Below are 957,313 nucleotides of genomic sequence, written 5' to 3'. Positions count from 1 at the left end.
AAAATAAATAAATAGTGCAAAAGAGCAATAATGTTCCTGGTTTCAGGAATAGTGTGCAGGGACCGTTCGGAAATCTGATGGCAGAGGGGAAGAAGCTGTTCCAGAAACATTGAGTGTGGGTCTTCAGGCTCCTGTACCTCCTCCCTGATGGTAGTGACATGAAGAGAGCATGTCTTGGGCAGTGAGGGTCCTTAATGATGGATGCTGCCTTCTTGAGGCACCGCCTCTTGAAGATGTCCTCGATGGTGGGGAGGGTTGTGCCCGTGATGAAGCTGGCTGAGTCTACAACCCTCTGTAGCCTCTTGCGATCCTGCACATTGGAACCTCTGTACCAGGCGGTGATGTAACCATTCAGAATGCTCTTCACTGTACCTCTGTAGAAATTTGCAAGAGTCTTTGGTGACATACCAAATCTCCTCAAACTCCAAATGAAGTAGAGCTGCTGGCATGCCTTCTTCATAATTGCATCAGTGTTGGACCCAAGATAGATCCTCTGAGAGGTTGACGCCCAGGAACGTGAAGCTGCTCACCCTTTCCACCGCTGACCCCTCAGTGAGGACTGGTGTGTGTTCTCCTGACTTCCCCTTCCTGAAGTCCACAATCTGTTCCTTGGTCTTGCTGATGTTGAGTGTGAGGTTGTTGTTGCGATACCACTCAACCAGCCGGTGTACCTCACTCCTGTACGCCTCCTCATCGCCATCTGAGATTCTGCCAACAACAGTGGTGTCATCGGCGAACTTATAGATGGCGTTTGAGCTGCCACACCTGCTTCATGTCTCAATGATACCCTGTTCCAGATATCAACCATGCTCTGGGTAAAATACTCATCCCTCAGTTCCCTTTAAAACTTCTTCCTCTCACCTTAAACCTATGCCCCTACCATCGGGAAAAAAGCTTTAGACTCTCTACCTTATCAATGTGTGTTTCTTTCAGCTTTCATCACTCCAAGGAAAACAAGCCCAGCTTATCCAATCTGTCCCCATAACTTATTCACCGGTTGCAAAATCACATTGCTCCAAAGTGATTTCCAAACAGGTGAAGCACTTTCAGAGTGTGGTCACTGTTTTGTGTGGGCTTCAAGTTGTCCACACAGCCATTGCTCTGTAATTGGCCTTGTTTACAACTGAAACGTCCATTCCAAGATCAGCAGATCTCTTTAGCACATCTGAAGTGGGTTGATCCTTGTGGAAGCCAGCAGGGCAGGGTGGCAGGGATTGGGAGAGGTGAGGCCTGGAAGAGAGTATCCACTCCCTGCACCATTCATTTCGGAAGTACATTAATGCAAAATGCCACGACAAGAATGTGGTCAGGCAAGTGGATAACATGGTTTAGTGGGCATAAGGGTTTCTTGGGTTTAATCGGTCTATGCACAGAGTACAAACACAGAGAACATGCCACAGTCACTGACATTGACTGGAATACTGTGGACTCTTCTGGACGTCAAGAGTGTCTTAGAGAGGCCACAGAGGAGGTTTATCAGCTTGTAAATAGGGGTCATCAGTCAGGAGGAGTCATTGGAAACATCAGCAAAAAACAAACTGCTGGAGGAACTCAGCGGGTCGGGCGGCATCTGTGGAGGGAAATGGACAGTCGACGTTTTGGTTTGAGACCCTTCAGGTGAAGCGTCAACTGTCCATTCCCTTCCACAGATGCTGCCTGACCTGCTGAGTTCCTCTAGCATCTTGTTTTTTTTTGCTCCAGATTCCTGCATCTGCAGTCTCTTGTGTCTCCATTGGAAACATGAGGGTTGTTCTCCTTGGGAACGTGACTTAATAGAGCATAGGCAGAAGGTTGAGGGAGGAGGCTCCTGTGCCCGGCAAAGCTCCTCCCCCTTGAAGGGAGGCAGAGGAGAGAGCAGTTGATCCCCCACAGAGATGCAGTCACTGGGAAACTTTGTAAATGAAGCAACCTTGACAATCTTTCAGGGAGAGAAAGAAATCTGCATGTTTCCATGGAAACACTATCTTACCAATTCCATGAATAGGCAATAAAATTAGAACCCCACCAGCTATAATTGAAGAGATTTGACTACAGCACCACTTGTGTTTTGATCAGAAATGGAAGAATATCCAAGATGTAATGTATTTTCAGAGTGGGCTCCAGACCTTTGTTTGATTTGTCACCTTCTGGTAGTGGAGGATTATCTTCCTGGGTCTAACGTATGTCGATAACTTGACAATCCACCGACAGATACGGGCCAACCATGGGGAGTGAGTGAAAGCTCACAACAGGTCTGGAGAGTATCCTGAAAATGACTCTTCAAGGTAGAGAATTGGGCTGAAGGTCCAGTAGTGTCTCTGTGTGTTAGACCTTTTCTATAGACATAAATCAGGGCACTGAGTACAGGAGTTGGGATGTTATGTTGAATTTGTACAAGAATTTGGTGAGGACGAATTTAGTGTGCAGTTCTGGTCACCTACCTACAGGAAAGCTATCAATAAGCTTGAAAGAGTGCAGAGAAAATTTACAAGGATGTTGCTGGAACTTGAGGACCTGAGTTATAGGGAAAGGTTGAATAGGTTAGGACTTTATTCCCCGGAGCGCAGGAGAATGAGGGGAGATCTTATGGAGGTATACAAAATTATGAGGGGTATAGATAGGGTGAATGCATGTAGGCTTTTTGCCCTCAGGTTGGGTGAGACTAGAACTAGAGGTCATAGGTTTAGGGTGAAAGGTGAATTATATAGGGGGAATCTGCGGGGGAACTACTTCACTCAGAGGGTGGTGCGGGTGTGGAACGAGCTGCCAGTGGAAGTGGTGGATGTGGGTTCAACTGTAACAGGTTTGGATAGGTGCATGGATGGGAGGGGTTTGGAGGGATATGGTCTGGGTGCAGGTCGATGGGACTAGGCAGAGGATCAGGTCGGCATAGACTTGATGGGCCAAAGGGCCTGTTTCTGTGCTGTAGTGCTCTATGACTCAACCTGTCATTGTTTTTATTCCAAGTATAAAGCAGATAATTGGGCAGGGGGTTCTGGGACTTAGACCCAGCAACAAAGAAGAACCAGTTATAGCAGGTGTTACAGTTGTACAGATTGTTGGTTTGGTCGAACTTGGAGTATTATGCAGTTCTGGTCACCGTACCACAGGAAGAGCATGAGACGGTGCAGCAAAGAATCTTGCCCGGACGAGGCTTGAGTTATAAGGAGAGATTGGATAGGCTGGGACTGTTTCCCTGGAGCGAGAGGTTTATAACATTATGAGGAGCAGAGATAAGTTTTTTTCCCAGGGTAAGGAAGTCGAAAGCTAGAGGGCATAGATTTAAGGTGAGAGGGGAACGATTTAAAGAGGACCTGAGGGGCATCTTCCTCATACAGAGGGCAGTGGGTAGATGGAACGAGCTGCCAAGGACGTGGCAGAGGTGGGTGCAATTACAAGGTTTATGACACATTAGGACAGGTATGTGGAAAGGAAAGGTTGAGAGGGACATGGGCCAAATGAAGGGAAGTGGGACTAGCGTATATTGGGATGGACAAGTTGGGCTGCAGGGCCTGTGTCCGTGCTGTGTAAGTTTATGAATCTCTCAGTGAATCGAAAGTCAGGATGATGTGCAAGTTGGAGAGAAACCTGAAGGTGGTGGTGCTGCCATAAACCTGCTGCCTTTGTCCTTCTTGGCCCTGTGATGTCAACAGGTTGTGGTGGACCTCAGTTATTTCGGTGGACACTGCACCCTCCCCCCTCCCCTCCAGGGGTACCTGAGAGGGGCAGGACCTCGAGGAAGATGGACCCAGCCTGGACCTGTCAATGTTCACATGCAAATCTTCTCTGGCTCTACGGAAATTGAATTGGAGCACACCCCAGTGATATACCAACTAATGTTGTAAAAATCTGATAAAACTCTGTCCAACTTTCCATTAATCCCGATAGTCCAGCACCCGGTTCACCAGGGGATGTTTGCCCCACTCTACTTCCTGGTCACCGGGGCTCCGGTTCCCACAGTCCCTTTCCATCTACCGGGTCCTGGTTTCCGTCCTCCCCTTCCGCTCACCGGAGCGCTGGCTACTGCGTCCTCTTCCCATTCACTGGAACACCTTTTCCCACATTCCCTTCCCACTCACCTGGGGCTCTGGTTCTTGCACTTCCTTTCAACTTTCCTGATTCAAAGGAAAAGTTATTAGAAAGCTGCATAACCTCTAAAAATAATCAATTGTCAGCAAGTGTTGTGGTATTAATAGAAATACCGTCCAATAATCTGGAAGATATGTCAGTCCACCGCTATGTAAGTCATATGTGTGCCGTGTTACCGTAATTTTACTCTATTCATCAACAACTTGACCTTCATACAGAACCTTTAGCAAGGAAAGACCTATGTGGCACTCCACAGAGAGCTACCAGACACAACATTTGGTGCAGAGTCATTTGTTAAAGAGATATTAGGACCAATGATCAAATGCTTGGTCAATGGGGTAGAATTCAAGCTATGACTTAAAGGAGAAGGGAGAGGTAAAGGGGTGCGGAGGGGAAGTTATCAGAGTTCAGGGCCTTAGCACTGATGCTGTAATGAAATGGGGGATAAACACAAGGCAAGAATTAGAGGACCCCAACTAAGTGCCACTGATCAATTAGTCTTTATCTACATAAATGAACAAATGCAGAAAAGGCTGTCCCTGAGTAACAAACCAGTTCCATTTTTACTGACATCCATGAAGCGATTTTGTCCATAAGTTAGAAAGTACACAAAAATCATTCGATATGATACCCGCACCTCCACCGTATTGCAATGAATGGCATCAAAAGCACATAAGACTGATGATAAAGACCAATTACTAAAAGAAGAAAGAGAGGAGTTCTGCTCGTTGAAAAAGGTATAAGGGGGATGTCAGGGATAAGGTTTTTACACAGAGAGTGGTGGGTGTGTGGAACGCACTGCTGGCAGAGGTTGTGGGGGCAGATACATTAGGGACATTTAAGAGACTCTTGGTTAGTCACATGAATGACACAAAAATAGGGGGCAATGTGGGAGGGAAGGGTTAAATAGATCTTAGAGCAGGATAAAATGTCAGCACAACATTGTGGGCCGAAGGGCCTGTACTATGCTGTAATGTTCTCTGTTCTATGTTCTGTCTGTAGGAACGTATGTACGACCGTCAGACTTTCAAATTTAATAATATTATGGGAGCTATTTTGTACGTAAAGGCTGTCTTTAAATCAGGCATTTGTAACCTGGGAACAGCTTATATCAGTTTTTTTATTTCCTGTTATGCTTGATATCATTAAAAACACACAAGTTTGGCAGGTAATTAGAAGCTCCTCCAGTACCTGATGAACGGTATGTGATGCATATTGCGTTTCTCTGCCTCTGAACAGCGTCACTGACAGAAAGAGATTGGTTCACTGGTCTAAAAGTCCCCCCACAATCCCCACTGCTAGGACACCTGCCAGCCTGCTCAGTTAACCCTTGCCAGAATGAAAGCCCACTCCATTACAATGATAAAGTCTGGAACAGCCCTCGATATCTCAAAACTCATGTAAGGTGCAAAATGAAACAAACTGATGTCTCTAGTGACAGCTTCAGCAGAGCTTCAGTATAGGCACCACCCAAACTGTACCCTAACTGGCTTAATCATTGCTGGGCAGTAATATCTTGTGAGCTAAATCTGACCTTGCACTTTATTATCTGCCTGCACTTTCTCTGTAGCTGTTACACTTTATTCTGCATTCTGTTATTGTTTTACCTTTTACTACCTTGATGCACTGTGTAATAAATTGATCTATATGAACAGTATGTAAGACAAATTTTTCACTGTACCTCGGTACATGTGACAATAATAAACCAATTCCAATTCTAACTTATACACATAAAATAAAGAGCCAGGATTGTACCAAACTACCAGGACGTTGCCTGGATTGGAGAGCGTGTCTTCTGAGGATAGGTTGAGTGAGCTAGGGCTTTTCTCTTTGGAGAGGAGGAGGATGAGAGGTGACTTGATAGAGGTGAACAAGATGATAAGAGCCATAGATTGAGTGGACAGTCAGAGACTTTTTCCCAGGGTGACAATGGCCAACACGAGGGGGCATAATTTTAAGGTGATTGGAGGAAGGTCTAAGGGGGATGTCAGGGGTAAGTTTTTTACACAGAGAGTGGTGGAACGCACTGCTGGCAGAGGTTGTGGAGGCAGATACATTAGGGACATTTAAGAGACTCTTAGATAGACACATGAATGATAGAGAAATGGAGGGCTATGTGGGAGGGAAGGGTTAGATAGATCTTAGAGCAGGATAAAATGTCAGTACGACATTGTGGGCCGAAGGGCCTGTACTGTGCTGTAGTGTTCTACGCCCCTTGAGACTATTCTGCCATCACTGATCTGATCCTGGCCCCAGCTCCACTTTCCTGACTGATCCCCGCGTCCTTTGATTTACAAATCTGTCTGTCTCACTCTCAAATATATTCAATGACTTTGCCTCCACAGCTCTCTGGAGTACAGAATTTCAAAAATCCAACATTCCCTGAGAAAACATCCTCCCCAGGTCCAAGCTAAGTTGTCAGCCCCTTATTCTGAAACAACACTCCCAGTTCCAAACCCTCCCACAAAGGGAAACATACTTCCAGTGACTGCTGGGTAAGGCCCCTCTTGGATTCTTGTACGTTTGAATGAGGTCACCTCTCATCCTTCTAACCCCGAATGAGCGTAGGCCCATCCTGCCCAGAGCTGAAGAGCTGAGGTGCCACAGAGAGACAAGACTTCCTTTCGGGCTCTCCAGATCTCTGTGTTGGGCTGGCCAGGACTCTTGATTCACAGCCACAAAAGTGCACCTTGCCCACATGTGGCCTGGCACCCGTCAATAGAACCAAACCCCCCTCTCCATTAGACCACCGGTATGTCACAATTCTGGGACATTTTATAGCTCCCAATTATGATGTTTGGGTACAATGTACCTTTGTAAATTCCCTGCAGGCTTTTCCTGTTTATGGTAGAGTTTTACTGCACTCTTTAATGACCATTGTGTTTGTGTAAGCTCTGCCCAATCCTCGCAGAGCATGACTGAGAGCCTTTTCAGGCACAGCTTATGAAGCAGGGGCTTACACAGCCCCCTGAGATCTTTAATTACTGGAATTCGTGACTGAGTAACTTAAGAAAATAAAGTAGCATTTTTAAAGGGACGGGGGTTTGAGACGAGAACTTAGGCTCGTGTGTGGGATAAAGTGTGAGTTAGTCCTTAGCGTTTAGTTAGTCCAGTCCATCAGTGAGATAAATCAAACTTTATAACGGTGGATTTGAGGACGTAAAACAGATGGCTGGTTTATGACTGATGGCTGTTAGGGGTTCAATGTGAAAGGGGTTTGCACAATGCCATTCCATTTTCCTGTAGCTGACAATTCACAGATCAAAACTGCCCCCAAATTTAGGTATAATTGCAACCCTATAACCCCCAGTGTTCTGTGCAGCTGTTTCTCAATATTACACTGCACTACGGTCTAAGGAGCTGAAAGGAGTTCTGTAACACCTTTCATCTAACCTTGGGTTGAACCTCAGGAACTCCCAGGGTGCAGTACGGCTGATGAAGCTCTTCCATGGGGCAGCCAGTGTCACAGTGCAGCAAACGTTACACGTGACCACAAAGCTCTGCTGAAAAACATTTCCCCATCAATTCACCCCGACAAGATCTAAACAATCTGCACTTGACTGACTGGCTGCATCACGGTCTGATACAGCAATTCGAATGGGCAGGAGTGTAAGAAGCTGCAGAGAGTAGTGGACTCTACCCAATACATCACGGGAACAACCCTCCCCACCACTGGTAGTATCCACAGGAGGTGCTGTCTCAAGAAGGCAACATCTATCATAAAAAATCCCCACCATCCAGGCCATGTCATCTTCTCGCATCTACCATCAGACAGGAGGTACAGAAGCCTGAAGTCCCAGGTTCAAGAACAGCTACTTCCCTTCAACCATTCGGTTCTTGAACCAACCGGCAAAAAACCTGATCACTACAGTTTAGCAAACAATGACCACTTTGCACTTCAATTGACTTTTTTTAGTTTTACTTGAGTTCTCTCTTGTAAAAATTGTGTATGTTACCTGAGCATCTGACAATACACTCAACTTTGACTTTGACTTTGAATAACAGTCTATGGAGTGCTCCAGGGAGGAATGCAGTATACACAAATCAGGATCAGCTTGAGAAACAGTAAGCTACGTAAACTTCCAGAGACCCTGGCAGATGTTAAAGAACATGAGGCACAGAAGCAGGAGTGGTCCATACAGCACCTTGAACTTGCTCTGCCATTCAGTTAGGGCATGGCTGAGCTGACTGGAGAGCCAGTGTCAGGTTGCTTGGCAGACGCATTGATCTGTTTCAGGACAGGGATGGAGCAATGCACCACACAAAGAGACCAGGTTACTTGTCAACTGTATTGCTCCCAAATGCAGAAGGAAGCCTGCTCTCTGGGTTCAAGAAGACAGCACCCCCTTGAGGCAGTAGCCACCGTGACTCTGAGCACAAAGAGTCCCTCTGCATTGTGTGTTCAGTTTGGCTCAAACACCCGAACATATAAGGGGGAAAAGACCAGCGCTAGGAAAGTAAAAGTCACTCCACTCATTATGCCATGGACTAACTACCCTATGCTGTGTCTTTCAGAAGCTGTGATATCCCCACAGAGTGTGATGGTGCAACAGGGTTTCACTGTTTCCAAAGTCCTTCCAGGTTTCTCCAAAGGTCTGGATAAGACTGTAGGTTCACAGGCTGGATAATTGCAGTCCCAGAACAGTATGTGCTTTGAGGGTGCCACAGTGGCACAGCTAGTGGGCCTGCTGACTCACAGCACCAGAGTCCCATGTTTGATCCTGACCTGGGGTAAATTGGTAAATTGGTTTATTATTGTCACATGTACCGAGGTCCAAGGTACAGTGAAAAACTTGTCTTGAAACTGTCCGTACAGATCAATTCGTTACACAGTGCATTGAGGTAGTACAACAATAACAGAATGCAGAGTAAAGTGTCACAGCTACAGAGAAAGTGCAGTGCAGGTAGACAATAAGGTGCCAGATCATAACGAGGTAGATTGTGAGGTCAAGAGTCTATCTTATCGTACTAGGGAACAGTTCAATAGTCAAAACAGCGGGAGAGAAGCTGTCCTTGAGTCTGGTAGTACGTGTTTTCAGGCTTTTGTATCTTCTGCCTGATGGGAGAGGGGAGAAGAGAGAATGACCCGGGTGGGTGGGGTCTTTGATTATGTTGGCTGCTTTACCGAGGCAGCAAGAAGTACAGACAGAGTCGATGGAGGGGAGGCTGGTTTCCATGATGTGCTGAGCTGAGTCCACAGCTCTCTGCAGTTTCTTGCGGTCCCAGGCAGAGCAGTTTCCGTATCAAGCCGTGGTGCATCCAGATAGGATGCTTTCTATGGTGCATCAATAAAAGTTGGTGAGTGTCAAAGGGGACATGCCAAATTTCTTTAGCCTCCTGAGGAAGTAGAGGCGCTGGTGAGCTTTCTTGGCCATGATGTCTACATGGTTGGACCAGGACAGGCTGTTGGTGATGTTCACTCCAAGAAACTTGAAGCTCTCAACCCTCTTGACCTCAGTACTGTTGATATAAACAGGTGCATGTACACGGCCCCCTTTCCTGAAGTCAATGACCAGCTCTTTTGTTTTGTTGACATTGAGGGGAAAGGTTGTTGTCATGACACCATTCCACTAAGCTCTTTATCTCCTTCCTGTGCCCCGACTCTGTTGTTTGAGATCCAGCCCAGTACGGTGGTATCATCTGCAAATCTGTAGATGGAGTTAGAGCAGAATCTGGCCATGCAGTCATGAGTGTATAGGGAGTAGAGTAGAGGGCTGAGGACGCAGCCTTGCGGGGCACCAGTTTTGAGAATAATCGTGCCGGAGGTGTTGCTGCCTATCCTCACTGATTGCGGTCTGTTGGTCAGAAGGTCAAAGATCCAGTTGCAAAGGGAAGTGTTGGGTCCCAGGTCTCAGAGTTTGGTGATGAGTTTGCTTGGAATTATAGTATCGAAGGCAAAGCTGTAGTCAATAAACAATTGTCTAATGTAGGTGTTTTTACTGTCCAGGTACTCCACCTATGAATGTAGGGCCAGGGAGATGGTGTCTACCATATATCTGTTCAGGCAGTATGTGAGCTGCAGTGGGTTGATGTTGTCTGGGAGGCTGGAGTTGATGCGTGCCATGACCAGCCTCTTGAAGCACTTCATGATGGTGGATGTCAGAGCAATTGGTCAGTAGTCATTAAGGCATGTTACCTTGCTTTTCTTAAGTACCAGGGTGATAGTGGTCTTCTTAAAGCAGGTGGCAACCTCAGATTGAAGCAGGAAGAGATTGTCACTTGTTAATCATGGATGGGTTCAAACCTGGTGAGTCACCATTTTATTGGCCCCCTCTAATTACCTTGAACTGTTTCAGAGGTCAGTCGAAAGTTATCTGCTGGACAAGGTAAACATCCTTCCCTAAACTATGCTAAGAAACCTTCAACAAAAATCCAGTAGCAACAGGGGCATCAAACTAGCATTGTTATTCCAGATATCTTTTACACAGTGAAATCAAATTCTCCAGTTGCTGAGGTGGGATTTGAACTCATATTTCCAAATCATTAGTCGAGAACTCAGGAATATGTGCACTGAACTAACATAACCCTTAATAGTTCAATCAAAGCTAGCCAATTACCTTTTGGCTCCACCTGCAACACTACCCCACCACGTTCCCCAGATCTGTCAAGGACCTGTTGATTGGATCATGAATCGTAAGGTGGAAGATGAAGCTTGAGGAAGCCCTGTCTGAAAGGGAGGGGTGGGGAAAGAGACCAAATATATCTCCCACCCCTCCCCATCTCTGCATGTGATTCGTTGGTTCACGATTCCTCCTCCACCAAACATTCCCCTTCTCACAGCACTTTCCCCAGACAGAGGATCAGAGCATTCAGCAAGTCTCTCTGCCAAAGACATAAAAATCCCAACCCCAATAATTAACCTTCTCTTGTTGCAGCCCAGTTGAATCGATCAAAGTTTGCATGACGTACTCCCTAACTAATCTGTAAGTAATGGTGAAAAGGATGTAAGTTACAACCAATGAGGCCTTTCCTTCTGTAGGTTCTGGCTGTCTGTGCATGCCCAGTGCTGTCACATTGTTGATTGGGCCCTGACCAATGCAGCAGCAGCAATGCTGAATACATTGATGATCAATGCCAACGGGCTTAACAAATGGGAAGTGTGTTGATGGGATCTCATGTAATAAGAGCTTAAAAGTCACTTAGTTTAAAGTTATGCAATGCTTTCACGTTACCAGTTGCAGGGAATGAGCTATTTTATAATGCCTGAGTGCTACCTCAGAGCAAGTAGGGATCAATTGACTGGAAGAGAAACCAAGTCTGATTAACTGCTCGATAACACACTTGCTTACAATTTAGATCAACTGGTATTGCCATTAGACTTGTATTGAGTTTACTTATCTTATCTAGAAACCGCGCAATTGAAACTAAATTTCCGCATTTACTCAGATAAGAACAATGGTTAAATATTACACCCAATGTCCCACACAATGAAGGCACAATAATTTAGCAAACGTAACAAGGTTTCACATAGTGTGGTGAAGGAGGGGCTTGAGGAATATGAAAGGTGAATCTGTATGTGGATTATTTGTGTTTACGATATCACAGGCTCCGTACTACACTTATGACAACAGAACTCCATCATCTGTAACGTTCCCCATTTTCACTCCTGCACTCCCCTGCTACACATCCCTTCCCTGGTTGAAGGAACAAGCTGGAAACCCTCATTCTGAATTAACCAGACAAACAACCTTCAGAGAGATGGGCTTTGACTTTTGAGTTTAAACCTCACCTTCTCCCAGGTATGAACTCACACTAAAATGCGACTTGCCAGTTTCCCAACAGCTCCGGGCTGACTTGGCTGTGTGCCGAGGGAGCAATCTCACAGAATCAGTTGTCAGACCCTTGGGCAGTGGTCCTCGATCGTGGTTGGGGGACTGTGCACTCACGGGGGATCAGTCTCACATACACTCGCCTCATGAGCAGACCCCATTTCTGACGGACTTTTCTAGTTGATAGAATCGTGTGAGCAGTTTTTGTTCAAATTTCAGTTCTTTCTTGAAAAAATTGTGTGTAATTTATGTTTAATTTATGTTTTTTCTTGTGAATGTTGTGTCTCTAATGCTGTGTGCCTGTGATGCTGCTGCAAGGAAGTTTTTCATTGCACCTGTGCACACATGTACTTGTGCCTATCACAATAAACTTGACACTGCAAAGAGTTCCTCAGAGCTGTGTCCGAGGTCCAAACACCTTCAGCTGCTTCATCAATGACCTTCCTTCCACCATAAGGTCAGAATTGGTATTGGTATCGGTTTATTATTGTCACTTGTACCGAGATACAGTGAAAAACTTGTCTTGCGTACCGTTCGTACGGATCAATTCATTACACAGTGCAGTTACATTGAGTTTGTACAGAGTGCATTGAGGTAGTACAGGTAAAAACAATAACAGTACAGAGTAAAGTGTCACAGCTACAGAGAAAATGCAGTGCAATAAGGTGCAAGGTGACAACAAGGTAGATCGTCAGGTCAGAGTCCATCTTATCATATAAGGGAACCATTCAATAGTCTTATCACAGTGGGGTAGAAGCTGTCCTTAAGTCTGGTGGTATGTGCCTTCAGGCTCCTGTATCTTCTACCTGATGAAAGAGGAGAGAAGAGAGAATGACCCGGGTGGGTGGGGTCTTTGATTATCTGGCTACTTCACCAAGGCAGCAAGAGGTAAAGACAGAGTCCAAGGAGGGGAGGCTGGTTTCCGTGACGCGCTGGGCTGTGTCCACAACTCTCGGCAGTTTCTTGCGGTCCTGGGCAGAGCAGTTGCTGTACCAAGCCGTGATGCATCCAGATAGGATGCTTTCTACGGTGCATCAATAAAAGTTGGTGAGTGTCAAAGGGAACAAACCAAATTTCTTTATTCTCCTGAGGAAGTAGAGGTGCTGGTGAGCTTTCTTGGCCATGGCATCTACGTGGTTGGACCAGAACAGGCTGTTGGTGACGTTCACTCCTGGGAACTTGAAGCCCTCAACCCTCTTGACCTCAGCACCATTGATGTAGACAGGTGCATGTACACCGCCCCCTTTCCTGAAGTCAATGACCAGCCCTTTTGTTTCGTTGATGATTGCACCGTGTTCAATTCCATTGGCGGCTCCTCAGCGAAGCAAGCCACCTGTGCCTGTGTGCAGCAAGGTCTGGACAACATTCAGAATGGGCAAGAAGCAGCATTTGCACAAGAAAAGCATCAGGCCAAACCTTCCTGCATGAGAGGCGACTGGAAATGAGGTGCTGTGCTGGGGAAGGCTGTTGTATTGTAGAGCTGTGCTCCAGACCGAGCGGTTACTCTGGCCAAGCTGTTGCAGTGCAGTTATACACCCGCATCCAGCCAAGTCCTGTCCGTAAAAGCCAAGACAAATCCAATCACTGCCCAGAAAAACCATTCTCAATTACTAACAAAATGATAGACCCTAAAGGGTCTCGTCCCGAAATGTTGACTGTCCATTTCCCTCCACAGATGCTGCCTGAGCTGCCGAGTTCCTCCAGCATCCTGTGTGTTGCTCCAGGTTCCGGCATCTTCCGTCTCTTGTGTCCCCGTTCATTACTTGCCTGCTTGTCAGTTTGGAAGAAGCCGGCATAATCTGTGGGAAGGAGGGATGTTTAAACTGTAAATGACTTTACCAAGAGAGCAGTGAACGGGAAGTGATCACGCAGGGGGAATGAAGGAGGAGGAGTGGCTGAGCTCTCAGTGCAGTGATCCCTCTTCACCTTACACAGTGACAGGCACTGGTTTGCTTCAAGACAACGTGAATTCCAGGGACACACTCTTTCTCATTCCCTGCTCCTCATTTATCATCTGTGACACGTGGACCACTGCTGGAGCAAAGCAATGTCAGTGCGGGCGAATAACTGCAGCACTGAAAGATCGAACAAATGAGTTTCATTTGCTTTTGTCGAATTCCATTGAAATCAATGAAATTGGCAGCTTCAGGAAGTGGCAGAGAGTCACAGCGGGGGAGCGGCAAACTGCTGGCCGATTTATAACCAGCCACCTCCATTTCCAGTTCCTCGCCACTCAGCAGCCACCTCCAACCTCAGTCTGCGCCCTCCCTCCCCTGACCCTCCCTCAACCCCAACCCCTCCCTCATGCCCTCAACCCTGACCTCTTCCCTCACCAGACCTGACCCCTCCCCTCACCCTCCCAGCCTTGACCCCTCCCCTCACTCTCCCTCAACCCTGACCCTTCCTCTCACTCCCCCTCAACCCCGGCTGCTCCCCTCACTCTCCCTCAGACCTGACCCCCCTCCCTCACCCTCCCTCAACCCTGACCCCACGCTCAATCCTGACCCCACCTCTCACCCTATCAACACTGAAATAACCCTGACCACACCGCTCAACCTCCCTCAACCCTGACCACCTCAACGTTGACCCCTCCTCTCACAGCGCCTCAACTCTCAACCCTCCTCTCACCCTCCCTCAACTCTCACCCCTGCCTCAACCCTGACCCCACCCCTCACCCTGCCAACTCTGAAATCACCCTTAACCCTGACACTAGCTCTCACCCTCCCTCAACCCCGACCCTATCCCTCACCCACAGACCCCTGAACCACAGCTCAACCCCGACTCACCTTCAACCCTGACTCCATTCCTCAGCCCTCCGCCAACCCTGACCTTACTCCCCCACCCTCAATGCCACAGAACGGAAGAACAATGCACCAGAACCGGCTGAGCACCTGCAGCGTGAACACATGTTGAAGCAATTGTCTTCTCCCCTGCTCCTTCAAAGGCAAGGGTTCACCTTGAGGGTCCTGTCACCATCGGCAGTCCCACCTGATACCCTTTCCTGTTTTGATCATGAGTCTTAAAATACGGCAGATGTGCAGTTGGTGGTAGTTTACCCTGGTACGGCTGCACTTCATCATCCCACAGTGAAAGAGTCATTTTAATAAGAAATATTATAAGCAGGAGAAGGCCATTCGGCCCGTTGTGACTGCTCCCACCATTCAATGTGATTATAGCAGATCCTCCACCTCAAAGCTTCTGCTGCCCGTGTCCCAGCGTGTGCATGCGTCTATTCACCATTGTCCCTCTGCACATTGCTCCAGATTGGGTCCTGCTTAAACAACCCCTCAAATTTTCTTCATTGTCTTGGGATCTTGGCATCCGAGTCCACAGCTCCCTGAAAGTGGCTGAACAAGTGGTAAAGAAGGCTTATGGCATTCTTGCCTTTATAAGTCGAGGAACTTATAGAGGACAGATCGGGGGTGACAATGGCTAACACGAGGGGACATAATTTTAAGGTGATTGGAGGAAGGTATAAGGGGGATGTCAGGGGTAAGTCTTTTACACAGAGAGTGGTGGGTGCGTGGAACACACTGCCGGCAGAGGTTGTGGGGACAGATACATTAGGGACATTTAAGAGACTCTTAGATAGACACATGAATGATAGAAAAATAGGGGGCTATGTGGGAGGGGAGGGTGAGATAGATCTTAGAGCAGGATAAAATGTCGGCACAACATTGTGGGCCGAAGGTCCTGTACTGTGCTGTAATGTTCTGTGTTTTATTTCCTTCATCGGTCCTGTGGCCTGATCTCAAACTGTATTTCATCATATGTCTACAAATCCCTATTTTCTACCTTGAAGAAATTGCTGTTGGATTTAGTAGATCATAGAATATAAAACAGTACAGTACAGGCCCTTCAGCCCACAATGTTGTGCTGACATTTTATCCTGCTCTAATATCTATCTAACTCTCCCCCCCCAATGTTAACCCTTCCCTCCCATTTCTCTATCATTCATGTGTCTATCTAAGAGTCTCTTAAATGTCCCTAATGTATCTGCCTCCACCACCTCTGCCGGCAGTGCGTTCCACGCACCCACCGCTCTCTGTGTGAAAAACTTACCCCTGACATCCCTCTTATACCTTCCTCCAATCACCTTAAAATTATGTCCCTTCGTGTTAGCCATGGGAAAAAGTCTCTGACTGTCCACTCAATCTATGCCTCTCGTCATCTTGCAGATCGAAGAGGAGAATTCTACCCCAGCTCCCCCACAGCTCCTCACTGCCGACCACTTGGAACAGGTTTCTGGGGTGCAGTTTCTCTGTGGTTTGGCTTATGAGGCCTTGTGTCAGGGAGTGAGCGTGAGAGGCACCAATATATTTCCCACTGTTGCTAAAATTAAATGATATTGGAGCAAGTTGGAGATTTTTCATTACTGGAGGCCATAGTGCATCTATTTCCATTCTGTTGAGACAAAGCACTAATTATGATTTTTAATAGAATCCCACACTTAAACCAACACTTGCGTGACCTTTTCGTTCCAAATAATCGCCTGAGTCTAAAGCTTATGCTCGTTAGTGCTAATTGAATCATCTATTTCACCCAGTGTATTCTTCGAATCAGGGATTTTTGTCACAAGGTTCAAATTCCTTCTGCGTTAGTCTTTTGCATTTGTCCAGAGTGGAGGGGTCTGCCCAGCGAGGAGGTCACCATGACCAAAGGAACCCCTGGACACGAGATCATGGGAGACTCTGGAACGCAGGAAACAGCCAATCCACCTTCTTTTGGGAGACCTTTAATTATTTATCTGCGGGATGTGAGTGTTGTCAGAAGGTCAGCAGTTATTGCCTCTTGAACTGAGTGTCTTGTGGTGCCACTGCAGATTGCAGTTAAAAGTCAACAACATTGCTGTGGGTCTGAGGTCAAATCTCGGCCACGGCACTTAGGGATGGCAGCTACCCTTCCCTGCTGTAGAATCACGAACCAGATGGGTTTTCACAACGATCTGCAGGTTTCATGGTCACCATTGCATTTACAGCACCAGAAACTTATTCCTTGTTTATTTTATAACTTATGCTTTAATTGCCCGGCTGCCATGGTGGGATTGAAACTTAATGTCTTGAGTTGAACTGAGAAGGCTGAGTGTGCCCATGGGTTTATTTTCTTGTGCACATTTGTGCCCATATACGCGCACGCGCGCGCGTGTGTGTGTGTGTGTGTGGGTGTGTGTGGGTGTGTGTGTGGTGGCGGGGGCACATGCAGGGTCAGAATCCACCTGGGAGTCTCTTCCTCTTCTCAGGCAGTCCCTTGGGATGGAGGGTGACTTGCTTCCACTCTGATGGTTTCCAAGGTAACTGATGGGGACGGTGTGAGAACTGTAGGCTACACTACAGGAGGGCAGAGGGGCCTGTTGGGGTGGCAGGACAGGTTGAGGGGTGGTACACTCCTTCCGCTATTTACTTTGGGCTTCTTATGCTCTTGGTGAATGGATTTGAGGTTCATGATGAAGGCGTGTGCGTGTGCATGTATGTGGGGCATCAGAGTGCAAGTAGGTATTTATTTGTGCATCCACATTTACATGCCTGTCCGGCAGACTCTGGTTTCCAATCATCTTGGACTTCTCCGCCATCCTAAACCGGAAAAGTTTAGAGGGATATGGGCCAAACACGGGCAAGTGGGACTAGCTTGGATGGGCATCTTGGTCAGCATGGGGCCGAAGGGCCTGTTTCCGTGCTCTGCTCTATGACTCTATGACACCACGGGTGCTCTGGTCTCGTCCCACATCCCAATTACATGAAGTTCAGTAGGTCAACTGGCCACTGTAGGCTGAGTGATGAGTGGTGGAATCTGGGGAGAGTTGATGGGAATGTGGGGGGAATAGGTGCCAGGAAAATAAGAGGAGGAATGGGATTTCTCTGTGAACTGGGCTGAATGGCCTCCTATGTCAAAGGAAGTATGATTTCTAGTTTCTCAATTTTTCAGCAACCTGAAATGTTAATTCCGATTCTTTCTCCACAGATGCCACCTGTCCAACTTTCCAGCATTCACTGATTTCCAGCACTGCAGTTTTTTGTACGTCGATTGTTTGCTGTGCTCTGGAATGGATACAGGGTGGCCTGAATATGTTGTCAACCATATACAGTTCACTGCCTTCAAAATCCATGAGTCCTTGTTGAAGTAGATGGCTTCCAACTGATGTAACATGTTCCAATTAACATAAATTATACATAATTTACACGTGTGTAAAATAAACAACACAATAAACACCACGACACCGGTGCAAGATCGAGAGAGAAAACAAAAGGGCAGAGGTTTAAGGTGAGAGGAGAGAGATTTAATAGGAACCTGAGGGGCAACTTTTTCACCCAGAGGGTGGTCTGTTTATGGAACGAGCTGCCAGAGGAAGTGGTTGAGGCAGGTACATTAACAACATTTGAAAGACACTTGGACAGGGTACATGGATAGGAAAGGTTTAGTTGGGCCAAATGTGGGCAAATGGGACTGGCTTAGATGGGTCATCTTGGTTGGCACGGTTGAAGGGCCTTTTTCTGTGCTGTATGACTTTATAACTCACCCCATACAGGATAACAATGACTTCAGCTGCCAAGTACATTAAAACAAGGAATGATGTTGGGTGCAGAAGGACTGACATACTCCAGCTTACACTCACCTGCTGTGCTTTAGACACACGTAAAACATGTTGACATGCAGTTCTGGAATGTCATCTGTCCTTTGGAGATAAATGATGCTTTATGCTGCATTAACATGCTGTGATAATTCAGTGAGGTGAAACAAACCAGTGGAAGGCCTCACGTGTGGAGCAAGGTAAGCACCTGCTTGTCTGTAGATGAGTTGAACCATAAAAGATGTGCACCTTTGAAAACATATCTTTCACTAAACATACCCCTATTCTCCTACAATGTAGGCTGCCCAACAGAAATATCCCAGGGCAAAGCAGTGTGAAGAAGATTGCCTCAATGTTTTGCTCCTTGGGTTACTTGTATTTAATATTTTCTCAGTGAATAAAAGTACATAAAGTTCTCTTTCTGACTTGTACTGATGAAAGATCGTCAAGTCGAGTTTATTGACATGTGCACAAGTATAGTGAGGTACAGGTACAATGAAAAACCTGCTTGCAGCAGCATCACAGGTTCATAGGTACAGACAACACACAGAACATAAATTATGCATAAATTATACATAAGTTATACAAGACAGTGAAGAGAGAGAGAAAAATAAAGACTGTGCAAAAACAAGACCTTAGTGCAAAAAGCAATGATATAATCAGAGATGTCCATGGTAGTGCAAGAGGTGGTCTGTAGTGTACCGCGGCACGGTAGTGTAGCAGTTAGTGTAACACTATTACAGCGCCAGCGACCCAGGTTCAATTCCCGCCGCTGCCTGTAAGGAGTTTGTACGTCCTCCACGCGTGTCTGTATGGGTTTCCACCGGGTGCTCTGGTTTCCTCCCACATTCCAAAGACGTAGGGGTTAGGAAGTTGTGGGCATGCTATGTTGGCACCGGAAGCGTGGCGACACTTGCGGGCTGCCCCCAGAACATTCTCAGTAACGCAAAAAGACGCATTTCACTGTGTGTTTCAATGTACATGTGACTAATAAATAAATATCTTATCCTAGTGTTCCGTTGCTGAGGTAGGGTTAGGGTTGTGTAGGTCGACTCAAGAACCTGATGGTTGTAGGAAAGGAGCTGTTCCTGAACCTGGTGGTGTGGGACTTCAGGCTTCTGTACCTCCTGCCTGACCTTAGCAGCGAGCAGAGGGCATGACCTGGATGGTGGGGATTCTTGATGATAGATGCTGCCTTCTTAAGGCAGCGCCTCCTGTAGATGATGTCAGTGGTGGGGAGGGCAATGCCCGTGATGGACCGGGCCATGTCCACAACTCTCTGCAGCCGCTTGCGCCCAGTGCGTTGGAAGTGCCATACCAGACCATGATGCAAGAGTTAACACTTTCTCTTTCCACAGATGTGGTCTAACATGCTGAGGGTTTCCAGCATTTTCTGTTTTCTGTTTTTATTTCAGACTTCCAGCATCTGGAGTAGTTTTTGCCTTTTGACAATTTCTTTCCTGTTTTCATTTCCCTCCCTCTGGTCCCAGCAGTAGGTGCTTGAGTGTGGTTACACTGCACTGAGGGTGTTGTACTGTGGAAGAGCAAAATCTGAGGTTGGTGCGTTTTGAGAAATTTAACACTTTCCCGTCCGACGGTGACGCAAGCTGATGCAGTGGGTGGGTGGGGACGAAGGAAGTGCCGAGAAACACTCAGGGGTGGCCACTGGCAGGGGGAGAAGCCTTCCGATAATCAACAAGGACATGAGGTTAGGGACACTCTACCTGCACCTGTCTACATCAATGGTGCTGAGGTCAAGAGGGTTGAGAGCCTCAAGTTCCTGGGAGTGAACATCACCAATAGCCTGTCCTGGTCAAATCGCGTGGATGCCACGGCCAAGAAAGCTCACCAGCACCTCTACTTCCTCAGGAGGCTAAAGAAATTCAGTACGTCCCCTTTGACACTCACCAACTTTTAACAATGCAGCATAGAAAGCATCCTATCTGGATGCATCACGGCTTGGTACGGCAACTGCTCTGCCCAGGACCGCAAGAAACTGCAGAGAGTTGTGGACACAGCCCAGCGCATCACAGACACCAGCCTCCCCTCCTTGGACTCTGTTTTTACCTGTCGCTGCCTTGGTGAAGCAGCCAGCATAATCAAAGACCCCACCCACCCAGGTCATTCTCTCTTGTCTCCTCTTCCATCAGGTAGAAGATACAGGAGCCTGAGGGCACATACCACCAGGCTCAAGGGACAGCTTCTATCCCACTGTGATAAGACTATCGAACGGTTCCCTTATACAATGAGATGGACTCTGACCTCACGATCTATCTTGTTGTGACCTTGCACCTTATTGTCTACCTGCACTGCACTTTCTCTGTAGCTATGACACTTTATTCTGTTGTGTTATTGTTTTTACCTGTACTACATCAATGCACTCTGTACTAACTCAATGTAACTGCACTGTGTAATGAATTGACCTGTACGACTGGTACGCAAGACAAGTTTTTCACTGTACCTCGATATAAGTGACAATAATAAACCAATACCAATACCAATGCCACCTAACATAAAGGGTGCACCCACAGGTCTCTCCAAAACCAACAAGTAACCTCCTCAGCAAAGGCCGATCTTTGTGTTGTCAGCCATGGGTTAATAATTGGTATTGGTATTGCTTTATTATTGTCACTTGTACCGAGGTAATAATTGGCACTCTTGCCTCCGAATCAAGAGATTGTGGACCCCTCCACAAGAATTCAAGGTGAAATCTAGGCAGGCGATTCGACACAGTAGCGGGACCATAGTCAAAGGAGCAACCTGCGAGTGAGATGTTAAACCTACCTCCTCTCAGAGGGAGAAGCAAGAAAAAAGCAGGAATCCACAAGATCAATTAACTAGTCCTTTAGAACCTTTGTGTTTGTAATCAGGTGGTGGTGTCTCCCTGTGGTACAACAGCAATCATGCTTCACTCCCTGATATACTTTGGGATGTTGTGAAAAGTGACATTTACAAATACAAATTCTTTCATTCCAGATATGCTATAGAGTCATTAAGTCATACAGCATATGGGAGCAGACCCTTTAGCCCACTGTGTGCCAGCCATGAAGTACCTCATTGTACTAATACCATTAGACCTGTAATCTTGCCATTGTGTTTCAGGTGTGTGTCTAAAATGTTGTGAGAGTCTCTGCTTCCACCACCCCTTCAGGCAGTGAGGTCCAGACTTCAACCAGTCTCTGGGTGAAAAATTCCTCAAATCCCTCTGAATTGGAATTGGTTTATTATTGTTACATGTACCAAGGTACAGTGAAAAATTTGTCTTGTATACCATTCATACAGGTCAATTCATTGCACAGTGCATGGAGGTAGTACAAGATGAAACAATAACAGAATACAGGATAAAGTGTTTACAGCTACAGAGAAAGTGCAGTGCAGGTAGACAGTAAGGTACAAGGTCATAATGAGGTAGATTGTGAGGTTAAGAGTCCATCTTATCTGCTAGTGAACCGTTCAATAGTCTTAGTGGGATAGAAGCTGTCCTTGAGCTTCTGAATCTCCTCCCTGTTACCTTAAACTATGCCCTCTGGTCATGGATACTCTTGCTAAGGGGAACAGTTTCTCGTTATCTATCCTATGTCCCTGATAATTTTGTAAACATCAGTTAGGTCACCCCTCAGCCTCCTCTTATCACAAACATAGCCTATCCAGTCTCTCCCAATAACTGAGACGCTCCATCACAAGCAACATCCTGATGAATCTCCTCTGCACCCTCTCCAATGCAATCTCATCCTTCCTATAGTGTGGTGACCAGAGCCACAAATAGTCCAGGCACAGCCTAATTAATTATACAAACCTCCTTGCTCTTATATTCCATGCCCCAGCAAGTATCTTGTAAGCATTCTTAATCACCCTATCTATCTGTTGCTGCCTTCAGGGATCTTTGAACATGTCTACCAAGGTTTCTTTGTTCCTCAGTACCTCCTAGAGTCCAACCAATCATTGGTATGTCCTCATATTCTTCAGGATTTAATTCCATCTGCCATTGCTCTGCCAACCTTTACCAACAAACCATTATACTGTAGCTGAAGACTTATCTTCTTCACTTTCAGCAACATCACCAAATTCATGTCATCTGTAAATTTACTAATTATATTTCTGGCATTCACATCTACATCCTTAATGCAAGAAGCAAGCAGCAATGCTCCCAGTACTGATCCCTGTCATACATCACTGGTCACAGGCTTCCAATCGCAAAACAACCCTCAACCATCCAAGCAAGTTTTTCTTTGTACCTGCACCTCACCGTACTTGTGCATATGACAATAAACACGGCTTGCATTGACTAAACTCTCTCTTGTTGGAGATGGTACTTTTGTGGCAGGAATGTTACTTGCCATTCATAAGTCCATGCCAGAATGCCTTGCTGCCTGCAGGTTTGGGCTCCTTCATTCGCAGAGAGGAGTTGAAAATTTATGCAATAATCAGCAAGCATCCCATTTCTGATCTTGTGATGGTAGGAAAGTCATTGATGAAGCATAATTGAGTCCAGGACACTGCCCTGCAGTGATGTCCCGGGACTGGGATGATTGACTTCGGACAACCACAACCATCTTCGTGCAAATGATGCCCACTGACCGGTTTTACCAGGGCACCTTGATGCCATGTTCAGTCAAAGGAGGCCTCAAGGGTAAAGACAGCCGCCCTCACCTCACCTCTGAAATTCAGCTCTATGGACTGAGGCTTTGACGAGGAGTGGAGCTGAGTGGTCCTGGCGAAACCCAACCTGGGCATCGATGAGCAGGTTGTTGGTGAGTAAGTGCCACTGTTGACAACAGCTGCCACCACTGCAGAGAGTGAACTAATTGGGCAGTAATCAGCCAGGTTGGGCTTGCCCTACTTTTTGTGAACAGGACATACCTGGGCAATTTTCAACTACAAATTCAAGTTTCCTGTCATGGGCATACATATCCAGGATGTAAATGCCGTGAAAATTAGCCTTCTGCAGCAGCAGCACAGTACATTACAAGCATAAATTGGTAAATTAGTTTATTATTGTCACACGTACCGAGGTACAGTGAAAAACTTTGTTTTGCATGCCATCCACACAGATCATTTCATCACATCAGTACATCGAGGTAGTACAAGGGAAAAGCAATAACAGAATGCAGAATATAGTGTTACAGTTACAGAGAGAGCGCTGTGCTGACAGACAATAAGGTGCAAGGTCATGACGAGGTAGGTTGTGAGGTCAAGTGTGTGGCAAATTACATAAACTTAAATTAACATAAATTGTACATAACTTAAATGACACAATAAAAAAAGTAACATAATGACATCAATGCAAGTTGAGGGAAATACAGTCCGAGGTAGAATTAGGGGTTTTTAGTTCTGTTCAAGAACCCGATGCCAGTGGGGAAAAAGCTGTTGTTGAACCTTGAGGTGTGGGTCTTAAGGCTCCTGTACCTCCTGCCTGCCGGGGACAATGAGAAGAGGGCATGGCCTGGAAGGTGGGGGTTCCTGATGATGGATGTTGCCTTTCTGAGACATCACCTCTTGTAGATGTTCTCGATGGTGGGGAGAGCTGTACCTGTGATGGAATTGGCTGAGTCCACAGCTCTCTGCAGCTCTTGTGTACCTGTGCATTGGAGTTTCCATACCAGGCCGTGATGCAACCAGTCAGAATGCTTTCCACTGTACATCTGTAGAAGCTTGTCCACAATTTTCCACAATGTTGCTGCCCAAGATGGAGCCATTTTATTGCTCTCCAATATACTGTACATGCTCACAACCTATACACAGTATTCTTAGGACAGAAATACACACTGCGTCCTTAATGTGGACACAATAACAACATCACCACACTGGCAAAAGTGGCAATTGTGCTTTTTGTGAGCAGGAGCTCACAGAACAACATTGTGGGCCAAAAGGCCTGCTCTGTGCTGCACTGTTCTATGTTCTAACACACACACAGAGGCAGACATCGAGTGCTGCTGGACAATCATCAACTGGTGAAAGATGCCCTTTGGGTTTGCCCGAAACTTGTTGGTCTTCCAGCACAGCGAGATGAACGTCAGGGAATGCTGCTGACTGGCACAGGGACGCACTGAAGCTCGGTGCAGCCAATGCTAAGGTCTGTGGGGAAGGACCACAGTCAGACATAGTGCCCTTCTGCTACAGGACATTGAAGGGCTGAGTCTGGTGGGACAATGGAAGGTGTATCACCCAGGCACCACATGAATGGCAGTGGTGCTCTGTACTAAAAATGTGCTAACAATACTATGTATAGAACCAGTAACACTGAACGTATAGACTGAACAACACTAAGAATGTAGAGGTTTGCACCATGTTCTCTTTTTAGAAATTTTTTTTAATTAAGAATACAGAACATAGAACGTAGGACAGTACAGCACAGGAACACCCCCTTCTGTCAGTGCTGAACATGATGCCAACTTAAACTAAATCTCTTCTGCCTACACGTGATCCACATCCCTCCATTCCCTGCGTATTCATGTGTCTGTCTATGAATAACGTTTATTTTTGAAAATAAAAAATAGAAAATAAAAAAACTCAAACGCTGGAGAGACAGCTTCCGTTGCATCTCCAGCTGTGAGTTCACCCTTCTCCATAAAAAATGGCCAATTTCTCCGTTCCATCACGATAAATCCCGCTCTGTGTTGGGAACTTTACGGTTGAAAGATGATGGGGAAGGGATTTGTCTTTGATTGTGAGCGTTAACCACAGCTGACACATTTTACTCAGCTCCCCTTAATGGGTTCCACTGAAGTCATGTATTATCCATATAAAGTGTTCTTAACAGTGTGAGTCTCACGTATAACACTATTATTACATTTTAAGTATAATTATAGCTTAAGTACAGGTCTTTAAATTTGTATAATTGAGGCATATAAAGGGAAACGTATGTACTATTAAACAGACTTAAACAATGTTTTTCATATCAAATACTGAGCATTGCGCTCAGGAGAGCTTAGTCTCTCCGCTCCCCTCTTTCTCCTCAGTGTGGGGGGCTTCTCAGTCAATGCTGCCTCCCTCCATTCACTGCTTCAGGAGGGGCTTCTGCCAGCCACGGAAGAGGGAAGCAGACCTGGAGATTCCCAGTCCCCTGGGAATTTTTTGGAAATTAGTGGAGACTCCGGCTGTTCTGGGTACAGCAGGATGGTCAGATCTTCAGTGGTGGCAGAGAGGGGCAGGATTGTTAGGGGTGAGGGGAGTGAGGGAGGCAGAAGGTACTTGGGAATGGGGAGAAAAAGAACAGTCAGTGTGAATTCTCTGGTGTTAAAATGGGACTTACTGGCTCCCCAGCTGAGTAACAGACTCAAAGCATAGCCAGGAGCATTAAAGGAATTTACTGGAAACAGTGAAAGGCAACAACAACTTACTTACATTTACATAGAGTCATAGAGTCATACAGCACAGAAACATGCCCCGGTGCCCAGATGGTCCGTACTGACCAAGATTCCCATCTAAGCTAGTCCCATTTTCCCGGGTTTGGTCCATATCCCTCTAAACCTTTCCTATCCATGTACCTGTCCAAGTACCTTTTAAATGTTGTTAATGTACCTGCCTCAACCACTTCCTCTGGCAGCTCATTCCATACACTGACCACCCATTTGTTATCCCAATCTTAAATTCCCACTCCTGCCTGCTGCACAATCACACAGTGCCACGGATTAATTCTGTTAAAGCGTGTTTATTAGCAGTATACTGCCAGGGAGAATTCTCCTGACTCTCATGTAGAGTCTTTATCGGAGGTCTCCACAATACAGAGGAGCAGACTGTAATTTATACAGTCCTTGTCACACACTTAAACAATGCGACTACGCCGATTTCAATTGGGGAGCCTAAGATAAAAGACGACCCTCACACTCATTGTTTCGGACAAACCTCACACTTACTGTTTAATATAATTGGCTTACAATCAAGTTCTAGACACAGTAATCACCACCTGGTCCACCTGGTCTTGAGTCAGGGGCTTGCGTGCGTGGTATTTTTTCATTAGTTATATGTATGGTCACAATTTCTTAACCCTTTACTTCCTCACACTGGGCGAAAAAGTTGCCCATCAGGTTCCTACTAAATCTCTCCCCTCTTACCTTAAACCTATGCCCTCTAGTTCTTGATTCCCCAACCCTGAGAAAAAGACTGTGTGCGTTCACCCTATCTATGCCCCTCATGATTTTATACACCTCCGTAAGATCACCCCACACTCTTCCTATGCTCCCAACCTGCTCAACCTCTCTCCATAACTCAGTCCCTCAAGTCCTGGCAACATCCTTGTAAATCTCCTCTCCTTTCTTTCCAGCTTAATGGCATCTTTCCTACAACAGGGTGACCAAAACGCAACACAATATTCCAAATGTGGCCTCACCAACATCTTGTACGACTGCAGCATAACATCCCAACTTCTATACTCCGTGCCCTGACTGATGAAGGCAGGCGTGCCAAAAGCCTTCTTCACCACCCTGCCTTCACCACCTTTGACAAGTGCCATGGTGCTTCACATGAACATTCTGCTAATATATTAGACAGGCGGCCAAAAGCCTGGTCAGAGGGAGGGACAAGATGTCAAGGCAGGGAGGTAAAGGGATGAATCCTCATACCTCGAGTGTCAACAGAGACCTGGCCATGGAGGATGGACCAGAAAATGGACAATGTTGAAGTGTACTGGATATTGGAATGTTGTGGAGCCCAGTACAGACGTAAGGAGGGGAGAAGCCATGGGTACGAAGGATAAAGGATTATAATTCCGTGCGAAATAATGCGGGACAGGGAGCTGATACAGCCCAAAGGAGCTGGGTGATCTGCCTTGGTGCAGGACATGACCAGAGCTGTGGATGAGCAGATGTTTCTGTGAGGTGGGAGAGGAGCAGCAGCAGCAACAGGTTAGTTGTCCTTGTCCGACTCTTGAGTTCTGGCAACTGCAGCCCAGAACTACGACGAACCTGAAACCTCAGAGGAACCAGGGGTGACAGTGCCGAAAGCTACTGTGACGGTGCATGGTGTTCATGCCGAATTGTGCTCTGTGATCATTTACAACCAATGGAAGCTGAGGTATGGTGGGACACAACAAGTGTGTCCGTACGAAGTGTAATACTGAGTGTGACACTCGAGCTGTGACACAGGAAGTGTGACACTTCAGGGGTGATGCAGGAAGTGTGACACTTCAGGGGTGATGCAGGAAGTGTGACAGGAAGTGTGACAATTGAGTATGATGCAGGAAGTGTGACACTTGTGGTGTGAGGTAGGAAGTGTGACACAGGAAGTGTGGCACTTGAGGTGTGATGCAGGAAGTGTGACACAGGAGGTGTGATATTTGAGGTGTGAGGTAGGAAGTGTGACACCTGAGGTATGATCCATGGAGCGTGACACAGGATGTGTAACACAGCTTTGGCCGAGATGTGCCTTTCCAAGCTGAAGTGAGATTACCTGAAGGCCATATTATCTCCTGGTTGTGTTTCCATGGAAACTTCCCTTTATTCCACTGAATGTTAGTATCTCGATAATCTGATTACATCATACTGAAGTCCCCAGCAGAAATACTCTTAGTCTCTCAAAGAGATCGAAATTGCCTTGTGACACTGTCTCGGTCTCTTTTTGGGGCTCACCTAATCTAAATTAATTAACATTTATCAACAGTTCCTTTAAGTTCCCCCATTTTTTTGGGGGGTTTTGGACCGTCATCACTTGAAGGCCTGGTTTGATTTTTCCACGGTGCTGTCACACGTGGCAGAAATCAGTGACGTTGGTCTCTTTGAGTGTATGCCGTGTGATTCCGCACCAACAATCTCCCCAGCCATCACAAGTCGATGCTCAGAGTACATCACATTCCAGTCGGTTTATAGCCACACGCTCCCCTTCACCTTTTGGAATTCATTGAGAAAAATAAAGAGAGACACAAGAGACTGCAGATGGTGCAATCTGGAGCAACAGGCAATCTGCTGGAGGAACTCAGGGGGCCGAGCAGCATCTGTGGGGGGAGTCCTGATTCCTGATGCAGGGTCTCGATCCAGATCATCAACAATCCCTTTCATGCCACAGATGCTGCTCGGTGGGCTGAGTTTCTCCAGCTACCTGTACTACCTCAATGCACTCTGTCCTAACTCAATGTAACTGCACTGTGTAATGAACTGACCTGTACGATCGGTATGCAAGACAAGCTTTTCACTGTACCTCGGTACAAGTGACAATAATAAACCAATACCAATACCAGATTGTTTGTTGATTGAGAAAAATCAACCCTGATTTGCTTCCAGGAACATCATTCAATATTTGAGGAATTAAACCAGTGAGAAGCCCCAGTTTACTTGGATTCACAGGCACACGCAGAAAACCTGTCCAAGTGCTGACAGCACACACAGTGTCCAGTCAAATGAAGAATCTTACAGAATATATATAGCACGGAAACAAGCCACAACTGGTCTGAGCCAGTGCTTATATCCATTCATGGACACTGAAAGACCACGCATGGACATTGGCTGAGTGACCCTGGTGGATTGAAGGAAAGGAAAAGAATGTGGAAGAAAGATTCACACAAGCTTAAGGAGCACATGGGAGACCGGAAAGAAGAAAGCAGACTGAAGACAACATTGCTCATGCCCGAGGAGCTCCAGACGCATTGGCCTGCTCATCTACCACCCCCCGCTGTTAACTATGGAATCTGGTGAAAAATAAACCCTTGATCTTCCAGACAAACTACTTGTTGCTACTCGTTTTGCCTCGTCCAAGAACCATTCCTAATTTACACCTCTTCCCACCCTGCAACATTTTGCCTTGTCAGCAAGCAGTCCCTCTTCCTTTCAACCTCCTGCGTTTGTCTGGACATCACTGCTTGCCTGAGCTTCACACCCGCTCCACTCTCTGGGTAAAGAGGTTTCTCCTGTATTCCCAATTTGATTTATTGGTGACTATCTTGGTGCAGAAGTATTCCTGATCTTAGAAAATGAGGAGGAAGTCCATCCCTTTGTTTCGAGTCAGAGGGTCATACGGCACGGAAACAGGTCCTTTCCATCAAGTCCGCTCTGAATGTTTTAACCTCCCCACATTCCCATCAACTCCCCAAAGGTTCCACCGCTCACCCATACACTAGGAGCAATTTACAGTGGCCTGCTAACCTGGGTGTTTTCAGGATGTGGGAGGAAACTGGAGAACTCAGGGGAAACCTGCACAGTCACAGGGAGAGCATGCAAACTCCACACAGGCAGCACTGGAGGTCAGGATTGAACCGGGTCTCTGGAGCTGGAGCCTCTGTGCACAAAATTCACACTTGGTTTAAAAAGCCTCCGTGTGTAACACCAATGACCTTTGTCCAATAATTGAAAAAAAGACCTGCATTTAGAACATAGAACATAGAACAATTACAGCACAATTCAGGCCCTTCGGCCCACAAAGCTGTGCCGAACATGTCCCTACCTTAGAAATTACTAGGCTTACCCATAGCCCTCTATTTTACTCAGCTCCATATACCGATCTAACAGTCTCTTGAAAGTATCAGCCTCCACCACCGTTGCCGGCAGCCCATTCCAAACACTCACCACTGTCTGAGTAAACAACTTACCCCTGACATCTCCTCTATACCTACTCCCCAGCACCTTAAACCTATGTCCTCTTGTGGCCACCAATTCAGCCCTGGGGAAAAGCCTCTGACCATCTACCCTATCAATACTTCTCATCATCTTATACACCTCAATCAGGTCCCCCCTCATCCTCCATCTCTCCAAGGAGAAAAGGCCGAGTTCCCTCAACCTGCTTTCATAAGGCATACTCCACATCCCAGGCAGCATCCTTGTAAATCTCCTCTGCACCCTTTCTATGGCTTCCACATCTTTCCTGTAGTGAGGCGACCAGAACTGAGCACAGTAGTCCAAGTGGGGTCTGACCAGGGACCTATATAGCTGCAACAATACCTCACGGCTCCTAAATTCAATTCCCCGATTGATGAAGGACAATACACCATATGCCTTCTTAACCACAGAGTCAACCTGCGCAGCTGCTTTGAGCGTCCTATGGACTCTGACCCCAAGACCCCTCTGATCCTCCACACTGCCAAGAGTCCTACCATTAAGACTATACTCCACCAACATATTTGACCTACCATAGTGCTTTACATAGTGCTTCTGCCATTCCTAAAATGTACTGAAGGGCTGCACATCCAGTAAAGTGCTCTCACCTGTAATTGAGCTAATTTGCCATCAGGAAGCTCCCACAAGCAGCAGTGTGACAGAGCAACAGGTTAGCGTAACGCTATTACAGCGCCAGCGACTCGGGTTCAATTCCAGCTGCTGTCTGTAAAGAGTTTGTACATTCTCCCCGTGCCTGCGTGGGTTTCCTCCGGGTGCTCCGGTTTCCTCCCACATTCCAAAGACATACGGGTTAGGAAGTTGTGGGCATGCTATGTTGGTGCCGGAAGCGTGGCAACACTTGCGGGCTGCCTCAGAACATTCTACACAAAAGATGCATTTCACTGTGTGTTTCGATGTACATATGACTAATAGAGATATCGTATCTTATAATCTGCTGGAGGATCTCAGCAAGCCGAGCAGCTTCTGTGAGTCAGAAGTCCCAATGCAGCGTTTCGACCTGAAACGTCGACAATTCCTTTCCCACCACAGATGCTGCTCGACCTGTTGAGTTCCTGCAGCAGATTGCTTGCTGCTCCAGATTCCAGCATCTGCAGATTCAGGGATAAATGCTGGCCAGGTCACCAAAATAGCACGACCAGATTTTTTTTTACATCCATCGAGGGGTAGGCAGGGCCTTGTTTTAATATCTCATCCAAAAGGCAGCCCCTGCAACAGTGCAGCTCGCTGTGATGACTGCCTGCAGCATCAGCCGAGATTCGGTGCTCATCACAGTTGTGAGACGTGAACCCGTAACCTTCTGACTCAGAGACAAGGGTTCACCCATTGATCCGGGACTGACAATGTCACCATTGTGATGAAACACCAACTGTGAGCCATAACAGCAGCAGAAAATCCCCCTGGGCCATTAAACCTCAGATTTCAACAACAGTTTAATGTGCAAAGGACATCTTTATAAAAATGCACCTATTGTACTCTCAAGATTTCCTTATTTATGTATAATTAATTTTACTCACCTCAATGTACTAGTAGATTTAAATTAAAATGGACCCACTTATAAAGCTCTCTTTGTAAATTGTATTAACTATAGGTTGCATTGTTTCCATAGAATGTGTTTGTAGTAAGGGAGTCAGGATGGTGTGTGTTATAGTATGATGTATTCCAGAAGCATACAGTTTAATATTGCAGAAAAGCTGTAGAAACATAAAAGTGAAATCCTGCAGTTAGTGGAAATATAAAATAAAAGCAATGCTGGAAACACTTGGCAGGTCAGGCAGCATCTGTGGAGAGAGAAACGGTGACCTTTCATCAAAACTAATGAAAAGTAATTCATCTAAAGCTGCAGAATTATTACTTTTGGGCTCTACTTTGTTGGGAGTTTGAGGAGATTTGGTACGTCACCAAAGACTCTTGCAAATTTCTATAGATGTTCGGTGGAGAGCATCCTGACTGGTTGCATCACTGCCTGGTACGGAGGCTCCAATGCACAGGATCACAAGAGGCTGCAGAGGGTTGTAGACTCAGCCAGCTCCATTGCTGGCACAACCCTCCCCACCATCAAGGACATCTTCAAGAGGTGGTGCCTCAAGAAGGCAGCATCCATCATTAAGGACCCTCACCACCCGGGACATGCCCTCTTCACGTTACCACCATCGGGGAGGAGGTACAGTAGCCTGAAGACCCACACTCAATGATTCAGGAACAGCTTCTTCCCCTCTACCATCAGACTTCTGAATGGTCCATGAACCCATGAACACTACCTCATTATTTCTTTGTTTTACACCTTTCATTTATTTTGTAATTTATAGTAATTTTATGTCTTGCACTGTACTGCTGCTGCAAAACAACAAATTTCATGTCATATAGGTCAGTGATAATAAACCAGGTTCTGATTCTGATTCAGACACAAGGGCCACACTGCCGAGATGTTACAAAGACATTACTCTGTGAAGGAAAGTGAGCAGGAAATCTGCACACATTGCAATCCTCCAAACACAACTGTGATAAAAACCAGGTCACTTGTTTCAGTGATGTTGATTATTGGCCAGAGCGCTGGGAGTAATTCCCCAGCTCTTGGGATAGTTGACATCCACCTGAAAGGATAGATAAGGTCTCACTTTAAAATAATTACGAGTGCAGAAAAGATTTACTAGGATGTTGCCAGGACCCGAGGGACTGGGTTATAGGCAGAGGTTGGGCAAGGCAGGACTTCAGTGTAGAGCAGTGCAGTTATCTCCAGTGTTGTGACCAATATCTTTTTTTCTTAGGGTTAAGGATGACTTGCTTCCTCTCCAGTTCTGAGGTGGGACCCATCAATTCTGTCTTGTGGGACAGGGGGTGTTTAATCGGGTGGGTTTAATGGAAGTGGCGCAGCATTTTCACTGGACCTGCACAAGATCTTGATGAAAGCACTTTAACCCTAACCCTAACATCAAGTACCTTCCAGGTTCGGTGGCATCCGTTAGTCTTGCGAGACCATGGATCTGCGCATGGAGAGTCTTGCTTCAGTCGGTAGTGGTAGAGCAGCGTCTGTTGTGACTGTAGAGGCCTACATAGGAGTGACAGTCTCGGCTGCAGCGACTGCACTTGAAGGCGCTGTCCTCCTGTGTTGCTTTGGTGCTGTTTTTCTGGCGAGTGTGCTTTTCTTCAGCAGCTAGCCTCAGCTTCTCTTCTCGTTTCAGACCTCTGTGTAGTTCAGCCTCCAGCGAGAGCAATTGCTTGCAATTTCTTCCCATCTCTGGACATTCATGTTCAGTGACTTCATATCTCTCTTGCAGACATCTTTGAAGCAAAGATGGGGCTGTCCTTGCGCTCTCTTGCCGGAGGCCAACTCCCCGTACAGTAGGTCTTTCGAGATCCTCCCGTCTGGCATGCGATGTATGTGGCCCAGCCAGCGGAGACGGCGTTGTTGAAGCAGGGTGAAGAGGCTGGGTATCTGAGCGTGGGTCAGGACCTCGTTGCTGGTGACTCTGTCAGTCCACTTGATGTCCAGGATGCGTCTCAGGCTACGAAGGTGGAAGGCATTAAGACGCCGCTCCTGTCTAGAGTAGAGGCTCCAGGTCTCGTTGCCATAAAGCAGCGTGCTGAGGACGCAGGCCCTGTAGACTGCAACCTTGGTGCGTGTTGTCAGCTTTCTGTTCTCCCAGACTTGCTTTGCCAACCTGGCGAATGTTGAGGTTGCTCGTCCAAATCGTCTGTTGATCTCGGAGTCTAGGGAGAATCTCGAGAGTCGATAGAGAGCAGTAGTACCAGTACCAGAGCAAGTCAGTGCCTTCCAGTTAGCTCCTCCATTTTGAAGAGTGTGTTGAAGATAAAGAGGCACACAACTCATGGTCTACTGGGCAGTGGTAATCCTTGCCCTCCTATATTCTTCTAAGACATGGACTGTCTGTAGCAGGCATTTCAAGGCACAGGAAACTTGTCACTAACAGTGCCTCATTGGTATTGGTATTGGTTTATTATTGTCACTTGTACCGACGTACAGTGAAAAGCTTGTCTTACAAACCGATCGTACAGTCAATTTATTACACAGTGCAGTTACATTGAGTTAGTACAGAGTGCATTGATGTAGTACAGGTAAAAACAATAACAGTACAGAGTAAAGTGTCACAGCTACAGAGAAAGTGCAGTGCAATAAGGTGCAAGGTCACAACAAGGTAGATCGTGAGGTCATAGTCCATCTCATTGTATAAGGGAACTGTTCAATAGTCTTATCACAGTGGGGTAGAAGCTGTCCTTAAGTCTGGCAGTACGTGCCCTCAGGCTCCTGTATCTTCTACCTGATGGAAGAGGAGAGAAGAGAGAATGTCCCGGGTGGGTGGGGTCTTTGATTATGCTGGCTGCTACACCAAGACAACGAGAGTCCAAAGAGGGGAGGCTGGTGTCCGTGATGCGCTGGGCTGTGTCCACAACTCTCTGCAGCTTCTTGCGGTACTGGGCAGAGCAGTTGCCGTACCAAGCCGTGATACATCCAGATAGGATGCTTTCTATGCTGCATTGGTAAAAGTTGGTGAGAGTTAAAGGGCACAAACCAAATTTCTTTAGCCTCCTGAGGAAGTAGAGGCGCTGGTGAGCTTTCTTGGCTGTGGCATCTACGTGATTTGACCAGGACGTATTGCTGCCTATCCTCACTGATTGAGGTCTGTTTGTTAGAAAGTCAAGGATCCAGTTACAGAGGGAGGTGTTGAGTCCTAGGTCTCGGAGTTTGGTGACAAGCTTGCTTGGAATTATTGTATTGAAGGCAGAGCTGTAGTCAATAAACAATAGTCTTTACTGTCCAGATGCTCCAGAGCTGAGTGTAGGGCCAGGGAGATGGCATCCACTGTAGACCTGTTAGGCCGATAGGTGAATTGCAATGGGTCCAGGTTGTCTGGTAGGCTGGAGTTGATGCGTGCCATGACCAACCTCTCAAAGCAGCAAAACCGTCTGAGTTCACGGGAAGGATAAGTGGACCAATATCAATGGTCTCTGCCAGGCTTATTTCCCCAGCAAGGAGGCACAATTGCTTTCAATCAGCTACCTTGGAGAGGCAACATCGTTCACATTCCTGAGACCAGACACCTAGCACAGAACTCTGTCATGGAACGAAGAACACTACAGCACAGTACAAGCTCTTCGGCCCACAATGTTGTGCCGACATTTTATCCTGCTCCAAGATCTATCTAACCCTTCCCTCCCACATCGCCCCCCCCCATCTCTCTATCATTCATGTGGCTATCTAAGAGTCTCTTAAATGTCCCTAATGTATCTGCCTCCACAACCTCTGATGGATGGCAGTGCATTCCACGCACCCACCACTCTGTGTAAAAAACTTACCCCTGACATTCTCCTTATACCTTCCTCCAATCACAAAATTATGTCCCCTCGTGTTAGCCATTGTCGCTCTGGGAAAAAGTCTCTGACTGTCTGCTCGATCTATGCCTCTTATCATCCTGTACACCTCTATCAAGTCACCTCTTTTCTTCCTTCTCTCCAAAGAGAAAAGCCCCAGCTCACTCAACCTATCCTCATAAGACATGCTCTCCAATCCAGGCAGCATCCTGGTAAATCTCCTCTGCACCCTCTCTAAAGCTTTCACATCCTTTCTATAATGAGGTGACCAGAACTGAACAAAATACTCCAAGTCTGGTCTAACCAGAGTTCTATAGAGCTGCAACATTACCTCGCAGCTCTTGAACTCAATTCCCTGACTAATGAAGGCTAACACATCATACACCTTAACAACCCTATCGACCTGCACGGCAACCTTGAGGGATCTATGGAGGTGGACCCCAAGATCCCTCTGTTCCTCCACACTGCTAAGAGTCCTGCCATTAACCTTGTATTCTGCCTTCAAATTCGATCTTCCAAAGTGTGTCACTTCACACTTTTCCGGATTGAACTCCATCTGCCACTTCTCAGCCCAGCTCTGCATCCTATCAATGTCCTAAAAGGCCATGGCAGGAGATTACTGGGTAGACAGAAGAAGAGATCCAAAGATTCCTTTTTATTACCTTGGTGCACTTATGTATGGCATCTGTCTGGATGTCACACAAAGCAAAAGCTTTTCACGCTAACTCGGTACATGTGACGCTAGTAAACCAATACCAATACGAAAAAAGATGTGTTTAAGGTTCCCTTGCAGAAGTGCAGCATCTCCATTGACTCCTGGGAACCTCTGGCCACAAAGTGAAGGAGGAGCATTTGGGATGGTATTGAGAAACTGGAGGCCACGCACTGGGAAGAACATGGAAGCCCTACATGAGTAGTGAAAGGAGAGCACTGCTGCACAAACTCCCAACCAAGCCTCCCCATCAGACACCTCCTGACCCATTGGATGCCACAATGACTTCATCGGTCACCTCGGAATCCATAACATCAGAGTGGAAGTAAGTCATCCTCAATCCCGATGGACTATCTAAGAAGATTAGGGCTTAATGCTGGCCTTGGAGATGATGTTGATGTTGGATTTAAAGGATTTTGCAGAGACTACATCACTGCTACTTCTTCAGTGTTTGAAGTGCCTACCATAAGATAGTCCAGGTCTCAGAAGCCCACAAGAGGGCAGAGGTCACTTGCTGCCTGGTAGACCATAAGCCCTTTGCTGGGCTTGAGGTCTTTAAACACTCCTTTCCTCAGAGAGCCGAAGGTGATGGTGAATTTCATGCCTTTGTTGAGGGGTGGCTTCCCAAAAGTGGGAAGTGGTTGATGGTTTCCTGGATCTCCCATTGACCATTATGCAATGTGGTGGGCACAGGTTGGGAGAAGGGCCTTTATCTTGCAGACTTGTAAGACCCATCCTCTCAAATGCTTCAATTAAAAGGCATTTAGACAGGAACATGGATAGGAAATGTTTGGAGGGATATGGGTCAAACACAAGCAAATGGGACTAGCTCGGCATGGACGAGTTGGGCCGAAGGTCCTGTTTATGTGTTGTATAGCTGTATGACTCTATGAATGACTTAACGACTCCAAATACGTGCATATACAAGCATCATCTGTGTGCTATAGCTCAATGACTGAGACCAATATGATCTTGGTTGTGAACTGGAGATAATGCAGACTGAAGAATTTCCCACATATCCTGTAGATCAGCTCTACACCAGCAGGAATTATTGTTGCTTTGGGATTCCTGCCTTGGGATAGTTTACATCAGAATAAGAGGGCAGACAGTGGCTCATATCGTGTCATTTCAAAGGGAGTATCTCAAGCCATACCCCACTTACTCAGTCCCATGTGGAGTGTCTGTCTAGAATATTAGGCTCACATTTCTGGATTGAATCTAGAACCCAGATCTATCAGACCTTAAGGGAGAGTGCTGCACATTGAGGCACAGCAAGTTACAAGATTATGATATTCTTGCTGCTTTCTGCAGTAGTGCAGCCTTGATTTGGACCAATGGCACATTGGAAGGGTTTGGTTGAATAGCTGTGCAGTTCACTACCCCCTGCCCATTCCACACTGCAGAGGTTCACCGGAGAAGCCTTGATACTGATATTCAGTTATAAAATTCCCTTGCTCTGATGCGGATGCTAAAATAAAGAAAGATAACACAAAACTATTTTCTCCCTGTCACAATCCACCGCAAAGTAAAGAGATGATCACTCACTGCCTGAGAGGTTTCTCTGATGTGTCTATACTTTCTGATTGGCATCCTGATATCACTGGTGATAAGCAGCCCACCTGGGAGAGGTGTGTGGTTGGTGGGGGGGGGGTGGTGAGGGGAGGGGTGGTGGGAGTTGGCACAGAAGTGGTGTTGTAATGGAAGAAGGAACCTCAATTGTTTGTTGTATTAGTGATTTGAATGAGAACGTAGATTGAATTGGTTTATTATTGTCACTTATACCGAGGTACAGTGAAAAACTTGTCTTGCATACCGATCGTACAGATCAATTCATTTCACAGTTCATTGAGGTAGTACAGGGTAAAACATTACAGAATGTAGAGGAAAGTGTCACAGCTGCAGAGAGAGTGCAGTGCAGGTAGACAATAAGGTGCAAGGTCATAACGAGGTAGATTGTGAGGTCAAGAATCCATCTAGGGAGCCATTCAATAGTGTTATAACAGCAGGATAGAAGTTGCCCTTGAACCTGATGGTATGTAAAAAAATTGGCATTTCTCCTTTGACATCACCAATTTTAATCGATACACCACAGAAAGCATCCTATCTGGATGCATCACAGCTTGGTATGGCAACTGCTCTGCCCGGGACCGCAAGAAACTGCAGAGAGTTGTAGACACAGCTCAGCACATGGTCTGATAATTAAGTTTGCAAATGACACAAAAATTGGTGGAGCTTTGGATAGGGAGGAAGGCTGTCAAATGATACAGCTGGATAAAGACCAGTTGGAAATCTTGGCAGAGAAATGGCAGACGAGAATAATCCAGATGTCAATCCAGATAATCAAGTCTGAGCTGTTGCAGTTTGTGAGGTCTGTTATGGACTCAGTGAAAGTCCCTTTTAGAGAGTGTGTGTGTATGTGTGTGTGGGGCGTGCTTACGTCAATAGAAGATAAAGGACGTAATGACGTTGTTGAAGAAGGCAGAAGAAAAAAGAGAGAGAGAGAGAAGGGAGAGAGACACCAGCCTGCTTGTTTTCTCTATCGATGGATGAGAAACAATAACTGTGTTTGCCACTGAAATCCATGTATGGAAGTTGGAAGTAATCCGGTGGAGTTCACTTTGTTGCTGACCTGTAGAAAGAAACAGGTATTTGTATGTGGATGACCACGGTTCGGATGCTTTTCGGGGTGAGGAAGTCACTACCGAGTAAACACTGAAGTGTCGTTTGGGTTCCATCGTGGAACATTTGGATTTCGTATGTACTCTCTCTATGTTTTTCTACATCTACATCTTATCTTCAGACAACGGTGGTTGTTGAAGAAGCCCTTGCTCATGTTTCACCTTATGGCTTGCGGAACTGAACTTTAAGAACCATTCAGGAACTGGGAGTTTTGGACTTTGTCACACACACACACGAAGAGTTTAGTTTTGGGGTTAATGTTCGAGGTTTAACATTTTTGAATTCTAACATACTAACATTTTTTTAAACTTTTATTTTACATATTATCATAAGTAGTGATTAATAAAATAGTTTTTAACACTGAATCATGCTCAGTGTGTTTCTTTTGTTGCTGGTTTGTGACAAAATTGGGGGCTCGTCCGGGATAGTTCCCAAGGTTAACGAGTGTTGTCTGGGATTGTACCCCAGATTGACAAGATTTGTTCGGGATTCAATCCAAAGATTTTTGAGGGAGGTCTGATAAATTCTTTTTAATTGGCTTGTGTGTGTGGAAACCAGCAGCAATGGATATTAAGGCATTTTTGGAGTCACCAACCCAAAAGGGATTGGAGGTGGCGAAAAAGGATGATTTGATAAAGATTGCTACAAGGTTAAACCTTACAGAAGTAAAGCAGTCTATGAGAAAGGCAGATATTCAGAGACTGATAGCTGGCCATTATGTGGAAAAGAAGGTGTTTGAGAAGGAAGTGTTAAAACAGTTTCCTGGCAGTGAAATAGCAATTTCTGAGGCACAGGTGCAGCTGGCAAAGATAGAAGCTGAACGAGAACAAATCCAGTTAAAGATAGAGGCTGAACGAGAACAAAAGAAATTAGAGGCTGAACGAGAACAAACCCAGTTAAAGATAGAAGCTGAACGAGAGCAAAAGAGATTAGAGGCCGAACAAGAGATAACTCGGATGAAGTTAGAGGCTGAATGGGAACGGGAACTAATTCGGTTAAAGTTTGAGGCAGAGGAGAAGGAAAAACAGAGGCAGCATGAGTTACAAATGAAGCGTAGGAGTTTGGAATCTGATTCTGATGATGGTTTCTCAGCCAGCAGGGAGGTTTGATTAGTCCCTCCGTTTGAAGAAGATCAGGTTGATCAGTATTTCCAACATTTTGAAAAGGTTGCTGTGAGTTCAAACTGGCCAAGGAAAGGATGGGCTCTTATGGTACAGAGTGTGATTAAAGGTAAAGCTCAAAAAGCTTATTCTGCTTTGTCTGCTGAGGATGCAGCTGATTATACCAAGGTAAAACAAGCTATTTTGAAGGCCTATGAATTGGTCCCTGAGGCTTATAGACAAAAATTCAGAGACTTGAGGAAATCTGCAGATCAGACTTATATGGAATTTGCCAATGGAAAGAGAATATGTTTTGAACGATGGTGCCTGGCTAAAAATGTAGATGGGGATTATGATAAATTGACAGAATTGATACTGGTGGAAGACTTTAAAAGATGTGTTCCAGCTGAATTAACAACATATTTAAATGAAAAGGCAGTGGAAACTTTACAAGAAACTGCTAGGTTGGCAGATGATTATGCTTTAACCCATAAATCCAAATGGGGACAACCTAAAACCTTTCAAAAGAGTTACAAAGACAATCCAGGTAAACCGGAGATTAAATTGGGAGGTAATCAAAAAGGAAAAGATGAAAAGAAGCCAGGGCTGGAGAAACCTGTTGAGTGTACTTGTTATTACTGTAGGAAACCTGGCCACGTGATATCTAATTGTGCCCTTTTGAAGAAAAAGAAGGAAGCTGGGCCCAATGCTTGCTTTCAGGCAATTAAAAATCAAAAAGGTTTAGGAGATGCTGTTAAAGATCAGTCCTTGCAAGAGGTAAAAGCGGAAAAGTTGGAGGAGGTGAGAAAAGAATTCCGTTCGTATGTATCAGAGGGTTTTGTTTCACTGAATGATGAGTCACCCCAGGTGCCAGTGAAAATTCTTAGAGATACTGGGGCTAGTCAATCTCTCTTGCTGGACAGTGTTTTAAATTTTGGTGAAGAAAGTGACACTGGTGAAGTAAATCTAATACGAGGCGTTACAGGTGAGACCATGTCTGTCCCTTTTCACAGGGTGATTTTAAAGTCAAAGTTCGTAGAAGGACCAGTCGAGATAGGGATAAGACCTAGTTTGCCAGTGGAAGGAGTTTCTTTGTTATTGGGAAATGACCTTGCAAATGGAGAAAGTGATCCTGTGGTACAGTTAACGACCAAACCAAGGATTGATGAGTCTGAGAATGATCCAGATGTTTACCCATCATGTGCGGTGACTCGAGCTAGAGCTAGAGAATTAGCCAAGACAGACAGTCCGGTGCAGTCTGATGTAGTTCCTTGTGACAGTCCTAAACAGGAAGAAAATTATGATGCCTTATCTGAGACTTTTCTGTCTTCACTGGAGGATCAACATCCTTATAGTGAGCCTGAATTTAAAGATTTGTCTTTGTCGAGGAAGGATTTTATGGTGGAACAGACAAAGGACCCTGAGTTGACAGAATTGAAAGAAAAAGCTCTCTCATGTGAGGAGATTGAAAAGGTGCCAACTGGATACTATGTCAAAAATGGAGTGTTAATGAGGAAATGGAGACCTCCTCATGTTCCTGTTACTGAGGAATGGGAAGTTATTCATCAGGTTGTTGTTCCAAAAGTTTATAGGGATGAGATTTTAAACCTGGCCCATAGTATGCCTTTGGGTGGTCATTTTGGTGTGAATAAAACTGTAGGGAAGATCTTGAAACAATTCTATTGGCCTGGTTTGAGAAAAGATGTGGTGATGTTTTGTCGAACCTGCCACACATGTCAGATGGTAGGTAAACCAAATCAAAAACCCCCTGTGGCTCCTTTGAAGCCAATTCCTGCTTTTGGTGAACCCTTTTCGAAGGTGATTGTGGACTGTGTTGGCCCCTTACCAAAGTCTAAGACTGGAAATCAGTATTTGTTAACCATCATGTGTGCCACTTCTAGATTTCCAGAGGCAATACCCCTTAGAAATATTAAGGCCAAGACGGTGTCAAAGGCTCTTGTAAAATTTTTTACCTTGTTTGGTTTGCCAAAAGAAATCCAATCTGATCAAGGTAGTAATTTTATGTCAAAAATTTTTCAACAAATAGTCTATGAGCTGGGAGCAAAGCAGATTGTATCATCTGCATATCACCCAGAATCTCAAGGAGCTCTGGAGAGATTTCATTCTACTCTCAAAAATATGCTGAAGACTTATTGCTTTGAAAACACCAAGGATTGGGACGAAGGTATCCATTTACTTTTGTTTGCCGTTAGAGAATCGATCCAGGAGTCAATCGGATTTAGTCCGTTGAGCTTGTGTTTGGACATAGGGTGAGAGGACCTTTGGAGTTGTTAAGAGAGCAATGGGTTAATGAGGAAGTTCACTTGAGCCTGTTGGACTATGTCCAAAAATTTAAAACTCAGTTGGAGAGAGTCTGCCAGCTCGCGAGAGAGAATTTGAAAACAAGCCAGATAAGAATGAAGACATATTTTGATAGACGTGCTCGGCCTAGGATATTCGCAGTGGGGCAAAAGGTGTTGGTATTTTTCCCTAGCCAAAATAATCCCTTGCAAGCTCGTTTTTCTGGACCCTATGTTATTGAATCTCGAGTGACTGATCTAACATATATAATCAAAACACCAGATAGACGCAAGAAACACAACTCTGTCATGTAAACATGCTAAAACCTTATTATGAGAGGGATTCAGTTGTGGCCTTGGTGGATGGTGTAAAGGTTGTTTCTAGAATGCCTGATGTTGATGTTGAGGAAGGCCAATTTAGACCAAATATTGTTCCATCGAAACTAAAAAACCAAAATATCCTGGAGAACCTTGAAACAAAGTTGGACCATTTACAAGTTTCACAAAAACAACAGATGAGAGAATTAATTTTAAAATTTAAAAATCTGTTCCCAGATGTTCCAAACAGAACATCGATAATTACCCATGATGTTGATGTTGGGGATGCAAAATCAATCAAACAACACCCATATTGAATGAATGTGGAAAAAAGTAAAGTTGTTGATCAGGAAATAAAGTACATGTTGGAAAATGATATTATTAGACATTCTAATTCAAATTGGAGTTCGCCCTGTGTTATTGTACCTAAACCTGATGGAACTGTTAGATTTTGCACAGATTACAGGAAAGTAAATGCTGTAACAAAGTCAGATGCTTACCCTATTCCTAGGGTGGATGATTGCATAGACAGAGTGGGAAAGGCAAAATTTCTTACAAAGATTGACCTATTAAAAGGGTACTGGTGTGTTCCATTAACAGATAGAGGAAGGGAAATTTCAGCCTTTGTAACCCTTCTGGATTGTATTCTGGAATGTTTTGCCATTTGAAATGAAAAATGCTCCGGCAACATTTCAAAGAATGATTAATTCAGTGATTCATGGGTTAAAACATACAGATGCCTACATTGACGACTTAGTGACTGGGAATGATACATGGGAAGATCACATCTCTGCGTTAGAAAGGTTGTTTGAAAGACTTTCCAAGGCTAACCTTACAGTTAACTTGGCTAAAAGTGAATTTGGCCATGCCACTGTGACGTATCTTGGTTATGTTGTAGGTCAAGGCAAGCAAGCTCCTGTTCAGGCAAAAGTTCAAGCAATATCTGAGTTCCCTATTCCACAGGTACGAGGACTGTTAGAAGATTTTGGGAATGTTGGATATTGCCGAAAATTTTGTAAAATTTTGCTGATATTGCTCTTCCCCTAACTAATCTTCTGAAGAAGGGAGTAAAGTTTGTTTGGACAGATTCTTGTCAAGAAGCATTTGAGAAGCTGAAAGCCATTTTATGCTACCATCCTGTGCTCAAAACACCTGACTTTGAAAAGCCATTTTCATTAGCAGTAGATGCCAGTGATGAAGCTGCAGGAGCTGTGTTGTTGCAGAAGGGTGACCTTGATGATATTGGACCATCCTGTAGCTTACTTTTCAAAGAAATTTAATGAGCATCAAAAGAATTATTCCACCATAGAGAAAAAAATTACTGTCACTTGTTTTAGCCTTGCAACATTTCAGTGTATATGTTTGCACCGCTCAGAAACCATTGACTGTGTATACAGATCATAACCCATTGGTGTTTCTGAGCCGAGTCAAAAACAAGAACAGAAGGCTGTTAAACTGGAGTTTAATTTTGCAAGAGTTTGATCTCATGATAACTCACATTAAAGGCAAAGATAATGTGATTGCTGATTGTCTTTCTCGATGTTAAATGGGAAACATGTATCTGTACTAATCTGATAGTCTGTAGTTGTGTAGCATGATAATTATTAACATTACTAACTGTATGCGCGGTTAAAATTTTCTTGGGAAAATTTTTTTTTTAGGTGGGAGGTGTTACGGACTCAGTGAAAGTCCCTTTTAGAGAGTGTGTGTGTATGTGTGTGTGGGGCGTGCTTACGTCAATAGAAGATAAAGGACGTAATGACGTTGTTGAAGAAGGCAGAAGAAAAAGAGAGAGAGAGAGAAGGGAGAGAGACACCAGCCTGCTTGTTTTCTCTATCGATGGATGAGAAACAATAACTGTGTTTGCCACTGAAATCCATGTATGGAAGTTGGAAGTAATCCGGTGGAGTTCACTTTGTTGCTGACCTGTAGAAGGAAACAGGTATTTGTGTGTGGACGACCACGGTTCGGATGCTTTTCGGGGTGAGGAAGTCACTACGAGTAAACACTGAAGTGTCGTTTGGGTTCCATCGTGGAACATTTGGATTTCGTATGTACTCTCTCTATGTTTTCTACATCTACATCTTATCTTCAGACAACGGTGGTTGTTGAAGAAGCCCTTGCTCATGTTTCACCTTATGGCTTGCGGAACTGAACTTTAAGAACCATTCAGGAACTGGGAGTTTTGGACTTTGTCACACACACACACGAAGAGTTTAGTTTTGGGGTTAACGTTCGAGGTTTAACATTTTTGAATTCTAACATACTAACATTTTTTTTTAACTTTTATTTTACGTATTATCATAAGTAGTGATTAATAAAATAGTTTTTAACACTGAATCATGCTCAGTGTGTTTCTTTTGTTGCTGGTTTGTGACAGGTCAATGCAAGAGGAATGAATACAGTAAATGGCAGGACCCTTAGGAGCACTGATGTACAGAGGGACCTTGGGGTGCAGTCCATAACTCCCTGAAAGTGGCAACACAAGTAGATGGGGTGGTGAAGAAGGCGTACGGCATAATTGCCTTCATTGCTTGGGGCATTGAGAATAAAAGTTGGCAAGTCATGTTGCAGCTGTGTAAAATTTTGTTAGGCCATATTTAGAGAACTGTGTGCAGTCCTGGTCGCCACACTATAGGAAGGATGTGGAGGCTTTACAGAGGGTGCAGAAGAGGATCACCAGGATGCTGCCTGGATTGGAGAGTAGTAGCTATGTGGAGGTTGGGGAAACTTGGGTTGTTTCTCGAGTGCCAGAGGCTGAGGGGCGACTTGATCGAAGTACATAAATGATGAGAGGCAGAGATAGGTTAGATAGTCAGAGTCTTTTCCCAGGGTGGAAATGTCAAATACCAGAGGGTTTAGGTTTAAGGTGAGAGGGAGAAAATTTAAAGGAGATTTACGGGGCAAGTTTTTAACACAGAGAGTGGTGGGTGCCTGGACACACTGCCAGGGGAGGCAGTGGAAGCAGATACAATAGCAACATTTAAGAGGCATTTGGGCAGACACACGAACAGGCAGGGAATGGAGGGATATGGACCATATGCAGGCAGAGGGGATTAAATTTAATTTGGCATCATGGTCGGTACAGACATGGTGGGCAAAAGGGCTTGTGCTGTACTCTACTGTTTCTATGTTTCTAAGGCAACATTGATAATAGGGGCTGCCCATAGTTCCCACCTTACCATAATGGATGCACTTCAGAGGAAACTTCATTAGGTGTAAAATGCTGAATGAGGCACGTGATAGAATACACACTCTTACTTGTTAATCAGTTCACCAAGACCCTTTATGAAATGGACACAATTGTCAAGATGCTACCCATTTCCCCCTATGGAAATGACCCTGAGAAGAGCGCCATGATGTTTCGGAAACAATGGGCACAGATAAAACTTGTGTGTGGGACAGTTGTAAGCTGCCTTACAACTTACAACTGTTGCAACAGAGTGGTACCATCAACTTGGTGAAGGACACACCGGACAGTCCGCAGCTTATTGGTCTTCCAGGATGAGATGTCCGTAAGGAAATGCTGCCGACTGGCACATTCCGGGGTGCAGGAGTCCGTGCTGAGGGACACACTGAAGCTCGGTGTAACCACCACTGAAGTGCTACGGGGAAGTCTAGGGTCATGCCACCACTGCACACTGAGGGGCTGGACCCTATGTAACAGCCTCTCAAATGTCACATTGTGTAAGGAGGAAATACAAGTGGCTTTGATGCATTGTAAAACAATGTACTGAATTGATGGCACAGTGAACGCATGTCAACAAAGCTGTGTACCAATTGTACTTACTGTGCATATATTACAAATAAAGTATGTTTTTGAAATTTAAAAAGTGGCAAGAGACATCCAGTGAAGGAACGGTACAGAGAATTAAGCCATGCACATAATCTGCAGACAAATTGAGGGTTCCTTCTTTCTGTTAGAAATCTCGAGCCGTCAGATTGAGACAACATTCCGGGTTGGAGACCATTCGTCAGAACTGGGTCGAAACTGGGAAGGTTTGCAAAGCTGCAGGGAGGGTGGGGGAGGTTATCTGGTCAATGAGTGAATGGGAGCAGCCAGACAGTGAGAACATGGACAGAATTGTTGAGAAATGCAGAGAGGGATTCATGCCTGGCAGGTCAGGCTGGGCACGTCCTCCTCTCCCAGAGGAGAAAAAATGAATAAAACACCATAATCACAGATGGGACTGACACAGGCTGAGAAATCAAGAACCTGAAGTTGTAGAAGTCAATATTGAGTCCAGCAGGCTACAACTGCTCAGGCAGAAGACGAAGTGCTGTTCCTGAAGCTCGCATTGGGCCTGTGACAGTGCAGGGGGTCACAGACCGATAGGTCAGAGTGGGAGTGGGATGGACAATTAAAGTTACAGGCAATGGGAAGCTCAGCTTTGCTCCTGTGGACTGAACACAAGTATTCTGCAAAGCAATCACCCATTCTGCGTTTGTTTTCTCATTAAACTGGAAAGACTGCAGAGAAGATTTACGAGGATGCCGCCAGGACTTGAGCATCTGAGACTTTATTCCTTGTACTTTATTCCTTGGAATGTAGGAGATTGAGGGGCAACCTTATAGAGGTGTATAAAATCATGAAGAATATTGACAGGGTGAATGCACGTAGTCTTTTTTTCAGGGAAGGGGAACTAAAAACCAGAGGGCATAGGTTTAAGTTGAGAGCTGAAAGATTTAAAAGGGACCTGAGGGGCAACTTCTTCACCCAAAGGGTGGTGAATATATGGAATGAACTGCCAGAGGAAGTGCTTGAGGCAGGTACAACAATAACATTTGAAAGACATTTGGACAGGTACATGGATAGGAGGGGCTTAGAGGGATATGGGCCAAACGTGGGCAAATGGGACTAGCTTGGCAGGCACCATGGTCAGCATGGACAAGTTGGGCCAAAGGGCCTGATTCTGTGCTGCATTACTCTATGACTCTAATGTAGAGGAGACCACATTGTGAACAATGAATGCAGTGCAGTAGATTGGAAGAAGTAGATTGGAAGGTGAATGGAATGTTGGCCTTCATTGCTGGAGGGATTGAATTTAAGAGCAGGGAGGTTATGCTGCAACTGTACAGGATACTGGTGAGGCCGCACCTGGAGCACTGTGTGCAGTTCTGGTCTCCTTACTTGAGGAAAGATGTACTGGCTTTGGAGGCGGTGCAGAGGAGGTTCGCCAGGTTGATTCCGGAGATGAGGGGGATTAGCCTATGAGGAGAGATTGAGTCGCCTGGGACTATACTCGCTGGAATTCAGAAGAATGAAGGGGGATCTTGTAGGAAAATATAAAATTATGAAAGGGATAGATAAGATCGAGGCAGGAAGGTTGTTTCCACCAGTAGGGGAATAGATTTAGGATGAAGATGAGGAGAAACTGCTTTTCCCAGAGAGTACTGAATCTGTGGAATTCTCTGTCCAGGGAAGCAGTAGGGACTACCTCATTAAATATATGTAAGGCACAGTTAGATTTTTGCATAGTAGGGGAATTAAGGGTTCTGGGGAAAAGGCAGGTAGGTGGATCTGAGTCCACGGCCAGATCAGCCATGACCTTATTGAATGGCGGAGCAGGCTTGACGGGCCAGATGGCCTCCTCCTGCTCCTATTTCTTATGTACTTATTAAGTGCAAGTGAATCGCTGCTTCACCTGGAAAGACTGTTTGTGTCCCTGGATGGTGGGAAAGGAAGAGGTGAGAGGACAAGTGTTGCATCACCTACGGTAACAAGGGAGAGGGCTGCAGGAGCGGGGGGGGTGGTTGGTGGGAATGGAGGAGTGGACCAGGGAGTCAAGAATGGAGCTATCCCTTGGATAGAGTGGATGTGAAGGGGACGTTTCCAGCAGTGGGAGAGTCTAGGACCAGAGGGTGCAGGCTCAGAATAGAAGGATGTCCCTTTGGAACAGAGATGAGGTGGAATTTCTTGAGCCAGAAAATGGTGAAAGTGTGGAAGCCATGTCATTGGGTATATTTAAAGCAGAGGTTGATAGGTTCTTGATTAGTAAGGGTGTCAAAGGTAATGGGGAGAAGGCAGGAGAATGGGGTTGAGAGGGAAAAATAAATCAGCCATGATCGAATGGTGGAGCAGACTTGATGGGCCGAATGGCCTAATTCTGCTCCTATGTCTTATGGTCTTATGGAAATTCTGAAAGGAGATGATAGGGGAAGAAGCGTCCTGAGGTGGAATCTCTTTGAAGGTGGTGGAAATTGCGGAGAAAGATCAGTTGAATGCGGAGGCGGGTGAGGTGAAAGGTGAGGAATGGGGGGACTCTATCCTTGTTCTGTCCCGGAGGAGAGGGCGTGAGAGCAGAGAAGTGGAAAATGAAAGGGATGTGGTTGAGAGCTTTGTTGACAACGACAGAGGGGAGGACATGGTTCAGGAAGCAGCATTTCAAGTCAGAGACAAGGATTTCCTAACCTCAGGTACTGCGTGACCTGCTGAATGTTTCCATGCAAGGTCAATACGTTTGTGTCAAAGATATTAAGGAATAGGCTCAGAGGCATTTGTATGGAGTTTGGTCATACATCAGCTGAGATATTAATTAAACAGCAAGACAGGCTCCAGGGCTAAATGGCCGACTGCTGTTTCTAGGTTCCAGTCCTCTGCCATGTGTTTACTCCCCCTGCTTCTACCATGTGTTTACTCCCCCTGTCCTCTTCAAATGTTGAGTTTATTTTGATTGGAAGCAAAGGATGATTCCCCAGTCAATGAATCGAAATATACTTAGAGTTGCACAGCATGGAAACAGGCCCTTCAGCCCAACTGGTCCATGCTGACCAAGGTGCCCATCTAAGCTAGTCCCATTTGCCTGTGTTTGGCCCACATCCTCATAACCTTCCCTATCCATGTACCTGTCCAAGTGCCTTTTAAATGTTGTTAATGTACCTGCCTCAACCACTTCCTCTTGCAGCTCGTTCCATATACGGACCACTCTCTGGGTGAAAAAGTTGCCCCTCAGGTTCCTATTAAATCTCTCCTCTCTCACCTTAAACCTATGTCCTCTAGTTCTTGATTCCCCAAATCTGGGAAACAGACTGAGTGCATTCACCCTGCCTATGGCCTTCATGATTTTATACACCTCTATAAGATCACCTCTCAGTCTCCTACCCTCCAAGGAATAAAGTCCCATCCTGCTCAACCTCTCTCCAGACCCAGTCCCTCGAGACCTGGCAATGTCCTCGTAAATCTCCCTCTGCACTCTTTCCATATGTTGAATTCTGTCCTGCCCAATTAGGAAGGCAAAGTCAGGAACCAGCCCTCAAGTACTGGTGATAAACAGGGAGGGCGGGAGTCAGTGTCTGCACAATGCAGAAAAGAAATGAGTGGGTGACACAGTGGGGCGGCAGTGAGTCCAATTCCTGACCCAAGCTGCTGTTTATGTGGAGCTTGCACATTCTTGCTGTGACCACACGGGTTTCCTCCAAGTTCTCTGATTTCTCCTCACATTCCAAAGATGTACTGCAAGGTTAATTGGCTGCTGTAAAATTGCCCCGAGAGTGGTGGATGACAGGAGAATTGGAGGGGGAATCGAAGTCAAGTCAAAGTCAAAGTCAAAGTCCATTTTATTGTCACATGTACAAGTACATGTGTGCACAGGTGCAATGAAAAACTTACTTGCAACAGCTTCACAGGCACATAGCAGCAGATAAGCAGCATTCACAAGAAAAACATAAATTATACACAATTTTACAAGAGAGAGCACTAATTAGAACAAAAAGAAAGTCCACTTTAGTGCCAAGTAGTCAAAGTGATCATAGTGTTGCTAAACTGCAGTGATTAGGATTTAGCCAGTTGGTTCAAAAACCAAATGGTTGAAGGGAAGTGGCTGTTCTTGAACCTGGTGGTGTGGGACTTCAGGCTTCTGTACCTCTTGCCCGATGGTAGCTGCGAGAAAATGGCATGGCCCGGATGGTGGGGATCTTGATGATGGATTGTTGCCTTCTTGAGGCAGCGCCTCCTGTAGATACCACCAGTGGTGGGGAGGGATGTGCCTGTGATGTATTGGGTAGAGTCCACTACTATCTGCAGCTTCTTACATTCTTGTGCTTTCAAATTGCTGTACCAGACCATGATGCAACCAGTCAGGATACTTTCAACGGTGCATCTGTGGAAGTTTGTTGGAGTGTTCAGTAGCAATCCCAACCTCCTTAACCTTTTAAGAAAGTAAAGACGCTTTATCAGAATGTGAGAGAGATTGGAGGGCAATCAGATTGATGGGAATGCTCTGAGATCTGTCATGGGTCAAATGACCTCTTCCGCTGTTGTAAGGAAATATGAGCCTCAGGATCTGAGTATCAGCCTTTTTCTGGAGTTGTCAAGTGACTGGGTTGTAAATGGAAGCTCACCTTCCTCACAGACCATGGCTCAGGCAGCTCCCACATTACTCCACCCAGTCTGGCATCTACAGCACATCATGGGCACTGTCACAGAGGTTTAAGATTGCAAAATACAGTGGGGAGAGTTTGTTTCACTGGATTGTAGCACATTGCCACAGGACCAGATCCTTGGGTGAATATAGCCAGGAATTGTTTTTCGCAAACCCAGGGAAGAATCAACATTTAGGGAAGGCATTGACTGAAGTTTCCTAAAATGGATTTTGCAGAGGTGTTTGGTAAAATTAACTCAACAGTCTGAACCCATCTCTCTACCAATTGAGATGTCCCCACCAGTGTGAGAGCCCTGAAAGAGAAGGCAGCTAAAAGTTAAGGGCACAGTCATTTAAAACTGAGGTACAAAGGAATTTCTTCTTGCAGAGGGGTGAATTTCAGGAGTTCTCTAGCCAGGAGGATTGTAGAGGCTAGATCACTGGTGATATTTAAAGACGAAGCAGATAAATGTTTGAAAGGTCAGAGAGATGATGCCTGGGGTGATTGTATTGAATGACAGGACAGGCTTGAATGGCTTATTCCTGCTCCTCGACAAATGAACACTTGTGTAGAGGGGTATGGAAGATGCAATAGCTATAAAGCATGTACAAGGCACGAGTTAGAGGGACCTTTATTCTTTTCTTTAAGATATCTTTATTAGTCACATGTACATCAAAACACACAGTGAAATGCATCTTTTGTGTAGAGTGTTCTGGGGGCAGCCCACAAGTGCCGCCACGCTTCCGGCGCCAACATAGCATGCCCACAACTTCCTAACCCATATGTCTTTGGAATGTGGGAGGAAACCGGAGCACCTGGAGGAAACCCACGCAGATGCAGGGAAAACGAACAAACTCCTTACAGACAGTGGCTGGAATTGAACCTGGATCACTGGCGCTGTAATAGCATTATGCTAACCGCTACACTACTGTGCCTGCTCAGGGACCTGCTACCCCCTGCAACATGTATAACTCAAAATATTCACCAAAAATGAAAGCACACAGTACTTTCATTAAGAAAACATTTAGAGAATTATTCATTATATCAACAGAAACATTTAGAATTATTCATTATATCCTGAGAAGAAAGGTGTGTCTTTATACGGCATCTTCCCTTACCTTAAGACATCCCAAAGCACCCTACAGTAAATGAACTACTTTTGAAATATTAACTACTGTGTTGTATAATCGCAATAGTGAACATAATGTCAACCATAAAGCAAGGTTCCTGGAATCGATGGTGGAGGACTGACTTTAAAGCTCTGAAGAAAGTGGAAGAGAGAATACCATGTAAAACCGTTGTCTCAAAGAGGTCTCTGATATTTTCTGCACAAAAGCCTATTAAGGCTGCTGAAAATGCAACTTTTCTTTTCTTTTAAAAAAAGTTTTTCCTCAAAGAGTTCCATCATAATCATCAGTGGATGATAAGGTTATGAAGAGCTGTCATCACATTAATCATTTAACGCACTCAGAGAGAATACGTTACTGTCTGGTATTAAGACCTGGCTGTGAATCCATGCAACTGGCTCTTCAATAATGGATTATATCACACACTAGTTTCCTACACAGTTTCCTGCTTCAAAATAATTGTTTTTTCACCTTTTTGCATCCACTCACAGGACACGGATGTCGCCAGCAAGGCATTGACTGACTCTCCTCAAGAAGCCCAGTTAGACCAGTACTGTCCATGTAATGAAGGCTACTCTGAAATTGAAGAAAATGTAATGTAACCTGGTAGTTTGTAAGACTATTGAATGAACATCTTGAGGATAAGTTGAGTGAGCTAGGGCTTTTCTCTTTGGAGAGGAGGATGAGAGGTGACTTGATAGAGGTGTACAAGATGATAAGAGGCATAGATCGAGTGGACAGTCAGAGACTTTTTCCCAGTGCGACAATGGCTAACAAGAGGGGACATAATTTTAAGGTGATTGGAGGAAGGTATAAAGGGGATGTCAGGGGTAAGTTTTTTACACAGAGAGTGGTGGGTGTGTGGAACGCACTGCCGGCAGAGGTTGTGGGGGCAGATACATTAGGGACATTTAAGAGACTCTTAGATAGGCACATGAATAATAGAAAAATAGGGGGCTATGTGGGAGGAAAGGGTTAGATAGCAGGATAAAATGTTGGCACAACATTGTGGGTCGAAGGGCCTGTATTGTGCTGTAGTACCATAGAACCATACAGCACAAAACAGGCCCTTCGGCCCACCATGTTGTGTTGTCCATCAAACCACCCTCACATTATCTAACCCTTTCCTCCCGCATATCCCTCTATCTCACATTCCTCCATATGCCTATCCAACAAACTCTGGAACCTGTCCAATGTATCTGCCTCCACCACCACCCCAGGCAGTGCATTCCATGCACCAACCACTCTCTAGGTGAAAGACCTCCCCCTGACATCTCCCCTGAACCTCCCACCCATAACCTTAAAGCCATGCCCTCTTGTTTTGAGCATGGGTGCCCTGGAAAGGAGGCGCTGACTGTCTATCTATTCCTCTCAATATTTTATATACCTCCATCATGTCTCCTCTCATCCTCCTCCTTTCCAGTGAATAAAGCCCTAGCACCTTAAGTCTCTCCTCATATTCCATACGCTCTAATCCAGGCAGCGTCCTGGTAAATCTCCTCTGCACACTCTCCAAAGCCTCCACATCCTTCCTATAATGAGGCGACCAGAACTGAACACAGTAGTCTAAGTGTGGTCTAACTAGAGTTTTGTAAAGCTGCATCATCACTTCGCAGCTCTTAAACTCAATCCCACAACTTATGAAAGCTAACATCCCATAGGCCTTCTTAACTGCTCTACCCACCTGTGAGGCAACTTTCAGTGAACTGTGAATATGAACCCCCAGATCCCTCTGCTCCTCTACACTGCCAAGTACCTTGCCATTTACCTTGTACTCTGCCCTGGAGTTTGTCCTTCCAAAGTGTACCACCTCACACTTCTCCGGATTGAACTCCATCTGCCACTTGTCAGCCCAGCTCTGCATCCTATCAATATCCCTCTGTAAACTCCGACAGCCCTCCACACTATGCACAACACCGCCGATCTTAGTGTCGTCTGCAAACTTACTAACTCAGCCTTCCACCCCATCATCTAAGTCATCTATAAATATCACAAAAAGTAGAGGTCCCAGAACCGATCCCTGTGGGACACCACTAATAACTGCCCTCCAATCCGAGGGCACTCCCTCCACCACAACCCTCTGCTTTCTACAGGCAAGGCAATTCCTAATCCACACAGCCAAGCTTCCCTGGATCCCTTGGCCTCTGACCTTCTGAAGAAGCCTACCATGAGGAACCTTATCAAATGCCTTACTAAAATCCATATAGACCACATCCACTGCACTACCCTCATCAATCTTCCTGGTCACCTCCTCAAAGGACTCTATCAGGCTTGTGAGGCAAGATCTTCCCTTCACAAAGCCATGCTGGCTGTCCCTAATCAGTCCATGATTCTCTAGGTGTTCATAGATCCTATCCCTTAGAATCCTTTCTAACAGCTTACCCACCACAGACGTGAGACTCACCGGTCTATAATTCCCTGGACTATCCCTACTACCTTTTTTGAACAAGGGGACAACATTCGCCATCCTCCAATCCTCCGGTACCATCCCCGTGGACAACGAGGACTTAAAGATCCTTACCAGCGGTTCAACAATCTCCTTCCCCGCCTCTCGAAGCAGCCTGGGGAATATCCCGTCAGGCCCCGGAGATTTATCTGTCTTGATATTATTTAACAACTGCAACACATCCTCTCTCTTGATATCTACAACCTCGAGAACATTACCCTTACCAGCACTCCCTTCCACGTCATCAAGACCCCTCTCCTTGGTCAATACCAAAGAGAAGTACTCATTGAGAACTTCTCCCACTTCCGCCACCTCCAGGCACAATCTCCCACCTTTGTCTTTAATCGGACCTACCTTTACCCTAGCCATCCTCCTACCCTTCCCGTACGTGAAGAATGCCGTGAGATTTTCCTTAACCCTACTAGCCAACGCTTTTTCATGTCCCCTTCTAGCTCTCCTCAGCCCTTTCTTAAGTTCCTTCCTCTCTACTCTATATTCCTCACACACCCTGTCTGAACCTTGCTGCTTATACCTTATGTATGCTACCTTCTTCTCCCTAATTAGTCGTTCCACCTCTCTCGTCACCCACGGTTCCTTCACCCTGCCATTCCTTCTCTGCCTCACCGGGACATATTTATCCCTAACATCCTGCATAAGATCTCTGAACATCGACCACATCTCCATGGTAGATTTCCCTTCAAAAAGGACATCCCAATTTACACTCCCAAGTTCTCTCCTTATAGCCTCATAGTTCGACCTTCCCCAATTAAATATCTTCTTGTCCTCTCCGCACCTGTCCCTGTCCATGACAATTTTAAAGGTTAAGGAGCAATGGTCACTGTCCCCCAAATGCTCACCCACCAATAGATCCTTCACCTGTCCCGGTTCATTTCCTAAAACTAGATCTAACATGGCATTCCCTCTAGTCGGCCTGTCGACATACTGCGTCAGGAATCTCTCCTGGACATATTTAACAAATTCCGTCCCATCTAAACCTTTGGCACTAAGCAGGTTCCAGTCTATATTTGGGAAGTTGAAGTCTCCCATTATAACAACCCTGTTATTTTTGCCTCTCTCCAAACACTGCCTGCCAATCTGCTCCTCCATATCTCTACTGCTACCGGGGGGCCTATAGAATACTCCTAGTAGAGTAACTGCTCCTTTCTTATTCCTTACTTCCACACACACAGACTCTAGAGATGAACCTTCTACAACATCCATCCTTTCCGCAGCCGTAACAGTGTCCCTGACCAGTATCGCCACCTCTCCTCCTCTTCTCCCCCCTTCCCTATCCCTCTTAAAACACTGAAAACCAGGAATATTCAATATCCACTCCTGCCCTGATGTCAGCCACGTCTCAGTAATAGCCACAATATCATAGTCCCCCATACTTATCCAAGCCCTCAGTTCATCTCCCTTATTCCTGACGCTTCTTGCATTTAAGTAAATACACTTCAGTCCATCTACCTTACTATTTTATAGCCTGTATTCTGCTTCTCCTTCCCCAAAGCTTCTCTACCTGTGATCTAACTTTTCCCCATCCCCTTCTTCCTCTGACGTACTCCTCCGGTTCCCTTCTCCCTCACAAACTAGTTTAAACCCTCCCAAACCACCCTAGCAAACCTAGCCGCAAGGATATTGGCCCCCTCCTGGTTCGGGTGTAACCCGTCCTCTATCACCAGCAACCTGACCACATAGTGTTGCACATAGTGTTCTATGTTCTAAGATGGACTCTTGGCCTTACCATCTACGTCGTCATGGCCTTGCGCCTTATTGCCTGCCTGCACTGCACTTTCTCTGAAACTGTAACACTTTATTCTGCATTCTGTTATTGTTTTCCCTTGTACTACCTCAATGTACTGATGTGATGAAATGATCTGTATGGATGACACGCAAAATAAAGTTTATCACTGTACCTGGGTACATGTGACAATAATAAACCAATTTACCAATCTAGTTTGTGAGCCAAATTCAGATACCAGTTCAGAGTCAACCATATTGTTGTGGGTCTGGAATCACACACAGACCAGACTGGGTAAGGAAGGCAGATTTATTTCCTGAAAGGACCAGACCAGTTTTTATACTTTACCTTTCTTCATCCTGTGCTGTTGGGTAATTAGGGGTTTTTCTCAAATGTTTTTACCCCATTCCAGTAGTTTCATGGTTCATATAATCAATACCACCTTTTTATATTAACTCTGGACTAGTAACTAATTGAATTAAAATTCCAGCTGCTATTGCTGAGATTGAAATGGTATCGCCATCTCATTGGTGCAGGTTCAGGGAACAAGCCCAAATCCCTCACCACTCTGTCTCCATTCCCATTCAAATGGAGGCTGCAGGTATTACAGTGGAGGTGTTAGCACAAACCTTTCCTCATATTAGACAACCCAATTCTTGTATGTAAATGGTTTAGGTGCATTTGATTGGCAATAAGGCTTGAATGAGCAAATTTTTCTGAAATGGAGGTTGCAAAGTTCTCCACTTAGATTCAGCATTCACTTTACTGATTTGATGCTTTTTCAATAAAGAGAAATCTGTAACATTTAGTCCATTTTGATCCAAGGTGTGGCTTGCTTCTATTGTTTTCAAGTGCATATTCACAATCACAAGGGATGCCAGTGGAGCCAGAGGACCAGGGTCAATCCTGACATCGGGTGCTGTCTGTGTGGAGATTGTATGTTCTCTCTCTATGACCATATGGGTTTCCTCTGGATACTCCAGTTTCCTCCCACATCCTAGATATATGCAGGCTGGTTGGTTAACTGGCTGCTGTAAATTGTCCCTTTGTCAGATTCTTTCTCCCAGGATAGAAACGTCAAATACTAGAGGGCATAGCTTTAAGATGAGAGGGGGAAAGTTTAAAGGAGATGTGCGAGGGAAGTATTTTTACACAGCGAGCAGTAGGTGCCTGGAAGGTGCTGTTAAGGGAGGAGGTGGAAGCAGATACATTAGTGAGGATTAAGAGGCACTTAGAGAGACACACGAACAGGCAGGGAATGGAGGGATATGGATCACATGCAGGAAGATGGGGTTAGTTTAATTTGGCATCATAGTCAGCACAGACATCATGGGCCAAAGAGTACTGTTCCTGTTCTCTTCTATGTTCTATGTGCATAGGTATCTGTGGTAGTATCTGGGGGAGTTGATAAGTATGTGGGGGGAATAAAAAATGGGATTAACGTAGGATGAGTGTAAATGGGTGGTTGATGGTTGTCACAGACTTGGTGAGACGAAGGACCTGTTTCCATGCCGTATCTCTCTATGATCCTCCACCTCATCATTGACCCTACAGAGGTCTCTGGCTTCGATTTCCCCCAAAGATAGTGGGCAGCCCTCAACAGGATCCGAACAAGCTGCGGATCTACAAATGCTCACAAATCGCGAGTGTAAGGTGGTCATATCAGTGAGCACGAGTCCCAGACCAGGAACATATCACTACAGACAGCCCACTTGTTGTAGGAGATACCTCAGTTATTCAACTGGTATCTCGGGGGACACCGAGGGCATCGAACGTCGGAGTGTGAGCATTTTCAAGTGGCATGATTTCTCTGAATAGGGTGGGTTTTTTTTGGCCATTGCAGACGACACTGCTGTGGGTCTGGAGTCACATATAGGTCAGCCTGGGTGAGGAGCAGGAGGAGCGTTTGATGTCTCTGGGCCCTTGCTTGATAAAATTCAGAAGGATGAGGGGGGATCTTATTGAAGCCTACTGGATACTGAATGGCCTGGATAGAGCGGATGTGGAGAGGATCTTTCCAGTAGTGGGAGAATCTAGGATCCAAGGGCACAGCTTCAGAATAAAGGGACGTCCCTTTAGAACTGAGATGAGGAGGAATTTCTTCAGCCAGAGGGTGGAGAATCTATTGAATTCGTTGCCACAGAGGGCTGTGGAGGCCAAGTCATTGGGTGTATTTAAGGCAGAGATTGATAGGTTCTTCATTGGGAAGGGGGTTAAGGGTTATAGGGAGAAGGTGGGAGAATGGGGTTGTTAAAAAAAATCAGCCATGATTGAATGATAGAGCAGACTCGATGGGCTGAATGGTCTAATTCTGCTTTATATCTTCTGGTCTTATGGGGTCAGGGTGGTGGATTTACTTTCTCTGACCACCATTAGGGAACTCGATGGGTTTTTCCAACAATCCCGTGGCTTACAGACACCAACAGTGATTTTTATCTCTTTATTGCAGATTTATTTAGTTAGTTGAACTTAAATTCCCCGCAGAGGTGGGATTTGTGTGCAGGTCTCCAAGCCAAAGTCCCACCCATCCAGAAAATGAACACAATCCTACCATACAAAACTTTATTACATCCCAAGGTGGCAGGACCTGGTCCAAAGGCAACTTCCAACCATGGGGATCAAGAGACCAGCTCACCACCAGCTTCCCCAGAGCTGTTAAGGGTGGGATTAGAAATGTTGATTGTGTTAATGATGCCCAGGTCCCACATGTGAATTAAAAAGTTGTGAATCAGATAAGTGATTGAAGGGAAGATATACCACGGGGTAATGGTGAAGGAGCAGGAGAGTGAGAGTGAAAGACACTGGGCTCTGGGGATTCTTCCTTCTCAGTCAGCCCTTTGCCTCTTCTATCTATCACCCCTCAGCTTTTTACATCACTCCCTTTCATCCCCTCTCCCCCACCTGCCTACCTTCCCCCCTCACCTGGACTCACCGATCACCTGCCTGTGTGTGCTCCTCCCCCTCCCCCAACCTTCTTACTCTGGCTTCTGCCCTCTTCCTTTCCAGTCCTCATGAATGTTGGAAGATACTTGGGAATAACTCCCATGCTGCTCTTTGAAACAGTGCTATAGCATCTCTTCTATCCACCTGACAATGCAGACAGGGACTGGTTTAAGGTCTGATCCCTCAGTGTCACACTGAAGTGTCAGCCAAAGCCCTGATGCCACAAACCTGCCCGCAACAATCTCAGGTCAAGCAGTTGGTGATCTTTTACTGCAAGGAAGGAGGGCTTAGCAATAAAAACAACAGAGATCGTGGGTTTTGTAAATAACTGCATGAACAAAGGGATGGGCAAATGACAGGTTAAACCTCAGTTCGGGTGGTGTGGCCAGTTTTAGGCACTCTGCTTTGGGGGCAGAAAAACCTTAGAAAGATGATACCAGGATTGAGAGGCTTTATGCCAACTAGAAGAAGAGAAGGTGGGATTCCTCACTGTAGATCCTGAATTACATGGAGTTCTGATAAAGGTTTTCAAAAACGTGGGGTTTTATTGAGGTCTCTTGACTCCACTTAAACCCTTCATAACCTTTGACCATTCATAATTTTGACCATTCACAAGTTCAGAAAGAAATGGACAATCACACACTATTGTTTATTGAAGTCAAAGTACGCAAACAGAAAAAGGGGTTATATCAGGTCTCAGAGCCTTCTACCTTTGGCTGGTTTGGTTCTGCCTCATCCTCAAAGAGACCTCATCTCCATGATGTCACGGAGGCCAAGGAAGCTTTCCACCAGTAAAGCCCACAGCTCCTCCCCAAAGAGAAACCTAAACTGAGTCAATGGGATGGGATTTAAGCAAAGTATATGGCTGTGTAATTCAAATGTGTTGAAAGTCCATCCACAACCCTTGTGGACTGTGTTCGCTCAGTGTCTGCTATCCCAATGATGGATGAGATGTTTATACCTCACAGTAAAGTTCAATACAATCCATTTGATCTTCTTGGGTTAGTCCAGTTTTAAACAACTACTGAAAATAAAAAAAAAACTGCTGATGCTGGAAATGTATAAGAGAAACAGAAACTGCTGGAAACACTCAGCAGGTCAGGCAGCATCCGTGCAGAGAAAAGCAGTGAACGTTTCAGGTCTGGGATCCTTCATCAGAACTGGTGAAGGGTCAGTTCTGGTGAAAGGTCCCAGACCTGAAATATTAACCGTTTTTGTTTTTCTTTCCACAGATGTTGTCTGACCTGGTGAGTAGTTCCAACATTTTCTGTTTTTATTTAAGCAACTACTTCTCTCTTCCTTTGTTTTGGTCTAGCATTAAGGCAACCCTCAGACATCAAGGTATCTGCACATACAAGTAGATCTGCACAACCAGTTGCATGCACATATGCAGGGTCACACTTGCAGGTGCATGTGAGTGTGCACACGCGTGCACACATTTACACACACACACACACACACACACACACACACACACACACACACACACACACACACACACACACACACACACACACACACACACACACACACACCGGCTGGCATTGACATCTACTCCAGTCTGCTGTTGAGTTCCGCCTCACAGTCTGCCAGAAGCTGCAGCAGGTTGCTGGTCAGGGGATGTTCCCTTCCATGGGTCACCTTCAGAACGTCAAATGCCTGGCAGGAAGAAATAGAACAAATCAGCTTGACACTCAGTTCCCGTGAACACAGCCCACTTCCAGCTCCCTTCCATCTCACAGTTCGTGACTCCTTCCTTGAACAAGGTGACCGGGTCGTACAAATTCCACCTTGTAGTAGCAATAAGTCACTCAACAGCCGTTTCCTCTATCTGCTTGGGATCAGACTGCCAGGGCTGAGCTCTGCAGAACCGTGTAATGTTATGCAAATTTATACCTTAGCATGCAGAGCGGCAAGAATAACAGTTAATAATGTGCCTGCTGCATTTCTAAACACCATATCATTTTGTTTAGCACATGATGACAGAGAATGTGTTTGAACTATTGGAATGTAGCACCATACAAACATGAGAACAATTGTAATAAATCCTAATTTGTTGCTATGTTAATGGCTTTCAGTTTAGCAGAGTCTCATCCAGAGCAATTAACACCAGAATTCAATCTTCACAATGACAGGATAAGGGAGAGTGACTGAGACAGGAGCAGCAGTCCATTTCCCTCAAAGACTCAGGTTACATGCGGTGTGCTGAGATTCGATAATGAAGGTCAGTCAGCTGGTGGTGACTCGATTAAGGGCAAGCTTCGAGGGAATCGAGAATTTGTGAGTGGTGTTTTAAGGGCTGCATTTCACAAATCAATCCATTTGTATTCACCTCGGCTCAGTAAATTCCATTCTGCTTTCACTATAAGGGATCCCAGGATCTTCTCCGGGGTTTGGGATCTCGCTGACCAGTTTTTCCTTTGCTAGCCACAAACCAGTAACTTCTAATTCAGTAGGTAAAAGTTGAGATTTCCTTCGAAGAGGTTTATGGAAGAGAAGCAGTGGATTTGGACTGGTATGTTCTGACTCTGTCATGGAGGGGCTTTCAGACTGATCCCACTTCCCAGTGTTGGTCAGTGACTGTGTAAATTATAGCTCCAAGTAATCATCTCTGTTTTGTTTAAATATGATCAGGGTTTCACTTTCACCACCCTCTCAAGCCGTGAGTTCCATCTCCCTCTGGGTGAAATATATTCTTGACTTCCCCCATTCCTTTTGCCAGTTAACTTGACTCAATGCCTCATTACCGACCTGTCTCTGGTTCTTCCCATCCACTCGGCTTCTCATCATTTTATACACTTCGATTAAGTCTGCCCTCGGCCTCATCTGTTCCAAAGATAACAAGCCTTGCCCAGTGAATCTTTCCTTGTGACTGAACCACCCTAACCCTGAGAGCTTTCTCCTAAATCTCTCCTGTACTGATCCTGTTCTGTTGACTTCTCGAGTTTGGAGTCATCATATGGTACTGCAGCCTGACCGTTCTAGCACCCCAGCTGCTGTCTGTGTGGAGATCTAACAACGTTGTACATTCCAATAAAGTCATCCTTCATACTTATTACTCTAAGGAATAGAGTGACTGCAAAAACCTGCAGAGAGTTGTGGACACAGCCCAGCACATCACAGAAACCAGCTTCCCCTCCATGGACTCTGTCTATATTTCTTGCTGCCTCGGTAAAGCAGCCAACATAATCAAAGACCCCACTCACCCCAGACATTCTCTCTTCTCCCCTCTCCCATCGGGCAGAAGATACAAAAGTCTGAAATCATGTACCACCAGGCTCAAGGACAGCTTCTATCCCGCTGTTATAAGACTATTGAACAGTTCCCTAGTACAATAAGATGGACTCTTGACCTCACAATCTACCCCATTATGACCTTGCACCTTATTGTCTACCTGCACTGCATTTTCTCTGTAGCTGTGACACTTTACTCTGCATTCTGTATTGCTTTACCCTGTACTACCTCAATGCACTGTGCAATGAATTGATCTGTACGAACGGTATGCAAGACAAGTTTTTCACTGTACCTTGGTACAAGTGACAATAATAAACTAATTCCAATTCAATCTCTCCTGATATGATATGCCTGCCATCCCAGGAAACAGTCTGGTGAATGTTTATTGCACTGTAACAAGTGTGTTGTATGTTAGGTAAAAAATGATGTTCCAAGTGTGGTCTCACCAAGGCCCTTTCTAACTTCAACAAAACATCGTCACTCTTGTACTCAAATTCTCTTGCAATAAAAGCCAACATACCATGTGCCCTCCTAACCTCTACTGCACCCGCATGTTAGCTTTCAGTGACTCGTGTACAAGGACACCCAGGTCTCTTTGAACATTAACATTCCCCAGGCTCTCAGCATTTTTGCTTTCTCTACTGAAATGCATACTGTCACATTTGTCTGCAATTCAAAAGCACTTCATGGGCTGTAACCTGGTCAAAGACATCCTGAAAGGGATGCAGAAGGTGCTTTACAAATGTGAGTCTTTTCACCGTCACCGGAATGCACGACCTGAAAGAGTGGTGGAAGCAGGTTTGATTGGAACTCTCGGAGGACTATCAGGCATGTTTTCGAAGAGACCTAATTTGGAAAATTGTGGGGAAAGAGCCAAGGTGTGGAACAAAATTGGACTGGTTTCTCGAAGCAGGACGCAGGATGATGGGCCGACTGGCCTTTTTTTTGAGAAGAGTCGCAGTATCAGAAATGCAGTGCACAGGAAGAGCCCACCATGTTCATGCCACCCAAAAACAGATTTTAGATGGATCCGACTTCATATCCCTCTTACCTTTACAAGACAAGTTTTTCACTCTACCTCGGGACAAGTGATAATAATAACCAATTCCAATTCCGATTCCAATTCCAATTCCAATTCAATCTCTCCTGCTATGCCATCCCAGGAACCAATCTGGTGAATCTTTGTTGCACTATAACAAGTGTGTTGTATGTTAGGTAAAAATGCTAAACTTCTAAATGATGTTCCAAGTGTGGCCTTACTGCTCAATTGTCATCTAGGGGCTGATTTTAAATATAATAAGGCTGTCCACCTCCACCACACTTTGAGATCAGGAGTTCCAAACAACTAGCTGAGCTGAAAAAGAGAATTCTTCAATTCCCCTCTAATCCTTCCATCAATTAAAGAACAGACCATTCCTGCTGATAAACAAAGCAGGGACTTCAGTGGAAAACACGGTGATGCTGGAGGAACTCAGTAGGCCAGGCAGCATCCATGGAGAAAAGCAGGTGGTCAACGTTTTCGAGTCAGGACCCTTCTTCAGGACCCGAAACGTTGACTGCCTGCTTTTCTCCATGGATGCTGCCTGGCCTGCTGAGTTCCTCCAGCATCATCGTGTTTTTCATCTGGATTCCAGCGTCTGCAGTCCTTTGTTTCTTGAGGAGCTCAGTGGGTCAGGCAGCATCAGGAGGGCCGGTGCTGAAGGACTTCAGGCTAATGGAATAGGCAGCAGGTCGAGGATCGTGAAGAGTGCACTGGACCAGAAGACTGCCTGGCTCCTTCACGGTAAAAGAGAGAGGCAATGTAGCTCCCCTGGGGGCTCACTAACCTGCTTTAGAGTGCCCAATGCTTGGCTCAGCTTCCCTTGGTGATGTTGCAGCTTGCCCACCCTCATGAGCTGCACTCCTCTCACGGGATGTGGACCAGCGTAGTACAACCTGAAAACAAAGACAACACCAGACTGAGCCACTGGACAACGGGACAGGAATGGTTCATTAATCACAGAGCACAGAGCACAGAGCAGCACAGGAACAGGCCCTTCGGCCCACTATGTCTGTACCCAGCATGATGCCAATTTAGACTGCACATGGTCTATATCCCTCACCGAGTCAGTGACAGCCATCAGCCACCCATTTACACTAATCCTACATTAATCACATCTTTTATTGCCCCCACATTCCCATCAGCTCCCCCCAGATACCACCAATCACCGACACACATCGAACATAGAACATAGAACAGTACAGTACAGGAACAGGCCCTTTGGCCCACGATGTCTGTGCCGACCATGATGACAAACTAAACTAAACCTATCTGCCTGCACGTGGTCGATGTCCCTCCATTCCCTGCCTGTTCATGTGCCTGGTTAAATGCCTCTTAAACATTGCTATTGTATCTGCTTCCACCACCTCTCTGGCAGTGCGTTCCAGGCATCTGCCACACTCTGTGTAAAAAAACTTGCCACGTAAATCTCCTTTAAACTTTCCCCCTCTCTCCTTAACCCTGTGCCTTCTAGCATTTGACATTTCCACCCTGGGAAAAAGACTCTGACCATCTACCCTATCTCTGCCTCTCATTATTTTATACACTTCTATCATGTTGCCCCTCAGCCTACAATGCTGCAGAGAAAACAATCCAAGTGTGTCCAACCTCTCCTTATAGGTCATACCCTCTAAGCCAGGTGAACCTCTTCTGCACCCTCTCCAAAGCCTCCACATCCTTCCTGCAATCCGGTGACCAGAACAGCATACAATACTCCAAATGAGGCCTAAATTCCTCCCAGATTCTATCCCTCACCTGCACACCAGGGGCAGTTTACAGCGGCCAGTTTACCTAACAACCTGCATGACTTTGGGAAGTGGGCGGAAACCAGAGCACCCAGGGGAAACCTTCCAGTTCACGGGAACAACGTGCAAACTCCGCACAGACAGCACCTGAGGTCGTGATCAAACGTGGGTCGGTGGAGATGTGTGGCAGCAGTTCTGCTGTGCTGCCCTGTGCCGTCAAGCCCACAAACCTACAGATATCCCGTGTTACTGTATCCCCTCCACTCTTCCCCACAGATGCTGCTGGACTGTCAGACCTCTGCCAGTGATGAATGGAGCAGCACCAAAGAGCTACCAGCACTGAAGCCAGGATAATACCAGGAATATACAGACTAAGTCCTCCTAAATCTATCCATGTATCCACTCTGTACACTTGCTGGCAAACTGTTACATCATTCCTGTCTGGGAAACTCTTGAGATCTCTGTCTGAATCCCAAAGTACCACCAATTTGATAAAACGAATATTGTTAATAACGAACAGGCTCCTTGCTGATTGACATTTCTCTCCCATGAATTAGATTTCCTGAATTGATTCTTGTATTTATTAAAGGACCAGCAATAAGGTGGGAGAGATGACTGTGGCAGACATTGCCATGGTACTGCCCTGGTGATGTGTTGGGATGGGGTTGGGTGAGTGATAGGATGCCCCTGGACACTTGCTTTAGATTGTGCCTTTTAGGCTGTTCCGATTGTTGCTTCAGTAGGGGTTTGCATGTGTTCCTGTGTCCTTGGGCCCAGGGTGTTTTAGCCAGGGTCCAATGAAAAGGAGCTGATTCTGGGCAGCACTCTGCCAAGCAGGATAAAGGAAGGAAGGAAACGAGAGTTGTCAGTGAACTTGGACAATGGCTTCAATGGACCAAAGGTCTTGATACCACCAGTTAGCAAGATAGAAGAAAGGCCCAAGGTCATGTTCAGCTGTGGCAATGACACCCAAAGATCAAGAACCATGTCAGGCCCTACAGGGTGCATAGAATCAGAATCAGAATCAGGTTTATTATCACTTATATGATATGAAATCTGTTGTTTTGCGGAGCAGTACAGTGCAAAGATAAAAAAATACTATAAATTACAAAATAAATAAATAGTGCAAAAAAAAGGAATACAAAGGTAGTGTTCATGGGTTCATGGAATGTTCAGAAGTCTGATGGTGGAGAGGAGAAGCTCTTCCTGAATTGTTGAGTGTGGGTCTTCAGGCTCCTGTACCTCCTCCCCGATGGTAGTAATGAGAAGAGGGCACGTCCTGGATGGTGAGGGACCTTCTTGAGGTACCGCCTCTTGAAGCTGTCCTCGATAGTGGGGAGGGTTGTGCTCGTGATGGAGCTGTGTATGAAGTGTAAAGGCAGTGAAGAAACAAGGGGGAGGAGGGTGATCAAATCTTTAAGTCACCTCAGGGAAGAAAAAACAGTCAAAAGTCAAAGCTGAGTTCATTGTCATATGCAGAAGTACGTGTATGACTTACCTGGTGCAGCATCACAGGCACATAGCATCAAATACACAAAATTCATAAGAGAAAACAAACATAAATTATGCACAATTTTCACAAGAAAAAAAAACACAATTAGAACAAAAAAAAACAATGTCCATTGTAGTGTAAAGTGGTCATAGTGTTGCTGTACTGAGGCATTGATTAGGGTTGAGCAGGTTGGTTCAAGAACCAAATGGTAGAGGGGAAGCTGTTCCTGAACCTGGTGGTGTGGGACTTCAGGCTCCTGTATCTCCTGCCCAATGGTAGTTTTGAGAAGATGGCATGGCCCGGATGGTGGGGATCTTTGATGATGGATGTTGCTTTCTTGAGGCAGCACCTCATGTAGATATTACCAGTGGTGGGGAGGTGAGGCTGGATGAGATGTCCCCTTGGGTTTGTACACTCTCCCCACTGAACTTACCTCACCCTTCAGCCAGCACACCCATAAATTGCCACAGCCTTGCATTATTCCCTCAGCTGGGAAGTTGAAGGCGCCAATGGGCATGAGGAACATGGCACTTTTCCTCTGTGATTGGCCCTTTCGTGAAAACAAAGCGCTTCCCTGGGAACGGTTGAGCGAGTCAAGGTTGGAGAGTTGTCTTGTTTCACCAGAGCACCGCTCACTCCTGATGCTGAGCAGCTGTTCCCTTTAAACCTGAGCAACCACATGCAAGTGGAGACAGCCAACAGGTTTAATGGCCAGCTGCTGCACGACTGCTCCGATGATTGAAGGGAAAGATCAAAGCTCACAAGGAGAACACTTCAATGATTCCAGTATGGAAAGCCATTCCTGCAAAAGATGACTTTCCAAACTCACAAACCCTCCGTCCACAGGAACAGCCCCAGCACTGGGAACAGCCTCAGTGGTACAGAGTACTGGGCAAGCCTCAACTGGAAACCGAATCCCTGAGATGACAAACTGTCCCATTAGTGAAGACGTTACAACTGACCAGGGCAATTCCTAGAATGAAGAGCTCTTGGTATGGTAAGACCAGTAGTAATAAGTACATGATGGGCACTGGGATGGTGAATGGGTGATGATGGACCCAGGGTCTAGAGAATGGGTGATGATTACCCTGGGGTATGTGGGTGACACTGATGAATTTCAGGGGATGGGGGATCTGAGTGTGGTATTTAAAATAATATTTGACCCAATAGATGAAGAATAAACTGTCCCTCTATCAAAATCCAATCCAGCAGAAATATTCAGACACAAGGATTGTAACAATATGGGCTTAGAGCCTGAGGAGACTGTTGATGCAATGTCAACAGTGGTATTTGGAAAGAAATGTCAAACTTCAATTTGGAAATACTAGATTTTGAGAAATGTGACTGAAAGGATAGTGGTTGCCAGGCTAATAGAATGGACCCAGGATCTTGGCTTTAGTTGGCATTAGTGTGTGTTTGTGTTAGTGTACGTTTTTGTTAGTGTTAGAGTGCGATAGTATTCGTGTTTTTTGTTAGTATTAGAGGTCTGGAGAATGGGTGATGATGGACCCAGGTAAGCCAAGAATAGATCTTGGCTTTGAAGATGGACAGTTCATTTGGATGGAAATTAAAAAACAAAGCAAGGCAAAGGAGCACAGCAGTAGGAGTGGTGTATTGTCCCCAAATATTAGCCGCACTACGGGACAAGATATAAATCAAGAAATAATGGGGAGTTGCAATAAAAACTAGTGTATACTGGGTTAATGAAATTAGAAATGGTGGCTATGTGAATGAATTCACAGAATGTATTTCAGATAGTTTCCTTGAACAATATGTTATGGAGTCAACCAGGGATCAGGCTTTCTTGGATCTGGTAATGTGTAACAAGACAGATTTAATAAATGATCTCAGAGTAAAAGATTCCCCAAGGAATTAGCAATTGCAGCATGAGATAATTTGGCATTCAATTTCAGAATGAAAAACTTGGCTCTGAAACAACTGTATTGCACTGAGATAAGTGAAATTACAAAGACATGAGGATAGAGGTGCTGGGCAAAGACATTAGTGGGTATAGACAAGCAGTGGCACACATTTAAGGAAATAATTCATGACTCCTAGCAAAAATATATCCCAATGAGGGGAAGAGATTCTAAAGGAGAGGGAGGGAAATTTAACCAACCATGGCTATCCAAGGAAGATAGGGAGGGTATGGAAGCAGAGAACACTTGAGGAGCAAAAGTTAGTGGAGGGCCTGAAGAGTAGGATAAATTCAGAACCTAGCAAAAAAAAACAGAACATAAGTGGAGGGAAATGAATGAGAAATATAAAATCTGACAATAAGAGCTTCTTTAAGTACATTAAAAAGAGGTAAATGTGAATGCAGGCTTGAGAATGAGGCAGGGGACATAGTTAAGTGGAACAAGGAAATGGCAGAGGAGGTAAACAGATATTTTGGATCAGGTAAAAGAAATATTCCATTAATACCAAAAAAATATGGAGGGCATGGAATTAAAACAGTATCAACATCACTGGAGAACTGGCATTAGGCAAACTAATAGGACTAAAAGTTGATAAGTCCCCTGGATTTAATGATTTGCACCCCAGGATCCTAAAAGAAGTGGTTCTAGAGATTGTGGATGCATTGATTGTAATCTTCCAAAAGATTCCAAGAGGTATTGAAGGATTGGAAAACTGCCAGCATGATACCCATATTCAGAAAGGGTGGGAAGCTAAAAGCGAGTAATTATAAGCCAGTTAGCGTGATTATTGGAAAAATGTTCGGGTAATTTATTAAGGAGGTAATAGCAGAACATTTAGAAAGTCATAATCTGATAAAGCATGGCTTCATGAAGCGGAAATTATGTATGACAAAGTTATTAGAGTTCTCTGAGGAAATATCATCCATAGTGGTTAGAGGTGAACCAGTGGATGCAATATATTTGGATTTTGAAAAGTGTTCCACAAGGAGCAACATTTGTCCCCCCCCCCCACCCACTCCTTTGTCTTCCCTTATTCCTGTGGCTCCCTTCCCCCACCTCGATGACCTGCCCATCTCCTCTCCTCCCCTCCCCCATCCTTTATTCCATGGTCCACTGCCCTCTCCTACCGGTTTCCTTCTTCTTCAGCCCTTGGCCTCTTCTACCTATCACCTCTCAGCTTACTATATCTTCCCCTCCTCCCCCACCCACCTATCTCTCCCCTCGCACCTGGACTCACCTATCACCTGAACTCACCTGTCCCCTGCCTGCGTGTGCTCCTCCCCCTCCCCCCATCTCCTTATTCTGGCTTCTGCCCTCTTCCTTTCCGGTCCTGATGAAGGGTCTCGGCCTGAAACGTCGACTGTTTATTTCCCTCCATGGATGCTGCCTGACCTGCTGAGTTCAACATTGAACACAGAACATTACAGCACAGTAGAGGCCCTTCGGCCCACAATGTTGTGCTGACATTTTATCCTGCTCTAAGTTCTATCTAATCCTTCACTCCCACATAGCCCCCCCATTTCTCTATCATTCATGTGTCTTAAATGTCCCTAATGTATCTGCCCCACAACCTCTGCCGGCAGTGCGTTCCACGCACCCACCACTCTCTGTGTAAAAAACTTACCCCTGACATCCCCCTTATATCTTCCTCCAATCACCTTAAAGTTATTGTGTTAGCCATTGTCGCCCTGGTAAAAAGTCACTGACTGTCCACTCGATCTATGCCTCTTATCATCTTGTACACCTCTATGAAGTCACCTCTCATCCTCCTTCTCTTCAAAGAGAAAAGCCCAAGCTCACTCAACCTATCCTCATAAGACATGCTCTCCAATCCAGGCAGCATCCTGGTAAATCTCCTCTGCACCCTCTCTAAAGCTTCCACATCCTTCCTATAATGAGGCGACCAGAACTGAACACAATACTCCGAGTTCCTCCAGCACTTTTTGTGTATTGCTACAGAAGGTTACTTTGCAAGGTAAGAACTCATGATGTTGAAGGTATGGATAGTGGACTGGCCTGTGAGCAGCAAGCTGGGAGTAAGGATATGGGGATGATTTTCAGGTTGGTGACCTGTAAAAGTGGGTTACCATAGGGATCAGTGGTGGGACCACAGCTGTTAACAAAATATTTTGATGATTTCAAGGAAACAAGTGCATTTACTGGTGGGTAGTATGGGTGATGTGTAAGTGGGGTTGTGAGGGCCAGTGTGAAGAGGATACGAACAGTTAACAGACAGGCACTGATGCATTGAGTGAGTGGGCAAAACGTTGGAAAATGTGAGGTTGTTCACTCTGGAGGGAAACGTGATAAAACAGATTATTATTTAAGTGGAGAAAGAGCTGAGAGCTGCAGTACAAAGGGATTTATGGCCCCTAGTATTTGAAGCAGAGAATGTTAGGATGCAGTGCAGTAGGTATTCAGAAAGGCAGATGGATTGCTGGCTTTTGTTTCAAGGGAAGACAACTGTACAAGGTGTTGTAAAAGTACATCAACAGGACCCCGTATTCAAGGAAAGGGCTATTATCATTGGAGACAGTTCAGGGAAGGTTCACTAGGATGAGGGGAATTGTCTTCTGGGGAAGGGTTGAACAGTTTGGGTTTGTACTCATTGGAGTTTAGAAGAACGAGGGGTGACCTTATTGAAACATGAAGATTTTTAGGAGGATTGACAGGATAAATGCCCGGGTTATGACAGAGCAGGAAAGTGGGCTAGTGGAAGGTTGAATCAGCCATGACCTTATTGAAAGGTGGAGCAGACTCAAAGGTCCAACTGGCCTACTTCTGTTCCTATTTCTTATCATCTTATGGCAAAAGGGCTCCATAGACCAATGACTGACTCCTCTTCCAATAGGGTACAAGGAGACTGGGTTAATTTTCACGGTGTAAAACAGTGGACAGGACCAGATGCCCATCCAACAACTCGGCCAATTTTCATTTCTGCTGAAGTTTCACCATTGACTGAGTGAGCCCTCTCTGACTTGTTTGGATTAATACAAAAGGTTATCTTCGAATCAATTCAACTTCTGTCAGCCTAGATGGTCCATCCATTCAGGCCCACAACACCCACTGCTTCACACCCCCTCCATCACAATGCAAGGCACCCACTTTAACATCGGAGCGTGGCGACTCGTTGCAAGCTGCTCTCTGCAGGTCCACTCATTACTTCTATTATAATCATTCCACTCTTTTAAAATTATATTCTTTGACTCTAAGAATTACTAATAATATTCTTTTATTTCTCTGTAGTAACACTTTATTCTGCACTCTGTTATTGTTTTACCTTGTTTTACCTCAATGCATTGTTGTAATGAATTGATCTGTATGAATGGTATGCGTTTGGTACATGTGACAATAATAAACCAATTTACTCATCGGCTGCTTTCAACTCCCACCATATTCTAACACAGCAATGTCCTAAGCCCATCGTGCCTGTTGAACCTGTCAACATGCTATTGAACGGTTCTGTTATATGTTGAGATGGACTCTTGACCTCACAATCTACCTTGTTGTGACCTTGCACCTTATTGTCTACCTGCAATGCACTTCCCTGTAGCTGTGACACTTTACTCTGTACTCTGTTATTGTTTTGTTTTACCAGTACTACCTCAATGCACTCTGTACTAACTCAATGTATCTGCACTGTGTAATGAATTGATCTGTACAAACAGTATGCAAGACAAGTTTTTCATTGTACCTCGGTACAAGTGACAATAATAAACCAATACCAATAATAGGTTAAATCACTGCATCCTTTTCCTTTCTAGTTGGCCATTGTCCATTTCTACCATCAAAGATGAAGGCAATGACTTTCAATTCCACTGCAACCTACATGACCTTGGTGTGACTTGCAACCAATGGAGTGCTTTAGTAATGTAGTCTTTGTTGAAATGTAGGACAAGTGGGAACCAAACTGCCTTGGCAAGCATCCACTGACAGCGATGAGACACAACACCCATCTCAAGAAAACAATCAGGTGTTCAGTAAACATCTCTTTCAACAGTGCTGCACTCCCCCGATAGTGCACTGGTGTGTCCATCCAGGTTTCTGTGTTAACTGTCTGGAGTGGGACTTGAACTCACAATCATAGAGAATCAGTGAATCATACTGCACAGAAACAGGCCTTTTGGCCCACTGAGTCTGCACTGACTATCAAGCACGCACTTAGACTAATCCTATTTTATTGTCCCGACATTGTCATCAACTGTCCACAGACTCTGTCACGATTGAATAGTGGAGCAGACTGATGAGCTGAATGGCCTAGTTCTGCTTCTACATCTTATGGTCTTATTCTGCTGCTCACCTACACACTGGGGGCAACTCATAACGGCGAATTAGCCTACCAACCCGCACGACATTCTCTCTTCTCGCCTCTTCCATCGGGTAGAAGATACAGGAGCCTGAGGGCACGTACCACCAGACTTAAGGACAGCTTCTACCCCACTGCGATAAGACTATTGAATGGTTCCCTTATACAATGAGATGGACTATGACCTATGACCTCATGACCTCACGATATACCTTGTTGTTACCTTGCACCTTATTGCACTGCACTTTCTCTGTAGCTGTGACACTTTACTCTGTACTGTTACTGCTTTTTTTAACTGTACTACATCAATGCGCTCTGTACTAACTTGATGTAACTGCACTGTGTAATGAATTGACCTGTAAGATCGGTTTGTAAGACAAGTTTTTCACTGTACCTCGGTACAAGTGATAACAATAATAAACCAATAATAAACCAATAATAAAACCGGAGCACCCGGGGTAAACTCACATGGTCACAAGGAGAATGTGCAAACTCCACACAGACAGCACCAGAAGTTAGGATTGAACCCAGGTCGCTGTAGCTGTGAGGCAGCAGCTCCACTACCTGTGGCACTGTGCTGCCCAATCTTCTGGCTCAGAGGCACATCTACTAAAGTAGGCTCTGCAACCCAGAGATCTTTACAAGATAATTCTATTTCAGCACTGAAGAGTACTGTTCATAAGGCCTTACTTGGTGCCTGAAGCTACCAGGCCCTATTCTGTTTTAATGTGGTTAATGGAATGGTTTAGAAGCTTTTAAATTGGGGAGTCTCTCAAAAGTCTTACAAATTCAATGGTTACATCAAATATAAATCCAACTATTAAATTAAACTATGTTCACCTATTTACAGAGGATACTTTGTTATTCTTCTGACAGCTTCTCTTGCTTCCTCTCCCACGGACAGTCACTTATGACATCTTTTTGCCTCTTTTGTACTTAAGCTAGCTTGGCCTTTATATGTAATACAGATGTCAGTTTTATTCAGTCCATAGAGTGTGGCTCGCTGTGGTTGGGAATAGAATGGCAGATCAGAATGTGCTACTGTAAAGGAGTTAAAGAATTTCAGAGTTTAAAAGAGAAGTCGACTGATTGAAGTGAAAAGGATCACACATGTGGGTTGAAAGGTGGGATTAAAGCAGTATCAAAAATCAAAAGAGCCATACAACTGCATTCTTTATCACTTCCTCTCAACTGGTAGAGTAACAGCACTTAATTCTGTCATTGATATGAGATTGCTGCTGCATGCAGACAGCCAATTAAAGAGAAACACAACCCCACTTCAATAAACGTCCCAAGAAGCTTTGGTTTTAACCCTTCTAGCCTGAGTCGCGGTCAAGGTTAAAATCAGGCTTGTACATTTCTATAGTTTATTTAAACAAAAGAGGTTGGTGTTTTTGCAATGCCTTTCAATCGTTCAAAAACACTTGGCTATGCTTAAAAAGCATAGTCAAAAAGCATAGTCAAAAAGCATAAACCTTTTGGTGTAGGCACTATTGTAATGTAGGAAATGTGCACAGCACAAGAAGACAAGATTATAGGAGCAGGAGTAGGCCATTCAGCCCCTCAAGCCTGCCCTGCCATTCAACATGATCGTGGTTGATCAATGCTGGCATCAACTCCTCTTCTGTGCCAGCTCCCCATAACACTCAGTTCCTTGATCCTTCAAATATTCATCTATCTCCACATTATTTTCTATGCAATGATCCAGTTCCACCATCCTTGGGGGCAGAGAATTCCAGAGACTGGTATATTGATAAATTAGTTTGTTATTGTCACATCTACCGAGGTACAGTGAAAAATTTTGTTTTGCATGTCATCCATACAGATCATTTCAGCACATCAGGGCACCAAGGTAGTACGAGGGAAAAGCAATAACAGAATGCAGAATATTAGTGTTACAGAGAAAGTGCAGTGCAGGCAGACAATAAGGTGCAAGGCCATGACAAATACATTCTGAGGTCAAGAGTCCATCTTATCGTATCATTCAGTAGTCTTATAACAGTGGGATAGAAGCTGTACTTAAGCCTGGTGGTACGTACTTCCAGGCTTTTGTATCTTCTGCCCGATGGGAGTGGGTGGGTAGGTGGCGTCTTTGATTATGCTGGCTGCTTTACCGAGGCAGCGAGAAGTGTAGACAGAGTCCATGGAGGGGGAGGCTGATGTGCTGAGCTGTGTCTACAACTGAGAAAAAAATTCTACCCACCTCAGTTTTAAATGACCATTATCTTGAAGCTATATCCCCTTGTTCGTGACTCTCCCATGAGTGGAAATATCTCAACACCTACCCTGTCAATCCCCCCTGAGGATCTTATAAATTGAAGAAGGTCATGGCTCATTCTTCAGACCCTGCCTGGCCTCTTCTAGACAGGACGGTGTCCATAAACAACAATGTCACTGGTATTGATCAGAAAAACTATTTCTGTGGTAGCTTAAGGGATGAATAATGGCCAATATACTGGAGAAAAGCTCCCAGCTCTTCTTCAGAATGGTGGTATGTAATATTTCCGACCCAGCGAGGGGGCCTCACTTTAATGCCTCATCCTAAAGAATAGACCTCCAGCCATGCAGCAAGCCTGCAGTGCTGCACTGGAGAGTCAACCTAGATGGTTGTGCTGATGTTAGTGAAGTGGGATTTGAACCTGCAACCTTCTGGCAGGAAGGTGAAAGTGGCACGCAGTGAGTCATGAGCTGCTGTGTCACGAGAATCAATAGAAGCTAAACACCACTGGCAGCGAGGAGCAAATGAAACGTAATTCAAATCATTCACAGATTAGGCAGCATTAGTGAAGGAGAAACGGTTACCATTTCAGGTCTGGGAGCTTTGATCAGAACTGAGAAAGAGAGAAACACACTCAGCTGCTTAGACTAACTCACTTCTCTCTTTGTTTTGATCGGGGTACCAGTCCCACGAAGTTAATTGTTTCTCCACAGATGCTGTCTGACCTGGTGAGTGATTCCAGAATTTTCTGTTTTTATTTCAGATTTCTGGCATCTGCAATTTTTTTTTGATTTTGATTTTGATTTTCAGTCAGTTCCTTCCTTGGGGCTTTGGTCTGAGCTCGTTCAGAGTTCTTCACAGAGGTTACACATGAAGAATGAGACTGATTCATCACTGGTATTTTGCAAATGTGATCTTACTTTCCCAAAAGGGGTAATTTTATCTCAAATCACTGGGGAGGAATCCCCCAGGTATGGGATTGCTCACTGTTGACTTCAGTGGAAAGCACATAGAATGGTAGATCAAGACCACAGCTTACAATGTCCTTTGCTTGACACAGAATCGGCCAATTACTTCCGTTTGATCATTCTTAAAACAGAATTTGGCACATAAAGTTGACCTAAGATTGAAGTGTTATTTCTGATGAATATGTTTGAACAGCAAATCCCACAGAGAGGTACTAGATCTGATCTCTTGGCACTGAATTTCCAACATTAATGGCTGCTTGGCTCATGCTTAATTATGAATCAAAATGTTATAGGAGCACATCTTAATTTGCACTGACGCCCATAATCCAAGCTGACACTTCAAAGATGAAGTGCTTCATTGCTGACAAGCTCCTTTTTAATACAATGCCAAACCAAGATTATGACCATCTTCTCTGCAAAGACACTTTTCTAAGTTGCAAGGGGTCCACACTTCACCATGGCTACCAAAAAAGATCAGCTGGTCATTTATCATTATTGCTGCTGGGATCTTACTTTGTACAATGTAACTGCACTGTGTAATGAATTGACCTGTATGATCGGTTTGTAAGACAAGCTTTTCACTGTACCTCAGTACAAGTGACAATAATAAACCAATACCAATAACAATACAAAGTGGCCGTGTATCTGTTTACACTCAAATAGCATTGGTATTGGTTTATTATTGTCACTTGTACCGAGGTACAGTGAAAAACTGTCTTGCATACCGATCGTACAGATCAATTCATTACACAGTGCATTGAGGTAGTACAGGGTAAAAACAATAACAGAATACAGAAAAACATGTCACAGCTACAGGGAAGTGCAGTGCAGGTAGACAATAAAGTGCAAGGTCATAACAAGGTAGATTGTGGGGTCAAGAGTCCATCCCAATGTATAAAGGAACCTTTCAATAGTCTTATCACAGTGGGATAGAAGCTGTCCTTAAGTCTGGTAGTGCATGTCCTCAGGCTCCTGTATCTCCTACCCGATGGAAGAGGAGAGAAGAGAGAATGTCCCGGGTGGGTGGGGTCTTTGATTATGCTGGCTGCTTCACCAAGGCAGTGAGAGGTATAGACAGTGTCCATGGAGGGGAGGCTGGTTTCCGTGATGTGTTGGGCTGTGTCCACAACTCTCTGCAGTTTCTTGCGGTCCCGGGCAGAGCAGTTGCCATACCAAGCTGTGATGCATCCAGATAGGATGCTTTCTATGGTGCATCGATAAAAGTTGGTGAGTGTCAAAGGCGACATGCCAAATTTCTTTTGGCTAACTTAATGGCTGTGAAACCCTGTGGGAAGTCTGGCAGAAAGTCCAATGTAAATACTTTCCCTTCATGTTAAATACGGAAACTCACCCTTTGGTGGACTGTCTGCCAGAGCACAAAACCATACCTCACTGAAACCAGAGTACCTGACTCTATAGTCATTGAGTTACACAGCATGGAAACAGGCCCTTCGGCCCAACTCGCTCATGCCAACCAAGGTGCCTACCTGAGCTAATCCCATTGGCCTGTGTTTGGCCCATGTCCCTCTAAAACTTTCCTATCCATGTACCTGTCAAAATGTCTTTTAAACATTGCAATTGTTATTAATTTGTCTTTAATGCTTCCTTAACTGGAGATGTTATTGGCATGAATCAGATTATGGCAGTAATTCCAAAGACACTAGTTCAGGAGCTGGTTATTGGGTGAATTTGTTCTTGGATTTGTCTTTTAGAATGCTGGAATGTTTTGACAGGATGCCTGCTATCAGCATACCTATAGGGTACCAGATTCTCCCACTGCCTCACTAATCAACGTCACAATGTTCTCCATGGCTCGGTGACAGCTCACTCACGTTCAGAACGTTGTGCCTGCAGGTCCTATTTCAGAGACTGGAGGACACAAATCTAGGCGGACACCCCAGTGCATTGACAACCGTTGGGGAGGATGGGGATACTGTTTTTCAAAAGGGTCACGAAGCTGAGACTTGATCCACTCTCAGAGGTGGATGTTAAAGATCCCTTGGCGCTATTTCAAAGGAAAGCAGCAAAGGTATCGCCAGCAACAAACAAACAGTGGAGGAACTCACAGATCATTCACCTGCCTCTGTCTCCCAACTCCAACCCCCTCCCCTCCCCTACCCCTCCACCTGTCCGTCATCCTTCACCCCTCCTCAGTCAACCAATCACCTCAGGCTCCTGTTTTACCACTCACCCTTCACCTCTTTAAGATATCTTTATTATTCACATGAACATCTAAAAACACACAGTGAAATGCATCTTTTTGCATAGAGTGTCCTAAGGGCAGCCCGCAAGTGTCGCCACGCTTCTGGCGCCAACGTAGCATGCCCACAACTTCCTAACCCGTACGTCTTTGGAATGTGGGAGGAAACCAGAGCACCCGGAGGAAACCCACGCAGACACGGGGAGAACATACAGACTCCTCACAGACAGCGGCAGGAATCGAACCCAGGTCGCTGGCACTGTAATAGCGTCACGCTAACCGCTACACTACCATGCCTACTGGCATCTCCCCTCTCAGTCTTGATGCGGGGTTTTGACACGAAACGTCAACAATTCCTTTCCCTCCCACATATGCTGCTCGACCCATTGAGTTCCTCCAGCAGATTGTTTGTTGCTCCAGATTCCGGCATCTGCAGTCTTTTGTATCTCCAAAGATATCACCGGTGTTCCGATCAATATTCATCCTTTTTCCCAACATCAGATCTTCCACCCATCATCACATCACTGTTTGTGGGAGCTTGCTGTGCGCAAACTCCCTTGCTCTGTTTCCTTGATTACAACAGTGACTACACTTAGGAAGTACTGAATAGGTAAAAAGGTATTAGGAGAGGTAAGTGAAGTGCACAGGCTTTTCCCCTCCCTTCTGAGATCCGAGGAGACAGTCAGGGCAAAATCCCACTGAATTTGGCAGCGTCTAGTTCTGAAAGGGATAGCAGATTTGCTGAGAAGAAGGGACTGTGGGGCTCCAGACTATCTCGAGTATTCCTGGAGACCTGCATCCTGACAAGAAAGCTCAGATCGAAGGGTTGCCATGGAAACAGAATGCGATCTTCAGCAACCATGCTCCGTGAAATTTCTCTTTAAACCTGCTGACAAGCGCTGCAGTCTGGTGGGGAATGCTGTTGCGACTTATAATGAGAAATGGTTCACTGCTCCAGATTGTAGTGAGGAACTGAGGTTAATCTGCAGGACGGGAGGGTGTGAGATGCCTCCTTCAACAGGCCCACAATACTCAGTCCCCCAGAGCTTGGCGGCCTGAAGTTTATTGTCTCTTGTTTTCAATTATTTAGCGAGAATGATTAGAATGCCTTGGGGCCACCAGAGCAACAGTCTGCAGTGGTGTTACTGAGACTGCAGTCACACAAGTGGCAGAGAGTCTTCTCAGGAGTACCAGAGGCAGCTGGCAGGAATCTTCCCAGCTGAGGGCCGGGGTGGGAAGGGCATCTTGTTTGACGGACTCTGTACCAATTCAAAATTGGCACCTAAACTTGAAAGCTTCACACACCCACACACACACACACCCACACACACACACCCACACACACACCCACACACACACACACACAATCAGTGCAAAAAGAAGCGGAATAAATCTCTCCCAGAGTCATTCTTTCCAAGGGTGTGTGCCTGGGAGGAGGTCACTCAGGGCGATGAGAAGGTGATGGAAGGGATTATAAATCCACACCCTTGAGGTTCAACCCCTTTCCCCACTATCCATTCACCAGCCCTGTTGGTGTTGGAGTCATGGCAGCTCCACCCAACAGGTAGGAGGAAGCACCATCAAGGGGAGCAATTGGAGGATGGACCCGCTTGCCTTTGGTCGAAGGAAGAAATCTGGGCTGGGAGATCGGGAGACCTCCCTACCCTCCTTGAACTGCTCTAAGAGATTTTACAACAACCTGAGAGGGCAAAGATTCCCAGTTTAACGTTTCATCCAAAAGGCATTGTCACCAAGAGTGCCACACACGTTGCTCTGAGGATTGAATACAGGAGATTTAGGGTGCAGAGGAGATTTTACCAATTTTTATAGATACATCATAGAAAGCATCCTATCTGGATGCATCATGGCTTGGTATGGCAACTGCTCTGCCCATGACCGTAAGAAACTGCAGAGAGTTGTGGACACAGCCCAGCACATCACAGAAACCAGCCTCCCCTCCATAGACTTTGTCTACACTTCTTGCTGCCTTGGTGAAGCAGCCAGTATAATCAGAGACCCCACCCACCTGGGACATTCTCTCTTCTCCCCCCTCCCATCAGGCAGAAGATACAAAAGCCTGAAGGCACGTACCACCAGGATCATGGACAGCTTCTATCCCGCTGTTATAAGATTATTGAATGGTCCCCTGGTAAGGTAAGATGGACACTTGACCTCACAATCTATCTCGTTATAGCCTTGCACCTTATTGTCTGCCTGCACTGCACTTTCTCTGTAATTATAACATTTTATTCTGCATTCTGTTATTGTTTTCCCTTGTACTACCTCAATGCACTATTGTAATGAAATGATGTGTATGGATGGCAGGCAAAATAAAGTTTTTCACTGTACCTCAGTACCTGTGACAATAATAAACCAATTTAACCAATTTGTTTTGATATAGAGTTGTGAATCAAGGGAAAACACTATCATTGATCCCATCCAGACCAAACCCATCTGTTTTACAGTGGAGAATTAACATGAATGCCCTGATTCAGAAATCTGACCTATTTAGAGCTTTGTCACCTAGATATCACAGAGCTTCACAACATCACCAGCCTGCCCCACAGAATGACTACCTCCTGTTTCTCTGACAGTGGATATAAAATGGGGGCTGGTTCCTTCTATTAAGTGGCCATCTTTCTATTCATACTCCTACAACAACAACTTGTATTCATACAGCATCATTAATGCAGTTAAACATTCTGAAGTCGTTCACTGAAGTGTCATCAGACAATAGATGCTGGAATCTTCCATAAAGAAGTTCCATACAGCTTTCATAAAGATGTTTTTGGGCAAATGACCAACACTTGAATTAGTGAGGAGTGTCTTAGGTGAGGAGAGAGAAGGAGCAGGATGGAGGGGTTTCGGGATGGTGGTCCTAGAGTTTAGGGCCTCAGCTGCTGAAGGCAGGCCATAAATGGCGGAGCGATTAAATTTAGGGGTGAATGGAAGAGTGGGATGGAGGAATACAGATATTTCAAAGGGATGTCAACCAGGGCTGGATTTTAGGAACCTATAAACAAGGATGAGTATTTTAAAACCGAAGCACTGCTTAACTGGGAGCTGGTGTGGGTCAGTAAGCACAGGGGTGTTGGCTGAAAGGGCCTGTGTATGGGTTAGGACATGGGCAGCAGAGTGGCAAATAACCTGAAGTACACAGAGAGCACCCATCACGAAGGGCCCTCAACATCTGGGACATGCCCTCTTCTCGTCACTACCATCGGGGGGGGGGGGGGGGGGGGGGAGGTACAGGAGCCTGGAGACCCACACTCAATGATTCAGAAACAGCTTCTTCCGCTCCACCATCAGATTTCTGAACGGTCCACAAACCCATAAGATAAAATATCTTTATTAGTCACGTGTACATCGAAACACACAGTGAAAAGCATCTTTTGCGTAGAGTGTCCTGGGGGCAGGCCGCAAGTGTTGTCACACATCCGGCGCCAACATAGCATGCCTACAACTTCCTAACCCATACGTCTTCAGAATGTGGGAGGAAACCAGAGCACCCGGAGGAAACTCATGCAGTCACAGGGAGAACGTACAAACTCCTTACAGACAGTGGCCGGAATTGAACCCGGGTCGCTGGTGCTGTAAAGCATTATGCTAACCGCTACACTGTCATGTTGTACCGTGAACACTACCTCGTTATTCCTTCTTTTTGCACTATTTATTTATTCTTGTAACTTATGGTAATTTTATGTTTTTGCACTGAACTGCTTCCGCAAAACAACAAATCTTACGTCATTTAAGTCAAAGATAATACAGCTGATTCTGATCCTGATTCTGAGTGTTGGTCAATGGAAACTGTCCAGTGCAGGGGTAACCAATGTAATGAGAGCTTCAGGAGAAGAGGGGCTGAGGCAGGGGGTCAGTGGGGAGGTGTCCCAGAGTCCTGGGGTCCCGGAGGTCGAAACAGATTGTTTCAGTGTTGACACAAATATTTATTCCAAAGCGTATCTCAGGATCGAATACCTCTCGCTGTCTTGGTGAGGCAGCCAGCATAATTAAAGACCCCACCCACCCAGGTCATTCCTTCTTCTCTCCTCTTCCATTGGGTAGAAGATACAGGAACATGAGGGCATGTACCACCAGACTTAAGGACAGCTTCTACCCCACTGTGATAAGACTATTGAATGGTTCCCTTATACGATGAGATGGACTCTGAACTCACGATCTACCTTGTTGTGACCTTGCACCTTATTGCACTGCACTTTCTCTGTAGCCGTGACACTTCACTCTGTACTGTTATTGTTTTTACCTGTACTACATCAATGCACTCTGTACTAACCCAATGTAACTGCACTGTGTACTGAATTGACCTGTACGATCGGTATGCAAGACAACTTTTTCACTGTACCTCGGTACAAGTGACAATAATAAACCAATACCAATACCAATACCATTGCTGCAGGGAGATGTCGAGACCAGCAGTGGTATCGGTGGAATTTGTGACACTGACTGAACATTCTTCTCAATATCAGTTGGAGGAAGTTTCTGCTAACATTTCCCCTGCCGTGCTTTGGGGTCAAACTGTGTGTTAATCCCAACGGATCGCCTTTTGGCAATTCAATCTGAGCTCACACAGGAAGGCTGGCCAAGGAGGTGAGCTATTGGGAAAAGGCATTGAGGGAACCAGAGGGATCAATGGGGGTCATTATCACTTCAGGTGAGAGTGTCAAACAGATTAAGCTGTCGGCTGTACATCACACTGATATTAATTCCTCTGAAGTCTGTGGATCAGATATCCTGCCCCAGTGAGTCAACATTAATGAAAATGTTGCAAAAGCTCCATAACTCTTTCACACTGTTGCTCAAACACAACATGACTCCCTGGTGCCCTGTAGAAAGAAGTTCTGTGGTGGGTGGGAGGCACACGGGGTAAAGAAGAGGAATGATTTTAGTGACTTGTCTCTGGACTTAATGGAACATCTGCAGCAGGAACATCAATCATTCATTACATTGAGTGATCATCCATTCTGACAAGCGACTCAGAGGAATAATCTGGCTGTCTCATTCACAGGCAGGTTGAAAAAATAAGAGGCAATTGTTTCAAAACTTCAGAACACAATATGCAATCTAATTTAATACATACTGTAATAAATTAGATTATCTTTAAGATGTAATATATATGCTGGTTTAATTTCAATTTTTTGTTCACAGCCCTTGCAAATATATTTGCTCCTCTGTCTCACCAAATGGCTGCCAAGTCCTGGCTAAAGGACTTTGCAGTGGTTGGCACAGGTCCACGGACCGGCCCACTGATCACATACTTCAATGCCTCTCCCCTGTAAGGCTACAGCTGGACCAGATTCACCTGCAGCCACCGATGGACTTGCTCGGTCAACCTGTCAGGCAGGAGTTCAAATCCCACCCTGTAAGGCTGAAGATCTGAATGCTATTTTCAGAAATAAAAGTTAGGAAGTAAAAAGCCGGAAAGGATGTCAGAGAGCTGTAAAAATATGTGAAGGAATACAACATAAATACCCAAGTTTCCCTGCCATCTCTCGGCTGAGCCTCTTCAGCCAGTTCCCCCAGCCCATGATGGTGAACCATGACCTTGCCACCCCTCAGCAGCCAATCGCGAATCCCTCTGATAACCTCTCAAGGTCTCAGTTCTCACAGCTAACGTTCCCAGCCGAACCCGCTCATCTTCAGATGAGGTGGTCTTTACTTGAAGGGAAGTGGACAGTGGGGTGCTCCAGATGGCCTCCTCTTCATCAGTGAGACCGGATGCAAACTGGACGACCGCTTTGCTGAGCACCTTTGCTCCATCCTCATCTCCCGGTGGCCAGCCATTTTAATTCTCCTACCCATTCCCACACCAACATGTCTGTCCTTGGCCTCCTCCACTGCCAAATTGAGGCTAAACGCAAACTAAAGGAACAGCACCTTACATTCCGCCTGGGCAGCCTACAACCTGGTGGTATGAACATCGAATCCTCCAACTTCCTGTAACTGCTCCCCTTCTGTCCCTTTTGTCTCCCTTCTCCCATCACCATGTCCCTTTCCCCTCGTCCACACCCTCCATCTGCCCATCACCCTCACACTCCTCCCACTGGTTCCCATCCCCCACTACTCCCCTCTGCCCACCCCACCTCCCTCCCCCATTCCATGCTCCACCTTCCCCTCCTATCAAATTCCATCATCTGCAGCACTTTATTTCCTCCACCTATCACCTCCCGGCCATTCTCACGCTCCCCTTGCCTATCTGCCTATCACTCTCTCCTCTCCTGGATCTACCTATTACCTGCCAGCTCTTGCTCCACCCCTTCAACCACCTTTTTACACTGGCTGTCTCCCCTCTACTTTTCAGTCCAGATGAAGGGTCTTGACCAGAAAAGTGGACTGTCCATTATAGATGCTGCCTGAGTTCCTCCAGCATTTTGTGTGTTGCTCCAGATTCCAGCATTGGTATTGGTTTATTATTGTCACTCGTACCGAGGTACAGTGAAAAACTTGTCTTACAAACCGATCTTACAGGCCAATTCATTACACAGTGCAGTTACATCAAGTTAGTACAGAGTGCATTGAGGTAGTACATGTAAAAGAAACAATAACAGTACAGAGTAAAGTGTCACAGCTACAGAGAAAGTGCAGTGCAATAAGGTGCAAGGTCAGAACAAGGTAGATCGTGAGGACATAGTCCATCTCATCGTATAAGGGAACCGTTCAATAGTCTTATCACAGTGGGGTAGAAGCTGTCCTTAAGTCTGGTGACTCTTGCACCTGCAGTCTCTTGTGTCTCCTCTCTGGTTTTTATATGAAGCCATCTTAGCTGCCCTCCAAAGTGTGGGCTAACAAGTTGTGATGCTCCCAAATGGACACCCAGCACCCCAAACACATTTGTGAACCACATTTGTGGTTCCAACTCAGAATCAGAATCTGATTTATTATCACTGACATAAGACGGGAAATGTGTTGTTTTGCAGCAGCAGTACAGTGCAAGACATAATTACAAAAATAAATAGTGCAAAAAAAGGAATAACAAGGTAGTGTTCATAGGTTCATGGCCTTTTCAGAAATCTGATGACGGAGGGGAAGAAGCTGTTCCTGAAACATTGAGTTTGGGTCTTCAGGCTCCTGTACCTCCTCCCCGATGGTAGTAATGAGAAGAGGGCATGTCCCAGGTGGTGAGGGTCCTTAATGATGTTGCCACCTTCTTGAGGCACCGCCTCTTGAAGATATCCTCAATGGTGGGGAGGGTTGTGCCCATGATGGAGCTGGCTGAGTCTACAACCCCCTGCAGCGTCTTGCGATCCTGTGCATTGGAGCTTCCATACCAAGCTGTGATGTAACCAGTCAGGATGCTCTCCACCTATAGAAATTTGTAAGAGTCTTTGGTGACATACCAAATCTCCTCACACTCCTAACTAAGTAGAACCACTGGTGAGCCTTCCCCCACCCCATGATCGTGAACCAGACCCTTGCCATCTCTCTGATGACCTCTCAAGGTCTCAATTTGCACAGCTAACATTCCCAACTAACACTCTGACCCATTCCCATCTACCCGTGATTTGATCCCAGGCGTGTGGTTGTGATTTAGCTGCTTTCCATCTTTCCATACGGTACAGTGTGAAAATGTAGAGTACATCATAGCAGTTGATGCTCCGGTCACTATAGAGTTTGGCAGTGGTGGGGTATCAAATAACTATTTGTTAGACCACCATGAATTATCACACCTTCCCAGCTGCTGAAACATCTTGAGGCCACCAGTGTACACGGTCTGGGATACAGGATCCTCTGAATCTACATATCTTAAAAACCCAAAAAAACAATTTCAGGAATCAGATAAAGGAAAAACATCTGAAGGTGAAAGTTTCATTAGCCCTGCTAACTGTGGACAAGATTTCACATAAAGCTTGCTGGAAGCTACTCCTGCCAAACCAGAAATAAACTCCCACTCCTGCAGTGTCAGGAAGATTCACCTGGAAGATGAATCACTAAACTGTGCGAGGCTAAAGAACCTGGACTGTAAAATATTAAAGACACAAGGGACTGCTGGAATCCGGAGCAACAAACAATCTGCTAGAGGAACTCAGCGGGTCAAACAGCATCTGTGGGGGTAAAGGAATTGTTGACATTTCGGGGAGTCCTGATGCAGGGTGTCGACCCGAAACGTCGACAATTCCTTTCCACCCACAGGTGCTGCTTGATCCTGAGCTCTTCCAGCAGATCGTTTGTGTTGTAAAGTATTACATGTCCCTATGTTCTCGGATTGCACAAACCCTTTATTAGCTCCTGTTTTGCATTTACATGGCTAAAGATCCCTTCTTTACTAGAAATAAGAAGGATTTGTCTCAATTATAGAAATATTGAAACAAGGTCTCTCCTCCAGTTAATGTTTACTCAATTTCTGAGATCCAGATGCCAGAAAGCCCCAACCCTCTAGCCTGTGCTTCTCTCCTGTTCTTTACCCAGTGAAGACTGAAGCAAAGCACGTGGTCATAAATGGTGGGAAAGGGTTCAACAGTCCCTGGTCCTAACAGATCATTAGCATTCAGGATCTAGGTTTCTCTCAAAGTTTAGCAACACTATCACCACTTTGATCACTTTGCACTAAAATGGACTTTTTTTGTTCTAATTGTGTTCTTTCTTGTAAAAATTGTGTTTAATGTTTAATTCATGTTTTTTCATGTGAATGCTACTTATCTGATGCTCTGTGCCTGTGATGCTGCTGCAAGTAAGCTTTTCATTGCACCTGTGCATACATGTACTTGTGCATATGACAATAAGGTTGACTTTGACCTTGACCTTCCAATTATACACCACCTTTGAACCATCCCAAGGATCCTCACAAAAGCTCTATCAAAGAGTTACTGGCACCAAGATACATTAGGCATGAAATGGGAATATCAACCCCTTGGAAGATAAATTATAAAAATAATGGAGGGTGAAGAGGTGGTTTCACCACCAGTGAAGATTAATCCAACTGAGCATCATCCAGTCAGTTCTCCTTTTTAATTAGCATGGAGGTTGACCAATGAGGGAAATGTGGGGACCTGGAGGTTACAGGCAGGAGGTCACGTGATAAACCCTTCAGGGGTGCACCCCATCTCAGCTGGCTGGCTCACCCCATGTGTGTAAACAGCTCACAACTTCCCAGCAGCATGGCTAGAAAGGAAAGAACCACTTGGACTTACATGGCACCTTTCACAACCTCAAGTGGTTTAAAACCCAATGATAGAAATTCTGAAACAAGGTCTCTTCTGAAGAGTAGTCATAGATGTAATGTGAAAATGTGGGCAGCAAGCTCCCATAATGGGACATTGGCCAGACAATCCTAAACCTGGGACTCAACACCTCCCTTTGCAACTGGATCCTTGACTTCCTGACCAATAGACCGCAATCAGTAAAGATAGGGAGCAATACCTTTGGTACAATTATTCTCAACATTGATGCCCCACAAGGCTGCATCCTCAGCCCTCTACTCTAATCCCTATACACTCACGACTGCGTGGCCAGATTCTGCTCCAACTCCATCTACAAGTTTGCAGATGATACCACCATAGTAGGCCAAATTTCAAATAACGATGGGTCGGAGTACAGGAAGGAGATAGAGAACTTAGTGACATGGTGCCACGACAACAATGATTCCCTCAATATCAGAAAAACAAAAGAACTGGTCATTGACTTCAGGAAGAGGGTCAGTGCACATGCTCCTGTCTACATCAATGCAGCTGAGGTTAAGAGGGCTGAGAGATTCAAGTTCCTAGGACTGAACATCAGAAAGCTCACCCGTGCCTCTACTTCCTCAGGGGGCTAAAGAAATTTGGCATGTCCCCTTTGACATTCACCAGTTTTTATTGATGCACCATAGGAAGCATCCTATCTGGATGCATCACGGCTTGGTATGGCAACTGCTCTGCCCGGGACTGCAAAAAACTGCAGAAAGTTGCGGACACAGCTCAGCAGATCACAGAAACAAGCCTCCCCTCCATGGACTCTGTCTACACTTCTCGCTGCATTGGCAAAACAGCCAACATAATCAAAGACCCCACCCACCCCGGATATTCTCTCTTCTACCCTCCTCCCATTGGGCAGAAGATATAAAAGCCTGAAAGCATGTACCACCTGACTCAAGGGCAGCTTCTATCTCACTGTTATAAGACTATTGAATGGTTCCCTAGTACGATAAGATGGACTCTTGACCACACAATCTACTTTGTTATGGCCTTGCACCTTATTGTCTGCCTGCACTGCACTTTCTCTGTAGCTGTAACACTTTACTCTGTATTCTGTAATTATTTTTACCCTGTACTACCTCAATACACTCTATACTACCTCAATGGTCTGTGTAATGAATTGATCTGTATGTCTGGTATGCAAGACAAGTTCTTCACTGTACCTCGGTATATGTGACAATAATAATCCAAGTTACCAATTAAATTTACCAATAGTTTATGTGCTGTTATCAGAGGAGTCAATATTGCTCTGGATACTGAGGAGCATTCTCCTGTTCTTCTTCAGTATATCCCCATGGGATCTATTACACCCGTTTGTGAGGGCAGATGGGTGCTGGTTAACATCCCATCCAAAACTTAACTTTGTGCTCTACTTTCCTAAATTGTCAATAACCCTTAAATGGTTAATATTAAATAGTCCACTTTTTCCTGAGTGGGGAACAGGCCCAGATTCCCCCTTTTCCCTGGATGTGCCTTGGCCGTTTGGTCCTTCGGGATTGGATGGTCCCAGAGTCGAGACACGAGGCCTGGAGTGCGACCGCAGAGTGCTGCAACCGGGCCAGAATAATCCCCGGTTACAAAATCACTGGGAGACTTTGACAGCTGGCAAAACCCCACCCCTCAGTTCTCCACCTTCCAAAGCTGTCAAAGTTTCTAAATGGCAGAAACACTTAAAAGCTGTTGCAAATGAAATTAATTCTAGAGCTTTAAAAAATGTTATTGGTGGAGTTTTAATGTTCTCCCTGTGGCCCCATGGGTTTCTCCCAGGTGATCATGGTTTCCTGCCACAGAGGGCAGTACAGGAGCAGGATCTTTGGCCCACAATGTCTGTGACAACCATGATGCCAAATTAAACGAACCCCATCTGCCCACACATGATCAATATCCCTCCATTCCCCTCCAGCCCCTGCCTGTTAATGTGCCTGTCTAAGTGCCTCTTAAACGCCACAATCGTGTCTGCTTCCACCACCACCCCCGGCAGCCTGGTCCCGGCACCTGCCACTCTCTATGTAAAAAACTTGCCCCGCACATCTCCTTTAAACTTTCCCCCCTCACCATAAACCTATGCCCTCTCGATTTGACACCTACCCTGGGAGAAATATCATGACTATCTACCCTATCTATGCCTCTCGAAAGTTTATAAACTTCTATCAGGCCACTCCTCAGCCTCCAACGCTCCAGAGAAAACAATTCAAGTTTGTCTAACCGCTCCTTATAGCTAATACTCTCAAATCCAGGCAGCATCCTGATGAACCTCTTCTGCACCCTCTCTAAAGCCTCCATATCCTTCCTGTAATGGGCCGACCAGAATTGCACACAATACTCCAAGTGCGACCTAACCAAAGTTTGACAGCTGCAACATGACTTCCTGACTCTTATACTCAAAGTTCTGACCAATGAAGGCAAGTGTGCCATGCACCTTCTTTACCACCTTATCCACTTGTGCTGCCACTTACAGGAAGCCATGGACTTGGACCCCAAGATCCCTCTGTAGATCAATGCCTCTGAAAGACGTGTGCATTTGTAGGTTAATTGGTCTCTGTAGATTTCCCCTAGTGTGGGAAAGAGGTAGAACCTGGAAGAGTTGATGGGAATGTGCAGAGAATGAGTTACAAGGAAAACTAGTGGGGGAATGGGATTGTTCTGAGACTTGATGGGCCAAAATTGCCTCCTTTATCCCTGCAGCTATATAATCTCCATTCAGGTGATTGGTTCATGGATCCTCAGTCCATTCGAGTGTGGTACTGGATCTGACAGCAGTTACAAGACTATTGAACAGTTCCCTAGTACACTAAAATGGTCTCTTAACCTCACAATCTACCTCGCTATGATCTTGCACCTTACTGTCTACCTGCACTGCACTTTCCCTGTAGCTGTGACACTTTATTCTGCATTCTGTGTTGTTTTACCTTGTACTACCTCAATTGATCTGTACAAATGGTATGCAAGACAAGTTTTTCACTGTACCTCAGTACATGCGACAAGAATAAACCGATTCCAATTCCCCAGCTGTTGTACCCTGTCAGACTGCAACTGGGAAATAGACAGCTGAGCTCGGTCAATAAGTTTAGGACCTCCGCATCTGTTGAGAAGTGCCAGAGGTTCTGTGTGGAACTGTCGGCAAAAAACAGCAAATCCTGGACCAATAAATTCCAAGCAGGTGTCCGCAGTGCTAAAATCTTCCCTTGGACTAACAAACAGTCTCAGCACTAAGAGGCAATTACTGCACAAATGTTTACATTTACTCTCACCCTTCCAATTGCAGATCTGTGTCAATTAATTCTATGTCTGAATGCAATCTGAACACAAAGATTATTCCAATGTGTGGCTTGAAATTTAATGAGGATTTGATAAACATATCCTTTTCCTGCTGACTAGACGGATGGGATAGTCCTGAATGTCCCTAAAATGAGATGCATGGGTTGACTCTGGATGGTTTAAGACAGAAGTGGTCACATTATCCTTTGAGAGTGGTGCTAAAACTTTATAAATTTACTCTGCCAGAGTACTGTGCTCGTACCCAGGCACCACACATAGCCAGGTCTTCAGATTCTTGGGGAGAATGCACAGGAGGTTTACGAGGACAATCCCTGCAAATTCATGTCGGGTATCGAGGGACATGGATCATGTACAAGCAGAAGAGATTTTGTTTAACTTGGCATTGTGTTTAGCACAGACATAGAGGGCCGAAGGGCCTATTCTACGTTCTGAGGGATGGGAGGCTTTTGTTAAGTGGGAGGACTGGAGAGGCAGGGAAGATCAGAGAGTTAATGGAGGTGATCAAAGTCATGAGTGGTTTTGGTCAGAATACGAAGAGAGAGAAACTGCACCAGGAGGATCAGTAATTAGGGAACACAGATCTAAGGTGGTTGGCATGTTTGTACTGCACTGTGCCGCTGCTGCAAAACGCTAATTTTCATGGTATTTATTCCCTGGGTATGCATGCCCACGACAATAAACTTGAACTTGAACTTGGCAAACGAACTAGAGGTTACATGGGGAAATTATGTGTTGCTCTGATCTGGGATGCCCCAGGAAAGATGGTGCAAACAAACTCAAAAGTCACACTTAAGACTTGGATAAATAGTTGAAGGGAGGAAACTGCATGGCTCAGGGGCAAAGATCAGTGGAAGGCTCTGCCACAGCTCCAGCACAGTCTCCTGGGCTGCTCCTGTGATAACTAGGACAGGAGGTGAACTGACCCCATTTGGATCTCCACAAATTGCTCAGCTAAGTTCCTCCCGTGGTACTAGAGGAGCATGATGAAATACACAGTAAACGGGGTAAGGAACTGTATGCTAAACCTGCTCATCCTGTGAGGTTATTCCAGGAGCCACATTTTTCCATATTTCCTGAAAACACAGAAGGAGGCCTTTCAGCCTATCGTCTATGCCAGCTCACCAAGCAATCCCGTCTCCTCCACTAATTTTCACTGTAACCTAATCTCCCCACCTTCCCATCAGCTCTCACAGATTCTACCCCTCACCCACACACTAGGAGCAATTTGCAATGGCCAATTAACCAACCAACACGCACTTCTTTGGGGTCTGAGAGGAAACTGGAGCCCCTGGAGGAAACCCACCCGGTTACAGGGAGAACGTGCAAACTCCACACAGACAGCACCCAAGGTCAAGATTGAACCTGGGTCTCTGAACCTGTGGGACAGCAGTTCTACTAACTGTGCCATTGTACCACCCTTGCCAACGTTCTCAAATAAAATTATAAAACGTGCAAACAAAGCCCTGACTGGAACTATTTCTACAGGAAAGGAAGACTTGTATTTATATAGCCTCTTGCACAACCACTGAATATTCCAAAGTGCTTTACAACTAATAAATTAATTTTGAAGTGTGGTTACCTTTGTTGACATAGGAAACACAGCAGCCAATTTATACACAACAAGCTTCCATAAACACCATGTGACAATGAACTATTTTAGAGATAAGCATCAGTCAAAATATAGAGGACAACGGCCCTCCAAAAGCTTATCAATATGTGGAATGGAATTGAAAAGTGAAGCGTTTATGCTCAACCTACATAGAACCTTGGATAAACTACATTTCTCCATCTTACAAACGTGTTCATCAATTATATAAACATTTTGGACGTACACGTACAAGGCATGGTTAGTAAGTCTGCAGGTAACTGTAAAATAGGTGGTATCATAGACATTGAAGATGATTATCAGAAATTACAAAGGGATCTTGATCAGGTAGGTAAGTGAGACAAGTGTGAGGTGCTGCACTTTGGGAAGTTGAGCCAGGATAGGACTTATACAGTGAACAGTAGGGGCCTCGGGTTGTTGCAGAACAGAGGAACCCAGGAGTACGTAAATAGCTCCCTGAAAATGGCATCACAAGTAGACTGAGGGGTGAAGAAGGTATTTGGCACATGCTGGCCTTCATCATTCAGGGCACTGAGTATAGGAGTTGGGATGTTACAATGCAGTTGTACAAGACATTGGTGAAGCTGCACTTGGAGTACTGTTTTGGTTACCCTGTTATAGGAAAGACGTCTTTAAGCTAGAAAGAGTGCACAGAAATTTTACAAGAAGGCTGTCAGGACTCAAGGGCCTGAATTATAGGGAAAGGTTGGGTAGCTAGGACTCTATTTATTTATCGATAGGAAAGGTTTAGAGGGATATGGGCCAAAGGGTGGTGAATTTGTGGAATTCCTTGCCACGTACAGCAGTGGAGGCCAGATCATCGGAGGTGTTTAAGGAAGAGATAGATAGATATCTAAATAGTCGGGGTATCAAGGGATATGGGGATAAGGCCAGAAATTGGGGTTAGGTTTTTTTTTGCCCCTCCCCCCCAAAATTTCTCATTTCTTTTTCTTTTTTCCTTTTCTTTGGAGCAGACTCGATGGGCCAAATGGCCTACTTCTGCTCCCTTGTCTTGTGATCTTGTGAACATGGATAAATGAGACTAGCTTAGATGGGCAGAGAAGACTGAGGGGTGACATAGAGGTGGATAAAATCATGAGGGGCATAGACAGGGTGAATGCACTCAGGCTTTATCCCAGGGAAAGGGAATCAAAAACTAGAGGGGATAGTTTAAGGTGAGAGGGGAAAGAATTAAAAGGACCAGAGGGGCAATTTCTTCACACAGAGTGGTGCATGTATGGAACGAGCTGCCAGAGGAATGATTGAGACAGGTACAATAGCAACATTTAAAAGATACTTGGACAGGTATATAGATAGGAAAGGTTTAGAGGGACATGGGCCACACATGAGTAAATGGGACTAGCTTAGATGGGCATCTTGGTCAGCATGGACGAGTTGGGTCAAAGGGCCTGTTTCCGTGCTATATTGCTCTATAATACAAACAGGATTCAGAAGAAATAGAGAAGATGAGAAAAGATTTATAAGCTTGATTCCAGAACTGAGAGGTTATAATGATCAGAAGATAAACAGGCTGAAGATTTCTCTGTTCCCTCGAAAATAAAGTGCTGATGAGTAACCTTGTAGAGATCTTTAACGTTATAAAGGAGTTCAACAGAGATGTTTTCAGTTGTGAGGTCATGTAGCGTTAGGAGTCATGAATGTAAGATATTCATTAATAAATCTATTTAGGAATTCGCAGAACATCTTTCAATGTGGCTGGGGTAAAATGGAAGTAACTGAGTTCAAGAAGCGATAGTTAAGCACACAAGGGAGAAAGGAAGAGTTCTCTTGAGACGACTTCAGATACAAGCGAGCTCATGTAGGATACAAACTCTGGTCTGGATCAGTCAGGCTGAATAGCCTTTACTTGTGTTGTAAACTTCACATGTAAGGGTTGAAGATTTTTCCCTAACAAAGTTCTCTAACTGCTAACTGGCTGAATTGCATTGGGTGATTTTCTAATGAAAGACAAAGAAACGCCAGGAGAGGTGGGAACTTTCAGTAGGCACTCTATCAGAATGACATGAAAATACATGGAAACTAATGGAGTGCCCTGTGGCTTGATCCTGCAAAGATCAATCTCTTTGTACAAGTCAGTGCTGGCCATTCATTTTGCAGTGGTATCTAACACAAGGTCACCGTTGCATATTTTTGTTTCTATATCCCAAACATGCTTGAAGTGATGACAGATTAATGCTGTGTTTTATCAGGGTCTGCCTTTCAGTGTTCCCTTCAGAAAAGTGAAGACACGTTTTTTAACAGTGATGGACTGCATGGTGGTGTCTGTTTGTGTTTCTGCTGGGTCATGGCCTTGGGATATTGTTCCTTTCTGAAGAAAAAACCTGTTAACACCATTCCAATCACGACTGCCAAAGCCAAAAGCCCAGGTTTTACTCTTCATCTATCACCTCTCCTTGCTGTTCTATTTTACGGTGATTGAAGATGTTCCCCTGAGCATTAACCCACCCAACACAGGCTGTGCTTCTAAAGCAAGCACTGCTCTTGCTTATCACCCTAAACACGTCATTAGGCCAGACGCTCAAACATCCACCGAGCAGTGAGGTGACTGGTCTTTGATCCATTATGAAGTGCCCGAATCAGAATGTTTATTATCACTGACATATGTCGTGAAATTTGTTGTTTTGTGGCAGCAGTACAGTGCAAGACATAAAAATTACTATAAGTTACAAAAATAAATAAATAGCGCAAAAGAGGAATAATGAGGTAGTGTTCACGGGTTCATGGACCGTTCAGAAATCTGATGGCAGAGGGGAAGAAGCTGTTCCTGAAGCACTGAGTGTGGGTCATCAGGCTCCTGTACCTCCTCCCCGATGGTAGTAACGTGGTTTTTTTTACCATTTACAGGCACAGAGTGTAGTGAATGCGATGGTGCCGAGTACTACTCTGGTCATCAGTGGGCAGTACTGCTGCCTCCTCAGTAAGAAGCTTGTGGGTTCACACCCAATCCTGAGATTAGGCAACCTGCTATGGTGAAGTACAAGATGTTGGTGAGGCTACATTTGGAGTACTGTGTTCAGTTTTGGTCGCCCTACTCTAGGAAAGATGCCATTAAGCTGGAATGAGTGCAGAAAAGATATAGGAGGATGTTGCCAGGACTCGAGGGACTAAGTTATAGAGAGAGGTTGAGTGGGCTAGGACTTCACTCATTGGAGCGTAGGAGAATGAGTGATGACCTTATAGAGGTGTACAAAAACATGAGGGACATAGAGAGGGCGAATGCGCACAGTCTTTTTCCAAGGGTTGGGAAATCAAGAACTAGAGGGCATAGGTTTAAGGTCAGAGGGGAGAGATTTAACTGGAACCTGAGGGGGAAGATTTTCATCCAGAGGGTGGTCTGTATATGGAATGAGCTGCCAGAGGAAGTGGTTGAGGCAGGTACATTGGCAACATTTAAAAGACACTTGGACAGGTGCATGGATAGGAGAGATATGGGCCAAACACAGGCAAACGGGACCAGCTTAGATGGACATCTTGGTCGGCATGGACCGGCTGGGCCAAAGGGCCTGTTTCTGTGCTGTATCACTCCATGACTGGGAGGGCTGGGGCAAGAGCAGGCATGCGAGAGGTGGATCCAGGTGAGGAGAGGTTGATTGGCAGCTGGAGTCAGGCGGGGGAGAGAAGGGTGGAGACAGCGACGGAGGCTGGGAGCTGATAGGTGGAGGCAACAAAGGGCCGCAGATGGTGGAATCTGACAGGAATGGAAGGTGGAGCATGGAACCAAACTGGTAAGTTGGTAAGTCGGTTTATTATTGTCATGTGTGCGATCCATACAGATCATTTCATTACAGCAGTGCACTGAGGTAGTACTAGGAAAAACAATAACAGAATGCAGAAAGTGCAGTGCAGGTAGACAGCAAGGTGCAAGGCCATGACGAGGAAGATTGTGAGGTCAAGAGTCCATCTTCTCGTACTAAGGCACTGTTCAATAGTATTGTAACAGTGGGATGGAAACTATCCTTGAGCCTACTTTACTCTCCCCACATTCCTATCAACTCCCCCCAGATTCTACTGCTCACCAACACACTAAGGGCATTTTTACAGTGACCAATTAACCTATCAATCAGCACGTCTTTGGAATGTGGAGGAAACCAGAGCACCAGGGGGAAACCTACGCAGTCACAGTGAGAATGTGCAAACTCCACACAGACAGCACCGGAGGGCAGGATCGATCCTGGGGTTGCTTGAGGCAGATAGGAACATTACGGGGAGAGGACCCAGTGGGAGGAGTGTGTTGGTGGTAGTCAGATGGAGTAGGTAGGGCAGGGGAAGGAAACTGGGTGATGGGGGCTGGGGAATGGGGTAATAATCCCTTAGGCTGATGTTGGTCGTGGGACAAATGCTGGCCAAGATGGTGGGAAGGGCTCCATTTCTCTTCTTCCAAATGGTGCTGTGGGATCTTTTACACCTCACCACAAGAGCTGACGTAACGGTGGTCAATAATGAGATGTTAAGCTCCATTTGCACCATGACAATATAAGTTGCAAGGCTAAGTGTCAGATATGGACCAATAAACTGGCAATTAGCATCTGTGCAGTACCACGAACTTGATTGAAAATTATTCTCATTGTAAACAGTACATCCTTCCCCTCAGCAAAACAATACTGTGCCTTGGATATCATGTAAAGCTCAAAGGATTAATTAACTGTTTGATGACATCGCAGGTCTAAATAAAAAAATAATATTGAAGCACTGACGTGTACAGAGCAACCAACGTGATTATGAAGAGATTTTTCAAGACTGTGTTTCTGTTGCAACAAACAATCTGCTGGAAAAACCCTGCATCAATTCCTTTCCCTCCACAGATGCTGCTCAACCCACTGTGTTCTTCCAGCAGATTGTTTGTTGCTCCAGATTCCAGCATCTGCAGTCTCAGGTGTCTCCCCTGTTGCTTGGAAGGTATGTGCCTAAGTCTGAACAAAATTACAGGTCAGTACACTCTGATTCAATTCACAATAGTAGAGTCTGAACTGGAAAACTGATAAAGAACGCATGCAGGCAGACAGAATTAGCGTTGCTTTGGTCGGGGGAAGCAGTAGCACAATAGTTACACAGCTGGACCAGTGATCCAGATGCCTGGAGTTGCGATGCTGAGAGATCAGCTTTTATCATAACAGTTCAGGAGCTAACTGAATAGATCTTAAGATAACATAAGGTTTCTTTATTAGTCACGTACATCGAAACACACAGTGAAATGCATCTTTTGTGTAGAGTGTTCTGGGGGCAGCCCACAAGTGTCGCCATGCTTCCGGTGCCAACATAGCATGCCCACAACTTGCTAACCCGTACGTCTTTGGTATGTGGGAGGAAACCGGAGCACCCGGAGGAAACCCACGCAGACACGGGGAGAATGTACAAACTCCTTACAGACAGCGGCCGAAATTGAACCCGGGTCACTGGCACTGTAATAGTGTTACGCTAACCCCTAAAGGAGAGCTAGAACCAGATATGGAGTCACAGGGTCATACAACATGAAAAGAGGCCCTTCAGCCCTCCAATTCCGTGCTGACCATCAAGCACCCATTTGCACTAATACTCTTTTATTCTCCCCACATTCCCATCCACTCCCCCCAGGTTCTACCCCTCACCCACACACTAAGGGCATTTCACAGTTACCAATCAACGCATCAATCAGCATGTCTTTGGAAGGTGGGAGGAAACCCACACACTCACAGTGAGAACATGCAAACTCCACACAGACAGCACCGGAAGGCTGGATTGTTCCTGGGGCTGCTTGAGGCAGCAGCTCTCGCAGCTGCACCACTATGCTGCCTCTGTGCAGACCTCGAAACTAGTAGATTGGCATAAAATTTCATTCTATAGATAAATATCTTTAGGGATCATTTGGTTTATCTATAATCTCAATCTCACAGTACTGTGGTTGATATAACTGAATAACTCAGCAAGTTCCTCAGTTGTTAAACTGATGCCTCACCATCATGGAAGGATATGAATTAGAAGCAAGAGTTGGCCATTCGGCCCTTCAAACCTGCTCCGCTGTTTAACAAGAACATGGCTGATCTGACTGTGAGCTCGACTCCGAGTTCGTATCTCCCCACAGTAAGCTTTCACCCTTGCTAATCAATAATTGATGTACTGCTGCCTTAAAAATATTGAAAGTCTCTGCTTCCACTGCCTTTTTGAGGAAGACATTCAAAGACTCACGACCCTCTAGCAGGAAAAAAAACGTTGTCTCATCTCTGCCTTAAATTGGTGACCCTTTATCTTTAGACATTGACCCCTAGTTCTGTATTCTGCCAGAGCTGGGAGCATCCCCTCTAACATACACCCGGCCAAAACCCCTCAAAAGACTTTGCATCTTTCATGAGCTCAAGCAGATAGAAACCTTGTCTATCCAACCTTTCCTCATAAAGTAAATCCATCCCACACCTCCATTTGAGGTATTAGCCCAATAAACCTTCTCTGAACTAGTTCCAATACATTGATATTGTTTCTTAAATAAGGAGATCAATACTGTAGCAAAACACAAACGGCTGGAGGAACTCAGTGGGTTAAGCAGCATCTGTGGAGGCAAAGAGATGCTCAACATTTTGGGTCGAAATCCTGCATCAGACCAAAACCATACGTGGTTCTCTAGATATTGTCTCACCAATGACCGATATAACTGAAACATACCTCCCAGCCTGCTCAAGGGGTAATTAGGGATGGGCACTAAATTCATGTTCAGTGAATGAAATGAATATTCCAGAGGTAATACCCATGAACCAATAATTATGTACCAAACTTAAATTAGGAGGAAAAAATAATATAAAAAATAATATTTATGTTTGGTACATTTAAGTTTGGTACATAATTATGGCTACACAGGTTGATAGGGTGGTGAAGAAGGCATATGGCATGCTTGCCTTATTAGTCAAGGAATTGAGTTCAAGAAACCGCAGATTATGTTGCAGTTTTATAAAATTCTAGTTAGGCCGCATCTGGAGTATTACATTCAGTTCTGGTCACCCCATTATAGGAAGGATGTGGAGGCTTTGGAGAGGGTGCAGAAGAGGTTTACCAGGATGCTGCTTGGATTAGAGGACATGTGCTATAAGGAGAGGTTGGACAAATGTGGGTTGTTCTCTCTGGAGCGGCAGAGGCTGAGGGGAGACCTGATAAAGGTTTATAAGATTATGAGGGCCATAGATAGACAGCCAGTATCTTTTATCCCAGGGTGGAAATGTCTAATACCAGAGGGCATGCATTTTAGGTGATAGGGGCTAAGTTCAAAAGAGATGTGCGGGGCAAGTTTTTTTACAGAGAGAGTGGTGGGTGCCTGGAATGTGCTGCCTGGGGTGGTGGTGGAGGCAGATACAATAGAGGCATTCTAGAGGCTCTTAGATAGGCACGTGAATGTGCAGGCAATGGAAGGATATGGACATTTTGTAGGTAAAAGAGATTAGTTTAGTTGAGCATTTGATTACTAATTTAATTAGTTCAGCACAACATTGTGGGCTGAAGGGTCTGTTCCTGTGTTGTACTGTTCTATGTTCTATTATAGTGCTTGGTTTGAATCACAATTGGGTGTATTATGATTACATACCAAGCATTGTTCTGGGTTGACAATGACCTTAAAGCTGCCTGTAAGGGAAACTTGGGAAGACAAGAAAACCCAAGGGGTAACACACAAAGTGCTGGAGGAACTCAGCAGGTCAGGCAGCATCTATGGAGAGAAATGGACAGTCGACGTTTTGGGTCAAGGACAGTCGATGTTTTGGGTCAAGAAATGTCACCGAAACGTTGACTGTCCATTTCCATCTATAGATGCTGCCTGACCCGCTGAGTTCCTCCAGCACTTTGTGTGTTGCTCCAGATTCCAGCATCTGCAGTTTGCTATTGGTATTGGTTTATTATTGTCACTTGTACCGAGGTACAGTGAAAAACTTGTCTTACATACTGACTGTACAGATCAATTCATTGCACAGTGCAGATACATTGAGTTAGTACAGAGTGCGTTGAGGTAGTACAGGTAAAAACAATAACAGAGTACTGAGGACAGGTGTGAGATGAAAGAAGTATCTGTGAAGAGATGGGAGCTAGAGGGAAGAGCCCATGTGAAGCTTAAAGGAACAACATGGGGAATGTTATAACTGTGACCAGAAGGGATATTTCAAATGAGAATGCAGTTGGCCACTAAGAGTAAGAAGGGGATCTCCAACCCAACCAACCCTGTTCCCATCAGGTTTGTACTGAAGGCCTGGTCAAAGAGCTGGTCAAACAGGCCATTGAACCTAGCAGAAGAGAAACAAAGGACTGCAGATGCTGGAATCTAGATGAAAGACACGATGATACTGGAGGAACTCAGCAGGACAGGCAGCATCCATGGAGAGTAGCAGGCGGTCAACGTTTCGGGTCAGGAAGGGTCCTGACCTAAAACATTGACCACCTGCTTTTCTCCACGGATGCTGCCTGGCCTGCTGAGTTCCTCCAGTATCATCGTGGTTTTCATCATTAAACCTAAAACATGGCTGTGTAATCATGAATACATTATGATAGCCCCCCAAGAAACCCACATAACCTCCCCCACCCCTCCCCAACACTCCCATGCACACTCCTGTCCATATGGAATCAGTTTAAAGTCTGGAGAGTATTGTAAGGTTCCCAAAACAGAGGCAGAAATCTCAGAAAATTGTAATTAAAGACATCAGACTTAGTAGTGTAGATGCTTTCAACATGGGCCCATTTGAAGCTGGAAAGCCCTGTGATAGGTTTGAGACAGACAGAAATTAAAACGTGCGTTGTGGAATCTCCACTACCTCTGTCTCCTCCCCTAAGGTGCTCCTGACCACCTAAGAAAGGACGGAGAAGGTCATTCAATTAGATCAGTGTTGACCTTTCCTGCTGAGCCTGTATCGCTTGTTTACTCTCTTATCTGAAGACCTATGGATCTCTGTCTTGATCATACTCAGCAACTGAGCCTCCACATCCTTCTTGAAAAGAATTCCAAAGATCCACTCCCCTCTCAGTTTCTTTTCAGCTCTGTCCTGATGGTTGACTCCTTGTTTTGTGACTGTGATCCCTGTTTCTGGATATCCTAGCCAGGGGAAGCACCACTCCTTTCTCTACCCCGTTCAGCCTTGTATTGCATGTTTCATTCCGATCCCCTCTCATTGCTCAAGGGCCCAGGTTGCTTCATCTCTCCTCATAAGACAACCATCCTACCCTGACCCCACTCTGACGCTAGTCATCTGAAGATATTAAGGAATGGATGGTCAGGTATTCAGATGAAATTCAACTGGACCAGGCACATAAATACCAAGGCTGCAAGAACAGCTCAAAAGCTGGGTATCCTGTGATAAGTCAGTCACTTGCTGACACACCAAAGCTTTTCCACCGTCTACAAGGCACCGCTCAGGAGCATGATAGAATATTCTCTGATTGTCTGGATGAGTGCAGCTCCAGCAACACTTAAGAAGCACAAGGACAAAACAGCCTACTTGACTGGTTAATAATCACTAACCTAAACATGAGTTCCCTCCATCACTGGCTGTAGTGTGTACCATCTACAAAAATGCAGCTACTTGCCTGGGCTACTCTGGTAGCATCTCCCAAACCCGCAATCTCTACCACTGAGAAGGACCCATGGAAACACCGTCACCATGCACACCAGCCTGACTTGATATCATTGCTGTGTGTAAACCCAGGAACTCCATCCCCAACATCACCACCTTTGAACATAGAACATTACAGCACAGTACAGGCCCTTCGGCCCATGATGTTGTGCCGACATTTTATCCTGCTCTAATATCTATCTAACCCTTCCCTCCCACATAGCCCTCCACTTTCCAATCATTCATGTGGTTATCTAAGAGTCTCTTAAATGTCCCTAATGTATCTGCCCCCACAACCTCTGCCGGCAGTGCGTTCCATGCACCCACCACTTTCTGTGTAAAAAACTTACCTCTGACATCCCCATTATACCTTCCTCCAATCACCTTAAAATTATGGCCCCTCATGTTAGCCAACTTCACCAGAAGGACTGCAGCAGTTCAGGTAGGTGGCTCACCACCACCTTCTCAAGAGCAGTTAGGGACGGGCAACAAATGTTGGCACTGTCAGCAATGCCCAATTCCTGAAAACTGAATAAATAAAGAACTTAAAACCCAAGACACAACAACACGGCAAAAGAAGAAAGCAAAGAAGCCTTGTGTTTTTGTAGCACTTTTCAGAACCTTTGGATATCACAAATTGCTTTACAAACAAAGCACTTTCAAAGTGTGGTCACCGTGGTGATAGAGGACAAGCTGCCAACTTGAGCACAGCAAGCTCCCACAAACTGCACTGTAATAATGGTCAGACAATCCGCTTTTAGTGTTGTTGATTGAGCAATAAGTATTGGCCAGGCCACAGAAAGAAAGTTCCTTACTCTTTCTTCTTTAAAATATTCTCAAGGGATAAGATATCTTTATTAGTCACATGTACATTGAAACACACAGTGAAATGCGTCTTTTGCGTAGAGTGTTCTGGGGTCAGCCTGCAAGTGTTGCCACGCTTCCGGTGCCAACATAGCATGCCCACAACTTCCTAACCCGTATGTCTTTGGAATGTGGGAGGAAACCGGAGCACCCGGAGGAAACCCACGTAGACACGGGGAGAACGTACAAGCTCCTCACAGACAGTAGCCGGATTTGAACCCGGGTCACTGGCGCTGTAAAGCGTTACGCTAACCGCTACACTACCATGCCTGCCCTGTACACTACCATGCCTGCTACTTGAGAAAAAGCAAGCAGGGTCTCGCCTTAACATCTGATCAGAAAGACAGGACCTTTGACAGTGCAGCACCTCCTCATTACTGTATAACGTTGTCAGCCTAGTTTCATTTGCTTGTCTAGTGTGGAACTTGAACCTTCAAACTCTGGCAAGTGAGCCCAGTGAATCATGGCTGACACTTTCATAAACAAATAAATGAAAGGTTAAAAATCAAAGGAGTTGATTGGAAAACTGCTTGTGACATGAAACAGTGACAGGCCATAACTGGCCAGTCGTGGAATCTATCAATGAACAGATCATAATGGGAAGTAACACTATCATTAGTAGCAAACTATCAGTCAGATGCACCTTGAGATGCTTGAGGTGGAAATCAACAACGGGAGTGAGGCAGACATCAAAGTGATATTCATTTGCAAGGAAATGTTTTAAATTACACACACTGTCGATGCATCTGAAATGTTCCCTGCAGTGGTTTCCATTGGAGACCCACTTCTCATCAGAAGATCCAAGGCTTGACAGAACACAGGGTCTTCTGAGAGCTATCATTTTAAGAACACCCAGTGAAGGGGTTCAAGTGTGTAACAGTGACTTTGAAATTACACCATGAAGCATCCCAGCCAGTTTATATTGGGGTTTATCCTCCACATGACCAGCAGCCTAATCCCGCATTCCCACATCGTTCTCATATCCACATTTCCTTCTGCCAACCATCTAACCTGTTGTTAGCATGGTCTCTCTTCATCTCTGTCTCTCAGAGTGTATTCCACTGCCTCACAATTCTCTGCATTAAGAAAAGTTTCTTCTGTCCTTCATCTTGAGTCCCTTACCATTCAATCTTAATTTCAGTACTAGGGGAGTGCTACCCTGCCTGAGGTGCCATTTCTTAGCTGGGATCTTAACCTGGACATTTAAAAAATAAGGCACAATTCAAGAAGGAGTAACCCTGGACAACATTTATTTCCTTGACTATAAAACATAATTTTGTTTTCATGGTGTAACAGGATATCTGGGAATTTATATCAGTGCCTTCTGTTTTATGATCTTACTTGTGTGAAACGACTACAATTATAACCCAACACTTAATTGGCTTCATCGTACTTGAGGACATGGTGGGGTCAAGAAAGGTGCTGCCTAAAAGCAAATCCTGTGGACAGGCAGAAAGGGAGAGAGAAATAGACAGACAGAGAAAGAGGAAGATAATGCAGAGAGAGACAGAGAGAGAGAGAGACAGATGGAGATATAGAAATAAATGGATGGAGGGAGAGAGGGAGAGGGAACAAGGGAGAGGGAGAGAGGACAAATAGACAGAGGCAGGCAGACTGCAATAGACAGGCAGATGGAATAAGAGAAAAGGAGACACAGGGAGCATAAGACAGAAATCATAGAGAATAAGAGAGAGAGAGAGAGACAGAAAGAGAAAGAGAGAGAGAGAGAGAGAGAGAGAGAGAGAGAGAGAGAGAGAGAGAGAGAAATAGAACACAAGTGCCTCCTAACACGATACCAGATGCCCTGAGCTTTATTTACAGCTTGTGTCCAATGGGAATATTATTGTCATTACAGGACCAGTGCGTGAAGTTGCTGAGTGACAGGACGGTGACCCACAGGGTCACAAAACGCTTCATAGATTGATGATTCGATATGACTCAGGAATGCTGATGGATTGCCCAGAATAAAGAAGAAACACAACCATTGCTCTCAATCTATAAGCACTCCGTTGGTGCAGCAGTGAACACATATGTAGCAGTAATCAGTCTTCTGAATGTCTCCATGCTTGGCTTGGTTGTCGGTGTGTGCACACTTCTGTGCTGGACACTGAAGCTTTTATGGAGTCATAAAGTCATACAGAACAGTAACGGGCTCTTTGAGGCTGTGCTGACCATCAAGCCTCCATTTGCACTAACCTGACACAAACCCCACTTTTATACTCCCCAGATTCCCAACAACTACTCCCCAGATTCTACCACTCACCTCCACACTAGGAACAATTCACCGTGGTATCGGTATTGGTTTATTATTGTCACTTGTACCGAGGTACAGTGAAAAACTTGTCTTGCATACCAATCGTACAGGTCAATTCGTTACACCTGCATGCCTCTAAGATGTGAGAGGAAGCTGGAGCATCTGGAGGAAACCCAGGAGAACATGCAAACTCCGCACAGACAGCACCGGAGAAACAGTTAACTTTTTGGGTCGAAAATCCTTCATCAGAACTTGGAAGGAACAGTTTCTATGATGAACCCTTGAACTCTTGATCTCCCAATCTATCTTATTATGGCCCTTGCACTTTATTTGCCTACCTGAACTGCACTTTCTCTATAACTGCAATGCTCTGTTCTGTATTCTGTTTTCTTTTTACTACCTCGATGCAGTTATATATGGAATGATTGGCCTGAACGGCAGGCAAACAAGAGCTTTTCACTGTATCTCGGTACGTGACAATAACTAACCAATTCCAATGAATGTTTCACGTCCCACAGATGCAGCCTGACCTGCTGAGTATTTTCAGCACTCTCTGTTTCTATTTTGCACCTCTAAAGTGCCTTTCAAAACCTAAGGTCATCCGGAACCTTATTTCCAATCATCTTTTACTTGTCACACAACTTGTTCTTGACATGGGTCCTGGGTCCTTTCCATAAGTGGCAGAGAACTTCAGTCAGTGGAAGCAAATGTTATTGTGACAAGCAACTGTAGTTAACAGTGCAGCACAGGAACAGGCCCTTCGGCCCACAATGTTGTGCTGAACCAATTACATTAGTAATAAAATGCTCAACTAAACTAATCCCTTCTGCTGACACAATGTCCATATCCTACCATTTCCCTCACATTCATGTGCCTATCTAAGAGCTCCTTGAACGCCCCCATCGTATTTGCCTCCACCACCACCCCAGGCAGCACATCCCAGGCACCCACCACTCTCTGTGTGAAAAACTTGCCCCACACATCTCTTTTGAACTTACCCCCTATCACCTTAAATGCATGCCCTCTAGTATTAGACATTTCAACCCTGGGGAAAAGATACCGGCTATCTACTCTGTCTATGCCTCTCATAATCTTATAAACCTCTATCAGATCTCCCCTCAGCCTCCGCCGCTCCAGAGAGAACAACCCACATTTGTCCAAACTATCCTCATAGCACATGCCCTCTAATCCAGGCAGCATCCTGGTAAACCTCTTCTGCACCCCCTCCAAAGCCTCCACATTCTTCCTATAGTGGGGCAACCAGAGCTGAATGCAATACTCCAGATGCAGCCTAACTAAAGTTTCACGAAGCTGCAGCATAACTTCCTGACCCATGAACTCAGTGCTTCAACTAATGAAGGCAAGCATGCCATATGCCTTCTTTACCGCCCTATCAAGCTGTGTAGCCAATTTCAGGGAGCTATGAACTTGGACCCCAAGCTCCCTCTGCTCATCAACACTGTTAAGGGTCTTGCCACTAACAGTGTACAGTCTCTTTACATTTGACCTCACTTGTGCCACCCTTCACATTTGGCCGGTTGAACTCCATCTGCCATTTCTCCGCCCATATCTGCAATCATGAATCACGTATTTTAATTCTCCCCTCATTACCATCAAATCCCCCAGGTTCTACCACTCTACACACCAAGGGCAATTTACAGTGGCCAATTAACCTACCAACCCACACAACCTTGGGATGAGGGAGGATGAAATGAGAGAGGAAATCCTAATGGTCATAGGGAGAATGTACAAACTCTGCACAGACAGTAAGTCAGGATTGAACCTGGGTCTCTGGTGCTGAGAGTGAACGGCTCTACTCCCTGTAACACTGTGCTGCCCAGGTGACCCACTTTAACTAAATGGTTCACACAGGTGACCCAACAATAAGTTCTCCAGTTGGAGGACTGGGGTTCATTTAAAGGAGTGGAGATAGTGAAGTACTTTTTAACATCACAAGACTCACTGAAGGGTCACGGCGTACACTTTGAAAACCACTGCTCTGAACCTATCTTTTGTACAGCTCGTCTCCGGGTTACGAACACCCAGCCTATGGACAGCTCCATAATTATTAAATTCAAAAGTTCGACCTATGTACATACATTCGCTCCTAAAAAATGGCAGAATTAGTTTCCTCTCTCTCTCCACTTCTAGTAATTGTTCTTTCTAATCAGTCTTATGTGCAGGCATGGTAGTGTAGTGGTTAGTGTAACACTTTACAGAGCCAGCGACCCGGCTTCAATTCCGGCCGCTGTCTGTAAGGATTTTGTGCGTGGGTTCCCTCCGGGTGCTCTGGTTTCCTCCTACATTCCAAAGGCGTACGGGTTAGGAAGTTGTGGGCGTGCTATGTTGGCACCGGAAGAGTGGCAACACTTGTGGGCCGCCCCCAGAACACTCTACGCAAAAGATTCATTTCACCGTGTGTTTTGATGTACATGTGACTAATAAAGAGATCTTTTGATGCCATTCATTACAATGTGGTGGAGGTGTGGTTACCATATCGAGTGATTTTTGTGTACTTTCCGACTTATGGACAAAATCAATTTATGGACGTCTGTAAAATTGAAACCCATTCATTACCTGTACCTTAAGCAACACACAAGCTGCTGGAGCGTCTCAGCAGAATCTGTGGGGGGACAATTTCTTTCCTCCCACCGATGCTGCTCGACCCGCTGAGTTCCTCCAGCAGATTGTGTGTTGCTCCAGATTCCAGCGTCTTCAGTCTCTGGTGCCTCCATGGCTCGTACCTTTACATGAACTGTAACTGCCCCCATCTTCTCCTTTGTCATTCAATTCATCCCTTTCCTTCTTCCTGCCTTTCTTTTCACCACCTCCGTACCACAACGTTACCACATTGCACTTTTAGTGCCAACATCAGAGGACCTGCAAGCACCCCTAACACCTTCTGAAGCTTGTTGATCTGAAACTTTCGTTCTCAACCCAGGAGCAGTCAGACTCGTTGTGTGTTTTCCAGTACTTATTGGTGCTTTTCTTAACCACTTCCTGGAGAACAGTGTGACGTAGAACAAGGGTCAGCAGACAATTGTACATGTGAGGGAGTAGAAAGGCCTTATGCTGTAAACAGTGAACTCCTGGTGTCAAGGTTAGACTGCAGAATTTTTCAGTCAGCACTTTTAAAGAAAAAAATCCCCAGCCTGTCTGGTTGAAGGCTCCATGGGTGGTAAACATATCTGCAAGGTCCTGACACAGGGTACAACATATCCTTTCACTCTCCTACATTGACAGCCCTGATCTTCAATTAAAAAATATTTTAAAATCTACACCATGTCTGATGCCTTTTCTACATTCATTCTATTATGACAATACTTCTAACTGATGCTGATTGGCAGGGTTTATATTGCATGGCAACCAGGGGTCAGGGCATGTGACCTTACCACTTGTCAGCAATATTCATTAAACAGGCACAGTGCAGAACATCCTCGGTAGCTGTCTGATAAATACAACCCTTTATGTCACTTTACAGGTATATAGATAACTTGCAGGTAAGTGTAGTTTTCAAACTTGTCACCACTAGGTATACCTGGTTTCATTGACAATTAAGCAGATGTTTAACATAGAACAGTACAGCACAATACAGGCCCTTCAGCCCACAATGCTGTGCTGACCTTTAAACCTCGCCTAAGACTACGTTCCCCTTCCTCCCACATATCCCTCTATTTTAAATTCCTCCATATGCTTATCTAGTAATCTCTTGAATTTGACCAATGTACCTGCCTCCACCACCGCCCCAGGCATTGCATTCCATGCCCCAACCACTCTCTGGGTAAAAAACCCCCCTCCGACATCTCTCTTGAACTTCCCACCCATTACTTTAAAGCCATGGCCTCTTGTATTGAGTCTTGGTGCCCTGGGAAAGAGGCGCCGGCTGTCCACTCTATCTATTCCTCTTAATATTTTGTACACCTCTATCATGTCTCCTCTCATCCTCCTTCTCTCCAAAGAGTAAAGCCCTAGCTCCCTTAGTCTCTCCTCATAATGCATACTCTCTAAACCAGGCAGCATCCTGGTAAATCTCCTCTGCACCTTTTCCAACGCTTCCACATCCTTCCTATAATGAGGCGACCAGAACTGGATACAGTACTCCAAGTGTGGTCTAACCAGAGTTTATGGTCAAAATTAGCAGACTTACAATATATTCAGCATTATTCCCATTAATTGAGTTCAATGTCTGTGTCATTATCCAGCTAATCATAAGATAGATATATAAGGTATATCTTTATTAGTCACATATATGTCGAAGCACACGGTGAAATGCATCTTTTGCGTAGAGTGTTCTGGGGGCAGCCTGCAAGTGTCGCCACGCTTCCGGTGCCAACATAGCATGCCCACAACTTCCTAACCCGTACGTCTTTGGAATGTGGGAGGAAACCGGAGCACCCGGAGGAAATCCACACAGACACGGGGAGAACGTACAACCTCCTTACACTGATAATCATAGGGATTGGTTTGCCCATAGAATCCAGGAGAGGAGGCTGTTTGGCCTATCGAGTCTGTGATAGAATAATCTTGTCAGTCCCATTCCTATTTTCCACCATCATTACACTTAGCAATTCAGATCATAACTACTCTCTGAATAGAGTCATAGAAGCAAGAGAAAGCAAAACAGATTGGCTTCACAACCTCTTTTCTAACATTTGCCCAACATGTTACACCTATGCCCCTTGACCATTGAACCATTCCATAATAAAAAACGCTTCTCTCTCTTTACTTGATCTGAAATGCTCATGACCTTGTCCATCTCCATCAAATCTCCTCTCAACCTTCTTTGCTCCAAAAAGGACAACCCCAGCTTCTCCATTCTAACCCATTGGCTCAATCCCCTCATCTTCGGAACTGTTCTGGTAAAGGTTTTCAGCAGCTTCTCTTGAGCCTTCAGATCCTTCCCTAATTGGGCAGGCATCAATGGTCCATCAGCAATTTTACAACATAACCAACATTATTCCCATCTGTTATGGTCACTTTCTGTGCCAATATCCAGCCATCACTACAATGGGAATTGTTTTGATTGTCCATAATTACAAAGGATATTGAGAACATATTTAATCTTCCTGTTTCTCCGCTTCATAATGGATGTTTGGTTACAGTTAACCAGTATGGTTGCAGATAGGTTAATAGTGTGACAATAGATAACCAGCAAGTTTACTGCTTAGTTATGGATAACCTGAGCCACAGTGGAACAGAAGGAGGATAATGCGACTGATTACCAATCATCCAAAAAAAACTTTTATTGCAGCAGGTTTGTTTGTTTAGAGATAACTAGATTATGGTTATCACTTCAAGATTATGGTAACAAAATAGAGATATACAAAATTCTGAGTGGCATAGATGGGGTAGATAGTAGAAACTTTTCCCATTGTAAATATGTCTAAAACTAGAGGGCATGGGTTGAGGGAATGGGATAGGAAATGCAGAGATGATCAGATGAAGAACATTTTCACCAAGAAGGTGGTTGGAATCTGGAATGCACTGCCTGAGGGGGCATTGGGGGGAAGGTACTCTCACAACATTTAAGAAGTATCTAGACTCGCACTTGAATTGGGAAGGAATAATAGGCTGTGGACCAAGTGGCGGTGAATGTTTTTTTTATACAGATGGGTTCTTAATGGTCAGTATGGACATGGCGGGCCGAAGGGTCTGTTTCCTTGCTGTGTGACCCTATGACTCTCAAAGTAGAAATTGAAAGAAAACAGTGGAAGGGAAGGGAACTGCATAAAAACAAAGGAGGCATCTGGGCAGTCAGCGCTGAATGAAGATACCACATGAAGTGCATGCCATTGAGAAGGGTCAGAAAGCACAAGGAAAGAAATCAGAAATGATCAGCCAACAGCAGCACCTTTAACACTGTAAAACTTGCAAGGGTTCTGCACAGAAGCATTATCAAATGGAAACTGACACCGAGACACATTAGGAGATATTAGGACGGATGATCAAAAGAGGCAGGGTTGTCTTAATGGAGGAAAGAGAGAGGTGGGGAAATTTAGAGAGGGAATTCCTGAGCTTAGGATCTTAAGGCAAGGCTAGCAAAAAAAGGAGGGATTGAAATCGGGGCTGATTAAGAGGTCTGTTAGGATCAATGAGGGGTTGGGGTTTGTTAAGATGCAGCGCAGCACTCAGTCTGGAGGCACAGAGACGGATGTGTACTCTGGTGCTGTGTGAAGTGGATAGGTAACTGTCGATGAGGGCAGAACAAAGCTCCTTTCTGTTCACACATGCAGCTGGCAGGAGCAGGCTGCGGTGTTATCAACTGACAGGGGAAGAAGCTGTGCTCCATTACTTTGCAGCACAGGACAGAGACACTTAACTATTCCCTCTGTTTATTGAAAGACAATTTAAATTGATGCATCACAGCTGTTTCCTGCACAGCAGAACCTGCTGCACTGCCTACTCGTAAGTCCTGTAAGTAAAAAAGGTGACTTACAGAGTTACTGTTTACTGCTATCGTAAAACTAGGTCATGACTTATACCTCAGTGAGTATGGGAAGTGGCAACAGAGAGCTGTGAACCAACTAAACATTTATACTCCGCAATATCAACAAAAGCAGCCCTTGAGAGAGAACGCCGGAAAAGGCTCCAATAAATATGGTCTCAGGCAGGGCAGAAAAGCAATAAATTCCCCGGCTCAAGACCCAAAGTTCAGACCCGTTTCTTCAGATACACAGGATGAGACAGGATGAATCAATAGGAGATTGAGGTGAGTTTACAATGAAAACTGGACCACAAATATGTGGCCCAGTCTGGAAAGTTGGCTCGGACCTTGTCTAACATCATGGAATTATCATCCTTTAATCGCAAGAGTATTACTACTGAGGCTAACGTATCTATGGAAATGGACCACTGAATGAGATCACTTTGGAAGCATGTTCTGGGCTGCCTGACCTTCATAACGAAACAGCTTCAAGGAAAAATATTTCACATTAATTAGTTTTCCAATAATACAAGACGTTGGATTACCAGGACCATGGAGGACTCAATGAGCACATCCCTTGTAGCCCTTGAGACAGGGCAGCCTCATGCCACTTGCTACTCTCATGTAGCCCTTGCTACGCTCATGTAAAGCTTGAGACAGGGCAGTCTCAGATTTCATCTCAGATAAAGTGGTGAAGAAGGCACATGGGACACTTGCCTTCATTGGCGGGGGATTGAACTGGAGAAAGTGCATAGAATCATAGAGTAGTACAGCATAGAAACAGGCCCTTCAGCCCACTGTGTCTATGCCGACCATCGTGCCTATCTATACTAATCCCACTTTAATTCCAGATCCTTCTATGCCTGGCTGATTCAAGTACCTGTCCAGATGCCTCTTAAACCATGTACTGCTCCTTCCTCCACCGCCTCCTTTGGCAGCTCACTCCAGATATCACTACCCTTTGTGTGAAAAATTTGACCCTCAGATCCCCTTTAAATCTCCTCCCTCTCACCTTAAACCTATGCCCTCTAGTTTTACAAAGTCTGGCTATCTACTCTATGTCTCTTAATTTTATATATCTCTGTTCTGTTACCTCTTAGCCTCCTTTGCTCCAGGGAAAACAGAGACAGCCTGTCCTTTTTCTCCTTGTATCTCAAACCCTCTAATCCAGGCAACATCCTTGTGAACCTTTTCTGCACCCTCTCTAGATTAATCACATCCTTCCTGTAATGTGCCGACGAGAACTGTGCAGAACATTTCAAGTGCAGCCTAACCGACGTTTTGTACAACTGTTAACATGTCTCAAGCCTTGTATTCAATGCCTCGGCTGATGAAGGCAAGCATGCCATATGCTTTCTTCACCACCCTGACTACCTGTGTTGCCACTTTCAGGGAACTATGTACTTGTACCCCAAGGTCTCCCTGTTCAACAATACTCCCTAGTGCCCTGCATTCACTGTATATGTCCTGCCCTGGTTTAACTTCCCAAAATGCATCACTTGACACGTGTCTGAGTTAAATTCCATCGGCCGTTCCCTTGCCCACTTCCCCAGTTGATCTACATCCTGTGTAACCTTGGACAACTTTCCTCACTGTCCACTATACCACCAATTCTGGTGTCATCTGCAACCTTACTAACCATGTCACCTACATTCTCATCCAAATCATTAATATGTACGACAAGCAACAGAGGGTAACAGAAGGATGTAGATAAGGTGGATGGTCACAATCTTTTTTTCCATGGTAGGAGAGTTTAAAACTAGAAAGTGTAGTTTAAAGTGAGAGGGAATGATTTAAAGGATACCCGAGGGACAGGTTTATCACACAGAAGGTAGTGGGTATATGGAATGAGCTGCCAGAGGAAGTGGTAGAGACGGGTACAATTACAATGTTTAAAAGACACTTGGACAGGCACATGGATAGGAAAGGTTTAGTGGGATATGGGTCATATGCAGGCAAATGGGACTCACTCAGGTAGGCACCTTGGTCAGCATGGTCGAGTTGAACCGAAGGGCCTGTTTCCATGCTGTATAACTCTCTGACCCTTTGACCCTTCTCACCTCTTCATAAACTTCAATCATATTCAAGAGATGTGATTTTCCACTCACAAAGCCATGCTGACTGTCCCTAATCAGTCCTTGCCTTTCCAAATGTAAATAAATCCTGTCTTTCAGAATCCCTTCCAATAACTTCCCCACTACTGATGTGAGGTTCACAGGCCTCTAGTTCCCTGGCTAATCCATGCAGCCCTTCTTAAGTAAAGGCACAACATTAGATATCCTCCAGCCTTCTGGTACCTCACCTGTGGCTAATGAACATCTCTGCCAGGGCCCCAGCAATTTCCTCCCTTGCTTCCCATAACATCCGAGGATATACCTGCTCAGACGCTGGGGATTTATCCAGCTTCATGCATTTAAAGACTTTCAACTCTTCTTTCATCATGTTGATATGCTCTAGGATATCACTATTCCCTCCCTTGAATTCACTAACTTTCCTGTCCTTCTCCACGGTAAATACAGACAAGAAGTATTCACTTAAGACCTCACCCATTTCCTGTAGTTCCTCATAAAAATCACCACATTAATCCTTAAGAGGATTTATTCTCTCCCTAGCTACTGTCTTGCTCTTAATAAACATAGAATCTTTTACGATTTTTCTTTACCTTATCTACCAGGGATATCTCATATCTTCTTTTAGCCATTCTAATTTCTACCTTAAGTGTACTCCTACATCCTTTCTGTCAAGTCACCCCTCAGTCTCCAGCGCTCCAGCACAAACAATCCAAGTTTGTCCAACCTTTCCTTATCGCTAATAATCTCCAATCCAGGTGGACAATCCAGACAATATCGTGGTGAACCTCTTCTGCACCCTCTCAAAATCCTCTATACCATTCCTGTAACGTGGCGACCAGAAATGAACACAATTCTCCAAAAGTGGCCTAACCAAAGTTTTATACAGCTGCAACACGACTTCCCAACTTTTACACTCAATGCCCCAACCGACCAAAGCAAGTCTGTCATACGCCTCTTTATCACCCTATGGGAGCTATGGACTTGGATCCAAAGATCCCTCTGTGCATCACTGCTCCTGAGTCCTGCCATTTACTGTATACATAGTCCCCCAGGGGAAGCTGGATGATCTTCTCTGCATTCATTTAGATGTAGGAGTTCAACGAAATGCTGACAGATGCAGAGACCCAAGCTGTGGTCTGAGCTCATCCAAGACCCTGCTGCCTATATCTTCCTGTTCGCCCATCACTTCTGTTATCTCAATGTTATTTTCTTATTCCCTAACCAGCCTCCCCTCCATTGACTCTGTCTACACTTTCCACTGCCTCGGGAAAGCAGCCAACATAATCCAGGACCCCTCCCACCCAGGTCATTCTCTCCTCCCCCCTCTCCCATTGGGCAGAAGGTACAAAAGCTTGAGAGCACAAACATCCGGGGTCAAGGACAGCTTCTACCCTGGTGTTATCAGACTCTTGAACAGACCTCTCATATGCTAGAAGATTGATCTCCCAATCTACCTCATCAAGGCCCTTGCACTTTATTTGTCCACCTGCACTGCACTTTCCCTGAAACTCTAACCCTATATTCTGCATTCTGTTTTCCTTTTTAATACCTCGACGTACTTGTGTATGGAATTTTCTCTCTGGATGGCAAACAAAAGTTTTACTCCGTATCTCGATACATATGACAATAATAAACCAATACCAATACCAAAGGGATTACCTAAAAGCCTGAATTATAAAATTTGAGGATTCCAGTCCTTTCTGGGCCCCACCTCTACCCATTGGTAAACCCGTCCTGCCTTGCAACCCTACCCTTCAGTCAGGATCTTCCTGCTCCCTGACTCTGGTACTTGCATCAGCCTGCCAATGCTCCATCAACTCTTCAACCCATTAGCAGATGGGCCTCAGCCATCTGGATCCCTGCACTTAAACCTTGCCATCTCTGCGAAGCAACTGGACTTGCTTCCCCAGGTTGAACGAATTATGATCCAACTGGGTACTTGATGTAAAAAGAATGGGCAATCAGATATCGGTGACCTTTTAAGGGAAGGGGTAGCCAATTTTTTTTTGATTTTCCAGTTGTTGGTAGAATAAATTGGATTGGCAATATTTGAGGAATGACACACTTTGAACATGTGCTGACGAACACTTCCCAACAACCAGCAATACACTCAGTGCAACCCCTCAAGAGTCTGCCTTTTTAATGAGTTAATATGTTCTAAAAGCTTTTGGAAGCTTTCTCGAGGGCAAAGGTCAGTCCTGTGGCAGTATGACGACACTTAGCTGATGATTACAATCATTATGGCAATGAGGAATTGAGAGAGCAAATACAAAAAAAAAGAGCCCATAATTTTATTTAATATAATTGTCAAGGTATTATTAAAGGCTGGCCCATGTTTTGCTAACATCTTAACTAGTCAGATCTGGAAAGCACAATTCAGCAGGGAAATCAGTGCAAGGCAATTAGGCAAATTGTTTCTTCAAATGTACTTATTCAGGCAAAAGTATCACATCACTAATTATCTGGCTGAAATTCAAACAACCACAGTGGAGAGGGTTATATCTGCAAGTCTATCAGTTCTCAGTCTCTGAGTCTTGTCTCTTTTCCCGAAAATCTCTGTGCCCAAGGACTTCTGAACAAACTCTCCTAACGCAGTCTAGTTCTGCAGTCACCGTGATAAACCAATGCCCATTCAACACCCAGTCTCGAGCATTGCTCTGTTATCTGACCCCATCATCATGCTTTTTCAATCACTCAAAGGAAAAGTGTTTTCTTTATAGATAACAAGCTTCCAATGAAAGCCAAACAGAACCAATGATGCTCACTAGAAGTCTGAAACATTTCAAATCAAATTGGCCAGGGAGAAGCAACACAGTAGAAATTTTTTATACCTCACCCAATAATGCTCTCAAATCACTTTAACTAAGAATAAATTCAAGTACTGGAGGACATTAAGGTGAGAGGGGAAAAATCTAAAGGATCTGTGCGGGGTAAGTTTTTTACACATAGGTGCCTGGAACGTGCTGCCGGGGTGGTGGAAGCAGACACGTTAGTGGTATTTAAGAAGCATTTAGATAGACACATGAAGGGAATGGAGGGATATGGATCATGCGCAGGCAGACAGGTTTAGTTTAATCTGGCATCACGGTCGGCACAGGCATTGTGGGCCGAAGGGCCTCTGTGTTATATTGTTGTATGCTCTAAATTCAGGTCAGACGTAAAACCAGAATCGCATTCTGTAATAATCAATGGGGAGGGGGGGAGAATGGTTACATTAAATTGTACCCAGCAAGAGTTTTCATCCATATTTGGTTACCAGTCAAGATGGCCAGCAGTTTAAACAAAGAAAACTAAACATAATGGGGAAATAATTCACCTTCGTGAGACAGTTGATATTGTGGATTGAGAAAAATGCACTCAACCTTTGAAAGGTCAGGGAATTGAGGGCTGTGGGGAGCTGGCACAGAAGAGGAGATGAGACCTGGGGCAATGTGCCATGATCATATTGAAAGGTGGGTCAGGCTTGAGGGCCGAGAGTCCTACTCACAATATCTAATGGAGGACAACTTGAATATCACGCTGACCACTAAATTTGGACCAAATGTCCACTAGTGGGCAATAGGAAGCTCCACCACAGAACTGATTGATCATACACAGTGCTGGGTTGGATGATCAAACCAGCCAACAACTGGGACAATCCTGGCAGGAGACGATGGTTGAGATGTCTCAGGAGGCACCGATTTACATGTGATCCTGGTCAGAAGTAGACAGAAAATGGCTAATATAGAAAGAGGAAGAGTGGGTGAAAAAGCAGAGAGGGATGGATTGCCAATGAAAAACAATCGGAGGGGAAGGGTATTAAGAGAGCAAGGAGGAATAACGTTATTAAGATAATCGTTATTAAGATAACGAGGAGGAATAAGGGTGTGTGAGTGAGAAAGAGTTGGAGAGTAAAAGGAAGGAGATAAAGAAAGAGAAACAAAAAGCTTAAGGAAATTTCACTAAATCATTTGGAGCCATTCTGCTAAATCATCAAGTGAGTGTTACTCTGGAGCTGAGAGTGACGATGCCCTCACTGTTACTGTGCATGTGTATATTTCCAGCAGGATTCACTACAGAGTGGTGGGTGTCCCAGAAGATCCGTAGTTTTCCTAACCTGGAATATTGCAGACCATCAGAGTTCCCTTGCTTCCATCTATGTGAAAGGCATAGACAGCAACAGGCAGGCAATACTGTCATGCTCTGCTTCTGATCATCCAAAGTTTACTAACTTCAGGGAGGTTGGACAGGAGCAAATGTACCTTTATTCACAAAAGGAGAAATGTACAAGCCAGCTGGTCTTTGAAGAGAATCCATTTCTCAAAGAGAGGCTAGCAGCATCTGGAAATGTACAAACCACAGCAACATGACTGTGTGAAGTACAGAATGTCTGACTAACCCCACAGGATCGGTAAGCAGGCGACTGGGGTCGTAGACCGAGGAGTATCAAAGTGGAATACAAATCTTTCAAGAAGAAATAAAAAAAGGAAATGCTGGAGACACTCACCAGGTCAGGCAGCATCTGTGGAGGGAGAAGCAGAGTTCATGGTTCTAAGCATCTCAATTGCCTTTGCATCTGGAACCTGCAGTTTAACCCTTTACGCTCTAGTATCAGCTTGATGAAACTGTGCTGTACTCATTCTGAGGCTAATACATCCTTTCATCAGATTTCAGTGCTCTGTTCCTTTGAGATGCATCAGTATTCTTATGGAATAGATAGGAAGGTGATTGGGAGATAAATAAATGAAGACCAATCTCAGAGGTTTTTCATCACGACATTGTGCCGTATCTGGAATAACACAGTGGTGGAAAGCCAGAGCTGCTGCAATAACGGTTCAATCCTGACATCTGGTGCTGCCTGTGTGGAGTTTGTGTCACAGAGTCATGGAGTTGTACAGCACAGAAACAGGCTCGTCTGCCCACCACATCCTTGCTGACCATTTTGCCCATCCACATCTAATCCTGTTTGCCTGCACTAGGTCCATATCCCTCTGTGCCTTGCCTATTTAAGTGCCTATCTATTAAAGGTGAGATAAGATAAAGGTAAGATTTCTTTATTAGTCACATGTACATTGAAACACACAGTGAAATACATCTTTTGCGTAGAGTGTTCTGGGGGCAGCCCGCAAGTGTCGCCACGCTTCCAGCACCGACATAGCATGCCCACAACTTCCTAACCCGTACGTCTTTGGAATGTGGGAGGAAACCGGAGCACCCGGAGGAAACCCACGCAAACACAGGGAGAACGTACAAACTCCTTACAGACAGTGGCCGGAATTGAACTCGGGTCGCTGGCGCTGTAATAGCGTTACACTAACCGCTACACTACTGTGCTGCCCTTAAATGTAGTGATCATATCTGATTCCACCACCTCCTCTGGCAGCGAGTTCCAGACATCAACCACTCTGTGTAAAAAACTTACCCTTCAGATCCCCTTTACAACTCCTTCCTCTCACCTTAAACCTGTGCTCTCTTGCTTTTGATACTCTGACCATGGGAAAAAGATTCTGACTATCTACCTTATCTATACCTCTTATAATTTTATATACCTCCATCAGGTCACCCTTCAGCCTCCTTTGCTCCAGGGAAAACAAGCCCAACCTATCCAATTACTCCCCATAACCAACCCAGGCAACATCCTGGTAAACCTCCTCTGCACTCTCTCCAGTGCAACCACGTCCTTTCTAGATTGTGCACAAAACTCCGAGAGTGGCCTAACCAGTGTGTTGTAAAGTTGCAACATAATGTCCCAATTTTTATAGTCAATGGCTCAACCTATGAAGGCAAGTATGCCATATGCCTTCTTCACCACCCTATCCACCTGTGGTGCCACTTTCAGGGAACAATGACCTGGACCCCAAGGTCCCTCAGTACATCATGGGTGGGTTTACTGGCCATTGGAAATTGCGCTTGATGTATCGGGAATATGAGAGAATAAAATGGGATTAGTGGGAATGGGTACATGATTGGCATAGACTGAGTGCCTGAAGGGCCTGACTCCATCACATGTAAATGACCAGAAGAATCAATGGGGCCAGGTATAATAGGAATTCCAGAACGAAGTTAATAGAGACTGATATCAGGGTTAGACTAATGATAAGAAAGACTTGCATTTAAAAAACATCTTTCACAGCCCTTCCTGGATGCCTGAAAGCTTGTTAAAGCCCATGTGCGGTCACTTCTAAATTTGACAAGGATCAGAAAATATAACTCAGTGATGTTGACTTAGGGGTATTGGCCAGTACAACAGATATTACACCCTTCTCTTGCCTGAACTTGTGCCAAGGAATCTTTCACCTGAAAAAACCTACCGGACCTCAGTTTAACATCTCCCCTTGAAAGATGGCACCTCCAGCAGCACAGCGCTCCCTCTGTACGGCACTGCTTAGGGTAGCCTGGACTTTTGTACTCAAGTCTCTGGAGTGGAATTTGAACTTTTGACCTCCTGGCTCAGAAGGTCATGAATATAAGGCAGGGTACTTAGAATGCAGATAGGAGATGTCTAAATGGGAACGAGATGGGCTGATAGCCAATCAGAAGCTCTGAAGAGTCGGCCTATGGGCTACTAAAAACCAATCCCATCAGCACACTAAATAATCAAAAAGCAAAAGGAATGTAGAGCTTTAACAATAAAGCAAATGCAGAAGAATTTAGATGTCGTCTGGACTAATGATTCAGCATTGCTAGTGGTTTGAATGCAAAAGTGAGGAAGTAATGCTTCAGATGTACAAAGCCTTAGTCAAACTCCATGTAGAAAACTGCCTTCAGCATCAGGCACTGTCCATCAGGAGGGCTGTCCTGACTCAGGAGTGGGTACAGCACAAGACTCATCAGGATGATACTGGGGTTTAAAGGCTTAAATTATAGAGAGCAGATGCAAAGGCAATTGGGGTGCTTAGAAGGAAAATAGTTAATGATGTACTAAACAAAAAGGGATAAAAGGTAAGAAGCCAGAATTAAAAGAAGGCACAGTTAAATGACAATGAGGTTAAGAGTTCAAACTCCTCTTCTAACTGAGATGAGTACTGAGCAGGTTTCGGTCCCTGTGGTAGACCATCTACAAGGCACCATCAGGACTGTGGTGCAATGCAGCAACAATACTCAAGAAGCTCAACACCATCCAGGACAAAGGAGCCAGTTCAATCGCCATGCCAGCTCCCACCTAAAAACATTGCCTCCAGAAAGCACCATGGCTGCAGTGTGCACCATCTACAACTTGTTAATGTTTCTTCAACAGCTCGCAACTTCTGCCACCACCAACCAAACCGCCCGCCCCCTCACCCCCAAATCACACACCCTCCTGGCTCAGAAATATCTCAGCTGTCCTTCATTGTTGCTGGGAGTCAGTCCCGGAACTCCCTCCCTGTCACTATGCCAACTGCAGTGGCTCAAGAAATTAGTTCACCAGCACCTTTGGTAATCATTGGCCTTACCTACAACACCAGCATTCCACAAGGGAATAAAACTGCTTTCAGGATCACACATTTATTTAAGGGAAGACATTTCCTGGACAGGATACACCAGAATGAAATGTTTTAAACGGTGTCTGAGGATGAGACTTCAAAGTCACTTACTCACGACACGTGGCTTGAACTGAACACATTAGCTTGGTTACTTATTCATGCACTTTACTCATAGTGTAGCGGTTAGTGTAATGCTATTACAGCGCAAGAGACCTGGGTTCAATTCTGGCCACTGTCTGTAAGGAGTTTGTATGTTCTCTCCATGTCTGTGTGGGTTTCCTCTGGGTGCTCCGGTTTCCTCCCACATTCCAAAGACGTACAGGTTAGGAGGTTGTGGGCATGTTATGTTGGTGCCGGAAGCGTGGCAACACTTGTGGGCTGCCCCCAGAACACTACGCAAAAGATGCATTTCACTGTGTGTTTCGATGTACATGTGACTAATAAAGATATCTATCTCTGCATTACATTGGTGAGTTTATACTTACTCTCTGTCAACAATGTCTTTGTTCATAAGGCTTCTGTTATCAATAACACCGTCAAAGCAATAATTCAATACAATTTTAAGCTGCAAACCTTGATAAGAAATAACTGAACACTGCACTTTGTTAATTAAAGAATAGTGGCATGGCAAAGTATATTATACCTGACTGGCTTCTGGTATGCCAGAGTTAGTTTCTCTACACTTCCCCAGAATTAATGGGAATGTAATGGTCTGAAGATTGGGTTAGACTATAAGACATAGGAGCAGAATTAGACCATTTGACCCATTGAGTCTGCTCTGCCATTTGATCATGGCTGATTTATTTTTCCCTCTCAACCCCATACCACCCTGTTAATGCCAGTGAAGACAGTAGCTCAGGTGAGAGAGATGCCTCGTGAGGTGTGCCTCAGGCACTTAAACTGCATATCAGGATTGTCATGTTGGGCAGATCAGAAACCTTCTGCTCCTGACAGCTCAGGTCAGACTGTGGAAACGTGGTTGCTACTGCTGTTGTGCATGACACATCACTGTGTCAGTTAATGTCTCAGCCTGAGTTCCATTGTTCTGGATATGGCTATCCAAGAAGATCTATTTCTTCCCTTGTTAGTTGACTGACGTCCCAACCACCACCATAAATGTTCACTGCTGAAACCAGCACTGTACTTTGGCTCCAGTCTTTACCTAGGGGACACAGAGAAATATTAACTATTACTTTAAATGGGCAGGCACAGTAGTGTAGCAGTTAGCGTGACACTTTACAGCGTCAGTGACCCAGGTTCAATTCTGGCCACTGTCTGTAAGGAGTTTGTGCGTTCTCCCCGTGTTTGTGTGGGTTTCCTCTGGGTGCTCTGGTTTCCTCCCACATTCCAAAGACATACGGGTTAGGAAATTGTGGGCATGCCATGTTGGCAACACTTGTGGGCTGCCCCCAGAACACTCTATGCAAAAAGATGCATTTCACTGTGTGTTTCGATGTACATGTGACTAATAAAGATATCTTATCTTACCTTAAATGACCACAAGACATCCCCGGTGCTTTATATTGGTATTAGTTTATTATTGTCACTTGTACCGAGGTACAGTGAAAAGCTTGTCTTACAAACCAATTGTACAAGTCAATTCATTACACCGTGCAGTTACATTGAGTCAGTACAGAGTGCATTGATGTAGTACAGGTAAAAACAGAGTAAAGTGTCACGGCTACAGAGAAAGTGCAGTGCAATAAGGTGCAAGGTCACAACAAGGTAGATCGTGAGGTCATAGTCCATCTCATTGTATAGGGGAACCGTTCAATAGTCTTATCACAGTGGGGTAGAAGCATTCCTTAAGTCTGGTGGTACATGCCTTCAGGCTCCTGTATCTTCTACCCGATGGAAGAGGAGAGAAGACAGAATGTCCCGGGTTGGGGGGGGGGGGGGGTCTTTGATTATGCTGGCTGCTTCACCAAGACAACGAGAGGTAAAGACAGAGTCCAAGGAGGGGAGGCTGGTGTCTGTAATGCGCTGGGCTGTGTCCACAACTCTCTGCAGATTCTTGCGGTCCTGGGCAGAGCAGTTGCCGTACCAAGCTGTGATACATCCAGATAGGATGCTTTCTATGGTGCATCTGTAAAAGTTGGTGAGAGTCAAAGGTGACAAACTGAATTTCTTTAGCCTCCTGAGGAAGTAGAGGTGCTGGTGAGCTTTCTTGGCCGTGGTATCTACGTGATTTGACCAGGACAGGCTGTTGGTGATGTTCACTCCCAGGAACTTGAAGCTCTCAATCCTCTAGATCTCAGCACCATTGATGTAGACAGGTGCATGTACACCGCCCCCTTTCCTGAAGTCAATGACCAGCTCTTCTGTTTTGTTGACATTGAGGGCAAGGTTGTTGTCATGACACCATTCCACTAAGCTTTCTATCTTCTTCCTGTACTCCGACTCATCGCTGTTTGAGATACAGCCTACAACGGTGTTATCATCTGCAAACTTGTAGATGGAGTTAGAGCAGACTCTGGCCACACAGTCATGAGTGTATAGGGAGTAGAGTAGAGGGCTGAGGACGCAGCCTTGTGGGGCACCAGTGTTGAGAATAATCGTGCCGGAGGTACTGCTGCCTATCCTCACTGATTGCAGTCTGTTTGTTAGCAACTTCTTGCAGTGTTGCCACAGCTGTAGTGTAGAAAACACAGCAGACAATTTGCATGCAGCAAGCTCACACAAATAGCAGAATGATGGAGAAACAAAGGACTGCAGATGCTGGAATCTAGATGAAAAACATGATGATGCTGGTGGAACTCAGCAAGCCAGGCAGCATCCGTGGAGAAGAGCACGTGGTCAACGTTTCGGGTCATAGCAGAATGATAATTACCAAATCATCTGCTTCTGCAATATTGAATGAGAGAGAAATATCGGCCAGGGTACAGGGGAAGTGTCCTGTTCTTCCAAATGGTGTCATCTTTTGCATCTACCTGGAGAGCAGACAGGGCCTTGGTTAAATGCCTGGTTCAAAGGACAGCATCTCTGACAGTGCAGCACCTCCTCACTATAGCACTGAAGTGTCAGCTCAAGTCACCACAGTGGGACAGAAACCAGAACCTTCCTAAGTGAGTGATAGGGTGCTACCAACTGAGCAAGTCTCAACATCCAGGGGGCGGGTCAGAAAAGGTAAAAAGGACAACGTCAGCTGGTCATTGAGTTGTACTGAACACGGGTTTTACAAGCGCTCAGGGTGCAGTGAGGTTAAGGGTGAACAGTGAGCGGGACATGTATTTGCTGCCTGGCAGAAACACAGCAGAGCCGGTCACTGTGGGGATTGAACCTACTATACTCAAAGACCCAACCCACCCGGGACATTCTCTCTTCTCTCCTCTTCCACCAGGCAGAAGATACAGGAGCCTGAGGGCACACACCACCAGGCTCAAGGACAGCTTCTACCCCACTGTGATAAGACTATTGAACAGTTCCCTTATACAATGAGATGGACTCTTAACCTCACGACCTACCTTGTTGTGACCTCGCACCTTATTGCACTGCACTTTCACTGTAGTTGTGACACTTTACTCTGTACTGTTATTGTTTTTACCTGCACTACATCAATGCTCTGTACTAACTCAATGTAACTGCACTGTGTAATGAATTGACCTGTACAATCAGTATGCAAGTAAAGTTTTTCACTGTACCTTGGTACAAGTGACAATAATAAATCAACACCAATACCAATACCACCTGGGAGACACGAGCATCAAAATTCCAGTGTGATGTTTCTTATACCAATGTAATAGTTGGGAACACAAGAAAGACTGCAGATGCGGGAAATCTGGAGCAACGCACTACAAAAATGCTAGAGGAACTCAGCAGGTCTTCCACCTATCACCTCCCAGCTTCTCACATCATTCCTCCTCCCCTACCAACCAACCTTCCCCCCCTCACCTGGATTCACCTATCACTCACCAGCTCAGGCTCCTCCCCCTGCCCCCACTCTTTTATTCTGGCTTTTTCCCTCTTTCTTTCCAGTCCCGATGAAGGGTCTCGGCCCGAGACGTCGACTGTTCATTTCCCTCCTTAGATGCTGCCTGACCTGCTGAGTTCCTCCAGCACTTCTTTTGTGTGTGTTGTAACAGTAGGGAAAGTCGATTTGCTCTGGATGAGGCTGGTGCTGGTGAGACTGATAGTGGACAAATTGCAGGGGAAATAGCATAAACTCCAGACCCAGATCCCCGAATCAGGACTAATATTCTCCCCCCTACAATAACACAGCCCTGAAACTTCTGATATTTCCATATAGGATATATTATATATTGTCTGTGTGTGAGAGAGAGAGAGAGAGAGAGAGAGAGAGAGAGAGAGAGAGACAGCGGGAAAGAAAGGTGGAGCAAGGGCAAGAGAGGAGAAACAGAATTTGAATGTCAAGTGTTGTCATGGGGAAAAATTAGCTTTTTATATAGTCCCAGGGGTTTGAGGTTAACTCATAGAACTGCACATGCAGGGCTTAATGAACACTTCAATGTCAATAGTGAGCTTGTTAGAAGGAATGCCAGCCAGCCAGCGAATTCCTGAGGTAGCAGCGGCTGAGGCGTTTGATATTTTTAAATCATTTAGCTTTATTTCCCTTTGAGGTAATTCACTGAGGGCTGTTAATGGCTAGAGGCAAGTCGTCCAAGAAAGTTGCCAAGCACAACACCAAATTCGACTGCTCAAGGAGACGGCTGAAGGCTCGGTTCCTAATCTGTTCAGTCAGTCATTAAACATAAACTGAGGCTTTGTGTATTCGTGCTGATTTTGAGACTGGATAAAAGGCATATTTGGGAAAGATTGGAAGCAGATTTTAACGATTCACTTTTTCATAAGTTTTCAGCCTCAGTCCTGACAACTGGATCCCAGGAAGTCCCGATGCTATTCATAGCCTTAAACACAAATGTCTAGGATGGTACACACTTGACACAGAGGGGCTGCTGCCTTTCAGATGCAATGTTAAACTAAAGTGCTATCTACTCTCTCAAGTGGATATAACAGACCTCAAGGTATTATATTTCAAAGAGAAGTGGGAGACTTTGCCTACTGCCTGGTCAACACTGACCATCCAATCAGCATCAGAATATTTGGACTCTGTTGCTGTGCATGAGTTGGCTATTATACAACCTACATTATAGCAGTGACACACTATAGAATGAATAAGACTTCAGTGGCTCTATATCCCTTTAGGCCACAGCGGCCTGCCCATTAGGTATCTCCTGCCTCATCTGTGGTTCCCAAATGCTTACCTCAGAACCCACAAAACTGCTGCCTCAAGAAGGCAACATCCATCATCAAAAATCCCCACCATCCAGGCCATGCCATCTTCTCGCTGCTACCATTGGGCAGGATGTACAAAAGCCTGAAGTTCCACACGACCAGGTTCAAGGACAGCTACTTCTCTTCAACCATTCAGGTCTTGAACCAACTGGCAAAACTCTAATCACTACAGTTTAGCAACACAATGATCACCTTGCACTAAAATGGACTTTGTTTTTTCTTTGTTCTAATTGTGCTTTTTCTTGTAAAAATTATGTATAATTTATGTTTAATTTATGTTTATCTTGTGAATGCTGCGTATCTGATGCTATGTACCTGTGATGCTGCTGCAAGTAAGTTTTTCATTGCTCCTGTGCATACATGGATTTTGCAGATGACAATAAACTTGACTTTGACTTTGAACTGGAGTGGAAGCAAGTCATCTTCGATCCCTAGGGACTTCTTAAGAAATAATCCTTTGGAACATTGTATAAGGGACACAAAAGACTCTATATAAGTGTAGGTCATTATCAGATTTGTTGGTGGTACTAGTTTGCTATTTCTGTGAGTGCATACTAAAAGGCATTCCACTATCACAGTGCTGGTTTCTTTTGGGTTTCATACAATAGTAGATCCATTTTAACTTGAACTGATGCCTTCCACCTGTCCAGATACTGATGGGTCTGCACCAGCCATCTGAATGCACTTTCTATTTCCGCCTTTTGGGAACATGTACCGTTGGTAATTGCGGACATACAGAAAATCCTCAAATCCACGTTTCTGAACACGTTTCACTGATGCTCAGCAGAACATTTCAAAGGAATCATTCAATTTAACTGGTGTATCATTGTGACAGCAGCTAAGAAAACACAGATGTGGGAGAAATGTCTTCCTCCAGTCATGTTCTTCTGAGATCATAAATTTAAAATAAAAACCTTACTGACATGCAAAATTATTTCTCCCATCTCACTTTTCATTGTAAAACCAAGATGCAATTTAAGGACTTGTGAGAGGGGGATAACACTCACTTTCTGTGTTGGTAGAAGCAGACATGGTAGTGGTGTTTAAGAGGCATTTAGACAGGCACATGAACAGGCAGGGAATGGAGGGATATGGATCATGTGCAGGGAGATAGATTTAGTTTAATTTGGCATCATGGTCGGCAAAGACATGGGTGGAAGGGTCTGTCCCTGTGCTATACTATGTTCTTGTGCATCCCTGAGTTCATCACACCAACACAGGCAGCAGTACCTGACCCCCAGACTCTGGAATCCCTACCATTCACCTCTCCGTTTCCATCGCCTCCATTAAAATGCTCCTGAAAACTATCTCGTTGATCAACTGCTTTCCTGTTCTGGTATCTCTCGATGAACCTGGGAGTCAAGATTTGTTTAACCATGCCCCTTTTCTCATGTTAAAGGTGATACGTAAATATAAATTTGCTGTTGTTAATTAGTGAATTGCTTGTTGCAGCTATGAGTTTCTGCGGCTTTATCTACCATTCCTGATCATTGTGTTTATCTCAGGCAATGTGTGGCTCAATACAAAACTGCCCGATGGCGTTGATGCAGAAGGACAAACTGGAAATGGGAATGTCGGAGGGGTTAGGAGAGAGGAGATGGAAATGGTCCAAGGAAAGAATTATCCTCCTGCTTACAGTACGTAGTCAGCTGGTCACTGAGGTGGATGTACTGAGTTCGGAGGAGCACAGCAGCAGAGCGATCTGGGTTCAATCCTGACCTCCAGTGTGGAGTTTGCACATTCTCCCCGTGACCGCATGGGTTTCCTCTGGGTGCTCCAGTTTCCTCCCACACCCCAAAGACATGCAGGCTGGCAGGTTAATAAATTGCCCCTAGTGTGTGGGTGAGTAATAGAATTTGAGTGGGGTGAATAAAAAATGGATGAGCACAATGAGTGTTTGATGGATGACCTGGACTCAGTGGGCTGAAGGGCCCGTCTCCATGCTGTATGGCTCTGTGACTAAATTGCCCCTCCTTATGTACTTAAGCATCTCTGATACATCTTTATCATCAATTTCTTGTGTTCTGAATGCACTGTGCCACAAAATAACAGGGTACAGGCTCACTACAACAACATTGTGCATTTATATATCAATTTTACCATCATAATCCCTTTGTAACTGGATCCTTGACTTTCTGACCAGCAGACCGTAATCAGTGAGAATAGGCAGCAACACCTCCAGCATGATTATTCTCAACACTGGTGCCCCACAAGGCTGCGTCCTCAGCCCCCTACTTACCCCCTATACACTCATGACTGCATGGCCAGATTCTGCTCTAACTCCATCTACAAGTTTGCATTTGACACCACCGTAGTGGGCCGTATCTCAAATAATGATGAGTCGGAGTACAGGAAGAAGATAGAGAGCTTAGTAACATGGTGTCATGACAACAACCTTTCCCTCAATGTCAGCAAAACAAAAGAGCTGGTCATTGAACTGCAGGAAATGGGGATGTGCACATCCTCCTGTCTACATCAATGATGCTGAGGTCGAAAGGGTTGAGAGCTTCAAGTTCCTAGGAGTGAACATCACCAATAGCCTGTCCTGGTCCAACCACGTAGATGCCACGGCCAAGGAAGGTCACCAGCACCTCTACTTCCTCAGGAGGCTAAAGAAATTTGGCATGTCCCCTTTCACCCTCACCAATTTTTATCGATGTACCACAGAAAGCATCCCATCCAGATGCATCACAGCTTGGTATGGCAACTGCTCTGCCTGAGACCACAAGAAACTGCAGAGAGTTGTGGACACAACTCAGCACATCGTGGAAACCAGCCTCCTCTCCATGGACTCTGTACTTCTTGCTGCCTCGGTAAAGCAGCCAGCATAATCAAAGACCCCAGCCACCCCGGACATTTCTCTCTTCTCCCCTCTGCCATCAGGCAGAAGATACAAAAGCCTGAAAGCACATACCACCAGGCTCAAGGACAACTTCTATCCTGCTGTTATAAGACTATTGAATAGTACCCTAGTACGATAAGATGGACTCTTAACTTCACTATCTACCTTATTATGACCTTGCACCTTATTGTCTACTTGCACTGCACTTTCTCTGTAACTGTTACATTTTATTCTGCATTCTGTATTGTTTTTCCCTGTTCTACCTCAATGCACTGTGTAATGAACTGATCTGTATGAACGGACAAGTATTTCACTGTACCTCGGTAAAAGTGACAATAATAAACCAATTCCAATGAACATGTCCCAGACAACAAATAGTGACACTGCCAAAGAAAGTGAGATTAGGACAGGTGGCCAAGCTTTGATCAAAGAAGTGGGCTTCTAGTTCCTCTTATATGAGGGAGAGGTAGAGGGGTTTAAGGATGGAGCACCAGATCCTGGTGTAGAAAATTAGTTGGGAGTGTAAAATGGACTTTATAGAAACAATCGCTTGTTATATGTAAGGTCCAACATTTAGCTTCATGTCATCATTAACATCTTGTGCTCACAGTTACAAAGAGTAGTACTGAGGGATTTTTCTTCTTGTTAACAATTAACCTTCTCCCCATATTGGTCCTATATTTATCCCCTTCTGTATTCCAGCTATGTGCCAGACAGTAAGGAGCCAAGAGCACTTCCCTAATGTGGCATTCCTGCATCATTCTGGGAACCTTCGAGAGTTTTACAATCAGCTGTGCAGTTTGCCCCATCCCAGCACTAATCCCACAGTAGAGGTTAAACCTAGTCCAAACATCACACAATCATCAAAGCATTTAGCACAGAGAGTTAAGTTGCCCGGTCTCCCCATCCTGCCCCCCTCTCCCCACCCCTCCACCCTCGGCATCTTGAGAAGATCTATTAGGTCATTCTCTGTAGCAGGGAGAAGAACAGTAAGATTCTCAGCCTCTCCTCATAACTGAGTCCCGGTGAGGCCCTCGGTAAGCTTGAGGGAGTTTGAGGTGGAGATGGAGGTTTAAATCCCACAAATTGCTTTCCCAATGAAAATAATAACTAATCCAGAAGTTTAACAGCCAATTTCTGCACACCACAAGGTCCAGTAGAAAGCAGAGGGAAGTGTGACCTCAAAACAAAACTGGACAGAATGGAAATTTCCACCTGAAACCCATCTCTAAATCAGGCTCCTTGTTTAAGCAGAGAGAAGTGTTATCTCTGTCCTAGCACAGAGAGCTGAGGAACCTTTTCCTCTGCTGGGGAGTGCAGAACAAGGAGACCTGTTCAGGGCTGACAATAAGAAACCACTCTCTGCACAAAGAGTGGCGAAAATCCGGAAGTATCTTCTCCAGAAAGCCGCAGAGCCTGAGGTAATCTGACAATTTCTAAATAAAGACCAATAGATTTTTGCTAATCAAGGGTTTTAAGGGATAAAGAACAAAGGAAGGAAAATGGAATTGGGATACCGATCAGCGAGATCTCATTGAATAATGGAACAAGCTCGAGGGAATGATGGTTTACTCCTCTTGTTGAAGTAACTTCTCAGAGATGTGGTGGCACATTTGTTATTACGGGTGAAACTGAAAAGTTAACAAATTAAGATGCAGCAGAAAAGTTACTAAACAGATTTTTCAGCCAATGATTTTGTTTTTCATACAGTCTTTCTTCACTCTTCTGCTAACCAACAATATTGAGGCCATGCAAAGCTGTAGGTACTTTGGAGGACCCCTATCATTAGCAGCCAACTGTTAGGTTAGACTTAACCAGAAGGAATGAGACAGGATTCCAATAAAATACATGAAGATGTATCACAGCATTTGAGAGAGGTACGGTAAAATAGACTTGCTAGAAATAATACACAGGGAAACTCAGATTTCACATGAGTGGAGATAGTTGCATTCTGATGCCTCTTATACCCACACATACATATACACACATGTGCGTACACACACAGACACACATGTAAACACATACAGACACACACATGTGTGTGCACCCACACAGATACACACAAACAGGCACATGCAAACACATAAAGGGATCTATACAGACAGATAGATACACACACACAAACACACACACACACACACACACACACACACACACACACACACACACACACACACACACACACACACACACACACACACACACACACACAGCAGCTTACTGATAGGGATGCAGAGTCCTCAGGCCAAAAGACAAGGCGTCCTCCCACCGAGCGAGGTGAATACAAGCATCCATGGCGGCATCAAGCATCTTCAGCAGATAGAGGTTTGTGTCTGGAAGGACATCTTGACTCTTACTTGTAAAAGCTTGGCAGGTGTCCACAAGCTGCTCCCAGTCTGTTATTAATTTCAGTTAAGGAATTAGGATGGAAAATTTTAAAGAAGCTGTAAGGTATTATTTTACAAAAGGCAGCTGCATTTGCTAAATAATGGCATCTGCTCTGGTCTGGAAGGCCTGTACTTCTGACTACTTTATTCCTAAACAAAAATTAGAGACATATTGAAACTCTGATATAATTGCTTTATATGTTACCAGAACAGGGTGCCAGTGAGCTCAAAGTAGTAGTGACGATTTGTTTTGAGTTGTGTGTGACTGCAGCTCCGTTTGTTATTCCTGATGATAACACGTTCCTTTAAAACTCTGAATAAGTGATTCTACACATGCAGCTCAAAGCTCAGTCGCAGTCTCCTCCTCAAACTCATTCCCAAGGCCCTCAAGATATCCCATTCCTTATCTTCTCCAGTCTATGCTTTACCTGACAATCCTGAGGCCATAAAACCAAACTATATTGCCTATGTCTCTGACCATGCCGAACAAACCCATCTGTAAGCTGCATCTCAGCTCCAGATTCTTACTACAATAAGGTTCCTCATTTATAATAAAAGGTTATAGTCATAGAGTCATACCGCACAGAAACAGGCCTTTTGGCCTAACTGGTCCATACCAACCACGATTCCCATCTCAGCTAGTCCCATTTGCCCGTGTTTGGCCCATATCACTCTAAACCTTTCCTATCCACGTACCTGTCAAACTGTCTTTTAAAAGTTGTTTTTGTACCTGCCTCAGTCACTTCTTCTGGCAGCTCGTTCCATATACGGACCAGCCTCTGTAAAAAAGTTGCCCCTCAAGTTTCTATTAAATCTCTCCCCTTCACACCTTAAACCTATGCCCTCTAGTTCTCGATTCCCCAACCCTGAGAAAAAGACTGTGCGCATTCACCTTACCTCCGCCCCTCAGGATTTTATACACCTCTATAAGATCATCTCTCAGTCTCCTATTTCATTGAATAACTAAATATTCAGTTAAATATTAACTGAATATTTAGTTATTCACCCAATAACTAAAGTTCTCCAATCTCTAGTTATCATCCAATAACTAAAGACTGGAGGACTTTAGTTCTTGGGAGAGATTGGATAGGCTGGGCTTTTTTCCCTTGGAACAAAGGAGACTGAGGGGTTCTCTGATGGATGTATACAAAGTTATGAGGGGGAATCTTTTTCCCATGGTGTGGCTATCTAAGACAGGATTTGAAGTGAAAGTTAGAAGATTTACAGGGGATCTGAGGGGAAATGATTTTACAAGAGAGTGATTGGAATCTGGAACATCCTGCCTGAGGCAGGTACTGTCACAACATCTAAGAAGCACAAATTACCAAAGCACAGAAGGCAATGGATCTAATCTCACCGGGGATACTGATTGACCTGCCGAGTGCTTCCTGCACTGTCTGGGTTTGTTACTGATGGGGAACGAGAGAGACAGGAGCAGAGGATTGTACTGACTGTGTTTACTGAAGTTTGGTATGAGGTTTTTATAGAGCACACAGAGCCTAGGGGCCAGTTTCCCTGCTATAAATTCAACAGAATTTGGGCCTCGAGTTTCTCCTTCCCTATTTTTGATATTCTGTGATGTCATAGTGGCCACCTGGCCCATCACGTCCTTGCCAACCACCGGACTTACTACATAGAACATAGAACATTATAGCACAGTACAGGCCCTTCGGTATTAGAGTGTTGCTGCACTTGGAGTATTATGTTCAGTTTTGGTCGCCCTGCTATAAGAAAGATGTTATTAAACTGGAAAGAGTGCAGAAAAGATTTACAAGGACGTTGCCAGGACTTGAGGGACTGAGTTATGGGGGAGATAGGACGGGCTAGGACTTTTTTGCTTGGAGCGTAGGAGATTGAGGGGTGATCTTATGGAGGTGTATAAAATCATGGTTAGGGTGAATGCACATAATCTTTTTTCCAGGGTTAGGGAATGAAGAACCAGAAGATATAGGTTTAAGGTGAGAGAAGAATGATTTAATAGGAACTTGAGGGGTAATTCTTTTACACAGAGGATGATTTGTATGTGGAATAAGCTGCTAGAGGAAGTGGTTCAGGCAGGTACAATAAAAACTTTTAAAATACAGTTGGACAGGTAGATGGATTGGAAAGGTTTAGAGGGATATGGGCTAACGCTGACAAATGGGACTAGCTTGGATGGATATCTTGGTTAGCATGGACCAGTTGGGCAGAAGGGCCTGTTTCCGTGCTGTATGACTCCATGACTCTTTTAACACAGACATTGTCCGTGGCTTTCTATGTCAAACTATGGGCTACTCTTTCTGAAGTTTGTGTTCTTCAGCTTGGGTTTTCAGCTGTCAGGAACAGCCTGGAATAGAGTTCATATTCCCGGCAAACACACTGGAACCAGTACACTCGCTCGGAATGCTGCCTAGTCCCATATTAAGAAAAAAAATGACATGAACAGAGACTGAACACTGCCTTTGGGAGTTCCGAAAGGCTTTACAGGTAGCAAGGTACCTCAGAAGTGTAATGTAAGGAACGTAGAAGCAATTTTCACCCAGCAAACTCCCACACACAACAATGTGTTAATAACAGGATTATCTACTTTTGTGATATTAAGTGAAAGATATGTTTCAGCCAGGGTATTGGGCCTTGCTCTTCATTGAAATAAGCACACCTGAGGAACAGTTGAGGTCCTGGCTTAGAGCCTTATTCTAACGATGGCAGCTCTGACACTGAAGCACTTGCTCGGTACTGCACTGGTAAGTCTGCCTTACTTTTTGTGTTCACATCTCTGCAGCTGAAAGTGAACCTCTAAGATGAAGCACTGAATGAATTCTAATCATAATTACCAGCCTTCAATGATTCTCCATCCCAAGACCCTTGATCAAGTATTTGAGCCAAATCCTTCTAAATACTAGATGCACACCTGCAATGCTAGATTTACACAGCATAAACAGAGGACATACAGCAGCCAAATAACCTCCTAGCACAATCTATGGAAAGTGGGAGGAAACTGGAGTACCTGCAGGAAACCCATATGGTCACAGGGAGAACATACAAACTCCACAGAGATAACACTAGAGGTCAGCAGCGAACCCAGGTCGCTGGAGTTGTGAGGAAGCAGCACTAACTGCTGCACAACTGTGCTACCTACAGACTTTGGTTGGGCAATCCACAAGATTCCCATCACCAACCAAACATGGTTCAGAAGCTGGGTAGAATCCCCTGCACTTGCTGCAACTCCAAAAACATTCAAGAGGTTCAGAACCACCCAAGACAAAGCAGTTCACTTGATTGGCGCTCCACCAACACATTAAGTGTTCGTTCTCTCCACCGCAGTCCATCGTGGTCACAGTGTGAAGCACTGACAAAATACACTGCAGCAAATCACTGTTTCTTTGGTAGTATCTCTCAGTCCTGCAACTTCTACCACCAAGAAGATAAAAAGCAGTAGGCTGATAGAATCACCAAATCACACACCATTCCAACCTTGGAAATAATATTACTGTCCTTCATCGACCTGAAACTCCGTCCCCAACAGCACATTGAGAGCATCTTCACCAGAAGGGTGGCAGCAGTTCAAGGAGGCAGCTCATCACCACCTTCTCAGGGACAATGATGGATGGGCAATAAATGCTGGCCTTCCAGTGACGTCCCGATTCTGTGAATGAAGGGGAGTTTTCTCCTTTGTCATTGATCAGGGTCCGATTTGTGGAGAAGGTGAAGTTCACAGAGACCCTGGTTAAACTATTGGACAGAAGATACAAAAGCTTGAAAGCACATGCGATGAGAGAGATATCTTTATTAGTCACATGTACATTGAAACACACAGTAAAATGCATCTTTTGCGTAGAGTGTGCTGGGGTCAGCCCGCAAGTGTCGCCACGCTTCCGGCGCCAACATACTTCCTAACCTGTATGTCTTTGGAATGTGGGAGGAAACCGAAGCACCCGGAGGAAACCCACGCAGTCACAGGGAGAACGTACAAACTCCTTACAGACAGCGGCCGGAATATAACCCGGGTCACTGGCGCTGTAATAGCGTTATGCTAACTGCTACACTACCGTCATACAACCAGACTCTATCCCACTGTTATCAGACTCCTGAACGGACTTCTCATATGCTAAAGATGAATTCTTGATCTCCCAATCTACCTCATCGTGGCCTTTGCACCTTATTTGTTTCCCTGCACTGCACTTTCTCTGTACCTGCTGCACTATATTCTGCATTTTGTTTGCCTTCGAAGTAATTACTTATGGCATGATCTGTCTGGATGGCATGCAAAGCAAAAGCTTTTCACTATATCTTGGTACACGTGACAATAATAAACCAATACCAATACCAAGCACCAGAGTGAAATCCACTGGCTTTGACAAACAATAATATCATCATTTATGCCCCTTACTTTGAGTGACAAAATAAAGTCATCCGAGGATCTACCTGGATGAATGAATCCTGATATTGTTGCAACACAGACTTTGCCTCAACTGTGAACAAGCCGGTTTCTTTGCCATGTCACACTCTCATGGCTCAGCTCGGCTCTTGTGGTCTCCTCTCTGTTTGAAATGCATGATAAGACACAGACATGTTGCATCTGCACTTATTAAACAGGAACCCCACCCTTAATTGACTGGCAGGAGGACTGTACTATTTACATACAAAACAATTTGGAATCTGCCCGACTGCGCAGCTGTGTTGTGGAGAAGGCAAGTGGTTAAGCAGACAAATGTTTGATGAGGATGAAAACTCTGGGAATCAGGAGCTTCCTGTTGCATTGGGTTGTCATAACTAATTTATTCATTCGGTTTTGTTTGAACATTGCAGCACAGTACAGGCCCTTCGGCCCACAATGTTGTGCTGACATTTTATCCTGCTCTAACCCTTCCCTCCCACATAGCCCCCCCATTTCTCTATCGTTCATGTGCCTACCTAAGAGTCTCTTAAATGTCCCTAATGTATCTGCCCCCACAACCTCTGCCAGCAGTGCGTTCCAGGCACCCACCACCCTCTGTGTAAAAGACTTACCCCTGACATCCCCCTTATATCTTTCTCCAATCACCTTAAACTTGTGTCCCCTCGTGTTAGCCATTTTCACCCTGGGAAAAAGTCTCTGACTGTCCACTTGATCTATGCTATCTTGTACACCTTGATCAAGTCACCTCTCATCCTCCTCTCCAAAGAGAAAAGCCCTAGCTCGCTCAACCTATCCTCATAAGACATGCTCTCCAATCCAGGCAACATCTTGGTAAATCTCCTCTGCACCCTCTCTAAAGCTTCCACATCCTTTCCATAATAAGGCAACCAGTGGTAAGTACTGATTACCCAGCCCTTGGTGCCTTCAGGTCAAGGTGGTGGTTGAACCACTGCTGACCAGTGTGCTTGGGAAGGACATTCCCGGGTATCGACCCAGGAACATTGGGAAGAGATGTGGCCAAGTCAGGGCACTGTGCAACTTGTGTCTGACGGTTTAATTTCTCTGCCCTGGTTTACAGAGGCTGCGGACAAGGAGGCAGCTGTCAAAGCAACCTTGGTGTCTTGGTGCGTTCCCAGCCACGTTACACACTACAGGTTTGTGCACCGCAACAACAAAGAAAATTAACCCATAAAAAATGGAGATGCTGGAAATCTGAAATAAAAACGGAAAATGACAGAACTACTCAGCAGGCCAGGCAGCATCAGTGGAACGAGAAACAGGCAACTCTTCATCAGAATGGGGATAGATGGAATAAGACAGGTTAGCTTTAGGTTGCATTGAAGCTGAGGGAGGGGAAGGGTGGAACAAAGGGAATATCTCTGTTAGGGTGAGACTGTAATGTGGCAGTTAAGGAGCAGTTCTGATCAGACTGAGCGTCCTTGTCGGCGTAATGTACTGCTAATGGTAAGGCTGTAAGACATGCCCATCAATCCACACCACACATTAAAGAAGAACAGTGCCGGAGGCCACTGACTGATAGGTCAGAGTGGGAGTGGGATGGAGAGTCAAACTCTGAATGGTGGCAGTCAGGGTCAAAGGGAAAACATTGCTGAGGCTGAAGTCATTCCCAACTTCAAAAGAAGCCGGTGCGACTTGTTGCTGGCAACTCATCCCAGCTCACTGTCGTCACCGCAAGAGTCCAAGGGGAATTGTCTTGCTCTGCTCCGTCAACAATGAACCCCCCTCAACCATCAGGTGAAGATCGGGGCCGTGTGCTGACAGCGGGATTCAAACTTGGCACCCTGCATTGGTTCAGGCCACTGGATACGAGACCAGCATCTTAACTGCTCTGATGCCAAGCCGGGGATTATAAGTTTATAAAAAAAATTAATTATTCAGGAAGAAAAACTGCATAACTCGGAGGAATGCCCCATAATAACATCATCCACAGCTCCTGCTTTACAACTTCCTCCTGAACATTGCTTCAGATAAAATATGCATGAATCAAATCAAAATGCAATAATAAATAAAATATAAACAGGTTGAAGTGGCAGCCAGTAACAGATGACTTTAATAATGCAGCAATTTCTTGTTGCTGTAATGGATGGCTGTGAGGACACGGTTGAAGAGTCACCGAAGAGCGCAGTATAAGGAGTGAGATCAGGCAAGAGTTTTTGCTCAGGTGTTGGGCAACAGGGGTGCTTATGTGAACTCACTGTGTGGCAGGCAGTCTCTGTGACTGGGTAGGCATCACGCAAGGGCTTAATAGGTGTTCTTGTGAACCACTTTCCCCATTTAGTGAGAAGGAGGTGAGAGTGAGGCCATGGGAATGAGAGAGAGTGCAGGAAGAGATGGGCAGGATAGAAAAGAAGGTTTCAATTGGATAGAAGAGTATGATTAGGGTCATAGAGTCACACAGCACAGAAACAGGCCCTTCTGCCCAACTGGTCCATGCCGACCAAGATTCCCATCTAAGTTAGTCCCATTGGCCCACAATCAGTTCATATCCCTTTCCTATCCATGTACCTGTCTAAGTACCTTTCAAATGTTGTTAATGTACCTGCCTCAACCACTTCCTCTGGCAGCTCATTCCATATACGACCACCCTCTGGGTGAAAAAGTTGCCCCTCAGGTTCTTATTAAATCTCTCCCCTCTCACCCTAAACCTGTACCCTCTAGTTCTTGACTCCCCAACCCTGGGAAAAAGATTGTGCACATTCACCCTATCTACGCCCCTCATGATTTTATACACCTCTATAAGATCACCCCTCAGTCTCCTACACGCCAAGGAAAAAAGTCTTTGCCTGTCCAACCTCTTCTTGTAACTCAGTCCCTCAAGTCCTGGCAACATCCTTGTAGATATTTTCTGCACTCTTTCCAGTTTAATAACATCTTTCCTATAGCAGAGTGACCAAAACTGATCAAGTGCGGCAATACTCCAAGTAATAAGTACAATGGTTGGCATGGACCAGTTGGGCTGAAGGGCCTGTTTCTGTGCTGTCTGACTCTGTGACTCTATGACACTACAGAATATCAAAAGTAGGGAAGGAGAAACTGTAAGCCCAATTATGTTGAATTTATAGAAGCGAAACTGGCCCTGAGGCTCTGTGTTGGTATTGTGCTTTGTATAAACCCTGTACTGAACTTGAGTAAACGCAGTCAGTACAATCCTCTGCTCCTGTCTAGCTTGTTCCCCATCATTAACAAATGCAAACAGTGCATGAACCCTGGGAAAAAGACTTTGCAACATTGACCCTATCAAATGCCCCTCGTGATTTTATACACCTCTGACTTCAGGAAAGGGGGCAGTGTACATGCACCTGTCTACATCAAAGGTGCTGAGGTCGAGAGGGTTGAGAGCTTCAAGTTCCTAGGAGTGAATATCACCAATAGCCTGTACTGGTCCAACCACGTTGATGCCATGGCCAAGAAAGCTCACCAGCACCTCTACTTCCTCAGGAGGCGAAAGAAATTTGGCATGTCCGCTTTGACACTCACCAACTTTTATCGATGCACCATAGAAAGCATCCTATCTGGATGCATCACGGTTTGGTAATGGCAACTGCTTGGCCCAGGATGACAAGAAACTGCAGAGAGTTGTGGACACAGCCCAGCATATCACAGAAACCAGCCTCCCCTCCATGGACTCTGTCTATACCTCTCTCTACCTTGGTGAAGCAGCCAGCATAATCAAAGATCACACCCACCCGGGTCATTCTCTCTTCTCTCCTCTCCCATCAGGCAGAAGATACAGGAGCCTGAGGGCACATACCACCAGGCTCAAGGACAGCTTCTATCCCACGGTGATAAAACTATTGAACAGTTCCCTTATACGATGAGATGGACTCTTGACCTCACAATCTGCCTTGTTATGACCTTGCACCTTATTGTCTACCTGCAATGCACTTTCTCTGTAGTTGTGACACTTTACTCTGTATTCTGTTATTGTTTTTACTCCGTACTATGTCAATGCATTGTGTAATGAATTGATCTGTATGAACGGTATGCAAGACAAGTTTTCACTCTACCTCAGTACAAGTGACAATAATAAACCAATACCAGTACTGATACCAAGATCACCTCTCTGTCTCCTATGCTCCAGTGAAAATAGTCCCAACATTGACAGTGGCAGAGCCAAGTGAAAAAGGGGAGGGATGAAACAGGAGAGAGGAAAGACAAGATGATGTGTAAAGCCACTGACTGGTTGTATAAGACGAGGTAGCAAAGGCAAACGGCACCAGGTTTCACTATTGGTCTGTACTGATGTCAGTTCACTCAGCAAGAAGTAATACCACAGGTGGCCCCAGCACCACTGGTTTGAGGACACACAGAGACAAAGGCCCACTATTCCCGCTCCTGATGACCACAGCTGAGTTGGGAAAACTAAACTAAGTAGCACAGTTGAAAATCATATTCCCATTGGCCCATCTCTCTGTAGCTTGAAATGAACTTGCTTATTTTTCAAATTTTCCTCGTTCTGATGAAGAGTCTTCAACCTGAAATTACAGCTTTCTTCCTCTCTCCACAGATGCTGCCTGACCTGCAGAATATTTCCAGCATTTTCTGTTTTTAGTTTACTGACACACCATTGTACTGCCTTTAAGTAGATTGTAAAGAGTTTTACAATCTACTCAGAGGCAGTACAATGGTGTATCAGGTAGTGCTGCTGTCAGGATAGTTTGATCCTGACCTCTGGTGCTTTCTGTGCGAAGCTTGCATGTTCTCCCTGTGACCACATAGGTTTCCTCCCACATCCCAAAGATGTGCTGGATGGTCGCTGTAAATTACCCCTTAGTGTAGCTGGGTAGCAGGAGAATTGAGGGGGAGGTGATGGCCACGTGACAGAGAATGGGCTACAAGGAAATAAACTGGGGAATGATGGGATTGCTCTGAGAGCTGGCATGGACTCAATGGGCCAAATGGCCTTCTTCTATGTCATATGAAAATATGAGAAGACAATAGGAGAAGACATTTGTACGTGTGCGTGTGTGTATGCACATGTGTGCATGTAGTTGAGGGTACATGCATGTGTGTGTGTGTTTGTGTGCACATATGTGTGCACTGCGTGCATGTCTGTATGCTAGTGTGCATGATCGTGTGTGTACATGTGTATGCATTTGTATGAATCTGTATGTATGTGTGTGTGCAAATGTGTGTGAGTCTGTGTGCACACATTGGTGCATATGTGTGTGTGTGCATGTCTGTGTTTGCTGCTGCACCCACATGCCACAGACTGAGAGGCTACCAGTGAAGCAGCAGATGCAGGTCCTCTGCTGCTGTGCAGTCGAGCAGGACACCCACACTGGAAACAGGAGCCAGAGCAGAAGCCGTGATGTGTGGAGGGGTGGGAGGAAAGCGAGGATGGAACGTTTCCGGGTGAGCGGTCTCTGCAGTGACGTTTCGTGGTAGCTGAAGGCCCTTGGAACTCGTCCCTTATTCAGTTCCTTGGGCAGAAGGGGTTGGGAAGGAGTCAGCAACCACAAACAATTAGTGCCACAATAAGTGAAGCTTTCACATGAAGTAAAATACAAAGGGTTAGAGCCCACCTTCGTGCTGCAATTACTCTGGTGCAGATTTTATCCCTCATCATTAAGACTGGAGTCAGTGAAGCCCAAGACCTGGAATCATAAGGATACTTGCAGCAGCCTGTAATTCCTCCACCTTTGGAATCATGTCCTTGACTTCCATCCAGCAGTGCTCCTCACCAGCCAGCCTATCAGCATCCTGTGCAGAACAAGAACAAGTCAGTCCTTTGATCACATGGGGGGCCCCCTTGTGATCCCCAATCCCCACCCCAATTCCTGTTATCCGGAGGCATCTATTATTTATTTCTCCCCATTCCTGCACTGCATCAACACCAACACAACAAACACTGGACTCATTCTCAGCAACAACACCCGCATCACCCCAGGAGTGTCACACCACTGCACCAACTACACTGCATGGGTTGAGTGGTGGTAGGTATTGATGCTGAGGAAGTGTTTCATTAAACTTGGATCTGAACTGATGTCATTTCTACCCATTGACCATATCTGTCTTCTTATTTATTTCTATAACCACAATAAAGGGTGGCATAGATAGGGTGGACAAGCAATATCTTTTTCTCATTATTGAGCAATCCAATACCAGAGGGCATGCATTTAAGGTGAGAGGTTCAGAACAGACGTGAGGTGTACATATTTACTGGGAGAGTGGTGGATGCCTGGAATGCGTTGCCTGATAGGGTGGTGGAGGCAAATTCATCAGGGGCTTTTAAGAGGGGCTTGGATGGGCACATGAATGAGAGGAAAATGGAGGGATATGAGCATTCTGTAGGTCGGAGGGAATAGCTATGTCGGCACAACATTGTGGGCCAAAGGGCTTGTTCTGTGCTGTACTGTTCCATGTTCTAAAGTGCATCACTGCCCTTGTTACAAAAAGAAAGTTGTCACAGAGTTGTAGACAGAGCCTCTGGCCCACTTTGCCCCTTCTGACCATTGAGTACCTATCTGTACTAATCCCATTTACCAGCACTTGGTCCATAACTTTTTATGCCTTGATGATTCAAGTGCTCATCTGGGTAGGAGAGCTCCACTTTTACAGACGTTCTTGTCGATTTTGTCCATGTTGGAAATTACGCTAAAATCACTTAATATGGAAACCACACCTTCGCTGTATTGTGATGAATGGCACCCAAAGCACATAGACTGATAAGGAAGAACAATTACTAAAAGTGGAGAGGGAGAGATGAAACCAGTTCTGCCATCCGCAGGAACAAACCTATGTACGTACATCAGACTTTTGAATTTAATAACATTACAGTAGCTCATTTGTGAGTACAGGTGTCCGTAAGTATTTTTTGATAAGATAGCTTTATTAGTCACATGTATATCGAAACACATAGTGGCATTGATATTGGTTTATTATTGTCACTTGTACCAAGATATAGTGTAAAACTTGTCTTGCATACCGTTTGTACAGATCAATTCATTACACAGTGCATTGAGGTAGCATAGGGTAAAACCAATAACAGAATACAGAGTAAAGTGTCATAGCTACAGGAAAGTACATTGCTGGTAGACAATAAGGTGCAAGGTCATAACAAGGTAGATTGTGGGGTCAAGAGTCTATCTCATCATATAAGGGAACCGTTCAATAGTCTTATCACAGTGGGATAGAAGCTGTGGTGGTGTGTGCCCTCAGGCTCCTGTATCTTCTGCCTGATGGGAGAGGGGAGAAGAGACAATGACCCAGGTAGGTGGGGTCTTTGATTATGCTGGCTACTTCACCAAGGTAGAGAGAGGCATAGGCAGAGTCCATGGAGGGGAAGCTGATGTCTGTGATGTGCTGAGTTGTGTCCACAACTCTCTGCAGTTTCTTATGGTCCCAGGCAGAGCAGTTGTACCAAGCTGTGATGCATCCAGACAGGATGCTTTCTATGTTGCATCGATAAAAGTTGGTGAGTGTCAAAGGGGACTACAATGAAATAGATCTTCGCTTAGAGTGATTCTGGGGGGCAGCCCACAAGTATCGCCACGCTTCTGGCACCAACGTAGCATGCCCACAACTTTGTTCATAACCAGGGGACAGCCTGTACTTCTTAAATGTTGTGAGAGTACCTGCCTCCACCAACCCCACGGGCAGTGTGTTCCATGTTCTAAACACCTTCTGGGTGAAAAATGTACTCCTCAGTTCTTCTCTGAACCCATTACCCCTCATGTTAAACCCATGCCCTCTGGTTTTAGTTGAATTTCCCACAGGCACGGTAGTGCAGCGGTTAGCGTAACGCTATTACAGCACCAGTGACCTGGGTTCAATTCCTGCTGCTGTCTGTAAGGAGTTTGTACGTTCTCCCTGTGTCTGCGAGGGTTTCCTCTGGGTGCTCCGGTTTCCTCCCACATTCCAAAGACGTACGGGTTAGGAAGTTGTGGGCGTGCTATGTTGGCGCCGGAAGCATGGTGACACTTGCGGGCTGCCCCCAGAACAGTTTACGCAACAGGTGTATTTCACTGTGTGTTTCGATGTACATGTGACTAATAAAGATATCTTATCTTATGGAGTATTTTTGCTATGGAGAAAAGTTTCCTGCTCTTTACCCTGTTGTATAAAGTAATTTACCAAACAACTTTTTCATCCATCTATCAAATTATCCATCACTAAAAGTTAAATGCTGCACCGCTAGTGCTGCTGCCATATGGTTCCAGTGACCCGGGTTCAATCCCGACCTCCGGCACCGTCTGTGTGGAGTTTAGACATTCTCCCTGTGCTTCCTCCGGGTGCTCCGGTTTCCTCCCACTTCCCAAAGACGTGCAGGTTGGTAGGTTATTTAGCTGCTGAAAATTCCCCCGAGTGTAGGTGGGTGGGAGAAGAATTGTTGGAAGTCGACAAACAAGTGAGAGAGAATAGACTGCAAGCAAGGTACAGGAATGAGACTGATGGCACTACTCTGAGACTCGATGGGCTGAATGGCCTCCTTGTATGTCATATGGGAATACGAGAAATACTCCTGATGTTGGAAAGTCAACATAAATACAGAAATGCTCAACAGCATCTGTGGAAAGAGAAACAGAGTCAACATTTAGCATCTCGGTTGAAAACTGCACTGGAGTTTGGCCTGGATATCACAGGCCAAGAGTTGGACATGGAAGCTTCTGACAAGTGGAGAGACCTACGCTGCAGCTGTGGCCACTCCTGAGATGCCATCTGTGTCTGGAATTATCCATGGTACGTAGACGTGAGTGAAGCAATGGCCTTCCCTGCTATGGACGTAGTGGTGAGCGTAATACTTTACAGCGCCAGCGACCTAGGTTCAAATCCGGCCACTGTCTGTAAGGAGTTTGTATGTTCTCCCCATGTCTGCGTGGGTTTCCTCCGGGTGGTCCGGTTTCCTCCCACATTCCAAAGACGTACAGGTTAGGAAGTTGTGGCCATGCCACGTTGGCGCCAGAAGCGTGGCGACACTTGCGGGCTGCCCCCAGCACACTCTATGCAAACAGATGCATTTCACTGTGTGTTTCGACGTACATGTGACTAATAAAGAAATCTTATCCTAAAAGCAGATATAATAAGGGTGGCTTTTTGCCTTCTTCATCGTCATCCAATGATGTCCGGTGTAGAGCATTTTGTGTATGTAGACAGGATCAAGCTTAGATGATGCTCCTTAGCCGTTGGGTGTTGAAGTCACAGGGGGAGTGGCTGCTTGGGCAGAGTATCGGACAGCTGTCAGAACTAGACCCCACAGGGGCGTAAACTGAGGAAGAGGATGTAAGCATCAGACGGAGGAGTAAAGAAAAATGGAAAGTTCAGAAAATAAAGACAATAGAAAGATATAGAGACAGAGAGAGACAGCATGGACACGGGCCCTTCAGTGAGTACCAACACCCACTGAGTTGGTGCTGCCCGTCAGCAACCCATTTACATTACTCTGACATTAATTCCACTTTTTAAAAAAAATTTCACATATTCTTATCAACCCTCCCCAGATTATACCACTCACCTACACACCAAGAACAATCTGCAGTGGCCAATTAACCAGCCAACTTTGGGATGTGGGAAGAATCGAGAGCACCCGGTGGAAACCCATGCAGTCACAAGGAGCTTGTGCAATCTCCACACAGACAGCACCCGACTGAGGTCAGGATTGAACCTGGGTCTCTGGCGCTGTGAGGCAGCGGCTTTACCGGCTGTGCCACTGTGCTGCCCTTACAGTCATATCATGCCTTTCACAGTCACAGGACATTGTGACATGTTCTATAGCCAGTGAAGTACTTTTTGAAGAAGAGTCACTGTTGTAAAGTAGGAAACCACGATCCAGCATAGGGATAATGTCCAGATCTTCTAGTTAAGGAGAAATATTGTCCAGGGCACTGGGGAGAACTCAAAACAATACCTTGAAGTAACTGCCAGCACTGCAGGGTACCTTGCCTTGTGTGTAAAAATTTGCCCTTGCTTATTAATGCTAATTACATATTACAGCAATGGTTATGCACTGTAAGCTGCTTCTGAAATTTCCTTTCACTTTAATGAAATGGAAACTGGGAAATGGAACACAGTATACAGCTGTTAATGGCGTGTTCTCCCAAAACATGCAATTCCAAGGCACTGGAAAAGCTGTGTTTGAGCTTTAATAGATGCTTACTGTTTTGCACAAGGATCGGAACTTCTAGATGTGTTTGGTCCATGCTGACTTTCCGCTAAATGCTTGCACACGTGCTCCCAGTTAACTGGCCTGCTTTTGATGTGGTCCTGCAGTCACCCCGCCAAGATACTCCCCCCCAGATGGTTTTGATTAGAGTCCAGTCAGAGAGCCATTTCGCCTCCTTACTCCTGGCAGTGTTACCTCTACCCGGGACCCTTGGGCCTTGGGGTCCAGCAGTGGGGGAGGGTGCAGCCAAGCTCGGTTCCAGCTGCAAGCCGCCCTGCTTCTGGCGGCTGCTGAACAGCTTCTGCGGCAGCCATGAGTTTTCAGGAATTGGCCTGTTCTTCAAGCAAACGGTTAAAGGCAAGAAATCCAATCTTAAACCAGCAGCAGCAGCAGATGTTTTGCAAAACTGTCACCCTGATGGTACAATGCACAATTAAAGCAGGGAGGCTCATCTGGTTAAAGGATATCAGCTCTCTGCTCACAGTGGAAGGATTGGAGCACAGAGAGAGTTTGGAGTGAGAAAGAGAAAGTGTGAAAGAGAGAGAGAAAGCTAGAGATAAAAGAAAAAAAGAGTGAGATAGAGATAGATAGAAAAAGAGCGAGAGATATATACAGAGAGAAATTCAGAGATAGATAGAAAGAGAGCGAGACGATAGAGATAGAGAGAGAGTGACAGAGAGAGAGAGAGAGAGAGAGAGAGAGGGAGAGAGAGAAAAAGGCACAGGCACTAAGAAAACAGTTCCTAAGGCACAGAAGGCAAAGAGGGAAACATAATAAGACTCAAAGAGCAGGAAAGAAATGGGAGAGGAACATACAGTGGCATGCAAAAGTTTGGACACCCCTGGTCAAAATTTCCGTTACTGTGCATAGCTAAGCAAGTAAAAGATGATCTGATTTCCAAAAGGCATAAAGTTAAAGATGACACATTTCTTTAATATTTTAAGCAAGATTACTTTTTTATTTCCATCTTTTACAGTTCCAAAATAACAAGAAAGGAAAAGGGCCCGAAGCAAAAGTTTGGGCACCCTGCATGGTCAGTACTTAGCAACACCCCCTTTGGCAAGTATCACAGCTTGTAAATGCTTTTCGTAGCCAGCTAAGAGTCTTTCAATTCTTGTTTGAGGGATTTTTGCCCATTCTTCCTTGCAAAAGGCTTCTAGTTCTGTGAGATTCTTGGGCCGTCTAGCACGCACTGCTCTTTTACGATCTATCCACAGATTTTCGATAGTGCTTAGGTCGGGGGACTGTGAGGGCCATGGCAAAACCTTCAGCTTGTGCCCCTTGAGTTAGTCCATTGTGGATTTTGAGGTGTGTTTAGGATCGTTATCCTGTTGTAGAAGCCATCCTCTTTTCATCTTCAGCTTTTTTACAGACGGTGTGATGTTTGCTTCCAGAATTTGCTGGTATTTAACTGAATTCGTTCTTCCCTCTACCAGTGAAATGTTCCCCGTGCCATTGGCTGCAACGCAAGCCCAAAGCATGATCGATCCATCCCCGTGCTTAACAGTTGGAGAGGTGTTCTTTTCATGAAATTCTGCACCCTTTTTTCTCCAAACTTTCCTGCGTCCTCACCAGAAAATTCAGTGTCAGAAGTTTGCAAAGGAACATCTAAACAAGCCTGATGCATTTTGGAAACAAGTCCTGTGGACTGATGAAGTTAAAATAGAACTTTTTGGCCACAATGAGCAAAGGTAGGTTTGGAGGAAAAATATTAAAGAAATGTGTCATCTTTAACTTTATGCCTTTTGGAAATCAGGTCAGCTTTTACTCGCTTAGCTATTCACAGTAACAGAAATTTTGACCAGGGGTGCCCAAAATTTTGCATGCCACTGCATATTAGCGAGAAGGCAATACGGCGCACACACACCCACACACAAAGTGACAATAATAAACCAATACCAATACCAATACACACCCACACACACAGACCAGTGTACACATGATGAAAGAGACTTATCAGAAAATCACATCCACATTGAATTAAAGAGTGGAAAGAGAGAAAGAGAGTGTAAAAGAGAGAGAAAGTAAGTGAAAGAGAGAAAGAGAAAGGGTGGAGGAGAGAGAGAAGGAATGAAGGAAGAAGAGATTGAAGAGAAAAACAAAGAAGTATGGAAAAAAGAGTGGAGAGGAAGAGAGTGTGAGATGTGAGAATGAGAGAGAGAGAGAGAGAGAGAGAGAGAAGGGAGAGAGAGAGAGAGAGCAGGGAGATAGAGAGGATCATGAAAGCAGGTTGAGGGAACTCGGCCTTTTCTCCTTGGAGTGACAGAAGATGAGGGGGAACCTGACAGAGGTGTATAAGATGATGAGAGGCATTGATCGGGTGGATAGTCAGAGGCTTTTCCCCAGGGCTGAAATGGTGGCCACAAGAGGACACAGGTTTAAGGTGCTGGGGAGTAGGTACTGAGGAGATGTCAGGGGTAAGTTTTTTACTCAGAGAGTGGTGAGTGCGTGGAATGGGCTGCCGGCAACGGTGGTGGAGGCGGATACGATAGGGTCTTTTAAGAGACTTTTGGATAGGTACATGGAGCTGAGAAAAATAGAGGGCTATGGGTAAGCCTAGTAATTTTTAGGGTAGGGAAATGTTCGGCACAACTTTGTGGGCCAAAGGGCCTGAATTGTGCTGTAGGTTTTCTATGTTTCTATGATTTCTGGGAATGTTGGCAGCTCCTGCAGAGGTACATTAAGCAATTGCAGCAAGGCTGCTGCCTCCAGTAATTTATCCAAGGTATGGGCTCCTGCAGGGCAGCCGTAAACAAGTGGGGCTTTCCTTCACAGCTCTGCCCAGTGCTGTGCGCACAAAGGAAACCAGGTAAGTCTGGGTCCATAGCTGGATCCAGGGGTTTACAGGCTGAGATGTGGGCTATGAATTGGACAGTAAATAGACTGGTTGGAGAGAAGTCAGCTCCCGGCATTTGGCAGTGGGAGTGAGCTGTGAAAATCTGTTGGAGGAAGGGTTTGTTGGTTAGAGGGTCAGGGGTAGGAGGTGTTGGGTCAAGAGACACATTTATAAGACACAGTTATAAGATATCGTTATCAGTCACATGTACATCGAAACACACAGTCTTTGGAATGTGGGAGGAAACCGGAGCACCCAGAGGAAACCCACAGATATTGGGAGTGAGAGATAGGCTTGCTGCTCTTGGTGGTGGGGGAGAAATGGGGCTCAAAGGAGACAAAGACATACAACTACTGATCTGCTTATGGGATCTTTCTGAGTTCAATATTGATGCTCTGTTTCCTGCATTAAAGTAGTGACAATGCTTCAAAATACTTCACTGGTTGTAAAGTGGTGTCCTAAGGCACTGTATAAATGCAAGATTCTCTATATCACACAGAGTGCCCAGTTATCACACAGAGGCCTGGACGATGTGCCAGTGAGGTCTCAGTTCCAGCGGGTACCTTCGAAGCCTGGCCCATCTTTCCCACACTGCACATCAAGGGTATTGAATAGGATGCGAAGAACATATGGCCCAAGCTGAGGCCCATAAATTTTGGAGTGTAGAAGGAAAGTATTCAGCCCATCCTGTCCGTAACTGTCCAACTGACTCATTTTCCTACCTATTCCATTTATTTTTGCAAGTGCCCTCCTCTTCTGGCATCCTCCTGGAAAAATATCCCTGCTTTTATTGATGGAAATTAATGCAGTCTCTTTCTTTTGCTCTGTCTCCTAGACTGTGTTTCCTCAGTAAATTGACCTTGTTTGCTGTACTTCAGACTGCTTGCAGTGAGCCATACACTCTATCCCACCTCCAGTTCTATTGATGTTGGCTCATGGTATTGGTATTGGTTTATTATTGTCACTTGTACAAAGGTACAGTGAAAAACTTGTCTTACAAACCGATCTTACAGGTCAATTCATTACACAGTGCAGTTACATCAAGTTAGTACAGAGTGCATTGATGTAGTACAGGTAAAAAAAACAATAACAGTACAGAGTAAAGTGTCACAACTACAGAGAAAGTGCAGTGCAATAAGGTGTAGAAGCTGTCCTTAAGTCTGGTGGTATGTGCCCTCAGGCTCCTGTATCTTCTACCTGATGGAAGAGTAGAGAAGAGAGAATGTCCCGGGTGGGTGGGGTCTTTGGCAGGAGGAGTAACTCTCCAGACCTTTGAAATAATACTTTAAGACCTCAGCAGGCAGATAGTCTCTCAGTTTAACTTCTCATTTGAAAGGCAGCAGCCCTAAGAGTGCAGCACTCTCTCAGTAGTGGGTGAACGTGTCAGCCCAAATTTTGTCCTCAAGATTCTGGAGAGAGATTCAAACCTACAATCTTTTGACTCAGAAGCAACAGTGTTAGCCCTGAGCCACAGTGACACCGTGTGAAGGAAGGTTGGTCACTGGAGAGTTATAATCCACTGTTGTCAATAAATACTTTGTTCTCTAAGTTGAGCAGGAGTCTGCACCTTGACGTGAAGCAGGGTGGGTGGGCTACTCTGCTGTCAATTGCTTTCCTTGTCATGAAATGCACTCTGTGAAACATAAACAGGGAGAGTTATCCTGCTCTGGTGTGAACTAATTACTACAGGCCAATTGCTCTGAATAATTAATCAACAACTCCACTATCATCAGACCACATGAACATGGGCGAATGGGACGCTGCTTTTCTTTTGTCCGTGATCCCAATGTTTCGAGGTTTTCAGTAACCAGAGCAATCCCTGGAAGAGTGACTTCAGTGAATGGAATGAGCTGGCCAAGACCAAAACACTTATCCTCTCCTTCAAAAGGGTTATTTGCTTAGTTCTTGGACATTTATCCTATTTAGGATGGGAAAAAAAATTGTGGCTTAGGAAAGTGAGGAATATCCCAGAGAAACTTTCTTTTCACTGACTAATCCGTGCTTTTTTTTTACTCCTTAGGGAGATTTTGTGGGTATAAATATTGTGGGAGAGAGGAGGGACACAGTTCTGGCAATGTGCTCCAGCTTCACACTGCAGGCACGGTAGTGTAACAGTTAGCGTAACGCTTTACAGTGCCAGTGACCCGGGTTCAATTCCGGCCACTGTCTGTAAGGAGTTTATACGTTCTCCCCGTGACTGCCTGGGTTTCCTCCAGGTACTCTGGTTTCCTCCCGCATTCCAAAGACGTACAGGCTAGGAGGTTGTGGGCATGCTATGTTGGTGCCAGAAGCGTGGCGACACTTGCGGGCTGCCCCCAGAATACTCTACACAAAAGATGTATTTCACTGTGTGTTTCGATGTACATGTGACTAATAAAGATATCTTATCCCTTATCGATGGACCAGTGGGTCTTCTCCTGCTCTGTACGGCCAGCAGAAACTGGTGGCCTGCGAACTGTGGAGTACTGAGACTCCTACAACTGGACCTCAACTGTTTTGCCATTGGTACAATGTTCCAAACTCATGCAACATACAGATCTCTCCCCATCATGGTTTATCCAGATATTCTTTCAAAGTCAGCATGTCAAACACAACAGCACCTTCAATGCAGATGTTTTTCAGGAGTCTTATGAATGAATTCAGAAAATCACCTACCATTGGGAATAAGGTCACTACTTTTTGATTAGAATTATGAAGGTACTTTGTCAACCAAAAACAGGTTATCATCAACAACAGCATTCCAATTTCCTTGGAAGGCAGATTCAAGGAAAAATTGAGAAGAGTAGGCAAACCAGCAAGGTACATTGCAGTAATAGTAACAGGTGTTAGCAACTAGTAGTCAAATGCACAGCTACTGGTCGCCCATAGTGCTGTTTTAACATGGAGCAATCTCCAGGCCCTTGCCTCTTATTTAGACCCAAATGAAGCTCTGATAGTCCCTCAGCCACCCCTTCTTTGTTTAAGACAAAAATGTAGAAAATAGGAGGAGTAGGCCATTCGGCCCTTTGAACCTGTTCTGTTATTGAAGGCTATATTCCCACTCTCTCCCCATACCCCTTGATATCCTTTGTGTCTAGAGCTTTAGCAGGTCCAGACAGCTAGCTCTTTGACCAAGGTTTTATTCACCCATTCTGATATGTGGCCTGGTCAATTGTTGGCTGATTACTGTCCAGTGAAACACCTTCCTTCACACAGTGCCACTGTGACTCAGGGCGAACACTATTGCTTCTGAGTCAAAAGACTGTGGGTTTCAATGACTTTCCAGAATCTTAAGGACAAAGTTTGGGCTGACACTGTAATGCACTACTGAGGGAATGCTACTGCAAGTAAGTTTTTCATTGCCCCTGTGCATACATGTACTTGAGCACATGACAATAAATTCAACTTTGGCTTTGCACTCCTAAGGGCGGCCTGCCTTTCAAGTGAGAAGTTACACTGAGAGACCATCTGCCCACTGAGGCCTTAGGGCATTATTTCAGATAAGGTCTCGAGAGTTATTCCTCCTACCTCTACTGTACCTCGTCAGCCAACATCAACAGAATGCATTCTGTCATCACTATCGTATTGCAGTGTGTGAGGTTTTTGCACCCGATTTGGCTGCCATACTTCCTGCATTGTATCAGTGACTACACTTTGAAAGCACTTGAGACCTGTCTCTTTGGCTTCAAGTGGAAAGGGACCACTGTGTGTTCTGAGAAAGCTTGGCCGTCAGTTATCCAGGACATGGGAAACCAGCAATTCTGAAACTCTGTTAGAGACAGTGAATGGACAAGTGGTGAGGTCATAAGTGTTTGAAGTAGTGAAGTGTGCACATTTTTGTCTGTATGCGCAGGCGTGTGCATCTGCCTGTGTGCGTGCAAGAACATTGGTGAGCATGAGTATGCGAGTATATGTGTGTGCTTGTGTGCATGTGCATACCTATCTGTGAGTCTGCATCTGCTGTTTGTGTGCATGTACATTGGTGTGCCCAAGTATGAGTACATGTGTGTGTGCACAAGCGTGTATGTGTGCGTGTATATGCACAGGCATGTGTGTACGTGTACACGTGTGGGTGTGTGCACGCACATGTCATAGAGTCATATTCATACAGCATGAAAAGAGGCCCTTCAGCCCAACTAGTCCAGACCGACCAAGATGCTCATCCAAGCTAATCCCATTGGCTAGCACGTACGTGTGTATGTGTATGTGATTGTGTGTGCCTAGATTGCATTCTAATCTAAAGCCAAGAAAGTCAAGAGGAGTTTCCAGTGTCTGAATACTCCGTTCAGTATTCAGTGCATTCAGGGGTCTCCACCTGCTTTGACAATAGGATACCTGAACTGCAATAGATTGTGAGCAGGATCGCTCCAAGGAATCTTTCCCTGCTTGAAAAGAGCCGGCAGAAGATCAGGAGACGAGTGTCAACAGCCATCAGGTTCTCTGCCAGTTGCTTTTCACACTTCAAGGGCTGAACACAAACATGCCGCCTACTGTGAACTGCCCTCCCTTGTGCTTCTGGCCTTCTTTGTTGACCTACTGCCATTGCTGAGCATCAACATATTGTGCTTGTTTGTACTGTTTACAAATGCAGTGTTAGAAGAGGTGTCGAAGTACACACATTGGTGCCTTCTCCTGCTGAGGCACCAGGTCTGGCATGTGGTTCCCAGCTCCTCTGTCACATTACATGCCTGTTGAAGGATAAACAAAGCCCAGCCCCTGATGGTTAACAAACACATACCAGTGTTTTCTTTCACCAATCCCCAGGGAACTTGCTTGGGTAGCACAACCTTCTGAAAGATTTAACCCCTTGTTGCAGAACAGACGGCAGGGTACAAAGTGCAGCGATAGGTGGGGTACTGTTCCCAACAGCAGGTACTTGTCGAGGGAAACTCCTGAATACACTGAATACTTAACAGAAAGTTTACACATTGGAAGCACTTCTTGATTTTGCTAGCTTCAGATTATAATGCACCATGCATGCCCACACATATTCATGCACACAGGCAGATGCACACTTACACACACTATCTATCATCAAGGATCCCCACCGCCCGGGTTATGCCCTCTCCCCCCTGCTACCGTCAGGCAGGAGGTACAGAAGCTTGAAGTTCCACACCGCCAGGTTCAGAAACAGCTTCTTTCCTACAACCATCAGGTTCTTGAACTGACCTGCACAACCCTAACCCTACCTCAGCAACGGAACACTACAGACCACCTCTTGCACTGCCATGGACTTGTCTTCCATTGTGTCCTTGTTTTTTTGCACAGCCTTTTTTTCACTATATGGTATAATTTTATGTATAATTTATATTCTATTTGTTGTCTGCACCTATGTGCCTGTGATGCTGCTGCGAACAAGTTTTTCATTGTACCTGTACCTCACCATACTTTTGCACACCATAGAAAGCATCCTATCTGGATGCATCACAGCTTGGTATGGCAATTGCTCTGCCCAAGACCCCAAGACACTGCAGCGAGTTGTGGACATAGTTCAACACATCACGGAAACCAGCCTCCCCTCCGTGGACTCTGTCTACACGTCTCGCTGCCTCGGTAAAGCAGCCAACATAATCAAAGACCCCACTCACCCCGGACATTCTCTCTTCTCCCCTCTCCCATCAGGGAGAAGATACAAAAGCCTGAAAGCACGTACCACCAGGCTCAAGGACAGCTTCTATCCTGCTGTTATAAGACTTAGAATGGACCTCTGGTACGATAAGATGACCTCATAATCTATCTTGTCATGGCCTTGCACCTTATTGTTTACCTCTGTAACAGTAACATTATATTCTGCATTCTGTTATTGTTTTTCACTTGTATTACCTCGATGTACTGATGTGATGAAATGATCTGCATGGATGGCATGCAAAACAAAGTTTCTCACTGTATCTCGGTACATGTGACAATAATAAACCAATTACATGACAATAACTCGACTTGACTTCACACACACAACACACACACACACACACACACACACACACAGATGTACATGCATGTATGCAGGCAGATGCACACGTCGGCACACACAATCACAAACGCACACACTTCATTACTTCAAACACTTACGACCTCACCATTTGTCAAATCTCTGTCTTCAGCATAGCTGCCGTCCCACATCCTGGATTACCAACGGCCAAGCTTTCTCAGAATACACAGTCATCCCTTTCCTCTTTAAGCCAAACAGGCAGGTCTCACAGGGAGCAGATGCTTAAAAATTAATCCGCAGCCTACACTGCTGACAGTAAACTTTATACATCCTGTCAAGGAGCAGATCCATCACTAAAAATGATTACATTCAAAGGTTTAAAATTCCAAATATGTACTTTGCTGATCTCCTTTTGCCTGAATATCCTTCGCTGTGAAATGAAGAATGGAAGCAACAAATCATTTTACACTGTGAGGGCGGCTTTAGCATGCCTTTCCGACAAATTCCCTGGCTCTCTGTGGGAGGCCTTGACTCTGGCTGGGATATGGTTCTACAGGCATGATGTTTCCTCCTGGGTTCCTACAATGCTCACTCCTCGCACAGAGGGCTGGATCAGAGAGGGTCTTTCTCAAACTTCTCCATACAGGGGGAGGGGGTGGCAATCGGTTACTGGGTCCATTCCTGACAAGATTGGTCACCCGGGCGGACAGGGCTGCCTAAAGCCGACTATATTTTGCGGTACAGAAACAGGCCATTCAGCCCACTTGGTCAATGACAGCATCTGTGCTCTATTTGGCTATCTTCCCACCCTACTCCATCTCGCTCTTTATTCCTTGCTCTCTCAAGTTTATTTTGCTTCCCCTTGAATGCATATTTGCTGTTCACCTCCAGTTGAACATTCTCACCAGTCTCAATGTAAATAAAAGCCTTTCCAGGATTTCTGACTTAATTTATTAGTGATTGTCTTATACTTATGGACCCTTATTCTGATATGATAAAGATGAACTCTTGATCTCCCAATTTACTTCATCGTGGCTCTTGCACCTTATTGTCTACCTGTTCTGTACTTTCTCTGTGCAGGCACGGTAGTGTAGCGGTTAGCGTAACGCTATTACAGCGCCAGTGACCTGGGTTCAATTCTGGCTGCTGTCTGTGAGGAGTCTGTATGTTCTCCCCGTGTCTGCGTGGGTTTCCTCCAGGTGCTCTGGTTTCCTCCCACATTCCAAAGACGTACGGGTTAGGAAGTTGTGGGCATGCTATGTTGGCGCCGGAAGTGTGGCGACACTTGCGGGCTGCTCCCAGGACACTCTACACAAAAGATGCATTTCGCTGTGTGTTTCGATGTACATGTGGCTAATAAAGAAATCTTATCTTATATTCCGCAATCTGATTTTTCTTCTTTTGTATCACCTCGATGTACTTGTGCATAGAGTGATCTGTGTGGATGGCATGCAAACAAAAGCTTTTCACTGTATCTCAGTACATGTGACAATAATAAACAAATTACCAATGTTCCATGTGAGTGAAAATACTTTCCCTGTGTCTGCATATTAAACTCTCTCATAATTTTAAAGCCTTCTATCAGTCTCTCATACTTGCTGAACTACAGTGTTTATCACATTTTTTATTAACTAATCGGAAATGCATTTAGCCACATTTGGATTCTGAAGCAGCCCATATGTATCTTGGCCAGTGTATTGGGCATCTGGGCTTCACTGCATTATTAAAATTCTGTGTTAAAAGTCAGTAACACAGCTCCCTTGATGGACATGCACTAATGGCGCATCCAGCTAAATTAGTATCAGTCACACTCTGAGCCTTCTTTTCCTCAGACAATAATCTTCAGGTTGTTTAGGGTTTCCTGACAGGTACAACCTCTTGTTCTTGTAAACGCTTGTTTGCAACGGTGCCTCTACTTCTGTTATTGAGATGATCCTGGCATGCTGATTGTCTGGAGCAGACAAAACAGTTTTGTAGGGGGGAGGGAATAGGAGTTGAAAGAGCTCAGGATGGGGAGGGGAGGGGGGCAGGGGATGACCATGGCTCCCTGGAGTGCTGTGGAGCTGGAAGAGGCACTCCTGCTCTCCTAACTCCACATTGACGTCAAAAAAGAAAGGGCCCAATGTGACACCAGATGGTGCCATTATCAATTTAGCTGGATGCACTGTAAGTGCATGACCATCGAGGGAGCTGTGTTATTGACTCTTAACACAGCACTTTAATAATGCAGTGATGCCCAGTACATTGGCCAAGAGATACATATGGGCTGGTTCAGAGTCCAACTGTGGCTAAATGCATTTCTGATTAGCTAATAAAAAATGTGTAAGAGACACTGCGGTTTAGCATGTACTCTCAGTGCTCATACTCATTGTTTATGCAGCTGCACTTCAACCTACCAGTGTGTTTGCAAATCTGCAGGCCAAGTGCAGAGTCCATCAGTGTTTTATTAAACATCGGTTGTCTCATTACTTTATTTGGCTAAAGTCGCGTTGTTGCAGTCACATCTGCGCAAGTCAGCAATACCTATTGGACAGTACTGGAACAATGCACACAGATCAAAGGAACGTCCTTTTTGGTGAACATACAACACACTTTCTCGCTGCCTGTTTCCCATAAATGACTCACTACAGACCAAAAATCTGTTTATCTCCATTATATTCAATGACTCATCTCTTTGCTGCTTTCTGTGGTACAGAATTCTGATGATTCACAATTCTCTGACAGAAGAAATCCTTCTTCAGCTCAAAACTAAATGGATGATCACTTAATTTGAAAACCATATCCCCTGGTTCTGGATTGCCACATGAAGGGAAAACATCTTCTCAACATCAACTGTTAATTCTGCTTACGTGCTTCAATAAAATATTGTTTATTCTTCTAAATTCCAATGAGTATAGGCCCAGTCTGTTCAATCGTTCTCGTCAGACAAACCCTTCAGCCAAGGAATCAACTTTGTGAACCCTCTCTCATTGCCTAACTATAGGAAGATGCCATTAAGCTGGAAAGGGTGTGGAAAAGATTCACATGGCTGTTACTGGGACTGGAGGGCATGAGTTAGAAAGGAGAGACTGGGCAGGCCAGGGTTGTTTGGAGTGAAGGAGGCTGAGAGGTGATTGTATAGAGGTTTATAAAATCATGAGGGGCTTAGATGTGGTAAATGGTTACTGTCTTTTTCCCAGGGTAGGGGAGTCTAAAACCAGAGGACATAGATTTAAGATGAGAGGTGAAAGGTTTAAAGGGGACCCAAGGAGCAACTTTTTTCACACAGAGGGTGGTGGGTATATGGAACAAGCTGCCAGAGAAAGTGGCAGAGGCAGGTACAATTACAAATTTTAAAAGACATTTGTACAGGAATGGTTTATAGGGATATGGGCCAAATGACACTAGCTCAGGTAAACAACTTGCTTGGCATGAACGGGTTGGGCCAAAGGGCCTGTTTCTATCCTGTATAACTCTATGACTCCATAACTGACTCTGATGCAATTACCCTCCCCCCCTTAAATGAAGAGACCAAGACCAAAATAGTAGCAAGACTTTCCAACTTTTGTACTCCACTCCGTTCAATAAAGGACAACATTCCACTTCCCTTCCAAATTACTTGTTGCACTTGCATGTAAAATTTCTGTTTCATCGATATCAACCTCCTGATCCCTCTGTACAACAGCATTGTATTGTCTCTCTCCATTTAAACTACAATTTGCTTTTCTATTCTTCCTACAACTAGATAACCTCTTCTTCCAGCACATTGCACTGTATCTGGGAAATTTTTGCTTATTCACCTATCCCTTTGCAGACTCTGAGTCCTCCACAATTTGCTTCCCAGTTTATTTTTTGTATCGTCAGCAAAGTTGGCTGAAACAGATTCTCTCCCTTCACTAATGTAGATTGGAAATAGCTGAGGCCTCAGTATTGATTCCTGTGACAACACACTCATTACATCTTTTCAACCTGAAAATGATCTATTGTAATACCGTAATCTTGTAATATTGTAATATACTACTCTCTTATGTTGTGCAGTAACTTTTTACGTAGCTTCTTATCAAATGCTCTTTGGAAATCCAAACGTGTGACTTCCATGTTCCCCTTTATTCACTGTACTTGTTACATCCTCAAAGAATTCTAACAAATCTGTCAAACATGACTTCCCTGAAAAAAACCCACACTGACTCTCCTCGACTATACTGTGAATTTCTAAATGCCCTACTATCATTTCCTTGATCACAGATACTAGCATTTTCCCAGTGACAGATGTAAGGCTGACTGACCTATAGTTTTCTGTTCTTTATTGAATAGGGTTGTTCCATTTGTGGTTCACAAATTCCATGAAAATCCCAGTAATTCTGGAAGATCACGACCAATGCGCCCAAGTGTTTTAAGATCCTAGCATGCATGCCATCCTTGTTATTTTTCAACCATGAATTCATTAATTTAAATAGTAATTTTCCTTTAGTAGTAGTCATTGTTTTAAGCTACTTCCCTCTACTTTCATTGACTTGCTTTTAGTGCCTTTTGCTTTTTCCTTATTTCCCACAATTAATTACTATGTTATCCTCTCAGGAATTAACATTTACATTGGCTACACTCTTGGAAATTGTCTGTTTTTACACTTCTTACTGGATTACTGATAATCTATTTTCATTATAACTTTAGTCATTGTTTGCAGTTTTCTAAAAAATTCCTAATCTTTTGACATACCATTAATCTTTGCTACATTATATGCTTTCTCTATCAATACCATCCTTTTTAGTTAGTCATGGATTCATCATCCTTCTCCTCCAGTCTTTCTTTCTCAATGGAATGCATCTTTCTCGAATACTTCTGTTAATAATCTTTCTCCCTTTCAGCCTCTTATTTTGACCTTTTTCTTTTCTCACTGGGTTGGATTCCCAGAGTGTGTAGGCAATTTTCTTGCAACTGCTCCACTTCACTCAGGGATATTTTATAAGACCAGAAGCTATAGGAGCAGAATTAGACCATTTGGCCCATCAAGTCTGCTCCACCATTCAATCATGGCTGATTTGTTCAATCCCATTCTCCTGCCTTCTTCCTGTAACCTTCAACCAATCAAGAACCTATCAATCCCTGCCTTAAATACACCCAAAGACTTGGCCTCCACAGCCCTCTGTGGCAATGAATTCCACAGATTCACCACCCTCTGGTTGCAGAAAATCCTCCTCATCTCAGTTTTAAAGGGACATCCCTTTATTCTGAAGCTGTGCCTCAGACCCTAGACTCTCTTACTAATGGGAACATCCTCTCCACGTCCACTCTCTCCAGCCAGTTTCAAAGGATACATTCTCCTGCTGGAACCTAAAGCTCCTCATGGTGATGAACATGAGTGCTGAGGAACAAAGCGATTTTCACATTTGGATATCTACTTTATGGACCTCACAACACTGCCCCTCCAAAAAAACTGTGGTCTCCCCAACAGCTCCAACCTTTCCAGATGCCACACGCACTTTCCTCAGAGATTCTCTTGAACACTGCCACTGTTGAACTGTGGCCAGTCTTATGCTGTGAGCTCTCTCACCCAAAGGAGCATTAAGTTTATTTCAAGAGAAACAAAGGATTGCAGATGCTGGAATCTAGATGAAAAAACAACAAGATGCTGGAAAAACTCAGCAGGCCAGGCAGCATCTGTAGAGAAAAGCAGGCGGTCAACATTTCGGGTCAGGACCCTTCTTCAGGACTGAAGATAGGAAAGGGGGAATATATAGGGGGGAAAACAGAGCAGCGATAGGTGGACAAAAGAGGGGAGGTGGGGTGGGCACAGGGTGGTGATAGGTGGATATACGTAAGAGATAGTGATAGGCAGATGCAGGGGAGGAGGAGAGATTAAGCACGTGTAGTCGGGCTTTTTTCCATGTATTCAGGAGCTACAGGATGGTATCCTTACTAACTCCCCACCTGGTCCATCAGTTTATAAGCAATCTCCCTAGAGATGTAAACTGTTTCTTAAATGGTTCCCAGAATATAAAGCATATTCCCCTCAACAGTAAATCAAAGCCTGCGGCCTGGGGAATTTTACTGTCCAACATTAGGACGTGGCTTTTAACAAAGAAGGTAAAGAAAGCAAATCAGGAGACCAATTTGAGGGACGGGGCACATGGTAACTGAGGTCAGATTCTACAGTCTGCAAGGCCATCAGGGCATGGTGACTACGGTATCAAGCTGGGTAATCCAAAGGCTTGCACTGATGACATAGAGACATGCTCAGATCCCACCAAAGACAATGGGGAGGTTAAAATTCAATTCATGAATTAAGTAAACCTAGAAGGAAAGGCTGATCTCAATAATGATTTGTTGTCAAAATACTCAGATTCAAAACCCAGCTTATTTGCTGATATCCTTCAGGGAATGAGATGTGTTGGCCCTCTCAGTCTGGTCCAAGTGGAACTCCACAATCACAGCAATACAGTGGTCTCTCAAATGCCTCATGAAATGACCCAGCAACATCTTCAGTTGTGTTGAAAGGCTGAAGAAGGGATCACCCATTTGAGATGGAGATCAGGAGGAACTTCTTCAAAGAGATTTGTCAGTCACTGGAATTCTGAAACTTTGCCCCCGTCATATTAGATTTCCTTACACGAGGAGAAACATCTTCTCATTGTCGATCCTGTCAAGTCCTTATGTTTCAGAAAGATTTCCTCTCAGCCTTCTGAACTCCAAAGACTATAAACTCAGCCTGCTCAATTGTTCCTCATGGATCAACATCACATCCCAAGAATCAATCCAGTGAACCTTCTCTGAACTGCTACCAATGCAAGGACACCCCTTCTTAAATCAGGAGACCAAACTGCCTCACCAAAACCCAAGAGCAACAACAACCTGCTGGAGGAACTCAGTGGGTCGAGCAGCATCTGTGGGGGGGGGGGGGGGGGAGGGAATTGTCGACGTTTTGGGTCAAGACTCTGCATCAGGACTGAAAGTGGAGAGGGAAGAAGGACAGTATAAAGAGGAGAGAGTGAGTGGTGGGACAGGAGCCAGGGGTGATTGGTGGTCCAAGGAGGGGTAAAGGATGACGGGGAGGGGGGAGTTGGGAGACAGAGGCAGGTGGATGATAGATGGAGATAGATAGACTAAGATCTTGTACTATTCTAACAACAATTCCCCATATTGGAACTTCATTCCCTCGGAATAAAGACCAGCATTCTGTTTGCTTTCCATATTATTTGTCATAATTACCACTCAGAATGGAGTAGGCTGTGTCTACCCCACACTCTGTCTCCAGCGTGTTGGGTACAAGGAATTACAGGTATTTCCTGCAGATCCTTGAGTGGGCCACATGTAGCTTTGACAATATATTAACTCAGCTCCTCCTCACTCAGCCTCCAGAGCTTCAGAAATCCTGCTTTGCTGAAGATGGAGTGGGGCTGTACCACCAGATATGTTGTGACAGACCTGTTACTGCAACTGAGGCCCGTGAATCATGATCAACATGTGCCATGTCCACCTCTGTGTTTCTGTCTACTCGAGCACATCAGAACTGTGGACGTTTGATTGATTTCACTGCACCGCTCCGACACTGTTAACTGAAACAAATCCTTCTCATACAAAGCTGCCCATTCACCAGAGCTCACCTGTCAAGCGACCTTACAGCATATCATGGGGTGAATTAGCTTGGTCTTGCCATAAAACTCTAAAACAGGCAAATGTCACCTCCTCCAGATATAGCAGAAGACTTAGCGTTGGACAGACAGCAGAAGAAAAGTTTTTGCAAAACCACAGACTGTTAGGATATGAAGGCACCAGCCCGGAATTAGTGACTGAAGCATACAGCTGTAATGGTTCCACTGACTCTGTCTACACTTCCCGCAGCCTCGGGAAAGCAGCCAACGTGATCAAAAACCCCTCCCACCCCTCTCTTTCTCTCTTCTCCCCTCTCCCATCGGGCAGAAGATAGGAAAGCTTGAAAGCACATACACCAGGCTCAAGGACAGCTTCTATCCCACTGTTATCAGGCTCTTGAATGGATTTCTCAAAAGCTAAAGATGAACTCTTGATTTCCCAATCTACTGCATCATGGCCCTGGTATTTGATTTGTTTACCTGCACTGCACTTTCTCTGTAGCTGCTACACTATATTCTGCATTCTGTTTTCTTTTACAACCTCGATGTACTTATGTATGGAATGATCGATCTGGATGGCACACAAACAAATCTTTTCACTTCTCACATCTCAGTTCATATTGTCACATCTCAGTTCATGTGACAATACTAATCAAGACTAATACCAATAACACTGCATCAGATAGATGGCTAAAGGAGGTATAAAGGGTCGTGGGAATGGGATAATTGTGGTGAAGAGGACAAACAGCCTGTTGCTAGGTTTACATTTCAATTCCGTGTAAGAGACTGTAACCAGACAGCAGCAAAAAAGGACTTTGAATTGTACTATGTCCTTCTTGATTTCATAAAATCATAGAATCATAGAGTAACACAGCACGAAAACTGGTCCTGCCGACCAAGATTCCTATCTAAGCTAGTCCCACTCTAACAAACTTCTACAGGTGTACTGTTGAAAGTATCCTGACTGGTTGCATCATGGTCTGGGACGGCAATTCGAATGCACAGGAATGTAAGAAGCTGCAGAGAGTAGTGGACTCAGCCCAATACATCACAGGCACATCCCTCCCCACCATCAGTAGTATCTACAGGAGGTGCTGCATCAAGAAGGCAACATCTATCATCAAAGATCCCCACCATTCAGGCCATGCCATCTTCTCACAGCTACCATCGGGCAGGAGGTACAGAAGCCTGAAGTCTCACAGCACTGAGTTCAGGAACAGCTATTTCCCTTCAACCATTCAGTTCTTGAACCAACTGGCACAATCCTAAAGACTATGTCAGTAGAGCAACACTATGACACATTGCACTACAATGAACTTCCTTTTATTTTCTTCTAATTTTGTTCTTTCTTGTATCATTTTGTGTAATTTATGTTTTCTTGTGAATGTGGTGTATCTGATGTTGCTGCAAGTAAGATTTTCATTGCACCTGTGCATACACGTACTTGTATTTATGACAATAAACTCGACTTTGACTTTGATTTGCCCGCATTTGGCCCATACCCTTCTAAACCTTTCCAATTCAGGACAGCCTAAAGCACCTTGTAGCCAATTTCAAACATTCTTAAGTTTGGTCGCTGATGTGTTATAGGAAACATGGCAGTCAATTTGCACAGACTAATCTCCCACAAATACTGTACGTGTAAGTAACAAGACAATGCGATTTTCCTGATGCTGTTTGAGGGACTAATATTGGCCAGGATGCCAGGGATGGTTCTTCTGCTCTTCTCCAGTGTTTTACACCCACCAAAGCAGGCAGTTTACTGTCTTGTTTGAAGAACAGCCGCCCTTTGGAACCGTGTGGAAGTATGAAGGATGTCAGTAGGCTGGATAGGCTGGGACTTTTTTCCCTGGAGCGAAGGAGGCTGAGGAGTGACCTTAAAGATGTTTATAAAATCATGAGGGGCATAGATAATGTGAATGGTCACAGTCTTTCTCCCAGGGTAGGGAAGTCCAAAACTAGAGGACATAGGTTTAAGGAGAGAGGGGAAGGATTTTAAAATGAACCTGAGGGGAAACTTTTTCATGCAGAGGATGGGGGTGGGTACGTGGAACGAGCTGTCAGAGGAAGCTGCAGAGGCGGGTACGGTTACAATGTTTTAAAGACATTTTGACAGGTACATTGGATAGGAAAGCTTTAGAGGGATGTGGGTGAAACCCAGGCAAATAGGACTAACTCAGATGGACATCTTGGTCAGCATGGCGGAGTTGGGCCAGAGGGTCTGTTGCCGTGCTGTATAACTCTATGACTCTCTGAATCATGAGTTTGATTTCATGTCTTCAGAACTCCAAATCCACCTGGACCCCTTCCACAGGTCTCTGACCCTCTGGAGTTATTTCTCGCGAACTGAGGACGTGACATTTCCACTGTTTTCACTCTAACCCACCTGCCCCGCCCATGCCCCCACCTGTACTTGTAACGCTCCACTCATGTGACCAACCCTAACATCGTCACAAACCTGCTGAAGCGCTACTGCTGTTTGGAACTGATCTCGATCTTGGAGAAGTTGGAACACCTCCCTGTGGGCCATTGAACCTGCCAAACAACATCAGGTGTCCGTCTTGCAGACAGTCACTGTTCACATTACCTCAGCTGATCTTCCCTCCACGGTGTCCTGTCCTACAGCCTGACAAAGCTCCTCCCCAATCTCATCCTCAAATTCCATCAGGAGGACTGTCCCACCAGATCCATTGTTTCAGCTTGTTCTGGCCTCATGTTTGTTAACTCTGTTCCTCTCTCTCCACAGATGCTGCCTGACCTGGTGAGCATTTCCAGCAATTTTTGTTTTGATTTATGATTTGAAGTCTCAGGTATGGGGCTTGGACCCATGACCTCCAATTCAAAGACGAGAGTGCTGTACACTGAGACATGGCTGTACTGCAAAGGCTTGCGTAACTGCACTTTTTAAAATTCCAAAATAAACTTTATTCATCATACTGACCCAGGGAAACTGGTCATTAGCTGTGCTCACACCTGAGTGAACTCCCTCAACAACCGTGGGGCTGTAGAATCTGCCACACTCCTTCAGCTCCTGGTGACTTATTGTGTAAATCACCCCATGTTTGGAGGACATTAAATTCTTCTATCAGCAGATTTCACCTCAAGTTTTGTCTGTAAAGCTGAACCCAGGTGGCATGCTACCTGAACAAAATGGCTATTTATAGCCTGGTTATGACAAGCAGCGAGCAATTAATCATCCAGCTCAGAGTCTCCACAGTGTACTGTGGAACCCACAGAGCTGTGAAAGCTGCTGCACTCAGCAAATGGAAGCTTGCTCTGGCTCATACACTCTGCCAGCAGCCAAGTGTTGAGTTCTCGCTCACAAGAAAGAAACACCAGCTACGTAAAGCACCTGAGAGGCAGTTTGACCAATGAGACCTCAAGCTGGAGGCAGCATTGATTTTACTGCATTATCAAATGCACCGTCTGATTTACTTGATGTACTCTGCAAGGTGTGTTGTATGCTGTCACAATTCAGTGAAGGTAACAATAATATTATAATTCGCTGTACACTGTTTTAAGTCCAACACTGTGTACTGTGCTAATCCAGTATGTTGTCACAGTCTGTAAGGATCACTCTGTACTGTTTCAGTCCAGTGAGGGTTACTGAATACAGTCCCAATTCAATGAGGATTACCACATACTATCTCAGTTCAGTGAGGGTCTCTGTATGCTATTTCACTCCAGTAAGCATCACCGTATATTGTTTAAGATAACTGAAGGTCACTGTCCACTGTCTCAGTCCAGTGTGGGTGACTGTATACTCTTACAATCCACTGAGATTCATAGGCCAGTGTGGATTACTGTACACTGTTACGGTATAGTACACATCACTGTATACTGTACCAGTCCACTGAGAGACACTGAACATTCTTTCAATCTATTTTGGATCACTGTATACTGCTTTTTAAGTACAGTGAGGGTCACTGTATACTGTTTAAGTACAGCAAGAATCACCGTATACTGCTTAAGTACAGTGAGGGTCATTGTATCCTGTCTCAATCCAGTAATTATCACCCCAAACTATTTCAGACCACTGAAGGTCACTGTCTACGTTTCAGTCCAGTGTGGGTCACTGTCTACGTTTCATTCCAGTGTGGGTCACTGTCTACGTTTCAGTCCAGTGTGGGTCACTGTCTACGTTTCATTCCAGTGTGGGTCACTGTCTACGTTTCAGTCCAGTGTGGGTCATTGTCTATGTTTCAGTGCACTGAGGGGCACTGTATGCAAACTCAGATTACTTAGACCCTTTATAGACCACGTCATTCCAGTGAGGGTCACTGTATATTGCTTCAATCCAAGAAGGGTCACTGAAGGAAGTGGATTTGGTGCAGTCTACATGGATTTGACAATATCTGACATGGCAGATGATCAGGGAAGTAAAAGCTCATGAGATCCAAAGGAAAGAGGCAAGTTAAATTCACCAAGAGGCTTCATTGTTTCTTCCCCCACAGATGCCATCTGCTTTGATGAATATTTCTGACATTTCTGTTTCATCTCATGTTAGATCAGAAATTGGCTTAGTTGGAGGATGGGTAATGGTCAATGAAAGTTTTGGTTACTTATAATTATTCATACAGGTTTTTTTGGGATGTAGGTGTCACAGGCATTCATTAACCATCTCAAAGTGGCTTGAGAGGATGAGCAATGTTGTTGAACACTCAGTGTAGTGAAGGTATTCCCATAGTGTTAGTATATAGGGTGCTCCAAATGGCAGTGAAGGAGCAGCAATACATTTGCAAGTCAGGAGAGTGTGTGACTTGGAGGGGAACCCGCAGGTGGTGGTGCTCCAATGCGTCTGCTGCCCTTGTCCACTTTGATGGTAGTGATTGTGGGTATGGGAGATGCATTTTGTAGACTTCACATCATGCAGCCACAGTGAGAAGGTGGTGAAGGGATTGAACTTTTAGGGTGTTGCAAGGGGTGCTAAGCAAATGCCATTTTGTTTTAAATGGCATCAACCTTTTCGATTAATGTTGGACAGCATTCCATCACACTCTCAACGTGCCTTATAAATGGCAGAAAGGCTTTCAACAGTCAGGAGGTGAGTCACTCACCATAGAATACCTCTGATGCATATTTAAGAACATAGGATGTGAGAGAAAGTTTGGACCATTTGGCCTTCTTGCTTACTCCACTATTCAAGAAAATCATGGCCAATCTTTTACCTCAAATACCATTTTCCTGCCCTGTTGCTAAATCTTTTGATTCCTCTAATGTCCAGAAATCTATTGATTCCGTTTTTGAATTTGATCAAATATTAAACTTCCATAGCTTTCCTAGGGTAGAGAATTCCAAAAGTGCACCTCTCTAAGTGAAGAAATTTCCCTTCATTTCAGTGCAAATTGGCTATCCCTTATTTTCAGACTGTGACCTCTAGTTATAGACTCATCAGCAAGGGAAACATCCCCCCCATATCTACCCTGTCAAGCCCCATGAGAATGTATTTCAATGAGGCCATTTCTCATTGTGGTTAACTCCAAGAATAGGGGTCCTGCATACTCAATCTCTCACGTTGTACACACTGACTCTCACTCGACAGATAACACACACTGACACTTACTGGACAGAGAATACACACTGATCCCCAAGGGACAGATAACACACACTGACGCTCACTGGACAGATAACACACACTGACCCCCAAGGGACCGATAACACACACTGACCCCCACTATACACACACTGACTCTCACTGGACAGAGAGGACACACTGACCCTCACTAGACAGATAACACACAATGACCCTCACTGGACAGAGAGGACACACTGACCCCCACTAGACAGATAACACACACTGATCATCACTGGACAGATAACACACACTGACCCCCACAGGACAGACAGTATACACTGACCCTCACTGGACAGAGAGTACACACTGACCCTCACTAGACAGATAACACACACTGATCCTCACTGGACAGATAACACACACTGACCCCCACAGGACAGACAGTATACACTGACCCTCACTGGACAAAGAGTACACACTGACCCTCACTAGACAGATAACACACATTGATCCTCACTGGACAGATAACACACACTGACCCCCACAGGACAGACAGTATACACTGACCCTCACTGGACAGAGAGTACACACTGACCCTCACTAGACAGATAACACACACTGAATCTCACTGGACAGAGAGTACACACTGACTCTCACTGGACAGATAACACACACTGACCCCCACTATAGAGATAACACACTGACCCTCACTGGACAGAGAGGACACACTGATCCCCACGGGACAAATAACACACACTGACCCCCACGGGACAGATAACTTACAGTGCCCTCACTGGACAGGTTATTATATTCTGACCGAAAATGTTAAAAATTCAGATGCTCTAAATCCAAAAAGAAAGTGCTGGAAACACCCAGCATCAGGCAGCATTTATGGAGGAAGAAGCAGAGTTAATGTTTCAGATCAGCAACCCTTGGTCAGAACGGGAAAAATACTGATGGCCAAGGAGTCCAGAACCCAGCATCACAGTCCTGGGATAAGGGGGAGCCCACTTAGGATGGAGAGATTTCTTTGCTCAAAGGGTGGTAAGTCCTAGGAGTTAACCATCCATGAGGGCTGTAGCCAATCAGTCATTGAGTTCATTCAAAACAAAGATTAGCAGATTTCTGGATATCGGAGTCATAGAGATAGTTATACAGAATGGAAACAGACCCTTTGGGCAACTGGTCCATGCCAGCCAAGTTGCCTGACCTGAGCTAGTCCCATTTGCCTGCATTTGGCCCATATCCCTCTAAACCTTTCCTATCTGTGTACCTGTCCAAATGCCTTTTAGATGTTGTGATTGTACCCACCTCTACCACTTCCTCTGGCAGCTCGTTCCATATACGGACCACCCTCTGTGTGAAAAGGTTGCCCCTGAGGTCCCTTTTACATCTTTCCCCTCTCACTATGCCCTGCAGCTTTGGACTCTCCTACCCTGGAGAACAGACTTTGGCTATTCACCTTATCCATGCCTCTCATCATTTTATAAACCTCGATAAAGTCACCCTTCAGCCCAGGGGAAAAAAAACCCAGCCTCTCCTTAAAGCCCTCCAGTCCCGATAACATTCTCATAAATCTTTTTTTGCACTCTCTCCAGTTTAATGACATCCTTCCTATAGCAGGGCCACCTGAGGAATTAAAGGAATAACCAAAGGATTTTAAATGAATCAAGAAATATGGGGATAAACAGAGCAGAGGTAGAAGATCAGCTATGATCTTGATGAACAGCTAAGCATCTGAAAAGTCCAGATGTCCTACTCCTGTTCCTAGTTCTTATGGAATAACATATCACTCACACGAAATCTAATGGACTTGAGAAGCTATTCACATAGTGTGGTTTGCCTGATTTATTTGCAGGTATCCATTGTCTGAACAAATAAATCACTGGTCAGAGCCCAAAAAGAAGGAACCCATCCTTAATGGTATCCACTTGAGTCTCTGATTGAACAAGTGTTTCCTGCCAAGATGTCAAGGTAGTGACAGGAGATCACAGGCATGGCTTCCACACTCGCCTGATAACAGATGATTGCTATTTCTTTCATACAGCGCGTTTGAAAGCAACTTCCTGAAACACGCTCAGTCACTACATTCAGGGGACACCTCTTATTTCAGTGCCGTCACCCACTTCAGGGTGATGTGCTCTCTGAGGGGGATTGCCAATTGAATTTGTTGCAGCCCTGAGCCCAGACTGAACCCAGCAGATTACAATTCCCCGTACATTTTGTATAAAAAACTGAGAGATGAATTTATACTGCCTCTTCCACAAATGAGGTAATTTGAAAATATACTGTTGTAATGAAAGAGAAAATTTTTGCACAGCAAGCTCCCGCAAGGAGCAATATGATAATGGGCATGGTAAGAGGATATGCATTGGGCATGGAAGAGGGATGTGTGTTGGGCATGGTAGAGAGATATGGGTTGGGCATGGTGGAGGGATATGGGTTGGGCATGGTGGACAGATATAGGTTGGGCATGGTGGAAGGATATGAGTTGGGCATGGTGGAGGGATATGGGTTGGGCATGGTAGAGGGATATGGGTTGGGCATGGTGGAGGGATATGGGTTGGGCATGGTGGAGGGCTATGGGTTGGGCATGGTGGACAGATATAGGTTGGGCATGGTGGAAGGATATGAGTTGGGCATGGTGGAGGGATATGAGTTGGGCATGGTGGAGGGATATGAGTTGGGCATGGTAACAGGATATGCGTTGGTCATGGTGGGGAAATACATTTTGGGAATGGTGGAGGGATATATTTTGGTAGAAGGCTATATTTTGGGCATGTGGAGGGCTATGATTTGGGTGTGTGGAGGGCTATGTTTTGGGCATGTGGAGGGATATGTTTTAGTGGATGTATTTTGGGAAGAGCACCAGAAGAAATGCCCGGCTCTTCTTCAGAATAACATCTGTGAGATCTTCTACATCCAACTGAGCGAAGAGAGGACCCTGGTTCAAACTGGGTCACCTTCCTCTGCACTACTGGAGGGTCAGACGAGATTTCTGTGCCCAGGTCTCTGCAATGGGTCTTGAGTGCTCAACTATCTGACACAGAGGCAGGAATGCACCACGATATATAACATGAAAATATAACAATAAAAGCAAGAGCAGGAATAGGCAACATGCCCATCTTTGAGCTGAACTTAAATGCAATACCCAATGTCCTAATCCACATAACTCTCAATACTCTGCTGCTGTATCCAAATCCTCACCGTGTTCCACTGATAAATCCCCTTTGTGCTCAATAATTTATTTTAGCTCTTCATCCATTTTCCCTTCTGTTTTAAAATTTTCATCCTTGCTTTCAAATCATTCTGTTCCCTTCCCTCTTTGTACTATCCCCCAGACCTACAATTCTCTAAAATCTCTGTGCTCCTCCAAATCTGGCCTCTTACTTTGACATTGACCTTAATCATTCCACCGTTCCTGGCAGGCTGGAGCCTAAGCTCTGAAGTTCTCTCCCAAAACCTCTCCTTCTCTTGAATTTCTTTCTTCCTTGAAGATACTCCTTAAGTCATTGCTAAAGAGGGCTGTGGAGGCCAAGTCACTGGGTATACTTAAAGCGGAGGTTGATAGGTTCTTGATTAATAAGGCTGGAGAAGGCAGGAGAATGGGGTTGAGAGGGGTTAATAAATCAGCCATGAATGACTAGTGGAGCAGACTCAGTGGGCTGATTGGCCTAATTTTGCTCCTATGTCTTATGGTCTTAAGGTCCTACCCTTTTTGACCCAAGGATTTTATCACCTGCCCAATATTTCCCCATATGACTTGGTTACATTTTGTTTGGTGAGACCCCTGTGTGGCGAATTGGAAGGTATATTAATATTTGTCATGGTTGTAGTTCACCCTCCCCCTCCCTCCAGTCCCCTTTCTCACCATGAAACCAGAAGAAGTGGAGCAGGAGTGGACATGCGCCTGCTCCTCCATGTCTGCATCAATGGTGCTGAGGGGGAGATGGTTGAGAGCTTCAAGTTCCGAGGTGTATATATCACTGACAACTTGTCCTGGTCCAGCCATATGGACACTATGGCCAAGAAAGCACACCAGCACCTCTACTTACTTAGAAGGCTAAGGAAATTCGGCATGTCCTCATTGACCCTTAACAATTTTTATATATGCAGCATAGAAAGTATCCTATGTGGATGCAACAGGGCTTGACATGGCTGTTGCTCTGCTCAAGATTACAAGAACCTGCAGAGATTTGTCAACACAGCCCAGTCCCTCACACAAACCATCCTCCCCTCTATTGACTCCATCTACACTTCCCGCTGCCTGGGGAAAGCAGAAAACATAATCAAGGACCCCTCCCACCCCGGTCATTCTCTCTTCTGCCCGCTCTCATCAGGCAGAAGATACATAAACTTGAGAGCATGTGCCACCAGGCTCAAGGACAGCTTCTACCCCACCATTATCAGACTCTTAAATGGACCTCTCATATGCTAAAGGATGAACTCTTGAATTCATGACCTCCCAATCTACCTTGTCATGGTCCTGCACTTTATTTGTCCACGTGTACTGCATTTTCTCTGTAACTGGAACACTATATCCTGCATTCTGTTTTCTTCTTACTACCTTGATGTAATTATGTATGGAATGATCTGTCTGGATAGCATGTAAAACAAAAGCTTTTCACTGTATCTTGGTACATGTGACAATAATAAACCAATAGCAATGCCAATAGTAATTTCCCTCATGTCCAACAATTTATATAACCTGCTCCAGCTTTGCACTGTCAAAAGGAATTAAACGCCAAAGCCACGAAAGGTCGCCTTTTTAACCAGTACTTAGTGATTGGAATGTAACATGACATCATAGAAATGGAACAGTTGATGAGTCCTGCAAATGGAATTAAATGAAGTGCTGGGTGAAGTGCAAGAAAAGTACTTTCTTGACGGGAATCTTGACATGAGCAAGCTCCCTGAGTAATCCAGACATAACAAACCTTGTGTCCGGTCTCACAGTGTTGGCAGTCACATGTAAAGCAGTACTGCTTCTCTGTCTGTCTCCGTCGCTCCTGGCTTGTTGCCATGACATCGATATAACTGACCGTCAGCTGGTGGGCGGAAGGAGAAACAAATGATCAGACTGAAACATTAATATCTAACTTCTTGTATCATCTAAAATAGAGTAAAGTCAACATTAACATTGGCTGGTTAAGTTCTTGCATTTCATTTGCAAGCTGACATTTTGCTTTCTGGTTCCATGGGTGTGGGAGAGCGAGCCTGCAGTGTTGGGACCTTAAATCTGTTCATTAAATAGATTTAGGCCTGGGATCTTGGGGGGGGGGGGGGGGGGGTTGGTACTCAAATGGGGGTCTCCCTACCTTTATTCATCTCTATTCCTTGTGCGTACTTAATTCACCAGGATTACCCATGAAAATGGCTGACTCCCAAAATGACAGCAAGGCCTTGGCCATACGTCATGAAGTGACATTGACAGCACGAACAAGGAGAGATTACTCAGCAACCTGTATCCAGGTGCAGATAGCTGGGTAAGGAGGGAAATGTGACAGGAGTAAAGCGAAAGACAAACCAGCATCTTAGACTACCTCAGAGCGACAGACAGCCAATGAGGAGTGTTGGAAATTTCAAAGAGTACAGGCGACCCCCACGTTACAGCAGTTTGGGTAATGGAAATTTGCCCTTACAGAATTCATAAATCATTACCAAAAATTTGGGATACAAATTCGCTCTTACAAAAGTCATGTGGAAAAAATGTAAATAAAGAAACAAAATTTACTTATTTTACCCCCGAACTCGCATTTCTTGATGCATGCGCAGACTATACAGCTTCGCATTATGGAAAATTGCGAAATGGACCGTTTTTGAGGAACGCAACCCACTGCCAGTAACGCAGGGGTTGCCTGCATCAAAAAACCTGCGGATGCTGGAAATCTGAAACAAAACCAGAAAATATTGGCCATACTCAGTGGGTCAGGCAGCATCTGTGGAAGAGGGACACAAGAAATTGGAGGAACAACACCTCATATTCCGCCTTGGGAGTCTCCAACCTGGTGGATCAACATCAATTTCTCTAACTTCCGGTAACCCCACCCCTTCTTTTTCTCCCCCCCCCCCAACTCCTCCTGTGGCTCCCTCCCCCCTCCTTGATGACCTGCCCACCTCCTCTCCTCCATCCTCTATTCCATGGTCCACTGCCCTCTCCTACCGGATTCCTTCTTCTTCAGCCCTTGGCCTCTTCTACCTATCACCTCTCAGCTTATTACATCTTCCTCCCCTTCCCCCAGACCTGCCTACCTTCCCCCTCTCACTGGGACTCACCTATCACCTGAACTCACCTATCACCTGATTTCACCTATCCCCTGCCTGCGTGTGCTCCTCCCCCTCCCCCCACCTTCTTATTCTGGCTTTTGCCCTCTTCCTTTCCAGTCCTGATGAAGGGTCTTGGCCCAAAAGGTCGACTGTTATTTCCCTCCATGGATCCTGCCTGACCTGCTGAGTTTAAGAGCCGCGAGGTGATGATGCAGCTTTACAAAACTCTAGTTAGGCCACACTTAGAGTCCTGTGTTCCGTTCTGGTCGCCTCATTATAGGAAGGATGTGGAGGCGTTGGAGAGGGTGCAGAGATTTACCAGGATGCTTCCTGGATTAGAGAGTACTGAATATGAGGAGAGGCTTAAGGTGCTACGGCTTTATTCACTGGAAAGGAGGAGGATGAGAGGAGACATGATAGAGGTATTACAAACTATTGAGAGGAATAGATAGAGTAGACAGTCAGCACGTCCTTCCCAGGGCACCAATGCTCAAGACGAGAGGGCATGACTTTAAGGTTACGGGTGGGAGGTTCAGGGGAGATGTCAGGGGGAGGTTTTTCACCCAGAGAGTGGTTGGTGCATGGAATGCACTGCCTGGGGTGGTGGTGGAGGCAGTATACATTGGACAGGTTCAAGAGCTTGTTGGATAGGCATATGGAGGAGTGTGGGATGGGGGGATAGCAGGACGAAGGGTTAGGTAGTGTGAGGGTGGTTGATGGACGGCACAACATGGTGGACCGAAGGGCCTGTTTTGTGCTGTATGGTTCTATGGTTCTCTATGGTTCTTCCAGCACCTTGTGTGTATTGATCTGTGGAAGGGGAAACAGTTCGTGTTTGGGGGCCAGGACACTTCATAAGAGCAATTCTGGTGAAAGATCTCATACCTGAAGCATTAACCTTGTTTTCCTTCCACAGGTGCTGCCTGAACTCCTGAGTGTTTCCAGCATTTTTGTTGTGTTCGAAATGTTGTTGCTGTTGCAATTTGGGAAAGGGGCAAGGCATTGTTAAACAAGTGAATGCTTGAAGTAGCAGAGATTGTGGACATCATTAACTGAAGGATCAAAATTAACAAGAGCACTGCAGAAGAAATAAAACAGGAGGTGCTGGAAACACTCAGCAGGTCAGGTAGTGTCAGTGGAAAGAGAAACAGAGCTAATGTTTCAGGTTTCTTTTACATGAAATATTAACTGTTTCTCTTTCCATAGATGTCTGACTTCCTGAGTGTTTCCAGCATTTTCCGTTTTTATCTCAGATTTCCAGCAGCCTGGGGCTTTCTCTGTCCAACTTGAGTTTCAATTCCACATCATTTGCAAATGCAAGTTCCTTCCTCAGTTGTGTCATCCAAGATTATATCCTCAGATATTGGGGTTTGAACTCATGACATTCTTACTCAGAGCTGCACCACTGAGCTTAGGAGCGAGTCCCCAGGTATAGTGACCGTCCTTGAAAAATCAAATACCCTTCAGTCCATAGATGGAAGGTCAGTGTGCAAGCTCATTGTGCACCAGTTTCCCTGGAAACCTCTCTGCTTCCTCAACATGGCTTCACCCATTTCTCAACATCTCCAACAGCACCACAGGAACATTTGCACTCTGGCACCCAAATGTCCTTCGGTTTGTCAAGAGAAATTGCAAATTTGTGCTAAGTGGGAGTTAATTGTAACTTAAAAGCCCTGTGAACCACTGGATTGAACTGCTAAAAGGCCAATTTCAGACAAATGCCCCATCAAAGCCTGGTTTGCACAACGGTTGTATAAGAACATTGGCTGCTGTCTGAACATGTTTATACATATAGTGCAAACACACTTGATGTTCCGTATTTTCTTCGTCCCAACTCGGTTTTGCCACTAACCCTGCACTAATTCTGTATTCTGTATATACCGTTTTTTGCACTATTTGTACTTGCAAAATTTTTTTGTTTGCATTTATTGTATGTCCTCTGTCCTATGTATGTCCTCTGTTGTGAGAGTCCTGGGGGAAATGACATTTCGATCCTCCATGTGTTTTTATAGCATATGGGTGAATGACAATAAAGTATAACTTGAACCTTGAACTTAAAAGCCGTGATGCAAAGGAGCACAGGAAGTTTCCATCCCAATGGTTGATTCAAAATCCACGCAAAACAGATGAAATATAAGGGGAAACCTGAATTGGGATGCACTGGGACCTCACCAGTACACAATTCAGGTACAAGTGGGTGTCAGCATGGACTGAGTACCTTTACATGGAGTCAGGCTTTCTCCTAAATACAGGCTATCTCATGAATACAAAGCAGTATTGTTCTTCCTAAATAAACTACGCAGAATTCCCAATGGCTTTGCTCACAGCTAGTCAGATTACAGCAACAGCATCGGAGTCTGTTCATTCAGTCATTTTATTGCACAGAAATTTTGAACTATCCACTGCCCCAGAAATCTGAATAAGGTGATTCAAATAAAATAGCACAATGGGCTTTTTTTCCAAAACCTGTAAGAAAGTTAAATAAATGCCTTGAATAACTGATTAATTGAATGGAGTACTACTTAAGGCACAGAGCATTATTCTGCTGAGATGGAGCCATGTTTAACCTGTTCTTACTCACTTACAATCACACCAAGGTTATGCAGAGGTAATCGCCACTGGCAAAGGATATTTGCAACTTTTCAGCTCTGGGTGACTTGAAACCAGGCTGAAGCTACTGTTTTTTCTTTCATTTCTCATTTTAATGCTTTTGACATGTTTTGAGGTAGTGAATGGCAATGCACAGTTCATAACTTAGCTAACTCTTGACTGGCAGGACACCCTGGAGAGGAGCTTAAAGCCAGGGCAGTAAACAGTTTCATTCAGAACTCACCCATAGGAGGCACTCTGATCTCTGGGGAAGAAGGTCATGGGGTTAAGTACCAGTCCAGAGGACCCATGCATAAATCCTGAATGGTCCTCAAGTGCAATAGTGAGAGAATGCTGCATTGTCAAGAATACTATGTTGAAGATGAGATGCTGGATGTTCTAAGTGCTTATTTTCTGAAGTATAGTCAAGTTCAAGTTTATTGTTATCATGGGCATACATAGGCAGGGTTGTAAGTGCCATGAACAATTAGCTTTTAGGGTCAGCAGCACAGTACAGGTACAAGGATAAACATAAGTTAACATAAACATAAACTTACACATGCGCAAAATAAATGACAAAGTAAGATATCTTTATTAGTCACATGTACACTCGAAACACACCAGTGAAATACACCTATTGCTTAGAGTGTTCTGGGGGCAGCCTGTAAGGGTCGCCACGCTTCCGGAGCCAACATAGCATTCCCACAACTCCTAACCCGTACGTCTTTTGGAATGTGGGAGGAAACCGGAGCACCTGGAGGAAACCCACGCAGACACGGGGAGAACTGTACAAACTCCTTACAGACAGTGGCCGGAATTGAACCAGGGTCACTGGCGCTGTATAAAGCGTTATGCTAACCGCCACACTACAGTCCCTGCCTCCAAAATGTTCAGCTGAAGAATAGCAGAAGATGGTTTCGATCCATCGGACCTCTGCGTTATGGGCCCAGCACGCTTCCGCTGCGCCACTCTGACACAAATGCAAGTTTGAGAGAGAAAAGAATATAGTCCCAAGGTAGAATTAGGGCTTTTCAGTCAGTTCAAGAACCTGATGGCAGTGGGGAAGAAGCTGTTGTGTTGAACCCTGAGGTGTGGGGCTTCAGACTCCTGTACCTCCTGCCTGATGACAGCATCAAGAGGAGGGCATGTCCCAGATGGTGTGGGTCCTTGACGATGGATTACGCCTTCCTGAAACATCGTCTCTCATGGACGTCCTCAACAGTGGGGAGGGCTGTACTTGTGACGAAACTGGCTGTGTCCACAACTCTCTATAGTTTCTTGCATACCTGTAGATTGGAGTTTCCATACCAGGCAGTGATGCAACCAGTCAGAATGCTCTCCACTGTACGTTAGAAGTTTGTCAGAGTCTTCAGTGCTGAATCTCCTTAAACTTCGAAGAAAGTAGAGCCACTGGTGCGCCTTCTTCATGGTTGCATCTCTATCCACATGGTCGCACTATCTGCTGTGAGGGTTGGATCTGAAAGATCCCAAGGCACGACTCGAAATGTTCTCACCTGATGGACGAACTCAATACTTATCCCTTAGCCAACGCCTTCAAGGAAAGACACTATCTTCTAATGAAAGGTCAGAGAGTGTACAGCACAGAGGCAGGACTGTCAGCCCACTGAGTCCATGCAAACCATCAAGCCACCCATTTAAACTAATACCACACGAATCCTGTTTCATTCTCTGCACATTCCCATCAACTCCCTCTAGATTCTACCACTCACCTAGATCTACCACTCACCTAGATCCTACATGCTGGGTGGGGGGGGGGGGGGGGTGTGGTGGGTAAGCACAGTGGCAAAATTAACCACCAACCTGCATGTTCTAGGGACAGCGGAGGAAACCATGCAGTCACAGGGAGACTGTGTGATCTCCACACACACACAGCACTGAAGATCAGGATTGAACCTGGGTCACTGTAGTTGTGAGGTAGTCGATCTACCAGCTCTATCGCTATGCTGCCCAAAACATTGACCCAAAACTCTGCTTCTTCCTCCACAGGTGTCACGTGGGTATGGCCAGCATTTTAGAACATAGAATATGGAACTGGACGCACAGGAAACAGGCCCTTGCACCCACGACGTCTGTGCCAACCTTGATGCCAAATTAAACTAAATCTATCTGCCTGCACATGGTCTATATCCCTCCATTCCCTGCATGTTCATGTGCCTGTCCAAATGTCTCTTAAACGCCACTATTGTGTCTGCTTTCACCACCACCCCCTGCAGAACATTCCAGGCACCTACCACTCTTTGTGTAAAAAAGTTACCCTGCACATCTCCTTTAAATTTTCCACCTCTCACCTTAAAGTTATGTCCTCTAGTATCTGGCATTTCTGCACAGGGAAAAAGATTCTGACTGCCTACCCTGTCTATGCCTCTCATAATCTTATAAACTTCTATCAGGTCTCCCCTCAGCCTCTGATGCTCCAGAGAAAACAATCCAAGTTTTTCCAGCCTCTCATTATAGCTGCTGAACATTTTATTTTCAGGTTTAAGGCATCTGCAGTATTTTATTTTTGGAGACCAATTGACCCAAGTCATCATCACATTGCTGACTGTACACTCTTGCTGTGCACAACTGGCTGCCGTGTTTCTGACGTTACAATAGCGAAGTGCACTTTAATGAACTACTTGATTGCCGGTAAAGCACTTTGGGAGGTCCTAACATTGTGAAAGGCGTTGTACAAATGGTAAGTGTAGCGGTTAGCGTAACGCTATTACAGCGCCAGTGACCCGGGTTCAATTCTGGCCGCTGTCTCTAAGGAGTTTGCATGTTCTCCCTATGACTGCGTGGGTTTCCTCCGGGTGCTCTGGTTTCCTCCCACATTCCAAAGACGTACGGGTTAGGAGCTGTGGGCATGCTATGTTGATGCCGGAAGCGTGGCGACACTTGCAGGCTGCCCCCAGAATACTCTAAGCAAAGGATGTATTTCACTGTGTGTTTTGATGTACTTGTGACTAATAAAGAGATCTTAAATTCTTTCATCTTACACAGACACAGTGTGCCATATGGAAGAGCCTGGCCAGCCATCAGTTCTGTTGCCCCATTATGTTTTATTCCTCCAGCTTTCAGATACAGGATTGTTCAATGCCAGCCTATGAGTGAAGGCGCCACACTTCACTGCTGTTGTGACGAAAGGTGAACACAAGGTCAGCCAAAACCTAAGATGTTAACTGAAGAAATAATAGCAGCAATTGCAATCATAACTGAGGCTGTAAAAGTTCAAAAGCAGTGGCCGAGATACTACTGTTAACCTGCATGTAAGTACACCCTTCACCTGTCGCATCGTGTCTCCAGCTCGTGAGTGTGGTATAGGGGCAGCCAGCTTCAGTATGGCCTCGACTGCAGGAAGCAGTGGCCTGGCTGGCTGCTATCAACCACTTTATCTTGATAACAAAGACCGCATGCATTTGTTGCTGCTTGGTGTTACAAAAGCAAAGGACAGGCCATTTATTACCCACCCAGTAAAAGGGGCTCCAATACAGTGGGAAATGAAATGACATAGAACAGTACAGCACAGGAACAGGCCCTTGGGCCCACGATGTTGTGCTGCACTATTTAAACTAATGGCACCTAATCCCTTCTGCCTGCACAAGGTCCATATCCCTCCATTCTCTGCATATTCATGTGCCTATCAAAGAGTCTCTTAAACACCTCTATCATATCTGCCTCCACCACCACCCCTGGCAGCCTTCTCCAGGCACCCACCACTTTCTGTGTAAAAAACTCACCCCACACCTCTCCTTTGAACTTTTCCCTTCCCACCTTAAATGCATGCCCTCTAGTATTAGACTTCCATTCTTTTTTCTTGCTTTCTTATCATGGATGTATAACCGAACTGTGCAACATAGAACAGTTCATAGAACACTACAGCATAGTACAGACCCTTCAGCCCACAATGTTGTGCCAACATTTTATCCTGCTCTAAGATCTATCCGACCCTTCCCTCCCACATAGCCCTCCATTTCTCTATCGTTCATGTGTCTATCTAAGAGTCTCTTAAATGTCCCTAATGTATCTGCCCCCACAACCTCTGCCGGCAGTGCGTTCCACGCACCCATCACTCTCTGTGTAAAAAACTTACCCCTGACACCCCCTTATATCTTCCTCCAATCACCTTAAAATTATGCCCCCTTGTGTGAGCCATTGTCACCCTGAAAAATGGCGACGTGATGATAATCACTTGATGGTGCAATCAGAGGAAATCCACTGTCTGTTGCCTTCACAGAAACACAAGCTCGCTTATTTTTAAAAGGCTAAAGGCTTCCTCAGGAATTTTATTCAAACGCTTCAGCACAATACAACTTTAGGCAAATCTCCTGCTCACCCTCAGCCCCACTCCCAAACCACCCTCGCCCCACCACCTCTGCCACTCAGGTGCTTGGCTGTCCTGAAACCATCATAACTGGAAGGTGGAAGTCACTCCCCCAGGCCTCTGCCATGGCTAACATGGCTGCCAAGCAACCGCAAGGTCTGTCCATGGCGACTGCTGACCCCGCCATGAGGAAGAACCCATTCCTTACGGTGCGGTGGAGCGCGTTATGTCTCAAGTGCCAGAGACGAAGGCCTCTTGACGTTTGCCAGCCCAGCAACTGTGGCCGCACTATCAAGGTACAATACTCCCATGATTTCATGTGGAACTCTTATAAGTCACCGGTCTGGCCTGAATTTGAGCATTACAGGCAGCATGCTCAAGGAAGAATGACAGGATCCAATGAGTGCTCTGAGGCTTCACTTAAGTGGAGAGGCTGGAGAAGCTTTGATTGTTCTCCTTGGAGCAGAGATGTTTGAAGGAGATTTAACAGAGGTGTTTTAAATTATAGTGACAGGAGCCTGAAGACCCAAACTCAACAATTCAGGGACAGCTTCTTCCCCTCCGCCATCAGATTTCAGAACGGTCCATGAACACTACCTCATTATTCCTTTTGTTTTGCACTATTTATTTATTTTTGTAGTTTATAGATTTTTACATCTTTGCACTGTACTGCTGCAACAAAACAACAAGTTTCACGTCATATGTCAGTGATAATAAACCTGATTCTGTATGGAATAGACAGCTTTAATGAGACATTGTTTCCACTGTCAGAAGAGTCAGTAAACAGATCCAAGGTCATTTACAAGAGAACCAGAGATGAGATGTGATTTTGTTATCAGTTCTCACTGGTGGTTCAGAGGTGGAGAGAGTCAGCAGCTTCAAATTCCTGGCCGTTGACATCTCAGATGACCTGTCCTGCGCCCAGCACAATGATGCAATCATGAAGAAGGCACACCAGTGCCTCTACTTTCTTAGACGCTTTAAGGAGATTTGGAATGTCACGAAACACTAAATTCTAGAGATACACTATTGAAAGTATCCTGACTGGTTTCATCATGGCCTGGTACAGCAATTCCATTGCACAGGAATGCAAGAGGCTGGAGGGAGTAGTGGACTCTGCCCAATCCATCATAGGCATGGCCCTCCTCACCACTGACAGCATCTACAGGAGGTGCTGGCTCAAGAAAGTGGCATCTATCGTCAAGGATCCCCACCATCCAGGTCATGCCCTCTTTTGGTATTGGTATTGGTTTGTTATTGTCACTTGTACCGAGGTACAGAGAAAAAGTTGTTTTGCGTACTGATCATACAGGTCAACTCATTAAACAGTGCAGTTACATTGAGTTAGTACAGAGTGCATTGAGGTAGCACTGGTAAAACAATAACAGTACAGAGTAAAGTGTCACAACTACAGAGGAAGTGCAGTGCAGGTAAACAATAAGATGCAAGGTCACAACAAGGTAGATTGTGAGGTCAGAGTCCATCTCATCATATAAGGGAACCATTCAATAGTCTTCTCACTGCTTTCAGGCAGGAGGTCCTGAAGCCTGAAGTTCCACACCACCAGGTTCAGGAACGTTTACTTTCCTACAGCCATCAAGTTCCTGAACCTACCTGCACAACCCTAACCCTACCTCAGCAACGGAACACTATTGACCACTTTTTGCACTACCGTGGACTTGTCATCGATTGTGTCTTTGTTTTGTTTTGCACTAAGGTCTTGCTTTTGCAGTCTTTTTTATCCAATGGTATAATTTATGTATAATTTATATTCTGTGTGTTGTCTGTATCTACGTGACGTGATACTCCTGCAAGCAAGTTTTTCATTGTACTGTACCTCACCATACTTGTGCAGATGACAATAAACTTGGCCTGACTTGAAATGGATGACGTGAAAGGATACAGTAACTTCAAAACTGGAATTAAATATAGGGAAAAAAAAGCAGGACTTTGGGGAGAAGCAGAGAGGAAGGGCAAATAGGTCTTCCAGAGAACTGACACACATTTGACAAGACTAACTGGCTTCTTCCAATGCTGGAAGATTCCATGAAACCTGCTAGTTATGACCTTATGCTTAGGGCTTGAGTTTTCCATTTTCAGTTAGTATTGAATACCTACATAAAACATCAGTTTATGTTTTTTTTATACAAATGAAACTCTGTATAGGCAATAAACTTTAGGCCGGTATTGCATTCTGCTTTAAGCATGTGCCTTTCCAAATACAGGTATTGTACATTGACTTCTGACATTTGTTTGCGGACATGTTATAGAACGTGTTGGTGACGTGATTGGGGAACTTGGGAGAAAAGCCAGATTGGTAAATACAACAAGTATTACCTGCTGTCACAGCAATTGATTATAAAAATTGCATTTGATGATAGAGCAACAATAGAGAACTCAGTGGGTCGAGCAGCATCTGTGGGAGGAAAGGAATTGTCGATGTTTTGAAACCCTGCACCAGGACGACAGTCTTGACAGTAAGACAGTCCGTCATGTCTTACATTTGATGTTGTTGCCCGAAGTATTTTTAAATAACCACAAATGATTTACTGATTTATAATAACCAAAAGCACTCCTCAAATGCACCAAAGGAATGAATTGAAAAATTCAAGCCCGACTTATGCTGACGGTTATTGTCCATTTACGATTGAACTGTTCACACTTTGTGCAAAGGCACAAAATCTTCTAAACATGCTAGAGATTAAATAGCACAAATTGAAAGATTTTCAGTTTGCATGCCTTGGGATTTCCCTTCTCTGAACTCAACCAAATGATCTATCCCAACCAATGCTGGTCATCCATAACCCATCACTACTTTGTTCCCAACACACTTGCACTTTGATCCATCCTAACCCAGGAAAGTAACTCAGATCTATTGTGTAAACTTTGACCTGAAGCTTCATTACAGAGATACACCCAAAATTTTTTAAAAACCGCAAGGGTTAGCTCTTGACCTAAATAATGCAATATAAAATCTCACCCTAACCTTGTATTGGCACTCGTACAAATTTTTAAAAAAGCAAGATCATAAAACAGACATGTGTAATACAAGGGAGGGCCAGATGTAGGTTGTTTATCAGTAGGGGAACCAGTAGGAAGTGGATAAACAAAGGACTGCAGATGCTGGAATCCAGATGAAAAACACGATGATGCTGGACAAACTCAGCAGGCCAGGCAGCATCTGTGGAGAAAGCAGGTGGTCAACGTTTTGGGTCAGGACCCTTCCTCAGTAGGAAGCAGTGGTGTAGAGCGACTTACTGTACATTGGTAAGACACTGGGTTAGTTTTCCAGACTAACATGGATAATCCACTGTGATACTAATTCTCTAGTGAATATCCATTCCTACATAGTGAGAAGATGATACCTTTCAATTTTGCACTCAGCAATTGTTGCTGTTTGTTTATTGCACCTTAGCAACAGTTCTGGTAGCAATCCTGCTCCTCACTGGGTTCCTCAGTTAAACTGCAATCAAAGGAGATAAGAAACTGAAGGAGGTAAGAACTGAAAATGCTGGAAATACTCACCAGATCCAGCAACATCTGTGGAAAGAGAAACAAAGTTAACCTCTCAGGTTAATGACCATTCATTAGATTTGTAGTTCAATGAAAGGTTTTTGACCTGAAATGTTAACTTTGTTTCTCTTTCTACAGATGCTGCCTGACCTGTCGAGTGTTTCCAGCATTTTTTAAAATTTCAGATCGCCAGCATCTGCAGTGTTTTGCTTTTCAATAACTGAAGGAGATACAGGTCCTCCCCAGCTTATAAAAGCCAGACTTACTGTATGTACAGCCCATACATATATACGAGCCTTTGAGAGACCAGCAGGGTGGATTTGCCAGCTCCTGCAGGGCTGCAGGCATCTTCTACCGTGTGGGAGCTCGGTTCATGACCACATTTTCCATTTGCGAACTGTTTGGGTTACGAACAGTTCACAGGAACTGCTGTAATCCAGGCACGGTAGCGTAGCGGTTAACACAACACTATTACAGCGCCAGCGACCCGGGTTCAATTCCCGCCGCCATCTGTAAGGAGTTTGTACGTTCTCCCTGTGTCTGCGTGGGTTTCCTCCGGGTGCTCTGGTTTCCTCCCACATTCCAAAGGCATATGGGTTAGGAAGTTGTGGGCATGCTATGTTGGCGCCGGAAGCATGGCACACTTGCGGGCTGCCTCCAGAATACTCTACGCAAAAAGGTACATTTCACTGTGTGTTTCGATGTACATGTGGCTAATAAAGAAATCTTATCTTAATCCAGAGACCACCTGTACTGGTTAACAACCCCAAATCCTTGCTCCAGAGAGAGACAACTCAAACTATGGTTGAGCTGTGGGCAATCTGTGCACTCTGCTCCAATCCAGGACCTGTTATATTTAATGTTTTTAATTTTTTTGTGTGAGGCATGATCATCCTTGCCAAGGCCAGCAGCTATTCTCCATCCCTAACTAAGAGGTATATAAATTCATGAGGGGTGTAGATGAGAGATGTGATTAAGCTAGAAAGGGTGCAGAAAGACTCACGAGGACACTTCTGGAAGGCTTGAGTTCTAAGGAGAGACTGGATAGCCTGGGACTTTTCTCCCTGGAGTGTAGGAGGCTAAGGGGTGACCTTATCGAAGTATATAAAGTCATGAGGGGTAAAGATAAGGTGGATGGTCACAGTCCTTTTCCCAGGATAGAGGAGTCTAAGACTAGAGGGCAGAGGTTTAAGATGAGAGGGGAAAGATTTAAAGTGGACCTGAGGAGCAAGTCTTTCATGCCGAGGGTGTTTGGAATGTGGAAAGAGCTGCCAGAGGAAGCTGTAACGTCAGGTACAATTACAATGTTTAAGAGATATTTGGACAGGTACATGATAGAAAAGGCCTAGAGGGATATGGGCCAAAGGCAGGCAAACGGGACTAGCTCAGATAGACATCTTGGTCGGCATGGACAAGTTAGGCTGAAGGGCCTGTCTCCATGCTGTACAACTCTAAGAGGTAGTTAAGAGTCAACCACATTAGTGTGTCAGGAATCACTGGGTAAGGACAGCAGATTTCCTTCCATGAAGGTCATTAATGTCAACCAGGTGGTTTCATGGCCTCTGCTTCTTTAATTCTAGATTTCTAGCTCTTTAATTCTAGATTTACTTGTTTAATCTCCAGCTGACATAACGCGATACAGGCTCATGTAGCTGGATCAATTATCCGGGTGCCTGGACGTTGGTCCAGTGACTTACCACTGACACCACCATTCCCACATTCCCTGAATGTTAAAGCCAATTAGGGCCCAGACAGCAGAAGACACAAAGCAATCAAAGCTGACAAGGCTGGCAGGGTTGGGCTTCAATGGACGGTAGAGTGAAGGAAATTGGGGATGAATTGCAGGGGTTTTGGAGCATTGTGGGGCTGGTGTGAATTATGGAGATAGGGAAGGGTGGGATTGTGGGAGAATTTCAACAGTACTTTGGTGACGTGCAGGCAACACAGTCGAGCAGCTGGTAGAGCCGCTGCTTCTCAGCAGCAACAACCCAAATTTAATCCTGACCTCTGGTGCTGTCTTTTTGCACGTTCTCCCTGTGACTGTGTGGATTTCCTGAGTGTTCTGGTTTCCTCCCACATCCCAAAGACAAACGGACTTGTAGATTACTTGGCCACTGTAAATTGCCCTGAATATGTAGATGAGTGGTAGAATCTGAGGCAGTTCTTGGGAATGGAGAGAGAATAAAATAGGACTACAGAAAAAGCATCAGGTTTATTGTCACTGGCATATATTGTGAAATTTGTTGTTTTGCGGCAGCAGTACAGTGCAAGACATAAGGACATAAAAATTGCAGTAAGTTACAAAAATAAATAGTGTAAAAGAGGAATAACGAGGTAGTGTTCATGGACCATTCAGAAATCTCATGGCAGAGGGGATTAGTCTAAATTGGTGTTTGATGGTCAGCACAGACTCAGTGGGCCAAAGGGTTGTTTCTGTGTTGTGTGACTATGATTATATGATTCTATAGGATGGGAATTTTAAAATTGTGGCATTCCCAGACCAATAACGGTCACCAAGCACAGAGGCGATGAATAAGGTCAGATGCGACATAAGCCACAGACAGCAGAGATCCTTCAACACATTCACATGTAGGCATCATCATATATAAAAAAAAATTACCTCTTCATTCCGCTGAATCTGTTGAACTGCGCGAAGCCGGAGCAGTTTCCCTTCAAAGACCATCACACAGTTCGGGTCACAGCTGTGGTTCAGCAGAGACATGCTGTAGAGGGGCAATAACTTCAGTTCAATTTGTTAGCTTCAGAGCACTTTCCTTCAGAATTCCAAGAGGTCTTTGTAAGTCTCATAAAAATGCTTTTTAATGGGGATCGGTGCTGTGCCCGTTCTTGTTGGTCATTTAAATGATTTGGATGAGGTGTGGCGAGTAAGTTTGCAGATGACACCAAAATAGGTGGTGTCGTATACAGTGAAGGTGGTTATCAAGAATTATAAGAGGATCTTGATCAATTAGGTAAGTGGGCTGAGGAATGGAAAATGGCATTCAATCCAGATAAGTGGGAGGTGTTGCATTTTGGGAAGTCAAACCAGGGTAGGACTTTCACAGTGAATGGTAGTGTTGTAGAACAGGGACCTGGGAGTACAAGTACATGGTTCCCTGAAAGTGGCATCACAGGTAGACAGGGTGGTGAAGGAGGTGTCTGGCCAGCTGGCCTTCCTCAGTCAGGGCATTGATGATAGGAGTTGGGATGTTATGTTATGGTTGCACAAGAGGCAGCGCCTGGAGTACTGTGTACAGTTTTGGTTACACTGTGATAGGAAAGACGTAATTAAGTAATTAAGGGCAGGCACAGTAGTGTAGCAGTTAGCGTAACGCTTTACAGCGCCAGTGACCCGGGTTCAATTCCGGCCACTGTCTGTAAGGAGTTTGTACGTTCTCCCCGTGTCTGCATGGGTTTCCTCCGGGTGCTCCAGTTTCTCCCATGTTCCAAAGACGTACGGGTTAGGAAGTTGTGGGCATGATATGTTGGCGCCGGAAGCGTGGTGACACTTGCGGGCTGCCCCCAGAACACTCTATGCAAAAGATGCATTTCACTGTGTGTTTCGATGTCCATGTGACTAATAAAGAAATCTGATCTAAATTGGATTGAGTGCAAAGCAGATTTATGAGAACGTTGCCTGTTTCTGTGTTGTATGACTTCATGACTCTTACGCTCTTATGTTAGATTGTTGCTATTGAGCTCACATTGGAATAGAATGAGGGATATGCCAAGCCATGAGTTTACAAAATGTGGCGATGTACATTTCTACTGCTCCTGAGGGTCCACAGTATCTCATGGTTACCCCAACAGCACCCAACTCTTTGAGCCTGCTCTGCCATTCATCAAGATCATGGCTGATCTTCTACCATGGCACAATTTTCCAGCATTATCTCCATAATCTTCCTTACTTCAATGCTGCTCTTCACTTCCAACAACCCCACCGCTGGAGAGGACCTAATCTACAGGACCAAGAGGAGACTGTTAAACCATTGTCATCTCCACTCCAGAACCAGGACTACCCTGACCTCAGTCACTGAGTTACAGTGCACACTGCGCATGCACATTTGGAGGTCAAACTCCAATCTATCACTGACTCCTTCACTGAAGCATAAGGCAGGTCAAGTCTTATGCTCGGTATCCAAAGTCAAAGGATCTCTGCCAACCTGCCCCATCCACAACACTGCCTTTGACAAGCGTGATCCATGATGAGACACTGGTAATCATGGATCATTTTCCACATTTTGGGAGTCACCTCTCAACGAAAATGGACATTGATGACAAAATTGACCACTGCTTCCAGCATGCCAGCATAGCCTTCACCTGACTGAGGGTAAGTGTGGCACAAGGCTGCAAAATAAGGGTTCCATCTCAAAACTGTGTCTAGAAATTTCTTCTCTCAGAAGATAGTGAATCTCTGGAATCCTCTGCCCCCGAGGGTGGTGAAAGCCGGATCATTAGATATACTTAAGGTGGAGATAGATAAATCTTTGAAAGATGAAGGAATTATGGGGAACTGGCACAGAACAGGAGTTGAGGCCAGCATAGACCCTTCATCTGGACTGAGTCTCGACCCGAAATGTCGACTGTCCATTTCCATCCATAGATGCTGCCTGACCTGCTGAGTTCTTCCAGCATCTTGCCTGCTGCATTTTATAAGATATCTTTATTAGTCACATGTACATTGAAACACACAGTGAAATGCATCTTTTGCGTAGTGTTCTGGGGAGCAGACTGCAAGTGTCGCCACGCTTCCGGCGCCAACATAGCATGCCCACAACTTCCTAACCCGTACGTCTTTGGACAACCTACCTAATCACTCTGTCAATCCTGCAAAAATCTCCTCAGCAACCCACATAAATGAAGTGGAATTAAGTCATCCTTGACCCCCAAGGATCTGCTTCAGAAGAAGATTCTTATTTAAATGGCCACAATATGGGGAGGGAAGGCCACAGTGTTTAAGATTCAAGCTGTGCTTGCATGTACAAATAGCAGGCATGTGATGATTGAGCCTTGCTTCATTTCAATAACCTTCTCACTTTCCAGCACCACATTCGTATGCAAGTCACTTCAAAATATAGGGCACATCCCTCGTGAGTGTAGGTTACAAACGGCATTTTATATTCTGTCAATTAAAACTGAAAGCAGCCATTAATTATCTAAACCCTAAACAGTAAAATCCATGTAATCCATTTAACTGAAGCTTAGCGCTGCTGAATTCATTAGGAGTGCTGTGTAAATACAAATTCCCTCTCCTTTTTTACATAATAGCTGCGATAACAAAGGACTACAGCGAGCAGTGATGTGCCTCAAGGAGGAGAGAGAGAGATTTTCCAACTTAAGTAATGACAGTAACAATTCAACAATAAGGCCACATGCCTGCCAAATTAAACTGCATGTGCTTGTACCAGGACTTTTCCTGTGTCTGACAGATGCAGCAAACTCCATACTGGGTGAGACAGATAAGCTTAATGTGCACAGTGTGCGTTTTGCAGATCAAGGCTGCTTCACATTGTCATTCTACCCAGTGCCCTGCAGTCCACCTGTACAATATTACTCTGACAACACACCGCTGGACTTTCCTGCTGGAAGGGAATGCAAACCTGAGGTGCACAAACACTGACTGGTGTTAACTGTCTCCCTGCTCTATGTAAGTTAATCATTCCAGCTTATTTTGTTAAAGAAAGACACATATTTAAATAACATCTTCTACATCCCTGAGACGTTCCAAAATGTTTTGTAGCCAGTGAACAATGGTAAAGAATGGTCTTCATTGTGCTGGAGGAAGTGCAGCTGACAAATCACATATAGTACCCTCTCCAAAGCAGCAAAATATCAATATTCAAATAAGTGACTTTTCACTAACGGGGTAAACATTGGCCAGAGCACTGGGGAAAACTCCTCTGCTCCTCTCCACTGTTATGCCATAGAATCTTTACCTTTTTACTCTTTAGTCATTTCTCCCTCCTTCCTTCTCTCTCTCTCTCTCTCTCTCTCTCTCTCTCTCTCTCTCTCTCTCTCTCTCTCTCTCTCTCCTCCCCCCCCCCCCCCCCTCCCTCCCTCCCTCCCTCCCTTTCCCTCTCCCTCTCTCCTGTCCTGGATGATGTCAGGCTTCTAATCTCCATATTTCCTTTAGAAATAGGAGATCCTTTGGCCCATTGAATCCATGCTGGCTCTCAGATCAATCCTACCATTCCCCCACTTATTCGTTCATACATGCTTGTTAACACCCACCTGATTCCCCCACCAATCACCTACAGTAGTAGTAACTAACAGAGGCCAATTCACCTAATAACCAGCACGTCTTTGGGATGCGGGATCTATGGAAAACCAACACAGACACATGGACAATATGTAAATTCCACAGAGACACTCCAGAGGTTAGGATCGAACTCAGGCCTTTGGAGCTGTCAGACAGCTGTACTACCTGCAGGACTACTATCCTGCCTGCATTGTATCCATGCGAGGGTTCCTGAGAGTTCTTAGCACTGCACTCATCCAGGCAAGAGCAGAATATTCCACTATGCACCTGACATGCCTCGCAGATGATGGTGTGGCCTTGGGATCACCCCCAAGGAATTAAGGGGGATGTCAGAGATAAGTGTTTTTTACACAGAGAGTAGTGGGTGTGTGGAACATACTGCCTGCAGAGGTTGTGGGGGTAGATACAGTTAGGGATATTTAAGAGATTCTTAGATAGACACATGAATGATAGAGAAATGGGGGGCAATGTGGGAGGGAAGGGTTAGATAGATATTAGAGCAGGATAAAATGTCAGCACAACATTGTGGGCCGAAGGGCCTGAACTATGCTGTAATGTTCTATGTTCTATGTTCTATGGGCTGTCAGGAAGTGAGTCATCCACCAAAGGAGACCCAGCCTCTGACCTCCTCATGTAGCCATGGTATTTATGTGCCTGGTCTAGTTTATGGTCAGTCATGGCTCCTGGGGTATTGATGGTGGAGGACTCGGCAATGTCACTGAATGTCAAGGGTAGGTGTCAGACCCTCTCTCATTAGAGAAATTCATTGCCTTGCACTTTAGTGGTACAAATGCTACTTGTCATTTTTCACCACGTGCCTGAATGTAGTCTGGTGGCACAGGTAGACAGGGTGGTGAAGAAGGTGTTTGGCACATCTGCCTTCATCAGACAGGACCATTTCAGGAGTTGGGACAATATGTTGCATCTGTACAGGTCATTGGTGAGACCACACTTGGAGTATTGCATGCAGTTCCGGTCAGCTAGCTATAGGATGTCATTAAGTTGGAAAGGGTGCAGAAAAGATTCACGAGGACACTACCAGGACTGGAGGGCATGGGTTATAAGGAGAGGCTGGATAGACTGGGACACCTTCCCTGGAGCGAAGGAGGCCGAGGGTCATTATAGAGGTTTATAAAATCATGAGGGGAGTAGATAACGTGGATGGTCCCTTATCACAGTCTTTTTCCCAGGGTAGGGGAAACCTAAAACTAGTGGGCAGAGATTTGATGAGAGAGGAAAGATTTAAAAGGGGACCTGAGGGGCAAGTTTTTCACACAGCAGGTGGTGGGTATATGGAACGAGCTTCCAGAGGAAGTGCCAGAGGCGGTTATAATTACATTGTTTAAAAGACATTTAGACAGGTACATTGTTAGAAAAGATTTAGGAGGTTATGGGCCAAATGCAGGCAAATGGGACTAGCTCAGACAGACATCTTGGTTGGCATGGACAAGTTGGGCCAAATGGCCTGTTTCTGTGCTGTATAACTCTATGATGCTAGATCTTTCTGCATAAGGACTCGGGTTGCTTTACTTGCAGAGGAGTTGCAATCAGAATTGAACATTGTGCAATCACCAACGGACTTCCCCATTTCCAATTGTATGATGGAAGCAGCTGAAAATAGATGGACCTAGGATGCTGCCTGGGATTGAGGATGTCCTGGGACTGGGATAAATAACCTGACAACCACAGTCATCATCCCTTATGTGAGGAATGATTCCAGTGCTGGAGCCTTTACCCCTTGATGTCCGTTGGCTTCTGTTTTACCGGGGCACCTTGACGACAGTCAGTCAATGCTGCCTCAATGGCAAGGGCAATCGTTCTCTCCTCGCCCCCAAAATTCAGCTCTTTTGGATCTCGGCTGTGATGAGGTTTGGAACTGAGTGGTCCTGGCAAAACCCAAAAGCAGCAACATGAGTAGGGTGGGCAAACGTCACTTGATCGGACTGTTGACAATGGTTTCCATCACAATGTTGATGATTAAGGGGAGACCCATTGGGCAGTGATTCCCCTGGATTGGATTTGTCCTGCTTTTTATGACAGGGAGATACCTGGGCAACTTTCCAGCCAAGTAATTGTACCAGAACAGCAAGACTACCTCTGGAGAACAGGCCTTCAGTATTACAGCGAGGCTGTTGTCCAGCCTCATAGCCTTTGATGTTTGCAGAACTCTCAGCTGTTTCTTGATATTACATGGAGTAAATCAAATTGGCTGGAGTCCAGCTCCTGCGATGGTGGGGGCCTCAGAAGGAAGCTGAAGTGGACCATCCATTTGGCATTCCTGCCTGAACATGGTTGTGAATGCTGCAGCCTTGTCTCTATAACTCAGGTGCTGGGCCCCTCCATCATTGAGGACGGGGATATTCTTGGAGCCTCCTCCTGTTGTTCACTGTTCAGCACCTTCTATAGCCATAGAGTAATACAGCACAGAAACAGGCCCTTCGGCCAATCTCAACAAAGCCAACCAAGATGCCCATCTAAGCTAGTCCCATTTGCCCTCATCTGGCCCTTATCCCTCTATACCTTTCCTGCACTCCTCATTGAATCAGGGTCGATCCCCTGGTTTGATAATAATGGCAGAGCGAGGGATATCCCAGGCCATAGGGTTACAGATTGTGGCGGTGTCCATTTCTGCTGCTGATAAAGATCCGCATGCCTCGTGGATGCCCAGTTTTGAGCTGCCAGATCGGTTTTGAGTAATATGGCAATGGAAGGAGAGGGAGTTGTCCTTTGTTCAAGAAAGGGAGTAGGGATAACCCTGGGAACTACAGGTCAGTGAGTCTTACTCCAGTGGTGGGCAAATTACTGGAGAAGATTCTCAGAGACAGGATTTATGGACATTTAGAGAAGCATAGGCTGATTAGGGACAGTCAGCATGGCTTTGTGAGGGGCAGGTCATGCCTCACGAGCCGAATTGAATTCTTTGAGGATGTCACAAAGCACATTGATGAAGGTAGTGCAGTGGATGTGGTGTACATGGTTTTAGTAAGGCGTTTGATAAGGTTCCTCATGGAAGACTCATTCCAGAAAGTCAGGAGGCATGGGATCCAGAGAACCTTGGCTGTGTGGATTCAGAATCGCCTCGCCCATAGAAGACAGAAGATGATGGTAGATGGAGTGCATTCTGCCTGGAGGTCGGTGACCAATGGTGTTCTGCAGGGATCGATCCTGGGACCCCTGCTCTTTGTGATTTTTATAAATGACTTGGATGAGGATGTGGAAGGGTGGGTTAGTGAGTTTGCAGATGACACGAAGGCTGGTGGTGTTGTGGATAGTGCAGAAGGTTGCTGTAGATTAGAACAGGACATTGATAGGATGCAGAGCTGGGCTGAGAAGTGGCAGATGGAGTTCAACCCAAAAAAGTGTGAAGTGATACACTTTGGAAGATTAAATTTGAAGGCAGAATACAAGGTTAATGGCAGGACTCTTAGCAGTGTGGAGGAACAGAGGGATCTTGGGGTCCATATCCATAGATCCCTCAAGGTTGCCGCACAGGTTCATAGGGTTGTTAAGAAGGCATATGGTGTGTTGACCTTCATTAGTTGGGGTATTGAGTCCAATAGCCACGAGGTAATGTTGCAGCTCTATAAAACTCTGGTTAGACCACACTTGAAGTATTGTGTTCAGTTCTAGTCACCTCATTATAGGAAGGATGTGGAAACTTTAGAGAGGGTGCAGAGGAGATTTACCAGGATGCTGCCTGGATTGGAGAGCATGTCTTTTGAGGATAGGTTGAGCGAGCTGGGGCTTTTCTCTTTGGAGAGAAGGAGGATGAGAGGTGACTTGATAGAGGTGAACAAGATGATAAGAGGCATAGATCGAGCGGACAGTCAGAGATTTTTTCCCAGGGCAAAAATGGCTCACACGAAGGGGCATAATTTTAAGATGATTGGAGGGAGGTGTAGGGGGAATGTCAGAGGTAAGTTTTTTACAGAGAGTGGTGGGTGTGTGGAACGCACTGCCGGCAGAGGTTGTGGAGGCAGATACATTAGGGATATTTAAGAGACTCTTAGATAGACACATGAATGACAGAAAAATGGAGGGCTATGTGGGAGGGAAGGGTTAGATAGATCATATAGCAGCTTAAAATGTCAGCACAGCATCGTGGGCCAAAGGGCCTCTACTGTTCTGTAATGTTCTATGATCCTCCAGCATTTTCTGTTTTGATGGATTTGTCCGCATTTGGCCCACATCCCTCTAATCCCACCCTGCCCGTGTACCTGTCCAAATGTCTTTTAAACATTGTAATTGTACACACCTCGACCACTTCCTCTGGCAGCTCGTTCCAGATACCCACCACCCTCTGTGTGAAAAACCTGCCCCTCAGCTCCCCTTTAAACCTTTCCCCTCTCACCTTAAATCTCACCCTCTAGTTTTAGGCTCCTCTACCCTGCGAAAAAAAACCTGTGATGATCCACCTTGGCTACTCTCATTGTTTTATAAACCTCTTATAAGGTCACTCCTCAGTCTCCAGTGCTCCAGGGAAAACAGTCCCAGTCTCTCCTTATAACTCAAGCCCTCCAGTCCCAGCAACATCTTTGTGAATCTTTTCTGCGCTCTCTCTAGTTAGATTGTATTTTTTTTTACTTATTTTGGTAATTTATTGTAATTTTATGTGTTCACTGTTCGGCTGATGCAAAACAAAAAAAATTCACGTCATCTAAGTCAGTGGTAACAAATCTGATTCTGATTCTGACAGAGGCAGAGGAACAAATGGTCTAATGCACTGAATGATTCTCTGACATTGACAGATTGTTGGAGCGAACAAATCAGTGGCATGTGAGGATACTGCAACAACAATAACTTGCATTTATAAAGGAGACACAAGAAATTCTGCAGATGCTGGAATCTGGAGCAATACACAAAACGTACTGGAGGAACTCAGCAGGTCAGGCAGCATCCACAGAGGGAAATAAACAGTCGATGTTTCGGACCGAGACCCTTCATCAGGACTGGGAACGTGGGAAATCGGGCGTTACACCAAGCCCACATGAGATAAACGAGACTCCTGCTGGTACAGCTTGCTGCCTGTGTGGAGCATCTGCACTTTTAGCTGTGCAGGGATCCCACTGCAACATTTCTCAGTCCTGATGAAGGGTCTCGGCCCGAAACGTCGACTGTATATTTCTCTCCGTGGATGCTGCCTGACCTGCTGAGTTCCTCCAGCACTTTTTGTGTATTACTTGCATTTATAAAATGCCTTTTGTCATAAAATGCAGAAAAACTTGACGTGTAGTTTCTTTTAAAGAGAGCAAAATAAAAGTCAAAGCTCAGCATCTGTGCCGCCAGAACGCACGCTGCAAGTTTTATCCAGTCTCGTCAGTGTACCTGGGGTAGAGGCCGATACCAGCTTCCTGCATCTCGCTGTCACTGATGGTGAAACAGTTGCATGTCACCTGTGTAAACAAGAAGGGAAATCCGGCGTTACACCAAGCCGCTATGAGATAAATGAGACTCCTGCTGCTACAGCTTGCTGCCTGTGTGGGGCATCTGCACTGTTAGCTGTGCGGAGATCCCACTGCAACATTTCTCAGCCACACACACACACACACACACACACACACACACACACACACACACACACACACACACACACACACACACACACACACACACACACACACACACACACAGCAAAGAGGATATTCACTAGATGGCTGTTTGTACTGTGTTTGAAGCAGAATAACCTTAAGTTCCTTGGGGAAACAATGGCTGTGCAAACTATGTGCAAGGAAAGGCTGTGGGATATGATATACCGGGGAGACATGGCTTTGATTAAGCATTATTCTAAGAAATGGGAGAAGTAATTGGTTTATTATTACCACATGTACTGATATACAGTGAAAAGCTTTATTGGCATGCACTCCAGACAGATCATTCCAAACATAAGTACATCGAGGTAGTACAAAAGGAAAAACCATAACAGAATGCAACAAATTTAAATTGCACAGATGCCAGGGTGGGATTTGAACTCGCATCTCCCGAGTATTCATTCAGGCTGCCAAGTTACCAGGCCGCACCACAATTGGACAGCCTGTGTCACACAATGCAGGAGGGTGCATTGCAGGGAGTGGTTGCGGATAGCCAGGAGAGCCACTGTGTGGTGTATGGAAGAAGCTGAGTGTTGGGAGGGAAGTTGTAGTGTTGTGGAGAGAGGCAGAGCATGGATAAACTCATGGACCCACTTCCTTAAGATAAGCCTGGGTCTGGACTGGGTGCAGATGAAGAACTCAATGGCTTTGGTTGGGGAGGTGCAGGTGGCTAATGGTGTGGTTCACTGGAGGGGCAATGAGGTGGATTGGGGTACAAGTCATCTGTGAGGCTGCTCTTCAATGGGATGCATGTGGCTTGGTGAACTATTGCAGCACAGGCACAGTCTAACTGTGTTTGGGTTCACCAACGCTGGACAGTCAGAAAATAATGCAGTGGGTTGAATTTACAATTAGAACAGTGCAGTGCTTAACAGTCAGGATTGTTACCATGAACAGATGCACGTCCTAAACAAAGTGTTAATTTTAAAGATGAAAATTATTTTTCTGATGATACGTCATCAACCTGAAATGTTAAATTATTCCTTTGTTCATTTCTCGTGTCACTGGTATGGCCAGCACTTGTGTCTATGGCCAGCCCGTGTCTAAAGGAGGTGGTGAGCTGCCTTCTTAATCTGCTGCAATCCTTTTGGTTGTTGGGTAAGAGTTTTAGGATTTAGACTGTAAGACATAGGTGCAGAATTAGGCCATTTGGCCCATTGGGTCTGCTCCGCCATTCAATCTTGTTTGATTTTTGTTCAACCCCATTCTCCTGCCTTCTCCCTGTAACCCTTATCCCCCTTACCAATGAAGAACCTCTCAATCTCTGCCTTAAATACACCCAATGACTTGGCCTCCACAGCCCTCTGTGGCAATGAATTCCACAGATTCTCCAACCTCTGGCTGGAGAAATTCCTCCTCATCTCAGCTCTAAAGGGACACCCTTTTATTCTGAGGCTGTGCCCTCAGATCTGAGATCTCCTGCTAATGGGAACATCCTCTCCATGCCCACTGTATCCAGGCCTTTTTTTCCCCTTTTCCAGAGGTGGTTTATTCAGTGATTACAGAATCACATTAATACAGTACTTCACGATTCACACTATTTACGGTTTCAAATTATAACAGGGTCATCACTATCCAGAATGCACTCGAGCCTCTTGTGGTGCCCACCGATCCCAGAACTTCCCTACTGTACCTGTGGATGCAGTGGGCTCCTTCTCCAGGAACACATAGGCATGGATGTGACCCCAGAAGAGGGGAAGGCAATCGTCTCGGGCAGAACCCTTGACTGCCCACCGCCCGGACCCGTGAATGGCCACCTTGGCCAGGCCCAGGAGCGGACCGACCAGGAGAGATCCCCCGAGCCACCCCGCCCCACTCCTCACTGGGGAACCGAAGATCAGGAGTGTGGGGCTGAAGTGCAGCCAAAATTTGAGGAGCAGCCCCTTCAGAACTGCTCACACTCCGTATATACATAATACGTCATCTCCTCCCGGCTGCAGAAATGACGGGCGGCTCTATCCAGGCCTTTAGGCCTAATAGCAAAGAAGGAAAAGCAATATATTTCCGAGGACAGATTGTGCGTGACTTGGAGAGGAACCAGCAGGCAGTGGTGTGTTCCCTGGTGATAGAGGTCATGGGTTTGGGAGGTTCTGTTGGAGTCGTCCAGGCAAGTAATGGCAGTGCATGTGTAGAAGGTACACACTACAGTCACAGTGCACGGGAGGTGGAGGGAGTGAATGTTTAAGGTGATGAATGAGGTGCCAATCAAATGGACGCTGTGTCCAGATGAGAGTGAGCTTCCAGACAGTTGATGGGGCTGCACGCCCAAGCAAGTTGAGAATATATCATCATAAACCTTGACATAAACCTGACATAAACCTGACATAAACCTTGTCGATGCCTTGGGGAAGGAAAGGCTTTGGGGTGTAGGGAGTCCCTCTTGTTTCTCTCTCAACAGCTGCAGCCTGGTCTGCTGAGGGTATCCAGCATTTTCTGTTTTTGCTTCAGACTTTCAGCACCTGCAGCACTTTGTTTTTGTAATCATAATAATTTTAAAATTGCAAGTGCACAGTTGATGGAAATGGAATAGTGAACGTATTCCAATAACACGTTCCCCTCTCAACCATGAACAGTCAGTAATAAGAAAACATCACTGCAACCAATGTCAACAGAACATCAACCACATTTAAGTGAGACAGAACAATTGATTCCATGTTATACTCACACTATATAAAGCAAATATTGACCTCAGATAAATAGGCCACTCACACAAGATGGAAAACATTTTACTTCCACTCGTGACTGAACTCCCTGAATCACTAGTCTGGCGTACTTGCTCAGACAATTCTGCTAATAATTCTGTGACTGGGACAGACTTCGGTAACTTCTGATGGGTTCTGCTCAGTATGAATGGGGTGACTCTGGGGTTTGTCTCAGCCCTGAGTTTACTCACTCCACCTGTGCTGTCTTAGCCCGAATTTCTGGAACTCCCTCTGAAAATCACTACGCCTCTCTTTCCTCCTTCACGACACTTTTCTGGCCAAACTGATGTCAAATTTTCTTTGGTAATGTTCCTGTGAAGCTTCTTGGGAAGTTTAAGGTGCTATAGAAATGGAGCTTGTTATTTGCAAATGAAGAGGACAGCTTAACGATGTGTAGCAAGGTGTCCAAACGACTTCTTGTGGGCTGCACACATTGATATCCCATCTCACCCTGTGACAATCCAGCCTCCGTGTCACAGGTATTAAGATCATATTTGGTAATGACCCTGATTTGTTTATTTGAGCACCGTGAAATTTATGAAGGGCAGGAAAGGATTTCTTGTCACTCAGTTGTCTGGTTAGTGAATATGCCACAGCATCATTATCTATTGATATCGGTACTTTGGTTTATTATTATTAATTGGAAATGGAGCTAATGTTGTTCTCAAAGACAAAGTGCTTAATCCACAGCCAAGGTTATCCAACCTGCAAAAAATAGCAGGTAATCTTCTAGCGGATGTCATATAGTCATACAGCATGGAAACAGGCCCTTCGGCCCAACTCGTCCATGCTGACCATGGTGCCTACCCAGCTAGTCCCAATTTCCATACCTTCCCTCTGCTTCTTAATTGTGTCAATTTATGTCTTAGAGAAACAGAGTCACAGAGTAATACACCATGGAAACAGGCCCTTCGGCCCAACTCGTCCATGCTGACCACGGTGCCCACCATGGTAGTCCCATTTGTCCTTGTTTGGCCCATATTCCTCTAAACCCCTCCTATCCATGTACTTATCCAAATGTCTTTTGAATATTGTTATTGTTGTGTGGGGCCAGTGACCAGTTAGTTTGCAGAAAAGTCAAAATATCCAAATGACAGATGAGGACATATTCATCAGGGAGGTCGACTACCCCAATCAACACTTATACCAATAAGTCCATTAAGGCTGTACATGGAATCTATAGAGCAAAGTTGCTGATTGAGCTTATTCTGTGTTTTTGAAAGGACTATCCAGGTACTACTCCGACCTGCTCTCTCACCATAAGGTCACCAGTGTCTAGGATGCTAGGATTTGAGTCCAGGATCCAAGGGCACAGCCTCAGAATAAAGGGACATCCCTTTAAACCTGAGATGAGGAGGAATTTCTTCAGCCAGATGGTGGTGAATCTGTGGAATTCATTGCCACAGAGGGCTGTGGAGGCCAAGTCATTGGGTATATTTAAGGCAGAGGTTGATAGGTCCTTATTATAGGCACTGCAGCAATGGAGAGAGGGAAAAATAAATCAGCCATGATCAAATGAGGAACAGACTCAATGGGCCGAATGCTTTTCTGTTTTATGGCCTAATTCACCAAGGTTATTCCAGCTGTACTTCCCAAAACCAAGGCCTGTACCATCTAAAATGACAAAGGCAGCTTGGGGACATCACTGGCGCCAGTTACCCTCCGAGTCACACACCATCCTGACTCGGAAATATAACACCATTCCACCATCAGCGCTGAACCTCCTAGTTTCTTCTTGCAGGGAATGGGCGAATCTCTGGAATTCTCTGAGGGTTGTGGAGGCTGGACATTGGAGGTTTTTAAAGAGGAAATAGATGAGCTTTTGAAAGAGCGGGGATTGAGGGCAATGGGGAACTGATACAGAGGGGGAGAAGGGATGTGGGACAAATCAGCCATGATCATATTTAATGGCGGGGCAGGCTTGAGAGGCTGTGGCCTATTCCTGCTCCTAACTTCTGATGTAAGGTCCTGGAACTCCTCACCCAACTGCACTAGGGGAGCACCATTAACTCAGCCTGCTCAATGCAGTAGCTCACCACCACCTTCTCAAAAGCATTCGGAAGGTGGGGGTGCAGGCCTTGATGGTGACACCCACCTCCCATGAGTGAAGTATAAAAATGCACTGGGACTGGATACATCTGATTCCGAAAAAATTTAGACATAAGTGTTCTTTCTAACCTCAGGGTCATACACAAAATTAAGATACCCATGTAATGACATGTTAAAAGCTTAAGCATAATTTATTGGCATAAAGCTGGCTTTCCAAATTGTTAGTGGAATAAAAGCTGTAACACAATTCTTAAAAAATGATGGGGTTTGTTTAGATGGTGGAAGGGGAAAGCAAACTCCCAATTAGGTAAACGGTGATCCAAATTAAACAAAAGCTCACTTGGCCATTCCAAAGTATTTCATTTGGTCTAGCGGGTTTAGGCCACCCACGCACACTCCATGGCTGTGGTCTGACACAGCAGTTGGGAGAACGTAAACATAACAACAGGCTGTGAACTGTTTAACTGCACATGGAGCAGAGCACAGCACAACCTCACTGGAAGTGATACTTAGCGATGATCATGCATCAGGATACAAAACCAGCTGTCATAACAGCACCATTCATCACACGACTCAACCTAACCTCGGATGTGTCTCAACACATCTCCCTAATGCAAAGCATGGCTAAGTATGGCATAACCATTAATAGGCTTTGCTCAGCTGTATGACAATAGGCTTGTTTAATGCAACTGAAGTTTCTCTCTGCAACTTACTCAGCCCTTATTTAAAGTCTAGGCTGACACACCAGAGCAGTACTAAAGGAGCCGTGCAAAACCAGAGGATGAGCCATAGAATCATGGAACAATACAGCACGGAAACAGGCCCTTTGGCCCAACTTGTCCATGCTGACTAAGGTAGTCCCATTTGCCTGTGGTTGGCCCATATCCCTCTAAATCTTCCCTATCCATGTACCTATCCAAATGCCTTTCAAATACTGTTCTTATACGTGCCATCTGAACTATAAAGATCCCGTTATAAAGATAACTATAAAGATTGCCGCGCAGGTCAATTGGGTTGTTAAGAAGGCCTATGGAGTGTTGGTCTTCATTAGTTGGTGTATTGAGCTCAAGAGCCATGTGGTGATGTTGCAGCTCTATAGAACTCTGGTCAGACCACACTTGGGGTATTGTGTTCAGTTCTGGTCACCTCATTATAGGAAGGATGTGGAAGCTTTAGAGAGGGTGCAGAGGAGATTTACCAGGATGCTGCCTGGATTGGAGAGCATGTCTTATAAGTTGAGTGAGCTAGGGCTTTTTTCTTTGGAGAGGAGGATGAGAGGTGACTTGATAGAGGTGTACAAGATGATAAGAGGCATAGATCGAGTGGACAGTCAGAGACTTTTTTCCAGGGCGAAAATGGCTCACATGAAGGGGCATAATTTTAAGGTGACTGGAGGAAGGTGTAGGGGAAATCTCAGAGGTAAGTTTTTTACATAGATAGTGGTGGGTGCATGGAACATTAGGGACATTTAAGAGACTCTTAGATAGACACATGAATGATACAGAAATGGAGGGCTACGTGGGAGGGAAGGGTTAGTTAGATCTTAGAGAAGGATAAAATGTCGGCACAACATTGTGGGCCGAAGAGCCTGTACTGTGCTGTAATATTCTATGTTACTATTTTTGATATCCGACCAAAATTTATCCCTCATTCAACATCACTACAACAGACTGGCCACCCACTATCCCACTGGGAGCTTGTTGTGCACAGACTGGTTGTCATGCACCCCACAGCAATCACCCCCCTTCAAAACTGCCAAAAGTAAATTGCTTGTGGACCATCCAAAAAGGGATGTAAAAGACAATCAAAGCTAACATGCTATGTTGGCGCCGAAAGAGTAGTGACACTTGTGGGCTGCCCCCAAAATATTCTACGCAAAGATGCATTTTACAGTGTATTTCGTTGTACATATGTCTAATAAAGAAATCTTATCTTATCTTCACTGGTGACCTTTGATAAAATAAAACATGCAGCCATTTTGCCTACAGGTTATGCTCAATAGCATTTGATGGATTCATAGAGTTACAGAGTCAAACAGCACAGAAACAAGCCCTTTGGCTCACCATTTCCATGCCAACCATCAAGTACCCATCTACACTAATCCCATTTACTTGATCAGTTCCAACGAGAAGCAGGTGCACCAACAATCAATGGCAGAAAATGTGCTTGAAGAGCTCTGATGAATCACAGGGCTTACAGTGGAGGTGATGCAACTTACTTAACCGTCCCTCAGTCACAGCTCCTCAGCCTCCATAGAAGATATTCAGAATACAACTCTGAAGTACACCTCTGGGGAATCAAGAACTAGAGGGCATCGGCTTAAGGTGAGAGGGGAGAGGTTTAATACAAACCTGAGGGACAACCTTTTCACCCAGAGGGTGGTCCGTATATGGAACGTAGTGGTTGAGGCAGGTACATTAACAAAATTTAAAAGGCACTTGGACAGGTACATGGATAGGAAAGGTTTAGAACGTTATGGGCCAATGGGACTACTTGGATGGTCAGCATGGACCAGTTGGCCGAAGGGCCTGTTTCCGTGCTGTATGACTCTGACCCTATGACTTTAACCGCGCAATTTTGGGAATACAAGTGAAGTTTGCACAGGCTTTGGAGAAATTATAAACAGTATGAAATTCAATCAAAGTCAGGAGCAAGAAACACTTTGATTTACCAGGATATAAAAATTGCTTACACTGGGAATTTGCCTTATCCGATTTTTTACCTTTTGTGTTGTCACTGACGGATGATATTCTTAGTTGGTAATATAAATAAGATTTGTTGCAAACACAGCCTAATTGATCACACCACCAAAGCTAGGCTGATCTGAAGACCAAGGCAAAAAATGTATCAGAATATCAAACTGGCACAAGCTTTCTGAAATGCAGTGATCGTACTTCAAAAGTGTAATCTATAAATTAAAGCTTTTTGTTCTCTCATAATCTTCTGCATGTCTCCCTTTGTTCCCTCCGTACATTTATTTTTCTCTACATTCAGTTCCATTCCTGAACCATCTCTGTGTTAAAGCTGCTTCTCTTGGACTCCCCCACAGGATTTTACAGTAGAAGAGATTTTTTTTTCTCTTTTATTGGGCTGAGCAAGTCCAATGACCCCATGAATTGGAAGCTACATACAATATTACAGCAACTTGCAATAAATATTTACCAAGTGCTAAACTGACAGCATTTGTTTATAATTCTAGTCTGTCAATTTGCTGCAGTTCATCTCCTCCTCTCCTGCAGTCTTTTGCATTTACAGTAATAACTGCCACCAAACCTCGGAGCTGTCTCACTTCACTTTACACCCAGCCAGAGGAGACAGAGAGGTGTGAAGTGGCATCCCAAAGCTAAATTGTGGTTAATCCACAGCTGGTGTTGAGAATGGAACAGCAATCTGCTAACGCTCTCTGCTTTTTCAATTTATTAATACCAATGCAGTTCACATTTTTGCTGATACGTTAAACTGGCTTGAGGAGACAGTGGTTCTTGAAGCCGTGATTAGAGGGCTACAAACCTTCCCCCCCCCCCCCCCCCCATCTTGCAGCAGACACAGGTGATGAAAAGAAAGACAGCCTGTCATTTATAGAACGTCCTTCACCTTGCGATAAGAACATCCCAACGTACTTTGCAGCCAATGAAGTATGGTTGAAAAGTAGGGAACATGACAATCAATATGCATGTAGCTTGTTCTCACAAACAGACAATGACAACATTCGGTAAGTGATTGAAAGTAACAAAAACTGGAAATGCTGGCAATCTGAAAAAGAAACTGAAAATATTGGCAACACTCAGCAGGTCAGGCAGCATCTGTGGAGAGAGAAACAGAATTAACTTTTCAGTAGAAGACCCTTCGTCAAAACTGGGGAAGAGAGTGGCATTTTACAGCTTTTATGTGTCTCTTTGCTTGTGCTTTCTCTCTCTCCAGCAGTCCATGATAACCTATCAACCCAGAGGGTGGTCCGTGCATGGAATGAGCTACCAGAGGAAGTAGTTGAGGCAGATATGTTAACAAAATTTAAAAAGTACTTGGACAGGTACCTGAGTAGGAAAGGTTTAGAGGGATATGGACCAGACGCAGGCAAACGAAACTAGCTTAGATGGGCATCTAGATTGGCGGAACGGTAGTGTAGCAGTTAGCAATAACATTATTACAGCGCCAGCGATCTGGGTTCAATTCCGCCGCCATCTGTAAGGAGTTTGTATGTTCTTCCCGTATCTGCGTGGGTTTACTCTGGGTGCTCCGGTTTCCTCCCACATCCCAAATTCGTACAAGTTAGGAGCTGTGGGCATGCTATGTTGGCGCCGGAAGAGTGGCGACACTTGCGGGCTGCCCCCAGCACATTCTCAGTAACGCAAAAAGACGCATTTCACTGTGTGTTTCCATGTACATGTGACTAATAAATAAATATCTTAAACATCTTATCTATCTTGGCTGGCATGGATCAGTTGGGCCAAAGGGCCTGTTTCCATGCTGTATGATTAAATGACTCCATTGATAGCTTCTTCAACAGCTGATCATCCCAACAACCCTGGCATACACCTATTCCTTTCTCCTGTCAACCCTCTCTGCAACTGAAAACTAACTTGTTTGCTCTGTTTTCCAGTTCTGACAAAGCAGTCCCTCAGTGTGGGACACAGTTCGTCTGACAGTGCAGCATTCCCTCGGTGTGGGACACAGTTCCTCTGACAGTGCAGCATTCCCTCAGTGTGGGACACAGTTCCTCTGACAGTGCAGCATTCCCTCAGTGTGGGACACAGTTCCTCTGACAGTGCAGCATTCCCTCGGTGTGGGACACAGTTCCTCTGACAGAGCAGCATTCCCTCAGTGTGGGACACAGTTCCTCTGACAGTGCAGCATTCTCTCGGTGTGGGACACAGTTCCTCTGACAGTGCAGCATTCCCTTGGTGTGGGACACAGTTCCTCTGACAGTGCAGCATTCCCTCAGTGTGAGACACAGTTCCTCTGATAGTGCAGCATTCCCTCGGTGTGGGACACAGTTCCTCTGACAGTGCAGCATTCCCTCGGTGTGGGACACAGTTCCTCTGACAGTGCAGCATTCCCTCAGTGTGGGACACAGTTCCTCTGACAGTGCAGCATTCCCTCGGTGTGGGACACACCACCTCTGACAGTGCAGCCTTCCCTTAGTGTGGCACACAGTTCCTCTGACAGTGCAGAGTAGCATTGCTGTGCCTAAATCTTACACTAGTTTTGGGTTATAATCATAGTTGGCCTGAATTCAGCTGGGTCAGATGTAACTGCCAGAAGTCCTATTCCAGTGCACCTTTTTGAAGAATAGCAGGGGAGTTATCCCTGGTAGCCTGACCAATCTTTACCCTTCAACCAACATCACAAACCCAAACGATCTGCTCATCCTCACATGCCTATGAGAGCTTTCTGATTCCTAGATATCTATCAATAGTCCCTACACTTCAAAAGTATTTCATATTCCTCACCATCAGTAGTATCTACATGAGGCCTTGCCTCAAGAAGGCAACATCTATCGTCAAAGATCCCCACCATCCGGGCCATGCCATCTTCTCACAGCTACCATCGAGCAGGAGGTACAGAAGCCTGAAGTCCCACACCACCAGGTTCAAGAACAGCTACTTCCCTTCAACCGTTCGGTTCTTGAACCGACCGGCACGATCCTAATCACTACTTCAGTATAGCAACACTAAGACCACCTTGACCACTTTGCACTACAATGGACTTTTTTTCTGTTCTAATTGTGTTCTTTCCTGTATAACTTTTGTATAATTTATCTAAAACTTATGTTTTTCTTGTGAATGTTGTGTATTTGATACTATGTGCTTGTGATGCTGCTGCAAGTAAGTTTTTCATTGCAATTGCGTCTACATATACTTGTAAACTCAACTTTGATGATCTACTGTAAACCACTTTGCGACATCCTGAGTCATACCCTTCGTGGACCTTGTAGTGTAAGGTCAAAGCCTCATGATTTTGCCTTGTTGCATTGATTCCTATTTGATGCCTGTCATCTGTGGCTTCAGGAAGATTTCTTAAGATGCTCCGACTGCCTTGAGACATCTTTAGAGAAACAAAGGACTACAGATGCGGGAATCTAGATGGTTTTCATTGAGACATCTTTAGCTGGGTTTTAGTGAACCAAGACTTTCCACTGAAATGCCAGTTCCAAGCGCTGCATGCACAGAGTGTGAACTTGTCTTGCTGGGAGACTCAGACCCACCAGTTTCCGTCAAAAGGAGCCAATGACATTTGAAACCAGCCAGGCAACAGGCTTCACAGTTCATTCATATTTCCAACTCTCACACTTCCGAGCTTTCTCCTTTGTAGGAACTGTTGATGCGGGTGGGGGAGGGGAAGGGACATATGGTCAGCTGAGAATACTCACCCTGCAAAGGTAATGACAGGAAACAGAGAGGAAAATGAAAAATGAAGCATTGCAAGCTGTTACAAACACATTATTAATGAGAACAAGGATTTATGGCCACAGCAAAGCCACTGGAGGATGTTTGTTTGCAGTCAATGCTCCAGTGTAACCTGATCTTGGTCATAAAATCCCCCACCAGCCAATAATCAGTGGTGGATTAAAAACAAAATAAGAATATGAAACAGCTGTCCTAACATGGCACATGAAGCCTATTGGAATCCTCGGAAACCTCAACGGCTGACTCTGTGTGTTGGGAAAATGCAAACACAGGGAATAGGAACAAGGCCCCTCAAGCCTGCACACCATTCTGCAGACTCGTGGCTTGTTCTGCAGACTCAACTTTCTCCTCATTTTCCGCCTCGACTCCCTTGTATTTACAAGTCTGCTGACATCCCCACCGATCTCTCACTCGGTGAGGAAACAATCGCCATTTCTGTTTGCCATCAGTGAAACAAATACTCCAGCTTAGCATGTGACCCTCTGAGTCTGGCTTTAACACAAGGCCAGGCAGCATGTCGGAGTAAGTTCCAGGTCCCCTCGGAGTTGCACACCATTCCATGGAAAAATGTCCATGAAACGCTACCTCATCATTCCTTTTTTTGTGCTCTATTTATATTTGTAATTTACAGTAATTTTATGTCTGCTGCCACAAAGCACCAGATTTCATGTCATATAATAAATCTGATTCTGATTCCTTCATCTTCACTGGATCTAAAGTCCTGGAATTCCCCAAACAGGAATGCTTTGGGAGAACTTGTCCCACATGGACTGCAGTACCACCAGCTAATAATGGACAATAAGTGCCTACCTTTCAATGCAAAATCCCAATCATGAATTTCAAAGGCCATAACCGCCTTTAATGGGAGAGCAAGTGTGTGGGGTTCCACAGCGTACTCCTGAATCCATTTCACATGGTCACAGGAACTATCTGACTGTCTGCAGCATCAGCAAGCCTTTTTATTGATATCCAGACCAGAATTTTACCAGACACTTTGCCAATTTCAGAGCAACTAATCCCACTTCTTAATGGTTGCAAATAAAAAATAAAACTGTAGATGCTGGAAGTCTGAAATAAAAACAGAAAATGTGAGAAACATTCAGCAGGTCAGGCAGCATCCTTAGAAAGAGAAACTGAGTAAACATTTCAGGTCGAAGACCCTTCATTATTCGGACAAAGGGTCTTCGACCTGAAATATTAGCTCTGCTTCTCTTTCCTCTTAAACAGATGATTTGAGGCTTAATTGTTATGTTCAACTGGAGGGAGATTACATCTGTACAGTGAGTTCTGATTGGACGACTACACTTTTTCTAAAAGATAAGATTTCTTTATTAGTCACATGTACATCGAAACACACAGTGAAATACGTCTTTTGCGTAGAGTGTTCTGGGGGCAGCCCGCAAGTGTCGCCACGCTTCCGGCGCCAACATAGCATGCCCACAACTTCCTAACTCGTATGTCTTTGGAATGTGGGAAGAAACCAGAGCATCCAGAGGAAACCCACACAGACACGGGAGAATGTACAAACTCCTTACAGACAGCGGCGGGAACTGAACCCGGGTCACTGGCGCTGTAATAGCATTACGCTAACCGCCACACTACCGTGTCTGTAGTCATAATTCAGAATATCCTGTGGTGCTCTTGTCAATGGAGCCACACTTCTGACGCATTGACTGCTGCTATACTGAACATTTAGCTTGCCACCAGGGATGAATTTGCACCTCTCTTCACTTCAATAGATGGGATTAAAATTGGACTTTGCTTCTTCCCTTGTGGCCTGTTCATCAGAGTAACTACATAAAATTCTTCCGATGACCCTACTGGGTCCATTCTACGAGAGAAACAAAGGACTGCAGATGCTGGAATCTAGATGAAAGACACAATGATGCTGGAGGAACTCAGCAGGCCAGGCAGCATCTGTGGAGAAAAGCAGGCGGTCAACGTTTCGGGTCAGGACCCTTTTTTAGGACTGAAGATTGGGCTTCCTAAGGGGAAGCCCAATATATAGGAGGGAAAAGCAGATCACTGATAGGTGGACAAAAAGAGGGGAGGTGGGGTGGGCATAGGGTGGTGATAGGTTGATGCAGCTAAGAGATAGTGATAGGCAAGTGCTGGGGAGAGCAGATGCACCGGGGGAAGGCTGGTTTGATGTCAGAGTTGGTGCGGAGGGAGTGGAGAGCAGAGCGTTCAGAAGCGGTAAGGTTGGAGTAGGTGAGGGGGGCAGAAAAGTCAAGATGGCTGATGTCGCGCTAACAATTGGCTATGAGTAGGTCCAGGAAAGGTAACAGGCCTGGTGGGGGAGTCCAGGTGGAAGAAGAGGGCAGGAGGCGGGAGAATGAGTCACTGGGAGGTGGAGAGGACTCCTTACCAGTCCTCTCTACTGCATGGAATCCCCACCCATGACCCCCGCATGCCCACACATACCCTGGCCTAAGACAATGGGCTCATCCCCAGCATAACTCAAGCCTTTGTGTCATGGCTAAGACTTCCTGTTGGAGCCAGGCATCCAGTCTCGTAACATACGGCGAAGGCCAGCAAGGGCAGATCTCGCTGGCTCTTCCACACTGGATTCAGTTGTGAGGTTCAAGCAGCAGCTGGGACACAGGTCCAGAGGGGTCAAAATGGCCTGATAGTTTTTGGCAGCTAGAAAAGATGGGGACAGGTCTTTTTCTATCAAAATGGTCGTTGGCTGTTATAGGTTTTAAACATCTCTGAAGGGCCATTGTCCGAAAACATTAACTGTGTTTCTCTCCCCACAGATGCTGCCTAACCTGCTGAGTGCTTCTGGCATTCTCTGTTTTTATTTCAGATTTCCATCATCTGCAATTGTTTATTTTTCAAACATCCTACAAAAGCCTGAAAGCATGTACCACCAGACTCAAGGACAGCTTCTATCCCACTGTTATCAGACTCCTGAACTCATACACTAAATGGAGAACCCTTGATCTCCCATTCTACTTCGTCAGGGCCCTTGCACTTTATTGTTTACTTGAACTGCACTGTAACATTATATTCTGCATTCTGTTTTTTCTTTCCACTACCTCGATGTACTTATGTAGGAAATGGTCTGTCTGGATGGCACACAAACAAAAGCTTTTCACTGTATCTCAGTACAATAACAAACCAATACCAATAATCTTCAAGTGTTGGACCCTATGCCCCTCAAATCAGTGGGATTTTGGACCTGAAATGATGAGAAATCCCAGCAAGACTGGGTCTCACCGCTGGACCACATGTGGAGTCTGGCAGTGGAGTGGACTGAGGGACTCTCTGTTGGTAATCCCCCAACTCTGGGCCATTGCGTGGAAGCTCGGAAGTTAATTCAGCTTGAATGGGTGAACGCCAGAGTTCTCTTAGTGACCACCGGCTTTAGTCAACGCCAGCCAACCCTTTAATCTTTCTTTCCTTTCGCTCTTTACCTTTGACCCATCCCCTGGTGGATCTGCTCTCCCCTCCTCCCCTACACCTGCCTATCACTATCTCTTATTTGCATCTACCTATCACCACCCTGTTCCCACCCTGCCTCCCCTCTTTTGTCCACCTATCACTGTTCTGCTTTTCTCTCCTATATGTTGGGCTTCCCCTTGTCCTATCTTCAGTCCTGAAGAAGGGTCCTGACCTGAAACGTTGACCGCCTGCTTTTCTCCACAGATGCTGCCTGGCCTGCTGAGTTCCTCCAGCATCATCGTGTTTTTCATCTAGATTCCAGAATCTGCAGCCCTTTGTTTTGCAACCCCCTAACCCTGCTTCTCCACCCAACAGAGGCCACTTCGGTTTTTGTTTCAGACTTCCAGCATCCTCAACGTTTTATTTTTGAGCACAACCTCTGCTGCTGCTTCAACTTGTTGTTGTAAACCAGGGCGTTGCGCCGAGCAAGTGACGCTTGACAGTGTTTGCAGTGCAGTGTTCAATTACCAGCCCCAACGAAATGTCAGCATCCCTGCTGCTCAAATACAGCGAGATGCTGCTCAGTGGATTAAAGACAGAGATATAAGCACGGCCCTCACATAGCATTCAACTTTCATCACTATTTCAAAAGTGACTTAAAAAGAAATGTGACAAAAAAAACACACACAAAGAAAAATCGACGATTCCGGAGGAAGTGATTTCCATGGGATGAGTTCCATTTCTCCATCGTGAATTAATCAGATGGACTGAAATGCAGCTGAACACATTAACGTGGTCAGAATGAGACACACCCACTGGAATGAACTCAGGTTCAAGGCCAAACCGTTCCTGTGGCTGGGTTCCTGTCTGCCTCTTATTTTCTCATTTGTAGATGGATGGCTTGTTGAAAGGGAGAGACAGTGTGAGGGGATGGGGGAAAGGCTGGGGAGCGAGGGGGGGAAGGGAGGTGGGGGGGGGGGGGGGGGGGAGAGAGAGAGAGAGAGAGAGAGAGAGAGAGAGAGAGAGAGAGAGAGAGAGAGAGAGAGAGAGAGAGAGAGAGAGAGAGAGAGAGAGAGAGAGAGAGAGAGAGAGAGAGCGTTCTCCAGCTGCCTCGACAATGATTACTTTTAACCCTTACACCTCCTGCTTCTGGTTTTACTTAACCCTACGGTTGCCCACTCATTGGTCTGGAGTCCGCCAGGAGACCTTTGTCCGACTTTGACCCAGGTTATAATTCGCACCTTTCTAACCCTGCGACCTTCCCTGATTCCACCATGCTTCAAGGTCTCTGCATCCCTCCTGTTTTAGCCACTCCACCATTGGTGGCCATGCCTCTAGCTGCTGAGCCCCTAACTGGGGCATAGATAGGGTAGATGGTCAGAGGGAGACACAAGTGACTGCAGATAGATGGACTGCAGATGTTCAGAGTCTTTCTCCCCAGGTCGGGAAGACACCGGTTTAAGGTGAAGGGGGGATATTTAACGACAGTCTGAGAAGTAAGTTTTTCACACAGAGGGTGGTGGGTATATGGAACGAGCTGCTAGAGGAAGTGGTAGAGGCGGGTACAATTACAATGCTTAAAAGGCACTTGGACAGGTCCTTGGATAGGAAAGGAGGAGAGGGATACGGGCCTCATGCAGTCAAATGGGATTAGCATGGATAGGCATCACAGTCAGCATGAACAGGTTGGGCCAAAGGACCCATTTCTGTGCTTTACAGCTCTATCATCCTATGACTAAACTCTGGAATTCCCTCCCTCTAGGTTTTCCACCCCCCCCTCTCTCTCTCACTATTTAGGATACTATGTAAGCCATCAGTCCAGATATCTACTTGCCTTGCTTAGTGAAGAATTTGGTTTGGCAGCACTTATGTCAGGGCCCTTGGGATGTTTTCCTATATTACAGCCATTATATCAATGGAGGTGGATACTGGGTCAGAAAGTTTTAAACGTGCCAGCCCCTAGCATGCCCACATTTCAGATTTATATTCCTTTCTTTGTTTCAATTCAACCCGTCTTCACCTTTCCCTGCCACAGCAGATTCCCTTGTCTCAGTTGGACATGCACGTTTGCAATATCCACAAAAGGTGAAAGCCTCAGGAAGGACATTAGCCGCTATGATTTGTTGCTAAGTATTCACATTCATGTTTCATTTGGAGGCCATTCAGCCCATCAGGCCATTCAGCCTATCAGATCAATGCTGGCCCTTATAGCAATCCTATCAGTCCCATTCCCCTGTAACCTATTCTCTCACACAGGCCCTATTAACAGTTCCCTGATCCTCCTACCGCTCACCTACACTGGGGACAATTTACAGCAGCCTACCAACCCACACGTCTCTGGCATGTGGGAGGAAACCGGAGCAACCGGAGGAAACTCGTGCGGTTACAGGGAGAACATGCTAACTCACAGAGACAGCATCCGAAGTCAGGATGGAACATGGGTCGCTGGATCTGTGAAACAGCAGCACCACTGTTGTGCCACCTTACCTCCCCCCAAACAGCCACCCTTCCACCCTTTCCCTCACTAAGGCAGCTGGGCTGATTATTACTGCACAATAGTCTGACCGAGATGTTCCAGCAACAGCCTTCCTTCTGTGAGTCCAGGAAACATCTCTTGGACCTCGGAATAGTAAAACATTCCCTTATAATGATAACAAATGTCTTGATTGGCTGAGAAGGGGTTAGTGGTGATATGGGGTATCATTCATATGAGGAAAATTTCCTTAGCACAAAAGATTTTGTAAAATCACCCATTATAGAGTTGATTTATAGCAAGCAAGTAAAACGACAGAGCAGTGTGCAATTACAGATCCTCGCACCGTACCAGAGACATTTCACTGGCATTCTCAGAATGTTTCACCCACCGCTCTTTACACCGACTGAAGGCTCGAAACAGAAATTTAATCACCATCTCAATGACCTTCAAAATGGTCTTTGTGAAATTAAAAAATAATCATTACAGATGACTGCTCAAGGTTCAAAAATGGTAACACATTCAGGCAATCCGACAAAGGAATTTAATTAGTGGCACGCTGTTTTGTCCTCTTTCAAGTGACTGGAGAATTAGTTCCTTCAGTTTCCTTAGATCTGTCAACAAGTATTGTGACAATGTAAAATTACAGTCGTGGGCTTGTACAGAACCTTTGGCCCATCATGTCCATGCCAGCCATCAGGTACCTATCCATATTAATGCCATTTTCCAGCACTTGGCTCGTAGGCCTACAATGCTATGGTGTTTCAAGAGGTCACTTAAATACTTCTAATATGTTGTGAGAGTACCTGCCTCCACCGCCCTCTCAATCTAGATTTCAACAAACCCCAGTTTCCTCAAATCCCTCTAAATCTATCCTTTACCTTAATCTTACCCCTGCTGGTTGTTGACACCTCTGCTAAGGGGAAACCTTTCTCACTATCTGATGCAGGGTTTCAACTGCAAACGTCGACAATTCCTTTCCAGATGCTGCTTGACCTGCTGAGTTCCTCCAGAAGATAGTTTGTTGCTCCAGATTCCAGCATGTGCAGTCTCCGTTTCTCACTATCTACCCTGTTTGTGCCCCTCATAATTCTATATACCTTGGTCGGGTCTCCCTTCACCCTTCCCTTACCCAAGAAAAACAAACCCAGCCTCCTGGGTCTCTGCCCATAGCTGAAACGCTCCATCCCAGACAAACCCCGCGTGAATCCCCTCTGTACCTACTCGAGTGCAATCATATCTTTCCTGTAGTCTGGCAACCAGAACTGCACTAACCAGAGTTTTATAAAGTTGTACGATAACCTCCTAGCTCTTATAGTCTATATTCCAGTTGATGAAGGCAAGTATCATGTGTGCCTTCTTATCTATCTGTGCTGCTGCTTTCAGGGATCCTTGGACATGTACATCAAGATCCCTGCATCATGGCTTGGTATGTCAACTGCTCTGCCCATGACCGCAAGAAGCTGCAGAGAGCTGTAGACACAGCTCAGCACATCACGGAAACCAGCCTCCCCTCCATGGATTCCGTCTATACTTCTTGCTGCCTCGATAAAGTAGTCAGCGTAATCAAAGACCCCACCCACCCCGGACATTCTCTCTTCTCCCCTCTCCCATCGGGCAGAAGATACAAAAGCCTGAAAGCACATACCACCAGGCTCAAGGACAGCCTCTATCCCACTGTTCTGATTATTGAACGGTTCCCTAGTAATGATAAGATGGACTCTTGACCTCACAATCTACCTCATTATGACCTTGCACGTTATTGTCTACCTGCACTGCACTTTCTCTGTAGCTGTGACACTTTACTCTGCATACTGTATTGTTATACCCTGTACTACCTCAATGCACTGTGTAATGAATTAATCTGTATGAACAGTATGCAAGACAAGTTTTTCACTGTACCTTTGTACAACTGACAATAATAAACCAATTCAATTCTCTGTACCTCAGTACTTCCCAAGGCCTTTACCATTCATTGTGTGTGTCCTACCCTTATTAGTCCTCCCAAAATGGATCACCTCACAGTTTTCAGGATTAACTTCTACTTGCCATTTCACTGCCCAACGAATCAACATCATTCTGTAACCTCACTATCAACCACACCACCAACTTTTACGTCATTTGCAAACTTACTAAGCATACTCCTACCTTAATATTCAGATCGTTAGTGTACATAGCAAACAGCAAGTATCCAGGCACCCATTCCTTATGGTACACCAGTTGTCCTATCACCAAGCCTATTTCAGATCCAATTTTCCTAATAGCTCTGGACCGTATGGGCTCTAACCTTTCAGACCAGTCTCCCATGTGGGTGCTTGTCAAAGGTCTTTCTAAAGTCCACATACACTACATCAATCTCATTGACACACTCAGTTACTTCTTTGAAAAATCAGATTAGTAAAACAAAGCCATGCTGACTAACCTTGATTAATCCCTGCTTCTCCTAGTGCAGATTAATCCCATCCCTCAGAACTTTTTTCCAATAATTTCCCTACTACTGATGTTAGAATGCACCAGCCTGTATTTACCTGACTTATCCTTGCTGCCCATCTTGAATAAAGTCCCCACATTTGTTGACTTCCAGTCATCTGGCACCTCTCCTTTGATCAAAAGAGATATGAAAATTTCTGTCAGAGCCCCAGCTATCTCCTCCCTGCCCTCCCACAGGGACACATCTCATCAGGCCCTGGGGATTTATCCATCTTTAAGCCCACTAAGGAGTCACAAGGAGAAGTATCTCAAGGTGCAGCTGGTAACACAGTGGCACAGCAAGTAGAGCTGCTGCTTCACAGCTCCAACAACCTGGGTTCAATCCTGACCTCCGGCACTGTGTGTGGAATTTGCTCGTTCTCCCTGCGACCTCATGGGTTTCCTCCAGATGCTTCGCTTTCCTCCCACATCCCAATGACATGTGGGTAGGTAGGGTTAGTTGATCACTATAAGTTGCTCCTAGTGTGTAGGTGGGTGGCAGAATCTAGGGGGTAGTTGATGCGAATAACATAGGAGATCAGTGTATGATTTGTGTAAATGGGTGCTTGAGCCACATAGATTCAGTGGGCTGAACATCCTGTTTCCGTGCTGTATGACTCTATGACTAACTGCACATGTTGGTATCTACTCACGTCCAACAGCCGTCCCTGGACAGCCAGGAGCCAGCTCCCCGCACTGACAATCCCCCTCAAAATCAGGGCCACTGAGAAAAGTGGTAATGCTCTCCTCTCTTGCCATTGCTGAGGTTAGCTGAAGCAGGGAGCCAATCCTCCGAGGGTTCTTATGGGTAAGGCTGGTTCCCTCACCCTCTCAGGCAGCCTGAGCCACTGGAGGAGCCCACAGCAAGACACCGTAGAAGCAACACAAGCTTAAAAAAAGTGGCTGGGTTCAAGTCTGGTGCATGCGGGAAGAATTCTAAGGTAACTAAATTTATTCAGATGCCACTCCCTCAGGGTAGTGACCTGCCAAAGACCGGAACAAATCCTATGTTGGCTACTGGAATGTCTGTCAACTGCTCAAAGCATTTAACAGCACCAGTGTTTCTGATGGAGGTCACCTATCTCTCAAGGACTTTCTATTTGCGAAAATCTTTTTTTCAAATTGCACTCAGAAATAGTGGGGTGAGTAAAGTGCCACAGCTTGCATGGAAATAACACAGGCTGCCAACCAGTCATCTTGATAAAACAAATGTTAATTTGCGTAATTTGTTCTGGCAGGATATGAAGGCTGAGCCTTCATATTCATCAAACTTACATGCTCTTAGATAGGTTCACGAGTACAATTCTTTGCACTTCCATGTGCGACAGAGAGAGATAATGCCACCTCTCCGCCTCTGTCCCGGTTTGGAGGAAGGGTTGAAATGTTAACTGGTTTCTCTTTCCATAGATGCTGCTTGACTGGATGAGTTCTTCCTGCATTTCGAAGCATCCTGACCTGGGTGAAGTACTGATTCAGGCCTCGGTACCACCTTGCCTGATCCAAACCCAAACAATCAACCTGTGCCAACCCAAAGCCAACACACAGAAAGGGAACCAGTTAGGGCTCAGTTTGAGCAGCCAGCTTCTACCTCTTGATGACTCGTTGCCGTGTAGGAGACTGAGGGGTGACATTATGGAGGTGTAGTAAATCATGAGGGGCAGAGATAGGGTGAATGCACAGAGTCTTTTTCCCAGGGTTGGGGAATCAAGAACTGGAGAGCATAGGTTTAAGGTGAGAGGGGAAAAGTTACAAGGGTCTTGAGGGGCAACTTCTTCATGCAGAGGGTGGGGGCATAGGTTTAAGGTGAGGGGAACATTTACAAGGGTCTGCTTCATGCAGGGGGTGGTGTGTATGTGGTGGAACGAGCTGCCAGGGGAAGTGGTTGAGGCAGTGACATTTAAAAGGCACTTGGACAGGTACATGGATAGGAAAGGTTTAGAGGCACATGGGCAAATGGGACTGGCTTAGATGGGCGGCTTGGTAAGCAGGGACAGGTTGGTGCAAAGGGCTTGTTTCAGTGCTGTGACTCCCCTGTAAATGAAACCTTGGAGTTGGCTGCCATGAACAACCTCCATCACGTCACAGTCCCATATTTCCCTGAACAGAAACAATTGACTCCATTTAAAAAAAAACAGGGAAATAAATGGCGATCTTGCTGCAAGCATTTGCATTAGTCAGAGAAATAGATTTTCAAAAGAGACTTAAGATAAATCCCACCAGCAACCATGAATTACTGCTTTGCTCTTGTGCAATGAATGGGGAGCAGAGGCATCAAACTTTAAAGCATAAACTGTGGCTAAATTACCCTAGAACTGAGCTAAACAGCAGTCACTTTAGATCAACCTGACACATCTATCTGCAGGCAATAAGACTGCTGTCACGTTATCTGCAATATGTACAGAGGAGCAGCTTAATCAGTGAGGGAAATGCAGCAGCCTTGCCATGTATGGTCCTGGGATGAAGTTGGTGAAATCCAGCACGTTACACAGGACCCCTCCCCCACCCCACACTCCTCCACTCATCACAAACAGACGGAAAAAAACACTTCTGAGTTTATATAATGAGCTGTCAGCAAAGATTACCCAGAGGCCAGACCTGACCAGATAACTTTTAAAGGCTCTTCAAGGGGAGCCAAGGAATTACATGACCGCATGATGGGGACGGTACAAAGGGATGGGGGAACGTTGGAAGGGACGGGGAAAGGTGAACTTGGTAGATTGCTTTATTATTGTCACATGTACCGAGGAACAGTGGAAAACTTTGTTTTGCCGTCCATACAGATCATTTCATCACATCAATACATCAAGGTAATACAAGGGAAAAGCAACAACAGAGTGCAGAATATAGTGTAACAGCTACAGAGAAAGTGCAGTGCAAGCAAACAATAAGGTGCAAGGTCATGACGAGGTAAATTGTGAGGTCAAGAGTCCATCTTATCGTACTAGAGAACTGTTCAATAGTCGTATAACAGTGGGATAGAAGCTGTCCTTGAGCTTGATGGTACATGCGTTCAGGCTTTTGTATCTTCTGCCTGTGGAGATGAATGTGTGAGAGTTAGGAGAAGACTGGGGGTGTTAGGAGTGAGGTGTAGGAGCAGAAGGTCAGGAGGAATAGAGGATGGTTAGAGGGGAAAGGAGAACAACAGAGGAGGCAGGGAGAGCACGAGAAGATGGTGGAATGTTCGAGAGGACTGGAAAGTGTAAGAAAAGATGGGATGAACCTCAGAGGGACGTGGCTGGAGAGAATAGGGATACACTAGAGATGATATTATATGGACAGTGTGAAAGAGTGTGGGGAGTGTATCAGGAGCTTTCCCCTGCAGGATCAATGATCTTATCATTTTTGAGCTTCCCATTGTCATCAGCACACTCTGTACACCAAATACAGCCCTCCTGACACCATACTACAGAACAATGATGGGCATCTTTCAGAATCTCTCTGCATGGACTTAGAAATGCCAAATCTCTTGATCTCTGTGAAGGAGCCTGATCCTATGCTGCCTTCAACAGCCCGTGAAGCCAGTCTAGGTTCAAGCTCCTTCACAGTGCTTCATCCTGCTGCCTCTTTAGAGAAGGATGTTCTACATTGGTGCTGGGATGATGTACCAGAGCAATGAATAAGTCAAAATGCAGCCTTGTTCTCTGTCCTTCCCACTTTGTAAAACGGTCTCTCCTGGAGGAAGCAACTGAGGCTGTCACCTCACTCTGACCAAGGTTCTCACAAACCAGCAGGTCCTCTAATAGATTGAAGGGAGACCTGATAGAAGTTTACAAGATTATGAGGGGCGTAGATAGAGTAGACAGCTGATATCTTTCTCCCCAGGGTGGAACTGTTTAATACCAGAGGGCATGTGTTTAAGGTGAGAGGGGGTAAGTTCAAATGGGGTGTGCGGGGAAGTTTTTTTACACAGAGAGTGGTGGGTGCCTGCAATGCGCTGCTGGGGTGGTGGTGGAGGCAAATATGATACAGGCGTTTTAGAGGCTCTTAAATAGGCACATGAATATGCAGAGAATGGAGGGATATGGACATTGTGTAGGCAGAAGGGATTAGTTTGGTTAGGCGTTTAATTACTAGTTTAATTAGTTTGGCACAACATCGTGGCCCAAAGGGCCTGTTCCTGTACTACGCTGTTCTATGTCCACTGCCAAGGTGAATGATACGAGACAGAAAGCTGGCACAGAAACATAGGAGGCTGGAAACTGGATAATGTTGTGCCTGTGTGTTAAGCGCTACAAAATCCAATTTCAACTACACTCAGAGCAGATTACACAGGAGATCATTTCCAGGTGAAATCGAGCTGGACAGGGCACTCTCATGTTAGTGCGCCTGGCATCTTTCCAGTGTTAGGCATGTATTGAATGGGTCACTTTTCCTGTAAGAAATGTTTTTAATCCATCTCAAAATAAACTGAAGGACAAAGCACCACACTATAACCCTCATGGAACAGTAGAACCCAGAGCACTTATTTGTTGTGTTTTCATCATTTAAAGGGACACTGCTGACATTGGGAGACCAGATTTGACTGCAGACTTATTCCCCAGGATCCATCTCTCTGGTTGGTTCTGGTTGCTCATGCAGTAAGTGTCTCAGTGGTGATAACGACATTCCTTATGGCATTGATATAGTCTAGGAGGGATTGGGGAGTTGGGAATTTGGGACAGCAGATGTTGGCAAATCATTAGCCTACTTCTACAGAGTCTCCAGAGGCATCACATCTTACCTGGACCTCCCTGATGAACAAAGTATTTGCAGGCTCACGTTATCCAAGGCTGTCAGCAGTGAGCTATCTGTAAGGAGATCTTAAGCCACACTCTTGTCCCTTGGTTGCTCTCTTCACAGAGGTCGAGATCACTTTGACTTTCAACTTCCTCGCTGGGATCTTTCCAGGAGGCCACAAAAGGTCTCTCTCAATTACCTGCTCCTTGCTGCAAGAGTGAGGTCACTCCAGTATTATACTTGCAAGGAAAGGATTTGGATTTCCATTGTACCTTAGGTACTGGGACTTGCTTGTATTGTCCTCCTGCAAGTGCAGACAGATGCTGACTTGCCTGAATGACTCCCTGTAAGGGTTCTTAATAACCTGGACCTTCCTGTGAACAGGAAGGGTTTTAACTGCCTGAATGTGCAGGTCACTGTGGATCATGAGAAGGATTTCCACATGGTGAATGTCATGATTTTTGGAAGCACAAGAGGCTCCTTCATCCTGTCCCCAATACATCGCAGGAACATCCCTCTCCACCATCAACAGTACAGACAAGAGGCACTGCCTCAAGAAAGCGGCATCTATCATCAAAGATCCCCAGCATCCGGGCCATGCCATCTTCTCGAAGCTACCATCGGGCAGGAGGAACAGAAGCCTGAGGTCCCACACCATCAGGTTCAGGAACAGCTATTTCACTTCAACCATTTGGTTCTTGAACCAACCTGCGCAACCCTAATCACTACCTCAGTACAGCAACACTATGACCACTTTGACCACTTTGCACTACAATGAACTTTGTTTATGTTTTGGTTTTAATTGTGTTCTTTTTTGTATAATTCTTGTATAATTTATGTATAATTCATGTTCTTCTTCTGAATGTTGTGCCTCTAATGCTATGTGCCTGTGATGCTGCTGCAGATAAGATTTTCATTGCGCCTGTACATACATGTACTTGTACAGATGACAATAAATTGGACTTGACTCAGCTGTGACAGTCTGTACTGCCAGACATATACAGAAGCAGAGTTGGATCCCAGGAACAAGGCCTAATCCCCTGTTTCCATGGTTGCCTTCACTAGTTTGCTCTCCAACCACAGGTCAGAGGGCAGATACAGCAGGTATCTGCCGAAGACGAGAGTCTGTTGCCTGCATCAGTTCAGGGACACCTTGTAGTCTATGCCAAGCAGGACGTGACGAGCTCATGTGCTGCATGTGTGGCACAGCCCTGTAAACTGAAGCCAGCAACTGGTGCCGGTGGAGGAGACCTGAGGCCTGTGAGACAAAGCCTGAGGAGCAGCAGGAGACAGAAGGACATCGCCGGGAGGTGCTCCTGCCCAGAGCTTCCTCTCACACTGAGCTACGGTGGGGGAGGCGGGGGACTGGCTGCACTGGTGGTCACTAGTCGAGTGACAATTTTCATATGGAGCCTGTAAAATAATATTCACCAAAGCAAACCAAGTGACCTTTTCCACACTCTTTATCACCAACGCAGTACACCGATAATTAGCCAGGAGAACTCAAATGATGCACATAATCCCCCACATTCTGCATGCCCGCCTGCATTGATTATAACACATGAGAGAATGAAATCTCTGCCCCAATTACTTTAATGACTTGCTTCAACATCTCTATATTTGACGATGAGTGGCACCTCACTTAAAGAACTCAGACCTCTGCAGAGAATATATTTTCCATGAGGATGCCTGTGCTGCTGATGTAAGCAGCAGTGTGCAGATCATCTTGACGCATTTAACAAGGAATTATAATTCCTTGCACATTGTTCCACAGTGCGGGGTCTTGCACTCCTGGAAGAGACGACGGTGGCTACCTTGTGCCAAGCTCTTCTTAGAGTGGTTCTGGAGGTCTACCTGCACCCCTGGTGCATTGAACTCTCCTCCTGGCCAGTATCTCACTGATTGCTGGATAGGAACAGTTTAGAGGGAAATGGGCCAAACGCAGGCAAATGGGACTAGCTTAGATGGGCACCTTGGTTGCATGGACTGTTTGGGCCTAAGGGTTTATTTCCATGCTGTATGACTTACCACGGCTTGGTACGGCAACTGCTCTGCCCAGGACCGCAAGAAACTGCAGAGAGTTGTGGACACAGGCCAGCACATCACGGACACCAGCCTCCCCTCCTCAAAGGCAGGTAAAGACAACCTCTCATTGCCTTGGCGAAGCAGAAAGCATAATCAAAGACCCCACCCACCCAGGTCATTCTCTCTTCTCTCCTCTTCCATCAGGTAGAAGATACAGGAGCCTGAGGGCACATACCACCATGCTTAAGGACAGCTTCTATCCCACTGTGACATGACTATTGAATGGTTCCCTTATACGATGAGATGGACTCTTGACCTTACAATCTGTGACACTTTACTCTGTACTGTTATTGTTTTTACATGTACTACCTCAATGGACTCTGTACTAACTCAATGTAACTGCACTGTGTAATGAATTGACCTGTACGATTGGTATGCAAGACAAGTTTTTCACTGTACCTCAGTACAAGTGACAATAATAAACCAATACCAATACTAATACCAATACTCTATGATCAGGACTTGTATGTCCCTTTGAATGAACATCACAGTTGCATCCCTCTCCCCTGCATTTATTACAGGAATTCGAGTTACCAATGCCACATTCCACGAGACTTTGCATGCTTAGAACCAAAGTTGTCCATCCTTTACAACCTTGACAAGAGACCAACAAGAGGCCCTGGAGGCAGGGACGGTATTCACCAGGCCAGACACAGTTCCAAGAAAGGAGCAAGTGGTGACATCACTACTTAATTTACCCAGGTGACCGGGCGAAGCGCAAAAGAGGCCGTGACTAAGGACGCAGGATAAGGACTCGGTCCCCACCGCTGTCTGCCCAGCCCCCTTGCTCAGCCAATGCTGACCCCAGTTCCGTGTGATGTTCAGGCTCCAGTCCCACACAGCATTTGGTCTTGGTGCAGCCCATCTGATGTTGTGCTAGGTTACTAGAGACCAGCCTAGGTCTGGGTACCAGTGACCAGCATGTGACTGGGTAGGTCCCTCACTGGCACCAACTGCAACTTTAAAGAGTCATTACAGACACAGTGGACTGGAATTCCCTCCCTGTGCATCCTCCCTTTCAGATTTTACTTGTTAGACATAGGCACGTGGACACGGAACTTAGGAACTCCCAGACAAAGCCAATGCTGGGTAGGACAGTGGTGTCTGAGGGACAACAGGAAGGAAGTAGGTCCAACATCCTAACTTAGGGAAGTGGGAATGTTTATCCTCTGAGAGAAAGGTGTGAGTAACCAGATTTTGTTGAAAAAATCTCTCAGCTTTTACCGATTATCTGATAATACAGTATCCAATGATCCAGAAATCCCAATGGTTTGGCATCTGATTTACCTGAGGTTTGCTATGTTCCCTTTCCAGTCAACTGGCTCAGTGGAAAACTTATTATACCACTGTACAACATCTAAAACAAGTGAATTAAATCTGTGATGGGGTATTAATAGAATAGCACCCAAAAGTCTGGAAAACCTGCTCATCTAGCAACGGATGTCTTGAGTGTGTGTGCATCATCAGAGATTTACTGCATATATTTTGTCTGGAATGGCCTGGAGTATTGATTTAGAGTTTGATGGTCAGACTTCAGGAATAGATAGTTGGTGGTTCTGATAATCAATGGTCTTTTTACCCCCTTTCATTTACTTTGTTTCATTTCATATAATATCCATGGTTACAGGAGACAGTATGGCCTTTCACTCTGCCCTGCCAGGGGGATCTTTTGTATAAAGTGGGGCTTTTTGTGGTCCTGCCTACAACTTGTCCCAGCCACAACTTGTCGCTTATTGTTGGAACGCAATGTTGACAGCCGTGGTCTCTTCCATGGCTATTAGAGTGCCGCTGCTATGTGTTATGTGAACCGTGCTTTTAGGGGCTGATGACATTCTGTGAATGCTGCATAACAAAGTGTCGGGAAATGGAGCTATTGAGCGAGGTTCTGTCAAGAATCTCAGAGGGTCCCCTTTAGTAATTGGTCCAGGGTGTAAACCCCCTAACGTGTCTTCAAATTCAAGTTTGGTCTACTTTGGGATTGTTTGAAGGGGGCTTAATGTAGCTTTAACATCATGCACCTGTGGTTGAGTGTAACAAAGGTAGGTGCAATTAATTTCTAGGCAATTAAACCTTCTGCACATGCATTTAGGGATCCTGAACATTGTCCACTGGTAAATGAATTGGTAAATTGGTTTATTACTGTCACATGTACCAAGGTACAGTGAAAAACTTTGTTTTGCCGGCTATCCATACTGATCATTTCGTTACAACAGTGCATTGAGGTAGCACAAGGGGAAAACAACGATAGAATGCAGAATAAAGTGCCACAATCATGGAGAAAAGTTACAGTTACAGAGAAAAGGTTACTGCCCCAACCTCACCAGCCCTACATACAGTGTTGTGCCTGCGCGTGAGTTGGAACTGAGCTCTGCTCAATGTCAGCTGAATTCAGGAGCTCACAATACCACAAGAAGTCCACAGAGCTCCTATTAGGTTACTCTTCAGCGAGGGTACAGGTGGAAGTAGTAACAAAACCGTGAGAGACAGAGAGAAAAGAGAAACTGGGAGACAGAGAGAGAGAGAGAGAAAGGATGCAGTGCCATGGACTCTCCTGTTGGACAAAACTCAGCGGCACAGGAGATTACAGGATAATTAGCTGTGGGATGTTAACATGCAGAGTAACTTTTGATGTGGAGAAGCCAGTAATGGGTTTTAGGACAATGCATGGGCAGCTGGTTTAGATTTGTCCTAAATGCGGAAAGTAAGCTTGTCGTGTGGCACCAGGAACAATCAGGGAAAATTATACAGAGAATTGACTGTGCCAACATGATGGAGGTGAAAGGTCACTGCCTATTGTGCATAACTGGCTTCAGATCCAAGCTGCATAACGACAGTTTTCCGAGCATCTCACGAAGGTCACACAAATCTTTCTGCAAGTGTCATTGCTGCGAGGGTACAGACAGTGAGTGCAATGTTTAAACGTTACAAACAGTTTGCTGTGACAGAAGCCATTGTCCAGTTCTCTTTGAACATCGGTCGGAATGTCTGCATCAAATGCACCAACTAAGCCGACCTGCACACAAATATTTCCCAGACCCAGTTATTACCAAACGTTTTACAGGCAGCTAAATTCACTTCATAATAGGAGTCTTTTGAAGTTTACCCTAAGGCTGACGGTATATATTACCAGCATTTTGGTGTGGAAGGAATGAAGCATTTGGGATTGATTTGTTGCGTTTCTCACTAACCTGCCTAATTAGCTCCTCAGGCAGAGGTATGGACACTGTTAATGGCTAAAGATGGTGGGTAATATCCTTCCCATTCAACATACATGGCAATTCAGTTCTCAATGCCAGACGTACAGGATTAATTTTGCAGGAATCTGACAGGTGGAGTTAAGGTCATGAACCTTTGGACCAATGGCTAAAAGTTCTTGTCTTCCAGACCAGAGAGGGCAACACTCTAGGCAGAAGTCTAGCTCCTCCTGCGCCAGGTAGAATAGCAGAGTTTCCTGCCAGGAGCCCATGCGTCGATTCAACAAATTCTAAAACCTTCAATTATGTTGTTGTTACCTCAGAACTCGATGATTTCAATGTGCTCCTAGTTCCATAAAGTAGAGCTCACCCAAAACTCTGCTGCCTATTTCCTTACTTTCACCAAGTCTCGTTCACTCATCACCCATGTGCTTGCTGAACTACATTGGCTCCTAATTAAGCAACGCCTCAGTTTTAAAATTCTTGACCTTGTCTTCAAATTTCTCGACGGCCTAGTTCTCCACCTTACAGTCTTCTAAGATATCTGTGCTCCTCCATTTCAACACTCTTGGTCATCCCCAATGTCATTGTTTCATGCCTTCAGCTGCTGAGGACCTGGAACTCCTTCCCTAAACTTTTCCAACTCTCTGCCTCCCTTTGAGACTCTCATACCTCATCAACAAAGCTTTTGGTCAACTGCTCTCATACCTCAGCATGCGATTTGGTCTGATTTTGTTTGAAAGCATTCCTATCAGGCACCTTGGGAGATTTTGCTACTTTAAATGCTCTTTATAAATTCAGGTTGTCATTGATGCTGTCGTTGAGAAGGGATAAGACAAGCAGAGAAAAGATGACTGAATGTGTCTAAGGTGTCCATCATGAAGAGAGTCAAATTCAGATTGGATCAAAGAACTTCAAACTGCTTGAAATTGGAAAAGAGCTGATTGAGGCTCCTTCCAGTCCCATGAGGGGGATGTCACTCCCACTCACTGACAAATAGATCTGATTTAGCACTTCAATACTTGCATGTAAAAATAAATTTCAGTTTCTCACAGCAATAACATCCCACTGACAACTCACCATCAACAACCCAAATATCATCAACACTAATCAAACTCCACCACAACACATTTGTGAGAACATGACAGCTATCTCAACAGTTCCTTTGTTAAGACAACAGACAATGAAATGGTACATTGCTGATGCTGGATAGCAAGATCTCAATTCAAGCACAAGGATTTCATCAAGAAGGCATGAAGGTCCATGATGAATGAAGTAAGAAATGAATGTTCAGCTATGAAATTATTGGAATCGCCTCATGAGTTACTTTATTATGCATGAACCTTGGCTGAGACTTCAGTGAGCTGCCAAGGGCTCAATGTCTGTTGTACAAATGATAAACCCAGGCTGTCTGGATGTTAAAGATCCTTGTTGGAATTGGCCTCAAAACCATGGCAAATAGCTACACTCACCTGCTCAACTGCCATCCAAAACAGATGAACCAGTCATTTTCCTTGACTGCAGTTTGCGGTACCTTGCTGTGTACAAACTGCATGTCACATCTACCCACAGAAGTGAGCCTGTGACAGTAGCAATCTGTAGGCGGAAAAGTGGTCCAGGAAAATTAGGACTTCATTCATTGTAGTGTAAGAGACTGAGGGGTGATTTTACAGAGGTGTATAAGGTCACAAGGGGCATAGATAGACTGAATGCACACAGACTCTTCCCCCCCCCCCCCCCCCCCCCAGGTTGGGGAATCAAGAACTAGAGGGTATAGTTTTAAGGTGAGAGGGGAAAGATTTAATAGGAACCTGAGGGGCCACTGTTTCACCCAGAGGGTGGCACGGTAGTGTAGCGGTTAGCGTAATGCTATTACAGCACCAGTGACTCCAGTTCAATTCCCACTGCTGCCCATAAGGAGTTTGTATGTTCTCCCCGTGTCTGCATGGGTTTCCTCCAGGTACTTTGGTTTCCTCCCATATTCCAAAGACGTACAAGTTAGCAGCTGTGGGCATGCTATGTTGGCGCCGGAAGCGTGGCGACACTTGCGGGCTGCCCCCAGCACATTCTCAGTAACGCAAAAAGACGCATTTCACTGTGTGTTTCGATGTACATGTGACTAATAAATAAATATCTTAAATGGAATGAACTGCCAGACGAAGTGGCTGAGGCAAGTACAATAAAAACATTTAAAAGACACTTCAACAGGTACATGGATAGGAAAGATTTAGAGGGACATGGGCCAAACGCAGCCAAATGGGACTAGCCTAGATGGGAATCTTGGTCAGCCTGGACCAGTTGGGCCAAAGGGCCTGTTTCCATGCTTTATGATTCTAAGATTTAAGATATCTTTATTAGTCACACGTACATCGAAACACACAGTGAATTGCATCTTTTGTGCAGAGTGTGCTGGGGGCAGCCCGCAAGTGTCGCCATGCTTCCGGCGCCAACATAGCATGCCCACAACTTCCTAACCCGTACGTCTTTTGAATGCTAAGTGAAATACACTTTATAAATTCAGGCTTTGTTCTTGATCTCCCTCTTTCTGTGATTAGTTTCTCTGTTGCGGATTTTTTTTGCTGATGTTACTAACTATACCACAAGCCACAACAAACCAGTGTGGGAGATGGTGACAGCCGATCAGGGGATCTCGGCAAAATGTTGGTTGCCGCTGGTCATGCTTCATCTCCATTGCCAGCAGCTCCCTCTCTCTCTGTGCATGGATTCACAGTTTACATAAGCATGTTTGTTCATGTTTGCAAGGTCCTTGCCTCTTAATGCTCAATTAGAGAATTAAGTGTATCATGGAAACCATGAGATCAGATGCAGTGAAGCAAACATTTCAGTGGTGTGAGCACTGGCAACGGGATTCCACAGCTGTGTGCTCCATTGTTGAGCTGCATGCTGCTTGCTCTTTATGTGTAAACAGCAAAAATCCAGTCACTCAGTGCAATGACTGAAAACCATCATAACCACCAGTTTTAGCTTGATGTGCTAAGTCAGTACTGCACAGTTGAAGGTGCCTTCTTTCAGTTAAGACATTAAAATGAGGCTCAGTCTTTAGACAATGAAATTTCCCTGTGCTATTTCAAAAAGGAGGAGGAGCATTTACCCCGGTGCCTTAGTCAAAATTTATTTCTCAGGCAACAGATGGTCAACTTCTGCTTGTGGGAGCTTGCGTTGTATAAATTGGTTGGTCCCTATTATAAATTACATCAGTGAGCACATTTCTACTCAATTACCTTCAACGTATTGATTTAAATTTGAAAGGCATCATACAAATGCAATAAAAACATTTGTACAATGTTCTGATGAAAGGTCATCAGTCTGAAATTCTGCTTTTATTTTGTAATTCCAGCATCTGCAGCATTTTGCTTTTGGATTCTACAAAAGGACATAGAAGTCTTTCTTATGTAAGGTAAGGTAGCAACTAAGACAAGATAAGACAAGATATCTTTATCAGTCACATGTACATCGAAACACACAGTGAAATGCATTTTTTGCGTAGAATGTTCTGGGGGTAGCCTGCAAGCGTCGCCACGCTTCCGGCGCCAACATAGCATGCCCACAACTTCCTAACCTGTACGTCTTTTGGAATGTGGGAGGAAACTGGAGCACCTGGAGGAAACCCACGCAGACACGGAGAGAACGTACAAACTCCTTACAGACAGCGGCGGGAATTGAACCAGGGTCACTCGCGCTGTAATAGTGCTATGCAAACCACTACACTACCGTGCCTGCCCTACACTAATGGCTTACTCTTCTATGATATGGCAAATACTGTAAAGTGAATTAGACTTACCTGAATGCCTGAAATAATAACGTACAAGTGAGCCACAGTTGACAAGTTTACTAGCATGAAAACAAAATAACCTATGTCATTTAAATAAACTAGTAAATATTGACTAGGTAAAACATTGGGACAGACAGATTGATAAAAGGACTGGTGGAGGGGTGGGGGGCTAGTGGGGGAAGTAAATTTGGGCAGCACAGAGGTGCAGCTAGTAGAGCCACTGCCTCACAGCTCTAGTGATCCATGTTCAATCCTGTCGGTGTGGAGTTTGCACGTCCTCCCTGTGATCGCATGGGTTTCTTACTGGGTGTTCTAGATTCTTCCCACATCCAAAGACGTGCAGGTTAGTAGGTTAATTGGCCGCTGTAAATTGCCGCTGGTGTGTAGGTGAGTGGTAGAATCTGGGGAGGGGTCTGATGGGAATGTGGGGAGAATAAAATGGGCTTAGTGTAAGATCAGTGTAAATGGGTAGTTGACGGTCACCACAGATTTGGTTTGCCAAAGGGTCTGTTTCCATGCTGACTGATTCTATGACATGAGGCAAAACCTGGCAGGCACGGTAGTGTAGCGGTTAGTGTAACACTTTACAGCGCCAGCGACCCGGGTTCAATTCCGGCCACTGTCTGTAAGGAGTTTGTACGTTCTCCCCATGACTGCATGGGTTTCCTCCGAGTGCTCTGGTTTCCTCCCACATTCCAAAAGACGTACGGGTTAGGAAGTTGTGGGCATGTTATATTGCTGCTGGAAGCGTGGCGACACTTGCGGGCTGCCCCCAGAACACTCTACGCAAAAGATGCATTTCACTGTGTGTTTCGATGTACATGTGACTAATAAAGATATCTTACCTTATCTTATCTGGTAGCACAATGAGTTGAAATTCTCTGCCTGAAAGGACAATGCATTTATGTTCAATTGTGGCTTTCAGTAAAGAATTGGAAAAGTACTGGAAGGAAACGTTGAGGCGGGAGTATGACCTCGAGGCGTTCAGTCATAATCCTGCGGATGGTAGCTTTGCACAATTGGCTTCTCAGCCAAGCACATACACCAAACATCCAACCCTGCAGTTCCTCTCATACTGAGCAGGATTACTATTGCAACAACACAGCATCAATAAATTTGCTCCACTGACTGACTTTTTTGCAAGAATGATCCAGTTAATCTTTTTCCTGGCCCTGCAATTATCTTTTTCCCCTGTAATACTACTATGATTCTGGTCCTTTCTCTTGCCCCCACTCTCTAGTGCTGGTGAAGGAATGGTCATCTGTCAATACTGTTTAAAAATGAGCATCATGGAGTGAGAGGAAGGTGGAGTGTTGAAGATTACAGTACAGCAAGATTGAATGCTGCAAATGTGATAGGAACAGACAAGTACCCTCCAGAATGAAAGGCAATACAGAGGGAGAGCCGGGTGACACTGTCAGAGGAAATGAATTTCAGAGTAACCCGTGATTGAAGCTGAATCAACAAGCTGTAAGTAAAAGCGATACTAAACAAATAAAAAGAGCAACAAGATGCTGCCCTGGATCGATCAGAAATAGCGTGCCATCAGGCTACTGGAAGAGACCAACATGGTCATGCACTCCTCTCTGCGGGGAATATATGAAGTCAAGATCATCTGCTGGAAGTGAGTTGTCACAACACCAAATGACAGCAGGAAGGGTCCTTCACAACCTGAGCATGTCCTGAAAGCACTTTAGAGCCAATGAAGTACTTTTACAAGTGCAGACACTGTTGCAATGTAGGAAGTACCTTGCCACTTTTCACATAGCAAGTTCCCACAAATTGCAATGTCATAATGATCCCATAACCTGTTTTTTGTGACAGTACTTTTTATTCCCACTCTTTGCCTTCTGCCAGTTAGCCACTAGAAACTTGGCTGACTGGCAGAAGGCAAAGAGTGGGATTAAAGGGAGCCTTTTCTTGTTGGCTGCAGGTGACTAGTGGTGTTTCGCAGGGGTCGGTGTTGGATCCGCTACTTTTCACGTTATATGTTTATGATTTGGATGACGGAATTGAGGGCTTTGTGGTCGAGTTTGTGGATGATACAAATATAGGTGGAGGGGCAGGTAGTGTTGAGGAAGCAGGGAGTCTGCAGAAGGACGTGGACAGGTTGGGAGAATGGGCAAAGAAGTGGCAGATGGAATACAGCGTAGGGAAGTGTACAGTCATGCACTTTGGTAGAAGAGATAAAGGCGTGGACTATTTTCTAAATGGGGAGCAAATTCAGAAATTGGAGGTGCAAAGGGACTTGGGAGTCCTAGTGCAGGAGTCCCTAAAGGTTAACTTGCAGGTTGACTGGGTATTAAGGAAGGCAAATGCAATGTTGGCATTCATTTCAAGAGGACTAGAATATAAAAGCAAGGATGTAATGCTGAGGCTTTGTAAGGCATTGGTCAGACCACATTTGGAGTATTGTGAGCTGTTTTGGGCCCCATATCTAAGGAAGGATGTGCAGGCATTGGAGAGGGTCCAGAGGAAGTTTACAAGAATGATCCTGGGAATGAAAGGGTTAATGTATGAGGAGTGTTTGATGGCTCTGGGCCTGTGCTGGCTGGAGTTTAGAAGGATTAGGGGGATCTCATTGAAACCTACTGAATATTGAAAGGTCTGGATAGAGTGGACATGGAGAGGATGTTTCCAGTAGTGGGAGAGTCTAGGACCAGAGGGCACAGCCTCAGAATAGAAGGATGTCCCTTCAGAACAAAGATGAGGAGGAATTTCTTTAGCCAGAGGGTGGTAAATCTGTGGAATTAGTTGCCACAGACGGCTGTGGAGGCCAAGTCATTGGGTATATTTAAAGTGGAGGTTGATAGATTCTTGATTAGTAAGGGCATCAAAGGTTACAGGGAGAAGGCAGGAAAATGGGGTTGAGAGGGAAAAATGTATCAGCCATAATCGAATGGCGTAGCAGACTCAAAGGGCTGAATGGCCTAATTCTGCTCCTATGTCTTATAGTCTCATGGTCTCTGGAGATCATCACTCCCCATCCCAGTCTGACATATCAATAGAATTTAAACCAAAATAGCATAGGAACTGGATCACTTTGCACCAATGTTTTAGTTGCTATGCAATCCAATCTTAATTCTTCCTCTTGTGGATCATACTGGACATCACTTTCAGGAAAGGTTTCCATTCCCTGAATGTGGATCACATTTCCTCGTATTGGTAGTTGGTTTATTATTGTCACATGTACCGAGATACAGTGAAAAGCTTTATTTTGCATGCCATCCAGACAAATCACTTCATACATAAGTACACTGAGGTAGTACAAAAGGAAAAGCAATAACAAAATGTGTAGTATAGTGACACAGTTACAGAGAAAGTGCAGTGCAGGTAGACAAAGAAAGTGCAAGGGCCACGACGAGGTAGGTTGAGAGATCAAGAGTTCCTTTTTATTGTATAAGAGGTCTGTTCAAGAGTCTTATAGCAGTGGGATAGAAGCTATCCTTGAGCCTGGTGGTACGTGTTCTCAAGACATCATCATTGTGTACTGCCTAATGCACAACCTTGCCTATCGAAGGCAGAGGCCAATGCCAGAGAAGGAGGAGCCAAGGGAACCTGGAGAGAGCTGTTGGAGGAAGAGGTTCAGGAGAAAGGAGGCAGTTATACCAGGGAGATGTTTGTGCTTCACCTGACTAAACGAGGCAGGGATAGTCTATATGGGATACAAGGAGCTCACTAACAGAGAGAAGAATTTCACGAGGAGCCTGCAAAGTAAATTCCTCAATGCAAACCAAGTAGCCCTCTCCACTTTACAATTCTCAACACCAACATAATACATCAGCTGGAAGAGCCCAGATGGTCCATAAAAATCCCTCACATCCTGTTTTGCAGCTCCACCCGCACTGATTACAACACAAAACTGCAACACAAAACCCAGGTCCAATTATTTTAATGACTTGGTGCAACATCTATTTCCTTATGAATGGTACCTTCCTTAAGGAACTCTGACTTCCCATCAAATATACAGGGGCCCCCAGTTATGGAAGCCCTGACTTACAGAAATCCCAAATTCTCCCATAAATTTTTAAAGATAGTAATGAAAATAGTAAAATGTTTTGTGGTATTCATTAACAACTGGATACAGTGCCTGTTCCATTAGTTTAATTATGGGTAGTGTTAGGGTGAACAGGGAAGATATTCGATGAAATGCAAGAATTATTGGAGTGTATGCAGGGTGATATGATATGGGTGACCATAGAGAACAGGCGTTCCTGACTTACTGAAAACATCAGCCTACAGGCAGTTCTGAGGATTGGAACCCTTCTGTAACCCAGGGACTGCCTGCATGCTTTAAGAACATCCACTCTGCAGGTGTAAACAGCAACATGTGGATCACTCTGACACGTCTCGTGAGGGCATGAAATTTCTTTTTGCATTGCTCCAGCTTCATCGCTGGTGGAAACCATGACAGGGTCTCCTAGATACCCCCACCCATGCAGAGACACTTCCTCCAGATAGGCATCTCACCAACCTGGATTTGCTCGTCTCTTTGAGTGATTGTGGCAGCTATTTCCCTCTCCCCTGTGGCCTCTGTCTTCCCCACAGCAGCCAAAGCAGCTGTGTGGCTCACACAGGAGTGGGACTTTAAAGAGTAACACCCTTCTTTGATTGCTGTGTAGCAAAGCATCAGGAGATGCACAAAAGTGGGTGAGGCCCCCTTGAGGAGTGCCCAGGCTCCATCTAAGCAAATAATTCTGGATCTAAACCACTCTAATGCTGCTTCAAATATCGGTTGATCCAATTTTGCAAGGGACCTGATGTGCCATCAGTGCAACCATTTTGGCACAACGATCTCTATGCAAGTATGTCCAAATATTCTGTGTCTCTCAGTAACTGCTGACCAGCCTGAGGTAAACTGAGATCTGAAGACATGGTCTGTTTTGATGGTTCTGAATTTAAAAATAAAACAGCTCACGGGTTCAACTAAGTCCAGAATATCCCATGCACTCTTTGATCATAGATCTCATATTCCCAATGACTGAGGAACTCAGGAGTTCAAGACAGGAGGCACTGCTGGTTTATTTACCTCAATCCAAATGGCCCATATACAAAACCAATAGGGATCACACGGGTATCTTTGGTCAATTGGTACAGAAAAGCTGGACATTGGAACTCAAAGAAAGACAGGTTGGCAAGACGTGACCTAAATTGCAAGTTTAATAACCAAAAGAAGGGAATGAAAATTAGCTCAGCAATTGAGAGGCAGAAGATAAAATTTCCAGATAAGAATTAATTCCACAATCCTAAGAAAAATGGCCTTGGACAAAATGCCATGTGGAGACCAGGGAGCTTCTGTCTTCATGAGGTGAGCTTGCTTCATGCTAGGCTAGCTGCTATGCTCATGCTCGGCTTCGTGCTCATGCCAGGTGTTGCTTGCTAGGCAGCAACACCTCCAGCACGATTATTCTCAACACTAGTGCCCCACAAGGCTCCATCCTCAGCCTTCTACTCTACTCCTTATATACTCATGACTGTGTGGCCAGATTCTGCTCTAACTCCATCTACAAGTTTGCAGATCATACCACCATAGTAGGCAGTATCTCAAATAACGATGAGTCAGAATACAGGAAGGAGATAGAGAGCTTAGTGACATAGTGTCATGACAACAACCTTTCCCTCGATGTCAGCAAAAAAAAAGAGCTGGTCATTGACTTCAGGATGCATCTGTCTACGTCAATGGTGCTGAGGTTGAGAGGGTTGAGAGCTTCAAGTTCCTACGAGTGAACATCACTAATAGCCTGTCCTGGTCCAACCACGTAGATGCCACGGCCAAGAAAACTCATCAGTGCCTCTATTTCTTCAGGAGGCTAAAGAAATTTGGCATGTCCCCTTTGACACTCACCAACTTTTATCAATCCCATCTGGATGCATCATGGTTTGGTATGGCAACTGCTCTGCCCAGGACTGCAAGAAACTGCAGAGAGTTGTGGACACAGCTCAGCACATCACAGAAACCTGCCTCCCCTCCATGAACTCTGTCTATACCTCTCGCTGCCTTGGTGAAGCAGCCAGCATAATCAAAGACCCCACCCACCCCAGTCATTCTCTCTTCTCCCCTCTCCCATCAGGCAGAAGATACAGGAGCCTGAGGGCACATACCACCAGGCTCAAGGACAGCTTCTATCCCACTGTGGTAAGACTACTGAATGGTTCCCCATTACGATGAGATGGACTCTTGCCCTCACAATCTACCTTGTTTGACCTTGCACCTTATTGTCTATCTGCAATGCACTTCCCTGTAGCTGTGACATTTTACTTTTATTCTGTTATTGCTTTACCCTGTACTACCTCAATGCACTGTGTAATGAATTGATCTGTACGAACAGTATGCAAGACAAGTTTTTCACTGTACCTCAGTACAAGTGACAATAATAAACCGATACCAATCAGTGTTGTACTCTGAGCATGTGGCACATTGGGTAAGAGAGGGAATGAGGCACCAGCAAAGAAAGTGAAGATTAGCAGACCTGAAATGATGACGGCTTTCGTTCCACAGATGCTGCCTGACTTGCTGAGTTTTCCAGCATTATCTGTTTCTGTTTCACATTTCCAGCATCTGCATTTTTCTTCTATCTTTTTTCCCTTTAAAGCTTTCTGATGTCCTGAACCACTGTCATCGACCAGTGGTTTCGCAGGAAGAGAATCTTGCCCAGGTCTAGTAAACATACCAGGCCTTTTTCCTAAGAAGGTGACAGTCCTGAAGTGTGACAGAGAAAGACTGCAATCTTGGCAGTGGTGGGGAGATGGATTTGAGGGAAACCCTCCTGTTATCCATTGTGGATGTGACTTTGGATGTACTATTTGTACCAGGTGTACAATCACCTTTTTCCACATGACAAGGCCACCCAGAGGACAGAGGAGAATTGGTCTGATGGCAGGTGTATCAAATGAACTTCCTTGCCTTGTGTGGAAACATGGGTTTGGTGGAAGTCCATTAAATCAGATAATAACTCGGAGTTACTTTCGACTGTGTGTGAGCTATGTTTCACCAATTGAAAGAACTTCCCAGGAAAATTAGTTTTATTTGGCATCATGTTAGGCACAGATATTGTGGGCCGAAGGGCCTGTTCTTGTGCTGTTCTCTTCTATGTTCTATGAGATCAGGTCCTCAAGCTGAGATAAGATATTAGTCACATGTACATCGAAACACACAGTGAAATGCATCTGTTGCATAGAGTGTTCTGGAGGCAGCCTGCAAGTGTCGCCACGCTTCTGGCGCCAACATAGCATGCCCACAACTTCCTAATCCATCCGTCTTTGGAATGTGGGAGGAAACCAGAGCACCCGGAGGAAACCCACACAAACACGGGGAGAACGTACAAACTCCATACAGGCAGTGGCCGGAATTGAACCTGGGTTGCTGGCGCTGTAAAGCATTAGGCTAACCGCTACACTACTGTGCCTGAGGAGGAAATCAGCCCATTAGCTACTCCAGGGCACCCAGATACCAGTTAAATGAATCCACTATTTTCTTTAATTCATTCATGGACATTGGCGTTAGAGGCAAGGCTGGCATTTACTGCCACTCCTTAAAACTAAGTGCTTTGTAGGCATTATCAGGGCTAGTTAAGAGTCAACTACATTAGTGGATCGGGAGTACCATTGGTTGGAATTCTTCCCTAATTTCATGGTCACCATTGTTGATGTGAGTTTTAAAATTCCAGATCTAATTTAATCATTGGGCGGAAGTTAAATTCCATAGCTGCTGTGGGTAGAATTTGAACACGTGTCTTTGGATCATTAGCCCAGATTTCTGGATTATTACTCTTTTCCTTGTTGGGAATGAAAAGAGACAGGAGGGAGAAATTGGGGAAACACAAATGAAGGAGACTGAGCTGATCTGGGACCCAGAAATGAGCTGAATTGAATGTTTCTCTGCTGCAGTGTTATACCTGAAGGGAATGCCAAAAGAAAGTGGATTAGTGACCCATCATCGTCCTGTGCACAGCCCTTGGAGAATGCTGAGAGTACATTGTGTGGAACTTCAGAGGCAGTACAGCCGAGAAGATACAGGTCCCCTTACGAATGATGTTTGCAAGCAACATCAGGTAATAGGAACCCACAGGAGCTTCTTCCCAAAGGCTCTCATCTGAATAAAGCAGCTGGGAAAAGCATTGCTCACCTCAAGTTAAAGGAGCACTAGTCGCATCAAAATAAAAAGTGCAAGGGGAATATTGTTTCCTTCCTTTATCTTCACTCAGAGAGAGTGAACCTCCCTTACAGAGCATTGTATTTCCTGCATATATTTTTATGAATAAAGTATATTTTTGAAATACAAACAAAACTTTCTCAGAGAGTTCTCTACGTCAGAAGGACATGGAGGCTTAGTCGTTGGTGAAGTCAAGGTTGGAATCAATAGACTTTTGGATACCAAGGGAGTCATGGGGATTGGATGGGAACGTAGACAAGGTACAGGATCAGCCGTGGTATTGAATGGCGGAGCAGGCAAGAGGGGTCACTTCTATTTCTTATGTTCTTGAGTTGAATGTCCTCAATTACATTCAGACACAAGTCACTGGTGAGGAATCTGACACAGAGTCAGTCTCATAGATGCACCATTGAAATCATCCTATCTGAATGCTTCACAGCTTGCTATGGCGACTGTTCTGCCCAAGACCACAAGAAATTGCAGAGAATTGTGGACACAGCCCAGTCCATCACGCAAACCAGCCTACCCTCCATTGACTTTGTCTACACATCCCACTGCCTTGGGAAAGTAGCCACCCCAGTTATTCTCTCTTCTCCCCCCTCCCGTCAGGCAGAAGATACAAAAGCTGGAGAACATGTACCACCAGGCTCAAGGACAGCTTCTATTATCAGACTCTTGAACGGACCTCTTATACGATAAAGATCAACTCTTGATCTCTCAATCTACCTCATCATGGCCGTTGCACTTCATTTGTCTATCTGCACTGCACTTTCTCTGTAACTGTAACACTATATTCTGCATTCTGTTTTTCCTTTTTACTACCTCAATGAAGTTATGTATGGAACAACCTGTCCGGATAGCACGTAAACAAAAGCTTTTCACTGTAACTGGGTATGTGTGACAGTAATAAACCAATTACCAATTCATGTAGCATCTGCAGCCACCAATTTCACCAGAGCAAGGTTCCACAACAAACTATGATGTAAAAACACGTTCAGCTGTGTTTAGTAACATTGGTTGTGAGGTATAAGTATTAGCTGGGATATTAGGAGAATTTCCCTGCTCTTCCTCAAAATGGTGGCACACCTAGTTTTAGGCCCAGTTGAGAGAGGCTGAGTGAGTTCTTCTCCTGCATTCAAGATGCTGTTTGGCAAATTCTTTTTGTTGTGAAGGCAGTGCCCCTTTAAACTTCAGATGGATGGGAAGGAATAAGAGAGGCTCCTGGCAAAGGAAATAATTTTGATAATCACTGGTCTGAAGCCAGATGTTCCACAGGTCTAATTTGCCATGTGGAGATTAGGATTCCTTTGTGAGTAGTCTCAGCAACAAATGTAAAAGCAAAAATTGACCAGGAGGGTTGGGGAGGGGGCTGACGGGAGAGAAGGGGGTCGGAGCACATAGAGCGCCAATTGTTTCCTTAAAATATTAGCCAGGTCTCTCTTTGGCAGTCTGAAGATTTGAAGTGATGGACATGGGGAGTACCAGCTGCAATTGTCACAACTTCCTTTGTGTTGCCGTGATTTTTAAAAAAGTTGAAGTACAAGATCACAAGGAAAGAGGAACAGGAGGCAGCCACAGGCCCCTCAGACCTGCCCCACCACTCAATATGACCATGGCTGATTTATCCCAGGCCTCAACCCTTCTTCTGTGCCAGTTCCCCGTAGCCCTCAATCCCCTGATAAATGTATCTACCTCCACTTTAACTACTTGTAATGATCCAGCCTCCACAACTCTCTGGAGCAAAGAATTCCAGAGAATCAGCACTCTCTATGAGAAGAAATTCCGACATACCTCAGTTTTAAGTGACAGGCCCCTTACCTTGAGACAATGCCCCCCCCTCCCGGTTTGAGATTTTCCCACAGTGCAAACATCTCCACATCAGCCTTGTCATGCCTCCATCAGATCTTATACGTTTCAATAAGATCACTCCACATCCTACTGAGCTCCAAAGAATACAGACCCAGAAATAATTCATTTCAAGACCATTCACTCCAGTCTTCTTCCAGGTCAGTAACAGAGGACAAACATCTGACCACTAAGGGTACTGGGTCAGGACACTCATGGGTTGTGGATGTTTAAGGACTTTGCAGGGTTCATGACTTCAAAGATGTTCAAAGTATTTTTGAAAGAAAATGTCAAAATTGCTTTTAATCAATAATGTTTATAAAATATTACGAATAGATTGGTCAAATAAATGAGAAAACAGTTAAATTGAGATAAACATTTCCATTTCTGAGAGATCTAAATATTACATATGCCAGTCTTGGACTGACACTTGTACTGAAGGACTGGTCTACTACAGGATGTGCTGATGAAGTGTCAAACCAGTCTCCCATCTCACCATAGAGTATAGCATGGAAACGTAGAGTATAGCATAGAATGCAGTATGGAAACAGGCCCGTTGGCCCAACTCGTTCATGCCGACCACAGCACTGACTAAACTAGTCCCATTTGCTCATGTTTGGCCCATATCCCTCCAAACCCCTCCTATCCATGTACTTATCCAAATGTCTTTTAAATATTATTATTGTACCTGTCTCAACCACTCCCTCTGGCAGCTCGCTCCATATACGCACCACACTCTGTGTGAAGAAGTTGCCCCAAAGATCCCTTTTAAATCTTTCACCTCTCATCTTAAACCTATGCCCTCTGGTTTTTAGTTCCCTTTGTCTGGAAAAAGAGTATGTGTGTTCACCCTATCTATACTCCTCATGATTTTATACACCTCACCCCTCAATCTCCTACGTTCCAAGGGATAAAGTCCTAGCTTGCCCAATCTCTCCCTATAACTCAGGCCCTCAAGTACTTGCAGCATCCTCATAAATCTTCTCTGTACTCTTTCCAGTTTAATGATGTCCTTCCTATAACAGGGCAACCAAACTGTATACACAATACTCCAAGTGCAGTCTCACCAACATTTTGCAAAAGTCAAAAGAAAAGATTGTATGGTTACCCTCTGAAAAGAGGAAAGGAGTTAACTCCAGAGTTCCTGGAAGCTGTGGAAGTGGGTGAGGTTCTCAATGAATACTTCTCTTCAGTATTCACCAAGGAGAGGGGTCTTGATGATGCTGAGGACAGTGTTGGTAAGGGTAATGTTCTGGAGTATGTAGATTTCAAGAGAGAGGATGTGTTGGAGTTGTTAGAAAATATTAGGACAGATAAGTCCCCGGGGCCTGACAGAATATTCCCCAGGCTGCTTCGTGAGGCGAGGAAGGAGATTGCTGAACCATTGGTTAGGATCTTTGAGTCCTCATTGTCCACGGGGATGGTACTGGAGGATTGGAGGGTGGCGAGTGTTGTCCCCTTATTCAAAAAAAGTAGTAGGGATAGTCCAGGGAATTACAGACCAGTGAGCCTTACGTCTGTAGTGGGTAAGCTGTTAGAAAGGATTCTACGAGATAGGATCTATGATCATTTAGAGAATCATGGACTGATTAGGGACAGCCAACATGGCTTTGTGAAGGGAAGATCTTGCCTCACAAGCCTGATAGGGTTCTTTGAGGAGGTGACCAGGAAGATTGATGAGGGTAGTGTAGTGGATGTGGTCTACATGGATTTTAGTAAGGCATTTGATAAGGTTCCACATGGTAGGCTTCTTCAGAAGGTCAGAGGCCAAGGGATCCAGGGATGCTTGGCAGTGTGGATTCAGAATTGGCTTGCCTGTAGAAAGCAGAGGGTTGTGGTGGAGGGAGTGCATTCGGATTGGAGGGCTGTGACTAGTGGTGTCCCACAGGGATCGGTTCTGGGACCTCTACTTTTCGTGATATTTATTAATGACTTAGAGGAGGGGGTGGAAGGGTGGGTTAGCAAGTTTGCAGATGACACAAAGATCAGTGGTGTTGTGGATAGTGTGGAGGGCTGTCGAAGCTTACAGAGGGATATTGATAGGATGCAGAGCTGGGCTGACAAGTGGCAGATGGAGTTCAATCCAGAGAAGTGTGAGGTAGTACACTTTGGAAGGACAAACTCCAAGGCGGAGTACAAGGTAAATGGCAGGATTCTAGGCAGTGTAGAGGAGCAGAGGGATCTGGGGGTTCATATCCACAGATCACTGAAAGTCGCCTCACAGGTAGATAGGGTAGTTAAGAAAGCTTATGGGATGTTAGCTTTCATAAGTCACGGGATCGAGTTTAAGAGCCGCGAAGTAATGATGCAGCTTTACAAAACTCTGGTTAGGCCACACTTAGTACTCTTTGTCCATTTCTGGTCATCTCATTATAGGAAAGATGTGGAGGCATTGGAAAGGGGGCAGAGGAGATTTACCAGGATGCTGCCTGGATTCAAGAGTATGGATTATGAGGAGAGACTAAAGGAGCTAGGGCTTTACTCTTTGGAGAGAAGGAGGATGAGGGGAGACATGATAGAGGTATACAAGATATTAAGAGGAATAGGTAGAGTGAACAGCCAGCGCCTCTTTCCCAGGGCACCAATGCTCAAAACAAGAGAACATGGCTTTAAGGTAGTGGGTGGGAAGTTCAAGGGAGATGTCAGAGGGAGGTTTTTCACCCAGAGAGTGGTTGGTGCATGGAATGCGCTGCCTGGGGTGGTGGTGGAGGCTGATACGTTGGTCAAGTTCAAGAGATTGTTAGATAAGCATATGGAGGAATTTAAAATAGGGGGATATGTGGGAGGAAGGGGTTAGATAGTCTTAGGTGTGGTTTGAAGGGCGGCACAACGTGGTGGGCCGAAGGGCCTGTATTGTGCTGTATTGTTCTATTGTTCTATGGTTCTATATCTGTCCCACCAGCAAGATCAGCACCAATAGTTTCCATTTGTACAGCACTTATAAGGTGGCTAAACATCCCAAGCTGCTTCACAGGAGCACCATGGAGCAAAATCTGACACTGAGCCACGTTGGGAGATATTTGGGCAGATGACCAAAGGTTTGGCTAAGGAGGTAGGAGCAGCTTAGAGAAGGACAGAGAAGTGGAGAGGTTTCAGGAGGGTATTGCAAAACTTCTGGTCTTGGCAGTTAAAGGCACAGCTGCCAATGATGGAGTGATTAAAACCACGGGTGCTCAATAAGACAGTAGAGGCCATGGAGGGAGTTGAAAACAGGGGTGAGAATTTTCTGCCTGCATTTCAACAGAAAAATATGTCAAACATCTTTGAAGTCATGAACATTGTTTAAAGCGGTGCTGTTTCTTGCTGTAACTCTGGCTTATAAAATGAATCATATAAGGACAGGAAGATCCCAGAAAGCACTGAGGATCATGCAAAGACTAATCTGTGTTTGGATATCCCCAGTGTAGAGAAGACTGCATGACAAACAGAAAATACAGCAAACTAAACCACGAAAGAATCTGTAGCAGTGGGAAAGGAGGAGGTAAGCGAGCAAGTTATGGAGACGCAGACATTTACAGTGCAGGAGACGTTCACTCCATCATGACCATGGAGCCATTTAGTTTTTCTCCCCCTTTCCATCTCTCAGCTCGTAGATTTGTAGGCTATGGCTCTTCAAACACTCGTCGAGATACTGTTGCTGGGAGTTTTTGCCTCCACCACCCTTTCAGGCAATGAATTCCAGACATCTGCTACTCTTTGGATGAAAAGATTTTTCCTCAACTCTCTTTTAATGTTCCTACCAATTAACTTAAATCTATAGCCCCTAGTTATTGACCTCTCTGCTAAGAAAAATAGGTTCTTCCTGTTCACCCTATTTTGATCTCGCATAATACAGCTGGAGTGAGGTTAATACTAACACAGCAAGAAGCAAAGTGTAACCAGAGTTCCTCCTTGCAGTTGGCATCCAGTTTGAAGTGAGAGTGCTTGGTTATTAGACAAGGGCAGGAGTGGCCCCCAAGACCTAGACCCAATTAAAAGCCCCTCCTGATACTTGTTGGGATGGGAGATGGGGGTTGGGATCCTGATTTAGAAATCTGGAAAGAATACCAAGCATCCGTGTCCCAGAAATTCACTGCATCTTTAACAGAGTGGTGAAATAAAATAGTCACCCGTAGCAATGAGCTGTATTGATATAGAATGTCCAATGAAACATTTTATAGGAGAACCTTTAAAACCAAGCCATGCGAGGAGATATTTGGATAAAGGCGTAGGGTTCAAAGAAGGAATATAGTTCTTTACATTATTTTATTACTCTAGCATGACATGAAGAATTTTATTGTCACAATCGGACAGCAAGGACCCACAAATGTCAGTGGGATAGTGACAATATAAAATCAATTAGAATTCATTTTACATCTGGCACTGGAGCTAGCACTGGACCCACGCACACACACACACACACACGCACACACACCCTCACACACACACACACGCACACGCACACACACACACACGCACACACACACACACACTCACATACACGCACACACACGCACACACACACGTGCACACACACACGCACACTCACACACACACACACACACGTACACACACACGCACACACTCACATGCACGCGCACACACACACACTCACATGCATGCGCACACACACACACACTCACATGCACGAGCATGCACACACACACACGTGTGCACATGCACACCCTCTCACTCACATACACATACACGCACACACACATGCACATGCGCGCGCACACTTTCTCACACTCACGCACACACACACTCAAGCAAACACACACTCTCTCACTCACACACATACACACACACACTTTCTCACTCTCAAGCAAACACACACTATCTCACTCTATCTCACACGCACACACACACACACAGCTGCTGCCTCACAGAACCAGTGATCTGGGTTCAAACCGGTGATGTCTGTGCAGATTTTGCACAATCTCCATGTGACTGTGTTGGTTCCCCCTGGGTGCTCCAGTCTCCTCTCACATTGCAACGACATGCAGGTTGGTAGGTTAATTGGCCACAAATATCAAACACAGGAAAAGCCAAGGCTGACAACACATTTGACGAACAATATGCCTCCCATTGATACAGCTGCTGTGCACGAATCAAGATAACCCTTCATATTTAGGAATCCAGCCACCCAGTCCTCCTCCTTGCTGTACCATCCCCTAACAAGATTTGCAATGATATGTCCAACAGTCTTTTACCAACAGTTCTATTTTCAGAATGCAATATCACACAGTGGCCGCTATAAATTGCTACTCGTGTGTAGATGAGTGGTTGAATTTGGGTGGAGTTGAGGGAAATGTGAGAGAGTAGACCAGGATTAGTGCAAATGGGTGCTTGGTGGTCAATGCAGATTTGGCAGACAGGAGGGCCTGTTTCCATGCTGTATGGCTCCATGACAATTGCACCTGTTTTAGTCACGTTGGTTAAGGTACATGTATTGATCAGGACACGGGGAGGAACACCCCTGTTCTTCTTCAAGTGTTATGGCGCAGGTTAATACCTCATCCAAAATACTCCTCTCAGAACAGCACTTCAGTACAACACTGAAGCATGAGGGAGGGCATGAATTTTTTCAATTGAACAGGGTTTTAAAATTAAGGCAACCGCATTTGAAAAGAATTTTAAAAAATTCAAATGATCTAAATTGTTGGTTTATTTACACGAGAATTACTTTTATATCTGGCACCGGAGCAGCAGTTTAGACCTCACAGCATGGTAGTGTAGCGGTTAGCGTAACGCTATTACAGCACCAGCGACCCGGGTTCAATTCCCGACGCTGTCTGTAAGGAGTTTGTACGTTCTCCCCGTGTCTACATGGGTTTCCTCCGGGTGCTCCGGTTTTCTCCCACATTCCAAAGATGTATGGGTTAGGAAGTTGTGGGCATGCTCTGTTGGCGCCGGAAGCGTGGTGACACTTGCGGGCTGCCCCCAGCACACTCTACGCAAAAGATGCATTTCACTGTGTGTTTCGATGTACATGTGACTAACAAAGATATCTTATCCTCTCCCTCATGTTAGTATCTCTCTCTCTCTCTCATACACACACACACACACACACACACACACACACACAAACAGAGCAGGCTTCTTCCAGTTAAATAGAAGCCTGTCACAGAGCAAAGCATATTGAGTCGGATCCCTCCATTTAACTAGCTTCATAATATGGACCACCCAATATCAAATCTGGGTGACAAATGCCTTTTTAATTGGCTCTGGATAAGAGCCTGATCACTGTGAGTCTCAGGAAACTGGAGGCAGATACTGTAAATCATTAAACAAAACAAGGACAAACAGATGCAAAAGAAGAGAGAGAAAAAAATTAGACTCGTTTGAGCTCCGTTCATTGGAGATAACTCCTGATAAGCCGGAATACACCAATTCTCTGTGCTATACTCAAAAGGACCTTATAGGAATTCAAAGTATTTTGATCCTATAAAGAGTTCCACACGATAGATTATTCGCCTTCTGGTTTTTGTTCTGGGCAATTAACTGTCTGAGAATAAGGTTTTTTTCTTCCCCTGCACGGCATTTAAAGAAGAAATCTTTGTTGCGAAACAAGAAACGGGGACTGGCGTTGGCTTTGCACCTCATCAAACGTCTCCAAACACTTCATGTAGAGGCAGTGACTTTGAAGTGCACTGACTCATGTGCACAAAACCATTCTGTGCACAGCCGAGTTCCAGAAGCAGTCGGGATGAACAGCCAGCTGTGTTTTAGACAGTGCTCGTCAATGGAGCAAAGTTGGCCAGGAGACTGGGAGAACTCTCAGCACTCAGCTGCCTATTTTAATGTCCATGTGAATTGCTCGAAATTCACTGGACCAAAGCTCACTGAAAAAATAAAGCTGAGTTAATGATGCACGGTACTAGCAGTGCAGCAAATTCAGGAGATGAAAAGAAGCACAGAGGATTGAGGAGCTCCAGAAATTGGTCCATTTACCCACTAACACAGTTCTTGTTAACACAGAAGATTTTCCAGCAGGTTCTGGCCCACTGAAAACAACCACTCACTGGAGTGATTCAGATCATCCTATACAAACAGCGCCTTCTTTTTAAAAGCCTGCTGAATTTGAAAACTGATTGCCTCTGCCGGTTAAATTCATCACAGTTTCAGTCTTGATGATGGTTGAAGCACTGCCAAGCAGCTGCCCCAGTCTAGAAAGAGAACAATTTAAACTTCTGTGTTTTGTTGATGTATGGAAATAATTTTTTTCAAAATTTAAACTACTTCAAATTTAATTTTCTTCTCCCTTACAGTTGCTGCTTCTTCTCTATCTCCAGTTTTTATCCCTCTTTATTTCTATTTCTGCACCTGATTTGACCAATTCACACCCTCTTTGTTCAGTGTTCCTCTCATTCCTTGGTTAAGGAGACGGATGCTGGTCCCGTTCGATCGCCACAGGTGTCCCATTGCCATCTGCTGCTTCCTGCACGGGAATGAGATGTCACCCATCTGAGATGTCCAGGGAAATCTGGGTGAACGCTTCCATGCTAGATTATCACTATTGATGTTGTAACCACTTTGCTAATGTCAAAACCCCCCTTTTGTTTAGAAAGATAAAGGGATCAACCAGTCATTTCTATTAAAAAAAATTCTCAAACCATAATACGTAAGGCAGGAATGTATAAAGAGACACAAGAGTCTGCAGAGGTTTGAATCTGGAGCAAAATACAAGCTGTTGGGGGAATTCAGTGGGTCAGGCAGCATCTGTGAAGGGAAACGGACAGTTTGAAACATAGAAACATAGAAAAACCTACAGCAAAATTCAGGCCCTTCGGCCCACAAAGCTGACTGAAAGTAGAGAAGAGGTTGCCAGTACAAAGACCTGAGGGGGAGTGGTGGGCAATGCGGATCATGGTGAGGAGTGGTTGATTGGCAGATGGAAGCAGGTAGGGGAGGGAAGGGTGGAGACAGCGACAGAAGCTGGGAGGTGATAGGTGGAGGCAACAAAGGGCTGCAGATGATGGAGTCTGAAGGCCTAGAATGGGGACTTTGGAGCCACAAATTTCAGACACAGGAAAAGTTAAGGTTGATAACACCTTTGGCAAACAATACGCCTCCCATCGATACAGCTGCGGTGTGTGTACCATGTAGTCCTTCATATTCAGCCATACAGTCATCCTCCTTGCTATAGAATCCCCAAAAAGATTTGGATGATATCTTCAACAGTCTTTCACCAGGGGTTCTATTTTCAGAATACAATATCACACAACGTACAAGTAATTCAGATGGTTGGACCATCCATCAGGAGACACGAGTTCAAATCCCACCACAGCTGCTAGAAAACTTAAATCCTGTTATTAAATTGTCTGGAATAAAAAACCTTGCACTAATTTCCTCTGGGCAATGAAATCTGCCTTACTTATCCAATCTAGCCTCCAAACCCACAGCAATGTGGTTGACTTTTAATTGTCCTCTGGAATGGCCAAGTAAGCCACTCAGATCAAGGGCAATTGGGGATAATTAATAAATCCTGGCCTTGCCAGCAATGCCCATGACTCGGGAATGAGTACAAACTATTTGATACATGCCAACAGTGGATAAACCTTCACTGAGAATTATAAAAGGTTGGGTGCTGGCTTCATCAACCCCCCGCAGGTCTTTGGACCAGGCTAATCCCAATATCTGTTCACCATTATAATGCTCAATTCATTTTGCTACAGCCTGCTAGATAGTTGTTACTTTCACCATTAAGCAGCAGTTGGAACATTGCATTGTGGCACGAATTACTTGGATGGGACCCTGGCACAGTGCAGCCTGTGTCTGTATCCTCAGGTCTTCCCACCAGATTGCCCATGCCAATCTCCTCTTCTTTCCCCTCCCCATTTGATTGGCTGGTCTGAAGGAGTCAGGGAACAACTCCTTTAACAATGCACAGATGCAGAGGAATGATCTGTTAAATGGTATTGGCCGATTGTTGTACAAAGCAATGCTCAGTATGTGAAGCCAATCATAAATAAAAGCAGAAAATGCTGGAAACACTCAGACAACATCTGTGGAAAGAGAAACAGTTGAGATTTCAGATTTACAATATCTGCAGTGTTTTGGTTCTTAACCCTTAATGCCAAATTCAGCTGCACAGTCTAAACATGGGCACCCTCGTACATCTGAACCCCTTTTATCTCTCATAGAACACTACAGCACAGTACAGGCCCTTTGGCCCACAATGTTGTGCCGACATCTTATCCTGCTCTAAGATCTATCTAACCCTTCCCTCCCACATAGCCCTCCATTTCTCTATCACTCATGTGTCTAACTAAGAGTCTCTTAAATGTCCCTAATGTATCTGCCCCCACAACCTCTGCAGGCAGTGCGTTCCACGCACCCACCACTCTCTGTGTAAAGAACTTACCCCTGACATCCTCCTCATACCTTCCTCCAATCACCTTAAAATTGTCCCCTCGTGTTAGCCATTGTTGCACTCTCCTTATCTGTCTCTACCCCATCACCCACCAGCCGCTGTCGCTCAACTCCACCCCCATCTGACTCCACCTGCCCATCATCCTCAGACCTGATGCAGGGTGTAGAGGGGAGATAGCCATTATAAAGAGGTGATAGGGAGGGGTGATCTGAAACGTCGGCTTTCCCCCTGTCTGCACAGATGCTCCCAGACCCGCTGAGTTTTTTGCACCCTCATCCTTTGGTGCCTGTGTGTTGGAGGTGAGGAATTTGCTTGTTTAACTCAGGCAGAGGACCTCAAGCCGGACAGAGACCCCGCCATAACTCCGTCGACATCAGTCTCTATTTCAGAACAGGGTTTTGACCCGAAATGTTGACAATTCCTTTCCCCCCACAGATGCTGCACAACCCACTGAGTTCCTCCAGCAGAATGTTTGTTGCTCCAGATTCCAGCATCTGCAATCTCTTGGGTCTCTTTTAATGTCAGTTTGAACCTACAGTGGTGTAAGCCAGGAGTAACATTTCTGCCTCAGAATCAGGAGGTCATGGGTTCAAGCCCACTCCAGGGACATGAGCACAAAAAGCTGTTGACTCTTCAGTGTGGTCTTGGCAGACTGCTGCACCATTCCTCTCTCAGATCACATGGCACCATTCTGAAGAAGAGTGGGGAGTTATTTTCTACCTCCTGGCCAATATTTATCCCTCAGTCAACCTCTCCAAAACACATCATTCAGTCACCAACTCTGTGTGCAAATTGGCTGCCATTGTCCCTCTATTATAGCAGTGACTACACTTCAAAAGCATTTAGAGTCATAGAGTCATACAGCACGGAAACAGGTCCTTCAGCCCCACTGCTTCATGCCGACCGGGATGCCCATCTAAGCCCATTTGTCCACATTTGGCCCATATCACTCTAAACTTTTCCTATCCATGTACCTGTCTAAGTGCCTTTTAAACAGAGGGGGAAGGTTCAGAACAGACGTGAGGGGTATGTTTTTTACTCAGAGAGTGGTGGATGCCTGGAATGCGTTGCCGGTTAGGGTGATGGAGACAAATTCATTGGGGGCTTTAAAGAGGGGCTTGGATGGGCACATGAATGAGAGGAAAATAGAGGGGTATGGACATTCTGTACGTAAGAGGTATTAGCTATGTCAGCACAACATTATGGGCCAAAGGGCCTGTTCTGTGCTGTACTGTTCTATGTTCTAAATGTTGTTAATGTACCTGCCTCAACCACTTCCTCTGGCAGCTCGTTCCTTATACGGACCACCCTCTGGGTGAATAAGTTTCTATTAAATCTCTCCCCTCTCACCTTAAACCTACGCTCTCGGGACATTTCTGGACATATCTCAAAAGGGATGCAAAAGAAGCTATATCAATGAAGATCTTTGCAGAAACCAGGTCTTCAATGAGAGGCTTTATAATAATACAGGGCTGTGGTGATCAGTACTAATTGCCTACCTTGTTCAAACAGCTACCACAGACACAATGGGCTGAATAGCCTGAGCTTTAATACCTTTCTTGAAATTGCAGCAGAACATATAGACCAAGATCACCATTTTCAGGTAGTCTCATTACACTCCATTTACAAAGGCAGAATGATACTGGGTTAACCTGCCCTGCACCTTTAAAGGCCGTCATCGGATGAAGAACTACACCACCCACCCAACCTCCGCCCCCAATTCTGACCCACCTGTATTCCCAGACACTGAATAACCTGGTGTACAAGCCTCCAGACTGTCCTTTTTCCCATTAGTTTGAAATTATAGAATTCTGCATTCTGTTTTCTTTTTACTACCTCAATGTACTAATGTACAGCAAGATCTGCCTGGATGGCAGGCAAACAAAGGTTTTTCACTGTATCTCAGTACACGTGACAATAATAACCAAACCAAACCGATAAGGTGAACAATACTGTGAACAGTTTAGATTAAAAGTGGAAGATGGAAATAGAATATTACTTCAAATAAGTAGAGCCAGTGAACATGAATCTAAATGAGAAAACAACTTTGAAGAAGAAATCAGGAGAAACTTGGACTGAAACAGTGATTAAAGTTGAGAAGCAAACTTCCAGTGCTGTAGGAAGGGGAGAGGTCGGTGGAGGTGACAGAGTGGACCAGGGAGTTGCAAAGGGAATGGTCCCTTCGATTGCTGAAACGGGAGGGGAGCGGAAGGTGGAATCTCATTGAAGGAGGCAGAAATAGAAGAGGAGGATGTGTTGAATATGATCGACATCGAGTTTATTGTCAGATGCACAAGTACATGTAGGAACAGGTGCAATGAAAAACTTACTTGCAGCACCATCACAAGCACATAGCATCAGAAAAGCAGCATTCACAAGAAAAGCATAAATTATGCACAATTTTTACAAGAAAGAACACAATTAGAACAAAAAAGAACAAAGTCCATTTTAGTGCAAAGTGATCAATGCGGTCGTAGTGTTGCTAAACTGTAGTGATTAGTGTTGTGCCGGTTTGTTCAAGAACTACATGGTTGAAGGGAAGTAGCTGTTCTCGAACCTGGTGGCATGGGACTTTGGGTTTCTGTACATTGCGGGGATTAGGGGAACTCTCTCCACGCTCTGTCCAGGAGGAGAGCGGTTGAGAGCAGAAGTGTGGTAAATAGGTGAGATGTAGTCAAGGGCTTTATTAACTATGATAAAGGAACAGTGCACAAAAAGTGCAGGAGGAACTCAGCAGGTCAGGCAGCACCTATGGAGGGAAATAAACAGTCGACGTTTCAAGCCGAGACTCTTCATCGGGACTGGGAAGGAAGAGGGCAGAAGCCAGAATAAGAAGGTCGGGGAAGGTCTTATTCCTGTGGCTCCCTTCCTCTGCCTTGATGACCTGCCCATCTCCTCTCCTCCCCTCCTCCATCCTTTATTCCATGGTCCACTGCCCTCTCCTACCGGATTCCTTCCCAAAGGAGAAGGCGTGGCTCAGGAAGAATGAAGACGTTTCAGATGCACCTTTATGGAAAGTCTCGTCATTGGAGCAGAACCGATGGAGGAAGAGGAACTGGGAATGGAGTCCTTACAGGAGGCAGGGCAAGAGGAAACATAAATTGAGGCAGCTGCAGGAGGCAGTGGGCTTGCAATGAATGTTTGTCGCCAGCTTGTCCCCTCAGAGAGTGAGAAGGAGAGATCTGGAGAAGCAAGAATTAGAGATGGACCACGCGAGAGCATGACAGAAGTTCACAGCAAATGTAATGAAGTTTTCGAGTTCTGTATGAGTGCAGGAAGCAGCATCAATGTAATTGTTGGAAAAAAGAGTTAAAGTATGGGGTCCTGAGTACAACTGAAAAATAGTGTTCCATATATACCACAAAAAGACGGGTCCATGCAAGTTCCCATATCTACACTTCTGATCTGGAGAAAGTGAATGTAGTTGAAGAAGGAGTTGTGCAATGTGAGAACTCAGCTGGGAGAATGGATGCTTGATGGGTATTCAATCATCTGTTTGATGTGATAATTAAGAAAGTCTAAAACAAGTAACTTCTCCTCTTGAAATATCTTCTGTGATAGTGGAGTTCAGTTTAGTCATTCCCCCATGAGAGATTCCTCTGTCTGCCTGTCTGTCGTTCTCCCTCTCTCTCTTAGAAGTTCTGAAGGAGTCCACTATCAGCAAAGGTCAAAGCAAATTAACCAGGTTTCTCCTATGAGTAAGTGGATGAAAGGAGCTTTATGGAACATTACTGAATGCAGGAGAAGTGAGAGGGAGGGGAAATTCCAAAGTGCCATTAAAACAATGACATTCACCAGATCTGAACTCATCAGACGCTGACAATTTCTAACCCAAAGTCAAAAGAGGCAGCTGGGAATTTAGGCTCCAGACATTACACAAGAAGTCAATGATTGGGAATCAGCACTGCTGGGTAATGATGGACCTGATCAGTGGTAAATTACGGGCATGTACACTGGGAGATCCCAGAAGCAAAATATAGACAAGAGTCTGCAAGAAGGCAAAGCAAACTCTTTCTCAGAGGACTAGTTGAGAGGTAGATGCAAGCCATCTGCTATTCATCACTTTTATTCCTCCTGCCTAGAGTAGGGGAACTACCTTCAGTGTCCAAGCCAATATTACAAAAAGGTCATCTGGTCATTAATGTGCCATTGCTTGTGGGAGCTTGCTGTGCACAAATTAGTTATGATGCTGATCATACAGATACAATAAGTGTACAGGATGATAAGAGGCATAGACTGAGTGGATAGTCAGAGATTTTTTCCCAGGGCGACAATGGCTAACATGGGGACATAATCTTAAGGTGATTGGAGGGAGGTATAAGAGGGATGTCAGGGGTAAGTTTTTTACACAGAGAGTGATGGGTGCGTGGAACGCACTGCCTGCAGAGGTTGTGGGGGCAGATACATTAGGGACATTTAAGAGACTCTTAGACAGTCACATGAATGATAGAGAAATGGGGAGCTATGTGGGAGGGAACGGTTAGATAGATCTTAGAGCAGGATAAAATGTCGGCGCAACATTGTGGGCCAAAGGGCCTGTACTATGCTGTAGTGTTCTACGTTCTAAGTGCACATCAGAAGGTCCTCCATTAATTGCTCTAAGATGTTCTGAGGTTGCGAAAGGCAATATACTAAATAAATGCAACTCCTCCTCTGTTCCTCGGCATTCCTCCCTTCCTGGTCATCTTCTGAAGCAGTGCAAGGGCCCAATGTGGATATAGTACCCACAGGTCCCCCCAACCCCACCAATTCCCCATTGAGCAGAACAGCAGATACTTGGGCTGGGATTCCTGCTCTTGTGGTCCACCTGTCAGCCCCTACCTGAAGTGCCAGCAAGTGGACACTGGATGGAATAGTACAGGGCTTGCACCCATCCTCCAGGGTAGGATGGCCCCCAATACTGGCCCAGACAGTTGAGGAAGTTGAGGAAACAGCGTAACTTCTTTCTTATCAAGTCAACACAAGGGGAAAGGGGAAATCCTTGAGGCAAAAAATTGACATGGCAGAGCAGAGGGTACCTGGGGAGAACTGTACACATTGAAACATTACCTTGATTCCAAAGATGCCTGAGAGAAGACAGGTAAATAGAAGAAAATAATTATATTTCTACAGTTCCTTCCATAACCTCAGGACATGTCACAGCGCCTTACACCCAATTAATACAGAACTGTATCAATGTCATAATGCAAGAAACACGGCAGTCAATTTCTGCACAGCAAGCTCCCATAAATGGCAATGTAATAATGACCAGATTACACCTTTAATTTGTGTAAAAAAATTCCCTATTCCCCGAGCTCTGAATCCTCTCTGTGTTGACGCCTTCTTCTCCTCATTCTTTCAAAGGCTGATTAATTATTACAATCATTTTTGGCAAGATTCCAGGTCCAGTTCCTGGACGTTCCCCTCAGGGATGTTGCAAGACAGTAATTACCAAGCTCAGCATTTGAAAACTCATTTTTTTAATGCTATAAATCACTTATCTTTTTCTTTCAGCTGTACATTGACTTAAGTCCTAATCAGATCACTTCACATTGTTGCAAAAGTCAATTATAACTTCATAATTCAAGAAGTCATTTTCAAAACAGGAGGCTATTGCCAAGGGAACAAGGGGAAAAGAAGGGACATACTACTGAGTGGGAACTCTGTATACTCAAAGATACCACCTCTCAGATCTGATTTTAAACCAAGGTCCCAACTGCCCTCTTTGGTAGAATAAGAGATTTCAAAGAAGGGGGAGCAGTCTTCCTCCTAATATTTATTACCCAATCACTAACACCCAAACTCATTTCATTGCTGCTTGTGAGTGCTTTCTACGTGCAAATTGGCAGCCATATTTCCTACAAGAGCGATCGTGCTTCATAGAATACTTCCTTGACTGTTAAGTGCTCTGAGACAACTTGATGTTGTTAGAAGATTTTATATAAATGCAAAGCTTCAGAATCAGAATCAGGTTTATTATCACTGACTTATGTTGTGAAATTTGTTTTGTGGCAGTAGTACAGTGCAAGACATAAGGACATAAAAATTACTATATGTTACAAAAATTAATAAATAATGTAAGAGGAAAAATGAGGTAGTGTTCATGGGTTCATGGAGTGTTCAGAAATCTGATGGCGGAGGGGAAGAAGCTGTCCCTGAAATGTTGAGTGTGGGTCTTCAGGCTCCTGTACCTCCTCCCCGATGGTAGTAACATGAAGAGGACATGTCCCGGGTGGTGAGGGTCCTTAATGATGGATGCCACCTTCTTGAGGTACCACCTCTTGAAGATGTCCTCGATGGCAGGAACGGTTGTGCCCGTGATGGAGCTGGCTGAGCCTACAACTCTCTGCAGCCTCTTTCGATCCTGCGCAATGGAGCCTCCTTACCAGGTGGTGATGCAGCCAGTCAGAATGCTCTCCACTGTACATCTGTAGAAATTTGTAAGAGTCTTTGGTGACATACCAAATCTTCTCAAACTCCTAATGAAGTAGAGCCACTGGCATGCCTTCTTCGTGATTGCATCAATGTGTTGGTGAACTAAGATAGATCCACTGAGATGTTGATGCCCAGGAACTTGCAGCTGCTCACCCTTTCCACTGCTGACCTCTCAGTGAGGACTGGTGTGTGTTCTCCTGACTTCCCCTTCCTGAAGTCCACAATCAATTCCTTGGTCTTGCTGATGTTGAGTGTGATGAGGTTGTTGCAACACCACTCAGCCAGACGATCTCTCACTCCTGTATGCCTCCTCATCGCCATCTGAAATTCTGCCAACAACAGTGGTGTCATCGGCGAATTTATATATGGCATTTGAGCTGTGCCTAGCCACACAGTCATGAGTTTCGAGAGAGTTGAGCAGTGAGCTAAGCACACATCCTTGAGGTGCGCCTGTGTTGATTGTCAGCGAGGAGGAGATGTTATTACTGATCCGCACTGACTGTGGTCTCCCAATAAGGAAGTCGAGGATCCAGTTGCAGAGGGAGGTACAGAGGGCCAGGTTTTGGAGCTTGTGGATTAGTACTGAGGGGATGATGGTGTTGAACGCCGAGCTGTAATCAATAAACAGCAGCCTGACGTATGTATTGCTGTTGTCTAGGTGCTCCAAAGCCGAGTGGAGAGCCAGTGAGATTGTGTCCGCTGTAGACCTGTTGTGGCAGTAGGCAAATTGCAGCGGGTCCAGGTCCTTGCTCAGGCAGGAGTTAATTTTAGCCATGACCAACCTCTCAAAGCACTTCATTACAGTCGATGTGAGTGCTACTGGGCGATAGTCGTTGAGGCAGCTCACCTTGCTCTTCTTGGGCACTGGTATGATTGATGCCCTTTTGAAGCATTTTGGTAATCCATATGCACTGCGTGAGAAGTATTTGTGTATCATTCACTCCCCTTGCCCTTAGATGCTGGCCTCTTTGTAAAACACATTGCACAGATGCCAGCACTTTGCTACCTCCCCACATGCCCACAGAACTGCCAACTCCCAGGAGAGTGCACGGCTACTTTTGTAGATGTCCAGCTAAAGTGGACTGATAATACAAGATGTCTCAGTGGGTTTGTATCACGTATACTTTATCTTCCTTTTAACTGAAGGAGCTGCCAGGGATGTTGCCTGCTTTCAGCCAATCTTGGCACAGCTCAGCAAAGTCTAGATTGCATAAATCCACCATATAGCAAGAGCTTTTACCTCTTTCCATTTAATTGTGTTAAAAAGTCTTTATCAGCGGAACAGGCTGCACAGTAATAAGTGGATTCAGAGAGATAGAAGCACAAAGAGAATGCAAACCAATCATCTCACTGAAGGACACGTGTTGCATGATGTCTCTTGCCAACTCCAAGCACAAATGTGCTGCGGGTAAATAGAAAATGTCCTCCTACCCCAGTCTTTTGGAGTTGGACTTCAGATCACACGAGAAAGCTGGAGGATTTCAGATAACCAAATGGAATAAGAGGGAAAGAAATGGCTTAGCCTGGCTGGCGTATTGCGCTTCTTGTAACCTCCAGGCATCCCACAACTTTACGCTGCTAATGAGTGCACAGCAAGTTACACAAACGTCAATGACAGAGGCAGGGAGAGCACTAACAACAGCAAGGTTCAGTTCATCAACTGAGCTCTGAGTGAAGCTGTATCAGGAGGTAATAGATCTTCCAATGTCAAATGCAGCCCAAGTTTCTCCCAACCTAGAGACATTGAAGGCTTGAAGTCATTGGAATATCACGTGCAGTTTTGGTTTCCTTTCCCAAGGAAGGAAATCTTGGAGGTGGTGGATTCACTGGATTGATTTCTCCAATGAAGAGTTTTTCTTATGAGAAATGATTGAATAAGGTGGGCTCATATTTTCCCTGTCTATGTCCTTTTGCACCTTCCCCATGGGAAATCTGTATCGCTAGCAAACAATGGAAGTAATCTCACTGTGTCACAGATGGTCTGAAGCTCATCTTAGTCTAATACGACACCATGATTCTGAACCAAGATCTGGTGCGGCTTCAGATAGCTGCCAGGGAGTGGGATGACCCATCGTCTCCAGAACTGGAGGGTACTGTAGGCCGTGGCTTCAATCTCTGCAATATTTCGTTGGAGAAAAACTTCTACTTACCCATCAAAACACACTAACACACAGACACCACACCTCCATCTACTGTGCATGCTGTGTATAAATGATTCAACTCTTTTGTTGAACTGAAAACAAATGACGTTACCAAGTTAGGTTGGCTCCAGCATTTCTTGCTATCCTCCAGGTATTAACCTCACACTAGAGATGTCAGTCATTACCACGCTAAAAGAATTTTTAAAAAATTTGCTTTGAAACAATTCATGGCAGAAGAATGAGGGCCGTTAGGTCAATTGGGGGGGGGGGGGGGGGGGGGTGGGGTAATGGTGGACTGGAGGTTGGGGGGATGGTGGGAAGGAGAAGAGTTAGATCCGGTTTGGAGCATTCTCTGTCTAGAGGGTACAAGCCAGTTCTGGATAATCCAATTTAGTCCACAGTTATCTGACTCAGTGTTGGCTTTTCCCTACCATTAACTTCTATGGCACTGAATTCCTTTGTAAAGTGCAAGTACTTTGTGCTCATATCTGGTTTGCTGCTCTCAGGCTCCAGGTGACCCACTGAACTACCATTACCTTTGCAGCAAGCTTACCCCGTACCCGACTGCATGCATTCCCCATTAACGGCCACAGACCCACGACACACATCACCAAACGTGTTAACAGATTTGTCATTCTGTCAGTCAACAGGTCACCTCACTTTGTTCACTGTGTAATTGGGAGCGCAAGCTGTTAATTAAATATGAAGCCCGAATCAGACTGAAGTGGGCTATGGATACACTTGCACTTAAGGAGAATAGTAACCAGCAAAAGTCAATCGTGGGCATCAGCATAAGCCCCTTTTTAATCTCTCAAGCTCCTGGGAATGAGCTTCACCCTCAATTCAGAAGAAAAACATTGCCTTTCTATAATGCTATTCAAACCTCACAACTTCAAGGTTCCTTGGAACCAATGGAGTACATTTTTTGGAGTATGGTCACTGTCGTAACGTAGGACTCTTAGCACCCAATGCGCAGACAGGGAGATCCCACTAACAGCAATGCGATTAATAATTCAGCTATTATTAGGTCCCAGATAAATGGAGTGAAACCACATGTTACCAGGTCAAATGTCTGGCAATGACTACCTACCTTCCGGCATATCTGAAACCCAACTCCATTGGGCACCTACTTCCAATTTTAGGTTTGGGGCAGTAGAAGAAACCATGGGTTTGGGGTTCCATGTGGATGCACAAAGTTATGTCAATGCCCCTTCTGACTACATGGATGTCAACTATCCCTTGATGGTATTTGAAAAGGAGCAAGGAAGTTGCCTTGGCCAATATTTATGTCTTCAGAACTTCTCCACTTGAAGACCTATCATAATTGTTGTTTGTGGGATCTCACTGTGCACAAACTACTTCTGCCTCCATAATGACAGTGACTACACTTCAACAGCACTGAAGTACTGTAGGTGATCCTGAGTTGTACGGTTAAAAGGCTTGAGGTTGGAATGAGGGACCTTCCATGGACAGTAGAAGGGCACTGAAGTGTGCAGTGGATGAAACATAGCAAACAGAATGAATCCTCAAGCATTACATCATCAGAAGCCCACTCCCTTTGCTTCACTTTTCCACTGAAAAAAATACAATCTTGCCAGTCAATAAGCTGCAATCTCTTCATCAAACACATCACCAGCAGACTTGAGAACAATTTGTTTCTGGACTGGGACCAACTATTCATCATTAGTGTATCCTTCCTACTTATCCTTTATGTGCAGGAGATTGTTATCAGATGTCTTTCATGATTTAATATAAGGCATATGTGAAGCTAGCTTTAACCTATGTCTAAAAAACAGCCGCTAGATTTGCTAGCAGGGAAAACTAATGGATACTCACCCCCACTTGATTCAGTAGCCAATAAAGGCCTGATTGACTCGAGAGATCAGTGTACATTAAACATTTACCACCACTGAGAGCATTGGTAATAAATAGAAGGACTGTACTGATACGAGCGGTGGCCATTGTCTCAAGAAGACAAACGGTTATAACTGGCAAATTGTATTTTTGACAATCGTGACCTTTCATTGCACCTGACACAGGGATGCTTGAAGCTGACATAAAAAAACATTCCTTTTTCAATACCAACATTCCTTACCCTAATAAGGAGAGGGAGGGAGGGAGAGGGAGGGAGAGAGAGTGAGAGGGAGAGAGAGTGAGAGAGAGAGAGAGAGAGAGAGAGAGAGAGAGAGAGAGAGAGAGAGAGAGAGAGAGAGAGAGAGAGAGAGAGAGAGAGAGAAGGGGGGAGGGGGAGAGAGAGAGAGGGGGGGAGGGAGGGAGAGAGGGAGAGGGAGAGGGAGAGAGAGAGAGAGAGGACGCACACTCATTTTGACCCTATCTACATTAACAGAGAATCATTCCCTGTAAAAACAAAATCATACCTCTGTTTACTGTGTGTACAGAGACAAATAAATCTGTTTTTTTATAAATGCAGTTCTAATTTTGTTCGTGTTTATAGGGTAAGTCTAATCCTGTTGTGTCTTATTCATAACCTCAGAAATGCACTTCCTATCACATCAGTATGAATTTTCCATTTTACTAGCCAGGTTTCCTTATGACTTTCTCCATCATTTAGTGTCAGTGAGAACTGTCGGTAGCCTGTGGTTCATGCGGATTGAAGCAGTGGGCTAGGCTGGGTTGGATGGTTTTCCCTCATTATAGTCAGAGTCCTGTAATGAGTCCAACCAGTCCAGCCTAAGGAAACATATTCCTTTGTTAACTATTAGCCTGGAGGACAACCACTGGTTTGTTTTGCATCTTTTACAGTAGTTCAAATAATTTTTGGTAGGCCCTCATTAGAGAAATTAGGAAGCTTATTGTCTTGAAATTCTTGATATGATTAAAAGACATGAAAGAGTCGCTGCACAGCGCACCAATGACCAATTTGGTCTTGGGGCTTTGTTGCTGCAAACTTTAGTGGAACCCAAGGCTTTGGATGCCACTGATTAGGGTAGGTAGTCAAGAGTCTCTGTCCCAGGGCAGAATGTCAAATACTAGAGGGCATAGCTTTAAAGGTGAGAGGGGAGAAGTTTAAGGGAGATGAGTGGGGCAATTTTTTACACAGAGAATGGTAGGGGTCTGGAATGTGCTGCCAGGGATGGTGGTGGAAGCAGACACAACTTAAGAGGTATTGAGACAGACACATGAACATGCAAGGAAATGGAGGGATACATATCATGTGCAGGCAGATGGGATTAGTTTCATTGGGATTGGTATTGGATTATTATTGTCATTTGTACCGAGGTACAGTGAAAAACTTGTCTTGCATACCGATCGTACAGGTCAATTCATTACACAGTGCAGTTACATTTGAGTTAGTACAGAGTGCATTGAGGTACTACAGGTAAAAATAATAACAGTACAAAGGAAAGCGTTACAGCTACAGAGGAACTGTAGTGCAGGTAGACAGTAAGGTGCAAGGTCACAACAAGGTAGATTGTGAGGTCAGAGTCCATCTCATTGTATAACGGAACCGTTCAATAGTCTTATCACAGCGGGATAGAAGCTGTCCTTGAGCCTGGTGGTACGTGCCCTCAGGCTCCTGTACCTTCTGCCTGATGGGAGAGGAGAGAAGAGAGAATGACCCAGGTGGGTGGGGTCTTTGATTATGCTGGCTGCTTCACCAAGGCAGCGAGAGGGGAGTCCAAGGAGGGGAGGCTGGTGTCCGTGATGCGCTGGGCTGAGTCCACAACTCTCTTCAGTTTCTTGCGGTCCTGGGCAGAGCAGTTGCCGTACCAAACCATGATGCATCCAGATAGGATGCTTTCTATGTTGCATCGATAAAAGTTGGTGAGTGTCAAAGGAGACATACCGAATTTCTTTAGCCTCCTGGGGAAGTAGAGGCACTGGTGATGATAGTATCATGGCTGGCATAGACATTGTGGGCCGAATGGCCTGTTCCATGCTGTACTTTCTGTATGCTATTGCTTTATGTACTGTGGAAAGAACAAAAGGACACACAGCAGGCCTGGGACAAGGGCTGGATTAGGGTCCAAAGGAAGCTCACAGGGAGGGGAGGAATGGAGAGGAGGAGCTGGAGACTGGAGATCTAGGCCAAAACCAAGTTGCTGGAGGAACTTAAGTGGGTCAGGCAGTATCTGGGGAGGCAAAGGGATGGTCGACAGTTTGGGTCAGGAATGTATAAAGGAGCCAGCCAGTATAAAGAGGTGAGGAGGAACTGACAAGCAACAGGTGGATCCAGGTGAGGAGGGGTTGATGGCCAGATGGAGCCAGGTGGGGGAGGGAAGGGTGAAAGGGTGGCCTTTGGGGTATGGAGCAGGCTGGGGATCAGGGCCTGGAGGGTGGTGGGGGAGGGCACCTGAAATCCAGGGCCTTGGGTGTGGGTGTGAGATTGGGACCTTGGGCTGGAAATCGACAGAGGGCCACACCACTCAACAAGGACAGGGGAGGGACCGAGAGTAAGTAAATATAAAAAACTGGTGGAACAGCCCACATTTCAGGCACCCTCTCTCAACTCTTTCTCCATTACATTGAAGCCTGCATTGGTGTTGCTTCCTGCACTTATACAGAACTCAAAAATATCATTACCTTTGCTGCAAGCTCCTACTTTCACATGATCCCTATCTGCCTAGACTTCTTCATCTTCATCTTCAGCTCCGGAGATAGGTTGGTGACCTATTTCCTTTATAAACCCACAGCTCTCTCAGATAGTGTAGCGGTAGTGTAGCAGTTAGCATAACGCTTTACAGCACCAGCGACCTGGGTTCAATTCCGGCCGCTTTCTGTAAGGAGTTTGTACGTTCTCACCGTGTCTGCATGTGTTTCCTCCGGGTGCTCCGGTTTCCTCCCACATTCCAAAGATGTACGGGTTAGGAAGATGCGGGCACGCTGTGTTGGCGCTGGAAGCGTGACGACACTTGCGGGCTGCCGCCAGAACACTCTACGCAAAAGATGTATTTCACTGTGTGTTTCGATGTACATGTGACTAATAAAGATATCTTATCTCTTATATACCTCTTGTCTCTCTGCTTCCTGTAAGGACTCCATTCTATTTTCCCAGTTCCTCCATTTCCATTGTATCTGCTCCGATGATGAGACTTTCCACACCAGTACATTCATGATGTCTTTCTTTTTCCTCAATGGTGGTTTCCCCTCTGCCACAGCTGACGGGGCTCCCAACCATGTCTCCGCTATTTCCAGCACTCCTGCTCTTGTCCCTTCTTCCAGCCAAAACAAGAATCCGGTTCCCCTTGTCCCCAACTTCTGCTCCGCCAGTCTTTGCATTCAATGCGTCATCCATCATCATCTGGTCCTCACTGGATGGTAGTGGGTTCCACCCTTCGAGGGGCACAGAACTCGTGTTCTTTATAGGTAGTGTGGGCCTCCTCTGTGTATGGTGTCAATGGTAGCCAGTAGTCTGCCTGGGGCCAGTTTACACAATAAGTCTCTTGTGGGTGGAATTATGGTGGAGCAATGAACAGCAGTAAAACATAGGTAGGAATGTCTGGGCTTCAGACACATTACCAGACTTGACACTCTGCCACTTCACACATGTAGCCTGTTCCAGTAAAATCTCAGCCATCTGTGAAAAATCAGCTGTCATCTATAGGACGGGGACAAACTAGGTTCCACCTTCGCCGTCACCTTGCCATTTATAATGTGCACTGGAGGGGATGGGAAATACATTGCTACTCGCCGTCGGTCGTTGAAGCTGTGTCATGTACTGTCACAGTTAGCGTCCTGGAATCAACAGTCAGCTGATTTCAATCCATCTCGAATAAAACTCACAGGATCCCTGAGCAGATAAACCTGACAAAATCCGAGAGCTGATTAATCGGTCTGTAATGGGCACTGCAACTTTCTGAGGATGAATCCAGCACCATCCATTCTATTTTTGTTTTAGGGAATGGTCAAGCAAACAAGTCCAATGGGCGCACCTGGCCCTTGTATACATGGACTCAATCCCTGTTGACACTGAGTTTGTTGCGAGTCTCCAGAGTTACACAGCACAAAAACAAACCCCTCACTCAGCCCACTGAGTCTGCACTGACCATCAAGCACCCATTTACACTCATTTCATTTTTTTCTTCCAACATTCCTATCAACTCCCCCAGACTCTATCAGGTACCTACACCGATATCTTATTGTCTTATAGAAGGTGGGAAAATGGGGTTGAAAAAAATCAGCCATGATCGAGTGGCAGAACAGACTTGATGGGCCAAATGGCCTAATTCTCTTATATATTAGGGGCAATTTATAGTGGTCAATTAACGTACCAACCCACACATCCTTGGGACGTGGGAGGAAACCGGAGTACCCAGAGGAAACCCACATGGTCACAGGGAGAACGTGCAAAGTCCACACAGACAGTACCGGATGTCAGGATTGAACCTGGGTTGTTGGAGCCATGAGGCAGTGGCTCTCCCAGCTGTGCTACTGTGTTGTCATGGCATTGAACCAATAGTTAGCATGTGACAGCTAAAGGAATATTCTGCATTGCCTCAAGAACAACCAGGGCAAGTTACCTGATTTTTTTACAAAATCATCAGAGAATAACATGGGCAGGGTATAAAAACAGCATCCCACCCAATCCTGAGGGACATTGCCCCTACTTCCATCCCACCCTTACCCCATCCCCTTTACCTACAGTAAATCTATATTTAACAAAACAAAATTAAATGATGGCATTATGCTCCTATTCACCAAAGTTCTCCCAGACCCAAAGTTTCCATTTCCAAATTAGCCAGGATAATGAGCTGCTGAAGTTCAGCTTGTGTTACCGCAGGGAATCATGAACTCATGTCCGATTATTTCCTATTGCCACTCCAGAACCCAATGTTGTACCAATTGGAAACTCTGACACAGCAAACGTAGAAGTAAATAACCTAATAAACCTTAAATGAATTACTGTACAGGCAAAAAGCCATTGTGTATGGCCAGCTTCAAGTAATGAGGAAGAAAGCTTGGGAAAAGCAACTGAGAATTGGTTTTGTCCAAGGCTATTCAAGGAGAAGACAGATGGGATATCCTTGAAGATAGGATGAGCAAATGTAGACAAAACACTTATGACCGCAACCAATGAAGAAAGAACTCAGAGTTGAGAACAACCTTCACAAGCTGCAATAAAGAGGTACACTGGGGTTATCCATCACCCTGTGCACTCTGACCCACAATGACTCCAGCACGTTTGGATTTTATAAATCTCATTATCTCCAACACTCCTCTCTTTGCTGCCTTGGTCAAAGGCCCTTCATTAGCTCTAACCTCCACTCCTGCACCCCTATGGGTCACAGTCAGCCTGTTCACTTCTGATTTTAACCTACTCTCCCTCCCACCCTCCACAGCTGTCAGGGTTAAGGTAGCTGACTGCCTTCAACTACCTTAACCCTAAGCTAAACCCTAAGGTAGTATTCTACCAAGGTAGTTTACAACTCAATTTTCCAATTTCAGATAACCCGCTCCCCCTCTATCACTTTTCTCCCCTTCTGATCTGCCCAGGTCCTCACACACACACCCTTCTTTCCAACCCTGCACCCCAACAGACTATCACCCTCTTCCTCACCTACTCCATCTGCCCATCACCCACACAGGGTCCCCTCCCCCCGTCACTGTTCCAAACTTCCCTTATTTGGTTCCACATATCACCTTCCTTACTTATCAGATGCCACCATCTGCAGCCTTTTATTGCCTCCACCTATCACCTCCCAGCCTCCGTCGCCATCTCCACCCTTCCATCCTCCATCTGACTCGACCTGCCAATCAAACTCTCCTCACCTGGATCCACCTATCGCATGCCAGCTCTTGGCCCACCCCTCCCCCTCAGCTTGTTATACTGGCTATCTCCCGACTACTCTGTCAGTCCCGATGAAGGGTCTCGACCCGAAACATTGACTGTCCATTTCCCTCCACAGATACCGCCTGACCTGTCAAGTTCCTCTAACTGCCCATTTTTGGCTCCAGATCAAGAATCTGCTGTCTCCTGTGTCACCTTAGTCCTAAATTCTGGAAGTCACTGACAAAACTACTCCACTCCTTTAAGATGCTCCTCAAAACCTAACCCTTCTGATAAGCTTTTGGTCACCTGTCCTAATTTCTTTAGCTGGTGTGAATTCATGTCTGACAATACCCCTGCAAACCCTCTTGCATCAGGTTTTTAAACACATATTTTTCATTGCAGGAAACAGCCAACATGAACCTGGAAGGTGCACCTTTCAGAGGAAGGAAACTGCTTGGAGCTTTGTTTCTGTGCTAAATCCTTGCACCCTCACCCTGGGTTAAAGTCAGAGAATCAACGACAGGGTCGATAGGATGTCTCCGAAGCATTACTGAACCATGGCAGAAGAACAGCAGTGAGGAGCCCGTGTATTCACATAAACTATATTACAGCGTGCCACAGACTGCAAAATATTCATATAGCCAAGAAAAGCAGCTTCATGCAAACATAAATGTGGAAAAGATAATTGCAGCATGCTGGTGAATTTCCTTGAAATGTGCCAACAAACAGTGCTGTGGCACAATCTTTCCCTTTCAGAGATTGGTGACAGATCACCCCTGTGGAGTTCGATGAATAATTCTTTTGATACGTTGCTCCCTTAGCAAATTCTAGCTTGCAATATCAACTTTACAATTGCATCCAAGAACCCTGTGCCAATGGGAGTCCACTGTGGTTCATTTGTTCGCAGTTTTGTCTCTGGGTTCAAGTCCCAGAGAAACTTTAGCACGTAATGCTGGTTGACACAGCAGTGGAACTTTGCACCATCAGGAGTGTCATCTTTTTGGTGAATGCTTAACCAAAGCCTCAACTGGTTGCATCATGGTCTACTACAGCAATTCAAATGCGCAGGAACGTAAGAAGCTGCAGAGAGTAGTGGACTCTGCCCAATACATCATGGGCACATCCCTCCTCAGCATCGGTAGTACCGACAGGAGGTGCTGCCTCAAGAAGGCAACATCTATCATCAAAGATCCCCACCATCCGGGTCATGCCACCTTCTCACAGCTGCCATCAGACAGGAGGTACAGAAGCCTGAAATCCCACACCACCAGGCTGTAAGAACAACAACTTCCTTTCAACTACTTGGATCTTGAACCAACCAGCACAACCCTAATCACTACAGGTTAGCAACACAATGACCATTTTGATCACTTTGCACTAAAATAGACTTTTTTTTCTCATTGTGTTCTTTCTTATCAAAATGGGGTATCACATGTTTTTCTTATGAATAGTGCTTATATGACGCTGCGTGCCTGTGATGCTGCTGAAAGTAAGTATCTGATTGCATCTGTGCACACATGTACTTGTGCAAATGACAATAAACTCAACTTTGACTTTGACTGCCCTCTCAGTTGGGGGCTGAAAAAACTACGGTACTATTACAAATAAGAGCAAGATGAGATAAGGTATCTTTATTAGTCACATGTACATCGAAACACACAGTGAAATACATCTTTTGCGTAGAGTGTTCTGGGGGCAGCCCGCAAGTGATGCCACACTTCTGGCACCAACATAGCATGCCCACAACTCCTAAACCGTACGTCTTTGGAATGTGGGAGGAAACCGGAGCACCCAGCGGAGACCCACACAGACACGGGGAAAAGGTACAAACTCCTTACAGACAGCAGCGGGAATTGAGGACACAAGAAATTCTGCAGATGCTGGAATCTGGAGAAATACACAAAAAGTGCTGGAGGAACTGGGGAGCAGGGGGAGTTTTTGCCGGTGTCCTAGCAATCAACATCACTGCAACAGATTATTTGCCATAATCACACATCTGGGAGCTTACTGTGTGCAAACCGACTGATGCCTTTCACAACGTTAACACATTGCATTACAGCAGCAACTGTAGTTCAGGAGCATTTCACTGGTTAGGAAGTGCCTTGAGCCTTCACAATAGGCACTTCATAATTGTGTCCTATTTCCCCCATTAAACCAACTCCGATGGGTTTACTTACTTGTTACCCTTGTAGATTGAGTATTCATATTTCTAAAGAGAACAAATATTAAATAGTAAGCATTTTAAAATGAAAAAATAATCAAGGTGTCTGAACCTACTGCTTGGTGCCATTGTTAATCAAAGCCCATGTCTTACTTAGAAATTGGACTTGCCCCTTGAGATTTGACATCAGCCTCTTAATCACTGATTTTCAGTACATTCAATTTCGAGGATAGAGCTGCCTACTCAGCTGCATTAAACCGGTTCTTTTCTCTGACCCTAGACCACACATGCGTCCTACATGACACATTAAAGCCACTCCTAGCACCCCCTCCAGTCCCTTCAACACGGTAATTAAGGTGACTGAGCGCCTGGGGAACGTGCACTCTCCTCACCGATGGTCTACCCTTTGTTTACAGGTTGGTGCATCCCCTCAAGTCCTGGGTGCAGGAGGTCTCAGTGTATGTAACTCGGACTTGATTGCTTGAAGGTAATGAACAAAATCGCCACAGCATTACAGCCAGTTGGAGAAATGAACAAAGCATACACGTGATCTCAGGTCCCTGGGGAGGCCTCACATCGTGCTTGCTGAGCTGAGTGGGCCTTCAAAGTCCTGTCCCTTGTGCACACAAAGCTTCATTTACAATTAGATCCATTGCTTAGCCTTCTGTTTCACCTTTCCCCCTACCAACCTCCATCCCCACCCCCTCATTGATCAAAATTCCTTCATCATCTCACATATTACTGTGACCTTTTACTGCATTCATTGCATTAGTTGATGGAAGAATTCACATCCTTGATACAGTTAAAAGAAAATTGGGTGGCGTCACCTATTTTATTATGGGGTCATCGCAAGGTTAGTTAAGGGCGCTACACAAATGCAAGCTGTTGGTGCACAATTCTAGTTTTTTCTGAAAATGATTGTCGGTCTCATGGAAGAATAGCGTGTCTGCAGCTCTGATATGCTGCAAGGATGCCATACAACAAGAGATTTCTGCACAGGATGGTTGCCCGGCACACTCAGAGAGAACAAATCAATCTGTCAGTGATGTAATATTGCCTTTTCTCAGCACCGTCTTAGGTCCCTCGATAGGTAAGAACTTCTCAGTGAGTGAATGCATAACCAGAATAAGCAAGATATGTTCTGCTTGGGGTCTTATTCCATGCAAATAAAGTACGAATAAATGGCAAAGTTTAAACATCTGTGCAGCAGTGCTTTGAATCATTTATTCTGCAATCCAATCCAACTAAAGACGACCTCACTGAAAACACAACGCACAGTGTTTACACTGGACAAGGGAAAGAAAACTGCCCGTGTTCTTATTTCAGTTTGCTGGACACAAAATATAACTGTAATGAAAGAAGTAGTGTGCTCACCTACCAAACCAGAAATATAACTGGGATGGGAATGATAACACGGTGTCCCCCACCCAGAAATAACGGGGATAGGCCAGATAATATGCTCTCCCCCTCCCCAGGAATGTTATGGGGATGCCTGTCCGTTTAATAGTTTTCAGGCTGAGTTAAGCAATCTTCCTTTCCTACACCACATAATGGCACCCTGAGGCACTTCACTTCACTTTGGTTATTATTCCATCACTCCCATAAATCATATTTCCCGTGTCGCAGTGTTTGAACAGCAAGATTACAAAAGGTATTTTCTTCCTTTGAATGCTGCAAATCTGTTTTAAACAGATCCTGCAATGCTTGAATTATGCAGTAGGCCCATCAGCATCTAATAAGAAAAAGATCAGCAAAGGCTCCAGGTGGGGGGAATCCTGGCAAACTGCCCACACACCCAACATCAAACATGTCTTTTTACAGTAATTGACTAACCATTTATGGATGTGTAGAATTTGCTGGTTTTCTTTGTTCCCCTTCCTCCAGCTCAGTGTCGTTTCTATTCCTTCATCTACCTCTGCTTCCCAGCTCATTTCTTAGAAAGCACAACAGTTCCTCTGAGGTACATGTATTAAGACGCCAACATCACATGTTGCAAATGAAAACAAGATGAAGCCACTCCCAAGTACTGATGGTCTACGTTTAAAAAATGTACTTAACAAGGTGGGACACCACACCGCAGACACAGTGAACAGATCCAGAGTTTGCCCCAGATCAGGAACCAGTTTAATTTCATGTATGTGGGGAATATGCTTTTACTGATGAGGAAACCAGGAGATCAGAAATATTCAACAGTCATGAACGAATCCAATATGGAATTCAGAAAATAAACTCCTTCACAATGGCAGTAGTCAGAAGGTGGGATTCATGACCACATGGAGGTGTACTGGGGAAGAGCACAGATGCGGTTAAGGAGATTCAATAGAGTGAAGTATTTTTCAAAGAAGGTGACTAACTAATGGGCCGGCTGATTTAAGTATCCTGTAACTTTGGTGGTCTAGAAATTTGCATGTGTAGCAGTAGCTTTTCCATGCTTGAAAAGCAGTAATTTGTGATTGTTTCAGGTCAAACCATACAACTGAAAATTCAGCTGGCCCTTCCCACCAAGGATCAGGCGAGTATCAGTGATGTGATTCTGATGTCAACAGCGCATGGGATGATTCAACTCCGTGTGAAGTTAAATCAAGCTTTTGCTGAGTAAATGAATTTCTAGGCCTTCAGAACCTTATAAGATATTAACACCATATAAGAGAAGAGGAAATGTGATTTACTCCTGAGGTCAGTACTGTTTGGATACTATGCTCTTACTCTGGGAGGTCACATTAAAGGCCCAAATTTCTCTCCTTCCCTTGTGAGGGGAAGTGCCTGGAACCAGTTGTCTTACACAGTGACAAGCCTCTCCTGTGGTCAAGAGAGCTCGCACCTTCACCTCTGCCATTTCCTGCACCTCCACTCTCACCCCCACCCCTCCCAGACCCAACAGGGACAGGGTCTCCCCGTCCTCACATTTCATCCCACCAGCCTACGTATCCAACACATCATTCTCCACCGCTTCCGCCATCTCCAATGGGACCCAACCACCAAGCATCTCTTCCCCTCCCCACCCCTTTCTGCCTTTCGCAGGGACCACTCTCTCCATGATTCACTAGTTCACTCCTCCCCCCCCCCACCACCCATCCCGCTCCCACCCCAGGAACTTTCCACTGCCCCTGCCATAGGTGCAACACCTGCCCCTACACCACCTCCATCACCTCCATCCAGAGACCCAAACAGGTGAGACAGGGACTCACCTGCACCTCCCTTAATATCATCTACTGCATTCGGTGCTCCAAGTGTGGCCTCCTCTACACTGGTGAGACCAAACGCTGATTAGGTGACCCTTTCGCAGAACACCTGCGCTCTGTCTGTAACCGCGATCTGCATCTCCCTGTTGCCAGTCACTTCAACTCCCCCTTCCACACTATCACTGATATGTCAGTCCTCGGCCTCCTCCACTGCCAGGAGAATTCCACGCGCAAACCGGAGAAACAGCCCTCATTTTCCGTCTTGGAACCTTGCAGCCTAACAGCATGAATATTGAATTCTCCCACTTTAAGTAACCCCCACAACCGCCCCACCAAACACCCACCCCCAACCATGCATCTTCTTTTCTTCCCTTTCCTAGCCTATCTCTTTTTCCCTCCTTACTTTTGACCCATCCCCCGATGGATCTGCTCTCCCCTCCTCCCCCGCACCTGCCCATCACTATCTCTTACCTGCATCTACCTATCACCACCCTTTGCCCACCCCACCTCCCCTCTTTTGTCCATCTATCACTGCTCTGCTTTTCCCTCCTATATATTGGGCTTCCCCTTTTCCTATCTTCAGTCCTGAAGAAGGGTCCCGACCCAAAGCGTTGACCGCCTGCTTTTCTCCACAGATGTTGCCTGGCCTGCTGAGTTCCTCCAGCATCATCGTGTTTTTCATCTAGCCTCTCCTGTGCCAGGTCCCCTTACTCCTCCTTTCCTTGAAATTTATCTACTTCCTCTTGAAATATCCCGGTGATCCAGCCTCCACAGCCCTCTGAGGTAGAGAATTCCAGAGGTTTACCACTTGCTGGGAGAAGTTGTTCCTAAGAACCTCAGTTCTAAATGACCGCTCCTTAAATTGTAACGACGTCTCCTCCTTTGAGAATCTCCCACCAGTGGGTTCAGCGCGACATCTCCCCTGACAAGCATCTAATAGTTTGCAGATTCCAGGATCCACACAGCTTCTACAGCCAATCGGAATGTGGAGCTGGAATCTTCACTGGCTCTTCTCCTAGACTAGTATTGGTTTATTACTGTCAAACGTACCAAGATACAGTGAAAAGCTTTGTTTGTGTGCCATCCAGACAGATCATTCCATACATAAGTACATTGAGGTAGTAAAAAGAATAGAGAACGCAGGGTTACAGTTACAGTGAAAGTGCAGATGCAGGGAGACAAATAAAGTGCAAGGGCTAAGACGAGGTAGATTGGGAGATCAAGAGTTCATCTTTTAGCCTATGAGAGGTCTGTTCAAGAGTCTGATAACAGTGGGATAGAAGCTGTCCTTGAGACTGGTGGTCCGTGCTCTCAGGCTTTTGTATCTTTTGTCCTGCGGGAGAAGGGAGAAGAGAGAATGATTGTGGTGGGAGGGGGTCCTTGATTATGTTAGCTGCTTCCCCAGGGTAGCAGGAAGTGCAGACGGAGTCAGTGGAGGGGAGGCTAGTTTACGTGATGGACTGGCTGTGTTCACAACTCTTTGCAGTTTGTTACGGTCTTGCGCAGACCATTTGCCATACTATGCTGTGATGCAACCAGGTAGGATGCTTTCTATGGTGCAGCTATAAAACTGTGACCACACATAAACCATTCAACAGAAGGTGTTATAAAATACTATGGCTATTCAGCCCTTTCAAACTGTTCTATCATTCAACTGGGGACTTGTACTTCAATGCTTAGCTCCCTTGATAATGTTACTCTGTGAAAGACCATCTAAATCAGGCTCAAAAACTTTAACTAACCAAGGTCCTTTCAGAGATAGTGTTTCAGATTCCCACAACCCTTTCTGTGATAAGAAGTTTCCTGATTCCAGTCCCAAATGCCCCATTACTATGAATCCATGCACCCACAGTTTCCTTTACAACCTTCTCTGGCAGAAAGACTTGCAATTCTGTAACACATTTAAATAGATAGATAGATAGATATCTTTATTAGTCACATGTACATTGAAACACACAGTGAAATGCATCTTTTGTGCAGAGTGTTCTGGGGGCAGCCCGCAAGTGTCGCCACGCTTCCGGCGCCAACATAGCATGCCCACAACTTCCTAACCCATACGTCTTTGGAATGTGGGAGGAAACTGGAGCACCTGGAGGAAACCCACGCAGACACAGGGTGATTGTACAAACTCCTTACAGACAGTACTATTACTGTGTTTAGGATGCACTTAGGCAGATGCTTAAATAGACAAGGCATAGAAGGATATGGTCTTAGTGCAGGCAAAGGGATGAATGTTAATGGCAACGAAGTCGGCATGGAAGTGGTGGGCCAAAGGGCCCATTTTTGTGTTGTATGACTATGAAATAATGGTGGAACAGCCTCTTATTATTTGTATTGGACCTGCTTTTATTATGAATCAAAGGGAATAATGTTTACTTGTTATTTGTCTTCATTCCCTGTGGTGCGGCTGTACATGAAAGGCCAGTTATCTGGAATGTTCACCAGTTCCCACTGTCCACCAGACAGGTTTTCCATTCCGTTGGACTGTGGATAAGTCCAGTGTAATCCTTGGCGATGTTTTAAAATCTGCACATCGGCTGATGTCTCACAGCTGGACCCAACTGGGCCACGAATTGATAGATCACGGGTAAGAACTGAAAGAAAGAAATGTGATCCAGAGGTTTCTCGTAGCCTTGTGCAACCAGAAACAACAACACTGCAAAAAGGCAGGGCCTGGGCTGAAACACGAGTGCCTGAAGTCAGGCGGCTAAGTTCAAGACAATGTTGAAAGTCAGCCCACCCCAAGTAAAGCAGTGTCCAGACTTCTGAAGGTTACCTTACCCCCTCATCACCTCAACCCAGTCTCAGACCATTTCTAAACAGGTTTCATCTTTCTTTCATTTGTATCACCCTTGGTCTCAACATTGATCCTGATCACCTGCTACATCTCACTTCACCTTTAGTTTGCCACAGTCACTCCCTGACCCAGAGCAATTTTATTACGCAGTTAACCCCTTTGGCCCTCATGGTGAAACCATACTGACATCAAAAAGGGCAGCCAAGGGGCAGGGAGGCTTTGTGTTTCCTGGCGAGGGCGCAGGGTTAACCGACACGATATGCCCGGGATCTTTCAAGCAAGCTCGGCAGTGCACAGAAGGGTCCTTTCTGCTGGGACCTCACGACATGTGTTGTACTTGTCATCTCATTCAGAACCAGTCAGAAAACATTCGCATCCCCGCCTCTTCCTTTCACTCTCTGACCTCCCCCACAAGCTTTGAAGTCTGCAGGTTGTTTGCTCTGTGTAGAAAGGGCTGATTGCTGCAGTTTAACATGACAAAGTGTCGTGTGTATAGGCATTTTGGAGAGAAACCCTTAGATTCCCACCTTTGAAGTGGGGCACTCTGTTCTGTGGGATGGGGTCAGTTTCACCATTGTCCTGGGAGCATGAAACCTGGCCCCATGACCCGAGCTGGTTGTGTTACATTCAGGGCTTGTCACTTTGTACAGCTTGGACACCAAAACCGACAGCCCATGTCCAGGAAAGACAGTCATTCCTTCAGTGCACAATCACAAGGTGGCTGTATTTTGTTGAGGGAATGTGGTTAGGGAAAACACCTTCCAAAAAGTTGTTAAATCCACCAACAGAAGAAGATTTCCTCCAACTATCAAAAAAATATTAACAGTAACAGTGACTTTCACAGCCTCTAAAGATGATGGAGTTCTTTTAGAGTGAAGTCACTGTTTTATAGTGGAAGCTACAGCAGTAAATTAGTGCACTGCAAGATCTCATACACTGCAATGTGATGTTGAGCAGAAGGCTGTTTTATGATCTGAAGGGTCGACAGCTCTTCCTTGAAACACCACCATGGAACCTTTTAGTTGCACACTGTCTAATGCAATAATCCACTGTGCAAAGCGATGCTTTGTAAAATAGAGGGTCTACCTGGCAGAAGATACCATAGAACCAGAAGAGTGCCCTTAGAGCTGGGATCCATAAAGGACCATTTCATGAATTTATGATTTGGAATAAGAATTGGTTTATTATTGTCACATGTACCGAGATACAGTGAAAAGTTTTTGTTTGCATGCCATTCAGACAGATCACTCCATATTTCAGCAATTCCAACCCCAAGCCAGACTGGTGACTACCATGGAAACTTATCTTTCCCGGGGGAAAGGGTGAGAGCACACATGCAGGGCTAGAGCTCCTCTATGCCGGGGGGAAGCCAGGTTTCCGGAAGAGGAGGACATTTAAGGGGCACCAGGGCAGAAAGCCTCATCTTTGAAACAAATGCATCAGAGATGAAGACACTGGGAAAAAGGAATGGCATTCTTACAGGAGGTAGGGTGAGAGGATGTATAGTCAAGGTAGCTGTGGGAGACCGTGGGCTTGTGAAAGATGTTAGTGGCGAATCTGAGATGGAGGCAGAGGGAGCCAGAAAGGGAAGGGAATGAGATAGACCACGTAACTGTGAGAGCAGGGTGGGAATAGGCAGCAAACATGATGAAATTTTCAAGTTCTGTATGGGTACAGGATGCAGCACCAGTGCAGTCCTCAATGTAAGTGTTGGGGGAGCGATCCCAAATAAGCCCAGAACCAGAATGTTGCACACATAGCTAGGACCCATGAGAGTTCCCATTGCTATACCTTTAACCCAGAGAGAGTGAGTGGAATCAAAGGAGAGGTTGCCGAGTGTAAGGATAAGCTCTGTCAATTGAATGAATGTGTTGGTGGCGGGGAACTGGTTGGGCCTCCATTCGGGGAAGAGACGGATGCTTGATGGAGGACAACCTTACCCCATCTGACCAATGTGTGACTCCAAACCATGACAGTGTGGTTGACTTTTAACTGCTCTCTGTGTCACAGTGCCACAGCCTATGTCTTATAAATGAATTATTGAAAAAGCTGTGTGGTCCAATTTCTCTGGCTCATGGTGATTAAAGACCATGAACAGATGTAGATGTGCAGAGGGAACAATGCATTATCCCATCAATGAGATGCACCACACGCACTAATTATTCACTGCATCATGACATAAAGAGTGAGTGTACATTTACTCCTGAATTCTGAGTCATGTGTCCTGTTGAAATATCCTTGCTGTTAGCCTATCTGGTCTTGGCCTCAACCACACTCCCTGGGTTATTGGTATCAAACCTAGAGGACCAGACGGTTTTCCACAGTGGTGAGGTTCTTGGGAGGTGGAAGTAAAGGTGACTCCTTGAGCAATATGATGCACCTGTAAGGGAAGGAGACCGTCGCTGTACTTTAAAAGCTGCACATTCCTTTATCACTGTGGATGGCAGTCGATTCCACATCTAGTTGGGAGCAGAGGGTTAGACTTTGCCTGGACTTTCCCTTCCCATCTCATATACCAGCACCATCTCTTGCAGCGATACTCATCTGTATGTGGCCCGCTGATAGTTCACCACTGTGACTAATAATCAAGCATGGACCTGATAGCCGGTGGCAAACTGTCCTCACCCAATTGATTCTGCAGGATCTCTCATAGGCTAAAAGATGAACTCTTGATCTCCCAATCTACCTTGTTGTGGCCCTTGCACTTTATTTGTCTACCTGCACGGCACTGCACACTGTAATTGCAAAACTGCATTCTGCATTCCGTTTTCCTTTTACTACCTCGATGTAATTGTGTATGGCATGATCTGTCTGGATGCCATCACTAAGGCCTCTGACTTCCACTTCTGACAACAGCCTTAGCCAGATGCTAAAACTCTCACCTACCTCTAGACTTGACAATTCACTCATAGCTAGTTTCTTGCATTTTACTCTTTGCAAAGTTGAGGACATTCAAGATTGTGCGGCCCATGTCCTGACTCACAAGTCCTGCTCAGCCCTATACTTTGATGTACTTATGTACGGCGTGATCTGTCTGGATGGCATGCAAACCAAATGCTTTTTACTGTATCTCAGTACGTGTGGCAATAATACCAATACCAACTAATACCAATACCAAGAAGGCACAACATGTCAGGATTATTGGCAAAGCAAGCATATATTGTAGACACAAGAGACCGAAGAAATTGGAATCTGGAGCAACAAACAATCTGCTGGAGGAACTCAGCGGGTCGAGCAGCATCTGTGGGGGGGAAATGAATTGTCGTTGTCCTGATGCAGGGTGCCGACCCGAAATGTCGACGATTCCTTTCCTCCCACAGACGTTGCTCGAACCGCTGAGTTCCTCCAGCAGATTGTTTGTTGCTCCAGCATTTATTGTATATCACTACCTCAGTTTGAGGATGCGGTGGTGAGCCACTGCCTCGATCATCCCATTTCATACAACAGTTAGGAGTAATAGGATAATTGAAGTTTATGGTACAGAAGGTGATTATTCAGTCTATCATCTCTGTGCCAACCAAAGGAGTTACTTCGGGTAAACCTGCTCCTGATCTTTAGATGCATTTTAAATGCATTTCTTCCTCCACTCCCCTTTTAGGCTGAGTTCTAGTCCCCCATCACAATCCGGATGAGAAAAGTATCCTCAGCTCTCTTTGACAGCTTACATCTACACCCTCTAGCACTTGGCTATAGGGAAATGGGCCCTACCCATCACTTAAAGCTCCCCTCAAACACCTTTGTTTTCAAAAGAGCCAAACCAACCTCTGTTCATAACTCTTCAGATCTACCGACAAAAAGTTGACAATCCCCAAGGTTTGAACATTTTCTTGCCTAAAGGCTACTTGTTAACCAAGTGGCTTTTTCATGATAATCCTGCCATAATTAACTGAAACTTTTTGTTTATTGCAGAATTACTCAATTAATTGACTTCCTCGATGCCCTTGGGATTTGAACTCGCGTCTGCATCATTTATCCACGACTCACGATTACTAATCCAGTACTTTAACAACCATGCTAGCGAACTTTGAGACATAAAACTGGATTTAACCAATATGGATTGTGTGGGTGGGATCACTGGGCGACATTAAGATTTCAGTGTTAGATCACTTAGTTTTCCAAAAAGCAGGAACTATCGAAGACCAGGGGGAGTAGACTCAATGTTGAAGTTAATTGTGAAGCATTTAACATCAATGTCAACATGTGAAATAAAAGGGATGCATTTCCCTAGTAAAATCAAAGTTACCAGTGTCTTTGCATTTAAAGCTAGCAAACCTATTGCAATAATAGCGTAGCAGTTAACATAACGCTATTACAGTGCCAGCGACCTGGGTTCAATTCCGGCCTCTGTCTGTAAAGAGTTTGTATGTTCTCCCAGTGTCTGCGTGGGTTTCCTCCGGGTGCTCCGGTTTCCTCCCACATTCCAAAGATGTACAGATTAGGAAATTGTGGACATGCTATGTTGGCGCCGGAAGCATGGCGACACTTGTGGGCTGCCCCCAGAACACTCTATGCAAAGATGCATTTAACTGTGTGCTTCGATGTACATATGGCTAATTAAGAAATCTTATCTTATCTTATCCAAAGACGTACGGGTTAGTAGGTTAACATGGGTGTAATTAGGTGGCGCAGGCTCGTTGGGCCAGAAGGGCCTGTTACCGTGCTGTATAAATAAAGTTTAAAAAAAGTTTTAAAAAAAAATCTTTTCTGCTTATTGCATGGGTTAATGGCAGACAGGATGGTGAAGAAGGCCTTTGGCACGCTGGTCTTCATCAGTCAGGGCACTGAATAGAGAAGTTGGGATGTTATTTTGCAGTTGTACAAGATTTCAGTGAGGCCGCATTTAGAATATTGTGTTCAGTTTTGGTCACCCTGCTGTAGGAAAGATGCCATTAAGCTGGAAAGAGTCCAGAGGAGATTTACGAGGATGTTGCTGGGACTTGAGGGACTGAGTTATGGAGAAAGATTGAGCAGGTTGGGACTGTCTTCATTGGAGCATAGGAGAATGAGGAGATCCTATAGAGGTGTAAAAAGCCATGGGGGGCATGGTTAGGGTGAATGCGCACAGTCTTTTTCCCATGTTTGGGGAATCAAGAACTAGAGGGCATATGTTTAAGTGAGAAGGGAGAGATTTAGTAAGAATTTGAGGGGCAACTTTTTTTAGACAGAGGATCGTACGTTTGTGAAATGAGCTGCCAAAGGAAGTGGTTGAGGCAGGTACAATAATAACTTTATGATTCTACGACACTATGTCTGGAGGGATATGGCCAAGCACAGGCAAAGGGAACCAGCTGAGATGGGAATTTTGGTGGGCATGGGCCAGCTGGGCCGAAGGGCCTTTTTCCTTGCTGTGTGGTTCTATGACTTTAAATTAGACAACATACTTTCAGAATGAGCTCACCAGACTGAAACATTAACTGTTTTTCTTTCCACAGATGCTGCCCGACTTGCTGAGTATTTCTAGTATTTCGTGTTTTTATTTCAGACGTCCAACAGCCACACTATGTTGCCGCTATTGCTGTGCTTTGCAATGAATTCATTGGGCTACTAGCCCAGTAAAGTGACCTTCAGCCAGATGGAGAAATATGAAGTCCTCGACCCTTATCCTACAATCCCTGGCCAATATGACTGAGGTCAGGTCAGCCACGCAGAGAAAGAAACATCCAATTCCATCTTGTTGGCACTGAATGCTCAGTATTCTTTTCAAAATCATTTCATTTCTCTTGGAACTGACATCACACTTCATCTGTGATTGCAACCTCACACATTTATGGAATCTCAGATTTACAAAGTGCCTTGGTCTTGCCAAAGGACAAAATCCAGCTTGGGAACAACTTTCTTGCTGGGAGCCTGAATCCTTTAAGGCGTTTGAATAAATCGCCAAGCCAACAAAATAATTCCACTGTTTTTCAAGAAGTCCAGGATTAGGAAAGTTCAAGGAAATCTTTGAAGTTGTTGACTTTGTAGCTGAGCTGAAAACAAAGGGCGGGGGCTCACATAGTTCACCGAGATATACAGATCTTGGGAATAAGCCTTTGGTACCACTGAAGAAAGTACACAACTTACTATCCAAACTGATTTCCCTCACCAATGCATTCCAACCCTTTGAAAGTGGGGCATCAGTATCCCTGGAATTTCCTTTCCAAACAGTCACTTCTTCCCTCAGGACCAAGAGGAAGGTGCTGATGTAGCGGTTAGCAAAACACTTTACAGTGCCAGCGACCCGGTTTCAAATCCGGCCACTGCCTGCGAGGAGTTTGTACATTCTCCCCGTGTCTGTGTGGGTTTCCTCCGGGTGCTCTGGTTTCCTCCCACATTCCAAAGACGTATGGGTTAGGAAGTTGTGGGCGTGCTATGTTGGCGCCGAAAGCGTGGCGACATTTGCGGGCTGCCCCCAGAACACTCTACGCAAAAGATACATTTCACTGTGTGTTTCGATGTACATGTGACTAATAAAGATATCTTATCTATCCATAGAATCGTTGAGTCATTATGACAATAGAAAGAGCCATTCAGCCCATCGAGTCTGTGCCAGCTCTTTGTAACACCCTTCTTCCTAATACCACTCCAATGTATTTTTCCCTCATGCCTATTAAAGTTCCTTTCCAAAATGAAAATGTTGATGCTCACATCCCGCTAAATCTTTCTCTTCACTTTAAAATCGGGTTCCCTGGTCCTTGAACCATCCATAAATAGGAATAACTTCTTTACATTTCCACATCGTGATCTTGTCCTCCTCTATCACATCTCCCACAACCTTCTTTGCTCCAAGGTAAACAATCTTCACCTACTCTTTAGCTGAAATCACACGTCCCTAAAACTACCCCGGTGAACCTTCTCATTGACTACTCTTCTGAACTTCATCCCATTTCGCACTGCCTCACCAGTCCCATCATCAGACCAGTAAGAAACTGTTTCTCAGGGCTCATCTCCTCATCAAACAGAGAAGTGATGATAAAGGCATAGAGAGGTTATGATCATCTTGCACAGAGCTGGAAGTAGCTGAACGACAGACCAAGTTAAGTCTCTTCTCTCCTGAAAAGGCAGAAGAGTGACCTAATACAGTTCTTTAACATAACGAAAAGCATTGTTGGAGATAAGAGTGTTTCTGCATGGAGAAGGATAAACATCTAACAGACACCAGGCAATCTTTGCCCAGAGGATGTACAACTCAATGCCGCAAGGAGTGACAGAAGTGGACGTTATAGATGTATTTCAGAGGAAGAGACCATAAGACACAGGAGCAGAATTAGGCCATTTGGCCCATCGTGTCTGCTCTGCCATTCGATCATGGCTGATTTATTTTTCCCTCTCAACCCCAAGCTGGGTTAGCTCGAAGGAGAAAGGTCATATTAATCGTGTTTGATAAAGAAAGACACGGGAATATTTATGTGGAGTGAGGACAACTGGGTCACGTGGCTTGTCTCTGTGCTCCATGGTCTACACGATTCTAAGGAATCAGCCAATCAGATTCCATACTCCTCTCCAGACACTGTGATTCCTGGAAATCCACAAGTTGATGAAATTATACAGGATCCCCTCTGTTTGGAATGTCCAAGGATTTGGAATTATCGAGCCTAATAGTAGATCCACTCACAATGTTGGGGCAAGGATTGGGAAAAAAAAGTGAGGTTTCTGTAAGAAAACAGCTCCCTCTCTTGGAAACTGGACATATGACACAATATAAAGGTATGTTTATGCACATTAAGGCAAGGGCAGAAACAAATGACATTTTAAGATTTCTTTATTAGTCACATGTACATCGAAACACACAGCGAAATGCATCTTTGCGTAGAGCGTTCTGGGGGGCAGCCCACAAGTGTCGCCACGCTTCTGGTGCCAACATAGCATGCCCACAACTTCCTAAGCCGTACGTCTTTGGAATGTGGGAGGAAACCGGAGCACCTGGAGGAAACTCATGCAGACATGGGGAGAAGGTACAAACTCCTTACAGGCAGCAGCAGGTATTGAACCCAGTCACTGGTACTGTATTAGCGTTACGCTAACCACTACACTACTTTACAGCACATTCAGAAGTGCTTCACAGTCAAGGAAGTACTTTAGAATTGTAGTCTCTGTTTGAATATAGGAAAACAATCTAGTTAATTTATGCAGAACAAGGTGTCATGAACAGCACAAAGATAATCACCTTTATTTTACATCATCATCTGGGCAAGATTACTGAGACTGGGTCTGTTGGATAAAGATAGGCCAGGACGCTCCAAATTATGTCACAGGCTCTTTGACATCCAATTAAGGGGACTGTGAAAGCCCCACTCAACAAGTGACTGGAACACTGATATCACTGGCGATGCAGAACTCCTTCTATCCTGAACCGGGATCTCAGCCTAGACTTTGGGTTCAAGTATCCGGAGCAGGATAAACCTACAATCCACTGAACATTTTTCATTCATTTATGGGATGTGGGCATCGCTGGCAATGCCAGCACTTATTGCTCATGCCTAACTATCCTTGAGAAGCTGGTGGTGAGCCACTTTCTTGAACCACCACAGTCCATGTCGTGAAAGTAATCCCACAGCTCTGCTGGATAAGGAGCAATGAATAAGGAACAGCATTCCTAAGTAACAAACCAGCCTAACTTGTATTCCCATGCATCTGTCACATGTCTTTCTAGATGGTAGAGGTCAAGGGTTTGGAAGGGGAAATCAAAGAAGTGCATTTTGTAAATTGCACTAAGTGTCATACACTGGAGCTAGAAAGATTGCAGAGGAGATTTACGAGGATATTGCCGGGACTTGAGGGACTGAATTATGGAGAGAGGTTTAGCAGGCTGGGACTTTATTCATTGGAGCTTATGAGAGTGAGGGGTGATCTTATGGAGGTGTATAACATCATGAGGCGCATAGATAGGGTCAATGCGCACAGTCTTTATCCCAGGGTTAGGGAATCAAGAACTAGAGGGCATAGCTTTAGGGTGAGAGGGGAGAGATATAATAGGAACCTGAGGGGCAACCTTTTCACCCAGAGAGTGGTCAGTATATGGAATGAGTTGCCAGAGGAAGTGGCTGAGGCAGGTACAGTATATTAACAACATTTAAAAGACACTTGGGCAGGTACATGGATAGGAAATGTTTAGACGGATGTGGGCCAAATGTCGGCAAATGGGACCAACTTGGATGGGTGTCTTGGTCGGCATTGACCACTTGGGCCAAAGGGCCTGCTTCCGTGTTGTATGACTCATGGTAGAGGGCTTAGAAGGAATATCAATCAACTGGTCTGCTTTGAGCTTGAACATTAGAGTCCTACAGCATGGAAACAGGCCATTTGGCCCACCATGCCCATTCCGACCAGTGGGCACTCATCCATATTAAACCCACCTTCCAACACTTGGCCCATAGCCTCCAATGTCTAGGCGATTCAAGTGTTTGTCTAGGCATTTCTTATATGTTGTCATCGACTCTGCTTCTACTGCTCTCTCCGGCAGTGTATTCCGGGTACTTACCGCTCTCTCGGTGAAAATGGTCCCCCTCAGATCCTCCCCTAAATCTTTTACCCCTTAACCTAAATCTATGTCCTCTAGTTTTATCTACTTCTGCTATAGGGAAAAGTTTCCTGCACTGCACCCTACCTGTACCCTTCATAAATTTTTATACCCCAGTCCCTGGAGTTGCACTAATCCAGGCGAGTGAAGATATTCTGCCATGCTCCTGACATTCCTTGCAATGGTGGAAGGGCTTTGGAACATCATAAAGTGAATCACTTGCCACAAACTCTGGCATGTTCTTGTAGCTATTGTATTTATATGAAACAACAAACAATCTGGAGGAACTCGGCAGGTCGAGCGGCATCAGTGGGAGGAAAGGAACTGTTGACATTTCGGGTCGAAACCCTGCTTCAGGACTGAGAGTGGAGAGGGGAGATGGCTGGTATGGAGGAGAAGGGGAGCGGTGAGACAGGAGTCTGAGGTGATTGGGGGACTGAGGAGGGGTGTAAGATGACAGGCAGGTGGTTCCAGGTAGGGAGGGGAGCAGAGGTGGAGTTGGGAGACAGTGGCAGGTGAATGATAGATGGAGGCAGACACAGAGAGAATAAAAAACAAAACGTCAACAATTCCTTCCCCCCACAGATGCTGCTTGACCCGCTGAGTTCCTCCAGCAGATTGTTTGTTGCCCCAGACCCCAGCAAGTGCGGTCTCTTGTGTATCCATTTCTACTCTATTTATATGATTGCTCCATTTAAGTTTCTTGTCACCATTTGCCCCAGATGTTAACGGCATGGAATTTTGTAATGGTAATACCGGTGAAAGTGAAAGAGAGTTGGTCAAATTCACTCCTGTTGGAGATGATCATTGCCTGGCACTTGTAAGGCATGAATGTTATTTGCCTGAACGTTGTTCAGCACCTGCTGCATTCAGGTATGAATTGCTTCAATACCTGACAAGCTGTGAATGGGATTGAACACAGAATTGAATTCTGACCTTATAACTTAACATTGAAAAACATTGAACTTTTGGATAGGTACATGGAGCTTAGAAAAATAGAGGGCTATGGGTAAGCCTTGTAACTTCTAAGATAGGGATATGTTCCGCACAACTTTGTGGGCCAAAGGGCCTGTATTGTGCAGTAGGTTTTCTACGTTTCTACAAAGCAGCTGAGGTGGGTGGGCCTGGGACAATGCCTTGAGGAACTCCCATGGCAATGACCTGTGGCTGAGATGACTGGTCTCCAACAACCATGTCACCCTTCCTTGGTCTGACTACAACCAGTGTAGAGTGTTCCCCAAGAACTGCAAGTGTTGTAATGGAGTGATTAAAAGACATATAATGAAGTACATGATTTATTTGATCTGTATTATTATGGCATCAACTGCTGTCCAAAGTCAGCACTTTCAGCATTTTTCCCATACCTCAAACTGACCCAAGAAGTAAGTTGCCATTTGGAAACAGAAGACAGGTTGCCCTACCACCTCCTTATGCACCTTGATGTCTAATTTTATTTGATATCTCTCCTGTGAAGCAGTTTGGGAAGTTTTAAAATGCAATTGGATCACACTGCTGGGCTTGGATCAAAACAGTGCCAGCTCCTTAGCACTTTGGTTCTGAACCTGAAAGACGGCAAATCAATAAAATCACTGGGAAAGCCGACTTCTTAGCATGTTGTTTCTCCCAACAAGAGCCAGTTCCTGGAGATAAACAACGACAAAAGCAAGGCATTTGTGCTTCTAATCCTCTCACTGTGTGTTGTAGATTTATTTGACTGGCACCATGTTTGAGAACAACAGAATGCAAGAACGAGGAGGTTAAGAAAAGAAACATGAAGAGTCTGACACATGGATTATTCATCCTTCAGCCTTTATCGATTACTGCCCCATCCAACACTGGCTGTCAATCAACGGCAATCTGCCAGTAAAGTAAGCTTGCAGTAAACACTTGCCTGTGGCTACAGACACATTCTCACTCAGCTACATTTTTAACGAGATCTCACTCATTCTGGCTTCATCTGTTTCTATACCACAACACATTACCTGGATTACACTGGGATGCTTGAAGCTGGTGGGGATCGTAAAGCTTGAGTGAAGGGCTTATTCCATCACAGGCGCTGCCTTTGATTGATTGAGGAGGCAGCAACTGTTGGCAAGAGCATCCCTGACACTCTCAGAAGCTGCAGGCCATATGGTGCATCACTCCAAGGCTGTGGGGCACCAGTTTTTACCTTCAGCTCTGGGTGAAATCAATGGGAGAGAAATTCGACAGGTTCTCCAACATATGGCCCACCCTCACTGCCAGATTTCTGCCCAGATGGTAAAGCTGAAAGTTAACCTCTGGGTGTCTCACTCGTTACAAGAGCTCAGGCCAAGTAATTTAGCACCACTGGCATTAAAAATGACATGGGCTAGAGAATCTTGTTTTGAGCAACTTATTTTTTTATTTCCCATTAGCTACACAGACACTAAGTTCTGGAATTTCCTCCTTTAATCTTCCCTGCATCTCCCGCTTTGTGACCTCCCGTTTTGGTCACTTGACCTAATACCTCCCAGTGTGGCTTGGTGTCAGTGTCATCCTGTGTTAGATAACACTCCAGTAAAAGATGCTTCATCACATCAACGCTGCAATTTGGTAGTTACTGAATCCTAGAGGCCACTAAAAAACATTTCCCGACATCAGTTTTAAAAGACAAATTCCACATGGCTAACATCTGATTCTAATCTGAGATCACATTCTTAAACAACTTCCCTATCAGTTGTGATATAATTAAAGTGACAACTATTACAACCATGTTTCACTTTTGTCACAGACAACCGTCTTAAATTTGTCCTTCACAACCTTGAACTTGTGACCTAGATGAATAAAGACTTGTTTTGCGATTATTATTTCTACCATAAAACATTTTGCATTTCTTTAATGGCCTCTTCTCTATGATGAATTTGCAGGGTAGGAAGAACATAGTTCATCAGTTCCTGGGGGAGAGGGGCATGAAGGCATCCTTCAAGGCCGCTCCACCCTTCTTGGCTGATCTTCTACCCCACAGTCCCCCTGCTCTCTGAACCACTTCCCCACCAACCTCCCAATTCTCTTGGTGTTCATCAGTCTTAGTACAGAACGAACTCACTGATTGAGGGTCTGATTGTCTACGACAGATCCACCCTTATCACCTTCTGCTAAAATCATTGTGATTCCTCATCACCTCTAAGGAATGGATCATCCTGATATTCATAATGGCTAGAACCGAACACAACATCAAAAGCCGAGTCAGGGGACATTGGGGTTCAGTGTAAGTGTTCAGCCTCTGCTGGCTTGCATTATAACCTTGTTACTTATGCGTTATGCTTATTGACACATTAAGGTTTAGATGTGGTAAGTCATAGAGTTGTACAGCACAGAAATGGGCTTCAGCCCACCATGTCCATGCCAACCTTTTTACCCTTCTATGCTACTCCCATTTGCCCACATTAGGACTGTATCCCTCCATTCTTTGCCTATTCAAGTGTCTGACTAAATGCCTCTTAAACGTAGTAGTTATACCTGATTCCACCACCTCCACTAGCATCACATTTCAGATATCCACCGCCCTTTTGTGTAAAAAAACCTACCCTTCAGATCCCCTTTAAAATTTTTACACAGAGAGAGTGGTGGGTGCCTGGAACGCGCTGCCGGGGTGGTGGTGGAGGCAGATGCAGCAGAGGTGCTTAAGAAGCTCTTAGACAGGTGCATGAATATTCAGAGAATGGCAAGATATGGACTTGTGTAGACAGAAGAGACCAGCTTAGTAGGCTTTTAATTACTAGGTTAATTAGTTCGGCACAACATTGTGGGTCGAAGGGCCTGTTCCTGTGTCGCACTGTTCTATGTTCTACGTTCTATGTTAAAATTCCTTCAAAAATATCTTAAACCTATGTCCTCCTGTTATTGATAAGTAGGGTGTAATGAGTTTGCTCATATTGCTAAGTCTCTTTCATTTTCACTCTTCATTAATGTTATTCCTACCACTATGTACAAGTGCTTCCAACTGGCAGCCATGTTCAATGGGTGATCCTCAGCTGAGCCATTGACTCATGGGTTCAAATTCTTCACCAGAGACATGAATCCAGACGGACACTCCACAGAGGAGTGAGTGAGCATCAGGGATGCACGTCTCTCAGATGAAATGTTAAACCGAGGCCCTGTGTAACATAAGAGAACCCAGACTTCTTAACACCTCGCTCCTTCAGCCATAAGAGGAGGTTACGTGGGCATCAGCTCAATGCTGTTAGTGAAGAGCTGGGTGTGCAGATACTGGCTGTCACATGTTCTACTGACAACCCTTCCAAAGTTCTTCATTGGTTGTCAATTGCTTTGGGACATCCTGAGGTTGTCAAAGGCACACTATATTGTGCACGTTTTTTTTTAAACTGCTATTTTGAAAATAATCCCTTTCATCTTCTTTCTAATTGAGAATGGTAAGATTACTGAAGTCACCTTCTTCTCAGCAGTTCCCTGCAAACATTGATGACTTGATTCCATTCGTGATTTGTGGGTTCTGAGTTGGCCATTGAGGCCAGTGTGGGAATTGTAAACTCTTCCACTGTGAACCCAATGATTAAGGAAATCAGTATGTGCATTCCATTTATGCTTATAATATACATTCTGAATATAGTAGGTACTATCACCTGCAGTCATTACAAACTCTTAGTCATCATTATGTCTCGAATATGATTGATGAAGCTTCAAAAATTCCTTCCCTGCATTAATTGAGAACTCCAAGACATAACCCATAAATGTGAGCAAGTTAGTTCTTTAAAGGTTTTTTTGAGCCCATCCAATTCCCTCATATGACCTTGATATCAAAACCTGGTTGGAATGTTTTTGGTGGGTTTGAATGTCAAGAACACAAGAAAATAGGAGCAGCCTGCCCTGCAATTCAATATGATCATGGCTGATCCATGCTGGCCTCAGCTCCTCTTCTGTGCCAGTCCCAAGAGCCCTCAATTCCTCGATCTTTCAAATATTTATCTATCTCCACAAATATATTTAATGATTTGGCCTCCACCACCCTTGGGGGCAGAGAAATGTTTACCCACCTCAGTTTTAGTGGACCAGCCCCTTATTTTGTAGCTATGCCCCTTTGTTTGTGACTCTCCCACTAAAATGTGAAATGTCCAGTGGCAGTGGACACTTCGCATTACTGAGTTCCTCTACATTCAGTCTTCAACTCTGTGAAGAGCCTTAACTCCCCTCACATGAATTTAACTGTGGGATATTCAGGCAAAGATACAGATTGAATTTTGGTTCAAAGTATATTGCCAGTTATTATGGCATTGAGGTGATGGCTGAAACATCTCATGTAGTGATGGGCTAAACAACAGCATTAAATGTATTTTGAGCAGAGTTCTGGAGGTTTCCTGGACCTAACCTAATACTATTTTCAAGTGAAACCCAGTCTCTGGAATTATCAGGAGCAAACACAATAGCGTAGCTCTTGGCTGAGACACCAGGATTTAACAGGGATAGGGGGTGGAGGTGAATAACAGCGCTGGGTGAGAGGTAGGGCGGGGTTTGGTGTATTTATAACATAAGATATCTTTATTAGTCACATGTACATCGAAACACACAGTGAAATACATCTTTTGCGTAGAGTGTTCTGAGGGCAGCCCGCAAGTGTCACCACGCTTCCGGCACCAACATAGCATGCCCACAACTTCCTAACTCGTACGTCTTTGGAACATGGGAGGAAACTGGAGCACCCGGAGTAAACCCACGCAGACACGGGGAGAACGTACAAACTCCTTACAGACAGTGGCTGGAATTGAACGCAGGTCACTGGCGCTATAATAGCGTTACACTACCCGCTACACTACCATGCCTGCCCTTAGGATATGTGGTGGGATGGCATCCTACTGCCATAGTCATTGTTAGTCGTTCTGTTCAATTTCCAGAATCTTGTTTATCTTTCCCACTCATTTCAGTCCACTTCTGATCTAAAGTGTAAGCCCAACTTGTCTGTCCATAATTACCCCCAGCTACTAGAACCATAGAACACAACAGCACACAAAACAGGCCATTCGGCCCTTCTAGTCTGTGCCAAAATGGTATGCCGCTAGTCCCATTTACCTGCACCCAGTCCATAACCCTCCGACCTCTCCCGTCCATGTATCTATCCAATTTATTCTTAAAACTCAAGAGTGAGCCCACATTTACTAGATCAGATGGCAGCCCATTCCATACTCCCACCACTCTTTGAGTGAAGAAGTTCCCTCTAATGTTTCCCCAAACTTTTCCCCTTTCACCCGAAAGCCATGTCCTCTCGTACTCATCTCTCCTAATCTAGGTGGAAAGAGCCTACTCGCATTAACTCTATCTATACCCCTCATAATTTTGTAAACCTCTGTCAAATCTCCCCTCATTCTTCTGCGCACCAAGGAATAAAGTCCTAACCTGTTCAGTCTTTCCCTGTAACTCAACTCCTGAAGACCCGGCAACATTCCAGTAAATCTCCTCTGCACTCTTTCAACCTTACAAATATCCTTCCTATAGTTAGGTGACCAGAACTGCACACAATACTCCAAATTTGGCCTCACCAATGTCTTATACAACCTCACCATAACATTCCAACTCCTATACTCAATACTTTGATTTAAGAATGCCAGGATGCCGAAAGCCTTCTTTACAACCCTGTCTACCTGTGATGCCACTTTCAGGGAATTATGTATGTGAACTCCCAGATCCCTTTGTTCCTCTGCACTCCTCAGTGCTCTATCATTTACTACCGAAATGTTCATCCAAAAGGTACTTTGATTCTGGTTTGTTTCTTTGCAAAATAGCTCAGAAATCATTTTCCAACCACAGAGTGCTACCCTTCTGTATGCAAAGAGAATCCTGCTCAGGCGCTCTGAGAAGGCTGCATACAGTGCAAATGTGCAATCGTCCAAAGAAAAAAATATAGGCCCAGCAGTTATAGTGTATCCTGAAAGCGGTGGTGTGGGGTAGTTGTGCAGTAGACTTCAACAGCATCATGAGTGCTACTGAATCTTCATTATAAACTGTAAACTCTGCAGCAGGCAGGGGAGATTATACCATCTGTGATTGGGTCCAGGGCCGAGAGAAGGCAGAACACTGAAAGACCAAGTCCCAGTACGCCAGGCCACCAGACTATGTGATGCCCTTTGGCAATACTTTACATGGACAAAGGAGCTTAACTAACCAATTAGTGGTTATGTCATTTTACCCTGTTCCATTTACCTCCACCTGCCCATCAACCCCTCCTCACTTGGATCTTGTTTTGTTTTATGTTTTATTTATACAGCACGGTAACAGGCCCTTCCGGCCCTATGAGTCCGTGCCGCCCATTTCAACCCATGTTAACCTACCCGTATGTACTTGGAATGTGGGACGAAGCCGGAGCACCCGGAGGAAACCCACGCAGACACACAGGGGGAATGTACAAACTCCTTACAGACAGTGGCCGGAGTTGAACCCCGATCACTGGCGCTGTAATAGCATCACACCAACCGCTACACTACTGTGCGGGTCTATCTGTCAATCTATCTATCAGTTGCCAGCCCTGCCTCACCCCTCCCCCTCACCTCTTTATACTGGCCATGTCCCTTTTACGCTCTCTCGACCCAAAACAGCAACTATCCCTTTGTCTCCACAGATACTGCTCGACCCACTGAGTTCCTCCAGCACTTTGTTTTTTGCCCCAGATCCCAGCAGCTGCAGTCTCTTGGTCCTCACTTCGCCCTATCGACAGGCATTCACTTTGTTCCGTCCCTTTGTCCCCTCCCACCTTCTCTGTTACTTAGACTAACCTGCTTTCTCGAGACACAAGACAATGCAAATGCTGGAATCTGGAGCAACACACAAAGCGCTGGAGGAACTCAGCGGGTCGGGCAGCATCTATGGAGGGAAATGGACAGTCGATGTTTCAGGTCGAGACCCTTCCAGTCCAGATGAAGGAAATTCCTGAATATTGATCAGCACCTGCTTAGTGCCAAAAATTTAGACGGGGCAGAGTTTGTTAAGTGTGTCCAGGACGTATTCCTGTCACAGTATGTTGACAGGCCGACTAGAGGGAATGCCATATTAGATCTAGTTTTAGGTAATGAACCGGGTAAGGTTACGGATCTATCGGTGGGCGAGCATTTGGGGGACAGTGACCACCGCTCCCTAACCTTTAGCATTGTCATGGACAAGGATAGGAGCAAAGACGACGGGAATATATTTAATTGGGGAAAGGCAAATTATGAGGCTATAAGGCTAGAACTTGAGAGTGTAAATTGGGATGACTTTTTTGAAGGGAAATGTACTACGGAGACATGGTTGGTGTTCAGGGATCTCTTGCAGGATGTTAGGGATAAATTTGTCCCGGTGAGGCAGAGAAAGAATGGCAGGGTGAAGGAACCATGGGTGACAAGAGAGGTGGAACAACTAGTTAGGAAGAAGGCGGCAGCATACATAAGGTGTAAGCAGCAGGGATCAGATAGGGCTCGTGAGGAATATAGAATAGCAAGGAAGGAACTTAAGAAGGAGCTGAGGAGAGCAAGAAGGGGACATGAAAAGGCCTTGGCGAGTAGGGTTAAGGAGAATCCCAATGCTTTTTTCACTTATGTGAAGAGCAGAGGGATGACGAAAGTAAAGGTGGGTCCGATTAGAGACAAAGGTGGGAAGATGTGCCCGGAAGCTGTGCAAGTGGGTGAGGTTCTCAATGAATACTTCTCTTCAGTATTCACCAAGGAGAGGGGTCTTGATGATGCTGAGGTCAGTGTTGGTACGGGTAATGTTCTAGAGCATGTAGATATTGTGAGAGAGGATGTGTTGGAGCTGTTAGAAAATATTAGGACAGACAAGTCCCCGGGGCCTGACGGAATATTCCCCAGCCTGCTTCGTGAGGTGAGGGAGGAGTTTGCTGAACCATTGGCTAGGATCTTTGAGTCCTCGTTGTCCACGGGGATGGTACTGGAGGATTGGAGGATGGCAAATGTTGTCCCCTTATTCAAAAAAGGTAGTAGGGATAGTCCAGGGAATTACAGACCAGTAAGCCTTACGTCTGTGGTGGGCAAGCTGTTGGAAAGGATTCTAAGAGATAGGATCTATGAGCATTTAGAGAATGATGGACAGATTAGGGACAGCCAGCATGGCTTTGTGATGGGAAGATCTTGCCTCACAAGCCTGATAGGGTTCTTTGAGGAGGTGACCAGGAAGATTGATGAGGGTAGTGCAGTAGATGTGGTCTACATGGATTTTAGTAAGGCGTTTGACAAGGTTCCACATGGTAGGCTTCTTCAGAAGGTCAGAGGCCAAGGGATCCAGTGAGGCTAGGCCGTGTGGATTCAGAATTGGCTTGCTTGTAGAAAGCAGAGGGTTGTGGTGGAGGGAGTGCATTCGGATTGGAGGGCTGTGACTAGTGGTGTCCCACAGGGATCGGTTCTGGGACCTCTACTTTTTGTGATATTTATTAATGACTTGGATGAGGGGGTGGAAGGGTGGGTTAGCAAGTTTGCAGACGACACAAAGGTTGGTGGTGTTGCGGATAGTGTGGAGGGCTGTCGAAGTTTACAAAGGGATATTGATAGGATGCAGAGCTGGGCTGAGAAGTGGCAGATGGAGTTCAATCCAGAGAAGTGTGAGGTGGTACACTTTGGAAGGACAAACTCCAAGGCAGAGTGCAAGGTTAATGGTAGGATTCTGGGGAGTGTGGAGGAGCAGAGGGATCTGGGGGTTCATATCCACAGATCACTGAAAGTTGCCTCACAGGTGGATAGGGTAGTTAAGAAAGCTTATGGGACGTTAGCTTTTATAAGTCATGGGATCGAGTTTAAGAGCCACGAAGTAATGATGCAGCTTTACAAAACTCTGGTTAGACCACACTTAGAGTACTGTGTCCAGTTCTGGTCGCCTCATTACAGGAAGGATGTGGAAGCGTTGGAAAGGGTGCAAAGGAGATTTACCAGGCTGCCTGGATTGGAGAGTATGGATTACGAGGAGAGACTAAGGGAGCTGGGGCTTTACTCATTGGAGATGAGGAGGATAAGGGGAGACATGATAGAGGTATACAAAATATTATGAGGAATAGATAGAGTGGACAGCCAGCACCTCTTCCCCAGGGCACCAATGCTCAATACAAGAGGGCATGGCTTTAAGATAATGGGTGGGAAGTTCAAGGGAGATGTCAGAGGGAGGTTTTTCACCCAGAGAGTGGTTGGTGCATGGAATGTGCTGCCTGGGGTGGTGGTGGAGGCTGATATGTTGGTCAAGTTCGAGAGATTGTTAGATAAGCATATGGAGGAATTTAAAATAGGGGGATATGTGGGAGGTAGGGGTTAGATAGTCTTATGCGTGGTTTAAAGGTTGGTACAACATGGTGGGCCAAAGGGCCTGTATTGTGCTGTATTGTTCTATGGAAATTATGTCACTTGACATGTATTTGATGCAAAAAAATTGCATCAAATGCCAAACAATTTTGTGTTGCACGTCTGTTCATTTACAGCAGTGTTTTCAGAAGCTCAGAGCAGGAAATGGCGCAGCGACTCTCCAGAGACGCTGCTCTGTGGCATTAGGTCAGCGTCAGTAGTCAGCCTCAGCAGGTCGAGCAGCATCTGTGGGGGGAATTCCACTGACGTCAACAGAATGAATTCCAGTAGAAAGGTACGACATTCTGACACCTTTAGCTTTACCAATCAGCCATGAATGTTTTGGCAGGCGTCTGATTGTCAGCTCGCTGTTGTTTGTGGAATGGAGCCGTGCACAAATCAGCAGCTTTGGCCTACCACACAACAGTGACTACACATCATAGGCTGGGACACATCTTGCAACGTTATGAGGTTGTGAAAGGTGTTACATAAATGCAAGTTCATCCTTCCGAAGGAAGACGCTATTCAAATTAAAAATGCAGGTGGCATAACTAACAGCAGCAGACGATGAGATACAGAATCTATTCCACAACAGAGGCATACCGAAGGTTGAAACAAGAATGCATTCACAGATGAACGATCAAAGTCACCTTCATGGGTGGATTAAATTCTATGCTTTATTGTTTCCCGTTCAATACTCTCATTAAAGTACTCAATTCATGTAAGCAAAATGTTATGAAAGGAAATATTGAATAAACTATACAAATATTGGAACATGGGGCAACCAGCCTTGGCCTTGCAGACTGTAGTGAATAACCCACGAGAATTCATTTATGTACAATAGGCAGAGACCATTTAATACTCTAAAGAACTAAACTGAGGAGTTTTTTTGCTGCAATGGAATTAGGTCTGGAGTTCATCATACAGCCATTATAGATACAATGGACTGAATGGTCTCCTCCTCCTTCTTTGGTGCCAAAGCTTTTGGATGAGTGACAGGTGATTTTACTTTGCACAGTACTGAGCAATTTCCACAACAATTTTACAGCTGTCACATACGGTGAAGCCCAATCTCAGGAGACTTGCCAAGGTCCCCTGACACCACTGAGTTTGCTTAAAGACATGACAATAGGCAGTTCGTTCTCTGGGGCTTCTGAATCCTTGGACCTCTGTTCCCATTCATTGTCAGTGTGGGATTAACAACAGTGGTTTATTGCCCATTCTTCATCATCCTGGAGAGATTTTATAGGGCTTCTAGAACCACTGATGTTCAACGAGGCAATGAATAAAACTACCCTCAAAGGACAGGGATAAAACCAGGGGTTGTCCTGGTGCATTGGCTTTGGGTGTTCACTTTGCAAACTCACAGTGCCTGTAGAAAAGGGTGCTGAACCATAATCACCAAAACAGATTTGCCCAGAAATTCATACCTTGCCAACAGTGCTAAATACTCTAAATAATAGCAGTGATGGATTGTACTCTGCAACAACGAGAAACAATGACACAGTAACGGGTGATATGAGTCCACATTCAATGGGTAGATGGGAACTCAATGGTGTTCCCACTACCTTTGGTGACAGATATAGTAATAATGAAGGTGCTGTTGAGGTGTGTATAAAGAATTCCTTCAAAACTTCCTGCCAATTAATTACACCATGGGCTTGGAAGCTTGGAAGACAAAGAGTCGGATGTTATATAAAGCTCCATTTTAAACCTCATTGTGAAAATGTAGTTCACTTCCCACCATCGTATCTTTGAGGGAACACAACACATATTGGAGTTAAAGAGGTTAACTCATGAAGACTGCTCAAGTTCCTGATCAGAAAATTAAGAAATCATCTATTTGAAGTGTTCAGAATGATTAAAGGATTCAACAATGTGGACAAAGAGAAACACATTTCCCTGGTGGTTGAGTATAGGACAAAAAAGCATGTTTAAAATGAAGAGGTAATGTCAGACAGCATTTCTTAGTTTACGGTTCTGTTTCTTAGCTACTAACTCTATTGAAAGTGAATCAGGCGATCAGCAGTCTTGGTGATCTGTCTAAACCAGACGTGGTCTGCAGGCCACTTACTCATGCCATTACTAAGGCCTCTTATTTGCATCTCCACATGCTAAAACCCCCATTCACCTCTAGGCTTGGCAATTCCATTGCACTCCCAGCTAGTTTCTCCCATTTTACTCCTTGTAGAGTTGAGGACATACAAGACTGCTTGGCCCATGTCCTAACTAACAACAATTCCTGTCCAGCTCTGTATTTGCTGACCTACATTGGGTCCCAGATGAGCCTCGATTTTCAAGTTCTTACTTATGTTTTCAAATTCCTCAGTGCTCCCTATCCCTGGAATCTCCTCCATCCCTAGAGCTGGTGCTCCTCCAACCCTCTCCTCCTGACCATCCCCAAAGGTAAGTTGCCCATTACTGGCAGCCTTGCTTTTAGCTGGCAAGGTCCTAAGTTCTGGAATTCCAACCTCTAAACCTCTTCAGCTCTCTCACCCTTTAGGATGCTCCTTGATCATCCATAGTAATAACTTATGACCCAGTATCTAACTTTTGTTTGATAGTACTCCAATGAAGACCCTCAGGACATTAAAACACAATGATGATGCTACGCTGTATTCAAAGCCTGAAATTCTCCTCATCAATGAGCAGCTGAAACTCGGCAGAGACAGAAGCGGTGGGAGGAGGCAAGGGAAATCGATAATTTTTTATTAGGCAAGTGTATTAAGGGTTATAGAAATAAAACAGGTAGATTGAGCTTAGATACAGATCACCAACGATTTAATTAAACAGAGGAAGAGACTCGGGGGGCTGAGTTACTTATCCTGGTCCCTGTGAGACAATTGAAGGAAAGCTGCAGCCACACCAGTTAAAATTGCAAAAGCAATAGGCCACAGACATCTTCCAATTGATACAAGATGGGGGTGGGAGTTGGGGGGGTGGTACTTGGGAGGGGGCGGGGTAGAGTGGTGCGGGGAAGGGGGCTGTGTTTATTTGTTGTCAAGGAATCACCATGAACTGAAACAGCCATAAATCACATTGTGCATACAAATGTAACCTGCATTGGAATTTATGGCTGTCCCTTGTGATGTGACCTCAACTATAAACTCCCTTTATTGCTCCACTGATCAATAACCTACTATGCAGTCTACAACTGTCTTAATACCAAGTCAATGACATTATATTTCAGCGCAAGTGCCCAAACGAGTATTTCTTGAGCATGACAGTGCAATGTATCCCTCAATATGAACAGTACCGCACTAATCGTACTAAAGATCTATTTTGATGCAAAGACACTGCTGTTCGTCTGCAGTAAAAGGTTATTTTACCACAGTTAAATAATCTTCTACAAGGAAGCTTTGCAAAGCCAAGTGTGGGTGTGTCCCAGCAAGATCTGAATTGAGATCTCCCATTTCCCTACGAGAAGTGTCAGATTTTCAAAACTCACTCCTTTCTTGTGATTATGAATGCCCTCCAAGCCACAAGAGAATGGGGGAAGGAGGAGGGATGGAGCGGTGGTGAGACACCTAATTATGTAGCCCAGCCAGAGCTTAACATCAGTGCTCTTGACAGCTAAGGGAAAAAAAAAGTCTTGCATTTTTGTAGCGCCTCAAACATCCCAAAATGCTTTGCAGCCAACGAGGTACCTTTGGAGCGCAGGCATGGGTAAAGGCAATGTGTAACTGAAAAGCATCAAACCTCTAGAGGCCCCATTACAGGAAGGATGCGGAGGCTTTGGAAAGGGTAAAGAAGAGGTTCACCAGGATGCTGCCTGAATTAGAGAGTATTAGCTATAAGGAGAGGTTGGACAAACTTGGGTTGTTTTCTCTGGAGCGTTGGGGGCTGAGGGGAGACCTGATAGAAGTTTGTAAAATTATGAAAGGTATAGATAGGGAGGACAGTGAGAAATGTCAAGTACTAGAGGACATGCATTTAAGGTGAGAGGGGGAAAGTTTAAAGGAGATGTGCTGGGCAAGTTTTTTTTCACACAGAGAGTGGTGGGTGCCTGGAATGGGCTGCCAGGGCTGGTGGTGGAAGCAGATACAGTAGTGGTGTTTAACAGGCTGTTAGATAGGTGCATGAATATGCAGGGAATGGAGGGATATGGACCAAGCGCAGGCAGAAGAGATTTAGTTTAATTCAGTGTCATGTTCAGCACAAACATCGTGGGCCGAAAGGTCTGATCCTGTGCTGTACTGTTCTATGTTCTCGTTCCACGTTGTGGCATCTGAACCAGATGATGGACTGGCAGCCAATACACCTCAGTGAGTGGCAGACGGGCAGCTCTCTGTGCGCCCAGGTTTCCTTTCTGTGTCTCTATAGGAAGGTTTTGCACATCTATGTCAAGGGCAAGGACAGCGATGGGGACATGGTTCAGCTGGATCTTCTCTGATCAAACATCCCATCATCTTTCACCGTCAAGGCAACTGTGCGATGAACAATCAGCAGCAGCTGAACCACTCCATCATCAGGAGTTAACATGCATGAGGAGCAATGGGCGTAAGTAATTACGTGAAAGAAAAGATTACACTCTAGTTCAGTCACTAATTGAATGAAATTGATGTTTACCCTCAGAATCAGAATTATTATCACTGACTTATATGACAGGATATTTGTTGTTTTGCGGCAGCGGTACAGTGCAAAAACATAAAATTACTATAATTACAAAACTAAATAAATAGTGCAAAACAAAGGAATAATGAGGTAGTGTTCATGGGTTCATGGACCATTCAGAAATCTGATGGCGGAGGGTAAGAGGTTGTTCCTAAATCACTGAGTGTGGGTCTTCAGGCTCTTATACCTCCTCCCCGATGGTTCATCCATCTTAACTGGCTGCCCATCAGCCACTGAATTTTGGTGTGTCAGTGTGCCTTGGCTCTCAGACCACACAACGTTACACTCTTAGTTCCCTATGGGACAAAGTCCTGACCTTGCAATGGTGATGAAACAGTGAACCCCGAGTTGCTCTCACACTGTCACTGCACACAGTTTCCTGGGAAGTCTTTGCCTGCTGACACTGCCAGATCCAATGTCATAGGGTCATACAGCACGGAAACAGGCCCTTCGGCCCAAGTTGTCCATGCCGACCAGGATGCCCATCTGAGCTCGTCCCATTTGCCTGCATTTGGCTCATATCCCTCTAAACCTTTCCAATCCATGTACCTGTCCAAATGTGCTTTTAAATGTTTTTATTGTACGCACCTCTACCACTTCCTCTGGCAGCTCATTCCATATAAGCACCATCCTCTGCGTGAAGAATTTGCCCCTCAGGTTCCTTTTAAAGCCTTCCCCACTCACCTTAAACCTGTGCCCCCGAGTTTTTGATTCCCTTTCCCTGGGAAAAAGACTGTGTGCATTCACCCTATCTATGGCCTTACCCCAGCAGTGGAATTTGAGAGGAAGACTTTGAACTTAGACAATGCTTTTCATAAGCTCAGGGCACTGCCCTGTGCTTTACAGCCAAGCACTCCTGAACTATACTCGATGCTGCAGTATAAGAAACCCATCAGCCAAACTGCAAGTTCCCATGAACAGCCATTTGTCAATGACCATATCATCTGTTTTACTGATGAGAGATAAATATTAGTTGAACCCTAGCGAGAACTTCCCACCTCTCTTTGTTTGCAGCGATGGGCTCTTACATGCACCTGAGGAGGAGGATAGAGCAATAGTTTACGTCTTAAGCAAAAGGCAGCACATGCAACAGTGCAGCACTCCCTTGGCTCCACACTGAGTTGTCGGCACCAGAGTTTGTCTTGAGCTTGGGTCTCTGGTGGTGCTTGAATCCTCGGGTCTTTCACTCAATGGGTCTCTGGAGTGGGGTTGAGTCCTCAGTCACTCGGCTGCTCTTCCCTGAGACGCAAGCACAACCATCTAAAGCACAAGTCTGGGTTCTGTGACTCAGACGGCAGATTAGGGAGCTGGATTGAGCAGTGCAATAATATAGAGTTATACAGTACAGAGAAAAGCCCTTCAGCCCAACTCGTCCTACCGACCAAGATGTCTATCCAAGCTGGTTCCTTTTGCCTGCATTTGGCCCATAGATCTCTAAACATTTCCTATCCATGTACTTGTCCAAATGTCTTTCAAACGTCACTGTACCCGCCTCTAAAGCTTCCTCAGACAGCTTGTTCCACATACTCACCACTCCATGTGTGTAAAACTTGCTCTTCAGGTCCCCTTTTAAATCTTTCCCCTCTCACTTTAAATTTATGGCCTCTCATTTCAGACTCCCCAACCCTGGGAAAAAGAGTGTGACCATCCACCTTACCTATGCCCCTCAGATTTTATGTCCATCTACAAGGTCACCCCTCAGCCTCCTACACACCAGGATATATACCCCAGATCAGTCTCCTGAAATTGGACCTGATGATATGCCAGCACAGAGCATCTGAGATCAGTGACGAGAATGACAAGACCACCTCTTGGAGCAGGGTGTAGGCCACCAGCCTATAAATTCTATGGAGAGCCTGAGGAGAAGGATCAAGGGCTGTAGGACAGAACCTCACTATGTCTGAATAGACCATGAGTAGGTCAGTAGATAGGAAAGTCCCTCTAAACCTTTCCTATCCATGTACCTGTCCAAGTACTTTTTAAATGTTGTTAATGTACCTGCCTCAACCACTTCCTCTGGCAACTCATTCCATACACTGACCACTCTCTGGATGAAAAGGTTGCCCTCAGGGTCCTATTAAATCTCTCTCCTCTCACCTGAAACCTATGCCCCCTAGTTCTTGATTTCCCAACCCTGGGAAAAAGACTATGCCCATTCACCCTATCTATGCCCCTCATGATTTTATACACCTCTATAAGATCATCCCTCAGTCTCCTACACGCTAATGAAAAAAGTCCCAACCTGCTCAACCTCTCTCCATAACTCAGTCCCTTGAGTCCTGGCAATATCCCTGTAGATCTCCTTTACACTTCATGGTGGTGTAAGTCAAGGGTTTGGAGGATGCTGTCAGAGTAGCCCAGCAAGCATCTGTAGATTGGACACACTGCAGCTACTGTGTGCTGGTGGTGGAGAGAAGGAATGCTCAGGGTAGTAGATCTGCCAATCATGTGGACTGCTTTGTCCTGGATGGTGTCCAGCTCCTCGAGAGTTGTTGACATTGCACTCAACCAGGCAAGTGGAGAGTCATGTCCATGTTCCTGACTTTTATGTCCGTGGTGGAAAGTCTTGAGATGTCAGGACATGAGTCACCCGCTGAAGGATACCTTGCATCTGCTCTTGTTACCATGGTATTTAAGTGGCTGGTTCGGTTGAATTTTAGTCAATGGTGGATAGTTGTGGAAAAGCAGGCAGAAGAAGTGCCAGGGAAAACTTGTTCAGAGCTTGTCAAAGTAGTTGGGGCACAGGAGATTCTTAAAGGAGGAGAGAAAGGTCTCGAGTTGAGGAAGTTCCAGAGGGCTGAACTTAGGTGGTTGTGAATACTTCTGGCACAGCTGGAGCAGTAAGGGGTTGGGATCACCCAAGAGGCTGGAATCAGAGGAACAAAGAATACAGTGGGAGGGGAGGAGGCTGGAATCAAAGAATACAGTGGGAGGAGAAACGTGACCGTACTCCTTACTGCTCCAGCTGTGCTCATACACCACGTGACTCTCTACAAGTTGCAGCTTCAGACAAGGCTCATCCAACTGGTGTGGCTGTCAAATTCCACAGGCAATGCACCACTCTGCTTTGCATCACCAAACACTTCACTTCCAATATGAGCAGGCTCCCATTGTAATACATTTGAATTCATGTCCCAGGCTCCCAAAGTAGCCACCAGCTCACGCATAAGCCTTAGCTACTTATTGTCACTGCCTACCATTAATGTCATCATCAGCTTGTTACTGGCACCACTGGAAAAAGGTTACCTTTCATAAGCTGCAGATAAAGAGTCTGGACCAATTAAAGTGGAAACTTAGAGACTGACTGCATGTCTGATATTGGTTCACGCTGTAGAACTGCTGGGCAAAGTGACGTTTTGAATCAATGACCCCAGTTTTAACACCTTAAAATGCTATTATAACCAGATCTTAAAGATGGACAGTAGGCTTCTGCCAGTCTATTAAGACCACTTTAAATTTTTAAGGCAGCGTCCCATCAATAATAGTAATGTCACTGATCAATTGTTCAATTAACCTCACACTGTCAATAAGTGCCTCCAAGTTTAATAAGCTAAATTTAAAAACAAATTGATCACCAGAGTACATTGATCTGATCACAGAGAGTGAGGAGTAGAAGAATGAAGACCAAATCCAGTAAATACCTGAATTGAATTGTTAAGCCACAAAATAAGCTGAAGCTCATCACTCTTACTAACAAAATCCTCTAAAGGCTAGGCAGGCTAGAAGGAGGGTGTTTCTGTTGTCTGAGGAGTCTTGGACTGGGGGCACAGTTTGAGGATAAGAGGTAGGTTGCTTGGGGCTGAGATGAGGAGAAACGTCTTCACTGAACATTTGGAAGTCTCTGTGTCAGAGGACTGTGGAGGCTCAGTCACTCCAAACAGAGATGGATAGATTCCGACATATCACGGGATATAATGGAAGTGCTGGAAGATGGCACTGAGGTAGAAGATCAGCCACAATCTTGCAGAATGCCCACCTCCACAATGCATTGCATCAGGAAGGCAAACTGTACCACCAGGCTTAAGGACAGCTTCTATCCCACTGTGATAAGACTATTGAACGGTTCCTTTATACGATGAGGTGGACTCCTGACTTCACGATCGACCTTGTGACCTTGCACCTTATTGCACTGCACTTTCTCTGTGGCTGTGACACTTAACTCTGTACTGTTATTGTTTTTATCTGTACTACATCAATCTGTACTAACTCAATGTAACTGCACTGTGTAATGAATTGACCTGTATGATCAGTGTGCAAGACAAGTTTTTCACTGTACCTCGGTACAAGTGACAATAATAAACCAATACCAATACCAAACAATGTCTGTCACCCTGGCCATTTCTTTTTCTCTCTTTTACCTTCTAAGAGAAGATACAGGATTGAAAGGCCAGAGAATCAGACTCAAGAACAGCTTCTTCCCCACTGCTATCAGACTTCTGAGCCAATCACCTCTTTCACATCCCCTTCCCATTGGTGCTGCCACATTCCCGAACCCTTAATTCTACCTCCTCCATTATTGTCACTTCAGCATTACTTTTTGCACCACCGTACTCTGCACCATTCCGTTGTTTGGCACTCATGGCTGTATTTATTGTTGCATTTGTTATTACCATGTGTACTGTTTACTCTGTGAACTTCACGCGAGCAAGGCATTTCATCGTACCCTGGTGTATATGACAATAAACTAATCTGATCTGAACTGATTTGAATGGTGGAGCAGGATTGAGGGGCCAGACTGCCTAGTCTTGCTCCTATATTTTATGTATTTATGTTCTTACTCCTCTCAGGATGTTATCAAAGTCCAATGTAAGCATGGAAAGCTGGCTGACAGAGTGACAGCAGAGTGAGTGGCCATCATAGGCACTCGGAATATAATTGTTCAAAAACGACTGATGGAAGATTCTGCAGAGCTGTGGGCAAGGGCAGGGCAGTGGATGAATTTCAGGGTTCCAGCAAAGGTAAGATGGGCCAAATGGCTTCCTGCAATGCTGTGAGATTCCAAGATTCTTAGTGGAGAATTCTCCTGAAGTCACCGTGCTAAGCTCCTTGCTAAGTACAAAAGCTAATTTCTTGCCTGCCAGTCAACTCCATATAAAACCACAGTCATCCTTTCCATTGTCATCAGCTGTAAATCCATGGCTATGGGATTACTGTTTATGATGAGAAGTTGCAGTGGGACGGGAAAGTATTTGCTGCAGGGAATTGATGCAGATATCATCATACCTCATAGACTGGAGAACAAGAAACCCATGTGCAAGTTGTGATGGATGAGAGCTGTGACCTTACAGCTTTGGCAGATTTAAGCACAGGGATTCTTAGCCATATGAAACTCTACAGTCGTCTTTTCAAGATGTTGCCCTGATTATCAGGCCGGTGGGTGCCTTGAGAGGGAGGAGGGGAGAGAAGAGTCTTTGGTCACCAGCACTGACAGTCAGTATTGGCTTCCTGTTGTTCTGACATCTGATATGCACTTATACTTGAATGTGCAGAAATGGGTATAACCAGCAGCCAAAGCTCAGGCACATATTTAGTGCTGGCAACAAAGAACAAAGGTCTCCCTTGCACCTTATTGTCTACCTGCACTGCATTTTCTCTGTAGCTGTGACACTTTACTCTGTACTGTTATTGTTTTTACCTGTACTACCTCAATGCAGTCTGTACTAACTCAATGTAACTGCACTGTGTAATGAATTGACCTGTATGATCAATATGCAAGACAAGTTTTTCACTGTACCTTGGTACAAGTGACAATAATAAACTAATACCAATACCAATACGATCCACAACACACAAGCAATTTAGCTCAAGCTATATGGCAAGTAGAACCTGGCTTGGAAGAAAAGGCAGCTTTGGACTTGTGGTTCATTAAGCTCTCCACCACAGCATTTTCATGGATCTGTGACAAACTATTTTATGGAGATAGCCTGTTATGGTTAATCAACAGCACCATTACCATTGCACCATATGACTTCCTGGCGAGGAAATAATGAACAATTTGAACCTTGATTGCCTTTTTGTTCAGCAACCCCTGCACTTCAAAAGCACACAACTGACCAGTCGCTGCTCACTGTAACCTGGAGTATGATGAAAACACAGAAAGCCAGGAGGCAAAAACTCCAGCAGAAATCCTCAGAGAGCAGACATTCTCTCTCCCTTTCCAGAAGATAAACAGTTTCTCCGACAGCAACAGTCGCTTTCAATTATTTACAGGCCCAAAGCCAAGGAAGAAGTTTTCACTTCCCACTCAGGAAGCTTCTCTACTCTCTGCCATTTTCTCGACTCTAAAAATATATCAGCTCGCCAGAACCACAGACTGCACTTGGCGGAAAAGTTCGAGATCTGATCCAAGCTCAGCCTGGGTGTCCCTCCAAGTAGATTCTTCAGGATTGCCCAGTTCCACTGAAAATTCTGGTGAAAACCCAACACACTCACTCTGTTTCCTCCAATATGAGGCTCAGGAACCTCATCTCAATCCTACCTCAGCAACAAAACACTACGGACCACCTCTTACACGACCGTTGACTTGTCTCTGATTGTGTTTTGATTTCACACTCATGTCTTGTTTTGCACAGTCTTCACTTCTCCACTAATATAATTTATGTATAATTTATATCGTACGTGTTGTCTGTACCTACGTGCCTGTGATGCTGCTGCAAGCTAGTTTTTCACTGTACCTGTACCTCACCATACTTGTGCATATGACAATAAACTCAATTTGACTTGACAACTTGACTTGAACCTAGTCAAAAACAGGTATATGTAAAAGATTATGGGATGTGGCAGGAAAGTACAACTCAGGCCAAATTAATGACTTTACTGAATGGCAGAGCACGCATGGATGGCAAAATAACCTAGCCCTGTTCCTATTGTGCATATTCTTAATTATATTGAGGAAGGAAAGAGCTGAGTGACCTAAATAAGGAGCTCTGAATGGATGTTGGGGGGTGGCGTGGGGGTGCATTGCCTGAATCCTATACTTTGTGGTACAAAGGGGTTGATGGAAAACAAAGTTAGCATGTGGATACAGCAAGTAATTAAGGAGGCTAACAGAGGGTTGGCCTTCACTGCAAGGAGTATGGAGTACAAAGTACAAAAGATGCAATTGTACAGGCTGCTGGGGAGACCTCACCCGGAGTACTGCAAACAGTTTAGGTCTCCATACTTAAGGAAGGACGTGCTTGCATTGGAGGCAGTGCTAGGTCGATTCCTGGGATGAAGGAGATGACGATGAGGAGGAACTGTGCAGGTTGGGCCTGTACAGGAGAATGAGTTGTGATCTTATTGACAAAATTAAAATCCTGAGGGGATGGGCAGGGTGGAAGCTGAGGCAACATTTTCTCTAATGGGGGCATCTATAACAAGAGGTGGAGTTTGGGAATAAGGCCTCTTCCATTTCAGATAGGGAGGAAGAGAAACTTCTTCTCTCAGGGAGTTGTGAACCTCTGGAATTCTCTACCCCAAGAGTGCTGTGGAGGTGGAGTCATTGAAGAAGTGGTATAGCAACTGCTCTGTCCAAGACCGTAAGGAATTGCAGAGGGTTGTGAACACAGCCCAGTCTATCCCAAAAAACAGCCTCCCCTCCGTTGACTCTGTCTACACTTCCCGCTGCCTCAGGAAAGCAGCCGACATAATCAAGGAACCCTCCCACCCTGGACATTCTCTCTTCTCCCCCTTCCTGTCAGGCAGAAGGTACAAAACCTTGAGAACACGCACCACCAGGCTTAAGGACACCTTCTATCCCGCTGTTATAAAACTCTTGAATGGACCTCTTATACGACAAACAGGAACTTCTGATCTCTCAGTCTACCTCATCGTGGCCCTTGAACCTTATTGTCCATCTGCATTACACTTTCTCTGGAAGTGTAACACTATATTTTGCATTCTGTTATTGTTTTCCTTTTGTACCACCTTGATGTACTTAGGTATGGTATGGATGGCACACAAAACAAGGCTTTTCACTGTACATGCGACAATAATAAACCAATTACCAAGGTAGTCAAGGCAGAAATTGACAGACAGGGTAGACAAGGGGTATGGAGAAGGAGTAATAAAGTGGAGTTGAGGCCAAAATTAGATCATACTTGAATTGCTGAACAGACTCAGGAGGAACTGACTAGCCTCTTCCTGTCCTGTTTCTTATGCCCTTTTGCTAAATATACTCTATTTTGTTTCAATGTAAACCTGGCATCTTTTAACCAAATCTCAGTGTTGCAGTAGTTGGCGAGGGTATGTTTGTGGACCTTGGCTGTGTGTGTGGAGAACAGGGAAAACATTACAGATTCCTACCCTCACCTCCTATCTCCAGCCACTCCTGACAAGGTCTCAGCAGCAAGAGACAAATAATAGTTGACATCAGGATCAATAAGATTCAGGGTGTGTAAAGAAGATACGAATTAGTGTTTCAAGTCAATGTAGTGACAGCAAAGGAGTAGTCTCCTCTCAGTTTGGGAAACTAAATCAAATAATCACAGAGATCATTCATCCATTACTATCTTTGAATAGGAATCAGATCACAGTTGAATAATTTTCTGAAGGACATCTCCATTCTCCCATAACAGTGGGTCATTAATCACACCTTTCACTAGGTTTGTTAAAAAAAACAAAAAGAGGAAAAAGAACACCAATCTCAGCAAACGAGAAGTGTTGTGGCTGTCAGACAGAAGCTGCAGCAGCACGCAACACAGAAGTTGCTTTCCTAAAGAAAATGGTTTCGACAGTTGGAGAGAGTGGTGCTATGCGATCTCTGTGTCAACTAAACAGAGGTTGTTAACCTGATATGAAGATGTTTGATGTCTGTCAACCATATTTTAGGGAGTCAGAGCCATGCAGCATAGAAACAGGCCCTTCGGCCCACTACGTCTATGCTGACCTTTCAGCCCATCTACAACGAATCCCATTTCCCCACATTAGGATTGTGACCTTCTATGCCTTGCTTATTTAGGTGTCTGCCTAAATGCCTCTTAAATGTAGACCACAAGACCATAAGCTATAGGAGCAGAACTTGGCTAATCAGCCCATCGAGTCTGCTTCACCATTCAATCATGGTTGATTTTTTTTTCAACCCCATTCTCCTGCCTTAGACCCGTAACCCTTAACCCCTTTACCAATCAATAACCTATCAATCTCCGCCTTCAATACACCAAATGACTTGGCCTCCACAGCCTTCTGTGGCAATGAATTCCACAGATTCACCACTATCTGGCCGAAGAAATTCCTCCTCATCTCAGTTTTAAAGGGACGTTCCTTTATTCTGAGGCTGTGCTCTCAAAACTATCTATTTCTGCCTTCAATACACCAAATGACTTGGCCTCCACAGGCAACAAATTCCACAGATTCACCACTATCTAGCTGAAGAAATTCCTCCTCATCTCAGTTTTAAAGGGACGTCCCTTTATTCTGAGGCTGTGCTCTCGGATCCTACACTCTCCTATTAATGAAGACATCCTCTCCACGTCCACTCTATCCAGGCCTTTCAGTATTCAGTAGGTTTCAATGAGATCCCCCCTCATCCTTCTGAACTCCGTTAAGTATAGGCCCAGAGACATCAGACGCTCCTCATACATTTATGTAGTGATAGGGAAAGATAAATGTCAAAAACAGGCTGTGTTTGGTCATCCATAATAAGACATTTAACAACCACATCATCACACGTAGTTGAACAACATACACTGGAAAATCAGAAGTCGGAGCTTAATCCCTCAACAGTAACTGAACAAGGTTCCTCCATAACTTGAAAGTGAAAAACTGCAGATACTAGGAATCCAAAATAAAAGCAGAAAGAGCTGGAGATACTAAGCGTGTCAGGCAGCATTCTGTGGGGAGAGAGAGAGAGTTGATGTTTCAGGTCAATACCCTACATCAGAACTGGAGAAGTGGGAAGGCAATTGTGTTTAAAGTTGGAAAGCTGACAAAAGGAATGCCTGTGATAGGGTGGAGACCAAGATTTTCCAGGTGACACAGATACCTTTGGAGCCGTTTAGTTAATAGATGAACAGGGGCTGTTACAATATAAAGCAAAAGGACTGTTTGGGGAGGAGAAGCCATATACTGAAATCTCCAAGAAATATCCAGTTTTGGAAATTTGACATCTTCAATTGAGGAAGAGTTGGCTGCTGAGTGCTATTATTTAAAAAACTTAAAAAATGACAAGATCATGGCAAAAAAATAAAATTAAGGCAAAAAAAATACAGGAGAGGGTGAAAACAAAAGACAGAGTGACAGACTCACACAACATGGAAACAGATCCTTCAGCCCACCGTGTCAGTCAGTGACTACTCATTTTTACACGAAAACCATTTTACTTTCCCCAGACATGGAGAGAGGAGAAAAATGCAGGAGAAAGTGTCAGATGACAGCAAAAGAATAAAGAGGAAGAGTAAAAAGGCAAAGGAGGAGGGAAAGAGAAAGGAAAAGGGGCAGATCAGGGATAATTAAAAATGGGATCTATGCAAATCACAAAAGGTTTAGATTGCTGAGACTCAGGAAGGTTCTCTGCCAAAGACGTCCATCTGGGCTAGAGCAGAGAGTGGATAGGCTGGAGCAAAAGCAAACCGCTGGAGGAACTCAGGGAGTCAGGCAGCATCTGTGGAGGCAGGGGGATAGTCAATGGTTCGCGTCAGCTCTGAGAGCATAGAGGGGAGACAGTCAGTGTAAAGAAGTGAGGGGGAGTGGCGAGGCAGACGTTAGGGGTGCTGGTGAGAGAACTTGGGTGGATCAGAAGGACAGAGAAAGGAACACGGGAGTATGGGTTGCTTGAAACTGGAAAATTCATTGTTCATACCATTGGGTTGTAAACTATCCAGGGGGGAATATAAGGTACTGGTAATTGGTTTAGTATTGTCACATGTACCAAGGTACAGTGAAAAACTTTGTTTTGTATGACATCCAAACAGATCATTTCATCACATCAGTACATCGAGGTAGTACAAGGGAAAAGCAATAGCAGAATGCAGAATAACCTGTTATAATCACAGAGCGAGTGCAGTGCAGGCAGACAATAAGGTGCAAGGCCATGATGATGTAGATTGTGAGGTCAAGAGCCAAATTTATCGTACTAGGGGACCATTCAATGGTCTTATACCAACGGGAAAAAAGCTGTTATTATGGTTTGGAATGCACTGAGAAGATGGTGGAGGCAGAGACTTTCACAACATTTAAGAAGTTGTGAATGTAACTGCACTGTGTAATGAATTGATTCGTACAAACGGTATGCAAGACAAGTTTTTCACTGTACCTCAGTACAAATGACAATAATAAACCAATACCAGTACCAAGTACCTGGACAAGCACTTGAACCTCCATGGCATAGAGGGCTACGGACTAAGTGCTGGTAAATGGGATGAGTATAGATAGGTGCTCGATGGTCGGATTGGACAGGGTGGACCAAAGGGTCTGTTTCTGTGCTACGGGACTCTATGAACAGTGTGATCTGAGAAAGGTAGGGAACAGAAAGTCCTCAAGCCAAAGCCAACACCTTCCAACCACCAAGACAAATCAGTGAGGAGACACGGTGGGGAATAAAATTCGGGTCTGAACTAGACTTCTTCAGCTGAACCCATTTCACTTCAGGAATGGCTGAGGGATCTTACAGCTGTCAAGAAAAGGAACAAAGCAATGAGTAGGCCAGGGGAAATGCCATCTGATGTCCTTTAGACAGATGGTGACTTAAAAATAGATCCTGATTTAAAGAACTGGGGGAGAGCTGTCCAGACAGAAGACTGATTATTTATTTCATATACTGAGAACATAGGATCGTTGTTCAACTCAAGGGATCTATTCCAGCATTTATGCCCCACACAAGCCTCCCACCACACCCTAGCTAACACTATGAGCAGCTCCTCTACTTCAGCCCACTGAGTCCAAGCCATTTACACTAATTCCATTTTGTTTATTCTCCCCTCATTCCCATGTACTCACCTACACACAGAGATCAATATTTATGGTGACCAATTAACTTACCAACCCGCATGTCTTTGGAAGGAAACTGGACCACCCAGAGGAAGACCACACAGACACAGAAAGAACATACAAACTCTGCACAGACAGCACCAGAGTTGAGGATTGAACCTGGGTCACTAGAGCTGTGAGGCAACGGCTCTGCAACTGTATTATTGTGCCGCCTCAAATATATCCCATGTTCCTGTCAATTCTGGGCTACCTTGCTGAAATACAAGTCAGGAGAAACAATCTGAGGGAGTAATCTCTGTTTAATCCAAATCCCTTGGCCTCCTTAATGTGACTGCAGTTCCAATAGAAAGGCGTGACTTTCAATGCTCTGGAAATGGGCAGATAGAGCTGGGTGGGGGAGGAGGAATGGTGGAGTTGGGAGACCATCCACAATGGTCATCCTGAGCTCCCGGTTCAATGCCATTTCAACTCCCCTTCTCATTCCCACACCGACCTGTCTATCCTTGGTCTTCTCCACTGCCAGACTGAGGCCCAACACAAACCTGCCCTCCACCTCCACCTCCCCCACCTGGCTTCATCTGCCCATCATCCTTCACCCCTCCTCAGTCCACCTATCATCTGCTGGCTCCTGTCTCACCACTCCCCCTCTCCTCTTTGTACTGTCCTTCTCCCCTCCACTCTCAGTCCTGATGCAGGGTCTTGACCTGAAACATTGACATTTCCTTTCCCCCCACGGGTGCTCCTTCAGCAGTTTGTTTTTTGCTCCAGATTCCAGCATCTGCCGTCTCTTGTGTCAACAAATGGTAAATATTAGAGAAACAAAGGGCTGCAGATGCTCTCCAAGCCCCCAGTGGATCTGCTCTGCCCTCCTCCCCCACACCTGCCTATCACTATCTCTTACCTGCATCTACCTATCACCACCTTGTGCCCACCCCACCTCCCCTCTTTTGTCCACCCATCACTGCCCTGCTTTTTCCTCATATATATTGGGCTTCCCCTTTTCCTATCTTCAGTCCTGAGGAAGGGTGCTGATCTGAAAAATTGACCGCCTGCTTTTCTCCACGGACGCTGCCTAGCCTGCTGAGTTCCTCCAGGATCATCGTGTTTTTCATCAATGGTAAATATTGATTTGCTAGTCTCAGCCACATCCTCTAAGCAAATTTATAAAAAGTGGAACCTGGACTGCCTACAGATCTTGAGCAGAGACAAAAATTCAGTGAAGGGATAGATAGTGATTGGTTAGCATACATGTCTCAATTGACAAGGCATAATTGCTGAAGGTTGCCATGTCTAAAGTTGCCTGGCGATCTGAACTTCCACTGAATATAGAGATCGGACCAGCTGTTAGCCCTCCCTGAATAGAAGGATGACTATGATAGCCAAGGAGCAACCTTTGACTTTTTGCAGTGGGATGGTCCAGACACGATATAATGGGCCTATATTGTGCCAGCATGCAGTAACCCGATGGAATGATCAGCATCCAAACATTGACAGCTTACGGGCGTCAAGGATGACATGTATGCAGATCCTCACCGGAAGGTAACCTTTCAGCCTTGCTTTAATTCCCGTCATATTTGGCCATTCATCTGTGAATGCCATGGTAAAGAACTAATAATTTACTTTTCAAACCCACTTCCACTTAGAAGACCACAGGAAATACTTGTTAAAGGTATACAGGAAAATAGTAGCTCAGTGGCTTGACAAGATGGCCAAACTGTCATCTTAAATCCTCCGGCTAACCTTGGTTCTGTAATCCTTTCCTTAAAAAATCTGTTTCAAAGGGTTTGATTGATCCCCAGTCTTTTCATTACACTTGTTGTGATGTCTTCATTGCTTCAGCTCAAAGTAACAAATAGTGATAACAAAAAGACACAATCTGATTGAACCACATGTGTGTACCATCAAAAATATACTGAAAGGAGCATAAAGATTTGCTGTGGGTCCACCTTCTCCCTCATTTATTTTGCTGAGTCCCCCAGGGTATATTCCAGTTGGTCCAGGTGTTACATTTACAGTTAATGCTGCACATTTCATTGTAACAGATGCATTACTGACCTTAACATATGTTATCAATTCTTGAGGTTCAGAATTGCTCATGGCCTTCATTCCTGAACACTATGAAGTAACGTAACACATATGCCATTTCCTGATTACTCCCCATGACATTTCTACCTGTGGCTGACTGGACTTGTCTCGTCTTTAACATTCCAACTACTTCCTAAGTAGCTATAAGATTTCTTAGGATCCCCGTTGCTGCTGTCAATAATCCTACCCTTGATTTTCATCACCTTTTTAATTAGCTTTTTAGTCATCTTCCACTAATAGTGGGGTGCAACTCCCAATCCCATGTGCACATTCATCTTTTAATATAACCTTTCCTTGAGTAGAAGAGTTTTAACTTCCTGACATCTCTTAAAGGGGTAGACATGTTTCAATCAGCTCTTTGTAGGAAGTCGACACCATGAAGAGGACCAAGCCACACCAAATTCCATGCTATTTTCCCAATTTGCTTAAAATTCCAGACTCTTTTGTGCTGATTCGAATGGCAATGCACAAGGACCAGGCAACCTCCCCACAAGTGACAGGGGAAAGGTGAGAGGAAAAAGATTTAAAAGGGACCTGAAGGGAAACTTTTTCACTCAGAGGGTGGTGGGTATATGTAACGAGCTGCCAGCGGAAGCTGTAGAGCCGGGTACAATTACTATGCTTAAAAGACATTTGGACTGGTACATGGATAGAAAAGGTTTAGAGGGATATGGGCCAAATGCAGGCAAATGGGACCAGCTCAGATAGACACCTTGGTCAGCATGGGAGGGTTGGGCTGTATAAGTCTATGATGTATAAATCTGTGCTGTATAAATCTGTGCTGTATAAATCTATGACTCTGTAACCACAAACTGCCCACTCCCCAGGATAAATCAATCACTCTTGGGACTTTCCATTAACCATTTTCATTTGTATGCCTTCAGGTAGGGTCCTAAGGTCAGCCATCACCTTTGAATGCAACAGCATCAACAGGTACTTCTGAAAGGTTTCAGACAAAATTTCTCCTTAATTTACCAGGGAACGGATAGCTGTAGCCAAACATAACTAGGAAATACTTTCATATATTCCATCAAAACTTGAAGTCAGGTTACTCCCAAAGTGGATTGACACTCTGATTCAAAGTATTTGCTTTTGGTAATAAAACCATTTTCAGCTAGATGAATCAAGTTTTATCAAGTTTCCCAGTCTTGAATATATCAAAGAATATTTTTAAGGGGAAGTTATTTTGAACAACCGGCCAGAACCACACTGGTATCTGCCAGCAGCTCCCCCAGTTCCCCAGCATTTTAAATTTAATAAAGCACAGACTGATCATCTGAGAATTGGTGTGCTGAAAGATAAATGCTGAACAGGATTCACTCACTCTCACTGCTGCTGCAGATACAGCAAGGCATGCAATGAAACACCAGATACTATCTGCAGCATCAAGCCCAAGAGTAACTTCCGCTGAACTGTAGGCAAGCCAGCGAAGAGGTTTTCCTTCCCAAGAGCTGGAGAAACAAAATGAACTCTGGATCATCCTTTGGTCTAAAACTTTGTGGGGCAGACAGCTGCTGCTGCAAGGAATGGAGTCTGATATCATGACCAAGTAAGTTCCTGGTCTCAATCCCACCTGCTTTCAATCTACCACACCGTTAACAGGTCTTCTGAATAGATTTCAGTCAGGGCAATGTCTATGCATGGCCAATCCAACTTCTGGGATCTCTGTGACAACTGATACTGCAGTTATGCTAAAATGCAGACTATGTTGCATTGCCCAGTGACCAAACTCAGCACCAGACTTTAAGAACCTCACAAGGCCACTGAAGACACTACTGAAGGTGGTTCAGCTCGTCACCAAACACTCTCACAAACTTCTACAGATGTACTGTTGACTGGTTGCATCATGGACTGGTACAGTAATTCGAATGTGCAGAAACGTAAGAAGTTGTAGAGGGTACTGGACTCTGCCCAATACATCACGGGCATGTCCCTCCCCACCATCAAAGTCTGCATGAGGCTCTGCCTCAGAAAAGCAGCATCTACCGTCAAAGATCTCCACCATCTCTGGACCCTGCCATTTTCTCACAGCTACCATCAGGCAGGAGATACAGAAGCCTGAAGTCCCACACCATCAGGTTCAAGAAGAGCTACTTCCCTTCAACCATTCGGTTCTTGAACCAACCTGCACAACCCTGATCATTACCTCAGTACAGCAACGCTATGACCACTTTGCACTACAAGGAACTTTGTATTTTTTGTAGTTCTAACTGTGTTCTTTTCTTGTACAGTTCTTGTATAATTTATATTTTTCTACTGAATGTTGTGCCTTTCCTACTATGTGTCTGTGATGCTGCTCTAAGTAAGATTTCTATTGCACCTGTGCATACATGTACTTGTGCAGATGACAATAAACTCGACTTGACTTACACCATTCTGCTGTTATGCACATGCCAATTGATGGACTAAATAAGATGGTCAGGAGGTTCACCAAGAACATGAAGAGCACATAGATCTCCTGCCTCACCGTTCCCACAACCCATTTTCAATCCTGACCCCTGGTGCTGTCTGTGTGGAGTTTGCATGTTCTCCCTGTAACTGCATGGATTTCCTCCAGATGCTCCAGTTTCATCCCACATCCCAAAAATGTGCAGGGTAGGAGGTTAAAATTCAAACAGAAAATGTTGGAAGCACTCAGCAGGTCAGGCTGCATCTGTGGGAAGAGGAAGAGAGCTAATGTTGGAGGTCAGAGACCCTTCGTCAGAACTGGGAAGGAGACAAAAATAACTCATTAAGCTGGAGGGAGGGTGGAGGATGGAGGATATCTCTGATAGAGTAAAACCAGGGTGACCATGGGGATGAGCTGTGAACAAGGTTATCTGGTCAGTGAGTGAATGGAGGCAGTAAGACAGTGAGAAAATAGACAAAAGAATATAGACAAAAGACTGCAGGAGCTTCAAAATGCAGAGCAGGAAGACATACCCAGCAGGTCAGGCTGGGTTTGTTCTCTACTCAAAGAGGGGATTAAAAAGAGTCAAAAACAGAAGAGCAGACTAGGGAGTCAAGAAGGGAACAGTGTCTGCAAAATGCTGAAAGGTGGGGAAAGAGGAAGATGTGTCAAGTGATGGAATCTCTTTGAAGGTGGAAGAAATTACAAAGAACGACCTGCTGAATGCAAAGGTTGAGTGGGTGGAAGGTGAGGACTAAGGGAACTCTATCCTCTCTCTGTCCCAGAGGAGAGGGGTGGGGAGCAAGCCTACCAACTCTCACAGCTATCGCGACTACTCTTCGTCCGACCCTGCCTTCTGTCAGGACTCTCTTTCATCCTCACAGTTCCTCAGTCTCTGTTGTATTTGCTCCAATGATGAGACTTTCCATAAAGGTGTCTCCGATAGGTCATCTTTCTTCCTAAACCATGGCTTCTCCTCTATCATTGTTTATGGAGCACTTGATTGCATTTCCCATGCTTCTTCTCTGTTTATATTCTATGCCGTAGCCTTTGAAGACAAGCATGGCACATACCTTCTTCCCCACCCTATCTACCTGTGTTACCACTTTCAGGAAACTATGGACTTAAACGCCAAGGTTCCTCTGTTCATCAACGTTCCTTAGCACCCTACCATTTACTGTGTACGTCCTACCCTTATTTTACTTCCCAAAGAGCATCTCATCACACTTGACAGGATGAAATTCCATCTGCCAATGCTCCACTCAACTTTCCATCTGATCTATATCCTGCTGTAGCCTTAGACAACCTTCCTCACTATCCACAACACCACCAATTTTCATGTCATCCATGAACTTACTAACTATACCTCTTACATTCACATCTACATCATAGGTACACCACTGGTTGCAGACTTCCAATCAGAAAAGCTTTTGAGATCTAACCTATAAACATTGCATTACCTCACCAATGGGACATGCATCTCTTTGAGTAACAAAAAACCCTTCTGGTGCCATGTATTAAGAACTTTAATAAGGTGGAGGTTGAGTGCAGGAAGTCAGGAGGCAGTTCCCGATCTCAAGATGAGGCACTGGAAACAAATCCTGAAGATATAGAGTTCAATCTCAGAATCGAGTGTTAACATTCATTGAAAATACAATTCCAAACTTCTTAGAAGACTGCAGATTTCTCTCAAGCTGTTTAATTCCACTTAATCTCTAGGTCAAAGGAAAGCCTTCTATTTATAAAGTCCTCTTCATGATCTCAGGATGTCCCCTGAGGCTTCACAGACAACAATAGATTTTTTTAATGGTTAGTCACTGTTGCGATGTAGGAAACACATCAGCAACATTCTGCACAGCCAAATGGCCACATAACCCGTTCTGTTTGGCGATGTTGGTCGAGAGGTAAATACTGACACTGGGGAGAACTCCCTTATAACAATGCCAGCTCCTGGAAGACAGAAATCAAAACAGATGTGTTTTTCAAAACTCAGTTCCAAGTCTTTTGCTAAAGTTAGTGGAGACATTAAAAACATTGCCACAGGCCATTTTCACTCATCATTTACGTAGCCAGTGTGTCATTTCAATTCGTTGCACCCCAAAACATTTCACTAGGCCGGAAGATTCTAATACCACACTGAAGCTAGCTTTGTTTCTGCTGGCTAGGCCTCTGCGTCGAAGCAGGTCCAAACAAATCGGCTTCCTGCCCCTCAATGGGAATCAGAGTAGAGGGGACTGTTCGCCCTGAGATCCACTTTGGAACTCAAGAGGGGTGGAAGAACTAGGTTCAGACATGTGGTTTACCGAGGGAAGATCATGAAACGTCTTCATCCTCATTGACATTAGGATCAGAAATGTGACCTTGACAGCAACAGGGACGGACATGAGGATGTGTGTGGAATAAAGAAAGGAAAGAAAAATCCTGTTGTTCTCCTGGACATAAGAAAACAGTTAAGTGAAATGATTTGGCTGCAGCTTGCAATCTGCTTTTAATATATTAATCCCCAGCTGTGGGGTTGTAGTTTAGCAGCAGAATGGATGAGGTCAATCCCCAGCACTCTGCAGAACAGTTACAAATACACCAGGAATTAAACCGTGCTTTAGGAAGGATAATGTGCAAGTCATTTGGGGATTTTAAAATCCTTTCAACTCTCTTTGTCTGAACAAGACAGTATGCAGGCAGTGTTGACAGCAAGAAAGAGCAACTTTGAAAGTGGCTGGTGACTGACCACTAACTCTTCAGCCTGTTGCACTTTGAACTTTTTTCTTACATGTGTTTAAAAGTAGAACATCTGGAAAGATAACCATTTCTCCCCTCCAATAATGAGTTAATTTTTGAAATGATAAATGAGGCAGTTGTCAGGAATGGATCAATGTCTTCAACTGAGGTCATTTTGCGCATACAAATAGATGTTGAAGATGCTATAAAAGAAAAGACTTGTATGTGCACAAAATCTTTCACTTTCCTAACTGAACCTCCCAAAGTACTTCACAATCAATGAATATTGGTGAAGTATAGTCACCGTTATAATATCAGAATGATGGCAACTAGTTTGTGCACAGCAAGCTCCCGCCAGCAGTGATGCGACAGATAACCTTTCTTTTAATGTTGATTTTGTGACAAATATTGGGTCAAGTTGAGTCGAGTCAAGTTTATTGTCACGTGCACAAGTATAGTGAGGTACAGGTACAATGAAAAACTTGCTTGCAGCAGCCTTACAGACACATAGATTCAGACAACACACAACATAACTTGTACGTAAATTATACATCAAATATACAGACAGTGAAAAAAAAACTGTGCAAAACAAGACATTAGTCACAATCTGAGACCAGTCCATGGTAGCGCAAGAGGTGGTCTGTAGTGTTCCGTTGCTGAGGTAGGGTTAGGGTTGTGCAGGTCGGTTCAAGAACCCAATGGTCATAGCAAAGTAGCTGTTTCTAAACTGGTGGTGTGAGACTTAAGGTTCTGTACCTCCTGCCCGACAGGATAATTTCCCTGTTTTTCAATATTGGAATCTATTCCACCGCAGAGAGCAGATGAGACCTCAATTTAATGTCTCATCCAATTGCAGGACCCTCCCAGCATTGCACTGGAGATTTCGATGCTCAGGTCTGGAACAGGACTTAAATGCACAACTCCTGACAGGGGCAGACTGAGCACAGAGACAGTGTTGTGGGATGGTGGAGAGATTGATTTCCCACAACACATATGGAAGTCGCTCTGCTGGCTTTGAAAGAAATCCCTAGAGCAGCCTGGTGATGGGGAGGAGGTGGTGGTTCAGGCAACACCAAAGCAAGGACAGGAAGAGAAACCATTGCTTAAAAAAGGATCTAAAAGTAAACCAGGTACTTACAGGCCAGTGAGCCTGACATCAGTAGTGGGTAAATTATTGGAAGGTGTTCTGAGAGGTCAGATATACAAGTATTTGAATAGCCAAGGGCTGATTAAGGATAGTCAGCATGGTTTTGTGCGTGGTAGATCGTGTTTAACGAATCTTGTAGAGTTTTTCGAGGAGGTTACCAAGAAAGTAGATGAAGGAAAGGCTGTGGATGTTGTTTACATGGACTTTAGTAAGGCCTTTGACAAGGTCCCACATGGGAGGTTAGTTCAGAAGGTTCAGACACTAGGTATCCATGTAAAGGTTGTAAACTGGATTCGAAATTGGCTGTGTGGGAGAAGACAGAGAGTGGTAGTGGATGATTGTTTCTCAGACTGGAGGCCTGTGACTAGTGGTGTGCCTCAGGGATCTGTGCTGGGGCCATTGTTGTTGTTGTCTATATCAATGATCTAGATGATAATGTGGTAAATTGGATCAGCAAGTTTGCTGATGATATTGGAGGTGTAGTGGACAGCTAGGAAGGCTTTCAAAGCTTGCAGAGGGATCTGAACCAACTGGAAGAATGGGCCAGAAAATGGCAGATGGAATTTAATACAGATAAATGTGAGGTGTTGCATTTTGGAAGGACAAATCAAGGTAGGACATACACAGTAAATGGTAGGGCACTGAGGAGTGCGGAGGAACAAAGGGATCTGGGAGTTCAGATACATAATTCCCTGAAAGTGGCATCGCAGGTAGACAGGGTTGTAAAGAAGGCTTTCGGCATCCTGGCATTCTTAAATCAAAGTATTGAGTATAGGAGTTGGGATGTTATGGTGAGGTATAAGACATTGGTGAGGCCAAATTTGAAGTATTGTGTGCAGTTCTGGTCACCTAACTATAGGAAAGATATTTGTAAGATTGAAAGAGTGCAGAGGAGATTCACTAGAATGTTGCCGGGTCTTCAGGAGTTGAGTTACAGGGAAAGATTGAACAGGTTAGGACTTTATTCCTTGGTGCGCAGAAGAATGAGGGGAGATTTGATAGAGGTTTACAAAATTATGAGGGGTATAGATAGAGTTAATGCGAGTAGGCTCTTTCCACCTAGATTAGGAGAGATAAGTACGAGAGGACATGGCTTTAGGGTGAAAGGGGAGAGGTTTAGAGGGAACATTAGAGGGAACTTCTTCACTCAAAGAGTGGTGGGAGTGTGGAATGGGCTGCCATCTGATGTAGTAAATGCAGGATCACTCGAGTTTTAAGAATAAATTGGATAGATACATGGACGGGAGAGGTCTGGAGGGTTATGGACTGGGTGCAGGTAAATGGGACTAGCGGAATACCGTTTCGGCATAGACTAGAAGGGCTGAATGGCCTGTTTTCTGTGCTGTAGTGTTCTATGGTTCTATGGTTCTATGCAGAAAATTATCCTCGTACCATCAGGCTCAAGGACAGCTTCTATCCCGCTGTTATAAGACTATTGAACGTTCCCCTAGTCCAATAAGATGGATTCTTGACCTCACAGCCTACCTCGTTATGGCCTTGCACCTTATTGTCTGCTTGCATTTTCCTTGTAACTGTAACACTTTATTCTGCATTCTGCTATTGTTTTCCCTTGTACTACCTCAATGCACTGTTGTAATGAAATGATCTGTATGGATGGCATGCAAAATAAAGTTTTTCACTGTACCTCAGTACCTGTGACAATAATAAACCAATTTAAAAGGAAGACAAACAAAAGGCTGAGCTGGACATGAGAGGAGAGCTGAAGAGGATGGTGTGCTCAATTGTTGCAGGGGGGGTCAAGGAAAACTAATGCACTTTGTAAAAGGCACAGAGGATACAGCACATAAAATTAAGTCCCATTAAATATGCATAGTTCCAGAGACTGCTTCCCCTGTGCTCTACCCATTTAAAGTAGCTGATGCTGGCAATGCTGAGAAACAAATCTTTCTATCCTAGGATTAGTAATGCATGACAGCAGCTCACGGAATTCCAGATGCAGTGGGATGCCTGAAGGTCACCAGCTTCCTACTGCGAGTGTTACTAATGGTGGAGAGTTCATGCACCTGCAGTAAATAACAACCCATCAATGCAAAACATCCCAAAGACTTTCATGAGAAGTCTTGATGTGTTAATCTCCAATAAGAAATCACTGCCTGACAGCTGGCCCTTCTTCGAGACAAGCGAGCTATGGGACGGCTCATGAGGCAGCTTCCACTCAGCATAGGGGAGAGGAATGAGATGAAATTCAACCCTATTTAAAAAAGAAAGAACTTAACCCTTACATGGTGCCTTTCAGGATGTCCTAATGCATGTTACAACCATGAAGTAGCTTTAAAGTGTTGGAATATAGCAAAGGTGGCAGCCAAATAGTGCACAGCGAGATCGCTCAGAGAGACTTCACTGCACACCAAAGAGTCCAAACAGGGTGGTGATGCTACATTTGGATTTTATGTTTGTACAGAAAATGTAAACAGGTTTATCATAGGAAGCCCATTGTATTATGTATATAAAATAACTACCAGAGAAGAATTGTAATAGCCATGATAAAAACCACACACAGTGCTGTGCAGACATCTTTCCCTCATGCAGTTTTAACCAATCTTCTTCCCTGCCACCATAACACATTGATTCCTTGTCTGCCCTGCAGGGACCTGAGTCACCTGAATAGATTTTGGTCAAGCTGCCATTAGACACATCACAGTCCCAACTGAGAGTCAGCAGACCATTCCACTACATGCCTCAGGGACAGGTTTGGGGGAGGGGTGCAGGGGGGGTGGTGGGTAATAGTCTTCAGTTGACAGCTGCATTCACATAATGTACACAGCACAGAGCATTAACACACCAAATCATACACGGAAGGGGTATAGGTTTAGGGTAAGGGGTTAGTGGATTTAAATAAGGATTTTTTTCACTCAGGTGGTTGGAATCTGCAACACACTGCCCGAGTGAGTGGTGTTGGTGGAGACTTTTACAACATTTAAGTTGCATCTAGATGAACGCTTAAATTACCTAGAGATAGATGGCTATGAACTAAGTGATGGTAAAAGTGATTAGTGCAGATGGTAGCTGACATGGACATGTTGGGCTGAAGGGCCTGCTTCTGTGTTGTAAGACCCTTTGATTGTATGAGAAGGGGTGGTAAACATCCCAGAGAAGAAGCACCAAATCCCATCACATCACCGAATGGCTTGTGGCAAAGAATCTATTGAACGACGGCAGATTTTGACAAAGTAAAGGAAAAATAAACTATTTGGCAAGTGGGTTAAGAATCAGAGATCATTGATTTAACATTCTTGGCAAAAATTCTAAAGGGGAGATGAAAAATGTTTTTTGACACAGTTGTTGAGATCTGGAACAAAACACTTGATAAGGTGTGGAGTTTTGAACGTGAATTGGACAGGTCCTATTAGCTGAGGAATCTGCACGGTTAAGGATGTAGAGCTATGGGAACAGGCACAACTGCTCTGACAGTTGGACAGGTCAAGCATCCTGCCTTTATGCTGCAAGTTCCTATCATTCTAACCCTCCGGAGAGCTTCAGTTCAGTAATCAAGCTCATCGTTTCACAACACCCTCTGACATATCACTTTCACTGCTCTGTTGCATTTCAGATGGAACAGACACAGCCTGCCCACGGTGCTCATTGGCGGTTTTAACAAGGAACCCGTTACCAGGAATTAAGGAACAGAAGTGGCTCTTTAAATAAGACCCATTTTAATCCAAATGTACCAAATTTTCATTGCCTTGGACTGTTCTAAAGGTAGATTTTATGGATGGTCATTAAAATTCTTCTTAAGTATCTATGCCTTACACAGCTTCTCATTACAAACTCATTTACATAGAGACACAAGAGACTGCAGATGCTGGAATCTGAAGCAAAAACCAAGCTGCTGGAGAAACTCAGCAGGCCAGGCAGCATCTATGGAGGGAAATCTATGGAACTCCATCTACAAGTTTGTAGATGATACCACTGTAGTACAGATGCACCATAGAAAGCATCCTATCTGGATGTATCACGGCTTGGTATGGCAACTGCTCTGCCCAGGACCGCAAGAAACTGCAGAGAGTTGTGGACACAGCCCAGCGCATTACGGACACCAGCCTCCCCTCCATGGACTCTGTCTATACCTCTCGCTGCCTTGGTGTAGCAGCCAGCATAATCAAAGACCCCACCCCCCCCGGGACATTCTCTCTTCTCTCCTTTTCCATCGGATAGAAGATACAGGAGCCTGAGGGCATGTACCACCAGACTTAAGGACAGATTCTACCCCACTGTGATAAGACTATTGAACAGTTCCCTTATTCGATGAGATGGTCTATGACCTCACGATCTACCTTGTTGTGACCTCGCACCTTATTGCACTGCACTTGCTCTGTAGCTGTGACACTTTATGCTGTACTGTTATTGTTTTTATCTGTACTACGTCAATGCACTCTGTACTGACTCAATGTAATTGCACTGTGTAATGAATTGACCTGTACGATCAGTTTGTAAGACAAGCTTTTCATTGTACCTCGGTACAAGTGACAATAATAAACCAATACCAATACCAAGTAATGGCACAGAATGTATTCTGGATGTGGACTTTAGAGGGAAAAGGGAGTGGGACAAACTGCCTGATTCTTTCAAACAGCTGGCACAGCACAGAAAGGGATCTGATGTAAAAGAGACCCGCATTTATGGACTCAAAGATTCAGCCAAAGGAATATTAAAATTGCTACGTGACTGGCAGACTTTCTTCCCTAAGAGTACATTAGTGAATCAGTCAGGCTTTCGCAACAATCCAAAAATTTCAAAGTCACCATTACCAATACAACAAATCCTACTGTGGCATTTAGTTCTTTAAAGTCTAGTAATAAAAGAAGTGTCAGTAAAAGTCACTGTGAAGCTGATGGAATTGTCAAAAAAAAAGCTAATTGGTTCAATAATGCCCTCTGAGGAAAGAAGCCTGATGCCTATAACAAGTTCAGTTACTTGTGACTCCAGACTCACACCAACATAGCTTCTGCCAATGGCTGCAGCCCAACATCACCTTCTCGGAGCTGAGAGATAAGTACTCTCTCTACTATGGTACTGGAACTATATACCATGGGAAACAAGAATGGGTCTCAGGTGCTGGAAGTCCCACTTTCTGTCTGTGGATGCTGGGGGGTGGGTAGGACAAAGTGGGTGAGGCCACTCATTCCAGTAACTCTGGATTGCTTGCTTGGGAAGCCAGATAAGTCTAAACAACTGCTAACATACAGCTGGCCAGAGTCACCAAACAGTGGGACATGGTCCTATTATTAGGCTCCTCTATTTAAGAGCATGGTGCGTTAAGTACGAAATGATGGCTGGTAGCAATAGCCAACAACAAATTACAATGTGTGACATGCAGCCAATATATGTACTTCATTTCTGAAGAGCATTGGTTGCTATTTGTCACACTTCATTGCTCAATATCTTACAACCCACTGCAATTCCGCATGACCAATTATCACATAAATGGAATTTTAAAAAAAAGCACAAATCATTTCTATTGCTGCTTTCAAGGTCTATCAGTGAAGGCAGACATCGATGATGCAAAGCACCACTGTCATCAGTGGGTCAGGCATCACTTCTGACAAAAAGAATGTTCAAAGATCAAGACCTGAAACTTGGCACAAAGTTCATGGTCCAATGGGCAGCAGTGATCCCTGCCCTCCTGCATGCTTCTGAGTCATGGGTGGCCTACAGCAGATACCCCAAAGTACTGTCTCCACAAATGTAACTGAATCCAGTGGCAGGAAAAGCAAACCAGTGTCAGCGTGCTCACAGAGGGAGATTACCAGGTGGGTGGAGGAAATGATTCAAGGACGTTTTCAAGGCATCCTGGAAAAAAATGTATCATCCCCACCGATTCATTGGAATCCCTAGCTTGCAATGGCTCAAAATGGAGCAGGAACTCTTGGTAATCTCTATCTGTGATGGATATTGGGTATGTGAACACTGTGGTCCAACCTTGGGAGCTGGCTGAGTGTAATTAGAGCCTCAATGCTGTGTATGTTGGCCTGGGCGAGCACACTGACACTCGTTTGTTTCTTCCTGCCACTGGATTCGGTTAAATTTGTGAGGACAGAGTCAACGCTGAGCACAATGAACTGTGAGCCACTTTGTTGGGAGCACACCGCAGACTCATCAAACACCTCCTGCACCATCCATTCCAGAGTCTGCAGATCCCACACTGACCTCATCAACCATCTCAGAGCACACAGAGCAGAACAGAGTCATCCTACACCCAGAAGAACTGTCTAAGAAGAGGAGTACATCCCTCTTGGGGCATCATGATACAACTGTACAAGACATTGGTGAGACCACACTTCGAGTATTGTGTGCAGTTCTGGTCACCCAGCTATGGGAAGGATGTCATTAAGCTGGAAAGGGTGCAGAAAAGGGTGTTACTGGGACTGGAGGGCTTGAGTTGTAAGGAGAGTCTGGATATGCCAGTGTAGGAGTGGGAATCCGAGGCTTTGGCTCAAGAGGCTTCAGTGAGGAGGCACAGGTGAGTAGCAGGTAAGAACAAGTTAGGTTTTTTATAGTGGTTAAATAAAAAGGCTTAAAATTCTAACTAGTTAAATAAAGTAGGGATGCAGGATCAGGTGATGTGTTATAGAAGCATGATGTGGGAGCTGGTGGACCTCTTTGTGGTTCCTGGTGAGCACATCTGCAGCAAGTGTTGGTTGCTCGAGGAACTCAGGGTCAAAGTTGATGACCTGGAATCTGAGCTTCAAACACTGAGACGCATCAGGGAGGGGGAGAGTTACCTGGACGCTATGTTTCAGGAGGCAGGTAGGGAGATCCAAGAGGTAGTACTGGAGGAGCCTCAGCCCTTGAGCTTGCCCAACAGGTCTGAGATTCTTTCTTCCTGTAAAAGGCTGTAGGAAGGATGAGCAACTGAACTATGGCACCGTGGTTCAGGGAGCTATTCAAGACGGGGCAGAGAAAAGAAATGTAGTTGTGATTGGGGATAGCATAGTCAGGGGAATAGACACAATTCTCTGTCGCAAAGATCGAGAGACCCAAAGGCTGTGTTGCCTGCCTGATGCCCAGGTTCAGGACATCTCATCTGACCTGCAGAGGAATTTGGAATGGGAGGGGAAAGATCCAGTTGTCATGGTCTATGTGGGTACCAACAATGTAGGTAGAACAAGGAAAGAGGTTCTGCTGAGGGAATTTGAGCAGCTAGGGACTAAATTAAAAAGCAGAACCAAAAAAGGTAATAATCTCTGGATTGCTACCTGAACCATGCGGAAATTGGCACGGGGTAAATAAGATCAGAAAGTTAAATGTGTGGCTCAGTGACTGGTGAGGGAGAAGTGGGATTGAATTCGTGGGACATTGGCACCAGTATTGGGGAAGGAGGGAGCTGTTCCAATGGGACGGCTCCATCTGAACCACACTGGGACCAGGGTCCCGGCAAATCATATAACTAGGGTGTAGATATGGCTTTAAACTAAATAGTAGGGGGGTGGGTTCAACAGATTGCAAGAGTATGTATAAAGTAAAGGGGAAGGAGAGGTTACTGTAGTCTCCAGAATAAAGAATAAGACAAAAAGTTTAGAAAGGGATAAGAATTTAACTTCAGGCCACACGGAGACAAATTTGAGAAGAAGGGTGGTGAATACAGGACTGAAGGTGTTGTATTTGAATGCACGCAGTTTACGAAATAAGGTAGATGAGCTCATAGCGCAGTTAGAAATTGGCAGGTACGACGTTGTGGGCATCACAGAGTCGTGGTTGAAAGAAGATCACAGCTAAACATCCAAGGATACACATCCTATCGAAAAGACAGGCAGGTGGGCAGAGGGGGGTGGGGTATCTCTGTTGGTAAAAAATGAAATCAAATCCTTAGAAAGAAGAAGACTTGATTAGGGGCCTTAAGGTAAAGGAGCCTTTAGGAGGCTCTGATCATAATATGATTGACTTCACACTGCAGTTTGAGAGGGAGAAGCTGAAATCAGATGTATCGGTATTACAGTTGAGTAAAGGTAACTTCAGAGGCATGAGAGAAGAGCTGGCCAAAGCTGATCGGAAGGGGACCCTAGTGGGGATGATAGTAGAGCAGCAATGGCAGGAGTTTCTGAGAGTAATTTGGAAGACGCAGGATCAGTTCATCCCAAAGAAGAAGAAACATTCTAAAGGGAGGATGAGGCAACCGTGGCTGACGAGGGAAGTCAAAGACAGCATAGAAGCAAAAGAGAGGGCATACAATATTGCAAAAGTTAGTGGGAAGCTAGAGGATTGGGAAGCCCTTAAAAACCAACAGAAGGCAACTAAAAAAGCAATAAGGAGAGAAAAGATGAAATATGAAGGTAAGCTAGCTAATAATATAAAAGTGGATACCAAAAGATTTTTCAGAGATATAAAGAGCAAAAGAGAGGCAAGAGTGGACATCGACCACTCACTGGAGAGATAGTAATGGGGAACAAAGAAATGGTGGATGAACTGAGTAAGTATTTTGCGTCAGTCTTCACAGTGGAATACACCAGCAACATGCCAGAAATTTGAGAGTCAGGAGATAGGAGTGAGTGTAGTCACTATTACAAAGGAGAAGGTGCTTGGAAAACTGAAAGGTCTGAAGGTAGATAAGTGACCTGGACCAGATGAACTACACTCCAGGATTTTGAAGGAGGTAGCTGAAGAGATTATGGAGGCATTAGTCGTGATCTTTCAAGAATCACTGGAGTCAGTAATGGTTCTGGAGGACTAGAAAATTACAAATGTCACTCCACTCTTTAAGGAAGGGAGGCAAAAGACAGGAAACTATAGGCCAGTTAGCCTGACATCAGTGGTTGGTAAGATGTTAGAGTCCATTATTAGGGATGAGGTTTCAGGGTACTTGGAAGCACATGATAAAATAGGCTGAAGTCAGCATGGTTAAGGGGAGATCTTGCCTGACATATCCGTTGGAATTCTCGATAAAGGAGAGTCAGTGAATGTTGTTTACTTGGATTTTCAGAAGGCCTTTGACAAGGTGCCACACATGAGGCTGATAAACAAGATAGGAGCCCATGGTATTACAGGAAAGGTACTAGCATAGATAGAAGATTGGTTGACTGGCAGAAGCAAAGAGTGGGAATAAAGGGGGCCTTTTCTGGTTGGCTGCCGGTGACTAGTGGTGTTCTGCAGAGATTGGTGTTCGGTCCGCTATTTTTCACGTTATATGTTAATGATCTGGATGATGGAATTGAGGGATTTGTGGCCAAGTTTGCAGATGATACAAAATTAGGTGGAGGGGCAGGTAGTGTTGAGGAAGCAGGGAGTCTGCAGAAGGACTTGGACAGGGTGGGAGAATGGGCAAAGAAGTGGCAGATGAAATACAGCGTAGGGAAGTGTATGGTCATGCACTTCGGTAGAAGGAATAAAGGCATAGATTATTTTCTAAAGGGGAAGCGAATTCAGAAATCAAAGGGACTTGGGAGTCCTAGTGCAGGACTCCCTAAAGGTTAACTTGCATACTGAGTCAGTAGTAAGGAAGACAAATGCAATGTTAGCATTCATTTCGAGAAGACTGGAATATAAAAGCAAGGATGTAATGCTGAGGCTTTATAAGGCATTGGTCAGACCACATTTGGAGTATTGCGAGCAGTTTTGGGCCCCATATCTAGGGAAGGATGTGCTGGCATTGGAGAGGGTCCAGAGGAGGTTTACGAGAATGATCCCTGGAATGAAAGGGTTAATGTATGAGGAGCATTTGATGGTACTGGGCCTGAACTCACTGGAATTTAGAAGGATGAGGGGGGGATCTCATTGAAACCTACCGAATATTGAAAGGCCTCGATAGAGTGGACGTAGAGAGGATGTTTCCAGTAGTGGGAGAGTCTAGGACCAGAGGGCACAGCCTCAGAATAGAAGGACGTCCCTTTAAAACAGAGATAGGGGGAATTTCTTTAGCTAGAGGGTGGTGAATCTGTGGAATTCATTGCCACAGACGGCTGTGGAGGCCAAGTCTTTGGGTATATTTAAAGCGGAGGCTGATAGGTTCTTGATTAGTAAAGGCATCAAAGGTTACGGGGAGAAGGCAGAAGAATGGTGTTGAGAGAGAAAAATACATCAGCCATGATCCAATGGTGGAGCAGACTCGGACTGAATGGCCTAATTCTGCCCCTAGTCTTATGTTGGGACTATTTTCCCTGGAGCAAAGCAGGCTGACGAGTGACTTTATAGAGGTTTATAAAATCATGAGAAGCTTAGATAAGATGGATGGGCACAGTCTTTTTCCCAGGACAGGGAGTCTAAAATTAAAGAGCATAGGTTTAAGGTGAGAGGGTGAAGATTTAAACGGGACCTGAGAGGTAAGTTTTTCACAAAGAGGGTGGTGGGTATATGGAATGAGATGCCAGAGGAAGTGGTAGATCTCAATAATATGGGGATAAATTTTAATTGCCCTTTGAAATGGCCTAGTAAGCCACAGAGTCCAAGGACAATTGGGATGGGCAACGTATATAATACCAGCATCCTGTAAATGAATGAATGAGAAAACACTGTTTCTCCTACACCCCCGTCCCAACTCACCACCAACGCCTGCCTCCCTCTCCCAACCCACCAAAAAGGAATCAATAAAGCTTAAAGCTGGAAGGATGTCTTTCTTGTGGAATCACAGAGTTGAACAGCACAGAAACAGACCCTTCATGACACTTTTGTAGTGGGTGCAGCTCAGTCCATCATGAAAACCAGCATCCCCTCCATGTCTACACTTCTCGCTGCCTCGGAAAAGCAGCCAACATAGACCCCACCCATCCCGGACATTCTCTCTTCTCCCCCCTTCCATCGGGCAGAAGATACAAAAGCTTGAAAACACGTAATACATCTTCAATGTGTGCCAGACATTCTTTGATACAGTTTAAGGTAGTTCACAGGACCCATATGTCAAAAGATAAGCCAGCCCGTTTTTATCACTATATAAATCCTATATGTGACAGATGTAAATTGAATGCGGCTTCTTTGACACATATGTTTTGGTCCTGTCCTCTTTTGGAAAAATATTGGAAAGACATTCTTAACATCATTTCAAATGTATTGAATATTGATTTACAACCTCACCCCATCACTGCAATTTTTGGATTACCAAGGATAGAGTCTGGCCATTTATCTGCTTCCGCTAACCGTATGATTGCCTTTTTTACATTAATGGCCAAATGATCCATTTTGCTTAAATGGAAGGATCCAATACCCCCTACTACTTTTCAATGGTTCTCTCAAACTATATCACGTTTAAAGTTGGAAAAAATTAGCAGTGGTACTGTTGGTCCTTCGCTTAAATTTGAAGATATTTGGAGTCCATTTATTCAATATTTTCACATGATATAGATCCCCTTTCAATAACTTTCCAATTTAGAGGAACGGAGCTGACGACATAATATTGCTCTGTTTCTACTGAGAAATTTCAGTCCAGTCTTTTTTTTCTTTTTTTTTGTTTTTTTTGAAATTTTTCTGTTTAGTTTAGTTTGGTTAGATATATTGTTTATAATTTTTCTTATTGATTTGGGGATTTTTTTCTTTTTTTTCTTTTATATATAATAAATCTTTTTCTTTCCTTTCTTTTATATTATATTCACTTACTAAGAGATCGTGGGACCTACAGATTTTTAAAAATATTTTATTGATCTTTATGATTATCTATGCCATGATTGTTCTCCTGATCTCTTTGCATTACATGTACAAACATTGATGTTATATATTAATCTGTATTAATTTGAAAACTAATAAAAAGATGGAAAAAGAAAGAAAAGCTTGAAAACACGCACCACCGGACTCAAGGACAGCTCCTATCCTGCTGTTATAAGACTCTTGAGAATTAAAGATGAACTCTTGACCTCACAATCTACCTCATCGTGGCCCTTGCACCTTATTGTCTGCCTGCACTGCACTGCACTGCACTTTCTCTGTAAATGTAACACTATATCCTGCATTCCGATATTGCTTCTCTCTTGTACTACCTCAAAATACATAAGTTTTGAAAGGATCTGTGTGGACAATAATAAACCAATACTGATATCTTCAACCTAAACCAATACTGATATCTTCAACCCACCGCATCCATGTTGACCTTTTTGCCCATCCACACTAACCCCATTTGCCCGCATTAAGACTGTATCTGTCTCTGCCTTGCCTACTTAAATGTCTATTTAAATATCTCTTAAACATAGTGATTTTATCTGATTCCATCTCCTCCACTGGCACTAAATTCCAGATATCAACCCCTCCCTGTTTTAAAAAAACATCCCTCAGATCCCCTTTAAAACTCCTTCCTCTTACCTTAAGCCCATGCTCTCTTGTTTAGATACCCCTACCATGGGAAATAGATTCTACCTACCCTATCTATGCCTCTTAAAATTTTAAATATCTCTATCAGGTTCATCCCTCAAGCCCCCTTTGCTTCAAGGAAAACAAACCCAGTTTATCCAATCTCTCCCCATAACTACAGGAGTCAGGAGTCGGTGCTGGGCCTATTGTTGTTTGTCATCTATATCAATGATTTGAATGAGAATGAGAATGAGAATACAAGGCATGGTTAGTAAGTTTGCAGATGACACTAAAATAGGTGGTATCGTTGACAGTGAAGAAGATTATCAAAAACTGCAGTGGGATCTTGATCAGCTGGGTAAGTGGGCTGAGGAATGGCAAATGGAGTTTAATTCAGATGCGCGCGAGGTGTTGCATTTTGGAAAGTCAAATCAAGACAGGACTTCCACAGAGAATGGTAGGGACCTGGGAAGTGTTGGAGAACAGAGTTCAGCTACGTGGTTCACAGGTAGACAGGGTGGTGAGAACATTTTTGGCCTTCATCAGTCAGGGCATTGAGTATAGAAGTTGGGAGGTTATGGTGCAGTTGTACATGATGCTGGTGAGGCTGTGCTCGGAGCACTGTGTTCAGTTTTGGTCACCCTGCTATCGGAAAGATGTTATTAAACTGGAAAGAATGCAGAACAGATTTATGAGGATGTTGCTAGGACTCGAGGGACTGAGTTGTACAGAGAGATAATACAGGCTAGGACGTTTTTCCTTGGAGTGTAGGAGACTGAGGAGTGAACTTAAAGAGGTGTATAAAATCATGAGGGGTATAGGTAGGGTGAATTCACTCAGTCTTTTTCCCAGGGAAAGGAAATCAAAGTCGAGAGGGCATTGGTTAAAAGTGAGAGGGAAAAGATTTAGTAGGAACTTGAGGAGCAACCTTTTTTTACACAGAGGGTTGTACATATGTGGAATGAGCTGCCAGAGGAAGTGGTTGAGGCAGGTACAATAACAACTTTTAAAAGACAATCGGACAGGTACATGGATAGGAAAGGTTTAGAAGGTTATGGGTCAAATGGCGGCAAACTGGCTTAGATGGACATCTTGGTCAGCATGGACCAGTTGGGCCTGTTTCCGTGCTGTATGACTCTATAACTAAAGGCCTCCAATTCAGGCAACACCCTGCTAATTATCTTTGCTAATTACAAACACAGCCCTTTTGACTTGAGGTAAAGAGTGTCAAGGAGAACAAGTTACTTCTTTGTGTCAGGATTATTTAACCCTCTTTGCGAAGCAAAAAACTATCCAATCAGTAAAGTACTTCAGATGGCTATTGATGTTGGTAATTTATATGAGGAAGTGTTGCTGTAGTTCCACACCAAATGGCATAGAACTCAACCACTCAACCTGTCATAGTTAAGCAACTCAAAATGTAATCCCAGACCAATGCTTGTTAATACCTCAAATCAGGCTGTACACATTCACATAATTAACTCAAGACTAATCTAAAGGTTGGTACAATAGTGCCACACAACCGCACTGGTGTATTCTGGGATAGCCTTCTTGACAGAAAAGCACAGCTTATTGAACAGACGTTTTAATGTTCTGTAAAAGAAGCAGTTTTAGATTAGTGGGAGAGGTTTTTTTTCCCTTCTCTCTCCTAGTTTTTATAAAGTGATTTTTTGTCTTGGCTACATTAGGTGTAAATTGTCGTGTCAGCCAGTGCAATTAGTTGCTTGTGACCAATGGCATCTATTGAAGGAGCTGCCTCCCATCAAAGGGGCCTTTACCAAAACCACGTACTCAATCAGCCATTTGGCTTCAAGGCTCCAAGTAAACTGGTCATTATTCAAATGACCATTTTGCCATCTGAAGTTCTTTCTCTTCAACTTTCCAATTAATGTTGTTTTCAGGAAGACTTTCAGGCTCATTGTATTGCTGATTTCATTCTGATTTGTACAGTTTTAAAAGGGACAAGGATCCCTTAAACATCATCAAAAGATTTACTTTGATGCGGGAAGAAATGTTCAGAGTATTTTTTTCACCAAATTTTAACTTTATGCTTATGCATCCAAACAGTGATTCTATTAAATGGAAACATTTTGATCAATAGTCATCTTATTCTGATCATCACTGTTAGGAGCACTCTCACAGTTTCTATGGAAAAGCTTTTGCATGTAATTATGATAATCAGTAGGATAAAGGTGTGTTAAAACATATTCAAAGCATTTTGTTGGTAGAAACACACATTGTACAGAAGATGAACATGAATCCACTACCAATCACAACCAGCAGTTCTATTTTCCAACAATTTGCACAGTGTTCCAACCAAAACTCCTTAGTTCACAAATACTCAATTTATGAATTTGCGATATAATGCCATTCACCTTTCAGTATGTCTTTGAGTTACAAAGCTATTTTTTACCACAACAATTAGCACTTTACTCTCCATGTGTGGGATTAGACAGTACCAAAATGCCCAGAATTAAGTTTGTCTATTCACAAAATTTTACTGAACAAAACATTTTCCAGGATCGCATCCCTTTCATGCATTGAATAGTTAATATTACAAGCTACAACAGCTTTAAAGTTAGCCAAATATCAAACATTATGTGTGGGAGAAGAACACTAGGGTGTGGGTTATCTGAAAATGGAAAATTCAATGTTCATACCATTGAGTCATAAGCTACCCAAGTGGAATATGAGATGTTGTTCTTCCAATTCGCATTTGGTCTCTTCAAATAGCAGCAGTTAAGGCCAAGGACAAACAGGTTGGTGTGGGGTGGAGAAGAGAGTTAAAATGATGTGCAACCAGAAGCTCGAGATGCCCACAGATGCCTTCATACATCAACAGGGTCAACTGGTGTGTGGTCTAAAGTTGTGCAACACTAGGGGTTTGAATCCATGCCTAAGCACCAACCAATACAAAGCTGCACCTTCTATCAGTATGAAGCTGTATCTCCTGAGGCTGGTGAACAGCTTCTGCAGTTCCAATACTCTCCAAACCCACAACCCAACAAGTGAATTAGAACTGCCATCTGAATGACCAATGACACGGCACCAGGTACTAAACCTCCAAAGGAACCAGATGGAGAAGGCCATTCAGCCCTTTAAACCCTTCCTACATTTCATGATTACTCTGTATCTATTCAGCATTGGTTCCATTACCTTTAATACGCCTGGATAATAAAAATCTATCAATCTCAGTTTGATCCCAGTCTCAGTGCCTTTAAGAAGACAAAGCAGGCAGTAGATGCTGGAATCTGGAACAAAAACAAAACACTGGAAGAACTCAGCGGGTCCGGCAGCATATGTGGCCATCTCGGACTTCTGGCTAGACATCATTGTAACTCTCTTCCCCACCCCACACCGACCTGTTTGCCCTCTGCCTTCACTGTTGCTCTGGAGAAACCAAACGCAAATTTGTGGTCTTGACCCAAAACAATGACTGTCCATTTCCCTCCATAGATGCTGCCTGACCCGCTGAGTTCCTCCAGCATTTTGTGTGTACCTCGTATTCTGCTTGGGCAGCTTACTTATGAACATTGATAACTCACACCCCAGTGTTCTTCTCCCACACATACTCACTGTCCCCCTAGGTTTCATCTCCTTTTATTCACCTTTTCCATCCACTCCCCCCCTCCCCCTCTACCACCTGGTTCCTTCTGCCCATCATCTCTTCCCCACCCCAACACAATCTGGTATCTGGTTCCACCTATCACCTACCAGCCTCTATCCCACCTCCCTACATACTGCTATACACTGGCAATCTTTCCTCTTCCCTCTCAGTCCTGATGCAGGGTCTCGACCTGAAACTTTGACTTACACCTTTTGCCTCCACGGATGCTGCTTGACCTGCTCAACAGTTTTCTAGTGGGAGAGATATAGACATGCCCCCTGAGAATCCCAGCAACATAAAGGCTTATGATTAATATTTAAGAGGAAATGCCTTGTAATATTCCCTTATTCTGGACTCTTAAGCAGAAGAGAGTGGAGTTAGTGAGAATCTATTAAATGCTTTAAATGCTTTGAGTTGGATTACAGTACAGCAATCTTTTATGTACTGGTGAAGCAAACCCATCTTTGTAACCAGGAGCTGAAGCCTGAATGATAAGGACCATTAATACTTTACTCAACCTAGACATAAGATCCAGCTGAGGACCAGTTACTAAACACAGGAGGATCAACCTTCACAAGTTATAAGTAAAGCGATGGAAGAAATCACAGTGTTGTTGCTTATTCATCAGGTAGGGCTTATCCAGAACCACCAGGGTCCAGGTCTCGTCACTTCTTTATGTCTAGACTTGGACACAAGAGTTCAATGACAGGTGAGGAGACACAGGCTGCCTTGGAGTCTTCGACAGAGCAACAGATCAAAAAACCAAAGTGAAATCGAAGTACTTGAGATTTATAGGAAAACGTCCAGTTATCTGTATGTTAGCTTTCTCTGATTTGTGTTCAAGGAAGTTCTCATCCCTCAGAAGGATTGCTGTTTAGTTGTCAAGTATAAACATTGTTATTGACTTCTTCCTAAACCACAAACTGAGGCCAATTTACATTTAACAGCCTCTGCTAGGAACCCTCTATCACCCAACCCAACTCAGGAAGGGAAGTGAAACTGGGACCTTTCCAATCTACACAGCCTAGTTTCTAAATGGATGCTTTTGCACAGCCTCCAAAGTCACTCTCAGACTTCCTACATTGACTACATTCAATGTAGTCTGCTCTTAGGAAAATGGACTGTGTTACAGATAAAGTGTCTCGGAAAGATTTGATCATACTAGTTAGGCTGTGAGTCATAGCCCAAAAGAAATCTCTCTAATCCCTTGTCTGTGCTTCATTTTCAGTGATGGAGCCTCGTTAATCCAAAACTGCTCAATACGCAGACAATATTAATGTCAACAGACAAGCTCCTTAACCCACTCTCGTGATATACCACAGGCAGGCAACTGAGGTTATAAATTCTGAAGACATGGAAACACAGTTAAATTATTTCCAGAAATGTTAACGGTCAAAAGTGAACCTTTGCCAGACCAATGCTACTTACAAAAAAAAGAGGCATTTTAGTGCAGTGAGCAAAATCTCAATCTGAAAGCCCAACAAGTTAGATGGGTGTGAGGCTAGATTTCCCTCACTACACAAACTCAAAAATATCCTCAACATTGACAAATATTTAAGTACAGAAGTCCCCCGTGCACCAGTAGTGTCTCAGCACGTTCTTCTCTGAGTCATTAAGTTGTGGAATTGAGTCAGAGAGTAATACAGCACGGAAACAGGCCTTTCAACCCAACTCATCCACGCTGACCAAGATGCACATCTAAGCTAGACCCACATGCCCACGTTTGGCCCATATCCCTCTGAATCTTTCCGATCCATGTACCTGTCCAACTGTCTTTTAAATGTTGTTATTGCACCTGCCTCAACCACTTTCTATGGCAGTTTGTTCCATACACACACCACCCTCTCCATGAAGAAGTTGCCCCTCAGGTGCCCTTTAAATCGTTTCCTTCTCACCTTAAACCTATGCCCTTTAGATTCCCTTTCCCTGGGGAAAAGGACTGTGCGCATTGTGTTGCGTTTTGGGAGGTCAAATGAAAGGAGAAAGTATACAGTCAATGGTAGGCCCTTTAACAGCATTGAAGTGCAGAGAGATCTTGGGGTCCAGATCCATAGTTCACTGAAAGTAGCTATGCAAGTGCTTCTACCACCTCCCCTGGCAGTGCATTCCAGGCTCCTACCAGTCTCTGTATAAAATACTTGCCCTGCACATCTTGTAGTATAGCAGTTAGGGTAACACTATTACAGCGCCAGCGACCCGGGTTCAATTCCGGCCGCTGCCTATAAGAAGTTTGTACATTCTCCCCGTGTCTGCGTGGGTTTCCTCTGGGTGCTCTGGTTTCCTCCCACATTCCAAAGACATACAGGTTAGGAAGTTGTGGGCATGCTACGTTGGTGCTGGAAGCGTGGTGACACTTGCGGGCTGCCCCCAGAACACTCTATGCAAAAGATGCATTTCACTGTGTGCTTTGATGTACATGTGACTAATAAAGATATCTTAAAGATCTTATTTATCTTCCTTAAACTTTTCCCCTCTCACCTTAAAGCTATGCCCTCTAGTATTTGATATTTCCAACCTGGGAAAAAGACTCTATCTACTCAACCTATGCCTCTCATAATTTTATACTCTTCCATCAGGTCTCCCCTCAGCCTTCGACACTGCAGCAAAAACAATCCAACTTTGTCCTAGCTCTCCTTATAGCTAATAGACTCCAATCGAGGAAACATCCTGCTGAATCTCTTCTGCACCCTCTCTAAAGCCTCCACGTCCTTTTTTTTAATAATAAACGTTTATTCACTAAAAGCACTACAAAAGACAACCAGTGTCAATACACTACTTCTAATACAGAAAAGAAGAAACTACGCAACGACATACTACGGTAGAGAATGCAAACTAATACTACCGAAACACACACGCAACTCTACACCTGTCAACGCGACACTTCAAATAAGAATCGCGTCCGTACCGTCCACAACACACGCGATCCCCTGAGGGGCCCACCGAGCGCGGAACTCGGCTAGGGTACCCGCGGAAACCGCGTGCTCCCTCTCTAGATGCACCCACGCGCGCACGTAAGCGCGGAAGACGGGCAGGCAGGCCGACCTGCTGGGACCCTCGGCCGCCCGCCAACGCGTCCCGTGGATGGCCAGCTTGGCCAGGCCCAGCAGGAGACCCACCAGGAGATCCGCTGCGCGCCCCTCCCCGCGCTGCACTGGGTGCCCGTAGACCAACAGCGCCGGGCTGAAGTGCAACCAGAACTTCAGCAGCAGCCCCTGCAGATACTCGAAGAGGGGCTGCGACCTCTCGCACTCCGCGTACGCGTGGTACACCGTCTCCTCCTGGCCACAGAAGTGACAGGTGGCCGGGGTGTCGGTGAACCGGCTCAAGAATCGGTTGCACGGCACAGCCCGGTGCAACACCCTCCACCCCAGGTCCCTGATGTACAGTGGGAGGACTCCTGCGTAGAGAGACCCCCACCGGGGACCGCCCTTGCTGCCCGCCGGCAAGACGGACCGCCACGGCGTGTCCGGCTGGCAGACCAGGCCGAGGAAGTGAAAGGTGTGCAGGAGCAGCCCGTACAAGAACCGCCTCGGCGCCTCGCGGAACGGCACCGTCGGCGTGTCCGCCAGGCGGCTCAGTTGTGCCGGGCTGCCTCCCGCGAGAGACGCCGGGCCCTGGGCCCGACCAGCAACTCCAGCGGGGCCGGCGCCGGCACAGCCGGGACCCTCCCGGCGCCCGCCGTGACCGGAGGGGGAGCGGCCGTGCGCTCGCCGCACGACACCGCGCCCCACACCCGCATCAGATCCCGGTAGAAACCGGGCAGTTCCCCCGGGGCGGCTCGGCCGACGCCCGCCGCCGGGAGACGCGCCCCCTCCCGGAGGCAGCGTCCCCGGCGGAGGAAGTAGGTGGCCAGTGCATGCCACCGCGGGGGATTCTCCGCGTACAGGTACCTCTGCAGCGCCCAGAGGCGGAGGGCCGCCAGCTGGGTGCGCACGCACACCAGCGACTGACCCCCCTCTGCCGACGGCAGATTCAGGACCGCCGCGGAGACCCAGTGCCTCCGGCCGCCCCAGAAGAAGTCCGTCAACCTCCTCTGGGTGGTGGCGACGAAGACGTTGGGCGGCACCAGTGTGGCCAGCCGGTACCACAGCATGGAGGCCACCAGCTGATTGATGACCAGCGCCCTGCCCCGGTACGAGATCGCCCGGAGCAGACCTGACCAGCGCCCCAGCCGGGCGGAGACTTTCGCCCCCAACTCCTGCCAGTTGGCCGGCCAGGAGCCCTTGGCCGGGGACAGGTAGACCCCCAGGTAGAGGAGGTGCGTCGTGCTCCACTCGAAGGGCCGCAACTCCTCCGGCAGGGAGTCCACCCGCCACGGCCCCACCAGCAGGCCCGAACACTTCGCCCAGTTGATCCTGGCAGAGGACGCGGCCAAGTAGACCCGCTGGGCCTCCACGTCCTTCTGATGGTGTGGCAATCAGAACTGCACACAATAGTCCAAGTGTAGCTTAACCAACGTGTTGTCCAACTGTGACAATGACATCCCAGTTCTTACACTTAATGCTCTGACTGATGAAGGCAAGATGCCGAACACCTTCTTTACTACCCTATCCACTTGTGTTGTCACTTTGAGGGAGCTATGGACTTGCACTCCAAGATCCCTCTGTACACCAATAGTCCCAGGGGTCCTGCCATTTACTGTATACCTCCCTCTTGCATTTTCCCTCCCAATGTGCATCACCTCAGACTTGTCCAGATTAAACACCACCTGCCATTTCTCTACCCAAATTTCCAACTGATCTATATCTGCTGTATCCTTTTGACAACCTTCCTCACCGTTTACAACTCCACCAATTTTTGTGTCATCTTAAAACTTACTCATTAGATCATCTACATTTTCATCCAGATCACTTATCACAAACAATGGTCCCAGCACTGATACTTGCGAAACACCACTGATCACAAACCTCCAGTCAGAATAAAATCTCTCCACCACTACCCTCTGTCTTGTATGACCAAGCCAATTGTGCATCCAACTTACCAACACACTGTGGATCCTATGTGACTTAAGCTTCTGAACTAACCTGCTATGAGGGACCTTATCAAACAGTAAGTATACAGTAAATGGCAGGACCCTTGGGAGCATTGATATACAGAGGGATCTTGGAGTGCAATTCCACGTAGACAACATCCATTGTCACTTCCTCAAAAAACTTAATCAAATTTGTGATACAGGATCTCCTAGATAAGATAAGATAAGATAAGATAAGATAAGATAAGATAAGATAAGGTATCTTTATTAGTCACATGTACATCGAAACACACAGTGAAATACATCTTTTTGCGTAGTGTTGTGGGGGCAGCCCACAAGTGTCACAACGCTTCCGGCGCCAATATAGCATGCCCACAACTTCCTAACCTGTATGTCTTTGGAATGCGGGAGGAAACCGGAGCACCTGGAGAAAACCCACGGGGAGAACGTACAAACTCCCTACAGACAGTGGCTGGATTTGAACCCGGATCGCTCGCACTGTAAAGTGTTACGCTAACCGCTACACTACCGTGCACAAACCCATGCTTTTCCAAATGCGAGCAAATCCTGTTCCTAAGAATATTCTCCAATATTTTCCTTCCCACTCATGAAAGGCTCACCAGCCTATAAGTTTGTGGATTGTCCCTGTTGCCCTTCTTAAACGAAGGAACAACATTGGCTTTTATCCAGTCTTTTGGGACCTCACTTATGGCTAAAGAGGATACAAAGATCTCTGTCAAGGCCCCAGCAATCTTCTCCCTTGTTTCATTCAGTATCCTGGGATAGATTCCATCAGGCCCTGGGGACCTATTCACCTTAATGTTTTTCAAGACACCTCAAACCTCCCCTTTATTAATATCAATATTCCTTAAAATATCAGCATACCTTTTCCCTAGTCTCACCATCATCCACATCCTTCTCTTTGGTGAATACCAATGCGAAGTACTCACTTTGTTGCCCACTTTTTCTGACTCCATGCATAAATTCCCTCCTTTGTTCTTGAGTGGATCTACCCTTTCCCTAGCTACCCTCTTGCTCCTAATGTATGTATCAAATGCCTTGGGATTCGACACGGTAGTGTAGCGGTTAGCGTAATGCTATTACAGTGCCAGGACCCGGATTCAATTCCAGCCGCTGTCTGTAAGGAGTTTGTACGTTCTCCCCGTGTCTGCGTGGGTTTCCTCCGGATGCTCTGGTTTCCTCCCACATTCCAAAGGCGTACAGGTTAGGAGCTGTGGGCATGCTATGTTGGCACCAGAAGCGTGGCGACACTTGCGAGCTGCCCCCAGCACATTCTCAGTAACGCAAAAAGACACATTTCACTGTGTGTTTCGGTGTACATGTGACTCATAAATAAATATCTTATCTAAATATCTTATTTCCTTTATCCTACTTGCCAGGGACATTTTATGATAGCTTTTAGCCCATCTAATTCCTTGTTTAAGTTATTTTCTGCTTCCTCAAGTGTCTTGTCCAATTTCAGCTTCCTAATCCTTTATAATTCCTTTTCCTTTTTGACTAACCTTACAATATCTTTTGTCATCCAAGGTTCCCAGATCTTGCCACCCCTATCTCTCATAATTTATTTTTACTTATCAACTTATTTCAAATCAAAGAACTGCCTCAGCCTGGTGTTACTCTGCCTCCTTCAGCTGCCAAAGGTTCAGGACCTGACCACTTAATCTGTATTTACTTCTGATGAACTCGCCCAGCTTTAGCCTTGTCTCAGCTCCAACACTGAACCACTCCCTTCCCCTTTCTTCCCTTTCAACTTGCTCATATCTTCTTACAACATGGAAGTAGGCCATTTGGCCCATCCAGTGTATGTTGAATTCACCTCCCCATATGCATAAACATAATCTTGTTGCCTCTTTGTGGGTCCTAATCCCATTTGCCACTCTCGCTTAATTCCATTGGCTCCCAGACCAACAAACAGATTTCAAAACTATCAAGCTCATTTACAAATATCACATTCTCTGGATCTATATATGTTCCAAAGGCAAAACAAGCAGGTTCATCTCTCCAGACTTACAATGACAGCTCACCAACCTGAAACTATAAAGTAAAACAGGATATGTTGGAAACACTCAGCAGGTTAGGCAGCATCTATGGAGGGAGAAGGGCGATTAATATTTCAGCCCAATGACCAGAACTGGAAAACATTAGGGGGTAAAAACAAGTTCTAAAATACAAGGAAAGTAGAGGGGAGAAGAAAAATAGCAAACATTTCTTCAAAGGCTGGAGAGATTAAAATAGAAAAGAGTTGACAGAGCTGAATGAGAGAGTGCAGTAAATGCATTAGTAAGTAACAAAGACGTAGGTCTGGTAAGAAGACTAGAACTCTTGATCTCCCAATCTACCTTGTCGGGGCCCTTGCTCTTTATGTGTCTACCTGCACTGCACTTTCTCTGTAATTGTAACACTATTTTCTGCATTCTGTTTCTTCGTTTTCACTACTTCAGTGGAATAATCTGTTTGGATGGCATGCAAAAAAAAGCTTTTCATTGTGTTTCAGTACATATGACAAAAACAACCCAATGTTTCACCAGCAGAAAGGGGAAGGGAAAAAGATCTATTAATACTGGCGGTGTGAGCTGACTCAATTCTGGACTTGCTTTTGAACTGAAGATTTTAACTCTCTTTCTCTCTCCACAGATGCTGCACGACCTAGTAAGTATTTTCAGCATTTTCTTTTCTATTCCAGATGTCCAACAACTGCAGCATTTTGCTTTTATATCTCAAGCTAAAGGTTCTGAATGCTACAATTAAGGCACAATCAATGATCACATGGACTTCGCCTAGCCTGCTCTGACAGCACCTCCCCTATCTGTGATCTCCCAACAAGACAAGGGCAAGCAGACACATGAGAATGCCACCACCATGATGTTCCCCTTCAAATCACACACTATCCCAAGCAACAAACAATCTGCTGGAGGACACTTCGACAATTCAGGTCAAAACCCTGCAACAGGACCAAAACATCGACAATTCCTTTCCTCCCACAGATGCGGCTTGACCCATTAAGTTGCTCCAGCAGGTTGTGTGTTGTTCCACATTCCATCATCTGCAGTCCCTTGTGTCGACACTATACCAGCTTGGAAATATATCAGGAGACACAAGAGATTCAAATGCTCGAGTCTGGAGCAAGAAAACAGTCCTGGTACAGATTCTTTACCCAAAATATTGAGAACTCCTTTCCCCCCACAGATGCTGCTTGACCCACTGAGTTCCTCCAGCAATTTGTTTTTCACCTTGGAAATGTATCATCACTAAATCCTGGAACTCTCTCCCTCGTAGCACTGTGGGAGCACCTTCACCAGAAGATCCGCAGTAGTTAAAGAGGTTCTTCTCAAGGGGAATTAGCAATGGACAATAAATGCTGGTCTTGCCAGTGATGCCCAAATCCTGAAAAAGTAGTAAGTATAGAACAAAATCTTCTGGTAGAGCATCAGAACACATGCTTTGAGTGCTAACCATACAACAATGTAGATAGAGAGATGGGCAATTGGTCAGGGTCACCAATCTTCCTCCCTCTAAATTTGCTGCTTGGCCTGCCCAGTGAAACCAGCAAGTTTTCTTTCTGTTCCACAGCTCCCACCTCACAGGAGCTACCTCACTTCAGTACATTCAATGCTGCATTGTGACAGAGAGGAAGGGATCTTTGTGACACCATCATCACCTTATAAGACTATGTAGTGCTCTGATCCTTGAGTGGCTGCTTGTAAAATTAGTGGGGCTGTTGCTTTAACAAAAAACTCCAGGAAAATAGTCACTGACATTTGAATGTTTACAAAAACATAAGAAACAGAAGCAGAAGCAGGAGCAAACCATTTGTCCTCTTGTACCTGCTCTGCCATTCAATCAGATCATGGTTGATCTTTTACCCCAGTGTCACTTTCCTGCACTAACCTCATATCCCTTGATTCCCTTAAAATCCAAAAATCTATTGATTTCTGTCATGAATACATTCAGTGACTGATCTTCCACATTTGGAATAGAATTCCAAACATTCACCACCCTCTGGGTGAAGATATTTTTTCTCATCTCCATCCTGAATGGCCTACCCTTTATTGTAAGATTGTGACCCCTGGTTCTATATAGCTCAGCCAAGAAAAATATCATCCCTCCATCTCACAAGCCCTATAAAAATCTTATGCTTTTCAATTTTAACAAGATGGGATGATATCAAGTGACCAAAAGGTGCATTCTCTTTAAGCCCATTGCCAGAGCATCATGAAGGGTTTCAGGTCCTCCTATTCTGCCCAGTGGCTAAAACAACTTATTTACTCAAGATTCAAGACTGATTCTCATTAACTATCTCCTCTCCTCTACTTCTCAACAATACAACAATCCAGAAAGTCTAAATCGATAAATATGGCACTAATGTAGCCACTGTCGTGTTTGGTTCAATTATTGATTTCCATTTTCCTCTAATAATTTGCTATTACACATGTTGGAGAAAATTACAAAGTTACCTCCAAAGCTGCCTGTACTTTCCTGCTCAGTTCAACAACGGATAACCATCAGTGTGAAAACTGGCCATCAGTTATAAGTCTCATGCAAAGAACAATCTGTCTTTAAAGGTGAGGGCCATTAGCAGTGTTAATCGAGGGTGACGGTAGACGCGAGGACTATTAGTTGGGAGCAACACTAGCCCGTGGAGTGGAATACTCCTTAGTCAGGCTATGTTGGCATCAGGCACGTCTAGTTGCACTACAGATAACTGCAGCATAAAAGAAGTGTTTTCTCTCTTTCCCTCTCTCACTTCACAAGGGATGTAACTCTGCTCATGCCTCAGGTTAACTCACCACATGCAAGAGAGTGGCAGTTTTCATTTCTCACAATTACTTTTTATTTCAAAAATATGCTTTATTCATAATATATACTAAATATATTTGGGACACAGTTTTCTCGACATTTATTACACCATCAATTCAATACATTCTCTTACAACACCACTCAAGTTTCCTCCTTAAATAGCACAAAGTGTTATAGAGGTGGTTACATTCAGGACCCAGCCCCTCAGTGACCAATGGCAGCAGGTCTCAACACTGTGGATCTACCCCACAAAGTATTTGTATTGGCTGCACCGAGCTTCAGTGTATCCCTCAGTACATACTCTGTCAGAACTGGTTTGCTCTTTCAAGTCCTCCCTCCCCAGCATACTCCTGGAATTTTCACAAGAAGTTGCAGAGAGTTGTGAATGCATCACGCAAACTAGCCTCCCCGCCACTGGATCCGTCTGCACTTCCCCCAGCGAACATAATCACGGACCCTTCCACCCTGGTCATTCTCTCTTCTGCTCCCTCCTGTCGGGCAGAAGATACAAAAGCCTGAGAGCACGAATCACCAGACTCAAGGGCAGCTTCTATCCCATGGTTATCAGACTCCTGAATGGCCCTCAATCATACAGTAAAAGCTGAACTCTTGATCTCCCAACCTACCTCGTCATGGCCCTTGCACTTTATTTGCCTACCTGTACTGCACTTTCTCTGTAATTGTAACACTATATTCTGCCTTCTGTTTTATTTTTACTACCTCGGTGACCTTATGGAATGATCTGTCTGGATGGCACACAAAACAAAACCTTTTCACTGTATCTCGGTGCACATGACAATATAAACTAAAACCAAACCAAACCTTGAATGCCCCAGTCGGCCATTTCTTACAATGACCCACCTACAGCCAATGTGCAGGCTCCCTGGCTCCAACTGGGAACTACCTCCGACAAGGTTGGCGCAGTCCTCTTAAGCCGAAGGCGGTTCACATGTGGGAATTTTTGGCCAGAAATAGGGGATACTGGAATCCAGAATAGCTTCAAAAGGGACTGGATGTTGACAAGAACTGTCGGTATCAATATGGAATGCATTGCCTGAGAGAGAATGGCACAGGAAACTTCAATAGTAATGTTCAAAAGTTTCAAGGTTATATACTTAAAGGGGGAAAAATACAGAGCCTAAAGAAAAGAGGATTTGGACCAATTGGATAATTCTTAACAAAGAGATGGAAAAATGGGATGGCCTCCTTCATAAAACTCTTCGATTCTATGACACTCTGCCCCACCCAATCTTCTTTAAAACTACAAATGGAAACATGCAGATGACTGGTTTTTGTAGTCTGTTCAAGCCTCACATACAGGTTTGTGCTGGTGAAAGGCAGTGGGCTGTGAACCATCCACAGCCCAAACCACACAATCCAGTTTCCCAGCCTGCCACTTAAAACTGCAGTCCGACTGAACTAAACATAGCAATTACACTGCAGAAGCTTAGAATAGGCACCATTGTTCTACTTATACACTCTGTGCCAGAAGTAACCATCAAACTTTATTTGATAAAAGCAGATATGGGGAGAGGAACAGGAGAAATAATTCCGCTGTAATTCTGAATATTAACAGGCAGCTAACAATTGACAGAGCTCCTGCATGTATTTTGTGCCTGGTCCAAGACTTGCTCTGATTGAATTTATATTACATATTTTATCTTTATATCTATATTTTATCTATATATCTACATTTTATCTATATTTTATCTGGCACCACTGATGGGTGCCAGAAGGAACATCAGATCTGAACAGACTTCCCATATTTACCTTACGACATAGGAGGAGGCCAGTTCGGCCCATCACATCTCTGCCAGCTCACAGAGCAACCCCATTCTCACACTACTTTTCCCTTTGACCCCACATCCTCAGTTTCTATCATTCACTAGGTGGAATTTACTATGGCTAAATGACCCACTAATCTGCACATCTTTGGGATGTGGGAGGAATTCACAACACCTGGGAGAAACCCACACGGTTACGGAGAGGACGTACAAACTCCACACAGACAGCACTAGAGGTCGGGAGTGAACCTGGGTCACCAGAGTTGTGAGGTGCCACTAACTGCACCACTGTGCCATCTGTGGCTCTTAAAAATGAGATTTGGATCATTACAAATTGCAAAAGGATTGGATTACAATTTTTACATTGAAGTTTCAGTGCAAAAACAAACCATTTGTCCCAAAAGTCTAATGAAGGGTTCTGCTCCATACGAGCCTCTTTCCCACAATACTGCATCTAACCCATCAACATATCAGTTGATCTCTTTTCCCTGCATCTGTTTATCCAACTTTCCCAAAGGTATAAACACTAGTTGCTTCATCCACACCCCGTCATTGCAAGTTACACCTCTTAATCAAAAATCAAGCTACTGGAGGAACTCAGTGGGTCAGGCAGCATCTGTAGAGGAAAATGGACAGTCAACGTTTCGGGTTGAGACCCTTCATCTGGACGGATCCAGTCTGGTCTGCCCAGGACCGTAATAAAATGCAGAGAGTTGTGGACACAGCCCAGCTCATCACAGAAACCAGCCTCCCCTCCTTGGACTCTGTCTATACCTCTCGTTGCTTTGGTGAAGCAGCCAGCATAATCAAAGACCCCACCCACCCGGGTCATTCTCTCTTCTCCCCTCTCCCATCAGGCAGAAGATACAGGAGCCTGAGGACACATACCACCAGGTTCAAGGACAGCTTCTGTCCCACTGTTATAAGACTAAGACTATTGATTGGTTCCCTTATACGATGAGATGGACTCTTGATCTACAATCTACCTTGTTATGACCTTGCACCTTATTGTCTATCTGCAATGCACTTCCCTGTAGCTGTGACACTTTGTATTCTGTTATTGTTTTTACCCTGTACTACCTCAATGCACCGTGTAATGAATTGATCGGTACGAAGGTATGCAAGACAAGTTTTTCACTGTACCTCAGTACAAGTGACAATAATAAACCAATACCAGATGAAAGGTCTCAACCCAAAACATCGACTGTCCATTTCCCTTCATAGATGCTGCCTGACCCGCTGAGTTCCTCCAGCAGCTCATTTTTTGTTCTATAGTCCAGTCTCTTGTGTCTGCACCTCCTAATCATTCTAGCTGAAGGTATTTCTCCTGTATCCCACTGAACGAGGGTCTCAGACTTAAATTGGTAAATTAGTTTATTATTGTCACATGTACCAAGGTACAGCGAAAAACTTTATTTTGCATGCTATACATACAGATCATTTCATCATATCAGTGCATTGAGGTAGTACAAGGGAAAGCAATAACAGAATGCAGAACACAGAATAAACTTATCACCTTTAGTCTTCACACAACAAATGACAGTCAGGAATAAGTTGGGAAGATAGATTTTAAGAGAAATTTGCTCTTGGAGTTTAGAAGGATGAGAGCTTTTTGAATTGTAAAAGATTTTGAGAGGCTTGACATGGTAAACGTTGAGAGGATGTTTCCCCTCATGGGGGTATCTACCAGGCAGTTTCAGAATAACGAGTTGCCCATTTAAGGTGGAGATGAGGAGGAATTTCTTCTCTTGGATGGTTGTGGATCTTTGGAATCCTCTACCCCTGAAAGCTGTAAAGACCACACCATTCAATATATTTGCCAAGATAGATTATTGGGCTATAGGGGAGTTGAGGATCAGGGAACAGACTGGAAAACGGAGGGGGGACCAAGCTAATGGTGTTGTTTAATTGAGGAGGCTCGTATTAAGTGATTCCACTCCTGCCAAGGAGTATCTCTAAGAGGCCAAAGGGTAAGAATCTCCCAGTTAAAGTTAATGGTTTCTTCCTCAGGAAACATGTTGAACATTTTATAAAGAAGGAAAGACAAGCTATGCTTGTCCTAAGTTCAAACCTTCCATTTTCTTAGAGAAACAAAGGACTGCAGATGCTGGAATCTAGATGAAAAACACGATGATGCTGGAGGAACTCAGCAGGCCAGGCAGCATCCGTAGAGAAAAGCAGGTGGTCAACGTTTCGGGTCAGGACCCTTCTTCAGAACTGAAGATAGGAAAAGGAGAAGCCCAATATATAGGAGGGAAAAGCAGAGCAGTGATAAGTGAACAAAAGAGGGGAGGCGGGGTGGGCACAAGGCGGTGATAGGTAGATGCAGGTAAGAGATGGTGATAGGCAGGTGCAGGGGAGGAGGGGAGAGCAGATCCACCGGGGGATGGGTCAATGGTTAGAAGATAAAAGAAAGAGAGAGAAAAAAGAGGCTAGGAAAGGGAAGAAGAGGAGAAGCACGGTGGTGGCGGAGGGGTTTGTGGGGAAGTGGGGTGGGGATTACCTAAAGTGGGAGAATTCAATATTCATGCCGTTAGGCTGCAAGGTTCCAAGGTGGAAAATGAGGTGCTGTTCTTCCAGTTTGCGCTTGGAATTCTCCTGGCAGTGGAGGAGGCCGAGGACTGACATATCAATGATAGTATGGGAAGGGGAGTTGAAGTGACTGGCAACGGGGAGATGCAGGTCGCGGTTACGGAACCTAATCCTTGCTCTCCGCTCCTCCCCAACACCTGCCTCTCACTATCTCTTACCTGCATCTACCTATCACCACCCTGTGCCCACCCCGCCTCCCATCTTTTGTCCACCTATCACAGCTCTGCTTTTCCCTCCTATCACAGCTCTGCTTCCCCTTTTCCTATCTTCAGTCCTGACCCGAAACGTTGACCACCTTCTTTTCTCCACGATGCTGCCTGGCCTGCTGAGTTCCTCCAGCATCATCGTGTTTCATCTTCCATTTTCTTGTTTGCATGGGGGTTCTTTGGTTAAAATTAGCAAATTTGCACTCTAAAAAGTTTATATACAGTACATTGTGCCTTTCACACTTTACATCCAACTAAATACTAATTTATAATGCAGCTCCTGTCATAAGGTTGGATCCTTACCTGGTCTGGCCTATATGTGACTCCAGACCAACCACATATGGTTAACTCTTAAATGTCCTCTGAATTGGCCTAGCAAGCCACTTGCTTGCACCATTACTGCTACATTTAAACAAGAACCACGCTGGTTCAAGGAGGCAGCTCAAGGACAATTAGGGATGTACAATAAATGCTGGGCTTGCCAGTGACATTCAGACCCCAAAAAATCCCCCTTTGAGAGTCTTCCTCACATCATGCTTGCTCACCTGTCTTAGTATTGTCTGGAATTTGGCTGCAATACACTCAGTCCCTTCATCTGAGTCCTGAATACAAATCATTGAGGCTTGAGGACTTGCTGCAGCTCACCAACCTAAATATGATCCACTTATCACAAGTTCTCCCTTCATTAATGCTCCAGCCCCTTTGCAATAAATGATAACATTTGATTTCCCTTCCTAATTACTTGCTGAATCTACATCACAACTTTGTTTCACATATTAGGATAACCAGATCCTTTGTACAGCAGTACTCTTGTGCAGTGTCCTTATCATACGCAGCACCTTATCATATGCCTTCTGGAGACCTAAATACACTGCATAAATACACTACATTAATGGTTTCCGCTGAGTTCATTACATACTTAAAGAACTCTATAATAATTTTGTCAAACTTGATTTCCTATTCACAAAGCCTTGTCGACTCTGCTTGATTGTATTATGATTTTTTAAACGTGTTGCTAATTCCTTACTAATGTATTCCAGAATTTTCCCATTGGCATGGTAGTGCAGCGGTTAGTGTAATGCTATTACAGCGCCAGCAACCTGGGTTCAATTCCGGCTGCTGTCTGTAAGGAGTTTGTACGTTCTCCCCGTGACTGCGTGGGTTTCCTCCGGGTGCTCCGGTTTCCTCCCACATTCCAAAGACGTACGGGTTAGGAAGTTGTGGGCATGCTGTGTTGGTGCCGGAAGCATGGTGACACTTGCGGGCTGGCCCCAGAAAACTCTACGCAAAAGATGCATTTCACTGTGTGTTTCAATGTATATGTGACCAATAAAGATATCTTATCTTACAAATATTGGGTTACCTGGCCAATAGTTTCCTGCTTTCTATCTCCCCCTTCTTTTTAATAGTTGCATTTCATTTTATAATTTGGTGAGACCTTTCCAGAGTCTAGGAAATTTTGGAAGATGATAAACAATGCATCCGTTATCTCTGCACCTACTTAACAACCTAGGACACAAGCCATCACATCCAGGGGACTTGTCAGCCTTAATTCCCAAAAGTTTACTTCATACCTTTTGTCTAGTGACACTGAGGTTGCTCCTCCCTTGGATTTGCTACTATTATTGGGATGCTTTAACATCTTTTGTCATGAAGACAGATACAAAAGATTTATTTCCCATTACTCATCCCTTTGATTCCACTCCCCTCTGACTCAAAGCCAAGAGTGCTACCCAGAAGCCAATGCTGGCACTCCAGGTGCTGAAGACCTTGGTAACCTCTGGATCAAATGCCTGCACCATTTAAACATCTTCCTTCAGGTACAGCAACTGGCAGCAACAGTGAGGATCCCCCTTCCTCAAGTTACTGTCCACAGATTCATCCATGTTTTCAAAATTATTTTTCCCTCCCTCTCTTGTCCCAAAGAGGAAAGGCAAAAAGATGCCATCCAGAAGCTTTAAAACAACCTCATTAACCATTTCTGCACTGTGACACAGTTTCCAAGTCTGAGCCCCTTTCATTTCCTGCAGGCATTAAAAAATAATTAAAGCACGCTCTATGCTGCCGAACTCTCCATGCTGGAGTCAAGCCATCCTTGCAGTTATTTAGTCTCAAGGTTAATACAGTGGATGTTATGCCTCATTTTTTCAGCTCTGGCATAAATCAGTTCAAAATTTTACATGATGCCAAAGCCATATAATTTCACAGAACCTCATGTGCACAGACTACGAATTCATTATCAGCAGAAACAAGCAGTATGGAGCAGAGACTGCACCAGACACAAGTAGACACTGTGCGCTCGTCCAATCTCCCTGCCCTTTTCTTCTCTTCCTCTCGAAGCGAGTATCAATTTTGAGGCTCCTTAGAAAATCAGGTGTCTTCATTCAGAGATTAATGACTCTCGGCTAGTTCAAACAAATATTTTGTTTTAATGCCTTGTTCAATTACCCGTGCAAAACAACATTTATGCTCAAAGTCTTGCATTCAATCTTGCAAATGCACAGGTTCTTTTTCAGCCACTTCAGACTTGCAGGCTCATTGTGTAATGAAAATCTGAAGTGCTAGTTACATTCAACTGTATTCAATTTCCTGTCACGCTGAAGGTCAACGGTTTTGGAGGGAATAAAAGAGACCAAATTACTATATTGGCTTTCTCTTTATAATGAATGTAGGACAAGACTTGAGATAGAGGATGGACCCGTTAATGAGCATCCTGGCTGTGGCAACACTCGTTAAAGAGCAACCCTTATTCTTTTGTGTAAACAGTGGAGAGTTATTTGGCATTAAAAGATTTGTTAGGGCAGATAGGGAAAAGCTATTTTCTCTGGTAGGAAGCCCAGAACTAGGAGGCATAACCTTCTAATTAGAGCAAGGCTGTCCTGGGGTGGTATCAGAAAGCTCTTCTTTACACAAAGGATAGTGGAAATGTTGGACACTCTTGCCCAAGAACTTGTTAATGCCAAGGATCAAATGAAAACTTCAGAACAGATCAATAGCTATTAGTAAGCAAGCCTTTTAAGAGCTAAGGAACCAAAGTAGGGCATTGTATATAAGGTACAGATTAGCCCTTCTCCAGGTGAATGGCAGAACAGGCTTTAGGAGCTGAATAGTCTCCCCCGATCCAATCTATACATTCTACAGCATTGCATAGCACAAATAATTTGAGTCTGATTCAACCAGATTTCTAGGTTAGTTCCTCTATCGTGCATTCCTATACCACAATCCTTGACTCATAAACAGTCAAAGAGCAGTGCACAGCTGGTTTGACCTTGACCTCCAGTGCTGTTGGTGTAGAGTCCTCACATTCTCCTTGTGGGTTTCCTCTCACATCCAAAAGAAGTGCGGGGGTGGTAGGTTAATTGGCCCGTGTAAATCACCCCAAGTGTGTTGGGTGGTAGAATCTTAGAGGAGTTGATGGGAATGTGTGGAGAATAAAAAAAATGGGATTACAAGTGGGATGGCTGTAAACAAGTGGCTGAGGGTGAGTGAGGACATGATAAGATCTTTATTTAGTCACATGTACATCGAAACACACAGTGAAATACATCTTTTGCGTAGTGATTTTTTGGGGGGCAGCCCGCAAGTGTCGCCATGCTTCCGGCGCCAACATAGCATGCCCACAACTTCCTAACCCGTAGGTCTTTGGAATGTGGGAGGAAACCTAAGCACCCGGAGGAAACCCGAGCACCCGGAGGAAACCCACACAGACATGGGGAGAACGTACAAACTCCTTACAGGCAGTGGCCGGATTTGAACCCGGGTCGCTGGCGCTGTAAAGCATTATGCTAACCACTATGCTACCGTGCCTACATGGGTCAAAGTGTCTGTTTCTGGCCTGTATGATCATGATTTCCATGCCAAATCTTGTACAGCCAGCTCTGATCTAGAACTGGGATTTTACACAAATTGAGATATCTGGTTACTACTTTTGAAGAAAACTACTGAAGAACAGGTGAAAACCTGCAATGATGAAGCACTGCGTGTGTACTGGGTGCCAGTTTTAGCCAAGGCTACTAAGCTCCAATATTTGACTGAAAATCTGAAATAAAAACAGAAAATGCTGGAAACACTCAGCAGGGCAGGCAGCATCTGTGGAGAGAGAAATAGAGTTAACATTTCAAGTCTGAGACCCTTTGTCAGAACTGGGAAAGAGAGAAGACAGATCCGTTTGTGGTAGCAGTGAAGATGGGGGTGGGATGGAGAGAACAAAGGGAATATCTCTGATAGGGAGAGACCAAATGAGTTAATGTGGCAGCTAGAAGTGTTGTGAATTGCACAGATGTGGGACACACTAAGGAGGCTAGGTTCCACTAATAGATAGAGAAAATTTGAGCCAAAAATCACAGGGACATAACTGGCAGAAATGGCCAGTTCTGATACAGACAGTAAGAAAGAGAAATTTACCTCATAGAATCGTAGAGTAATACAGCACGTAAAAAGGCCTTTTGGCCCAAGTCTGCTGACCAAGATGCCCATCTAAGCTAGTCTCATTTGCCTGCATTTGGCCCATATCCCTCTAAGCCTTTCCTATCCATAAAACATGTTGGATAGTTGAATATTAAGTCCAGGAGGTTGCAATATGCCCAGATGGAATATTCTTCAACCTTGCATTGGGCCTCATTGTAACAGACCACAAACAGATAGGTCATAGTGGGAGTGGGATGGTGAGTTAAAGTGGCAGGCAAACAGAAGCTCAAGGTCACTCTCGTGGACGCAACACAGGTTCTCCTCAGAGTGATCTGCTTGATTCTCCATGTACCCAACACCCTCAGTGCTCAAGCTTCTCACACACTCAGGGAACTTGCAAGCAGCCGAGGGCTATTTCTGTCATTTGTTAGGACAGATGGGGAAAAATTATTTTCCCTGGTAGGTAACCCAGAACTAGGAGGCATAACCTTCAAATTAGAGCAAGGCTATCCCAGGGTGGTATTAGAAAGCTCTCCTTTACACAATGGGTGGTGGAAGTGTGGTACACTTTTCCCCCAGAATCTGTTAACGCCAGGGATCAAATGAAAATTTCAGAACAGATGCAGACAAAGCACAAAGTGTACGACCATTTTGTGAACCAGGATTTGATAATATTGCTTCATGTAGCGCATAAAACGTTGTGTTACAAGGTAGAATTCCTAGGGTCATAACTCTAAATATTGATGTTTGACCTATTCCTCCTTGGGAGGTTACTCAGGTATAAATTAATGCACACAAACACGTAAGTAAACCAAGGGCAGGCCGCTGGATGACATGTATTTTAGTAACTATCCTCACCGAGACAGGGAAAGCGAATCAGTGCTTCACCAGTATAAAATCACAGTTAGGACGTGGAAGAATTCCAATGACTTAGTTGATGTTAAGATATCTGTTGCTTAAATCTACGGAAATTGGGCAATGTCTCAATGTTGGCAAAATCATTGAGATGGAGAGAGTTACTGCCAGAAAATGTAATGCTTCAATCAGAAATTTGATCAATCTGTAGATTGGAATCACTAATTTGTGTTTATGTACACATTGCACAGCCCATTGAGATGATATCCTAACTCAATCAAAACAAAACTATCTAACTTTACAAATCATGCGATTGGCAATAATAACCCTTTTAAAATGTTCTGGAGATTGCATACTACATTAGGCGTTTAGAGTTGGGCAGCACAGTGGCACAGCTAGTAGGACTCTGCTTCACAACTCCCGTGAATCCACAAAGGTAGAGGGTGCTTATCCCACACCTAATGGGTTGTCCACACACTTTCTCTCCCCCATTGCAATGCTCGACCAACATGGCAAAAAAACTAGCAAGCCCTGTCAGTTCAGAAGCAAGCTTGCAGAGGATTAAATGAGAAAAACAAAGTCTATCAGCCCAGTACAGTAGGAAACTCAGCTTGTTCAGCGGACACTGGTTGCCACGGTCATTGAGATGTATATATGCAGGCAGGTGGGTTTAATGGACTGAAGCATCTCAAGGTACTTCACACAAGTGGTACCTCATAGAAGTTGATAGAACCACAAAGAGATATCGGTGCAAATAACCTAATCCTGGTCAGGGGTAGTTTTAAAGAATGTTTTAAGGGAGCAGATCGATATCAAGAGGAGCAGTGGTTAGGGAGAGAATACCTGCGCTTGGCAGCTGCAAGCTTAACAACCAGTGGTGGAGAGATTAAAACAGGGGATAAGCAAGAAGCCAAAATTGGCAGACTGCAGTTACCTGAGAGGACTGTGCAGCTGAAGGATGTTCCAGAGATGGGGGCGGAGAGCATTCTGGCTGGTTGCATCACAGCCTGGTGAGGAGGTTCCAATGCACAGGATCGCAAGAGGCTGTAGACTCAGTCAGCTCCAACATGGGCGCAACCCTCCCCACCATCGAGGGCATCATCAACAGGTGGTGCCTCAAGGAGGTGGCATCCATCACTAAACCCTCACCATCTGGCAATGTCCTCATGAATCTTATCTGTCCCCTCTCTAGCTGGGCAGGGGAACTGATGCTCCGGGAATCAGGGTGAGGATCTGTCCGTGGGCAGGGGGACTGATGCTCTGGGAATCAGGGTGAGGATCTGTCCGTGGGCAGGGGGACTGATGCTGTGGGAAATTAGGGTGAGGATCTGTCCGTGGGTAGGGGGACTGATGCTCTGGGAGATCAGGGTGAGGATTTGTCCGTGGGCAGGGGGACTGATGCTGTGGGAAATTAGGGTGAGGATCTGTCTGTGGGCAGGGGGACTGATGCTGTGGGAAATTAGGGTGAGGATCTGTCCATGGGCAGGGGGAATGATGCTCTGGGAGATCAGGGTGAGGATTTGTCCGTGGGCAGGGGGACTGATGCTCTGGGAAATTAGGGTTACCACTTCATCTTCTGGAATAGAAGTAAAAAAAAATAACATGACGGCACTGCTTTTATTTGAGTTGGAAAGGTTCGGCTTTTGGAACAATTCTCTTTACAACGTGCATGTGTCACCAGCAGGAAATAATATAAGGAAATTAGTGCAAATACCAGTGTTCTTTCCTGGTCCCATTCCTACAATTCCATCAGTACTACTGGCTGTTTTGCTTTTGGGTTTAGTGTGGGGACGGTGAGGTCTGAGGTGCACACCACATGTCAGGGTAGTTCCTCTTCACCGTGTGTAGCATGTTTAAAACTGAAGACTACACTTCTTCACTCAAATCTTTCATTCCATCTTAATGTATGGAGTAACAGCCTTCTGGTGGAATAGTTTGTGGTCTTGTCAGACAATGCCTGTGTTACAGTTAAGCTGCATAATGTTAATGTGATATAAAAAGAGGGCCTATGCAGGATTTGGAAGCCTGGCCACTTCTCATGTTGTGGTATAGTTTGTGCTGAGCAGGGTAGATTGCAAAGCAGCATATTGTTGGTTAGCCTGAGGCTATTATCAGGTTTAGTTATTTTGTTATCCCAATAACTGTCTATAGATCTATTTTACTTTAAGTATATATAATAAAGGGCAGGTGCAGTAGTGTAGCGGTTAGCTTAACCAGCCACCTGAGTTCAATTCTGGCCACCGTCTGTAAGGAGTTTGTATGTTCTCCCCGTGTCTGCGTGGGTTTCCTCCGGGTGCTCCAGTTTCCTCCCACATTCCAAAGACGTACAGGTTAGGAAGTTGTGGACATGCTATGTTGGCGCCGGAAGTGTGGTGACACTTGCGGGCTGCTCCTGAGAACACTCTACACAAAAGGTGCATTTCACTGTGTGTTTTGATGTACTTGTGACTAATAAAGAAATCTTATCTTATTTCAGTGATTCTGGGGCACAGGCAGCTTTGTGAATGAATTAAGTAAATTTAATTGTACCATCACACAACCACTCTCAAAATACTGGTAAGGGTCACACTTCAGCAGAGTTGCAAATTAAAAGCTGCAAGTTAAAGTAGGTTCTATAATATTTACAGTAACGATCATAATATCTCAGGCAACAAGGTCATAGTTAATATATTAATTTGCATTTAGGCCACAATTGAAGACATTATATACCACTATATCTCAGGGGGCACAATAAAATGAACAGTTTAAAGTGGTATGGTTATGTATTGCAAACTATATAATTAAAAAAGCGAGGCAGCCCTCTACAAGAGAAAAATCCAAACGTCATATAATTCTTCCTCATGAAGTTTTCAGAAAGCCAAGGTCATGCCTCCAGAATCACTGGGATAATTTACACTGCTCAGGAAGGGAAAACAACTGTTGAACTGCACAAGCTCCCTCGGCGGTGTGAATAGAATAAAACATTCCCATCCACACAGCAAGTGCATGTTGACCTCTGTTACTATTCACACCCCTGGGTACCTTCCAATTACTGATGACAAGCACCATTGTTATCAACCTTTGCTCACCTCTGTGGAAATATTCAGATATCGACTTGAAGCCGAGAGGTATAAAGCATTGGATAAAACCAATTTTATTTATTTAAAACAATAAATAAACTACTGAAGCAATTCAGTCATCTTGCTTCTCAATTGGCCAGCAGAATTCTTACCAAGCAATAGCTTGGTAGCAATGGTACATTTTTCTGTTCTCTTTCAGGAATTTCTCAAGGTCAAGGATGACTAACTTCTGTGAGGTCTGAAGTGGCCAATGTTCCAATGTGGGACCTGCAGACTCAGCCACAGTGTCAGAGTCATAGAGCATAGAAACAGGTCCTTTGACCCAACTGGTCCATGCCGACTAAGATTCCCATCTAAGCTAGTCCCATTTGCCCACATTTGGTCCAGATCCCTCTAAATCTTTCCTATCCATGTACTTGTCCAAATATATTTGAAATGTTGTTAATGTACCTGCCTCAACCACTTCCACTGGTAGCTCATTCCAGACACTGATCAATGTCTGGGTGAAAAAGTTGCCCCTCAGGTTCCTATTAAATCTCTCCCCTCTCACCTTAAACCTATGCCCTCTAGTTCTTGACTCCCCAACCCTGGGAAACAAGACTGTGTGCATTGATCCTATCGATGCCCTTATAAATTTATATACCTCCATAAGATACACCCCTCAGTCTCTTACGCGCCAATGAAAAAAATCCCAACCTGTTGAACCTCTCTCCATAACACAGTCCCCCAAGTCCTGGCAACATCCTTGTAAATCTCCTCTGCACTCTTTCCAGCACAGATGGGGGCAGGAAGTCTTGATGGCCTAGGTGGATGGGTAAGATGGGAGATGGTGCATTCCTTCTGCCACTTAGGTTGAACCTTTGTGTGTGCTCCTGGCAAAAAAGAGTCCAGGCTTTCAATGCCATCCCAAATGTTCCTCCTCTTCTCTGAGCAGTCATGGTCTAGAGATTCCCACAGGCCAGATAGGACATTATACTTTCTCATGAAGGCTTCAAGAATATCCTTGAATCATTTCCACCCTTGACTGATAAGTTTTGCTGTGACAGAGATTGGAACAGAGGGTCAGGGTGTCCAGCAGCCTTGGTATTGGTATTGGTTTATTATTGTCACTTGTACCGAGGTACAGTGAAAAGCTTGTCTTACAAACCAATCGTACAGGTCAATTCGTTACACAGTGCAGTTACATTGAGTTAGTACAGAGTGCATCGATGTAGTACAGGTAAAACAATAACAGCACAGGGTAAAGTGTCACAGCCACAGAGAAAGTGCAGTGCAATAAGGTGCAAGGTCAGAACAAGGTAGATCGTTAGGTCATAGTCCATCTCATTGTATAAGGGAACCGTTCAATAGTCTTATCACAGTGGGGTAGAATCTGTCCTTAATTCTGGTCGTATGTGCCCTCAGGCTCCTGTATCTTCTACCTGACGGAAGAGGAGAGAAGAGAGAATGTCCCGGGTGGGTGGGGTCTTTGATTATGCTGGCTGCTTCATCAAGACAACGAGAGGTAAAGACAGAGTCCAAGGAGGGGAGGCTGGTATCCGTAATGCGCTGGGCTATGGCCACAGCTCTCTGCAGTTTCTTGTGGTCCTGGGCAGAGCAGTCGCCGTACCAAGCTGTGATACATCCAGATAGGATGCTTTCTATGGTGCATCGGTAAAAGTTGGTGAGAGTCAAAAGGGACAAACCAAATTTCTTTAGCCTCCTGAGGAAGTAGAGGCGCTGGTGAGCTTTCTTGGCCGTGGCATCTACGTGATTTGACCAGGACAGGCTGTTGGTGATGTTCACTCCCAGGAACTTGAAGCTCTCAACCCTGTTGACCTCAGCACCATTGATGTAGACAGGTGCATGTACACCGCCCCCTTTCCTGAAGTCAATGACCAGCTCTTTTGTCTTGTTGACATTGAGGGAAAGGTTGTTATCATGACACCATTCCACTAAGCTCTCTATCTCCTTCCTGTACTCCGACTTATTGCCGTTTGAGATATAGCCTACAACGGTGGTATCATCTGCAAACTTGTAGATGGAGTTAGAGCAGAATCTGGCCACACAGTCATGAGTGTATAGGCAGTAGAGTAGAGGGCTGAGGACACAGCCTTGTGGGGCACCAGTGTTGAGAATAATCGTGCCGGAGGTATTGCTGCTTATTCTCACTGATTGCGGTCTGTTTGTTAGAAAGTCAAGGATCCAGTTACAGAGGGAAGTGTTGAGGGAGCCTCTTAATCGAAGCCAGCAGAATGCGATTGGAGACTCCATGCTGGGAATGCTGGCCTGGAAGAGGATGTGAACCAGGACATTGGTTCACATCCTGCCAATGGATTTGGAGAATCTTGCAGGATCAATGCTGGTGCTATTCATCACCTCTGAGTCAGAGACACAAGAGGTGAGGGTGTGGGGCCAGGGGAAGAAGGCCACAGAGACCATAGGGATGTATTTTGATAAAGTGCACATCTTTGCCGCAAGGAAACCAATCTTACTGTAACCATATGTTCAATAATTTCTATTCAGCTTTTTAACATTACAACTGTATTAGACGAGATGTTTATGTTGTCTTTCAATAAAATGACTAGCAGCTTAGAAGTTGATAGAAGTTTATAAAATTATGAGAGGCATAGACAGGGTAAACAGACAAAATCTTTTTCCCAGGATAGAAATGTCAAATACTACAGGACGTAGCTTTAAGGTGAGGGGGGAAAGTTCAAAGGAAATGTGCGGGGCAAGTTTTTTTTACACATAGAGTGGTAGGTGCCTGGAACGGGCTGCCAGGGGTGGTGGTGGAAGCAGATCTGATAGCGGTGCTTAACAGGCTTTTAGATAGGTGCATTGATATGCAGCAGATGGAGGGACATGGATCATGTGCAGGCAGATGGGATTAGTTTAATTGGTTGGCACAGACATGGTGGGCCGAAGGGCCTGTTCCTGAGCTGTACTGTTCTGTTCTGTTCATAATGTAACTGAGAGTTCTGCCCTTGCACGGATTCTGCATCTACTCCCCAGCCCCATCCTATCCTTGGCCACCCTCTCCCCATATCGCCAAACATTCCACAACCCCTACTGTAGGGACAGGATGCCGTGGACTGAGTGTGGATGTTCCCAGCTACACTTCAATAATTGCTCCAGGCCAGTAGCAATTAGGGCTGCATCATCAGAGCTACTAGCTTGCTGATGGCACATTACATTATAGAGCCATAGATAGAGTCACAGACAGAGAGCACAGATATTCCTGTTCAGGTGAACAAGACAAAGAGAAAAGTATCCATGTTGCCAAGCGAGAGGCTCAAGGTAATAAGAACGAAAATTGGTGGAAAAAAATCAGCAGATCAGAGAGCAGCTTTGGAAAGAGAAACAGTTAACATTTCAGCTCGAAAACCCTTCATCAGAACTGAGAAAGAGAGAAAACAAGTTAGTTTAAGTAACAGAGAAGGTGGGGGAGTGCATTGAGTGGAACAAATGTTTTTTTATAGATTCATTGAGTTATACAATCTCTATATTTTATACAAGTTCTATAATCCAGTATAACCTTACTGCTGTTTTAAATGTAATTTCTGTGAACATAGGAACACTACAGCACAGTACAGGCCCTTCGGCCCACAATGTTGTGCCGACATTTTATCCTGCTCTAAGATCTATCTAACCCTTCCCTCCTAAATGTTAACTCTTCCCTCCCATTTCTCTATCATTCATGTGGCTATCTAAGGGTCTTTTAAATGTCCCTAATGTATCTGCCCCCACAACCTCTGCCGGCAGTGCATTCCACGCACCCACCATTGTCTGTGTAAAAAACTTACCCCTGACATCCCCCTTATACCTTCCTCCAATCACCTTAAAATTATGCCCCCCATGTTAGCCATTTTCCTTGCATGGAAAGGTTGAAATAAGTTCTGTTCTTATTTCAGATTTCCAGCATCTGCAGTTTTTTTTATTGTCAAGGTGTCCTGGGCCAACATTCCTGCCCTGACTAACATGAACCAAAAAAAAGCTAAATGGGTTAACTGGTCAGACATCCCACTGCTGTTGTGGAATCTTGCTGAGCAGAAAGCTGCCTCCTGGCTTGGCCGACATGACTACAACAGTTCCTCACTGATGGTGAACTGTTTTGGGACATCCTAAAGATGTGATAAGGAGATGCATAAATGCAAGTTCCATGTTACTTAATACCTCCTAATTACCCAGCATTAAAACTAATCTGACCATACCGCAGAACAATTCAGCTGTTTAAATGGGATAAAAATGTACTCACAATCCCTGGAAAGGATTAGGGACAGTCTCAAGGGAAAAGCTGTGCAAAACTGACTTTGTGTCGACGTTCGCTCACATTGCTCATAGGATTAGTACGGTTCTGCTCATAAGTATGTGAGCCTGACCTTGCTGTGCTTTTTTTTTTCAAATTCATTCACAGGATGTTGGGGGTCATGGTCAAGATTGACATTTATTTATAATCTGCAATCATCCTTAAAAAGAGTGGCCTGTTAGGCCATCTCTGAGATTCAACCCTATTGCTATGAATTTGAAGGCTAGGCCAAGGAAGAATGGTTGACTTTTTGTCCCAAAGGACATTTGTGAACCAGATGGATTTTTTTTACAAAATTCCAGTAGTTTCATGGTCGCATTGCTGACATTAGCTTTTTACTTCAGATTTATATGATTAATTCAATTTAAATTCCTCATCTCCCACAGTGAGATCTGAACTCCTGATCATTAGTTCAAGCCTCTGGGATATTAGTCCAGTGATGTCAGCCTGGATTCCAAATGAAAACAGGATGCTCAGCCACAATTGTCACCAGTCAAGTTTCACTGTTAAAATATAATTAATTTACATCTACTGTCATTGAGCCTATAACCAGCCTGGTTTCTTGAGGGGAATTTCTGACTGGGCAGAACTCCTTGATTTGTGTGAGGTCATGTCAACCCAAGGCAACTGTGGCCAACCTCACAGTGTAATAAAAGGTCAGAAGAAAACTGATTAAGTTCCATGCTAAAGGCTGTGACTTAGCCTCACTTCTGGGAATAGAAAGCATAAATATGAGAATGGTTATGAAATTGGATAAAGGAGAGATAGCAGTCGTTGCTGTTCAGAGAATATTCGAGGTTTTGGAGGGGTTTAGATAAGGATTAAATTGGGGACTAACCCCAGGACAAAAAGCAGAGGGGGAAATAGATTGTGCAAATCCAATGAATATCAAATAAAAACTGCAGATGCTGGAAATCTGAAATAAAGACAAAGATGTTCTGTTTTTATGATGTGCAAATCCAACATTGGCCAGGTCAAATGGCTCAGTTTCTGTTGCTCTTTTAGTATTTCACTATGAGATGTGGATGCCAAATAACTGATTGTTGGTACAAGATTGGTTCTGATGTTCAAACCAATCTCTGTTAAAATGCGCTACTGGCCCAACACATTAAAAGTTAACTCCTTTCAGTGGGGACTTCATGTGAAGATGGGAGGATTGGGAATTCCAAAACTGAGAGTCTACATTACCATTTACCATCTAATCTGTCTGAATTGGTTACTGGCCCGGTAGAGTGCACACCTCTGATTCACCTGGTGGTTTGATAGTCCCCTCAATCCTTCAACTGCTGAACATAGGGGAGAGAGGTAATGAACATTTCTGTCAAGTATTTGTGAACAACTGCCCTTCAAAGAATACAACAAAGACAGAGACACAAAGAATTCTGCAGATGCTGAAATCTGGAGCAATACACAAAAAGCACTGGAGGAACTCAGCAGGTCAGGGAAATAAATAGTCCTGATGAAGGGCCAAGACCCTTCATCAGGACTGGAAAGGAAGAGTGCAGAAGCCAGAATAAGAAGGTGGGGGGAGGGGTAGGAGCACAGACCGGCAAGTGATAGGTGAGTTCAGGTGATAGGCGAGTCCAGGTGAGAGGGTGAAGGTAAGTGGGTCTGGGGGAATGGGGGAAGATGTAGTAAGCTGAGAGGAGAAAGGTAGAAGAGGCCAAGGGCTGAAGAAGGAGGAATCCAGTAGGAGAGGGCAGTGGACCATGGAATAAAGGATGGGGGAGTGGGGGAGAGGAGATGGGCAGGTCATCAAGGCAGGGGAAGGGAATCATAGGAATAAGGGAAGACCAAGGAGTGGGGGAGGGAAGGAAAAGTAGGGGTGGAGTTACCGGAGGTTAGAGAAATTGATGTCAATGTGGCCCCACATGTTGTGAAAGACTCTGTATAGTCTATGAGAAAATAAACCTCACTACCCTTCACTCACGATTACAGCAGAGTGTGATGCCCTATTCACTGTTATCTCAACCTGCTCAATATTAATCCGGATGACTTTAAACAATAAACATCAATCTGAAGATAACTTCCTATGCTCTGCCTCTGACAGATTTATCCAAAATCCTTAATTAAGATATTAAAATTGTTGAACCTCACTGTCCCTGGTATCTCATGGTTTTTGATTGAGCCAGCGACACAGTCCCATTCAGAATTGGGCCAAGAATTCTGAGCTGGGTTTTGACATTTGGGGCTTTTCTTCACAATAATCCAAAGGCCTGGGTTTCAGCAGCTTTATTTTATTATCACACTGCAATAATTTATCTTTTTAAAACTGAAGCCCTATACCACAAGCTCTGTTCTTCCTTAAAAAAATGCAGGCCATTGGGACTACTATAGGTAAGTACAATGGTCAGCATGGAGATGTTAGCTGCAGTATCTGTTTCTGAGCAATTTGTTTGCCCTCAAGACAAGATCTTTATTAGTCACATGTACATCGAAACACCCAGTGAAATGCATCTTTGTTATAGAATGTTCTGGGGCAGCCCACAAGTGTCACCACGCTTCCAGTGCAAACACAGCATGCCCACAACTTCCTAACCCATACGTCTTTGGAATGTGGGAGGAAACCGGAGCACCCGGAGGAAACCCACATAGTCACAGGGAGAACGTACAAACTCCTTACAGACAGCGGCGGGAATTGAACCCAGGTCGCTGGCGCTGTAATAGCGTTACGCTAACTGTTAAACCATCGTGCCTGCCCTACTACCATTGTCAACAGATGTTGTGTTTACTATGGGCCCTCTTCAGTCACTAGAAAGCTGAAAACTGAAGTTAAGCTCATGTCAGAAAGGGTTACAGTATGGAAACGGGACCTTCAGTTCACCAAGTCTGCGCCAATCATCAAACACCTACTTTTATGCTGTCCTTGAGCCTGGTGGTACATGTTCCCCAGCTTTTGTATCTTCTGCCCAAGAGAGAATGACCAGGATGGGAGGGGTCCTTGATTACGTTGGGCTGCTTTCCCAAGGCAGCAGGAAGTATAGACAGAGTCAATGGAGGGGAGGCTGGTTTTCGTGATAGACTGGGCTGCGTTCACAACTCTCTGCAGTTTCTTGCGGTCCTGGGCAGAGCAGCTGCCATACTAAGCTGTGATGCTTCTGGATAGCTTTCTACGGTTGTGAGGCTAAGGTAGGATTATGGAGTTAATGACCTTACTGAGTGGTGGACAGGTCTAAGTGAGTGACTCCTGGTCCCACGTGGTGGTATAATGTCTTCAGGCATTCCTGATTCATCTCAGCATGGCTGCGATTAAAATTACCAGGACCGAGAGTAATGTGCAGACACAGCCTTCGCCAGCGTCAAAGACCAAGTAAGCTGGCTCAAATCCACATACTAAAAAATAAATTGAGTGTGGTAACACAGTGGTCTGGTTTGGCTATGAAGATTGCTTAATCAATGTCACCTGGAGCACTCCCAAAAGGCTGAAACTACTTCCAGTGTTATTAGCTGAATTATTTATTGGACTAATTCCCAACTCATTATCCACAACTGCACCTCTGAACTGAATTATACAGTTCAAGAAAACACAAGAATATAGAAACATTTCAGTGGCATCTGTAATGACGTTAAATATCTGTTTTGGCGATTAATTATACCCCTGAAAATGGTAATAGTTTCTACTATTTAAAATTCATTACAGTGGTTATCATTAATTCCCTCTCATCAATGAAAACTGTGATTAGCATGCCATGCAGCTTTTCAACATGTGCTTTTGGAGGACAGTTCAGTACTAAATTGGATGGAGGGTGAATATCTTTTTCTAAGCCCCTCTCAAAACACCAGCTCTTCCTTAACACTGATACATAATCAACCCACTTCAGTGAGGGTAAAATGTTATGTTATAATTGGTTTGTTTTGACTGTGCCAACTTAATCTGCTGTTCAGAATATCTAATAAGCTTTGAAGCCTCTTTTGACACCATGCGCTTTATTAGGCATGCTATCCCATCGCACTGCTTCCTAACACTCTCAGCAACCTCTTCATAGAGCTACGCATGTAGAACAATAATTTCCCACTCCTCCCAACCCCCACCAGTTACATATAAATAAGCACTGCATTTAGGTATAACTTCTGTAAATTAAATAAATGGCAATCTCATTATTCCTTCCATGATCTTTCAGAGAGTTGCAGGAAGCAGTTATTAGCATTAAGTGTCAGTACATTTAACAATCCACAGAACTGGAAGGCAATAAGGCAAAATGTGATAATTTGGCCTGTTTACCTCTCAGAAGCATTGTTAAAATAACGTGACACGTGTTAGCGCACCGGGAAGTTATTTTCAGTGAGGTCTGCCACTGGGATGGAGCAGGTACTTTTCAGATGTCTGATGCACATCCCTGAACAGTGAAATGTACACCTCAGTTCTTCCACACTTGGCTTGTGTAAGGCACACGTTGAGCATGACATTTAAATGAGACTGAAACATAGGTTCTGGCTATTGCTCTGAAATAGAGGGGATGCAGCATGAATACCAATGTGCTGTATTACATATGGATGACCCAATAATGCACAAGGGAAGAAATCAAGAGCTGAGTCTGCACTGTTTTCCAAATTACTTTTCCTGCCGTGCCCTGTTTATCAAGTATGTGTACTAAAACATAATTGTTAATCAATTTCACTTTCAATAGATAACTTTGTCACAAATTTCTCACAGGGAATTTACAATAGGTTACAACAGACAATCGGTGTGTGGATTTTGAACTAGGTATTCGTGCTCATGAGAAGCTTGCAGTTAAGATGTTTATTTAGGAAGCTTGCATCTACAGGGAGAGGGGGTGGGAACAGTAGACTAAGATTGGGGCTGAGTTCCAACATCTTTTGCATTGTTTTGTTAATAACTGTTATATCATTAAGAAGGATTTTTAAAAAAGAGAACAGCCTGAGTAAAAAGCTCAGTCTTAAATGGCCAATCCCTTCTCTAGAACATTGCCTCCTAATTCTTGACTGTCCAGCCCAAGGAAACAGCCTTGTATCTGTCCATCCTCTCTCAAAGCTCTCATTCTGGGCAAGTGTGAGGTGTTGCACTTTGGCAGATCAAATATAAAGGAAAGTACACAGTTAATGTCAGCACCTTAACAGTGTAGATGTACAGAGGGATCTTGGGGTCCAAGTCCAGGGCTCCCTGAAAGTGGCCACACAAGGTGATAAAGAAAGCGTATGGCCTGCTTGCCTTTATTGAGTTGAGGTGCTGAGTTCATGAGTCAGGAAGTTATGCTGCAGCTCTATAAAACTCTGGTTCAGCCACACCTGGAGTACTGCATTCAATTCTGGTCGCCCCATTATAGGAAGGATGCGGAGGCTTTGGAGACGGTGCAGGGGGAGGTTTGCCAGGATGCTGCCTACAAGGGACGGTGTGTGCTGTGGGGAAAGGTTGGACAGCCTAGGGTTGTTTTCTCTGGAGCGGCGGAGGCTGAGGGGAGACCTGGTGAAGTTTGCAGGATTGTGAGAGGCACAGATAGAGTAGACAGCCAGTTATCTTTTACTCAAGGTCGAAATGCCTAGCGCTGGAGGCCGTGCATTTGGAGTGAGAGGCTTTAAGTTCAAGGGGGATGTGCAGGGCAAGTTTTTTTGCACAGAGAGTGGTGGGTGCTTGGGATGCCCCACTGGGGGTGGTGGTGGAGGCAGACACGATGGAGGCATGTGGGAGGCTCTTGGATGGCACATGAAATTTGTAGAGAATAGAGGGATATGGCACCGTCCAGGCGGAGGGGATTTACAATTAGCTGTCTTTAGCTTAACTAGTTCGGCACAACATCGTGGTGAGGGGCCTGTTCCTGTGCTCTACTGCCCTATGTTCTAATGTACTCCATTTGAACCCAGGCAAGTAGTCCAAGTTCCCATTGGTACCCATTGGCCTCATCTTAATTAGTTCAAGGAAGTCATTCATCTGAGAGTAGAGGACTAACCTGGTCACAACAGGCTCTCCTGCTTAGCTTGTCATCTCCCACCCATTTTGACCAACCTTAAATGCTATAAAGCCTCAGCAGAAACAGTACAGTAATTAAAAAAAAATCAGACCAAACAAAAGTAACAGAATTTCACACCAAGTAGCAAACTGGGCGTACCAATTACAAGAGAAAATTAATGGGCTATTTTGTGAATTTCGTGCTCATAAAGTTGAAGGCAGTGTTGAGGAACGGAACATTTGCCCGTTTCATGGATTAGACTGTGCCACGACCAAGCAACAGTAGATTTAGGGAACAGTCCCCAAAGTAGACTTCAGGATCAACACCCAATTCCTCAACAAGCTCTTTGTTGGCCTTGATCAGGACACGATTGCAACAAACTGTATCCAACCCGGCCCAATTCTTGTCGCGAATTCGGGATGGTTATTAAGAACCTTGAAGCCGTGCATCATGAGCACACAGAAGCCCTGCGTACAGGGCGTAAAGAGTGCACCACCTCACAAGTTATCCACTGCCCCATTCAAGCACCTCCTGCCCCATCTGTGGAAGAAGATGTGGTTCTCACATTGATCTTATCAGTCACCTCAGAACCCACAAAGCTGGAGTGGAATCAACTTATCCTCCACCCTGGGAACTGCTTAAGATGAAGAAGAAAGTTATTTAATACTAATGGTCTTCCTTTGAGCTGTGAGTGCACAACTGCATCAAGATAGGGGCACCAAAAACAAGAGAGCTTAGGTTTAAGGTGAGAGGTTCGAATTTTAAAGGGGATCTGAGGGGTGAGTTGTTGACACAGAGAGTGGTTGATATCTGGAACACACTGCCAGAGGAGGTAGTAGAATCAGGTCCAATTACGAGGCATTTACACAGAATTTAAATAGGCAAGGCATAGAAGGATATGGTCCAAATGCAGGCAAATGGGAATAGTGTAGGTGGGGTAAAAAGATTGGCATGGTTATGTGGGCAAAGGGCCCACTTCTGTGCTGTAAGCTCGATGACTCTATGCCCTGACACAGGGGTAAGTTGAGGCAGAAAAGACTTCAAAGAAAAACAGGAGAAGGTACAATCCTATGGAGAGGGAACAGGAGTTATTTTGTTTTATATTACTCCAGATTACAATAGAAGAGCTAAAATGCAACAAATTTCTATGTTTATCTACAAAATGGAAACCAGGTTGGAGAATAACTTTGGTGAGCGTGTTGTATATATCTGGACCTCCATGGGGCATGACAAGGTTTTCAGGTAAAGTAATGGCTAAAGTTGGGAAACTGGGTGAGAAATAACATGTCAGTATTGTGGAACCAAGAGACCATTCAGGGATAAGAGATATAAGATATCTTTATTAGTCACATGTACATCGAAACACACAGTGAATGTATCATTTTGCGCCGTGTTCTGGGGGCAGCCTGTACGGGTCGCCACGCTTCCGACGCCAACATAGCATGCCCACAACTTCCTAACCCCGTACGTCTTTGGAATGTGGGAGGAAACCGGAGCACCTGCAGGAAACCCACGCAGACATGGGAAGAACGTACAAACTCCTTACAGATAGTGGCCGGAATTGAACCCGGGTCACTGGCACTGTAAAGCGTTACGCTAACTGCTACACTACCGTGCCTGCCTGTTCACAGTGGGCTGCCTGGTGAACAGAGTTCCACACAGAGTCGTACCAGCCCTTCATTATTCACTGAAACCTTACAAATCTGGAGGTTAACCCCTCATTTCCCAGACACTTTATTCAATGGTTAGCATCCAATGGTGGTTGGCTGGTTCTGGGGAAGATTCAGGTAAAGGTGAGCAAAGAAGATAAATGTCTTGTAATTATGCTTTGCCACACTCTCACTATCACGCAGCCTGCTCAACAGAAACCTATCAAAATGCAATTGAGAGAGTGACACCAATCCACTGAAGGATGCCAGAGTAAAGAAGTTCGGTGTAATCCACGGGTGTCAGGGGAAAATCACAACTGCAACATGGTGAGCCAAAATTGAAAGGACAAACAGGAAAGTAATTTTGCAGTTGTGAATTGTTCTTCCAAGACAATCATTAAGCCACAAACAATGATTAACCAGGCCAAAATGGTTTTAGACAAGGAACCTGCATCAGACAGCACTTTTCACTGATTTTTAGGACAGACCGAAGCACTTCATAGGCAACGAAGTAGATCTGAAGAACTGTTGTAAAGACTAAAATAACAAAGCAGACTTCAGGCTTGATCGGACATCTATTGATAATGAAGGACATTTATTATTCCTCTAACTCATTATTATGAACACTACAAGTCTGATCAACACGATTGTAAAAGGACATTAATGGATTGGAATGGATATGTAGGAGTGCGATTCGTATAGTTACTGCACTTGCAACAGCACTAAAAAAAATGGGTTAAAAGGGCAGGGTTAACACTCATTAAAGAAAAGCTGGCTGAAGAGCAATTAGATTAGATCTTTGCAACACTATGATTTGAGACGACTCATTCCACATCAAACTCAAAAAATAGAACCAGAGAGAAAATATTTCAGAACTGGAAAGCGAGAGCTAAGCTTAAGAAAAAACATCTCTTGTTAAACAAAGAGCTCATCTGTGGATAGGACTGAGCCCAGTGCAGTTAATGCATCATTGGCTGTTCCTTTCAAGTAGCTTCTTAGTCAATCTCAAGAACAGGAAAATAGAGAAAGATTAAGATAAATGGCTCGTTCAACAACTTCACACCAGCCCTCTACAAATTCCTTTCAGAAACCACTTTGTCTCGCTAACACACAACCTGCCTTCAGAACCCTTCTAAAATGGATTTCTTCAGCCACTCTCAATCTCTTCCCCTCCAGATTCCTTAATTTTCTCAAGGGTTTTTGGACAGGCAGATGTGTTCAGTATAATATGAGAGACAGACGCAGCACACTTTCCACATGGACATACAGTGCGGGCAATGCTGCTAGATAGAAATGTAAGCATGTCAGATCAGTTTATTCAATCCACAGCATCATTATGTTCTCTAAACTTTTACCTGGTGATACTGCATCCAAACCTCCCCTCTTTTCCTAGTCAATGCCTCATTTTTAACTCCCTCAACATTGGCACAATAAAATAACAATGCTCTGGTCCAACAAGCCCAACATCTCCCATACAACAATCATGAAACTAAATGTCTCGTGTAGAAATACCTCAAAATTGAAACTCTCATTCTTTTGAAGGACATCAGCTATGGCTAAGTGAGTAGCAGAGAGGACCATGGGTTCATAGAACATAGAATAAAGAATAATAGAGCAGGAACAGGCCCTTTGGCCTATCATGTCTGCACCGACCATGATGCCAATCTAAACTAATCCCACCTGCCTACACAAGGTCCATCTCCCTCCTTTCCCTGCCTGTTCATGTGTCTGCCTAAATGCTATCGTAACTGCTTCCACCACCTGCCCTGGCAGCATGCCCCAGGCACCTACCACTCTCTGTGTAAGAAACTTGACATGCACATCTGCTTCGAACTTACCCCCCTCACCTTAAACCTATGTCCTCTAGTATTTGATCTTTTCACTTTGAGAAAAAGACTACCCCATCTACGCCTCTCATAATATTCCATACTTCTATCAGGTCTCCCCTCAGTCTCCAATATTCCAGAGAAAACAATCCAAGTTTGTTCAACCTCCCTTTATTGCTAATACTCTCTAATCCAGGCAACATCCTGGTGAAACCTGTTCTTCACTCCCTTCAAAGCCTCCACATCCTCCTATAGTGTGGTGGCCAGAACCGCACACAAAGCTCCAAATTTGGCTTAACCAAAGTTTTATACAGCTGTAACAGGACTTCCTGAGTTTTGTACTCAATGTCCCAACCGATGAAGTCAAGCATGCCATTCACCTACCCTATCCACCCGTGTTGCCACATTGAAGCCATCGACTTGTACTCCAAGATCCCTCTGTACATTAATCTCCAAAGGATCCTGCCATTTACTGTATATTTTCCTCTTGCATTTGACTGCCCAAAATGCAACACCTCATTCTCGTTTGGATTAAACTCCATCTGCCATTTCTCTGCCCAAGTTTCCAACTGACTCATATCCTGATGTATCACTTGATAAACTTTCCTCACTATCCACAACTCGACCAATTCCGTGCCATCTGCGGACTTACCAATCAGACCACTTACACTTTCATCCAGATCATATATCACAAAACAACAGAGGTTCCAACATTGATCCCTGCGGAACACTGCTGGTCACAGACCTTCAGTCAGAGAAACACCCCTCCACCACTACCCTCTGTCATGTATGACCAAGCCAATTTTGTATCAACTTTCAATTCTACGTTGTTATTTTGAAGATTATTGGACAACTGACTAATAGTTCTTCTTCAGTCAAAATCACCTAATGCAAGATATTTTCTGGCACTGCTATTTATGAGACATGTTTGTGCAAATATTGGCTCCCGTGCTTCTTATGTGACGACATTTGTCATCCTTCAAAAAAAGAACTCATTGGTTGTAAATGAATAGAAATTTATTTCAGGTAGGTGTTGCTAAACACAGTAAACAATCATGTCAGCACATTGACCCGACCTCTGAAATTCTTTCCACTGAAACAACCATATAGCATGTTTAGCATTGACTGCATGAATTTTTTTGCCAAAATTGGCTTTGCGATCCAGTAGTCTTGGACACTACTAGATAAATGGAATTTTTTGTTAATTCTTTAAATCCTTTCCTTATAACCTCAGTGTCCACAAGATTCATGAGATTTATCTGACTCTAGTGCTTTGCACTTTCCCCTTCCTTTGCCAGCCATCTCCCGCCACCTGCCAAGTCTGTGTTTTAAACTGTAAAGCCCACTCCTTTGGTATTGGTATTGGTTTATTATTGTCACTTGTACGAGGTACAGTGAAAAACTTGTCTTACAAACCGATCTTACAGGTCAATTCATTACATAGTGCAGTTACATTTAGTTAGTACAGAGTGCATTGATGTAGTACAAGCAAAAACCATAACAGTAACAGAGTAAAGTGTCACAGCTACAGAGAAAGTGCAGTGCAATAAGGTGCAAGGTCACAACAAGGTAGATCGTGAGGTCATGAGGTCATAGGTCATAGTCCATCTCATTGTATAAGGGAACTGTTCAATAGTCTTATCACAGTGGGGTAGAAGCTGTCCTTAAGTCTGATGGTACGTGCCCTCAGGCTCCTGTATCTTCTACCCCAATGGAAGAGGAGAGAAGAGAGAATGTCTTGGGTGGGTGGGGTCTTTGATCATGCTGGCTGCTACACCAAGACAACGAGAGGTTAAAGACTGGTGTCCGTAATGCGCTGGGCTGTGTCCACAACTCTCTGCAGCTTCTTGCGGTCTTGGGCAGAGCAGTTGCCATACCAAGCTGTGATACATCCTGATAGGATGCTTTCTATGGTGCATTGGTAAAAGTTGGTGAGAGTCAAAGGGGACAAACCAAATTTCTTTAGCCTCCTGAGGAAAGTAGAGGCGCTGGTGAACTTTCTTGGCCATGGCATCCACGTGGTTTTTCCAGGACAGGTTGTTAATCAATTTTGGAGAATTGGCACCTGTTCAACTGTTTGATCCAAGATTCCCCATCCTAGACCTTGTTCTGGGGACGGTGGTGTAGCAGTTAGCGTAACGCTATTACCAGTGCCAGCAACTCTGGCCGCTGCCTGTAAGGAGTTTGTACGTTCTCTCCGTGTGACTGTGTGGGTTTCCTCTGGGTTGCTCCGGTTTCCCTCCTACATTCCAATGACATACAGATTAGCAAGTTGCAGGCATGCTATGTTGGCGCCAGAAGCGTGGCGACACTTGCGGGCCTGCCCCCAGAATACTCTATGCAAAAGATGCATTTCACTGTGTGTTTTCGATGTATTTGTGACTAATAAAGATGTCTTATCTTATGAAGTTTCAGTGGGGGAGCATTTTGGGAACAGTGATCATAATTCCATAAGTTTTCAAAAAGTTATGAATAAGGATAAGACTGGTCCTCAGGTGAAAGTGGTAATTGGAGGAAGGCTAATTACAACAGTATTAGGCAGGAACTGGGGAAACTAGATTGGGGGCAGTTGTTTGGGCGTAAATCCACATCTGACATGTCTTCTAATGACTAGCTAGTTGGAGTTCAGAACCAGCACGTTCCTGCAAGGATGAAAGGTAAGGAATGGCAAGGTTCAAGAACCTTGGATGACATGAAATTGTGTAACTTTAGACAAAAAGAAAAAGGAAGCATATGTAAGGTTTAAATCGGACAAGACCGTTGAGGAATATAAAATAAGAAGGCAAGAATTTAAACTTGGAATTAGGAGAGCTAAAAGGGGCCATGAAATGTCTTGGCAAGTAGGGTTAAAGTCATTTTATACATACATTTGGAGCAAGAGGGTTACTAGGGAAAGGGTAGGTCCGCTCAAGGAAAAAGTAGAGATTTATGCATGGAGCCAGAGGAAGTCAGCAATGTCCTAAATGAGTACTTTTCATCAGTATTCATCAAGGAGAAGGATGTAGATGATGGTGAGATCAAGGAAGGGTATGTTGATATTCTAGGGCATGTCAATATTAGGAAGAGGAGGAGTGGCGTGTCTTGAAAGACATTAATGTGCATAAGTGTCCAGGGAACTGACAGAGGCAAGGGAAGGGATAGCTGAGGCCTCAACAGAGATTTCGTATCCTCTTTAGCCACAGGTGAGGTGCCAGAAGAATGGAGAACAGCCAACGTTGTTCCTTCATTTAAGGCCAACAGGAATAATCTAGGAAATTATAGGCTGGTGAGCTTTGCGTCAGTGGTAGGGAAATTATTGGAGAAGATCCTTAGGAACAGGATTTACTAGCATTTGGAAAAGCATGCATTTATTAGGGATAGTCAGCATGGCTCGATGCGTGGAGGTCCTGTCACACAAATTTGATTGGGTTTTTTGAGGAAGCAATGAAGATGATGGTAGGGCAGTGGATGTTGTCTACATGGACTTTATTAAAATATCTGACAAGGTCACTCACAGTAGGCTGGTTCAGAAAATTAAGTCACGGTGATCCACAGTGAGGTTGGTAAGTTGAGTACAAATTGGCGAGGTAATAGAAGAGAGAAAGTGGTGGTGGAGGTCTGTGACCAGTGGTGTTCCACAAGGATCAGTGCTGGGACGTTGTTGTTTTGTAATATATATAAAGAAGATTTGGATGAAAATGTAGGTTCATCAGGATGTTGCCTGGATTGGAGTACATAAGCTATGAGGAAAGGTTGGACAGAGTCTTTCTCTCAGGTGAAAATGTCCAATATAGAGGGGGAAAGTTCAAAGAAGATTTATGAGGGTGTTTGTTTTTTCACACAGAGAGTGGTAGGAGCCTGAAAACGCACTGCCAGGGGAGGTGGTAGAAGCAGATACAATAGCAATGGTTAAGAGGCATTTAGACAGACATATCAACAGGCAGGGAATGGAGAGCTATGGACCATGTAAAGCAGGTGGGATTAGTCAGACTGGCATATTCTCATGGTAGTGTTAGCGGTTAGTGTAACGTTATTACAGTGCCATCAACCCGGGTTCAATTCCGGCCGCTGCCTGTAAGGAGTTTGTATGTTCTCCCTGTGTCTGTGTGGGATTCTTCCGGGTGCTCCGGTTTCAACCCACATTCCAAAGACGTACAGGTTAGCAAGTTGTGGGCGTGCTATGTTGGCTCCAGAAGCGTGGCGACACTTGCAGGTTGCCCTCAGATCACTCTACACAAAAAGATGTATTTCACTGTGTGTTCAATGTACATGTGACTAATAAAGACATCTTATCGTATCTTGGTTGGAGCTGACATTGTGGGCTGAAGGGCCTGGTTCTGTGCTGCACTGTTCTATGTTCCATGTTCGACATTTTCTAATGCAGTTAAGACTAACTGAAGTTGTCCAGTGTAATTAACTATCTCCTTTCTAATTTATTTTGGTAAGATGCATGAAATAAAGTCAGCCAAGGCCAGAAAATTAAAAATAATTGGAGATTCTGGAAATCTGAAATAAAACCAAGAAATGTTGTAAACACTCATCAGGTCAGCCAGCATGTATGGAGAGAGAAAGAGTTAATAATTCATGTCTGAGACCCTTCATCAGAAGTGGGAAAGAAAGAGAAAAGGTGAATGTGGCAGAAGGGATGAACACAACAAAGGGAATATCTGTGACAGGGTGAGGCCAGGTCAAATGGGTTAATGGGAGGATGCACCAAAGAAAGCATCCTATCTGGATGCATCACAGCTTGGTACGGCAACTGGTCTGCCCAGGACCATAAGAACTGCAGAGAGTTGTGGACACAGCTCAGCACATCACGTAAACCAGGCTCCCCTCTATGGTCTGCACTTCTCGCTGCCTCGGTAAAGCAGCCAGAATAATCAAAGACCCCACCCAACCTGGACATTCCTCTTCTCCCCTCTCCCATCCAAGCAGAAGATATAAAAGCTTGAAAGCACATACCACCAGGCTCAAGGACAGCTGTTATTCCGCTGTTATAAGGACTATTGAACGGTTCTCCAGTACGAAAAGATGGACTCCTGACCTCACAATCAACCTCGTTATGACCTTGCACCTTATTGTCTACCTGCACTGCACTTTCTCTGTAGCTGTGACACTTTACTCTGCATTCTGTATTGTTTTACCTTGTGCTACCTCAATGCACTGTGTAATGAACTGATCTGTAGGAAACAGTAGGCAAGACAAGTTTTTCACTGTACCTCGGTACAAGTGACAATAATAAACCAATTCAATTCAAGCTAGATGGTGATTACACTCCTTTGTCTGTGTGATAGTGTTGCTAATAGCAGGGCTGTGGAACATGCCCAGCAGGTCACACTGCACAAATTGAAAGGAAAACTGAGACACAAGAGATGCTGGAATCTGTAGCAAAAGAACAACTGCTGGGAAAACTCAGTGAGTCAAGCAGCATCCGTGGAGCTAAAGAGATGGTCAACTATTTTGGGTCAAGACCTGACATCAGGAGAAAACCAGAGTCAATATCACAGGTGGATGATTACAGCAGAAATGGCCAGTCAAAATTTGATATACCTTTTTGATTGACTTCCAAATTTAATTAATCGCTAAGAATTTTATTTATATTTTAAATCAATTGACACGGAAAGGCTAATTCCATTTCTCTCTCTGCTGATGCTGCTGACCTACTAAGTATTCTGGGAATTCTCTGTTTTTATTTCAGGCAGAGGCAGGTACAATTACAATGTTTAAAAGACATTTGGAGAGAGACATGGATAGGAAAGGTTTAGAAGGTTATGGGCCAAAGGTTATGGGAAATCAATAACCAGAGGGCATAGGTTTAAGGTGAGAGGAGAAAGATTTAAAAGGGACCTGAGGTACAACTTCTTCACACAGAGGGTGGTGCGTATATGGAACGAGCTGCCTGAGGATGTGGTTGAGGCAGGTATAAAAACAATCAAAAGACATTTGGACAGGTACATGGATAGGAAAAGGTTTAGAGGGATATTGGGCCAAATGCAGATAAATGGGACTCGCTTAGGTCAGCAACTTGGTTGGCATGGATGAGTTGGGCGGAAGGCCCTGTTTCCGTGCTATGTGGCTCTATGACTCTATGTTTCCAGCATCTGCAGCGTTTTGCTTTTGTATTACATCTCCCTGTGAAATTTTCAATCTATTCAAAGTCATGGCCTACAGGGAAAAACAACACACAATAGGCCCAAGAAAATTGCTCAGTTAAATTAAATAAAGAGTTTAGAAATTGAAGATGAATTCTTTAAAAAAAGGATAAAAGAAGGTCACTCTTGTAATAAATCTACTGAGAAAAGAAACATTTGCATAGGGTAAGAATGGAAAACTGTGTGGCTATGTCTTTTAGACTCAGATAACACTCTCAATATTTCCCTGCTAACAATGATGACTCTAATCCTGCTTTCTCACTGGCCTCGTGCAAGCAATTTTGCAGTAGATTAATTGCTGAGACATTGATTGCTATGACTAGTCAGCAGCTCATCATCACTGTATCATCTTGAATGGGTGATGAGGACTGGGCAGAAGAAGCATGGCCTCTATCCATCTCACAGTTTTCTACGTTCCTTAATAATAAACAAAGAACCAAAAGTAAGAAGTCAGCAATTAAACAGATATAATTAAACTTGAACTTTACCTTCCAATAAAGTTACTAAAATACAAAATCAGACACGGATTCTGTCAATATGTCTGCATAATCCTTAATTAATTCTGAAGCATCAAGGGTGCTACAAGCCTGAAATGAGTCACAGTTGAACACCAGTAAAAGTGATGAATGCAATGACATTAAAACTGCAGCAATTTTCAACAATTTTAATAAAGAAAGGCATAAAGATGCTTCAGATTACTCAAAGAAATAATGATAGCCTTTATGGGCCGATTAATATTGCACCAAGTCACTTTCCTTTTCTGCACAAAGGCCATCCGTCAAAAATAGTTTTATGCTGAGATGAGGTAATACAACAGTTGCAACTTGTCTCTGCTGATTGAAGATTTCTACAAGAAAGCATTTTTTGAAGGATCCAATAGGAAAGCACAAGGACAGTGACTGGTTTCCCCCTTCATGTGATCTGTTGTTGGCTGTATTCCTTTACGCTCTTCTCACTGTGAAGTATTTCAGTGCATGTCCTGTAAATCTTTTATAAATATATATGAAGAACGTTATCCAAAGAAACAATAAATCCACCTTAACATATCTTCCACCTGTAACTACGTTAATATACTGTGTCTTTATGTGTCAGCAAAACACAAACACTTATTCCAATGCTCAATGGTTGTAGGAACTACTTCCATCCACACAATGGAGGGACCTGGCCCATGCTGAACACGGCAACTGCACCCAATGGAAATGGCAGTTCAGTTTCACAGTGTTGCTAACTTTCCAATCACAGCTGAGCTCCAGCACAATGCTAGCAGGCAAGGGAGATGACAATTGAAACATTCATTCCTGATAGCGACTTTAACATTCAAACTATTTCAATCTTCACATCGATATACTGAAAAGGAACAGGGCCCAAGCTGGGGTCAGGGACTTGTGCCAAGATCAAAAGGATAACTTTTCAGAAGGCTTTTAAAGAACGAGCAAGCAGTTGGAGAACAATCAGGGTGGGGGGAGGTTGTGTGTATTATTGGCGGTTTGAGAGAGGGAGTCCCAGAGAAGTGAGCCAAGATAACCAATGGTTCTTTCATAAAAGGCCAGGCAAAAGCAGATGGTTAAACAGAACACAGGAACTGTAGTAGGACACTCATCCACTGGTGTTTGAAGATGGAAGCGAAGAGGAGGAGGTTTCACGCAGGAGGAGGGTGCAAGACTGAAGAGCAGAGCCAATGGGAACTTTTTGTTTAACTCTGTGTTGTGGCGGAAAAGGGAGTTCTGCAAATGTTGATCTGAAATAAAAACAGAGACTGTTGGAAACACTCAGCAGGTCAGACAGCATCTGTGGAGAGAGAAACAGTCGATGTTTTAGGTTGGGACCCTTCATCATAATTCTGATGAAGTCCTGAATCTTGAACAGAGGTAGGTGAGGGGCAACAAACACAGAACAGGACAGCACAGGAACAGGCCCTTCAGCCCACGATGTTGTGCCTAACTAATTAAACTAGTAATTGAACGCCTAGCTAAACTAATCCCTTCTGCCTACACAAGGTCCCTATCCCTCCATTCTCTGCACATTCATCTGCCTATCTAAGAGCCTCTTAAACAACTCTATCGTATCTGCCTCCACCACCACCCCTGGCAGCACATTCCAGGCACCCACCACTCTCTTTGTGGGAACTCCAATGCACAGGAACGCAAAAGGCTGCAGAGAGCGGTGGGACTCAGCCAGTTCCATCATGGGTACAGCTCTCCCCACTGTCAAGGACATCTACAGGAGGCGATGTCTCAGGAAGGCGACATCCATCATCAGGGACCGCCACCATCCGGACCATGCCCTCTTCTCGATGCTGCCATCAGGCAGGAGGTACAGGAGCCTGAAGACCCACACCTCAAGGTTCGACAACAGCTTCTCCCCCACTGCCGTCAGGTTCTTGAACCTACCTGAAAAACCCCACCCTGTGCCCACTCCGCCTCCCCTCTTTTGTCCACCTATCACTGCCCCGGCCACTGTCTGTAAGGAGTTTGTATGTTCTCCCCTGTGTCTGCGTGGGTTTCCTCCGAGTGCTCTGGTTTCCTCCCACATCTCACATTAGGAAGTTGTGGGCGTGCTATGTTGGCGCCGGAAGCGTGGCGACACTTGCGGGCTGCCCCCAAAACACTCGACACAAAAGATGCATTTCACTGTGTGTTTCGATGTACATGTGACTAATAAAGATATCTTATCTTACCTTATCTTATCTTAGTTAGTATGGGCTGGAGAAGGCAAAGGTGACTGACGCACTGGAGGTAGTGAAGGATGGGTTATGAGCAAATTATTTTTGACATTGTACTTTTGATGGGAGGTTTCCAAAGACAGATTTGGATTAATTAATCTCAGCAAAAGGTTTCAGCAACAAAGAGGCCAACTCATCGTGGGAATACCAGCCTACAAGGAGAAAGCTCTCACCACCTTCTAAGTGCTGATATGCCGGAGCAAAACCCACATGAGGACGATACATGCTCATTTTCTGAGATTACGCACTTTGAGTAGCAGTGGCAATATGCGGCTCACACAGATGAAAATGTTTCTCAGATGGTCACTCAAGACCCAACAACTTTTGGTGTGTTAGAGAACCACACTCATTTCCCTGAATTACCTCACAAAACACAGAACAACAGAGGATCTACGTGAGCCAGAGTACGGGAAGGAGATAGAGAGCTCAGTGGCAAAAACCTTTCACTCAATGTCAGCGAAATAAAAGACCTGGTCATTGACTTCAAGAAGGGGGGCGGTGCACATGCTCCTATCTATATCAATGAAGCTGACATCAAGAGGATTGAGAGCTTCAAGTTCCGAGGAGTGAACATCACCAATAGCCAGTTCTGGTCCAAACACGTAGGCGCCACGGCCAAGAAAGCTCACCAGCGCCTCTACTTCCTCAGGAGGCTAAAGAAGCTTGGCATGTCCCTATCGACCCTCACCAATTTTTACCGATGCACCATAGAAAGCATCCTATCTGGATGCATCATGGCTTGGTATGGCAACTGCTCTGCCCATGACCACAAGAAACTGCAGAGTTGTGGACACAGCTCAGCACATCATGGAAACCAGCCTCCCCTCCATGGACTCTGTCTATACTTCTCGTTGCCTCAGTAAAGCAGCCCACATAATTAAAGACCCCACCCACCCTGGACATCCTCTCTTCTCCCCTCTCCCATCAGGCAGACGATACAATAACCTGAAAGCACGTACCAACAAGGTCAAGAACAGCTTCTACCCCGCTGTTATAAGGCTATTGAAGTACAAGAGTCCATCTTATCGTACTATATTCTCTGGTATGATAAGATGAACTCTTGACCTCACAATCTACCTCGTTATGACACTGCATCTTATTGTCTACCTGTACTGCACTTCCTCTGTAGCTGTGATACTTTATTCTGCATTCTGTATTGTTTTACCTCATACTACCTCAATGCACTGTGTAATGACTTGTATGCAAGACAAGTTTTTCACTGTACCTTTGTACATGTGACAATAATAAACCAATTCCAATTCAAATCTCAACACAGGCTGGCTAAGGCTAGGCAGCATTCAGATGTGCAAGAAAGCTGAAGGTTAGATATCTGATTTAAGTGGTATTACCTGGCACTGGGCAGAACCACAGTAAAGACTTGACAACTTTTCTTCAAATAAAAGCTAGGTAACATTGATCCTGATGGGAATATGATGACCTTTACTGGAAAGTGAACTTGTGTGGATATCAAGTAAAGAGAGAACAAAAATGCTGCTACAATGAATGTATGAAGCAAAAAGCAGAGCTGCAATTAAACTAGATTAGTTTGAGATAAAAGAATACTGTTGATTTGGTTAGCTGAAGAATTGGAAGAGATGTGTGGAGCAGAAATACCAGCTTGGACTGAAGTACCTGTTACTGTGCTCAGACTGAGATAGTCTGCCATCCAGTAGACTGCTGAAGCAGAATTCTTATTGAGTACCAAACTTTTTGTCTTCTGTGCAGTTCACCTCCCTTCAGCCCACCATCAGCAGCCATGCCTTCAGAACCCATGGACCTCTTTTAATCTCCAAGCCCACCTCTCTGACCCTTCTAATATCTCCTTCACTGCCCCCGTGAATTGCCTTGGGACATTTATTTGTTGATACTGAGCAATGGAAAAACACAAATGTGGGTCCTTCCCTCAAGAAATGAAACAAGGAATGGAATGACATGGATCAAAGCAAAAGCCACTATGCAAGAACATAAATACTAACCACTGGAGCAAGACTAAAATGGTATTAAAAGGTAATTGAACAATAGGTATGTAATGGATAATCGATTCGAATAAGGAAGGCATAAGGAATTTGTAAACACCCTGCGTAGACTAAGATATGCATTCTTTTGCTCCCCACTAGTTATTCCAATATCGTTTTAAAAATTAAGTGAAAATATGGTGTGCAGTGAACCAAATGAGGAATAAATTATGCAAATGATGGGATTTGCAGTTACATTTTTATTAGATGATCACAGTCTTTTAAGCACACCGTCTGTCTTGCAGTAAGGGCTGATTCAGCTACTGCAGGCAAACCTCCAGTCCGGATAAAGGAATCTGAGGAAAGCTTTAAAAAATACCGACTGAGTTATTGAATTCGTCACTTCTGATTGATGGCAATTGTAACTCTTGACTAATTGTAGGACAAATACACAAGTGCTGGTGTATCACACGTTATTAATGACCTCCATCTTTTACCCAGCACATAACAGGGCTGTAAATGTCACTCTGCTAAGCCACATGACTGTATCAACCAGCTCAGACAATGACTGGCTCTGCTATATTCACTGGCCACTCAGTAATGCTCTTGTATGCCCATTGTCTGGGGTAGTTTAACTCAACAATCCATCAATCCAATGCAGACTCCGTCAGTAACTTATGCAGGGTGAAAGGCCAGTGATTTGTTGGAGGGAGAAGAGAGAGTGAAAAAAATAGAACATGAACGAGGTTTTGAAATCCGGATTATTACCATCAGTGGAGATGGACGAGCAACCCTGGTCAGTATTACAGATCAAACAATGAATAATGAACTGCAAAGTGGTGGCATAGGTCAAAGGAAACACCTGCTTACATTTCTGTAGCAGCGTCAATGTAGAAATCCATCCAGAGGCAATCTATGGAGGGTCTGAAGGGGATGGTGTCTTAGGATATTTTGGTCTGTTAGAGACACTCTAGGAATGCACATTATTATCGTCGGGAGTGAGCAGGGCAGAAGGGGTGGCAACTGTCTTAGTGTGCTGTGCTGTCGGATTTCACAACGGGAAATCTCAGCCTGATGTTAAAGCGGCACATGAAAGCATAAAGTATTTACACATAGCACAGCATGAAAGAGTAGGGAGTGTGGAGTGATGACATAACTGACAAGGGGTGGAGAGATGCCAAGGAGAATCAGGACGATTAATTGCAGTTATTTGGACAAGGTTCCAAGGTGCCATTCTTCCTTTAGGGAGAGTCATTTGATAGAGATGCTTTCTCCAGCTGACAGTCATTCACATGAGCTCACACCACCCAGCTGAAATCACTCAACAAGTCAGGTGCCGGCATAGCTTTAAATTCTCCTGTAACCACTCTGGGAGCTTACTGTGATGTACAACTGGACCAGCCAGCAGCACAAACCTGGTCTACACTGCTGCTGAGCAATGCATTTACCAGGGGAGCCAGCAACCAGCACTTCTGCTCTGAAAAGATAATGCTCACAGGTATAATATCAGGACACGTCAGGCCACATTAAGCATCTTGAGCAGAGTCTGGTATAAGTGAGATACTGTCAGCAGTGGCAGGGTGCTTGCAAATATTCCCTTGCCCCCGTGAGCTTGGCCACAATACACAACTGCCCATCAGTAGCTCAGGAAGGCACCACATCTATGTTCTATGTTCTGTTCTATGTTCTATGGACGAACACAGAACAGTACAGCACAGGACCAGGCCCTTCAGCCCACGACGCCTAATTAAACTAATCCCTTCTGCCTGCACATGGTCCATATCCCTCCATTCTCTACTTATTCAAGTATCCAAGAGCCTCTTAAAAACCTCTATCGTATCTGTCTCCACCACCACCCCGGCACCCACCATTCCAGGCACTCACCATTCTCTGTGTAAAAAAACTCACCCTGCTCATTTCCTTCGAATGCTCCCCCTCTCACCTTAAATGCACGCCCTCTAGTATTAGACATTTCGACCAAAAAAGGATCTTTCAGAGAAAGATACAGGTTATCTGCTCCAAGATAAGATAAGACAAGATATTTATTTATTTGTCGCATGTACATCGAAACACACAGTGAAATGTGTCCTTTTCTGTCACTGCGAATGTGCTGGGGGCAGCCTGCAAGTGTTGCCATGCTTCCGGAGCCAACATAAGCATGTCCACAGCTCCTAATCTGTACGTCTTTGGAATGTGGGAGGAAACCGGAGCACCCGGAGGAAACCCACACAGACACATGGGGAGAATGTACAAACTCCTTACAGACAGCAGCAGGAATTGAACCCAGGTCACTGGAGCTGTAATAGCATTATACTAACCACAATGCTACTATGCCCCTCATAATTCTATGAACTTCTATCAGGTCTCCCCTCAGCCTCCTTTACTCCAGAGGAAACAACCCTAGTTTGTCCACCATCTCCTAATAGCATCTGCCCTCTAATCTAGGCAGCGTCTAGGTAAACCTCTTCTGCACCATCTCCAAAGCCTCTACATCTTTCCTACAATGGAGTGACCAGAATTGAATGCAATACTCCAAATATGGCCCAACCAGAGTTTTATAAAGCTGCAATACAACTTCCTGACTCTTGAACTCAATGCCTTGACCAATAAATGCAAGCGTGCCATACGCCTTCTTTACCAGCCTGTCAACTTGTGCGGCCACTTTCAGGGAGCTGTGGACTCGGACCCCAAGGCTCCTCTGTACATCAATGCCGTTAAGGACATTGGCCTGTTTCTGAACTATATAACTCTATCATCCCAATGCCAGTAATGTCACTAAACACTGTGCTAACACACCGGGGTAGAAATTCCCCATTGCTTATGAACAATAACTTATTTTCCACCATTTGCATTTGATTCTTGAAGTCAAAAGGAAGCTAACATTGAGCAGCAGATGCAGCAACTTCAGTCAAACACTGGTGACAATTGTAAATTCCCAGCCACATAGCATTCACCATGGCTGTGACAACACCTCCAAATTAGGGCAGAACAATGTGCACAAAGGTACTGTGGAGTTCACTGCTCTGCCCCTTGCTCAACCTCGGCGGATAATGAAGTATTGAGCATGGCAGTCGAGGGCCCTGAAGAACGTTTCATGAGTAATTGGCCCATAGGGGAAGGACAGCTGACAGGGAATATAATTCAATATGCACTGTGATGCAAGTTAAAACAAAAAAAATTACACAGTACCTGCACCAGTGATGTCAACCATGCCTAAGGTCATTCTTGTATGTTGTGAGAATGGGTGAAAGCACAGAACAACAGCGAAAGGGCCCATTTGACCCAGCTGCTCCATGTTGGCAAAATCTCCTCCCACCCCACTTCATCAAACCCAATCAGCGTGTCCTTCTATTCCCTTCTTTCTCACAAACTTGCCAAGCTTGTCCTTAAAAACACGCTTAAGAAAATAGGAATAGGAGTAGGCCACCTGATCACTGAAGCCTACCTTGCCATTCAATTTACCCCAAACTTAGAGTCATACAGCACAGAAAACAGGCCTTTCCGCCCAACTGGTCCATGGCCACCAAGATTCCCATCTAAGCTAGTCCCATTTGCCTGCATTTGGCCCGTATCCTTCCAAACCTTTCCTATCCATGTACCCGTCCAAGTACCTTTCAAATATTGTTAATGTACCTGCCTCAACCACTTCCTGTGGCAGCTCATTCCATATACGGACAACCCTCTGGGTGAAAAGTTGCCCCTCAACTTCCTATTAAGTCTCTTTCATCTCACCTTAAACCTATTTCCTCTTGTTCTTACTTCTCCAACCCCAGGAAAAAGACTGTGCGCATTCACCCTATCTATGCCCCTCATGATTTTATACACCTCCATAGGATTACCCCTCATTCTCTTACGCTCCAATGAAAAAGGTCACAACCTGCTCAACCTCAGTCCTTCTAGTCCTGCAACATCCTCGTAAATCTCCTCTGTACTCTTTCCAGCTTAATGGCATTTTTCCTCTGAGAGGCTGTAGCAGGCTGACTAAAACTGAACACAATATTCCAAACGTGGCCTAACTAACATCTTGCACATCTGCAACATAACATCCCAACTTCTATACTCACTGCCCTGACTGATGAAGGCCAGCATGACAAAAGCCTTCCTCATCACCCTAGCTGCGACACCACTTTCAGGGAACCACGTACTTGTACTCCAAGGTCCTTCTGTTCTACAACCCTCCCCAGGGCCCTATCATTCACTGTGAAAGTCCTACCCTCATTCGTCTTCCCAAAATACAACAACTTGCACTTATCTGAATAAGTGCGAGGTGTTGCATTCTTCTGCGCCAGTCCCCACAGTCCTCAATCTTTCAAATTTATCGACCTCCTTTCATACCTCCAGAATCGTCCCCCTCTGTGAGTAGAAATTTGCTCACCCCTCAATTTTAAATGACTGCCCCCTTAACCTGTCCCCTTGTTTGAGACTCTCCCACCAGTAAAAATGTCTCAACATCTACCCTGACATATGTTTCAATAAAATCATTCCTCATTCTTCTAATCTCCAAAGAATACAGATCCAATTTCTTTAGCCATTTGTGATGGGCAACCCCCTTATCCCAGGAATTAGCTGAGTTAATATCTTCTCTGCTTCCAGTGCTGGTATATCCTTTCTTAAATAAGGAGATGAAAGCTGTACATAAATATTCCAAGTGCAGCCTCACCAAAACCCTTATAGTTTTAATTTCCATATTTCTAAACTCCAAACCTCTTGCAATAAAGGTCAATGTTGAGTCGAGTCGAGTTTATTGTCATGTGCACAAGTACATGGATGCACAGGTGCAATGAAAAACTTACTTGCAGCAGCATCACAGGCACATAGCATCAGATAAGCAGCACTCACAAGAAAAACAGAAACATAAATTATGCACAATTTTTACAAGAAAGAATACAATTAGAACAACAAAAAATCTATATTAGTGCAAAGTGATCAAATCGTTGCTAAACTGTAGTGATTAGGATTTTGCCTGTTTCAAGAACCAAATGGTTGAAGAGAAGCAGCTGTTCTTGAACCTGGTGATGTGGGACTTGGGGATCTGTACCTCCCGCCCGATGGCAGCTGCGAAAAAACGGTATGGCTCAGATGGTGGGAATCCTTGATGATAGGTGTTGCCTTCTTGAGGCAGCACCTCCTGTAGATACTACCAATGGTGGGGAGGGATGTGCCCGTGATGTATTGGGCCGAGTCCACTGCTCATTTGAATTGCCGTACCAGACCATGATGCAACCAGTCGGGATACTTTCAACAGTACATCTGTAGAAGTTTGTTAGAGTGTTCGGTGACAAGCCGAACCTCCTTAACCTCTGAAGAAAGTAAAGACGCTGGCGTTCTTTCCTGACTATTACATCTATGTGCTGGGCCCAGGACAGGTCATCTGATATGTTAATGCCCAGGGATTTAAAGTTGCTGACTCTTTCCACCGCCGATCCCCCAATGTAGACTGGCGCATGTTCTACTTCCTGAAGTCAACAATCAGCTCTTTAGTTTTGCTGATGCTGAGCGAGAGGTTGTTGTTGCTGCAGCACCACTCCAGCTGTTCCATCTCTCTCCGGTAAGATGACTCATCACCACCTGTGATTCATCCAACAACAGCAGTGTCATCAGCGAATTTGAAGATGGCATTGGAGCTGTGCTTAGCTACACAGTCATGTGTGTATAGAGATCAGAGCAGGGGACTAAGCATGCAGCCTTGAGGTGCATCTGTATTGATGATCAGCGAGGAGGAGATGTTGTTACCAATCCTCACTGACTGAGGTCTGCCGATGAGGAAGTCAAGTATCCAGTTGCAGAGGGAGGTGCAGAGACCCAGGTCATGAAGCTTGATGATGAATTTGGATGAGATGATTGTGTTGAATGCTGAGCTGTAGTCGATAAACAGCAGCCTGACATACGAGTTCCTGGCGTCCAGATGGTCCAGAGCAGACTAAAGAGCATCTGCTGTGGATTGTGGGCTGATTGGAGTGGATCCAGGTCACCTCTCAGGCAGCAGTTGATTTGCGCCATAACCAACCTCACAAGGCACTTCATTACGCTTGATGTAAGCGGTACTGGACGGTGGTCATTGAGGCAGGTCACCATGCTCTTCTTGGGCACCGGTACAATAGATGCCTTTTTGAAGCAGCTGGGAACCTCAGACCGCAGAAGCAAAGAGCTGAATATGTCCGTAAGTACACCAGCCAGTTGGTCCACACAGACCTTTAATGCTCGGTCAGATACACTGTCTGGGCGACTTTCACAGATTCACCCTTTTGAAAGATGCCATACGTCAACCTCAGAGACTTAAATTACAGGGTCATTCAGAGATGTGGGGGCTCGTGTGGGTATCAAAGTGTGCATAAAAGGTATTAAGCTGATCCGGGATTGACGGGTCATTACCATTTATGCTACCCAATCTCGCCTTGTAGGAAGTTATATTATGCAAGTCCTGCCACAGCTGTCGAGCGTCCACCTGTGATGTGCCATTTGCCTTCTTAACTACTTGCTGCACCTGCCTGCAAACCTTTCATGATCCATACACAAGAACACCTAGCTACCTCTGTACTGCATTTGTTTGCAATTTATCTCCATTTAGATAATAGTCTATCTTTTGATTCGTCCCACTGAAGTGCATAACCTCACACTTTCCCACATTAAACTCCATTTGCCAGGGTTTCACAAACTAGTCAACCCATATATATCTTGTTGCAGAGTCCAAATACCCTCATTGCAGCAGTCCCTCCCACCTTTCGTCTTGTCATTGACAAACTTGGTTTCCTTCGCTGCCCCCTCCTCCAAGTCATTACTATAGGTAGTAAATAACTGAGGGTCAAAAACGGATCCTTGGGGCATTCTACAACTTGCATCCTTCCAGCCTGAAAAAGACCCATTTATTCCAACCCTCTGTCTCCAGCATGAGAAGCACTCCATGCAAACACACTTCCTTCAATACTATGAGCTCCTAAATTATGCAACAACCTTTTATATGGTACCTTATCAAACACCTTCTGGAAATCCAAATATACCACATCTACAGGTTCCCATCTATCAACTCTGCTTGCTGTATCCGTGAAGATACGATAAGATATCTTTATTAGTCACATGTACATCAAAACACACAGTGAAATACATCTTTTGCATAGAGTGTTATGGGGCAGCCTGCAAGTGTCGCCACGCTCCCAGTGCCAACATATCATGCCCACAACTTCCTAACCCGTACGTCTTGAGAATGTGGGAGGAAACCGGAGCACCCGGAGGAAACCCACGCAGACACAGGGAGAACGTACAAACTCCTTACAGACAGCGGCCAGAATTGAACCCGGGTTGCTGGTGCTATAAAGCGTTACGCTGTAACAAATTTGTCAAACATGACTTCCCTTTCATAAAACCATGTTGACATGGTTTGATTACATTGTGCTTTTATAAATGATTAGTTATTTCTTCCTTGATTACAGATTCCAGCATCTGACCAAAAGTAGAAGTTAAACTAACATGTCGATAGTTTCCCACTTTTTCTCTCACGCCCTTCATCCTGAGCGGGACACTTCCGGTCACACCTCTCTCAGACTGCCTTTGCCCCCAAGCAGGGTATCCTAAACGTTCCCCACCAGTTCCCGCGAGCCCTTGGGCACAGCGGTAGTTTAAAGAGTTGCGAGCTCACTCTCTCAATCCACTGTTACTGTCCCATAACTCAGAGTGTTTTGAAAAACTTCAAACAATGGCTCCACTATCTCTGTTTGCACCTTTCTTAAAACTCATGGGCTCTGGTCATCGGGTCCGGGTGACTTGTCCAACCTTAGTCCCATTATTTTTTCCAATACCTTGTCTTTCTTGGTTGGGACTGTTACAAAGCGACACAAAAGTTTCTGCAGAGGCTGGAATCTGGAGCAATGCACACAAAATGCTGGAGGAACTCAGCAGGTCAGGCAGCATCTATGGAGGGAAATAAACAGTCGACGTTCCGGGTTGAGCCCCTTCATCAGGACTTTCTTTCATGCTATTAGAAACCATCCATCTGTTATCTTTGGGATAATTACAATGTCCTCAACCATGAAGACTTTGCAAATAATTGATTTAAACTGTCTGCTATATCGCATTATTAATTCCCGAATCTCACCTCTAAAGGTCCCAACTGTGCGGTTCCCTATCCCAGTGATTATTCTCAACACTGGTGCCCCACAAGGCTGTGTCCTCAGCCATCTGCTCTACTCCCTATACACTCATGACTGTGTGACCAGATTCTGCTCTAACGCCATCTACAAGTTTGCAGATGACACCACCGTAGTGTGCCGTATCTGAAATAACTATGAGTCGCAGTACAGGAAGGAGATAGAGAGCTTAGTGGAATGGTGTCATGACAACAACCTTTCCCTCAATGTCAACAAGACAAAAGAGTTGGTCATTGACTTCAGGAAAGGGGGCAGTGTACATGCACCTGTCTACATCAATGGTGCTGAGGTCGAGAGGGTTGAGAGCTTCAAAGTTCCTAGGAGTGAACATCAGCAACAGCCTGTCCTGGTCAAATCATGTAGATGCCATGGTCAAGTGCCTCTACTTCCTCAGGAGGCCAAAGAAATTCAGCATGTCCCCTTTGACACTCACCGACTTCTATTGCTGCACCATAGAAAGCATCCTATCAAGATGCATCACAGCTTGGTATGGCAACTGCTCTGCGCAGGACCGCAAGAAACTGCAGATAGTTGTGGACACAGCCCAGTGCATCACAGAAACCAGCCTTCCCTCCATGGACTCTCTCTATACCTCTCGCAGCCTTGGTGGAGCAGCCAGCATAATCAAAGACCCCATCCACCCAGGTCATTCTGTCTTCTCTCCTCTTCCATCAGGCAGAAGCTACAGGAGCCAGAGGGCCTGTACCACCAGGCTCAAGGACAGCTTCTACCGCACTGTGGTAAGACTATTGAACGGTTCCCTTATATGATGAGATGGATTCTTAACCTCACAATCTACCTTGTTGTGACCTTGCACCTTATTGCACTGCACTTCCTCTGTAGCTGTGACACTTTATTCTGTACTGTTATTGTTTTTACCTGTACTACCTCAATGCACTCTGTACTGACTCAATGTAACTGCACTGTGTAATGAACTGACCTGTACGATGGGTTTGCAAGACAAGTTTTTCACTGTACCTCGGTACAAGTGACAATAATAAACCAATATCAATACATACAACACAGAACTGTACAGCACAGGAACAGGCACTTCAGCCCACGATATTGGCTCAACCATGTTGCCAATTTAAACTTAACCCATCTGCCTGCACATGGTCGGTATCCCTCCATGCCCTGCCTGTTCATGAGCTTGTCTAAATGCCTGTTAAATGCTGCTATTGTACCTGTCTCCACCACGTCCCCGGCAGCGTGTTCCAGGCACCTATCACTCTCTGCCTAACTTGCTTCATAAATCTTCTTTAAACTTCCCCCTCTCACGTTAAAGCCATGCCCTCCAGTATTTGTACAATTTCTTACAGGGGCAAAGTGATGTGACTTGAACAGGAAGGAAGAGAAGAGATACTAAATTATATGATTTTGCAGGGTTGAACACCAGCAGCATTGGAGTTAACATCTGATTTATGCCCTGCCTGATTGTCGTCATTGATAGTTGGTCTCAGAAATCCACATTCCTTCCCAGCCAGTGGGAATCCTACCTGGCAGGTCAGATTAGATTACCTCACCCTCCCTCCGAGCTGAGTGTTTCCTTACATCCCCAAAAGATGATTCAAACAAAAGAATCCTTGGCCAATTACTCTCTAGCATGACATCCCTAATACAGCAATCAAGCTGTCATCAACTCTTTCTAGAGAATCTTAATTACAGGCGGTCTTCTTAAGATCAGAAAGGGAATTTTGCTTTGATGAAGATTGTGGTTGTGAAAGGGACTTGCTGGGCAATGGGAGAGAGAAAGTGAGAGGGAAACACTTTTGTTTCCAAACTGAACGCTTCCCTTTGCAAAACTACCTTGGATTGTGACAGACTTAAATGTAACTCTTTGTAAAACTATAACCTAGCGGCAAGACAGAAATACCACTCATTCATATAACTCAAATTCATAAGAACCCAGCTCTTATTGCTGGGAGCAGCCTGAATAACCTCTGGGAGCTTGTTTCCTGCTCAAGAAACACAACCAACCATCAAATGAGAAAGATGTTGCTTTGAAATGGATTTCTCTGGTACGTTTTGTTGAAAACTGAAGAGTTTATCCCCTCTAGGTTCTGAACTCCATTTTGTTCCTGCAAATAGATTGTCCTTCTCTTATCGACAGCACAGATTGGTGATGATCGCAGGGGGGCCGGATAGTAAAGAGAAAGCAAGGGCACAGTATGCACAGGGAAATAAATATTAAGTTGCAAAGATAATTGCATTAGCCCCCTTGGAGGGGCAGACAGAAAGATTCAAAATATAGTTAAAAATATAAAGGAGGGAGATGAAGAGCAAACACAGAGCCAGACAGAGGCTGAATAGAGAGGTAAAGAAAATTATAAAGGACAATAAGTAAAGGACGGAGACAGATTCAAACCAGAGGGCAACCAAGGATTAGTCAACTGAAGAGAGGAAATGAGAAAAGCAGACTGCAATGGTCACCAAGGGAAATAGTAGAGGTATTTTCCTTGGTTATATATCTGATAGATGCCTAGGAAATAGGCAGAGCATCCAGGGAGTATTTGAGAGAAGAACAAAAGTAAGGAAAATATAAAGGCAAACAAAAAGAGGAAAGCAAAAGGATCTGAAAATAAGACAGCCAGAAAATGCTGGAATATCAAAAACAAAGGCTATACCATAACAAGGAAAGCTTCTTACATTACAATAATGGCTTCACTTCAAAAGTGCATCATTGGCCATTAAGCATTTAGGGCTAGATTGAAAGTGATGTGAATTGAGCTGCAGAAATGCCCTTCAATGGACTGAGAAATAAATAGCCAGTTAATGAGACTGTCACTGGAGCCCCCTAAGGATCTATAGATTCCCCCAATCACCCTCATTTCTCACACACCCTTGAGCAACATCATCCAAAATCACATTGTCAGGTTCGGTTGATGACAGCCAACACTCCATCACCATGTAATTCCTCAGCGATGTCTGAACTGCTTGTCCAACATCTGGCTCCGAAGACCTGAAATTTCCTACAATTAAATGGTGTGAAGACCAAAGACATTGCACAACTCAAGGCTTTTTGTCACTGATTCTGTCACTCTCCTGGATCTCAGGCTGAACCAGACTGTTCACAGCCTCAGTGATCTGGTTGACCCTCAGCCAAGCTTCCAGCCTCATATCCCTCTCCATCCACATCAGAAGGCTCTGAGGGTCCTCTGCTTCTTTCTTGAACAGAGGCCCAGCCACTTTCCCTCCACCTGCGCACATATTCACCTGGTTGAATTCAGCTTCATATTGGACAACTTTTCCTTCAACTCCACTCAGTTTCTCCATATCAAAGGTCTATCTATGGGCAGTCACATGGGCTCAAGCTCTGCCTGTCTTTGTGCGATACATGGAATAATCCTCGTTTCAGTTCTACTTAGGCCCACTCCCTTAGCTCTTCGTCCACAACTGCATTGGTCCTGCTTCCAGCACTCATACAGAACTTGAAGATTTCATCGCTTTTGCTGCCACATTCCACCTTTCATATGATCCATCCCTAACTCTGCCTTTCCCTTCTAGACCTCTCTGTCTCTCAGAGAACAGGTTGGCCACATCCATCCATCCACAGACTCCCACAGCTATCCTGACCGAATCTCCTCCCACCCTGCCTCCTGCAAGGACTCCATTCCATTCTCCCAATTCCTCCATCTCTGTCATATTTGCTCCGATGATGAGACATTCCACACAGGTGCCTCTGAAGTATCTTCCTTCTTTCCTACCATAGTGAACAGAGGTCCTGACCACATCTCATCTACTTCTCACATCTCTGCTCTCACCCTCTCCCCTCTTGGACGGAGCAAGGACAGAGATCCCCTGATCCTCATCTACCACCCCACCAGTCTCTACTTTCAACGGATCATTCTTCTTGATTTTCCCCAATTCCAACAAGGTTCCACCACCAGACACATATCCCCTTCCCCTCTCCTTTCGGCACTTCAAAGGGATTGCTCCCTTCACAACTCCCCGGTGCGCTCTTCCATCCCACTAACCATTCCCCATCTTATGGCACTTTCCAACATGAGATGCAACACTTGCGCTTTCACCTCTTCCCTTCCCATCACTCAGGGATCCAAGCAGTCTTTCCAGCTGCAGCAGTGGTTCACTTGTACTTCTTCCAGTCTAGTGTGATGCATTCAGTGTCCACAATGTGGTCTCCTCTACATTGGGGAAATAGGTTGGGTGATAGTCTAGTGGAGCACCTGCATTCAGTCCACAGCAGTGGCTCTGAGCTTCCTGTTGCCCGCCACTTTAATTCTCCATCCCACTCTCACTCTGACCTATCTCTCTGTGGCCCCCTTGACTGTTACATTGAGCTCAGTGCAAGCTTGAGGAACAGCACCTCATCTTCCACCTGAGCACGCTGCCTGTCATCATTTGGCGTAGTGTAGCGGTTAGTGTAACGCTATTACAGCACCAGCGACCCGGGTTCAATTCCGGCCGCTGTCTGTAAGGAGTTTGTATGTTCTCCCCGTGTCTGCGTGGGTTTCCTCCGGGTGCTCCGGTTTCCTCCCACATTCCAAAGACAGACGGGTTAGGAAGTTGTGGGCACGCTATGTTGGCGCCGGAAGCGTGGCGACACTTGTGGGCTGTCCCCAGAACACTCTACGCAAAAGGATGCATTTCGCTGTGTGTTCCGATGTACATGTGACTAATAAAGTGATCTTATCTTATACTATTATAATCTAGCATGTCCCATAGTCTTGCTATTAGTAATACAGAACACATTCAGAGAAGCATAATGTGCTTCTAACTGCAACATTAACTCATCTGGTCTCACCCTATCAAAGATATTTCCTTTCTTCTACCCATCCCTCCCCATCTTCTCTGAAAACTAACTTGTTTTCTCTCTTCCCCAGTTCTGATGAAGGTCCCAGACCTAAAGCGTTAACTCTTTCTCTTTCCACAGGTGTTGCCTGACCTGCTGAGTGTATCCAGTAAATTCCGTCTTTATCTCATATCCTCTCCATTGCAAAGACTGTTGATTAACTCTACCATAGCACTGCCGGAGCACAGACTTTGCCCCTGCCTCAGTCACCCTATAGATGAAACCCTCAGCCATGCCTTAGTTATACAGAGATTTGACAATTTCAATGCACTCTGGTCAGCCCCACTTGTTCTATTCTCAATAAACTGCAGCTCATCCAAAACTCTCCAAGTTCCCTTACCCACCACCTCTGTTTGCTGTTCCAAAATTCAGCAATAACTTGACAGTAAATATCTCATTCAAATCCCCCCCTCTGTAATTTCCTCCAGCACTTAAACCTTTTGAAAACTCATTCTCTTTCGTGAACACTAGCAGCTTCAGAATTTGGGATGTGGACTTCAACGTGCTGTTGCCTCTATGAAGCGGGTTCAGCCTTGTCACTGTGCGTAATGTCCAGGCATACATTCCAGCCAGGTATCCTTCACTTTCTCCAATACTCCCAATGACAATCATACCGAGTTACCTGGGCCCCAAGCTTGGGAGTTCACTCTCTAAACCTCTATCTGTCAGATTCTTTGTTTCTTTAGCATGCTCCTTAAAATTTATTTTACACCACTCCCAATGATGTGTTCTCTGTCTTTGTCAGTTCTTGCCTGTAAAAGTGCATTTAAAGCAAGTTTCTGTTGCTGTTTATTTCACTGTAGTATACGGAGTGGAGTTCAGTGGTTGCTCCTGATCTGTTTATGGAGTAGTTGTGGTTGTCATAGAGTCATAGTCATACAGCATGGAAACAGGCCCTTTGGCCCAACTCATCCGTGCAGACTGTGTTGCCCAGTGAGCTAGTCCCATCTGCCTGTGTTTGGCCCATTGCCCTCTAAACATCTCATAACCATGTACTTATCCAGATGGTTTTTAAATGTTGCTAAAGTGCCTGCCTCAACCACTATTTCTGGCAGCTCATTCCAAATACGCACCACCCTTTGCATGAAGAGGCTGCCCCCAATATCCCTTTTAAGTCTCTCGCCTCTGATCTTAAACCAATGCCCTCTTGTTTTTAGCACCCGCTCCCTGAGAAAAAGACAATGTGCTTCCACCCAGTCTATGCCCCTCATGATCTTATATACCTCTATCAGGTTACCCCTCAATCTCCTACATTCCAGGGAATAAAGTCCCAGTCAGGCCCCCAAATCCAGGCAACATCCTGGTAAATCTTTTCTGCACTCCTTCTTGTTTAATAACATCTTTCCTATAACAGGGCGACCAAAACTGTACACAATACTCCAAGTGAGGCCTCACCAATGTCTTCTATATAACTGCAACATAATTTCACAACTCCTATACTCAATGCCCCAACCGATGAAGGCCAGCGTGCCAAATGCCTTCTTAACCACCCTATCTACCTGAGATACTGCTTTCAGCGAACTATGCTCTTGCACTGCTAGGTTCCTCTGTTCCATAACACTCTCCAGGGCCCTATCATTCACTGTATGTCCTACCCTGGTTTGATCTCCCAAAATGCAATACTTCACATTTATCTGGATTGAAAGCTATTTGCCAATCCTCATTGCGATTCAGGAAAATGTAGCAACGAGTTTAAGCATCACAAGATCCCATACATGATAATGGTGTAGGTAACCTGACTGTAGTGCCGTCAAACCAAAACTGACTGGCACATTGAGTGGAACTACTCTTCCCTTCAAGACAGTACCATGAGACCTCTTTACATCTATTGAGGTGGTTGGTTTAATATCTCCCATACATAAAGACACTTCCAATTGTGCAGCTCTCCCTCAGTGTTGCAATGAATCAATGGCCTAGGTCTTTGTGCTCAAACCCCTTGACTGGTATTTGAACCCACAACCTCCTGACTCAGAGCTCAGCTTACATCAGAAGATTCAACACTGTTCACATGGAATCTTAGATTATCTATCTCAAGATAGATAATGGGTTAAGTACAAGATCTTTCTGCTCCACATTACTGGAATTTCAGGATTTCTGTTTGGCTTCCCACAGGCTAAATTGACAATTTACTCAGAACAAACACCAAACTAATGTAGACCTTGTCTAGATCCAATGAAATTTGAGATGATACACAGTAGCATGGATCTTCAAAGGCCCAGCACCTGGCAAATAGCCCAAGCTGTCTGTTAACTGTTTTAAGCCACAAAATAACATTCAATTCAATAACGGCCTCTTGCATTGCTCAGGTAAGAACACGCAACAACATATCTCCATCCAGTGTACAAAATATTAAGAGGAATAGATAGAGTGGGCAGCCAGCACCTCTTTCCCAGGGCACCAATGCTCAATACAAGAGGGCATGGCTTTAAAGCAATGGGTGGGAAGTTCAAGGGAGATATCAGAGGAAGGTTTTTTACCCAGCGAGTGTTTGGGGCATGGAATGCGCTGCCTGGGGCAGTGGTGGAGGCAGGTACATTGGTCAAATTCAGGAGATTACTAGATAGGCATATGGAAGAATTTAAAATAGGGGGATATGTGGGAGGAAGGGGTTAGATAGTCTTAGGCGAGGTTTAAAGGTCGGAACAACATCGTGGGCTGAAGGGCCTGTATTGTGCTGTACTGTTCTATGTTCTATCTGTAATAAATTGAGATGGTCTACATGACTAAAAGAATTCAGTCTTCTCCAATCGAGCTGCCCATCCTCAAGTGGTCAATATTGTTAAGTTTGTAACGGTCAATACAGTTAAGTTTGTAATGTTCAATATTATTTATAGTAGTCAATAGTGTCAGGCTTATATTGAACTACTTAAAAACTGCACAATCACATACTGGCAGCAACAAAGTGAAATACAAGGTTGTTAAAATGTCAAAGATCAGAGTCTGCCTTTGAAAAACTCCTCAAGCTCCACTTTTCACAGGGCTACTCTTGAGTCAGCCCCCGCCTTTTTGAGCTTACAGTTGGCTTCTGGTGAAGAGAGCTTGTCCTGGTGCTACTAAAGTTGAGACCTTACTTTACTCCTTAGTTTGGTAGATGAGATATGGAGCAAGAGAAGGAGGAGGGAAGAGGTTCAGCAGGGATATGAGGAGGACTGTCTTCACCCAGAGAATGGTAAGTACCTGGAATACACACTGCCTGAGAGAGTGGTTGAAACCAGGTTGCTGGTAGTATTTAAGTAGTGAACAGTTGAATGGCTCAGGCACAGAGGGCTACGAACCAAGCACTGGGTGATAGGGTTAATACAGAAGGGTGCCCACTGTTCAGCGTGGACGAGTTGGTCTGAATGGCCTGCTTCCATGCTGAACAATCCCATGATTCTATGAAAGTGAACATTCCCAATCAAGATTTAGTTTTGCAGCTATGAGTATTCTACCAAGACCTCAGGTGCCTATCTGCAACTGAATGCTTGTGTGCTTTACTTGGACTCCCGTAAATCCTGGGGTTATCTTGTTAATGGACTGATCATTGGACCACCAATTGCACCCACAAAGCAACTACCTTCATCACATGAATACAAAGACAAGTACAATAGGATGGACTCTTGACCTCACAATCTACCTCGTTATGACCTTGCACCTTATTGTCTGCCAGCACGTCACTTTCTTTGTAGCTGTTAAACTTTATTCTGCATTCTGTTGTTGTTTTACCTTGTACTACCTCAATGCACTGTGTAATGAATTGATCTGTATGAACAGTATGCAAGACAAGTTTTTCACTGTGCCTCGGTACATGTGACAGTAATAAACCTATTCCAATTCCACAAGAAAAGTGGAGTTATATCATTAATAAGTGGAACTCATCCACAGGATACCAATTTCATCCCTTGGAACAAATCCCACTGTATGAGGAGTAACCAGGCACCGAGGGCTTTGCATTGTGCATGCAAAACGAGTGTGCTAAGCTGATGTGCCCAGATGCTGGCCAGGCAAGTGGTCTTGACTCAATGTTAATGAGAATTACCAGACAGGACACCCTTGCAATGCCCCAAATCTTAGACCAGCTGTGACACTGGTTGCTGCCAGACATTTTTCATTCCTCTGCCTTCACAGAGATGTAACAGAAACAGATTTTTGATCAACAGGGCTGTGCGATCGCCAACCTGAATTTGATTAATTTGCGAAACTGCAGAGCCACAGCCTGCCCTTCCAAAGAAATTACAGCGAACCTGCTCAGCATCCAACTTTCATGATGTACGGAGTGTCAGGGGCAGTCTGTTACATGAGCAGCACGTTTCTGGTTGGGACTGTGGGCTGTAACAGAAGATGATTTAAGGTTTCTATTTACTTCCTTGTGATGAAGTGGTGGCCTGAGCCCTGAAAATTACTATCATCCATCTCACAGCAATCCCACAGCTCTGCTGTTACAGACCAATACAGGCAATGGATTCTGCACCCAGCACACTGCCAGAATGCAGAGCAGAGAGAAGCTATTTGCAACCAAGGGGCAGTGTTCCCTGTCCATCTACTCTGCTCGGATAAAAGGAGCAGATTCCTGTTTCAGAGCATCACGGGGATCTCAGTCAATGAATAAATTGCCTGATATATGGTGACATAATAAAAAATCCTGTCCGTGCATCCAATCCCCATCCCCTCCCCAACATATACAGCTCTGAGAAACAATCAACAACAACAGCTCTTATTTATAAAGCACTTTTAATGCAGCAAAAGGTCATAAGGTGTTTTACAAAGAGGTGCTTTCCAAAAGCATGGTTGATATATATAGCTTAGTGCAGTCAACAAGTTTCCTGCTTTGACACCACTGCTCTCGGTTATAGATCCTAGCAAAGAAAAAGTGCAGGAAAAACTAAAAGGCAGCCACTCATCAAAGAGACACTGCAGCTTTCAAGTAGGACTTGGCAGGTACAGTGATTGAAACAACAGGTGACTGGTGCGACATAGCCTTGTGTTATAAAGGCCAAAGAGAAGTCATCTGTGATATTGAATGATGGACGGGCCAAATGGCCTGCTTCTACTTCTCCGTCCACTGCTTTTGTGCTGTTATAATATATAATGAGGAAGCTCCACAAAAAAATTCTTTCACCCACACTTATATTGAATGAAACAAACTAAATTGCATATCAACCACACAAGAAATCTTTAAGTATCACCTTTGGATCTCCAGCTAGTGGAAACAAATAACTGAGATGCTTTAAAGGTTGAGTTAAATGGTTAAATCTGACGAAGGGTCGCAGACCAGGGCAGGCACGGTAGTGTAGTGGTTAGCATAACACTATTACAGCGCCAGCAACCTGGGTTCAATTCCAGCCACTGTCTGTAAGGAGTTTGTACGTTCTCCCAGTGTCTGCGTGGGTTTCCTCCGGGTGCTCCGGTTTCCTCCCACATTCCAAAGACGTATGGGTTAGGAAGTTGTGGACATGCTATGTTGGTGCTGGAAATGTGGCGACACTTGCAGGCTGCCCCCTGAACACTACGCAAATATGTATTTCATTGTGTATTTCGATGTACATGCGACTAATAAAGATATCTTATCTTATCTTCTCTTTCCACAGATGCTGTCTGACCTGCTGAGTATTTCTGTTTTTGTTTCAGATTTTCAATATCTGCAGTTTTTAATTTTATTTTTGTTTGGTTTTAATTCAGAGTTCAATGGTGTGTTGGACTGTCAGTTGCGATCACTCTAATGACAAGACAAAATGAGGAACTGCAAAAGCTACTCCCTGATGGAAGAACTAAGATATGATGACTACTCTCCAATATCCCTATATGTCTTGGGTTCTGCTCACCCAACCCCTGCCCTGTAAATTAAAATATTTGGCAATTCTGTATCTTGAACAGTTGGCAAGCAAATGGTAACTAAATCTGCAACCAGCCTTATAAAGAATGGTAGCAGCCTGACAGGAATGATTGAGAGGTTATCTACCAAGTAGTTGGTGCGGAATGAGTTAGTTAAAAGTAATGAAAATTATTCTGCCAAGGAAAACAGTCAGAAATAATGACACTTGGTGAAGACACATTTCTGTGATGTCTTATCACAAAGAGGCATCTCACATGATTAATTATTTTGCACAGTGATTTGATCGTAGAGACTGAATACAACCCAGTGTCTCACTCTTCAAATTTTAATAAAGGATAGAAAGGCGTGCATTACATGGCAAGCTTTGTGACCTCAGGACATCTGGAAGTGAATTACAGTCAATTAAATACTTTTAAAGTGTAATCGTTATTGTAACATGGGAAATGGTGATTACACTTTTAAAGTGGGCACAACAAGGCCCCAATGTGATAGTGGTGTTATTTGAGGGATTGATACTGCTAAGACATGAAGGATAACATTTCTGCTCTTCATCCAAATGAGAAAGATACAAAAGATTGAGAACACAGGCTCCAGGACAGCTTCTATCCCGCTGTTATAAGGCTCTTGATCAGACCTCTTGTATAATAAAGATGGAATCTTGATCTCTCAATCTACCTCATCATGGACCTTGCACTTTATTTGTCGACCTGCACTGAACATTATCAGTAACTGTAATTATATTCTGCATTCTGTTTTTCCGTTTTGTACTACCGCAATGTACCTATGTATGAAATGATCTGTCTGGATTGTATGCAAGCAAAAGATTTTCACTGTATCTCGGTACATGTGACAATAATAAACCAATCAATCCACACATCTGAAGACTGTCTTTTGGATGAACTTGGTGTGGGTCTGCACCCCACAACCATCTGAGTTGAGGTGATTGCTCTAACCAATAACACTAAGCTTTGTTATGCATTAAAGTGGACAAGGAGACCAAAATATTTTTGGTGATTTTAAGACATGTTGTAATGTATTACTACCTGAGCCATCGTTTAGAGAAGAGTCAAGGCATAACAGGGCAATGCCACAAGCCTTCCTACTTCCACCTCTATTACATCACCACCTCTGCTCAATTGCAGCTGAAACCCTCAGCTAGGCTATTTTTTACCTTTAGATTCAACAACTCCTACATTCTCCTAACTTCTCTCATTCCATTCTCTATAAACAATGTATTTCAAAACCAGTCCAGATGAAGGTCTCAACCCGAAATGTTGACTGTCCATTTCCCTCCACAGATGCTGCCTGACCCACTGAGTTCCTTTAGCAATTTATTTTTTTGCTCCAGCATCTTCAATCTCTTGTGTCTCCTCTCTCCTTCAACATTCAGCTGTCTGATTCTTAACGTGCACTGTCTTGTTCACTCATCACCCCACCTCCCAGCTTCTCATCCTTGTTTTCAGATCTTGTCATGGTTTTGTCCTTTCATCTCGAGTCTCCTCCAGCCCGCCGACCTTCCAAGATGTCTATGTTCCAGGTGAGCCTGATTTTAATGGTTCTACCAGTGACTCCTGTACCTTCAACTGGCAAAGTCCTAAGTTCTGTGATCCCCTCCTTAATCCTCTCTTTCTACTTCTCTCTTTGTTTAAAATGCTGCTTAAAAACTATCTCTATGGCCAAGCCTTAGGTCACCTGGCCTAATATCATCTTACATGTCTAGGCATCAATTTTCATTTGATAATGCCACTGTGAAACACACTGTGATGTGTTTACTGCATTAAAGGTTACAAACACAGCCCCAGGCAAACCAAATTCCCGGAAGAGTTCCTGCTCCATGAAACTTGTCCCTGACAGATGTGTAGATCTACTGCTGAGGTGTCGGTGTCTGTCTTCCTCATTACTAGCTTGTCACATAAAGTCACAATCGTGGCATGATTGAAAGAGAAATTGAAAAGAATCCAGGTGACATTTCAAAGAGAAGAACACAGAAGTCCAGCTGGAGTCTGGGCATTGCAGCCTCAATGTGCATGGACACAAATGCACGCACGCGCACAAACGTACACACATGGCTTTGAATGCCAGTGATTCTACCATGTCTGAACAGAGTGACTATATTATTGATTAACAGCACCCAAATGCGCTTCAAAAATGTAACATTAAATACATAATACGTAAATTTGTCTTGCATTATAAATGTTAAAATGCATTGGCTAAAAAATTTTTTGTCTTGCTTCATTTTCTGACCTTGCCTCTTTGCTGTACTCTCAGCTCTACCCCGATTCAGTTTAGAAAACACAGTCACAATGTTGGGCTAAGGAGAGTACTTCAATGGTGCCTTTGAATGCTGAATCACCATGGTAAACTCTCCCTCTCAAACTCCTTCCATTATTATTAAACTCTTAGCAACCTCTCAGAGTCAGAGAGAGCAGCATGCTCTAGGATTTAGACTCTGCTGTTGCACAAGGTGACAACCAGGGTCAACATTATACTCATTATTAATGGCACAATGAGTGGCATCTATATCTGCTCTCAAGACTAAACACGGTGATAAAGGATGCTTGAAAGGATGACAACACTGCTTCACACAGCAGGATTTGGAATGGCTGCCTCCCCCATATTTGCTTGTTGCAGACCATACTTGCATGGCCCAGCAATGGCAGTGTACAGATGGGATATCTGGCACATATAGTTCCTGATTCAAATGCTGACTCCCATGCCAAGGACTTGGTTGAATGTGTTATGGAAGAAAAATGTTACAGGCAGATGAAGACTGATCTTCTCAGCAATGTGTCAAAATAATGCATTCTGTTCTGGATCACAGCCTAGTTGACAAAGCATTAGGAAATGTCCACTAGTGCTCTTATAACACTGCCCCATTCAGTTGCACAAAACCTGTGTTTGCCTACGAGTTTAGTTCCTTGGACCGTAATGGAGAAATTTCTTAGTGGTGCTAATAGCATGGTAAGTAAAATTACAGATTGCAATGAAGTTAGACTAAACATGCAAATGCTGAATTGCAAACTTCCATATTAACTCACACTTTTCCATCAATCCTGCCTCAGCGAGGACCTGGACCCATTTCAACTCACCTATCACCACAATGTCTACAGCAGACGCTATCTCACTGGCTCTCCACTCTGCTCTGGACCATCTGGACAACCAGAATACGTATGTCAGGCTATTGTTCATTGCCTACAGCTCGGTGTTCGACACCGTCATCCCTCAAAACTTACCGTCAAGCTCCAAGACCTGGACCTCTGTACCTCCCTCTGCAATTGGATCCTCGACTTCCTCACTGGGAGACCACAATCAGTACGGATTGGAAACCTCCGCTCCTCCTCACTGACCATCAACACAGCTTCACCTCACGGCTGCGTGCGCAGCCCCCTGCTCTACTCTCTCTCTACCTATGACTGTGTGGCTAGGCATAGCTACAACGCCATTTACAAATTCGCCTCAAATTCCCTCAACTTACTCTAATGTCATTATGTTATTTTTGCTTATTGTGTCATGTAGGTTATGCATAAATTAACATATTTGTTGCTGCAAAAAAAACTAATTTTCATGGCATTTATACTCTGGGTATGTATGCCTATGACAAAGAACTTGAACGTGAACTTGAATTCTCCTCCTCCCCCCCTCCTCCCTCCCCTCCCCATCCTCCACCCCACCCACCAACCTTAGAACAGCATTCAAACATCTGATCTTAACGCAATTTTGCCAGAGAAGGATTTTCTGGGCCCATAGATATAAGAAGCCACAAATAAATCAAATGGGAAATTACGGACAAATGTCTATCTGGAATGTGGTTACAATGTGAGGCTCACTGGCACAAGGAATAGTTCAGGTGAGCAAGTGCAGTTGATGTAAGGGAAGCTGGATGAGTTATCAGGGAGAAAGGAGCAGAAGGAAGGTTAATGGGCATATATGACTTCAGGCCATCCAACTTACACTCAATGAAATAGTTTTAAGGCATGTTGCAACTGAGGAAACACTGCACAGCAAGCTTCCCTAAACAGCAATATGAAAATGAACACTATATCAGTTTTAGTGGTATTGATTGAGAGATAAGTACTAACCAGGGTTCCCAGGAGAACTCTCCCGCTTTTTGAGATAGGATTCGAATTGTTTTTATTGGAAGATCAGCAACTGAAACCACAGCACACCCTCAGTTCTGCACTGGAGTATCGGTCTCTGAAGGGGGACTTCAGTCTACCACGTCCAGCTCATGAACATGACTGAGTCACTATCCCAACACTTTCTTCAATCTTTCTTGTTGCAATATTGCTCCTCACCTCCAACAAACTTCCTACACAAGTGGAACTAATGGAAAACTGTTCAACCTGCAGCAGTTAGACTCCATTACAGTGCTTATGTTTGTGCATACTCAGAGGTCAAGCGTCATTGACTTGTTCAGTGAAGCATAAAGGAGTATAGGCCTTACAGTCAACATTCACAAGGCAAAGATTCTCTATCAACTTTCCCCACTGCACAACATCGCCCTCCAATAATAAAGGTTCAGGGCAAGACTCTGGACCATTTCCCATATCTTGGGAGCCACCTCTCAGATATCAAAAAATATGATGGTAAATTTTGTCAATGCAATAGCACAGCATTTGGTTGATTGAGAAAAAGGGTGTTTGTAGATCAAGACCCCAGTCCTGACACAAAGCTCATGGTCTACCATGACTGGTTGTATCATGGTCTGGTACGGCAATTTGAATGCACAGGTACGTAAGAAGTTGCAGAGAGTAGTGGTCTCAACCTAATACATCACAGGCACATCCCTCCCCACCAACAGTAGTATCCACATGAGGCGCTGCCTCAAGAAGGCAACATCTATCACCAAAGACCCCCATCATCTGGACCAGCTTCTTGCAGCTACCATTGGGCAGAAGGTACAGAAGCTTGAAGTGCAACAGCACCAAGTTCAAGAACATCTACTTCCCTTCAACCATTCAGTTCTTGACCCAACCTGCACAACCCTGATCACTACCTCAGTATAGCAACACTATGACCACTTTGCACTACAATGGACCTTGTTTTTTTTTGTTCTAATTGTGTTCTTTCTTGTATAATTGTGCATAATTTATGCTTAATTTATGTTTTTCTTGTGAACATTGTGTCTCTAATGCAATATGCCTGTGAAGCTCCTGCAAGGAAGTTTTTCATTGCACCTGTGCATATATGTACCTGTGCCTATGACAATAAACTTGGCTTTAACTTTGACTACCAGGCAGCAGGGATCCCTGCCTTCCTATATATTTCTGAGACTCAGAACACCTGTAGCAGGCATCTCAAGGCACTGCAATACCACCAACACTGTTCCCACAAAAGCTTCCAAGTTCAATGGAAGGATAAGCAAACCAACATCAGTGGCCTTTCTAAGGGCAACCTCTTCAGTAATGAGGTCCTAATTATCGTCAGTAGGCCACACCGTTTCCATACCCAATACCTTACTCTGGAAACAAACACACTATTGCAAGCTCACAGGAAGAGATTACCAGGCACACAGAGGAAAAAGATTCCAGAATGTCCTCAAAGCCTCCCTGAAAAAAGGATATCATTGAGAATCTCTGGCCCATGAGCATCCAAAGTGGAGAATTCAGGATGGTATTGAGAAGTTCAAGACCATGATCGGCAGCACACAGAAGCCCTACATAAATAGCGCACCACCTCACAAACTACCCACCCCATCAGGAACCTCCCCCACCCGTCTCCAGGGGAGTCTGCAGTTCCCACATTGGCCTCATCAGTCACCTCAGAACCCACAAAACCAGAGTAAGTCACCACTGATCCCAAGGGATTGCCGAAGAACAACAAGAAGACTACAGTGTAGAAGTGATGTGGAGAGTAGATACAGAATGGTCTGCTCCTGTGCTGTGCGTTCTACATAATTTACCAAGCTGTGCTTGAACAGTGACAAATATAATTACTGGACTCATTGATACTGAAGCCTAAATCAATTTACTGCAAATATTACAAGATGGAAGGAACTCTTTTAATTTGACACACTGGAGGTCATAAACTCCAGAAGCATTACCAAACAAATATGGGGCAGGGGCAGGAATGAGGGCACACCAGTTATCCTGTCAAACTGTCTTCATGAAGAACACAGAACCTACAACAGCATTGGTTGTGTCAATTCCATCTGAGAATATTCAGCTGAACCTCTGTAAGGGGAATGAAAGCATTACGGTACCAGGGATCAGAGAAAGGGGCCATTTAAATACAGATAATTAATATATTCTGGAATTATCAGTTATGCAAAATCACCTTGCTCAATACTGCCCTTAACAAGACAGAAACCTGCTGAGCTTACTTAATCCAGTCCAGTCAACCCCGAACCTCCTCTGAAATGGCCACACAAGCCGTTCAGCTCAAGGCAATTAGGAGCGGGCATCAATTCTGGTCTGTGTCCGGTGAATGAATTAAGAATAATCGGCAGACTGGTTTCCAACATTTATCGCTTCAAATGGCAATGTCTGAAGGGAAGAAGCTGAGCTAATGAGAAAGCACAATAAACTGGACCTAATAGACTGTGCTATGCTGCAGTGCTAATAACTGGAGGGCAAAAGCTGACATCAGGACAGTTGAAACATGGTGCAAACGGGGAAACAAATGCACAGGGCAAGGTTCCTCATCGATCTAATATATGCTGCAGGTAACATCTGTATATATGCACTGGGGAGATTTGTGTGATTACAATCATTCTTTAAGTCTAATTGTTACTCGGCATTAAATTGTGGCTCTCCCCCATCACGTCCTACCCAAAGTCTCTCTACAGCTCCCACCCAAGGTCCCTCTACAAGTCCCAAGCACTATGCCCCAAACCTCTGCTGTACATCATGTCCTTTGATCTTTCCTAATGGGAGCATCCCTTGTGATGTTAGCTTTTGTCCTCCAGTTGTTAACAATATAACAAAGAAGACACAAGAAGATGGCAGATGCTGGAACGTGGAGTAACACACAAGATGCCGGAGGAACCCTTTTATGAGGAGATTAATAACTAGGAACTTGCACTCTAGCTCTTCCTCCTTCCTCCTCTCTGCCATCTCCTGACCTTTTCTTTGTTTCCATTCCCCTCCTATTACTCCCTCTATCCCCTCACCCTCTGCTTTCTCCCCACCTTCCTCCCCCTTCCCTTCTTCTGTCCTATGTTCTCCCCCTCTCCCTTGCCCCCTTGGTTCCAGAGTCCGCAGAGGGGAGGAAGGGGGAAGAGCCAGAATGCAAGTTTCTAGTCATCAATCTCCTCATAAAAGAATTACCCCTTGTAACCCCTGCCTAATCAAAGGTCTGCCTTCTTTTGGCTAAATTACAAGACAATACATATCCAGGTCTGCACAGTGAACTGTTCCACACTGTTTGGGCCAAAATGTAACAGGTGAGTGACACGTTTAAGGAAAACTGATCCTCATTATTAATCCAGTCAGTCTGTGTCCATTTGACCAATCTTAGGCAGAGAATAATATGAGGGTTGCAGAGATCACAGCACAGTGCAGGAGGCTATTTGGCCCACATTTCTGTGCCAGCTCTCTGAAAAAAGATATCCAGTTAGTTTCCCTCAACTTAGCTGCTCACCCACCTTTCCTGTAGCCCTGAAACAAATTCCCCTTTTCTAAAATTCTATCCAGTTGCCTTGCTAACTGCTAAACATCATGTAAAAAATTATGGAGCTGTTAAGAGTGAAGAGGTGGAGTTTACTAGATTTCCAGGTACCCAATGAACCACTACCTCAGAGCAGTGCGTCTTTGGAATCAGACAGCAAGGCAGTAGCACATTAATTAAATAACAGTCAAGGTGCTTGCCCCATTCTGCCATTCATACAAGCAAAGCTCTAAATGACAAACTGGGTGTCTTCCAAAAGAGCACTTTCAACTGCTCCGTTGTGACAAATGCCTCTAAACAAAGAAACTGGGAGTCATTTCAGCATCAATCAGCAGCACTGGAGTCAGAAGGCAACAACTTATATCGTGAGCCAAAGATCAGCAGATCTGTCTCCTTGCCATGTGCATTCAACATATTCCCTCCCATTAGAACCTAATGCAATTCAGGCACAAAATCATTTCATCCCTCTCTTCAGCAGCCTAGCTCCTCTACGGAGCTGCCAAATGAAATTTGTATCCATTTTATCTAAATTGAATAAAATCACTGAAGTTCCAGTATGAACAGTTGCTGCTTTTGATATTATTTCAGCCCACATAAATCATAAGCTTTAAAATCAATATTTAATTTTGTCTCCAGGCATAATCCGATGAAGGACTGCCGTGTTGGACAATGCAGTGCAATCATTATCAGTACTTTAACCAGTTCATATTTCAATTTGCTCAGGAGTGCAGCTAGTTGGTGGCACCAAATAAAAGATATCTTTGGAGAGAGGGTGCCCAGAATGTTTCCAACGAAACATCTCACATCCTTTCTCATTTCTCCCTTTATGGCTTTTTGTTCTCCTGTCTCCTCCTGAAAGTGCGGCTTCTTTCCAGCTGTTCATCATTTTTATTTGATCCCAGGGCATTAAGAAACCCTAACATGGGTCCTCATTATTGACCATACCTTGTTACCTTGAGATTGCGGTGGTGTTGGCCTTTCTATTGGACCTTTGATCTAGTTCTCTATGATAGAATTAGGTGCACACTTCACCCAATGATCAAAGCGAAGATTAAACAGCAAACATAAAAAAAAGAAGAGGAAATACAACGGACTGCAGATGCTGGAATCTGGAGCAACAAATGAGATGATGGAGGAACTCAGGAAATAAAGACTTGCAGGACTCCACCAATGCTGTACTGGAGCGACAGCCTAGATTTGTGTGTTTGAACCTCTGAAGTGAGACTCGGACCTACAACCTTCTGATTCTGGGCCAATGCTGCTGTCACAATATTTCTTCTCTTGCCCTCTTCCAGAGCAGTCAAAATAACCTGGAGCATCTGCAGCATCCCCTGTAGGTCAGAGGTTTCGAACTTTGGTACACATACATTTTTGGCGCCGGTTTGATTGGAGGGAGAAGGGCAAAGTGGTGTATGGGAGAAACTGTGCAAAGCCGGCACTGAGTGCAATCTCTGCTAAAGCCCGGCATGTTTAGTCACTGTATTGCAAACTGAAAATCAATGGCTCAAATTGACCTGTTTCTCAGACAGTCCACAGTTGTGATGCTGGCTGCTACAAGAAGCACGAGGCCATTGTGAAGCGTCTAGTCCTGACAGACAGTACTGGGATTAGTTCTGCACCAGTGAAGCTCATCCCCATCAGATATCCTGAGCACCACAGCAATCCATATTTGTTTCAATACATTTATGACAGCAAGAGTTCTGAAGGAACTTCACTGGAGCACCATAAAACTAAATATGACACTGAGCTATACAAAGGCTCGGAGTTATAGAGTCATACAGCAAAGAAACAAACCCTCCAGCCCACTGCCCACAAAGACCATCAAACACACATTTATGTTTATTCTATGTTTTATTTTTTGGTATTGGTATTGGTTTATTATTGTCACTTGTACCAAGGTACAGTGAAAAACTTGTCTTGCATACCGATCGTACAGATCAATTCATTACACAGTGGAGTTACATTGAGTTAGTACAGACTGCATTGAGGTAGTACAGGTAAAAACAATAACAGTACAGAGTAAAGTGTCACAGCTACAGAGAAAGTGCAGTGCAATAAGGTGCAAGGTCACAACAAGGTAGATCATGATGTCAGAGTCCATCTCATCGTATAAGGGAACCGCATTCTCACCAGCTCCCCCCAGATTCCACCTCTCACCTACATACTGGGGACAATTTAACGTGGCCAATTAACTTCCCTACCCACACGTTTTTGGGATGTGGGGGGAAACCAGAGCATCCAGAGGAAACCCACGCTGTTACAGGGAGAACTTGCAAACTCCACGCAGGCAGACAACTCGGGTCCCTGATGCCCTGAGGCATCAGTTCTGATAGCTGCACCACCGTGCCACCTATTATTCGATATTAAGAGGCATTAAGGTATATAAAAGGGAGGTTTTAAGGAGCACCTTGAAGTGGGAGATGGAGAGGTTAAGGGAAGGAATGTAAAGCTCAGCTTTGCACAGTAGAAATGGAGGAGGGGGAAGATATTGCAGACAGTTATGCAGCTGAAGGAGGTTCTAAAGTTAAAGTTCTACAGAGATGGGGAAGAGCATATCAAGAGATAGCAACAAATTCCCTACATCCCCAGGTTCTGAAAGAAGTGGCTGCAGTGAAAGCACATTGAGCAGTGATGATTTTCCTGAACTCCCTGGATTCTGAAACCGTCCAAGCAGTCTAGAAAGTATCAAGTATATCACTCTCTCTCTAGAAAGAAGGGGAAGATAAGGAAGAGTTAAATTGACATCAGTTGTCAGCAAAACCTTACAATCGATTAATAAGTATTAACCAGACATTTCAAGGATCAAAATAGGACTAGATAGTGACTTTATGAAGGGGTAATGATTGGGTTTGATAACTCAAAGAGAGCTTACTGAGATTTGACTAGCAGGGTAAGTAAGGGGAACCAGAGCTTTTTCACACAAGTATATTTGATTTTTCAAAAGGAGATGCCACATGAGATGACACATAAGAGGCTTGTACTTAAAGTGTTGGAGTAACATGGCTAGAAGGTTAGTTATGGGACACAAGACAGATCTGTTCTGGGGACTAAACTATTTAGGATCCCCAGGCACGGTAGTGTAGCGGTTAGCGTAACGCTATTACAGCGCCAGCAACTCGGGTTCAATTCTGGCCGCTGTCTGTAAGGACTCTGTACGTTCTCCCCATGTCTGCGTGGGTTTCCTCCGGGTGCTCCAGTTTCCTCCCACGTTCCAAAGACATACGGGTTAGGAAGTTGCGGGCGTGCTGTGTTGGCGCCGGAAGCGTGGTGACACTTGCGGGCTGCCCCCAGAACACACTGTGCAAAAGATGCATTTCACTGTGTGTTTCGATGTACATGTGACTAATAAAGAAATCTCTAATGACTGACAAAAAGGGACAGAGAGCAATATATCCAAGTATATTGATAATACAAAGTTAAGCAGGAACGTAAGCTGTGGAAAGGGTGCAAAGGATCAACCAAGTGACATTGACGGTGACTTATGCCCCTTGTTCTGGTCTCTCCTGCAGGAGTAAGGTCTGTCATATCTTCTCATTATCTTAAATATTTCTATTAGAACATCTTTCAGTCTTTTCCTTTTTTAATGAATATATTCTCAGCAACTGTTGCTTAAAATAAAGGGGCAATGTTTGTGATTTGAAATTTTTATATGTTGGAATATGGAAGGCTGTAAATTATTCATCCTGCAGACTCCACAGCAGTTAAATTCATTTGAAAGCTGCTCTGACAAAACAAAACTCTTTCACATTAATGTGGGCATTCAGATTCATTTTCCCTTTTATCACCTGTGTGCACGTACACCTGAATAAGGTACAATCATGTTAGGGTTTTCCTTCTCCACATGATGCAGTGTTTTCAGATTGTAGATAGAGGACAGGGACTCAAAGTTGTCCCTGATAACAACAACACCATCAACTGTGGCAGCAGAACTGGGTGAGTCACCAATTAACAGAACTGCTAAATTTCTTAGAATAATAATCTTAGGTTTTATACAGAGGAACAGGGAGGCAAACCGTGTTTAGAATGGATTGTCCTAACTTGGCAAGGGGCATACAGAGCTGCAGAATAAACTGAAGCTCAGGCACTCAACATACAGGGTAAAATAAATTCAACCACCCTAATAAATTCAACCACCCTGTCCACCTTGCTCAATTAAAGGAGAAAAGAAAGGGAAGGTTTGCATTTACAAAACACCTTTCGTGACCTTAGTATGTCCCAACGCACTTTATAGCCAATTAACTTCTTTTGAAGTGTAGCCTTTGTTGAAATATAGGAAACGTAGCAGCCAATATGCACACAGCAAGGTGCCACAGATAGAATGTGATAATGACCAGGTAATACCAAACTGACAGCCCACATGAGCCATGTTCCACCATTGTGCTGCGTGTTGCCTCTTTATTTGTGACTTCCAGTTGAATGCAAGCTGGTGCTGAATAATGAACAGCAGAAAGGGGAAGTGAAAGGATGGGCCAAACAACTCCCACTTTTGGCTTTCAGAGGAGGGATATTCACCTCAGCAGCTCAGCCCAGATTGAAACCAATGCCCGCAGAAGTACGGCGGGCTTCAGCGCTTTCACTGCACCTCACGCAAAGCAGTGGATTAACCAGTCCTGACATAGCTTCACTGCTCCCTGTTAGCCCTTCAGCCACTAATAAAGATGGGTGAGCAACGTCAGCACAACCTGGTATTTCACAAGGAAATCCCCCAAATACAAATAATTATATGAAGATAAGGATTAGGAAAAGAATCATACAGCAGCGAGACAGGCCACCCAGTCCAACTCATCCACTCCAACCAGCAGACACCCTTCTGATTTAATCCCATCACCCAGCACTTGGTCAATAACCCTCTGAGCCTAAGTGATTCAAGTGATCATCTGGACACTTCTTAAATGCTGTCAGTGACCCAGCTTCAACCACTGTCTCAGGCAGTGCATTCCAGGTACTTACCAATCTGGGTGAAGAAGGTCTCCCTCATATCCCACCTAAGCAGTTAGCATAACACTATTACAGCGCCAGCGACCCGAATTCAATTCCGGCCATTGTCTGTGAGGAGTTTGTACGTTCTCCCAGTGTCTGCGTGGGTTTCCTCCGGGTGCTCCGGTTTCCTCCCACATTCCGAAGACAAATGGGTTAGGAAGTTGTGGGCATGCTGGGAGCGTGGCGACACTTGCGGGCTGGCCCCAGAACACTCTACGCAAAAGATGCATTTAACTGTGTGTTTCAATGTACATGTGACTAATAAAGATATCTTATCTTAAATCTCTTCCTCCTTACCCTAAACCTATGTCCTCAAGTTTTATCTACCTCTGATATGGGGAAAGGTTTCCTGCAGTCTACGCCATCTATACCCTTCATAATTTTATAGACCTCCTTTATGTCCCCTCTAAACCTTCTGTACTCCAGGAGAACAGATCCATCTTTTCAAGTCTCTCCTCATAACTGAACTGCTCCATCCCAGGCAACATCCTGATGAATCTCCACTGCACCCTCTCCAGTGCTATCACATTCTTTAGGAGCTGAAGCATGCTACATTGGTTGCTCTGCCATTCAATGTGATCCACTCCCTGCACAATCTTCACTTCCCTTGAGCCCTTTTGCGCTTAAATATCAACCTCAGCTTTGAACATCCTCAGCAACTGAGGAGATGTAGACAGACTAAATGAAGACTATAGACAGACATGACAGACAGAACATAATATGGAAAAATGTGAGGTCATCCACTTTGGTAGGAGTACTTTTTAAATGGTGAAATATTGAAAGGTGTTGGTGTTTATTGGGTTCTGGTGTCCTTGAGCACTGATCACAGAAGGTGAATGTACAGCAAGCGATTACAAAGGCAAATGGTCCATTGGTCTTTATTGCAAGAAGACTTAAGTACAAAATAAAAATATCTAACTGAAATTACATGGTCCTGTCAGGATTGGACCTGGGCTATTGTGTAGGGTCCCATCTCCCTCACTGAGAAAGAATTTACTAGGGGTGGGGTGTAGGGAAAGTTGCCCAGATGGATTCCAAATATTTTATGTCCAAATCATCTCACTAGATCACATTCCAGTGTAAAGGAACGTCACATTAGTCGTCCTTCAGTAATGGTTTAATGTCAGATGCGGCCTGATCTGCTGGGCTTTTCCAGCACTTTCTACTTTTGCCACAAAACAGAACGCTGTTATGCAGGTGCTCGGGGCAAAGCTCGACAAGGATCGCTAAATCCGTTTCCAGACTTACTTGGCAAACGAACAGTCCGCGAGGAAGTGGATGTTCATCTCATCCACACCACCAACCAAAAAATGCTGCAAATACTCAGCAACTCAAAGGCAATGCCCACTCCAATCTCACTGACCTCAGCCTTCTACACTGTTCCAATGAATCTCATTGAGCTGAGGGCAGAGAGGAACAATGCTTGAGGAACAGTGCTTCATCTTTACCTAGATTCAGCACAGCCTTCTCAACATTTAAGAGGCTTTTAGACAGGCAGATGAAGTGGTAGGGATATAGACCATGTGCAGGCAGATGGGATTAGTTTAAGCTTCATCATGGTCAGCACAGACATCGTGGGCTGTAGGGCCTGTTCCTGTGCTGTACCATTCTATGCCCTGTGACACAAACTTGAGTTCAGGTAATGAGCATTCCCAGGATTTTTATTTCAGATTTCCAGCATTCCTTCAACTTTTTCAGATGATAATTTTGCACTCACATCTCCTCTAGACTTTTGTTATATTGCCGTCACCTCTCCTGTCATTGAATCTGCCTTGCCTGTGATCCTATCCTAGAACTTCAATTTTGGTTTCCCTTCCCTCCCAACTTTCTTAACTATTCCCAGTTCTGGTGGAAGGTCTTCAACCCGAAACCTTAATTCTGATCCTCTCCAGACAATGCTGACTGCCCTGCTGAGAAGTTCAAGCATCTTCTCTTTTGATTCAGTAACAAAAGAACAAAGATTGTGGCCAACACCAACACTGTTTGGCTCATTTCGTCAGCATCGACAGGTGGATTAAGATGAGATTTCTTTATTAGTCACATGTACATCGAAACACAGAGTGCGCTGGGGGCAGCCCACAAGTGTCGCCACACTTCCAGTGCCAACATAGCATGCCCAGAACTCCCTAACCGTACATCTTTGGAATGTGGGAGGAAACCGAGCACCCGGAGGAAACCCACGCAGACATGGGGAGAACATACAAACTCCTTACAGACAGTGGCTGGAATTGAACCCGTGTTGCTGGCGCTGTAAAGCGTTATGCTAACTGCTACTCTACAGTACCAGTCACACCCTACAGAAAATGTAAGTTTTCAAAATCAACCTATTGCTTGGAGTAATTACAATAATAGAGTAATACAGCACAGAAACAGACCCTTCAGCCCAACTGGTCCTTGCTGACCAAGATTCCCATCTAAGCTAGTCCCATTTGCCCACGTTTAGCCCGTATCCCTCTAAACCTTTACTATCCACGTACCTGTTCAAGTGTCTTTTAAATGTTGTTAATGTACCTGCCCCAACCACTTCCTCTGGCAGCTCGTTCCATATATGCACCACCCTCTGGGTGAAAAAGTTGCCCCTCGGGTTCCTATTAAATCTCTCCCCTCTCACCCTAAACCTCTGCCCTCTAGTTCTTGATTCTCCAACCCTGGGAAAAAGGCTGAGTGCATTCACCCTATCTATGCCCCTCATGATTTTATACACCGCTGTATTATCACCCCTTATTCTCCTAGGCTCCAATGAATAAAGTCCCAACCTGCTCAACCTCTCTCCGTAACTCAGTCCCTCAAGTCCTGGAAACATCCTCGCAAATCTCCTCTGCACTCTTTCCAGCTTAATGGTTTCTTTCCTACAGCAGGGTGACCAAAACTGAACACAATATTCCAAATACGGCCTCACCTACGTCTTGTACAACTGCAATAATGCATCTTGACTTCTGTACTCAGTGCCCTTTCTGATGAAGGCCAGTGTGCCAAAAGCTTTCTTCACCACCCTGTCTACCTGCAATGCCACTTGCAGGGAACCGTGTCCTAGGTCCCTCTGTTCTACAACACTCTGAAATAATGTATTTCAAAATGGTATTTCTGAGTAAGATAAAATGTACAGTTAAATGTATTGCTTTCCAGTCAGTTGGAAATGTGCACATTAAAAGTACAGCTGCTCACTCTGAAATGGCAGTGGCAGGGTTAAAAAAAATCTAACAATCAAGTGGCTATAAAAATGGTTGCCTGGCAACAGCAATCCAAATGTTTTATGGCCAAACCATTCCACTAAATCACATTCCAGTCTAAAGGAATGTCACATTAGTTGTCCTTCAGTAATGGTTTAGTCATCAACAACAGCTTTTGCTTTGTCCAAAACCATTCACCATGCTACAGGAATAAAATGCTTTTATATTCAGAGGTCACTATTTAAAAATAAGGGCAGGCACATTTAAGACAGAAATGAGGTACAATTTTTTTTCTCTTGGAGGGCCGTGAGTCTTTGGAACGCTGCTCCTCAAAGGACAGTGAAAGCAGAGTCTGGATATTTTTACAGCAGAGGTAAATAGGTCCTTGACAAGCAAGAGGTGAAAAGTTACCAGGATAGAGGGGAATACCAAGTGGAAGTTACAGTCGGATCAGCCATGATCCCACTGAATGGCAGAGCAAACTAGAGAGGCTGAGTGACCTTCTCTTTAAAGGAGTGCAGAAAAGATTTACCAGGATGTTGCCTGGATCTGGAGGCCTGAGTTACAAGGAGCGGTTGCGTAGACTAGGACTTTGTTCCCTGGAATGTAAGGGGTGACCTGATAGAGGTATATAAGATCATGAGGGGCATAGTCAGGGTGAAAGCACATAGTCTTTCTCCGTGGGGGGGGGGGGGTGTTGCTAAAAACAAGAGGGCATAGGTTTAAGATCAGAGGTGAGAGATTTAAAAGGGACATCAGGAGCAGCTACCTGCAGAGGGTAGTGCGTATTTGGAATGAGCTGCCAAAAATAATGGTTGAGGTGGGCACATGAGCAACATTTAAAAGCAACCTAGATGAGTACATGGATAGGAGAGGTTCAGAGGGTTCTGGGCCAAATGTGGGCAGATGGGACTGGGTCACTGGGCAACACAGTCGGCATGGATGCATTGGGCGGAAGGGCCTGTTTCCATGCCATATGGCTCTATGACTCGTTATTAATTCATATGTTTGTATTAGAGGTCTTTATTCCTTTCATCTTACACACAAACACTCTCACATTCACTTATATGTAAATATATATTGAAACACAGTCTGAAATACAACCAGAAATGAAGAGATTTAAGAATTGCACAGAAGGTCAATAAACACCAACAAAATTATGGAGAGGAGTTGCTGTGTGTGATCTAATACCAGAACTGGAAGAAGATATAGGTTGGATATGGCACTATTAATTAGTTTAGTGCAATGTAGAATCATTTGGAATGAGGTGGCTTCTAAGTTAGGCTTCACCTTGACTGTAGGATTAACTCAATGTTGACTGCAGAATTCACAGGTTTTACAGTTCTATTCCTCCAGCCTGTCCAAACTTTCAATCTTCAACTCATTACAATGTTCCAACCAAATCCCAGCCAAACTTCAGAAATGGTGATTCACCCTCGTTCCTGAGCTCATTGTACTTCAGCAGATTCAGTCCTCACTCCCTGTTAGGTCATTGGCCTGTTTCCCTCATGGAGGCACGTGATTTTAATGGCCTGACTGAGATAATCCTTATTTATTTCAGCACCTCATCTCTTTGTAACTATTTTAATATATTACAAAGCAAACATATTTTTGAACCATTACCAACTCTGTATAATGCTCATCGGTACACCTGACTCGCAATATTTCTGTTTGATTCATGCCTTCTTTCTGTTTTGCTCAGACCATTCAAGACAACAAAGCTTTCTGTCATTATAGTATTACCAAGAACACACTTAAATAGTGTCTTTAAGGTAGTAAAATGATGGAATCCACTTTGTAGGTACAATTATCTTATAAAATATGACAACAAGCCATGTAAGGAGATAGTAGGAGAGGACAAAGAAGTGAATTTAGGAGATAAAAATAAGGAGGTCCAAAAATAAAGATAGACTTGCATTAATGCAGAACATTTTAACATCCCTTTCTGAATGTCCCAGGCAATTATTTTGTCCTTGCAATGTAGTTAGCTGTAAGGTTTAAAGAAGGAGTTCTAAGGTTAGTGCCTAGGCAGTTGAAAGCACATCAAGAAGGTGCAAGTGGCCAGAATGGCAGGAGCGTCGTGTTGTCAGATGACGGCAAGATGAGGTTACAGAGATGAGGAAGGATGAGATCTAGGAGAGCTTTGGAAAATGAAAATATTAAACAATTGGACCAGGAGCTAGCCTAGGCTTGCAAGTAGAGGTCGATGGGTGAATGGAACTCAGGGAAAGCAGAGCTTAAATGAGCTCAAGCTCATGGAGAGTGGTAAAGGTATTGGTTTATTATTTTCACTTGTACTGAGGTACAGTGAAAAACTTGTCTTGCATATCGTTCGTACAGATCAATTCATTACACAGTATAGTAAGGGTAATGAGTAGATCGGTAGAGAGCAGCTTGCAACGAGTTGCCACGCTCTGGCGCCATCTTGGGTTGGCGGGTTGAGTGGGTTGTGGGAGGCCCATAAGCAGGTCACTAATATTCTCTGGTTTCCATCCAATGGCTTCCTAGACGGCCTGGTTGTCATCCCTAACCCAAATGTACATGGACCATGTGGAGAATCCCAAGCATAAAGCCATCTCATTCAATTGCAGTTGCATTTATATAATATTATGCACAACAAAACAAAATACCTAAGTTGCTTGTTGCTGTCACTGGTTATCGCAGCACTTTACGTTGTGAAAGGTATCTAATTGTTTTGAGTCTGTCCACACCACATACAGGACATAAAGGGTTTCCTTTGTACATGAATTACAGAACAGAATGTAAATATAATGAGGATGTAACAGGATTTAATGCAAGTGCTTCCTTGCAGAAATCTGAAGTCAATAACAGCAGCTGTCAATTACAGATCACAACTCCACTGTGCTCCCTGCCCTGTGCATTATAACGATCCTGTTACCGGATAGGTTGTTTGTTTTATAATGCTGTCACATTTACATCGTGATTTAATGAGAGGAGATAGTGTTCACAGAGGAGCAGGACGAAGCACTACAGAATGGAATTTTCTTTCTCAGCATCCAGTTTGGCTGTGTTTTCAAGGGTGGGAATGCCTGTTGTCAGTGTGTATTCTCTACAAGCACTCCATCTGCCATCAAAAGGAAGCAAGTGAGGCAAAAATCCCGCTCCTATGTATCACTGTGATTGGCAGGCAAAGCCCAGTCAGCCAGCAATATCAATGGACTCGGGTGTCCACACTGCCCTCTGACCTTACAGGTGGAGGTGACAGATGGCAAAGGAAGCATGGGGGGGATCACCCAGGTAGCCGTGACCATGTGTTATCCCTCAACCACTGACACTATTACAAAGATCATCTAGCCGTTATCAATTGCTATTCATGAGGGCTTGTTGTCATACAACAAAAATGCATTATTATAATCATTCATGGGATGTGGCATCACTGGCGTTTAATGCCCATCCTTAACTGTTCTCATGAAGGTGGTTGTGAGCTGCCAACCAGAGCTACCACAGTCTGTATGGTGAAGGCACTCCCACAGTGCAGCTAGTAATTGCAGCATCCTGGCTAAGGAATGATAAGCGGACAGCCAATACATTTCCAAGTCAGAACAATGAATGATTTAGAGGGGAGCTTGGACGCGGTGTACTTCAAAACTACTCTGCTAACTGCAAAGTGGTTTGGGATGTCCCAAGATTGTGAAAGGTTCTCCCCATGTAATATTCCTTTCAATTTTCTGGCTTTCATTCATTGCCTTCCTCGATAGCCTGGCTAACATCCCACATGTAAGTGTATGCAGAATAAGTGAATAATCCCAAGCATGAAGCAATATTCTGGTACTCAGTGATGGTAATTGGTAATTGGCTTATTATTGTCACATGTACCGAGATACAGTGAAAAGCTTTGTTTGCGTGCCATCCAGACAGATCATTCCATCGAGGTAGTAGTGCAAAAGGAAAAAAAACTGAATGCAGAATATAGTGTTACAGTGATAGAGAAAGTGCAGTGCAGGCAGACAAAGTGCAAGGGCCATGATGAGGTAGATTTAGAGATCAAGAGTTCATCTTTTTCATATAAGAGGTCCATTCAAGAGTCTTATTACAATGGGATAGAAGCTGTCCTTGCGCCTGATGATACGTGTTCTCAAGCTTTTGTATCTTCTGCCCCAGGGGGGGGGGGGTGGGGGGAGAATGACTGGGGTGGGAGGGGTGCTTGATTATGTTGGCTGCTTTCCCAAGGCAGCGAGAAGTGTAGACAGAGTCAATGGAGGGGAGGCTTGTTTTTGTGATGGACTGGACTGTGTCCCCAACTCTCAGCAATTTTTTGTGGCCTTGGGCAGAGCAGTTGCCATACTAAGCCTTGATGTATCCGGATAGGATGCTTTCTATGGTGCATCTGTAAAAATTGATGAGGGGCATGGAGGACATGCCGAATTTCCTCAGTCTTCTGAGGGAGTAGAGGTGCTAGTGTGCTTTCTTGGCTATAGCAACTCCCTTCTGCTTTAAACCTTTATTTTGTTATTATCTGGCAAACCTCGAGTGGTAAGGATGCAACTGGCTGTTGGTCAGGAGACTTCAGAAGCACAACATCAGCTGCATAATATCTTGAATGAACTTCCCAGGCTTGAGATGAATGTGGTGCGGGACACTTGCTTACTGACCCTGTGCTGGGCACCAGCCAATCACCAGAACATCTGCTGTCTAGAAGCAATGCTCTAAAGTGGGTGCTGTCAAATTTTTTTAATATTTCAAATCTAAACATTATTCATAATAAAACAAAATATACAAAGGAAGAACATAGTGTAAAGCTCTTTACATTCTTAGCGTCAATTTTTCTATACACTCAGTGCTGCTGGTTCTATACATAGTATTGTTAGCATTTTTTTTGTACAGAGCACCATTGCCATTCATGTGGCCCCCTGGGGTGATACACATTTCCAATGTTTGAGGGGCTTCCCCACCCGACACAGCCCCTCAATGTCCAGTAGTGGAAGGACACTAGACTGTGGTCCTTCTTCACAGAGCCTTTGCATTGACTGCACCAAGCTTCAGTACTATGAAAATCTCGCTGTGCTGCAAGACCAGCAAGTTTCAGGCAGACCAAAGGGCGTTTCACCAAGTTGATGACCTTCCAGCGGCACTTGATGTCTGTCTCGGTGGGTGCCCCTGGGAACAGACCGTAGATCAGAGAGTCCTCTGTTACGCGGCTGCTGGGGATGAACCAGGACATGGACTTTTGCATCCTCTCACTAAATCCACAGTCTGCAAAGAGGTGGGTGGCCATCTCTTCCCCTCAGCAGTCGTCCCGAGGGCAGTGTGTGTTGGGGATGATATGTCATCTGTACTGAGAAGACCCCTCTCACCACCAGCCAAGTGAGGTCTTGGTGTTGTTGGTGAGTTCTGGCAATGAGGAAATCTGTCAGATGATTTAGACAGTTTGCTCAGGGAGCCACCCCACAGTATCCATAGAGTCCCTGTCCCACAGTGTCTACAGGACATTCCGTGCCAACCACTGCCTGATGGACTTGTGGTCAAAGGTGTTTGCTTGGAAGAACTCTTCCACAAAACACAGGTAGTGTGGCAACATCCGCTGATCTTCCACCAATGCAATATACTATCACACCACCACACAGTGGTTACTCGGGCAAGTAGCAGAAGTACTGCTGGTTCTATATGTGCCTCCCTCCCTCAATCTATGGTGACTTGGGCAATCTGTGAACCTATCAGCTTGTTTGAAACAGAACCTGCTTACAGGTCCTTCAGTTCTTTGAACCTTCCCCTTGGTATGGGATCTTCAATTTAGGATCTTCATTCCCAAAACACTTACAACATGGGTTGGTGTACACAGGATGTCAACAATGGCAAGGAATACAAATTAAACATCTCCAACAAGCAGGAATGATTACATCTGGAGTACCTAGAGGTAGCACTGCCCACACCCTGTCTCATTCAAAGCTAATTCTCTGTATGAATGACACAGCGTTTGGGGATACAGGCATACAGATGTGGGAAAAGAGAGAGAGAAGGAAAGAGAGAGGGAGAGACTGAGATTTACCAGTTAGTAGTTACTAAATGCCACATGAAAAGGAGTATTGTTTAATTCTTCTATTAGCCTGACCTTAGACTCACCTAGATTCCCAATTCACTCATCCCCACTCCTGCCCCAGCACATCACCCTCCCTCTAACCTCCCCCTCCTCTCCCCTACCCACCCTTGTGCAGCCTAGGCTAAATTTTCTGGAACTTAAACTCTCTGACTGAGGCCCCAGATCTCCCCACCCCACAAGCAATCCATCAGAGGAAACCAATCTCTAACTAGCCACCACGTGCAGCTCCTCACTCGTGCCCCCATTTGGGGCTCGACCATTCTGGTCCTCTCAACCCAATCCACCGACAGAGTCCCAATCCTGCACACCTAATCTTCTTCTTGTATTAGTTTCACCCTGGACTGGGGACACAAGAGACTGCAGATGTTGGAATCTGAAGGGACAAACAAAATGCTGTAGTGTATTACAATAATTCAGTAGCGACCAGAACCACTGGTCGCCATGCAACAACCCCACACTGTTCCTTGTAGACCGCACATCAATTTCTAGGTTCCAACCTCTAACCCACAAGAGTCTGCTTTAAGATTCACTCAGTCAGCCCTCCTATTGGTGACCAATTTCAGAGGAGAAAGTTGTTGAGCTCTCTCAAATAACATTTCAAAATATCAAACTATGTGCAAATCCACTCTTGGTTTCCTCACCCACGGTCTGCGTTACTTACAGGAAGTACATCCTGTCACATTTTGTCTTTTGTGCAGTGGTTATTTCAACAAACACAACTGCTGCAGACTGAATGGACACAAGCCAAACTCTTTATACAAAGGAGCAATCCATTATGCATTGGCCAGATAGGCACAATCCTTGTGTGCAAGATCAATACTGATTACAAATTACATCGAAGTGTAATTTATCTCAACAGAACTGTGTATGCGGGAAACATTCATCTTACATACCATAGCACCATGGAACTGCTCAACTAATACACCACCTCTCTCTGATGCACTCAACCACCCTGCTTTTGTGGTAGGCACTGTGGTCAAGAGGTTGAAGCAAGCAGCAAACACTCCGATAACTTTGCTATTCGTAACTTGGCCAGGTAGAATATATGGTCTTATTCTTCTACAGTAGTTCTCTGAATGGGGTAGATGGAGATTCAAAAGGAATTAGTAGCTTTGGTTCACATTTCTACTCTGCTACTTTGGTTTTAGGAAGGGGATAGAATAAATTGGTCAATGCCACCTTGCCCACCCCCTGCTAAGCAAAGATGTTCACCAGCAGCACATTCAGAGAACTGAACCTCAGTTAACATCACTAGAGAAAGATTACCTAGTTATTATTACATACTGTCTGTCGGAGCTTGTTCCGTACAAATTGGTTGTTGTGTTTCCTGCATTACAACAGTGAGGATAATTCAAAAATAATCTGCCACAAACTGCTTTAGAATGTCCCACAAGGACAGTGAAGGATGCTATATAAATGAAAATTAGAACATAGAACACTACAGCACGGTACAGGCCCTTCGGCCCACAATGTTGTGCCAACATCTTATCCTGCTCTAAGATCCATCTAACCCTTCCCTCCCACATAGCCCCCTATTTTTCTATCATTCATGTGTCTACCTAAGAGTCTCTTAAATGTCCCTAATGTATCTGCCCCCACAACCTCTGTAGGCAGTGCGTTCCACGCACCCACCACTCTCTGTGTAAAAAACTTACCCCTGACATCCCCCTTATACCTTCCTCCAATCACCTTAAAATTATGTCCCCTCATGTTAGCCAGTGTTGCCCTGGGAAAAAGTCTCTGACTGTCCACTCGATCTATGACTCTCATCATCTTGTACACCTCTATCAAGTCACCTCTCATCCTCCTTCTCCCCAAAGAGAAAAGCCCTAGTTCGCTCAACCTCTTATTCTTCTCCCTGCAAACTTTATACATGCAGCCCATTCTTAATTCATTTTATAATTGTCCCTTGACAACAAAACCAGCAGTGTGACTCAAGCAAATACACTAGAAAAAATTGCACTTTCATTTGAATCAAAATATTCTACCAAAATCCTAATGGAGAGCAGAGCTCGAGGAGAACATACAGATCATGGTGTAGCACTAGCAGTGTACGAGATTAGTTTCTTTGCCCCTCCTCTGTTTGTAGCTATTAGAGAGAGAATAAGCAGCAAAGGGTGCAATGTATTCAAATACAGAGTGAGAAAAACTGGTCTAATTATGCCAATGAAATGGGGTAGAAACAAAATCTCATTTTACAGTTCCTCATCACAATTTTATCAATAAAGAAAGAATCTATTTTAACCTTCATGACATTTAAGAGGCATTTAGACAGGAACATGCAGGGAATGGAGGGATATGGATCACATGCAGGCAGATAGGATTAGCTTAATCTGGCATCATGGTTGGCACAGACATTATGGGTTGAAGGGCCTGTTCCTGGGATCCACTGTTCTGTGTTCTATACAGTTCTAATCAGATCTATCAAATTTTACAAAGCAGAGGTTACATGGAATCATAGGAAGTTCAGTGGCCATTCAGCCCATTATGATCATGCTAGGTGAAAAAGTGATACACACTAATTCCACCTCCCGGTTTTTGGTTGGAGCCTGAAATGAAAAGATTTTGGTTAATGTTCTCAGAGCTGAATGGCTTCCTCCTGCTGTTCAACCAATGAAAATGAGAGTTAATATGATGTGGGGACCGGGGGGGAGGCGGTTCCAGTTAACGAGGGAGGGGTGAGCATCTGACAATGGATGAACGGTGGGGGAAGCAACTTTATTGGGGCATTGTGGGGAACAGTTAATACCAGAATAGGAGAGTTGTGAGAGAAACTAGTTAAGGGAGGAATTCTGGGAGTCACTAGTTCATGGGGGAAAATTGCTGGAGCAATGCCAGTTGATGGGGAAATCATGGAGTATCGATTAATGACATGGAGGGGCAACAGTTAAGATAAGATATTTTTATTAGACACGTGTACATCGAAACACACAGTGAAATGCATCTTTTGCATAGAGTATTCTGGGGGCAGCCCGCAAGTGTCGCTACGCTTCCGGCGCCAACATAGCATGTGCACAACTTCCTAACCTGTACGTCTTTGGAAACCGGAGCACCTGGACGAAACCCACACAGACACGGGGAAAATGTACAAACTCCTTACAGACAATGGCCGGATTTGAACCCAGGTCCCTGGTGTTGTAAAGCGTTATGGGGGAATTGTGATGGGCACCAGTTAATGAAATAATTACTGGGGGGAAACCAGCTAACAGAGGAATTGAGTAGGACAGTTTATGGGGATACCAGTTATTGGGGGAATCGTGGTGTGGGGCATCAATTAATGGTGGAAGTATGAGAGAGTGCCAATTAATGAGGGAACAGTGAGGGACCATTGATGGGAGTATTGTTGGAGGGCACCAGTTAATGAGGGAACTGTGGGAGGGCAAAAGTTAAAGGAGGAATAAAATAAAACCAGAACGCTGGAAGAACTCAGCCGGCCAAGCAGCGTCTGTGGGGGAAAAGATGTAAGTCAATGTTTCGGGTCGAGACCCTGCATCAGGACTGAGAGGGAAGACGAACGATTGCCAGTGTATAGTAGCAGGTGGGGGAGTGAGGAATATTGGCTGGTCAGTGATAAGTGGAACCAGATGGGGAGGGAACGATGGGCGGATGGAACCAGGTGAGAGGGGGAGGGGAACAAAGATGGGAAAGGTGGAGAAGAAAAGTGGGTGGACAGGTGAGTGTGTGGGCAAGCAGAGCACTGGGGGATGGGGGTTACCCAAAATTGGAAAATTCAATATTCATACCATTGGATTTCAGCTACTCAAGCGGAATATGAGATGTTGTTCTTTCCAATCTGCATTTGGCCTCTCTGTAGCAATGGAGGAGGCCAAGGACAGATAGGTCCGGTGTGGGAGTGGGAAGGAGAGTGATGATGATGGGAGTTAAAAATAAAGGAGGAAATCATTGGAGACACAAGAGATTCTGCAGATGCTGGAATCTGGAGCAACACACACAAATGCAGGAGGAACTCAGCAGGTCCAGGCCAGCACCTATGAGGGAAATACACAGTTGACGTTTCGGGTCGAGACCCTTCATCATTGGTGTCTGTCCCCAAATCCCCCTTCCTTCTGCTCTCACACAATTCCTCCATGAACTGTGTCCTCCAACAATTCCACCATTAATGGATGAGGGTGCTGCTAGCTAAAACAGTTCTTAGTTGCCCATTCCTGGACAAAGTGGCATTCCTTCCTTCTTGATACTGGGAGCGCTGATGTCAATCAGTGACTTTAAAGAGATCAGTGTGAGAAACTCAGGAATACGCTAGATCAGAACAAAAGCAAACGCTGCTGGAAGCAGTCAGGCAGGTCAAGCAACATCCATGGTTAGGGAATGGTCAATGTTTCAGGTCAAGGACTCTTCTAATTACGGCTGTAAATTGTTCCCGGTGGTAGAATGGGGGGTGGGGGGGGAAGAAGATAATGTGCCTGACAATAAGTGACTTATAGTAGGGTTAATGTAAAATTTGGTGGTGATGTTGCCACGGACTTGATGGGCCAAAGGTCCTGTTTACGTGCTGTATCTGTGAGCACCAAATGCATCAGAACTAGATTAGAAGAATTCCATTAGAAGAACTCCCAGAGATAAATGGGCAGCTGATGCACCTCCTGCAGTTGTGCGGGAGCTGGGTTAGGACAACGAGTTCCCTTCCCTAAGGACTAATGATCACCCAGCTACTGGTCACTTTACTGATCGCACAGTGCTGTCTGCTCCTCAGGCTGGATATAAATGATCCCATAACACTAGTTCAAAGACAACCATGGAATTCATCCTTGGTATACAAGATAATCCCTCAGACATGTTCCGTTCTATAACTGAATTAAATTTGGTGGGACCCGAACTCAAAGTTGTCTGGATCATTACCTGCAGATGCTTTGATGAATTACACAATGCAGAAAAAAAATGCCAAAGTTAATAAAATATTATAAAAATAATGCTTTATGAAGAACCAAGTAAACAATAAATAGACACAATCTATAGCTTCCCTTTGAGGTTTTCAGTGGCTACAGTTTGGAATAGGGAGGGAGTAACTCCAGAAATTACTGCAATATACATTATGTTATTTCCCATGGAACAATTATGGCCACACAAAGTGGCATATGTCTGAAGGTTATCAAAAACAGTAAAATGCCGGTGGCATTGACTTTAACAAAAGCCCAAAGTGCCTGAGCTGCTTTAAGCTTTGCTTTTGGCCAATCTCAGTTTATAACGCTCTCTTTGAGAATGTCAGTCTTCATTTCCCCCAGATTTCTCTGATTCATTAGTGTGCACCTTTCACAAGGGAACAAATTATCCAAAGCAGAAAGAGGCAAAATATCACCTATTAACCTGACTCCGCACATTTCTTTGGGAGTTGGTGTTATATATTCGTTCCACCTAGGGAATCATTTAGCAAGAAACATATTCATTATTCAGTAATACTTTTCCCAACAGGAAAGTTAATGCAACCTTTGTAGAGGGCGATGGCAAAGGTCAAAAACACCACAAGTTAATTAAGGATAAAGAAGGCCATTCAGCCCATCTTGACATATGTTTTCAGAAAATATCTTAGCATCCATTGAAGCAATTTCATAGCTTTTACTTTCACCATTCTTCCCAGACAACTGGAGACAGGAAAGACTGCAAATGCTTTAATATGAAGCAAAAAACAAACTGCTGGAGGAACTCAGCAGGACAGGCAGCAGATATTTAAAATCATGAGGGGCATAGCTGAGGTGGATGGTCACATTCTTTCTCCCAAAGTAGGGGAGTCTAAAACTAGAGGGCACAGAGGGAAAGATTTAAAGGGGACCTGAGGGGCTACTTTTTTGTTTAGATAAGATATCTTTATTAGTCACATGTACATCGAAACACACAGTGAAATGCATCTTTTTGCGTAGAGTGTTCTGGGGGCAGCCCGCAAGTGTCGCCACGCTTCCAGCGCCAACATAGTATGCCCACAACTTCCTAACCCGTACGTCTTTGGAATGTGGGAGGAAACTGGAGCAACCCGGAGGAAACCCAAGGCAGACACGGGTGAGAATGTACAAACTCCTTACAGACAGCGGCCGGAATTGAACACGGGTCGTTGGCGCTGTAAAGCGTTATGCTAACTGCTACACAACTGTGCCTTACACAGAGGGTGGTGAGTATATGGAATGAGCTGTCAGAAGGAAGTGGTAGAATTGGGTACAATTACAATGTTTAAAGGACATTTAGATAGGTATATGGATAGGAAAACTTGGAATAAGTCCAAACGAATGCATGCCTCCTTAAATGTCTGTTTAAAATGCCCTCAAAATAGTGATTGTATCTGATTTCACTACTTCCTCTGGGAGTGCATTCCAGATATCCACCACTCTCTAAAAAAAAAACACCCCTCAAATCCCCTTTAAAACTCTTCCTCTCATCTTAAACCTATGCCCTCTTGTTTTTGATACCCATACCATGGGAAAAAGATTTTGGCTATCTCCTCATCTACGCCAATATCACAGATAGTGTCTCTAGTCTAACACGCCGACACAGCACCAAGGTAATCAATATGATGAGAGGTGGAGTTGTTGGAATAAGACATTAGACCAAAGTGCTGTCGACTCTTCAGGGTGGATATAAACATCCCATAGCACTAGTTCGGAGACAACCAGGCAAGTTACCTCCTCTCTGCATGACAATCCCCCAGACTCTATCATGGAGAGAGATTGTCTGATAATTTCACATCCATGTGTTGTGGGATCTTGCTGTGTGGAAGTCAACAGCCATGCTTCCCATACAAGATCAAAAGTACACCAAAATTAAGCACTTCGAGATGTCTTAATGTTGTATAGGTAATATGAGTGGTGCTGTTGAAGAAGTTTTGTTGAAAATGCTGGAAATACTCAGCAATTCAGGTCACATCTGTGGGAGAAGAAACAGAGCCAGCGATTCAGTCCAGACCCTTCATCAGAACTGCAAGGAGACAAGAGAAACTCATTAAGATGCAGGAAGGGTGAGGGAGGGAGTCTCTCTGATAGGGGTAAAACCAGGGTGAGATAAGATGTAAATGTTACCTGGTCAATGAGTGAATGGGGGGCAGTTAGAGAATGAGAACATAGACAAAAGAATGTAGGAGTTGCGAAATGTAGAGCAGGTAGACATGTGCAGCAGGTCAGTTTGGGCACATCCTCCTCTCCCAGAGGAAGAAAGGGGGAATAAAAGCAAGAAACAAGCTGAGCCAATAGCACAGACTGATGCAGACAGAAATCAAGTTGTAGAGTTCAATATTGAATCTTGTAGGTTGCAACCTGCCCGGGGGGGTGGGGGGGGGGGGTGGGCAGAGACTAAGTGCTGATCCTCAAGCTTGCATTGGGCCTTGTTGTAACAGTGCAGGAGGCCACAAACAACAGTGTGCCATTTGAGGAGGGAGTGAGTTTTTAAGGTGATATATTATTTGCCTTTCAAGTGGGCTGCTTCATCCTGGAATATTGTCTTTTAGTGTTATTGAAGCTACATTCATCTAAATGAAGAGAAACTCCATCACACTCCTAATGTGGTTTGTAGATGGTGGACTGGCTTTGGAGGGCGTGGTGGGGGGGGGAGGGGGGGGAGGTGGAGGAGATGTCAAGAAGCAAGCCCCTTTTACAAAATAGCTCATCATTGACTTGCTCAGTATTAATATGGCTGGTCAATTAAGCTTTTGGTCCATGATGAATGGTGGGAGACTCGGCCAAGGTAACGCCAAATGGAATGTGGTCAGACTGTTCTTGTTGGAGTTGCCTGGTAATTGCAAGGCACAGCTGATACTTGCCACTTATCAGCACAAGCTTAAATATTGGATAAAGCTTGTTGGATAAAGCGATGAGTCACTTCATTATCTTGGGAAATTTGATTGACATTAAACATTGTTCAATCAATAACCATCCTCATTACTGATCTCATGATGTAAGAAGGTCATTAATGAAGCAGCTGATGATGGTTGGGCTTAAAACATTGCCTTAAGAAATACTGTAGCAATATCCTGTGGCTAACCTCAACTGGGGATCTGAGGAAGAATTTTATTCATTCAGTGGATGGTTGCAATCTGGAACACACGGCCTGAGCGGGGTGGTGAAGGCAGGTTTCTCACAATGTTTAAGAAGCATCTGTACTAATACTTGATTTGCCAAGGCAGAGTAAGCTACAGACTAAATGCTGGTAAATGGGATTAGTATAGATACGTACTTGCTGACCAGCATGGACACGGTGGGCTGAAGGGCCTGTTTTAGTGCTGCATGACACTATGACTCTAACCACAACCATCTTCATTGAGTGACATATGACCAAAGTCAACAGAGATTATTCTCTGTTACCTGGGCTCCTTGATGCCTCGTTCAGTCAAATGTTCCTGCCAAGGAAGACAGTTTCACTCATCTCAGAAATTCAGCGCTTTAGTTCACATGCAGACCAAGAGCTCTGGCGCCAAGTGATTTTGCGGATCTCAAGTTGAGAACCAGTGAGCGACCTTTGGTGAGCGGAGTACTGCTTGATAGTACAGTCAACAATGCCAGCATTAGTGACAGCAGTTCCCTTCGCCCTTCCTTCCACGCTCACAGTCCTGACGACCTGAGATTTGGCTGATGTGGGACGGTTGGCTGATTTGATTGGTGGCGCTCATTTCTGCACGGGGCATACCTGGGCACTAGTGGAAGCCCACGCAGTAGCCGTCGGGATCAGTCACCTAGCAACAAGACCAGCGACTCGGTGTAAGTCAATGATTTGGCCTCTAACCAATGAAGAATACAATCTAAAAAGAAATTGAGCATTCCAGTGGTGTTTTCCATTGTGCATCCAGACAAACATTGGAATTATGGGAGTTCTCTATATTTTTAATTAAACAGGAAGACCCCAGGGCAACTATCAATAAAAAAATAGTTCATTCCATAATGTTAAACCAAGAGAAAAATCTGTACTCAATCTCTTCACTAATTAATTCAATTAAAGTGAAGGCTTTACACATTTATGTTCAATCTGATGCTATAAAGCTTTATAATCCATAATACGTCGAATGCACCGTACTCAAATTCTTAATGACAGCAGTTCCCCTTGCCATTCTTTCCATTCTCACAGAACAAAATGTCCTTCCAGCCTTGTGGAATGAAATGAGTTTTCATTTCCACTACTGATGTGACCTGAAATGATCAAATTAAATGGAAACATATTAACGGAAAGGTTAGTGTGGCTATACAGTGTAGTTTCAATCCGAGTCAATTTGATGAATTGACACCACTTTCAATTTATCCAATCTACTTTACAGATGATTATTAATTACTATTTTTTCCCCTTGCCAATCTCCAACCACAGTCCCACAAGCAGAAAGCAAGATTCGTCCCTTCTCCAACCTGTAGATCATGCTTCTTATCCCCTTAATGCCAAAGGTTAGCAGCATCCCTTTGGAAATGAGTTCCCACTTTGCTCCAACCCTCCGCCACCCGCCCCACCAAATCCCATCAATTCCGCATGAATAAAGACCAGATTCCAGCACAAATGAAAAATAGAGTCCTACAGCATGGAAACAGGCCCTTTAGCCCACTGAGCCCACATCAACTATGTATCACCCATTTACACTAATCCTACACTAATCCCATTTAATTCTCCCCACATTCCCCATCAACTCTGCCCAGATCCCACCATTCACTCACACAGTAGAAGCAATTTACAGTGACCAATCTGCAACATCTTTGGGATGCGGGAAGAAATTGGAGCACCTGGAAGAAACCCACACAGTCACAGGCAAACTCCACACAGACAGCACTCAAGGTGGGGATTGAACAGGGTCTCTGGAGGCCATGAGGCAGCAGATCTACTAGCTGCGCCACCAAGCCACCCAAAACATTACACTAATTTTATGATTATGGGATAGATTATGCTGGTCAATTATTGGTATTGGTTTATTATTGTCACTTGTACCGAGGTACAGTGAAAAAACTTGTCTTGCATACCAATCATACAGGTCAACTCATTACACAGTGCAGGTACATTGGGGTTAGCACAGAGCGCATTGATGTAGTACAGGGTAAAAACAGTAACAGTAAAGTGTCATAGCTACAGAGAAAGGTGCAGTGCAATAAGGTGCAAGGTCACAACAAGGTAGATCATGAGGTCAGAGTCCATCTCATCATATAAGGGAAACCGTTCAATAGTCTTATCAGTGGATAGAAGCTGTCCTTAAGTCTGGTGGTACGTGCCCTCAGGCTCCTGTATCTTCTACCTGAGCTCTAGATGAATGATCAGACTCATGAACTTGAATCCTACCATGACATCTGGGAAAGTCAATTCATTAGATAAAATTTATAATAACCTGAAAACTACTGAATTGTCATAAAACTCATCCATTTTCACTGATGGAAAGGAAAACTGCCTTTCCTATCCAGTCTGGCCCATGTACCACAAGGATCAGTGCTGGAATCCTTTGCTATTTACAAGTATATAATTAATGACTTGGGTGTGAATGTGGGAGGAATCATTAGTAAGTTGCGGATGACACAAAAATTGGTGGTGTAGTGGTATAGTGCGGAAGATTGCCTTAGGTACAGCAGGATATAGATGTCATGGAATATAATCCCACAAAGTGGGAGGTGATGCATTTTGGGAAGTCAAATAGCGATAGGACATGTACAGTAAATGGTGGGGCACTAAGGAACGTTGATGAACAGAGAGACCTAGGGGTCCAGGTCTATCGTTCCCTGAAAGTGACGACACAGGTCAATAGAGTGGCAAAGAAGACATACGGCATGTTCACCTTCATAGGTCAGGCATAGAATATAATGGTTGGGACATAACGTTGCAACTTTACAAAACACTGGTGAGGCCACACTTGGAGAGTTGTGTGCAGGTCCGGTCGCCACACAGTAGGAAGGGATGTGGTTGCAGTTCTAGAACGCACTGACAGTGAGCTGGCGGATCAATGGAGCCCCTGATGAGCTGGCAGATCCATGGAGAGACACTGATAGCCTGGCAGATCCCTGGAGAACTTTGGCTATCTGACAGATCAGTGGAAAGCCAACGGCTAGCAGACAGATCAGTGGAGAGCCAATGGTGAGCTAGCAGATCCCTGGGGACCCACCATCTGGCTACCAGGTCCCTGGACAGCCACTGCAGCAACAGCAGGACATTCCCAACTTTGTGCCTATGCACTGCAGAGTGGAAATTGGCAAAGTGCTGAGGGCCTCTCACTCTGCCCCTGGACTCACCATTAGTCCAGGGACCTCCCATAAGTGGCTGCAATGAGGGCTTCGATACATTTCGTATCTGCCCCCTTAGCTTTACACCAGCCATTGCTGGAACATCTTGTGCAGCCCTCCCTGTGTATTTGACTGCAACCCTTCATTTAAAAGGTAAGTTGAGGTAAGTTTTTGCTTTATTTTTATTCAATATATATTTATATGTATACCTATTTAAGAGCTGGTCAAGTGTTTATGAATAAATTTAGCATCTTCTTACTTCTTTTTAAATATTTGTTAACTTTTTAATTATTTGAATAATTTTTGAATTCTTTTCATATAATTTAATATTTTAGAGATATTTCGAAACAGTGAAAAGGCCTCATGAGTTGGTGTGTTGCGAGCAGCGCAGACACAACAGGGCAAGGCACGGTAGTGTAGCGGTTAGCATAACGCTATTACAGCGCCAGCGACCCGTGTTCAAATTCTGGCCGCTGTCTGTTTGTACATTCTCCTCATGTGTCTGAGTGGGTTTCCTCCGGGTGTTCCGGCTTCCATAGAACCATACAGCACAAAACAGGCCCTTCGGTCTACCATGCTGTGCCGTCCATCAAACCACCCTCACACTATCTAACCCTTTCCTCCCGCATATCCCTCTATCTCACATTCCTCCATATGCCTATCCAACAAACTCTTGAACCTGTCCAATGTATCTGCCTCCACCACCACCCCAGGCAGTGCATTCCATGCACCAACCACTCTCTGGGTGAAAAACCTCCCCTGACATCTCCCCTGAACCTCCCACCCATAACCTTAAAAAGCCATGCCCTCTTGTCTTGAGCATTGGTGCCCTGAAGGAGGCGCTGACTGTCTACTCTATCTATTCCTCTCAATATTTTATGTACCTCTATCATGTCTCCTCTCATCCTCCTCCTTTCCAGTGAATAAGCCCTAGCACCTTAAACCTCTCCTCATATTCCATACGCTCTAATCCAGCAGCATCCTGGTAAATCTCCTCTGCACCCTTTCCCCAATCCAACATCCTTCCTATAATGCGGCAACCAGAACTGAACACAGTACTCTAAGTGTGGTCTAACTAGAGTTTGTAAAGCTGCATCATCACTTCGCGGCTCTTAAACTCAATCCCATGACTTATGAAAGCTAACATCCCATAGGCCTTCTTAACTGCTCTATCCACCTGTGAGGCAACTTTCAGTGAACTGTGAATATGAACCCCCAGATCCCTCTGCTCCTCTACACTGCCAAGTACCTTGCCATTTACCTTGTACTCTGCCCTGGAGTTTGTCCTTCCAAAGTGTACCACCTCACACTTCTCTGGATTGAACTCCATCTGCCACTTGTCAGCCCAGCTCTGCATCCTATCATATCCCCCTGTAAGCTCTGACAGCCCTCCACACTATCCACAACACCGCAATCTTAGTGTCGTCCGCAAACTTACATACTTACCTTTCCACCCCCTCATCTAAGTCTCTATAAATATCACAAAAAGTAGAGGTCCCAGAACCGATCCCTGTGGGACACCACTAGACACTGCCCTCCAATTTGAGGGCACTCCCTCCACCACAAACCCTCTGCTTCTACAGGCAAGCCCATTCCTAATCCACACAGCCAAGCTTCCCTGGATCCCTTGGCCTCTGACCTTCTGAAAGAAGCCTACCATGAGGAACCTTATCAAACGTCTTACTAAAATCCATATAGACCACATCCACCGCACTAGATACCCTCATCAAACTTCCTCGTCATCTCCTCAAAGAACTCTATCAGGCTTGTGAGGCAAGATCTTCCCTTTACAAAGCCATGCTGGCTGTTCCTAATCAGTCCATGTTTCTCAGGTGTTCATAGATCCTATCCCTTAGAATCCTTTCTAACAGCTTACCCACCACAGATGTGAGACTCACCGGTCTGTAATTCCCTGGACTATCCCTACTATCCTTTTTTGAACAAGGGGACAACATTCGCCACCCTCCAATCCTCCGGCACCATCCCCGTGACAACTAAGGACTCAAAGATCCTCACCAGTGTTCAACAATCCTCCTCCCTCACCTCTCGAAAGCAGCCTGGGGAACATCCTGTCAGGCCCCAGAGATTTATCTGTCTTGATATTATTTAACAACATTCAACACATCCTCTCTCTTGATATCTACAACCTCGAGAACATTACCCTTACCAGCACTCCCTTCCGCGTCATCAAGACCCCTCTCCTTGGTGAATACCGAAGAGAATTATTCATTGAGAACTTCTCCCACTTCCCGCCACCTCCAGGCACAATCTTCCACCTTTGTTTTTAATAAGACCTAGCCATCCTCCTAACCTTCACATACGTGAAAAAGGCCTTGGGATTTTCCTTAACCCTACTAGCCAACGTCTTCTCATGTTCCCTTTTAGCTCTCCTCAGCCCTTTCTTAAGTTTCCTTCCTCTCTACTCTATATTCCTCACGGACCCTGTCTGAACCTTGCTGCTTACACCTTATGTATGCTACCTTCTTCTCCCTAACTAGTCGTTCCACTTCTCTCGTCACCCATGGTTCCTTCACCCTGCCATTCCTTCTCTCTGCCTCACCGGGACATATTTATCCCTAACATCCTGCATAAGATCCCTGAACATCGACCACATCTCCATGGTACATTTCCCTTCAAAAGGACATCCCAATTTACACTCCCAAGTTCTCTCTTTATAGCCTCATAGTTCGCCCTTCCCCAATTAAATATCTTCTTGTCCTCTCCGCACTTGTCCCTGTCCATGACAATTTTAAAGGTTATGGAGCAATGGTCACTGTCCCCCAAATGCTCACCCACCAATAGATCCTTCACCTGTCCCGGTTCACTTCCTAAAACTAGATCTAGCATGGCATTCCCTCTAGTCGGCCTGTCGACATACTGCATCAGGAATCCCTCCTGGACACATTTAACAAACTCCATCCCATCTAAACCTTTGGCACTAAGCAGGTTCCAGTCTATATTTGGGAAGTTGAAGTCTCCCATTATAACAACCCTGTTATTTTTGCCTCTCTCCAAACACTGCCTGCCAATCTGCTCCTCTATACCTCTACTGCTACCGGGGTGCCTATAGAATACTCCTAGTAGAGTAACTGCTCCTTTCTTGTTCCTTACTTCTATCCATATGGACTCTAGAGATGATCCCTCTACAACATCCATCCTTACTGCAGCCATAACAGTAGTCAATATCCATTCCTGCCCTGACGTCAGCCATGTCTCAGTAATAGCCACAATATCATAGTCCCCCATACTTATCCAAGCCCTCAGTTCATCTCCCTTATTCCTGACGCTTCTTGCATTTCAGTAAACACACTTCAGTCCATCTACCTTACTACTTTTATAGCCTGTATTCTGCTTCTCCTTCCCCAAAGCCTCTCTACCTGTCAGAATCTGACTTTTCCTCATCCCTTCTTCCTCTGACCTACTCCTCCAGTTCCCTTCCCCCTCGGAAACTAGTTTAAACCCTCTCGAACCACCCAAGCAAACCTAGCCGCAAGGATATTGGCCCCCTTCTGGTTCGGGTGTACCCCGTCCTCTCTGTACAGGTCCCACCTTCCCGAGAAGAGATCCCAATGATCCAGAAATCTAAAACCCTCCCTCCTGCACCAACTTCTCAGCCACGCATTTATCTGCCACCTCCTCCTGTTCCTGCCTTCACTATCGCGTGGCACCAGCAGCAATCCCGAGATTGCTACCCTTGAGGTCCTGTTCCTCAGTCTTCTGCCTAGCTCCCTGAACTCACTCTTCCACATTCCTCCCACATTCCAAAGACGTATGGGTTAGGAAGTTGTGGGCATGCTATGTTGGCGCCGGAAGCATGGTGACACTTGCAGGCTGCCCCCAGAACACTCTACGCAAAAGATGCATTTCACTGTGTGTTTCGATGTACGTGACTAATAAGGAAATCTTATCTTACAACAGTTTTGTGCACCATCAGGATTAGCACGTGGTGACTGAGAGAGCTCAGATCAGCACCAAGCAGCCCGATATATACCCCATTTCCTACATCATGACAGTGCAGCGGCTATACTTCAATAAGAATGTAAAGCAGTTCAAGTGCCCGAGATCATGAAAACAACTTCATAAATGTGAATGTTTCTATTGTTTTTACAACTAGACATCCCATTTTTTTTATCAATGGGATGTGGCATCGCTGAAAAGCCCAGCGTTTATCATTTTATCTGTGGTAAGCCACCTCCTTGAACTGCTGCAGTCCATCTGGTTGCAAGTTTGAGGATTTTATCATTGCTTCGGTTACAATGCATGAAGGACTAGGCCACTTTGTTGCTCAAGCCTGTTTTGTTTAATAAAATCATGATAGTCACCTCAATTCCATATTCCCATCTACCTGCAATAAACTTTCAACCCATTATTTATCAAAAATCTATCTCACTCTGCCTTAAAAATATTCGGATACTGCTCCCATTTTTCTCTCCTGTTGCAAAGACTCTTCACTCTCCAAGAGAAAAAGCAGTCACTTGCATCTCTCCCTTAAACGGGTGAGTCCTTTTATTAAACTGTGAATCCTCCTTCTGGACTATCCTACTGGGAGAAACATCCTCTCCACATCCACCCTTCAGGATTTATATACATGTTTCAATCAAGTTCTCTCCCATGTTCTTAAATTCCAGCAGATAAAGCCTGGCCCGTCCAAACTTTCCTCTTAAGACAACAAGACCATTCCAGGTCTTATTCTCATAAACCTTCTCTGGACTTCCCCTATGCATTAGCGCCCTTCCTTAGACCCTTCCTTAAATAAAGAGACTAATACTGTACACCAATGCCCTAAATAACCAAAGCATAGCCTCCCTGGTATTCAATTCTCCCAAGCTGTGAGTGTGCCTGAGAAAGTTAACTACAGGTCAACCATTAGGCTGAGTTAGATGGTTGGAGAAAAAGTTGGGGGAAAACAGTATCTTTGCAAACATTCTCACGTGTGCAATAGAAGTGTGTTGTGTGGGTTTAAGTGTGAACAAAACAGAGATACTGCACCTCACATCTACACTGCATGTGCCATACATGCACACAACTCTTGCCCGCTCTTGCCCCCACTTCTCCCCCTCACCTCTCTCTACCAGCTATCTTCACTCTCCTCTTTCATTCCAGATGAAGGGTCTCGACCCAAAACATTGACTGTCCATTTCCCTCCACAGACACTGCTTGACCCACTGAGTTCCTCCAGCAGTACGTTTGTTCTCCCTGAACTCAAGATGTTGAGAAGTTTGGCATGTTATTTATATTGTAGACAGTTGCTCAGTCTCCTAGAAACAACCGAGACTGTGTACGCTGTGTAACCTGCTTTCCATATCCTAGTGCAAAAAACTCGCACATTTAACTACTGTATTTACCAAGCTGCATGTGATTAGAACAACTTGTTTCCAGTATAGTGGACTGTTTTTGTGATGAATTGCTATACTAATACATCAATCTTTTTCATCTGATAACTTTCAGTTAATTGAATGAAATTACCAACCCCAGCCATGCTAATAAACACACATTCATCATCAAATTTCCTTTTAGAATGCTCATAGCCAAATATTTAACACCTCCAAAATCGATCAGTCATTTCCTATCCCATTTGCTTAATAGGTCCAGATCCTTTCAAATGTTATCCATCTTACCCACATTGTCACCTGGCCACACTCTTGGTGGCATTTCTGAAATCGATTCCTTTAAATTGTGTATGCCTGTCATCTGCAGGAAACCAGGATGTCTTTGGGAGCCAAATATACATGAAACAAAATCAACACGCTCAAGTACCAGTACAGATGAGAGAAGTCGTGAGAGCATCTATCTTCTTTGAATAATTTGAATTGTCACTTTTATTCAGTGCATATTAATAAGCTCCACTTACTTTCTGGTTATTCTGAAATTGTCTTTAACCACTCTGCTTTATCTGAACTTTAAGGATTTAACTTTTCTTTTCATTTTAATAGTTTATGCACTTTTAACTGTCCTCCACTATTGACAACAGGATGGAAAGTTGAGACTTTCCTTTGTGCAGTCTCATTACTTAGTGCACTGACAGTAGGGACGGTATCTAACTTCCCATAGACAGGTGGGCTAGCTCAGCTCTCACTTGCCACAAAAGGTCATGGAAGTTTCCTCAGAGAGGGGATCCTTCTGAAACCATACTGACCATGTTTGTAGATTAATTCTTGATATTTTTACCCAAATTAAAAAGAACTTTTTCACCACAGCACAGCCAGTTGTGTTTTATCTGGAGGTCAAGTGGCAGAGGCAAACCAGAGACGAACATAAACAGAACATATACATAGAACATTACAGAACAGTACAGGCCCTTCAGCCCACGATGTTGTGCCAACATTTTATCCTGCTCTAATACCTATCTAACCCTTCCCTCCCACAATAAATTATAATCAAGTTAAAAACAGCTTATAGATGAAGTGGGCAATATTGGCTGTCACCTTTTCCTATGTAACAATAATAACATTACTCCAAAAAATATTAATTGGTTCAAGAGCACTTTCAGATTTTGCTGGGGTTGCAGAAGGTGGTATATATATGCTAGCGATTTTTTTCAAAGGTTACCTGTAAAACAATTTGGCAAAGCTGACAACCATTTAGGTGCCAATTCATCTCTGCTCTCCTGAAGTTGCTCGACAAAATTAGCACAGAGCGGGAACATTTTGTTTGTTACGGGGTGGGCCCATTATGCGGGTCGTCTAATGTGGAGACATGGAATGCCCTGTCCAATGTAACAATAAAAGTCAAGTTTAACATTCAGTAATGTGATGATCACAGTGTTTAATATTCTAGAAAGCACTTTCTCATATTTCTATTAAACACCTAATTAAATTTGAACATCTCAATATCTGAATTGCAATTAGGCACAGTTGCAATGTTCTCGAGGCTCTACTTATGACTCGAACACAGAATCCACTGTAATCCTCTGCAATGCTGTTTAAGGGCAGCAATTTGCAATTTGCCAGGATTTCTGTGAGTCTTACATTGTCAATCATCCAGACAGAAACAAACTGCTGATGTCTCCGAGGACTTTTTGTAAATCCACCTCTTTCCTATTACCAAACCCCCTCCCCCAACATTCACCTCCCATGGTGGTAATTATTTCACTGTTGCTTTGGGATGCAAGTGAATATGCGCTGTTGCTTCATGGATCACTGCTTATTGATGCCAAAATCTTACATTCTTGTTCAAATTCTCAAGACATGATTTTCATCATGAGGATTTAGTCTTGGCTACAATTTTCAGCGTGCATTTGAAGGATGTCAGTGTTGTGCAGTGAAGCATGTGAGGCCCAGAACTAATATCACAGGACCCACCAGGACTGGCAGACAGAACAGTTTACCGTGGGGAAATCGAACAGACACGTTTAACTCTTCTGACTTGTTTAAAGATTTCCTAAAACCTCCTATCACAATGGCAATGCAAATGATATGACAGGCACTCTATTAATGTCATACCATCACAAGATGGAGCCCAAGGAAATGATCTCTGGACAGTAGCAAAAAAAATTATAAACTTGTGCAGATCCTCCCACATGCCAAGAGAGACCAGGCAACCAGACGGTGCTTTTATTTTACAGCTGATGAGAAGAGCAACACAAGTTAAATTATGTATTATTTTAATGGTCTTCCAGATCAGATGTCATTTGGAATGTTGGCTTAGAAATTAGATTAGTTAGTACTCATTGCCATGCAGAGTAGACTGTCTTGGTGATTATCTCTGGATAGAACAAAATCACAAAATTGGACCAGACACTTCTGCATGCTCTTCATATTTTTTATGGTTTTCTTTGTAGTTTTTTTTCCCAATGTCAAAAAGATACCTCATTTTGTCTCCATTGGCACAACGCCCAACTGCTCTTACTGACATTAGTTGGAGCTTAAAGTGAAACATACATCTGTTGTGAAACAGTCACAGTTCAATGAGGCACATAACGCACTAGTTTGTTACATTCATCACCATTTAAAGGGACACCTGGTTGAGATATATGAAATACAAGACAGAGGTGTGAAATGATTTCGTCACATTTGATCTCAGTGAGGAACAGGCAGCATCTCAGGCACTGGGAGTTGACAACATTTTTGGCTTCTCTCAAGTGCAGGCAGACATTGACATTTCAATATCACATTTCCAGAAGAACACAATGCCTTCATCCTCATGGAGTCAGAAATGCCTGGCAATTTCCTGGCCAGAAGCACCTGGAGAGATGGATTCTGGAAGAAGGACCATCCCCTATTTCTCTGGCACCTGACACCAAGGCACATCCCTACACAGCAACTGTGCATTGCTACAGCGGGAGCCATGTATAACACCAGAATCACAATGGAAAACACTACTAGTCCTATAAAAAGAAAATGCTGGTTTCTGCATCAGATCGGGGGGCCCTGCAGCAACTGAAGACTTCAGCAAAGTCCACTGAGTGCCACACAACCCATCCAACCGAAAACACCAGCCAATACTGGAGGAAGAACAGCATGCAGTCCCAGAGCCCAAGGGACATGAAGCAAAGCTGAAGAGTGGCAGAAGCAAGAGAAGCAGGCTACCGGGGGAAGTCCAACCAATACACTAATGATGGGAGGCACAATCTATAACACATAAAAGTTCTTCACATCATTCTTTGCAGGACTACTTCCACTGATCATTATACATGCACTCTGTACTAACTCAATGTAACTGCACTGTGTAATGAATTGACCTGTACGATCAGTATGCAAGACAGATTTTTCACTGTACCTCAATACGAGTGACAATACCAATACCATATTAATGGACAAATCTCTGATCCAATCACTGAAATGCCTTGGTACAACAGTTTCCAGTGGTGGACATATCTTGTGAGCACATAAAATATAATTTGTGCAATTTTCGATTAAGTAGAGATCCTCACAGCTGAAGAAAACTGTGGTCTCACCTCCTGATGGCTCTTCTCATGCTGACCCTACCAAGTCTCCTGGAACCCAACAGAGTGTTCAGCTCCAGATTTATTTCACTGAATCTATGGCTCTCTTCTCTCATCCCCAGCACCATCTCATCTCCATGGCAGCTCTATCTGCTTCGTTGTTGTCGGGCTGCCATAGGGAATGTGCCTCTAAGGGATGACATCTTTTGCTGATTGGTGTGGCCCCTTCAGAAAATGCCACGTTCTGTTTTAGCAAATGTTTCTGGGTGTAAAGTACCCAAGAGCCATTTCAAACAGGTTTTGGACTATTTCACATATTTATTTTTAAGGGAGGCCTGACAACAACTTCAACAAAAATGACAACATTAATCACAACAATTTGGAACACCAAAATAAGGGAGAGGCAGCTTCTAGGAATGGTGCTTTATGATTAGGAAATGTGGCCTGAAGGAGAGTAAATTGATGGTTCATTAGGAAGATTCAGGGGACTAAGCAGTGATGAAATTCAGGCTTGAGGTTGGAGGATGACCTGATTCAATTGTTAATAACCAATAGCTGGTCATTAGAGTTAGCCATAGCAGAAATAACTTTCCAATCCTTCATATGTAATCTTAGGAGCCAAACCAAGCTACAGGAAATAAATTGCATTAACATACGACTGACCTGTTCAAACTAAAACTACAAGTGAAACTCACCCCTCAAGGTTGCCGCGCAGGTCGATTGGGTTGTTAAGAAGGCGTATGGAGTGTTGGTCTTCATTAGTCGGGGTATTAAGTTCAAGAGCCGTGGGGTGATGTTGCAGATCTATAAAACTCTGGTCAGACCACACTTGGAGTATTGTGTTCAGTTCTGGTCGCCTCATTATAGAGAGGATGTGGAAGCTTTAGAGAGTTTGCAGAGGAGATTTACCAGGATGCTACCTGGATTGGAGAGCAAGTCTTATGAGGATAGGTTGAGTGAGCTACGGCTTTTCTCTTTGGAGAGAAGGAGGATGAGAGGTGACTTGATAGAGGTGTATAAGATGATAAGAGGCATAGATCGAGTGGACAGTCAGAGACTTTTTCCCAAGGCGACAATGGCTAACATGAGGGGGCATAATTTTAAGGTGATTGGAGGAAGGTATAAGGGGGATGTCAGGGGTAAGTTTTTTTACACAGAGAGTGGTGGCTGCGTGGAACGCACTGTCTACAGAGGTTGTGGCAGCAGATACATTAGGGACATTTAAAAGACTCTTAGACACATGAATGACAGAAAAATAGGGGGCTATGTGTGAGGGAAGGGTTGGATAGATCTTAGAGCAGGATAAAATGTTGGCATAACATTGTGGGCCGAAGGGCCTGTACTGTGCTGTAGTGTTCTATGTTCTATTAGAGGTCAGAGAATCAGACAGATACAGCAAGGAAACAGGCCCTTCAGCCCACTGAGTCTGTGCTGACTATCAACCATTTTTTATTGTTCCCACGTTCTCATCAATTCTCCACAGATTCCATCAATCATCTACATACCAGGAGCAATTTAATGGCCAATTAATCAACCAACCCGCACGCCTTTGGGACATGGGAGGAAACTGGAGCACCTGGAGAAAACCCACGCATTCACAGGGAGAATGTGCAAACTCCACACAGACGTGATTGAGTCTGGGTCTCTGGCACCAAGGCAGCAGTTCTACTAACTAAAAGAGTTGTGCAACTAAAGAGTTAATGAAGCTTTTTTTTGGTACTACAAAATGAATCTTGAGTTGTTTGAACTAATCGCAATGAATAAAGAAATACAGTTAATGGGCAAAGTCATTGTCTGGTGTGGTTTGTTGTGTGCTGCATTTAATTGGGTTTAATTGGCGACACTATCATTCACCAACACACTAGGAGCAATTTAGTGGCCAATTAATCTACCAACCCGCAAATCTTTTGGACGTGGGAGGAAACTGGAGCACACAGAGAAAACCCATACAGTCACAGGGAGAATAGGCAAACCCCACACAACCCGGGTCTCTGGTGCAGTGAGGCAGCAGTTCCACCAGCTGTGCCACTGTGCTGCCTTTAAGAAAGGATTCTGGATTTGGCTTCAGGGTGGTAATCACATAGACACAGCTCCAGTCAAGTCCAATTCCGTCCTCTGGAGAAGCCAGTATCCCCTGCTCATTGCTTCACGATCCACACTAGTTGTGGGATTCAGCGATCTCTGGGCAGCCAGCAAGCTGGATTTCTTCTGCCCTGTTCTGCTGCACTGCCAATCCAACAGAGCACTTAACTCGGTAAATAACTCAGCACCTTAAATCTGACTGAGAAGCTACATTAAACAGCATGATAATAAACCAACTATGGCTAATTTTTAAAGAATACATGGTTTACAACTAATATGTACCCCTTTAAGGCAAGAGAAAACAGGAAATGTGATCCAGCTCTGGCTCTCAAGAGCAGTTACAGATAGCATCAAAGGAAAAGGTTGCTAAAAAAAAAGCAGTGAGCCAAGGATTGGGAAAATTTCACAATTCAGCATAGGACAACCCAAGGCATTTATAAGAATGGTAAACCAGAATACAAAAGTAGCCTTGCAAGAAACATTAAGAGAAAGAGGAAGGTCTTCGTATAGATATGTAGAAAGAAAAATATTAACAAAAGTTAATGTGGGTTCCTTACAGATTGAGATGGGAGAAAATATACTGAAGAATAAGGAAATGACGGCGAAATTAAGCAAGTATTTTGTCACTGTCACTGTGACACTGTCACTGTCTTCACAGAACTTCCAGAAGTATTGGAGGACTGCAGGACCGGGGTAATGAGAAGCTGGAGGAAAGAAGCATTGATAAAAGTTTGTGCAAGTGAAAGCGATAAATTCCCTGCACCTAATGGCCTGCATCCTACTGCTGTGGAGATGATAGATGCACTGATTGTCATTTTTCAAACTTCCCATAGGTTGTGGAATGATTCTCACTGACTGGAAGGTGGGAAACATGAAGGAAAGAGAAAGAAAACATGGAACCTACATCAGTAGCAAGAAAAGTGCTTGACTTAAAAAACTATTATGAAGGAAATGATAACAGGGCACTTGGAAAATAATTATAGGATTGAACAGAGTCAACATGGTTTTATGAAATGAAAATCATGTTCGACAAATCTTTTGGAATTTCTTTTGAGGTAATGAGCAGATAAGGGCGAACTAGTTGATGTGGTATATTTGGACTTTCAAAAAGCCTTTGATTAGATGCCACACAGTGTGTTATTGAACAAAATTAGAGAACACGGGAATGTTGGTAGTATACTGGTGAGGATTAAGGATTGGTTAATGGACAGAGAATACTAATAAGTGAGTCATTTGGCATTGGTATTGGTTTATTATTGTCACTTGTACCGACGTACAGTGAAAAACGTGTCTTGTATACTGATCGTACGGGTCAATTCATTACACAGTGCAGTTGCATTGAGTTAATACAGAGAGCACTGAGGTAGTACAGGTAAAAACAATAACAGTACAGAGTAAAGTGTCACAGCTACAAAGAAAGTGCAGTGCAATAAGGTGCAAGGTCACAACAAGGTGGATTGTTTCGAGTTGGTGGGCTGTGATCAGTGGGGTGCTGAAGGGATTGGTGTTGGGGCTCCAGTTGTTCACAATCTGTATCAAGAATTTCCATGAGTGGATCAAATTTGTAGTTGCTACATTGCGGGGTGGCAGTGTAGGCTGTGAAGAGGATGGAAAGGCTAAGTGAATGGGCAAGGACATGACAGTTGGATGTCTTTGTACACAATCACTGAAAGGTAATAGGCAGGTTCAGCATTCAGTTAGGAAGGTAATGGGATGATAGCCTTTATTGACAAAAGATATGGGTACAAAAATAGAGACATCTTGCTCCAAATACATACAGCCCTGGTGGCACTGGAAAGAGTGCAGAATTATTGGTCTGGTGTAATTAAGTAGTTGGATGAAATTGGCATTTGAAATAAAACTAATATTAGAGAAATTAATAGAACTGAAAGCCGATAAATCCCTAGGATCTGATGACCTGTATCCTTAGGTTTTGAAGAAGGTGTTGATAGAGGATGAACTGGTTGTCATCTTCCAAATTTCATCAACTCTAGGCTGGTTCCCACAGATTGGAAAGTAGACTGTAATACTGTCAACAGATCTGGACCTTTATCCAAGCAAGGATATACTGATAGTAGTAGTACAGTGAGATTTATTAGATTAATTCCTGGGTTTGCCATACAAGGAGAGTTTAAGCAGAGTTTAGGAGAATGAGAGGTGATCTCAGTGAAGTGTACAAAATCCTTACTGAGCTTAATGGAACAGATACAGAGTTACTGTTTCTCCTGTCTGCGGTGTCTAGAACCAGGAGGCACAGTCTCAAAATAAGGGGTTGGCTGTTCTGGACAGGGATTAGAAGAAATATCTTCATCCAGAGGGTGGTGAATCCATGGAATTCATTATCCAAAAATGCAGAGGCTCAGTCACTCCATATATTTAAGGCAGAGATCAATAGATTTTTGGATATTAATGGAATTAAGGCATGTGAGATAAGTGCATTAAAGTGGAGCGGAGGTGAAAGATCAGCCATTACCTTATTGAATGATGTAGCAAGCACGGGCAGTCAAAACGCCTGCTCCTGCTTCGAACATTCTTATGTAACCCATTCCTCCCAAAAAGGCATCCAGAAATTTTCCACTGGTTTACTGCCTGCTCCAACACGTCATTCCTCTGTGGCCAAGCCCCAAGAGATCCATTCCACCACTGAGCTGCCACCACCAGAAACATCTCCCCTTCCCCTTCCTTTGCAGAATTACTAAGTAACCATCCCCTTAGTGATCCCCACTTCACTCTTGCATCTCCATTAATGACCACTCCTCATGGCATCTTCACATGCAACTACAGGAGATGCAACACATGTCCTTTTACTTCTTCCTTTCCCACCATTCAGGGACTAAGACATTCCTTTCAGATGCAAGAGTGATTCGCTTGCACTTTCTCCAGTCCAGTTTGAGACTGATGTGATTTCCTCAACATTGGAGAAGGCAAATGCAGACTGGGTGAAGGCTTTGCAGATTACCTCTGTTCAGTCCCCAAGGATGACCTTGAACTTCCAATTCTCTGTCACTTTAATTCTCCATCTCACTCCAATAACAACTCTTTGGCTTGTTGCCCTATTCCAATGTAGTGCAATGTAAGCTTGAGGAGCAACACCTCATCTTCTGTATGTATTACTGCAGGCTCAAGATTTAATACTCAACAATTTCAGATAACCAGCCTTTCCAGTTTGCATCAATCTGTAGCGTTACCACAGTCTTTCCCCCTCATGGAACATAGAACACTACAGCATAGTACAGGCCCTTCGGCCCACAATGTTGTGCCGACATTTTATCCTGCTCTAAGATCTATCTAACCCTTCCCTCCCACATAGCCCCTTATTTTTCTATCATTCATGTGGTTACCTGAGAGTCTCTTAAATGTCCCTAATGTATCTGCCCCCACAACCTCTGCAGGCAGTGCATTCCATGCACCCACCACTCGCTGTGTAAAAAACTTACCCCTAACATCCCCCTTATACCTTCCTCCAATCACCTTAAAATTATGTCCCCTTGTGTTAGCCATTGTCGCCTTGGGAAAAAGTCTCTGACTGTCCACTTCATCTATGCCTCTTATTACCTTGTACACCTCTATCAAGTTACCTCTCATCCTCCTTCTCTCCAAAGAGAAAAGCCCTAGCTCACTCAACCTATCCTCGTAAGACATGCTCTCCAATCCAGGCAACATCCTGGTAAATCTCCTCTGCACCCTCTCTAAAGCTTCCACATCCTTCCTATAATGAGGTGACCAGAACTGAACACAATACTCCAAGTGTGGTCTGACCAGAGTTCTATAGAGCTGCAACATCACCTCGCGGCTCTTGAACTCAATACCCCAACTAATGAAGGCCAACAGTCCATACACCTTCTTAACAACCCCATCGACCTGCACGGCAACCTTGAGGGATCTATGGACGTGGACCCCAAGATCCCTCTGTTCCTCCACCACTTCGAACCAATTTGTTCAGTGTCTCCTCCACATACCAGAAGTCCAGGACCAGGGTCAGTGTGAGGATAAGGGCAAAGCCATTTAAGACCTAGATGAGGAGAAGTTTCTTTTCCCAGAGAGTGGCAAAGTTGTGGAATTTGCTATCACAGAAAGGAGTTGAAGCAGTTCACAGAAGAGTTAGGGAGAGGGATCAAGGATATGGGGATGGGGGGGTGGGGGGGGGTGGGGGGGTGGGGAGGAGGGTGGAACAAGATAATGAATTTCGATGATCAGCCATTATCATATTGAATGGGAGGCAAGGCTCAAAGGTCGAATTGCCTACTCCTGCTCCTATTCTTTCTGCTTCTATGCCCAATTAGCAAAAGAGTCAGAGACAGGAGGAGATTTTTTTCTCCAAAGCATTCCTTATCTTGGAATGATTTGCATGAAAGTGTGGTTGACCAGATTCAATAAACGCTTTTATAAAGATATTCAATAAGTACGTGAAGCTGGAAAAAAATTGTTGGGCTCCAGGGAAAGGACAGAAGAGTGGTACTTGTTCAAGAGCTCCTTCAAAGAGCTGGCGCAGGTGCGATGAACTGAGTGACCTCCCTCTGTGCTGTGTGAATGTTAATTCACGCAGCACGCAGTTTAGATGTAAAATTTTGTTTGCCTTAAGTCAGCCAGTGGCCATTTCCAAGATGATATCTCTTTAATGCACCAACCATAACTCGAGCAGACGACTTGCCTACTGACTGCAAAATAACGAGGATTCCACCCCTCTGAATTTTGGCCAAGATGTGCAGACTAATTACCTGCCTCTTTGCACATCCGTGGGCTGCAGTAACTGCAGGCAGACAATGAAGAAGCTAACTAACGAGAGCTGAGAATCAAACATCAATCCTGCAAAAACCTTTGTGGAATGCGGACGATAACTTACTGGGCAATTGTGGGAACCAGGTCAAAGTTATTGTGCCTGGGTGCTGCTATTGCAGAGCATCGGATATTTACTGACGGAGCTTAAGACAGGCTTATTTTCTCAGCAGGTTGAGGAGCTGGGACTGGAGTTGGCATTAGGTCCATGCTTAATTAACAAGCAGTTTGAAGGTTTGGGATTCATTATTGTGCAAAGCAATTTAACCGTACTCGACAGTGAAATGACGAAGTGCTGCCTAATTGAAGAGATGAGATCAGTGATAGATGGCTAACTCAGTACATGCCAAATGTGAGGATTAATGTCACACAGTATTGTATTCAGCTTGCTGTTATACTCAGAACAAATCTGCAGCCTTGTTTCTCTTTGAAATACAATAAGAAGAAAATAGACCGACAAACACCATCAACCCCCTCTCCCCCCAACACATGCACCTTTTTACATATTATCTTATATTTAAACACATTGTATAGATTGTTGAGGGTTGCTGATGGAGGTCCACATTCTCAGCGTGTCCTTCACCATCAGGTACCGGGAGCCTGTTCCAAAATCAAGTGGGCAAGGTCTGACCAGGTATTTCCAGCATAGAAGCAGGTCACTTAGCCTCTCAGGTCCAAAGCTGGACTTACATTCCACACAGCCAATTAATAACTTCAACAATATTCACAGTAAACTGTATAATTTTGAAAAATGTCTACCTGCACTGCACCTTCTCTGTACTGTAACACTTTATTCTGCATTCTGTTATTGGTTTTATTTTGTATTACCTCAATGCACTGTTGTAATGAATTGACTTGTATGGACAGTATGCAAGACAAGTTTTTCACTGTGTACACGTGACAATCAGGCATGGTATGTAGCGGTTAGCATAACACTATTACAGTGTCAGCGACCTGGGTTCAATTCCGGCCGCTGTCTGTAAGGAGTTTGTACATTCTCCCTGTGTCTGCGTGGGTTTCCTCCGGGTGCTCCGGTTTCCTCCCACATTCCAAAAGACGTACGGGTTAGGAAGTTGTGAGAATGCTATGTTGACGCCGGAAGTGTGGTGACACTTCCGGGCTGCCCCCAGAACACTTGATGCAAAAGATGTATTTGTGTGTTTCGATGTACATGTGACTAATAAAGAGATCTTATCATATAATAAACCTATTTACCAAATGAGCTTTGGGGTAATATTTTGAGATGATGCTGTCACTAATTGTCTCCTACACCTCAGCAGATATATTCAGCTCCTTTCAAAGATGCCAACCAAATGTTTCGGAGAAGGCAGTATTCCAGGAAGTTGTACTTTGCTTGATGATCACGTTTATGATTTGCTTCCTGTCGTCCCCTGTTCACGGGGTAAACTTAGTGGGTAGTTTAATGACCTCATCTTGTCCAACATCCCAGTCAGATCTGACCTCTTCCACTTCTGGTATCTTGTGCTCCATTTTACAACTCTCACCCTGATTTTCAAATCCTTACATGGTTGCACACCTCCCTATTTCCTGCATTTCCTTCACCTTTCCTCTGACTGAGATACCTACAGTCCAATCTAAACCACCTCAATATTAGCAGCCATACCTTCAGCTGCCAAAGCCGTATTCTCTGGAATTCCCTCCCTGTCCCTCTCAGCTTCTCTACTCTCCTGTAAGTTATTGCTCGGGACTTAGCTCTTGACCCATGCTATGGTCATCTGTCCCAATATCTCATTAAGGTGTCAGATTTTGTTTGAATGCACTCTGTGAACTGCCTTAGGAAGTACAACTGCATTAAAAGACACTATGGGTGAAAGTTATTGTTTAATGTTACCTAATCCACTGCTCTTATTTTCATGTCAAACTTTGGTCATGTTTTCTCCAATGAAAATAAGTTTAGTAACTTGAGCCTTTTGCCATAAAGTCACTTTGATACATATTTAGACCCTTTTGCAGTCTCTCTGAGACAAAGGGCTCAGAAAGTGTTCTGTGTCCTTTTCTTCGGTATTAAGACCCATTGACATGCTGCAAGTTTTGGCAGTGATTATATTTCAACACAGCCAGTGCAATCTTTGTGAACAGTTCTTAAAGGGACATACCACAATACAATGGAGACACAAGATGCTGGAATCTGGAGCAAAAACCAAACTGCTGGAGGAACTCAGCGGGTCAGGCAGCATCTGTGGAAGGAAATGCCAGTCTAGGTTTCAGATCGAGACCCTTCATCTGGGTCAGTCCAAGTTCCTCCAGTGGTTTGTTTTTTTACCACATCACTATTCAGGCTAAAAGAAATGTCGCAATGGTCGAAGTGGGTGGGAAAGGTTCTCAGGGACCTAGACAGGTTGGTAACAAACAGTGCACACAAGAGGCATGTCCTTCGCACATGTGAGCTAAGGGAACACTCCAGGACCACAGCCAGACACTCCTGGCCAGAAGTTACCAGCGACATTTCTGCATGTCAATGAAATACCTGCACAGTTGGGATGCCCACTTGAAGTGGTCTTCCTATCTTAAGTGTGGAGTTTGGGTGAGCTTCCTAATACAGTGTGAGGTGTAGAGATCAGTCTAGAATTGTCTTGGGGCTAGGAGGCCATGAGCGGTTGTGACCCTGACAGTCATGGGCAAAGCTTGCAAGAAGCATTTGAGGTTGTGTTTGAGGTTATAGGAAGACCCAGATCTCCTGAATGTTGGCCTTTTACATAGCAGTTTTGGGGAAATAATGTTAGTTATTTCCTTGTGCACAGTTTTGGTCCCCTTGACTTAAAAAAAAGGACATGCTAGCATTAGAGGCAGTCCAAGCAAGATTCACCAGGCTAATTCCTGTGATGAAAGGGTTATCTTATCAAGGGAGGCTAGACAGTTTGGGTTTGTATTCCTTGGAGGTTAGAAGAATGAGGGGTGACCTTATTCAAACATACACGATCCTAAGGGGGCTTGATGCAGTAGATGTTGAGATGTTTCTCAGTGGGAGAGTCACAAGCTGCAAAGTAAGGGGCTGCTCATTTAAAACTGAGATGGGTAGAAATGTCTCATCTCAGACGGTGGTGAACCTCTGGAATTCTCTTCCCCTGAGGGGCCCCTGCCCTCCAGTGGCCCCAGAAGGTACAAGGAGAGAGGTCGTGATGAAGTCCAGCAGAGGCAAAAGCAACAGATTCACAAAGCGACCAAACAACACAAATCTGTAGATGTTGGGGAACTGTTCAGCCTACATCTCCACCCCAGAACCAACCTTGGCAGCCATCTGCTGTACATAGATGATGGTTGTGTTTGGACATGCTCGTAGACCATGATGCAAGTCATCAACCACTCATCCACAGAAGTATATGAGAAGATGGGCCTTATGTCCCCTTTGACCCTCACCAGTTTTAATAGATGCACCACAGAAAGAATCCTCTCCGGACTCTACACTTCTCGCTGCCTCGGTAAAGCAGCCAACATAATCAAAGGCCCCATCCATCCCAGACATTCTTCCTTCCCCCCGCCCTCCCATTGGGCAGAAGATACAAAAGCCTGAAAGCACGCACCACCAGGCTCAAGGACAGCTTCTACCTCACCGTTATAAGACTATTGAACAGTTCCCTAGTACAAGAAGATGGACTCTTAACCTCACAATCTACTTCGTTTTGGCCTTGCACCTTATTGTCTGCCTGCACTGCACTTTCTCTACAACTGTAACACTTTATTCTGCATTCTGTTATTGTTTTCCCTTGTACTACCTCAATCCACTGATGTGATGAAATGATCGATATGGATGGCATGCAAAACAAAAGTTTTTCACTGTACCTTGGTACATGTGACAATAATTAACCAATTTACCAATTTTAGATTCAAAATTCAGAAGCCAAAGGTGCTCTACTAATCTGCCTCCAATGTACAACGTTGCTCTCCAACAAGAAAGCTTCATGGTGAGACCGTGGAAAGCTCACTTAATCATGAGTGCACTTGTCCCAAGTTTATTATCAATTTCATTTTGGAGCTAGCAACCAAATATAACAAGTCCACACCTGGAAGCTGCATCCATCACAAAGTTATGAAAATGACTTGCTAGATACAGGAACCTCTGCTCACAAAAAAACATTCATTGCAGGAGAGTTCTCACTGACAGAGGACACAGGCAGTATACCTTTGCAAGATCGCTACCTCTAATAACACAAACCAAAATCAGTGGGACTTTTGTACAATTTGATTAAGGCAAAGGGCAAAATCCATTCAGGATATTTGACAAAGACTCCATTAGACATGCTAAACAAGCAACTGCATAGATTATGGATAAACTGTATCTAAGGGAGTGATTATGAAGAGTAAATAGACAGTGGCGCAGTTAACAAATGCACATGTGCTGCAATTATTTCCAAGGGTGGGGAGCACAGAATTGAATTTAAAAAATGAACCGAGTAATGGAAAGGGATTTCCCTTTAGAGAGATGTTATTTTTATTCACATTATTAATTTCACATTTCAAGGCCCATTTAAAAAAAATGTAAGGGGGAACAAAATACTGAGGAGGTGAAAGGGAAATATCAGGACCTATCTGCTCACCACAGCAGACAATCACATTATAATCCCATTGGTGCCATTCTAAACTTGGACACCAATATCCATATTGAATGGCAGCCAAGCACAGTGAAACATTTACACTTCATTCTGCTGTTAACCCGAATGATATTTTCCTGTTGTTTAATAAAGTTACTTTATGTTAAAGTGCAGTTTCACAGCATGCCATCAATCTGCAAAGCAGGCCGCTGGGATGGTGGTTGATTTCAAAACCAAAAGGAGGCCGCATCAAGCAAATGCATAACACAGTGTCAGTACACCCGAGACTTAGCAGCAGTGAAATAAACTCCTACCCTCAAGTATTTTCATTACAGTTCCACCAGCAACAAGAACCATGTGAATTACAATGAGCAAACAATGGTGTGAATCATTCTGCAGAGATGCTGCACAGTCTGCAGGGGATCTGTTTATCGTCCAACTTGAGAACTGGTTATCACGTAATGCAGCAACTTCGTTTGCCCTCTCTCTCTTTCCCACTTCCGAGAAATAGAAAATTCTATTACTGTTTGCCAGCTTCCAATAAACAACCAGCTTAAATGGTGCTAATAGCGAACGATTTAGTCTCTTGTTTGTTAAACTACAACATGAACCACCGGTATACAGGTTAAGATTAAAAGGGCAATTTCAAGCTAAGATATTTAACAAGGAGGATCAGATCCCTCCACCACCCCTTGTTTGTGTTCCATTAACACTCCCTTCCTTCAGTGCCCAGGGCGCACGATCCAATGCAAGAGCCTAATTAGAAATCCAGATGTGCCTAATTGATGTCACGGATGTGGATTCCTTGCAATTTGATTGATAAATAACAATGTTTCAGAAGCTCTCATTGAATGAGATCTTGGAATGCAGAGCATGCATGTATATTTTTACACTACTGTGTGTTTGTTGGTTTAATGATCATAGAAAAACAGTGATTTTTTTGATCATTAAATTGGGTTTCTTTCCTTAGCTGATGCTGATTGGTTAGCTTCTAAATAGGTGTTTACTGCAGTTTAAAATGATACCACAAAGACACCAGCAATGGTGTATGAAGATGCAGGCTGTCAATGCGATTGACAGAACATGGATTCAGAACAATGGCACTAGGCCAGCAAAAGCAAGCAAACCCAACCAGTAATGAGTGGTGGCAATGGGAGGCACGATGTGGTAAAACTAACAGCATGCAACCACGTCACGCTACTGAGTCTGTTGAATTCCGCTCCAGAGAGCAGTTCACAGCATTAGCTCCAACAGAGTCTGAGCAACACCTGTAACGACTGGATGAAAATCAGAAATGGTACTTAAGCAAATTCATGCTCATCCAACCTTTAGTAAAAGAAAGACTGTGGTTCCACATTGATTTGTACTTCAAGTTAATGTAAGTCTTAAAGTACATTTATCTGCATCCTGCACAAGGACTTTCCATTGGATTAAGTGCAAGTACCTAAAACAGTATTGCATGGCCAAGTTTGTATCTAGTCAGCAAGTCCTGCTGGACAACTCTAAAATTATTTGCTTGCTCTGCTGAAGTGAAATTGCAATCCACAGAAACTTTTAGCAACCTCCTAGATCGGCCTCTGAGCCCAGATGGCAAGGGCTAACAGATTAGTCACTTCAGGAAGTCATCACAGAAACAAGCACACACATCCACATGCCTGCATGCACACACACAAGAAAAATGCACATATGCGCCCGCACCCACACGCATGTGTGCTTGCAAAATCTGGCCAATTTCCTTTCTAAGTTAAATCCACATCACCAAGTCAATTGAGGTGATGAGCTCAGCACAAGCTGCCAATCAATGTTTGGATCTTACTACTCTGTGTCTCAAGGGCTCTTACTGTTTTAATCAGCGAAGTTATCAACTAATTAACAAACAGTCCACTGGAGGAACTCAGCAAGTCAAGCAGCATCTGTGGGGGGAAAGGAATTGCTGACGTTTTGGGTCAAAACCCTGCATCAGGATTCCTTTCCTCCCACAGATGCTAATCGACCTGCTGAGTTCCTCCAGCAGTTTGTTTGTTGCTCCAGATTCCAGCATCTGCAGTCTCTTGTGTCTCCATCAATTAGGTATCTTTAAAAGGACCACATTCCTTCTTTCCATCCTTCCTCCAGCTTTGCCTTTCTCACTCTCATGTTCATCCAGCCCACCCTGACTTTCTTTCATGTTCTTTTTATGATCAATGTTGATGTTGCAGCTCTATAGAACTCTGGTTAGACCACACGTGGAGTATTGTGTTCACTTCCGGGCGCCTCATTATAGGAAGGATGTGGAAGCATCAGAAAGGGTGCAGAGGAGATTTACCAGGATGCTGCCTGGATTGGAGAGCATGTCTTATGAGGATAGGTTGCGTGAGCTAGGGCTTTTCTCTTTGAAGAGGAGGATGAGAGGTCACTTGATTGAGGTGTTACAAGACGATAAGAGGCATATATCAAGTGGACAGTCAGAGACATTTTCCCAGGGCGAAAATGGCTAACACAAGGGGGCATAATTTTAAGGTGAGTGGAGGAAAATATAAGGGGGATGTCAGGGGTAAGTTTTTTTTTTACACAGAGAATGGTGGGTGTGTGGAACGCACTGCCTGCAGAGGTTGTGGGGGCAGATACATCAGGGACATTTAAGAGACTCTTAGAAAGCCACATGAATGATAGAGAAATGGGGGGCTATGTGGGTGGGAAGGGTTAGATAGGTTAGAGCAGGATAAAATGTCGACACAACATCGTGGGCTGAAGGGCCAGTACTGTGCTGTAATTTTCTATGTTCTATTAATGACCAAGACGGCTGGTGATCCACCCCTATGTGTTTCTTACAGCATGGTCCTGGGAGTGGTCTTCCACTCGGAGGCCAGCTCCCAGCTTGTTGGCTTGGCCCAGTACAGGGCAGCCCAGAGAGGCACAGGGCCACTCCCTGCACTAAAGGAATGGCTCTAACAACCCATGTAGCCCCGCCTCTGGCTCATGGGCTGTTAAACCTGCCGGATAAAACTGAACATTTGCAAATACCTTTGACGTTCACAAACTTTCAGGACCTGTAAAAGATAAAAGTAACTAAATCACTGGACATACAGAGACACAAGAGATTCTGCAGATGCTGGAATCTGGAGCAACACACATAAAATGCTGGAGTAACTCAGCAGGTCAGGCAGCACCTATGGAGGAAATTAAACAGTTGACGGACCCCGATGAAGGGTCTTGACCTGTAACGTTGACTGTTTATTTCCCTCCACAGATGCTGCCTGACCTGCTGAGTTCCTCCAGCATTTTGTGTGTAAATCATTGGATGTTATTTTAGACATTAAATACTTAAAAGCGCTTTCTCATCCTTAAACCAAATTGCAGACACGGTTAGTGTAATGCTATTACAGCTCCAGAGACCCGGATTCAATTCCGGCCGCTGTCTGTAAGGAGTTTGTACATTCTCCCCGTGTCTGCGTGGGTTTCCTCCGGGTGCTCTGGTTTCCTCCCACATTCCAAAGACATACAGGTTAGGAAGTTGTGGGCATACTATGTTGGCGCTGGAAGCGTGGCGACACTTGCGGGCTGCCCCCAGAACACTCTATGCAAAAGGTGCATTTCACTGTGTGTTTCGATGTACAGTACATGTGACTAATAAAAGATATTATCTTAAAACAAACTAAAACTGAATTAAAACAAGAGGACATAGGTCTAAGATCAGAGGCGAGAGATTTAAAAGGAACATCAGATAAGATAAGATATCTTTATTAGTCACATGTACATCGAAACACACAGTGAAATGCATCTTTTGCGTAGAGTGTTCTGGGGACAGCCCGCAAGTGTCGCCACGCTTCCGGCGCCAACATAGCATGCTGACAACTTCCTAACCCATACATCTTTGGGATGTGGGAGGAAACCGGAGCACCCGGAGGAAACTCAAGCAGACACGGGGAGAACGTACAAAATCCTTACAGATAGTGGCCGGAATTGACTTTTTCACACATAGGGTGGTGCATATTTGGAATGAGCTGCCACAAATAGTGGTTGAGGTGGGCACAGTGGCAACATTTAAAAGTCATCTAGATAAGTACATGGATAGGAGAGGTTTAGCCGGCGAAATGTGGGCAGATGGGACTAGCTCGCTAGGTGACATGGTTGGCAAGGACCAGTCGGGCCGAAGGGCCTGTTTCCATGCAGTATGGCTCTATCACTATGACTAAGTAAAGGGCTTATTTTACTTTTCCCTGAGCTGCCAATTTCTCCCATTCAGTTCAATGGCCCCAAGGGTGGAAGTCCACACTACCCTATGGGCTTCTGTCAGGGACCCCATGGCCAGGGTTCTGCTGAGTGGAAGTCCGGCCCTCAGCCTCCATTTGGGAACTGCCCAGTTACGAAGCATATCCACCCGTGCCCATCTTGCCAGAGATTTGCTCCAATACACCCTCCCTGGTGCCTTTCCCGGTTTCCTTGTGCTGCCCTTGCTGTGCTTTGGTGGTCGATTCTGGCAATGTGAGCTTGGTTTTCTGTAGCCTGGAGGATGGAAACCTTTCAAAACAGAAATAATGTCTTGGCAACCAAATGCCAGACTGGGCCAGCAAAGTTGGCCATGGCATAGATAGGGAATCCAACACTGGAAAGGTAAAATAAAACTTAATGACATCAGCTGTGGTGAATAAGATCAAAAGATACAAAGTTCTTTTGCTAGTTCCAAACTGGTATCTCACAAGTTGAGAGGAAAACAGCAAATGTTGAGACACAGAAGCAAAAAGGAAAAATATAATCGGTCCACCAACGTCTGAAGAGAGAAGACACAGGTTGATGCATTAGCTGCAGATTCCAAATGCTCCCAAAAATAGAGAGAAAGCAGCCAGTGTGAGAAACAAAATTTTTGTTGGGAGCTGAGGACAAAAGAACCAAGGAGTTTGAGATAAATTGGTATATTAGTTTATTATTGTCACATGCACCAAGGTACAGTGAAAAACTTTGTCTTGCATGCCATCCAGACAGATTGTTTCATTATAGCAGTGCATTGAGGTAGTGCAAGGGAAAACATTAACAGAATACAGAATAAAGCGTTACAGTTACAGAGAAAGTGCAGTGCAGACAGACAATAAGGTGCAAGGCCATGACGAGCTAGATTGTGAGGTCAAGAATCCATCTTATTGTACTGGGGGGCCATTCAATAGTCTTATGACAGTGGGATAGAAGCTGTCCTTGAGCCTGGTGGTATGTGCTTTCAGGCTTTTGTATCTTCTGCCCGATGGGAGGGGGGAGAAGAGAGAATGTCTGGGGTGGGTGGGGTCTTTGATTATGTTGGCTGCTTTACCGAGGCAGCGAGAAGTGTAGACAGAGTCCATGGAGGGGAGGCTGATTTCTGTGATGCGTTGGGCTGTGTCCACAGCTCTCTGCAGTTTCTTGCAGTCCTGGGCAGAGCAACTGCCATACCAAGCCATGATGCATCCAGATAGGATGCTTTCTATGGTACATCAATAATAATTGGTGAGGGTGAAAGGGGACATGCCAAATTTCTTTAGCCTCCTGAGGAAGTTGAGGCATTGGTGAGCTTTCTGGGCCATGGTGTCTACGTTGTTGGACCAGGGCAGGCTATTGGTGATGTTCACTCCTAGGAACTTGAAGCTTTCAAGCCTTTCGACCTCAGCATCATTGATGTAAACAGGAGCATGTGCAATTGCCCTCCTCTATCCTCCTTCCCCACCACCACCCCCCACCCCACCGAAGTCAATGACCAGCTCATTTGTTTTGCTGACATTGAGGGAAAGGTTGTTGTCATGACACCATGTCACTAGGTTCTCTATCTCCTTCCTGTACTCTGTACAGTTCAGCCATGAACAGCGGAACAAACTCAAGACCTTTAAGGTGAGAGGGGAAAGACTTAATAAGAACCTGGGAGGCAACTTTTACACACAGAGGGTGGTCTATATACGGAACAAGCTGCCAGAGAAAGTGGTTGAGGCAGTTACAATAACAACATTTAAAAGACATTTGGACAGGTACATGGATAGGAAAGGTTTAATGGGGTATCAGTCAAATGCAGGCAAATGGGACTAGCTTAGATGGGCATCCTGGTCGGCATGGATGAGTTTAGCTAAAGGGCCTGTTTCCGTGCTGTATAACTATGATTCTAGGAGGCTGAATGGCCTCCTCCTGTTCCAATAAAACAGCTGATAGCAGCATCTGAGTTTTGGCCCACACCATCTGTTTCTTCTGGAGACGCCTATTATTGGAGACATCTCACTAACGACTCCCTCCAGAACTAAACCATCAAGCAGCAATTAGCTAGATGCAAACAAATGAGACATTAATCTGAAGACTCTGATAATTTCACCTTTTATGCTTTGTTGGGATGATGATGGGAATCCGTGAGAAGCAGAAACAGAAGCAGGGTTGAGCAAGGATATTATTGCAATTGAGTGGGTGCAGAGGAGATTCACCAGGATGTTGTCTGGGATGGAGTGTTTCAGTTGAGGAGAGACTGGATAGATTGGGTTTGCATTATTTAGGGCAGAAGAGTCTGAGGTGGGGACCTAATACAGGTATAAAAAAATCATGAAGAGCCTTGATAGGGGAGAGAGTAGGAAACTTTTCCCCATAGCAGAGTGGTCTAAAACTAGAGACATAGGTTCAGATTAAGGGGTAAGAGATTTAGAACGAATCGATTGGTATGCAAGACAAGTTTTTCACTGTACCTCGGTACAAGTGAAAATAATAAACCAATACCAAAGCCAAATTTTTCACTAGGGAGGTGGTTGCAATCTGAAATCCACTGCCTGAGGAGATAGTGGAGGCAGAAATCCTCATAACATTTTATAAGTGTCTCAACAACCTCTTGGATTGCTAAGGTATAGAAGGCTACAAGGAAAGTTATGGTTACTTAATGGTAGGTATGGACATGATGGGCTGAAGGGCCTGTTTCTGTGCTGTATGACTCTGTCTTGGATGATTCTTTGGAACTCCTACATATTTGAGGCAGTGTCTCCTTGCTCAGTCAGACTGGTAAAACCTGGACCATGGCTTTCCCCAATGGAAGTACGCTTGCATGGACCAGGGTAGGCTGAGTACCTAGCTTCCAAGGTTACACGTGCAAGTTTTTCTCAGGTCCAAAAGAAAGTTGCCTCTATATATGTCTACCTGCCATAGTAACCAATAACCAGCTCATTTGCCATTCCATTGAAACTCTTGCCTTGTAGTCAGAAGATTATGGGTTCAGATCACACAACAGAGACTTGGACACGAAATATAGGCTGATGCTCCAATGCAGTACTGAGGAAGAAGGTACCATCCTTCAGATGAATCACTAAACCAAAGTGAACAGCTAAAAGGCATTACTTGGAAGAGAAGCAGACAGATTGATAATTATCCACAACACAATCATATTGCTGTTGTGATAATTTCCTGTGCAACATTACAACAGCAACAACTGTGAACTATTGGTTGCCAAGCACTCCTGGCACTCCTGGGTTTTGGAAGGGCCTATAAAAGTTTTTTGCCCTAGTTCTGCAAAGATGAAAACTGTTTTCACCAATTTCATAAGGATTCAACACGCAGTGGGTGTTGGCTGCAGATGGAAGGAGAAGGACAAGGGCAGAAAGATTCATGGTCAGTACTGTCACTGGGGTGTAAAATTCCTCAATCAGGTTTCCACTACTTCTAGCCAAGCACTTCCAGGTACACGTGCTTTGACACTTGCCACCTGCACCACAGAGAACCCTGCAATCCTAGCACAGCCAAGTACTCCCACTGCCTGTAGATCTCGTGCAGAAGGAAAAGGATTGAGCATGTGTTAAAGAACAAGGTACAATGTGATAAAGTAAGCACATCTTCAAACAATGTGATGAATACCTTGCATGGACTCCAGGTAAGGTCTTGAAGCCTAATTAAGTATTGATATTGGAATTGGTTTATTATTTTCACTTCTACTGAGGTACAGTGAAAAACTTGTCTTACAAACCGATCGTACAGGTCAATTCATTACACAGTGCAGTTACATTGGGTTAGTACAGAGTTCATTGATGTAGTACAGGTAAAAACAGTAACAGTACAGAGTAACGTGTCACAGCTACAGAGAAAGTGCAGTGCAATAAGGTGCAAGGTCACAACAAGGTAGAATGTGAGGTCATAGTCCATCTCATCGTATAAGGAAACTGTTCAATAGTCTTATCACAGTAGGGTAGAAGCTGTCCTTAAGTCTGGTGGTACGTGCCCTCAGGCTCCTGTATCTAGTGGGAATTAGGCAGCATCATAAGACAGTAGGATTCTACAGAAGATTAAATGAAGTCCTTCTTCATCTGCACTTACCTTTACAATATGTTTTTCCAGATATGCATAAAATACTCAGAGGATCAAGGAGCTGGATAAGTATAGGTCATTGCTTATATAGTCAAGCACAAGTCACCATTATTTTTCCTAAATAATAAATTAGAAATAAGTGTAAATCTATCTGCATATGGTGAACCAGCCTGTCATTATGTTACAGTCTACCACTGCAGCTTTCAAACTGAAAGCATTTATTATCACATGAAAAATTACTCGAGTGAGATTTCACTCTCTGCTTCCAATTGTTATATTCTTGTGTAAAAAAATTGTTCAAACAAATTGTCTGTGGAATTAAAGGAAATTCTTAGAAAGGACAAGATCCCCGTGACCACCTGAGCATTTCATACATCCAAATCCTTAAAGGATGTAGTTTCTGCTCAATTCCAACAGAGAATAAAATGTGGATTGCTTCAATAATTCTTGAAGACATTTACATCTTCATTGCTGGTTTTCTGGTTTTAATTGATTGCAAACCGATGGTCTTCTGTGAAAAGCAAAGAAAAACTGCAGTTGCTGAAAATCTGGATCAGCAGAGTGTTTCTTGTTCCACAGATGCTGCCTGACCTCCTGACTATTTGTTCTTTATCCCATGGTCTTCTTCATTACTCAGCCTCACCCTTTTCCACTTTGAAGACCCACTACCATCCTCAGATCCAGAAAATGATCCTATCATTTTATACCAGATGATAAATTTCAGGCTTCTGCCAGTTCCAACAAGATTCCAGCACCAGACACATATTCCTCTCCCCTTTCAGCATTTTGAAAGGACTGTCCCCTTCGTGATTCCCTAGTCTGCTCTTCAGTCTCTTCCAACCACCGCTCTTCAGAGAAAACTTTCTTATGCAATTGCAGGAGATGCAACACCTGTCCTTTTACCTCTTCCCTTCCTGTCATCCAGGGACCCAAACAGACTTTGCAAGTGCATCAGGGGTTCACTTGCACCTCTTCAGAATCAGAATCAGGTTTATTATCACTGACATATGTTGTGAAATGTGTTGCTTTGTGGCAGCAGTACAGTGCAAGATGTGAAGACATTAAAAATTACTAAAAGTTACAAAAATAAATAAATAATGCGAAAGAGGAATAATGTTGTAGTGTTCATGAACCATTTAGAAATCTGATGGCGGAGGGGAAGAAGCTGTTCCTGAAACATTGAGTGTAGGTTTTCAGGCTCCTGTACCTCCTCCCCGATGGTAGTAACGAGAAGAGGGCATGTCTCGGGTGGTGAGGGTCCTTAATGATGGATGCCGCCTTCTTGAGGCACCGCATTCAGTGTTTACAATATGCTCTCTCTATATTGGAGAAACCAAAAATAGATAGGATAGTTGCTTTACAGAGCACCAGCATTCATCCAAAGGAACACCCCGAGTTCCCGGTTGCCTGACACTTTAATTCCCCATCACACTCCCACTCTGACCTATTTGTCTGTGACCTCCTCCACTGATACAATGAGGTCCAAAACGTGCTTGAGAAACAGCACCTCATCTTCCATCTGGGCACGTAACAGCCTTCCAGACTCAATATCGAATTCTCCAACTATAGGTAACCCATTCTTTCTTTCGGTCTTTATCAGAATTGGCCACCCTGAACTTAATCCCTCCACCATCAGAAGCCATGTTCTCAGCTGCCAACACCCTACCATTCTGGAATTCTCTCCAAAACCTCTCTATTTCTGGTTCCTCTTTTAAGATGTTCCTTAGAACCTCTCTCCTTGACCAAGCTTTTAGTCATTTGCACTAACAACTCCTTACGTGACCCACTATCAAATTTTGTTTCATAATACTCCTGTGTAGACCTGGAGGATTTTAGTTTGTTAAAGTCACTATACATAGTACGTTGTTGAAACAAGGCTTTATGCTCAACTTGCATTTATCCCCTGGGACCTCCTCCAAACCCTCATCATCTAACTTTAACAAATTATTCTATTCTATCCCATTCACTCTCATATAATTATCCAGCTTCCCTGGAATGCATCAAATATTGTTCGCCTCTCTTCTGTGTTGTGACAAGGTCCTTATTTGAATCACACTCAGTAAAAGCAGTTTCTCCTGAATTATCTGCAAGGGTCCTACGTGAGAAAACAGTAAACTGGTTTTGAAGCGACCAGCAATGTTATTTTATATATATGTTTGAAATATGTCAATCAAATACTATTAATGCAATGTGGAAGGGAATGCCTCAGTGCAAGGCTGAGGGACCAACTTTGCTTGCTGCAATCTGTCACCTGTTAGGCATCGTCCATTGTGCTGAATGTGGAATGCAACAAGCGTCACTTACAATCTGTTTGTATAAGATGGCTTACGGCTTGACCCCTTGTCTTCATTAACTGCGCTGAGCCCCTCAGTTCACGGCCCACATCTCCGTAATAATGCTTGCCATCTTAATGCTCGGGATCATCAATCAACGCAAGAGCTACAAGTCTGTGTGTGCAATTGGTGATTGGGCCATTACTGACCTGAGCTTGCCGTCCCATTTACTCAAGAATGAACAATGTCCCTCTGTATATTACAGAGCAGTTCAATGGGCTATTGCTTTCTATTGATTTGAGCACCTGTACGAATGTGTCACTGTCCAAATGCAAGATCGATAGGGTTCCTTAATAAATCTGTTCCATCTGTATTCCCTAACTCCCAGATCATATCATGCACTGGAAAGGTTATAACCAGCCAGTCAGGTTATATTGTTAAATTTTGCCACTTTCTGTAACTGCTACTGTCCATAAATCATGCAACTATTGTCAATGTTCTTACAAGTTTTTTGGGCCTTCGCTCAGCACAGAACATGTTTCAGCAGAAAGAGTGCCAGCAGTTAACCCCAAATGGAGTTCCAAGCATGTTCAGCAAAAAGTCAGGTTAACTAGTGCACAACTGAATCCATTGCAAAATACTAAAGGTTATTTGAGACCCAAGAATAAAGCCAGTTTTCCAAATACAAAGTACTGAGAGCCAATAATGAAAGGAAACATGCATCAAAATAGGTTCTGAGAATCTGTGAGGCAGCCTTTGGGAGCCACGTTAAAGGCCCCCTTTGGAAATGATCATCAGTCGGATGGTCTGGCTTCCCTCTCAGTGCTCCGGAAATAACACCTAATACAGCATTGAACCTAACCTCATCCCATAGTGTGTTGTCCTGCAAAATGGTTCTTATTGTCACGAAGACCAGGTGTTTGTAAGATAATGAACATAAGAAATAGGAGCAAGAGGAAACCATTTGGCCCTTCACGCCTGCTCCACCATTCATCAAGATCTTGGCTGATCTTTGACCTCGGTGCCATTTTCCAGCACTGTTCCAAAACCCTCGATTCCCATAAAGCCCAGAAATCTATTGATCTTTCTTTTGAGTGAACAGAATGCCTGTTTCCACAGCCTTCCAGGGTAGAGAATTCCAAAGGTTCACCACTCTCACATAATAGTCCTAAATGACCTACCCTCTTATTCACAAACTGTGTCTCCTGGTCCGGGATTCCTCAGTCAGGGGAAACAACTTCCCTGCATCCAAATAAAATGCTGGAGGAACTCAGCGAGTCAGGTAGCATCTGTGGAGATACTGCCTGACCCACTGAGCTCCGCTAGGATTTTGTTTTTTGCTCCAGATTCCAGCATCTGCAGTCTTTTGTGTCTGCATTTTCCCTGCATCCATCTTGTCAAGCGTTTTAAGAATGTTCTCAGCTTTAACATGATTTGCTTTTATTCTTCTGAGAGAATACAGTCCCAATCTACTTAATCTCTCCTCATACAACAAATCCGTCATCCTTGGAACCAGTCTGATAAGCCTTCCTGCACTCCTTCTATACACTCCTTTTCTAGTCAGGAGACAAAAGACACCATACATCAGGTGAAGTCTCACAAATACCCAGTACAATTGCAATAAGGCTCTCTTATTTCTGTAATCAAATCCTCTCATCATAAAGGCTAATATACAATTTAGCCTCATAATTGAGTCCTCATTGAGAGGTCAGTGGTGGAAAGGGTGAGTAGCTTCAAGTTCCTGGGCACCAACATCTCAAAGGATCTATCCTGGGCCCAATATATTGATACAATCATGAAGAAGGCGTGCCAGAGGCTCTACTTTGTTAGGAGTTTGTGGAGATTTGTTATGTTACCGAAGATGCTTACAAGTTTCTATAGATGTACGGTGGAGAGCATTCTGACTGGTTGCATCGCAGCCTGGTATGGAGGCTCCAATGCAATGGATTGCAAGAGGCTGCAGAGGGTTATAGACTCAGCCAGCTCCATCATGGGCACAACCCTCACCGCCATCGAGGACATCTTCAAGAGGCAGTGCCTCAAGAAGGCAACATCCATCATTAAGGACACTCACTATCTGGGACATGCCCCCTTCTCATTACTACCATCAGGGAGGAGGTATAGAAGCCTGAAGACCCACACTCACTGATTTAGGAATAGCTTATTCCCCTCTGCCATCAGATTTCTGAATGGTCCTTGAACACTAACTCATTATTCCTTTTCTTTGCACTATTTACTTATTTTTGTAACTTATAGATTTTTATGTCTTTGCACTGTACTGCTGCTGCAGAACAGCAAATTTCACAACATATGTCAGTGATGTCAGGCTGTCTGCAGATCCACAGTGATTGGTAAATTTATTTCTTATTGTCACATAAACCAAGGTACAGCGAAAAACTTTGTTTTGCATGCCATCCATACAGATAATTTCATCACATCAGTGGAATGAGGTAGTACAAGGGAAAATAATAACAGAATGCAGAATAAAGTGTTACAGTTACAGAGAAAGTGCAGTGCAGACAGGCAATAAGGTGCTAGGCCATGACGAGGTCGATTATGAGGTCAAGTGTCCATCTTATCGTACCAGGGGACCGTTCAATAGTGGTCCCCTAGTACAATAACAGTGGGATAGAAGCTGTTCTTGAGCCTGGTGGTACGTGCTTTCAGGCTTTTGTATCTTCTGCCCAATGGGAGGGGGGAGAAGAGAGAATGTCCAGGGTGGGTGGGGTCATTGATTATGTTGGCTGCTTTGCCGAGGCAATGAGAAATATAGCTGGAGTCCATGGAGGGGAGGCTGTTTTCCGTGATGTGTCCACAACTCTCTGCAGTTGCTTGCGGTCTCAGGCAGAGCAGTTGCCTTACCGAGCCATGATGCATCTGGATAGGATGCTTTCTATGGTGCATCTATAAAAATCGGTGAGGGTCAAAGGAAACATGCCAAATTTCTTTAGCTTCTTGAGGAAGAAGAGGCATTGGTGCGCTTTCTTGGCTGTGGCATCTATGTGGTTGGACCAGGACAGGCTGTTTGGGATGTTGGGTTGCTGTAGGTTGCATGGAACTGCTATAAAATGAAGGATTTCAACACACTGCTGCAGCTTTAGACAGCTATGTAATTCATACATCCTCACAGTTAATTGAGACAAAAAGTTTAACTCTCATATCTAGGCTCAGAAATAATAGGATTGAGCAGAGTCAGCAAGCATTAATAAAAGGAAGATTATGTTTGAATAATCTATTGGAATTCTTTGAGGATGAAACTAGTCATAGATAAGGGGAAAGCAGTGCATGTGGTGCATTTGAATTTTCAGAAGGCTTTTGATATATTCCCATTTCAGGAGTTTGGTCAACAAGATTGGAGCACAAAGAGTTGGGGTAATATACTGACATGGATTGAGAATTAGTTATTTGACAGAAAGCAAAGATTGGGAATAAATAGACCTCCCTCAGGTTGGCAGGTTGTGACTAGTGAAGTACTGCAGGGATCAGTGCTTGGGCCTCAGCTATTCATGATCAATATCAATGATTTGTCTGGGGAGACCAAACGTTATATGTCCAAGTTTGCTCATGATACAAAATTAGGTGGGAATGTGAGTAAGGAGGGAGGACGATGTAAATAGGCTTCAAGGGGATATGGACAAGCTGAATGAGTGGGCAACAACATACAAGAAGGCCCACTGAGTCCATACTGGCACTCAAAGCGATTCCACAAATCCCCTTCCCCTATTTATTTCTTTGGAACATATTCTCTCTCACATGCCCATTAACTCCTCCAATCCTCCTACCACCCACCTACACAAGGGGTAGTTTACAGTGACTAATTAACCTACTAAAGAGCATAACATTGGGATGTGGGGAAATCCATGCGGTCATGGGGAGAACATGCAAACTCCACACGGACAGCATCATAGATCAAGATCGAACCTGGATCATTGGAGCTGTGAGGCAGCAGCATTACCTATTGCACCATTGTGCTGCTCACTGCTGGCTAATGTGCCTGTGAAGAACCTTGGGGCACTTTGCTACACTATTATCCCAGTGGTTGGCCCACAAAATTTTCGCTTGCGATATTCAGCACTGATACTATTCATTTCTAGAAACTTCTGTTCAGGAGTAACTGGTGTCATTGCGCAGGACATCAGGAAGTTCTGGGCCATTGATGCTGTGGAGAACATCTCCTGGTGTAAATCCGTATTAGATTAGAGGTTTCTATTGATGGTCTTTGAAGACATATTGAAGTTTTTCTTTGCAAAGAGCAAGAATTATTCCATTCCCAAAGAACACATCAGCCACACACAAATTGGGAAAAAAAAGCTTAGGGTATTTAAGAAACCAGTGTGAAATATCCTAATGTAGACACTGGAAGCATAAGAACAAGGTGAGCAAATGGGAAATGGGACCATATTGCTTACATCACTGAAAATCAGAAAAATGCGGATGTCAGAAATCTAAAATAAAAAGAGAATATGCTGGAAACATTCAGCAGGTCAGGAAGCATCTGTGAAAGGAGAGACAGTTAAAGTTTTGGGGGAGGGACCCCTTGTTCAAGATTTACAGAGGAGAATGCAAGGTCAAAAACCTGAAATGTTAATTGTTTCTCCTTCCACAGATGCTGCCTAACCTGCTGAGCATTTCCAGCATTTTCTGCTTCAAGTGCTGAAGTTACTGGACTGGCAGTGAGAGGCACAGACTGCAGATCTGGAGATACAAGTTCAAATCCTTTCACAGTGGCTGGGGAATTTAAAATTTTGGTTATTAATTATTTTGGAAGGTCTCTTTTAATTAGGTAGTATGAGTAACAGTGAAAATTAAACTGATGAACGGTCAGGAAAATCCACTGGGGTAGATATTCCACTAACTTGAGTTTATGGATGATGTTTCTTCCAGAGTGGTATTGGGCACAGTCTTCCACAGGGATCCCATCTCCCAATAATTCAGTGAGGTGCAGGGTACACAGGGCCTATCCCAGCACAAATGCCAGCTTCAGTGACTAAAACGGCATGAGCTGTGGCAAGTCACAAGTCCACTCCAGCCCGCTGGCTGTCAAACCTGCTGTTTAAGTTTCGGAATGTCTTCGATCTTCACAAACATTCACAATCACGCAAAACCTTTCAAAAATTAAAATGTTAACTTTTTTTAATTTAAATTTAGAAAAGTAAAAGCACACAAACACATACTTTAAACAATAAAAAAAACTAATTTAATTAAATAAAAACATAGAACATAGAACATTACAGCACTGTACAGGCCCTTCGGCCCACGATGTTGTGTCGACATTTTATCCTGCTCTAAGATCTATCTAACCCTTCCCTCCCACATAGCCCCCCCATTTCTCTCTCATTCATGTGCCTATCTAAGAGTCTCTTAAATGTCCCTAATGTACCTGCCCCCACAACCTCTGCCAGCAGTGAGTTCCACGCACCCACCAATCTCTGTGTAAAAAACTTACCCCTGACATTCCCCCTTATACCTTCCTCCAATCACCTTAAAATTATGCCCCCTCGTGTTAGCCATTGTCACCCCGGGAAAAAGTCTCTGACTGTCCACTCGATCTGTGCCTCTTATCATCTTGTTCACCTCTATCAAGTCACCTCTCATCCTCCTTCTCTCCAAAGAGAAAAGCCCCAGCTCACTCAACCTAACCTCATACGACATGCTCTCCAATCCTGGCAACATCCTGGTAAATCTCCTCTGCACCCTCTCTAAAGCTTCCACATCCTTCCTATAATGAGGCAACCAGAACTGAACACAATACTCCAAGTGTGATCTAACCAGAGTTCTATAGAGCTGCAACATCACCTCGCGGTAATATCAGATCCTTGTCAGAGCTTTTTTCTAGTAGCCAATTTCTCCTATTGATATCAATGGGCCTGCCCTAGAATCTGTATGCCAGATACAATCTAGTGCCCAATTAACCCAAAGATTCACAGAGATCCTAGTTGGATTCCCAAGGTCAGTGTAGAAGTTCCAGGACCAGTGTGTGCTGAATGCTGCAGTGCAGCACTGATCAGAACTTGCCCAAATGGGCAGTGCCCACTGGCCAGTCTGTTATGGAACAAATCTTCAGCCATGATCCATTAGGGTCAGTCCTGTCATTCAGGGAAGGGAACCATTTGTTATTATCTGGTCCATATGAGACAGTAATGTGGTTGATTCTGAACTGCCCCCTTAAGTGGCCAAGCACGTGAAAATGAGTGATGGACAACAAACGTTGGCCTTCCTAACAACATGCATGTACTGTGAATGAACCTATATAAAAATATTAAATGCTAGGTAGTCAAGAACAAAATCATTGACCTGAGGGTAAGTATTCAGTGACGCAGAAATTTGTCTTGAGCTAAAAATACAACATGGCTGCTGTGTATTGTACTCGGCTTCTGAAAACCAGCTCCAGAACTTTGGTGGAACGGTATCTTAGAAATGGAATCCAACACTGTAGTATCGTTACTCCTCAGTCGTATACAACCAAGGACAGATTTCAATCACAGAGTTTGCACACCAACCACTGAGTCACAAAAGCTCACAGTTACACCAGTCAGACCCATTCCAGCTTGAATCAGTTTGGATCCTATGTACATTTCGGTCATTGTGTCATGTGCCATTGAGTCAATATCCTCTTCATTTATTTCACTTCTACTGAAACTAACCTTGTAATATCCATTCCATTGGCTTCATTTTCACTTTCTTATGCTCATCATGCTAGCAACTAATCCATTCACATAATGGAGTGTTCTCTCCACAGGTTTTAACAGTAGGAAATGACAGAACAAATGATTTTCAGTATATTACAGCAGCTGCCAGTAATTCAACTGATTTATTCATGTTTGTTGTCTCTTTCACTAAATGACTCTAATTCTTACCATTTTCATTTAACTAGTGATACTTAAGCTAAGTACCAATCATTAGAATAATTAGTATGTGCATTGCTACACTGCCAAGTTAAGTAAAGCACTTGAAATAGGAATCTAGTAGTATACTTCCATATCATTCTGGTTGGAGAGGGAAGATTGTCCTCCTCTCCACAGTCCTGATGCAGGGTTTTGACTAAAACATCAACAATTCCTTTCCCTCCCACAGATGCTGTTCAACCCACTGAGTTCCTCCAGCAGATTATTTGTTGTTCCAGATTCCAGTATCTGCATTCTCTTGCATCTATCATTCTGGTTAGCATGCAATAGATTTCTGGGAGTTCCTACAACAGGCATATATAGCCCTCATCTGGCCATTCATTCTGGCCACTCAAAACTCTGATGGAATACTGACCCATGGATTCACTCCTCAAAAGTGATGCTTGTGCATTTAGTCACAGGCTATCTCTATTTGAATTTTGGAACAAAACAAAATGAGGGGAGTGGCAGCAAGGGTCCCTTAAACAGATTAAAATCGCACAACTAACCATGATAAATGGATCACTTCTTCTCCATGGATTCTATAAATTCACTGCCTCGGTAAAGCAGCCAGCATAATCAAAGACCTCACCCACCCCAGATATTCTCACTTCTCCCCTCTCCCATCGGGCAGAAGATACAAAACCATGAAAGCACGTACCACCAGGCTCAAGGACAGCTTCTATCTCACAGTTATAAGACTACTGAATGGTCCCCTAGTACGATAAGATGGACTCTTGACCTCACAATCTACCTCATTATGACTTGCACCTTATTGTCTACCTGCACTGCACTTTCTCTGTAGCTGTTACGGTTTATTCTGCATTCTGTTATTGTTTTACCTTGTACTACCTCAGTGCACTGTGTAATGAATTGATCTGTATAAACGGTATGCAAGACAAGTTTTTCACTGTACCTCGGTACATGTGACAATAATAAACCAATTCCAATCTGTGAGTCTATTTTGTTGGCTGGCAGAAGACAATTCCAAGGCTGAAGGAAGGAATGAGCGAATTGCATTATATACCGTCTTTCACCTCAGGACATCCTAAAATGCTTTCAATGGGCAATTTTGTATTGGAGGTATACCATTCGTCTTATTTTCACAACACTCCATCCACCTTGGCTTCACCCTCACCATTCCTTCCTTTAACTGAATGGAAATATTTCAAGATCAGGAAAGAGTTTAAGAGGTGGAGAGGTTTGGGAAGGGAATACCACAGTTCATTGTCTTGGTAACTGAAGGTACAGCTCTCCACAAGGGCGTGAAGAAAGTTAGGGAAAAACTAGAAACCAGAGTTGGACAAATAAGTTAGATATGATGGATCATTTCACTATTTTTCTATTGTGAGAATGATGAGATATTCTCATATATACTCTGCAGCTGGCAACAATTCAGCTTATTTATGTTTGTTTGTTATTTCTGTACAATTGCTCGAGTGTTTAAATATCCTTTTAGCTAAATTACAATTTTAAGTATATTACTAATTATAAACAATTAAACTGTTTGCACTGGCAGGTTAAAAATAATTGGAGCTACGAAGTACCGAATATACTGCAGGGACTTTTCCAATCTTAGCTCATTTATTTTGACAGGATTAATTCCAGTGTTCAACAAAAAGCAATTGTCAAATCTTAGCTCGAGTTGGAGAGGCCACACCTGGAATATTGTGTGCGGTTCTGGTTGTCATGCTATAGGAGGGATGTGATTGAGCTAGGGAGGATGTGGAAAAGAGTTACAAGAATATTACTGGGACTGGAAGGCTTGAGTTATAAGGAGAGACTGGATAGGCTGGGACTGTTTCTCCTGTAGTGAAGGAGGCTGAGGAGTGACCTTATAGAGGTTTATAAAACCACAAGAGGCATAAATAAGGTGGATGGTTGCTGTCTTTCTCCCAAGGTAGGGAAGTCTAAAATTAGAGGGCATAGGTTTAATGTGAGAGGTGAAAGATTTAAAGGGGAGCTGAGGAGGAAAAGTTGTGCCTCAAAGAGGGTGGTGGGTCGATGGAATGAGCTGCTGAGGAGGTGGTCAAAGCAGGTACAATTGCCACGTTTAAAAGACACTTGGACAGGTTAATGGATAAATGGGACTAGTTCAGGAAGGCACCTCAGTTGGCATGGATGGGTTGGGCCAAAGGGCCTATTTCCATGCTGTATAACTCTATGTGACTTCAGGCTAAACAACTTCCCTCAAACCTGCTCCATTCCAGGAGCACTGTTCTCTGTTTCCCTGACATTACCAGCCCTCTTCTCCCTCTACAGCCATTTAGAATGAGGTGCTATGATATTCAGTTTTGCCTTCACAGCTCCTGCTACCCTTTACTATGTTGCCCATTCCTTGATGTAGTAGGCATTTCACAGCTAGCCACACAACTGCACAGGACACAATTCCTCCATGTAACATCATTGAACATCATCCAAAATGGAAACTCCTGAACAATGAGAGGATCCTGGCCCCTTAGATACTATCACGTTGCTGAAAACACACTGGTGTCTGTTTTGTCATGTGGCACTGATGTAAAATCCATTGAGGAAGCATGATCTGCTGCCACTATTAAATGGCCATTGGACACAAGCACTTACACTGCATATAGTTTGAGAATGCAAGATGGACATTTTCAGCAGCATTTATATCAGTGTGGAGTAATGGGAGCAAAACAGGAAACTTATGTCTTCAAATTACTATTCCCTGTTATCCATAACAGACAATGAACAACTACTTCATATACGGCAATCTGCAAATACATTAGAAATACCCTTTCCTTGGATCTATTCCAGCTTTTAGAGAATGCACTGACAACTACAGCAGTTACTATCCCATTCCAAGACAAATAAAGCCATTAGCTCATCATTACTCCAAGTTAAGAACAGTTATTATCAAATGAAAATAACTAATGAACATCACATTAAAATAAACAATGACGGGTAGGTATTACTGTGAAATTATCCCAACTTAATGACATTCATCACCAACTGTTAAAAAAATTACTTGAAACTAGTTTGGGAAACTCGATGGCAGAAAAACGTTTGATATGGTCAACATTTCTCATGGGAAGCAGTGCCAGGAATTGAGCTACTGGTGAAAATCAAAGACAGGCTCAATAATCTAAAATGTGCAATTATCATGCTGCTCTGTCCTCTCTCTCTCTTCCCTACACCCACTCAATCCACTTCCCCCTCCACTCCCATTTGCCTTCACGTGCCACTCCTCCCACTCCACCCACACACCCACCAAGATCCCAGAAGGGCAGAATGCAAGAATGCACCTTCCAAATTCAGTCAGGCATTCTTTAACATTTTCTTGAAAACTCTATTGCGGATTGCTGGGGATTGAAATGGTTGCTTAAAAGGAAAGAAATGCAATAATCCTGAAACAGGTAAAAATTCTGAGAGCTGACACGGTAAAGCAGGCAAGGGTGAGGAGGAGCGGTTCAGAAATCTGTAACTCTTTTCACCCCAAATGCCTCGGATGATGGGGCAATTGCAGCATTCAATAGATTTTTGTTAGGCAATATGTCATAGATTCACTCACTCCAGTCTGACAAGTACATTCTGGGAGAACATAGACATGCAGAGAGGAACTACCGGTCGGCAGACATTACACATGCACTATGATTAAGAACATTTGAAATCTCAAGTCAACTGCCACATAGACTGTCAAAGCACATCCATCTATTGCTTTAATTCCCCAGCCTTGCATCTAGTTGCAATCTGAACAACCCTAAAATTTGATCCCTTGCTGAACAAACTATTTAGATATTGATTGCTCATTAAGTTGAACCTTTTGTATTTCTTCAGTCCATTTAAGTTTGACTTTCATGAACTTAGATTAAGTTTTGAACAATTGAGATCCTCTAATATTTATTTATCCACTTTACACTTTGAATCATTTTATTGGTCTTTTTGACATTCTCACTAACAGCAGCACAGTGCACCAAATGCAAGTAAAATCCAATCTGGCGAACTACCACCCGATCAGTTTACCCTCAATCATCAGTAAAGTGGTGCTAGCTATTATCAACATTACTATTGAGCAGAACGTACTCATCAATAACCTGATCAATGTAACCAGGACCACTCAGCTTCAAACCTCTTCACAGCCTAGGTCCAAACAGCTACATCCCAGAGGTGATGTGAATGTGACTGTCCTTGACATCAGAGCAGGATTCAACTGAGAGTGGTGTCTCGTGAAACTAAAGGGAACGGACATCAAGGGGAAAACACTTCAGCGGTTAGAGTAATAACTCACACAAAGAAAGGTGGTGTGGTTGTCGGAAATCAGTCACCCAGCCCCAGGACATCATTGCAGGAGCTCCTCGATGTAGTGTCATTTGCCAAACCTATTTCAGCCGGTTCTTCAATGTTCTGCTTTCCATCATAAGGTCACTGATAATTGTGCAATATTCAACTCCATTCAAACCTCGTCAAGAAATGAAGCAGCCCATGCCTTATGCAGTCAACACTTAGACAACATTCAGGCAAGGGTGATACATGGCATCATATGCATCACAAGTGGCAAACAATGAGCACCTCCAATAAAAGAGTCTAACCAGCTACCCTTTACATCCAATAGCATCACCCCTGCTGGGTCCCCCACCCTCAATTACCTCACGTTACTGGATGGAGGTGAGGGTAAGAAGGTCATCATCGACCAGAAATGAAACCAGACCAGCCACCATAAATCCTGCAGCTTCAGGGACACAACAGAGGTTGGGTATCCTGAAGTGGCTTCTTGACAAAGGTCTTCAAAGTCAAAGTTGAGTTTATTGTCATATGCGCAAGTACATGTAAGCACAGGTGTAACGAAAAACTTCCTTGCAGCAGCATCTTCCGACAGTATGCAAGGTCCAATGAATAGCGATAGAATATTTTACATTTGCCTGGATGAAGAAATCTGCAGCTATGCTAAAGAAGCCAACCTGCTTGATTCGTTCTTCATCCAACACCCTAAACATTCACTCCGTCTACTACAGGTGCACAGTGGCTGCAGTGTGCACTGTTTACAAAACGCACTGCAGTTACTGGCCTGCACTACCCCTGCAGGACCTCCCACACCCACGACCTCCACCACCAAGAAGGTCAACGGCAGCACCCAAAGAGATCAGCACCACCTGCACGTCCCCTTCCACACCAGCCTAACCTGGAAATGTGCCCACATCCCTGACAAAAATAAGCAAGCAGATTACCCCCGAATTAGTGACCAGATTTGTTTGCAATTCTCCACATTCTTTCAGCTAGATGATGTTTCAATCAAAAGATAAGGTTGAGAAATTTAGAACCCATGTTTCCAGTTGTACGTGACAATTTTATTGACTTAAATGCTTTTTAACTTAACTAAAGGAACGGGTTGTATAGAAGCTCAGAAGTTTAAGAACATATGTCTCCCAGGTGAAGACTGGAAGCTCACTGCACAAGAAGAACTGTGCTACTACTGCTATGGGGGACAATGCTTCTACACTATTTATTACTGAGATGTGGATTTCAGTGCCAATGCTGGCTCTCACTGCAGCAAATCGAGCTCACTTGGTTACCAACTCAAGCATGCCATCTCTCTTTAATTACACTTAAGACCAGAAAAGTACATCTGGACATTAATGATCGTCACCTGGGAAACACATGGTTTCAAGAGGATGAGGTTTCGCTGCTCTACATTTTTCATCCTCTTCTCCATAAACATAGCATTCCCCTGTCTGCACCTTTGCTAATGATCTGTGGCTCCAACAGACTGATGGAGCTACACTTGGTGCACACTTATGTGCTGCCCGTCCTCCACTACTTTGCTCTCTCGCCCAGTGGAATGTCAAATGAAAAATTAGCTGCTGTAGATAACAGATTGCCTCAGTTACTGCTGCAGCAGGTAATATCATTTCAAGGTGTTTGTCCTCTTCCGAGAACAAACCTCAAAGCAAGGCAGCCACCTTCAAATTAGGATTTATTTTAATTTTCACTTTTTGGGAAGTTTGACTTTATTGCCCATCTTTAATAGCTGTCAAGATGGTGCTGATGAGCTGCTTTCTTGAACTGCTGCAGTCTACTCGGTGATTTCAGTGCATCTGAGTGGTTTGTTAAAAGCCAATATTGTGGTAGGTCTGGAGTTATATTCAGGACAAATGGGGTGGGGGGGGAGGCGGCAGATTTCCTTCCCTGGGGTCTATCAGTAAACTCTTGGGTTTTTATAACAACTTGAGCAGTTGAATGATCATCATTAATGATACTAGCTTTTTGATTACAGGTATAATAATTAATTAACTGGATTTTAAATTCCCAGCTGCCTTGGTGAAATCTGAACTCAGGTCTCTGGATCATTAATCCAAACAGCGAACTCTGGATTATTATTCCACTAACGTAACCAATATGCCACCACACCCTAAGGTTATTTTCATCCCTCTTGTTTTTTTTCCCATCTAATACATTAAATTATCTTTTTTCATTTTGATTTCTCTGCTGTAATGCATTTATCAGGAAGCTGGAGAAACAGAATGATAAAGGGGGAGATCCAGAATTAGAGACCATTAATATATGTAACAATAAACCTTTTACGTGAGAATGGTTAGAATGGAACTCTCAGAGTAATTGATGCCAACAAAATACATGGCTTTAAGGGTTAAAAAAACTTGATACAAGTTTCAGAGTGTCTCTAAGCCACCGTAGCAATGAATTTACATACTGCTAAGGTTCGCAATCAGTAACAGGATTGTTACCAGGTACTAATTGAGGGGGAAACAGTGTCTGATATACAACTGGTAACTCTTATACTCATGTTCAAAATAATCCAGCAGGATCTTTTACGTCCAACCAGGAGAAGTGGGTTCTCTTTAAAATCTTTTCCTACAAGTGGGACCTCTGACAATACAGCATTCCCCTGGCACTGAAGTGTCTGCCCAAATTATTGGGCTTTAGCCTTAGGACCAGGCCTTCAACCTACAACCTTTTAACTTCAGAGTGCGAACGAGAGAGTGACATAGAATCAGAGAGTAATACAGCACAGAAATAGGCCCTTAAGCCCAACAGCTCCATGCCAACCACAGCATCCTCCCTGCTAGTCCCAGTTGCCCATCCTCCATGCCCCTCCCCTCCATGTACCCATCCAAATGCCTCTTAAATGTTGCAGTTGTACCCGCCTTGATCACTTCCTCTGCCAGCTATTTCCAGGTATTCACTACCCTGAGGCTGGATGAACAGATGTGGGAGAAAAGAAAAGAATGAGTTGTTGGTTGGGTTGGGTGGAGTGGGAAGAGCCTCAGGGAAGAGCATGGATTAGTTGGGCTCAGTGGTGGAAGCCCTCTCTAATTTCATGCTAATCTTTCCTTCTTATTCTGCATTTCTCTCTCCGTGGGGAGCTCTCTCCCTCACGGAGTGACACAGTTGTTCAACCACCATGTCAGGCGGTTTTTGTTGATGTCTTACTGCCAGCTGACTGACAGCTCACCATGGTGAGAGCCCACCCCAGCAGGTGAAAAGACTGCAAGTATGACATGACCGTGAAAGGATCCCCAGCAATGCAGGGCACATTCCAGTTTCGTCCACCAGCTCTGGTTATGCTTATTCCTGGAGGATTATCATATCCCTTCACCTCTTGCCTTCAACTGCTACCCCAACCTTCCTGTTACTCCCAACATTTATAGAACTGACAGCACTCAAAGAAACATTTCTGTTCAAAAAGCACACATGATTTTGCACCGATGATTTTTTTCTCTCATAGACGTGCGTTTGGAGATTAATCTTAAATTCCTGAATCTTTGTAGATTCTCTAAGGTCGGTGATCCCAGTTCAAGTCACTGTTTTGTCAAAAACTTGTTCACAATTACACAGGTCCGGGTCCATGTTAAAACATATTGCTACCTGCGGTGCTGGTAGGGAGTGCCCCCTGCTGGTCTGATCAAATCCTCGGTTTCATAATTCTTAACACGTTTGTCCACCAAGAATGAACAATCTCCATTTGAAACATAGGAGAATTTAAACACACCCAATGGATTGAGGAGCGAAGAATAATACGCGGAACTAGGCACACACATGACAGGTCACACTGCCCAACTACTGGCAATGAAAGCCACCGGGGAACATGCTGAGAAGTGGGATTCACAAGAACAATCTCACAATACTGTTCAGACAGGGAGGACACCAGTTACTCAGAGCTAGGGGTAATGGTAGATTGCAATGGCCACTTCAGCCTGATATAGCTTTCAACAAAATCATGGGTAATCCACTAGTTTGCCCTCTGATCCCGATATCCATTGATTTCTATGTGTGGAGCTTGACTGAAATAACAGGAGAACCTTACTCTATTGGGACACCATGTAGCTCAGACCTTGAAATTCTACGGGGGACATAATGTAGGTGACAATGGATGAGATTCATCCCTCACTTGTCCCCCTCTGACAAACGGTCTTCAACCTGAAACACTGACTCTCGTTTCTCTTCCCACAGATAGGGCCTGGCCTGTTTCCGGCATTTTCTGTTTTTATTTTATATTTCCAGCATCTGCAGTTTTGTTTGATTGCCCCCTTCCCACCTGCCTTCAAAGTCCATATCCAGAGGAGCCAAGTGTTTGAGAGAGAGTGCCTAAGAAACCCTGGAAAAGCTCTCCTCAGCAAAACCCTTTCCCATTAAGAGCAGCAAACAGTTCCAAAAATTCCTTTCAATGATTTGTTTTCATTCCATCTCTTTTCACCATCCTTTACAAACGGGATCACTTCTCCATGAAGTTGCTTCCGAAATGCTAAATCTCCATATACAAATATGGGCACATCTATCAGGAACTATGAATGAAACACTCCCGCACAAAATACACAAGGAAAGACTTGCAGTCCCTGGAGCAGCTTTTATGACCTCAGGATGTTCTGAGTTAATTTACAGCCAATGAAGTTCTTTTGAAGTATAGACATTACTGTAACATAGAAAACATAGCACACACCAAGCTCCAACAAAGAGCAATGTAATAAGAACCAGATCATCTGATGGTGGCTGCAGGCATTTTGCATCAGTCTTCACTGTGGAGGACACAAGCAGCATCCAAGAGGTAACTGTAAAGCGGGAACTGGAAGGGTGGTAGGAACTCAGGAAAACTGGGAAGAGGTGCTGAGTACATTTTTGGAGCCAAGGGCTGACAAGCTTCCAGGACCTAATGGGCTTCATCCTGGGGTTTTAAAAGAAATGGCCAGTGAGATAGTTGAAGCACTGGTTTTAGCTTTCCGAACTTCCACAGAGTCAGAGGTTTCCCTACAGCAATTCTGATTTTCATTTCCTGAGAAATAGGAATGCACAATGAGCCAGTGGTGCAATAGATATTAGGTGCTGAGGTCGAGAGGGTTGAGAGCTTCAAATTCTTAGGAATGAACATCACCCATACTCTGTCCTGGTCCAACCACATAGATGACACAGCCAAGAAAGCTCACCAGTGCCTCGACGTCCTCAGAAGGCTGAAGAAACTCGGTATGTCCCCTTTGACAATCACCAATTTTTATCGATGCATCATAGAAAGCATCCTATCTGGATGCACCACAGCTTGGCATGGCAACTGCTCTGTCCACGACCACAAGAAACTGCAGAGAGCTGTGGACACAGCTCAGCACATCACGGCAACCAGCCTCCCCTCCATGGACTCTATCTATACTTCTTGCTGCCCTGGTAAAGCAGCCAACATAATCAAAGACCCCACCCACCCAGGACATTCTTTTTTTCTCCCCCCTCCCATCAGGTAGAATATACAAAAGCCTGAAAGCGCGTTCCACCAGGCTCAAGGACAGCTTCTGTCCCACTGTTATAAGACTATTGAACGGTCCCCTAATACGATAAGATGGACTCTTGACCTCACAATCTACCTTGTTATGATCTTGCGCTTTATTGTCTACCTGCACTGCACTTTCTCTGTAACTGTTACACTTTATTCTGCATTCTGTATTGTTTTACCTTGTACTACCTCAATGCACTGTGTATGAACGGTATGCAAGACAAGTTTTTCACTCTACCTCAGTACAAGTGACAATAATAAACCAATTCCAAAACTAGTGAGCCTTTTTCTTTGTATTTCGTTCTGCCCATGATGGGCCCTGTCCCCATCTGGTCACCCACAGGACATGGGTAAGGAGTTCAAAATGGATGGGAATAGCTGGCACCAATCTGTGTTGTGGAATCCCAGGAGGAATGTGCTTGAAATGAAGTGCTTCTGGACATTCTGAGGACATGATAAGCATGTTCGCACTTTCCATTACAGTCTCATTATGAACATCCCAAGTGCTTTTAACTCTGTCACCCTGCCAGGAAGACTGTTAAAACATTCAATACTGTGATTGAAGAAAGTCTTCTCATTAAAGCTCTGCTAACTATTTCTAATTAATTTAAATGCATGCACTTGTCCTGCTTTTCTCTCCCTTTCAGCCTTTCTTGACAGCATAACATTTTGTGCCTCTCAATAGCTTCTCACTGATCTGCTTGCCTTCCAAGGCTCTGCACTTCAGCTTTCCTCAATCTCTGGCTCACACTTCTTCCTTTCCAAACTTGCACCAGTCCTGTAGGTCTTCTCCATAGATAAAAGGACCGTTGGCAGACGGTCTTCTCATTACCAGCACAGGCAAATGTGCAAGTGGCATCATAACAACAATAACTCCATGTTCCTTGTGCCTTAAGCATAGCAAAATATCTCAAGGTGCTTCCTGCCAAACTACATGAGGAGCTATTGGGGCAGGTTATTGAAACAGTGGTGGAAGCAGATTCAACAATGGTCTAAACTTTGCAATGCTTTGGGGAAATTGGTAATTGGTTTATTATTGTCACAGGCACCGAGATACAGCTAAAAACTTTTGTTTGCATACCATCCAGACAGATCATTCCATACATGTGCATCGAGGTAGTACAAAGAGCAGGGCAGTGATATTAATTGGATTCCTCTCTCACAGAGACAGCGCAGTCACAATGGACCAAATGGCCCCTACAGTGTTTAATCAAAAAATAGCTATGTATAAAGTATGTGTATACCTGAAGGGCAGTTTCAACAGGTCTCAAAACAATAATCTTATTTGCTATGATATAGAAACAGCGAAGAACCCATCAACTAAGTGAGGCAGCTCGAGCTTCTACTCTCACTACAATCTGTCATTGCAGCGTTCATATGAGCAAAAGAGAAACGCTACATTTCATCAGCGGACTGGGGGACTGATCTACTGACGTCTCTAACATAGCAATGAGGACAGCATTCTCATCTCAGGCCAGTTTCCCATGACAGCTGCTCCCAACCCAAACTGATTTATGTCTGGTTCGGGAATCACAAAAAAGTAGTTATTTCAAACTCTGCCTTAACATTGACCTGATGCTTGCACGAGGGCCTAGAACATTGGCCTTGCTTCAGCATGCAGACAAAAGGAATCGGTGAACCCATCCGTCTGAAATGCTTCCTATAAAATTGAAAAGGTCTACAAACCCTTTTCAATTAAGCTGCAGATTTATTGCACATAAATTCCACAGCTGAGCCCCACTGAGACTCAGCTATAGGAAGTTGTAGAAAGAGATGGAAGATGATTTTGTCATCACTCTTCTCCTTAGAGTACTTTGGCTGACCACCTTTTGTGAATACGAAGGAGGAGGAGCCGTACTTGGTGTTGTTAGCTAACTGTGAACCCATGATCTTTATTTCCCACAGAGGAATTTGGTATGTCACCAAAGACTCTTGCAAATTTCTACAAATCTACGGTGGAGAGCATTCTGACCGGTTGCTTCACCGCCTGGTGTGCAGGCTCCAATGTGCAGGATCGCAAGAGGCTGCGGAGGGTTGTAGACTCAGCCAGCTTCATCACGGGCACAACCCTCCCCACCACTGAGGACATCTTCAAGAGGCAGCGCCTCAAGAAGGCGGCATCCATCATTAAGGACCCTCACCATGTCCTCTTCACGTTACTAACATCGGGGAGGAGGTACAGGAGCTGAAAGACCCACACTCAATGTTTCAGGAACAGCTTCTTCCCCTCCAACATCAGATTTGTGAATGGTCCATGAACCCATGAACTCTACCTCATTATTCCTCTTTTGCACTACTTATTTATTTTCATAACTTATAGTAATTTTATGTCTTGCACTGTCCTGCTGCCGCAAAACAACAAATTTCACGACATATGTCAGTGATAATACCTGATTCTGATTCTGGAATCTGCTGAGTGTGAGACACCATTGAAGACTGAACTAAGGGGGCGGTGCACATGCTCCTGTCTACATCAATGGTGCTGAGGTCAAGAGGGTTGAGAGCTTCAAGATCTTAGGAGTGAACATCACCAATAGCCTGTCCTGGTCCACATAGACACCACGGCCAAGAAAGCTCACCAGCGTCTCTACTTCCTCAGGAGGCCAAAGAAATTTGGCACATCCCCTTTCAGCCTCACCAATTTTTATTGATGCTCCATAGTTTAGTATTTAGTATTGGTTTATTATTGTCACTTGTACCAAAGTACAGTGAAAAACTTGTCTAGAAAGCATCCTATCCAGATGCATCGCGGCTTTGTATGGCAACTACTCTGCCTGTAGCCGCAAGAAATTGCAGAGAGTTGTGGACGCAGCTCAGCACATCATGGAAACCAGCCTCCCCTCCATGGACACTGTTTACATTTCTCGCTGTCTCAGTAAAGCAGCCAGCATAATCAAAGACCCCACCCATCCCAGACATTCTCTCTTCTCCCCCTCTCCCATCGGGCAGAAGATACAAAAGCCTGAAAGCACGTACCACCAGGCTCAAGGACAGTTTCTCTCCCACTGTTATAAGACTATTGAATGGTTCTCCGGTACGATAAAATGGACTCCTGATCTCACAATCTACCTCGTTATGACCTTGCACCTTATTGTCTACCTGCATTGCATTTTTTCTGTCACACTAACACTTTAATCTGAACTCTGTCATTGTTTTATCTTGTAAATAAATAAATATCTTAATGCACTGTGGTAAAGAACTGATCTGTATGAACGGTATGCAAGCCAAGTTTTTCACTGTACCTCGGTACATGTGACAATAATAAACCAATCTACCAATTTAATTCAAAAGCAGAGTTCTTCTGCATCCCTTCCATTGGGGCACCTCTCCACATCCATCCCCATCAGCATGTAACCTCAATGGGAAAGGTCTGCAATTGGACTATTGTCCCAGCCTTTGCAAAATGTTCCCTCCAGTTTATGGGCCTTTCCAAACTTGAATGGGAAAGGTAACATGAAACACAGGCAGGTAAACTGCACAAAGGAGAAAGGGTATTAAAGGGGATACCTGCCTCACAAATCTGCTTTGCCAGCATGACATTGTGTACCTATTCTTGAATGTTGTGCAAACGTGTGTTTCAAATCAGACCATTGGTAATAAGTGATATGTGTCTGTACTCATGCTGTCTATTATAAGCCGATCTCTGGTGTCTCACTAACCGTTAGTCAGAGGAGGAGTAATGACCTCCAGATGTTTAATTCCAAATGACATATTCTGTGAACAATCTCCCTGCGTATTTTCAGTTTTATAACTAGTATTGGACACACAAATTATGAAATGTGAAGGAAAGGCAGCATATAAAATATTGAACATTTAATAAAAATGGGATTTGACTTAATCAGTCAGTGTAAATCATGGCCCTGCTGTCATTCCATGGGATGAACACTTCTATTTGTAAAAAACAGCGGGAAGGACTATGGGGTTGTGGGGTAGGGGAATGGTGGTAGATGGTGAAGCAGTGGATAACACTGAAGAGGTGACAGAAATCCATGAGCTGCTTTACATCCTACCCAACTTTGTTTTCTACATAATTCCTGACTGTTAATTCACTATTGCGAATCCTCCAGCTCACCGTGAGAGCTGTCTGATGCACAGCTGCAAGAACGTAAGAGTTAGGAGTTGGCCATATCGTTCCTCTGTCCTGTTGCATCATTCAGTGAGAATATGGCTGGTCCTCTATACCACTGTGCCATTCAAGTCCGATAACCCTCTATTCCTTTAGTGTCAGTCACAGCCTTGAGCATCTGTGGCCTGAGAGTAGATAGTTCCAAAGATTCCTTAAAGACATTTCACCTCATTTGTGTCCAAAGTAACTGCACATCCTAGTTCTAGACTCTCCAGCAGAGGAAGCAGCTACTCAACTTCACCTCTGTCAAGTTCACCCAGAATCTCACTTATCGAAATCTTACCCCACTGAGATCACTGCTTACTCCTCTCAAACTCCAGTGAGTATAGGCACATCCTTGCAAAGGAAATGCTCCTCATCCTTTTATGGCAGGTGAAACATAATACAGAGGAATGTGAAGTATAAACTTTGGCAGAACGAGTAAGGAGAGAAAGAGAATAGACCAATAGAGAACTGTCACTGTTCCACAGAGTGTGCAGGAACAGAGGGAGCAGGGTTTGTACTAAATTATGAGTGGGGTAGGTAGTAACCTTTCACGTGGTGAGGGTGTCTAAGACATGAAGACATGTTTAAAGTGAGGGGTCAGAGGTTTAAAAGAGATCGGAGGGGGAATTTATTTTACACAGAGAATGGTTGGAATCTGAAACGCTCTGCTTGGTGGAGGCAGATACTCTCATAACATTTAATAAGCATCTAGACAAGCACCTGCATCACCAAGGCATAGAAGAGTATGGACCTAATGCAGGCATATAGGATTAGTATAGATGGGTGCAAAGGTTGGCGTGGACCCAGGGCCTGTCGCTGTGCTGTACGACTCTATGACTCTTTATGCTCATAAATCCTTGAAAGTGGAAGGGCACATTGAAGGTGGCTCGGGATCCTGGGATTCTTGATTAGAAGCCAAGTATGAAAGCTGGGAGGTAATGTTGAACGTCGGTAAGACACTGGTTAGGCTACAGAATGTATACACAACTGTGATATTCAGATCTTTAGGTAGGATATGAAGGTCCTAGGAGAGTGCAGAAAAGATTTACTAGAATAGTTCCAGGGATGAGGCTTTCAGCTGTAAAGTTAGAATGGAGAAGCGTTTTCTTTCTCCTTGGAGCATAAGAAGACTGAGGGGAGAGTTGATGGAGGTAGACAGGAGAGAAGCTGTTCCCACTAGCAGATGGTTCAAGGACCAGTGGCATAAGTACATGGGTGAGGGGAGGATGCAAGGAAAAACTTTACAATGCAGAGGGAAGTTATTACCTGGAACTTGCTGGTTGTAGATGTGGTGGAAACAAAGTCAAGTAAGGAATTATAAAGGAATTGAATAAGTTGTTGAGGGAAAATAATCTGTAGACCTTTGAGGAAAGAGCAGGGGAGTGGTACTAAGGAGCTTGCCCCAGCTGGTACAGACTTGATAGACTAAGTGGCTTCCTCTGTGCTGTAATAATTCAATGGTTCCATGAATCAAATCTGGTCTATCTACACGGCTCTGTTTCTAAGCCAAGTATACCTTCCTTGAGTATGGAGGCCACAACTTGTGCTCCAGGATAACTGTGTGGTTATCACACTTACATAAACTCTTTGAAAAATTTAAGCTTATCCCTGTTCCAAAGTTTATGAAGTATTGGTATTGGTTGAATTTACTGGCATTTTCAGCTCGATACTACAATAATTCAGTGTGATTTACATATGTGAAATGGTTGTCTTTTGGGCTCAGGCACATATTACAAAGCACTTGAACACTCAGAAACAAGTGAAGCACAGGAGATTCCCCTCAAACTCTGAAGATCTGCCTTGAGAGCATCTATGTCTTCTTTTCTCTCACACAAGTCACCTGGTGGCTTCTGGAGGTCACCAATTTTGTGCTAGTTAGGATGGACTCAGCACCATTTGGGGAGGGAGAGCAGCTTCATGCCATCATGCTTAATGTCCAACTTACTTCATTGTAGCATTACACAAGGAAGCAACAGAGCTGACTTTCATCAGTGTCATCCAGATTCTTCATTTCAATTTAAGATCTGCTTCAGTGGAAAAAAGACTCTTAATCTTGTGGGGAGCTAGCTGCCAAAAAAGAATTGCTTTGCCTTCCAAACTGTGGCCATCTCAATTTAATCCTTTCAAAAATCAATCTGTTCTGTCAATAACTTCACTCTAGCCCTACCTCCCTCTTGCTCCATTCAAACTGAAAAAATTCAATGCATGTTAAGATTAACCAACCAAACAGACTCCACTTTTAGTGCAACCCAAACTTCGGCAATAAGAGTTCAAAACCCTGGAAGGTCTGGTTAAGGCAAACACAAGACAATCGCCAGCATTCAAATGGAACTTCACTTAAAGCACATGGAAAAATCTAGTACATCTCCTCTTCCATACCACATAACATAAAACTAATTGGGAGAAAAAGTGAGTCAATGTAGGATTGAATTTTTTGATCTGGGAAATTGGCTTTTGGACTTAGATTTCTTAGTTTGTGTTTTTTTCTGTATCAACACAGGTAGTCATGTTGAAGGGGGATTGAAATTGATTTACTAAGTGCAGTAGGTGCAACAGAATGTTTATAAAGGATGCAACCTTTGTGCAACTCTCGCTACCCTCCCCTACACTTGACAAAGCAATGGTCGCAAGGTTGCCTCATGACTGCCCTCATGAAGGACCTGATGCAGGGTTGCAACCCAAAATGTCATCAATTCCTTCCCCCCCTACTGATGTTGCTCGATTCACTGAGTTCCTCCAGCAGATCGTTTGTTGCTCCCACACCGTACGTTGTGTGAATGTGGTCTACTTTCATGAAACATCAACTCCAGTGAAGTTACTGAAGTGCTTCAGATTGCCAGCTGGGAACAAGCTCTCCAGACAGCTTTGAACTGGACAGCACCCTCAAGAATTCAGTTCAGAACAAGGGACGAGTAACAAAATAACGGCAGAGCCTATTTCATTTGTTGCCATAGTGAGCCACTTTCGACGAGTAATAGAATTTCGAAATCTCTCATCCAGTTCTCAGTAACATTGCAATCTTCATTCTACTTTTTTGACAACCCTTCGTTTTCTTGCTGCCACCAAGGATGTATGATATATCTTATTAAAGAAATATTTATGAATATTCAGTTTGACTAAGCAAAATCGACGTGTTGCTGCATTCTTCCCTTGTGTGTCCCAGGGGTAAAACAATCATTAATAAGCTGTGTTATGGACTCAGTGAAAGTCCCTTTAAGATAGAGAGTGTGTGTGTATGTGTGTGTGGGGCGTGCTTACGTCAATAGAAGATAAAGGACGTAATGACGTTGTTGAAGAAGTCAGAAGAAGAAAGAGAGAGAGAGAAGGGAGAGAGACACCAGCCTGCTTGTTTTCTCTATCGATGGATGAGAAACAATAACTGTGTTTGCCACTGAAATCCATGTATGGAAGTTGGAAGTAATCCGGTGGAGTTCACTTTGTTGCTGACCTGTAGAAGGAAACAGGTATTTGTATGTGGACGACCACGGTTCGGATGCTTTTCGGGGTGAGGAAGTCACTACCGAGTAAACACTGAAGTGTCGTTTGGGTTCCATCGTGGAACATTTGGATTTCGTATGTACTCTCTCTATGTTTTTCTACATCTACATCTTATCTTCAGACAACGGTGGTTGTTGAAGAAGCCCTTGCTCATGTTTCACCTTATGGCTTGCGGAACTGAACTTTAAGAACCATTCCGGAACTGGAAGTTTTGGACTTTGTCACACACACACACGAAGAGTTTAGTTTTGGGGTTAACGTTCGAGGTTTAACATTTTTGAATTCTAACATACTAACATTTTAACTTTTATTTTACGTATTATCATAAGTAGTGATTAATAAAATAGTTTTTAACACTGAATCATGCTCAGTGTGTTTCTTTTGTTGCTGGTTTGTGACAGCTGTAACAGTGACTGTCAAGCATACATATTATAAACTAATGATTTATTGCAGCCCTTACTCCAAGCTTGACATTTTCTATTCAATACAGAAAGGCATTAGAGAGGAAATGAAGCCTCCAATAAAGGAGCTGCAGAAAGCCTTCGAAACCACAAATGTTACAGATGCCAGCTGTTGCATTCAAGTAAACCACTCTGAAGTTCTCTTCACCGTGTGTGACAAGAAACACCTCCAGGCAATGTGGAACATTACAGTGCAGAAGCCTGCACGTTACAGAAGGCTGAGGTGGAACATATTCAAACTACACTGCAAGGACATTGTAAAGTCTTGGTATTTGTGAAATAACCATCTGCTAGGAGCTGTTTAAGTGGGGGCTCATGAGTGGCACTGGTGACAGTGGACGTGAGTAAATGTCCAGTGGGAGGAGGCCAAGTGAAAGCGATGATGTGAGGGTGAGTCAAATGAAAGTGATTGAGGAGTATCAAATGAGTGGTAGAGATTGACTGGAGTCATAGAGTCACACAGCACAGAAACAGGCCCTTCGGCCCGACTCGTCTATGCCAACCAAGATGCCCATCTAATCTAGTCCCATTTGCCCATGTTTAGCCCACATCCCTCTGAACCTTTCCTATCCATGTACCTGTCCAAATGTCTTTTAAATGTTATTATTATACCTGCCGCAACCACTTCCTGTGGCAGCTTGTTCCGTACCACTTTCTACCACTAGGATAATTCTTGAGATGAGAAGGTTGTCTCGAATGGCTGAAAAACCTATGCTCTTCAGAGTTTAGAGGAATGAGCAGGATCTTATTAAAACTTACAAAGGGGCATCATGTGGGAGCATCTGGAACGAGGGGACGTCGTGATAAGATTTCTTTATTAGTCACATGTACATCGAAACACACAGTGAAATGCACCTTTTGCGTAGAGTGTTCTGGGGGCAGCCCATAAGTGTCGCTACGCTTCCGGCGTCAACATAGCATGCTTTGTATGTCTTTGGAATGTGGGAGGAAACCAGAGCAACCGGAGGAAACCCACGCAGTCACGGGGAGAGCATACAAACTCATAGACAGCGGCCAGAATCGAACCTGGGTCGCTGGCACTGTAATAGCATTACGCTAACTGCTACACTATCGTGCCTGCCCTAATAAGACAGGGACTATTTAAACTTGATCTGCAGAGGAAGTTCTTCTCGTAGAGGGTGGTAAATGTCTGGAATTCCCTACTCCTGAGGGCTGTGGATGCTGGATCACCGGGAATATTTAAAGAGGAGATAGATAATTTTTGGAGAATTGAGGAAAATGGGGAAATGATGCAAGAGAGAAGTTCAGGCCTGGGATAGATAGGCCATGATCATATTGAATGACAGAGCAGGCTCAAAGAGCCAGTTGGCCTATTCCTGATCCAATCATCTTGTGTATACGTTGAGTGAAGGTGGGTGGGTCAAGTGAAGGCAAGCAAGTCAAGTGAGAGTGAATGAACCTGCAAGGGTGAGTGAGTAATGGTGAGTGAATTGAGTGAGGGTGATCAAATGGAGCAAAGGTGAGTGAGTCACGTCAAGTGACAGTGAGTTGTGTGAGGGTGACTGAGGGTAAGTAAGTGAGGGCAGTGTCAAGAGCTAACCTAGGCACCTGCCATACAAACTTAATCCATAAGACCATAAGATATAGGAGCAGAATTAGGCCATTCAGCCCATCGAGTCTGCTCAGCCATTCAATCATTACTTTTTTTTTCAACCCCACTCTCCTACCTTCTCCGTGTAACGCTTACCCCCTTTACCAATCAGCTTTAGCTTCATTTTGTGTCATTTTGTGAAAATGAATGAGTCAGTACATGTCTGCTTACCATTGCTGGTAGCAGACATCCACTGGTAATTTTATGTATACGCTCATGTTACTGAGGGTTATATCTTCCTCTTTCACTCCATACACAAAGCCCTTCAGCCTCCAACACAGCCCGCCCAATATAGCTTTTTTTATCAAGAGTTACAGGGATAGAGCACCACGTCTTCAGTTCTTATTTATCTCTAGCCGGTGATTTTCCAAACTGTTCTGTGATCAGGATAATCCCCAATGACAATTTCAGATACCCAAAGGAAAAATGAAAGAGTATATTCTGTGCAGAAGAAGTGTTTTATTGGTACTAATTGGCTAGCTTGTCAATACGGAGAGAAATCTGGTGATCCCACAATCTCCACACATTTAGGGTCAAGGGATGTGTGCATGAAAACAAAATGTCAATCTGAATTTTGACAGCATTAGGGAAAGAACTGCTCCCCACATATTATTCTCCTGAATGAGAGCTAACCACATATGGAAACAAGAGTGGCTATAATAATGTAAAGGTGATGCAAAACCACTCAATAAATCAGTCCAGACTATCACAAAGAATCTCCTCTCTGTATACCACCATGAAATGACCTGGAGGGCCTCTAACCAATCTGTTACCACACAGAGAAGAGCTTGCAGTTCAGCACAATGTGCTGGTGGCTTTATTGACCTCCACCCTACAGTGGAGAAAGGCACACTCTGGTGCACGCCCAAAACAAACAACTATTCCGAGGTCCGTCACGGGAAGAGACAACCAGGCAGAGAAAAAATTCAAGGTTACTTGAAAAATTGCAACATGCCCACTGGCCACAAGGGGGGAATCCCTGACCTATGACCATTCAAGATGGGGAAGGAAAAGCATTCAGGATAGTGTTGAAAAGCTTGAGCCCATGCTTCGGGAAGCACACATAAGTCCTGTTAACGGTGGATAGAGTGGACCAAATATCCACCCACCTATCCCACCCAGCATCTCCTGCCCCATCTGTGGAGGGGTCTGCAATTCCCACATTGGTCTTATCAGTCATGTCAGAACAGCAAGACAGGAGTGGATGCACAAGCCCAAAGAACTGCCAGGAAAGAACAACAACAACAAACGTACCAGGGCAAGAGGGTTAAACCCGCTTGTTGGATCCAAGCTGAAGGAAGTTTATAGAATCATTTTTGAAGGATGACATTTTTGAAGGGAAATGTACTGTGGAGATGTGGTCCATGTTCAGGGATCTCTTACAGGATGTTAGAAATTTATTTGTCCCGGTGAGGCAGAGAAGGAATGGCAGGGTGAAGGAACCATGGGTGACGAGAGAGGTGGAACAACTAGTTAGGAAGAAGATGGCAGCATACATAAGGTGTAAGCAGCAAGGATCGGACAGGGCTCGTGAGGAATATAGAGTAGCAAGGAAGGAACTTAAGAAGGGGCTGAGGAGAGTGAGAAGGGGACATGAAAAGGCTTTGGCGAGTAGGGTTAAGGAGAATCCCAAGGCTTTTTTCTCATACCTGAAGAGCAGAAGGATGGTGAGAGTAAAGGTAGGTCCAATTAAAGACAAAGGTGGGAAGATGTGCCTGGAAGCTGTGGAAGTGGGTGAGGTTCTCAATGAATACTCCTCTTCACTATTCACTAAGGAGAGGGGTCTTGATGATGCTGAGGACAGTGTTGGTAAGGGTAACGTTATAGAGTATGTAGATATCAAGAGAGAGGATGTGGTGGAGTTGTTAGAAAATATTAGGATAGATAAGTCCCCGGGGCCTGACAGAATATTCCCCAGACTGCTTCGTCAGGCGAGGGAGGAGATTGCTGAACCATTGGCTAGGATCTTTGAGTCCTCGTTGTCCACGGGGATGGTACCGGAGGATTGGAGGGTGGCGAATGTTGTCCCCTTATTCAAAAAAGGTAGTAGGGATAGTCCAGGGAATTACAGACCAGTGAGCCTTACGTCTGTGGTGCGTAAGCTGTTAGAAAGGATTCTAAGAGATAGGATCTATGAGCATTTAGAGAATCATGGACTGATTAGGGACAGCCAGCATGGATTTGTGAAGGGAAGATCTTGCCTCACAAGCCTGATAGGGTTTGTTGAGGAGGTGACCAGCAAGATTGATGAGGGTACAGTAGATGTGGTCTACAAGGATCTTAGTAAGGCGTTTGACAAGGTTCCACATGGTAGGCTTCTTCAGAAGGTCAGAGGCCAAGGGATCCAGGGAGGCTTGGCCGTGTGGATTCAGAATTGGCTTGCCTGTAGAAAGCAGAGGGTTGTGGTGGAGGGAGGGCATTCGGATTGGAGGGCTGTGACTAGTTGTGTCCCACGGTTCTGGGACCTCTACTTTTTGTGATATTTATTAACGACTTAGATGAGGGGGTGGAAGGGTGGATTAGCAAGTTTGCAGGTGACACAAAGGTTGGTGGTGTTGTGGATAGTGTGGAGGGCTGTCGAAGCTTACAGAGGGATATTGATAGGATGCAGAGCTGGGCTGACAAGTGGTAGATGGAGTTCAATCCAGAGAAGTGCGAGGTAGTACACTTTGGAAGGACAAACTCCAAGGCGGAGTACAAGGTAAATGGCAGGATTCTGGGGAGTGTAGAGGAGCAGAGGGATCTGGGGGTTCATATCCACAGATCACTGAAAGTCACCTAACAGGTAGATAGGGTAGTTAAGAAAGCTCATGGGATGTTAGCTTTCATAAATCGTGGGATCGAGTTTAAGAGCCGCGAAGTAATGATGCAGCTTTACAAAACTCTGGTTAGGCCACGCTTAGAGTACTTTGTCCAGTTCTGGTCACCTCATTATAGGAAGGATGTGGAGGCGTTGGAAAGGGTGCAGAGGAGATTTGCCAGGATGCTGCCTGGATTAGAGAGTATGGATTATGAGGAGAGACTAAGGGAGCTAGGGCTTTACTCATTGGAGAGGAGGAGGATGAGGGGAGACATGATAGAGGTATACAAGATATTAAGAGGAATAGATAGAGTGGACAGCCAGCGCCTCTTTCCCAGGGCACCAATGCTCAAAACAAGAGGACATGGTTTTAAGGTAATGGGTAGAAAGTTCAAGGGAGATGTCAGAGGGAGGTTTTTCCACCCAGCGAGTGGTTGGTGCATGGAATGCACTGCCTGGGGTGATGGTGGTGGCTGATACATTGGTCAAATTCAAGAGATTGTTGGATAAGCATATGGAGGAATTTAAGATAGAGGGATATGTGGGAGGAAGGGGTTAGATAGTCTTAGGTGTGGTTTGAAGGGCAGCACAACATGGTGGGCCGAAGGGCCTGTATTGTGCTGTATTGTTTTATGGTTCTATGATATAGCATGGTTACAGCACAGAAGGGGGCCCTTTGACCCAATGTGTCCATGCTAGTTGTCTACCAAAGCATTTGATTACTTCCATCGCTGACCCATTCTCCAAATGTTTCCTCACCATGTATTTATAAAATTCCCTGTTAAAGGCCAAAATGGAACCCGCCTCCACCACACCTGAAGGAAGTGAATTACAGATCCCAAACAAACACTGGTTTTAAAAAGAGTTTCCTCTCGTAATTCTTAATTCTCTTCCCCTTCAGTGAACTTTCATCTCTGACCCCTCCACCAATGGGGATATTTATAAGTGCTGACTGCTAAATCCTTCACCATAGATGCTGACTGGTAAAGTGAGGGGATGGAGGGAAATCGGTTCTATTTCTCTGCACCAGAGCCCTTCACTTGATGAGGAGCAGTCTTCTGCTGGAGGCCATTTTGTTTTCATACTCATAATACACAAGAATGTTTCTGCTAGCTTTTGTTTAATGTTCTCGATATGTAGGAAATGCTAGCAAAGATCACCAGCTTCCTCAAGAATGTGGATTCAGTGGACCTTCTCTAAAATCATTAAAATAATGTTGGCGGGTTAAATGGCCACTGTACATTGCCCCAAGAGCATAGGTGAGTGGTAGAATCTGGAGGGAATTGAGGGGAATGTGGGACAAATAAGATGGGATTCGTGCATCTGGGTGCTTGATGTTTGGTGCGGATCCAGTGGGCTCAAGAGCCCGTTTCCATGTTCTACAAAAAATACAAACTGCTGGAGGAACTCAAATGGGTCAGGAGGAAACGGACAGTCGATGTTTCGGATCGAGACCCTTCATCTGGACTATACTGCACTAAGCTTACAAGGTCGAATTTTCAGCCCCTGGGTTTCAATTTTGCAACTCTTGTCCTCCTCTCTGGTGGATCTCTTAGGGGAAAGAGGTGCGATTGACCTTACTGAAGAGCATACTGGAGATCATGCAGACAGCAGCCAGAGTGAAATGAAGTTGGAGACGAGCCCAGTGACAGGGTAAGAAATTGCATCCCCCCCACCCACCCACCCCCAGATGCTATCATGTTCTGAGTATGCAGTTCTGACTGCACCCAATTGACCAGGGAAAGGAATATTCCATTACACACTTGAGTTAAGCCTTACCGATGATAAATAGGCTTTGCAGAATAAGGCGAAGTGTTGGAATGTGAGCCACCGACCACACAGTACCTATTTGTGACAGAAGTACACAGGGTCTTTGAGCTGAAGTATCCACAGATGCTGCCTGACCTGCAGCACCTTGTTCCTATTTTAGATTCCCAGCATCTGCAGTTTTTGATGTTCATCTGGCTATTACAGAGGGAGGTTCACTATGGGTGGTAAACTTCTGGTCAACAAAAGCCTTCCAGTGCCACCGCTAGCACTCAGGAAACTGCGAGGCTCCCTCTTGCTCTAGACACTCAGAAGCTGCCACTTGTCACTTCAGAGGACATGCCAGTAATGGCTGGTGGTGCCTTTCAAAGTCACTGTCACACACACACACAACATCAACTTCACATTCCTTGTACCGAGACACAACACGGAGAGAGCATATGTTAATCAGGGTGCAGAAATACTATATTATTTTTGTTAATAGCTGCATTTTTCTTTCCTGAAATGAATGAAAGTCCAAAGACAACACAGATTATATGATTCATGTCGTATAAAACTGGCTCATTATGCTAAAAGCTGTTCCCTTCCTCATAAGTCAGACGACAAACACAAGGCATTCATACGCAATGCCATTAGAAAAGGCTGCTGTGGTATTTCATAAATAACTCCCCCTGTAACTTACAGTTATATACGTTTCCCCAGTTAGTGCTCTGAAAGCTTTACAGCTTGATTGATAGCAACAAGGGATGTTGTGCAAAAGCATTTTTCAGTTGTGAATACTGTACCAGCTTGAGTTATGAAGTTTATCAGTCTCGGGAGACTGGGCAGGAAGAAAATACCTAGAAAAGGGAAGGCTAAGGAGTGACCTGGTAAAGGTCTTCAAAATTATGAAAGGAGTTGATAGAATTGACATTGGCCAAATGTTTCCGCTGCTGGGGAAGACCAGAACTTGAAGTCATAAATACTTAAGATAGTTGCCAATAACTTCATTGAAGAATTCAAGAAAAAATCTTTTATCCAGACTGAGCTTAGGTCATGGAACTTGCTGCTACAAATAATTGAAGTAAATGGTGTGGATGTGTTTGAGGGGAAGGTAAATAAGGGAGAAAGGATCAGGGCATGATGCTGGTGGGTCAGCTGAAGAGGGGTGGGAGCAAGGTTTGTGTGCAGCATAAACACCAACATGGTATTGGTATATTATTGTCACTTGTACCGAGGTACAGTGAAAAATTTGTCTTGCATACCGATCGTACAGGTCAATTCATTACACAGTGCAGTTACATTGAGTTAGTACAGTGTGCATTGATTTAGTACAGAGTGCATTGATGTAGTACAGGTAAAAACAATAACAGTACAGAGTAAAGTGTCACAGCTACAGAGAAAGTGCAGTGCAATAAAGGTGCAAGGACACTACAAGGTAGACCGTGAGGTCATAGTCCATCTCATTGTATAAGGGAACTGTTCAATAGTCTTATCACAGTGGGGTAGAAGCTGTCCTTAAGTCTGGTGGTACATGCCCTCAGGCTCCTGTATCTTCTACCCGAGGGAGTGGAGAGAAGAGAGAATGTCCTAGGTGGGTGGGGTCTTTGATTATGCTGGCTGCTTCACAAAGGTAGCGAGAGATAAAGATGGACCGGTTGGATCATGTGCTCTGCACTGTGCATTCCAGTTCCATACAGCTACAAGGTTAGAGCTAGCATTCCATTGTGAGACTCCATCTGCTCCCCATTCCAGTAACTCAGCTGGTGAATGCAGAGTGGATGTTGGCCGTACATCCCACATCTGAGGAGACTGATGAAGCTAACCTGGGACCCACAGACTCTCCCACAGGTGGGCCAGGAGGTGTCGGACACAAAGTACACAAGCCTTGCTCGCACCGCTCTTCAGCTGACTCACCAGCATCCCCTGATCCTTACTCCATCATTTACCTTCCCCTTGAACACATCGACACCATTTACTTCAACTATTTGTACCAGTGAGTTCCATAACCTAACCTCCATGTGGATAAAGACATTTTTTAAATTCTTTAATGAAATTATTGGCGACTGTCTTAAATATTTATGACTCCAAGCTCTGGTCTTCCACAGCAGCGGAAACATTTGGCCAACATCAATTCTATCAGCTCCTTTCATAATTTTGGAGATCTTTACCAGGTCACTCCTTAGCCTTCCCTTTTCTAAGCACTTCCTTCCTACCCAGTCTCTTGGGACTGATAGTGTCATGTCAGACACTTCCTTGAACTGTCATGGACCAAGAATTCCCAAGGGTTTTTATTTCAGTGAGCTTCATTGACCATCTTGAATCTTTATATCTGTTTACCTGGCAATCTCTTCCCATGGTAGAGCTCAAAGTAGGTGTCTGTTTCGGGAGTGTAGTATCGCACATGCAGATAACTTGGCCTGTCCAATGGAGCTAATTGAGTGCAATTAGGGCATCAGTGCTGGCAATGTTTGCCTTGGGGAAAATGCTGACATTGGTTCACATCCTGCCAAAAGCTGTGCTAGTGTACTGAAGAGGATGGAGAATTTCATCATCCATGTCTCCCAGCACTAAGAGTTGGTTTCCAGGATATGGAAGTAGTCCTCATCCTCCAGGGTCTCATCACGGACCTTTATTGCAGGAAGGTGGTGTTGCACCACAGGTGCAGATTGGTTGAGACCTGCCCAGAACTTGGTCTTCCAATACAACGAGATGTCCATATGTGAGTGCTGCCGACTAGTATCCTGGTGCAGAGTTTTGACCCAAGGTCGCGGCTGGCATACCATCATGAAGCAAACGTAAAATCGAAGTGGATTTGAAGAGGGTGATCCTCATACTCTCCTAACTGACAGAGTCAAAGGCTTTAGTAAGATTGAAAATTGTGAAGTGCAGTGATTGGTGGTGCTCCTTGTATTTCTCTGGTGAAGATCATGTCTAATGTGCCTATTGATGGACAGAATCTGCCCTGCCATTCAGTTGGAGCCCTTCAACCACTGGGATGAGGCAATAAGAAGGTCCCTGGCAAAGACTTCCCTATGACAGAGAGCAAGGAGATCTCTCCCCAGAGGTAGACAATGAGGTTAAGACTGAAGTTTCTCTCTGCCAAGTTTTAGAAATTCAACAGAGATACCCTTTCCTCCCCAGGTCTTGTTTTTTTTGTTGGCCTGTGACCTTTTTGTTGGTCAGGAGTGGCAGCAAGGCTGGACTTGATAGGTTGCTGTGGGGTAGAGTCAAGGATACTGTAAAGGACAGAGTCGTGGTTGATGAGACTTTTGGAGTTCCTTCCAAGGTTTAATTGCCTCTCTGTCCTTCAGAAGTTCACCTCCACTCCAGCTTCTCAGTAGGATCAGTGTGTTTGGGCCATAGATGGCTTTGACAGTGCTGAGAAATCAGTGCACGTCATGGCTGACAGTGAGTTGCTGGACTTCCTGTGCTCTTTCCGCCCACCATCTGTCCTTTGTGACACAGTCCTTCTCTGGACCTCGGCCTTCTTGGAGCTATTTCTTTTCCCTTGAAGCATCTGAGAAGACTTGGCTAGTCTACAATCTGAACTTCTACATTCTGCCAAGGAAAGTATCCTGATGGGTTGCATCTCAGCCTGGTCTGGAAACTGCTCTGCTCTAGACCATCGGAACCTGCAGAGAGTGGTAAACACAGCCCAGTCCATCACAGGCTCGTCATTTTCTTCCATCCAGTCCAGCTTCATAGTGCATTGTTTCAGGAAGGCCAACAGTATCGTCAACCACTCTGGATATTGCTTTTTTCTCTTCTACTTTCTGCAACAAGACACAGGAGCTTGAAAGCCGGGATAGAACATAGAAAAACTACAGCACAATTCAGGCCCTTCGGCCCACAAAGCTGTGCCGAACATGTCCCTACCCTAGATATTACTAGGCTTACCCATAGCCCACTATTTTTCTCAGCTCCATGTACCTATCCAACAGTCTCTTAAAAGACCCTATCGTATCCGCGTCCACCACCGTTGCCGGCAGCCCATTCCACGCACTCACCACTCTGAGTAAAAAACTTACCCCTGACATCTCCCCTATACCTACTCCCCAGCACCTTAAACCTATGTCCTCTTGTGGCCACCATTTCAGCCCTGGGGAAAAGCCTCTTACTATCTACCCAATCAATACCTCTCATCATCTTATATACCTCTATCAGGTCCCCCTTCATCCTCCGTCGCTCCAAGGAGAAAAGGCCGAGTTCCCTCAACCTGCTTTCATAAGGCATGCTCCGCATTCCAGGCAGCATCCTTGTAAATCTCCTCTGCACCCTTTCTACGGCTTGCACATCCTTCCTGTTGAGGCGACCAGAACTGACACAGTTCTCCAAGTGGGGTCTGACCAGGGACCTATATAGCTGCAACAATACTTCTCGGCTCCTAAATTCAACTCCACGATTGACGAAGGACAATACACCATATGCTTTCTTAACCACAGAGTCAACCTGCGCAGCCGCTTTGAGCGTCCTATGGACTCGGAACCCAAGATCCCTCTGATCCTCCACACTGCCAAGAGTCCTACCATTAATACTATATTCTGCCATCATATTTGACCTACCAAAATGAACTACTTCACACTTATCTGGGTTGAACTCCATCTGCCACTTCTCAGCCCAACTTTGCATCCTATCTATGTCCCTCTGTAACCTCTGACAGCCCTCCAAACTATCCACAACACCCCCAACCTTCGTGTCATCCGCAAACTTACTAACCTATCCCTCCACTTCCTCATCCAGGTCGTTTATAAAAATCACAAAGAGTAAGGATCCCAGTACAGATCCCTGAGGTACCCCACTGGTCACCGACCTCCACGCAGAATACCACCCTTCAACAACCACTCTTTGCCTTCTGCGGGCAAGCCAGTTCTGGACCCACACTGCAATGTCCCTTTGGATCCCATGCCTCCTTACTTTCTCAATAAGCCTTTCATGGGGTACCTCATCAAACACCTTGCTGAAATCCATATACACTACGTCTACTGCTCTCCCTTCATCGATGTGTTTAGTCACATCCTCAAAAAATTCAATCAGGCTCGTAAGGCAGGACCTGCCCTTGACAAATCCATGCTGACTATTCCTAATCATATTATAACTCTCCAAATGTTCATAAATCCTGCGTCTCAGGATCTTCTCCATCAACTTACCAACCACTGAGGTAAGACTCACCGGTCTATAATTCCCTGGGCTATCCCTACTCCCTTTTTTGAATAAGGGAACAACATCCACAACCCTCCAATCTTCCGGAACCTCTCCCATCTCCATCGACGATGCAAAGATCATCGTCAGAGGCTCCGCAATCTCTTCCCTCGCCTCCCACAGCAGCCTGGGGTACATCTCATCCGGTCCCGGTGACTTATCCAACTCGATGCTTTCCAAAAGTTTCAGCACCTCCTCTTTCCTAATATCTACATGCTCAAGCTTTTCAGCCCGCTGCAAGTCCCCACTACAATCCCCCAGATCCTTTTCCGTAGTGAATACTGACGTAAAGTATTCATTAAGTACCTCCGCCATTTCTTCCGGATCCATACACACTTTCCCACTGCTGCACTTGATAGGCCCTATTCTTTCGCATCTTATCCTCTTGCTCTTCACATACCTGTAGAATGCCTTGGGGTTTTCCTCAATCCTGCCTGCCAAGGCCTTCTCATGCTCCCTTCTGGCTCTCCTAATCTCCTTCTTAAGCTCCTTCCTGTTAGCTTTATACTTTTCCAGATCTCTAACATTACCTAGCTCTCTGTACCTTTTATAAGCTTTTCTTTTCCTTTTGACTAGATTTATTATAACCTTTGTACACCACAGTTCCTGTATCCTCTTGTGACTGTATCCTCTTGTGACTCCCCTGCCTCCTTGGAACATGCCTATGCAGAACTCCACACAAATATCCCCTGAATATTTGCCACATTTCTTCCGTACTTTTCCCTGAGAACACCTGTTCCCAACCTAATCTTCCAATTTCCTGCCTGAGAGCCTCATAATTCCCTTTACTCCAAGTAAACGCCTTTCTAGTCTGTCTGTTCCTATCTCTCTCCAGTGCTAACATTGTGCTAAAGTGTGTTTGATCTGATGACCAAACTGTAGTTTTCATGCTCATGTATTTATTATTACCATGCATACTGTTTACACTGTAAGCTTCACACCAGCAAGGAATTTCATTGTACCCTGGTGTATATATCAACAAACTGATCTCATCTGAGGCATGGCGGAGCTTCCAATCCAGGACCAGGAAATTTCCTGGTAGGTCAAAGGTAGCTGGTGCATTGGAACAGATTTCACTTCAAGAGAAACACCATCCTGACTTGGAAATATGATTGAAAATTTAAAGACAGCAAATCGTTCCAGGACTGTTAACACACAGGGTATCATCTCTGCAGGACTGTTATCACACAGGGTATCTTTGCTATAGGATTCTTATCACACAGGGTATCTTTGCTACAGGACTGTTAGCACACAGAGTACCTTTGCTATAGGACGGTTATCACACAGGGTATCTTTGCTACAGTACTGTTATCACACAGGGTATCTTTGCTCCAGAATTGTTACCTTTCTGCGCACCGACTGCTCCGGGATTATTGCCACGGTGCATCATTGCTCCAGAATTGCTTTCACACAGCGCACCATTGTTGTAGGGATTGTTACTCCAGAGTGCGGCATTGCTCCAGGAAACTCCCACACATCCCACTACTATTACCGTAGTGTGCTACAGCAAGAGGGACTATAATGATACAGTGCAGCACTGCTCCAGTACCATTACCGTAATGTGCCTCAGCACTGCTCCACAGATATTATTGTACAATGTTACATTCCTCTGGGGCCACTGAGTCTGGCTTGTGCAGAAGCACAATAGGGTAAACATGGACTGAACATGAAGACCAGAGTCAAAGAAAATGTTCCCGGAATTTGAGGAAATTCAGAAATCTTGTCAATGTAAAAATACCACTCATCCATTATACAAAAGCAACTTGGTTGCGGTAGGTAGAACACTACTCAATAATATTTACAGTTGCTTTCTTCATTACTGTAATCTGGATTTCCATATGTGGCAAAAACACACTTGCAGAACTACCACATGCAACAGTCCATCTGCCAATTCAGTAAACATTACAGACACAAAGCTATAATCAGGGTAAGAAACACGAACAGCAAAATAAATCAATGCTGGTTAAAGATTCATCTGCACACTTCACCAAGCTCCGCATTATTACAGGGTACTGAAATCACTGCATCCATCACAACCACTTTACCTCACGTCCCAGAGTTTAGATGATGGGTACAAACATGCCTGCTTTTTGTTGCCAAGATGCTGAGTGGTATCTCCATTGAAAAGGCGGTCTTTCTGAGGTTCAGAGTACTTGTGCACTGATGAAACCATGCACGCAGTTTTGTGTCTCTGATTGCAGATCCCTGTGAAAGAAAGGCCAAGTGACCTTAATGCCCAAAGTTGGGATGGACAATTGGTTCAGCCACAGATTACATTTAGTGGCCCAAACACAATGGAACAAGATGAAAGACCTGCATTTATACACCTCCTTCGTGGCACCTCAAAGCCAATGAAATCCTTAACACAAAACAAGAAACACAGCAGCCAGTTGGCACACTGCCAGCTCCCTCAAATGGTGATGTGATAATGGCCAGATAACAACAGCATGGTGCTAGTTGAGGGATATGCATTGGTCAGGACACAGAGGGTTGGGGGTGGGAGATGGTGGCTCAACGGCTTCTTCAAATTGGTCTCATGGAATTGTCTGCTTCCAGCCATGTATCACCTGTAAGATTGCATCTCCATTCCGCTGTCTTCCTGAAAAAACAAAGGGAGGGGTAACAACTCACGTGTGCGGCTGGATTCTTTTGAAGCAGCTGGAGTGGAACTTGCCCCCTTTGTCTTCTGATGCACATGGGAGTGGGCTACCCCAATGAGCCAACAGCCGTCACTTCGCTCCACCTTCAACTGCTCAATCCTCTTTTCTCTTCTGCAATGGAAACTTGGGGTCTTATCTCTACGTCTTGCAGGAGTTCAACACACAGCTTGGAGCCACCAACACTTGACCACCTGTTCTGCTACTGCTCCAAAATGGGTAACAAAATGCCACAGCTGCTCATTCACACTAGTAGTGTTTCATTGCTACTACTGCAATCTTAATTTGGGAGCCATTAAATTCCAGCGAGAGATTGGTTGAATACACCAGCGTTCTGACAGAAGCCAAAGGCAGGATTACGCTCGTTTTGGCAATTGAGTGGAAGAAACAGATAATTGACTTTGAGCCGACTTTTTTCAATGATATCTGAGGAGCAGAGAGAAATTCGAGAAAATATTGATTTACGTTAACAGGGCCTCTCACAGACAGTGAACGTGCTTTCACCTTTAAGCTTTTCTTTTGAGCCTGGTGTGGTTTCTGTATGGCTAGTCATAGAGGTCATAGAATAATACAGCATGGAAACAGACCATTCAGCCCAACTCATCCATGCTGACCAAGATGCCCATGTAAGCTAGTCCCACCTGTCTGCATTTGGCCCATATTCCTCTAAAACCTTTCCTATCCACGTACCTGTCCAAATGTCTTTTAAATATTGTTATTGACACCTGCCTCAATCATTTCCTCTGGCAGCTCATTCCACATACATACAACCCTCTGCATGAAGAAGTTGTCCCTCAGGTCCCTTTTAAATCATTTCCCTCTCACCCTAAAGCTTTGCCCTCCAGAACATAGAACAGTACAGCACAGAACAGGCCCTTCGGCCGACATAGCTAATCCCTCCTACCTACAGAATGCCCATATCCCTCTATTTTCCTCCAGTTTTTGCTTCCCTTTTCCTGGGAAAAAGCCTGAGTGGATTCACCCGATCTATGACCCTCATGATTTTATACATCTCCATGAGGTCACACCTTAGTCTTCTACGCTTCAAGGAATAAAGTCCTAGCCTGCCCAACCTCTCCCTATAACTCAGGCCCTCAAGTCCTGGCAACGTTCTTCTAAATCGAAATTCCTTGAATTTGGTTTCATGTCGGGGGCTTTGTACTGTCGATCTGGTTTCATGAGGAACAGGACTCTGCCCAGGTTCTAAGGTCCTTTCCTGCCACACCCCCCACTCTGTTTTATTGCCACTTGCCACCTGATCCAGCCAGCGCTGCCCAGACCTGTCTCAACACCACTGGGAAGGGGAAGAACTGTCAGAACCAGTGAGTAAAAGGGCCTCCCCAGGCACCGCATCAAACTACACCAGCTGGCCCACTTACATTTCCGGGTCCGACCAGTGAGTGGGGAAGGGGTGGTGAAGGTGGGAGACAGGATTGTGGGTGTGAATGATGGGGTAGGGTCACTGCAGTCAAGTGAAATTTCAGCACATACTAAAATGCAGATACTGAGAAGCTGGAGGGACGTAGAAGAAAATGGCACCCAGTATGGACGAGGGATTCTAATTACGTGGAGAAGCTGCTTATTGAACATAGAACATTACAGCACAGTACAGGCCCTTTGGCCCACGATGCTGTGCCAACATTTTATCCTGCTCTAAGATCTATCCAACACTTCACTCCCACATAGCCCTCCATTTCTTTAACATTCATGTGGCTATCTAAGAGACTCTTATATGTCCCTAATGTACATGCCCCCACAACCTCTGCCGGCGGTACGTTCCACACACCCACCATTCTCTGTGTAAAAAACTTACCCCTGACATCCTCCTTATATCTTCCTCCAATCACCTTAAAATTATGCCCCCTCGTATTAGCCATTTTCGCCCTGGGAGAAAGTCTCTGACTGTCCACTCGATCCATGGCTCTTATCATCTTGTACACCTCTATCAAGTCACCTCTCATCCTCCTTCTCTCCAAAGAGAAAAGCCCCAGCTCACTCAACCTATCCTCATAAGACACGCTCTCCAATCCAGGCAGCATCCTGGTAAATCTCCTCTGCACCCTTCCTATAATGAGGTGACCAGAACAGAACACAATATTCCAAGTGTGGTCTAACCAGAGTTCTATAGAGCTGCAACATTACCTCACGGCAAGACAGACAAACCAGACAAATCAGGGAGAGAACTGACAGAGGTGTACAAAATAACTAGGTGTTTACATTAATATGTGGGTTGGGAATTAGAGAAGATAAGATATCTTTATTAATCACATGAACATCAAAACACACAGTGAAATACATCTTTTGTGTCGAGTGTTCTGGGGGCAGCCTGCAAGTGTTGCAACACTTCCGGCGCTAACATAACATGCCCACAACTTCCTAACCCGTACATCTTTGGAATGTGGGAGGAAACCAGAGCACCCGGAGGAAACCCATGCAGACACGGGGAGAACGTACATACTCCTTACAGACAGCGGCTGGAATTGAACCTGGGTCGCTGGCGCTGTAATAGCATCACGCTAACCGCTACACTACCGTGCCTGCACAGAGAAAATAGGCAAAAGAAGCAGAGGGAGAAGAGGACCAAGTTGGTTCGATCAACAAGATACAATAGTGGTGTTTAAGGGGATTTTAGATAGACACATGAATATGCAGGGAATGAGGGATACAGGTCGCATGCAGCCAGAAGAGATTTGGTTTAATTCGGCATCATGTTCACAAGATCACAAGATCACAAGATAAGGGAGCAGAAGCAGGCCATTCGGCCCATCGAGTCTGCTCCAAGGAAAAGGGAAAAAGAAATGGGGTGGGAAAAAAAGAGAGAGAGAAAAAAAAACTATTCTAATCCCATTTGCCAGCCTTATCCCCATATCCCTTGATACCCTGACTATTTAGATATCTGTCTATCTCCTCCTTGAACACCCCCACTGATCTGGCCTCCACTGCTGTGCGTGGCAAGGAGTTCCACAATTTCACCACCCTCTGGGTAAAGAAACTTCTCCTCATCTCTGTCTTGAAACTGTACCCTCTAATTCTAAGATTGTGCCCTCTGGTCCTGGACACGCCCACCAAGGGAAACAGCCTAGCCACATCTACTCTATCCTTACCTGTCAACATTTTAAATGTCGCTACGAGGTCCCCTCTCATCCTTCTGTACTCCAGCGAGTACAGTCCAAGAGCCGACAAACGCTCATCGTACTTAAGCCCTTTCATTCCTGGAATCATTCTCGTAAATCTCCTCTGAACCCTCTCCAACGTCAGCACATCCTTCCTAAGATGCGGGGCCCAAAACTGCGCACAGTATTCCAAATGAGGCCTCACTAGCGCCCCGTAGAGCCTCATCAACACTTCCTTACTTTTATACACTATACCTCTCGAGATGAATGCCAACATAGCATTCGCTTTCTTAACCACCGATCCAACCTGGTGGTTAACTTTTAAGGTATCTTGTATAAGTACCCCCAAGTCCCTTTGTACTACCGCACTATCAATCTTCTCTCCTTCTAGATAATAATCTACCCGCTTATTTCTACTTCCAAAGTGTACAACTGCACATTTCTCAACATTGAATCTCATCTGCCATTTTCTTGCCCATTCTCCTAAACTGTCTAGGTCCCTCTGCATTCTTTCTATTTCCTCTATGCTCCCTACTCCTCCACTTATCTTGGTGTCATCCGCAAACTTAGCCACACAACCATTTATTCCATCATCCAAATCATTGATGTACAAGGTAAAAAGGAGAGGCCCCAACACCGACCCTTGCGGCACACCACTAGTAACCGGTAACCAACCAGAACGAGATCCTTTTATTTCCACCCTTTGCTTCCTGCCAACCAGCCAATTCTCCACCCATTTTGCTACCCTGCCCATAATTCCATGACCTCTCATCTTATTAATCAGTCTCTTGTGAGGCACCTTATCAAAGGCCTTTTGAAAGTCTAAATACACAACATCTACCGCCTCTCCCTTATCCACCCTACCTGTGATTTCTTCAAAAAACTCCAATAGGTTGGTCAGACAGGACCTCCCCTTCACAAAACCATGTTGACTAGGTCCTATCTTGCCTTGCGCCTCTAGGTATTCGGTAACCTCCTCCTTGAGGATAGACTCCAATAATTTTCCCACCACTGACGTCAGACTAATAGGTCTGTAATTGCCTTTGTGCTGCCTCCCACCTTTCTTATATAACGGAACTACATTCGCTACCCTCCAGTCCTCCGGAACCATGCCAGAATCTATCGATTCCTGAAAAATAATCGCCAACGCCTCCGCTATCTCCACAGCCACCTCCTTCAGAACCCGGGGATGCACCTCATCCGGTCCGGGAGACTTATCAGCCTTAAGCCCCTTTAGTTTTCCAAGCACCTTCTCCCTATTAATCTCAATTGAACTCAGCTCCAATTCGTGAGACTCCTGACTAATGGGCACATTGCTTATGTCCTCCACGGTGAAGACCGATGCAAAATATTCATTCAATTCCCTTGCCATCTCACTATCATCCATTATAATACCTCCTGCACCGTTATCAATTGGTCCTATGTCAACCCGTGTCTCTCTTTTATTCCTTATGTATTTAAAAAAACTCTTAGAATCCTTCCGAATGTTGTCCGCCAGCTTCCTTTCGTAACTCATCTTTGCTTTCCTAATGACCTTCTTAGTTTCTCTCTGCAGATTTTTAAAATCGTTCCAATCTTCTGTTTTCCCACTAATTTTTGCTACTTTGTACGCCGCCCCTTTTGCTTTTATTTTATCCTTCACCTCCCTCGTTATCCACATCTGTGCCTTTTTTCCATTCAAAACCTTCTTTTTTCTTGGAATATATCTGTCCTGCATTGTCCTTATTTCCTGTAGAAATTTCTTCCATTTTTCCTCTGCCGTCCCTCCAGCTAACTTACTCCTCCAATCAATTTGGGCCAACTCATCTCTCATACCTTTGTAATTTCCCTTATTCCACTGAAATATCGATACACCAGTTATCAGCTTCTCCTTCTCAAACTTGAAACTAAACTCAATCATATTGTGATCACTTGTTCCCAGTGGTTCCTTTACCTTTAGTTCCCTAATCACCTCGGGTTCACTACACAGCACCCAATCCAAAACAGCCGATCCCCTGGTGGGCTCCTCAATAAGTTGCTCCAGAAAAACATCCCTTAGACATTCCACAAACTCACTCTCCTGAGTACTACCGCCTTGCTGCATTTCCCAGTCCACCTTCATGTTAAAATCCCCCATAATTATCTTCACATTGTCACTCTGACATGCTTTTTCTATCTCAATCTGCAACTTATGGTCCACTTCCTGCCTGCTGTTCGGGGGCCTATATATGACTGCTATTATTGTTCTTTTACCCTTGCTATTTCTCAGCTCCACCCATAAGGATTCCACCTCCTCTGACCCAATGTCCTTCCTTTCTATTGATTTTATATCGCTACTAACCATCATGGCCACACCTCCCCCTCTGCCTACCCTCCTATCCTTCCTATATACTGTATACCCCTTGACATTCAGTTCCCAATCACATCCATCATGAAGCCACGACTCAGTGATTGCAACGATGTCATATTTATTAACCTGTAGTTGTGCCACTAGGTCATCTACTTTATTCCTGATGCTACGTGCATTTAAATATAGTATGTTTAGACTGGTATCTGCTATTGATTTTATTGTACCTCTATTGATCAGCAGATTATCCTGACTTTCTACCTGTCCATCCTTCTTACTATCTTCGCTACCTACTATCTTAGACATTCAGTGCGGACATCGTGAGCCGAAGGGTCGGTTCCTGTGCTATGCTGTTCTATGTCCTAAGATATTGTGGTGTTGACTGCACAGCCTGACAGGTGGTAGGAGCTGATCTAATGGTATCTTTCAATGGGGAACTGGGCACATTTTTTAAATGAAAACCTTACAGGGCTCCAGGGAAACAGCAGAAGAACATAGGATTCACTGGCTTGTATAGCCACCATGGGCCAAATATCCTGTGGATTACAATGATCCTACGCAGTAGGGCAAGGGAATGCATTGCAGCCACCCTCCTAATCTGATCTAATTAATGATTTAGTCAGTTCAGTTCCCATTCAGTTACAGAGGAATGTTCTTGTACTAATAGTTTTCTTGTGCCCAAGTGGTTTGATTATCATTATTAATGAAAAAGAAATCAGCCCATCAGAAAAAATGCTTCATGATTCTCGGGTAAATGGTTATTGCTCTGATAATTAAAAACACGGGAAAATAATTGCTGAGCAGCTATAAAATGGGCTTGTTTCAATCACTGGAGGAAAGTGAAATGCTATCGTTCTTCTCCACTGCACCAGCTTACTATGAGCAACTTCCTCCTGCTTTGTGGAAATATCAGTTTAACTGGGCTGATCATGCTGAAGAATGTGACCCAGCACCAAGCATAGGTATCCAGCTCTCATCGAGTCATAGAGTAATACAGCACGGAAAAGGGCCCTCCACCCAACTCGTCCATGCTGACCAAGATACCCATCTAAGTAAGTCCCATTAACGTGCCTGAGGGCTGTTACGAACCAGCAACAAAAGAAACACACTGAGTCATGATTCAGTGTTAAAAACTATCTTATTAATCACTACTTATGATAATAAGAAAAATAAAAGTAAAAATGTTAGTACGTTAGAAGTAAAAATGTTAAACCTTGAACATTAACCCCAAAACTAAACTCTTCGTGTGTGTGTGTGTGGCAAAGTCCCAAACTCCAAGTCCAGGAATGGTTCTTAAAGTTCAGTTCAGCAAGCCATAAGGTGTAACGTGAGCAAAGGCTTTTTCAACAACCACCGTTGTCTGAAGATAAGACAGATGTAGAGAACATAGAGAGAGTAATCACAAAATCCAAATGTTCCACGATGGAACCCAAACGACACCTCTGTTCACTCGGTAGTGACTTCCTCACCCTGAAAAGCATCTGACTCGTGGTCGTCCACACAAATACCTGTTTCCTTCTACAGGTCATCCACAAAGTGAACTCCACCGGATTACTTCCAATTTCCATACATGGATTGCAGTGACAGATACAGTTATTGTTTCTCATTCATCAATAGAGAAACTAGCAGGCCGGTGTCTCTCTCCCTTCGACTGACTTCGACTGCCCCCTTCGACAACGTCATTACGTCCTTTATCTTCTGTTGACGTAAGCACGCCACACACACACACACACACACACACACACACACACACACTACTAACTCTATCTTAAAGGGACATTCACCAAGTCCGTAACAGGGCACATACCACCAGACTCAAGGACAGCTTCTATCCCAATGTGATTATTGAATTTATACAATGAGATGGACTCTTGACCTCACAATCTACCTTGTTATGGCCTTGCACCTTATTGTCTACCTTCAATGCACTTCCCTGTAGCTGTGACACTTTACTCTGTATTCTGATATTGTTTTTATCCTGTACTCCCTCAATGCACTGTGTAATGAATTGATCTGTACGATCGGTATGCAAGACAAGACCTCGGTACAAGTGACAATAATAAACCAATACCAACAGCCTGCATTTGGCCCATATCCCTCTAAACCATTTCTATCCATGTACTTATCCAAGTGTCTTTTAAATGTTGTTATAATGTCTCAGTCAACTCTCTCTGTTTTACTGCACCAACCCATTTCACAGATGACCTCCACCAGCATTGCAATCCTTCATCCCATTGTTCATCAGTCTGGTTTTGACAAAAGATCATCAGCTTGAAACGCTGGCTCCATTTTTTTCTCTCCACAGATGCTTCCTGCCCACAGAATATTTCCAGCACTTTCTGTGTTTATTATCCTTTGGTCTAGATCAAGTTTGAACCCAAGTTACAAAAATTAAACATTGATGCTTAATGCAAAGCTGATTCTAATTCCTCCCTTACCATTTGCATTTTCATTGCGTTCTTATCCGAGAGTCATGAAGCATTTTTTTCTGATGGGCTGATTTCTTTTTCATTAATAATGATAATCAAACCAGTTGGGCACAGGAAAACTATTAATACAAGAACATTCCTTTGTAACTGGATGGAAACTAAACTGACTCAATCATTAATCAGAGTGTGGCTGCATTTCAGTTCCTTGCCCTACTGCATGATATCATACAAGTTGGAGACACGGTGGCACAGTTGGTAGAGCCATTGCCTCACAGCTCCAATGACCCGGGTTCAATCATGACCTCCAGTGCTGTCTGCATGGAGTTTGCATGCCCTCCCTGTGACTGTGTGGGTTTCCCTCTGGTGCTCTGGTTTCCTCCCACATCCCAAAGACGTGTGGGTTGGTGGGCTAATTGGCCACTCTAATCCGCCCCTAATGTGTGGGTGATTGGTAGAATCTGGGGGAGGGGGGAAGAGAATGCAGGGAGATAAGAAATGGATTAGTGTAGGATTAGAGTAGATGCAGAGTAGAGTAGATGTAGGTGCAGACTCAGTGAGCTAAAGGACCTGTTTCCCTGCTGTATGGCTCTATGACTAACTCTACAGGGCCAAGCACAAAAAACTGGGGCAAGCACAGTGAAAACAGTATGCATTGCAATCACACCTGAATCTGTACACATGGAATAGAAAACCCGACATTCAATCCCATTTAAATGAGTTTAAATACTCCCAATGGAAGCAGTGTATGTGCTCTACAAATGAACTGGTCACTGGTGTGGAAGACAAAACTTCCTTTCTTGCTAGCCAGTGACACCTGCTGGACTGTGCAGGCATAGTCATTCATTGAGGAAGACATGGGGCTTGACTAGAAAGTGTGAGGCAGACAGGTGGTATATTGTGCACCACAACTGAACCTTCACTTTGGGGATGAGGAGCACTAGCCTGTATAAACTTCTCTGAGTAATTTCTCACTGTTCAGTTCCTAAAGCTTCAATTTGCACAAATGTTGTAGCCACCCTCTGCACGTCATCTGTGGCTCTGAGAAGCATTTTCATCCCCAAGTTGGATGGTTGTGTGTTCAAGTCCCCACCCAACAATTCAAGTATACATATCTTGACTGATATTCCAGCATATAAGTGAGTTGGAAGTGCTGTTTCTTGGATGAAAAACAGGTGGATGTTAAAGATCATGCGGCACTATTTTCAAAAAGCAGGAGATTCACCCTGGTACCCTTGGTAATATTTGTCCTTCAATCAACTCTGTTCATTATCAGAGTATTTGTGGGAGTTTGATGTGTGCAAATTAGGTGCAGTATGTCTTATATTACAATATTTGCACACTTCAAAAGTACTTCATTTTAGGTTTTCCTGATCAAGGTATGAAAGGTACTTCATGCATTTAATGTTCTTTTTTTCCTTCTTACTCTTTTTCTCTCTACTCTCTCTCCCTCCTTCTCTCTTTATGATCCTCACCACCAACAGGCTGAACAATCAAATTTATGTTGGTTGATGGGAACCAGGAGGGAACTCATGGCTCTCCTTCCAGGAGGGTCATTGGATCTTTAACAATCATCCGATGAGGTGCTGCTTAACGTTCCTAACGTTCCAGGCTTCAGCTTGACTGCAAATTGGACAATTCTCCAAAATACAATGCTCTCCAAAAGCGCTCCACTGGCAAATACCTTACAAGCAATACGGCATAATTAGCTATCGCAATGAAAGCCCTTTATTGATGCCAGTAACCAGATGGAATTCATTTGAGGTTGGGAGCATGTGGGAACACCTTGGCTTTGTTCCAATACTTTTCCCAAATTCGAGAATTAAAAACAGCACATCTGGCTTAGGGAGCACTTAAAAAATGACAACAACGTTCTGTGCAAGTATTTGGCTTGGCAGGAATTAGGTCACTTCTGCATACTGAGTGATGAAATCATGAAGTAGTCTTCCAGGCAAAGTAATAAAGGTTAAATCAGTCTTCTGGATGAGACGAACTGAAGCTTTATCTGTCCTCAGAGGTCACATGTGTTCAAAGAGGAGTTAGCTCCAGTGTCCTGGGCAATACTTGCTCTTCACTCAGCATCCCTAACACAGATTATTTATCACCTTGCTGCTCATGGGAGCTTGCTACGGACAACTTGGCTTCTGCATTTCTTCAATTACAACAGCAACTGACTTGTGGTCCTGAGGTTGTGAAAGGTATTGCATAAGACATGTCCTTTTATCTTAGAAAAACACTTGGGTTATTCAAAATTAAGTTACGGCTGAGAATTGAAGGGATTAGAGGTTGGATTACAAGGCTAGATGGTTCTCTTATTTCGGGCACTCAAATTATCCAAGGAAATATATCTGGGGGTCTGATTTTAATCACGAAATATCATAGAAATATGACACAGAAGGCAGGCCCCACCCAGCTGACCAACAGTTGTCCACACTGATCCCACGAACCAACTCTCGGCCCATAACCTTGCAGTTTACAGCACATCAAGCGTTCACACAAGTACTTTTTAAATGCACAGAGGGTTCCTGCAATAACCACCTTCTCAGGCCCAGATCACGCCTTGGGTGAAAAGAAAATCTTCTCAACCCTCCTGTGATCCTTCTACTAATTCCTTTAAATCTATGGTCTTTGGTTAAAAGAAATAGGTCCTTCCCACCCACACTACAAAGCACATAATTTTTCCAGCCCTGGTGACTACCTCACTAGTACAATGATATCCTCTTTGTATCCAGTGAAGATACCGGACTGGGGTATTCTAGCAGAAGTCAACTAATGCTTGAATTGTTTTAATATCTAAATGTGGACTCAAAGGGACATGAGAGTCAATGATACACCACAAAGCTATTCCCACATTCCCTATGGTGTTACACGTCTCAAAAATAATTTACTAAATTAAGTGATGGATGCCCTTGTTGCAACAACATCAAATAGAATCAGGCACACATAAAATGTGGTTTCACATTTCTTAGCTGTGCTCTGTGGACAATTCCCAGACAAGATTCCAGTTGTTAATAATGCCCAGGCCATTGAGGAAAGGTACATCTGGAAAGCAGCTCAAATGCACAGCTTACAAATGCAAAACACAAATCATGGTTCGATCTATGTTGTCACAACATGGGCTATCAGTTAGTTCTTTCTTTATTGCTTTTGCAAGCATGTGGGAGAGAGTCTAAACAGCACACTGGAACTTCCTTCAAGTGCAGCTCCCTTTCATTCATGTTTGCTTTGAAATCCAAGTGAAGTTTTTCTGCTGGCTGAGTCTGCTGCAGAGTGAGAATCGAGCAGTGTGGAGTCTATCAGGTATTGGCCATTCCCTTTTCTCTCTTCGACCTTACGGGAGAAGATACAGGAGCTTGAACGCCCAAATGACCTGACCCAAGAACAGCTTCTTCTCCACTGCTATCAGACTTCTGAACCAATCAGCTCTTTCACATCCCTTTCCCAGTGGTGCCTCCACATTCTTGGATCTTAATTCTACCTCTCTCAGTTATTTCTGTTATTATCACTCTAGCATTTCCTTTACCACTACTTCAAATTGCACTATTTTCTTTGCACCATTTTGGTGTTTTGCTCATCACTGTATTTATTATTACCATGAATACTGTTTACTCTGTGAGCTTCATGCGAGAAAGAAATCTCACTGCACCCTAGTGTATGTGACAATAAACTGAATCTGGATCTACTGCACACACAGACAAGGAATGTGACTTATGCCTGTTGTACCCAGCATTACCTGCAGTGCATTCATTACAATCTCAGTCTCTAGGCTTCATTTCCTCTGCATATTATGAACACAATTTCTCTTTCGATTAGCTTCAGGTGGTAGGCTAATGCCAAGCATCACAACTCAACGGTCTTTAATTGTAGAGACACAAGAGACTGCAGATGCTGGAATCTGGAGCAACACATAAAACGCTGGAGGAACTCAGCAGGTCAGGCAGCGTCTATGGAGGGAAATGGACAGTCAATGCTTCAGGTCGATACCTTCCCATCCCCTCTATCTTTTAATCCAGATGAAGGGTCTCGATCTGAAACCTCGACTGTCCATTTCTCTCCATAGATGCTGCCTGACCTGCTGAGTTCCTCTAGCATTTTGCTTGTTGTTCTTGACACTGTCAACTGACCTGAAGAAAGGGCAGTAAAAATCCAGTGGATAACTCACTGTCACAAACCTGAAAACCAGATACCAAGGGAAGTACCTTTCATTACACTTTTGGAGAGAAAGGGAAGGGCCGTCTGTGATCACAGACTGAAGAAAGATACTTCATGTGACGTGTAAGGCAGAGAGGGTAAACTATGTGTGGGATTAGAGGAGGCAGGAATGGCAGACTCTTGTCTCTGAACAACATGCTGAAACTGGGTGGTTTCACAGAGCCAATATGGGCAGATGTACGGAATTCATGCCCAGCTTGCTGCAACTTAAACTTACCAGCCCTATTTACTCATCAAGTACTTTCAACATCTCCCACATGAACACGGTTCCAGTTTGTGATTGCAGCTGGCATTTGGCCACTCCCTAATCTGGTTTTAAATAGGAAAAATATCATTTGTCGCCTTGGAATTGGAGAGTGAGGGTTTCTGATACAGTTGAATAAATAGATATAACCAACTATGTGCCAATCATCTGTAGGGAGTTTGTATGTTCTCCCTGTGACTGCGTGGGTTTCCACTGGGTGCTCCAGTTTCCTCCCACATTCCAAAGACGTACAGGTTAGGAGCTGTGGGCATGCTATGTTGGCACCGGAAGAGTGGCAACACTTGCGAGCTGCCCCCAGCACATTCTCAGTACCGCAAAAAGACGCATTTTACTGTGTGTTTCAATGTACATGTGACTACTAAATAAATATCTAAAATATCTAAATATCTTCCACACCTGTGAAGAGAATCTTCAACTAAATCACCTCTGCATTTAAACCCTCTTCCAAAATTGCTCAGTTACAATTTATTTCCTAATCTTCAGAAGTTTCCCCAGAATATCTCTAATGAACGGCATTGAAATCACCTCCCACGACTTCCTTCCGGAGTCCTGTTCTGTATAATGCAGGGCCTGCTCTTAATGGTCAGGGCATGCAGCTTTGTCAGAGTGTGAAATTACGGGCTTTGAATCAGGAGACAATAATATTCTAACAAAGTAGAATGAGGGAAAGAATCTGGAGCCAACCTCAGTGACATAATGGTTCACACTAAATCTTCCCAGCATAAAATCAACACAACATCACCTGCAAAATTAAAGTTAATTTTATATTGCTGCTGCTTCTAATACTAACAACCACTAAATGCAAAACTTTACCCAATATCTATAATGTACCCTCTAGAAGGTTTTCCAAGCCCGTTCAGGCAATTAGCATCTTTGCAAATACTTTAGTTCTCTAGCCATACTGTGTGGAGGTCACCAACAGCTGATTACTTTTCCAGAGCACTCCATTAATCTGCGACCCCTTGTAATCTTCATAGGGGTAAACAATTTATTCCAAATTGATAACAGACACCTCCAGGCTGGAAACTGGAAGCAATGTAACACTTGCTGAGCTGAGACCCCTGGCAGATTGTACTACACCACAGCCAATGGTGAAAGGTAATGAGGAATGACTCTTTGACATGGGCTTCATGCTGAGGTGTGACTATGCAGCTCACTGCTCCAATGAGGCAACGAAAGCAGCTGTACTAAGTACGGTGAGAATGTAAAAGCTCTTCGCCTTGCATCCTGGGTCATCCCATGTCATTTACTGCCTGGGAGAGCACACTGATTTCAGGGTGCTGTCAGTCAGGAAACCCATTTGCAAGTGACTTTCTGTGTATCTTCCCAGACTAATTCCTACAAAGTGAAAACAAAAAAAATCACTTGAAATAATTGTTCAGGGGACTGCTTTCTTTTCACTTCAAAAATACCCATTCCAGTGGGGTCCACGGAAGGATTTAATAGGATGTGAATTCTGATTGGACCAAATGTCAAAGTCAATCAGAACGTACGGAGTTGGTGGAGACACAACAGTCTGCAGATGATGGAATATGGAGCAACACACAAGCAACATGCTGCTCAACCCACTGGGTTCCTCCAGCAGGCTATACAGACTTAATAAAGGTGTCAGCTCTTCTTTTACTCCTTTTTACGTAGTCCCTCGGGATGAAGCTTGACGTGCTTCCACTCCAGTCCTGCAGGTTCTGAGGTGACTCATGAGGCCAACGTATCTGAAAACTGCCACAGGAAGTGCTTGGCCAAGCAAGCGGGTGGGTAGGTTGCGAGGTGGTGCATGCCTTCTACTGTTGATGTTGCGCTTCAGTGCACTCCTGTCTCAAGGTTCTCAAGGTAACAGAGTGGCGCAGTCAGTAAACCTAATGCCTCACAGCTTCAGTGGTCCCGGTTAGATCCTAATCTTCAGTGCTGTCTGTGTGGAGTTTGCACGTTCTCCCTGTGACCTAATCAGTTTCTTCCCACATCACAAAAATGTGCAGTTGATAGGTTGATTGGCCACTGGTGTTTGCTGCTAATGTGTGAGTGAGTGGTAGAACCTGAGGAAATTGAGGGGAATGTGGAGAGAACAAGATGGGATTAGCGTAGGATTATTGTAAGTGGGTGCATGACGGCCGGTGTTAAAAAACACTTGGACAAGTACACAAATAGGAAATGTTTAGCGAGATATGGGCCAAACGCAGGCAAACAGGACTAGCTTAGATGGGCATCTTGGTCAGCATGGGCGAGTTGGGCCGAAGGGACTGTTTCCATGCTGTATGTCTCAGTGATTCTGTGAATGCTCCTTCTCCACTTTGAGCTAGTAGAGATGTTGAGGAGATTTTGTGAAAATCTTTGAATCTTTTCCTCTCTCCACCTCTTGCCATGACAGAGCTCAGAACAGACTATCCATTTCAGGAGTCTGGTGTTGGGTATGTGAACTAATAGAACTGACCAAGTGTAATTAGGGCCTTCGTGCTGGGGATTTTGGCCTGGGTTTGTTTATCCTGCCAGTTGATTTGGAGGATTTTGCAGAAATGCCTTGAGGTGCCTCCAGTAGGTGGTTGAGGTCTCAGGAGCTTATGGGAGGGCAGGGATCCCTACTGCTCAGTAGATCTTGTAATTTGTGTCAGTTTTGAGCTCTTGATCTTCAAACAGCTTTTTATTCCAAAGGCATCCTGGAACACTGAAGGTGATGGTGATGGCGTTGGTCACGTCCATCATCAAAGATCCCCACCATCCAGGCCATGCCATCTTCTCGCAGCTACCACTTGGCAGAAGATACAGATGTCCAAAGTCCCACACCTCCTGGTTCAAGAAAGCTACTTCGCTTAACCATTCGGTTCTTGAACCAACCAGAACAACCCTAATCACTACAGTCTAGCAACACAATGACCACTTTGATCACTTTGCACTAAAATTGACTATTTTTTTGTTCTGTGTGTTCTTTTTTGTAAAAATTGTGTATAATTTATGCTTAATTTATGTTTTCTTGTGAATGCTGCTTATATGATGCTATGTGTCTGTGAGGCCGCTGCAAGTAAGTTTTTCATTGCACCTGCACATACATGTACTTCTGCGTATGACAATGACTCTGACTTTGAATTTCATTTTTGATGTTTATCTTCACTAAGAGTTGGTTTCCAAGATATGGGAAGTGATTCACGTTTGTCAGGCTCTCGCTGTGGACCTTTAGTTTACAAGGGCAGTGACGTACGGCGGGGCCGATTGGCAGATGCAAGGCCCATCCTTAAGTGAATGGCGCTCGGCTTCTGAATGCACAGGTGTGCCTGCACACTGCAGCTCGGCAACCGAGGCTGCAGCGAACTTGCATCTGGAGATGAAGTAGGCTGAATGGTTTCCCCTTACACCTGTAAATTGGTTCCACTCCAGTGGGAAGCTTGTGGAGAGGTAAGGTGCAGCTTTGTGGCAAGAGGGACTGAGCAAATTGTTAGGGCAGCATCACAGCCTTGCTCGACACCAGCCTGCACTGAGATTGGCTCTGTTGTTAGGGCCACAGTGTGCATGCCCTCATGCAATCTCATTAGAAACTTCTGCGAGCACTCACACTTGAAGAGGGTGCTCCCCTGTCCCTAGATAAATGGAGTTGGAGGTTTCAGTGAGATCAATAAAGGCCATGAATTGGTGCTACTTCCTGCAGTCCCTTGGAGTCGCCGCATGGTGAAGATGATGCCCACTGTGCCTCTAGATGGACAAAGTTCACACAGAGGTTTAGGGAGCACTACTCCGGCCACTGGGAGACAGCAGGGAGATCCCTCTGTAGTTACCACAGTCAGACTTGTCTCCTTTCTTGAAGATGATCACAATTATAGCATCTCTGGGATTCCCTGGTGTATCCTCCTCTTCCCAGATTTGAACGAGGAGATTTTGAATTTATGATTGAAGTTCCTCAGTGTTATGGTTTAGAAATTTGGCTGGGATGACATTAGTTCCAGATGCCTTGCTGGTTTTTATGTAAAGGCTTTTTGGCTTCTCGTCAGTCTGGGGAGTGGCAAGGATAGAGGGATAATTTGCTACTGGATGGAGTCAAACACATTCATGTTAATCACAGGATCATGGTCAAAGAGATCTTCAAGGCCTTCCTTCCATCAGGCACTGGCCTCTCTGTCCTTCATAAGTTCTTGTCCCTCCATGAATGGGGTGTTGGATGTTTGTGCCTTGCTAGTTTGCAGAAAATGTCCATGTCATGGCTATCTGAGAGTTTCTGGGCCTCCTGTGCTCTTTTCGCCCACCATCTATTTTGTGCTTGCAGTTAGACATAGAACATAGAATAGTACAGCACAGGAACAGACCTGTCAGCCCATGATGTTTGCACCGAACACAATGCAAAACTAAACTAATCCTTTCTGCCTGCATATAATCCATATCCCTCTCTGCATATTCATGTGTCTACCTAAAAGCCTCTTAAACACCACTATCGTATCTGCTTCCACCGCTACGCCTGGCAGCCCGTTCCAGGCACCTACCACTCTGAGTGGTAAAAATCTTGCCCCCACACATCTCCTTTAAACTTTCCCCCCTCACCAGTCAAAGCAAGGGAATGAGATTGCTCCAATGAGCCCACATGGACCTGTTGTCTCTTTCTGTGTGGTTATAAGCAGAGAACATAATAGGAGCCTGTCGAGCCTGCTCCGCCATTCAATAAAATCATGGCTGCTCTGGCCATGGACTCAGATCCACCTACCTGCCTTTTACCCATAACCCTTAATTCCTCTACTATGCAAAAAGCTATCTAACTGTGTCTTAAATATATTTAATGAGGTAGCCTTTACTGCTTCCCTGGACAGAGAATTCCACAGATTCACTCCTCTCTGGGAAAAGCAGTTTCTCCTCATCTCCATCCTAAACCCATTCTTCAAATCTTGAGGCTATGTCCCCTAGTTCTATTCTCATCTACCAGTGGAAACAACCTTCTTGCCTCGATCTTATCTATCCTTTTCATACTTTTATATGTTTCTATAAGATTCCCTCATTCTTCTGAATTCCAGTGAGTATAGTCCCAGGCGACTCAATCTCTCCTCATAGGTTAACCCCCTCATCTCCAGAATCAACCCAGTGAACCTCCTCTGCACCTGCCAGTACAGCTTTCCCCAAGTAAGGAGACCAGAACTGCATGCAGTACTCCAGGTACGGCCTCACCAGTATCCTGTACAGTTGCAGCATAACCTCCCTGCTCTTAAATTCAATCCCTCCAGCAATGAAGGCCAACATTCCATTTGCCTTCTTGATAACCTGTTGCACCTGCAAACCAACCTTTTGTGATTCATTCACAAGCACTCCCAAGTCCCTCTGCACAACAGCATGCCGCAATCTGTCACCATTTAAATAATAATCTGATCTTCTACTTTTCCTTCCAAAGTGGATGACCTCACATTTACCAACATTGTACTCCATCTGCCAGACCCTTGCCCACTCACTTAACCTATCTGTATCTCTGCAGACTCTCCACATCCTCTGCACAATTTGCTTTTCCACTCAATTTAGTGTCATCAGCAAACTTAGATACGCTACACTCAGTCCCCTCTTCCAAATCGTTAATGTAGATTGTGAACAGTTGGGGGCCCAGCACTGACCCCTGCGGCACCCAGCTCACCACTTAATGCCAACCAGAGAAACACCCATTTATCCCAACTCTCTGCCTTCTATTGGTTAACCAATCCTCTATCCATGCTAATACATTACTCCCAACTCCATGCATCCTTATCTTATGGTTAAGTCTTTTATGCAGCACCTTATCGAACACCTTCTGTTAGTGCAAGTATGCAACATCCACCTGTTCCCCTCTATCCACTGCGCTCATTATATCCTCAAAGAACTCCAGAAAGTTTGTCAAACAGGACCTGCCCATCCTGAATCCATGCTGCGTCTGCCTGATGGAACCAATTCTATCCAGATGTCTTGCTATTTCTTCCTTAATGATAGCTTCAAACATTTTCCCGACTACAGACATTAAGCTAACTGGCCTATAGTTACCTGCCTTTTGCCTAATCCTTTTTTTAAACAGTGGCGTGACATTCGCTGTCATCCAACCCACCGGGACCTGCCCAGAGTCCAGAGAATTTTAGTAAATTATCACAAACGCCTCTGCTATAACTTCCGCCATTTCTTTCAGTACCCTGGGATGCATCCCATCAGGACCAGGGGACCTGTCTACCTTTGGGCCCACTAGTTTGCTCATCACTACCTCTTCAGTGACAGCAATTGTATCGAGGTCCACACACCCCATCGCATCCATAACATCTCTATATGGCATTGTTAGACGTGTCCTCCACCGTGAAGACCGACACAAAATAGTCGTTCAAGGCCTCGGCCACTTCCATATTACCCAATATTAATTCCCCCTTCTCATCCATCAAGGGACCCATGTTCACTTTAGCCACCCTTTCCTGCTTTATATAATTATAGAAACCTTTACTGTCTTTTTTTATATTTAGTGCTAGTTTACTCTGATAATCTATCTTCCCTTTCCTTATTGCTTGCTTAGTGGTTCCTTGTTGCTTTTTAAAGATTTCCCAATCTTCCAGTTTCCCACTATTCTTGGCGACTTTGTATGCATGAGCTTTCAGCTTGATGCCTTCTTTTATTTCCTTAGTTATCCAAGGCAGGCTCTCCCCATCCTTACTGTCCTTGCTTTTAACAGGAATATACTTCTGTTGATTACCACGAAAAATCTCTTTGGAAGTCTTCCACTGTTCCTCAAATATCCCACCATATAGCCACATATCCCACCTACACTAGCCAAATCCTCCTTCATCCCATTGTAGTCTCCCTTGTTGAGGCATAATACATTGATCTTAGATTGAACTATTGCACCCTCCATTTGAGAAATTCAGTCATACTATGATCACTCTTTCTCAGAAGATCCCTAACTACAAGATCGTTAATTTTAACTGTCTCATTGCACAGGACTAGATCTATGATTGCATTTTCCCTTGTAGGTTCACTAACATGCTGTTCAAGAAAGCTATCACAGATGCATTCTATGAAGTCCTCCTCAAGGCTGCCTCAACCAACTTGACTCACCCAATCTATGTGGAAGTTAAAGTCTCCCATGACAACTGCTGTTCCATTCTTACATGCATCAGATATTTCTTGGTTTACCTCTTGTGCCACTGTAATGTTATTATTTGGTAGACAACTCCCACCCACGATTTTTTTCTCTTTACTATTCCTAATCTCTACCCGGATGGACTCAACATTCTGCTCCTTAGATCTTATATCATCTCTCACTATCGTCCTGATCTCATCCTTAATTAAGAGCGCTACCCCACCTCCCTTACCTTCCTGCCTATCCTTCCGTATTACCTGATACCCTTGGATATTTAATTCCCACTCATTTCCACCATGCAACCACATTTCTGCAATGGCCACTAAATCATACCCCTTTGTACTGATTTGTGCCGCAAGTTCACTGATCTTGCTTCAAATACTACAGGCATTCAGATAAAGTGCCCTTACACTCATTGTTCTTTTAGAATCTAACCTTTATATCCTTTGCATTTGACTTTTCTGAGCTCCACTCTTATTTTTCTCCTTTCTAACTTATGCTCTGGTCTCTACTTTGCTTCCCTCTTGTCTCTCTGCATGGATTCCCATCCCCCTGCCTCCCCAAAAGAACGAGCAAACAATCCCCCAAGGACATTGATCCCAGTGATGCCCAGGTGTAGACCGTCCAGTTTGTACTGGTCCCACCTACCCCAGAACCAGAAAACAGACAGCAGCAGAGCTTCTGATGAGCTGAAGTAGGTAGAGAATTCCAGAACTAGGAGCTCGGACAGCTGAAGGCACTGCTTCCAATGTTGCTGTGCTGAAAATGCACAGGCCAGAATTGGAGGAGTGCAGGGATCTGGGAGGGTGGAACAGCTGAGGCCATAAAGGGACGTGACCATGATGAAAAGTTTTGAATTGAGGTTTCTCTTGACCGGAGCAGATGGCTGAGGGGTGGATGAGGTGAGACACCAGGACACATGGCTGGTGGGTGGGCGAGGCACCAGGACACACGGCTGGTGGGTGGACAAGACTCCAAGACACAAGGCGATGGGTGGACAAGGCACCAAGATACACGGTGATGGGTGGACGACGCACCAGGACACACGGGTGGTGGGTGGACGAGATGAGACACCAGGACGCATGGCTGGTAGGTGGACGAGATACCAGGACACATGGCTGGTGGGTGGACGAGACTCCAGGACACAAGGCGATGGGTGGACAAGGCACCAGGATACACAGTGATGGGTGGACAACGCACCAGGACACACGGGTGGTGGCTGGACGAGGTGAGACACCAGGACACACGGCTGGTGGGTGGACGAGACGAGACACCAGGACACACGGCTGGTGGTGTGGACGAGACGAGACACCAGGACACACGGCTGGTGGTGTGGACGAGACGAGACACCAGGACACACGGCTGGTGGTGTGAACGAGACGAGGCACCAGGACACACGGCTGGTGGGTAGACGAGGCACCAGGACACACGGCGATGGGTGGACGAGACACCAGGACACACGGCGATGGGTGGACGAGACCCCAGGACACACGGCTGGTGGGTGGACGAGACCCCAGGACACACGGCTGGTGGGTGGACGAGACCCCAGGACACACGGCTGGTGGGTGGACGAGACCCCAGGACACACGGCTGGAGGGTGGACGAGACCCCAGGACACACGGCTGGAGGGTGGACGAGACCCCAGGACACACGGCTGGAGGGTGGACGAGACCCCAGGACACACGGCTGGTGGGTGGACGAGGTGAGACACCAGGACACACGGCTGGTGGGTGGACCAGACACCAGAACACACGGTGGTGAGTGGACGAGGTGAGACACCAGAACACACGGTGGTGGGTGGACGAGGTGAGACACCAGGACACACAAGCTGATGGGTGGATGAGACACCAGGACACAGGGGCTGGTGGGTAAACGAGGTGACAAACCAGGACACACAGCTGGTGGGTGGACGAGACACCAGGGCACAGGGCTGGTGGGTAGACGAGGTGAGATACTAGGACACACTGCTGGTGGGTGGACGAGACACCAGGTCACACGGTTGCAGGGTGGACGAGGTTGGACACCAGGACACACGGCGATGGGTGGACGAGACACCAGGACACACGGCTGGTGGGTAGACGAGACACCTGGACACACGGCTGGTGGGTGGACGAGATGAGACACCAGGACACACAGCTGGTGGGTGGCCGAGCTGAGACACCAGGACACACGGCTGGTGGGTGGACCAGACACCAGAACACACGGTGGTGAGTGGACGAGGTGAGACACCAGGACACACGGCTGATGGGTGGACGAGACACCAGGACACAGGGCTGGTGGGTAGACAAGGTGACAAACCAAGACACACAGCTGGTGGGTGGACGAGATACCAGGACACACAGCTGGTGGGTAGATGAGGTGAGGTACCAGGACACACTGCTGGTGGGTGGACGAGACACCAGGTCACACGGCTGCAGGGTGGACGAGGTGAGACACCAGGACACACGGCTGGTGGGTGGAGGAGGTGAGACACCAGGACACACAGCTGGTGGGCGGACAAGACACCAGGATACACTGCGATGGGTGGACAAGGCACCAGGACACATGGCTGGTGGGTGGATGAGACTCCTGGACACATAGCGATGGGTGGACGAGACACCAGAACACACGGCTGGTGGATGGACGAGACATCAGCTTAGAATACAGAGAGCAGAGTTTTGGATGTGTACCTGGAAAGTGAAAGGCATGCTGGAAGTGTGATCGGTTGATTGAATCTGAAGGAGACAAAGGCATGGAAGAGGGGCGAGTCCGACCTTCATGTAGGCCCAATGCCGACACCAAGATCGAGTCTAACACGGCCACTCTTGAAAATGATAACATCACAATGACACATTTGGAGAATTGAATCATATCTGGTTGGGAAACAGCATCTTGGAGAATAACAACTCTGATGTGTGATAAATCTGATCAAAGAATGCATAATGCAAGCAGTGAATGCAAGATATACTCTCCTGGGCATGACAAGAACAAATGTAGAACACCTTAGATGTAAAATCCATGTAATTATGTGATGTGACATTAACAACAAATGATTTCCACATTCCCATGAAACTATTTTGTTCATTGTTTTATAAAGGCCTTGATTTACCTATAATAAACTCCTTTGATTAAGCAACAGAAAAATAAATTTCATTCCAACAAATTAATGCATTTGTTACATCCCTGTCCCTGGAGCAGACTTCATTGAAAACAGTTTTGAAAACAAAGCTTACCGACATTTATGGGCTTCCTTTTTTTTTACACACTTAACTTTGCTATAATGTACAAGAGACAGTCTATAAGAAACAGGAAACAAGTCATACTAAACTGCAGTAAAATATAGCCTGCCACTGTAAATAATTAGAACATTTCCACAGAGATTTCATTAAATGGTTTGACCGACTAGTAACAGATTTCTGCAATTTGCAACAATCAAGTTGTTGAATCATTATTTGACAGACTATTACTGTGGCAGCCTGGCATAAAGGATGCCAAAGGCTATTTAACCATGTGTTAGTAAATAACGGCAGTACTATTTTAAGGATACAGCAAGCGGGTTAAAGACGTCAATGGAAAATGAATGCAGCTTATAGAAAATTTGAAAGTCTTCTAAGTCTCCAACAAGACAAGAAAATAGTTTCTACACACGAAAAGATGGTCAAGTGCACAAAATGGAAGAACAAGTCCTTCCGCTCCTTGCCTAAGACGCAATAGCAGGTATTATTTTCTAATAACAGATTATATCATGTTTGTCAGTCGAACCACATTTTAATTACTGAATCTGCACCTCGCCCTGTGGTGTGTTGAACTCATAATTTTCCAGATACTGTCTCATGGCATTAATGCCAGTTTCAAAAAAGTCAAGGCTATTGCAGCTTACTGTTTATACTTTCATGATGGGAGTGTTGTGATGCTTGTACCACTGGATTTATAGCCAATACCTAACTTTCAAAGAATATTGAACATAAAACAGTACAGCACAGGAACAGGCCCTTTTGCCTACAATGTCTGTACCAAACATGAAGCCAAATTAAATTAAATCTCTTCTGCCTGCACGTAATCCATATCCCTCCATTCCCTGTATATCCACGTGTCTTTCTATACGCCTCTTAAAAGCCACTATCGTATCTGCTTCCACCACCATCCCTGGCAGCCACCCAGGCATCTATCACTCTGTGTGTAAAAAAACTTGCCACTCACATCTCCCGTATACTTTTCTCTCTCACCTTAAATGCATGTCCTCTAATATTTGACATTTCTATCCTGGGAAAAAGACCCTGACTGTCTACCCTATCTTTGCCTTTCATAATTATATAAACTTCTATCAGGTGTGTCCTCAGCCTCCGATGCTCCAAAGAAAACAACCCTTTAAACCAAGGGGCTTCCTTGGCAATTAATGGCTGTTGAGAGTCAACCATGTTGCTATCTGCCTGGGTTACAATGGCATGTTCTCTTTCTTGATGGCTTTTTATAAGAATCTGAGGATGACTGTCACTGATGCTGGCTTTCCTTCCACTCCACAATCTAGATTAATTTAGATCTAAGTTCGCTAGTTTCCATGGTGAAATTCTGTTATGGACTAGGTTACTATTGGTGAACGTCCCTTTAAGATAGGGCAGTGTGTGTGTGTGTGTGTGGCGTGCTTACGTCAACAGAAGATAAAGGACGTTGTTGAAGAAGTCAGTCAGAGGAGAGAGAGAGGGAGAAGAGAGTGAGAGACACCAGCCTGCTAGTTTCTCTATCAATGGATGATAAACAGTAACCGTGTCTATCACTACAATCCACGTACGGAGTTTTGGAGTAATCCGGTGGAGTCCACTTTGTCGTTAACCTGTGGAGGGAAACAGGTATTTGTGTGGACAGCCACGTTTCGGATGCTTTTCAGGGTGGCAGATACTTTGGAACAAAGCAGTGGTGTTCACTTTGTTGTTGACCTGTAGAAGGAAACAAGTATTTGTGTGGACGGCCACAATTCGAGAGCCTTTTGGGGTGAGGCAGATGCGGTGGAGTGGTCACTGCTGAGTAAACACTGAGGTATCATTTGGGTTCCAAAGAGGACCATTTGGATTTCGTAATTACTCTCTATTTTCTCTCTACATCTACGTTTTGTCTTCAGTCAACGGTGGTTGTTGAAGAAGCCTTTGCTCATGTTTCACCTTACGGCTTGTTGACTAGAACTTTAAGAACCATTCCTTAGGAATTTGCCACACACACACTACGAGTTTAGTTTTGGGGTTAATGTTTAAGGTTTAACATTTTTACTTCTAACATTCTAACAATTTTACTTATATTTTTCTTATTATCAAAAGTAGCTATTAATAAAGTAGCTTTTAACACTGAATCATGACTCAGTGTGTTTCTTTTGTTGCTGGTTCGTAACAGATTCAAACGCCTCGGTAACAACATGTCCTCCTCGCTGACAGTCAACAAAGGCACACCTCAAGGATGTGCTTAGCCCACTGCTCCACACTCTCTACACTGTGTGGCTAAGCACAGCTCAAACACCGTCTATAAGTTCACCGATGACACTACTTTTGTTGGTAGAAACACAAATGGCAATGAGGAGGCGTACAGGAGTGAGGTAGATCAGTTGGTTGAGTGGTGTTACAACAACAACCTCGCACTCAACATCAGCAAGGCCAAGGAATTGATTGTGGACTTCAGAAAGGGGAAGTCAGAAGAACACACACCAGTTCTCATTGAGGGGTCAGTGGTGGAAAGGGTGAGCAGCTTCAAGTTCCTGGGCATTAACATCCCAGAGGATCTATCCTGGGCCCAACACATTGATGCAATCATGAAGAAAGCATGCTAGCGGCTCTACTTCATTAGGAATTTGAGGAGATTTGTAAATTTCTGTAGATGTACGGTGAAGAGCATTCTGACTGGTTGCATCACCGACTGGCATGAAGGCTCCAATGCACCGCATTGAGGCTTGTAGACTCAGCCAGCTCCATCATGGGCACAACTCTCCCCACCATCAAAGACATCTTCAAGAGGCAGTTCCTCAAGAAGGCGGCATCCATCATTAAGGACCCCAACCATCCGGGATGCCCCCTTCTCATTACTACCATCGGGGGGTGGGGAAGGTACAGGAGCCTGAAGACCTACACTCAACAATTTAGAAACAGCTTCTCCCCCTCCACCATCAGATTTCTGAATGGTCCATGAACACTACCTCGTTATTCCTTTTTTTTTTGCACTATTTATTTATTTTGTCATTTAGAGTAATTTCGTGTCTTTGCAATGTACTGCTGTCACAAATCAGTCACAGTCAGTGATAATAAACCTGATTCTGATCCTGATCAATAGTCTGGACATCTGGATGTAAGTTTAGTAACTCAACCACTGTGCTATCACCCCACATTTCATCACTCAGTCCTCAGAGTTCCTGCAGTCCAAGGAGCAGGGTAGCAGAAAAAGGTTAGTAAGCCTGGCCCACACTTGAGATGGCTGGAGCATTGTATCTAAACACTTGAGCAACAAGCAATCTGCTAGAGGAACTCAGCGGGTTGAGCAGTGAATTGTTGATGTTTTGGGTCAAAACCCTGCATCAGTGACACGCAGTAACTAAACGCTTCTTTTCCCAACACACAGTTATTCAATGAGGAGCAAAAGTAGAGGAAAACACTCTGGAAATCCCTCCTCCCCTCTAGCCAGAGATCACACTGACCAAGTATCACCAATGACTTCATTAAAGGCTTTCTGGGGATCTTGAGATTGTCCCAGTAGCTGGTGCTACAGAGAAAAACATCAAATCCTTGAAGGCAACTCATCTAAAAGTGAATCTCAGACCTTAAGTTGGATCCTTGCCCTAAAAGTACAAAGATAAGAGGAGAAGGGGGTCAGGGTTGAGAATAAAAATGTAAAGAGACAATTACATGTTAGTGCACAGTTGGCACAACCAAACTGTGTGACATGATTGACACAAGACTGAATTTTTCCTGCATGGTGCAGTCAGGCTGATCAATAAAAGAATGTTTTTTGACATTAAATTCCCGAGTCTTCATCTCTTCATCATTTAGTACTAGCTCCTTGCATACTTTTTCTTTCTGCTTTATTTTTGTTAGGTGTAGAAATTGTGTATCTGGCCAGGTTATGTTCACCCATTTATAGAGTTGTGGGTGTCACTAGCAAGACCAACATCTACAGCCCATCCCTAATTTCCCTTGAGATCGGAGTGAGCAGCCTTCCTGAACTGCTGCCATCCAACTGACAACAGAATTCCCACTTCCCACAATACAGTCTGAAGAGGAGTCCCACGATTTAGCCCTAGCAACGAGGAGAGAATAGCAATGTCAAGTCGTGGTATATGATTTTCCCAAGCATCTGCTGCCCTTGGATTCCAGGTTTGGCAGATGTTGTGAAAAGAGCTTTAGCATTTTTGCGTTAGTCCACTTTTAGACGGCACAGACTATAAGCCAGGGTGCGCAGCTGATGCAGGAGTGAATGCATAGGGTAATATATTGGGTGCCAATCAATCTGGCTGCTTTGGGCATGTTGAGCTTCTTGATCATTGCTAGAGCTGCACCATATTCAAGATCAGGAAGTGTACATCTGACAGAGACAAAGCTTGTATCAAGATTATACATCAGCAGGGAGACAGGCCATTCAGCCCACCATGCCGACCAGTGGGCACCATTCGTATTAATCCCATCTTCCAACACTTGGCCCATAGCCTCTGATGTCTTGGCAATTTAAGTGCTCCTTTGTACACTTAAACGTTGTCAGTGACTCTGCTTCCACTACTCTCTCCGGCAGTGTGTTCCAGATACTCACCACCCTCTGTGTGCAAAAGTTCCCCTCTGAATCTCTTACCCTTTACCCTAATTCTATCTCCTCCAGAGGAGCAGGTACGGTAGTGTAGTGGTTAGCATAACGCTATTACAGCGCCAGCGACCCGGGTTCAATTCCAGCCACTGTCTGTATGGAGTTTGTACGTTCTCCCCGTGTCTGCGTGGGTTTCCTCGGGGTGCTCCGGTTTCCTCCAACATTCCAAAAACGTACGGTTTAGGAAGTTGTGGGCATGCTGTGTTGGCGCTGGAAGCGTGGTGACACTTGCGGGCTGCCACCAGAACACTCAACGCAAAAGATGCATTTTACTGTGTGTTTCAATGTACATGTGACTAATAAAGATATCTTATCTTTATTCACCTGTGCAAGCTTGATCTGAGGCTTCACTGAGAGAGTGGGAGGTAAGGCAGTTGATCCAGAATCAATTAGCAGAATGGATAGTGAATGAATGGAGCTATCTAGGGGTGATAATTCAGTAAGAATGATTAGAGCCTCTATAACATGGACATTCATTATTTCAGGAAGTTACCACCATCTTCCCAGAGAAAGGCAAGGTAGTTGGTTTATCCACAGCTGCTCATAAGGAAACAAGCTCTGGAGAAGTTACTCGCTACAAACATACAGACTTCAATTCTATTCAACAGCATGGCTATTTAATGCTGTTAGTACAAGCCATTTAAAGAGATTAATTCTAAATTAATCCCACCAATTTATATCAATTTGTAATCAGCAAGGAATTAATCACTTGAGCTGCCATTTTAACTACGTAGTTATTTTAGCAATTAATCTGATCAATTAATGTGCACACTGCTTAAAGTTACTAACTGTGATTCTAGGATTAGAAAAAAAATCTTCATGAGCCTTTCTCATTCACTCAGTATTTTCAGCAAATCTTGATGAGTGACAGGTACTCATGTCAAACAGTTTGGTGAGCCATATTTAGGCTCATTAACTCTTTGTCATAAATTGGGTGGTACAGCCAAGATGGCTTGATTAGAAATTGAGGTCACAAGGTTAAAGATTCACCTGGTGGCCTTGAGGCAGATTCTTGTCAAGGTATTGATCATGGTGTTCTCAGAGTCTCAAGGGCAGTTTAGAAAATCTAATGGAGCTGAAGGGAAGCCAATATGTGTGATTTCACACACCTTAGTTCCTTCCCATTCAAAGCAGCTGCATGACTGAAGAAGACAGTCTCAAGGATTAGTACGCTAAGAGCATAAGAAACAGAAGCAAGAGTAGGCCATCTGGCTCCTCATGCTTGCTCTGCTTTTCAATAATTTCACGGCTGACCTCTAATCTTTATGGTGCAAACCACAAATCCCATGATTCCCTTCATATCCAAAAATCTACCAATCCCTATACTCTGCGCTAGGTCCCCACAGCTCTCTTGGAGAGAGAATTCCAAAGATTTACCACCCTCTGGATGAAGAAACTTCTCCTCATCTCTGTCCTGAATGGCCCACCCTGTAATTTGAGACTGTGATCCGTAGTTCTAAACATCCCAGTCAGGGAAAACACCATCCCTGCATCGACCCTCTCAAGCTCTGTAAAAAATGTTGTATGTTTCAACGAGATCACCTCTCATTCTTCTAAAAGTGTGAGGTTAGACACAACCTGCTTAATATTTCCTCATGACAAACCCACCATTCCAAGAATCAATCTCCCCCGGTTGTAAGTACGTACTTCTTTAGAACTGTCCACAATATTCCAGATATGGTGTCACCAGGGCTTCATATAATTGGAGCAGGATGTTTCTCCTCTTGTTCTCTTATCCTCTTTCACTTAAGTCCAATATACTATTTACCTTCCTAATGTTTGCTATATCTGTATATATTAAGGTGAGAGGGGGAAGTTTAGAGGAGATGTGTGGGACGAGTTTTTTTTTGCACAGAGAGTGGTGAGTGCCTAGAATGCACTGCCACAGTGGTGATGGAAGAAGATAGGATTGTGGCATTTAAGAGGCTTTCAGATAAGCACATGAATATGCAGAGAGTGGAGGGATATGGATCACGTGCAGGCAGAAGAGATTTTGTTTCATTTGGCATCATGTTCGGGTTGGCTGCCGGTTACCAGTGGTGTTCCGCAGGGGTCCGTGGATTTGGATTATGAAGTAAGTGGCTTTGTGGCTAAGTTTGCCGATGATACAAAGATAGGTGGAGGGGTGGGTAGTGTTGAGGAAACAGTGAGTCTGCAGAGAGACTTGGATAGACTAGAAGAATGGGCAAAGAAGTGGCAAATGAAATACAACGTTGGGAAGTGTATGGTCATGCACTTTGGTAGAAGAAATAAACGGGCAGACTATTATTTAAATGGGGAGAAAATTCAAAATTCAGAGATGCAAAGGGACTTGGAAGTCCTCGTGCAGGATACCCTAAAAGTTAACCTCAGGTTGAGTCGGTGGTGAAGAAGGTGAATGCAATGTTGGCATTCATTTCTAGAGGAATAGAATATAAGAGCAGGGATGTGATGTTGAGGCTCTATAAGGCATTGGTAAGACCTCACTTGGAGTACTGTGTGCAGGTTCAGGAATGAGAAGGTTAACATATGAGGAACATTTGACGGCTCTTGGGCTGTACTCCTTGGAGTTCAGGAGAATGAGGGGGGACCTCATAGAAACATTTTGAATGTTAAAATGCTTGGATAGAGTAGATGTGGTAAAGTCATTTCCCATGGTAGTACAAGAGGGCACAACTTCAGGATTGAAGGGCACCCATTCAGAACAGAGATGAGGAGAAATTTCTTTAACCAGAGAGTGGTGAATCTGTGGAATTTGTTGCCACAGGCGGCTGTGGGGGCAAAGTCATTGGGTGTATTTAAGGCAGAGATTGATAGGTATCTGAGTAGCCAGGGCATCAAAGGTTATGGTGAGAAGGCGGGGGAGTGGGGCTAAATGGGAGAATGGATCAGCTCATGATAGAATGGCGGAGCAGACTTGGTGGGCCAAATGACTGACCTCTGCTCCTTTGCCTTATGTTTGGCACAGACATTGTGGACTGAAGGGCCTGTTCCAGTGACATACTTGCTTTATGTTCTACAGGGTCACCCAGTTCTCTCTGCAGACCAAGATCTTTCAGTCTCCAGACACCATCCTTTCATCTTTGGCGACTGGGTTCCCACCATGGCTTGATTGAAAAGAATGCATTTCCTCTGCTGGCTACTTATAACTGAGTTAGTCTTGCCTCAGCCCTTAGTGACAGTGAGAACAGTAAGTACCTGCACATTATTCAGTGCTATCTGAAGACTGGTGTGCGAAATCAAAACATACTTTCTGTGAAGCGTCAGCAGAGCAGAGAGCGCTATTGGTAGCATCTATCTGAGCCATACTTTCCCAGTATGAATGCTTATAGCAGAAGTTTCACATTTACCAGCACATCTAAATTTGAAGCAATGGGAAAGAACAGGCTATAAAATATCTTTAAATTTATATTATTAGAGCAGGTTAGGACTCCACACACTACTTCCAGCTGGAAAATTGTACATCAGCCTTGAATTCACACTCCAGTGAGCTCTGCCTGCATTGATAATAGCCAAAAACACTGAAGTAGTCAGCCCATACTATATACAGAATGTCAGTTCTTCATGTTAATGCAGATGTTCATTGTGTCTGTTACTGATATCATTCAATGTATTACAAATGCTGAGATATGCAAGTACTTTGCAGATGCATGTTGGTTTTATGGTTTTTTTTTAATGAAACAGACAAGTGAATATTTTTATGATACTGGAATCTGAAAGTTACCAAGGCAGGACAAGCAAGTATTGGTACTCACTCCCAGTGACCAACTAAGCAGCTATGACAGTGAGTGGCCATTCCAGAGCCCAGGGTACCCAATGGTTCTAGCTGGATTAGGACCGGAGTCAGGCAGGATACTAGCATGAGGTCAAAATAAGGTCCTCCTCTTCTCTGACTGCCACTTGGTTGTACTCACTACATTTCCTACTAACATCCCGTTGGCATTTCCTTTACATTATATTTCCTTCCCATAGCTCCAAATAACTGTGGATAATCTCAGCCTTCGTTTGTTTGCTAGCTCCATCCCAGATTTTATATTAAATTTAAGCAAGTGTAGAAATAAATACGCCACTATCGTTGGCTAAATCAAGGGTGGTGATGAATCAGCGTACAGGATTGAGGTAGAACATCTGATTGAGTGGTGCCACAATAACAATCTCACGCTCAACATCAACGAAACCAAGGAGCTAATCAGCGACTTCAGAAAGGGGAAGTCGGGAGACCACATGCCAGTTCTTATTGGTGGGTCAGAGGTGGAGAGAATAAGAAGCTTCAAATTCCTGGGCATTAACATCTTGGATTAACTTTCCTGGGCCCAGCACATAGATGCAGTCAGGAAGAAGGCATGCCACTGCCTCTACTTTCTTCAAAGATTAAGGAGATTTGGCATGTCACCAAATACTCTAACAAACTTCTACAGATGCACTGTTGAAAGTATCCTGCCTGGTTGCATCATGGTCTGGTGTGGTAATTCCACTGCACAGGCAGAAAGGCTGCAGAGAGTGGTGGACACAGCGCTCTCCACTATTGACAGCATCTACAGGAGGCGCTGCCTCAAGAAGGCAGCATCTATCATCAAAGATCCCCACTATCTGGTTCAGGCACTCTTCTCACTGTTACTGTCAGGCCGGAGGTGCAGAAGCCTGAAGTCCCACACCATCAGGTCCAGGAACAGCTACTTTCCTACAGTTATCAGGTTCTTGAATTGACCTGCACAACCCTAATCCTACCTCAGCAACAGAAGGATCCACTACTATGGAAGTCTCTGATTGTGTTTTTTTGCCCGAATGCCTTGTTTTACCGTCTTTTTTTTCTCTTCACTGTCTCAAATAATTTATGTATATTTTTGTATAATTTATATTCTGTGTATTACGTGCCTGCAATGATGCCGCAAGCAAGTTTTTCATTGTACCCGTACCTCACCATACTTGTGCACAAAACAACAATAAATTCAACTTGACTAGGAAAATAATGGAGGGTTACAGTGAAGAGGTGGGAAGTGGGACTCCATGGATCGTTCTTCCTAAGAACGGGTAAAATAATCATTGGGTCGAATGGGCATCTTCTATGTCACATTGTAAAGGGTACATGATCTCACAGTCAATCAGTCTGTATCAAGTTCCAAATCCAAACGAAAATCCTAAAGAAATTCAAAACAAAATTCCTTCTCATTCTTTTGCCAAGCAACTTAAATTGATGTGAGGTCACTACCTGAAATGTCTACAATTCCTTTCCCCCCACAGATGCTGCTCGACGTGCTGAGTTCCTCCAGCAGATGGTTTGTTGCACCTTTGATTTACCATTGAGTGGTCAGTATCCTTGATGCTGCAATGATTTGTCAGTCCAGATTACATTGTCAATATACTGCAAATAACTTATGTGCACAAGCATTCAGCTACCTGTCCAGCAATGCAGTAACATAGTCAATTCCCTCATCCAGGTTCACTGTAACACTACAAGATTCCCTAGAGTCATGGTAGTTCTGTCATCAAAGCCAGTTTTCAGGAACATCCATATGCAAATGTACCATCTTTCTCAGTACCATTACACTATGCACTTTAATTGTGTATACTATACATACGTACAGCACCCATAAGCAATATGCACCACAGCTGTAAAAGCAGAGGTAACAAGAGAATTGAATGGTTTAAATGAATAAAAAGGAACGAGTGTGCATGTTTGTGTCTGTGTGAGCATGTGCCCCTATCTCTGTGGGTATACACCTGTGGATGTCTATGGATCTGTGGTCTATGATGGCATGGCTGTCTATTTTGATGTGTTTGTGTGTCTATGTCTGTATCTGTGGTGCACATCCACGACAATCTGTGTGTGGTGGTATAAATATATAACGTGGATGTGTATTGGAAGGTGCATCAATGGAATTAGTGCAAGAACATATTTGACCACAGCTTTGTGCTCAATAGTTGCCTGGGTGATGAGTTCCTGATTAAACAGTCTAGGCAGAGAGTGGGAGAGATGGAAAGAAAATGAAGAGAGAAAATAAATGTGGTGATGTAAACTTCTGCAGGCTGACGGTACTGCAAGGAGTGTGATTACCCATGGACTACAGCTGACCAACAAATTGCTCTCAACACCAAAACTAGTAATCAGTGATCCAAAATGCAGTTTGATCAAAAGTATACATTAGGGCCATGTATCAGGTATTGGTATTGGTTTATTATTGTCACTTGTACTGAGGTACAGTGAAAAGCTTGTCTTACAAACCGATCGTACAGGTCAATTCATTACACAGTGCAATTACATTGAGATAGTACACAGTACATTGAGATAGTACACAGTACATTGAGGTAGTACAGGTAAAAACAATAACAGTACAGAGTAAAGTGTCACAGCTACAGAGAAAGTGCAGTGCAATAAGGTGCAAGGTCACAACAAGGTAGATCGTGAGGTCAAGAGTCCATCTCATCGTATAAGGAAACCATTCAATAGTCTTATCACAGTGGGGTAGAAGCTGTCCTTAAGTCTGGTGGTACATGCCCTCAGGGTCCTGATGGAAGAGGAGAGAAGAGAGAATGTCTCGGGTGGGTGGGGTCTTTGATTATGCTGGCTCCTACACCAAGACAACGAGAGGTAAAGACAGAGTCCAAGGAGGGGAGGCTGGTGTCCGTGATGCGCTGGGCTGTGTCCACAACTCTCTGCAGCTTCTTGCGGTCCTGGGCAGAGCAGTTGCCGTACCAAGCCGTGATACATCCAGCTAGGATGCTTTCTATGCTGCATCAGTAAAAGTTGGTGAGTCAAAGGGGACAAACCAAATTTCTTTAGCCTCCTGAGGAGGTAGAGGTGCTGGTGAGCTTTCTTGGCTGTGGCATTTACGTGAGTTGACCAGGACAGGCTGTTGGTGATGTTCACTCCCAGGATCTTGAAGCTCTCAACCCTCTCGACCTCAGCACCATTGATGTAGACAGGTGCACGTCCACCGCCCCCTTTCCTGAAGTCAATGACCAGCTCTTTAGTTTTGCTGACATTGAGGGAAAGGTTGTTGTCATGACACCATTCCACTAAGCTTTCTATCTCCTTCCTGTACTCTGACTCAACGGTGGTATCATCTGCAAACTTGTAGATGGAGTTAGAGCAGAATCCAGCCACACAGTCATGAGTGTATAGAGTGTATAGGGAGTAGAGGGCTGAGGACGCAGCCTTGTGGGGCACCAGTGCTGAGAATAATCGTGCCGGAGGCATTGCTGCCTATCCTCACTGATTGTGGTCTGTTTGTTAGAAAGTCAAGGATCCAGTTACAGAAGGAGGTGTTGAGTCCTAGGTCTCGGAGTCTGGTGACAAGCTTGCTTGGAATTATTGTATTGAAGGCAGAGTTGTAGTCAATAAACAATAGTCTAACGTATGTGTCTGGATTGCTAGCTCAACAGAAAGTTAATGCAAATAATTTTAATACATTTAAAAAGCTCAGGAACAGGAGAGAAATAGAAATCAAACTCACTGAGTGCAAATCACAGTGTAACAAAAATCCTTCAGCAAGTGATTAAATATATATTTTGCTTTGCAGCACAGCACCATCGTGAAATCCTGTCCCTGTAATGTATGCAAACTTAAACCCATTGTTGTCAATGACAATTTTGAGGTACAATAAGCTCAATTAAGCTTCTTCTATCCTCTGATTGTCTCCTGGAGGGACTGGTCATTGTGCAGGGCACAATTCAGTCCCTCAGCTGTGGTATATCTAAGGCCAATACTATGAGCTTCAACAGACCATTAACATTGTGTGTGTCTATTTGTCCAAACCTGTGTAAAAAGAATCACCACAGCCAAGCCCAACCCTACCTCCATTCACAATTTCTCTCTCTCTCTCACACACACACACACACACACACACACACACACACACACACACACGAGTCTAACACAGGACTGCTGAATTGTAATCAGGAGGGAGAAAGCCCATGCAAAACTAAGTGACTGAACCCTTGCATCCAGTCTGAATTGCTCAATCATCACTGAACCTCTGAGGGAACATTAAACCAAGTTTGGTTCCTTCCCTTCACCCCACCTATGATTGCTGTTATAAATCTGCAGGATTTACTATATCCCACCTGCCCTCCCAACAACCTCCATTTATTTTTAGCTGCACAGAATGTAGCCAGGCCTCTCTCCCACACACAGCAACCCCATATCTCCATCCTAGTACACACTCCTGCATGACCATGTGTAAAACCCATAGTCAGTTCAAGTGAAAGCAATCACTGGAAAAGAAGAATTCATGTTTCTTGACTCTACTTGAGTACAAAAGGGAAGAATCTATTTCCTCGGCCCACTTTCAAAAAACAGCACAACTATTGTGCGTAAGTCCCCCAATGAGCCTAATAACTTAGTGTTCATTAAACTGACCTGTTTTTCTTACTTTTCCGGTTCTGATGCAGAGCCTTTGATCTGAACAGTGTCTCTGTTTCCAGCATTCTCTCATGTGCTTACCTGGCTTCCTTTGATGCATTTATGCTGTTTGCCTCAACCATTCTTTGAGGGAGCAACAAACAATCTGCAGCAGGGACTCAGCGGGTCGAGTAGCATCTGTGGGAGGAAAGAAATTGTCGACATTTCCGGTCAAAACCCTGCATCAGAACTGATGCAGGTCTTGATGCAGGGGTTGACCTGAAATGTCAACAATTCCTTTCCTCCCCCAGATGCTACTCAACCCACTGAGTTTTCTGCATCAGATTGTTGCTCCAGATTCCAGCATCTGCAGTCTCTGGTGTCTCCATTCTTTGAAGGAGCCGCTTCCATATTGTTACCCAATCTCTGGCCGCTCACTGAAGAGTATTTTTGATCACCAAGTCCTGTAACGATCTTCCAGGACAATACTGCCATAAACAAAACTGTAATCTGCTTCGCCACAGAAATAAGACAATTCAAGACTCTAAATAATATTAGCAGTTAACAGCTCAAGTTGGCAAGAGTACATATTTAGGTGCATTGGCCTAAATTCATTTCTTCAACCAAAGGTGTGCTCTGTATCAGATTGGAAGGAGAGCCTGAAGAGGCTTCTGCATCAATGGGCTGATCTCCACACCCTGGTTGGCAACACCCCTTGATGCTTGCCAACTCTCAGACTAGCATTGCAAGCTATTAAAATAAACCCTTCCAAACTTCTTCCTGTCAGTCTTCCAAATGACAAGAGAAGAATTGTTAACAGATTTCACAGGGTACCATTTTAATGCAACCAAATGATCCTTTGTTACTCTAAATACTTAATGATTTAAAATAGGCAATACGTCTCCTGCCAGATATTTTATATTTGTATCAAGGAATGATTGGAACCTGCTCACTATTAATAATTTTGTAATATTACAGAGACTGTACGATCTCCCTGCAGTTCTAGCCATCCATAATTTTGCTTCAGTTCGGTGTGCTAGCTTGTGACAAAGCAAATATGTGGTCACCCAGGTAACACACAAGCAGAGTGACTGGCAGAGAACATGATGGACGCACATATTACCTGTGATTTAGTTGAGTTATATGAACCTCAAGTGTCGTCTTTTCTTTTTTGTTTGCATATTACCGATAGAGACACTCTTTGTCGTACTTTCACCAGAAGCTTGGCAGGATTCACTCATCAGCTCCCATCTATCCTGTCTATCTTGCCTTTCCCTGTCCATCTCCAATATTCACTGAATGTAGCTTAAACATGAATTCCCAAAACTAAGACACCAGCCAATAATCTAAGCAGCTTTGTGCTTCATTTTATCCTTTAATCTGGTTCAGAACCTGGACAAAACAATAAGATGCAACAGCAACTTACAATTCTTCAAGGTAATAAAAATGTATTAATGCATTTCATGGAAGCACTAACAAAAATCGGTATCAATCTCGGGACTTATTAGGACAGATGACCAAAAGCTTGGGTAGGTTTTTAAAAGTAGGTAGATTTTTAAGAAGCACTTTACAGGTGCAAAGGCAGACAGAGGGGATTCCAGAGAGAGTCTCAGCAGCTGAAGGTATGGCTGCCAAGGATGGAGCAATTAAAGTCATAGAGAGATACAGCATTGGAATGACCCTTCTGCCCACCAAGTCCATGCCAGCCTTCAAGCACCCACATAGATGTGCATTGAGCCAGGAAAGCAGGAGTCACAGAGGATGCAGAACTAAAAGATGCTACTAATGCCATTCCCAACACAAAGGGCAAGGAAAACAGTGTTTCATTAATAGGAATGTCAGCTTTTTTGAAGATCTTTCTCACGTGATACTATTAGCCAGTACAGATACGCAGGAGTTCTGATAGAAGGTCATCGATTCATAACTTTAGTTCCACTTTTCTTTTCAGGAATGCTGCTTTACCCGCTGCAGTTTTTTAAAACTTGTATCAGCTGTGTTTTGTTATGGTTAAAAAATTCATTTTCAGTTTAGAAAACATAAATCCCATATGTTGAACAGGGTTCTGCTGCAGATAACAATTAATCAGCAGGCAGGATAGTTTGCCAGATAAAGCTCCAGTAAGAGATGGTGTGCCTAGATCCTCCTCCTCCTCCTCCTCCATCTCCACCTCCCCTTTGGGAATGTCATTGGGTCTATTGGGGCACTGGCTTCATAGGGATCCAGTGTCTGCAGTGCTGCAACTAATCCATTAGAAGATTCACAGATGTTAAATCCTTGAAAGGACTTATGTGCTATTTTCATGGGGGAAAAAATGACCTTTAATGACAATAATAGAAAGTAGAACATAGAACAGTGCAGCACAGGCACAGGCCCTTCAGCCCACAATGTTGTGCCGAACTAATTATATTAATGAAACCCAATTCCTTCTGCCTGCACATGGTCCATATCTCTCTATTCTCTGCGTATTCACGTACCTAGCTAAGAGCCTCTTAAATGCCTCCATCATATCTGCCTCCACCACCACCCCTGGCCCGCATTCCAGACACCCACCACTCTCTGTGTAAAAAACCTTCCCTCTCTCGCCTTAAACACATACCCTGTAGTATTAGACATTTCCACCCCAGGTAAAAGATACCAGCTGTCTATGCCTCTCATCATTTTATAAATTTTCTGTCAGGTCTTCCTTCAGCCTCTGCTGCTCCTGAGTAAATAGATATTTTTTTTAATAGATATCTTTATTAGTCACATGTACATCGAAACACACAGTGAAATGCATCTTTTGCGTAGAGTGTTCTGGGGGCAGCCCGCAAGTGTCGCCATGCTTCTGGCGCCAACATAGCACACCCACAACTTTCTAACCTGTACGTCTTTGGAATGTGGGAGGGAACCGAAGCACCCGGAGGAAACCCACACAGACAGGGGGAGAACGTACAAACTCCTTACAGACAGTGGCCGGAATTGAACCTGGGTCACTGGCACTGTAATAGCATTACGCTAACCACTACACTACCGTGCCTGCTACACTACCGTTGTCCAAGGTGCAATCACCAAATCCAATTAAAGAGGAGAAACAAGTAGGTTGCACTGAGACCACGAAATGTGGTTTGCTTTCTGTTCCCCTCTGGAAGGCAAATTTGAGTTCACCATGACAGCTGTCTCAGTTTGGGTCACTATGTCCCAATGTACATGAGCTCACGAGCGTTCCTGATTCAGCTTAAGCCAATTGCTTCGGAGAGTCTACAGGGAGCACAGGTGAAAGAAAAGGGACAGGGGGAAAAGCACTTTGTGTTCAAGGCAGAGCTTGCCTTTGTAACCTGCTGAATAATTTAACTCACTGACATAAAGCTACAGCAACAAGAAAAGTCCTTTTCCCCACCATTGGTACCTTGGGTCCTGTTCAACAGCAGGTTGTAGTTTGGTAGTACTCTGCACTCCAAGGCACCAAGGGACTGCTGCACGGTTGGTGGTGCCATTTTATGGATCATACAATAAACCTTCTACCCACTCTGTCAGGCTCAATAGATAACATTGCACTATATAAAAACATGGGAGTTGGTGAGGCCTCACCTGGAATGCTGTGCACAGTTTTGGTCTCCTTACCTTAAAAAAAAGAATTATGGTAGCATTGGAGGCAATCCAAAGGGGATACACCAGGGCGGCATGGTAGTGTAGCGGTTAGCATGACGCTATTACAGTGCCAGTGATCGGGGTTCGATTCCCGTCGCTGTCTGTAAGGAGTTTGTACGTTCTCCCGCGTCTGCATGGGTTTCCTCCAGGTGCTCCGGTTTCCTCCCACATTGCAAAGACGTACGGGTAGGTTAATTTGGGTTTAAAATGGGCAGCGCAGACTCGTTGGGCCGGAAGGGCCTGTTACCACGCTGTAAATAAAATTTTAAAAAAATAATTCCTGGGATAAGAGGGTTGTTCCATCTAGGGAGGCTAGACAGTTTGGGTCTGTATTCCTTAGCGTTTAGAAGAATGAGGGATGATGTTATTCAAACATACAAGATCCCTAAAGGGGCTTGACAGGGTAGATGTTGAGATGTTTTTACTAGTGGGAGAGTCAGTAACAAGGGGACAGAGCTACAACATAAGGGGCTGGTCATTTAAAACTGAGGTGGGTAGAAATTTCTTCTCTCGGAGGATAGTGAATCTCTAGAACTCTCTGCCCCCCAAGGGTGGTGGAGGCCAGATCATTTGATGTTTGTAAGGTGGGTATAAATAAATATTTGAAAGATAAAGGAATTCGGGATTGTGGGGAACTGGCACAGGAGTTAAGGTTAGCACAGATCAGCCAAGGACCGGCTTGAAGGGCCTGATGACCCACTCCTGCTCTTATTTTCTTGCCTTCATGTGAGTTCTCCCTGCTGTCTCAGCCAACATTTATTCCCCAATTGCCAAGAAAAGATTATCCAATCTCCATTATACTGATATCACTGCTTGTGACAACTTGCTGTGCTTAAATTGACTGATGTCTTTCCTACACGTGACCACTCTTTAAAATGTATTTCATTGGCTGTAATGCTTTGATGGTGTCTCAAATTCACAGAAGGAGCTACATAAATGCAAGTCACCACCTTCACAAGTATGAACCATTTCACAATTTCCAAACAGCTGAAGCACAACCATCAGCCACGTTTAATGGTTGGTGTGTGATGGCTTGTACTGTGCCCACACAAAGTTAGAGAGAATATTTGACAGTGCAATCACAGCTGTGCAAACAAACAATCTGCTGGAAGATCTCAGCAGTCCAGCAGCATCTGTGGGGGGAGGGGGGGAAGGAATTGTTGATGTTTTGTGTTTCAAATTCTTCCAGCAGATTGTTTGTTGCTCTAGATTCCAGCATCTGCAGCTGTGCAAAGCAGGAGTACTCTAAGACTAACAGGAAAGGATTATGCATTGATGATGCATGTGGCAGCAGCAATCTGAGGCAATCAATTAAAAGCACCAGGCAGGAAGCTTACAACACATTAAAACACATAAAAACACATCAGCCTCCGTACCATTTTTCTTTTAGTACTGTGTATAATAGGCACAGCACTGCATTTCCAGTACACAGCATCAACAAGCAATCTTTCTGCTCTGTGGATCACTGCACATCTGTATGACATGCACACACCACACAGAGTATCAAGGTGTGCTGCAGTGTGTATTGATGAGATCGTTTGCAGGCAGTCATTTCCAAACTGTTAACACTGTCCATTGAATAGCAGCTTTCTGCCAATGCAGATTCCAATTAAAATTCACACAAAATGTCACTCATGCAGCTACCCTGCGATAGAAGCCAACACCAGCTCATCAATGATTAACCTCAAAAGCCCAAACTTGACAAAAGATAACATCTTTTAATTGTGTCCCTACTTCAAAGATGAAACAAACCAGTTAAAAATCAGGTGGAAGCTTTTAATACTGAGAGGCATTTGCCGGGGGGGGGGGGGGGGGGGGGGGGGGTGAGATCCCGTCACAGATTGCAGCTAGACTTGCACCGCCAGTCATCTCTTCCCACTCCTAGAGCACTGAGCAGGTTAAAATGGCAATCTTCTCCCCCTCAGCCCACATATGAAATTTTATGAGGAGTGCCATTCAGCCATGGCAAAGTCAAATTACTAAACTACTCATTAGAGTCAGAATGGTATGAAGTCACTGTTGATATATGAACCAATCAGTCACAGTATTGATTAGCACAAGACTGTGCACATCTCTCTACAGTGGATTCTGCATCCGTTCTGGCTATAAATCAGACATGGCTTTACAATCATTCGGAGGCAGCAGACCTTTCAGAAATACAGGAAGGCTGATTTATTCACACCACGCGCACACTTGGCAGGAAGTTACAAGGCTGCATTTCAATCAAGGAAGCCCTAAATAAGTTTGTGAAGTGCAACAGTGGATCTCAATGGATTTGTGAGCAGGTATTTGAACACGGGTTAGTTTTTCTCTCTTCTGTGGACCTGTGACTTTATCCGGCATATTCCACCCAGTTTGGTTGGGCGGAGTTACTGTGCAGTGCACTCACAAGACATCGGTGGTATTAAAGGATGGGGGTGGGTGGGGCATTTTTGCCGACTGTAAGAAAACTAATGGAGAGAGCAGGGAAATGGGGAGGGGCAGAAGCCAACCCCCGAAGAGGGTCCTAAATTAAATAACAAAGGAACAGGACACCATTCTCTTCTGTTAACAGCATCTAAATTGCTAATTGAATAAACACAAGCATCTGAAGCTCAAAAGCAATGGGAAAATCAAGACTTAGCAATGAGAAGAGGTTCACCTTCATTAGCAGCCCCTTGAACCTCAGCCAACACTTCATACATGGTGAAGAGATCAAAATCGCTCTGACAAGTGCAGTTTACTTTGTCACATGTCAACCTTGCAGGTCCAGACCATAAAAAGTAAGGGGCTTTAATGATAAAAGAAACACTCAGCAAACAAATGATTAATATCTGACCAAAAAATTTCACACAGCACTGGACTGAGTGGTAGAGTATTTCAACATGGAAACAGGCCCTTTGACCCACCAAGTCTGCACCAATCATCAAGCACCTATTTACACTAATTCCATGTTATTCTCCCCACATTCCCATCAACTCCCCCCAGTTTCTGCCACTCACCTACACCCTAGGGACAATTTAGAGTGGCCAACCAACCTACCACTGACATGTCTTTAGGATGTGGGAGGAAACTGGAACACCCGGAGGAAATCCACATTGTCACAGGGAGAACATGCAAACTCCACACAGACAGCATCAGAGGTTATGATTGAACCCGGGTCTCTGGAACTGCAAGGCAGCTGCTCTATTAGCCATCTGTGGTTCTTTACTCCATGTTCACTACCTCTGGAACTAGTCAGAACTGCGGCCAGTCTCCTTGTATCAAATCCATGCATGTTGCAATTCTTTTCTACCTCACACTCCTCCTACCACCCCCTGCACCATCTCCCACTCGACTGTTCCTTCCTGCCTGCAGGACAATAACACAGGTAGACAGGGTGGTGAAGATAGTGCAGATGATACTAAAATAACTGGTGTTGTAGATAGTGTAGAAGGTTATGAAAAATTACAGGGGAATCTTGATCAGCTAGGTATGTGAGTTGAGGATTGGCAAATGGCTTTCAATCTAGATAACTATGAGGTATTGGATTTTGGGAGATCAAACAAAGATAGGATTTATACAGTGAATGGTAGGGCCCTGGGAAGCTTTATGGAACAGAGGGACCAAGAAATGCATGTGCATAGTTTGCTGCAAGTAGCGTCACAGGTAGATAGGGTGATGAAGAAGGCATTTGGAATGCTGGCCTTCATCAGTCAGGGAACTGAGTATAGGAGTTGGCAAGTTATGTTGCAGTTATATAAGACGTTGGTGAGGCTGCACTTGGGGTATTGTGTACAGTTTTGGTCACCCTATTATAGGAAAGATGGTATTAAACTAGAAAGAGTGCAGAAAAGATTTACCAAGATGTTGCCTGGACTTGGGGGCCTGAGTTACAAGGAGAGGTTGCATAGACGAGCACTTTATTCCCTGGAACGTAGGAAATTGAGAAGTAACCTGATAGAAGTATACAAGATCATGAGGGGCATAGAGAGGGTGAAAGCACATTGTCTTTTTCCCAGGGAGGGGGAGCTAAATACGAGACAGCATTGGTTTAAGATCAGAGGCGAGAGATTTAAAAGGGACATCAAGGGCAGCTTCTTCATGCAAAGGATGGTGCGTATTTGGAATGAGCTGCCAGAAATAGTGGTTGAGGCGGGCACATTAGCAACATTTAAAAGCCATCAAGATAAGTACATGGATAGGAGACGTTTAGAGAGCTGTGGGCCAAACGTGAGCAGATGGGACTAGCTCACTGGGCAACACAGTGGGCAATGGATGCATTGGGCCAAAGGGCCTGTTTCCATGCTGTACGACTCTAAGGTGTATGGAACGCTTGCCTTCATTGGTCAGGGCATTTACTACAGGAGTTGTTACAGCTGTATAGGACAATGGTGAGACCACATCTGCAATATTGTGCGCAGTTCTGGTTGTCATACTATTGGATGGATGTGATTAAGCTAGAGAGGGTGCAGAAAATATTTCATAAGGATGTTGCCGGGACTGGAGGGCTAGTGTTATTAGGGGACACTGGATGGGCTGGAGGAAAGGAGGCTGAAGGTTGACCTTCTAGAAGTTTATTAAATTGTGAGGGATATGGATAAGGAGGATGGTCACAGTCTTGTTCTCAGGGTAGGGGAATCTAAAACTAGAGGGCATAGATTTAAGGTTAAAGGGTAAAGATTTAAAGAGGACCTGAGGGGCAAGTTTTTCACACAGAGGGTGGTGTGTATATGAAACGAGCTGCCTGAGGAAGTAGTTGAGGTAGTTTGAGGTTACAACATTTGAAAGGCATTTGTACAGGTTCATGGATATTAAAGGTTTAGAGGGATAAGGGCCAAATACGGGCAAAGGGGGCTAGCTCAGGAAAGCACCTTGTTCGGTATGGACAAGTTGGGCCAAAGGGCTTGTTTCCGTTCTGTATAAGATGATTATATAATTAGCCTCCACTTAGCTGTTGACCAGCCACTGCACCACACCTGTCCCTCAATCCTTAACACATCTGCACCTGCTCTACATATATTTCACCACAGCTGCCCTTCCCCTTGCACCAGACTTGCCCAACATGATTCCACATCAGCCTCACGCACCACACCACAAGGCTATGCTTGTACACCAGTCCTCACACCATCATCCCCCACTTCACATACCTAAGCATCTCACAACATCCTCCATCTGGCTCCCTCAGCGTGACATTTTTAATTCAATATTTTCTTTTAAAATGTACTTTTGAAGGGAATCCAAGTATCTTCAAGAAGTGGTGCCTCAAGAAGGCGGCATCCATCACTGAGGACCCTCACCATCCGGGACATGCTCTCTCCTAGCTATCATCATTGGGGAGGAGGTTCAGGAGCCTGAAGGTCCAAACTCAATGATTCAGAAACAGATTCTTCCCCTCCACCATCAAATTTCTGAACGGTCCATGAACACTACCTCATTATTCCTTTTTGTTTGCACTATTTATTTTCGTAGTTTACAGTATAGTAATTTTATGTCTTTGCACTGTACTGCTGCTGCAAAACAATAAATTTCACATCATATAAGTCAGTGATAATATATCTGATTCTGATTTGCAGACTGTTTAGCAATTGCTGTATTTTCTGAGGCACCAAGACTTGGTGTTATACTTTTCCTAAACCCTAAGCAAAAACAAGCTGCTGGAGGAAAGCAGCAGGTCAGGCAGCATCTCCATAGGGAAATGGACATTTGATGTTTCAGGTTGAGATCCTTCATCTGGACATTGTGTCCACAAAAATTATAAATCTGCTTCTGTGCCTTTAAGCACTTTGCACCATATACCAGCACAATCTCATTTACTACATGGAATATGTACTTTGCTGGATAGGAGGAGGAATACTAACACTAAAATTGTTCACAGTCAAATTATTCTGAAGAATATTTCTCATTTGCCTTTTGGTTACACTGGTTATTAATCTCTCGATTAACTCTGACTATAGACCAAATTATTCCAAGAGGAAGGAAAAAGCCTTCTTCTGAAGAAAGCTTGTCTGGTCCTCTTTTGTACAGAACCTGTTAAAGAATTGAAATAAGAGCTGATGTGATCAGACGGAGGGATGGGAGGAAGCTCATCTGAAGCGTCAGTGAATCCTTATACCTGTTCAGTAGAATGATCAGATTTTGTGCTGTAAAATCCATTCGATTCCATGAAATACTTCCTCCAAAGTGATCAAATTTCACACTTAAACACAGTCATCAACAATCATCGACTGAATTAGCAATCACTATCTAATAGCAAACAGCAGCTGGGATTGTTATGGGACAACATAACACAGAAAAGTAATTCAAACTCATCTGTCGCTGCACCCCTGCCTTGTAACGAAGGTAAAAATAGTAAAACCAACTGAGAGAAGGAATCAGCTTTTAAACAAGAAAACAAATCACATCATAAATAAATGTCCTGACTTTATAATTAATATGTGCAGAGTGATCTAACAAATGGCTTGTGAATATTTTATCCAGATCACCAACCTAACAGCGGCAACGTTTCCCTCCCAGACTTTCAGGAGCAATGTCAAAATTGTTTTGAAAACCCAAATGGGAACCAGCACTTTGCCACCGTAGAACATAAGAAATAAGAGCTGGATCAGTGTGTCAGGGCCTTGAAGTTGCTGGTCCAATCTCGGCTCAGCTTTACTTTCCTACTTGTTCCCTATTGTGAACAGTTTTGGGCCCCATATCTAAGGAAGGATGTGCTGGCATTGGAGAGGGTCCAGAGGAGCTTTACGAGAATGATCCCAGGGATGAAAGAGTTAACGTTTGAGGAGTGTTTGATGGCTCTGGACCTGTACTCACTGGAGTTTAGAAGGATGGTGGTGGGGGGAAGATCTCATTGGAACCTACCAAACATTGAAAGGCCTGGACAGAGTGGACATGGAGAGGATATTTCCAGTAGTGGGAGAGTCTAGGACCAGAGGGCACAGCCTTAGAATAAAAGGACATCCCTTTAGAACTGAGATGAAGACTGTGGGTGGTGAATCTGCCACAGACGGCTGTGGAGGCCAAATCATTGGGTATATTTAAGGCGGAGGTTGATAGGTTCTTGATTAGTAAGAGCGTCAAAGGTAATGGGGAGAAGGCAGGAGAATGGGGTTGAGAGGGAAAAGTAAATCAGTCATGACTGAATGGTGGAGTAGACTCGAAGGGCCAAATAGCCTCGTTCTGCTCCTATGTCTCATGGTCCCCATAACCCTCGACTCCCCTACAAACCAGACATTTATCTCCAATTTCAGCACATTCATTGATGGGTCTTCCACAGTCCTCTGAGGTAGAGAATTCCAAAGATTCACGATCCATCAAGAGAAAAAAATTTCCATCTCATCTTTGTCTTAAAAGGGTTCATCTTTATTCAGAAACTATGCCCTCGGTTCTGGATTCCCCTAAATTGAGAAACAAACTCGCATCATCCAAAGACATTGTCTTTCCTCACCCCCTCAGTCACTTGCTGAGGGGAATCCCCGATATTGTTGGGCAATGCTGTTAAAAAAATCCCAATAAACTGGGAGATAATCTCAATTTATATTTTGAGCAACATATGTGGAGTTTTCACACATCTCAAACAAGCTGTTGGCATAAGGACAGAATAAATCTTATTTCCAACATTTGGAATATTTCAGAATATTGTCATGGAGAACACAGATCAAGTTAAGTATCTTAATGGAAAAAAGGGGTCGGCAGGGATCTACTTCAAAATGATCTTCTTAATTATGGTCAGTTTCACTATTCATACTGCTTCTGTCCAACATCTCAAATACTCCAGTGTCCTGCATTTAGTCACGGACTGAGATCTGGTGTCTGATGTGAAGATCCTAAAATTGTTCATCCAATCCCAAGAATTGAATCATCAAACAGCAAAAATGACAAGTCTGTCATTTGAAAAAAAATCTGTCTTAATTTGTGTACAGGATTTAACATTTCATGCATACAGATTCAATATGTGGACCAATATTCTTGACTTACATTAAGATGTGTAGAAAAGATTCAAGGCCTTGGAGGCATCGCTTCAGACTGACAAGCATTTGCTATTTTTGGCAGAACACAAGGGCGTGAATTTATTCAAGCCCCACTGGGGAATTCACTTTTCTGATCACTGCCATGTGCTATCATTAGGAAATGACTGATCGTAGAGTGTCTGCTGTATACATTGAAGGAAATTCAGTCGGGTCTGGGAGTACATGGAGGGCACACGTTGCAAGTCCACCACTATGCCCAGGCAGCTTAACTATATTCACAGTGTATGCGACTTTAGCTGGGGAACTGATACTTAATGACAGGACAAGCTATATTGGTGACAGGCTCAGGGATACAGCAAGCCATTGAAATTAAGTACCTCTCACATACAGGTTTTGGGGGTCCCATGGGTCACAGTAAACAAGTTCAATTAATTGCAATTGACAAACTAGTTATTGCAGAAACACTAGTCCTGTGTGCCTCCAAATCTTTGTAACTACTTCCAAAACTACAACCCTCCAAGATCTCTCTCCTTTCTCAATTACTAGCTTCTTATGCTTCTACAATTTAATTACTCCACGAATGGCGACTGTGCCTTCTACTGCCTAGTCCTAACTTATGGAATTCCTTCCTAAGTTCTCTGCCTCTTCCTCTCCTCTGAGATTGTCCATAAACCTGCCACTTGGCAAAGTGTTTAGTCATCTGTTCTAACATCTATTACATGGTCAGGGATCACATTTTCCTTGAACACATACTGGGAAACACTTTGGAATGTTTTGTGGTGTTTGATGCCAAGTACATGCAGGTTATTGTTCCTGCTACTGGACTAATAAAGTCATTGTGCAGAAACAAGAGACTGCAGATGCTGGAATCTGGAGCAACAAATAATCTGCTGGAGGAACTCAGCGGGTCGAGCAGCATCTGTGGAGGGGAAAGAAATGGCCTGATGCAGGATTTTGATCTGAGATGTCGTCAATTCCTTTCCCCCAACAATGTTGCTTGACCTGCTGAGTTACTCCAGCAGATTGTTTGAAGCTAAGGTCATTGTATGCTATAAGATTTGATTTTTACTGTGTGTGTGTGTGTGTGTGTGTGTGTGTGTGTGTGTGTGTGTGTGTGTGTGTGTGTGTGTGTGTGTGTGTGTGTGTGTGTGTGTGTGTGTGTGTGTGAGAGAGAGAGAGAGAGAGATTAACTATTCAGTTTTATTTGTCCACATCACAATAATAGTTATTACTATTAAAGCCATAGTTGTTAACATTGAAACAGATATCAGGTCACACCAGCTGATTTTATTTACTTGAGACATTACATTGCTGTGCTATGCATTCAGCTTTTCAAGTGGACCTGAAAGATCCTCAGAGTACAATGATGCTCTTTAAATGGGCTTGGGCACGTTCCATGCAGTTCCTCATATGCATTGACCTACCTCACAAGATTGTCCCAATTAATCTCTGACTGCTAATAGTACTTAGATAATAATAAATATAAAGTACTCTTTTGAGCTGAGTGACACTGTAACTCTGTTCAACACCCTTTTTTAAAAAAATGTTTCTTCATTCACTCAGGGGACGTGGACTTGGCAGGCTGAGCCAGCTTTTAATTGTCCATTCCTAATTGCCCTTGAGAAGGTGGCGGTGAGCTGCCTTCATGAACCACAGCAGTCCTTGAGGTGTGGGTATACCCACAATACTGTTAGGGAGGGAGTTCCAGAATTTTAACCCAGAGATGGTGAAGGAACAACAATGTATTTCCAAGTCAGGATGGTGTGTTGGAGGGCAACTTCCGGATTATGGTGTTCCCATGCGTATGCTGCCCTTGTCCTTTTAGCTGGTAGATGTTGGGGGTTTGGAAGATGCTGTCAAAGGAACTTTGATGAGTTGCTGCAGTGCAACTCTATCTGCGACAACCTTATCTGGGGTAGCTTGGTGTTGGTATTTGGTACATGAAGGGTCTCTATCAATGAGTAAAACAATTATTTAACAGTAAATATAACATAATAATTGTCCATTTAACATAGAACACTATAGCACAGTACAGGCCCTTCGGCCCACAATGTTGTGCCGACATTTTATCCTGCTCTAAGATCTATCTAACCCTTCCCTCCCACATAGCCCCCTATTTTTCTATCATTCATGTGTCTATCTTAGAGTCTCTTAAATGTCCCTAATGCATCTGCCCCCACAACCTCTGCCAGCAGTGCGTTCCATGCACCCATCACTCTCTGTGTAAAAAAACTTACCCCTGACATCCCCCTTATACCTTCCTCCAATCACCCTAAAATTATGTCCTCTCGTGTTAGCCATTGTCGCCCTGGGAAAAAGTCTCTGACTGTCCACTTGATCTATGCCTCTTAACATCTTTCTCTCTCAGTCAGTGGTCATTCCCTGCAAAGCTACAATTTCTCAGAAATGCCAATAGAAATAGTAGCAGAAATGACCCATTGTGTCTATTTCACAAATTAATAAGATCATGGCTAATCTTTTACCCACCATCTATGATAGAAATATTAATCACTTTCATAATTAACCTTTTAACAGAAACTATTCAATTATGTTAATCCTACAGAAACAGTCAATAAACCAAACTCTGCTTCATCCTTCGTTAATCAGCTGGATTGTTCCGCCCCACTATTTGTGTGGCTCTGTTTACACAAGTCAGTGACATCACTAACAGCGGAGGTAGTTTATAATCCATGTTATGTCATAAAGTATTCTGCTGAAGACTCTGGTCAACTTATCGTCGGTCTATGAAAGGCTTCAGTAACAACTCTTTCAAGTTGATAGAATCTTAACAGCATAAGAAGAATTGGTTCTGTTACAACCACGAGGTAATATATTCTCTTCATCGAAACCAAGGAAGCCTTCAACAATCTTGAAGATTCTGTCAGCTCACCTATCAGTCGTCCCTTTTACAGGAGAATAAAATTCCAGTCTATCAACCGTTAGACTAGCTCCCAGCTCTAACAACATTCTTGTCAATCCTTATTTCACCTTCCACAATGCCTCTACACCTCTTCATTGTAGAGAATATAAGAGCAATGTCCATGTGGTCCAATTCACAAATACAAAGAAAAACATATAACTTCCATTTAAGTAATAACTTTCACTGTCCCAGGATGTCCCAATATGTTTTACAATCAACAAAGTAGTGTGTGGAGTACAGTGACTGTTGTAATGCAGGAAAAACAGCAGCCAGTTTTCACACAGCAAGATCCCACCAACAGTAACATGATGATGAGCCAACAATCTGTTTTGGTAGCATTGATGGAGGGATAAAAGTAGGGCAGGGAAATGGGGGAGAAATCCTCCGCACTGTGAAACAGTGCACGGATTGAGTGAATCTGCTCTGGGATTGTGCTTTAACTCATGTTTTTTGTTGTGGGTGGGGCAGAATGGGGAGAAAAGGATCTTAACGAAAATACCAGTAATAACCATCATTACAGGAAATAAGCACTAGTAGGTTAGGCAAAGGTCCAGTGTGGAACTGGGGACACAGGTCCATTCCTACCCAACAATTAGCCAATCAACAGTTGGCTTTGCGGGCTTGCTAGCGAGATCAAGCTGGTCTGGTCCCCTCCTGGAGGTATACTCATCACCTCCAGACATGGAGGGCCTATCTTACAAAACATAGATTCCCAGACAGCAGTGGTCAGGCCTAAGCGAGAGCAGGGCAGTAGGAAGAACCACTCCCTTCATCCCCTTCCCCCTTTGCCAGCTGTCAAAGTTGTGCGGGCAGCTATACAGTTTTCAAATACCCCTGACGGAGATGTTCAAGTACTATTCACATCAAAGTAAATAAATTTAAACAATTATGTATTAGATTTCTTTCTAAAAGTAAAATAAAATGTTAAGAAAACATTTGAAACATAAATAATTGTATACATTAAAATAAATCAAAATAATGAACATTAAAATTAATCTAAATCAAAATAATTAACTAAGACTGAGTTTGCTCTCCCTTTGCCTACTAACCTGCTCCCCATTGAAATCAATGGATCGCCAATCCTGTGGAATGAAATGTCAGTTTGATGTTCCAATTTTGCTGGCAAGTCCAGGACATTCATACATGACAGCGCAGCTTGCTAGACCCAGACATACTGCTGTTTAAACAATTAAACACCAACAGTTCGGAAAGGAACTACTGGCATTTGCCGGTGAGATCCAGCCCATTTGTAGGAGATGCCAAGTTGAATTTGATTGGGAATTCTAGTGTCCAATGAGAATCACTAAAAATAGACACATTGGGTATCCATACTTCTGTGAAGAACCTGGAGATGTTTTATTTCATTAAACACCTTGCACAAATACAAGTTGCTAATTGAGGCTTCGTGCTAATGAGAACAGGAGCTCATTATTGACACAGTAACAAACACCACGCTTAATGTGTGTGAAGCACTGGAGTTATTTCTCACAGAAGTGATAAAATTTTATTTAGATACAAGATTTTTAGGTTTGTTTTACTCAAGTAACAATTTTTTGCTAAAACAGCAAAATGAATAATGTGGAAGAAAAGCACATACTAAGACAGTCCCAAGAAATGAATCTGTAGCATGGGTGGTTAAACAAGTTCTATTACAAATTAGGGACAGATTAAACTCTACTAATGGTAAAGACATAAAGAAATAAGGTTATGTTACATCAGGCTCCCTGATGTGTCATTAAATGCACGTAAGGAGTAAAAGTTAGGATTTGAAATGATTTAATAGCGGAGTGGGAAGGTGACTTTAAAAGGAAGTTTGCACAGGCCCTGAAGAATTTACAGAAGGAATAATGACAGCTGGTTAATGACAGCTGAAGGTAAAGTCTAGCATAAGCAGGCACCTGCTAAGTGTGCAAAGTAATGGCATCAGTCCAAAAGGATACTTCCAGTTAGCTTTTTAACCAATACAAAGAACAGCAATGTATTACTACATATTTGTCACAAACTCAGCTGTAATTGACTTCAATCCACCAGGACCAATTACACTGGAGTAACAAAGACTCTGCACATATATAAATCTGGGGAGTCCACTCTTTCCAACTAATGAAGTTGATTTTCAGTGTAGCCACTGTTGCAGGATGTAAGGCAGCAAGTCCCAAAGATCAATAGCAATACAATAATGACCACATAACCTACTTACGCAACACCACTTGAGGAATAAATACTGATAAGGATAGTTCGAAGCGCCCCTTTGCTCTTCTGTACATTTTGCTGTGGATCTGCCATATTTAACTTCAGAAGTCAGATGGGACCTCGATTTAATTTCTCATTCGAGAAATATCAACTCCAACACTGGAGTGTTGCCTCAGACCTACAACGAAATCATTGGGCTCAAGTCTGTGGGATGGGGCTTAAACCTAGGACCATCTGATGGAGGTGAGGGAGCTCGCCACTAAGCAACAGGATGGTAAACAACCACAAAGTAAGGAAACTAACGAATTGCTAATGCATTATCAGACAATAGTGAGCAGTTATTATTCTCAGCAGTATTGATGCCTTTGACATTTCAGACTGCTGGAACTCTCCAGGACATCTCCAGAAAACCATATCTGCAATGGAGCAGCATTGAGTTTATTGCGTTCTCACAAAATAAATTACCTGGAGATATTTAACTTCGGGATTTGTCAAGTTTCCTGCACCAAAGCATCCAAAACAAGAGGCACACGTCTCACCGTCTTACTGGGACAGGTTTTTGTTGGATCAAGTTTTTTGAATGATAAAGGCAGGGCAATAGATAGGAGACTTCAGAAAGGAATTTGACAAGGTCCCAGATGGTGGGATAGTCCAGAAAGTCAAGGTACATGGGATCCAGGGCAAGCTGGCTAATTGGATCCAAAATTGTCTTGGTGATAGGAGGCAGAGGGTGGTGGTGAAAGAATGTTTTTCTGATTGCAAGTCTGTGACCAGTGGTGGTTCACAGGGACCTTTATTATTTATGATATATATCAACAACTTGGAGATGAATGTAGGAGTTATGATTAGTAAGTTTGAGGATGACACAAAAGTTGGTGATGATGTGGATAGCAAGGAAGGTTATCTAAGGCTACAGCAGGATATAGCCCTGATGGAGAGTTGGGTGGAACATTGGCAGATGGAATTTAATCCTGACAAGTGCAAGATGTCATCTTTTGAAAAGTCAAATAGGGGTAGGACATATACCATAAATGGTAGCGTACAAAGGAATGGTGATGAGCAGAGGGCTCTTGGGGTTCAAACCCATAGTTCCCTTAAAGTAGCAATACAGGTAGATGGAGTGGTGAAGGAGGCATATGGCCTTCATAGGTCAAGGCAAAGTTGGGACGCTATGTTGCAACCCTACTGATTAGACCACACTTGGAGTATTGTGTGCAGTTCTGGTTGCCACACTATAGGATGGATGTAGTTGCACTGGAGATAGTGCAGAGGAGATTCACCAGGCTGTTGCCTGGATTGGAGGACTTTAGTTATGGGGAGAGATTGGGTAGACTGGGCTTGTTTTCCCTGCAGCGAAGGCAGCTGAGGGGTGACTCAATAGAGGTATATAAAATTATAAGAGGCAGAGGTAGGACACTTAGAATATTTTTCCCCATGGTAGGGACATCGAAAACAAGGCGGCATGGTGAGAGGAAGGAGGTTTAAAGGGTTTTTGGGTGGAAGGTTTTTTTTATATATCTGGAGCTCACTGCCAGAGGAGGAGGTGGAATCAGATACAATCCCCTGTATTTAAGAGATATTTAGAGAGGCACTCAGATAGGCAAGGCATAGAAGGATACGGATCTGATGCATGCAAATGGAATTAGTGTAGACAGACAAAAAGGGCGACATGGACATGGTGGGCACAATGGCTGTGCTGTACAACTCTGAGACTCTGAATCACAGTGGAGGTGTTCATGGTGCAATGCTTGCTTCTGTTTCCAACTCTCCTATGAAATGGACCCAGTAATATTAAGGGACCTCAAGCAAGATCAGTTGCAGGCAAAGGTTACAAAGGCCAAAGTTAAGTATTCCCAGGTCATTTATTTTCAAGCACTCAGGAAATTAAGAGATAGCAGGACCAGGTGATGAATTGAACAAGGTCAACAATCAACTACAAGCTGACTGAATAGTGAAGCAGGCTTGAGGAGCTGTACTTCTAAGTTTTTTTATTCCTAAAGTGGTGGATATGGATTTGGATTTGGATTTAAGCATCGATGCCTGTATCGCTTTCGATTAGAAAGCTGGAAGCTCTGAAATTTGTGCAGAAATGTGCAAAGAGATTCCAGGAAGCCATTTATTACACAGCCCAAGTACGGCAAAAGGGAATTGGAATCGGTTTATTATTGTCACACGTACCAAGATACAGTGATAAGCTTTTGTTTTGCGTACCATCCAGGTAGATCATGCCATACATAAGTATATTGAGGGAGTAAGAAGTAAACAGAATGCAGAAAATGGTGTTGCAGTTACAGAGAAAGTGCAGTGCAGGTAGACAAATAAAGTGCAAGGGCTACGACAGGGTAGATTGGGAGATCAAGAGTTCATCTTTTAGCGTATGAGAGGTGCGGTCAAGAGTCTGATAACAGTGGGATAGAAGCTGGTGGTCTATGCTGTCAGGCTTTTGTATCTTCTGCCCGATGGGAGGGGGAGAAGAGAGAATGACTGGGGTGGGAGGGGTCCTTGATTATGTTGGCTGCTTTCCCAAGGCAGCAGGAAGTGTAGCCAGTGTCAATGGAGGGGAGGCTGATAGACTAGGCTGCCTTCAAAACTCTCTGCAATTTCTTGCAGAGATTTTTTGAGCCTTTTTAAATTTAGATGCAGGACTCCTTCATATCTCCACATTGGAATTGAAGGCTGTGTAAGAGTATGGGCAGCTTTTAAAGTTTCCAGTGGTAGACCTCCGATCACAGAGTGACTGACGTTCTCTTACAAATTAGAAGGTTCTCATTAAATTCAAATTTACCTTACCATGAACATGCATTAATAAAAATATTTTTAAAAATGGAATATTATATTCCAGTGAATCAAACATGTCAAATGGAATCTTAGAACTACATGGTTATGAATTATGTATAAGAAGATCAGACTACACAGCTCTTTATTAAAAGCTTGTACTATTAAAAGAGAGAGGGAATTGAAGCTGTCTTGCTTGGGTACTTTAATCACTTTCTATGCATTAGCAGAGTTGCAAATGAAAGACAATTATCTTATCGGGTCAATGGCTCCAAATCATGGACTTGCTGTAAGGCAGAGACTGTGTAAACAATGTCACTTTTTCTTCCCTCAAAGCTTCACTATTGCTAATTTATTTAAAAAAGTACATTTTGCTTTTTTTTTAAAATTCAAGCCCACGTCTTAAAAAAATGATCAACTAGGTGAAGGGAGGCCAGTATGCAGCCCAATATTATGGAACCTTACACCACAGAATGAAGCCATTTGATGCATCATCATAATAAAAATATTAAAAAAAGCTGGAAATACTCAGTATGTCTGATAGATTCTGGGTCAAGATCATGCACATGCTATCTAACAAACTTCTACAGACGCACTGATGAAAGTATCCTGACTGGTTGCATAAAGTACAGCAATTCCAACACACAAGCACGCAAGAGGCTGCAGAGAATTGTGGACACAGCCCGCTCCATCACAGGGCACAGCCCTCCCCACCATTGACAGCATCTACAGGAGGCACTGCCTTAAGAAGGTGGCATCTGTCATCAAGAATCCCCACCAATTGGGTCATGCCCTCTTCTCGCTGCTACCGTCAGTCAGGGAGTACAGAAGCCTGAAGTCCCACACCGCCAGGTTCAGAAACAGCTCCTTTCCTACAACCATCAGGCTCCTTGACTGACCTGCACAACCTTAATCCTACCTCAGCAATGGAACACCACGGACCACCTCTTGACCTACAATGGACTTGTCTCTGTGGTTTTTTTGCACTAATGTAATTGTTTTGCATAGTCTTTTTTTTCTTTTCTTCACTGTCTAGTATAATTTATCTATAATTTATGTACAACTTGTGTTCTGTGTGTTGTCTGTACCTACGTGCCTGTGATGCTGCTGCAAGCAAGTTTTGCATTGTACCTGTATCTCACTGTACTTATGCATATGACAATAAACTCGATTTTACTTGACTTAAGAGTGGATCTCCATGAACAGTGTCTTGAGAAATGTTGGAGATCTTGAACATACCAGTGATCCTAGGTAGATCCTAATCATAAACAGGGGAATTTCTGTTGGAATCCACTTAGGACAAGTTGGAGCCAGAGAGGAAAGAGAAGTGGCTGTGGAAGCAACTTTTGGCTCAGTACCTTATGAAAGGCAAAAAGGGAAGCAGAATCCATCAAGGGGGAACAAGGCAAAAGAGACAGATGGAAATCCTGTCAGAGAGACCAGCGGAACTTCCTGGAAATGGCAGTGAATTTAGCAGTAAATGAAGGTCAAAAAAAACTGTAGGTGCTGTTTGACCTGCTGAGTATTTTGAGTTTTATCTTTTTTTTATTTCAGATTTTCAGTTCTTTTTACTTTAACTTGGTCCCTCACGATTGCTGCAGTGCTTTGAGATTGCTCCTGTTCCTGAAAGAGCAGGGGTTGAGACCAATGAGGTAGCTCTTTGAAAGAGCCTGCATAGACTTGATATCATCCAACCATCTGGTACATTTCCATGATTCTTCTTTGCAAAATGGCAGAATCCTTGAACCTAAAGCTGAACAGGCAAGACTGGAGTTTGGGTTGGCAAAAGGGAATGGAACCAAGATTAGGTATCCTTGGAAAACAGTGCACAAGGGGGTGCTGGTCAGCTGAAAGAACAGAGTGGCCAACACTGAAGCAACATGGTGTGACCTGGGGAGATCACAAAGAGGCCGTTCTTTTGACAAGTAGCCTCAAATCGCAATGAAGTGACAAGTGGTAGGAGGCTCAAGGGGACCAAAAGAACCATCAATACCTGTTGACTGTTTCTCAGCAGTAAATTCTATTTAATTTTTAGAAACAAATTCAAGCTGTGTGGAGAACTGAAGGGTAAATGATGGTGAGGGAATCTGTAATGAAAAATCAATAACCTGAGGATCCAGCATGATGTCAAGAATTTGTGACCAATCTGACTCTGATTCTTATAACTGTTTCAAGTCATCCTAGTGAGTGAGAGAAAGAGGTTTACCATGACGTGATTGTGTACAGACAAATGAAGAGCAAGGTATCCACTTCAAATTTCCCAGAATGTGGCTCACAAAGTAACTGATTTCAGGATGCAGGGGGTAAAAGATATCACCTGGGGACACAAGAGACTATAGATACTGGAAACCGGAGCAACAAACAAGAATGCTGGAGGAACTCAGTGGGTCAGGCAGCATCTGTGGGGGGAAGCGGACAGTCAAGGCTTCAGGTCGAGACCCTTCATTTGGACATTCAGCAGCCTGACCCACTGAGTTCCTTCAGCTTCTTGTTTGTTGCTTAAAAAAGTCACCTGTCTGATTTAACATCAGTCTTCTTACAGTCCTGACTTCAGCATTCTGAAAAGATCCAGCACTGCAGATACCTTGCATCCTGCAGTGTGATAAGCAATTATCTTTGCTGAATGTTTAAATCATTTTACGATAGGAATAATCCTGTGTCTGAAGCTTGGATCATCAACATCTAGACAGTCTGAGAAATGTGCTTCCTCAAATAGCACATTCACACTGAGTAATCTCAACACTTCCAGAAATAAACAACCTTAATAATATTATTAATCTGAAGCAAAGCATCGTTTCGACAACAAACAAGATGTGCAACTTCAATTTAAAATTAGTTATGTTGATCTTTACTAGGCAACCTGTTAAATTTACAAAATGTTCAACAGGTCCAACTCCTTCATACCCAGCATGGGGTGAAAGATTAGTAAAGGTGTGGCAACACAAAACTATCCCCAGGTTCATTCCCAACTGGTCAACTGAAGCTGAGAAAGTATTCAAAAGGGAGAACAGAGGGCAGAGAAATCAAAAGGTAGAGAAGGGTAAAGGAGGAGTTTGGCTGTGCTAAATGGATATATTGTGGAGAAATCAGATGAGCTGAGGGCACTAGTAGACAAATTTTATTTCATATTTTCTTACAATGTAGGAGGAGGCCACTTGGCCCATTGTGCTCCTTCTGGCTCCTGGGCATTACCATCAGTCCCATTCCCCAATTCAATTTCCTGCAATCAACTCTCCCCGCCCCAAGTTTTCCTGCCACCTATCTACACACCAGGGACAATTCACAGTGGCCAACTAATTTACCTACGCACATGTCTTTAGGATGTGGGAGGAAACCAGAGGACCCGGAGGAAGCCCAAGCGGTCACACGAGAACATGCAAACTGCAAACAGACAGCACTATCGGGATCGAACCCAGGTCACTGGAGTTATGCAGAAGTAGCAATGCCCTTGCACCACCATGCAGCCTCACTTGGATATACTATTATAGATATGATGGAAATGTGGATCAAAGAGGAGCATGACTGGACACCTAACGTTCCCAGTTAGAGAGTGCGGCTGGTGAAACTGGTTAGTGAAACAATCAGAGCTGTGAGGAGGGGTGTTAAGAGGATCATCGAATGAGACTTTATAGATTAAACTAAAGTGCAACAAAGAAGCATTCACATTCTTGCACTATACACCACAGATTATAGAGTTGTACAGTACAGAATCAGGCCCTTTGGCTTACAACATCCATGTTGACCCTTTTGTCCATCTACCCAAATGCAATTTGCCCACATTAGGACTGTATCCTTCTATGCCTTGCCTATTTAAGTGCCTGTGTAAATGCCTCTTAAACGTAGTGATTGTATCTGATTCCACCACCTCCTCTGGCAGCGAATTCCAGATATCAAACACTCTCTGTGTAAACAACTTACCCCTCAGATCCCCTTTAAAACTCCTTCCTCTCACCTTAATCCTATGCCCTCTTGGTTTTAATATCTCTGTCAAAGGAAAAGGAGTTTGACTACCTACCCTACCTATGCCTTTTATAATCTTATATAAAAAATCTCTGATCTCAAAATAGTCAAAGAAAGATAGAAGAGCAAATGAATATCAGATTTCTGAGAAATGCAGAATAACAAAGGGCTATAACAGTCCCCTAATATTAACTGGGGTAGAGTTTGTGTGGAAGGTATAGAGAACAGAGAATTCCTAAAGTGTATTTAGGAGAATTTATTGAGCCTGTATGAAACCAGCCCAACAAGAGGTGGTTGGGGGATGGGGGGTGGAGGGGGGAGGTGGTGGGAGGATGGAGTGTTATCTAGGATGTAATTTTGGGTTTCATTTCAGGAAACGTAACTGGGGAGAGTATCAGTGCGAGCGCATTTTTGTGTTGGTGGTCATAGTCCAATTAGACTTAGCATAGGTATGGAAAAAGTCAAATATAAAATACAAATAAAGCAACAAACAATTGGCTGGAGTAACTCAGCAGATCGAACAGCATCTGTGGGGGAAAAGGAATTGACGTTTCAGGTCAAAAATGCATCAGTACTGAGTGGAGAGGGAAGATAACCAGTATATGAATACAAGCCAGTATACAAGTAGTTTCCAAATTAGGATAAAAGCAATTTCACTAGACTAAGAAGTGATTTAACAAAAACTGCATTGGAAATGCCTACATAAAGATAAACCAGTCATTGACTTAAGGGAGGCATTTAAGGAGATTCAAGGTAAACATGTTCCCACAAATACAAAGGGTGGGACTTCCAGATCTGGAGCCCCTGGATGACAAGGTGCAGAGCGTATAGGATAAGGAGGAAAGGTGAAGCTTGTCAGACATCAAGAGTTTTAAAAGCAGGATTCTGGATGAGTATAGAAAGTGTAGGAGTGAAATTAAATGGGAAATAAGAAAAGCAAAGAGAGGTTTCAAAAATGTTGGCAAGAAAATTTAAAGATATTTTAGAGGAAAGGGCAAGGGAATAAGTAAGATTGGGGCCTATTAGGGAGCAAAAAGGTAACTTCTATGTGGAAATGGAAGAGGTGGTTTGTAATTAATATTTCAAGACTGTCTTCACAAAAGAGGGGGAAGATGCCAAGGTTGTCTTTAAGGCTAATGAGTGTGAATGCAAGGTCTGCAGAATCATAGATGACCCTTCTCATCCCTCCCACGACCTATTTGTCCCACTGCCGTCTGGCAAGCAGTACCGGAGCATCCGGGCCGGAACTACTAGACTGTACAACAGTTTTTTCCCCCCAAGCTGTCAGATTCCTGAATACCCTGGAAGCAGTTTCAGACAAATGCCACGTCCAAAGCCCTAGTTTGCACAACGGCGTATAAGAACTTTGGCTGCTGCTGAACATGTTTATACATTTAGTGCAACACACTGAATTCTGTATTTTCTTCATCCAACTCGGTTTTGCACTAATTCTGCATATACTGTTTTCTGCACTATTTGTCTGCATTTATTGTATGTCCTCTGTTCTACGTATGTCCTCTGTTGTGAGAGTCTAGGGGAAACAACATTTCGTTCCTCCATGTGTTTTTATAGCTTATGGGTGAATGACAATAAAGTATAACTTGAACTTGAAATATTAGATGAGGAAAAACTTTGTAAAAGAGTAAGCATTAAGGGGTTTATCATCTTTGAAAATGGATAAATGTACACCACAGGCTGTTAAAAGAAACAAGGGAGGAAACTGCAGAGGGTCTGGCCACAACTTTTCTAATCCCTTTGGCTACAAGACAGATACCAGAGCATTAGAAGACTGTGAACATCGTACTGTTATTCAAGGAAAAGGGAAGAGATAAACCAAGGAACTACAGACCACTCAGTTTATTGGTGGTGGAACATTATTGGAATCCTTTCTAATGGACAGTACAAACTTTCATTTGGAAAGGCACAGGCTAATCAAAGATGAGATTTGATTAGGAAAAAGTTATGTCTGACCAACTTGGCTGAATTCTTTGAGGATGTCACATGGAAAGTTGTGGAGATCCATACTTTTGATGGAGTCCACATAGATTTTTAACAATTATTTTGAAAGGCTTTTGACAAGATCCCATATGGCACCCGTATTAAAACAGTGAAAGTCCATGGGATCCAAGACCAAATGCAAAATTGGATCAGTGGGAAGAAGCAAAGAGTAATGGTTGCTGGGTGATCTCGTGATTGCAATGGTGTCATCATTGGAGTTCAACATGGCTCAGCACTTCATCCCTTGACTTTTTCAAAACGCATTAATGATTCAGACCTAAATGTAGGGAGTATGAAAAAGAGGATACAAAAAATTGACAGTGAAGAAGAAAGTTTTTCACAGCAAGACAAAGATGGTCCAGGGGCATAAAAAAAACAACAAGAATTTAATCCAGAGAAGAATACGGTAATACATTTGGGGTGGTGTAATAAGGCAAGGTAATTACAATAACTGGGAGGATATTGAGTGGTGTGGAAGTATGGAGGGATCTTGAAGAAAATGTCCGTAGATCTTTAAATGTGGCTGTGCAGGTCAATGTGATTAAATAGACATATGGGACATCTCCCTTTGTTAGCCAATGCCAAGAATATAAGAGCAGGGAGGCTATGCCAGGACTGTAAACAACACCAATTTGCCCACGACTTGAGTACAGCATAAAGTTCGGTGCAGTAAAGATGGGAAAGTGTATTCTGGAGAAATGCAAAGAAATACAAGACTGGAAAATTTTAGCTAGAAGAAAAAATTAGATGAACTACGGTTGTTTCCTCTGGAACTAAGGTGGCTGAGGGGAACTAAGTGTGTAATATCATGAGAGACCTATATTGAGTCACAGAGTCATACAACACAGAAAAAGGCCCTTTGGCCCAACTCATCCATGTCAACAAGTTGCCTACCTGAGCTAGTTCCATTTGCCTGCATGTGGCCCATATCCTTCTAAACCTTTTCTATCCATGTACCTGTCCAAGTGTCTTTTAAACGTAAATAGGAAGGACTATTTCTTCCTTTTAGCAGAAGGGTCAAAAACCAAGGGGAATAGATATAAACTAATTGATAGGATTACAGCGAGACGAGGGAAAAGAAAATTACACGGACAATGGAGGAGGCAGAAACTCCCATCACATTTAAACAGTATTTGGACATGTCCTGCAGACCCATGGATCTAGTGCTGGAAGGAAGGATAAGGCTGGGTGGTTTTTTCCCTACTACACAGACACAATGTACCAAAGGTCTCCACTTCTGTTGTAAGTTTTCTATAATTTGATGAATGTGACCTGGAGAAGATTTGCTAACCAGTTCAGCGCAAAAGCTCACAAGATTCAGTGAAGGGTTTTCTTTGCAGCAGTTCCCAATGAGCACATTTTAAAACACTTCCTTTCTGGAGATAAGCTTTACATTTAATTTAGGTTTTCAATTAAAATTCATCTTCCTGACATGAACAAATTGGCAAATTACCATTGCCAACCCACTATGATTGGTCAGGAGTCTCTAACAGTTGAAGATTTAATTGTCTGAGTAAAACGAGGGAGAAAAATCATGCTACATTAAACTAGACATAATTTGGTTCTACTTTCTTTCTGAATGCTTCTGTTAATTGGTTATGAAAATGAAGGGGGTAAAATGCTGCTTGACAGGCAACAAAGAATTGCCTCCTTGATCTGCACCCCCATTTGTTCCCACGGGGTCCTGCCTTCCTCCACTGCTGTTCCCCCAGGGTCCTTTCCCCCTTTCCTATCATTCCCACAGGGTGCTGCCTCCCTTCCCCCTGCAATCTCCTCGGAGTGCTTCCCCCCTTACCCTGTTGTTCCCTCAGAGGGTACCCCCTTCTCTGGCATTATGTTGGGGTGTTGCCCCCATTCCCCACCATTGCCTCAGGTACTGCCTACCCTCCACTATTCCCACAAAGTGCTGCTCTCCCTCCCTGTTCTCTCAGGGTGCTGGACGGCATTAATTTACACGTCTGGAGCTAATTACATACATATTACACAAGAAAATTGATTTACTTTAAATCCAACTTCCTCTGAATTTACCCAAGATTTAATTAGAAGCTGTGCAGAAATATTCATAATAATATTTTCCTCAGACCAGCCAAAGAGCTTTTCTTAATATAAATAATCCTAAGCAATATGCCCCTTAACTGAGAGGGACGTGAGTGTCTCGTCTGCTTCAAGTTAATTGTTTTCGTTGACACATTTTGGGTCCCAGGAAGTTTGATCTATTCCCAGAACCTCAATGAATTATGGCATATGGGCAGTGAGGACTGACTAATTTCTGCCACACCAAAACTAACTATTCGTTCTCAGCCCTTCCCTCACCCTTCAACATAGAAAGCATTTTTTGCTGACACCTTACTTTTATTTAAGCAGTCAGCCTTTTAGCTATAGTTTTTATGTCAGCAAATTCTTCTGTCTGGTGGACAACACTGCTATTAAGTGCCTTCTGACATTACATTGATAATTCAGGATATGACTGTTGAAACATGAAAATGAACTGAAATGAGATTACAATAAATCTGTCAATGTGTAATGTGGAGCGAACAAAACAGATTTCTAGCCAAACATAATTCACAATTTTCCTTTAAACAAAGGCCCTAATTTTGCAATTGTGACGGTGCTGAAACTACCTTTTCTGCCATTACTGTCACCATGAAACTGACAGCAACATCTGGAATAAGCCCATGCACAAGCACAGTTAAAAGTGCAAATCCAGAAGGTGCTGTTAAATTCTCGACAGGTCACAGTATTTTGCAACCTTCTCCAACTTAATCTCCAGAAATAAGCAAATCGATAAAAAAATTCAAGTTTTAATTAACCATTATTAGTGCAAAGTACCTTAAAAATGTTTTACTTGCTCCATGACATAACCTTTACACACCTTCCCATGAACAGCCAACTTAAGGTGAACAGTACTGGATCAGTCAACCCTTCAACCTGTTCTGCCATTGACTTCCCCATACCTGCACTGTGCACCTACATGGTTTGGTTCCTTGAACCTTATTATCTCTGACTAACAAAAATCAAAATTTTCAATTGTCAAAGGAAGGGAGTTCCAGATCTCTCCAACCCCTTGCATGGAAACATTTCTCAAACTTTCTCCTTGACTTGTCTGGCTCTAACTTTAAACTTAACCCCTAGAGTTCTGGGCTCACCATCAGAGGAAATGGTATCTTCTAGCAGATGTACCAGTCCCTTCAATCAACATAAACATCTCAGTTAGATCTCCCCTTAATCTATAATCAAGACTGTAACACTCCCTAGGGTACGACTTATACAGTGAATGGTAGGGCCCTGGGGAGTGTTATGGAACAGAGGGATCTAGGAGTGCAAGTGCATAGTTCGCTGAAAAGCAGTGTCTCAGGTAGATAGGGTGGTGAAGAAGGCATTTGACACACTGGCCATTGGTCAGGGCATTGAGTATAGGAGTTAGGAAGTTTTGATGCAGTTATATAGTAAGTTGATCAGGCCATACTTGAAATATTGTGCACAGTTTTGGTCACCCTGTTATAGGAAAGATGTTATTAAACTAGAAAGAGTACAGAAAAAATTTACCAGGATGTTGCCTGGACTTGGGGGCCTGAGCTACAAGGAGAGGTTGCATAGACTAGGACTTTATTCCCTGGAAAGTAGGAGATTGAGGGGTAACCTGATATAAGTATATAAGATCATGAGGGGCATAGAGAGGGTGAAAGCACATTGTCTTTTTCCCAGGGAGGGGGAGCTAAATACGAGACAGCATTGGTTTAAGATCAGAGGCGAAAGATTTAAAAGGGACATCAGGGGCAATTTCTTCACACAAAGGGTGGTATGTATTTGGAATGAGCTGCCAGAAATAGTGGTTGAGGCAGGCACATTAGTAACATTTAAAAGCCATCTTGATAAGTACTGTACATGGATAGGAGAGGTTTAGAGGGCAATGGACCTCTGGATAGGATTTCTGGATAGAAGATTGGCTGACTGGCAGAAGGCAAAGAATGGGAATAAAGGGGGCCTTTTCTGGTTGGCAGCCGGTGACTAGTGGTGTTCTGCAGGGGTTGGTGTTGGGTCCGCTACTTTTCACATTATATGTTAATGAACTGGATTATGGAATCAATGGCTTTGTAGCCAACTTTGCAGATGATACAAAGATAGGAGGGGCAGGTAGTGTTGAGGAAGCAGGGAGTTTGCAGAAGGACTTGGACAGGTTGGAAGAATGGGCAAAGAAGTGGCAGATGGAATACAGCGTAGGGAAGTGTACGGTCATGCAGTTTGGTAGAAGGAATAAAGGCGTAGACTATTTTCTAAATGGGGACCAAATTCAGAAGCCAGAGGTGCAAAGGGACTTTGGAGTCCTAGTGCAGGATTCCCTAAAGGTTAACTTGCAGGTTGAGTCAGTAGTAAGGAAGGTAAATGCAATGTTAGCCTTCATTTCGAGAGGATTGGAATATAAAAGCAAGTATGTAACGCTGAGCCTTTATAAGGCATTGGTCAGACCACATTAGGAATACTGTGAGCAGTTTTGGGCCCCATATCTGAGGAAGGATGTACTGACATTGGAGAGGAGGTTTATGAGAAAGATCCCAGAAATGAAAGGGTTAATGTATGAGGAGCACTTGATGGCTCTGGGCCTGGACTCGCTGGAGTTCAGATGGATGAGAGGAGATCTCATTGAAACCTACCAAATATTGAAAGGCCTGGATAGAGTGGACGTGGAGAGGATGTTTCCAGTAGTGGGAGAGTCTAGGACCAGAGGGCGCAGCCTCAGAATAGAAGGACGTCCCTTTAGAACAGAGATGAGGAGGAATTTCTTTAGCCAGAGGGTGGGGAGTCTGTGGAATTCATTGCCACAGACAGCTGTGGAGGCTAAGTCACTGGGTACATTTAAAGTGGAGGTTGATAGGTTCTTGATTAGTAAGGGCATCAAAGGTAACAGGAGAAGGCAGGAGAATGGAGTTGAGAGGAAAAAATAAATCAGCCATGATCAAATGGTGAAGCAGACTCAATGGGCCGAATGGACTAATTCTGCTCCTATGTCTTATGGGCCAAACACAAGCAGATGGAACTTGCTCACTGGGCAACATACAGTAGCCAGCACGGACGAGTTGGGCCAAAGCTGTAAGACTATGACTATTCTAAGTTGCATGTCTTCATAATTTATCCCTGCATCATTCAGGTGACTGATTGAGTGGATCCATTCCTAGACAAGAGAAGAGAGGAATAAAAAGTGAGATACTGTAGATTATGGACCTGTTTGCTTAGCAATGCAGTGATAGAGAGACCAAAAAATGTCAAAGAGTGGGGCTTAACTACAGAATTATAAATTAGTTCAAAGTGAAACCTCTCAATTAAAGATTCTTTCCCTAGTGTTAGAAGAAATTCAATGCAGTCAAACAATAATGAAGCCTGTGAAAGGAACAAAACCACTAGTGACTGGTGGCTTGTTCTAACCAGAATCATTAAAAAATGGAGGCTGGAAAGGTTCTCGGCACCCTGTTAGCATGGTAATTTTGTTGGCAAAGGGAAGTTCCAATCAAGTGCTGACAGTTAAAAGAATAATATGGTCTTCAGAACTAAATTCATGATATAGAACTGGCTGATTAATGAGCTAATATCTGAAGGAATCCACTGCACACAAATTTCACTTCAAAAAGGGTATTACCACTAATATCTATCTTTGAACTGTCTTTCAGAGGGACACAATTTCAACCAATGAATAAATATGCATTTATAAAGAGCCTTTCACAACCTCAGGATATTCCATAGTCTTTCAAAGCCAATAAAGTACTTCTGGAAGTGCAGCTACTGATGTAATTTTTCCACTGCAATGAGACAACTGATTCAAAGACTCAGAGCCAACATCAGCCACCCACACCTATCTTCAATAAAACTCAACCCAGCCTTTATGCCTCAATGAAGGGAAGATCATTTTAAGTCCAGGAGGTTTCAATGTCAATCTAATAACGTTAGCTTGCTTGGGAATGAACTAAAATGGTTCAGATATTTTAAGAACCAAGGAGAATCAATGGGGATGATAGGATGTTCCGCACATTGAATGTTACTCTTCTACTATCCCTGGGAATAACGTTGAGAAAAGGTCATTATGTATGGCATAATCTGTCTGTATGGCACGCAAAACAAAAGCTTTTCACCGTATCTTGGTGCACGTGAAAATATTAAAGCAATAATAATACTTTAGAGGGCTCATCACAATATCTCCCTTTTTAAGTCATCCTCCCTTCTAAACTGTCGAACTGGAGTTTCCATCATCTTTCCAAGCAGTTCTCCCTCCTCTCTTACCGCCTGCCCCCCCCCCACCTTCAACTACCCATCTCTCACTCCTTCACCTTCTCCCCCTCATCTCCCCATCTCTCCCCCTCCGCCTCCCACTTCTTCTCCCTCACCACTGCCTTTAAGCATTCAGACTATTTGTCTGACATACAGTATCTGATGTGCAGGAAGTTCCTCCAAAGGATATGATAGGATTGTGGTCTACCAGTAAAGTTCTGCATCAGTCATGTGGAGACATGAGTTTGATTCCCATCATGACCCTAAATTCAAGTAATTACAATTTTTTTTTAAAAAACTGATCTCAGTAACACCAAATGTGAAACTACTGGATTGTTGTAAAAACTCATCTGATTCACTAATGTTCTTCCGAAGACGGAATCTGTCGTCTTTACTTGGTCTAGCATTTTTTGCGACCCACAACCCACCAATGTGGTTGACTCTTAACTGTGTTCTGAGTTCAATAGCAATTAGGGATAGGAACATACGTGCAGTCATGTCTTCCCTTTGTGCCATCTTCTCCCTGCTACAGTCAGGCAGGAGGTACAGAAGCCTGGAGTCCCACACCACCAGGTTCAAGAACAGCTACTTTCCTACAGCCATCAGGTTCTTGAACCTACCTGCACAATCCTAATCCTAACTCAGCAGTGGAACGCTATGGACCATCTCTTGCACACCATGGACTCATCTCTGATTGTGTCTTTTTTGCACTAATGTCTTGTTTTACAGTCTTTTTTTTCCTTCACTGCCTGGTATAATTTATGCATAATTTATGTGCTGTGTGTTGTCTGAACCTACGTGCCTGTAACGCTGCTGCAAGCAAGTTTTTCATTGTACCTGTACCTCACCATACTTGTGCACATGACAATAAACTCGACTTGATTGACAATTATATGTAAAGACCACGTGGCCCTTCGAGCCTGCTCCATCATTTAATAAGATCATAGCTGCTCTGACTGTAACAGATGGACACTAAATGCCAGCACTATCAGCAACATCCACATCCTGTGAGAGAGTAAATATTAAAGCTGCCAATTCCGTTCCCTCAGCACTGACTCCATCCATTTCCTTGGCAATGATTTGAAAAATGAACCTTATTGCAATCTGACCAAGGTGAGGTACAGATGACAAATCTGTGCCATCACTAATACCCCCCTTTGTAAAACTCCATGACCTTTCCAGTCTTATGTCCTCTGCTGTTGTAACCCTCATCCATGTCTTTGTTACCTTCAGACCTGACCATTCTGTGGCACTCCTGGCTAGCTTCCCTTGACCATAAAATTGAGATCATCCAAAGCCCTGTTGGCAATGTCCTAACCTGTACTGTCCAGTTTGCTCATCACCTGTGTCCTGTGCTGAGCTAAAACGGCTCATAGATAAGCAATGTCTCAATTTTAAAACTGATGTCCTTGTTTAAATCCCCCATTTTCTTTCCCCTCCCTATCTTTACTATTTCCTCCAGCCCTCCAACATAGTTAAGTTCCTTTAGTTAAGTTTCCCCTCCCATCCTGGTCATTCTCTCTTCCCCCCCCCCAATCAGGCAGAAGGTGCAAAAGCCTGAAAGCATGTATCACCAGACTCAAGGACAGCTTCTATCCCACTGTTATCAGACCCTGGAACAGACCTCTCATATGTTAAAAGTGAGTTCTTGATTTCCCAATCTACCTCATCATGGCCCTAGCACTTTATTTGTCATTTCACTTCCTCTGTAGCTGTAACACTATATTCTGCATTCTATTGCCTTTTCACTACCTCAGTGTACTAATGTATGGCATGATCTCCCTGAACAGCACACAAACAAAATGTTTTTCACTGTATCTCGGTACATGTGACAATAATAAACCAATTCTAATTCTAATTCTGTTTTCACTCCTGCATTTAATCCCTCCATCATCGACAGCAGTGGCTTCAGTGTAAATGCCCTATGTTCTGCTGTTACCTCCAAAACCTCTCCACCTCTCTTTATGAAGGATGAAGAACTCCATAAAACCTACCTCTTTGACCAAATTTTTGGTCATTTGCCCTAGTATCACTTCAAAAGGCTCAGCATCAATTTTTTTTGCTTGAGTCTCTCCTTCAAAATGCTCTTTTAAGGGCTCAGTGGCTGTTGTTCCATGCAGCTCAACTACTCTGTAACAAGGGAACAATGTTGCAGTACTCCTGGAGTTAACTCTGGTGCAGTTTCTATGAATTGCTGAATGTGGTACATGAATACTTCCTGACCAGACTGCACCAATTGATGCAATAAACTGAATCCCCAGCAATGCATAATCATTTCTCTTTGAGAAAAGGAAGAAACTTGAATGAGTAAGCTGTCAAAATATACAAATTATACCTTAATTACTAAACCCATTCAAAAGAAAGCAGATGGCAGGAGAATTAAGATTAATTGGTACAGTTATGATGGAGCTAATCAATCTCCTCCACTGTTCTATCAGTTTTGTTTTTCATTTAAATATTGAAGAATCAGGAGTTTAAGGAATATCCTTATCTTAAAACAATTTGTACATTTTGCCTCATCTTTGCCTTCTTGTGGTCATATTTTTTCATGCCTTTTTACAAGTTTAGAATTCCACAGCAAGGTGCAATAAATTCATTTATCAACTTTCTTCACCTCAGGATGTCTCAAAGTACTTTAACAAAAAATGAGTACCTCTTGAGTTGTAAATAGTGGTCACTTCTGCAATGCTCTGCACTCACCCTGCTTGCTACCCCAATGGTAGCAAGGACAAAACATCAAAGACAACTGATGCCTGTAGGACAGCACCAGAGTCCCACTGTATATTCACGCAAGTTTCCTTAGCCTGGGTCTCGAGCCATGATACTAAGACTTGAGCACAGAGATGAACAGACAGTCATAAAAGTGACATTTAAAAAAATCCTGAGATTTGAGTTTCAGCACTAACCCCACCCATGTTTTCGGCCAAACCTTATAAATGTTCTCCAGAAGGTGGTGGTGAGATGCTACCTCCTCTAGTTTATGTTGAGACAGTTCCAAGATTTTGACCTGTGACAATGAAGCTATGGCAATATATCCAAATCAAGCTTGTTTAGTTGCAAGAAAAACTGAAGCTGGCAGTGCTTCCATGCACCTGCTGCCATTGACTGATTGGGATATGCCTTGGTGGTTAACACAGGCGCGCGCACACAGATTCACACATGCGCACGCACACATACAATGAGTTTCCTCACATTTACATCTAAGTTCTATTCATTTGATGCATCCTTTCACCATCAGAGACAGTTTGAAAATGCTTGAGGCTGAACATCCTGCTGTTTACGTAAAGCTTATTTTCAGATTACTAACAGGACATTAGACTGAAAGATTAACTCTATTTCTCTCTCCATAGATATCAAACATTTCCAACATTTTCTTTTCTTTGAAGCCATCCTAGCAATAAAAGTAATTGCTGAACTACAATGATTATCGACTGCTGTTAAATCTTTGCTGGGTCATCCACACCTATTGTATCAAACCGTCCTTTGTTGTGTTTCCAATCTAATCTTTCTACACGATCTGCCCCCAATATTCTGCACAGGTCACTGTGTATGGTGCTGCTGTTGCTAAACTGTGGTGTTGCAGGGCAACTCAGCAGACAATCCATAGCTTGCTTCTGCTAACATACACAATCCACGGAAGCTGTAAGATCTACTGCAAAATGGATGGGTGTAATTGGACCAGTCATAAGAGATGACCAAATTTTTCACATCCAACATCGTTTTAAGGGGTCAACAGGATTTTGAAATTATTGGTATATTATTGTCACTTGTACTGAGGTACAATGAAAAACTTGTCTTGCAATACTGTTCGTACAGATCAATTCTTTACACAGAATAGGGTAAAAACAATAACAGAATACAGAATAAAGTGTCACAGCTACAGGGAAGTGAATACTTAGTGACATAAGATAAGATTTCTTTATTAGTCACACGTACATCGAAACACAAAGTGAAATTCATCTTTTACATAGAGTGTTCTGGGGGCAGCCCGCAAGTGTCGCCATGCCAACATAGCATGCCCACAACTTCCTAACCTGTATGTCTTTGGAATGTGGGAGTAAACCAGAGCACCCAGAAATTTAGAAGAGTAGAACGATTATAGTAAAAGTAATGAGCAGATCTGCAGAGAGCAGCTTGCAATGAGTCGCCATGCTCTGGCGCCACCTTGTTAGTCAAATTAATTTTCCTGACTGTTGTGCTTCACCTTCATTGATCCGAAAGAGGGAGCTGGCCTTGGTGGAGGTAGGGTTGCATAAATTTGTCAAGACAATCTTCTGTCAGTTCAGTCTTGGGAGGCTTGCACTGATTAATTGTCATTGAATGTCAGAAGAAACCACTTTTTGGCATCAACACTTATCAAGTGGAATAGCATCGATTTGGGACTAATCAATGTTGAAGATATAGTCATGAACAGAACAGACATGAGGGGTACGTTTTTTTTACTGAGAAACTGGTGGATGCCTGGAATGCATTGCCTGATAGGGTGGTGGAGGCAAATTCATTGGGGGCTTTTAAGAGGGGAATGGATAGGCACATGAATGAGAGGAAAATAGAGAGATATGGGCATTCTGTAGGTAGGAGGGAATAACTATGTCGGCACAACATTGTGGGCCGAAGGGCCTGTTCTGTGCTGTACTGTTCTATGTTTTATGTTCTATATAAATGTTGTTGTGTAACCACATTCTGCGTTAGTCAGGAAGATAATTTGGTCTGTTACCAGTTAACGAGCTGAGCCTTGCTCACAGCCAAATTTGCCACTCTGCTGGTGCCCACACACGAGTACTTGCATACGATCATTTAAATTTTACATATAAAGTAATTTGTAATGGGATTAATAGATTAAAGAGGATAGATCTGTGCACGTTTCTGGGATTTATCTGCATGCAACAGTATTATCAGATACTTTATGAGAAACATAGAAAATAGAAGTTGGAGCAGGAGCAAGCCATTCTGCCCATCAAGCCTGATTCCCCATTCAACCCAATCATGGCTGATCATCCACTTCCATGTCCTGTTCCTGCATTCCCCCCATCCCTTGATCCCTTCAGCATTGAGAAATATAATCTACCTTATCCTTGAATATATTTAAGGATTTGCCCTTCACTGCCTTTTGTGGTAGAGAATTCCACAGATTCAATACCCATTGCATGACGACATTTCTCCACAGTTCTAAATGGTATACCCTTTGACGTGAGGCCGTGACCCCTGGTTCTGGACTCTCCAGCCGTCAGGAACACATTCCCTGCAAGTAGTCTGCATGGTCATGTTAGACTATTATAGGTTCCCATGACAGTCCCTCTCATTCTTCTAAACCCCAACGATTTTTGGCCAAATCAACCAAAAATTCCTCATATGTCAGTGCTGCCATCTCTGCAATTAGTCTAGTCATCTCTCACTGCACTCCGTTCATGGCAAGAAGATCCTTCTTCAGATAAGGAGACCAAAACGGCACACAAAACTCCTGATGGGGTCTCACCTCGATCCTGTGGAGCTGCAGCAAGATATCCTTGTTCTTATAAATCTCTTGTTGGTTTTAAGTGGGAAAAGATTACACAATCTATAAGCCCATATAAAGTAAAAGAGAAAATGCAGGAAATGTTCAGCAGGTCAGGCAGCATCTATGGAGGGAGAGTTAATGTTTCAGATTTTCTCCCTCCACAGATGGTGGATGACCTGTCTCCCCACTTTCTTTGTTTCCTAAAACTTGTTTCCTTGCTAACTTTTTCTAATTCTGATCAATTTGAATCGATTCTTTTCCTCTCTCCAGAGATGGTGTCTGATCTGGTGAGTGTCTACAGCACTTTAGGTTTTATTTAAGACCACAGTGTTTTGCTTTTCTGTGATGGAAATGCTATGTGATGCACATCAAATTGCAAACATGTGGCATTATGTCTATTCCAGGTAACCAGCCTCAACTCAGCTAACTCAGTACCTGAATAACATACAATCAAGGGAGAGAGGTCCACATTTTGGCATAGAACTTCTCCCTTGACCATCTCAGGGTATACTCTGCAGCCACTATTTTACAGCACAGTTAATGCAAGTACTGATAGGGTGGTGGGGGCAAATTCACTGGGGGCTTTTAAGAGGGATAGGCACGTGAATGAAAGGAAAATGGAGGGATATGGGCATTCTGTAGGAAGAAGGGATTAGCTATGTCGGCACAACATTGTGGGCCAAAGGGCCTGTTCTGTGCTGTACTGTTCTATGTTCTATGTACTGGGGATGCATTTTAATCCCGCAATCTCTGAAGAAGTGCCTTGTGCCATTTGCTTTGAGTGCATGGAGTTGATGGAGGGCAAGGTAGTGTGAATGGTACAGACAAGAAACCCTTCAGGTCTCAGTTTCATATTCCTTCCATCACTGGGAACTAACTGGGTTGTGATCTTACAGTAAACCAACAGCCCAGTTGTGATCTTACAGTAAACCAACAGCCTAGTTATTCCCCAGTGATGGAGAGAAAATGGAGTTGTTTCACTAAGAGGGCCCTAACAAACACAACAAAGATAATAACTAAGAGTGCTTTCAGATAATTTATATTTGAAAGCCAAGGGAAGAGGTTATGTTGGATTTTGACCCGGGAAGTGGAAAATAGGATAATTAAGACATATAGAACAAAGAGGAGAAGATAAAATATCAGCTGTGATCTTGTCAAATGGCTCAAGGCAATGAATAGACTGTTCCCCTCCAAGTAGTCCTTATTTAGAAATATTATGTCATTCCTTCCACAATGAATTTAATCGCATCATGGGGCACACATCATTTATTCTTCAACGAGGAACATACTGCATCGCCTGATCTAAATCTTGGAATTCCCTATCCTCTGGCACTGCAAAATACCTTCAGAAGGACTGCAGCAGATGAAGGCAGTGGCTCACCACTACTTTCTCAAGGACACTTGAGAATTGCACTAGAATTGCATTAAGAAATGCAAAAGGACCTTGCACTAGTGCTGTTATGTTTATTTTGCACAAGTTATATATCATGTATGTTAATTTAAATTTATGTTAACATGTTTGTCCTCATCTTGTAATGTACTGTGCTGCTGCTGCAAAAAGCTAATTTTCATGGTGTATGTATGCCTATGAAAACAAGTAACTTGAACTTGAATTTAAACTTGAACACAGGGATAAACGCTGGCTTAGTTAGTGATACGCACATGCTGTAAGTGGTACAATTACAACATTTAAAAGACATTTAGACGGGTACGTGGATAGGAAACATTTAGAGGGATATGGGCCCAATATGGGGAAATAAGACTAGATCATACAGACAACTTGATCAGCATGGATGAGTTGGGCTGAAGGGCCTGTTCGCGTGCTGTATGACTCTACGACAATAAAACGAATAGAGAAAAAAAACACTGGGGTAATTCTTCACAAAGACTGGTTGGATTGGGAGTATGAATGGCCACATACTTCTGGAGGAGGAGGTGAGAGGGGCAGAGATTTGTTTATCAATGGGAATCAATACAATTGCTTAAGAAGTACCTACATTTTTAGTGTGGTTGAAGCAGCCTTGTTTACGTGTCAGATTTGGTATGTATGTATTCAGAAAAATGGGCCTGTAAAAGGGAAAGGAAATCATATTTTGTTTTTCTTTTGAAACGAGGAAGGTCATCAGATAACTGCAAAGTGTGACTGAATATGATGGATAAGTCCAAGAAAAATAAGTTGCAGTCATCCCTTGTCTCAAAGATTATTTCAACAAACAAAATAAAAATTGGTTGCAACAGCAGTTTCTAATTACGGTCCTGGATTAGGACCATCATTGTTGACTTTAAAATGTTATGAGGTTTGGAAGCAAAAAAAAACCCAACAGAGCAGCTTGGCAACATTTCAGTTCTAGTCCTCGCTCAGAGTTTATACCTCAAGAATGTCTGGAGTACAAACCAAAACACTACTCCTCTGATAAAAATCTGCTTAAAATTCTCCACCCCATGAAGCTTTTGTTATACTCAGCTCTTAAGGCACCCTTTCTCATCCTTTTGGTCTTCATGCCCAGTATTTAGTTCTGTGGTCAGAAGCTCAGTAATGCTGAACTTTATTCTGTTTCTTAAAAGGGGTCAAAAGAAGGTGCAGAGATTTTATTTAACAAACAAAATACAATCACTCAGTGAAATAAAGATCCCATGACCACGGCAGCTTAGGAAAAGCGAAGTTAACATCTCAAAATGTGTAGCAAAGGAGTTTCATGTGACACATTTTATGTCTTCAACACTGAAGGGAAAGACTGTATCCAGTAAAGCCAGAATAGAGAAACAAAAGAGTGTGAATGAGGACATGCTTGGAGTTATAAAGAGAAAATCTAGCATAGATATACATTTCCCTTCAGAAGAATTACATCCAGAAGCAATTGAAAGGATTATTGAGGGTAGGACACCATATTCAGTTAAGAAAAGTTTGTTACGCAACTATGATCAAATTGATGGAGTTTAATGAAGATGAATAGGAAGGGGCTCATGTGAAGCATAAACATCACCAAGGACTTTAACTAGGCTGAATGGCTTGTTTCACTCCTCTAAATTCTTATGTAGCATTTTCTAGTTCTAATGACAAGATTGATTTATGAAAAAGGATGTGATCTATTGCGTTCATTCAAACTGGTCAAGTGATGATACCTGTTCTGACTAAATGTTAAAATCCATCATTTTCCTTTGGATTTTCATCAACATTTCCAACATCTTCTGTTTCGATTCTGGATCAAAATACTGGAAGGGATTTCGGAACCCTATCATCTTCAGCTGTAGTTAATGGTCTCACACACGGTGATATCACTGTGTGAGTCACTTGTACTCTCTGGCACAACTTCAATGGCGCAGTAGCTGAGACGCAGGCCATTCAACTCTGGATATGAGTTTAAATCAAACCTGGTCTGATCATAGAACAGAGAACATGGAATGGGATAGCACAGGAACAGGTCTTCCAGCCTGCGATATCTGTGCCGACCATGATGCCAAATTAAACTAATCCCATCGGTCTGAACATGCTCCATATCCCTCCATTCCCTGCATGTTCATGTGCCGGTCTAAATGCCTCTTAAACTCCACTGTCCTATCTGGTTCCACCAACCCCCATGGCAGCATGTTCCAGGCACCTGCCATTCTCTGTGCCTCACACATCTCCTTTAAACTTTCCCCTTCTCACCTTAAACTTATGTCCTCTAGTGTTTGAGATTTCCACACTGGGAAAAAGACTGACTTTGCCTCTCATAATTTTATATACCATCAGGTTGCCCCTCGGCCTTCAATGCTCCACAGAAAACAATGCAAGTTTGTCCAACCTCTCTTTAGAGCTAATACTCTCTAATACAGGCAACATTCTGGTGAACCTCTTCTGCACCCTCTCCAAAGCCTCCACATCCTTCCTGTAATGCAGCAACAAGAACTGTACACAATACTCCAAGAGTGGCCTAACTGAAGTTTTATACTTCCCGACTCTAATACTCAATGGTCCGACTGATGAAGGCAAGAATGCCAAACACCTTCTTTACCATCCTATCCAGTTGTGTTACCATTTTTAGGGAACTATGGACTTGTACCCCAAGATCCCTCTGTACTTCAATGCTTCTACCAGTTGTGCCATTTACTGTATACTCTCCCCTGATCAGATGGAACTTTCATTGTGTAACATGGATCCTTTCCACAATCAATTCAAGAATGGAATGCGAGAGAAACTGTTCCTGTCATAACTGATGATCTCTTAGTATAGCAATGGGTGAAGAATAATGAATAGAAGGAATTCCAATCTCTGTAATACCTGTTAACAATCTTTGTAGCTGAAGAATGTACCCTATAAATGCTACTATATTTGAACTGATTAGTTGTGACAAGTATCTAAATCAGAGGCTCCCTCTTCACCACTGTCAAAAATAGTGTGGAGAATGTGAATGTAAACAAGCCCAAATCTTAACCACAACCAAATACCTCAGAGGAGATTCCTTCCCACTTCCATACAGATCAACTTATCCTAAGTGGATGCTCATCTGTAAATTTATGTTAACTTCAAGATTCTAAAGGTTGTTCCTAAAGATTCGGTTGCTCCAAGCCCTTTCAAACACTTACCCCGTGTTGAAAAGCAAAAAAACTTCATATTCTGGAAATCTGAGCTAGAACAGAATATGCCAGACATACTCAGCAAATCAGGCAGCATCCAGGGAGAGGGAAACAGATTTCAACTCAATGCCCCTCCAGAGCTGGAAACACAAAAAAAATCAAGGTTATTTTATGTAGCATGGAGGAAAAAGTATCAAGAGAACAAAGCAGTTCAATGCCTGTGAAGTGTTCTGGGACACCCTATCATTATGAAAAGCTCTAAATAAACTGCTTACACTGGCAGGATAAGTTCACCCGCTGCCCATGTACTACTCAGTGTAAGACTACAGATGCAGATCCACTCTCCAATCTTAAAGAGTAAGATGGCAGAGTCAGCTGGAAGAGGTTGCAGAGAGATTCAGGGGAATATAAACAGGAAGGGACATGGCAGATGGAATATAATGTGGGAAAATGTGAGGTCATCCACTATGGTAGAAAAAATGCATCAAGACGGTTTTTGAAAAGTGAGATGATGATTCATGTTGTTGGTGTTAAGATACACCTGGAAGTCTTTGTGCACAAATCACTGAAGGTTTACATACAGCTATAGCAAGTAATTAAGAATGCAAATAATATTTTGGCCTTTACTGCAAAAGGATTTAAGTACAAGAGTAGAAGCAACTTGCTCCAATTGTATGGAGTTCTGGTTGAACCGTATCTGGAATACTGTGTACGGGTCTGGTTCTCCTCAGGAAGGATATACTTGTGATAGGTTGTGCAACAAAGGATCATCATGTTGATTCCTGGGAGGGCAGGTTTGATGTCTGAAGGAAAATTAAACAGATTGGGACTTTGCTCTCTAGGGTTTAAAAAAATGAGAGGTGAACTCAAAAAAGTGAACAATTTTTTTTTGTTTACAGAGTTTGACGAGGGAGATGTCGAGTTGATGTTTCTCCTTGCTGAGGTATCTAGGGCTGGAGATCATTGTCTCAAAATAAATGGATGACCATTTAAGAAAGAGACGAGATCAAGTTTCTTCACCAGAGTAGTGTCTTTGGAATTCTCTACTGAAAGAAGCTCTGGACGCTCAGTACACTCAGAATGGACATTGATAGATTTTTATATATTAAGGAAATCAAAAGGACATGGGATTTGTGCTTGTTAGGTCATTGGCACGTGCTTCAGACAGAGCTCAGCAAGTTCTATTGAAGCCCATTCACTTCTGTTTCCCTCTACAGAGAGAGCTATATAACTAGACGGGATGAAAATATACTTGATTTAGAAACACTGGAAAATATATTTCTGAAAGTTTGATTGATGGAGCCTTTTTTGAGGGAGTTTTGTTATCTTCTTTCACTTTTCTATAAAGTATAAACCTACCTCCAGACTGTAAACACAACTCATCAATGTGAAGCTTCAAAGAAACTACAAACAATATAGATTTATGAATGTGGTGTAGATAAAGAATCACACCAACACTCAGAAGCTCCTTCAATACTGAATTTTTAGCTATATGTACATCCTATTGATTATTTTTCTGTATAACGTAAATCAACAGTTGACTATTCATTTCAATTCAACTCTGCATTTTGTTATTGTTTTTACCCTGTACTACCTCAATGCACTGTGTAATGAATTGATCTGTACAAACGGTATGCAAGTTTTACATTGTACCTCAATACAAGTGACAATAGCAAACCAATACCAATTAGCAAGTAGCCATTCCCAATGACGCTCATTTCCTTGTTTTCAAGCTTATTCCCTGCCACTTAAAATAGAAGTGTACATGGGAATGGGGCAAGATGGTGGCAAGGACTGATATGGCTACAATATATTGGGATGCAGGTGCATTGAGAAATGGTACATCCATTAATTGGTAATTGGTTTATTATTGCCACAGTTACTGAGATACAGAGAAAAGCTTTTGTTTGCATGCCATCCAGACATCATTCCATGCATTAGTACATCAAGGTAGTACAAAATGAATAAAAAAGTTACAGTTACAGAGAAAGTGCAGGTAGACAAATAAAGTGCAAAGGCCATGACAAGATAGACTAAGGTCAAGAGTTCATCTTTATCATACAAGAGGTCCATTCAAGAGTATTATAACAATGGGATAGAAGCTGTCCTTAGGCCTGGCGGTATGTGTTCACAAGATTTTGTATCTTCTGCCCGATGGCAGGGGGTGGTGGGGAGAGAGAATAACCAGGGTGGGAAGGGTCCTTGATTACAGTGTGCTGGCTGCTTTCCCGAGGCAGCAGGAAGTGTAGACAGAGTCAATGGAGGAGAGGTCATTGCACACCTCCGCCATGGGTATTCTCCTCCCTTTGTGCACTGACATCTGAAACACCCCAAACCAGCAAACTTAAAATTAAGATAACAGTGTGTTCCAACAGAGGACCTGATCTTCAGCTTATAGCCTTTGTGGTTCTGCAGGATATCTCACCCACCAACACACTCAACGATAAGCCATGGCTGTACTTTAAAGTCTCCACTATCCCACAGTGTCTTAGAAAGCAAACGACTGGTTTCTAGTCCCACTGCTTTCACAGGACGGCTTGTTAGTCTTACCCTACTTCCTTCCTTGACAACCTTTAATTAGACCAATGATTAACTACCCACTATATGCTTGCAAAGTATAATTCCTGCAGTTAGTGGTGTCACAGGGCAAAAACTGAGGAGCTGCTTCACCAGAGCTAATGAATCTTGTTTGCATTGAACTAATTCCACAATTCCTTCTCACTAGCACCCCCACCTCCCCCTTCCAATTCTCACTTTCATCATGAATGAGAGATTCCTTCTGGAGTCAGCAACCTACAGATGTCTAGCATCTTTCGCTAAGCAACACAGAGTGAATAAAGGGGAAAACTTCCCGGTTCTTTTTCCACTGAAATGAGCTGACAGATCAGGGATTCCTTTGTGAACGAGGACCATGTTCACGGAAATGGCCACCACTACGTTTGCTGGGAAGCCAGTGTTTCCAGGCAGACGGACCAAGAGCAGAAGCTCATGACTGGAGAGCAAATGGCCGATGTTCAGATTACCTGTGCAGAGTTTAATTTGAAGTTGCTACCAGCACTCCTGGAGACACTTGGAGTCTCGCCAAAGCACATCTGGTGGCCAAGTTATTAAGCTCCCAACTGAGGACTGTAACTTCAGAAGGTCATATAATTATAGATCATGTAGCGCAGAAAAGAGAGGAAATGTTGCAGCTATATAGGACCCTGGTCAGGCCCCACTTGGAGTACTGTGCTCAGTTCTAATCACCTCACTACAGGAAGGATGTGGAAGCCATAGAAAGGGTGCAGAAGAGATTTACAAGGATGTTGCCTGGATTGGGGATCATCCTTATGAAAACAGGTTGAGTGAACTCGGCCTTTTCTCCTTGGAGCGACGGAGGATGAGAGGTGATCTGACAGAGGTGTATAAGATGATGAGAGGCATTGATCATGTGGATAGTCAGAGGCTTTTTCCCAGGGCTGAAATGGTTGCCACAAGAGGACACAGGTTTAAGGTGCTGGGGAGTAGGTACAGAGGAGACGTCAGAGGTAAGTTTTTTTTTACTCAGAGAGTGGTGAGTGCATGGAATGGGCTGCCAGCAACGGTGGTGGAGGCGGATATGATAGGGTCTTTTAAGAGACTTTTGGATAGGTACATGGAGCTTAGAAAAATAGAGGGCTATGGGTGAGCCTAGTAATTTCTAAGGTAGGGACATGTTCGGCACAACTTTGTGGGCCAAAGGGCCTGTATGTGCTGTAGGTTTTCTATGTTTCTATGAAAAGGTCATTCTGCCCACTGAGTCCATACCAACCCATTTACACAGAACCCACTTTATTCTCCACAAATACTCATCAACACCCCCGAGATTCTACCTACGCTCTAGACACAATTTACACTGGCCATTTAAACCACCAACCCACAGACCTTTGGGGTGTCGGGGGAAACTGGAGCGCCCAGAGTAAGTCCATGTAGTCGAAGGGAGAAGGGGCAAACCCAACACAGACAGCACCAGAGGTCGGGACTGAATCGAGTCACTGGAGCTGTGTAGCAGCAGTTCCACCAGCTGTGTCACCGTGCCACCCATTACGTGACAAGCTGAGAAAGTGAACTGGAGGCGTTGGCTAATTGGCAGATTAGCACTAGTTTTTTTTAATCCAAAATAATCTTTATTCATCATAAAAAACAAACTATATACAACAATAAAACACTGCAAACCTTTACATTCGTGTACGCATCAATCATTAGTGTTACCTTTTTTATTTAAAAAACCACAGCACCGATGCCGCTCGTGTGGCTCCCTGGGGTGTTACCCCAATCTCATATTTACAATATTTAAGGGGCTTTCTCACCTGACCCCGCCCCTCCCTCTCCAGAGGCAGAAGAACCTTAAACTGTAGTCCTTCCCCACCGAGCCCTTGCGTAGGCTGCACCCAGCTTCAGTGCGTCCCTCAGCACGTACTCCTGCAGCCTGGAATGTGCCAGTGGGCAGCATTCCCCTATGGACATCTCGCAGTGCTGGGAGACCAACAAGTTCAGGCAGACCAAAGGGTGTCTTTCACCGAGTTGATGACTTTCCAGCAGCAATTGATGTCTCTCTCTGTGTGTGTCCCCAGGAACAGCCAGTAGATCAGAGAATCCTCTGTTACACAGCTGCTGGGGATGAAAAGTGACAAGAACCCTTGCATCTTTCGCCACACCCTCGTCGCAAACCCTCAGCCTGCAAAGAGGTGGGCGACCGTCTCGTTGATTAAGCACTAGTAAAAGAAATAAAAGCAGCCAGCTTGCCGTAATCTTCCAACTGGTTCATTTGTGGCTCTACAGGGAAACCTACCAGCCACCCTTTAAACACAATGTGTCCTCAAGTGCTTGACTTTCATTCCACTTTGACAGTGCACAACAATCATCACCACCACCTCAACATATCCAGGGATGGTAATCAATGTGATCTGACGAAGAATGCAAGTTTTGTATTATTTATGTTAATTTAAGTTTCTGTTAACTTACGTTTGTCCCCATCTTGTAATGTACTGTGCTGCTACTGCTGTATCCATCTCAGGAGACAGACTAACCACAGACATCTTTTACAAACCCACTGACTCCCACAGTTACCTTGACTACACCTCTTCTCCCACCCTGTCACTTGCAAGGATGCTATCCCCTTCTCCCAGTTCCTCCACCTCATCTGCTCCCATGAGGAGGGTTTCCATTCCAGGACATCAGAGATGTCCTCTTTTCTCAGTACATGGGGTTTCCCTTTCACCACCATCAATGCAGCCCTCACCCGCATCTCCTCCATTTCATGTATATCTGCCCTCACCCCATCCCCCCCCCCAAAGTAACAGGGACAGGGTTCCCCTTGCCACCCCACAAGCCTCCACATCCAACACATCATTCTCCGCAACTTCCGCCACCTCCAACAGGATCCCACCACCAGGCACACCTCAGCACGCGCCCCCCACCCCCCCATGACTCCCTTGTCCACTCATCCTTCCCCACTGGTGACCCTCCCAGCGCTTAGCCCTGCAACCATACTAAGTGCTACACCTGCCCCTATACCTCCTCCCTCACCATCATTCAGGGCCCTAGACAGTCCTTCCAGGTGAGGCACCTGTGAATCCAAGGGTGTCATCTATTGCATCCAGTGCGGCCTCCTCTACATTGGTGAGACCTGACGCAGATTGGGTGACTGCTTCATCGAACACCTTCACTCCATCTGCCGCAAAAGCAAGGATCTCCCAGTGGCCAGCCACTTCAATTCCACATCCCACTCCCATACTGACATGTCTATCCACGGCCTCCTCTACTGCCACGTTGAGGCTAGACATCTCATATTCTGCCTTGGGAGTCTCCAACCTGATGGCATCAACATCGATTTCTCTAACTTCGGGTAACCCCACCCCTCTTTCCCTCCCTTTGTTTTCCCTCATTCCTGTGGCCCCCTCACTCCTTCCCTTTCCCTTTCCCCTCCTCCACCCTCATGACCTGTCCACCTATTCCCCACCTCCTTCCTTTTATTCCATGGTCTAATGTCCTCAAATTCCTTCTTCTTCAGCCTTTTGCCTCTTCCACCTCTCACCTCTCAGCTTCTTACATCACTCCCTTTCATCCCCCCTCCCCCACCCACCTACCCTCCCCCTCTCACCGGTCACCTGCCAGCCTGAGCTCCTCCCCTTCCCCAACCTTCTTATTCCAGCTTCTGCCCTCTTCCTTTCCAGTCCTGATGAAGGGTCTTGATCTGAAACGGCGACTGTTTATTTCCCTCCATAGATGCTGCCTGACCTGCTGAGTTCCTCCAGCATTTTGTGTGGGTTGCTGCTGCAAAAAGCTAATTTTCATGGCATTATGTGTACGTATACCTACGACAACAATAAACGTGAACTTGAACAGTATGTCCTCTATTAGGTCCTACAGCATAGGAACAGCATTAAAGCTCTTAAAGTGAGAGGCAGAGAAAATTTACTAGAACGGCACTAAGTTTAGAAACCAGTTACATGGAGAGTTCAAGGAACTGAGATTGGTTGCCTTTGAGCAGGGTTGGTTAAGGTTGGATTTGATGATGATCTTCAAAACCATGAAGAAGTTTGATAGGTGAAGAGAAGGTGTTAAAAGCGATGGTAATTGGGCGACACAAATTTAAAGTGTCTGGCAAAAAAAGCAGCAAAACAGCTTATGTAGCATGCCACTATAATCTGCAATGCTCTGCCTGAAAGGGTGATGGAAGCTGATTCATTTGTATGTAAGGAGTTTATACGTTCTCCCTGTGTCTGCGTGGGTTTCCTCCAGGTGCTCCAGTTTCCTCCCACATTCCAAAGACGTACGGGTTAGGGAGTTGTGGGCATGCTATGTTGGCATCTGAAGAGTGGCAACACTTGCGGGCTGCCCCCAGAAAATATGCAAGAGATGCATTTCACTGTGTGTTTCGATGTACATGTGACTATTAAAGATATCTTATCTCATCTCATCATTTGTAGCTCTAGAAAAGAAAATAGATAATTACTTTAAAGGGGGGAAGTGGGATAAACTGAATACCACAGAGCCAGCGTTGGGTTGGCAGGCACGTAGCTTCCTCCTGATGTATGATTTCAAGTACTTACAGCTCTTATCTTTTCGTTATAGCCTATTCCTGTCGGTAAACCAGGGCTATTGAAAAGATCATAAATACAGCTCAATATCATAATCTAACATAAAGGGGAACAAATTTAGCAAGTTAGCATTCTCTGGTCTTGTTAAAAGTCTTACAAATCAAACCAGTCCTATGGTTTCTTTGGCAATATGCCAATTTTAAACACTTGTGTGATTCTGTAGAACAATGGAATTCTGATTGTGCCATAATATTGAACTTAACCATTGAATTCAATTACTCCAGGCCCAAACATTGCCTGAACAACATACATATTTTTTGACCACCATAACAGATCTCATCGCTTACATTTCCATATTTTTTCAGTTAAATTTAATATGCTTATTCACAACTGTATTTATTCATATTAAGTACAAGTTTCACCAAGGGGAAATTTAAAGATGAGAGCTTTGGCTCATTGGTCGTACTCTCACCTCAGAGTCAGAAGATCTTGCGTTCACTTTAGAGGAATCATCCTTACTGATACAGTGGGCAACACCAAGCAAATACAGCAAAATTCCATTTATCCAGCACACTTGGGACTTTGGCGGCACCAGAATGGCAGATTTTCCAAACAATCAGATGTTATTCCTATTAATACCCCAACATGCTTTTAATTCACTTTTGTTTCAAGATGTTACACAGCAGTGTAATAGATTTTCCAGTTGACACATTAGGTTTCAAGAGAGCACGGGTTCAATTCCATTGCAGTGACATAAGCACAGAATTCTGGGCTGACATGCCTGGGCAGTACTAAAGGTGCACTGTGGCGTAGGTACTGCTGTCTTTCAGGCAGGATCGTAAACCAAAGCCCTGTCTGCTCTCTCAGATGGACATACAACTATGGAGTATCACAGAGAAGCTATCCACCGCATCTTGGCCAATACTTACCCTTACTTAATATTCTGTAAACACACTACTTGACATTACCGTCTTGTCTGCCACGTTTCCTACTGGGATTACACTCAAAAACACCACTGCCTGTAAGACACTGTCCTCAAAGAGATATGAAAGATGCAAGTCTGTCTTTCTTACGTTGCAACATTATAAAAAGCAGATCATTGGCTGTTAAAGCACTTTGGGGAATCTTGTGAATACAAAAGGTAATAAAGATCAGCCTTTAAGTCTTGGCTCTTAGAATGATTCACCTTGATAAGATATCTTTATTAGTCACATGTACATCAAAACACACAGTGAAATGCATCTTTTGCGCAGAGTGTTCTGGGGGCAGCCCACAAGTGTCGCCACGCTTCCGGCGCCAACATAACACGCCCACAACTTCCTAACCCGTACATCTTTGGAATGTGGGAGGAAACTGGAGCACCCAGAGGAAACCCACACAGACATGGGGCGAACATACAAACTCCTTATAGACAGCGTCCGGAATTGAACTCGGGTCGCTGACACTGTAATAGCGTTACGCTAACTGCTATACTACCATGCCTGCCCAGCAGGCCTGCCCTTGATCCAGGTCCATGATGAACAGATAATATTGCAAAGGCTTCGCTGAATCCTTTCAGCAAAGTTGATCTCATCCTTTGAAGATATAAATTCTACCATCTTTCATTGCAGCGTCAATATCATGTTGAAAGGAGGCACATAAGTTTGGTTGAGTATTGCATTCAAAGTACTCTAATATTGCACTACACTTCCAAAATAGCACTGGACAGCAAGCCAAGATTATTCCCTCAAATCCTCATGCTGGGCCTCTCAAACTATAAAGGTGATAGTTACTAATACTTGAAACAGGCTGACAAGTGTTCAGGAAGAATCAATGTGATAAATTCAAAGCACAATGTCGGCAAACCTTTGTACAGTCTGACCAACAAGGAAAATATAAATAGAAAACGGTGGGAATATTCAGTCAGACTAGCAGCACATTCCTTGGTCAACAAGATGTTCAAGCACTTACTCTGTTTCTTTTTCAAACCTTTATAGATCAAGCAGGGATGGGGTCAGAGGCAATTTTAAGCATTTAACAACAGGACTGCACCTGCAAATGAATCATGACCGTGTGCACTCCATCCTGTGAGAGAGCCAAACAATGCATGCCAAAATAAAACAAGCGTTTACATGTTTCTCAGCGCAGCTAATACAGAAAATACCTCACACCAAGACTGAATCTCATACAATGTAGTTAAGTGCTGAAACAAAAAATTGTTCAATACGTGTCACTAGATCCACAAAGCCAGTTACACAAATCGGAACTTCAGACATCCAGCCCTTGCTTTAAAGATAAAAATATCTGAGGATTTAAGTATCTTCATACTTGCCAAATAATATTTTTATTCCAGTGGCAGTGAGAAAAATCCAGATGTAATGCTACTATGATAACAAAGGGAGTTAGTCTCATCACTGGACACCATACTTTTAGATGAACTGGAAAGAGCTCTGACAATTTTCAACACTGGTCATACACATGACTTTGAAAATAACTAAGTATAGTGTCCCTGAGTGGTCATGAGCTTGGAAGTAAAGCCTTTACTTAAAACTTACTAGGTATATCACTACACCACGCTGTATAAAAACTGCTCTGTGCCAGTTTTATACTCCACACAGGCGTCTGCTCAACCTACATCACCTGATCCCTTTGGTATATCTTTCTCTTCACTTCATCCTCAGGGACCTAGTTAGCATCCTCTCAAAGGTATCAGTGTAATTTGCCTCAGCCACTCCCTGCAGTAGCAAGTTCCAAGCTACAACTACTTTCCACAATTCATTAGTTTATGGAATGTGGATGTTGCTGGGCATTGACGATGCCAGCATTTATTATCCATACCTAATTGCCCCTTAAAAGGCACTTGGACAGGTACATGGATAGGAAAGGTTGAGAGGGATGTAGGCCAAACATATGCAAATGGACCTAATTTAGCTGGGGATCTTGGCCGGCATGGACCAGTTGGGCCAAAGGGCCTGTTTCCGTGCTGTATGACTCTATGACTAAGGCAACAGTTAAGAGTTTACAGCTACATATCAGTCCAGACTAGGTAAAAACACAGATTTCTTTCTTTGGAGGACATTAATGAAAAAGGCGAGATTTTTTGTATGTCAATCTAGTGGTTACATGGTTACCATTACTGATCCTAACTTTTTCTATTCCGATCATCCCTTTGAAATAAAATGCAAGGGTAGGAAGTAGCTGGGTTCCTTCAATTGGAGCAGTCCAATTCAGTCCCTCTACCCAAGCCTTCCTCCAAACCAGAGAGGAGGCAGCTCTTTTATTGAAGAAAGAGAAGGCTTGAATTTAGATTAAAAACAGAAAATTCTGGAAAGACACAGCAGGTCAGAGGGGAAGTTTGTGAGGAACACTTTACAATAAGGAAAAGCACAGATGTTTAGGGAGGGAATTCGTAATAGTAGAATGGGGAAAGGTTAGACATTATCTTGAGATGGTCTAAGGGTCACTGCTCATTAGCATATTTATGCACATGTAATTAAAATGAAGCCAAAACGTCTTTCTCCAGAATGATCATGGCTGTAAATTAATGAAACAGTCGGTTACATCTCCCTTCCTTTGTGAGCTGATATAATTGTTGGGCCAGCTGATGGGTTGAAAGAAGTCCAGGTAGTGACTCCAAAGTAGAGGGTGGAAGAGTATCAGTAATTCCCAATACACTCACAGAGCTTAAAACTACACTAAACTGGCAATCACACTCAAACACACAAGGAAGGTCGAACCAGGAAGGCAAGGACTAGCTGAAGAGGGTTGAATGCAAGATCATCTGTGCTCAAAAAGAGATGTACAGCTTCCTGGCACTGGATTATCTGTCACCTGATGAGAAGAAACAAGACAATGGCTCAGTATATGGCTTGCCATCAAGAATAGCTAAAAATAGACCAGCAAGCTCACATGGTTCAATTGAACCCAGCTAAATGCTGATATCTCAAGGTTGCTTATCACAAGAACAGTTTTTAAAGCACAAATAACTCTTAATGCACAATAAGGAATTCAGCCTTCAACCAGTTTCTACAGGCAATCTTAGATTTGTTTAATTGCATAAACACCTGTACTGTGAATCACTGGGCAAACCTTCCTATGCCTCACAACACCCTCTCCTCCCCAATCTCCCTGCCACCAAAGAAATAAGACTGAGCACATGACTCTGGATACTGACATGCACACCTCAATTCCAAACCTTACTGCATCTTGATCAGACATCCATATGGAAACAAAGTCACATAACGAGGTTAAGGCAGATATTTGAACTACAAAGGCATCAAGGGGAATGGGGGAAGAGTGGGAATTTGAGGCCAAGATTGAATTAGCCATTGTCTTATTGAGTGGTGGAGGTTTGAGGGGCCAACTGGCCTATTCCTGCTTCCTACATTCTTATAAAAGACTGAACATCAAAGGAGCCACTGGTATCCAGAGAGCATTTAACTGAAGATTAAACCAGAAGTGAGATCCAGTACCTGGAGCTGTCACAGACACAAGGGAAAACGGTTGTACTTGCCACAAGCAAATCATCTCAAGCCCAGGATAGTAAATCTGTACTGAAGCAAATCTTCAAGGAATCAGGTTCAACAGTAATGTGCATCACATAATTAGAAGAACAGTAACGTTACAGACAATTTCAAACTCCCGCTCCATTCGTAAGCCCTCAGATAATGAAGCAGCCCATGCTAGGTAGGTGCAGGGCCAGGATAATGTTCTGACAAGTGCCAATTAACACTTGCAACATAAAGCACCTAGCAACGACCACCTCAGTCAAGAGGTCCAATCATCTTCCTATGACCTTCAATGGAACATCTATGTCAAGTCTCTCCTCACCATTCTCGGGCTTCATAATTCCTCATTGGCTAAAATGTTGCATCAAACCAGTGCCGAGCAGAGAATCCTTCAGTTTTATGTGAGGCACCTCAGCACTACTCCTCACCCTACCCCATCCCCAGCAGCTATATTCTATCATACAGTAGACCCAAGCAAATGTGCACAAAAAAAAAACTTTCTTCTGTTACTTCACCATTGGAGAGCTAGGGAGGAAATCACCTAGGCAGGAAAACACAGATTGATTTGGTGGGAGTAGTAGTTTACAGGAGTTTGAAGGTGGAGAGGGAAGTGTGGGCCCGGAATCAGATTAAGGGAGGTGGAAACCAAGATGTCATTGGCAATAAAGGAGGAGATATCCTTGGTCAGTCAGCAGATCAGGTGGTGGGGATGGTTGAACATGTAGATCCAAGAGACTGCAGGTGCTGGAATCCGGAGCAACACACAAAAAGCTGGAGGAACTCAGGAGGTCAGGCAGCATCTGTGATGGGGAATGGACAGTCGACCTTTCAGGTCGAGGCCCTTCATCTAGACTGGTCAGATGAAGGGTCTCGATTCAAAATGTCAACTTTCCATTTCCTTCCATAGATGCTGCCTGACCTACTGAGTTCCTCCAGCTTTTTGCATGTGGTAGAACATGTGTTTGAGGTTCCTAACAATATTAGCAGTGAGATACAAGGAGACAACACCAAGCAAAATATTGAGATGACCTACCTGCCAGGAGGTAGATACCTCAGAAAGTCAGTCCCCCTTAACTAATGCAAAATATGTACAATTACTTATCTGACAGAAATTTGGCATATCTCCCTTGACACTCACTAACTTTTATTGATGCATCACAGAAAGCATCCTATCTGCATGCATCACAGCTTTCTACCTGCATTGTACTTTCTCTGTAGCTGTGACACTTTATTCTGCATTCTGTATTGTTTTACCTTGCAGTATCTCAATGCACTGTGTAATGAATTAATCTGTATGAACAGTATGCAAGACAAGTTTTTCACTGTACCTCGGTACAAGTGGCAATAATAAACCAATTCCAATTACATTAAACTTATTGCATAGAAATATGCCATTTGACCCAATGAGCTTACACAAGTTGAGAGCAGGATTCCTGTTTCCTGCATTCGTTGGGAGAACATAAGAAAAATGTCAAGAGAAACAGGTCACAGTAGTATATCAAATATTTATTACTTGTCATTACATAATATACTGCATTTAGAAAAATAGCAGGCTTTGCTCCCAATAGGTTTACGAGGATAATTATACTCCACACAAGCCTCCTTCCTATCTGACCTATCAGCTGATATCTATTCCCCTCACCCTCGATACATTGCAAACATACTTCTGACAGATTATGAGGATTAGAAGGATAAATTAAATATTTTTTTTAAAAACAGGGTGAAGAATAGATTTAAGAATCAGACACAAGGATTTGATAGCATAGACTACAAGATATATATAAACACTGAAAACACAAGTGACGTTGACTATCTACAAAAAACTAATTAGCAACAGTTGCAGGAGCAGATTCAGTTCCAGACATCCCATTGAGGGCACAGCGAAAGAAAAGAAATGCGAACATTCTCCAGAAGCCAAAAATGATGCAGCAGAATTATGAACAAAGGTTCAAAGAACATTTTTAGTTCTCACTGGAACTCAGGTTAGAGACATCTTTTAAAATTACTGGACGGTTAGGTGGATTGCGTCTCTTTCTTACTTCAACCACTTGCCTAATCCCTTCTCAGAAGGCAACACTGAATCCAACACAGTTTCCTCCACAAACCCCAAAAAGAAAACAAATGCTTCTTTTGTGATGAATGGAGGCGAACTTCTCCATAGATGAGCCAAGTATCTTTTAGCCATCTGCATGGACTGTTCAGTGCTGTGCTTAATACTAAAATAATGACCTGAAGCAAAGTGAGCCTGACTACAACACAACAGCTGCAGAGCTTTTATGAAAGCTATGATAAATAAAACATACTCTCAACAAACCACAATGTTAGCAGCAGCCAAGGACCAGAAGAAAGGTTAAGCTCCATCTTTTGCCTTCTCTCCTCTCCCATTTCAAGGGCACAGATAATTGAGTAGCAATCATTTATCAACAACCTGAGAAAAGGGAAATCACTGACAACAGATGTCCTCTCATCACATTTCCATTACTCTTACCTCCTTCTTTTACAAACCAGATACAGACAAGTTGGTTAATTACTCCCTTTGTTTGAAAACTGCAGTTTTAATCTAGCAAGGTCTAATTTTAAAAAAATCCAAACATTTTAAAATGCATGAGGCTCTGCTTGTCTAAAAAATATAGATTTTTTTTGTTTTAAATATGATGCAAACTGATGAATCTTAATTTTTTTAAAATGATAATTGCTTGATTTGTCCATGTTCAGCAAACCAACCAGAAGATGACTACTCCAGAAATATATATTCAAGAGCAGCTCTCCTTTTTCTGAGTTGATTCCTTCATCTAACCCTACCTCCCACCTTTTAAAAACATGCAATTTAAAAGGTTCTTGAAGAACGTTAATCCCTCTTTATTTGTTGATAAAGACATTTGATCCACAAGGACCTTCCATCTTCCCTAATTCATATTGTTTCTGTCTCATCTCACATGTGCCCTGCTAGCCACTGCCCCTAATTGCTGTGTTTGTAAGCACTCTAACCTTCCTACCATCCCACCTCCAAACCAACTCCTGGAGACCACCTTGGAAATACTTTTCAGAACTCAATCCACCTACAGCTACGACTCAATATTGGTGCTTCATCCCAGCTGGAGATCCTGTGCAATGAAAGGGAGCTACCACAAAATCAGTAACTTCCAATTGGAGCCACAAGTCAAAGGCATCATACAATCCAACAGCAACAGTGAGCAAACCTTGCCTTGGGATTTACAAGGTCCCAGCCAAATCCCTTGGGACATTGTTTGTCTCTCCATTCGGCATCCCAGCAAATTAAAATAATGATGTAAATTTATATTATATAAAGCATGTCAGTGGCTGGAACACAAAAAGAGACATGCAAGTAGGGAGTACATGAGGTTTGAAGTAGGTGAAAGGCAAGCAGACAGAAGGGAAGTCATACAGGAAACAGGTGAAGAGCATAACAGAAAGAAACAGGAAGAAAAAGAATAAAAAAGCAAAATAAAAGCAGAAAAGGAATTTGAAGCAGGTAAAAAGGAATAACAACTGCACATGTGATTTAGTATAAGTACAAGGGAATGAACAGACAAACAAAAGAACAGTGGGTCTTGCCCGTCAGTCTGAGGACATCCCAAAGTACTTTACATTCAATGAAGTGGTTCTTTTTTGCGGATTGCGGGTGTTGTTGTAATCTTGGAAGACAAACCAGCAAAACAGGTAAATAAGCAGAGGACCTTGCAATGGGGGTTCATTTTCCTGAATTCTGACCATAGGACAAACTTGCATACTGAAGATGGTCATTTAATGATCTGGGAAAATCATTAAGGCCTTAGAGGTTAAAGGCCAGCAAATTTTAGTGCTGGCACTGGGTTGCTGACAGATGAACATCATTGTTAATGAAACCCTGGATGGATGAAACACCCAAACAAACAACCTGCAATTACTGGATAGGAAAGGTTTAGAAGGATATGGGCCTAATGGGTCAAACTCAGGAAGACACCTTGGCTGGCACTGATGAGTTGAGCCAAAGGGCCTATCTCTGCGCTGTACAACCCTATGACTCTGCAGCTGTAAACACAGGGTCACCGCTTCCACTTTGGGGAGAAAAAAGCCCCAGCACCAAGGCAAGGAAAACCACATAGTTACCACTTCAAATCCAAACAACTAAAGGATGCCTGCAAGACTGCATCCAAGACTGCAACACTAGGAAAATAAGAGTGATGTTAGCAGTGTGGAGGAACAGAGGGTTCTTGGGGTCCACGTCCATAATCCCTCAAGGTTGCCGCGCAAGTCGATAGGGCTGTTAAGAAGGCGTATGGAGTGTTGGCCTTCATTAGTCGGGGTATTGAGTTCAAGAGCCGCCAGGTAACACTGCAGCTCTGTAGAACTCTGGTTAGACCACACTTGGAATATTGTGTTCAGTTCTGATCACCTCATTATAGGAAGGATGTGGAAGTTTTAGAGAAGGTGCAGAGGACATTTACCAGGATGTTGCCTGGATTGGAGAGCATGCCTTATGAGGATTGGTTGAGTGAGATAGGGCTTTTCTCTTTGGAGAGGAGGATGAGAGGCGACTTGATAGAGATGTACAAGATCATAAGAGGCATAGATCAAGTGGACAGGCAGAGACTTTTTCCCAGGGCCACAATGGCTAACACGAGGGGGCGTAATTTTAAGGTGATTGGAGGAAGGTATAAGGGGGATGTCAGAGGTTTTTTTTTACACAGAAATTGGTGGGTGCGTGGAATGCACTGCCAGCAGAGGTTGTGGGGGCAGATACATTAGGGACATTTAAGAGACTCTTGGATAGCCACATGAATGATAGAGAAATGGAGGGCTATGTGAGATAGATAATGAAGTAGGATAAAACGTTGGCACAACATCATGGGCCGAAGGGCCTGTACTGTGTTATTATGTTCTGTGTTCTTCTACACACAGGTAAAACAAATCTCTGCTCTGATCCCAATGTACTCTGCATCATGAGTCAACATGCAGAAACACCTTGGGATATTGGCAAAAAAAAACTAATAACTGCACTTGACATCCAAGTTTATTTTGCTTGGTATTAAATGATGAAACATCACACACATAAAGCAAAAGGAAACTGATTGTCAGCAAAAACAAAATAATCTGTGCCAGCAGAGAAACTTGCTCCAAATTGACAAGCATTAATGAATGGAGGAAAATGAACGCAAGAATTCCCTTGAATATGAAAATTACAAATAAAATCATTATGCACGATTAGTCAGCTTCAATATATGAATTCAGACCCTCTGCACAGCAAGCTCCCACTTTGGACCACAATCTACAAAATAGCCCCACAGCGATCATGCTGCATATCTGCAGAAAGACAAGATACTTCAGCAGCTGATTCACTTTAATATTCTTAGTCTTTGTGAAGTGTTACACAGCTTTGATGCAAAAATTGCCAAAGCAACCTGGTGTCACCCGGCAGAAGAAACTTAACCACATTATTACCCCAACAGTTACGTCAGTAACTCTGCAGACTTAAATGTCAGTGATAGAGCCCAAGCTTATTCAGCCTCACCTCATGATTTAACTCTTTGATCTTGGGTATTATTTCTACATTGTACTCCCTCCAAAGCCAACATGTGGTGTTCAGAATGGTTTACAGTCCTCCAGGTGTGACCTAACCAGGGCACTTGTTCAGCTGTAGCATGACTTAATCTTCTTATACATTACATTTCCTTATGATATGGAACGAGGCCATTTGGCCCATCGAGTCAATGCCAGTTCTCAGAGTAGTCCAAATAATCCCATTCTCCCATTAATTTCCCTACAACCTATTCTCTGTCATAAATCCATCTCCTCCCTGGATTCTCCCACCACCTACCAAAAAAAAGGACGACTTTACAGCAACCTGTTTACCTGTCAGCACATCTTGGGATGAGGAAGGAAACCGGAGGGACTAAAGGAAGCCCACACAGTCACATGGAGGACACAAACTCCACACAGATAACACCAGAGGTCAGGAATGAACCTGAATCGCTGGAAGTGTCTGGCAGCAGAACTCCCTGCTGTGCCACTGTGTCACACTCTTGCAATCCAGGTCTAAAACCCAACAATGTACTTGCTTATGTTCTGAACTTACTCATGGTACTCGAAAGATCTATGTGCATGGATTTACTTGGATCTCCACGTCTTCTAGTTTGCTAAACCATGTAGAAAGTTCTGTTGTACCTTTTTTTTTAAGATTTAACTCACAGCCACCATTCTCTCATACTACACGAAGGGCACAAAGGGAATGCAGAAGTCTGAGGGCTCCCTCACAGTAGTAAGCTGAAAGAAAGAGACCAGTGTTGCTTCATGCCTGCTTCCTGGGAAGCCGGGCATCACGCAAGTGTGAAAGTGTACTGCCCTGATAGTAAAAAGGTACAAGACTGGTGTAGCCCAGCTCAGGTTGAGTCTGCTCTGAAGTGCACCAACTTCTCCCAGGCAATGAATGTGCACAGAGCGGCACCATCACTTGACACTTCATGCATGGTAAACCCAAGACGACATGTCTTACATATAGCCGTAATTACACCATGTCAAGTACAACATCTCAGTACGGAAAAACTTGTCAAGACATGGATAAAATTCAGAGCAATTACACGTTACCATAACACTGTCACAGATACCTTTTTAGAGAATGCACGCTTCACATCAGTTATATATTTGAAAATCAGAGTTAAAATCACAAAATTAGAACTGCAAATATTAACATGCACAGCCATATTAGATCATAAAAACATGTAAAAAGGATAACATGAGCAATGTTACAGCACCGCCAGTAAATCTGCACTAGAGAAGATGATGCAATAAGTCAGTAAGTATAATCACTTCCACTGAGCAAATGGTGCAGTTCTGTGTGACATATTAACAAATGGCAATATGGGTATAGTGGAAAAGATGACAAGGTGTATGCACAGCACAAGGTTTGTACGTACAATTACTATCAAGCAAAGTATAAACTCCTGCTTGCCCAACAACAACTCCTTTGTTAATCTTATATCCTTCTCCCACACATAGGCAACATAAAATGTATTGGGTGGCTTATACAAGTGAAAAATCATCTCTAGTGTTTGGACACACCACAAGGTAGCCATCTTCCCTATCAGTGCATCTGTTGTGTTTGAGAGTACACACGAAGTAAGAATGTTAGCATTCCCTGAAAATGCCAGCTTGAGAAGTGTATAATACTGCTTTTACATGTCTTAAATCAATTCTGAACATTTTATTTACCACTGAATGACCATTTTGGAAGTTGTATACCAAGTTACCAGTCCAGACTTAGATATGGTGATTTCATCAGTCAGACCAATCATGGCTAAGATGCGCACAGAAAGATTGTTGTCTGCCTGATGTCTGGTACTGAGAAACCCATCACCATTTTCTGCTCAGAACAACTGAGAAATTTACAAATAGAACTTTCAAGACTGAAGAATCTGTGTATATACTGACATTAGCAAAGATTGAAGCAATCTCAAGTATGTCTAGCAGTGCTGCTAAGCAGAATCAACGGGTTTCATTAACCAGGTAGTCTGTTGCCGCTAGTTCACCCTGTTTATCAGAGAAATGTCGTCCATCATTAAATGGAACAAAGTGGGATGAACTGCAGCCCTTGTGACCAGCTTGTACATCAGAATGAAACACAAAATATTGCTGGTTTTTTTGCTAGTTGGAACCAAACTGCAATGACGTCAGCCCGAGACGATTTTGTACTCCGAACTCAAGCAAATAGAATAATGGATGAATCAAAAGAGAAGCACGTTGCAAGGCAGGGATGGGGTTTACTGCTAAAGTTCAAGCTGAAATTGTGGAGTTAACTGGGAAATATGAATTTTCAGCATTAAGTGAAATAACGTCAAAGTTTTTCAATCAATACCTTCAGCAAAGACTAAGTGCACAAATAAAACTCAACTTGTCAATGTTTTCATTGGAAACCAGAGATTCAATTGTGTTACAATTCACTGACAGCTAACTGGCATTCACCAAGTTAAAACACTGAAAGACAGTTAAAACATTCACCAAGGGGGAATATCTGCTCCAAGAATAAATTTTCTTCAGCAAAAAGTACTGTTAATTGGCAGCAGATGAATTCTTTAGACTTCTGTTCCCTTTGTAGCAGTCTCAAGATGCATATCTTCACAGAATAACAGTCTTGCACAGCAGGACCTCAGAGCATAAGTTGTACACAGCTATGTTGGATTTATCCCATTCAGAGACCTGAAATACTTCAGCATATCCAGCAAGCACACTCAGCAATTCACATGACCAGTCTATGGAGATCTGCCACGGTCAGTTCAATAACATTTTAATCCTATGGCAGTAAGTTAAAAAGAAACTTACTTGACCAAAGAGGTGAAGAAGATTTAAACCAGGAACCAGCTGGGATGCATCGTGAATTTCCTCTTTCATATAAAATTGCAGCATGATTGCAAGTTGCCCAAGGCCTTCTTTCACTTCTTCACTCATCTCTTTGATATCTGTAAAGGAACGAACAAACTTACCATCAACCACAAGAAAATAATGTTTCATGGCAGCTGTTCCGTCCAGACACATCTACTCCCCAATTCGAAGAAGGCGCAAGTATACATCTCCACAGTTTTGACAGGTAAATAACATATATGGAGCAGACGACAAGCTGCTGCCACTCATCACAATGTACCAAGAAAAGCTGGACAGCAATGTTCGGGACAGGCAATCAATCTAAACCATGACATGCTGCAGGAAGGTATGTGTTTTCTTCAAACCATTGTGGTGACGGTTGGCACAATTTGTTTCTGTTTCAATGAGACAGAGGCCGGTGGCAAAAATAGTAAATCATGTCAGGAAACATCCTTGTACCTCAGAACTAATAAACGATGGATTCATGGATGAGCAGACTGTGATTTGTTGAGCTCACAGGGTCAATGTGTGCGACCTCCCTATTTGGAAGGTTGAGAGTCATTCCCAATGAATTTTCACCACCAGATAGCTCTGTGCATTCACCATTCACTCTGGTAATTGCATCTGGATCAACTGCCTTACCCCCCACTCTCTCAGTGAAGCCCTGGATCAAGCTGACACGTATATCTGGCTTGCACAGTACAGAGGCAAACAAAACTAGAGGACCTAGATTTAGGGTAAGGGACAAGAGGTTCAGACAGGATCCGAGGAGGACCTTTTTCACCCAGATAGTGATGAGTACCTGGAACACACTGCCGGAGAGAGTGGTGGAAGCAGAGTTCCTGACAGCATTTAAGTGTACAGAGGAGAACTTGAATCACCTGGGCATCGAAGGCTATGTGCCAAGTGCTGGAAGCTGGGATTAATATGGATTAGTGTCCACTGGTCAGTGTTGACGTAGTGGGCCGAATGGCCTGTTTCATGCTGTATGACTCCATGACATATAATCTATGAGTCAGACATTATGGAAATACATTGAAGGCTATCTCACAGAAATAGGCCATTTGGCCCAGCCAGTCAATCTGTACCCTCCCAAACCCAACTTGACCCTGCAACACCTCATCCACTCCTGCTACTTTGTTCTAAACCTCCTGCTATAAATCTTGTATCTATAGAAGCTCATATTTGTCACCCTAATGGGCTGAAAATGGTTAATTAACCTTGTTCCCCCCACCTTTCATCAGCTGAAACATTAAATTCTATCACATTTGGAATTGACATTGGTTTATACCAAGGTACAGTGAAAAACATGTCTTGCATACCGTTCATACAGATCAATTCATTACACAGTGCATTGAGGTAGTACAGGGTAAAAACAATAATAGAATACAGAGTAAAGCATCACAGCTACAGAGAAAGTGTAGTGCAGGTAGACAATAAGGTGCAAGGTCATAACAAGGTAGATTGTGAGGTCAAGAGTCCATCTTATCATACTAGGGGACCATTCAGTAGTCTTATAACAGTGGGATAGAAGCTGTCCTTGAGCCTAGTGGTAGGTGATTTCAGGCTTTTGTATTTTCTTCCTGATGGGAGAGCAGAGAAGAGAAAATCTCCAGGGTGAGTGGGGTCTTTGGCTGCTTTACTGAGGCAGCGAGGAGTATAGACGGAGTCCATGGAGGGGAGGTTGATTTCTGTAATGTGCTGAGCTGTGTCCACAACTCTCGGCAGTTTCTAGTGGTCACAGGTATAGCAGTTGCCATACCAAACCATGATGTATCCAGATAGGATGCTTTCTATGGTGCATCAATAAAAAAGAATCATCAATAAATGAGTATAATATATGAAAGGCTAGTGGACACAGGTTCAATACACTTCAGAAGGGTAACTGCTAAATAGTTGAAGGAGATAAAGTTGAGGAGAAAATACTGCAATAGTGGTGGAAAGAGCGGGGCATGGGACTAGCTGGATTGCTCTTTGAGAGCTAAGACAGGTTCAATGGACTGACAGTCCCTTTGCTGTGCTATACAATTAAATAATTCTTTATTACTACTAATGTATTAACAAAAAAAAAAGCCAATTGTTCAGGGTCCGTTCATCAGCAAAGGCCTTCAGCCTTCTAAGTCTGAACCTTTTGGGAACACAGAGTAACAATGTACCTTTGCATTAGGTAGCACAAGGTAACTGAGCAAAAAGCAAAAAGCAGTTCTCCATGTATAGGTAGCCACATTTATCTGGGAAGCAATCATCCAATGTAACTCATTGTATGTGAAGTACCTGAGAACCTTGTGAGAGAGGTGATGAAACATTATGTAAGTTCGTGGTTATATTTTATTTCTAATGATTTCCTTTCCAACCAATTTGTCTGCTTTGTAATTACTTCCCATACATTTGAAAATACTGATGTTATCTTTCATATGTATTTGCAGAATTTGACTATTTTCAGTAGCTGGAAGCAATGCATTGAATTGGATCCGAGTTATCTACAATGATGTAAATTGCATGTACACTGGTTGCAAATTCAAATGGAGAAAATTGTCAGTAAATAAAATGTCATCACACTCTGGGACAAAAACAAATTTTAGATAAGAGGTAGAGTGGTGATGAAGAGATAATTAAGGTGACAGTGACAAATCAACGTGCCCGGCTTGGAGTTTTGCAAATATCACTCAACTCAAAATCTTGTTCTTCATCGAAATAGGATGAACAGGAGCCGCTGCCTCAAGAAGGCAACATTATCATCAAAGATCCCCATTATCCGGGCCGTGCCATCTTTTCGCAGCTACTATCGGGCAGGAGGTACAGAAGCCTGAAGTCCCACACCACCAGGTTCAAGAACAGCTACTTCCCTTCAAATAATTGGTTCTTGAACCAACTGGCACAGTCCTAATCACAACAGTTTAGTAACACCATGACCACTTCGATCACTTTACACTAAAATGGACTTTGTTTTTTTTCTAATTGTTTTCTTTCTTGTAAAAATTGTGTATAATTTACGTTTTCCTTGTGAATGCTGCTTATATGATGCTATGTGCCTGTGATGCCGCTGCAAGTAAATTTTTCATTGCACCCGTGCATACATGCACTTGTGCACATGACAATAAACTCGACTTTGACTTTGAAATATGAACCAGAGTTGAATTCCAGGGCAGAGGTAAGAGTAAATGCCCTGGGTATCAAAGAGCTCTGGTAAAACTGAACGTAAATGGGAAAACTCTCCACTGACTGGAGTTATACATTGCACAAAGGAAGATGGTCTGGTTGATGGAGGTCAACCATCTCAGCCCCAGGACACCACTGCAGGATTTCCCGGTGCAACCATTTTCAGCTTCTTCCTTCCGACCTTTATGTTCATTAACAATTGCACAATGTTTATTTCTATTCAAAACCCTTCAGCAAATGAAGCAGTCAGTGTTGCATGCAGCAAAATGTAGGCAACGCTCAGATAGAAACTGATAAGTGATAGGTAACATTCACACCACACAAACGTCAATCAGTGACCTTCTCCCACAAGAAAAGGTACAACCACTTCTCCTTGACATTCATTGGCATTACCCATCATCTAGTTCCCCCACCATCAACATGCTGGGGGCTGATTAGCGAAGATAAACTAAACTTTTCCAAACTCATAAACAATGTGGTGACAAGACCAGTCAGAGGCTGGGTGTCCTGCAGTGAGCAACTCACTTCCTGAGTCTTCAAACCCTTTCCACCATCAACAATGGACAAGTCTGCAATGTGATGGAATACCCTCCACCCGGCTGGATATACACAGCTCCAACCCTCAAGAAGCTCAACACCATCCAGGACAAAGCCACCGTTTGATTAGAACCGTATCTACCACCCTAGAAGTTCATTGCTTCTATCACTGGTGTACAGTGGCTTGCAGTGTTTACTATCTACAACGCACACTGTGCTTACCCACCCAGGCTATTTAAACAACACTTCCTAGACGCTTTATCTCGACCACTGAGGATATAAGATCGAGGAACTGGACCAGGCCATACCATCCTTCAAGGCATTCAAAAAGTCATTGATCTCAGCTCTATTTTCAGCACGTTTCCCAGTACCCTTGACTCCAGTTTGGATGAAAAATCATGTCTATATTGGCCTCGAATACATTGAATGGTTAAGGGGAGCTCTGAGACATCAGTACCAATGGGACAGACCGTTCTGACTTGGAAACCTATTGCCATTCCATCATCATTGCTATGTCTAAATCCTGAAACTTCCCACCGAACACCTTCACCACAGGACTGCAGTGGTTCAATAAAGCGGTTCATTACAAACTTTTCAAGAGCAATTAGCCCTGGTCAGTATATGCAGCAATGCTCACATACCACAAATTATATATTTTTCTTAAATAAAGCTCCTGTATTATTGCAAAAAGAAATGTGATGACAATTAAAAAAACTTCAATACCTTTGATAGTGGAGTACCAGAAGATTTGTCAATCATTACTCAATTGTTTATGTAAACAGCCTGAGGCTTTCCATAATTAAATTTGTGGAAAGACAATTTTGCATTGGGTATTTGTATTTTTGGTGGGAGTGGGATTTTCTCACCATCACTTGATACAAAGCTCGACTTCTGCCTATAAAGGAGATTTTTCTTTTTTTATACTTTTTATCTTTCAGGTAAATATTTTTTCTTGAGAAAAATTGTCAGTCTCTAGCTAACTCACAAAGCAAAGCTTTCCTACATTAGACAGTGGCCATAAAAACATATGCTCTTTTTAATAGAACTCGTGTTTGAAACTAGCAGATAGGTCACACTAGAAGATCTTTTCCCCACCAGAAGACGTCAGTAAACCCAATGCCTTGACAGAATCATAGGCATTCCTGCAGTCACTATTATGGGTTCAACAACAACTAGACCATTATTTCAGTGAAATCTAGTCCCACATTGAATTAGTTGAACTCAATCAAGGCAACAGACCTTCTATCAACATGACTCATGGACGAGGCGACACGAGGAAATACAAGATGGCATGGCTTTAAAGTAATGGGTGGGAAGTTAAAGGGAGATATCAGGGAAAGGTTTTTTCACCCAGAGGGTGGTTGGGGCATGGAATGCGCTGCCTGGGGCGGTGGTGGAGGCAGGTACATTGGTCAAATTCAAGAGATTACTAGATAAGCATATGGAGGAATTTAAAATAGAGGGATATGTGGGAGGAAGGGGTTAGATAGTCAGGCGAGGTTTAAAGGTCAGCACAACATTGTGGGCCAAAGGGCCTGTATTGTGCTGTACTGTTCTAAACAAAAGTGAAAATCAAAAACCAGCAGATGTTGGAAATCTGAATTTAAAACAGAGATGTTAACTCTGTTTCTCTTTCCACAGCTACCTGAGCTGCTGAGTGCTTCCAGCAATTTTCTGTTTTTAAACAACTGGGATGCCCATTCCTCGGGAATATTAAGATATGGAGCCATAATACAATAGGACACAGATTTGCCATGGCCTCATTGAGTGAAGGAAAATATTTGCGAGACTGATTGGATAAGTTATGCTCCTATGAACCCAGCTAGAAATATATAAATATCAGGCAGGGAAAGGACCAGGATCCCAGGGCTTTTTCCCACCTCCTTACCCAGTCAACACTGCAGGATTCACACAATGGTTACGGGTGACATAGCAGATGGCTGGCAACATCCTTAAAGCTGAACACCAGAAAGAGACAATCATATATAGCAGAAATTATAATGAAAGCAATGGACCAGGAGACATCATTGACCAACAAAACCTCTCAGTGAACCCCCTTGAGACCCCATAGCTCAGCTACAACGGAGCAGCAAAAGATTTTCATGATACTGGTAGCATGCCAAACAATTACACTGTGAAAGAATTAAGTCAATATGTTTCCAGCTGGTCAACTAACCTATTTAAAGTATGGGTGACACATCACAATTCAAATCCTCCAGCATCTTCTGTGAGCAGAAGTATGATCCTGTGAATCATTACCATAAATTTACAGTATTTGCACTGCCCTCTTGACAACATTTATCATTAAAGAATAAACTACACACAATTGAACATAAAATGTAACAATTAAGGATGAAAGAGGAAATCTCCAAAGTGTTTTTCCAGTCACATTTAATTGTGCTGTTTTCACATTCACACACAGTGAATGTTCATACATTCATAACCTTTCATAACCACACACACATCAATAACATTTAAGTCAGTCAAATTATGGTAGTCATGGCCAAAAAGGTACTGAAGATACATTATGAAATTCACAATTGATTCTAATTACTCAACCTACAGTAACAATATATTGATGACTGCAGCAAGTTTAAATGCAATCAAGCTTCACTTTAAAACAAAATTCACTAACAATTAGCTTTCCTATAAAAAAAAGGACTTAAATTATGTCTCAGCTTTTTAGATTACCTTGCTAAAGCATATTATGTGGACTATTCCAAAAGCATTAATCTGCAAAAGGCTCATTGCACATAAATGGGCTCAGTGACACCAAAATAAAGAAGGAATTGCTTCCTGTAAATGCTTCAATCACTGCGTGAAATTTGTGCTGTACAGTACTGCCTGTTGCTCATCATTACATTAAAATTATGTGAAACAAACAATCAGTGTGAACCTTGACTTTTAAATGTTTCAATAGTTATAGATTTCATTGCAACTAGTTCTAAAATACTCCAGCTTTGTGAGCTCTGTGGAATCATTGGCAAAATGATTCCACAAAGACCATACTTGGAGTATTGTGCTCAGTTCTGGTCACCTCATTATAGGAAGGATGTGGAAGCTTTAGAGAGGGTGCAGAGGAGATTTACCAGGATGCTGCCTGGATTGGAGAACATGTCTTGATAGAGGTGTACAAGATGTTAAGAGGCATAGATCGAGTGGACAGTCAGAGACTTTTTCCCAGAGCGAAAGTGGCTAACACGAGGGGGCATAATTTTAAGGTGACTGGAGGAAGAAATAAGGGGGATGTCAGAGGTAAGTTTTTTTTTACACAGAGAGTGGTGGGTGTCTGGAACACACTGCCAGCAGAGGTTGTGGCGGCAGATACAATCAGGGATATTTAAGAGACTCTTAGATAGACACATGAATGATAGAGAAATGGAGGGCTACGTGGGAGGGAAGGGTTAGATAGATATTAGAGCAGGATAAAATGTCGGCACAACATCGTGGGCTGAAGGGCCTATACTGTGCTGTAATATTCTATGTTAAAATTGATTAAAGGAACAGCATTCATGCAAGACCATAGGAAAATGAACTGCCCATTTCACCTATTTGACATTGCAAGGGATCATGGTCAATCTGTCTCATATTTCTCTTTATTCTGTACTTTAAATGTTTTTGTTCACCAAAAGGATCACCTATCCCTGTTTTACCAATTGGTTCAGAATCCATTGCAGTTTGTGACAGTTCCAAGCTACAACCACCCTCAGAGCCAAAAAAGTGTTGCTGATCTCATTCTTGAAATTCCTGGCTCTAACTTTTACACTATGTCCCCTTGTCCTAAGCATCCCAACCAATGAAAATTTCCATCTCCAGTATCTATTCCCCAATTGCTTAATTAAACCTGTGCAACCTCTCAAAAATCTTTGTGACAATAAATTACATGACTGTAGCAACTTAAATAACTGAAAAATACCTCATCAGGCTATATTTTGTTCAGAGAAAAATCAAATTTTCTCATTGCAAACAGGGTAGGTTAGTTAAAGTGTAGAAATACCAGCCAGAATAGTATATTGACATCTGTAAAACTACGTCCATCTCTGCCCCTTCCACTGCTGAAGACTTCATCCTCGCACGCACCAAGTCTCATTCATCCATCATCCCTGCACTCAACGAAGTCCATTGGCTCCTGATCAGGCAAAGCATCAATTTTAAAATTCACCTTTGTTTTAAAATGACCTCTTGCTCCCCACTTCTCTGTAAGTTACTGCAGGCATATAACCGCCTGAGATCTGTGTGCTCCAAAAATTCTGGACTCTTGCACATCCCTGATTTACATCTCTCTACCACTGCCAGCCATGTCCCAAAGCTACCTCGGCTGCAAGCTTTGGAATTCCCTTCCTAAAATCCATAGCTTCTTTCAGCCCTGATGCAGGTTTTCGACCCGAAAGTCAACAATTCCTTTCTCCCCCCCACACATGCTGCTCAACCCGCTGAGTTCCTCCGGCAGATTGTTTGTTGCTTTGCTTCTTTCCCCTTAGTTCAAATGCTTTCAAAACATTTGAGTCAGCTTTCAGTCTCCTGAGTTAATATTTCCTTTGTGGCTTAGTTTCTAAGTTTATAAGTTAATATTGCTGTGAAGCACCTTGGAATATTTTACCATATTAATGATGACATATTACTACTAGTTGCCACTAGTTGTGAGGTTGTTCCAGCTCACGACAGAAGGCACCAGATATTTGCCCTTACTTCTCTTTACAAAGAAAAAGCTCAACTGACAAGACCAAAGAATACAAAAAACATTATATTCAGAATTCAAGATGGAGATTTCAATTCGAACAGACACATCAACATGAAAACCAGCTGCTCCTCACAAATCTCTGCACAAAACATCCAAGATGCAAAATATCTTGTGCTTTCAGACCATGAAATCACTGATGATCAATGAAATTGAAGAATGTACCAAAGATGGACAGTTACATTGAAAATCAATTCAATCATCGGCCGAATCAGCATCTGCTAATGTAACCACTCCGTCATGCATAGGGTTATGACTATATTACAGCACACTGCAACTATGGCGCTGTGAATAATATGGGGCCTAAGGAGTAATTCTTCTTCCAATTCAACTTCCAAAGAACCTAACAGTCTGCAAGATCTTGTGTCACCCCACTGTGTTGGCTGAGCAAACGTCCAGTGATGCCTACGTTTCTTTTCGCGTCATCTCCCAAGATGTGTGTCACGGACAGAGATTTGATCCAGCTGCTTCAGGGTTCATGTCCTTTAATAGCGACATGACCGTTTGGCTTTTTTTTTCACAAACAAAACATGTGCGCTAACCAACTGAAATAATGCTTTATAATTTACCCCCAAGGCACACAGGGCCCACAGTCTGTTTCTCTCACTGATGTGGGTGTGTGTGAATGGAAGAGGGGGCATGCAGGCACATAATATCCCCCCAACAGTCATCTAAAAATAGCTTAACACAAGATCGTAAACACACAAGAATACAATCACGCCATAACATTAAGGACGCATGTGGCTGCCCCTGCAAGCAATATACAAACTTAAATCCCTGTGCAGCCTTGACCACATGTAATAATTGTAAGGTAGGTAATAATAGATGACACTGTGGTGATTGTTTACACTTCATAATGAGGTGTGGTGATGTTATGGTTAAGTTATTTGGTTAGTTGCTGGAGCTCTAGGCCATTGATCCGAAGATGAGAGCTCAAATCCCTTCATTGCAGACGTGGAATTTGCATTCAAATCTATTTTTTATATTCAAGACAGATTTTTAGATAATAGTCAAAGTCGAGTTTATTGTCATATGCACAAGTACATGCATGCACAGGTGTAATGAAAAACTTACTTGCAGCAGCATCACAGGCACAGAGCATCATATAATAAGGGAATCAGGTGATATAGAGTTAGTGTAGGTTAACCTGTGGAATTCATGGTCACACAGGGGAGTTGAAGCCAAGTTACTGGGTGTACTTAAGGCAGAGATTTATAGGTTCTTGACTGGTAAGTGGGGTTAAGGGATTCAGGGAGAAGGCAGGAGAATGGGGTTGAAAATAAAAATCAGCCATGATTGAATGGTGGAGCAGAATCGATGGGTCAAATGACCTAATTCTGCTCCAATGTCTTGCAGTTTTACAGTAAAAAAAATGGAGTTGAAGTGAAAGATTAGCTGTAACATTACTGAATGGTGAAAATACTCCTTACTTCTTATGGATAAGAAAGTCATGCTGCTACACTTGAACCCAACCTACCAGCCAGTTCCGTTAACTGATTATGAAGCCACAGAGCTATCTGAAAAATCAAGCATGTTATTAAACAAAAGCATTGCCCACCACTGGTACTGATTGTTACTTTGGAAATTAAACTGTAAATGATAGGAGCTCAAGGTCTGTGCAGCTGGTTGTGGTACGGAGACACATCATAGCAAAGCTGGCACCGAATCTGGTAATACACATCTCCTGCTTCATTTCAACTTGTTAGCTTGCATAGGAGGTAGTGGACTGGACATTATTTGGGCTTTAACTAGTGCATGGCCCCGAATAAATACTTAAACATGAATACAAAGCGTAGCCACAGGCCCAAACAAAATTAGGCAAATTGTCAAGTAATTTATGCATCAACAAACTAAAATCTCAAAATAATTTCACCATTTCCCCACTGGCCACACCACCTCTAACCACAATACCCTTGTCCCCCCCACCACCACCACCACCAATTCCCACCTCCAACTCTGTTGAATTGTTTTATTTCATCTTATCTTATAATGGTGTGACCAACTAAACAAGGCAGTTGACACAGCTTACCCCAAAGAGCAGAACCAAGCACTTACTGGATTGTAGGTCTGACACAGGGTACAACTCCTCTGATGAGCAGGACGACCCAGTCATCTGTGAAACAAATGTAGATCACTTTAATATCACATGAGGAGTTTCTCCATCCTCTGATGATCCTGAAGACCCATCTCCTCACTAGAACATCAGAAACAGGAGCAGGAGCAGGCCAATCACCCATCCAACTTGCCCCCCATTCAATAAAATTATGGCTGATTAATCTTAGCCTCAGTGCCACTTTCACACACTCTCAGGTCCCTCTGTCAATCTCTGCCTTGAAATATATTCACTGACTCTGTCTCCATGGCTCTCTGGGTAAGAATCTTGATCCTCCAAGAGAAGAACTTCCCCCTGATCTCAGTCTAAAATGGGCAATACCATCTTGATACTATGCCCCCAAGTTCTAGAAACCCCCACAAGGGGAAACATTCTCTCAGCATCCTCCTTGTCAACCCTGCTCAGAATCTTACCTTTGAATAAGATCACCACCCATTCTTCCATACTCAACCTTTCTTCAGATGTCAACTCCTTCATTCCATGAGTTAACCTGGTGAAGCTTCTCTGCACTGCAGCCAACACAGAGATCACAACTGTAGGGAGTACTTCAGGTGTGGTCTCATCAGCTCCTTGTAAAGTTGCATCAACCCTTTCTACTTTTAGATTCCATAACCCTTTTAATAAAGGCCAATATTCCGTCTGTCTTCCTACTCACTTATTCTACTTTGTGCTTCAGGTACTAGGAACCCTAGATCCCTTTGTACTGGAACATTCTGCAGTCTCATTCCATTTAATAATTTGCTTTTCATTCTTCTTTCCAACATGGATAACTTCACATTTTCCCACAATAGACGCCATCTGCCAACTTCTTGTCCACTCTTAAGTGAGTGCTGCTGGTCCTTTATGTCCTCCTCATAACCCACCTACTTTTGTTTCATCACTAAGTTTGGTTATAGTACACTTGGTCCCTTTATCCAAGACATTCCTGTGGGCACCACACTAGTTACTGATTGCCAAGCTGAAAATGACCCATTTATCCTGACACAGTTTTCTCCTAGTCAGCACTCCCCCATACATGTCAATGAACCTCATTTGCTCTTACCTTGTGCAAGAACCATTTATGTAACTACAGAAAAGCATTTTGGAAATCTAAATACACTACATCTAGGGGTTCCCCTTTATCCACTCTGTTACATCCACCATTTCTAGCCCCCTTATGTTTCAATAAGGCAACCTACAATTCTTCTAAACACCAACACAAAGGCCCACCCTCCTCAAACTTTCGACAGAAAATAACACCTCCATCCCAGAAATCAACCCAGTGAACCTTCCGAATGCAAATACATCCCCCCTTAAATAAAGAGATTATTGTACTGTACATAACACCTCAAGTGTGATCTCACCAATCTTCTAAGGTGCTCTAGCAAGACTTTTATACTCCGTACCCTATGCAATATAGGCCACCATTACATGCATCTTCTTAATTACTTCCTCACCTGCATACTATCTTTCTATGTTTCATGAATGATAATACCCAGCTCCTTCTGTATGGATTCTGTAGACATTGTAAGCAATCACAAGTGGGCATAAGATCACACCATGTTTAATCTTTTCCTTGCTCTTGGTCTCTTTCAGTTGGGATGTTAAACTGACATCCATCTGCCTAAGATGTATATTTCATCATTTCATTAAGGGCAAGGGATTTCTCCCTGGAGTGCTGGCCAAAATTTATCCTTCAATCAGGATGACTCACTTTGCTGCTCGTGGGACTTTGACATGCATAAATTTGACCATGTGTTGCATCCATTATGACAGGGGTCACACTTCAATGATAGCTAACTGGTTGCCAAGCATTTTGAGACATCCCAACGTTGTGAAAGGCAATGATACAAAGGCAATTGCTGATTTTTTTCTTTTCATTCTTACATCCTCTCATGTATTTTTAACACAAACTCTCAGACAGCCATCAAACAAGGACCCAAGTTGATTTTTTTCTCTCTCGTTAACTGGGATTGCAAAACCAGCTGTAGTGATTGAAAACAGCACTGCCAAAGGTCAGCACTCTACATACAGACAGGCAATCCAGTCCAAAATGATTCTGTTGTTAAGACTGCATGTGAATTTAAAACAATCTTATTACTTTGTTGTGATCTTGTCAATTTAAAACACGTCTTGTATTTTATAAAATAGTCAAAATTTGTAGCCCACTCTTTCACTCTTAGAGTCCCCACGTGTTATGGAACTGAGGCATAAAATTTGCTGAATTTTAATCGTGTTCTGGCCGATATTGACCCCTCAACCAATATCACCAAAACAGATGGTTTTTCCAATACCATCTTCTTCAAACAGTTCAGCAGTGACTAACAAACTTTCTCCCAGCCAGCACCAACTGCTACTTCGGTCTCTACCGTATCACAGACATTTCCTTTGTGCTTTTCACCCCTCCCCATACCTTTGATTTCTATCTTTTCTGAAATCTGATGAAATGCTAACTGAAATCATTCTTTGCAGATGCTGCTTGACCTGCTGAGTATTTCCAGCATTTTCTGACTATGAAGCGAAACATTCTGATCCTGGTCCTGGTTAAACAACAGCTTCTGTTGATTTGTAACCAACAAGAAAGGAACTTTAATAATTGAAGGGCTTCAAACTCACCAGAATTATAATTAACGTTGAATTGTCACTGAAGAACATTAATCTTTCTGAAGCACGAATCATCTCATCTGTTATTTGTTTTTCTACATAGATTAGGAAATGTACATGTATTTGTAGAGGACATTATTATATCAGATCTTTCTGATCATTGAACTGCCAATCAGAGGCTGGTTACAATGAAATAGAATATAAATCATTACTGTTTCTGTTTTCACCTTGGTTTGTACCCCCAAGTATAATTACAGTGAAGAATGCTGCCTTTTCTTAATTACTAATAACAAAATTTATATGGGGGGGGGTTGTTGAGCAACGAAGATCATTAAAATGCATAGTGGGAGGTAGGGAGGACATGCTGAACTGAAGTTACTCCAACAAAAGTAGGAATTAGCCTCTGTAAAATTGGTAATTGGTTTTATTCTTGTCACATATACCAAGATACAGTGAAAAGCTTTTGTTTGCATGACATCCAGACAGATCAATCAAAACACCTAGATAGTACAAAAGGAAATCAAAACAGAATGCAGAATACAGAGAAGTTGTAGGACAGGTAGACAAATGAATTGCAAGGGCCATGACGAGGTAGACTGAGATCAAGAGTTCATCCTTATCGTACAATAGGTCCATTTGAGCATCTGATAACAACGGGATAGAAGCTGTCCTTGAGCCTCGTGTATGTGTTCGCAAGTTTTTCTATCTTCTGCCCAACGGGAGAGGGGAGAAGAGAGAATGATTGGGGTGGGAGGGTCCTTGACTACATTGGCTGCTTTCCTGAGACAGCGGGAAGTGTAGTTGGAGTCAATGGAAGGGAGGCTGGTTAGACTAGACCACTTTCACAACTCTGCAATTTCTTGTGGTCTCGGGCAGAGCAGTTGCCATACCAAGCTGTGATACATCTGTGGCTCATGCTTTTCTTCCAAATTCCTGCTTCTACTGGTTTTGCACACCATTTATACACAGGATTCAAAAAATTGTCAATTGGTTCAATACTCTGGTGAACAGCATAAAATAGAGCTTTCAAACCAGATAAATGGGAGGTTTTGCATTTTGGGAGATCAACCAAGGTAACCTTATAAAGTGAATAGTAGGGCCCTGGGGAGTGTTATGGAACAGGGGGACCTCACAGTGCAGGTGCACAGTCCGCTTAAAGCAGCGTCACAGGTAGATAGGGTGGTGAAAGCACGCTGGCCTTCATCGGTCAGGGCATTGAGTATAGGAGTTGGGACGTTATGTTGCAGTTAAATACGACGTTGTTAGGCCTCACTTGGAGTTTTGGTCACCCTATTATAGGAAAGATGTTATTAAACTAGAAAGAGTGCAGAAAGACTTACCAGGATGTTGCCTGGACTTGGGGGCCTGATTACAAGGAGAGGTTATGTAGACTAGGACTAACATAGAAGATTGAGGGGTGACCTGACAGAGGTATATAAGATCATGAGGGGTCAAACGCAGGCAGATAGGACTAGCTGGGCAACACAGTCGGCATGGACGAGTCGAGCTGAAGGGCCTGTTTCCATGCTGTAAGGCTCTATGACTCTATGAGTAAGAAACCAGTAAAGCAGTGGAGTGATGATGGATGGATACCGACATCTTCCCTGGCAAGCCTGTGTTGCAGCCGGAGATCAAGGCGCATTCACTGAAGAATTTGGAAAGTGCACAAGTGCATGAGTTGAGTCGGCATACAAGTGTGAGTGGGTGTGACTGATGAAACAAGTACACGTGAACAAGCAAGTTTGTGAGTGAGCAAATGTCCGTGACTGAGCAAGGGGACATGAACTTAAGTGAGACAGAGAACACCAGTTTGTTTGTGGACAAGTGTGAAAGTGGATGAAAATGAAAGGGAAAAAGTGAGAGTGTGAATGGCTAAGTTTTGCCTCATTTATCCTTATAATATATCCATATATCCTCAGTGTCATGGCTCTTCTCCACATCACTTTCAAAGATTCCTTACTGTGTTTGACCAGGGTTGCATAAAATATGCTGGAGAGGTTTTGCCAGAGCTTAAGGAATAGTTCCTTCAATTTACAGCTTATTTTAGGGAGAAAGTGAGGGAACTGGGCAGGCAAGCGGGAGCTAATTACTGGAGTATGCAGGAAGGTTAAGATCAGGATTCCAAAATTGCTCTAAGATTTGCATTGATATTGTTGTAACTATATTAATTTACTTCTTTAGGTTTCAAACAAGTGAAAACACACTGAAATAGCCATTTGGCAACACAGCTTAAACTGAAAGGATATAACGACAATTTTGTATTCTTTTCAGAAAAAAGGAGGAAAAACTGAGTGAATAATTCTGAATTGTAGCTTGTTGAACACCTCACAGTGAAGGCAGGCCCAAGAGCACCATGGAGCCTCAAGTCTGTCAAAGACCAGAGGTGAACGGGAGATGGGCTGTAAAAGGATCATGATGTGCATAAGGAATATTCCTTCCATGCCTTAATCCGATATTACATTTCAATCCCTTCACAAATGTGCTAAACCTTCTATAATATCAAATTCAACCTATTGTCCACGCTCCATCAACTTACCAATTTAAAGATTATCCTTGCAACAAGCCTAACCATATCAGTTGGAACTTGAGGATAGATGCTTCTCAAACACTTGCATTCACGCTTGTGTTCTGGCCAGGCCAATTTCTGGAACAAAAAATAGATCCAAGGTAAGGAATAAGCAGCACAGATGAATGAACTAAATCTGAATCACAAATAAGAAGTATATATCACAAACTCTGGAAACAGAAAATACATTTCAGTAGAAAATCCTATTGAGACCTTGGATAAGCAAGAGAGACCCCACCTCTTAGCATTACTGGCAAAATTAATTGGAAGGAATAAGAGCAGAACTGTCAACTACAAGATGACTATAAATACTAAAACAGTCAGCTTGAGTTCAATAACTTGCAAAGGTTTTTTTCATATACTTCAAGTAACATTTATTAACGTAGATTCAGAGCTATAAATTCATTTACAAAAAACGCATGGCAGAATTTAATTTTAGAGAACCAGGAGCAGAACAATTCTGCAGACATTTCTGGTGCCTTAGCACCTTTCTGGAAATTCATCTCTTCATTCTTCAGTAGAATTTTCATTCCCTTCATCACTACTTTCTGGCACAAAACATCTGGAAATGAAGTGAATAGCTGTGCAACAATCAAAATTCATCCACAGAAAGATTTCTGCATGTCTGAAAAACAAGAGTTCTTATTCAAAGACAGGACAACAAGGTTTTTGTTTTTTTACTAACTCTGCTTCCCTCAGAACTACATTCTTTGTCCTTAATAAAGCCAGTGACTTCCTGTAAACTCAAATATAGCCTTGTGTGTGCCTTGACTACTTTATTTTTAAGGCGGAGGTAAATAGGTTCTTGCTAAGAAAAGGGTTGAAAGGTTATCGGGGGGTAGTTGGGAGCGTGGAGTTTAAGTTACAATAAGATTAGCCACAATCTTATTGAATGGCATAGCAAACTTGAGGGGCCATGTGGTCCTGATCCTAATTTGTTTGTGCGTTCATATGTATGAGATTGGGGTCACAGGCAACTCTCAGGTTCTTAACCTCAGCGCCATTTGCTGATTTCTGCCACATCTCATAGTCCATTGCTTGCTGCTACTTTAGCAAGATCTCCCAGCTCCATGCTCAGTGAGACGAGACTTCAGATACTTTTCCTTCAGCCCACAGGAGCAGACAGAGCGAACATAGGTATTTATCTCCTTTACAGGCTTCCCCACAGCGTAGCAATTCATAGACTGCACTCATGTATTTTAGAGGCAACTTCCTGTCAGGTGCAACAAACAATCTGCTGGAAGAACTCAGCAGGTTGAGCAGCATCTGTGGGAAGAAAGGAATTGTCAGTGTTTTGGTTTGAAACCCTGCATCAGGACTGAGAGTGGAGAGGCGAGATGGCCGGTATGAAGAGGAGAAGGAGACTAGCGAGAAAGGAGTCCGAGGCGATTGGTGGACTGAGGAGGTATGGAAGATGACAGGCAGCTGGTGCCAGGTAGGGGAGGGGAGAGGAGCGGGGGTGGACTCGGGAGACAGTGGCAGTTGAATGATAGATGGAGGCAGACAGAGAGAGAGAGAGGAAAAAAGGGAAAAAAAAACAAATAGAACAAGGTGAGGGGAGGGGAGGGGAGAGTGAAGGTTGGAGACAGCTGCTGGAGGGAGATAAGCAGGAACAGAAAGTGCTACCAGTGCCAGATACTGATAAGTAAAGGAGGTGAAAATGGGAACCATTAGGGTAGAGGTGAACGGCATGTGGAACCAGACGAAGGCAGGGGGTGGTGGGGGAAACAACCTGTGCCCCCATATCTCCACCTCACTCTCAGTTCCGATGCAGGGTTTCAACCGAAACGTCAACAATTCCTTTCCTCCCACAGATGCTGCTCAACCTGCTGAGCTCTTCCAGCAGATTGTTTGCTGTTGCAGATTCCAGCATCTGCAGTCTCTTACGCCTCTTGTCAGGAGCACCCGGCTGTAGCCCCAGAGCACCTCTGTGGCTTTTATCCTCAAAGAACATGCTTCCTGTAAGAACTGTTGATCACCTTGGTATCCTTGGAACACCCACCACACTCCCATTGTTGCAACATCCATTAGTTCAGTAGCATCTCTCCCCAGTAGGTGGTTGTTGTGGTATGTCCTTTTAAAAGCTCCCTATGAAGTCACAACTGTTAAGTTCAACAGCTGCCTGAACTTACAACACATTGACACATGGTGAAACTGACAGCACTGTGCAAACTTTGCAAGTGAAGTTCTCCCTCTTTATACGACTTTCACAAACCGCATTGGTGTGACCTGCAACGCCGTTTCAACCTCCGCCCCCTCCCCAAAAAAAAGCCCACAAAGGAACATCTAGAACTCAATGATGCAAGAGATTCACAAGAGAGATATCAGACAACGTGGCCATTGAGACCTCGTATGGGGAAACAAGGATAAGTAACACAAAATCATGGGAGTTACGGTGCATGCTAAATGAGGAATGAGAGAAACTGAAAGGTTTAGCTGCAAAGAAGTGAGGATAAGGTCAGCTCAGTCACCACTACTTCTTAGGCAGTCCTTGGGATCTAGGTGACTTGTATCCAGTCATTTTCTGTGGTCTCTGAAGTGGACGATGAAACCAGTGTGAAAACTGGTTTCATTATCCACTTCAGAGACCACAAAATTGGATTGACTTTGGCTCTGGAGGGAAGGTGACCTAGGCTGAACAATTTCACAACTGTCCACTCCCACAGAAACCTTGTTGGAGGTCAGGTGCAGCATGGTGGTGAGGAAGATTGAGCAAAATGTTGGGGCAATGAGGCAGTCTTGCACTGGAAAGCAGGGGGGATGACTAAACAAATAGGCTGGCCAAGAAGAACTCAGCAGAAAGAGTTACACAAACAGGCAGATCAGAACAACCGGCTCATCAAGATAAACAAAATAGCACACAAGCCAAGTGTTGACACAAATACAATCGAAAATAGCAACAGGTGATGGAGGACCCAGACTGGAAATAACTCTGGGAAAGTCAGGCATGTTGTAATGGATTCCACGGAGGTTGTTGAAATGACCTCGGGGGAACTGACTAAGCCCAGAACTTTAAACATAGCTGGTGGGTGTAGCCAAAATGATGATGCAGAAACATGCCTTTGATTTACGTGGCTCAAAGCCAAATCAGGAGGACTTAAGGCGTTGGTAGAGACATAAAATAAAACAAAGTCCATTCTAATAATTCAAGTCATAGCCGAGTACTCCAGGTTTCCAACACATGAATGCAGCTCTGAGAGAAAACTTTATACCACCATCACTCAAGTTACTTTAAACAACATGTGTTTTGTTCAGAAAAGCAACATTTGTGTTAAATGAGTTTCTTATGTTACTTCTGGCAATAAGTCTTCAGCCAGGGAAGAAAATCAAGATGGCATTTAGAGACAATGAAAAGGCCTTTGAAAGGTCATCCACAAAGTCCAGAGGCAGGGACTTATAATCCATCACAAAGGCCCAGTTGCCACTGGTGAATCACTCTGGTTCACAGTGGTGGACCTGAGGCCTGGGCCAGGTCTTACCCATTCTCAAAGGACATTGTTCAAAACATCCCTTTAACCGCCTTCACAAACCTTCTTTCCCATCATACTTTCTACTGCCTCTGTGAAGGACAAAGGGACACTTTAGTAAATTGATAGTTCATTTATAAATGCAGGTTCCACAAGAACATAAACAGAAGTATACAACTACATGAATTAAGAGCTTAAGTAGGCCATTTGGCCCCTCCTGCCTGCTCTACCATTCAATAAGATACTCATCAGTCAGAAGATACAAAAGCTTGAGAGCACGTACAGTACAACCAGACTAAAGGACAGCTTCTATCTCACTGTTATCAGACTCTTGAACAGATCTGGGGCATAAATCTGTCCTCATCAGACATTAAATAGTCAAATGGACTAAATGATCTTATTACATATCGATCCTGATTAAATATTGAAATTATGTTGCATCGTCATGAGGTCATGTCTATTCAGAAGATCCAAAACAGGACGGTGGTGATGGTTTGGACATACTTCAGGAGTGATTACCTTCCACAGCTACGCACACTTGGAACAAAAAAGTGAGGAAGAAGGCAGCAGTGCTGTTTTGCTAAAGTTGAGAGCAACTTGTTCCAAAAACGTTAACTGATGACTGAAATGGTTTCGTGACTTGGAATCACGCTAGCCAAATTGTTGCTGCTGAGCTGACTGCCTTGAATTTAGCTGTAGTAGTAAATTTCGAATAGAATATTTGACGGGGTTGATGCAGTTATGAGGACACAAGAGACTGTAGACGCTGGAATCTGGAGCAACAAACAATCTGCTGGAGGAACTCAGCGAGTTGGGCAGCATCCGTGGGAGGAAAGAAATACAATGCAGGGTTTCAACCCAAAACGGCGACTATTTCTTTCCTCCCACAGATGCTGCCTGACCCGCTTGGTTCCTCCAGCAGATTGTTTGTTGATGCAGTTATGATGTTTCCCCCATCTCGAATCAGGTCTGTGCTCCCTACCTAAGAGAGAATGTATTTGCCACCGAGGGAATACAATAATGGAATTGGTTGATTATTGTCACGTGTACCAAGATACAGTGAAAAGCTTTTGTTAAGCATGCCATCCAGACAGATCATTCCATATAGATAAGTACGAGGTAGTACAAAAGGAAAACAGAGTGCAGAATATAGTGTTACAGTTACAGAGAAAGTGCAGTGCAGGTAGACAAATACAGTGCAAGGGCGACAATGAGGTAGATTGGGAGATCAAGAGTTCATCTTTTAGCACATAAGAGATCCCTTATTTTGAGTCTGTTACCACCCCCCCCCCCACATCCCCCCCAGTTCTAGACTCCGTCGAGCCCCATAGGAATGTTGTATATTTCAATAAATTTGCTTCTCATTTTTCTAAGAAAACTGCTCAATATCTCTACATATGACAGACCCACAATCCCAGCAATCAGTCTGATGAACCTGCACTGCAGACCCTTGATAGCAATTATATCCTTTATATCCTTTTTCCAAGTAGGAAGACCAAAAGAATGCACCAATTTCCAGATACAGTCTCACCAAGGGCCCTAAATAATTATATTAAGACATATTCGCACTTGTACTCAAATCCTCCAACAATAAGAAGAGGGTAACTACAGAAGAAATAGGTCCCCTTCAGGACCAGTGGGATAATCTCTGCGTGGAGCCAGCCGATATGAGCAAGATCCTAAATGAATACTTCTAATCAGTATTCACCAGGGAGAAGGATGTGGCGGCTGGAGTTAAGGGAGGGGTCAACTCATGTTCTCAAATACTTCTCCCTAAGGAAGTGCTGGAGATATCAGAGCACATTAGGGTGGATAAATCCCCAGGACCTGACGGGACCTAATGCAGGGTCTCGACCTGAAAAGTTGACCATCCCTCTACCTCCACAGCTGCTGTCCAACCTGCTGATGCCTCTCCAACTGATTGTTTTTTGCTGCCTATCTGCGCTTATCCCATTTGCTGTGACTGTCTACCCTGCCTATGCTCCTCATAAATTTTTTAAACTTTTATAAGGTTGCCCCCTCTTAGAATATCTTGCAACCTGATGCAAAACATCCCGGTCCTCCAAGCAAATCTAAATGAACAAATGCTGTAAATACTTCTTTAATCAGCAAACGAGCCCCATTTGAAAGTAAAAAGCTATTTTACTTTCCAATACCACTTCATAACACAACATAGGTAACAGAAAAGTCATTTTTTCAAAACGGTTATTTTAGGAAAATAGCAACCAACCACTGGAAAAAGCCACTGTCAACCTTCCAGAGATACCCTCAGTTGAAAAGCCCAAGGTAAAATGTAGGCTTGTTTAAACAGGCCTCGTCTTCTACTTTTGAAGACAGGTTGTAACTGAAGTACATAAACCACTGGATGATGATGCAAACTTCAGAATATCAGCTCTGATCCATCCAATTATATATTCCGCAGATGCTTCGATTTTTCTCAACTCACTGAGTGAATGTAGTTCATTATGTAAGAAAAGCACCCCCATGTAAAGTGGGCTGAATCAAGTTCTTCCCCTTCTTCCCCTCAATCACAACTGTTCCCATCTTAATTATGAAAACATATTTAGATTTTAGAGCGTAAATAGTTATTTTTCCAGATACTCCTCTGTTTTCAGAAAGAAATTATTGCTTTCCTCCCCCTCCCTGAGATGCCACAACTGAGGGGATAGAAGTTTATGAAATTATGAGAGGCATAGATAAGGTAGACAGTCGGAATCTTTTACCCTGGGTAGAAATGTGAAGTACTAGAGGACATGCATTTAAGGTGGGGGGGGGGGGGGGGGGGGAGTTTAAAGGAGATGTGTGGGACATTTGTTTTTTGACACAGAGAGTGGTGGGTGCCTGGAACGGGCTGCCAGGGGTGGTGGTGGAAACAGATGCAATTGTGGTGTTTAAGAGTCTGTTAGATAAACACATGAATATGCAGGGAATGGAGGGATTTGGATCACGTACAGCTAGAAAAGATCTAGCTTAATTCGGAATCATGTTTGGTGCAGATATTGTGGGCCGAAGGGCCTGTTCCCGTGCTGTACTGTTCTATGTTCTATGATGTCATACGTGCAACATGAAGATGCTCTTCATTTGTCAATCTACCTTATGTAAGATGCTCAAGAAATCAAGCATTTAGTTAGTGACTCGTGACTGGATTATCTCCCAAGTCATGTTACAGCCAACAAAGCAATGTTTTTTTTGTAAGTTTTGTTACTAGGAAATTCATAATATGAAAACCAAGACAGGCAATTTGTATACTGCCAGGCCCCACAAAAAATACAATGGGATAACAACCAAATAATCATCTTTCTATGGGATGGTTGAGCAATAAACATTGACCAGGACACTAGCGATAACAGCCCTGCTCACTTATTACATGTCCCCATACTATATTTTGCTATTCCTACTGCAGAGAGATTTGTTTTCTCTGCACCACTTCCACACATATTTTCCATTCTAATTACAACGGCTTAATAAAAGCCAAGTTTTTAAAAATTGCACCCCCTTTTAACTTTAGCACAATGCATTAGGGGTGCAAACCCTCCTGATTGAAAGGCTAGGCTTTATGTAAACCCAGGACAGCAAATTTAATAATGCAGCAAAGATACCTCAGAACTGAACTCGAGTGCAGCCTAGTTTTTTTAAACTCAAGTCTCCGAACTGAGACTTGCTTCTCCACGGCTGATCCACTGAACATAACAGACAGAAGCAGGAGTAGGTAATTCAAACGTCCATGTCTGCTTTGCCATTTATTAAGATCATGGCTTATCTTATACCTCAGCTGCAGTTTCCTGCATTGACCTCAAATGACTCTATTCCCTTAATATCCATAATAGGAAAGAGATGCACCAATGCGGTCTCCCTTCCTGCCAAGACTCTGCTGAAATCAACGTTTAAGGAAAAAGCTTCCTCCAAATAAAATACTCATAACTTTAAACTTGACCAAGGATTACTCAAATCTGGAAACCCAGGTTTCTCTATGCCTCAGACTAGGAAATCAATACAATCCTTTGTCCTTCCAAGCACCTGTCACCTTGTACCTTTCTTTATTCAAATATATCCACCAACTGTTGGCCCATACTTCTACATCATTTGTTCATCAACTTTTCTTAAAAATAACACCATTTTCAAAACTTCCAACTGCTCAAATCTTTGGTACTTTGTCAAGGTTCTAGCTGGATTGTTGTTACAGACTATGGTAATCGCAGAGTTAAACAAATTCAAATAGTGAAGGAAAGAAAGAATCCTTAGTATCTGATGTACAGTCTGCTTTTTAATACGAAGGATTCAGAAGTGCAAGCAGTTAAAAAAAAGGTCAGAACTTTGTAGTTCTAGTCCAACTGCTGTATCCACCTCCATTACAGACAGCACAGCTCACCCACATAAAATGAGCTGGACAGGTGCCAGACCACAGGGATTTGATTGCCTTATGTTTCCTGAGCCAATCATCCCAAATCTGAAACAGATTTGATATTTTCAAAAATAGCCGAGAGATGATTCAGAAGAGAAAATGTAGCAAAATGCAATAACACGCATTTGATTAGAACATTCAAAGCACAAGAAAAGAATGCAAGGAAGATTAAATGGTGCAGAAAGTAATGCAATTGTTCTGGAGGAGGACTGTACAATTAACCAGCTGCCTTGTATCTGTAAAGCACAGGCGGGGATGTGCATTTCTGAGCTCTGCATGTGCATAAATGAAAAAGACATGGCAGTGGAAGTGCACAAATATATGCCAGTAGATTCCCAGATTTACTGCAAATTAACTCTGGAGAGGATGTGGCGCCATCTTTATGTCATAATGAGATAAAGCAGAAGATTGCCCGCCCATCTCTCTGTCTCCAGCCTCCCAATGAAGCTCAGAGCAAGGCTGAGCTATGGCACCTCATTGGAGTTAGTAGTATTACCAGCAGATGTTGGCAACGGTTCTGCCCTAAGCATTTTTATCTCCTCTGGACCCAGCTCCTGTTTCTTTATTCGTTTAAACACAGTGTATCAATTGTGCTTCACTGGTTAGTAATCTCACCTTGGAATAAAAATAGGTAGTGAGTTTGAGCCCCAGATCAGAGGGAGAGTGAAAACTCCAACAGTCCTACGATGTTACACATGCCATGCATCAGATAACATGTTAAGCCAAGTTCATGGAAAAGATCCCAAGGTATTTTTTTAAAAAAGATAGGGAGTGCTCCCGAAGTTGCTAACAATCCTGTATTGTACAGGACTGCTTGCATCACATACAAATTGCCTGTCACACATGACATTGATATCGGATTCAATTTTCCAAAGTAATAAATAGAAGTCATGGAGGCATAGATGGGGTTGGGAATGCCTGAAACTCAGTTCCTCAAAGGGAGAGAAATTTGACATTATCACCTAGTTTACCCTTGAAACCCTGATGACCAAGGGGGCGGCCACAAGGTTGTGACTGAAAACTCGAAGTGAGATCCTAACTCCCCCGAGTGTCCTCCCAATTCCCAGGGAGCCTGGAACCCACCTGGCTACCATGTAATGTTGGGCTCCCAGCTCACCCAGTGCCAGGTACCACTCTTGGGAGGTCTCTCACGAGCACCAAATGCAATTTCAAAGAGCTCTTTGAAGGAGCTGTTACAGACACAGACACAATGGACTGCAAGAGCCTTTGAATAACCTCACTGTCCTGGCCTCGCTCACAGATTTTAATCTTGTTAGAGGCAGGCACTTGTATGTGAATTTGAGAGATTCCCAGATAAAGCTGAGGCTGCAAGGAACAATATGGGAATGTGTCCAGCTTCCTGACTGGAGAGACCGAGCATGTCCTCTGAGATTAAAGTGTTCACTGCAAGCTTTTTAGAATAAAAACTTAGTTTTTTTGATTTTTTTTCTCAATGGCCTGGAGTATTGCCTTTAGGATCTAACAGTCAAACTTCAGAAGTGGTCACTGGTAAATCCTCATCTACATGCAAGATATATCCTGCAATATGTTTTATCTTCTCTCTATTGCTTTTTAATAATACTCCCCTTAATGTCCACGACTACAGGACACAGTACAGCCCCTTGAGCCTGTGCTGCTCCTTGGATCTTAGAACATTACAGCACAGTACAGGCCCTTCGGCCCACAATGTTGTGCTGACATTTTATCCTGCTCTAAGATCTATCTAACCCTTCCCTCCCACATAGCCCTCCACTTCTCTATCATTCATGTGACTATCTAAGAGTCTCTTAAATGTCCCAAATGTATCTGCCCCCACAACCTCTGCCAGCAGTGCGTTCCACACATCCAGCACTCTGCAAGCCATCCAGACAGATCATTCTATAGATAATTACATAGAATAAAAGGAAAACAAAACAGAATGCAGAATATAGTGTTACAGTTACAAAGAAAGTACAGGGCAGGTAGACAAATAAAGTGCACGGGCCATGAAGAGGTAGACTGAGAGATCAAGAGTTCATCTTTATTGTGTACAGCTCCATTCTAGAGTCTTATAACGGAGGGATAGAAGCTGTGTTTAAGCCTGGTGGTACGTGTTCTCAAGCTTTCATATCTTCTTCCTGGTAGAAGGGGGGGGGGGGTGGGGACAAGAGAGAATGATGAAGGTGGGAGGGGTCTTTGATTATGTTGGCTGCTTTCCTGAAGCAGCGGGAAGTGTAGACAGAGTCAATGGAGGGGAGGCTGGTTTTTGTGATAGACCGGGCTGCGTTCACAACTCTGTGATTTCTTGCGGTCTTGGGCAGAGCAGTTGCCATATCAAACTGTGATGCATCTGGATAGGTTTCTTCCCCTCCTGTGTTAGCCCCTTGCAATGCATTGACGTGATGTACCCATAATATATTTTTTGTTGAGGTGGGCATCAAATGATCAAACTGAAAGCAATCACTGATATGCGATGACTATCAATTGCAGTGTGACTGGGGTACTTATTTTGCATTCTCCCCAGCCAAGCAGAATTTCACCCATAAAAGCTGGATTCTTAGTAACTTATTAATATTTCCAATGAAATGGAAATGTCAAGGTTGACCCATCTAAAACGTTCTGGAAATTAACAAAGAAATCACTTTACACAGACTACATCCTTAAATTCAAGACAGTTCACAACCACTGTAGACACAGCAGTTATTCACCTGGATTAATCGAACTGACCTCATAGAACATAAAACACTACAACACAGTACAGGCCCTTTGGCCCACGATGTTGTGCCGACATGTTATCCTGCTCGAAGATCTATCTAACCCTTCCCTCCCACATAGTCCCCTATTTTTCTGTTATTCATGTGTCTACCTAAGAGTCTCTTAAATGTCCCTAATGTATCTGCCCCCACAACCTCTGAAGGCAATGCGTTCCATGCATCCACCACCTCCTGTGTAAAAAACTTACCCCTGACATCCCCCTTACACCGTCCTCCAATCACCTTAAAATGATGTCCCCTCGTGTTAGCCATTGTCACCCTGGGAAAATGTCTCTGACTGTCCATTCGATCTATGCCTCTTATCATCTTGTTCACCTCTATCAAGTCACCTCTCATCCTCCTTCTCTCCAAAGAGAAAAGCCCTAGCTCGCTCAACTTATCCTCATAAGACATGCTCTCCATTCCAGGCAACATCCTGGTAAATCTCCTCTGCACCCTCTCTAAAGCTTCCACATCCTTTCTATAATGAGGCGACCTGAACTGAACACCTACAGGTTCCCTTCCATGTTGTACACCAGCCTGACTTGGAAATACATTACTGCTCCTTCATCCTTGTTGGATCCAAGTCCTGGTAACCCCTCCGCAATAGCACAATGGAAGCACCTTTACCAGAAGGACTGCAGCAGCTCCTGAAGGCTGCTCAACATCACCTTCTCAAGGGCAATGAAGGATGGGTAATAAATCTGGCATTAAAAATGATACCAAGATCCTGAAAATGAATTTTTGTTTTAAAAAAGAAAAGCTCTTTTTTCCAAAAAAAAGTCTTGCTCATGAAGATTGGTCCTGGTATGACCCAACAGAAAGTCTTCTGCACTTAGATTCACATTTCCATGACCAATAGGTATCTGGGTTTAAAACATTGAGTAGTAAAAATAAACCAACATTTGTCTCACGCCTTCACAGCAATCAGAACTTCAAGACACCAAAGGTGATGCAACCCCAGAGACCCAGGTTTGATTCTGACCTCTGATACTGCCTGCAGGGAGTTTGCATGGTCTCCCTGTGACTGCTCAAGTTTCCTCTGGGTGCTCCGGCTTCCTCCCATATCCCAAAGATGTGCTGGCTGTTAGGTTAATTAGCTGTTGTAAATTGCCCCCCATTTTCGTCTTCGGGTCGTTTCAGCGGACTTCAGAGCAGCTAAGTTTTTTTTTCTCTAATTGGGGATAGTGGGGCAAGTCTGCACAGATGCATGACGTAAGCAGTTAGCGTGCGGGCAGTTTAAAAAGCAAACTGCCATATCCCGCGGGCAGCGTCAGAGTGGGCAGTGGAGTGAGAGGGAGCAGAGTGATTGGGCTTTGGCTCAAGGGGCTTAAGCATAAAGGGATGAGGCAAGGTAGGGGATTTGAGGAAAGGAAGTAGAATGAGTGCGGTTTTCTGTGCTCGGTATCAGATGTGAGAGGTCCTGGAGTCTCCCAGCATCGAGGACAACCACATCTGCACCCGGTGTGTCGAGCTGCAGCTCCTCAGGGACCACGTTAGGGAACTGGAGATGCAGCTCAATGACCTTCGTATGGTCAGGGAGAATGAGGAGGAGACAGAAAGGAGTTATAGGCAGGTGGTCACACCGGGACCACAGGAGTCAAGCAAGTGGGTCACAGTCAGGAGGGGGAAGGGGAAGAGTCAGGTACTAGAAAGTACCCCTGTGGCTGTACCCCTTGACAATAAGTACTCCTGCTTGAGTACTGTTGGGGGAGACAGCCTACCTGGGGGAAGCAACAGTGGCAGTGCCTCCAGCACAGAGTCCAGCCCTGTGGCTCAGAAGGGTAGACAAGGAGAGAGGAGGGCAGTAGTGATAGGGGACTCTATAGTTAGATGGGCAGACAGGCGATTCTGTGGACGCAGGAGAGAAACTCAGAAGGTAGTTTGCCTCCCAGGTGCCAGGATCCAGGATGTTTCAGATCACGTCCAAGATATCCTGCAGAGGGAGGGAGAACAGACAGAGGTCCTGGTACATATTGGTACCAACGACATAGGTAGGAAAAGGGAAGAGGTCCTGAAAAAAGACTATAGGGAGTTAGGAAGGAAGTTGAAAACCAGGACCGCAAAGGTAGTAATTTCTGGATTACTGCCTGTGCCAAGTGACAGTGGGTATAGGAATAGAATGGGGAGGAGGTTAAATGCGTGGCTGAGGGATTGGAGTAAGGAGCAGATTTCTGGATCATTGGGGCCTCTTTTGGAGCAGGTATGACCTGTACAAAAAGGACGGGTTGCTCTTGAATCCCAGGGGGACCAATATCCTGGCGGGGAGGTTTGCTAAGGCTACTGGGGAGAATTTAAACTAGAATTGTTGGGGGGTGGGATCCGAACTGGAGAGACTGGGGAAGAGGTGTTTGGCTCTCAAATAAAGAAAGCTTGTAGTCGGTATGAGAGGGAGGATAGGCACATGATAGAGAAGGGACATGCTAAGACAGACGGTTTGAGATGTGTCTATTTTAACGCAAGGAGTATAGTGAACAAGGCGGATGAGCTTAGAGCTTGGATAAATACTTGGAGCTATGAAGTGGTGGCCATTACAGAGAGTTGGATGGCTCAGGGACAGGAATGGTTACTTCAAGTGCCGGGTTTTAGATGTTTCAGAAAGGACAGGGAGGCAGGCAAAAGAGGTGGGGGAGTGGCACTGTTGATCAGAGATAGTGTTACGACTACAGAAAAGGTGGACATCATGGAGGGACTGTCTACGGAATCTCTGTGGGTGGAGGTTAGGAACAGGAAGGGGTCAATAACTTTATTGGGTGCTTTTTTTTTAAATCGGCCGCCCAATAGTAACAGGGATATCGAGAAGCAGATAGGAAAGCAGATCCTAGAAAGGTGTGATAATAACAGAGTTGTTGTGATGGCAGATTTTAATTTCCCAAATATCGACTGGCATTTCCATACAGTGAGGGGTTTAGATGGGGTGGAGTTTGTTAAGTGTGTTCAGGAAGGATTCTTGACACAATATGTAGATAAGCCTACAAGAGGAGAGGCTGTGCTTTATTTGGTATTGGGAAATGAATCTGGTCAGGTGTCAGATCTCTCAGTGGGAGAGCATTTTGGAGATAGTGATCATAATTCTATCTCCTTTACAATAGCATTGGAGAGAGATAGGAACAGACAGACTAGAAAGGCATTTAGTTGGAGTAAAGGGAATTATGAGGCTCTCAGGCAGGAAATTGGAAGATTAAATTGGGAACAAATGTTCTCAGGGAAAAGTACAGAAGAAATGTGGCAAATATTCAGGGGATATTTGTGCAGAGTTCTGCATAGGCATGTTCCAATGAGACAGGGAAGTTGCGATCAGATACAAGAACCGTGGTGTACAAAGGCTATAATAAATCTAGTCAAAAGAGAAAGAAAAGCTTGCAAAAGGTTCAGAGAGGTAGGTAATGTTAGAGATCTGGAAGAGTACAAGGCTAACAGGAAGGAGCTTAAGAAGGAAAGTAGGAGAGCCAGAAGGGGACATGAGAAGGCCTTGGTGGGCAGAATTAAGGAAAACCCCAAGGCATTCTACAAGTATGTGAAGAGTAAGAGGATAAGACGTGAAAGAATAGGACCTATCAAGTGTAACAGTGGGAAAGGGTGTATGGATCCAAAAGGAAATAGCAGAGGTACTCAGTGAATACTGAAGTAAAGTATTCATTATGGAAAAGGACCTTGGTGATTGTAGTGATGACTTGCAGCAGACTGAAAAGCTTGAGCATGTGAATATTAAGAAAGAGGAGGTGCTGGAGCTTTTGGAGAGCATCAAGTTGGATAAGTCGCCGGGACCGCATGAGATGTACCCCAGGCTGCTGTGGGAGGCGAGGGAAGAGATTGCAGAGCCTCTGGCGATGACCTTTGCATCATCAATGGAGACGGAAGAGGTTCTGGAGGATTGGAGGGTTGCGGATGTTGTTCCCTTATTCAAGAAAGGGAGTAAAGATAGCCCAGGAAATTATAGACCAGTGAGTCTTATTTCAGTGGTTGGTAAGCTGATGGAGAAGATCCTGAGACGCAGGATTTATGAACATTTGGAGAGGTATAATATGATTAGGAATAGTCAGCATGGCTTTGTCAAGGGCAGGTCCTGCCTTACGAGCCTGATTGAATTTTTTGAGGATGTGACTAAACACATCGATGAAGGGAGAGCAGTAGATGTGGTGTATATGGATTTCAGCAAGGCATTTGATAAGGTACCCCATGCAAGGCTTATTGAGAAAGTAAGGAGGCATGGAATCCAAGGGGATATTGCAGTGTGGATCCAGAATGCAAAGAGTGGTTGTTGAAGGGTCGTATTCTGCATGGAGGTCGGTGACCAGTGGTGTACCTCAGGGATCTGTTCTGGGACCCTTACTCTTTGTGATTTTTATAAACGACCTGGATGAGGAAGTGGAGGAATGGGTTAGTAAGTTTGCAGATGACACAAAGGTTGGAGGTGTTGTGGACAGTGTGGAGGGCTGTCAGAGGTTACAGCAGGACATAGATAGGATGCAAAGCTGGGCTGAGAAGTGGCAGATGGAGTTCATCCCAGATACGTGTGAAGTGGTTCATTTTGGTAGGTCAAATATAATGGCAGAGTATAGTGTTAATGGTAGGACTCTAGGCAGTATGGAGGATCGGAGGATCTTGGGGTCCGAGTCCATAGGACGCTCAAAGCAGCTGCACAGGTTGACTCTGTGGTTAAGTAGGCATATGGTGTATTGTCCATCATCAATCAGGGAATTGAATTTAGGAGCCGAGAGGTAATGCTGCAGCTGTATAGGACCCTGGTCAGGCCCCACGGAGTACTGTGCTCAGTTCTGGTTACCTCACTACAGGAAGGATGTGGAAGCCATAGAAAGGGTGCAGAGGAGATCTACAAGGATGCTGCCTGGATTGCAGAGCATGCCTTATGAAAGCAGGTTGAGGGAACTCGGCCTTTTCTCTTTGGAGCGACGGAAGATGAGGGGGGACCTGATAGAGATGTATAAGATGATGAGAGGCATTGATCGGGTGGATAGTCAGAGGCTTTGTCCTAGGGCTGAAATGGTGGCCACACGAGGACATAGGTTTAAGGTGCTGGGGAGTAGGTATAGGGAAGATGTCAGAGGTAAGTTTTTTTTAACTCAAGAGTGGTGAGTGTGTGGAATGGGCTGCCGGCAACAGCGGTGGAGGCAGATACGATAGGTCTTTTAAGAGACTTTTGGATAGGTACATGGAGCTGAGAAAAATAGAGGGCCATGGGTCTCTAAGGTTTGTGGGCTGAAGGGCCTGAATTGTGCTGTAGGTTTTCTATGTTTCTTCTATGTTTCTATTATACGTGGGTGGTTAAAAAAAAAGCTGGGGTGGGGGAGGGGGAATTGTTAATTGTTAGTGATAAAATGGATTACAAGAAAGTCAATGGGAGAATGGGATTGCTCTGAGGTATGAGGTATGGACTCAATGAGCTGAATAGCTTCGTTCCTAAGGAAATATGAGATGAGAAATATGAGATGGGAGTGAGACAGCTAGGAAAATAGTGCACTGGTGAATAAAGAATTCAGCGCTAAAATAAGGTTAACGTTTCCAGCAAACACTTAAGAGAACAATCAGATAATGTCTACAGAGTGGGAACATCAACAAAGACTATTGCTATAGAGAGCCTACTGTAAGGCATATTTGTAAATGGTAACCAAGCCAAAAATAACAGGGCTGCAATTGTATGGCATGCTTGCCATGGGAAATAAGGCAGCTCAAAGTCAAAATGAAGATAAGCATGTCATTTTATAGCACGAAAGTAAATAAGAGAATGAGGAAGAGGCAGGATAATTGTTAACAAAGATTAATGAGCTCAGGGAATTTTACAATATTGGAGCAAGTACCGGGCAGCACAATGACACAGCTGGTAGAACCGCTGCATCACAGCACCAGAGACCCGGGTTCAATTCTGACCTTGGATGTTGTCTGTGTAGAGTTTGCACGTTCCCCCTGTGACCATGTGGGTTTCCTCGGAGAACTTCAGTTTCCTCCCACATCCCAAAGACGTGGAGGTTGGTAGGTTAACTGACCACTGTAAATTGACCCTGGTGTGTAGGTGAGTGGTAAAACCTGGGGGGAATTGATGAGAATGTGAAGAGAATAAAACAAATGCGATTCAAGTAGGTGCTCAATGTCCAAAAGACCTGTCCCAATGCTGTATCGCTCTATGACTCTAAACAAATAAATACAGGGCAGGAAGCCAGAAATGTAAGTATGCAGAAATCTCAAAGGGTTGTAGCGCATTGCAGAGATAAACTGGAGGGACTTGAAAACAAAGTTTATTAACAACTATCACAGGGTGAATTGCAAGCATGGAAAGTGATAGGCTGATAAAAACTCACAGAACAGTGCAACAACATAATTTGCATCAAAAGCTAATAATCAGAGGCATGCAGCAACGACTCTTTTGATTCTTCTCGCATCCCCGTTGATGCAACAAGTGTCTATTAAGGATCCTGAAGGAAATATAGTTAGACATGTCTCAATTCACTTCCTCACAGACCTGAAGGTTCAACACGAAATTGACTAAAATCTGCATGAATTAACATTAATTTAGTAACTTTACTAAAACACAGAGCATGAATTAATCAAGTGAAAACAGCGGGGAGTGATCCACAGTTGATAACACACTGTGTGAGATGAGCTTCAGTTGTGATGGCTTTGGGCAAAGATACAACTTAATAAATCTGGGGAGCTGGGGCAGGTCAGAGGGAAGAGAGAGAGAGAAAAAGACAGGCAAAGTTAAAGAGTAGAAAACAAATAAAAATGCAGATGCTGGAATCTGAAACAAAAACAGAAATGCTGGAAGAGCTTAGTTGAGTAGCATCTGCGAAAAGAAAAAAACTAGTTCTTCCAGCATTTTCTGTTTTTGATGAAGTGAGTGTTGGGGGGGAAATGAAATCAAGGGTGTAAAACTGAGGGAAGGGTGGCAGAGAAAGGAAAAAGAGAAGGTACAGTGGGAAAAGGGAGAATAAATTGGTAATTGGTTTATTATTGCCACACATACCAAGATACAGTGAAAAACTTGGTTTTGCATGCCATCCATACACATCATTTCACAACATCAGCGCATCGAGGTAGTACAAGGGGAAAGCAATAACAGAATGCAGAATAAAAAGAGGGGAGGGGGGAGCGAGATGGGAGAAAAGCAGGTGAGAAAGAGGAGGCCGTCATTTAAATAGTGTAATAAACACTCACATTACGCCATGATAATAATTTTACACGGAGTTACCAAATAATTGTTGATAAAGCTGTTCCTAACTCAATAAAATTACATGTGAATTTCCCACAGGCTGATGGATGGTGATCATGAGTTTTTCTCCCCGTCCCTAAGCCAAGGACACATTGTGTGACTCCCACATTGTCACCTTGGAGAACTGCTAAATCTATAAATGACCAGAGATATTGACCGTCCTCGTCAGAGAACTGTTATAACAGGTAAGGGCTTCTGTCAAACTGAATCGCTGACCAACAGTCATCGATAACAACATTCAAAACTGGATTTAAAACAGAAGCTCATTAAAATAAAACCTTGCAAGGTTATTGACAAGTTACTGTGGATAACTTCCACAATGAAAAATGATATTCAAACAAGGTGGTTAGTGGGCATAAGATGGTCAATTACAAGGCTGAAGAGTTAACAAAGCCTAAAGTGCATTATCTCTGAGCTTGGCATTGATTCCAATATAAATGATTATGTGAAGGATACATAACACCATGGACAGCAATGCGATTTTGTTTTTAATATACAGCAATTAATTTTGAATAGTCCCTTCAAGGTGTACTTCAACTGTAATACACAGAGATAAATGGAATCTTTATTAAGCTGTCGACCATGATTGATGTTCCTGCTTCAATTAAAACATTCCTCCCAGTGTAACAAGTCACACATTGATGCGGTTACACATCTACTGACAGCAAGACCCTGAAGACTTAGAAGACAATGAAAATGTACAAAACTAATTACATCAGCTACTTACTTGTATGTTGTAAATTGAAAGCTAGCAGATTCATGTAGCAATTACATTCCAAGGTTTTCCCACGTTGTTTGTTATATTTAACGAGAATATTCCAGAAAGTGTGAATAGAAGACAGTAATTGTTACAACCCCAAACTGACTGCTTACATGTGACGTTGGTAACAAGCAACATGTCATTATGGAGATTAAACATCAGACTTTTTTTTGTTACTTGAGAAGGGATCAAACTCGCCACTTTAAGTTTTTATTAATCACTTCAGTATTGTTTGTAAAAGCTGGAGAGCGCCACAGAAAAATAAGTTTGACAAAAGGCTTGGATTTTATTGAATGACAGGTATTTGTAACAGTCCAAAAAGAGGTTGGTAGTTTTAATTACTATCAACTGATTCGATACATGTAGACTGAAGAAGATTCCCACCACCACCCCCGAACAAAACATTTGAGACGTTATACCAAGTGATCTGAAAAAACTTCCAATCCCAAACCCAACTGAAGTGACAGAACAAGATGGTTTAAATGGAGGAGGTAACACAATGATGGAAACATTGCTTAGTTTCTGGAGAACCAGTGAAGTGGAGACAGGATCTGCCCTTTCGATGGGATTCACAGCATGGAGAGACCTCAATACCAAGATATTGCTGTCTACATATAAATGATTTGGATGAAAATGTAGTTGGGCTGATTAGTAAGTTTGCAGATGACACAAAAGTTGGTGGAGTTGTGGATAGTGAGGAAGTTTGTCAAAAGATTCGGCAGGATGTAAAGCAGTTGGAAGTGTTTGCAGAGAAATGGCAGATGGAGGTTAATCCGGACAAGTATACGGTGATGCACTTTGGGAGGTCAGTAAATGGCAAGACCATTATGACCACTGTACCGAGGGACCTTGGGGTGAATTCCATAGCCCCCTGAAAGTGGCAACACAAGTAGATAGGGTGGTAAAGAAGTTGTACGGCATACTTGCCTTCATTGGTTGGGGTATTGAGTATATAAAAGCCAGAAAGTCGTTGCAGCTGCGTAAAACTTTCATTAGGCCTTTGGAATATTGTGAGCAGTTCTGGTCTCAGCATTACAGGAAGGATGCGAAGGCTTTGGAGAGGGTGCAGAAGACGTTCACCAGGATGTTGCCTCACTTAGAGATCATTAGACAAACTTGGAGTGTTTTCTCTGGAGTGTTGGAAGCTAAACAGGAGACCCGATAGATGTATATAAATTTATGAGAAGCTTAGATGGGGTGTATAGTCAGAGTGGAAGTTATCTCAGGGTGGAAATGTCAAGTACTAAAGGGCATAGGTTTAAGATGGGTTTAATTTGGATTGGCATCAAATTGTTGCCACAAACATTGTGGGCCTAAAGGCCTGTTCCTGTACTGTACTGTTCTATGTTCTGATAAATTTATTCTATAGCAAGTGACAGGGACAGAGATTTTCTCCCCTTTAGTGGGCCAAATATATTTTAACTCCACATTCTGATAGTTTCGTGGTCATCATCACTGACAGCATTTTTTTTAAAATCCAGATTTGGTTAATTGAATTTAAATTCCAAGTGTCAGTGGGTTGCAATTTGATCTTTTATTTCCAAATCAGTAGTTTAGGCCTCTGGATTACCAATCCAGTAGTTTCTCTACAAAGGTGGGATTCTTCTGTCACCTCATACAATTATGTGCAGTTTGTATTGTGGCCCTAAGTCAACTAAGCAATAGAACAAGATTGCCCAAATGTGTAATTTATTACAGAAATGAGGCTAATGATCATGTCTAGTGTCCACCAGCTCTAAAAGTGGATTGAATCACCCAGATATAATTCACAACAGACTTCTTCCAACTGAAGTGAAGCTGTCTGGTGGAAACCAAAAACCAATATACAACTAATCTTGGCTTGAAGTTATGAATTCGATATTTGACATGACAGATAGAGCTGGGTTACTTTAGGTTTCCTGGGTAACGCAGTGCTCCCTGTCAGCACACTCTCCTACCAAAACAGCAGCAACTATACATGTCCAGAACCTGCATTAATCCCCAGGACAGGAATTACTGCGAAGAGCCCACCTCTGGGAGCGGATCCAATTCTTCACACATTAGTTCTCAAGTTTAATTGCACAGGGACACTGACTGTTTAGCACACAGGATTTAATGGTCAGATTGGTGTGGCCATCAGTAAATCAGAAGAAGCAACATAGCATGATGACAAACACAGATTAATAGGCTGCAGTTTTAATGCAATGCACCATGCATTTTCACATCTGACCACAAAGTGAAGATGTTTTAATGCCTAATAAATGTCACACCACAACACCACCACCACTTAATTTAAGACGTCTAGTGACTCTTACTTCACCAGTCAGTTCCTAATGAGTGGGTGGCTGATCAGGTGGCTACTCATTAAATTTTCTTCATATACACATATGAAAAACACACAAGTTGTTTCATGTACTGTTCAAATTCATGGCAGGTGTATGTTATCTTGTGTTCAGCATGTATAACTGAGGGGCTGAGTTAGCACAGCAGTACCATGGCAACACAACATGTGCAGTATTTTCAGTCAATATTTTCCAATATTCTCTGACATCACAGAGCTCATAAAAATAGGCTTATTTACTAAATGCTTTTGATGGAGAGTAGATTCGAGCAATACACATCAGGAAAATCCCAATTTCATTCTTGATGTAGTAAGTTCAACTACTCTCAGTCAAGGTGCAAACCAGAACCAGGGTATGGTGGCATAGTGGTTAAGTAATCAGTCTAAGAATGCAGAAGCCTGGATTGATGATCCAGAGACACAAGTTCAAATCTCAGCATGGAAAATGGGGAGTTTAAATTCGGTTAACAAATAAACAGATATTTTAAAAAGCTCATATAGTTACAATGAAACTCAATCTAAACAACCCAACTAGTTCATTACCTGGCCAGTATGTAACTCCAGACTGACAACATTGGACCAGCAACCCATTCAGCTCAAATGCTGCTGGGAAATACTGACCTTCCCAGTGATGCACTCATTCTGTGAGCGAACAATAGCAATAGAATTAGTCTCCAACTAACTATGGGAAAGACATAAGCTATTGTCTTCTACCTCCATTACATATTCAGTTGCTCTCACTGGTAACCATCCAAGACTAAACCAGACCGTCACAACTTTGGTGGCATATTTGACAACAAAATGTGCTCAGATTACCTAGTAGTCTTAGTGACAACATTGATATGTCCACCTTCATAAGCTAGCCTGATACTTCTCTTGCCTCAGGACACCTGTGCTTGAAACTTATCTGTGTCTTAATTACCTGGAAACTTGACTATTCCAACCCCCTCATGGCCAGCTATTGTTGCACTCTCTGTACACTAACATGTCCTAACCCGTACTAAGTCTTGTTCATCCATTATCGATGTGCTGGCTTCCAGTTAAGCCTCGATGCTAAAATTCTCATCCTTTGTTCAAATTCCTCCATGATTTTGTCTTTCCTGACCTCTCTTATTTCCTGCAGCTGTACAAAACTATAAATCTGGTTTTGAGTGTTCTCAAATTTCATCCCTTCATCACTGGTGATGATGGAATTCATTCCCCAAACCTCTCTGCCTCTCCTCTTTTATAATATACATCAATGACCAATATTCTTGTTACCTGTGCCAATACATTAAGATGTTGAAAGACAAATTTAGTTTGAAAACTATAATGTGAAGCACCTTCCGATATTTCATAATGTCAATAAATACAAGTTGTGGTTATTTCCCATTCCAAATCATAACCTAGTGATCTTCATAGAAGGTGCCAGGGTTGTGGACATTGGATCAGGTTGAACTCAGCTGGAAAACCCTCAAAAGCTCTTTATCCTACCAGCATTCACCACCCACTACATCATTTACCACCACCCAATGGACATTTGACAACATAACAATGTTTTGCTCCCCAATGGACACTTGTATTGCTATCATAACTAGATTTTCACACTTAGGCTTGTAGCCAAGATGGTTCTGTGACTTTTTTTTTGGCTTGTCTTCCTCCAATTCTCTTCTCCCCACACCCAACTGCTTCCCTTCTCAAACAGTTGATGCAAATGAAGACCAATTTGTTCACTGAAGCAGTTCGTACACATGTGCATGGCCCCACTGTATTGGATCCATGCAAAAAAGCAGGTGATCCCACTCTTGTACCTTCTCCCCATAGTCATGTAAATGTTTTCTATTCACGTGCTTATCCAGCTGCCTTTTGAATGCCGTGATTAAGCTCACCTCTGTTACTCCCCTAGCATTTAAGATTCTAGAATTCACTGCATAAAAAGCTACTCTTCACATCAGTTGTTCTTTTACCAATCACCTTTGCTCTATATCCTCTTGTTCCGCCTATGGAAATAACTTAAATAACCTAAACCTTTCAGTATTGAGAAAACCTCTAAAAGATCTCTCTCCGCTCCAGCCCCTCCAATGTATCAATACTACTGAAATCCATCATTCTTGAAATTATTTTATAGTAAATCTCTTTGCCACCCCCACCAAGGTCTTCCCACACTTCCTAAAGTGAGATGCCAACTGGACAGAACGCTCCAGATGTGGTTTTAAAAAAGGGACTTCTTTAATCTTGTACACTATTCATGGCCTGCCCTCTACTATATTACTGCTAGCATTGATTGCCTCAGCATTTTTTTTTAATACCTTTAAGGAAGATTCCAAGGTGCTTCCCGGAGATGCAAATAAAAAACACCACGTGAAAGGAGGACATAAGTGGGGGTAACTGACAACTAGATCAAAGAAGTGGGTTTTAAAGGAAAAGAGTGAGAGGTGGAGAACCTTTTGGAAGGAATAGAATATAAAAGCAAGGATGTAATGCTGGGGCTTTATAAGGTGTTCGCACGATCTATGTGGAAGTTAAAGTCCCACATGACAACTGCCATTTCATTCTTACATGCATCAAATATTTCTTGGTTTATTGCCTGTGCCACTGCAATGTTATTAAGATATCTTTATTAGTCACATGTATATCGAAACACACAGCGAAATGCATCTTTGCCTAGAGTGTTCTGGGGGCAGCCCACAAGTGTCGCCAGGCTTCCAGCACCAACATAGCATGCCCACAACTTCCTAACCTGTACTTCTTTGGAATGTGGGAGGAAACTGGAGCACCCGGAGGAAACCCACGCAGACACGGGAAGAACGTACAAACTCCTTACAGACAGCGGCCGGAATTGAACTCGGGTCGCTGGCCCTGTAATAGATTTACATTAACTGCTACTACCATGCCTACACATTATTCAGTAGCCTATAGACAACTCCCACTAGTGATATTTTCTCTTTACTATTCCTGATCTCTACCCAGATGGACTCAACATTCTGCTCCTTAGATCATATATCGTCTCTCACTATCACCTTGATCTCATCCTTAATTAGAGTGCTGCCCCACCTCCCTTACCTTCCTGCCTATCCTTCCATATTACCTGATACCCTTGGATATTTAATTCCCAATTATCTCCACCCTGCAACCATGTTTCTGTAAAGGCCACTCAATCATACCCGTTTGTACTGATTTGTGCCACAAGTTCACTCCCTTCCCCCGGTTCCTATGTCTTCCATCATCTCTCCCCACCAATTCCCCGCTCAATCAAAAAATTCCAGTCAACAGAGAAAGCAGCCCCCAAGAGGAGATTGTGTTAATTTTAAAATCCCTTCTTCAGCCCAACCACTCACACACAACCTGGGTTAAGTTATGGTTGATTGTGCTTGCATGTTACCCAGTGATATACATCACTCGCTGATGATGGTTTACAGACATCTGCAGAATTTAAACTTGATTCGTTGTAGATGCAGCTTAAAGCTTTTATTTCTCCCCACAATGTTCTTGCTGACTGCTAAAAAAAGAAAACTGAAATGCCTTAGTTACACAGAGCCAGGCCACCAACATTGATGCAGTTACTTACTCAATCTAAGGTGCCTTTGCAAAACTGGATTACGACATTTTTATTAACTGCCTGCAGGTACACAGCCATGTTTGCTTCACAGAGCAGCAATATAACACGAGGACACTTCGAAGCCTACCTGAGACCTGACCTTCACTTGCAAGAGTCTTAAGATTGATGAAAAATGTGTCCTCTAATGGAACCAATATGAGTCGGTAGCATTCAATTCATGACAATGCCTGCTGGAGGTTACGGATTGACATTTTAGTGCCTCATCCCTATTATAAACACAAATACTTCTTTATTTCACAATAAATAAAAGCTATGCTATAGCAAAAAAGCCGAGCATTGGTTCCAATATTTTCCAACTTGGCACATATCAACCTTCCAGATTTAACAATGAATTCAACAATTTCGTATAATCAGCCATTCCAGCTTTGTGTCTCCCATGTTCGACATCCAGCATCTTTCTCTTCTGGTAAAAACTGGATTTCATTCATCACCTCCTATTCATACATTTGCTAAACGTACCTTTTGTTCTTCACAAGACTTGACCATCCTCCCTCAGCCAGCACCACCACTGCTAGTGTCATTCAATCCCTCGTGACCCCACCCAATCATAGGTCGTTCCTTTTGTTCTGTGCCCCTCACTCCTGCTCTGCAATGTAAAATCTTCATCTCCAACATTCCTCATTCTGATGAAATGTTAACATTGCTTGTCTCTCCACAGATGTTAGTATTGGTGTTGGTTTATTATTGTCACTTGTACCAAGGTACAGTGAAAAGCTTGTCTTACAAACCAATCGTACAGGTCAATTCATTACACAGTGCAGTTACACTGAGTTAGTACAGAGTGCATTGAAGTAGTACAGGTAAAAACAATAACAGTACAGAGTAAAGTGTCACAGCTACAGAGGAAGTGCAGTGCAATAAGGTGCAAGGTCACAACAAGATAGATCGTTAGGTCATAGTCCGTCTCATTGTATAAGGGAACCGTTCAATAGTCTTATCACAGTGGGGTAGAAGCTGTCCTTAAGTCTGGTGGTACGTGCCTTCAGGCTCCTTATCTTCTACCCGATGGAAGAGTAGAGAAGAGAGAATGTCCCAGGTGGGTGGGGTCTTTGATTATGCTGGCTGCTACACCAAGACAACGAGAGGTAAAGACAGAATCCAAGGAGGGGAGGCTGGTGTCTGTGATGTGCTGGGCTGTGTCCACAACTTTCTGCAGCTTCTTGCGGTCCTGAGCAGAGCAGTTGCCGTACCAAGCCATGATACATCCAGATAGGATGCTTTCTATGGTACATCGATAAAAGTTGGTGGGAGTCAAAGGGGACAAACCAAGTTTCTTTAGCCTCCTGAGGAAGTAGAGGCGTTGGTGAGCTTTCTTGGCCGTGGCATCTATGTGATTTGACCAGGACAGGCTGTTGCCTGGCCTGCTGAGTACTTAAAGTCATTGTTTTATTAAATTATTTTCACTTCATTTATTTTGATCTCAGTGAGATGGTGCTTGTTGGACACTGGGATTTACCAGCATTTGTTGCTTCCCAGACTACAGACACACAGTGATTACACTCAACTATCTAATGCTACATTCTGCATTCTGTTATTGCTTTCCCTTGTACTACCTCGATGTACTGATGGGATGAAATGATCTGTATGGATGGCATGCAAAACAAAGTTTTTCCACTATATCTCAGTAAATATGAGAATACTAAACTAATTTTGAACATCCCAGACTTCATCATTAATAGAAAGAGTTTCCTCTCCTTAAATGTGCAGATGGCTGTGGATAATGAGAAGAATTCCCTGGCCGCTCTCTCCAGCCTTTTATTCTTGGGAATCTGCATTGTGACATTTTCAGTCTCCAGTATTGCCTGACAGATGGATCTTGGGGACAGTCATGGGCTGCCTTTTACCTCTGTTGGCTCTTGATCCGTTTGCACTCCACCAACTCCAGCTGAGCCCCGATACAACAACAGCCAAGCACGAGAAAAGTCATGGAAAATGCCTTCAGTCTCCTGAAAATAAGAATCTACTGCCTTCATCAGCCTGGGGACATTCTGCAGTACAATTATAATCATAATAATGTGACATAACTTGGCATCAGAAGACAGCAGCAGTGCCTGAGGAACAGCAGCCAGGAAGCACAGAGCCCGAGAGCTATGAAGTACATGCAGAGGACAATAGGAGAGAGGAGGATAGGAGAGTGACAAAGGGTCTGAGGGGACGACATTCCTGCCCAACATCAAGCACTTCATCTTCCAGATCAGAGAGGGTGAAGGCGATGTCAGGACAGACAATAAGGAATTCCCTCAGAGTGACTCTTCTGAACATATTCTACATTCATTATCCACCATACAAACCAAGCCTCCCCACCACCAGGGCACACTAATAAACAGCTGAGAATGCCCAGATGACACATGACATTCCTTCACATGCTGCCTTCCAGAACCATGCGCACTGCTTATAACAATGAATTAAACCTTGTTCCAATTATTTATGTGGCTTGCTACAAAATCTGTACAGGGTCTCCCCGGTTTATAAATATCCTGACTTATGGAAATCTGACTTTCTTCCATGCATTTTTAAAAGTTTTTTTTCAAGTCAGTGATAAGAATAATGTTTCATGGTATTCATTAAAGGCTGGATACAGTAATATGTTGCATTAGTTTAATTATAGGTAGTGTTAGGGTGATTATTGAATGAAATGGAAGAATTACAGCGTGTGTGCAGAGTGATACGATATGGGTTACCAGAGAAAACAGACGTTTCTGACTTAAGGAGAAAATCGGCTTTTGGAGAGTTCCCAGGAATGGATTTCTAATGTTACCCGGGGACAGTGTATACTTCCTGATGAATGCATCTCACCTAAAGCACCCTGACCTCTGCACTAACCACATTTTCTCAGAACAGTATCATCCCGCAGGTGCTAACAGTGGACAAAAGCATTCTACAGTCGGTTCAAGTGGACAACATTGATGGTGGATATTCAGCTGGCACAGTGGCACAGCTAGGAGAGCTGCTGCCTCACAGCTCCAGTGTCTCAGGTTCAATCCTGACCTCTGGTGCTGTCCATGTGGAGTTTGCATGTTCTTCCTGTGACCATGTGGGTTTCCTCCGGGTGCTCCAGTTTCCTCCCACATCACAAAGACATGCGGGGGTTGGTAGGTTCATTGGCTGCTGTAAATTAGCCCGAGTATAGTGCAGATAGTAGAAGTGATGGGAACATGGGGAGAAAGGCTGCGGGGAAAATTAATGCCAGAGTGGGATTGCTCTGTGAGCCGGCATAGACATGATGAGCTGAATTACCTCCTCCTGTGTCATAGGAAATATGGAAATTCACAACTATAGCCAATGTAGGTAAGATTAATTGGTAATTGGTTTATTATTGTCACATGTACTGAGGCACAGTGAAAAACTTGGTTTTGCATGCCACCCATACACATCATTTCACAACGTCAGTACATCGAGGTAGTACAAGGGAAAAGCAATAATAGAATGCAGAATATAGTGCTACAGTTACAGAGAAAGTGCAGTGCAGGCAAACAATAAGGTGCAAGGCCATGACGAGGTAGATTGTGAGGTCAAGAGTCCATCTTATCACACAAGAGATCTGTTCAATAGTCTTACAACAGCAGGATAGAAGCTGTCCTTGAGCCTTGTAGTACAGAATGTGCTTTCAGGTTTTTGTATCTTCTGCCCGACGGGAGAAAAGAGAGAATGTCCGGGGTGGGATGGGTCTTTGATTATGTTGGCTGTCTTACCAAGGCAGCAAGAAGAGTAGACAGAGTCTATGGATGGGAGACACTTTATATTACATTGATCAAATGTGCATACAATGGGGAGGGAGATGCATTGAAGGATCAAGCTAATGAAGTCCACACGTGTTCACTGATAAGAAATCCCACATGGAAATCCAATTACCATTCATTTTAAGCCATTGAACCACTGACTATTCATCAGTGAAGGGGATGATGAAGTTTCAGAAGTAGAAGCAATGTCTGTTCACAATTAGACATCTCCACTGCATTGTCATATGAACCTTCTCAAGGAATAACTGTTATGATTTCAGTAGTGCCTGCAGCTTCTAATCCTGTGCATCAATTGTATATTTTGTCACAAAATGTAATCTTGCTCATAATCTTTGGCCTCAGCATAAGTACACAAACAACAGGGGAGTAGAATCCCAAAATGGGAATTAACTTCACATTGGAGGGCACGCTCATTAATTACTTGACAGCCATGACATCAATCCGACTAGTTCACACTTACACTGTATTGCAGTGAGACAATCCTTTGCATCCGAAAAAAATCTCTAACTGGTTAGTGACATTCAAGACTGACCTTGAGTGCATTGATCTGAAAAGTGTGACATTAGCAAGCTTGCTGGCAGGGCATCACAGGGTAGGTGGAAATGCCAACATATGCCAGACCACTGTGGCTTCTGTCTGCACACTGACAGGTGTTATGTACCCTAAAGGTGAACATATTTCAGTGTTGCTTGTATTTTAGAAATCATTTAGAAAATGTGAAATCAAGTAATATATAAACTGGAAATCATGACATTAAAGTTAAACACCCTCGTACCCTCATGGTGTCCCCTGTTGTTACTGGGAGGCCAATCCCTTTCCTCAAGTCCACACAAATATCCCTCATGACCTTTGAGAAGCTCCATCATGGAGACAACCCTCCCCGCCATCGAGGGCATCTTCAAGAGACGGTGCCTCAAGGTGGTGCCATCCATCATTAAGGACCCCCACCATACTGAACATGTCGTCTTCTCATCACTACCATCAGAGAGGAGGTACAGGAGCCTGAAGACCAACACTCAATGATTCAGAAGCAGCTCCTTCCCCTCCGCCATCAGTTTTCTGAATGGTCCATGAACCCGTGAACACTACCACATTATTCCTTTTTTTTGCACTATTTATTTTTGTAATGTATAAATTTTATGTCTTTGTACTGTACTGTTGCTGCAAATTTCACATCACACATCAGTGATAATAAATCTGATTCTGATTCTTGTCCCAGATGGGCTGGCTTCAGACTGTTGGTCCCAGTCAACTAAAGTTATAGTTAGTGATAGTCAGAAGAGAGAGATAAGAGGAACCATGCATTCCGAGTGGGACTACCTAGAGAGATAAGATGCATACGAATACTCAGAAACTCAATATTCAATAACTGAAGGCAGAGAGTCAAGTTTCAAAACAAATATTTCACTGAATTCTGATGAAGGGTCTTTGACCTGAAATGTTAACTGTTTCTCTTTCCACAGATGCTGCCTGACCGGATGAGTGTTTCATTTAGCTTTTAAGTTTCTTAAAACACTAATGCCCTGAGAATTATGGATTTTAAGTGCAGATAAAGATTCTTTTTTTAAAAAAAAGATAGACAAAGAGAACTAAAATGAAAAAGAAACACAAATAATGACAGGTAGAAACAACAGAAAGGTAGAAGTGAATTGAAAAATTGGAATTTCTCTGCACTGGACAAGAATGAAAGGGGGAGATTGAACACATCTTGGCCACACAGGGAGACATCTGACATGGTAAATAGAAGAGGATTTTGTTACACAGGAAGCTGAGTAACAAGTGCAGCTCACTCCACACAAAGACAGAAGTACAACCCATTAAAACCAGCTGCACAATCTCTCCAATTCCCTCACTAGCACCATCACCAGGCAGCACTAAATTCATCACAACTTAAAAACCAATTATCTTTGGACAAGGATGTGTCTGGGTTCAAAACTTGTCTTACAAGATCAGGTAATTCTAACGTCTTTATGGGAGACGTTATCTCAGTGGAAAACTATCGATCTTCTTGGTAGGTCTGCTGCCCAAGGTTATTATGGGTGCCGCAAGGTGATGTTCATGTTGATGAAAAACTGGGAAGCTCTGCCCTTACACAGCAAGTGTCGGTCACCAAAAGCAAACTCTAAACCCCACTTGAAATACATGTTAGTTTAGGTGATCGATACACAGCAATCAAAAGGGAGGTAATGTGGCTTCCTCCCAACTTTCCAAGCTTCTCCTTCAGCTGATTGATGGGCAGAACAGTGGCGCAGCAAGTGGAGCTGCCTCCAGTAACCCAGGTTCAATCCTGACCTCAGATGATGTTTGTGTAGAGCTTGCATGTTCTTCCTGTGAACGCATGGGTTTCCCCTGGTGCTCCGGTTTCCTCCTACATCACAAAGATATGTGGGTTGGTAGGTTAATCGGCTGTTGTAAATTGCCCTAGTGTGTAGTTGAGTTGTAGAATCTAGGGGGAGTTGATGAGAATGTAGGGAGAATAAAATGGGATTAATGCAGGATTAGCATAAATGCTGCTTGATGGCTGGCATGGACTCAAATGGGCAGAAGGGCCTGTTCCTATGCTGAATGACTCTATGATACCCATCACTCAGTGATAGACAAAGATAGTTCCATTCAAGATAGTTCCATTCAGGAGTCTCACTGGAGCTTTATCTGTTTCATCAGGTGGACTACTTGGGTAAAAAGCTAGCCTGGTCAGCGAGTAAGCAGAAGGGAAGGCTAAGATGGAATTAGAGGCAACCAGGGACTGTCATGAGGGTTTCATGCATTAATGGAGAGAGGGAGGGAGTCACACAGGAGATTAAAGGCCCAATCTTACCCTTCCTAGCCCTAGAAGTACAGTTTGCTGATTCCCCAACAGCTTTCCTTGCTACAGGGATATGGGTTAGAATTATCAGACCCCTACATTCCTCATCCAACACAAAACAATTGGATTTAAAATGGGAAAATCAGTAGGTAATGAAGCCACCATATTCAATGGTGGTGGTGATTAAGGGAGAGTTAAAAACTCCCCAGGGTTGACAACATGAGTCAGCCTCAGACCATCTCACATGGAAGAAATGAATGCCAGAGGCGGCAAGAGAGGTCAAATTCACAATGGCACCAAGAAGCCCAAGTCAATGGAGCCAAATGGAAGAGTGCACTGCCAAAGTCATGTCCAAGTTCAAGGAAGCTGGCACAATTAGAAGCCATCATGACAGTCCCTCAGAAAAAAAGTCATCAAGCCAATCGTCCTTATCAATAGAATAACCCTCCCTCCAATACAGACAAATAGAAGAAAAATCACTTATTTAGCAACCATTACACACCATTGTCAAAACACCTCACAGACAATAAAGTACTTTTGCAGCTTAGTCCATGTTGGAACCTAAGAAAGCACAGCAGCCAAACTGTGGAAGGCCCTACAAAAAGCAGACACTTTTTTTTTAAGTAACACTGATTGAGATACTTCAGTTAGTAGAGGGGTTCAGCTCCCCTCCCCTTCTTCATATGTACAATGGAATCGTTTTACGTGCACTTGAATTCCATCAATTATTCCATATTTTTCCATCAAATATTATTCCTTCAGACTACTTGTGGTATTTTGCTTTTCATTCCAATTGAGGGCTTTGCTTTTAAACCATTTGCAAATTTTCATTTTCATTATAATTCCCCCTGACTGGTACTAGAAGCATATTTGACCTTGAGATTTGTAGAACTTCACCAGAGAATAAAACACCTCAACTCAAGCCCTGTACATTTTTGACTTCTACAATCAGGATTATAAAGCCACACACCATACAGACAACATACAAGAAATATGAAAACCGTGAAAGTATTTTAATCCAAAGGAATATCTGAAAGGCACAATCACCCAACAAGTGACTAAGAATGTAAGCCACTCTGCTCTTTGAGCCTATTCCACCAGTCAAATGGAACTTCCTTGACCCAGCTTGGTTCCATAACTTTGCCTTAAAACTGAGATGTTTTCAAAAAACTCTCAAATATAACCCATTTCTACATTGCTCTGTCTGCCAAAACAAAAACCTGTGGTGCGTTCAGAATACCGAGCAGTAGCTGAAGTGAAGCACGAAACCAAACCCAGTCCATCAACAAGTACTGTATCTGCAATAATCATTTAATTTGCACCTTTCGTGCTTAAATATCTCTGGGATCTTCACACACTGAATTACTATTTTCTGGGACAGCATGATAAGGCAGCAGAAATTCAATCTGCCACAGAGACAAAGAAGTTTTTGTGCCAAATTCTTAGACAGGAAAACTAAATCCCAACTTTGTCCATCTATTTCTGGATTCTGTTTTGTTTATTTAGCTTCAAACGCTCAAACTGGATACTCAATATGGCAAACACCACCTGGGGGACCATGCTTTAACTTAGCACTAAATGGCACCTCACTTCCTGGTCGGAATAAAGATGACAGGGTCATTCACCCAGTAACCACAACTGATATCTGCACTGCTTTACATAAATGAGAATCAAAAAGCAAAACATTGCCAATGCTGGAAATATGAAATAAAAACAGAGGATGATGGAAATTCTCAGCAAATTAGGCAGCATCTGTAGAGAGAGAAACAGAGTAAACATTTCAGGTCAACACACAAAACAATGGAGGAACTCAGAGGGTCAGGCTGCATTTATCCAGCATTTTGCTCCAGATTCCAGCATCCACAATCTCTTGAGTCTAACACTTCAGGTCAATGACTTTGGAACTGGTTTTGCAGACATATGTATCTATCCTCCCGTCAATTCATTTCACAGAAACAAATGATCCTGCTGTTATCAGGAGATCTTGAAGCATTTTTGATCACAAATTCAGTTTGTTGCAGTTCACCAAGATCTTCCTTATATCTACTTTTTTGTTGTCAGTTGGACTGATTATTGCAGTCCAGTCATTAATCAGCCCAGTCACCTGCCTGAGACAGTGGTGTCAATATTCACTTTGTTACCCTACAGATAAATTGTGCACACAACTAATCTCTCTGGTTTCTATCTAAGTGCTTACCTGGCATGTTGCATTGCAATATCTTGCCAACTTGCACTGAGAACATCGCAGCAGAGATTCCTTCCTGTGAAGAGAAAAATATGTTACTAACCAAATGAAACAGATTTGCAAATGAACACAATTTAATGTTGTGCAACGCATCTAAAAGCCCATGGGTTTAAGGATCTTCGTCAGATATTTGCATCAGAGCTCTACTTGGGTATAAAAATTAGAACCTGGTCCAACCATGACCAATCCAAACCCAAGCCCGAGGACTCACAATCTTTTTTTGATACCTGACCCAAAAGCCAACATGGCAACCAAGATCTTAATTTGCATCACAAAACAGCAGCTGATGAGGATCTTCAAAAACACCCAATAAAGCAAACTGCTAAAATTGTACTTCAGGGTGAGGTTCCACAGCTACCTAAATTGGACTGGTCTCATTTGATACTCCTCCTCATACCCCTTCAGAGTCCAGTTTTAGTTCTGGTTGTTTTCTTATTAACACCAACAAGTCAACATCTGTGAACTAAGCTCAAGCCACAAATGTCATGTGGAAATGATGAGTGATTTCTGTTGATTGAAAAAATAATAGCAATAGCTATAACTTTCAAGTAGTATTGCCCTTCTCCATTTTACACTAAATCCATTCAGGGACCAAGGAGAATATCAAACTATCCAATGTGATCTTTCACTGAGGTGGGAGTAAATTAGTCGTATTAAAAAGCACCTCACTGAAACAGTTGGACATAGAACATTACAGCACAGCAGAGGCCCTTCGGCCCACAATGTTGTGCCTACCTTTTAACCCACTCTAAGATCAATCTAACCAATCCCTCCCACATAGCCCTCCATTTTTCTATCATTCATGTGCCTATCTAAGATTCTCTTAAGTGTCCCTAATGTATCTGCCTCTACCAGCACCCCTGGCAGTGCATTCCATGTACCCACCACTCTCTGTGTACAAAAACTTACCTCCAACATACCCCCTGTACTTTCCTCCAATCACCTTAAAATTATGCCTCCTCGTGTTAGCCATTTTGCCCTGGAAAAAAGTCTCTGGCTGTCCACTCAATCTATGCCTCTTATCATCTTGTACACCTTATTCAGGTCACCTTTCACCCTCCTTCTCTCCAAAAAGAAAAGCCCTAGCTTGCTCAACCAATCCTCATAAGACATGCTCTCCAATCCAGGCAACATCCTGGTAAATCTCTCTTGCACCCTTTCTAAAGCTTCCACATCCTTCCTATAATGAGGTGACCAGAACTGAACACAATATTCTAAGCGTGGGCTAACCAGGGTTTTATAGAGCTGCAACATTACCTCACGGCTCTTGAACTCAGTACCCCAACACGTCATATGCCTTCTAAACAACCCTACCAACTTGTGTGGCAACTTTGAGGGATCTATGGATTGGACCCCAAGATTCTTCTGTTCTTCCACACAGCAGTGGAATCTCGCCATTAACCTTGTATTTTGCCTTCAAATTTGACCTTTCAAAGTGAATCACTTCACACTTTTCCGTGTTGAACTTAATCTACACTTCTCAGCCCAGCTTTACATCTTATCAATGTCTCATTGTGACCCTCAACAACCTTCGACACTATCCACAACACAACCAACCTTTGTGTCAGCTGCAAACTTACTAACCCATCCTTCCACATCCTCATCCAAGTCACTTATATAAAAAAAATCACAAAGAGCTGGGGTGCCAGAACAGATCCCTGCGGAACACCACTGGTCACCAAGGTCAAGGAGTTGTGGTCACTGTGTCCAAAATGCTCACCCACCGAGAGATCTGACACCTGACCAGGTTCATTGCCCAGATCCAGAATGGCCTCTCCTCTAGTCAGCCTGTCTACATATTGTGTCAGGAATCCTTCCTGGACACACCTAACAAATTCCACCCCATCCAAACCTTTTGCACTAAGGAGGTGCCAATCAATATTAGGGAAGTTGAGATCACCCATGACAACAACCCTGTTATTATGGCACCTTCCCAAAATATGCCTCCCGATCTGTTCCTCAGTGTCTATAGAATTGGGGGGGTCTATAGAATACTCCCAATGGAGTGATTGCTACTTTCCTATTTCTGACCTCCACCCACACTGACTCAGTGGACGATCCCTCCAGGACATCTTCGCTTTCTACAGCTGTGATACTATCCCTGATTAGCAAAGCCACTCCCCCACCTCTTTTACCTCCGTCCCTGTCCCTTTTGAAACATCTAAACCCCGGAACATCCAGCAGCCATTCCTGCCCTTGCGACAGATTGGTGCAACAATAATTAGCAGATGTGATGTTAAGTTCTGCCATTTCACAAAACACCCATAAATGTATTGTACTTGAAAAATCTAACTTTGTTGTTTAAAAAAATTACCTGTGCTATTCTGTGCAAAACCTCGTATCATCATGATGGCTTAGTTACACAATACTGGGTCGGCTGCATCTAACTGCATAATATCATCCAAAATGGTATTGGTATATTATTGTCACTCATATTGAGGTACAGTGAAAAACTTGTCTTACGTACCGATCGCACAGTGCAGTTACATTGAGTCAGTACAGAGTTCATTGATGTAGTACAGGTAAAAACAGTAACAGTACAGAGTAAAGTGTCACAGTTACAGAGAAAGTGCAGTGCAATAAGGTGCAAGGTCACAACAAGGTAGATTGTGAGGTCAGAGTCCATCTCATCGTACAGCATAAGGGAACCATTCAATAGTCTTATCACAGTAGGATAGAAGCTGTCCTTGAGCCTGATGGTATGTGCCCTCAAGGCTCCTGTATCTTCTACCAGATGGAAGAGGAATGTTGTGGAGGCAAAAGAATTGTCAATGTTTCAGGTTGAAACCCAGCATCAGCCGATACAAGACTGGTCAAAACAATCTTTCCTTACAAGACTTTCTTTACAAGACTAACAATCTTTCCTTACAAGACTAACCGCCCATACCAGGTGTAAACTTAGTCCAGTCAACATATTTTAGAAAGGATGCAAAAGCCATTGTGTAGAGAGACTTACTAGAATGGTTCCAGGATGAGGGATTTAAACTATGAGATTAAGTTGGAGAAGTTGGGGTTGTTCTGGAAGGGAGGAATGTTAAGATGATATTTGATAAGATCTGTAGGTCATGACAGATTTTGGCATGGTAAATAGAGAGAAGCTGTTTACATTGACTTGAAAAAGGTGTACAAGATGATAAGAGGCATAGATCGAGCGGACAGACAAAGACTTTTCCCCAGGGCAAAAATGGCTAACATGAGGGGGCATAATTTTAAGGTGATTGGAGGAAGGTATAAGGGGGATGTCAGGGGTAAGTTTTTTTTTACACAGAGAGTGGTGGGTGCGTGGAATGCACTGCCGGCAGAGGTTGTGGGGGCAGATACATTAGAGACATTTAAGAGACTCTTAGATAACCACATGAATGATAGCAAAATGGAGGGCAATGTGGGAGGGAAGGGTTAGATAGATCTTAGAGCAGGATAAAATGTCAGCACAACATTGTGGGCTGAAGGGCCTGTACCGTGCTGTAATGTTCTATGTTTCAAAGGTCTCAAAGACCAGTGAACACATATTCAAATTGTTGAGCAAAAGACGGGCAGGGTTGGGGGATTTTGTTTTTGAACACAGAGTGTGAAAATCTGGAACGCACAGTCTGTAAGATTGGTAGAAAGCAAATCAATCAGTGCCTTCAGAATGGAATTGGATATGCACTCAAGAGCAGATAATCTACAGAGGTAAGGGGAAGAGCAGGGATAGATCTGAATGGATTGCTCTACTGAGAGCTGGCATAGACTCAATGGATTTAATGGCCTTCTTCTGAGCTGTGACAATTCTATGATTTTAAGATTCTTAGCCAACAATTCTTTCCACTTCCTTGAATTACAGCTCATGCTTTGGTTCAATTACCTCTGGAGCTGCCTCATCTGTCAAAAGCAACTTGTCAAGAAGATACACAAAGGAGTCAATTTGGCCCAGTAATTCTAGAAATAGATAAAAGCTGTCTCCCAATTCAATCCCTCACCTCCAACATGTAACCTGATGTCAGACACTAGAAGTCACCAAAAATAATGTTGTAGGGAGACGACTTCAGCTGACAAGTGGCAAGAAGTATTTGTGCTACATAAGTGCCAGGCATCTGCAACAAGAGAGAGTCTAACAACTTAACCTTGACATTGTGGCTTTACAGCACCAAGTGCACCACCATCATTGACCAGAAATTCAACTGTGCCAGCCTCATAAATCCCATCCCTACAGAGCAGGTCAGAGACTGGGTATCCTCCAGCAAGGTTCTCACCACCTGACACCCCAATGCCTTTCCACCATCAACAAGGATGAACTCAGCAGTACAAGGTACACGCTCCACTTGTCTGGATGAATGCAGCTCCAACAATACTCAGGAAGTTTAATACCGTCCAGGACAAAGCAGCCTGTTTGATTGGCACCCCATCAACCATGCTAAACATTCATTCCCTTCACCAGCAGTACACCCTGGCTGCAGTGTGTACCATCTACAAGTTGTACTGCAGTTAGGTTACTACAACAACACCACCACCTCCCACACGCAACCACTACCACCAAATCGGTCAAGGGCAGGAGGTGCATACGAGCACCATTGCCTCTAGGTTCCCCTCCAAGATGCACACCTGATTTGGAGATATCTCAACTTCATTGTCAATGTGCCTAGAACCTGGAACACCCCACCCAATAGCACTGGAAGTACCTTCACCAGAAGGACCACAGTTGTTCAAAGTGGCAGCTCACCACTACCTTCTCAAGGGCAATTAGGATAGTCAATAAATGCTGGCCTTGCCAGTGACAGACAAATCCCAAAAATATAAATAAAAGTCATGGTTGGGCATATTGGTTGTGCTATTAGATAAATGAAAAGATGATCTCTTAATTGTCCAATCTAACCCATTGTGACCCTTGCACTTTATTTGTCTACCTGCACTGCACTTTCTCTGGAACTGCAACATATATTCTATATTCTGTTTTCTTTTTAACTACGTTGATGTACTTACATATGGAATGATCTGTCTGGATGGCATGCAATCAAAAGCTTTTCACTGCATCTCAGTACATGTGACAATAATAAACCAATAAAGCAGAGGATTATATTAAAATTTGGAGAAATGAGTTCAAATCACACCAAGTAAGAAATTTAAATTCAGTTAATTTGGTAAATCTGGAATAAAAAGCTGGAATCACTAATGATGGCCACATTGTACAAACATAACTGGAATATTTATATCACTTTGAGATGAAAATCTGTTACCCAATAGCAATGCAGTCGATTCTTAACTGCTTGGTGAAATGCCCCATTCAGTTCCAGGGCAATTAGGACTGGGCAATAAAATGCTGGCCTTGCCAGCAATGCCCACATCCAGTGAAAGAACATAAAGTAATATCGGCCAAAGTCATTCACAGTGGGCCAGTAGTATAACCCTTCAAAGGGCAACAGGCTCACAAGGTAGCTGGAGGCAGATTAGGTGTCAGCCCTTGCAAAATTTCTTTGACCTTTTACTTCTGCTGGTCTGCTGACTCACTGCAGATGTCATTCCATTTGTGTTAAGGATGCTCAAAGTACAAGATATTCATGAAAATTCCTTTATTTCTAATATATCATTGCCACCTTGAAAGTAGGATACCCAAAACCAAGCACAGTATTTCAAATGTGGCCTCATAAAATAACTACACAAGCCAAAAATAAAAGTCAAATGCCCTTGAGATATATTCAGCACATTCATTATTTTCTGCTCCTTTTGTATGGTGTGTTTGCAATCTTCTCAAAATAGCAACCGCAACTTGATAAATCTCCATTTAATCATACACAGATGCCTTTGGTGACAGGTGACAGGTTTTGATACACCCAGATGCATAGTTCAGTGGTGGGAAACTCACCTTGGAGTCAGGAAGTCATGGGCCTCATGGCCCACTCCAAGATGACAAGAGCAAATGTTTCAATGTCAGAAGTGCTGCCTTTCAGATGAGAGAAGAAGCCAAGTCCTTTTGGTCAGGTCAGGCAGACTTACCAGATCCCAGAGTACTATGCAGAGATCATCAAGCAAGACTCAATGGTACACTGGCTAAATATTTATCAGTTAACGATATCATCAATACAGATTAATTGGTAAACTTCTTGCCATTGCTGGAACATTGCATAGCAGTAATTCTGCTTATGTGATTTCCCTGCAGAAGCAGAAGATGCTCCATAAAATGCAAACTCTTTATTACTTGGCAGCGTGCTGAAAGAGCTACAAATGCATGTTTAGTCTCTTTCTTGTTTAAATCATCAAGGGGGCACAAGCAGCAAAGTACAAATGTTAGAACAATTCGACTTGGGATTTATTTACTGACCTGAGGGCACAAAATATGGAAAAGCCTTTGCTTCTGAAGATCAGCAACAGCTGCCCCACATAAATCTCCACAGCCCAACTGCATTGATTTCTAAATTTCTGACCATTATGGGCTCGTGCTGCATACTGCAATGAGTTATTGAGTAGCTGTGCAATTGTGTAAAGAATTTATTGGCATTTGAAAATGGTTTAGCTAAAATTCAGGGTGATGTAGCACTCTGACCTTTGGATGAACGGTCAGGTGACCAGCTCTTAATGTGTTAATAAAACAATGGATTAAACATTCCACAATATTTTTCCCAGCTCCCAGGTTTTAGTCACTAATGAAAAATCTGAAGATAAACCTGCAACCTTTCATACTCAGGAGATTAATTCCCCAGTTCACCAGCAAGGGACTGAGGCCACTAGTGTTCAGTGGGCTAAGGTAGGTTTCCTCACCACATTGCTCCCACTGACTTTACAACTTGACTGCAGATAAAGAATACCCAATTGGAATATTTTAGATTCACATTATTTTCTACCTACTTATTTCCTTTTCCCAGAGCAACAACTAGTGGGAACATAGCTCTCCAGGTATCCGCCACACCCCCATATCCCACCAAGCAGTCATTCTTCTGGAAAGTGGCTAGTAGCTGGTTGTACATGAGGAGTGTCCCACATTCCGGTCCAGTCCAGGAGAAGGGGCCTCACTCATACCAACCCAATCCAGATCGAGCATGGCCCTGGAGTGCTGACAGAGAATGGAAAGCTTTGGGTGAAGTTCACCACTTCCCCAGTACAAACACCTCCTTCCCAACTGAAACCTGGCAACCCAGACCCTGTATGTGGTCAAGCCCAACACACAGCTGGACAGTAATTCACAGAGCCGCACATGTCAATGTGTTATGGGATACTGCTTTCAGATGCAATCTGTGAGCTTAGGTCTAAGTATTGGAAGGAAGTCTCTGAGGATTCCCTCAATAAAGCAGCTGAATCCCTTCAGTGCTGATGAACTTTGTTTTCAGTCAAGACAGATTAGAAAAAAAGAACAAGAAGCATAAAAAAGTAAAGGCAGTAAAATAAACATTGTCCATTATTCCTTGTGGAGGCTTTCCACCAATAAAAATGTAAACATATTAAACAATTATTTGGAAGCCACAAGCAGAATAGCTTGAAGGCAAATTCAATCTTCAGTTTTACCAACCTCCTGCGGGTAAACAACCTGTTCATGCTCAACACTTTTTTTTCCTTCCTTTCTCCCTCCCACAACGTAGAGCAGCTGTGTGAGGAACATGTTACTACACCACGGTGCAACAATCAAGCTGCTGACACAGAAGCTGAGAAAGAGAAGTTCATATAGCTCCTTCCATGTGTTCTGAACTTCCCAAAGCACTTTGCAGCCAGTGAATTATTTCTGAAGTGCACTTGAATTGTTGCGGTTAATACAACATAAATACTGATATTGAGGTGAACTTGAAGGTTCTTCAAAATAATTCCAGGGGATCCTTTACCACCACCTGAATGAGCAACTGTGCCTCAGTTCAATCTTATCTGTTGGAGACAGCACCTCCAACAGAGCCTCAACATTTCTCTGGAGTGTCAGATTCAATCACTGTGTTCATAATGGGACGGAACCTGGAACCTCCTCATTGAGAGCCAAGAATGTTACCAACTGAGTCTGGCTGAAAGCTCTGCCAAAATGTCAAGTGAAAAGCATGCAACGAGAGCTCTGACTGACATTCTCCTGTTTGTCAAATACTAGCCATTAGTAGCTGTCATTATTTATTATCAAATGCCTCTGCGGCTATTAGTTACACCAATTATTGATGATGTCTCCAATGGCAAGTGGCCTGCCAATAGGAACATAGGGAGTGAAAAAGCACGGGTAATTCAGTTCAAAAGCATAATACGAATTTGGTTACATTACTTTCATATCCCAAACTGTTCAAATGAGGCATATTTATGCATTTAAATTTAAATGAGGTTCTGCCTTTATCATTTCCAAGATGTTTTGCTGTCATGGTCACCTCATGTTTTACAGGTATTCTGCGTGTATTATGCAGCATGAGCCCAGAAACTGGGTCTCACCCTTTTTGTGATGCTCAGAACTATCATTGCATTTGGTGCTAATGCAGGAAGTTTTGCTGTGAAGGAATGGTGACACCGGCCCAAAAGGCTTTTGACACAGTGTTAAGGTGGTTACACCCAGAAACAAGCTCTAAAACAGGACTTGCACAGTTCCCAAGAGTCACATTCACACAGCCTCAGACACTTGGCTGCATTCCAATCTGTGGAGGTCATTGGTTCTTAAAGAGAAATACACATTACAGGAAAAGATGGATGGCGGTCTCATCCGCGGTGCAAGGTGCAGTGGCGCTCAGGCTCCTGTTGAGGGGGCCGCCTTACCATCAATCAAGCAAAGTCTTGAGGCTTATTTGGAAGTCCTCTCAATGAGACATGGCGGCAGACTGATTCTGACAGGATGGATCCCCCATTTCCTTTTCTCCAGAACACTCCATGCAAATCATTGTCTTATGGTGAAAGGTGTTCTGTACAAGCTTTACCATGAGAGCATGAGAGACATGGTCCAAGTGAATGGAACGTTCTTCAGGAATATGGCCAGTCTCATCCTTTGCAATGTCAAGTGGAGATAGAACCTTCACACACCATGACACTTAGCATTTGCATATCCTGGGTCTACTCAGCTTGATGCAGCCACTTCTGCTCTCATCCTGATGATTATGCATGAAGTCCACATCTCACCCCTTTTACTGGAGATTTGTTGTTTTTTGTGGGTGATATCTGGAACTCGCTGTCAGAAGAGGTGGTGGAATCAGATACAATAGACATACACTTAAATAGGCAAGGCAGAGGAGGATATGGACCTAATTAGGGTAAATGGGCAACAATGTTGGCATGGCATGGACACAGTGGGCTGAAGGGCCTGCTTCTGTGTTAACAACCCACGACTCTACAACTCCATTACATTTTTGACCTCCAGAAATAAAATCAAACTGCTGGAGGAACTCAGCTGTTCGAGCAGCATCTATGGCGGGAAAGCAACTGTTGACGTTTCAGTTCAAGACCTTGCATCAGGACTGAGAGTGAAGACAGCCAGTACAAAGAGAAGGGGAGGGATGAGATGGGGGCCAGTAGGTGATAGGTGGACTGAGGAGCGGTGATGGATGATGGGCAGATGGAGCTAAGTGAGGGGGAGGGAGGGGTGGAGACAGAGGCAGGTGGGTGATAATAGGTTGAAATCTTTGGATTACTTTCAGTACCACATGCTAGCAAATATAGCAACAGGAGAATGGATCGGGTGAATGTGAGGCTAAAAAGTTGGTGCAGAAGGAATGCCTTTAGATTTCTGGATCACTAGAACTCCTTCTGGGCAAGTTGAGAGCTCTACAAACCAAACAGGTGGCGCATTAATGAGTGCTTTTGTCCAACATCCTTACGGGGTGTTTGCTCGAGCTGTTGAGGAAGGTTCAAATTAACGTAGCAGAGGAATTGGACGGAGACTAGGGGGTGAGGAACAGGCAAATATTGAAGGAAAACCTTATCTCCAGGCGCATGGGAGGAAAGCAAGACTGGATTGCACCTACTTTAACACAACACTTATTCCTGCCAATGAGATAAAGAAGCAGTTAATCCTACCCTCTGCTATCTGTTAGCCAGCCAATTCTTTGTCCATGCCAATAAATTATCTCCTACACCACGAGCTTTTATTTTCCACAATAACCTGAGAAGCAGCAGGCACCTTATCTAATGCCTTCTGGAGGTGTTCCTAGTGAAGAGAAGCTGCAGGTTATTAATGGTACCCCAAATGGTCAGAGGCTGCCTTGATTTGTGGGAAGCCAGAAACACTGACAAATTCTAATGCCCGAGATGCCAACTGCTCCTCACTGAAATAGAAAAAAAATAGGTGAAATCATTTCTCCCTGGATACAGTCCCTGGATGATCTCTTTGACGCAGCAGTGAGCAGCAAATTTGGAGACTCAACAGAGACCTGTGGCGAGGAAGTTGAGAGGTAGTGACTTTGACCACCGGACACCACAGCCCAAGCACAAATGTGCAGGTGAAGGTCCTTCCACCACAAGTCACCTTTCTCAGTAATGATAGTCTTGAGCCTGCGAATTGATTGTATTTGGGCCATTCTGCACAATGTGGTATATCGGGAGACTTCGTACACATAAGCTCCTCACTATTGATCACTCCTGTGCTCTCTGTCCCGAGGTTTCCAACCTACCTGATTAACAGGCCATGGCCATAGTAATTTTTGCACAGACACCTTACAATAGTGGTGGAATGAGCACACCACCTCACTACCCAACTAGCACCAGGAGCAGCTCAGAGGTCAGAGAACCTGGAAGCAGTCGAGAGGGAGGTGGGAGAACCGGGGAGGGGAGGGCAGCAGCCACAGGAGCGATAAAGAGGGAGGAGAGAGATCCGAGAAGCCAGAGTGTTTTAGGATCCAGCACATAAACCCAATATTGCAGAGTTCGCAAAACCACAATTTAGGTATAAATGTATATATGTCTGTTCTTTTCACAATGGATTTTGTCGGAGTTAAAAATCAACTGAGCTTGCATGCATGCAAGGACTTTTAGAGCATAGAGTCTCAGCAGCTGGAAATATGGTCGTCACTGTTGGAGCAACTGGAGGCCAGAACTGAAGCAGCACAGTTATCTCGAGGGATTCGAACATACAACAGAGAACAGGCCCTGCAGCCCATGATGTCTGTGCCAAACAAGATGCCAAATTAAACTAAATCTCTTCTGCCTGCACATAATCCATATCCCTCCACTCCCTGCATAATCACGTGTCTATCTAAAAGCCTCTTAAACACCACTATCGTATCTGCTTCCACCACTACCCTGGCAGCCATTCCAGGCACCCACCACTGTCTGTGTAAAAAAAACTTGCCCCGTACATCTCGTTTAAACTTTCCCCCTCTACCTTAAATGTATGTCTACTAGAATTTGACATTTCTACCCTGGGAAAAAGATTTTGTTTACCCTATCGATGCCTCTCATCATTTTATAAACTTCTATGAGGTCTCTCCTCAGCCTCCGATGCTCCAGAGAAAGCAACCTAAGTTTGTCCAACCTCTCCTTATAGCTCACACCCTCTAATTGGTAAATTATAATAAAGTAATGTGATCTGCCACACTCCAGCACCATCTTGTCACCATCTAATCCAGACAGCATCTTTGTAAACCTCTTCCATACCCTTTCCAAAGGACTGTTGGGCAAAACGTTATACAGAGTGAGGGTAGGTCAATGGAAGGATCTGGGGACATGCATGCCACAGACAAAAGGAAATTTCCTGTTAGCCTCTGGAACTTGAAGGATACAGACTGCAGGCACATTCAAAAGACTGAATAAAATGCTCCTCACTGCAGTGCCAAACAACCATTTACCATCAGCAGCAATTTCTGCAACAATTATTGTTGATGAAAGTGACAATCTTGAGTTTACAGTAAATAAACTGCCTCCATTAGGTTCTATGTGATCTACTATTAAACCTTTACTGAGTTCACCCAAGGTCATCCATCAGAAAAGGAGCTCTCCACTTTGGAGTTTCCTTGGTTTACTTTCTTTGCCACTGAAACCGCAATTATCTTCAAAGATAATAATAGTCAGGATAACATGTCCCAATTACCTGCAAGCATCGACCCTTAACTTAGTTTCTGCATTACAACACTTCAGAATAAATATGGTTCAATAGCAGTAAAGTGCTTTGGGATATCCTGAAAGGCACCAGATCAATACAAGTCTTTTTTTTTCACATCACAAACCAGCAATTTTGGGGAATAAAACATGTCAAACAAACCTATTCACAAAATGGCACAGGAATGTCAAGAATTATCCAAAAAATAAGAAGATGGAGGAACTCAGAAGGCCAGGAAGCATCCATGGAGTCAACATTTTGGATTGAGACCCTTCATCTGGATTGAAAGATAGAGGGGAGATGGTCAGTATAAAGGGCTGAGGGGAAGGGTTGGAGCAAGAGCTGGCAAGCAACAGGTGGATCCAGGCGAGGAGGGGTGATAGGCAGATGGAGGAGGGAAGTGTGGCCTCCGTCACTATTTCCACAAAGGGCTGCAGATGATGGAATCTGATAGGAAAGCATGGAATCAAATAAGGGAGGTGGGGTAGGCAGATGGGAACAGTGTGGGGAGGGGAACCAGTGGGAGGAGTGTGTGGGTGATGGGTGGATGGAGTGGGTGAAGGGGGGAAAGAAACAGGATCCCTTTTCTAATCTGATCTCGTCCTTGTCTGGTGCACAGGCAATGAGACCCATGGGTGAACTCAGAGTTGGCACAGACTCTATAGCCAGTAAAATAAGGATTTTTTTTTTAAAACAAAGAAATGCAATAAATTAATCCTCATCCTACCTACCTAGTCAATAAGACTCCCTTCTCAGTTGCAAGGTTATGGGTTTCAGTGATTCTCGGACTTCAGCACTAAACCTACTACAATACTTCAACAAAATTATGCAGCACCACATTGACAGGGGTGACATTACTCAGCCAGGGTGATAAACAAATAGATTGAAAAACATGACAATACTGGAGGAACTCAGCGGGCCAGGCAGCATCAGTGGAGAAAAGCAGGTGGTCAACGTTTCAGGTCAGGACTCTTCTTCAGGACTGAAAATGGGAAAAGGAGAAGCCCGATATATAGGGGTGAAAAGCAGAGCAGGGTTAGGTGGACGAAAGAGAGGAGGCGGTGGGCACAAGGTGGTGATAGGTAGATGCAGGTAAGAGATAGTGACAGGCAGGTGCGGGGGAGGAGGGGAGATCAGATCCACCGGGGGATGAGTCAAAGGTAAGGAGGAAAAAAGAGAAAGGCTAGGAAAGGGGAAAAAAGGAGGTATGATTGGAGGGGAGGTGTGGAGGGGGGGGGTGGAGTGGTTGAGGGCATTACTTAAAGTGGGAGAACTCAATGTTCATGCCATTAGGTTGCAAGGTTACAAGACGGAAAATGAAGTGCTGTTTCTCCAGTTTGCACTTGGATTTCTCCTGGCAGTGGAAGAGGCCGAGGACTGACAGATCTGTGATGGAGTGGGAGGAGGAGTTGAAGTGACTGGCAACGGGGAGATGCAGATCGCAGTTACGGAAAGAGCACAAGTGATCTACCTATCACCACCTTGTGCCCACCCTGCCTCCCCTCTTTTGTCCACCTATCACTGCTCTGTTTTTCCCTCCTGTATATTGGGCTTCTCCTATCTTCAGTCCTGAAGAAGGGTCCTGACCCAAAACGTTGACCACCTGCTTTTCTCCACAGATGCTGCCTGGCCTGCTGAGTTCCTCCAGCATCAGTGTTTTTCGTCTAGATTCCAGCACCTGCAGTCCTTTGGTTCTCTAGATTGACTGGTCATTCATCTCATGGCTTATGAACCAGATGGCCTTCATATTCACTTACATTTCTCAAAATTTTGCGCAGTCCTCTACTTCTGTGAAGGATGCATATTTTCAAGATGGTACACAAGACAGTTCCAAACACTAAATTAATTTTGTTGCACAACATACAGTATCTTCTTGTTTAGTGGACCTTTGGGGTAGAGGATGACTTGCTAATACTCCAGTTTTGTGGGATCCAAAGTGGCTGATAAGTGGGAGCTGTGGACTGCCACACATGGGGGAGGGGATGCTCGATGGATCTGGTGAATATACAGTTTGGGGGCAGTGCCCGACTTTCACCATTAGTGCTTCTGTATGCTCCCACTGAATGGATGAGATTCCCAATCCTTAATGCTCCTTCTGCATTCTGAGTGACTATGGGTCAGGGGTTCCCGCAGGAAGGATGTTACACATAGAACACAAAACGGTATAGCACAGGAAGAGGCCCTTCAGCCCACAATGTCTGTACCAAACACAATTCCAAATTAAGCTAAAACTCTTCTGCCTGTACATGATCCATATCCCTCCATTCCCTGCATATTCATGTGTCTATCTGAAAGCCTCTTAAACACCACTATCGTATCTGCTTCCACCACCACCCCTGGCAGCCCGTTCCAAGTACCCACCACTCTGTGTTAAAAACTTTCCCCCCCTCACCTTAAATGCCTGTCCTCTAGTCATCCTTTTCAAAGATACTTTGAGAACTTCCATCACTCAGTACTCAGTGCACCTGGTATTCTCTTGCCACGACAGAGCTCACAGTAGGCTATCTGGTTCAGGATCTGGTGTTGAGCACATGAACAAAGTGGCCTGCCCCTCAGAGTCAACTAGATGTAATAAGGACTTCAGTACTGGGGACATTGATCTGAAAGTCTACACTACTGATGGTACACTTATCCTGTCAGTGGATTTTTAGAATTTTGCGGAGAGGATCAGTGGTAGCTTTGAGGTGCTTGCTGTAGATAGCTTGCTTCTCAGAATTGTATGGGACGACGGGATCACTGCTGCTCAGAAGACAATTAGCTCCATGCCAGGTCTGAGGTCTTGATCTTCAAACACTCTTTTCTTCAGATGGTCAAAGTCTGTGCTGGTGCATTGAAGGCAATGGTAAATTGCATCCTCAATTGAGAGGTGATCCATATGATAGGGGAAATGTTCCTTGGTTCCTAGGGTCTTCCCATGGACTTTTATTGCCAAGAGGGCAGTGTACTGGAGTAAGGGCTCAGTTTGGTAGAACAGTTTTTTTTTTACAAAAGTCTATTCTCTGGTAAGCTTAAGTTAGCAAGTCAACAGTAAATTGCAGCTCAGCATGCAGGTAATCTGTGTACTGTAGCTTGACAACTGAAGATGGGGTAACTTTATTTTTGGAGTAAAGGTGACAATAGGTTGAACAGGTTTCCATTTGTCCCATACATTAGTTCCAATATTTCAGGAGGCTTGTTGGAACTGAGGTGAAGCATTGTGGCAAGCAAGATTAAGTATCAGTGCAATGATGCAGCCTCACTTGACACCAGGTTGCATTAAAATTGAGACTGCATGATCTCTTCACCTTATGATAACACAACGTACAGAGCCTTCAGAATAACATGAAATGTTCTGTAAATAAAACCATGGTAACATGTTGCTTTAATGAGAGCTCCATATAAACTGAGTGGTATAGCAATGCACGGCTCTTACCAGCAAGGGGTTTGGATTCAATTCAGAATGATTGGTCACTCTATCAGTTCTAATGCTCCCTTGTAAAGTAAGTTTGTGTGCACATAATCACAGCACACATTTACCCAGATAACAGTGAAAAGATAACTTCACTGAAAGGAGACACAAGAGACTACAGATGCTGGAATCTGCAGCAACAATCTGCTGGAGGAACTCAGCAGGTCAGACAGTATCTATGCAAGGAAATGAACAGTCGACATTTCAGGGCAAGACCCTTCATCTGGTCTGAGTCTGCAGTCCAGTTGGAGGGTTTCAACCCGAAATGTTGACTGTCCATTTCCCTCTATAGATGTTGCCTGACCTGCTGAGCTCCTCCAACATTTTGTTTGTTGTCTCACTGAAAGAAGCAATTTTAGGAAGAGAAAATTTTTCCCAATTGGTGCTTTCCCTGGCCAGGATTTAGGAACAGTATCGAAGTGGACAAGGAATAGTTCCTACCCAATGAACAGAATACTCCCATCAGTTGAAAAACACAATGATGTTGGAGGAGCTCAGCAGACCAGGCAGCATCTGTGGAGAAAAGTTCACCTGCTTTTCTCTACGGATGCTGCCTGGCTTGCTGAGTTCCTCCAGCATCATTGTGTTTTTCATCTAGATTCCAGCATCTGCAGTCCTTTATTTCTCTACTCCCGTCAGTTACCAGCTTGAATTTTACTCGCGCATCAAATGTGAAAAGGCAGCATGTTTAGAACCTTCTTCCAAGGAATTTGCTTGCAATATGGTTTTAAACTGGAGATTTAGTGCGCTCTAAAGGCCAAAAAAAAGAGTAAACAAAGTTCAAATGAAAATTTTAAAAAAACTGCAGATGTTGGAAATCTAAAATAAAAATAGAAAATGCTGGAAAAACGTAGGCAGCATCTGTTGAAAGCAAAACAGACTTTCAGGAACAAGCTCCTTCATCAGAACTTGGAAAGAGAGAAAACAAAAATTTGCTGGAGGAACTCAGCGGGTTGAGCAGCATCTGTGGGTGAAAAGGAATTGTTGATGTTTCAGGCCAAAACCCTGCATAAGGTTGCTCCAGATTCCAGCATCTGCAGTCTCTGGTGTCTCCAAGAGAGAAAACAAGATAGTTTCAATTGCAGTGAAAGGGGAGGGGGGAGGGTTGGCAGAACAAATGGAATCTCTCTGAAAAGTGAGACAAACTACATTAATGTGGCAGATAGAATCAGTTCATACTTCCCGATCTGTGTTAAGTGTTGCTAAGAGCAGGCCAGATTATATTAATAGAGAGAAAAACTGAGCCAAGATGACAGATAGATGACTGGCGGAAATGGTCAGTTCTGATACAGACAGACAGAAAGAGCAAGTTTCAATAGTTGGAGAATTCTATATTGAGTTCGGAAGGCTGCAACATGCCCAGGCAGAAGATAAAGGGTTGTTTCCAAGTTTGTGTTAGGCCTCATTGTAACATGCAGCAGAACACAAACATAAAGGTCAGGGTGGGAGTGCAATGGAGAATTAAAATGGCAGGCAAATACAAGCTCAGGGAATAAAGACTTGCATTTATATAGCACCGCTGTTCCTTTCAGAGCTTCTTAAATAGTTTACAGTCAATGAAGCATTCTTTGAAATGAAGTCACTGTTGTATTACAGGAACTGCATCAGCCAACTTGCACACAAACAGCGACATGATAATGACCTGATTGGCTATTTTCTTTTCAAATAATGTGGAGACAGGGATAAATATTGGTCAGAATGCTAGGAAACACTTCCATATTATCCTTCAACAGCCATGGAATATCTTTCAGCCATCTGAGAGACAGCATCTCCAACAATGTAGCATACCCACAGCACTATATTTGAGTGAAAAGCTAGATTTAGGGTAATAGTTTAGGAACTTTCAATCAAAGTATATTTACAAGTTCATAAAGCCTAATTTGGCATCTCAAAGGCTATTAAATACACTTGTTAAACATTAGTTCACAAAGCATTCAATGACTGAACAGTTCTTTGCACATCTGGTTTGGTTCTGCAAATAACAAGGCCTCTGGAATTAATACTACATTTAATTATAGAGACCTGCCTTGTAAAGGCAGCTGCAGCACCGGTTCCAGTCAGTCAATGGCCTGTTTATACTTCCTGCCTGGAAGAACAAGCCTCCAACCTCGGATAGGGTTACACACGCACACACATAGACACACACACACACACACACACACACACACACACACACACACGTTGAGAATTGTCATGGGAGGGAGCAACATTCAGAGTGTGTGGGTGGCATTGTCTGCACTCTTGAGATATTTAGACGAAATGCAGTTTTCTTTAGTCTAATGAAAAGGCAGTACTACTAAAAACCCCATTTGGCTATGGCATCAACCCAATCACCCACTAAACCACCAGCTCCAAGCTGACACCACTTGATTCCAGGCCAGGTGCCAGCTCCAGGTTTTATTTATAAAATGGGATCAGCCATGATCTCACTGAATAGAAAAGCAGACTCAAGAGGCCAGATAACCTCTGGCCTACTCTTGTTCCTATTACTTATGAAAGCAAAACCATCAGTGCAGAACAGAAAGGCTTTGATTCAGGATGACAAAAACTGAGGTGCTATCTTGGTTAATTCTGAGGATACCGTAGTACAGCAATTAAGTCACCGGACTAGCAGCCAGAGTTCTGGGCCATTGATCTAGAGACACGAGTTTAAATCTCATTATAATGGCTGGGAATTTAAATTCAAGTAATTAGAGTCATAGAGATGTATAGCACAGAAACAGACCCTTTAGCCCACCATGTCTACATCAACCTTTTCGTCCACCTACACTAATCCCGCTGTCATAGGACTATTGAACGGTCCGCTAGTACAATAAGATGGACTCTTATAGTTTTACATATAGTTCAGCACAACATTGTGGGCCAACGGGCCCGTTCACCATCTACCTTGTTGTGACCTCACACATTATTGCACTGCAGTTTCTCTGTAGCTGTGACACTTTACTCTGTACTGTTATTGTTTTTACCTGTACTACATCAAAGCACTCTGTACTAACTCAATGTAACTGCACTGTGTAATGAACTGACCTGTACGATCGGTATGCAAGACAAGTTTTTCACGGTACCTCGGTGCAAGTGACAATAATAAACCAATACGGTGCTGCACTGTACTGTTCTATGTTCCTGACCTCACAATCTTGCACATTATTGTCTACCTGCACTGAACTTTCTCTGTAACTGTAACACTATTCTGCATTCTGTTATTGTTTTTCCTTGTACTACCTCAATGTACTGATGGGATGAAATGATCCTTATGGAATGCATGCAAAACAAAGTTTTCCACTGTACCTTGGTACATGGGACAATAATAAGACAATTTAACAATTTAATTTACTTGCCCGCATTAGGACCATACCCTTCTATGCCTTGCTTATTCAAGTGTCTGTCTAAATGACCCTTAATAAGGAATTCAATGTAGTAATTAAATCAATATGGATATGGATTTTTTTTTTAAGAAATCTGGTTTCAGTTAAGGTAATGATGAAACTACCAGGTTGTCATAAAAATCAACTGGTTTACTGATGTCTTTCGGTGATGGGATTCTACTGTCCTTACCCAGTTGGGCCTATATGCAAGCCCAGACCCAGGAACTTGTTAACCCCTAACTCTAACCACTTCACTTCAGGACCAATTATGAGACAGACAATAAATGCCAGGCTTGACAGTGACAATAACACGTCACGAATGAATAAGGAACAGATAGCTTTCTATTAAGGACCCCTCACCCAATTGTAAACACACGAATGGCACGCTTGGAAGCTTCATACAGCTCATGGTATTGTAAGAATTGAACCCCCTTTCCTATATCTTACTCTCTTTGCCTGCCCATCAAATGTTCCTAGTGGGCAATTTATCAGTGAGCCAACTTCACTTTCCTATCACCTTCTTGGTTAACTTGGACCAGTGCCCTCAATCAAGTCGAACCTAATACAATAAAATGTATCAGTAGCACTTATCCCAGCAAACTCTTCCCCTGGGAGGGCAGATGAGAAGGAAAAAGGATTCTGGAATTTTGTTCACATTTGAAGTATAACACAGCAGTAGCAGCAGAAAATAGATTCTTGCCTCCCAGCTCCTCAATCTCACCCCAGTTACATCTTCTACAAGATCTTTTCACTTGGTACTGACAGGATATGCGTAAGGCACCAGCAAGAGAGGTCTTATCCTTCGGTTTTACTGGGTCCCTATAGAACAGGAATAACATATGGACTGCCAAGCTCCAGTTTAATATAGCATATATCCTGATAGCTTTCACTCCAGGTTGTGAAAAACATATTTCAAGTCAGCCAGAATAGATGATCCAACAGAGATTATAAATAAGATTGCATGAATGTTTTTAATTTATTCATTCATGGGATCTGGATTTTGCAAGGAATGACCAGCTTGTATCATTCATCACCAAGGCAGCAACGGTGAGCAGCCTTTCTGAACTGCAGCTGTCTAACCGTGTCCCTTCAGTACTGTTAGGGTGAGTTCCAGGAAGGATGACAACAGTGATATACTTCCAAGTCAGAATAGTGCGTAGCTTGAAGGGGAACTTCAAGCTGGTGGCATTCCCAGCCACTTGCTGCCGTATGTGGACAGGACATAGATGGGCAATTTTCCACTTCATTACCAGTTGCCAGTGTTGCAGCTGTATTGAGACAGTTATGGAGTTATACAGCATGGAAACAGGCCTTTTGGCCCAAGTGGTCCATGCTGACTAAGATGCTCCATCCAAACTAGTCCCACTTGAAAGCATTTAGCTCATAACCTTCTAAACCTTTCCAATCCATGTACCTGTGCAACTATCTTTTAAAAGTTGCTATTGTACCTGCCTCAACCACTTCCCCTGGCAGTTCATTCCACACAGATACCGCCCTTTGTGTAAAAAGGTTGCCCCTCAGGTTCCTATTAAATCTCTCCCCTCTCACCCTAAACCTATGCCCTTTAGTTCTTGATTCCCCAACTTTGGGAAAAAGACCGAGTGCATTCACCCTATTTATGCCCCTCGTGATTTTATACATACAGTTGGTTAGGTTATACATATAGTTTATATAATTGGTGAAGGCTGTCCTTGAGATCCGGAGCACTAAACTTAAGTATCATATTCGGGAGGTCACCGGGCCTGTGCCATTAGCCATTTCTTGATATCATGGGGAACAAATCAAATTGGCTGGATTCTTTGATAGTGGAGACTCAAGAAAATGGCTAAGCATCATCATCCACTCCTCATCGCAGATTGTTACAAATAATTCAACCTTGTTTCTTGCACTTACATGCTGTGCTTTGCTGTCAAGGAGGGAAGAGATGGAGCTGCCTCCTTCCAACCATTGCTATTATTCATAGATGGATAAAACCAAACTTTGATCTGATCCATTGGTTGTGCAATGCTTGGTCATATGATTGGAAGGCACTGGTGGAATCCAAGCCTGCAGGCAGCACTAGACCCAACACAAAGGAAATATGCAGGAGGGAGGAATAGAGAGGGAAAGAACTTACATCAGCATGTTGGCGGTTTCAAACTGTGCCCATCAAAGGAAAACCAGAAACCCAATTTAAAGAGTCATAAACAATAGCAAATTAAAAAAAAATAAATCTAACTTTAACATGAAAGCAGTACTCATTCTATGGTATTTCTAAATTAACCTATCATTCTCCTCACTAAAATCATGGTACTTTTGCACAAATTACAAATGCCAAATTCACCCAAGAGGTACAAGAAGATTTATTAATAGAATAGACAGCCTTCTGAAGATTCTGAACATGGGCCCAGCTTTTTTTGTGCAGTAATAAAATTCAGCACTGGAACCAGCCATCAGATAACTGTTCAAATGTCATGCATAACAGGATAACCCCCATACACTTTACAACCATTGCTGTAAATTAGAAGATGCTGTAGCCTATTGGAAAACAGCAGTCTGTCTCACTGGTTTGGGACCACCGACATGATGGTGTAAGTTCTTTTCCTCTCTACTCCTCTCTCCTGCATATTTCCTTTCTGTTGAATCTAATACTATCTACAGGCTAGGGTTCCAGCAATTTGATAATGGCCAATTTTTTAGTACCTTGCTTGCGCAGTGGCATAGCAGTTGGCAAACCAGATTCGATTCTGACTTCCGGTGCTGTCTGTGTGGAGTTTGCACTTATTCCCTGAGATCCTGTGGGTTTTCCCAGGTGCCCCAGTTTCCTCACACATCCCAAAGGCGTGCTGTTAGGTCAGTCAACTGGTGACTGTAAATTGCTCCCAGTGGAGGTGGATGGTTAGAGAAGTAGGGGAGTCAAGGGGCATGTGTGAGAGAAAAGGTTACAGGGGAACGTGAGGGAAATGGAACTGACAGAATTAGTCTGAGAGCCAGCACAGACTTGATTGTCTGAATGGCCTCCTCCTGGGTTGTAAGGAAACAGGAGATAACGACTGGAGACATAAGAGTCTGCAGATGCCGGAGTATGGAGCAATGATCTGCTGGAGGACCTCAGAGGGTTGAACAGCATCTGTAGGTGGGGGGGGGGGGGGGGGGGGGGGGGGAAAGGAGTCAGAATCAGGTTTGTAGCGGTTAGCGTAACGCTATTACAGCACCAGTGACCCGGGTTCAATTCCAGCCACCGTCTGTGAGGAGTTTGTATGTTCTCCAGGTGTCTGCATGGGTTTCCTCCGGGTGCTCCGGTTTCCTCCCACATTCCAAAGACATACGGATTAGGAAGTTGTGGGCATGTTATGTTGGCGCCACTTGCGGGCTGCCCCCAGAACACTCTATGCAAAAGATGCATTTCACTGTGTGTTTCGATATACATGTAACTAATAAAGATATCTTATTATCATTGACATATGTTATGAAATGTGTTGTTTTGCGACAGCAGTACAGTGCAAGACAAAGACATAAAAATATATTTTTGTAACTTATAGTAATTTTTACATCAACATTTTGGGTCGAGACCCTGCATCAGGACTTGATAACAGTCGATAAATATTGCCCAGAATACTGATCTTTTACATCCATCCAAAAACACAAGTCATCTGAAAGCTGGTTCCTCTGACTGCAGCATTCCCTCACTATTCCCACCTCCTATCCATACCCATTGCCCCTGCAATCCAGTAAGCAGTGTTGGAGTTGAAAACCAGCTTTATCATTTCTTTGATGGATGAGAGAATAAAACTCACATTGCTCCCAACCAACCTACTATCAAGCATTTTTTTTAACCTTGATTCCTGACCCCTCTCCCTTGGCATCCCCCACACCTAAAAGTTGACATTCAGAAAGAGAAGGCGCACTACTAAAGGCCAACAGCAGCCCAGACAGCAAATGCTGTCAGCAAAAGGCTAATCACCAACATCATCAGCAGTAACATGAACAGAGGGCTAAGGGACTCCTTTGCAATAAAAGCAGGAGGTCCTACAATGGCAAAAAGATTTGAGTTATCTTAGCAACTCAAAAAATTGCAAACAATTGGGTACAGTAACATGGTGTTGATCCAGTTCAACAATAAATCCTAACTTTTTCATGCAAAAAAAGGGCCATCATTGAGTCATACAGCATGGAAACAGACCCTTAGGTCCAACTGGTCCATGCCAACCAGGACGCCCATCTAAGCTGGTCCCTTTTCCCCTATCTGGCCCATATCCCTCTAAACTTTTCCTATCCATGTACCTATCAAATGTTGTTAATGTACCTGCCTCAACCACTTCCTCTGGCAGCTCATTCCATATACAGTATACGGACCACCCTCTGGGTGAAAAGGTTACCCCTCAGGTTCTTATTAAATTTCCCCCATCTCACCTTAAACCTATGCCCTCTAGTTCATCATTCCCCTACCCTGGGAAAAAGACCAAGAGCATTCACCCCTTCTCTGCCCCTCATGATTTTATACACCTCTATAAGATCACCCTCATTCTACTACACTCCAATGAATAAAGTCCTAGCCTGGTTAACTCAGTCCCTCGAGCCCTGGAAACATTGTCGTAAATCCTTTCTGCAATCTTTCCAGCTTAATGGCATCTGTTCTACAGCAGGGTGACCAAAATGGAACACAATATTCCAAATGGGGCCTCACTAACATCTTACACAACTGAATGCAGCCTCACCAACATCTTGTACAACTGATGTCTTTTGCTGGAATTCACAATCCCACATGAATTGCTTCTGTCAGTTCCCTGAGAACCACTACTAAGTGAGCACTTGCGATGTATACAGAATCCATTCCAAAACACAACATGAATTCCACTTCAATATATTCTGCAACTGTATCAAATTTCAAAGAAGGGTATAACAACACTAAGCACTCTCAGATACAGATCAAAAAAATTAAAAAAGACAAGGTTTACATGAAATATTTACATAAATGACAAAATGCAAGAAAATAAAGGGATCCAAGCACTTTGGCCCAATTCGGGGACTGCTCAAAAGATAGAGCCCCAGTGATGTTACCAATTATTTGTCTTGCTTCATTTTCCTCCTGCGTTCCAAAAATATGTGGACTGGGTGGTTAAATGGCCACTGTAAATTGCCTCTAGTGTAAGAGAGTGGTAGAATCTGGAGAGTGGGACAGTGGGTGAAGTTGATGGGAATGTGGGGAGGATTAAAATGGTTTAGTGTACGATTAATGTAAATGGGTGCTTGATGGTCAAAACGGACTCAAGTGGGCTAAAGGGCCCATTTCTGTGCTGTATCTCTGTGGCTCTATGACTCTATAACAAATATGACTCTATATGTTTGGTAGTAAACATTATTTGTGGACATCTTACTGAAATAAAATTTCTAAATCTTTTATGGTATTTATGACCTTGCATAAAGCCTTTTAACCTGTTTAAAAGCCCAGTTACCCTTGCAATAGGATCAAAAAACCTTCCAAAAAACAGATACGGCCACAACCTTATAAATAGCTTATAGTTCAGAATCAGAACTAAAACAATTTCTCGTGATCTTGGAAAGAACAATATGTGCATAAAACACAGAATGTTACTTGCAGCAAGCTTTCAAAGTGTGCATTTTGACTGGATTTGGAACCACCATGTCATAATTAGATAAAAAGTTAAAAAATGCTACAAGGGACTTTGAAGTGATCCAAACATTTGTTGAGAGTAGAAAAAAGGAGCCAAAACTCATTTAACGTGTGTCAAATCAGTAAGGTCCTTTGATGAAGAAAAACATCCCAAAGCAATTCACATATGCATCAGCCTTGGTCTTTGAAGAGAACAATGCGAATCAGCTCACTGGATAAACTGGTAGAGATTGTGGAGATATGGCATTTAGAGGCAAGGTCACTGATGGTAGATTTGGGGCTTGGTCAATCACGAAAGGGAAATGTGGAAGAGATGCACCACAGGGTACCCCACAGTCTTCAACTGGCACATCATGGAACTTGTCTCCAGCTTCTCTCATATTACTAATCGCCTTTATATCAGAGGTATCTTTGTCCGAATTCCAGGAGCTCACACCCCTGAATTTGCATTACTTAAAAGCCAGGTGCCACATCCTAATAGTCAACCTGAAAACTCAACATTTTGTGTTGTCCATGGCTGGGATTAATAGAAAAAGACAAGCTCTCATCATTGGTACTTTTGTGGTTACATACAATGATTTGCTTTGGGACTTACATCACTTTGGTAAGTGAGACAACAAGCAGTAATTTGTCAGGCAAGGTCCCAGATTGTATGTGACGTACATGCAGCACTCTGAATCTCAATCACACCATTTGTGGTTTGGGGGGGGGGGTGCTGCTGATTAGCTGTCAAGGGAGGGGTAGTAATTATACAAGCAAGTGTCCTCTTGCAAATAGGCCTATGGACCTTACCCTCACTTAATCAAAAGCAAGGACAACTAAATATACAAGTTATCTTCTAGTTTGCCTATTTTAAAGAACTAATGTTGATCCTTTGATCAACAGCAATAAATCGTATTATCTGGTCATTAGCAGGTTACTATTTCTGGGACTTTGCTGTGTTCAGGTTGGTGGCTGTGATCACTACAATAAAGAAATGACCAGACTTCAAAAACACTTTGAAAAGCAAAAAAGAACTGCAGATGTCATAAATCCGAAATAAAACAAGAAGTTCTGGAAATATTCAGCAGACAAGGCAGAGCTGTGGAGAAACAAACACCGCTGGTCAATGAACTACCCCATCATACAAGGTCATCAGATTGAAACTCCTGCTCTGTCTTCTGTCCCCACAGAAGCTACCAACCCATCAAGTACTTACAGCATTTCCTGCTCTGACCCCATGACTGTCCGTTTTGACACAAACTGGGAAGGCTGGTTATTTGAAAATTTTAAATTCAGTGTTGAACCCTGAGACCTGAAGTATCCCAAATGGAAGACCCACCACAGCACTCAGGACTCACTGAATTCAACAGGTTCAGAATAACCCACTTTTGCGGTCAGTGTAAGAACAGCTGGAAATACTTAGCTGGTCAAGTACAGCTGTGGATGGGTTAGCAGCACTGGTGTTTTGGGTCAATGACTGGTCATTGGCTCTGCACCTCTCTCCATGGAAGCAGCCTGGCCTGCTGAGTGCTTCTAGCACTTTGTCTTTGATTCAGCTTTCCAACATCTGCAGGGTTTTTATTTTTTTGCTTTTCTATTCCTAGCCAGTTCTGATGTAATTTGGCTTTTCTCCCTCCACAGCTACAGTGTCACGATGGAGGTTTCCAAGCATTATTTCAGATTCACAGCAACCACCTCTTCTGCAGCTCATAGTTCCAGCAGTTTTTATTATTGTTTCTCTCTCCTCTGTTCTCCGTCTACTTGCACTCCTCCAAAGAGATTAGCTGTCACTCTTAACCCCAATATGTGCATTCTATTTTCTCTTGGTCTCCATCTTAACATAGAAATCCCCTTTGTTGTTCCTGCTTCTCCCCCTTCTCTACAATCTAAAGCCAGGCTGTTCTCTAAGCTTTCCCAGTTCTGATGACACGTCACTGACCAAAAAACATTAACTCTTTCTCTCTTCACATATGCTTCCTAGCCTGCTGAATACTTCCAGCGGCTTGTGTTTTATTTCAAAAATAGTTCATAGGTAGTGAAGTGTTTTGAACACCCAGAGGTATTATATTGAAATAATTTTTTTGTTTAATTTTCCTTCCACATGAACGAAGGCCAGTCTATAAATTAAATTTTTAAACAGAGAAACATTCTCATCTCTCACATGGGTTATTAGTTATAAACAACACTTGCTTGTTCTCTCTGGGCTTATCAAGCAAGACCAGAATGTTGATTTGAGAGTTGTTGGACTGTTGCGGCATTGTCGTCTTGATAATTAAACTCAACACCGAAAAGCAATTACTTCTTGTCTTTTTTGACCTTTCCAAAAAGAAAGAGCTCAAAAAATAAATCATATGCAAAGAAGTAATGAAACAGGATTAGGTACTCCAGAACGTTGTAGTTCTGCTACAAGATTAGTAATCTGGAAACCTAGACTAATGACTCTACAATGCAAGATCAAACCCTGTACAGAATAGAATTTAGATCTGGTTAATGAAATAGAAATATATATTTAAAAAACTGAAACGACCAGAAGGTTAAAATGAAACTGGCTCAATAACATCCTTCTGCAAAGCAAATATACCACCCTTACCCATTCTCGTCTTCATGTGACTCCATGCATTTAACAATGGAGCTTACTATTAACTGCCTTCTTAAAGCAATCACTTCAAGTTGCTCATCCTTAAATGCTTCAAATACTAGCCTTGGCAGCCACACCACAGTGCATGAATGAATTAAAAACTCTTCGAAACCAATCTTTATGGTCAAATATATTATGACTGCTTTTCCTATATTTCTACCAACTAAAATATGAAACCAACGTATTATTTTTAATCTTCAAACTCTAGTTGTCAGCTCCACACAAGTGATCATTTCACCACCAAATCTTCTCTTCTTCTAGGCAATCGGTGAGGATGTCTTGCTCCCACTCCAATTCTGCAGGTTCTGAGGTGGCTGATGAGGTCAATTTGAGACTCACAGACACCACCAATAGGTGCAGGCAAGTATGTAGTTTAGGAGACTGTGCACAGTCTTTCCATGTTTCTGGGCTTCTGTGTCCTCCAATGGATTGACTAAAAGTTTTCAATGCCATCCCAAATACTCCTCCATTTTGAGCAATCATGGGCCAGGGATTCTCATAAGTTAGTGAAGAAGTTTACCAGGATGCTGCCTGGATTAGAGGACTTGTGCTACAAGGAGAGGTTGGACAAACTAGGGTTGTTTTCTTGGGAGCGGCAGAGGCTGATGGGAGACCTGACAGAAGTTTATAAGATTATGAGAGGCATAGACAGAGTAGACAGCCGTTATCTTTTTCCCTGGGTCAAAATATCTAATACTAGAGGGCGTGAATTTAAGTGAGAGAGGGTAAGTTCAAAGGATATGTGCAGGGCAAGTTTTTTTTGCACAGAGAATGGTGAGTGCCTGGAATATGCTGCCAGGGGTAGTACTAGAGGCAAATACGATAGAGGCGTTTAAGAGGCTCTTAGGCACATGAATATGCAGAGAATGGAGGGATATGCACATTGATTAGTCAGAAGGGATTAGTTTAGTTAGGCGTTTAATTAGATTTGCACAATATCATGGGCCAAAGGTTCTGTTCTTGTGCTGTACTGTTCTATGTTCTAAGATGTCACCTTTATAAGAGAACGCTTTGAAAACCTCCTTAAATTATTTTGTCTTTTCACCTGGTAACCCCTAACTTTGATGGAACTCAGAGCAGAGCAAGTCAGATATGCAAATGACATGGTTTGCTTATCGGAATTGACTGAGGATGTTGGCCTGGTAGAGGATGCTGACACTGGTCTGCTTATTCAGCTAGTAGATTGGAGTATGTTGTGGAGATGGTGTTGGTTGGATGGCTCCACTGGCTTGAGGTACCTGCTGCTTCAGAAGGGTACCCCAGGACAGAGATCACTGATACTCGATAGACCTTAAGCTTCATGCCAGGTTTGAGGTCATGATCTTCAAACATACTTTATACCAGATTACCAAAGACCATGCCGGCACTTTAAAAGCAACAGTGAATTACATCACCAATATCCATTTTCATTGTGAAAAGACTGTCAAGATGTAGGGGAGTGGTCCACTTTTTCCAGGATCTTGTTGTGGTCATTTTTTGTCAAGGAACATTGCTCAGTCCCCAATCACTGATAGACACCAGTGTCATCTGTTGTTAAAGCTCAATGACCAAGGTTGGGATTACCAGCCTGCAGCAAGAAAGATGACAAAAAGTCCTGAGGGGGTGACAGCTTGGCTTGAAACCACTGAGATTGGGCTGGTTGTGGACCTATTGGTCAAGATCACACCTTGCATAGTCACAAAACAAATGTAAAACGAAGATGAATTTCTGTCTGTAGCCAAATTTGAGAAGGGTACTCCACTGTCCCTCTGACTGTGAGATCAAAAAGATCATGTATAGTGATTCCCTCTCTCTCTCTTGGAGTTGGTGCAGGCTGAAGATCATGTCCATTATGCCTCCAGATGAACAGGATCGACAATGTGATCCAGTGAGCAGCTCTTCAGCCACTGGGAAGTGGTGGCTGAGGACAATCCTGGCAATGGGCGTCTTTACAGGTGCTAATTATGATGGACTTCAAGGCAGTCAAGAACCTGTGGGCATTCTGCAGCTCCTTTTGTTTGAGGACCAACAGACCATCTGTGAGGCACTGTCAGAGAAGAGGCATCTTAGTGGAGTCCTTGAGATGTTTGACATTGATTTTCTTGTAGCAGCATTTCTGTTGCTATCTTTGTTTTGGGAGCAGGCTAATGGAGATTATGAAATGGATTAGGCAGTGGCCAGTCCAACAGTTATCAGTACCTGTCACAGCATGGGTGATGGGGGCAATCCTGTTGTCTTCGACTCAAACAATAATATAACTAATAGGTGACAGTGCCTGAATAAGATGTGTTACCATGGGATCTGGTGCTCATCTCCAACAAACAATGCTAGTTACAATAAGATCTTGTCAGGAGGATGGCAGTTGAGTTAGTTTTCCCCATTCCCTCATTTCAGTCACTCCTTTGCAAAGGATTATGTCTTTTCTGGCCCTGACATTGAAGTCATCAGGCTGATGAGTTTGGGATACTGGCCAGAGAGTTTTCAAGGTCAGAGTAAAGGTCCTCCTTAGTCTCATGCTTAGCTTCCAGGTCTGGGGTGTGTGTGCATTGATGATGGCAGTGTGTTGGATACATGTTAGAGCGAGTCATGGGGAGAGGGGCGACATGAGATCACATCCCATTGGAGGAGTTGCGAAGATCCGAGACTACCTCATTCTTGATGAGGAAATCCAATCCGACTTCCGGAGTTCTTTCTGGGTGTGTACCACAGCCTTGCACCAGCAATGCAATCCAGTATGCTGAGAGTTTTGATACAGAAAATGATCCAAGCTCTAGTTCAGGAGCTGAAATGCTGCCAGAAGGAACAAGACACCACTGAAAGGCCATCTTCCCCAATATCCCACAATATTCCCCACCATTCACAAGTATGATCAGTTTTGTCTATTTAAAAGTAGTTCTGACTATCGGATACCAATTTGACAGCACTCAAAATCCTGAAACTCATAACCTTGTATTCCTTTGAGCATTTCTGCCAATTTACATTCAGTTCCCATAAATGACAAATCAGTGTTTTAAATGGACAAAAAAACTGCAGGTGCTGGATATCTAAAATACAAACAGAAAACTTTGGAAACATTCATCAGGTCAGCCAGCATCTGTGGAAAGAGAAACAGAGTCAGTGTTTCAGGTTGAAGACCCTTCATCTGCCTCCAGGACACAATATAAAATTAATTGATTTTAGATACAGTGCAACCTTAATATAACACTCATTTTATTGCAGTTTCAGATATATTGCAGGTATTACCACGTTCCCTAAGATGGTATGCAATCTTATTACAGGGTCACAGAGCAGCAGTAATATTCCAAGCAAAAAGTTGCAGTGCTTTGCTTGTGAAAGTCCCTCTGACAATGGCAGTACAGAGGAGAAGCAAAAGTTGCTGATTAAGGATTGATGATCCAGCACTGTGGATCCATTCTGCACATTGTAGCTGTAGATTCATCAATGGAGGTTGAATGGAGAGGGTGGGGATGCCTTAGGGAAATCTATTCAAACTGTCTGTATACATACTGTGCTGTATATGGAGACAAAAGAAAGTGGCATTCCAACATTACATAAATGTTGGTTTATAATGCACAATAGTTTTTAACGCAGGTAGCTTATAAACACAGGAGTTCAAGTTGTCCCTCAACAGCTGTGTTATATTGAGTCTGCACTGTAACTTGTTCCTTCTGTTTCTGTCAGAACTGGCCAGTTCTACTGTGAAGGTATCTCTGTGCGATATTAGTTTTTACCTCTCCACAGATACTGCATGATCTGCTGGGCATTTTCAGCCTCCTTTTTGGTTTCATGTCTCAGCAACATTTATAATATGCCCCTTTTTTGTTTCATTCTCTCACTCTCTCATGTGTCCAGCAAGTAATAATCCAAGCATTGTGAGCTGGAGCTGAGATGAGAAGATTTTGAATTTTTTTTCTTTATATACACTAACTTATTATGGATTGGAATAAACTGGCTAAAAGCGTAGAGGAAGCGGACTCAATGGGCAATTTCAATAGTGAAGAGGATAACTACTCAGAGGAGAAAATTGCAGCACTGTGGGAAACGAAAATGAAATCATGATCTGGATCATAGCTTCTCCTCAAGCCTCGGCTGGTCATGAAAACCAGCTTATCCGACCTTTCATCATAGCTACAAATTTCCAATCCTGGCAACATCCCCATTAATCTCCTCTGCATGCTCTCCAGTACAAGCAGAGGTCTCCTATAATATGGTGACCAAAACTATATACAGCACTAGCCTTAGCTAATAAAGGAAAACTATCCTTTATTACATTAATTTTAACCATCTTATTAACCTCCCCTGCTACTTTAAGGGTCTATGAATATACACTGCAGCATCCTGGAGAGATACAGCACAGAAAGAGGCCCTTCAGCCCACCGAGTCCTGCTGAGCATCAAGCAAACACCTGCATTAATCCCATTTTATTCTCCCCACATTCCCATCAACTCCTCTCCCACCCCCCCCACTAGATTCTACCACTCACCAACATACCAGGGGCAACTGATAGTGGCCACTTAACCTCCATACCAGCACATCTTTGGGATGTGGGAGGAAACTGGAGCAGTCAGGGGGGATCCCACACAGTCACAGGGAGAATGTGCAAACTCCACACAGACGCCAAGGTCAGGATCGAACCAGGGACGTTTGAGCTGTGAGGCAGCAGCTCTGCTAGCAGCACCACTTTTCCACCCTAAGTACCAAGGTCCCAGAGTACTAAAAGAGGGAGCCATGGAAATAGTGGATGCTTTGGTCGTCATTTACCAAAATTCCAAAGGTTATGGAATAGTTCCTGCAGACTGGGAGATCCCACTATATAGTCTCACTTTTAAGAAAAGAGAGAATATGCGGAACTACAGACGAACGAAACACTTAGGAAATATCAATAGGATTAAGCAAAATCAACATGGATTCATGAAAGGGAAACTGTGACAAATGTATTGGTGCTTTTGAGGATGTAACTTGTAGAACAAATGAGGGAGAACCAATGGCTATGATGCACTTGGATCTGAGTCCCACACCAGAGGTTTGAGTGTAAAATTAAAGCAATGGAATGGGGGGGGGGGTAATATATTTGGATGAATTAAAAACTTTTTGACAGACAGGAACCAGAGAGTAGGAATTAATGGGACTTTTGGAGCTAGCAGACAGTGACCAGTGGGATCAGTACTTGGGCCCCAGTTATTTACAATATACTGTACATCAATGATTTGGAAGAGGGAACCGAACATACCATTTCTAAATTTGCTGACAACGTGAAACTGGGTGGGATTATGAGTTGTGAGAAGGATACAAAGAGGCTTCATGGTTATTTAGATTATTAAGTGAGTGGCATATGCAGTGTAACACGGATAAATGCAAAGTACTGCAATTCGGTAAGAAGGGAAAGAAAGGCAGGTTATTTCAGTCCTGAAAGATTGGGAAATATTGAAATATGAAGGGATTCAGGTACCCGCATGCAATAGTTACTGAAAGCAAACATGCAAGTGTTGCAAGCAGTTAAGGCAGCAAACAGTATGTTGGCCTTCAGTGCAAGAGGTTTTGAGTACAGGAGAAAGGATATCTTATTGCAATTACACAGAGTCCTGGTGAGACTACATCTGGAGTAGCACGTGTAATTTTATTCTTTTCTAAGAAAGGATCCACTTGCCATAGAGAAGTGCAACAAAAGGTTCACTGGACTGATTCCCAAGATGATAGAACTGTTAAACGAGGAGATTGGGCAATTGGGTCTGTATTCACAAGAGTTTAGAAGAATGAGAGGCTGTCTCATCGAAACAGAAAATTCTGACAGGATTGGAGAGATTAGATGCAGGAAGGATGGTTTATCCCAGCAGGTGGAAGCACAGTCTTAGGACACTGGAAAGACTTAGGACTGACCTGAGATGAGGAGAAATTCCTTCTCCCAGAGGGTGGTGAACCTGTGCATTTCTCTACCACATTGAGGCAGCACAGTGGCTCAGCTCATAGAGCTGCTGCCTCACAGCTCCAGTGAATCAAGTTCAATCCTGACCTCGGGTGCTGCCCGTGTGGAGTTTCCACATATTCCCTATGACTACACAAGTTTCCCCCGGGTGCGGTGGTTCCCTCCGTCACAAAGATGTACAGGTTGGTAGTTTAATTGGCCACTGTAAATTGCCCTTAGCGTGGAGGTGAGTGATAGAATCTGGGGAGAGTTGGTGGGAATGTGGGGAGAATAAAATGGGATTAATGTAAGTGGATACTCTCCAACTGACACCTCTTCCACCTACCCAGTCCCATTCTCTAGACTTAAGCCAACTTGACTAAAGTGCTTCCAACATTAACAGTGCTGGGAACAAGACCAAAATCATCAAAATGAAATACAAACAAAACTGAGGGATTAAGATAGAGATGATTTCTCATGACTACCTAGAGTAAAACCCAAGGGGCCTTATGGACATTGAACTGTAGTTTATCTCAGAAATTCCAACTCCTTTGTGGAACGAGGCTGAGGGAAGCTATACACATGCTGGTCCTGACTTTAAATCCAGCCTATTGTAGCCAGTAACCCAATAATTGGCACAGGTCATGAACAGTGTAGGCCCAAGCACATAGGGGAGGTAACTGTGGCAGATATCCAAATGGATATTTGTGAATTTGGCTTGGAAATCAGAATTGCAAGGCTGTGATGAACCTGTTGCTGAACATTCTTGCAGCTAATACAATCCTCCCCAAAACCCCCAAGAAATCAAAGTATACCCTAGGGAAACAGATTCTAGAAAGGTGTGATGATAACAGAGTTGTTGTGATGGCAGATTTTAATTTCCCAAATATCGACTGGCATCTCCATACAGCAAGGGGTTTAGATAGTGTGGAGTTTGTCAAATGTGTTCAGGAAGGTTTCTTGACACAATATGTAGATAAGCCTACAAGAGGAGAGGCTGTGCTTTATTTGGTATTGGGAAATGAACCTGGTCAGGCGTCAGACCTCTCAGTGGGAGAGCATTTTGGAGATAGTGGTCATAATTCTATCTCCTTTATAATAGCATCGGAGAGAGATAGAAACAGAAAGATTAGAAAGACGTTTAGTTGGAGTAAAGGGAATTAGGAGGCTCTCAGGCAGGAAATTGGAAGCTTAAATTAGGAACAGATGTTCTCAGGGAAAAGTACAGAAGAAATGTGGCAAATATTCAGGGGATTTTTTTTGGAGTTCTACATAGGCATGTTCCATTGAGACAGGGAGGTTACGATAGGATACAGGAACCGTGGTGTACAAAGGCTGTAATAAATCTCGTCAAAAGGAAAAGAAAAGCTTACAAAAGGTACAGAGAACTAGGTAATGTTAGAGATCTGGAAGAGTATAAGGCTAATAGGAGGGAGCTTAAGAAGGCAATTAGGAGAGCCAGAAGGGGGCATGAGAAGGCCTTGGCGGGCAGAATTAAGGAAAACCCCAAGGCATTCTACAAGTATGTGAAGAGTAAGAGGATAAGACGTGAAAGAATAGGACCTATCAAGTGCAGCAGTGGGAAAGTGTGTATGGATCCAGAAAAAGTAGCGGAGGTACTTAATGAATACTTTACATCAGTATTCACTATGGAAAATGATCTTGGTGATAGTACTGAGGACTTGCAGCAGACTGAAAAGCTTGAGCATCTGAATATTAAGAAAGAGGAGGTGCTGGAGATTTTGGAGAGCATCAAGTTGGATAAGTCGCCGGGACCGCATGAGATGTACCCCAGGCTGCTGTGGGAGGTGAGGGAAAAGATTGCAGAGCCTCTGGCGATGATTTTTGCATCATCAATGGAGACGGGAGAGGTTCTGGAGGATTGGAGGGTTGCAGATGTTGTTCCCTTATTCAAGAAAGGCAGTAGAGGTAGCCCAGGAAATTATAGACCAGTGAGTCTTACTTCAGTGGTTGGTAAGTTGATGCAGAAGATCCTGAGACGCAGTATCTGTGAACATTTGGAGAGGTATAATATGATTAGGAATAGCCAGCATGGCTTTGTTAAGGGCAGGTCCTACCTTACGAGCCTGATTGAATTTTTTGAGGATGTGACTAAACACATCGATGAAGGGAGAGCAGTAGACGTAGTGTATATGGATTTCAGCAAGGCATTTGATGAGGTACCCCATGAAAGGCTTATTGAGAAAGTAAGGAGGCATGGGATCCAAAGGGACATTGCAGTGTGGGTCCAGAACTGGCTTGCCCGCAGAAGGCAAAGAGTGGTTGTTGAAGGGTGGTATTCTGCGTGGAGGTCGGTGACCAGTGGGGTACCTCAGGGATCTGTACTGGGACCCTTACTCTTTGTGATTTTTATAAACGACCTGGATGAGGAAGTGGAGGGATAGGTTAGTAAGTTTGTGGATGACACGAAGGTTGGGGGTGTTGTGGATAGTTTGGAGGGCTGTCAGAGGTTACAGAGGGACATAGATAGGATGCAAAGTTGGGCTGAGAAGTGGCAGATGGAGTTCAACCCAGATAAGTGTGAAGTAGTTCATTTTGGTAGGTCAAATATGATGGCAGAATATAGTATTAATGGTAGGACTCTTGGCAGTGTGGAGGATCAGAGGGATCTTGGGGTCTGAGTCCATAGGACGCTCAAAGCAGCTGCATAGATTGACTGTGGTTAAGAAGGCATATGGTGTATTGTCCTTCATCAATCATGGAATTGAATTTAGGAGCCGAGAGGTAATGTTGCAGCTATATAGGCCCCTGGTCAGACCCCACTTGGAGTACAGTGCTCAGTTCTGGTCGCCTCACTCCAGGAAGGATGTGGAAGCCATAGGAAGAGTGCAAAGGAGACTTACAAGGATGCTGCCTGGATTAGGGATCATGCTTTATGAAAACAGGTTGAAGGAACTCAGAGGATGAAGGGGGACCTGACAGAGGTGTATAAGATGATGAGAGGCATTGATCGTGTGGACAGTCAGAGACTTTTTCCCAGGGCTGAAATGGTTGCCACAAGAGACACAGGTTTAAGGTGCTGGGGAGTAGGTATAGAGGAGATGTCAGGGGTAAGTTTTTTTTTACTCAGAGTGGTGAGTGTGTGGAATGGGCTACCGGCAATGGTGGTGGAGGCAGATATGATAGGGTCTTTTAAGAGACTTTTGGATAGGTACATGGAGCTTAGAAAAATAGAGGGCTATGGGTAAGCCTAGTAATTTCTAAGGTAGGGACATGTTCGGCACAACTTTGTGGGCCAAAGGGCCTGAATTGTGCTGTAGGTTTTCTACGTTTACCCACAAAACATCCCTTCCAACCACTTAACAACCCAAATCAAACTAAGCATCATCTTCTGTAAGACCAGATTGCAATGACTCCAAATTAAGTTGTCCATTTACTACCTCAAAATACCAAAACAGTGAATCAACAAATACTTGTCTATGATATAGTAAATACCAACATGACTTTATAAAGACACGAACATAATGTGGAGAAATAAGCATCAGTTTAAAATTAGGCCCAAAAAGTAGATGTGAGTTAAAACATAAACCTTAAACTAGACATCAAATTTTAAGATAATTAAAGCCAATTTGCATAGTCTTTCTAAGAGTTGTCCAAAATGTCAGCTTGACAAGATGGTGATATTACCAAAGCTTTCCAGAACCTTTTCATGTATATACATCTTTTTTTATCCATTTACAATCACAATAATTTTAATAAACAGAAGATATGCACATAGTAAATATAACACAGCAATTTAAAAGATTCAAATAGTTCTCAGGTTCATTATTTAAATCCAATTTGCTGCAATTACCATGCCTTTGCAAGCTTTGAGCAATTGCTCTCCACCAACACATAATGATCAGTCACATAACATTATGTGTGATCCTAGAATGAGACAAGAACAAAGTCATCCTGTCTGTAGCAAATGCTTCCAATTTCAACGATTCCAGATTCAAGCCCCACTCCCATGGAACAGCATAGAAATTTAAGCCAACTATCCAGTGCAGTTCCATGGGAGTGCAGCACTGTCAGAGGTGGAGTCTTTCAGGTGAAGTGTTAGGTGGATGTGGAAGATCCCATGACACTGCTTTGAAGGAGCCAGGTAGCTGTCCTCAGTGTGCTGGCCAATATTTATTCCTGACTCAACATTTTGTGAAGAAAGATTATTTAAACATCATTACACTGGTGTTTGTAGGAGTTGTCCCTGTACAGACTGGTTGCCACATTCAATCTATTACAACAAAAACCACACTTTGAAAGTACTTTGTTTGTCATATACCTCTTTGGGATACAAAAAGCTCACTCCAATTGAGCCACACTGCTCCTGAAACCCCTCCACATACTATCCACATAGCATCATCATCTCAAGATTTCAACACACTGAACTCACACGATCTACTAACTTGCTAAAATTAAACTGCACCAATCCTATTCTGCACCAAAGTCTATTCACCCATCACCCAACTCTCCAACAGTCAATTCAAGCTCTTTGACCTCGTCCATAACTCTGCCCATAGACTTGCCTCATTTTAACTCTGCAATTTTTACAATGTAAATTCCCATTCAAAACATTCCATTGCAGCCTTCAGCAGGCTAAAATCTCAACCTCCAGTGGAATTGCTGCCCTAATCCTGCCAACATTGTGGACATCTCTTTGTACAAAGACTGCCCAACTTGACATGTACTTCCAGTATTTTCTGTTTTTATTTCAGATTTCCAGCATCTGCAGGTTTTTGCTTTTCTGAGGACACAAGTGCTAACTTACAATTTCACTTGCTTTAAGATTCCATTGCATTTTTTGCTTTCACATAAAAAATATAAACAAGAGTTGGTCACTCAGACTCTCACATCTACTCTGCCAATCAATAAGGTTAAGGCTGAATGGTTACCTCAGTACCACTTTCCTGGAGTTGATCCCTCGATTCCCATAAATCTATTGCTCTGTGTTGAATATGTTCTGTGACTGAGGTTTAAAAAATGATGAGGGGCATAGATAAGGTGAATGGCCACAGTCTTTTTCCCCCAGGGTAGGGGAGTCTAAAACAAGAGGGCACAGGTTTAAAGTGAGAGAGGAAAGATTTAAAAGGGAATCGAGGGGCAATTTTTTTTCCCACACAGAGGGTAGCGCATATATGGAACAAGCTGCCAGAGGAGGTGGTACAGGCAGGTACAATTACCACATTTAAAAAACATTTGAACAGGTACATGGATAGGAAAGGTTTAGAGGGATATGGGCCAAATGCAGGCAAATGGAACTAGCTCAGTTAGGCAACTTGGTCAGCATGGACAAGTTGAGCCGAAGGGCCTGTTTTCCGTGCTGTACAGCTCTATGACTTTATGATTGAGCTTCCATAAAACTACTTGGATGGAGAATTCCAAATATTCTCTGGATGAAGAAGATTCCACACCATTTTGATACTGTGATCCCTGGTTCTAGACACTCTAGCTGAGGGAAACATCATCCCTACATGTACCCCGTCAGGCACTGTGAGAATTTTATTTGTTTCAACAAGGTCACCTCTCATTCTTCTAAACTTCAGGGATTATAAATCTTGTCTGCTTAATCTCTCTTCAAAAAACAAACACCCCATCCCATGAATCAAGCTGGTGGATCTTTGCTGTATATCTTCTAAAACATGTAAATCCTTCCTCAACCTGTACACAATCTTCCAGATGCAGTCTCACTAAGACCTGGATAATTCCCATCAGATGTTTTTATTCTTACACACAAATGCTCTTGCAAGAAAGGCTAATATGTTCTGTGGCCTTACTAATTATGGACTTCTACTTGCATACTAAGTTTCTAAGTTTCAAGTACAAGGAAACCCAGGTCCCTATGAACACCAACACCAAAAGAAATGTGGTTTGTCCCCTTTGACTCTCACCAACTTTTACCGATGCACCATAGAAAGCATCCTATCTGGATGTATCACGGCTTGGTATGGCAACTGCTCTGTCCAGGACCGCAAGAAACTGCAGAAGGTTGTGGACACAGCCCAGCACATTATGGACACCAGCCTCCCCTCCTTGGAGTGTTTACCTCTCGTTGTCTTGGTGTAGCAGCCAGCATAATCAAAGACCCCACCCACCCGGGACATTCTCTCTTCTCTCTTCTTCCATTGGGTAGAAGATACAGGAGCCTGAGAGCACGTACCACCAGACTTAAGGACAGCTTCTACCCCACTGTGATAAGACCATTGAACAGTTCCCTTGTACAATGAGATGGACTATGACCTCACGATCCACCTTGTTGTGACCTTGCACCTTATTGCACTGCACTTTCTCTGTAGCTGTGACACTTTACTCTGTACTGTTATTGTTTTTACCCGTACTACATCAATGCACTCTGTACTAACTCAATGTAACTGCACTGTGTAATGAATTGACCTGTACGATCAGTTTGTAAGACAAGCTTTTCACTGTACCTTGGTACAATTTACAATAATAAACCAATACCTTTCGAGTTAATTTTGTTTAATAACCTCCTTATCAAAGGCTTTTTCAAATTCCAAATCTATCACATTCACGGTCTCTCTCTCATCCATCAATTCTACCAGTTAGAACAAAAATATTCCAACAGGTTTGTCAAACAGGACTTTCCATTCATAAATCCATCTCGACTCTGCCCCATCCTATCATTATTTTCCAAGTGACCTGCTCCTACTTCCTTTTTGATGGATATTCTGACAATTTCCCTACAACTGACATCGGCCTTAGAACACAAGAAAATACCTTCAGGAGCAGGCTGCCTGGCCCTACCATTCAATGTGATCTGGCTGATCTGCCCAGGGCCTCAACTCCTCTTCTGTGCCAGTTCCCCTTAGCCCTACTCCAATAACATCTTCCAAACCCATGACCAACACGGCCAAGAAGGACAAGGGCAGCAATACCACCACCTGCAGGTTCCTTCCAAGTCTTATTTAGAAATATATTGCCAGTCCTTTGTTGTCACTGGGTCTAAATCGTGGAACTCTTTACCCAACACTACTCCAGAAGCAAACCCATCTTGGTCGATCACCTTCACTCATTTGGCACAGAGCGATCCATTCTCTGTGATCCTCTTCATATTACCATCCTTGTTTCAGATTTTGTCCTGTTTCATTCAAAGCTTCTCCAGCAGATTTTTTTTTAAAAAACGTGGAATAATATTAGCAGCCATTTTGCTTGCAGCCTACTTATCACTTTGCAAATTATGTGAACTGTAATGTGCAATTGGGGTAATGAGAGACATGAAATATGGACTCTGATAATTACCAATTTTCTCCAACTTTCTCACTGTGTTTTGAAACTTTGCCCAAAAACCTAGTCACATTTTATTTGGGTACTCGTGAATGGTGCCAACAGTCAATGCATGTAGAACAATGTTTCTGCAAAGTAATTTTGACAATTCTGTAACAGCAGAATGACTTAGGCAATAAATCATTTAGAGTTCCAGTGAGCTGCAGTGCATAATTAAATTTCATAATGAAAATTTTCATTTGCCTGGAACACATTTCCATGCATTAGAAATATTTTGCATGTTACTTCTAACAACAACACCATCAATAAAAATGTTCTATCAAGGAAATAATGATGCCATTTTAAATAAGAGGTAATACTTAGTCTAAATGCCAAAGAATTGTAATAGGAATTGTTGGCTTCATTACAAATATTTCCCCTAGCTCTGCATTCAAGATGAATTCCAGAGGGTAGTTTATTAAATCACACATTTATAAACAAGGCCATATTGGGAAACCATAATTTAACACAGCCTGTGTATCATATCAGAGACTAGACAATTGTAGAGCAGGTACAAAGACTAGGACTTTATTCCTTGGAGCGTAGGAAACTAAGGAGTGACCTTATAGGGGTGTATAAAATCATGAGGGGCATAGACAGGATGAATGCATACAGTCTTTTTCCCCAGGGAAAGGGAATCAAAAACTAGAGGGCATAGGTTTAAGGTGAGAGGGGAAGATTTGATAGGGACTTGGGGGGCAATTTCTTGACACAAGAGGGTGGTGGGTATATGGAACAACCTGACAGAGGAAGTGATTGAGGCAGGTACAATAACAACATTTATAAAACACTTGGATGGATATGTGGATAAGAAAAGTTTAGTGGGATATGGGCCAAACATGGGCAAATGGGACTAGCTGAGATGGGCATCTTGGCCAGCATGGACGAGTTGGGCTGAAGGGGCTGTTTCTATGCTGTATTACTCTATGAATATAGTCACTTAGTTTGCCCGCCTCTTCCCAAACTTAGTCACCATCATGTGCACCTAGATACAGTCATTTCATGGTCCAAGTGAAATCTGCATCTCTTTATGATCAAGTTATCATGTTCCAGTTTAAAAACTAATCCCAGTCAATTGAATAAAATATCCATCATTTTCTTCCAAAGTCTAGAAGAAAAAAAAACAGACTGACACGCACACCCTCAAATTTGGCAGAATAGATTTACAGAGAAGATGTACAGAAAGAAATAGGTAACAAGAAATTGAGATGGCAATGTTCATAAAATAACAGAGCTAGCTTCTCAGCTTGCCACAAATCTCTCCACCAAACTATTTCCTAACATTCCCTTTGCAAACTAATGGAGTTAGTCTTGGTTTGTGAATTACCTGAACAGCTCCCTCTCCCTTACAGCCTCCAACAGCGCACATCAGTCATCAGTCAGATACACAAGCGAAGAATAAGAAAAAAAGGGTCTCTGGGATTTATAAAGTATTCTTTCTTGCCCATAAAAGCAAGCCTGAGGAAAATTACTGCTAGATGGTATCCAAGCAGGTAGCCATAAGAGTCAGGAAAAGATTGCTCTCCCTGGAAACAAGACCCTTGTTAGTGATGTTAACACTCCCCAGGTGTAATGGATATCAACCACAGAGAGATGGAATTACGTTATTCAATGACCTCAATTCTGCAGCACACAAAGAACATTATTAAGCTCTGTCGTTGAATATAACTGCAATGAAGACAAAGAGCAAAGATCCCACCGTGCCGAAACAGTTACAACCTGACTGAAGAACATTTCTCTTTATTTTAAATTCAATTAAGATAAAATAGACATTGGGGTATGATATACAAATACATACATGTTTTGTAAGGAGAAAAAAAAGAGAGAGAAACTTACATTTATTTAATCACTCTCAATCACAGATACGTTACAACCAATAAAATATCTGCGGTCATCGATACAAGGCAGGGGATTCAGCAGTCCAGTAGAGTACAACAAACTTCCACAAAGAACAATGCAACCGTATCTGGATCAAACGTTTACAGGTTTTGAATGAGGGATAAATATCGGTCCAGACACCAGGAATAACTTCTCTGCCTAGGGATCTTTAGCAGATGCCTAAAAAAAACAGATCAAGCCTAAGTCCAGTGTCTCATCTGAAAGACACCACCTCCGATAGTGTAGCACTCCTTCAGTCCCGTACTGTGGGGTCAGTCTAAACTTTTTGCTCATCATTGAAGTGCAAGTTGAACCCATAAGCTGAAATCCCGCAGAAATAAAAACAGCAACGAGTTTCAATCACTAAATCCATGGAGGAAAACTTTGAATAACAACACAAAATAACTGTGGCAAATGGCCAACATCAACATTACTTTTTTGCAGAATCAAATGTGATCATAAGACGAGATTTCTTTATTAATTTTACTATTATTGTGTGGATTATTTACACTTAACCAATATGCCTTAAGAATTCCTACTTAAATAAGGTTTTACATTCACCTTTTCTTTTGGATGCTTGGGTCTCCTATAAGTCAGGTTAGAAGAGAAAACGCAGTTGAAGTAGTCATCTCATTTCTCATTACAGAATTTGTGATCTTTACAGTTGGAAGGGCTGCTGAATGGAAGACAAACAGCTCCCTTTAAAGAACAAGGGTGGATCATTCATGGAATTGAAACTGAGATCCAAACCAATATCAAACATCTAAAGCACCAAGTGCTTCACTGTATAGAATAAACTTTTCAAAAATTGGAAGATTTGACATTTATCAAGGATAAAGGTGGCTCACTGATTAAGTTGGAAAGAGTGCAAAGAAGATTTACAAGAATGTTGCCAGGACTCGAGGGCCCCAGTTATAGGGAGAGGTTGGACAGACTTGGACTTTATTCCTTGGAACATAGGAGACTGAGGGGCGACCTTACAGAGGGGTATAGATAGGGTGAATGCACACAGTCTTTTTCCCATGGAAAGGGAACAAAAACTAGAGGGCATAGGTTTAAGGTGAGAGGGGCAACTTGTTCACACAGAGGGTGGTGGATATATAAGATGAGCTGCCAAAGAAAGTAGTTGAGGCAAGTACAATAACAACATTTAAAAGACATTTGGATAAGTATATGGATGGGAAAGGGTTGGAGGGATACGGGCCAAACGCAGGCAAATGGGACTAGCTTAGATGGGCATCTTGGTCGACTTGGACGAGTTGAGCTGAGGGGCCTATTTCTGTGCTGTATTACTCTGTGACTCCATGACTCTATGCACCCTATGGACAGTATTGTAACACAAATCTACACATGCTTCATCCAAGATGTATTGATGAGAGCAGGGTGCTGGGTACAAAGGATGGAGAACCACCTTCGGGAACAGGAATAGTTAAAGGCAGTATTTAGAAATGGTGAACTTTTCAAAAAGTAACCCACCCAAAAAACAAGGTTCAGCAGATGTCAGAAATCTGACCTCGAGACAGAGAATGTTTGAAAATACTCATCAGCCAACAGAGAGAAAAATGAAACTGTTTCAGGCTCCTTACCCGAGTATTTATAGCTTTTTTTTAATCCTACACAATCATTACCCTCATCAATTAAGTTTGTTAATCTATCACAACAGAATTTTGTTAGTCAAAAAGTATCAAAGGAAATGGCATAAAAGTGGTTAATGCGAAAGAGAAAGAGAATGGTCATAATCCGGGTAACAGAATGAGCTGATCAAGTTCATATATGGAATTAAAACACTGAAAACGAATAAAAAACATGGACAATCTGCTCCAACATAGAAGGGTTCTGATTTAAGGCAGTTCACAAGAATGAAAAACAACTTGCATTATCAGTGCCAGAAAGTTCTGAATCCAAGAGGAACTCGCTCGGATGCAGATGACAAGTGCAGCTCATGTTTCAACACACAGTTCAGACACACCGGCACGTTGTATGTCAGTATCTTCCATTTAGAAATTGGGAGGGGGATAGAGAGAAAGCAAATAGGGCAAAATGGTTTAATATCAAAATAAACTTTTAAAAGATGGTGGAAATCTTTTATTACTATTACAAAGGAGAAAACTATCCAGCTCATCTGGACAGTCTGAAAATTTAATTATATGTAACAGGTTCATCTTTTTCAGTTCCACTTCCATGACCTGCCTCCATGAGTGCCAGTTTTCCGTCACCCTATCTATCTGATAATTGAGCCTAGAGAAGAAAATGACAGGCTGTTTCATTGCAAGCTATTAGGAAAAGAAGCCAGACTTTTCTTCCAGTTATCACTTTACTCACCGTCACAGATGCCATTCGAAAATGCTGGAATGAGATACTCAAACTGACAGCTGTGCAGCAGGATAGATTCCCGCCTTACAGATGCAGAAAATTAAAAGAAAATGCCCAAAATATCACACCTCACTCGTGAAATCTGCTTGAAGTTAAACATTCTTGATGAAATCCAGCCTGACATTTGCCTTTCTGAACACCCTTTGTCCATCACATTGACTATTGAATGACTTTGTGTAACTTGACCCTTAAGTTTCACCATTCCCAATCCTGGTCTTTCCTGCTCCTATGTGCGTCCAAACTATACAGGTCTGTGCAACTAAGATTAATTGATAAATGTGTATTTGTAACATAAAGTATCCTAAAACATTATTGCATTTAACTGTATCTGTCCGCTCACTTTAGGGAAGTTCCATTTGCAATTTTCTGCTCTTATCTTCACCACTCACAGCATCTCTGAATTTATCACTACCTGCACAGAAGGATACACATCCTAAATGAGATTTTATGCAGAGCTGATCCTTGAACTCCACTCCAGCAGTTTAAGGATTGGCCAAAGGGTCTGGTCATCTGTGCAAAGTATATTATTTGAAATTGGTTTGGTATTTCAGTTATTGCATACTTGAAATAAAACCACATGGGACTACCTTGGGCAAATGGGAATAGCTTGGTGGGCCCCATGGTCAATATGGATGAGTTGGGCAGAAGGGCCTGTTTCCATGCTGTATTACTCTTATGACTAAGTGGTGTGGAAGCCTCGTCATTACAAGCACTGCAGCTGACATGAACAAAAGATAGTTGTTTAAAAGCTTAATTCGTTATCCATCTACTGCAAAATCACAGCCATCATCTAGATGGTTTAAATAGTCTGGTGGCCACACTGTCAAGACAAGACAGCAGCACAATAGGGTGGGTAGGTAGCTAAAAGCAGAAAAACTCTGCTGGGTTATCGACCACTTATGAACAGATACTAATACCTTGCTTATTCCTCAATTCTACATGACATTAACCAAGGTAGGAACAACAAAGTCTGCTGGAGGAACTCAGCGGGTCAAGCAGCATCTATTGGGGAGAAGAGAGGAATTGTCAACATTTCAGGTCCAAACACTGCATCAGGACCAAGGTAGGAAGCTGGGGCAGGCAATAGTGGACAAAATGTTATTTTATTATAGATCCCGAATGAGATTCTGAAGGACAGTACCACTTTTCCCAACACACAAACATTTACTCATCAACTAATCTTGATGCAATTTGGCAGCATGTAGAAAATCAACATTGTACCATTCAATCAGCTGACACCTGAGCAGTCTGTGTGCAAAATAGTGTACAACAGCAATAACGTGGAGACTACCTAATAAGATAAACAATTTTGTCAGGTGTCAATTGACAAGAAATATATATTTTATTTTAAATAAAATGTTGCTCCCTTCCTTACCATGGACACTATTTTTGAACTGCTTGAAATTTATTCCAGATGTTTCCTGGTCAAATTTTTTTTAAAACAGATCTGAACTTCACTTATCCTCTGTTGTAAAAACCAAGTGGCCATTAACTAACAACTCTACTCCAGTGAAAAACAAGGACAGAGCTTTAACTAAACCTCTCAAACCACAGAGGAAAATCCAAAGTACTTAGTCTTTCTTTCTCTCTTGTAATGTGATTTTCATTTGCATTTCCTGCAATTTATTTTTAAAATTCTCACTTCAGCTTACAATGACTATACCAACCGTGATGCCAAATTAGACTGATCTCATCTGCCTGCATGTGATCCATATCCCTCCATTCCCTGCATGTTCATGTGCCTGTCTAAATGCCTCTTAGACACCACTATAGTGCCTGCTTCCACCACCCCAGGCAGTGCATTCCAGGCACCCACCACGCTGTGTAAAAAAAACTTGCCCTGCACATCTCCTTTAAAGTTTCCCCTTCTCACCTTAAACACATGCCCTCTAGTATTTGACATTTCTATCCAAGGGAAAAGATTCTGACTGTACCCTAGCTATGCCTTTCATCATTTTATAAACTTCTACCAGATGTCCCCTCAGCCTTGTGAGCAGAAGTTTCACAACACAGCCCCCTTCCTACAAACAAGTTCACCCCCAACACTCCCACCATTGCCAGCCCAACATCTCCAACCTCAGGATTCAATGCCTTCCCATGTTAAGTTAAAAACAGTTACATACCCTTCATTGCCCCAGAAGATGATCCTGTCAAAAATACTCAACAATAATTGGAGAAAAAAAATTATTTTTAATATCCCTAAACATTTTCTCCTGGGTTGCTCAAACGTTTCTTGGAAGTTGATATGAATTACGTGGAGACTTCAAGACTAACAGCAATAAGTGAAGAAAATCAGTAGTGAAGGGAGTTAACCCTATGAGCTTCAGAACCAAATTCCATTATCGCTTAGCACTTACTGAATATCCAAAATACTGTAAAAAGATAGCAACTATTGTAATTCATTTTGTCAGCACTTGTGTTTTTTGCAGTCTAAGTGCAGGAACTGAGAAGTGGAGTTGTTCATTAATCATCAAGATTTAAAATGGATGTATCTACTGCACCTTTGTTGTACAGGCTGTTAAAGTGCAATACAAATACAATACCCCACAATACTTCACTGGTATATTATGGGACAAAATTTGAGACAGGCAATCTAGTCTAAAAAAGAGGTTGAGAGACCAAGAGGTAAATCAAGAGAATTCCAGCACTCAGGGCATGGATAGCTGAAGACTCGGCCATCAACAGATGAGTAAAGGAAGCTGTCATCAGACAAGAGGCCAGAACTGAGAGAGGGTTGTATCTCTCTTTGCCAATACCCCAGTGCACAGACCTTTAAGGAATGAAAGTGCAAGTCTGACAAAGGAATGATTTATCTACTGCTTAACACAAAACTTTTGAGAACATCATACAGAATAAAGCTTCCAAAGTATTTTCACTTGAAGGCAAGAATGCAAAAATAAATTCTTTTAAAATAGATCAGGCTGATCTATTCCTTCAAAAGTATATTCAGAGGAATTGGGTGTTGGTGTCATCTGGAGAATATGTAATAGGATGAATAGAAAGAAACCACTTCCTCTGGAGAATACACAGTCAGCTCGGCTGCTCAGTCAAGAGTCTTTAACCTTGATCTTAGCCATTCAGGAATGACGCCAGGAAATACGATTTTACATGAAGGGTAATAGAAAGATGGCCACTCCTTGAAAATATTTTTATATATTAACTGAAAATTTCAGGAAACAAAGACCTTAGTTATGCAAGAGATACAGAAGGTGAGAAAAGCCTCAAATCAGCCATGATCTCAGGGAACTCAGGTACAGGTTTGAGGGGCTGAATGGCCTTTTCCCATTGCCAAGGAGACCAAAAGAACTAACAACCAACAGAAACATAAAAACAAAGTTTCCTGTTGGCAGATCTGCGTTCTGTAAAAAATAACATCAGATTTATGGTCTGGTGAGATAGATTACTTGCTCATCCAGTCAACCTGAAGAATGCACCGGGACATGCTATAAATCAACGGCAAACCACACTATTGACAGAAAACTCATTTTTACATAGCACAGCTTTCAGCAACATCCTCACTCCACAAACTATACTGCTCAAAACATGAAACGATGATTATGAAAATAAACCCACCCAGCACTCAGTTTTCAATACGATTCAAGAGCATGTTGATGAGGTTGGACGATAGGAGAAGCTTATGTGGAGTACAGATACTTACATAGACCTGATGGCCCAAATGGTCTCTTTCTACGCTGTAAATAATATGCACTACCTTGTATGATTCCCCAGTTTAAAGATGGACCCCTGCAAAAATCCTAATGCTTTACCCTTGAAATAAACAACAATGGACAATTAGGGGATCAGATTTTCAGTCACATGCAGGAAACAGCCACAAATGCCAAAACCAGATATGCCATTTATTCCTACTTCTCCGAATTTCCCAAGTTACTGGTTTGCTTATCCAGCATGATAACCACAAGACTGCCGTCTCTCTTTCAGTCTTTATCCCAGATTTCAATTCTCACCAATTCCCGCCAACTATTTATATTGAATTTACAGCAGAGAAAGATGTCATTCACCCACCCAAGGTCTATAAAGGTGATTATTCTCCACTCTTTGCGCCATTCCTTGACAAACTCATCAATACCATTCTGTTCCTAGCTCCCATGTGTTTAATAGCCTCACAAAAATGCAGCACTATGAGAGAATAAGTTTCACATCGACTGAACCATCATCGACTGAAACTTTGAAGTCACAAGGTTAATTAAAATGTTAGAACGCATACCTTACCATCAATTCTAAATGACAGCAGTGAAATGAGCGTAACAGTTTATTAAGGGCTTAGCATAAAGTTGAGGAACAATACCTCATTTTTCAGTGAAACCCAAATCACATCTGCTGTTGACCTGTTGTGGCAATAGGTAAGTGGAATTTGCCTACTGCCTCACATCTCTGAGGCTGGAGTTGATTCACACCGTAACCAACCTCTCGAAGCACTTCATTACAGTTGATGCAAGAGCTACTTGACAGTAATCATTGAGGCAGGTCACCATGCTCTTCTTGGACACCAATACAATAGATGCATTTTTGAAGCAGCTGGGAACCTCAGACTACAGAAGCCAGAGGCTGAATATGTCCACAAATACTCCAGCCAGTTGGTCTGCATAGATCTTTAGTACTCAGCCAGGTACACTGTCTGGACCAGGCACCTTTCGTGGGTTCACCCTCTTGAAGGGTGCTCACAGCACAGCTGCCTGTCTGTTTAATTTCTCTCTCCACAGATGGTGCCAAAGTTATATGGTCACAGAATTACACAGCATGGAAACAGGCCCTTTGGCCCAATTTGTCCATGCCAATGAAGATGCCTATCTAAGCTAGTCACATTTGCCCACATTTGGCCCATATTCTTCAAAATCTTTCCTATCCACATACCCATACAAATGTCTTTTAAATGTTGTTATTCCACCTGCCTCAACCACTTCCTCTGGCAGCTCGTTCCATATACGGACCACCCTCTGGGTGAAATAGTTGCCCCTCAAGTTCCTATTAAATCTTTCCCCTCTGAACTTAAACCTATGCCCTCTAGTTCTGGATTCCCTAACCCTGGGAAGAAGACTGTGTGCATTCACCTTAACTATGCCCCCCATGATTTTATACACCTCTACAAGATCACCCCTCAATCTCCTACATTCCAAGAAATAAAGTCTTAGCCTGCCCAGCCTCTTCCTATAACCCAGTCCTTCAAGGCCTGCCAACATCCTCATAAATCTTTTCTGCACTCTTTCCAGCTTAATACTCCAAGTGTGGCCTCATCAACATTTTGTACAATGGCAACATAACATTTCAACTTCTATACTCAGTGCCCTGACTGATGAAGGCCTGTGTGCCAAACACCTTCACCACCACCGTGTCCACCTGTGGCACCCCTTTGAGGAACTATGTACTTGTACTCCTGGGTCCCTCTGTTCTACAATATTCCCCAGGGCCCTACCATTGACTGTGAAAGTCCTACACCCTGGTTTGACTTCCCAAAATGCAATGCTGAACAATTCCAGCAATTATGTCATTTAAAGTTGGAAGTGAGCACTGTCAGTAAAACTACATCCAGAGGTTACAACTGCAGAAAAAAAAGTTTGTCTCGAAAATTAGGTCACAACAAGTTAGTTTTCCAAACAATACCCCAGAAGTTTCTCCAATGACACCCCACACTGCTCAACTTTCACATCTCCAACCGTGACAGAAGTAATTAGCAGTTGCTGCAATACAACAGAGCAGTTGTCCACCTTCATAACAACAAGCACCGTGAGACAGCTGTCATAAGGGCTTCCATTATTTGGCAATCAAATCTCGTCACAACACACTGCATGTCATTTAAATTCATACTTTCAGTCCTTCTGAAATTTTGAATTCAATGAACCACAGAAAAAGCGCACAAATCAAATTTTAAACAAATGGGCAAACATCCCAAATATTGGCTGTCAATGTTCCAAGGTTCCTTAAATAGGGGAAATGTTGTCCCTCTAAAGCCTCAAAAACAATTCAGGAATGCTCTCAGGAGAATCTCACATTCTGTCCTTAGGTTTCATATAAATATAACCACTGACATTCTCCAGTAGGCTGAATACAACAGTTTTCATTCATGGAGCAAGAACTTTGTCATCGGTGCACTGCAAAACAGGACTCCACATGTTTTGTTGTATTATGCTTAAGAGACATCTCTGGTCCAATGCCCAGTTTACCTGTAGGTTAGGATGCCATGTTTTCTGGAAACAATGCTTCAATGTTTTACATTGCACAGCAAAGTGAACACACTACCTACCAATGCCTAGGGAGGTGAACACACTGCCCAGTGAGATGACTGTCTTGCACTGTGATGCTGCTGCAAGCTAGTTTTTCCCTTTGTACCTGTACCTCACCGTACTTGCACACATGAATATAAACTTGACGGATTTGAACACATTGTGCCCACATATTTGTCGGTGAGGTAAACCTACTATCAACTGAATGTGAGTGCAAACAGCTATGAAGCATTTGTACTGGTGATTCTCTCTGAAGTCTCATAGCATCCCTGCTGCAAGGGCAGAGTACAATCACAAGCTCTTAAAGGTTTGAGAGTTAACTATTCTACATCCATAAATACAAGGGCATCATGAAGTTCCAAGTCCAATTGTATTTGTTGTGAATATAACCCAGTCTATTGTATGTGTCGAGAAAGGCAACCAAGGACTGCTGAGGAGTCCAGTGAGCTAGAACTGGATACAGCTTCAGCAACTCAGAGATCAATACACAATCTACCATCTTGCTCATTGAGAAAAGACACATGGGAGAAGGGGCTGCACAGGGAATCAGACCCGGGCAGAATCTTCATCCTCACAACAACCTCCTCTGGAAGGGGTGGGACAGGGAAATGTAGAACTAGAGGAAATACACCCAGGAGATTGAAGTTAGGAAACAATTCAACACACAAAGGGTGGTAGAAGTTTCCAATTTTCTTTTTCAAATGCCAATTGAAGCTGGGCTAATTGTTCAGTTTCAATTTGAGATCGAGGGGTTTTTGTTAACCAAAAGATGTTAAATGCAGTGCCTATAGTTACATCATGATATCACACAATGCCAGAACAGGCTTGACACAGACCAAATAACATTCTCCTGCTTCAACCATCCTAACAGGAGAAACAAGTGAGAGTGAAAAAACTATTGTCAAAATACTGTGAGCCAGTGCGCATTGCGTGACTGAGATCAGTCAAACTCCCTACGTGACTCATCCTTTGAAGTCCCTCCATCATGTACAGAATTGCCCTTGGGGCACAGATCTGCCCATCACGTCAGTGAATTCTTAAGATTTACACTTTGGGACTGCCATTCAAGTAAGGGATGTAGGCTCTTCACTTCTCTCATGTCGAACAAATAAGCACACCCTGCATAGCCAGAAGACAAAGTCCACAGCTTGCTCTAGGAATTTTAAAAAGCACAGACATGCTCTGGAGAAGTTATGATACAGGATCTCCCCAGCTTACGAATGCCTGACTTATGCACAGCCCGTACATACGAACAAGCATTTGGGAAACCAGCAGGATGGATTTGCCAACTGCTGCAGGCATCTTCTGCCCTGCAGCAACTTGGTTGACGTTCGCATTTCCAACTTCCAATCTGTTCAGGTTATGAACAATTGATAGGAATGAAACCTTGTTGTAACCTGGGGAGGACCTGTAAAAGCTGACGATACCATAGCCAGCCATAGTGAAGGTGATTGGGTAATTCCCATGTCAACCTTGTTTCGTGACCCTGCTACTGTTGCTATCTTCCAGAATATCCTTTAATCTATCCACTGTCCATCTCAGAATCTTTCCCCGCGAGAGGGATCAGAATGGAGTTCCCTTTCTGAAAGGGGTGACACAAATTTTGGACCATAAGACAAATTTTCAAGAGGGTCTTCCAAGGAAGATGGGAGGAAAGATGTAGGGGTTGAATTTGACTTTAGGGCCTACATAACTCAAGACATGGCCCCAATGGCTGTGCAAACACTTGAACTTCGTGACCATCAAATTGCTCCACGCTTAAGAAGAAACAGATTCCAACAATTTTTTTTAAAAAATTGTTGTGCACAGTTTCACCTCAAGGGCAAAATGACAACAGCTGTTGTCGAAACTCCCTAGTGAGAATGAGTGGTTTAAAAAAAGCAATCCAAATGTATTCAATCTCATGAGCTACCACAGACTGTCAATGGAAAGGATGTTTCTCACTAAGAAAAATATTGGAAAATATCTCAAATTAATGATTCCTGCTTGCATGTTAGTTGAGATTCAAAAATGTTAGTACATCATTAGAATCAGTCTCCTTACATACGGTCTCGTGTGTCAACAATTTCTGGAATGTTGTCTCCATCTTTAGTCATTATCAAAGACATGATGTGGATTGCTGTGGTCCCCAGTGAATTGTCCTTTTCAGTCTACCTGCCCTTCCTACTGTAATCCCTTGCTTGTGGAAGTCACACTTGGAATTGCATAATCCCTTTCTATCTCCTGGCAGGTGAACTTGGGAGAACTGCTCTTCAAAATAATACCACGGTTTAACATTTCATCTGAAAGAGATCCTTAACATATACTCTGACCAATCAATAACGATTAATTTAGAGAAATTGTGCCAAGATGCTCTGTATTGAAAAGATAATATTAATTGCTTCCAGGAATAATCTTCTGCTCCTGGAACTCTGAGGGAAAAAATGCAAATTATTAATCTTGGGATATGACTAAGATAAATAATTCTAACATTTATTTAAATGACCAACACCACAATCAAGCATTAACAAATGATTTGTCATGTGTAAACTTATTCTGGTATAGCAGACCATTAGAACACACAAGCATTTTGCAATGAGATTATGTAAATGAAATAATTCTAGAATTGTTTAAGATTTACAATCTATTCAGGCATTTTAGAACCCTCTCGTGAGCATTTTACGGAAGGTGCAACACTTGCTGAAATTAAGGTGGAGGATGGGGTAAGACTTTTTATTTAAACTGTCATATTTATTCACTTTGTCTTTCAAGCAGAAAGTAGATCCACAACTCTTCCACAGATATGGCACTTCATCCATGCAAAACAGCATTTACTTCTCAAGAAACAAAATTTGAAAGCATATTATTTCTACCAAGATTTGTACTCTAACAAATCAGTGCTGACAGGCCTTGGTACGCAAACTCCTTTACATCCACCCTACAAAGCCATCAAATTCATCTCCTTCTGCACAGGGCTTCCAGAGCCCAAGAATCTCCCACTGAGCTAAAAACACAAAATCCACATCTGACAAAATCCATGGACATGTCGCCCTCTGCCATTCAGTGGCAAAGAGAAGCTGAAATATTGTTTCTCTTAAAATAACCAGGAATAGTTTGTAACCAGGAAAATTGAGACTTCAGTCCTACACAAAACTAGACAAGAACTCAGGTGGAATGAATTTCAGAGTACTGCACAATGTGCGGACACACTAGATTGTGTTCAATGCCACTGAGATGAAGACCTAGATGTCTGTCTTCCTCTCTCATCCATTTTTGGATACTACTTAAAACTCTAAACTTTTGTCACCTACCCAAATGTTGTTTGGTAACACATTAATGAAGCACCTTTGCACCCTTCAATATGATATAATTGTCTAAACAAAACTGGTGAGTGGAGGAGCCTGAATAATCTGGAATCTTTCAGTATCAAGGCATTAACAAGCACATGGTTTAGGCTAGAGTAAGACAGGTGCCTGAATTTTTCTGGATACAAACTATTCCTGGAATAATATTTTTGAAAACATAATTTTGGTCAATGTAATGAACTTCATAGACAGAGTACAATTCTATTCAGAGTGCATTTAGCACCATCAACCAGGGATGAATTTTTAGGCGGTAGAAGGTGGAAAGATTGAGAGAAGGAGTTCCAGAGCTTAGGGCCACGGCTGCCAATGGCCAAGAGGAAGCTGTGCACAAGGCTAGAATTGAGGACTATAGACATCTCAGAGGGTTAAAACAGCTCGGGGAGATCACACAGATTGAGTTAGGCAAGTCTATGAAATGATGTGAAAACATGCACCAGTAGTTAACGATTAAACAACGTAGATCCATGAACACAGGGACAATGGCTGAAGAGGCTGGTGAGAGCTAAGATGCGAAGTTCTGGAGATATATTCAGCATAACTCAAACCCTCCTCAGTTTGTTTGGCAGCTGCACTCTTTCTTAAGTATCTTTTTTTCTACTGTATAGATACTTGCACAGCTCTAATGTTTTGTGTATAAATTCTGTTCAAAATTCTAAGTACACATCACATTGGGGTAGTGATGCTTGCAAGCTTTCCCGAACAGAAAAGCCACTGCGCATATCAAAGTGCACGATGAAGCAAACAGTGACAGTAACCTCAGACGTGAAGGACAGAATGGCCTCTTGTTCTGTATGATTCTTTGGAGTCTCAGCAGAGAGTTGCTCATTAGAAATGGAGAAGAATGTTGCCCTAATGACAGAAATCCAGGTAATGGAGGATCAAGTAACAAACCCTTTGGGAACCAACCCTCCCAACCCCTCTCCCCTTCCTCGTCTTTCTGACCTCTGTGGTCCCTGGATCCCAGCTACACAGTCACTGCTCCTTAGTTGGTAGTCAGATGGACAGAATTAACAGCAAAACATTTCAGATTTATTAACAGGAGCACTGAGCTGATGTAAAAGTGTATTAAAAAGTACTTGTGCCAAAGCAAATAGCTTTACTTTGAAACTTTAAAAAAATACCTCCAAAGCATGTTGAAAAATGGAACACCTGTAACCCTGGTATTCTGCCAATTTTTTTTAAATTTAGTAACAGAGACTTGTCTGTTGCAAAAACAAATAGCAGAGGCTTGTCGATACTTGCCTTGGACCATGGAACACAGACATCTATTTGTTGCTCTCAGCCCAAAATAAACTGAGCAACTGTACCTCTTCATCCCAATGCCAACAGCTCCCTTTCAGAAATGCTTCAATGCAACTCACAGTCATAGAGCCATACAGCATGAAAACAGGCCCTTCAGCCCAACTCACCCATGCTGACCAAGGTGCCTACATCTATATTTTAGGTTATGTCCTTTGTTATACTCCTTCTATCGCTAAAATGGACATTTTTTGTTCTAATTGTATTTTTTTCATGAAAAATTGTGCATAATTTATGTTTTTCTTGTGAATGCTGCTTATCGAATGCTCTGTGCCTGTGATGCTGCTGCAAGTAAGTTTTTCATTGTACCTGTGCATACATGTACTTGTGCAGATGACAATAAACTCGACTTTGAATTTTGACTTTGAAAAATATGTCCTTCCTTAGGTAGGGATACCAGACCTGTGAACAAATTTCCAAGTGGAGTCTCACCAGGGCCCATAGTAAACTGCATTAAGACATCTTTATAAAATACTGGTTGGACTGTGTTTGGAATATTATGCACTGTTCTGGTCGCCACACTATACGAAGGATGTGGAGCAACAAACAATCTGCTGGAGGAACTCATCAAGTCAAGTTCAAGTTTAAGTTTATTGCCATGGGCATACATGCGCAGGGTATAAATGCCATGAAAATTGGCTTTTTGCAGCAGCAGTACAGCACATTACAAACATTACAAACATAAGTTACATAAACTTAAATTAACATAAATTATACACAACTTACATGACAAAATAAACATAACGACATGATAGTGCAAGGTAGTGTTAGGGTTTTTCAGTTCAGTTCAAGAACCTGATGGCAGTAGGGAGAAAGGTGTTGTTGGACCTTGAGGTGTGGGTCTTCAGGCTTCTACACCTCCTGCCTGACGGTAACAACGAGAAGAGGGCATGGCCCGGATGCTGGGGGTTCCTGATGATGGATGTTGCCTCGATGGTGGGAAAAGCTGTACCCATGATGGAACTGGCTGAGTCCACAGCTCTCCGCAGCTCTTGCGTACCTGTGCATTGGAGTTTCCATACCAGGCCGTGATGCAACCAGTCAGAATACTTTCCACTGTACATCTGTGGAGGTTTGTAAGAGTCTTTGATGACATGCCAAATCTGCTTAAACTTCTAAGTAAAGACATTTGCACACCTTATTCATGGTTGCATCTATGTGCTGGGCCCAGGATAGCAGCATCTTGGGTGGGGGGAATGAATTGTTAATGTTTCGGGTCAAAACCCCGCACCAGGACCCAAAACATCGACAATTCCTTCCCCCCTTCCCCCACCCCAACAGATCCTGCCCAATCCGCTCAAGTTCTTCCAGCAGATTATTTGTTGCTCCAGATTCCAGCATCTGCAGTCTCTTATGTCTCCATAGGAAGGATTTGGCTGGCTGAAGAGAGTGCAGAGGAGACTATATTGCCTGGATTGAAGGACTTCAGTAATGGGGAGAGATTGGAAAGGCTGGGTTTGTTTTTCCTGGATTGAAGGAGACCAAGGGATGACTCTTATAAAATTATAAAGAGCCATAGATAGGATAGATGCTCAGAATCTTTTCCCATGGTAGTGATATCAAAAACAAGAGGGCATAGATCTAAGGTGAGAGGAAGGAGTTTTAAAGGGGATTTGAGGGGAATGTTAGTTTTTAAAAACAGAGTTGTTGATCTTGAACTTGCTGCCAAAGGAGGTGGTGGAATCAGATACAATCACTACTTTTCAGAGATATTTAGAGGCACTTAAATAGGCAAGGTACAGAAGGGAACGGACCTAATGCAGGCAAATGGGATTAGTGTAGATGGGCAAAGAGGTTAGGATGGATGTGGTGGGCTGAAGGGCCCGTTTTTGTGCTGTATAACTCATTGACTTTATAACAGCTTGTCAGCTTCAGGATTCTGATGGCAGTCAATGACAATAACTCATTCTGTTTCCTTTTCAAGAGTGACACCTTCAATTTTCTCACTCCATGATTTTTTTTAGCCGTTCACTGAATGTAGGAAATTCTGACACGTTCAACACTTGGCACCCATTTCCTTAGTAAATCAGTTAACCCCACTGATGCTCACATGATTCAGTCAGCTAACGCTAAGTACAATATAACACAATAAGCTTTGCTCTCAGTCATGTTGAGCATCAGTGTGTCTTTAACCTTTTAACCACACAACTAACTTGAGTTTGTTGCTGAAGTTTCAAGCAATCATTGTCACTGGATAGGAAGAGTGCCTGAATTCTTAAGTTAAGTGGCAACTGATGGTGCAAACCTTAAAATGGTAAAAGTGGCAAACACTTCAAATCCAAGAAAAGATGGTTAATATACACGTCCAGTCAGAAATTATTAGGACACTTGTGTGGACTGGAACACCTTCAGAGCACTCCTGAAATACCAAACACTTGTTTACAATCATAGCACCGTAGAAAAATGGATAAATGTTCTCGGTTAAGGCATGAAATCAACTGGTTCCAAATCGGAAACAACCATCAGCAGAGCTCTGAAATATGGCAACCCAAATGTCAGAAGGAACATCTGGTTACAATGGTTCTCATAATAGAAACAGCTGGATCACATCCATTGGAATCCCAGATGTACCAACAGTCCACTAATGACTTTGATGACAACATATCCCTGTATAAACACATATGTACCCCCAAGTCCCTCCAGAATACTGTGCAAACAAAGTAACTTCCCATTCTCCTTTTAGATCAGGCTTTGGATGAGGTACAAGTGGTTCATGGTAAGTCACAAATGATGGCCTCAGATGCAAACATCGTTTCTCTAACTCACCGAGAAGTTTGTGGATTTTAGTCATTATGTAGACTTTACAGCAGAGAATGAATCTTTTAGGCCAAATGTTCCCTGCTAAAAGTGTCTTTGCTCCATCAGGCCTCTCTGCACCCTCTCAACTACCACCATACCCTTCAATCTTTCTTCCTCATGTGCTTATATAACTTGTTAATAAAAGTGCCACTGCCATTCAATTCTTTTATTCCGCACAGTAGCAAATTCTATATTCTAAGCTTAGGTAAAGATGTTTCTTCCAAACCTATAGATGTAATTTTAAAATGGCAGAAATGAATGTGAAATGTGTTGGATAATTCACTGAACAACGCTAACTGCAGCAGATTAACAGATTACAATCCTCTTTATAGGTTATGAACACAGATTTTGAGAAAGCCAAGCCTTCAAAACAGAGATCAGATAAATATTTTGAGAAAAATATTTGCAGGGTTACGTGGAATTGACAGGTATTGGTATATTATTGTCACTTGTACTGAGGTACAGTGAAAAGCTTGTCCAAATACTCTTCAGAAGGAGCAACATGGCTGCCTCTTTTGTTGTACACAAGCCACGTGAATAAGGAAAGAAGAAACAATGCCATATATGTTTCAACTTTTGTTTAAGGTCTTACAACATCTTGACAACAGCATAATTTGGAACACATGGCAATGAAAGCCTGGTGTGCAATCACTGACATTTCTCACTCTGCAGCCCCTCCTGACCCTCATGTTGCGCCCCGCTGGATTCTAATTATAAATACAAAATCAATCCCATCGCAGCAGTGCTATTCATGAAGAGTAATCAATCCAAAGCTGCCTCTGAACAGCAAGCTAAACCTTGACCTCCAACTCTCACAACCAAGTAGACATCACAGGGGTCTGATTCAAGTGGAACAGAGCAGTTTAGATCAGTTGAAAGATATATCCACAAACAAGGTGGCTCAAAACTCAAACACCGATGTGCACATTATTTTTAAAATAAACGGCCATCTAGGATGTATGCCATCACATGGGACAGATCTAACACTCGGACCAACAATGTAAAGTTTCCCAAATCCTTGAAACATCTATATGCTTTGACCGCAAGAAAGTGCAGAGAGTTGTGGACACAGCCCAGTGCATCACAGACACCAGCCTCCCTTCCTTGGACTCTGTCTTTACCTCCCGTTGTCTTGGTGAAGCAGCCAGCATAATCAAAGACCCCACCCACCTGGGACATTCTCTCTTCTCTCCTCTTCCATCGGGTAGAAGGTGCAGGAGCCTGAAGGCACGTACCACCAGACTTAAGGACAACTTCTAGCCCACTGTGATAAGACTATTGAACAGTTCCCTTATACAATGAGATGGACTATGACCTCACAATCTACCTTGTTATGACCTTGCACCTTATTGCACTGCACTTCCTCTGTAGCTGTGACACTTAACTCTATACTGTTATTGTTTTTACCTGTACTACATCAATGCACTCTGTACTAACTCAATGTAACCGCACTATGTAATGAATCGACCTGTCCAATCGGTTTGTAAGACAAGCTTTTCACTGTACCTCGGTACAAGTGACAATAATAAACCAATACTAATAGATTCAGTATGAAACAACATTGCATAACTGGGGAACTGAAACAGTCCTACAATTTTCCCTCTTTTAATGCCTATGTATTTATCTATTTCCCTCTCACAACAACCTTTCTTTGTATTATTTATTTTTTTGTAATGTGGACATTGCAGACAAAGCCAGCATTTATTGCCCATTCCCAAATCCCCTTGATAAGGTAGTGGTGGTGAGCAAGCTTCCAGTATTGCAGCTTTCGTCTGAGGAAGGTGCTCCTGCAATGCTGCTACGCAGGGAGTTCCCGGATGTAGTCCCAGTGTCAATGAAAGACCGATGAGAAATGTCCAAGTCCGCACAACATACAAGAAAGTTATGCTGAAGTAAAAGTTCTTGTAAAACGACACAGCAGATACAAGGGGCCAAATAGCCTACTCCTGCTTCTACTTCTTCATTCTTACAGATCAACCATCCCAATATTAATGAACCATGGGACCCACACCAGTGAAACAATGCAGAAGCTGACGGTGAGACATTCCCAGCCCACCATTCACAGAAAGGCAATGTGGAGTTCCCCTTTAGCTGGAAGTGCCAAAACAAAAAGAGTAACCAGCCTGCTGACTACTTCCAGCATTCTCTTTTATTTCAGATCTCTTAAATCTCAGTTATTGCTGTGTTCTGCATATCAAGATCCTCCAATGTCCATTTTTTTTCCTGTCCTCATTTATCTTCCTCTATTTATACCAGCTCTGAACAGATCAGCTATGATTAACAAGCATCCGGCTCCCTCTCTTCGATGACACTGACAGCATTTTTGTCTTCATGGTCTCCAACCTATCGCAGGCATTTCCTTTGTTCTTTCCACCGCTCCATCTTTGCAACTGAAAACATTTGTTATTTGACTTATCCTGTTCTGATAAAACATCAACAACCTGAAACATTAACTCTGTTTCTCTCTCCACATATGTTGCCTGACCCATTGAGTATCTCCATGATTTTCTGTTTTATTCCAGATTTGCAACCTCAGTATTTTTTGCTTTTAGTTAACTGGCTGTTCTTCTCCTTTGCTGCTTGTAGGTTTCACACTGCTGTGTTTATCTACACAACAACGCTGAGATCATAGTCATAGAGCCATAGAGTCTCACAGCATGGGAAAAGGCCCTTCGGCCCAACCATGCTGACCAAGAAGCCCATCTGAGCCATTCCTATTTTCCTGCATTTGGCCCACATCCCTCTAAACCTTTCCTGTCCATTTACCGGTCCAAAAATGTCTTAAATTTTGTTAATGTACCTGCCTCAGCCACTTCCAGCACTTTGGTTGTCAAGCACTCAGGACACAATTTTTGAATGCAAGGTCTACCTTTGGTGCTGAACTGCAGACAGTGGAGAAATCTCTTGGCTTCAGACAGGAACAAAGCAGTCTACCTTATTTATCAGCACTACATCTATCAGCTTAAACACCCACCTTATCCACCATGTGGCTCCAGTCTATACAATTTAGAAGATGCATAGCAGCAGTAGGGCAAGCCTTCTTCAACAGCACATCTCAAACCAGCCACTACAACCTAAGAATGACAAGGGCAGCAGGTACATGGGAATGTCACTACCTCCACGTTACCTTTCAAGACAAACACTAGAACATTTGTTGCCTACATCCCACCACCTCCAGAGTTAGAAAGCCTCACATCACCCCAACAACCATCGGGATTAGAGAAATTCTTCCCACGCCCTCTCATCCCTGGGATCAGAAAAGTACCCCACCCATCCACAAGTAAGGGAATGCTTCACGCTACCTTCTGGGGACAGGGAACACCTCCCTGGGGAAGAGAATTACAAGCAGCATTTGCACTTGGATTTTGCGAGGTTGGGGTCTTGTAAGGCATCGCAACAATGCAACTCTTCCTCCAACTGCACACCGAGCTAACCACTACAATGTGTCCAACATTCTCTTTGTCTGATTGCTCATTTCCCCCTTCCCTCTGTCAGAAGCTACCTAATGAACATTCCACAGCAATGCAGGAATACAGTTGCAGTTCCCTACCTGCATTATCCATTTGGGTAAGCTCCATTCTTTAAGGTGCAAGTAACAATACAAAAACAATTTGAAAAAAGATAGGACAACCTACTGAGCTCATATCAAAACGTACATCATACAAATTTTACTGAAGTTTTCTCCTAAAGTAATGCAAGGGTAATAGTATCCTGTATACCAAAGATAAAAGGTAAATCAACCATTTATCATTGGTATTTTTATTTGAGACATCAGCAGGTCAGCCACGATCATATAGGATGACAGGGCAACTTGAGGGGCTGAGTGGCCTACTTTTGCTCTTATTTTCTAATGTTCTTATGTTCCATTGTGCTGAAGTTAATGAAAGCACCAAGCCACAAGAATGGGAGACAAATTCAGGAGATCCCAATTTTCCCTACCTTGTCCCCAGAATATGAAAGGGCATTTTGGACTATATTTTCAATCTGTAGGTGACAGAATAGTACCTCATGGGGTGCTGCACAGCTTAATGTAACCCTCACCCGATCTGCCAAGATAGCTAGTGTTTAGCAACTTGGAAACAAGAGTAAGAATTTTAACAATGGACGTATTCCTCATTGGGTAGTCAGTGAACACAAGGGTGTTGAGTCCCGAGGGAAGAGCACAACATTGTACAAACCAAAACAAAATACTGTTGCACATCTGGTCAGTGTCAATGATTAAAATATCCCAATGTAACTTTTCACATCCCTCTATCAGATGCTTCCCATGTACCTCTCTCTTCATTGTAACTGATGCCTTCCAGTTTCCTCCATAGTAATCCAGTCCATGCATTCATTGCCATACGTGAAATCTCCCTTATGTTGATGCTGACCTTGAAGCTATGATATTGACATTAAAACCAGGCCCTTCTTATTGGGTCTGGCCCATGACTCCAGACCTACAGCAATGTGATTTAAGTGCCCTCTGAAATGGCCTATCAAACTACTCAAGGGCAAAAGAAACTGAAGTAGGCAGAGGATATTTGACACGTTACGCCTGCCCCTGCATCCAATGACATCATGCGTAATCTTTCACCTCAGCATCACTTTCCTGCATTCACCTCACATCCTTTGATTCTTTAATATGTAAATAGCTGTTCATGGTTGTCTTAAATATACTCTGCAATTAAGCCCCCAGGACCCCTTAGGTAATGAATTCATCACCCAATGAGTGAAGAATTTCTTTTCATCTTTGTCCTGAATGTTTCAGCCCTTATTTTGAGACTATGACCCCTTGTTCTAGACACCCCAGTGCAGAAAAACACCAGCTCACCTTCCTTGTCAAGCACCATGAGAAGTCTGTATGCTTCAATGAGATCACCTCTCATTGCCTAAACACAAGAGGGAGTACAGGCTTCACCTGCTTATTCTCTCACCTCAAACTTGCCCTCTCAGTCAGTAATCAATCTTTGCTATATTCCCCTTTTCATGTACAGTATATCCTTCCTCAGGCAGGGAGGCTAGACCTGTACACAATATTCCAGACATGGTCGCAACAAGCCTCTATGTAATTGGAGCAAGATGTCTCTACTATTGTACTCAAATCCACTTGCAATAAAGACCATTATATCAGATCTCAAAGAAATAGCAGCCAGAATATATCACAGGCAAGCAAACATCTAACACTTACTGCAGGTGACTTCCTAACTGCTTGCTGAACCTTCATATTAACTTTCAGAGATTAATGTACAAGGACATTCAGGTCATTCTGAACACCAACACTTTTCAATCTCTCAATTATGGATGTCCTTAAACGTAGATTTTGCCAGTGACACCTACATCCTGCGTTTGACTAAATGAGATAATTGTATGTACCCTAGTGCAGAAACAGATGGCTCATTAGACTCGCTGCACTCAGCACCCTTCAACAGGGCGGTGGTCCAATCTACCGCTGTGAAATGTAACAGCAGGTGGGAGCATGCTCTCCCACATTACATGGCTCAAAAGCTACTCCAAGCAAAGGTTATCATTAGGATGTGGTTTTCAGCACCAGCAGAATACCTCACCATATTTCATTCAGCCCCGTGATTACCAAAGGAAAATAAGAATTAGATAATAAAACAGGAATTGCTTTCAAGATAATTATGTGGAACCAACAAACGCATATATAGATCCAAGCCATAAACAACTGACTCATTTGACTGGGCTCTCACCACCTCCCGCAAATTAACCCAGAGTTAACCCACATGATTCACTGAGATAATAAAGTAATTCAGCACATCCATAAGTCTACACAAGAAAGCTACATATTGAATTGAGTATAGTCTAGCAGTACAACTGATTAATGTCGGCTGCTGTTCTACACCTTCCCTTCAGCTTATAGATTTTATTGAAAATAATGTATGCAAATCCTTATTGGTGGCAAGGACATGTGACAAGTCAGCTTTTTTTTCTAAAGAGGAGTTTGGGATCATCAGCTTAATTGATAGAGGCAAGAAATGCAAAAGAAAGTGATGCTAAACATTTATAAAGCTTACTGGACTGAATACCCCACTGTGATAAGACTAATGAACGGTTCCCTTATACAATGAGATGGTCTATGACTTCACGATCTACCTTGTTGTGACCTTGCACCTTATTGCACTGCACTCTCTCTGTAGCTGTGACACTTTACTCTGTACTGTTATTGTTTTTACCTGTACTACATCAATGCACTCTGTACTAACTCAATGTAACTGCAATGTGTAATGAACTGACCTGTACAATCAGTATGCAAGACAAGCTTTTCACTGTACCTCAGTACAAGTGACAATAATAAACCAATACCAAAAAAACCAAAAAACCAAATCGGAGTACTGCACTTCAGTAGGGTTAGGAATGTATGAATTAGGAGCAGGAGTAGGCCTTCAAGCCTGCTCAAAGCAATATCAAATCTCAAAGAATTATAGCCAAGATGTATTACAGGGTGTATTACAGTACAGGCACCACTTACTGTGGCTGCAGTTTACATCCTGCGTGTCTGAAATGTGGATGTTTTTCATTTCTCTGACCTGGGATCTATCACTTTGATGAGAATGAGAAAAAAACTACCCAAAATTTACAACAAACAGTTCTTCAGAGGCTAAAACCTGATAGCTGAATACAGTCAAACCAAAATCAATGCAAATCACACAGTTAATTGAAGACCACTTGATCCAGCTAAGACTTGGTTCTGCTCATTGGAGCAGAGAGCAAGCCTCACTCAAAAAGTAGTCTGAGTAAGCAAACAGAATCCTGCTTCCCGATAAGAAATGACTATTTGGAATATACAAAAAACAGAATCAAAGCCACAGTCCTGTGTCTTTCTACTAGAAGATTGTTGATAGGTACTTATGATATATACACCCGGCGATTCATTAATTTAAGCTTGTGTTAGCTGGCAGGTTATTTCACGCTCCAAGAAGTTGAGAATGAAAGGAGACACGCTAAAAGTATAGCACAGCTTATCCATTTAAAACACCACTGTACAGCAAAAGCAACACATTTAATATGATGCACTACATTGCACAGTGATGGAAAATTAAATTTTTATTAATCACAATAACAAAACCTGCACAATTTACATAACATCAAATATGCTTCATGTAATGAGTCCTCAAATCAGGATTTTCACACAGGACAGTTCCCCCAAAGCAAATCCTCCCAGAAGCAGAGGACAGTGAAAGAGAATATAAAACTGAACTGTCATCTGCAATAAAATGGCACTGTGTTTCAAATCCTTCATTATAACTCAGACCACATATTCAATGGTGTTTGAAGTCTTTTTGGGGGGGGGGGGGTACAACCCATATTCAAAGCAGTGCAGAAGTGTTTGACTCACCATACCATTGAACTCTTGATTCTCCAATCCAAGTATTCTTCACCCACCATACTTCATTACAAAACAAAATCTATTTATTTACAAGGTAAACAAAAGGGTTTTCTTTCATCCCCTAAACAATTAAATTTTGAGTATAAATATAAAACGTAAACTAAAGTGGTCGCAAATATGTTAACATTCTAAGTTCTCAGATCAGAGTAAGCCATTTACTAGACAGTGGAGACACAAGATTCTTCAGAAGCTGGAACCTGGAGCAATAAACAATGTGCTGTAGAAACTCAGCAGGTCAAATATCCATCATTCCACCCCCCCCCCCCCACCCCACCAATCATCTCTGGCCCGTCTCACCATTCCCCTCTTCTCTTCATGCTGGCCATCTCCACTCTCCAGGGTTTCAACCTGGAACATCGACAACTCCTTCCCCCCTCCCTTCCCCACCCCACCCCCACAGGTGCTGCTACACTGAGTTCCTCCAGCAGATTTTTTGTTGATTCACTGGTCAATGTTCCTCAAGACTATTTACGTGAATCAACACCGTTGCTCAAGTGATTAGGATTGGATTCAGTATAATTGGAATCCACTAGTGCAACCAGAACAATGTTTCGTCTTTGACAGTGTGCACTCTAGGACTGTCAACCGTCTGCACGAAAACAATCTGAATGCATGTGTCAATCACAAAGGGAAAACCGTGGCTCTACGGCAGTCAGGTGTACTACTACTTAAGAGGAACAGCATAGACTCATTGATGGCACACCAGCCACTCAAAATAACATAAGCTTCAATTGTTCTTGGGTCCCCATCTTAACAGACTAAAGATTCATATCTAAGCCACTCCACAAACTCTCTGCTCCTAATCATTTAACATCATTTGGGACAGAAATTGCTGTTCTCAACCTGTCAACCCTATAATGTTATGCCAAACCCACAAAGTGGTCAAGATAAGATATCTTTATTAGTCACATGTACATCGAAACACACAGTGAAATGCATCTTTTGCGTAGTGTTCTGGGGGCAGCCCACAAGTGTCGCCACGCTTCCAGCGACAACATAGCATGCCCACAACTTCCTAACCTGTACGTCTTTTGGAATGTGAGAGGAAATCGGAGCACCCGGAGGAAACGCACACAGACATAGGGAGAACGTACAAACTCCTTATAGGGAGTGGCCAGAAACCCGGGTCGCTGGCACTGTAATAGAGTTACGCTAACCGCTACACTACCATGCCTGCCCTTAACTGCCCGTCTGAAACAATCTACAAATCACTTAGGGAGGCAATAAATTCTGAGCTTTAACAGCAATACCCCCACCTTGTGAAAGAATAAATTTCTTTTTATAAAAACATTTTCAGTTAACGGTGCTCAAGGAGTAAAATCTTAGTTGTATCTAGACATTGCCATTACATTAAACAGTAGGTAGGCAATACGTTAGCTGGTTATTGCATTTTAACTCACCATGGTTTCTTAACCTATGGCACCTTTGCAATACAGCAAACACGTCAGGTTTGAAATTTGCACTTGACTGAGTCTCCAATTTTCTGGGCAGAGAGTTCCACAATTCCCCTGGTTTCCAAAGTGAAAGGATCTTCATGGAGACACAAGAGACTGCAGATGCTGGAATATGGAGCAACGAATAGTCTGCTGGAGGAACAGCATCTGTGGGAGGCAAGGGGACCTGAAACGTTGACAATTCCTTTCCTCTTACAAATACTGCTTGACTCGTTGAGTTCCTCCAGCAGATTGTTTGGTGCTTCGTGGAAACCTTTGCCTGCTTCTCTGTTCAGGTGTTAGTCGTACTTCACTGGACAGCACTCTTGCCCCAGAGTCAGAAATTTGTGAGTTCAGGTCTTAGTCAAAAGAATCCAGTACAAAAATCAAATCATCCTGTGCTGCTTCATCAGTAATGGCACATTTGGATGAAACCTTCTGGTGAACTTAACATCCTCTAACACTATTCTGAAATAATGGTGCAAGTGTAGCGGTTGCTACCGCGGAATAAAACAAGACTCACTCGGAGGATTGCCAAACAGAACTGGTTTATTTTCCCACCTTGCGCGGGCCCTTTAAGGGAGAAAACTCCCGCACAAAAAACCAGCAATGACGTAAGTCCTACGTCATCAGGACTTTCCCGCGCGCGGGTTCTCCCCGTCGCTCAGAAAGACGAGGCCCGCCGCCATCTTGGGCCTCATCGCTCCGACACCGCGCGACCCGACTGCCGAGCCGGTTCGCCCGACTAGACGGTGAGTCGCCACACAACCCCCCCCCAGAACCGGCGAGACAGTCCCCAAGGTCCGTGGGCTGTGCCAGCTGCCGCTTAGGGGGGCGGCCTCTGCGTCGCGGCGCGGCAACCTCGACAGGCTGTTGCAGATCCAAATGGGCCGGTTTGAGGTGGTCCGCCGTGAAAACCTGTTCCCTGCCTCCAATGTCCAAAATAAAAGTGGATCCGTTATTCCGTATGACTCGGAACGGTCCCTCATATGGTCGTTGCAATGGCGCCCGAGGTGTGCCCCTGCGAACGAAAACAAACTTACAGTCCTGTAGTTCCTTGGGCTGGCAGGATGGGGCTTGACCATGCCATGAGGTGGGAATCGGGGCCAAGGCGACAAGCTTCTCGCGCAGTCTTTGTAGGACTGCTGGGGGTTGTTCCCCTTGGTCCCGAAGGGCAGGTATGAAATCCCCGGGGACAACTAGTGGCACCCCGTATACAAGCTCAGCTGACGAAGTGCGGAGGTCTTCTTTGGGGGCAGTGCGTATGCCGAGCAGGACCCAAGGCAGCTCGTCAACCCAGTTAGGACCCTTCAGGCGGGCCATCAAGGCCAATTTTAGATGGCGGTGAAAACGTTCCACCAACCTGTTTGATTGAGGATGGTAGGCCGTGGTGGTGTGCAGCTGCGTCCCTAGCAGGTTCGCTAATGCAGCCCAGAGACTGGAAATGAATTGGGTGCCTCTGTCTGAAGTGATGTGGGCCGGAACGCCAAAATGTGAGACCCAAGTTGTGAGCAGCGCCCGGGCGCAGGAATCAGTTGTGATGTCAGTCAGGGGGGTTGCCTCAGGCCACCTCGTGAACCGGTCCACGATAGTAAGGAGGTACCGGGCTCCTCTTGAAACTGGCAGAGGGCCCACGAGGTCGACGTGTATGTGGTCGAACCTCCTACGGGTAGGCTCGAACTGCTGTGGTGGGACCTTGGTGTGTCGCTGGATTTTTGACGTCTGGCAGTGCGGACAAGTCCTGCCCACTCACTGACCTGTTTGCGCAGGCCATGCCAGACAAACTTGCTGGCGACCAGTCGGACAGTAGATCTGATGGACGGGTGCGCCAACCCATGTACCGAGTCAAAAACGCGTCTCCGCCAGGCTGCAGGGACTATAGGGCGGGGCTGACCAGTCGCAACGTCGCAAAGTAGGGTCCGCTGACCTGGACCAACCAAGAAATCTCGGAGCTGTAGACCCGAGACTGCAGTTCTGTAGCTGGGCAGTTCGTCATCGGCTTGCTGTGCGTCAGCCAGGGCCATGTAGTCGACACCCAAGGATAGGTTGTGGATGGTTGGTCTGGAAAGTGCATCAGCAACAACATTATCCTTTCCGGAGACATGTTGGATGTCAGTTGTGAACTCGGAAATGTAGGATAATTGTCTCTGCTGACGAGCTGACCAGGGATCGGAGACTTTGGAGAAGGCAAAGGACAGAGGCTTATGATCAGTGAAAGCGGTGAAAGGCCTGCCTTCTAGAAAGTATCGGAAATGCCGGACCGCCAGATACAGCGCTAGAAGTTCCCGATCAAAAGCGCTGTACTTCAGTTCGGGCGGTCTAAGGTGTTTGCTGAAAAATGCCAAGGGTTGCCAACGGCCTTCGAGTAGCTGTTCCAGTACCCCACCCACCGCGGTGTTGGACGCGTCTACCGTGAGGGCAGTCGGGACATCAGTCCTGGGGTGTACCAGTATCGTGGCGTCTGCCAGGGCGTCTTTGGCCTTAAGGAAAGCAGCCGCAGCCTCGTCAGTCCAGATGATGTCCTTGCCCTTACCAGCCAGCGGCGAGAACAGAGGGCGCATGATACGGGCTGCTGCAGGGATGAAATGATGGTAAAAGTTGACCATCCCAAGGAATTCCTGTAGGCCTTTGACTGTGTCGGGGCGGGCAAAATGGCGGATAGCGTCCACCTTGGCGGGTAGGGGTGTTGCCCCGTCGCTGGTGATTTTGTGGCCGAGGAAATCGATAGAGTCAAGTCCGAATTGGCACTTGGACGGGTTAATCGTGAGGCCGAAATCGCGGAGGCGGGAATACAGCTGGCGGAGGTGGGAAAGGTGTTCCTGGCGGTTACGGCTGGCGATCAGTATGTCGTCCAAGTAAATGAACACGAAGTCCAGGTCTCGGCCTACCGCGTCCATCAGCCGCTGGAAGGTCTGCGCGGCGTTCTTAAGGCCGAACGGCATCCGAAGGAATTCGAACAGGCCGAATGGGGTGATAATCGCAGTTTTGGGGACGTCATCTGGATGGACCGGGATTTGGTGGTATCCCCTAACGAGGTCCACTTTGGAAAAGATGCGGGCCCCATGTAAGTTCGCTGCGAAGTCCTGGATGTGAGGGATGGGATAGCGGTCCGGGGTGGTGGCGTCATTCAGCCTGCGGTAGTCGCCGCAGGGCCTCCACCCTCCGGTGGCTTTGGGGACCATGTGCAGGGGGGAGGCCCAGGGGCTGTCTGACCTGCGAACAATCCCCAGCTCCTCCATGTGACGGAACTCTTCCTTTGCCAGGCGGAGCTTGTCTGGAGGTAATCGCCGTGCTCGGGCATGAAGGGGTGGCCCTGTGGTAATGATGTGGTGTCGTACCCCAGGTGTGGGCCTAGAATTTGTAAACGAAGGTGCCAAAATCGATGGGAATTCGGCTAGGAGCTTGGCGAAATCGTCGCCAGAAAGGGAAATGGAGTCCAGGCGCGGGGCTGGTGGGCTGATTTCTCCCAGGGGATAGGTCCGGAAAGTGCTAGAGTGAACTAACCGCTTCCTTCACAGGTCGACTAACAGGTTGTGGGCCCGAAGGAAATCGGCTCCTAGGAGTGGTCGGGCGACGGTGGCAAGGGTAAAGGTCCAGGTAAAACGGCTGCCGCCAAAGTGTAATTGAAGGGTACGGGTGCCGAAAGACCGTATCGTTGTACCGTTGGCGGCATTGAGTAGAGGACCTGGTGGCCTGTCACGAGTGTCGCGGCCTGTCGGGGGCAAAATACTGACCTCCGCTCCAGTATCAACGAGGAAACGCCGTCCAGATTTCTTGTCCTGAATGAAGAGGAGGCTCTGTCGGCAGCCAGCCGCCGTAGCCATCAGCGGTGGCTGGCCCTGGTGTTTCCCTGAAACTTGCAGGGTGGGCGGCATCGACGGGCCTCCGCACCCCACCTCTGATGGTAGAAGCACAGCTGGTCACCCGTGTCGTCGTCTGCGTTCCTGGGGCGTGGCTTCTCGGTTGCTGGGGCCGGGCGAGGCGGGCGTTGGGCTCGCGGCCTGGTGATTTGACTGACGGACGAACCGCTCTCGCGCTTGGCCCTCCACAGGACATCTGCCCGGGCGGCCACCTCACGGGGGTTGCTGAAGTCGGCGTCAGCTAACAACAAGTGGATGTCATCGGGGAGCTGTTCGAGGAAGGCCTGTTCGAACATCAGGCATGGCTTGTGTCCCTCGGCCAATGCCAGCATCTCATTCATTAGGGCGGATGGGGATCTGTCCCCCAGGCCATCCAGATGAAGCAGGCGGGCGGCGCGCTCACGACGGGAGAGGCCGAAGGTCCGGATCAAAAGGTCTTTGAAAGCCGGGTACTTATCTTCCTCCGGAGGCGACTGGATGAAGTCTCCAACCTGGGTGGCTGTCTCCTGGTCCAGAGAGCTAACCACATGGTAGTACTTCGTGGAGTCGGAGGTGATCTGCCGAAGGTGGAATTGCGCTTCGGCCTGGTCAAACCAGACGCTGGGCCGAAGTGTCCAAAAGGTGGGCAGCTTGAGGGCCACTGCGTTGGCTGCTGCGCTGTCGTCCATTTCGCGTGTCCAAAAGCCGTTTGGACCGTCGGGGTCACCAATGTAGCGGTTGCTACCGCGGAATAAAACAAGACTCACTCGGAGGATTGCCAAACAGAACTGGTTTATTTTCCCGCCTTGCGCGGGCCCTTTAAGGGAGAAAACTCCCGCCCAAAAAACCGGCAATGACGTAAGTCCTACGTCATCAGGACTTTCCTGCGCGGGGGTTCTCCCCGTCGCTCGGAAAGACGAGGCCCGCCGCCATCTTGGGCCTCGTCGCTCCGACACCGCGCGACCCGACTGCCGAGCCGGTTCGCCCGACTAGACGGTGAGTCGCCACACAAGAATATTTTTTCTGATGTCCTGGTCAATATTGATCACTCAATCTATATCACTAAGACCTTAAGTATCTGATCATCACATTGCTGTTCGTCAAAGTTACTATGCATAAACTGGCTGTCACGTTCCCATATGACTGGCTTTACTTCAAAAAAGTACAAATCAGTTTAAAAGCCCTTTGGGGTGCCTTGAGGTGTTCATCAGTGTTATATTAATGCAAGTTTTGTGAACTACTTTAATTCCAGAGACCCTGATGAGAAGTCATTTTAAGCCTACATTGAGTTTAGTTTCTTTAGCACATTAGCAACAAGGGCAATATACGATGATATTTGTGGTAGTGTACAGGAACCAAACAAGCTCTTGCTGAATATCCTCAACTCCCCAACCCCAACATGCTTCATCAACCCAAAATGTCCACTGAACCATAAGTCACTGATGTAGTCTCAGCTGATATATTCTGCCATGTCCAAGCATCAGATTTCAAGGAGTACATCAATACCATAGGGAAGGAGGGGGCAGATTTGCCAAAATAGTTCCAAGAGCTAGGGAATTCAGTTACATGGACAGACAGGAGAAGCTGGGGTTGCCCCCCTTTAAGAATAGGAGGTTGGGTGGATATTTAATTGAGGTCTGAAAAGTACATAGTTAATTGCAGGACCCTTAATAGCATCGATGCACAGAGGGATTTTTTGGGTTCCATACCCATAGCTTCCTGAAAGTGGCCACACAGGTAGATAGCGTGGTAAGGGAGGCATATGGTGTGCTTGCCTTCATTGGTCAGGGCACTAATGTACAAGAGTAAGGAGGTAACTTTGGTTAGGCCGCACTTGGAGTATTGCGCACAATTCTCGTCACCCCATTACAAAGGATATGGAGGCTTTGGAAAGGGTGCAAAGGATGCTCACCAGGATGCTGCCTGGATTAGAGAGTATGAGCTATAAGGAAAGGTTGGACAAACTTGGGTTGTTTTCTCTGGAGCTTCGAACACCAAGGGAAGACCTGATAGATATTTATAAAATAAGATGCATAGATAGGGTAGACAGTCAGATTTTTTTCCCCCCAAGGTAGAAATGTCAAGTACTAGAGGGCATGCATTTAAGGCAAGAAGGGAAAAAGTTTAAAGGAGACATGAGGAGCAAGTTTATTTTACACAGAGAATGGTAGGTGACTGGAACAGGCTGCTAGGGGCAGTGGTGGAAGCAGATACAATAGTGGTGTTTAAAAGGCTGTTAGATAGGCACATGAACATGCAGAGAATGGAGGGCAGATCATGTGCAGGCAGAAGAGACTTAATTTAATTCAGCATCATTCTCTGCACAATCATCATGGGCCAAAGGGCCTATTCCCATGCTGTACTGTTCTCGATGTCATAAAAATTAAGGGCTTATTTCCATAAATTAAATAGAAAGAAACCATGGGAGAAGTATCAATGAGAGGGGACCGATTTCACTGGCAAAGACATAGGGATGAGGAGGATTTTTTTTAAATAAATGGAATGAGTTGTTATGATTGGGGTTTTACTGTCAAAAGGACAGTGAGAACAGAATCAATACCATTAAAAAGGAGTGGATTTAGAGTTCACAGTGTATAATTTGCAGGGATATGAGGAAAGAGCCGGGGAGTGTGATTAATTTTATTATGCCAACATGAAGAGTCACTACTGGTACAATGGCTACATTGGTCTTCCTTTGTGGTACATTACTCAATGATTCCAATATCAACCAGCCAAGTTGGTCTGTCAGCTGAGAAGCACCATCACCACTACAACTACATAAATTACTTCCTGCAAGCACACAACTGAGCCACAAGCCTCAGCCATGCTCTTACCAATGGAAACTGAACAACAAGGATCTGCAGACGTCCTCCTACGCACAACCCTTCCTCCTACGCAAACCACCCCCCCCTCCAGTTTGTCTTCCTTCCCCCACCTACTCCATCTGCCCATCACCCACACACTCCCCTGGGTCCCCTCCCCCTACTGTTCCTAGTGTCCACCATACCTCCCTTACCTGGATCGATGTTCAATCTTCCTTTCCAATCTGATGTCATCATCTTCAGCGCTTTGTTGCCTCCACCTATCACCTGCCAGGCTCTGTCGTCATCTCCACCCTTCCTTCCTCCATCTGCCAATCAGCACCACCTCACCTGTATCCACCTATCACTTGACAGCTCTTGCCCCACCTCTCCTCCTCAACTCTTTACACGGGCTATCTCTCCTCTAATCTTTCAGTCCAGATGAAGGGTCTCAACCCAAAACGGCAACTGTCCATTTCCCTCCACAGATGCTGCCTGACCTGCTGAGTTCCTCGAGCAGCTTGCTTTTTAGTCCAAATTCCAGCATCTGCAGTCTCGTGTCTCCAAGCTGCAGGTACTGTTCTGATAAAAGGTGGCTGACCTGAAATATTAACTCTGTGGTTCTCTCCACAGATCCTGCTTGACCTACTGCATATTTCCAGCATCCTCTTCCAGTTGCTTTTCTACTAGTATTCGGTGAAATGCTCTCATCCGCAATTGGCTCATAAAAATTAATCAAGTATAACTCTTAGCTGACTGAAGCCACTATTACCAGGCGTACAGGGAAAAACAAAGAACAGTATAAAGTCAGCACACTGTGATCAGACCTCATCCATGCAACTTGCCAGTTTGCAAAATAACCATTTCCAGACATTATCTGTGGCAACAAAAGCTTTAGAGCAAAAGGAGAAGCAATAATTTTTGCTTTATGGGGTGTGTGTTGAAAGCAGGAATTTATAATATAGGTTTGAGTTGCCAAGTGAGCACTTAAATTGGCACCTGAGTCACATTAGCCAGCTACATTTTAACAACGTCAAGGAGTATTATCTAGCAAATTCACACGGCAACAAACTCCATCAACAAAAGCCTTTTGTTCCCTCCAAAGCAGGATGTTCTGCAGACAGATTAGGTAACAGTAAACAGGAAAAACAAATCAGGTAAAAGCACTTGATAACCTTAAAGCTGATGAGAGAATAAAATAAGAGAAATTAAAATACATTGTAAAATTAAATTTATGTTTTCACCAATCGAACAAATATATGCACTTTATACAGTGGTTCCTAGGTCTGGGACATTGCTCCAGAATTGTGGTTTGATAATAATACCACTTTACAGATGGACAAAAGGGAGAGATTCCTTCCTTTGACTCAATAAAAAGTTACCAACAGAAAGTTGTGCAGAATTCACTGATCTCCGAGAAGGGTGTGGAAAGTGATTCCCTCAACTTGTACTTTGGGGAACAGGGATTGGGGGCTGCATTTTTAAACCAAAGGAAAGGAAATTAATCAAAAGTTTCCAATTTTGATCAAAATCCAATAGTTGCTGCTGGGTGGAAATATTGAGTAAGAGAAGGATCAAGCTTATCAGCAAGCTATGATGAGTGAACAGTCCATTTTAGCCCGTTACATGCAGAAAGTAGACTTTAGTGAGCAAGGGACTTTATTGAAGCAAGGCCAAGGTGCAGGGCTACACTTAAATAATAAATGGCATTAAATAGTTAAATTTAATTAAGACAGGGATGGAAGGACAGGTGATTGGGTGTAGAAAAGCATGTGAGAGCTGATGGAAACCTAAGAGATCTTCTGAATCCCCCTACCTGTTTCACTCAGTGTCATACTTTCTGTCCTGCTTGAACTGACCAGGTCTTCAGTGCTTAAGGGGTGTGATTGCCTCTGGGAACAAATTGCCCAGGTCATCATCTCCCTCCCTGATGCATCACAAGTGTCTCAGTTTTGGATTCTGTAGCTTGAGGATCCTTGGCTCGGAGCTGATAAGTTGGCATCCCACATTCAAACACTGTGACGCATCAGAGAGGGAGACAATGACCTGGGCAATTTGTTCCCAGAGGCAATCACACCCCCTTAAGCACTGTACAACTGATCAAGAAAGATGGAGGGTGTGATTGTAAGTGAAGCAGGTAAAGGGATTCAGAAGATTACATGAAACATCATCCCTTGCCCTTTTCAAAAAATACAAAATTCTTGTGGTCTGATGGGTAAGATCAGAGTCTGCAAAAGGATGAGCAAACTGACCACAGCATCATGGCACAGAGAGACATTCAACTTTGGGGAGAGAAAAGGGATGCACGAGTGGAAGGGGACAGTATAGTTCCAGAGGTGAACAATGGTCTCTGCAGCACGAGTGCAGATCCCAAAGGTTACATTGCCTACCTGGTGCCAGAATTAACAGGATGAAGAGGAACTTGGAGGGAATGAGCCAGCTATTGTGATCCATGTGGAAACCAATGAAAGAGAGAGGACTAACAAAGTGGTTCTGATAAAGGAATATAAAGGAATAATCAGAACCACAAAGGTAAAAATCTCCAGATTATTATCTGAACTATATACAAACTCCAGAGGGCAATAAGATCAGAGGTTGAATGAGTGAAGGGAGATTGAAAAGGCATTGCAATTCATGGCGCACTGGTACCAGTACTGGGGAAAGAGGGAGTTCTTCGGATAAGGCTCTGCTTTAATCAAGCTGGGACTAGTATCCGAGTGAATTGATAAACTAGGGCTGTGAATGAGGCTTTAAATTAACTAGTGGTGGATAACGATAACCACAATGTCTCAGGAAAAGTATACATCCAATTAGAGTCAGAGTAAGAAAAACTGACAATTGAAGATTCTTTATCCTGTTACGGACTCAGTGAATGTCCCTTTTAGATAGTGTGAGTGTGTGAGAGAGTGTGAGTGTGTGAGAGAGTGTGAGAGTGTGAGAGTGTGAGAGTGTGAGAGAGTGAGAGAGTGAGAGAGTGTGAGAGTGTGTGTGGCGTGCTTACGTCAATAGAAGTTAAAGGACGTAATGACGTTGTTGAAGAAGGCAGAAGAAGAGAGAGAGAAGGGAGAGAGACACCAGCCTGCTAGTTTTCTCTACCAATGGATGAGAAACAATAACTGTGTCTGCCACTGAAATCCATGTATGGAAATTGGAAGTAATCCGGTGGAGTTCACTTTGTTGCTGACCTGTAGAAGGAAACAGGTATTTGTGTGTGGACGACCACGAGAAGGATGCTTTTCAGGGTGAGGAAGTCACTACCGAGTAAACACTTAAGTGTCGTTTGGGTTCCATCGTGGAACATTTGGATTTCGTATTTACTCTCTCTATGTTTCTCTACGTCTACATCTCATCTTCAGACAACGGTGGTTGTTGAAGAAGCCCTTGCTCATGTTTCGCCTTATGGCTTGCGGAACTGAACTTTAAGAACCATTCCTGAACTTGGAGTTTGGGACTTTGTCACACGCACACAAAGAGTTTAGTTTTGGGATTAACGTTCAAGGTTTAACATTTTTGAATTCTAACATACTAACATTTTTACTTTTATTTTATGTATGGTCATAAGTAGTGATTAATAAAATAGTTTTTAACACTGAATCATGCTCAGTGTGTTTCTTTTGTTGCTGGTTCGTGACAATCTGAATGCACATATCATTCAAAATTGGTATATTAATGGCATGAATTTAAATAACTGAATCTGATCTAACAGTCAGTACAGAGTCAGGACTGCAAAGCAACTAACTCAGGCGCTAAATATTCTCAGGTACTTAACCTTTCGAGTACAAGAGTCATGTTATAGTTGTGCAAGCATTAGTTAGACTGCACTTGGAGTATTGTGTGCAGTTCTGGTCACCACACTGTAGGAAGGATGTGATTTAAGCTGAAGAGGGGACAGAAAAGATTCACAAGAATGTTGCCTAGACTAGAAGGCTTGTTAAATGGAAAGATTGGATAGGCTGGGACTGTTTTCCCTGGAGCAAAGTAGGCTGAGAGGTGAAGCTTAGAGAGGTTTATAAAGTTATGAGGGGCATAGATAGAGTAGATAGTCACAGTCTTTTTCCCAGGGTAGGGGAGTGTAAAACTAAAGGACATTCATTTAAGGTGAGAGGGGAAAGATCTGAGAGGCAAGTCTTTCACACAGAAGGCAGCGGGTATGTGGAACAAGCTACCAGAGGAAGTGGTAGAGGCAGGTAACATTATAATGTTTAAAAAACATTCGGACAAGTGCATGGATGGGAAAGGTGTAGAAGGATATGGGCCAAATGGGATTGCTCAGATAGACATCTTGGTGGCCATGGATGAGTTGGGTTGAAGGGTCTGTTTTTTGCCTGCTGTATAACTCTATGAAAAAAAGAAGACAAAATGGAAAAGGAGGAGGGGTAGCTCTGACAATGATGAATGGGATAAAGACTATAAAGAGAAAGAAGCTTCATTCAGCCAGCCAAGAAGCAGAATCAGTTTGGATGGAGCTAAGGAAGAGCAAGGGGGAGAAGTCACTGGTGGAAGCTGTCAACAAGCCACCAAGCAGTGGTTGTAATGTAGGGCATGGTATGATTCTGGAAATTAGTGCTGCATATACCAAGAGTAATATAATAACAATATACTCCACATAAAAACAGGCAAAACAAATTAACAGTAGTATTGTGGAGGACAAGTTCATGAACTGTACAGGAGATGGTTCTCTAGGTCGGTTTTGAAGAACCAACGTACTGGTTTACAAAAGGGCACAGATAGGGTATTCTTTAGTCAAAAAAGTTCAGTTAAAACAAGAACTTGTAGCTAATGTGTCTTTGGGGAAAAGTGATCATAATAATAATAGAATTTTACACTAAGGTTAAAAGTGATCTTGTTCAACCTGAAACCTGAGTCTTAAATCTAAACAAAGCAAACTATGAAGGTATGAGGTGTGAGTTGGCCGTGGTAGACTGAGGAAAATAACATGTTCCCATTAACAAGCAATGGCTAACATTCAAATAATAAATACAAAGTTAAAACAAGTACAAAAGGCAGGGAACACCCATCTATCCAGAATCATGTAGAGCTATGGTAAGATCACACCTGGAATATTGCGTGTAGATCCCATTTCTCTACTTACTTGCAACTGAGGAATCACTATGCAGATTCATGAGGTTCATTCCTAAGATTGGGGTGAGGCAATGGAGAGAGTATTGTACTATGAGAGGAAATTAAGAACACGAGACCAATTCTCTCAAGTTTAGAAGAATGAGGGATGATCTCAATGAGCTATACAAAATTCTTACAGGGATTGACAAGGCAGATCAGTGATGATATTTCCCCTGGATATGGGGTCTACAATCTGGATCATAGACTCACATTAGCCATTCAGTTGTGAGATCACAAGATCACAAGACAAGGGAGCAGAAGCAGGCCATTCGGCCCATCGAGTCTGCTCCAAGGAAAAGGGAAAAAAAGAAATGAGAAATGGGGAATGGGGGGGGGGGGGGGAAAGGGGGAAGAGAAAAAAAAATTCTAATCCCAATTTCCGGCCTTATCCCCATATCCCTTGATACCCCTACTATTTAGATATCTATCTATCTCTTCCTTGAATGCCCCCACTGATCTGGCCTCCACTGCTGTACGTGGCAAGGAGTTCCACAAATTCACCACCCTCTGGCTAAAGAAATTTCTCCTCATCGCTGTTTTGAAACTGTACCCTCTAATTCTAAGATTGTGCCCCCTGGTCCTGGACTCACCCACCAAGGGAAACAGCCTAGCCACATCTACTCTGTCCTTTCCTATCAACATTTTAAATGTCGCTATGAGGTCCCCTCTCATTCTTATGTACTCCAGTGAGTACAGTCCAAGAGCCGACAAATGCTCATCATACATAAGCCCTTTCGTTCCTGGAATCATCCTCGTAAATCTCCTCTGAACCCTCTCCAACATCAGCACATCTTTCCTAAGATGTGGGACCCAAAACTATGCACAGTATTCCAAATGAGGCCTCACTAGTGCCCCATAGAGCCTCATCAACACTTCCTTACTTTTATACACTATACCTCTTGAAATGAATGTCAACATAGCATTCGCTTTCTTTACCACCGATCTGACCTGGTGGTTAACTTTTAAGGTATCCTGCACGAGTACCCCCAAGTCCCTTTGTACTTCCATACTTTGTATTTTCTCTCCTTCTAGATAATAATCTGCCCACTTATTTCTGTTTCCAAAGTGTACAACTGCACATTTCTCAACACTGAATCTCATCTGCCATTTCCTTGCCCATTCTCCTAAACTGTCTAGGTCTCTCTACAACCTTCCTATCTCCTCAATACTCCCTACTCCTCCCCCTATCTTGGTGTCATCCGCAAACTTAGCCACGAAACCATTTATTCCATCATCCAAATTGTTAATGTACAAGGTAAAAAGGAGTGGCCCCAACACCGACCCCTGCGGAACACCACTAGTAACCGGTAGCCAACCAGAACAAGATCCTTTTATTTCCACCCTTTGCTTCCTGCCAACCAGCCAATGTTCCACCCATTCTGTTATCCTACCCGTAATTCCATGACCTCTCACCTTGTTAATCAGTCTCTTATGAGGCACCTTATCGAAGGCCTTTTGAAAGTCTAAATACACAACATCTACCGCCTCTCCCTTATCCACCCTACCTGTGATTTCTTCAAAAAAACTGCAATAGGTTGGTCAGGCAGGATCTTCCCTTCACAAAACCATGTTGGCTAGGACCTATCTTGCCTTGCGCCTCTAGGTATTCCGTAACCCCATCCTTGAGGATAGATTCCAATAACTTTCCCACCACTGACATCAGACTAATAGGTCTGTAATTTCCTTTATGCTGCCTCCCTCCTTTCTTATACAGCGGAACTACATTTGTGACCCTCCAGTCCTCCGGAACCATGCCGGAATCTATCAATTCCTGGAAAATTATCGCCAATGCCTCCGCTATCTCTAAAGCCACCTCCTTCAGAACCCGGGATGCACCTCATCCGGTCCGGGAGACTTATCAGTCTTTAGCTAATTTAGTTTTCCTAGCACCTTCTCTCTAGTAATCTTAACTGAACTCAGTTCCATTTTGTGAGACTTCTGACTAACCGGCACATTGCTGATGTCCTCCACGGTGAAGACCGACGCAAAATATTCATTCAATTCCTCTGTCATCTCTCTATTGTCCATTATAATATCTCCTGCACCATTATCAATTGGTCCTATATCAACCCGTGTCTCTCCTTTACTCCTTATATATTTAAAAAAACTCTTAGTATCCTTTCGAATGTTATCCGCCAACTTCCTTTCATAATTCATCTTTTCTTTCCTAATGACCTTCTTAGTTTCTCTCTGCAGGTTTTTAAAAGCTTCCCAGTCTTCTGTTTTCCCACTAATTTTTGCTTCTTTGTACGCCGCCCCTTTTACTTTTATTTTAGCCTTCACCTCTCTCGTTATCCACATTTGTGCCTTTTTTCCATTCAAAACCTTCTTTTTTCTTAGAATATATCTATCCTGCATTTTCCTTATTTCCTGTAGAAATTCCTTCCATTTCTCCTCCGCTGTCCCTCCAGCTAGCTTACTCTTCCAATCAATTTGGGTCAACTCTTCTCTCATACCATTGTAATCTCCTTTGTTCCACTGAAATATCGATACACCAGTTATCAGCTTCTCCTTCTCAAACTTGAAACTGAACTCAATCATATTGTGATCACTAGTTCCCAGTGGTTCCTTTACCTTTAGTTCCCTAATCACCTCCGGTTCATTACACAGCACCCAATCCAAAACAGCCGATCCCCTGGTGGGCTCATCAACAAGTCGCTTCAAAAAAAAATGAAGAGATGAAGTTCTTTCACCCAGTAAGCAATGAATCTTTGGAATTATCTACTCAAAAGGGGTGTGGAACTCACAGTACTTTCAAGAGATAGATCGATTTTTAGTTATTGACAAATACGGGATTAGTGCAGGAAACTGATGCTTAAGTAAAAGATCAACCATGATCTTATTTGAATGATACAGAAGCCACAGCCAGATAAATAACCTACTCCTGCTTCTATTTCTTACATTCTTATGTCTTGTCTCCGAAATGTTAATTGTTTTGACTATCTCTATAGATGCTGCTCAACTTGCTGAGCAGTTCCAACATTTTTTTTTGTTTTTAATTCAGGCTTAGCTGAAATGCATTGAACATAATAAGCCAATTTCACTGGATGTGCAGCACAAAAATAGCCCAGTCGGCCCAATTGATCTCGCCTGTTCCCACCCCTGCATCCAGCTATGATCAATGCAACCTCCTACATTCTTCTTAATTTGTTCACCTTAAAGGTCAACCCAGTTCACTTCAAATTCTTGTAGTGCAACACATTCCACACTACAAGGAGAAAGTTTCTCCCGAATCCCCTCCTGGGGTCATTAGTGACCATCTTATATTTATGGTCTCAAATTATGATCTTCTCCATCTGTCCAACAAATGATAACGACTCTTCTCCATGGTCACCAGAAGGTTTCACAGGATAAATGGAGAGGAGGTGGCTTTGTGTGAAAAGGTTTACAAGGCACCAGAACATGCTTTATCTTAGTAAACAGAAGACTCTTCTAACATTCCTCAAAAGGTACCATCTCTCAGTTCAAATACTAATCTTGCCAGTGCTTGCCATTGTAGCTCACACACGACAATTAGCCCCCTAGTTCAGATACTGCAGCATACTCATTGCCCACAGAGCTATATACCAGGAGTATTTGACTTAGAGAGAGGCTAAATGAATGAAAATGTGAAAAGGGCTCTCATACCTGAGCTAGTCCCATTTGCCTATGTTAGACCCATATCCCTCTAAACCCTTCCTATCCATGTACCCATCTAAACGTCTTTTAAATGGTATAATTATACCTACCTGTACCACTTCCTCTGGCAACTTGTTCCACATACCCACCACTCAAAGACTTGCCCCTCAGGTTTCCTTTTACTCTTTCCCCTCTTACCTTAAACCCTCCGGTTTTAGACTCCCCTATCCTGGGAAAATGACTGTAACCTTCCACCTTATCTATGGTCCTCATGATTTTATACATCTCTATAAGGTCACCCCTCAGTCTCCCACACTCCAGGGAAAACAGCCCCAGTCTATCCAGTCTCTTGGTAATTTGATATGCAAATCTTTACACCAACTTAATACCTCAAAACTTTGCCATTCTATGTGTGTTATTGCCAACTTGAAATTTATCTACTGCTCCAACTCTCATCATACTTCCATACCTCTCTTTCCTGCAATGATCCTTCACACTATCTCCTATTCTAATTTGAATGTTTTTAACACGTTCAACAACCTAATCAGATCATCCAGTGAATTCAAAATGGAACATAAACACACTAAAATCAGAAACAACAAATTATGGATACACTCCAAGTCTATTTTCTCTATCTCAGATGGATAATTCTTCTTGCCAATTGTTGCTTCAAGGCTTAAATCCATGCAGGAAGGAGAAGTGGCTGAACTGAGAAAAGTATTGGTGATACAGTGGTGGTAGCTGCAGTAGTAATCAAGTCAGAGCCGTACAGCATGGAAACAGGCTCTTTGGCCCAATTCGTCCACGCCAACCAAGGTGCCCATCTAAGCTAGTCCCATCTGCCTGTGTTTGGCCCATATCCCTCTAAACCTTTCCTATCCATGTACCTGTCCAATTGTCTTTTAAATATTGGTATTGTACCTACCTCAACCTCTTCCTCTAGCAGCTCGTTCCATATACATACCACCCTCTGTGTGAAAAATTTGCCCCTCAGGTTCCTATTAAATCTTTCCCTTCTCACCTTAAACCTATGCCCTCTAGTTCTTGATTCCCCAATCTGGGTAGAAGACTGAGTGCATTCACCCTATCCATGTCCCTCATGACTTTATTCACCTCTATAAGATCACCCCTCAGTCTCTGATACTCCAAGGAATAAAGTCCTAGCCTGCCCAACCTCTCCCTATAAGCCAGAACCTTGAGTCCCAGCAACATCCTTGCAAACCTTTTCTGCACTCTTTCCAGCCTAATGGCATCTTTCCTATAGCAGGGTGAACAAAATTTAACACAATACTCCAAGTGAAGCCTCAACATCTTGTATAACTGCAACATAACATCCCAACTTCTGTACTCAATTCTCTGACTGATGAAGGCCAATGTGCCAAAAGCCTTCTTCACTACCATTTACCTGTGACGCCACTTTCGGGAAATCAGGTACTTCTACTCCAAGGTCCCTCCGTTCTACAACACTCCCCAGGGCCCTGCCGTTCACTGTGAAAGTCCTACCTGGATTTGACTTTCCAAAGTGCAACACCTCCCACTTATGCAAATTAAACTCCACGTGCTATTCCTTGGCCCACTTACCCAGCTGATCAAGATTCCGCTGTAATTCTTGATAACCTTCTTCATTGTCTATGATACCACCTTTTTTAGTGTTATCTGCAAACTTACAGACTTGGCCTTGTACGTTCTCATCCAAATTGTTGGTATAGATGACAAACAACAATAGCCCCAGCACCGATCCGAGGCACGCAACTAGTCACGAGCCTTCAGTCCGAAAAACAACCCGCCACCATCACCCTCTGCTTCCTACCATCAGGCCAATCCCGTACCCTGTTACCCAGCTCTCCCTGGATCCCATGCGATCTAACCTTCCAGAGCAGCCTACCCTGCGGGACAAAATTTTCCTTTGTTAAAAGAAATTCAATATCAAACATTTCATATTTTAATTGATCATTTAAGTTATGAGCTGACTAAACATAAAAGTTTACAATTATTTTGGCCCTAAAAACATTAATTTGCTAAATTCAATTGATTTCTCAAACTCTAATTCAAGGAAGAATTTAAAATTCAGAAACTATAATGACATCTCTACTCACTGAAGTAGATATGGAGTACAGCAGATGGGCTTACTTTTTACAATTGGTTAATTGCTTGAACTGCCACATCCAATAATAAGGTAGAAGGATGCAATGTCATTTGCACTAATTTCTAATTAAGCACAGTATCAGCTCAGACGCTTGTGCATTCAGGATTTTCCGTGCTTCAAGTTGAAGGCTTTATTTCGAACTCCAACATTACTACTCAATATAGAGATAATAAGCACCATCAGATTCTGCTGTTCTCCTCTCTACACATCCCCCATCCAACCTTCTGTCATTCACATTTACTGTATCATCATCTTCCAACCAGCTCCACCACCACTTTTGGCATTCAATCTCTTCTGCCCTCTACCCCATCACATCTCTTTCAATATGTCTACTTCTCTATAATTTGATGTTTTTTCTCTAACTTTTCCCAGTTCTGATGGAAGGTCATTAACTTGACACAGTAACTCTTTTTCCCTCCACAGATACTGCCTGAATTGTATTTCTAGCATTGCCCATTTTATTAAGTACCCCATTTGTTTTTTTTTAAAAACACCTCATCTACCTGCCCTACTGCCTTGAGTGATCTGTAGACATGCATTCCAAGATTGTTTTTTTTCTATATCTTGTATCCTATCAATTATTTTATATTTCCTTGCCTTGTTTGTCCTCCCCTAATGCAATACCTCACCCTTCACTGGAATGAATTCATTTAGTCTCTTTTCTGCCTATCTAACCAGGCCTTTGATATCTTCTATAGTGTACAACATTCTTCCTAACTATTGACCTCATTTCCACTATATGGTATGCAACTATTTTGATGATGTCATTGATGGCATCATTGTCACGTGGACTGCACAGAAGGAGATGCCATGGGCAGGCACAGTAGTGTAGCGGTGAGCGTAATGTTATTACAGCACCAGCGACCCAGGTTCAATTCCGTTTTCCCCGTGTCTGCATGGGTTTCCTCCCACGTTCCAAAGACGTACAGGTTAGGAAGTCACGGGCATGCTACACTGGCACCGGAAGCGTGGCGACACGTGCGGGCTATCCCCAGAAAACTCTACGCAAAAGATGTATTTGTGTGTTTCGATGTACATGTGACTAATAAAGATATCTCATCTCATCATTAATAGCTGTATTTCAAAGTACTGATGTATTTCCTAAAGCAAACCTTACTGTGGTTTCACCAGGAACCAGATCTAACAATTAAAAATGATATTATCATCTGCAAGTTTAATAATCATGCTCCCATGGTTAAACTACTTAACCACTACAAAATCACAAGGGACCTTGCACTAAACCCATCAGAACTCCACTCCATACAACCCTCCAGTTACCAAAGCTGACCAGTCTGGGTTCCAACAACACTTTCTTTTGAATCTCACGGGCTTTTACTTGCAAGAGCAGTCTGCCATGTGAAACCATGTTGGACACCTTGCTAAAATCAATGTAGACAACATCAAATACACCACCCTCATTGAATTTTTTGGATGAGAAATGTGGAAGGTCAATCAAATTAGTAAGGCGAGATGTAAAACAACAGAAAACACTGAAAATACTCAGGTCAGGCAGCGACAGGAAACTAGAAATAAGTCGGACAAGATCTCTCTTTAATAAACTTGCACTGACTATCCATGATTAACCTGGATCTTTCTAAATTCTGCTTTACACCTTCCCTCAGAATTCTTTCCAATAATTTGCCCATGGTTCTTTGGCCTGTAATTACTCAGTCTGTGCCTCTACCACTTTTTTAAACAAAGATTCCACATTAGCACCCATGGGACTAGAAAATGATGGTCAGAACCTCCACTATCACTTCCCTTTCTTCTTTTAATGGACTTAGATACCTTTTATGAGAAGCAAACATCCTCAGCAAGTTATTCTTGAACCATAGCTTTTCCCTGTCGCATTGGTGACAAAGCCTTTGACCACATCTCATCCATTTCCTATGCCTCTGCTCTCATTCCCACCCACCCCCCCCCCCCCCGGGACAAAACAAGGATAGGAGTTCCCCTGGTCCTCACCTTCCACCTGACCAGCCTCTGCATTCAAATGGATCATTCACCACAATTCCACCACCTTCAAAGAGATTCCACCATCAGACACATCTTCCCCTCTCCTCCCTCTCAGCATCTCACAGGGACCACTCTCTTTGTGACTTCTTAGTCCACTTCCATTCCATTCCTCCATTCCCACCAACCACCCCCTTCTCACTTTCCCTTGCAGCTGCAGGCGATGTAACACTTGTCCTTTCACCTCTTCCCTTCCCACCATCCAGTAACCCAAACAGTCTTCCCAGGTAAAGCAGTAATTCATTTGCCCTTCTTCCAATCTAGTGTTCTGCATTCGATGTTCACGTGGTCTCCACTACATTGGAGGATCCAAACACAGATTGGGTGATCGCTTTGTAGAACACCTGGGCTCAGTCCACTGGGGTGACCCTGAGCTTCCGTTGCCTGCCACTTTAATTCGCCATCCCACTCTGACCTAATTCACCTCTGTACTATTTCAAAAAGGCCAATGCAAGCATGAGGAACAGCACACCATCTTCTGTCCAGGCATGCTGCAGCCTCCCAGATTTAATATTGAATTTTACAACTTCAGGCAACGTGACTTCTGTCTGTATCAGTCATCCATCTGTGACATTGGCTCAGCTGATTTGTTGGTTTTCTATGTTTTGCTCTTTTTCCTCTGGGTGTAGAGGACATGCCCAGCCTGACCTGCCGGGCACGTCTTCCTGCTCTGTGTTTTGCAGCTCCTACATTCTTTTGACTATGACCTCACTCTCTAATTGCTCCCATTCACTCATTCACCAGAAAACCTTGCTTACAGCCTATCCCAATGGTCACCCCCATTTTAGCCTGCATGAACTATCTGCACTTTTTTTTTGATTTCCTCAGCAAGTTGTTTTGATCTCCAACATGATGCCTGAAAGGATGCCAGAAGTAGATTTAGTAATAACTTTCAAATAGCAAAAAGAATATGTACTTGAAAAGAATATTTTCTGCAGGGCTACGGGAGAGTTGGTGGGGCAGTGGAACTAAATGTGCGTGCAGTATCCCAAACGTGCTGACCTACACTGATTCCACGGTAGTGTAGCGGTTAGCGTAATGCTATTACAGCTCCAGCGAGCCAGGTTCAATTCCGGCCGCTGTCTGTAAGGAGTTTGTACATTCTCCCCATGTCTGCATGGGTTTCCTCCCACATTCCAAAGACGTACGGGTTAGAAAGTTGTGGGCATGCTATGTTGGCGCCGGAAGCGTGGTGACACTTGCGGGCTGCCCCCAGGACACTCTACGCAAAAGATGCATTTCACTGTGTGTTTCGATGTACATGTGATTAATAAAGATACCTTATCTTATCCTAGTGAAGCAATACCTCAGTTTTAACAATTTGACATATCCTATCATTTTTGTCCATAGTTATGCTCTTCCCTATCTCTGTAATCCCATCCAGCCCACAGTCCACTGACGGCTCATTCAACACGCCACCAAGGGTACAATAGAATGAACGGTCCCCTTCCGTATCTTTCTATGTGATGGAAAGGAAGGTAAGTGTACACATTTGGTAATTGAAACTTCTAAGAGACTTCAAAACAGCAGAGAAATCTCCCATTACTGGGCCAACATGGCAAAATTAAGCTCCATTCAGATCCCATCTCCACCCGAGAATGCAATTTGCTTTCATTTCCCCTGTGACTGAACATCTGCCGTAGTAGCATTAAATGCAACACATAAAAAGGCTTGGCTATGGGGATAAAAACAAGTTTTAAATGTAGCAGTCTCTTGCAAGACATTCGAGGGTTAGTAATGCGGCTCCACAAGTTACTTTAGCTTTCATAAGAAAAAAATAAATTGACCTCTTGAGCTCCCTGGAATTGATTTATTTCAAGTTCCCAAAATGCTGTTCGAATACATACTTCAAATCCCAGCTTTGGGGAAACATCGCTGCTGAGGATATCTGCTTCCCCCATATGTTCACAGTAATAAAGTCAGAACAGTGGCATGTGCAACAAAAATCCCATAAATAATGTTGTCTACTTCCATTCCTGCAAATCCAAGTACAATAGAAAGGTTGCTTCTTAAGGGATAATATTGCAGAAAGGCATAATCTCAACAATTCTCAGATCTCTGAAACAATCAAATATCTATGCATCATATCTTGTAATTAGCATCCTCACCACTTTACAATTATTTTTAAAATAAGTAAGTACGTCTTAAAATATGGATCATTTGGCCTGACAAAAACAAATTTATTTAAAGAAAACTTTCAATGTAAGCACATTCAAAGAGATGCCTACCAACTCTATGTTTAAAGGCTGCCTTTTTGTTAATTTTCTCGTCATGGTTCACTTCCCTCCGAGAACAAAACTAAATTTCCAATCATATAGTAAGTTTAACAAAGCAAAGCATACCAATGAAGTATGCAGGAGCATTGTCAAACAACATTTGACACTAAGCCACACAAGTAGGGCAAAGAACCTAAAATTTAGTCAAAGAGGTAGGGAGAGAGCTTTGGGACTTGGCAGCAGAAGGCATGGCTGTCAATGGTGAAACAATTTTGTATTAATCTATCTATGGAATTCTGACGTAACTGGCAACACTAGCATTGACCATCTTTAATCGTCCCAGAAAAGAAGTAGCAGTCAAAAGTCACCCACACTTGTGGGTCTTGAGTCAGTTATAGGCTGCAACAAGTCTTCCCTGAAAGGCAGTACTGAACCAGATGGGTTTTTAATGACAATCCAGTAATAACATAATTACTTTTACTGAGACCAGCTTTTCTTCCCCCCAAAAATAAACACTCCAGATTTATTTACTTGCTTAAATTTATATTCTCTAAATCCCATAACAGGATTCAAACTAGTCTCTCTGAATTAACGCTCCAGAATTCTGACTGCTAGTTTATTAACTTAGTCACTATGCTACCATACTGTAATAAAGGGACCAGCTTTGCAGGAACTCAGATAAGTCAGTGGACTGTGCGACTAGACAGGATTACAAAGATAGGGAAGGGCGAAACTATGGAGAGTATGATAGGAAATGTCAGAGTGTTAAAATTGAGGTTTTGCTTCAGTGGGAGCCAGTGTAGGTCAGCAAGCATGGGGGTGGTGCATGAATGGTTCTAACTGTAAACAAGAACAGAGGAAACATTGATTTGGATGACATGAAGTTTAGTGAGGATATAATGAGGAAGACAAGTCACATCTTTTTCAATAGTCCACCCTAGAGGTATCAAAACCATTGATGAGGACTTGGGTAGCAGATAACGCACAACAGGAGGAACCCAAGTGATGTCACTATTATTGGGACAGGCAGTCTTTGTGAAGGGAAGGGACTATGGACAGCATCCTCCTTCCAGAGACCCAAACACATTTCCAGGTGAACAGCAAACTAAGAGAATGTTGCATTGTCAAGGATGCCATATTTCAGGGAAGATAGAGATCCCACCAGCCCACTTTAGTGGATGTAGAAGATACCATGGTAGCATTTAAACAGTGAGGCTGTTCTCCTAAATAACTATCCCTGACCGACATTTAAAAACAACAGATGATCTTGTGTGCAACTGAGCTGCTGCCCCATGTTACAACAGTGACTGCACTTCAGTGCTTCATTGGATGTTTCATGAAAGGTGCTAAAGGAAATCAAGTGTTTGTTATATTTAAGCCTTTGTTTATTAAACCAATTCAGAGTTACTGTAGAGAATACGGTGTCTAAATCACAGTTTGTGTGTTCTGCAGCATTGCCAATTCAACCATTGGCAGCTCAATATATTTCTGCATAGGGTAATCAATCTCACTTGGAGGCTTGGAAAGGGCTATTTTTTGGCAACGTTGGTTGATAACTTGGAGACTTGGACCCGTTTGTGACATATGCTTGAGATAGTTATGGAAGCGAAAGCATTTGTCTTGGTTAAGAAATAGGTTGACAGTGTTTAGATAATGGGGATGTACTCACACTGGCAGAGTGTAGCTCATGGATGTTGCAAATTGCCCATATTGGGGCTTCCACTATTCACAATATTTATTAATGGGCTAGGGGACAAAATACAGATCCAAGTTTAGCTTCAAGATAGAATACGTTATTAGCAATGCACATGAAAACAGTAAATTAAGGAGGAAACTGGGAGGACAAAAAGAGGCCTTAAGACAGCTCTGGCAGACAAAGTAAAGGGGAATCCTAAAAGATTCAATAAACATAGTAAGAGCAAAAGGGTAACCAGTGGGAGAGAGTTAGTACCCTTAAGTATCAGTGTGGAGCCATGGGAGATGAGCAAGGTCTTCAATGAATACTTCTCATCTGTAGTTACCATGGAAAAGGACATGGAAGCTAATGAGTTCAGGGAAGAGAACAGTGATATCCCAAAGATTATCAACGTTATGAAGTGGAGGTGTTGTCAGTCTTGAAGTGCATAAAGGTGGATAAATCCCTGGAGCCTGACCAGGTGTATCCTAGGACTTTGCAGGAAGTGAAGAAGGAGATTGCTGCAATCCTGGCGAGATTTTTTGTATCTTCATTAGCCACAGCTGAGGTACCGAGAGACTGGAGTATAGCTAATGCTGTGTCTTTATTTAAGTAGGACTGCAAGGACAAGTCAGGGTTCTACAAACCAGTAAGCCTTGCATCAGTGGTAGGAAAGTTACTAGAAGGGATTCTGAGGGACAGGATTTATTTGCATTTGGAAGGGCAAGGATTGATTAGGCATAGTATGGCTTTGTTCATGGGAGAGCACGTCTCACAAATCCGATTTGTTTTGAAGAGGTGATCGAGAGGATTGATGAGGGAAGGGCAGTGGATGTTATTCTACATGGACTTCAAAGACATGACAAGTTCCCGCATGGGAGGCTGGTCCAGAAGGTTAGAATGCAGGGGATCCAGGGTGAGAAAGCAAATTGAATACAAAATTGGCTTGTGGTAGGAGGCAGAGGATGGTAATGGAGAGCTGCTTTTCAGATTGGAGACCTGTAACCAATGGTGTGCCACAGGGATTGGTGCTGGATCCTTGTTTGTTTGTCATATATATTAATGGTTTAGATGAGAATGTAGGTGGCATGATTAGTAAGTTTGCAGATGACACCAAAATTGGTGGTATAGTGGACAATGAAGATGGTTGTCTAAAGTTACAACAGGATCTAGATCAACTGGGAAAGTGGACAAGGGTATGGCTGGTGGAATTTAACTCAGATAAGTGGGAAGTTAAGCCAGGCCAGAACATACACAATAAATGGTAGGACCCTGGGGGGTGTTACTGAACAGTGAGACCTTTGGGTACAAGTACATAGCTCCTTGAAAGTGATGATACAGGTAGACAGAGTGGTGAAGGCAGCATATGGCATGCTTGCCTTCACTTGTAGAGGCACTTATAGCAATTGAGATGTCACGTTACAGTTGCACAACTCATCAATTAGGCTACGCTTGGAGATCTGGTCACCACATTAGGGAGTGACTAAGGAAGTGACGAAGTTCGAGACAGTACAGAAAAGGGTCACAGGAATGTTGCCTGGGCTGGAGGGCTTTAGTTAAAAGGAGAGATTGGATAGACTGGAACTGTTTTCCCTGGAGTGAAGGAGGCCGAGCGGTGACATTATAGAAGATTTATAAAATTATGATGGGTGTACATAGAGATATAGTCAGTCTTTTTCTCAGGATAGGGATGTCTAAAACTAGAGGGCATAGACCCAAGGTGAGAGAGGAAAGACTTAAAGAGAACCTGAGGGATAGGTTTCTCACAGAGAGTGGTGGGTATATGAAATGAGCTGCCAGACGAGGTGGTAGAGACCGGTACAATTACAACATTTAAAAGACACTTGGACAGATTTAGAGGGTTACGGGCCAAATACAGGCGAATGGGATTATGTAGATAGGCACCTTGGTCAGCAAGGATGAGTTGGGCCAAAGGGCCTGTTCCTGAGCTGTATAACTATGAATCTTTCTACCTTTGCACCATTCTGCTGTTTTACATTCATCATTGTATTTACTGTTGTATTTATTATTAACATGTACACTGTTTACTCTGTGAGCTTCATGCAAACAAGGAAATTCATTGCACCCTGGCATAAGTGACAATAAACTAGATAGATATCTTTATTAGTCACAGGTACATCAAAACACAGTGAAATGCATCTTTCGCGTAGGGTGTTCTGGGGGCAGCCCACAAGCGTCACCACGCTTCCGGCACCAACATAGCATGCCCACAACTTCCTAACCTGTACATCTTTGGAATGTGGGAGGAAACCAGAGCACCCAGAGGAAACCCACGCAGATATGGGGAGAACGTACAAACTCCTTAGAGATGGCAGCTGGAATTGAACCTGGGTCGCTGGCGCTGTAATGGCGTTACGCTAACTGCTAATCTGGTCAAATCTAATCTATAAATGAATGGTAAACCACAAGTATACGTTAACATATCTATTAGGCATTCACTTTCAAGTGAGAAAAGCTAGGTGGTGTGAATCACTAAAATGCTTGGCTTTAAATCCTGAGGACTGGAGTTCAAGTGGTTACATGCCATAGCTGTACAAACCCCCAGGTAGAACACACCTGCAGTACTGAGAGCAGTTCAGGACACCACACTTTAGGAAGAATTAAGATTAGAATTAATAGAGTGATACATGGATTCCAGTCTAGGAGTAGGGGATAATTTAAAGATTAGCACATGGCTAATCAGGGGTTAAGGACAGGAATACTTCTCCAGGTACCATATAAGTGTCTCTTTTTCCTATTTATCATGGAGCCTCAGACCACATACATTGCACCCTTTTGATCTGTATATACAACCTCAGCAGTAGCCCATTAAGCTCCTCAACCTGTATTTACATGGAGATTTTCACATTTGCAAGTTTTTCAAAGCATGTTACATTCAGTTAAGTATTTTTGAAATCTAATCTCTGTTGATCCAAATGCAGACCATGAAGCCGAAAGACTTGACAAATGCCTGATTTTCAAGCACATTGTACAGCAGAACATTTGTCCAAATGATAATGTGAATTGTTCAGTATTCAAATCCATCCATACTTGGAAAAAAGTGATATTACACAGAAGTATCTACCCTCGATATACAACACCGAAAGGGAGGGAAATAAAATGTATGTACCCATTTACGGAACCTGAAATCATGATTACATCTGTGAAATAGCATCAGTATCACATTTATCTTGGGCAGAAAACAATGGGTTGTTCCTTCCCTCCCTTTCCATAAAATGGTCCTGCTGATTATTTGACAGAATCACAATGAAATGAAGAGGCAAAAAAATTCGACTTTAATATATTTTTCATTACAAATATAGATTACTCCCAGGTCAGACAATATAGGGTCAGCAATACTGGTAAATTAAACCCCTTTTATTTCCAAGTCACTTAATTCAAAATGATCTGACAATTTTCTTTCTTAGCACCACATTCTGGAAATTCTATTCTTTTTTTTAAATTTAGTTTTTATATATGGTGTACAGACAAATCCAACAGACTGAATTCTCAGGAGCAGACACCATTGACTCCAACCACTGTAGCTTTCATTTCTCAACTACCTCTAGAGACCTCTGAAAACTAATTTCAGTCTCCAGCCATATTGCTCTTCAGATACAGAGCAAATTAACTCTGTGGAAATGGAGAGTGTCGCAGCCTCTGGTCACTCAGTATTGAAAGTACTTGCACTTACTCTTCCCCAAAGTAGATGATGGGTCTTCTGTGTCAGAAAAAACTGGTAATATTTTGAGGAGAAAAATAATACACTTTGAGGGTTAAGGTGAGCAAGGGAGAGGATCAAAATAAAACCAATTCTCCAACTTGAATGGAAGGGAGAAATATTGTCCCGAGACCTTTTAAATTCCTAATGCACAGTTAGGTTAAAATGAAACCACTGCAATTTTATGGAACTGGGTTTAATGTCCTTCGTGTAACTATAGCTTGGGAAATTGGACCCAGATTTATTTGTCTCCCTTTCACCATCCTCCCTGTCCCTTCATTACCTCATTGTTCTCTAACCACATGGGCCAGTGGTTGACTTACATCCAAACACATCCCTGAACCCACACCACAGTGTAGCTCAGTTGCACTTCTCTTGTACGGTTGTGTTACAACTCTCACGCTACAGATTTATTGGTGGACAACAAAATACTTCAAATAATACAAATTAACATCTTCTGCAACAGAGTGGCAGGCAGAATGCGATAGCTGTGTGGAGCATACAACATAGTGAAGGTAGCCCTCAAGTATAGGACTAGACCATTAAGTCCCTCCAGTCTATTCCACCAATCAATTAGTTCACACCATTCAATAATGTCATTCTTATTCTGTTACATAACACCTTTTACTAACCTTGGTTCCATATCCTTTGGTCCTGTAGTCCTTTCCATCATTATTTAAAATTTGTTGTAAAATTCCTAATTGACCGCCAGCCCCCAAAAGCATCTGGGGTTTAAGAAACTCACCTTTAACAACCTAGCCTAACTTTATGAGCTAGCTGGGTGTGCCCCACTCTCCAACCCCAACCACCACAATACATCATCAAATCATTTGAAACATGTCAATTACTTCAAACCCAGTCTATACAACCTGTTCTCATAATTTAAGCACAATGTTAAAGATTGCAGATGCTGGTAAATATGAACTAAAAACAGAATGATGCAAATACTCAACAGGTCAGCCAGCATCTAGGTAGTGTAGCAGTTAACCTAACGCTATTACAGCACCAGCGACCCAGCTTCAATTCTGGCTACTGTCTGTAAGGAGTTGGTACGTTCTCCCCATGTCTGTGTGGATTTCCTCCAGGTGCTCTGGTTTCCTCCCACATTTCAAAGACATACGGGTTAGGAAGTTGTGGGCATGCTATGTTGGCGCCAGAAGTGTGTCGACACTTGCGGGCTGCCCCCAGAACACTCTATGCAAAAGATGCATTTCACTGTGTTTCAATGTACATGTGACTAATAAAGATATCTTATCAAACAACAGTCCAGGACTTCTTGCTTTTAATCACCTAATGTAATTCTTTGAACCTCAGTAATGAATCTACATTGCATTCCCTCACCTCCAAGGCCAATATGTATTTCCTCAGGTTTGCCCAGAACAGAACAGTCCTCCAAATGCAATTAACCAAAAATATTATGTAAATGTTAAATAACTTATGTGATCCAAGCATTTCAATGGACTCCTGACCTCACAATCTACCTTGTTATAACCTTGCACCTTACTGTCTACCTGCACTGCACTTTCTTTATAGCTGTGACACTTTACTCTGTAGTATGTATTGTTTTTACCCTGTAGTATGTATTGTTTTTACCCTGTACTTCCTCAATGCACTGTGTAATGAATTGATCTGTATGAACAGTATGCAAGTCAAGTTTTTCATTGTATCAAGTGACAATAATAAACCAATTTCAATTGTTGTTTAAGCACTTACTGCAGAAACCTGGCTTGGAACCATACAAGAGTTAGATGGTCAATTACTTAAGTGCCAACTTAACTGTATATTAGAGTGCATAGCATCAAGCTAATGCATTCCCCAAAATAAACAAAATAGCTTCAGTGGTTCCAAACTGTACCCCAGTACTCAATGTTGAAAGCTCTCTCCATTTTACTCCTCTTCATTCCTACCATACAACATAAAGCATTCCTCAATAGCCAGCAGGAGTTCTCTCAGGAACGTCATTACTTGGCTTCTACTTGGGGGGGGGGGGGGGGGGGGGGGGGGGCGCGGATGGGGGAACAAAAAACACTTGGTTAGGTTAAACAAAGGTGGAAATACTCGACAGATTAGGCAACATCAGATAAATCTTGAGGCAGCACTTCCTGTAGATATTATTGATGGTGGGGACGGATTTGCCCATGATATTTTAGGCTGAGTCCACTACTCTCTGCAGCTTCTTGCATTCCTGCACATTCGAAATGCTATACCAGACCATAATGCAAACCAGTCAGGATACTTTCAACAATACATTTGTAGAAGTTTGTTGGAGTGTTCAGTGACAAGCTGAACTTCCTTAACTTCTTAAGGAAGTAAAGATGCTAGTGCACCTTCTTTGTGATTGCATCTATATGCTGGGCTCAGAACAGGTCATCCAATACGTTAACGGCCAGGAATTTAAAGCTGCTGACTCTCTCCCCTGCCGATCCCCCAATCTAAACTGGTGCATGGGATTGCACCAGCTGGGAATTGTCAATTGCCAATTGGGATTGTATGCTTGTGGTTTCAGCTCAATACTGGCAAGTTTAGCACCAATTCTGCAGCCAAATAAAATATACAAAATGAAGGTCCACTATAAAACAGTCACATTCAGGCAAAAACACCTAGACCAAAATGCAGATTCCCCCATTTACACGTTAATTTACAAAGTATGTGAGGGATTAAATTTAGACTTTCTCCCGACACTTAAAGTGTACTCTTGACAAAAAAGGTGTTTCCACAGGCAAAGTCTTTTGCAAATTCTATATTGTAGCTTTATGCACACGCACACACACACACACACACACACACTAGAGCAACATGGCATGAGACAAACAGTAATTCCCTAACCAAATTATGCATGCACTGGGGAACATGAGATACCCAGCATCTTCTGCTGTCCATTTCCCAAGGTGGTAAATGTCAACCTGCTAGACATTTACATTCAGACTAAAACTAAATTGCCTCAGTTGTAAATAAGTGTGTCAATATATGGAAGCAGCAAGTTACAGATGTCTAGGAAACAAGAACATGAGGTTAAATTCCCCTTGGCTGGGCTATTAATTAGCACAAGGCTCATGGATGAAACCAGTCACAGTCTGATGCAAGTAACTCTTTGATGCTAAATTGCTGTCCACTATCCACAGCCCAGATGACAGCCAGACCAAATTAACACAGCTGACCAGCTGTGCCAGATGCTTCATGCCAAGAGAAAATCTTCATGTCTTCAGTGTTGATATTCCTCCAAGCACATTCCTCGGCTCATCTGCCATTCAAGTTAATTTGTCTGTTCCTCTGATTAGCAAACTTGAGACAAAGTCTATCCAAATACTAAACTATAACCTCATTAGTTTGAATATGCAGAGTGGCACCTACACCAAATAAGCCTTCTCCAGAGTCTCAGTCAAACACAGAAGGTCATTTAGCTATAGCAACACACAAAATGCTGGAGGAACTCAGCAGGTAAGGCAGGATCTGTGGAGGGAAATGGACAGTCGATGTTTTGGGTCGAGACCCTTCATCTGGACTGATAGAGGAGAGATAGCCAGTATAAAAAGGTGGAGGGAAGGCGCAGAGCAAGAACTAGAAAGATCCAGGTGAGGAAGGGTGATAAGTAGATGGGGGGGAGGCGGGGGAGTGGAAATAGTGACAGAAGCTCGGAGGTGATAGGTGGAGGTGACAAAGGGCTGAAGTTAATAGAATCAGATAGGAGAGGAAGGTGGAGCATGGAATCCAGTGAGGGAGGTGAGAGGGCACATGCGAACAGTGGGGAGGTAAACCAGTGGGAGGTGAGTGTGGGTGATGGGCAGATGGAGCGGGTGGAAGAGGGGAAAGAAACAGGATGATAGGGGATGGGGTGAGTGTAGCATCCGATTCCAGCATCTGCAGTCCCATTAGCTATAGCCTGTTGAATGAAAGCTTTAAATTCATTTCCCAAGATATTCTTACAAGCCAGAAGACACCTAGACTGCTCATACAGCTTTCCCATTGTAGGCCATTGAATAAAAAGAATTTTCACCTCAAAAGGCATTGAACATTGAGAAGGAGAAATGTGACTTGGTATCATTACCAAAAGAACACATGTCTACTCAAAGCTGTCATCAAAACATGCAATCTAATTACAAATACTTAAAAGATATCAGCTACCACTTCAAACAGTTTCACGAGTTACATATGCTTTCTTTTTTATTAAATAGAGTTTACAGAGCTTCCAGATGTCAAAGTAGTGCTGGAGGCCACGTCAAACCACATTTTCCTCTGGATAGGCACAAGATCCTCTGCCAGCCTGGATTGTGAACGCATCAGAACCAAAAGCTCCACATTCTCAGTGATGCTGAAGTGAACATTTTGTGAGCTTAAACACAGCCAAAATTCAACAATATTAAGTGCATCTGCAATGACTGTATATTCCAGAGATGTTGGGGAAAAGGGGAGGGGTGAAGTGGATTGTAGATAGCATACAGGAACATGATTAAGGTTAAACAGTAAGATTTTTAAACAAACTGTTAATCAAAAAATTGTGGTGCAAGTGCACTTACGCATTAACTTGCAGACTGTAATACAAAAATACCTCCTGGTATACGTCTGACAAAAGTGTTGATGTATTAAAAAAGGTAGAGAAAAAAGACTCAAATCCTACCACTATTAAGTGTTTACTAGATAAAGATAAGCAACTACATAATTCATTATGCAAAACTGAAATATTATCTTGAAAAAACTGAATTCATAGAAAATACAGGATTTGAAAGTTTCTTTATCTCTGCCTCCCCAATAATTTTTTTTAAATTTTTTTATTTTTACAGAGTGGTAACAGGCCCTTCCGGCCCAACAAGTCCACGCCGCCCATTTTAAACCCAAATTAACCTACCCGTACGTCTTTGCAATGTGGGAGGAAACCGGAGCACCCGGAGGAAACCCACACAGACACGGGAGAACGTATAAACTCCTTACAGACAGCGAACGGGAATCGAACCCCAATCGCTGGTGCTGTAATAGCGACACGCTAACCGCTACACTACCGTGCCGCCCCTAAAAAACTTGACGCCCAACGTGGGGCCCGAAACCACAACCCTGGGACAACCTGGAACAACCTGGCAATTTCCTGAGGTAGACATCTGCTAATTCCAAGTTCAGGCCAAAAGGAATAGCCAACAACAACAATTCATTCCACTGGCTTTTGAAGTTCATTCTACTGGCTTATGAAGCAAAACTCAAATGAACTTATTGATTGAACTCAAGTGCCATCTAGAGGCATTGGTAACAATTGCTCTAAAGCATTGCTAATCCTCAATGCACAACATTGAGAGCTTATGGAACTGAATTTATGATGGCCATCATCTACATAATGTAGTCTTATCAAAAATGCTACACTGAGCAACAAATTGAAAGGCATAAAATGTCAACCAAATCATGGCAGAATTTCTTTGAAATGATTTTATGTATCATCCCAAATCTTTAGCTAAATCCACCACAAAAATAAATCAAACCTTCAGATGAACAGAATGCGTCTCAGATAATGCTGGCCTGTGTGTTGTGCGGTTTCCTGCTATCAACAGGCAAAACAGTTTGGTGCATTTCTTTAATAAACCACTGCACCACATAAGACATAGAAATATATTTAAGATCTCATTTGTAGAAATCTTCTTAAGCAGTCTGTCGTGCGTTTAGGGTGACTTGCTTGCACTCCACTTCTCTGGGTTCTGCAATGTCTCATGATGTCCATGCAGGATTCACAGACTATGCCACAAATTGGGTAGGAGGTGGATGACAGGTAAGTTGGGAGGTGGTGTGTTCCCTACACCATCCACACTGGACTTCTGTGTGCTCCTGACAGATGGACGCAAGATTCTAAATGCCAACCCGAATACTCTTTCCCTATTCTGATCATTCCCACAAATCAGTTGGAATGTTACACTTTCTCCAAGGAATATTCTTCCCTATCTGGTAATCTCTTGCCATGACAGACCTTGGAGGAGAATGTCCATCCTGGGATTTGGTGTCGGGCATGCAAAATATGTGGCATCAAGAGTATCTAGATGCTGGAAATCTGGCTGTTGGCGGGAAGTCCTGCACTGAAGCAAGAAAGATGAAGAAAATTGTTGGGGCGATGATGCAGCCTTATGTGACAACTGTTCCACATTGAGATTCGGTCCATTGTAGACTTGCTGGTTAAGATCATAGCTTCATATAGCTGATGTATGATGAAGACCAATTTCTTCAGGCAGCCAATTTTGAGAAGGATGCTCCAGAGTCCTTCTCAAATGACAGTCAATGCTTTCCCCAAGGTCAAAATATGCTACAACATTGCTCCCTGCTTTCTCTTGGAATTGTTGATGTTCAATGGTTATGTCCACACTGCCTCTTGGTTGATGGAATCCTCACTGCAATTCAGGGAGCATCTCTTCAGCCGCCAAGAGGAAGAAGTTGAGGAGGATGTTGCCAAAGACTTTCCTTGTGGCAGACAACACAGAGAACCATGTACTTACCACAAATGGATTTTCTTCCTTTCTTGAAGATGGCCACAATTACAGCATCTCTCAGGTCCCCTGTCTTGTTCTTCTCTTCCCAGATCCAGCAGATGAGGTTGTGAATTTGTGACAGAACATTCACTGTACTGAATTCTTGAATTTCAGAAGAGATAGGATCTGCTCCCAAAACCTAACTTTTCCACTACTCCAGGACCACTACTCCAATTGACGTATGGCCTTATTGTCTTCTTGCTGGTCCTGGAGTAGTGGAAAAGTTAGACCAGATAATGTGCTGTGGTAAAAGTCAAAGGGAAATCATGTAAAGAAAGAGACACGTTTGAGTGGTCATCAAAGTTCTCCTGGCATCAGTGGTATGGGCCCTTGGGAGCTCGGGCCGCAGATAGTCTTCACAGTGTTGAAGAAATCAATGCATCTCAGTCATCAGTGAATTGCAGGACCTCCTGTGCTCTTTCCACCTAACAAGTGTTTTTTAGATCATGGGTTTTCAGATAGACCTTAGTCTTCAAGTGTCTGTGAAACTGCTTCTTCCTCTTTGAGGCATGGTGGAGCTTCCAATCCAAGGTCACCATGCAATGCAATTAATTAGCTTCTGGATTTCCTGGTCATTCTCATTGAACCAATCCTAGTACTTTTATTTTTAGACACAGGGCAATCCAGAGGAGACTGCAGTAACTGTTGATTGGGGTTCATCAGGTTACCTGCAAGGGGTGGTGTGAGAACAGCTGTCCTTGAGGGCCCTCAATAGCTTCAATATTGATTTTCTTGCTGCAACATTTCTGTTACCAGTTTTAGGGCCAGGATGATGGAGTAACAAAGCAGCTTGGTGAATGTCAATGCAACAGTCATCAATATCCATCATGGCAGGGCTAATGCAGAAGTCCTTGTGGCCTCTTCAGATGTTTACATAACCTGGATAGAGACTGTTGCCATGAGGTCTTGTATTCATCTTTTTGACAAAACAGTCTTGATTGCTAGCTGCTGCACCAGAAGAGATTGGGGGAAAGCTGAAGAACAAGCCTTATAATAGGTTTCTTCTGTAGTCTACTAGCAACCAGCTGGAGAGCACAATCCAGGGATAATCAGGAACATCAAGTTGCTTCATCTATTAAATTGCATGTGAACAGCAAAAAGCCAGAGCAAAAACACTTAATGTAAAAGCCATTAAAAATATATAAATGCACCAATCTTGAAGTTAACTGCTGCCCCAAGTCATTCAATAACCACATTTACAGTTGATTCAAGATTCAGTTGACAGAAACAGCCCCTTTGGCCCACCACATCTATGCCAACCCTTTTCCCCACCATTTTCATTTCCAACAAATAATATTAACACAAGGCATTTCATCCCCATGGAAATATTTTAATCAATGCCTTTTGTTCTGACCTTAGAAACATGTCATTCCCAAACAATTATGCACAGTGGAAATTATGCGAATAGAGTTATTTTTATAAACTAAACTTAGTAAACCTACATTTTCTACTAATCCAGTTAATAACTTTTAGTTAACAAAGGAGAAAACAGGAAAATTACCAGAACCTTACACAGAATGCACATTAAAATGGCACAAGAGGACCAAAATAAAAACAGAAATGCTGTAAATATTCAGCACATCAAGCAGTATATGAGGAGAGAGAAAAAGAGTCAAAATTTCAGGTTGAAGATCTTCCATCAGAAGATGTTGCAGTTGTATAAAACTTCGGTTCGGTCTCATTTGGAGTATCATGTGCAGTTTTGGTTGCTGCAAAGCAAACTCAAGGAACAGCATCTCTTATGACTTGACACACTATAGCACTTGCCACTCAGTGGATTCAACAATTTCAGATAAGCAGCCTCTCCAGTTTGTATCAGAACTAGCCAGTTCTAATAAAAGGTTATCATCAGCAATGCTGAGTGTTTTGAGTGTTCTTTTTCAGTTCAGGTTTCTAGCAACTGCATACAATCTCAGATTTCCAGCATTGCCTTCCTCCCCCCTTTTCCTCCGACCTCATTCATCATCTTCTCCAGACAATTAACAGGCTGTCACGACCACCTCTCAGCAAGCACCATCACAATTTGCATCACAGCCTCTTTTGGTCTCCACTCTATCATGGACATTTCCTTCGATACCCTTAACCCTTCACTGCATTATAAAACATGCTTGTTTCTACCTCTACCTCAACCGCATGAAAGATCATCAACCCAAAATGTTGACTTTTTCTGTCTCTGCAGATGCTATTCAATCTAAGTATTTCTAGCATTTTCTGTTTTTATTTCAAATTTTCAGCATCTGCATTATTTTTGCTTTCAATAAAACACAAACAGTACGCCATCCAGTCTCTTGAGCCTGCTCGACTATTGCTGGGTCACATCTGCTCAACTCCAGTTAATTGCTTTGGCTTCATAGCCTCAACCTAACAAAACTCAACTTCAGGTTTGATGATCTTCACTTTATCCCCACCTTTGGCTAAGCTTGGCTAAGAAGTCTAAGCTTGTCATTAGCTTGGATTTTGTAATGAGAGCAAAGAAAAATTAACATTTGACAACATGTCAAAAGGTTAAAATTCAACATAACCATTAATGCATAAATCTGGTAAGAGGCAACTGACAATAATATGCACACTTTTCTCTGCTCAGATTCTACATGCTCTATAGAGCAAAAGGAATCTCCATTCAAGATACATAAAAATGTTTTCTAAAATTAAAAAGGTCCAGTTCAACTAAACTTAAAATTCTGTGAATCTGCAAAAATAAAGACTGAAGATTACCATCTCTAAATTGGCAAACTGTCTAAATGATACGCAGGAGTGGATGCGGAGAAATTTCTCCAGTTATAAATATTGGAAATTCCAAAGAACATCACAAATTCGGTCATCTAGCCACAATCCATTCCTCTCCTTGGCAGCCATCTGAAACTGAGCCAGAGTATTCACAGCTTGGAGATATATTTGAGCCCACGTTCAGTTTTGGATCTTTAATCCACGTCATTTCCAAGACTGTCTATTTCCATCTCCATAGCAAATGCTCAACTCCACCCTGTTTAAATCATCTATTCCTGAAAGCCTCATACATTTGCTGTCTTCAGTCATGACCTTTCCAATGCACTCATAACTGACTTCCCTCATTCTGTTTCTTGTAACCAAAAGCTCTGCCCACCATGTCCTGGTTTGCATAAATCCTTTTCGCCCATTACTCATGCTCAATGACCAGAGACTCCCAGTGATGTGTCTTCTCATCTCCATTCTAAATCCATCCATGAGCTTGCTGCTCCCATTCTCTATAATCTTTTCCAGCCCAAAACTCAAATAGAGACAGAAGAGACTACAGATGCTGGAAATCGGGAGCAACAAACAGTTGCTGGAGGAACTCAGCGGGTTCATCAGCATCTGTGGAAGGGTCGGAATTGTCAACATTTTGGATTGAAACCCTGGATTTCAACCCAAAACATCGACAATTCCATCCTCCCAATCCCCCCCACCCCCACCCCCCACAGATACTGATCGACACACTGAGTTCCTCCACCAGATTGTGTATTGCTCCAAAACTCAGATACCTGTGCTCTCCTACATCTCCCCAAATTTCATTGCTGCACAAAGTTGTGATGTTAGTAAATAGGGCCATAAACTTTGGAAATACCTCCCAAGACATTTCTAATTCTCTACCTTACTTCTGAATTCAGACACTCCCTTCCCTGATCACACCTTTGGTCGTGTATGTTTTATTGTGACTTATGTCAATTTATCTTGTTTCTTGGCATGCCTGTGTAGGCACAAGAGAGACTGTAGATGCTGGAAATCTGGAGCAACGCACACAAAATGCTGGAGGAACTCAACTGGTCAGGCAACATCTATGGAGGGAAATGAACAGTCAACGTTTCAGGCTGAGACCTTTCATCAGGAAATGCCTGTGTAGGGATACTTTAGCTTCTTTAAAAGGTACTAAATATATGAAAGTTGTTGTTACAATCTAAAAGCACCTGCCCTAGTCAAAACCATAAGCCCAATTATGCATTTTGTGAGAATAATGTTCTCAGGAATGCAAAATCTTCGATATATGGCATCTCATTCAACATAAAAATCATTATGGATTTGTTGGCTTGTCTGTAATTATTTGCCAAAGCAAATTCTAGTGAGAAGTACTCCCAAAAGAGATAGCACTGTTGTTATTGCCAAAACAGCTGTAATGTAAAGGCTTGAGAAGTCATTTGAACATCTCTGGCAAAGCAATATAATTGCTCACCTGTATTTGAAGTACCAATAACAATAATTAGTCAAGTCCTCAAAGGGCCTTTTTTAGCCAAAAGAATATTACAGCAATAATTGTAACACCAAAAGGATGGGTAATATCATTTCAGGATTTTTCATTTCCCCTCTGTAGGGAGCAACTCTTTCATTTGTGAATAATGATTTAATTTGCCAATGGACAATGCTCAATCCAATTACATTAATTGGCAGTCACCCATGTTTAACAACGTTGTTGGACTAATATTGGAATATCCATTTGAGGTTTAAGAAAATATTGCATTTCCAAATCAGTGAATATCATGTGCAGTACGCACCTCAGCCCAATTCATTTTTGCAGAAGAACCAGCAGTTAACATCCTGAGTTTACCAGGCGGACGCACTTTAGGGGGGTTCTGAGGGAGGGGAGAAAATGGGGAATGTCAAGAACGTGTGTTTGTAATAAACCCAATGCCCAAATTGCAAAGCCAATTTTCAACAGAATTTCATTTATTTTTATTCCTCCCTTTCCATCTCTATTAGAGAAAAAGCTAAGACTCATCTTGTTCTTTCAAATCGTACAGCTACCCTACATCCAAGACTTCCTCAATGGTGATGTGCAATGGGTGAGTATTGTCATGGAAAATAAGACTTGTATTTCTATCACACCTTTCATAACTTCAGGACCCCCCCCCCAAAAAGTATTTTTAGCCAACTAAGTACCTCACATGTTCTCACTGTCGCAAGGAACACCAATTTGCACACATGAATTCCAAGCACGAGAATAGCTACATTGGTCTTCTTCAAGAAAATGCTCCAGAATCTTCTATGCCCATATGAAAAAGTAGAGGGTCCTTGATTTATCACTCCTTCTGACGAACCTTTGATTAAAAGATACTGAACAGGTGTCTCAAGTAGATACCAAGTTAAATGGTAAAACCCCGAAATAGAAGACATTCTCAAACCCCTTTACATGATGTAGACACCAGTGGCAAAGCTAGCATTTATTGCCTTTCTCCATTTGCCCTTGAATGAAGTGGCTTTGCTGGGCCATTTCAGAAGTCAATTAAGGGTGAACTATATTGTTGTGGATGTGGAAGACTGAAAGAACATTAATGTACCAGAAGGGGTTTTAGTAACAACCTGGTATTTTCACTATTTTTGTTAAATAGCAGAGTTATTTAATTACTTGATTTAAATTCCCCAGCCTTGATAGTGAGAATTCCCCTCATCTCATTTCTGGACCTCAGATGTTTGTCTGGCAACTTTACCACTACAGTACTATACCCCAGGATCATGACTGTTGAGTTGGTATCAGTAAGGATATGGTCAAAGTTCAAGTACGCAAAAAGACATGTGAACTATGTTTTATTACTGTCAGATTTTTCCCTGCTGTTTGACCATCATTAGCCCTTCTACAACTAACCAGTAGAAAATTTACTTCAGTGAACAATGATGGAAGCTAACAGCTAACACGAGCCCATTAGAACTCAGTGGCAACTAACTACAGCTGCAGTCATTACCAATGATCCCACTAAATAATGTTAAAAATTACTGATTCTGTAAGTGATTTGTATAGCACTGTTCAAAAAGAAATTATGAAACTCAAGTCTCACAGTCAGTGGCTTGTAATTGCTTCTGAAAATTCTGACTTGTTCTGCCCTGGCAATATCATTGTATGGTAACTGACAGCAATAATGATCATGAAGACACCACCATAAACACTAGTATTCACTTTCATGGTTACAGGACTTCACAGTGTGTTTTTGGTCACTTTTGTGATGTCTGGGGTACCATTTAATCTTAAGAGTTTTAATGGCAGAAAAAAAAAATAGGAAACATTCAAAGAACATCAATTTACAGCAAATTAGAGTGGTGGCTGTGGATTATTGCACAGTTTACTGTGTAGTGACAGAGAATAGATTGTGATAGGATTCTAAGATTGATGCCATATAGCTGCAGCTAAGACTATGGTGTGTTACTAGTGATCATAATCAGCAGAGCCAATGGGAACAGAACCCCCAAAACATCATGAGGGTTATGAGCTGGGCTGCAGGAAAGCTCATAAGAAAGAGCTACATTTCTCTCACAACCTCAAGATATTCCAAAATGCTTCCCTGGAACATTGAATTGTAGTCACTATCCTACTGTACAAAACACGCAGCCAATTTCCACACAGGAAGTTCCCACGAAGCTCATTGATAATAACCAGGCAGTCCAATTTTTACTGGGATAAATATTGGGCTAGATTCTAGATTCCAGGGTTAATTCACCTGTGCTTTTTCAGTATAGTACAATGGGATTCTTTTGCAACTACTGGAGTGTATAGATAGGGCCTATGCTTAAAGATGGCACCTCCCTTCGTACTGCACTGGATTATCCACATAAATTTCATACTCAAGTCTTGAAGTGGAGCTTGACCTCACGACTTTCTGAATCAGTGGGATTGGTACCAATTGAGTAACAGTTAACACTATGCCCATGAAAGTAGTCAGAGTCAATGTATACCATCAATCAGGGTATGGGGAGGGAGTGGAGGGAGAGTTGGGGGAGTTTTCATCTATCCACCTACTTCCCACTCAGCCCAACTTTTCCACTTCTTGGCTGCACATGATAAATGTGACTGACTAATTTAGCTGATCAAGCAAAGCAATCGTCACCAGCACTAGGTTACAAGTCTGGCTTCACAGGATACAGAGGTCATTAACAATGTCCCAATGCACTGCTCCTTTGAATTCCTCAACAGTTACAGTGGACCTGTATTGACATTAATGCGTCTACAAGTTGCTTTCTCCTTGCTGTCACTCACAGCGGCACATCCAGTTCACTAGTCCACTGTTCCTGTTACCCACCTTCCTCCAGCTTGAACAGAATGACCATTTTCATAAAGAAATGGTAACTCCTTTTTTACTGAAGATAATGAAACGGATTCAGCATGCAAAATAGGCCAGTAGTAAGATGTCTGCCAAACATATTCAGTCATTCAAACAATATTGTCTGGCCTTTTATGCCTTTACCCATCACAAGCTAACCCTGGGAAGTAGTACAGCAGTGCTAAGACAGACAAACAGGGTTTTTGAGGCCTAAAAAACTCACGGGATATTGTTTAAATTGATTTAATTCAGAGTATTGGCAAGCCTAAAAAAAAATCTGAGCTTCAGCTAAAAATCAGAGTCACCTCCGGTGGTTCATTAGTAATTTGTGCTCATTCTTTTATCTACCATCCCATAAACTCCAAAACAAACAAGCCAGCTGGCAGATGAAAATAATCCAGTGTTTTCCCTGCAGTAAAACAATCCTTCATAAATATTTAACATTGCCCAGAATGTTGCTAATTGTGCTCCATTCTGTTTGTTGCCATCTGTTCCTGCGGCTTCAACATCAGTTGTGAGCATGTGTGCTAAAATTCGATTCATCATCAAATGGCACTCACGTGTTTCTGGAGAGCGGCTGTATAGAAGTTACAAGATCTGGTTTTGGAGTTGTACTCTGCTCCATGTCTTAATGGACTGTTGCCAAGTGAGATCCCAGATGTGCTTCCTTCTGATCAAGCCCCAATAAACCCAAACACAAGTCTTATTCAGGTGAAGTATGGTGGTACACTGTTGGAGATGCCACTCTTTGGAGTTGTGAGGCCATGGTCCAGTTCAGTTGAGCAAAAGTTTAAAAACCCATAATGAGGGCAATAAGAGATGGATAGTCACAAAGAAGGATAGCAACTTGTACGGAGAGGGAAGGAGTTAAGCGCATGTGGCACAAATTGCAACTGAATAAATTTAAATTTAATACAGCAAGGAGAATAAAAATTGCTTCATGATCTTGGAGGTAATCAGAAGTCAATAAGATAAAGGGAGGAGACAAGATGACATATACTTACTTGCATTGGAAATAGTTCAGAGATTACTTTAGTACAAGCCTCAAATAGGGCAAGCCAAAAATTACTTCCAATTCCCAGTGTTCCTTCCATATTCCTTTGTTAATAATCATACTAGATCTATAGCTCCTCTATATTTTTGTTACTTTTCACTATCACCTCCTTTGATATTTATCTTACACCAGCACACAGACCTGCCTATATTCTCTTCTCACTACCACTTTTTCTGTATTTTAAAACCTGTTTTTCTCTATTCCCATTTCTGATGAAAGATCATTTATGTGAAACATCAACTCTGCTTCACTGTATACATGAATTGTCCCTCCTGCTGAGTACTTCCAGCATTTATATCTCAGATTTCCCGCATTAGCAGTACTTTTCTTTCATGACAAAAAAAGTTTACAATAATAGAGATTCAACTTGAGAACAACATCGGGAAGTCAGAGAACTTTACAAAATAATATTCAACAAAATCAAATTTTCCACCTGCTTCCTACATCTGTACTGTTATTGTTTTTACCTGTACTACATCAATGCACTCTGTACTAACTCAATGTAACTGCACTGTGTAATGAATTGACCTGTACGATCGGTATGCAAGACAAGTTTTTCACTGTACCTCGGTACAAGTGACAATAATAAACCAATATCAATTTAATGCATAGAATGGAAATCCCATTTTGTTCTGATTGTAAATCAACAGACCTAAGGGGTTAAGAGTGCAGAGGGAAGTGATGTTCTTGTGCAATTTGTTACCATACAGAAGGATAATCAGTACTGACATAAGGAGACCAGGAAAGTGAAAAGCAATCGGAGCTGCTTTTCACTGACACAGTATGTATTGAAAATGATCAGCATACCAAAAATCTAGAGCTTGTTTAAATTGCTGCTATGACAGCGCATTGTTGAATCCACCAGCACCTGAGTGCTTGTGTTTAACAACTTGTTCTTCATTCATCAAAGCGTTATGTGACAAGCAGCATGCAGTCAGAGGGGCAAGTGATCCGTCTGAAGAGGAATTGAACCATTCACTGTGCCTGATCTGGAGTCTCTGAAGTGCAATACAAGACCAATAGGCAGAATGCTGAGTCTTAGCACTTGGTAAATGAGAAGAACTTCAGGACTCCCACGCAAACACAGAAGTTCCATATTTAGTGGCTGGACTCTGCCAGCGGTTTTCCTGTTGTGCTCTAACACTGGTATCTGGAGGTGGAGCATGTACTTGTTGGATTCTCAGAGCTAATGCTGAGCAATCTGCCTTCCGAACCAACTTACACCCTTGCAAGCCCATCATTTGGATGAGGAACTGCTGCAAGGAAGAGGACAAAAGTGATATACATTTTTTTTATTATTGTTCCTGTTTACTTCAATGATGTGAATAATTCAAAATTATTTTTAAAGTCAAGTGATTTACTGTTTTTAATTCTAAATATTCTTTTAGAACTTAATCATTTCACCTATTTGTAAGAATTTTTGAATACCTCACACCGTAAAGGAACAGAAGCAGCAGAAGGCAGGTTGAGCCCCATTCAATAATATCATGGCTGATCTGACTTTGTCCTCAGCTCCACTTTCCTGCTTAATCATCCTGAGCCTTAAATCCCTGGTAGTCCAGGATTCTGTGCATATAAACCTCCGATATATGCCATGGTTCAGCTTCCACAGCTCTCTGGGGTACAGAATTCCAAAGGTTTGTGACACTCAGAAAATAAATCCTTCCTCATCTCCATTTTCAGTCAGCAAACCTTATTTCAAAGCTATGCTCCCCACTCTGAGGTTGACCAACAAGGACAAACATCAGCTCAGCATGCATCTTATCAAGCCCCGTCAGAAACTTACATTTCAACAGGATCGCTTCCATTCATTCTTCTGCTCATCCAGTCCTGTAAGCTGATCACCCATCCCACAAATAAGCCGAGGGAACCTTCTCTGAACTACCTCCAGTGCAAGCATATCCCTCCTTAAATATGGAGACTAAAACTGAACACATGGAGTGGTCCCATCAATACTTTGTACAATTGTAACAAGACTTCTCAACTTTTATGCCTTATGCCCACTGCAGCGGTTCACCAGACCTGCAGGCTAAAGCTCTGATCTGTCTGTACAGCAACATTCTGTAGTCTCTTCCCCTCCCCCAGCCCCCATTTATATAATACTGTTTTCCTATTCTTCCTACCAAAAGGGATAAATTCATATTTCCCCACATTGTACTCCATCAGCCAAATTTCACTCTGCTTGCTTAATTTATCCACAACTCCTTGCAGACTCTGCGATCTCTGCACAATTTGCTCTCCCACCATTGATTTTCAAATGTCAGCGACATTTAGAAGCTTTCAAAGTCATTGACAGCTGGCAAGTGCCTGGGGGAAATTTTCCAGCTGTCTTCTGAGCTGGATCTTTTTCAGGACATCCCCCCCTTGATGGCATAACATTGCTCAAAGACATGCTTCTGCATAGGAACTCACTATTAAGGGTGTAAAGCTTAGTTACCAATGAGTCCTCATCAGTGGATCTGCAAAACAGTTAAGGATGAAGTTTGCTGACTTTCTCGTCACTGTCAGCAGCCCAGTTGCTAATCAGATTGCTTAAAATGCAACTGGTTATCATCTCTCCAGACCACAGAAAGCCAGTTCAATGCAACTAATAGCTGTCAGATTTAAGGTCCTAGATTATGCAGTCTCCACATGGATCCCAGAGAAGCAATAACAAAAAGGGAAAGAAAACAGCGGCCAAAGCAGCTCCACGTACTCAGTGGCAGGAATCTGGGAAATGGATGTGTCCCCACTTTCATCAGAAGCATCAAGATCAAGCACACTTCAAGAATGGGCCTATGAAATGCTAGCCAATAACAGAAGTGCAGGAGCCAAATCTCCTGGAGTTTAACACAAATATTTAACTTCAGGGTAGGTAACACCAGACCTGGAGGAGATCAAGGATGAAGCAGATTATAAACATTTAGAACCACTGCCTCAGCACCAGGTTCAATCCTGACCTTGGGTGCTGTCTGTATGAAGTTTGAATGTTCTCCCTGCGACCACATGGGTTTTCCCCAGGTGCTCCTGTTTCTTCCCACATCCCAAAGACGTGTGGGTTGGTAGGTTGGTAGGCTATTGCAAGTTGCCCTAGTGTGTAGGTTGAGTGGAAGAGTCTGGAGGGAATTGATAAGGATGTGGGGAGAATTTAAAAAATGGGATTGTTGTAGGGTTAGTGTAAAATTGGTACTTGATGATTTTACAAGCCAAGGAGATTTACGAGGCAATTTTTTTTTTTGTACGCAGAGTGTTAGGTGCCTGGAATGCCCTGCCAGAGTAGGTGGTGGAAGCAGATACAATTGCAATGTGTAAGAGGTATTTAGACAGACATGTGAACAGGCAGGGGATAGAGGGATATACAAGCATGGAATAGAAGGATAGGTCAGAGGTGGAGAGAGTAAGCAGCTACAAATTCCTGGGTGTTAATATCTCATATAAACTGTCCTGGACCCAGCACATAGATGCAGTCATGAAGGAGGCATGGAGTGCCTCTACTTTCTTAGAAGCTTAAGGAGATTTGGCATGTTACCAAATACTAACTTCTACAGATGCACTGTTAAAATTATCCTAACTGGTTGCATCATGGCCTGGTATGGCTATTGCAACACGAGGCTACAAAGAGTAGTGGACACAGCCCAGTCTATCACAGGCACATTGACAGCATCTACAGGAGGCGCTGCCTCAAGGCAGCAGTATCTATCATCAAGGATCCCCATCATCTGGATCATGCCCTCTTCGCACTGCTATCGTCAGGCAGGAGATACAGAAGCCCCAAGTCCCTCACCACCAGGTTCAAGAACAGCTAATTTCCAACAACCATTAGGTTCTTGAACTGACCTGCACAATCCTAATCCTATCTCAGCAGTGGAACACTATGGACCACCTCTTTGATTGTGTCTTTGTTCTTTTATGCACCAAGGTCTTGCTTTAGTACAGTCCTTTCTCCCCCCCCCCCCCAGTATTTGGTTATATGTATAATATATTATGTGTGTTATCTAAACCTACATGTCTGTGATGCTGCTGCAAGCAAGATTTTCATTATACTGTGCATATGACATAAACTTGACTTGATTTGATAAAGACCAAGTGCAGGCAGATGGGTTTGGTTTAAATTGGCATCATGGTCGGCATGGACGTCGTGGGCCAAAGGTCCTGTTCCTGTGCTGTCCTATGTTCTATGGTTGACAAAGACTCTGTGGGCTGAAGGGCCTGATTCCATGATCGATGCCTCTATGGCTATGCTACGCTAGTTGTATTCAGATTGCCCAGCTGGAAAATGATGAATTTGATCTACAGGTAGAACTAAAAACTAAAGCTGTTAAACAAGTATTTTAGTTTTTATTTCTGGTGAAGAGTTCTCTCCTGTATGCCTGGCCAATATCCTTATCTAGAGTCACTAAAAATAAACAAATTATCTGGTCATTATCACAGTGTTGTTTGTGGGTGCTTGCTCTGCAAAATCAATTGAGCTTTCTACACTGTGAAAGTGGCTATGTCCTATATTTTCATTGGGACATCCTGAGTCTGTAAATGTTGCTTTATAAGCATGATTAGAAATTTGAAATCCCTTCATTATCAAAATCAGATCAGTTATCTTTGCCCAGATAAATTCAGTAGATAAATTGTGCTCAGCTACTTTGATGGCAATCAACCACTGGTGTTTGTGCACCATAGTTTTGTTTTCTATCCTGCACAGCAGTGAATAGAATGTTTTAGCCTAAATTCACACATTGCTGAGCATAATAAAAATAAAGCTAGTTGACAAGGTGAACTGCTAACCTGAAACATTCTATGTTGGATGAACTCCACAGTGCATTACTGGATTCACCAAGCAAGCACCTGTATTGCAATACACCTGCATTACCTGCTCTTTCTGCAGTTGGTGATGGAGATACATATACATACATGGCAACAACCAAGAGAGAGCAGCAGGGAGCAAGAAGACTTCAAAAGGGCATTTTCTGAAAGTGCAAGTTGACTTGCCCTCCTAATAACCCACGAGGTGTAAAGCGCCACAGTACTCCAGGAACACTTAGCTGATATTTCCCAGACCAATCCAGTTCTAAGTATTAAAAATAAAGTCTTCGTTAATTGGCATTGCTGGGTGCAGAATTGCAAATACTTCCACTCTGCCAAGTGGAAAATTAAATTAATTTTAAGTTTGCACTGGCATTAGCCTGTCTGAACTGCTGTTTTAACAAGCGTTCATGCTGAATAAACCACAGGCAGATATTTGCACACAGCTGCAGTTTGACTCAGTTTCAGACTCTGCATTCGTATAGCGCTGGCACGGAAAGAGTTATGTTATGATGGGGTGTGGAAAAAGGGGTAGGAGAGTCAAGGAGTAATACAGCATGGACACAGGCCCTTCAGCCCAACTCATTCATGCCAACCAAGATACCCATCCAAGCTAGTTCCATTTGCCTGCATTTGGTCCATATCCCTCTAAACCTTTCCTATCCATGTACCAGCCCAAATGTCTTTTAAATATTGTTATTGTACCTGTCTCAACCACTTCCTCTGGCAACTTGTTCCATTTCCCCACCACCCTTGTATGAAGCAGTTGCCCTTCAGGTCCTTTTTAAATCTTTCCCCTCTCACTTTAAATTTATGCTCTCTAGCTTTTGATTCCCTTTCCTGGGGAAAAAAAACTGCATTCACCCTATCTATGCACTTCATGTTTATTGTGACTAACCAATTCTTTGATGTAGCTCAGTCCATCACAAAAATAGGCCTCCCCTCCACTGACATTTCCCACTGCCTCAGAAAAGCAGCCAACATAATCAAAGACCCCTCCCACCCCAGTCAATCTCTCTTCTTCCCGCACCCACTCCCTTCCATCAGGCAGAAGATACAAAAGCTTGAAAACTACCAGGCTCAAGGACAGCTTCTATCCCACTGTAAGAAGGCTCTTGAATGGACCTTTTGTACAATAAAGGTGGACTCTTGATCTCACACTCTACCTTCTCTTGGCCCTTGCACTTTATTGTCTACCTGCACTGCACCTTATCTGTAACTGTAACACTATATTCTGCAGTTACTGATTTTCCCTTTGTACTACCTCGACGTACTTCTCTTGAAGTGATCTGTGTGGACGGCATGCAGAACAAAGCTTCTCACTGTTAATGCTACTCCTACCAACCTTCCAGCCAGTGCAATACTGACATACTGACCAGGCCATCTTTAAAAACAAATCAGGTCACCTCTTGCCCTTCCTACACTGACCTTAAATCACATCCTCTGCTCGCCTTTCTTTCCATCACAGGGAATTGTTTCTCATTTACTCCCTCTGACAATTACAATACTGTTTAAAACCTCCTACAACATTCGATGTGATTAAACCCTTATTTTATTTTTAATTCATACACAGAATGTGGGAGTAGCTGCCAAGACTGGCATTGATTATCTATCCCCAATTGCCCCTGAGGTGGTGAGCAATTGAAGTCTTTTGAGAGAGGGTACTCCCAAAGGGCTATTATATAGGGTATCCTTGCATTTACTCAAGGAACTAATGAAGGAATATTAACGGATTTCCAAATCACAACGGTGTGCAAGTTACAACTGGCTTTTTGCCAGAACTTTGCATCGTTCTGCATGCTCTGCAAACCCTGCACCAAAATCATTTCCTTCAACCACCTATCCAACCTTTTCCTAAGATACTGAACATTCCATCTGATAAAGCAACAACAACACTCTTACAAAGTAGTATCTCCTGGTTCCTCTCAGATGATAAGTTCAGAGGCACAGAGAGACCCAAATTACACAGTGTCTTTGGAGAAAGAGTAACCACTAGGTCCTTCAGTTAGTTACCATTTCCTTCTAGAGAAAGCAACTTACAATGCTACAACTTAACTTTCAAAGAAATGGAGCTTTCTGTAATTAAACCAAATGTCACTCGAAATGGCAACATCCTGTAGCACATTGCACATAGCACTGCTCTTAATTACATGTTCCCAACTCTTTCGGGCTGTAAAACCCTGCTGCAACTGCTCAGATAATGAACCCAATACTGCAGATAAGACCAAGAGTTTCTCCCTGGTATCCTAGCCCAGATTTATCCTCAGTCAATATGACTAAAATGAATGCTTTGGCCATTTAGGTGGAGCTTGCTGCACGCATGTTGGTTGGTTTTCCCTACATTACCAAAGAGACAGTATGTCAACAGCAGAATTATCAGCACAGCATGTTAGCAGATGGTAACGGTGAGAGAGATCCCAAAGAAAAGTCCAACCACACAGACACAGAAATCCAGGCAATGGAATAAAACAAGCTGTGCCACTGAAGAAACAAAAAACTTCATTTCTCTTAAAAATGGAAAATTGTTTCAGGTCGAAGACTCTTTGTTCTGACATTGACTCTGTTTCTCTCCCCACAGATGCAGCCTGATCTTCTGAGTACTTCCAGAAATTTCATTTCCAGCATCCACTTTTCTTTATCTTCATCAACTTTCATTTATCTGTTGCCTTTCCCAATCCCTGGACAATTAAACCATTCAACATCCAATGAGGTGTGGTCACTATGGTAATGAAGAAATTTAGTAGGAAATTTGTGCATAGCAATCTCCAGCAATTAATACCATGATAATGACTGGATAACATTTATTTTGAAAATGTGATGCCATTGGTCAGGATGCACAATTGGTCAGGATGCACAGAATAAACCCATGATTTTCAAGATAGTGCCCACCAAAGAGGGAAGAGGAGGGCCTTGGTTCAACATCTCATCCAAAAGCCAGCACCTTCAAAAGTGCACCACTCCCTTAATGCTGCACTGAAGTGTTAGGGTAGATTTTTGTACACAAATCTCTGGAATTAAACCCACAAACTTCCAAGCCAGAAGTGAAAGTGTGAACCCTCCCATCCCTGGCCATCTCAAAATTAAAAGAAACCCAACACCAAACTGATGCAGTTGTAAAAAACTCAAGAGATACAACAAAAGAACCAGTGAAGAGTCATATCCAGAAACATTTCTGCAGATGAGCCTTGGAAAAGAACTGCAACAGCTCAAATTAAATGATGTATTATTTAGTTGTATGGCCTCGAGTCAAGAGGACAAATGCTTTTTGCCTACAGCACACATTTACACAAATTACACCCAATTCATGCTGCAAAATGTTTACTGCTGGAATCTGAAACCAACTATGGCCAAATTCATTCTAAGCAATAAATTGCCTTGTTCAAGAATAAATTGCATTATGTGAGTACTTGTACATCCACATCTGTAAAAGTTTATCAACAAGCAGTATTTATTGCAGGACACAAAGAAGTGCGAGCCATCGTTACTCAGGAAAATGAGGAATGACGAGAACATTTCAATGGACTTCAATGGGTTGATGAGAGATCATTTTAGCAAATCAGGCACAAGTCATTACTGACCCATATGCCTCACATCAACACCAGATAATATGGAAAGGAAGTGAAAGCAGCTTTTAAATTTATCTGGGAGGTGGGGTGAGAAGCAGGAGTGATATATCAAGGCTCTGTTTGGTCCACTTACATTGGCAGGTACATCCTACCAGCTTCAAGTCTAAAAGCCAAACTGCTAAAACAAAGCTAACAATTCAAAAATAAGACTGAAATTTGGAGGTTGTCTCCTCTATTTCCCGTACATCTGTTTTCACCTCCTCTCCTCCCAGCCAGAACAAGAACGGGGTTTCATATTCTCGCCTCACACCCCACCAGTCTCCACACCCAACAGATGATCCTCCACTTTCTGCACTTCAATGGAATTCCAGCACCAGACATGTCTTCCCCTCTCCCATCCCCTTTCAGTACTCCAAAGGGACTGTTCTGTCCCCGAGTCCATCGTCCACACTTTCATCTCCAACAACCACTCCCCTTTTCCTGACATTTTGCCATGCGACCACGAGAGAAACAACAACACTTGCCCTTCTACTCCCTGTCCCACCAGCCAGACACCCAAACAGTCCTTCCAGGTGAAACATTAATTCATTTACACTTCTGTGTCATGCATTCGCTGCTTATAACGAAGTCTCCTCCAAATTGGAGAAAGGAAACAGACAGAATGACTGGAGAAACAAAGGACTGCAGATGCTGGAATCTGGATGAAAAATAGTATGATGCTGGAGGAACTCAGCAGGCCAGGCAGCATCCATGGAGAAAAGCAGGCGGTCAACATTTCAGGTCAGAACCCTTCTTCAGGACTGAAGATAGGAAAAGAGGAAGTCCGATATATAGGTGGGGAGGCCTGGAATCCACATGGAACAATATGGCGGCGTAGACACAGAGCGAGAAAGGTCAGGTGGCTGTGGAACCAAGTCTGAACGAGCACATGGTCGAGAAGCCAGACAGCAGAGGAGATCACAAGAGGTGGAGCAGTGAGAGCGTGCCTCCTATATATATTGGGCTTCCCCTTTTCCTATCTTCAGTCCCGAAGAAGGGTCCTAACCCGAAACATTGACTGCTTGCTTTTCTCCACAGATGCTGCCTGGTCTGCTGAATTCCTCCAGCATTATCGTGTTTTCCATTCAGACAGAATGGCTGCTTTGCAGAACTCCATTCAGTCCACAAGGGTGACGCCGAGCTTCCAATTGCCTGTCACTGCAATTCTCCATCCCACTCCTACACTGCATTGCCTTTGGCCTCCAACAAGGCCCAATGTAAGCTCAAACAATGGCACCCCACCTTCTAGCTGGACATGTTCCAGCCCTCGGGACCTAATGCTGAATGCTACCGAACGCCAGCTCTTCCTGTGTTTGTTGGAGCCGACCAGCTCTGATGGAAGATCATCTACCTATAACATTATCAGTTCTTCTGCCTCCACTGATGCAGCCTGATCTGCTGAGTATTTCCAGCATTCTCTTGGTTTATATTCCCAGAGACTCTTATTCTCTGCATAAGACAGTTCCAAGATTTTACTTTTTCTCTCTAACTGCCAGCACCAAAAGTAATTGTTGCCTGGACATCCTTGGTCTCCAGCCTGTCACATAAATTCTCCCCATTCTTTTCACCCATTTCTCCCTCTGCAACTTAAAACATGTTTGCTTTCTCACTTCTGCAGTTCCAATTCATTAACCTGAAACATTAACTCAGTTTTACTCTCCACAGATGCCGCCTGACCTGCTGAGTATTTCCAGCATTTTGTGTTTTTGTTGCTGAAATTTAGAACACAGATTGGCAAAACTTTCACTATAAGGTTCAGCACAGCAAAGTACACAATGTTCCACTGCATCCAGAGGCTTCAATAACTAAACATCTCATCTTCTTTCTTTCATCTACAAAACAACAAACACTTGAATACCAATCTAAAAGGGTTTGCCGTCCTTAAGATTGGGAAAATAACCTGAAATTCATAGGCGGACCATTCAGTGGAGCAATGATCAGTGAAAATCTTGCTCACTCCTCCAAAACGCTAGTGAGGTCAAATGTCAATAGAATATTTCATAAACAAAACTGGTGGATGTTTTTTTTAAACTTAAGAATAGTTCTTTTTGTTCGTTTGTAGGATATGACATCACTGGCAGTGCCAGCATTTACTTTTGCCTTCAGAGTGCAGTTAAAAATCAACCACATTGGATCCGGAGTCACACGGAGGTCAGACCAGCTAATAATGGTAGATTTCATTCCATGAACGACATTAATAAATTAGAGGGTTTTTTTTAATGACAAATTAACTATTTTTCACGGTCACCATTACAAAATTATCCTTTTATTCCATATTTTATTTAATTACTTGAATATAAATACCCAGCTGCTATGTTTGATTACCCTGAATCAGAAGTCTCAACCTCTGGATACTAGTCAAGTAAGTTATTAATGGACAAGTAACCAAATCAGTAAAAGATCAGTCATGATCTAATAAAATGATGGGAGGAACAAGATCAAGGGGCTGAATTGATCAATCCACAACTGAATTAAGCCAAGAAATGTCCCCAACAGTAATGCTTTGTTTAATAAAGGAACTTCTCAAACTTTTCCATCTGCAATTTAAATAAAATTACAATGACTTTTTGAAAACAAAATCAGAGTGGAAATTGTTAAATAGCATCAATTCACATGATAGTTTTAAATCATTTTTCAGATGTGGTGTCACCAGTTAGGTCAAGACTTATCGCCCTTCCTAATTGCCCCCAGTGGCCACTACAGGGGACATTTTAAGAGTCAACATCAGTGCTGGGGGCCCAGAGACTCATGCAGAGCCAGAACAGAATACCAGATTTCCTCCCCTGAAGGACATCTGTTCTTTTACAATAATCAGTAGTTTTGTTGTCCTCTTAACTAGTGACTGGTTTTTAAATTCCAAAATTGCCATGGTAAAATTTGGTCTCTAGATTGGTAATCCAGAGGCCTGGACTAACAATCTGGCAATTTAATCATAGTACAAGTATGGTATGATCAACAGGCTAGAATTGAAGTGTGTATATCCTAGAGTGTAGTAGAGCTCAAGGAAGTTAGAGTTGGGGAAAGGGGGATGGAAGACAAACCCTGGAGAGTTTTTTTTTTAAATCAAGATGTTGCTTAACCAGGAGACAGCAAGCACAAGCATGATCAGTTAACAGGACTTGGTGAAAGTTAGGGATCTAGCAACAGTACTTTATGTGACCTCAGATTAATGAAGAGTGGAACAAGGGAGGCCAGTCAGAAATGCACTGGAAAAGTCACGTCTAGACACAAGGTGTTTATACAGCTACCAGGGATCAATGTAAATAGGAAATATGCAAAATTAGAGGTGGGGCAGATATGGTCTAAAACTTCTCAGGTCAATTATAACAGCAAGGTTGCAAATAATCTGATTCAGATTAAACAGAGAACAAGGAGAGGGATGGAGTTGGAAGGTAGAGAACAGAGTTTTTGACAAGGAGCAGAGAAAATGGCTGTGATTGGTTGAAACTTCTGCTCACTTAGTGCGGGACATTGAACAAACAGTATAACAAAATGGAAATTTGGGTACGGAGGTGGCAAGATCAGGATTAAATTCGCTCCACCCAACTTTCCATCCAATCTATATCCTGCTGTAGTTTTAGACAACCTTCCTCGCCATCCACAAACTTACTAATCATGCCTTCTTCATTCACATCCTAATCATTAATATCTATCACAAAAAAGGGTCCCAACACTGTTCTCTGCAGTACAACACTGGTCACAGACTTCCAATTAGAAAAGCAACCTTCCACCACCATCCCCTTCCTAACATCACCAAGCCAATTTTGGATCCAATTAGCCAGCTTGTCTTGGATCCCATGCACCTTAACTCTCTGGATCAGCATACCATGCAGTACCTTGTCAATTGCCTTACAACATAGCGACATCTACAGCCCTGCCTTCATCGATCTTCAAACTTCTTAGTTATCTTGCTATTGAAGATGAGAGAGGACAGGAAGGAGGGGTTAAATGCAATTATGTGCAGTAGCAAAAAGAAACTGTGATTACCTTTGCAGACCAAGATGATGCTGGAATTGAGAACAGCTTTTACACCTGAGTGGAGGGTCAGATGGTTCTTCTGTGGCCTAGCAAGATCTGACAGTAACGGCTAAACTAGTTGACCCAATACCCAATCAAGTCTACATCCCTTGAAGTTAAGGATGTGGAGATGAGAGCCTGAGAGAGAGAGAGAATGTGAAAGGGTAAGAGAGGGTTGGAGCAGAGAGAAATAGTTTTGATGTGTTGCCAGTGGAGGCCAGGGACTGGTTGAGCAGACTGACCAGGTTAGATGACAAAATCTTGAAATTGTAGACACGCACAAATTATAAAAGAGCTTTTACCCAGGCGGACACAGAAGAAAGTAGAGTTTGGAAGAAAATGTGAACATGGGTGTTGACTGATGCAGTATAGTGATCAGATTGGCCCATGTTTGGGTGCAGAGGAGATTCACCAGGAAGTTCCCTGAATTGGAACTCTTTAGTTATGGCAAGAGATTGGATAGGCTGGCTTTTTTCCTCTCTGAAAAGGAGACTGAGGGGTAACCTGATAGAAGTATAAGAGGTGTATATAATTGGGGAAAAAGATTCTGACTATTTACCCTTAGTAGGAGTATCAAAAACAAGAGGCCATAAGGAATTTTAAAGGGGATCTGAGAGGACAGTTTTTTTTTTAAACAACAGTGATTGATATTGGACTGGAATGTATCAGCTATAAGGAGATGTTGCAAAACTTGGATTGCTTTCTCTGGAGTGACAGAGGAACAGATTAGGCTAGATAGTCATGGAAATAGCAATTAATAGCGTGCAGAGGTTTAAGGTGAGAAGGGGAAAGTTTAAAGTACAAGGCAACTTTTTTTTTAAATAATATACACAGAGTGGTAGGTGCCTGGAACATACTGCCAGGAGAGGTGGGAGAAGAAGAAACAATAGCTTAAGTTTAAGAGGCATTTAGACAGACGTGAAGAGGCAGGGAATGGAGGGATATGGCCCATGTGCAGGCAGATGAGATTAGTTTAGATCGACATCATGGTGGGCACAGACATGGTGGGCTGAAGGGACTGTTCTTGTGCTGTTCTGCTATCTGGAACGTGCTGCCAGAGGAGGTGGTGGAATCTGATACAATCTTTATGTTTAAGAGACATCTAGACAGACACTTCAATAGGCAAGGCAAATAAGATTACGGGCATTATGTGGGCAAATAGTATTAGATTAGATCAGCATAAAAGGTCAGTGTGGACGTAGTGGGCTAAGGGCCAGTTTCTGTGCTGTTTGACTCTCTGCAGCCAAACCCCAGTAGTCAAGCTGCAGTAGTCCAGCAGCACTTGCACTTATAAAGTCCAAGACATCAGCAACTTGTTCACTGAAGCATACATGGGCCTTACACTTAACATCCACCAGAGCCCTCTGCTAACCTGCCCACACTGCACCACATGGCCCCCCAACAATAGAGATTCAGAACAAGGCCTTGGAAAATCTGGACCACTTTGCACATCTCAGGAGCCACCTTTCAGTGGTTGGAGACATCACTGATGGAATCCACCATTGCCTCCAATGCACCAGAACAGCCTTTGGTTGATTGAGAGAAAGGCTATTTAAAGATCAAGATCTCAGACCTAGCAATGAAACTCAATCTGCTGGGCAACAGCAATCCCAATCCTCCTGTAAGTTTCTGAGACCTCAATGACCTACACCAGGCATCAAGGCACTGGGAAAATACCCCAACACTGTCAAATACACTGGAAGGATAAGCAAATCAACATCAGCATCCTCTCCCAAGCCAAATCCCCAGCACTGAGGCCCTGGTTACTCTCTGAGCGCTACACTGGGCTGGCAACATCATTCACATGCCCGACACCAAAATCCCAAAACAGACATTCTAATCAGAGTTCTGTTGTAGGAGAAGATTACTACATGGACACAGAAGGAAGATTCAAGGATGCTTTTTTCCCCCTAAGAAAGTGCAATATCCCCAATAATTCCTGGGAACTCCAGGCCAATGACTAATCAAAGTGGAGAAGAGCATTCGGGATTTTATTGAATACCTGAAGGCTATGCATCAGGAGCACACAGGGCCCTGACTAAGTGGCAGAAGGTGCACACTACCTCACAAGATACGCCACCGCCCGCCCTCTCAGCCACTTCCTGCCCTATTTGTTGGGGAATTTGCAGCTTTAAAATTGGCCTCAGGCACAAAGTCTGAGTGAAAGCAAGACATCCTTGATCCCAAGAGGAGGGAAGTGGAAGCAGTACAAGCAGTAGCAGTTGTAGTATAATGGGAGCACAGAAAGAGCCAAGAATTTTCCACTTCATTGTATAATAATCAGAAGAACATAGTGCAGCAGAGGCCAAACATGTCATCTCATACTGCACACCGATCCAAGCTATTTGAGGGCAGAACCCTGGGAATGCCTGGAGAAAATTAAGAGTTAAGTCCACCAGGTCCAATGTTCTAAGCCAGTTTTAAGACAGAGAGGGCAAGGAATAGAGAAGCAAAAAGATTTACAAAAAGTAGGAAAGAAGTGAAAGGCAAAGTAAAGAGAAAGATGAAAATTTCATTTGGAGGTGTTCTGGTAAGTCATGCAGAGAATTAGTATTCTCTATTGTAGATCCTAGATCTTGACCAATTAACTGTTATTGGGCAGTAGGAAACAGGAGCACTACCTATCATGGGAAACCACAAGGTCAGTGATGCAGCTAGTAGAGCTACTGACTCAGCTCCAGCAATCCAGGTTCAATCCTGACCTCGGGTGCTGCCTGTGTGAAGTTTGCATGTTCTCCCTGTGACTGCATAGGTTTCCCCTGAGTGCTCCAGGTTCCTCCCACACCCCAAAGACATGCTGATTGGAACATAATTAGCCACTGTAACTTGCCCCAGTGTGGCAGGTAGAATCTTGGGGGAGCTGAGGGAATCTAGGGAGAATAAGGTAAGATAAGATCTTCATTAGTCACATGTACATCGAAACACACAGTGAAATACATCTTTTTGTGTAGTGTTCTGTGGGCAGCCTGCAAGTGTCGCCACATTTCCAGCACCAACATAGCATGCCCACAACCTCCTAACCCGTACATCTTTGGAATGTGGGAGGAAACCGGAGCACCCAGAGGAAACCCACACAGACATGGGGAGAATGTACAAACTCCTTATAGGCAGTGGCCGGATTTGAACCCTGGTCACTGGCGCTGTAAAGCGTTACACTAACCGCTACACTACCGTGGGATTAGTTAAGGATAAGTGCAAATGAATGCTTCATGGTCAGCATGGACTCAGTGAGCCAAAGGGCCTGTTTCTGTGCTGTCTGATTCTATGACTCCATAACCAACAGTGGAGGCATCCACACTTCACTGAGGAATCCACATAAGAATTCAAAAAATGTCAATAGCAATATTGGCCATTCCAAGGAGCTTAGACCATTATTGACAACAAACACAGTGAAACTGCTGTTCTTAAATTATATACATCTTTTTCAGTCAAATCAAACTGTTTGGTGGATTGAGAAGGGGTGAAAGATGATGGGTAGGTTGTACCACTCCTCAGTCCACCACTCACCTCGGGGTCCTGTCTCACCACTCTCCATCTCCTCTTTATACTGGCCATCTCCCCTCTCAGTCCTGTTCCAAGGTTTCGGCCAGAAATGTCGACAATTCCTCCCACCCCCACAGATGCTGCTCGACCTGCTGAATTCCTCCAGCAGATTGTCCGTTGCCCCAGATTCCAGCATCTGCAGTCTCTTGTGTCTCTGTGAAACCAAACTGATTCCTCTATAAGATTACATTCTGGTTAATTGGCTGATGAGATGAGATAAAAAGCTTCATGTAGTAAATGTCAACAAGGCGAGATGAGGGGCAGAGAAATGCAAGGTCATTTGGATGTGATGGGGTTATAAAACTGCATCAAACTAAATGGACTGTAGCAGTCAGCAAAGAAAACATTGTTCCTAAATTTTTAGATTGTTATTTTTGGACTGCATTTCTAAAGCAATATTCAGCCTTAAACATAATGAGAGCTCTGCTAAGCATAACTAATGAAAAGCAAATGCAGGGGTCACTTACCTTAGAATAGTCCTTGATCCATCTTCAAGTTTTAATTTAAACAGAGGACTTGAAGTTGCTTTCAATATTTACTTATTTTTCCCAACAGTCTAGAGTGCCAACAATCGAATTGGATGGATGCTAATTGTATGGGTTAGTTGACTACAAAAGACAACTCTGCAACTATACTTCACTCCTGCCAGGTAATAAACAATATCAGAGTGTTGGTAGAACATGTCTTTCCAAACAAATGATATTTTAAAGAAATACATAAATATTCCTTTCCCCATCCTGCCAGGAGGTTTGCCTTATAAAGTCCAAGTTGACAATTCGCCACTGTTGTTGGCAGAATCTCAGATGGCGATGAGGTGGTGTACAAGAGTGATATAGACCAGCTGGTTGAGTGGTGTCACAACAACTGCCTCACACTCAACGTCAGCAAGACCTAGGATTTGATTGTTGACTTCAGGAAGGGGAAGTCGGGAGAACACACACCAGTCTTCATTGAGGGGTCAGCTGTGGAAAGGGTGAGCAGCTTCAAGTTCCGAGATGTCAACACCTTAGAGGATCTAACTTGGGCCCAACACATTGATGCAGTCATAAAGAAAGCACACCAACGGCTGTACTGCTTTGGGAGTTTGAGGAGATTTGGTATGTCACCAAAGACTCTTGCAAATTTCTACAGATGTACAGTGGAGAGCATTCTGACTGGTTGCATCACCACCTGGTGTGGAGGCTCCCATGCGCAGGATCAAAAGAGGCTGCAGAGAGTTGTAGACTCAGCCAGCTCCATCATTGAGGACATCTTCAAGACGTGGTGCCTCAAGGCGGCGGCATCATCTGTTAAGGACCCTCACCATCTGGGACATGCCCTCTTTACGTTACTACCATTGGGGAGGGGGTACAAGAGCCTGAAGACCCACACTCAATGTTTCAGGAATAGTTTCTTCCACTCTGCCATCAGATTTCTTAACAGTCCATGAACCCATGAACACTACCTCAATATTCCTCTTTTGCACTATTTATTTATTTTTGTAACTTATAGTAATTCTTATGTCTTTATGTCTTGCACTGTACTGCTGCCACAAAACAAAAAATTTCACGACATATGTCAGTGATAATAAACCTGGTTCTGATTCACTGAGTGTGCTACCTATTTTATATGTGCAAATTGCCTACCATACAAGAAAAACTTTTTGGCTGCAAAATGCTTTGGGATGTTCCAAATATTCGAAAGGTGATACAAAATTCATCCTTATTTGTCTGTGACCGCACCTTGAGGAGTTTTTCCACACAGTAGCAATGACCATGATACCTTAAAAGGGAGATTCAATTTTAGGATAAGCCAAAGTTCAAGAGATTGCTTTTGAAGCACAATCACCATTGTAATGCAAGAAACTCATTGACCGATTTGTGCACAGTGAACTGCCACAAATGGCAAGGTGATAAAGACCAGAGCATCTTCTTTTGCAATGCTGGCAAGAATATCAAGGAGAACTCCACTGCTCTTCAATGTCTTAACGTCAGCTTAGTGTCTCATGCAAAAGGCAGCACCCCACACACCACTTCAGTGTAGCACTCACTCAGCATCGCAAGCATGGCAGACACGGTAGTGCAGCGGTTAGCGTAACACTTTACAGTGCCAGCGATCTGGGTTCAATTCTGGCCACTGTCTGTAAGGAGTTTGTATGTTCACCCCATGTCTGCATGGGTTTCCTCCGGGTGCTCTGGTTTCCTCCCACATTCCAAAGACGTACGGGTTAGGAAGTTGTGGGCATCCTACGTTGGCACCGGAAGTATGACGACATTTGCGGGCTGCCCCCAGAACACTCTACGCAAAAAGATGCATTTCACTGAGTGTTTCGATGTACATGTGACTAATAAAGATACCTTATAAGTGATTGCCAGCCTGAAGACTTGTGCTCAACTTGTTGGAAGGGGGCTGCAACTTTCTGACTTGAGTCAAAATTTTACTGCCACTGAGCCATGGGCAACACTAAGCTGAATAGAGGTCTTGATGTTTTTTGTTGTTCCAGGGCCCCATCTCAAATGACTGCACCAAGACGTGGAAAGCCTCCTAGCAAATGCATGTGTTGTTGTGGACGTTTGTCTGGAGATACTGTGGCTGGTCAGCAGTCTGCCTTTTCCACTTGGTCACAACGTGTAGAAATTCAAGCCAAGTCCAAGCAGGCAGTTGTGCATCACATCATACTCAGCGCAACACATCTGAACCTCCAGGTCTATGATGGCTTCCAGCAGACCAATCCAATCTCTCCTTATTTTACCCTGCAGCCTAATCTCTCTCACATGCTCATCAACTCCCCTTTGATTCCTTTTACTAGTTATGTACATAAAGGGGCAATTTTACAGTTAAAAAAACAAACAGCTGGAGGAACTCCAGCAGCATCTGTGGGGGAACAGGAATTGTCGATCTTTCTACTCCCCCCACCCCAGATGCTGCTCAACCTGAGTTCCTCCAGCAGTTTGTTTTTGCTCCAGATTCCAGCATCCTCTTGTGTCTCAATAATTCTGAAGTACCCAATTAACTTGTCAGTACATCTTAGGCAATGTGGGAGGAAACCAGAGGACCTGGTGGAAACCCACATAGTCACAGGGAAAAGGTGCAAACTGCATACAGGCAGCAGCCAGGTTTAGGACTGAACCCTGGAGCCACAAGGCAGCAGCACTAACTGCTGCACCACCCAGCTGCCCCATGGCATTTAACGTGGGAACACACAGTGAACTAACTCCATCTGCTAGAAGTACAGGTAAGAAAGAGAACACAGCAACGTTTATGAAATAAAAAGGTTCAATCAATACAAGCAGGTCATCCTCCCAACTTGCTTCAACGGGACTTCAAGGGCAGAACCTTCAGAACATTGGCCCCAGAAAAGGCACCTCACAATCAACAGCATAACAGTGGAAAGAGTTTCACACCACCATAAGTTGAAGTCACACCTCAGCAGCACTCTGCTGTTTGACAATCACCATTGCTATGATGGATGAGGTGTTTCCCACCTGCCTACAACGTCACCTTTGCTTCAGTTGACTGTGCAGCTCGAAAACCATAAGACCATAATCAGAATTAAGCCATTTGGCCTGTCGAGTCTGCTCCACCATTCAGTCATGGCTGATTTATTTTTCCCTCTCAACCCCATTCTCCTGCCTTCTCCCTTTGACTCTCTTACTAATCAAGAACCTATCAACCTCTGCTTTAAATATTCCCAATGACTTGGCCTCCACAGCCATCTGTGGCAATGAATTCCACAGATTCACCACCCTCTGGCTAAAGAAATTCCTCCTCATCTCTATTCTAAAGGGACATCCTTCTATTCTGAGGCTGTGCCCTCTGGTCCTAGACTCTCCCACTACTGGAAACATCCTCTCCACGTCCACTCTATCCAGGCAACACGTTCCTCAGATTGGCCAGTGCACACGTGAAGGAAAGAAAGCCCAAGTGACAGCTTGCATTTACTTAGTGCCTTTAAAGGGGGGGGGGGGGGGGGGGGGGGGGGAAATCCCAAGGTACTTAACAAGAGTGTCATTAAACAAAATTTGACACAGGGTCACACAAAACCATTTGGTACAAAGCTTAGTCAAATGCATGGGTTTCAGAGAGGATCTCAAAAAGAAAGGGAGAGAATTACAGACTTAAGGTTGGAGATCCAGGTAAGAGCAGCTAATCTTTGCAAGTTGAGAAACTTCAAAGAGTTCCACCAAAACTGTTGTTTTCTCTCAACACCCCAAGTGATATATTTCATGGGAGGAATGTACTCCTCTACCAGTGGTGCCTATGTGGCTCCCTTCTTGCACTGTGTGGTTTGATGCTCATGGCCTTGGGGTATCTAGGGATGGGCGAGAACAAACTTAAAATTAAAATATAGTGCCTCACCTTTAAGGGCCTGCCCGAAACAGATTCAGGCAACTTCCCACCAATTGCACAATTTGTCTGTGCAAACCTTGTGGTAGTATGGTTCTGTGGATTGAGGGAGAGGAGTGCGGAGGTGGCGAGGGAGATTTCAGAGATCCCAGAAGGAGACGAAGATGTCAAAACAAAGCTCACAACGACAAAGAGAATTTCACTTCAGTTTTTGAACCACAACCGCAGTCTTGACAATCACACTGCAAACTTATAAAGATTGAACTGAATACACGTTTCACAATAAATCAACATCACTAGTTTATATTCAATTATCTCCCACAGGCAATGCTTCTGACTAACCTCCTATTTCCAGCTATTTTCTTTCCAATTTTCTGAGCTAGTCAAGACTCCTACTAATTTTTTTGTACTGCTGTCCCCAAAGAGAAACTGAGAAATTTTAATGGTTTTCATAAAAATTACACTCCAATGGTATTCTTCCCAGGTAATTTTAAATTTCTTGATATGATTTGTGTAGTCCCTTGAGCTACACTCTGTAAAAAAAAACTTTTAGATCGAATACTAGCAAAAATGAAACCCTGGAGAATGACACAGTCTGTGCAGCTTCACAAAATAACTCCACTTTTGACTGCATTTTACTCCACACTGAAAATTATATTGGTGTTTCTATCAGGCATTGCAGAGCCGATGAAGGAAAGTTCTTTTTGTATTGCTTATTAAAGGCCAAATGTATTAGAAGCAATACAATGGGGGAAGGGATGGCCGTTTTTATTATTTCTAAAACAACCAACTTTTTTGACATCCCTTCTTTCCAAAGATCCTCAAGCCCCCCTATCTCCCAATTGTTTCCCCTCCTCCACTTACCCTCTTGACCTCACAATCTACCTCATTATGACCTTACACCTTATTGTCTACCTGCACTTTCTCTATTGCTGTGACACTTTATTCTGCATTCTGTTATGGTAGTGTAGTGGTTAGCGTAACGCTTTGCAGCGCCAGCGACCCAGGTTCAATTTCGGCCACTGTAAGGAGTTTGTACGCTCTCCCCGTGTCTCCCAAGTGCTCCAGTTTCCTCCCACATTCCAAAGACGTACAGGTTAGGAAGTTGTGGGCATGCTATGTTGGCGCCAGAAGCGTGGCGACACTTGTGGGCCGCCCCCAGAACACGCTACGCAAAAGATGCATTTCACTGTGTGTTTCGAGGTACGTGATTAATAAAGATATCTTATCTTACTACCTCGACACACTGTGTAATGAATTGATCTGCATGCACGGTATGCAAGACAAGTTTTTTTTAAACTGTAGCTCAGTACATGTGACAATAATAAACTAGTTCCAATTCCAATTTATATTTCTATACCACACCAATTGGATGAGGACAGTCAGCTCTTGGGGATTGTGTTTGAGAGTCCAAAGACACTTGGGGGATGTGCTCTTCGGCACTGATGGCAGCCAACAGGTCTACGGACTACTCAGGCAGTTCTGATACAACAGCTTCAGGAGAGAGAAAATAAACAAATCCCACTGTCAGCAATTCCACATCCCACTCCCATACTGACATGTCTATTCATGGCCTCCTCTACTGCCACGTTGAGGCCGGGCACAGGTTGGAGGAACAACACCTCATCATCCGCCTTGGGAGTCTCCAACCTGACAGCCTCAACATCGATTTCTCTAACTTCTGGTAACCCCACCCCTTCTTTTCTTTCACTACCCCCCCCCACTCCTTTGTCATCCCTTATTCCTATGGTTCCCTTCACCCACCTTGATGACCTGCCCATCTCCTCTCCTCCCCTCCCCCATCCTTTATTCCATGGTCCATTGCCCTCTCCTACTGGATTCCTCCTTCTTCAGCCCTTTTCTACCGGTCACCTCTCAGCTAATTACATCTTCCCCCCTCCCCCACCCACCTACCTTCTCCCTCGCACCTGGACTCACCTATCACCTGATCTCACCTATCCCCTGGCTACGTGTGCTCCTCTCCCTCCCCCTCCTCCTTATTCTGGCTTCTGCCCCTCTTCTTTTCCAGTCCTGATGAAGTGTCTCGGCCCGAAACGTTGACTGTTTATTTCCCTCCATGGATGCTGCCTGACCTGCTGAGTTCCTCCAGCACTTTTTGTGTATTGCTCCAGATTCCAGCATCTGCAGAATTTGTGTCTCCACCGTCTTTAGTCTCATCTTACATACAACTTCAAAAGGACCATTTCTGTGGCCAGCACTGTCCTTTTAGTTCTAGCCTCCCCTCCTTGGACTCTGTCTTTACCTCTTGGTGTCTTGGTGAAGCAGCCAGCATAATCAAAGACCCCACCCACCCTGGACATTCTCTCTTCTCTCCTCTTCCATCAGGTAGAAGATACAGGAGCCTGAGGGCACGTACCACCAGACTTAAGGACAGCTTCTACCCCACTGTGATAAGACTATTGAACGGTTCCCTTATACGATGAGATGGACTATGACCTCACGATCTACCTTGTGACCTTGCACATTATTGCACGGCACTTTCTGTAGCTGTGATACTTTACTCTGTAGTTATTGTTTTTACCTGTACTACATCAATGTACTGTATACTAACTCTATGTAACTGCACTGTGTAATGAATTGACCTCTACCATCGGTTTGTAAGACAAGCTTTTCACTGTACCTCGGTACAAGTGACAATAATAAACCAATACCAATACCAGATGTGAGTCTCAGAGAATGTGCAGCCGGTAAACAGCCCAATAGGTCCAGCCTACCACCCTGTCAATATATTACTCTGTTCCTTTCTCACTCATGCTCAGCTTGCATCCTTCTCAGTCAGGGGTGAACAACATTTTGGGAGACATGGGATGATGTACTGAGGGAGAAGGTTCAGACTGACATGAAACATGTTTTATCTGGACCATACATAAACAGAAACTAACATTGTTATTCATACATATAAAGACAAATAATAGAACTCATTAACAACTTCACTTCTGTACAGACTGCAATCACTCACCAAAAATAGTCTTCTTATTTAAAATGTATATATTTATGACTTGGGGTTTCATGTGTTTGACAGCAGGGTTTACATAAATTTCTTTTTTTTTTAAGCCTTTATCAGACCTGGAAACTCAAACAGTCTGGGTCTATATCCAAACAGTATAGCACCATTGATTTTAAATTTAGAAATTAAATAACATTATTAAAACAATGCAAAATAGTTCCCCCTCTCAATACTATCCACATACTCTATGTAAATTTGTTTTAGTTTTTTTGACCACCAGCAAAAAACACCCCTCTGTAATCATTTCCAAATCAAGCTACTGAAAAGTCTGAACTTTCAGAATTTGTTTGCCTGAATGTTGTAAACATAATTTCCCATTACCAAAGTGAAATGATGTTAACAGCATCCTGTCAACTCATATATTATGTTTCCTGTACTTAATCCAACCAGCTGATAAACAGGACCACCAAGTATGCACAGCACTGCTATTGGTGTAGCTAACTAAAATCAAACATCTTAACCACAGCTGCACAATAGTAAACTTGCAGCTCCAAAGGACAGGTTAGGGCATTTATTTAAGAAATCAGGGGAAGTGTTCATGATAAAACCAGAACAGGAATTTATCAGGACTCCTTCCTGGATAAACCACACAAATTGTGCTTTGTAGACATTGCATCAGCCAAACAAAACACTCTCCCTGCCCGTCACAACTCCTCGACCGCACAGAAATTCCCAATAACAGTATTGGTGCCATGTCCTAGAGCAGCATAACAGACAGGGTTTTCTCAAGCTAATCAGAGACTTAATGTGATTATTCAAGTTTGGGACTATGGGAAGAGAGGTTGCAGGGACTCTCTTCTCAATTTTAATTTATATCTTTCTTCAAGTGTTCTCACATTTACAATTTCCCCATCAACCTCTCTACCCACTGAGACCCCAACCAATGTCACTGATCCATAAATAATGTTCAGATATCTTCCAAGTCTTAGCAAATTGGGTAGAGATTTGGTATTGTTATTGATTTATTATTGTCACTTGTACCGAGGTACAACGAAAAACTTGTCTTCCATACCTATCGTACAGATCAATTCATTACACAGTGCATTGAGGTAGTACAGGGTAAAAACAATAACAATACAGAGTAAAGTGTCACAGCTACAGGGAAGTGCATTGCAGGTAGACAATAAGGTGCAAGGTCATAAAGTGGATTCTGAGGTCAAGAGCATCTATTAACTTCCATCCTTGCCACTTTGGAAACAAGATGTGTGCTGACTGGTCCTACAATGCCTCATTCTTTGCTGGGACAAAATGCTGGAACTCTGCTTGACAGCAAATGGAGTTCATCAGCATTAACCTGCTGCTGCTGATTCAGGGTGATCATTTGGCAGAGGGATGGGAATCAGAGCGATAGGGCTAAGGAAGGGGAAAACAGTAATAAATCAAAGATAGCGTGCAATAAAGATGACAGGAAGGACAGGCAGGTGATGGGGCAAATTTGCAACCAGTGGGATGAGTTGCAGTGCAATCAAAGCAAAAAGTACCAAATACTGGACTTAAAGTATCATATTTAAATACACGCAGCATAAGAAATAAGGTGGATGATCTTGAAATACAGCTACAGATTGGCAGGTACGATGCTGTGGCCATCACTGAGTCATGGCTAAAGGATGGATGTCTTTGGGAGCTGAACGTCCAGGAATACGGTGTATCAGAAGGATAGGCAGATAGGCAGAGGGGGTGGCATGGCTTTGCTGGTAAGAAATAATATTAAATCATTAGAAAGAGGTGATATAGGATCGGAAGGTGTAGAATCCTTATGGGTTGAGTTAAGAAATCGCAAGGGTAAAAGGACCCTGATGACAGTTATATACAGGCCTCCAAATAGCTGCTGTGATGTGGACTACAAATTACAACAGGAAATAGAAAAGGCTTGTCAGAAGGGCAATGTTATGATAATCGTGGGGGATTTTAACATGCGAGTGGATTGGGAAAATCAGGTTGGTACTGGATCTCAAGAGAGAGAATTTGTAGAATGTCTACGAGATGGCTTTTTAGAACAGCTTGTTGTTGAGCCCACTAGGGGATCAGCTGTACTGGATTGGGAATTGTGTAATGAACCAGAGGTGATTAGAGAGCTTAAGGTGAAGGAACCCTTAGGAGGCAGTGATCACAACATGATTGAGTTCACTTTAAAATTTGAGGAGAAGCCGAAATCCGATGTGTCAGTATTTCAGTGGAGTAAAGGAAATTACAGTGGCATGAGAGAGGAACTGGCCAAAGTTGACTGGAAAGGGACACTAGCAGGAAGGACAGCAGAGCAGAAATGGCCGGAGTTTCTGTGAGAAGTGAGGAAAGTGCAAGACAGATATATTCCAAAAAAAAGAAATTTTCAAATGGAAAAAGGACACAACCATGGCTGACAAGAGAAGTCAAAGCCAAAGTAAAAGCAAAGGAAAAGGCATACAAGGAAGCAAAAATTAGTGGGAAGATAGAGGACTGGGAAGCTTTTAAAAACTTACAAAAGGCAACTAAGAAGGTCATTAGGAAGGAAAAGGTGAACTATGAAAGGAAGCTGGCAAATAATATCAAACAGGATATTAAAAGCTTTTTCAAGTATTTAAAGAGTAAAAGACAGGCAAGAGTAGATATAGGACCGATAGAAAACGACACTGGAGAATCTGTAATGGGAGACAAGGAGATGGCAGAGGAACTGAATGAGTATTTTGCATCAGTCTTCACTGAGGAAGACATCAGCAGTACACCAGACACTCAAGGGTGTCAGGGAAGAGAAGTGTGTGCAGTCACAATTACAACAGAGAAAGTACTCAGGAAACTGAATGGTCTAAGGGTAGATAAATCTCCCAGACCAGATGGAATGCACTCTCGTGTTCTGAAGGAAGTAGCTGTAGAGATTGCGGAGGCTTTAGTAATGATCTTTCGAGAATCAATAGATTCTAGCATGGTTTCAGAGGACTGGAAAATTGCAGATGTCACTCCGCTATTTAAGAAGGGTGCGAGGCAGCAAAAAGGAAATTATAGACCTGTTAGCCTGACATCGGTGGTTGGGAAGTTGTTAGAGTTGATTGTCAAGGATGAGGTTAGAGTACCTGCAGGCATATGACAAGATAGACCAAACTCAGCATGGTTTCCTTGAAGGAAAATCCTGCCTGACAAACCTATTGCAATTTTTTGAGGAAATTACAAGCAGGCTAGATAAAGGAGATGCAGTGGATGTTGTGTATTTGGATTTTCAGAAGGCCTTTGACAAGGTGCCGCACATGAGGCTGCTAAACGAGATAAGAGCCCATGGAATTACAGGAAAGTTACGAGCATGAATAGAGCATTGGCTGATTGGCAGGAAACAGAGTGGGAATAAAGGGATCCCATTCTGGTTGGCTGTGGGTTACCTGTGGTGTTCCGCAAGGGTCCATGTCAGGGCCACTTCTTTTTACGTTGTATATCAACGATTTGGATTATGGAATAAATGGCTTTGTGGCTAAGTTTGCCGATGATACAAAGATAGGTGGAGGAGCGGGTAGTGTTGAGGAAACGGAGAGTCTGCAGAGAGACTTGGATAGACTAGGAGAATGGGCAAAGAAGTGGCAAATGAAATACAATGTTGGAAAGTGTATGGTCATGCACTTTGGTAGGAGAAATAAACGGGCAGACTATTATTTAAATGGGGAGAAAATTCAGAGGAGCAAAGGGACTTGGGAGTCCTCATGCAAGATACCCTAAAAGTTAACCTCCAGGTTGAGTCGATGGTGAAGAAGGTGAATGCAATGTTGGCATTCGTTTCTAGAGGAATAGAATATAAGAGCAGGGATGTGATGTTGAGGCTCTATAAGGCATTGGTAAGACCTCACTTGGAGTACTGTGTGCAGTTTTGGGCTCCTTATTTAAGAAAGGATGAGCTGACGTTGGAGAGGGTTCAGAGAAGATTCACTAGAATGATTCCAGGAATGAGAGGGTTAACATATGAGGAATGTCTGACGGTTCTTGGGCTGTACTCCTTGGAGTTCAGAAGAATGAGGGGGGACTTCATAGAAACATTTTGAATGTTAAAAGGCTTGGATAGAGTAGATGTGGCAAAGTTGTTTCCCCATGATAGGGGAGTCTAGTACAAGAGGGCACAACTTCAGGATTGAAGGGCACCCATTCAGAACAGAGATGAGGAGAAATTTCTTTAGCCAGAGAGTGGTGAATCTGTGGAATTTGTTGCCACAGGCAGCTGTGGAGGCAAAGTCATTAAGTATATTTAAGTCAGAGATTGATAGGTATCTGAGTAGCCAGGGCATCGAAAGTTATGGTGAGAAGACGGGGGAGTGGGGCAAAATGGGAGAATGGATCAGCTCATGATAGAATGGCAGAGCAGACTCGATGAGCCGAATAGCCGACTTCTGCTCCTTTGTCTTATGGTCTTATTTGGAGAGGTGGAAGCTACAAACATCACGTAGTTATCAGATTATGAGAGGTAAACATCTGAATAATCTGGAATGGTTTTAGCATTTCAAACTAGCATTGATAGTGCAGTAATTGCAAGTGGTTGGCTGTTTTAGTCACTTAGAAGATACGCTTTGCATCTATGCTGTTCGGAGTTGTTACAGAAGAGTTGCCCACTGGTAGTGAGCCTACGTTGGAGTGCTAAAAGTGAGACATCCAATAGGACCTCCCAGCAACCTGGCCCTCACTGCCTTCCCTATTCTTGGGCTCTGGGCCAGGCCAGAAAGAAGGATGCAACTCTGCCTCTCCTGATGCAGGCTTTCAACCCGAAACAACGGCAATCCCAATCCCACCACAGATGCTGCTCAAACCTGCTGGGTTCCTCCAGTAGATTGTTTATTGCTCCAGATTCCAGCATCTGCAGTGTCTTGTGTCTCCAGAAAGCATGATCATGTGTTGGCCACAGGCTGGACTTTGTGCACCACTGATTTGAATGCAATTATACCATTCATCCCCACTATGCCACGTGGCCGTGTTCCACATGTTGACTACTTCTTGGGGAAAGAATCTCCTCGAGCTCCCTTGTGAACTTACTAGTGACTAAATTGTGGTCACATCCTCATGTTCTGGTCTCCCCCACTAACTGCATCATTTCTGTACAAATACCCCAATATTCTCTCCCCAGCACTCCCACCTTTCTCCCCTCCCCTCCCCCTCCCCATCACCCTCCACCACAGCCTCCTCTGCACTACAATCTAATCGGGTCCTGTGTATCGTAAGCAGTCAAAGGCACTTCTCATCTGTTTATAGAATATATCCCTATGTACATTATATTTATTACCTCATTCCTCTTAAAGCCATTTTATTCAAGCTTAGTGCACCACACCACTTGATAAAGTTGAGATTTAAAAATAGCTTTTAAATTTTGCATTGCTCCTCTCTCTTGAGCTCAGATGATCCTTGATCCAGAAACCAGATCGCACAAGACAGACAGCTGACCTATTCTCATGACTTTGCCTACAGTGAATCAAATCGAGGATCAACATTAGAATCCAGCCACTGATGGCCACTGAGACAGAGTTAATTATAGGGGAAGTGTAAATATTGGACCTGTTTCAAGTAGTAAAGGGAGCAGGGCAAGAACAGGATTAAGAGGGATAGATCCTCTTGGACAGCCAACATTAACCGGTCTAACTTGCTGTTTGCTTGAAAGAGGATACACATAGAATTTTAGCCTCAATTTCTCCTTTCTGTGTTAATACACATCAGATTTATTGGAAATCAAATGCCAAGATCTACTATAGTGAAATAACCCATTCATGCATCTTTTCACCATTACATTGAGCAATTACAAATAAACCTTCGCTACAAAAAAAAGCATCAGTTAAAGCGGTTAATGCAGGACTTCGACTATCTTACCCTTGTACTGCATGACAATACTGCCATCTGATGACAGCAAGAGACATTTCAGTTTATCCTCCAAATGACCTTTTCCCCAACAATCCGAAAAAAGAGCAAAGAAAGAGTGAACATTTATGCCGTACCTTTCACAAACTCAAGACACCCTATGGCAATGAAACCTATGTCTTCCAAAGTATGATCTCCATTGAAATGTAGAAAAGACAACAGCTAATTGGGGCACAGCAAGCTCCCACAAGCAGCGATCTGCTCAAGCAGCTATCAACCAGATCATTTGTTTGTCATAGTCGCAGAGTTGTCAAGTAATACAGCATGGAAAAAGGGCCCTTTGGCACAACTTGTACATGCCAACCATGGTGCAGATCAAGCTAGTCCCATTTGCCCCATATCCCTCTAAACCCCTCCTATCCATGTACTTATCCAAATATCTTTTGAATGTTATTGTACCTACCTCGACCATTTTCTCTGGGGGTTCATTCCATATACACACCACCCTCTCTGTGAAGAAGTTCCCCCTCAGGTACCTTTTAAATTTTTCACCTCTCATGTTAAACCTATGCCTTCTAGTTTTTAGTTCCCTTTCCCTTGGTTGAAGGTTCACACCAAGGCAGGATGCAGAGGAATCTTTGCCCAACATCAGTGAGGGAACACCTTCACCACACAGAATGCAGTAGTTCCAGAAGGTAACCGACCATCACTTCAAGAACAATTAGGTGCCAGCTGTAACTTCTGGTCAAAGGGAAGTGGACAAAGATTTAGCAAATGAAGTATTGTGTGGAAAACTATGAAAACAGTCCATTTAGAAAATGGAGAAATGAAGAAAATGTTTTTTTTTTAAAGTGTATTATCTAAAAACGGAGTTCTGAGATGCAGACGGGTCTGGGTGAACTAGTGCATGATACACAAAAGGCTAGTATGAAGGTAGAGTGACCAATTAGAGAGGCTTTGCTTCAGTTATCTAGGGCATTGTTGAGACCACATCTGGAATATTGGTCTTCAAGAAAGAATGTAAATGCATTGGAAACAATTCAGAGAAGATCTACTAAACTAGTAAGTGGAATAAGTGAGTTGTCTTATTTGGAAAGGTTGGACAGACTTGGCTTGATTCTGCTGAAGTTTAGAAGAGGACTCGATTGAAACAAACAAGATCCTGAGGGGGTCTTGACAGGACAAATGTTGAGACGATTCTTCCTCTGGTGGGAAAATCTGTCAAAAAATAATGGGTTGCCCATTTAAGATGGATTAGGTGAATTTTTTTTCTCTCAAAGGATTGAGTGTTTTTGGAACTCTTTTCCTCAAAAGACAGTAGAATTAAAATCCAAGTATGTTTAAGGCACAGGTAGGTAGATACTTGATAAGCAAGAGGTGAAAGGTTACCAAGGGTAGACAGGAACATCGAGGCGAGGTTGTAGTCAGATCAGCCATGATTTTATTAATTGGTTAGCTGGCTCGAGGGGTCAAGTGGCCTCCTCCTGCTCCCAATTCATATGTTTTTACATTAGTTCCAATTAACATTTTCTGTTTTCACTTCAACATTTCCAGAAACTGCAATATTTTACTTTTGTACCAAAAGAACCACATACAATTAAATAAAATATGAGATAATAGCTTCCAATTATTTGTGCAAGAGAATGTCTGGAATCTAATTGCAAACACTTCCCCTTGACTATTCAGTATTGTAAACCAAATTATATTGACTAACGCGATTTACTTCCAAGTTGTCTCAAGATCCAACTTGTGCAACACTTAGTCAGCCATTATTGGTTATTATCCAAGCCAGGACCATGCACTTATACTCAAGATCAGAGAATTTTACTTCTCCTACGCCTGATTGAGCTCCATAAATCATTGGATGTCAATTTGTTATATTAACAGGTAATCTGCTGAAGGAACTCAGCGGGTGGAGGAGTATCTGTGTTGAGGGGCAGGGGAAGGAACTGTTGACATTTTGCATTGAAACCCTGCATCAGGACCCACCAAGTTCCTCCAGCAGATTGTTGCTCCAGATTCCATAATCTGCAGTCTCCCATGTCTCTAATTTGTTGCATTATTCTGTTGTACACAATTCTAAGATATCTTTATTAATTACATGTACATTGAAACACACAGTGAAATGCATCTTTTGCGTAGAGTGTTCTGGGGGCAGCATTAGAATGGAAGCAACATTACAATATAGGTAAAATTTCCTTCCTCAGAGTTGCTTAGAGTCATTGAAGCAGATACAATTAAATTATTTCCAAGGGGAAACCAAACTGTAAAGTTCATTGGACCACTCCAATGAATGCTGAGCTTCTGTGAGGAGCTCCCTCTACTGGTCATTACTTTAACTACTAAATGCACCATCCAAAACGAGGACTTGGTCCATGCAACAAGACTGCAAAGCAGTTCTACCAATCTCACTTGATAATGATATGCACTTCCGTTTACCCTAATAAACATGTAATTATGATTAAATTGTCAGTTTGACTTTATTCCAAAACTATGCTAAAAATTGAATAGATTGACATCCAAACTAAATTTTGGGAAGAAAAGTGTCCTGGATTTTAGTCTCCATCACATATTCTGTTTCTGTGAGCAATTTTCTCTGGCACTATGTGAAACTGAACTGGAGTATTCACCACTTCAGTGTTACATCAGACCATGAGATGGGTTTTGAACCACATTTCCACGCGGCTTTGCAACTGTTGATTTCCACCTCTGTAACATCATCCAATGATCAGAATCAGGTTTATTATCACTGACATCTGTCATGAAATTTGTTGTTTTGCAACTGCAGTACAGTGCAAAGATATAAAGACATAAAAATTACTATGTTACAAAAATAAATAAATAGTGCAAAAGAGGAATAGCACGGTAGTGTTCATGGACCGTTCATAAATCTGATGGCAGAGGGGAGAAACTGTTCCTGAATCAATGAGTGTGTGTCTCAGGCTCCTGTACCTCCTCCCCGATGGCAGTAACAATTCAGGAACAGCTTCAATTCAGGAACACTACCTCATTATTCCTTTTGTTTTGCACTATTTATTTATTTTTGTAATTTATAGATTTGCACTGTACTGCTGCCGCAAAACAACAAATTTCATGTCATTTGTCAGTGACAATAAATCTGATTCTGCTTAAAATCTCCTGAAGTCACTTAGTCTTAAAGTTTGGAGATACAAGAGACTGTAAATGCTGCAGTCAGAAGCAAAAATGGAGCTGCTGATGGAACTGGCCACTAAGTTCCTCCAGCAGTTTGATTTTCGCTTCACTTTCCAGCATCCACAGTGTCTCGTATCTCTATTTTACTGCTGCACTGCGAAGTCTCTTCAAGGTATGCCCACTTTGAAGAAGTTTTGCTCCTCTCTTTGACAGGTGTTCTGTGAGACCCTCTCTCACTGCTCCCCCTCTGTGATTTCTACTGTTTTTCGTCCCCCACCTGACTCCATCTGTCAATCAACCCCTCACCTGGATTCACCTATCACTTGCCAGCTCATGCCCCATCCCTCCCCCTCCCCTCTTTCAGCCCGCTGAGCTCCTCCAGCAGTTCATTTTTCAGTCTTAAATTTTGTTTATTGATCTGGTGAAGCTTCAGGGAGATGTTTCCCACATTAAAGACACCACATAGATCTTTTCCGCTCCCCTCCACCACTCAGTCATTCTCAACATACCAAATGGTATCTGTTTGGCTACATATTCGCCTTCTGCTGGTGTTGTGGCCCTGGTAGGCTGAAATCCTTCAGTCCGTGCAGTGGCAATGCAACAATGGTTCACAGATTAGTTCAGGTGAAAACAAAGGAACATTTAAATTTCAAGCCAGATAAATAAATGGGGAAAGGAAAAGAAGGAACAGTTGAAAGGACAACTAGTTGATAAGGCATATGGGGGAGGAATTGGGGTAGACCAGTTGGGACAAAGGGCACATTTCTGTACTGCAAGTTCTTGGTCATCCTAACAATAGAAGGTCCAACGTGCAACTTAACGATTATCATTACTATGATACATTCATGCAACACAAATCTCTTCTATCATACGGCAAGGCTAGCAGTTAATGGCCATCCCAATGCGTTCAGATAAGGTGATGGTGGTTTGATACCTTAAATCATTCCAGCCTGTGTGGTGATGTACTCCCACTGTGCTTCTGAGTACAGAAGTCCAAGATTAAGTCTCAGGAATGATAAATAAATAGTAAAATATTTCCTATTGAAGACTGTGTGGCATGGTGCAGGGAAACCAGCAGAAAGCGGTGTTCCTATATGCCTAGTGCCCTTGTTCTTGTGAGGTTTACAAGGCAAGAAGCTGCTGCCAAAAAACCTTTGGAAGTCAAGAAATCTTGACAACTTCCAGCAGTGCCTTTTGTGGATAGTATGTACTACAGTCAGGGTGTGCTGGTGGGGAAGAAAGTGAATGCGTTTGTTAATAGATGATGTGTCAAGCTTCAAGCATTATTAGAGCTACACTATCCAGGCAAGTGGAGAGAGTTCCATGACACTCATGACTGGCACCTTGCAGAGCCTGGAAAGGCTTTGGAGAGTCACTCACCAGAGGATACCCAAGGTATTTATCTGACAGATTTGTAGAACAGTACAGCAGAGGAACAGGCCCTTCTGCCCATCATTTCTGTGCCAACCATAATGCCATTTAAACTAACCCCAATGGCCTGCATGCGGTCTATATCCCTTCATTCCGTGCCCATTCCCATGCCTGTCTAAATACCTCTCAAATGTTGGTCTCCTATCTGCTTCCACCCCCTCCCCTGGCAACATGCTCCAGGCACCTACCACTCTCCGTATGAAAAAAAAATTACACTGTAAATCTCCCATAAACTTTCCCCCTCTCACCTTAAAGCTACGTCCTCTAGTATTTGACATAGATTCAATTACATTTCTTTCACTGGTGACCCATGTGACATAGATGATGAGGTATGCAACTAGACACCAGGCTGGATGGCATACACTGATCCCAGAAATGGGGTTTGCAGCAAGACCCAGAGATCACATGGCAACCAACTGAGTCATAGAAACATAGAAAAATTACAGCACAATTCAGGCCCTTCAGCCCACAAAGCTGTGCTGAACATGTCCCTACCCTAGAAATTACTAGGCTTACCCACAGCCTTCTATTTTTCTCAGCTCCATGTACCTATCCAACAGTCTCTTAAAAGACCCTATCGTATCCGCCTCCACCACTGCTGCCGGCAGCCCATTCCACACACTCACCACTCTCTGAGTAAAAATCTTACCCCTGACATCTCCTCTATACCTACTCCCCAGACCTTAAACCTATGTCCTCTTGTGGCCACCATTTCAGCCCTGAGGAAAAGCCTCTGATTATTAACCCGATCAATACCTCTCATCATCTTATATACCTCTATCAGGTCCCCCTACATCCTCCATCGCTCCAAGGAGAAAAGGCCGAGTTCCCTCAACCTGCTTTCATAAGGCATGCTCCACATTCCAGGCAGCATCCTTGTAAATCTCCTCCGCACCCTTTCTATGGCTTCCACATCCTTCCTGTAGTGAGGCGACCAGAACTGAGCACAGTACTCCAAGTGCGGTCTGACCAGGGACCTATATAGCTGCAACAATACCTCTCGGCTCCTAAATTCAATTCCCCGATTGATGAAGGACAATACACCATATGCCTTCTTAACCACAGAGTCAACCTGCGCAGCCGCTTTGAGCGTCCTATGGACTCGGACCCCAAGATCCCTCTGATCCTCCACACTGCCAAGAGTCCTACCATTAATACTATATTCTACCATCATATTTGACCTACCTAAATGAACCACTTCACACTTATCTGAGTTGAACTGCATCTGCCAGTTCTCAGCCCAACTTTGCATCCTATCTATGTCCCTCTGTAACCTGACAGCCTTCCAAACTATCCACAACACCCCCAACCTTCGTGTCATCCGCAAACTTACTAACCCATCGCTCCACTTCCTCATCCAGGTCGTTTATAAAAATCACAAAGAGTAAGGGTCCCAGTACAGATCCCTGAGGTACCCCACTGGTCACCGACCTCCACGCAGAATACGACCCTTCAACAACCACTCTTTGCCTTCTGTGGGCCAGCCAGTTCTGGATCCACACTGCAATGTCCCCTTGGATCCCATGCCCCCTCACTTTCTCAATAAGCCTTGCATGGGGTACCTTATCAAATGCCTTGCTGAGATCCATATACACTAAATCTACTGCTCTCCCTTCATCGATGAGTTTAGTCACATCCTCAAAAAATTCAATCAGGCTTGTAAGGCAGGACCTGCCCTTGACAAAGCCATGCTGACTATTCCTAATCATATTATACCTCTCCAAATGTTCATAAATCCTGCGTCTCAGGATCTTCTCCATTAGCTTACCAACCACTGAGGTAAGACTCACCGGTCTATAATTTCCTGGGCTATCCCTTTCTTGAATAAGGGAACAACATCCGCAACCCTCCAATCTTCTGGAACCTCTCCCATCTCCAGTGACGATGCAAAGATCATTGTCAGAGGCTCCGCAATCTCTTCCCTCACCTCCCACAGCAGTCTGGGGTACATCTCATCCGGTCCCGGCGACTTATCCAACTTGATGCTTGCCAAAAGTTTCAGCACCTCCTCTTTCCTAATATCTACATGCTCAAACTTTTCAGCCCACTACAAGTCCCCACTACAATCCCCCAGATCCTTTTCCGTAGTGAATACTGACGTAAAGTATTCATTAAGTACCTCTGCTATTTCTTCCAGATCCATACACACTTTCCCACTGCTGGACTTGATAGGCCCTATTCTTTCACATCTTACCCTCTTGCTCTTCACATACCTGTAGAATGCCTTGGGGTTTTCCTTAATCCTGCCCCCTTCTGGCTCTCCTAATCTCCTTCTTAAGTTCCTTCCTATTAGCCTTATACTCTTCCAGATCTCTAACATCACCTAGTTCTCTGTACCTTTTGTAAGCCTTTCTTTTCCTTTTGACTAGATTTATTATAGCCTTTGTACACCACGGTTCCTGTATCCTCTCATGACTCCCCTGCCTCCTTGGAACATGCCTATGCAGAACTCCACACAAATATCCCCTGAATATTTGCCACATTTCTTCCGTACTTTTCCCTGAGAACATCTGTTCCCAATTTAATCTTCCAATTTCGTGCCTGAGAGCCTCATAATTCCCTTTACTCCAACTAACCGCCTTTCTAGTCTGTCTGTTCCTATCTCTCTCCAGTGCTAATGTAAAGGAGATAAAATTATGATCACTATCACCAAAATGTTCACCCACTGAGAGATCTGACACCTGACCAGATTCATTTCCCAATACCAAATCAAGCACAGCCTCTCCTCTTGTAGGCTTATCTACATATTGTGTCAAGAATCCTTCCTGAACACACTTAAACTCTACCCCATCTAAACCCCTCACTGTCTGGAGATGCCAATCGATGTTTGGGAAATTAAAATCTGCCGTCACAACAACTCTGTTATTCTTACACCTTTCTAGGATCTGCTTCCCTATCTGCTCCTCAATATCCCTGTTACTATTGGGTGGCCATTAAAAAAAAACACCCAGTAAAGTTATTGACCCCTTTCTGTTCCTAACTTCCACCCACAGAGACTCCGTAGACAGTCCCTCCACGATGTCCACTTTTTCCACAGCCGTGACACTATCTCTGATCAACAGTGCCGCTCCCCCACCTCTTTTACCTCCCTCCCTGTCCTTTCTGAAACATCTAAAACCCGGCACTTGAAGCAACCATTCCAGTCCCTGAGCCATCTAAGTTTCTGTAATGGCCACCACATCATAGCTCCAAGTATCGATCCAAGATCTAAACTCATCTGCCTTGTTCACAATACTCCTTGCGTTAAAATAGACACATCTCAAACCTGTCTCAGCACGTCCTTTCTCTATCACCTGCCTATCGTACCTACTACTAGCTTTCTCTATTTGAGAGCTAAATACCTCTTCCCCAGTCTCTCTAGTTCGAATCCCAGCCCCCAACAATTCTAGTTTAAACTCTCCCCAGTAGCCTTAGCAAACCTCCCCGCCAGGATATTGGTCCCCCTGGGTCAAGTTGACAGGAGGTGCAAATTGCCTTCAAGAGATGCTTGAGGAGTGTGAAAACAAAAGCAAAAGTGTGAAAATGTTTTATGCATTAGCATATGGAAAGTTGTAATGAAAGGACAAGGGCTACAAAGCTGTTCTGCACGCTGAAGTTCTCAACAAACCCCATTTCATTGTGTCCTTCTCCAGCAACTTCTCTGGTACCTCGTGATGACAAAACTCCAGGTTTTCCCTCAATTCCTCCTACATAGTAGGCCGCATCTCAAATAACGATGAGTCGGAGTACAGGAAGGAGACAGAGAGCTTAGTGACATAGTGTCATGACAACAACTTTTGCCTCAATCAACAAAACTAAAGAGCTGGTCATTGACTTCAGGAAAGGGGGTGGTGTACATGCACCTGTCTACATCAACGGTGCTGAGGTCGAGAGGGTTGAGAGCTTCAAGTTCCTGGAAGTGAACATCACCAAGAGCCTGTCCTGGTCAAATCACGTAGATGCCACAGCCAAGAAAGCTCACCAGCACCTCTACTTCCTCAGGAGGCTAAAGAAACTTGGCTTGTCCCCTTTGACTCTCACCAACTTTTTAATCAATGCACCATAGGAAGCATCCTATCTGGATGCATCAAAGCTTGGTATGGCAACTGCTCTGCCCGTGATCACAAGAAACTGCAGAGAGTTGTGGACACAGTCCAGCGCGTCATGAAAACCAGCCTCCCCTCCATGGACTCTGTCTATACCTCTCGCTTCCTTGGTGAAGCAGCCAGCATAATCAAAGTCCCCACCCACCCAGATCATTCTCTCTTCTCTCCTCTTCCATCAGGCAGAAGATACAGGAGCCTGAGGGCACATACCACCAGGCTCAAGGACAGCTTCTATCCCACAGTGATAAGACTATTGAACAGTTCCCTTATACGATGAGATGGTCTCTTGACCTCACAATCTGCCTTGTTGTGACACTGCACCTTATTGTCTACCTGCAATGCACTTCCTCTGTAGCTGTGACACTTTACTCTGTACTGTTATTGTTTTTACCTGTACTACCTCAATGCACTCTGTACTACCTTAATGCACTCTGTACTAACTCAATGTAACTGCACTGTGTAATGAATTGACCTGTATGATCAGTATGCAAGACAAGTTTTTCACTGTACCTTGGTACAAGTGACAATAATAAACCAATACAATTTAAAATGTCCACATGCCCTGACCTCAGCTGAAGGAATTTAACCATGTACCCTTGTAGTCCCACTCTTCACTTTCACTCTCTGATGAAATTCCATCTCATTCATCCCTCATTGAAATGAATTATATTTTCTTGAAATCAAACACTTCTACCAAGCCTTTGCTCATACAGGGAGGCCATTTGCATCATCCTTCTTGTGCTAATTCATCCAGCTGCTAGCTCCCAGTATGGCTTTTCTCATCCCTGCCTGCAACTTTTCTCAAGAAAATATTTAACTAATTTCCTTTTGAATTTTTTATTTGAATTTGCTTCCACACCTACTTGGATTCAAATTCCAGATCACCTTGAGAGGGTACATTGGCCCTGAACTTTTCTTGTTATTCATTTACAGGGTGAGAGTTTTGCTTTGTGGTCTGCATCCACTGCCTCTCCCAAAGCCTCTTTGAGAAAGTAGTGAGGTGGCGGTGAGCCATTTTCTTGAACTGCTGCAGTCCAAATGGTGATGGCAAGTCCATAGTGTTGCTGGGTGGTGAGTTAGAACCAGCGATGATGAACTAACACTGATGTACATCCTGCTCAGCATGATGTTCGACTTCGAGGGAAATCTGCAGGTAATGGTGTTCCCATGCACCTGGTATCTTTGTCCTTCTTGTTTGAAGAGTTTGCAGATTTGGGAAGTGCTGTCAGAGTCGCCTAGATGAGTAACAGCAGGATGTTTTGTAGATGGCACAGACTGCAGCCACGGTATGCTTGTGGTGGAGGGAATGTATGCTTAGGGTGGAGGCTGAGGTGTTAAACAGGCAGACTGCTTCACCCTGTATGGTCCAGTTGGAATTATCAATGGTGAGCCTCAACATGTTAATTGGTGGGAGGATGGACCTTCTCTTATAGGTGATGTTCATTGCTTGGCACTCATATAGTGCAAATATTATGCCCCTTATTAAGCCACACCTAAATTCTGCCTTAATCTTGTTGCATACAGGCATGTGGTCTTTATTTACTTAGGAGATTCAAATAGAACTGAACATTGTGCAATTAGTAGCCTAATTATGACTTTACAATGGAAGGAAGGTCATTGATGAAGTAACCAAAGATATCATAGGATCTTGCCCTATGGAACTCCTGCAGCAATGTCCTGGGTCTGGGTTAATTGACCTCCAACGACTACAAACATCTTCCATTGGGATTGAGTCCATTCACTGTCCGCTATGGAATTCAGAATGCATAAATTAAAACTGTATTCCCTGCAATTTGATACATATTAAGGGGATCACAGGATAATCAGACAGAAGCTATTTCTAGCATTGGGAGGGGGCTACATTTGAGTGACCACCCATCCCAGTTTGGTCAGGGAAGTCCCAATGTTATCGTAATGAGAGGGCAGCGAGTGCTACAAAGCAGTTTTGCCTCCTGAAGCTTTCAACAAACTTCACTTCATTCTAAAGTCTCCTGCTCCAGCAACAACTTCCCCAGGAATTTGTGACCGCAAAACTCCAGGACCACCTTGATTCTTCTGACAAATATCCAGCCCCGTAGCAAATTGCAATGAGAGGACAGGTGCTACAAAGCAATTTTACATCCTGTGAGCAGGACAACATTAATCCTGCAATGCCCTGTCCCCCATTAGGCACTTTACTCCAATGGTTCCCTGGAAGAGACCACAGCAGACAGAACTGCCTGCACCATCTCAGGCCATTTGCAACAAGTGAGGTGAGATTGGGTGAGATGGTCCCAGAAATTGCGATTTTGGATATTAGGAGGAAGTTTAGGTTGGGGGGGGGGGTGGTGAAGATTAGATGTAATATTAAAGGGTGCAGGAAGGAACATAGAACACAAAACACTACAGCACAGTACAGGCCCTTCGGCCCACAATGTTGTGCCGACATTTTATCCTGCTCTAAAATCTATCTAACCCTTCTCTCCTACATAGCCCTTCATTTTTCTATCATTCACATATCTAAGAGTCTCTTATATGTCCCTAATGTATCTGCCCCCACAATCTCTGCAGGCAGTGCGTTCCACGCACCCACCACTCTCTTTGTAAAAAACTTACCCCTGACATCCCCCTAATAGCTTCCTGCAATCACCTTAAAATTATGCCCCCTCATGTTAGCCATTGTCACCCTGGGAAAAAGTCTCTGACTGCCCACTCGATCTATGCCTCTTATCATCTTGTACACCTCTATCAAGTCACCTCTTTTCTTCCTCCTCTCCAAAGAGAAAAGCCCTAGCTCACTCAACCTATCCTCATAAGACATGCTCTCCAATCAGGCAATATCCTGGTAAATCTCCTCTGTACCCTCTCTAAAGCTTCCACATCCTTCCTATAATGAGATGATCAGAACTGAACACAATACTACAAGTGCGGTCTAACCAGAGTTCTATAGCGCTGCAACATCACCTCATGGCTCTTAAACTCAATACCCCGACTAATGAAGGCCAACACTCCATACGCCTTCTTAACAACCCTATCGACCTGTGTGGTAACCTTGAGGGATCTATGGATGTGGACCCCAAGATCCCTCTGTTCCTCCACACTGCTAAGAGTCCTGCCATTAACCTTGTATTCTGCCTTCGAATTCAATCTCCCAAAGTGTATCACTTCACCCTTATCCAGGTTGAACAAGAGGAAAGTCTGGGATTAGGATGGATGAGATATTGAAGGGTGTAGGGAGCTTGGGGACAGTGGAATTAGAACAGTGGTATTAAAAGCTACAGGGAGTTAGAAGACTGTGGCAGGGTTGTAATTGGACTGAGTAAGACCTTATTGAAAGAAATGGGAAAGCAGCACATTGTGGACAGGACAGCCTCGGAATATTCTCAAAGGTATAGAACTAAAGGAGGATCATTATTTGGTCAGGACGGTCTCAGCCAAAGTCCCAGTTGAATGGTTGAATGATTGTTGGGCAGCATTGTGGGAGGGGCCACAGAGGCAGCAGTCAGAGTCAGTAGCAGAGGGGATGGAAACTGTGCCATCCACCAATCATAGCGTGGTACGAGCTCACTTCCACATTTTGGAGAGGGCCCCCATTTGTTTTGATGTTCTGCAGAGCCAGGCCAGTCACTTGTGTGATTAGTGCTGGTGTAAGCATTTCTGCTACCCAATCTCCAGGAAACCACTTACCACCAGCATCAGGAACCTGATCGAGGTGCAAGGCATGAACCCACTCACACCTCGACAGCATTAAACACCACTTCCAGTGGAGTCTGAAAAAAAACTTCTACTTGCAGAAATGCTGACTAGAACTTAAAATCCAGAGCAGGCTCCATCCCTCTCAGCAAGGCATCACTCATCTACACACCCTCCCGCACAGTAAATCTGCACTGTCCATGCAATGGGCTAAATCACATTTTATTGTAAATAAAGCTACATATATCTCGGAGACACAGGAGTGTGGCAGGGTTGCAATTATATCGAGTATGGCTCGTAAGATTCCTGATGCAGGGCTTCGACCCAAAACATCGACAATTCCTTTCCTCCCACAGATGCTGCTCAACCCGCTGAGCTCCTCAAGCAGATTGCTTGTTGCTGCATGCAAGTCTTCCTCATTTTGAAATATGGGGAGTGCTGAGGTTTAAAAATCAGAAGGTGGGAGAGCTCCAATCTTTCTGGAGTGAAGTTAAAAACCAGTTCTACACAAAAGGGAATAATAGAAGTTTGGATTCCTCTATCACAATTGACGACTGCTTCAATTGCTGAATTTAAATCTGAAATTGATAATTTCAGTTAACCAAAGATTAAGGGATGGGGGAAATGGAGATAGGAATCAAGTTCTCATTGAATAGCAGAGCAAGGATTTAATAGCCTACTTATTCCATGTTCATCCATTACCTGCATTTATTACTCTCACTGGCTCGCCACCATCTAGGACATCTTCAAGAGGTGGTGCCTCAAGAAGGCAGCATCCATCATTAAGGACCGCACCTTCCGGGACATGCCCTCTTCTCATTACTATGGTCAAAGAGGAGGTACAGGAGCCTGAAGACCCACACTCAACGATTCAGGAGCAGCTTCTTCCCCTCTGCCATCAGATTTCTGAACAGTCCATGAACACTACCTCATTATTCCTTTTGTTCTTGCACTGTTCATTTTGTAATTTATAGTTTTTTATGGCTTTGCACTGCACTGCTGCCGCAAAATAACAAATTTCATGTCATATAAGACAGTGATAATAAACCTTATTTTGATGTTGTTCATTTCCATGAATGAAGTTCTGATGCAATCCATAACAGGTTGCATTCAGAAGCTCACAAGATGCTAGAGGAACTCAGTGGGTCAGGCAGCACCTATGGAGGGAACTGGACATCAACTTTTCAGGTCAAGACCCTTCATCAGTCCAACTAACTGCTGCAACTGCAAAGATTGTGTATACCTGGGATCCAAACTTCAAACCCTGTGGTACACCACTATTCACAGCCTGAGAATGATACACTTATTCCAGAGAACATTTGACAAGGCGCCACATAAAAGGCTGGTACAAAACACAAGAGCTCATGATATTAGAAGTGTGTTAGCTTGGATTTAAGATTGGTTATCACATAGAAGCCAGAGTTGGAATGAAAAAGTCTTCTTCAGTCTGTAAGGATGCAACTAGTGGAGGGATAAACAATCTGCTGGAGGAACAGCTGATTGTTGCTCCAGATTCCAGCATCTGGGGTCTCTTGTGTCTCCATCTAACTAGAGTGCCCTCATTCATGATTTATATCAATGATCTGGAGAAGGGGACAGAAAGTAAGGTGTCCAAGTTTGCCAATGACAAAGATACAAGGGAGGGGAAACTTGGCAAAAGGAGTTTAATGTGGGAAAGTGTGAGGTCATGTACTTTGGTAAGAGGAATCTAAAGGCAGACTATCACCCAAGTAAAAAAAAGAGTGGAAATGAGTGAAGTACAGAAGGATCTAGTGTTCTTGTGCATGGATTGCAAGAAGTTAGCATGCAGGTGCAGCAAGTAGTTAGAAAGACAAATGACATACTGGCTTTTATTGCAAGAGGGTTCGGGTTTAGAAATAAGGAAGTGTTATTACGGATGAACAGGTTAGTGAGGACACACCTCAAGTACCATGCACAGTTTTGGTCCCCTTATTTAAGAAAGACTATACTGGCAATGAAGGCAGGCCAAAAGACATTCACTGGGGTAATCCCCAGCATCAGATCGTCCTTCATGAGCAGCTGAAGAAATTAGATCTGTGTCCTTTAGAGTTTAGAAGAATGAGAGGTGATCTTACTGAAAGATACAAGATCAGAAGGTGGCAGGACAGGTAAATGTTGAGCTGTTTCCACTTTTTGGGCAAATCTCAAATGAGAGGACGTAGCTATAAGAGAGCTGCCATTTAAAACAGAAGTGCAGAGGAACTTCTTCTAGCAAAAGGGTGATGAACCTCTGGAATGCTCCACCTGAAGGACTGTGGAGGCTAGATCACTGGAGGTACTTGAGGAGGTAGATAAATTTTTGAAAGATTGGGAAATTGAGGTCTATGGGGAACTGGCACAGAAGAGATGAGAAGACCTGGGGCAGATCAGCCATGATCATACTGATTAGCCTGCTCCTGCTCCTATTTTCTATTAGTCATTGAGTCATACAGCATGGAAACAGGCCCTTCAGTCCAACTGGTTCATGCCAACCAAGATGCCCATCCAAGCTAGTCCCATTTGCCCATGTTTGGCCCAGATTGGAATTAACTTCCTAATTACACTGTGAGCTGATTAATGTGTCAGTGGGGGACAGGGTGTGTGACCCAGGATCTGCACAGTGCCAGATTCACTCTGGAACTATTGGCTGGAGCTTTTCTCCCTGGTGCAAAGGAGGCTGAGGGGTGACCTTATAGACGTTTATAAAATTATGAGGGGCATAAATAGGGTCAATAGCCACAGTATTTTTCCCAGGGTAGGACAGTCTAAAACTAGAGGGCATAGTTTTAAAGTGAGAGGGCAAACATTTAAAGGGGATGTGAGGGGCAAGTTTTCCACACAGAGGGTGGTGTGTATATGGAACAACCTGCCAGAGGATATGGTTGAGGTGGGTACAATTACAATATTTAAAAATTATTTAGACAGGTACATGGATAGGAAAAGTTCATGGGGAAATTAGTCAAATGTAGGCAGATAGGATGAGTTTAGCTAGGCATCTTGGTCAGCATCTATAGTTGGGCCAAAGGGCCTGTTTCCATGCTGTACAACTCCATGGATTAATGAATCTAATCTACCTGCAAGTCTTTGGCATGTGGGATGAAACCCACACAGTCACAGGAGAACAAGCAACTTCAACACACACAAAACACCAAGGATCAGGATTGAATCAGGGTGACTGGAACTGTGACCACCAGATGCACAACAGGGTGAACGTCAAAGAAAGTAATTATGAGAGTCCTCAACAGTTACTTCCCAACGGGCAAAGAGCTTCTCCCAGAGTCACAATGTGAATTCCACCCATCAAGATGCAAACTGACGATGATCTTCATCACCTGAAACATTCAAGAACCATGCAAGGAGCAACACCATCCACCATATATGGCCCTTCATGACTTTAGAAAAGGTTTGGACTTTATTGACAGAGAGGGATTGCAGAGGATCCTTCTTAATCTTAGCTGTCCCCCAAAATTTCATCACCATCTTCTATCTGTGATCCTCACCAATGGATGCACCACAGACTCAATCCCAGTGTAAACTGGAACCAAATTAACACTGTATCATCACATCAGCAATCTTCCTGCAATACTTCACCTCAACTCCAACAACCTTCCCTCTGGAGTGAATCTACAAGATAAGCAGGAACACATGAACAGGCAGAGAATGGAGGGATATAGATCATGTGCACGCAGATGGGATTAGTTTAAACTGGCACCGTGGTCGTCACAGACACCGTGGACCAAAGGGCCTGTTCCTGTGGTGTCCTGTTATGTAGAAACCTGTTCAATCTTAGTCACCTCCAGAACCAAGATCACACCAACCTGAGTCATTGAATTATAGTATGCAGATGATATTTGTATTTGGGCATATTCAGAGACTGAGCTTCAATCCTTTATCAATTCCTTCAATAGAGCATACAAAAAGATGGCTCCATGCTAACCATCTGGAAGATCACATTCCCCAACCCACTTGCTCTGCCCCAGAACTCTGAAAAGGAGAGAGCAGGAAGTCAAATCTGTCAACCCGACTGCATCAGGCCTTTCATCTTCTTCCCTGTTTTTCACTCTCTCTCTTGTTTCTCCTTCTTTCTGCTCTGTTTCTCCTTCTCTCTCCCCATCCCCGGTTTGTAAGACAAGCTTTACACTGTACCTCGGTACAAGTGACAATAATAAACCAATACCAATAATGCTTCTACTACACTTCTGAAGGTTCCAAGATGACTAAGTCATGTACAGGATCTCCCACAGGATGAGTGGATGGAACTTGGTAGGAGTTGGGGCTGATTGGGTTAAATTTTTTCAAGATGATTGTTACGGACTCAGTGAAAGTCCCTTTAAGATAGAGAGTGTGTGTGTATGTGTGTGTGGGGCGTGCTTACGTCAATAGAAGATAAAGGACGTAATGACGTTGTTGAAGAAGTCAGAAGAAGAAGAAGGAGAGAGAGAGAGAGAAGGGAGAGAGACACCAGCCTGCTTGTTTTCTCTATCGATGGATGAGAAACAATAACTGTGTTTGCCACTGAAATCCATGTATGGAAGTTGGAAGTAATCCGGTGGAGTTCACTTTGTTGCTGACCTGTAGAAGGAAACAGGTATTTGTATGTGGACGACCACGGTTCGGATGCTTTTCGGGGTGAGGAAGTCACTACCGAGTAAACACTGAAGTGTCGTTTGGGTTCCATCGTGGAACATTTGGATTTCGTATGTACTCTCTCTATGTTTTTCTACATCTACATCTTATCTTCAGACAACGGTGGTTGTTGAAGAAGCCCTTGCTCATGTTTCACCTTATGGCTTGCGGAACTGAACTTTAAGAACCATTCAGGAACTGGGAGTTTTGGACTATGTCACACACACACACGAAGAGTTTAGTTTTGGGGTTAACGTTCGAGGTTTAACATTCTTGAATTCTAACATACTAACATTTTTACTTTTATTTTACGTATTATCAATAGTAGTGATTAATAAAATAGTTTTTAACACTGAATCATGCTCAGTGTGTTTCTTTTGTTGCTGGTTCATGACAAAATTGGGGGCTCGTCCGGGATAGTTCCCAAGGTTAACGAGTGTCGTCTGGGATTGTACCCCAGATTGACGAGATTTGTTCGAGATTCAATCCAAAGATTTTTGAGGGAGGTCTGATAAATTCTTTTTAATTGGCTTGTGTGTGTGGAAACCAGCAGCAATGGATATTAAGGCATTTTTGGAGTCACCAACCCAAAAGGGATTGGAGGTGGCGAAAAAGGATGATTTGATAAAGATTGCTACAAGGCTAAACCTTACAGAAGTAAAGCAGTCTATGAGAAAGGCAGATATTCAGAGACTGATAGCTGGCCATTATGTGGAAAAGAAGGTGTTTGAGAAGGAAGTGTTAAAACAGTTTCCTGGCAGTGAAATAGCAATTTCTGAGGCACAGGTGCAGCTGGCAAAGATAGAGGCTGAACGAGAACAAACCCAGTTAAAGATAGAAGCTGAACGAGAGGAAAAGAGATTAGAGGCTGAACAAAAGCTAACTCAGATGAAGATAGAGGCTGATCTAGCAATGAAGCAGATGGAATTGAAGAGGATGGAGCTGGATAGTGAGGAGAAGGAGAAACAGAGGCAGCATGAGTTACAAATGAAGCGTAGGAGTTCGGAATCTGATTCTGATGATGGTTTTTCAGCCAGCAGGGAGGTTCGATTAGTCCCTCCGTTTGAAGATCAGGTTGATCAGTATTTCCAACATTTTGAAAAGGTTGCTGTGAGTTCAAACTGGCCAAGGAAAGGATGGGCTCTTATGGTACAGAGTGTGATTAAAGGTAAAGCTCAAAAAGCTTATTCTGCTTTGTCTGTTGAGGATGCAGCTGATTATACCAAGGTAAAACAAGCTATTTTGAAGGCCTATGAATTGGTCCCTGAGGCTTATAGACAAAAATTCAGAGACTTGAGGAAATCTGCAGATCAGACTTATATGGAATTTGCCAATGGAAAGAGAATACGTTTTGAACGATGGTGCCTGGCTAAAAATGTAGATGGGGATTACGATAAATTGACAGAATTGATACTGGTGGAAGACTTTAAAAGATGTGTTCCAGCTGAATTAACAACATATTTAAATGAAAAGGCAGTGGAAACTTTACAAGAAACTGCTAGGTTGGCAGATGATTATGCTTTAACCCATAAATCCAAATGGGGACAACCTAAAACCTTTCAAAAGAGTTACAAAGACAATCCAGGTAAACCAGAGATTAAATTGGGAGGTAATCAAAAAGGAAAGGATGAAAAGAAGCCAGGGCTGGAGAAACCTGTTGAGTGTACTTGTTATTACTGTAGGAAACCTGGCCACGTGATATCTAATTGTGCCCTTTTGAAGAAAAAGAAGGAAGCTGGGCCCAATGCTTGTTTTCAGGCAATTAAAAATCAAAAAGGTTCAGGAGATGCTGTTAAAGATCAGTCCTTGCAAGAGGGAAAAGTGGAAAAGTTGGAGGAGGTGAGAAAAGAATTCCGTTCGTATGTATCAGAGGGTTTTGTTTCACTGAATGATGAGTCACCCCAGGTGCCAGTGAAAATTCTTAGAGATACTGGGGCTAGTCAATCTCTCTTGCTGGACAGTGTTTTAAATTTTGGTGAAGAAAGTGACACTGGTGAAGTAAATCTAGTACGAGGTGTTACAGGTGAGACCATGTCTGTCCCTTTTCACAGGGTGATTTTAAAGTCAAAGTTCGTAGAAGGACCAGTCGAGATAGGGATAAGACCTAGTTTGCCAGTGGAAGGAGTTTCTTTGTTATTGGGAAATGACCTTGCAGATGGAGAAATTGATCCTGTGGTACGGTTAACGACCAAACCAAGGATTGATGAGTCTGAGGATGATTCAGATGTTTACCCATCATGTGCGGTGACTCGAGCTAGAGCTAGAGAATTAGCCAAGACAGACAGTCCGGTGCAGTCTGATGTAGTTCCTTGTGACAGTCCTAAACAGGAAGAAAATTATGATGCCTTATCTGAGACTTTTCTGGCTTCATTGGAGGATTAACATCCTTATAGTGAGCCTGAATTTAAAGATTTGTCTTTGTCGAGGAAGGATTTTATGGTGGAACAGACAAAGGACCCTGAGTTGACAGAATTGAAAGAAAAAGCACTCTCATGTGAGGAGATTGAAAAGGTGCCAACTGGATACTATGTCAAAAATGGAGTGTTAATGAGGAAATGGAGACCTCCTCATGTTCCTGTTACTGAGGAATGGGAAGTTATTCATCAGGTTGTTGTTCCAAAAGTTTATAGGGATGAGATTTTAAACCTGGCCCATAGTATGCCTTTGGGTGGTCATTTTGGTGTGAATAAAACTGTAGGGAAGATCTTGAAACAATTCTATTGGCCTGGTTTGAGAAAAGATGTGGTGATGTTTTGTCGAACCTGCCACACATGTCAGATGGTAGGTAAACCAAATCAAAAACCCCCTGTGGCTCCTTTGAAACCAATTCCTGCTTTTGGTGAACCCTTTTCGAAGGTGATTGTGGACTGTGTTGGTCCATTACCAAAGTCTAAGACTGGAAATCAGTATTTGTTAACCATCATGTGTGCCACTTCTAGATTTCCAGAGGCAATACCCCTTAGAAATATTAAGGCCAAGACGGTGTCAAAGGCTCTTGTAAAATTTTTTACCTTGTTTGGTTTGCCAAAAGAAATCCAATCTGATCAAGGTAGTAATTTTATGTCAAAAATTTTTCAACAAATAGTCTATGAGCTGGGAGCAAAGCAGATTGTATCATCTGCATATCACCCAGAATCTCAAGGAGCTCTGGAGAGATTTCATTCTACTCTCAAAAATATGCTGAAGACTTATTGCTTTGAAAACACCAAGGATTGGGACGAAGGTATCCATTTACTTTTGTTTGCCGTTAGAGAATCGATCCAGGAGTCAATCGGATTTAGTCCGTTTGAGCTTGTGTTTGGACATAGGGTGAGAGGACCTTTGGAGTTGTTAAGAGAGCAATGGGTTAATGAGGAAGTTCACTTGAGTCTGTTGGACTATGTCCAAAAATTTAAAACTCGGTTGGAGAGAGTCTGCCAGCTAGCGAGAGAGAATCTGAAAACAAGCCAGATAAGAATGAAGACATATTTTGATAGACGTGCTCGGCCTAGGACATTCGCAGTGGGGCAAAAGGTGTTGGTATTTTTCCCTAGCCAAAATAATCCCTTGCAAGCTCGTTTTTCTGGACCCTATGTTATTGAATCTCGAGTGACTGATCTAACATATATAATCAAAACACCAGATAGACGCAAGAAAACACAACTCTGTCATGTAAACATGCTAAAACCTTATTATGAGAGGGATTCAGTTGTGGCCTTGGTGGATGGTGTAAAGGTTGTTTCTAGAATGCCTGATGTTGATGTTGAGGAAGGCCAATTTAGACCAAATATTGTTCCATCGAAACTAAAAAACCAAAATATCCTGGAGAACCTTGAAACGAAGTTGGACCATTTACAAGTTTCACAAAAACAACAGATGAGAGAATTAATTTTAAAATTTAAAAATCTGTTCCCAGATGTTCCAAACAGAACATCGATAATTACCCATGATGTTGATGTTGGGGATGCAAAACCAATCAAACAACACCCATATCGAATGAATGTGGAAAAAAGTAAACTTGTTGATCAGGAAATAAAATACATGTTGGAAAATGATATTATTAGACATTCTACTTCAAATTGGAGTTCGCCCTGTGTTATTGTACCTAAACCTGATGGAACTGTTAGATTTTGCACAGATTACAGGAAAGTGAATGCTGTAACAAAGTCAGATGCTTACCCTATTCCTAGGGTGGATGATTGCATAGACAGAGTGGGAAAGGCAAAATTTCTTACAAAGATTGACCTATTAAAAGGGTACTGGTGTGTTCCATTAACAGATAGAGGAAGGGAGATTTCAGCCTTTGTAACCCCTTCTGGATTGTATGAATACAATGTTTTGCCATTTGGAATGAAAAATGCTCCGGCAACATTTCAAAGAATGATTAATTCAGTGATTCATGGGTTAAAACATACAGATGCCTACATTGACGACTTAGTGACTGGGAATGATACTTGGGAAGATCACATCTCTGCGTTAGAAAGGTTGTTTGAAAGACTTTCCAAGGCTAACCTTACAGTTAACTTGGCTAAAAGTGAATTTGGCCATGCCACTGTGACGTATCTTGGTTATGTTGTAGGTCAAGGCAAGCAAGCTCCTGTTCAGGCAAAAGTTCAAGCAATATCTGAGTTCCCTATTCCCACAGGTACGAGGACTGTTAGAAGATTTTTGGGAATGGTTGGATATTATCGAAAATTTTGTAAAAATTTTGCTGTTATTGCTCTTCCCCTAACTAATCTTCTGAAGAAGGGAGTAAAGTTTGTTTGGACAGATTCTTGTCAAGAAGCATTTAAGAAGCTGAAAGCCATTTTATGCTACCATCCTGTGCTCAGAACACCTGACTTTGAAAAGCCATTTTCATTAGCAGTAGATGCCAGTGATGAAGCTGCAGGAGCTGTGTTGTTGCAGAAGGGTGACCTTGATGATATTGACCATCCTGTAGCTTACTTTTCAAAGAAATTTAATGAGCATCAAAAGAATTATTCCACCATAGAGAAAGAATTACTGTCGCTTGTTTTAGCCTTGCAACATTTCAGTGTATATGTTTGCACCGCTCAGAAACCATTGACTGTGTATACAGATCATAACCCATTGGTGTTTCTGAGCCGAGTCAAAAACAAGAACAGAAGGCTGTTAAACTGGAGTTTAATTTTGCAAGAGTTTGATCTCATGATAACTCACATTAAAGGCAAAGATAATGTGATTGCTGATTGTCTTTCCCGATGTTAAATGGGAAACATATATCTGTACTAATCTGATAGTCTGTAGTTGTGTAGCGTGATAATTATTAACATTACTAACTCTATGCGCGGTTAAAATTTTCTTGGGAAAATTTTTTTTAGGTGGGAGGTGTTACGGACTCAGTGAAAGTCCCTTTAAGATAGAGAGTGTGTGTGTATGTGTGTGTGGGGCGTGCTTACGTCAATAGAAGATAAAGGACGTAATGACGTTGTTGAAGAAGTCAGAAGAAGAAGAAGGAGAGAGAGAGAGAGAAGGGAGAGAGACACCAGCCTGCTTGTTTTCTCTATCGATGGATGAGAAACAATAACTGTGTTTGCCACTGAAATCCATGTATGGAAGTTGGAAGTAATCCGGTGGAGTTCACTTTGTTGCTGACCTGTAGAAGGAAACAGGTATTTGTATGTGGACGACCACGGTTCGGATGCTTTTCGGGGTGAGGAAGTCACTACCGAGTAAACACTGAAGTGTCGTTTGGGTTCCATCGTGGAACATTTGGATTTCGTATGTACTCTCTCTATGTTTTTCTACATCTACATCTTATCTTCAGACAACGGTGGTTGTTGAAGAAGCCCTTGCTCATGTTTCACCTTATGGCTTGCGGAACTGAACTTTAAGAACCATTCAGGAACTGGGAGTTTTGGACTTTGTCACACACACACACGAAGAGTTTAGTTTTGGGGTTAACGTTCGAGGTTTAACATTCTTGAATTCTAACATACTAACATTTTTACTTTTATTTTACGTATTATCAATAGTAGTGATTAATAAAATAGTTTTTAACACTGAATCATGCTCAGTGTGTTTCTTTTGTTGCTGGTTCATGACATGATTTTGAAGATGTTCTTGAACCACTTGCTGTCTTTCTGGAAATTCTCTTGGATGTGGACAAAATGCAAGCGAATGAGACCATCAGACAGACATCTTGGTCGACATGGACAAGTTGGGCTGAAGGGCCTGTTTCTGTGCTGTATGACTATTTCTTACTTTGTTGGAAATCAGAGTTAGATCTCACTGTTGAAAAAGTATCCTAATCTTCTATTCTCTCTGCCAATGTAAGTAACCACATTTTCCCACCTTACCCACACACTTAACTTGCCTATATTCCTCTGCAGATGTTTCTCATTATCCTTGCAGCTCACTTTCCCAGCTAGTTTTAAATCATCAGCAAAATTGGTTGCATTACCCTGTATTTTCACCCATCATTGTAAACTGTAAATAGCTGAAGACCCAACCCCATAAAAAAATCTACCTGCCAAATGACCACTGACTACATCCGAAATTCAAATAGCACCCTAAGTAAGACATAATTCTGCAATTCAATTTACAAGTAATGGATCAAATTCACTTTTGAATACGCTTGGATCAAATTTTCCCAAATTAGCACTCCAATTTTCCTCCGTAGCTTCTGTGCAGTTTCAGCTACCACATTGCCTGCAATGCAAGTGTCTACACAATGTACTTAGTTAATTATAAAGTGCTTTTGGACATCTTGAGATCGCTAAACAAGTACAATTGTTTCTCTCTCTACCTGTGGATAAACTATACAAATGGATAAAGAAATAGTTATACAGAGACTTCATAAAAGAGGAGACTCAGGATCTGTGGTTAAACCAATAAGCTTTAGATAACTATTAACTATGCACCAAAACTGCTAGGATCATCGTAGGCTAAAGGTTTTATAAACAAGAACTATTTCAGATGATAAATATACGAAGAGCTATTGTACTTTTTTGTACAGTGAAGTGAATCAAAGCAGACGGACAATATCATAACAACTACACACAGCGTGACAGGTACATGGCAAGCCTCATTAATGAACGTGCAGCAAGTACCTGGAAAAGCAGTGTTCACAGATGGATCCCCTGGCTTTCTTGGAAGGAATGTAAGCATAGGGCGAAGCGGAATAGAGGAGCTGCCCGGGGACCAGGGCTGCGGTCGCCCTCAGTCCTTCTCCCCGGTGCCCACAGCTGCTCCTCTGCAAGTAGCGCGCCATCCTGCCTCCCGGCTGCTGATTCGGAATCCGGAGGCAGCCACGGTCCGGAACGTCAGCACGCTGCTCTCCCCGCCCCCAGCGTCCTGTCGGATGGTCACATGGGAAGCACCGCCGTCACGTGATGGAGGTGGAGTTGCCGCTTCTGATGTCACGTGATGGAGGTGGAGTTGCCTCTTCTGATGAAGCTAAATACAGCTATTAAGTCCTTCTCACCCCATCCCCCTCTAACGTAAAATCAAAGTTATCTTTTTAAATGGGCCTTTAAAAAGCATTCATTGATGATTATTAAATAGATCATCTTGTAATCTTCATAGAAATGAACTCACATTTCTGTGACATTATCCTAACAGCCCTGTGTACCAATGACATTTCTTCATTCTTTGGGACCTGTCGGGTGTACCATTAATTGTCCATATATAGCTGCCCCTGAGAAGGTGATGGTGTGTCACCCTTTTGAACTGCTACAGTCCTTTGGTGAAAGTACTTAACTTTTGGGTGAGGAGTTCCAGGATTTAGACCCAATGATGAAAGACTGGCTAGGTATTTCCAAATCAGGATGGTGCATGACTTGGGAGGGAAGACTACAGATGGTGGAGTTCCCACACACTTTTTACTCTTGTACTTCTTGTGATGGAGGTTGCAGGTTTGTGGGGTCTGTCATAGTGATGACCTACATGATTACACATGGCATTATGGTTCCACAGTGGTACTTCAGGTATTACAGCTGTCTCACAACTCCAGCGACCTGAGTTTGATCCTGACCTCCAGTACTGCTTGTTTAGACTTTACATGTTCTTCCGGTGATTGTGTGGGTTTCCCTTGGATGTTATGGTTTCTTCTTACACCCCAAAGACATGTTGGTTGTTAGGTTAATTAGCTAGCATTGATGACTCATGGGAGAACCATGGGGGGGTTAACAGAAATGTGTGAATGAACAATTTACAGGGAGTTAATGGGGGGGTGATATTGCTATGAAAGCTGGCATAGGCTTGATAAGCTGAATGGCCTTTAAGTTGCGAGGATATATGAGTAATAGTGCATTTCATAGAATGTGCACACTGCTTAGGGTGATTAATCAGGAGCCAATCAAGCAGGTTGCTTTGTCCTGGATAGCATTGAGCTACCTGAGTCTTGTTGGAACTGCACTCATCCAGCAAGTGAAGAATATTCCATTACATTTTTGATATGCCTTGTAGATAGTGGAAAGGCTTTGAGATGTCAGGAGGTGAGTCGCTCACCACTGGATACCCAGTCTCTGACCTGCTCATATAACATTGACATTTATGTGGCTGGTCCAGTTGAATTTCTGATCAATGGTGACCCACTAGCATGTTGATGGTGGGGAAGTCAGTGATGGTAATGTCATTGAATGACTCTGTCTTCTCGTTAGACATGGTCACTGCCTAGAATTTCTGCCTAGTATTACTTGTTTATCAGCCCATGCCTTATTATTGTCTAGATCTTGCCGCATGCAGGTTTGGACTGTTTCATTTATCTAAATTATGAGCACTCGATATTTGATAAGAACATACTTATGAACAACGAAAGAACAGGAGTAGGCCTCTCAGCCCTTCAAGCCTGCTTCATAATTTAATAAGATTGTGGATGTTCTGACTATGATCTCAACTCTGCATTTCCTCCTACCTTTGGTGGCCCATCACCCTCTAAATTTTCAAGTATCTATTTACCTTGGCCTTAAAAATATACAAAATTCTGCTTCCCCTTTAAGGATGAGAGTTCTAAAGAATTAGCACCATTTGAGATTTTTTAAAAATTGCCACGTATCTTGTGTTAAATGGGTGACCCCTTATTTTTAAATAGTGACCCCTAGTTCTATATTCTCCTACAAGAGGAAACATCATCTTAACATCCATACTGTCAAGACTTCGCAGGATCTATACTGACGCCACCCACCCTGGACATTCTCTCTTCTCCCCTCTCCCATCAGAAGATACAAAAGCCTGAAAGCACATACCACCAGGCTCAAGGACAACTTCTATCCTACTGTTCTAAGACTATTGAATGGTTCCCTAGTACGATAAGATGAACTCTTAACCTCACAATCTACCTCGTTATGACCTGCACCTTATTGTCTACCTGCACTACACTTTCTCTGTAGCTATTACATTTTATTCCGCATTCTGTTATTGTTTTACCATGTACTACCTCAATGTACTGTGGAATGGATTGATCTGTATAAACAGTGTGCAAGACAAATTTTTCACTGTACCTCGGTATATGTGACAATAATAAACCAATTCCAATTCCAATAAAGTCCCCTCTCACTCTTCTAAACTCCAGCAGATGCAAGCCAAGACTACCCAACCTTTCACTTATAACAGCCCACGCAATCCAGTTAACAGTCTAGTAAACCTGTTAACTGGTTCTGAAGCATTAACATCTTCACTTAAAAAGGAAGACCAATAACATACACAGAACGTCAAATGTGGTTTCTCCAGATGTGGGCTCACCAATACCCCATACAATTGTAACAATCTTCTTTCTAAACTCCAACCCTCTTGGAATCAAGGCCATTATGCCATTTGCCATACTAACCTTTTGCTGTAACTGCCTGCTTGCTAACTATTTGCAATTTGTGCACAAGACCACTAGGTCCCTCCATCCTCTGCTTATCTGCAATCTTTCTACTCTATAATAATAATCTGCCTTAGATTCCTCTTACCAAAAGGCATAACCTCACATTGCCTACATTAAGCTCTGTTTTCCAAGTTTTCACCCACTCATTCAATCATCTACCTCCTGCTGCAGATTCCTTGTATTCTAATCACAACATGCCCTCCCATCAATGTTCATATCATCAACAAACATGGATACCCAACCCCATGCTCCCTTCTCCATGTCAATAAAGTAAATAATTGAAGACCCCGAAGTGATCTTTGGGACACTCCACTGATTACATCCTTCAGGTCTCAAAAAGACCCATCTATTCCAACACTTTGTCTTTTAAACAATAAACAATTTTCAATCCATGCTAATATACATCCCCTAATACCATGAGCTCTTATGGTATTTTATGTCTTTTATGTGGGACCTTGTCAAATGCCTTCTGAAAATCCAAATACAACTACATATAGATTCCCCTCTACTGAATCTGGTTAAACTCCATTTGTCAGAACTTTGTCTATTCACTTATCTATTATCCCTTTATAGCCTCCTTATGTCCTTTTCACAACTTATTTTGTTAACTATCATTGCATCATCCACAAATTTTGTAACCATATCTTTGATATCATCATCCAAGATGCATATAAATTGTTAAAAGTTGAGGGTCCAGCACCAATTCCTGTGGTGCATCACTCATTACATCTTGCCAACCAGAAAAAGACCCATTTATGCCTTGTTCTATTTACTGCTAGTCAGCTAATCTTCCTTCCACTCCAATAAGTTACTTCCTACACCATGAACTTGTACTTTCTGCAATTAGACAAACATTGTGACGTAAGCAGCTCATTCAGATGGGAAAAAAATCACTTTGCAGGACATAGTGAAAAATAAGTATTAGCTGCCTATTCTCACAATATGAGCTCTCCAGCTCTCCTCCGTGTTTTTGCCCTAAATGAGATTGTGTGAGGAATCACAGTTCTACAGACTCAATGCTGTTGCTGTGTTTAGTCTGAAACCCCACCTCCCAACACATTCATCCAGGTCGAGCCTATGGTTGTTGATTGGCAATAAGAGCTCATTACTTTGGCAAATAATCTGGATGTTTATGTGTCCTCCAACCTTTGTCATTGCTCTCCCTTTTCTGACCTGCAATTGATTTTGCACTCCTGGATTCTAAGTTCCATAGAATTTCCTCCATTAGTGTTCTGTCTTATACTCCAAATTGCTTCTGGACATGATTCACCTGCCATGTGGTTCTCTGAAATTTGATTTCAGTGTGTTGATGCTCCATGCAGATTTCTACCCTATCTACATTTCTTTAATTCCACATCGGACCTCTTAAATCTGGACTTCCTCTAATTTTTTTTTCCTTTTCTCTTCCACATTCATTCATGCATCCAAATGATTTTGACAGAACAAGGTCAATGTTAACATTGTGTTTTATTGTATCAATTTCCTTTCCTGTTTTGACTGCCAGTTTGGACTCGATCTCACCACTTTGATTTCCACATGTCCCCTTCCTATTTTATTTTCTTTTTCCATAATCCTGCTGGTCTCCTGTAATTATTCCCCCTTTGATACCCCCACTCCTCCCTCAGGTACCCTGCTTATCAAATCCCTACCACAATCTTTCGGTTTCCTGTTGACATTCCACACTTGATATCCTCTTGGGGAAGTCTGTAGTGTAGCAGCCAGAAAGATGTCAAGTGTCCCAACAGGCTCTGGGAGGACACTTTGCTGGCTAATGTGGTGGGGGGGCGGGGAGGAGATGCTGGCAATCCCAGAATAAAGAGCACAGTGAAGGAAAGCCAGATGGTAAACACCTGGTCAGTATCAATGTGTGAAAATAGAGTTGTGCCAACACAGAGCTGATCCTGGGCATGGAACATGTAAATCAGGAACTTTTGGGAACTGACATCTTGTGGAAGGGACAGTCTAATAGATTTCAAAAGCATAAACAAGCACTCTGATTATTAAGGAACTGATGGTTGAGGTAATTGTGGAATGGCGCCAGCAGGAATTTGTAGGGGTTAAAGAGACACAAACTTGAATAGATAAGGATTGGACTTGTATCCCCATGGTTGGCAATAAAGAATTAATCAATATCTGGAAGGTATGCAAAGAAATGTATAAAAACATGCTTTACAAAATAACCAGCAGCAGTGACTCTGGAGACCAATCCTGAGCCAAGGATTCAGAGAAGAACTCACCAAGTACTGGTATTGGTTTATTATTGTCACTTGTACCAAGGTGCAGTGAAAAACTTGTCTTACAAACCGATCTTACAGGTCAATTCATTACACAGTGCAGTTACATCAAGTTACCACAGAGTGCATTGATGTAGTACAGGTAAAAAAAAACAATAACAGTCCAGAGTAAAGTGTCACAGCTACAGAGAAAGTGCAGTGCAATAAGGTGCAAGGTCACAACAAGGTAGATCGTGAGGTCATGAGGTCATAGGTCATAGTCCATCTCATTGTATAAGGGAACTGTTCAATAGTCTTATCACTGTGGGGTAGAAGCTGTCCTTAAGTCTGGTGGTACGTGCCCTCAAGCTCCTGTATCTTCCACCCGATGGAAGAGGAGAGAAGAGAGAATGTCCCCGGTGGGTGGGGTCTTTGATTATGCCGGCTGCTACACCAAGACACCGAGAGGTAAAGACAGAGTCCAAGGAGGGGAGACCGGTATCCATAATGTGTTGGGCTGTGTCCACAACTCTCTGCAGCTTCTTGCAGTCTTGGGCAGAGCAGTTGCCATACCAAGCCGTGATACATCCTGATAGGATGCTTTCTATGGTGCATCGGTAAAAGTTGGTGAGAGTCAAAGGGGACAAACCAAATTTCTTTAGCCTCCTAACCAGGTTCATCTAGAGCGAGTAATATCCAAATATATGTAATAAATTTCTGAAGTTGTGAAAATAACTAAAGAGTTGTGTAACTAAAGAGTTAAGTAATTGAACTATATCATAAATCTTTGAGTTGTTGGAAGTGATTGTAATTAATAAAGACGTATAGTTATTAGGCAGAGTAATTGTCTGATGTGTTTTATTATGTGCTTCATTTAATTGGCAACAGCAGCTTCCCTCTGTGGTTCTCTTAACATCCTATAAAGACATTGTGGGCTTGATGGAGACTAGATAATATGGGATAAAACCATTCCTCTAAGAGCCTCCTCACCTTCAATTCCTTACCCCAGTCAGACGATCAGTAACGGCGTGGCACTCGTCAGCAAATCACAGCTTGTTCCTTCTGTGTAAATAGTCAGTTTTCTATATTCAGCACTGGATAAGCAGACATTCCTTTCAATTAAATATATGGAAGATGGAAGTCATCTTCTTTGGTCCTGGAGCTCCACCAGTGGTGGAGAGAGTGAATGTTTAGCATAGAAGTTCTCAAGCAAGCAGGTAGCTTTGTCCTATTGGGCTTCAAGATACAGCAATTGATTCAATGAAAAGTTTTGAATTAAAATTAAAGTATTTTTGCTAGTGTAGGTTAATGGTAAAAAGAATTAAGGGGTAGTTAGGGACATGGATGAGAAAATAAATTGCAGGGGCAGAGGGAAATAAGGGGGAATGGAACTATATTGATTATAGTTCCCCAGGTACAAATGCATTCCATTTTTACAGACGTCCATTAGTTGATTTTATGCATAATTCGGAAAATTCACAAAATCACTTGGAACAGTAACTATGTCCACACTAATGTAATGAATGGTGTTGATAAGAGCCAATTAACATGATCATTCATTTATTGTTTTCCCCTTCCCAGCTGCAATTGTACACAATCAGGATGTCCCACATTCAATGATTGATTTCAATAGGCTTGAAATATCAGCGGCTATTACACTGTTTAATAGAGGAGTGTTGCACAGGTATCAATAGAAGCAATTGCTCATCAATTTCCAAAGCAACTTTTTTAAGTGGCTTCCCGCAGTGAAAGTGGCAGCTTGCGTTCTGAAGATACAATGGTGCTTGATTACCACAGAGAGGTTGCAGGTAAACAGCCTGGTTCTCCTTTGAATTTAATAATATTTATGGGAGCTTGTTCGTATGTACGGGATGTCCATAAATCGGCTGTTCATAACCCAGGGAGAGCCTGTACTCTCCTGGGAATTGGACTTTCAAAGTCAAAGTCAAGTTTATCGTCATACACACAAGTACATGTATGCACAGGTGCAATGAAAAACTTATCTGCGGTAGCATAACAGGCACATAGCATCCGATGCACAGCAGTCACAAGAAAAATATAATTTACACAAAGTCGTACAACAACCAAAATAAAGTCCATTGTCGTGCGAAGTGGTCATAGCGTTGCTATACTGAGGTAGTAGACTGAATAGTTTCCTTCTACATCGTTACATTGTCCTTGTCAACAACGCATTCATGCTGGATCTTAAAATTGGACAATTGACGTGAACCCCCTTCCTCCTCCTCCAGACGCTACCCAACCCACTGCCACAGCCTCATGGTCACGCATGCGCACTCCGTCCAGCTGTAGGTCCGCGCTGAGCATGCGCCGTCAGCCCTCACGGTTTCCTGAACGTTCCTTGGACGGAATAAAGGAGCCGGCGGATCGCTGCTCTCAGTTGATGCAAATGTAGGACAGTCGGCGACGCCCATTCTGTGTGACAACAGGAATGAATCAAGATGTTTACCTGCTCTAACGCCCTACCTCTATTGCGCGAACCTGGCAGCGTCAATAATCCTGGGCCCGGTCAACGGTCGGACTGCGTGTGACGTCATCGCGTAACCGGCCAACGTGCGCCTCGGGTGACGTTGGGTCCAATGTCAGAATGGCGGCCGCCTGTGGGACGGAGCAGGCTGTGGGGGTGACACCCGTTTGAGGAGCTGGGCTTTGTGTCAGGTCAGACCAATAATCCTCCGCCTTTACCGCCGTGTGTCACTTGGTTTGTTATTCTGGGGTCTCAGTGCTGGAATATTAGTCGGCTGTGACATGCCGTATCAGCGGCAGTCGGGTTGTGTGGGGGTGTTGCCACGGCCTCTCAAAGCCAGAGCCAGGAGCAACGTGCTCAAGGAAAGGCAGCTCTTAGTTTCCAGCATTTCCCGCCTTTCTTTAAATTATCAGCGGGTCAGGCAATGAGTGTGAAAGGAGAGAGTAACACAAAAAGTGCTGGGCGAACTCAGCGGGTCAGGCAACGTCTGTGAGGGGGAATGAACAGTCGGCGTTTCAGGTCGGGACCCTTCATCTGAAGAGAGAGAGTTAACGTTTGAGGTCGAAGACCCGAACTCCTTTTTTATATTGCAGGGTTTCGACCCGAAACGTCAACAATTCCTTCCCCCCCCCCCCGCCCCGCCACCGAGATGCTGCTTGACCCGCTGAGTTCCTCCAGCAGATTGTTTGTTGCTCCAGATTCCAGCATCTACAGTCTCTTGCGTCTCCTTTTTAAATCTTATTTCTTAACTATTAGACAACCACTTGGAAATTCTGCTTTTACAACTTTCTCCGTACGTACCGTGGAAACTTGATGTATGCAAATTCGTTGCGGCAATTCCTGCAATAATCTTAGATTTAACAAGTAAAAGTCAGAAAACGCTGGAAATGCAGCATCCGTGGAAAGAAAAAGCAGTTAAGATTTCACTCTTTGACCCGAAACATTAACTTTGTTTCTCTTTCCAAAATGCTTCCTGACTTTCCAAGTGTTTAGTTTTTATTTCAGTCTACCAGCATCTGCAATTTGATATTCATATAAAGGAGTTTACAAGTACTTTGGCGTTAAAGCACGTGTGGAGGTCTTGAGAGCATGGAAGGTGCTTAATAAATGCTTTTTTTTTAATATGACATAAAGAATGAAGGAGTTGAGTACTGAGACATAGAATGTGGAGATCAAAGCAATACGAGGGTAGTATTTAATGAGAGCAACATAACTTTATTTGCTTAAACAGTTAATCATATCCAGTTCACTACTAAGTTGAATACCAAAGTTTATAGTGCAGGTCTGTGCTGGAAATCTGAAATGGGAGTGGAAAATGCTATAAATTCTCAGTAGGTCAAGCAGCATCTATGGAAAGAGGAATGATTAATGCTTTAAGTTGATATCTAGTTTTGATGAAAAGTGTTTCCAGCATTTTCTGTTATGCAACAATGGGTTGTTGTTTTGGTTGTGTAACTTTTTCAAGAACATTTTTAGTCTTCCTTCCTGTCCGTCATGCCCTTTGTGAAGTAGGTGACCAACCAAACTGACATCGTGGTTCCAAAGGACTTTATCTCGATTGTTAATGTATTATTAATGTATCCAAAGCTGTATCATATAGAATCAGTCAATTCAAGCTGATAATTTGTTGAATATATTTGTTTTATTTTAATGATTTGGGCATTAGAAACAGCCAAAGACCAAACATGCTTAGAACTTACTAATTTTTTTTTAATCTTCTCATTCACATTATCAATGGAGTTGTCAAATTTACTTCATAGTTCATTTAAAAAAAAGACTTTGTATTATAATGAATTGCAAGTGAATAATTGACTTTGAAACACTGGTATGAATCCAAGAAATTTTAAATCGTGGTCATCAAGTGTTTGCTAAAATTGTCAGGTCTTAAACTCAGCTTCAGACAGGAGTGTTAATGAATGGTAAAGGCATGTCAATTTCTGTTACTGTGGTGATGACCATGAAATAAAAACAGAAATGATCTTTTATCTCTTTGAGTGTGAACTGCCAATAAGGTCATGGCTCATCTACTTAAAATACACTTCCGTCCAATCCCATATCCTTTGATTTATTTAAACTACAAATCTCTTAATTGACTTGATCTTGGCTTAAGGCAAATTTTAATATCACTATCACCAATATCACTAATCACTGACAACCTTTTTGGATAGAGAATTCCAAAGGTTCACCATTTTCTAAGTGAAGAGCTTACTTTTCATCTCAGCCTGAAATGGCTGCTTCCTTATTCTGAGATTGCCGTTTAGTTGTAGACGTGTCAGAGTTGGCAGCTCAACTGCTGACCCCTTTCAGAATATTTTTAAATTTTGGAGATCACCTTTTATTCTTTTAAACTCGAGTTAATTCTAGTCTTACTCAATACATCTTCATTGGGCAACTTTGTCACCCGTACAATTAATCTAGTGAACAGTGTCGTAAATCAATTTGTCTTTCTTCCAGTACAGAGACCAAAGCTTAAACTAGAATTCTAGATGAGATCTCACGAAAGCTATGTACAATTTCACTTCCTTTCTTTGGTACTCTGGATTTATAGGCTTAATCTACTGTTCTGCTTCATAATACCTTATTGTATTGGCATGTAAATTTGTTGGACCATATCGTGCTGCCCACCAGCTAGTGGTTCCATGGGAAGGTCAGTTTGTTCCTGACTTCAATGCCTGCATTTTACAACAAGTCAGAGACAAGTTGGAAATAAGCTTCCAGCACATCTGATGTTGGATGTGGCATTGAGTTTGGGGGCTGAGCTCAGACAAAGTGAAGTGCGGGGGCAGCTTTGAAGTGCTCTCTTCACAAGATTAGGGTTGCCAACCTTGCTAAGTGGCTTGTTTTTCTATTTTGGTCTCTGATCTCAGACACTGAAAAGCAAGGCCAAGACCTTTGACAGTACTATAAATCATTAGGACACTGTGGGGTGTGATTGGACAGTTCATGCGAAGGCCACTTGAGGGCAATTTGCACCTTGAAGATCACTATACCTTTGCAGGACAGCCATAGCAGTGGAAACCCAGAGGCCAGTCGGACTTGTGGTGTCCTAAAGGTAAGTGCAAGAGCGATCATCAAGCACATCCAGGCCCTGCATACATATGAGACTGCAAATGCTGTAATCTGGAGCAAAAAAAACCAAAGCTGCAGGAACTCAGCAGGTCAGGTAGCACCTGTGAGGCAGAGGGGTGGTTGATGTTTTGGGTAGAGACCTTGCATCAGGGCCCCTGATTGTGATGCAGGGTCTTGACCCAAAACATTGATCATCCCTCTGCCTCCACAGATGCTGCCTGACCCACTGAGTTCCTCCAGCAGTTTCTTTCCTCCATCGAGGCCCTTGTCGTTTCACTGGCCAGCCAGCAAACAAAGATCCCAAGAATATTTACTAGTTCCTTCCCTTTTTCAAAAAAAAGATCTATCTGTTCTGCCCCCTAAGATAAATGACCTTTCATTTGTGTACATAATTTCAGCCTTATTGACTATTTATTTAATCTGGCTATATCACTTTGACACCCCTCCCCACCGAAAAGCCTCCCAAAAATGGGATCATATTTAAGATAAGATCTTTATTAGTCACATGTACATCGAAACACACTATGAAATACATCTTTTGTGTAGAGTGTTCTGGAGGGCAGCCCGCAAGTGTCGCCACGCTTCTGGCGCCAACATAGCATGCCCACAACTTCCCAACCTGTACATCTTTGGAATGTGGGAGGAAACAGGAGCACCCGGAGGAAACCCACACAGACACGGGGAGAATGTACAAACTCCTTACAGACGGTGGCGGGAATTGAACCCGGGTCGCTGGCTCTGTAAAGCATTAGGCTAACCACTACACTACCATGCATGTTCTATTCAGTGTAGTTATTTGTGAATTCAACTCTATGGACATAACGTCACTTAGTTCAAGAATCAATATGCTGTTGTCCATGCATAAATAGACATTTGTGTAAAGTAGCATTTTTCAATCATCAACAGCAATGGTGGTGAATGAAATCCTGACTTTATATTAGCAATGTAATTGTAGAATTTATAGTGCAAAATCATGATTTTGACTTCGTCTGTTTGGAGTTTAATATCTTTTTATTTCAGATCAGAAGCATTATGTCGTCATTAAGCTGCAAGTCAGTATTTTACACACTAAGGACTATAACCTGCAGAGCCTGTGGTTGTCGACAACAAGTCCAGTATTCATTAAGATCATTTCCACATCACAGTGGGCTTCTAGGCAATGGCGCACCAAAATCTCTGTCTTTGCCCAAGGTTAAGGCATATTCAACTTATTGTGATAGAACACAGAGATATCTGTCAGCACTTGCTAGTTCATTACTCAGGAAAGAGCAGCAGAGGCCGTTGTCCAGGTTTGACTTTATGGACATGGAGGAGGTTGAAGAAATAATAATGAATGCGGAGAAGAGACGATGGTTAAGGAGATTTATTATCAATCCTGATTTGGCAAATCTAATCGTGGAATGCATTGACAATGATCTCTCTGAAAATAATGCAATAATTTTTGAATGCAATCCAGGTGTGTACATTTTAATGAATAATCTGTGTTTATGTTTTGGTTAAGGATTTCTTCAGCCTCATGATGATTTACTTGTGTTTTGTTGCATCTGTAGGGCCTGGTGTTTTAACACGTGCATTACTGAATGGTGGAGCACGGAGGATTGTGGCTCTGGAGAGTGATAAGCAGTTTATACCAGCATTGCAGGTAATTATGCAGTTCATTTTTTTTTATTGATCAAAGTTAATTTTAATGCTAAGAAATTGAGCACATTACAATTTGAGTGACGTGCGTGACACAGATTGTCTTTAAAATGTCCCATGGATGGGCTTCCATCTCATTGCACCATATCCTGACTTCAGTCTTTGCACAGCAAAAGAATGAAAGGTCAAGCATTTGCCAGGATGTGACAAGTCAAAGCCAGCTGCATTTGGAAAAATATGTTGGTACTATTCTCACTTCTGAAGTTTTTATTCTGCTCATTTTTAAAATTGCCAGGATTGCCCTTCTCTCCCTTACCCAAGTGTCCATTGGATGCTTCTGATTTTTTTTTATTTTGTTTAGTTCTTTCTCGCCATCCAGGTTGTCAGTCATGTCTCTCTCGCTTTGTGTTGAGAGACCTTTGAAGTATTTGAAACTTGTTATGAGATCAAGTTTTAAATAATTGCAGTGATTATTGTCTACAAGGGTAAAATTGTCTGCCAGTCCATCATCTCCCTACCTTCAGTTTGGGGCAGGGTAAATCCAAAAATGAAATGCAAGTGATCCATCAGAGACTGCAACTTATCCTAGAACTCCATCTTTTGTTTTTAGAGTCTTCTGTTTGATGCTTCAGAAAACAACTTTTTCATGCAGATTTTGTTGGGGACAGTGGCAATCTATTTTAAAAGAAACACACTGAGCATGATTCAGTGTTAAAAACTATTTTATTAATCACTACTTATGATAATACGTAAAATAAAAGTAAAAAAAAATGTTAGTATGTTAGAATTCAAGAATGTTAAACCTCGAACGTTAACCCCAAAACTAAACTCGTCGTGTGTGTGTGTGACAAAGTCCAAAACTCCCAGTTCCTGAATGGTTCTTAAAGTTCAGTTCCGCAAGCCATAAGGTGAAACATGAGCAAGGGCTTCTTCAACAACCACCGTTGTCTGAAGATAAGATGTAGATGTAGAAAAACATAGAGAGAGTACATACGAAATCCAAATGTTCCACGATGGAACCCAAACGACACTTCAGTGTTTACTCGGTAGTGACTTCCTCACCCCGAAAAGCATCCGAACCATGGTCGTCCACACACAAATACCTGTTTCCTTCTACAGGTCAGCAACAAAGTGAACTCCACCGGATTACTTCCAACTTCCATACATGGATTTCAGTGGTAAACACAGTTATTGTTTCTCATCCATCGATAGAGAAAACAAGCAGGCTGGTGTCTCTCTCCCTTCTCTCTCTCTCTTCTTCTTCTTCTGACTTCTTCAACAACGTCATTACGTCCTTTATCTTCTATTGACGTAAGCACGCCCCACACACACATACACACACACTCTCTATCTTAAAGGGACTTTCACTGAGTCCATAACACATGCTATTGCATCTGCTTTGTTTTTCAAAGCAGGAGCACCTTGTCCCTTGCCCTAGCTTCTCAGTGTTAATCCAAAATTCAAAAATGTGATCTTCGCTATTATAATACAGTATTTATTGACTAGTGTTGTCAGAAGTGGTATCCTTTATAGATGATGTTGTAGCAAATGTCTGTTAATATGTGAGTGGACACTTGATCATTTCTCGGGATATGTGTTTCACTGACAAGGCCAATGTTTATTGTCCATTTTAATTGCCATTGAGAAGATGGTGCTGAGCTGTCTTGAAATGCAATAGTTCTTCTGGTGAAGGATACCCCCACAGAGCTCTTGGAGTTACACCCAGGGATGATGAAGGAATGGTGACACGTTTCCAAGTGGTTTAATGTGTAACTTGGAGAGGAACCTACATGTGATGTTCCTATCCATATGGTGCCCTTATTTTTCTTTGTCATAGAGGTTGTGAATTTGAGTTATTGTATGAATACCTGGGGGGGAAATTCTGAAGGAAAGGATTAATGATCACTTGGAAAAATGGAGTCTAATCATAGGCGGCCAATGTGGCCCTGCCTGACCATTTGGTTTTATTCTCTTGAAGAGGTAAAAGTGCATCCGGTGAGGGCAAGGCAGTAGGTGTGATTTACATGGATTAGTAAGGTCTTTGACAAGGTGCCACATGGAGACTGGTTCAAAAGGTTAGGGCCCATGAAATCCAGGGCAAGTTGGCAAACTGGATCCAAGATTGTCTTGGCAATAGGAGATGGAGGGTGATGGTAGAGGGCTGTTTTTATGATTGGAGGCCTATGACTAGTGGTGTCCCACAAGGATTGGTGCTGGAACCATTGCTGTTTGCGATGTATGTAAATGACATATGTGGGAGGCATGATCAGTAAGTTCACAGATGACACAAAGACTGGCAGAGTTGTTGCTAGTGTGAAAGGTTGCCTTAGGCTGCAGAGATATTGATCTGTTAATGAGTGGGCTGTAAAACAGTACATGGAGCTTACTCCATGTGACGTGATGCATTTTGGGAGCACTAATGAGGCTAGAACGTATACCATGAATTGTGGGGTCTTGGGGATCATTGAAGAACAGAGGGCTCTGGAGTACAAGTCCAGAGATCCTTGAAGGTGGCAACACTGGTAGATAGCATGGCTAGAAAGATGTATGAGATACTGGTCTTCATTAGTTATGGCATTGAATACAGAAGTAGTGAGGTTATGTTCCAACCTTGGTCAGTCCTCAGCTGGAATACTGTGTGCATTTGTGGTCACAATGCTATAGGAAAGCTCTATCTCTCGGGAGGATGCAGAGGAGATTCATCATCACATTGCTTGGGATGGAGCAGCTCAGGTAGGACGGACTAGAAAAGCTAGGTCTGTTCTCCCTAGTGCAGAAATAGGTCAAGAGGGGATATGATTGAGTTATATAAATTGAGTTGTATAAACAAGGTAGATTGCAAGAAACTTTATCCCATATCAAAAGTAGATAAAACTAGAGATTTAGGGTGAGGGGATAAGAGGGGGACCACCTTCACCCATCACTTGTTGTTTTATGCACCTTCAATGATTCTGCTTAAAACTTGCACTTATTCGGTCAAGGTAAGTATGGTTTTGCAACTCTTCACCATAAATGGTGGTTGCTTTAAAATAATGTTCCATAATCTTCATTAAACTGTTGCAATTAAAATTTAGTCCTTAGAAAAAGATTTGAATGGACAGTTGGAAGTGGTCCACTGCGATTTCTTCAAGCTGGATCCAGTGGGTCGTGGCATGATGAAACCTCCTGCCATGTTTTCTGAGAAACTCTTCAACGATCTGGGAATATCAGAGGTTGATTGGACTGCAGGTGATGATCTGTTTATCACTTTCTGTTTCAGTTACATCAGTTGAACAATAATTCTGAACATTTGGAATATGATCCAACAGTATTTGCTTTGCAAAGAATTGTAAAGAGCTGTAGCAACATACACAAAATGCTGGAGGAACTCAGCAGGTTAGGCAACATCTATGGAGGGAAATAAATAGTAAACGTCTCGGGTCGAGACCCTTCATCAGGACTAGAGCTGTAGCTGTGCCCTAAATTTTTCATGAAAGCTAGCTGTAATGCAGTTGAAATGTCACTAGATGGCGTGGAGTAGTATTGAGTGGGTAGCAGTAATTGTGTCAGTTATAGATGTAGATATTTAGTCCACGGAAATGGGCAATTGGAGCTGGTGCACTGATTGTAGGTGTCAGAGTGGTTCATTGGGTATAATACTCTTCTCTCAAGTCAGCACACAGTGTGTGCAATCTCACTCTCGTGGAGCAAGGGTAATTTGGGCTCAGAAACATTTCAGCTTTTGCTCCAGAATTGTACTATTGTAGATGTCAGATGAGATGTTATAACTAGCCCCAGTATTCCCCTCTTAAAAGTGAATAACGAATAATCCCAAGGCATTATCTCAAAGATGAGCCACTGTCCTGACCAGTTTTGTTGCTCAAAGATCATTGTTATTATTGCTTTTTCCAAGTTAAGTTTCCAATTACCTTTTAGATTGGTAACTGACTATTTAATGTATTTGGGTGTTAAAATTACTAAGAGACATAAGGACTTATTTAAAGCTAATCTACTGCCTTTAATTGACCATGTTAAACAATAATTTACTAAATGGTCCCCACTGTCTCTATCATTGGTAGGCCGAATTAATGCGGTTAAGATGAATATTTTACCAAAATTTTTATATTTATTTCAAGCAATTCCAACTTTTGTTCCAAAATCCTTTTTTTGACACTATTGATTCTAAAATTCTTTCATATTTGACAGAATAAAAACCCGAGGCTAAGTAAGAAATATTTACAAAAACTAAGAAAGGATGGTGGTATGGCCTTGCCTAAGTTTAGATTATATTATTGGGCAATCAATATTAGATATTTAATTTTTTGGATACAAGATTCAGATGTAATTCAACGCCCCAAATGGGTACACCTTGAGTCCCAATCAGTACTTGAATTTTCATTCATTTCTATTTTAGGAGCTCCACTCCCTTTTGCACTTACCAAATTAAGTAAACATATGATTAACCCAATTGTTAAACATACAATACGAATATGGTTTCAATTTCGTAAATTTTTTGGATTGAATAAATTTAATCTATCAAGTCCCATTCAATCTAATTTTTTCTTTCATCCATCCAGAGTTGACTCAGCTTTTTCCATATGGAAAAGGAAGGGAATAGTATGTTTTTGTGATTTATTCATTGATAACTGTTTTTCATCTTTTGAACAATTGTCTAACTAATACAATTTGCCTAGATCACACTTTTTTCGATATTTGCAAATCAGAAATTTTTTAAAAGCTACTATACCCTCTTTTCCCACACCTTACAAAACTGAAATTATGGAAAAAATTTTTGGTTTTAATCCTTGTCAGAAGGGCTTGATAGCAATAATTTATGATGTAATTATGAAAATTCGTTCAGAACCACTGGACAAAATTAAGAATGAATGGGAAAGTGAACTCCAGACATCTTTACCTACAGAGACTTGGAAGAAAATTCTTCATTTAGTTAATACATCTTCAATGTGTGCCAGACACTCTTTGATACAGTTTAAGGTAGTTCACAGGACCCATATGTCAAAAGATAAGCTAGCTCGTTTTTATCAACATATAAATCCCATATGTGACAGATGTAAATCAAATGAGGCTTCTTTGACACATAAGTTTTGGTCCTGTCCTCTTTTGGAAAAATATTGGAAAGATATTTTTAACATTATTTCAAATGTATTGAAGATTGATTTACAACCTCACCCTATCACCATAATTTTTGGATTACCAAGGATAGAATCTGGCTATCTATCTGCCTCCGCTAACCGTATGATTGCCTTTGTCACACTAACGGCCAAACGATCCATTTTGCTTAAATGGAAGGATCCAATACCCCCTACTACTTTTCAATGGTTCTCTCAAACTATATCATGTTTAAACTTGGAAAAAATTAGGAGTGGTACTGTTGGTCCTTCGCTTAAATTTGAGGAAGTTTGGAGTCCATTTATTCAATATTTTCACATGATATGGATTCCCTTATAATAACCTTTCAATTTAGAGGAACGGAGTTGACGACATAATATTGCTCTGTTTCTATTGAGAAATTTTAGTCCAGTTTTTTTTTCTGTTTTTTTGTTAAATTTTTTTCTTTAGCTTAGTTTGGTTTGATATATTGTTTATAACTTTTCTTATTGTTTTGGATTTTTTTTTTCTTTCTTTTATATTTTATAATCTTTTTCTTTTGTATTATATTCATTCACTAACAAATCATTGAATCTACAGATTTTTTTATACTTTTATTGTTCTTTATGATTATCCATGTCATGATTGTTTTCCTGATCTCTTTGTATTACATGTATAAATTTTGATATATTAATCTGTATTAATTAGAAAACTTAAAAAAGATTGAAAAAGAACATTACAGCACAGTACAGGCCTTTTGGCCCACGATATGCCAACATTTTATCCTTCTCTAAGATCTACCTAACCCTTCTCTCCCACAGAGCCTTTAATTTTCTATCATGCATGTGGCTATCTAAGAGTCTCTTAAATGTCCCTAATGTATCTGCCAGCAATGTGTTCTACGCACCCACCACTCTGTGTAAAAGAAAATAAAAACAACTTACCCCTGACATCCCCCTTATACCTTCCCCCAATCACCTTAAAAAATTATGCCCCTTCATGTGAGCCATTTTCGCCCTGGGGAAAAAGTCTCTGACTGTCCACTTGATCTATGCCTCTTATGATCCTGTACAGCTCTATCAAGTCACCTCTCATCCTCCTTTCTTCCAAAGAGAAAAGCCCTAGCTCGCTCAACCTATCCTCATAAGACATGCTCTCCAATCCAGGCAACATCCTGGTAAATCTCCTCTGCACCCTATCTAAAACTTCCACATCCTTTCTATGATGAGGTGACGAGAACTGAACACAATACTCTGTATGGTCTAACCAGAGTTTTATGGAGTTGCAACATTACCTGACAGCTCTTGAACTCAATACCCCGACTAATGAAGGCCATATGCCACCTTAACAACCCTATCAACTTGCGCAGCAACCTTGAGGGATCTATGGACATGGACCCCAAGATCCTTCTGTTCCTCCACACTGCTAAGACTCTTGCCATTAACTTTGTATTCTGCCTTCAAATTCGATCTTCCAAAGTGTATCACTTCACACTTATCTGGGTTGAACTCCATCTGCGACTTCTCAGCCCAGGTCTGTGTTCTATCAATATCCCGTTGTAATCTACAGCAACCTTCTACACTATCCAATACAGCACCAACCTTTATCATCAGCAAACTTACTAACCCACCCTTCCACATCCTCATCCAAGTCATTTATAAAGATCACAGAGCAGGGGTCCCAGAACAGATCCCTGCGGAACATCACTGGTCATTGACCTCCAGTCAGAATACACTCCTACAACCACCCTGAATTCTGAATCCATGCAGCCAACTTTCCCTGGGTCCCATGCCTCTTAACTTTCTGAATGAGCCTTCCATGAGGAACCTTATCAAATGCCTTACTGAAATCCATGTATACCACATCCATTGCTCTACCTTCATCAATGTGCTTTGTCACATCCTAAAAAGAATTCAATCAGGCTCATGAGGCACAACCTGCCCCTTACAAAGCCATGCTGACTGTCCCTAATCAACTTATGCTTCTCCAAATGCCCACAAATCCTGTCTCTAAGAATCTTCTCCAGTAATGTGCCCACCACTGAAGTAAGACTCACTGGCCTGTAATTCCCAGGGTTGTCCCTACTCCCTTTCTTAAACAAAAGAATAACATTTGCCACCCTCCAATCATCCTGCACTACTCCTGTGGCCAGTGAGGATGCAAAGATCATCACCAAAGGTGCAGCAATCTCTTCCCTCACTTCCCATAATAACCTTGGATGTATCCCATCTGTCCCTGGAGACTTATCTATCCTAGTGCTTTTCAAAAGTTCCAGCACATCCTCTTTCCTCACGTCGACATGCCCTAGCATATCAGCCGTGTAAACCTCGTGTTGTGGTTGGTGATGCCTTAGACATGAAATACAAGTTGTTATCTTTTCAGCAAGATTGCTTTTGTAATATACCCCTTGGCAAGTAAAAGCAAACAAAATATGCATTTGTTTTGCAGTTGCCTTCATAAAAGCATGTGGAATGTTCAGAATTGTAGAATAGTTGCATTATGGAAGATGGCCATTTGACCTGTGTCGCCCACTCTGGCAGTCCAGCTAATCCCTCTCCCCATGCTTCTTTCCCTAACCCTGCACCTTTCACCTACCCAGCTCCTTTTTGTTCACTACAATTGAATCTGCCTCCACTACTATTCTTCCCTATAGCACGATGACCGGAACTGCACGATGACCGGAACTGCACAAAGTACTCAGCTATGGCTTAAATTATGTTTTATATAATTGTGCCAAAAGCTCCCTGTTATTAAATTCTTTACCCTGACTAATGAAGGCAAGTATTCCATATAACTTATCTATCTTATCTACATGTGCTGCTGCCTTTGGGAAATCTACATGAGTTTTCTTAGGATGGCATGGGTAGATTTTGATTTCTTCTACAGACAAATGCTTAAATCTTTCTAAACAATGCCTGATCTAAGAAATTCTTATCTTTTTTCCTAGATATTCCAATTAAAGTGGTTGGAATCTTTCCACAAAAAAATGAACGGAACATGCTTTGGAAGCTTGTTTATGCTTTGTATGAACGGATTTCGGTTTTTCAGTATGGGAGAATAGAAATCAACATGTTCATAAGTGAGAAAGAATACGTGGTATGTTTTGAGGTCTCTTTGAAATGTTAACCTGCATCTTGTGCTTCATATTCTGTTGTTGAAATTGAATATTTTATTCCTTCACCTGTAGAAGATGACGGCAGAGCCTGGAAACATGAAACACTACCAGGCATTGCCTGCGTTGTGGCAGATGGCTTGTGAAATTGAGTTGTTACACAAGGTTAGTTTCTGTTTTTCAACATTATGGTTGTAAAATGCAGACTTTGCGTTTTTTTTATTTGCATGTATTTTGTTCTTCTGAAGTTGCCTGATGTTGGTGTGTTGTTTTTGCCTTTATCTCTATTTAAAGTGTATATCACGTGTTTCTAATGTACATTTGATCATGGTTGAATATTGAGTAAAGTGTTTAGCAATAGAACAATTGTGATGTTTACTACTCTGACTTCAAAATGAATATTTTTGCCTTAGGAACCTTGGTCATCTTTTGCTACAAATTCTAAAAATGGTGGATGTGTGAAACAAGGCATGGTAAGCTTTTATTTTATCATGTACAGTATGTTGTGAAGTGCACATTATCTAATTGCTTCTGTATCCTTGTTTGAACTCATTTGGAAGGGTTCTAAGAAGGTATGATAAGGGAAATAGAGCCCATTTTTCCTGGCTGGAGGATCATAATTTAAGGAAAATGGGATATTTCTCTCCTTAGAGACTGATGGTCATTGACCATGTTCAAGGTTTTTGTAAATTTTAGTAGAGTTAGTTTAGCCTTGGCAGAACAGGCAAGAGAAATCACATGGCTGGCTTCCATCTCTTAGTTTGTTAACTCTCATTCTTAAATTTGTAAATGAACCAGTTGAAATAAGTGCCCCCACATAATTTTTTTAAAATTGGTAACTGTATAAGACCAATATTGTTCAGATTGCTATTTCTCACCTTGTCATGTGTGGTATTCTGAATTGCATCCCTTCCCCATAATCGCACATGTCTAATAGTTTTTTTATTTGAATAATTTATTCAAAAGATTTAGGGCTTTAAATTGTCCTTATTTCTCATTTTTCCTTATGGTAAAGGAGGAGGCCATGCAGCACATTGAGGCTATGCCAGCTCTTGGAGCAATGCCATCAATACAGTTGCTTTAACCTATTCTCCTTCATGCCCATTTACAACTTATTCTCCTACCAACCACTTGTACTGACTCTACAGTAGCCAGTCTGCCTACCAACCAGTCTTCAGGATGAGGGAAGACACCAGAGCACCCAGGGGGAATCCACGTAATCATGGATAGAACGTGCAGGCTCCACACAAGCAGCACTGAGAATCAGGATCACAGTGTGGTCCCTGTAGATGAGGCATCAGCAATAACTGCTGTGCCCCCTTTTCATTGCCAACATTTGGATTTCCAGAGCATTTACCATCTGTTCCTGCTGAAAATTTTAGCTGCCTTATTGTGAACGCTTACTGATTCACTTTCTGTGTGAAAGATATGCAGTAGTCATTTTATATGAAATAAACTCCCTTTTTACATTAAAAATGGAAAGTTAAGTAGAATACAATTCTTTCATGTCCTCTGAGTTTCACAGCATCTGATTCTATATTTTTTAAAAAGTTAAAATAATTTGCATCTCTTGAGTAGGTGATAAATGACCATCTGTGTCTTGTGCGACTGACACCACGCAAAGACTTGTTCAATCAGACTTTAACAACAGCCAATTCAGCCATACTGATATTGATGCTGAAGCAGTGCCTTGCAAAACGAAGGACAAAACTGATGAACAAATTGGAGTAAGTACATTGTGTGGATTTTTTTTTTTGTTAGGGTTTGGTAAGCGATGGAGGTGGGATATCAGTAATTTCTCAGGTCAGTGATTCTACCTGATTGGTTTGCTTCAGAGCCGTAAATATGATTTCTACAAAAAATTTGGTAGTTAATAAAGTAATAATTATTAACACTCTGACAAATATTGGACCTTACTACTATATCCAGGGCTGGGAAGAGCAAGTATGCCAGTAACATTTATTAGGGTCAAGGTTTCCACATGAAGCATGGCCAGGTCTCGCTTGTCCATTTTACATGAGACTTGAAAGGAGTTGAGCTGCATCCCACATTGATCTATTTTGGAAGTTCTCAGCTACCCAGAAGCAATGATTTTATCATAATTTACACAAAAGCTTTTTCCTGAAATTGGTAAACACTCAGAGCCACCTGATTACTACTGACCACATTAACAATTTCATTCATGTCAAAACTGCCGTTAACATTCTGTTTATGAAAATATTTCCTTATCTGTGGGTTGCCATATTTTTCTCTACATGCCACCTTTTAGCCAATACAGACAACCTGTTTGCATTGGTGTTTTAATTTTTCTATGACCCTTTTTACCCAGCATGACTATCAACCCTTCCTATAGTTATATGATTTTCTGTTCAGTATATGTAAAATATACTTATTTTACATATTCTTAAAGTAGAACATTACCAAGCTGGGCACATCTTGTAAAAGGTTAGAAGGGATGTTACCACTTTTCTATCGTTGCCTTATTTATGATGTACAACATAATGAGGGTTATCCAGTTTGTCCAATGTTAATTGTCCTTTGTAAGCATTCTTAAGTATTTTGTTTTAAAACATTGATAGGTCTTGGTGCCCTGGAAGTGGAAGGAAATTAATGATGCAACTAGATCTGCCAGAGGATATATTGACAGGACATGTGTTTCCAGAGGAATACAAAAAACTTTTTGAAGCAATGGAGCACTCTCAGGATTTCAATCAAAGTTGGTTATATGATGAGGTCTTGGAGAATATGAATTCTACTATGTCACCCATCTGAATGTAAACCTTCAAGGAAATATAACTATCCTGCTTCTGACATTGCTTTGTGACTGCCACATGCAACTGCTCACTGATAATCACAATCAAGACACTGAACACCCTCAAATGCTTTCATGTATTACTTGAAGTATGATGTCATTCTACTTCATTGCACCTGTTAATGAAATCTTCATATTGGTTTCACTCCATGTTGAAAGCCATGTTGTATGTTGTAATCAACATTTCCTTATTGGAATTAAACTTTTGATCTTAAAATGGGCAGATTTTAAAGTTTTGCTTCCTGTGAGAATTTGGTTGACGTAGGAGTGGACACAACAGTGAAGAGTTCAGGTAAAATTGCAGTGATACGTTCAAATGTGAAAAGACAATTTTATGTTTTTTTTATATATTGGTGTAATGTATAACTTGCATAATGTAACTTCCAAATGATTTCTTTTGAGTCACCAGTAGGTTTGTTTTAAATTACATCTGTTTAAAATTTGGTTAAGAGAGTACTGTTGATGAGTTGCATGCTCATGATAAAAGGTCAAATGCCTCAGGAGCAAGAAGATCTTAAGCGATTCTGTACTATTCTGGTATTGGGACAAAAATAATAATGGATTAGAAATTCGGAAGGCTTAAGAACGAAATCAATCAATCAAATAGTAGTTCATTTGTCACTGGAGTTATTTTGCAAGTACCATTTCACTTCTAGCTACAGTTATGTACAGGTAACAACAGTGAAAGCTAAAGTTTAGTATGACTGTGTTGTACAATGGCTAATACCAAGTAAATATTGTTGAAAATTTTCAAGTTGGCTGTAGATTTAATCTGCAGTTGTCATTCTGGTTTTTGCTTTATGTTCTTGGCATATATTGATTTTGTTAGATGTTGCTTATAACATAAGAACATGAGAAATAAGAGCAGGAATAAGCCATACTGTCCCTTGAGACTTCTGCCATTCAACAAGATCATAGCTGACCCATATTTAACACCAGTATCCTACACTTTCCCTTTATTTCCTTAATATCTAGGAATCTGTCCATCTATTTTGAATGCAATCCAAGATAGAATGCTGAAGATTTGCCACCTTTTTGAGTAATGAAATTTCTTCTCATTTCAGTCTTGTGGCCTACTCCTTATTTTGAGACTGACAGTTCTAAACTCATCAGCTAAGAGAAAATCCTCAAATCTATGATGTTGAGTTTTCTAAGAATTCTGTAAGTTTCAATAAGGTCAACTCTCATTCTAAACTTGCCTACTTGATCTTTTCTCATATGGCATAACTGCCATCCCAGAAACCAGTCTGATGAATTGTAGCTGCACTTCTTGTACAACAAGTACATCCTTTTTAGAAATAGACCAGAACTGTACACAATACTCCAGATGTTTGTTCACTAAGGCCCTAAATAACTTGTACTCAAATCTTCTTGCAATAAAGACCAAAAAGACATTTGCCTTCCAAAATGCCTGCTGCACCTGTATGTTAGCTTTCAGTAACTTGTGTTCAGGGACACCCGTGTCACTTGAAACATCTAATGACCCAGATTCAGATTAGTTTATTGTCATATACACCAGGGTGCAATGAAATTCCTTGCTTGCATGAAGTTCACAGAGTAAACAGTACACATGGTAAGAATAAATACAGTGAGTGCAAAACAACAGAATAGTGCAAAGATTGCAGTGCAATGCTAAAGTGACAACAACAGAATAACCGAGAGAGGTAGAAGTAAGATTATGGGAACATGACAGCACCACTGGGAAGGGGGTGTGGATGAGGTGATTGGTTCAGAAGTCTGATAGTAGTAGGGAAGAAGCTGTTCTTGAGTCTGGACACCCAGCTTTTTAAATTCCTGTATCTTCTCCCAGAAGGTAAAAAAAAGAGAAAAAGGAATGGCCAGGGTGGCAGGCATCCTTGATAATCCTGTTAGCCTTCCTGAACATGGACTGGGCTGTGTTTACCATTCTGCAGGTTCCAACAGTCCAGAGCAGTTGCCATACCAGGCTGAGATGCAACCTGTCAGGATACTTTGTAGAGCACATCCATAAATATTGGAAGGTCAGTGGGGGGGGCGGAGGAGGGAGTGTACATGGAGGCAGGTGATAGGTGAGCTCAGGTAATGGGTGAGTCCAGGGGAGGGGAAGGTAGGAGGGTGGGGTAGGGGAGAGATTGCAAGAAATTCAGAGGTGATGAACTCACCTATCACCTGCCTACATGTACCCTTTCTCTCCCCCCACCCCGACCTTCTTATTCTGGCTTCTGCCCTCTTCCTTTCCAGTCCTGATAAAGGGTCTTGACCCAAAATGTCGACTGTTTATTTCTCTCCATGGATGCTGCCTGACCTGAGTTCCTCCAGCATTTTGTGTGTGTTGGTCCAGATTCCAGCATCTACAGAATTTCTTGTCTCTAAGCATCTGTGTTTTTCAAAAATAATATTTTTTTCACATCGCCTTACGTCATTGATACTTCAGTTGAGCGAGTTGTAGTCCACTGCCCTCTAAAATTCAGGAATATTATGGCAACTACTGCATCCTTTGAGCAGCACAAGTAAACCAGTTACATCTACCACAAATACAGAAGTAAGAATGTATTTCCACACAATCTCGTTATCCAGTGATGAGTAGCTAAGATCTCGTTATCCTGTAGTTTTTACTAATGTTACAAGAGTTTATTATTTAATTCAATATTGGAATGTCTTGGGAACAAATAAACAGGGACTTCCAAGTCCTCTGGTATATAAAAGTCTCTTTATTTTGTCTTTACCAAAAAAGCACAAGATCCTAGGATGCATTTCAGTGAACTCTTAAGGCTGTAAACCGCACTCTACTGACGTGTGTTTCAAGGAGTTTCTTCTGGATTTACTGTGACAGTTTGTGCACTGCCTTTAAAATCAGGAGTCCTGCAACAGGACATTAAAATACTTCATTTCTGGTGGGATTATCCTTGATATGCAGGTTAGGAAGCAATGGCAAAAGAAAATGGACTAAGGTAGGGAAGAGGAGTAGTTTGGGGTGCGTGTTCATTGAATCTAGGTTGGGTTCAGAAACTAAAGTTGCACCTAGAGAAAAAAAATAAATGGACAGATTACTTAAATTGAGGAAGTTTATTTTCTTTCCCTTTTGGTTTATTTGCAAATATAGGTAACACTCTGGTGATCTGGCATCCAATTGTTTGGAAATCTTGATGGTTTTGGCATCTGGCTCAGTCATTACTGCAGAATGTGAGCTGGGGCCCAGAGTAGAAGCAGGGTCTGAAGTGCAGCTCGGGCGTGGGCTGAGATCTGAACTCTGGGTCCAGCTTGTGGCCAGAGCTAGGGTTGGGATCCAGAACACCAGGGTCAGGAACATAGTAGGTTTGCAACTGGAGCTAAGGTCGAATACTGGTATACTTCCTGCTCCTCTTAAGTTCACTGGTAAATTTATTATACTGTGTGACAGATTTAAAAAAAAATAACGTCCAGATAAAGGGTCTTGACCTGAAAGGTCGATTGTCCATTTCCCTGCACAGATGCTGCTTGACCTGCTGAGTTCCTCCAGCATTTTGTTCATTGCTCCAGATTCCAGCATCTGCAGTCTCTTATGTCTCTGAAATAATAGTGTTTGTGTATTAATAGGAGTAATATTTGAATAGTCCATAAAATCTGCTTGTCTGGTCAAAGTCCACAGGTACCATATTATAGGAGTCTTCCTGTAGTTGTGAAATGTTAACAAGAAAAACATTTTTTAATGTGGGGATCCACTAGCAATATATTGGGCAAAAATATACATTGTCATCTTGGCTAGTAAGGAAAACAATTCTGGCTCTATTCCATCTTAAACATCAAAGTTTAATTGAGACTCTGAAAGAACAGGTGTTATATTTTTAAAAATGCAGATTTTATTATATCTTCATAAATTTAAAGATTTTCCTGGTTTGTTCAATTATAACTTACTTGGATGCTGTGTTATTATTTTACTTGCACCTCAAGTAATTCAAATTGATGCAACAACCCATAAATTCAAATCAACGGTCTTTAGCACACAAAAGATCTTGAGGTGTACATTCCCCAAAGTGAATTTTCAAAGCTTCGGTGCCCACCCTGACTTGTCAAACATTCCTGTAGAATTGGAATAGGTAATACAATTAAACTGCACTTCAGACTTACGAAACATAATTTGCAAAGCTAATAGTGGTAAAGAAAAACGGCTGCTTAAATCTCTAGTTGATTTAAAAGCATAGATTAGATTTCAAGGGAAAAGAAAAATGAAACTTTTTTTGAATTAACACAAGGTGCATACAAGGTTAATGAATACTAAATTTAAAAATGTCAAATGGAGGTGTGTAAAAATTGTTATTAATTAGAGAAAGAACAAAACAGGTGACTTAATGAAGAGATGAGACCCAATTCTGAACAAAGGTTCCCCTTGAAACTTTTCATTGTGAGTTAGAGGGTAAATCAGTTACAACTTGAGATTTGTTTTATGATTTTGCCTCCTTTCTGCAATCAAAAGCAAACAAAATTCTTTTGAATATGCCTTTTGGTTCAAATCCTTTCCTGATTAGGTTACATTTCCTCTAAAGCACATTGAGTAAGGAATGCCATTTCATGCTTGATATTGGGTTATCATGCCAATTCAAATGGCAGAAATGTAAACTACCCACCCACCTACCCTGTCAAGCACCGTGTGTCCCACATTGACCTCATCAGCCACCTCAGAACCCATAGATCTGGAGCAGTAGCAAGTCAACCTTGATCCTGAGTGATCGAGGAAGAAGAATTGCCTATATGTGCTTTTAAGTTTTGTTGGCTCCCCTGATGGAAGTGACAGGTAGAAATGTGTTTGTCAAATGCATGCAAGGGAAACAGTAATATAGAACATAAACCCAGTGTGCAGAACAAAGCTGCAGAGTTGAAAAGATTTTTTTTGGTCACAGGAAATGAGCAGCCAGGTTTAGTCAAATAAAACACATTTTAGAAGTCTTATGTTAATTGTGGGCAGGTTGGTTTCAACTTAGAAACAAAGATTTGTGTTTGTTTGAGAGCTGTAGCAACGAAAAGTGCTATTACTTCTGACCTTTTGTCCATTTTTGTGAGCTCTGAAAGGGATAAGATGTAATTACCCCCATATGCACAAATTGACTTGGGGGAAAAGCCATTTGATACCAATAGCACTGATGCAATCTAATTCAACTTCAATCCTATGGTGTGACGTACCACAACTAATCAGAATTGGACAATGTAATCATTTAAAGAATCAGGTATCTTCACAAAATGGTACAGAAAATTCATTTCCATTATGGTATATGTGATTCCTCTCTTGGTCATCAGAATTCATTCTGCTAGCAACTTGGTGTGTCCAAGGGTATGTTTACATTTTACAGAAACTGGTCCTAAGTAGCTCAAAGGTGAATCAAAGTATTTTTCAAGTACCAGTATTATTTTGCAACATGGTTGTACGATGAAACATTACAATTGCTCTGAAATAATCTCAAGTGCAACCCTGATCTAAGCAAAGCATACAAGCAGACCTGCTGGAATGTCACGGTGGAAGTGCCAGTTTCAGAAATAACAGAGTGAAACAAATCATATCCACGGTTAGTTTGCTTTTTCTGTTTTCGTTTTTTTCACTCTGTATCCTTTTTTTTAAAAGAAGGATCTGTTGTGAAATATTGCTTCCTGCCTTCAAACCACAGTTCTCCAATACCTCACCCATGGCTGTTAATCATATGAAGGAGCCTTGACGGTGAGGGCTGGGGTCTCTTTGATCACGCAAATGGCCACTTTGTGACAGATAATCGTCTCAGACTGTGCGTCCTTTGCATGATAAGAGACTGACCACTCCACCCTCTGTCTTCTGTCAGAGGGTGGAGAAGATGAGAGGAGAGGCCGTACTGGACCTGGTACTAGGCAATGAGCCTGATCAGGTTTCAGACCTCTTGATGGGGAGAGCATTTGGAGATAATAACAATAACTTCTTGACCTTTACCATAGTCTTGGAGAGGGATAGGAGCAGACGATATGGGAAAGCATTTAACTGGGAGAGGGGGAATTATGATGCTATTAGGCAGGAACTTGGGAGCGTAAATTGGGAACAGATGTTCTTGGGTAAGTGCACAGCAGAAATGTGGAGGTTGTTTAAGAAATAATTGCATGGGGCTCTGGATAGGTTTGCCCCATTGAGGCAGGGTAAGGATGGTAGAGTGAAGGAACCATGGTTGACACGAGATGTAGAATATCTTGTCAAGAGGAAGAAAGAAGCTTACCTGAGGTTTAGGAAGCATGGATCAGACAGGGCCCTGGAGAGTTACAAGGTAGCCAGGAGGGAGCTTAGGAATGGACTTAGGAGAGCTAGAAGGGGGCATGAGAAGTCCTTGGCGTGTAGGATCAAGGAAAACCCCAGGGCGTTCTACACGTATGTGAAGAATGGGAGGATGACTAGAGTGAGGGTAGGACTGATCAGGGATAAAAGAGGAAATGTGCCTGGAGTCGGAAGAAGTAGTATTCATTAAATACTTAATTAAGTAGGTCCTTAATGAATACTTTGCTTCTGTATTCACCAGAGACAAAGACCTTGATGTTTGTGAGGATAGTGTAAGACAGGCTGATGTGCTAGGGCATGTCGACTTGAGGAAAGAGGATGCGCTGGAACTTTTGAAAAACATCAGGATGGATAAGTCACTGGGGCCAGAAGGGATATATCCAAGGTTATTACAGGAAGCAAGGGAAGATATTGTTGAGCCTTTGGCGATGATCTTTGCATCCTCACTGGCCACAGGAGTAATGCCAGATGATTGGAGGGTGGCAAATGTTGTTCCTTTGTTTAAGAAAGGGAGTAGGGATAACCCTGGGAATTACAGACCAGTGAGGCTTACTTCAGTGGTGGCACAATTACTGGAGAAGATTTTTAGAGACAGTATTTATGGGCATTCGGAGAAGCATAGGCTGATTAGGGACAGTCAACATGGCTTTGTGAGGGGCAGGTCGTGCCTCAAGAGCCTGACTGAATTCTTTGAGGATGTGACAAAGCACATTGATGAAGGTAGAGCAGTGGATGTGGTGTACATGGATTTTAGGAAGGCGTTTGATAAGGTTCCTCATGGAACGCTTATTCAGAAAGTCAGGAGGCATGGGATCCAGGGAAACTTGGCTGTGTGGATTCAGAATTGGCTTGCTCATAGAAGACAGAGAGTGGTGGTAGATGGATCGTATTCTGCCTGGAGGTCGGTGACCAGTGGTGTTCTGCAGGGATCCATTCTGGGACCCCTGCACTTTGTGATTTTTATAAATGACTTGCATGAGGATGTGGAAGGGTGGGTTATTAAGTTTGCTGATGATACAAAGGTTGGTGGTGGTGTGGATAGTGTAGAAAGTTGCTGTAGATTACAACAGGATATTGATAGAGTGCAGATCTGGGCTGAGAAGTGGCAGATGGAGTTCAACCTGGATAAGTGTGAAGTGATACACTTCGGGAGATCGAATTCGAAGGTTCATGGCAGGAGTCTTAGCAGTGTGGAGGAACAGAGGGATCTTGGGGTCCACGTCCATAGATCCCTCAAGGTTGCTATGCAGGTCGATTGGGTTGTTAGAAGGCATATGGTGTGTTGGCCTTTATTAGTCAGGAGATTGAGTTCAAGAGCCGCGAGATAATGTTACAGCTCTATAGAACTCTGGTTAGAACACACTTGGAGTATTGTGTTCAGTTCTGGTGGCCTCATTATAGGAAGGATGTGGAAGCTTTAGGGAGGGTGCAGAGGAGGTTTACCAGAATGTTGCCTGGGTTGGAGAGCATGTCTTATGAGGATAGGTTGAGCGAGCTGGGGCTTTTCTCTTTGGAGAGGAGGATGAGGGGCATAAATCAAGTGGACAGTCAGAGATTTATTCCCACGGTGACGATGACTAACGCAAGGGGACATGATTTTAAGGTGACTGGAGGAAAGTATAAGGGGGATGTCAGGGGTAATATTTTTACACGGAGAGTGGTGGGTGCGTGGAATGCATTGCCTGCAGAGGTTGTGGGGGCAGATACATTAGGGACATTTCAGAGACTCTAAGATAGACACAAGAATGACAGAGAAATGGGGAGCTACAGTATGTGGGAGGGAAGGGTTAGATAGATCTTAGAGCAGGATAAAATGTTGGCACAACATTGTGGGCTGAAGGGCCTGTACTGTGCTGTAGTGTTCTAAGTTCTATCTATTGCCTCATCTGACATACATTTTGTCAACACCATCTGGTATTTATAGTGTCTTTAATGCAGAAAACATGTCAGATGTCTTCAGAGTCATAATTGGTAATTCTGACTTAATGTCCAGCAGAACATGTTACTGCCATTGGGCAACTCCCTAAACTTTCACTATAGCCAGTTCCCCAAGCATTCTTGGGATGATAGCTACATCTGGATTGGCAAACTGCTCCTCCTACTTCTCCCCACGTTTGTTCTGTCCAGAGGCCCCTTCTTTATGGTCGAACTCAGAGAACCTTGAGGTAGAAAGCTTTCAGCAATCATGATTGAATGTCTGAAGATTAATGGCAAAATCCAAGAAACTAACAAAATTCCTCCAGCAAAACAGTTAAATGGCTCAAAGAGATGAGACACACTGGAGGCCTTATGGATAGAAAGCCTGCTTTGAAAGCTCATAGAAGACTATGAGTGATCCGATGTTCTGAGCTGAACCAGCTCATCATCTCTTCCAGCAACTGCCAATCGATAATCCAACTACCCGCACCCCTGCTACTGGCACATAATGTTATGTTAAAATGCAATGTGGGTAAATAAATGCCTCCACTCACCTCTATGTAATCAAAATACTTCAGCCAATATTTTACTACATTCTCTTTTATTTCAGTTTTCCTGCATCTGCTGTGTTCTGGATGAACATTTCCAACATTGTTTTCTCCTCTATTTTCATCCATCTCCCTCTATTTACATCAGACAGATCAACTATGATTAACAAGCCTTCATCACGCTCTTACACGGCACCAAACCATCTGTGTTATGTGGATTTGCTTGGTCTCCAACCTATCAGAGAAATTCCCTTTGCTCTCTTCACCCCTCCCCCTTCTGCAGTTTAAAATGTTTTCTCAATTTTCCCAGTTCAGATGAGTCATCAACCTAGAACATTAATTCTGTTTCTCCATCCACAGATGGTCTGATCTCATGTTTTCTGTTTTTATTATACATTTTCAGCCTAGTGCTTTCACGATTCAGGCAGACTCTGTCATCAGTATGGAAATCAAAAACTACTGATGCTGGAAATTTGAAATCTGAATCCTCCTGCAATTTCCCATCCTCTTAGAACTTGAGAAAGTATGACCAGGCCATTTGTTCCCTACCATAACAATATAATCATGGCTAACCTGCCCCAGGCCTCATCTTCTCTATCCCAGTTCCCTATAGCCCATAATTCCTCAATCTTTCAAAAAAACTTATCTACTACTATAAAATACCCTCAATGATTTAGCCTGCACTTCTCTATGAGGTAGAGATTCCAGAGATTCACCACCCTCTGTGAGAAGAAATTCTTACACACCCTATATAACTATGTCCCCACCTTTGGATTTCCCCACCAGTGGAAACATCTTGACCCTGTCAATCCCCTCAGGATTTCATGTTTCAAATGAGATCACCCCTCATTCTGCTGAACTCCAAAGAATATAGATGTAATTTCTTTAGCTGCTTTTCATAGGACAACACTCTCATCCAGAAATTATCCTAGTGAATCTCTTTTGGACTGCCTCCAAAGCTAGCATATCCATTCTCAATTAAAGGGACCAAAACTGGCCTCACCAATACCCTATATGATAGTAACAATATTTCCCACTTTCTAAACCCCAACCCCCTTGCAATAAAGGCCAATATGTCACTTGCCTTCCCAACCACGCTGTACCTGCTTGCTAACTTTTTGTAATTTGTGCACAAGAACAATTAGATCCCTCTGTACTTCACTCATCTGCAATCTTTCTCCATTTAGATTCCTCTTATTGAAATGCTACTGGGCACATCTTCCCCTTCCATCCCCTTTCAGCATAAGGAACCAGTCTCTTCACAGCTCCCTAGTCTGTTCCTTCATCTGTGCCAACCATACCCCTTCACATGGGACCTTACAACATCAGTCCTTTTACCTCTTCTGCCTACCAGAGACCCAAACAGTTCTTCCAAGTGAAGCATTGATTCATTTATACTACTTACAATCTGTATTTTGTGTTCACAATATGGTCTCTGCTATGGTGGGGATACCAAATACAGATATACTGCTTATAGAACTACCTGCACTCGGTCCATAGGAGCAACTCTGAACTTCTTGTCTGCCACTTTAATTCTCCATCTCACTCCTACTCTGACCTATCTGTCTGTGGCGTCTTGCACTGTATAATAAGGCCCAGTGCAAGCTTGAGGAATAGCACCTCATCTTCCACCTGGACACATCACAGCCTGCTAGGCTCAATCAAATTCTATGTCTTCAGCTAATTCGCTTTCTCTGTTTGGTATTGGCATTGGTTTATTATTGTCACTTGTACCGAGGTACAGTGAAAAACTTGTCTTGCATACCGTTTGTACAGATCAATTCATTACACAGTGCATTGAGGTAGTACAGGGTAAGAACAATAACAGAATACAGAGTAAAGTGTCACAGCTTCAGAGGAAGTGAAGTGCAGATAGACAATAAGGTGCAAGGTCATAACAAGGTAGATTGTGACTTCAAGAGTCCATCTCATAGTATAAGGGAACCGTTCAATAGTCTTATAACAGTTGGATAGAAGCTGTCCTTGAGCCTGGTGGTATGTGCCCTCAGGCTCCTGTACCTTCTGCCTGATGGGAGAGGGGAGAAGAGAGAATGACCTGGGTGGTGGGGGTCTTTGATTATGCTGGCTGCTTCACCAAGGCAGCGAGAGGTATAGACAGAGTCCATGGAGGGGAGGCTGGTTTCCGTGATGTGCTGGGGTGTGTCCACAACTCTCTGCAGTTTCTTGCGGTCACGGGCAGAGCAGTTGCCATACCAAGCCACGATGCATCCAGATAGGATGTAGGATGCACTTGCATCAGAACTGGTCAGCTCTGTTGCAAGTCACTCATCTGTAAAGTTGATTTTTTTTTCTCTCCACTAGGGCAGCCTGACCTATTGGGCATTTTCTACTGCTTTGTATTCCTTTGTTTGTATCCTCACAAACAGCCCTAAGTGATTTATCATCCAGATGACTTTATCAATACCTTATCCCTATGGAAACCCTGGCCTCATCCTATCATAGATGTTACCTTTGCCCTAACCATCCCATTCCCACCCTCTCTGCAACTTAGAACTAACTTATCTTCTCCCACTCCCAGTTCTGACAAAGGGTTTTCAACCTGAAACTTTCTAACCCTCTTTCCACAGATGCCGGCTGACCTACTGAGTAATTCTAGCATTTACTGTTTTCATTTCAGATTCCCAGCATCTACAATTTTAGGACTTTCATCCTGCATTTGCTGTTTTTATTTTCGATCACAAATAACTTTGTGTCTGACCAAAGTCCAAAAGCAGCCAAGGCTGCTGGAGGGAAGGTCTTACAACAGGTTATTGTGAATGAGTAGTTTACACCCTTACATTGGTGACAATCACTGAAAGGAAGAAGGGACTATCTGCCCAAGTCACCATGCACGGACCAGCTTGCTGCCAAATCCCTTAAACATGCAAGGTATCTTGGTATACTTTGCAAGATTTCGGAGACTAGGAGTATTTTACCATCAGGTTTTACCATAAGGGGAAGGAGGACGAGCATTCGCCAGTCTACATTGGGGGATCGGTGGTGGGAGAGTCATCAGCTTTAAATTGCTGGGCGTTAACATATCAGATGACTTATCCTGGGCCCAGCACATAGATACAATCACAAGGAAGACAGACCAGCATCTTTACTTTCTTAGGAGGTTAAGGAGGTTTGGTTTGTCACCGAACACTCTAACAAACTTCTAGAGATGTACTGTTGAAAGTATGCTGACTGGTTGCATCAAGGTCTGATACGACAATTCGAATGTGCAGGACAATGCAAGAAGCTGCAGACAGTAGTGGAACGCGGCACAATACATCACGGGCACATCCCTCCCCACCATTGGTAGTATCTACAGGAGGCACTGCCTCAAGAAGGCAACATCAATCATCAAAGATCCCCACCATCCGGGCCATGCCATCTTCTCGCAGCTACCATTGGGCAGGAGGTACCAAAGCCTGAAGTCCCATACAACTAGGTTCAAGGACAGCTACTTCCCTTCGACCATTTAGTTCTTGAGCCAACCGCAAAATCCTAATCACTAGAGTTGAGCAACACTATGACCACTTTGCACTACAATGGACTTTTTTTGTTCTAATTGTGTCTTTCTTGTAAAAATTATGTATAATTGATGTTTTTCTTATGAATGCTGCTTATATGATGCTATGTGCCTGTGATTGGGGTGCAAGTAAGTTATTCATTGGATCTGTGCATACATGTACTTCTGCATCTGACAATAAAATCAGCTTTGACTTTGAGTTTGAGGTTTGAAACGCTATCATTTCCAGATCACTGACTTCTGTTCAGCTACCCACCCTCGGGCCTTGTCCAAAGCCAATTTGAGCAACTTGTTGAGTGGCTCACCAGTGTGCAATGTGCTGTTGCTGGTCTCTCACCTGTGACACTGCTTGACTGCTGAACTGTGCTCACATGTGTGAAATAACCAACACAAGTTCCCCTCCAGCTCCTACGACCTGTTTCTAAATTATAACACACCATTTCCATTCCTAAACATCAAATGGCAAAGATTAAAGGTCTTTTAGGCTTCTATTGCCAAATCTGTCTTTCTCAGAAGTTTATCAATCTGCTAGATTTTTGTGAATACCTTTCAGGCATTAAATCATAGTCACTGAGAATAATACAGTCTGACAAGAAAGCACTACACACCCAAGAATGAATTCCAGAGCATTGTCACCTTTTGTTTTATTCTCTCCATGATTTATAATTATTGCACACATTCTCCTGTAGTTAATAACAATACAGACAGTCATTTAGAGTGAGAATGAAGTGAAACAACTTCTCTCAGAAGGTTGTTCACCTCCAGAGTTATCTGCACCATAGGGTTGTGGTTACTCAATCATTCTGTATATTCATCACTGAGGTTGATAGGTCTTCGAACATCAGGGAAATGTTGAGTAAGATCGCCCATGATCTTTTTCAATAGTAGGGCGGCGTAATTGTGTAACAATTAGAGCTGCTGCCTCACGGCTCCAGAGACCCAGGTTTAAACCTGACCTCCAACCTGTCTGTGTGGATTTTTTACATTCTCCTTGTAAAAGTGTGAGTTTCCCCTGGGGCACCTGGTTTACTCCCAAGTCCCAAAAATATGCTGGCAGGTTAATTGGCTGTTGTAAATCACCCCTAGTGTAGGTGGGTGGAAGGAAAATCAGGAGCAAGTTGACAGGCATGCAAGAGAGAATAGGTTACAAGGGTGGATTGGGATTGCTGGGACTGCTCTGAGAGCTGGCAGAGAGAGATGGCCTTCTATGTCATAAGGAAATATAACATGAAAAATATCTGAGCAGCTTCAAGGGGCCATATAAGCCATCAGTGTTCTTGTGTACTTTTGCTTCTTTCACTTACTGTCCCCATTCCAGTCCAGTGACTTGTACTCACATGCTATGGGTTTCTAAAGCAGACTTCTCAGCTGAAAAGCCTCCAGTCTGTCAAGATGCACATGGAATGAGATCACACCTAACTTGAATTCTGCTGGCATTCAGGAGATTTATTCTTGCAGGTTTTGCCAATCATCTACCCATTACTCATGACACAGAATAGTTTTCCAGTCTAAAATTCACCTAATCTTTGGAATTCTCTATAAGGCATTGGAAATAGATGTCATTAAGCTGTTTCCCCTGGTGGGTGAGTCCAGGACTAGAGGGCACAATATTAGAATTAGAGGGTACCGGTTTTAAAACAGAAATGAGGAGAAATTTCTTTAGCCAGAGGGTAGTGAAGTTATGGAATTCTTTGCCACATACAGCTGTGGAGGCACAATCATTGGGGGCATTTAAGGAGGAGATTGATAGGTATCTAATTAGTCAAGGTATCAAGGGAGATGGGGATAAGGCCGGAAATTGGGGCTAGATAGGAATAGTACTAGTTCAGCTCATGGAGCAGACTCAATGAGCCGAATGGCCTACTTCTGCTTCTTTGTCTTGTGAATAGAAGCAGGAATAGCCATTTGGCCTCTCACACCTACTCAGCCATTCAACATGGTCATGACTAACCTTCAAGCTCAACACCATTCTCCTGGTCTCATCCCCATTTCCCACAATTCTTTTATTACCTAGCAATCTATTGATCTCTGTTTCAAATGCAATCAATGACTGACAACACTCCCAAAGTGGTCTGAACGACATCCTATAAAAACTACATAAAGACATCTTTACTCTTGTACTCAAATCCCAAGCAATAAAATCCAAAATTCCATTGCCTTCTTAAATGCCTGTTGCATGTGAATGTTCTTGGTGACTTATGTACAAGGGCACTAAGGTTCCTTAGAACATCAATATTTCCTAATCTCTCACCACTCACAAAATACTCAGCACTTTAATTTTTCTACCCAAAAATCCTGATAGTTTTTCCCATGTTGTACTCCATCTGTCATGTTGGTGCCCATCCATTTAGATTGTCTAAATTCTCATCATTATTCACATACCCACATGACTCTGTGTCATCAGCAAATGTGGAAATGTTATATTTTATTCCCTCAACCAAATAATTGATTTACATTGTGAATCGTAAGGGTCCAAGCAGAGATCCCTGCAGTATCCTACTAGTCAGAGGCTGCCAACCTGAAAAGGATCCATTTAATCCTCCTCTGTTTTCAATCTGTCAACCAACTCTCAAACCATGCTAGTATATCACACAGGAATCCACATGCTCTGCCCTTGTTCACCAATCACCTGTGTGGGATCTCATCAGAAGCCTTATGAAGATGCAAATACACCACATCCACAGATTCCTCCTAATCCACTACTAGATACATACTCAAAACTGCAATAGTCAAACATGACTCCCCTTATAAAAATCTCTGTTAACTCTGCTCAATCATATTATCATGGAGTCATAGAGATATATAACATGGAAACAGGTCCTCAGTCCATTGCGTCTGCACAGACCTCAACCACCCAGTTACATTAATCCTACATCAATTTTATTTTTTAAATTCTCCTCACATTCTTGTCAATTCCCCCCGATTCTAAGCTACACATTAGGGGCAAGTTATAGTGACCAATTAACTTATCAAACCACTTGTCCTTGGGGTATGGGAGGAAACTGGAGCACCCAGAGGAAACGCATGCAGTGACAGGGAGAATGTGCAAATCTTACAGACAGCACCCAAGGGACAGGACTGAAACCCTTGTCTCTGACACTGTGAGGCAGTAGCTCTGCTAGCGACTCCCTGATGCTTTTTTAAGTATGGATATTATAACCTTTATAATAAATTACAGCATTTCCCTACAACTACTGTTAGGCTAAGAAGTGGGTAGTTCCTGGTTTTGCTCTCCCTCCTTCTTAAGTACTGCGTCAGATTTGCTACCCTACTTACAGGACTCATTCCAAAAATCTATAGAATTTAGGAAAATAATAGCCAGAGCATCCACTATTTCTATTGATGTCTCTTTAAAAAAACTTAGGATATAGACATCCCAGTCCTTAAGATTTATTAGTTTACAGGCTTATTGACTTCTCTAGTAATATTTAATTACTAATATTAATACTTTTCACTTCATCATTTGCATTGGACCCTTAGTTCTCCAGTATTTTTGTCTTCCAAGAAGACGGGCACAAAGTCTTTGTTTAACTACTCTGCAGTTTCCTTATTCCCTATTATGAACTCTCCCATCTCTGTCTGTTAGGGACTCACATTTGCCCTTACTAAGTCTTCTCCTTATTACATACCTGCAGAAGCTATATTAGTCTATTTTAAGTGCCTTGCTAGATTGCTCTCCTATTTCATTTTCTTTCCTCTTTATCAATTTCTTGGTCATCCTTTGCTGAATTATAAAACACTCCCAATCCTCAGGCTTAGAACTTTCTCTGGCAACATTATAAGCTTTTCCTTAGATTTAATACCGCTATTAATTTCTATTGTAATTCATGGTGGACCACTATTTTTATATTCTTAAAGGAATGGGTGGTCACAAGGAATGACACAAGGAGCATTGGAAAGGGTGCAGAGGAGATTTACCAGGATGCTGCCTGGTTTATAGAGTATACTTGATGAGGAGAGACTAAGGGAGCTAGGGCTTTACTCTTTGGAGAGAAGGAGGATGAGAGGAGACATGATAGAGGTGTACAAAAATATTAAGGGGAATAGGTAGAGTGGGACAGCCAGTGCCTCTTTCCCAGGGCATCAATGCTCAATACAAGAGGGCATGGCTTTAAAGTAATGGGTGGGAAGTTCAAGGGAGATATCAGAGGAAGGTTTTTTACCCAGAGAGTGGTTGGGCCATGAATGTGCTGCCTGGGTCGGTGATGGAGGCAGGTACATTGGTCAAATTCAAGATAAGCATATGGAGGAATTTAAAATAGAGGGATATGTGGGAGGAAGGGGTTAGATAGTCTTAGCGAGGTTTAACTGTCAGCGCAACATTGTGGGCTGAAGGGCCTGTATTGTGCTGTACTGTTCTATGTTTGAATGTATATTTGTTGCAAATCATGAAAATTCTCTGTGTTAGCCATTGCCTACCCACTGTCATATTCTTTAACAGAAGTGTCCTAATGAACTGCAACCAACCCACCCCTGATACCTTCACATCCCTTCAGACACTGAATATGTTCCAGACAAAGGTTGATAGATATTTGGATATGAAAAGAATCAAGGTATATAGGCGCAGGAAAATGCTGATAAAATAAAATACCACCATGATCTTAATGAACAGCAGAAACAACACAAGAGCCAAATGGCTTACTCCTGCTTCCTTTTATGTTCAGCCTATTTTGTTTTGAATAGCTTTGGCCTGCTTAAGAGCCTAGCCTCACTTTCACACCTGTTTTGGTGTGGCAAACATAGAACAGTAGAGCACAGAAACAGGGCCTTCAGCCCACGATGTCTGCGCTGACCATGATGCCAAATGAAACTCAATCCATCTGCCTGCACATGCTCCATATCCCTCCATTCCCTGCCTGTTCATGTGCCTGTCTAAATGCCTCCTAAACGTCACTATTGTGTCTGCTTCCACCACCTCCCCTGGCAGTGTGTTCCAGGCATCTACCACTCTGTGTTAAAAAAACTACCCACATATCTCCCTTAAACTTTCCCCCTCTCACCTTAGTATTCGACATTTCTACCCTGGAAAGAGACTACCCTATCTATGCCTCTCATAATTTTGAGTTTCTATCAGGTCTCCCCTCAGCCTCCAACACTCCAGAGAAAACAACCAATCCAACCTCTCCTGAGAGCTAACTGAAGCAATTTTTTATCATAAGTAAAAGAGCAATGGATTTTGGGATGGGGTTTGTGGACATATGAAGGAGACAAATGTGATAATGTATTTTACTGAGAACACCCTGTCGTGGCCATTAATCATTAAGTACCTGAATCTGTGTCTGTGCGATGCATATCAATGTGTAAGATGAAGGTTCATTGCAAACTTACCAAATGGTACAGTGGGGTTCTCTTTTCACAAACGGGGAGAGCAGGCACAGCCTCTTTAATGTCCCATTCTGTAAACAGTACCTCCGGTAGTGCAGCATCCCCTCATTGTTGCACTGGACCATCAGCCTGTAGTATTGCACCTTTAGAGTCATAGAGTCACCACTGACCAGAAACTCTATTGGATCCCCTACAATAAATACTCATGGACAAGAACAGATCAAAGTTCAGGTCCCTGCTCAAGCCATAGAGTCATAGGACAACCCAGCATGGAAACAGGCCCTTCAGCCCGACTTGTCCATGCGGACCGAGATACCCATCTAAGCGAGTGCCATTTGGCCCACAAGCCTGTAAACCTTTCCTATCCATGTACCTGTCCAAGTGTCTTTTAAATGTTGTTGTATCCTCCTCAACCACTTTCCCTGGAATTGTAAAAAACTTTAACGTGAAATACTACCAATGTCACAGTTATGTTTTCAAAACTGGATAAAATCCCGCACAATACTAAATCTGAGCTGCACAATTCGGTTTGGTGAAAAAAAAAGCCGCGACTGCACCGCGGCCGGCGCACCGGTAGCGGGGAGCAGCGTGGGAGATGCGGGCGGGCAGAAGGACCGCGCGGCGCACCCGAGTGCTCTTTGGCCGCTGCCGAGCTCGGCTCGGCGGTGCAGTCTAGCGGGGAGGGCGGGCAGCGGAGGTGCCCGGATGTCGGAGGGGTTCGACAGCGCGAGGCTGGAGTGCAGGTGCCCGGAGCGCGAGCGGGTGGGCGCGCGGGCCGCGGTGGGGGGCGCTGGCGGCTGGCGATCTCCCCTCACCTCCTCCCTCCCTCCCTCCCTCTCCTTCCCCCCTCCCTCCCCCCACCCCCTCCCTCCCCTCACCCCCACCCACCCTCCTCCTCCCCCCCCTCCCTCCTCACCCCCCCCTCCCTCCTCCTCACTCCCTCCCCCTCTCCTCCCCTCCTCCTCTCCTCCTCCTCTCCCTCCCCCTCCTCCCTCCTCCTCCCCCTCCCTCCTCCTCCCTCCCCCTCCTCCCTCCTCCTCCCCTCCTCCCTCCCCCTCCTCCTCCCCCCTCTCCCCTCCTCCTCCTCTCCCCCCTCCTCCTCCTCCCCTCCCCCTCTCCTCCTCCCCCTCTCCCCTCCTCCTCCTCCCCCTCTCCTCCCTCCTCCCCCCCTCCTCCCCCTCCCCTCCTCCCTCCTCCTCCTCCCCCCTCCTCCCTCCCCCTCCCTCCTCCTCCCCCTCCCTCCTCCTCCCTCCCCCCCTCTCCTCCTCCTCCTCCTCCTCCCTCCTCCCCTCCTCCCTCCCTCCCTCCTCCCCCCCTCCCTCTCCCCCCCCTCCCTCCTCTCCTCCCCCCCTCCCTCCTCTCCCCCCTCCCTCTCTCCTCCTCCCCCCCTCTCTCTCTCCCCCCTCCCTTCTCCCCCTCCCTCCTCCCCCTCTCCTCTCCCCCTCCCTCCTCTCTCCCCCTCCCTCCTCTCCCCTCCTCCTCTCCCCCTCCTCCTCTCCCCTCCTCCTCTCCCTCCTCCTCTCCCTCCTCTCCCCTCCCTCTCCCCCCCCTCCCTCCCTCCTCCTCCTCTCCTCCTCCTCTCCTCCCTCCTCCCCCTCCTCCCTCCTCTCCTCTCTCCTCCTCTCCCTCCTCCTCCCTCCTCTCCTCCTCCTCCTCCTCTCCTCTCTCCCTCCTCTCCCTCTCCTCCTCCTCTCCCTCCTCCCTCCTCCTCCTCTCCCTCTTCCTCCTCTCCCTCCTCCTCACCCCCTCCCTCCTCCTCCTCCTCACCCCCTCCCTCCTCCTCCTCACCCCTCCCTCCTCCTCCTCACCCCTCCCTCCTCCTCTCCTCACCCCTCCCTCCTCCTCCTCCTCACTCCTCCCTCCTCCTCCTCCTCCTCCTCACTCCCTCCCTCCTCCTCCTCCTCCTCTCTCCTCACTCCCTCCCTCCTCCTCCTCCTCCTCCTCCCTCTCTGTGGAAAAATAAATAAACGCGATGGTTTCACTCTCTGAGATGGAGCCGTGATTGGAACGGGGATGGCGGCGGCGCTGCCTCGGCCCCTGTCCGTGAGCAGCGCGGTGAATGCTCGCCCGCCGGCTGGCCGAGTGCAGAGCACCGCCGCCGGCCGGCCTCAGCTGCCGCATGCCATTAAGGTTACTGCGGTCCTTCGTGACGCGCCGGAGGCTGACTTCAATCGGTGAAAGTCAAAGCGCTGCAGATGCTGGGAATCTGAGATAAAAAATGGCTGAAAATACTCAGCAGGCCGGGCAGCGGCTGCGGGGAGACGGTGTGGGCTCTGTGGGCTGTTTCTCTTTCCACAGATGCTGCCCAACAGTTTCCGGTTTTAATTCAGTCTCTCGGCAACGGAGATTTCCTCTGCCTCCCTCGCTGTCACATTCTGTTCCTATCACTTTCTGAATGTGTTTCTGCCTCTACCTTTAATTGTGGGCAGGTGTCCTCAGCCACCCTGCCTGCACGGGTGTACCCCCTGACCACCCCTTTTCACAACACTGATAAGTGTCCAGACAAGCACTTGAATTGCCAAGGCATGGAAGGCTATGGATAAACTTCAGGTAAATGGGATTAGTGTTGATGGGTATGGTAGTTGATGGAGTGGCCAGGAACACGCAGGTGCGCTTGGAGCGGAGGGAGGCATGCCATTGTCCACTCTGTCCGTGTGCACACATGTCCCCATCCGCTTCGTCCACCTGCGCACGAGCCCCCGTCTGCTCAATCTGCCCACACATGGTGTTTGTTCCTCACGTGTTCTGTATGCTAAAACGCCTCTGCCTGTGTAATTTGGTGCCCCAGTGCTTGACCTTTTGAGGAGAGGAGTTTTGGACTCGCCCTCTACCTGAGTTGGATGTCTGTGCACAATTACCTGACTGCAAGATGATAAGAGGCATGGATCGAGTGGACAGTCAGGCTTTTTCCCAGGGTGACAATGGCTAAAACGAGGGGGCATAATTTTAAGTTTTTTACACAGAGAATGGTGGGTGCGTGGAATGCACTGCCAGCAGAGGCTGTGGGGGCAGATACATTAGGGACCTTTAGGAGACTTTTAAAGAGACACATGAATGATAGAAAAGTAGGGGGCTATGTGGGAGGGAAGGGTTAGATAGATCTTAGAGCAGGATAGAATGTTGGCACAACATTGTGGGCGGAAGGTCCTGTACTGTGCTGTAGTGTTCTATGTTCTCTGCTTGACAAGCCCTGTTGTCTCATTTAAACCCTTTAATTCTCTGGTGAGACTAGGTATAGATTGAAGTCCTGAATCCCATGTGTAAACTGCCCCCTTTTCCATCTCTCTCTGTGGCTCATTTCCAGTACCTGGTAAAGACATTTTATAAAACCGTATGCCTTCATTTCTCTTCACTTGTTACACATTCTGGTGGTTTTATGTTTATGTCGGGAAGTTTTGTTTTCATTACCATTGGCTGAGGTTTTTACAGTTGTAGCTTTTCATTATTGTAGCTGTGGCATTAGTGTATTGACAGTTGACTGTATCTTACAGTAATATGAACCTTTATGTTACCTTACTGTTCTGAAGTGATCTTATAACTTTTGTTTACAATTTGTACATTTTGCTTTTGTGTTCTTTTGGCGTCTGCACAAATAGCTCATTCAGTTTGCATTGCTGCCATCTGTAAACCACAACTGAGAAACCAATTACGTCAACGTAACTTGCTATGTTGGTTGGGGAGATGACTATTTTGTAACATGTTTATTTCTAGGGTAGAATATCTTTATTTTATCACAAATTGAAAAACTGCAGATGGAGGAAATATGCTGGTTGGGCAGAGAGAGAAGCAGTCAGCATTTCAGGTTGATGATCTTTTATCCACTGCTGTCTGATTTGTTGAGTATTTCTGGCATTTTTAGTTTATGCTTTAATCTTGTGTTATGCTATTTAGATTTTTTTCACTACACGTGAGCTACTAGCGAATTTTTAAGAAAGCGATTGCTGGTGCTCTGCTCAATATGCTTTGGACAGATAAAGCAATTGTGATATTGCCATTTATGCCCCCAAATCCATCAAACATTATGACAAGGAATTAAAGAATATTTCTTACAAAATTGCCATGTCATTTCTGATCTACTTTTGATGTGGATTAACATATTTAAGAAATTCTAAATTTTGTGTTTATTAATTAACTTTTAATTCCTAACAACTTCAACCTGAAATTTTGTTACCTTGACTTACTGGATGATATCAGAGGAAGAACTCAATTTAAATTGCTCGTTTTACCCCATTTTAGGTTTGGTGTAGAGTTGAGATTGGCATCCTTTTACCAGTTAAATTTATGAAGTTATTGCCCTCGTAGAATGTACTTGGTCCAGTTAATTGATGAATGTGCACTAATTCAATGTTTCATTACCTTATATTGTCTGAAGCTATTCTGGTATTGCAAATGTGGTCTATCAGCAAATGTTTTTGGCTTTTTTTCACTTAAATCTTGTAAAGGTCTTGTCATGCATTATGAGTTACATTGATGAAAATGTTAGCTATTGTATGGGCTAAACAAATGCAATCTTCCAAATGTGCACTCATTCAATTGTTCTTGCGTAACATACTGTATTTAGTTCAGTAGTCAATACACTATTATACCGTAATACATACTCACCACAATTATGGTCTTGCGGTACAGACTGACTCTAATATGAATTCATGTTTATTAGAACGGTGTAAAATGCTTTGTGTGAGCAGCGCTGGAGCATAGGTATTCAAGAAATGGCAATTGATTCAATAGCACAATCTTGCTGATGTAGAAAATGAAATAAAGCTGAAAATTCTGGCAACGTTGACTACTCCAGGGAAGGTCTGTGGAGAAAAAAATAAAGTTAATATTTATAGTTACATTTCAGAAGTGATGAATTGCCTGATCCCTTTAAACAAAATTATGAAAGGGTTTGATAGAGCAGATGTGAATATGCTGTTTTGATTTGTAGGTGGAATCATAACAAAGCCGTAAATATGAAGGTCATTAATAAGTAGTGAGGAACTACAGGTACTTCTGCTATAATGCAATGGGTATGTTTCTACGAAACTGTCATTACAGAAAGTCGCGTTATAGCAGAACAGGTTGTAGTTGCTTTCAAAGCACAGATTTAAGAAGGTTTCCCTGATCAAGATCATGCTATAACCACTGCAGCCTGCATAATGCGAATAGTGTTCCCTAATCCATCAATCGCATTATGACCAATTTGTGTTGTGGAAACTGGTGTTATAGCAGAGCTACCTGTACTTTATAGTAGTAGAACGTGGACCACAAAATGTAGTTGAGACAGATAGCATTTAATTAGTTATTTAATTATGAGAGAGAGGAATGGAAGGATATGATGATGGGGTTGGAAGAAGGTTTGTATGAAGCATAACTTGCCTATTATTGTGTTATAAATACTTGATATTTTTTTTAAAAACTGGAACTTGCTGGTTCTTAAGTGTTCTCACACTTCCATAAAGGAGTTCCAATGGTTTTGACTTGGTAGTAAAGGATTGCTGATGTATTCTAAAACTTTGTTAATCTGGCATGCTGGTAATGCCAAACAGGCAGTTTTTATGGACTATTGGATGTTATTCTGTTTAATGCACCACTATTTTAATTCATACGATTTTTTTCAAGGTGTTATACAGTATTATAATTCCAGCAAATCCAGTGAGTTTAATGGGAGTGTAGGAAAAGGGAGAGTGGGAACCAGTGCCCAATGAGCAAGATGCTGATCAGTCGGATAGCGGATTATAGGATGGTGTGTGAATTGAGAGGAATCTGCAGGGTTGCCTTTGATCTTCTAGGTGGTAGAGTTTATGAATTTGGTATTGAAGCCTCTGTGATTTTTATAGGTCATTTGATAGAGTGCACTGCAAGTGGAGAAAGTGAATATTTATTGAATGGGATGTCAATTAAGCAGGCTGCTTTGTCTTGGATGAGTTGAGATTCTTGAGGTTTTGGAACTTAACTGTTCAAGTGGAGAGTATCCCATTCACACACCTGGCTTATGCTTTATACATGGTGTAATGGCTTTGAAGAGTCAGAAACTGAGTCATTTGCTGTAGGATAGAAAGTCTTTGTACGTGCAGTGCATAAGTTTTGGACAGTGATTACCAGCTCCCCATTTGTAACTCTGACCAGAATGCGGGAGATTTAAGCTATGCTGTAAGTGCACAGGTCTGATTAGACAGTGTTTCGGAGTACTATGCGTCACACTGTAGGGAAGGTAAGTTAGTCCGGGGATTACAGTGTAGTTTCTCCAGAATGACTGGATTCCAAGGGTTTAATTTCAAGGGGAGATCAAAGAAATTAGGGTTGCATTCACCAGAAGTTAAATGATTAAGGGATAATTTGAAATTCATTAAGGAGAATACTATATTAGAAGAAGACCATGCTCATTCATTAGGGTATCTGGCCCTGACCTAGTGCCATGCTTTTGGGGGGGGTAAAACATTTCCATTTGGATAGGGTGACAGAAGTTTGGAACTCTTGGCAAAAGCTGTAAATGATAGATCAATTAAAATGTAATCTGAGGTTGATGGATGTTAGATAAAACAATCAAGAGATGGGGAAAGATAGGTATATGATTGAAATGAATAGTGAATAGATACTCCTGTTTCTATGTTCCTCTTATCTTTGGTATCATAGTACTTGCATAATTCCTTTACAACTTAATAGCGTTTTGTTATTTGAACAGCCTTATATTCCTGTAAATTTCTGACTTTTGCATAATTACCTTGTTTAACTGTGACTGTCACAAATTACATATTGCATGGATATTGCGGATCCAGGAGGGGTTGAGATAGCAACAGAGGCTGTGAGATAACGCAACCCCACTATCACATGGATGTCGGGAGACAACTTTAACACCACCGTTATAAGCTACCTACATTATAAATGAAACTAACAGTGACCTAATTTTGAAACCCTGTTGACAGTATTCCAAATGCAATCTCACTAGAGACGTGTATAATCCTCTTGGACTAAATCCACCCCCCCCCCCCCCCCCACGTTCTGTTATTCTGAGACTTCTTGGCTGCCCTTCCGTGTTCCATCCCCATAAGCTAAGTTAGTATAGTCATTAAGTTGCTGGCTGGTATCCGGAGGATGAGACTGGTAATGTGGAGATGTGAGTTCTTGACTCACAGTGGCAGCTGGGTATTTTGCATGACTTTTTCATGCCCTATGAAATGGTCTAACAAGCTACTTTGTTCAAGGGCAATAAGAATAGGCAATAATACTGACCTAAGACATATGCCATGAAAGGATGAATAATGAAGCAAGCTCGTCTATATTCAAACTCCCCAGAACACTCTACACAAAAGATGTATTTCACTGTGTGTTTCAATGTACATGTGACTAATAAAGATATCTTATATTAATCAACCATCTTCTGCCTCTGCTTTTGCCTCACCACTCTGTAATTCCTTCCTGAAAACTCTACCTGTCTTCCTTTTAAAATGATCTATTTAGAAAAAAAACTGCCTCTTTTATAAACATCATAATCTGGCACCCTCACAGCTATTTTAATAAAAGTGCTACAGATAAATGTCTCAATATTATCAAATGAACACCTCTGTTCAAATTAATGGAGCAAGGAATATCATGTTGAAATGTCAGCGTGAATGTTTTGTTTTTCTCTTGGATCAGTTTTATTTAATTATTTCACATGTACTGCTGCACCTATAATGACTGATGTGTGCTCCTCCTATATTTTTGTAATTGTTGATTTATTAAAGTGTATATTTATGAAGTATTTTTCATTGCAGCCCTATAGCTTAATCTGTACGTTATGTAAATCTCAGTGAAATGCCTTGTGTGTCATCTCTTTATTTGGTAACTCGATGCCAATTGCAAATAAAGTGGTGCTGTTTCTCTCGCGCTTAATTTCATTTATTAACAAATTAATGTTTTTGGTATCAGTGAAGCTGTTTGATATTAAAAGGTGAGATAAATGGTTATTTTGTTCTGTACAAATTATTCTGAGGTTTTGGAAATGAATTAGTTCGGTTTAGTTAGTACTCCATTCAGAGTCTGGAACAACAAAAGACCTTTCCGTTCTTCAAGCTTGCACTGTCCAAATCTGTTTTGGATTGTTGTTAGAAAATCTGTGTTGGAAACTTGGATTGTTTTCTCTGGAGCTTCAGAGGCTGTGGGGAGACCTGATAGAAGTTTATAAAATCATGAGAGGCATTGATAGTCTTTATCCCAGGGTGTAAATGTCAAATACTAGAGGCATAGCTTTAAGGTGAGGGAGGAAATTTTAAAGGAGATATGTGGGTAAATTTTTTTTTACACAGAGAGTGGTAGGTGCCTGGAACACGCTGCCAGGGGTGATGGTGGAAGCAGACACAACAGTGGTATTTAAGAGACATTTAGACAGGTACATAAACATACAAGAAATGGTGAGGTATGGATCATGTGCAGGCAGATGGGTTTAGTTTAATTTGGCATCAAGGTTGGTACAGATGATGTGGGCTGAAGGGCCTGTTCCTGTACTATACTGTTGTATACTCTGTGTTTTGGCTGTGTTTATTCTATTATGGACTGTCTTCTCACTGTCATACTGCTTTTATCTTGGTGTATCAGGGTCCAAGGATGGTTGGCGGGGGGAGCATCTCTTCACTTGGTGATAACTGAATTGTTTGCCTGCAAAGTCTACTTTAATTGGTTCAAGTTGCCTGCCTTGCCCACCTTTTCTATAAAATACATAAACAATTTGGGAACAGTGCATGATGTAAACACCACCAGAAATACGTCATAAAAGCAGTTTTTCAAGAATACCTGCATTTCTTTTTGAACAAATATCACTATATTGTTAAAACTTTGTTATTTGAACAGGTACAGGTATTATGTTGCACTAAGAAAGCTGATTAAAATTCCAGTAAATGACTTGTGTATTGAGAAGCTATGAACAACAAATTAAAGCACATGTAATAATTTAATTTGTGGTGTATTCTAAAAGTGTTAGGTGCTACTGTTAAAATAGATCTTGCACACAGGCACGTGTGTGTAAATAGATATGAAACGGGTCTGATTTTCCTCAATCTTGGTATTCTTTATATGTTCAACAAATACATAAAACATGCTGTATAATCACTGTTGATGCTGCTACATAAACATGATGGGATCTAGTATTGCAATTTTGAGAGTTTTGTGATATTGAAAAGTAGCTCCTTGTAAGCTGCATATCTGTTCACTGTACCACCAATATGCTGTTCAGGTAAACAAAAATCAAGCACAAAAACTATTATAGTTATGATTTGAATGAATATTTCCCTTATTAAATTGATTTTTACTTTGCTTACCAGATCCATATTAAAAAAAAATTCTGAAGGAAATTGATGTTTCCAGGCTGATCTACAGTAGAACGTTCTCATGGATGAAGGAGAATTGCTTAAGATTGAACTGGAAACAGCTGACAAAGTCTGTAATGAGTGTGTGGCAAACTCCACCTCACTAACTTCAGATGAAAATAAAAATCAGATTTGTGAAGCACAGTTAGTGTCATCATCCAGTGATAAAATAATGGGAGGCAATGAGCAGGATTTAATCAATAACAATGAAGAAGACTGTGAAAGAACTGTCCTTGAGATTACACAAAGTGACTGCTTAGGGACAGATTGTAATGTTAAAACAGAGGTTTCGAACAGCAGCACTAACCCAAATACCAAACCTTCAGCGGAGAAAGAAATGATCTGCGATTCAGATATACATAGCACATTGAAAGCCATCCGTTCAGGTAAGTTTCCATTTAGAATCATTTGCTGCTCAAACTCAGCAAAATTGAGAATTATATCTTGAAACCTACATATATCCTCTTAACAAAATGGAAAGAAATAGTTTGTGTTTCTTTTCAAATAAATTTCCTTGCCAGTTTTCCTCCCTGTCCTTGTCTCACAAAAGGTGGAAATGTTTCCTGTAATACAGTTCCATGCATAGATGGCACCTTGTTTATCAGTTAACTCTCGCTGTCCAACTTAACCACACATGCCAGTTTTCCTCAAATACCATTGTATCTTGTTAAACTTTGCTTCCAAGTTCCTGGATATCAAAACTATATTTCTGTATTTGAATACTCTGAATGACTTAACTTTGATAAGCTTCAACTCTACCTCACCATTGATGTGTTTGTGACCTGTCCTGATTTTTTTTCTTTCATTTGTCTGGTCACTGGCTAGAATTTCATGCTGCTATGGCTGAATTGCATTACATCACTACTTATGGATCTTGTTGTGATGTCAAATTTTATTCCTTTGTCAGATGATTTATCCAAATGCAAGGGCAGTGATGAGTTGGAAGTAAGTTGTCAGCAAGTTGACAGGGAAGGACTTCTCCAGGCTCTACTCAACTGCATCCAGAAAGCTACAGAATTAAATGATTGCAGTACCCTGCCACACCTTCTTCATCAGGTACAGGAGATGCTACATTTTTTACTCATATTTCTCACTGATAAAAGAAGAATGAGTTTTGAATATGTGTATTTACTTTGATAAACTCAGTAACTTTAAATTGCAAAGTGTAAGGATTATTTGTAGTTCAGAGAACACTTTACACGAGTGCATGAATTTGAACAATGAAATATCCTTCCCCATGAGTTTGTATTGCACATCCCAGCTGAATTATTTTTGCCTATTATTTTCAGGAATTCACATCTATTTTTAGATATGGATTAAAATTCTTTTTATTCTTGCATATTATAGTAGGATCCAAAGCAATGAAGGAGAAAAAAAGCTGTTACGAACCAGCAACAAAAGATATCATGTGTCAGTGTTAAAAACTACTTTATTAATAACTACTTATGATAATAAGAAAAATAAAAATGTTAGAAGTAAAAATGTTAAATCTTAAACATTAACCCCAAAAACTAAACTCGTAGTGTGTGGCAAATTCCCAAACTCCAAGTCCAGGAATGGTTCTTAAAGTTCAGTTCAGCAAGTCATAAGGTGAAACGTGACCCAAGGCTTTTTCAACAACCACCGTTGACTGAAGATAAGACGTAGGTGTAGAGAGAAAATAGAGAGTAATTACGAAATGCAAATGTTCCACGATGGAACCCATACGACACCTCAGTGTCTACTCAGCAGTGACTACTCCACCGCATCTGCCTCACCCCGAAAGGCACTGGAATTGTGGCAGTCCACACAAATACCTGTTTCCTTCTACAGGTCAGCGACAAAGTGAACTCCACTGCTCCTTTCCTCACCCTGAAAGGCATCTGAGATGTGGCTGTCCACACAAATACCTGTTTCCCTCTACAGGTTAACGACAAAGTGGACTCCACCAGATGACTCCAAAAATCCATACGTGGATTGTAGTGACAGGCACAGTTACTGTTTCTCATCCATCGATAGAGACTAGCAGGCTGGTGTCTCTCTCTCTCTCCCTCTCTCTCTCTTCTCTGATTCTGACTGACTGCTTCAAAAACATCATTATGTCCTTTATTTTCTGTTGTTGTAATCACGCCACACACACATGCTATGCTCTATCTTAAAGGGACATCCACCAATAGTAACCTAGTCTGTAACAGAGCATGGAAAAAAAACACACGATAAGCAGGAATAACTTTAGCTGATACAAGCATGCAAATTGGATTTGGATCAGGTATTCAAATTTTTCATAAGCCCAGACTTCAACTTGCCATCTCCCTGTGCTTCTGGGTTTAGCAGAGGTGGATAATAGTTCTAGCTGGCCTGTTTGAAGAAGGTAGGCTTGGGATTTAAAAGATTTGAGTCAAGGGAACTCTGATTTTTTTTAGTGTACCTGGATTTCCATAGCTTTGGAAACATGGTGAGCAGTGATGATCATATTAAGAGGTTTATACTGTGCCAAAGAGCAACCTAAAGTAGAACTACTTATTTGGAGGAGGACTAGCATCAATGCATGAGAAGGGATCTGACCACAATAAAGTAGAATCAAGATTGTCAGGTAAAAGTTTAAGGAAACAATTGGAGATCTTTAAACATGCGATAAATTGTTAAGCACAGGTGATCTGCACTGATTATTGGGAACCTCTGATCCACCTGTATTCAGTGGAAAAGGAGCATTGAGAATGGTATTGAGAACCTAGAGGCCATGCACTGGAAACACACGGAAGTCCTGGATATGCGGCGGAAGGAAGGCAGCACCTCATAAGCCTTCCTCGCCAACCACCTCAAGCCTCCAATGCTCCAAGATAAGAAAGCCTGACTTATTCAGTCTGTCCTTGTAACTTAAATGCTCCATCCCAGGCAACCCCCTGGTGAATGTCCTCTACACATTCTCCAGTGCAATCACATCCTTCCAATGGTGTGGTGACCAAAGCTGCACATAGTACTCCAACTATGCCCTAAGTAATGTTGTGTAAAGTTGTACCATAACCTCCTTGCTCTATATTTTATACCCTTGGCAGCACAGGTAGATAAGGCCAACTTCAAGAATCCCTCAAGGTCCTTCTGTTCCTCAATATTCCTAGGGCCTTATCATTCATTTTGTATGTCTTACACTAATTAGTGCTCCCAAAGTGCAACAAGCTTGCACTTGTCAGGATTAATCTCCATTTGTCATTGCTCTGCCCACTTTTCCGACTGATCAATATCGTCCTGTAATCTAAGACTACCCTCTTCACTATCAACACCACCAATATTTGGGTCACCTGCAAACTTACCAATCATGCCTCCTACATTCACATCCAAATAATGTACAGTTGTTGCTCCGGCACTGATCCTTGTGATACACCAGTGGTCACAAGCTTCCAATCACAAAATCAACCCTCCACCAGACTAGAGAATCTGGAATTGTTTTCATTGGAGTTAAGGTTATGAGGCAGTTTGATAAAGATAAACTAGATCATTGCTGATTTATATAATGTAAACAGAAGGACATTTTCTATTAGTGATGGTTCAAGGACTCGGGACGTAATCAAAGTGGGCAAAAAATGGGATACGAGGAAAAACTTGCACAAAAATTCATCATAGTCTGTAACTTGTTCTGTAAGACTGGTAGAAACACACCATCTGTTGTCACTTTCAAAAGGGAATTAGATGTGCATTTGAAGAAAAATCGCTTGTAGCGCTACAGGGAAAGAATGAGTGAATGGGACAAAATTGATTGCTATACAAGAAGCTGGCATGAATTTGGCTCAAATGGCCACTTTGTGGGCTGTATTATTATGATTCTACATCCACGTTTTTACAAAGTTCATTTGGTATAGGTTGGGTATTGGGGTGCATTAAAATACATAGTTTTTATTTGTGTTACAAAAATGGAATCCTTGTTTTCATTTCTAGGCTTGAATGATTATTGTCATACTATCAATAGTCTTTATATTTACAGATTCTTCAAGTTGCAAAAAATAGCTTTAATATTGATTTTTTTTTCCCAGTTTAAGGATAATGCAGTTTATATATCAGAAATTTCCTTGGCAGCTGTTTTGATAAATAAAATTCTAATTGTATAAGTCAATAAGTAACTTGATAATTGTATCCAGCTTATTAATCACTGAGTCAGGTAGTAAAACTCGATAAACATATCAGTTTAATTCAATTAAATGTTTGGGTTTTTTTGTGCATCTTTTTTAGATGTGCATATCTATACAGATGGCATAGTTTCCATCTGCTTCATTTTTCTAATTCTCAGCAGGGTTAAAAAAGAAGCAGCATCAACATATAATGTAACTTTTTGAATTAAATTTGTGTGTCTTTGATCAGTCAGCTGTCTACATTTAGTCTTAAAGTGCAACACAGTAAATATGACAGCCTCGTTCTGAGATCACTGATTATTATTTTCTCAATTTCAGACTGCCGAAATCTATTTTGATGAAGAAGAATGTATCCTTTTATCTTTCTAATTTTTCATTTTCTCACAAATTAAGTCTTTCCTCCTCTGTGTTAAATTTTGTTCCATCCATGGTTAATGAGTTAAGCAGTTTCATTTGTTTAAATTTATCCTCAATACCTTGTTCAGGTGGAGATTTGTTACTTTCATTGTTAAATATTTGAAACAACATTGGAGGTGAATTTGTGCTCAGTATCCTTATGCATGCATTGTAAATAAGTGTCACTACATAAAAATCAAGAGTGAGTACGTCTATTCCTATTCCCCCTCCTAAACCTATGGGTAACGGTTTGCCTGATAGATGACTGAGTTTCAAGCTGACTTTTGCCTTCATTTATACCATTGTGGAGCTCTACCATCAGCATCCAGATATTACTGAAACTGAAGTTGACCAGCCATATCCATTTCTCCTTTTTCACATGTTCACTCATGTTCTCCTTCAGCACTTATCCTTGTGGTACACCAGATTATATTAATCTCGGCAGCAAGTTGTGCTAAATCATTTCAAATTCTGGCATGCTTTGCATCAATCATTTTCTTTTGTAATGAGAACTATACTGTGCATATCAGAACTTTTTCTTGATTTGTGTAATAAAAGTTATGTTTCCTAGTGAAGGCATGAAATTTATTGTACTTTTGATGTAAATATTGTATATGTCATCCTACTTTAACATCCCAAGTTGGAGTTCTAATGCAACATGTTAGAAGTTCTTGCCTTTTGGGAGTATTTTTATACTGGCTAAGATCATTAGTTTGAATTAACGATTATGTAATCAATTTGATGCATGAGCAATAAGCGGTTTTCCTTTACCTTGTACTTAGATGAGAAAGCAATACAATTTATTCAGCTGGAAAAATTGTATCATCAAAAATTGTTGACAAATCTTACTGCCATTCAGGAGCATTGGGGTATGTGTTTCAGGTCTGAAAAACTACTAATTACAACTTACTAAAGTTTCAGTATTTCTGAATTTGAGCATCATAATGATTAAGGCACAAATATTTAATTAAATTTGCAGTTTCCTTTATGAAAGCGTGTTCTGCGATTGAAGAAATTTCAATAATTCTGTATAGTTTTAGATGAAAAATTCTTCTGTTAATTTCCCTGCTGTAAAAACTGTAAGTAATACTGAAATCATCTTCAAAATGAAGAATAAGCACTGAAAACACTCAGTAGTCAGGCAGCTTTTGTGGATAGAGAAACAGATTTATCATTTCAGGTCATAGACCCTTCAACAGTACTGGAAAAATGAGAAAACGAGTTAATTTTATATTGCAGAAAGTGTTGGGGAGGGATGGATAGTACAAAAAGAAGCTTTTTATGAACTTGGTTAGGAGGCAAGATTGACAGCTTTGTGAGTAAGATCATTCAGATAACTTAAAATGGCTGCTTCAGGAAAATTGTTACACCTGCTTATAACAGACTCTCTCCTCCAGTTTTGTTAGCAGTGACATGCTTGGTTCTTTCTTTGACTGGGTTAAATGGTTAAACACACTCGGGTGTCCTATAAAAGAGCCAGTGCAGGATAAATTTGCTAAGCCCCAGGGAAGAGAAAGGCAGTGGGATTAATTAGATAGCTTTATAAAAAGCCAAAACAGGCATGATCAGCTAAATAACCTTCTGTGGCATTTCATTGTAAATCAGAAAATTATGTTAACATTTTAGAGAATATTAGTTAGACTTCATTTATAGTACTATGCACAATTCTGGTGACCATCTTGTTAAGGTGATTCAGAAGCTCTGGAGACTGTTAATAAAAATTTCCAAGGTTGAAACCAGAATGGTACTTGTAATTATCAGGAAAGGCTATACAGGTTGGTCACTGTGAAACAGGGAAGACCAAGAATTGAACTGCTAGGTCTTTAAGGTTATGACCAGATTTCTTCAAGAGAGATGCAGACATTTCCAGTTGTGTGCTGAGACCAAAATTAGAGGACATTAATATAAAGTAGTTACTAATAAATCCATCTCTGTGTCTGGAGAACAATAAGAATAAATATGATATAACAAGGAGTGATATTCTGTGGAATAAAGTGGATAAATTCAGGAGGTGCTCTCCTAACAAATGAAGAAAGGAATAGAAAGGTTTGGATGAAGCTTCAGGGGCTTGTGCACATACTTGCATGGGTAAGCTGTTACAGTTGGCTTGTTTCTGTACTACACATTCTGCATATTACAAATTAATACAATGATGTATTTAAAAATACCTGTACCTTTATGGGTGACAATTCAAAAGGAATTGTGCAATAAATTGTGTCAGCTTAAATGGGATTATAACAGGTTCTATTTGGAACTGCACTATTTTAAGTTACTATCAATCATGACTTCCCACTACAATTATAATAATTTTGTCTGTGCACAGACAAGGACAGTTGAAATCAGCACCAAAAAGTACAGTTAATTTGTAGATTTTGTTTGTTTCTTATAATCCACCACTCATGCCTGTTCTGTGTTTTTCTTACCTTTTCCCTATTCAGGGTTGAATTTTATATAAATAGAAATAGTTGTTAGGAAGCATTATGTGCACTACTAATAGTTTTGCAGTCCTGATTTGAGATTAACATTGATTAAAACCACAGCCAGCAGTTTTCCTTTGTTTCAGTTTATTTCAAATTAAGTGTAATTTTTAGAATGGTTTGTTTCTGATTGTTCTACGGAATAAATGATTACCCTTTCATAAAAATTATTTAATATCAGTGAAATGCTCCTCCCACATTTACGGCAGATGAGCCCTGACATTTTTCATATGAGACTTTGTATCTTAACAGCCCATGGTGACAATTTCTTTTTTTTGCTAATCGGTGTTCTTTTTATTTGTTCATCATCCATATCCTGCAATTTAATGGCAGTAAATTGAAGTTGACAGGTATACCATTTTGGAAATTGAGAAAAGAGGGATACACTTGATCACTGGAGAAAGGGTGATTTAAAAATTATTGCAATGTGTGTGCATTCTGGCACGTCATGCAATTAAAACACTTATTCATTGCTCATTCACTCAGCATTCTAAGTGATGTGATAATAAAGGAGGGACGCATCAGAGCATGAAGCATTTTGACTGGATGGCTGATGAATTTGGTTTCCAATTCATTATATTTCTGTTGAATGCTTTATGGGTGATTTTGACAGCCAAGACTTTGAAACATTAATTTCATTGGAAAGTGTAACTTCAGTTGACTTTTTCTGGTCTTGCAGAAGTGAAGCAGAAGGCTGCAATGGCAAGGGAGACTTCAGAAGGAAAGACTGTTAAATCATTAGATAATGACAGAATAAGGAAACTTACAGAAATATGTGCATCACACTGTGGTATGTCCACCATTTGCAGTTATATACATCTAGTTGATTCAAATGTTTGTGACTTTCATTGTGTTTTTGGACATTTCCTTTTGCTTAATGATTGACTTGGGATTGTTATTTCAGTTACTTTCTCGATCCCAAACTGAGGGACTTAGAAAGTAACATAAAATAGGAGAGGTAGTCCATTCAATCCCTCATGCCCACACCACCATTCAGCAAGATCACAGTTTGTCACAATGGCAAGGTGGTGCACCAGTCAGTGCTGCTGTCTCACAGAATCATGGACCTGAGTTCAACACTGTCCTCGGGTGCAGTCTTTGGAGAGTTTGTTCATTCTCCCCATGACCATGTAGATGTCTTCCCATGTAGATGACATATCCCTACGTCTACCCTGTATGGCCCTGTAATAATGTTGTTTGTTTCAGCGACAATTCAGATTCTGATTCTTAAACCTGATCAATGTCAAATAGTTGCAACAACGACATTGCTTTAATTAAGTCAAAATGTTCCGAATTGTGAATTCTCACTTTGTAAGAGGTTGGTCAGAAATATGCTGAGTTATGTGTGGCCTCTTTCTAAAATGGATTTTTGTGGTCTTGCTCTCATTTATGCTTTTTTAGTAATATTATTACTTCAGCATTGATAAAATAAAGTATTTGTATTATTTTAATATTGAAATAAGAATAATATTGCTGGTAATCTGAAATAAAATGCTTTAAATTAGAAGAATCCTTGAGGTCCAGCAGCTTTAAAAGTAGCAAAGTGTATTTATGTAGTACTTTTAATAAAGTAAGATGCTTTACAACAGCATTATCAAATGAAATTGAGACCAAGTCATCCTAGGAGAAATTCAAACAGATAAACAGATCATAAAAGCTTAGTCAACCATGTTGCAAGTTAAAAAGGAATAAAAGATAGAGAAGCATTAAGGTTTAATTTGGAAATTCCTGGAATTGAACCCCAAAGGCACAGCCACCAGTGGTGCAGGGATTAATATTGGGCACATTTGAGACAAGAATTTAGATGGAAATGGATAATTCAGAAGTTAGTAGGTTTGAAGAAGATTATAGAGATGAAGAGAAGCAAAGCCATGGAGGTATTTAAAAATAAGGATGAGAATGTTAAAATTGAGGTGTTGTTTAATAGCTTCAGTGTGGACCAGTCAGATCAGGATTCAAGGGTGATTGAGATGGTGTAAGTAGCAACATGACCTTTGAATGACCTCAAATCTACAGAAGGCAAAATGGAAATGGCCAGACAGGAGTGTCCTTAAATAGTCATGGTCACAAGTAACAGGCAGGGGCAAGAGTTGTGGTAGCAAGTGAGTGGAGGCAAAAGCAGAGTTGGGTGGAAATGAGCAAGCTTCATTATGACATAGAAATATAGTTTGTTTATCTTGTCACCAAATGTTGTGAACATTCTCAAATTTCCCGTGGAGTATGATAGGGTTTATGGTGGAAATGAAAGACAAGTATTTTGACAATACTGGAGGAAATTTCAATTGTCATTCAAAGGAAAAGTCAATAAACATAGTAGTATAGCAGTGGCTACCGCGATTTGAAAAATAAAGACACGAATCTGTGAGTTGTAGAACAAGACTGACTGATTTATTTCCCGCTGTGCGCGGGCCTTTTAAGTGAAACGGTTCCCGCCTTCCGAGAGAGGAAATGATGTACGCGCTATGTCATTAGTCTTATTGCGCGCGCGGGTTCCCCCCGTCGCTCGGGGAAGACGAAGGCCCAGCGCCATCTTGAGCCTCACCGCTCCGATGACGCGGCTCCATCGAGCTGGTTTGCCTGCTCGGACGGTGAGTCGCCATACAACCCTCTCCCCAGAACCGGCGATATGGTCCCCAAAGTTCGCGGGCTGTGCTAGCCGTTGCTTCGGTGGTCGGCCTCTGCGTCGCAGTGTTGGGACCTCGACCGGTTGTTGTAGGTCTAAATGGGCCGGTTTGAGGTGGTCCGTCATGAAGACTTCCTCCTTGCCCCCAGTGTCCAAAATAAAGGTGGACCCATTGTTTCTGATGACCCGGAACGGCCCCTCGTATGGCCGTTGCAACGGTGCCCGGGGTGTGCCCCTGCGAACAAAAATGAACTTACAATCTCCTAGTTCCTTGGGCTCACAGGATGGGGATGGACCATGTCGCGAAGTGGGGATCGGTGCCAAGCTGCCTAGCCTCTCACGCAGTCTTCCCAGGACTGCCGTGCGTTGCTCTTCTTGCCCCCTAAGGGTGGGTATGAACTCCCTTGGGACGACCAGGGGTGCACCGTACACAAGTTCGGCTGACGAAGCGTGGAGATCCTCCTTGGGGGCAGTGCATATGCCGAGCAGAACCCAAGGAAGTTCGTCGACCCAGTTAGGACCTTTCAAGCGGGCCATCAGAGCTGATTTCAGATGGCGGTGGAAACGTTCTACCAACCCATTTGACTGAGGGTGGTAGGCCGTGGTGGTGTGCAGCTGTGTTCCTAGCATGCTCGCTAATGCAGACCATAGGCTGGAGGTAAACTGGGCGCCTCTGTCTGAAGTGATGTGGGCCGGAACACCAAAGCGCGAGACCCAAGTTGTGAGCAGCGCCCGGGTGCAGGAATCAGTCGTGATGTCTGAGAGAGGGGTTGCCTCTGGCCACCTCGTGAACCAGTCCATGATGGTAAAAAGGTACCGCGCTCCTCTTGAAACTGGCAGGGAACCAACGAGGTTGACGCGAATGTAGTCAAACCTTCTACGGATAGGCTCGAACTGCTGTTGCGGGACCCTGGTGTGTTATTGGATTTTTGATGTCTGGCAGTGTGGACAGGTCTTGTCCCACTCACTGACCTGTTTGCGCAGGCTGTGCCAGACGAACTTGCTGGCGACTAGTCGGACAGTCGATCTGATGGATGGGTGCGCCAACCCGTGTACTGAGTCGAAAACGCGTTTTCGCCAGGCTGCAGCAACTATTGGGTGGGGCTGACCGATTGCGACGTTGCACAAGAGGGTCTACTGACCTGGGCCAATTATGAAATCTTGGAGCTGCAGGCCTGAGACTGCGGTTCTTTAGCTGGGCAGTTCATCGTCGACTTGCTGTGCGTCAGCCAGGGCCGCATAGTCTACACCCAGGGACAGGCTGTGGATGATCGGTCCGGAGAGCGCGTCAGCAACGACATTGCCCTTTCCGGAGACATGCTGGATATCCGTTATGAACTCGGAAATGTAGGACAAATGTCGCTGCTGACAAGCTGACCAGGGATTGGGGATTTTAGAGAAGGCGAAAGACAATGGCTTATGGTCAGTGAACACAGTGAAAGGCCTGCCTTCTAAAAAAAAACCAGAAGTGCCGGATTGCCAGGTACAGCGCTAGTAGCTCCCGATCAAAAGCACTGTATTTAAGTTCAGGTGGCCTAAGGTGCCTGCTGAAAAACGCCAAGGGTTGCCAATGGCCTTCGATTAGTTGTTCCAGTACCCCACCGACCACGGTGTTGGATGCGTCCAGCATGAGGGCGGTTGGGACGTCTGTCCTGGGGTGGACCAGCATCGCGGCGTATGCTAGGGCTTCTTTGGCCTTAATGAAGGCAGCCGCGGCCTTGTCATCCCAGGCGATGTCCTTGCCCTTGCCAGACATCAGCGAGGACAAGGGGTGCATGATACGGGCTGCTGCAGGGATGAAACGATGGTAAAAGTTGACCATCCCAATGAACTCCTGCAGGCCTTTGATCGTGTTGGGACAGGCAAAATGGCAGATTGCGTCTACCTTGGCAGGTAGGGATGTTGCTCCCTCGCTGGTGATTCTGTGGCCGAGGAAATCAATAGAGCCGAGCCCGAATTGGCACTTGGCTGGGTTGATAGTGAGGCCGAAACCACTGAGGCGGGAGTACAGTTGACGGAGGTGGGAGTGGTGTTATTGGCGGTTACGGCTGGCGATGAGAATGTCATCTAAGTAAATGAACACGAAGTCCAGGTCGCGGCCTACTGCGTCCATCAGCCGCTGGAAGGTCTGCGCGACGTTCTTAAGGCCGAATGGCATTAGAAGGAATTCGAAGAGGCCGAACGGAGTGATGAGCGCAGTTTTGAGGATGTCGTCAGGGTGGACAAGGATTTGGTGGTACCCTGGACGAGGTCCACCTTGGAGAAGATGTGGGCCCCGTGTAGGTTTGCCGCAAAGTCCTGGATATGAGGGACAGGGTAGCGGTCTGGAGTGGTGGCATCGTTTAGCCTGCGGTAATCACCACGTGCAGGGGGGAGGCCCAGGGGCTGTCTGATCTGCGAACGATCCCCAGCTCCTCCATGCGGCGAAGCTCCTCCTTCGCCAGGCGGAGCTTGTCTGGAGGTAGGTGTCATGCTCGGGTGTGAAGGGGTGGCCCTGTCATAGTAATGTGGTGCTGCACCCCGCGTTTGGGCATTAAATTCTTGAACTGAGGTGCCAGAACCGATGGGAACTCGGCTAGGAGCTTGGTGAACTAGTTGCCAGACAGGGAAACGGAGTACAGGTGCGGGGCTGGTAGGCTGGCTTCTCCCAGAGAGTAAGTTTGGAAGGTTCTGGAGTGCACTTGCCGTTTCCCTCGCAGGTCGACTAACAGGCTGTGGGCCTGGAGGAAGTCGGCTCCCAGGAGTGGCTGGGCGACAGCGGCAAGGGTAAAGTTCCAAGTAAAACGGCTGTCGTCGATTTGTAATTGGACTGTACGGGTACCGAAAGTCTGTATTGTTGTGCTGTTTGCGGCTTTGAGGGCGAGTCCCTGTTGCCTGCTACGAGTGTCGCGGCCGGTTGGGGGTAGAACACTGACCTCTGCTCCAGTATCGACAAGGAAACGACGCCTGGACTGCTTGTCCCAAACGAATAGGAGGCTTTGTTGGTGGCCAGCCGCCGTAGCCATCAGCGGTGGCTGGCCCTGGCTTTTCCCTGAAACTTGCAGGGTGGGCAGCATCAATGGGCCTCCGCACCCCACCTCTGATGGTAGAAACACAGCTGGTTGTCAGTGTCGTCGTCTGTGTTTCTGGGGTGTGGTTGCTTGGCTGCTGGCTTAGGTAGGTGTTGGGCACACGGTCTGGCGATTTGGCTGACGGACGAAGTGCTCTCGCGTTTGGCCTTCCACAGGACATCTGCCCGGGCGGCTACCTCGTGGGTTGCTGAAATCGGTATCAGCCAACAGCAGGTGAATGTCGTCGGGCAGCTGTTCGAGGAAGGCCTGCTCGAACATCAGGCAGGGCTTGTGCCCCTCAGCCAAAGCCAGCATCTCGTTCATCAGGGCCGATGGAGATCTGTCCCCCAGGCCGTTGAGATGAAGCAGGCGGGCAGCATGCTCATGACGGAAGAGGCCGAATGTCCAAATGAGAAGGTCCTTGAAAGCCGGGTACTTGCCTTCCTCTGGAAGAGACTGGATGAAGTCTCTGACCTGGGCGGCTGTCTCCTGGTCCAGGGAGCTGACCACGTGGTAGTACCGTGTGGAGTTGGAGGTGATCTGGCAAAGTTGGAACTGGGCTTCGGCCTGGTCAAACCACACACGGGGCCGAAGCGTCCAAAAGGTGGGCAGCTTGAGTGCCACTGCATTGGCAGTCATTGTGAGGGTCCAAAATCTGTTTGGACCGTCGGGGTCACCAATGTAGTGGCTCCTACCGCGATTTGAAAAATAAAGATACGAGTCTGTGAGTGGTAGAACAAGACTGACTGATTTATTTGCCGCCGTGCGCGGGCCTTTTAAGTGAAATGGTTCCCGCCTTCCGAGAGGAAATGACGTACGCGCTACATCATCAGAGTCTTTTCGCCCGCGCAGGTTCTCCCCCGTCGCTCAGGGAAGACGAAGGCCCAGCACCATCTTGGGCCTCGCCGCTCTGACGACGCGCGCCCCGACCATCGAGCCAGTTCGCCTGCTCGGACGATGAGTTGCCACAGTAGAGCACTTTCACCAAAGCCTACCCATATTGTTTCACTTCGCAGATGTTTTCTTTTTCACATGTTTGCAGAACTTTAAGTCTGCTATTTAATTGTATCAGTATTTTTTCATTGGTCTGTAATCTGGGAAAAAAGATAAGCTGCTGATAGAATGTATCTTACTTAAGCTTACTTGGTACCCTCTGTAGAAAATTCAATAATTAGCTTTTGAGTAGGTATTTAAGTAATATATAGAAGAAAGACAAAACATTCATTCTAAAGAGTAAGTTGTCATATTTATATTGAATGTGGATCTCATAGTTTTAAGTTATTGTTACTTTTCAACCACTGATAAATTTTAGTCTTTTTAAATCTGGGGCCTATTTGCTGGTTAGTCATGAAATACTTTTGGACCAAATATTAAATGTTGCCATCATTATCTTGTGCAAATTGCTGCTTTAGAATAGTGTACTGGATAATTACTTATAACCTACAGCAAACTAGAACGTGATCTCTAATCAGTCCTTTCACCATTCGTTTCACATTGGCTGTTTTTATGTTCCTTAGGTTCACCTCTGTACTACTTCTTTCTTTTGCTTAGGCTTACACAGAGAAAAGCAGGATAAGTCAGCATGAGGTTCAGAAGCAATATAGAGGAGGAAAAAAATGGAATCCAGAGTATGCAGAAATAGTGCCTATGTAAAGAGATGTAACATGAAGAATGGGAAACGTGAACAAAACATGAAGAGCAAAAATTAGGGTGAGAAGAGCAAGTACAGTTAAGGTATAAAATGAAATATTGTGGAAAATTTGTTAGAGAGAGTTCCATGATATAAATCCAAAGGTAGTTAAATTCATGGAAAAGAATGGTTTAGACAGGTAAGGAAGGGGTGATAATTACTTTGAGTTGATACTTCAGACAGCAATATTTTTGTGTAGCTTTGACAATTATCTATAGTAACATTCATGAACTGGAAGCAGTTGCAAGGAGCCTATAGTATGCTGATTTCAGGAAGAAAGTCTGTACTCCAGGCCAAATAGTCCTAATCATGCGCATATCCCTTCATCCTGTTGTGTTTCATCCACTTATCCTGTCTAAGTTGCATGTTTTCATAGATTTGCCGGAACAATTTGCCCTGAAAATGACTTCTGCAATCTCTGAAAAGTTCTTCGCCTGTGTTATGTTCAAATCTCTTGCATTTTGTGTTTTATCCCAAACCCCTAGATTTCGACGCCTAGGCTAGAAATAATCCCAAAGTAATAGTGTAACAGATGAGAAAGTTTAAGCAAATAGGCTAAACTGCATTTACTTTAATGCAAGAAGCCTCACAGATAAGGCAGATGAACTCTGAGCATGGATCGGCACATGGAAATGTAATATTAAAGCGATTTACAGGAACATGATTGAGAGATGAGCAGGACTGGCAACTCAATGTTCCGGGGTATCAATGCTATTGGAGTGACAGAGATGGAGGTAAGAGAGCAGGGGGAATTGCACTATTGATTAGGGAGAACATCATTTAGAGGATATCCTGAGGGGAATGTCCAGCGAGGTCATATGGGTAGAACTTAAAAATAAGAAAGGGGTGATCAATTTGATGGGATTATGCTATAGGTCCCACAACAGTCATCAGAAGAGGAACCAATATGTACAGATGGGTCTAGGAATAATAGGATTGTAATAGTAGATGATTTTAACTTCCCTAATATTGATTGGGACTGCCTTAGTGCTAACGGATTAGATAGGGCAGAATTTGTTAAGTGTGTCCAGGAAAGTTTTCAAAGCAATATGTAGATGGGCTATAAAAGAGGGAACAGCACTCAATCTCCTGTTAGGAAATGAGGTAGAGCAAGTGGTTGGTGTGTCAATGAGGAAAACCTTGGGACCAGTGACCATAATTCCATTAGTTTCAAGATGGTTATGGAAAAAGACAGGATTGGTCTTCAAGATAAAGTCCCAAGGCAAAAGCTAATTTATCCTCAAAATAAAGTCCTAAGGTGAAAGGAGAGGCTGTTTGCAGGTAAAGGATGTCTGGCAAGTGGGAAGGTTTTAAATGTGAGATCGGAAGAGTTCTGGGACAGCACGTTGCTATTAGTGAAGGGTAAGGCTGGCAAGTTGAGGGAGCCTTGGTCACTGAGGGAAATTGAGGGTCTGCTCATGAAAAAGAAGGCATTGAGTATGGACAGCCGAGATCAAGCGAGTCCCTTGAGATGTATAAGGGTTGTATGAGTACACTTAAGGAAATTAGGAGGGCAAGAAAGGCGCATGAGATGTCTCTGGCAGATGAGATAAAGGAGAATCCTAAAAGATTCAACAAGTATATTAAGAGCAAAAGAGAAGCTATTGAGAGAGTATGTCCCCTTAAGGACCAGTGTGGTAACCTATGTGTGGAGCCACAGGAAATGGGTGAAGTCTTAAATGAATACTTCTCATCTGTATTTACCAGGAAGAAGAACATGGAAAGTAGTCAGTTCATTTTCAAAAAGTAAATATTTCACAGAAAGAGTAGTTGGTATCTGGAATGAGCTGCCAGGAGAGGTGGTGTAGGCAGGAGCAGTAACAACATTTAGGATTCATCTGGACAGGTATTTAAATGAGTAAGGCATAGGGAGATATGGAATCAATGCAGGCAAGTGGGATTAGTGTGGATTGGCACTATGTTCAACAGACATGGTGTGCCAAAGGGCCTGTTTCTATGTTATACAACTCTGATACAATAAATAATCTGTTTAATTGTACGCTGCTCATTTCTTGAATAACTTTAAACACCTACTTCATTGCATTGTTCTAGTGAAGTCATCTGTCTTTATGTTGGTATTTCCTCATACCAAGAGTATTTTAGTAAATCTGCATTATTCCCACTGTAGTCTCATTCACCTTCATATATTGTGGAGCTCAACATTGCACATTAATCCACATGACGTCCTTTGAGGATTTTATATAGGTTAATCATTACTTGCTGTTACTTATCTTTTTTACCTGCCAGTTATGGCAAGTAGCATTTCATTTACATTTATAATAGCTTCTCAAATCAAAGATGCTCTTATGTTGATGTTTATTTTGCCTCATTGATATTCCTTTGCAGCTTCACTTGCTATTTTAGCACTGGTTCCTTTAAGCCTAAATCGATATCAAGGGTACCTGATATACCATTGTCTTGATATCATCAATGCCAATGCACTTCCTACATATTGTATGTGAATTAGTCAAGTTGTACAACAATAAGCACAGCAAGTGTTCTTTTAAAAAAAAGTGTTACTAAAGTGTCACACAGTGGTACTTAAAAAAAAATGAAATAATTGATATCCTCAGCAAGTCAGGCAGCACAAATAGAGAGGGAAGCAGCGTGACAACTTTCCATTCATCGAGCCTTGGGGAATGTTGTGGAACAGAGGGACCTAGGAGTACAGATACATAGTCCACTGAGAGTCCCATCTCGGGTAAATCGTGGTGAAGAAGGCGTTTGGCCCAGTGGCCTTCATCAGAATCAGATCTATTATCACTGACACATGATGTGAAATTGTTTTGCAGCAGCAGTACAGTGCAGAGACACAAAAATCTATAAATTACAAAAATGAATACTGCAGAAATGAAGAATAGTGAGGTAGTGTTCATGGATAGTTCAGAAATATGATAGCAGAAGGGAAGAAGCTGTTCCTGAATCGTATCCTGTACCACCACCTTGATGGTGTAATGAGAAGGGGGCATTTCCCAGGTGGTGAGGGTCCTTAATGATGGATGGATCAGTGAGGGCATTATTGGAGTTGGGATGTTATGTTGCAGTTGTACAAGACATTGCTAAGACTGTACTTGGAGTATTGTGTATGGTTTTGGTTGCCCTTTTATAGGAAAGACATCATCAAACTGGAAAGAGTGCCGAGAAAGATTTAAGAGGATGCTGCCAGGACTTGAGGGCCTGAGTTATAGGGAGAGGTCGGGCAGGCTAGGACTTTATTCCTTGGAACGTAGGAGATTGAGGTGTATAAAATCATTATGGGTATAGATAGGGTGAATGCACATTGTCTTTTTGCCAGGGAAGGGAAATTAGAGGGCATAGGTTTAAGGTGAGAGGCAAAAGATTTAAAAGGGTCCTGAGGAGCAGAGGGTGGTGGGTAGATGGAATGAGAAAGTAGTAGAGGCAGGTACAATAACAACATTAAAAAGACACTTGGATAGGTATATGGATAGAAAAGGTTTAGAGGGATATGGGAGTAGCTTGGTGGGCACCATGGTTGGCATGGAAGAGTTGGCTTAAGGGCCTATTTCTGTGCTGTATTATTCTATAGCTCTGATTCTGTTGAAAGCTTCCATCTTGTAGTAAATTTTTTATTCTCTTCTCCTCCTCCCCCTACCCTGACATCTTAAAATCTGTGCATTTCTAACTATTCCCAGTTCTGATGAAGAGTAATCAACCTGAAACATCAATTATTTTTCTCCCTTTGTGGATATTGATTAACTTGAGCAGTTTTTATTTCAGATTTCCAGCATTCACCACATTTCATTCATGTAGACATGTTTATATAATACACTTTGAAATTGATTGTGTTACATGTTTTGAAAAGTGCTGACAAAAACCCAGTGTTAAAATGCAGACATATAGTCAAATATGATGGCAGAATATAGTCTTAATGGTAGGACTCTTGGCAGTGTGGAGGATCAGAGGGATCTTGGAGTCCGAGTCCATAGGACGCTCAAAGCGGCTGCGCAGGTTGACTCTGTGGTTAAGAAAACATATGGTGTCTTGTCCTTCATCAATCGTAGAAATGAATTTAGGAGCCGAGAGATAATGTTGCAGCTGTATAGGACCCTAGTCAGTGCCCACTTGGAGTACTGTGCTCAGCTCTGGTCGCCTCACTACAGGAAGGATGTGGAAGCCATAGAAAGGGTGCAGAGGAGAGTTACAAGGATCTGCCTGGAATGCGGAGCATGTCTTATGAAAGCAGGTTGAGGGAACTCGGCCTTTTCTCCTTGGAGCAACGGAGGATGAGGGGGGACCTGATAGAGGTATATAAGACGATGAGAGGTATTGATCGGGTAGATAGTCAGAGGCTTTTCCCCAGGGCTGAAACGGTGGCCACAAGAGGACATAGGTTTAAGGTGCTGGGGAGTAGGTATAGAGGAGATGTCAGGGGTAAGTTTTTTACTCAGAGAGTGGTGAATGCGTGGAATGGGCTGCCGGCAATGGTGGTGGAGGTGGATACGATAGGGTCTTTTTAAGAGACTGTTGGATAGGTACATGGAGCTGAGAAAAATAGAGGGCTATGCGTAAGCCTAGTAATTTCTAGGGTAGGGACATGTTCGGCACAGCTTTGTGGGCTGAAGAGCCTGAATTGTGCTGTTGTTTTTCTGTGTTTCTAAATTTTGCTTTTTAAATTTCCTCTTAATAGTCAATATTGAAAGATTTTGTTTTTGTTTTTTTTCAGGCCAAATATACCAGGTGGCACAGTAAGTTTTTCAATTTTTTTGAAAAAAAACTGTATTCCAGAAATGTGCATAATTGTATAAATGATATGGGTTGAATTTGTAGGTAAACTACTTGGATCATGTATTAACATTCTGGTTCAGTGACATTTCATGTTAGAAGTGTCAGCTGCGGCTTAGTTGGCAGTGCTTTGACCTTCTAATTCAGGAGGTTATGGGCTTAAAGCCTATTCCAGAGACATGAGCACTACAGTTAGATGACACTCTAGTGTAGACTAAAAGAAGTGCTACACCATCAGAAATGCCATCCTTCAAATGAGATGTTAATCCAAAACTATGCCTGAATTTAGGTGAATGTAAAAGCACACTTTTGAAGATGATCAGATGAGGCCTTTCAGGGGTGTTATGAGCAGAATTTATTCCTCAATCAACATCATTTTAAAAAAAATAGTCATTTTAACTTTGCTACTTATGGACTTTGCTATGGATGATTGAACTCCACGTTTCCTACATTAAGAACTGTACTTCATAAGTGTTGTTTTGACCATCACTAATTTTAGGATGCCTTGAAAGGACCATGAAAGTTGCTATGCTAATGCAAATTCTCATTCTTTCTTTCTAATTCATGGTGGATTTTGCACCTTCAGGGTTCTCATCATTGGGTTACATGAGTTTAGCTGATAGGGATATGTGATGCACCAGCCTCAACTAGGATGTTTTCATAAATTGTATGTCAGCATAAACTTGAAACAGAAAATTTGTAGATCTATGCACATTCCTTTTTGTGATTTATTAATTTATCAGGTAGTTAATACATCATGTATTGACTGTTGGAAATAATATGCAGGCTGCAGCTTTTATGAATTTGTAACTGGAAATTTCTAGATTTTTGTTCTTTTAATAGGATTGATTTTCTTCAACTCTCTGCACTTTCCAGTTGTCTGACCAAAACCCACTCCTTGTTCTTGCCGCACCACTGGTTGCTCCTTTCCCCATTGTGCTTTTGATTGCATTATCTTCCTCTCCAAAGACTGCTGCACTGTTACCAACTACTTTAAAAGCCCCTCCTTAAACTCTTGAATTGTGCTTTCGCTCACTGAACCCTATGCCTCTCCCTTTTTTCTGGTGTCATTTTTTATTTCCTTGTTGATAACTTGACTGCCTGTGAAAGATGCAGTAAAATACAAAACTTAAAAGACTACATCATGGCATAAATTGAGAAACAGATAGTTGGAATGCACTGTCACATGATGTATAATCTGATTTGCATTTATCTAGAAAATTTTTCAATCTCCGGATGTCCCGAAATACTTTATAGCCAATGAAAATCAAAAACCTACAGATGCTGGAAATCTGAAATAAAACCATAAAATGCTCAAAACACTCAGCAGGCCAGGGAGCATATGTGGAAAGGGAAGCAGAGTTAACATAGCAAAGACTCTCCCAGTGTTTTCTGTTTTCACTACAGCCGGTGAAGTGCTTTGAAGTGAGGTCACTATTGTAGGGATGCAACAGCCAATTCATATATAAGGTTCCACAAATCGTGATGTGAAATTGACCAGATAATCTGCTGTGGTGTTGAGTGAGGGATAAATGAAGCCAGAAGGAGGAGATAATTGGCCTGCTTTTTGAAATATTGCCATGGGATCTTTTAACTTAACTCAGGGGAACAGATTATTTCTTGAACTTTTAAGATTTTTTATTCAAAGTCCAAATCCATTTCTAGACTTGTTTTGTGATTTTGCTTATGTAAGCATCACCAGTGGAAGCAGTTTGATGTTGTCATTAAAACTATAAATTTGGATATTGTAAGTTTGAAAGCTGTAAATGCATTCAGAACAGAGAGCCAGGAATAAGTCATTCATTTCCTCAATCCTGATGTATTTCACTGTGCCCAATGCATGCTTTATTTCATCATATCCCTTGATTATCCTTGCCTGACAAATCAATTGATTTCAGGCTTCAAAAAGTTAAATAGACCTGCATCAGTCATCCTTGGGTAGTTCCAAGCTGTAAGTGGGATGTGTCTCTTGTTACGGACTCAGTGAAAGTCCCTTTAAGATAGAGAGTGTGTGTGTATGTGTGTGTGGGCGTGCTTACGTCAATAGAAGATAAAGGACGTAATGACGTTGTTGAAGAAGAAGAAGAAGAAGGAGAGAGAGAGAAGGGAGAGAGACACCAGCCTGCTTGTTTTCTCTATCGATGGATGAGAAACAATAACTGTGTTTGCCACTGAAATCCATGTATGGAAGTTGGAAGTAATCCGGTGGAGTTCACTTTGTTGCTGACCTGTAGAAGGAAACAGGTATTTGTGTGTGGACGACCACGGTTCGGATGCTTTTCGGGGTGAGGAAGTCACTACCGAGTAAACACTGAAGTGTCGTTTGGGTTCCATCGTGGAACATTTGGATTTCGTATGTACTCTCTCTCTGTTTTTCTACATCTACATCTTAATCTTCAGACAACGGTGGTTGTTGAAGAAGCCCTTGCTCATGTTTCACCTTATGGCTTGCGGAACTGAACTTTAAGAACCATTCCGTTAAACGGAGTTTTGGACTTTGTCACACACACACACGAAGAGTTTAGTTTTGGGGTTAACGTTCGAGGTTTAACATTTTTGAATTCTAACATACTAACATTTTTACTTTTATTTTACGTATTATCATAAGTAGTGATTAATAAATAGTTTTTAACACACTGAGCATGATTCAGTGTTAAAAACTATTTTATTAATCACTACTTATGATAATACGTAAAATAAAAGTAAAAATGTTAGTATGTTAGAATTCAAAAATGTTAAACCTCGAACGTTAACCCCAAAACTAAACTCTTCGTGTGTGTGTGTGTGTGTGACAAAGTCCAAAACTCCCAGTTTAACGGAATGGTTCTTAAAGTTCAGTTCCGCAAGCCATAAGGTGAAACATGAGCAAGGGCTTCTTCAACAACCACCGTTGTCTGAAGATAAGATGTAGATGTAGAAAAACATAGAGAGAGTACATACGAAATCCAAATGTTCCACGATGGAACCCAAACGACACTTCAGTGTTTACTCGGTAGTGACTTCCTCACCCCGAAAAGCATCCGAACCGTGGTCGTCCACACACAAATACCTGTTTTCCTTCTACAGGTCAGCAACAAAGTGAACTCCACCGGATTACTTCCAACTTCCATACATGGATTTCAGTGGCAAACACAGTTATTGTTTCTCATCCATCGATAGAGAAAACAAGCAAGCTGGTGTCTCTCTCCCTTCTCTCTCTCTCCTTCTTCTTCTTCTTCTTCTTCTTCAACAACGTCATTACGTCCTTTATCTTCTATTGACGTAAGCACGCCCCCACACACACATACACACACACTCTCTATCTTAAAGGGACTTTCACTGAGTCCGTAACAGTCTGGAAAAAGAATGCAAAATACAATTGGGCAAGAAAAGATCTCTAAGGTGCTGATACCATTTTCCTGGTTTGGACTCCTAAATATGGCAATTGTTTTCCATATATGCCATCCCCTCTGCTGAGAAATAGACTTCAAGGATTAGTAATGCTGGATTGGCAGAGCTATTGCTGTCCTTGTAAATGTAATTCAAAACCTAAAATTCTTCATTTCCAATTTAACATAATCAAAAACGCAAGGTGCTGAATTTTTTGCATAATGAGTTTTTGCAACCAGAATTGAACTTTTAAGTAACCTTTTGTTTGTGACCACATAATAGTTGTTTGGGTGATAAAGCTGAGAAAACTTAGAATATGACAAGAAATTGATATGACGTGTTCTCCTGCAAGCCTGATTTTCTTTTTAAAATGCATCAGATTTCAGTATCAGCAGAGTGCTTCGACAAAATGAATGTCATTTCGCTTCAAAGGAACAAGATGCTCGCAAGAAAATTACTGCAGAATACAACTCAAGTATGTATGGAACGATTGAAATCTTTTGTGTTTAAATTCCCTTTGTTCAGTAAAGAACTGAAGGTTGGGATTAAAATCATAAACTGGCTCTTTGGTGTAAAAATGGCCATAGGCAGATTATCCTGTTTAACTTTGTTTTTAATCACTTGGTGTACTTTTTGAATTTATAGGAGGTGTCTGTTAGGTCCTACATTAATTAACATGTTACGTTGGACCCCAATAAATAAGTAATTGAATTATATTGGATAGGCAAAAGTTGCAATACATGCTAATTAAGGGCAAACAGTCTTGCTGGCATGAATTACCTTCTATTTCTGCATCTGTTCCACCCATCTATATATCAGTAATTTCTTACTGTCGTACACCTCAACTTAAAAGAAAATAATTTCAGTGATATCAGGCTACTGGACTAAAGTATAATGCAGACATTTTCTGAATGATGTTCAACTCTAGTACCATAATATATTTAATTTGAAGAGTTAAGGAAAATCTTAAGATTTTGTAAAGAAATTTTGTGGGGGTCATTTAATGTTTCACACTGGTTTGTTAAGCCTTGGTATACACTGCTCTTACTGGCTGATAGACAAGATTTCTCATATTTTGTAAGCACCTTCTTAGAAACTAATAATAGCAAATTGTATTCTTAAATGAAGAAATGTTTACACAGATTGTCCTTGACCCAGCCCACACTTTGTATTTACTGCGTGTGGGATCACCTGTTCAAATTCAGGAATACCTGTTGTGGCTATGTTACTCTCAACAGCCTCAAGACCATTTTCATTGTCATTGAATGTCTCCGATGCTCAAATCTTTAGAATCAGTGGAAATAAATAATTCTAGAATTTAAATTAAAATTACTGAAAACATTAAAAAAAACTATTGTTTCAATTACCTCTGCATTTAGAGGGGGTTGAGGTGATGTGTCCCTAGAAAACAGACTGTATCGTGATTTTCCGTGATGCAAAGCATGTCAAGAAATGGGAGATGAAAAAAATTAAATTTGTCTTGATTTATTTGCTTTGTTTTCAAACTAATTCTGTGAAAACAAATGTTATTCCGTATCTCAAATATTTGGGTAGTGATTTGTGAATTCTGTGAGGGTGAATTCCCGGCCATAATGTGGGGATTGCCTGTAGTTTGAAAGATTTTTTTTTTAAAAAAGCAAACAACCATTTGCTTTCATTCTAAGATTAAGGTCTCCAACCCCATTTTAATGAATGGGTCCACATTAGATGTACCAACCATGATGTAAAGATTCAAAGTGTACCTGGGGCCTCAGCTAAGTAAGATTTGGTATGTTCCTTATCATAGAAAGTATGACATTAAAGGAAGCTATTCAACTCATTGTGACTGTGTCAGCTGAAAAAGAGCTATCCAGCCTATGCCACATTGTGCATGTGGTCTGTGGTCCTGCAGGTCACAGCTATTCAAGTACAAAGCCAAGGATTTATGAAAAATGAAGGTGTCTACTTCTACTACACTTTCCCTGGTATTTTACCCGTCTGTTAGGGAAAATCAATAATCCAGTCCAGATGAAGGGTCTTGATCCGAAACATCAACTGTGCATTTTCCTCCTGACCCACTGAGTTCCCCCAGCAGCTCATTTATTGCTCCAGGTTCCAGCATTTGCAGTCTCTTGTGTCTCAATAATTTCTATTTATCTAGGCCACTCACAATTTTAAACATTTCCATTCAATTTCATTACTCAGCTACCTTTGTTCCAAAGAAAATAACCCTAGCTTATTCAATTTTTCCTTATAACCATAATTTTCCATTTCTGGCAACATATTTGTAAATCCCCTCTGCAGTAAAATAAAACATCCCATATGTTTTTTACCCACCTATCCTATTGCCTTCAATGATCTGAGGTTAAACTCTCCCAACGTCCCTTTGTACCTCCTACACCAGATGATATTCTAGTTATTGTATTTTCACAACCTTTATGTACTTGTGCACATGCGTAACTTCACTGGTTTAAATTCCATTTGCCACTTTTCTGTACAACTGTTCAGACCACACATTTTCCCACCATCTAATGCTTTATTTCTCACTGTCAACATGTAAATTGGTTTATTATTGTCACATGTAGTGAAGTATGGTGAAAAGCTTTGCTTTGCATGCCATCATACAGATCATTTCATCACATCAGTACATTGAGTTAGTACAAGGGAAAAGCAATAACAGAATGCAGAATATAATGTTACAGAGAAAGTGCAGTGCAGACAGACAATAAGGTGCAAGGCCGTGACAAGGTAGATTGAGTTCAAGAGTTCATCTTATTGTACAAGAGGTCCGTTCAGTAGTCTTAGAACAGCAGGATAGAAGCTGTCCTTGAGCCTGGTGGTATGTGCTTTCATGCTTTTGTTTCTTCAGCCCTGTGGGAAGGTGAGAGAAGAGAGAATGTCCAGAGTGCAAAGGGTCTTTGATTATGTTGGCTGTTTTACTGAGGCGGCGAGAAGTATAGACAGAGTCCATGGAGGGGAGGCTGGTTTACTTGATGTACTGAGCTGTGTCCACAACTCTTTGCATCTTCTTGCAGTCTCGGCAGAGCAGTTGCCATACCAAGCCGTGATGCATCCGGATAGGATGCTTTCTATGGTGCATCTATATAATAAAAAATTGGTGAGGGGTCAATGGGGATATGCCAAATTTCTTTAGCCTTCTGAGGAAGTTGAGGCGCTGGTGAGCTTTCTTGGCTGTGGCATCAACGTGGTTGGACTAGGACAGGCTATTGGTGATGTTCACTCCTAGGAACTTGAACCTCTTGACCTCAGCACCATTGATGTAAACAGGAGTGTGTGCACCGCCCCTCTTCCTGAAGTCAATGACCAGCTCTTTTGTTTTGCTGACATTCAGGGAAAGGTTGTTGTGACACCATACCACTAGGCTCTCTTTCTCCTTCCTGTACTCTGACTCATTGTTATTTGAGAGGCGTCCAGGTGACATCGGTGCAGAACTGCTGGTTAGTTGTCAACACTGTCTGACTCAATCTTATTTCCATCACGATGCAATAAACAAGAATTCTTTGGGAGACATTTAGAATTGAAGACATTTATGTGGCTAGATCAGGAACAGCAAAAGAAAGAATGCATTGAAAATTACCTTTCACAGTCTCTGAATGTTAATGAAGTGGTACCTTTTATTTCTTGTGTTTGAGTAAGATTTTGTTAGATATTTGTTACCAGTGCATTAATGTGAAAGATTTAATTATCTGTTGTATGCCTTGAGGTAGGCATCTTTGCAAATTGGTTAACATATTCTGGTATCAAATTCCAGTATATTTCCACTGTGGCCAAGAATAGTCTTGTCACTTAACGCAGCCATTATTCCCTACACTTGACAAGTTAATGGGAGGATTAGATATGTTTTGAAGAAATTTTTGCATATCTCTACTTGCCTGCTGAATTGCAATATTGCAGCACAAGTGCATCTTCTCTCTTATGTCACACAATACAAGAAGAGGAAAACAAAGATTATACCTACATGTTATGTACTTGCACAAGGTTGGTTATGGAATAATAGTGATGGACAGCTTATAATTAGCCTTCGACCTATAGTTTGCCAAACTGCTTAAGCCATCATCTGGGTCACTCTAAGGGTAGAGACACAGGAGACTGCAGATGCTGGAATCTGGAGCAAAGAAATGAACTGCTGGGGGAACTCAGCAGGTCAGGCAGCATTTGTAGAGGGAAATGGACAGTCAACGTTTTGGGTCAAGACCCTTCGTCTGAACTGGATGCAGAAGAATGCTCTGCAAAATTGTTCTCCCCATTGTTGTCTTTGTCTGCTGTTTCAGAGCAGTTTTGCTGTGGTTAGGAACCTGTGTGTCATAGGGGAAGGATTTTGAGCCATCTTCAGATTGTATTGCACTTTGTTGTGCCTCTCATTCCACAATATGTAAACAGAACAAAGTGCTGCTGTCTGCAGTCACCCCATGCCTAACCTGCCTAGTCTGGGTGTGGAAACCCCATCTTGCTAGCCAAAAACTCTGAGACTCTAGCAGCAAGGCCTGAGCAGAAGCAGGATCTCCATCTCTACACTGAAGGAAACCTGCCTCTGAAATGCCCCTGAAAGCTATTAAGCTTGTTAAGGTTAATTACGTTTCTGAAACGCCAAACCATTTGGAAAAATGAAATAAATTTGGATTTTTAATATTTTTAAATAAAATTAACTAAATGCTTAAATAATCAGAAACCTTAAATTAAACAAATAAATTAAGTGGAACTTGGCTTCCTCTTGAAAATCCCTATAATCCCTTTCGAATGCAATAGGATTGTAAATCCTTTGCCTGATCTAATTTGATGCAAAATCTGAGCATTGATTTCTTAATAAAAATGCTGAAAGCAGCAAGACTTGAGTTTTGCCATGCAACAAATAGATACCTTTTGTGTTCTGAATCTGTTGGTAAGTTTGGGACCTCTGTATTTTATTACAAATGGACAGTAGAACTGATGTTCCACTTTAAGTGGGGAAACACCTGTGTTTCCATTTCCTAGTAAAAACTGGGTCAACAGAACATGCTTCCCAATGCTTTCAATGTATTGCTTTCAAATTTTACAGATGAACATCATTTTGTTGTGCGTGTTTTGAACTTTATTGATGGATCAATCCATTAAAATTTGGCGTGCTGGAACATAGAACGGTACAGCAAAGTATGGCCCACGATGTTGTGCCGACCAATATAAACACCTACTCTCTGATCAATCTAACACTTCCCTCCTCCACAGCCCATAACCCTCCATTTTACTTTCTTTCATTTACCTATCTAAGAGTCTTTTAAATGTTCCAATTGTTTCAGCCTCTACCACCACCCCCAGCAGTGCATTCCAGGTACCCACCACTCTCTGTGTGTGTGTGTGTGTGTGTGTGTGTGTGTGTATATAAAAAAAAAAGTACCTTTTGACGTCTCCCCTAAACTTCCCTCCTCTGACAAACTGATTTCCTGCTATTGACCATTGCCGCCCTGGGGAAAAGGCGCTGGCTATTATGCCCCTCATAATCTTGTATACCTCTATCAAGTCGCCTCTCGTCCTGTGTAGCTCCAGGGAGAATAGCCCTAGCTCGCTCAACCTTTCCTCAAGACATGTTCTCTAATCCAGGGCAGCATCCTGGTAAATCTCCTCTGCACCCTCTCTGAAGCTTCCACATCCTTCTTATAATGAGATGACCAGAATTGAACACAATACTCTCAGTGTGGTCTAACCAGAGTTTTATAGAGCTGTAACATTACCTCGCAGCTCTTGAACTTAATCCCCTGACTAATGAAGGTCAGCGCACCATATGCCTTCGTAACCACCCTATAAACTTACACGGCAACTTTGAGGGATCTATGGACTTGGACCCCAAGATCACCTAGGCTGCCCGCTTCTACCTGCTCCCTAAAATCCACAAGAAAGACTGTCCTGGCAGATGTATTGTCTCCTCGTGCTCTTGCCCCACCAGAGCTCGTATCCTCATACCTGGACACTATTCTGTCCCCCCCCCCCCCCCAGTCCAATCCCTTCCCACCTACATCTGTGACACCTTACACACTCTCCAACTCTTCCATAACTTTTAGTTCTCTGGCATGCACAGCTCATCTTCACCATGGACGTCCAGTCCCTATATACCTCCATTCCCATCATGAAGACCTCACTGCCCTCTGCTTCTTTCTCGACCAGAGACAGAACCTCTGCTCATTTCCTCTGTCTTTTCACGCCAAAGCCTCTTGAGCCAAAGCCTCAAGGTTCCTCTCTTACACTGAGCCACACACACAATGGCCGCTCCGCTTGAGCTTGCTTTCTCTTTATTGGCTGCTGCTGCCCAATTAGCCGAATTAGCTAAGCAACGAGACTTGCTCTCCAAACTGCTTCCCGTTCTCGCTCTTGTAAAATGAAACTTACCAGCAACGAGGCTTGCTCTCCAAACTGCTTCCCGTTCTCGCTCTTGTAAAATGAAACTTACCAGCAACGAGGCTTGCTCTCCAAACTGCTATGTGCTGTATGAGATTTGTTGATTATATTCCTTGGTATTCCTTGTGCATGTCATTTTATTTTTATTTTGTGACAGTATTTAATCAAGCTTTTGCCCAAAATAGTAGAGATTATAAAAGATTATGGACAGATATATCTGATATCCACGTGTCGTTTTATATCTATTTTGGATAGATGTAATCATTTTTTATCAGCATTGAATTATGCTGAATATATGCTGTTTTCACGGATATTGACTATTAATTCATTGGTGTTCTATTGTAATTCATATTTAAAAGAAAAGGTAATTAGTATCGATACTAAATCTATAATTTGACATCTGTTAGATTGTAATCTGTATACCAATGACGTATGTTAAAGATGGGTTGTAATTTGATATTGGTGACCAACCACATTGTTTTTAAACTAAAATCAATGATAATATTGATAGGGACCTTAATTATCTAAATATTGATTGGGATAATGTTGAGTTCAGGAAAGGAAGGGGAGGAATTTCTGAAATGTCAAGTAAGTACTCCTGAACACCAGTATGTTGACAGCTCGACTAGGAAGGAGACATTGTTGGATTTGGTGCTACTGAATGAGGTGGACAACAGCTAGGTAAGAGTGGTCATTGTGAAAAGGTTTAGATTAACAAAAGTGAAGGGCAAACAGCAATCTGAAATACAACTTCTAAATTGAAACATGGGTATCTTAAATAGGATATGATGGGACGTAGCAGGATGAAATAAAATCAGAGGCTGACAGGAAAATCTGATTTGGAACAGTGGATGATTTTGATGATGATATTTCAAATACAGGCTAGGTATATTCTCACGAGCAAAAGGTAGGGTGACTATAGCTAAGAATCCCTGGATGATGGGGGTGATTGAGAAAATGTGAAGTGATGCATGTCAGGTGAATTCTTAAAGCGAGAACTGTGCTAAATACAGTATTTTGAGAGGGGAAGTGGAGAAGGTACAAAGTCTGTTGAAGCGATAACATGAAAATAGGGTGGCAGTTAATGTAAAAGGGAACTCAAAAATCATCATCTGCTACCTTAATACTAAGCAGGTAGTAGGACGGTGGAACCTATTGGGGACAAAATTGTTAACTGCTTGGAGGCATGGGTAAGTCTAGAATATGTAATGAGTACTTGGGTATTTATGAGGGAAAAAGATGCTAGCAGAATAACAGTGGAAACAAAAATGCTAGAGGTAATGAATGAATTGAAACTTGATAAGCAGGATGTGCTGGCTATACTTAGAGTGGCTAAGCTGCCTCGTCCAAAAGGTTTGCCATTATCTTCCAGTTTTCCCTTTGGTGCAATGAGGATACCAGAGGATTAGACAGTTGCAAATATGACACCGTTGTTCAAGAAAGAGTTTACGAACATAACTACAAGGCATTGGCAGGCAAGGTTTTTAAAAACCATCAACCAGAAAAAAATAATCAGCACTGTGGAGAGGTTTAATTATGGAGAGAGCACTGGTTTGAAAAAGACAGATCATGTTTGATTAATTGGATCATATTTTTAATGAAGGGAAAACAGTGAATTTTTTAAAAGCATTTGAGGAAGTTGAACGTAAGGCTGGTTGGTAAGATTGAAGGTTATGGAATAGGAGGATCCAGTATCAGCTTGGATCAAAATAAAATGATTAAGGACAGAAAGCAGCACATCATGGGAATAGTTATTTTTTCCAGACTGGCAGATGGTAAGCAGTGGTGTTCGCTGAGGTTGAGTGCTGGGATGGTGGCTATTTTTGATTGATTGTTAAATATAACTTGGATATTGGAATACACGGGAACATTTCAATGTCTAGAAATATGGCAAACAATAGACCAATCAATTGCAAGGGAACATAGTCCAGCAGAATGGGCAGACAAGTAGCAGACAGAATTTTATACAGAGAAATGTGTGGTGATTCTTTTTGGCAGGAAGGAGGGGGTGAGGCAATGTAGACTTAATAACACAGTTCAAAGAAGTACAGGATGAGAGAGATGTGGCTTTTGTGTTAATAAATCTTGTGAAAGTGGCAGGATGCCTTGAGAATATTTAGTAAAGCTTTTAGGATCTGGACTTCATAAGTAGGGAAATTGAGTAAAAAGCAGGGAAGTCATGTGGAACCTTTTTACCCTCTGGATAGTCCACAGAGGATGGTCTACACCACACTAAAGGAAGTATGTGAAGGTCCTTAAGAGCAGCAGAGGAGAATGAAACTTGGCTGAAATGCAAATGCTGGAAATCTGAAATAAAAGTGCAAAACTATTTCCACTATTAGTGATTTACCTGCACTGTTTCCAATCTCGTCTACTACATTCAGTATTCACAGTATGGTCTCTTCTGTAAAGGCAGATTAGGTGATTGTTTTGCAGAGCACGCGCATTTCATCTGCAGGGTCAACTGAGTTTTCTTTGCCTGCCACTTTAATTCTCCATCCCACTCCCACCCTGACCTCTCTATCTGTGGCTTCCCGTACTGTTATAACAAGGTCGAACGTAAACTTGAAGAGCAACACCTTGTCTTCTATGTGGGCACGTTGCAGCCTTCCAGACTGAATTTCAAATTCTACAACTTCAGGTAACTCGCTTTCTCCATCTTTATCAGAACAGGTTGGTTCATCTCTGTGTGATGTTGACTGTTTTTCGCTCTCCATTAGCACAGCCTGATCTGCTGGGCACTTCCTGCAGACGTTTTTTTTCAATTCTTGCATTGCCTGTGTTCTCACTATCTATCTGCCCTCATTTCATAGATTTTATGAACAAAGGGCTATGTTCTCCCTCCTTAACTACCGCCATTAAACAGATGACTCTGTTTACAGATTATGCCAAAGATAATCCAGACCTTGCCTATCAGGAATTTTCGCTTTGTCCCAACCATCTCCCTTCTGCACCCTCCCTGCAGCTGCACTAACTTGTTTCCTCTCCTTCCCAGTATGGACGAAGGCTCTTCAACTTGAAGTGTTAACTCTGTTTCTCTTTCTACTGATGTTGCCTGATGTGCTGAGGGTTCCTGTCATTTTTTCTTACTTCAGCCATGATCTTTTTGAATGACCAAGCAGGTCATTGTCTTTTAATCCCATGGTCTTTGAGTTTGCTAATTTCTTTTGGTCTTCTGCAAAATTCATGCTGAAGTAATTTTTTGTAAATAAAAACTGAAGAATAGTGGTCAGTTTTTTATTTACGTTTTATTTGTTACTATTATAGAGTAGGTTTTCTTCCACAATCGTTCGTCACGTTTGGAGCATTTTATCATTAATTAGATGTCATTTATTTTCACTTTCAGCAATTCAGTTTAATAGCTATTGCGGATCGTCCATCTACTACTAAAATGTTTAGGTTAGAAGGTCAATTTAACTATTAAATAAAACTGATTACTTAATCTGAAAGGAAAGCATTTTTTTACATAAGTATGGCTGAAATAAATTCTTTTGAAATCAGTGATTGAAGGATGAGTTTGATCAAAATTATTATATTATTTTTCTCTCATAGTACTTTCAGGTAATATGAAAGCATGGAATAATTCAAGTAAAATTTAAACTGTTGGCATAGGAAATTGCAGTATTCACAGGACCAGCAGTTTTATCAACAACTTATAATTACAAAGCTCGTTTTAAGTGGGAAGATGTCCTGGAAGTTTTACCAAACTAAATTTGACACTGATGCACATTGGTATTACCCATATGTCAAAAAGCTTGGTGATGGGATGCAGCAGAGATGCTTGAGGAAATTCTAAAATCTCGAGGCCTCTAAAGTGACACTTGAAGCTATGTAGAGGATTACTCTTGGTAATGCTTTCAGAAATGTACACTTTTCCCATTCATGTTCTGACTTATTTTCTGGAGCTAAAATAACTTGCAGCTGTTGTTGGAAAAAGTAGAGAAATGAAAGGATGCAGTTGTTTTTGCTGGTGCTGATTTACTGTCCCACAAAATTCCTTTCTTTATCTTAAACATATAATTTAATTGTTTTTATTATTGACACAAATATTTTGATTTCTAACAATGAGAAGGAAATAAAATGTTATAACATTTATGCAGATCTATTTTGATATTTATACTTACTAACAGGAAATGCTGATTTTGCAGTTCTACCTAAACATAACTTTGGAATTCCATTGTTTCATTAATGATTCTTGAAGTTAGTAAAATTTCTCTTTTCATCAAATTAAATGTAGATTCTTGGCAAACCAAGTTCACTGCAAATAGGTAATTGTTAGAAATGTACAAAGGTCTTGATCATGTGAGTGCATGCCTTCCTGAGCCGAATGGATAATGTATAAAAATTCATTAAAATTTAATGTCACTTATGTCTGCTTACTGAATGGAACAGAGCCAGGATTGGCAGATGGGATTTCACTCAGCGATAACGATTCAGAGTCCAAGCACATCAATTTTTAAAAGGCTCTGCAGCAAGTATCTTAAATTTCTAATGAAATGTGTGTTTCTGTGCTCTGTTTTTAGGCTTAACAGACCAAATTCTAGGTACACCAAGAGTGCAAACTGCAAAATGTGATTATGCATCATTGGAAGTGATGGAAGAAGGGAAGAAATTCCACTGTATCTTTACAGGTTGCAGTAACGGTTGGTGAATGCTGTGCAAGAGAACCTGCAATGTATGCTGCTGAATCATCACTGGAGGAGCAAATAGAAGCTGTAAGAGCAAAAGCCAGGACGCACTTTGATGTTGAGACAGAACATTTGTATTCAGAAAACATCATAACAGATGAAAGCTGCTTTCAGCCACATGCCACAACGCCTTGCAAGGACATGCTGACTGCTGCAAAAACAATTGAGACAGAGTGTTTCTCTGATGAGACGCAGGTTGTTATAAACACTGATCCATTTCTTCATGAGGAAGTGGAAAACCTACAACACAATTTGAAATTTGCTGGCAAAACTACTGAAGAAAATGAGGAGATTAGTTTGAAGTGCAACGAAACTGTACAGTTCATTACAAATGGTGAAGCTATGCCTAAACATAGCAATCATGTATTACAGAACCATATTAGAAGTAATTCCAATGATTGTGTATATGGAGACTCTTGGTCTGTACAGAATACAAAAGGAACTGTGGAGGTAGATGGCCGGACAATAAAACAAAACCACACAAATCTCGTGAGTGAAATGAATGAAGATTATCAACAGATGGGTTCAGAAGCGGAGCAGGAAGTTCAGGGCAGTGTGGAGTTCAGTGAGTGTCAGACATCACATGAAGTTTCAGAGAAACAAGGTGATGAAGATGTGGAAGGACCCTCCAGCTTTAAACATAATGTTGTCTCATCCAGTCAGAAGAATGATACTGAAGAGTTAATGCAATTCAATGACAATTCACTTTCCTTGGATGAACTTGCAAAAAGGATTCAGATAGAAGAGGTATTTTTTATATATATATATATATATATATATATATAGAACTATTAAAAAAAAATCAACTTTTGATTTTATTTTTAAAAGGATAATATGTTTTTACAGAGTGGTAACAGCACAGGAGGTTATCTGGCCCTTCAAGTTCCAGATCTCAAGAGCAGCACAGCCAGTCCCTCCTCCTGCCCTTTCTCTATTAACCTCCAGCTTTTTTCCTTTTCAAGTACTGATCTAATTTTGAAAGTCATAATCAAATCTGCCTTCATCTCACTGGCAGCAAAGTTATCATGGATGATAACCAGTCATGGTATCAAATTATTTTTCTCCTTGTTGGCTTTGGTTATTTTCCTTAAATCCATGCCTTCTGGTTTTCAACTCCTCCACAATGGGAGCGGTTTCCTTGTGCCTTTTTATCTAAATCCCTCATTATTTTTTGAGGCATTCACTTCTTTATTAAACAGTGTTGACCACAGATGGGGGTAATACTGCTGTTGTAGCTGAAAGTGTTTTGTACTTTCTCACCTATGGTTTTTATGGTAAAGGGGATGGCGTACAAGATGAACAAACTCATTGCTGAAACTGTACTGTACAGTACATGAGATCACATCTGTGTGTGAGCACAAGACGAAGTTTTGGTCTCTCTTAAGGTGTGTACTTGCCTTGGTAGTGACGTAGCAAAAGCGCTCTTCTAATTAATTTGTTGGAAGAGAGGATTGTCATGTGGAAAGGTTGAGTATACTTGGGCCTAATGCTTTCAGGATTTTAGAAGAATGAAAGGTGATGTGGAATCATAAGATTCTGAACGGGTTTGATAGAGTACATACAGTAAAGATATTTTCTCTGCTAAAGCAACGTAGAACCACAGAGGGGTTGACCATTTAAGGCAGAGGTGAAGAGGAATTATTCAAGACTCGAATAGATTTGTTACCTTAACTGTTTCTCAACCTACCCTGCCAGTTTTAAAGTTTTATGCATATATAGGACAAGGTCACTCTGTTCCTGCACTCCTATTAACGTTTAGCACCCAGATTCAAAATTAAAATCTGAATGGAATACATTTCTATTGCATGTCCTTGCACATTTTCTTATTTGTATAGTAACTTGGAAGAGAATTGTTTTGTTTATTTGTACATTTGATCTGCTTGCTTTGATATCTTAGCAGCTTCAGATTTTGAAAACGTGGTTGAAGTAGTGGACAGGGGAGTGTCTATTGGTGTTACTTAAATGGATTTCCAGGAGGTATTTGATAAAATTACTCATGAGGCAATTAACTAAAGTTGAAGCTCATGGGATTGCAGGTAATTTATTGATCTGGCCAAGAAATTGGTTGGAGAGCAGAACATTTATAGTGGGGATAATGGCTAGTTATTCATATTGGCAGGATGTGACCAGTGGCTGACAGCATGGGGGTCTTGTGGCAGCAACCCAGGACTCTACAAGAGATATGTATCCAAAAATGGGTAGTATTGTAAACAGTATAGATGGAAACATAAAATTACACACATTTAATAGGTTGAACAAACAAAACTGACAATAAAGTTCAGTGTACCAAATATATTGTCATCCACTTCAGACTTAAAAATGCCTGTTTTATTATCTTTAGGTGTTGAAAAGCAAGTAGTGAAGACCTAAAGTGATTAGGGGATTCGTGTTCAAAGATCATTAAAATGTCATGGACAATTATAGAAAATAATCAAACGCTTGCAAGAATACTTTAAATGTTCTATATAACATTGGAGGTCATTTAGCCCATGGAGTCTCTGTCAGCTCTGAGCAATCCCATTCCCCCTATTGTTCAATGTACTTCTTCTTTCATACATGCCATTAACACCCTGCTGATTTTTCCACTGACTACCTACACCAGGAGTAACTTACAGCAGCCAATTAACGTACCAAACCACACGTCTTTGAGAAGTGGAGGAAACCAGGGTACCAAGGGGAAACCCACGTAGTGACAGAGAATTTACAGACCACAGACAGCACAGGAGATCAGCAGTGAACCTGGATCACTAGAGCTGCACTACCTGCAGTGTCATTGTGCTGCCTTTGTTAATTTTAAACGAGTATTTGTGATAACCAGTGGTATTAAGAAAAATAGTACAAGGGTGGGACTATAGTGTTAGCTCATGGATCAGCCACTTTCCATACAATAGCCAAACTTGCACGAGTGATTAAGTTGCCAAATTGTACTCCTGTGATGTAGGTAGTGTAGCGGTTAGCGTAACACTTTACAGTGCCAGTAACCCGGGTTCAATTCCGACCACTGTCTGTAAGGAGTTTGTACATCCTCCCCGTGTCTGCGTGGGTTTCCTTCGGGTGCTCCGGTTTCCTCCCACATTCCAAAGATGTACAGGTTAGGAAGTTGTGGGCGTGCTATGTTGGCGCCGGAAGCATGGCGACACTTGCGGGCTGCCCCCAGAACACTCTATGCAAAAGATGCATTTCACTGTGTGTTTCGATGTACATGTGACTAATAAAGAAATCTTATAATGAAATCGGTAGGAATGAAAATGCAGTAAATCAAGTTCCCATGGATAGGAAGTATGTGTGGTTTCCTTAAATAAGCATTTAAAATACTAAATCTGAAGCATGTGAATAGTTAAGTGGACACCAGACTAGAAAGGATTGGGTTGGATATAATGAAACTACATGGAGTATTAGCTTTCCCATGCACAGATGAAGCATCATTTTGAGCAGAATACCAGAAGATCAAAACTCCCTGCAGACTTAAGACATTGAGCATTGACCAAAGAAGATGAGAAGCTGAGATATGGTAGAGAGAATTAATGAATAAGTGATATTTATCATCATTCTTCTTGGCAAATTGTCATTGAAACCTAGCTGGAGGGGGTAAGATGTCACAAACTGTACCTGTATTTTGTTGCAAAATTCCCATTGAAAGTGTATTGTAAAATCACTAGGTAGATATCAGAAGTAAATTAATATTGATGGTGGGTGGATGGACCAAGATAGGGAGAACTTCAAGAAAGAATGTAGTTACCAAAAGTAAATATTTTTTGAGGCTCTTTTGAACAGAAACATTAATTCTCATTGCACAGATACTGACCAACCCACTGAGTGTTTCTGTCATTTTCTGTTTTTATTTCAGGTTTACAGCATCTGCAGTCTAATGATTTTCATTGGCTATAAAGTGTTTTCCATTTTTCTAAGCTATTTTGAGTAGAAATCGAAATTTTGTGGTGTACTGTCCAACCATTACAGAATATGGTTAATATGTAAACAGGGTTAAGTTAACTTGCACTTTTAAAGCACTTTTGTATTAATGTTGGGGTGCCAAAACAAAGATGCTTAAGTGGAGATCTTTAAATGCCACCCCCTTTTTCTCACTGCCAAGAATAGACAAGAGTTTATACTGCTTGTGTCACTTTGCCTGGAGAACCTACAAATATCAGTGGGAGCATTGTGTTTGGCATATCTTATATTTTAAGATTTCAGAAGTATTGGGCTACAGATAATAGAACATATAATCTGCAAAATCACAGATACTAAAAAAAAATCAGTCAGTGGAGACACTGGAGACTGAAGATGCTGGAATCTGGAGCAACAAAAAATCTTCTGGAGGAACTCAGCAGGTTGAGCAGCATCTGTGAATGCTGTCTGCTGCTCAACCTGCTGAGTTCCTACAGCAGATTGAAAAATTTAGTCAATGTTCTTCTTCGACCAAAAAAGGAATAACTTTCAAAGTGTAACCAAATTTGGAAAAAAATATTGAACATGTAACTTGAACATTACCATAACCTATGTGAATGTTTAAATCAGTTACCATAGAAACCATAGAACAATACAGCATAATACAGGCCCTTTGGCCACCATGTTGCGCCGCCCTTCAAACCACACCTAAGACTATCTAACCCCTTCCTCCCACATATCCCTCCATCTTAATATTCCTCCATATGCTTATGTAACAAATCTCTTGAACTTGACCAACATATTCAGGCTCCACCACCACCCAGGCAGCGCATTCCATGCACCAACCCCACTCTCTGGGTGAAAAACCTCCCTCTGACGTCTCCCTTGAACTTCCCACCCTTACGTTAAAGCCACGTCCTCTTGTTTGAGCATTAGTGCCCTGGAAAGAGGCACTGGCTGTCCACTCTATCTATTCCTCTAATATCTTGTATACCTCTATTATGTCTCCCCTCATCCTCCTTCCTCTCCATGAGTAAAGCCCGAGCTCCTTTAGTCTCTCCTCATAATCCATACTCCTCTAATCCAGGCAGCATCCTGGTAAATCTCCTCTGCACCACTTCCAACGCCTCCACATCCTCCTTATATGAGGCGACAGAACTGGACACAGTACTCTAAGTGTGGCTCTAACCAAGAGTTTTGTAAAGCTGCATCATCTACTTCGCAGCTCTTAAACTCGATCCCACGACTTATGAAAGCTAACATCCATAAGCTTTCTTAACTACCCTATCTACCTGTGAGGCAGACTTTCAGTGATCTGTGGATATGAACCCAGATCCCTCTGCTCCTCCACACTGCCCAGAATCCTGCCATTTACCTTGTACTCCGCCTTGGAGTTTGTCCTTCCAAGTGTACTACATCACACTTCTGGATTGAACTCCATCTGCCACTTGTCAGCCCAGCTCTGCATCCTATCATAATCCCTCTGCAAGCTTCGACAGCCCTCCACACTATCCACAACACCACCGATCTTGTGTCATCTGCAAACTTGCTAACCCACCCTTCCACCCCGTCATCTAAGTCATTAATAAATATCACAAAAGTAGAGGTCCGAGAACAGATCCCTGTGGGACACCACTAGTCACAGCCCTCCAATCCAAATGCACTCCCTCCACCACAACCCTCTGCTTTCTACAGGCAAGCCAATTCTGAATCCACACTGCCAAGCCTCCCTGGATCCCTTGCCCTCTGACCTCTGAAGAAGCCTGCCATGCAAGAACCTTATCAAACGCCTTACTAAAATCCATGTAGACCACATCTACTGCACTACCCTCATCAATCTTCCTGGTCACCTCCTCAAAGAACCCTATCAGGCTTGTGAGGCAAGATCTTCCCTTCACAAAGCCATGCTGGCTGTCCCTAATCAGTCCATGTTTCTCCAAATGCTCATAGATCCTATCTCTTAGAATCCTTTCTAACAGCTTACCCACCACAGACGTAAGGCTCACCGGTCTGTAATTCCCTGGACTATCCCTACTACCTTTTTTGAATAAGGGGACAACATTTGCCACCTTCAATTCTCCGGTACCATCCCATGGACAACGAGGACTCAAAGATCCTAACCAACAGTTCAGCGGTCTCCTCCTTGCCTCACGAAGCAGTCTGGGGAATATACCGTCAGGCCCCGGGGACTTATCTGTCCTAATATTTTCTAACAACTCCAACACATCCTCTCCCTTGATATCTACATGCTCCAGAACATTAACCTTACCAACACTGTCCTCAGCATCATCAAGACCCTCTCCTTGGTGAATAGTGAAGAGAAGTATTCATTGAGAACCTCACCCACTTCCACAGCTTCCAGGCACATCCTCCCACTTTTGTCTTTAATCGGACCTACCTTTACCCTAGCCATCCTTCTGCTGTTCACGTACGAGAAAAAGCCTTGGGATCTCCTTAACCCTACTCGCCAAAGCCTTTCATGTCCCCTTCTCGCTCTCCTCAGCTCTTTCTTAAGTTCCTTCCTTGCTACTCTATATTCCTCACGAGCCCTGTCTGATCCTTGCTGCTTACAACCTTATGTATGCTACCTTCTTCTTCCTAACTAGTTGTTCCACCTCTCTCGTCACCCACGGTTCCTTCACCTGCCATTCCTTCTCTGCCTCACCGGACAAATTTATCCCTAACATCCTGCTAAAGATCCCTGAACATCGACCACATCTCCATAGTACATTTCTCTTCAAAAATGTCATCCCAATTTATACTTCCAAGTTCTCGCCTTATAGCCTCATAATTCACCTTTCCCCAATTAAATATCTTCCCCTCCTCTTTGCTCCTATCCCTGTCCATGACAATTCTAAAGGTTATGGAGCAATGGTCACTGTCCCCAAATGCTCACCCGATAGATCTGTCACCTGTCCTGGTTCATTACCTAAAAGTAGATCTAATATGGCATTCCCCCTAGTCGGCCTGTCAACATACTGTGTCAGGAATCCATCCTGGACATTCTTAACAAACTTCGCCCCGTCTAAACCTTTGGCACTAAGTAGGTGCCAATCAATATTTGGAAAGTTGAAGTCTCCCATTATAATAACCCTGTTATTTTCACATCTTCCCAAAAACTGCCTCCCAATCTGCTCCTCAGTATCCCTACTGCTACCGGGGGTGGGGGGGGAGGGGGGCCTATAGAATACTCCCAGGAGGGTAACTGCCTCCTTTCTTGTTCCTAACTTCCACCCATATTGACTCTAGAGAGGATCCTCCTACATTATCTACCCTTTCTGCAGCTGTAAACAGTGTCCCTGACCAGTATCGCCACCCCTCCTCCTCTTCTCCCCGCCTCCCTGTCCCTTTTAAAACACTGAAAACCAGAGATATTGAATATCCATTCCTGCCCTGATGTCACATGTAATCAGTTACATTCTAATTTATATTAAACATAAACTTCAATTCATTCTTGCTTGCATTATAAAATGCTATATCATAAAATTCCCTTGATTTAAATTTATATAAACAGATTGAATGTCCACTACTTAAATTCCATTTTATAATTTTCCTTATCTAACCTCAATAAATCAAAATAAATTTCAGATTTCCAGCACCTGCAGTTTTGTTTTGGAATTTCACATTAAAGTTATACTTGTTATTCCAGCAGTTTAAACTAATTAAGTTTGTACTGATGGCAATATTTTTGTATTGCTTTGGACAATAAAATGAAACAAAAGATTAATCTACATTTTAAAAACAGCTTTTCTCGATCAAGTTTCTGAGCCAACCTATGGAATAACATTCTGAACAGTGCAATGTTAAAGTATGGGTAGCACTGCTTTGTAAATTCTAACCTGTTACCTGCCAACAGCTTGCTTAAAATTTTATATTATCTATAGCTGGTAATATGTTTGCCCAAAGGCTAAACAACAATGTAAACTCAGTGTGAAGTGCTTACCTTTTACTATGGGTAAGAAGTGGTTCAGTGATGTACAGAAATTGAATTATTCTGCTGTCTTGTCAACAGAGTATCCGTCCAGAAGGTCTTGTTTCCATACTGAAGAAAGGAAGATCAGGACAAAGAAATCATGCAGGCACAACAGAAGCAGTCAAAGAGAAGAGTAAGATTTCAGGATCCCCAAGATACACTTGATCAGGGTAAGATAATGTCTTGTCAGTATTATTGGAGATTTCCTGTGCACATTGAGGTATAAATATTAGTTCTTGATTTTGTAATGTAAGTGATATAAAAGTAAATGCCAAATATTAATAAATAGCCCAATTTATGATGAGGTTTAGTCTGTACAACAGTTTTTTAAAAAAAATTATAGGTTGAAATCTAACTACAAATTTACAGTAATTGATTGTGCCCATCTTTTGCTGTTATAAATCACTTGAGTTTTTGTGGAAAGCGATAATCATTAATACAACACAAGATTGGACATTGATGTAATGAGTTTGTGCATTTAACATTTGTCTAAGGGTGATGTGCTGTGTCATGAACCAGCAACAAAAGAAACACACTGAGCATGATTCAGTGTTAAAAACTATTTATTAATCACTACTTATGACCATACGTAAATAAAAGTAAAAATGTTAGTATGTTAGAATTCAAAAATGTTAACCTTGAACGTTAACCCAAAACTAAACTCGTCGTGTGTGTGTGTGTGGCAAAGTCCAAAACTCCCAGTTCCGGAATGGTTTCTTAAAGTTCAGTTCCGCAAGCCATAAGGTGAAACATGAGCAAGGGCTTCTTCAACAACCACCGTTGTCTGAAGGTAAGACGTAGACGTAGAGAAACATAGGGAGAGTAATACGAAATCCAAATGTTTCCATGATGGAACCCAAACGACACTCCAGCGTTTACTCGGTAGTGACTTCCTCACCCCGAAAAGCATCCGAATCGGGTCGTCCACACACAAATACCTGTTTCCTTCTCCAGGTCAGCAACAAAGTGAACTCCACCGGATTACTTCCAATTTCCATACATGGATTTCAGTGGCAGACACAGTTATTGTTTCTCATCCATCGATAGAGAAAACTAGCAGGCTGGTGTCTCTCTCCTTCTCTCTCTCTCTCTCTCTCTCTCTCTCCTTCTTCTTACTTCTTCAACAACGTCATTACGTCCTTCATCTTCTATTGACGTAAGCACGCCCCAACACACACATACACACACACTCTCTATCTTGAAGGGACTTTCACTGAGTCCATAACAGCTGTTTATACATGCATGTTATAACAGATCTTGGGTATATGGTCAAAACTGAGAGCTTTGATGTTACTTTGGCTATCATTTATTGTCTTAAAAACAGAATCAAGGACTTGATGCCCAGTATATTTTGCATTTCTTGATTTTTCATGAGGCACTTTATTTTTCTACCTCTCTAGTCTCACTTCTCAAATTTAATTGGATAGTTTTCTGTCTCCCAGATAGGAAGTCCCAGTAAACACTACCATACTTTGTATGCATCTGGTTGGCAAGGTGGCAACCCTTAGATGCCTATAAATTAAGAGCATGAGTGAAGGCGAGGTTTGATGAACTTAAGAATTTTGTACTATGGAAAGATGCCAAGTGGTGGTCAAGTGCTGCATTTCACTCCTATAGGGATATTTATTTTAAACTGTACACTTGTTCCTGGTAACAATGAGATTCAATCTTGACTGCAGTTAAAGTGTGTTCAGAGAGCAGAGGAGATGCTTAATGAAAAGTACTATTTAAAATGAGCTGCTATCAGGTACTGAAACTGATCCTAAACTACTTGATTTTGATGCTCGTGCAAATGTATAATATCATTGGTTCACTGGGACACATGGTATTATTGGAGGAATGTCTTAATTTCTTTGTGCTATGTCTACTGAATGATCCAGTGTGACGTTCAATACATCCTGCAGAGCTGCTCGTGATAAAACTGATAATCTGTTCACTGCTTCTTACAGTGGAAAGCCACAGATCTGAATGATGAGCACTAGAAATATAGCATTGCCAACTTCCACACACAGAACTGATGGACATGTCCCACTTCTTTAGCAATTTTTCTCTCCCCCTAGCAATTAGCACTTTTCTCAGCGGTATAACCATGCTTTTTTTAATACTCATCTGATTTATTTTTTAAAAATCCCTTACTGACGATGTGGATTAAGGTTCTTTATAATTTTTTTAGAACCTCATTGGGAATATACAGAAAAAGGTAAACAATGTGCAGCCAGTGTATGATAAATATTTGCGATTATATATGAGCACAACCTTCTTGCATTGTAGCCAATTTTCTTCTGTTCTTGTCTTCTACATTATCTTACATTTCCACTGCAGATGTTTTGTACTCTGATCATAAAAGATGATAAATGGGCTCCATGATATCTATTAAAACTTGGTATATGACTCCTACTTTCTTCTATCCCCCAAATCCTTGATTTCTATGGAGTCCAAAAAACTACCTGGTGTAAGTATACAATGTTTAACGTCCACAATCCCCCAGTGTAGAGAATTCCAAAGGTTCATAATCCACTGAATGAAATTTCTGCTCGCCTTCATTTTAAAAAGGGGATAGTCATTGGATCAACGCTGAGTCACACAGCATGGAAACAGGCCCTTCGGTCCACTGAGTCCATGCCAACCATCAAGCGTCCATGTATTTTAATCCTATTGTATTCTTACTCATCCTGAAATCATAGTGGGCACAGTGCAGAGCATTCAGTTGGGAATCGTTCCTGCTTGCGCTATAAAAGATAGAGCTGTGTTGTACTGTCAATGTTTAATGTCATGTCTATGTGATCTTAGCTGCTTGTGTAATTAGTGGTCCCAAAACTGATGTTTGGGAAAAATGAAAGTGGTCCAGTTTACTCACTGGGACTTCCTGCAGGTTCAACAGAAAATATTATTGCTAAGAGAATTCCCATAGAATGCCTCATTTATGGATCAAAAAAGTTACAGTGCTGTAAAGTAATGACACAGTCTTAAACTGTCAGGTATACAGTTACTAGAACCAGATCAGAAGACAATGGGTTTGCTTATCAATGATTCTTTCCTTCTGCTGACTGTAAACAATTGATTGTTTGTTTTCACTTTTATTGAAATTTTGGACCACAGCTCTGCATATCTCAGCAGGCATCCATCCTGTTTTATATATTATTGTAGCAATCCTGGAAATATTTGCTGCCTTTATTGTTTAGCATGGCTGACATTTACAATAAATGCATCCTGAAAAAGCTGTCTGTTTTGTTCACTTACAAGTTTAGTCTGACAGATGCTCACTTTGCATTAGTTGCTTTCATAAAACTCCTCTCCCACAAAACCTACCTTGTTTTCTGAATAGAAATATGTGAAAATCTTTAAACAAGCCCTCTGATCATCCTCACCACCAGCGGTTAATGACCTTTAATGTGTGACTTCTTTTCTTGTTCTTCATCAATAGTTTCTCATTTGTTTTTTCACAAATATTCTGTTTCATAATGATTCCTTGCCCTGTCATAAATTAAAATGTAACATTCTTTCCTGGAGCCCGAGTCATTTATAGATCCTTGGCAAAAGCTTAAGCTCTGTCTTGGTTTTATGTTAATACACATTTGTCCAATCTCATCCCAATATTCCTTTGACTTCCACTTTTAAACACTATTTATTTGGCTTAACTTCAGTCGCTTTCAATAATTAAAACTGGTTGTGTGTCCTTTTGAAACTTACTTCCCAAAGAAAGCATTACTATCTTTACTCATTCAACAATTCTACTGCAATATAAGCATAGGTCTTTAACCTAAAACTAAATTGGTTTATTTTTGTCACATGTACCAAGGTACAGTTAAAAATTTTGTTTTGCATGCCATCCATACAGGTTATTTCATCACATCAGTACATCAAGGTAGTACAAGGGAAAGCAATAACAGAATGCACAATATAGTGTTATAGTTACAGAGAAAGTGCAGACAGTAAGGTGCAAGGCCACAACAAGGTAGATTGTGAGGTCAAGAATCCATCTTATCGTACAAGAGGTCAATTCAATAGTCTTACAACAACGGGATAGAAGCTGTTCTTGATCCTGGTGGTATGTGCTTTCAGGCTACCAGGCCATTACCTTATCATCAGTGAAACAACTTGAACATCAATTCTAATTTTATTTTAGCAAAATTTACCTATCAAATATTTCTTGTTTGTCCCTAATCTCCTTGGACTGTTTGAAGGATTTAGTAGTCTGAACTGGTTGTCAGAATTGATAACTCTGATTCTTCTGGAGACCATTTTGAGCAATTTTTTTCTGCCATAACCTATTTTGCTATCCCATTTGGTCCTGTAAATGGGGAGGATATTTACTTGCCCATCAGCAAACCTGGGATTTTAAAGTTGTGGCTACAAACATAGAGATTGAATGTTACATAAATGTAAAGCTGGTTTTGATCTGGGGAATAGAAGTCTACTTTTAGAACCAATTCAAGATAAAGAGCAAGATTTTCCATTTTTTTAAAAAGACATGTATAAAAGATGCAACAAAGCCCTTCTGCTGGGTGACATACTGATCAAGGCCTCTTGCAACTGAGACCTTGTTGCATGATTTGAGTGTGGGGAGGCAGTGAGATTGGTCTTCTGCATTGGGACCAGGTGAGTGTGAGTGGAAGGGTAGTCCAGTGGTGATTTTCGAGCAGCAGATCAGGTGCAGTTAGATTTGGGCTGCTTCTATTTTCTTGAGTTCCTATAGTTGAGTGAATCTCTTGATGGGAGCTGTGACATTTTACTTTGTACTGTTACTGTTTTTACCTGTACTACATCAATGCACTTTGTACTAACTCAATGTAACTGCACTGTGTAATGAATTGACCTGTACGATCGGTTTGTAAGACAAGCTTTTCACTGTACCTCGGTACAAGTGACAATAATAAACCAATACCAATACCATGTTTGTATGAGGAGTTGTGAGATGACATTGCAAGATCAAGTCATGAAATAAGTGACACGTTAAAGTATTACAGAGACCAATGGTTTGAAATACCAAATCAGTAAATGGTGTAATCAATCAATGTAAGAAATATTTACAGATTCACTTTTAATAAGGTGAATTAGTAGAATGCTTTTGGAAATATCAATGTGCTGATCTTTTTTTTCTATTTCTACTTAGATGAAGTAAATGGAGATTCCTGCCTTCTCTTAGTCCTGCTGTGTATTGTCACAGTACTTCTGAGCATCCTAGGAACAGCACTTTATTGCACATTTGGTGATCTGGAGTCCAGTGTGTGCAGAGACTTCACAACACAGGTGGACTTTTACTATACCCAGTTTCAACAAGGGGTTGCAAAAGTTAAGCACTGGTTGCTGTTTTCTTAAATAACAATGTATCCACACGCATTGACATCATTGTGTAAATGGGAATTCGGATGGACCACAATGAGCAGTTAATCATGTTGATGCTCGTGCTGCAGTGCACTAACTACTGTGGAATGTCACAACACAGGAACTTAAATACTGAAGCTTCAGACCTCAACAAAACCATTTGTAACTTGACATTATTACCATTAATAGCTTGAAGGAAGACTGAATATACAAACAATAATGTTTGCAAACTGTGTGAATAGCAGAATTGTCAATTGTTTTCAGAAGAAATTAGTTTTGTATAATTTGCCTGTTAGGGTACTCTGCACTTAAAGGATGTAATAATTTGGATTCATAATGGTTCTTGTGTCATAATGTAAGTGTTTTATTTACAGTTGATAATTTTGCATTTGATTTTACTTGTCGGTTTTACCTTGTTTTTAAAAAAAATCATATTATCTGTAGGTTTTGATTTCAAAACTATTTTAATTGTTTAGATTACTTTGCATATGTCAGTTTTTCAATTATAACTTTTTCTACAGACCTCAAATTATCAGTGATTATCGCTATCTGTTATTCTTATTTTGTTCCCATATTATATCCTCCTGTGTTTTTTTAAAATGCAAACACAGATGAATGAATTTTTAAGAAGATTGTTATTTAATGTTTAAATGTACATATTGTTTATTAAGTAGTCTGTCATGTGTGACAGAGGGTATTTCACTGAGTATTGGTGAATCATTTTCTATTATTACTTTCACTTGCTTTTTTTTAGATGTAATAATTCTAATTTAAATTGTAGGAGTGAATGAGTAAGTTTTAACTTGATTTATCAGCATGTGAGCTCCTTCATCTGTATGTTTGTTCTGTTAAATTCAGTTTTACTTTCTTTCATTTTAAACAATGGCAAAACAGTTTAAAAACTTGTGGTGCTAATGTTCTGCTTTGTGATGCTTTTCGATTTCTTTGTTTTTGTTTTTACAGAAAGTATAGTAAAAGATTCAAGACATTTTCAGACCTATTGTCAGTGAAATGATAGAGGTTAACATTTATTTCTCAAAATGGTAAATTTCTTGGCTCAGCAATGCTGGGAGAAAAGGGATATGCAAATAAAGAATCTCTAAAGGCTGATTTCATCCAAAAGCACAAACTTGGTCAAATTATCCTGGATGATTGCTTGCATCTTTTAGAGCAGCATTGCTGATGTTAGTAATTAAGGTGACTGCCCCTTGCAAGTTTGTCAATATCAGAATCAGGTTTATTATCACTGACATATGTCATGAAAGTTGTTGTATTGCAGCAGCAGTACAGTGCAAGATATAAAAATTACTATAAATTACAAAATAAATAGTGCAAAAAAGTAGTGTTCATGGACCCTTCAGAAATCTGATGGTGGAGGGGAAGAAGCTGTTCCTCAGTCGTTAAATGTGGGTCTTCAGGCTCCTAATGGTGGTAACAAGAGGGCATGTCCCAGATGGTGAGGGCCCTTAGTGATGGATGTTGCCCTCTTGAGGCACCATCTCTTGAAGATGGACCCATTTCACTGAATTCTCATAATTACTTGTGTGTGTGTTGAAAATTTGTTACGTTCGGTATATTTTGACTGATTTGGAGTGGTATGCTGAGGTTAACTTGATTTCTGTTTTAAGGCAGACACGGTATTTTCCTTGCCGATTTCTAGTCGCAGAAGTCTGTACTCTCAGGCTTCCACTTCTACCACCTACATATGTCTGCATGGTAAGCATTGGGATTATGCTGCTTGGTTCTTAAAAAGTTGGGCATCTTTGAATAATCTTGGCAGGAAGAGGTTTAAAAAGTTAACTTTATTATTGCTAAGGTAGCTGTATATTCAGGAGAATAGCATGCATTACCTTAGTCAAATTTCTGTTGCATCACAAAGCACAATATTGTAACACATGCACTATCATTGTAAAGTTTTATCACCTTTGAATGTGTGTGAAATATTGATCTTGTAAATGGAAAAATTATTATTCAAACCCATAGAATTAGGTTTATATATTTAAAAATGGGAAATTTTGAAAAAATAAGAGCAGGTCTCTATCCAGATGTGTGCATGGACTGTTCACCAAAGCTTACAGCAAATAGTGGATAATTATCTCATCCTCTTAATGTGACTGCATAGCACTTTAAATCTTGCTTTCTTTGCAGATTTATGTTCTAATTTCTTGGCGCCTGCAAATATTGTTTTGTTTATAACAATCAAATACAGTGCTAGAAATTCACAATAGGATTGCCATTACTAAAAGAAGAAAGGTTAACATTTAATGTGTGGAAACTGGCTTTGCTATTCTTTACTAAGTTTGTTTTTTTTTCCTTTGGTAAATATGCATTATTTCTGCATTTAGCAAGTTATTACTAGTAGCTTACAGTGAGCAATCATGCTTATCCTCCTCTGATATAACTAGAATATTGTAAAACACTGGCAGATTGAATGAGGAAACTTGCTGGTGAATTTATTCTTCAATCCGAATGATGTAATCATTTAGGAGCTTTAGAAAGGGCCTTAAATTTTAGCAAAGCAACTTTTAACATGTATGTCTAAAAAATTGCTAACTTTAGACATTAACTGTAACATAGTGCATAATAGTAGGCACTATACAATAGCCATGAATTACTGGCTGGTTCAGTACACAACTATAAAGATACTATATAGAACTTTATTTAATGTAGATTGTGTTGTATGTAAAGCAAATCATTTGGATTTATTTTCCTCCTGTTTTTGTATATTGCAAATACCTGGCATGTAAAATTTCAAATCTATGATTTGAGCTCTAATCTTGGTTACAGCACCTGTATTCTTAATCTGAATTGTTAAACGCTTTTGTTTATTTTGTATTGTGCAAGACTTTTGGGATTGTTCACAAGAAATATAAATGTGTCCACAACCACAATAATGAAATGTAGTAATTTTATCACTGCATTGATTTAAAATGCAAAACTGCATAGAATGGCAATTTGAAGACAAGATAATTGTAAAGTGTTTTACATGATTTCTGTCATTGACCATGCAGTTTAAGATTACAACTTGTGATTTGAATTTTTACAAATGGGGAAAATTCAAGTAGGATTAACACTGAGTTCCTTATTTTAAAATCTGTTTATTTAATGTACAACCTTTTAAACTCCTTCAATGTACCACATTCAACAATGTAAAGATGTGCTGGTTGGTAGCTTAATTGCCCACTGTAAATTATCCCAGATGTGTGTGTAGAAGGGGAAAGGGAGTTGTTATGCATGTGAGAATAGGTTATGGGGAAATAAGTGGGGGCATGAGACACAAATGAATGCTCCAAGAGCTGGCATATACTTAATGGGCCAATGGCAGCTTCCTATGTTCTAAGATATGCAAAAGATAAATTGTGCTTTTCTTAGTCTGAGTCACAATGTTAAGATGGAATTTTCTCAATCTTTCCTCTTATTGAACATATACAAATTAGGAGCAGGAGCAAGCCACTTGGCCTCGCCAACCTGCTCTGTGATTGATCTAATCTCAATTTTACATTCCTGTATACCTGCAGTAACCTCTCAACCCCCTTGCTTAACATGTATCTATACCTTTGTCTTGAGACTGCTTCAGGTGCCCATTGAGTAAGAGTCCTAAAGACTCTCAACCCTTGGAGAGAAGAAATTTCAATTCATGTGTCTTAAATGGGTGAACTTTTTTTTTTAAAATATAGTAATACCTAGTTATAAATTCTTTCATAAAAAGAAACAGCTCAACAGCCACCCTTATCAAGACCCCTCAGCATCTTCTATGTTTCAAACATCACATCTTCCTCTTAAGTTCCTACAGATACAAGCTGAGCTTGTCCAACATTTTCTCATACAACCACCTGTATTCCAGGTATTAATCTAATAAAACCTGAATTACTTCCAACAAATTAACATAATCCTTAAGGAGGCTAATACTCTAGAAATAGATACCAAAAATTTGCCCAAGTTGCTATTTACTCTACAAATGTTTGGCCAATTTGTTTCAACAGGCTGATTTGCATCAATGATCCCTTGCAGCATAATCTTGTCCATGCACTGCTAATACATGATCATTTTTTCCAGCTGTGGTGAGTTGTTGTAAGATACTGAGAGCAAAAAGAAACAAAGTGGAGATGGCTCTAAATTGATGGTAAATGAAGCATTGCTTTCTTCTTCATTAGAAGTATGGTCAGGTTCAGAGTGAAACCCAAAAAACTGGCTTCAAGCTCAATGAAGAAATCCAACTGTAAAGTGAAACCCAAAAGGCCACTGGATATAGCAATGGCCCAAGAGCCACAAGGCAGCAATGAATAACTGGAACTGTAGAAGGGAATTGGAAATGGATGTACCTGATTGAGTTAATTTAAGTCTTTCTTAAAATCAGGCTTTCCTTCCCCTCTCTCTCCCTCCACCCCACCAATGTAGAAGAAAGCAATGCTTTATTTACCATCAATTTAGAACCATCTCCACTTCTATCAGTATATTACAACTCACCACAGCTGGGAAAAATGATCATGTATTAGTGTATAATCCCATAAACTGGCTATATTTGGTTTACTCTTTGTGCTCATTTCATTTACCCATACAAATTCCCCAATTGACACTAAATAGTTTAAACTTTCCTTTGATTTTTTTCTTCATTACTTAAATCCTTGTTCTGTTCTTCACCTTTACCCTTGCCTCTCATCTACAACTATTCAGTGTATAATTAGATAAACTTGGTGGGGAGGGGAACAATCAGTCCCAATATCTGTGAAGCTGTGCTCATCCTCAAGTGAGAAATGTGGAATTAGAAAAGGAGCAGAACCTTATGCATAAAGACAATTAGAATTGAATATTAGGTGCTCCTTAAAGAGAAATTATATTACTGGAATTCAGTGTATTGGTGCTCCTATGTAAACAGTACAATTCAAATTGGGTGCATATGTCAGCTGCATAGGAGAGGTGAAACACACCCAGGATTGGGAAGTTAATATTTTTATACCTCCTTAGATAGATGTGCAAGTTAGCCAGTAGAGATTGCCTGTTGCTGCCTGAAGCACGAGATCAATTTCAAGAAAGTAAACCTCTGACTGCAGATGTTCATGTTCTCCCTGCTAATCAACATGTATAGGTCCAAGATGTTGATACAATCTTAAATTAAGTTTTAGTGAACAGCAACAAGTTCAATAACAATGTGCAGAATAGATGCATCACATTGTTAAACCAATAAATTTTGATCCTGTGTACAAACTAAAAATTACATGGATCAATGTACATATTTTTCTAGTTTCCACAAAATCTTTTCTACACATCAGCTCTTTGCTCAGCATCCACCTCATCTCCAATTTCCATTCACTTCACTTAATATTTAAAAAATCCAAATTGTACAAATAAAATGCTTTGGAAAAATTTCAAAGCTGTGGTCTTGATGCTATATTTTTCCTCTGCAAATGGGAGATTATTATTTTTAGAAATCAAATGTCATTCTGAGGCCAGGCTTAAATGCAAGATGAACTACTTTGGATTGGTTGGGGAGAATAATATGCTTGTATCCAGTGATCAGTCATTAGCCACTGGGTGAGATTTCTTCAGACTTGAAACCAGATGAAGTTATGGAGTTGACCTTTGGTCTGCATCACTCCACATTAGATGGAAGGTGTATTTTGAGTGTACTAAACAAGTATATGCTTGTACATTTTGTAATCCCTGTAATGCTGAAAAATAAATTTACATATACCTTTGTCAAATACTGAATTATTTTCTATGGTTGTGGAAGGGGAAGTGTTCATTTCAGTCAAATTTGAATTTGAGAAGTGGTTGAGCAGAATCTCAAATTAAAGATTTTAAATCAGTGAATTAAAAGGTAAAATGGATTCCCCTTCCCCATTTCTCTTTTCCTTCTCCCCCCACCACCCTCATTTATTCAATCTTGTATTTCATAGAATCAGTCATACATCAAACAGGATCTTTGGGCCATTGAGTCTGTGCCTACATGTTTATTTTATTCTCCCCATGTTCCCATCAACTATCCTTAGACTACCACTCACTTACACACCAGGGGCAATTTACAGCAGCCAATTAACTTACCAACACGTTCTTGGGATGTAGGAGAAACCCACATGGCCACAGAGAACGTACAAATTCAGTCAGAAGCGGTGGTCAGGATTAAACCCCAGTCACTGCAAAAGTGAAAAAGATGTTCAACAATCCCACTTTTGGGCAATGGGTTGTTCTTCCAGAACACATCCAAATACTTTAGTGCTGAGGGTTTCTTCCTTTGCCACCCTATTGGGCAGTGCAGTCTAGACACCTGGTGAGAAGATACTTCATTCATTCTTTTATCAATTATTTTAATCCAGTACAAAAACTCTGTCAATGGAAATAGATCTTATTTACTAGGTTTAAACTCCACAATTTAGTCTCCCCTAGGCTCCTCTTGCAAAGAAAGCAACCCTGGCTTTTCCCATAGCTACAAGTTTCCATCTTGCCTGGCAGCACCCACTATCTCTACTGTATTTCCAGTGTAATCATATCTTTCCTGAAATATGGTGACTAGAAGTGTATGCTTTAGAGAAGCTGATAGTGTTCTTATGGTTCTAGCACGACCTTGCACGCTATATTATCACCTTAATGTTCTGTTGTGCTACCTCTGAATAGACATTCTAAAGTCCCTTTGTTCTTCTATACTGCTGTTTACTCATTTATTGTACATTACCTTTGCTTTTTGCACCTCACTAAGTTACTTTTCTCTGGATTAAATAATTTTTCACTTTTCTGCAAGATAATCTACTTCCAGCTGTCTAAAGGTTTCCTCAAGTCAAAGAACTTAATTTGCAAATTTTATGTCCCTCAAAGAATCAGAGCCCTGTGGAACCTGATTGGCAACACCATTCCAGTCATAAATACCAAGCAGTCATTATCCTTTGCTGCTTGACAGCATGTCAGTTTTGAATACAATTTGTTATTCTCCCATGGACTGACATTTTTGATCAACTTACCATGTGGTAGACATCAAAAGCCATGCTAAAGTCCATGTAGACCACATCAAATACACTGCCTTTGTCATGACCCCATAAAAGAAATTCAAGTGCTTCAGACAGAACCTTCAAGCCTTTACAGAGATCAGGTACAGTCATCCTCTCAAGTTTATAGTGTGTTTTAGAATAAATTCTAAAATGAGCACCACTGAATTTAAACTAATTGTTATTTTTTTTTTAAAAAATCAAGTAATTAATCTGTTGGCATCATTCTAGGTACAAGACTAATCAAGGATAGTCAGCAATAGCTTTGTTGGATAGAGCACTTTTCTGATCAACTTGATTCGAATTTTTCAAAATGTATTAGAGGGCAGCACAGTGATCTACATGAATTTCAGTGAGGCCTTTGACAAGGTCCTGTGTGGGAGACTGGCCCAAAGTATTATAGAGGCCAAAGGATCCAGGACAAGCATCAAATAAGATATAACACTGCCTTGGAACTGACAGAAAGGATGATGGAGTGTTTTTGTAACACAGAAACCAATGGTATTCCATGGACTAATGCTGGAACTCTTGCTGTTACATTAATGATTTGGATGTGAATAAAAGTATGATGCTAACAGTAGATTCATCAGTGTGATTTCTCCCACCCCCACCACAAACTTCCCTACCACCAACACTAGACTCAGGCCCTGGTGTACTCCTGCTGCCCTCAAATATAGGTAGTCCTCCAGTCATCTGGCACCTCGTGTTCAGCAGATTTAAAATCCTGTCAATCTCCTCCCTTGCCTCATACATCTCACATTCTGGGGATTTTTCCACCTTTAAAAATTCTTTAAAGTTATTGATGTCTTGATGGGTTTAAAAACAGCAACTTGTTCCAAAATGGAACTGACACCCTCCTTAAATTCTCCTTTAGTCAATGCAGATGGGTTTTCATTTAAAACCACCTACATCCTCTGGCTCACAGATTATCACTTTGGTCCCCAACAGACTCCCTCTGCTCACCCTCAAGGTACAAAATGCTGTGGGATTTTCCTCAATTTTTGTCTGTCACTGATATTTCATGCAAGTTCTTTGCCCTCCCACAATTTTTATACCCCTATCAGGCCTGCACTTTATATGTGCTAGACACTTTCCAACCCTCTATAACGCCTCACCATCTAGAGTTTCTCGAAATTACTTTTTTTACTCTTCACCTTTACAGTATTTCCTTTAATATTTTATTCATCTCTACAGTATCAGCATCTTGTTCCTTCAGGCATTTGTTAGGAAACTTGCACACCTCCTCTGCCATCACAAATGGGTTATCTCAGTTATCTTCCTGCTCAATATACTTAAAACATCCCTGGATTTTGTTTTTACTACTATGGATTGTCCTTGACTGCTCTAGGACATCCACTCTAGAGCACTGCTCTTTTTGAAGTCTATTTTTCAGGGGTCAGTAACTGGACCACATTTTTGGACATGTGCATTATGCACAATTTCAAAATGACAACTTGAAGGTATGGTGAACTATGATGACTAATAATAAACAGGCTGGTGAAATGGGCAGAAAAGTGGTAAATGAAATTTAATGCTGAGGAATGAAGTGTGTTTTGGTAGGAAGAATGAGGTAATAAACTAGAAGATGGATCAAGAAGGGTAGATGAACTGATCTGGAGGAATATGTAGGGTTTATTTGAATATGGTGGATCAGGTTGAGTAAAGTAGTTAAAAATGTACAATGCCAGGCTTTATAAATACAATAAAACTTGTTCAGCATCTGCTCACCAGGGCCCTGTTCCTGCACTCCCTATCCCACACAAACAGTGCATTTTTCACATTCCCTTGAAATATCAGGATTTAGAAATACACTTTACTATACAACATCTTAAAAGTGAATCCAAGATGTACTGGAGTATTAATAGCATTAACATCTAAAAGTCCTGCAAGTCTGGCAAAGTCCCAGGCATGCTGGATTAAGTGTTTTCCCAGTATCAGCATAAAATACAACAGCCAGGAAGTCATGATGAACCTTGGAAGCATTGGTTTGGCTGTAGCAAGTAGTTCCAGGTGCCAAACTTTGCCAAAAATGTTTGAGGGTGCAGAAAAGATTCACCATAATTCCAGTGATGAGGGAAGAGATACTTTAGTTGTGTGGATATACTGGGAAAGATGATGCAACAACCTTCCTCCAGGAATTTAAAGCCCCATCTCTCCAACCATATATTCACTACACCATGCTCTTTCTGTAGTCTTGCAACATGCCACGGATATGCAACAGCATAACAGGTCTGGAGCACCATTAGCTCTTCATAGCAAGATCACAGCAGCACCAAGCAAGCAATGCTATTCTGCTGCTTTGACACCTCCTTTGCACAGCATACACTGAATTCAATCTCAGCTCTTTCCCAGTCAATTTGGGAGTCCTCCACATTCTACTGACCTGCAAATATCACCCAAGTCCACAGCAATATTCTTCAACCTTCACTATGCCACATAATTCAAAAGGTCAGCAAAACTGCCCAATTTTGAACAGCTAATTTTGGTAGTTTGGAAGCTGATGGAAAACTGCCCTTGGAAGGGGTTTCATTTACTCTCCCATTAACTTGTTCCACTATCAGATCCTTTCCATCGCTGACATTGAAATAATACTCAGATACCCAATTTTGTCATAGTTCTCCAAAGATTTTGGTATACTGCAAAATCACTTTCTTGAAAAGTCTGAGGATACAACATTAAGCATATTCAAGAGGCTGCTATACAGATTTTCAGATTAAAAGGGATCAGCCCTGATCTTTGTAGAGTTTGGAATAGGTTTCAGGGAAAAAGTAAAGCAAAGCCATATGGATTACTACTACTTATAAATTTTTAAATTAGTTTAATCCAATATGTTGGGACAGAATCAATTCAGTGATCTTAAAAGCAGCTGCCACTGTCCACAAGTGCTTAAACAAAGTGTAGAAGTCAATACAAAATTGCCATTTAAAAGAGAAAGGAACTGGTGTCAGTTTCCATACTTAAAGCTGTGTTTGGGCCCCAGGGTTTGAAGAACAGGAGGAATGATCAATTATATTTGAATCAGGCATTTTTTTTCTATTTGATCATGATGGTAAACGGTTTAATAGTTTCCACAGCAAAGCAACAACATATTACTCATCTAAGACATGGAGTATAAAATGCTGGAGAAACTCAGCTCAGGCAGCATCTCTGGAAAGAAAAACATGTAATGTTTCAAAAATGCAAATTCATCCAAAATATTAACTCTTTCCACAGATGCTGCCTAACCTGTGGAGTTTTTCCAGCATTTTCTATTTTATATCATGTTGGCTCTGGTTTTAATCTGACTCAAGTCTGCCAGTCAGGCAGGACCTACAACCTTACCACATCATTACACAGACAAAGCAGCTTCATGTGTTGGTAACTGTTGCTATTAACAATGAACAGCAGGGCATGGAGTGTGTTGTGGAACAGAGGGACCTGGAGTACAAGGTAGGCAGGGTGGAAAAGGCCTTTGACATGTTGGCCTTCACAAATCAGGGCATTGAATATACAAGAGAAACAAAGGACTGCAGATGCTGGAATCTAGGTGAAAAACACTATTATGCTGGAGGAACTCAGCAGGCCAGGCAGCATCCATGGAGAAACATTGGCCACCAGGGTCCTGACCCTAAGTGTTGACTGCCTCTGCTTTTCCCTCATATATATTGGGCTTCCCCTTTTCCCATCTTCAGTTCTGAAGAAGGGTCCTGACCAGAAATGTCAACCACCTCTTCTACAAACCCACTGATGCCCACAGCTACCTCAATTACAGCTCCTCCCACCATCTCTTACAAGGATGCTGACCCTTTCTCAGTTTCTCTGCCTCATCTGCTCCATGAGGTTTTCCACTCCAGGGCATCCGAGATGGCCAACTTTTCTAATTGGGGCTTCCCTGACTGTGTTCAGAGAGCTTGCACCCATATCTCTGCCATTTCCTGCACCTCCACTCTCAGCCCACCCTTCCCAGACCCAACAGGGATAAGGTCCCCCCTTGTCCTCACATTTCATCTCACCAGCCTACATATCCAATGCATCATTCTCCACCACTTCTGCCATCTCCAACAGGACCCCACTACCAAGCATATCTTCCCCTCCCCACCCCTTTCTGCCTTTCACAGGGACCACTCCTTCCCCACTCCCACCCTGGGAACTTCCCACTGCCCCCACCATAGGTGCAACACCTGCCCCTACATCACCTCCATCCAGGAACCCAAACAGTCCTTTCAGGTGAGACAGATTCACCTGCACCTCCCTTAATATCATCTACTGCAGTCAGTGCTCCAAGTGTGACCTCCTCTACATTGGAGAGACCAAATGCAGACTAGGTGACTGTTTCACAGAACACAAGCACTCTGTCCGTAACCACAATCTGCATCTCCCCATTGCCAGTCACCGACTCCCCCTCCCACACCATCACTGATATGTCAGTCCACAGCCTCCTCCACTGCCAGGAGAATTCCAAGTACAAACTGGAGGAACAGCATCTCATTTTCCATCTTGGAATCTTACAGCCTAACAGCATGAATATTGAATTTCCCACTTTAGGTAAACCCCCTCCCATCACCATGCTTCTTCTCTTCTCCCTCCCCTTCCCTACCTTTGACCCATCCCCTGGTGGGTCTGCTCACCCCTCCTCCCCAACACCTGCCCATCACTATCTCTTACCTGCATCTACCTATCACCACTTTGTGCACACCCCACCTCCTCTTTTGTCCACCTATCTGTTCTGCTTTTCCCTCCTATATATTGGACTTTGCCTTTTCCTATCTTCGGCCCTGAAGGGTCCTGACCTGAAATGTTGACTGCCTGGCCTGCTGAATTCCTCCAGCATCAGTGTTTTTCATTGAATATACAAGTTGGAAGGTCATGGTGTGGTTGTACAGGACACTGGTGAGGCCACAGAGTATTGTGTTCAGTTTTGGTCACCCTGCTATAGTAAACATGTTATTAAACTGGAAAGAGTGCAGAAAATGTTTACAAGGATGTTGCCAGGACTTGGGGGACTGAGTTGTAGGGAGATGTTAGACAGGCTAGGACTTTATTCCTTGGAGCATAGCAGACCAAGAGGTGATCTTATTGAGGTATATGAAATCATGAGGGGTATTGGTATAGTATTGTCACTTGTACCAAGGTACAGTGGAAAAACTTGACTTGCATATGGATCATACAGGTCAATTCATTACACAGTGCAGTTACATTGAGTTAGTACAGACTGCATTGAGGTAGTACAGGTAAAAACAATAACAGTACAGAGTAAAGTGTCACAGCTACAGAGAAAGTGCAATGCAATAAGGTGCAAGGTCACAACAAGGTAGATTGTGAGGTCAGAGTCCATCTCATTGTATAAGGGAGCTGTTCAATAGTCACATCAGTGGGGGTAGAAGCTATCCTTAAGTCTGGTGGTACATGCCCTCAGGTTCCTGTATCTTCTACCCCCATGGGAGAGGAGAGAAGAGAATGTCCTGGGTGGGTGGGGTCTTTGATTATGCTGGCTGCTTCACCAAAAGACAGTTGGACTGGTACATAGATTGGATTTTTAAAAAGGTTGTGGGCAAAATGCTGGCAAATGGGATGAGCTTGGATGGGGGCATCTTGGTTGGCATGGACCAGTTGGGTCAAAGGGCCTCTTTCTGTGCTGTATAACTCTATGACTCTAAGCCATTTCAACTCATCCTATCATAGTGTTCTTTTTCTACACCCCTCCCCACCTTATCTCCATTGAAAACTAATTTGTATCCCCTTTCTAAGGGAAGGGAACAGAAAACATTGACTACTTCTCTTCAGTTTTTATTTCAGATTCCCAGCATTTTTTTCTTTTCATGAATAAAAGTAGCATTTCACTTTTCTTGTATTAAGAAAAACAACATTAGGAGTTTTGTAAAACTAGTAAATTAGTGGTCAAGAAGAGCACCTGCTCAGTTATTTTATTCATCCAACATTGGTACATTTTCCTTTCAGACTACCCCTGCTGTTAAAATTCTTAATAGATGAAATGCAAGAAAACAGTTACAAACCACTTGGTCCAAAATAGCTTCACTATATTTGGAAACTGCAACTATTAATAAGGATGGAGAATATTATTCAGCCATTCTATAATAAACATTCTTAATAACTTCTCCAGACAAGTCAGCTAACAGCAGATACAGGGGTGGGGTTGGGTGGAGAAAGACACTAAAACAAATGTCTACACATCAAAATTGTGATGAATTCTTGAAACAGTCAATTTTACACTGTTCTTAAGCTAAGAAAGTTTTGTTCCAGGAAAGACATTAAAATGTTGGTGTATGGACACAGTGCAGTTAAGATTGGAGCCACAGCAGGTAGAATCTGAAAAGAAAATGTAAAAATAACTGAGAGCAGGTGCTCTTCTTGACCACCAATTTACTAGTTTTACAAAAACATAGGCTTAGGGATGGGTTTTTGATATTCCAGGTTACCTGGTATTCAGGAATGATAGGAAGAGGTGGTGTTCCAAGTTCTAAAATGGAAATGAAGGTTTGCCTAGGCAAGGAGTAGTTGTTTCATTAATCAGATTTCTATTTAAAACCAGAGCTCCATTTTAAAGAGTGTTGAAAGTTTCAAAAGGCACAACATTGTGGTAACACAAAGATACAAATAATGCATTTCCAGAGCACCCTTCATGTAACAAAATGGATTAGGCCTACTTTGACTATTTGAAAATTCAACATTGAATCATGAAGATGAACAAGGGGCAAGGCTTTAAGGTGTCCAAAAGGAACTTAAGGTAAAGAGTTCCAAGGCTTGGGCATTGGCAGCCAAAGGCAATAAAGTTGTGGAGAATTGGAGGAGATCAGTGTTGTAGACCTGCAGAAAGTTACATTAACATGCACAAGACTACATATGGATTTGAAAACAAATGATCATTTTTAAAATAAAATGTTAAAGATGAGCCAGTTAAGATCATGTGATGGTTGACCTAGATTTAGTGCAAGCCAGGACAAAAGCAATAGAATTTAAGCTTTTTAGTTTAAAATCATAGCTCCAAGGAGTTGTTAGTTTGCAAAAGCAAGAATGGTGATGAGTATGTGGTGCCATGTTGTCAAATAGTATCAGATATGAAGTTTTAAAAATTTAACCAGAATCAAAGGTACTCATGATACAGATTCATCCACAGGCTGAAAATGATTGGAGATTAATGTTTAGTGAAGTCACTATTAGCTCTGCATGAATAAAAGGAAATGCAAAGACAGCAACTTGAATTTCAGTTCTTTGTATTGGAACATATGACTCCAATAAAAAGCACAATTTGCACAAGAGTACCAATCAGCAAACCTTGATAATGTCAGCATGTTCTATATAATACTTTAATGAAATGTCATATGTCACAAACTGCTGATCCTATTTTAATACAGTCTAAAGCAGCTGGATTTTCAGCCACTGACAATGTTCATCCTGGCGAGAGAAAAATTAACATCCCCATACTGATTGTCAAAGCTACCTCAATGTTTTAACAATGTGAAACACTGCTGATCACTTGAGGAAAGTGTGTTTAATCCAACTACTTATCATTGACATTACCATCAAGTGTGTTATAGCCAACAAGCTAGAGGTCAGGTTTCACTACTGACTAGAAACTCAACTGGACCAGCTACATAAATATTTGACAAGGGCAGATCAGCAGTCAGGTATCCTGCAACAAGCAACTCAACTCCTGCCACCCAAATCCTTTCAATCCTCTGCAAAGCACAACTCAATGAAATTCCATGACCAACAGAGCTCTAACAATTCAGCACCATTCAGGCCAAAGCAGGCTGCATGACTGACACCCCAACTATCTTAAACATTTTTCTCTGCCACAAGCATACAGTGGTTAGTGTTTACTGTCAACAAACTAAAACAGTTACATACCAATGCTGATCTTTCAGCACCTCCTAAATTTGTAACCTCTACCACAAGGGCAGCAGATACTTGGGAACCACCTGCAGGTTCCCCTCCCAGTCAAACATACTGATTTGGAAATATTATTGGTCATTAATCTTGAAACTCCGTCAACAGCACTTAAAGTACCTTCACCAGAAATAGTTCAAGGCTTTTCTGTTCCAGCTGCCAGTTTTAAGTAGTTAGCATGACATTGGTCTGCACTCTATAAAAGGCACCCTGCTTGTTTTCCCAATTCTGAAAAACACTTTGAAATGTCACCTTTATCTACCCATTGATGCTGTCTGACCTGACAAGTGCTTCCAGGTTTGTGATGGAGGATACATTGTTTTTTTTGTTTGACTTACTTGCTGCTGTTGTGAAGTTAAAAAGCCTTCAGCTCAAATAGTAAACTTCCAGATCTTCCAATGAAGTCTACCAACTCAGTGATCCATTACATAAACAAAAAAATGGAAACATTTAATAAAATGGATATCCTCTTCCTCTTATCAAACTGTATGCAAGATTTCCTAGCTGCAAACAGATGTTATTTAACCAGATCTTGCTAGAACAGTTACAAAATCAGTTTACTGCCACACAAACTTTGTTGTGGTGATCCAGTTATCCATTCTAAATTTTAGGCGAGATTGGATGTCAGGCTTGTTCGGATAAACTTCCACTGGGACAATTTTATTTCAATGACTGAACAATTAAGCAGTTAAAGATTTCATCTTAATTTATTACACAATACTGATTACATCTTCAAGGGAGTTGGTGTCCAGAATCTGCCCAAGTTCCCTTAATATCACTATAATTACAACATGAAAAAAAGTTGGCCACCAGATTGAGATGATCAACTTCCACCCTAAAACTAGAGACACCCAAAATGAAATGCAGTCAAATCAATTCTGTGATAAATAACTAAAGACAATGGGCAAGTTTGTATACCACAAGATTCCACATATTAGTCTATGTACATCAAATTTCCCCCAATTTCTTTCCTTATATACATTTATGGCCTCATTGGTCTCTCACTTTTACCACTGTCATTTATAAATTAAAAACATCTAGGACTCCTGGAACAATTTCTCACTAATGAACTGCAGCAAACAGAACTACTCATGTGCCTCATTAAGCATACAGAAGAGCCCATTCAGCAAATAATTTGCAATAGCTCATTCCAAATTCCTTGCAAATAATGTTAAGACAAATTATCCATTTACTGATAAGAAATAAAACTAGACCAAAACAGATCTTGTTTTCTCCCAATAAATGGAAGTTTTGAAGATTTTACAGCATGATCACATGCTGATCCTGCTTTCCACATTAGTGAATTGTAATCAGTTATAGTTTATTTGGTTAAATGAATACATTGGTCACTTGTCCATGAAAATATCCTTGTGATTGCGGGCTTAGAAGTGCCTCTTTGTACTGTACAGAAAAGTTGTCTTTACCACGATTTTGAGAAACTTTCATGAGAGCAAGGACTGCCAATATAATCCACACCACCCAAGCACACCAGAGGCCAAACTGAAAAAGGAGAGCAAATAGTTACTGATGATTAGTTTACATTTTTTCTATACATCTACACACATAAGCACACTAATTTTGGCTCAAGATTTACCTGTGCAGTACCAAAGTGGTCATAGAACAAAGTGGGAACCACATTCAGATTAAGAGGTTCTTCTTGAGCATCTCTGCAACTGAAAAAAATAAATTGAATAGTCATTAACTGAATAAATAGGGCTAAAAGCATTTCCGTCAAAATGAGAATCTACTTAGTTTTTTTTACTTGTTGCTTTAATCCAGAACAAAGTACAACCAGGAGGAAAATCCCTTTGTTACCTAGTACAGAGCAATTTACTGTAGGGAGAATGTGCAAACTCCAGAGACAGCACTGGAGGTCAGGACTGAATCTGGGTCACTGGAGCAGCAAGGCAGCAGCTCTATAAGGGTGGCACAAGGTGCAGCTAAAGTGCAAGTGTCTTAACAGAACATTGTGAAAATTGAGAGTACAACATAACAAAAGGACCATTAAAATGTCAGCCAAAACACAAAAACAAGTTAGTACTCAGTGTGTAACAATTCAAACAGTGGCTGGAACAAAGGATATTGACATCTAGAAGGCAGTTTCTGGAATGGCAGCATGATTGTACACATTTGTTTTTTCCAGTTAATCACCTAAGTATTGATGTTTAAAATTCAAGATCAAATAAAAAAAGATCCATTGTACAGAACATGCACATTAATTCCCAGTTTAAATAATTGCTAGTATTGTATAGCACTAGTGCCACCAATACATTAAAAAAGTTAAAAACTTAAATCCCAATAAACTTGGGACTTAAGCATTCCCTCCCTCCTCCTCCCCACCCCCCCCCGGGAATCCTGAACATCACTGGTGATTCCAACAGTGCTCCAATGGTAGTGCAAGCTTGCTGCAGTTCACCAATACACAGGCTAGGGAATCCAATTGCTGAACTATTTGAAAGAAGAGGTATGACAGATGATTTACTTCTTTAGCTTATTTGAATTTGTTTTTTTGTTTCAGCACATTTACATGAGTGACATTTTTAATATTTTCCCCAATTGTTCCTAGAATTGCTTTCAATTGTTTGAATGTCAGAAAGATTTGCCAGCTATCAAAACCTGCTGGTGTAACTTTACCAACTGACAAAAGTTTCAGTTTTTCTTTGGTAGGTTCTCTTTTCTACAAACACAACAACTTACTTTGCTACTTTGCCATTTTAGATCAGGTCTGCAAGTCAACAATGAGATTTAGTAGAGGCACATTGACGTGTACATCTGTGACAAACAAGAGCAGCAAACCATTGGCAGTCACAATGCTATTACAGTGCCAGTGACCCAGGTTCAATTCCAGCCACTGTCTGTAAGGAGTTTGTATGTTCTCCCTGTGTCTGCATGGGTTTCCTCTGGGTGCTCCAGTTTCCTCCCACATTCCAAAGATGTATGTGTTAGGAAGTTGTGGACATGCTATGTTGGCGCCAGAAGCATGGCAACACTTGCAGCCTGCCCTCAGAACACTCCACACAAAAGATCATTTCACTGTGTGTTAATGTACATGTAACTAATAAAGATACCTCAAATTCTTTATTCTATTTACATCATAAATTCCTATCAATATTTCATACCTGATTGTCACATTACCCTTGTCAGTGACTGAGCGGCACCATATTTTAAGCCCATCACTCACTGTGGCACTAGCAATCAGCATCAATAAAGCAATGGTGCAGCTAAGGAGCATGCCTATAAATTCTGAAAAGGGTGATCTACAGATGAAGAGAAAAAGCAAGTCAGAAGATAATAGATAACATTGACCACAGGTATCTTTACATCTCTATACCATGTTTAAAGTTATTTATTAGATGGATAGGCAGAATCACCAAATACAATTACCCAATTTCAATAAATTTGTGATGACATACTGTGCATGTCTCCATTGTATATAAAGTCTTGAGACATACAGCACAAAAACAGGCAGCTCTTTGGATGAACAGGGCAATGCCAACCAAGATTCCCCATCCCATTTGCCCATGTTTGGCCCACATCCTTCCTCTACATGATATCCTTCCACCTAACTATAGGAAGGATATCAGTTAGATTGAAAGTGCAGAGGAGATTAACTAGAATGTTGCTGGGTCTTCAGGAGTTGAGTTACAGGGAAAGATTGAACAAGTTAGGACCTTATTCCTTGGTGCATAGAAGAATGAGGGGAGATTTGATAGAGGTTTACAAAATTATGAGAGGCATAGACAGAGCTAATGTGAGTAGGTGCCTTCCACCTAGATTAGGAGAGACAAGTATGAGAGGACATGGCTTTAGGGTGAAAGGTTTAGGGGGAACTTCTTCACTCTGAGTGGTGGGAGTGTGGAACAGGTGGCCATCTGATGTAGTAAGTGCAGGCTCACTCTTAAGTTTTAAGAATAAATTGGATAGATACATGGACGGGAGAGGTCTGGAGGGTTATGGACTGGGTGCAGGTAAATGGGACTAGCAGAATAACATTTCAGCAAAGACTAGAAGGGCTGAATGGCCTGTTTTCTGTGCTGTAGAGTTCTATAATGTACACTCTACCAAAATTTATCTAGGATTGGTACATCTTTTAATGTAGGTTTTATAGAACTGATCACAGATTTGGAGGCAATAACACAAAATATATTAAAATGAATTAGACTTATACAAACCCAAGGGATTTGAAAGTCAATGTTGTTCCTTTGGGAGCCAAGCAGTAGATTAATTACAAACTCACTTTACACAGTTGACATGGACCAATTAGGCCAAAGTGCTTGTTTCCATGCTGTACGACTATGCACTCACCAATATTGCCCACCCAATCCTGTCAAATTACACCATTGGCATATAGCTTGTATCTGGCCATTTTAAAAGAGACACTCAGAAGCTCAGGTAGCAATTGTGGAGAGAGAAAAGCAGTCAATATCTAACTTTCTTTCTCCACAAACGCTGACTGACCTGCTGAGTACTAACAACACTTTCCACTATTCCAGAACTTCAGTCATTAAATATTTGTTTGCAAACATAAGAAAACTCCGCAGAGCTTGCTAGAGACCAAACTTCTTTAAACAAAAATCAATGGCAATATCACATGTTTACAACAGAACGACTGCAAATGAGAACGAGGAATGAATGAAAGCAACAAAGCAAGCCCCTTACTCCTCGAAGCCCTTGTAGAGAATGTAGGTGCTCCTGAAAGCCTGCAGCGCAGAGTACACGCAGCTGAAGATCCCCACGAAGAGGCTGAAGCGACAGGCGGACACCGGACCCCAGCGCGCCAGGTGGAAGCACTGCGTCTGCGCACAGCCGGAGCCGGCGCCCCCGCTGCCGTTGCCGCGCTGCCAGCCGCCCGCCGCGTACAGCAGGCAGCGGCCGTGCAGTTCGTGCTGATCCTGGCCCAGCGGCACCGCCGCGAACAGCGCCAGCACGAAGGCGAGTAGGTAGGCGGTGCACTGGCAGAAGAGAAGCCAGTTGGTGATACCGGTCATCGCCGCTGGCAGAGCGAGAGGCTTCTTCATCGATGGTTCGTCGAGTAGTCCGGGCCAGGGAGCCGCCGTGTTCTGGAGCTGTTGGCGCCAACTCCTCCAGCACGCGGGCGGACCGTTCAAATAGTGGCGGGTAAAAGGGGGCGCGGTCAGGGGGCGGGGCCTCATTTAAAGGGACTGCGTCACATGCCCATCGCACAGTCAATGCGTTGGAAGTGGGGCGGGGGTTCTATGATTCAACAACAGACAGTCTCGTCTACTGCAAATGCGCTGAGACAACAGGTCTATTTAAAAATCAGAGGAAGTAGACATTACAACAACTTCTCCCATTAGGGCAGCAGCACCTCACGTCTCTGGGAACCTGGGTTCGAACCTAACCTCGGGGCTCTGTGCGGAGTGTGCAGCATCCCACTGTGACTAGGTGTTTTTCCCTAGGGTCCCCTGGTTCCCCCCCCCCACCCCCCCACATTCCCAAAGATGTGCAGGTTGGCAGCGTAGCGGTTAGCGTAACGCTATTACAGCGCCAGCGACCCAGGTTCAATTCTGCCCACTGTCTGTAAGGAGTTTGTACATTCTCCCCGTGACTGCGTGGGTTTCCTCCGGGTGCTCCGGTTTCCTCTCACGTTCCAAAGACGTACAGGTTAGGAAGTTCTGGCCATGCTATTGTTGGCACTGGAAGCGTGGCAATACTTGCGGGCTGCCCCCAGAACACTCCACGCAAAAGTTGCATTTCACTGTGTGTTTTGATGTACATGTGACTAATAAAGATATCTTACCTAGTGCATGTAGGTTGATGGCATGACAAAATTATCAAGAAGGAGTTGATGGGCATGTGAGAGAGAATGGATTACCAGGGAAATAAGAGAAGGAATTGGACCAGTGAGATTGCCCTGCTTAATTTAAATTTAACTGGCCTTCAGACTGTCCTGTTCTGTAGAAATTACCCTGCTTCCATTAACGTTGTCACACAGAAGGGGACCATTGGGTCATGAGTCCTGAAGCAGGCTTTCGACCTGAAACGTCGCCAATTCATTTCCTCCCACAGATGCTGCACAACCCGCTGAGTTCTTCCAGCAGATTGTTTGTTGCTCCAGATTCCAGCATCTGCAGTCTTTTGTGTCTCAGTTGCAACAGTGTAATAATCAAGCTTGATTAAAAGAGGAATCATCCCAATTATATCCACTCTGACTGATCATTAGCACTATCATTATATATTGTGTTTCTACTTTTGGATTGTGTGTGGAGATAAATCAATGTATGGACCACCATAGCATAGTGGCTAAATTACTGCATAGCAATGAGGCCTGCACTGTTGATCTAGATACATGAGTTTGAGTTACATGACAGTAGCTGGGGAATTTAAATTTTGTTAATTAAATAAATCTAATGAGAAAATTGAAACTCTTGGACTCCTGGATTGTTGTAAAGTCCTATCTGGTTCACCAAAATGTTTCAGAAAAGGAAATTTGCCATCCTTACGAGAGAGACCAATACGTGACTCCAGATTCACCGATATCTCTCTCTGCCTTAGGGAGTCCCATGGGGTCGAGGTTGAATTGTTTCCACTTCATTTCTAAGGTGGTTGCTGTCCTTTTGGGGATACACACACACGTGGTTCTTAACAAGGAAGATGGGTGGGTTGTTTAGATGTCGTGCACTCTTCCCTTTGGGTGCTCCCATCATTGGGTCTAGAGGTGTCCAGCAATCCATATTTTCCAAGGTCCTCATATTAATCTTGATTGTCAAAGGGAGATGGTAGAAGATGATGGACTTCGGGAAGGGGAAGTTGGGAGAACACACACCAGTCCTCATTGAGGGGTCAGCGGTGAAAAGGGTGAGTAGCTTCAAGTTCCTGGGCGTCAACATCTCCGACGCTCTGTCCTGGACCCAACACATTGATCACAAGATCACAAGATAAGGGAGCAGAAGCAGGCCATTCGGCCCATCGAGTCTGCTCCAAGGAAAAGGGAAAAAGAAATGGGGTGGGAAAAAAAAACTATTCTAATCCCATTTTCCAGCCTTATCCCCATATCCCTTGATACCCTGACTATTTAGATATCTGTCTATCTCCTCCTTGAACACCCCCACTGATATGGCCTCCACTGCTGTGCGTGGCAAGGAGTTCCACAATTTCACCACCCTCTGGGTAAAGAAATTTCTCCTCATCTCTGTCTTGAAACTGTACCCTCTAATTCTAAGATTGTGCCCTCTGGTCCTGGACTCGCCCACCAAGGGAAACAGCCTAGCCACATCTACTCTATCCTTTCCTGTCAACATTTTAAATGTCGCTACGAGGTCCCCTCTCATCCTTCTGTACTCCAGTGAGTACAGTCCAAGAGCCGACAAACGCTCATCATACGTAAGCCCTTTCATTCCCGGAATCATTCTCGTAAATCTCCTCTGAACCCTCTCCAACGTCAGCAGATCCTTCCTAAGATGTGGGGCCCAAAACTGCGCACAGTATTCCAAATGAGGCCTCACTAGTGCCCTGTAGAGCCTCATCAACACTTCCTTACTTTTATACACTATACCCCTCGAGATGAATGCCAACATAGCATTCGCTTTCTTAACTAATTACTAAGAAGGTATGCCAGCAGCTGTACTTCTAATGATGTTTGAGGAGATTTGGTACATCACCAAAGACTCTTGCAAATTTCTACAGAAGTATGGTGGAGAGCATTCTGACTGGTTGCATCACCGCCTGGTTGTGGAAGCTCCAATGCACAGGATCAAAGGAGGCTGCAGAGAGTTGTGGACTCGGCTGGCTCCATCAGGGCACAACCCTCCCCACCATCAAGGACATCTTCAAGAGGCGGCGCCTCAGAAGGTGGCATCCATCATTAAGGACCCTCACCATGCAGGACATGCCCTCTTCTCATTACCACCATCAGGGAGGAGGTACAGGAGCCTGAAGATTCACACTCAATGTTTCAGAAACAGTTTCTTCCTCTTCGCCATCAGATTTCTGAACGGTCCATGAACCCATGAACTCTAACTCATTATTCCCCTTTTCCACTATTTTGATTATTTTTTTAGTAACTTAAAGTAATTTTCTGTCTTGCACTGTACTGCTGCTACAAAACAACAAATTTCATGACATATGTCAGTGTTAATAAACCTAATTCTGATTCTGATTGTTGTCTTCTGGATGTTTCATTGAAGACCCAGATCAAGGTTTTTGACTCGAGTTGTGGCAGTTCTCATCCTATAGGTTAACTCCATTCTAGCAGGAAGCTTGTCGGAGGTGACGTACAGTATTGAGAAAGATTGAGAAGAGGGCCGGTGCGATAACATAGCCTTGCTTGATCCTGGAACTGTCTTGCTTGACTCTTAACTTCATCCTCAGTTCAGGGACAATTAGGAATATATGATAAATGCTGGCATTGCCAGCAATGTCCACATCAAATAAGTATTAAAGAGTTCCACGTTTTCTTTGGGATCCCCCAATGCCTAATGGGCAAAAATAACAATACATTTTTGAATAGAGTAAATATTTGTGCTGCCTCTTATTTTCACCCTTCACGAGGCTTCAAAAAATCTACAAGGAAATTCTTTTCAAAGAATTTTCTGAAATGCATCAGTGTTTGGTGTTGAGGCACAATTGCGTGTTTAAATATAGTTGTTACCTTTAAAATTCTTCACATATTTCCCTGTACAGAGCAAAGAATTTTATCTGTTTTTTTTCTCCTGAAATTCAAATTGTAAAATTACTACTCCCTTCCTGGTTGAGGATCACCTTGCTGCCCTTACCAAGGGCTTTATAGGCTCTTTCTCTCAAGTGGCTAATTGAATAAACTTAACAGGCTTCAGCACTACAGAAGAAAGGTGGAAGATAGATCAACCATAGTTTCCAGGGCTGATCAGTGCAAGTGATGATTGCCAGATGCAGCTAACCCACACAAGACTGCACTCAGTTACTTGCACCAAATTGTTCCTTCCCCCACCCCTTTATAAGATAAGATATCTTTATTAGTCACATGTACATCGAAACACACAGTGAAATACATCTTTTGCATGGAGTGTTCTGGGGACAGCCCGCAAGTGTTGCCACGCTTCCAGCGCCAACATAGCACACCCACAACTTCCTAACCCATATGTCTTTGGAATGTGGGAGGGAACCGGAGCACCCGGAGGAAACCCACGCAGTCACAGGGAGAACGTACAAACTCCTTACAGACAGTGGCGGGAATTGAACCCGGGACGCTGGTGCTGTAATAGTGTTATGCTAACCGTTACACTACCGACACAAATTTATGTGAATGCACTTTGGTTGAAAAATGTAACCTTTAAAAGTTAAATTTTATTGAAAATCCTTTCTGTTGTAAAATGACCAAGAAAACTCCCAAAACTTGAGAGTTAATTTTGAAAACGTTACTAATTCTAAATTGTCTGCTTCAATGTTGAAAATGCATGTAACAAGCTGACACATAGGCACAAGTACAAAATCAAATATTGTGGATACTGGAAATGTGAATTAAAAGCAGAAAATACTGAAAATGCTCAGCAGATCAGGCAGCATATGGAGAAGATGAAACTTCATAAGAAATGGAAAATGTCATGAAATAAAACAAATTTTAAATTGCACAGGAAGAAGGATCTGCAAATAAGGTGGAAGGCAGAACAAATTAAATGACCTAAGGAATGATGACACAAGAAAAACATAGAAGGCAGAGATAGGAGGTCTATATAAGAATGGTGGAATTAACTGAACTTATTAAACTCAATGCCCAGGCTAGAAACTGCATTCTGACTAGTAGTAAGACCAGACATTGAGTTGGGCACAGTGGGAAAAACACAGTTAATAGAGCAGAACCCAGCATGGCGTTCTTGGTAGACAAACTACCACAATGATTGTGGGAGTATAAAAAAAGAAAATCAATTTTAAAGAACCTACAGAGTAGATACTGCAATTTGAAGATAACTATTTTGAGCACAAGCATGAGATAAGTTTATGTAATTTATGTTTGTCATGTTTGTAATGTACTGTGCTGCAGCTGCAAAAAGGTAATTTTCATGGCGTTTATACCCTGAGCATGTATGCCCATGACAGTAAACTTGAACTGTTAAACTGGAGAGAATAAGACATTTCAGGTATTCCTAGAACGCAAGGAGTTGGGGACAATTAACAGAATAAAGAGCAAGCTGGCTACAAAATAAACTAAATGGCAGATCGTCCAGTGGGGATGATTTTTAAAAAGAAAAAGAGGAAATTTATCTGCAGGACACTTTCTCTGTAACCGCAACACTATATTCTGCATTCTGATTTTCTATTTACCACCTCGCTGTACTTAAACATGGAATGATCTGTCTTGGTAGCATACAAAAACTTTTCACTGTATCCCGGTACATATGACAATAATAAACCAATACCAATAATGGTTGAAAGAATATGATGCGGTTTCAGTGCGGGTGTTTGTTTTGCATTCTTTCTGACACAAGCACCTGCCCGTGTGCTGGGTGCGGGTTGTATTTATCCGGCTGTGCAGCGCTGGTTTTACAGCAGGGGTTGGGCGCTGACGGTTAGAGACGTGCTCCAGCTCCCTCGCTGATCCCGAGGACTTCCCGGCGATGGCGGCAGCCCGACCTTACAAGCTCATCGTGTTCGGCGCCTCTGGCTTCACCGGACAGTACGTGGTGGAGGAGGTGGCGCGGGTGGCAGCCGCCGACGAGGGGTCGGAGCCTCTGACCTGGGCCGTCGCCGGCAGGAACCGAGGCAAACTGGAGCAAGCGCTGGGGCGAGCGGCCGACGCCTTGGGTGAGTGCGGCGGGGAGACGGTCGAGGCGGCAGGGAGCGGTAGAAAACAACCGGGCCCGGGGAATGGAGGGCCGCGGGGTGGGGGTCAGTAGAAAGAGATAGCGCTAGGCCTGTGGATCGGGGATGGTCAGGAAGCAAGTGCGTTGTGGTGGGGGGTGTGGGGATAGAGAGGGGGTGAGGCCTGTAACTGGGGATGGGGACGGGTGAAGGCCCCCTGATGAGGTGTAGGGTGGGTTTGGTGGTGGTGGTGGGGGGGGGGGGGGGCAGGTCAGTTAAGGAAAGGGTGGTGAAGAAAGGAAAAGCGAGAGAGGCCCGTCACAAGAAGGGAATAGAGAAAAATACCCCCCCCCCCCAACTCCCCCACTCTGGTGATAGGGTAAGGGTTTGGATGGAGGGAGAAACAGCCTGGCACGGTGATTGTGGGGGAGAGAGAGGAGGGAGAAGGGGGGGGGGGGTGGCTAAGATAGTCATGGGGAGAGCCTAGATAGTCATGGGGAGGGAGGGGAGGTGGCCTAGATAGTCATGAGGGGGTGGGGGTTGGTTGGGGGAGGGGCAGGGCAGAGAGATGGTGGGAGAGATGGCTTGACCCTGTCATGGGGAGGGTGGTGGGGGGAGTGACACTTGGACCAGGGAGATGGGGAAGAGAGGGCCGGGCCTGGGTTTGGAGGGGATGGATGGGAATCAGCCAGGCTCGAGGATGGGGGTTAGTCTGCCATAGGGAGGTGGGGAAGGGAGGAATTAGTAGAGGAAATGTGTTCAACTTTGGGACTCTTTAATGTAAATGCTGTTTTTGTCATTGATATTTGCAGTTTGAGAAAAACAGGGATGGATTTATAGGATCATTAATCTGCAACCAAGTGACATGAGGTATTTCACACTTATGGGAGAAGTAGTGCGAATGAGATGAACAAAGGCACTGTGGAAGGTGTAGACATAACAAATCTGAATACAGGGACAAGTACAGCAAGATGGGTGGGATTTCCATTATTTGGAAAAATGGTTGATTAGTACTGAAGAGGGTACGTACAGTATATTAGTATTGGAAACGTGATGATGGAGGAAGTGAGTGGGTGGTGGATGGAGTGCTTTACTCTGGATGTTGTTGAGTAGGCTCTTTTCCAGTTGCACCTATTCTATCTCAGTCCTGACTTGAGGCTTGTAAGTAGCAGAGAAGATTTTTTTGAGAATTAGGAGTCAGACTATGAGTTGTTGTAGTAACTAATAGAAATTTGGGTGTTCCAGTGGAGATTCTGGCAAAAATTGCCCCTACAGGATGTTATAGTGTGGGTGATCAGTCATCAACAGGCTGTAATGGACTTGAAGTTTATTTTGAAGCCATTGTGTGGGGGAAAAAGAGAGCCCAAGGTTGAGTGAATAGATTATATTCATAGGAGGGTTTCTATCCAGGATATAGGCAATGGAGGTCTTAGAAATGTACAGCACAGAAACTGGCTCATTCAGCCCACCTTGTCCATGCCGACCATGATGACTATCAATGCTAATCCCATTTGCCTGCATTAGGCCTGTATCCCTCTGTCTTTCCTATCTAAGTACCTGTCCAAACACCTTTTAAATGTTGTAATTGTATCTGTCCCTCTCTCCTTCTCTGGCAGCTCTTTCCAGATCTTCACCACTCTCTGTGTGGAAAAATTTGCCCTTCAGATCTCCTTTAAATTTCTTACCTTTTGCCTTAAATCTGTGCCTTCTAATTCTGGACTCCACTGCCCTGGGAAAAAGATTCTGACTGTCCATCCTATCTATGCCCCTCCTAATTTTGTACATCTCTCTAAGGTCATCACTCGGCCTCCTACTTTCCAGTGAAAATAAACCCAGCTTTTCTAATTTCTCCTTTGAGCTACAGCCCTCCATTCCAGGCAACACCCTGGTGAATGTCTTGATATATTGTATTTTGTGTTGAGTGAAACTAGCGAGAGCTGTGAAAAGAATTTTGGGAAGAATCCACTCTGACAAAGATGTTGGTGAAATTTTCTATGGCATTGTGGTATTCAAGAAGCAGTGATGAGCAATGTTTTGAGATGGATAACTCTATAAGTCTGCAGTTTTTGTGATTACCTAAATAGGTGGTTTAGAGGTTACCCCAGGTCTATGCATTTAGTTGTCATTTGAGCATCCAAGGATGTGTGTGGGATAACAGCCTAGGGGATGAAGTCCTTAGCCAAAGCTACAATTAGTTTATATTATGCTAATAATTATGTTTTTCAAAAAACTAGAGTTAACCTCATTAATTTCAAACATAATTGCATTGGAACCCTCCTAATCTACAAGTCCAGTTCAATAATAAACATTACCACTGTGCTTTGTCTCTGCCCTGCAGCTGCAGATTGCTCAACTATTCAGACTTGTAATTTAGCCCTGACAGGATGGCAGAAGAAAAACTGCATTTATTAATCTCGCGTTTAAAAGAATAGTTTCAATTCTATGCAGTTTAGTTGGAATGTTAGCTCTAATACTGCAGGTTATGCCAAATTATAAATAGCTTTTTTTAACATTGTGTCTCAGCTGCAGAAGGGCAGAGGAGCTTGTTGAAAGCCAGCCAATGTTTTTCATCCATTGCTGGGAGGTACAAGACCAAATGGAAGCTTTGCTCCTATTTGCTCCCCAGGGCATTGAACACCTGGTTTCCATGCAGTATGTGGATGTGACTGAATTCAAACATTCAATGCTGTTGGATATAGTCATTTAATACTACAAAGGTGTCCAACAAAGCCAGAAAGGTTTTTTTTAAGAATCTATCAGTATTTGACACATGCCAGTATGTCAGTTTTAAATAAAATATTTCACATTCTATTAGAAAAAAACCATTATTTTTAAAAATGTTTTCTGATACAATTGGATTAAATTCTTCCAATAAAATAATCTTGTTTCAGGAACTCCGGAAATCAAGTCCAAAGAATGCATAATCTGTGATATAAATGATCCATCCTCACTTGCTGCAATGTGCCAGCAGGGATCGGTGATCCTCAACTGTGTAGGACCAGTAAGTATACCTTTAGAACACAAAAGGAGGCAACCTGTTTACCTCACTGGAGCATTTTGTTTTCTGTTAGCTTTCAATGTTTAAATACTATTATGGCATTATTTAAAATGTATGTTTTTCATTTAAGGGGGGAGTTTTAATTTTTAGTAAATGATATACTATCATCTGTGTACACTAAGAATATAGGATGGAACCATAAGTGGGAACAAGAGTAGGCCATTCAGTCCTTCAAGCCTGCTCTGTCGTTAAGTAGGATCATGGCTGATCCAACATTGCTCAAATCCACTTTCCTGCCCTTCCTCTGTAACCTTTGATTCACTTACTGGTTAGAAGTTTATCTATCTCAGCCTCAAATATACACATTAAGCATCTTTCCCCCACATTTACAAAGATTCAACCTTCTGAGAGGACAAATTCTTTCTCATCTCAGTATTAAATTGGTGACCCCTTGTTCTGAAATCACTCTGGATGTTTCTGGACTCTCCCATGCAAGGAAGTATCCTCTTAGTTTTTACTTTGTGTAAGCCTCTTTCTCACAAAAGAGTCTTGTGTTTCAATAGATCTCATTTTTCTAAATTCCATTGAGTAGAGTCCCAATCTGTTTAACTTTCCTCTTAAAATGATCCCCCCATACCCAGGGTCATCTTAGTGGACATTCTCTGAACCACCTCCAATGAAATAGTATCTTTCTTTAATAAGGGGAGCTAAAATTTTTTTACATTAGTTGTGATGTGATCTCATTAGTGCTTTGTACGGTTGCAGTAAGGTTTCCCTACTTTTATGCCACAATCCCCTCGAAATAAATTACATAATTCCATTAGCCTTCCCTATTACATGATGCATTTATGTGTTTGTTTTCTGTGTTTCGTACACTATGACCTCCACATCACTTTGTGCTGCAAATTTCTGTGTTGAAAGAATACTCTGCTCTTCTGTTCTTCCTTGTAAAATGATAAACTTCACATTTTCCCATGTAGCATAAACTGTATCTTCCTTGCAACTCACTTTCCCACCTATTTTTTCTTTGTTGTCTGAAATTTGATGACTGTATGTTTGCTTCCTTTTGCCAAGTCGTTTACATCAATTGCAAACAGTTGTGGTCCCAGCACTGATCCCTATGATACCCTACTGGTTACCTGAAAGTGACACCCTTATCCCTAGTCACTGCTCCTTGACTGTTAGCCAGTCCTCTATCCATGCCAATATATTGTCACCAATGACACAGGCATTCATTTTGTGACTTAACGTCTCGTGAGGCACTTTGTTGAACATCTTCTGGAAGTCCAAATATAATACATCCACTGATTCCCTTGTTGCCACTCTAGTCAAGACTTCTTCAAAAAAAAACCCTTGATAGATTTGTTAGACCTGATTTCCCCTTCATGAAGCCAAGCTGATTTTGCTAGGAGGTGGCTTAGCCTCCTTTAGGCCTTTTAATTTGCCTGATACTATTCCTCTAGAGATGCTGATGGCATTGAATTCCACCCCTCTGACATTATTCAGTATTATTGGGATGTCCATATTGCTTCTACTGTAAGGACTGATGAAAAATATGTTTAACTTCTCCTGTTTCTTTATTCTCCAAGGGGCTTGCAATCACTTGAACCCCGCTCTTCTTTTTTAATGCTTAAAGAAACTCTTGTTTGTTTTTTATATTCTTTGCCTTATGGTTTATTTTCCCCCCTCCCCCCCCTTCTTTGCTGGAGTTTGATTTTTTCAGTTTAAACTGTTAGCTTCTGCTTCCTTATAGTTTTCTCTTTCAACTTAATACCCTCCTGAACTTCCTTGGTTAGCCATGGTTGATTCATCTCTCCCTAAGAATCTTTCCTCTTAACTAGGGAATTAATGGCAAAATAGTTATTCATGGAGAGTATTTGAAATAAAGTTTGAGTCAAGAATCATAATGGTTGCCACAATGGAGAAGGTGCAGAGGAGATGCACCAGGATGTTGCCTGGAATGGAGCATTTCATTTATGTGTAAGTGCATAATAGGCTGGGTTTGTTTTCCTTGGAATGAAGGAGGCTGAGGGGGGAACCTGAGAGGTATACGAAATTATGAGGGCCATAGGTAGGAGGAAACTTTTTCCCATAGGAAAGGTGTCTAAAATCAGACGATATGAGCTTAGGCAAGAGGTTTAGAGGACATCTGAGGAAGAATTTTTTTCACCCAGAGGCTGGTTGAAATCTGGAACTCACTGCCTGAGGGGGCGGTGGAGGCAGGTACTCTCACAACATTTAAGAAGGATCCAGATGGAGATGAGCACTGGAATCTCCACAGTAAACCATGCTATTAGAGAGAATGCTGGTAAATGGGATTAGTGTAGATAGTATTTGATAGTCAGCATGACTTAGTGGGCCAAAGGACCTGTTTTTGTGCTATGTGACTATGTTCCTAATAAGTCATTATGAGTAAAAGTTTGGGATGAAATTCTGTTGCCACTTAGTACAGAAAGGCTGGAAAGCGTAGGATGAAAATGAGTTCAGTACTTATTGTGTCATCTAGCATTGTAGGTTGAGAATAATCAAAAATACAGGGCTGGAATTAACTATCTAGCTCACATTTTTAAAAAAAAATATATTTGCTTTCATTTTATGTTCTAATACACTAACTTTTTTAAAGCTTTCATAATGTATGTTCATTACTGAGATACCGTGTAAAATCGGATAAAAATAGCAAGTACAGCCATTGTGCAGAATTCAGATGCAATGTTTCAATATTGGTTAATATCATTTGAATAAGATTTCTGTTCTGGAAGTGTTTTTATGTAATTTAAGTATTACTATGGTATTACTCAATCTTTCAATACATTCAGATGTCAATTTTGTTTTGGGTTTTATGGTCAGAATGTTAACTAAAAGATTGATACTTTAATCATAGTGTATAATAGAAAAGAAGCATGTGTCTATATTTAAAAATGGGCTACTTTTTGGAAATACAAACAGAATATGCTGAAAATACACGGCAGGTCGGGCACCTGAGAGAAACGGTGTTAATGCTACAGGTTGATGACAGTTCATCAGGACTGGCTAGTTCTGATGCTGACCCGAAAGGATGGTATTCCGAAATTGTTGAATTGAGTGTTGAGCCCTGACAGCTGCAACATGGCTAGTTGGAAGCTGGGATGTTATTCTTTTTAAATAATTAAATATATTTTGTGTAAAGTCCAACCTGACTTTGCCAGTTGCTAACTTCAGAATATCTATTATCAGTACAGGTTTTTTGGAGAGCCAGTGGTGAAGGCCTGTATTGAAAATGGAACTCACTATGTTGACATAAGTGGTGAACCTCAGGTATTGATATTTTTCTCAAGAAATTATTAGATAATAAATTTAAATATGTCCTAATATAAAGATGCTTTGTAAAAATACTGAGGAAAATTTTAACATTTTCTGTATGTTCATGTGTTTTTGTGCATATCCCTACTATAAGTCCACAGGCATTGTATGCATGTAATAAAGGCAATAGTACGGTCCCATTTAACTTGGTTATATTACATAATAATTGGTTACGTGGAGAATGAAACACTGATCGATAGGCAAAAATCCAAAACTAATAAGCTGAGTGTAGAATTATGGTACCTAAACTTTGACCAGTGCAAAGTACATTTTTTTTCATATACTGTCATAATTGTTAAGGAAAACATTTTTTGTACCTCAAAATTTGGTATTTTATTGTTCTGTTGTGAATGTGGTCCAATGCTTTAATTGGGCTACTTCCTGATATTGCATATTATCTATTGGTAGGATGTTACAAATATCACTTTCTTACTTCTCCAAGAAACTCAACAGAATATTCTACTCATAAAAGCAATACTTTAACTTTTCCGATAGAATCCTACAATAGAGTCCTGACTTGGCCCCTTTTGAAACGTTAGCCTGAATTTTTTTACATCTCTTTGCCCTAGATATTCAACATCTGCAAAGTTTCATTTTGACTATTCAAATTATTGTAGATTTTTCAATGTAATTATATAGTTGAGAGTAATTTAAGCCAAAAAAAATAGAATCGTAGAAATGAATAGCACAGTAACACCTTTTCAGCCCACCTTGTCCACCCTCACTATGATGCCTTTTTATGCTAATCCCATTTTCCTGCATTAGGCCCATATTCCTCTAAGTCATTCCTATCCAAGTACCTGTCCAAATACCTTTTAAATATTGTAATTGTATCTGCTGCCATCACCTCTTCTGGCATCTTGTTCCAGATATTCACCACCATCTGTGTGGGAAAAACCTACCCCTCATAAGATATCTTTATTAGTCACATGTACATCGAAACACACAGTGAAATACATTTTTTTGCATAGTGATATGGGGGGAAGCCTGCAAGTGTCACCATGTTTCCGGTGCCAACATAGCATGCCCACAACTTCCTAACCTGTATGTCTTTTGGAATGTGAGAGGAAACCGGAGCACCCAGAGGAAACCCACGCAGACACGGGGAGAACGTACAAACTCCATACAGACAGTGGCTGGATTTGAACCCAGGTCGCTGGCGCTGTAAAGCATTACGCTAACCACTACGGAAATTTCTCATCTCTTGCCTTAAACCTGTGCCCTCTAATTCTAGACTCCCCTGCACTGGGAAGAAGATTCTATCCTGCCTCTGCCTCTCATAATTTTGTAAACCTGTATTAGGTCACTCTTCAGCCTTCTACATTCCAGTGAAAATAAACCCAGCCTATCCAATCTTTCCTTATAACTATAGTCCTCCATTCCAGGCAACATCCTGGTGAATCTCTTCTGTACTCTCTCTATTGCTACTATATCCTTCCTATAGAATGGTAACTGGAACAGTACTCCAAGTGCATTCTAGCCAATGTTTTGTACAGCTGCAACATGATGACCCAATTCTTGTACTCAATGCCTCAGTTTACGAAGCAAGCATACCAAATGCCTTTTTCACCACCCTATCCACCTGTGTCACCACTTTAAGGGAGCTATACTGTTGCACCCCAAAATCACTCTGTATATCAATGCTCCTAAGGTCACTGTCACTTACATTTGTTTTATTATTCACAGTTTTTGGAAGGCATGCAACTAAAATATGACAAAGAAGCAGCTGAGAAAGGAGTATATGTGGTTGGAAGCTGTGGATTTGATTCTATTCCAGCAGATATGGGTATACTTTACACCAGGGATCAGTTGAAAGGTAATTTATGATGTGTAGCACAGAAGATTAACTCTGTTGCATTGCCTTGGCTATCGACCAACTACAGTACTGGGGTAAAGGTAAAGTACAAAGAACCCTGGATGTGGAGAGATATCAAGGGCTGGATAAAGAATGGAAAGGAAAAATATGGTTGTATAGAAAACTGAAAACAAGGGAGGCCCAACTGGAGTATAGAAAGCATTGAGGGTTCTTGTATAAATCGGAAAGGCAAAAAGAGCAAGAAATCTCAATTGCAGAATTTCTAAGTATATTAAAGGCAAGAGAATAACCAGACTAATAGTAGGGATCAAAGGGGCAATCTGTGCTTGGAACCAGAGCGTATAGGTGAGGTCTTCAATGAATACTTCTCATTTGTATTCACTAAGAAGGACATTGTAATTAGAGAATTCAGGGGTTGAGGTGGTGGGGGGGGGTGGTGGGGTGGGGGGGAGGAACGCAGTATACATGGTGAAATACTAAAACGAGTTACCATTAAAAAGGAGGTATGATATGTCTTATTGGTCTTAAAGGTGGATGAATCCCTAGGGACTGATGAGATATATTTCAGGCTGCAATGTGAGGAGATTGAGACTCTGGCAGATATTTTTAAATCTTCACCGGGCACGTGTGGTGCTAGATGACTGGAGAATAGCAAATATGGTACTTTTACTGAGAAAGGCAGCAGGGATAAGCCAGGTATTTAAAGGCCAGTGAGTCTAACATCAGTGGTAGGGAAACTATTGGAAACATTCTGAGGGATAAGATTAATCTGTATGAGTAGAAGCTGGGATTAGTTAAAGATGGTCAGCGTAGTTTTGTTAGGGGAGGATCTTGTCGGATCAATGTGATTGAATTTTCCAGGGGGTAACAAAGTGTATTGAAGAGGGCAGTTAGTGTGGTTTATGTGGATTTCACTCAGGCCTTTGACAAGATTCCGCATGGGAGATTGGCCCAAAAGGTTAGATCCCATGGAATCCCAGGCAGTTTGACAAATTGAATCCATAATTAGCTTGGAAATAGGAGGCAGAGGGTGAAGTCAAAGATTATTTTTGTGATTGGAAGCCTGTGACCAGTGGGGCACTGCCGGATCGGTGCTAGTAGTGCAGGTATTTCTTACATAATAAACGATTTGGATGACGTTGCAGCTGGTATAATTATTAAATTTGCAGATGAAGTGAAAATTGGTGGTGGTGTTGATAATGCGGAGGGTACAGCCTTAGGTTACAGGACAATATTGATGAGTTGGTAAAATGGGTGTGGAATTTGATCCTGGTAAGCACGAGCTGATGCATTTTGGGAGGACTAATAAGACTAGGGCCTCAGAGTATTGTTGAACAAAGGCACCCAGATGTACGTCCACCGATCCCTGAAACTAGGAGAATGGGTAGATTAGGTGGCTAAGAAGGCTCATGGAATGTTTCCCTTCATTATTCAGGACATAGACTATAACAGTAGGGAGTTTATGGTACAACTTTATAAATCGTTGGTTAGGTTACAGTGGGACTACTGTGTGCAGTTCTGATGGACTATTGTGTGCAGTAATGTGGGAAGAATGTGATTGTACTGGAGATGCAGAGGAGATTCACCAAGATGTTGCCAGGGATGAAATGTTTCTGTTATGAGTAGAGACTGGATGGGCTGGGCTTGTTTTCCTTGTAGCGGAGGAGGCTGGGTGGGAACCTAGAGAGGTAAACTTTTCCTGTAGCAGAGGTGATTAAAATTAGAAGGTCTGTGCACCTTCTCCAGTCAAGATTTGAGTCTGTTCATTGATTCTAGAATTCCCTGTTGAGCACTACCTGTCCTGAGAAGAACCTCAAATGCTTGCCTCCTCGTGCGGCCTGTAAAATCACAGATTAACACTCTTTCATTATGCAACTTGCCTCATCATTTGAACAATATTAGCCTCTAATGCAACCTATCTTTAGTGAGTGATCTATATGTGTGGAAAATATTTAAACTGAACAAGGATAAGACTTTTTTTATAATGTTGATGCAATAGACAGTAAGAAATTTACTTTACTTTTACGTTGTTGCTTTTCAGGTACTCTGACTGCTGTCGATAGCTTCCTGGTGTTGGAGACAGGACCAGAGGTTTGTCTCTTGTTTATTTGAACCACTGTTTTCAATAATAAATTCTGGCATTTAAAAACTAAGGTGACAAATTTAAATGCAGCTCTTTCTTGATGTTGCTTGGGTTGAGTCAGAGGATCTGTCCTTTGGAATAATATTGGGGAAGTAATTTTGTTATTTGGTGGCAGTGCTTTTTTTAAAATCATATCTGGTTATTAACCATGGTATTTTCCCCAAAACTATATAAATAATAAATGGGGTCCTTGTTTTGGGTATTAAATATTCTGTTTGTGAGAGCATATGTACATTTATATGCATATTTGAATATATTTTAAACCCAATCTTTTTATTTCAAATTCACATCAGGATGGTTTTTGAAAACGAAATGTATTTGAGATGCCTAGTTTTTAGATTAATAGCTTTGAGTCATAGAGTTGTACAGCATAGAAACAGGCCCTTCAGCCCAACTTGTTCATGCTGACCATGATGCCTATCTATGCTAATACCATTTGCCCACATTAGACCAGTAACCCTCTAATTCTTGCCCATCCCTGTCCAAATACCTTTTAAATTCTCTGGCAGCTCATTCCATGTACCCATCATTCCCTGTGTGGGAGAACTTGCCCTCAGATCTTCTTTAAATTTCTCCACTATCACCTTAAACCTATGTTCTCTCATTTTGGACTCCCCCATCCTAGGAAAAAGACTCTGACCATCTACTCTGTCTATGGCCCCCATAATTTTTTAAACCTCTGAGGTCACCCATCAGCTAATCAGTCCCTGCCTTTCCAAGTGAACAAAAATCCTGTCCCTTACAACTTTTTCCAAAATAATTTCCCTACTATTGATATAAAGCTCACCAGCTTGTAGGTTCTTGACTTATTCCTACTGCCCTTTCTGAATAAGGGATCATTCTCTACATTCTTCTCCCCAGTAAATACTGTTGAGAAGTATTCATTTAGGATCCTGCTCATATCCTCTGGCTCCACACACAGATTTCCCTTTTGATCCCTGAGGGGTCCTACTCTTTCCCTAGCTACCCTCTTGTTTCTTGTAATAAACTTTGGGATTATCTTTAATCCTGTTTGACAAGGCCATTTTGTGTCTTTTTTTTCCCTTCCTAATTTCTTTAAGACACCACCTATATCCCCGATAAACCTCCAAGGAGCCACTCAAAACCAAATGCCTATACCTGACATGTGCTTCATTATTTCTGATCAAACCTCCAATTTACTTCGTAAATCAAGGTTCCCAAGTTGACCTCTTTTACTACTTATCCTTACAGGGAAAACAGGTGGCACAACATGGTGGGCCGAAGGGCCTGTATTGTGCTGTATTGTTCTATGGTTAACCATCTCACCTTTAAACACACCCCCTCCCCCTTTCCCTCATCGGATATTGTTTATCCCTGTAACAGCTGCTCCTAATTGGCTTCTACCAGCTCCTGCCTTATGCTGTTGAAATTAGCCCCCCTCCAATTAAGACTTTAACTCAAGGATCAACCTTATCTTTTTCCATGACCAGCTTGCCTTTCCTCCTATGCACTTTGGTCAAATTAATTGCAGCAGATAAATTATTTTTGAAGTTTATTCACTTTTGGGTAGTTGAGTGCAGTGGGCAATTTGTGCACAGCAAGGTATATAGCAAACTTTATTGTGATTAGATAAGCCATTTCTAATTATTTTGGTTGCAAGAGAAATATTAGATAAAGAGCTGGTAGAAGTGCCAGCTGTTTAAAATGAGCTTAAGTGTGAAGTGTTGTTATCTCTTGGTGAAAGTTATTGTACTTGAATAGCTTTGTAGTAATTATATTCCAGATGAAAATAGGTATTGGTTTATTATTGTCACTTGTACCGAGGTACAGTGGAAAAACTTGTCTTGCATACCGATTGTACAGGTCAATTCATTACACAATGCAGATACATTGAGTTAGTACAGAGTGCATTGAGGTAGTACAGGTAAAAGCAATAACAGAATACAGAGTAAAGTGTCACAGCTTTAGGGAAGTGCATTGCAGGTAGACAATAAGGTGCAAGGTCATAACAAGGTAGATTGTGAGGTCAAGAGTCCATCTCATTGTATAAGGTAACCGTTCAATAGTCTTATCACAGTGGGATAGAAGCTGTCCTTGAGCCTGGTGGTATGTTCCCTCAGGCTCCTGAATCTTTTACCTGATGGGAGAGGGGGGAAGAGAGAATGACCCAGGTGGGTGTGGTCTTTGATTATGCTGGCTGCTTCACTAAGGCAGCGAGAGGTATAGACAGAGTCCATGGAGGGGAGGCTGGTTTCCATAACGCGCTGGGCTGTATCCACAACTCTCTGCAGTTTCTTGCGGTCCTGGGCAGAGCAGTTGCCATACCAAGCCATGATGCATCCAGATAGGATGCTTTCTATGTTGCATCGATAAAAGTTGGTGAGTGTCAAAGGGGACATGTCAAATTTCTTTAGCCTCCTGAGGAAGTAGAGGTGTTGGTGAGCTTTCTTGGCCGTGGCATCTACATAGTTGGACCAGGACAGGCTATTGGTGATGTTCACTCCTAGGAACTTGAAGCTCTCAACCCTCTTGACCTCAGCACCGTTGATGTCCACAGGTGCATGTACACTACCCCCTTTCCTGAAGTCAATGACCAGCTCTTTTGTTTTGCTGGCATTGAGGGAAAGGTTGTTAGTAAGTACTTAATAAGGTGTGCATTATATTTCCAGCTGCTGAGAGATTGATTTTACCAATGTCAGCAAAACAAAAGAGTTAGTCACTTATTTCAGGAAAGGGGGTGGTGTACATGCACCTGCCTGGGACTGCAAGAAATTGCAGAGAGATGTGGACGCTGCCCAGCACATCACGGAAACCAGCCTCCCCTCCATGGACTGTCTATACCTCTAACTGCCTTGGTGAAGCAGCCAGCATAATCAAAGACCCCATCCACCCGGGACATTCTCTCTTCTCTCCTCTTCTATCAGGTAGAAGATACAGGAGCCTAAGGGCACATACCACCAGGCTCAAGGACAGTTTCTATTCCACTGTTATAAGACTATTGAACAGTTTCCTTATACAATGAGATGGACTCTTAATCTCACAATCTACCTTGTTATGACCTTGCACCTTATTGTCTACCTGCACGGCACTTCCTCTGTAGCTGTGACACTTTACTCTGTATTCTGTTATTGTTTTTATCCTGTACTACCTCAATGCACTGTGTAATGAATTGATCTGTACAAACAGTATGCAAGACAAGTTTTTCACTGTACCTCAGTACAAGTGCCAATAATAAACCAACACCACTTTAGGTCTGTGATGTAAATAAGGTGGGTAGAATTAGGTAAAAGATTTGAATTGCCTCATTGCACTTTAGTTTGAAGTTACTGCCTCTGAGTTATTTGTATCTTTAGGGTGCCAGTTTTCACGATGGAACTTGGCAGTCAGCAATCCATGGAATGTCTGATCAAGCTAAACTGAGGAAACTAAGAAGACAGTTTGGATTTAAACCTCTTCCAATTATTGGGACCAAACTAATACGAAGGTGAGAAAAAATTCCATATAAAATTTCAAATCTATTACTGCTTACCAAAGGAGGTTGATAACATGGATGAAATAACAGCAGTGTTATAAAATCAAATTCGATATTCTTTTGATTATTCTCCTTTAGTATAAAATGTGTGGTAACATATTTGAGTTGAAGCCAATTCAATTATGCTTCATTTAGCTCAGCTGTAGATGCTTTCTGCTGCAATTATTTAACCACATTTGATTAATTGTAATGTTACTTTTGAAAGGGATGGATTGTTTGACAACTATGTACAATGCATTTATTTTAAGCTGAATATTTCCCTCAGTTGTAGATTCATAATATATCTCTATATCATGAAATGTTCTAGATGTCTCTATTGCCACCACACATTCCCTGCCCCCACAACACTACTCCTTCATGTCTGAAGGAATTGAGAAGTGCATCATAACCTCTTGGTGATTCTGAATCTAACTTCTCACCAAATGTTTATGTTCTTATTCATTCTGTCCCTAACCTACCCTCCCTCCCCCACTTTCTGCTCCTTCTCAAACCTATTTGTATAGCTTCACTGGATTTCAAGCAATTCATTTCATGAGTATATCACTCTTTATGTGATGTCCTAATTTAAGTGTGCTCCCTAGATTTGTGCCTTTGCCATTGTGCTTGATGCTTTGTTACCTAGTTAAATTAAGATGCTTTTGACCAGTTCTACTTTGGTATCCATATTTTCTCTTCTGCTTGAGTTTGCTTGCATTAACATGTATGCAACTTCTCTTTTGTTTCACAACCTTAAATGACAATTAACTTGTATATTGACCCATTATTTTTTAAATGTGATGTTTAGAAAAGGCAATAATGTGTAGATAAAGTGTGTATGGGAGGGGAGAGTTACTAGGGAGAAGACACAGCAATAAGATTATTTTATATTGGTAATATGACAAGGTTTAAAAATGCAGTTCTTCTAAACTCAATGTTGCATAAACCTGCATGTGGATTGAGATGTCCTTGAACAATCTTTTCTCTTCACAGAAATGGAGTATTTCATAGTAACAAAATGAATCAATATGCTATTCCATTCCTGGGCTCTGATGCCTCTGTGGTCAAACGCACACAGCGTTACCTGTATGAGGACTTGCAGGAAAGTCCTGTAAGTACATTTAGTTTCCTCTGTTTAAATATTTATGGTTTGTTTATTTTAATCAAAAATTGCATTGCATTAAAAGTGAAACTAAATTGTAGTTCTCATGACCTTGAAGTAAAGGCTTATTGATGATTTTGGTTTTTCTCAAAAATGTAACTTGTTGTTGCAGAGCCATAGTTTTTTTTTTGGAATGTTCTCCTTTACCAGGGAAAAAAAACAAGATAACCATTTGACATTTAGACTTAAATGGTTTCTTCATGCACTGTTTTTTGCTCCTATACAAGGAGGAAGGCTTTTTTAAATGTATTTATTTCTCTGCTGGAGGAACTCAGCGGGTTGAACAGTGTGTGCGGGATGCAGGGTTTCAACCTGAAATGTTGACGATTACTTACCTCCCACAGATGCTGCTGTACCCACTGAGTTCCTCCAGCAGATTGTTTGTTGCTCCAGACTCCAGCATCTGCAGTCTCTTATGTCTTTATTCATTTCTCGGGGTGTAGTCTCTGGCAAGGCCATAATTTATTGGCTATCACAAATTGCCCTTGAGTGGTCACCTTTTTGAACCATCACAGTCCTTCTAATGAAGGTACTCCAGTATGCTATTGGCTAGCGAGTTCTAAGATTGAAATCCACTGACGATGATATAGCTACTGTACACTTCCAAGTCAGGATGATACAGGCTTGGAAGAAGTGCAATTTGTAGATGGTGGGTACTGTAACTACAGTATTCCGGTGGTGAAGGGAATGAATGTTCAAGGTTGTGGTGGATTGGGTGTCAGTCCAGCAGACTGCTTTGTTCTGGTTGGTCTTGAACTGCTTGAGAGTTAGAATATGGAACAGTACAGCACAGGACCAGGCCCTTCAGACCACAATGTTGTGCCGAACTAATTAAACTAGTAGGTAGACTTCAAACTAAACTAATCCCTTCTGCCTATGTAATGTCCATATCCCTCCATTCTCTGCATATTGTTGTGCCTATCTAAGAGAGTTTTAAACGCCTCTGTTGTATTTGCCTCCACTACCATACCTGGGACTGCATTCCAGGCACCCAGCACACTGTGTGTGTGTGTGTTGCCTCACTCACCTTTAAATGCATGCCCTCTGGTATTAGACATTTTGATCCTGGGATAAAGAAACCTGCTGTCGATCTATGCCTCTCATAATTTTAAAAATTCTATAAGATATCCTCTCAGCCTCCACTGCTCTGGAGAAAACAACCCAAGCTCATCAAACCTCTCCTTACAGCACATGCCCTCTAATCCAGGCAGCATCCTGGTAAACCTCTTCTGCACCCTCTCCAAAACCTCCACATCCTTCCTATAATGGGACGACCAGAACAGAATGCAGGACTCCAGATGCGGCCTAACTAGAGTTTTATAAAGCTGCAGTGTAACTCCCTGATTCTTGACCTCAATGCCTCAACTAATGAAGACAAGCATGTCATATGTTGTTGGAGCTGCACTCAAGTGGAGAGTATTCCATCATGCTTCTGACTTGTGGTGAAAGGGTTTTGGGGTGTCAGGGTATTTGCCACTTGCTCTATGATATCCAACTGCAACCTTGCTCTTGTTGCACAAATCTTTGTGGCTGGTCTGGCTGGGTTTCGGATTAGTAGTAACTCCCAGGATGTTGATGGTGGAGGACTCGGTAATAGTGATGTCATTGAATGTTAACGGTAGGTGGCTAGAATCTTATTGGAGGTGGACCCTGCCTGGCATTTTCGTGCCACAACTGCCTATTTCTGCATACAAGCACAGACTGTTTCATTTGCTGAGGAATTATGAATTGAATTGAAGATTTCACAATCATTGGTGAACTTTATGATGGACACAAGCTCATCCAGGTGAACAAAGGGTTGAGGATGGTTAGGCATAGGAAAATGCCCTGAGGAATTCCTGTAATGTTGTCCTGCAGCTGGATGACTGACCAATGACAACCATAACCAACTTCCTTCATGCAGTGTGCAACTTCAGCCATTATAATGATTTTTTTCCCTTGATCCCCATGAGTTCTACCAAGGCTGCTTAATCAGTCAAATGCTTCCTTGATGTGAATGGCAGTCACTCTTACCTGACCACTGAGATTCACTATTTTGTTCCATGCTTGTACCAAGGTTGTTATTAAATCTGGAGCTAACTGATTCTAGTGAAACCCAAACTGGGCATCAGTGAGCAGGTTACAAGAAAATAGTCTTAACAGGTTATTTCCAGTGCTTGATAGCAGTGTTCATGACATCGTTCATCACTGCTCAGGACTGAGAGTGGACTGATTGGAATCGTGTTAACAGGATTGGACTTGTCCTGTTTTTAGTGAACAGCACGTACCAAGGCAATTTTCCATGTCATTGAGTAGATGCCAGTGTTGTAACAGTACTAGGAAAGCTTGGCTGGAGGTGGAATGAGTTCTGAAGCACAAGTACTACAGTACTACAGCTGGGATACTTTTCTGTCCCATGAGCTTTGCTATATCCAGAGCTTTCTGCCATTTCATGATATCATGTGAAGTGTCTCAAATTGGCAGAACACTGGCTTCTATAACGGTGGGGATCTCGGGAGGAAACTGAATCTATTGTGCTCTTCTTGCCGAGTACAGTTGCAAACTCCTTGGCTTTGTCTTCAACACTCATATTCTGGGCCAGCATTAGTTGAAGATAGAATGTTTTTGGAACCACCTCCTGTCAGCTATTCAATTGTCCACTGGCATTCCTGACTTGATGTGGCAGGAATGCAGAGGTTAGATCCATTGGTTGTGGGGTTGTTTGGCTCTTATCTGTTACATGTGTATTTTTTTCAGTTTGTGTTTAGTACACATGTATTCCTGTGTTGCAACTTTATCAAGTAGCATCTTATTTTTTTTAGTATGTCTGTTGCTACTCTGGCACGTTCTTCTGCTCATTGAACCAAGGTTGTTCTCTGGCTTGATTCTACTGTTAGGATGAGGGATGTGGTGGACCGTGGGGTAACTGTTTGTGAGAGTGTACATTGCCACTGCTGATGATGTTGGTCCACAATGCCTCATGCCCAATTTTCAGCTGCCTTCAGCCTAATTAGCTCAATTATAGTGTGACACAACATTGAGTATAAAGATGAAAAACAGTATGACGCTGGAGGAACTCAGCAGGTCAGGCAGCATCCGTGGAGAAAAACAGGCGGTCAACGTTTCAGGTCAGGACTCTGGGTATGGGACTGTGGGTATAATCCTAGTGTTGTGTGGCATAGTGTGTTGACAGTACCTTTTGCCTTTTCTATTAGTGCTGTCATGGCCAGATGCATCTGGAACAGGTAGATTAGTGACAACGCCAAGTAAACTTTTCCTTTGTGTTGGTTCACTGCTGGGGAAGATATTCGATCAAAAATGGAACTTGCCAAAAATACTCAGCATTTCAGCAAGTTCGAGAAGGAAAGTATCAATATTATATGTGGGCCATGTTTCACTCATGTAAGATGAGAGGTGGACATTAACACAACCAAAAGTAAAAGAAGGAATAATGCCAGAGGATTTACTGGTAAGACGAGCATTTAATGGCCAACCCTGATGGCCTTTGAGCTGGAGGCCATTTCAGATTATTGAGCCAATTTTATTGATATGGAATAATATAAAAACAGAAAATGCTGGAAATATTCAGCAGGTCAGGCCACATCTGTGGGAAGAGAAACAGAGCCAATGTTTGTGGTTGAAGACCCTTCATCGAAACTGGGAAGGAGACAAAAGAAGTTTGTTTAGCTGGGGGAAGGGGGATGTCTCTGACAAGTTAAAACCAGGGTGACCATGAGAATAAGCTGTAAACAAGATTATCTGGCCAGTGTGTGAATGGGAACAGTTAGAGAGTGAGAACATGAACATAAAAGACTGTAGGGGATATTCTATAGATATACAATGGTGAGCATTTTGATTGGGTACATCACAGCCTTGTCTGGAGGTTCTGATGTACAGGATCGCAGGAGGCTGCAGAGGGTTGTAGACTCAGCCAGCTCCATCACAGGCACAACCCTCCCCACCATTGAGGACATCTTCAAGCAGTGGTGCCTCAAGAAGGGAGCATCCATCACTAAGGACCCTCACCATCTGGGACATGCCCTCATCTCAGTACTCCATTATAGGAGATACAGGAGCCTGAAGACCCACACTCAATGATTCAGAAACTGCTTCTTCCCCTCTGCCATCAGATTTCTGAACAGTCCATGAACATTATTATTAGTTACTCTTTTTTGTTTGCACTATTTTATTTTTGTAATTTATAATTTTATGTCTTTGCACTGTACTGCTGTCGCACAACAACAAATTTCACGGGATATAAGTCAGTGATAATAAATCTGATTCTAAGACACACTGTAGGAGACGTGTGTTGCAGAAGATTGTAGGAGTTGTTAACTGCAGAGCAGGAAGCAGCACGTCAGGCTGGGCATATCCTCTTTGAGTAAAAAAAAAATTACAAAGGGGTAAAAATACCCATGCTAAACCAGCATTACAGATGGGCAACTGATACAGAAGAATTAAGCTACCTGAAGTTGTGGAATTCAATATTAAATCCAGAAGGCTGTAAGTTGCCCAGATGGAAGATGAGGTGAACAGAAAAGAATATTAGACAAATTTTTAAAAAAAGAGAAAATGTAACCACATACCTCACAACTGCAGTTGAAGGATCTGTAAATTACTAAAGTGGAAATGGGAGAGTGTCGATTGATCATTTCAAGAAGGGAAGTCTACCATGGGCAACCACTTTAATTGGTTTGTCTGTATGGTGCCATTATCTATACAGAAGGGAACATGAGTTTAGGGAATTCAAGAAAGCTGTAGTTTAGTATCTATCTGTTTTGTAGTCATGGTGCTGCTCTGCTACTGAAACCTTTTGATTATGATTATGCCATTTATACGTTTCAAGTTCAAGTTACTTTATTGTCACTCATCCATACTGTAAAAACACGTGGCGGAACGAAATGTCGTTTCCCCCAGACTCTCTCAACAGAGGACATACATAGAACAGAAGATGTACAATAAACACAAACAAAAATCAAAAAAAAAAGTGCAAGTACAAATAGTGCAAAAAAAAAGGTATATACAAAATACAAGTTTAGTGCAGAGTTAGTGCAAAACAGAGTTGGACAAGAGAAATACAAGCTCAGTGTGTTATACTCATTGTATAAACATGTTCAGCAGCAGCCAAAGTTCTTGTATGCCATTGTGCAAACCAGAGCTTTTGACGTGGTATTTGTCTACCAGGGTATTCAGGAGCCTGACAGCCTAGGGGGAAAGAACTGTTGTGCAATCTAGTAGTTCTGGCCTGGATGCTCTGGTACCACTTGCCAGACGGCAGTTTCATCTACTTTTAGAAATTCATTTTATAATTAGATGAGCCAGTCTCATTTAACATCTTTGCTTACCTGATTCTCTTTAGATCCAGTACGGTGCCTATGCTGCTGTGGGTGGAATTGGGTCAGTCATAATGCTGATGTTGGCTGGATTCTTCTTCTGGTGTTTCACAAAGTGTAAATTGGGAAGAAACCTTATGATCAAAGTAAGTGGTATTGATTAGTGTATCTGTAAAGTGCTGTTATAGTTTCCTTTTAAATTTAATTTTCAAAAATATTGACAATGTATTCTGTATAATTTTTGATTTTTGTATCATAGTATCCAGAGTTTTTCTCATGTGGATATTTTACAAAACAAGGGCCAACCAAACAACAGGTATGTTTGTTTTCCCCATATTTTCTTTGTTTTGAGTTTGTTTAAAACAAGCATGAGTCCTATGTTTTCAAATAAATGATATCTGACCATTCACTCTCAAAGTAGCCTGGCTTCCAGCAAAGTGGTGAAAACTGAATATTTTGTATTTCCTGCCTGAAATATTTCTATTTATAAAATTTAGAGATTAAACCTTATTTGAAATGCCTATTTAATATGTAAATTTAGTACAGTGAGTAGCCTTGTGAAAATATCTTTATGTAGTAGAATTATTCAGTGAAGTAAAAATAAAGTCTGAGAATAAATTCGTAGAAATTTACAAGGGACGATGTGGCCTGTCATTTGTTTGCCTGATCTCCACAAGAAATGTCAAATTGTTCTCCTTTCTATTCCATTTCAAATTACCCTTGAAATATTTTTCCATGTCCCTCTTACAACTGTATAGGCCATTCCATGTCCTTGCAACCCTCTCACATAAAACATTTTGTAACTTCTCTCATTGTTTTTCTGCTGTTCATTTTATATTTGTCTCCCCAATTATTGACTCACCAAGCAGAAATATTTTTCTTGATTTCTGTTATCACTTCATCAAAATGTGGGAGTTATGGAACTTGGAACAACTAATAGCTCTTAATTAATTTTGGTTTAATTTAGGTTTTCCTCATAACTAAAATCAGTCACTATCCAGTGACTTGTTTCATGATCTTGATGCCCAAATAAAACACCAAAAACTAAAAGATGGTTTAAGAGGCCTCAATCATTGATTTATGTGGTTCAGCCTTACCATTTTTAATTATACAACCTAGGATGCCATGTGCATGTTTTACAATGAATCAGCTTCTTTTCCTTTTAAAGATCTGTATTTATAATGCTGTTATCTTTGCATGTTTGAATATCTAATACAGTTACAGTATAATCACTTAGTGTGATTAAAAATAACTTTTAGTACTTCACTCCATTTAGATTTTGCTTTGCAGTACTCAAATGGATTAGGGAAAGTTGCCCAATAACTAACTTTATCTTAGAAGAGTAAGAAAGTTAAAGCCTGAAGATGCACTATTTAAAACACACCAGAGAAATTGCAACAAATGGAGGTAAATTTTGAAAAAATCTTTTTGTATTTTGTTCTGCAGATGGAAGGAACCTCTTTCAGCTTGACTTTCTTTGGTGAAGGATATAACGAAGGACAAGATCCTCAAAAGGGCAAGCCTTCAGTGAAAATCTGCACCCGAGTGAAAGGGCCAGGTACAGGCAACCTTTTATTTGCATCAAACATACAATTTTGAAATAAATCTCCTTATACCGTATTTTTTTGGCAGAGTTGAGTGGATGGGTTTATGGTAATGACATCGACTGATTTAATTAAAATTCTCCAACCATCAAATTTCTATTTACATATACATTGGACTGCATCATGCTTTGTCCAGCTTGCCCCTGAGACTTGCTACTTGTGGCCCCACAAGTCTGGTTGTCCTGGAGACCTTCCTGCACTGGATCCTAAGGCCCCGTCCCAGGATAGCTAACTTATCAGAGATATTTAAATACGTTTAATGTTTTTCATTTAATTTTAACGTTTTTGAACCACAGATGGATTTAAGTAGATAAGATATCTTTATTAGTCACGTACATCGAAACACACATCAACACAGTAAAACCACACATTAAAACCATCAACAAAAGACACACTGCCTGGACACATTTTTTCAGTCAGTGTTGGAACCCTATTCAAATGAATGAAACCACACTATGTATGCTGGCCTCGAGCTTAAACGCCTAGATGTGAAGTGCATTTGACCCTTCAGCTTATGATGTTTGTGTTCTTCCCTGTCTCTGACTTGCACAATAGTCAGAAGCACTGACCCATGAACTTAAAAACACAAGAAAATGAGAGCAGGAGTAGGCCACATAGTCCCTCAAGCCTGCTTTATCATTCAAAATGATCATGGTTGATCTGCTCCAGGCCTCATCTCCTCTGCTGTGCCAATTCCACATAACCCTCTATTCCCTGATCCTTCAAAAATTTATCTCCTTCCTCTTTAAATATTTCCAAAGAACTAACCTCCAACCCTTCCAGGGTAGAGAATTCCAGAAACTCAACATCCTGTGCTAGAAGTTGTTCTTGTGCATCTCAGTGTGAAAAGACTGCCCCCTAATCTTTTAACAATTTCCTCCATTCAAGATCCTCCCACTAGTGGAAACTTATCTTATGCCCCCTAAGGACCTTGTATTTTTTCAGGCAGATCACCCCTCATTCTTCTGAACTCCAAGGAATGTAGATCTATTTTCTTTAGTTGCTCATGAGACAACCCTCTCATCCCAGGAGTTACTGGAGTAAATCTCTTTGGACTGCCTCCAGTGCTAGTTTTTTTTTAAACCCTATTTCTTAAGAGGAGTAAATCTGCAGACATGGAGATCACCTTGCCACTGGTTTCATGGGGAACTGTTTCAAAAAATAAATGTGATTTGAGCTATTAAGTTCCCAACAATTAAAATATCAACACATTGGCTCCATTTGTGATTTATTTTTCGATGTGTTTCTGCTGATGGTTCTCATTTGGTGTCATGTTTCCTGTAAAGCCTTGCATCTTCACAGTAGATCTGGCAATTATTTTTATGATAACTGTATTTTAAAATATTACAACGTTTTTCTCATCACCTTGAAGTTGTTTATACACCAAAAGTAATTTGAATAATTTTCCATTAAGATTTTTGATGATATGTTGTCAACCTCAGTAGTCAAATATTAGTAGTAAAATATTCTCAAATGTTAGGCTGGTATACACATTGCATCATTAGTAGAGCAACGTTTTTAATGCTTTCTCCTTTTCTATGCAGGTTGGGTGTTTTTTTTTGTGAACGAAGTGGCAAATGCATATTTTCAAAAAAGGTTTCTGCTTCTATTTTATTCTCTATAGTGCATTATTTCAAGGCTTGCTGCTTTTTTCCCCCAGAACCCGGTTATATTGCCACCTCGATGGCTATGGTGCAGGCAGCTGTCACAATCCTCTGGGAGCAAAAGTCATTGCCAAAGCGGTGAGTTTCCTAACTTAGATAAGAATAAATTAATTACAAGTGTGAAAATCTGTTTACTCAAACCTCCTGGTCCTTGGCATAACAAAATGAGATGTACTTGGGGTTATGCACATTATCAGGCTGAATGGGCTGTTTCTGTGCTGCATATTCAAAGTAATCTTAAATTCCTTGTCACTTCAGAAACAGCATTTCATTTGTCAATGATTACTTCTATTAGCCTATGATTATATTTAATGCTGATCTGATGGGTTGTTGACATTAAATGTTTCAATGTACGTGCATATTTCGGGGCTGTGCTGTTTTCCAGTGAAAATGTATGAATTGATGTAGATATGAGGGCCCTAAATGCAGATTTGGCCATTTGTTTGCAATTATTTTTCCTCCTTTAGGGGTGGGGTGTACACACCTGGAGCAGTATTCTCAAAGACTACACTCACTGAAAGACTGAATAAGCGTGGCATTGAGTTTACTGTCATCAGCAAGCCTGAAGCTTAATTGTTCCATACATTTGAAGCACTACATATTGTAAGAATGCGCAGTCCTGCTTTTACCACAATGACAAGATTACACTCAGTAAGAAACCTTTATTTAACCAATTTTTAACAGCAGTTTATTTGCCCACACTGTAGTATAACTATCAAGAGGAATAAATGGTTTCAGAGACTTGTTCTTGAGGATTTGGAAAAAATACTATTTTTGTGTTAATTTCTAATGGCAATTAAACATATTGACTGCAACCGCACTAAAGTTGACTCTTATTTTTCAGTTGAATTGGTGAGTTTTCTTTTATAATAATGGAAATATCTGAACATGCTTAGCATAGGGAACTGAACATTGCATTTAGAAAATATACAAGGGGTGGGTCTGGGGCTTGAATGTTCTTACTAAATCAGGTACATAATTGTTTAAGGTGAATAGATTACAGATGATTATCTACAGTAGTTCATTTCCATAGTGGGGAAAATGGAACTGTACTATAGCCAGGAAAGTAAGGAATGGCTCCGAGGGAGAGAGGCAAGTTTCAGGTAATTGACATTTATTGAATTGAATTCCAGAAAATACTTAATGACTAAAATCCTTCAGGCAATTAAAGGTATTTTAAAATCTAACTTATGCTATTACTTCAAGTTCTTGATTATTTTTCAATGTCTGAAATGTGAGTAACATTCAAAGACAAAATGTGTTTGAGTTCTGGTAAATGTGAAGCACGTGAAAACACTTCAGGGCAAGCCTTGCATTCTTGGCAGGAAGGTCCTGTGCCCCACAGAGCTTGGTAATCGGCGACCAGGATTGGGGACCAAGTTGTTCATTGCACCTAAGCGTGAAGGGCATACGTGAGTGTGCATGGCTCACATTCTGAGGTAGGCTGGGATAGTC

General features: G+C 43.3%; 5 protein-coding genes and 1 long non-coding RNA gene across 8 annotated transcripts; 4 read left to right on the top strand and 2 right to left on the bottom strand.

The window, feature by feature from the left end:
* Positions 1–59,632: 59,632 nt before the first annotated feature.
* smyd3 (SET and MYND domain containing 3) lies at positions 59,633–810,224 on the bottom strand. 2 transcript variants are annotated; one of them, XM_052013009.1, is made up of 12 exons: positions 810,013–810,224; positions 648,212–648,275; positions 614,932–615,039; positions 609,755–609,812; positions 599,227–599,363; positions 195,904–195,971; positions 186,940–187,042; positions 172,564–172,674; positions 141,313–141,400; positions 131,133–131,307; positions 64,058–64,166; positions 59,633–60,656 (listed from the first exon to the last, which is right to left on the bottom strand). In XM_052013009.1, the coding sequence occupies exons 1-12, from the start codon at positions 810,171–810,173 to the stop codon at positions 60,549–60,551; spliced, it is 1,290 nt and encodes a 429-aa protein (XP_051868969.1). In that variant the 5' UTR covers positions 810,174–810,224; the 3' UTR covers positions 59,633–60,548. The 2 variants fall into 2 exon arrangements, with proteins under 2 accessions (XP_051868969.1, XP_051868970.1); XM_052013010.1 differs by lacking the exons at positions 599,227–599,363; positions 609,755–609,812; positions 614,932–615,039; positions 648,212–648,275; positions 810,013–810,224 and adding an exon at positions 284,702–284,770.
* A 6,334-nt stretch (positions 810,225–816,558) lies between these two features.
* Positions 816,559–835,872, top strand: tfb2m (transcription factor B2, mitochondrial). Of its 2 annotated transcripts, XM_052012893.1 has the most exons (10): positions 816,559–817,660; positions 820,337–820,521; positions 821,559–821,994; positions 822,089–822,180; positions 825,251–825,404; positions 830,212–830,360; positions 830,452–830,541; positions 830,790–830,849; positions 831,955–832,103; positions 832,956–835,872. In XM_052012893.1, the coding sequence occupies exons 3-10, from the start codon at positions 821,571–821,573 to the stop codon at positions 833,146–833,148; spliced, it is 1,311 nt and encodes a 436-aa protein (XP_051868853.1). In that variant the 5' UTR covers positions 816,559–817,660; positions 820,337–820,521; positions 821,559–821,570; the 3' UTR covers positions 833,149–835,872. The 2 variants fall into 2 exon arrangements, with proteins under 2 accessions (XP_051868853.1, XP_051868852.1); XM_052012892.1 differs by lacking the exon at positions 820,337–820,521.
* A 24,145-nt stretch (positions 835,873–860,017) lies between these two features.
* cnsta (consortin, connexin sorting protein a) lies at positions 860,018–869,405 on the top strand. Its single transcript, XM_052012578.1, has 5 exons — positions 860,018–860,445; positions 860,967–861,115; positions 864,481–864,511; positions 865,341–865,427; positions 867,715–869,405. The coding sequence occupies exons 1-5, from the start codon at positions 860,082–860,084 to the stop codon at positions 867,918–867,920; spliced, it is 837 nt and encodes a 278-aa protein (XP_051868538.1). The 5' UTR covers positions 860,018–860,081; the 3' UTR covers positions 867,921–869,405.
* Positions 869,406–874,303: 4,898 nt separating this feature from the next.
* LOC127568615 (uncharacterized) lies at positions 874,304–912,446 on the top strand. Its single transcript, XR_007956041.1, has 6 exons — positions 874,304–874,442; positions 879,083–879,104; positions 882,890–882,985; positions 893,400–894,311; positions 901,465–901,595; positions 906,539–912,446. It is a non-coding gene; the product is annotated as an uncharacterized LOC127568615 (long non-coding RNA).
* Positions 912,447–922,034: 9,588 nt separating this feature from the next.
* On the bottom strand, positions 922,035–926,691 carry LOC127568567 (transmembrane protein 179-like). Its single transcript, XM_052012470.1, has 4 exons — positions 926,274–926,691; positions 924,734–924,871; positions 923,209–923,287; positions 922,035–923,114 (listed from the first exon to the last, which is right to left on the bottom strand). Exons 1-4 carry the CDS (start codon positions 926,630–926,632, stop codon positions 922,944–922,946), a joined length of 747 nt encoding a protein of 248 aa, XP_051868430.1. The 5' UTR covers positions 926,633–926,691; the 3' UTR covers positions 922,035–922,943.
* Positions 926,692–932,042: 5,351 nt separating this feature from the next.
* On the top strand, positions 932,043–956,673 carry LOC127568191 (saccharopine dehydrogenase-like oxidoreductase). The gene is made up of 12 exons (XM_052011664.1): positions 932,043–932,354; positions 935,243–935,352; positions 938,563–938,643; positions 940,375–940,504; positions 942,546–942,595; positions 945,962–946,092; positions 947,110–947,227; positions 952,617–952,736; positions 952,850–952,906; positions 954,037–954,148; positions 955,855–955,936; positions 956,326–956,673. The coding sequence occupies exons 1-12, from the start codon at positions 932,168–932,170 to the stop codon at positions 956,429–956,431; spliced, it is 1,284 nt and encodes a 427-aa protein (XP_051867624.1). The 5' UTR covers positions 932,043–932,167; the 3' UTR covers positions 956,432–956,673.
* Positions 956,674–957,313: the final 640 nt, after the last annotated feature.

This window comes from Pristis pectinata, chromosome 3 (assembly GCF_009764475.1).
Source record: "Pristis pectinata isolate sPriPec2 chromosome 3, sPriPec2.1.pri, whole genome shotgun sequence".
In the NCBI taxonomy this organism is placed as follows: domain Eukaryota; kingdom Metazoa; phylum Chordata; class Chondrichthyes; order Rhinopristiformes; family Pristidae; genus Pristis; species Pristis pectinata.
This window is presented reverse-complemented; position numbering and strand designations above follow the sequence as displayed.

Excerpts from the sequence above, each read along its gene's own strand:
- smyd3 (XM_052013009.1), bottom strand. The coding sequence starts at position 810,173 with ATGGCGCGCTACTTGCAGAGGAGCAGCTGTGGGCACCGGGGAGAAGGA. Across the intron at positions 609,813-614,931 it reads CAAGGATAATCTTTAAATTG|ATGACTGGGTCGTCCTGCTC; the intron begins GTAAGTTGATGG and ends TTTGTTTCACAG. Across the intron at positions 195,972-599,226 it reads TTCTTCACCTCTTTGGTCAA|GTGACATGCAACTGTTTCAC; the intron begins GTAAGTTTCTTT and ends TTGTTTACACAG.
- tfb2m (XM_052012892.1), top strand. The coding sequence starts at position 821,571 with ATGTCGTCATTAAGCTGCAAGTCAGTATTTTACACACTAAGGACTATA. Across the intron at positions 825,405-830,211 it reads AGAGGTTGATTGGACTGCAG|ATATTCCAATTAAAGTGGTT; the intron begins GTGATGATCTGT and ends CTTTTTTCCTAG. Across the intron at positions 830,850-831,954 it reads GATGTGTGAAACAAGGCATG|GTGATAAATGACCATCTGTG; the intron begins GTAAGCTTTTAT and ends TCTCTTGAGTAG.
- cnsta (XM_052012578.1), top strand. The coding sequence starts at position 860,082 with ATGGATGAAGGAGAATTGCTTAAGATTGAACTGGAAACAGCTGACAAA. Across the intron at positions 860,446-860,966 it reads ATTGAAAGCCATCCGTTCAG|ATGATTTATCCAAATGCAAG; the intron begins GTAAGTTTCCAT and ends TTCCTTTGTCAG. Across the intron at positions 864,512-865,340 it reads CTATTTTGATGAAGAAGAAT|ATGAGAAAGCAATACAATTT; the intron begins GTATCCTTTTAT and ends CCTTGTACTTAG.
- LOC127568567 (XM_052012470.1), bottom strand. The coding sequence starts at position 926,632 with ATGAAGAAGCCTCTCGCTCTGCCAGCGGCGATGACCGGTATCACCAAC. Across the intron at positions 924,872-926,273 it reads CTCTACAAGGGCTTCGAGGA|ATCACCCTTTTCAGAATTTA; the intron begins GTAAGGGGCTTG and ends CTTCATCTGTAG. Across the intron at positions 923,288-924,733 it reads AAGGGTAATGTGACAATCAG|TTGCAGAGATGCTCAAGAAG; the intron begins GTATGAAATATT and ends TATTTTTTTCAG.
- LOC127568191 (XM_052011664.1), top strand. The coding sequence starts at position 932,168 with ATGGCGGCAGCCCGACCTTACAAGCTCATCGTGTTCGGCGCCTCTGGC. Across the intron at positions 947,228-952,616 it reads AGGACTTGCAGGAAAGTCCT|ATCCAGTACGGTGCCTATGC; the intron begins GTAAGTACATTT and ends GATTCTCTTTAG. Across the intron at positions 952,737-952,849 it reads GAAGAAACCTTATGATCAAA|TATCCAGAGTTTTTCTCATG; the intron begins GTAAGTGGTATT and ends TTTGTATCATAG.